The sequence below is a fragment of the Haemorhous mexicanus genome, chromosome 6 (genome assembly GCF_027477595.1).
Source record: "Haemorhous mexicanus isolate bHaeMex1 chromosome 6, bHaeMex1.pri, whole genome shotgun sequence".
Taxonomy (NCBI): Eukaryota; Metazoa; Chordata; class Aves; order Passeriformes; family Fringillidae; genus Haemorhous; species Haemorhous mexicanus.
In genome coordinates, this window is record NC_082346.1 from 44,419,535 (window position 1) to 45,491,740 (window position 1,072,206).

The 1,072,206-nt window shown below is 39.7% G+C and overlaps 2 protein-coding genes across 8 annotated transcripts; one reads left to right on the forward strand and one right to left on the reverse strand.

The window, feature by feature from the left end:
* Window positions 1-45,934: 45,934 nt before the first annotated feature.
* Window positions 45,935-953,231, forward strand: NRXN3 (neurexin 3). Of its 6 annotated transcripts, none has more exons than XM_059850080.1 (18): window positions 45,935-47,177; window positions 250,153-250,454; window positions 257,031-257,192; window positions 289,316-289,754; window positions 294,754-295,137; window positions 328,668-328,871; window positions 336,427-336,453; window positions 411,938-412,057; window positions 418,606-418,987; window positions 420,352-420,542; window positions 421,040-421,213; window positions 436,902-437,021; window positions 711,114-711,295; window positions 819,051-819,222; window positions 841,051-841,140; window positions 847,419-847,726; window positions 916,721-916,805; window positions 951,157-953,231. In XM_059850080.1, exons 1-18 carry the CDS (start codon window positions 46,469-46,471, stop codon window positions 952,080-952,082), a joined length of 4,977 nt encoding a protein of 1,658 aa, XP_059706063.1. In that variant the 5' UTR covers window positions 45,935-46,468; the 3' UTR covers window positions 952,083-953,231. The 6 variants fall into 6 exon arrangements, with proteins under 6 accessions (XP_059706063.1, XP_059706064.1, XP_059706065.1 ...); XM_059850081.1 differs by having other exon boundaries at window positions 916,721-916,796; XM_059850083.1 differs by lacking the exon at window positions 45,935-47,177 and adding an exon at window positions 118,853-119,086.
* Window positions 953,232-1,030,521: 77,290 nt separating this feature from the next.
* Window positions 1,030,522-1,047,560, reverse strand: DIO2 (iodothyronine deiodinase 2). 2 transcript variants are annotated; one of them, XM_059850086.1, is made up of 2 exons: window positions 1,046,715-1,047,557; window positions 1,030,522-1,035,789 (listed from the first exon to the last, which is right to left on the reverse strand). In XM_059850086.1, the coding sequence occupies exons 1-2, from the start codon at window positions 1,046,934-1,046,936 to the stop codon at window positions 1,035,172-1,035,174; spliced, it is 840 nt and encodes a 279-aa protein (XP_059706069.1). In that variant the 5' UTR covers window positions 1,046,937-1,047,557; the 3' UTR covers window positions 1,030,522-1,035,171. The 2 variants fall into 2 exon arrangements, with proteins under 2 accessions (XP_059706069.1, XP_059706070.1); XM_059850087.1 differs by having other exon boundaries at window positions 1,035,144-1,035,789; window positions 1,046,715-1,047,560.
* Between the last annotated feature and the right edge of the window lie 24,646 nt (window positions 1,047,561-1,072,206).

Below are 1,072,206 nucleotides of genomic sequence, written 5' to 3' on the forward strand. Positions count from 1 at the left end.
AAATGCATCCAGCTTTATCTGCGCCTGCCCCACACCAGCATGAAAAGAAGACAGGCTTTATTTTTGGACAATTGCCCAAGCTGGAGCTAGAAGTTACCCAAATTTTGGTTAAGCTTTGGAAATTTCCATCAGCTCTCATCTCTCCCTCATCCCCCTCTTCTATGTAATAGTAGTCTGTCAGTCTAGCAGAGCTGGTTTGTAATTCATACAGTAAGTGGTGGGGAAGATACTTCTAATTTTTGAAACCAAGATACAAGAAGTATCTTCTTCAAACCACTACACTACATAATCTTGGTTCAGGTTGTTTGCTTTTTCTTTTCTTTTGTTTCTCCTCACTTGGGCATAGATAATGGCAATTCATGTGTAAAGGACTCTGAGAATCAGAAGTGGTGTTTTGATTTCTCACTGCCATCCAAACAGCCAGATGAAGATACGTTCACAGAAAGACGGCATGGGAGAAATTTCTTCTGCCTTTCAGCTTGTTGAGGGCAATGGATGGCACTTCTAGTGCTCTGCTTATACCTTTGGTGATTTTTTTTTTTTTAAATGGAAAAACCAAGCCATGATGTTTGGTTAGGCTAACTGAGTATCATTTTACTGAAGTCTAGTAGGGATAAAATGCAGTGTTTCTGTAGGGATCTTCTTGAAAAGTTGAGCAGTAAGACTCCTACTGGAAATACACTAGTGATTTTGGAAGATCCTGCGTTCTTCCTTAAGGGAAGGTGGAACACAATTTCTCTTGTTATCATTCACAGAAAACAGCGCTCTGTGAGCGCTGTGGACAGCTCTTGTGAACTGTGCACTGCACAGCCAGCTTGGCAAAGTGCTCTGTCTGGGCTGAAACCTTCAGCCTCTTTTGACTCTGGGCTGCTGTGAATATCACTATGTGGCTTTTCAGAGGGTGGTGGAGGTTCACTTACGGCTGCCAGAAGTTCAGCTCTGTCTGAAATATGGTCTCTTGCAAAAGGGTGGATTACCCCTTCATCTGTTTTGCTTCCCCTTGTCTCAGAGCTTTCTTCTTGTTTCTCACAGCCACGTGCCTGAGTTCTCTCCCAGGCATACTCCCCTGCCTGTTTTTTGTCTGCTGGCAGCAGGACTGAGCTGGGGTGGTGGGAAGGGTATATCAGGGATTTTGGGGCTGTCAGTGTATCTGTTGTCTCTCACTGGTGTGCTGAGCCCCTGTCCTTTCCCAGTTCCTTTCCTCTGCCCTTGATGGTGAGGGACGGCTTATTTCAAACACAATCTGCTTGTGTCATTCCTAGTCCTGCCGCTTGTCATCCATCACATCATGGGAACTAATTAACACTAGTAGCTTTGGATCCCGGGAATGACAGTGCTGGGATGGTACACTCCTTAAAGATCCTGATGTCTCCCTTCATAACTAGGGCAGCTCAGGCCAGGAGTTCATGGACTCTGCTGTCCTTTGCTGGCTGCACCAGCCCTGTAGTGTGGGTGCCTGTGTGTGTAGCAGGGAGGGCGCTCAAGCCCTGGGCCTGCCTTATAATGCCCTTGACAGTGCTGCAGCATCCCCTGCATCCAAGTACCTCCCAGCAGCCGGATGAGAGCCAAGGAATGGGATAGAATAATAATTGATGAGGATAGGGGGAGGTATGATGTAAACTTTTTGAAGCTGCCAGTGCCATCTCCGCTGCCTTTGGGTACATCCAGCTGTGCGTAGTTCCAGGATCTGCTTGTGAGTTTGACCCTCCGAGAATCCCCTGCTCATGGCACTGCACACTGCCTGTTTCTACTCTGCCTGCTTTGTTGGTGGGGTGGTCACCAGGGGAATCAGTGTGCTGCTCCTGTGGGGATGGCAGAATTAAAGATGAGTCTTCAGTCATACTGCTGCACAGAGAGCACTTGCTCCCCTTTTCCCTCTGCTTTGTCTTTTCTGCTGTTGTGGACTGCTTCTAAGAAAGGAAAGAGTCCTATGGGGACAGAAAGAAAGGTAACTCAGCAAGAGGATGATGTTTGCTAGCAGCTGAAGAAGGATGAGGAGAGGAATAACTTTCCAGTGGGTTAATTGTCTAATGGGACTGGCTGCATCTGCAGAGCAGGGTAATGCTGGCTTTGTTTCAGTCTTGCTTCCCATTTTTTTTTTCCAATAATGTGTTAATTAAACATTGATTTCAGGGGGAAAAGGAATCTGCTTGAACTGCAGAAACTAAATGGAGTGTGGAGGAATGGGATCTGGTGAGGGATGTGTGGAAGGACCTTCTGTCCTGTCTTCATGACCAGTCATGGAGGGAAGCAAGGCAAAGGTTGTAGAAAAATCTGTTCACCTTAAGCTTAGAGTTCTTCATTCATCTTAAGTGTGAATCTTCTTCCTTCTGTAACTGCACAGTTTTCAACTGATATGAGTTAAGGAATTATCAGGTAGACAACAGTATTTCTTATAAAATACTTCATTTTTATTAAAAAGCAAAATGGAAGAGAGATTATTTTCAAGGTGTTAGAGAGGCTTTCTGTGCAGTTTGATATTCTTCTAATTTTCTACTCTTATAGTTGCTGTTGTACATATAAGTGAATCAAGTTGTGGTGCAAGTTAAGCCACAAGTTGTAATGCTCTTGTTACTTACCAATACCTAACTGACCTTCATTTACTACATGTGGATGTCAGTCACTGAACACACGTACAAGGTTGTGGTGTGCACTTTTTGATACTTTCTCTTCTGGTCCTTGGAGCTTTAGAAAGTGAGAAAAGATTATGATACGTCCTTCCCTTGCTTGGTTGAACTCTCTTCTGTTCATTAGACTGGAAGAGCCAATGGAAGGCTGTGCTGTCCTTCTCTTGTGCTCCCAGGTGTTGGGGATGCATAGAGAAGATAAGAGTCCTTGCTTTAGTATGAGATCTTATCTGGAATAAACTTCTCTGCTGATGTGAGCAATATATTCTTAACAGTATTAAACAGTTTGATTTGAGCTTTTTTGACCACTGTGCTTTCTGTCTTCACTAGTTCTGGGAAGTAATGGAAAGGAGGGAATAACCTGTCTGACCTTTCTGAGCATTGCATAAGTATGAATTAAAGTGATCTCACAAAGATCTCAATCAGTTCATGCAGTAAGTGAAATAGCAGCATTGTCCTGAGAAGGAACCCATCCTAGCTGTTAAATTCCTTTCTGCACCATCTGCACTATCAAAGTACAGAAGGATCTGCTATAGCATCAGGAGACATTTGAAAAATAATAGATTAGGCCACAGAGCAACTATTTTCTAGGAAGATTTTTGACCTGCTGATGGCTGGTGAAAATCACAGAATGGTTAAATTTGGAAGGGACTCTCAAGGTCATCTGATCCAACCCCTTGCTCAAGCAGGGCTGCCCAGAAATTATGATCATGTCTAGATGGCTTTTGAATATCTTCAAGGAGGGAGACTCTACAAGTTCCCTGGGCAGCCTGTGCCAGGGCTCAGTTACTCTCTGAGTAAAAAAAATGCTTCCTGATGTTCTGACAGGACTTTCTGTGTTTCAGTCTGTGCTTGTTGCCTCTGGTCCTGTCACTGGGCAGCGCTGCAAAAAGCCTGGCTGTGTTACCTTTACACCCTGCCTTCAGTAATTATGTACATTGATCAGATGCTGCCCACCCCACAGACCCTTTCGAGTATTTTCTCCTCCAGGCTTAGCTTTTCCAGCTTTTCCTAGTATGAGAGACACTCATAATCTTCTTCATGCCCTCTGTTGGATTCCCCCCATCATGTCTGCCTCTCTCTTGCACTGGGGAGTCCAGAGCTATACACAGTACTCCACGTTTGGCCTCACCAGTGCTGAGTAGAGGGAAGGATCCCCTTCCTCAACCTGCTGACAACGTTTCTAATGCAGCCCACAATACCATTAGCTGCCTTTTGTGCAAGGGCATATTGTTGGCTGATATTCAATGTGGCGCCCACCAGGAGCTCAGGTCCTTTTCTGTAAGGCTTTTCAGTCAGATGTTCCTCAGCATGTGCTGATCCATGACCCATGAACTTCATTACAGTGGTATTCAGTGTCAGCAGAGCAGGCAGGATGGTCCTTAAGTATTAACTTAAAGAAGCAGAAGTCTGGAGTTCTTTCCCAGAGTGTGTGTAACCAGTTTTTCATAACAGTCATCACTTTTGCCATTCACCGAAAATTCAGAATTATAATTTGTAAAACATTGAGTTCCTTGAAAGGAAAGCTTCATATATCTGACAATAGAATAGAATAGAATAGTTCCAGTTCAAAATAGTCCAACACTTCAGGGCAGACCAAACATTAAGGGATATTATTAAGGGCATTGTACAGGTGTTGCTGAGAGTCACAGGGCATTGACCACCCCTCTAGGAAGCCTCGTCCAGTGTTTGGTCACTCTCTCTGTAAAGAAGTGTTGCCTAATATCTGGTCTGAACCTCACCTGCAGCATTTTAAAATCATTCCTGCATGTCCTGTCACTGAATACCAGGGGAAGGAGCTCAGCACCTCCCTCCAGTTCCCCTCCTCAGGAAGCTGTAGATAGCAGTGGGTTTGCCTCTCAATCCCCTTTTTTTTCCTAATGAAATAAACCCAGAGTGCTTAGCCCCTCCTCAGAGGACGTGTCCTAGCATTTCAGCAGCTTTGTTATCCTCCTCTGGACACATTCACTTAACATCCTTTTTAATTTCAGGGTGAGAGAAATTCTGGTAATTTATTGTTCTCTTATGATGGTGGTTACACACTGCATTTTTTTTTTTTTTTTTGGTTTTATAGACCACAAAGAAAAGAAATTTTAAATTATTGGTTACTTTGACTTTTTGAAGGGGGACAAAGAGAGTGCAGAAGTCCTGTGGGGAGACTAAGGCCAGACTTCTTGAGGGACTCAGAATGCCTGTTAATTCATTGATATCCTGGTATTAAAATCTGCCAGTTTGTCTAGTCAGCTCAAGCAGCATTGTCAAAGAGGGTATGATATAATATAATTTCAGGTATATGCATTAAAAATGCATGCTGCATATCTGGGAATCAAATGCTAAGGACTTTATGGAGAAAATGCAAAGAAACATTGATACTTGATGTAATTTCATATAGGTCATTAATCAAATACATATTAAGGGTATATCTAATACCAATGGACCAAAAGTCATAATTTTGTTGAGTCAGGTCTTAAAGATGTAGTTCAAATAATTAGTTTTTAAAATGTGCCCCTTCTCTTCCTTGTTGGTAGATATGGGCTAATGAGTTTCTAACAGGTCTGTTCGGTACTAACTTGGGTCATAGAGTAAAGTGGTGCCTAGGATGTTGCTGTGCTTTTTTGGCAGCAGATTGTAATTTCATTGAGTAAATGTATTTTATGAGGCTAGAAGGAGCTACTGTTATTTTATAAAGACCACTGTGTATCAGTGCATTAGGTTTGCATGGCCAGGTTTTGGTAGCTGGGGGGGCTACAGGGTGGCTTCTATGAGAAGCTGCCAGAAACTTCCTCCATGTCCAGCAGAAGCAATGCCAGCTGGCTCCCAGATGGGTGTTCTGCTGGCTAAGGCCAAGCAAGGAATGATAGTAACACCTCTGTGATACTGTACTTGAGAAGCAAAGAAAATTTTGCACAGAAGCAGTTGTGGCCAGAGAAGAATGCAAGGAGAATATGTGACAGTAGCAGCTCTGCAGACACCAAGGTCAGCAAAGAATGCAGGACAAGAGGGTCTCTGGGTGTCGGAGCTGAGATCCCCTGCAGCCCGTGGTGAAGACCATGGTGAGGCAGGATGTGCTCCTGCAGCCCATGGAAAGCCATTGGGGTGCAGAGGTCCACCTGCAGCCCACGGAGGGAACCCCACACTGGAGCAGGGGGATGTCTGAAGGAAGGTTATGAGGCCTTGGAAAACCTGTGCTGGGACAGGCTCCTGGCAGGGACCTGCAGATCCACGGAGAGAGGAGCCCACACTGGAGCAGGTTTGCTGACAGGACTTGTGATCCCATGGGAGCCCACGCTGGAGCAGCCTGTTCTTGAAGGGGTAAACACCTTGGAGAGGGATCTGTTTTGGAGCAGTTTGTGAAGAACTGTAGCCCATGAGAAGAACTCATGCTCGAGGAAATCATGGAGGGGTGTTTCCTATGGAAAGGACCCCAGACTAGAGCAGGGAAAGGACTCCTCTCCTTGAGGAGGGAGTAGCAGCAGAAACAACATGTGATGGACTGCTCATAATCTCCATTCCCCATTTCCCTGCACTGCTGATGGGGAGAAGGTAAAGAATTGGGAATAAAGTTAAGCTCAGGAAAGAGGGAGGGATGTTTGGACGGTGTTTTTAGGTTTTACTTTTCATTATCCTGTTTTGATTTTGATAATAATTTATTTTGGTAATAAATTAAATTAATTTCCTGAAGTCGAGTTCTGTTTTGCCTGTGACAGTAATTGATGAGTGATCTCTTATCTCAACTCATGACCCTTTCTTTATATTTTCTCTCCCTGTCCAGTTGCAGAGGGGAGTGGTAGAACGGCTTTGGTGAGTACCTGTCATCCAGCCAGGGTCAACCTGCCAGGAAAAGGAGTAGTGAATTGCTAAGCTTCTGATAAGACAGTAACTCTTTTAAAGAAGTTTGAACACAGCAGTTCTTCCTTTCATGCTCTCTTTGTTGCCGGTGTGTAACATGAGGTTGGAAGTTGATCTGCTTTCTTGGCACAATATAGTTAATTTACCAATTAAACTAGAAAATGGTCTAAATTTGATAAGAAGCAATTTATTAAAGACAAATGAAAAGTACTGTACTTGGAAAGATCTACTCAAATGCCTATATGTAAAATGGGGGATAACAAGCCAGGCAACAGAACTGCAGAAAAGGATCTGGGAGGCACTACTGTGAGTCAGAGACTGAATATGAGTCAACAGTGTGGTGATGTTGCAAAAAAGCAAATCCCATTTTAGGGTATATTTAACAGGAGTGTCACGTGTAGCACACAGGCAGTAGTTTCTCTACGTTAGCAGCCACTGCTGAAGCCATAGCAGAACATTCCATCCAGGAGAGCAGGAATACCAGAAACCGTGGAAGGAGATGAGGAGAGAGCAGCCAGAGTGGCAAACGCCGTCTGCAAGGAGAGGATTGGTTGGGTTGGTTTAGACTAGAGAGAAGATTGACGAGGGAAAAGCCGTGCAATATTTAAAAGCTTGTTTTAAGAAGACAGTGATTAATTGTTCTCTGTGTCCACTGGGGATAGGACAAGAAGTAATCAGCTTAATTTGTAGCAAGGAAGATGTGGAGGTAAGTGCTAGGAAAAGCTTTATGAGTATTTGGAAAGTTAAGCAGGAAAACAGTGTCCTGAGGGAGGCTGTAGTGCCCTCATCACTGGAAGTTTTAAGAGCAGATGAGACAGGAGACACATAATTTTATCTAGGTTGTTTTATTATAGTTTTGACAGGTTCAGAAGGGAGTGGGCTGCCTGAACTCCTGATGTCTGGTCCCAACAGCTCCTGCAGTGCCTGAGAGGCAGGCTTGTCCCCTCACTGGCAGTTGTGGTGGGAGCGTGGGGAAGCAGAGCCAGGGTGAATCACTCCCTCTGCAAATTGCCCTAGAGCACCTTCCATGCCCCTGGCATAATCCAGTTTTACACTGCACATCCCAAAAAGACCTGAGGGAGCTTGTGTGTTCGGTAGTGTTACATTAGCATCCAGCACTGTAAGCTTTTCTGTTTCTGCAGATAAACAAGCAGAGGGCTGGCCCAGCTTCCTGCATCTTCATAACTAGGAATTGGAAGTAATTGGAGTCTTTTGTCCTGGTTATTGTTTAATTTACAGCGGGAAAATGTGGTGAGATTATTAGGAGATGGAAAAAAAGGCTTACACTTCTGCTTTCACCTATCAAAACCCACTGCAGATTTGTATGGTGTGTTACAGTTACAAGATAATTTTTCGGTGCTCTACCATCAAAAGAAATAGACAAGGGCAAAAGATTTTCCTCACTGCAACATATTTCTTCCAGTGTCCTCAAGTAGAGTTGTGTGGATGAAGCATTGCAGGAGGTGTCTTTGCACCCAGTGGATTTGAGAAGAGAGAGCCTAATGCTTGATTCAGTCGCCATATACTTTGGTACTTTGCTGCTTGTGAGAGGGGCTCATGGCAGTTTAAGAGAGGAGGTTATTTTTTGGTGAACGGGGCTTTTCTTCCCTGAGAGTTCAACAGAACCTTTCAGCTACTAGCAAGCAGTCCAAGACATACTATGTGGCATGTTACTGCTGTCTTTTCCTGAATCCTGGATTTACATTAACAGTCTGTCTGGTTCCAGTTGGGCCTAGGAGTGAATTTGAGTGTCTCCAGTGCAGTGAGCCAGTTTCTCTAGTGAGCTTCAAGGAAGGAAGAATTTCCTTTTAGTTTCAAAGAACATCTGAATATATGCTTGTTGAAGTTGTACAGTGTTGTGCTTGGCCACAGTCGGTGTGCACAGTTTATAATGTAACTGTTTTCCACCATCTTACATAAACTTACAGCTGCAGGCTTTTGCCATTCTTCAGAGGGATTAGAGGATGAAGATACTATACTCTTCTTCTTGGCACTAGAAATGAGTCAGGGTTGACACACAAAAGTAGGAGGCAACAGTTTGTGTGTAGGAAGCTTGTTCTGTCCAAAGAAAATCTATGGGTTATATGCTAGGTGTTAGTCCTGCTACACTGCAGGCTGGTATCTTCTGCTGAAACTGAGTTCACACATACTCACCATTTGGAGCATATGGAGAGCTCAGCAGATCAGCCCTCGAGGGATGACTGGTGGAATGGTTGAAGGTAGGCTGGGATGTAATTATTTGTCTATGAGGCCCCATATTGCACCAAGTTATAATTGTTTATGAACACTGCTGTGAAGTCAGGAGGGAAACATTCCAACCCGAGGAGATACTAAGATATAACCTAATTATTGTTGTTATTTTTATTCCTGCCTATTGTGGTAGCACCTACACAGTGCTTGTTCAAACACAAGGCAAAACATGTTCCCTGCCCCAAAGAGCTAGTAAGCTAAGGATGAGAAAGGAGACAACAGATGGACACAGATAACTGGGGGAGTACAGAAAACCCAAAGATTGGTCAGCAGGATGGGTGATATGATAGCATGTTGACAGCTTAGCTGTTGTCAAGCTTTCTGTAGGTATGTGGCAAAGAATTATAACAATAATTCAAACTGCGTCCTTTGCTTTGGTGGTGTTGTGTGTGCATCTTCCATCTGTTTAACTAAAACAGCTTAATTCTCACTCAAGTCAGCTTTTTCTGTCCCCAAACTTACCATCATTCATCTAGTATAGGTAGGGAGACACACTGGTCCAACAATGAAGTGTCCATTGCAGTTTTCAAAGAAAACTGGTTTATTATTGTGGAAAGAGAATGAAACTAAAAATGGGGTTTTGCTGCCCTGCATTTTGAAGGACACAGCAAAAAGACTGATGGATCACAGCAGGATGAATATTCAAAGTAAGTGGCATAACGCAGAAGGTTTGTTGGCTGAAGTGATGTCTTACCAAAGTGTTGCAAAAACTATCGAATGCCATCCACAGGCAACCTAAATGTTTTCTTTTTACCAGTGGTTTCTTGTTCCATTCAGCTTTGGGCCTACAGATTTCTTAGTCATGCTTTTGCTAGCAGGTTGCATTAAGAAGACCTTCTTGATGCCTTTCACATTTTATGAATTTTCATGCCATTTCAAGCTTTTCTAATTTTCATCTTGACATGCTGAGGCAGAGTTTCAGTATTCTTTCTGAGAAGCACACCCCCACTTTCACCTTTCATTCGCATCCTTTTGTGTTTGAGTGCTGTCAGGAGTTTCCCATTCAGCTGCTTGCTTCCTTCCACACCCACTTGGCTTCCCACAAACTGAATTGAACTGTTCTTGTGCTTTGAGGAGTTTGTTCTTTAAGATCTCTAAGGTCTCCTGGGTCCCTTTGCTAGATTATCCCATGTAAGAGCTCAGTGAATGATTTCTTAAAGCTCTCCAGTGATTATTCTGTCACTGTAATTGTGCTGGAAAAAGGGTTCTGTTTGTAAACTGATTTGTTATGTCATTTCAGATTTGGTTGTTCTTCTCTGTATTTTTTGTTTCTCTATATGTTGAACAATCTATACCTCTTCTATTTCCATTGAAGTCTTTCCTGTCTTGCTTCTGGTGGTTTGACCCTGGCTGGATGCCAGGTATCCTCCAAAGCTGCTCTGCCACTCCCCTCCTCAGCTGGATAGGGAGAGAAAATATAACAAATGGTCCATGAGTTGAGATAAGGGCAGGGAGAGATCACTCACCAAATACTGTCATGGGCAAGAGACTTGACTTGGGGAAGGCAGTTGAATTTATTACCAATCAAAATCAGAGTAGGATAATGAGAAATAAAAAAATTCCTAAAAGCACCTCTCCGGAGCCCTCCTTCCTTCACAGCCTTAGCTTTATTCTTGATTCTCTACCTCTTCCTGCTATCAGCAGTGCAGGAAGATGGAGAATAGGGGTTACAGTCAGGTCATCCCATGTTGCTTCTGTTGCTGCTCTGTCCTCAGGGAGAGGAGTCCTTCCCTTGCTCTAGTGTGGGCTCCCTTCCACGGAGACAGTACTTCATGAACTTTTCTAATGTAAGTCCTTTCCACAGGCCACAGTTCTTCACAAACGGCACTAACATAGATCCCTTTCCACACGTGGCCCTTCAGGAACAGACTTCTTCAGTGTGGGTCCCCCACAGGATCACAAGTCATGCCAGCAGCATGTTCCAGCACAGGTTTCCCAAGGGGTCACAACCTTTGGGTATTCACCTGCTCCAGCGTGGGTCCCCTCCACAGGCTGCAGGGGGATCTCTGCACCCCCATGGATATCCATGGACTGCAGGGGCAAATCCTGCCTCACCATGGTCTTCACTTTTGGCTGCGGGGGGATCTCAGCCCTGGTGCTTAGAGCACGTCCTGCCCCTCCTTCCCCACTGACCTTGGTGCTCTGCAGAGTTCTTCCTGTCCTATACTCTCACTCCTCTCTTTTTGGACCACAATTTGTTCTGTGCAGAAACATTTTCTTCTTCATAAATTGATTATCACAGAGGTGTTACTACTATCACTTATGGGCTCAGCCTTGGCCAGGAGCAAGTTTGTCTTGGAGCTGACTGGCATTGGCTCTACTGAACATGGGAGAAGTTTCTGGAACCTTGCCAGACAAACACAGCTTTATAGCCTCTTTTCGCTGGACTCTGTCTAGATATTTTCATGTGTTTTATTTTATCTTGAAGTTGTTGTTGTTCTGTGATTTTTTCCCCCCGACACCTCCCTTCTTTATACTGTCAGAGGTAAATAATCAAATGGAAAGGGCAGAAGGCACAAACTTACTTTTTCATCCTGCCGTTGAGTTATTTCATGACAAAAGCAAATTGCTATCTCTATTTCTTATCTCTGAAAAAGGTCTCAAATTCAATAGACGGAGTTTAAATTATTTTTCTTGAAGATCATAGACAACAAACCAATTTATTTAATCACATTTGGTACACTCTTCATCTTAGGATTGGTTTGAGATAGTATTCCAAACTTTTCTCAGTTAATGGTTCTCAGGCATATCAGCAGATGCTGCCTACCCACAACATTCCATGTTGTGCACCATGTACCTTTGTCCTCTGACTTGTAATAACATTGCAGGTAGAAACCCACCTGGAATGGTACTGTGGACTAATAATAGATTAATTGCCAAGACCCTAATGATCACATGTCTAGCAACAGAATTAATCAAGTTACATATTCCATGCAATAGTGTTGCCATCTCTTTATGGAGATTCTTTGCCATTGCTTAAAAGAATAAAGACAATTCAGTTCTTTCCTGCTCAACCCTCTCATGACTAAAAGAATGGGCATCCATCAATACTGCAGTCCTCCAGATTCTATGGGGAAAAATCCACCTTAATATTCTAATTGTACAGAGAGGAGTCTAGTTGTAGTGACAGTTACTCTATTGAATCATATTACTGTATTACCCAGTTGTACACAAGAAATTTGTTGTGTGATGCTGCCTAAACGTAGAATGAAAAGTTTTCATCCTAAGTGATTTGTGTCTCTAAAGCATGCCCCTCTGTGGCCTCTAATAGAGATAACTTTCTATAATTGATTGAGCCTCTAGTACTGCACCCAGACAGAATGTCCCTGAAGGCTAACCCGCAGGAATAAGTGAGTCAGATGAGTATTTGTTGGAATACTTAGCAGCACACTGTATTATGCCAAATTCCTGTGGGCCTTCCCGGTTCGGGTCGGTGTTGCAAGGGCCAGAGAGCTTTGTTTAGGAAAGGTTCTAGAACAAAAAATTACTTGTAGCTCCAGACAAATCTTTTGGAATGAGTAGGGTTTGAGACGATTTTGCTGAGTGCTGTGGAAGCTATGACAGTGAGTTTAAAGGTGTAATCTGGGCATGCATGCAATACTAAAAATACTGGTTAAATCCCTTAGTTCATCTTGTCTGTATATTATGCTTTCTCTGTTTCCAGCACTGGATGGTAACAGTGAATAGTGGCAGTACATGCTGTGTACCTGCATATCTGTTTGTAAGATCTGGCTTTAGAGTAGCCTTGCAGAGAGAGGAGCGAAGATGGGCGAGGCAGCCTTTGCTTTACATCTCTGCTGAAGTCTCCTGCACAGTACTTATTCTAATGCCATCGGTGTTGTGTCTAATCTGAAACGTGAGCAGACATAAGGCTTAGTAAATTGATGACCTCGCTGTCTTGCCATCTTTGTCTCTGGATAACTAGATGTCTAAGAGGCTCAGGCGGTGATAAAGCTGGAAAACTCAAGCTCACCTAAATAAAGCTTGCATTTTGGATGGCTTAGTATGCTTAATTTCTTCCCTACAGTGCTGGCTTCAAATCCTGGTGAACCATTAGTGAAAAAGGCATGTGAAGGTCTTCAGTTATTCCCTGCTTGGTGTATATCTCTGTGACAGAAGTAGCCCAGGAAATCTGGTGTATGGCGAGCATAGAAGAATCAAGAAGACTGGGAGGAAGTGATGTGCTAGAAGATGGGATGGGTTGCAGGCTGTTTGGCACACAGCTTTCCTCTGCTTTTCTGAAAGTCAAGCAGCCACGTGCTCAGCACTTGCAAAGTTTGCACATGTGCATGCTCTGATTGTACACCCTCCCTGAAATCTCTGCCCCTGTGCCAAGATACCACTTGATGGCTCCTACTTTGATAATATCTGCTGGCTTCTGCCTGTACCCAGCACAGCTGAAGCCCTTTGTGGTGCAGATGCTCATGCTGGCTGTGATGGTGTTTTCATAAGGCTCAAACTTTTATTCTTCACCTCGTTCCTTTGAACTCTGCCCACTCCTCTGTGAATACTAACACCAGCCTATAAATTATCCAGCAGAGCTCTGGCACTTTAGCAGTCTGTGTTTTCAGTGGCGTGCATGCATAATCGATCTGGGAGACTGCCTCTGCTTTTACTCAGGCATTTGCAGAGACCTTAGACTTTCAGAGTTTTCAATCACTGCTGCCTGTATGTTTATTCACTTCTCTGACTGCCTTTTCCTCTGTCACCTGCATGCATACCCTCCTGCATCTGCCTGGGTGTAGTGTGTCATGTCACAGTGTAACCTGCCAGAAGTTTGGGGGTGATGTTATATGCAACTTTCCTATAAGGTGTGGAAGCAACAGGTCACTGCAAACAACTTTCATGTGGAGTATTATGCATCAGGATTTGAAAGGCTCTCTCCTCACTCACTACTTGGGGATTGGTGTGTGTTTTGGTCTCATGATGTGCCTTATGGAGCAGCCTAGTGAGCAGATGCTACTGTCCTTTTTTTCTCTCATGTTTCCAAGTGAAACTCTGAGTGTCATAGATGCTGACCCTGTGACTCATTGCTCTTAGCTACTCTAAGAAGCTGGAAAGTTGCCTTTCTTTCAGCCAGTTGCCTGCTGACTGTAGAGTTTAAACTCTATAAAGAGTTAAATGGTTGCACTAGTATTTGGCTGCTGGGGCAGACTTCTCTTGCCTTGGAGCTCCTCTGTGCCTTTGCTTAGCTCTGTCCACAACCAAAGTATCTCAGCTGAATCTTTTTTCTCTTATGTTTCTTTTTTTCTATTATGGTAAGTTGCCCAGAATGGTCAGCACAAACCTTTGTCTAAACTGCAAATGGAGTCAGCCTTGGTTATCAAGGTTTCACTTATCTCTTCCAATCTGTTCATATAAACCTTCTTCTTAGCACTTACATATCATCACATGCCCCTGTGAAAAGGTTTGGCTATTGCATCCTATAAGAGTAGTCAGTTCCCAGTAAAAGATTGTGCCATTTGAGAGAAGGGGGGGACAGGGTATAGGTTTGATGTCTCTGTGATTGGGAACTGACAGCTCTAGGAACAAATGAGGGAAATAAGTACAAAAGGAATCTAATAAATGATTTAACTGTACTGTAGATGTGGTTGGCACTGACAGCATAGATGACAGCCTAGTAGCAAAAGAATCCAAAGGAAATAGCTGGAGAACAGGTAGGAAAAAGGAAGTTTTAAAAGCAAGAAATAAAAACATGAAAAAAAGTACAAAGCTTTTGGTGAGGCAAAAGTAAATAGGGAAGTAGAAGAGGCTGGGAGGGAGAAGGACTAGAGAAAAAGTTTTTGAATGAAGAGTGTGAATAAAGAGAGCAGAAGGCAGCTTTCTGATTTATGAAGTGTAGATCTAACAGAGCTTCATGTGTGTGCTGACCCTGCTGACATCTGCACAAGAACCTGTCTGACTTCACACAGAAAGGAGAGCCAGGAGGCAACACTGGAAGGGATGTCTGGAAGGAGCAAGGTTGAAAAGGAGACAATCTCTGGGAAGGGAAAGAACATCAGACAGTGGGTTGGACGTAGGGGAAGTGTGGGGAAATGCTGAAGGGAAGAATTAAGTGACGAGACTCCTTTTGAGGAGGAGCAAAATCCCAAAAGAAATGCAATGCTTTTAATATTTTTATTCTTTGATGTGAAAACAACCCCCAAAACATTCAACATGCCTTCCTGCTAGGTGTGTGATTGGAGAGGTGGGTTGGAGAATGAATCATAGATGTCTCATCGTTCTAGGGTAGAGTGTGTGAAAAAGACTGTAACCAGTATTGACACTGTCTGTTGAACACTGAATATGTTTTTGTGCCTAATGGGAAATGTGTGTTTATTTGAGGCAGAGGATTTTCAGAGTGTGTGTGTTGTTTAAGGACTGTGCAGCAGCTTCATTTTACTTAGCTGAAAAGAAAAAGTGTTCTCTTTGGGTTCACTTGCTAATATTTGAGTTTCTGCAGTTACATTTCCACATGTATTTTTCCTTCCCTATTTCTATGGATCTAATCCAAAGGGGATCTGACTGCTTGCAAGAGAAACAGACAAACTGGCTTGACACAAAGTACTGTCACACGCATGGAGTAAGCACTTAGGTGAAAGGCATTTTCCCTTCTAATCCTTCTGTTGGATTAATCTTAGGTGTTGCTTGCAACAACAGCAAATAAAAAGGTACTCAAATAGAATGATGATTTCTTTTAATTGGTAGTATTCTTTAATGGAATAGAATTTGCCAATGCCAGTTTATTTTTTGATCCAAGACAAATAGCAAGAAAGCTTTGTAATTTTTTTGTTAATTTTAAGTGTGCTTAAAATCAGTGTAAGATCTGTTAAAAAATAAGTGCAAGTTTCTGAATTTTAAAGTTTTCTAGGAAAGAAGATGCCAGTCTTTAATTGCCTTGATCCTACTCACTTAAAAAAATTATATATGATTTTATATATATATGTGCATATGCATACATCTGTGTTCAAAGGTTTGAAGAATTGTATCATTTTGGACCACTTAAATTATTGAATAGGCAAATAATTCATATTCATAGTGAGAAGAAACACATGGCTCAGTTATATAGATCATTGAAGGAAATGAAAAATGGAAAAAGTATTGAGAAGAAATGAGGGAGGGGTGCAGGTCTGTATAGGATAAGGAGATGATGTTCCCTTCACCTTTTCTTCAAATCCTACAGTCTGACCAAGTTCCTAGGGAGGAGTCAATCTGCACCTTGTGAGTGGAAGGACAAAGCATGGATACATGAATTGGGAAGAAGTGATACTGTAGGGACAGCACAGCTGCTGCATCTGCTCTTGATTCATTTCCTTCTCCAGGGGAAACAAGGGACTTGGCAAGAAGACTTATGCAGACTCTTGCCACTTTTTTTCTTGATGCCACTGCTTTTCAAAGTCTGTAACTACATTTTCTTTGATAAAAACTAGGAATGAAAATCCCACCTTCTATCAAATGACCAGCCTGAGGCTGGGATTTGACACTGGATATCCTCATCCCTCCTTGGCTTCTCTGGATGGAGAGGTAGAGTCTTGTATTTCCCTTGGAAGAGCTCAGCTTTCTCTGCTTGGTGTGACAGTGGAAGATCTCTTGGGGAGCTGATGTTGGCTGGTCCTACCTGCTGTCTGTGACGTGTTGAAGGATTTCTTTTTGGGAATTGATATGGGAGTGAGGAAGGTTGAGGCCCAGAAACTCTGCTGAGGATTGAAAGGGAAGCGCAAATGTGTACGATGCAATTTCTTAGTCTGTGCAAGAATTCTGTAAATTTAAAATATGAGGTCTCCCTGTGATTCTTCTTTTCCCTGATGAGAAAGGAGAGGAAGTTCAGAATGCAAGGAAACACTGTATGTGCAGATTGGGACTTTGAAGAGACCAGTAAGTCTGTACATCCAAAGAAATGAGTCCTACAGGGCCAGGAAATGTGTTGTCAAAGCAAGACTAGAGGATTTGAGAGCCTTCTGCCTTCTTCAGATGGGTGAGCTTTGTCACATGGGGTGGGGTTTTTCTGTGCAAAGTAGTTGATGAGCTCCCCAACCTCTCCCTAACTACTGAGATCTGTTTGTTGATAAAAATTAGCACTCTGCTGTCTTATTTGTCTCTGATTTAGTGCACATAATTCCGTTTCTTCCATAAGGCATTTTGTTCTGCATGGACTAAAACCAATGTGAAGTGATAAGGGCAGTAGATGTCTCTTTTGAAGACAGCAGACATTCACTGTATTCTTGTCAGGGGGGGCTTATGCTGAGTTACTGCTTCACACATCAAGGCTTAAAGAATGAACAACTGATCACCCCAGAAGACAAGAAACAGGGCATGTGTTCTTGCCATCAGCGCAGCTGCTCTTGCATTGATAATGGTTAGATGAGGGTGGACTTCAGCTGAGCATGTCTCCTGTTTCTTTGAGATAGATGGGAGACACTTCAAATTTGTGTGAGCTCTCCTTGGGTGACAACTGTTGAAATATATGGTGGTGAATTATACACATGCAAGATGTATGAAGTGAACTAGATACTTCTTGTCATATTGTTCTCTGGTTTCCATGTTTCTCTCCTTAGCCAAAGGCTTCCTTTTGCTGGGGGCTATGCTGCCTGTAGCACATTCTCCTCATCTGAGGCTCAAATGACACTTGGTTCCTTGGCACTGCACCAAGACAAAGACATACTGCTTTACTGGGGACTGTAGTACAACACTTATGGGGAATAATGGAGTTAGACTGTGTGTGAGAGGAGACTATATGATCCTCCCTTCAGTCCCCGTGAGATAGATCATGTAAAGAAGTATATGGAGAAACCAGCAGGACCTTCACAGTAAAAGCCACACTAGAGCAAACCACTGTCAAAGCAGAAGGAAGCTTCTTCCCTGCCATCTGCTGGGGTTTTTCATGTCCCCATGTCATCCTTTCAGTCTTCCATCTCTTCAAGGTTTCACCTGGTTCCACCTGGTCTTTCTGCTGTGGGCACAGTGCCAAAGGGCACACCTGATTAGTGTACAGGGTCACCCCAGGAGACCTGCATTAAGGCTGAACCCAAGTCCAAGGCATAGCACATTTGATGAACTGTGCTTTTCCCTAAGGGTCTTTTTTCCTCATATAACAAAATAGCTCTCACAGGTGGGTGTGACTGATGATATCCACTCAGGAGGAGCAAATGCTGTGAAGACAAACAGTTTGGCATGGATAGAAGTGTTTTGGGATGAAGCCAAACAGTGAAATAGAAATGCTTCAGGTTGTGTCAGCCATCGGTTAAGGTCCTGGGAGCTATGGGTCAGCACAGCTTCCTTTTGAAGTGCCCTTGATTTTCATTATGATGTTGCAGCTAATTTATTTATTTTGTTTTGACTATTTTGTGTGCCACCTTGCCCCATCTGCCTTCACTGGGTATCCCTGATTTCTCAGCCTTTATAGTTGAATTGAGCATTGCCTTCTTTCTCAGACTGACCTGGCAGTGCTTATATACAATGAGTAGAGATGGGTGGAGTAGTGATGTGGAAATTGGGCAGCATGAGCCAGCCCTGAGTAGAGGGAAGAGTGTGTTTCCTTGGGCTAAGCTTCTGTTTTGCCTTTTTCCTTACTGCTCGCTGCTTTCTCCACGGTTTTCTATGGTGTCATCTCCTTTCATCCTTGTGCAGCAAAGGTTAATGTTAATGCTGTGTATGAGGGAAGGAGTCCCTGCTGGTACAGGAAAAGAATTATTTAATAAAAAAGTAATCATTGATCAGTGGCTCCAATCTGTCAAAGGTCACTTATTGATCCACCTCTCACTGTGAGTCAAGCCCTCTGTTTTAATGACCTAATTCCCAGGTAAGTCTTTCTGTTATTTGGCAGAAGTGGTGCTAGGAAACCCTACTTCTTACAGAATGCCACTTTTAGCATGTCATGCCAGGGGGGATGGAAAAGACTTGAAGTGATCTCAGGGGTCCATGTTTTAACATACTCCCAGTCCTGCTAGTTTCATACGTTTTCTATCTCAAGAAAACCCAATGTTGCAAGGGTCATGGAGGTTAGATGTTCTCTTGCTGCTGGGGAAATCTTTTCAGGCCAGAACTGAAGTACAGTAACAGGGGCAATGCAAATGCAGGTAAGATATTTGTGAAGCTGTAATTATTTCTTTTGCTCTGGTTTAGTTTGGAAGAAGTAAGGGCAAATCTAAGAGAAAACTCCAAATGCTGAATTTTGTAACAAGTTTCTGGCAGGCATCTCTCTTTCTTCTGGCCCTCTAATATGAGCTGTGGGAGGGCATACAATGATTTGTAAAGATGTCACATTTCTGAGTGGTTACAGAGAAATTGGAAGAGCAGCATGTCATCCAGTCACTGTGAAGGACAGCATTCACCAACACTTCGAGTGTGATTTACCAGTAGAAACCTCTTGAGATGTAAAAATCCTGTGGGCTCAGCTAGGTCTGATGCTTGTAGGAAGATAAGTTTTATGTAATTCTTTACAAATCCCATGCAGATGCAGGTTGCCAAAGGCTGCTGCACCTGGATGGGAGCATTCCCACTTGCCATGTCTCTCACTAGGTACCCTATTCCCATACAAAACAGAAATACATAATCCAGTTTTTTGCATAGAGTCTTTTTATAGGCATACTAAAAGTGGCATTAAAAATATAGGACTTTATATATCCTTTGCTGCAAAGGCTGCTACATGTAATATTCATATTGTTCTAGAGTGCCTGTGCACAGGTGAGCTGGGTAGCTCAAAAAGGCTGCTGCCTGCTGTGCACCTCTGAATGGAAAGAGCAAGGGGATCCCAGGCCAGAAGGGCTGTGGCATAAATTGACAGCCTTGGAAACTGAGATGACATTTCATGACATGATATTGTAAAGTTAATAGAGTTAACCAGGTTTTATGTCTTTATCTACAATCCCAGTTTCTGAAATGGGATGCAGAGGCTTGATCTGAACCAGAACAGGAACATGCTGGATTGGAGAGGGAAAATGTGAGTTTCTGTGGCAGTTTGCATCTGCAGTGGTGTAGACATCATTGAGGCTTTGTCATGTGCTCCAATCTCAAAAAAACAAAGAGGAAGTCTGTGTCTTTCAGAAATGGGCAGGTTAAACTTCAGGAAAAAAGAGCAGCTCAAAATTCAATCTTCAGGACTTTTTGGTATCTTTGATTGCAAAATATCCTGTCTTAGGTATCAAATAAAAGATCTGGGATAAAAAGTACTTTCCAGCCTTATTGAGGCCAATAAAAATTGCTTCTGACTTCAGTAGGGCTGAAAGTTGCACTACTGATTATTTCCCTTAATTCTTTGGATAACATTAGTCACCATCTTCTCCCAGCAAAATGTAGACTCTGTACACTAGAACTGTGTGCATCTGAGAAGAACAGTAGCTGGGGAGGCTCTATCTTTGGCTGCAACTGTGACTTCTGGCCTTTCTTACAGTCTTGATGAAGTAATGAACATCTTTACTTTGTTTCTTTGCACCATCTTGGCTGTTTTCCTCTCAGAGGCTGATATTTAGCTCCCAAAGCATTTCGTCTTGAATGTCACATATCTCATGGGAGTTTCCCAGGACATGTTATGTATTGATACCCTCTGGAGACACAGGCGAGGCCAGTCTGTACAGCAGCATTTCACCATGTGCTGGAAATGGAGGTCACTGATTTTCTACTTCTTTTCTCCTGTGGGAGCAGGTATGTTTGGCACCTCTCTGATATTCCACAGGAACTAAGTTCTCAAAGACTTGGTAGTGTGTGTCTCTATCTGGAGTGTCTTCAAACAGATGTGCAGCGTTAAAGAAAGGCTATAAAATTTCCCTGTGGATTTCACTGCAAGCTGCTGGAGCGATTAATGAATAGCAGCAGGGTGCTATGTGGGTGTTTGCTCCAAGGCTGTCTCTGATTATACAGGACAGGGACTTGCACTTTTTCACACAGAAAAAAACTGAAACAGTAGTATTTTTCTTGGGGAATTTTTTTCCCTAATAGAATGAGCATGCTGACTTATGGAAGAGGAGTGCTGTTCCTCACTGGTGCGTGGGTATCAAATGAAGCCTGTACTACTGAGCTACTCAGTGCTGTGGCTCACTGCAGACTACATGGGTAAAGAAAGATTTTGGGGGAGGAGGTTTTGCTCTGGCCTCTCTCAAGGTGCATTATTTTCAGTGGTTATTGATGGTCTTGTAACTCTCAAGTGACAGTGCAGAGTGGAGTGCTTAAGTGAGTTGCAAAAGGCTATCAATAACTTGGAAATAATGTACAAAAAGCTGGTCCCTCTTAAACCCAAGTAAAAGCAAACCCTGGTTTTAGTCTTTCTGTTGATAGAGTTTGTGGTTGGGTTAGGTTTTCACTTGAGGTCCTGTCATGACCAGCGTGGCTGACTATGCTATGGAAAACAAGTGCTTTGGAAGAGGGCAGAGGGCAGGCCTGGGAATGGAAAAGGAGCTTGCTTCTTTTTATTAAGACAGTTGAGGGGAGGAGGAAGGAGGAAATTAATTCCAAGGCCTGCAGCACAGCGAGCACAGAAATATGGACATGAAGTAGTTTGTGGGGCATGTAACATGAGGGAACATTTAGTCTGCTGCATTTTTAATGCTGGTAAAACCCAGCTCTGGGTTTCAGGATCTCCTCCAGTGGTGGAGGACAGTGTTTATCCTCACTGCATCTGATTCAGGCCAAGAGGTAATTCCTGTGCAGTTGCCTCAGCAGTACCATCATCTGTCAGCACAGTAGAAGACAGTGCTGCAATGATAGTTAGGCAGGCCAGGGAAAGAGGAAATAACTACCTTTTTTTTTTTTTAATTGACAAAAGTGGTAGATAGTGTGTAGCTATATTATATAACCATTGGCAAAGCAGATGAAGAATAGGATTCACTGTTTTATCTTTGGAGAGGTTTTGATAATGGAATCGCTCTGTTACCTCTGGAGAACTTAATGACACACAGTTCAGCATGGCCAACCTGGATAGAGTTAACTTGTGGCACCATGCACTATGTCCAGTTTATTTTGAATGATTATTGTTGCCTTTAAATTAAGTAGAACAACCCATCAATGACATACAGTTTTAAATTTTGTGTTTTATTTTTAGAGCTTTTTATATGCATTATAGAAAAAGCTCTCAAACTAATCACAGGGCATCTTTAAAATGTCCTGGCCTGTATCATGACCCTTGATCATGAAGTGTCAACCTTAATGGCTTTATCCATCTGTAAAACAGAAGCTGTGTTGGTTTAGCCCCTTTCCTGAGGAGTTAAATTTTGCGACACACAATCAATTGCTTTAAATTAACACAGTTGGTAGATAGTCACCATCCTTGTGGACACTATTAGCTTATGATAAATATAAGGTAACCTCATTTGGCTTCAGCCTTTCTTGTTATGAGCTGAATTTAATTGCATTGTTTTCTGTTGACCAGGGACATAGACCCATGAGCCCCTCATCTCATGGGTGCTGCCTCCATATGCCACAGTGCCTAACTGTGTCCATGTTCCTGATCCGTTCCTGCACCTCACAGTCCTCCATCCAGCACTCTCTTCTCCAGTATTTTTCCTAGCTTATACAAAGAGATTTTTGCATCAGAGACTTAGTACAAACAGGCTGTGATTGACCTTTTAAACCAAACAAGCTTGCATGTTTCCAATATGAAGAGACAGCAGACAAGCCTCTGGCTTGAGGCAGAAAATGGAGAAGAAAGGGAGGGATAATATCAGAAGAGTAGGAATAAAGAACATAGCCTTGCTATGTGGAGCAGAGAAAAAAACACAGTTTCTGCTTGCTTTGTTAGTATGTATGACATGTTGCAAGACACTTTGTAGTGGGAGTTTCTGCTCTGTGGAGGAAGGGGAAGGAATATGCCTGTGTATATTTATAGACCATAAATATTTGTTTTGTGCAGGTTTAAGATACTCTCATCTGAAGATCCTCAGAGTTCTTCTCAGACTGACTTGGCATCTGTTCAGTCACACAGAGGACTTGTGTGCATGTAAATTCTGTTGTAAGAGTCAGCACTCTCTTGCGCTCTCTTTGGTTACCTCTAGGCAAGAAAGGTTTGAATTTCATCTGGGAGTTCAAAAAGGAAGATGCTCTGAATTAATGTCACATATGCGTTCTGGCCATTGCCCATTCTGATTATTTTGCTCACTTTGCCCACATTAGAGACTGAACTTCTCTGGGGGCATTCTCTAGAGGAAGCTCAACTACCTCTCAACTCACTCAACTTGAGGAAGCTCAACTCACTCTCTTGTATTTTAGGGGATTCAGTGTATTTTGTCCCTGAAGTAGGTGGGTCTGACTCGTTGAAGGGAGTTCTGGGCAGAGCACTCCTTTGCCAATAACTCTTACCAACATGCTGAGGGCAGTTGGTAGGGTAGACCATAGTTGCAAGAAGTGAAATGTGGATGATTAATGCAGGGATTGTGCCTTGCCTGTTCCTGTGAAGGGCTTCTAAAAGTCATACCTATGATAATGCATGGTTATTCTTTGAAAGTTGTCAATAAGACTGCAAATACATAGTCTGTTAATGCTTTTTTAGGATAAGTGCTTCTTCCCCCTTAATGCTATGTTAAACTATGTTTACTATATTTACTTTGTACTTTTGACTTCTAGTTTTGTATTCTTTATCTAGGGACTGACATTTCTTCAGGTTATGTTAAATGATGACAAATGCAAAAACTGGTGCTGTGAGGGTGTCTCTGGGCTCTTACCTAATACAGATCAGATGTTTTGGAGTTTACAGTTTACCACTGCATGAGTCCTAGGTTAGGATTCTGTTTGTTGGTGTCTTTGTTTCCAATGACATAGTGCTGTGTTTTTAATTTAGGATGAGAGTAATGCTGATGAACAGACTGTTGTTAGTTGTTGCTGAGCGGTGCTCACACTAGGTCAGGAACTTTGCAGCTTCTTATACTGCCCCACTAGTGACTAGGCCAGGGGTACACAAGATGCTGTGAGGGTAAGAAGCCAGGATAGCTGACCCAAACTGGTCAAAGAAATATTCCATACCAGATGGTGTCATGCTGGACAATAAAACTGTATGGAGTTGGCTGGCAGGGTGTTGATCTCCTGCTTGGGGACTGTCTGGGCATCAGCCAGTGGCTGATGAACAATTGCATATGCATCACTTGTTTTGTATATTCTTTTGTCATCATTATTATTTTTGCCTTCCTTTCTGTTCTGTCCTAATAAGCTGTCTTTATCACAACCCAGGAGTTTTACCTTTTTTTGTGATGGTCTCCCCCACTCCCCCATCCCACTGTGGGGTACTGAGCAAAATGCTGTGTGGTATTTAGCTGCCTGCTGTTTTAAACCACTTTTTGGTGCCCTTTGTCTAATACTAAGGGTTGAACTAAAGACAGAGCTGTCCAGAGCATGTTAAAGCAAACTCATTATAAGCATTCATTATATTAGTTTAGTAGTCACTGATTGATGGATACCTCGGTGGGGGGAGGGGCAGGGGAGGGTGGGGCTACAGCAGTGAAAGCAGAGCAACTGACAGGACAGAACAAACCCCTTTGGGTTGCTGGGTTGTGGCAGGATGTTGCTCCCTGGGGAGAGAACCTAGTTGTGAAAGTACGTCACGTGGATGCCCATGACCCCAGAGTCAGACCAGTGAAGAATATCAGCACAATGGGCATATGGATCAGGCTGCTAAGACTGAAGTACCTTAGACAGACTTGAAATGCCAACACAAGGGTGAATTATTTCCAGCTTGGTGGGTCTGTGACACCCCAGGTCACCAAGGAAGAGATACGGCATATAGGTGGGCTTGTGATTGAGAGGTGGGCTTGACCATGGACACTATAGGACAGGTTATTCATGAAGGTGAAATGTGTGCTGTGATCAAGTAGACCAAGTTGTTAAAGCCTCTCTGGTGTGGTGAATGATGTTCAAAATATAAATACGGGGAGATCTGGCAGACTGATTATATCACACTCTCACAAACCCATCAAGGCAAGCACCATGTCCTTACAATAGTGCAAATGGCCACCAGTTGGCTGGAAACACAGCCTGTGCCACATGCCACCACCCAAAACAGTTTTGTGCCTTGAACAGCAAGTCTTATGGTGACATGACACATCAGAAAGAACTGAGTCACACATTGGGACTCATTTTCAAAGCAGCCTTATGGAGGTGTGGGCCAAAGTGTATGCTGTTGATTTGGTAGTCACATTTCCTATCATGCAGCAGCCTATGGGGCAATCAAATGATACAATGAACTGTTAAAGACTACACTGAAAGTAATGGGTGGTGGGATCTTCAAACATTGCAATATACACTTAGCAGAAGCCATGTGGCTAGTTAACACAAGAGCATCTGCCCCTCCCATGATGGGGAAGAGTGAGTGAACAGCTGTGGGGGGTTTAGCTGCCTTCTGGGTAAAACTGCAACACCTGGCTGGGAAAATACTTGAGATCTCAATCAGCTGTCAGGTTCTAAGTGCTAAGTAAATGCAAGCAGAATTCCAGGTTTTCTCTTGATGTTCTATCATTTTTAGCTTGCCTTGTGATCCATGAATTTTAAGGCCAGAAGTGGCTATTATGATGATCTCCTCCAATTGCCTGTGTAATGGAAACTGTGTGAGCTACAGCATATGCTCATATAGTGAAACTGTTTTGGAGACTTGAAACATTGTTGGGAACAGTACACTGGGGACAGTTTCTTTCCCTTACCATCTTTCAGCCTTGTGTTAAATACTTTCTGATATTTATTGGCTCTTTGGAACTCAGACTGTGCTTTTCTGTGGTTGTGTTACAATATTTACCTTGATCATGGTAGGAACACTAACTGCAGAGGATGTCTTGAGCTCTATGGCCTGCAGATGTGTATCCTCTACAGAAAATAATCCCCAGTAATTTTTTTTATGAATGCCAGTTTTCTGGTTGGATGACCATTTCAGAACTTCACTCAGCTGGTTGTTAGAAATGCTATTTTAATTCCCAGTGTACGTGTACTTAGAGCCAGTTTGGCACCTTTCTTCTGGTGTCAGTATTGTTCTTCAGATTAAAAAAAATCTGTATTTTTTTTCTGTCTTTAAAATATTTATAGTCAGTAGTCATTTCTCCTTGTCTTCAACTTGTTAGGCTAAAAGTGCTATGTTGTCTTAGTCTTTTCTTGTGAAATAGGCTCAGGGTTGCCTGGCTCATCCTCAGAGGCTTTCTGAAGACTTGGTTTCCTCCTTTATGAGCAGAGGTGGTCAGAACAATATAGAGCAGGTCTAACCAGTGTGATGTGTCTAGGACCTCTGCTCTAAGACAACTCATCACCAGCTTTGTGTGCAGATCCACCTGTTTGGACTTAGCACATTTTAAATATCTGCACAAACTGTGTTTGCTCATGTGATGTTTGTAAAGAAGAAGGATCTCCCTTTTCATGGCATGGATGATGGATGTTGGTCCTTGGGCAACATGGACTCAACTTCTGCTCCAGAGACATTGGAGATTGGAATTTGCTCATGCCTGTAGCTGGTGATAAAGATGTAAACTGGCCAAGTCAGATTTCATTCAGAAGCCAGCATTCTGAATGTAATTCTGAAGCTAGCATATCTCCTGCTTCCTATTAGTGCATCTATGTTAAGCATCTACTTAATGTAATTGCATGGCCAAACTGATTTATGAGGTCAAATAACCAGATTGACAATACAATTCATGCAAAGTAGGTCCTCCTTTAGGGTAGCTGAGGGTTTTCTTGATAGTATGTCTATCTGAACACATCTCTTTTCTGAGAACATGATATAGTTATATTTAATACTTCACATATGAACCTAAGTATGCCTTAAATAAGGATAGAAATGAAATGGTTACATATAAATGCACTTGTAGTGTGAGATTACACATACATATCAAACTGTTTCAATATATTGCTGATGATTAAGAATGAATATTGTGGAAATTCTCATAATCTAAAGGGAAAATTGGTGACCTGCTACACCACTTAGACCCATACAAGTCTATGGGGCTGGATTGATCTGCCCAAGGGTACTGAAGGAGCTGGCTGAAGTGCTTATCAGGCTGTTTTCCATCATTTATAAGCAGTCTTGGCTAACTGGGGAAGTTCCAGTTGACTGGAGGTTGGCAAAGATGATGCCCATTTACAAGGAGGGCCAGAAGGAGGATCCAGGGAAATTATAGTCCTCTCAGCCTGACTTTGGTGCCAGGGAAGATTATGGAGCAGATCATCTTGAGTGTTATCATGTAGCATGTGCAGGACAACCAGGGGATCAGGCCCAGGCAGCAGGGATTTAGGAAAGGCAGAGTCCTGCTTTACCAACCTGATCTTCTGTGACGAAGTGACCTGCTTCATGGAAAAGGGGAAGGCAGTGCATTTTGTCTGCCTAGACTTCAGTAAAGTCTTTGACAGTGTTTCCTAGAGCAGATTTTCTCCAGCAGTCTCCTGGAGGAGCTGGCTGCTCCTGGCTTGTATGGGTGTATTCTTCCTTGAATAAAACCATGGGATGGCCAGGCCCACAGCGTGTTGGTGAGTGGTGGTGGGTCCAGCTTGTGGCCAGTCACTAGTGAGGTTCTCCAGGCCTCAGTCATGGGCAGTTCTGTTTACCATCTTTATTGATGATCTGGATGGGGGGATCGAGTGCACCCTCAGTAAGTTTGCAGATGACAAGAAGTTGGGCAGGAATGTTACTTTCATGGAGGGCAGGAAGGGATCTGGACAGGCTGGATTGATGGGCTGAGGCCAGTGGCATGAGGTTCAACAAGGCCAAGTATCAGGTCATTTGAGTTAACAATAACCCCAGGCAGCGCTACAGGCTGGGGGAAGTGTGATTTGAAAACTACTTGGCAGAAAAGGACCTGGGGGTGCTGGTAGAACATGAGCCAGGGTGTGTCCATGTGGCCAAGAAGGCAAATGGCATCCTGGCCTGTATCAGCAATAGGATACAAGACTAGGGCAGTGGATAGCAAGACTAGGGCAGTGATCATCTGCCTGTACTTGGCTCTAATGAGGCCACACCTCAAGTGCTGTGTCCAGTTTTGGGCACCTTGCAACAGGAAAGATGTTGGGGTGCTGGAGCATGTTCAGAGAAGGGCAGCAGGGCTAGTGAAGGGTCTGGAACACAGGTTTTAGGAGGAGCAGCTGAGGGAGCTGGAGCCTGGAGAAGAGGAAGCTCAGGGGAGACCCTATCACTCTCTACAGCTACCTGGAAGGAGGCTGTAGCAAGGTAGGGGTCAGCCTCTTCTCTCCAGTAACATGTGAGAGGATGAGAGGAAATGGCCTCAAGTTGTGCCAGGGGCAGTTTAGGCTGTATATTAGAAAGAAATTATGTACAGAAAGGGTTTTCAAGTGTTGGAACAGGCTGTTCAGGGAAGTGGTTGAGTCACCATCCCTGGAGATATTTATAAAAGATGTAGATGTGGCACTTAGTGGTGGACGTAGCAGTGCTGAGTCAATGCTTCAACTTGGTGATCTTGAAGGCCTTTTTCAACCTAAATGTTTCAGTGGTTCTTTATTCTATAGCCCTATTATTTTTGCATGGCACCTTATAGTGTGATAATATAACAATTTAAGTACCCAAAGTTTGGAAATTGAGAATTTCTGTTTCCATAGTGCTAATAAACTCTCTTTTCCATGTGATGTCTTCAAGCCAAAATTAAGATAAAATCCACAGGAAAACACAAAATCCTACGTCTGTTCTTGGGGCTCCATTATGGTTATGATGGGAACTGGATGATCGTAATCTTTGAATTTTGCATGATTAAATATTCAGTAAATACATTTGCACTGTATATTGCACAACTGTAAAAGAAAGGATCTGCAAGAAAAAAAGAAATTATTTATAGCACACTGCGGTTGCATTTCTTAATACTGTGATGGTTTCCTTGTTTGAGTTTAAATCTTTGATGAATGAAGAGGTGCCAGGGCACTATCATATGAGTCTTACCCCTCAGCAAATGTTGCATATTGTCTTTTATCATAAGAAGAAGAGGGCCTTTTACACAGAGGGTTTTCCATTTGAGCAGGTAAAAGTGTATAACATGAGCAGGTGGTTAGGAGCTGAAATAGATTCATTTGGATTAGAAATAAGGTGCCCATTTTTAACAACTATGATAATTAGGCCCTGAAAAAATGTTCTAGGAGTTGTTATGAACTCTCCATTAATAGAACTCTTTAGGACAGGAGTGGATTTTTTTTGCCCTGCTTCAAACAGAAATTAATTCAGAGAAGTTCTCAAACTAGATGACCTCCAGGGATGGTTTTTGTCTGTGTAATTTGTGAATCCTCCTTAAGTCATATTCCAACCTTGGTTATACAAAAAAGGTAATTTTTGTGGTTGACAGACACAGGAAAGTGTTTCTTCCACATGGTCCCCGTATGACACTGTAATCACAAAAATTGTCTGTCTTGCAGTCTAGGTATAAAATAGATGTATATTTTTCCTTATATGGGCATAAAGAATTGAGGCACTTCTGTGCAGGGAAGCTTGGGATCTGTAGGGCTGTTTCCATCTGAGTTACACTGGCTGTTTGTCCTTAAATATTTGTAAGTAGGATTTGGAGACACTTGTCTCCAGTGTTGAATAGAAGTGTATCATCTGCCAGAATTTGGTTGGGTGGAGGTAGATTGGGTCACTGCATCTTTTGACTGTCCACGTTTCTGGCATGTGTCTGTGGAGCACAGTGAGAGGATGAACCTGGATGACACAACTGCTCTTCACTCCTTTAGCTGCAAAAGCTTCTGATCAGCAGTGTTGGGCTGACTGCAAACAGAAATGCAAGGAAAAAAAGGAGTCCTTCTATTTCTGAGTGTATTTTTCTAGGTGACTCAAGATCTTTAACTGCCACTTCTTCATCAGTCCATTGTACGTGGGGCATAATGGAAGCCAAAGATTGGAGTGGTGCTAATGCTGAAGATGAGAGGGCAGTAAATAGGCCTGAAAGCTATGGAAAATTCTTCTGACAAGTGCTTCTGACAAGTTCACCCCTTCCCTGTCTCCAGGAAGGTGGCATGGACACCGAAAGTCACCATTAAAATATGTGCACATAGAATTCATGGTCATTGAGTCTTTTGACATGGGCACTGGCAAACTTCCACCAGAACATGGCAGGGCAGGGCTAGTTTACATTTCTGCCCTATCACCAACATTTGATTCTCTCTCATTCCCTTTCCTGCCTGCTGGATGTGTAAGGGAAGTTCTTAGTCCCTTCTGGCTCTGGAGTTGCCCTTCCCAGCTGCATACTGCACAGCATGCTCAGCCTGCCACCATGCACCATCAGCTTTTCAGGAGCTAATTGGATAAACTCTACTCTAGAGCCCATTGAACTTGCCTGTAACAGCGCTTAATTAAAGTGCACAAAGTTTGAAGAGATAGCAAGTTAAAGCTTAATGCAATAACGAAATGGCACTATTCCACCATCTGCTTCCTTCAAGACCTTAATTGCTTCCACATATTTGTTTGTTTTAATTAGGAAAGAACCTTGGTTAAAATGGAATGAGAAGGGGTAAGAGTGGAGGAAAGAAAGGCTGGAAGGAGAGGAAGATGGGAGTGCAGGAGAGTGAGAAAGGAATGAAAGATGAAGGTTTGACCATGTTGCTGAGTGCTGATCAGCAGCTGTGAAATAGCTGCCTAGGAATAAATATTTTGGCACTTGTGGACCCAGCTTGGACAAGCAACACGGTGTTTTGTTACTGAAAAACTCAGTCATAAAAGATGAAAGGAATAAGTGAAGAAAGCAAAAGCATTTTCAGTGGAGCAATCTGTGTTACAACTACTTCTTACCCACTTCTGCAGAATCTGCCTTGGTAGTTCACTGTGACTGCAGTGCTTTGTTTTTTCAGTCTTAAGTACTAACCCACATGGAAAGAGAGGTAAACAGACTTCTCCCATGTTTGCTGCTTTCCTCTTCCTTGAAGTACCATTCTTCTGCATTAAACTCATATTGGAAAGTCTTCAGTTTCTTATGAGTAGTTCCAGATAAAAGCACTTTCTAATGATTGATAACCGCGTCTGCTTGAAGATGTCAGAATTTTCTGAATAGATGACTGATAAAAGAAAACTTCACAAATAATTAAAAACCTCATTTCTCCATATTCCTAAGTAGGGGCATTGGCTGAAATTTCAGAGATAAGAGGTTAGAAACTTTTAATTTGATTAATCTGATTTACCATTGTCTATTCTTATTCTATTTCTTTCTTTCCATGTCTGTTTTTTCTCCTTCGTTTTCCCCCTTTTTACCCTCTTGAGAGTGCAGTCTGATTTCCCAAGCAAGTATCACTGTAATTAAAGTCAAACACAGCTTTTAAAAAAGGGAATCAACTAATTTATTTTCTGAGCCATTGGTATTTTGGCCAGATTTTGATAATGGAAAAGCACGAACCCAGGAGCATGAAGTGGGGTTATTGAAGTCACTGAAATAATAAAATGTTTAATAACATGATCAGTAAAAATGCTTGTTTTACAGGAGACTATAGGCCTTGTATTATTCTATTCTTGACATTCCTTCCCCATCCTCCTCTCTGACAGAGACTGCAGCTTTGACATACCCAAATCTACTGTCATGTTTTTATATCCCACTTTGGATTTCTTCTGAAAATCTCTTTCGCTAGTCGAATGTAGTTCCATTCCCCTTTGGCAAGTTTAAGAAAGCTTGTGGTCAAAGAAAAATCTTTTATTCACTTAATCTCTTACCCAAAAATAGAAAAAAAAATCCTCAACCCCAAACCCTCACAGGAATACTTTGAACAGATTGGTGAATGTTTTGATAACTGTGGAAAATGTGTACCCAAACAGTTATTATCCAATAAGAATGGATAAATATTTTGGGAGGTTTAGTACAAGGATGGGAGCATGGCTTTTCACCTGTGGATCTCTGGTCCAAAATCAAGTGCTTTAATGTTGTCCTTACAATCCAGTGTAATTGTTCCCTTGGGGCAGGATAGGAGACTCACTGGATCAATTCTAATCACATTGCTTAGTGTTATGCACTAAGCATAACACTCCTCCAAGATGTGAGCTATAAAAGAACCAGAGGAGAATCCAGGTTAGAAAGGACTTCAGAGTAAACTCAGTGGTATGTTGGGGTACTTTGGTGTTTTGTTTTTTTTTTTACCATCTCCTGTTTTTAAATTAATTTGCTTTCTTTTTGCACTATAAACCCCACCAATATCCCAATTCAGTATGATACAGCTTCTTGGCTTCATGCAGTTCTGGTGATCCCACCTAGAAACATGGAAAACATTCACCAGACTCTCTGTGAAGAGACATGGAAGGGCTCCCTCTCCTAAACTTATGAGAAGAGGGCAAGGGCAGGGAGGGCTATAAAAGCCTCAGTGGTCTGGAGAAGTGGTCTGGATGTGTCCTCCAGTTTTGGGTTATAGCCAAGACTGAAGTGGACAGGAGATGGATGCCTTGGCTAAAACTGTGTCAATGTGTCTTTAGGTGTTGAGAAGTGGGATGTAAAATGACTGAGCAGGAGGCAGACTTCCAGTCCGCAGTGGGCAGTAGGAGATAGCGCTGGAGGAAGATTCTGAGGAGGAGGAGAGGAAGGAGCACACACTAGCACCTCTTAGTGCAAAGTTACCTTACAGTTGCAGTACAGACCGGCTGATTTCAATGTCCAGGGTCTTGTTTTGATTGTGAAAGTACTGAATGAGGATGTGCAGTGGGTGGGGTGGCTGGACCAGTGTCTAGCTGGTCTTAGGAAAAAGACCAACTGTCTTCAACAGCAGAATTTTCTCAGCCTACTGTTGCAGAGTCTGTTGGGGATGAATGTCTAAGGAGGAAAATGTCCCTGTGGGATTCTTAGCTATTATGGGTGTGAAGATTAAGGGAAGTTTGTTCTTGAAGTCTGTGAATTAACTGAATCAGTGGGGTGTCCTTTTATTTTTTTTTTTCCCAGCAGTGCTGCTTAAATAATTTTTTCTGACTTTATTGCCATTACCTACCTAAATAGCAAATATTCTACTGAACACTACCATTCCCTCCCTCCTCTGCTCAATCATGCATTCCTGCCTCTATGGTATTGTTACCTCAGACTTTATTTTCATCATCATGAAACAGCCTGCAGTCCTGTAGCTTAAAATCAACTAGTTGTGTAGTGAATGGCAGGTGTAGATGATACAGTTGCAATCTTAATCTCTCCCACTAGTCAGAAAAAGCTATTGGGAATAGATATTTTAGGTGATATACTCTGAATGCCTCTAATTCTGTTGCCCTGGACGAGCAGTGTTTGCTATAGTGAAGCTGTAAAGGATTCTCTTGGGAGACATCTGACAGAAAGCCAAGAGTGAGCTGTAGTCCAAGACAACAGACTTGCTCAGTGCTGCAGAGTAACTGTACACCTTTATTGACATGTATTTTTTAACAGGTGACTACTTCTAGCCTGTATTTGTGAGGTAATCGGAAGACCCATGAACCCATGGGTTTTCCATATCCTCTTCCCTTTTCATTTAATTCTGTAGGAAATCCTACATTAGGGATTCTGTAAAATCAGCTTACAGTGATGTATGTCTTCCCTTTCCTGTAAAATATGGAGACACTTTTACTTTTTGCTGTAGTGTAGATTGCACATGTTTGAAAACCAGCTACTTTGAAAGCAGCTTTTCATTTTTTAAAATGATGTTTATAATTAAGTGAATCTAAAACCCCATATTTTTTCAAAACAGACTTTGTAGATTCCTCCCTTTATTTAGATCTTAATTAAATGCATAGATGGACTTTCTTCTGTTAGATGAATGTCTTTTTAACTTGCTTAATTTTTGACTTTTAAAAGCCCCAGAAAAGTGGAAGAAGCAAATTGAAATAGTTGTACTTAGCTGATCTTTAGCACTGAGCAATGCTGCATACAAGCAGCCTGCCTGGATTTATATCTTTCTCTTCCGCTGAGCCTTTCAGATAGTTTAAGATGACCACTGGTCAAAAATGGAGTTAAATGTACCCATTTTCCCCCTAGATGGTTGACTCCTTGTTTCTGGAACCCCAGAGATGAGTCCTCCCTTAGGGAGTTTTGTGGGGGGAAAAGAGGGGCTACAGTTCTCCTGACTGAGCAGTACATAAACTGTGGGCCATGATTCCCATTTAAAACACAGAGCAGCCATTGTACAGAATCATTTGGTTGGTATTTAAATGGGGAAGGTGAGTGCCCCAGTTTCCTGTGTTGTATCACAGGAGGGAGGTTCTGTATGGCTGGGCAAGGCAGCCCCCAGGGAGGTGCAGACCATGCCAGCTCTCTGTGACTGAGCTGTTCTGCTCTGCCAAAGCTGTCTGGAGCAGGGGGAGTGAGAGGGCAGCTGCAGGTAGGTCAGGAGTTGAGGCAGATGAAGGCTTCCCCACTCCCCCATCATTGCCCTGTCTTTCTCTCTGCCTGCTGAGTAAACCTGTGCCTCTTTGGGACTGAAACATCAGGAATAATGGAAGAAAATATGCTGTGTTTTATAGATACATCTTCCCTTGTTTAATTTGAGAGCAAACTCTTAATGTCATAAAAGAAGAGAGATTGCTCTTCTGTTAGCTTGCCTTTTGAGTGGTTTGAGCACTTCACAATGACTAATTAAACTTTACAATGTGGCTGCTGTAGTCCTAGCTATATCCCCTGAAAGAGCACTTTGCCTAAGGCCAAACAAGTCATGAGCCTCTTTATTTTGACTCTTGCATGTACTCTGACTGCTAGAACATGAAGTTCATTGCATCAGTCTTACTACCGAGCAGCAAAATATTGGTGGCCAAAAGCTAGGTGCTGTAGATAAAATGAGTTGAATTCATTTGTGATGGAGTTACATGGGGGAGAGGTTTGGCCTAGAATCTGGCAACTGGCAGGTTGCAGGAACCATCTGTTGCCCGTGGTATCAAGTAATCATTTTCATTAGTTACTTCTAAATCTCAGTTACTCAACGTAATTTGGAAGCAGAAGTTCTGCCAGGTTATTACAAGCACATCAGGTATCTTCCATATAAGTGTTGATTAGAAAAGCTTTTCCCCGTTTCTCCCAGACTTATTTTTGTACTCTTGACAGGTGTGGGGTGGGAGACTGGAGTGCTCAGTCTACCCAGGAATGAGTGCTCTCACTAGTGAGTTTTTTTCCCTACCCACATGTTTTAGCTATGTCCTAGGCAGAGTGTCTCCTTCAGTGTAGAGGGGAATTGTACTGTTTTGTCTTTCTTTGCTTGCCTTACCAGTGGACCGCAGAAAAATCACTGTGAGGGTTTGTGGTGTTTAATTTAGAAACTGGGGCTAATCCTGCAGCATTTCTCTCACTGGCTTCCAGTTTGCCACTAGCTAGCAAAACCTGTATGTGGAACAAGGAGGTGAAAATTGGGACCAAAAAGGAGCGAGACCCATCACTGCCTCATTGCTTAGCTCTAGAGTTATGCAGAAGTTCCCCAACATGTGAGCTGAGTGCCGGGCTTGGTATGAAAGGAAAAAAGTGGGTGCTGTTAGCAAGAACTGCTCATAATGTTTTTGTCAAAATAATGGCTTTTCAGACTGTGAAAACAATGTTAGCAGAAAGGATGTATTATTCAGAATGTTCAGATTTTTTTTTGTTGAGAGGGAGGGTAATACATTTAAAATTGATTTGAAATGAAAAGTTATGCAGTTGCTAGGAATGAAGCTATTTATATAGCAGTCTCAGTTTTCCCACTTCTATACTCCTTCCCTATTCTATATTTCTTTCCCAGAAGAAATAAAAATAAACTGCAAATAATGACTGGAAGTTACTATATCCAAAGCCAGGTAAATTAGAATGTTTCATTTTTAAATTAGAAACAGAAAATTCAATTAAAGCCCCTCAATATAATAAATGTTATTTTCATTTGCACTAGTGGCTTTCATAACAAACAATTATCCTTTGTCAGCTGTATTGCTAACCATAGAGAGATTCATATTTAGTATGGCAAAGCAGAGAATTCGTCCCATGCAGCTATGGAATACTGTACAGCGATATTCCCAGAGCCATTCTTGCCTCTGTAACCTTAGAGATTCTGGTCTGGGGAGTTGCAGGAATTCAGGTATTTTCCTTGCTCTCTCTTTTCTTCTTTGTCGTTTTTTTTTCTTTCCTATTTTTAAAGTATGTGAATTTGAATCCTGGCTTGAGCAGGTTGAGTTGGGATTTTGAATTCGCAGCCCAGTCACTCAGAATGTCAATTGTCTTCCAGGGCACTGCACTGTGAGTCCCAAGGCTGGAAGCTCTTTAAAATACCATCTGACTTTTAAAGGAACATTTGAAGGAGTGTGTGTGTATATAAATATATATATATATATATATTTTTTTTTTTTTAAGTCTCTCTAAGTCTCTCTAAAGTGTGATTGATTTATCAGTATGTAGCCAGTAATTATTAAATAGATGTGTCTTCTCCAGTGGTGCTAAAATGCTCCATTAGAAAATTTGAACTAATTTTTAAAGGCATTAATTTCCATAGTGCTGCTAGTTAGCTTTTTCTTTCCCTGAGCTCACTTGAGGTATTAAGCTGGCTGACAGGCTTTGCTTCCTGGGTCTATGGCCCTAGGACACTCCTGTGTTTGGGGCTTTATTATAGAGAGAAAATAGAAGAGTGCTGTGCAGTGCCCCTAGTCTCTTTCTCAGGTGTTTGAAGGGTTATTCTCTGTTACACTATTTCCTAGTGTTTTTATCCACATTAATTTTAAAATAAAATTCAGTTTTGCTCTTCCACCTTTCTGCAGTCATGCCCAAGTACTTTTGAAAGCCCAGGACTGTCCAGCCTCTGGACTTCTTGGTTTAGCTAATGTCTGCCTCTCTGTTGCTCTATGTGTATGATGATTCCTTTTGTGCTTTGCCACATGCATACATCCTCAGCCTTTTTGGCATCTTGTCTGTTGCTTACTCCAGGAAATGTAATTTCATCATTAGATGGTTCCACTGAAATAGGCAGATGAATCCTTTATACTTGAATTTTGGGAAAACCCTTTTGTTTTGCACTTCTTAATGCTTGGTTCTACATTTCAGAGCAGGAAGTTTCTGAGGAAAGGACAATTGGAGAGAAAACTTGTAGGGCAAAACAGTGAGAAGCACAGAAAGGAAGTCCAGGAAGGTGTAAATGAATTAAAAAACAAAAATGAGAATCCTGTTCTGTGTGTGACTTGTCCCACTGTCTGGGCCCACAGGACTCCTAAGCCTAAGATTACCTGTTCAACAGCCTTCCTTTCAAAAGACATTGTGCCAAAAGCATTGTATTTCTGCTTTGAGGGTCCCTAGGGCTCCAGAGCCTAGGTAGCCTTCACAACGCTGTTTTAGTCCTTAGCTGTGAGGCCCCTGCTGTGGCAGAGTGGCAGGTTTGTTATTCCAACCTTGCCTGCAGGCAGTCTGGGTTAGGTGGAGGATTGCTTGGTGCACACTGACAGATCACCATGTAGTGCTGCAGGCACAGGGCAGGCTGAAAGGACTCCTTGCAAGTAGAGTGTGTAGTGTATTTCTTACCTGTGCCATAATTCCTGGTCAGTTTAGAAACTGACCCCTATCATGCAAAATTACAAGTAATTTCCTTGATGATCTGGAAAGTTTTCAATATCCTCAGACATTTGAAGTGTTATCCTTTTCCAGCCAAGACAGTGACACTTAAAGATTTTTGCAACCAGTCTGTCTTGGCAAAGATTTCCACTTCCATTTTCCCAGCATGCTAGAACTGAGAAACCTGTCTATGCATAGCTTCTCATCATGTTCACCCAATTACCCTGAGGTAGAAGTGGGGAGAGGGATGGGGTGGAATGAATTTTGGAATGGAATTTGTGTATTAGAGGATGAAAACAGCAGAGAGCTGGAAGAATGCATTGATTTCCCATGGCAGGGGATTCCCAGCCTGCTGTTATGTGTACACCCACGAAAAGCAACATGTTTCTGGAGCTAGTGGTAGGAGAGGAGTGTGGTTCAAAAAGCAGAGACATCGTCTCACAATGGCTGAGACTTGTAGAGCGCTTAGCAGGGTGCTAGTGCCAGCTCCCTGTGTTGGTCAGCATCAGGCAGTGTGAGAGCTGGGTGCATACAGATCACCCACACTTCAGTTCCAGGGTTTAACTGGGCTCCCTGGAAGACCTTTGGTCCGTAAATGCAACCTTGGCTGTTAAAAAGAGCTTAAGAACTGAGAGCATTGCCTGCACTCTGGACAGCTTCTCACATCTGTGTGCTGTGTTTAGGTGTTTGTGTTTGCTTTGTGGGAAGCGGAGTATAAATTTTTGCATGAGATTCTTAAGTTGCAATAAACTTTAGAGAACTGAGTTCACTTATTAGAGAGTGCTAACATGTTACATAATGGGAAAATTCGCTGTAGATTTCAAGATGCCCATGGGCCCTTTATTATTTCCTTTTTAAGTTGATGGTGCTTATTTTCCTGTGAGCCAGCAGACTAAGAGAATGACCTAAATTAATTACTGGCCATACTAATGACAGGGAAATCTGGGCAGATTCAGTGTCCCCTCTATTCATGCTATGTTTTTAGTACAGTAACAAATTTGATTGCACCTGCCTCCTGTCTTTGTAATATACTGTCACAACATTTAAAAACATGCAGACTGCTCTGACTTACTGCAAATAGGTCCGGGAGTATAAAATGTGTTAGAGAAAGTGTGAATTGATTATGATCTGTAAGTGAAACAAAAGTGAGTTAAAATTTTGTTCCTATTATAGTCATTCTGATAGTCCTTTTAAGCTTTTTTCCTTTTTTTTTTTTTTTTAAGAAAATGTTATACATCAGCTGGAATATAAGGCATTTTAGTACTAGCTCAAGTACATAAAATCACAGTTATTAATGTGTACATGTGTAGTGCCTCATAACTTTGCTCTTGACTATGTTGTGCTAGGTTCTGTCAGAACAGAAAATGTTCTTGCTCTTGAAAAACTTGAAATGCATATGCAAAGAAGAGGCAGATGGGTAGACAGACAGCTAGGAAGAGCAATGTATTAGTAGGGTTACTTAGTATACTGGCCATTTGTTTTATTTTGTTGTTGATTTTGTGCTTTGTATATAAAATCAGGTAACTGAGAAAGCAGTGGATCAGTGACTTTTTTCCTCTTGCTTCAAAGTCAGGAGTCCGCCCCACAGTCCAGTTGTGTGTCCCCTTTGAGGAGTGTCTAATGCTGGCCTGTGTCTGTAGTATCAAATAAATTTTGGGGGGAAGAGTAAGCCTACTCTGTACTGTTAATCTTAGGAAGATCTTGGAAGCAGCCTTATTTTCAGGCATTAGTGAAGTGCTCAAACTTTGGTAACGATAATTACATTTTCAAAAGACTTGATTTTTATTAAATGAAAATGGAAATACTATGTATGCATGTTTCCATGAAAATGGAAATACTTTATACTTATGGAAGAAGTATTGCCTTTATCAATAATGCCAGCACTGTGATACTACCAAATTCCCCACTAACATTCCCTGCTGAGATGTGTATAGCTACTGGCTGCATTTGGTGTATTAGGGTCTGGTAGAATAAACAATGCTACAGATCTGTCCGGGCTTTTTGATGGCAGAAGGGAGAGGACGCAGGGGATGGAGACAGACCATCTACAGAAGGAGTAAAATAAATGATAATGATTCGGAGCTCTCCAACTGCTGAGCTTCAAAGTCTTTAGAAAAGCAGGTATTCTTTGTTCTCTTTTAACGATGGTGGAATTGAGGCAAGGCCAGTGTTCCCAGTGCAGCTGCCATGGGAATTACAATAAAGGCTGTTGAGTTTTGCAGAAATCGCTTTCCTGGTTAGTACCAGCAGAGATGGGGGAGTCTGGTTTCTCCTTCGTGGCAGTACAGAGCAATAACTGCTCAGCTGCTGCCAACGCTTCCTTTTAGCTGCTCCTTGTTAGTGGAGAGTTTGTGGTAATGGGGGTAATTAACACACTGGGAGTCATTTCTGTGTCCTGGAAGGGAACAGAAAGCCATCAGAGCAGCCCCAGACATGATTGCTCTGCAGGGTTATTTTCCCTCTCTCTTTCTTTCTTTTCCATTGTGCTTGGGTTTTGATTTTTCTTCTTTGTGTTAAGAAAGCTGGAGAGCTGAAATGGTCTGTAAATTGCATTCATGCTGAGCCCAGGCTAGGTAGGCTAGTTAAAGGTCACTCTCATGGACTAGATGGCCTCCTCTGTGGGGTAGTGAGAGTGTTTAAGAAGGGAGTCGCAATGTCCCTTGTGGCTTTTTTAACCCTTTTTTCCAGGATAGATTTGTAGAGCTCTGGTTCTGAGTTGGGTTTGTTTAAATAGGCCAAGGAGGAAAAAACGTGAAGGGTGGTTATGATAAAACAGTAACTCTGTCTGCAGTCAGATGACTTTCCTGCCGGATAAGTCAGAAGTGGGGCTGTGCTGCCATGGTCTCATGCTGTTTATTGAACCAAGCACTTTACTGGTTTGCTCATATCCCTTCTGAGGCTGCTGGTGGCATTTCAGCAGTATGACTTGCTCCTGCGGGTGTGTTCCGCTCTCCCGTGCATAGGTGCCTAGTTTGGGTATTACACAGTATTTCTGGAGCTGAGCTCCAAGGTTAGCCTTATCATAAGCAGTCATTCTTGCCTTCCCCAGGGAAGAACCCAGAATGAGGAGAAAGGCAGTGGGCTTAATTTGCAGTGACTGCATTTGCAGCGACTGCAAATCACATGCCCAGGTACCAGGAAACCAACCAACCACCTACCTACAGGTTACAGTTGATGGTGAATGCATGTGCATGTGTATATACTAATCCCCTACAGGGAAGCAAAGACAAACTAATTTAGCTTTATAGTCTATTTTTTTTTTCTTACTTTAAGAAGACACTCTTGAATTGCAACTCCGTACCCCCGTTTTCTTGCTTTTTGCTTGATACAGTTTATTTGCAGCTGTCTCCTAGGGAGCTCAATGCTGAGTTTAGATAAGAATTAAGTAACTCAAAATCAGTTTTCAAGAATGGAAAACTTAAGCTTGTGAGATATATCAGTCGTGCAAAGTACCAAAGAACATGGACGAATACGTCTTCTACTTGGGCTTGGAGTAGGGCAAAGGCATGTGAGGTTTCACAGTGATGTGAGAGACTGGCATTAGTACTATATTCCTGAAAACCATGCAGAAGAGGTCAATAGGTGCTCTGTGTCACCCTCAGTCCCTAATTTTAAGATGCTGGTCTTCATATGCACATATCTCTACTTCCAAGATAAAGCCTGAAATATCACTGCTTCTCTCCTTACAGCCAGCCAGCCAGTAATGTAAATGCTGCATCCCATGAAGTTCTGCCAAGTTCAGCAGAACCTAGGTGTGTTCAGCTCTTTGCTAAGCAAAGCTCCCATTTTTGACCTCACTTCCAGCCTCTTCACTGAGCAGAGTCCATCTTGCCTTACCTGTGGCCCCTCTGAGCTGTATAGTGCTACTGAAATAACCCTTGGTAAAAGAATCATAGAATTGAAAGAACATAGAAGCTCTCTGTCTCTGTCTTCATCCTAGTTCTTTCAGCCTTCCCTAGTTCTTTCTGCTTCCCTGGCACCACCCCAGAGTCCTCTCCATCCCAGCAAGGGTATGAGGCAGTGTCCAGATTTATTACTGAGATGTAAATGCTGCTAGAGGAATTAAAAACTAAATTAGCCCCTGCAGTTTTCTCTAGTCTCATGAATTTCAAACCCTCCATGTCCCCTCTCAGTTTTCTGTAAACATCCCTGCATGCATCCTTGCTGAGGATGTTGTGTGATGGGAAGGTTTCTGTGTTCCACTGTAGCAACTCACAGTTTTCACATCTGCATTTTTTATTGGAAGAGTTATTTTTTTTTATGCTTTGACCCTTTGTCTTTTGCCACAATTCAGCTGGGGATAGATCAGGTAGAAAGATTTCAAAGCATTATCCAAAAAGAGCCTGTTGTTCCAAACTGGATAAGTGAATAAATACTATGAATTCCCCATTTCTCTCTGCTAGCAAGCTGGACTTTTAATATCAATTATTGAGGGTAAATTTTACTGTATCGTTTTGAGCAGCATATGTCATAGAGCTGTAATGATTTGATTGCTGTGCTTGCGCCAGTTGAGGGAAGACACATGGATGCAGATCCAAATTAGGATCTTGTTTACGCCTTCCTAAAACTCTGCTGCTTCATTAGGGCTTGGGGAATAAAGAAAACGATTGGATTTTGTTTGTTTTAGAGTGAAGGAAAGGACAAAAGTGAGTGCACATGGGGTATTAAATGCATGGATCTTAGGTGACCAATGTATATTTTTCCTTCTGCACAAACTGTGGCATAGTGAATAGTTCTGGTTGTGGAAGAGGATGTCAGACTGGTGGACTGTAAACTTTTCCCATCAGTGTGTCAGGGGGATTTTGTCCAGCATCCTGAAGTGGAGTAACAGGACTTACACAGGCTTGCACTGGGCTGCTGAGGCAGGGGTTTGCAAGGGAAGCCAGCCTGTCTTTGAATTAATCTAACTCTGTTCTTCTTTCTGCTGAAAATTACACTTTCAAATACAAGTAAGTCCATCCTCAAGCAATTAGGAGCCAGAGAGGAAGGTAGTGGAGGAGGGAGGACAGGGAATGACAAGCCCATCTCCTGCATCCTTTCTGTGCAGTTGGGTAAATAAGCTGCAGAGCAACAGCTTCTCACCCCTTTTCCTAAGCAGGTGCATTTCAAGACATTTGCAAAGATATTAACCCAGCATAGAGAGTGTGCCAGTCAGTAATTATGGAAATTAGTTGGCAATTAGATAATGTCACTCACTCTCCGCATACAGCTGATAAGTGGTTGAGAGCCACTTCAAAGCAAGGGCTAGACCCCCTCCGTGGGCTGCTGAGCAGATGGCTCTGACCTGGCATTAACAGACTGCTGTCAGGCTTGGGAAAGTGTGCAGTGGTTAGGCAGCACTCGCCTTCGGTGCTGCGCTGGGGCTGCCTCCCTTCCCTGGCCGGGGAACTTGTGCAGCTCTGTCAGCCCAGTGAGTGGGACGTTTCAATAGTGCCAGTGGGCGTGTTTCCTGCAGTGGCTTTGGCGTGTGAGAGATGCTGAGCTGTCTGCTCAGTGTGCAGGTTCCTCGCTGTTGCAGCTCTCAGGTGGGCCAGGGAGGCGGTACAAGCTGTTGGAAGTGCAGTGGAGATAGATAACTTGCTTGCTGCTGTCCAGCATGAAGTCCCCTTTTATGCAAGATGTGGTCGTGCCATGACAATGAGATTTCTCAGAGAGAAAATATGTAAGACAATACTCGGGCATTCTGTAGCTTTTGTCCCAAACTGTAATGTATTGCTATGGTAGCGGTGTGCTGTATGAGGCTGCTAGGGTAGTATTTATGCTAAAAATAAAATGGTAAGAGCAGAAAATTATTCATTCTCAGCGTGTCTTGGAGAATCATTGTGGGAATGGGTGAGGCACAGAATTGGTGTGTCAGGATTTACCCTCTCAAGGTTGGGATTCAGATCCTGTCTCCTGCTATAAAGGGTACAGGGTCTTCTGAGCTCTTCTTGGAGACCCTGCTGCTGCGGTAGGATTTGCTCTCACAGACTTAACAGTGTGAGACGTGAAACTGGAGCAATGGGAAGCACCATGAGTCAGGACTGACGTGCGCTGACAGAGCTCTGGGGGAGTCACAGATGGCCCTAGCCTGCTAGTGGCTGGGTGTGGGCAGCCTTCCCAAAATCTGAGCTGTAGTGTCTAAAAGGCAATGAAGCACCCAGCGATGACACCTATATTTAATGGGTTTTGCATTGTCTTCCTCTTCTGAAACAGAGCTGGCACTGTCTTCTTTCAAAACAGCTAGAAAGGGATTACCTTGGCTTCTCTCAATCAAAACAGAAAGAAGAATTGCCCTGGCTTCCCTCAGTCAAGACTGCTATTCTTGTTTAACCATTTCTGTCTGGTTTCCCTTGTTGGCTATACCTTTTGTTCTGCCCTAATGAACTTGTATCATTACAGAAATTTGCACCACAGAGGTAGCCTACTCCCCTTATTGTACCTTTGAAATATCCCAAGGATTGAAATGACCCACAGAGGCTGGGATTTGTCTCTGTAAAACAGGGTTTCAGCATTCTGGGATTGGGAGAGATTGATAGGCTCTTCAGACAGGAGTTTGAACTGTGTGTGGACATAGGCATCTCATCTGTGGTTATCTATAGTGTTCACACCTGCTGCTGTGATTTACAGCATCTTTCACTGATCATTGAAGTGTTGGTCTTCTAAAACAGGGAGAGAAGAGTATTAGACTGAGGGCTGCTTTTTTTGCACATGCTGCAATCTACCCTGCCCAGGGGAATTTAAAGGTGGGGTTAGAGCCCTGCTGCATTGGGGTCTCTGTGAATGGTTGCTGCCATGCTGGCTTGTCACCCAGCATGAGCTTCTCAGCTCAGCTGAGCACAGAGCTGTCTGACGGAATAGTGAATTTTGCCATGGTGGTAGTAAATGGTCCAGGAAGCTGTGAGCTGCTAGAAGCACATCACTGGCTAATTTACACACATTATGATGTTCCTATTTCCATCTCATCAGTAATTCCAGGCTTGGGTCATCACTTTCTCTCTTACCTTTCTCTCACTCTATTCTTCTCCATAAATCATAGTCTATTTTAGTGGATCCACTAGGGAGCACAGAGAAGAAAGGTAAATGGACAAGAACCACATAATTTTTTTCCCAGTCCATTTTTCAGAACCCCCCAGAACCCCCATGAACTTAACCAACACAACCCCATGAACAATCACAATCCCAATTGTGATTATTGGAAAGACAAATGAATTGAGGAATTGGATTCTGTGTTTTAATTCTTTGTTCATTTTACACCTCTCCTAACACCTCCTTTTCCCACCTTCCATTTTCCTCAGCCAAGCTGTTAACAATTAAAAGGAATTATCTTCCCTCTGGTTTTGCCTTGATTTTATTTGTGTTTATAGCAGTTTAGCTAACATGCTTCACTCAGGCAGCTGCAGGGAACAGGCCTGGTTTCCACTGGGCACTGAAAGCTCACATTTCTCTCCAACTTGCGTGTTTTCTTTTAACTGATCCCTTTTGTTTTCTAAGTGACTTGTTTTTTGTGCAGGCTAAATTTGTCGAACTGACAGCTCTGGAGGCTTTTGGCTTCTGCAGGTCCCTTGGGCAGGTGAGGATGTGACTGTGTGAACCTTCCCCTCCGTCTCCTAGTGATTCTCCTTCAGCTCAACCTCTGTCCCTACCAAACAGAAACTTTCCAGCACTGCCCACTTGTGCAGTGTCTGTGTGCCTTCTCCTTCAGAGCAAGATGGATCATGGGGTTGCAAAGCATCTTCTGTGAGCAACTCTCATGGTCCACAGCACAAAACACGTTCCCCAAGCAAATACTGCCCCACAGTATTTATGTTCCTGTTTGTAGGAGCTGTGTTTATGGTAGCTTCTGTGAGGCTGAAGGCCTGATTCTCATCACTTCCTTTACTGCTTTGTATCAATGCTAATGTTAGCCATTCCCAGAGCTGTCCTTGTGTCCAACCCATCTTAGTGGACAAACACCTGTGTTAATAGAAAACTTACTTTCTTCTTGGGTAGAATTTTCAAAGAATGTGCCTAGCTTTGTACCGCCTTTACTTGTCACTTAAAACATCCTCCTACACCAGGCATACAGTCACCCTTCATACTTCTGCGAGTATGCAGAAGTGACTTAAATCCTGGTGTCAACAGATGTAACTCATTGAAGGCAGTTGGAATTCTTTGCTCTTAATTAGGGGTGAATTTGGCCTTTTTTGCAAAACCACTAGACCAGGGTAAGTGGTTAAGTGCTTAGACAGTTCTTGTCATCTAAGCTACAAGTTTGCTATCATCTAAGCTGCAGGTTGCCATAAATAATTTGCATAACACATGTTTCCAGGTTGCAGAGGTCCGTGGTAGAGTCTCTGAAGTATGCAAGACATGTAAAGTAAAAGCAGCTACTGTATGTCAGGCTGACAGCAGGGTTGTATTCTCTAATCCTTCCTTGGTGTGCTAGGAAGCATAATAGGAATAGTGCTAGTAAGTAGTGGAATAGGAAGTTTGGTTAGTGGTGTCTCTTGCCCTTACCAGCTTTTAAACTCTAAGGAACTCTGGTCTTTGCCTTAAGCATTTTCTTGGAGAGGTAATTGTTACTGGGAAAGCTCCAACACCATTTCCCAGTAAAGTCAATGACATTGCATGCATCAAAGGAGTTAAATAATTTGGTGTATTTTTATATTGCTCATTGTTGTTATGTGTGCAGATGACTTGGTGAGTTCTCTATTTTGGCCTCTTAGTTTTGAGGATGTACATGTCCTTGCTACTTCTGAGACCTGTACAGCCAATTGCAAACATGGAGAAGTGTCCAGAGTATCAAGAAATGTAAATAACTTATTGGGCAAGATGTTAGTAAGCTTCATAGTAAAGATATGGTGAGTAATAAGATTAACTTTCCCCTTTCTTTTTCTTGTCTTGACCCCACAGGTCCTGCAAGCTCCGTGAGTGCCAAGCAGTGAATTATGGGCTGGGTAGCCACCAGTGCATCATGAAGATTGACTTTATTTTTGCCCTCTTGAAGTTCACGTGCTTTATGAATTCACTCTCTCTTCTATCTCACTGCCATCTCCGTCAATATTGTCACCAGTTCTAGAAAAGAAGAATTTTAGGCTTGGGCTTTAGCTCTCCCTTTCCTTCCTCCTGGAACACCAGTGTCACCTTTGTTCTACCAAAACAAATTACTGTAGGTAATTTTGCCCTTCAGAGAAGTACACCATCTGGAGAAGTCACTTCATATACCCTATACTTCTGAGATAAAAGCCTCTGGTTCCTAAGGATAATTGAGATCTTTCCTTGGGAGGAGACACTTCCTCTTGGTCACTTTCCACTTACTCTCCTGTTCTCTGTCACTCCGTCTGCTCTTCTCTTCCTTTTGGATTTAACATTTGGTGTTGACTGCTGGGGTTCTCCTCCCAGTAGTGTGGCTTCTTTTTTTCTCCTAGGGAAGAGCAGATTCTTGAAACAATGGGCTTCACTCTGCATTCTATCTACTTCACCTTGAAGGTGAGTTTGCTGCTGGGCTCCTTGCTGGGTCTCTGTTTGGGTCTGGAGTTCATGGGCATCCCCAACCAGTGGGCCCGCTACCTCCGCTGGGATGCCAGCACTAGGAGCGAACTCAGCTTCCAGTTCAAGACCAATGTCTCTGCTGGGCTGCTTCTCTATTTTGATGATGGTGGTGTCTGTGACTTCCTCTGTGTGTCCCTGGTTGATGGGCGCATCCAGCTGCAGTTCAGTGTGGACTGTGCGGAGACGACAGTTACCACAGACAAGCAGGTGAACGACAGCAGCTGGCACTTCCTGATGGTCAGCCGCAACCGCCTGCGGACGGTGCTGGTGCTGGATGGCGAGGCCAAGCCGGGGGAGGTGCGTCCGCAACGCCAGTACATGAACATCGTCAGTGACCTCTTCATTGGGGGAGTCCCACTGGACATTCGTCCTGCTGCCTTGACTCTTGATGGTGTTCTGAGTGAGCCTCCATTTCAAGGATTTATCCTGGATCTTAAATATGGCAATTCTGAGCCCCAGCTCCTGGGCAGTCAAGGGGTCCGACTGGAAATGGAAGGACTTTGCTCAGAAAACCCCTGTGAAAATGGTGGCACTTGCTTCCTTCTGGATGGCGAGCCACACTGTGACTGCTCAGCCACTGGATATGCTGGCAAGCTGTGTTCTGAAGGTAAGAGAATACTTCCCTGTTTCTCATTGACCTTTACAAAATCCAAAGAGTTAATTTGTTGTTTAGCAGGGCTATGACAGAGTTCTTATTCCTGCCGATTGTCGTCAAAGGAATTCAAGTTCCATCATTCTTTTTCCAAACAGAAGTAATTAAATGGGAGTAGATAAAGAATATGAGCAACTGCAACAAAGTGTCTTTCTGAAAGGATGCTGCACTGGTAGATTTGTAGCATGGAGAGATTTTCGGGTCATCATCATCATTCATTTCATCAGCAACTTATTAATAAGGGTAGAGAACATGAATTGGTAAATAAAACTAAGAAGTACTTTAGGTTAGTTTTGGTAAAATAAATGGCTGGCTTTTTTCAGTAGTCCCTGAAAACTGAGTGAAGTGTCAGCAAACAGGAGCTATATTTATATATCTATATATCTATCTATATATCTATATCCATATCTATATATATCACTAACATAACTGATGGACAGGACATTGTTTACTTTTTTGATGTTAGCTGTTGCTAGCCTGTGGAAGCCCCATGCTTCCCTTCAATTGCTTGCATACTAATCACTGAATGGCACCTTGATTTTTTTAGCATACTTGATTAAATTGCCTAAATTGCTTTTTAAATTGATATTAGTATTGCAAAAAGAAGAGGGATTTGAATGTTTCCTCATTGTTTGGTACTCTCTTTTTGAATTTGAGTTTGAGAGTTTTAAGTCATGCAAACTACATGATGAAGTGTATTTCAGATTCTTCCTTTGGTCTTTAGCAATGTGATGGTAATTGAGTTTGTATGTGCAGGAGACTTAAGTCAACTGAAAATCCCTGTGTGAATTTGAAAATCTCATCACAACATTGTTTATGACATTTGGCTTTAAACACCACAGTTTGAGCTTGAACCAAAGACGAAACCTGGACTAGAAGTGTCCAATCTCAAGGAAAAAAAAAACCCAACCTGAAATTTTGTCAAAATGGTAATATTTGCAGTAATATATTTTCACAACTACTATTTGTTCACTTTTTTGGCAATGAAACTAGATTAACCAGAGGTTAGCCTGTACAATGTGAGATGTGGTGAAGTCAGTCCTGACACTGTTGCTATCTAAGTTAAAAGCCCTACACCTCCACATTTACAGTCTGCAATTAGATGGAGAAGCAAACATGTTTTTATAGGAAGGGAAGGTTTGGAAAATAAACATAGCATCCATATGTGCATTAATTTTAGGATGATTTTAATAATAACAGAAAATTTGGCTTTATATTCAAATAATACAGTAAGTACATTAGCCTTAGACAGGGAAGTGCTGAACACAGAATTCTTGCTGGCTATTTGCTCCGACCTGATTAGTCCAAACCATTGATGAGCCAGAACAATTGAGCCATGAGTTGTGTGGGGCTGGACAGAATTCTGGGTGTGACCAGGCAGTTCAGGAGCTGGGCCACCAGCCTGATCCTCATACGCTTACAGAGCAAACACACCTCAGGTCTGAATGCTATGCTGATAGATGATTGCAAGAGCCACACAGGCATGTGGACCTTGAAACATAAAGATGTAAGGCTCTGTCTACTGCTGGGCTAATGGATACAGACTCCTTGGGGAGCTGCTCAAAACATCAACAGTGTATGGTTTTCAGTGAACCACCTGAGAAAGTACTGTAAGTGAGCAGGAATTCCATGTACCTGTGGGGCAATTGTAAGAGCTCTAAACAGGGCTCAGGGGGTGGACTTTCTGCATTTCCTGGGTGGGTGGAACAATCTGAAATACATCTTCTAATGAATCCAGGGATATTTTTGTTGTAGACACTATGGATAAAGCAATGCTATTGTTACTGTTTGAAGCCATGAGTCACCATTGCTGTTTGTTTTCTATAGTGATTCATCAGTTTCCAGCCCAACCTGCTGTTAAGGGTGAGCAAGGAAGTTTGTCACAATGTGCCTTCTTAAGCAAACACTTTTAACTCGCTGTTAGCTGGGGTCTTTTCACTCTCAGAGAAGATGCTGTGTGGAGAACTTTGCCAGAGTATCAAATGTAGAGTCATTATCTTGTTTCGTTCTTCTTGTTTTCTCATGTATTACTAAATGGTATATATTTGGTTAATGTTAGAATTTTACAATCAGCCTTGTTTTCTGCCTCCTTTATGCTGTAGCAGTGGTTATTTCTGTGTGTTAAATACTGCCATTAAAAAAAATGTTACAGTGTCTGTGCAGATGAGTGGGAAAAAAAGAAAAAGCTGTTTAGTAAGTGGAAACAAGCAGACAAAGAAAAATGGCAAGAAAAAAAACAGGAAGCAAATTAAGTAGAGCTATCTTTTTGTCTGACTTGAAAGCAAAAGATGTTGTCTTTCAATTCTGCAAGTGTGGCAGAATCTCCACTGATAAACAGTAGGATGTGGCAGGAATGGCAGAACTGGTTACAGGTTCTTCCTGCTTGTGGCTTGATTGGCCATTAAACAACGTGTATTTTCTTTGTTTGCTTTTTTTCCCCAAGCGACTGAGATGTTTGTTGTCAGAACTGTTCTCTTTTGTTTTTGTATGTTTATCATGCCTCTGGATATATGCAGAAGTAACATGGTTGTTTTATTCCCAGTCTCACTTTTGAAAAAGATTGCTCTCTCAACTGGATATCAACAACTCCCTTTTTGGGGAGGGAACCTTCACTCCATTACAGTGTTTACTAATCTGTAGTCTATGTGCATATTTTCATTTCATCATCAGAGTTGGCTCTTTTACTGGGAACTGATGGATCCGATCAATAACAAGTTCTGTTTGAACAGCTAAATGTAATGTGTACCTTTTTAATAATGAGTTCTCTTGACAGTGTCCAGGCCATTACTTGGCTATTGACTGATACCTATGTCTGCAGATGGTAAAACCATAGCAAACTCATTTATTTTGTGGCCAGAGATAGAAGAAGTAAACAGAGAGTGGAACTTGCTGTTTCTGTACTATGATGGAATGAAACTCCATGTACTATAATGGAATGAAGCTCCGTTTATAGTATTATAGGCTACTGTAACTCCAAGTGCAGTTCTAGTTATCGTGGATGTCAACAGAGAAGAACCATTCCATATTGAGATGAAACTGTGAATGTGCCCCTAATGTGCAAAAAAAAAATGTTGGCACTTCATGTGCACCCAGAGTTAGTAGGGTTGTGTACATCATGGCAGTCACATGCCCAGTGGGTAGCTGAGCAGGTACAGTTTCAGTGTCTCAGTTTATACAGTGGGAGTGGAAATAATGTGCACTTTGGGAAGTTTGACTGTTTTGAATAAAGTGTGAGACTATTTTAATTGCAGTTGGAGTAAACTGGTTCACTGAATCTGACAGCTTTGTAGGGTACAAAGGATGGCTGATTTGAGTAGCTATTAGTTAGTATGTTTCTGGGCAATGGTGGCATTAGACATGAAAGCTGAACTCAGAGACATCTTCGCCTCTCATAAACCTCATCAGTCTCTGTGGAATCAGGATGCTGCCAAGAGAATGAGGTTCCTGTAGAATTTGATCATCACAGATACATTCAAATTTCTGGAGAAAAAACCCAAGAAAACCCTTCCCCATGCAAATTTTGCAAGCTGAGGTGCTGTAGAAGCCAGATGAGGTTATTCATATCTGCTCATTCAGGAGCACACTGTCAGTCTGCAAGAAATTTTCTCTGACACTTCTGTGTAGAGAGTGAGCTCACAAATGTGGACAGTGTGAATGCAACACTGTTTGTACAAGTGTATTTTGGCCTAAACCCTCACCTTTCTTCTAAGACTCCTTCTGGACTTTCTGAGGAAAGGTGAACAGAAGATGTGCTTAGAAATGCATTAACTCCGCTTGTAGTTGCAGCGCCAAGACGTTGATCACCAACTTCACAAAGCACCATGCTGAAGCCTTTGTGTTGCCTGCAGGGGCTGTTTCTAAACGAAGGCTGAATACGGGCTTGATTGCAGCTCTTCCCTTGATTACAGAGCAAGATTTCCTGGGGATGCTGCCTGCTGAATGACAGAGGAGCCCATTGCTCTGTAATTATCACACTTCTAACTGCATCGGGAACAGATTTTTCTATAGCCCCTCAGCTTCGTTTAAAGTGACAAGTTACTGCAGGATTTATCCTCTTCCTGCCCCTTCAAAGCAGCCCAGCCTTGGCTGTATCTGAAGGCACTGCCCAGCTTCACTTGCAGTCACTGTATCTCCCTGCCAGCCACCCCAATCTTCCTAATACTAAAGAATAGTTTGGCACTTTGCCATGAGCCTGATGCTTGCACTTAATTTGCATATGCATTTACATACATCTTGTAATCAGAAACAAATGAACATGACCATAATATTTGCTTTTACTTGCATGTTCCTTGATAGATGAATATAAATTGGTTGTTGAATTCACCAGCAGTAAACAGTTGCAGACCCTCCACTTGGTCTTGTGCTCTGCTGTTCTAGAGGACACCAGGCAGTTCTGGCACATGCTTTGGATGGGCCCAGATCTTCATTCACCAGTGCAAAACTCTAGTACTGATCATCTCCAAGGTTTGTGGAGTAAATATTGCAAGGGGCAAATCTGCTGTTTTATGTCACTTATATCACAGCACTGGTCATTGGGCAGAAAGCTGGTAGGAACTTTGCCCATACTTCATTTTGCAGCAATTCAGTTTTCCCCTTCCCTTTTGCTTGCTCATTCTTCCTGGTTTAAGTTCCTTTTGTTGTATTTATAATTATAATATTTCTTCCAATTTGTTTGCAATTTTTTTTAATGCAATGCCAGATCAGCACCATAAAAAGATGATGTATTGAGGTATTAATGCTTATAAAGCGCTTTGAAACTTCAAGGTGGAGTTTAGGCACCATTTGTTATTCTTAATGATAAATATTAAAACTGAGCCACAGGATTTGAATTTAGATCCTACATCCTCTTTCCCAGAAGGTGCCAAGGACCCCCCTCACTAAGTGTGGACTAAGCAAACCCTTCCCAGAGCTAGCTGGATTTGTTCTGTAGACTCCCCTGCTTTAAAAGCAGGAGAGCTGCAGGGCGATTGCAGGAGCCTGTATGGTAAGTGCCACTGGTTCAAATAATCTGGCTGCAATACATGCTGACAGCTATGTTCTTGTAGTTTCCCTCTCTTGTATTATAGATCACTGTGGGGCTACAATCCTTTTCTGCTGGATTGCAGGTCAGCTATAGACCTTGGGTAAAAAAGATGTTAAACCCCTCAGTTAGGCGAAGCTTGGACATTTCCTCTGATAAAGTGAAGCAGGTGGTGGTTGGGTACAAAGGAGATTGCTGTTTGGTGTAAGGTGGAACTGCTGAAGTGACAATAATTAGTGGGCACGGAGAAGAGTGAACTCAGGGGGAAAAAGCCTCATGATGAAAATGTTCTTTTATAAAATGTTATAGAAGTGTAAACCATAGCTCATGTACACTGTTTATAGTAGCTGCTCCATATTGGTTTTACCTGCCTGATAGAATAAAAGATGAGTTCTTAGCTCTTGCAAAGAGAATGTGATGACCAAGCTTCTGGAGGACTAAATCCAAATGGAATTGGATACCAGCATTCTCTGTGAGCCCACAGACCAACCTGCTGGCCCCTGTCCCAAAGTGTGCACAGCCTGGATCTAAACTGGAATTTTTGGGCATTACTAAATAAAGATCAAAATTAAAGTAACTAGTAGTAATTATGTGAAGATGAGCAAAGCCAGAAATTTCTCTTTCCAATGTAGTAGTTTCCAACTTAATTTCTGAAGAAGGGTTTATTTTCCTTTGGTTTTGCCATAAAAAAATAAAAGTGGGGGAAAGAGTTGATTAATTATTACTGTACAGGCTTCTGCTAAGCTAGGCAGCTTGTCATGGAGGTCAATCAGCACTAAATATAGCTCCAAGCAAGACAGCACATGCTGCAGCTGTTGCTTTCATCCTTATTCTGGTACGAAGGTGTGCAGGGCATTTGCCACAAGGTAATTTTTATTATGTTTTGGTGAGAAATGGAGGGCAGTAATCCTCCCAGATACCTTGAGGATGTTGAAAATGGCGCCACTAAGCTCCAGGGAGAGAATCGGAGGAGGAGCACATCTGTCCGGTGAACTCTGTCTCTACTCAAAGAAGACGAGCCTCTGCACGTCAGCGTCAGCACTGAGTGCTCCCTGGTGCAGGAGAAGGTGGTAATCCATGTGATGAAATGGTAGAATGGCCACCTGTCCTTGGCTTCCTTCTAATTTCACTTCTAATTTTAATTGTTTCTTTGCTGACCAACTTTGAACTTGATGCACAGAAAAGCTTTTTTCTCTCCCTATAGAAAGCAAGGCAGCTGCCATGTTATTGCTGTCCAGAAACAGCAATGGGACTTCTGGTGTATGTGTGTGTCTCTTGCACAATCCTTCATTGCAGACAGGTTCACTGCCATTGTAAACCTTCCCTGCAGAGCAAAGCAGTTGCCCTTTCTCCATCTGTAAACAGGTCCAGGAGCTGACAAATGGGTGCAAAACAGCCCAAGGGCTAAGAGAAGTAGATGTGGGGGGGTAGGAAGGACTCTGGATGTCAGAATCTACTTGAAGCAGAACTCATTTGTATTTGAATGTGTTTGCTGTGAAATGGGGCTCAGACCTGAGTACACTGGATTCACTTTCTGTGCTACTGACACCTTTGCCAGTTATGCTGTGTCAGCTCTCCAGGCCCTGCCTGCATGTACACTTGTTCACCTCATTATTCTGAAAAGAGACCAAGGTATAACATATAAAGGAAGTGGAGCAGGGAAGCAGAACTTCAATGGTCTGGTCATAAGAGTGTTAGCACCTAAGAGGCTGATTTCCATTTCTGCTACAGTCTTTCTGCGCCCCTGGAGTGATTTGCTGGCAGACTGAAGGACTCAAGACTGAATCAATTGACCTTTCTTTGCAGAGGATATGTACCTGGTTACCCCCTGTGTCTCAGTTTCTATATCTGAAATATGTAGTCAGTGGGGCTTGCTATACTCCAGGTGTTAAGAATCCTGTATGCTTCTGTATGACAGTGATAGAGACATATAAATATCTTAGCATGACAAGTAAATGATGATAATGCATGAACACCCAGTAGAATGACCTGGTTTGATAGTTAGTTTTTTAGTTAGGACATGCAGTTAGAAATTAAGTTGGTTTTCTTTGTTAAGAGGCCATCTTTGAGGAGTGCTCCTCATCTTTCTTTTCAACAGAAATCTCCCAGTTTCCTGCTACTCTGTGGAATGTCACACTGTGAGTAGGCAGACCTTTCCCAGACCAGGCTGCAGTTGTGCTGGTAAAGACAGAGCCTGAGCAGCAGTGTAGCCTCTTCCCTGTAGGTGACATGGAGCAGATGCTGCACTGCAGGGTGCTGATACAAGCAATAGGAGAAAGAAAGGTTTTTTTTTTTTTTTTTTTTGTATCTGACCCATGTGCTCCACTGACCTCTCCCAAATGTCCTCTGCTGTGAACCTCAGATGCTGATCAGATGCTTTTCCTTGTACTGTGGCCCACCTCTGCCTACCTGTCTGCATTGGCTCTCTCCCTGCTGTGGCTGCTGGTTTCAGCCTGCCCCTTTCATCCTCCATGCTCAAGACTCGCCTCCGCCTTGTGCTGTCAGGGGAAGCAAAGAGAGCACAAAAGGCTACCCAAGCAGAATGGCATAGTTTGCCCTTCCTCTGTTCCTCTATGCATAAAAAGCAGGATAGCAAAGAAAGCCCATTGGATTGTTTCTGAGTGGTTAATTAGCACAAAACTGGCAAGTGTTCTGCAGTTCTAAGGCACTGAAAGGGTGTGTAAAAACCTTACTTTTCCTGTTAGCTCTCATCAAAGCTCTGACTGCTTATTAGATAAAGCAGGTATATTTGTCAGCAGTTTGCAATGTAGGGCAAGGAGGAAAGGTATACTTGACTCTGAGGATTTTGTTGAGGTGTGATCTTCCTCCTCTTACTCATGGAATTTGACCAGTTAAATAACCTGATTGAATATAATGGATTGGATTTGGCTCTGAGTATTTGGCAAGAGATCTTTATCAGAAAAGAAAGAAGCGGTTCCTTGGTAGATGTAGGAATTTGAGCTGTAGGTTAAAACCAGGCTTCAATCTCTAATAGTGCTGGCGGGCTCCATAGTTTGCTTGGCCGCTGCATTTATTCAGAAGCCTTTCTCAGCCTCTCTAGTCTCTTGAGTGGATTTTCATTTCTTTGTGGTTTGTTGCCGTAGTACTTGAGAAAAATGACACTGCCTGAGATTTCTGAACCTCTGGTGTGTCTCCACAGGCATGTGTTTGATTTCCTGGTTATTCCTGCTGCATCCATCTTGCAAGTCTGGCTTTCAGGGTTGGAGAGCCTCTCAGTACCTTTCTCCTCAAGGTAATGTAGGAGAAATCCTTGGAACTAAAGGCATGTTTCTCCAGTGAGGCTGGTCAGGAGCAAGAGTTGAGGAATGGCTAGCCCTGAAGAGAGTGGCTAGTGTTGTGATCTGCACATTTCATAGTTCACTTGTGTTTGAGGTGAATTCCTTAAGCATCTTTCTGTATGTGGTTGAATTTTCTTATATTCCTCAAAGACTTTTTTAAAATGGGGAAGAAGTGTATGGAGTCATTCCTTAATAAACTGCTGATTAAAAAAATAAAGGGAAAAATAAAAAGGTGAAGTTTGTAAAGAGGAAAGGTGATTAAATTTCTTGTCTAGGACTGCCTAAAAGAAAAAGCTGGTAAAGTAACCAGAATTTCTGTATTTTCACTTCTGTCTTTTGCCTTTTGGTTTGTGGCTTCTCTGAGATCTGCTCTGGAACTTGGTGTGGTAGGAGGCAGGGGGCTGTGCAAAAGCAATTACCCTGCATGATACCTACCAGACCTCTGCTGTAATGGGAGATGTGTGTAGGTCCTTGTAATTCACATAGCTGTGGCTTTAAGGAAGATAACAGGAGATCAGTGACCATGAAAGAATATGGATGGATATATTGCCATTGTGAAGCAGTAGCATTGCTATATCCCTCAGGATAACCAGAGCTAGAGGTGGGTTTATGTGAGTGTCAAAGGTGGGGCAAAACTCATACAGGCATATCTAGCTGAAAATTTGGCAGATTAGGTACTGGTAGCTGTGTGATCCCAGAGCTTGAAATATGATGATATTGTTATAACTATAAGTTTATTGTGTAGGAGACCTTTCGAGTAAACATCAGATGCTGCAGAAAATGGCAAAATCCTCTTTCTTCAGAGTTCCTCTAGTGGGCACTGTGTTGTTGGAGATCTGACTTTTTTCCTTCACTGAAAAAAAAAGTAGGGCTCAAGTGATCAATTTGTAATTTCGCTTGCTGGCTGCCTCATTCTAAATTTTCTTTTCCTTCATTACTTAAGCTGAAATGCTCAATTGTGTCTCAGCTGCCTCAATGAACACATCTACAACAAATTCCAAAGCCTGTTGGTTTTGAGCAGACGTGAGGCCTATATACCTACACACGTTATCTCTACTTTGCATCTGACACAGAAACGTATCTTTAAGGCAGTCTGGTGTTTGCCTGCCCTATGGTGGGGCATGTTTGAATGAAAGACATGTGGAGTTACATTTTGACCAGCTAAGACACATCAGAATCAGACAGACTGGAAATGTTTTCCTTGTGAAAAATGGTGGTTTCATTCAGATCAAAATATTTAGGAAAAGAAAAAAGCCCAACTGATTTGGATGACAATCTGCAGAAAAAAGCAATGTGTTTTTAATTAGCAGAATTTCTGAATCCTGTTTTTTTTTTTTTTAAATAATCTATGTCTATTACACATAAAAATGTAGCTTATTTTAAAATTTACCAACATGATTAGCCCAAATATGGATCTACTACTGATGAACTGCAATATATCACAAAAGTGTTGAAGTGTTTTAAGGAAGGGGCATGTACTCCCACAGTGACCAAATGGAACTAATGGAAACCCATGGATTCAACCCCACCATGGTCCTGTGGGGATTGTTAGGTTCAGAAGAGCACGCAAAAGGAGACCTAAGCATAAGTTAGACTTAATTGGAGAGGAGAACGGATTTCCAGCCTGCAGACAGCAAGTGGAGCCTGGAGCACAAATACAGCAATGACCAGATTGGTGCCCTTTGAAGCCTCCCAGGAGAGAAGAGTGGTGTTATCCTTTCAGTTTGTTGGAAGTGACAGCTCCATAGGTACTGCTGTCTGTCAAGAGCTCCACTGTAGAAAAGGCTTGAGGAATAATTATGAGTGGATAGGACTTGAGTGGGCTCTTTCCCATTTGACTTCTAATATGTATCACTGAACAGTGCAGTCTCTCAACAGTGGCAGCGAAGGCAGCAAGGCTGAGTATATTAATGAAGAACCACAGCTGCTGATGTGAGAGCCTGAGATTGTCAGCAGTTTGTTTTTCAGCTTTTTAGCATGTTGGTTGAACCTAAGTAGCTTACAATGCAGCCGGACCTAAGGACTGGGCAGCAGGCATTCCCAAAGAAGAGCTTAACAAATACCTCTCTGTGCAAGAAATGTTCTCTGAAATGCAGCCAACCCAAGCTGAAATTTGGGCTGGATAAGCAAGGCTCTGCCTATGAAAATCACTTGGGATCTGCACCAGTATGGCATGACAGTCATTCCTGAGCTCTGGGATGTTTTCCCTGTCATTGCTGCTGCCAGTGCGGTGACTCCTGCCAGTGTGGTGACTCCCAGTTTGCCCGAGGCAAAAGATAGCTAAACCGAAGTACTAAGTAACAGATCCTCTATCCCGGGAGAACAATTGGCTGTGATTTCAGAACTCATTTGTCAGTGGTGTTTAATTATAGCCTTGCTACCACTTACAGTGGAGGTCACTGCTATATTGTAGGTCTGTTTAGTGCTCCCTCTGGTCTTAAAAATCTATGAATCCATATCATGCTATTTTGGGGCATTTGTAACAGTCTCCACCAGTTTTCTTTCAGAGCTGAAATTGCTTAAGTTTCCTCCTAGTTAATTGACGAAATGTTGTTGTTAGAAAGCTGACTAAAACAATTTAAGCCCCTTTTCAGGTCTGGGAGTGAAACAAAATGTAGGTTACATCTTCTTCAAGTTTCTATCCTTACAGTTGCCCAGCTGTTTTTTTCTTCTGCACAGCTCTGCTGCAATATTGGCATGTGAATTATTTTAACTTGCAGATACTGTGTCATCAATGAGCTGTTCTATAGTGAAGATTCAAATGTAAGGATAATTGTAAAAAATGTTTGCTCGCACATCTGGTCCCATAAATAATACTTAACTTAAAATTAACTTCATATACCAACTGCTCTTTATTCAAACAAAGTTTTCATTCATCTGATGGAAGATGTCCTTAACTAAGAACTAACCACAAATCTACTTAGATTTGTTGATCTTGTCAAGTTACTTTTAAGTCCCATTTTGAAAAGTGATTCAGGTACCTTGAGGCCTTGTGACAGATCTGGAATTCAAAATAGCAGTTTTGATCATTTTACCTTCATATTGTATTTATTTTTGTCCTTTTTCATCTCTAAAGATTTGGCCCAAAGATCACATTCTTCCATGAGATTCTTTCCTTGCCTGTGTTTGCCTTTAATAATTTTAATGATCTGATACTGAATTGAAACCAAGACCAATCAAATGTTCTTTTTTTAAAACTGAGTGAAGAAGGAAAATTAATTGCAAAAATCCTGCTTAAATGAGATCTTAAAGTTGTGAATTTCAGAATTAAATGGTAGTACCTGCTGCAATCAAAATGCCACATGGCATCCATTCAAATGTGCTTCAGGCAACTTGCACTTGAATTGTGTGCAAGGCAGGAAAATAAAAGAGCTAAAACGCTGTCAGGTTAATAATAAATTGCGCATACATGTGGCACATTTCATCAGAGTATGCCTAAGCATCTCACAACTACTGATAAATCAGTCAGCCTTCACATCACTCTACCACACTGTGGAATGCATGCTATCTCCATTTTACTGATGGCAAAACTGAGAGGCAAGCAGAATGAGAATTATTGAAGGGTATCAAGTCAGAAGCTGCCTGAGGTGAAATTGGAATCCAGAATGCTAAATCCTAAGTATTAAATGATGTAGTAGTTTATCTAGTTTCATCCAAGTGTGCTAGAAAACCCACAAAATACTGTGATATACATTGAATGTGAAGCTAAAACCAGAGCATTGCATTTTAGGGATTCTTGTAAAATTTCAATTGAAATTCAAATAATTTCAACTCTCTTTTTATTGTTTTTGGTGGATCGGATTGTCCATAACGAAGAAGTTCTGCCTTTCGGGCTGTTGTCTTGTAACTTTGCCCGCTGAAACCATCTTGAACCAGCTTGTTCTGTACCTTGTGCTAGTAGGCAGCACTGCTTGGGCTATACTTTATGGATTCCCCTGTTTAGTGCTTTTTTCAAGTTAGTAACAAGGAAAAACAGACTTGCAGCAATGAAAGTTTTAGCTAGTTTTGCCCATTTGTGGTTTATGTGTGCTCCAATACAACTTTTCAAGACAGGATCCAGTTCCTCTAAATGTTTCCAGTAGAGAAAGGTTTATGATTTCACTTAAAATACCAAAATGTAAGAATAATTCAAATATTTGAATACTTGACTGAACATACCCTTGGGTGGAAGGTGATAGGATAAAGTGTGGTTTAACATTTCCCCTCCCTTCTGCATTTCTTCAAACCTGCAAAGGTTAGGCACTCATGGAACCTTCTGTTTTTGTCCAGCCTTCATTGTCCACAGAAACACTCCCACTGCACTTGGTGTCTTCTGCAAAGTAAGGCTTCACTCGATCCCCTCATCCAGATCATTGATAAAGATACTTAACACAACTACAATACAGAGCTTGGTGAACCCCACTTGTCACCAGCCACCAGCTGGATGTAACTCCATTCACTCCCACTCTTGGAGCTTGCCCATCCAGGTTTTTACCCAGCAAAGGGTACACATCTCCAAGATGGGAGCAGAGAGAAAGTCCCATGGAAAAATGGATTCCTGAAAAGACCTTTTCTTTTGTTGACTTTACTCACTTTGAGCGGCTTAAATTTCTTTTAAGAGTTGTTTTTTCTGTGTTTGTTGCCCAAAAATCTCTTTTTTAGACACTAAAAATGGTTCCAGTATGCCCATTTCTAATGTTACCCTTGAAAACAAAGTTGCCTTGCAAAGAACAGTTACCCAAGTGAGCAGTAAGTTCGGCATGGAATGAAGATGGTGGCAGATGGGGCATGATGACATTGTGCTTATGTTGGAAACAATAACATAATGAGAAAACAAGACTAGAAGCTCTTTAGCCCAAAAGTGCTCTCTTATTTTCTGTGTAATTGTGATAAACTTCATTTCACCATGCTGTCCTCCAGCAGTACTCTATTTTACTGCATAGCATACAGGAGTATGAGTAGGACTCTTCTGTTCAGGGTAACTAACAATTCTGACTGGCATTTGTTGTGGAGGCTGTTTTAAATTAAATTATTTGAAGCTGTAAGCATGTATGAATTATTTTAGTGCAGTGCACAACAAATTAATTGTTGGTGCTGTGAAGAACCACAACACTGGAATTCCTTTATGTCTGTAATAAAACTCATCATCAGAACTAGGCCAGAAGGAAACAGATCTAAACAAATGGGCAATCCCAAGATCAGGAGTGACATTTGTTGGTAGCGCTGTCAAACTGGATCCCAAGACACGCACACAAAAGTGAGTGGCCAGTCCAGACTCAGATGTATTTGTATAACTATTATCTCCATGATGGATGCTTGGAAAGTGATGTGCAGACCTGTGACTGTGTGGATCTTTTCCTTAAATCTTTTTGGCAGTCTTTTCTAAGCCAAATCACACCTAAACATCAACACTCCAGCTGTTCCTTTCTCAGAGCAGAAATATGAGCTGATTTTTTGTATGAGCAGCTCATGGTTCTGCTGCTTTTCACAGCTTTTCCTCCATCCTAATTGACCCTGGGTCTGTTCACCTTATCACTCTAGTGGGAGAATGAAGGAAGGAGTGAGAGCTCTGACTTTGGCATTGATCATTGTTCCTCTTGCCCCCAACCCTAAAGTGGTAGCTGGAGGAGGCTGCTTTCAGGGCGGGGAGGTGCAGTGAGAGAGATGATGGATGATGTGAGGAGAAGGCAGAACTGTCAAGATGATCATGGCTAGCAGGGAAAGAGCCTCCTGGTTGCGACTGGCCAGGCTGGCTTTTGCATACTGGCACTGGGAGGCAAAGCTGTCTTTCAGAGGCAAAGCTACGGGAGGCTGGGGGCTGGGATGTGCAACTGGAGAAAAAGAGAGCGAGTCAGCAAGGGAAAACCCAGTCCTGCTGTGTGATTGTAGCAGGAAAGCTGTCCAAGCATGGAAAACTGAGCAGCTTTCAATACACTCAGTTGGAAGGGAAAGCTGCACTTCCATGTTTGCATTCTAGTATTAGTCTTCAGCTAGGTCAAATGTCCCCACCTTTGAGGATCTCTTCCATGAACATCATTTAAATCTCCCTCCTTTTGACATCTGATTCCCTTGCTGGAATTTGCCACCTGATACTAAAGACACACTCTTCACACCTTCCTAGCCCTTGACCAATGTGCTCCAAGAACCTTGCCAAATAAAAGAAGAATGCAGTGATGCATGAATCTTCTTTTTTCTACAACAGTCCTCTTTTTTTTTTTTTTTTCTCATTCCTCTGCTCTTGGCTTTGAGGAGTGAAGTCTTCTAAGTCTTTAGATATCAGTATGGATCCTACTTGGCCTACACATTCCTCATAAATGAAATTAGAAGAGATGTAGGAACCTTTGGTGGCCCTTTCCTTTAACAGGATGATGGAAAGGTGGTGTGACCTTCTTTCATTTCCCTCCAGGCCTTAGTACAGAGAACCAGATAATGGAATATTGCTAATGCACTCAAACTAAACTAATTTCTGAGAAAATACTTATCTCTCTTATCTCCAAGACCATCTGTCTGAACTGACTCCTCCTGACCCCTCTGGATTCAAAGCCCTGCCAGTTTTAAGAGTTGTGTATTTTCCAGGGTTAATCATTATAGGGGTTGAACACAACAGGCTTCTCTTTTGTGTTTGGGAATTTCAGAAAAGAGCAGATGTCCGACTTGTCATTCTCCACAAAACTGTAAATTGCAAGATACGAGGTAAAAGCTCCATCTGCTGGAGCAGTTTTTGAAGGTCCTGTTGGAGACAAGCTCTGGCCTCCTGCTCCCAAATGAGGTGGCTTCATTCAGTGCCTACTGTAGCGGACAGGAAAATAAAGACTCATGTGAAAACCATAGCAGGCAGAAAACAGCCAGGGGTGATGTCACTTATGGGCTGACACAGCAGCACCAAGGCTGTCTTGATCCTCATTGGTAGTGGAGCCAAGTCCTGCGTTTTCTAAGATGATTGTAAAGGTCCTGCCTCAGAAGGACCTTGACAGAAGTAGCCAGTAGTTGGCCAGTATCCAGCAAACCAGTGATACTCTATATGCCATGAGACTGTGCACTGCTGAGGGATCTGAAGTCAGTAAGAAGGTGGTCATTGCATTTGAGACAATGGAAAATGCCTTTCCATACTGGTATGGAGAAAGACTGTGAAGAGTAAAATCTAGTGAGAAGCACTACTAATGCTCACTTGAGACTTCATAGCTGTAATTCAGAACTGGACTGAATGTTCTGAAATGTCAAAAGGCCAAACTTTCTAGGGTTTTGCATTTTATCATTGAATTGCAGTGAATGCAATTCTCAGGTCAATAGATTTAACTGTCTTCCCAACCTGAAGTTCAGTGAGATATTGGTGGATAAGAGTTGTCTTCTTCCCTGATAATACAGCCCACACATGTTATACACCTGCAAATTTTCAGTGGTGATTAGGAGTACTTCCAGAGTTTAGTGGATAAATCTTTGGAAACAGACTCACCCTCTTGTAAATTCAGTATGGCTGTAGCTACTTGACCAGTTTAATCTGTTGTATCTTTTTCCCCATTCTTTTTCAGGGTGTCATTCCTAAGAAAGCTTGCCCCAATGGAAGTGGATGTTGCTTTCTTTGTGAGTCATTCAAGAGACTATGTAGGAGTGAAGAAGTGGCTTTTGCTCATGCTCCATTATGCCAAATAATAAGGGAGGTTGTTTCCCTCTTCTGAACGAACTCAGCAGATGCATATGTACTGTCTTCTGTCTGAAGTACAGACTAGTGAAGTGGGTCTTTATTTTATAACCTCACCAAGCTGAAGTCTGTGGGGATATACCTTGAAGTAATGCTGTTGACCTCAGTGTTCCTCATATAAGGCCTATTTTCTTTTTTTTTTTTTTTATCTTACTCTTCATGTTACTTTAAGGGGTTCAGCATTTGGAGTAGAAGAGTGATCCATTTTCCTGGTAGATGGAAGCTACAACAGTTTCTCTTTCACTCATAAAAAGCAATTAAGTTCATGGACATTATGGCTGATAGGCAATTTCCCCTCTTGGATAGCTACTTTTTCTCTAGGGTTTAAGTTGTATTACACTGTTGAGAAGAAATTGGTGCTTCTCAAATGATGGTATGCAGAACTGATGCTATTTGTTAGAGTTCACCTCTGGCCTTCTAGAACATGACCAAGGTCAATATATTCAGTATATTCTAGGCGTCATAAAGCAATGGGATCACATGTTTTTACCTCAGAATCTTATGGCTAATCCTGGAGATTAAGAATATTCCTTATTGTCCTCATTGCAGTGACAATGGTCATGACTATTCCATGGCAATAGGAACAGGGCAATATCACTGTAAGGCGCTGATAGACGCTTGAGCTATCTGCAGTGGTGAGTGGTGTGCTCTGGGAAGGAGATGAAGCTACAATAATATCCTGGATTAGAAAGTACTCAGGGCTGGTCTACACAGTGTTTCTGCTTCTTTTACAGGGTTCTGTTGTGGCATGGCTGATAAGCAAGATGTCCGTAAAATGCTACATGATATAAACAGCCAGGAAGATGCACTCTCACTGGAAAATCATCAGTATCTGGATCAAATATTAATCCTGTTGCTCTATACCTCCAAGCTGGCAAGGTTCCTCACCAGACCTTTTGATACCTAGCAGCTGGTGGCTGCTGAAAAAAGTCCTTATAAATCTCCTTCTGTACATTTTGCTAATACAAATATTCCATGACCGACCTGCTGTAAGGGAAGATACCAAGTGCTTCATCTGCTTCTCTATATACTGCCTGTTCTAGGTTTCTATTGCCCTAATTTTGCAACTGTGTCATTTTCTATTACTTCCCTATGTATGCTGCCTAATATCCAGGGTTAGGTGGTACAAGGCAATGATTTAGCTGCTCATCTTTTACCAAATGACAGTGTTTGGATTGTCATACTGGTCTAGATGTCTAAATGTTCCCCCCCCCCCTTCCTTCTTCCATTTTATATGAATGTGTACCAGAATTTATCAGTTCTCTTTAAATATATGTCCTGTTTTGCATATCCAGACTCACTTAACCAGGTGTTGCAAGGTCTTCTTCCACATTTGAATACAGTAAAAGCCTGACTAGTTAAAGTCCTGAGCAATTTAGTCTGTTTGACCTAGGGGAGTTGGGCAGTCAGAATTGATGGTCATGAGTGTCCTTTCAAACATCAACTACTTTGTAATTCTGTGCACTCAAAAGCCCATGTTAGAACCTGTTTCTACATCATGTTGAGAGGTGACAATACAGAATAATCAAATTTTTTAATCTCATTATTTCTTTGAAAACCCAGCTAGGTCAGCTGCCATTTCAGGAATACTGTCCTACAATCATTCCTTGATGCAGGTAAAATACTTTCTCCTACCATCCTGGAAGGCTACTGCTTTCCAGCAATTTCTAGTGGGATCCATACTGATATTCCTGAAGAGGAGAGAAGAGATACCGCCCTTTTAGTAATTAGAAGGCATAGAAAAGAAGGTACTATCCCTCTTCCAAATCCCTCGGCAACAGTGCTTATGACTATCACTGAAATCCAAAGATGAATTGCATCTCTTTTCCCTAATTGCTATTGTTTTATTTCAGGGCAGTGTTTTCCTAGTGAAGGAAGTTTTTATTAGCTCTTTAAGTGTGGGACTGATTACTCACCTGGCAGTGAATGAGGCTCTTTAAGATGTAATCAGAGCAAACTGAATGGCTTTCCCTGGTTCATGCTGCAGTTACAAACCCTGAATTGTTCAGGGAATAAAAAGGGGCTGTGGCTCTCTTTGACCTCATCAGACACGGAGGTAAAAGCACTCTGGAACAGCCTGATGCATGCTGCAGATTGTAAGACCTTCCTTTTCCATGATTTTAGTGCATGAACACATAGAGCTGCATACTGGCTGGTGAGTAATAACAGATCCTGGAGGAGAGGTACTGGCTTTTACTCATGTAACAAGCATCTGGTGGAAGTTTTCTGCAAAGGGATGGCATTTAGACATCGGAGACTAAATTGCATTCTTTCTGTGCTTGAGACCCAGATGAGGTATCAGTGCTAGTGTCTGACACTGTGTTTGGCAGTCTTGGTGGGAAGGAGGGTTGTGCTCTTGCAGTTGATACAGTGCCCAGCACATTTGTGTACTGTTGGAAGCCAGTTATTGATGGTGGATTTTCTGGATTCAGAAATCAGCCAGGAGGTTAATTGAGGGGTCTATTCATCTGTTTCCACTTAGGTTATGGAAAGACTGCTGGCTGGGACTAACTTTGAATCTTTATTGACTTACAGTGGATTTGAACTGGTAGCTTGGTGGCTTCATACTGTTCAGCAGTGTCTTTTATATAAAAAATCTGAGATAATGAGCATGGAAGCTATTTATTGCATATACTCTTTTACACAGATTTAAAAAGAGTAGAGATTTTAAATCATTTTTTCAGTACCGAAAACACGTACACCTTTTTCCTATGCCCTCTCTGTTTTCTGTTTTTCTGGATATGAGCTTATGTGTATTATGTTGATACATTAATCAAAAGAAAAAACAAACAATTTTTTCCCCTGTGTTTGAATGCTGTTAATTTTAGGGGCCTGGGCCTAGTCCATTCAATGAAGAGGGACATCTGCTGAATTCAGTGGGTATAAGGTCCTGTGATTATGCACTTGGGCCTGCATCTGCATAGATTCTGCACTAGGCTGCAGGTCTACATTTAGACAATCACACAAGAAAATTTAGCATTTTGAAAGATGCAGAATGCAGCTGTTTCCTGTCATTATGTTTCACATTTACTGAAGTCAGCAGTTATTCTTTTCCAAGCAGTGCCTTTCAACAATAAACAAGGCAAATGCTTCCAATAGAACCTCCTGATGACTTCTGTTTAATTTAAAATATATATCTATTGCAGCAGCAAATACAGCAGTAACATGGAATATAAAACCCATTATCACATACTCTAAGAATTATATGTAAGTGTAGAAAGGAGAGGCAAATAAGATGCATTTCTTCTGATTACTCATTGCTGTATTTAGGATGATTTTTGTACGTTGGAGGAGCGTGCACTATATATTTTTATAGTGTAATAAATGGAGTTCTCACTTTTAAGGCACACTGGAACTCCATCCTAATTGGAATTGGAGTGAGCAAATCAATAATTGATACTTACACCAAATCCAGAGGCATGCTTAGTGCATTATAGATAGAAAGTAAATTTCAAGACAATGGTTTTAGACAATTCAGGGAGATGAGTGTTTAAACCAGGAGGCTGTGAGTGGCTCCTTGGTGAAGAGACCTGCTGAAGCACAAATCTTGGCACCTGATGGCACCAAGTGGCTGACCAGAGCTGTGCCAGCCTTTTTTGACCAGTCTCTCCCTTAGTGCTGGGATGCAGCTGTGTGTGAGATAGTGCGCAGGGATTTTTCAGGATCTAAATAAGAAGGCTTAAAACCAAATGGTGTAATAAAATAGACATTGTAATAAGATATAATAAATAGAAGAATATGGATAGTGAGTAAATTTTTTGTCACTTCAGAGGCTTGGAGTCTTGATTTCATGCTCCATCAAATGGACCTCGGATATCCTACACTTGGAATGGATTTTTCTCCTCCTTCCCATGCTGTAGTGCCTTTTATTTTGTGTAGCAAATGGAATTGCTTATCTTTTCCTGATGGGTTAGGGTTTTGTTTCTGTTGTAACATCCCACAGCATGGGGCACTCCAGCAAGCTCTTGCAGTGACTGGGACTGCTCTTGTGTGGGCTTAGGAAGCCCCAAGTACAAGGATCAACACAACTGACATGGTCTGGTTAAGTTCACTAACTCCCTGAATATGGTATTTTCTACAAGGCTCCCAATACAGAAATGAATTCCAAATTAATGCTGTCTAAATCCTGTAACAAGCCTAGATTTTATTCTGTATTAGCTATAATCAATATTGAGAAAGAAAGTAGGAGTTTTATCCCACTGCCTTGCTCTGTTTTTCAATAACAGATGTATATTCTCAGCAGTGCTGGTGAGGTGTGTAACATTAAATGATCTGGATTCGGTGGAGAAATGCTAATAATTCTACTTAGGCCTTCCAACAAGGAGGTACCATGATACTGACAATACAATAACTGGGCTACTGGATAAAGCCTGCTGGAGGTCCCTTTTTAATGCAGAAAATATCACCTCTTGATTTTTCTGGGAAATCTTGCAGCTGGATGTAATATGGCATTTGGGCCTTGGGATGCTGTGATGCAGCACAGAGAGTGTTGGCATATGGCACTAGTAAGTGCCAGGTATAACCAGGTAAATGAAGATTCTTGCCCTCCAAGCCTGCATGAGCTGCTGCTTCTTCAGAGCTCAGGCAGTGTCCTCTGGGACCAGTGATACAGGATGTCCTCCCTTCTGTGGCCTGACCCCCCAGCCTGCTGTGGGCAGGGAAGGGCTCAGGCATCCCAGGGCTCAAGCAGTGGCACAGTGTCTCTCTTCCTGCCTCATGCAAGACTGAGCAGTGAGGATGGGGAGTTTTCCCCTGTGTAGCTTTGCCTTTTGTTCTACAACTTCTAACACTTTCTAGAGTAGGCTGGACAGGAATAAGCAATGTTGACAGTGAGAGTCAGGTGGGTTTGAAGAAGGGATCCCCTTCCTCTCTCTCCACCCTTGCTTGACTAGACTAGTCACAGCATTCTGTGCCTCCAGCTCCACCTTTTCAGATTGCTCTGAGAGGAATATTAACACCCTCTAATAACTCTGTCAGACATATCAAGGGATTTGTTTTATTAATTCCAAGACTGGGTACAGCAAATGGATTATAACTTGGGCCATTTCATAGGCTTAACAAACCTTTTTCTGCTTACTTATAATTCCCCCCCCCCCCCCCCCCCCCAGATCTTCTTGGGTTAACTCCTTTTTCTGTGCTTTGTGTTACTATTTATTCAATATTCTCATTGATGTATATGTCATAGGAAATATGCCCAAAGTTCATTTCCATCTGTCATTTTAGATGATAAGAAAGGAACAGAGGCAGCACAATTTACAATGGATTTGGCAGTAGTAAATGCCTTTTCTAGCTGTCATGGTGATGTTCTGAGAACAGGACAAAGATGAAACTCCTTAGCCTATGTGCAGGCTCTTCCTCAACAGGAGGAGACGCCCTCTCCTGTGGGATGTGGTGGGCAATGCCTCAGTTTCCAGTCTCTGTGTCAGCCTTGCAGGTGATATGGACAAGGGTCAAACACCATGGGCCTGGTTTCAGTGCTTTGAGCAGATTGCAGACTGCCAACAATGAAACTAGTTTTAGCTTCTTGAGTCATATGGCTAGTTCAGTTTTTCATGTAAGTTTACAAGACTACTTAAAAATAAGTTACTTTTCTTGGTGGTCATCTTAGGAAAGTCCACTTTTGTGCATCAGCATCATCAGGCTCTTGGTTGTCTTTATGTCCTGATAACCTTCTAGCAGTATTACCTTTGCTGGTCTGGATCTGAGAGGTCAGAGAAGAAGTAGCTATGTTGGTGAATCCAGGGAAGGCATTCCTGACAGGGTGGGTGTTTCATTTAGGGGCAGTCATCCAGTTGCCATTCTTTCCTGATGCCTAAATCAATTAAAACAAGAAGATCATTGGAGAGAAACTGACTCCTGTATCCCTAATATCTCTTGTGTGTCACCTCCAGCTTACAAGAATAAGTATTGCTATGACATGATGTGGCCTCTGAATTGTCACATTAATTGATTTAGTTCTTGTTAAAGTCAAGAGAAAATTTGGCTTGTAATGGGAAGATAGTTTCAATTGCAATCAAAACATGAGGAAGCATCTGCCCATGGGAATGTTGCAAATAGTTTTTGAAAGGCTTTTCAAAGAGTGTGAGACTTTTCACCATGAACGGAAATCTGAATGAGGATTGGAGTTTCCAGCCATAAGTGTGTGCTGGATACAGAGATGGAAGAGTGGAGCAGATACAGGATGCCTAGGTAATGATATAGAAGTATGACATGGAAGAATGCCTGTATGCTTTTAGAAGGCCATAGGTTCTTGTTTCATCCAAGCTGGGAAGTCAAGAGAAATCATCCTCCTCTCTTTACCTTTGAAAAACAAATTTCTATGTGACCGTGCCACTGTTCCTAATATACAAATGCCTTACAAATTGTGGTCCCAAATATTGTAGATAAAGGATGGAAAGTCATGTAGTCATTTAGTCTCTTTTTTTTTTTTTTTCCCCTGTGAGTGGCCACTTAGGTGGAAAATTTTTGTGATTTCTAATGTGTAGCACAATGAATCATATGGTGACTTTTGCTGTTGGCATGGATCTCTGAACGACAAATGGCAGTGCTTGTGGAGGAGACAGTGTGGTGTGTGTGCCTAACGTGGGCACATGCCATCAAGAATGTCCATGTTGTTCTGTAACATACTTTGTTCTCTGCACACAGGGGCTATAGCTTGTTCTTGGCCCAAGCATTTCAAGTGACTTTTAAGGCAGATAAATGCTCTTTATAGGACTGCAGGCATCATACTGCTAAACAGGAAGAGAAGAAGGGGCCTGGATCTGCACCATCCTCTGGTGAGGTACAAGGACTGCTGGAGCAATAGGAGGATCTTCGTCTGATTTGTCCAAACACAGTCTGCATTTCTTACTCATAAACTTTTCAGTCTGTGTTTCTGATGAGAATAATAACTTTATTCTCATTGGAGTTTTGGTCATATTGGCACTTAGGAGAGGGAAGGACTTTTGATGGGTTTAGACCTCTGCTAAAATGTACTAGTTATGCAAGTGGCCTGGTACAACTAACTTCAGGATAAACATCAAAACTGGTCCTGATGTAGGTAACATTGGTGCCTTTTCACTACAGGTAAAGTACACCTGCCATCTGCAGAGGATGTTGATGGGCCAGCACTTTTCAATTTAGAAAAGAAGTGGCTAAAGCAGGAGGTGAAGTAGATATTTATAATCAGGAATGCTGTGGTGATGCCGAATAGAAGGTGCTTATTCATGTGTTTTATAAAGCAACAGTTTGGGGATGCCCAGTTACAGGTTTTAAATAAACAAAGAAAACAAGTTTCACATGTTTTGGAATCGACCTGACAAGTTCAAGGAGGGAGAAGTCCATCAAAAAATGATCAGCATTTTGATCATGATGCAATCTCCACCAGTCTCATTGCTGGAAGCTGTTGATAATGGTACTGTGATTTTTCTTGGTCACTTTGACTCTTTGCTGAGTACCTGTGCATTGCTGCTGTTAGGGGCTTGACTTTGGTGTCTGCCCTGCTCCATTAGTGAAGCTGCTGGCTTTGGATGCCTGGTAGATGTTACTGATGGGATTGTGTGCATAGAGTGTCTTTTGAATTAGAATAATAAAATCATAGAAAATGGGATTGAAAAAGGTCACAAGGGGCAACTAGTCTTTCCAAGACAAGATCAGGTGAATCTGAAAAATTAATGAGAAAAACTTGTCTAGTCTTTTCTTAATAGTCTTCAATGCTTTAGCAAGCTCTCAGTGGCCAAAGTAGTCCAGAGCCTCACTACCCTGCTCCTACCAAATTTTTCTGACATTAAGCCAAAACTTCTCTTTCATCATCATAAGTTTCTTCTCATTCTCTCTATGGTGAATATGAAGGATGCTTTTTTCTACTTGCATCTGCCCTTCAGAAGTTATATAGTTATATATCTTTGTATTCCCCACAAGACTGGGAACATAACTGGCTGAATGTAGATGCCTGAGGGTGTTGTGCAAAATAGCAGGGAGCAAATCCTCTATTTTGTCCAGTGCCCAGACACCTAGGATGAAATATTGAGGAGTTTGCTCCTGGAGTGCTCAGGCACTAGGCAGCTTAAGTAAAGATCAACAGATTGTTTGGAGGGCACTGAGTAATTAAATTCCAGTTGGATTTTTGCTAGTAGTAGCCTACTATTGACTTTCCCCCAGCAATGTAGCCCGAGCCTGAGGAATGTATGTGAGCATATTTGTTAGGATGTGTGGGTGAGGATGGTACTGTCACTGAAAGCTGTGAAATCAGCAAGCAACTTTTTTCTAAGAATAGTAATGATACAGAGTTAATTAGGGAGATTAGGAATTTGGTTTTTATTATTAGGAATTTGGTTTTAATTTTTTTTTCTTACTGGAGCCAAGTAACTCTTGTGCATTGATTTCTGAAAGCAGCAAGAAGACTTAATCTGTACCATGTTGATATGAAAGCCCTTTTCCGTACGGCCACATAACAGTAGCAAAACCATAGTGGTTTGCAAATGTCTTCCCAGCTAGCTTGAGCACACACTCTGCCTGAATATTTTGGTTCCCTGAGAGGAAAAAGCTTGGCCCCTTAAGGTAAAGTTCTATTTTGCTTAGTAGGTAAAGGCTCCACTCAAATTTCCTGTGCTTTAGAAGGTGATGTACTTGGATATAGGTCAGTCGACCTCACATTTGACCCCATGCAGCATATAGGCTGCCCACAACATTAATGTGCACAGTATGGAGAAAAGGATTGGTGGCCTCAAATCACTGTAATTCAGATAAGATTTGAAACCAGATAAGTTTTGTAATCAAATCTCTTCACCTCATTTAAATCATGAGTGCTTTAAAATCACAACGCGCTTTTAGTAGAATCAGCAAAGTTTCATTCTGCCTCTTTAAGTAATTCTTATTGTTCTAATTCTGACATGCTAAACTGCTGTATGGTGTTCCTATAAGCTGTTAAACATCTGTCTCTTTCACTTCAGAGCTGGCTGCTTTTCAGTACTGGATGAATGAGTCCTATATTCACAGCTAATAAGTGCTTTGGGATCCCAAGTATTAGCTGTGCAAAGGCACAGTACCACAAATGTATGCAATTCTATGCAATGTATCAAGTGAATACTATTCCCAAGAGGCTGGCAGCCTAAGAGATCCCATAGGACAAAGAACACAGAGAAATGTAATTGATTGTAATGAACTTGTTTGTATGTGTCACCACTTATCTCTACTGAATAAAATCAGAAGTGTTCAACACTCCATTAACACAAATTACAGAGTCCTATTCTTCTGGAGTGAGACAATAAGGCCTACACCTGCTAGTACTGTGAAGTTCTTCATGATCCCAGAGTGTTGCTCAGTGACAGACATCATAGGCTGGAGTGGTCTTGGATTTGTTTCAGTATCCTAAACATTTAGCAACTTAAATATTTAGCAAATTAATCCCATGGAAGGACACCAGGGATGCATCCTACTACCAGTGTAAAACAAAAGATGTTAAACAAACATGAAGGATGAAAACCGTTACACCCTTAAAGTAATTTTCAAGTCCTTTATGGATTCAGTGGAGCCAAGATTTTGACTTTTGTTAACCATAAATACAAGGGTGTTCGAAGTGTCTGTGCCCGTTGTGAGCACTGTATCTAGTGATGTGCTAATGATTGAAGCTGATCTCATTACTGAGCCCATCTTTAGCCAAGCAAATTGTTGTCATAAGGTCTTTATACAATGGAAATGCTATTTGTTTTTGAGTTGCTGTAACCCTCCCTGATGGTTTTGAACCACTGTGTACTGAAGAGAAAGAAGAAGAGTCTGTAGGAGGTGAAGTAGGACCATGTGTTTATCTGTGCCTTAACAGACCACATAAGGATAGAATGAGACCACTTGCCAAATCATCAAACAAAGTGTTAATTTCACATGCTGAAGTATCAAATTAGTGAGGAATTTGCTTTTGCCAGTTTGAGGTGTTTCCAGTTGAATCAAAATGCAGCTTTTCATATTGTTAGAATGTTCCATGAGAGCTTACTTAGGGGGTAATCACCCAGTTCTGAGTCACCAACATCTCTTACTACCACACTTCAGGAGTTCAGGCTGGCTCATCACCTATCTTTTGAATCATTTCACTGACTGCCATAAATGCATCACTCTATGGTCTGAATGCTTTATGTTTATATATATAAATATGTCAAATTAAGTGCCTGATTTCTCATCCAGTCATGCTTCTGTCAGTGAGATTCTACCCATATCCATTTCTGTATCTGCAGAATGATGAGAGCCAAATCTACTTTAGAAAAGCTGTTTTAGGTGTCAATATCTGAGTAATCTTCAGAGTATGGTAATTTTTGTGTCTAAAAGCTGGATTTCCTCTCATATGGGAGTGGGTCTTCTATGATAAAAAATAGCTCTAAGTTTTATGGCTTTTGCCCTCCTCCTGTCCCCAGGTTCTGCCTGCTCCCCAGTTCTCTCTATACACTGCTGTTCAGTGTGAGAGTAATAGGAGGGTGCTGAAGAGTGATGCTGGAGGGCTTTAGTGCTGTTCACTTCTAGGTGCTTATTTCCACTTTACCTAGGATGCTTCTGCCTGCCAGCTTGTTTGTAACTTGTGAATTCAGTCAGTAGCTCACAGTTTAGCTGCCAGAAGACAGGTGTCCCCACCACATCAAAGCAGGGGACAAAATTGAATGGATTGCAGAGATGGAAATGAAAGTAGTTCTCTTCAAGTCAGGGTGATGAGTTTTGGTAGGGCTTGTGCCTTCAGAAAGTTTGTATTGTCCTTGTCTTCCAGCTGGAGAGAGAAGTGTCCTGTCATGATACCTTCCCTTTTTTGCTAAACTTTGTGTTAAAAATGTTAGAGTGAAAAATACCTCAGATGTTTCCTGTACAGGCATGGAAATGGTCTGAACTATAATAAAATTTGCTGTATTCCCCCTGCTCCCCTTCATCCTTCACCCCACCCAGATAGATGGCTGGGGCTGCACCAGACAAAGGCAGCAGCCCTGCTGATCCCTCTTTCAACACAGCTATTATCATCAAAGAACAAAAGCAAACATGGCTGGCTTGTGGCTCAGCCCTTTACAAAGGAGCAATAAATGGACTCTTGTGGGTAGGATAAAGCAAGCTCTGCCTTGGCTTACATTAAGAGGCAGACCTTTCTGTGTTTGAACCGCTCTGAGCTGAAGAAAGCTGAGAAACCTCCATCTACACTCCCATGGTCACTGAATTTTTTTGTTGGGCATGGGTTCTGCATGCTCTCTACTTAATTGGAATGCTCTGCCTCCTCAGTCCCTGTGGCAGGGAGGAGGTCTGTGTAGGTGGAATAACGTAGTGCTGATGGAAGAGGAAGAGAGTGGGGACATGTTTTAAACAGTCCTATTGTAAACAAAACAGAAAAACATAAAGAGAATTTGAAAGAACATCTCAGATGAAGGAGAGTCTGAAGGAGAGTCATCTCAGGTCCCCAAATTTGGTCACACTAGCTATATGCCATCTCTGTCATTTACCTTTCTTGAGGCATTTGATATCTCCTCATTGTACAGGCACCAGCCACAAGGTATGGTGAGTCCCTTTTGCCAATATATGCAACCACAGTTTTAATTGTGAACCAAAGTGGAATGACATTCCACACTGCAAAAGTGTGATGGTGTTTCCTATGGGGACTTATATTTAATATTAAAAAAAATTTTTTCACCCAGGTGGTGATTGGGCACTGCAGCAGGCTCCCCAGGGAAATGGTCACAACACCAAGCCTGACAGACCTCAAGGAGCATTTGGACAAAACTCTCAGGCACATGGTGTGGTTCTTGGGCATGGTGCTGTGCAGGGCCAGGAGTTGGACCTGATGATCCCTGTGGGCCATTTCTAACCCAGAATATTTTGTGGTTTGTGAATCTGTGACTTTTATGGCAGTTTCACTTGTATGCCACAGTGGTATTTATTGTAGGGTCTTTTGTGGCAACTCACTGGCTATGTGCAATTTTTTTGTCTTTGCAAAGAAAGCAGTGCTTTCTCTTTTTGTTTTAAACTAAAAAGCAAGTAGTTTCACCATTTGGAAATCAGCATTTGCCAGCAGATACCACATGGGGGGGTGTCTGCAATACAAGAAACTCCTTCTGCATTTAATATGGGAAGTAACACTAATGACCCAGGCTGCCATGTAGGTAAGTACTGTGGAAGTGTCACAGAGATGCAAACAGTGACTTTAGTGGTGCAACTAGTGTATACAGAAATCATTTTGGGTAGAAACTTTACAAAAAAAGATACAGCAAAAACCCTAAGAGTTAAATCAGTCAGGATGGGGCATGCCTGCTCTTAAGCACGTTGGCACAAAAAAAAAGACAGGTAAAAAGAAATCCCCTTGCTGTTACTTGCCACTGGGAAACTAAATTTGAGAGATGCTTGTCTTAGCTTTTAGCACTTCATCATTTCCCTTTTTAACACCTTCATGACCTGTTTAATTCTCACATAGTTAAGTAAATATTATTTCAAGCAGTGTATCAGTTACAGCCCACTGCCTCTTCTCTTACTTGCTCAGTGTGTTTATCCCTTGCTAACCCTTGGCCAGCTCTTTCCCTTGCCCCTTCTATCTGCTGATAGTTTTTATTTCCCAACCGCCCCACCGATTTCCTGCTGGAGCACACACCCTGGTGAGGCTGCCTGCTGTTCCAGGCCCCCATTGGCAGCCTGGACTGCAGCAGTGCCTGCTCCATTGTCAGGTGTGCAGGGAGGCTCAGGGGACAGCATGGGTCAAGGACTTTTTACCTGCTTAGAATAGAATTTCAAGTGGCTGCTGGATTATCAGAAACATTTGCAGTACCTTATGGTAATCACTTCTTCCTCTTCTGAGATACGTGGTCATCTCTTACTGCCACTGATTTTCCCCAAGCAGCTTATCAACTTAAGACTGCTCCTAGCAGTGGGCTTGTACAGTCTTTGTTATCATGTTCACATCCTGGAGTGGTGTTTAAGGGTCTCCTCCTTCCTTCTGCCCCTGCTATCACCTTTTGCTTTCCCTCCTCAGTGCATGCATTGCTATCTGACACTTGTTCTCTTTTCCTGCCTAAAAGTAGGAAAAGTTTACTTTCAGGTAAACTTTCAGTGCTTAGTGTCCTTCTAGGCCTGCCTAGACACTGGTTCTTAGATGGAATGATGGGCTAAAAGAGGAAAGGCAACAAATAATCCACATCAGATCTGCCATATATGTTTAGTAAAAGCTATGGAATTTAAATGAATTGATGCAACAGTCCCTCCCTCTTCATGCATTGTTTCATTTGGGTTGTTACGTCCTTAGGAAAGGACAGCTTGATATATGTGTAATGTTCCACAGGGACTTCTCCTCAAATGGTTTTGGAGCCATTAAAAAGTGATAAACAGAAAGCAGCACACCCAGGAATCACTCACCACTGAATTGCAAGTGTCTCAGGAGAACAAGTGGCACCAGTTTCTCAGGAGCACAGTGGGTTTGGACTGGAAGGTGGAATACTGATGGGAATTGGAGGGCACACTGGGAGAAGGAGAATATAGCCTTAGACCTTAATGTGAAGCCAGTGCACTCAGTATGTCATGCTCCTGGATTTGTGGCAGAAGTACTCTGGGATCTATAGTCCAAATCATTACTGTATTTATTTGAAGTCTTTCTGGAAAGGTGATAACTCCACCAGCCCAACTCCTGGACAAGGGTACAAGCTTCCAGGGGAGAGTGCTGTCTATGGACCTCTATGGACCTGGCCTCTCTGTTTCCACAAGCAAGTTCTTTTTTTTGAGGGCTTCCTTGTAAGGAAAATATGAATCTAACCCTATGAGATTTCATGGGACCCTCCATCTTGGTATTATGGTAAGTGTAGCTTATTCGGAGAAAGACTAAACTTGGGATGCTAAAAATGTTACGAGAAGCATTTGGTTAAAGTACTTTCTTTGGGATTGGTAAACAGACAGTACTTTCAAATATAGGCCTTCTCTGTTATCAATACTACGAATTACATAGTCTTGTTCCTCCCTTTTTAAATGACTTATTTATTTTGAAATTTATGTGATTGATTCTAAAAAGTGGTCTTATATCACAGAAAAAGTACCAAATGGCACTTTTTCTGAATTTAGCATCTTGAGAAAGACAATATGTGCAGAGCTCTGGCACACTTCCTTCTCCCCCACCTCTACTACTGTCTGCAATGAAGGATGTTTTTTTGGAAGATGGTCGGCAGAAAGAATGAAAAGGAATGGGCTCTCTTCTAAACTTTGGGACTATGTTGTATGTCTTACACCTGGTCATAAATTCACATGGCCCCTTATAAAAGGGGAGCAGGTTCTTTTCTATTTTTCTGGAAACTTGCTTGAATTTATGTGCTATAGAAGCCTTCTGCAGGCAGGTTGGTTTTTGTTTCTCTCTTTTGCATTTGTGTGTGTGAAAAACGTAGAATATTTTAACTAATATTCTTACAAGAACTGATGTGGCTTGGTTCTATCTGATTCCAGGAACTCTCTCTCCGGACAGATGTGATGCTGGATGCACTTTTACATGCACAGTGGAGAGGGAGCCAGTGCCTCCTCCCTTGCATGGCGGCGTGCTTGGATGCAGATGGGTGGCCTTCAAACAAACCTAATTACTTCTGGTTTTGCATGAAATTGATTTCCATGCATGGATGCTGAGTTGCTGTGTGCATCTCTAATGGCTTTTTTTCTCTTCTCTTTCTTTCTCTTTCTTTTCTCCCTTCTGCTTGCCATGAACACACCTCGACAGATGTCAATCATATTCCAGGTAAGTGTTACTTTTGCTGAGCTGAAAGGCTGTTCCTTAAGGAGTGGTGGTAAGTTACCAAGGCAGGTCTCATCTTGCTTCCTGCTGGACATCACGAGGTCTGGATTGTACAGTCTTTGCTGAAAGAAGGCCTTCATCATAGCAAAGGTCACAAACTTCCCTCTTCAGAGACTACATTGTGTTGGTCAGTTAAAGGGATGCTTTCTTAATGAAAGTTACATTGAAATGGTTGCTTGTGTTGCTAGTTGAACCTGGCATTGAAAACTGCATTGTATACAATTTATTTCTGATACATCTCTGTGTAGTCTGGTGTAAAAATCTAGTTTAGTCATTTTCTTTCTCCTACTGCAGTTTACTCCATTTGCTACTCCCACTGATAACATGTTGAATTTCAGTTCTACTAACAAAAGGGTTTTTTTTTGTTGTTTTATTTTACATTTTTATAAACCAGTGAGTATGTTTCTGGCTGAATCTGAATGTGTGATCTTATTTAGGTATCAAAATTTTATTCCCACTAGGGCACAAATGATTTAAAAGCAAAAATGAATATGTGTTTCATGTGCTGGTTTATATGTGCAGTTCTCACAACAGCATATGTTACCACAGAGAACTCCAAACCTCCCTCCTCAGGTGTCTGCTCATTGCTGACAGGATCATGGTCCCTCAACTTCAGCTATAAGTGTTAGATGGACTAGGCTACTTTACGTTTTGTTGCCAATGAAACTTTAGAAATGAATTTTTACTTCACACTTGGGCAGTTCCACCTGCTTTATCATTATGTGAAATGGAAATGAGAGCTCAAGAAAGCACCCTACATTGCCCTGGCTGGAATTGGATAATGGGCAAGTCAAAGCTCTTTTCCATCTCAGCTTCCTGCATAACTTTAGCTAAACCTAACCTGGAATGAGTTATCTGGATCTGGAATGTGTTCTCTGTTACATTTGCTTATTTTCTACGCTTGGAAAATCAGATCTTGTGCATCACTTCAGAGAGATGCAGGGAGGGCCAGTCACTTGGGTATTTTCCTGCCATATTTAGCCTTTTGGCTTCTCTCATCAGCCACCTTTTTGTTCTGCTGAGAACTTTTGCATTCTGTGTGCATCTCATCTGACAGCAGTGGGAACGGAAGTGGCCGAATGGCAAATGTCACCTGGCACACTTTGGAAAGAAAGGCTCTGTTAACTTTGTGCCATCTTCTCAGTTGTCTATGAGACTGAAACTGTACTAGCTCTGCCCCAGTCTGAGGTGTCCAGGAACTCCTGTTTCCTCTTGTCTTGGCAGGATCAGACAGGGCATGCTCCAAAGGCTCTCTCCACAGCATCCTGAAGATGTTGATGTGTGTGGCAGAGGAGGATGAGTGAATTGGGAAAGCATGGCCTTGCTGTGCTCTTCCAGTAGGACCCATGATATTATGCCAGTAATGAGCATTGCCTCAAATAATATCTGGGACATCTCCTGGTGTACAGGAGCTGACAGCATCACTGGTAGGAGCCCAAGCAGAGGTGGCACATCCAGTACAGGACTCTACTGCTGTTAGAGTGGGCACCATGGAGTCCATCCTTCTGCTCTCTGACTGTGCTCTTCTGCCTATTGCCCTGTAGTCTCATGATTTATATGCTTGGATGTGCATTTTTTATTCTCCCCATTGCTCATACACGTGTTGTTGTTTTCAGGACTGCTGTGTGCTTTCTCATGTGGATTTTTAGTCATATGTAGATTTCTAGTGACATATGAGTGCTTTTTTCATGTGTTCTGTCAATAACCTGTATATTTTCAGTCTGACAATTAACCTAACCTCATTACAAGGCTCTGTCACCGTTTACTCTCGGTCAGTCTCTTCCCTCTGCTCATCTGACCCTCGGAGGGGCACGGCACTGCTGTGGGATTGTGCAGTGACATGGACCTCCAGGGGGGTTTGGGTTTACACTTCTCCTCTGCCGAGCTATGTAGACACTTTCTACCTATTTGGCAATCCAGCTATCTATATTGCAAAGACAGAGCCTCAGGCCCCTATCAAAGTGGTTACTTTAACCATCTACTGTTTGAAAGACAAATTAGGGATTTTATGTGCTTGTGGTAACTACCCACAGGCAGCAGAAGGGTTGTAAAGAGCCCATTGATTAAATAAGTATTCATTATTGTTGAATAGACTGGTTCAAAGTAATTCCCCACTAAGAGGAGGTGGCTGGGGCTGGCAGCAGTGGGCACCACAGGGTTCTGCTGGGTGCAGTTACTCCGAGGTGCAAAGAGGTTGTTTATTTTTAAAGTAAACAGAAATGTGTAGCATAAGCCTTTCCTGGCTGTAAGGTCTCTGCTTGTGAAGAAGGACACTCCAGCAACAGGGGCTCATTGCCACATTCTTTTCAAGACCCAACTTGATCCCATCTGGCTCATTTCACACATAAAAGAAGTTTGTCAGATGTCAGCCCACCTTTCCTACAAATGTAATAAAACAACACCACCACATTTTGAACAGTGCCCTGGAGTTGGGGTTGTTGCTGTCTGCACTCGGCTGGGTCACAGACTCGCTGTGTCATGTAGAGGAGAAATTGCTTCTTTCAGTACTTAAGTTTTCCCTTTGGGGTTATAGCTACAGCCTCACCTCACGTTCACAACCTGGTTTGACTGCTGGGGCTGAGTATTATGGAGTTTAAGAGCCTTAGTACAGAGGTTAAGTGCGTGGCTGGGAAGTGACATGCAGCACAGACCAGAAGGAATGCCTCTGTCACTTCTGCACAGTATCTGTTTCTTTCTTTGCACCTTCTATTCTTTACCAGTGGTATAGATTCTGAAAGATAAGTAGTTGGGAAAAGACCAATAGATCAAAGAGAAAGTTATATGCTCCTATCTCACTTTTTTTTTTTTTTAAATTTTAGTGGAAGAATATGTGCAGGAGAAAGAACTAAGTATGGTTCCTTGATATTATGGAGGCTGTTATTGATACCTGGGGAGGGAGGTGTCAGAGTTTAAACAGTGCTTTTCCCATTCATACCATGCTTATTCCTATTGCATGAGAGATTTTTAAGTGTTTATGGGGAGGCTAAGAGATAAGGTTCTGGACATTTGGCTGTCATGATTTTACTGCTGACTAGTGTTTGCATATAACTGAATGGACAAAACGAAGTAGACATTACCTAGGTAGTTCCCAGAGGAAAAATTAGTCTTTGTTTTACCTGAACAAATCCTTCATAAAGATGCAGAGATCGTTGAAAGCATAAGCATATTAGCACATTTTTGATCCAGGTCTTTAATCTTTCAAATGCCATCTTTAAATGCTTCTTTCCCTTCTTCATCTCAGGTCTGCTTTTATAGTTGGTCTCCCTTATTCCATGTCATAGGGTCATTTAAGCACTACCTGTATGCTGGCTTCTGCTTCCTTAAAGAAGAGCTCTGTTTTTGGGCCATGAAGATGATGGGTTTCAGCCCATCTGAAGTCTCCTGTTTGTGGAAGGTACTAGGTCAGAGTCAGACTCCATCTATGCCATATTGTCAGTGCCACTCATTAGGAGTTTGAAGCCAGTATGTATGAGCTTAGGTTTTTCATAGGTGTCACCATTATTTTGATTCTTGCATGCCCTTTGCACAGGTACTGTCCCCTAATGTGATTTTCTTATACTGGCATGTGACTGTTTTTAGCTGCATGCAAACCCGTTTGCAAAAATATAGCAGTAGTAATCACTGGGGTGAGAGCAAGAATTCCTCTATCCTGGAACTGTCTTTTCGTGAAAGTAGATGCTTTGGAGGAAGTTTAAGAAACTATGATAGCATAGGTCTTGTCTCAATACCTGGTGTTTCCTGTGAATTATTGTTTTAAGGACTTCCTGACCTGATGTTGCATCCAGATTGTGTTCTATAGTCATTAATGGGCATATTTTTTCTGGGTATATCCAGTCTTAGTTTTTTCTTAATCCACTTGTATTTTTAACTCCACTTATCCTGTGATAACAAGTCCCATTGTTTAGTCATTTAAAGGTGGAAGGTACTTTATTTCAGTTCTTTCTACACCTGTTAGTTGAAAATTTCATTCAGTGATTGTATTTTTTGTTTCCCACAAATAAAGAAAAATATATTTCCTCTTCACCTGCTCTGTCTCAAATGGGGTTTTATCTCAATCATATATATTGTCAGAGATATCTTTTCTAAGCTGAAGAATTGTATTCCATGTCTAACAGTTATTTTCCCAACTTTTGCACCTACTTAATCAGGTGCTCTGATTTTCAGTGATGCATGTTTTGTGGATCGGATGAAATGCATTCACTCTCAGGTCTTGCACATGCACTCTCACATTCTCTCGTGCATGTTCGAAAACACTTGCATGTTTGTGTTCAAACACCACCATGTTTTTAGCCCTTTCTATGCAAATACTTACAGGAGAATGCTGCATGGAATATCAGAATACTGTTTTTGCTGGGAGTGAGAGGAGATAGATTGGTTTTTTTTTTTTCACTATTGCTTCCATAGATGTTGGGGTAAACAACTTTCTCTTTGGTTTCTATCTCATGTTCTTATTCCTTTGATCACTCAAAGTAGATGCCATTCACCCTGACTCACTGCCCCTGATAGTGACAAAACCTATCCTGGAATTACATAGCAGAGGGAGAAAAGGGGATGGGAAAGAGGAGCTAGCACAGCTGTTGTGTGTAATTGGATTGGAAGTGGGCCTGCGGCTACAATAACAAAACTGCACTCCCGGCTGGGCTCACTGCTGGGGCCTGAGAGCAGCCCCTTGGCTGTCGTGCATGTCATGGCTGAATCAAACAGAGCTGACCTGCCCAGCCTGTGCTACTGCTTTGCTGGCTTAGAAGGAAAAGGCCCCAGGTACAGCAGCAGCCAAGAAATCAGGTTAGCCTTTTGGCAGAGCTGACCTGTCTAGCAGGTAAAAGGTCTGAACTAGGCTGCAGAATGATTTGGCTTCATTATCCATTCTTCACATCTCTCAAGAAAAGGGTTTTGCTTCTTCTTCTGAGTCCCATCGTTTGGTCCTGCTGGAATGTCCTCTTTTTTGATACCTGGGGATTCTCAGGGAATTTTCCTTGGACTTTTGGTTTTTCAAGATACCTATTTTATGAAGACCACATGGAAGACAAAGATCTTGTCAACTCTCTTCCCTAATAGAAAAGGGAGCTGCCAATAGAGCTGGTGTATAAGGCTCAGAGTAGAGCAAAGCTTATTTCTTAAGGAACTGCTAGTTTTAGGATATTCGAAAGGAGTTGAAAATAACAGACTCCAATACTCATCTGGGTGCTCTTCTCTGTAGTGGATGTCATTTTATTTCTGTAAAAGTCCCTGGTTTGCATTTCTTTCTTCAGCTTTGCCATAAAGGATTTTGTGCATATCCTGGACTAGAGGGTTTGATGCCCTCTCTCAGACATACATTGCAGCTGGCCCTGCTGTTGTCTGAATGGGTCATGCAGCCTGATACTCTGAAAAAAGATCCTCTCTGGGGAAACTTGCCACAGGGGAGATCTGGGTTGCTGCTGCTGCTGCCTGGCAGTCTCTTTTCCCACTCATTAAGAGCTTTTGGGCTAATCATTTGGTAGCATCATTAAAAGGGAAATTCTGAGGCTGCCTGCCATAACAGAGCAATTCAGCAGTGCGTGCACACCCACGCACACGTGCACACCCCCAGATCATGGGCCCAGTAGCACAGGACAAGCTATAATTAACTAGATGAACAAGTCTATCTTCCTTTGTTGCTGCAATCACTTGTCACTCTCAGCTGTGTTTTGTGCTATCCTCACCTTCTTATGTTTTGTAGCTTTATTTTGCATTTTAAGTGCTAAGTAGTAGTGGGGTGGGAGGGAGCAGGATTCAAACTGTTTCCAAGGTTTCCCATATTTTCTTCTCCATACTGAAAATTGCCCCTAGCAAACCCTTAAAGATGAGAACTGCTGTTTAACTACATTGCTCTTTCATATCATTGTACTCTGAAGCTACTTTTGAAAATGCCCTTCTGGCTTCATAAGTATCCAGTGTTAGCCCTTGGTACTTTGCACAATTAGAGCCCTTTAATTTTACTATTTTGATATAGAAAGCAGATGGTTTATAATTTTTTAAAAAAAAAAAGTAGTTTGAAATGTTTCTTTGAAATCAAGGGAGCTTAATTTTAAACTTTAAGAAAATAATACTGATTGAAAATAATAAAAATTTAAGAAAATATACTGATAGTAGGTTAAAGAAATATTAAAAAAACCTCCCAGACCTAAATAGGAAAAGTCAGTTGTGTCAGGCATAAATCATGGCCAGAGAGCAGAGTTTGGGTCTGTCTGCCCTCAGCAATGTACATATTATTTTAATAACAAACTGATGTTCTGAAGAAACAGACTGCTTTCTCTTCACATTACTGCTGAGTGTTCAAAGAAGCTGGGCCTCGAGAGGCTGAGTACAAGCAGATGTTTATCTAAAAAAACCTGTTGAGAGTGTTCTTCTGAAGCCTTGTCCTTACTGCCACTCATGTTTGAAGTTCAGGAATAGAAAGGCACCATATTCTTGACTTGGACATAAAATTTCTTTGCAGGCAGATAAGCCATTTATTCTCAGGTTTTCCTAAACCTTTTCCAGATTACTTACTACACACCATTTTTGTTGGGCAGCAGTTCTGTCCAGCTGGTAAATTACTATAATGATGACTAGATTGGTTTAGAAAAAGCATGCAACCCCTTGGCTACTAGAGCTCATGCAGATTTTATCAACCTTTTCCAAGTTCTACATTGGCTGAGTTTCCTTATAGCTGAGGCTATAACCAAAGCTTCTTGTTGAAAAAATCCAAGATTCAAAGGAAAGCGTGTTTCACCTGGGTTTAGGTGGAAATCAGATTTTCTTATAGGATTCTTCTTAAATGGGATGGCTATTGGCACAAATATTCTAATGGTAGAATATTCTAATGGCATGAATAATGTGCTTTGGGGCCTAATGAATTCATTTGTATCCTGAGCCTGCTGAAGAATTTCCTTGTCTTTATAACTGCTGCCCAAATAGCATGGTGATAGGTGTCCCCATTGATCTGGGAAAAACTGGTCTAGTTTGCAGGTCTGAACAATTGGTACAGCTCTTGCATTGGTTTGTTGGATGCCATATTAGTTTCCAACAGGCCAATAACAAGTGTTACAGCTTTCCACCTCGAGGTGGCTTTGACTTTTATGATTTGAAAATTGTTTTAGTATCTTGTCATGTCTTGAAACTGATGTAAAGGTGAGACAACTATGTCAGTTCACATTTTCCACGTCGATTTTACTCTGACTGATTTGAGGCCTTTGTTACACATGTTGCAAATGTCACAGATTTTATATCTCAGTGGCTGAAGGTTTTGGTTGCTAATGACATTTACTTGGAGATAAATACACTCATTTTCACTCTTACTTTAAAATACAAGGCAGGAATATTTTCAGATGAGAAAAGCTGATATTTTATTTCATTATTTATATTTTTATTTTATCTAATAATGAATCTGGAATTCTGTTGGTAATCTTTGTTAAAATAAGGGTCTCTGTCTATGGACGATGTATAATACAATACTGTTATTTTGTTCTGTCTCCAGGTCCACCCTCCTTTTTCTTCCTATTTTAAAAAAGGAAAAAATAGCATTGAGGGAGGGAGGGCATTATTTTTCATTAATTTCCCTGCTTTCACTGTCGAGTTGGGACTAGAAGATCAAGAGGTACATACAATACCAGTACCATGGCTGCTGTGGTATTTCAGATCTGTGAAGAAGCAGAAAATGCCAGAATATTTCTTAGGGATACTTTCTTTTACAGATATTTGGACCAAGACCAAATCAGGGGCTACAACCTTGCATTTCTTTGGGGGTGTGCTCACTCCTCAGCTCAGGCAAAGGGCTTCTGGGGATGCATCTGGCTGATGTGCCTGACAGATAGGGCACGTGGCATTGGCCTTCTGGAGATAAGGGCACAAAGGGGTGCTGACTTTCCTCACCTTTTGAGATTTTTAAAGCTCCTCTGTGGCTGGTGGAGAGAAAATGGATCTTTTTCTGGTGTGATTTATGGTGTTTAATGTAGACTCTTGCTTTGAACGTTCTCTGGGGGTTTCTCTTTGTGTCCAAGTGGACAAAACCCCTGCCATCCCCAGTAGCTGCACCTGTTGTTGCTGGGCCTCTTCGGTGTGGCTTTCCTTTCCCACAGTGTACAAGGCCTCAGGATCCCCATCTCCACCTTGGATCTGATGTCCCCTCCCTATTCAGCCAGCTTCTGCTGCATGTCATACTGACACCTTCTAGCCTTTCCACTTTTTTGGCATTGGTACAAGGATTCTGTGCATTCTAGGTCCTAACAATTATACTTTTGTCTTCCTGCCTTTTATTGTGACTTTCAAGTGTCCCTTTGATCAGACCTAAGATTTGCCTGTCAAGAATGATGGGGTCAGTAGCCATAAATAGAGACAAAAATTCAACCCACTCTCCTAACAGAGGAAATGATTCACTGAATTATATCTTGTAATTGAAACCAGAAGTGTCCTACAATATCAAATCTGCTAGGTTTATTTATAGCTAAAAGACCTAAAAGAATCTAAACCTATGTTATGTTTCTGATTATTTTTCTAAATCCACAATAATCTTCAAGAACATTAAGGTATTTGCGTTCCTTAGACTGTACAATTATTAATCCCCTTATCTGGCTTGAAGTTCTCTGTGGGTGAACATACTCCTAGGATGATCTGGATTTTAGATTTCTTCAGCCAACGCAAAGGAAAACCATAAAAGAGAAAAGAATAAACAAATTCAAACTCAGCATGCTGCTTGTTGAAAATTCTCATTCTAATAAATTCATTTGACCTCTCAGCCTCTGTGAAATTAAAAAGTCACAGCCCTGTTTGATTAAAAAGCTGACTTAAAAGATGGGGTGTGTGGTGTGTATGTGCATCGAAGGCCCTGCCATATTAAGTGCTGTGAGAGGTAGGAGATGTGAGAAGGAATCAAGCTAAGGGAAGCTGGTCAGGGAACCAAGTATGAAAGGGGTCCCTCATGGCTTGAGTGTGTAGGACTTGATTTTAGTTATGTTAGTTCTGTGATGTTCTTGTGTCACAAGATTGATTAGTGGGTCACTTGATGCTTAATGTTTTGGGCATGGATATATACACAGAAATATCTAAACAATATTTGTATGAATGCAGTATAGTAAACCTGTTTGAAAATTGGCCTAGACATAGAATTTGATTGGAACAAAAAAGGTTTGTGCCAGAAAGCATTATCAGAGAGTGAGGCAGCCCAAGTAAACACTACAGCCTCATCTGCAGAGCTGACAATGACTGTCTCTGCTGAGAGGAACTGCGCTGCCTTCTGGCTTTACCTTCAGTTATGAAACTGAAGAGTAGCTTTAGCTATAGAGCCATAAAGTAGCACACTGTCTGAGGAAACTGAATCTGAATTCTCCCCAGAAAGGGTGTGGAGGTGTATTTAAATAGGTTACAGGTGATTTTTTTAGTCCATGCTATGTTTGTTGTACTGGTGTCTAATTAGTAAGTGTGAGCAGTGTTGATAGATTCCTAAAAATACATGATGAAGCCACATGTTCAATAATGATAACTTTGTGTGTGTATGCATCTGAAGCAGAATTCATCTTAAGCAGATGTGCTGTGATCATGGCATCCCTTTTACTGACCACTGCAATCTTGAGTTTAAAGTCTTTAGCTGAGGAGAAGTTATTTCTGTATCTCTCCAGAGGAACAGCAGCTCACTGCAGACTATCACTGCAGACCTTGGCTTCCATAGCCCATTTAGCTGTAGTGGTGTGCAGTGCCTCTGGAGCCAGCCCCCAGGGATGTGCTGAGCCTCAGACACAATTCTGCAATGAGCAGCAGGTTTTTTCTTCCAGTGGCAGATGCTTTCCTGCTCAGTGTGGGAAGCAGTGCCTGCTAATGTTTGTGCCCTGTGTGCTACAACCATACTTGGCCTAGTTCAAGTATGTGAGCTCCAATCCTGACAGGTATTGGACTGTGACCAGTGTGCATGGATATTACTGCTTCTTTTTCAGTTTTGTTCTTTTTCTCTTACTTCTCTCTGTCTCTGTCTCTCTCTCCCCCTCAGGTCTCTCACACCTGATGATGAGTGAACAAGGTAAGTCCTTCCCCTTTTTCTTTCCTTCTGTCACTGATCATGAAGGAGCTTTGTCCCTGCTGCATTTTTGGGCTAGGCTTTACATAACAAAAGCAACTAAGCTTACAGAGTGCCAGTCAAGCCATTTCCATTTTTGCCTCTGTGTCCCATGAGCCAAGGCTTCTTGTCAGCCTGGGACTCAGTGGCCCAGAAGAGAGCATGAAATGGTTCCATGGAAGGTAAAAAGGTATGCACCCTCTTACATGCAGCCCACCAACTACTTTATCTTGCCATCTCTTTCTTCTTGTGCCAGCTGTAATGACTCCCACTTCTGCTTACTCAGTCTAGACCTCAATGTTGGTCTTCATTTTAAGAGTACAATTATTACAAAAAGTATATTAATAAACACTTGTGGCATGATCCTAACTCATTAAAAGTTCTGAGGGAATTTGCATGTAATGGCCTGCAAGTCCTGTGTCTGCAATTTAAAATACTTGAATACATACAGAACAAAATGGTTGAGAAGAACAACAGGGCTAACCCCATACTGAGCTACAAATGAGATCTAGGCCCAGATCAGAGATCACATTTTAATATTCCAGCCTGCACAGAGGTACAGATCTATTTTCTGTGGCAGGATGGAATGAATAGTCCCATTTTGTGCTGTGAGGAAGTGGAGTAAGAAGCTGGTGAGAACAGGTAAAGCAAGGAGAATTGGGGTTCTGTTTGCCTCTGACAGTGCCCATGTCTCACTGACATGGATGCACAGGAGTTAGCAGAACTCCTGATGTCTTCTAGTCTTGTGAATGAAGGAGTGAAAAGACTTTATGCAAGGTGTGTGCAAGTGCTACACTGGGAAGTCCAGACTAGGTGTTTGGCCTATGGGACAAAAATGTAAGTTTTGACTCTAAAGCCTGGTGAGGCTTTCCTAGACTGGATGTATGCAAAAGCTTTTTTGGCATTAAGTATGTATTTGAGGATAGGCAGTCCAAGGAATAAGACAAGGAATAGCACAGCGCCACTGTAGGCTAAAGATTAATTAGATGCCTCGGTGAAACAGATGTAATTTCTATGTATCTGAGTGAAATGTAGGAAGACTTGAGACATACCCTGTTTTTATTCTATTATTCAAGATGGATGTCTGCTCTGAGGTCATGAAAGGTTAGGTAACAACCAGAAGTGAACTAGGGGCTTACTTATCAATTTCTATACTGCATAACATCCCTGTGTGGTAGGAAAGGTAGGAAAATTGGGCTCTTTATAGATGTATGTCGAGACCATGGTGTTTGGCATGCGGAGCATTTGACTGAACTCTGGAAAGCATTGAGCTCCTTCTGTGTCCCCACTCAACTGCTCAGCTGGGCTCATGGCTCAGAGGTTGTGCTTTTTGAAGGATCATCCAGCAGACAGGTCCCTTCAGCATGTCCTAGGTGCTCAGGATTCAGTTGAGAATGGCAAGCTGTTTTGGCAGAGGAAGGCATGTCAGAAAGTGATCAGAACAGCCGATGGCCACTTTCATTCTCAAAAACACTGAGCATTTCTTTGTAGTAGTCTGTGATTTAGCACTGGATTATGTAAACAGTTGCACTTGGACATTTAAATTACAAGTTGCAACCCAGCTGGCTCATGAAGACTTGCATGACCTATTCAGGCCAGTCATCAGCACTTTCTATGCTCCCTCATCTGGCAAAAAATGTGAAAACTATTGGCTTCTGGCAACTTCAGCCACCCTTGCTTATCCATAACACATCAGGGAACAGTGGCTTCTCTTTTCTTGCCAACAAACTCACAGGTATTGCCTTTTGATAAATATTTACTGTCTATAAAAATATGATGGATATAAAATATGTAAATGTATATGTGTGAGTAAATATGCAATGTCAACATTATATACAAATACATTAGCTTTGGTAGGTGAGATGTGTTTAGCAAATATATTACTGTGAGATTTAGTTTTTCCTGTCCTAGTCTGTTGTTGCCTTTGCTGTTTTGAATTTGACGTGGATTGAGGCATATCACTGGCGTGGTATTGCATGAGCAGTTTGCATTTCTCAGTAGAAAATCAAATTAAAGCTTAACCAGGCAGCTGCTGATTGTACTGTCAGTGGTTTAAGCTTTGCTTTGTGCTTTAGTCGTGGTGTGTCTCTTGTTTTTCCCTTGACATTGTGTTTTGTTGGGTTTGGCTGCTAGATAAATATGCTTGTTTCCTTGTTTTTCTAAGTATGGCTGGTGACGTATTTTTCTGATTTTTTTATCTTCCTCCTTCTCTTCTCTTCTCTTTTGCCTCCTCCATGGTGGACACCTCTCTTGTTCCTCCTCTTAACTGGATGCACGCCTTCCTGTCTGTAGGTAGAAGTAAAGGTAGAGATCTCGTTCTTTCTAAGACTTCATTGCTTGTAAAATGTTTGCTGATGGGCAAAGTGTATTTTTATGGATGTGTTTCATATTGGAACTTCCTGCTTTTATTTTTAAAAGTCTCTTAATCTTTTGTATTGAATTATGGACAAGATATTTATTAAGATTAATGCTTTGAGGCCTTCCTCAGAGACGTTATTTTCTCCCTAAATATGGGCTATGCAGTGTCAGGCCATCTGTAGTTGGTGATGCTGGGGTGCCAAGGGTTCATCAGTTCAGCCGAGGACAGAGCCACAGGCCAGTGAGCTCATCCTGCTGACACTTGTTCTAGAGTGATGCCACTGCTGGTAGTTTTTCTACTGGTGTTGGTGGCAGCAGAACCTGGGCTTGTCCAGTACCCTTCAACAATGGAGGTTTTCTGAGCTGCTGTTTCTTCCCTGGCTCTGCATCCCATAATTCCTGTTAGTGCAAAGGTGTTTTTCAAAGAGAAACTGAGTTGCAAAAAAGCTGCAGAGGAAGCAGAAGTAATCAGCACTGCTATGCAGAGAGGCCCATTTCCTTTGCAGCCCAGTAAAGCACAGGGCATGCTAGTCTGCTCTGGGGCTCCAACCTGCTCTTCAGCAGCTCACACCTATCTTAGGTGTGCTGAGAGCAGTCATCCATCCCTTATCAAAACTGCCAAAAAGGCAAAACACTGCAAACTTGCTATGGGTCTTCAGTTGGACTGGAAGGAAAATTAAAGATTGATAAGTTATAAACATGGCTTGAGAAAAATCTTGATTTTGATCCTATTTTCCAATGAGAAAGATTAAAAGGTTTTGTTATGCTGAGGCTTACTCTGTTCCAATGAATACACTGCTGAAAAATCTCATATATTTATTAGCATGATTTGAACATGTTGGATGATGTTGCTTGTGTCCATGCCAGTAAGACACTGGGGAATGAAATGACTAGTTGTGCGGCTATGAATTTGGGAGGGATGTGAGCTCAGAGGATTTGTTCTTAATAACTTTCCTTTGAGGCACAGTCTCTGCTCAATAGTTACTACTCCTGTAATATCTGAATTCTAGGGAGCACAAAGGCATATTAAACACCTTAATTTGTATGATTCCTTTTTCTGATGCCCAGCTTTCTTCTAACAATATTGTATTGTTGAATTCTCTGTGATGGAGTACATTATGTAATCAATATTATTTGTTCTATTTTGAAGTTGGAAAAATATTCCAATAATTAATTTCATAGTTTTCCATTCTCTCCAAACTTGGGTGATGGGGGGGTAATACCTAAGCCGTACTCAGAGCTATCTTCTCAGCAACAGGTGAACATCAGAACATAATAATCACTGTAAAAAAATATGAGAACCTGAAGCTCTAAGCAGACCATATAAAATGTCAGTGCCTCAGCACAGCTGCCAATAATTCAGTTAGCTGATATATGGCTTAGTGTAGTGCATGGGTCAGTGTAGATCAGGGCAAGTCTTGTGTGATGTTAGTTCATGTTCTTGGGTGGTATTTATGTTTCAGGCCAGCCTGTGTAGGACTAAGCTGAAAGTCTTCTCTAAGGCAAATCTAACTGAGCTGGTAGGCATGAGAATTGTAACTTATAGTCCACAATTAATTAATATGTACTGAAACTTAATTTATTGTGTCATTGAGTGACAATATCAGTTCAGTTCTCAGCTATGTGTAGTTTTTAGCTCTAGTTATCACAAGTGGCTTTGTCAGAGAACCATCAGTCTGTGTGAAAAATGGCATTGCTTTCAGAGGGCTCAAACTGTAATTTTGAACCCACACATGGCCTTCAGCTCACAGAGAAATTGGCACCAGATGCCTTTAGTGCTTGCATGGAAGGTTCATATTTTTTTGGCATTCTTGTACTTTTTAGTAAAAACTGGCAACAACTCTGTCTCGTGTCATGTATGTAGCCAAAAGATGTGATGTATTTGATTTAATTTTGGATTTGATGTATTTGATTTCATAAAACTTCTTCACAGCATATAGCGGTCTGTGACCTTGCATTCATCATTTAAAGCAAGTGTTTGATTAGTTGTTTCCACTGCAGTAAATAGGCTTTCTCTTCATCTATCCTTTTTAAAATGTTCAGGAAATTTTAATTTTTTTAATAAGTTCCTGGAAAATTGAAGAAGACGAAGTGTAGGTGTTTTGGGGTAATGGCTGGAGTAGTTGAGATACAGACAAGCATCTGGAAATCACTTGCATTTTAACCTGAGCTGAGGTTTCAGGTTAAATACATTGAGTTCTTATTTGAAGGATGGAACTGGTCATGGAGGTGAGGTAAATATGTGATGAGAAAGGACTTTTGTTTAGTTAGGCAAGAATTGCTGAATATGACTTCTCTTCTGGAGAGGTACTGGCAATTAAGGAACAATTATATTAAGTTTACTTCCCTAACGCTTCCCCACAAGTAAATGATATCAAAGGAAATTACAAATATCGAACTTTAATTTGCTACTGGAGTTAATGTGTTATCACTTTCATCCATATAATTTGTTCTCTTGAAAGTCTTTGTTGAGGAAATGGTTATTTGCCATTTTGTTAACTTCCACCATGTGGGTTTTGTTTTACCATCACTCTTGGTTTGGATCTGACCTCTACTGCGGTTCATGTCCCCTTTGAAAACTGTCCGTATTCTTGATGGCAATCTGCTATTTTTAGTGAATTAAGTCCTTTGTCTTCTTGAAAGCAATAGCAATATTCCCATTGACTTCAGTGGGCCAAGAACCCAAAGAACTGAAGATGCCCTCTCTGACACAGGGAATGACCAGTGAAGTGGTTTCTGGGTGTGCACAGGACACCCTGTAGCTCCCGTGCAGTCTGCAGACTGCTGGCTCTTCTCCAAGGCATGTAGCTCCTTCCTTCCTTCCATCAGTAGTTGTGCTTGGTGTGAGCTACACAGCTGCCTTCTCATTTTCAGTATGAAGCAGGTTTTTTCTTAATTGTCAGAGAGAAGTGAAAGAGTGGGATCTTTTAAAATGCATGTTGTGTGGACCAAAGGCTACTGCCAATTTTGCTGTTTAGTAATCAGCATTGCAAAATCAGATTATCTGCTTTGGTCCTGCCTGCTCTTAACTGAAGTAGGTCTTTTAAGTCCTCTAAGGTTTAGCATTGCTCTCAAAGAATGAGGTTCTTATTTCATTGAGATGTTCAATAATATTGACCTGAAGGTAATGGCACAGGAAAAATGAAATAGCATTTGTGGGCTCGAATAGAAGGAAATGACTGGACCTTACTGATCAGGAAAATATTTTCAATTTCTTTTTCACCAGTAATACCATTAGGATTTGTCTTGGCTTGCTTCAGAAGTAGTGTAGCCAGCAGGACCACGGCAGTGGTCATCCCCTGTACTTAGTGAGGCAGCACGTTGGGTGCTGTGTCCACTTCTGGGCTCCTCATTACAGCAAAGACATTGAGGTGTTGAGGTGCAGAGAAGGGCAACAGAGCTGGTGAAGGCTTTGGAGCACAAGTCTGATGAGGAGCAGCTGAGGGAGCTGGGGGTGTTTAATCTGGGGGAAAAAGGCTCAGGGGAGACCTCTTTGTCCCAGAGAAATAGAATGAAGGGGAATGGCCTCAGGTTGCACCCGGGATGGATTTAGATGGGATATTAGTAAAAATTTCTTTATGGAAAGAGTTGTCAAGCATGGGAACAGGCTGCCCAGGGCAGTGGTTGACTTGCCAGTCCTGGAGATGTTTAGAAGATTTGTAGATGGGGTACTCATGGACAGAGTTTAGTGATAGACTTGGCAGTGCTGGGGGTTGGACTTTATGACCTTAAATTTTTCGTGTCTAAATGGTTCTATGGTTGTATGTGAATAAGTCCAGCTGGATGGCCAAGAGTTTATGCAAATGCTGAAGTGAAACATCAGTAACAAATTAAATCGTTTGTGCTCTCTAAATGTCTAATTATACAAGGGGAAAAACAACACTACATTTGTCTTGCCAGCCTTGGCAGTGGTTTTTAGGCTCTGCTTTGCCCTGTAAAGTATCTTAATATTTGGATTTTAAATGTGAATATCTTATGGTTTTGGTTTCTACAATTAAAAGTATTAATCAAAGGACTCTAAGATATGTGTGGTAGTGGGTTTGTTTTCCTTTGGTGAGAAAAAAAATCCTGCATTATTATAAGGATGGCGACTTTCAATTCTAACTTTACTCTTAATGGCTACTTAAAAAAATCAAGCATTTTATTTTATGATTAGCAAATACCAAATACACAAAATCTCTTTGAATCAAAGCCCCTTGAATGAAGATTTTATTCTTCTGCAAGAAATTTTTTTTGGTAGTGAATTTTTGCTGCTGGTTTCATATTTTGTGTAGGGAAAAAAGAAATATTTTTATGTAATTTGTTGAAGTCTAATTAGAGGTGATTGATAGTTGATGATTTCAAATGTAAGGTATTGGGTGGCATTTCTGCAAGGCATTTGTCCTATTTCTTTATATTCCAGTGGTGATGACATTTTCTAAATTTTGGGGAATGAAGTCACTTAAATGTTCAATATCAGCTAATGCAAAGGAATAGATGTCTTATTCTTCTTTTTATACCTCTTTGTAATACATTTATGAATACAAACATAATGGGTCTGTTCTGGTAAATTATTTTTGTGCTTATGAGCATAGGAGTTTACAAATATTGTGTATGTGTAAGATAATAAATAATGCTTTAAGTATTTTGTAGTTTATAGGTAAATAATTTTTTCTGCCTTGTTTTAAAAATGTCTTTCTGATGTGTGAATAAGCAGCTGATTCTTTGCTGTCTTTAATTTTTATTAAGAAGAATGATTCCTGTGAGAGTTAAAGGCATTGTGGTTGTGTTGTGTGTAAACAGGAGCTAAAATATTGTCGTCTTAGCCTGTATTGTAGTCTCCTGTTTTCAATGAAGCTCAGGTTTCTTTCTACCCAGAGAGAGTATTTAATTGATATAATTGAAAGACTTTTCCCCTACCCCCTTCCCTCTGTTTTTTTCATTTGAGGCATTCAGTGGTATGTAGAGATGCAGAGGTAGCAAAACAGGCCACGGGCTTTGTAAAAGGCAGGCTAATAGCACTTTTGATGGATGTCTGATTTTTAAAGTGCTGTATGTTTCATTAAAATTTACATGTAAAGTAAGGGCAAGCGCAGTGACATGAAAGCTAATGCAAGTTGCACATCTTGACATAATAACAATCACAAGAAACTGGAGATCCCAGATGGCAGCTTGGCCTTTGCCATCCATTTAATAAGCTACTAACTGCTAATTATTGCACTGTTATGGGCAAGTTAATTTACTGTTGACTCTTAAAGAAACATGGTGCATTTTCCTGACATTTAGGTTTTTCAGTTTAGATTTGAAAGTGTTTTTGCTCTGCAGATTGAAGCCTTTCCAATGGATGGTAACAAAGAGACAAAGAAACAGAACACAAAATGGAACATAATCATCTGTGGGGTTTTTTTGATAATAGCAGAATATAAGGTTGTGGTGGTTTGGCCTTTCTAGGGCATGGGTTTTTAGCTGAAAAGAACACTGGCATGTATATTAAATCTAGGATTTAAGTTTTGCGTTTAACAGCAGATGCAAAGTTAGTATTGTTGTTAAAAATAAATAGAACATCTTTCCCTTAAATAATTGAAGCTTGAGATTGATTCTGAAAACAAGAGAAACTAGAAATAGAAAATCAAAATTACAGCTTCACTTCTTTCACCAGAGGATTTGAAGGTAAAACTTCAACTCACAAATCTGAAAGCTAGAACATCTACTGTATTTTTTGAAAAATTCTTCATTTTAATGTTACTTACCTGGTTGTCATATTACAGGGAAGGAATCTTATCTGTAAAACATAAAATTTTTTTAAGTAATCTTTTTCTTCCAGTTGAAATGGACATTCAGTGATGAGACCAATCAGGGAGAAGTTTTGATCTAAGACCCTATTTAGGAATGAAGGAACAGCTGCAGTTTAAATGGACTCTGATTCTCACAGTTAATGCTGTTTTGTGAGCGCATGATTGTCTGTGATAACGTTTGGGAGGAGTGTGGTAGGTAATAGCTTATTTCCTGGGCTTTATGGAAATGCAGCAAAGTGATGATAATGCCATCAGGAACTGAAATAGACTCTGTCACACACATCAGACAGTTGCAAAAATAGGAAACCCCGTGAAAGAGGGGAGTTTCCTGTTTTAAGGCTCTCTGTGGCCTTCCGTGGACTAGAGAGATAACGTTATGGTATTGAACAGTTTAGAAAATATGTGCTGTGTAAGCTGCATCTTGTACATTAAAAATAAGAGCTTACAAACAGCAGCCTTATTTTCTGTGCTTTACCAGCTGGTAAATATTTTGACTAGAGATCAGGGAATAAGATGCCTTGCAAACGGTTGTAAAACTATTACTGTGAGGAAGGTCATGTGTGTCAGTTACTAATTCATGCCTAATGGTGTGTGATTTTCCCCACATCAGTATTGTGGGTTTTGATTTTGATTTTGGCAAAGCATATCTTCCTGTGGCATGCAGAACTCTTATTATTTATTTGGCTGTACTCATCCTTTCATGGAGCTAGAGCTCCTTCTCATGCTGGTTTTCATTTCCTCATTTGTTTCAAGAGCCTTTATAGTTTGGAGTGCACGTATAGAAATCAGTGCTGAGAGACTATGAAATAAGGGAAGATAATAGAAAATACCACTGCAGAGAGCAAGGAATCAGGTGTGAACCCAGCCATCAGAGGCTGTGGCATGTACATTTGTTTTGAAAGCCTTTTTTGTTTTTTGAAATTTTGGTTCCTGATAACCTACCCTGCAAGTTGCTGTGCTGACTCTACTGCATTCCCTAGACAGCTGGAGAACCCTATAGAAGTTAATGGTGTTTAGCACTTGGGAATGTGTTGCGTACCTGCAGGGATAAAGTCCCAGAGTCTGTAATAGAAGATTTTCTGTGAGATACTGGTCTTATACTGTATGAGCTTATTATACTGGGAGGTTTGCTGCAATGATATTAAGAGCCATATTCTTCACTGTTCTGGAAGCATTTTATTGTGGTATACCTGATACTGAAGCAGAGGAAATGCACTAATGTAAAAGAAATAGTGCCGGGTGGAATCTGATTCTAAAACTGTTCCAACACTATCCTGAGGGATTCTGGATAATTCTCATTAAATTATGGCCTTAGTTCTCTTGTTAAACACTGCAAAGCATTGAATAGAAATGGTTCTTTACCAGCACTGCTTTGTGGAGAAAGGCTTTAAACAGAACTGGTACTTTTAGGATTTGTGTACACAGTTGTCACCATTAAAAAGTCAGTAGCATTTGCCAAGCAGTACCACACAGTGGTGCCTGAGAAATCACCTCCTCTCCTACAGTAGAGCAAGAAGATGATATGTAATATTTGTAGGTAAGTGTTTACAATTTGATTCTGTCAATTGCATGCATTTTATTCGAGCTTTTCTCTCATATCAATCAGTATGATCGGGGAACTGCTTATGGGTCCGATTATTTCTAAAAAAGCACATGATTCCTTTTAATTGACCAAATTCTTTTTATTGAAGACTTAAAAAAATTCAATATTTGCTCTGAAATACTGTATCTTTGTGATTTTTCATTGTTAGTAGTAGTAAGAAAAAGGTATAATATGTTAAAATAATTGCATTTTAAAGGGACCTGGGGTCTTATTAGGTATAGTGAATTGTATTAAGCCAGCATTATGAAGCATACACCTTTATTCCCCTAATTACTGGTATATTAATAATGACCAGGTTGATGATGAATATTCTGACCACCAGCTGGGATCAGGTAATTACATTTGATTATGTAAAGAGTTAGTTGCTATAAGCCTTGAAATATTAAAACTTGGCTAGAATAAATATCACTGAAGAACCTTTGTCTTTTACATGTGTATTCAGCTGCCTGTTCTCTGAGCAATTCTTGGTTCGCTTGCTAATGTTGGGAAGCAAACTGTGAACAGTTATTTTCCAACCCTGTGAATGTTGATAAAAGGATCTTGCATGGCTGTTGGCTTGTCCTGTGAGGGGAGAGCACATTGCTGCATCGCAGCATAGGGATTACAGGCTCTCGTTTAGCTCTGCATTAAAGATGTTGCAAGCTTTTGTAAAACCCAGGGCAGCCCTAGCATTGCTGTGCATTTGCATTTCCCAGCTCTGACAAAGGGCACACACCGCTCAGGCACCAGTGCCTTGCAGGACTGGCCAACTCCATCATCCAAATAACACATTTATCTGACCATTTTAATATTTATTTTGGATAGTCTTACTCTGCAGACAGTCTCGGAGAAGTCTGGAGGCATGTGTGCAAGCTGCATTCTACATGTGTTTTTTATCTTTCAGTTTACCAAATTATTTTTTCCCCAGAATTTTTTCACTTCCTAAATATCCATTGATTTTTCTTTCCCCCTGAAAAGAAACATAACTTTTTTACTTATCTTATTAAACACTGTTATAAAGAATGCTTTATGTCACTGATTATTGGCAGTTTGAACATAATATCATTTTTGCCACACTGTGACAGACCATTTATGCCAGATTGTGGAAAAAATCTTTGCCTGAAGATGGAAAAATCAGCATGTTCAGATTGTAAGGCTCTCTTTAGAAATTACTTGCTACACTTAAAGTCCTCAATTCCAGGCTGAGCATTTCAATTTATCAGTAAATTTGATATTAAGATATTATACTAGAGACACACATTAGTAATTTTTCTATGCTACATTCTTGTACTTTATTTGTTCTCTCTATTGACTCTGCCTTTAAAACAGATGTATTTTAAGAGAAATCTGTGGACACTTCATTTCCTGCTATGCTGCACTGTACATCCATAATGGTATGAAATTATTATGTGGTGGATGCAGTTATTGTATTATCAGGCAGAAGTATGAGAGTTCCCTTTGATTTCCCAAATGCTGATTTTTTTGATTTTTTTTTTTTTTTTTTTGTGTCAGGGAAGAGAAGAGTGGAGAGAGAATCTCTGATTTTCTTTCTTTTTGTCTTCTAAGGTACTTTTATTTAAACCAGTGCAGTTTTCTTACTAATTTTCTCCTTCAGGTGTTTGCTATCAATCTTCTGGGTTAAACTTTGTGCTATTCCATCAGGCAAGTTTTGTAAATGTTGATCAGTGCATGAAATCAGTTCTTAAATGGTTGCAAAATTGCCTTCCTTCAGACTGTTTTGATCACAAGGGCTTTCAAGTGTCAAAGTCATTTGGAGAACTAGATAGATAAAATGCATGAGCACTAAGCTTTTTCTAGGATAGAATAAATAAATGTATTTTCTACTGTGTGCTCTGCCTTTGGTAGTGATTTGTTAAAAGGGAAAAAAAAAAGAAAGGCAATGATATTAAATATTTACAAGAGTGATTTAGTTGTGTAATCTTGTGCTATGCATCCCTGTTAAATAGTGAAATCAGCTACTGCTGAAGTAAATGCCATTAAACTGCTAGTGCTGTGAAGGTCACTGCATATACAATGTCAAAGCAATTTATAGAGAATAATGATTTTTGTCAGCTTTCCAATGTACCAACGTCCCTCCTTTTTGTCTTCCAAAAATAACTGAAAATAAATTTATTTCAGAAATAATTTTGTCTTTGACTCTCCTCCTGTCTGACTGTTTTTGGAGCTTGAAACCTCTTTACAAGTTCTCCTATTGATAAGCTCAGTGGATAAACACTGATTCACTTCTTCCTGGCCTTGAGCTTGTTACAACTCTATTTGCTGTGATTTCCAGTTGGCCATTTCTCAGCAGTTCACTTTAAGAGATACTGAATTATGGCCTCCACTCTTATGAGTGATTGCTTTTCTTCCCTTGTGCTATTTCCAGCCATATCTATCTGTGCATCTCATGAAAACTCTTTTTGTGTGTGTGCGCTGATTGTTTGTCATCAGCAGAGCACATGTAGCATGTTGACAATTCACCAACCTCCTGAACTGCTAAGTGTCTTATAAATACTTGGAGTACATTCCTCCACAGCATCATGCTTAGTGAAGAGGCCTCAGAAGTGAGAGCTGTGTTCCTGGCTCTGCAGCTGACTTTCCCTGTGAATTTTTGGGGCCTTTGTGCCTCTGCAGCAATGGAGTGGGTACAGATGCCCTCCACCACTGCACAAGGAGCTGCTGCATTGACACTCAGAGCGTGTCCTGGAAACAATACACAGCGAGTACAGAGCATTATCATTCAGCTTCACAGCCGTCCAGCAAGAAGGTTAATTATTTGTTTTCCTTGTTTTACAGTTGAATGAGCAGAAGCACAGAGAGATGGAGAGAGCGGGAGGAGAACAGGCAATAAATGCCAGAGTTCTCTTGTCCATTCCTGTTTCTCTAAGCACCAGTGCAATCTATTTTATAAACACCAAAAACCTTGCCTCCTATACCATGGACTTTCCCAATTAGATTCTACTTGCTAAAGCAGTACTCTAAAAAGATTAAAACTGTATTTACCTGTTGGTAAACATGTACATGACCACAGAAATAGCAAGCATATTTTACAAAGGGAAATGACACATATTCTCTGTAAAAACATTCTACAGTAGGAAATAACCTGTCCTAATGCAAAGGTGCCCTGAGTGTGCTGTGTAAGGATTTTGTTGGGAAAGTACATGTGAGCATACAGAGACAACGCAGGTTTCTCTTCAAAGGTGTGGCATTTGAGGGCAAGTGGAAAACAACTAAGGCACTTAAATTGTTCAAGGAGTGGAAATGATTTTTCAGTGAAAGGAAGTGCATCAGCAGTGGAAAGAGGGAATGGAAGCAGAAGGAAGAGTAGTAGAAACATACATACTCTTATCTGGGAGTCCCAGCTAAGTGGTGGAAGAGGAATCTGCTGTGAATACTGGTCTTCTGCACAGAATAAGTTGGGAAGGTATTCCCTACAGATTTTTTGCTGAGTATTAGGCAACTAGGTACTACTATTGGTAGCTTATTTTGGTATTTGATTTTTGTGATGTCTCATTCCACAATGCAGTAGGAGAAGACTCAGGCCTCTGTTTACTGACATAGCTTTTTATGGCCTTCTCCTCCAGGCCCATTAGCAGACCTTTCATCTGTTGTGAAAGAGGCTAGTTCAGCAGGGTGTCTGGAATGGATATGTGTGTGCATGGTTAAATCAGGCCTTGTGATTTCCTTTAGACTGTTTTATCTGGTTCTTTGTCTCTTTTTATGCAAGTCTATGATTAGCATTGAGTTCTTCCCAGAATGCTGGCAATTATCTCACAGGTGAAAGGATTAAGAAAGAGCAGTGGGAATTACACTGGGATTAAATAAGACTGCCTTTTTGGAGTGTGTTTGTGGATGTGGTTTCTTCTTTTTTTTTTTCTCTAAGCAAAGAGAAAGAAGAGAAGCCAGCTCAGCCTTCAGGTCTCTTTAGGGAGGAAAGTAATACCTTTGAATATGGAAAAGTAGCATCTCATCTTGGGAGGAGGTCATGCTGAGAAAGAAAAGGTAGTGTTAAGGCACAAGATTTACAGTCTTCAGTTCAGTTCTTGGTTGCTCTGATTTTGCTTCAGGCTGTTCTGATTGCCCACAGTGAACCTTAGCTTGTCCATGTGTGAAATGGAAGTGGTGATAAGTTTCTTGTCTAATGTTGCATGAAACTAAATTAATTGCTCTGTAAGTGTACTAGGTTTTTGGGTAGTAAGTACAAAAGAAAAGGATTCTGTATTCTTATGCCCCACACTGTGGTCACAAATGATTTCAGATGTTTTGAGTAATTTCTGTCCCTCTGTTACATCTCCCTCTGTGTAAGGGGCAGACACAATGCTGGTATAAAAGGGGGGCCCAGCCCCTTCTTGGGATGAAAAGAGAAACTGCCCCATGGGACTGGCATGCCCAGACTGTAGGGGCAACACAGTTTGCAAGGCTGGGTCATGCTGTACCTTACCTGCAAACTGGCTTGGAGTTTGGCTTGTGCTTTCATAGGGCCTGGCAAGTCACCCCTGATGGGAGCCTGGACTTTGGGCAGTAGCCCTAGGCAAAGAGTTGAGTTCATCTTTAGCTCTCTCATTCACATCTTCTGACTCTGGCACTGCATGGGTTTACAGCAGTGCCTGTAGATCCTGATAGAAACTGTGCTGTGGTGTTGAGAAAGAAACAGTGCTGGAAAACAGGAGATCTTCAACCAGATCAGGTTGCTCTGAGCCTCATTCAACCTGACCTTGAATGTTTCCAGGGGTGGGGCATCCAACACCTTTCTGGGCAACCTGTTCCAGTGTTTCATCACCCTCACTGTGAAAAATTTCTTCCTCAAACTAAACTAAATCTACCCTCCTTTAATTTAAAACTATTACTTCTTGTCCTGTTAATACAGGCCCTACTAAATTGTCTGTCCCTGAGACTAATTATTTGCAGCTTGTTTGAAGGAACATACTTTCCAGGAAAGAAAGGAGTGATGTTCTCTTTGCAACAGGAAGTATGTTCTCTATTTCTACACAGGGTACTTGAAGCCACAGGCAAGTTAATATTGGTGGCGCTGGCTTCCCACCTTGGGGCTGTATCTTACCTCTGAACCTGCTGCTTGCTCTCTTCTGCAGTTTGCAGATTTTGGAAGTCACTGCTGGCTGCTCCCCAAGCAGCAGCCGTGACTGACAGACACCTAACATATTTCATCTTAGTGTGAGATCTTCTGTAGAGATGTGACCCAGGCAGAGACTTTTTTTGTCCTATCCTTGCTACTGCTCTCACTTTGTGTTTTACCACTGTGTGTGCTGCCCCCATTCACTCAAATCTTTCAACTCTGTTCTTAGGGACCGCAGTCACAACAGTGGCTATGACTGTATGGTCTTTACCCTTCTGTGTTACATGTACCAAAAAAGAGCCAGTTAATATTTGTTGTCATGGCTTTTGTGATAAGGATCAGAGATATCCTGACTTTACTCCTTTTATTGTGATTCTCAGTTGGAGCAGATCTGCCCTTCTGTCAGTTGACAGTCAGGCATCACTAAGATGGGGTATAAGTGGAAACGAGGAGATGGTGCCCTGTTAAGTCCACACAAAGAATCTGGGTGGAGTTAATGCATGGGCCTTGCTGAATGCTTTTTTGAGAGCTCTGATATTTTTTTGTTAAACCTTCATGAAATTCATTTAACACTACTCTTTCTCTCTTATAATGCATTTGTTGCCTTTGATTGGAGTCTCTTTGGCTCACCTTGGGGTCAGGAACAGTGAGTTCCTAGAGCTTTGACCATGTAGAATATGAATTTTCAGAAGTTATAAATAAAAGTTTTCCATGATAATTCCAGTATTCTCCTTCAGTAGTTCCATATTGCTGATTGCCTAAGCTTCTGTTCTCTTTTTAGCTGGTGATCATTATTTCTCTTGTATATTTTATTCTACTTTTATTCTTAGTGTGTCAGTTTGCTTTACCTTGTTTGTATTGATGGATAGCTATGATTAAAAAAAATCTATTTTGTTCCAAGTATATTTTTATCAGACTGTCAGTATCTTTTCATCTATGCCAAACACATTTTAAAGTGTCTCCTTATGTTACCCTGCCTGCGTGACTAGATTTGGAGCTGTAGTACAGCTGTTTTGTTTTGTCCCACAACTCTACCACTCAAACCCCAATTCTGCCTTGCTTTGACTTGTCATGCAGTGCTGGGTCCCGCTGGTGCCCTGGTCTAGGGCACTGATGCCATCCCATTGCTCAGGCTCAGCCTTAGGTTAGTGCACATCACTCTGGGCCCTCAGCAAGTACAGGGACAGTTAGCAGTGCTCTAGACTTCAGCAAGTTAAGAGGTAGCAGAGCTAGAAACAAGATACACTGGTAGAGGTGTGAGCAGGAGGTACTGTGTAGTCACTCAGAGCACTTAGTATTTTCCATTTAACAGAAGACAGTGAAGGACAGAGACTACCTGATTTTCCACAGAGATAGGGTAAACTACTAAGGCTGGGAACAGAGCCCAGAGACTCAGATTCCTGTTGGCACAGAGCTATTGAGCTAAGCAAGCTTCAGCTGAACACACTAGGTACAGCAAGTCACATCAAAGACCCATTTAGAAGTTGGTCTAAGCAATGATAATATTCTTAGGCAATGTAGAATTTGCTTCTGTTGCATTTCCCTAGTCTTTCACAGGCATATAATATTAATGAAAAAGTCCCTACTGCATTCGAGACACTGGCTTGCCAGGAAATGGGGAGATGAACTTCATTGTACATAAAGATTTCACTTGGTTAAGAGAGTGCTTTGAAGAAAGGAAGGAAACACTGAAACAACAAGATTGATTTGTGAGTCTCTTATTACAAGATTATCTATCTTTTTATTGAGCAGCATATTTATTACATGGTCAGTCTCCAGTTACAGGCCAGTGATTCCCTAGGTTCAGGTGTTTACCTGGTGATGACTGGGATGCCACATAACCAGCTGTAAACAGAGCCAGTTATTCAATCCACTCCTAAAGAGGTTTGATTGTAGATCCCCAGTTTTCCCAGGGTTTGATGTCCAAGCCAAAGCAGGCAGGGGGCTGTTCTGCTGTCTGGCAGAGCTCTCTGCTGGTGCTGCTGCTGGAAATGGTTAGAAATGTTCATAGGAATTTTCAGCAGGGGCAGTTGGAATAGGGCAGGGAGTCTCAGAGTCTCTAATCCATTCCTAGCACCTCTTATTGTCATGTGTTGGCATGGTAGGCTGCGTAGAGCAGGAAAGTTAAAATTCATCTTCTATCACAAGGCATTGGGGATTCATATTTCCCCCTTTCTAACTCTTTCCCTGCCACCTTTCAGGCATTACTTTAAAGAAAAAGATTTAAGTACACCTTTCCTATTATGATTTCTGGTGTATGAGACCCTGAAGTCCATGAGATACCTTTGTGCTCTATAGGATGGTTATAAAATACATAATATTAGCCAAACCCACAGACAGTGAGATCATCAGTCTTTTGTTCTGTGAGGCTGTTAAACCTTTCTGGATTTTTCTAGAAGTTGTGGTACATCGTGTGTATGCCTTAGTTGTACTACAATTGCATAATGATCATAATATAACCGCTGGTTGTTGTCTGCTTGTGTTTCTTCTGGTCCTTTGTATTACACTCTTAGGAGAATCAAAAACTGTGGAAGCTTTACAACAGTTAGATTCTGTGCATGGCTTAATTTGAATCATTCCCCAAACAAAAAATTAACCAATGAATCAACTTTCAAACTGTTTCTTAAAAGCATTATCAGCCTTTAATAAAATAATGGAAACAATATTAAAAATTATTACTTTGTAACTATAAGGAGTAACAGAACCATGAACAATTATCAGTGGTATTTAATAAAGAAAACTCATAAAGGACATTTGATTACTTTTGGACTCAGTTACAGAATTAGTGGATGAAAAGAAGATAGTGATTGTTTAAACTCCAATGTGTTATTTGACAAAATGCCCTACTTTAAAAAAACCCCCACAATTAAAATTTGGCTTTAACAAGAGTTTTCTAAAATAAATTAGTAATTCAAAATGCAACAGGCGTTTTCATGAACTGAGAAGGCTAGACAAATTGGAAGTTACTGTAATTTCTGTGCTTTTCTTTGTGGTCACAAAGAGGGGAAGAAATGACATATTAATGAAATGTGTAGATTTGAGTAGAATGGGAAGAATTGCAACCATCGGTGTGGATAGGCAACATTTATGCTGTTTTACTAAGTGCCCTGACATCCTTCATAAAGCAGTAGGTGGATAATTCATCTCTAAAGAGACCTGATGAACTGCACCTAGACTAAACTTTTAAGGACCTTAATGCTGTAAGGTGGAGATATGTCAAGCAAATTGTAAGTATTTTTAAAAGGTTGATGATTAAGATTGTGCATGATTTGATTAAGAGGGAGCAGACAAAGGCCTTGTATGTATGCTAGGTCTTCATGCTGAGAACGTGGTAAGATATGAAAGCTATTTCCAAGCACGTATGGAGCATAAATACACAGAAGAAGGAATTATCCTGGGGTTGTTTCAGAGAAATTATGTGGAAAGGTTAGTGTTCAGTTGGTTAAAGGTCTTCTAGGTCCAGTAGCAAGACAGAACATCTTAGCAATGAGCACTACAGCAACAGCTTATAGAGTATTTTAGCAAGTGAAAAGATGCAAGCCACTGACTTTTGACAATTTTACTGAACATAAGCCATTCTAGGGAATCTTTCTCTTCCACACCTAGTGAAAATGAGATGGCAACTTAGAGGACGATAACTTAATTTTTTTTCCCTTCTCCAAAGCTCAGCTGTATCACAATATAGATATATTGATCTCCCTCATCTTCCAGAGGTTCTTCATCTGCTCCATGTTGAAATCCTGTGTGTGTTGCTCTAGGTGACATCTGTATCTCTAAGGGAGCAATAAGCTGTTTTTGTATCAGCTAGCAATTAAAAAATAGCCCACCAAATGCAAACAAAATGCTTTCATAAAGGAAACTGGATGGTTTGCCATAACTACATTAGTGCTAATGCACTACCAGGTCTTTTTTTTCTTTTTCTGTATGTTAATTTTGTTCTTCAGTCACTCCATCTCTTCTAGCTTAATTACCCTCCCCAGACTAGAGACTGCTGCTGCCTTTTGGCTTCATTACCAGCTTTCATTTTCATTAAGAACTTTGTGCTAATGGACTGTTATAAAACAGAGTCATCACTGGCAGGTGTTGCCAAACGACTCTCAGCATGATGGCATTTCTGTGCAGTGGAGCAAACAGTCTGGACATTGGATTCATGGAGCATCCAAGGGCTTGCAATGGCAGGCGAAGAGAGGTAAGTTTGGTGGATCAGTACAAATAAGCTCTTAAATATTTACAATGATAAAAAGGAACAATGATTGGAAAAGAGCATTATGACCAAGTGATCTTGTTCTGAGACCACCAAAAGTTCCAGCAGCTCCTCTGGTTGCAAATATCACGGAACTGCTTTCCAAAGAGCTCTCTAGTAGTCACAAAAAAACTAATCCTTATATTCCTCCGGTTTAGAAAGGAATGAATATCTGAAAGCCACCTCACTGATGAAGTGAAATCATATATCAGAATAAACTTTGTGGCTCATGTCATCCAACATTACTAATGGGAATGCATATTTCTGCTGTAGTGATAGCGGTCATAGCTGCCTTTGTGTGCCTTCTGACCTGTTCAGTGGTTGTTACCAACACTCATAAGGAAAAAGGACTTCCTGTATTGTCCTTCAAGAAGCTGATTATTCCAGTCAAATAACTAGAGATGTGTCCCAGACTAAATCTTATCAGGTTTTGTCTCTTAAGAGGGGAATAAGAGTGATTTACCACTGATAAACTGTAATAAAAAAAAAAATCATAATTCTGAGTTGATCTGAAGTCTGTTAACTTTTGTTATTGTTTCCAGAACACCATAAAAGCTGCCTAGGTAAGTACTGAGCAGGGGGACATGATGGGTCCACTTGTAAATAAGCAAATGGTATGTATTGCATATTCTTTGCTGGCCACTTTTGGATTTGATTATGCCTACAATTTGTCCTTTTCATTCTTACCAAATGCAAGCTTCACATCAGCCAAGTGGTCTATGCATGCTAAAAACACAGACAGCATGGCATCACTTGCCTAGAAAAGTGATTTTTCTTCTATTGGGTTTTTTTGTCTGTTCTCAAGACACTGCTCCTCTGCAATAAGGTCTTTTTTTGCAGATGGATTTATCTCACAGAGTAGTCAAAGAACTCTTGATCTGACTGGCTGCAGGATATGCATTTTAGCTGAGTGTAAGGTGTGCTTTCCTCTAGTTCTTGACCTTTTGGCAGTCCTTGGGACACTTATGATACAAAATGGCTTTTCACAGGCTAGTGCAGTTAGTCTGCAGCTGTTTCTAGAAGAGAGTAGTGTCCATAGTGACATGTGATACACAGCCAAATGCAGTTGCTCTTTCTTAAGCAGAATTTTTAATGATTGCATGGCAGATACGATTTTTCTTATTGCTTACAATGCTACTGTCTCCTTATAATTCATTCTCTCCTTTAGTGGATGATCTCAGACAAAAATTTTCAGACCAAAGGAAAATGTGTTCCACTGGGGGACTTGGATCATAAGGCTGAGGAAGAAGGCTTTCTGGAGTGTGCAGGGAGGCTTGAAGAATGGTTTTAGTAGAGAGGGGTTTTGCAGCACAATGTGGGAGTATACTGACAGGAGTAACCAAAGAACCAGATCTTAGACACTGTGGAAGGACAGACCTTTTTTCCAGGGATGCTGCTGGGAGTGTGCATGGTGTACTGCAACTCAGAAGATTATGAGACTGCATGTTCAAAGTGTGGGGCAGGAGGAAGAAAAGGCCACCAGTAAAGGCAGGGCAGGTAACTTGAAACTTTTATTTTCCCTATTCTGTCCTGTGTCCTTGCTTTTAATTGTGTCCATCCCAAAAATATATTTGGCTTAATTTTGAGTAAAGTATTTGTGGTGCTGCACCCACATACACAAGCATGGACTGATGTACCTTTAAGCTCTGATCACATCAGGATCCCATAACTTTAAGGAAACTTTCATAGTGACTACAGGGTGTACATGCTGGCACTCAAGCACCATTGCTGCAGGTGAGAATATTTGACTTGAGGCTCTGCTGGTCTTGTATGACTCTTGCTCTTTGCAGCAGTGAATAATGCTAGAAAATTTCTGGACACCCAAGTTCCCCTGTGGAGGTACAACTACTGGACTTCCTTTAGCTTTTAATCCTGTCTGAGAGAGGGTTTATTAGTAATAATAAAACAAGACATCATTAATGCTGCGTTGTCATTTTCTAGGCTTAAGGGGTTGCAGCTGAAGTTTCATTTTGCATCTTTTATAAGAGCAAATCTCATATGAAATTTCAATGTTTTAGGGTAAGGGGAAATTGCTCCTGGTTTGATAGGATAATGTAAATAGGTATAAATCTTTCTCTCCTTTCCTCTGGTAATTCTGTCTAGGTCACACTGTAGAGCTTTTCCAGTACATGCTTAACTGTGACCCTGTGTTTCTTCTGTGTCTTTTCTTGTACTTACATAGATGTTGTGTATATCTGGAGGATTCCACTTGTAAGTGATCAAAGTTAAACCTGTGCAGAAACTGGAGCTCAAATCGCTTCAAAGTGGATTAGGCTAAATAATGAGAATACATCACTGGAGAATAATCTTATAGTGAATAGCAGGCAGTTTGGGGCAGAACATAAGTTGTTGTAACCTGATAAGACACAGGGAAAGGTGTTAAAGAGCGTTCTAATGATGAATATAATTTTTTAATACTGTTGCATTTATGTTCTGTGTTTTTTCCTTTTTTTTTTTTTTTTTTTTTCTTCTGTCAGGCTCTGTAGTGCTAGGAAGAATTTTGTGCTAGGAAGTTTCTCAGTACAGTTCAGTCTGTTCTCCTGATCATGGCTCTTCTATTATGTTTCTGTTGGAGTAGTAGAAAAGTGAGAGGCTGCTACTCCTTACTCTCCCAATGGCACTTCCAATCTGTAAGTCAGATTTCTTTTTCAGTATTGGCTGTGTTCCCACAATTACTGTGTGGGCTAGGGAATGATTAGTGTCTTGTCTTACAAGGGGAAGAGGAGGAAGAGGGTCCCGTAGGGAATTAGTAGCAGAGGAGGGTATAAATCTAAGATATTCTTGACTATTTTTGGGCATTAATACCATACATACTCTAAACATGAAATTTAAGTATTCATCAAGAATGGGGTAGAGTTTTGTCTGATAAATTTTAAAAAGCCCTATGGTAGGCAGAGCCATTATCTTCCTCCAGAAGGTGATTTACTTGTTATTGCTGAGCTGTGACTCAGGCCTTTCCTTCTGAAGGGATAAATCATTCCTCACAGAGTAAATGTCACACAGAGATGTATCGGTGACTGCAGAAAAAGTTGCCCTTTAACAGCTTCCTGGTAACATTTCCCTTGCAGTGCTTGGGTAAATGCAATGATAAAATAAAGGGAGCATCTCTCCCCTTCTTCTGTCCTTCTTCATCACAGTCTGTCAGTCCCACCTTGGGGCTGTAGCATCTTAAAGGGAATGACTCAGACCATTGGTAGAGCAGATAATGCCAAGCCAAAAGCAGACAGGGCATGTATAAATCTCAGGTCTTGGGACAGGAGCCGACTGGGGCCTCCTGTGTAATCACAGAGGCCACACTCTGTGGTGGGGTACATCAAGACCACTGTCTTGGAGTTTGGGAGACTAAGACTAATCAATATCAAAGATGAATCTTCTTGATAAATGAATGTTGTAGGAAGCAGGTAGTTCAGAGAAGGTTGGAAGGTCAGAAGGTAGAAGGCCACAAGTACTGATGAACCTTAAGTTTAGGTTTATGGTTGTGACAGAGACATTATCTCTTAAAAAAAGATGGAATTATTTATTATTAATCAAAAGAGGTGTGGACAGAGGTCAAGGGAGGTTATTCTTTCCCTCTGTTCAGCTCTGATGACACCCCACCTGGAGAACTGCATCCAGTTCCTGGGTCCCGAACACAATAAGGACAGGGACCTGTTGAAGCGAGTCCAGAGGAGGCCACTGAGATGTTTAGAGGGATGAAGCACCTTTCCTTTTAAGAAATTCTGAGAGAATTGGAATGGTTGAGCATGGAGAGGACAAGGCTAATTCCAGCTTTCTAATACCTGAAGGGAGCCTACAAGAAAGATGGAGAGGGACTTTCTTACAAGGACATGTAGTGATAGGATAAGGGAGAGTGGTTTTAAACGGAGTAGGTTTAGGTTCGATATTAGGAAAAAAATTCTTTACTCTGAGGATGGTGAGGCACTGGAACAGTGGTTGCCCAGAGAAATGGTGGATGCCCCCTCTATGGAAATGTTCAAAGCTGGGTTGGATGGGTTTTGGAGCAACCTGGTCTATTGGAAGGTGTCCTTGTCCATTGCAGAGAGGTTGAACTAAATGATCTTTAAGGTCCCTTCCAACCTAAGCCATTCAGTGATTCTTTGATGTACCTTCCTCATCACTGTAATAATTCCTGATTTTGTAATAGCAGCAGATTTATATGAAAAGATCAGTTTAGGCTGGGGAGTTGAAAATTATATCTTTACATTTTTTTATGTAGGTCATGAAAAAATGTAAAGATATAATTATATGAACTATATGAATATAGTTACCTTAGCTGGCAATGACTGACTACTCTTTTCTTCTGACAGCAAAATTAAGTGGTGGATTTCAGTCTTGCTGTGAATAGGAAGGGATAGGTGGTATCATTAAGGTCCTTGCCTCCTTGCCTGTGGTTACTTCAAAGGGGCTCAGGCACTGCATGGCTGACTATTTCTCCTTAATTTCTTTAGATCTCCAAGAAAGCAAGTGTAGGACTAGTAAATACAGGCTAGTTCCAGCTTGAGGATGCCATCTCTGTTTTTTTTCTCTGAAATCTGCAAAAATAAGCAACTAAAGGCTTAATATTAAGAATGAGCATCTGTAGTTGAGTTGTGCAAATATGTGGACAGGTACTATGGCGACAGACATTGCTGCAGAACTCCAGAGTTCATCTGTACAGAGGCCTTGATTTATCTTTCAAGGAGCAGACCAAAACTGGATCACACGAAGCTTTAGAGTAATGCAGGTAAGTTAAGGCCAAATATGGTGGAGCATATTAATATGCTTAGTGAGATTGATCATCACTGGGATTCTGCAGGGAGAAGGGGGAATGGAGGAGAATTCAGAGCTGTGAGAAAATGCTGCTGAATTACTGTCCAAAGAAGAATGTCTTTCTTGATTTACTGATAAGAGGTACAAGTCTTCCCATGGATGAGTACTGCCACACAACTCTTGAGATAAAAAAAGTGTTGTAATAGAATTGAAAGTAGTCATATGAGTATATTGTCTGACTGCACATCAATTTCCAAAAACTGAACAAATTTCAAATTGTGATATTAAACACATTTCTTAACAGCAAATGGAATGTACAGCCAAAATGCTGCAGGCATAGCAGCTGGAACAATTACTTGGATCTGGAAATGTTTTAAATTGGACCATGCCCCAAAGTACCACTTTTAAACACTGCAAGACCAACCCTACAAGAACTGGAAGAATGGACCTTGACACTGTCCCTACAAAATATTCTTTCCTTAGATCTAAATGGTGTCTTCTAGTTTTGTGCAGGTCTAGCGATTTCAGCAGGTAACTTCTAGAATTGAATATTACACCTTGTATTTTCAGAATTTCTCAAAGTTTTGATACAGGGACTCATAGAGATCAGTGAAAGAGAACAGTGAGCAATTTTTCTCAGGAACTTTGAATAATAGCTCTTTAAGGTCATGTTATTGCTGCAGTATTTCCAAAGTTCAAAATTTCTCTCATCTTTAAAATGCTTCATGATGTTCCAGCTGAATTAGTAGGCCTATTAGAGGCCTATATCTTTCTGTTTCCTCTGCTGAGGTAGTTTAGTTTTTCCCTTTCTCTTTTTCCAGAGCTGGAACTACTGGCATAAGAGTGTTTCCCCGATTACCATGAATGGTTGGAACAGCCCTAAGTGTTTCAACGTCCTATTTCCTTACTCTTCGGCTGTTGTATTTTATTGCTCAAAATTTGAAGAAAAGTACATGCGGTGTAAAAGAGAGGACAGAAAGTTTTGTTGCATTTGTAGAATGTTAGACACAGTCTCCTTTTCTTGCTCTCATTGGTAAGAATCCAGGAAAAAACCAGAACCATTTAATAAACAAGCTAGGTACTAAACTTAGTTTGTAAAGAGAAATGTGAATCAGGAGTTAAGGATCTGTGAAAGCACCTCATCCAGTTCCCTGCTGGTGCTTTGTATGGCATGAAGTTAAAATAGGAGTGTCCTTATGATACATTTTCTGCTGGTGTATGCACCATGCGAAGAAAAAATGCTTCAGTGTGTGTGCATTTGTGTGGGCAGCTGGCTCATTTGTTTCTTAGGTATTCATTGGAGATTGCTGTCATTGTTCCTCATTTTATTAGCTTTTGCCAAGTACTTCCACTTTTACTAAGGACTGCAGGGTTTATGGCAGCAATATTTCTCAGCGTCAGAGATAAAATATCAGGCTAATCACAGACTCTCTGGTAATATAAGTTGCAAAGGAGACGCAGTCTTGATTTGAAGAAGTCCTGCATGGGAGTGTTAAGTCTCCTGTTGGATAAGCAGCAGAATTTGGTACACTTCATGTTCTCTAGGAAGGTAAATAATTTGTCTTAAATGATGAGGCAGATAGGGGAGAGGTCTAATATCAGTTATTATTTTTCTTCCTAAACAGTAACTCAGGCTCTCTCATATTTAGGCTTTCAACTTAAGAGGAGCTAAGAACCCTGAACTCCACTGGTGTCAGAGTTTGAGGTGTTTGGTCTTCTATTGAATGAAACCCCTGCAAACAAATGCTTTCCAAACAGACTTTTTCCCCATGCAAGGGGGAGGTAGGGAAAGGAAACAAAGACAAAACTGTTCTCCCTACTCCACTTCCTTTCCCTTTTTGTTATTTCTAATTTTTTTCCCCAAGATTAAGAAAATCTCCTCCCTTTGGCTTCATGTGGAGCATGATGTCCCGAAGTGAAGAAGGTAAAGGGATGGTAATATATTTGTTTATCTGTGAGAAAAGACATTGATTCTACCCTAAAGTAAGGCATGTCCCCAGTGTTGGAGCTAGGCTGCTGGAAAAATTCTCTTTGGAGGAACAGAGGTCTAGGTTCATTTCTGCTAGGACACCTGAGTGTCACATCCAACTCTGTCTCAGTTATTCCAAGGTCTTACAACTTGATTATTCTGAAGACTTGAGTAGGATAACATATATATCTTTGGGATAACATATAAATACATAGCATACAGTATCTAGCATGTGCTCTGTACATATGCGTATTCTGGGACACTTGAAGAGCTGCTGTCAGACACTGTTAGGATGAAATTAGTGTAGAACCTCAAGTCTCATATTCCAGGAAAAACAGTGCCTGAACATGCAAAAAATAACGGATATAGTATCTTTTGGCAGCATAGAAGTAATTACAACCTAATGGGCTGGTCACCTTCATTTAGAAACACTGCTGAGTTTGAGAGGGAGAAGAAGGGGAAAATTCGTTGCAGAAGGCAGTCTAAAGAGCAGTGGGCCTCATTTTGGCAGGAGCACGGGCTCTGAGTTTTTAGAACATTACAACAATAATGAAATTAGGTCACAGATTCGACTAATTCAGCCCTGGTCAGCTTCTCCACTTCTAGTAACAATTAAAAGCTTATCTCTTCCTTTCTCATACATTAAATTAATCAGCCATGAGCTAAAAGTAATACAGTGCTTTGGCTTACGACCCACCACATTTTCCTTGTAGCTTGCACCTCTCCTTCTTCAGTACATGTGCAGAGCACCAAGAATATCTGTAGCAAAAGCCAGTATAGTGTTTCTGAACAAATGTAATAGTATAGTATAGTACTCAATCGAGCCATTTTGGTGAGAGGTCACTAGAGGAGGGGGGATGTTTTGGTACAATATTCAACTAGGGAAATTCTAATGGTGTGTGTTTCAGCAGCACTTATGTGTTAAGCTTGGTGCTATCCATCTGCTCCGTAAGAGACAATCCTTGAGCTAAAAAATGTAAACCCACAGAGCAAATCGGCGTTAGAGGAGAAAGACACGTCATTAAGAGATACAGAAAAAGAAAGGACCTGTCTGTCCCAGTGTATATCCCAACCACTTGTTAACCTTGTGTCAGAATCACTGAAAAAACATCTGCTGAAGTCAAATAGATTTGAGGGTAAATGTGTCTAAGATTTTCTAGAGCATAGCTGTATGTTCTGGTAGAGGCAAGCATTTTGCCACACACTTCCTGATCTAAGTCATCCAGATGTGAGGATTTTCTTCAGGGTTAGTAGAACTCGACACTTGATGGTCATGGGTTTAATTTGACTTTTGTTAGTGTAGCACCACACCTAAGATAAGGTGACCACACTGGTTCTTTGCAGAACTAGCTCACATCTAGCCAGCTTGCAACTTAGGGTTGCCTCTTGATGACCAAGTAAATGTGTCCTCAGTTCCTATAAGCTTTGTTCCCCTTTGTGAGGCTGAACACACCGTTTGAGAGTAGCTAGATGTAGATGTTAAATCAAGACTTGCAAGAGTAATAGTACCAGATCTATAACTTTCTGTATAGCTTTGGGCATGCCTTACAACCCGCCCTCTTGATTTTTTTGCATTTTTGGTATATGAAGTTGAACTGATACATGCACTCTGGGATGCTTTGAGGATTATTTGTTTGCAAAACCCACTATGCAGAGCTATGAAGATCTGTACGTAAAGAAGAACAGTTAGTCAATTGTTTTCTTGGTGAAGCACCTTGGTCCTTCAAAATACTGACATGTTTTGAAGCATCTTGTTAGTTTTAAATTACAATATTTGTTATTCTTTGTCATCTTTTTCCTAAAGAAAGGCTTTCACTAGAAATTCAGGGTGTGAAGTGTTGCAATTAAGATGTATGAAAATATTGTTTGACATCCAAGCCTGGAAGCTGCAGGTCAAATCACAGACCTTCTGCAAGGGATAAGTGTGGGACTCAAAAGTAAAGCCAAAAGAGGCTATGTTGAAAAAGGCCCAGTATTTTATTTACTATGTCTTTACACAGCAGATTTCTGCCGCATATCTGAGTCAAGCTTGAATTTTCCTTGCTGCAGGACACAGCCTCTCCTTACTCTTAGTCTATCTCATTTAAAAAATGCTTTTGGGAAGTCTTCAGACTATATACACTCCTATACATCTAAGGGAAAAAACCTACTATAACTTTGAATGCTACAAAATTAATGACAAAGATAAAAAAATGTACTACTAGTTAGTCTTGAAGTGTACAACCCAGGAGTGTGGGTTAGGGAAGATTACCCAGCTTTGTCTGCCTTTGTGATATTGTCCTTTCAATTTTTGTGCCTTAAAACTGCTATGAAGATGTAGTTTTGCTTAGTGCTTTTTCCTGATTGGAAAGAACATTACTACCTCCTTCAACAGTACATTGCTATTTGTACTCCCAGGCCAAGGAATCAGTGACTTACATCTGTGAAATACGGAGTTAGGCTGATGGAAATGCTGTTAGAATGAGAGGAAACTTGGCCTTTGAGTCTTCCAGGGGAGAAAAGGTGGGGAAAAAAAAGCTTCTTTTCCATGTTTAACACATACAGGTCTCTTGGAAGTACTTGCTGAAGTGTTGATTTGTAAGCAATGGACTGAATTAGATTTGAGGATAAAAGACATTTGAAACGCTGAATGCAGGATAGAGTCAACCGTGGCTGGAGGGTGTCAGCTGAGGTTGGGCACAAACCCACACATGTTACAGGTACCCTGGCTCCCATCATTGGGCAAGAACAAGGACTCTGCTGGTAGGCAGGGGTGATGGATGGCCCCAGGGAGTACATGTAACAGAAGTAGTTATGTGATATAGGGTGCACACTGCAAGCAATTACAATTTGAATAAGTTATCAGTGGAAGGAGCTAGGGGACTGGAAAGCAGCTTTATTAACCCCCTGAAGCTATGTTCACAGCGTTTTAAAAAGTTTATGTATTGCTGTGAATTGCAATCATGGTGACAAATGCCAGTGCCCAGAGAGTTTGTGATCACAGCCTCTTTAGCAGGTAGTGCTTTACCAGAACAATTCAGAGCAGCAATCCACATATATTCAAAATAAAATGAATGAGGAAGAGGAAGTGTAAGACCCTGGACAAGGACAAACATTGTAATAAATCCTGCCTCAGGTTTTGTTACTGTGTTCTTTGGCTTTGCTGTCTCATGAAACAAACATTCCTGGTGCTATCTATCCTTGTTTGGGATATGATATAGTCATATAATTCTAACTAAGCTGAATGAACAGGGGAGAAAATCTGGGGGAAAAGATTACTGACAAAATACTGGTCCAAATCAGGGTTACATATTCAGGAGAAGCAACAGGGAAACACCAACCAGTAAGTAAAACAGCAATGATGGTGGTGCACGACCTTTGTGCCTCCAGGTTTTAAAACACCTTGGTTGGAGGGGTCACAAGACTGCCTTGTGTATTTTGATCTAGCAGCTCATAGCTGCCCAATTTGGGGGGTCTGTTGATTATGGTTCGACCCAGGAGCAATGCCCTCTCTTTTCATCTGCACCTCCTTTGGTGTATCACTTGCTGCAGCTTGTGAAAGGGCAGCAGAGTGACACATGCATTATTGATATCTCCCAGGGTTCTCTATTGTAAGAAGTCCATAGCAAGGCTAAAGTAGAGCTTATCAAAACATTCAGCAAAATATATTTTTGACAAATTTCTTTAATGAAATTTAGTTTCTCTCAAGGGGATGTGAGCAAAACAGAAAAAAATTTCTAATTTTACATGTCTAAATTCAAATGCTTACTTTTATTTTTCTAGTAGCAGCCTCAAAAAGCCACTTGATACATTTCAGTGATGAAAAAATTCTCTGAAGTTTTGATCTTTCTCAAAATCTCAAACAATAAAATAAAGGCAGAAAAGTCAATGTCTTTATAATGAGATCATACTCTAAAATAGCTGAATCTGCCCTGATGATTTAGTAGGATCATAGAATAGCCCAGGCTGGAAGGGATCTTGAAAGATCATCTGATCTTTGTTAGACTTTTTCCTTCCCCAAGTTTACTCAAAATTAATGTCCACTGCCAGAGCTAAATGTACCATGACTGGTGGTTGGATATTTCAAAGGAAGCCCTTTTTACTTTTAATCTTTGAAAATCCAGTGATATTTTTTCTGGAAGTCTTGGAGTTTTCACCCCAGAGTCTTAATTCCCAACTCAGGTGATTCAATTCCATTTCTGCATTTCCCCCGCTGCTTGAATTGATTACAGTTCAGTCTGTATGTCTGTCTTAGATAATCTGCAGAGTGCATTTAAGCAGCCTCTATACTGTAGGAAAGGTAGCTGCCTATCTGGGATGGGAACAGTGTGTTAATAGTTTTTAAGTAAAATGCTTGGAGATCCCTGGCATGGAAGTTGATAGGTAAACACAGTTCTGTGTAATTATTGCTTAGTAGCAAAACTTTATCAAGTTTATCTAAGTTTAGACTTATATAATCTCAAGATTTGTTTATCTCTGTTTCCTCAGTTTCCTGAATCTCTTTTTCTCTCTTTGGCATCTTAAGTAGTTATACTCGCATTTGAGAACCTCAAATGATACATTATTTGATTTGTAAAATAATATACTTACATTTATTTGGAATGTGGTTTCTTTTTCTTGCTAAGGGGAGGCAGTAAAGAAGTAACTCCTTTATCTTCCTTCTTTTCCTTTCCCAGTCAGCTCCCAGGAGTCACTGCACAAAGTGTGCCTGGGGGAGACACGGGCCTGTTTCCATACCAGCACAGGAAGATTTTTCTCTGTGATAATTTCTATCTTGGTGTGGACAGACTGTATCTGAATTTATCCTTCTGTAAAAGAGATATGGCAACAGCTACCTTATGGGTATTTTTATATTTGTTATCATATATTGTTTTCACAGCACTGCGACTGTTTAACCTGCTTTTCTTAAAATTAGAAAATACAATCACTGATTTGAAACATACAGATCTGCTGATATGACTTACAGAAAAGATGCATTTGTTTTCAATGACATTAGCAGTATGTAAAGCCTCATTTTCCCCATTTATGATGAAACTGGTGTGGGTTTCTGAGGGACTCGGGCGCTGCTGGCGCGGTGCCTGTGGGGCTCGCTCGGCGCGGAGGCCGCGGCCGCCGGCCCGCGGGGACAGCGCTGCTGTGAGGCAGCATGGGCAGCGCAGCACGGCGTGCCAGGCCCTCGGCGTGTGACACTAGCTGAGGAAACACTGAGCAACACGGCTTGCCTGAAAATGGCTTCTAAGGCCTCTGAGACTCGGGAGCCCAGGGAAGGGCAGGGAGGCTGCTCGTCTGGCGGCGACACCTCCCGAGCAAGCCGGCTCAGGTCCCGGAGCAGCGAGGAGGAGGTGCCGTAATTGGGCCGGCTTTGGGGGCGGTCAGCGTGCAGAGGGCGAACCCGCGGCCCATGCATTAAGTGGGAACAAGTTCATTTGGATTAAAAAAGTGTTAATGAGCACTTTGAAGCACTGAGAGCCTATGAAGGACCGCCTGCGTGGAATGAGCATTTACCATATGGTGCCTTTGGAAGCGAATACTGATTCTCATTATTTTAAACAATTACAAACATTGCAGGTGTTTTGTAATAATATCTATTGTCTAATTAGAACACTCTGAAAACTGGCTTGTTCTGCCTGCTAACAAATATTGATTTGAACAGCTGAGTTTGTCTTATATGAGTGATGTGATTGTGCTCGCTGCCATCTTGTAGTCTCTTTTGCTGAGTAATTAATCCGGGAAGAAGAGACTGGAACTGAGTGAGTCGATGTCCTGATTCACCTCGAGGTGTGAGTAGCCCTGCGAGCAGGACCTGCAACTTGTGCCAGAATTTTTTGTTGCATGATATACTTAGGAAATTTTTCTGGTGGTGGTCTTTTGGGCATTGAAAAAAAAAGAATAAAAAAGTAATGCAACTCTTTGCAGAAAAGTTAAGCAGAAATATTTGTATAGGAATGGGATGCTTGAGTTTTTACATTTCTGTTGTTGCTGACACTGCAGAGTTATTATTTCTGTCACTGCTGATGCACAGTCATTCCTTGAAAAGTACTGGATAAACTTCATGATCAGATAGCCCTGGTGAAGGCCACTAACAGGGGCAACAGAAGTGCTGTTCTTTCCTTCCCTTTTGTAGTTGATACTGATACCAAAATCATCCAGATAGAAACTTTCTAACACAGTTTTGAGTATTAGAAGGCAGGCATTCTTTATTATCTGAGTGTCCTTCCTCTAACTGAGTGGCCTGAGCGTTGGGTAAACAGAGTGTTTATCATGCACACTGATTACATATTCATTAGCTATCCCCCCCGTACTTGATGTATTTGTGTCACTTTATTTTACATAGTTGTGCCTTTTATTGGCAGTCCTTATTTGGTTCTCCGGGGATCTGTCTGCCGTGTCTGGGGTCCTTCGTAGGTGGCTCTTCCTTGACCTGTGCTTTGGAGTAAGCACAATATGGTTGTTTTGCATTACTTCTGCTTTGTGGGCCTTGCAGAGCTGAGCTGGCATCCTGCTAGCATTTTTTATGACTTCTGTTTGCCCAGGTTACATCCTTTATCTGCTTCTCCAAGGCTGTGCTCTTCTGTTCTACTGTCCTTATCAGAGTGAAATGCTGTTCTGTTCTACTGTCCTTATCAATACTGCTTCTGATGACATGGATTCAAAGGATCAACATAAACTAGAAGAAGGGCTTAAAAGACTAGTTGATAAACTGGACTTTTTTTTTTTTTGTTGAAATTTAAGTGTGTAAATGTGAGACACATGTTGGAATAACCTAAAGAGACTCTTTATCTATTTTCATTAAGTAGACTTGCTGTGTGTTAATGTGACATTTTCCTTCCACAAATAAGATCATGCTTGTATTTAAAAAAGGGAAAGAATGCATGTACTGTAAGCCCTTTGACTTCTTGCCCTCTCTAGTTCATACGAAGTTAGAAATGCAGCTTTCTTACATCTGAAAAAGATTTTTGATAAAGGTGAATGTAGATGACCATTAGTGTTTGTAGGTTTCTGAAACTTCATCATGAAAATTCTAACCTTAAATGTCAAACAGAGATACTGCATCTAGAGATAAGAAGGTAGGGACATCATTTGGTTATGACCTTTCTTTTTCTACAGGTTTATGTATTTCAGTGATTATTGATTATTATAGTATGAGAAAGCAGTGTAGACTGTTAGGTTGTTGCTTTTTGAGGTCTTGGAGTGTAATAGACATATATTCTCCCCCACACCTTACTTTGAGAGGCTCGTTTTCACAGCTTGGTAGAACATACACAAAACAATGATTGATGTTCATATTTTCAGAGCTGCCAAGTGTTGTTCATATGCCTGCTTTGATACATGCATTTTTTGATGAGTCTTTCATGGTTTCCTCTGTGTTAGAGAAGATACCAAGACAAAAAATGAGGTGCTGTTCCATAAATTAGCAGGTTGCCTAGGGTTTGGGGCATTGTCCAGACTTGTCTATACTGCTTTTCTTATCTAATTTTGAAAGCCATTTCTGAGTCCCTAATAAACATCATTATATTTATGGTGGAGTTTGAATTTTGTTGGGAAAAACTAGGTGCAAGGCTGCTGACTTGCTGACTATGGAAGGGAATTCTGTTCTCTGATAAAAATTGATCAGCAGTTCATTTACTTTACCAGTTTCTTTTTTGAGGAAGAAAAGCTCTGTGTACTGAGGCCACCTTCAGGGAGGATTGCCTATGTACTGGGACATCTAATATCTGATGGTGATAGACAGAAGGGTGCACTGAGACCCAAGTCAGTCAGGGCTGACTTGCCAACAGTAGTTGTGTTTTATACAGTTCAACAGTTACTGAAGTAGTTACAGAGAAGGAGGGGTGGAAAACTCAAGGATGTGTGTTTCAATGCAGTAGTGGTACCTGATAAGGGAGAAAAGTAAATCATGTTTTCCTTCTTATTTTTAGTTAAGTTTTTAGTGGTTTCATTAATGAAATGGGGTTAGGCAGTTAATTGGAGGGAGTTTGAAGGACTTGAAGAATGAGGAAGATTTTTTTTCTCAGTCCTAGAGAGCAGAACAACATGCCTTAAGCTCCAAGAAGTTTGAATCACAGTTTGGTAAACTTACCTCTCTGTACAAGCAGCCTTATTCCCCAGGTGCATGATGTTGGCACACCTAAGAGAGCAGAGGCTGCAGGACATTGCTATTGGTGCCATTCATCTCCACGTCATTGTTTCATTTCAGATTAGGTGAATAGGAAATAGAGGATGGTTCTCACTGATGAATGCTTGGTGACACCCTTTAAGTTAGTCATCAGCATTTCAGTTCTTATTTTTGAGCTTCAGGTTCAATAAAGTTATTTTTCAGACTGCTGGGGCCAAGATGAGCCTAAGAAAATACTGAACTGTTCATGTTTTTCTGAAATGAAATCGTGTTTGCTCCTACTATTTTAAAGACTTCTGGGAGAATGGAATGAGTTTGAAATGGTATTTGTAGCTACTATACCATTTAATTTACTGCCTTGGCTAAAGCAGTCTATATTTTTAAACTTTATGTTTATAGTTACATTGAGCTTGATAGCAAAATAATTATTTCATTCATATAATGCAAATTCCTTAATGCTGTTTATAGAGCTGTACAAAACTTAATAGCTGTATCTGCTCGAGAAGTTTTTGTGTTCTGTGTCATTTGCCTCTTATTGCAGCAAGGACGACAAATTCTGTTTTTCTGAGAAATAAATAAACAGCCAAATCAGAACTTAGTTTGAAATTTGCTTCAGACTTGTCCCAAGGGTGGGAAAGTATAATGCTTTTCTTCTATTATCCTGAGTCTTTGTATGCATGGATCTTAGCCAAAAAGGCTTTTTGTGTGGTATTTTAAACTGAATTGATACAGTGAGTTCAGTGAATTCCCCTTCTATTTTATGCAGGACTGTTCTCAGGAAATTCCCAACCTGATTTTTGCACAGTGTGGAGGATTTCAGCTGAACAAGTGGAAAAAAAAATCTTTTTCTCTCTTATTTTGTTGCTTCTAAAGTGTCAGTTTTGTTTCAGAACAGGGAAATTTAAAACTGACGCTTGAGTATTTCCCACATTGTTTTAATGACTGTCATGATTCTCCTGTTAATTTAAAGCATTGTAGTTGAGAGCTCCAAATACGACTCTATCATGAAGTTCTAGAAGATATCTTCTCAAGTTTGGCAGTAGCATACTACTTAAGATGTATGTGAAATTATGTAGGTGAAAATGTTGGACAGTGTATGCTCCAAACTGACTCTGAGAATGTATCTGATAGAGCCAGAGACTGCTGTTTTTTTCTGCTTGGGTGTAAGGGTGATGCTAATTTGTCCTTGGTTTGGGAGGTGGACTAAAGGACAGTGAAAATCAAAGTGTAGATGTATATAAAAGCTGAAATGTGAAAAAGCCAGATTTTTTTTCTTTTGTTTTGTTTTGTTTTGTTTTGTTTTGTTTTGTTTTAGTGGTTTCCATTGAAAAAAGTTGATATTTAATATATATATTCTTAGGTTTTACTCATCTGGTCTAAGAGCCCAGATGGTCAAGAGCACTTTTTAAGCTGCTGTTTGGGGTTAGATGCAGAACCAGGCAAGGCATTTTGAGCTGGTGGCTTCAAAGAGGCAAAAGCATTTCCAGATACGTGGTCTGATAGGAGTCACCGTGAGGTGAACCTGACAGTGACTTTTGTGAAGGGAGATCCTCAGACCACAAACCTGGAGTACAACATTTTTGTATTCCTCTGTAACAAACAAGGAGGATGGAAGAAACAGCTTTTGCTGTGGATGATGGTTCTTTGTAAAAACTGTGTAGGAAATGTGAGAAGCATGGGAAAAATGATTGCCCATGAGCCACCACTTTCATTGCTGCAAGATAATAGCCAACTGTGAAAGGGATCAGCACTGTAAAATGGAGCTTTTCTCACAGTAGCACTATTGGAGTATTACATAAGAGTACTTAGGAGTAATCTCTCGCCCAAGACAACATGTATATGTGGGACAGCACCCAGTGGAAAGATGTGGACACCTTCTGATCCTGTTTTTGTGGGTGTGTAATATAAATCTCTCTCTCTATATATATATGTACATGTCTGTATCTATCTACCCATCTCTATCCACTTTGCTTTGGCTTCTGAGACACAATCCTCTTTATCTCCTTGCCATCCTCCTCCATTTTTCCTTCTCTTTCCTTTCTTGTTTCACTAAAGTCTGTAAGAAAGTGTCTGTAAAAATAAGCTCCCGGTTGGAAAAAACTATCAGTTAATGCCTCTCATATCTCTTCCCCTAAATCCCAAAATAGGGGAGCCTTGTCTTTCTTGGTTCAGATTAGGTTTCAGTTCTGGACATTTGATAAACCCATATAATGATGTATGTTGTGGTGTGAGACCTTGCTGTGGAAGAACGTGTTTAAATTCTTTTCAAAGAAGAGCGGGATGAATGACCATATTTTGGGTGAGAGGCAGCAAATGGGCTTTGATGGAGTTGGCCTGCTGCAGGCAGGGCTTGCCAGGGTTTACCAGGGCCATGTGAGGGCTGCCAGCATAGGCACTGCCCTGACAGTGTGGCCAGGGGCAGGCTTGGCTCCACACATCTGTGGCTGCATTTCAGTCTGCTTTGGAGCCACAGACTTTTACAAAACACTCAGCTTAAAGGGGGAAATTAGTGTCATGGGGGCTGTCTTCTTTATGGGAAAAGACTCGGTTGGATGGAGCAGCCAATAAAGATTTTAATATATTTTCTCAGTGCATAACCCGCATATTTCAGCTCCCTGGATAGGGTCTTTGTTTCTGAGGTGAATGACTGAGGAACACTTCCAGGGGGTTGAGAAAGTGCAAGGTTTTCTGGAAGGTGAGATATTTGATTTTTAAAATCTAATGTTAACTTTTTAGTGCATGACTGTGGCTGGATGAATAAAATGGCATTAGTTTTGCAGACAGGAAGATTTTCCCCTGCCTGAGCTGTTGAGCCTATTGGTACAGCACTCAGTTGTAATGCTGTCAAGGGACATTTACCATTGTAACTCGTCTACCGTTACTTTGACCTTGATAAAACCTTTTGTTTTAATGTTGTTAATATTTTTATTTTTATGTGGACTAGGCTCTGGTGACCTGTCTGTGGTGAACATAACTGGAGGTTGAAGCCTTTCTGTCTAGAGCTCATCAGAAGTGTAGCCTCCATCCCCTGCCAACCTCTCCTGTTCCCCACTGAGGAGCAGAGGCTCCACTGCTATTGCTAGGAGTGCAGGCTGATTCTGCATCTGAATTCTACAGATATTTCTGCAGAATATTCCCTGCTTATTATTGGCAAAAATGAAGTGTCAGCCTGTGAAACTACCTTGTAGTTTTCCCCTGCCTTCCCTATGTTCTTGCCCTATTTATTGCAAGCGATTTCTACAATATCTGGACCTATAAGTTTGTACTGAAGTCATTACAATGGCTGTACCCTGGTAGACTCAGCTGATGAGTCTGGGGATGTTCTCATGAAAAGGAAAATGACTGCCTATTACATAGCATGGTTTCTATGCCTATAGTTAAAGCTGTAGAAGGTACCTTAGCTAAGGACTGAGAGTCAACAATAGAAGTATGTTTGCCAAGTGATCTACTTCCTATGGGGTTGTCCCACCCTCTCAAAAAAATGGTGTAATAGCTCAGTCATGTGCTACCTAGACTGACTCCTGCTGCAGGGCAGGGCTTAAGACCCCTGGTGATGGGGCTCTGCTGTCTGGAGCAGGAACACACCACTGAAAGGGGCTACTGGAGCTGTGAAAAGGGATTGTCTTCCTTTTTGGCTGATTTGTAGTGTGGGAGAGCAACCATAGCTGTGACTTGTAGGAGGTTAGGTTGGGGGTTTGTAAGTCTCTTAGCTAAGATTACACAGGATTCAAGGGATTCTCCCAGATTTAAGTCAAGCTTTGGAGCTTTAGGGTCCTGTTAGGGTTGGACACTGGTACTGGGGGTGTTTTTGGTTTTTCAGACTTTCTCAGGCTGGACACTGCAGGTGTTTTGGAGCTCTAAGTACAGTAATAACCCCTAATACCCTTGATGAGGCTCCTAATAGCCTTGATGAGCCCACACCTGTGGGCCCAGGAATTCTATTTTGAATTTTGAAGAGCATTGGCTCTTTTTTTCTCAGCTCTAATGGAGAAGGGTTTCTGATTTTTGACTAGCTGCAGCAATGCCAGTGCCTAGCCATAGAATAGTGTGATCAGGATTTCAACTTGTGGCCTTTGACTCCATGCCTTGATTTTTGGCCCAGCTTAATCACCATGGTTATGCCTGGCAATTGCAAGACCTCATCTTAGCTCTTAATGTATGAATTGATTTCCCAGTTTGGCTTTGGAACTGCCTTGTCATTATGATACCACTTTGAGATCAGGACTCTTGGTTGGATGTGGCTGTCATTTCCAGGTTTGTCTTCCTTGTGCACTGTGGACAGACCCTGGCCAGTAAAGCTCTGGACTTGCTGGAAACATTATTTCCCTCAGTTCCCACCCCTGAGGGAAAGGCAGTCCTGTAGTGTCCCCTGACACTGGGTGAGAATCAACAGGAATCCCTGGTTTACTGGTAAAATCATTATCTTTAGGGTTCTTGGGATAAGGTGGGAGTTACGATTCTTAGAAGTTAGGATTTAGAGTTGAGACCTATAAGGCTTTCTTGAGTCACAGGAATGTGATGAATCTGCAGGGTTTTGAAGGTGCAAATAGCATTACAGACTTGTGTAATGCCCAGGCTAGAGTGAAGAAGTGCTGTGGAGAACCTATTTGCTCCCTTCCCCAAAGGGCTGTTCAGGATGTTTGGAGACTTTGGTCTGAAGGGTTTCAGGGTTGAATCAGTTGCTTGCACTTATTGTCTGGGTATTCTTACATTTAGGACCCCAGGACAAATCTAAAGGAAAAGACTAGGAGTGTAGAAGTCCAGCCAGGTTACCTGCCACACTATTTCTTTAATGATTTAAATTCCAGACTGGATTTAAGCTTGAGGCCAGGAAGTGTTGTTAGACTACCTAGGTCAGTTATGTTCTATCCTATGTAACTAAGGTGAGGTATCTTGACTCCTGAACTCTTTTCCTGCTGCTGTAGTTAGCTACTAAGTAACAAAACCAGGGAATTGAAGTTTAGCTTGTAATTGGCTAGTGGTTTGCTATTTAATCAGAAGTTTCTTATGTCAAACTTTTGTGAATTCCTTCTCTCTAGATAGCAAACTAATGTTTTGGTAGATCTGTCGCTGTTGTTTTTATACTGCACATTTGTCTAGTGAGATGGAGATTTTTGTGGATAGCTGTAAGTTACTGTCCACAATATATATATATATATGTAAGAAAATAATAAAGTACTAGTAAGGAACTGGTAATATTACCGCTGTATTGCTATGGAGACTTGGTGTCTAAGAATCTGACTATAATAAACTGATTTATTTTATGGTTCTGGATGGGAGGTAGATTTCAGCTGGTAACTATGTGATAAAAAGTATAAGAATAATGTAACTGGCCATGGAGTTGGATAGTCCAAAAACTGAATTTCTTATTTACTTGAGCATCCATCTTATTTTTTGACCCTCTCTGGAGTAGAAGAGATGTCTCTGAGCTGCACAGGGGTAGAAGGACAAGCAAGCTGAATTTGGCTCATCCACAGCAGCTTCAACATTTTTCTTCCTGTCATCAGTATGTTTGGCCCTCCTGCGGTTAGCAGTACTTGATCTGTACGTATGCAATCTCCCAGGGAAACTATTGAGAAGATCTTATTTAATCTTACAGAGACTGAAAGCAAATGTGTTACTGGCCTGTGCTCATTTAGTGGGAGGCAGCTGCCACTCTTTGTCCATTTCTTGTTGATGGGTGAGAGGGCTTGCTTGTGGAACAGAAACATGTAATCACAGATTTGTCCCCAGATCTCCTGTCTACAAATACAAGTGTAGATAGAACTTCTGTAATGAACGAAATTAATATGGTGTGCATCTCCTAATTCTTATTGATTTTCATTTTTTATTTCATGCTATTATCTCTTTGTTTACTAGCACAGTAACTCTACAACCTGACTCTCTGCTATTAGATATAATTATGGATAAATGTTTAGTGTGTAAACATTTAAAAAAGTGTATAAATTGCTATTGTCTAACTATAGATAGTTTTTATATAAATTCTCAGAGCATAGTTCAGTTACTATACTAATACTTGGTATCCGTTCATCTCCACCTATATTTCTTTAATAATTCTTTCCCTCCAGTCTATTATGTGGTCTTTTTAGAACTGACATGAGTCACAGTCTTGGACAAGCAGCAACAAGATTTATCCAAGTAAAAAACCTTCATTGTTTCCTGAGCAGGACTTGTAGTAATTGAGAATTCAAAGTGAAGCAGTCATGGGTAATGTTTGAATGGGAAGCAGACAAGGAGTTACTTTTTAATGTTTTTCAGAAATGTTGCTTCTCTGAATGACCAATGTGAGCAGACTATGTATTGTCTGAATACAAAACTCAGCAGTGAAATTCCCTTTTCAGAGAGGGACAAAATGATTTGGTTACTTTTTAATGCGCAGAATAAGATAACAAAAATAGTTAATGGAGAAGGAGTCTACATTGTGTTTCCTCTTGGAAGATCACTCAAGATAAATACTATTCATTTGACAATCCAGTTTTGAAAAAATTGTAGTGCAGAAGAATGTGAGAAAGAATGTGCAGGAATCTGAAAATGAGATCATCCTCAGTTCCTGCAGAACTGGGTGAATAGGAGTGATAAGAGAAAGGAAAGGACTACCTACCTATTTTGAATTGCCTGTGTGAAAAACTAAAGAAAGCAAGCTGGCTGTCCTTGATAGAATCAAGACTGACAGCTTGCAGAGACAAAATGATGTTTGTTGCTTAATGTTTGTAGCCTAAAAAAATTCAATATATTTCTGAAATTTGCCTGCATTAAATTTGGTTTTACTTATTTGGGGGTTGTTTTGTTATTTCTGAATGAAATTGAATTAATCAGTGAAAATCTTTAAAGTGGTGACAGCTAGGAGTTACTATAGAGGTAAAAGGACATTGCTGAGCATCTGCTCTCTTCCAGCCACTAGCAGTTCAGTCATAGCTGAAGTTCAGAGGGTTTGGGATTTTTAACTTGATTTTTAGGTGTGGTGTTCTTGGGCCAGTAAAATGGGCATGGAAGTCTCTTGAGGATTATGTTTGAAAGATGAAAGATTTGTGGGCAGATTCTCTGGAAAGTACCTTGTAAGACCTGATTAAAAAGGAAAGAAGTGTGCCCAGATTGCTACATTTCCATATCCATACTGAATTAAAATTTATTTTCCTAGTCATAAGGTCTTGGTACAATTATCAGGCTCTGAATGTGGCATGAGATTGCTGAGAATGATAGTAGAGAGAGTCTCTGATGTAAGCAAGTAGGAAAAGTCAGGAAGAGAGACTTAGTGAAGTAGCTAGGGATAGATTTAGAAGTGAAAAAAAGGGAACATGGATGGACAGAAAAAGGAATGAAGTGATCAGGTGAGAGAATAAAAAAGACACAAGAACAAGAGCATGGAGAAATGTCCAATGTTATTTTGCAGTGAAGAAAAGTCAGAATTAAATAGGGCCAGAAGTAAAACAGAAGCAGGAGTAGTTGTAAATTTACTAAGTGGAAAGCTAAATGATATAATTGTCTATAGTTATAGTTTGTTTCACATTAATTAGAAGAATGATTTGGGATAAGGCTTGTCAGAATTATTCTGAATTAGTAGATACTCTTGGCCCTGGATTATGCTTTAGTATATGAATAGGAGGGAAATACTCTTTGTTCTTCTGCTCCTTTAAGGAAAAGCAATTTGAGTTCAACAGGGACTGTGTGTGTCACTGGCCTTTCTGGAGGTGGGAATCCAAAGTATGGGAAGATTAGAGACAGCTGTCAAAAATAACTACTAACCTGCATCTTCATTGTGGTGTGACTAGTGGAGGTGGTTTTGTTTGGTTTGTTTTTCTTTTATGTGCAGTGACCAAGCAATCATGCTTCCATTCTCACTCGCTGGATTACATGGATAATTTAATAAATACCTCTAAGCTTCAGGACTAATGTGCTTCAAATCAGAAATACAAAGTTAAGCCATTTTGATAACAGTAAAAAATTTAAATATTACACTTAGCTACTTCCCTGTTGTCCCAGCCAGCTATGGTGGAGTTTGGAGCTGAACAGAGAAATCTCAGCTCCTTTTGCTTTGCTTTGCCTTCTGTATGCATTTTGTTCTGCTTGCATTATTGCAGTAGAGAAGGTCTTGGGAGGGACAGGTGTTAGGGTGTGTTGATGGACTTTGTATGTCTACAGCCCTTCTTCTACAGTCCTTGGGCTTGGAAAGTTTGTACAGTTCTTTTTCATAAAGTATGCAGACAACCTTTTCTGCCTCCCCTGTCTTGGCCCTTTAGGGATCAAAAAGAAAAATTATTTTAGTGGGAGAGAATACAGTCATAATCTGGTCAGAAATAATAGCACTGTAAGCTAACAAATACTTATTTTTTGCTAACTTTGACTATTCAGTTGCCTTAACAATACCCTGAGACATGGCATATTTGACTTCACGTGCTTTTAAAGAACTTTGATCGGTGACCAGAAAATTTCATCAGGATTAATTACAAATAAAACTGAAAATGCACAGCTATTAGGTTCTTAGCAACCCACAGCTTATGTAAAACCTAGGAAATGGAGAGTATTTGTTCTGTGCCCAGATGGTGATGACACTGTGCCAGAGGAAAACCACCTCTTTTGTGGAAGCCCCCGTCTCTTTGTTTTGGCTAACTGGGGAAAAATGTGACTGCCTAAATCTGAGTGATTTCTGGATTTCATCCCACTGTGAAATTCTGCTGATTTGAGAGCAGGACCTCCAGCCCTGCTGCCAGCTGGACCAGACTGAAAGCTTTATATGCTGGCTGTTGTGTTGGAAGGGCAGTTACCACTGTGGAGAGGTAGAGCATATTACAAGAACACAAGTCTAGATATTGTGTCTCATACCTTGAACATGTGCACAGAATTTGGGCACTTGCACTAGTAAAACTGCCTTGCTAATAATCTTAGGTGAATTGTTTTAACCTGGTCTGCCTTGATTTCATCAGCTGAAAAATTAGCTGATTTATTTAGATATTTGGAGATGCTGACCTTTCAAAAATTACCTGAAGAGAACCAACAGAATGATGCCTGCCTATATCTGCAAGTTGGCTGAAGGGGCTGTTTTTGAAAGAATGGGACTGCGTATCTCATATGACCAGTGGTTGAACCTAAAATTATTAATTTTAGGTCAGCACTCTTGGCCTTCCCACTGTTGACCATTGCAGCAGAAAGAGCTGCTGTGAAGAGGCATATCCCACAATCTGAACTTGCCTTCCTGTCTCCTCACTGTCAAAAGATGCTATTGTCAGCTGCCAAAGCATAGTTGGTTTCCTTGCATTTTCTTTGATGGATTTGCTTAGTTCAGAAGTTTGTGATGCATGTAAAATATTTGGACAGAATAAAAGAGTGGATTTCATATCAAACTAGCACAGAACAGTTATTGTGACATCTGTATGTGTGGTCTCCTTTTTTTTTAATATTTAAAAGAAATGAATTTTTTCTCAAACCTTCTGTGACATGTTAAATCACCTTTTTAGTGCAGTGATATTTAGAATTTTCTGTCATCAGAAGCAGTGAGTTTATTTTCAAGTTTTCTTGAGGTCTTAAATTTCGTTCTGAAGTTCATAGATAAGTATTACTAATCTGAATTTTTATTTAATTTTCTTTATAAAGAAATACATTTAAATTTGCATAGCTTAAACCATAATGCAATGAAATATTGTGAAGAATGAGGCAAGATTTGATTAAGACCATTTTGTTTGTTGTTAAAGTGAATGTAATTCAGTGCCCATTACCATCATTACCTTGGCTTGCCTTTGGGCTGGGCCCTTATTACACACAGAAAAAAGTCTTTAGTTATTGTACTTCTTCCTGTATCTGGATAATCTAACAGGCAAGATTAGCAAAAGAATATCAAACAGCACAGCACGTTAGGAGTAAATTCTGTACATTCTGTGTTGTTATTCTCAGTGTTACAGATTTCTTATGCTTGTTGGTTCACTGGTCTGGCACTTTCTATTATGCAACATTTTATATAAATATTTTACAAGCTGAGACTGTTTGAATTTTGGTTTGTCTTGGCCTGAAGACCATCTTAGAGTATACAAACAGCCCAATGAAATGTTTCAAATTAAGAATACTTGGCCATACGTATATTATCTATGTCGTTTTCCAAATGCTATGTGAATGCTGGTGTTTTGGTGGTGGTGTGTTTGTTTGGTGGTTGCTTTTGGTTTTTTTTAAATTTTTTTCAAGAAATGTTAGGGATAGGGTTAAACTCTTTTAGTTGCAAGAGTTGCTAGCAATCAATTTTTAAATTTGGGCATTCCTTTCACAATCAGACAGTGCTTTTAGTAGATAAATTGTTGGCCTATTTTTTTTTCCTTCACAAATAAATGCTATGTCCAGTTGAATTGATAAGGGTTGGGTGGGGAAAGGGACTGGGCTGCACTCACATAGTAAATATATGTATCCTGTGCTTGTTTTACATGTTTCAGTGAGTCAGATGTATTCCTGACACAAAGAAATGGTTAATGGTGAGAATGCTGATGTCAAGGACTGCTAAGGTTGTGCTGCCCTGCTGCCTCTTGCTCTTCTAGCCAGTACCCACCTGGCTGGCTTCTTGCTTCCAGCACCAGTATGAGCTAAAAGAGGAGGATTGGAAACTTTTTTTTTTAAAATCTGGACATTATAGATGAAATATTTTTTGGTTCTGCAAGTGCAGCTGAAGGTGTTATGTATGGATGAGAGGTCAGTCCTGCACATAACCAGACTGAGAAAGATATTCCATGAAGGGCAGAAAGTGGGAATTAGAAATAAACCTGACAACCACAGGAGGAATCTGGGTGTGGGGTGTATAATATTTGGATGGGGGCATGGCTGTGCTTCTCTTGTCTTTGCCTTTTTGATGGAAACCACACACCTTGTTTCTTTTGGAATTGGTTAGGATCCAAATCCCATTTTTACTGATGATGAACTAATAAAGTTGCTGCTTTGTGTGCTTGTCAATGAAAAAGATGAACAGAAATCGAAAAGAAGCCAGTGTGGTAAAGGCAGCTGGCTCTTGGTAATATGCTATTAAAGGTAATGCCATGCAATTTCCTATTCCCTTCTTTTACCTTTTGTTGCTGCCACTTTTGCCACAAAGTCCATGACTAATACAATTGGTCCTTCCTTTTCTGATACATCCTCTACATTGGTGCCATTCCTGCCTCTGGTGAGATGCCAAGACCTGACTTGCCATGCCTTGGAGTGTACTGGTGTCTGGGACCAGCTTTTCCATAACCATTATGAGTCCAGCCTGCCTTCCTGGGCGCAAGAAGAAAGATGGTCAAATCTTATGTTTGGGTAAATCACTTAATAGCTTTCCAATCTGTCTGTAATTCGTTTTAGGGTTACATGCTTTTTATTTTAAAATCCTCCAGCTATTGCCTTCTTTAACTAGCAAAACAGTTGCAGAGCTTTCATATAATCTGGTCATTGTGAGATCAAAAGCCAAGCAAGATCTCTGTTTTATCTGGAACTGTTTCTCTGCATGATGAAATCTTCCCTTGTGCTATCAAAATCTCTTCTGATATCAGCTCTCTTTTAAATTTATTTTCCTGCCTTTTTTTTTTTTGGTGTGCAGACCAGTAATTGCATCTTCAGATCCAGAGATATTTTAAAGATTTAGAATTTAAGGAAGTACAGGATTTAGGTCACATGTACGTTGCCAATATAACCCTCATTATCTGAGAAGAATAGAACAACAGATGAATCAATAATTTGGAATAGCTTTGGAAGAAATCTTTTTTTCTCTTTCCCTATATTAAAATTGCAAGAAACAGAAGAGAAGCAAAAAGGGGGTGCCGGGGGGGAAAGGGCAATATTCAGGCAAAGTATTCCATGCTGATACTCAAATATAATACAGTGGCAGTGGATTATGATATATAATATAATTATATTATATTATATTATATTATATTATATTATATTATATTATATTACACTATATTATATTATATTACACTATATTATATTATATTACATTATACTATACTATATTATATTACATTATACTATACTATATTATATTATATATTAATATAATATATAGATATATAGAATATATATATTCTATATATAATAATAATATAATATATTATTATTATATTATCATGGGGTTATGACTACTGTCTCTGTCTTCCTCTGTTTTGCTTTCCAACCATTGTACATTTGCCTTTCTTAAATGAGTAATTTTTTATCAGAAATTGATATTCCAGCCTGACCCTCGTTTAAGCACATATCTGTCTGTGAGGAATTAGATTGTGGTTTATAAACTCTTAAAGTTACAGAGTCTAATTTGAAACAAGGCCCAAAGCAGCTCTGTGGTCACAAAATGCTCATGTAATGCTTTTTGTCTTGTAAGAAGTGGATTATGTTTATACAGGTGCACATAGGTGCTGAACAGGCTCTGGGATTTATTTGGTTTATTGTACATGCTCTGTGCTGAGTTTTGCACAGTATCAGATCCCAGACTGCCATCTGGGTGAGACCATGAGATCTGAGCATGACCAGCAGCACTGACCTAGCAACGTTGCTCAGAGGAAAGTTATTGTCATCCAGGGCAGTGTTGGACTAGGAAGAGGGAGTGTATCATCTGTCCATCATGTGAATTAGGTGACTTGAGACTTTTGGATTGAATCTTCCTATAATCGTATATTCCATCAAGAACCTGATTTAGAAGCTTGTTCATGACTGGTTAATTTGGTTTGGGCACCACTTTGGGTGCTGCTGAATCCTGTCACTGGTATTCCCTCTTCCAAAGCATTTGTCTTAGCCTGTCAGAGCTCTAAGATCAGGCTAATGGCTGCTACATTAAAAAAATGAGGAACTGCCTTTTTTGTTTCAGTTACTTTGGTTTCTCTCCAAGTAACTTAATCTTCTCATCTCAAGCTTCCTTACAGGTGAGAAGATCCTCCCACGAATATTTCTCTTAAGCAATTTTTTTGCTGATATGTAAGACCAGTTTTACTAAATAAAAGACCAGTCTCTGCTTAGTGGAGTCTGCAGGGATGCACTTTGGGTATGCTGTAACTGCATAGCAAAGGAAATGCTCACTGAATTTTTTCATCTGCAGGGTGAGACTGGTGCCTTGTTCTAGCCTTGGATGTATTTGATGGGTGCTGGAGGATTGGGGGAATGCAATTGTGTGCCAGTGTACCAAACCAGTAAATCCAATAATTGTGCTCTTTTTCTTTTTGTTCTTTCCTCACTCATAGCCAGGCTTTCAGCTTCTTCTAGGAACATTTGCTTTGCATGAATGGAATCAAGGTCATAGTAGGAAAAAGTAAGCACATGTCTGCTTTTTCTTGGTTTTATGGTGTGACTCATTGACTTAATTTGACCACAGTGTATTGCTCAAGATGGTTCTCTATGCAAAAAGATTCCTCCCTTCCCTGTGCTGCTTGGGGGAAGACAGATGCTTCATACTGCTGTGGATGCAAACAGGAGACACACAGTAAGGTTGACCTTGCCATTCACACTGTCGCACCTTGTCTGCATGTGGGCTTCCTGATCCTATGTCTGGCCTTCAGCAGTGGAATTTCCACTCTATTCTGTAGAATGACTTCCCATTGCAATAGGTCTTTCTGTAGCAAAGGAATGCGCATTTTGATTGTTGGTTTTGGGTTTTGGTTTTTTTTTTTTTTAATGATTTGTTGTTTGGTGGGCGGTTTTTTGGTTTTTTTTTTTTTTTTTTTTACTCTGCTTGCAGGAAAACTAGTTGTATGTGACACAAAAGCCTACCAATTTATGTAGCCTTGTTTTTTGGAAGAGCTGGACACAACATGTTTGTTTTGGTTTTAAGGAGACTCTTTTTAGAATGGAAGTGTGAAAGTTTGGTTGTGATTGTGGGCCTTGAAACACCTAAATCTTTGCTTATCTCTGTAAAAAAACAAAGTTAAAAAATGACAGTTATGGTATTGAAAAAATCTGCATGTTTTACATGTAACTGAAATATATACATATAGCTTTAAAAATATCCTATGTAATATTAAGAAAATAATCTGCAGACTTACATTTTCATTTAAGGAACAAATGACATGTTTTAAGCCTCCATTAGGGTTTTTTGGTGCATGTCAGACATAATGACATGCAAGCAAGATGTTTTAAATTGATATCTTTAGGAAGACTTTGGCTTTCAGGTGTGCTCTCTGAAGGAATTTTACTTGTAGCCTTCTTCCGATTCTCAGGATATTTGAAAACATTTAACATTATAATACTGTGGCTGGTTGTTTTCCTTTTGGAGCTCTACACAGGCTAAATTTACAAGTTTTCTGTGATTAAAAATTAGTATTACTCAGTGTTTGTATTTTAGCTTTTTTCCTTTAAAAATATATTCAGAGGCATAATGTTCTCTGTTTCGGCAGAGATCCTTTTTTTAATAATTTCTAATGTTTGCTCTCATATTTTTTCTCCTTTCCTCTTGTGGGCACTTAAACTGTAAACCTGGAGGTATTTTCCAGCTTTCAGGTCTGGATGTGACCACAGAGTGCTTGCTGCCACTGCACTGGGCTTTGGCCAGGGTGGGCAGCCTTCTCCATGTGTTTGCTTTCCACCAAGCAAAACTCATAGGAATATAGTGCTCCAGTGAGGGACTAAGGCTGTTTATGTGTACATATTAATGGATAGTAATTTCTTGATTAGTTCTCAAACATCATGGGTTTTCATCTATGCACTTGTGTAGAGAAAGATGTGTGTATGTATCTATAAATACACATCTATAGACTCATAGAATTGTTTAGATTATAAAAGACATTCAAGATCATTGAGTTCAGCTGTTAGCCTTTTTCTATATACATACACACAAAAGCTAATGCTTTTCTCTTTGTTTTCCTTCTCAAATCAAGTGTAGCTTTTTAACAACACAGGATTGTCCACAAGGAGGGAAGCTTAAAGCAACAGAAAATAGAAGGGGTCCGGAGAAGGAAAAGGACAGAGGAAAAAGTCAAATGCTTGGAGGAATGTATAAATAATTTTTTCTCTTTGACTTGAAAAGAAATTGGAGCCAAGATCACACCAGTCTTTCTGTGGCTTGGAATTACATAGGTATTCCTCTTCCAACATATTTTGGCTTATTGTTTCATTTCAGTCCTTGGACTCCTTTTCATAAAAATGCAGCTATTACCTCATATCTGGGTTAGCATATTTAGTCATGTAAACAGTGTCAGTAGGTATAGTTCCTACATTAGGAGAACAGAGAGAAGACTGGAGCAAGAAATGTAATGGAGAAAAAGTTCTTGAATGTGTGAGTTAATGGGAGAATGGAGATTATTCTCTTCTGAAGATAGATGTCCTCTTAATTCCATACCCAGCTCTGGAGATGAGTGGCATCCTTGGTACACAGGCTCTATAAGTTGGTCTCCTCTCCTCTCTTTTCCCCAGGGCTGGACTGATCAAGGTATTTTGGATATTTTAGGAATTTATGTAAATCAAGTAAAAGCTATTCTATGATTTTATTCATATTGAATTAGCTCATTGGCTTCTTATGAAGGGAAATGATTTTTGCGCTGTGTATTTCCTCACTGGTCCCTCTTTATCCCTCAAGCAAGAGGCAGTGCTAAAGATCCCCACAGTATTTCAGTGCTTCCCTTTCTTCCCACTCCTCTCATGTTGTATTGGTAGCTACCTCAGTGGAAGAGAAAGCAGACAGGTAGCTGCAAATGGTCGATGCAGGCAGCAGAAGTCAATAAGGCAGTCAGGGAGTGAGATTGAGGAAGGCAGCTATAGATTTCTTTGCTTATTTCATGTGAATTTTTTAGAACTTGTGTGATTCACTCTTGTCAGATACTATTTTGAGCCAAGGAGAGATGAACACATTCTCATAGTGAATGAGAAAAACTGTCTACATTCTTGCTTTTTTCCTTGATTTTAGCAGATCCTTTTGTGATATGGTATGAATGGGAGATGGCAGAGGTGGGAGATATGATCTTTGCTCTTCCTACATTGAGGTGCTCCACTGAAAGACTGGGAAACAGGGAAAGCCAAACAGGCATCCTAAGCATGCATAAACTGGGGAAGAACATTTAGGTGAAACATAGGTGAAACTGAAAATTAAGTAGTGGTAGCAGAAATGCCTGGACAAGGAAGAATTCATCTGACCATGAGTTAGAATTGTCTTAATGTTTTATACTGATTGAATATAATGTATATTGGAAAGGAATCAATAAAAGTTTGTTTGGTGTCTTTGAAAGCAAGCCTAGAGAAAAGCACAGGTTGGCAACTTATATCAGCCAATCTTGTCCTAGCCCTGACATGAGCTGGAGTAGCTTTATGAACATTTTCTGTCCTTAATTCCCAGCTGTCTAGTGATACTGCCTGTTTTAACTTTCTTTTAAAGGTTATCTGAGAGCTTGTTTTACTGAAAGTGTTTGATTTGGATCTGATTTGTTTCTATTGTGCAGAAGCTTTGTTGATCTGTCTGGTCTAATTTGCTGTGAGTGGGAGCAATTGTTTTTGTTAGCTTGCTTTACAGAAAGCAAGGAGGAGATGAAGAGAAATCAAGGTTTCATTTTTGCTTTTTCAGTGTTGAAATCTTGGAAATAAGAAGTCAGCCTTTTATGTCATACTTACACAGGAGCAATAAAATAAGCTGGAGCTGGAGAAGGTCTGTTCAGCCAACCTCAGGGCAGAAAGCCCAAAAGCTTTTTCTTGGAATACAGGGTCTGTAGGGGCAGGCAGTGCCAAAGAGCAGTAGGGTAACACAGTTGTGTGGGAGAATTGGCTCATTGCTTTGCTCCTGCCCAATTGGATTACCTGCTTACTCATCCGTTCTCCTGAGCAGATGTCAGAGCAAGGAGGTGAGAGGAATTCATTAATACTGCAGAAGGTCAGTAAGCTTGCACAGTAGAAGCTGAAAGGAGTAAGAGATCCTCTGTGTGAGTATGTACAGACACGTGCCAGTCTCTGCCCTCCCCTGGGCCCAGTGGAATCTGCTTTAAGAAGCAATTACAGCAAGCCTGCTCTGTCCGTGGATAGCACTGGCGTTACTCTCTCCTCTGCTCTGGGATCATGTGCCTGACAGCTTGCATCGCCCCAAGAGCTTGACAAAAGCACAGGGAACCAGAGGCAATGTGTATCCTGTAGGCACCTCAAAGGTGCTTATTTTGGAGTTGCAAGACAAGCAGTTGCTTGTAGAGAACACAAGTGTTAATCCTCCCAGTGGGAAGGGAGGAAGCTGTATTCCTGTAGGGACTGAAATCCACTACAGCTAATGCAAAGAGGCACCTGCTATAAGGAGGAACAGTCTTCCTCTGCTGCTCTGTGTCTGAGCAGTAAGGATGTGAAAGGTCTGTACAGCTAGGCAAAATTTGATTTTTGCAGAGAGCTGGCGTGGAGGTTTGGAATGGAGTGTTCACCTCTGTGGCTACCTGAACTGGTTCATTTTAACCACTCACAAGATGAATTGCGTTATCATCTGTCTGAGACCAAATGTGTTGGCTTTTCCTTTTTGTGTGTCTCCTAGTGGCATGGTCTCTGGGAAGAAGACAGCATCATTAGTTCACTCTTCTTAGATCTTTGTGTGGTACTGCCAGTTTCTTATTTACAGTGGCAACAGAATGAAAAATTTGTTTTGACTGTTTTCCAGTGGATTTCAGCCCAGAAGTTTACAAGTGAGCCATCTCTTTCTGGAGGAAGAGCTATGAATAGAGTGTACGTATTGCACTCCCACAGGAATTGGTTTCCCTTTGCCAGATCACCAGAGATTATGGAGCTGTTAGATACTGTGGGCAAAGAAGGAGACTGTCTGTTGGGAGACCTTTAACAAATTCTAAATACTTCAAAAAGCTGTTTCAATTGAATTGCTGAAGGCTTGGAAGGATGTAATGAGATGTAATAATAGGAAACAGAATATAGCACTATACATTTAAATACTAAAAAGCCCTTTGCAAGCTGTGAGACCCTTTACATTACTAAGGAGTCAGGTGCTTATCTGAGACAGCAATGAAATAACTGGCAAAGCCAATGAGATTAGGCTGGAGGGGCTGGTACAGAGAATATCAGATAAGTGGTCAAATAAGTCTTCTACAGTTATTTGCATGGGTCTAGGAGTTACCTGAAGTGCTCCACTGAATTACTCAGAGCATTTTGATTTTACAGTGTTGGTTCCAGTGCTCAGGTATGAGAATGCAAACACTGTGTATTCCAGTGCTGCTGAGGCTGTCAGTTGACTCAGTGAATGTGCATGTTTGTCAAGAAGTAAGAGTCAGATAGAGCAACAAACAGGGAATTAAGTAACTGTTGACTTGAATGCAATGTATGCCACACTCATGCAACATTACCACTCCAAAGAGCCAGCTCAACTGGGTTCAAAACAGATTTAAGGTAGATGGAAGACTACAGCAGTGCCACAGTCTGTTTCCAGTCCCAGTTTGATATCTCCACAAGATGTGTCCATGTAGAAGTCCCATCCTTTTCAGAGATTATTTAGAGTTCTCTGTTGTATTCTAGTGCAGGCAGTAGTAGGATACTACTTTCATGGTAGCCAGCTAGAGAAATGTGCTGTATGTTGAGAAATGAGGTGTTTAGACCCCTTCTGAGGCATCAGTAGCTCAACAAGGCAAAACATTCTTCAGGAGCTGTCAAGAGGGTAATTTAGCCCCTTTTCTTCTCCCCTACCCAGTAACACTCATTTACCATGTGTCAAATCCAAATAGCAGTGTAAGTCATACTCCAATTCTTTTAAATCACTACTAATAGATATTTTAGGTGACAATGTTTTATTTTATTGAGGAAGGGCCTCTTCACAGTACTTGTTAATGTATGTTCTTGGTTTTGGTTCCCTTGCTAAAGCTGGGACAGCTGTATAGATGTGACCATCCTCTAGGTCCATGCTGGCCTTGTGTTTCCCAGAATGAGGAGTGCAATGCCTGAGAAATAAACTGAGACTGGAGCCTTTCATTACACTGCCTAGGGGACCAGGTGGAGTAGCTGATGAGAAGTTTAAATGGTAGAGTGTGTGCAGCTTGGTTAAGCATTGGCTGAGGATGGGCATGTGTATTTGGCCAGGTAATTCAAGGGCACTAGCACCAACTAACCTGTCATAGCTTCTAGGCAAAACGCCTCATCAGGAAGCCTATTGGGAATTTGGGAGAGCAGATGTGCTGTTGTCTATGTGCCCTGTAGGAACACAAGGGCAAAAAGAGACACTGCTGCTTTCTGTGAGGTTAAAGTGTTTTGCACAATTTAAAAGCAGGGGTAGTTGTGTGGCTGCCTTCTGTACATAAGATGCTCAGTGTTTTTCCTGTCTCTGGCAAAGTTTTATGGACAGAGGGGACTCTTTTGAAGGAAAGGAATGCTATATTAAGTGAGATAGGAGAGGATGAATGAGACCAGTAAAGAAAAAGGGGTGGTGAGGAAGAAACCCAGCCCAAAGCAGCTACTCTTCCATGCAGTAATGCTTGTGTTGCAGTATTGATGGTCAAATTGCCTGTATTTCTAAGCGCTTGGGCTTCAAGTGTCATTCCCTTGTACTCCGTGTAACTTCCTTTCCTAGTGTTCAGTGCTTGCAAACCAGAAGCTTGCAGAATGGAGTGGCATTGCTGAGGCTGTGCTCAGCCTTGGTGCAGCTGAGTGAAGTGTGCAGTCCATCCTGCAGTAGGTGATGGGTCATTGCTCCATGTGGCAGCTGGATCTCGCAGACATGCTTTTCTTAGCTGTCTGATTGCCTGCACAGCAGACTGTATTAGAGAACAAGCACCTCGTCCAGTACAAATAAAAGTTACTCCTTTAATGGCTGTAAGCTGTGCCCAGGACCTGCCTCTTGCTTCTTTAAGGACTCTCCTGCGTCTCTGTGCATCTCATGTGCAGGGGCACATGCTGACAGTTGCACGCAAAATAAGATGGCATTCCCTATGAAGGAGCCCTTTCTGGGAATCTGAGTTTAAGAACTAGGAGGGAAGAAAGCCCAGAAAAACTAGCATATTTTGAAGTTCTCAGGAAGGGATTGGAAGGAGGTTGCTATTGTACAGAGTCAAGGAGGGTGAAAAATTCCTTCCACTGCTGTATTTGAATTCCTTTAAGCTTCAGAGTTCTTTCTTGTGTTGAAATAAGGTGGATGTGATAATGCTACTTCCTTTTGTGTTTGTTGGTTCACAATTTATCAGTGTATCATAGCTATTAGATGAACCCCCAGTCACCAGTGGAGACCTGAGAATTCTCTGCAGCCCCTTGAGATGTTAAAAGAAGTAAGAAGTTACTTCTAGAGCTGAACTAAGGGAGTGCAGTCTCGAGACTCCGCCAGTTCAACAGATGTTACAAAGACCAACTATTGAACCAAATGATAAAACAGTAAAGTCTGATCCTTGGAGAATTTGTGTGCCTGGGAGTTTAGCCCCAGGAGCAATTTAATCTTTTACTGCTACATCAAGGAAGGATATTGGAGACTGGCACAAGGGAAAAATCAGCTCTAGGGAAGAAATCAATTTATTATCGAATAAATGAAAAGACTGCAGTACTCGTTGCAAGATACCATGACTGTTCTTAAGCATTTTTCATCCTAAAGGATCCCAAAGTACTTTCAGAATTGTGTGGACAGGAGGATTTATTTAGCTTGCAACTGATGTTTGTCATTTAACAGCATGCTAATTCAACTTACATCGTTAAGTACAGGAATGAAGAAAAATTTCCCATCTGATTGTAACTTCAAAGGAGATACTTACTGATGTTGGAAAGCAGCCAAGATAACTGACTTTGTTCTTCATGAGATCTTTAAAAAGCAAGCTGGGAAAGCCTTCACTTTTTGTCTGTTTCAGGTATGTCCTCTCCAGGGATGCTGCAGCCTCTTGTAATTACAATCAACATAGTTTAAGGTTAGAGACCTGATACCATGTTGCCCTGTTTCCTTGCTGCAGAAGGACATTTCCATGCAAAGGTATTAGATTATTACAGATTCAGAGGCAAATGCTTCTAGAAACTTTCAGTTCTTTTCATGTCAATCAGAGCTCTGGTGGTTATCCATCCTAGAATAACAGAAACATCTGCAGGTCTGTTGGTCTAGCTAATACTTCCAATGCTGTTCTGAGAGGAAAGTGGGTGAAGAAAGATATTTTTGTATTTTAAGTGTTACCTTGTATTCCATTTAAGTGTAATGTGAATGAGAGAAATAATGTGTCAAAAAGGAAACCTGGAATACCAAAAAGATGTGGCATTTGTTGTACACAAATCTGGCAAGTATGGTAGTTGGTAGACAGATCTGATGAGGATGATCTTTGGAGCCAGCATTTCCCACTGATCAGTTGTTTATGAGGATGGATCTTTTAGTGATTTGGCACCACTTTGGTGCTGCTGAAATTTACAGCTGCAGCTTGAGGGGACACTGATTGATCTATGGTCCCAAGGAGGGTCCCTATTTGAAGTCAATCTGTCTCTGACTTCTCTTAGGGATAGGGATAGCTTCCACTAGACCTGGTTACCCAAAACCCCATACAACCAGTCCTTGAACCCTTCCAGGAGTGTGGCATCCATCGCTTCCCTCAGCAACCTCTTCTGTGCTTCACTACATTCTGAGTAAAGAACTTCTTCCTAATATCTAACCTAAATCCCTAAATCTCTCCTCTTTTAGTTTAAAACCATAGCTGGTTGTCCTATCACTCTATGCTTGGCTGGCCATGCTGCTTTTGATGCAGCCCAGGATGTGGTTGTGCAGGAGGAATGGAAAACAGCCCAGCAGAAAAGGACTTGGGGGTGCTGGTGGACAGCTGCTGAACACGAGCTACCATGTGCCCAGGTGGCCAAAAAGGCCAATGTCATCTTGGCCTGTAAGGAAATAGTGTGGCCAGCAGGACCAGGGTACTGATTGTCCCCCTCTACTCAGCACTGGTAAGGCTGCACCTCATGGACACCATACTGGAGACTGTACTGTGTCCAGTTCTGGATCTCTCAATTCAGGAAGGACATTGAGGTGCTGGAGTGAGTCCAGAGAAAGACAACAGACCTGATAAAGAGTCTAGAGGGTAGGATTTTTTAAATAGGCAGTGCCTCTTCTGTGGGTTCTTCTAATCTGTTGGTTATGAGAAATATTATGTGTGAGCAAAAAAATAACCTTGGTGATTTTTTTATTTTTGTGTTTACTTAAAGCACTGAGACATACCATGATTTGGATAAGCTCAAAGGATAGATGTCTTCTGTATTCTTGACAATCTGCTCTGTGGCCATCTAAGCTGGCCATGTTCTAAGACAACTTTTTACCAAAAAACCATCATCTTACTTTCAATCCCAAATTGGGGAATGAATCCTAAGGAGTTTGTAAATTAAGTTAGAAAAGTTCTTTGATTATTGCTTTGATTTGTTTCTGAAGGAAATTAATTTGTGAAAGCATTTGTTGAAGGTAGGGAACATTACCAGTCATTTGCCATTTAGAGAAATAGGTTGGTTAGTCTCTCTGCTGTTGAAACTTTTCCACAGATTAAAAAAATCTTATTTTGCTCCTTGAAAACAGCTGTTTCAGCTATAAAGACACACTGTACTTTATTTTCAAGATGATATTTATTCTGCAGAAGGAATAAATGTAAGTAAGATAAAAACTGAGAATGGGATGACATATGGAAAATAAACACAACAATGTGGTGAAAGGAATAATATCTTAGCATTGAGATCAAGTTGTGGTTGCAGGAAGAGTAATGATTTCAAAATCCTTTGTTTGGGTGTGATTAACATGTTGACAATAATTAACATTGTTTTGGTGCTCTTTTTGCCCCATTTTCCTTTGTACTTTGATTCAGAGAGAACTTGGTTCATGCATTTTTAAGTTGCTTGTTCTCACTTCTGATAAAAGTCCTAGATATGTGAGTAAAAAAGTCTCCCAACTCCACTTCTCTGCCCTTGTCCCATGGGTTTTTCTGTGGGAAGGTGAATGTACTCTATGAGTTTCCAAACAGTGTGGGATTCACTGTTATCAAAGGTAACCTGAACTCAAGACAACCTGACGTAAGCACGCTCTAGTGGCTACACACAATGGTGGCGTATATTTTGTAAATATCTGTAGATACATGGCTTCTGGTTTTGAGTTGTGCCTCATTTTTGCATTAAAAAGCACCCAAAAATGTTTTCACACGTTTTATGCATAAAAAGTCATGTTGGATGATTACTCAAAAGCAATTTTTCCCTAGAGAGTTTTAAGTGTATGAAAAAGAAAAACTTTTCTACACTAGCTATTATTTCATGTCTTTGGAGCGTTTAGAGGGATTCTGCATCCATTTTTGAGTGAAATTATGCAGAGAAGAACTTTAAAGATTTTTTACATTTCCAGAATTTTTTTTCACTTTAATAAACTTTTCCAAGGGAAGAGAGAGAAATCCCCTTACTGTTACTTTTTAAAGTGAGCCTTGACAAGGCATAAATAGAGCAAATATTGTTGAGGATGGAGTCCTCTGCTTGAAAACTAGAGCTGAGTAAGTTTTTCCATGTTTGTTTCTGCCTCTTTTGATCTAAATGCTTATTTGAGAGTCTCTCTTTGTCCTGTCCATGGGTTATCTGGCAAACTGACAGGATCCAGAACTATTCAGGTCAAGTGAAGTGACCCTTTCTTATCCTCACCACACTGGCAGGCATAAGCATCACAGAAAATGTCTGCATCCTGAAGAAATGAAAATGTGAAAAGCAGGTGTCAGGCACCATGACTTTGTCACAGCCAGTACTTAAGGATACCAGCCAGAAATTAGGCAAACAGCTTCAGCAGAAATGCTGTTTATGTACTGCTATGACTATAGTTCACCGGGAGTCTGGACCTCGTTTAGCTGCAGATTTGGGTACAAAAGAGCATGCTACATAGCCAGGTGTCTTACAGCAACAGAGGCAGCAGGGTTTGATGCAGCTTACTAGATGGGTCTTAGCTGCACTGGTAGTGTAGGGTGCAGAGATTTTCTTTTCCTGTTGTGCCAGGGATTTTTATCCTCCCATACAAATCAGTGATATCCAAACTGAGGGCCATTGTTTAGGCAGTGAGAGGCTGCTGTCCAGATAGGCCAGGTGGTAGCAGTAGTAGCAGGAAAGGGAAAGAAAAGCTGTGAAGAAAGCCAAAGAAAGCTTTGGGTTTTCATTTTGCGTAGTTTTGAGAAGAAGGTTTTTTTTAAAAAAATCGTCCAGTAGTTGTGACTTGGAGTCCAAAGACTGGCGGGGTTTGTGCGCATCTCTCCAACTAGCTTGCTGTGCATCTTGAGACAAGCTTTTCCTACATCTTTCTGTTTCTGTATCACTTTCACTAGAGCAGAGATAACAGTTGTATAAGATGCTTAGGCCATTCAGTTCTGCAGTCACGTCACTGATTTTCCCCCCAGTGCAACTGCTAAAAGCATTAGACTTACATTCGAATCAGACTGAAGTAATGCTCTGATGATTCAGGCCATTAAGGTTTTATCCTTTCTGTAAAAAACTAAATATGGTGATTATCTGGCACTTGGATCTGGACACTGAACAAAATGCAAATGTAACATCCAGGCAGTGCTGTTGAGTGTTTCCTTCAGAGAAGGGGGAGCTGGAGAGGGGGATGCAAGGATGGTGCTTGTGATTTGATTTGTAGTCTTGAATTATATGCCTTCCTGAACCCACATAACAGAAACTTCTTAAAAATAGTAATCTTTTCATTGCTACTCTTGCTCGGTTTTGGCTTATGTTATTGCAGGCTTATGTAGCTTGGTGTACCAAATTGATTGTGTGGATTTTCTGAAAGCTGTAAATGTCATGGCTTTATCACTGTCTAGGACACAGGCTGTGTCCATGATGATGCATTAGAATCTTAATTACAGGTCTGTATGCTTTACTTTTAGAAAAGCTGTGCTCAGTGTGCTGAGAAGCATGTTTCCATGTGAAGATTGTCTCTGTGTCTCTGTTTACGAGGACAACAAATGGAATAGCACTTCCCTGTGTGCCCAGTGATGTAGTGGTTCAGTCTATGGCCATAAATTATGTTTCAAATTAATTTATCTTAAAGCGCTTTTTCTGAATAATGTTTTGAGTATTTTTAGTCAAAAGATTAAAAGGGGCATCCTTCAGATGCAGGAGGATGTTATCTCATTTCTGCACAGGCTGCAGGAGGTGGTGTGGCTCAGGAGATAAAGCTGTCAGCTATTCCCCAAGGCCCATATTGTTTGGGCTCCCTTGTTTCAGAGTGCTGGGGGTTAAGAGCCTGGCAGCGAGGCACCAAGGGCGGGAGTATGGCAGTGCTCCATGGGCAGCAGGAGGAGGACAAGGGGATGGGGCAGGAAGGAATCAGAAACTTGAACAAGGAGAGCCAGCAAGAGCTGTTGCTGTCTGGGGGCCTGGCACTCTTTCCCAGTGCTGCTCCAGAAAGGGCTCATGGCTTGTTTGTGACATAGTGGCAAGTTCCCTCTGTTACCCTGCTAGTGGTTTTGGTAAATCACACAAAATGCCGGGTGTGTCAAGTGATGAATTATAGCCTTCTGTGCTCAGGAGAGTGTAAATGCATGTGTGGGGTGTATCGCCGTTTGGTTTGGTACCATTTCCACCTGCGGGAGGCTCAGTGTGGAAGGAGAGGGTTTCCTTTGAAACACCTATTGCTTTGTAATCTGACTAATGGCTCCTGGGAAGAGAAGTCCTCTAGTGGAGGCTCTCGGAAAAGCTGGGCTACGTGCCTCAAGTCCTAAGTGTCTTAGAGAGCTAAAAAAAGAAAACAAAAAAACCGTAGTAGCACTCCTCTGATGTGTGGGTGGCAGAGGCACGTACTTTTGGATACGATCCTGAATTCTCCTCCCTGCTGTTTCTGTGAAGTCTTAACTCACTGTGTTATGTGGCACTGAAACAGCAAGCAAGCCTCATGGTGCAATTGCTGTTGCTATTTTTTTTTTTTTTTTAATTTAATCTCTACTTCCTTATAAAAAGCTGCAATATTTTCTGCCTAGAAACCCCTTTTGCATTTACTTCATTGTGTTGAATTCTTTTGTTTTCCACACTGCCGCAGGAATAACCAGTTGACAGACATTGCTGCTCATGGGTGCTTTGCATGGGTGTCAGCGCTGAGAAGTGAAAAGGGTTTCTGGTGTTTTGCAGTCAGCTTGATCCTATAAAGGAGCTTTCCTGGACCAGTTGTCTAGAAAGGGCAGGGAATGTTTTCCACCTTTGTGCAAATAGGCTTCTGACTGATAATTTTTCCATCTTTCTCTGGAGCAGTGCAGATTAGATTCAGTTAGAGATAGCCTGCAGGCTGCACCAAGCCTCTCAGCACTCCCATTGTTACTGCATTATCCCAGATGCCTGATTTCACGTCCCCTTCATGATGTCAGGATTAAAGCAACAGCCAGATTCAGGGAGAGAAAATGCAATTTCTTCTGGTCAGATTGTCAGGCTTTGGTTCATTTTTTTATCACCTTCCACTGTGGAAACAGGCATGGTTTGTTTCAGGAGATTATAGGAGACTTCTCTTTCATATAGTCTTTGTGTGAGAGAGGTGGGGCTCTTGGGGGGTGGGGGGGATCCTGAATCTCCACTGATCTTCCATATTACAGTGACAAGCTTTAGTTTTGTGGAAGTGGTTTGCTGTAAGGTGTTGAAGGTATTCTGTGGCCTGAGGAGCTTGGGCATGAGTGGAATTTGCTGTGAAGCTTTGGGTGTTTTGCAGAACCTACTCAATGACCCAGGTGTTTCCTAACCTATGCTCCAGTATTCCTAAAACAAGAAGGATTGTTCATGTTTGTCTTAAGATTAGCTTGTTTCAGAGTTACTAGTTCCAGATTTGTCTCTTCTAATTTTTCAGCATTTTAAATGAAGGAAAATATTAGTTCAAAATCATTCCTGATGGAATGAATGATGGGAATTTGACATTTTTCTTTTGCTGTGTTCACAAGGTAGTGCTATCTGAGCTAGTTTGAGATAATTCAAAGCCTAGGTTTGCCTTCTACTTTCCATCCCTCTGACTTGCTCTGAAATTATATTTCTGAATTTATATTTGGCCTTTGTCTGGAATGGATGCTGGGGCTGGCATGCATGCATACGCATGTGTGTGTATGGATGGGCTTGGGGGAGAGGGTGACACAGAGTAACAGCTTGTGGTGATGGGATTTGTGGAGTCTGACTGTGCTACCCCTGTGTTCCTGTGTTGCTGACCTCTGATAATGATGCAGCCCCCAGCCCTCTCTGCATGAAGACATGCAGTGTATTTTCAATTGCCACCCTTCTGAAGTTTTTCTAAGTATTTGTACTAACTGTCAGGAATTATTTTTCTACAGTATTTGCTCTACTGTCAATGACATAAAATATTCAAAACCTAGTGTCTGTTGCTTTTGAGTGACAAGACCCTAGTGGGACAGGCTCTCTGTAGGAGGGGAGAGCTGCAGATACACTGATCAGGGCAATACTGGTCACTGCAGGCTTGGGAAGCAGCCTTGCAGACACTTGGGCAGACATTGATGTTGAATGAAGGTGACAGGGGGGCATAATTATGTGGGCTGTAATCTGTGGTGAATTTTGGGATGATCCTTTGCCTCACAGACTGTATATTTAATGGCTAAGGGCCTTGCTCAGGAGGCTTACAGCATTGTTGAGCCTTGGAGATGGCACTTCTTGGACCTGGAGAGACAGGACTAATACAGGCAGCCTATGAAACCATGGCAGTGACAAGTTATCTGACTGGCATCATTAGTTACAGGAAATCCAGAGTGTGATATGAGAGCTGGGAAATGTGAAGTGGGCCTGGCAGAGTTGAGTACTTAAGCCCACCAACCTCCACTTGAGAGTATGTGCCTATGTGCACATTGCTCTTTCTGCTGCAGCTTTTTGTAACACATTTGCAGGACTTCATTTTCCAGTAGATTGAAAGCAAAGCCACTGTTGATTTTCTCCAAAAAGATCTATTTGAAAGTGCAATTGCCTGGAATTACATGGTGGCAGTGAGAGGCCAGACCTTGCTGTAAATAACTTTCTTCTCAGCCAAATACATCGAGCTCTGCTGTCTACTGTTTTTTCTCTTTAGATGATTTCAGTTGAAAGCAAGGGTGGGGTTTTTTTGGTGGTTTTTTTTCTTTGTTTTTTCTTGTCAGGAGCTGATTCTCATTTTTCTATCTCTCTTGCTCTTGCCAAATGATGTGATTATGGTGGACAGGGCAGCTCCTCATTCACATTAAAATTTCTGTGTCTTTTTATAGCATAAGGCTATATTAGGACTGATGTACCTTTGCCAGGGAATGTAGCTTTGCTGCTAAGCCCTCTGATGTGCTGGTGCTTTGTCTCACAACCGTACCAGTGGGCAATGACAGCACATTGGCCTTGGTGTGATTATCTTCTACAAGCCAGTGAGTGAAGGCATTGTAGCAACGTGTGCTTGTGTTATTAACTGCAAGCATAACACTGTTCACACCACTGTCCACCATCAGTTTTTCAGCTTAATCTGAGCTGTGAAGTGGCTGCTCTATTTGTGGAACATGGCCCTATCAAGTCTTTATACTGAAACGGATATTCCCTACCGAAGAACCAGCACCAGTAGTTGATGTGTCTTTGTCTTTGAAGGCATTAGTCTCCAACAGTGCATCTTCAGCCTGCCTCAGAAGTCAGTCCTGTGTTCTCCCAGTTGTGGTGGCTGAAGGGGACCAGAGCTGTTTCAGTAAAGCAAGGTCGATTTTGGCTTTTAAAAATACTACTTTTATGGGAAATGTAGTATCTTGTATCAGAGAACTTAATCTCTAACCTGTACTAGAAATCAGTATTACAAGGAAAGAGGAGAATGAGTGTGAAGGAAGAGAAATGGCACAGGTAGGACCAAGTATTGATTTACAGGGTAAGTGAAACATGACTCATTGGCTGTGTGTGGCAGTGGGGAGGCACTGCCTGTAGGGATGGGACAGAAATAGTTGTGAAAGCAGTCCAGAGAGAGGAGAGTGGGAGGTTATTTGCAAGGGAGTATCACGATGTTGGTAAACTGAAGATTTTAAGTATCTACTCTTCTTGTTTCTCCCTTTAGCAATGGAGCATACCCTTTCTGGTTCAATGTTCTTTTCCCCTGGAAGTACACACATCCATCATATCTCCTCATCTTCACTGCTTGCTTTTTTGGTTTGCTTTTTTTAAAGCTAGCTGATTCTTAGTACTTACTAATTCCTTATTCCTGTGATTTCCTGATCTTTGCTAGTATTTTTCTTTCTTACCCCCTAAGTTGTAGTATCCAGAATTAAAATGTTTGAGATAGGACTTGCCACAGATAAATAGTGGGAAGGGATTCTGTGTGCCTTGGTCATTTGTGTATGCATCACACATTGGCTTTTACTTTCTACTTTATTTCACTACAGGTTCACTTTGCTCCCTCCTAGACCATGTGTTACCTTTTAGTGTCTGTTTTTCAATGGAAAGCAAGCAAGTAGACTGTGAACCTGATATACAGTCTCTCTGAAGCTCAGTGTTTGCATTCCTTGCTCACACAGAAATGCTGCTTGTTCTGAGAAAGTGGCATTGCTATAATCCTGTGCAGACATGGCTGGTTTACCTGAATGTAGAAGCAGAGGTTCAAGCAAATTGCCATTTTTGTTCTGTACAAAAAGTGTCAGGGTGCAGAGCCAACTAGTCCTGGCTTTGTCAGGAAGGTGAGTCATCAGTTTTCCAAAAATAGCAGGTTAGAAAGAGAGGAGACACAGATGCTGGTGAGGTGGGAGGAGGCAGTGGTGCTTCCAGTATGTGAATAGTTCAGTCTGCATGTCAGCCTCTGCTGTGCTTGCATTTTCCTTTCCCCATGAATCACCTTGATCTCCACCTGCTGCTTACTGGCCTTGAGAGCCCCAAAGGACCAGGGTTCATTCAGAGGAATAAATAGTGGAAAACTGTGATCTCCTGTCCTGGGTGGTGCCTCAGCCTCCTGAGCTTTGGTCCCTTGGGTATCCTTTGCCAGTAGTGGTTGGAAGTCTGGCAGTGACACCATCTGGCATCAGACAAAGCAAGGGTTTGCTTTTGGAAATTGGTTATTGGTTTGTTGTTTTTTCAAACACATGCCGTTTAATAAAATTTCCAAATAACCTGCAACAGAAAAAGCTTCCCCCTTGAGTTCTTGCCCAGTAAAAGGTGGAGACAGTTTTTCCTCTATGCCTGTGCATGTGATTTGAGGGAAAGGTATGCAGATGGTTTTGCAGCTCCCTGTTAAAGCAAGCTGAGGACTTTCTGGTCTGTTCTGCAGCTAAATGTCCCTTGTAAACCACCAAGTACATATGTTTAAGAATACCTTCTTTATTTCCTTTCCTGTTACAATCCTTGTTTCTCTGTGGCTTTTGTTGGGAATGGCGTTATTACCAGCAACCTCCTGGGCTGTCTTTTGTGCAGGGATATGGCAATTTTGCAGCTCTTATGAACCTGAAAGGCCAAGTGTGCTGGAGTAATCCGATTTCCCAGTTCTCTCTCAGTACTCGAGAAGACTGCTGCCAAGTCTCCTGACAGGGCATTTTTGACACAGGACTGCAGAGAAGATCTGGTTATGTGGAGGGCCTGTGGCACTGGGCTGCAAGGGAGGAATGTGCTTTGCAGCAGCACGTCACTCAATAGTGTGGTCCTTGCTTACAGGGCAGTGCTGTGGCCTTGCCTCTCCTTGCTGACCTCATGAGCTGCCTTGCAGGTCTGTTGACCTAATCCAGACTGAATATTCTTACTTGGACAAGGATTGAGTCAAGTGAAGTAGAGTCTAGTTCAAACAATTTTGTTGTGGTGAATCCAAGTTTTTTCCTTGTTCCATACGGAAAATTGTTTCAGAAAAGCTGCTTAACTAAATTTTTGAATGCCTGCTTTGATGATTAGGATTAATGTCTTTCCCCTCTCTATTAACCCCATCTGATAGAACATATTCCTGTTCTTTTTCTGTTCCTTCCTGTACACTTCCATTAAGTACCTTAATCATGTGGCATTGAAAAGTGACTAAAAGTAAATGTCAAAATGAAGCTCTTAGTTAGCACTCCAGAAAATACCAGCCATTGGATGTTTAAACTGTAACTTCCTTATGTGCAAACTGGGTAAGTTTTGCCATTTTTGTAGCTCACCTGCCCCCAGCTAAGCCAAGGGCAAAGGAATAGACTACACCACATGGATTCTGGGAAGTGAAGTTGATTTTTTTTTTAAAATCTCTTCTTCTTTATAATCTTCTGTGCTACTAATCGCATGGGCTGATTTTTGGTTTTAATATCTGATTTCTATCTTGACTGCATTCCCTTAACCTTTCCTCAGAGATTTTATTTTCTAAACCTTTGATGGATTTTGCTGCCCTCCTGCTGATGTTTTTCATTTATTGGAGGAGAATAAAATAATAATTATAATAATAAACCCCACTGTTTTACTGGAGGCAATTCACTGGTTGAGGTTTTCATGTGAATGCAGCCCTTTTAATCCTAGCAAACAGGATTCTCCTCCTAATCTCTAATCCCTGAGTACTTTAGCTATTAATCTTGAGAAGCGTTTTCCTCTCCCCATCTGAGATTAACCAGAGAGTGGTTACCCATGGTTACTGGCCTCTTTTTTCCTTTTGCTTTCCCATGAGGCTTGGAGACTAAGGGAGGTGGGTGACAAATTCTGGCCCTTTCATCCATCACTTTCTGTGCCTTTGGACACCCTCTTTCATCTGATTGGTTTTATGGATCCTTGTTCAGCAGTAAAAATATAGACACATCCTTGCTTGGCAGCTTCCAACCAATCACAGATGAGGACATCTGAATATGTTTTTCTTTCAGGGAAATAGGGAGATACCTTCTTTTGGCTTCATAAAAGAAAAATTAAAAAAACGTCATTGTGTGAGATGAAGGAACCTTTGAGGTGTTTGTCTCCTTTCAGTCCCTCTCCTTTAGACAATTGTTTTCTTCCCCTACATTATCAACTGTATCCTGGGATGCATCCAAAGAAGTGTGGCCAGAAGGCTCAGGGAGATGATTTTCCCCCTTTGCTCTGATCTCGAAGAGCCCTCCTGGAGTTCTGCATGCGCCTATGGGGCCCCCAGCATGGAAAGGATGTGGCCCTACTGGAAAGAGTCCAGAGGAGGGCCACAAAAATGATCAGAAAACTGGAGCACCTCTCCCATGAGAAAAAGCTGAGAGAGGTGAGATTGTTCAGCTTAGAAAACAGAAGGGTCCAAAGTAACCCTAGAGCACTTTCCAGTACTGAAGGGGACATACAAAGAAACTGGAGAGAACTTCTTACAAGGACACGTAGTGATAGGGCAAACAGGAATGGGTTTGAACTGAAAGAGGATAAATATAGAATAGATATTAGTAAGAAATTCTTTAAAGGTGGTGAGGCACTGGAACAGGTTGCCCAGAGAAGTTGAGAATGCCCCATCCCTGGAAGTGTTCAGTGCCAGTCTAGTTGGAGCTCTGAGCAACCTGATCTAGTGGAAGGTGCCCCTATCCCTGGCATGGGGGTTACAACTTGATGATCTTTAAGATCCTTTCACACTCAAACCATTCTATGATTCTGTGATTTCCTTTATGGAGTTGTAAAGTGAATTTTGGTTTCTGCTACCATTTTTTGCCTTCTGAATGTGTTGCGTTATTAATTTATTTCCTGCATATTACTTACAGTGTTTGAGTGTGCTTTGCTGTTTTGCTTTTAGGTCTGTGCACATAGAGCTAGCCTGTCAGCCCAGGATTCCTGCTGCAGCTTGGGACTCCTAGGACTCGTGTTTCTATTCCTGCACAGGCTGGGTCATGCACACTGCTCCCAGATTTGTATATTTGGAGGTGTTGGATGGGCTGCCTGTTGCTCATTTACAGGTGTTCGTGTGCTGAGCTCCATGTTGTGGGTTGTATTCCTATTATGGTGGATCCAGGAGTATTTGGTCTGTCCACACCTGACTGTTCCTTACACTGTATTTTGAGGAGAGCAATTTCTGAATATATTCTAACACTCAAAGCTGCTCCTGGGACCAAACTTGCTGGCTCTGCAAGACAGCAGTTTTGTGAGCAGACATCTAGTGTGTCTTCCCAAGAGCCTCCTAGGTGTCAGCATGGGTGCAGACAGCCTTCATGAAGGCCATTGGCAGTTGTCAAGACAGCAGTCCTGTGCTGGAGTGAGGGAGTGCTTGATTATGACTGCTGGTGGAGCTGCTGAAACAGCATGCCAAGCCCAAGGGGAGAGGGATGCAAGCCATTAACTAAGGACGCTGTTCTGTAGTTCACCATTGGTAAATATTGCCTGATATTTCAGTTTGCAATTTTTTTTCTGAACTGAGATTTTTCAAATGATTTCAGGTTTTACTTTCTTTACCCATTAATTCACTGCGTAACAAAAGTCTTTGGTTCCTGAGTTCTTGTTTGCCCTTCTGATTAATATAGCTGCTAAACATAGAATTTAGTACAGATGCTTCTGAAAGGTTTATGGGGAATTTCTGTTGCCATATGCTGCTAGGAGAGAAAAAGAAAGTTCCTATTTTCTGCTAGCTGTACAGGAAAGCAAAGGGGAGAGTGAATGCAGGAGAATGGGGCAACTTTTGAGGAAGAACCCTAGCTTTGGCATCATGGGTAGCTTGGCTTTTTTTTTTGGGGAAAATCCAAGAGATCAGAAAAGACTAATGTATTTCTTCACTACATGGATGGAGCGAAGTTTTAAACTCATTGTGATTCTGGTTTTGGTGATTTTGCTTAGAATCACTGAGTGATGTAACTGCATTTTCCCCAAGTTCTTTTGTCCCTTCTTATCTTCTTGTTCCAGGTAAACATATCAAATTAGCTGCATATTTTAAAGTAAGAATTCAAGATTTTCCTCAATGGCACACATAGATCCAAAGTGTTTTATAAGGCATTTATGCAGGATTCTCTTCATACCTGAAAGAACGTGTCACCACCAAGTGGAAAGAACACACTGTGCTCTGCAGCAGTACGGAGGGAAAAGAAGCTTTTGTTCATTGTAAATGCTTGAGGACCTTCGTGCTTAAACAGAAGTGCAGAATCCATCTCGTGTAACATCATAATGCTCTCTAGCAAGGTGTGGAGGTGATTGGTGGCAACTTCTCAGGAGATGTACTCTCTCCTGAGTCATCCCAGTTTTGTCCTGCTGATACAAGCACTATCTTTAGAGGCCTCCTGTTTGACTCACTGTTTTCTGCCCTGAATAATTTTACTCTGTTAAAAGGTTATGACAAAATATAGTCCTTCTAATATTAAGGATATTTGGTTTTGGTGACTGGGAATTATGATGGAATCGATTCTTAAATAAGCAAGCAGGTTTGTCTCATGGTCATCTTCCTGAGGATAGACAGATTGTCATGTCAAACTTCCCTAATTCCTAATTTCATTGCTGCTTCTTTTCTCCTCTCTGGTGGTCTGGAACAGGAAACTCCTCCATTTAGCTTGTTCCTCAGTAAGAGTCTGTGTGTGTCTCCTGGTGCAGTAAGAATACAGAACCCCAGCAATCCCCTGTAACTGTCACAGGGATAGTGGAATATGGGAAGCCCTCATATGGAAATATGGGAAGCCCTCCATGGGCTGCTTTATACTTCCCTCTGTGGGAAGTCAGGTTTCTTTTATCACCACTCTGAGGGAAGCTGTGCAGCCCAGTGCTGTCCAGCACAGCAGGGCACTGTGAACAGAATATGGAGGTGTCATCTGTGCTGGGCCAGGTGTGTGAGGTTAGAGCTGTAACTTGAGTTTTTTAGCAGGCAGAAGAGGAACAATGTATGCTGCCCAAAGCTGTAAATCTACTTTGAGTCAAAACTGAGTGGTTTCCTATTTCCTTTGCTTTATTTTTGAATTGACTGTACTTTCTAGTTCTAAGAGCTATTCTTGAAAAAAATGAACTGCTGATTGCCGTGGGACTGTTTTCTGTTCTTTCCTGGCACTGACATGGAGTATCTGTCCAGCTGTGACTCTTGAAAGGTCCTTTGGTCATGAAGAAGTACTAGCAATAATAGTACAGGCATATGGCTTAAGAAAAATGCTGTTTCTTGGCATCAGACACGCCCAGATTTCTTCCTCTGTCTCTCCCTATTTTTTGTATTGACTTTTCCTTCTGCTGCTGTTCTAAATAATGTAAGGGTGTTTTTGGTAAATGTGTGTGACAATAAATTTGAAGATGTTAGGTATGGAATATCCCATACACATAATTTTGATGTGTCTGGGTGTGTATATATGTATATGCATGCATAGCATATGTGTATAGTAGCACACCTGAAGCCTGTCTGCATCATGCATGGATGTGTTGGTGGGGGGAAGTCTTAGGCGTGGGAGAGAAGCAGGAGCACTTCAATATTAGAAAAGGTACAAGGCTAGCTTGGCTGCCCCTGCTTCCAGCTGGGAGCTAAGGTAGCTCTCAATCACACGTACTTGTGAGGCTTCCTCAGTGTTACCTTCACCCAGAGGTCAGGCATTGCAAACTCTTGCTCTTCCAGATTTCAGGTGACAACCATCCATATGAAGACCAATTCTGAAAGGTTTATTCTTGTTTTCTTTCCTGTCTCAGTTGTCTTTGGCAGGCAGGTACAGGTAGTTTACCTTTATGACAGTGTGGGACCAAACAGAATGAGGCAGGGGCTGTGTGTGACACTCCACTGAGCTCACTGTTTAGCAGTGATTAACTTTTTTTAAAGACCCTTTATCTGCTGGTGATTTTAATTTTTTCCCTTTTACTGCTTTGCTTCTTATTGATCTAAAGAGGAAAAAAGAGCTAAAGCTTTGTTTGATAATAGAATATTGATGAGAAAGCTGGAGAAAGAGAGCGAGAGAGATGGTGGAAGTCTTTGTTCCTGTTCGACGAAAGATGGAGAATACAGGAAAAGAAATGTAAATGTGTATAGAGAGGGGGTAGAGGGGAGAGGAGAAAGAGTTATTTAAAATCACAGCTAGGAAATAATTCTTCCTGTCTACGTGGCCACAGAGAGATCAATTTTCAATTTTGGTTTCCTTGCCTTTTGTGATTTGAGACAATCGCATGCCGATGGAGATGGGGGATCTGGCTGCAAGTGTTTGTTTAAAACAAATTGTTGGTAGGTATTTTTTTCAGATGAACTGCTTTCTGGATCAATTTGGCATGCTGCAAGGTGAAAGAGGAGACAACCACAAGGCCTTGCTCTCTCAAGAGAGCATTTATACCAGTGCAACTCTGACTGTGTTTGTGGTTTTACTTCTCAGTTCAGTGAGGTGCAAGGAGCAAATCGAGCAGGCCCTTGTTTCATAGATCCATGAATTGTCACATGATGTGTAGAGTATGAAAGAGAAAATGCACCAGAGGCAATTGAATGGCTTGATTTTAAGCAGTGTGAGTAATTTGTACCTCTGTAGGCTCTTGGGTTAAGAGTAGACCATCTCTTTTCTCTGTAGTTTAGTGTATGGCAATACAGAATCAACTGCTATTGATAATCAAACCTGTAGACCAAAGACCCCCCTGTGTAAATCAGTGTCATTCATTTCATTGAGCACATACAGATGAGGATTTGTCTCTGAAAATTTAAATCATTGCTTGACACAAATGCTGATCCTATCAATTTCTACGGAAAGTTTTCTGTTTAAAACCCCAACTAGTTCTGTTGAAATTAGAGAATGAAGGATAACTGTGTCTTGACAAATTAAATCTTTTTTTGCTGTTAATTATTATTTTTTTTAATCTGACACAAATCTAAAACCCCATGGGAAAAAACTTGTAAAAATTGTAGTTTCTCCATCACAATGTGGAGAAGTAGATTAATAGGAGGCTGAGTTTACAACACAAAATTGTATAGTCTAATAATGTATTCTTTTCAGCACTTTTAATGAAATCTCTTATTGAAACAAAAAAATTTAGTGGAGCAGTTTTAGACTAAAATAACTGAACGTTTTAAGGTCAATATTCAAATTTTTTCATGTATAGTCTGGGCAAGCAGTTCCTCTAGTAGTCAGGATAATTGCCAGCACAAGTCACTTCTGAGCTATTCAACTGTCTTTGCAGGCTGAGCTGTAATAATTTTTCAGGGGCAGCCTTGAAAAGTTTGGGTCTAATTTCAGACACAAAAGTCAGAGTTGTACTCTATATTGCTATTGGTTTATATAATCCTGTTTTTCAAGACAAATTTAAGCAAGAAGCAGAAAAACCACCTCCTGATAATGTTTCTGTAAATCAGTTCCTTCAGCTTATTCATCCTTCATATTGCTAATTTCTGAACGCTCGCTTTTGACGTCACATTATCTAATTGGCACATCCTTAATGATTGCATTGCGGGAGTGTGGAGCTCGTGACTGTGTGTGGAGAGCTGTCTCTGTCCTGAAGGACTGCTGTATTTGTGGCCACAGAGTAGGACTGAGTGTAGCCACTGTGAGATTCTGTGGGGCAGGGGTGCTGGGAGACAGCACAGCAGCTCTGTGCCCCCTGGCAGTGCCCAGGAAAGCCAGGCTGCCACTCCTGGGGCAGAATTCAGTGCACGTGAGGAGACTAAGTGAGATACTGCCACAACTGCTGCCAGCCCTTGCCAGCAGTCGTGTGCTCCCCAGCATCTGCTCCAGTGTGTCCGCCAGCTATGACAGAAGCAGGCTGGTTTTTCAGGGCTTGTGCCTGTCTCTTCATTCTTTCCCTTCTCTTCCCTTGGGCAGGAAATGCTCAACAACTTTGACTTTGTTTTCTCTGTAGTGGGAGGAGGACTTAGATTGGTTCCTCTTACTGCTGTCCATAGGTCTCAGACAGATTGGTCGGTCTTTTTGTGCCTATTATCAGAGACAGGCCATGTGTACCCCAAACATTACTGAGAGACTAAAGCTGTATGCAGAAAAGACCATCTTTTTTTTTTTTCCCCCCCACTCTGTTTGGTGCCTAGCCTGACAGGATATGGGCCTAAAAGTGTGATAAATGACATGTATCCCTCATCCTTTTGTTTTTTATGTCTAGGAGAGTTTGGTGAATTCTTGATGAAAATTTATTTAGCATCTGCCATGGGCTAGGTACAGGTTCTGCAAATCCAATTATTTGCATCTCTGTCAACACATGTCAGTCTTTATTTATAACTCCTCTTGATGCTTTGAGTTCAGTGGTAATGTGTGTTTCTGCCAGTGTGATACAGCCCTGAGCATTTCCTTCCTGTCCTAGTGTGAGGGGCTCACAGAGCTCTGCTGATGCTTGTCAGTGCTATGCAATAGTGAAAAGAGAGGGAAATGCAGTTATTTGTCAATTATACCATTGTTAATGTCTGTTATAGGTAAAAGAAAGTGGAGAAACACAGATTTTAGGGATGTGATAATAGATAGCATAGTAAGAAACTTCTAAAGATGTTAGGAATAAAATCTTGGCTCCATTGACCTCAATAACAAAAAAAATTTCTGAATTCATTAGTTTTGGGATTTTACCCAACCATTTATGAAAGAGCATGACAAAGTACATGGGACTTACATTTTCAAGTTCACTTTTTATTGACAAGTCAGTGAGAAGTGTGAAGGGAGTTCACTGTTTCAAAATGATGGAGGTAGGATCTGTAGTTCTGTTAAGGCTGCTTTTCTATAATATGTAATGACTTGGCCAAAAATGTTCAAATACCTGCAGCTGTTTTGACTGCTTTGGTGTCTTAACCTTCTGCTGTCTCTGAATTGTTTTTGGCTGTGTGCCTTCTCCCCAGCTGATGAGGGTGTTCTTGTCTGATTAGAAGAAAAGGTGTTCGACATGGTTGAATTACTCCTTTTTTGAGACTGTCCTTTGTCCATGATAATTTGCAAGTTCTGACTGCCCCTGTTCGTTTGTTTCTCTCCCCTTTTCTTACATTTTCATATCTTTCTTGTGTTAATTTTCTTAGGATAAAGTGATTTCAGTGCTGAACTTGAGAACAAAATTTTGCCAGGAGAGCTGCTCAACTAGTTGAAACTGGTGCTGGCCATGAACTCAGCCAGTGTATGGTTTGCTGTTGGGAACTTATCAGGTATTTGTCCTGAGTAGCAATGCATTTTTGGTCAGCAGCCGATAGGGAACCCCTAAGAAGAGATGGTGATGATGATGGTGATTCAGGAGACTGGTTTGAGTTCATACATTTTCAAGAAATTTGGGATAGTTTTGGGAGTTATTAATTCTGGACTTGTTCTGCTGTGTGTGAGAAATCTCCGAGGTCTAGATTATAGCTCACACCTTGTGAGCTCCAGAGCAGTCTTTTGAAGTTGACAGACTAATGGGATGTGAAAGTTTCACTGGTGTGTAGAGCCTGTTATATTGCATTGGAGACAGCCTGGACAGTAAAGGTGTACTGGCTCTGCTATTGGTTTGGAGCAGTGAGTGGGTCACTTTGGGCACAGTTTCCAGTAGCAGTCACTGATTCTGTTTGCGTGTGTTTCTGGCCTTCAGCTTAAGACATCCTTAACACTGTTCCCTGCCCACCTCTTCCTCCTCTGTCCCCAGTGTATTGAGCATCAGGAATTGTAATTAAAGCCAAGACAGAACACAATGAATTGGTGTCAGAAATTGCCTGAGAGTAGGAATATACCTGACAGCAGTAGGTATGCTAGATGGAGGAGCTGTGTAAGCTATTTGCAAGGGAGGATCATTTTAAGAGTAAATCTCTGAGTAGAGGAGGTAATCACATTGCCAGTGAGTTTTACCATTATTCCAGTTGATTACTGTCCATAATGAGGATTTAATAATGAAGGGAAAAGAAGCCACTATATGGAAAATGCATCAATCTGGTATGCACTGTCCTCTGTGTATTTCTGCAGCATCCTGCTTTATATTTTGCTTACATGTTGTTTGGAACAAGATGTCTTTTTATATATTGTTTGTGTAATGCCTGGCTTATAGCTGCCTTGGTAATGTCATAATAAGAAAGGTGGCTGAGGGTGCCCTACAACCATGGACACAGCCAGGTATGTACTGGCAGTACAATGTGCTCAGTTCTTTTCTCTATAATGGGATAAAGGCTCTGGGAGGGGGGAGACCTGGCTGACAGGGTCCTTTCTTATCATACTGCTTCTTTAGGGATATGAGGTATTTAAGTGACACATTTAGCACGTGGTTGGTCTGCCATTCCCGTGTTTCATTCTCCTTGTCAGCGTGTGCTGGCTGAGAGCTTGACTGTTCCTCCAAATTTATTTTTTTATCCTTGCTGAGCTTACTCATTCTCTTGGCCCTATTTTAAGGAAGTAGTGGCTTGCAGGGAATATCAGTCCCTCACTGAGAGGCTTTCACAATACTACTGACAGCTCCAAGTTGGCAGGCAGAGGGGAGGATTCTCTGCTATGACCTTCAGAATGGCTGATTGCAGTGGGTATGACATATTTCTCCCCTTCCAGTGTCCACTTGCCTCTCTTCCATGATGTTCCTTAACCTACTGAGGCTTGAGAGCTGAGGCTGCTCCTTGCTGTGGGAGTCTCAGGAGAGCAGCACTGAGGTGGAACTGCTGAGCCTGAGCTGGGAAGAAAATGAACACAGGGAGTGGAGTCACAGCGTGCAAAGCAGGCACCACTGCTGCTGTTGGCTTGCTGGAAAGTAAATAAAGGAGAAAAACAAGGGCAATTGCTTTATGAGAGAAGATAAGAGGGAAAGGACAGATGGAAAAAAAAACACAGAATGGGCAGAGAAGGTGAAATTGAGACAGGGTAGGAAGGCAGAGAAAAAGTGTAGAAAATAGGAATGAAAAGGACCATCAACCTCTTTTTTGGGAGACAAGGAATAAAGGAATTTTCAAGAGCTTTTGCAGTAGCTGTCAAATATTCTGTTGTCCCATTTATCCAGTAGCCATTTCCCTCTCCTGTATTGCAAAGCTGCCCTTTTGATCCTGCATACCTGGGATAAATGCACACCAGCATCTGCTTAAGAAGTCTTACCACCATAATCTGCCATGGCAGTATAGCATGTTCTGTAGAAAACTTAACAACTGTGAAACGATCCAGTTATGGGAGTCCATGACTGATGCTCTGATTTCACAAAGTGGGAAAAGTGTGGCAATTTTGTGTCATCATGGTTTAGCCTTTTTTTGATGGATATTTTCTGGGAGGGGTCAGGGAATTCTATCTTAAGCCATCTCCTGCCTTTAGTCCTTGTATTATAATTATTTGCTCTACAGACAAGAAGTACATTTTCCTTAGTACTGGACTGTGGAGCTAAGAAATAGTCAGCTAAAAGGATTTTAATCTTGTGTATATTGTAGCAGAAAAAGGGCAGATCAATGCACATGGGTCAGCTATTTTGTGTGATGGCCCCAAAAAAAGGGACATGAATTTTCTCAGTTATGATGTGCTAGACAACTAGGTTTGTATTTCTATGTGTGAGGCCCAGCTGGACATGTTTAACCTTTATGCTCCTTTTTTGGATGAACAGCTACTTATGTTCTGATTCTCACTTCTCAACTGCATTTGTGAGAAGAAGGATTATCATATCTTAAACCATTGACTGATTAATTTTATTGCTTCATAAATATGAATTGAAGATAAGTTCACACATACAATGTCATTTCTACAGGTTAAATCCTGAAGACAGTGTTGTGTCAATTCAAAGTGTTGGACAGAGTGCAGTAAATTTTAGGAGTTTCAAGAAAATGGATAGTTTTGGTAGATTAGTCATTAATGAGGACTTCAGCACTTTTGAACGTTATTCCCAGTTTCTCCACAGACTTGCTGTCAGATCTCAGACTAGAAGTAGTCAATGACTTTGGCTATTAAGTTTGGGCTTGATCTTTGTTTCTTGCATGGCTTTAATTCTTTTTTTTAATACATTGAGAATGCTATGCATATTGAGTTCCAGCTGTCTTATATTGGACAGCTCTAAAAGAAAGCATCTAAAGTAAGGGCTACATGGGCAAAATTGACTGAAGGTACTCTATGCTTGGTTTTCTTATCTGTTTGGTGATAGGAATGACTCTTCAGCTGAATTAATTGTTTTTCATAAGTTTTAAGAAGAGTAGGTAGATTGGCAGAGACATAGCTGCTGTTAGAATTGGGAACATTGGTTAGTGAGAGAAGATATTTGGATGTGGCTTGTGGAGGGCAGTATACGTTTTACTCTTGCCAGATAGCAGTGATGCTAATATCATCAAAATATCATCAAGGAGTGAAGAAGGCATAGATTGGCTGTTCTATAAAAGTCAAGAAATTGAAAAATAGTATGTCTACAGAAAATTCAAGCAGTGCCATATCTTCCCCAAGAGAAAGGGACATGTGCAAACCTAGTGCCTGGTAGGTGGTGGGGACTAGTTTTGATTCCTGTTTTCTCAGTTGATACAGTGAATCTGTAACTCAAGATCCTTCTTCATGTGCATGTCTGTTTTCTCACTAATTTGGGATGGCAGAAAAAAGTACATGTCAGTAAGTCCATGTTTCTTTGGTCTCTGTGATAATAGCAAATAAAAGTATTCATTATTTTTTTCAGTTAGGTGTCTCATCCTGACAAGTAAGGCATCATTGTGTCTGCTGGGGACATTTGGAGCCCCTGTTTTCTACTTGTGTGATTCTAAGTGCAGCAACACTGCTTGATGATACAGTGAAAATTGGGTTAACAGTTTTCAAAGTATAGATTATTTTTGTCTATTGTTTCTTGTCAAATTTTATGATATACAAGTTGCACTTTGTCTGTTTTGTGAAGATGAACTTTGATTAGGTAATAGTGACTTCAGCTCTGAGGTAGCCTTGTCTGGATTTCAGTTGCTGGCTTGTGTTATCTTCTGTCAGCATCACATGGTTACTTCTCTCACCCACCTCAATACTGCGATGTGCTGGAGAACTAAAAACAGTTACCAAACTTAATAAAAGAATACTAACTTAGCAAAGAGACCATAAATAATACTGGCATAGAATAATAATGGAGTAGCAGCTTGCAGAAGGCATGAGAACAAGTGAGTTAAAAGTGGATTTAAAAAAAAAAATATTCTTCTTCCTAATAAAGAACTTTTAGAGTGGAATCAATTACCTGGTGCTTCCTTTTTTTTTAATTTCTGTTTTTAAATTTACTGTCCTTGATGCTATGGGTTAAACTGTCAGTGAGTAAGGGGGAGCAGGAGGGTAGAGTCTGTGCTTCTCTGAGTGACTTACTGAGCCTCTTAAAACATTTATTCCTTTCCTCATGATCATTATTAGATATACTGTTTTGACAAGGAGATAGGTGCCCAGATGTTTCTCTAGCCATCTGTATGAAAGTGTTTTGCTAAAAACCTTTTTCTGGTGTAGGGGGAGGCCTGTGAGAAGCAACAGACCTAAGCTTGGGCAGGGTATGCAAAGTGAAGAGTTGGGGGTGAGAGAGGCATTGTGACTTAGCAGATGCACCAATTAGATTTTCTTTGCTAAGAAAAAAGGCAACTTCTGGTAGCTGCCCTGTATTTCTATGAGAATGGACTTGCTTTTCATGACTTGCTTGTCAGATAAAATGAATGTGTATGTGTATGTGGGAAGAGGCTGAAATTAATTACTGTCACTAAATGAAGCATATGGAAGCTTGTCTTGATGTTACAGTGGCTGTGAATTAGTGCAGAAAACACAGTGGAATAGCAAACAGTGGAATACTGTATTTGGATCAGAGCTTGCTCTGTACTGGCTTGTTAATGTTCCCCCACACCCAAACCTACTTTCTTGGGTATATTGAAGGTCTCTTCATTACACTTGTATTTCTTCTATGCTTCTCCTGGGATTCACAAGATAGAGCATCACAGTCCAGATCATCATTGCTGTTTCCACTGACAGTTTCCCGGCTGGATGAGAGATGTCCCAACATAAATGGTTTGATAGAGAATTTGAGGTACATGCTCAGTTTCACAGCTGTGCAGAAAATAAAAATTCCCAGCAATGTTGTTGGCATTTTTATTGTAACCTACACCTACTGAAACCTTCTCTGTCTCAAAAGGGAGCAGAAGTTAAGTACAGAAAAATAAAAGCTTAGCTGACTCCTGTTTTAGTCAATGTCTGAACTGCTGCTGGTTTCAGGGAAGAAGAGATGCTAATGGGGTAAAGATTATTAGAGTTAATTTCTGAGAGCAGCTTGGCAGCTATGGGCCACCTGAAATCCTTGTCTACTTTAATGTAAGTCGTGCAGTCTTAGCAAAACTGCTGGCTTGAATGTTGCACCTGGAGCGACTGTTTGTCCCAGTTAGAAAAATGCTTAACTTATGTAAGCCTGCAGAGATCTTGAGTAAACATTGTGCATTGGCAGGTCTTAGTAAAATTTCCTTAACAGATGCATTTTGTCCCCAGTGAGCAGAATTAATGTCTCTGTTATACAGTAGTTATTGCCATTAAGTGTTGCTGGCTTATATCAATTCCTTGTGGAATCTGGTAGGTAAACATACTTCCTTGGGGAAGCATGTCCCAGTTAAGTGGATTACAGAGCAAGTTATATCCAGTCTAATGCAGCAGTGAACCTGAAGTGGCTTCTGCTGATGCATTTACTGGGTTTCCGCCTCATGTCTTCTGAACTGAAAAGTCATGAGCTACACTGATTCAGTGGGGATTGTTTTAGTCAAAGGTGTCAGCAGTTGTAAAAAAGGCACAGAAGTAAACTTGGATATATGGATTGTTAAAACAATCCAACAGAATTTTGATTTATCTCTTGTATTTTGAGTAACCTAAGGTCAGACACTGTTCTGATCATAAATTTTGACATTTCAGAATTGAGGGTTTTGCTGTTACTGAGTCTTGAAAAATGCATCTGCCAGAAGTCAAGGGTGAATCCAATTTTGATGAACAACATCTGATTAAGTATTGGAAGCAGGATGTCTTCCCATAATTGCTTTCAGCCTGGGTGTAAAACTGAGCCCTTTGACTTAAATATCACATTTTTAATAATAATTATTAGATTTTCTGTCTTGGTCATTTCTGCACCTTTATCACCTCCCTGTCTCAGTGCTTCTCTGCCTCTGTTCCCCACTCCATGCAGAACCCTTCTCTGCCATGCTCTGAGCTCTTTCATATTGTAGCTAATCAGCTACCATCTCTCAAAGTAGGTGAAGGCTGCATTCTGTGATATTGAAGCTTTACATTGATTTCAAAATGCCTCAGAACACACCGGAGTGGATGGAGTTGTAGAAGTACATGTTATCCTTTTTCCTCAGTGTCAGTGCTAGATGAGCAGGATGCACTGTTCACAGCTGCTGCTCAGCACTGCGTGCCTGGGCTCAAAGAGCTTAACAGTCCTCATCAAGTGCTGGCAGGATGATTCTGCAATCAAACTTCACCATCTTCCTTCTTTTATGAACAGATTTTTGGGTGGAAGGGAGGGAGTGGCAAGTTCCTCAAAACACTCCCTGTCTCCCTGATTTGACTTCTGAACACGTGGAGGAAATTATGCATGGACCTCTGAAACACACAAGCTTCTGCTACGGGAAAATGTAAGGGAGGTGAGGGTGTTGTGAGAAGATGTGGAGAAGAGAAACTGAACTTCCTCAAACTTCATAACTGGACACATTTCTTGGAATCCTAGGTAGGGGGAATTATGGTTGTAAAGTGTGAGGAGGAAGGAGGCTGGTTGTGCAGGTTTACAGATCTTATGTGAATAGGATTCTGCTGTGGTTTAGAATGATATTATCCAACTTAGTACGCACACTGAGAAGACCAAAAACCCCCTGAATGGGAGGCAGAAAAGGAAGAGATGATGGGTTGAGATAAAAACAACTTACTGAAAACAGCAATGAGATAAGAAAATGAACAGTAACAGCAACAATATTAATAACTAAAGTATACAAAAAAAGAGAGCGATTCACACAAAAAAATGCTCACCAAGCCTGAGACAATGAACAACAGTGGACAGGTTCCCCACTGGAAAAATCACATCCTTCCTCCCCAAAGCTAGAGGGTCCCTCACCTCTGTGCCTGGTAGTTGGTGTGAGGTGGTATCGAGTGAATTCCTAGCCATGCAAACCCAGCTCCAGGTTCTGTCTCCCCACACCTACTGCGAAAAGAGCTCTCCTGGACGGGACCAGGACAGATGCCTCTAGTAAACCAGTATTAGGAACCTAAGTATTAAATAAATATTAGATGAAGGGCCCTTTTGAAAACAAACCACTCAGACCTGGTTTCTTGCAGTATAATTTGTGCCATCCATGACAGGGAGACCTGGCTTCAGCAGCTGTTTTTTCATGTCACTGCTGCCTCTGCACACCAGGGGTCTGGATGAGATGGTGAGGCTGCTCTGGGTGTGTGGAGTGGGGGCATTGGTGATTCATATCCCATGGTGTGGTATTTTCTACCACAGAGGAGGTGGTATTTTTTGTCATTTAAGCATGTTACCTTTGAGGAGAAAGTTCTTTCTATACAACAGTGTTTAAAACTGCAAGGTCTGAGGGAGGTTTTGTATATATCCTCAAGTACAGAGGGAGTATTATAGATGACAATAAAAATCACTAACCAGGATCAGATACTTACTTATCACCTGGTTACCAGCTCTGCTGCAGCTAGAGCAGTACCATACTGCTTCCCTACTCTGTGACCCAAGCTTCTGCATCTCTGCAGTGGGCATAATAGTGCTAGCTGGCCTACCACAGGAGGTGGAAGAAGCTATACCAGATTTTGAACCAGATAAGTGTGAAATACTGTGACTTGTCTGGAGATACTCCATTTGATTCAAGACACACAACATCGAGCTGCATATCTTTAGATGATGACTGCTCAGAAATTAAATGGAGTGTGATACACTGCTGCGAGATGATAAATGCCATGAATTCATGGGTAGGTGAGGACAGGTATATGAAAGTGGGATAAACTTGCTGATAAAAGTTTTGTCTGGAAGCCTTGATGGGGGAGGTTATTGGATGAGTATGAGTGAATATATTTATCTTTAGCTGAAGCTAAAGGAGCTCTTCCACTTAAAGGAAGCTAAACCACAACACATTCTACAATAAATTAGTGAATAACAGGTTCCTGATGTACTTGAAAATAGTATATGGGAAGGGACCACTCCTGCTCTACTGGAATTCCTTACTGTCCCAGATACTGCTTCAAGCTCCTCACATAATTCCTTCCTCAAAGTCCCATCCTCTTTGGGAAAGCAGTGGTTATGCAGCATTGGTTTTCACTCATCCCATAGTGTGAGTCCACTCTTACTGTCTTCACATGAATTTATAAACATCTTCATAAAATACCTTTCCTAGAGTCTTTACTACCTTTCCTACATTCTTTCTGCATTAGCAACATTTAGTCTGGTAGTCATGTCCATGTTGCATCAAGAGTGCAGAAGTTTATTAGCAATGCTTGCTGGTTTTTGATGATCTGTTTTATTTATGGCTTCTGCATATTTCTTCTGTCTTAAAATCTCCAATAAATTGAATATGCTTAATTGACTTGAAACTTAATATTCCAAATAAACCTTAAAGACAAAAATCTAATTGTTACATAGATGGTAGCAAAAATATGAGTGGTTCTACACAGAATGTACTTTTTGAGATGATGCATTTTGGGGAAAAAAAGAACAAAAAATTTTTGTGGGATAAGGCCTGCAATGGGAAGTGCAGGATGAACAATGTCTGCAGCTTGATCTGAATATGCTTTCAGCATCCCAAGTGCTTGAGTCTCAAGCTTAGCTCAGTGTAAATCCAAAAATCCTTTTTCTCTGCAAAGAGCTTGAGCCAGACTTCCCCTGGAGGAGGGATATTCTGGATGCAATGCTCTAATACTTTCTTTTTTAGTAGGAGACCTGAGGTAGAGAACTGACATAAGGAAAGGGGTGTTAATGATACTTTTCTTAATCTCCTGAAAGCATTGCTTAAGGTTTCCTTTCACTCTTGGAATGACATGCATTCCCCTCTTTTCTTATCCACTTCAGCAGTTTCTGAGGAGCAGATTGCTCAGGTAGTATATCTCTTTTTGAAATGTTTGCAAACAAACCCCAAATCATATGAGCATCTTGTAGTTTCATGATTTGTTGTTCTTTTTCAGCTGATTGTTGTCGGGATTCAGAAGAGTTTTCTGGGCACTTGGCCTGACTCAGTTTTGTATCCAAATTGGGTGGAATTCTTAGCTGCTTTGTTCTGGTGTGAAACTTGGCTGGTGCAAGAGATTTTGCTGTGAGTGCTGGAGCCCATGTTGTGTTTTGACTGTAAGGAATTAGTCTGATTAAGCTGATTCTTTATTCACACAAACACACAAAATTGCCACACTCCTACCAATCAATTACTAGTTTGTGTGTCTGCCCATTACCACTCTGTTAGTGTGTGAGTGGTACAGGCTTTGTTCTTCCATCCCTTGAGTGCCACTGCCTACAGCACTGCCCTGCTCTGCAGCTTCTGCCACTGCTTTATCCCGATAGAATTGACAGTGCAAACTCTTTGACAAGGCAAAGTGGAGCTTCTTTCTTCTTTGCTTTCTTTTCTTGCCTGCTCTCCCTCTAGTGTATGCAGGTACATGAAACAGAACATCCTCGCTGTCATGCTGTTAGTGCTGTAGTAGCCACTGGTTTGACATAGCAAACTCTTCATTTTGGAGACTGTGACACCCTTCTCAAATGTTGAGTGGACAGCAGTGCCAAACTCTCAGGGTGTGTTTGAAAATGGATAGAGCTTTGAAATACAGCAGCAAAAGCTTTCTGTGTTCCAAGCAACATTTCACCTCCCTTCCTCCCCACTGCAAACAAATTGTATTGACAGACAAAAGCAGGATTATGTTGAGGAGATTTGCAAGACAACAGGATTATGGAAGCTAAAACAAGCAAACATTGTGATTATGTTAGGGGACGGGCAGGATGAAGTTGTGGGAGGAAGGGGACAACACAGAAGCAGTAACTCAGGCTGTGATGCTGGTCTGCCACAGTGGTGGTGAGGCAGCAGGGAAGAGGATTTAAGGTAATTTAGGACAGAAGCAAGCAAAGTAATTTCTCCCTGTAAACTCCAGTGGATGGAAACCTAGTACATTTGCGTTACACTTGTCAGTTTTTGCTTTTCAGGATTCTGGGGACAAAGAAATAGAGCGAAGGGAGAAGGGGAGGTTGGCCTAAACCTGTGAGTCCTGAAAGCCCCCCTGCTCACTCAGGCAGGATAGGCACCAGCTGTCAGCTGATCTGAGCAGAGATCAGCTGTGACCTAATTATTGGCCTCTTAAACCTGCATTATTCCTTTCATTTTCCAGCTCATTGACGTTGTATAGAGAGAGGGTGAAAGAAAGTAGAAAAAAGAGTTATTGATAATCTACTTCCTATGTGTCTGCCACTCAACCGGGGTCATGGCTGGATGGCCTCCATCAAGGAGAATGAGGATGGGCTTTTAACCCTTCTGCTCCGCTGTGGGAGGAAGACAGCTTTGTGCATTTGGGGGAATAGAAGCTTGAAACAATTTGAAATCAAACATTGGTGTGCTCTGGGTCAGAAAGACTTAGTGGTTCCTGTTTGCACTGAGAAGCAGTGAAGTGAGCAGCTGGTAACCTATGAGATGAAAGAATGAACAGAAAATACTCACCACCCTGTTAGCACAGGGCAGGCTGAGGCACTTCTAACAGGTTTATAATCCTGCCAGTTTGAAAGGCAGGATGCATGCACATTTTGCAGTAATCAGTAGACAAAGCAGTAGGCATGTATTGGCCTTTCTGAGATTGATATGAGAATGCTTTGGCTGGGCAGCAGGAAGGTACCAACCCACTTAGAATGACCTTGGATGCAAATAACATACCAACTCACAATCCTTCAGTGTATCTGATTGCTACTGAGAATAGCATGACAGTCCTGCTGTACCCATCCAGAACATGTTACCTATCTTTACTACCTGCCTTGAGACTAGTTAAAACAACCTGTTGGAAAATTTGGACAAGCCTGGATACTGGTGGCTAAGATGCTGGGTGTGTGGCACAGCATGGTGGCAGTGGAAAAACAGCAAAGCTCTGCTTTTTGGCAGTGGAGGTATGGCCTGGGAAAGGCAAACATCGTGGCTCTGGCAGGCCAGTGCAGAAGGTGAGAGAGATTGTAAGAGAAGAACAGACTGTGTGAGATTATCAATTTTTCTATACAAACCTACTTTCCAACTGCCAAATCTGTGTCTCTTCCTCCAGTAACTGATAATCCCCACCAATCAAATTATCTTCCTGATGATTAAAGCATCTCTCTCCTGTTTGCTGATTTGTCACCACCCCAGTCCTTCAAGCTTTTTAACTCTTCTGCAGTGCCTTCTAGTTAGCATTTGTTTTCTGAGTCTGAAATCACCAAGATCCATGGACAAATGGTTGTTTTGATGCTTTATTCCACAGTATAGGTGCCCTGTGCTTTCTGCTATTTCTGACATTCAAACCTTTTGCTAAAGAAGGGAAGATGGGGAGATTGAGCGATTAGAACTCCCCTATTGTATTATAGTCTCTAATCAAGCCAAATTGTTGAGACTGGCTGTAAATTGCTGGGATAATTGACCTTCAGTCATTTGAAATACACTTCTGGGAGTGAAATACATTTTACTTTCTCTTCCTGCCCTCCCTGCCCCTCCCCCTGCCCTGTTTGAAGCCTCTTGCAGCCTTTCCAAAGCATCTTCTGACAAATTTTAATCAATAACCTAGTCAGTGGTAAGCCTGAGCCTATCACATCTATTACCTTGATGACAGGGGCACTGGAAGCCCTTATTCCTCCGCTTTTGACATCAAAGCGAGCATCGTGGAAAGAAAGAAAAAAACAAACCAGAGGGATTAGAGTTCAAGTTAAATGGGCCTGGTTTTAAAGACTGAGCACTTTGAAGCCTGATCAAATCTATTAGTGATTTATTATTGAATGAGTACACATTGCATCTTTGGGGCTATATGAGGCACACAGCATCTATAGCCACTGCCTCTGGAGCCTCAGCTTTTAGGCCAGAGTTACAGACTGTATGTCAGGAGTGTGCTCAACATGCAAATGTCACAAACTAACCACCTTTGAGGGAGCAGTGGCATCAGCACTTATTTTTACCTGTCAATATATATGCATCATTATTTACTGTGTCCTTTTTTTGTGCTGTTTCTGTTGCAACTGTTGCCTATTGCTCTTGCCTTAATGAAAACTGTAAATTTCTTGGTAAAGTGACCTGCATACCTTTGGTCTCTGAACAAAAATTATTTTAAAAAGCCCCAAAGTAACAAAAGGCCCTTGTATCATGGTTGTAGTGGGATGTATGGTCTCATTGCCTATCTAGTAAACAAAAAAATTACAGCAGTTAGTTCCTGAGCTTTTTATTGTTAACTGGAATTTTTTGTTTGTAACAGCCAAGACAAAAAGATAACTAACAGCAAAGTGTTAGTTATCTTTCTCAGGGTGTTTTCAAACGAAATGATGACATTAAATAGTTGTCGGACCTCAGCTAAATGAGTTGCCAATTTTGTGCCTCACTTTCATGGATAAAGGTTTATAAAACTCGATTAAGATGATGGTGTTTAAGTGCTGTGAGATTTTCAGAGTATGCACCTTGACCTCTGCATCCTTCTTAGCTTTGATATATGCTGGAGGATAATCTAGAAAGATCCTAACTGCGCATCAACTGAAGAAAATTTTTCCCATTCCTATTTTGTGACTTGCACGTTTTTTGGATTTATGTGAATTATTTCCTCATATGAAGCAAGGAAGGCTGTGGATAATGATGCTGCTAAAAAGCATTCTGGGCTTCCTAAATTAAAGATGTAGTTTAAGTATCAAAACAGTAATGTTATTGTAACACCTGCTGGAGAAAGAGGCAGCCCTGAGCAAGTCCATGACTTGCTGGGCAAGCCAGTATTTTGCAGCATGGTGAACACTGTTGCACAGTTGGAAATACTCACATGGCTCTCATGGAGCCAGCCAGCCAGACTGGTCATGTGTGAGATGGACCCCTCAAGTTAGGGGACTGGCTTGTGACTACAGAACAAAATGAGATTTGGCCATGATCCTCAACCTGCAGCCCAAGCTCAGAGAGATTTCTGGGCAGTACCATAGGGAGAGGAGAAGCCCTGGAAGTGGGATGTAGCAGCTACAGCTTGTAAGGCTGCAGTGTGCAGACCCGGTCCTAAAGCAGAGCAGTGCCCTAAAGGGCAAACTGCATAACGAGGTCTCCTGAGCCTGTTACATAGGGGTTGCTATTTATCAACCCCAGCTGCAAGCAGCACCAACCTCTAATACAATGGAATGCTGCCTCAGGCCAGTCTGTACATTTATAAGCATGTTAATAAATCATCATAAAAATAAACCCTGTTTATTGCCATTATAAATTTACATGGAACAGTTGTTATCTGTAGGTCCCTTTCTGGCTGTTTTCTTATCCTCTCATCACCACTGACAGGGATCAGACACCACAGATGAATGTGGGAGAAAGGGGGTGCAGAACAGGTAAGGGCTCCAGAGATTAAGACAGGAGGCCAGACTGATGCCCCGGTTTGTCAGTTCATCCATGGGATTGACATGGGATATTTGGTTACCAGTATCTTGTCATCACGGACCCTGCACATCCTGTTCATTTGCAAAAAACAGAGGGAATGGACCAGGACATCACCACCCTGTTTCTATTTTAGAAAGTGCTGGGACAGGGACAAAGGCCTGTAACAAAACCATTGTGCCCTGTGGAGAGCATGGGGCAACCAAAACAGTACGGCATTTCTGCTTCTGATCTATTGCAAAGACTCTGCTGGCCAAGCTGCAGGGTTACCACAGGGGAAGATGAAGACCTGCTTCTGGATGGTCCTGCCACCTTGAGAACAGGATGACATTTCCCTGGCTGGGTTGCTCAGCCCCATGGCTGTGCTTTTGGGTCATTTGCCACAGCCTGCATGCAGTCCCACCCGCACTGGCAGGTCTGCCATGTGCTGTGATGACTCCCATAGTGCCCTGAGTTGCTGTGTTTGGTGCCAAGGTGCCACAGTCTTAATGTGCTGGCTGGGTGTGTGGTATTGTTGCAAGGACTGGGCACTTCTGAAGTGCTTGGTAAGCTTTCATAGGTACTGGGTTGCTTTCTGACTTGCTGGACTCTCTTAAAACTTCAGGAGTCTCTTAAAACTTCAGGCCTTGTGAGGTCAGAGGTGTGACTGGCTTCTTGGAAAAGAAGGTAAGAGAACTTGTTGTCTGAAATTTCCTGATATTTTTTTAGCTGATTCTGAGCCTGGTAACCTAGGCTAATGGATTTTTGTTAGGTTTTGAGGCTGTGACTGGCATAGTAAAGGTTTTTCACTGGCTTTAGCAGCACTCTGTTATTTGTTTCCTCATACTGTTGTTATTTTATGAGAGAAGCTGCCTGGGAGTTACAAGTCTCCCAAAGAATCCAGCTGTGATTTATGAATTGGCCATCAACAGTTATTATGCCAGCCACTGCATACGTTCATTCTAATAAATTTCCTGCATCTTCTCTAGCAGCTTGTTTTACTCCCATTTATTGATACTGTGGTTTTAACAAAAGCAGCACATCAATTACAGTAATTGTATTCAGCATGGCTGGAGCTATGGTCTGAGGACAGGTGTGGATCCAGGATGGAGGATTAAAGGCTACTGAGAGGAGCTAGAGAGAAGAGTGCAGATGTGGAGTTGATACCCAGGTGGATTTCTCTTGATGCTATATAACACTGTAGTTTTAATATCTTTCTAGGAAGGAGAAAGAGATGGGGTCATTGCAGATGTGGCCCAAATGATCTTTCCTTCTGGGCTATGCCAGCTCTAAATTATTTTCAAATATGATATATGTCAGGGTTTCGCACCATTTTTAATTGCCTTTTTTCTTGTTTCAGCTTTAAAAGGTTTTTAGTGATTGAAGCAGTAAATATGGATTTAATGGGTGGACTATTCACTAGATGACTGCATCCAAAGGGTTGTAGTCAAGATCTAGATATCCAAATGCAGATCAGTAAGAAGTGGTCCCTTTGGGGTCTGAATTGGGACTGCTAGTGTTCAATAGTCTTACTGTGTGACAGCCTCTTTGTGGCTGACACATGTAGTTCCTGTTTCCTCAGCCCTGAGTTCTTTCTTATTCAGCCCTTCAGCTGTAAGAGCTAGGTACATTTCCCAGATCTCTGTGCATCTTTACCTGGATCTTAGCTGTATCTAGTTAGATCACACTTAATTTTTGCATAGCTCAGCACCTGGTGTAGAATTGCAGGGTCTGTGTAGCAGATCTGTGTGTGGAAGTGAGCATGGAATAATAGAAGGCTGTAAACAGGATTCTGATTCACCAGTGGAGGTGTGAGAGGGTGAGGATTAGAGAAGCAGAAGATGCTATGGGAAGTTAAAAACATTATGCACACATGTAGTCATGCTTAAGTATATGTACAGACATACAAAGTTCTTGTTGATATTAAGATTATGAATACGTTTGGCTTGGGTTAGCCCTGCTCTACAGTGAATCACAGTATTCTGTTTTCCAGTGGTACTGTTTTTCCTCCAGGTAAATGAATTAATAGGGCTCTCCGTAATATTCTTTTGTGGATTAGATGCCCAACACTACAACCACAGCCCTGCTGCTTTTATTCTTTATTCTTGGATTTATTCCCAGTTTTGTCTATGAAATCATTTAGTACATGAGCAATATGCTGATTTCCCCTTATGGTTATTGCATTTTGTGTTCATAAATCAGGAATTAATTTGTCTTCTTTGGGTCCCTTGGTGCCTTTTTGCTTAATAGCCAAGTGTGTTTGTTCTGTGTAATATAATGAAAAATAAGAGTAGTAGATTGTGAAAAGTGATATCCCCAGCAACCTCTCATCCTTCCCAGAACCTGGGGGACCTTCTTTTTCTCTTTTTTTTTCCCTCCATCCCAGGGACCCACTTGCATCTGTCATTAGCTGATAAGAGACTCCTGTGCTCTTTGGTAGTTCAGAGATAGGCCAGGGCTGGAGGGGAGGAGGGCTTGGTTGTCTGTCACCTGGGAGCGATCTGCAGCCCTGGCACTAAATTGTTCTGTGACCTTCACCTCCTTGCATAGCAGAATAATTGAAATCAGATATAAAATAAGTGATCCAGTAAGTCTGTTTCACTGCCAGTTCAGTTCCAAACTGCTGCTGCACTGTAATGCGTATGCATATTCCTTTGTTGAGTTTGAGGTGTCTTAAATGCTTTTCTTTTCGTGGGGCTTAGTGGAAGTGTGTCTTGGGAAGATTATGGCAAATGTGTCCTGCATGAGCAGTGTAAAGGGCACGGTTCTTTCATCCCCAGTACTGTTTGTTTTGGAGGCTACCAGCTGGAGATGCTCCTGCTGCATGAAACACGCTCTCTTTTCTCTGTTGAGCAAAGTGACTCTCCATGCAGCATTTGTGTCCCTGGCTGATCCAGGGCACAGAAAGCTAGTGGCTAGATTCTGAGCTCACTTTTGTGGGTCTTGCTCCTTCATCCTCACTGCTGTTACTTTAGAGAGAATTCAGCCCCAGCACTGTAAATCCTGGATGCTCTCCAGCAAGGTAGGGCAGAGAAAAAAAAAACAAACCATGAATTCCAAAGCTTTCTGTTTGAGGCTTCTCGGTAGGGAGCAGTTCTCTTCAGGAATGTGAAGGAAAGTGCGTATCTGCACAAGGAGGGAAGGCACCCAGCACCAGGTTGCTCAGGAATGGTGATGGTAAGTGTGGTTTGGGATGCAAATGCTTGAATTGCTGACAGATAAATCCCCCATGCACTGCTGCAGAGCTGTTTAAAAGTCATTGCTGTTGTCCTCGCTTCTTCAGGGGTTTTCCCTCCTCATGAAAATGTTCCGTCCATTGGAGAACTATTATTTTTGCAAGAGGGTAAAAGATGGGGAGAGACCTTCTGACTTTTTCCTGCTGGGTTCTTGTGCTGATACATAAGCCCTGGCAGATGAGAGGCCAGCAGGAATCCTTTTTGTGTGTGAGGCTGGGTTTGCCAGAGAACATTTAATGCTGGGAATGCAAGGCTGGTTTCTTTGTTTTCAGGGCATGTTTGATATTTGTCTCCTGCTGTGTCATCTGCAGCCCCTTTCAGAGGGCTTTGAATATGCCAGTTTGTAGAATGCCCGGTGGGTTACGGGAACAAAATGGTTAACCCCAGTCTGGGTTGTCCTTGCTAGCCAGAGAGGAAGGAAAATCACTAGCCTAAAACATTAGGAAACAGAAATTTCCATTTAAGTAGGCTTCACCCTGTGTCACCTTTTCCCCTGAAACAGACGGCTGTTGCAGTATTGTCTGTGTGATGTTGGGGACTGGGGAGGGTGGAGGGAGAAGGCTGCAGAGGAACAGAGCTATGTTTTCCCCTCTTGCCTGGAGGGCATTATTGTCTAATAGGCAGTTTAGTCAGATGTTTACTAGATGAGAGTCATGGGAGCTTGAGATCTCTAGGGACAATTCATGCAAAGCTGGAGACTACAAAAATGCCCCTGAGCAAGTGAGTTTCTAGCAATAACACTGTCACTTTTACTAGGAAATTAAAAATTAAAAGGGAAATAAATCATGCTTCTTAAATATACCCTGCCATTTGTCCCTCTTGGCCTTATAGATAATTTAAAGAGAAACACTAAAACACAAAACCTGCACAAAGAACCTTTCAACAATATTTGTTAAGGATCTGTATTTTTTTTAGATTGCGGACACCAGTCCTTTGTTCCAGCTTCATTCAGTTGTTGATCTCTTTTCTGTAGTAGTTCAAAATATTGTTTTGCCTTAGCATCCAGAGTTAAGGAAAAGTTAAATTTTTTATATTTTTGTGTATGTGTAAGCATAATTGTTTCTCTAATACCAACTCAAAGAAGCTCACAGAATGAGATACCTCCATGACTTTAGATGTATTTTTCACCAGAAACTCAGAACATGGCTTTCTAGCTAATATTTATAGTTAGCATCAGGTAGCCCTGGTAATTTGTGAATTCAGCCTTCTGAAATGTAATTCTGATTAAGTCAGTCTTTGCGTTAGGTTTTGCACATGTAGGACACAAATTGCATGATCTGTCTTGAAGCAATGAAGTTTGGAGCAGTTTTCAGAATAGTTACTGAACACGCATATATTATGTACAGAGAGGCCTCACCATGTTTAGGCCCACAAGAGAACTGGAAACTGGTTTGGCTTAAAAACATGGTAGTGTTTGTTCAGGAAATGCTAATGGGTTTGTAAGAAAATATCTTGTACAGAGAGGAGATAAAAAAAGTGCAAATGAAAAGATCACACTGATCCCATGAGTTGTTCATAGAAATGCCTTGTTGTAATACAGCCCTCAAATTTCCCTGCTGCAGCTGATGTCTGGAGGGAAGTCTTTTGCTGGTGAGGTGTGTTGGGTGGGAGGTTGGCTTGGGCTGCCTTGGCCAGGGTGTTACTGGCCCCGAGGGAGTGGGCATGGGGTGCTGCACAGTGGTCAGGTTGCTGGAGAGAGCGCTGGCTCTGTGGGCTGAGGTGTGCAGGCTGGGCTGGGGTCGGGGAGCAGGGATAGGAAAGCCCTGGGACTGTCAGGGTCTCTGGACTGTGTGGGGATGCACCTCTGGGGTGGTAGGTGACTGCTTCATTTCTAGGATCCCTGCCCTGTGACGGAAGGGACGCTGAAGGAACCCACACTTATGTCCTGCGTGGTTGGTTGATGGACTCTGTACTTGAATCAAGATGCATTTGCAGAACTGCATGCAGAAAGCATCCTGACTGCTTGTTATCTGCAATCACCTTACTTAGCTTTAGAGCTGCTTGCTTTCCTGGGTGACACAGAAGCTCCCCCATATATACTGTGTTATGTTTTCCAGGTCTCAGACTGAGTCATTTTTTCCAACTTACAGCTACTTCACTGTCAATTAACAGCTTAATTCCGCAGGAGCATGACAATGAGGATAATTCCAATTGTGACAGTGACCAAACATGTCAGCTTGGGGAGGGTCAGGGGGACGCAGAGCAGTTCCTCTCTCTCCAGCCCATGTCATACCACCCCTCAGCCATGCACAGAGTGCTGTTGTCTCACAGCTTCTCTTAGGATAACACAATTATCCTATCCTTACAGCCTTACTTAGGGAACTTTAATTTGCTGGCAGGGAAAGTGCTGATGCTACAGGTTGGTTCTCTTTTATGTGGTAGGAGAAAAATACCTTATTTAATAAGAAGCTACTTTTGTTATAAATAAACCTGTCACACTTGAACAAGCAGTGCTATCACTAAATCTCTGCTCTAGTTGCCTTCTAGAGTCAAAGTGTTGATCACAGGTACAGGGTGGCAGGATTCAGGAGTATTTGTGGTGAAAAAAATTTCCAGCATTTTATGTGGCTATGCCCTGAAATATCTTTCTGTCAAACCTTAAAAGAAGGTGGCCAAACTGGTGTATTTGTCACTTCTGACTGTGAGAGCTCTACATCCTGTCCTTGCTGCCCTCTGATTGCATAATCACATACTCAATTAGATTGGAAAAGACCTCTGAGGTCAGGTCCAGTGTATGACCAAACACCACCTTGTCCCCTAGACCATGGTGCTGAGTGCCATGTCCACTCTGTCCTTAATGTTAGGTCATATTTCCATAATGTTATGTCAGCAGTAATAGGCTAGAGTATTCAAACTCTGAGTGCCACTGCTAGGGAAGGAGGCTATGTCATTATTCTCACCTTGAAAGGGAGATGTTAAAGTCAAGGTGACAAGTCAAGGCAAGCATTTTGGGGGCAGCTGTGAGACATGGGACACAACACAGACCTCCTTGTTCCTAGATATTTAGGATCCTTTGTACTTTTGTGATAATAACTTAGAAATTATCCATGGCAACAGGTGGTGCAGTTGTTAATTTTCAGTCTTGATGCAGGGAGTAATGGTAAATAGGCTGTCACTGTTCTGTGACTGGGAGGAGCCCAGTCTCTGTGTACAATAGGCTTTGTTGTGACTGTGTGTTCTTTCTGGTGCCTGACTATACCTAACCCTGTGCCTAAATCAATATCTCTTTTCTGCCTTAGAAAAAATGGTGACCATAAACAGGGCCATAATTTTTAGAGGTCACCATTGCATAGAGCAGATAGATTGAGAGAGTTCACACTTCTGAAGGAGCTGTGTGGAATTGGCCCTGCCTGGCTGCAAGGGAGACAGAGGAAGAATTAAGCCTCATATCCACAAAGAAGTGTCATCTGACTGCTACCACGTGTTGGAACTTCCAAAGAGGTCCAAGGAAGCTGGGCAACATATAGGAAGCATCCATATAGAAATCTGGGCCAAGATCTGCAAATTGACTGGTACATTTCCCTAGGTGAAAAAGATGTGTTTCTTTTTGGTTTTAACAGCACTTTCTGTACAGATTTCTGTACATTAGCCTTGGCTAGCACTGAGTTGTGTGTAATATGCTATTTTTTATTATTGAGATCAGTCATGGTGTGACTTAGCTTGTCAAATACTTATGGAGGAAATTATTTGATTTTTAAAAAAATCTGGGAAGATAGTCCTGGGTGTTTTTTGTTTAGTTGAAAGGAAAAGTAAACAAAAGGAATGAAAGAGTAGAAATATCTTATCTTGTTTATAAGCAAATAAACATAATAGCAGAATACTGTGAATAGGAAAACAGTTTCTCTCCATCTGTCATCTCCATCATCTGAGGACAATAGATGACTTCAGAGAGAAAAAAAAAGGTATCTTGTGCCAGTAAGCATGATTAGCACAATGGGTAAATGTTTAAAATACAAGGCTGGGGCTACAGAAAAGGTTCTCATCTTGTTCTGTTGCAGATATGTCAGACCTAGGGGAGACCCACTGTCAGGTCATGTACTGACCATGTAACTTCCCAGTCTCTAAGGAAGGATGTTTGCTAGAGTGTAAGAGAAGCTTGTGAGACTTACTTATGTTTTTAAATTATTTTGAAGTCATGGGACGGAAAAGTTATAGAAGCAGAGATTATTATTTATAAAAGAGAAAAAAAATTATAAAAGAAATACAGGGAGTTAATTTCTCAAACTTACTGTGGAAAGATGCTGTCATAGTACAATTTGAGACAGTACTGTCACAGACTTTAGAAATGTGTGATGGGTATATGTGTGGCAGCTTTGGTCAAAGAAAGTTAATTTCAGGTCCTAACAAGCATGAGGCAGTTCCATTACAAATACAATTGAATGCTGGTAAATTTTATCTTTGTCTGCAAGAAATGGTCTGTATCAAACAGGCCTGTTGAGGGAGAATGATGAAGCATTGATCTTTTGGCCTTATCATATATGCAGACTAAAGTTGTGTGGAATGGAAAAGTTTCTTTATTAACGAACAACGAAAAAGGTTTGTTTGTATTTCTGCTGTGACCAACACAAACCATCTCTTGTCTGTTTTAATCAGAACAGTAAAAAATCTTACCTGAAACATCTGAAAATTTTGTGTAGGGCAAGCTTCCACTAAACAGGGTCAGGCTGCAGAAGCATTTTTTCTGGAATGAACCCATGTAGTATCCAAGTGCTTTGTTCTGCGTTCAGTGCTGCACGATCAGGAGATTTAATTCCTTTGCTTGTTTATTTTAGCTCAAGAAATACTGCCGTTGGCTTTTTCTTTCCTATGTCAGTATTGCCCTCTACTGGAGGAAATCAAAACTGCCCACCTGTGCCGCAAGCCTGAGGTTGTCGGCAGGAAGCATCATCTGCTTTCCCCCCTCTCTGGGGCCTTGGGCTGACAGAGCAGGGAGGAGCCGTCCCTGCCTCCCACAAGCAGGGGCACTGCTCAGGGTATCCAGATTTGAGCTCCTGAACGGCAGCATTTTTGTTACTGTACCATCAAAACATTTCCTGAGTGTTGGTAGCTCAGGCTATCCGTGAGCAGCTGTACTTATTCTGAAGGGTAGCATTCTCCTGTGCAATGAGGAGAGAAACTCGGAGCTGATTAGTGCAGGAGTTGGCAAGTGAGGCTGCTGGGGCTGAGTCAGAGGGCCGGGATCAAACAGGTCCTCTGGGGCCAAGTTTGGGAGCTGCTGGAAGCAGGGCAGACTGATGAGGCTGCTGTTATCTCCTACAGCAGCCTTGCTTTTGGGACCTTGTCAGGTACTTGGGAGTGAGATGTTGCAGTCTCTTGGAAGAACTTTGGGCATTGGGCTTAGGTAGTTTGCACTTGAATTGCTTGGATGATCACTTCTAAGTCACCCCCAGCCTAGTGTAAAATCTGACCCTCCTGACTCCCCCTCAGCCCTCATGCCTAGCACTGGATTGAGGCATTTTTGCATACAGGCCAAACTCAAATGTTCCAGTCTGCAGTGGAGGCAACAAAATTATTCTGGCCTGAGGGGCTTCAGGCATCAAGAAAAGGAAAAAAGGAGATATAAGGGAGCACAAACTCCACAGAGTTCAACATAGAAAGATGTCCAAAATTAACAACTGGCTGGTAGAATTCTGTATTCCCAAATTCTAGGACATGTATTTTTATAAACATGCCTGTTTGGTATTTTCTCTTAGAAGTTTGCCTTGTAGATGTTCACTGGACCTTGTGCCTTAATACTCTTTGTCACAGCCCACAGCTGTAAGGGATGAGGAACGTGGGAGGAGTCCAGAGGAAAATCCAGAGGCTCCATATATTTGGTGAAAACACACTGAGGTACACTGTTCTACAAGGTGAAATCTCATCGTGGTCCCTCAGTGAATGTACTTGCTGTGTGCGGGTTTCTTTTTCTGATGTTTCAGTTTTAGCAGTCTCAGTACTCATAGTGATGTCTTCTCCAGGCTGTTTGGTTTGGGAACAGAAGTGGTATGGAAAGGTTTTGCATCACTGCGTGCTGGTGTCAGTGCAAGGAACCTGCACAGAGTTTGTTGAGTGGCTCTGTGGGCAGCGGCCATGATATCTATATTTAGTAAACTGCTCTGTCTGCTCACTGCTGGCCAAATACTGGTATCTGGTAGCTTTTTCAGATCTATTGCTAGGAAATATGCTTGCTTCTACAAAAGGGCAGAAGGCTTACTTGTTGAGGAGAATGCAGTGTTTAACTTTTCAAATCATTAAATTTCTAGAACATCAAGACAATATATTTAATTAATTTAATTTAAAATTAGTTTTCTGTCATTTTGGTGCTTGGTAGCCTGATGATTTGGCTACTGTGTATTACCAGTGCCCCCTCCCGGATAAGAGCAGGTTTGTTCTCAGCTGCCTGGCCCCTCCAGTGCTTCCCCTGATGCACAACCATGCTGAGCCATGGCTTGTGAAAAAGCTCAGCTCCTGCTTTCTCTGACTGTTGCCAGGTGACCCTACCACACAATGAAAAAATCGCAGGAGAGATTCTAGATTGTTTTGATCAAGAGAGAATTTTCATAAATGCAAGGGCTTGGGATTTTTTTGTCCTGTACAGAGGGGGCAGGTCAAGTGTTTGCTGCATTTATTCTGCTTTTTTTGCTCACAAACTAGATAATTAAAAGGCTGAATAATGCTTCATGTGATACAAAAACCTAGAAGTATCATACTTAACTCTCTAAGGAATAAGAAACTTGCTTTCCTGTGATAGAAAATGTGCTGTGAGCCTGCCCCCCATACAGGCACAGAAACCCAGGCACAAGGAGAGGAATTGGTTTCACCAGAATATTCCAGCAGATATGCAGGAACTGTCTTGAGTTCCTGCTTTACTGTTCTGTGCCCTATAGATTGAGTTCTACTGCTTCAGTTCAGTACAAACCTACCAAGCAGAGTGGTAACAGATTGTGGGATCAGGTTGGGATTTTGTCAAAGGTTTGAGTTTGTAAGAGACTGTTCTCATACACAATTGCCATGTAATTTGCAGCCTATTACAGATCTGTCTTTGCCCATGCCAGAGGAATACTTGTCCCTATGTGCTTATTATGTCCTTCTCAGTCTTCTCTTCCCTCTGCATGGGAAGTATTTTTTTTATTAGGGTCTGGTTGCTTTTCATCAGGAATAGCTCCTGTCTTGCCATGACAGCTGTTGAGCTGAAGTATTTTTTTCCCTTGATAAGTGCCCAGATTGGATCATTTGCTGTTTGTTGTGTTTGGACAAATTTTATTTCTTGCATGTCTTACTGTTCAGTAAATTGCAACCACAGATTTCTGTCTTTAACGGGGCAATAAAGAATCCTTCACTCTCTGCAAGCCTATCTCCCATCATGGTCTCCTGTGGAAAATCTTTGGAGTTTATATGTGCATCATGCCTCAGAGGGAGCTATATAACAAGACTTGGGGCTGTACTGGGAAGGAGTGACTGATTAACCTGACTGATGTGAGTGAAGGCTGCAGGATACTAAGAGACTTAACCACTGAGGGGGGAGAGACTCTGTAGATAAGAACTGCTTGTGGAAGGACAGTTTAGCAGCAGGATGATAAAGCTGCAACCATTTCACTCCCCTGTGAGTAATGGAACAACAAAAAATTTTTGTAGGAAAGTTCAGTTATTATTATGGACTGGGCTTCAGGATAGATTCTGGGGGTTTTGCTTCAGCAGAATGGTTTATGGTTCACTAAGTTATTTAGAGCTGTTCATCAAAGTGTTCCCCTTGAGCTGTAAATAAGCCCTCCATCTGACAACTGCAAAGTGATAGTACTGGGGACAGATGAGGATGTCCGGGGGAGTCCCTAGCATGCTTGCCAGTCTTAGATGAGGTCTGTGTATATAGAGCCACATACATAACTTTCTCCTAATAATGTGGGGTTTTTTCGATGTGCATTTTGTAGTATCTGATCCACCAGCAGATGGGAGTCTGTCAGCACAGCTCCTTCCACAGTGGTTAAAAGCAGATGAGTTCAGATGGGTCTCATGGATCCTTACTTCCCCTTCATCATGGCTGGTCATTGGAGACTCTGTTCCTCTTGTTTGCCAATTACTGTCTTGTTCTCTCTTCTAAGGTTATTAAGTTCAGGAGTGATATCCGTCTTTCAAATACATTGTTCTTTTTTTTATTTTATTTTTTTTTCCTTCTTTTTTACCTTTCTATTTTCTTTTAATTTTTTTTAAAAATTATTTTACTTCCCACTGCATCCAGAAAAATAAAAGCTTCCCAGAGGATAAAAAGCAGATAATCAGCAGAGATGTAGATAAGATATTGCACCACTTCATCTCTGAGGCGCTGGACTTCACAGGTCAAATATTAGTTCTTTAAATGCAAGTTCATACTTGCAGTGTTTTACACATCACTAAGTAGTTCAGCAGTCGGTGGATGTTTCAGGTGTCTAAACTGCTCTACTAGCAGGGACAGCTTAATTATCAAAGGCTCAAAGAGTGGGTCAGGTTTGGGTACATTGGCAAAGCAGTTCCAGAGTTCTAAGTTCAAAATGAAATGGCCTTTTGCTGTGCAAATCTCATTTACTTTCCTCTAATTGGTCCCTCATCAGCTGCCCTAGCAGGACATATCTTCCGAAATTCTACATACATTGACTATTATAGTTTTTTGTTGAGGGCATCATGGCATTCCTGCATTGTAAAACTCTGCTGTCTGCCTCTGGCTTTAACACAGATCTCATTCTTAATGAAAGATCATGTAATTTATATTTTTGCATTGGAAGGAATAACTTCTTGGGTAGGTAGCTATAATATATCCCTGCATAACAACTGAATTTACTTTCACTGCATCCAGCTAGTTTTGCTGCTCGATCAGATTCTAGTTGATTTGCTATCATTGTTTCTCCTTATTTCCCCTTTTTCATCAGAATGAGAGACTGAAAGAAGGCTGCAGAATGGACCCCTGTCCATTCAGTTGTCCTAGGAGTTTGACAGGAGGAATCTTCTCTGTTGTCAGCCTGTCATTTGTGGCAGTAACACTGCTGTTTTGTACAGCCCTTGGAGTGCTGTTTGGATGTTTCTGATGTGTGTGGCAGTGTCATGGCTAGTGAGGAAACTTGGGTCATCTTGGGGAGGGGACACATATATACCAGTAGCAGGGGTTGGGTCTTCTCCTTTCTCAGCATGTTGGAAGAGAAGTATGTGTCTGGCTGAGGGCTCTGCTTGTGATGGGCAGGATTTCTCTTGCCCCCAGCCAGGTGTCAAGCATGACAAATTCTCTGAAGGCTGGCATGAGGGATTGGAGGAGGAAGCTAGCCAGGGTTTGCAGGCATGCAGCCACACAGCCCTGTTACTGAGACTGAAAAGAAAAGCCAACAAGCCAGTGGGGCTGATTGGTGAAAACCGTGGTACCTGCTTATTCTTTGTTCTGTGGAGGAAGGCCAAACACCAGGAGCTGTCGTGAAGAGGTGAGTAAGCAGAGGTCACGTGCAAAGCCGAGGTGACACATGTATATTTTCAATCATTGTGGTAAACAGTTGAATTCCTTCTGATAAGGGATGGGCATGGGCCAACGTGCTGATTGCAGAAACATCCTGATGGGTGCCTACCACTTTTCTCATTTGGCACCAAAGTTGGAGAACTTGGGTGAAGAAGGGTGGGTGGTGATTTATGACTTGTACTGAACATGGAATTAGAGATCTACTTATATTTGCTTACAAACACAAAGCACAAATAAACCAGGCTTTAGGAGAGGAGGTCGATAAGACAGTGGTCTGGAGCATGTGCCCTGAGGAGGAATCTATGTGACCTGAACTGCAGATCAGTTTTGAAAGCATAAGGAGGGGTTGTAAGGAGTTGAGAGGCAATACATAGAGCAAAGTATGGTGTGTCAAAATGCAATTGATCTCTGGAAGATGGGCATTCCCATTCCAGAGCCTATGAATTAGTATGTAGGAGGTTTGCCACCTGTGACATTAGCTGGAGGTGCTTTGCCATGCAAGTGCATATTTATGTTCGTGGAGTCAATGTAGGTTGACTTCATGATTCATTTCAACAATGAGCCCTCATTGTTTGGGTTTTTTGTAGGCCCTGTAAAACTGATGGGGACATGATTTACTTTAAGTGGAATTGGGTGGATTGTTATATAGTGCTTCAAATTATTTGATTAAGTCAGATGTTTTTACAGCACATGAATTACATACCAACTCTGAGTTGATTCATAATTGTTTGGAAAAGATTATGTTTATTTCAGCCTATAGCATATGCACAGTTGTTTACTTAAACTCTTGCTTTCCATAGTGTGGCTGGTCCTGTGAATAGCATGATATTTCATGCTGTGCTTTTGGATGCCTGTGGGTTTATATTGACAAGTTAAGCAAATGTCAAATGTGCATACTTTGTGGATACATTTCATAGCTTGCTAGTGCTGATCCTCAGTACATAGTGATCTTTTCCCAACACTTAGATCTGTAAACCCACTTAGAAGATAACTGGAAAAATTGTGTGGATAAATGCTTTCAGTACAGCCCAAACTGGATGAATACAAAGTTGGGAGTAAAGAGCAGTATTGTGTAACTTGATGAATGTTATTTGGTGGATGCTGGTGGGCACTTCAGCCATAACTAAATTACTTGAAAGAGAGCTGAAGGTAGCGTAACACACAGGTGATACTGTTGTGTAAACAGTAGGTTTTTGGACAGTGGAATGTTTGGAAAATCAGTTGTATTGGCTTCATCCATTTAGGGCCTGCATTCTTCCTGGTATCTGGCATCTGCTTGCCACCCACCTAAGATCAGCTTTTATCAGCACCTGAGGTTTTTGGTATGTCCTTGGCCAGCTTCTTCATAGTCTTCCTGCTGCTCCTAACCTAAGAGGATTCTGCCACATTTCTAGAAACTTCTACTTGACTTCATGCAAATCTGTCACATGATGTTAATAACCTTTCAGGAACATAAAATGATTGAGAGGGAGATTGGGAAGCAGAAGAGGAGGGAGAGAGCAAATAAGGACGTGGAGCATTGTTAGTGGGTAGGGGAAGTTGGGATACTTGTTCCTGATTATGTTTAAAGAGGAATCATGAGTCTGATGATCTTTGTATTCTCAAGGCTTCTAATCCGCTTGCCCTAATCCTCTTACAGCATCTGCTCTATTGGACTTTTATCTGATCTCTCTGTCTCAGACAATCTGTTGAAGCTCCCCATGTTGAGTCACTTTTGCCCCTTCCCCAGAGAGACATTTTGGTATCTTCTTCCTCAAATGGGGTTAATGGATTCTGCTTATTCTGGGGTCCTTGAGGCTAGTCTGGAGTAATTTAAGCCATAATTTGGACACATCCTTCAGTCATCTGAATTTGGTGTAGCTGGCAATGGGAACTGTGAACTGTGACACCCTTATTTCTCTTCCATATAGCAAAATTTTCAATTGTGGCGAACCAAATTTCAGATTTGAAATTGTAAAGAATTAGCTTTAAGTATATTCATTTGGGATTTTTTTTTTAATGGTGACTAAAACAAAAAAAAATATGGAGAAGATTTGTTTTAGGCTTCTCTGTTTATTAAACCACATGATATAACTACAGTGGTCAAACTACCCTATTTCCTAAATTCAAATTCTCCTCCAGAGAGTGTTCATCTATGACTAGTAAAACGCAGTATCATCGTGTCAAAACCTAAATTTCTATGTTTTGAGCTGGAGAGCTTTTGAGAAGAAATTTCAACAACATCTGTAGTGAATCCTTCCAAAGAAAACAGGGACATGTCATAACTTTTAGAAATTGTATTCTTTTCAATAGGGCAGAGTGAAGAGTTATTAGCAGAATTATGAAGATTTTAGGCTGCAATTATATCTAATGAAGTATTGAAAACTTAGTCTCAGTTATTGGGTAAACTCCAGACAGGTAGAAACAGCTGAGATGAATACGTACAATTTGAATAGAAACAGATCTTTTTTTGATCTTTGAACATTGGAGAACATGCCCTTTTGTGGGAGAAGCCAATGCCATGGAACGAACAAAATGTGGAGTCTCTTTTGCCTCCCATAATGCTCTTTTCCTTGGGCTGTTGCAAGACCAAGCAGTATTTCTGTGAAGTATGGAAGGAAAGCATTTTAGCTGTATTTGGTGATCCTAAAAGAAAGCGGACTGCCCCATCTGGGAATTCTGGTTTTTCTCTCTTTAAAGTGGCACGAGGACAAAAACCATTATCAGTTCTGCTAATGACACTAGCTTGTTCAGTTTCTGCTTCACAAAACCAAGTAGGCAATAGCAGCAAGATATTTGGGGTAGTAAAATGTTCCAGGACCTTGATTTCTTATTTTCCCTCTTTTTTTCTTTTTTTTGCTGGTGGTTTTGTTTGTTTTTTTAACTGAGTCTGGCATGCACTAAGGCAGAAGCTTTCTGGTTTAACAAAGCATAAAAAAACCACTCAGATATTGCTATTTTTAAGGACCAAAGCCTCACACGCCCAAAAACCACACAAACTGTGGGACACAGATCCTGCTGGCTCTCAATAGCTTCTCCTTCTGGTCCCGCTGCCTCTCTACCAGGGCGCCAATCCACGGACTTAATGAAGGCTAACGGAATAATTAATCACACGCGCCCGCAGCACAGCACTTCATGAGACCTGAGTAAATGTGACAGCTGCTCTGAGGGAGAAAGGGGGAAAAAGCCCACAATCATGACAAGAAGGAAAATAAGATTTTTGGCAAAAAGAAGCAGTCAAAGCAAAGAAATGGGCTGGGAGCCTTTATGAGCAAGGCAGAAAGCAGTCACACCCAGCTGTCCTTTTTTAACGTTTCTCCAGAAATTTGCTTTTCTCTTTCTTCCTTTGGCCTCTACGTTCTTCAAATTATGCTTGAGGGCTTTTCCTCATTTCATTTTCTCTTGGATCCATTCCTTTTTTTGTTTCTTTTTTTTTTTTTTAAATTTAAATTAATCAGCGATTGTGCTGTTTGGTATTTTTCCAAGTAGTACATGGCATTCTGGGCCTTTTAGGTCTTATGGACAGAGCAAGAACAATTTGGTAACCAGTGCTAGTTATACTTTGTGGGGAGTGGAGTGTAGCTAGTTTCATTTGGAGCTGATAAAAAGGCTAACTTTTGTTTCCTGATACATGGATGGTGGAAATACTGACTTTTGTTTTTATCTCTGAATCTTTTTCTCACAATATTCTTATTACTTGTGCTTGAAGTCTTTCTATTGTCTTTTGTATCCTTTGTGCATCTTGGTTCTCTCTTTGAGGAGAGTGATAATGGAAAATTTCTTCTTGGTACAGTACAGAAGCCTGTGGTGTGATCTAAGTAGCCTTTTGAGATCTGATGTGGAACATTATTTGCTAGAGCCATGGAAATATTGGCAAGCTTTAGAGGTGGAACTAGAAGGGGAAGATCTGAGGTAACTGGTATTGTAAATAAGAATTTGCAAGGTTTTCTTGTTTCTCCTCTTCTCTCTACAATGTAGTTTTGTATCTTCCTGAATTAAAACCACAGGAGTTGTGTTACTTGTGGCACATCAATATCCATGGCAAGCAGGTGATCCAGATACTTTTTGCACTCAAGAAGCACTTAGGTGTTTTAGGTCAGAAGCAGGGAGGCACTGAAGATGCCAGAAGAGTTTGTCCCTGATGGCCAGAATAGGGGTTGAAAGGTATTACCTGTATTTCTGGTTTTGCTTGTAACTGTCTATATAATTTTGAGTATATAGCTTAGTTTATTCTCAGTTGGGGATAAGGAGGGAAAATCTCTGTTGCAGGTTAGCCTTATGCATAGGGCTGTTCTGGGAATTCCCTGTAATGCTGTGTCAAGGAACAACTTTTGTTGTTCTTCTCTCTGCCCTAGGGTGAGAGCGAGTGAGACACTGGAAGGTGTAGTGCATTGTGATCTGGAGAATTTGGGCACTGACACAAGTTGTACATGTTCTTGCTTTTTATTAAGGGGTATCTAGAATCTTGGGTGTGTGCACCCTGTCTTTGGAAATGCATCCTGGAATTCCTGTGAGGTCATATAAAATTACTTGGGAGCTTTGTGATAAACATCAGCAAATAAGACTTTGAACTATATCCACAAAAGAAAATTACATGACCGGGTGCCACCTAACTGCTTCTCAGGTGCTCAAACCCTCAACAGATCTTCCAAGTCCTTTCATTTTTATTTTTCCCCACTGCTGACTTATGCTGGAGGTCATTAGGGTGCTGTTTTCTATTTCTTGAAGTGCCTAAACTCCATGCAGGGTTGTTTCTCTTGACAGTGCTGCTCAGTGCCAGTTTGTAGCTTGTGTTTCTTGGGATCCAAAATCTTGGCACTAATTGTTCTCAGGAGTACAATACCAGCCTGCTCATGGGAATTATTGGAGCCATCCTTTTTGTCTGGCTGCATCACATAGCCTGCCTATGGGAGCCACTGGTTATGTAGCATTTCTCAGGCTGCTGCAGCCAGTAGATGATTTTGCAGTGGAAGGTGTAACTCTTTTTGCCTGTTTCTGAAGCCTCTCTTCTATGCTTGAAGTAAATAAATATCATAATGTTTGAGAGCAAAGTAGGAGCAAACAAACATAAAAGCATGAACATGGATATGCAGTTTAGAGTTTAGGATCACTGGGCAGCACTTGGGAACCTGGATTTTCTCCTCACAGGGAGGAATCAGTTCATGCCTGAATGCGGCAGACTGACTCTTTCACACTCAACTCTGGACATCCATGAAAGGGTTACTGCCTAACTCAGAGTTGCAGTTTCCAGTCCATGGCAGAGAGGTGAAAAGTAAGGGTTGAACACACAGAGTTGTCCAGATCTGTCACTTGCAGTTGGTGATAACACTGATTGTTTGGCAGAATGGTTGAAAGAGAGGCTGCTTACACTTAGTGAATGTACCTGTATATCTGATTTGTAAGCATTTGCTCACTGATCCTGTTTCAGGAATTCCCAGGGAGTGTAAGAACTAGAGGGGCTTTTTATGGAAAGATGTGTGCTGCTCTTAAATATTTACTGCATGATAACTGTGCTGAGAAGGAGGATTCAATTCTTCTTTTCTTTGCAAGGTGTTATTATTTCTATTTGTTTCATTTTTTTTTTTTGGTTCTGATTTGCCTTTTTAAAGGTAGCTTCAGTTGTGTCAGTAATTAGCTAAAATTTCTGCAGTAATAATTGAATAAGAGAGTTAAGGTGAAGGAGGTAGTTTGCTGATCTCCTCAGCACATCTGCAGCCCTATTAATTTAATTAGAGCTGCACTGTATAAATATTTAACTAATTTTAATTTATTTTGGAGTTCCTTTGGTTTTCAAATAGTTCCCAGCTCCAGATTATCCTTTTTATTCTTATACATATTTGAGATAGAGGGGAAGTAAAAACAAAAAAACCCACAAACTAATCTTGTCTCCGAAATGTAATCAAATGGAAGACATGTGAATTGTTGCCTTTGTGCCTACTCTCTTCCTAAATTAATTCCTCTCAGGGCCTCTATTATGGTATGAAATGAGGACTGGCTCTGTGGTTCCAAGGATGCCTTTTCCCATTCTGCTATTTTTGAATCCTGATGGTGGTGAGAACCACCTTGGTGCAGGACTGTGTGGAGGATGAATAACGTGCTGCTTGGAGCTGTTTAGAGAAGCAGGAGTAGATTTGTGCATGGCACACAGAAGTATAATGACACAGGCCGGAGGAATGAGGCACAGGAACAAGGAAGGATGTGCTAATGAGGAGGTGTGGGTAAAAAATAAATACAGGGCACATACCAGGGAAACTACTGGGAGCTTCTGTATGACAAATCATCAGTTGTAGAGGGATTTCTAACTAAAGCAGTGCTATGGGTGGTCAGAGCAATAGATGAGGCTGTTTCTGTACTGATGCCTTTTATTTTTTTTTTTTGTTGATCACTTGTTGAACTGTTGCCCCAGTTTCCCCAGGTATAACGTGGTGAAAGCAGCTCATGGTGCCTACTCTTGGAACTGGAGGGTTTGAATTCAGGGTTGTGTAGACACAGAAGATAACTATAAGATAACTATTCTTTGTGTAGTGCCCTCAATGCTGGGTTGTCTCCTTGAGGCTCTGCCGTACCTGGTTGGGTTGAGGTGGTTCCTGAAGGATTGTATTAGTGGGCTCTCCAGCCCAAGACTTGCCAAACAGCCTGCAGCCTTGAGGTCCCCCGTCCTCCTGTCCCTGTATGTTACTGGGCTCTCTCATTCACTCAGCAGGCCCCTGTCACTTTGCCTGCTCTGGGGTTGGCGCCGATCACCTGTCAAAGGCCATGGGCTCCAGCATCCTGATCTGCAGGGACAGTGTAGAAACAAGGTGATAAATAGGAGAGTTGTCATGATTTGGGGATCATCCAGCATAACTGGGGAACTATCCTGGGCTTCTCCATCCTTAATATAATCCAGGTTCACTGTGGTGCATTAATGTGATTTCCGTGTAAACGGAAACTTGCTTGGCTTTTATTTCTTCTTTAGCATAGTTATGTTTTCAGCTATGAAGGCAAGACAAAGCTAGAGGTTTTGGGGTAAATTTGCCACAGAAAATGCAAGTTTTAGGATGTTGGAAAGCCTGGAGATACTCCAATGACAGCCATCCTTGTCAGGATGACCAGGGAGCACTTTAGTGCCTAGAGGACAGTGGCTGTGGAGGGGAGGCAGCCTGCCAGGCTTGTCTGGAGAGCTGCTGTCACTACTGATAGGATATATAGGAGGGATGCAGATATGGCATTTCATTGTCAGAAATTAGCACTACATTACGTCACATACTATTTCTGTTTTTTTTCCAGTCCTAATGATGATCCAACCCATTCTTCGGATGGTGTGATCCTCCTTTGTATTAACAGAATCTCCTTCCTGAATGCCAGTAAATTACTTTAGCGCATTCCCATCCTGTGCCTAGTCAGATTAATATGAGTATTAAGTGAGATGTGGTCTAAAATTGAATACTGTGCAATGTTCTTGCAGATTCCTTCCAACCCAAGAGCTCTCCTGCAAAGCAAGTCTGTTGTCATCACTGTTTTAACAAGGTTCTTACTTAGCATTGGTTCTTCTGCAAATTTCGGTCCTTTTTGATTTAACTAGGAATGACTATGATTATGAGAGAATACATGTATTTGAATATCTTTTTAACAGCTATGCTCATTGCTTTTTCAGGGCTTGGCATTGCCTTTTAGTTCATTTCAGGACAAACATGAGTGGCTGAATCTCAGAAGAGTCTTTAGGAATGCACATGGGAATTGTATATGCCTGTAACTGTGCCTCTGCCTGTTTGGGGAGGAAAAAGAGAAGGGAAAGTGGCAGATTTAGTGTTTGAGGGCATGTCTACATCACTGCTTGTGTAAATTGGTGAGCTGGAGTTTGTCATACTATGTAGAAGTGAAATCTGTGCAAATGTGAGAGTAAACCTGTCAATATAGGATTTGGTGATTTTCTGATAAGTTCATGTGAATGTGCAGCTGTTTGTGGAAAAATGCCAGCACATGTAGACATATGCTTGTGATGGAAGACTTAGAGGTATGTTATTTCATGCATTTGCGGGTCATCCATCAGTTTAAATTTCTACACAGACAGGAAAAAACTTCATTTGGGTTTTTTCATCTTAATTTTTGTGACCAGCTGGTACAGCCATGAAAACAGTGGTTGGCCAGACTGAGTATTTATACAGCTTAATGAGAACAGCTCAAACAAGACCACCCACCTTAAAATTCTCTCCAGCTCTCTGCTTCCTATCTCCATTAAATAGCAAAGATCTCTGTTGCTTTGAGGCTAAGGTAATGAGGAAGTGCTACCTGCCTAGTTACACAAGCATTGCATTTCCTTCAACATGACAAATGGTACAGTGTCCCACACTGAGCTGATGCACAGAAGATGCTCCCAATCTCTTCCAGCAATACTGAAGGCATTGTCTGTTTTCAGCTACAGGCTCTTACAGACCTCGTGTTGTAATGTTCCTGCCACAGTTTACTATGAAAGTCAGGATCAGTGTTTGTCATTTCACTGGCCCAGGTCAGGACAAAGAGTGTTGCAGCGCTCCCATTTGGGCTTCCTGCTTCAGTTGAGGAATTGCATCAGGCTTTACTCAAAGAGGATAGAAGTTGATGGCAGCTGTCCATCATAAAATGAACATAGGGGGCCATAATGACTCAGAACACGTTTCTGTTCTCCAAAAGCATCCAAAAGTGGATGTCTGTGAGAGAGTATAAAAGCAAGGGACACTGTATTACACATTTTGCAATGATTTCTGTCCAACACTGTCTCCCAGCCTCCAGCTGAGTGCTGGAGGGAAAAGGTCCTACATTGGCCTCTTTCTTCAACACAGTAGAATCTGGGGGATGCATTGTCAGGAGAGCCTATTTTCTTTTGTGCTTGCTCTCCTAAAAGCCTCTGGCAATTTGCTGAGGAAAAGGAAGAACATATTTTCATGCAGCCTTTGGTGGTGTTGCTGAGAGATTCCTCACAAGGGGCAAACATGGGAAACAAGCATGAACACTGTCTGTGCTCCATTAAAGTCTTAGTTCCTCTAGCGTGTGATAGAGCTGTGTCAGGAGCAGTAGACACCCATGAACAGAGGCTGTTTTGTAGAAGTCAGATGTGAAAGATAAAGCACTGGTGTCAGGAGTGAACCTGTATCTCCATGGGGCAGCTTGAGGACTTCCTTCAATCTGTATTTTGGTGTGGGAATTAACTCTGATGTTTGCAGAGCTGCTTGGTGCTCATGGCAGTGATGGAAGCTTGCAGACAAGGGAGAGTTCATCTCAGAATGATGGCATTTGGACTGGATACTCTGGGGCAGGAGCATCTAGGAAGGTTGATGAGCTAAAGAAGGGCTTTTTGTTTCTGCCTTGTGAACTCAGTCACCCTTGGTTATCTATCTTACAGCTTTAAAAATGCAGAGACTGCTTAAACTGATTTATAGCTCTACATCAAGTGATAATATTATGAGGCCTATGAGAAGTCTGAACCCGTTTTCATGACCTGCTATATGGTTTGATTCTTGCAAAAGCTGCTGGAACTTGTTGGTGTAACTAATACATTGATGGGCTTGACAACAGAGCCTCTTTTGCCTGTCTTGTGCTTGTTTGAATTACGGAAGCAGCTTGAGGTATTTCTTGTAACAAACGGAATGGCACCGTTACTAACCAAACAGAAGGCAGTACAGGATAAATCACTTTTAGCAGGCCTTTTACTCAAACAGGGAAAAGCTACTCATTGTGAATGGGGGAAGACTGTAGGTCAGATCAGTGACAGCTGAATGCTGTCTTACTGCTGAGGGGATAAATTTATGTGAATAACAGAGGATTCAAAACTATTATAGGATTTTCTTTTTTTGAAACGTGTCTGCTGCATCTTTACTCTCCCTGCTTTATGAGAAAGTGAGGAAGTGCCTAGAAGAATGTCAGACGCAGGTTAGCAGTAGACAAATAGAGGATGAAATTGTATTTTCTGGATGTTTCTCTGTCTACTAAGATTACAGAGCAATCTTACACATGCAAAATTTTATAGCAGCAACAACCATTTACTTTATGTTACTTACTATTATGTTAACTTTATTGTATCAGATTTCCAAAGATTTAATGCTGGATGCTGTTTTGAAATGGGATTCTACTTTGGAAATTATACCTTAGATTAACTTGAAATAAGATTGAGAATCCTCCTTATGAAGTATGTACTTCATGATGTGAAACTGTCAAAACCTTTATTTCTTGAAAACATTGCTTAGGCTGTATGGTCATCTGTCTTATTTATTTCTAAATCTGAAATTTTCATTTCACCTAAATAGCCACTCTAAAATAAGTCATTTTAGTCCTCAGCCTGTTTCTCTGAGAAGACAGACAACTGTTACTGCAAAACCAGAAAGCTGACACATTGGTGTCTGGTGGGCTCAAAGAGTCTTCAGCAGACGTCTTGTCTTAGTTGTTTCATGAATCATGTTTCCAAACATGGTTTTGAAAGAGTGTTTCTGAATGCATTAACTAACAGCATTCACCAAAACTTTGTCTTTCAAAATATGTGCTTTTCCATTGTTGTTTTATGTTAGATAATTTATTCTGGTTTTTTTAAGAGGAAAACTAAAGGTAACTGCTTTTGTTGCAAGCAAACCATAGCAGCTCTTATGCAGCAGCTGTTTTTCAGGTGAATGAACAAATGCTGTGAACTGATCAGTGTCAGATCTTAAATTATTAATCTAACAGTTAGAGAAAGCGTATGGCAACTCTCAAGATAGAGTTGGTACGCTGTAAAGATTTTGAGGCTGTTGTAGTGCAGCCAGTAACGTGGGATGCTGTTAAGATGAGTAACAAGCAGTGTGCAGGATGTAAACAAACAGGCCTGCTTTATGCACGTGGTGTTGTCTAAATCAGCATTAGCTTTCCTAAACAAGGCAGACATTCACAGTCCTTCCTGGTTTTCTTTTTGCAGCAGGAGTGGGGATTGTTTCGTTCAAGCAAATTAAAGCAAAAATGTTTCTAAAAAGTACTGGGAAGGTGGTAAGCTGGAAGAAAAAGGGAGTTTGGGGCATGTTGGTGTGGTGAGGAAGCAGTGGCGCAGATAAAGGAGAAGCACATCAAAGTCTCCCCTTGCCTTACCCTCTGCGTGTCTCTTGGGGGGCTTAGAAGCAGGCATTTCTTAAATGGGTTTCTTTGGATCCCCAGTGAACCAAAAACTGGAGGTCACATCCTTAATTATTTGATCACTGGTGCTAGTGCTATTTTTTCCTCGCTCCTGAAATTCATGACTTTTGGTCCTCGAGTCAATAAGAGAGGCTAACAACCTACTTTTTAGGTTATGTTTAGGTGAGAGAAAGGCTGCTCTGATTTGAAAATCACTGTTACCTTTCCAAATTTGGTCTGTATTCGGAAGAAGTCTTTCCTTCCTTTCTCCTTGGGCCTTTCTGCCACAAGATCTTTGTAGAAACATGCACAAAGAGAAACAGAAGAGGTTTTCCCTTTCTTATTCTACAGGTGAGAGGATGTCTGCTGCAGGCCTGGCTTCTCTGCAGGGGACTTTTGGAATGAGTGGGGTTTTGAAGAAGCTACAACAGCTCAGACTGCCCTAATTAATAAACACTGCTTGCTCTGAACTCATTACACTTTTCTGCCCTGTTTGCAAAGACATTCTTTATGGCTGCTCTGTGGAAAGCTCGCTCTAGCTTCAGTTCATACTGGATACCTTTAAGTTCCAGTGCTGATGTTTTGGTGACCCAGCAAGGCTGGGAGGAACAGGCACCTAGATGGGGAGTGCTGTTCATACATTCTTTTTGATCAGAACTTTCTGTGGTTTGGTTTGGGGGCAGGCACACAGTGACTATGTGGGGTGACGAGTATGGATGTAGGTTGGAGTGGTGAAGAGTCAGAGAAATAATGTTTTATAAAATTTTTAATCTACAACTGCAAAGGGCCTATGAGATCATCTCAGCCTCTGGCCTTCTATATACATCATGAGCTATAGATTTCTTCAGACTTATCCTTGAACTGAGTCAAACCATCCCTGTGCATTTAACACATTTGTTCCCATTTTATTTGAAAATGAGGCTTGTTTGTCTTAAAATAATTAGAGGTGGTTTATCTGGTGAGATACTCTTTACTAGTTCTTGATTAAAAAGGGAAGCCTTATATTTTTGAATTAAAAGTTGTCTGTATGAGGGGTTGTAGCCACCAAAAGGTGTTTAGGTGGGAGTGGTTCCTGTGCAACTAGCATGTGGCAGTGGATGTTACCAGCACCATGTGGGGAAAGATGAGCAAAGAGGGGCTCTCAAGCCCAGTCTGCCTAGGTTTTCTTCCTGCAAAAGTAATAGAGCTGCGGCCCAGCACAGCAGGAGGGGGGGAGGGTGCCTGTGGGGCTCAGTGCTGCAGATGCTTTGTAACATCCAGCTCATTGTTCTCTCTGAATAGAGCAAATAAGGCAGTCAGGCTAATTTGAAAAGATGCTCGATTAGGCATGTTTAATATTCTCCCTTGGTTCCTAGCTGCTGTAGAACCTCCATTTTACCTTCCCAGAGCTCCAAATGGAGCCTGCTGCTTTCCCTTTGCAGAAATCCCGGGCTAAGGGTGATATTTGGTGACAGGCTGAAGCAGTTATGTTACACAAGCAAGTTCTCTGGTGAACCTTCCTGCAAAGTGATCGTGTCCCCAGGACAGCCTGTGAGCTGCAGCAGGATGTGTCCATGGGTAGAGGGCAACCAGGGAGGCCACAAGAGCTGTCAGCATCTGGCATCAAGCAAGCTAGAGGCAATGGTTTGTCAATGAATGTGTCAATTAATTGTGGCGAGGCCTTGGTGTATTACCCATTCCAGCTAAGTGGCCTTGCTGAATAAACAAGGATTATCACTCAGGGTTTTCAGCAGCCTCTGCAGTTTTCCAGCTGCTGAATAGTTTGCTTAATTTGGTGCAGGCTGGTATTGGGGATTCAAAATGCCAGTCACCTCCTCTAGTGGCCAGACATCCCTGCTTCCAGCTGCTCCCAGCTGCAGTGGCTGACAGTCTTCCTGCACTGTCTGTCCCCAGCGCAGCTGCAGCCCCTGGTACAGCTCCTGTCTCTTCAGTGTTGTGTGCTCCTCTGTAAACAGCAACAACCATTGCTGTGCAGGAGGGCTGTGCAGCGTTTAATGTTTGCTTTGAAATCTGTAGGAGTACCTAGAAGCCTCCCTCTATCTAGTCATAAATGCTTCCATAGATAAGTGTTCTAGTGAATATGTAAGAGTCTGGTTTTGTAAGACCTAGAAAGCTTGCTGTTCTGCACAGCAAGCATCCTTCTTCAGCGGTTCTTTTTACTTCTTTTATAAAATCTTGCTAAACTACATCATATTTCATATTTAAGTACATCATATTGAGTGGAGTAGAGGTTGGAGGAGGAAAAACTGAATTTTGAAGTAGATTTATTTTTCCTGATAATTGAGAAATAAAATTTCTGACATGCTTAAGATTGCACCTTTTCAATGTGACAATTGTTACCACTCATGAAGCAAGTAGTTTCTAGTAAAGGGAGTATTTATGTTACTGCATATGACCTAGAGGCCAAGTCCATAGTGGAAGATGGTTTTACTGTCCCTTTTTATTGATAGGTCAGAGCTTTGATCAGTTCTGGAAATTTCTAGTAGTCTGTTCTATCCAGAGCTTTTTACTGTGCTGTTGCATTCCTTGCAGCATTGCTGATTTTCCCTGTTGAAAAGAACTCAATTATTTCTCCAAATTCTGCTCATTTGTTGTGTTTCATTTTTTAAAAATTGAACAACAACATATGTTCTACATCACCCATGACGATCCCTGTGATTAGGACACATCAAAAGGTGAATATAGATGGTGTCTTCCATTAGCTATTTATTGTATTGAAAAAATGAGCTGTCTGAAATGGATATTGGTGCAAATGCACCCACAAACAGGCTTGCACACCAAGGAGGACTTGTGGTCTTTATTTTAAATAGTGATATATGCCAACATTGGCAGCTCCTTTTATTTCTCTTTTGTAAGTAAAGCCTATCTAATCATTTTGTGCAAATTTAATAATTATGTGTAATGACTGAATTAGGGCTATAATTTAAGGAAAAGACTCAATTCTTCACAGTGTTTGTCTTATCATTTAATTGAAAAGTAACTTTTTTCCTCCCTCTTACATAGACTAAATGAGTCCTGTGTACTATCTCAGCCTCTTTGAAGTTGTGTGTCCTATAGACATTCCAATTGTTAATATTTGTAAGGGATGTGGGAGTGAGTTAGATGAGGTTAGGAGGTGCTGCTCTTTTGTAAGCAGGCAGTCATGATGATAGCTGCATTTTCAGAGTGTAGGAGCATCTGGAGCTTTGCTTTGGGTTGGCACTTGAAAATTGTATGGACTTCTGAGTTTGGGCACAGAGTCTTTAAAAATATTGGTACTATGCCTGTTCCTCTGTCATGTTGCTTTATAATATCCTCTCTATAAAATGCAAATATAATAATTGCATAGACCTAAGTCTCAGGTAGTCTGACTTGATTAGAACTGCAAAGCATTTTTCTTTGTATGCTATGTACTGAAAGGGCTGGGCTTTTACTCACCATTTGTACTACCTTGTTATGAAAAAGTATCAGAGATTCATCTACCTTTTTCTTTTAGCTAAGATTATGAAATGTTAATTATAGAGGAGAGACCTGAAAAATCCTTTCTTACCTTCCTGCTGAGGCGTTCTCTGGGTGCTGGGGAAACACACCCAGCTGGAGCCACCTCATGAGGGAACCTGTGCTCAGTCCTGGAGAGAGTTGTAGCTGCTTGAATGGGTGTGAATATTCTTTCTTTTAAGCAGAAAAAAGTGCTTGTGTCTGAAAGGCACAGTCCTTTCAGAGGGAGATTTTTCTTCATTTTATTGTGCTCATTCTTGTGTTGTGCTGGATATCCTGTCTTCATTACAGGCTCTGCATTCCCCTAAACCCCAGATTCTGACAACTCTTCCTCCTTTTCAGCCTGGAGTCCTCCTTTGAACATCACCCATGAGTTTTCTCCCTTCACTGCCATTGTACTTTGTCTCCACTGTTAACTTTCACGCACTGCTCTCATCCTATAAAGTCAGACCTTCCATCTGGCTTATTATTCCAGGCAGTGAAGTCAGCAAAACCTGAAACAAAACAACAAAATGCAGCTCTGCCTTCCCAGAGGGAAGTGATGACATGTATGTTCACACTGCTGCACAAGCTTTTTGGCCTTTCAGAAGAGGCTTCAAAGGAACATGTCATTTTTTAGCAGTTCTGGCTCTTGTTGTATGATGTTACCCAGAGGCAGGCTCTAACATTCACCTCAGGGTTTCTCTGAAGTTTTTAACTTTGGCTGGAGACCTTGTCCCCTGATGGCCAGTATGCTCATTACTGGATGACATTTGGTCCAGTTTGTCCAGCTGCACCGCTCATAGTTCACCTCAGTTTGACAGTGCTCATTAGACCCTTACAGACCTAAGAAAGATTTATTTGGAGGAAATGGGATTAGAAACCCTATAATGGCCCACAGTAGAGTTATTAGTTGTCTTCTAACTTCAGCTCTTTGGGGCACTGTAAAGACTTTGGTGACTTAGGGAGAAGCTGTCTGACAATACATCTATCACTGTATTTTCTCCAGCAATAAGGGTAAGGCCTGTCCTTCTGTGCCCACTGCTCCCATGAACCTCTGTTTTACAGATAAAGCTGAGTCAGAGAATCATAGATGATAATTTTTCTTATTCTTCAGTATTTTTTAGGCAGGAAAAGCAGCAGGGAGAGGTTAAATGGCTTGTTTGTCATCATATGTGTCTTTAGACAAGCCAGGAATAAAAATCACGTTTCCTAGTACCCAGTCCTGGGCTTTAGAGGAAGGCCATGGTTGTACAACTGCTTGTCAGACATCCTTTGGGACAGTAGCATGCTCTATTGAGCACATTGCATGACTCTCTTCTTTTAAACAATCTCTGAAATTTTTAACTGATCTCAACTGTTCAATAATTTCAGCAAGCTTTGGCTAGCTGACCGACACTGCTGAAATTAGAATGCTGGCAAAAAAGGTGATTGTGAGGTGGGAACGATGCAGAGAAGCAGAGGGTAGGAGGAGGAGGAGGACCCTGTTCGGCCACAGACAAAGAAGTGTGGGTGAATGATACTTAATGAACAACCAAAAGTTCACCTACAAATCTTCTTCCAGTAGATAGGAGGATAATGGGTAGAAGGCTGCTGAGGGATGAGGAAGCAAAACTTGCTAAGTTCAGCAGTTCATGAGCTGGTGTTTACTTAGCTGCTGCTTGTGGGTGGAGATGTAGAGAAGCACCTTGGACAGCTGGTGTCCTCATGTTGTTTCACCTGCTGCTGCTCCTACCTCCTGCTGAAAGGTAGGTTGTACCTGAGTTTATTTTAGAACCAGACCAAACTGAGTGTCACAGACAGCAGAACTATGACTATGTATTGCAGAGGGTAGATGGAAGCAAGAGCTGGGCATGTTTCATCACTTTTTCTATCCTTAAACAAATACTCCCCCATCTCCAGTAAGGAGCTAAGGCATTCCCAAGTCTTAGTGTGATAATATGATAATAGGCACAGCTCAGTATGCAAAAGCAAACCCACAGGCTTAACCCAGCGCAAAAAAAGATATCCAACAATAAAAAAGACCAGCCACTTGGAGTGGAAGAAGAGCCTGGATAGCAATAGGAATTCTGAAGTTGCTGGTTAAGGCCTGGCATCCTGGGCTGGGTCTGTTCTGCTTCATCTGCCACAGTGGCCACAATACAGTGTATTTGTTCTGACTGGCAGCACCATGTAATTGCATTTGTGCTCAGTGACTATCAGTGTTTCCAATGTGTTTTTCTGAAAGGTCGTCTCATGCCAGAAGAGACTTAATGCCATGTTCATCTCAGATCTGTTGATTCTGTCTTGATGCTTAGCCTTTCAGTTGGGGAGACTAGAAAACCAATCCTACCACTTCATCCCTTAAATAACAATGTGGTTCAACCTCACAGTGGTGCTAAGTTATGAATACTAGTTATATTTAAGCTTCTGGCTGTGAGAGATGGATATTCCATACATTTTAATGGGGAGGCTAGTTCACACAGAAATGTGCTTCCTTTGAATCCTATACCATATAGTTAAAAAAAATAAAAACCAATGAATCAACCAACCAAACCAAAAAAACCCCAACAAAAACTCACTAGTCCAGTCAATTGGACTTCCCCTGATTCCTTCTGCCTGATGTTACGGGACTTCCATGCTCGTGTCATGCCTGGTAGTTCCCTAGTTTCCCTCCTTCCTCTGTTGCACTGTTTCTATTAGTGGTCTCCCAGAGCAATTCACTGAATACACTAAAAGTTAATTTGCTGGGGTGTGCTTTGTGTAGACCTAAAGTGGCTCTGCACAGCTGGGAGAATCTCCAATATCCCGTAAAGGCAGTGAAAAAGCTGATATTAGTCAGACACACTGAAAGAAGTCTCTCTAAAAGTGATTAGGAGAGTAAAGAGATGTGGGAACAGGGACAGTTCATGGGTAATGGAAGTTAATCTAATCCCCTGTTGATTTAGGCTGTCTTCATATAGAGGGATGCCCACTTCAATGAGATTCAAGTTTGGAGGCAAGAGGAAGCTGCAGGAAGTACCCTGGAGAGAGCTTTATAATTGTCCAGGCTATTTCTAAAACCACAGCAGTCTAAAACGGAGTCACTGGGGAGGATTTTAGTTAGGAAGAGGGGAAAAAAAAAAGTACATAACTGTGATTAATTCTCCCCTTTTCCCTTCCTTTTCTGCCAAAATCCATTAGCACTTCCAAAAAAAAAAAAAAAAAAAAAAAAAAAAAAAAAAAGGAAGAACTGCTGGAAGCTACCGAGAAATAGAACAGGTTTACACTGCACAGTGCATGTTTGCATGTTTGTCCCTCACAAACCTTCCCCTAATTCCCTATACAATTAGCAGAGAGATGGAGTTCAACAAGACCACAAGACCAAGCGCGAGGTCCTGCATGTGGGTTGGGAGCTCAGGCACAGATATAGGCTTGGTAAAACATGGGTTGAGAGCAGCCCTGAGGAAAAAATTCTGGGGTGTTTGTTGACAAGAATCTCAACATGACCCAGCCAAGTGCACTTGCACCCCAGAAAGCCAATTTTATGCTGGATTGCATTAAAAGAAGCCTGACTAGCAGGGCAAGGTGATTCTGCCCCTCTACTTCCTTCTGGTGAGACCCCACCTGGAGAACTGCATCCAGCTCTGAGGTCCCCAGCAAAGGAGGGACATAGACCTGTTGGAGAGAGTCCAGAGGAAAACCACCAAGATGATCAGAGGGATAGAGCACCTCTCCTATGAGAAAACACCAAAAGAGTTGGGATTGTTCACCCAGAAAGTAGAAGGTTCTAAGAACAGCTTTTTGTGGTCTGAAGGGAGCCTACCAGAGAGTTGGAGAAGGACTTTATACAAAGGTGGGTAGTGATGGGACAAGGGACAATGGCTGTACACTGAAAAATGGTGGGTTTAGTATCAGAAGAAATTCTTTACTATGAGGATGGTGAGGCATTGGAGCAGGTTGTCCAGAGAAGCTACGGGAAGCCCATTCCTGGTGGTGTTCAAGGCCAGGTTGGATGGGGCTCTGAGCAATCTGGTCTAGTGGAAGGTGTCCCTGCCCATGGCAGGGGGTTGGAGATAAATGATCTTTAAGGTCCCTTCTGGCCCAAACCATTCTATGATTAAAATTAGGAGGTATTTCTCTCACCAACCCCACTGAAGTGTCAGCCTGATACAGATGCTCATCATCCCAATGTGAACTGATCTTACAAGATGCAGAATCAAGTAAGGGCTGCAAAAAGTAAGTTGTATTTCAAATTGGTACCTACAACATGTATTTTTCTTCATGATTCTGTGGAAGGACCTGTTTGTGGACACATTCAAAACCATTCTTAAAATAACAGACATTTCAGTGAACTGGCAAGAGGCAATTTTTAATTAAAAAAAAAAAAAGAAAAAGATTGTTCTTTATTTCTGATGTGTGCCTAGTTTGGAGTAAATTTAGGATTCTGTCAATCTGCTAAAGCATCTCTATCCCAGCCTCATCTCTTCCTTGTTTTCCAGTTGTAAAACTACACTTGGATCTCAGATCCAACACACTTTCTAGTACTTCTGCTTCTCTAGGTGAGCTCGCCTGGACAAACGACTTAAGAAGTGTTTTCTCTCCTGACCTGACTGATGGTACTGCACTCATTTTGTTTCTGTCCTGTGTCAGATTTTCTGTGTAATCAGTGTAATTCCTGCATTTGGGTCTTGATCTGAATGTCTCAAGAGAGATTTTCCAGTCTTGCAGTGTGATCTATGTGGTGCCAGTTTATGGTGGCAGAAGTTGGTACTGAAGGAGCGCTAGTGTTGGGGAGGTGCCTAACAGGCATCTCAAACATCATAGTATCATACTGTGACACATGGAGCACCCCTGCCGTCCTCAGCCTCCTTTCCTGGTTTTCAGGTGTGCTGGCAACACATCCAAATGCTTCAAACCACAGAGCACAGACTGATTTTTTTTTAATTTGTTTTTTTTTGGTTATATTTTTGTTTCAGGAGTACTTCAGTTTGTAGTGTAAAGGAGGCAGAAGAGCAGGGATTCTGGTAGGGCTGGGTTTCATACAGATAAGGTGGCCACCTGCTTTGAATAGTAGCTTCTAATGGAAACTTGTAACCCATGTCACTGAGGTCTAAGAAAACAAAATGTTGTGCAATTGTTTGCTATTACAAGTCCTTAAATGACCAGGTAGGTACTTATGAAAAGAATGGCACATGGATATCTGACATTGCAATCTGGTCTGCATGTAGTTGTTTTGCATATCTTCTTGGGATACAGTTAAAGTATTCTCAAGAAAAACCTCCCTTGATTTGGGACACTATTGAATATTAGGCACGAGTGCATCATAGGAGATAGTTCCCATCTAAAGAATATTTCTATCATGCTTATTTAAAAAGCTGTGATAAGGGTTGATGAGCCTTCTGAGCATTTCTCTTCTGTGTTCAGTTATGTTTCAAGCTTTCTACCTGGAAGCACTAATCAAAGGTCCACAGAGTTTACTAATTCTGTGTATTGAGTTTTATTGATAAAATTGCTCCAGAATTGGGCAAAGGGAATTAATGGAAGTGAAATACAGTGTGTGCTACAACATGGAAAGGAATGACATCCTACACAGCAAGTCTGAGTTGAATACAGAGGGGGAATAGAACTCTTGTTTGCCTATCAGGAGTGACTAGAATAGCTCCAGGAAAACAGGGCTGCTGAGTCTCCTTGGCTGCACCATGGACCTTTCCACATGGTGTATTGTTCAACAAAGTGGAACCTCCTCCTTTGGCCCATTCTGTTTCAGGGAAGCTAGGAGACACCAACTGGTACTATATGAAAGCAAGTGTGGATTGATAACCTGAAATGAAAAATCTGATTTTTAAATTTAAAAATATCTTCTCTTGAGCTAGGATTTCCCATTTTGCTCAAGACCAGTGATCAGTCTATTGGCATAAATAGTCTAATGGCTCAGAAACTTCACAGCATATTTTCTAACATCTATTTCAAATGCAGCTTTTTAATAGGGCTGTTCCTTCAACAACACTGGGATGTTTCACTGAGCAGCACAAGGTGCTTGGTTCTGATATGCATCCCAATCTTTGCCTTGCTATCCTGGCATAGGAAAAAATATGTAGTTGAAAAAGCTAATTGGTGCTCTTTTAATGAACTGTAACTTTCTAATTAAGTCCTTGCTTGAAGTGCTGTTGATGCAAACTGTGTATTTATGGAATCTGCTGGATTTATATCCCTTGCTGCTTGTCCACAACACCAGATCAGGTGACTCAAAGGCACCAGTGCTCCTTCTGACTAAGGCAGCAAAAGATTGAGCAGTCAAACAGATCATAATATCCCTTGTGTGCCAAGGATTTTTTTGTAAGCTCTGTATTTGGGCACTATCCCTGGATTCCATTCCAGTTGAGGAGTTTACTGGCTCTTCTACTCAGAGGCCAGTGGGCACAGTGTGGCACATACTGCCATGCAGGCTAGGCAGGAGGAGAGCCTGGTTTCCAGCATCTTGTGTGCTGGAATTAGAAATGTTGATGTGTCAGGGAAGAAACAAGATTTTGCACAGAAGGAATGGGAGGAGGGAAGACACGCTGCTTCGTGCAGGGCTGCGTGATTTGCAGGAGGAAATAACTACATGAAATTGTAGCAACCTTTATATTTTTGTGGGGGTGACATCAGGGAAGGGGTTAATTGCTTGCTGTGTCTGTCAGTTGGGGAGGGGCAAGGGGTGAGTAGGAGAAAACTTCAGTTCTGTGAAAGTGGCTTTCTGCTTTGAGGCAGCAACAGTGATATTTTATGTCTTGTTTGGTGTCTCCTGCTTTTAAATGTCAGTCTCTGCAGCCAGCCTTATCTCCTGTAGCACATTTCAATTAGGTATTCCAAATCGTGCTCTGTTCTTCCAGGACAAATATGCCAGAGGTGATATTTACTGTTGCAGCAGCATTTAAATACTTGCTGCTTTTTTTTTTTTTTTTTAAACCACATGAATTGCAGTTGCACCCTTATTATAAGAATTGTATTAATAATAACAATTTAATAGTAACAATAGAGAAAAGAATTCTGTGGCTACCACTGGCAGCTAAATGATTTTACTGAAGAGGTTTTCTTTTCCTGTGTTTTAGTTCAGCTTTAAAAACTATGAATAATGCAGTGACCATGCATTGGTGGAGTTTGCAGTCCTGAGGGGTATGGGTCAGGTAAGGAATACAGCTCTTCAGGATGATTGTCAGTAGCATCCCCTTGGAGGCTGCCCTCAGGGGAGGGGGTGGAAAAGAGCTGGTAGGTCTTTAAGAAAGTCTTCCATAGTGTGCAGGAGCTAGAAATTTCCAGGAGCACAAAATCTAGCAAGAAAGGCAAGAGACCCCCACGCTGAGTAGGGAAATGCTGGTCAAACTAAAGGGAAGGAAGCAAATGCACAAACAGAGGATACAAGGACAGGTAAACTGGGAAGAGATGAAGTTCAGTTGTGTAGGGAGGGGGTAGAGAAGGCAAGGGGGTAATGAAGCTTGAACTAAACCTGGCAGGGGACTCAAAGAATAAGAAGAAGGGCTTCTATGCATAAGTTAACCAGAATTGTGGTGGATAACAACACATTTGAATGATTGCATCCAGAAGGTGGTGGTCAGTCATTCAGAGTCCTGATGGACATCAGTGATGAGTAGTGTGATGGCCACACCCTGAAGGACAGGATGTCAGTCTGAGGGACCTGGAAAAGCTTGAGAAATGGGCCCAATACAGATCCCATGGGAATCTCATGAGTTTTAATAAGACCAGTGCAAGGTGCTGTACCTGGGTCAGGGCAACCCTTGGTATCAACACAGGCTGGGGATGAACAGATGGAGGGCAGCCCTGCTGAGAAGGACTTGGGAGTGCTGCTGGATGAGAGGCTGGACATGAGCCAGCAATGTGCACTCCCAGCCCAAAAAGCCAACTGTGTCCTGGGCTGCATCCAAAGCAGTGTGGGCAGCAGGGCCAGGGAGGGGATTCTGCCCCTCCCTTTTGGTGAAACTCTGCCTGCAGAACTACATCCAGCTCTGGGGTCCCCAGCACAGGGGGGACATAGACCTGTTGGAGAGAGTCTAGAGGAGGGCCACCAAGTTGATCAGAGGGATGAAGCACCTTCCTATAGGGAAAGGCTGAAAGAGTGGGGATTGTATGCCCTGAAGAAGAGAGGGCTTCTGTGATGACCTTATTGTGGCCTTCGAGTACCTAAAGGGAGCCTACAAGGAGGATGGGGAGGGACTTTTTGCAAGGGCATGTAGCGACAGAACCGGGCGGGGAGTGGCTTCAAACTAAAAGAAGGTAGACTGAGGTTGGATATTAGAAAGAAAGAGTGAGGGTGTTGAGACACTGGAATAGGTTGCCCAGAGAAGTTGTGGATGTCCTATCCCTGGAAACATTCAAGGATGGGGCTCTGAGCAACCTGATCTAGTGGAAGGTGTCCCTGTCCATATCAGGGGATTGAAACTAGACAATATTTAAGATCCCTTCCAACCTGAGCCATTTTATGATTCTGTGGCTCTCTGATGTCTTCACTCAAGCACTCCATTACGCTGCTGTGAAAAAGACAAGGTAAATGTCAATATATGTTTCCAGTTTTGTATAGAGAGTACTGTGTTATGGAGTTAAACAGAAAAGGGGGTACTGAATTTTTGGGTACCTAGGAACCAGGGTGTGAAGATGCAGGAAGGTGGTGGTGAATTTGGGCATTTAATTACCAAGAAAAAGATATGCAAAACCAAGATGCTCTCCCAGACATTGTCATACTAGTTTTTTTCTTTTCTATTGTCTGGCTGGCATTGTCAGTTGCTTCCATAGATTATCTATTGTAAATGCTGCAGACAACGAGGTGGGAAGCTAGATTGTCGTTCCATTAAATTTGTTTGAAATTTCAGAAACGTTCCTATTTAGCACTGTCACAAAGGAGAAGTGAGAGATGAGCATACATGCTTACCTGAAGTAGTGAGAGACAGACATAAGCTGTACACCTCAGAAAAGCAAATTACATTGTAATCAATCTCATATAGAGCATTGAAATCTTGCATGGTTTAGGGAACAGATTTGGCCTCAGTCCTCACTGTACTGAATGAGCAATCTAAGTTTTTGACTTCAAATTTTATGGTGAGATTTGATGTTGCATTTAACAGGATCCAAAGTTTAATTGGTTTATGACAGCCTTGTAATTGCTAGATCCTCTGCAAAGGAGGGAGGTAGAGATTTATGGTCAAACCTACAAGGAGTAACTTTTGGCAACAGTCTATATGAACATTATCTTAATTTTTCTCTCTGGTTAAGAAGCTATTAAATATCTAATTTTGCCAGGGCAAATCTGTGAGAGTTCCATCCTAGAATGCAGCTACAGAGCATTATTAGCATTATATTTGTAATGCTTGCCAAGAAGTTTTTTCTAATACAAGAACTTGGCCTTCAAGATGCATCCTGAGTACCCCTGCTGTGCATCTGCTAAATTCAAGTTCTTGTTTCAAGTTCTCAGAGCTTCCTCACAGAAAAAGGTAGAATCACACCAAGCTGTGTTATTATAATTTAGCAAACTGAGAAATTACTGATAGTAACTTCTCATAGTGAGGAAAGGGGCAACCATAGTCCTGGAGAGCTGATAATTCTTTTTGCCTTCCTGAGCTGCTGTTTGGGCTCAGGAATTTGGGGAATTCTTGATTTTGCAGCTTGCTGAAGCTGACCTGCAACGGGTGAACAGAAACTGATGTATGGTAATATCAGCTCAGTCTGTTGGAGCTGAGAGTTTGGCAACTCGCAGACTTTCAATTTAGGGGCAAAGTAGGCAAGCTGGAGAAGGATAAAACAGGGCAGAGTTATGTGACCTGTGGTGGTACTCTCTAAACACAGCAGATGCGTGTTTGTGCCACTTACATTGTCTTTTCACCATCCTGATCAAATCATGTGGAGAACATCTTCAATGTTGTATTGAATGCATATTTTTAAGCAGATGTCATTAGTATAGGTTTCCCAAAGACTTTTATAATTTTCTAAGATATATTAAACAGCTGTTTAAATTAAAAGCAAATCCTCCATTGTGACTCAGGTGGTTGTTTCAAAGAATCACATTATGGGTGAGGTTGGAATGGACAGCAGTGGGGTCATCTGGTCTTACCTCTCTGCTCAAGCACGGTCATACTAGAGCACATTGCACAGGATTGTGTCCAGAGAGTTCTTAAATATCTCCAGTGACAGAGATTCCACACCCTCTCTGGGCAACCTGTTCCAGTGCATAGTCACCCACATGGTAAAGAGATTCTTCCTCATGTTTGGATGGAATTTACAGTGTATCAGTTTCTGCCTATTGCCTCTTGTTCTATTGCTTGGCACCACTAAGAAAAGTCTGGATCCTTCCTCTTGGCACTCTCCCTTCAGATATTTGTGTACAATGACAAGGTCCCCTCTCAGTTGTGTCTTCTCAAGGCCAAAGAAGTCTGATTCCCCTAGCCTTTCCTTGTGAGAGAGATGCTCCAATTCCTTAATCGTTTTTGTTGCCTTCCACTGGACCTGCTCCAGGAATTCCAAACCTCTCTTGTACTGAGGAGCCCAGAACTGGGCACAGTACTCCAGCTGTGGCTAACCAGGTCTGAGCAGAGATGAAGTATCACCCCTTGTGACCTGCTGGCAATGCTCTGGATTAACGTGTTCAGCTTCTCTAGATCTTATGTCCTACCCTCTTCAGGTTAAATAACATTTATGTCTTGGTCAGATCCAATGAAGCCTCGAAAAAATAGTTTTTCTTCATACTTGAAAACGAGAGAGATTTGAGAACAACTGCATAAGCAAGTGATCTAAATTCTGGTACTGCTGATCTGAGATTAATCTTTATGCTTTAGGTTTTTTCCTTTGTAAAATGGAAATTAATGATGCTCCTTTCTTTTATAAAGTGCCATGAGGCCTTTGGATGCAGAATAATGCTGACAGTTTTGTTTCCATGGACATGTCTATTTCTTGCAAGTCTTATAAGCTTTTGCAAAAGGCACGTGAACTAGCTGTGCAGAGTATTTTAGCTGTGCTCTCTCTTAATTCAGGTTTGCTTCATGGGCTAGCAGCCCCTGCATTTTCCAGCTAGTTGTAGGCTGGGTTTTCAAACAAGCTGTGGTGATAAAACCTGCTTTTTTTTCAGTCTCTTTGTTCACTTGTCAGTCCTAGTTTGTATAACACTGAGTTTGGAGGGAAGAAAAAGGTAATTACACTTCATATCTGCCATTTCTCCTGACACAGAGCTGTACTTGCTAAACTCCGTTGAAGGTGGATCACTTTATTGCAGAGTGTTTCAAATTTATGTATGAATTTCTTTTCTGGTTTCCAGATGGAAACCTTTTGCATTCATAGTAGGTACTATTTGTAGTCTTTCTCTCATCTTACTGAAGACACTGGTCGTGTCAGTGTTCTACACTGAGTAGATTCCTGGCACAGTAAATACTTCCGCAGATTTCCAGTGGAATGCCAGCATGCTGTGCAGTGTGAATGTTGAACTCTCTAACTTTAACCTGGGCCTTCTGCAGCATTGCAAGAGCAAATGCCACAGCATTAATTAGCAAACCCAAATCCCAATCACTAGCTGTGAAGAAAAATAAAGCTGTCTCTGTCAGGGCTTTGGTAGACATAATGGTTCAGATGCTGCCACAGACCTCTGGGATTATTATAAGGAAACTACTTTCCCTTTCCAGACTTCAAAAAATACTACTTCCAGTCTTTAAGTGAGATGATTAATCAGAGTTTTTGATTATGTGCAAAAAAATTTTGAGACTAGATAAGATGTGCAATATGTTATTGCTTAAACTTGTTAAGTAGAAGTCCTACACAGCTTTTTGTAAAAGCAGAAATGGGATGTCCAGTGCCCTGCACCAGCTTGAATTTTTAAGAAAGATTGTCTTTTAAGTTGCCATTGTTTCAAGAGAACTTGAATTTTTTTCTCCTTATGTCCCCCAGTGATGAACAACTGACCCACAGGACCCTGCATAGCATTTCTGTAATAGTGGGCAATGTTTCAGCTAAGGGAACATAGCAGAAAGAGTGGGACTAAGTTATAAAGTAGAAAATAGAAGCATAAGGGAGGCACTCTGTGTCAAAACAAGAATTTCTATTGGTTAGCTTGGTTTTGGACAAATCTTCATGGACTGAGTCCATTACTCAATAGTGAAAATGTCTTCAGTTAGATTACTATGCAGGAAACAGCATTATCTAACTCCTCCTGGGGGATTTTATTATTTTTCTTGCCAATTTCCCCACGTTTGTTCATCCTAATACAAAAATTAGGACACTTAGTTCTTGTCCACATAACCTGAAAGATCTGAAGCCAGACTCCTCTTCAGTGAAGGACTTGATTCCTGTTGCATATCTCTACAAACATGGAAATAACATCATAGTGAGTAAGCAGGAAATTAATTTTGTATTCAGTGGAAAACCATGGACTTAGGACTACCTACCTCAGGGGATTGGGCTCCAGATTGAGGTTCTGTATGATGGCCAAAATAGCAGTATATGATATTTCTAAGAGGTGCAGAAGTTACTGATTGCCTTCAGAGATGTATGTAGTTATGCTCCTGGAAGAGACTGGTAGCCTGACCAGCAGCATGGAAGATCCATGCCCTTGCCTGTAACTTGAAAGGAAAAGTTACAGTGTCCAGTGTGAGGCATTGCAGGATTGTTTGAGAGAGACTCAAGGACTGTCAGTGCAGAGGGGAGTGGAAGGAGCATGACTGTGAAGAGCAGGGGAGAACAAGGACCATGGAGTTACAAACATGCACTAAGCAGAGCTATTAGGATTACCTGTTACACTTTTTTTTGCCTCTGTTCCTTGTCTTTGCTCAACTTATTCTGAGGGTCTTGAGAAGTAGTGCTCCTAGAACCTTCTGAAGGACACTGCTCATTGTTTTCACCAAGTTAACTTTTCCCCCTGTGCAAATGCAAATACACAAATCAACCAAAGAGTGTGACAGAACCTAGAGATTGTGCTGAATCATCCATCAGCCTCTTTCAGCGTGGCAGAAGCTCACACCTAAGTTCAGTATGGGGCAAAGCAGTAAAAAGATTCATGGTTGACCCAAGATTTTTTTTTGGTTGAAAAAGCTACAAATCCAAATTTTCATAGAAAGTGTGAATTAATTTCTTCAAAGTACATATATTTTGACTAATAATGTAGTTTCTGCAGTGTAGAGATGGCATGATAGAGCAGTGGGTATTTGGTGGCTTTATATCTTGGTGCTCTCTGACTGGCAGCCAGATTTCATCCATCTCTCTGATGGCCCACGGGCAGTGATTCCAAGTCTCACTGCCAGGAGGACACACTGTAATGTATCCTAGAATACACACTTCAGAAGTCCATTGTTAAGACTGAATTTTAATGGTCTGATTTCCAGTGATTTTCTGTGGTAAGAATTGGTAATGTAAAAATGTCGGTATAATAATTTTTACCAAAAAGTCATTTTCTAAAGCTTAAAAATTCTTTTTTATGCCAGGCTGTGTGTGCACCATTAAGGTATTCTAAATCCACATAACTTCAGCTGCCCTTATGTATTCTCAAACTCCATCTACTATCTCTGCAAGATAATTGACCACTGAGTGAATGTAAAACTATGAAAATTAATTTTCAGGAATGCTTAGGGATGTTAATCTGAAGAGATGGGGTTATATAGAACTTGCTGAGTGTGGTCCATAGTACTGTCTGATGCTACTTCAGTGGGGCATAGTTTACCAGTGGGCAAAACACATCAAGATTTCATCCACCCAGGGAGACAGGAGTAGATGATTTCTGCAAGTTATAAAGGGGATGCAAAAAACCTACGAAAACAAGCCCAACCCCCCAGACTACCATCACCACAAAAATTAACAAAAAAACCCCAATGACAACAAAAGACAAACCAAACAACGACTTCCCCCCACATAAACCCCCCAGAAACAAACAGAAAAACCCAACAACCAAAAACTCCCAGCCCAACCTCAACCCCCAAGCCCCCTGTCTCCCAAAAGTCCCTAAAAAAACCTAAAATTCACTCACCTTTGACTATATAGGGCACTGATACATCAGTGCCTTTGGGTGGATTTGCTGTTTCTTCATGATGTTCTCTGCTGGGTAATAGATCAAGCTCATTTTTCTACACATACATAAATGTTTTTAAAGGGAGGTGGAGTGATTAGTTGCTGATCTAGGAAAAGAAATGGTGTATCATCCTCTCTGCTCACCAGGTCTTGCCTGCATTTATGGGAGCAGCCCTCCCTGATCAATGTTAGTGGATAACAGAATCTTGAGATTCTGGCCCATAATTCCTATGAGATTATGATTTATTGTTTTTTAGGGATGAGATAGTCAGTTGGAGAATTACTAGGTGACTTTTGTTCACATTTTCCTTTGAGTAAGTATTGATGTTGTAGGAAAAGCTGTAGAGATAAAGGCAAGGCTCTTGCAGAAAAAGGAAGAGGGATCTGGAATAGGGCATGGTTGAGTTGAGCTCAAGTGCAGAAAAGGTAATTGATAGTTCAGACCCTCCCAGTGCAGCAAAAAAAGCCTAATATATTAACTTCTGTGCTACTTGTCGTTATCTGTCTGTGTTCTCACTTTGCATAGTAATTAACTAGGAGAGCCTTCTCTGTGAGCCTGGAATTAACAGGGAACCAAAACAGGTGCACTGCTGTGACCTGACATTCTCATTTGTCATATGGAGGAATACAGAATAAATGCCAGTAGCAAAGGTAACTTGCACGAAGGAAAAATGTCGGTTTTCAATTTGGTATCAATGTGACACTTCTCAGACTGCTGTCAAAATTAGTATATTAGCAATGCTGCTACAATTGACATGTAGAAGGGCATTTGAAGATGGTTGTTCTTGCTCCAGTCGGCTTTGACAGACAACTCCATTGACAGTTGTCTTTTCTAACTTAGTACTTCTGCACATGTTTTAGAGGGTTAATGTGTATTTTCTAAAAATGTGTAAACACCATTTAATAAGTACATGCTGTGACTGCAGCAGTTTCTGTTATCTGCCTAAGTGCCTGGCTTTATTTTATGTGCTGCTGGGCCTCTGGGCTTCAGTATTACTCTGTGGTAGTGAATGCCACAGGGTATTATGCATTGTGTAAAAACATTCGAGTTTTCTTGTTTCTGCAGTGTGAAGGTGTGACAGATGCTATAGGATTCTTCATTGTTTCTTGTGCTTCTACCTTACCCTTTATTTTGGTTAAATCAAGGATTTTCTGCGTACAACTTCTCTCTTCTCTCTCATAATTTTATTCCCCACTCCTACCCCTCCCTGCCACCCCGTGCTCCTAAGAATCATTTCTGTTTCTGCTGATGCCTTCTTAAATTGAATGACCATATATAAACATACTCTGAAGAAAACTGTTCTGTGAGTTAATGGGATTATGGTAGGGATGCGTGTATGTATGTATACTGCAGTGGCTGAACACAGAACCTTTGTCCTGTGTGGAAGATTTTTAACACTTCTTCAGGGTGAAAGCCTTCATGTTCTCTTGTACTGACAATGTGAATGGACTAGATTGATATTAAGTTATTCAACCTGATGCATAAAAGATGAAGTATCACAAAGATCTAGATGTTTTATTATCAGAAGACCTGAGTATTCAGAAAGACTCTAGTTTGTGAGGGGAAAAATGAGAAGAGGTTGCTGAGTCTCAGGTGGCAGTTATTAGAAAATCTGTCAGACTTTTCCTCACAGGCCTTGTGTTAGAGGAAGTAGCACTGCCATGAGGGTTATGACTGCAGAGCATGGGCAGAGCTGTGCATAAGAAGCCTTCACCTGGCCTTACTAAGTGAGATGGACCAGAAATACCACAGCTGGGTGACAGAAGGAGAGGGGGCTCTTTTGCTTCCCTTTTTTTTTTGTCTGAAGCCCTTGCTCTCTCCTGGGTGGTCCCTGAAATACTGTTTCCACAACGGAGAGGCAGCCAAACAGCTCGGTGAAGACAAAGCACCTGCTGCACCCGGGGAAAGTTGAATGTCTGCAGCAGAAACGGGCGTGGCACACATGCATGTGTGCGCGCACACACTGAGGTGCTCCTTCAGTTTGCAGTCAAGCTGTACAGATTTGGGGTATAAAGCAATCCTGAGTTGTGTATTCCTTCCTAGAAAATGTCCATGGTATGGCTATCCTGCCTTTAGAGCCGAGCTCAGAGTGCATGTTAAAATGCATTTGTTTTTTGTGCTATGCTGGGCTTTGACTCCCTGCAGTTATGCACGTGTAGGGGATTAACAGGCAACATGATTGATTTGTACACAGGAACTATGGGAGTACATACACCCCCACAAACACAATGACTCAATGTGTAATTTAATGCAGCTTCAAAATTTGATAACCCTTTTAAATAATAAGTATGTTTTATCTACTAAATCACATTACACTCTCCCAGCAGATGCAGTATGAGACCAGCATACATAAGCTGTTGCAGGCTTGATATATATTGCATGTAATCATATTAATTATTTATAACTTGCCTCTACCTACAGATGTATGTGCAATGAATTTCCATTGCAGTGAAAGATACTTAATACAGGAAACTTGATATTATTATTTAATCCTTCCTATGAAGAACCAAGCTGTGTCTAAGGACAATCATTAAGGCATATTCTGTGTCCCAGAATGATTTGTCTTTTTCTGGCTAATTTCTGCTAAATTTTGGACAAATAACTATTTTGGTATCCTTTTGCTTCATGTGTGAATACTTTCACTGACCTTCGATAGCCCATAGGTGGTGTAAATTGTATGAAACTAGATGAATAAATATTTTAAAGTACATGCAGTTTTCCAATTGGAAGGTGCTGTTGAAAGGCAGGCACCGTCAGAGAAAAAATGAGTTCGCCTTCAGCCCTATATACTGCCATGTGAGATTAGTTAGTTTATTCCTTTTCACCTCCCCTAAAGGTGGCTTTTTAAATAAAAATTTTAATGCTCTAAGTGTTCTTTTATGTCTAGATGAATATTTGAAACTATGGTTTTTTCTCTGGCAATCAAAATGTCAGAAGTTACCTTGTATATATAGTGGAAAGGATGGGAGAGCAGAAGTGATTAATACCTGCATTTCTCTGGTAAGATTTACTGGCCTTTATTTAAGGAGGAGGGCAGGGTGCAATTTAGATGGTAAAATCAGCAGTATCCTGTGGTGCACTGGGTAAAGATGATGCCAGCAGGAGATTTTTGATCAGTGGTGAAGTCAGCCATTAGACAATTTCTTCTTTTTGTTAGAGAAATGTGATTCTAGTGGGTTTTGGATGAATGTTTCAATCTGACATGCAGTTTTAATTGCATTAGCATGCCACATGCATCAGGTACAGGCTTCTGGCAAACTGCAAACTTAGGCAGTACAGATTTCTGAGTTGTAAACAAATATATAGGCTGGGTTAAAAGTTCTGATGAAAAATTTTAGTGGTTGTAATTAAAAGAGAATCTCAGAGAGAATAACACATTTGGAAATGGGCAGTACAGATGGAGATTTGCTGTGTGTGGCAGCTGGAAAGGAGAAACCTGATGATAGCCCTTTTTGGAGGGAGAAGATTCAGAAAATTACTTTCTACCTGAGATGATTTGGATAAGCACTGTTTACCATCCTTTCAACTCCCCTTCTCTCATTGTTTCTGGAGTATTTCCTTCTTGATAATGTTATCACTCAGCTTTTCAAAATAAATGCCCCAATTAAAACTCAGCAGCAGTTATGTGTGCTGAAATGCAGTAACAGTGCCTGTCAGTCACTCGATAATGGCAGGCAAAAATTGCACATAAATGTTTTTTGCAGCATTTAACTTGTTATCAGCTACTTAATGCAACTTGCTGCAAATGTCTAGAGAGAATAACATAATTTCTGTAAGGCTAGAAAATATCTTCTACCCTTCAACAAAAAAATGATCCACAATCTGCACATCACTTCTGCCACTTTGTCTCATGCAGAAAAACCCACTATAACAGCTTTTTCTTTCTCTTTCCATTTCTTCAGTAATATCAATAGTTGGTGCTATAAAACTGCAAAGTCTTGGGTGATGCTTGTATTTCATTGTAGTTTCTGATGGAGTAGAACTGCAAATATCACATGTCCACAATCCTTGTGCTGCTGATTATTAGGGAGATCTCTTTTTTTTTTTTTTTTTTTTTTTTTTGTAAGCAGGGTCACGGAATTGTCTTTTTCAGGCCTGTTTGTGTTATTTCCTAACATTTCCCAAATGCTCAGAGTGTGTAGTATTGGTGAAATACACACAAATTTAAATGATGAACTCTTTAGCAGCTGTAATTTTGTTAATACATACTTTTCTCAGAATACTCAGAAAATACCAGGAATCAACTTTCGCAAGTGAGGATGCGAACTGATTATCCCAGAAGGAGACTCTTGAACCAAATGAGTCAAGAAAAATCAGATCCACAAATGTTGAGGTTTGGACTTATTTGGAATTATTCTGTAGTATGCATCGTGTTAAGATCTGACTGTACTTTGCAATTCAAATACCTGGTTATAAATTTTTCTGGATTTCACAAATATTTTCTAAGTTCTCTTAGACATCAGCTTCTTAAGTGTGTATTAGTATTTAGGTAGCTATATATAACAGATGTGCATGTGTCATACTGGTCACTGGTCTGTGTGAAGCTCTGATACCTGTATTCATGGCTTTTGGGCAGCAATTCAATTTTTTTATATGAATTGCTTAACATTTTTTGCTTTGTTACTCTTGCTTTGTTATCCCTTTGACCTCTGGCCAAATGTTTCCAAGGTATTTGTTGATGGAAATCTCTTATTTCAGTCAATTAAGGGAAGAGCAGGAGATGCTTCTGAAGCAGATGTACTCAAACCCACATATTTGTTAATTTGACTGTGTTTTTCGTGGCACTTTTCCAGCTCTGCTTTTTGGGTGACAGTCATTCTTTGTGCCAGCACTGCTGAACTCGGATATTAGGGCACTTTCTCTGTTATGACATGGAGCAGCAGTTGGCACAGCTTCATTTCAAGACACATGTTCTTTCCAGGAATACTCTGGCTGCCAACATGTGTGTTTGCTGAACACTTGGCACACAGGCAATGTTATAATGTACCAGATTTACTCACAGAGGCAGCAAAGCAGCCATATGTCACAACACAGTGTGGGTTATGAGTAAAATCTTCATAGTGATTAATAATCCTGTGTGAAACTACTTGGAATCTTGTTCTCTCCTGCACCATGGGCTGCTCATCAGAACAGCTTCTACTGACCCAGAAGCAGGCTGAGATGACCATGCAAGCCCCTGGATGCTGCACTGAGTTTGCAGCTCAGTGCCATGTGATGGCTTTGTTAAAAAACAGCTTTTGTGATAGACAGAGGTCATAGCAGTTCTGTCAGCTGAGCTTTCCTCTGGCAATTTCAGAGCTTGTTTCAACAAAAAGTTGTTCTTTGCAGAGTTCAGAGTTCAGTCTTGGGGTCCCAAGTGGTTCCCAACACAGCTGTGACTCTTAAAAATCCTGCATCTTTCACCTCATTGGTATTGCTTGCATTTTCTGACTACCTTTAAAAACAGCAGGAGAACCAGTCTTAGAGGTCTGCAGTGCTTTAAACAATATGTGTGCACTGCAAATGTGTGGAGTCATCATTGCTCAGGGATTGCTGTGTGCTGAATACTTCATGAAGTTTTATAACAGTATCTTTATTTTTTAAAGGAGTGAAATAGAAATATTCACTGTAACTTTGGCAGAAAATCCTCTGGGTAAAATAACATCTGTAGGAAATGCAGACCCTCTAAGACTCCTGCAGTGATAATACTTGGCTGTCTCTGAAACAAGGTTGCTTAGGACGGATTCTCATGAATGAGGCTGGATGTTTGAATTTTCCAAGGGCGAAGGAGTGGGGTTGGTTTCTTGCAATCTTGGCTTTGTCCCCATTAGTATAGTGCCTTGGCCTGTCTCAAACACTCTTGTTCATGTTGCTGTTTGAAATTGCTCCCCTGAAATGCTTCTCCTGAGACAGGAGAGTCAACTTATTCCTGATTATTGTAATAGGGCTGTGAAATCAGGAAAACCTATTTATCTGGATATAACTTTATGCTTTTCAGTGTGTAAATGTTGCTCTGCTCTTTATTTCTTTAAATTTTGGAGGCAGAAAATACTCATATCAGTCTCTTGCCTGCCTGTTATTAAATGGTGCTGTTTTTATTTGCATTGCCACAAATGCCAACTGCTGTCTGTATCTGATTTTTCTGGACTCCCCCGTGTTTGTCAGGGACATCTCTGGATAGTAGAGACAGACTTGCAGTTGCCAGAGTGCATCTGTAATAAAGGTACTTCTGACTACTTTTCTCTGAAAGAAATAAAATGTTAGACCTTTTCCCTTTGTGTTGCATAATTTCTTAGCGTTATTCTCATTTTTAGATGTTAGAACAGCTGAAGAAAAAGGGGCCCTTAGCTGGGCATAATCATAGAGCAGGGGAAAAGTGGTTGGGGCACAGGCAGGGGCTTGTGTGTTGAAGATACATTTAAAAGAGGATGGCTGCTTCACTGCTTTCATCAGGAAAGGATCTAGTTCATGTAAAGGAAGATGTCAACAGGTTTGGGGGTTTTTTTGTCACCCAAATGTAGGCAGAAAATGTAGTCCTTGCCTCCCACTAATCTGTAAGGCAGTGCTGTTCTGCATAATTAGTGACTTTGAGGAAGCAGACTCAAGTACAGTGTACTTGCTGCACTCCTTGGCTGCAGGGCTGCCATTTTCCCTTCCCTTCAGCTGCACAAGAGAAGTCAGCTTGAGGGAACATTGTCCAATTGCCTGAGCTCGCCCAGGGCCCAAGGTGCTGGCGGTGTGGGACTGTGACACGCAGCTAAGCAATTTTCATTCTATCCAAGAGAGGGCACATTAACAAGGTAATTATAGCACATTACTTCAGCAGGGACACATCAATTTTAATCCTTGAAGCATCCTAGTGAAGTAGATAAGTGAGTACTATTAGGCCTATTTTACAAAAGCAGAGACTAAATTAACAGCTGAAATAATTTTTCCATGGCAAAAGCTGCAGTCTTGCTGAAGGGCAGGGACTTGGGGAGAAGGGTCTGGTTCACAGACCCCATCAGGTAACCATTCCCTCTTGACCTTGGAGATTTCTCCATTAATTTGAAGCCACACCACTCCATCTGGAGCAGAGAGAATGGGGAAATGGAATGCTTTGTTTGCTACATTTCCCCCCTTCCTTTTTCTGCTGGCAAATTAATTGTAATGTTATTGAAATATGTTAATTTGAAATTATTGGTTAATCCCTTCTGGCAAATACACCTTGGTTTGTAACAGGTTGTCAGAAATACACTGGATTTATGCTGCTGTTAGAGAACTGTGTATGTTTTTGTGTAAAAACAACTGAAAAGTCAAAAAATGCTTCTCTTCTCATTGTGGAATATTTAATTGTTAAATGAAAGAGCCTCTACAATGCAGAGCTGTGATTTACCAAAAGGTGAAAGGCAGCCATTGTAAGAGACCAGTTTTCATTGTTGTTGATTAGATGTTCAATTTAAGTTGTTCTTCATTAATGTTTAAACATTTGCCCCCAAATACTTATTTCATTAACCCTCAGCAGAATATTTCTGAGGACAAACCTTATATAAGGAGATGCTTGCAGTGTATTTCTTCCCCTTTAGTTTCCTATATCATCAGAACAAAGTGTTAATGCAGTTTATCGTATGCTCCAAGTCAAACAGCCTTGTATCACTAACCAGTTTTGTGATAGACAAGTCTGAGACTGTGATTTCTCAGCCAGCTGATAGCATAATCTTGAAAAACTGTGCTTGCTACTGTGTTTCATATTTACTGATTTATGGTTGTGTAGCAGGATTAACCATTGTTATCCCTGTGTTTGGTTCATATAGGAACTAAACTTACTGTAGCTACAAGGCATCACTAGAGGATGTACCTTTCCCTGGCCCAGACTAAACACATTCTTGTGCCCACAGTCCTAGACTCACCACCTCATTTGACATTTAAATAGCAGGTTCTCTATGAAATTAGAATTTATGTGAAACAATTTGGGGGGGTGTCAGATCAGCTCTAAATGACTCAAGCCTTTAGCAGAACTTTTGTCCTCGGTGCTTGGGCGTTGGTTGTTACTAAAACGGGGAGTGCAGACTGACTGTGGGGGTGGGATTCCTTCCCACCCCTTCAGCACACATGGGGGACTGTTTGAGGAGTCATGATCTTTTACTGTCCTGGTCCTGACAACATCTTTCCTAGAGCTGCAGAGAAATTTCAGCCTCCAGAAGGGCCATTCAGACCCTGGGTTTCTTGCACTAGGTGACTTGCAAAGGCTGTGGGCATTTGCTGCAGCTACAGGAGCAGAGAGAAGGGTCAGCCTTGGGGCAGTGCCCTGAGCAGGAGGCTTGGCCCCTTGCAACAGACATGCTTTGTAGAGAGTGATTAGCTCTGCATGGTGGTATAGGACATCATCTGTGAAGCCCTACATACCCTCCATCCCAAATTTGTGTCTATAAAGTCACAAATTTGGGGGGCTCATCAATTTTTTTGGGTGTAATTAGGTCAGATGAGGCTCATTTACTCAGAGTAAAGACTGGATTGGGAGAGGGTTACTGAAAACTCTGATTGTTCTGGCTATGTGTGACACCTGCTCTTCTTTATGGAATTAAGACCTCAACAAATGTGTGTGTGCTTTCTGAAGAGTTTTTGTTTAATACTAGGCAAAACTAAGTGGCAATATTATTGCTTTGCAATGCTATTGTCAATTTATCTTACAAGATTTTTAAATGGCTCAATATCAGGGAAGAAGATGATCAGGTGATTTAACCATGTCTGTATATCAGGTTCATGCAAGATTTAAGATGAGATATGACAGACATCTTGTGAAAACTCAGATGTCTGAAATTTGGATTCATGACTCAGGCCTGCAGAGCTCAGCTCCAGGTGTTGGGTTGGTCTGTCTTCAGCAGTTGCATATCAGATTGAAAGTGTCTTTTCCAGTTTCTCTTTGAGCATTTAATTTGGATATGCCTACTTTTTGTTCCAATACATTTGAATCTCTGAGGACACCAAGGGTAATGCTTTTTACAATTTGCAAGTATATTTGCTTTATGTACTGTAAATAAATATGGGGTTTTTTAAATCTATTTTAATCCATGCCTATTTTTTCTCTTTCATGATAAGCTTATAGAAGTGTCATGTTGTTGGAATTTGCAAGTACTGAAATAATGAATATTGAGAATATTTTATTTTCCAGGTCTTTGGTTTCAGTGCAGCCCCTGCTGTGCTACTAATATAGCACTTTAGCCAACTATAAAAATCAAAACAAATGCATATGAAACCATGTAAGATTCTGTTCCTCTTCTCTCTCTAATGGAAATTAAAATACCTGCAGCAAAACAGAATCACACCTGAGAGTCTAAGTTTGAATTAAACCCCAGAGCCTTTGGCTGCTCTAATATCCTGGTTATGTAAAATGCAGTTTAAATGGAGAGAAGTGCTTTTCCTTGTGTTGTGGTGAGAGTTCTGGACCTGATCTGAACCTGAAACTGCCGACAGTTTTGGGAGAGGATAAAGTTAATTGACAAGTCAGCTTGAAAACAAATCTTCTTTTAAGATTTAGAGGAGTTAAAGGACAAAAGGAGAGGGGTAAAATAGTTTGGCTCTCCCTGCGCTCTAATGAATGTAACTAGTGCATGTTAGAAGGATATTTTAAAGCTGCTAGCTGGAATAGCTGAATCACTTCATGTTTGTTGGGACAGCAGCTCTGGATTTGCTGTGGATGGTACCAGCTGGCATCTAAAGATCCTTTGCACATTGGGGGCTGACAGCTTTCTGGTGACTGCAAGCCATTGTCTGCCTGGACTGGGTCCTTGTCAGCCAGGGCATGGCCCACTGGCTCCAGAGAGAGGCACTATGCACACTGGGGAGAGAGCAGGGAGGGAGGGGGTGGTCCCCAGCCCAGTGTCTTGCTGTGCTTGGGACCCTGACTTGTCCTTGTCAGACATTCTTTTATTAACAAAACAGACTCCCTTTGCTGACACTTGTGCATGCTTTTGGAAGTCGGTGATATCTAAGATAGGCCACTGTACCCAAAAGGAGCTGCTGGTACTTTTCCAAGTCCCCATTTCAAGCCTGTCCTCTCCTGCCATAACAGAAGAAATGCTTTGTGCCCCAGTCTCTGCACCCTCTGGATTATCCTCTGACTGGTTTTGCACCACAAGGGCTCAGTGTTGCTTGATGTGTGCTTCAGGTCCCAGGGGCAGGTTAGGAAGTGATGCTTCATGATAAGGCACTAAATGCTTTATCTTCCATGTTTGTACTAAACATGGTGGAAATTGCAAACTTGCATCTGATGGGTTCTTTTCACAGTGTGCTGTTCTGGAAAGTACTGTAGTACTTCCCTCTCCTTAGTTACATCTTGCCCTTTCTTTTAGATTGTCTTGTAGTGGGCTTCCAAATTTTGTCTTTGTTTTACGGTGCCACTCACAAGTGTGTATAAGGTCCCACTCAGGGAAACTAGTGTTAGGATGTCACAAGTAGAAGATTCCTAGAAATTGAAATTGCCATTTTTTTCTTGTAGAATACATTCACTTGTACATATTTCCCAAAGGCAGATGAAAGAAAAAGGATTTTGTAGCAATTGGGAAGGGGAGGGGGATGGAGAATTGACTTATCTTGTCTCTTGATCACTTTGCCTGTTAAACGTAATTATTCTTGCTCTTCTGGGGCTTCTAAACAGTCACAATTAGGAATTATGCTAATAAAGTCTGTTGTGACATGAAAATACACTTCATTGCTTATACTCCTCATGACTGTGTTTTAGTGTTCTGCAAATGCAGTATCCCCTCCTGGGGCAATATGGAGTAGGAAAGGATAGGAAAGGAGAGACTTCAGTGCCAAAAGGTTGCGTCTGGAGGACTCAACCTTTTTTCCCAGCTATGCAGTTGAATGACTTGCCCTAAAAACAGGCAAGGCATAAGGAGAACTCAGCATCAGGGATGTTGAGGTTTGAAATCTGTTCCTGAATAGTCAAAACTGAGGCCACATTTTTATAGAAAGTTGTCTGTGATACTGGGCTCTGACCTTCTCGCATTTCTGCCCCTTAGACCTGTGTTTTTGTGAATTGAGCTGTCCCAGCTTCTGTTGGAGTACTGAAATACTCAAAGTTGGATCCTGTTTTGATGCACAAAAAATCAGACCTGCTGTTGGCAGAGTGGTGTATACCTTTCCTTCACCAGTAGTACAAATCAGATTTAGGAATACCATCACCAGGAGCACTAGCACCTTAATGCCAGAACTAAAGGGGCACCTTTGTGGCAGCCTTTGTGCCACTGAGGGTTTGATCCTCAGCTATGTTGCCTTGGGCTACATGAATGCAAATAATTAGAGCCAAACATTTTTCAGTGACTGAATTGAGACAGTAGGCTGTAGGAAGAAAACTGATGGGTATTGTTCTTTGAAAAGAGAGAGTGGGGAAAATAAAGATGCAAAGACATCAAAAGATAGATATATCTTTCTTTCCTTGAAATTTAAGTGCTAATTTTGTCTACCTGAAAGCTTTCCACAAAGAATCCTTGAGTTAGAAATCAATATTTTTGATTAGAAACTGTTACTGAATAAATATCATCTGTCTGTAGAATCTAGCAGTTGGGTTTCTTTGCATCTTTTTTGTCCTTTTTTTTTTTTTCTCATTTAAGTGGAGTTGTTGGGTGTGGGGAATGTGGTCAGAGGAATAAATTTCAAATTCCCTTGGAGTTGTGAATGTATTCCTTAAGGCAAATGGGACAGTTTAGGCAGGTTCTGGAATGAGTTTATCTGTGCTATATAATCTAATTTCGATTGCAGTTGGCACAATTCTAGAAACTCCTTGAAATGACCACAGAATTGTTTATGAAAGCTCTGCAAGATAATTTCCCCCTTGCTTTTTCCCATTTGTCTCAAAACCTGCTCTGTTATTGCTCTTGTCATACTCTTTGCTGACCAGAGATTACATTAAAACAAAATCTCTTAGTATTAGAGCGTATTTCTTTCTTCCCTTTAGCTTCCCTGACTCATTGAACCCAAAACCAGTGTCATTGACCTAACAGATTAAACAGTTCATTAGCATTCATATTTTCAATCTTGTATATCAGATGTTTGTTTCCACTACTGTATGCAAAATTCTCTTGCACTACAAAGATGACTTTGATCAGACACTCTGAACTGAGGCATCTCCCAGAGAAAAAAGATCCTGCAAATCCAATGTCAGTCTGGGACTCTGTGGTGCTTAAGATAGCTCCATATTCAAAAGCAAAAGGTTATGAAAGGGGATAAAAGCTAAAGAAAGGAATAGCATGTAAGCAGTTCAGGCAGAACTTTTTTCATCAATGTGGGACAATGAGAAATTTTAAAGAAATCAGTGGTCAGCAAGATAAGAAAAGATACATGAGCAGTTCTGTGAAACTGTCATAGAAAAAGGGAGCAGATATCAGTTGGGGGAAAGATCAATAGCATTGTGCCATTTAAATGTCACTTGAGGAGTTTCTTTAGAATGTGCTTTTAAAAGTTTTGTCAAGTTCCAGAAGGCCTAAAGTGGGAAAACATCAGAGTAAGGGGTAGTGATGAGAAAATGACAAGATACGGAACTATGAGATGAGGACTTACCTATTAATGCAATGACACACTTGGATCCTTTGTTTTTACTGTCTCTTAGCATGGAGCAGGGAGAGCTGGGCAGGTCTTGAGAAACAGTGACTTTTAAATGGCTTCTATAGAGCAAATCTGTTGAATAAAGGAAGAAGACTGCTCCACAGTCAGACACTGAAATTGTCTGTACTAGCAGGTCACTGGAAGACAATGCAGTGTATCATTGGAAGGTACTGCAGTTTTTACAATTATTGAAACAGTAGTTTCCTGCTTGAGTGTTTGAGTGTTGAGAAATTTATTTGTTAGGTGATGCTGGACAGCATGAACAAATAAATGAGAAGATTCAAAGAAAAGCATTGGGAAAGCTGGGGGTATGGAAAATAGGGTGGTCTAAACTAAAAGGAAGCAGCAAATTACAATTTTAAAAGTTAAGACTACTTAGTGTAGCTGTGTTTCTTGGTGTTACTTATGTATCATCTTCAGTCTCACCTGCACTGAGATTAAAGAGCAAGAGATGGGACACTCCACTGCAAACCAGAGTTGGGCCTGGGCACCTTTGCATCTTTTGCTTGCAACTTCCTAGCAAAGACATTTGACTTTGTTGCTTTTCAGTCTGGGGGTTTGGGGCAAAGGAGCAGGACGGAGGTTTGAGGGAGGTATAAGGTTTGGACTTGGAGAAATGTAATCTGAGGATGGACTGGGAAGCTGTAAATCAGAACTCAAGGCAAAGGTAGATATCACCTAAAGAGCAAACAGCAGCTTGATGTTGAAACAGTCAGCTGTGAAAAGCTGAATGTTCTCAGTGTCTGACAACATATCTGCATCATGAATTCACCTTTGAGGAGTAAATGTCCTCTTGGCATCTTTAGCCTTAATAATAAACATTGCACATCAAACAATTCCTTTTGGTAGCGTGATAGTTGATAAGGCTTTCTGCAAGTTCAGAGTGTAGCAGCAGAATATTCCCATTTACTGCTACAGAAATTTGAGACCCCAAAAGTGCTCTTAGTATGTATCTTAAGGCTGTGATTTACTTCTCAGGCATCCCATTATCCTTGTCAGCTTGAGTGGGATTATTAGTCTTCTTTTTGTATTTATCTTTTTAGGAGGATGTATCTCAGCAGACCCATGGCTCAAGTATTCAGTGGCTTACAGAAGAGCTGTGACTCCATCTGTTTGTGTGTCCATCCAAGCTGCATGATAAGCAGAATTGTGCAAGTCAGCCCTTTGACAGAGAGTTAGGATGGACAGAGTTTGGATATGTCAACAAGACCCTTATCCTTGCAGTTTTGGACTGCAAGTACTGTCTGGCTGTCGCCAAGCTGGATTGCCTGGTTGTCTCTACTAATCCACAAGCTGAGCATGTGTGGAAATGTTTCCTGGCACTGAGACTGGCCATTGCAGGATGGTCTGTCTGTGCTCATAAACATGCAGAACAAGATGGTTGTATGAAAAATGGGCATTGGGAATGGCCATGGGCATATCCTAACCCCTAAGTTGTGCTCAGAATAATTTGTAAGACTGCTAGTAAAATGAGGAAATTATATTGGAGAGAGTTCTAATAGTTTAGAATTGCAAACTACCGTGTTCCAAAGTCTAGGAGTACAACCTGGCTCCATTTCATTTGTTAGTGTTGGTATATAGTTTATTAGCCTGACTTTTACCATGTCAGTCTCTCCAATGTTTCTAAAACCCTTTACAAGCAATTCAGAAAAACAAGGCCCTCAAGCAGAGATAAATAGCTTATAGTGATGTAAGTAGACTGAAAATGCTGTTGGAACTGACTGCTTAGTTCTAGTGCTCTGTGTGCTCCACACTTTGAACAGAAATTTCTCATACTGGGATGGAGATGCCACTGGAGAACAAATGGGCTCTCCCAACCACTGCATGTAGGCTGATTGTGGGTCTAAAGGCAGCAGTGTTAGAGATGAAATCTATGCTAGATGCGAGGTTTGAAGTTGCCACCACTAAGTAAATGTTGCAGGGAGACCATAGTTCATCTCTCCTCTAAACAAGCTTTGTGTTAAGAAGTTCAGAAAAAGAAATTAGATCTTTCTCATTTGATTCCAGTTTTCTTTGTGGGTGTCTCCCATCCACTTCCCTGTAGGGAACATCCTTATATTTGAAGCAGGAAAATGGTGAATGAAGTTATCTAGATTTCAGCACCCATGTGTGCCAGCAGCTTGCTGCATAAATCTTATTGGGAAAGAGGGGCACATCCAATCTCATTGAGCTTTGTGTTCTTGATTCGTATTTTAGCAATAGTAACGCTCATCAACCTGCTACATGGTCTTTAAGAGGCTTAATTAATCATTCCTTCTAATAGTCCTAGAGATGTTGCTGCAAAGATACCAGACAGAAGGGGAGCATTGCTGTCGTTATGGGGCAGAGGGTGTAAGGAAAGGAGAAGGGCAGAGGGATGAAGGAGCAGTTGCTAGAATCCGTGAAAGTCACAGCAATGTCTGCACACTCGCCTGTGGGCCCCTCTGCATATTAAGAGGGTTTTTGAAATGGCTGTCTCTGTGGTGCCTGGGTACAGGGGACCTGCCCTCCCCTTGCTTGTGTCCCTCCACTGTTTGTCTTGGTCCTTTGCTCCCACTGCTCTGCGGCGCTCCTGCCTCCCCCTCGTGCGCATGCACCCCTCTGCTCGCAGCCAGGTTCATCAAAAAACCCAAGTGTGTCTCCATGGTAACAGAGAGACAGCTGAAAAATGGCAGCTAAATGCAGCTGCCCCTCATTTAATATCGACTCTGGCACTGACAGAACAGATAATGGGCAATAACACACCATTATGCTGCAGGGAAATGAAATGCTTCAGCAGACGCCTGTCATGCTGCAGGGATTTATTTGTTACTGTACCAGCAGAGATTTCTCTCCCCTTCTGTCTATCACTTTCTCTCATTCCCTCTTCTTTTTCTCCTTCTTCCTCTTTTCTGCCTGTTTTCTCCACTTGTCCCTTTTGCTTTCCTCTATTTCTTTGTATTCCTTCTTTCTTATTTTTCTCCTTTCCCCACCTCTTTCCCCTCTTGCTTTCTCTGTCACGTTCTCTGGATTTATTGTTCTTGGTGTTGAAAATTGCTGTGTCTGAAGCCCAAGGGTTTTGTGAATGTCCAAGTGTTTTGCACCTTTCAGACTTCCTATGTTCTTCCTAGTTCTTCTCCCTTTTGTCTGTGCGCGTATCAGTATGACTCTAGTAAGGATAAAGTTTTCTGGATGAGCCTTCTACAAACATATTTCTGTGGGCTGTGTTTTAATTTGGCAAATAAAACACAATGCAATGGAAGTTTTTGATGGAAATGTAGAGGAAAGTGCTAGTGGAAGGGATGTACTGCTTCTTGTGGTGCCAGATTTTGTGACCACAGCTGACCACAGAGTGCCCAGAGGTTGGGCAGTTTGCATCTAGGTTGTAAATCATGTTGGTTTCTAAATGATTCCTAATGTTGTGACTCTTCCACATCTCAATTATTCACGGTTAGTTTCACTTAGTAACTGCTCTGGGTTTTGTTTCTCTAAATATCCTGCTTGTGCAAATCTGAGATGAGAACAAGGGGCACTGATGATGGCAAGTGATCCTGTCTCAGGATTTTAAGATTTGTCCCTCTGCAGATGACACTTTGAATTAAACAATAAGCTTTCAGGTACCTACCTTTAAGCTGGAAAAAATTGAGACCTGTGAAACTCATTGCTTGGACTCAAAGGCTGCTCTGACATCAGTAAAAGGGCCCTCTGTGGATGCAGATCATGCAGGCAAAGGCATGGTCTTTTCAGTACAGACCGTTTCTTCCACATTTTCTTGCAAAGAACCATGAAATCCTCATAGACATAGAGTCATGTGGGTGTAGCTGCATCCATGGCAGTGACCTTCACAGATCAGCAGGGTCTGGACATGCATTTGATGGGGAGAACAGAGGAGCTATCATCTTCTCCCACAAAACGTACACCATCCTGCAGTGAGAGTTCCTAATCACATGTTGTGGCAGAGCTCTGGCAGCTGCACAGTGTCCTAAGTTACTGTAGCTAACACTGTAGCTATGTCCAGAATCACATCACATCAATCCCTGTCTCACCTTGGTGTTCTGGAAAACATGTCTGATGCAGAACCTGTTTGACTTGACTTGCTTGCACCTATGACTTTATTAACCTAGTTATGTAAAGAGCTCATTTGAATATATATATATATATATATATATATATATATATATATATATATGTATGTATGTATGTATGTATATAAAATACATACTTATATATATGTACACACACACACACACAAACACACATATACTTTATAAATTTTTCTGTTAGTGTTCCTGGGCCCTTATGAAAAGAAAACATAGTAATAAAGTTTTATTTTCTGCCAGGGTAAAGACATCTTCACTCATGATTTTTTCATTGTTGATATGATGATATCAGGGGATATATTGGGTGAATTTTTTTTTGTACACCCAAATGGTGTCTGTGCCGTTAAATCTTAAGGTAGGAGTAGGCTTAAATTTTCTAAGTGATGTATTTACACATTGTGCCATATGGACCTAGAATAGGATCATTATTCTTTTCCCTAAGTGTGATGGATTGGGCAAATCTAGCTAAGCAGATTTTTAGAAAGCAAATTTTGCAAGGACTCATAGTAATAGAGCTTTAAGGAATACCAATCTTACAGACCCCCTTGTTATTCTGTCACAGCTTTGTTGTTCTAACCCAGTCTTTGATAAAGTACATTGATCATGACTTGCAAATCATCTGCATTTTTGGTACTTGGATAATTTTTGATTAAAAATTCCAGGGCTGTGTAGTAAGTGTCCATTGCTTGAATCCTAGAAGTTTCCTAGAAATATTTACACCTCTGGGTAAAATCTGTACAATGACTCCTAAGTTTTCCAAGTTCATCAGCCCTCACTGTGATTTGTCACAAATCAGGGCAGGGGGAATTTTTAATACAATATCAGGTAAGACAATAAGTGCTAGGGGAAAGCAGATAATGAGAAAGAAGGAAAGATCGTTTTGGCTTATGTCCTGGTACACCCTCATATGTCAGCAGAGGAGCTTATTTAAGCAGAATATTTCCAAAATATCAGCATACATCCTAAGTACCTGATTTTATTTACTTCTTCACTGTAAATGTAGAGCATGCTCCTCAGGAGTCCTCTTAGGACTCACAGATTAAATAGACAACTTTGAGACACCACATATCATTCATCCTCACTGATACTTTGGTTATGCTCCAGTAGACTTTGGGAGCAGCCCTTAGGCAGCTATAGGTTTCCCAGTTTTCACTACTTTTTCCAGTGTTTTTAAAATTAATGCCTCCTATAAGATATTGAAACACTAGGAAGGTGATTTCTGCTTTAGGTTTCAAAGAAAGCAAGTTGGAGTCCAAAAGTCCTTAATTGATGTAATTCTACCACTTCTCTGAACTAGGAGATTTTTATGTATAAAGGATATCAGAGCTCTCTTTCTCTCCACAGTTGAAATGACAGTGAACTGACCCCCATTTCAATTGCATGCCCTGCCAGCTTCTTGAACCATGGTGCTTATTAATGAAGTAAGCAAACATGGAAGTGTCTTAAGGGTTTTTTTCCTGTTTTTTTTCTTTCTTTTTCCCCCACTCTCCCAACAAATCTGCAATAATTTAGGGCCATCATGAGAGAGGAATCAGCTTGTTAAAAAGAAAAGCTCTGATTTTTAAAAATTTTTCATTTATGAAGAATCCCATCAGGAGCAGGCTGTGATTAATACACATAATTGAAACAAATTGCAGCTAACTGCAGAAAAGTGTCTCCCAGCTGCTGACAGAAGGAAATTGCTGACAGCCTTTTCCCATTCAATGATGAAAAGGGAGAGGGAGAAGGGAAGCCTGCCCAGCCCATATGGGCACTGTGTGCGCATGCACGTCCAAAAGCACTTGTGCAACCAGTGCACGTGTGTGTCATGGTGAATCTGCATGTGCAGACAGCCACACATGCAGCTGCAAACCCAGCTTTGCATGTGTTGGTAAGGACTGTACATGTGTGCATCTAGGATCCCTCATATCTGGTTCCTGCCCTGCTGAGCACCCACATGCAGTGTGACAGCAATGTCAGGTTAGGGAGAGCTGCTCTGGAGGCACCGTGTGCTCCCCCACAGAGGGGAGGCTCCCGCTGTGGATGCGCCTGCATGAAGTCCTGTGCGCACATGTGAAACAACAGAGACTCTCTTCTACAGGGAGCCCTTCCTCTGGCTTTATGTTTAGGAGGGTAAGGCAAGCTCAATTCTGGCTTTTAAAATGTCTTCCATCACTAAAGGGTCTTCTGTCCCTTTCACCTTTTATTTTTTCATCCTCCCTATCTGTCATTAGCAGCCTAAACAGAAAACACTTAGGCTCTGGAGATGAGTCTGAAGCTGAAAGAGCCATCTTTGATTGAAATGCCATACAGATGGCTAATGGGTGCACGTCAGAGCTTTGTCTGGCTCAAAAAGTTGCTCTGGAGAGGAATTTAATATCAGTAGATGATTCAGTTGCTGGCTTCTGCTAGGACAATCAGTGTCTGGGTTACGCTGATTGTGTTGTGATATGTGTTTGTCATGTATGTGCCATGTATAGCTTGGCCATCCAGTGATGTGCTCCCACACAGACATGTGGCTGTTTCAAAGTAACTTACCCAGTTCACTGGGTGGGCCACAGAAACACTAGTCAGCTGAAGGCAAAGTTGGAGACTTCTAGGAGACTGTTAGTAAGATCTAGCAAACTGGCTGGCAAAATCTGCAATGAGGCTGATGCTGTAAAACTAGCTGGACATATTTTCTTGTGGTCATCTGTTGATTTTATAATCTGAGCTTTTATTCATCACTGTGTTAAGGGCATTTTTACTTTTTTAGAAGCAAGCAGGAGCATCAAGTCTGAGTTATTTCCAATTATCTGCCTTTAAAGCTTATTGCTACGGTGTGATGCCAGTTGATAAGAAAAAAAAAATCTCATTGTAATTTTTCCCACTTAAATAAAGCCATGAAATCTGTTTGTAACCACATGTGTATTATAAGTGTTGTAAAAATAACTTGAACTGGTCCCAATCTGTTATTCCCTCTCCCTCTGTGCTAGTGTTCAGTGTAAACACATCAATATGAAGCAGTTAGCAAACAAACATTCCTTTATCAGAGGTGTATGTTGATCCCAATGGAAGCCTAACACCTCAGGCAGGCACATGCAGCAGTGGGAAAATAACTGATAAACTTGGATGTTACAGGTTATGGATTGTGTTTATGAGTTAGTGGTTCATAGTGGATGCAGCCAGAGAGGTGAAGGGGGGCTGGAGCCATTGACATTTGAAGTTCAACCCAGGAAATGGTGCATTCGTCTCTAGCACTATTCAGGGAGTTTTGGAAGAGTCTGAGAAGAGTTCAGTGCAAAACCTACATGCAGAAAGAATTTAAAATAATACCAGGTGGGCAGTGCTGTAAGGGAGATAGCTGGCTTAGATTATTACCATAATAACAAATTTCTCCGAAGCAATCTAGACTGAATTTGCCTATTAAAAAGAAACACATGTACTCTTTTAATTCTAAGGGAAAGCAAGTTAGTGCATTCACATTGAGGCATGAGCTGCCTTGTGTTTACTGAAGGGTAGGGTGATGCATGTGGGCAGCTGCCATGAAGGTGCTGATGTGATGTATTCCACATGCTTGCCTAGTGCACAGAGACACGAGAGCCCAGCCTCTCAGTCAGGGTTACTCCTTGATGCGCAGCAGCCGAGTTTCCCATTGCTGCAATGTCTTTCTGCCCCTTTAAAACTCCCCCTGCAGCTAAGAAAGGTCACATCCTAACTGTGTTTCAGTCCTCAGTGGTTATGGAATGTTGATGCAGAGCTGAACATACAGGGTATGTTCTACTCTGGAAAGAGTAATTGCTACAGCCAGTAGACAGAGCTCTCTTTTATAGAGGTGAAAAAGCAGGCACAAGTGGGGTCTGGAGGTTTATAAGCCTGCAGGGCTGGGCTGACCACAGCCTGTTCTGACTGGGGCTTGCATGACTATCAGAAATTTTAGCTGGTGGGAAATTACAGTTTCTGTCAAGGATCATTTCTGTCTTTTGGGGCTGAACAGCCTCAGTTCTGCCAGATGAAGCAATTTTAGCACACACATATATATATATATATATATATAAACCACCCACAACTAAAGGAACTTTGTGGAGTTGCTGCAGTTCTTGTAAGAGCTTGAAAATAAGCTCTTAATTTACCCCCACTGAGAAACAGAATCTTTGGGGCCAACAATCTTGTTTTACTGGATGCTATGAAGTATTGAGGTCAGCAAAAACATTTATCTGCTGCTGTCTCTGCAGTTTGAGAACTTGTTTTAACTGGCATTCATTGTGAAGGCCATTCAATAAGACATTCCCAGGTGAGGAGGGCACAACTATGTCATATGGTTTTTACATCATGGTATGGTCAAGCCAAGTAGATCACAGAAGTTCAAAATCTGCTCATCTTTAGGGCAAAAAACCAGAAAAGTGGTGCTCCAAGAAAGTGTAAGGGCAACAGCAGGAACAATCGTGATGCTTTGTGGGCTGCAGATGGTAAAGTTTAATGCTGCAAATTGTCAGGTAATTGTAAAAAAGCTTTCAGTACTGGTATGGACTAAATGCAGTGAGTTCTTTTCCTCCTTTGTCTTCCCAGACTAGTTAGGTTATACAGTTCTCTTTTGTTCAGTCCCTTTGTGGGATTGATGTATAGCGGCAAGCAAGAAAAAATTGCGTAAAAACAGGAAAAAAGTATTTAGTGAAGTTTCTTTACTTCTTTGTGTCAAGTTATCTGTGTGTAATGATTAAACTGCATGTATATGAATATCTAGATAGATCAACTAGATGAATTAATTTAATGTTATATGATTTGATCCTTCTTATTTTTTTAGTTCTGCAGAGCCAACAGAGTTGTGAGAAAAATGTTATACCTTGTTCTGACACATGCTTTAACAGAAAAGCTCTTAAAATTACAATGTGAAGGCCAAATTTTGCCAACAGTCCTTTTTCAGCAGCCCCATAATAGATCATGGCGTTATGAAGGTATGTGTAGAACTTGTTTTGACAAAATTCTGTTTCTAGAGGCAGCATGAAAAAAATATTTCAGCTTCTTTGTGATTCTACAAAGTAGTGGTAGACATAGAAGTTTCAGGGAAAAAAGCCATGGACACTTATTTTTTGTTGGAATGAGCATGTTTGACCAGAGAGCTGTCAAGAGACAACTAATCTGGAGGCTCTTGAGGTTACAAGCTGGCAGAGTTCACTTTCAGAATTGTCTTGTATTTTAAACACAGTGATGTTTTTCACATGGCAAGGGCTTCAGTGATCCTTCATGCTGGCCACATGCATGGGATGCACAAGGGTTTGCTCTATGGGTCGTGACCAGAAGTGCCATCCTACCTTCCCAAAACCCTGACCAGCTTTCAGTTCCAAAAGGACAAGACTATGGTGTCCGTGGGTTAATGGAGTTGTTAATGTGTGAGGAAAAGGGGGACAACACTTTAGTGAAACAGGAATTTGAAAATATTTATAAAATATACAAATACTTCTGGTGTTTAGATTAGAATAAGAGTCTTTGCTACTAAAAAAAGAAACCATGTCCCAAACCCCAAAATCACAGAAGTCAAGACCCTCCAGGGTGAACTCATCTCCAGGAAAATAATGGCAGCACCTTTCTGAACTGAAAGAGAAATACGGTTTTTCAACAGTAGTTGTAGCACAAGGGCAGTGTCACATCTCCTGCAGAGAGATTTGAAAAGTAATTTTTATAACAGTTGGGCTTTGCTTGTAAGAGTAAGAATTACAGCAGTTCTGACCTTCTAGCAACTGGCTTAGGAAAAATAACATGAACACAGATACCAGCGTGATCGCTGTCTTACATCCAGCAGTATACCCTCCCTGATTGCCATAAAATTGCTCCTTATTTTTATCAAGGCCAGTGAGTTCAGAGTTCGGCTTATAGTACTGAAGAGAAGCACTGGTTTGACTGTTTTTTTAAAATTGTTTTTAGTTGATATGGAGTCTTGATAATGTGTACAAGACTTTAATAAGATTGTGCTACCCAGTAGCTTGAACTAATGAAAGCAGCTTGGCTCATTTTTGGTGCTGTCACATCAAGATATGAAATTCATTTCATTGATGATATGAAGTTACTAATTTTGGATGAACTGATAGAATAGCTGTTATCTATTATTCCAAATAGCACAGATAATTTCATAAATTTATGAAAACAGATGAGCAGATAGGTATTTAGAGATAATTACAGTATATACTAAGCATCAATTTTTATTGCATTGAAATAAATGGATATAATATGTATATATGAAAAGACCACATGGGAATAGCTAAGAAAGAATTGCAATCATGACATAAATTTTCACTTGAATACAAAAAAACCTCTACTATAATGAACTATTTATTATTAAAATCTTTTTCTATTTGCTGAGCTTTGAAGAGATCTTATGTACTTTCAGTGATTAACTGGAATACTTATGCCTGAATACCTTTTCTGTTCATCAGCATCACTATTAGCCAGACATGCTAAACTGACACATATTTTGCACTGCTGTTGAGCTTCCCCCACTCTCTGACCTTAAATTACTTTCTGTGCCTTTTAAACCACTCCTGTGTCAGTCTTGTCTGGGTTGCATGCAAAATTTTCAAAAGATGCTTAGTTTTCCACAGGTGTCTTGATGAATTAGATGCTGAATCCAGATGAGTTCTGTGGAGCTTCTGGCAAACTTTTTTTCTGTGAACTTTCCAGCAAACTTTTTTTCTGTGAACTTTCCTCAGTGTCATCTAGATCCTATTTTGAACATGTAAGGAGTTGTTAAAATGGAAGAACATGTTCCTTTTGGAGGTTATGCTATTGCATTAAATAATAGTAAAAAAGCAAAATGTGATAATGGTAGGCTTTGCTCTTTTTTCACATACAGGGAGACTACTACACAAAAGATAAATGTCTACTTTTTCAAATTAGGATATGAATTCTGTGTGCCTAGAATCTGCTCCTGAAATCTGAGATACATGAGTCTTGATCTTCAAACATGTTGGTGGCATGTACCTATTGCAGAAAATTCTGATAGCGAAGAAAGATTTCAGAAAATGCAATGTTTATGGTTTGCCCAAGTCTCATGCTGAGTTGGCAGCAGAGCTGAAAACATGCAGGTTTTTTCTGACCCTTTCTTGAGCAACAAATCCCTTGAACAACTGGCTAGACAATCCACTTTTTGTTTAGGTGTTTGTGCCTCCCAAAAGAAGCAATCTCCTGCTTACCTGGAACAGGAGTTGCACTTATCATGGGATGAGTGTCCTTGTCATTATTGAAGGGACTGTTTGACAGTGTTGTTATTTCTGGTGTTTCTGATTCAGGCAATATTCTGTTTAGGTTTTTTAGTAAATGTATTATTGTGTGTTTTCTTAGGAAGTAGTCCCATAACAGCATAGGTATAGGAGGGCAGGTGGATACTTGTCTTCACCTCCTCTGCTCTGGATGCTTTTTTTTTTCTAGTAAGGAACTTTACTCTTTGTATCAGTTTTGGATGTATTTATTCAGACATATATTTATTTGTGCATGGTCTTAATGTCATATACATCACAAAAATGTTCCCTGTTCTCTACGCTTTTCATTCTTGTTTTACATGACCCTTGTCTTAGCACATAACTTTGCTACAGCCAAGCTGTTAAGACAGTAATAAAGTGTGTGCGTGGCAAAATAAGGTGGAATGAAACCCTTATATTGATGCTTTTTGTCATTTTTATGTGCATCACTCTCTTCCTTCTGATGTAGTGCTGTCTGTAGTGATCTAGAGTCTTCCCTTCCCTCAGCTTTGTGTTTTCAGCATTGTGTTAATTGTTTGTGGTGTATGGGTTTTTCAGCAGCGTGCAGTGAGAAAGGTCAGCTGTCAGAAACAGGCCTGTCCACAACTGATAAGACATTCAAGAGATTGGATTTGACTCATTAAGCACCTTCCCTGTAGACATGGAGTCTGCTCTGCCGCAGAAAAAAAACTGTATCAGGAAGGAAAAAAGCCCAGGATGAAGTTGGAGCATGCGCCAGAAGCGCTGGCACACCCTCCCTCTCAGCCCCGTGCACAGTGCCAGTTCTGTACGCTCCCACCACACTCGCATCCTTGGGCACTGTGGACATCTATGCCTGTGCCCTGAGACTGGCTGTATTCACTCCAGTGCTTACTCCTGGCCAAGACACACATTCATTTTTGCTGTGTGCAAGCATGTATGTGTAAGTCCTCGTGTGTGTGTGCCCTGAAGTTACATGGGGAACATGCATTTCATTCCTGCCCTCAGATGTGTACTCTAAGTTGTATAAGGATTTTAATTATCCCACATTTTGTATGTATGCAAGTGTGTCCGCTTCAACCCGATTCTGTTTGTTGCTCTTGTAAATCTCTTCACTCTAAGGTCGCTTCCTTTCATGCTGTAACAAAGGACACACCTCCTCTTCACGTCTATCTGTTGTGTTTGTTCAGCTGTACTTTGTCTGCCTTTCCACAGAAATATGCTGTGTAGGCAGCTGTCCTTCCTATAGGGCATATGTGTCCATTGCCCTGGTAAGCACACGTGGAACTTGCTGCTGTATACACGTAGCAGAAGCCTAGCATGTTTCTCATTGCATACAAATGCACACATTTTTGCCCCTAAATAATTCCTGGCCAAAGCTGCTCTGCCAGCTTGTAACAGTCTCTCGCCTTTGGCTTTGTTTGAGAAGAATCGTTCTGCCTCCAATTGGGTTTGGATACTGCTACTTCCCTAGATGGTCCTAATGATGTCTCACAATGAGCATAAATGAAGGGCAGCAGTAGTGTTTGGCGGTGTATTTTGCTATCCTGGCAGTACTGGGGTTCCACATGTACCCACTCTCCAGCAGCACAGGAGCCGTGGGAAGCTGACATTACCGCCGTCTCTGTGACACCACTGGTGCTGCTCTGCCCCGCTCCCGTCTCTCTTCCACTGCGCTTTTGCTTTTCACCTTCCTTTGCATTTCCCCTTTCCCATGAGCATGGCTTTCAATACCGCTCCGTGGTATTGAAAAGGATAATTTTGTGGATCATTATTGTGTTATTACAGTGATTAGCAGTAACTATTTTTCTACTCCCACTTCCCGCTGGAAGGATGCCCAAGGGTCTCCCTGCTCAGCAGCAAGTGCGACGCTTGCTGGAAGGCTGCTGCCAGCACAGACCCACGGGCATGCAGCAGCACATGCTCACCTCTGGCACTGCTGCCTCTCTCCCTTCTGCCCCTTTCTTTGTGAGCTTCCAGCAGTTCTCTAAAATAGTGCTGTTCAACAGAAGCAGGAATTTTGCCTCCTGCTGGGCTCCTTACATGTGCTTTTGCTCTGAATGCTCTTTCAGCTTCCTCTCAGCGTTGGTGTAAATAGTTTTCTTCATTCCTGCGTCAGTCTTGGAGGACTCCCTCCAACAGCTTTCATGCTTTTTCTCCCAAGCAGGACTAATCATACCACACATGTAGGGAAGACTGTGATAGTTACCTAATGTTCTTCTCTCTAATGGTATTACTTTTTGCTATGGTCAGAAAATGGTGGAGACACCTTGTCTTCAGTGTGGAAAGGAGCAAAAATGCCAAGTGCACACTGTTTTAATAGCTGAATGTTAGTGCTCTTGAATCTGCAGCCAGTAATAAACAGGTATAAATGCTTAGAATCAAGATTAATAATAGGTGTTTGACTTCTGATTTTTAATAGGCTTGAAGAGTAAAGGCAGAGTGAAATTGGGAATTGCAGCTGGGATACAGATTGCTGCTGAAGAACAGTAAATCTCTCTTAGGGAGTAAATATAATGTTGCTTGTTGGCCTGCAAGTTGCTTCAGTTTTTCAGTTTTTCAGTTTGTTGTGTTGTTTTGTTTTGTTTTTTTCAGTCTGTGTAAAGAAACAGCAGTTTTGGTCAAGAATACCTAGATGAAAAGCTGGTGAATTAAGAGCTCAGCTGCATGCTTCCACACTCTTACCTGTACTGTCACATGTGCTCTACACAGAGGGGTAGATGGGCCAGGTAGCAACCCAGCAGTAGAGACTTCTGACAGCAGGGCTGGTGAATATGTTAGACCTGGAACTTTATGGTCATGGTACTGTGAACATTCAGCATGTGAGGAAACATTTCTGCTGGGTGGTGTATTCAGTGACTGGCATCCTTAGGTTTTAGAGTGATGCAGTAGGAAAATAATAAAACTATAAAATTGCAGAGTGAAATAAGAACATAAGAAAAAGTAGAGACAGCAGCACTAGGAATTGCCCTCACCCATGCTTAGCATTGAAGAAACTAGAAGTCTTATGCTCAGCAAATCATCATCATATCTCTTGAGAAAATTTGTGGCAATGTTTTGCTTTTTCTCTACCTTCTGGAACTAGGAGTGGGAGTAGCAAAATTGTTCAGAGAAATGGAAAGAGAAAGTATACTTTGTTCAACCAAAACAAATTGTTAATTTCTATGACTATATCAAATTCTTTCAGGCAAATTATTTTAAAAATTGATTTATTCAGCATCATTCATTTAAAAAAAAAGTTTCATGCTTTCACTTTAAAATGGAGCTGTAGTTTTTTTTTTAAAAATACATTTTTCAGGGCGTGTAAACTAAAACCTTAAGACTTCATTTTAGGTTAAGGAAGACGTCACAGAATTGGTTTTTTTGGCCCTATGGTAAGCTGATCAGAACATAAAGAACAAACACAGCTCTAAGTACATAGTGCCCTGGTCAGACCAATACCTGGAGTCTATAATTTCTTTGACAGAGAATGCAACATCACACATTGATACCAGTACAGTTTCTATTTAGCAAACAATGGAAAATATGTAGAGAAGAGGATTCTCAGGACACTTTGTACACTGCATATACACTGGGTCGGTAGAGGGCATCTCCTCACAGATGTGGAACATTTCTTGGTTTTCAGAGTTATGTTAAACTCATAGAAGGTTCTTTTCCCATAGGTCTGAAGGACTTAACCTATGTTTTTTGTTATCTTTATAGTACAGATGGAGACAGCCAAGGTTAATTAAGTGCCTCAGGTTGCACAGTGAATCAGTGGCAGAGTTGAGGATAAAAAGCTGAGGTTCTATGCCTCTACTTTGTCATTTAGATCAATTTTAATGAGCAATTTAAAGAATGTGTGTTGTCAGACATATGCTATAATCTTTTGTAGACATGTCATTTATTCATTTTCATTATTGTAGTATTAATACTTTTGTCATCAAAACATTTTAGCAAAAAAGGTTTTTATGGCTGTGTTTTTCAGCTATTTTGTGTGCGTTATTGGAGGAGTTCAGACACTTGTTTTCTTGCTTTTCTGTTCAGAAAAGACAATATGTGGCTTAGAGAGTGAATAGGGAACTTGTGGATCATATAATTGGCAAAACTAGATTAAAAAATCTGTCTGTGCTAAATATGTGGACTACCTAGGAGATTTTATGTGGTATAACTGATTTACGTTTTTTCCTCTCAGAAGAGATTTTGTCAGATGACTGCAATATACTGTTGAGTGAATAAGAGATTCCCAGCACTGACAAGCAAAATAGCTTTTCATTTGGGTGAATGTTTATTTATTTATTTTGATGATAAGATCCGTAACTGTGTATTTAATAGGTGCTTCAGAAATATAGGGCAGCTGTGCTTCTAACAGGCTACTAGTTCTGCCACTGTTATGTGACAGTGATATATGGAAACTGCTTTATACATTTAGTTCATGTCAGCTATTTTGAGGAATAGGAGCTGAGGGAAAATTTTTCCTTTCTTTGGACTAAAGATCCAGGCACTGTCATGCCTCTTCCTCCCCTTTGCAATCAGCCTTTGCTGTGCAGTGGTCCAAATTCATCAGGCGAAATAAGTCACTCTGCAGGGCTGGTTCTGGACCTCTTAGGGATGGTTTGCAGTCCCACGGGTCAGAGCCTCCTCTGTCTTGGAGCCAGCCCAAAGAGCATCATCCAAGGACACAGGCAGACAAAAGCAGAGGTAGAACATGCAGTTCCAGAGCTCTCATGCAGTATCTTCAGATAAAGCAGTTCTTCTTCTTGTTTTCATTAGAACTTAGCTGCACAGGGAAATAATAGATTAGTCAGGTTTGACAAAAACCCCTGAACATTCATTGTATTGCCAAGTCTCCTTGATCTCTTCTGGGCTTAAATTTGAGGACCTTTTAACAAGCATTCTGCTTTAGACTTGAAGGGTAATGGGTAAAGTAGCAGATAAGAGAGTAGAGGGCATGATTCATGCTAGGCACTTGATGTTCTCTGGTGGAACATTATTGCTTCTTTTGCTCTTACTGGTGAGGTGAAAGAGCTTTTTGCATAAGATTAGAGCTGTTACACTATGTGCAAAATTTGAGTTTGGCATTGAAAGAGCCCTGGCTGTTGAGTGCATCTCACCTTTGCTGTGGACTCCTGGGCTAACTCCTTTGCTATGGACTCTTTGCATCTCTTAAATAGGATGGGAATTGTTGCTTTGCATTGATTCTTCCCCACACTGTTTCTGATGTTGTAATGCTGATTCCTCCCTGCTTCCTAGTTACAGGTTACGTAGATGGAGTAAGTGAGCAAGAGGAGCCTGAGAAAACAAAAAATGACACTATTTCTGAAAAATGTAACATTTCCCAGAATGGTTTAAAGTTAGTAAGCATTTAAGACAGTACTCTTTTTACTGTAGGCCTCCAGCTCGGCACTTAATTTATCCGTTAAAACATAATTCTGTGATTTTACAGACAATTTTTTTTCCAACAGCAAAAATTCTTTTTCTTCTGAAAAATTATTCAAATAATTTCCTTGAGGTTAGAAGTAATATTGTTTTTCAAAAATTTAATCAATGCAATCAGTTCAGTCATCTCATTATGACATTAATATGACTTATATGTTCTTACTTTACAGTTTGTAATATAAATGCAATTTGGAATATAAATGCAGGCTATTATATGGCTCTCACAGCTTCCACATATCAGTATCGCTGTTGGTGGTGCTTGGAAGATGCTTCATGCACTGAAGAATGTATTGTACACTATTTCTAATGTATTTAAATAATTAAATGATATCTGTAAATGACAGAGTCTGATCAGTGGTGTTACTGATCTGTTCAGGTGGTATGAAGAATGGTTAGACTAGAAAAGAACAATTACTTGGATGTATTATTTTTCCTGTTCAAAGGCTGAAAAGGGGGAATGCAGCAGAAGGATAAATAGAGGCTGCAGTAATCTACTTTTAGCTACTACTGGATTCTGTCACCATCTCTTTAAAATAAAAGCCTAATTTTTTACTAAACTACTAAGCCTGGAGGTTTGTTTTAATGACATCAATCTGGGCAAGGTGCTTTGACCACTTCTGAGGGCTTTCCTTAATTTTAACATTCAGTCATGTAATGTTGACTGTAAAGCAAACCCCAGTGAGATAGGGACTGCCTCACAGGACATCTGTAATGCAGTGAAGGTGAGAGGGGTGAGCAGCTGACCCTTGGTTTTAGGAGAGCTACTTGAGGTTTGCTTCAGGAGCTGTCAGGAAAGTCACTGCCCATTTTATATGTTTCCAAATATTTCTTAATTGTGTCTGGGGACAAAATTCCTGTTACAGGAGATGCTGTTTTTCTTGAGTGTTAAACTTCACGCCCCTGAGCAAAATGAGTGCTTCTAGAGTTTGCTGTTTTCAGCTTTGTAGTCATGTAGTATTTATTTTCAAGCATCATCCAAGACTTTGGAGGCTGCTTTCTCCACACCTTAGCTAGGATGACATCCTGGAAGGACTAGAGAAAAATAGGTTGTTGGTTTCCCTCCACAAATGTATGAGAACCTCTGGAATGAGCCCAGGATGGAGAGATAGGAGCTCCTCAACTCAAATTCTTTCTCTATCATTGATTTTCTTGGTGGCTCTGAGTAAACCCATTAAAATGTCTGTGAATTGGTTTCCTCATCTATAAATCAAAATGCCAAGTTTTCTACCTCTTAAGTGATCTTGGGAGTTCTGAATATTCTCCTTCATAGAAAGACCTTTGACAGGAACAGCAACAACATTGCACATAAAAACTGAAGCTAAAATTGCCATCTGACTTTCCTGAAGAGGAAGTATAGCTATATACTGTATGGGAAGATCCTGGGCTCTGTACCTCTCCAGGGGACCTGAGACTCAGCAAGCACTGGGATTTGTTCAGGGATGGGATGAGCCAGGAGCTTGGCTTAGGTACTTGATTGCTGTGCTTTTGTTTCTGTTCTGCACTCAGCCTCTGATATGTGCTGATGGCTTGTTTGGGTTTGAAACAGATGTGAGTCTGAGACTTGCAAAATGGCTTTGCAGTGTGGTGGTGATGGTAGCTGCTAAATGTGCTGGGTGTGTCTGCTAAGGATTGGTTGGGAAAGGGTAACCTTTTCCCATTAATGTCATCAGTGACTCCATTCATTCAAGGAAAATATCTGTGCTTGTTTGAAGATTCTGAGTTTTGCTTCTATTCAGGTGATTTTTTAAAATCTTGAATATGTGAAGGTTTAAGTCCAAGTGTGGAATTTTGTACAAATCTTTGAAAATCCCAGCTACTGCAGAGAATTTAGTTATGTGAATGAATTAGAAGTAAATAATGGATTTAGATTAATAATAACAAGAAGAATGGAAGATCTAATTACTTAAATGTGCTGACAGATTCTGATTTTTGTATATCTATTTAGTATTAACTGCATTAAAAATTAAATCTTGCAAATCATACAAAAATCAATAAGTTTCAAACGTATCCCAAATATGTTTTAAGTAAATGTTCTTTTATGCAGTTTCATTGCCACCCTTGAATAACTAGATCATCAGTTAAATGAAATATCATTGACTATATACAGGGTTTCACATAATAGAAAAATCAGGGTTTGATCTATTGCTTCATGTAGCATGACCCAACGATCCCTGTTGACTTGAGCTTGGATCTTAAGGTTAACTTGTGTGTTGTATCTGCAGAAGCTTCTTGGTATCCTACCACTATTTAAGGAATACAGAAGGTATAAATATCACAGTGCAATCTATGGAACCTTCGAAACTGTACAGCACAAGGGTCGTGAACTAAAAAATAACAAGTGGTGCACTGCTCTGTGGTCTTCCAGGTGTCACCAGACCGTGTCTGAAAGCAAAAAGAAATACTGGGAGACCTGTGGCCTACTTGGAGCTTTTTCTCCTCATTCATTGTGGAAAGAACCTATATCCCTTTTCCCCCCTCCATGCTCTCTGGTAATTTTCATGTGCTTTTTGACCACAGCTATGGTGTATGTCAGAGCATCCTAACAGTTGGGACAGTATGGAGAGGCCATGCTTGTAAGAAGCCTTTCATGTGGCCTGACAGAAGGTGCTGAGCTGTAGCTCGGGGGATACACAGTCAGGCTCTTTAGTGCACATACCAGGCTCTGACTGCTGAAACCTTTCACGAGACTGCCAAAACACATGGCCACTGGAAAACTGTTGAGGAATCAACAATTTGGAAAATACAGTCTTAGAAAGTGTGTTGACCTTGGGAGTTGTGCTTATGAGACGCATCATGGACAGGAACGAATTTTGATTTCACGGTGAACCCCAGAGATATTTTAGGGTGTGGTGATCTGCAAATTTGAATGCCTGTCCAGAGCAGCCACACGGGGAAGAAAAACCCCATAACAACTCATGAAACAGAAATTGCTGACATTCTCCCCAGAACAGGAAGAATACAAAGGTGGATAAAGTACAGAATCCTATCTATGGAAAAGGGCCAGCAGAAGAGGACTGGAGGAAACAGGCAGATGACATAGCTGAATGCACCCTATATTAAAACCAGTGGTACAAGTAGGAGTAATATCTCTTTGAATTTGCTCTGCTCTGTTTTGATTAGTCTTCAGGGGTTGCCTTAAATTATTGTTTAGATCTCTAATCTAGGCTTTGCCTTTCCCTTTGTGTTGAGTGGATCAGTGAGATTTCATCTAAGTGGTTGAGGAAGTGTAAATTAGCCCTATTTCTGTGTCTTGTACTGAGTGAACAATCAACCCGAGTGTCCTCCTTCACAAATGTGTGTTCAGTGCTTTGCACATCTTCAGCTGCAGGGAAAAGGCTCACTCACAATGATTGTGTTTGACTCCTACCCTCAGACACTGGCTGTTTGATGGGAATTACCTGCAGGTACACGGAGCATGTGTCTAACTTGCTTGTAACATATTCTCTTCTGATGGATCAGGAGTGACCAGGCAGGGGAATTGTCAGTGTTGGGAGTGGGTAGTTAAGTGCTTGGCGCTGACTTCCAGAACTGCAGTCAATAGCAGCCCTCTGTGCTTAGCCTGGTTTAACACTGATACAAGCATAAACACTTACTGGTGGTAGTTAAATGTCTTTAGAATAAGATCAAAGAGGTAAATAATTTGGAAGGGAGCTTCAGAGGCTGTGCAATCCAACCATTAGCTCAGAGAAGGGCCAGTTAGTTCAGGCAGCTCAGGACTCTGCCTAATCAAGTTTTTAGTATTTCTAAGGGTGGAGATTTCAGTCTCTCTGGGCCCCTCCTACTATTTGACCATCCTCAAGATGAAATGTTTTTTTCTATATAGAATGAGAATTTTTTGTATTCAACTGCATCTGTTGCCTCTTATCCTTCTGCACAACTCTGAGAAGAATTTGACCCTGTCTTGTCTTTGTTCTTCCATTAAGTCATGAAGGAGATCAGTAAGGTTTCCCTTGAGTTGTTTCTCCTTGAGGCAGAATGAACCCAGTTCCCTCAGCCTCTCCACACACATGAGCTATCCCAGTATCCTGAGTATGCTGGTAGCTCTTTGCTGGACTGACTCCAGTATTTTGAAGTCATTTTTATATGAGGGGGCTCAGTGCTGGACAGAGCACTCCTGATGTGATTTCATAAGTTTCCATTAGGGGAAGAATCACTTCCCTTGGCCTGCTGACTGGATTCTTGCTAATACAGCCAAGGATGCAGCTGGCCTTTGTTGAAAGGGCAGACACTGCTGACTTGTGCTCAGCTTGTCTGCTGGGACCACAGGTCTTCTTCTGAAGAGCTGCTTTTGAGCCAGTTGGCTCCCAGTGTGTGCTGCTGCATGAAGCAATTTGGGTGGCTGTTTGCTTGCAGGAGTATCTGGACACATGGCTTGCTTACTGAAGTGCAAACACACATTGCTTCTGCAAGAGTCTCTGCTTAAATCAGACCTTTCATGTGAGGATGTTATACGTACAAGTGGCAATACTGTGCTGTTTTTCACCATCATTTTGTGCTGTGAGAACACAGATTTTACCATGTAGTTATTCTCCAAGAATGGCCATGACAACAAGTATTTTCCCTTCAGTCTTGTACTAATAAATTCTGGCTAATCCTTATTAGGATTACTAAATGGTACAAAATGAAGCAGAAAAGTACTAATAATGCCAATGAAAATAGCACCAGCATTTGCCTTATGTAGTGATTTGTAAGCAATGATAGCTTGACTGCTTGTACTATCTACTGCTCAGCCTTGCTTTCACAGCTGGGAGTCAGGAAGGTGCTGCAATATGGAGCGGTGGGGGGGAATCTATACAGACTCCATTGCAAGTACCATTTCCTCTCAGCTGGCACTAGCCAGCCTTCCTCCAAGCCTTCCTATCACTCTCCTGTATTTCTTCCACTGGATAAAATCAAGGTATGCAGCTGGCTCAAGTCACATAAGCACAATGCTACAGCACAACTGGCTTTGAGTGACTGGAAACCCAGGTTCTGGGAAGTAGACCTCTACCTCTCACAAAGGATATTCATGGTATTCCAACACTGCTTCCAGTTGCTGAGAAATAAGTGCCGTGGCTTTCGTTGTTGTACATAAGGTATTTCTTTTCTTCGTGAGGAAATATTAAATGTCATGTGCTGTGAATAATTCCCCCATGTTTATTTTTGCTGTTTGAAAAAGATGTGCTAATCTAGTAGAGATTTCCTGGAAAAGGTGATAAGACAGGCAAAGTTCTCAGATGTGTTTACCAGCAACATTACTTGTATCTGTGGACAGACAAAATGTTTTATGTGGACTTCCCTCATGCTCTCAGAGAAGGAATCTGTAGGACCCCTCATGTGGCTCTCTTATTTGCTTGGTCTTTCATTCTGTTGAAAGAGAGGGGCAGCTCTGTTAGGATTATATTCTGGTGTCTTTCTTAAATTTCCTGTTGGATCGGTTAAGTTCAGATGGCAGTAGTGCTGAATCTAAATACTCATCTTTGTGAAATGTTGGTGTTTTTTCAATCAACACATATGTGGTGGTTGTATTGTGAATAATAGAGCTTTCCATCCTTCTCCTAAAAAGGATGTGAAATGTCTTATAACAGTCCTTAAATGTGCTTTTCCTAGACTCCACTGCATACTGTTGAATGGTCCCTATGGAGACAGTGCTGCAGTGAAACTAAAAGCACAGCACTGAAATTCATCTCTACCAGAGACCCTGCAGTTAATTCTCTTGGTAGCCATATTACAAAAGGAGCTCTACAGTTATTAGCATGCCTTGATATTTAGCTCTACAGTTGACAGTGCCGTGGGATGCCTAAACTTCATGACGACCATAAATCTCTTCTTGGCTGACTGCTGAATAGATGTTTTGTTTCCCTTCCTTTGCAGCGCGAGATGAGAACATGGCCACTTTCCGTGGCTCCGAGTACCTTTGCTATGACCTGTCGCAAAACCCCATCCAGAGCAGCAGCGATGAGATCACACTCTCCTTCAAGACGTGGCAACGCAACGGGCTCATCCTGCACACGGGCAAGTCGGCTGACTACGTCAACCTGGCCCTGAAGGACGGTGCGGTCTCCTTGGTCATCAACCTGGGGTCTGGGGCCTTTGAGGCCATTGTGGAGCCGGTCAATGGCAAGTTCAATGACAACGCGTGGCACGACGTTAAGGTGACGCGCAACCTGCGGCAGGTAATGGTGAAGGGCAGGAAGCGCTGGGGAGAGTTTTGTTTTGTTTTGTTTTGTTTTGTTGGGACAGGCAGATGGGAGAGAGTAATGGAGAAATGGGGAAGCTCAGTGCTACATCTAGAGTTTCTCCACCTATTCTGGATCTTGGTGCCTAAAGGACGGTGAAAAAAACATTAGTTGATGGGAATTTATCCCTCCTGCAATATCTTCATTTCCACTTTATTAATTTTCTATTTTTTTTCCCGGTTTGATTTAATAATAAGTACTTGTGACATTACTTTCATCTCCCTTTTCCTTTTTTCTTTTTCTGTTCTCCCTTTTAAATTTTATTATTTCCTTAATTATGATTCAATCTTATCAGTAATATTCTTGTTGCATTTAATTGCTGTGGGAATAGAGCCTATTGCCAACAGCCAACGCTCTACACCTCTCTCCTTTTTCTCTCAGTTTTTTTAATTGGTTTAACCATTGCCGTGATGTCACAGTTCTAATTCTGAAAGTCTTTTGTTTTTCTTTTTCTTTTCTTTTGTGTGTGCATATGAGTGTGCAGGTGTGCAGGCTGGTGGGTATGTGTGTAATTATTTTACCTTTATAGCTTTGGAATTAATTGGCTGGAGTCTCTCTGAGTCTTCTTGATTCTCTGTTCTTCTTTCTTCTTTTTGATTTTTTTTTCCCCTTTCTATAATGAGATTCTACTTTATTTTTTGTCTCTGCCTTGAGACTCTTCTGTTTGCTGTGAGGACTGGAAAAGTGGAAGAATCAAAAAAACCCATACAAACTCAGATCAATCCAGCACCCTACACTTCCACTTCGGAAAACTTTTTCTGATTTTACCACTGTAATTTTGCACATCTACATGCTGCTTTTCCTTGCAGACAGCTATATCAGATGACGTATTTGGTAGTAGGCAAGTCTTAAAATCCTAAAGCCTTTCTCATGAAATATAAATTCATACATAAAAAGATAAGATAAAATTAAATAACTTTGCTCTGAAAGCTGGTAAATATATCAAGTCACTAAGTGCCATCCACTGCATAATAAATGAGGTTTACATGGTGGCTAGGAGCTATTTGATGTCTTGCTGATTGGTAGAAGAAAAGCAGAAATAGCTTTTAAACTAAGATTTAAAATTAAATTAAAAATCAATTTGTGAATACAATGTTACCTGTTTATTTTCTCACTAATGCCAATATTAGCACAATGTTTAAATAGTTTTATATAAGTTTATAAAATATAATTTGTGGTAGCATTTTACACTAGCTAAGAGCAAAGTCTCTGTGAGTATAGGATAGTCAGTGCCAGGAATCAGAAAAGGTCTTTACTAATAGAGATCAGTGGATAATTTTTCTGTTATCAGGAGTTCATGTATTTTCAATATTTGGATTTGGGGCTGAAGATTTTTGTTTGTCTTTCCCATGTAAATCCCTGTATTTCTGCATGCTTAGGACGTCTAGGTCTGAAAAAAAAAATCTGTCATCAAACTTTAATGAGACTACAGAATTCTTACCTATGAAAAAATAAATCTGTTTTCAGTGGTTTATATACAGAAGAAAGTTTCATTTCTTATGCAGTCGATGGGTCTTAATGATCCTATTTTGTTTAACCTTTCCCATCAGTACTGTAGAGGGAGATGAACCCACTGGTCTAGGTTTGTCAGTCTTGAAAGGTCAGAATATATGGCTTTATTTGATGTGATTTATTTTTTATTTTTAGGTAGTTTCAGAATAGCTGGCCCTTGAATATCTCAGTAGAGCTTATTGGCCATTTTAGTTATTCACGCTTTTTATTTTTCATTTGAAATAAATTTCAGTGGGCAAATGTGCCAGAAGCAAAATGAATCCTTGCTTCATGCCAGGATTGGTTTGGGTCTTGAAGATGCAGAAGGTAAAGGGTCACAAAACAAAACTGTGGATGGGAAGCTCTCACATTATTTTTTTTAACAGTTTAGCTAGTAATTTTTTAATTGGTCCACAGAAGTGGACTAAGAAAATGGAAATCTGTCTATGCCTTTTCATAATTGATGAGTCCTGGGCAGTGCTTTGGCAATTATTAGAAAGTAGGTAGTCCCTTGCCAATTAAGCAGTACTGTAAATTTTTAAGCCCCCTGATTTATTCACTGTGAATGTTTCTAAGTGATCATGAATTCTTAAAGGCTCCAACTTGACTGGGCAAGAGAGAGGATGTTTTCATGAGATGGATGGGCTCTTTGCAAAGAAATCCCTGTCTTCAAATCAAATTACATTTAATTAGCAGAGGTGATTTGGGGTCCATTTCTATAGTTAAACATGACAGTATACAGTTCAACCAATAAATATCAATAAGGCTGGATTTTTTTTAATCATCTTTTCCCTGGATACTTGCCTTTTAACTTTTGATCTGTCTCAAATCAAGGCATTGACCCAGAGCCTAAAGCTGCCCAGATGTTGGAATTGGTGAGGCCTCAAGGCAGAGCAGTCATGATAGTCCTAAAAGTTGTCATTCAATATGATTTTGCATCACTTAAATAATTTTGTATGTAAAACATTATCAGTTCTATGTCTTTCCTGATATAAATTTACCTGTAATGTTACAGTATAATATAGTTCACTAGAAAGTCTTGTTTCCAGCTGTGCTCATGTTTCCTTAAAAAACCCCATTCCAAAACCAAACATAAAACCCCAATAAAATATATTGCCTCTAAATGTTGAAGCTTTATAAGAAAATCAGTAGCCTTCTTGTAATTGCTTGAAAATATTGCATTGGAGATAGATATATTTCTCTTTAAAATGAACTTTAAAAGCAATAATTTAGACATTCCAAGAATATTATCTAAATCTAAGCAATTCCGGCTAAATGGACTATCAGCAGCTTCAGGATGCCATTTAATCTTTTCCTCTGCTTTTTTGGGGGCTAAGAGAAAGGGGAAGAGGATTTGCATAATTTTTTGGCTGTTTCTAGAATTAGAGTAGAACTTTAAATAGTTGGACTTTTGCCTAGTGGTTTTCGGAATTGTTAAATATTTTGTAGCTAAGCTGGGAGAGTACTAAGGGCTGCTTTTTTTTAGATCAAATGACTATCACAGCAGTTAATCTCCTTAGAGACAAACCAAGTGAATCCACAGATTCCCTTGAGTAGTGATTGTTAATGTCAAAGCAAATCTCCTTGTTTATTTATCTTATTATTTCAGTTAAAACTAAGCCTTCTTTCTGCCTTGTGAGAAACCTTTACCTAGCAATAGGATCACGGCTGAATTTGGGGCAGTGTGGTCTGGTGGCAGGAGGAGCAGAGGAGACTGGAGGTCAGACTTCCTGTGTCTGTCTTCTGGTCTGCTGCTGACACTCCACCTCATTTCTAGCATGCTCTTCTCCCTGTCCCATACTTCAACTCTCTTGTTTGTAAAAATAAATTTACTAACACGACAATTTGCTGTAAGACTTCCTTGGTGAGGAATTCAGGAGTTTGTGCTAATTATTTCCAAGTACAGACTATTATTATGATTTAATTCCCACTGGCAAAAACCTTTGGGACTTCATGCTCAATGCCACAGAGTCTTCAAAAACCTATTTCCCTAGTCAGTGCACAGCTCTGAAGCCTGCAAGCAGACAGTTTTTACATGCGGCAGCGTAGATCTTGCTTGTGTAACTTAGGATAATTCTTGCCAACTTCAATCACACTGGACCAGGGACTTGGAGTCTGCACAGGCTGCCCTTCCCTATTAACACTAAAGCTAGTCACAGTGCAAAATCTACTATGAAGATCTTTAGTTTCTAAACTGCTAAAACACAAAGAAGCAAAGTGTAAGCTCTAACAGTTGACATCTACATGCCTTGGGACAGGTTAAAAAAGTTCTGCTGAACCAAACCAACTGGTAAATTCTCCTAGCTCCTGTGTAATAGAAATGCAGTGAAACTGGAGGGATGCTAAATCTTGTCAATCTTCTGTCTTCAACCTGGACACAAGGGACACAATTCTTTCTACACAATTTCTTGACACATTTCTCCCTACAGTAGGAGAGGTTCAATTCCTGTATCTTGGATGACAGAAGTGCACTACAGGCAAACAGCCAAGCACGGGCGCTGTTATGTGCTTCTCCTGAAAGTCACAAACTCAGCTGCTTGTAAAGAAACTTGCAGACTGGGAAACTTGGAAGGAAGACACAGAGTCTTGGACTCATCTTCATCTGTATCCTCCAGCCAAAGGAAATACTGGCCTTGTGATATTCTGCAGCACTTGAGGGTAGTGAAGCTTCGAAGAGGAGCTGGCATGGTGGTGGGTGGAAGAAGGGAGTCATGGCTGGGTTTGTGCTGAAGGGGCAAACTGTGTACTCTGTGTGTATATCTCTGAGCATAAGGATCTTGTTTGAGGGAAGCACTTTGATGAGCATTTGAAGAGTAAGTATTGCACTGTTTTAATTTTGCTTCAGGTCTGCATAATGTATGTGAGGGTTGAAGCTAATGACTAATACCAGGGTGGGAAGAGTAGGCAGCCCCCTGTTTCCTTACAGTCTAAAAGGCATGGTTCCCCATAGAGTCCTGGTCATATTGTCCTCTTTCTCACTTTGTGTGTCTCAGGTGCCCCACGCCTTTTTTTGAAAAACTAACACTAGATCATTCATGCAATGTGTCATTTTTACTAACCAACTAATGTACTAACACCCTAACGACTCATCTTTGCTTTTAGTTATTTTAATTAACAATCGTTCTGTTCACGATTTTTTAATTTCCTTTCTTCCCCCTTTTCCGCAAAGCACTCAGGCATTGGACACGCTATGGTAAACAAACTACATTGTCTGGTAGATATCATTCTTATTGTCTCTTTTTTTGGGTTTGCCGTGTGTTACCTGCCTTTTCCTCCCCCTACCTGCTCTTTTCCCCCCTCCTTTATACTTACTGATTCCTTTAATTTTATTCTAATTTCATTGAAAACACGTTGTTTTCCCCCTTCTTTTTTTTTTATTTCCTTTCCTTTCTTTTTGAATAGAAAAATGAGCATCAAAAGCAACTAACACAGCTCTTCTGGAAATAGGGTTTGGACATTTCTTTCATTGTTTTCTTCACCTCTGTCTTCAGTTCTTTTCCTTTTTGGTGATAAATTGTTGGGGTTTTTTGTCCCTTGTTTTTGACTTTAGATTTCTTTCTTTTGCTTTTCTTTTCATTTTGCTTTTTTTCTTGGCTTTTAGTTTAGTGTGTTTTTTTACTCTGAAGGTTTCTAGATCGGAACCATTGCAGGGCCTCTAGTCTGTGGTGGTGAAGGCTCTCTTTTTCTCTCACCCTTTTGTTGTGACAATGGCTATTACAGGCAAACTGGCCAGAGTTGTCCTCTTTCTCATGATTTTCCCCCACTTCCCTCCCTCTGCTTTTTCTCCTCCTTCTCCCTCTTGCTCTCTCTCTCTCCCACTTTCTCTCTCTCTCTCTGACCTCTACCTGCGTGGCCAACAGGAGCTCAGCCGGTTGTTTGTTTCAGTACACACTCTGCATGGCATGTCCACGTCTGGTGACTCGCCCGTCTCCTCCTGGCCTCGATCTATTTTCCTCCATCTTCCCTTGCAACCACTAACAACATCAAGCAAAACACCTCAAATTCACTTCCTCCTTTCCCACCCTTTCCTTCTGTCACCCTTCACCCTCCATGTGTTTGTGGTTAGAGATTTTGGGGACATTTCTGTTTCGTTTTGAGTTTTTTTGTTATTATAGAATTTGTTTGGTATTTTTATTTTTGATTGCATGCGAGTATGAAATGGTTGTTTCTCCCTTTTTCTTCTTCTTCTCTCTCTCTATTTTGCTTTTTTCCTATCGTCTTTCTGGACCTCAGATATATTGGCATGACAGGTCAAAGTGCAGTGTGTGCACGCTTTGTAGCTCTTTCTTTCTTTCTCATATCCACTTCTATCGCATTTGTTGGTGTGCAATTGATTTATTTTGATTTCTTTTATTTTGTTTTATTTTCTGCTTATATTTTGGTCATGGGTTAGTTTGAAAATTTTTTTCTTAGTTTTTTCTTTTCCTTTTTTTTTCTGTTTTTTTTTTTTGTTTGTTAGTGGTGGGTGGTGGGTGTGTGTCTCTCCAGGTACATGGCATGCACATCCATAATGTATTGAAAGTGAGTTCCCTCTCCCCCTATCCCTGAATGCATGATTGTCAGTGTGCCGTGAGCAAAAGAAACTTAAAAAATAAAAAATACCAACCTCGTCTTCATTAGTGTTTTTTTTTTTTTTACTAACAACCATAACTAACTGTAATCATTAAAATAAATTCTAATTAATCATAAAATAAGCTAATATGAGAAATGTCTTTCGAGGACAGTTATATTTTCTGGCCTGAATAGATGGAAAGCATCTGGATGGATAGGCTGCTGGGTAAGCCTGAGAGTGCTGATGCACCAGAAAGGGAAGAAGCAGATGCTGAAGCATTTCTCTGTGGGAAAATCAGACCAGAAAATAGAGCTTGACTTAACTAAAAAAAAAAAAAAAAAAAAAGCATACCAAATCTTAACAAAATCCTTAATAAAACTGGCATAAAATTGTAGGGGAGGTAAGTTGTTCTGTTCTGGATTGTAAGGTCATTGCTGGGATTTTCTTTGTCCATTGTGTCCCTCAAACAGGTGACAATCTCTGTGGATGGCATCCTTACCACCACGGGCTACACACAGGAGGACTACACCATGCTGGGCTCAGACGACTTCTTTTACGTGGGAGGGAGCCCCAGTACTGCTGATTTACCTGGGTCTCCAGTAAGCAATAACTTCATGGGCTGCCTCAAAGAGGTAACTATTTGAAATTAATTCTTGTCTCTATGCTTTTCATTTGCTAAAGTCATCACTCTTTCCTGCCTTACACAATTAATTCCTTCCCTTATGCCTAATTTTATACTGATAACTGCAACAGCTCTGTAAAGATAAACTTGCCATTCAGCTGGTCAGAAGGCTGGAAAACTCATGAACTTAAGGGCAGAATCATACTTCTAGCACTTGGATTACAGAAAAAATACTCATGATAGTAGAAGAGGTTTATTCTCTGAGCTGTTAGCCCTTCAGAAGAAAGCATTACTATCTTCTAGGCACCACTTATAATGGCAATAGCCATTAGAAGAAGAAAAATGGCCTTTGATTACTAAGTAGCATTTTGAGATTAAAAAATCATAATCAGAAGCTTATTTAGAATACTTTTTGAGGTCCTGGATTTCACCTGGTAGTATAGTTAGATCTGAATTTTCCAAGAAGATACAGAAATATAATAAAACAGAAAAATTAAAGTAGAAGGTAGCATAAAAAGTGTAAATTTTGCAAGGAGACTGCAGCATGAAGGGAGATATGCCAATCACATAGCACGTGGACATGAAGTGTACCGTGTGTTATGATATCATTATTGAGAGATGCCTCTCCCTGAATTGAACTGCAAACAAAACCATATGCTGAAGTCAATAGTATGGATTTTATTGAACAATGAAATGTGAGGTAGAGAGATAGAAAGAAGTAGAAAAGAGAGAAAAAGAGAGAGACAGATTAAACAGAAGATAGTCACCACCCATGCATTCAGTGGTGTCCCATTAGTCGTTTTTCACCCCAGGCTTCTCAGTGGTGGGGGGCCTGAGGTTACTCAAAACTTCTCACTGTTTATATAACTTTTCAAACACGGGATTTAATGCTCATTGGTTACACACATCTTTCATTCTATTGGTTAAATAATTCCCTTGCTTCTAATGTTAATTAGTCCCATGCTCAGTCTTTCTATTTTTTGTAGTTGGTGAGTTTCTTGAGTTGGTGGATTGCAAGTCAGTGGTCGCAATCTCCCCAAATGGAATTACCCTTTACCCAGCCCAACCTGATTCAGCATAGTTGCTTTCTTTGTGGCCCGTAATTTCTGCATTCTTTATGTCCATTATGAGTTATACATTCTGCTCACACAGCTTTGTTTACCTCCCCTTAGGCTTGAGATAACACTTGGACAATAGAATCACCTCTATTTTATCTTAAGTTCCTGGTCATGGTGGCTTAATTTACAGTCCAAGTTCCCAGTATCCATGGAGGCATATTTGGGGAAGGGATGGGATCTTTGGGATCTTTGTTTGACCAGTGATATGTGTAGAAGTGGCTTCTTTACAAAATCTGCCACAGTGGGAATTTTTTGTCTGGATGCATTACCCAGGGTGGGCTGACCAGATCTCTCCTCTGCCTGGAGTTAGCACTATCCTGTCACTCCATTCTGTGCTCATCTCAAGGCAGTTGTTCTGTGGCCTTAACGGTATTTGAGATAGACAACTGTGATCTTTAAGTCCTTAAAGTTGGTTGCTAAGTCAGTGCACTTGAGTGGCTGCATTGGTCAGGAAGAGCTAGCTGGTTCTGAAAACTGCGTTGTCATACTTTGGCTGGCTGCTTTTGCCACATAGCATTGGGAAAATTCACACATGGGTAATAGAGATTGGACTGCCTGGCTAGCAGCAGGAACCAAAAAAGTGATCCTTGGAAAAAAAAAACCCAAACCAAAACAAAAGATAAGTTCTGTCCAAATCTGAGACTTGGTACAGTTTAGTTTTGATGCTGGCTGGTAGTCATCTTTTGTCTTCTTTCTTCTCTCTTCTAATGCAATTTGTGATTATCACTGTGATTAATGGGGATACAGATATCGATGTCTCCCCAAAGTGTTATAAAAAGCTTACATAGGAGTCATGGAAGCAGCAATGCTGAGCTAGATGTTGTTCTGTGGCTGTAATTGCCTAGACAAGTCAGCGTCCTACTGCTGCTCAACTCGCGGTGTCAGGGTTTGTATGTTATGTGCCAGGCCTCTGATGCGAGGAAGAGTTGTTTGGGTCTGAAGCTGCTCTCCTGCCTGACCTCTGGATGAAAGGGATATACATATGCTAGAGGAGAGTTTGTGAGCATCTTATCTAGGAAATGAAACTTTGCTGATTGAATACAAACTGCCATACATAGATCAAATCTTTCTGGTTACATTTATAGAGACTTGGGCCTGATTTTCCTAGGCACTGAGCATCCCAGTTTGATTGAAATCAGGAGGAGATACAGCCTCTTAGTGTCTCTTTAAATCAGGATCCTAATTTTATTTATGGATGCTATGAACATAACACTTAGCAGAGGCCATTTTTATGTGTGCTTTAAGTCAAGCCAATGGAGCAAAGAAAGCAGTGACAAGAAAATCTTCAGGAGCTTTATTATTTATATAATCATTTGTATTCTGTTAGCTTGCACAATGTGCTAAGAGCCACCAACATAGTCATCCCAGGCTCATAATGTTCTGTGAGAAGGAAAACCCAGGCAACCGCTTAAGAATGAGAGGAAGAAAACAGATAATCAAAATGTGCTTTGTAATCTTCACTTGATTAGGCAATGACAGGAGATGTGTATGAACAGATGTCTTGACTTGATGGTTGCTTTAGAGCTATGGTCTGCTTAAAAGCAACCCTCTTAGAGTAGTCCAGTAATGCTTTCAATGAGCTTTGATCCTGGAGGAGGCAGAACTGGGTTAGTGCAGTGCTTGTGTGCTTACGATGTGTCTGGTTCCAGAACGGCTACGGGGAACTTTACTTGGCTTTCTGTGTAGCTTGTCAGCATTTTTCATAAATCAGTCTGCATAGCTTATGTTTCAAGCTTACATTTCTTTTCTCTATAGCCAAAAAGGATGCTCAGTCTCTCACTAGCCAGTACTGGAGGAACTTGGATTTTTAACAAAAATATTCTAAGTTTAAAAAGTTAGTTGAAGGGGTAGGGTAGACTTAACCAAATATTGTTCCTTTCAGTTTATGCTTTCCAGTAGAGCAAAGATCTTCTTTCATAGTTAAGTCCTATCTATGTAATTGCTGATACCAGAGACACAGCACACCCCTGAGTGGATTGCACTGTTTGTAATGGTGGAGAACATCCTGCCAAGCCCTGTGCTGATCTCTTGAAGGTGTTAAAGCAGAATGGTCTCTGCATTCATTCAAGACTGGCTCTAGGCATGTGTCACTTTCCTAGGAAGGTAAAGGGATTTATGCAGACTTTGAGGTGAAACTTTCAACCTTTCCTCTGTAAGTTTTTGTATTTCCTCTAGACTGCATCAGTCTGAGAGTACACCAACAAATTTGCTCATGTTGGGGCTAAGAGGGCTCCTTGAGCGGCTGATTGCCTTCCTACTTCCTCTGAGATGACATGCAGGTGCTGAAGTGGCAGGGGTCAGAGTGCCTATTGACCATCTCTGCCCCTTCGCAGCAGGAAGGGACTTCTCCACTCAACCCGGGCTGGTGCCAGGAGGAGGGGCACCTGTGGCAGGGTAGATACTTCATGTGAGCAGAGTAAGCCTTGGCTAGAAGGATTTAGAGTTTCTAAGAATGTGTTCCTGGCAAGGAATTAAGAGTCATAGGGCTCCTCTGCTGTAGTATCTATATAATATTTCCTAAAATTAATCTAAATATCTAATTATCTAGATAATGTCTTCTTTAGGTCAGACAATTTCTGACCTAATGGTACCTCCTTTTACCATAGAATACATCCTCATGTCTCTCCTTTGGGGCTATAGGTTTTGACAGAACAGATTCCACTGAGTTGGTAGCAGTAATATACCTAAATCATAAATACAGGTATTTAATGTGTAGTTCAGGTTGGGATTTTTTCTCTATTTTCACTGGAATTAAAGAGTTCCCTATGTGTGGTGAACCATGTTTGTTCTGCACTTCTTCATAGCCATCCTGGCAATGTTGCAGCATACCTGACACTGTAATGAGGCAATGAGACTGGAAAATAGTCATACAGGATATGCAAATAGGGTAGTGCACACACATGGAATATGGACATTGCATCGAATCAAAGGTTTTTTGCATTGAATCCACTTGCATAAAATCTAAGGTGTTTTGGACCTTCGTTCTTAAGATGAATCGTTCTAGAGAAAATCCTGGGGGAAGCTGGTTCATCCATTTCCTATCATGGATGAAACCAGATATAGAGATAGGACAGGAGAAAATACAGGAACACATCTTGAGACAATTGAGCAGAAATAATTTTAATGGGCGTCAGGGAAGGTGTGACAGTGCTATAACAGATAGTGATTTTTAAAAAGGGAGAAGCACTGATTGAAGGTGGAAAGGGAAGAGAATCCAATAATGGGGTGAATGGAACTTGTATGGCCAGAAAGGGTTAGGACAAGAAAGGTAACAAGAAACAACTGTGTTTTGCATGTAATCAAGGGCTTCAGGGAGGAGATTTTAGTAATCAAGGATGGAGATGGAAAGTGGCAGGGTGGGAATTCAGCTGTGAGGGCAAAGAGGGGAAAATGGTATTTCAATATCCAGTTGCTAGGGAAGGGAGAGAATCCGAATAAATCTGGTTCTAGGGAACCAGACACTAAGATTTTATTTACTTGGAGCAGGACTTAAATGGTACAGATGGAGATGCTTTAGAAGAGCCTAAGGTGGTCCCTATAGAATGGATATTCATGAGAGAATTTATGAAATCTTCACATTTTTCTATCAATCCTTTATTAAAATCTCAATTCTGAGAAATGTTGATTGGTAGTAACAGCTTGATGGAAGCACTGAGGCTTGCATATGGGTGGAATATGGCAGAAATTATTACAGAGGTCAGGCACCATCTGTCTGTGATGGGAGAAAGCTGTGAAAGCTTAGATAATTTCTCTCTGTAATTTAACTTCTAGGAGCCAGATTTCAAAATGTTTCATGAGTGTGCCCAATTGCTGTATGTAAATCTCAGATGCTATCTGCAAGCCAGGTCTTTTTCAGGACTATTTGATGTGTAGTGATGATGTGGTTTCTGTTTGGGGATGAGTTTTTCTGACTGCAGTGTCACACTTGGGAGGAGGCCGAAGGTGCAGATGGAAGGCAGCCTAAAACTGGAGGCAGAGAAAAACAGGAAAACAGGCAGACAGAGAAAGTTGTAGTTGTGAAAGCCCCTCCCTAAGCCTAAAAGCTTTTGGGTGCCCAAATTCCCCTTCCACAGCTTAACAGATTCCCAGGAATGCATAAGGGAAGTATCAGGAATCAACAGTGTAGGGATTGCCCTGAGGTACAGTGGAGGAAGTTATGACATGAATGGCACTAATTGCCCACATATGTTAATCCAATACTGCTGCTCCAGCTGTCCTATTGTGTTTGGGCCTGTCTGCTTCCTATCTGTATTATTTAATAAGTTTAACATTTGAAAAAGAAAGGGAGAAGCTAATGGCACTATGTAGAAGCAGACAAAGCACAACCAAAGGTTGAGTATTATTCCACTCCTCAAAATATTACCTGTTCTTGTCTTGGTCTCTCATTAATACTCTCTGCCAGAGCCTTCAAAATAGACTGGATGATGATTATTACCCTGATTCCTAAGATTCCACATCTAGAGGTCTGTAAACTTTTTGGTTGCCTCCCACTCTCAAACTTCCAATTGCATTGCTGCTGCTGTGGGGTATCAGTCTCCTGTTGCAGCTGTACAATGTGTGTCTTGGGAGTCAAGAATGTCAGTCATTTTCTCTGTGCATCTGCAGAGCATCCAACACAAAGCTTTCATCAGGATTTTGAGTACCACTGTTGTAGCAACATAAAACACTGGAGACGCAGGCCAGCATTTTGAGTAGCTGCTGATGACATTCTTAAGCTAATGAGAAAAAATCCCCACTTATTTCTGGAAAGATTTAATTTTGAGGTGGGATTGGAGGCATTTGGAAATTGAGAGCAATACTGTAGGAGGCAAGATTCTGAGAGAATTCTGAGCAGACCAATAGATGGGGAGGGAAATATGGTAGTGTTTTCTCATTGAGTAATGCTTATAAGCTTAGGTCCTGGGCTGGTTTGCATTTGATATTTCTGTATTAGCTGCAGCTTTGCTTTGGCTAAGGTGTTATTCAAAGTCTCTGTTCCTAGTGTAGCTTAGCCCTTGCCTACTCTACCAAAGTGAGGTCTCTGATAGCGTTATTGACTTGCTTCTTGCATGACACTGAAATTACTTGGTTACCTTGGTTTATATGCATCCATAACAACAGCTTTGCTGGCATAATCATATTAAATGAGTGTTTGTTGCAAAATAACATAAGCTAACCTCAGTTATAAGCTAACCTCAGTCATCAAATGTGTATGGATACATAGAAAAAGTGGAAGAGTAATGTACTCACGACTGTAGAAAGTTTACTCATTATCTCATAGATCCATGAAAAGTATTCCAGTTAAGCAGGAAAACAATTTTAAATTGCTTCATGAAATTCATCTTTAGTGAATGGAGTATGAAAATGAAGTGCTAGAATTATTTTTCAATTAGTAAAGCATGTGAAGTCCAAAGACAGGAACTGAGTTTTGAGTTTTTAGCTTTGGGACAGAAGATGGAGGAGATGCTATTTTGTCAACTGTGTACTGAAAAAAACTCTAGACTCCTGAAATTCTTTCTTTAATGCAATTCATATAGCAAAGGCTATAGAATCCAAAAGCCATAATGAATCTAGAAGTAAAAAACTTTGTTTGTTTGTTTATTTGTTTTATATTTGCAAATTAAAATAATATAGGTTCTTGTTAAGGTCACATTTATTACAAAGTAGTATTTTGTTCTCTGGAACTCCTATCAGTCAGCAAACAGCATCTTGTAGGCATTCTAGGTTGGCCTGAACACACATATTTTCTTGAGGATTAATTTAAAGGATAATTCACATATCAACAGTTCAGTGGCATTGTACTCCTAAAGTTACTGCACTGTTAGAAATTTTACTAAAGTAATTAATAGCCAAAGTCTGAATAATAGAGTATGTTACTTCCACCATCCTTACAAGCTAAAGAGAATCTATGGAATAAAACAAAGTGGAATAACTGAGTTAAACTCTCTTCAGCTGCCACTGGAACAGGTGCCTAGGGAGGAAACTAGCAGCCAGAGGTTGGTGTCACCACTGGGCAGTGTAGCCACTGGGCTGATATGTCACAACAGTAAGGGAGCACTCCACTGACTCCTGACTGAGCTGTCTGCATGTGACTCTCAGTCCTGGTGTTGTGGCCATCTGTGCTTCCTTTGCAGTAGGATCATCAGGACCAGGCCTTTTTCTTGTGTAATGAACCTAACTCCTGCTGAGCTTCTGTGGCTGCAAGAGGTGTGCTGTGTGCTGTGTTTCAGAAAATGAGAGGGTTTACAGGTGTTGAACTATATTTATATCAACAAATTCAGAAAATGTAATGGGGATTGGAGCAATATAGCCTGTGTTTGGTGCATATAATAAAGTTAGTTGGCAACTATTCAATATTAAAATGAAAATCCTTACAAAAATATGTGGTCCAATCTCTACCCATTGAAGGCTGAGCAAACTACAACAGGATATATTGATAGACAAATGTAGCTGAGTCCAAAGTCATCAGCAGAACAGTGGTGATACTCTGGTAGGGATTTCTGGCTGTCTTTCTAATATGCTGTTAGCCACATGTGGACCCATCCTAATGGATGCTGTGATCTTAACTTCAGCTGTCCAAAATCTGATGTGCTCATCTTGGTCTGAAAGTAAATGAGCCTCTTTTGCTTTATCTGGCTTTGAAGTTTCCTGAGATCAGTAAACTCTTGGTTTGGATGAATACTGAAAATAAATAGGAGATGTGTTTTTATTTTTTGCTCGTTATGTTGCACTAAAGAGATGGCTAAGCATCCTGTCAGACAGAGATACAAATGGGAGTAGTTTTGGAGAGTCAGACCAGCCATATGCTAATATAGATAGAATTACATGAGAGAAGTTGAAAGACTGTTTGCTTTTATATACATGTGTATAAAACAGGCATTTTCGGCTACTTGACAAGTGTCCCCTCTTTGGGAGAAGCACACTGACCCTGAAACGTGCTATGAAATGTGCATTTGTATTGTGGGCAGTGGGGGCCCACAACAGTGTGTGCTGTTACCCACCACAAAAATCCAGGCTGCTCAGCTGCGCCAGCAAGGGAGGCAGGAAAAGGTGATGAAGTTTGAATGTTGAGTGAGTGGGCTGAACAACTCCACCCAGGTCTGCCACTCCTCTGTAGCAGTGAGCCAGCTGTCAAGTGTGAGGAGCACAGGAGTGGGCAGGCAACTAATGGGCAGCATTTGTTATTTGAACTGCATGGAAAAGGCAGCAGGCTTGGTATAGTACAAGCAGGTTTTGTATAGTCTCTGATAGGCTCTCTGTTTTAGTTCTTTGTCATTGCTGCTCTCTGGCTTTGGTCTACTTCTGTTTCACTGAATATTTGTGCTTAAGGATTGTTTTATCTCCCTCCTTTTTTCAAACTGCACAGGCAGAATTCATTTAGTTGGAATTAACAGTGTATGTATCTAGATTCCTAAGCAAATCAATGGGATTAATATAGATATGTGGAAGGATGCAATTTTAGCTCTGAATTGCTACTTACAGGCTTTAATGCTCTTTAAGCTATGGTTCCATAAGTGGAAGTGTTAGAAATGGTAACATCAGAGCTCAAAGGTGAATTAGGGTCAGCCCCTGACCTCTGCTTCCTGTAACTATCTAGACATAGAGGTAGTAAATGGGAGTTATTTGAATAGGTCTTAAGGGAATATCAGGGGGATTGTTATATTGCATATGGTGGCTACTGGTGACTTCACATTGCCACAATGTGAGGAATATTCAAATGCTCATATTTTCTAAGCACAAATCCTAGCAGTTCAATACTTAATTCATCAGGGTGAGCATCAGTTATTTGTGAGCTGCATGGGGCTGGTGACACACAACTGAACAGTAACAACTTCATCCAGAAAAGCAGCAATGTGTAGTGTGCAAGTCACTAACCTCCTCTGTCCAAAATGAAAGAGGCTGAGAGGTGGTGTCCCATTTCTAGCACCCTGAGAGGTAATTGTGAGTGATGCCTGCAAAGCATTCTTACTGTATCAGCATCAGCAAGCAGAGGGAACATAGAGGTTTGGGAATGGTGGCAGAGATGAGAAATGGCATTTGGAAATGGGGCTTGAGAATGGCATAATCATTCCTGTTAAATCTGTGCCTTTCTTTCTGATTATTAGCCATTTTAAGTGAAATGGGTTTTGCATCTAGAACAAGTCTCTGAACAGATGATTAATGGTTTTATCTGTAATAACTTTACATTTTATAGAACCCTGCTAGGAGTCCGCATCTGGTGTGCCAAGCTATTTAAAGCTGTGTTAATTCTGTTAATTGCTCTACGTTTATTTGGATTGCTGGCACCTGCGGGCTTCAGGATAATGGGGGTGGGGGTGTGTGTGTACATTCTCTCTCTCTTTCTGGCTGAGAAAAAATGAGAGGACTATTTCCTCAGCTAGGAACAGGGCCTTGGCAGAACATCCTGGCTGGATTGGTTGTCCTTGAGATTTCCCTTTTTCACTACAGCTGAATGCAGTGAGATGCCAGCCAGAGGCAAGATGCTCCCCTGATTGGGGCAGGAGGTAGGCGGACAATCTGCTTTTGCACGCACTTACCAACATGAGGCAGCAGCAGCAACAGGGAATGAAGCCAGTAATTTTTCAGAAGGCTGGTCAAGTCAATACCATTCTGATCCTGCTTCTCAGCTGCCTTCCAGTGTTCCTTTTCCAGTTTATTTTTGTTTGTGAAGTGTTCCAGTGGGTTTCAAGCCCTGAACAGATGTGAAGATAAGTATGCTGATGCTTTCTGAACTTCCATCAGAGAAAAGATCTGGCTGTGGAATGCAAGACTTTTGACTAAAACATTGCTATGAAATGCCAGGAGGGCAGAATAGTTGTTTTCATGTTTGCAGCTGGATTGGCCAAACCACTGCAACAATCTGAAACAGACTCTGATGACAAAATTTTTCCCAGTCTCTGGCAAGATTACTGCAAGGGCAGCAAAATGGGGAAGCAAAGTGTTTCCCTCATATTGTTAACTTAAAAGTTCAGCAGAGCCTGAGAGGTTTGGTACTTGGAGGTTTTAGGCAATATGAGCTCAATATCTTTGTGGGTAGAGGAGGTGGTTATTCTGGTTATGTAGGGCCCAGTTCTCTCACACCTCTGACATGGGTTTCTAGCCTGTGTTTCAGCTTCAGTGATGGCTAGGACAACCTCCCAACAAAGAGACAATTAACTAAGATCAGTTCACACTCTATTACTTGTTTTTTGGCTGTCTTCAAAACAACAGTTTTTCTTGAGAAGACCAGTGAGATGCTAAAGTGAAATCAGTTCTCCTAGTGCTGCTGATCTAACCATGTGTGTATTTCTGCAGCTACCCTGTATAATCCCTTATGGTGACTGACTAAATGGAATGTTGGTTGTAGCCTCCCAAAGAAAGGGGACTGCCATATCACCCTTCTCAAAGATGTAAAGGAGTGTAAAGAAAACCACATATAGAAAAGTAAAATGTTTCTCAATGCTTTGATAAACCAGGATCCTTGTGATGACTTGCAACTTCTAAAGGACAAGGCTGTTGTGTTTGTTGTCTCTCTCAGGAGATTATATTACTGGGGATGCCCACTTTATTTATTCTGTCCAGATAGTGGCTAAACAGTCAATTGCAGTACTAAAACTGGTTACAAATCAAAGCTCTAAGAAAGTAGAGTTCATATTTAGAGTTCATATTTAAGAATGGATTCTTCCTCTGCAGCTTCAGTGTTCAGCTAACAAGATAAGCTGTCAACTGAGCACTTTCCTCCATTTCCCTGATTTGTATTTCAGGGCTGATTTGTCTTAAAGTAGCCTCATCTAAGATAATGAGAACACTGAATGCCTCTGTTCTCCTTTGGTTTGGTGTGCTTACTTCTCTCTCCTTGTCTGAGCCTAGTTCCTGTTATTCATAACTGACACTAGTACACCACATAGATATGCAGTGCTGTCACTTCCTCTCTCTTCTCAGTTTTTTTCTTACTGTGTATTTCTCATATGTTCTCTAATTAGCATATGCTTAGCTCTTCTGGCTTCAGGCTAGTTTTCATGTTTACAACCTCTGTGACACATTTTGTTAGAACTTCACCAATCATATATCATAGGAGAAATTAATTATGCATGTAACTTATTAGGTTAATAACTTTCATCTTATTGTGAGCTTCACTTAAAGTTATGCATTAATAATTCAAAGGACAGCTTTGACATCAAGTGTGTTTTCTAAAGCACTCTCTCCTTTCTTATGAGTTTTGTGTCTGTGTGAAAACCACAGATGGTTTTTAAAAACTTGGTTCCAGCTGTTTCCACATTTCTCCTGGAGGCTGGATTTGCCTGTGCATCCAGCAGAGGAAGGCAATTAAATGTTGGTCTCCTCTTTAGTTTTGCAACTGGAGTTTAAGGGAAAATCTTGGTATGTATGAAGACACCTTTTGGTAAGAATCATTGAATGGTTTGAATTGGAAGAGACCTTTAAAGGTCATTTAATCTAACCCCCCTGCAATGAACAGAGACTTCTTTTACCAGATCAGGCTGTTCAGAGCCCCATGCAGTCTGGCTTTGAATATTTACAGGGATCATACCCCCTCTCTTGAAGGCCTGTGCCAGTGCCTCACCACCCTCATCAGCAAATATTTCTTTCTTATTACTAATCTAAATTTACCCTCTTATAGTGTAAAACCATAAGCCTTTGTCCTATTGCAACAGGCCCTGCAAAAACGTTTGTCTTTTAAAAGCTCTCCTTAAGTACTGAAAGGCTGCAATGAAGTTTCTGCAGAGCCTTCTCTTCTTCAGGCTGAACAATTTGAACTCTCTCAGGCTGTCCTTATAGGAAAGGTGCTTTTGCCCTCTGCTCATCTTTGTGGTCCTTCTCTGCATCTACTCCAGGGCTTTCAGCCGACCTTATTAGAGACCTTGTTAAACATCTTGAGGTTCCCATGAGCCCACTTTTTGAGCCTGTGCAGGTCCCTCTGGATGGCATCCCATTCTTCAAGGTGTGTCAGCTGCACCACTCAGCTTGTTGTCACCTCCAAACTTGCTGGAGGTACACTTGATGACACTGTCTATGTCATTGATGAAGGTACTGAACAGTCACAGTCCCACTATTCACTGATCTCCATTTGGGCATTGAGACATTGAGCACATCCCTTTGGATGCAACCATACAACCAATTCCTCGTTCACTGAACAGTCCATCTATCAAATCCATATTTCTCTAATTTAGAGAGAAGGATGTTGTGAAGAGCCATGTCAAAGGCCTAGATCTCAAAACTGCCTCCTCAAACACCCATCTGACAGATCAGTTGCGTGGCAATACTCCCCTAAAACCATTCCACAGACTCCAGTTCTTTGGAGTGCAGCAGACAAGCTTTGACGGTGGTGCCAAGGACTTAAGAATAGTACTGGCATTGTATTTGAGCTGTCGCAGCCAGGATCTTCCTTGGTTTCATTGAAGCCACAATAAGTGTATGGTTGGGAGAGTTTTGGCAAATGTAATGTAGCTTTCAAAAGTCTTTCAGTGATGTGTCCCACCAAAAGGCTCTTTGGACTCTGAAAAAACAATGGCAGAGAAAGAAGGTCTGGGCACAGAGGAAGAACTGGTTGGAAGATAAAAACCAGAAGGGAATAAACAGAATGCACTAAATAGTTCCCATTGGAGGGCCCTAGTGGAAAGTCATCTGAGATCCATGCTGAGGTCTTGAAGATTCATTAGTAGAATTGAGTGGAAAGGAATGTAGATGGAGAGAGCATACATTTTACTGAGAATGAAAATTTTCACATGAGGATTGTCTGCAGGACTGCAGAGGTTGACCTAGTAATGCTGAATGTCTGGAGAAATAAATAGCAGATTAAATTATATGCGTGTAAACACAAATTGAGGTGTTTATATTGGAGTGGGGGAGAGAAAAGAATCCCTATGCAAGGCAATCCATATGCAGTGATGGATTTTGAGTTGTTTCTGATGTTTTATTAAATAATTATTTAATAATATTTGCTCAGTGGTCAATATTGGGCAAGTAAGGACTTCTAATATTATGCATTTCTTAGAAGGGAATAAGAACAAAGCAGAAAATATAATGATGTCATTAAATACAACCACACTGGACACTGTCATCCTGTTGTTTTAATCTCAGAAAGGGGAGAAGGGCAACAAAGATCATTAAAGGTCATTAGAGAGATTTCTATACAAGAGCTGTCAGTACAGCCTGGGGCTCTTTGTAAGTGATCTGATGGGAAAAGAAAATGGGAGTGGGGAATCATAGTGTATTTTCTGTTTCTTTTTGAATACGGGGATTAAGTGTAAGTTCAAAAGACAAAGGTAGGGCAAGCTTCAGAACAATCAAAGAGAAATATGATGGCAGTTAAAGTCATGGAAGTCCTTGCCATGAGATGTTACTGGGCCTGAAAAAATCACAGAAGAAAAATTATTGATGGTATATGAAATACAAAGACATAAGTTTCTGCCTGCAGACTCTCACAAGCCCCAGATGAGTGGAGTCTGAAATGGTTTTATGGGTGGGTATTGCCACACAGATGCTCTGCTAGACTTGCTTGGGTATTTGAGGAGGAGGTTTTCAGGTATAGGATACTGATCCAATGTAATATGGAGAATTTTATGTTTAAATATTTCCTGGTACAGCTACACCATTTCTAGGCTCCCTGCAGTATTTCAAAGTTGATTTTCCATTTTCTTTGCCTTCTATGAACAACAGTGTGCCACAACCCATCAGAGGCCATAGTACACAGAATCCCTTCCTTGCAAGTCTTGCATACAAGGTCGTGTTCCTGAAGGCCTGTGCACAGCCGAGGGGGAAAGCAGCAGAGAATCAATCTGGTGGGAAGTTTGGCATACAGGTTTGTGCAGCAATGTGTAGATGTGCAAGTGAGATGTGTTGGATGAGCTGGAGGAACAGACACACAAGGGTTGAGAAAAGGTTGGAGTGCCCCATGTTGGCAGGAGGTGTAATGATACCCCTTTGAATGAAAACTGGTTTTTTATATGTGTAGGCAGTCTACATTTGAGGAAGTTGCTTTAAATGAAAAGAAAAACAAGGAAGGCTTCATGAATCCCAGAGAAGTGCAGCGAAGTGCAAGACAGCTTGACTTCTTTCTCCATTTGTAATTATTAAGGCCTACAAAGCAATTCATTGGAAATGAGGATATTAGAAGCAGTTTTACAGCTCTGCTTGTTAAGCTGCATTGTAAAAGGATTTGTCTTTCATTAAAGATGATGTTTCTCTGTATGGAATTGGGAATTCTGTAAAGGTTTGGAGGGAGATTTCCAATAGGGAGATTTCCCCAGATCACTATGGGCTGTGGTAGCTGCAGACAGCTCTCAAGCCTTAACTTGGATTTGGAGATTTTTCCATCCATGACTAACGGTCAGAAAGTGGTCATATTTTTTTTTTCCTCTGTGGCTGTAACTGTGGAAGTAACTGTTAAGAAGGTTTATTACTGCCCAACTGGACTCCTTTTCTGAGCTCTGAATTCATCTGGAGTTGTCTCTTCCAGAAGATTTAAAATCCAAGGAGCGTTTTCTGCTTCCTCAGAAAGGTGGACTAGTGGTGTGTAAAAAAGGGATGATAAGTGCTTACCCTACTGGGAAAAACTCCAGAGAATAATAGATAGTAGAAATAGTAAACATCTGTCAGGTCACCTTGTCCATCTTCTCCTGCCAGGAGTGCCATTGTTCCCTTCAGTGTAATAACTTGGAAACATTTCTACAAAGAGTTATTCTCCATGGGACTGTGACTGTCATTTTCTGTGTTCTGTTTACTGCTGCTAAAAGTGTCTTAAGGAAAAGTAAAGCCTTCTCTTTGCACCTTGATTTCTTTGCATTTTGGATACTGGAGACTTAACAGCAAACATATATGAAAATAAAAAGTGACTAAATGGAAAAGAATTATTATTTGGAGAATTACATGTAGTAGCACTATTTAACTATTTAAAGACTTTTTCAACTATGAAATCATATGAAAACCTGGCCAAAGTTATTTATTGGATAAGTGGCAGGATCAGGAATAAAAACCAGGAGATATAACACCTGGTGTGTTGCTTAATTCAGCAGAATAAAAATGCCTGCTACTTAAACTGAGTCCACACTCATATTTTTAATTCCTAATTAGTGATTTGTGACATGTAAACATTTCAAATTGAGAATTTTAAGGCCCCAAACCCCCTCCATACCCAGCTAGCTCAGCCTTCAGGAGATTATTCATCCCCACTTATATGTGGATTCAGAGTGGTCATAAACAACAAACATAAAGCCTCACTTTCTTCTGTGTCCCCCACATCAAATCTAATAATTTGGACCTCTTTAGGTTGTTGTGTTGGTTAACCACCTCCTACTACAAAAGCAATTAGGTCTTTAATCTGTTTGAAATTTGTCTGACAATGGCCCCTAAATGTGGATTCTTTTGATGCAGTTTTCTACTGAAACAAAGATGGTTCAGAAATCTGTTGTCTTTCCTTTATCTGCTGTAGTCAAGTTTTTTCTTTATTCATCTTTTGAAAAACTAAACCAATGGAGCTCCTTGTATTTTACTCTAAGGCATTTATTCTAGTTTCCAAATCACGTTGAAGCTGCTTGATATATTCTTTGCAATTATTTAGAGTCCTTTAAGTAGACATTAGAATTATACCTAGGGTTACAGTGCATATAGTGTCAATATTGCATTTTGCTTATTCTATTCATTTGTCCTGGGACTGTGTGGCCCTTTTGCCCAGTGTTTTACTGGAAGCTTGCATTTTCTCCTCTGATGTTTTCTGAATTGTTTTCAGAAGTGCAGCTTCCTTGCAGCTTCCCCTTCCTGGTTCTGTAGTTCATGGTCTGTCTTCCATGTTTTTGAAGTTCTATATTTGAGTATTCAAATGTTTTAAAAGCTGCTTGGAATGAAAGGACCTGGATTTCCATGCTCTATGAATAACTCTATATGACCGACATGTCAGTAGGGTTGTTCAGTGGTCTGCCAAACTTGGTGTTGCCTTCAAGTATCAGCTTCAGTGCTTTTTATCTTTACTTCTAGGTAATTGACAAAATATTTAATACTATTGCATCAAACATAAATTCTTATGGTGCATTAGAAATGCCCCTTATCAGTAATGCTACCCCGCTGACAAATACTTTGTGAGACTTGTCAGCCAAGGAATGATGATCCATCCATCCATCCATCCATCCATCCATCCATCCATCCATCCATCCATCCATCCATCCATCCACCTACCTACCTATCTATCTAATTTATCTGTCTGTCAAATCTATCTATCTCTCTGTCATTACATCCTGTTTTGTTCTTGTATGCTGTTTATTTAAGCACAGCTGTCTTCTGGTATTCAGCTTAATACCTTAAAAAATGTTTCATCTCTTCTTTCACCATTGTCATTCGAATTATATCAGGTTTATTTGACAGAAGCTACTTTTACATAGGAAGGTATAATGACAGTAAGTATTGTCTTGCTTTCCTTTAATGTTTTTATTAAGCACTTCAGAGAGAAGCTGTTGTGCTAGTTCCTCCAGGGTTGATGTTTCCTCCAGGCTAAACCCTTCTATGGTTATACATCTTGTCCTGTTTGGCTTTTTAAAACATTCACACAACATTATCGTTCTTTTATTCTTCTGTTATCTTTCTGTTATTTCAAGATTAAAAATAAACCCCAGTGGATAATAAATCTCCTCATTCAGCTCTTTTATGAAATTGGAGCAAGTGACCCAAGTCTGTGAAATTAAAAATAAAGCATATTTATTCCTGGTAGCTGATCAACATCCTCTTTTATTCTCATGGATTGCAAAATACTTTCTCATCTTCTTGTGATATAAACACTTAGGTTCTTCATGTATTTATATCTGACAGATAAGAAATATTGCATACTTAATAAAGTATATAAGCTGAACCTTTTGAACAAACAATTGCCGTCTTGGTGTTATGATATACTTTTGTATCAAGATACAAAATTTTTAAACCACTAGTGCATCCTATAGTGATTTAAAGACTTAATTTTTTCATCAGATATCTAGGAAACATTGCACATTACTTCCAACCTGAATAGTTGTGTTTGGCTGTATCATATGCTTTTATCTCCTAAACTAAAGCAGATCTCTTCTGTCAGATAGAGATCCCTGCAGCATGTCGATTTGGATCAGCTTATAACCTACCTTTGGGTAAAATAGATGGCATTCATTGGATAGCTCACCCAGTATAGTATAAGATTAAGGGGTTTTTGTGATCTTTGATTTTTTTTTTAACATATTCTTTAAAGCATAGGCGAGATAACAGGCCACAGTATTACGAAATGGTTTCACTAGTACTATATATTTAATTGCTGTCTTTTGTCTGTACTTTCTTGATAGTTTCCTACTTTGACACTGAAGAATCACAATTAGTCTTTTTCAGAACTCCTTTACAAAGGCATTTCATGTTCAATTTGTTATGCACCAAGGCATGCATGCTCTTTTCATAGTCACTGTTTGGAAGGCTTAGATACGGTTCCCATTGTGTGAGAGTTGCTTAGTCTTTGATCCTAAATCTATAATCTAGCAATGGCCTGAACTGAAATAAGGTGGCTGAGTATATGTTATTATATGCATGTCAAAGTGATAAGTAATCTGAGTTTTAGCTATTTTATTGTTCTTTTTCATAAGCCAGCTTAGGTGTCATGACTATTTTGTAGTAACTGGAAGTTACTTTGGGGTTGTAGTTCAGTTAAGGTAGGACTGAACATTTCTGGGCAGGTGTCACTTTCCCCAGTGTGCTCCCTCAATCTCTCTCTTTCTGGCACCTGGAAAGCTTTATTAATAACACTTCTTCCATAAAGTTAGAAGAAACCTCAAAGAAAAATATACCTGTTTGTGTGTTTCCTCTTCTTGGCCTTAATTTTTTTTTTTTTTTGGATGCAAGGGATCCGTTGAAATAAGCCTGCAGTCCTAAATTTTTGGTAATTGATGGTACAGGATGATCCTTATGTTTCTCCATGTCAGTAGAAACTGTCACTTCCAGTTTGCTAAATAGCACTTGCTACCTCCCTGTCTGTTCATTTCCCTGTCTATACCAGTGTCTTCAACATGTAATAATCAATAGCAATTGTAGTAATAGTAGTAATAACGTAATAGTGATGTTCCTTTAGTGGCATAGATTATATGTTCAGTCTAGCAAAATGAAACTTGGTGTTAGGCAGTGACTGTACATCTTATACCTCTTACAAGAACATGCAATCCAAGTTTGCAGGATGTGATTAACATGAGGGAGTTAATTTTCCTGCTTTAAACTAATTTTAAGGTTTGAATTTCAGGGTCTAATACATCTTCAACAGCAAGGAAGAAAATGGCAAGAGGGTGATGATCTGCCTTTAAGAGGCATGTTAGCCTGTGTAGGACAAAACAAATTTGTGGCAAAGTGCAGAAACAACAGTTGAGAATTTTTCTCCTCTCTGGCTTCTGAACTTCTGTGGCTTTGTGAGGGACTAGTAGGATCTGGAACAGATGTCTGCAAGCCATCTTTCCTTTTAGAAGCTTCTGGGAAATAATTCTTAGCCTTAGTAATACCTGTTGGCAGACCTGCATGCAAATGATGGGTTTGCAGTGAGAGATATCAGGCTTGTGAATGCCAGAACAGTGTGAGATTCCTGTGCTTTGAAGGGCAAAGAAATAGTGTTATAAAACCATACAGACCTTATTGACAGAGTGACTGAGAAGTTAGAGAAATACCTTGCCTGTTTGGTTTACTGTTTATATTGCTCCCAAAGCAAAATGGGGAAGTATGGGGTAGCTGAAAAATGCAACCCTTTCAAAGTGCATTGCTATAGGGAATGAAAGAGAAAAAAAATAGTATAGTAAAGTATAGAAAACAACAGCACTTTCAGTGTGCCACAACCATCACCACTAATTCTCTCCTTTTGAGTGCCTTATATGTGAAGGACCTGAGCCAAGCAGAACAATGACTGCTTGGGAATGGCAGGACACACTGATGCTGGGAAGCATCATGGGCTGAACATATATTCTCTAACAATGTACTTTTCAGCATTTTCCTCTTAATATTCTGCACATGGGGCTTTTTTTATGTGATTGTGTTGTTTCTTTTTTTTTTTTTTTAATTGCCTGTTTGAAATAGTACAATAATCATGGCTGACACTGAGTTATTTGGAATTGGAACAGAACTGTAGGCAATAATGTGCCAAATCCAATACAGCTTACATTAGAAATACTTCACTTAAAAGCCCCTGTTGTCATTTTCTTTGCCTCCTCCCTTTTCAGTGTTTCTTTCAGGTTTGACCATGCCACTGTGAAAGAAAAAGAAATGTATGAAGGAGCATGATTAGGTTCTGCAAAGCCCCATTGAGCACACAGTCCAATGTCATGTACAGCAAAGTTAGTTGCATCTTCTGAACTGATATGTTACTTCTGGATATACTGGAAGGTGTAAAAAGGCTGAATTTTCAGTCAAAAGCATTCTGGTGTAATCTCACCTCCACCAGTCTTTTCTCTAATGGTAACTCCATCCTTGTGTGGTGTTTGTCATGGTTTAACCCCAGCCAGCAGCCAAGCACCATGCAGCCACCAGCAGGGTGAGGGAGAGAATCAGAAGGACAAAACTGAGAACACTTGTGAGTTGAGATAAGGACAATTTAATAGGAAAAGCAAAAGCCACACATGTAAGCAAAGCAAAGCAAGGAATAGATTCACTGCTTCCCATGGCAGGCAGGTGTTCAGCCATCTCCAGAAGAGCAGAGCCCCATCACCTGTAACAGTGACTTGGGAAGACAAACACCATCACTCCAAACATCCCACCCCTCCTCCTGCTTCCCCCCACTTTCTATACTGAGCACGATGTCACACGGTGTGGAATATCCCTTTGGTCAGCTCGGTCACCTGTCCTGGCTGAGTCTCCTCCCAACTTCCTCACCAGTGTGGCAGTACAAAAAGCAGAAGAGGCTTTGGTTCTGTGTATGCCCTGCCCAGCAATAACAAAACAATCTCTAAACTACCATCACTGTGTTCAGCACAAATCCAAAACACAGCCCCATACCAGCCACTATATGAATAAAATTAACTCTATCTCAGCCCCAGCCAGCACAGTGTTTCAATAGTAAGATATGCTCATGCTTTGTGAGCTACTTTCAGGGGAAGAGGATAGCAGTTACCAGGATGCCTAGCAGTTTGTTGGTCACACAGCTGCATAAGATCATAGTGTGGAGATCTGCATGCAGATGATGTGCATTGTTCTAATGCTGCTTTTACTGTCCTGGATAAACATGGGCTGGGCATCAGTTAGTGGGTGGAAGCAAAAGTGTGGTGCATCACTTGTCTGTCTCCGGTTTTTATTCCTCTCTCTTTTGTTGTCTCCTTTATTCCTATTCTTTATTCTTATTCTTATTCTTAAACTGTTCTTATCTCAGCTTACAGGTTTTTACCTTTTATTTTATTTACAATTCTCTTCCCCGTCCCATGTGGTACTTTGTTGCTGGCTAGGGTTAAATCGCAATAGCATAGCCTAAAAATCACAAGTGAAGAGATGAATACACATGTATGCACATACAGTAGAGTGCATGCAGGTGCTGTTTACAAATGCATATAAACCCATATATATGCCTTTAGTGCAGATCTATACATCAATACAGAAATACATATGCTTTCTTGTGCATCTGTGTACGGTATATGGATATGTAAATATATGTAAGTACATCTAGCAAAAAAATATAGCATGTAGGGTGATTACTTGTCCAAACATTCAGCCTATCCTGCTCTGAGGAATATATATGTGTCCTTGCTTCCAGGAATTTTTTTTCAAGCTTTGTGACTATGTCTGCCATTTTCTCTTATTTCCTTTTTTTTTCCCCTTTACCTGCCAGTAAAACACACAGACAAGTTTTCTTGATATATTAGAAAAAGAATGGCTGACTGATTTCTATGTATTTTGCTATTTTTGACAGTGCTTGCTCAGTGGAGAATAAAACTGCTGTAGAGGAGAAACAGCAGGTTCTTTGAGTACCATGTAGACAGACCAATCATTTCTATATTCTGGTCAACGTGGTCTGGGTAATAATAAGGGCAGAGCCCTCTTCTCAACCCCTTCCTCCAAAGGAGTCATCTCCAGAAATGGAAGTTTACCATGCTCTGGAACTGCTGCTGTCACAGTAGTACCTCAGAGCTCTGTAAAGGTTGGAAAAGGTTGTTGGGACTTAAACCTCTAAAGCATGGGAAGTCCACCCAAAAAGAAAGGTTTAGGCAAATTCTTGCCAAAGAGTGGCTAAAGGAGATTTGTATTCTGCCTGTTAGTGTTTGAGCAATGTAAGCTCTATTGCTCTGCTTAAGATCTGGTATAGATAATTTTGAAGCAGTAAGACACTACTGAGCTAAACAGAAAATGTAAGTAAATTAGTCTTGTATCAAATAAGGTTTCTTAGATGTGAGATCAGTCTTCCTTGAGCTCCACGCAGAGGAGATGGAAACCCTTTGCCTGGGTGCATTAAAATGGCACTGTGACAAAAGCAAACAAACTGAGGGAAAGGTTTATTATTGTTCAGTATTTACATTATAGAATTCTAAAACTGAAAGAGATTAGTAGGTTATTTGCACTGATCTGTGTTACCAAAATATTTTCTCCAGCTTAGGCACAAGGGAGTAGCTAGGAAAAAGGAATATTCTTTTGTGCCATCTATTGACTTTTATGAATTCAGTTCCCTCTTTCACTTTCTCAAAATCAGGAATAGTGGCCTTTAATGAGGGAGTGGAAAATAGTATAATATTAAATAAACTAATGCAAAGACACTAATACTCACTGAGTAATTTAAACTGCTTTGTAGGAATTTCTTATAGGAAGTCTTTCTACAATGGCGTGATCTCATTTTTTTCCAGTTCCCTTTGTGCTGGGAACCAGCTAATCAGGTGTCTCTTTTGTCTGGTGTTTAGTGCTGACTCCAGTCCTGACCTCTCCTTTCTGAAGAGCTCTCTCTCTTCCTGATTGCAGCAACCCACCTACTTTGGGAAGGAAGTGTAATCTGGTGCTGAATTGGGTGCTGAGGTCCTCATCTGTCTCCCATTTCTGCTTCTCATTTCAGTGCTACACTGGAAAATGTCACATGTGTTTGCTTTTGTTTCTGCTTTCATGTGCTTTCCTTAAAGTTCTCTCACTGTGGCAGCAGTTCTGGCTGTGCTGAATGCTTCCCTATCCCCCCCAGGAGCTGCTGGACTTATACTCCATTAGCACAGCTTCCAGATCTAAGCAAGGGATAAAGGTGAAGTTTTGTCAGCAGCCTTGGTGAACCCTGGTAGTTCCACTGGGTTCTTTGCATGTATTAATACTCTTCCCCAAGAAACCTATAAAGGTGGTGGGCACAGGGGAGAGTTTGTTAATTAAGGGTTTCTCTGGAGGACAGATAAAACCAGATGAACAGCTGAGAGGGAACTGTCCCATTCCAAGCCTCCCTTTATTGGTCTCACTGTTGTGCTGTGTACTAAAGCTGTGGCTGGTGCAGCTGGGTGGTTTCTGGATGAACAGATGAGCTAGACCATTTGGCATTGTGGTAGTTAGCTGGGGCTTAGTCCCCAGTCCCAAACAGAAGATAGGTATTGAATCTTTCTTTTTTAAATTTCCCCCCTGTTCCTTTTACTAGTGTTGCAAGCTTAGAGATGAAGGTCACAGATGAGAGAGTTTTAGAAATGTATGAGAGAAAGATATAAAAGAGCTTATGGTTCTTTTTCTCACACCAGGTTGGGGGTTATAAGATGACAGTCTTTTTCTCTTGATGCTTCTTCTTTCAGGTAGGGAATTAGCTACATTCCCTGCCCTCTACAGCAAATATTCAAGCAAATAGTTAGCTCATGATATCACTGTTCTCACACAACATAACGCCCAGTGCAGATAAATGTTTGGGGAATCCTACCCATGGAGGATTTGAACTTTGTTCCATGCTATAGAATTTGAAGAGAGATGAGCAGAGAGATCCTTGAGAGATATCAGGATTGACAAGTTTTTGCACAGAGCAAGAAGAGGGGTATTAAAAATGAAGTTTAAAATCCCATTGTATTTTGGGCTAGACATATGGAGACAGTGTTTTCCTGCAATGGGAGTTCTTCAGCAGACCCAGAGTGTCTTTGGTCCCTCACAGGAGGAGAGCCCAGCTGAAGGGATGCCTCTTTCTTTGGCTGACACTGCAGGTGCTGGGAGATGTCAGTGCCCCTGAGACCTTTGTGCTAAGGCTGAGGGAGGGACACTTGCTGGGATGCAGCACTCTCAGCTTTAAGCTACAAACAGTGACACCATCCTGCTGCAGTGGCACCACTTTCAGGCTTAGTCTGTACAATACTAAATCCACTAAATGCTTCCTCTGTGGCTGTAATCTCATTGTTACTTGAACTCTGCTCACTTTTGAGCGTGTGCTCTCCCATATGTAATGGTAAATATTTTCAATTTTTTTTCACTGGGCAAGTGACAGAAACATAGAAGACACTGCTGTGGTTGGCACAATTTGCTGAGCAGTTGCTTTGCTTACATTGGAAATCTCAGCAGTGAGACTCCAGACAGATGGAGACTGAACTTCCTTCTTGTACCTTCCAGGGATATTCTAGTGAAGCAGGCTCAAGGCATATTGGCTAGGGAAGGTAGGTTGTGGGAAAACACTGCATGTCTATGGATGAGGAATATCTATTTAGTATTCTCAGAGAAGACTTTACACATTAGTGTTCTCATTAAAACACATTTTACCACTAAGTGAAAAGCTGAGTGAAATTAAGAGTTTCTGTTCCAAAGGAGTTTCTTCCAACTGGCATTTGTTTTCATTGCTGCTGGTAAGATGAATTTTTAAAAAATGTAAATCCATGAAATTTTCAAAACTGGGTTCATGTGTAACATTCTGGTATTTTCTGAATCAAATTATTTCATATTGATCGAGCTGACCCCCAATAATCTGGAGCCATTATAGCACAACAATATTTTCCAGTGCAGTTCATGTGACCTGTAGGGCCCTTGTGTCCATTCTACCAGAGGGACCAGAGTATTTGGTTAAGCTGCTTTGTGGCAAAACCAGTCATCTATCTCTGCTGATATTAGGTGGGACACTGACATTGTGTCATGTCAAAGTATTTTCTTAGGGGCCCACTATTGAAAGTAAATGCAATGCCTGAAAAAATACTGGTTTGTGTTAGGGTTAAGTTCATGCAAAAACTTTTCTGTAAAGTTCAATAAAACAAAACTTGACGTTTTGGTTTGTTACAGATTGAAGTGAAGCATTTCATTGCTAATTCTCTGTAAGGGAAATGGAATTCTCTGTTGAAAAGTCATCCTAATGGAAGCCTTCACCCAGCCATACTAAACAGATTTATTTCCTTGAGATAGGTCTTTTGTATATGCACAATCTTAGGTGGATTTAAAATACAAAGAAATTACTAAATGGAGTGTTATTTGCTCAGTCATTGTCTGATAGACTTTTCAGTGTAATAAGGCTCAAGCCTTAAATGATCAATGGGGCCATCCTAAAATAATTCCTCTCAGCCTTTCATATGAAATTCTTAAGACACTTGACAGTAATCATTTCCTCACTTAATCATCACTGAACCAAGCTCGACAGATTTAGCTTGTGCTTGTTAGACAAATCCGAGATTTTAGGATGCAGTTGGGAGGAGCAAAATATTTTGTAACTGTGCCTGTATAAGCTCACTATGCCTGTATAAGCTCACTACAGGACTGAATGTAATTGAAGTCAACTCCTGCATGCTGGTAAAGAAGCTGCTGTGATAATGATTTTTTTTTTTTTTTTGTTAAGGGTGGTTTTTTTTTTCTTTATTAACTCTCAAGTCTTCTTTTGCTAGGAAGGTGATTTGTAAATTTGGGCTCTTCAAATTTTTGAGTGTCAATATTGTGTTATTATAAGGTTTATTCTTCCTTCCTGTGCTTGAACACCATAGGAAAGTCTTTAGATACATGGTAATTTGCTTTTTCACATGTTCCTCTACTCTCCCCTCACCCCCCACCACAGAATCATAGAAAATACAACTAGAATGGGCCATTAGGGGTTATCTAATACTTTGCACTTCTACTGTCCCAAAACAAAAACAATGACATCTATGTGAGTTTTGACAGCAATTTTTTTGGTCTGAAATTCAAGGTCTCCAGTGATTGTTGCTCTTCAGACAACCTCTTCCAGTGCTTCACTGTTCTTAAATTAAAAATACCTTTCTCTAACACTTTCTTGCTGTAATTTTTTGCCAATTATTTCTTGTCCTTTTCGGCATGGGTACAAAGAAGAGATTGTTCCTTTCTGTTTTGTAGTAGCCCTTTTCTATTTGAACACTTTATAGTGTCTCCTTTCAAACTTCTGTTTTCTAGACCCCTGATTATTTTCATTGCTGTAGTCAGTACTCTTTCGAATAGTTGTACTCCTTTCTTGAAGGGCAATTCTCCAAAGTGAACATGATCTCCAGTAGAGTACAGCACTATCTCTTTCTGTGTCTCCCTACATTCCAGCATGCATCTTTCAACCCACACAATGAATGATTTTCTATGTGTAGCTAAGTTTTTGTTTGTTTTTTAACCTCTGCACTAGGCTCAGTGTAGAACAGAGAACTTCCTCATTATTGCATATGGATGAATATTTTTAAAGTACAGACATATCTTCTCTATGTCCTTATATGCAGAAATAGATCTAAGGTACAAATTACTTTTCAGGGCTAGCATGAGGCATATCTGTGTCTGTGGCACAAGTGAGGAGCATCGCAGCTGGCTGTCTTGGCTTCCCTTGTCCTGCAAGGGAAGGACCCTTATTCCCTTGTCCTTTTTCTTCTCTGTTACTATCTCAAATGGAGGTTGAATAGAACATAAATAGAGGAAAGTTCAGTTTGTGCATCTGAATCCACAGTGAAATGCCTTAAACACTTTGCTATGACTTAAAGGTGAACTATGTTACTGTCAAATACCAGACAGTTAAATTTTTTACCTTTGTATTAGAAAGAGTTAGCTAGATTTTTACAAAGAGAATGAGAAATCTGAATCTAATTCTCAGGGTATTTTTTAGCTTTAGCAGTAAAGACAAACACTGGGTGAACACATATTCTTTGTTAAACGGAATTCAGATGAGATCTAGACTTGCATTGCTCTAGCCAACATTGCACAAGTTGTATTCGAGTCTTGACTGTTTAGTTTCAGTTACTTTTCATCCATGTTCAATGAATTGCTTTACACAATAGGTAAATGTAACTCTTTCAGTGTCTGGGGATTGGTGGTAGTGTTTATTACCTGAATACAGTTGTCATCCCAGTGGAACATTAAATATGTTTATATTAGGTATCCCAGTCCACGCAGTGCTATTTAAATAAGTGTAGGAGCTTTAGTTACCCATCACTGAAGACTTGGATCGCTTGATACACAGTCTGCCCCAGACACAAAGTAAAGTGCTGCTAACCCAGTGGTTTTTTTTTCTACTTGCTTGTCAGGGAGGGCTAAGAAAACACAGGTCTAATAAAACAATGGATAAACTGTACTTTTTTTTCTGTAGGAACTTGCTTGGTTGTGTGTAGATGCCTTTAAAGAAGTTTTAGGCACTAGCCTGAATATCTAACAGTTATCCTTTGTGAGAATTGATATGGGCACTTGGTGAAGGGGTGCAGCCTGGGACAGAAAAAGCAATATCCAGGCTGCGATAGGTGTACAATTTGGCTGCACCCCTTCAGAGGTGCTCTTCATAGCTAACTAAACATTTGCAGCCTTCAGGTTATTGCTCTTTTTCGTGATGGTTCATGATGGTAGTCATCTAATTTGCCAGGCTGTTGACAGCCATTCCCCTTTGGAGCATGCCTGTGTCCAGCCTGTACTGAAAATCATGTTTTCTGCTTAATAACACCCACTTGGAGAGGAATTTTTATATTGGCTACTGGCCAAACTTAGCACATAATTTTCCCTCCTTTTTTGTTGCTCCTTCGCTATCTGCAACTTCACTTGATTGCAGAGAGATGCTTTTCATCATTGTGAAAAGCCATCTGATTAGAGCTGTCATTAACCCATGAGTGAAACTTATAAGAAGTTTAGCTGGAGAAATTCCTTGAATGCTTCAGAATTGCAGAGTTGTCATTTTACAGAAACCTCAAAACTAGATTGCAAATTTGTTTTAACTCTGCTTAAAACAAGCTCTTCTTTCTCAGCAGATTTATAGGGAACATGATTAAATGTATATTTTTTTTCCCTCAAAATGTTTTAGATGTCATGAAATTCTACTGCTGATTATCAGGACCGTGTGTATCTGGACTCTCCTTCCTTACCACCCATTTATACTAGTCTAATTCATTAAAGAAAGGCATTGAATGGTCAATATTCCTTTGTTAATGTGCATTTAGAAACAGTCCCCATGGAAATGGAAAAAAACCCATTCTTTTAATTATACTTGTTTCATTTTTGCAATATAAAGTGATTTTTTAAGATTGGAGGAATGAAGGTTACTTTTCAAGAGCTCTGTCCATAACTTTTGCTAATAATTTTCTTCCCCTTTTTCTTTTCCACCTTTCCCAAAACAATGATGACTATGTCTGTACCAGGAATCATGTCCTTGACTACCTTAGACCTTCTCTGAAATATGTATCAGACCTGGGATGAGTTCAAGCTTGTGTCTGTTTTAACAGGCAAGACTGGCATTGTTCAGAAGGCACCTGACATAAATGAAGAAGCCAATGGGCACTATGAGCTTTCATTGCTTTGCTTACTTCTCAGATGCTTTTGAAGCCACGTGTGGCTCTAGAAGACTGTCCTAGAGAAGTGCAGCATTCTGAGACAGTCATGGCCTCATTTGAATGTAGAGAAGTGGGTTTCAATAAGTAGTTTGGCATATACTGAGGAGCCTTCAAGTTACTTCAGAGGTTGCTCATAAAAAGAGACTACTAGGTAGGAAGTGCTGTGCAGATGGTAGATTCTACTGCTGGCAGAAACCTTGCTCAGTCAAACATAAAAATGTATCTTTGGCTTGCAGCAGGTAACTCTAATCAGTTTTTTTTTTTTTGTCCAAGACTTTTTGCTTGCCTTCCTTTTTAGTGGTATGTTTTAAGGTAGGATCCCAAACATGTAGAAATCTAAAAAAAGCTTCACTGAACGCACTGATGACAGGTCAGACCGGAACTGACAATAGCATCTTCTCCTTTACCAGGCAGTTTTAGCAGTTGGGAAGATGTGCATTATCTGTCCTGCAAACTGCACTAAAGCCTCTGTTGATTTCATTAAAACACAAAGATTCATAGGTTATGAGGCCAAAAAGAGCCATTATGATAATCTAGGCAGATTTGCTGTATAATTAATTCCTGTCTCACTATATCTTTTAGAGAAAACAGGATACTATTTTAATTTAAAATTTGCCTGGAGCAGAGAACACTCTATAACCTATAGTAAATTATTTCAGAAGCAAATTACTCTCATGTAAAAATGAGTCATAATATTTTAAAATGCGAATTTCTCTAAATGCGAATCTCTTAAAATGTGAATTTCTTCAATCTCTAGCCCCCAGATTTCATGGTCCCTTTGTCACATGCGTTGAAGACCCCTCTCTTGCCAAATTCCATTTTCTGCACAGGTACTTGAAGATTGCAATCAAATCACATTTTAACCTCTGCCTATTAAACAGACTGAATATGAATGTTCTCCACTATGGGACATGCATACCAGTCATTTAATTTTATTCCCTCCACAATCTTGAACCTTTGGTTTAACAATTGAACTGTTATTATCAGAAGCTGCCTTAGCATTTCTCTGTTCCTGCCAAGGATTCACATTGGTCTTACACCCAACCATTATTTCTATCCTTTTATTTTTGTGAGAATTCTGGTGTACTTGATTATACATCATGATGTTGATGTCCAAACGTGCCTGTCAATAATACTTCAAGTCACCTATGGAAACACTTGCACTTCTTCCATAAACATAGGTGCTTTTTTGGATTTCTCAAGCTAGGTGCTTTGTTCTGGGTTTAAAAAAAAGAAAATAATTTAGAACTTCATTTGAGTAACAGAGATTCAGATTGGGGTGGATATGTTTATTTGTAAAGACTGAATTCAGAACTCTTGTATCTATTCAACAGCCTTTCTCATCTCCTCCCCAGGTCTACCTTTGTGCTTGCTTTCTTAGTCTCTTCATTCTTGGTCTCAGATTGTTCATTGTTAGTTACTTTCTTGGTTACAACTAACCTTATGCAATTTTTTTTCTGGTTCCTTTGAAAGCGTTGTCACAAGAATTCTCCAGCTGTGGTACTCCTATGATTAATGAAACACAAAGCAGTCAGCATCACACCTCAAATAAACTCAGAGGCAGACCCTCTTCCTTTCCCTGGAAAAGATGAGACCTGTTACTCAAGTATCAAATACATCAAAGAGGGAATATACCCATACAGTAACCTGTGTGTGGCTCAGCTATGTGTGGGAGCTGCTAATATGCATATGATGTTTCCTCTACCAGCAACCCACAGAGATTGCTGAAAACAGATCAGAGTTATGGCTAGATACAGCCCAGCACCACCCATCAATCGTGTAGGTTACTGTGCTACCTGTCTGCTCCTCTCATGTTTAGGAAGACTGGGTCAAGATGCAGTTTGGAGGAGTGTTGGTTTGACCAGTTATTAGTGGTATCCTATAAGGGCAACTCTCCTTCCTTAGAATCATTAAAGCCACAGCTCATTCAGGCCTGGCATTCTCTTGCTCATCAAAGCAACTCCATGCTGTGGTGGAACCACAAATGCAACAGCGCACCAAAGTTGTAAGGGCCTCATGGGCCTGAAGAATGGTCAATCCATGTACCCAGGACGGTGTTTCCAATAGTGGAGGGCGCAGGTGCTGTTTAGGGAGAGCACATGACCATGGCTGCTGTCACTGGTGCATTCCTTTGCATTCCTGCAGCACTCACTGCTGTTGGTTTACAATTGCTAGAAGATGCCTCCTTCCTTTTTCCTTCTGTATCAGTTTGTGGACTTGCCGTCCATTGTTATTTCTGGTTCTTTTTGTGTCTTCTGTTGCATCCTACTTCCATGACCTCCCTTGGCAGCAAGTACCAGAAGTTCACTACCCTCTGTGTAAATAAGTACTTCTAAAAATCCATTTTATGCTGATTTCATACAAGTTTCAGCAAGTGCCTCTAACGCTGTTATTGCTGGGTTTGGCAAAGAGCAGTTCTACATTAACCTTCTTCATCTTCTGTTAACTTCAATCATATTTTTCTCAGTCCTCTCCAAATATGAGCTTGGCCTTTTCAGCCTATCCTCATAAAGCATCCTGTTCCATCCTTTTAGTTGCTCTATTTATTTTCTCTTTCTCCTTGAGAAGCAGAGATGGGACTTCATGCAGTGCTCAGAACTAAAGTCTGACTGAAATGCACCTCCTTGTCTGGGGAGAGAGGAGGCTCTAATGCACCCCCTTGCTGTGTCAGTGGAAGGAGGTGTATGGTCTCTCTAATGAGAGCTTTTGACATGATTAATCTGTAGAATAAAACTACTACAGTCCCATAAATTGAAAATGAATTTTATCCCTGTTGCATTTATTAATAGCCTTGATGTTTTGGATGCCTGTGTGAGGGCAGAGCACGTTATTAGGAATTGGACCCAGTTACTGTGGGTCAATACTGTCCTCTGCTGGGAAGAGCTAGAGCTTTGTGCCATTTCTCCAAATGGGATTTAACAGCTGGCTTCTCTTTTCACTCTGTGTTTTGCCTTTGCAACAGGAAAATCTGACTGCACCATGGAAATTCTCCTTTAATGCTTAGAGAATGCTGGAAATTTTTGCCATCTCTGAATGTATCGAATCACGATTTAATTTATTTTTTCATCTTCAAGTTACCTTATTTATGAGCTTATGCCTCATTCTTTCTCTCATTTGCCTTTTAATATTTACTGCATACACATTTCTCTGACTTTCCTGTCCTAATAGTAGAAGTAACCATGTATATCTCCTTTCCCTTCTATTTTCGTAATAAATTGCTGACAACTCCTCCTAAGATTTTGAAAGCAGAAATCACATGTTTGTATATATATGCTATATGTGACAGACACAAGGTATTTTAGAATAATAACTCCTTAGAAGTAATTAGAATCACTGAACAAGAATTCAATAAAAATTGTCCTAGTTGCAGAAGTGGTTTTACTTGCTGTTCGTGCGTTACAGCTCTGCATTTAACAAGTGTGGAAGGTGATTGAGCAGAAGTACAGTTTACAAGTATTTCAATTTTGTGCCTTCTCCAGTTCCTGCCTCTGTGAGAATGGCATGGGCCAGAGAAGAGTCTGCTTTCCAGGAATTCATTCTGTACCTGAGAGAAAGAGAAGAGTAGGAGGTCTGGGCTCCTGAGTAAGCCAGACATGCTCAGGAGTGCTTGCCTGTTTGAGACTCTTCTCTTGGCTAATTTCAATCCATGTAGCAGGAATAGACCCCAGAGTTCTATTCTTAACCCAGAGAAAGTGAGAGTTCAGGCAATGAAAATGTACAGGTTTTTATGTGTTAGCACAAAAATTGTTGGTTTCTTGAAGTAAGGGTAAGCTGTAGAGATATTTCCATGGCAAGCTTGTGTCAGTAGTGATCTAAGATTTCTTGCTCAGAGAATTTTGTTTTTTTTTTTTTTCCTCAGGACCCACAGGGCAATCACTAACAGTTCACAGCAACTTGCTGAATTTTTTTTTGCGTCTCTGTGCTGGTAGTTAAGTAGGCTATAAGAATAATAGAGAAATGACAGTGGTACCAAGTTCCCTGCTGTGGCTAGTAGAGATGGACATGGAGGTTACATTTTGTTATGTTTTTTGTATGGGATTTATGCAAATATAACAGCATGATACCAGACACACACTGGATTTTATGTACAGGAGCCTTTATAACCGAGTGGGCCTATGGTAGAGTTAATTGTTCTCACTGCCTTTCAGTTAAATATTGTCTTCTCACTGCTTATCTGATCTAAAGTCATTGCAAAGTACCCACTGCTGCCATTTCTATGCACTCTTCGGGTTCAACTCACTCCCTCTGTCATGATGTCAGACTCTTGGACTCTCTTCTTTCCCCACTGCCTTTTGGGAAAAGTTTATCTCCCATGGCTGAAAGTAATTGGGGTGTTTGTATTGTATGCAGGATTGATGTATGATACTTTTCCTTGTGTCTGGCAGGTTGTTTATAAGAATAATGACATTCGTCTGGAGCTGTCTCGCTTGGCACGGATTGGTGATACTAAGATGAAGATCTATGGGGAAGTGAAATTTGTATGTGAAAATGTGGCTACACTGGATCCCATCAGCTTCGAGACACCTGAGGCCTATATTAGTCTGCCTAAATGGAACACCAAGAGGATGGGCTCCATCTCATTTGATTTCCGAACCACTGAACCCAATGGACTGATCCTTTTCACCCACGGCAAGCCTCAGGAGAGGAAAGATACCAGAAGCCAGAAAAATACAAAGGTAGACTTTTTTGCAGTTGAGCTTCTAGATGGAAACCTCTACTTACTGCTGGACATGGGCTCTGGGACCATTAAAGTCAAGGCCACCCAGAAGAAAGCCAATGATGGAGAGTGGTATCATGTGGATATTCAACGAGATGGAAGATCGGGTAGAGTTATAACTTTTTCTTGAATAGATTCATATTTCAGATTCAGACCTAGGTCTATGTATTAATTCTCAGTCACCTTCTTAACAAAGTTTAGTGTTATTCCAGTGGTGTTTATCCAGCAAGGCAAAGATGTGAATGGTTTTTAATAAATGTTTCATTAAATGTGTAGTGTGAACTTTGAATAGCACATCACAGAGGTAATCTATTAATATTTTATTCACAGTCCTCAGATATTCTGGACTTATATTCACAATTGCATGCATAGTTATGGCAATGATTTCTTTGTGGACCATGGTAAGGTTTAAGGTCCTTCAGTACCATTGTTCTCAGTTTGAGAAATTCTTCCTGATCTACCTTGGGTTTCAGCATTTGGGATCTTGTTGTGAGAAAAATAACAGTAATGGGCACAATCAGTAACAAAATTATGGCAACAAATCAACATTTTCATCCCATTCTGTTTCCTTTAGTATCCTGTAGTTTTGAGTTGGGTTTCATTACTCTTTAGAATGACAGATTCAAGTCTTTAAATCTGAGGCATCATTCAGTGGATGTTTCTTTTCTTTCTTTGCAGCTTCTCATTCTCAAATATGAGTTTTAGTTTATTTCTAAAAATACATTTACCATGCAGTTGCCAAGAGATATTTTTATTGTTTCCAGTGCTGAATATCAAGCTAACATACTCATGATCTACTCTGAAATTGTGGAGGAAAATAAAATGCTCAGTTACTGTAGTTTCATCTAGAGAATAACAATTATACTTCAGTTTTTTTCTGAACCGTTTGTATCTCAAAGTCCTCACTTCAAAAAGAATTTTGCTTACATTTGCCAGTAGATTTGAGATTTGTTCTGGTGATCTCCAGATGATAGTTTTAGGTCCCTAATTTTATGTTTCCAGTTGCTGAGCACCATCAGTATAGGGAATGCAGTGCAAGAATTTGCTTCCCTTGAGTTTTTAGAAGAGCTGACTTTGAGATACCATGCAAGGCCTAGCTGTTTGAACAGGTCTTTGCCTGAAGCTGTTTTTTCTTTTGATGATGTGAGTAGTTTCTTTGTATTTGGCATGGCACTCTGCTTGGACTTAATATGTGTGGTTATATATTGCTATCTCCTAAAGACATCGATAGGAGCATTTTACAAAGGAAGCCACAAATAAATAAATAAATGGAGTTTTGATTTCTTTAGAGTTGCTAAAATTTAATTAACTTCCAGGGGTAAACTCAATTAGCTGTGTTTCTTACTGACTTCAGTTTTGCTTGCTCACTTGGGGACCACCTCATCCCTGAAGAAGCAGCTGCAGAGACAGAAGAGACAGAAATGACACAGGCTCTATGCAAAGAATGTTTGCAAAGCCCTACCAAGAGGGACACGTGTTAATTTGGACATATTCACAGGAGGGTGTGGCAGACACATTACTATTTGATGGATGGCACAGTAGGACTGACTTGTTTGTCATTTGGCAGGGAGGTTTATGATACTCTGGACACTGATTAGAGGTAACAGATTTTGAAACAGTTTTCTCAACAAGAAAGAACGTGTTCGTATGATGTCTTGTCCTTTTTTTTTTTTTTTTTTTTTTTTTTAATTTTGTTGTGTTCTCTGCTCACAATGAATACTTAGTTAATGATCCTAATGACTGATGGCTTGTGTCCTGAGAAAACCAGGGTATTGGCATTGATTTCTTCACATTGTACCTTCAATCACTATTATCCAATGACATTTGGAGAGGTGTGAAAAAGGAGTTCAAGGCCTCTTCTTGTTTAATCCTTGGCTTTTCCTCCACATGTGGACTGGAGAATGGTTACACCTTGAAGATTTTTTTCCCCCCAGTATAGTTGATTATAATTTAGAAACTGAAACAATTAATTTACCTAATGGGGGCTAAAAACACCCTTTTGAGTTTAATGAGTGAGTAACCTCCAAGTTCCGATTCTCATTACTAAAGCATCAAGGCCTATGTTAAGTGTCATCTCTCTCTGCTTTTTCCCATTTCTATAACAGTCCAAAACTTCAGGTTCTGCTGATTTAAAATAGACTAAAAATCCAAATATTCACTATTTCAGTGCACTAAGGCAGGGAAGCTTGGCAGTCATGCTCAGATAACCTCTGGCATCTCTGATCCCCTTAGGTCTTGTGTATGCATCAGTCTGTGTTGGCTGCTAGAGCAACAAAACCTGGTTTTGTCTTTCTACTCTGACAGAAGCTGGCAGCGTGGACATGGATACCTAACCTTTCTGTCCTTTCTTAAAGGTCCTGTAACCTTTCTGTCCCTTGAGAAAGCCCCCAGCAGGTTGACAAAATCTGTCACAGTTTCTAGCTGGGGAGCAGTGAGCATTTTACGCAGGATGATGTTTTCAGCTAGTCATCAGCTACAAACCATACATGACTTCCCACCTGATCAAGCACTAAAAATCTTACTAGATGGTTTGGTTTACAGTTGTATCAGTGCACTGTTTGGTGTTCCTGTTCTGCCCTCAGGGGGTCTTTTGGTCTGTTCTTCAGTCTAGTACAAAGAGGAGACGGCACTGCAGAGCAGATGCTTAGATTCTTCTGATTTCTCAGGATGGACTTGGATCTCCTCTAAGCAGAGTGGAAAACATGGGATTCTAGAGGGGGGAAAAAAAATAAGTCAGCTTATGCAAGTGCCCTTTTCTAGGATCAATGCAGAATTTCTCCATCTCAGCAGCTTGGTTTTAAAAGTGCTGTTCATCCAAACTAGTGCCATCTCCTTGCAGGACTTATTGCAAGATACAAAACACAGAATGTTTAGGTTGCTGTCTAGCCTATTTCTTGTTCACCATCTCACGATCTTTTTCCAGGTTTTACACTTCATATTATCCAATATTTCTTGTCTTTTAGGGGGTTTCTTTATCTTTGTGGCATTTGCACATGTTCGTTCTCTCCACAGTAGCAGCTGTCTAGAGCTCAGCCCTCCGGTGTTTTGGTTCTAAGCTTTAGAGTAATGTACTCTACAGGCTGCTTTTGAGAAATAGCAGTAGAGATACTGGAAAGGGAGTTGTGTTCCCATGGCTCCATGACATGCTGCAGGTGTGACAGTATGTGTGTAGTCACATTTTCTCTTTCCTTATTTTATAAAAGAGAAAATGCCTGTGGTGCTCCAGCTTGTTGATACAAAATGATTAATCAAATAAGTGTGGTTCTCTTTGAGCCTTTAATTTGTAATTCCTCTGTTGCTTCTGACAGCTTTCCTCTGCTGTCTCCAATATTATCCCTCAATTATTATGGAAAATCACACACATGGAATATCTTGTGTCTATGTTATACATGCAATTCTGTAAGAAGATCCCTCTTACAACTGAAGAAAAGGTGTGTATACACAACTGTACTTTTTTACAGAGACAATAGATAGAGTTAACTCTATTAACTCTCCTTCCTTATTGTAGGGGTGTCTGATAAAAATCCAATGATGTGGAATTAATCTTAAAGCTTGGATAGTGTCTCTGAAGACAGTCTTAATGACAAGGCAATTCGATGTGATGATTTATAGCTAGGGAGAGTGAATTGCTGATTTTTAGATGAGTGTCTAGTGGGCAGATATCCCTATCACAGAAACTGCCAAATGCTCTTCAGAGTAGTACACTGTTCTGGAATGTGAGAGATGTCCATTATGTTCCCTGTTTTTCTTTGGATGCATTGTCTGACCTTAAACAAATCACTTTGCTTTTCTGTACCTGTTTTAAATATTCTGATTATATTTCTGTATTATATGTTCTGATTATTTTATGTGCCGGGACAATTTCTTGAAATGCATGTGAATGACCTCAATGCCCACGTTTGATTTGGAGCATATGGAAGCTATCACAGTTTTAATAATAACTGTTCACATATCAGTTTGTCTCTCTCTTTCTCAGTTTTCCTGTATAAAATGGAAACTAGAAATTTTTTTGTAAAGCTATAAAATATTTTATTTTGGGACAAACTTCTGGAGATTTCTAGTTCAGTCTAGACTTTCTTCAGGATTGTGTGCAGTTGAGCTTTGAATGCCTTCAGTTTCGTAAGCCTCTCCGAGGTTTCTGTTTCTGTGTTTGACTACTTTTGTGGTGAAAAATGTCCTTTTCTATGGAGTTGGAGATTCTCTTATGTTGTGGCTTAAGAATGGTGCTCTCCCATTCAGTGGTCCCTTTGAGACTCTGCAAATCACATTGCTCACTTGCTTCCCCTGGCCGTGCCCCTCCCAGCTACTGCAAAGAATTATGTCTGTTCTGGCTGGAACCAGGACACCTTACTGCAGCTTGTGTCTCTTGTCACTACAAGTTCACAGTGCTAATTCATGTTCAAGGTTCAAGTTCTCTGCCATATCTCCTGGTCCTTTTCTGCAGAGTTGCTCCTTAGCCAGCTGGTCACTAGCCTGTACTTATGGGTGAGGCTTTTGTGACTCAGGTCTTGTAGGACTTTGTATTTATTGGTTTTGATTTACATCAAACTCTGCTATCAGTTCTTTGCTCCACCTTGCAAAGATTTCTCTAAATGGTAATCCAGTGCTTCCTCCAATGCATCCGCCATTCTCTCCATGTCATTTACAAACGTGTCTATGTTGGTCCAGGTTTGGAGGTAGTGATGAAGTGTTTTCTGAAAGAGCTATATACTGGGAATTAAAATGCTTTTGTGTATCTTTTTTCTCTCTAGTCTTTATGCCATCAAACTCCTGTGTGTTCTTAATAAGTTTTTGCTTTGCTGGATGAATACCATTGAATAATGCTCAAATTTTACATGCAATTATTTATCTATCGAATTATTATGCTTCTGACTTTGTAATGCAATTTGGGATACAGAAGTGTGATCGGTCACTACATGGAAATACTTAGGACCTGTGAATCAGGAGGAGAGGGAGCTGTGTGAAGGACGCTGTTAAAATGCCATTTGGGTAGGAAAGAATCTTCACTCTCCTGTGCTGAACTTTAAACCTCAGTTATTGGAAAAAAATGAACTGAACTGAGTCTGTAGTTGAAAGTGTTGATGTCTCCTTATCTTCCTCATTTAGGTACAATATCAGTGAACAGCCGTCGCACCCCTTTCACCGCTAGTGGGGAGAGTGAGATCCTGGATCTGGAAGGTGACATGTACCTGGGTGGGCTGCCAGAGAACCGGGCAGGGCTCATCCTTCCCACAGAGCTCTGGACAGCAATGCTGAACTATGGCTATGTCGGCTGCATCCGAGACCTGTTCATTGACGGACGAAGCAAGAACATCCGGCAGCTGGCAGAGGCGCAGAATGCCGCCGGAGTCAAGTCCTCCTGCTCCCGCCTCAGCACCAAGCAGTGTGACAGCTACCCCTGTAAGAACAATGCAGTCTGCAAGGATGGCTGGAACCGCTTCATTTGTGACTGCACTGGCACTGGCTACTGGGGTAGAACATGTGAGCGAGGTAGGTTGTGTTTTCCGACTTCAGTTACACAAAGCTGAAGGTGTGCATGAGAGCAAGAACAAAATCCAGTGTTTCCATAAGACTCTGTCCTGCCCTTGTTGGTCTTTTCCACCTTGTTTCATGAACTTACATGGCTACTTCCCTCCCTAAGCCTTCTGAAGATCCTGTCTTCAGGGTCCAGAGTTTCTTTAGCTAAGTGTGGTTTGTTGTCTGACGTGGAAAATGCAGCTGCATGTGAGAAGTCTCAAACAAATTACTGGAAACTGTACCAAGTGTAAGCTTCAGTTATGGAGATTTTTCCTGCACAGGATGGATGATAAGTCCCAGTTCTTTCTGAGTTTTCTGGTTTTTTTTTGTCTAGTAAAATTTCCTTGATTGCTGTTTATGAGTAAAGCCAGCTTATTGGATAGTGTTAAATGCAGTATGTCTCCGAGTTCATCTCTGGTAAGGCAAATCTGTAGGAGATTTATTAAAGAGTCTCTGCATCTTATTGAGACTCATACAGAATTGGGATTTAGAGACATATGATTTGGAGATATGAGGCCTAGGTGATGCTCGTGTAGGCCGGCAAATTTTCTCCATGTTACAGATCTCATGGAAAGGATTTACTAATGGAAGATATTTGAACTATGTATTTCTCATAGTTCCATTGGTTTCCATTAATTGTTATAGTTATTATACTGCTGCCACCATGAGAAAGAGGCACATGAGTGGTTTTACAGAAAAAGATGGGGCTAAGATCAGTTCCAAAAAACTTCCACCTCTCTAGAGGGTGTTTTCTTATATTATTTTTATATTTCTGTTAATATTTGGCCATTAGCACTTCATTTGGGCTAAATTGCATTCACAGTACACCCATGAAATAACAGTAAACCATTAGAAGGGTCTTAGGGCTTTCAGTCCCTTCTTTATATCACCTCACTTGGCACCATGGTGATAGCAGGTGTCTTAGAACTCAAAATTCAGATATTTTTGAACTTGTGCTATAAATATTTGAGCAACACCTTTGCCACTTAGTGCATTTTTTAATAGTAATCATAGTAGCGTGTCACTTATGAGTAAGAACATGAAATTTAGCTACAATGCATAAAATATTAGGCATAATTGAGATTTGGAATTCATTCACTCTACACAGAGTGCAGAAATTTTTTGTTAATGACCAAAATTCTTCCTATATGGATAGGATTTTTAGGTTTTCAAGTACAAGATCTGTGATTGTTCATAAAACTGCTCACAGCCAGTAATTCATTGCATGCTGCCCTAAGCAGCAATAGTAGTTAATTGCCAGTGGGCCTTAAAACAGCTGAAGCATCAAGTCTGCCATCCGGGCTGGGGGAACATGGGTGAAAATGTAAGATTCATGGGCATCAGCTATGCCAATGTCAGCTCAGCATTTCCCTCTTCTGAATACATGGGATTTGAAAATTCTGGAAAATATCAGATAGAAGTTTTCTCAGCCATAGCCTTGGGAATAGTTTGGCCAGTTGTGTGATTAGGTTTTATACAAACATGATAAAAGGAAGCATTACCATAAATGCATCGTTGCCTCCAAAAATTGCATGTATGTTTGCCCTTGGTCTCTATTTAGTGTTAGGAGTGACCAGCTCTGTGATTCAGGGCTTCATGCAGTCTGTCTCATGTCCATCTCCTGGACCTGGCTCTCAGAAGAGAATCCAAAGTTAACAGTGACATAAAGAACAGGGTTCATGTCATGAACCTTTATATATCAATGGCATTAGCTTTTACCATTTTTATTGTCAGTGAAAAGAAATCAGTAGGTTAAAGAAATGTAAGCATTTTAATTCAGGAGAAATGAATATCAAGTCAGGCCTGAGATCCGTAACTTGGCTGTGCTCTGATGTGCATCAGTCTGAATTTGGGAGATACAGTTATGAATTAATGTCTAGCATGGGAACTTGAGGTCATGATAAATATGTTTTAGAATCAGAGTGTATTTAAGGTGAACAAAACTGTGATGAAACAGTTCAGGACAGTATAAAAGATGTATGCAAAGGTCCTAATCCTAAGAAACTAATTTTGTCTGTAAGTAGAAACCACAGACCCATTGCTGGTTTAGTCCCAGTGTCAGGCAAAACACGGCACTATAATGCCTGATGCTCCTTGGCAAAGTAAGAAGCAGCTCACAGGGAATAAATTTTGAGATTGGATACCTGAAAAAAATTGTACAAATTGAAGTGCATTTGAGTCCAGAATATTTATGTGGTGTTGCATAGGGGCTTCATACTGCTCTAATAGAAATGCCTAATGTCAACAACTGCCCTAGTTCCCACTGATTTTTCCTCTAAAAACAAAAAGCCTTGCTGGCTACTAATTATACTTTTCATTCTCCTGGTCTGACACCCAAGGATTACTTCAAGTCCTGATTACATCTGGTCTGTGATCCTCACACTGTTGGAAGGAGAAAGGTTGAGGTGGAGACTGGGAAGGGAATCAAAGTGAGGGATGCTGCCATGCCACAGTGGCACTGCTGTGTAGTGACTGATGAGCTGCCACAGGAGTGGGAGGGCAGCCAGGCTGGTGCATAAGGGTAGGTATGAAGAAGGAGCAGGCTAGATCTTCTAATATGGGACAGCTACTGGCCCACTTTTACAGTTTGCCATCTCTCACTTTATTGTTTTCTTACACTTCTGTTCTGCTAAAAGAGAGTGTAACTCCTGCAGCCCAAGATGTATGATCAAAGGTTAAGGGGCAGGGGAGCATAGAATGAAGAATCTCCTGTGCTTGGACTATCTGGAAAATCAGTCTTTATCACAAAGCAAAGTGCATATTTAACATTAGTTAAAGTACTAAAAATAGGAAGGACATACATACAGCTCTTGGAAGAGAAGCAGATGATCAATATGTTGTTGATGATAAAATCTACCTCCCACCTTCCAGGTATAGGATTTCTACATTTATAATGCTTATTTCTCGTAAATTTTATACTTTGTGATATGAAGGACAGTATACATTTAAAAGGGTCTAAAAAGGACATTGATTGTGTCAGCTAGAAAAGAAGTGTGGGTTCCTTTTATTCATGGTGAAACAATACAAATACATAGTATTCAATATGTCACTTCTATCTAAAGCCTGTGGGAGTTTGTCTTGTCAGTGAAATAACACCTCTGTATATTCAGCCAGCTACACTGGATGCAACATAGACTTTGGTTACAGTGGTCTGCTCAAGGCAGTACTTTTGTGCAGATAGAGAAACCTTGCTGTAACTGGAGTTTGACAGGGAATAGAACAGAAAACTGCTGCCAAGGCCTCAAATTCATTCTTACAATTCCAGTATCTAGTCATTATTTCGGTATTGGCAGTGACGTAAGCAGACAAAGGTGTTAGCAGCCTGAAAGTGTCATAGTTTCTAATAGTAATGTAGTTTCTCCTTGGGTTATTGAAATTTCATGGAAGAGATGGGGCAGGGCATGGAAAAGACTAGACTGTATTTTCATGGGTCATAAGGGCTCAGTGCCAGGCTGTGAGGCTGAGCAAAGGCAGCAGCAAATGCTGGCAGTTAGCTTGATATGGTCTCCATTTCACACCTTCCACCAGAGACTGTGATGACCAGGTAACACACTGTTATTTTCTTAAATCCTTGCTTCTCATCCTCTGTCACCTTTCCATAATGGTTCTGTACTAAGCAGTCTAACTCAGTGTGACTATGTTGTAAATGTAGTAAAGAAAGGCAAGAAAAAGAGAAGATGCTAATAGACAGGACACAATTCCTCCTGCAAGTGATGCTCTGACTGCCTTGTGAGGTAATGGAGGGAGCACCTCCCCCTGCTCCCTGAGCTCTCTTGCACTGCTGTTAAATATGGTGAAGAGAAAGATTTAATCAAGTCAGGAAGACTCCTAAACTTAATTTAGTTTTGGATAGCTCTTAAATGAATCATAGGCACAGTGAAGTGGATTTATGATGACATTTATAATTGCAAGTGCATGCTGAGACTTTTTACTGAGTTTGCTAGTTTTGAGTTGTGGTGTGCTGGGCATCAGGGAAAAAAACCCCAAACCTTGGTGCTTGTGCTGTTGGTAGTATTGAAACATTCATCCATGCTAGAGTTTTAGAAAGAGTAGAGTACCAGAGAACAGTGATTGCAGTGCAGCCTCTCTCTTCTGAAGTACCTTGTTTCAACAGGTCTGCTATTCTGCTGGTTAGCTTGAAATAAAGGGCCTAAAATATCTGAAATCCCATGGGAATGCCTCCCAAATGCTTTCTGATCATCAGATGTCAATTACTTTGAAGTAATTGACAAAAAGATTCCTCCAATGTGATGGATACTGTGCTTCCTTCTGTTGCTTGTGGGCTGCATGTCCAAACTGAACCGAAGAGAAGTTCGGGTGAGTTGCCAGTCATGTCAGCAAGGGCTGGAGGATTGTTGCAGACATGCAGGGGAATGGCAAGTGTGGGTTTGTGCAGCAGTTGTGAAGGATCTTTGGTGGGTCTTTTTAGGTACTTAATGTCTTCTTTACCCTTTGCCTTGTAATTTGTTAGTGTTTGACATCAGTTTCATCATGTCATTGCAACTCCCTGTTAATTGCACTTAAGATGCTGGAGGTAGGAGCTAGTATCTGGCTCATGGAGGATGATGTACTACTTAGCTGTGATTGCAAAATGCCCTGGACTTCTCTGAGAAGGACCTCAAAGCCCTGGCATTAACTAAGCAGGAGGAGGGGAATGTGAGTTGTATTCATATTAGCTGTTTTCTGTAGCTACTGTGAAAACGCCTTGGGCTCAAAAGCATGCATGAGGTCTGTTTGGTGGATCTTGAAACTCTCTGCACCCTTTTCTTCTACTGAAACACTGTGAGAGTGACTGCAGAAGACAAGAGCCCAGGAAGGACACTAAGCAAAAGACAACTGAAAATCCAATAATTTTAGGCCAACAAGAATCAAATGTTGTTGATCAGTCACTTTTTAACATTTTCTCCTACTTAAATGATTTGACTGCAGTTTGCTTGGATTTTTTTTTTTTTTTTTTAAAGAAGTATATAATATTGGAAAAGGCAGGTTGGTATGAGACTTCTGATCATTTAAGAGTGAAATAAAAGATGTTGAGGTTTAGATTTTAAACCTCAGAAGGCATTTGCTCAGAACTGGACACAGCCTGAGTGCTTTCCAGGGAAAGGGGGGAGAAAAAAAGGCTTGTTCCAGCCATCTCTTTTGCTGAACTGCATTCAGTGTTTATTGCAGAAAAACAGAAATATCCCATTCTGGTTCTTCACCCAGGGGCTGGAATCAGTGCTCGTTTCTGTTGGCTCACGGATGGACAACTAACATCCTGAGCAAAGCAGCCTTCTTCTGTGTTTTGTGGTAAGCTCTCTGTGAGCAGCAGCACATCTGCTGTTAACAGTGGTGATGTTGAGCATAGGGCTGCACATTTTATTATCTGCCAAGTACCTTTGCAGCAGTGTTTACTAAGAACAATTTAATGACAATACACTTCTTCCCATTATGTATGCAACGAAGAGAGATGTTGTAAAATTACTGGTTATAAGAAATGCTATGGAACCATTTACTACACAGGATAAGTGCTGCATACTTTGCTGTCTCAAGCACAAGTAGCAGGTTAGATTTCTTTTTAATTTTAGTGAAGATGTTTGCTAATAATCACATCTTAGAAGGTTTGTTTAAAGCAACTCATAAGTGTTGATGCTTTTTGGACTGTCCAGACCTTCTGAGTATGCAGTGAAATGCAGTGAAATGCTAGATAACTGCTGAGAATAGATTTTCCTATAGGACTGATGGTTCCCAGGAAAGATGGACACATTAGTAGAAAATTCTTTGCTGCAATGTTTTTAATTCTTTTAATTCTTGCTGGATCTTGAACAGTCAAAGACTTAAGAAAATCAAAACATCAGAATAATTATTTTGATTTATGATATAAAGTAGGATGTTAGAAAATTGGTCTGTTCTAGACCTCATCCATTCACTGACTTACTAGTACCAGAAAGGTCCCTATTGCACAGTTTCTCAAATTGTCACCAAACTGCAGAAAAAAAAAATCCATCTGAATTTAGCTAAAAAATTTCATACAATCCCTTCACACCCATCTCAATTTGTTTCTCACTAATTTTATGGTAAAATCTCCATTAAACATGATCTGAAGAATGTTAGCTTTCCTAAGAGCATTTTATGTGAGAAGTTAATTTTCTCACTTGCCATCAATCCATTTGTAACACTTGTGGCTGACTCCTTTATGGCTGGCCGAGACAACTACTGCTGTGGAAGATGCTGTTCACAGACCTGCTCAAGAAACACCTGGCTTTATGTGATTAGCTCCCTTGTATCTCTCCTTAGAGACTGACTGTCACACCAGAAGGCTACTGTTAGTTGCATAAATACTGGATTATTCTGCCTATTAGGCTTTTATGTGTCCTCCATTTTATGATTCTTTCCTTATCTTCTATGGGATAACTTCTGTGCTAACATTCAAAAAATTCCCAAGATGCTCATTAGATGTTGTGCTAGCTCCAATAAGGACAATGCAGCTAAGGTGGGCTTGTAAGGAAAGATAAACAATATTAAGGAACAATTTAAAAGTCTCTCACTTTTGTGGATTTACATTGTGATCCCTACCATTCATTATAACTTTTTTGTCCATGAATATTTACATTCAGTCCAAAGCCACTCTGAATATATGTGCTTTCCAGGACCAGTAACTCCATTTGTTGCACTCTAATGCCTTTGTGATATCCTCAGTACAGAAGAGTGTGCAGTTAATTCTGCAGTCAGGGTGATTGCATCTGCTTGGGAAAAGACCATTTCATGGGTTTTATGCTGTTGAACTTTAGCTTCGAAGAGTCTCGTTGATGTGACAATCTCCGACAGCATCTGCTGAGCAGCTGGAAAATCTGAGGCCGTATAAAAACCAACTGATTGTCTCTCCTATATTGTATAATGTTATGGGTATGATTTTTTAATCCATATGTTCCTCCTGTTTCTTCATCCTGATTCCATCATCATATGCTTTTCATATTTAAGGCCACTCTTGACTTCCGTGCTGCATGTGAATTTATTATACTCCAGGTGCTCTTCATCTCATCTGAATATGTTAGTTGGTGGCACAGCAGAAGATAATTTCTGCTGTTTTTCTCTAAACTTCTGTACTTCTGGCTGTTTATTGCTGAGTGTAGCTTTCATAAGGTCTTCCAGTTCAAGAAATATGATTACCCAAAACTGTATGATTTTGTGTACTGTCAACCCCTGTAAAGAACACTAGAAAAACAACAACAACAAAAGAGATGTTGATGGGTAGGCAAGACCATTTGATTAATGCTTACAGAACATGATACTTTTATTAGTACAGGCCTCTTCTACAGGACCAGTATTATAGTGATGTTTTTGTTTCTCTCCTGGTTTATAAATCACAGTTCAGAACAATGGTTTCTCCTTAATGTAAGCCACAAAATAAGTCAAGTAACAAAGTGTTGTTCAGATAACTCTCAGATTGAAAGACAGCTTGTCACAGCAGGTCAGTTTTGCCTGAATTTTACAGTGTCATGGTTTAACCCCAGCCAGCAGCCGAGCCCCAAGCAGCTACTCACTCATTCCTCCCCCATCAGGATCAGGGAGATAATCAGCCTCATGGGTTGAGACAAAACCAGTTTAATAGGAAAAGCAAAAGCCACGCATTCAAGCAAAGCAAAACAAGGAATGTGGTCACCACTTCTCATGGCAGACAGGTGTTCAGCCATCTCCAGGAGAGCAGCACCCCATCCCATGTAGCAGGGACTTGGGAAGATAAGCACCATCACTCCAAATTTCTCCCTTTCCCCCACTTTCTATTCTGAGCATGATGACACATATGTCTGGAATACCCCTTTGGTCAGTTGGGGCCACCTGTCCTGGCTCTATATCCCCCCAGCTTCTTGTGCACACTCAGCCCCCTCATTGGTGTGGCAGGACGGACAGCAGGAAAGGTCTTGGCTCTGTGTAAGGCCTGCTCAGCAATAACAAAAACATCTCTATGTAGTAAACACTGTTTTCAGCACAATTCCAAGGCATAGTCCCACACTACTCACTGTGAAGAAAATTAACTCTACCCCAGCAAAAACCAGCACACAGGGGAAGGCAGATTTTAGTAAAACGTAGATAATTTGAAGAGGTAATTCATCACGAAGGAAGGAAAATACATTTTAACCTTTTCATGATATATTTCCCGGTTACTCCCTGCAAGACACATGATGGTGTGTTATGATTCTCCCCCACAAAGACAAGAGTAATACAGGTTCTTCTTAATAGATCCATTTGGGTGGATTACAGTGAAAGGACACTGAATGGTCAGTGCTTGAAAATATGCATATGTATATATATATATATATATACATATATATGTGTGTGTGTGTGTGTGTGTGTGTGTGTGTGTGTGTATGGTTTATTTTAGAACTATTTAGTTGCAATGGAAAGCAGATATGTAGCAGTTCTGGTTATTATCTATAGTAATATAGCAGCATGAAAGCATAAAAATATTACTTAAGAAAATGAATAGGGAAAAGAAAGCAAGAGAAAGAAAGGATGAGAGTGAAAAGATACATTATCATCATCTGTAGATTCTTTTTTTTTTGAAATAATGGTCTTGATCCATCTTAATCTGTTGGGGTATTGGGGGAGAAGCCAACCAAACACAGAATCCAGTGGGTTGAAGTAAAGTACACTCTGACTTCGTGGGAATACTCAGTACCTCCTCTGGGAGGAGATTTTAGTCCTCTGGTCAAAGGCCACAGAAATGAGTCTGGGGATGCTTTGAGGGCCTTTGATGGTTTATGTTCCCTTCTCAGCTGCCTCTGACATCGATAGGTCTAAGTGTGAATGTGACACTCCCCTGGAGAAGGGGTTGGGGTGTGTGAGGGATGGCACTTTGGCAGGATAAAAGACACCATCCTGTCTCCACAAGGTCTGCCTCTGATCAGCCTCAAAGCCTGGTTTTCAGCCTCCAAGCAGAGACAGTTCACCCCCTCTGTTTTATGCAGACTAGGCATTACACACCCAAAAGCTCCCCTCCTTCCTCCAGGGGTGCAAACCTGTCTCAGCAAGGCACCTCCCCAAATAGGGGAGCTGTGGCACCTCCCCAAATAGGCAAATGTTTTGAGTCAGTAACCATTATTAGTCAAGTCTCACAGCATGTCACATGGATGATCCAGAATTAACTTAATATGTACCACATCTGTTGTGATTTTTCAGGTGTTCAGAGACTGATGACACTAGGTTCAAGAATTGCTTCACACTACCTCTGTCTTTGAGTCTCCTACAGCTTAGTGGCTGAACTGTCCCTGTGGCTTTATATCCCACTTCCTTTCCATACCCTCCATTCAGACCGGGGTGTGTTTCTGCTGAGACTGCCAATTGTCTGTACAATTAAAGGGAGTATCTTGATGGAAGAAGCCAGGATGAAGTAGATTCATTTGTCATGAAAAATTATTTCCAATATTTAAAATTACTATATAGACCTTGGAGATGTTATCTGTGAAATTAGCTTTCTCTATCTCCCTGCTTTGCCTAGTGAAAGCCATCATGCTTAAAGGCAGGCACTGGCACAGTGCATTTTCTGTCTCATTTCTTTTTCTCTAGTCATCTCAGGGGGAGAGGAAATACTTGGCATTCATGATGCTCCCTTAATTGACTCTTTCTGCATGTGGAGATAGGCAGTCGTCCCTTGGACACTTTGATTGATTGGATGAGGCTATTATGTGATATGGAAAGGATATGCAGCAGCACAGCCATCACCACAAGCATAGAAAGATCTTATTTGGTGGTGTATATTGGCTGCCCCGAGTCTGCTTGGTTTGTCTGTCTTGTCTCAAATGCAGTTATCTCACAGAGCAGCCCACAGGGTGGTCCTAGTGAATCCATTGCCACCAGGTACCAGACTCCAAGGCATGGCCCTCCAGAGGGAAACCCTTCTCATTCTCACTGCTAAGGCATCTGAGAATGTAAAAAAGAAAGATAATATAAGATAATATTCATCATTTTTATTTCTTCCTAGAATCGTCTTTTTCTTTCCTGGATAATTGAGAACAAGAGGTTAAAATTGGAGGATAAGGTGCAGAAGAGGGAAACTGCATCCTGATGAATCAAATCCTAATATGAGTTTCACAGCAACTTCCTGCTCTGTGATGATTATAGGTGGTGAGCTGGTAATAGATAGAACATGATACTTAGGAGATATCCATCACTTTAAGGCAAAAGTCTTCCCACTGAAAGGACACAGCAGCAAGGAGGGTGTACAAGAAAAACAGCTCCATAATAAGTGCTGTTGGTCTCATGATGCTTCCACTTTTTATGTCCTACAGCTTTTGACTTCTGAAGTTCTGCCTGTTAGGGTGAGGTCCTCTTGTGGTCAGCCTGGACCCTTTGGGTTACCTACCACACTAATCTTGTGTTCTTGTGAGCAACAGCATTTTTCCATTTCTGAACAAGAAGGAGTTGTAATTCTTCATGTTGTCATACTGCTGAAGGGAGTGAAAGGACAGGGAAGGTTGAAGGAGATTACTGTTGGAAGTTGTATCAAAGCACCAGTGTTTAGGATTCAAAAGGAGTCATGTGGAATTAGTTCAGTCTGACTGCCCCAATACCCACAGGCCCGATTTCAAACTGCTGAGAAAGAAAAAATATGGTATTTTAAACAGTGATTTTTTTTATCCACTACCTTTCATTAAATCAGTAAAATGGAAAATAACAATTCAGCCCCTCAGTTGAAAAGCATGTTAGATTGACAGCTCTTGGAGCCCTAGGCTTGTACTTAGAATGAGAAATATATAGAGTACCTCTCCTTTATATACCTTAGTCATCTCTTGGAGAAGTATTTGCATTAGAGGTTAGGAAATAGGTCAGTCTTTCTGACTTGCCTGGTCTTTGGTAGAGCTACAAAGTAGAAGAGTGAAGGGAGGAACTCTTTTTCTATAGCTTTGGTTTCCTTTCCTTTGTGTGTGAAACTGCTGAAGACAGAGAGCCATGAGGCAGCTTAGTGCACCCAGCCTGGGGAGCAGAGCAAGGCTGGAACTGAGCAGAACAAAATGGACTTTGTGCTGTGTGTATCATCTGCCACATGAGGACATGAGCTCCCCCTGAACAAGTGACTGGCAAAAAGCATGTGTTTGCTAAAGAGCGGGAAGGAAGCAAGAATTCAGAAATGGTCTCAAATATTTTATAGTTCTGTTATTTTTTTTTTTAATCTCTTTGTTGAGAATCTTTGTGACCAAAGAGGAAAAAATTAGATCAAAGGACAGGTTTTTGGCATACTAAGGAATTTCAAAATATCAAGAGTCTCTACAAGAATCTTACTGTACTGGTTCTGGTTCCTAGAGGTGGATGGAACCTGAACTAAGAGTTCAGTACCCAGTCATAGAAATGTCCAGGTTTCCACCATTTTATTACCATTTCTTTGGTGAAGTTCTCTTCTGTTGCAACCTGATTTTTTTATGCAAGCCCCACAAATCACTGCTACCCCATTTTGGCTGGTCAGCTCTCATGTCCAATTTGTGCAAATTTCCTTTATTCTACATTTGAATTTGATCGTTTTGTCCTCTTGGAGGACTGACCAATGAGGAATTGAACCTTTCTTTCCCTGTCAAGTGTTACTGGAGTATGATTTAGCACTGCACCCAGTGCTAAAAAATACAACTTTGAGGCAAGCACTGCCAAGGTGCTTGCCTCAAAGTTGGATTTTTGATAATTCCATCTTTTCTTCATGTTAAACATGGGATTGGTCATCAGAGGGTGTGAATAAAGTAAGGCACAGGTAATAGTTGGCAGTTCACTTTTCTCTAGTCCCAGTCTGATGCTGGAAGCACCATTGTGGTATGAAGGAGCTGCCTTTAGCCACCTTGGTGAAGGAGATGGAGGTGGTCCAGAATTCAGCAGGGTGGAGATTGACTTCTGTGTCAGGCTGTTGCCCTCCCTTTTACTGCGGTGACACCATGGTTCTGTATCTTGCTCAAATTCTTGTATGCCATTCCCCTAAGCCTGCCAGATTCCTTCTGCCACCTTCCAGTTTGATCAAATTTCACATTCCTGTCTGGTGCAGAAGAACTAAGAATGTCCTGAAAGATTTCTTGGGATGTGGGAAAAGGGGACAAGAAAAGGAATGAATAGAGCCTTGTTAAACAAAAGGCTGAGGTGTTTTTTTTTTTTTGTTTTTTTTTTTTTTTTTTTTTTTTTGTTTTTTTGTTTTGTGTGTGTGTGTGTGGGGGGGTCATTTTATGGCCTGCAAGTTTTTTGAGTAAAGTAATTATGGAAAATAAAAAGAATTAAAGTAAAGAGAAACAGAAATGATTTATCATGACATTTTTAAATGCCTCACTGTTTTCACTTTATCTGTTAATTTTTGTATTTAAGTCAAAGCACTTGGGCTGCTTCAAAAAATAATCAAAACATAAAGGGAGACTACAAATAGCCATGTCAAAGAGTAATGAATCCAGCAGACAGAAGGACTTGTGTCCAAATAAAAAAGGCAGAAAAGTGTAGGCTGGAATTGGTATTGACTGTGCAATGTGCACAGTGCTAATGGACCTGCAGAAGAAACAGGAACATTGCAGCCATAAAGTGAAAACCTGGCCCACTGTGAATACAGATGAGATTGGGAAAAACAGGGCTTTTATGGAGCTGCTTTTGCACACATGGCCTCTTGAGCTCACCTGTTTATTAAGTCAGAGTGACAGGATGTAGATTAGCAATCAGTATCCTCATTTAGCCATTTCTCCCTGACTGATTTACACTGCTGTGACTTCTTTTTTCTTTTGTCTTTTCCTTCTGGCTGGTGACGATTTGCTGAGCCCATCTATTCTCATTTACATTGTTCTTTTTCTAGAAGCTGTAAAAATCAAAATGCACCTTTCTTTGTGTGTCTATGTGTGTGTTGCTTACAGTTCCTGCCATAGTCTGTGCCACCAGCCAAGGGTCAGTCAGTAAATCTTCCAGGAGAAGCAGCTTTGACACAGCTGCCATGTCCCTTTTTGCTGTGAGTTGGTTTTCCTAGACACCTTTCACTCAGATTATGGAGAGATGCTTGATCTATGTGCTCCATCAAAGTGTTGGTCAATAAAATCCTGTTTAACTGGGTGGCAGCCATAACTTTCTTTTCCCATGTCAATCCCTTGAAAGGCAGTATCCTGTTAGGCACTGAAGAGATTGTGCCTATCAGGAACTGTAGTTCAGCATCTGTTTGGGTGCCTGCAGGTAACTGTGCTTTTTCCTGATTCAACATTGCTTCTGGGTTACACACTTGAGCAGTTTCCTGGGGAGGGCTGCCCAGGGGAGCTTCAGGGCAGGAAGGAAGAACACTCAGAAACAGCCCGGAGTGGGGGTCCTGGCATTAGGCTGTTTGTGTTTGGAAATGAGATGTTTTCTGTTCTGGCAGTGAACTGTAATCCATTTGAAACATGATTGGCAATGCGCTTTAGGCTGTTCTCTGCCATTGTGTTGTGGGGCCTGCCAAATCTCACAGTATTACCTCTCTCTGTACAAGCCAGAGAAAGAGGCTTGGGTGAATTTTTGTACCTCTGCATTCAGATAACTTGTGGGGGACACTTCAAACTTAAAACTAGCAGACAAGGCCATAGCTGGGAGAAAGCCAGAAAGTTGTTGACATCCCTACCTGTCTTTGGGCTATCAGAATATGCTAAATAAATCCATGTTAAACTATTAATAAGGATGCAGATTGATAATCATATACAAATAAGTGCCATTTTTTCCCATATGCGGAGTATTTGAGATTGATATCATCATAATTTTATATTTTGGGAAACTGTGATATAGAACTATTAAGGCACCTACAGTAAGATTCAAGATTACAAATGTAATTAGCCACAGACCCTGACTCTGAGAAGATTTCATTTACTGGGATTTAAGTGTCTGGATCTAAGATATTGCCTAATTTAGTTGTTAGACTCTTAGGGCACTAAGCTACTCTTTCCACCTTGAAAAAGCTATCTGATATCACTAAAATAATACTTGCAGATCTCTGCAGACATGATAATATAGTCCTGGGATATTTGGTTAGCAGTTTCTAGAGAGAAATATATATTGTGATAGGATAGACATAATTCATATCAGAACCAGAGTTCCTTCATCTTCTCTTCCTCTCCTTCTTTCCCACTCAGAAGAGCACTCATGAATCACTTTGGCCTTTCAGCATGCAGTAATGAAAATCTGATTACCATACAGCTCCCCATGGGTCAGCCTCTCTCTCACCCAGCATTGCTCACTCAGGTATCACTCCCTGTGTGTCTGATCAGAATCCAGGGGTCTCCAACTGATTAAAACATGGAAGAAGTTAGTAGATGTGCTAATAAGGCAAATTGAAGTTGTATAAGTCTTAACTGAAGGAACAAGTAAAGATTAAGAAAATGTTATCTGACAGTGAGAGCTAAAACCCAGTGATTTCCCATGAACCAGGGTAAAAGCACAACAAATGCTGTTACTGAGAAATCTCTGCAAAGCTGCCCTGCAGATGCAGTTCAGAAGCTGTGTAGCAGTGTATGGGGCACAGAGCATCCTGTGCTACATTATGTGTAGTCCTGTTTGCTTTGCAAAACCATCTGCTGCCTGCTACAGTGGCAGTACCTGCAGATGAGTGGGGAGTTGTGTCACGTCAGACCAGCATTTCTGCCAGGCTGGAGAGTAAGTCTGATCAGGGCTTCTCACAAAACAGGCCTTGACATATATAGGACTTCACTAATTTGGAGCTTCACAAAAGTATACAATGTAGACATGCCTTAGAATTCTATTTCTGGCTTGTATAACTGTAGCCAAGTTCATTTTTCTGTGTCTTATGTTCCCCAGCTGCAAGAAAAAAAAAAACCTCCCCAAAAAGCCAAATACTTAGGACTTTCCAAAATCATAAAAGTGTTGCAATATGAAAAAATTCATGAATCACTAAGAGCTTCAAATTTTAGGATGAGAAAAGCTGAAGACCAGCAAAATCTGTACTTTTTGCCGATATGTGACCTTCTGTTTTATAGTTTTTCTTAATCTTAATGGACATCCTGCCATGAGAACAGGTAGAAACCTAACCTAATGAATGATACTTATTTTTGTGTTATCTAACTAATTTTCCTGTTATTACTACTCGACACAGAGTATTTTATTCTTCATCAGTACAGAAGTGGGGGGCCGCTCTGGTGTTGTGTGTTAATAATTTGAGTTCATCTCCCCAAAAGAACAACATTGCCTAGACCCATAATGTGTATTAAAATCTGTAAAGGTCAGCTATTTTCTTTTGAAATAGCAGTAACTTTCTGTCTTCTCTACTTTTCTACACCTGCATTGCTATTGCAATCCTTGTGTGGTTGTTGAGACATGATGCTGTATTTTTTTGAGATACACAAGCAACCTTTTATAGATAAAATGCTGTAGTACTTGAGCCACTCAAGGGGAAAAAAATTTTCCTGTTCCTTTGGCATTGAAAAGGTAAAATTATTCATTGCCCTTTATAAGGCACTAAACAAATGATGAAATTTTGTATGGTGTGTCAGTGATTGGCTGGATGTATTTAACTCAATGGTGGTGTGAGATTTACAGAGCACACAAGAAAGGAGCCTTAAATAGTTTTACCCATTGACCTTTGCCAAGATAATAAAGCCTGAATATCAACTCCTCACCACTTAAATTGTGTACTAATGGAGTGCCATTGGGTACTCAGCTACACCTGTGCTAGTTAGAACTATTTCTAGTCACACAAGTAGAAATGTATATTCAAGAAATAAAAGTATAAAAGGTGTAAAGAAAGCACTGTTGTACAGCTTAGAGTAAAATCCAACAATATGAAGGAAATTGCCAAAATAAGTTGAAATATAATCAGGAGGCTGAAGAGAGGAATTATGGAGAAAGATTAGAAGAGTTCAGTATATATTGATTGGTAAATGATAACCTGAGGAGAGAATGACAAATTAGCTCCGATGGGAGGACTGCCTTCCCAAGAAAGGGGAATTGTTTAAGGAAGTTCACAGGACAGGAATATTGGGTTAAATTAAGAAAGGAAAACAATTAATATCATGCTATCACAACAATGAGCTTTTTTGTTGTTGTTGTTGTTGTTGTTGTTTTCTTTATTTTGCTGTAGCAGGAATCCTAGAAAAGGGTGGAAATCCCATCTCTTAGGCATTGGAAACTAGGATGGCTAAAATGGCAGAGCAAGGTCAGGCTGCTCTCCCCTTCTATGAAATATGCTTAGTACGAGGACAGGAAGGGGAGGGAGCTCCATGACCTAGCCAGCTCTTCTGCTTCTAGCTTGAATCAATCTGTGAAATGCTTGCCCAGAATCAAAACCTGGAAATGTCTTCCAACTTCAAAAGACCTGTTTTCCTTTTTAAATTCTGTTAATGACTGGATATGTTTTCCTAATTAGTGAGTACATGAATAAATTTATACAACATGCAAGACACTGATCACCAAAGTAAGTTTTGTTTGATTCTTCATGTAATTACTTGTTATAATAACTCATACTGAACTAGGAAGGGTACAATAGTTAATGGTGTAAGAATAACAACATTTTGATACTTCAGCTTCATTGCTAGGTCTCAAAGAATTGTGGAACGAACTCTATGTTTGGGCAAACTAGAACAGTTTATGTGGAATGTGTTACAGTATCAGATGAGAAAAGTCTTGCCAAGGGAGGTTTTGTCAAATGCACTGTAGGGAAAAGCTGTTGCCAAAAACTCTTCAGATCCCAAGCTCAAATCTCAGTTAAAAGAGTTATTCACAGATTCCTGTGAGAAAGAGAAGCATGGAATGTTGTTTCCAGTTTGCTGGTGAGGAGAGCCTACTGTAAGGTTCATTCTTTCCAGCCAGTGCATAAGCAGAAGCAGCAAGTATGCTGCTAACAGTTCATCATTGTGGCAGATGGAAGACAGAGACTTTTCTGACTGACAAGCTTTCATCCAAAATATTATTCACCTGCATAAACCCTAAAACACCACCAAAACCAGTCCACTATTTAGTTCTCTTGCATTTAGTCCTGCTCTGTCATGGACTTTGTTTGATCTTTGGCAAATCAACTAGGTTTTGATGAATAAAATCAGTAAATCCTGACAAACTCCAGTGTTGCCCCCTGTAGTGCTTAGGGGCCCATCAGCTCTTGGAGTAAAATCCAAATATGTAAGTAAGGTGCTCAGGGTGTGAAGCAGCCATTAGGTAAGGCTGGTGCTCAGTACAGCCAGGGGGTGGGGGAGGCAGGGGCAGGCTTCCAGTGGTGCATGCCACGAGGAGGATGTGCCAGTCCCCTCTCTTGGGTGCAGGCTTGCTCTTGCTGCATGCTTGAGTTTGATGCCCACAGAAATATGAAATTTGCATGCTAAAAACCCATTTCAAGATTGAGATGTCACATAGCTGTATATGGTCATACAGCCTGCAGTGTGTTGTGAGGCCTTGGGTGCTCTGCCTACTTGCATTGCTTTTACTTCCCCCTCTTCCCACTAAACAGAGGCTTCTTTGGTGCCAGACTCTATATTGCTTGCAATTCTCTGCCTTCATCTCTCCACATGTCAATTTGCTCACAGGATGTCCTCTGCTCTGTCTTTTGGTTTGCAGGTGACTGTTCACTTAGATTCCTGTATTCTTTGTGTTAGCCACCTTGTATGTTGTGCAGGAAGTTTTACTGCAATGTTTGAAAGCTGCTGTGGAAGCTTGGGAGCTTCTCACACTGACAATCTATCACTGAGGGGTTTTTTTTTAATTACACTGGTGGTGTTCTGTTGAGCTGTGTCAGGAGTGGGTGAGAAAAGCACTGTGATTTCCTCTTCCAGATGCAGATGAAATTAGGGAAGTATGACAGTCCCACAGCAATCCTGCTGGTTTTGGTGCCTTTGTTGGAGCACAGCTGTGCCCAGCAGCTGGTCTGGAATCAGAGAACCAGGAAATTTGCACAGTTAGCAGATATAAATAGAGAATCTGTAACTATGAGAGATGCTTAACTCTGCAGTAAATAAATTCTAGTCCAAAAAAAAAGGCCAATTGAAATCTTAAAAAACTGTCTTGTGCCTCAATCCTTCCCCTTTTGAGTCTCTCTCTATCTACAGAATTTGAAAGAAAAACAGGTGCTGTATCTATAGAGTCTTACCATCTATGTTTCAAGTGATGTCAAGATCAGTCCCCTTTCCGTTACAGATTTAGATCATTTTTAGGCTTGTGGATTATTTTCCAGTTTCCAAAGGAATTATTGACCTCTTCATTATTTTGACTTGTTTGATATTCTGAGAATTTTTCAGGGTTTGTCTGATGAAAAGTTCAGGTGTCTCTTGGATCATCCAGAAAATGGAGGGCAGCCTCCCAGCTGTGGTGGACACTGGGTTGTGTCCCTGCACAGTCCTGGCTTTGCAGTGTGACCGTGGATGAGCTGTCTTCTATTTCAGTCTCAATTTCTGCTGTGAAAGTAGGCCAGTTCAAAAAACATTCCTGAGTGCATCTTAATGCTTTGAAATCATGTGGAGGACTTCAAATAACAGGAATCGAGGACAGGAAAACCATCCTATTAGGAGACCTACTCTTTTCCCTCTTTGGTCAGAGTACGTCAGCTGCTTATTTTAGAAAACAGCTATTTGTGGTTGTATTGTGGTATAGAGCTGTGTCTTATCCTTTCCAGGTGTAAATTAGGAAAATTTTCTTTTGAGATAGCCCTTGTTGATCCAGAACTTGTGCAGATGGGAGTGGAAACTTGGAACCTTGTCCAGCAAGTGACAGTGAGAGCTGGTGGCAGTGACACTACACAGAGAACTGACTGGGATTTGCTGTGTGTCTCTGCTTTCTCTTCTACCCCAGGGAGGAGCCACACTGCTGTCCCTTGAAAAAAACCACATAACAAGTACTCCTCAGCCCTAGTGGCCCGGGTGAGGAGACAGTTACAGCCTCCTTCACCATCTAGTGGTCTCAAGCAGCCCTGACATCCGCCCCTCACTGTGCCCCCAGAGTGTCTGAGCAAGTGCACCAGTCCCTGGCTGGAGCCCATGGCTTCTGCATCCCCATCACCTGCTCTGCTCACCCAGCAACTGGTGGCTTGCTTGATTTGCTAAGTTCCTGCTAGCAACCCTTTTGGGGAAAAGCTTGACACTGTCTTCAAACAGACTTGAAATACATACTGAAGTGTATTGACTCCTTAATACACACAGCTTTTCCACCCTCTGGGCTTCTCCTGTACCCTTGCAGCCCTCCAGGAGCCCTTGGAAGAAAGCAGAGCACCAGATGTTGTACTGAACTGTTCACCCCAGATGTTGTACTGAACTTTCAGGATCATGATTAAGCCCCAGTGTAAGAGCCTGTGATTCACTTTATAGTGAAAATAGAAATGTCTCTCTTCATGCCTGCTTTTGTGGGTGAAGAGCTTAACATCCCTTTTCTCCATTGATACGGGGAATGATGGCTCATGTTTTGAGCTCTGAGATTCTAAACTCTTGAATGACTTGGAGAGAGTTTCATGAAGGAACCATTTTTTCTGTATGTATCCTAGGAACTTGTCTTTCATCACGAGTCTGACAGTTTCACTGGCCCTCACTTGCACATTAAAAGGGGGAGCAAATTGAGGTGTCTTTGGTGATAGTATGGAATTAGATGTCAATAACCTGTCAGAAGTGGATTCCAAATGTGTCTGTGCCTGACATATAGTACCTTCAATACAAGGGTTCATTAGGTTCTGTTTTTCTGTTAGTGACATCCTTTTAATATATTTGGCTTACTTTGTGATGATTGCTTAGGTGAGAATCTAAAACCTGTTGTTGAAGGGAGGTAAATGACATTCTTCCCTACTTTCAGATCAAATAAGGGAAATCACGAAGTGATTTGTTGATTAGATCTCAGGAGTCCTAATTCTTATCCTTCTGCTTTAGATATTAGGCCAACATTATTAGGCCAGGTTGGATGGGGCTCTGAGCAACCTGATCTAGTGGAAGTGTCCCTCCCCATGGTAGGGGGTTGGAACTAGATGATCATTAAGGTCCCTTCCAAACCAAACCACTTTATGATTCTACAATTATTAGGGGATCAGTGGAAGCATAATAAAGAGGTACTATTAATTACAGTTTAAGCAAACTGGAAAGGCAAATACTAACTTGTCTGAAGTAGCTTCCTTTGGTTTAGGTGCATAGAAAGGCCAAAAATTCTGCCCATACCTGAGTCAGCAGGAAAGTGATTTGGAACCTGTACCACCAGATCATGAGGTAAATAATAGATGACTGACAGTGATCTGGTTCTGGAATAGCTGAAATGTCCAGTAAATCTATATCACTTGAGTAATGCAGATGGTTTAACTCAGCATTTCTGCATGTCTTCAATGTTGGTAGGTTTTTCATCAGAAATTAAGAGGACATTATCAGTCCTCAAATGATCCAAGCCTGAACTTTGGCATTATTATATTCTTTGTTGTACAGTCTCTTATGTGTGGCACAAAACTGGAAATCAAATCTGGCAGTTTGAGTCAGTAATCACATCCTTGATGAAAATGTGTTTTGTCACTTAAAACATACACTTCTGCTTCACCAGCAGCTAGTGCTGGGGGAAGCAGCATATAATTAAATGTTGCTGAAAAAGGTGATTGTCAATCCGAATCCAAGAGCTGCAGGTCAAAGCAGGATTTATTTCCTTGTGTGCTGTCTACTCTGCCTGCTTCAAAGTTACAGTTTCACCGTTAGATGGCAGTTTTAACACCATAGTTCAAAGAATCATAGAATATCCTGAGCTGTAAGGGACCTACAAGGATCATTGAGTCTAACACCTAGCCCTGCTAAGAATACCCCCTAAAATCATCCTATGTGTCTGAGAGTATTGTCCAAATATCTCTTGAGTTCTGGTTGCTCAGTGCTTGACTTTGTTTGGAAGAGTGAGGGCTTTGCCTGTCTTGCTTTGGTTATGTATTTTTCTGCTGTATTCCTCCCTTTGTGGTATTTGGTCTGGCCAGCACGGGAAGATGTTTGTGCAGTGTAAAGAAGTGATATGCTGTGGAAGGCCAAGTGCTGTAGGTGTAACTGTGTGTTTCCCAGGGGAAAGGGTGAAATGTGCCTTGATACAACCCTTGTGGCTTTGATATTCTGCAGAATCTTTTTCTGACTTGAAAAAATTGGTGTTAAGAATGAGTCAGCCCTTAACTGTCATCGAAGATTATGGTATTGTGTATTTGGAAGCACTGTGCGTATTCTGATTTGTTTTGTTCTAAAGCTGGATGGAAATGGAAAGAAAAATAGGTTTGAAAATATAATTAAATTTTTTTTCAGTTTACAGCAAGTAATTTTCTGATGTGCTTTGTTTATTTCCTGGCGCAGGTAGCTTGCTGTTTTTCATGGGTTTTGTACTGGCAGTAACAGGAGAAAGAAAAATATGAAAGATATGAAAAAAAGAGATACCATATTCTGATGCCATGAGCAGTAGGAGGGGGAAATCTGACAGGTGAAGTACATACAGATAGTTTGATTTAGATTATTTTTTGCAATGTACTCAATTTTAAATCAAAGGTGTCCCAATAGGCAGCTGTTACAGTCAGGCTCAAACAGAGCCTGTTGTTACGAAGTAATTTTTGTCTAAATAATTTCTGAAATTGTACAGGATCCTTTAGACTGTAGAAACTTCCAGACTATGAGTTATTCTGTTTCCTTATATCGGCTTTGATTCATTATTGGCTTTAATTACATCCCTTGTGGGAAGGCTTCTGGATGGGACACCCAAATATTTTTCAAATTGGAGACCCTCTGGGACACCAAGGCTCTATACCAGTTTCACAGGAGGTTCCACTTCATGCTTCAGCCACAGGTAACAGCTGTTGGCTCCCACTACCACTCTGTCCTTGTGGAAATTGGAGGGCTTGTTATCTCCTGGGCTGGACTGTGTGACTCCTCTGAATGTGGGCAGATGTGAGGAGCACATCCATGTGGCTGTTCCTCACTCCTCCTGCTTGCCTGGGCAGCAGCCAGACTCTTCTCCCTGCAGCTGAAGGCTGTGTTTGCAGAGCTGCAGCCCAGCTTTCTCAACCCCTTCCAGTGGGTACAGAAACAGTAGAGGTGCAGATTGCAGACAGCCCAAGAGAAGGAGCTAGCAACAAAAAGTGGAAAAATTGAAAAAAATCCCTTCAGATGTAACTACTTCTTTTTCTTTCCCCCCAGTTTTAATTAGCAATGATTAATGGCTTTTATCTCTGTAGAGAAATACCATTTGAAAATAGGAAATGTCAGACTCTCTCCCCCACCCCTTTTTCGTCCTTGTATAATGAGGGAGGAGAAAATTTTCATCCTTGAAGTAAACACAATTTGCTGGTATAGCCAGTTCTGGTCAGGCTTTCTCAAAGCCTGGAAAACCTCATGATGGATTTGCCACAGCTTTTATGCAAAGTTAATCTGATAGCCACGCTCCCATCTGCTTATACCATGCTTTGTTAAATTGTGTTGGACTCTGTTCTAATAATCTCACTTCCTCTGGTACGCTTTGGAGATTTGGCCAAATAATACATGTGAAAGCATTCTCCAGTCCTCCAAACATATATCTGAACTGGCCATCCCCCAAATTTACCTTGCCTTCCATCTTTGTTCTGATTATTTTCCTTGTTTTTGTTACCTAGGTAACCCTTACTAGGTACCTATTTCATATTCATATCAACAAGAGCTAATTGCTGTAAAAGTATTGTGCATCTAATATCCTTTATGGGTAATTCAGCAAATAGGTAGTGATTAACTGCCCTGACCTTACACGTGATTCCAGTTATCTGAATGGGATGGGTTTTGCAATTTAGTCTCCTAGTTCAATCTCTTCTGCACTTAGGGGCCTGGGAGACATTTTAGGTGAAAGCAAACTGTTTTTCCACTGCACAGAGTGTTAAGACTGTGGCTGTTGATGTTTCTATAAAACACCTAAGTTTTTATTAGGATTCAGACTCAATTCTTAGAGATTGCAATTTCTGTCTGCCACCCAGATTAGCAAATATGTCATATTTGTGATGGATAGCTTTATTTCTCCCTTTGTCCCAGACTTCCTCAGAGCACAGGCAGCCCTGCAGGTCATTCCAAACAGTGATTTTTGGATGTGGAAAACCTGGTCTTAGTTTGAGATGACAAAATTCCTATTTTTCTCTGTCTAAGGAATTTCTGAACTCTGCTCTTTAGGAAAAAATGTTTGATGTTTGAATTTATTACCCCACCCTAGTGACAGAGATATCAACTGTACCATCCTTAATGCTTTTCTGAACAGTACAAGGACTAACAGTGATGTGGGTGGGGGACAAATTATTCCTTGCTATTGCTCTGTATTTCAGGTTCTCAATCCCATAAACAGATTGTTCAAAAACCTAGAGAACCTGGGAAGACCACAGTGTAGTGAAGCTTTTTATTACCTGCCCGCTCCTGGCAGAGTTCCTTCCCAGGAAGTTCATTGTGCAGGTGTGCTGCCTAGCATTGAGTGAAGGTGTATGGAAAGTGATGTCAATCAGGAGGTGCAGTCACTGATAAGCAGATATTGAATTTTACATTTCAGGCAGTTTACAGGTCTGAGGGGACCCTCTTCCCTAATAGGCGATGTTTAATCTACTGCTAGCAATCCAGAGAGTAAATGTCCCTCTGGGCTGTATTAGAGTGGACAGAAGTGCTTTAGACAGGATAAATAGCCAGTTATTCACCATTAAAGCTCTCCTAAGTTGGAGTTTTTCATTATGTCTAGTATAAAGAGAACAATACATTCTTACATCTTATCTGTAATGGATGCAACTGTCTTGGTATGGGGTGACAATGTGACAGCTTTCCAATTTCAGTTAGGAGCAGGAGAGATCCAGGCATTTCAGTAAAAGTCATAGTCACCACAGAAGGTGATCTGAAAATCTGCACATAAATAACATTTTCAGTCTAAGATACCTGGTGATTTCAAGATTTGGTTGGTCTTGTTTTGTATAGGAATAGTCTCAGGCCTCAGCAGCTCAGTAAGTCCCTCATAGAAGCAGCTGAAGAAAATCTGCTTGACTGTGACATCAGGCTGGTGCTTTTGGAGTATGACACTCTTCATTGCATTCCAACTGCCACCCTGAATTTCAAAGAGAATAAAATGGGCTGCACAATGGTGAATGGAAAGTTTTAGGATCACAGCTGCTGTCATAATTTATACATGTACAGTTCTTTTGACTGGAGAATCCTATCAGTTGCCAATGCTGACTAAATCTTCACAGCTTCAACACGAAGCAGGATTTATTATAATTCACAATTCCCATCAAGATCACTGGAGGCTCTTTGGGCTCAGAGCAGAAGAAAAAGGGTAATGGAACTCTCTTCTCCATGAACCCAAATCTTTGAGTTTTGAACTAAGGGTTTGTACTGGCTACTGTTATTTGTAAATGCATTCATTGAATGTCAGTTTAGGCAACTGGACCAGTACAGAGTCCTGCACTGTAGATCCTGCACTACAGCCTTTGGCATTTGAGACAGGCTTGTAGGAGTCTAATAATTGTCTGATAATTGTAACCAGTGTTAAGGACTATGAATTTCTAACTAGGTCCTTACCAAAGATACTGGTGTTGTAAGACAGAAACTGCATTTGGTCATGTTTGGAGTCAGAGAAGGACAGCCCATGGACATTCCTGTAGTTGTCCAAACACTGAAATTCTGTGTAATTTGGGTCATCATTAGTACATAAACACCTTACATATCCATGCCAATTCTTTTTTTCTTCCATATTTATCTGAAATTCCTTTTATTTTAAAATCATTTATCTACAAGTACTGGAGTTGTAAAGTGGAATTTTGTCTGGGATACAATCTTGTTTTCAAAAGGCAGTGTCTGTTACTTGAAAGTAGAACTAAATTTCTTTCATCTGCTAGTGAAATTTACAGGCATGAACACGTACATCTAGCTTCAGCCTTCATGATCCTGGAAATATCAGCTGCCATTCCATGCCAGCTACTAGTTTCTGCTTCTCTTTGCCTTTTTGTCATGGCTTCAATAATTGAACAGTGGTTGCAATTAGCTGGGTGAACAGATCTGGCTGCTGCCTCTCTGCTGATGACTTCATTAGGAATGGACAGAGTCTGTGGGATGCCTGGAAATCAGTGTTACCATTTTGGCACTGTCTGTGCTGCACTGACTGAGTGTTGCTCTCAGATGGGAACCACTGTCAGATTACTGGTTTTGAGAATGTTTTTAGGGAAGACAGCAGATCTGTGATAGGAGAAGAAAAGGCTCTGAAGGAACCTTCCTCCAGATCCTAGAATTATAAATTCAGCTTAGTTTATCTTGTATTTTAAGCTTGGAAGTTGTAGCCTGAAACCCCAAAATACATATTATCCTGTAATTTCCCACAGCACGCGTTACTGTTGTTACCCTCCTAATCGCTACCTGCTCTGTTGTGTTGGGCTTCCCTTCAAAGATGACCTGTTTTCCATCCTTTGCAAGTGTTGTGACATTCTTGTTTCCATGAAGCTGGTTTCCATGAAGCTGCCTGCCTTAAATGAGTTTAATAGTTACCTAGATCCTCTGCTTACTTATTTTTAGCACATCAGTGTCTCACTTCTGGCTCATCCTAAATCACTGACTGGCTTGAAGAATTTTTGGTTTTTCAAAACCAGTGTGATATGGACTAGTTAGACCTACAGGTATTAGACCAATGTCTTCCATTTGGTTCCTGTTCTGTTAAAGTACTTCCAGGAATTTACAAAGTTTAGGGATTTGGGGCTGTCAGATGAGGAAAAGGAAGGAAATGAAATTGAGGGTTGTCTAATGCTGTGAACCTTCCTTAAATCAACAGCCAGAGGAAATAATAGTTAGTTTTAATTTGCCATATTGGAAAAACAGAACTAAGAAAGGTTGTTTATGGATTTTAAAAAGGTTATGAATGTAGTTTATATTACAGCCTTGCTTTTCAAAAATGATAGCCTGATGATCACAGAATGAAAGAATCATCAAGGTTGAAAGGGACCTTCAAGATCATCTAGTCCAACTGTCAAGCCAGCAGCACCATAATCACCCCTAAGCCACAGATGCCACATCCAGATGCCTCTTGAACACTTCCAGGGATGGTGACTCTGGAACCCTTTTCCATCTCAAATCAGTAGCAGTTTGCAGGTGTAAGGAGATGTCTGTAAAAAGGTGCAATATCCAGTGAAGTCAGGGCATTCTGGCACTTGGGGTTGAATAATCATGGTTGAAAGTTGTTGTCCCCACCACCTGCTTCAAGCGAGACTAACTTGAAGATTGGGGTTTCTGCAGCTGTTCTATTGCAGTGTGTGGCAACCCTCATTGTGTAATTTTTTTCTTACAATTTTCTTGGTTTTTCCCTTGCTACAAATTGTGTCTGCTACCTCTTTTTTTTCACTTTACTCTGAGGTAAACCAAACATTTTTGCTGTAATCTCCCTTTCTCAGTGGACGTTATTCAGCAGATGATCAAATGCTTCATGTAGCTTGACATGAAGAGGACTCAAAGATGTTTGAACTAAACAGAAGTTGTGTCACTTTCTGAAGTGCCACCCATTTAATGCAAACTCTCAAACACTATTTTAGTATTGTGTTTCCCCATTACGCTCCTTTACATTGAGGAGCAATTTTTCTTCTACCCTCAGCCTTCTTGCCAGAGATTTCTTCCCAAATAGTTGTACACAGCTCTGTAAATGTTAGAGTGACATTTGGAGTAGATTTGAAAATCACACGTGCTCCTTCTTGGCTCTCCTGAGTCTCTGCCAAGCTTCAGTATGGCAATATAACCTCCCTCCTCACCTCCCAGGGCTAGCAATAACATTTACAAGCTACAGTTTCCTCTGTCTGCAAATATTTCCACTGTGGTACTCAGTGCTCAGCTCCTCCCTAGGCCAGTTGTTCATGATTGCAGCCCAGAGAAAGGAGAAGCAAAGTTTATTTGCCTTTCCTCGTGGAGTACAGGAATTTATTTTTTTGGCAACTCCCCACCTGACAACACCCCTTGATTAACTCATACTCTTTTGTGTGTGGTGTCACACACAGGAGTGTAGGAAAAGCATACCAAGCCTGATGCTGAAGGAATCTGGTACATACTGCTTCGTAGGGTAGACACCAGTTAACCTGGGGAGTTGGAGAGTTGATTAAATACTGAAGTTAAGCAAATCTAGAATCCAGATGACAAATGTTAGAGAGGTTTATTAATGGACAGAGATTTAGGAGCCATGTCCCTAATATGTCTTCCCTGGGTCAGTTTAAAATTTGGAAGGCCTCCATTTGAAGCTTTTGTTGTAGACAGGCAAAAGTGTTGTGGGATTTTACCTTACAATGGTAGAAGCCTCACACTTTTAACTAGGTCCTTGGTATTTATTTCACTTCAAGAGGAAAATTCTCAGGACAGCTTTACAGGATTTTGGTATAATATTGAAGTAGAAGAGTGGGGTGTTAATTTTGGACTCAAAAAAGAAAACTGGTGCTGTTCTAAAAAGAAAAATCAAAATTACTTGTGTTCATAACCAAAGTAATTTCAAAGTCTAAACTCCATTAATTAAGAATTTCTTTTTTTTTTTTGTCTGAAGGAAATTATAGTACATGCACTGTATGCTTATGGCTCTTTATTTGCCTTCTTTACCTAGTTTTTTTATGTCTTCAATTTTGTGGATACTAAGTTGATAATATTATCATCTGCAGGCTTTGGTTATGTGTTTGGGAAGACTTCAAAGGGGTAGAAGGTACTGGAACAGGGGGAGAGAGTGGTATGGAAGGAAAATTGGTGAATAGAGTATTATTTTCTTCTGACTTTCTAGATAAATAAATAGATGTGGCTTGCACTTCAGGTTTCTTCAGGAATTTTCAGGCCCAGAAATTAAATGTTTTAATTAATGTTACAAAATAAAATTTGCAAGGTTTTGGAAAACTGTGTTTGATGAAGAATATTTATCTGGATGTCATCTGGCCTATGTGAACATCTGCCAGCAATTTTTGTCAATAGCAGGGGCCTTATAAGTGACAATTATTACTACTGCTCCACCAGTATTCTTGCATCTCTGAAAATGTGATGAATGCCTTGGAGCTTGCTCTGTCTCCCATTTGCTGTTCATTTGGAACTATTTTGTGCACAGTGCAGTGATATGGATGTCTTATGTAATTATTCTACTTTAAGTGCTTGTTTGGTCTTAACTGACATATGCTATTCAAATTGGAAAACTTGAATTAAAGAAAATAGTATACACAGCAGAAAGAAGCCAGAGATGGGAAGCAGGAGCAGCAGGTTTTAGAAAATAAAAGCTAGGAGAAGCTGAGTACAAAGGAGTTTACTTAGTTTAAAATAGAGTGAGGGAGCTGGAATAATGATATACTGAGTTTCAGGATATGAAAGTCCTTTGGTAAAGCAGCCATATACCCACTTGGGAGTGGAGAAGGAAGGTGTCATCTTAATTTGAAGCAAGAAAAAAACTTGGATTGATGTTGAAAAAGTAATTTGGTCTTTCAGAGAGATTAAGTACCAGAAAAACCTGTAAAGAAAAAAAAAAAAACCAGTCTGATTTCTTTACTTTTCTGTAGCTGTATGTGTCCAAGATTTTTACTGTTTTATCTTCGTGAGTTTCTCTTGGATGACAAAACTCATAATAATACTTCTGACATCTTGTCAGTCTGAAATCTCTAAAGCAGAATAGCTTTGTTCTTACTAGCATAGTAAACCCTGTCAGTGGCTCATTAGTGAAAATAATTTTGTTTGTCTAGACTAATAAATCCCATTCTTATTTCTAATGTAATGCTTCAGTTCAGGCAGGTTTTTAAAGTTGGTTTTGTGTTTTCTGTTATTGTCGCTCTCAGTGCTAATGAATTACATTTACATCACTTCAAATTGCTTTCCTGTTTGGTGGGCTAAGTTTAAGGTGAAATCCAATGACAATGAGATGGGAGACATCCAGGGAAAACTCAGTTTACTGCAGAAAGTGTCATAGCACATTTAGAAGACATGGACTTATGGGTCAATGAGAAGCAATCCCAGAGCACAGTACCACTGGGCACCCCCAGCCCTTCCTGGCCACTGGGGCTCCCCCACCCTGCTCCTGGCCCTGGACCCCATGGCAGCCCCCATGGCCCCACCCCACCCGGTGATGCTATGAAAGCACCAGTCCCCAGGTCCCACAGTGTGCTGGCCCTGGGTGTGCCAAGCCAGGCCCTTGTTCAGCCCTGGCACTGTGGCCCTGCCTGGCAATTGCCCTTAACCCTGGGCAGCAGATTGCCTTCCTGGCCTGAGCATGGACCTGCCTCATCACCATGAGGTTTCCTGGCTCTTGGCTGGACCTGGCCCCCATTTGCACATCCGTCCCTCTCACCTTCCCATGTGCGTGGGACAGCCCTGGGCAGCAAGGCACTGGCACAGGGAACTCCACAGCTGCTGGCACCCATCCTGCTGGATGATGTGCAAGGTCCTAACTGCTTGTGAGCACTTCAAGTTCCCATCGTATCTTTTCCACCAAAACAGGAGCATTTTCTCTTGGGCTGTCATCAGATTCACTCTGAGTGATTACATTCAGGCTTCCCAAATTACTTGTCAGGCTTCTTGTGTTGAAATTCATCTCTATGGAATCCACTCGGACAGGAAAGAGAATTTATTGCTCCATTTTTAAAAAAATTGTTTGCTTTTGTTTTGTTTTAAAGTGTAATTTTGGTTTTAAGAAAATCTTTTTTTTATTTGGCGCCATGTGTCTGCTAGTGGATATGTGAGGGCAGAAGGTGAGCTGTGCAATCAACGCCTGCAGGAAAATGTTTGGTTTATGAATACAAAGCTTAGGCACTTTAGGCATATTTGAATTTGCAAGATTGTGGAAATATTTGGTCTAAGTGTCTTGGTCTTGCAAATGCAGCTGGGGAAAATGTCCTGTGCCCTAAACTCCTGTCACTGGGGACTTCAACTTTCATGCAGTGTGGATATTTTTAATTCTTTTTGCACTGTCACCTTTCTGAAAATTTCAGCAAAAAACTACACTGTATTGTAGTCTGGGAGGCATGGGAAAAAGACCACAGGGAAGAACAGGAGACTACAGAAAAACTAAAAGGGAGGAGAAAGAAAAGAGGTGAGGAATGGAGATTAATACGGGAGAGTGGTTCGAAAGCAGGAGAAAAAGCATGAAGAGGTCTTGAATAATTTTCTGTCTGTATGCTAAGAATATGCCTGTTCCATCTCCCTAGGAGGTTTATGCAGAGCCTTGTGTGGAAGCAGCAGTGAATTGCTCCTTTGGATGCTAAGTGTAAAATTAAAACTGGCAGGGTCTGAGAGCACAAGACTGGGAAGCTAATTGCTCCTAATAACATACTGATTTTCACAGATTTCTGGCATTATGTCAGAGCAGTTTTGAACCAGCACCTGGTTTCTTCCTCTTCCCATCTCCAAGCTAATGGCAATGAAGGTTCTGGCACTAGGATCACAAATAAATGCCACTCAATGTTTTTGTCTGTACAAATCTGTGGGGGTCTCAAACATGATTTCACATATTGCTCCTATGCATCCAATATAATAGCTACCCTAAAAGTAGAATGGTGGCAGAAATGTGCATGTATTTTAAACTTAGATAACTGTGCTGCTGCCTGTATTTATGGTGCTGAACAAAGCATTACAGTCCCATTGCTGCAGGTGGCTGAGGACCCTTGAATGGATGCCTATATTCAGGCAGAAGTTGGCAGCACAGGTGTCTGGGAGACTGAGGTCATGCACTTGTTGCCAGGTTACATTCAACCCTGAGCAGATTTGCTGTATATCTTGCTCAGCTGTAACATGCTTTTCTCAGGCTTTGAGGACTGACTGTCAGGAAAAGGAAATAGGTTTTACTTGTAAGACTGCTACTAGGCAATACCCTCCTCTGAAGGGGTATTTTCATAGCTGGAGGGAATGTTCTGCTTGCAAGATGTGCTGAAAGGCTCTCAGATACTCCAGACTGTGAATGCTTGCAAAGTGAGAATGAAATGTTGTCATTTTTGGAATACATCAAGTGCATAGGGCACACACAAGAACAGAACATTGTCTCCTTGGGTTGTGTGGAGCCTGTTTCAACTGTTCCAAGATATTTAATTTTATCTGCTTAATTGTTACAAGGTTTCATCACATTGTGTTTGTAGCAGACTGGTTGGAGAAGGGACAGTAATACCTGATTTAGGCTACTGTGGGATGTCAGCTGAAGCACTGTCCAGACTTTTATGTCATCTTCAGCAATTTTGAGTATTCCTCAGGTCCTCCTTACATAAGTATAATAGTAAAGGTTGGGATTTCTTGTCTAAGGATAGTAATTATCTGGCAATGGGATCGGTAAAGCTAAAGGATGCAAGTTCTTACTGAAGGGAAGAGACTCATCATTACCATGCTTTTGGTTTGTTCTAGTCACTGCAGAAAAACCTCATCTTTTCAAAGCACCTAATGCATGGCACTGTGGAGATGGAAGCAGCAGAGCTGGGGCATTTGTGTCAGCTACTCCCACTCATGGTCCCAATATCCTCCAACACACAGCTATTCATGTGCCAGGGCCAGCAACTGTTTCATGCAAGGCACATCTGAGCTGAAGGCGTCAAAAGAGCCATTTCATGCTTGACTGCATTTTCTAATACAATCTGCAGAGAGAGAGAGGAAAGAGAGCAAGAAAGGTTTGTGTGTACATAGGCATTGCCTTTGAGTGTATGTATAATATACAGTACATTTAGTTCCAGCTTGCAGCTGTGGGTGGCAAGTGAGAGGTGCAGACGTGAGGGGGAAGAGAATTGCACTTTGAAAAGAAGAAAGTATTCTTCTACCTTGAAAAAGAAGCTTTCTTTCCTTCTCTGTTTCTTGGCCAAATGAAGATGTGGGACCCCAGGGGAGCACTGGCAGCTGGTACCAGACACGTGTGTAATGTAATGGCTGAGTGGGTGATGTGTGTAGAAAGCTTTCTGTGTACAGACCATGACAGTGTGTGATGAGTGCAGCAAAGAAAACTGATGAGTAGGGATGTTGTTCATCTTAATGGTGCACCCAGAAAAGTTTTCTTAATATGTTTGTGTGTCCTGTGACTGCAGATGTGTTGCATACCAGCTTATTAATGTGGGGGGTTGCTGCACAACTGTAGTGATCGCCACCAAATGTTTTGGAACCATATACATGTCTTCTCCACCACTTTATCTGCTTAATATTAATACCTTTATCTATCACCTCATTTGCATATTTATTGCATTGCATTAACAGTTTGGTTGCTGGCCATTTTGGAGCTTGCCATGGGTATTTTACAGCATGGACATTTGGCTGTTCCTGTTTCCCACCCATTTACCCTACTGTAGCCCCTGCATTTAGACATTGAGAGGATGTAAGGTTTGGCTCTGCCAAGATTGCAGTTTCCTGATGGAAGTTCTGCTCTCATTGGCTGGGAAAAATGGGACTAAGGAAAACATAAGGAGAGCATCTACATTCCAAATACAGGTCTTGCAGTTGGTTAAATTAGATGGGCTGGGGGGTGGGGTGGGTGGACTGGAGAGAATCCTAGTCAATCATTTGAGAAAACTCCAGCTGAACTGAACTGGATGAGGTACTGGTAAGAGAGCTTTAGAGCCATCCATCCGTGTTTCTAGGAAGCTGAACTAGTCTTTTTTTTTAACTCTGGGATTTTGATATGTCCTTTTATGGTAGAAGCCCTATGGAGCAAGGTCTACAGCTCTGCCTTTGACAGGGGTTGGCTGTGGGGAATGGAAATGCTCTGATTCATGTATTAATATATTTATGTAGATTAGTAAAGTTTGCAGATAAAAATGCTTTTGAGCATATTCCGTGAAGAAACAATGATTGCCATGCTGTAGTGCTTGCTGCAGTTCTAACACAAGACTTTAATTCTGCCCTTTGGAGGAGAATATCACTTTCTGCAGGCAAGACTCTGAACAAATAGAGAATGTTAAATTTAACTCTTTTCCTCAGCTGAAATTCCAATTTTCTTTGACATCTTCAGAGATGATAGAAAAATATAACTTTTCTTCACTCCTTTCCCCTCCTACTGGCTTTCATTGTGCCTATATCCTCTAACTTTTTCTGCATTTGAATGGCACTTGCAATGGAGTTTGGTTTGTTCCTTTCTTCAATTGCATTGGTTGTGTCAACAGAGCTCTACTAACACTGATTGTTACTAAGCAGTGGAAAAATATAAAATATCAAAGGGAACAAATCTGATTTAAAAAAGATCTATTAGAAAATTCACTTTATACAGTTGTTTGTCCTTAAAGTGATACCAATGAAATGAAATTCCTCTCTAAATAAGCAACAGAAAGAGTACCAGAAATTAGAACTCTAGTCACTCTAGTCATTACTGCTAGTCCTGGAAGGCTGAGCTTCAGTGCACTGAAGGAGATGTGAAAAATGAAGGCTTTGATAGCTTATAGTCACAAAGGGGCTCTGTCCTAACATGCTTGACCTTGGGAATTCTGTGTCCATGGGTACTGCTGTCAGCAGTTGCAGTGAAAACCATATCTTTCTTTGCTGCTCATATTTGCCTGTCAGGGTTTCTGTGTGCAGTTAAATGTTGCCTTTTTCCCCAGTTACATACCCTTCTGTTTCAAGTGCTATGGATTCTGTAAACGCAGTGCTCTATGGTAGGTGTGAGTGCTCTTCAGAGGTGTAACTTCTCATTTTTTGCAATTGTTTGCTGATTCCTTGCAGAGGCCTCTATCTTGAGCTATGATGGCAGCATGTACATGAAGATCATCATGCCAATGGTTATGCACACAGAGGCAGAGGATGTGTCTTTCCGTTTCATGTCCCAGCGTGCTTATGGGCTGCTGATGGCCACCACCTCCCGGGACTCTGCTGACACTCTGCGCCTGGAGCTGGATGGAGGCCGGGTCAAACTCATGGTCAATTTAGGTATCGTATAAACACCTCCCACTGCCCTCTTCACTCTTAGTTTGGGCTTGTGATTATTGTTTTTTTTTTTTTTTTTAATTATTTCATTTATTTTCTGTTGGTTTGATTGGATCGGGTTGATTTCTAAAATAACTGCTGAAACTTTTATAATTATATTCTCTTGCGGAGAGAAATTCTCTTCTGCATTGCTGCATGAAGATTTGCTGTCAGTTCTTCGTTATTGACAGTGTTGGTTTTTAAATCTTTAAGTTTTTAAGTTTCCTTTCTTGGTCTGGGACTGGTGAGCTCTGTGTGAAACATGCTACTTGGTCCATCTTTTGATCAGTTACATCCCTCATTCATCCAGCATCACTCAAAACAGTCAAAGGCAAACATGGAAAGGAAGCAAAATGGATATGGTGGCAGGCAGGAGTCCTGTGAACCCCCTGCCCTTTGCATAATTTGGCAGCATTTGATACAGCTTGCCATATTTTATATATCTAATAAAAAGGCTGGTCTTTTTGTTGTGTCTTTATAAAAAAGAAATTAACAATAATAAAAGTGCATCCCCCCATCCCAAAAGGCTGTGTTCTGTCTCCTCAGAGTTACACTTTCCCAGAAAATAATTAAAAAAGACAATTAGAAACTAGTCCAACAATAACAATACAAAAACAGTTGGGAGTGAATGTGCTATTAGATTAGCCTCAATTAGTCTTCTTGCCAGTCTTTATGTATTCTACAGAATAACAGATTTTTAAAGAATGTAAATACTTGAGTTGAAGATTTCTTTCACTTTCCAGTGATGCAGCTTCATGTGAATTCAGGAATATAAACAAAAAGAGGTTCTGACTCAAAGAGGCAAAACTAACATAATCATGCATAACCTTATACCTCTTACTGTGTAAGTTATTTTATATGAAGGTTTGTGTATGGTCTGTGAAAGCTTCTGTCAGCTTTTAAAGTTCTAAGGGCCACAGGAACAAGTTTCACATTTTTTGAGCTAATAGTATCACCGTATTCAGAGCCCTGCTGTGGCTACCAGGAGCAAACCACGTAGCAGCTTTGTTTGTAAAATATGTTTTCCTCTGGAACATCTAGTGGTTGTTTTTTTGGCTTTGAAATTGTGACCCAGACCCTATTATTTACTTTTTGAAAAAGAAAGTGAAGAAGATGCATCAAACAAGTTCATATTTCTTAAAATATAAGTGTCCATCTAAAAGTCTATAGAATCACTTGCCTTCTAGTGAATAAATGCTAAACACCAGCCAAAAAAACCCCCATATATTTGCATATTTGCTCTACTTAGTTTGACTGAAGAAGCATAAAGCACTTTTGAGTCTGTAGCTGCATAAGAGCACTTGCTGTGCTATCCAGACTGGCCTATAGGACAGATGGGAGTAGATGAACCTCAGCTGTGTCAGTAACTCCTCAAATAAAGAGAATCAGTGCTCTGATGATAGCCATTTCTGCCTATATTAACTCTAAGTGAAGCAAAATTTCATACATTTGCAGGGTTTCTCTGGAGAGCAGCTCAGAAGAACTGCTGTTGAGCCTCCTTACATGTGAAATCAGAATCTTCTACAAAACCCCAGAGTGTTTGTCTATCTATATGTCTTTGCATTTTCTTCTGATCTAATTATTGCTAATAATCAAGGAAAATAAGATTATATTTCCCCCATTTAATTTCCTGAAAATTATAGCTAATTTTTTTTCTAATAAAATAAAATTAATCACTGAAATATTGGCAGTGGCAAGCTTCTGTTGGGAAAGTGATGGGGCAACTGAGTATCTGCCCAACTCTGCAGTATCCTCTTGTAGCCCAGAGCCAGTTCTTTTACTTTGCAAGCCCTAGTTCCTCTACGTATTGAAAGGAGAATTCTCTGCACACTGTGAGGGATGTGCTGGTATTTTAGTAAGGGCTGCTTTTCTCACCTTTGATTTTCCCGCATGAGAAGTACTGCAGCATGAAAATTGCCAGACTTCATAAGAAACTGTCCCTTTTTCTTTTGAGAAAGATACCACTTGTTTGATTCTGTTATATCTTCTTAAAAATGAATGAGAATTAGGGGAACTGCTCATTTTGGGTGTTTGGAGCCTCCTAGACTTAGACCCTAAGTGGATATGAGGAGGATATATTTATATCAGCCTGAATTTACTTATTTTTTAAAGCTTACTTTCTCCTTTCCAATTTTCATTATATCATGCTGGCAGAAGGCATTTTCCCTCAGGGCCTGTCAACATTGTAAGCCTGATTGGCAATGGTCACTTTTGGCACTCACTGGGATTTGTTTGGCCACCACTTAGCCTAGAGGTGGACTGTTCAAATCTGTCTGGCTCCTGAAATATGTGACTAAAGATTTGACAGATGATCTACACATGTTGGGGAAAGATGTGTTGTTGACAGCTTAATGCAGGGACAAAATCTTTAAACTAACCCCTGTGTAAACTGGAGGCTGACTCTGTGTAGTGGCAGGGACTGAAGCAATGTGTGTGCCACATTTTGCCAGCTTTTCAGCTGTAAATTTTTGCGAGGTTGAATTTTCCCTGAAGTGACTGTAGGCTGGATCAATGGAAACCTGTCAGCACTCTCCTATGTCTAACTCAACAGAGGGGTAGTTTAGGCTTTCGGAACCCAGATTGAGTTTCACCTCTCCTTTATTCAGATTTATGAAACTGTCAGAAAATGTCCTTGAAATGGGACTTCCCTTCTATCAAAACAGCAGTTACCTTGCTGTTAAAGAACAGAATTTGAGGAAGAATCACCTTACCTGAGCCATTCATTTCCAGTTGTTTACTCTAAGTCACAATAACTCTGTATGGAGACTGCTCACAGCCCAAATGTCGCAAACAATAAGTAAATTTTTACCTGACCTTGCCAAAATCTCCTTACCAGTGAGAAACAATTATCAACACCAGCTCTGAAGATCTGAGTATGCTTGGTGCTGACTAGCTGTATGTCAGTATTCCCTGAGCATCTAACCCATGATAGATGTGTGTGAAAAAGGACTGTTTTGAGGGGTGCATTATTTAATTGTGCTTTTCTTATGTCATTTAATACTAAGAGCTGTCTCTTTCTTCTCTTCTGTGATCTATTCCATTCGATTACCTATTATCATTTGTGTCTTTATTAAGATCTTTCCTACGTTTTCTTTTTTTATTTCCTTTTCCTTTTCCTTTTTTTTTGTTTGTGTTGCCTCCTCTGTGTGTTTCAGTTGTAAAGCTTTCCCATACCCCATCAGCCATGGTAAATCAAAAGATGGTATTCGACCCTTCAAAGGCCTGAAGCCTGCGGCCCGCACGGCAAACAGCCCTGAGAACAGAGCATACGGAGCAGCCTGCAGGGGCTGGCATATCCCTCTCACCCCTCAAAACCAGGGTCCAAACCAGCCAGGGGAGCATGGGCAGCTGGGGGCTTGTTCTGGAATGTGGGAGGGAAGGGAAGAGCAGCAATGAGTAATTCTCTAAGGAAAGGGGGCAAGGAAGTTGCTTCAGACCTTTCCAGTGTGGGTGCCTGGGCGCTGCAAATCTTTGTGTTGGCAGTAGTCAACGTGAGTTGACTCAGTAGTTTGAGTTTTTGTTGTGTGAAGAATAGAAATCCAAATGTGATACATATCTCTGTTGAGAAGAATTTTGAAGGAATGGGTCTGGAGTGGAAGGGGAGAGAGAGAGATATATTAGGCAAATCATAGCTTGGAGCATGCTTGGGAATAATTTTTGATGGTGAGATGATGTGCAGAAAGGGAAAGAAATGGCTGGTCAGATAGGGACATCCACATTCACATTTCTCCTCCCATTTATAAGTGGCAGGGTTATAGTGTTATACTGACTTTCATTAAAGACTGCTTCAGTATTTTTTTCTTCCTGGCCTGGCATATCTTCAGGTCATTGGTGACTAGGATAACTATTTCCTGCCTCCTCTCATTTAAGGAAGTGTAATCATCTCTCCCACCTATCTTTTCCTAAGATAAATCCTATAGGGTGTCAGAGGCCCATTTGCCCATCTAAAAGGGAAAGTTTCTTTTGTCATTTCTACATAAAAATAGTGCAAGTAGGAGATAGGCAAGGAGCCTCAATATAATGTAGGGTAAGTGTGCACAGGACTTTGGTTTTCCCATAGGAAATAACTCAGAGTGAGCTTAGAAAAAGTTGGGCCCTCATTATCTTTTTTTTGTCCTATTCTTGCCCTGAAGTACTCTTCCACAACCACCTATGGCTGCTCATCTAAAGGAAAAACCATTTTGTCCTCACACAGTATAGGGAACTTTCTTTCTTTATTCAAGGATTAAACAGCCTGAAGCCTTAGCAGCATCAAATAAATATTACTATTTTCAGACAAAAAGATAAAAATGGTAAGAAACACAGGCCTTAATTGCAGATCTCTGTTTTCTGCTAAAGATACCTTCATTCAAACAATAGATCCCTTGTGTTAGCAACTGCAATTGAGTTATTTAACCTTTTTGAAGGAGAGTGTCTTTGGCCCATTTTCCAGGTTATATGCTCTGGAAAACCCTTCATCTGAGCACTAAGGAAGGAACTTGTGGTGTACAGTAGACAATTAATGAAAAGAAAGTAACTGCAGGAGGTCTTCCCAGCTAATCCTGCTCCCCCTGCAGTAACAGACTCTATTTTCACTTCCCTACTATCCACCACATTCCTCATCCAATTGCTGAACTGGCAGGTGACTGATTTACAGCTGTTCAGGCATACTCATCTCCAAAACTTGTCTCAGAAGTAAATTCTGATAACAGGGATGAGTGCCCCAGATGATGATTACCAGAAGTCTCATTGCCCTGGTACTGTGCAGGAGGAATCCCAAGGAGTTTTTAAAATTATTCCTGAGTTAGCCAGATGCTGCTGTTTTGAGCACAAAGACCAAACTGCACCCTCACCCTGCACCCTCACTGCCAGGAAAAATCTCTGCTTTGGATTTCTACTGTTTTACTAGTTTAGAGGAACATAAGTGTTTTCTTCCTTTTCAAAATCTCATTTAAGAGGGAGAGAACAACTTCATGTGTTAATGGTTGGAAAATTTTTGGACTGCTTTGGGCAAGGCTCAAAATAAAGGCAATCAAAAACCCTATGCACATTCTTGGATGGTAGTGTGGGCGATATGGTGGTGCTGGGGTAACAGTGCAAGCAGACACCTCTGAGCTACCCTGCAGGATCCACACTGACCCAGTTAGATGAAACCTGGAAGGGGAGCTGCTTCCTTTGGAGTGCAGCTGGGTGTTTCTGTCTGGCTCCCAATTGCATGGCATTGCAGACTTTGTGCTCACAGTCTGGAGATGTAGTAGTGCCATGTCAAGGCACTTGTCAGGGCAGCCCTCTCAGTGGCCTGGACTCTTATCCTTTGAAATAGGAATCTTGCAGCCAAGATAAGGGCTACACTGGTTTTCAGTTTGAAACAGCTATCCCTTCACCTGGAATAGTGTTACAGCCTGAGGGCAAGCCCTAGGACAAATGGTTATTTTGGTATCACTGAAAAAAAATAAAAAACCAAAACAAAACTCTGCAGACATCAATAGCTCAAGAGTGATTTTAGTCTCTTTGATGAATGTTGCTGAGGACCAGCCATGTATGTTTCCCTTTCCAGCACACTTGCTCTTTAGTCTGTAAGAAATTCCCATGTTCCAGCTATAGCAGCTCTCTTGACCTCACTTGCCTGTGGTGAGACTTGGGTGTCTCTCTTGCTGTCACTCCCCATCAGGTCAGAGAGGGAAGTTTCCCTGCATGTACTTCAGAGCTCCCTTTACCCCACCCAACTCCTGCAAGGGATATGGCCACCACTGGATGGTGATCGTAGCAGTTGCTCCAGGGCTGTTTGCTCCCACTTTTCTGTTGCGGTTGACGACACATGACAAACCTAATCGCACAAAACCAAACCCAGATTTTCTCAGGAGAAGTTCTGCTTGAAAACAGACTCTCTCTGGCTATGTTACTCGTGATTGGTATGTCCCTGCTCATTACAACTCTTTATTTATTATTTATAGACTCTTGTTCTTTCCCCTCCTTCATTTTTTAAGAACTGAGTTTAGCTGCTGAAATAATTTTCCTACGTCTGTCTGAGCAAACATAAAATTGGTCCAGTTAAGAAGCAAACTGCATTATATTTCTCTGCCATTCTATATAATCTCCCTTGCTGGGCCATATCTCTGTAATCAATACAACCATTCCTGGTGATCAAAGCTCTAGTTGTCCAGACAACATGTCCCTGGTGCTATTACTCACAGCCTTGATTTCCTGGAGAAGGCCAGCATAGCCCAAGATATGCAATAGCACTAATATGAAAGCTCTCGCCCATGTTAGACACCACAGCAGTGGATGTTCACAAGGCTGTAAATAGGCATTTGTAAATGAAAGATCCTCCTATGGATCACATCCTGAGATATGCTGAGCATTAGTGTGTTAAAAGAGAGAAGCAATGCTCAGAAGCCCTCTAGCTCAGGCTCTCCTACCTTCAACTTGCTTTGTGGAGACTCCTCCGTTACTGTTTATTAGGTTCCACAAGCATAACTCTATTTTTCTCTCCTTGTACCTCTCTTTGTCTCTCCCTTGCCTGTGACCTCTGAATGAAGCAGGGCAGCAAAGGTTCCCAGATCTGCCACTTCAGTGCCCGTTTCATCTTCTCCCTGAACGTTGTGAACACCCCACGCAGCCTTAGCGTTCAGGCAGCAAGATGAGCTTGGGCTCTGAGGAACTGGCAGGGCTGGGGACCTTTTAAAGACTTCCCCGTTCTCCCTGCCAAGCCCAAAAAAAGTATTCCCAACCTCCAGAAGTAGCTGAAATCTGGGCTGGGCGTTCGTGCGGTTAGCTGTTTGCAAGTGGCCATTTTATGATAGGACACAACTGGGCAGTATGTTAACCCTTTCCTCACCTGAGCGGACAGCGTCAAATGTGTCTGTGCACATATTAAAAAGTGTTTTGGGCTGGCTTTGGGGGAATTAGAAGAGGGTCTGTCTTTGGGAGAGCTGGAAAGGGTTAAATATTGCACCAAAAAATCTCATAGGCTGATTTTACAGGTATTCTCTGTTGACAGATGGTGTATTTATGCAATAACAGTACAAATTAATTTAAAAGAAACCAAGTGTAAAGGTTCACTTTGAGCTTCAAGCATCTTAGAGAGATTGCTAAAGGTCTCTAAAAAGCAAAATGACACTTGAGTATGACTTGTGTCTTAAGGAAGATTTTTATGCCTTAATTATAACTTTTTAAATTGTAATTCATATCAAGTCATGGTCTGGAGTGGAAGATTCTCTTAGATTTGTAGGTTTCTATAAAAAGAAAAGAACTTTCTGTATCAACATGTGGCTATGTATGTATATTAGTATATTTCTCTATACATATATATGTGTATATATATGTGTATATATATATATTTATGTAGCAGATATTTACATAGAATATACTGTACATATACACCCACTCCTGAACTTTTACAGACTGTGTATAAGTATAAAATGGCCACATCTCTTTGCGTGTGTCTGTCCCCGGAAGGGTGGACTGATTGTTTTTGGATGTCTGCAGCTGTTACCTTGAAGGATGCAATTTCATCTTTCATTTATTTTTCCCCATCTAGACTGTATCAGGATAAACTGTAACGCCAGTAAGTTTTCCCTCAAGTTTCATTTTGTTCTCTTTCTATATATATTAAAATAACTTTATTTTCTTTGCTGTTTTATAAGCTGTTTTTCTTTTCTTTTGTTCTTTTTTTTCCTTTTATTTTAAAAATCTTTTGAAATTGAAGGGTTTGGGTGGGATATGAAGCTGGAGAGGGAGGAGGGAAGACTTTAAGGTGATTGTATGTGGAAAATTTTGTATTAGGTTTCTCTGAGGAGGAGATGAACTGTTATTTCATAGCTTTGCAGAAGAGCACCTCAGAAAATTGATGAGCTGATATTATATTTCACTGGTAACCTATTGTCTTTAGGAAAACTTTTAAGGAACCACATAAGGATAACAGGTACTGTATGCACTTCTCCACTACAAAAAGGCAGGCATATTTAAAAACAAAGAAAACAAGCTTCAAACTCTTGCTTTATTACAGACTGGTGACAACATAATATTTATTCAAAGTTATTTTTTTATTTGGGTATAGAATAAAGAAAAATTAGATTTTACATTTAGAGTATATTATATATACTTAATATATATATATGCATATATATGGCATTTGGCATTCTTAGGTTTCTATAAGAAATTCCATCTGAACCTCTGGGTCACCTAAAATTCTTTTCAGTATGTAGAAGTAGGGAGGATGGATTATAAAATTTCTGTGAAAAATAATAGTGAAAGATCATATCCATTTCTAGACTGACTGAGCAAGCCAAATCGTTTCTGTTCTACTTGAAAAAGCTGATCAAACCTAATGTAGGCCTTAAAGTAAAAAGCACTCCCCAAACACTGGAGCTGTTTAGCTCTCAAGTGTGCTTTGAGGCTTATCTTAACTTGTTACCAGCTTCCTGAATGTCCTCTGTGTTAGATTTATGTAGAAGTATTTATGAAGGGCAAATGTCAGCTGATTGAGACCCTGCTTTGCACAAAAGTGTGAGCAATTATTTGTTTGGACTTGGGAAGTGGTCCCTGGGAGCCTGTAGCTGGGGAGAAGCCCTGATATGCCAAAGAAGCTTGTTCATGATAATTTACTTTATTTCAACTATTAAATTGTTATCTCAGCCCACGTTTTACCTTTTTCTGAGTTTCCTCCTCATCCCACTGATGGGAGGAGGGGTGTAAACAAGCAGCTGCACGGTGCTTGGTTATTGTATGGGATTAAACTGCTACAAGTGGGATTAGTCAGTGTATGACTCAAATCTTGAAAGATCTTGTTGAATTCCTTTTGCTCTTCGAAGTTTTCACACTAAATTTCAAGATAGAATGTGCAATAGGAAAAAGTGTCTTGAATGTGGTAGCTGAGATTGCCAGATTTTTACACAGCAGTGGTGAGGACATTTACATAAAAATAGGAGCTTTTACTTCATAAGAGTTCATATGCTCTGGCTGCTTAGCCATTGTAACTCCATCAAAACATTTGCCCCATAGTTCTTCTTTATGTTTGTCATTTGAGGATCCATTTCCTCTGGTACTGGACAACAATCTGATGTTGTCAACATCAACTTTTGATGACAGCTGCCTGTTAAAGTTTAGCTATGGAAGACTATCTTCAGGTGGGAAGTAGCAAGTAGCAATCATCTGGTTTTTATGCAAATAAAAAGCTAGCACTAATTGGAAGAAATATTAAAAAAAAAAAAAACAAGGAAAAAGGAGAGGAAAAAGAGAATCATAAAATGAAAGCAGTGGAAAGACAGAATTCCGTGTTTTTGTTAGTTTCCCCATAAGTATCAAAACATCTTGAATCATTTTGCTACCATGCATTTTTAATAGTTGAGCCTGTTGCATTTTTAAATACAGTCTTCCCCTGAAGGTTTAGATTTATTTCTTTATTTATAACACATTGGACCTTCCTAATTTATTTTTTATGATGCTTTGCTGAAAACAAACGTCTTTACTTTAGTCCCTCCAATACATTGGTTTTTTTGCTGCCTGTTGCAATAACTCAGGTCATCTGTCCTGTTTCCTAGAAGGGAACCAGCTGGGGATTGGTGAAAACTGTACCCTTGAATGAATAAAATATGGTTAGGCAGAAGCAGACCAAATATCACTGTAAGCATTCCTGCAGGCACACTGACATTTACTTGTGCAGAGGGAGTTATCCACATACAGATATGTCTGCCAGGGTCTGTTGAAATGAGCAGAAGTGTTTTAAAGTAACTTGACAAATGGGCTTCCCAGCAGCTGAAGAGTATCAGGTCAAGCAGTTGCCACTGGTAACTGAATAGAAGGGACCCAGTGCATGGTTTTAAAGGTAAACAGAGCTGTACTTTTTGGGTTTTGTGGAACATATAGCTTAAAAGCCCACTATTTCAAGCATTGAAGCTCATGCTGTTTGAGAGGAGTCTTGCATATTGTCCCAGGTAAGCATTTATACTTGCTCCTAATTTCCATTGAAAAGATTGAAGGCTTTTTCTCTTATGTATCTTTGGGCTATTTTATATCTGATGCAAAATATTTTTTTCCACAGTTTCCTCTTACCTTCTCTCTGTGTTTCATAATTGTTGTATTTCAGCTTTTTACTGTCTCTGTACTTATTTTAATACTCATCTCATCCTTTCCTTTCACTCTTGAAGATACCTAAACTGAGCTTTTCTGTTTCTGCATGTTTAGAAGACCCAATGATGCTTTTGCTCACACATATGGATCTGTATAGTAACTCTTTTTCCCTGAGTGTGAAATCAGCACAACCAAAAGCAGGACCAGGATCTCCAAATAAATTGTTTGAATAAACTGCATTGAATGATTCCTCAACATAATGCAAACATAATGCATAGCACAATTTTGTTGGTTGGATTCATGGGGAGAATAGGAATATAAATATAAGTATCTTGGACTTTTGCCTACATGTATTTTTTTTTTTTTAATAGGTTTTCCTAGGAAAATGGTCCCTCTCTTGTAAACTGTTTACTGAAATGCATTGTTCACTTTGAAGAAAGTTGAAGTTGTGATAATTTTATAGTTTGTGTCATGTCTGGTGCTCTGATTTTCCTTCATTTTTTCAAAGGTATCTAGTCCTTAATTTCATTATTCCATATCCAGTGACCCCACTTCACATCAGATTAGATGTGGAGAGTTTTCAGCATTCTACTCAGTATTACGTGTGGAGAGAACAGCTCAGTGTGCTATAGATTTGTTAGATTTTGGAGGTGTTTTTGCTCTGTACTCTTTTTTGGATACTACTCTTGGTCTAGTTCTCTCTCCTCACAAGCCTTTTATGTGGTGTGTCATTATTCAGTCACATACTTTGACACTAATACAGTGAGAGATCTGCCAAATGTAGCTCCTTGGGACAGTGAACACTTCTGTCTTATTGCTTGTTATTTCATAATAAGGCCTTTTCTTCTCACGAAAGCTTGCCAGACAAGCCATCATCTATTTTCATGTCACTTTTGATGCCTCAAATCTTCCATATCTTCTTCTCTTACCTGCTGCTAAAAGCATAAATGGAAGGGGATAAAAAAATCAGTCTAATCACTACTACATAGTTGATTCTGTGTCTCTGTGAGGTCTCACATTTAACATGTTGTTTGAAATCCAAAAAATTTTTGACAATAATGACAGCTGGAATATGTTTGGTTCTCCTGTTTCAGTTGCCATGCTTACTGTATTTAGTGCCTTATTCAGTGCAGTGTAAATGATTCATTTTATTAAGTGCCACTCTAACAACATAAAATATGAATCTATTATGTGTAACTTTCTGGGAGAGGTTTAAAGTTCTCTTTTTTCTGTATCATCATAAGTAAATAGGAAGCTGTGCTAACTCTAATCAAAATATTGTAAAACCAAGTGCACTTACCTGATTCCTAGTTATATTGCTGTCATTTTAATAAAATCTTAATAGTACTCTAACAAGAAAACATTCTTTTGAAAGTGAAGCGGTATGATTAAACATACACATCATATTTGTGACTGTAGTATCTCCTAGCCTCATTTAAACATAATCAGGCAGAAATGAATACTTATGCAGCCTGAAAAGTGTCAAGTTGATAGTAAGTCATATTGTAGTGGTGAAAGCAAAGCTGGCGTCTGTCTGTAGCATCTGCACAGCTCAGCTGAGAACCTGCTAGATCCAGCAGCCCAAGAGAGGTGAGGCTACTGCCACTGTTTCCTCCCAGGTTCTATCTGTAGCCAGCTGAAGATGTGTTCTTGGCAGGCCCATTGCTAAAGGTCACATGCGTGCTCGCAGACCTGCATTCTTTCCGGTGTCTGGCACTGTGAACATCTGGGCCTGTTGACCCCATGGTCTGACTCCAGTTGCAGCACTCATAGCCCCATACAGCCTCATGCATGGAGAAGAAAAGGCTCTCACCCAGGAAAGACATAGAAAGGAATTTAGACAGGAATAAGACAGGACAGGCTGTACTGATCAGATAAAAATACTCATCAGCAACTGTTTACATGCCCAGCCCTTTTTATACCCTTACCTCTATATTTATTTTCCCACTCTTGCTCTTTCCAAAATCACCTAAACTTTTCACTTTTTGTGCCTTTGGTTTCTCCCTTAAACATCCCATAGTAAGTCTGTCTGACCCCAAACTGCTTTTCCCCAATATCACATATGTCCCACCCTATGCAGCAATCCCCTTAATCCAAAAGGTGATATCAAGGGTTGGTCTAGCTATTATAAAGTGATGAGTGTCATGCTGGGGAACTGGAACCAATGGCTCTGCTGGAACAGCCCTGGGACAGACCTGGAAAGGTTTTCATCGCTCAGGAGTCCGTGATTTGTGCTCCCACCTCATGCTGTGCCCCATGCTCCGCTGGCCTTGTGTGTATGGGTCTCTGGTGGGCTGATGGCCCTGGATATAACCCAGTAAGATATTATTTGTGCTCCCCCTCCTGTTGCTGTCTGAGCTCCTTTATGGCTGTGGAGATGAGCTTTATTTCATAATGCAACAAATTCCTCTTCCCTGTGGCAACTACTAAAAAGTGACCTCTTTTGTCTCAGATGTTCTTGATTCAAGCCCATTCCAAGTCTCCAGTGGCAAAAATACCCTCTTGACTTAATGTTGTAGTTTAGGAATGGTATTCTTCAATTTAGTAGTCCCACTGAAAAGAAAACCATGAGCTGCACACCCCTCCTCCCCTTCAGTGGGAGACAAAAGGCAGAGATAATTTAAGAACCATTTATTGGAATCATCCATGAGATAAGTAAATGAACAGCAGCAATACCAACAATGACAAATGTACAAAGAAAGGGTGATTTACATGCAAGATGCCCACCAAGCCTGGGACAATGAAAACAATGGCAGGCAGTCCCTCCACCCACCAGGCTTTCCCCATGACCTAACAGGAATTCTCTTTCTTCCCAAAAGGGAGAGAAAGAGGGTCCTCTTCCCTGCCCTGGCCATGTTAGGACCCTGGCCATGCCCACACAGCTCCAGGCTCTCCACCCTCATGGCTGCTGCAAAAAATTAACTCTGTCCTTAACCAAAGCCAGTACATGTTTTTCAACTCAGAGGTTGTTTGGTACCCCTACAAAGTGAGGTAGTGCTTCTGAGCTTGTTTTACAAAGATAGCAGCAGAATCCATGCAATTTTCAGTTGCAGTGGAGAGGATAAGTCCCTCCCTTTTTAGGCTGGGTTCCACATGGACATCTTCCATCTGGGTGACAGGAAACATAAAGCACATATAAGAAACTGCTCCACTTCAAGGATGTCTAGACAATATGTCTTCTGTAGATTACATTGTGTAATTAGTTGCCAGAATGTCCACTTTTTTTTTTCCAATTCCAAGAACATTGGCACAAAACTGAAAACTCATGCCTCAGGATCTAGGAGGAAGTGAGTATTTTATATATTATTAATTTTGTTTGCGAACAGCCGAGAGAGAGCATCTCTAATGAGGCTCTAAATAGTTATAAAGAAAAAGACAAAAATCAATCAGCACAAGCACTGCTTGCTATGGTGGATGCCACCTGTTTTGTAAATTTAAGGCCAAATCAGTGAACTTTAAGGATCAGTGGTTGTTGGGTAAGGAGTGACTGCTTAAGAGGTACTAGTGATTGCCATTACTGGGGGCAGAATATTGGGTTTTATGAGCACAAGCTTTCCACAGTGTCTTTAATCCTCCTCATCCAGACAGTGCCATGAAAATTAAGGTTTTGCTGTGGCATAATTGATTCGAGCAATCTTAAACTGCGGTTTGCTATATCACAAGGTCCCTGAATCCCAGAATATTTCATCAGGGCCCACAGATGTAAGCTACAAACACAAGTCTGTGTTTGCTAGAATTCAGTTAGGCCCAGCTGTTAGTTAACAGCAGTCAGCCTTCATCTTCCAGCTAATACTGTCCCTTTGAAAGTCTCAATTCTGAGTCTTCAGTTCCAGTATGCAGGGAGAGAAAGGTCATCAGTATGGAGGGATGGCAATGATCAAAGCAGAACTTGGCAGAATGTGTTCTGCATTATTTTTACCTTAAATTGCTGTGATGAGACCTAACAAGAAAACTAACCTTGGAAACTCAGCAGTCATCTGTCAGGAGTCAATGACCCACTTTTGGAAAACAGCTCTTCTGGTTAACTAGCTATCATTCCTACCCCAGCAGCTTTTCTTAGTTCCTTTTGACTTTTGAAAAGATTGTGTTTGTGGTACATTTAAAAATAAATAAATATATATATATAAATAAAATTTTCAATTCCTTTAACCTCTCACCCCTTCTGTGGGATTCTAATTAAAAAAGAGAGCTGTTTCAAAGGTCAAAACAAATGATATTAATCATCCTCTCAGTCACTAAAATAGATACCATTACTTAACATTAGAAATGTTAATTAAGTATTGGGATCCTGGGTGCTATAACTTATAACAAAGATCATGAAATATGAAAAGTTTGAGGTAGGTTTTTTTTTTCTAATTTTATTTTTAGAGGAGAAAGATACTGTTGGTGAAGCTTGGAGTAACTGAGGAAGAAGGCTTGTGATGCTAGGTTTTGTTTAATGGTACATTGAATTAACTAATTGCGGTCAGCAACATTTCTCTCTTATTCACCAGCTGTTATATTTTCAGCCTTCTTTCTCATGTCTGGGGAAAACAGTCTTATTTCCTTTTTTTCTTTTCTATTGCAGTATTTGCAGGATCTCAGCCAGGATGCCTGGGGAAAAAAAAGGCTTTGATAGAAAAACGTTAAGCACCTCAATTTGTTATTTTGGCCACTTTCTTTGTATAAATTGATTTGTGTTCTTTTCAGATCAGCTGTCATCACTTGAACTTTCCTCAATGTTTTGGTTTAACCCCTGTAGGCAGTTAGAAGCACACAGCTGCTCTCTCACTCTCTGCCTCCCTGTGTATTTTCAACACTGTTTTGCTTGCAAATCCAAAACATGGCACCATGAGTGTTGCTCTGAAGAAAATTCACTCCTTCTCAGCCAGAGCAAGTACACTCAGGAAGAGAACATACTCTTGAGATCTTGTGAACATTTTGATCTAGAACTTAAAAAGGCAATGCTTTTGCTGCCATACAGTGAAATATATGGCTAAAGGTAGACTGAAACAATGTCATTTATGGTGTCCAGCCATCAAGTATTTGGTCATTTCTTTTTCCTTTTCACTTATTTTCTTTTTCTACACAAGGCCCTAAGTTTGAGCAATCTTGGTGTGTGAGAGGTTATGCCAGGGAGCTGTGAAGGAACATGAAAGATGTTGTTTCCAGGATTAAGATGTCAGGCTGTTGATTATCTTAAAATCAAATAGTGACTGCATTAGGACTTTAGTATTGGCTACTCTTTCCATGAATGCTGAGAGGGTTGATAATAGAGAAAAATTGCCTTTCCACAGCTGAGAGGTTTTTTCCAGGTTTAACAGTCCTCACCTGCCTTGCCCCTCTGATCCATCACATTACCTGTATTTTCCACTGCTAGGCTGGTTTGTCTGGCAAAGGGTCCTGCTCCTAGAAAATTCCTCTCTGGGAGCAGAGAACTGCAGTTGTACACAGGAGTAAGAAGTTCACTTAAAAAATATCTATTGATGCCTCTGTGCTTAACTATTGGTTGCTAAGAAGTGAGCTGGGAAAGGTGAGCTGCACATTTGTGGCCTGCCTCTGGAAGAAGCAGCTTAGAAATGTTTCCTGTTAGTGCAGGGACAAAATGAGTTGTGGGGACAAGAACCCTTTTTCTCCCAGAGAGGGTCTTGCTTGGTCAAGCTGGTGCACACTGGTGTATGATGCATATGGCAAGCTTGCACTTCTGCTGCATCTCTGGAAAGGTGCTCCTAGCAAAACTTTCAGCAGTAATGTTTTTAATGTCTTATCTTCTGCTTCTTTCAAAAAAAGGTGATTCTTGAGATTTCAGGGCCAAGAAGACAGTAGTTGCCTTCTTGCTTCTTTTGTGCAAAGGGGGTACAATATTTATCAAGCCTTGATGGCAGAAGAAACCTGACCGAGATGCCACAGATGTGTCTGATCAGTGGTGAAGATTCATTATATCATCATAAATAATTTTCTACCTAGCTGAAAATGCAATATGCTGAGCATTTTCATTCTCAATGTGAAAAGTTAGAAAGCCTGAGAGAAGTTCTCAAGTAATATTCCCAGTAAAATTTCTTTTTTATTTGTGTCACTTCAGTGATTTCTATATTAAACAGTCATGTGAGCTCACTTCATTATGGAAAAATAACTTCTTCTTTTTGGTGGATTTCCCAGTGTCCAGGCCTGACTATGAACTGGAAATCAAATCACCAAGTAGAGTTGTAATCATTTAAGGATATTTTTTTATTTTTGTTTGCTCATGAAATTGGAGTACAGAATCACCAGAAAGCTTAAAACAAAATAGGGAAGTTATGCTAATTACCTGTTGATGAAAGAGTTTGTTCAGATAAGGATTTAATTGTACGTTAATAAATGCTAGCATGCTGACATAATTTGGATTAGTGTGTTTTCTGTTCTGCTTTTTCTTGTAGGGGAATCTTATTTGAATTTATTCAGCCCACTGTTTTGAAATGGTCGGGAATAGAAGAAATGGAACGGGTGTTGCTTTTAACTCAAAAGAGCATCTTTCGGGTTTCAAGCTGTTGCTGCTTTACCAAGCTGTTAAACAAAGCACTTAAACAACTTTAAGTTGCAGTCTTCCATCTAGCATGGTTTTCCTCCTGAATTTTTGGAGTTCAGTTCTTAGCTTCAAGAGGAGGGACAGAATTTGCCAAATTGTTCTGCTCTAAGCAGAACCAAAAGCCTTTCTTAACTGAGTTGGGGAAAGATTTCATAGGTTTGATATTTCACAGTCCCAAACCCAAGTCCATTTGCATTTCTTCAAATAGGAGATCCAGATATTGAACAGATTCCCTACATTGCAGTTGTCATGTCTAGATTTTATAATGGTGCAGGTTCTAATTTGAACAAAGTGGGTTTGCACATTCAGTGCAAGAGAAAAAAACTGCTTGGTGCAAATGTTGCTGGAATTTCATAATTCCTTTTTAAAGACAAAAGTAATATAAAAATGTTTTAATGCAAAGAGGCCCCTGGTAAGAGCTATAGATATGTGAGAGGTTTTTTCCTTGTAGGCTAGTAAGGAGTGATTAGGAGGCTTAGGAGGATAGTGAATGAAGCCAGGAGTTTATAAGGCCTCTTACAGATTAAATAGTCATTGCTGCTAAAATATAGACAGTTCTACTGTGAAAGATGGCATCAAAGATTGTGTGGCAACTCTGAACTTTAATGTAAGATGGTAGAAGCATATTTGTAGAGGACCACAGAGATTTTTAGAGGTCAGTACCCAGTTGGCCAAACCATGTACTAGTAATTACTATTATACTGTAACTTTAATTCCATATACCCCAATCACATTGTTACTGTAGCCTATTCTGCCACCAGATTGCATTCTCCCATGAAAATACAGATCATAGTCCTAGAATTGCCATAATATAGATGCCAAAAGTGTGGATAATATCACCTACTTTTTTTTTTTTTTTTTGTGATGGACAGAAACTAGCCTCATTTAGTTCTGTGCTTTCTTATATTAGGAAGAATGAAAGATTGTTACTTGGATTTATTATATTATGATAGTTTTCTGCTTAGAATAATTTTAGATTAAAGGAAATTTGCTTCTAAATTATCATTGCCACTGAAAGCAGCACGAATAAAATTGACCACTTCTTGTTGTAATAAAGGTTTATAATATTTCACTCACTAGTCACACTTTGATTTATTTCAAGCATAATAAAATGCAACAGAGAAGGTGGATCAGCATAAAAACTTCTAAAAATGCAGAACCTTTTTCTTTCTCTCTCATCTTTTTTTTTCTGCAGCACAACAGTATTTTCAGGGAATGTTGTATGCAGCAGGGCTGTATAGAAAGAATCATGTCTGTGTGTGCTCATGCTGGGAGTGCCGGTACCCAGTTCAAGCAAACTTTCCTGACTCTGGTGTACTCCATGTGTGTCTTAGAGAGGGGGCTGAGCACCATCTCGTGGTGCAGCTGGAGATTTTGTTGTCTCCTCTCAGTTCCTGTGTTGAGAAACTCAAATATATCTCCAAAGTGATGTGATAATTTTGTGTTTGCTATGGTATTGTTTTCTACCTGTGAAAGGGTTGAAGGTATGCTCACATGCTTTGTAGAAAGCAGCAAAGGTGAAGATTCTGTTCACTGGCAGAACTGTGAGAGACTTGAATGCAAACAGGGGATTGACAGTAGCACTGGGCTGCCAAATCTCTTATGCTCTGTAGGAAGCAAGTAAGTCTGGCAAAGCATGGACTGTACCATAGGCCAGCACTGACCAGCACAGCAAACAACTGTGTGCTCTGCTTCCTTGGAGTTACTTCTTTTTGCCTCAGATGAAAACAGCAGATGCCAAGCAGCTGAAGCCTTGTACCTTAAATACTATAAACCCAAAAATGGAGACTGATGGGACTGCCAGGCCATAGCAGAAACTACTGTTCTGTGTCTCTGACAGCTGCATCAAATCAGGTTATCCTAAATTCAGTATTCTTTCCTAGAATCACATCCACATACTGTGGATACTGTACTGCATTTAAAACATTTGTTTCTGCCGTCTGCATCTGATTCCAAAAGCAGGGTTCAGGAAAGCTAGTGATCTCTAAGGTCAGGCTTGATGTAATAAGAAAAGTATGCATGGATAAGTATGCACAGAACATCCTTCAAAAAAAATGTCTGTGGGGAGACCTATAGAAATGTTTAACACCTCCTGAGATTGTAAATTTCATAGAATACTTATGGAGCTGAAGTGTTTTATAATAATTCATACAGAAATGTGGATAATCCTTCATAATAGGAACAGCCAAGCGTGGATGTAGGGCAGCTAGGCTAAGAAGGTACAGAAAAATATTTATTAAACCCAGTCATATTGTCATAGCTGATATCCAACCATTCCTAACTAGGCAGGAATTCAGAAAGGTGTTACCTTGATTAGGCTATAGAAACCCAGGGCAGCTTGCATACATGGAAGACATGATGTTGCTTTAAAGCCAAATCCTCAGCTGAAGCAGCCGGATCCTCTCTGAGAATTCTGAGTAGGAGTAATTAAACTTGAAGTCCATTTTAAGCTAATATTGGAACTGCATCTGATGTTCATTTCATAACAAAAACCCCTGACTTTAAATTTCTACAAGATTTTGTGCTTTTCTTTACCATAAATTCAGTCTGATGCTTTTTGAGCTGAGCCAAGATAAACTTGAAAAATAAGTGTGTTTCACCATTGCACGAAGAGTGACTCTGGCAAGGGAGCTATTGAAAAACAGGAAAAAGAACTTGGGCTCTGAAATTTGTTTAGGGAGATAAAGGGCTGGAGAATGTTTCCTTTCAAATTGCAAAATGTGAATGTGGAAGGTGCAGTGCAGGAAAATGTTACTGTGAATGAGAACCAGCCACCTCCCTCACTATGGGTTATAGAAAAGTGAAAAGTAAAAGATACTTTCCTGTTTCAGGTAAACTTTGATGCATCATAGGGAAATATTTCTTCCTTATTTTGAGAGAGGTTCTTTTCTGCTTTGTCCTTCCAAGCAAGCCCTTTTATTCCAATTCACTCAAATGGAGTTAAAATACAAATCTATTACTCTTCCTTGCATTGCCTTTTATAGTTTTCAAATGTCAATTATTTCAGTACTGTAAGGGGAAAAGAGTCAGCTTTCTGTCATTCTGATTGCTGAAACTATGGTTTTCGGTAGTCCATTAGGAGGTTATTAAGATGTTTTTCTACTTTAGCTCTATTTTGCAGAGGTACTGAGCATAGTCAACTGCTGTCAAATTTCACAGATTTTAGATGTTCAGCATTTGTGAAGAATCACATCTTGAGGCCTTAAGAGATCTATTCCCAAATACTATGGGGAATTTTTCAAAACTGAAATTATTACAAATGAGAGGTCCTGTATATTTTTATGCTTTTGTGAAGTAAATGAAGTAAATCCAAGTTCTTGGTACAGATATGTCTTCATGTTGGAAAAGTTGTTGCCTAATTCAAACACCATGATCTGAATGATTTAGGTCTGAGAAGCCTGAGGATCTCAGTCACTCAGCTTTGAATACAAAACTGTGTGTTTTAATGTATTACAGATTTACCTCTGGGGACCTGTATCATGTTGAGACTCCATGAGTAAACATGAACTCATTTTCATGTAAGATTTCTGCTTTTGCTTTTTCTGACTGGACCAGAAATGTAACAGAAGCATCACTTTCCTGAGAGCTTTGGGAATATACAAAAACTTAGAGATACCTGTAGAACTGCAGTTCTGATAAAATCAAGGAGGGATGTGTAGTAAAACATTTTAACCCACTTCCCTTCTCTTTTTTTTTTGTGGAGGAACAGTAACTTAATCTGAAAATGGGCAAAGGCATTGCTTTATTTTGGCATCTCTTTTTTGATCACACTACTGAAAGAATATTTGATTCTGTTTCATAGTGAGTTAAGATTTGAGCCTAAAATTGTGAAGAGTTCCTAAGCATTTTTTTATCTTTATACTGATGCTGATGATTCAATACTTGCAAGGCTGCAATAATGGTGGAATTACTGTCACTGTGGAATTAGTGAAGGACAAAATGTGCAGAAGCAGTAGCAGTGATATTGTGGGCTTTCAAACTTGCCCTAATATGGTACCATTGTTCAAGCACTTCTGACTGTGATGGAAAGATTTGTTGCAGCCATTCAACCCTGGTACTACACTGCAAGTTTTAATAGGGAAACATGAGCAAAAAGAAAGATTATGTATTCTTACTCACTCTTGTTTCCTTACTGCACCAATAGTATATGGAGGGATCCAACTTCTACTTTTGCAAGAAGGCTATGTGACTGAATTTATTGCCAGTGCACTTTTTGGAAACCTGCAGGCTACATAGTGATTGAAAGAAAAGTGCTAACTACAAGTATACCTGAAACGGATCAGTTAGGGATAAAACACTACCCATGAAAAGTAAACACTATTAATTGCATCACTACTGAAATAAACCTCACATTCAGTCTCATGTGACAGTAGTTTCAGACCTTTTGCTTCTAAGCAGCAGTCAGTCTCATGAAACTGTAGTCGATCCAGTGTAAATCCTGTACAGATTTTGCAAGGGCAAAGGAAAATCTAGGAAGAAATTTCCCAAGAGCATTGAAACCACATTTTAAAATCAGCACTTTCTGAAGAAAACTATCTGAAGTACTAACAAAACCACTGGTGTACAATTTCTCTGGCTGCAAACACAGAGGTGAAACAAACTCAAACCCTAATTTCTAAGCATCAGAGACTGTAGGGAAGTTTGAGTCAGTTCTTATTTAGTGTAGAAAATCTCACAATGGAAGACCAGGTGTTGTACATTGTTCTGCTTACTGTTAGTTTATAAGAATACTATTAGTGAACAGGTCATAAAGGTTCATTGTGCTGTGGAACTGTTGATGTTCCTAAATCACTTCAATCACCAGTCCACTGCCCCAGTTCTCTTCCCGTTTGGTTGGTCCAAACTTCAAACCTACTGTCTTTGAGTACTGAGAATTCTATCTATAGCTTCAAGGATTTCCACAGTGGCTAGAGATGGGCCTATCATCCCCATTCCTACCTCACTTCCACAGCCTTCTGCTGTGGCCAGCTCTTGTGTGTTCACAGGCAAGAGAGACCAGAATACTTGTATTTGAAAAGGATAAGGCAGTTCTGGTAGGCAAACTAATTTACATCCATAGCTGGTTGCTACCTAATATCAGAGAATACCAGTATGTTGACATAGTAGGCAGGTAGTCTGTCCTTGCTTTGATAAAAACTTCCTGTTGGTGCCCTCACAGCACATGATAGTACTACTTCTGTTTTGATATTAAGTGCTTCAGGTCTGTATGAAGAAAAACCTAGTTTCAGTTCTTGCTGATAGGAATAATATCTATGTATGGATAGCCATATATTTTTACAGGATGGCATAGAGACACAATCTGCTCTGAAGATTTTATTGTCCAAATGTGTTCAAGGATAAAAGGCATAGAGGGAGTGTATGGGCATTCATATTTAGACTAATGATTAAATTAGGCAGTATTTAGTTTGTTGACACTAGTGTCTCTTTAGTCAGTGAAGAGGACTAAAACCTTCAAGAGAATGGTTTGAAGATGGAAGCTAACTCAGCCTCCTCCAGTGGGCAATTTGGAGCTATCTGCACCTCCTGGTGATTGTCAGGAACATTGCCTGATAGAGGCGTCTTAAATCAACATCACCTCAGAGTCCCCAGATAATAATAGTAATAATAATAATAATAATCATCATCATCATCATCATCTCTACATAACTCTGCAGTATCAAGACTCTGGGCAAGTAATTTATTTACCAGAACTTCATCTTTTCAGTGGTGTGCAGCTAATAATAGTGACCTTCTTGCCAGAAGGCTTCAGGAACTGAAGTCATGAATGTCTATAATGGCTTTAATATCATGGGTACAAAGGTATTGTGCAAACACATTTAGTACCTATGAAAGAACTGTGAATTTCTGTTTATTACCCACGAGATTACAGTAATAAGTGGCAGTATGATGAAATGTTTTTCAAAATGTTAAAGGCTACATTGTCCGGCTGGTTCATTTTGGTGGAATCACAGCAAGCAAATTTTTCTCTTTTATGTGTGGTAATTAGTTTCCTGAAAGAAATCAAAGAAATCAAATCTGTGGCATATGTGTAATTTTAGATGTTGTTATTTAGATAGATATACCATCAATTCAATGAAAAATACCACACCAATGGGAATAAAAAAGCCAGATTAAACTGCAATAAAGAAAACAAACTTAAATGAGCAGGAAGATATGGAAATATTTACAAAAATAAGTGTGTGCAATGTTTTATCCACATTGAAGCACATTGAGGGCGATAACTGTGTTCCTTACACCAATGCCTTCATCTTCAGAAACAGTGTGAAATGATGAATCTGATTCTTAAACAACAGTGAAACTAATGTTCAGTCTCCTGCATCAGCAATAACTGGACTGCTGTAAATGTGGTTAGTATGTAAGGGTTTATAGGCTTGGTATTTATGCACTGTACTTCACATTCAGTCATAATTTCCATAAAAAAGACAGAATAATTAGGCCAGAATGATGGGGTTGGCATTAAGAAATTATACTGGCTTGCACATAATTGCATATCTCTCTCTGGATGGCTGCAGTATCTGCAGACTGGGTAACAGGTTACCTGCTTTATGATACTCTCCATATGTAACGTTTTGCTTCTTTCCTTACTATACACCAGAACTAGATAGCTACCTTACAGCCATGGCAATCTCTTAGTTGCTGTAGGGAGAAATACTAAAGCTAAAATTTTCTTGTGTGCTAAAAGAATGATTGATTCTTTAGATAAAAGCAAAGAGATGATGCTGACTCTGTGCCATGACAGTATGATCTGTTCACTCTGTTAATGTTGTGATGAGTTTTGTCAGTGTGTTTTCCCTTTGGCCCATGCACTGGGAAATGTCGTTACAGCTGTGACTTAAGCTGTGCCTGTTGACATGGCTTTCTCTTTGCACTCATGGAAATGTCTAGAGCTGTGGCTCCTGTGGTTTACCTGGGTAAGTGGCAGAAGGTCAGGGAAACACTGCTGGCATTAAACTTAGCTTTGATGAGATTCTTGTTTTGGAATCTGAGATGAAACCAAAGTGGATTGTTACTGAAATTTTTTTCTAATTATGCAATTATGTCATAGGCATCTTCATGTTGTACAGGAGTGTTCATGTGGTTATCAGCTCTATACATATGATCAGAATTTTTCTGGTTTTAACTGTGTCTCCTGGCATTTAATTTCATATAAACTTGCAGAGAGAGAGATGTATGTACATACAAGGCCTGGTGACACACATGTAATTGGAATATGATTCTGTTTCTTACTGAAGTAGGAAGGCAATATTCCTTTTGAATTTGAGTCAGAAGCCCAAAGACAAGTATTATCAGGAAAAGAATTGTAATGTGCATCCCATATAAAAGAAATTAAATAAGTTCTTGGATGAGGTTTGAAAAAATGTGGTATGTTAACTAGGTAAAAAAGGTATGGAAGAAATGCAGAGGAAGAATAGTTTTTATTGGAAGAGACTAAATTATATGTGAAGGGATAGAAATAGACTGAAAAGAGACCAGTTTTAAATAACAAGTGAGGGTGAAAGATCCAAAAATAATGAAAGAAATTGTAGTTTTGACAGGGTCGATTTTAGATGTCTAAAAGTAGAGTGCAGTCATTTTTTCACAGCAGTGGGAAATATATGAGAAGGGAAGGTCATCTGTTCATGAGAATAGAATATTTTATTTTTTTTAAATGAACAAGTAATCTCAAGTCAGAGCAGAGAGAAAATGAGGACTTGCACTTCTGATCTGGGTGTGTAATATGTAACATGTGGCAAATTGACTTCCAAATTCTTTCAGCTTGGCCTTAACCTGTTTGTTTTGGAGCCCTCCTGTACCTTGAGAATAATTGTTTTCTGCCCTTCTATAAATAACCCCAAACAGTACCAGAGCTCTGACAGCCGCTGTTTTTGATCTGAACATACAAAGGAACGTCCAAGCCTTGGAATATAAAAGAGGAAATCATGCTCAAAAACACAGCATGTGTGCATTTAATTTTGTGTTATAGATTGGAGCCATTTTTCTTTACCTCCTGACTTCTGGGAGAGCCTCTGTCTTTAGAATTTCTCTGCTGCAATTGCTGAGCACTCTTGCACGGTGTATGTTCACTGAGTGCATCTGTCAATGGGCGTATGGGCCTTAATGGTTCTGCACGGTTTTGTCTTTACAGAATCTATTTATCTTACCAGTCAGTCATTTTTTCTTTCACTCTAATCTTTTTATGTTTTATTGATTTGTTCATGCCAAGGGTAAAGAAGAAAGAAGCCATTTTAACTATTTTGTAAATAGGTAGAACAAGCCAGCTGAGCTTGCATGTCCTGTCTTTTCAAGGCAGGTCTAAGATTGTGTTTCTACTTTCACCAAAACCACTGCCAAAAATGTGAGTGCTAATGCAGAGAGATTTTCAACAGGAGCAAGTATTTTTTTGCTTAGATAAAAATCAGCACCAGGTTTAAAAATCTGTGCCTAGCATTGCTCGCTGAATTTTGCTTTCTCCATGGCACTCTGTATCTTCCATGGCTTCAGCTGCTTTTTCATGAGGGAAAGATATAAATTAGACAGTGTCAATGAAATTTAATTTCTACAGCTGTTGGGCAGCTTGAGACAAAAGTCGGGGTGCTGATGCAGGCAACTAAATGCAGGTACAGGAGGTACATCAAGTTGCATGAAAAGACAAGGGCTTTGGATTTCCAGTAAAAATAAGGGCATATGTGACTCCACCAGCAGAGTTAACCAGGATCCTTGCTGTCCTCCATACCCTGTCATCAGCAGTGCAATGACTGCTGGTATCCAGTGCCCTTTCCCCAAGCCTTTGCTTTCAGTCATTTCAAAGGAGATTTTCCTCTTCAGTACTAACAAGCAAAGACTTAGCTTGCTTTACAGGAGGGACTTAGGAGTCCATTTAATTTTTCTGTTATTTCCAGTGTTATTCCTTCACTGGCCATAGGGCTGCTGCACCCCTGCAGAGGGCCAGCCCTCACACCTGAGCTCAGGCTGCCAGCTGAACCCTGTGTGTTCAGAAATACCACTCTGTGCTCTACACTTCCACTCTTCAAGCAGGTTTACCCTGGACCAGTAACACCATCAAGACTGTGCCTGCTGGTTTGTGGTTCTGGCCACTATTTTTTGTTACTGGGCTGTTCTGGAGGATTTTAATTGCAGGAAGTACAGAATTCCTGAGCAGATTTTTCTGCTCAGTCTTAATGACCTTTTAAAGTCAAATTTGACATGTTAGACAGAAGACTGCCCTTGATGTTTTTTTAGATAGGCTCAGATTTTTGAGACTGGTATTTAACTTTTGACATATGGATTTAAAAAGGCAAGGAGAAAGAACATAGAAGTATCCTGTCACACAAAAGCTCTTCTCTCCAGTCTCCCTACAAAGAGAATTAGTTCCCACAATGTACTGTATGTTTTTGATCCTACTGTCAAATTCCTGCTTTTTGAGTTATGAGAGTTTAATCCTATGAATTTGATTAATTTTGATCCAAAAGGGATCCAGTTGGGAAAGTACAATTTTGCTGCTAATTGGTTTTGTGTTGATATTTCTTCCAAGCCAAGAATTCTCAAGGTTTTTTTGGACAGAAAGTTTCAGAGCAGCTAATGCTAAATTGAACCAATTGTCTACCTTCTGCAGAGCAAAAGCCCACAAGCATCCCCTTGCCACTTAACAGATCTAGCATTTCTTTCTTCACTCATTATAATAGTTCATCTGGTGACAACTCTTGGCACTCTGTTGCTTGCTAAACACTGAACTGTGATATCTGCTAGCATCTTCCCCTTTATATTAACATGGAAAATCTAATCCATGGGCTGAACTACTGCTGCTAAGAAATATTTATTCTCAGAAGGAATCTGGCTGTTTGTTTTATACTGACACTGAATATTTAAATTACAACCATCTAATCTTCTATTTACAGCACCTAGAGGATGTTGAATAAATTAAAAGTAAAATGTAACAATATTCCACCTAGAGAGGGGATCTGACAGGGAATCAACATTTTCCAAAATGTAGGGTTGGTTTTCCAGCTCCCATCTTTGTCAGATTTTCTGTGTTCAACATTCCTAAAGCTATATATGTCAAAAACTAAATACCAGATTTGATAATCCAGGCTAGTCTGAAGAAGCACTGAGGACAGTCTGCTGTCTCACACTGCAGACTTGACTGTGTCCCCGCATTAGAAGGGCATACAAATTGAGTAGACAATTTTGCTTGTAAGCCTGTACTTCAGTATTTCAGTGTTAGTCACAAACTGAGAAGGACTAGGAAGGATGTGAATCACTGCTAGTGGGATTCTGTGAAAAGTATTGCTAGAAAGAGGCCTTGCAGGTTTGGTAATTGAATTGTTAACTGTCACCCTGATGGGAATATGTGACTAATAGCAAACCTCAAATTCAGATGTTATGCTTCAGAGGTAGTCTTAAATGCTAAGTGGAAGACCTATTGTTAGTTTGATTTGAAAATCATGGAAACAGCAGTCAGTGTGGTACAACCTCCTCCTTGGAGAAAGTGAGCTGCCCTACGAAGTGCTGGGACAATGACCACAGAAGTCATAGAATTCTTATTAGTACACACAGGTCATGAACAACAAATTTAAGTACTCCACAGAGTCATCTTCTGCAAAACACATAGACATTGAATTGTCTATGATAATCAGTTTGCAGAAGTACAGCTTCACCAGTACATCTTTAGGCATTATCATTTGCCTTACATCATGTATTTTGAGGCCTGAAGAAGCCATTATCCTGGTTATCAGACTGATTTTTGTGTTTAAATGCACTTTGAACTATGAAACATCTGTTTTGAAACATTTTTTATCTGGATGCATCACCATTTAGTATATTTGTCTTAAAATTTGTATCTACACTAAGGATTTACAAGTCACCTAAAATCGTAAGGGGCATTTGCCAATTGTGCATGAAATATATATTGTAAAGCCACAAAGTAAGTCCAAGTTATTAAAATCCTGTGTATGTACCTTTTTTCAGAACCAGTAATCACTGAACCCCATTGCCAGTGCTCAAAGTTATGCTCATCCTATTTGGCATTATTTGGATCCTCTGGTCGTATTACTGGATTAGCAGTGCTCTGAATTGTACCACTGGGGTTTGATACATCAGTGACTTGACATCAGACACTGCTTTCCTATAGACCATCTCAAGGCCTTTTTTTTTTTTTTTTTTTTTTAACTACAGTTCTCAAAAAGCTGTTCAGTCTTCAGCTCGGCCCAGCCTGTCCCATACTATGTGCATCCTCAGCAGTCAGACTTTGGTGGGAGCTGTAGTTCTCCCTGAGGTTCTTCATAAAACTTTGGGCCTTCTGCAGGAATCTGGGAGTTGGTTTGCACCTAAGATATTGCCAAGGTATGAGGAAAGTAATGAGTCCTGAATCTATTTGGAGTCCCCCGAGGGAGGTGGAAACCAGTGCTGGTATAGCTCTTCTGGGTGAGTGGGGATATGCCTTGACAGCAAGGTGGGACAGATGGAACCTGGTACCATTTTTGCATGGCCAGACCATACAGACAGTATTCTCACTCAATAGCGATAGGGACAGAGGCTGTGTGGGCATTTCCTTTCCCAAAGGTGTGACCCAAACAGCTGGGAAAGTGAGATTGAAGTCCTGTGACTGCCGGGCCAAGGCCTTCTCCTCATGGCATGGCACCCTTCTGTCCCCAGCCATCCAGGGGCTGGCTTTTCTTTGGAGGTGACTGTCTTGTGGGAGCTTCTACCAGTCTCTGCATTGGGATATTCTGTCTTTCCCCCCCTCACCTTTGACAGCAGTAATACCTCACCACTGTCTAGCACGTGCCATTGCCACTGCTTTTACAGACTGAGGCCTTTTCCTCCAGGTCTGTTGGCTCATTGTATCTCTGCTATTAAAAGCCCAAGAAAATACCACATTTGAAAAGTCTTCTCTCCTCTTAAGTAGCAGATGGAGTGGGGCAACAGGTGCAGGTGCTGAAGTGCTGGATCTCAGCTGGTGTGGGGCCATTTGAGGCACCTGGGGAGGGGCTGGGGGCTGCAGCTGGGCAGAGCTGTGCCAGGGCTGCTGCCCTGGGGCTGCCTCCTCCTGGGGCTCTGCTCTCCTCTCCGGGAGCAAGAGATGTGGGCAGACAGGCTCTGTACAGCTGCAGGTCAGTGGGGCTGGAGGGGGGTCTGTGGGCTTGGCTTTGCTGGGAATGTGTGGGGTTTTTCTCCTGTGCACAGTTCTTTCCCCCTTCTGTTTTTCCCTGCAGAATTTCAAGTAAAAGTAAGTCTGTGAGGAGGGTGTGCTGATGATTCCTGGTTTGGACAGGATCAATCACCTGCCTTAGTTAAAATTTTCCCTATTTTGCCTTCTAGACTGGAAATTTTGCTGTTCATTGTGTGTTAACACACAAGGCAGGGACAGGCTTAAAGCACATGCTATAGGAGCAGGAGGGTTTTTCAAGAGGAGTGACAAAACAGGGAGTGCTAGTGGGGCTTTAAAGCCTTCTTGTATTCAGAGCTTTAGCCTATGCTGGTCTTTCTTGTGATGCAACTTTGAAGAAATATTTAGTAACCTAGGATGCTAGATGGGTGAAACCTGGTGTTTGCTTTTATTGTCTAAGGCTACTTTCATTAAGCTTCAGTGCTGCACTTCTGAGCCTTATTTGTGGTTGCTTATCCTGAACATAACTGAATTTACTCTTCCAGCCCTCTCAATTGACCTTATAAAAATTCCCAGTCAGTTTAAGGCTCTCCAGGTCCCTCCTGCTTTCCTGGCTGAATGTTTCATTGCTATCTGCTCTCTCATTTATATAACTTTTACTTAGCAGAGAGGATTTTCTCCACATTGGTGTGGGAGGGCTGTACATCTGGGCTTGTGCTCAGAGCTCTGCATTCTTTATGCCTCAGGGTGCAGACTGGCACCACTGGAGCTGTTCCAGCACACATGAAGCTTTCTGATTTACTTGAGGCACACAGATTAAACAGTATTTTTCTTTGTATGGCACCTGAAATGGCATATTTCAGAGGGCTGTTTTAGAAGAGGGAGCCATACCTTAGAGCATGAAGTCTAAACTGCCTCTTCCTCCTTCCTTTTCATGTGTTGCTCATTTCATTAGGACAGACAGTAGCCTGAGAGATTCCTATGGCATGTTATCAGTGGAAGTAATTTTTTTTTACCAGCCCTGCTGACTCACAGTGTTTCTAAAGAAATGCATTTTTCCTTTCTCTGTGGTTCCCATCTAAGTAGCATGTGTATATGGGGATGAAAAGAGTCTAAGGAAATGGTTCTTGATAGTGAGAAAGGTGGTTGAACATAAAGGGGATGAATGCAGGAAGACAAGGAGGGAAAAGGAATGAGAAGGTGACCAAGAAGCAGGTAAAGCTGTATTTAACATAGGGAGGGAAGAAAACTAACAGAATAAAATTTGTAATCTGTGAACATTGTAAAATATTGCTAAATATAAAAGGTCAATATTACTGGATCAGTTCAGCTTTCTAAAAGGGAGAGGAATGAAACACTGATTTCATCCATCTCTACAGGGGAGTGCCCCTCCTCTTCAGTGTGTAAATAGCATTTGTGGCTGTGAAGCTATGTTCATAAATTGTAAAGGCAGCAGGAATCATTATGACACTGTAGCCTGAACTCTGGTATATCATAGGCCATCACATTTCAGAATTGCCTTCTGTTTGCTTTAAAGCTTTTCCTGAAGGAAATAAGATAATCTGGTTTCAGAAAGTCTCCTTGAGTTTAAAAACATCTCTTAAATGTGAACTCCAGTGTGAATCTGTTTCCTGCCAAAGGGAGCTGTACTTACCCTCACCTTTGCCTGATGCTAAGCTGCTGTTTTTGTTGAGTGTTTTGTTATTTTCTGCAAATAATGGGCTTAATAATTAGATTCTCTTCTGGGAGTTCTTCCTGTGGAGCTTTACTGGGCCCCTGCCATCAGGGAGAAAGGGTTCTTTTCTGCAGGTGCTGTGACTAGAGCAGCCTAATGGAATACAGGATACTTTGGATCTGGAAGTCAAAACCAAAGTACTTTCTGTAGCTATCTTGGGTATTTAATGGGAATAACTTGCAGTTTCTGATTTTTTTTTTTTTTTTTTTTGTATAGAGACTGGTGATCTGTTGTTAACTGGACCTGTATCCCAGCTATTTTTGTTTTGGAGGTTTTTTTTGATAATGTTATTAATGTTTTTGATCCATAGGCATGAGATAGTTTAAACTTGATAGCATTTGAGGAAAATCTTCCTGCAGAGGAATATTTTATATGTGCATTGGTAGCTAACTGTGCAGCACCAGTTTCCCTGGGTCTCTTTCTGACTTGGAAGCTGAAGGATTTCTTTCTGGACAAAACAAGATAACAGGTAATGTTGCATTTGTCAGTATTGAGTTCTGAACCAAATATATCGGGGCTATGTAGGATCCTTTCTTATTATATAGAAGGAATGTATTTGTAAAAATGATTTGCATTTTCCTTTACTTTATGTGGCTGGGACATACAAGGGTGATGAAATACAATGTTATTTGAGATTGACTGTGCATAATGAAATGTAGGAAAGTCCTTGTGGCTTTCTGTGTGGTGCTTCAATATGCTATGATAGAGTTACAGAACATGGTCTTTTTTGGGTTGAGGGGAAGGAAATAGAAATTGGGAGATTGAGTGCAAGCAATTGAAAAAGAAATCTATAGGAAAAACATGTGGATTTGTTTAAAACAAAAAAAAGCACAACAAAATCAATCACAATAAAAAATACTTCACCATAAACTTGGCTATGGTGAATAAGTTTAAATTCTGAAAGATTTAATTAAAAAAATAATCTGTTATGGAGTGTGAGTGATGAATATCTAAAATGATCACTGGTAGTGCAGAAAAAGGAATAGTAATCAGCAAATTCCTTACTCTGTATTTGGAAAAGTGCCAGTTGTTATCTCAGAATAGTTCAGAGGCAGTGATCATAGAGTATCCTGAATGTGTAATGTGTACTGTATTCATGTGAATTGTGTACTTAAGCCTCTGAGACCTGAATATTTATTCAAAAAATATTTTTGAAGGTGAAAAAATTGATCTGTAATATATCAGTTCTGATTTCTAGTGAATCCTAGACAATGGAAAATAAAGAGCAGTGTCAGTTAATAGCTGTGGCAGTGACACCCTTAAGGAAGGGGAAAGATGGCACTGGGGATGATGTGTGCCATGCATGCACCACTTTATTTGATCAAGAGCATGGAAAGAGGTAATGGGTATAATGTTACCAGCAGATAAAGGACACAGCTGTTAAAATTACCAGAAAGGTAATGAAGAGACAAATAGTGGTGTGGGAAAATCAATCAGCTTTGATTTTTTTTTTTTTTTTTAATAGCTGGTGAGGTGGGCTCCTTTGGGTAATTGATTTCTTAATACAGCCTGTGGCAAATTCCTGCTTCTAGTAACAAAGAGCATTTCTTACTTTGGAAGTAGTAGCTCTGAAAAGGGAGCTGAGAAACTTTTTAGCCAGTTAAGCATATGCTTCCTCTAATTCTTAGCTGAGAAAACTGGGCTGTACAAGTAGAGGAATATTCATGCATTGGAATTGCCTTGGATGTGACACTGGAGACTCTTAAAAAAGTAAGGATTTAAGGTTTTTTCCTTAGCATCAAAAGTAGCATTTCCTAGTAAACTTGGAAGTGTCGAGAATGAGGCTGTAAAAATGATGTGATATCTTCCTAAGGATGTGTACTTTGGAAGTGTCATAACTTGAGTAGAGACAAGCAAACTCACTCTACAGGGTTTATAGAAGTGAAGGTTAAGAGGGGAATTGAAGGCAGCCTACAGATACTTATTCAGGGAAGAGATCTCTGATTGTAGACTGCTACTTAATCTTTTTGGAGCAGAAAATGTGTAATGAGAATTGATGAGTGAAAGTGAAAGCTAGGCAAATTGAGACTTAAAATAAGGAACCCATCTCTAAGTGTGGGTAATTAATCACTGGAACAATTTTTTTAGTTGGATGGAAGATTTTCCATCACCTGGAGCCTCTAAATCAGGGCTGAATGTCTCTCTAAAAGATAAGCTCTAGTTCAAACTGAAGTTATGGTCTAAGTGTTGAAATTACTGGCTGAAGTGCTGTGGCCTGCTTTGTGCAGGAGGTCAGTGCATATGATCATAGTACTCATTCTGCCCAGAAAAATGTATCAATCCATTCCTGGCTCTCCTGGGACTGACCTTCAAAGTTGGTGATTTCATATGTAAATGAATGAGTGGCATTTACCTCCCTTAAGTTACAAGACCTTAATAGTAAGGGCTGTGAAGGCTGCAGAAATGCTGTCAGAAACATATGGAACTAGAAATTGTGGTCTCCTTGCTGGTATGGCTGTATGTATAGCTTCCCTGAAGCTACAGAAAATTGTGTGAGAACTTTTGTCCTGGTCTCCCCTGACCAAAAATGCCAGGAGCTTCTGTAGCAAAGACTATTTGAAGGGAAGGTGGGAACATGGCATCACTTGGTGGGACACCTGCTGCTTGCTGCTCTTTCTGAACTAGATAGTTGCCAGCTCTAATTGCAGTTTAGCAGCATTAATGATAGATGTGAGTGCTGCTATTGGTTTGTTAAAAAGAAGCCTGCATTTTTATATGAAAGGGCAGGTCAACCTAAGTCTCTGTGTTCAGTCACTTTGACTTCCTTATCACTTCAGTGGTGTAGCTATAATGGTAAGCACCTGGAAATCAGACATTTTCTGTCAGGGTTCAGGGTTTGCTGACAGAAGGAAAGGTTGTAATTCTTTTTGATGATGGTATTAAACTGTAATTTGTGATCTTTGAGTAATAGTGAATGAATAAGTGAATCCTGGGTTATGAGTGGTGTGCCCTTCTGGTGCTTAAACACGGCTTATGTCTTGCAAGAGGCGAATCTTCTTGTCAGGAAGTGCTTTAAGTGTCACCCTGTAATGTTCAAGGTAATTCTGATGAGGCAGAGGGGGCTCTAAAGACTCAGGCACAGAACTCATCAGCTTCTGTAACTGCTGCTGGTTCTTTCTCTGAAATTTCACCCACATTTTATCAGGTGTAGAAAACAACCATTAGTTTTAGATAGTACCTTTTTGTATGCCGCAGGTCCGGAATGTCCAGGGGAGACAGGTTCCATAATGCTAGGGAAAAAAGCATGGTGTTTTGACTTTTAGCAAGTTTATAATATATACAATCATTATACTTCTCTGTACATTATTCATAGCAGAAACAAGCCTTTCACCAAGTTGAGAAACAGTTCAGTTTATATCTGCAAATCAAAACCTAGTCCCACCTGTGCCAAAAACTACATTACCTACACAGGAAAGACACTTTGTATGTTGAAGAGAGAAACCTATGTCTGTTTGCTGCTCTGGTGCCTCTGTAAGTCCTGACTTCTATTTTGGAGCCTCTGTGGTCTATCCTCTCCAGGGCAAGACCCTTTGTAGAACTGGTGCTTCTTCAGTATTGAAGGCACCAGTATCCAGCACTTAGTGATCAGTACTGCTGCCACCTTGGCATTCTGCTGTGGGCTACTTGAGGTCTGAGGCCTAAATGAGATCAAAAGGGCACAGTACAGAACTAAATTAATTTGAATTTTCTTCAATTGAGATTGCTTAAAATGAGGGAGTTCTTGCTGAAGGTGCAGGATTGACAGGCTTGAGTGTTTGTATTGTGCTTACTCTTAGGGCAGTTTGGATGATTGAAGGAGGGACAGGAGTTTTCCATACTGCTGGGCTGCTTTCTTTCTTGAAAGGCAGGAGAGTTTGCAGAAGAGTGAGGCTCTCATGATAGATTCATGTCTTGCCCCTTTCTAAGGTAATGGAGAAAGAATCCATCATAGCCATGTGCCTACTACCAAAGTGAGTGGGCAGATGCAAAAGTTAAAATAGTTTTTCCTCAGTACATTTGGCTAAAGGGGAAACATATTGGTTTTTATTTTTAGAGCAGAACTTGCCTAGAATAAAGATTGGAATGATGGATGTTTTTGATCTATTTTATTGTTTTGACTATTAGGCCTACCTTGTCCTTTCTCTACAACGTTGTCAACACTCTGCTAGCTTTATTTTATGCTTAACATTTTTGAAATTTAAAATTTTTTCTGTCAGAGCATTTGGACAACGCTTTCTTTTTCTGGAGTTTATCTAAACCAGATGGGAGTTTTCTGCTGTCAGCACCCTGATAATTAGTAACTGATCAATTCTTTGTGGTGACATCTTGTAGTTTGGTAGTTTTGTAGTTTTGACATCTTGTAGAAAGGCAGCACACTTTCCTCATTCATTTGAGGTACCCCTCCTCCAAGAGATAATCCAAGTCAGCTGTTTATAGTTACAAGTGGTGCTCAATCTTCTCGGTCTTCTCTGGGGTATGGCAGTACCTCTTCAAGCCTCTGCTTGATTAGCCATTTATTTTCTTATTGATACCAGAAACTTCTCACAAAAATTGGATGATGCCTTTCTGGTATAGATTGAGGATGCAGCTACAATGTTCTGGTGTGACAGACAGTGCAAAACTGAACAGACTCTAGATGAGAGCTTTTGTGTAAAAATGTACTTTTCCAACAGGCAACTAATGTCTGAATGACCAATATAACATGAAGATGAAGCTAATAGATGTGCTAGGCTGAAGGAATAAACACCTGGTCCAGGTCTGATAGAGAGGAAGCAATAATTTTCAACTGCAGCAAAATAATTAATAACCAAAACATCCCAAAAGCCAATCAGGTGAAAAACTGAGGAGTAGGATGGGCTCATATGAAGTCCTTTTTCTCCCCAGCCTTATTGCATTGTTTGCAATAAATTTGGTAGTTAAAGTCAGGGGTTTTTTTGTGTGGAAATTGAAGTCTTAATATTCTGCTTCACCTTCCCACCAAATATGTAGTTTAGCCAAGTTAGTTTCTGAGTTTCTTACAGGTATTGAGTTCAAAGTTCTAGGGAATAAAAGCTATTAGAAGGTAAAACCTCTCAAATTTCCTTTTATCAACAGGTGTTCATTACAGTCCCCTTTCTAGATTTTTTGTAATGTTCACTTTGAGTGCTTATTCATTGCTATCCTGTAATGCCTTTACTGGCTGATGTAGCTGGTATTATAAATGCTTGAAATCTGTTTCCTTTTGAACACAACTAGTACTAAGGAGAATGAGCATTTTTTAAGGTATTGACTTAAGCAGGTGTGATTGGGGAACAGTCCTGAGGGGGACTGTCTCGATTTGAACATTTCAGTGGTGCCAGGTAATTGGCCTTTTCATCCATGCCTTAGTTGTTTTCAATTTTTGTCCTTCCCACCAGTCTCCTCCAAAGCTGGTTCCATTATCATGTGGTGCAACTTCTTTTGGCACTTGGAACTTTGTCATAGTGATTTGTGCTCAGTAATTCTCATTGTTGTTTTGCAGTGTTCCTATTCAGCCTTTGATCCCTCTATTTCTAACACTTGCTAACCACTATTTGGCACTTCAGAGTGTGAAAAGAGCTCCGCTACTGGGAGTGCTAACACAATTAAACAGATACTGTCTTTGCTTGCCACCACCCACTGCCTGTGTGCTGCAGAACACGTGACAGCTTTTACTCTTTTACTGTAGTGCAACATTCAGGTCCTCTTATCTGCCCTTCCTTTTTTTTTTAAATTATTAAAATTAATCTCAGTTGGCACTTTTTTGAGATTTGATTAATTTCTGTCCTTTTGTCCCATTCTTCATTCTAATCCAACTGAATGTATCTTCCTATTGCTGAAAGTCACTTTGGCTTTGGTTTCAGTTTTCACCAATAGATAGTTTCTTATACTTGCTAATTTTGTATTTTTTTTCCTTTGTTCCTGCTTTTTCCCTTTTCTTCAAAGTGTGTCCCAGTGCAGAGCTGTTGATTAAACTCAGCAGACTGATGTGCATCATCTTCTGAATGGCTTCCATAGACTGGGCGCAGCTTTCTCATTATGTTATGTATTCTTCTGAGCATTCATGTGGCTGACAATTCTCATTGTTAGTAAACAATCCACAAGTATTACTTGTTGTTTCCTAAACCTATTTCCTAGATGCTTAAACACTGTCCTTGTTTCTTTGGAAAAATGAAGTTTTGGATAGCTCTTTTCTCTTTCTGAAAAGCAGAATCATTTGGGAGAACTCTCAGAATTACACTCCCAGGGGGGATACACACATTGATGGTTGGGGAAAAAGAGCAGGAAACAAAGCAGCTGAATTCAGTTTAGCTCAGGCAGTATTTTATGATTTACATGCACCTTAACACTTCAGTTTCCCATTTCATAAAATGAAGGCAGCTACTTTTTTTTTTAGTGTTTTTTGAAGTTTTCTAAGAGAAGGTTTTATAAAGTTACAAATTTTTATTGATGCTTTGAGTGTTAGTAAATAACAGAGTGGAAATTAACTGAAACTAATCTTTGCTTCTAAGCATATTTATAATTTTAAAGCAGAGATGATTGCTACTGATGTGAGATTTCATGGTGGTGGGGAGGAGATAGTTCTCTTCAAAGCACTTTGATTTTTCTTTTATGCAGTCCTCCCTGAAGTGTTTCAGTTACACGTGATTGATGCACTCTCTTACAAATACTGCTGTGTGTCTCTGTGGATTGATTACTTTTACAGCAATATATCTTCTTACTGAGAAGGCAAATGATGCAAAGGATCATCCTGTCCTGTATCCATGAGGGACACTCCCCTGCTGGACACTAGATTTTTGTTTGTTTGTGTGAAGGTCTATAAACACCAACATGGGTTCTTAACAGCTTAGAGAGGTATCATGCACTGATCTTGCTGAAAAAGAGTTCAAGTGCTTCTGTAGGCTCAGGGATTCAGTCAGGTCGTGTTTGTTGTGCAGAAAGAAAGGAGTGCTGCTTTGTTAGTCAATGGCTGGTCTGAAGCTGGTCTTAAAATGGGAACTTTAAGAGAGTTACTTACTCAGGAAAACTTTGTAACAACGAAGTCATAAAAGGTGGGCAATTTGAGGCTATTGTCTTTATGATATTTTGGATGGCTTATGAGAAAAAAATCAAGAATGGAGTGGATCTTGGCTTTTGTGTGTGTATATAGCCATAAGTAGTAGTAGAAGAACAGGCTGTCTATGTCTGCTGTAGTTTTACTTACAACCTTACCACTTTTTCTGATTGCCTGTTTCATTCATATCACAAAATTCTAGGAAAAGTTTAAAATTATGAATATCTAAGTATATATAGCCTAGGAATTTTGAATTAGGATTTCCTGAACTTACACAGGAGAGCCTGTAGCTGCTGTTGGTTGTGTTTTTATGGTTTTGTCTGTGGCCCATCAAATCTCTAATAAAAGACAGCAGCATGCTTATGCAGGATAGATTCACTTTCTGTATTGAGCTTTTAAAAATTATACTGCTTTTATATTAGACAGCAGTCAGCATTGCTATTCCACAGTAGTATACTGTAATTTTAGGGTATAGTATAGTAGTGTATAGTGCTGTTTAGTCCTGCTTCTTGTGTCTTTGCCTATTTCTTATATCAGTATCTCCATGTAAGATTGTAATGCTGGACACATGGAAGATCTTCTGATGGTTGAAGATGCTGCCCATAAACTATTTGCCTTACTAACCAGAACATTTTTGAAAGCTTTAAAGCAAACCTCAAAGTGTTTTCTGGTGTTTTTGGTTTTTTTAAATTTATTTTGCTTGTTTGGTTTTTTTTTGTGAAAAATGAAGGAGTTAGTTTTACTATATTGTCCTTACATTTTTATGTAGTTCTAATTTACAGACTTGTTGTTAACAGAGAACAGCATGAGCCATAGCTTCTCAGTTTTATTTTACTCTGCTTGTAAACTGCTAGGAACAAACAATTTGATTTAAAAATGGTAAAAATTGATCTTTGAGTTAGAATGTCACAGTTCTAAGACTTCCATGCTAAGCCTTGAGAATTGCCAAGGATGTGGATTTCAGTGACACAATAAGGTGATGGACACTGCTGAACATCAGGAAGACCCCTTGAAACCAAATTATGAAAAGCTTGAACAAATCATTAGAAAGTTAATCCATCTTTTTCTTATTTTTCCTGGCTGTAGAACAATGGATTTTTTTTGAGGAAATGATGTGTCTCTGCCTATTATTCTTAAACAGCAGGCTCATTGCATATGCAAACTGACTCTGCATTAAAATAAACAGAGCTTCTACTGCAAATATGCACTTGATAACCAAGAATGTAATGCGTGGAGATCAGGTTATTTCACTAGTATGAATTGCTTTCCTGAGAGGTTAAGACAGAGGCAGGTGGGAATGTTGATTTGACTTTTGATATTGTCCTGATCTTAGCTGGGATAGAGTCAGTTTTCTTCCTAGTAACTGGTACAGAGCTGTGTTTTTGATTTGGTATGAGAATGGTGTCAATACCACGTTGATGGTTTTAGCTGTTGCTGTGTGGGATTTAGTTGTTACTGTCAAGGACTTCTCAGTTTCCTGGTCTCTGCCCGGAAGGCAGTGCACAAGAAGCCAGGACATGTTCAGGACAGCTGACCTGAACTGCCCAAAGCAATGTTCCATACCATGGATCATCACACTCAGTATTTAAACTTGGGAGACTTGGCTGGGAGGGGCCAGATGCTGCTGGGGGCCTGGTTGGGCATCAGTCAGTGGGTGGTGAGCAGTGGGTTAGAGTTGTGAACCCCAATGTTATTGGGGTTTTGGGGATTTTGTTCCCCTCTATCTTTTCCCTATTATCATAGTATTTTTCTTTGCTCAATTATTAAGCTGTTCTTACCTCCACTCATGCACTTTACCTTTTTCTGACTCTCTTCTCCATCCCACCAAGTGAGGACAGGAGTGAGCAAGCAGCTTGTGGTACTTGGTTGTTGGCTGGGATATAACCGGAACAGGATTTAGCTGCTCCAGTGCTGGATAGATAAATTTGATTTTGACTAAGTTACATTATATTAGGAAAGGTCTGAAGTATATCTTAGGTTGAATAGTAAGTAGGAAAAATGAGCTATCCTTACACTGTAGAGTTAAAAGTACTTTAAAATTGTCTGGGATATAAGTCATGAGGTCATCTTGGAAGATAAGCATTTTTTAATCTGGGGAAATACAGATTGTTACGATCCTTCTGCAGAAGACAATGTGCTTTTCTGACTTTTTGGAGGAAGACATGCTTTATTTAAACCCCCATTATTTTGTCAGTTCTAATTAGCTGATCTTGCAATTGATCCAGAAACACTACAGCAGCTAAGTTAAGATGAAGTTTAAGTTAAGTGCTTAATCGTGTAAATTCTGCATGTCCCCCTTCCCTAATCCTCGATTCGTTGCACTCCACTCCTTACAGCTTTCCATTATTTTCTTGGTGTTATTTCAATTGCCATATGCATGTGACATGAGACCAGAACCTGCAAGGGTTTTTATTTTATAGGCATGTGGCCTTGTTCCCTTCCTTCTAAACATCAAGTACTGTGCTTGTGGAACAAAAATCAGTGCCCAGCTAGTGTAGCTTCCACATCACTTGGGCTTCCTCTGTGCTTAATAGAAGGGCTGTTTCACAAATGAGCAGAGAACACACTGTTTGATTATCTGTGTGACATGCCATCTGATATATAAAAGTTATCTCAGCCTGTGTGCTGTCCCAATAAATTGCTAACACAGAGAACAAGAAGGAAGGATTAATTACTGAAAGCTACTAAGATGCAGCTCAGGTTGAGCAATGTAGAGAATAAAATACCCAGTTGTTTTAATCTTTGAACAGTAATTATGAGACACTTCCCATCTGTCAACAGTTGTGGTTCTGGATACAGCCACAGCATCCTTCTGCCTTGTCTGGAGTATTGGTAAAAGCTGTGCCAAAGTAAATGTCTTGGGGGTGGTAGGGTTGGGGTTTTTTGGTTTTTTTTCTTACATTCGGGGCCAGTAGGCTTTTTCCCACTGCCACCTATTAATTTTATTTTGAATCCAAAAATGTTTTCAAATGGAGAGTCAAAAAGAAATCTCTTGAGAAATGGTTGTTAGAAAGTTTCTATGTACGGGAGAACTGATAGCTTTGGAACCTTCTTTCTTTGTCTGTGGAGGATGCTGTCTCCTCTCCACATTCTTCCATGCTTATTATAGGATATTCTATTGATATCAATCCTCCACCTGGGCTCATCATTTAACCTGTTGAGTTTCATTAGGAAGAGTGATGCATTTATCATTTATATGGGACGTGGGTGGCTTTCCGCCCCTGATGTTCTTCACTGGATGCTTTACCTATATTTATAAGGGACTTTTTCCACATGGTGTTACAGTTTCCCCACAGATCTGTATGTGACTAGAGACACATTAGCCTGTAGAGCTACTTTCCTCTTCCCAACCTGTAACACCACTTCAAAGTCCATGTATGTGGCTGAGACATAGGATTCAAATATTTATTAATAAAATCTGTTGTCATTTAGGTTTTTTGGTGCCCTCCTAAACAGCAGTCCCCTCTGAGAGGAGGCCTTCAGTATATTGTTATTCATTGCTTCCCTTATGGTTTTGCGGATGCTAATACATACTCAAGGAAGGAGAGTTTTCTGTGATTCACATTCACTGATGTGTTTTTCCCCTGCTCCGATCCATCAAAGATCTGCAGGTGAAAGATTTGGTTCTTCTGAAAGAAAGAAGAAAAATACAACTATGCATATTTTCCCTAGTGGTTTATTTTTCTTTTTGTCTTCATCTTTAATCACATAAACATTCATTACCTGTTTGTGCATCATCTCCGCTGTGATCTGAACCCATTTAACCAAAAGGAACTGGCAAAGTTTTAATTTTTTCAGTGTCTGCCTGAGGTTTAAATTATGCATTTTGAAGTCTAAAACTTTGAAGTAGTTGTTTTCTTTACACCTACAAGTTAAAAGGATCCAGCAGGGAATGTTGTATTCTTGTTTTAGGATTTCAAAAGCTCTGTTTACTTTTAACATGCTTGGGTTTACAGCACAACACTATGTAGTGGAGAAATGCATACAAGTAATTACGTCAATTACCATCAGCTCTTTGCAATTCTTCTGTGATGCTATGTGATTTAAATGTCATTATGTGTCTGGAAAAGGATGGGAAATTGTTGTTGTTAGCTTCTGTTTGCTGCTAACAGCTGTTTTTATGACTGGTTTTGCTCATAAACAGGTGTTTAGAACATTCCTTTGACTAAGTGATACAGCTTGTGCTGCTGTGAATTAAATTGTCCTGCTTGTCTATGTAGCTTGGATTTCTTTTGTTTTCACTTCTTTAAAGAAAAGAAAAATATAAAAGCAGAAAGGCTCCCAACATCTGAGGTTTTGGTAAGTCATGCTTGGAGACTCTGGAAGTTTATGATGAGAAAGAATGTCTCCTTGAAGAAAAAGATGTTTTCTGTGGGTATCTGTGGGCATGGCCTCACAATTAAATCTCACTTTATGCTGGTTCCTGTCTATTCCTGTTAAAGGATCTTGCTGGTACTTTCTCTGCTTTGGTTAGAAGTCCTGCTCCTGGTGTCTTTTTATGCCTGAAGCATATCTGTGGTAGGTGATGGAGGATTGGACACATGCACCAAAAGTAAGTATATGTTCAGTAATATTCCATGGTGAAAACTTTGTATAAAATGGTTTTGAAAAGTATCATCAGATGGTGCTTCTGAAAAAGGTAAGGTGAATTCTTCCCCTGCCCCCCATTCTCATTCTTAACATCTGAAAGCAAAGAAGATTCATTCTTTGTAATTTGTGGACTTGGCAATACTTAGAGGTGAATGAAAGCCTCAAAAGATCTTGGTGAGTCCTGTTTTTAAGCCATTTTCTGTATGTATTTTGTTCAAAAAATGATTGATCTCCATTCCTTGCTGGTTAATCAGGGACTAGAAGAGCAGAGTTTTCAACCCAGCTGGTCACTGTCATTTCATATATGATCCACAATGCTTAATTTCTGTTACCAAAAAAAAACCCAGCCAGGATCTGTTCAGCCATCTAAAACATGCTGAGGCCATCTGCAGCATTCAGGTTGATGCCTGAATGATGGGGACCATCTCCTGCTTCAGTTTCATGTGTTGTGCCATTTATTTCTGACACACCTAGTGCTGACACATTTATGATACATTTAATATACTGGTATTTCATTAGAGAGAGAGACAGTATTGTCTCAGTTAATAGATTAAGGATGAACAGATAAAGCTTTAAAGGGAAGCTGGGGAAGAGTTTGGAAAGAACCTGGACCATATTTGTGTCTCAACCCACTGCCTAATCCATATGACCATTTTTAAAAAATGTAATTTGAGCAAAACTAGCAGTTCGCCATTACCTCGTGGTCACACAGTGAAAGCCTCTGCCTTTCTCTGAAGCCTTACCAAAAAACCAATTCAAATATTTATATTTATAAGGTAGGCAACCCAACTTCCCCACGCCAGCCTTGGAGTTTCACAGGCTTCTCTTCAGAAATGTTTCTTTTATGTGGAACGACTTTTACCTCTGAGTCAAAGTGTGTGAAAAACCTGCAGAAATGGAGGGGAGGCTTCCGTTGAAGGGATATTTTTGCTATGAAATGGAGCGTGGTGGAGACACACAGAAGTTGTACAGAACCAAGTCACGTCCCCTGTCCATGTAGTTAAGTTATGGAGTTATGCAGACATTGCTTGTGATTTTTTGAAGTGGTTTTGTGTCTGCTTGGTTGGTGATACATTGACAGTCTGTACACTGCATAGCTTTGGGAGATGTATATCTATCTGGAACACTCATCTTCTCATATATGCCTGCATTGGTATTGTCTATGATGTTACTAGGCATACCATATCATTTTCTTTGGACAGTGTTTGGGTGTTTAGACAATGATTTTCTTCCAGATATAAGAGGAAATTCTCCTGTGCACTCTTTTGTTGCCTCTTGTTTGGTTTAAATTTCATTTGGGAGAAAAAAAGAAATTCCTTGTTCTATTTATTAATATATTTTTATGTTTTATCTTTTTAATTGTTAGTAACAAAACCAGAGATCCCTGGCGCTGTTCATTAATTTGAAGTGGGAATAACAAGAAGCAATACAGCTAAATTAATATTTGTACAAGCCAGTAAAACTTAGCAGTGGCAGTGTAGTACATGGAGATTTCAGTCTCTGGTAGATCAGTAAATAAGCTACTGCAGTTATCTGGATTTTAGCGTGTGCACACATGTTCTGTAAGATGAGGAAGTAGGCTCCAGTTTATGTCTTGCCTTTCACAGTTTGGATGTTGTTAGAGCCATGTCCTTGTTCTGGCTCTAAGATCCCAGAGACTTGAAAATTACTCCTCCTGAGATGTGTAAAAGATTTGAAAACTTTGTTTCTAATAGCTCAGCTCTTTCTTGTGAGAAGCATAATAGTGTAAAGTCCATCCTTGGCCCCTCAGGATGGGTAATATGCACCTGTTTAGGCAGAGTCCTGTTTACCAGTCCTATTTTCACCTAAGTAGCTTTTGATGGTCCCATGCATGAAGTGATCCCTGAACTCAAGGTGAACTCTTTTCTAAGTAATTGTCCACAAAATACTGTTCTTGGAGAACTGGATGAAGAATCTGTGTGGCAGGCAGGAGAATTTATTGCATCTTAGTACTTGTTATGGAGAAGTGAACTCTCCTGTGGAGTAGAGAACTCATATCTTCAGATTAGACTTCAAAAAAGAGATGGGGAAGTTGAAAGTGCAAGGACTGAAATGCAATAAGTTTTTGCTTGTTTTCAGACTGGTGCTGATAAAACTAAACTTTAATTTGCATCTTGACTGGCTAAAGGAATTTACATCAAAAAAATCTAAAAGAAATCAACTCTTAATAAATAAATATAGGAAATTCTTCAGAAATACTCTGTGTTCCCTTAGGATAGTAAAGGTGTGGATTGGATGGGATCAACTAGTCTTGCCTGTGGTTTTATAAGTCTTTCTCACCTTATTGCAAGTGTGTAGGTGTAGGGATATTGAAATTCACTGTGGTTCCTTCCAAGCCAGTTACTCAGAATGGAAACCTGCATATTTTTATCCATTAAAGTATTTACAGCTCTTCCTGCTGTAGGTGTGATCTTGTCAGACTGGGTAGTCTGGGAGCATGGCAGAGAGCATTTAAAATTTGCATTTCTTGTAAGTTGCAGGGCTGCTGCTGGTGATGCTGCTGCTAACTGCTTTCCATTCAGCTGTGGAGGCATGAGTTGTTTGTATTTCATCCTACCAGTGCTAAAATCCATTGTGCTATCATCAAGTTAAATTTTATCAGCGGGATCTGGAGTTCTGGCTTAGATGGAAAGTGTTATCTTTCAGCCCATGGCCAGACCTCTTGGGCACCAGTGGATTTCATGTGCTGGAAACCTGTTCCTGGGGTACTTCTATCTCAGACTGAAGTATGGATAGGATGACCCCGTTCATCTCTCCTAGGGTTCCTCCTCTCAAAAGCAACAGTCAACATCAGTGGTTGGATCCTTGGATCATCCCCCACCATGAGATGCTTTCCCAAAGCCCAGTCATCTCACTTGTTCAGCAGCAATATTTCTCACTAGTGCTTTACTGGGAGAAGAGCTGCTGGCTGGGGGAGCAGAGGAGGAGTGCAGACTGCCTCCATCCTCTCCAAACTGTTGGGTTGGGATGACTGAATAGGGACAGGATTCAACTGACTGTAGGGTGGTGTACAGTGTCATTTTAAATCTCCTTTGGTAGGTAGCCTGGCCTGTAGTTGACACTCCAGGAAAACACAGCTTTCCTTGTCATATCTGCCAGTGCTGTGTAGGTGTCTGGGATAATGCTGGTGTGTTTTAAGTGGTGCAGACATATGTGGTTATGCAGCAGTATATTGTGCTAAATAAAATTTTATGAGCCTGGCAAGACTAGGGCAGACAGGAGATAAATAAATAGTAGGGCTATAGCTGCTACTGAGAAGAGCATGTTCTTGTCAGGGTTTCTTCAGAAATCCAGGTAGTAATAGCACCTCATAATTTTAATGATGTTTTTAGTATGATTTGATATGTTGTATGGTGGTATACCATCTGACTGTCCTCTGATTCAGTAGCAAACTGTGTAGCTTGAGAAGGCAAACCAGGCTCTGTTCAACTGGCATTTGCCAAGGATGAGACTGTTAAGTGGTACCCCTTATTTCCAAATTTTCAGTTTTTTTCTTTTTCAGCTATCCTTTTCAGTGACAGTGTTTACTTGCCATGCTATGCTCTAGTATTGCTTTATGCTTCACTTAGGAATTAAATGCAGTTTAGTAATATGTGAAACGATTTTTGTACTTAACCAGTGGAGGATAAGTATTTTGGAATTAATTTAAGTCTAGTAATATCTGGTCATGGTTAATATAGTTGTTAATTTTGATGGAAATAAAGCTTTTAGCTCCATCTGTGGCTTTTGTTTTAAGTAATTGAGTTTGTAGTAACTTTCTCATCTAAATGGACCCTTTTCTGGAAGAGGACTAACATGCTGTGGGATGAGCTGGTCAGGAAGTCCTCCCTGCAGCCTGCTGCTAGAGAATCTGATGTCTAGGGGGGCAAGCTGTTACATGCAACCCTGAATGCAGGCTGAGAATGGAGAACTTAGTCAGAAATTATCTTGAGATTTACTGCAGGAATATTTCTCTTCTTGTGCCTCTGACGTAGAATGAGACAGGTTATGGGAGAAAGTAAACTGAACAATAGACTGAAAAGCAGTAATGTTAAAATATTACCCAAATTTCAAATGCCCTATTTCCTGCATGTGTTGATGCTGGATAGTTGCCAACAGGACTTGAAGGGTTTTTTCACTGCCTCACTTCAATTTTTACTTTTTTTCCCTCCATTTCAAAGCACTCTAGGGTCTTCTATTAATTTTCTCTTTTTTGAGTTGAAACAAAGCCCAAGAAAGGCTCTTTATTCTCTGCCCTTTATTTCCCTAGAGGACAAGGTAATAGAAGGGAAAAAATATCCATTGGGGCTGGAGTAGTCAAAATTGTTCTTTGGGAAAGCTGTACAGGTTTCAATTTAAACATGAGAGGTGAAAAGACAGGGGGGAAAAAATCTTCAAGACTCCATGTAGTTAAATATATGCAGCACTTCAGACTTTGATTTTAAAACTTGCCAGGTTTGAGAGATGCTAGGCATTTAAAAGCATAATATTCCTTTTTAAATCTTTAGTGCTAATTTCTTTGCTCTAGTTAGCTGCAAACTGACTTTGTTCTAGTTAATTGCATCCAGCTGTTTGGAATGCTTACTTATTGAGCAAAGGATTCTTTAATTTTTAGAGCTATGTGAACTTATTTGCTTGTACAAATACTTGGTTCTCAGTTCCTGAAAAATTTGTGATTGCCTTTCTAGCTAAAAAAAGAGCTTTTGTGTTGTGGAACTGTGTGAAGATAAGAGGCAAGAAATAATTTTTCAAATTTTAAAATTCTATTTTTTATCAGAAACTAAGGAAGCACCAAAATACTTAAAATAATAAATTACAAAGGAAATATAGTTTTATGACTCTAATAAAACACTAAGAAAATCCTGTTAAAAATGGAAGGATAGAAAATGCAAAATTGCTACAAGAAAATACTTTTCAAACAATTGATAAACTGTTGTAATCATTCAGAGTGATGCTTTCAAAACCTCAATAAGTTCTCAATTTTTTGTGTAGGTGATTGGATTCTATCTTGCTGTTTGTCATAGAGGTTTGAGGGGAGTTTTATGGCTCAATTTCATAGTCAACCTCTAACAACACAAAATTTGGGAAGAAATGTGATGCAGAGAACAGTGTCCCACTCTTGCTCTTCCTTATAGCTTTGCCATTGCCTCTGGCAACAGCCACGGTTGAAAATAGAGAAGTGGATTAAGTGGATTAGAGCTTGTTTGTTTTTTAGCTGCAAGTTCTTTGTAAGATATAGACTCTGTACTTAAGATTTGATTGTAGTTTGTTACTCACTGTGTGTATACTTCCCAGTGAGGCATTTCCTTCTGTTTGATGGTACAAGGCTTCCTCTTTTTCATCTTTAGTATTCTCTGCTTCTAAATATATATACACCTATTTAAGTAAAATTTAGCTGCAACAGGAAAATTCCTTCTGAGACTGTAATTTTTTTTTTTTTCTTTTCACAAGCAAGTGATAAATGGTTGACAACCAAGTTGTATTCCTAGGAGAAATCAAGAATATAAAGAATATATCAGCTAGATATGGTGTGAGTGGCAGACAATGATAGAGCTACTCAGTCATGAATGGTGATAAGATATCTGGATTGCTCTTTTTTTCTTGAAGTAACAGAAGAACCTAAATCGTGGAACTAAAACTGAAAGGCAGCAGATTTAACAGTAATTGATAAAATAAAATACTTTTGACATGTTTTGTAACTAAGCAGTGAAACTCATTACTGCAAGATAGCATCAAGGCAAAGAGCTTAACTGCAGCTTTTTAATAGAAAATCCATCTGGATAAAAGTACATCTAGGATAGGTTATAATTTTCTTTTCATAGATTAGAATATGCATAGGGGGCATATGAGACTTGCACTCATTTAGTTTTTATTTCAGTCTTTCCATCCTAGGGTCTTGGAAGATACTTCTCACATACAGAGGTTCCTCTCTTGATGATCAGACTCCTCTGTGATTGCTTACTGCTACTTTCCTTTATACCTGCACTGGGACTCTGTTTTGGCTCTTCTTAGGCACAGGGAACCATGAGCAGACAAAGCAGATCAAGAGAGGGGTCCACTATTGAAGGTTTTTTGAGTGATGTTCACCTTTCTTCTCTTAACTGCTTAAAGCCAGTTCTGTCTGAAATTTTCTGTCAGAAAATCTTTCAGGTTTTGAGAAGAGTCGCCTGTGTTTCAAGCACTATTGATTACATGTTTTGCAGTTTGGGGAATGTTTTGCTATGAAAGCGATGCATGGGGAATAAAGACATTTCTGCCTTCTTGCACTGTGTCTTTTCTACTTTAAGCCCCTGGAGAAGACATGTGCAAATTGCAAGTGAGGCCACGTGAGTGTTTGCCAAGCTGTCCATTAACCAAAGAATGCTGTTTGCAAACATTTCTGACAGCATCAACTTGTTAAGAAAAGTCATCTTATTTTAGAAATCTCTCTGTTCTTGGTGCTTCTGTTTCGTTGCAGTTCACAACAGCAGAAAGACCCTTGTTCAGCTCTGAGTTTTTCTCCAGCACCCACTAATAAAGAACACACTGAGAGGAGATGAAGCACTGGTTCTCAAAAGTCTTACTACACTGCATCCTGGTCTTTTAAGAGTAGATAGATTTGTTTTCTGGAGCCATTTACCATTGTTAATATTATCAAAGAGTCTTTCTGATGTAGGCAAAGGGCTGTAAACCTGGATCCTTTTGCAAGACAAGCAAAGCTGTAAAATTCAGGCAAATGATTAGGTTTTAATCCTCAATGGTTATTGATATTTGGTTGGCAGTGAAATTGATGGGAGTTTGTGAATTTGTTTGAATTGGTTTACTGAGGTTTAATTTTTGTAGGACATGAAAATTTTGTAATTTCAGCTCAAGCTTGGAATGTATTAAGTATATACTGCAACTGTAGAATTGATTCAAAACAGTTTCAAATTTAGCCCTGAGCTTTCTAGATTTCAGTTTTCTAATCTAGTAAAGTAAGATTTTTAATTTTACCTCATTGAAAAGGTTATTCCCAGAAACAAGCAGTTAAGGCATGAGTTCCTCTACATGGGGAACAGTAACTGGGGTTTATATGCATAAACTAGAACATGCAGAGAACAGTCTTACCTTGTGCCTCCTTTACTTCTCTCTGTGTCCTATCAATCTGCTGGGATTTACTGCTAAGAATTTACGGAACCATTTAGAAAAATGAAACAAGAAAGCAAACCATCTAAATAGGTTCCCTGAATATAAATGTGGCTTTGGTGGGTGGTGAGCTCCATCTAGTGACACAGGGCCCGGGCTCCGCGCTGCTGCCGGGATCGCTGAGCCCGATGGATGTGCCGCGTGTCCGTCTGTCCCCCTGGGCATCGGCTGTTTGCCGCTCCCTGTGCCTTTAAAACACGCGTAATGGGCACTGCCAGGGCACTCACAGGAGAAAACTGTGGAAAAAACCGAAGTGGTTCTCTGAAGGCGATATATATATATATATATATATATGGATGTATGTGTGTATATATATGGATGTGTGTGTATATATATATGGATGTGTGTGTGAATATATGTGTGTATATATATGGATGTGTGTGTGTATATATGTGGGTGTATATTTAGATAGATATATTTAGATATTGTATATGCTTAAAAATTGCTTTTCTTTAAAGATGAAAATCATCTATATTGAGTCTTTATTCAGCTTCATCTCTATGTGTATGTAATCTATACAAAAACTAATACTGATCGTTACTTGAAAGTTCAGAATCACTTGGAGCTTTTCCCTCTAGTTTGCTCTACTATTGTATTACTGTTGTAGTGATCTTCAACAGAAACTGAAATTGTTCTTTCATAGTAGCCATTCAGGGGTTTTACTGTTGCAAGGCTGTAAGCACCACAGTGAGTAAATATCAGAGAGGTCTAGTGCTTTCAGTGCACACTCTCTTGGGCAGCCCTACTGTGAGTTCTTGCTGTACATTATTCATAATTAATAGAGCATATCTTTTAGCTCATTAACTGAAACCTGTACTTGCAGAGCAGAAATGTGAGGTCTGTGCTGGCTGCTGTTCCCACAAAGGGGAATCTTATTATGTGAGAGTAATGTGGGCTGACTTCACTGTGCCTCTTAGCAGGAATACAGAATGCCAGGTTGGTTTCCAAAGATGTTCCTGCACATTGTTTATCTTAGGAACTAAGCTAGCAAAAGAGTCCTGCTCCTTTCCCAGGTAAGGAGCTGGGGTTCCCAATGCTGAACCTTCAGACTTTGTCCTGGCTGACAGAAGAAATTTGTGGAACCACAGCTGTAGAGGATGCCTTTCTGTACCTCACCCCCGTGGATATAATCTGGGGAGGCACACAGACTGCTTAGAAAATGCTTGCAGATGGGTTGGAGAGGCTGTGGGGCTAAATTGGCAAGGTGGTCTCCTTGTAGCAGTCGCTATGGGAATAGTAGGGGTAGCAAAGCTCAGTAGCTTCTGAGTGCGAAAGACCCTCCCAGCCCCTGTGGACATGTATTCCCTGAGGTTCCCAAGCTAGATTTAGACTAGCTCAGTTCAGGTTAGCTTGGATATTGCTGGCATACCAGTATGGATAGACATGGTAGTGGGCTACTTCTAGAGCAGCAGGGACTTAGTGTCAGCTCCAGAATGGTCCTAAGATGCAGGGCAGGCACTATGCAGGGTTTTGGTCTGTGGCAAACAGCCTTCTGCCCAGTATTACCAGTACCTGTGGCAATGTTCATGACCCTGATGTGATGATCAGAGCACAAATTGCAGTCTCAACATAACCTCAAGAGTGAGAGGGGAAAACTTTTGATAAGAAAACCTGAACTTTCTGGTTTAAGAAATGTACAGCCCATGATGCAGAGTAACAGCCATTACCTAGGCATTCTGCATGGAACTGACATCAGAGATCAGACAGTAGAGGAGGATACAGTTAATTCTTTAGAATGTATCAATCAAACACAATTTTTCCTCTTTCTCTTTTATTTCACTTTCATTACAATTATGTGTAGAAGAGAGTTTATTTATAACCCATACACCAACTGCTATAAGAGAAGAATCCAGCTATCCTGTTTGAGTTGGCAATTTTAATGTTGTCCTTTAATGCAATTTCTACAATATTCCTTGGAGGTAAAAACAGAGGTCTGGTCTTGCAGAAGGACAGCAGAAAGTCCTCTTATGTTCTGTGTTTTACTAACTCACTTTAACACAGAACATGTACAAACACCCACCCAAATCTGTACAATTCTTTGTTTGTTAGAAGAGGAGGAAGGCTTCCCTAAACTGTCTTAACATCTTGTCACATCTTTTGCATAAACCAAATATTTTAACTGTTTTCCTCACACATACTTATGTTTGACTGGAGTATATTTTGTTATCACTTTTTTTTGCTAAGCTTTAGGTCTCAACTTTCTTCATTTCATCATCTTGTCTTATTGCCTCCTTTTTCTTCATTTGAATTTGTCAGATTTGTCTCTTTATAGGTACTAACAACCATTAGTAATACATGCTGCTACTTTTCTCTTTTGGTTTCTTTCTGACTGAGCCAGTAGTTTGTGAACGGGAATATTTCTTGTGCAATTCTGCTGAAATCGTAGACTGTTAACATGCTTATTGATGTCATATGGGGCCATCGGTGGAAGTTGTGCATCCAAGTGTCTTGCAGCTTCTTGGGGAGGTGTAGAGAGCTTCTGTTATGCAGCATATTTGCTTGAGAGCAAAAGGAGGGGTTACAAGTGCTCGAGCAGTAACAGGGCTGTGACCTCACCAGGATTGTGGAGGCGTGGTGGGAAGGCTTACATGAGAAAGGGCTATAATCAAGAGAGACAGCATTTCAAGAAGGGCAGGCTGCGAAGGCAAGGAGACAGAGTTGCCCTTGATGTGAGAGCAGCTGTATGCATGGGTGCTGCTTTGAGACCAGCCAGGACTCAGGAGGTTGTGGGTGGTGTTGGAGTAGGTGTCTGTGATTGAAAATAGAGCTTAGACTGCCTTCAAGCAACTGGAAGAAGAACTTCATTCACAGGCCCTGGTTCTTGGGGAACATTAACCACTGTAATTTTTGGGAGGGCAACTGTATGGCTCAAAGAGATTCCTTGAGTGTGTTTGTGACAATTTCCTGATCCAGATAATCAGGGAGGCAACGAGGAAGTGTTCTCTGCTGGACTTAGTACTTGCAAACAAGGCAGAAGTGGCCGTGGTTTGAAGGTTGAAGGCAGGCTTGGCTGCACTGACCATGAACTGGTGCAGTTCAGGATCCTAAGGGGAGGGAGTAGAACAAAAAGCAGGATACATCCCTAAACTTGAGTAAAGCACACTTCACACACTTCATGATTTGCCTAGAAGAATCCTGTGGGATACAGCTCTGAAAAGAGGGCTCTAGGAGAGCTGATGGAGATGCTAAGGTGTCCTTCCAAGCTTAAGCAAGGTCTGTTCCAACAAGTAGGAAATGGACCAAAACCAAGGAGGAGGCTTGCACAGATTAGTAGACACCTCCTAAGTGATCTCAGAATTTGAGGAAGTAGCAGGGAAAAGGAAGAAGAGCTCAAGAGAGTCAGGACTTATGAGGGACTAAAGAAGAAAAGCTTTTCTCAGCAGTGCTCAGAAACTAGAAAAATGGAAAATTTCCATGGGAACACCAGATGAAAAACTTTTTTTTTTTCTACTGAGATGTTATTTAAACATGGAAGTAGAGAGCTTGTGGAGTCTTCACATTTAGAGATATCAAAAACCTGACTGGACATCCTCCTGAGCAACCTGGTGTGGGTCACCTTGGTTGAGGCACAGCTATTGGATTAGATAAGCTCAAGAGGTCCCTCCTGACCTAAATGTTTCTGTGAAAAGGTGTTCCACAAAAATGGGGACTAAGGAACAAACTAGTGCACCTCCCCAGTGCTGTCATTCCTTGTCTGTACATCTGAGGGATTATGGTTGGTAGGGGTCAAACTTGTGCTGGAACTGCTGCAGACTTTTTCTGGTGCTGCTGCCCTGGAATTATTATTTAATCTTGCTTTTAGTAGTCCTGTTTTTGTCCTTTCACAACTTTTTAAATTAGTGCTTTCTCTTTGAAATTACATTTAGTTTTAAGAAGCTGTTTCTTTTGATCTTATCTAAATTTACTCTTGTGTAGTTTTAAGGCTATTAGCTTTTTGTTATGTTAATGTACTTAATCAGTCTCTAATTAAGGTTTGTTTATTTCAAAGTTCCTTACTGAGCCACTTTTGGAATTTGGAAAAGAAAAGCTGTGGAATATATCCTTTAGAAATTAAAGGTGTGCCAGCCTTCCAGGGCCATCTTCTTCCTCCCACAGTGCACCTTCTGACAAATGAAATGAGGCCTGAGAAAGAGACAGAAACACTTTTGCTTATGTGGAGAAATTTCACGTTTGCAGTTTCCTAAGATCCAAGCTTGGATTCATATAGACTGTGGTGATAAAACCAAAAAAAAATGCAGAGAGCAATAAGCCACTAAGACATCTAAATTCTTTAAAAATAGGCTAAATTGGCTGGGCATTGTGTATTTGCTGCTTTTTATAGGTATGGTGAGCAGTGGGAGAATAAGTAAATGGGAGATTAGGTATGAAAAGTGGAGGTAATGATTTCATTATCTATGCATTTTTGTTTTGTAGATTTTTTTTTTAACACAGTGTTTAGTTTTCCTCATTCCTGAAAGAACAGTCTGAAAGGCATTTTAGTAATGCAGACTGATCTCAATTTAATATTGATCTGGCTTGGACTATTCCATTTCTTTTTTTGTTTGTTTGTTTGGTTGGTTTTATTTTTAATGTTCCAGTGCCTCACTAACTTAATTTTGCTTTCTAAATGTATGAATAGGTGAGTCCTTTGAGGGTAAAAGCAGAGGCAACAAGTCTTAGCATAATGGTAAACTGGAGTTGTTGACAGAAATCAGAGATTGTCCACATTGTACAGAGTCTGAATAGTCTGAAGAAAACCATGTATGCAGGTAATGAAAAGCAGACAAAAGGACTGGATGGCAAGTACTGTCCTAGCCTCCTGCAAGTTTCATTTTTATACAAGGATGAATAGACCTCTTATAACAATAAATGTTTGCTTTGGAAGGCTGAAGAGGGAAAAAGTAATTGCCTGTATATATGGGTTTCATGACCACTTAAAGAAGACTTCAGTTATGAAGCCTAATGGGAACAGGTTCAAACTGACTGTTGAATGCAATAATTGAGGTACTTGTTTGAGAAATGAGCTAATAAAGGGTTGGGGCTACTTTTCTTTTCTCTTTTAATGTTCACCACTTTTCAGGAATATGTGCCCTTTTTGTGACGTCTGCATAGGCAAATGGAAAGAAAATGCTTAGGTTGGATTGAAACAAAGGAAAATGAGTGTAGTTTTTGGATAAAAAACTTGAACCCTGGAAAGGAGGCCTGGGAAGACTTTTCAAATGCTGATCTAGCTAATGACACATTTTTATGGTAGATGCATTAAGTGATATTGGTATAAAGGAAGGACATTTTGTTATCTATATGAAAATGTAAGCAGCTTGCAGGTTTGTGGAGGAAAAGTGAAAATTATATTTGTGCTGTGATGGGTTTTTTACTTGCACTGGATAGCTTGGATCAGGTGAAGAACTTGTGTAATTCTCCTCACCTATCAAAATTTTACTTTTTTCATTATTTTGAGTACTTCTGATTAGTTATTTATTTATTTATTTCAGTGTTTTACTTCACTTGATGAATAGTGTAAAGGTGATGACTTGTTCAAAGTAATGAAACCTGCTGCTGGTGTTTCATCCACTGAGCCTCCTCCAATGGGATACCAAAATGTTGATGAATATAATTTTGTTGTCCATAAACAGTGCTGTTGCTCCCATTGTTGGTGATATTCCACTACTTGATTGAATTTATCTGTTCTCTGTAGACTGCTCAGGTGATTGCAAGGAGTAACTGTATTTGAGTAGTTTGGAGATTTAGAAAGCTGTCATGAATACTTAGAACAGAGCTTTTATAAACTAATCCTGAAGAAAATTCAAGAGTGAGAGCAGTAGGTTACAAAATACTGATGAAGAGCTACTGTCTGACGTGATGAAATGCATCTTGGTAGCATTGGGGTAAAGGAGAGAGCAATTGCACAGATGGTCAATTAGGAAACAATTTCCACTGTAACTACTGAAATCAGTTGATATTGATGGTAATTAAGCTTGAGTCTCACAACAGTGCTTGTTTTTTGTGTGCCTGCCATATTGTTATATTAGGTTGTTTGGTCATATTCTGATTTTCTGTATTCTTCTAAAGTGCTCTGTGTATGGCTGGTTGTTGGGAAGCAGATTGTGCAGCCACTCAGGGTAATTTCAGTGCTGAAGGTGGGGAGGGAAAAGGCCAAATGAAGTTTCTGCTAGCTTTCTGCAGTACTTGTCATAACTGACAAATGAGTGTGTACTTAATTCATTCCAGTGAAAATGTTGCACCCAGGTTAAGTGAGCATGAAATGCACATGTGGAAATAACACTCATGTTCCTCCATGCATGTAAGCTTCATATATGGCACCTTGCCAAGGGGGTATTCATCATATTTATTTTTCTAGAAGTTCTCTATTGGCAAGTGAAACAATAAAACAGTTAATACACCAAATGTTGGTGTCTTCTAGGTCATTTCCTCATGTTCCTGAGGAGTTAGCAGCTTCTAGAAGCTATTAGCAAACCTTCTGGAATCCTAAGGAGATGGTGTAAAATGATGTAGAGCTCTCAGAAGTTTCCAAAAACTGATATTACTTACAAGGTGTTCTTTAAAATAAATGTGTATGAATGTCTCAGCAGGGAAGTATTCTGTTTGAGTAGCAAAAATGCTAGTGTAAACAATCTGATCAATTTATGGTAAGATAATGTATTTTGGAAACTACTGTGAATGCTTAAACAGCTTCAAAACTTGCTTCTAGATTTTGTGATGACTAATCTGCTAAAGTTTTTATCAGTATTTGCAACAGGTACTAGCCCACAGAAAGTCTCTACACAGATTTAAGTTTCCACCCCCAGGGCAACTGAAGAAGTACAGTTGAATGCCTGTTGAAATTGCAGTAAGAATACAAAAAGTAGATGTGTGTGTATGTGTGTACAAGAACACTGCTTGCTGCACTTTTATGTAGAATATACTGTCTGAAGGGAGTGAGAAGCTTCCAACAGAGTTGAGATCCTAGGTATGGTGTTAAGTTATGCACAGAAAGTCGGATAAAATGTTGCCTGTGGGCTGTTCAGGCAAAGTGCTTTTTGTGATTTGCACATCAGAAGTGCTATCTGTATGTCTATTAAGGATGTCACAGAGGAAATCAGCTGTAAGTGACAAGAAAGATGTAGTCTCCACTCTGACTGACTGTTCTGTTGTGATCTGACCCATCTGAGTGGTTGCTTTATTTACCAAAAGATCTTTGCACATTATCCTCATCTAGTTACCTTCAGATGTATGATGGCAATATCTTGTAAAAGGTAGATTTTTTTTGTTTGTTTGTTAAGGTCATCCATAGGTCATTACTTCCAAGTAATTGGCATTCTTTCACCTGATATGGAGTTACATGATGTTTAGTGATAGTGGTGGTAATGTTATGCAAAATAGATTATATTCCTGTTTTGAAGATTGTGGTGTACTTGCATACAGACAAACATTGAACTTAAGGTTGATCTGAAAGTAGTTAAGGATCTTCCATCAATACTTCTTATATAGATTGAGGAACAGAATGTCTTTACATTTAAGTGATGCCACTGTGCAATTCTAGAGAAGTAATAGCATAAAATATTTCCCTGCAATGCACAGAAGCTAGTCTGGGACAGTTCCCTTTTCTGTCAGTCATAAGTTCATTACAAATGCTTCTAAATAATCTCATGTTGGGCTGCTGTTGATAATAACCACTATACTATATATACCCTCTGTTTGTTCATTGGGTTTTTTCTTTTTCTTTTTTTTTCTTTCTGGTGATTCCCTCTGCAAGCAAAGCTTGTAAGCTGTGTTGCTTTTGTGTGTGATGCCTGTCTTCTCCTGTTCACAGACCCTACTGCAGGAAACCAGTCAGTGAAACCTGCAATCCCACCTCAGAACCTAGCACAGGCAAGCTGCGGAAAGGCACAGGGCTCTCAAGTGGGACACAGGAGTTCAACTGAGTTCCACATTGTAGGGTTGGTGTTAACTCAGAGGGGAGATGGTCAAGTGTAGCTGAAAATTGTATTTAGAAATAGGAATAAAGCTGGTGGTATGACTCAAGAAGTCTAGTATTTAGTGATAACACACGTTATCATTCCCATCAAAGAATAACGATAGGAGGTTTCAAAGGTGTGTTAGCTTGTTCCCTATCAGGAAGTAGGAAGATTTTCCTTAAAGTGCAGATTTAAACCAGAAACTTGTGTGAAAGCCAATTTGCATTAAGAAAGAGGTTACAAAACCTTTTAGTTATGAATGGGTAGTGACCAATTTGACATTTTTGTAACAGTTTAGTTAGACTGTCAAGATATTAGGACACTTCATCTGCTTTATACTTTGAGTAAGGAAAATTGTTAGCTGTCGATGGAAAGAGGTTGCTTTTCCTTTTTTCTGTCATTGTATGTTACACTGGCAGACAGGAGTTAAGTGGAGAAGTGATTCTGTGTTGATCTTTTTAAAGCAGAGTCATGGAATGTTAAGTATTTTTGATAATTGGCTACAACACTTCTCCCTCTCATTGCATAGCTTTTTAAATAAAAGCAGGAACCAATGGCAAAAATTCTGACTGGTTTTGTTTGAAAGTCATTCATGCTAATTTATTGATAGGAATTGCACGTTGCTGTTTTTTGCTATAGCTCAGTTTGATCAAGTCAACATTTAAACATATTCTAAATGAAATATTCAGCCTCAGGCACATCACTTGTGTGAGATGACATTTGAAAACTTTCCCTTGGGAAAAACTGTGTTTCCAGTGTTTCCACCCAGCATATCAAGCATCAGTGTGAGCTGTCAAAGTAGAAGTAGCACTACAGAAGGGTAACTTTGAAAAGAAAAATCGTGTAATGTTATTGTTTGACAGTATCAGATGTCATGGATACTGTGGGTGGCTATCATGATGCCTTGGATAATCCTAGATTATGTGGGACATTGAGTGGCACTCAGTAGCTGAGCTGAAGGCAGGCAGTCAGACACTCTAGGCTAGACACTCCACACCCATGTATGTGAGCATACTCCGATACAAGTTGCTCAACTCTGAGGTGCCTGCTGATATCTTACTGAAGAGACCTGTTTGATAAAGGAAGCCTACAACTTGTCTTGGTTTAGATTTCCAAATGCTGTGACAAAAAAGAAAAAAACAAGTTTATTTTACAGTGTAATCAGAAGTTGTGATGTGGATTTGTGGTGTTAGGACTTACCTAATTGTGCATTAGAGAAATGGTGAAAGGAATTAGCATCTCTGGTCCACATTATGTAGCTGTGGAAGGATGATATAGGCTGTGGGCTTTGCTTTTCTTTCATTGTTTACAGAACAGCCCAAAGGCAATAACTGCTCAACAGGCAGTCAATATGCAGTCTTTTTATTTAAAAAAAAAATTGCTACCTCTTCTGTTTTGAAATTTAAATAAAATCAATTAATAATCTTACCTCCTTTCAATCATTGTATACAAGTTGATGTTAACTCCTTTGGGGTCCTTAAGCAGCTCAATAGTAATTTTGAAAATACTAAAATCTATCATTGCTACTATTTGTAGTGTTGTTGCCACTCTATGAATAGCAGAAAGTTAATCAAGGAGACAGTAATGCTAATTAACTTGGTATATTCCATGTACTATATTTGTGAATAGTCTCTCCAGTATTGCAGCTTCAGTGGTGAACTGGGGAGTTGCCTTAGAACTAAGCTAATTTACAAGTAAGCCAAGAAGGTTTTATTGCTATTCACACAGGGAAGCACCCATGTACAAGTAGCCCACATTTCTTCAAAGATTTATTTGTAGTCTGCCGTTCTGCCTTCCCAAGCTAAACCAGTCTTGGCGTGTCCTTGCTGTTTTCTTTCTCCTTCAAGAGTTTATATACCCTGAATAAATGTTGGACCAGACTGTTCAAAGAAGGTCCATGCAAGGGTTGGTGGGATTGTGTGTAAATGCACAAAGAAATTCCTTTAATCTTTCTATTAAATTGTCAGTGTGTTAGTAACAAACCCTTACATTTTATCCCCAAATAGCTTGGGCTTTTAACTTTCATAGCATTGACTTTTTTTGTTAAGAATCGAACTGTGTAATAAAGACAGTTGGATTTCCATTTAATAGATTATACTGAAAAATAAAATTGCAAAGGGTTTTGAAACTTGCCACTTCTCTGACACTGCACACTGTGAGTATTTATACAATCATCTAAGGGTCTTAGGGTCTTCTAATGTCTTCTGAGGGTAACCTTCAAAAGGAATTTGTGGCTTTGCTGCTACAAGAAATTTAAGAAAAAAACCCCACAAAAACACAGCTGAAGTATGGGATGGTTTAACTTCCTTCCTTCCTACCACCATATATGGTACATAATATAGTTATTTATGAAGCAACCTCTTCTATTTTGAAAAGGAAACTATAGGTGATCCTCATTATTCTCCTTTCTAGGGGCTTTTCTCCTGGGACTCTTATTTCTTCTTGTGCAGGAAAGCGGTGGTACTTTATCACAGTTTGCTTCTGTTTGCAATTGCTTTCTGATTCTTGAATTCATTCTCGTTCTGTTGTGCTTATTTTCTCAAAACTGTTACAACTTGCAGTCATGACTTGAGGCTTTTGCATTTCTTATACTTAAGCATAATAATTACATTTTATTCACTGACTGTGTTTCAAAGGCCTTTAGAAAGTGTTCTTCAGAGTCCCGTAATGCCTCAATTATATTTTCATCTGTTTTTTGGCTTTCAGGCAGTCCTTTGAATTGGTCAAGCCAGCCCCAAACCAGCAGTTATGTTATGAACTGTCTCTTTCTGACAGTCTCAACTGTTATTAACACACTGTTCTTTGCTTGCTTCTCTGTCTGGAAAGGTATGAGGCTTTTTCAGAACCTCTCAATTTCCTCACATTGTATTCAGAAGGCCCAAAAATATTTCCATCCATTGTGTGGAATAAGTGTAGAAACAGAGACTAACATGTCGAACCCCCTATTTCCTACAAGTAGTGGTGGTAAATGTGTTGGGGATGGTTTTTTTGTGTTGTGGTTGTTTGTTTGTTTTATTTTGTTTTTTATTATACCACCAATTTAGCTTAAACCATCCACTTTTCCTCCAAAAAATATTCAATGGTACCTGTTACTGTTACTAGGTACCATGGAGGGCAGTCTTAGATCTGATTATGAAGCTTGGGATGCATTCAGTACCCCTATGGACTGGATACTTAGTGTGCAGTTGAATGTGTTACTTTTTATCAGAGATGTCTCATGAGATTTGCAGGGATAGGGAAGCTGACAGGTAAATGAGATTTGCAGGATGAAGTGCTGAAGAGCTCTCAAAGAGTGAACGTGAGAGTTGCATGGAGAGTTGTGTAAAGCCCAGAGATTTGTATTGCTCAGGCTCTTCAATCCTATTGACTTCTGAGGCAGTGCATGTAATGAAGCACCTGCTGTGAAGGACTCCTGGGTCCAAAGATGTGAACATGAAGCAACTTCCTTTGCACAACGCTTTTTTCATTTTTTTTCTTCATCACTAGGATCTCTCTTTGAGGTGTCTCTTTCTGCCAGTAATTTTCTTTGGGAAGTGAGGGAGTAGCCTTCAAATCCTGAGAGGGATGCTTTCATGTGAGTGTCAAAACCTCTCACCTTTAGCTACCATTATAGTGTGGTTTTGGATTTGGAGCTCAATGGAGCTCTGTTGCAGTGTAGAGAGGCAATAACTCCTTTTTCTACTTTTCTTGGGCATTTTAGCATCAGTAGTACAATACTGTAGTCCATTCTAGATGCAGTTCTGTGTCATGTAGATGATAAGCTGCAAGACCTAGAAGAGCTGATGTTGAACAAGTGTTTGGAAAGATCCATATTATAGAGAAGACCAGATGAGTTTTGCACCAAATCCTTAACAGTCCCTACGTAGCATCTCAAAATGCAAGATACAAAGGTCCCTCAGTCAGCTTCATGCTATTCCCAAGGTGTTTTCCTGACTTGAAAGCTTTGCGTGCTGCGGAGTGTTTTGAATTAAAATCAGCCTATTTGTTAAATTTCAAACACCATTCTATTGTGACTCCTCTTCAATAATTTGGTAGCAGTCCAACACTTAATTTCAATGTTGATGTTGTTGGTTTTTTGTTAATTTTGTAGTGGTCCCACAGAGTGACTTATTTATTTTTGTCTCCTAAACTGCAATCCAATTTATGCTGTTGTTGTTCTACCTCCATATATAATAACTCAGTCCTCTAAAGTAAGCCTCTCATTGGTTTCTTAGTGAAGTAAATTAAGCAAGCATACTGTCTGTTCTTTATAAGTTATCTGGTCCATGGTGAGTACACTCACATTCTGAAGTTCATTCAAAATTGTTTCCATGTGACAAATATAAAATGTAGCAATAGTGGGCTATTTAATAGTGGGGGGGAAATTGTTGCTATTTTTTCCCCTGATTATTTTTATTGTATCGATCTTTGCGGCCCAAGAAATCATCTACATTTCTGTTAGAGGAGCTGTAGAATTTTCAATGAACATTGCTAGCAGGACAGATGAGTTCTGGGCAAGGTATTTCCTGCATGGTTCTCTGTGGCATTGTACCACAGTGACTGTTGCTATTGTGTCATTTGATCATGTTTATGAGAGAGATATTGAGGCAAATTAAGCCTGAATGCAACTTCACTGAAATTGGAGCTTGATTCCAACTCCAATACGGTATTTTTGCTCAGACTGCTGTGAAGAGGCCTTCTGTGTTTCAGCAAAGTTCAGTAAAATGACTTATGTTCTGCAAGGGCTGAAGATGGATTCATGACTGGGTAGTTTGTGGAAAAAGAATATAATTTACAGGTGATTTAAATGTATTTTTCATCTAACACTTTTGTGAAAGGGGTAAAAGGAAGTTATTACCCGAGCAAAAACTGCAGTTGCTTTGCTTTTGAGTTTTCTCAAGTGTGTACCTAGGAAAACAAGTTGGTCTGTCTACAATTTTCGTATAAATATCCAAGTATTTAAAACCCTGCAAGTATTGTTAAATGCAGCAATTAATACAGAATTATAATGACATGTTAGTCTTCTCTGTACAACCTTCTCTTTCATTCCTCATTCCAATAAAATATACATGCTTGTGATAAGGCAGATTGTGAATATTTAGTGGTTCTTTGGCTGCTCCTGTTCATATGAGAAGGTTACAGTGACTTGGCTGTACTTAGATGTGTTATGTGAATGCAAGGGCAGTATTTCCATCTGAGAGCTGATTGAACATTGAGCTGTGCTTTGTAGACCTGCCTTGAAATGCCCAGGATGCTGCTTGCCATACTCTCCTTTGTTGTTTGGCACTCTGAAACATTTTCTGTAGAAGAAAAGGTGGAGGTTACTTGCAAATGCTATTTTCAGCATGAAGGCCTGCAGTTTGTTTTTCTTCCTCAGCTTTGTGCTTTAAAAAAGCAATTTTCTACTTCTTTGTGTTTGTCTTTTTTTTTTCCTCTTCAAATATCATGTTTGGACTGTGTATCTAGCAAACAATTATTTTTAGCAGTCTTTCAGCCGTTTTATTCCCTAGGGTCTTTCCAAATTATGTAGTCTTTTTTCCTGTCACCTATTCTGTATCTCTTTTGTACCTCAAAGCCTATCTTTATTGTTTCTTACAGTGACTGTTCTTGCTGTGGGCATGTTCTCCTTTGTTCTGGTGTAATACGTCATTCTACACCACTTTCTGTTTCAACGTATCATCTCATCTTTTATCTGTCCATCTACTAACTTATTGTGTCTCTCCTGATTTCCAGCTTCTCATTAGTCTTACAGAGTATCTTCATTGTTTTAAAAAAAACATTTTATTGTGCATGTCTTGGGTGACTGGGAGTTCTGTGCTAGCCAGGCCGAGTAGTTCTTCTACATGCCTGGTGCTGTACCTGGCTTAGGGCAAGCCCCAGTATCAACAGAGTTTGAGGATGAACAGATCGAGATCAGCCCTGCCATGGATTTAGAGGTGCTGGTGAGTGAGAGGCTGGACATGACCCAGCAATGTGTTCTCACAGCCCAGAAAGCCAAACTGGGCTGCATCCAAAGCAGTGTGGCCAGCAGGGCCACTCTGTTCTGCTCTGTAGAGACCCTAGTTTTATTAGAGTTCTGTGTCCAACTCTTAGAGCGCCATGCACTTGTTGGGAGCAAGTCCACAGGAAGGTCATGAAGGTGGTTACAGGGCTGGACCACCTCTCTTGTGAGAAAAGGCTGAGAGAATTGGGTCTGTTCCCTCTAAAGAAGAGAAGGCTTAGGGGTGATCTAATTGTGGCCTTCCAGTGCCTGAAGGAGCCTGGGGATGGAGAGGGACTTTTTACAAGGGCACATACTGATAGGACAAGGGAGAGTAGCTGTAAGCTGAAACACTGATTTAGATTGGATTTTAGGAAGAAAGTATTTACTGTGAGTGTGGTAAGACAGTGGAATAGGTTGACCAGGAAAGCTGTGGATGCCTCATCCCTGGAAGTGTTCAAGGCCAGGTTGGGTGGAGCCCTGAGCAGCCTGGTCTTTTGTGGAAGGTGTCCCTGCCCATGCCAGGGAGGTTAGAACTAGATGATTTTTAAGGCCCCTTCCAACCAAACCATTCTATGATTCTGGGAGACAAGATAAGGTAATTTTGAATGTTTTAACTCTAAAGGGATATCCTGAGTCATTCATCTGGGGTGCTATGTGAAGAAGGTTTAATTAGGTCAGGCTGCAGAGCCTTATCCAAGAAAGTTTTGAATATCACTAAAAAACTCAACAACTTGTGATTTCCACCCTTATGTCATCAAAAGACTATTCAACACCTTAAAGACAGATACCGAAGTTCTCTTTCTTGACAACATTACTGTCAGTTGCTATGGTGTGAGATCAAGTGCTACACGCACTCAGCTTTGTGAGAAGTGGCAGAGCCTTGCCAGCAGAATCCTCCACAGCATTTGGATGAGTACCTGTGGAATTGGAGATAAGCAGCTGAGAGAACATGCCTTGCAGCTCCAGTAAAATTATACAGTTTTGCTTTCTCATAAGGAACTCATCACATTTATACAACAGTTATGTAAGTACCTTGCTATTGCTATTAGAGAAAAATCTAATCAAAGTAGAACATAATGGTAATGTAACAGATTGAATTTAGAGGACTGGATGTAAACATCACATAAAAATGATGAAAGGATGCTGGGAGCTGTCAAGGAGCATATCTTGAAACAGGGTCGACAGTCACAGTTCTAGAACCAACTAATAATTTTGTGCTTTAGCTGTTCTATGAAAAAATCTTTGGTATTAGCACACAATACTGTTCTTACATTTCTTGGGATTAAACATACCAGAGGCAAGCCTTGCTCTTCTAAAGTTATGCAACATTGTTAGGACAAAAAGTGTGATATACCAAAAGTGAAGACATCAGAAGAAAAATGCCTGAAACAAACAAACCAAACCAAAAAAATCCTCAAAAACTCCAAAACCAGAACAAAAAAATAATCAAAGGGTCTTTGGTTAAGTGTTTCAGGCATTTTTAGATCTGCAAATCAGGCGCTTATTGACATGATTATTCAAACCATAAATGAGTTAAAAATACTGCATCTTCTAGTATTTGTGCTATATTTATTTTAAGTGTTGAAAGTGATTTGTTGTGAATTTTGGTCAAAGTAGACAGTTTCTGTCATTTTCTCTTTGCAAGTCTTCATCTGTGTGTAGTCAGTCATGGAATGACTACTTGACTTGTCCAAATTGCAAGCATTTTTCTTTATCAGTGGTTTTATGGAATCCCTAAATATACTGCTAAGTGTTATTAATAGATGTGAACTGTGGACAATAATGCCTGATCATATGTGTCAATCTTACCAGACTTATTTGCTATGATTGAATGAATTTCCAAATTGTTATGCAAAGCGTCACAGTTACATCAGTTTAGCATACAAGTCTTGACAGAACTCCAGGTTTTACAAAAAATTTCATTCCTGTGCCCTGACAAAATCAAATGCTAAGCAAAGGAGATTTGCTTGAATTCTTAAGAGATAGATTTGGCTGTTGCAAACTTTTTATTCAGCTTGTAACTTCTGAGTTCCTCCTGGCTGCCGTTGTAGTGCATATAATCACCTATGTCTAGTCAGAATGTTGAAGCCTTTCTATTTGCTCTGGGTTGTTTCAGCTGTAACTCATAGCAGTGGATCCTTCAGGTTGCAGAATTGCCTCTGAACTTCATAGTGGTACCTATCTCCCTTTACTTTCAAAGTGTATTCCAAAGTGCTATCCTCCAACTTCTGCAGCTGTTAGATCCTGGCTCTTTAAGACTGTATCTCTTCCCTTAGGGCATTGTGGCAGCTGATGACAGTGGAGGTGTCTGAGATTCTACTTCTGGGCTTGAATGCAAGGGATATGTGGACACAGGATCTTCTGGAAATCGGGTTTTCATTTTTCCTCCTTGTTATATCACTAATTTCTGAGCTTTTGACCAGCAGATTCATCTTTCATAACTTACTTTGCAAGCAGACTTTCTCTGGGTGAAGAAGAGAGGCATTGGATGGGGTGGCAGAAGGCTTTTCATTTTTCAGATAATTTTCTAGTTGATTGGGATGTTCTAATACAAGTTTATGTTGTACTTCTTTTCTTTCCTTATGAATTTTTGACCTGCTTATGAATACAAGTTGTTTGGGCTGTGTTTACTGCTGAGCAGACACTACTTTTAATTTTTATCAGGGAGATCTCCCATTATCTATGGAGGCTAAGGTAAGGCTGGCTGGCTAACTACAGCTCTAGTAAGTAGAAGGAGGAGGTTTAATAAGAAGCACAGGAATCTAGGGAACATCAGATGTCTTGAGTGCTATTTACCACCAGCTCACTTGTGTTGCTTGTAGAGTAGGCTGTTCTAGGAATTACTTTCATTTAAACTTTCTTGTGTTTCCTACCTAATTCACTCATTCCTGACAAGTTTGGTACTCCTGGATCACAAAGATACTATAGATGGGATTGATTTAGTTCCAGCAATACATAAGCTGAGGACAAACTGGCTCTTGCAGATCTACATGGCCTCCCCAGAGCTGCATGTGTGCACTAAGCTTATATTTACACATTGCAAGTAGTTGCTTTCCTAGTCAGGCTTTCTTAGCATGGTAAAACTTGTGATTCCTCAGGAATCTTGCAGGGAGTGAGTCAGATATGTAGAAAGTGAGTCAATGAGAGAAATAGTTTTTGAACCAGATTTCTCCTTGTTTTCTACAACAACTGCCGGGGATTAGAGGAGAAGTCAAGAAAGAGGTAATTCAGATCAGTAAACTCTGAAGAATGTGCTGGAAGATCCCAATGTGTTTGGGTTATTTCTTTGCCATGATAGTTATAATGTTGCAAAACATACCTTGAGGTTACCAGCCATTATCTGTGGAGAAAAAAAATAACACTGATGGCACTTGAGAAATAGGCTTCTTGTGCTTAGACTGATAAACAGCCATTTACTCTGGATAAACGCCAATTAGAGAGGGGCATAATATTTTGCAAGATGTCTCTAAATATTGCTGTAATGTAGGAAAAAACTGTTGATCTGTTATATCCAGAGAAGTATGAGTGTGAGGACTTCAGACTCTTCTACCTCTCAGTTCTGTAATGCTTCTGTAAGAAAAAGAGAAATGCATCTGATTTAGTCTGTGGCTATTTAAGTGTAAAGCTCTTTGAGGTCATTTCTTCTTGTATCTGTTATATATCTGTTGTGACAGGATAGCGTAAGGTGTCAGCTGGAAATAACTCTAGGTGTTTGTTCAGTTTTGCAAGTTTCAATACATTTTGAATGTTCCCAAGGGCTCTTGCAGTCTATTTGTAATGTTGAGGTTTTTCCCTCTAAGCCTTTAGAAATACATCTTTTCGCTTTTATTATTTGATGCATTTAATTCTTTTGACAGGATAGGTGAGTGGAGAAAGTGGGAAGAAAATGGTAAAAAATTTGAAATTACAAGGTGATTGACAGGTTCTGGTAGCTGTTAACATGGAATATAATTGGTGGTGATTAATTTCTTAGCATTGGTATGCTTAGGTGGTAGCTAGGAAGCAGTTTAAGCTGTTTAAGTGGCTAATATCGAGCTGATTCATATTCTGTATAGGGCTGGCTCAGTGTCATTTCACATGAAAGTGTTAGTGAAAGCAGAGATTCTTATCCATATATTTCCACATTATTCCTTTGTCCTAGTTACTGTCTGCGTTTTTTTACAAGAAAGTCTTGACCTGTTTTTCCATTGTAAACTTTCTATAGTTAAGTTTCACAGATAGCTAAATTGTTCTAATGCACATATTGTTCCCAAATATTTCTAATACTTTGAAGGTTCATAATGAAATTAAAGCCTCTCTGAGTCTTGCCAATCTGTAGTCATTTGCTGAGGGGCTTTACTGCTTCAGTCTGGTCTCTGTCATTTCTGAATGAGAAAAGTCCTGCCTTGCAGCCTTTCTGGCCTGTTGTGGTTCTGTGGCACATCCAGTGTGTTGCCCATATGGACAGAAGGCATGCAAACACTAAAGAAAGAGGGGATGGAAGAGAAATTTTCAGGATCACCGCATTGGGAAAATAAACTTTTTTGCTTTGCATCTCCCCACGATGCCTTCCCACACCCTTGCACATGCTTCCTTTGCTTCAGAGTGGTGGCTAGCAGAAACCTTTGTCTTAATGAAAGCCAGACTGCCAGCCTCATGATACAGGTTCACCACAAAGGCCAGTGCCAAAAGGTGGTACTAGTCCTATTCCAAGAATGAGTTTAGCTGTAAACCTTGCTCTCCTGAAACTGGATGTTAACTGAATATATGATGCATGCATAGCAGGGGCTCTGGCTTAAAGCCAGAGAACTGTTTATGTAATATTAGTGGCAATTTTGCAGCCAGATAGAAAGAATTATCTTTCCTTTAATGCATGTAAATTCTGGGCATAACAAAATAAATGCCTCCTATGCTAGCTGTGGTTATTTGCATAAATCATGTTATGTTAATGAAGGGGTTCACACTGTCAGGAAGCAAATTGAAAACTGCCACAAACAAAACCTTGGTAAGGAGATTCAGGCCCAATCTGTTTCTCTGCACAATCTTGCAGTCTGACATTAAACCTCATTCCCAGCGTTTGTTCAGGGTGAGAGGGCTACAGGAGAAATGTGTCTGAATGTTTGTTTGGGGTTTTTTGTTTTTGGTTTTTTTTTTAAGTTTTTCGGAGGAAAGCTGTCAGATCAGGTGCAGTGGAGATACAGCCAATTTCCCACTCTGTGGAAGCATATGGAGAAGTGGAGGTGTCCAGGCTTCCTCCTGCTGAGAGGCCCTGAGGGTTGCTCTGTTCATGTATAATGACTGTGACTGACAAGGGCTTGAACTGAAGCACTGCTGTGATGAGAGGCACCCATAGAGAAAGGGGTTGACTTAGAATGGTTGCCTGTTCAGGGCAGACCTGATTTTTTTCCTCTAGGTTGCTTTGCAGTGATGTCAGTGATTGGGCTGTAGGAGCCATCTCTGCATTCAACACAGATGAGGAGCGTAGGAAGCATTTTTGACAAATCTCTCACTATGAAGATAAAAAGAATCAAAACCAATGTGATAAGGGCAAACTCTCCCAACTGATAATTATATGCAAAATCTGCCTCTTTCCTTAGGGATCATTCTGCAAGGGATCATGCTGTAAGCATCTGTACCATCTTAAGAGTACAGTCCAAAAGAATAACTTTGATGTTAAAGGGAGCTGTCATTAGTGTGTTCAGAGCATTGCTGCTCATGGTACAGCAGAGGTGCTGGTCAGCTTGAGTTCACAGACCTGAGTTTTTAGACACAGACTTGGGGTCACTTGATTTCATGTCTGATGCTAAGAGTACTTTTTTCTATGTTGGTCAGTTTTTTATATTAATAAATATTTTTAAATAGGGACATTAGTCTATAGGCTTTGCCTCAGGTTATTAATTTTATATGCAGTTTTTTCTGAATAGAGGTTTTTCTCCCAAATATTTTGTTTTTTTTTCCAGGAGTTGTATTGCTGCCAAGTACAACTAGATTAAGTGTTTTCATTTGAACAGTTTATTAGCTGAAATGTGCAGATTTATGTTGACTGCATGTATTTGTAAATTTAGTTTGAACTTGAAAAGTATTTATGAAAAAAGAAATGGAAACATAAAAATATTATGACATTTATATAAAAATATTTTGACTTTTCATTTTTCACAATGTCTCAATGTTTAACTTATTCAAAAATTATTTATATTCCCAGTCAGAGAAACCAAAAAAGTCTGGTTGCCAGTGAAATAAAATGTTTTCATAGAAAAACTTAGGTTGGAAAGTGGTCTCTGGAGATCTGTAGTCCAACTCCCTGCATAAAACAAGGCCAGTTTTTAAAAATATATTTGCCACTTTGAGACCTCCTTCTGTGACTGCAGCCTTTGAAAGGTGATTGAAGGTGTTCTTTCATGGCTGGCTCCCTCAGTAGGTTTGGATGCAGCCTTTCTCGTCCCATGAATTTATTTATATATGTCAGAAACTTTGGAGGCCTGACCTCACCATTGAATACCTGAGCAAAGAAGGCATAGTACTTCAGCCCTATTTGGCTTTGAATTAAAAAAAATCTCCATGCAGAACATTATTTGGGTTGTTTTTGCCGGGCAGTTTTTGGTCCAGAAACCAAGGACGTTTTCCGATAGGCATGAAATGATTTTCTCTTTCTTCTGCTGATATTGCCAATTTGTTCAGTGAACCAAAAATGCCTCCTGTTGTTTTATTTCCTGGATGTCACATGTGATCTGTGCTGTGGCAGCAATTCCGTGGTGCAGTTCTTGTTCTGCAAACATGTGTTTGTACAGAGTATTAATATTCACCTTAATGGCATAGTCTGACATACACGCTATTCCTGTTCAGCAGTGAGCATTCTTCAGCAGATAATCAGATGTGGCTTATGGAAGAGAAAAGTCACAGAAAAGGTGCATTTTCCCATTGCATTTATTTAAATGTTGAAGGGATATTTCTTTGTGCTGGCAAGAGAGCAGACGTTCTTTGCATAATTTTTGATTATGTGGCTATTGCCTTTATTTGACTATAAATATAAAAGAGTAAATTTGCTGATCCAGATGGTTGTCCTAGATTGGTGTTCTGGTAGAAATAGTCTTTTAATTGTTCTTTGCATGAAACCATGCTTCTGTATTTGACACCTCATTAAAGGCAGCATTGGTATAAAACTAGAAGCTATTTTACTTTGTGATCCTAGTGATGTTGAAAGAGAAATTAGAAGTTCCTTAATTCCAACTCATCTCAGTAGTACTTGACACATTTTTTTTCCTTGGTACCTGTGTGAAATAGTGACAGTGACGTTAAGAGATATTGAATGTGACCCAGCTGCCTGCAGGTTTGTGCAAACAGCTTGGTTTCCACATAAAACTTCACCTACCAATTTGCTATTAAGCATGCTTTGCATTAAACAAATGTTTAGCAACTTTTAAAACTGGACTTGGGAGTGAATGAGAGATGACACATCTATAAATACATCCTTTCCTAATACCATTTTCTGAGACTTTGAATTTATATACCAGTCCATCTGATTTTCCAGACTGATGTGCTTTATAGCTTCCTTTCAGCACCTCTGAAAATCAAGCTGCCATTGAATTTGTGCCCATGCATTTGCTAGAACTGGGCTGCTGTCAGTTGGAGATACTGTTAATTAGCCTTTGCAATGAAAAAGGGTCAGAACTAGTTTCCACCTCTTCCTTAAAAAAAAGAGTAAATAAAAGAGGAAGTGAACGGGAGCCCTCAGGCCTCTTCCCTGCAAACAGGGGTTCAGCCCAGAGGTGGGGTTGTTTAACTATTGAGTGATAAACCCAGACTGGTAACCAGGGGTAATTGCTTGTCACTCAAGCAATTCAGGTTTCCAGCAAGCCATCCAGTTCTTTGAATGGAAATGCTACCCTTGAGGAAAGCTCACAAACCAGTAAGAGGGAGTAGTTTATAACCAATAATCTAAAGCATCCAGTAGCAATACAGGGTAAACAAATTCAAAAAGAAGAACAAACAAACAAACCAAAAGAAAAAAAACAATGCCAAACTTGACTTGTGGTCCTAGAGTGTTACCCAGTGCATTGTTTTTGAAGACCTTAGTGAAATCAGGCTAATGTGACACTTGCAGATAAAAATATTTATTTTTATGAAAACCTGAGTTGTGAAGAACCAGTACTTTAAAGATTTAGAAACAGGAGTCTTCTGGGGTCTAATCCTCATTCTCCAGGCTTGGCTATTGCTTTGAATATTCCGTCAAACTCTTACTTCACTACATCATTAATGTTCTTGGGGGTGTGATGAGCTAAATGATGGCATTTGTTTCTCCTGACTGATTCTGCAGTGATTCTTAATATATCATCCTGAAATGCCTTATCCTTTTGCATTTTAAAACAAAGCAAAAAACCCAACACCTCCACCCAACCAAAACCCTTCTTGAGAGGAATGCTTATTCCCCTTGAAATTGTGGGAACTATAGAGAGCTTAAACTCATGTGCTGTACAGTTGTGCCAATCATTTGTATCACAGCCTGTATTGGAAGTCTGGTGCTGCTCTGGGAATCAAGTTTCCTCAGCTGTTTGACCCATGGGACTTGATGGTCTCTTCTACTTACTGTGGTGTTTATCTTGCACTGACTGTAGAATCTGAAGATCTAAATTTTAAAGACTATCTGTAAATGTTCTGCTGCTGTCATACTATTAAAATTATGTTTGCTGATGGCATGGACTGTATAAATGCTGGTAGTTTTGCAGCATTTGTTCAGCATAAAATCTGAATGCTTTCTAAACATGCACAGATTCATTCTCAAAGTGCTCCTGTGAACAATAGAAATTAGAGAAATATTGGTTTGATGAGCATTGCAGCACACCAGCTGTTCACCAGCTAGAAATAGAGACATTGTGGGGAGTAATATATTGGGAGAGAGGTGTGTAAAATCTACCCATCCTTGTAAAAATTGCTACCTCCTTTTTCAACAGGCAGCTGGAGAGGGAGAAAAAAAATTTGTATTGAGATTTTGTGAGTTTGGGGTTTTTTTTTGTTTTTTTGAGTCTTTGAAAGGGCAGCACACAAATTAGCCTTTTTGCAGAGGAAAAGGATGTATTTTCAAACTTGCCATGGAAAACCAACCATGCTCATCACTAAGCTTTCCATGAGAAATGGGAAGAGTTAGATGTTATAGAGAGATGTTTGTGACCAGCTTATGCCATTATCAAATTCTACAGTTTTTACAACTTAGCCAGAGGTCAGCATATATACTTGATAGTCAAGAAACCTTTTTGCTTAAATTGTCTTTAAAAGAGCTTGAACTAATATGGAATCCCAATACAATAGATTTTTTGTTTTATTTCTTTAAAAAATTTTCCTTCTATTTTAAATGTGATGCACAAGGACTGATAAAACTTGATTGTAACCAAGATGGCTGATGAAGTTGCACAGACATCAGCTGAGCTCAGGATCTATAAAGTCACCACTTTCCTTCCTTGTGTTCAGCTCATGGTTTGTACACTGGTGTTGCTGTCAGAGCTCTGGCCTTTTTGATGTGATCATTAACTTTTCTCTGTCTTGGGCACCAAAAGAAGATCCCCAAATGCTGGTGGTACCTTTCCAGGAGTAAGTCTACTTCCTGTGGGAAAGGATCTGCTTTGTTTCTCTTTTCTCTTTGTCCTGGTATGTTGCTGCTTTAGGATTACTCTTTACAATTAATTACCTGGTGCACTCCTGTCTAATTTTAACAATATTAGGATTACATGAAGATGTTATATGAAGCATAGAGGATTTTTGTGAAGCTATACATATGAAATTGAGTGACTTAAGAGGTATAGCATCCTCTTGAGAAGAGGGATGGCATCAGTTTGGATCTTACACTCTGCTATTGGGAGCGCTGAGGACAGAGAGATATGGATATGTTTAAAGTTACGTGCTTTACTTTATAATTCCCTCCTCTTCTCTCAGGGCATTTTTTTCCCTTTACATGCTCCGTAGCTGACATGAAAGCTGTGACTGTGATTTTTAAAATCTGAATTTCAAAGGAGTTCTCGATATTTGCCTCAGATGTCATCTTTATCTGTAAATCCTCAACTATCCTTCAGTCTGCACATCTGATCCCTCAGCTTTCCAGAAGGCTGTGATCTTTCCTTGATAGCTCCTTAAGCTGAATAAGGAGGCTCTTGCCTGTAGGTCTACATACCACTTGTCTTTCTCATCTAGGTTTCTCAGTTTAGGTAGAAAGGAAGCAGTCAGTGCAATCAGGAGACTGGAGGTTGGTGGTGTCTGTAAAGCACCTGAAGAAGATTTTCATCAGTGGATACTGATCTTGTCGCTATCACTGAGGTGGGTTTCTGCTAGCAGGGTCCCTGTTCTTTTGGGAGAATGCATTGTGACTACTGCTAAAAGGTTTTTGGAAATAGAAGAGCTAAGTATCATTAAGCAAATAATTTGCAGCTAGACAAGAGAGTCCAAGCTTTTCCTGGCAGCACAACTCTTTCCATATTCTGCCTCCTAAAAATTTGAGATTGCATTAGTGTTGTAGTGTCCTGGATAAATAAGGAATTCTACAAATACCGAGAAGAAAATCAAAAGCTTAGAGGATGGCAACCAAAAGGAAGTTTTTAACTTGAGCTCAAGAAGAGAAAGGATAAAGGGGCATTTGGAGAGAGTCTTCTATGTCTCTATTCCTTGTATAGGTAGATTAAGTAGAACTTCCCCATGAAGTGTTTTTATTGGATTGCACTTTTTTCCTGCTATGTAACCTGGAAATGTGGTTTATCTAAATAGGTAAAAATCATACCAATGCTGTAGTTATTAAATATCAGGAAAAATTTCAGTCAGAATAGTGTCATCTGTGTTGCTATATGGTCACTGTCTTGTGCAAACCATTCCTATTTCAGAAATGAGAGAATACTCAATGACTCTTGAAAAAGTAGCAGCAGCTGAGGTCTCTATTCTGTTCCCTGTGAAAGCCACTCTTTGAGGTGGGTAAGCTTTTAAATGCCTTTAGTATTAAACACTCCAGTCTGCACTCCTGATCCCTCAGCTTTCCAGAAGCATTTGATCCTTCCTCAATAGCTCCTTAAGTGAAATAAAAAGACTCTGCCCTGTTAGGTCCAAGTACCACTTACTGTCCTTCTCTCAGTAGTTTCTCACTTCAGGCAGGGAGGACCAATGTGCATTACTAGATATGCACACATAGCTTGCCTGTAATATCTGAAAACAAAGGGTCTCCACTTGCAAATTTTGGTTGCTGTTTGTACTTATTAATAGTATGATTTCTATGCATTTTGATGTTCCCCCTAATACACCTGGGGTTCCCAGTAGGCTTAAACTTACTGGTTAATATGCAAGTTAAAAAACTCCAAAGATCATCAAAAAAAGTGGCACCCTTCAGAATGGAGGTAGTAAAAAGAGAGTTAAAACTAAAGGACATATGTTTGTACCCCCTGCAGAAGACTGGAATCCTGCTGGCTCTGTAATCTGTTAGACATAATTTCTGTCATGCTGTTATGCCCTTAGAGGGAGACTGAAGCTAGTTCATGTCATACTCCTAGGAGCAATGAAGGTGTAACTCTGTGTGCCTTTGTAACACTTGAGGCACACAGGTGCCTCAGGGAAAGGTACTGTATTTGAGAGAAAAGTTGAGGTTCTTTGAACACGTGATGATATTCTTTGCTTTTCATATCTGGATAAAGAAGTGTTGATGCCAAGACTGTCTTCTGTTCTAATGCTATGCTGTTAGTGAGGACTGTGCAGTGTGTTCTAAAGATCATTTTAAAAAGAGCAAAAAAACCCTTTAATGCAACATTTGGGACTGGAGCTTCAAGGAGCTTTTTGTTTCTCTGACTCAGCTTTATTTCTCTGTTCAACTGCCACATGTACTTTTGGGAAGATGAGACCCTTTCTTTGGTATTATTTTCTGTGTTCTGAAAGAGGGGGACAAAGATGCTGTCCTGTTGTTAGGAAGTGATTTCAGATCCTTTTCTGAAAGACACATGTTCAATTACCATAAGGTGCTGTATTGGCATATACTGTATGATTTATCCATCTTTCTGATCTCCTGGTTTTGCAGATTGAGATGAGAAGTTGCTTCTTTAATACTTTCAAAATGCATAAACCCCACCCTCTACATTAATAATCATATCCTTCCAAAATTCAAATAATCCTTTCAAATGAAGTAAAGAAGTAATTAGAGCATGAAAACACTCACTAAATAGGATGGTACAAGCTTTTTCAGCCCTCTCCTTCCTGTTACTTAGTAACAGCAAAAGCAAAAGCCTTTGAGAAGGGGTGTGAGGGAGAGGGGTTGATTTTTGGTTTAAGGACTCATACATTTGATTCATAATTTTTTTCCCTCTAAGTGGTTTGAATCTCATCCAGGCAGTTAGCAGTCAAATCATTCCATTGCTGCTATATGTGTGTCTGTCTAATACATGTGGCTCACTCCAGTTGTCTCACCCTTATCACCAGTATCTTTTTCTCACTATCATCATGAGTAATCCACTTGTTTTGTAGCATTTATGGGGAGGTTTGAAACTAAACAGGAAGAGAAACTTTAGTGGTCTTACTGTTGGTAACATAGTCTATCTATGCTTTAAGTAAGGCACGTCAATGGGATTAGTGTGAAGCTGTTTGGGTTTGGTATCTCTATTATTTAATCTACACAAGAATAAAGAGAAGAATTAAATCTCTAGCTTTTTCACTCCAGCATCTTGCTTTGATTTTACTGTATACTGGAAAGCTAATAAAATGTAAAGCTTCCTTTAAATAGAATGTTTTCTCTTCTTTATTGCTGTTGTGATGTGCTGAAGTTTATGAATAATTGTTGCTATATGGTTACTTCGAAACTCCCTCCTATGGTAAAACTTCATGAGGTTCTGCACATTTGTGATTTCTGCATATACTCATTTCTTGGGTGGCAAATTACACTCATTAAACAAATATACCTGAAATCAATGGGTAGTTGCTATTATGGGGGCAAAACTGGGTTGGAGTTCTAGAGTTATTTTATTAATTGCTGGGGTTGAGTCATCTTCAAAGCAAAATATATCAGTGTATAAAACTCTGGAAAGCAGCATAGAGTACTGTAACTCCTTTGTACTGACGTAACACTGTCTGAGCAGCAGCTTCAGTGCATGTGGTTTCCCTCTAGTGGTGCTCCCTGCGGTAGAAGCTACTCCTGAGATTGCCTGGCTGCCCCACTTACACCAGGAGTAGTCTTGAGCTGTGCTCTGTGAAAATTTAATGTGTACAAATAATTCCTTGGGCAAGTTGTAGATGAGTGACAATATAGCAGCCTCTGTATTCCTGGGTATACCAGCACTGAAGCTTTTGCTGCCCTTAACTGTTAGGAGCAGCAGTTTAAGGCGTTAGGCAAATGTGAAGTGGTTCATATGGCAGCCTTATCTGAAAACAGAGTCAGTGTGAATGAAATCACTTTGAAGTTAATTTAATTAAACTCTTGTAATTCTTAATTTTAAAAACATGAATACTTGAGGTTATTTTACATACTTCTGTGTCCTTTTTTGACCTCCTCCCTGATTGTGAATATAAAATAAAATCCCTTTCCTTAAAAGTGGAAAAAGCTCACTCAATAAAAATGGGAAAGCATCTAGTACCATTAAAAATTAAAATTATCTTGAATAGATAATAATGCTTAATTTTATTTTAAAACAGTGGATTTTTTTCATTTAGCTTGAAGTTGAAATATTTTGCCTGTTTTCTAAATCAGAATAAAATTATTTTTGGATTAAATGAAATATCTTTTCATTAAAATTCCTATTTAAATCCTTTTGAGGGGATCAAATTTCTATTAACACGAACATTTTTCTGTTAAAAATAATTTTGCTTTTGATGCACAATATAGTGTCTAAGGCATTAAAATTCAGCAGCAGTGCAATTGAAGTAAACGAGGAGCATAACCTACTAACTTTGATGGAAAAAACCTCCATATAAACACAGTTTGTGCCATGTGTGACCTGTACAATATATGCAATCAAATTATCTCCTTGTTCTTAATCACAAGGTATATTCCTGTCACCTGAAAGACATGCAATTTAATTTCTGCACTAAGTTTTGTTTCAGAGCCTTATGAAAAAGATGCAACTGTGTTGAATGCTGCCTGAATCTCTGCTAAACCTTATTGCAGCTATTGGCCAGGGAGTCTGCAGTGAAAATACCAGTTATTCAGTATGGTGATAGATGTATTTATAGCAAAAGCAAGGAACTATGTTGTGCTTTGTTGGGATTGGTTTTGGTTGATGTTGTTGTTTTTTTGTTTTTTTTTTTAATAAGGGGTTTAAAAAGTTAAAATAGATTGTATACAAAATAATTAAACCCTAGCTTATCTTTTTTGGTCATGTTTATATGGAGAGGGGGGTATGTTTGACAGATCTAGTAGGGTGGTCTTGCTACTTTGCAGTTAGCTTCTGAGCTAATTCCCTGCACATGATGAGTCTGGGTGTTTCAGGGAATTCTCACTTGCACTTGTGAGGCTAATTGACTCTGTGGATGTTTAAAGGACTTTGTGTATATGCTTTTTACTGCTGAATGGATGTCAATAATTAAATTTTGCTTCTGGGTAGGCTGATGTAAATCATCTCAACTTTATTGACTTCTCATAGTAAAGCCACTGTGTAAAGCTGTAAACAAAAAAGTTTTTAGCATGCCTCACAGGGAGGTTGTTTCTTAAGTGCATGCTATGTTTTGTTTGAACTTGTGGGGTAGTACATGGACATGATCCTGTTCCTTGAGGAAACGGAAAGACTGCTGCAGGTAAGGTCCCCAGTGAAGATACTGAATAACTGTAGGGGGAGTGCAACTGCTTATTCCTTGTTGGCAGCCAGCATTTTCTTGAAAAGAGGAATTCTAAAGCCTGTATATGAGCAAAACGAGTGAGTGTGTATGAAAATATATGTTGAATTGACTGGGTTATCTAGATAAATGTCTGCAAGGTACAGTCTGGGGTTGCCACTTATTTCTTAGCAATTAACAATGCTCCTGGTGTTGATCAGCAAATCCTGGTCAAAGAAAAGACCATCCTAAAACACTTTGTCCATACTAGTGCTGCCTGAAAGAAACAACAAAATTTACACTAGTGGTTTATATTGAACCAAGATTGAGAGTTACTGAAGATTTTCAGAGCAGCCGCCAGCTCTGCGTTTGAGCCATTCTTGTGTTTTGATATTTGACCTGTGCTTTGTAGGAACTTACTGCACATCAGGAAACCACAAAGGTGTGTGAAAAATTGCCAGCATCTTTGTCCTTGCACCCATTTCTTCCTTTTTTGGGGTCTTGTGATTCATTGCCATGTTTCACAAATCTCTGTGTACACATTTTATACAGCAAACCACAACTACTTGGGTCATATTTAAAGGTGGAAGTAAAAACAACCAATGCCCTTCCTCCATCACAAATGGGAGAAAAAAGGGGACGGGGACAAAGAAACTTCCCCTTCTCAGCCCCTCCTTACCTTGGAATGCTAATGGCATTTTTACAGGATGCTGCCCTGAATAAAAGAGGTGCAAAGATTCATCTTTCCACTGAAAAAATCTGAGGTGGTAGCTAAGGATTTTAGTGAAAAAGAAAAGCAGAGAAAACCTTATAATTTCCAAGGGTCTTCTTTGAAAAGCATTAGAATCACTGTAGAATTATTTATATTATTTGTCATTGTAATTGTACTGAGGGAAGCACCTTGTCCTTTCTCACCAAAATGGCAATGTCCCTTCTGTTCAGCTCTTGTGGTGTTCTGTAGACTTCAGTGTTCCACTTCTGTGGTGTTGGATAGCATATGCAGTGATAAAGATAGCCTGGTTTCATGCAAGTAATTTTAATCTTATAAATGGATTAGATGATGAGAGCCTGCACCAAAGTAAAAGCACACTTTTGATCCACCTGTGAGAAACTGCAGAGGGGATTAACCCTCTTTCTCCTTTATCTCACAGAGGAAATGGCCACATACTGTTAGCCACTGAGGGTAAACAAGAAGTGCATTTTTAGAGGTATTGTCAGAACTGCATGCCTCTGACCAGTTGTTTGTTCTGAACAAGTGAGTTTTTGGGGAGCACATGGAAAGCAACTTGGCATTTTTAGAAGGCATGATCTGCTTTTTGATTCTTTGTACTTTGGCATATGTATTCTTACACTTTCATAAAGGTTAATTGAGCCAAGCTATTATTTAGCAGCAGTGCACCTTTGATACAGAGATAATGTTTGGGACACTGGGCAGATTGGATGTAGTTCTTCCATCTTTGAAAGCATATACTAAATTTTTTTTATGAACAATATGCATAAAAGTTTGAGTAGATGTTGGAGGATTCATGGGAGAATGAAGAGGAGTCACTGTGTCTGAATCAAGTAATATTTGCTCAAGAAGCCTGAACTGCAGCTGAACTCATGTTCAGAATTTGGAGATGGCTGAGAGACAGATATTTTTTGCTTCTGATTGAGTAGTATTTGCCACTGCAAAGCATAAAAGGAATACTCACTAGCCTGCTTCATTTGAGTTGGAAAATGAAATGTGGTGATCAATTCCATGTGATACACAGTTCCTCAGACAGCATTAGGAGAGGGGATGGAATGACCAAGATGATCAGAGCCACCAGCAGGAGTGAGGGTCTGTCAGCTTAACTATTTCTTTATTGCAGCAGTAAAAAGTTCTTTGTTCTGTTTACTGTTATGTTGTTCTTCACCCTTTTCATGCATAAAAAGAAATAGAGTGTTGAAATTACCTAATGTCCAGTGGCCCGAAGTATTATAAATAGAAATTGTTTCCAGGTGAGCCATTCATTGCTACAAGAGTTCCTTGTTTGCCTTTTCTTGTCTTTTATCAGAAAAGATTGTTATACAAAGGGAACATACAAATCTCTAGGTTTCTTTCTCTATTTTACCTTCTTTTTTGCTTCCTCATATGTCTGTTGTCCGTTTTGAAGGATGATGTAGGTGCAGATAGCTTGAAAGGAGGAAAAAACATGAAACTCCAAAACATAAGACCACAGAAATGCCTGGCAGGAGATTGTTCTTAGGGACAGCATTGTGGTGCAGGAACACAAGGCCCATTTCCTTTCTATTCTCCCCAGCATAAGCAACTGCTGGATTAGGAATCTTCGAGGCCTTGTTTAAATGTCTGTATAGTAATGGCACATGTAGTAATCATGCTCAATGAAATGAATTTTGGTATCCAAATGTGAAAGTCCCTGCATACACAGCTCTTGGACCTACTTAGAATTCAATAGGAGCATATACAAAGAGCAGCAATTTATTTGCACGCTCTCAGTTGAAAAATGAGGACAGAATTTTGCTGTTTTTCAGGTCTGCCCACCACTGCATAAATGTATTGAAAACATTTGAAAAAAAACCAGTTTGAATAGAGTAAATAATGTTTGTTTAATGTTTTCTTTTAAGATCAGATATGTTTGGTTTGAAAAACTTATCTGAATGCTCTTAAGCATGCTCAAGTGTTGAATTTTTGTATGTAGTGTTATTTGGGTAACCCTACTAAAATAAGCCAATGCCCATTTTTGCAAAAGAGAGGGTAGTAAGTGAACAAAAGTATTAAAACTTCTTTTTTTTTGGTTTCTACTGATCAAATATAAAATTGGCTGATGAAGACATGGACTTAAATAATAAAGTAATTATTACAGTGCTTAATTCTCATTTTTTTTAGCCCAAGCTATTAACCAATTACTTCTAAGTAGATAACCTTAATCATTTGGAAAATGTGGGAATGCTGCAACTTTCTATTCATTTATTTGTGAATTGATTAAACTGCATTTTCTAAGAATATATTCATATAACTTCTGCTGGTGTCTCAGTTTTGTTTTGAAAGTGTTACAGTGGCCATCAAGACAAGCCAAACCCTAGACTGTTTTAGCTGATCCCTGTTTTGTCAGGCTAGGGTTGAAAAATGGGAACTAGAAGATCAGCAACTGAGTTACTCAACCATGCTGAATGCAGAGCTGTTGCATAGAGAGCATTGCATTGTCAATGAGCAGACTCCAGCACACCTGACTATTTCTCTTGGCTGAGCCCTCCAGAGCTCCAGTGGGTATATGGAAAAGACTGGGTTTTTTTAGAAAGCGTTTGCCACCCCTCTCCCCTTTCCCCTGCTTTTAGATGGCATTATATAGAGACACAGTTCCAGGTTCCTTCATCTTCCTACCTGGGAAGTGGCTGTGTAGAACTATAGTATCTGATGCTGTATATTTTGATGTAGACAATAATTTTGCTGTCTATCCAGGGAGAGATATAATTTTGTGAATTCTTCTTTGGGATAAAATGTACTTACTGATGTAAATCTAGCATGACTTTCTTGGATTCCTAGAATTTTGCTTGTCTGGTGCCATAAAACTTAAGCTTTCTGGCCATGATCTAGCTGCCTTGTTCAGCTGGATTTACATGTGTGGTATTTGACTTTGGCACATAGATGAGGGACAGCAGAAGTTATGAGTTTCTCCTGCTTAGAAGATATTCTCTGTAACTTCAGTATGTGACCCCTCCCCATTCTTTTAATCCAAGAATGACTCTCATCTTTCAGGTCACTAGAAAAACATTTTTTTAATCTTAGTTTATGGTAAAATTGGCTGGCAATGGTCTTTATTTGGAAAAGGTCTTAATCTCCTTTTTTATTAGCATGAACTGCATGATTTTTTCAAAAAGAGTAATGGAATATTTATTTTGTTTTGCTCTTCTTCTGAAGAATTCCTCTACCACAGATAGAATCCTAGCTGAATGAGACACCCCCTTCTTTGCCCATGTTCCTTCTTTGGTGAGAAGCAATAACAGTAATGCTGCTCATTAGGCACTGTGCATCCTGTAGGCTGTGAACTATTTGACATGAGTTTTACCAGTGCAGTATGATGAGCTGTAGCAGTGCCTCATTGTCCCTATCCTGCCTCTGTTAATATGTTCAATATCTCTCTCTTTTTTTTTTTTTTCTTGGGTTTCCCTTTTGCCAGTTTGGGCAGTGGGTCCAGACCACTGTGCAACAAGTTTGGCTGTACTCATTCTACATTTTCTGGTATACCTGGATCAAAACCCCCCACTTCAGTACTGCACTGAAATGAGGATAGATGCTTTTAATTTAGCACACACCATTATTCAATTTCACTTACCATTTGACATGAGTGAGGTGTTCTGGTCCTGTAATCTGAACAATTAATTTTTTATGTAATTGCCTGTCAACTGTGATGGGTGAGCAAAACTAGACAAATATGGGTAGCACTAGTGCTGTTTTCCCAGGAGCATTGTTTGCAAGGGCAACTGTGGTATAATCTTTTGGAGAAGACATGGCTCCTCTTTCACTTTTGACTGTAATCCACGGGGTGAAGTAAGCACCTCAAATATAGGCTGCTTTGCCAAAGAATCTTAAAGCAATCAGCAAGGTTGGTGAATGGTTTTCTTTTAGATTATAATTTTTTTAAAAAATTACTTATAAAGATGGGGTATGAAGTTCTGTGAGGGGGTTTTTTATTGCTTTTTTGGGGGGGGTTGTGGAGTTTTTGTTTTTGGGGTTTTTTTTTGAGATTGAAACCAACCTGGTGTTTGATACTGAAGTGTTGAAAGACCAGTGTGTTAAACTTTGAAAAGAATCCCAAGTACCTTGGGGATGTTGTAAATCCCAATACTTAGGAGAGCAAAATGCTACTGTAATGGATCCCCTTTGAGACATTGCAGTCATCAACTTGTTTCCCTATTACTGTAGTGTGCCATGCAGCCTGATTGGAAATTAGTACCACAGCACAAGAGAGATTTCTACCCATTTTAAATGCATGTGACTTTAGGGCTCTGTGGAGGGAGGCACCTGACTGAGTGGAAGGGTTTGTGATTCCCTGAGCTGGGAAGTGTAGGTGTGAGGGTTGATTCTAGGTTGTTATATACCTGTACACTCTACTGGTCGGTATCACACCAAGTTGATTTTCATGACTTTTCCCACTGAGAAAAGTACTAAAGCAATTGTGGGTCTGCCTTTAACTGCTGCACCTTTCACCCTTCCCAGGCAAGGGACCTGAAACTCTTTATGCTGGGCAGAAACTCAATGACAATGAGTGGCACACTGTCCGGGTGGTGCGGCGAGGAAAGAGCCTCAAGCTGATCGTGGATGATGATGTTGCTGAGGGTAAGTGTGATGTATCAGTGTTTTTTGATCACTGTCTCTGTATCTCTGTTCCTGGTCTTTGCCATTATGCTCCTTCTCCCTGTTTTTCTATGTATCTCTCCCCCCACCCCTTCCTGTTAGCACTCTTGTATTATTTAGTGTTATGATGTTGAAAATGAATGTTCAGGTCTGAGAGACTTCTTAGCCAGCACCAGAAACTTCTGTTACAGCTGTAACCACCTGAGATACCTGTTTAGGGGACAGATAAGCTTGCACTTATCTCAGACTGCAGAGGGATTCAGCAGAACTTTGTCTTGGTCCAGGCTTTTTCTGAGCTAGACTGAACACACTCCATTCCTGAGTTGCACGTGTGATGGTTTCCAGTGCTGTGGAATCAAGGCCAAGGCTCTCTGGACCATTCCTCTGCACAAACTTTTCCTTGATGATAAAACCTGCATGAAGTACATGTGTTACAGAGCACAGATTTATGTCTCTGATGCTAATTTTTAATTTTTTTTTTCATTAAAAAAAAATTGATTTTTTTTTTTAGTTTAGGCAGTCTAGGTTATTTTCAATTTTTTTTTTTTTTTTTTTATTTCCCAAGTTCTTGTGTGCCTGGTAAAGAGCCATCCAGAAGAAAAAGCAAGCAAAGCAGTTTGTTCTCAGCTTTGGTTTAGAGCTTAGGGAGGATCCTGACTTGACAAAGTGTGTCAGTCTTTTTTTTTTTTCCCTTGATTATTTTTTAAAATAATTTTCTGCATTTTCAGACAGCTTTTTGAGCTCCTGCTTTTTTTTTGCAGAGAAATGTAGTTGGAGGGAGGAAAGAAAAGATCAGTCAGAAAAGTTCGTGTGTCCCAGGTTAAGATTTGCATTCAAATGATCAAAGTACTCCAGATTGATCCTTTTTTAATTACAGAATCTTAGAGATTATACTTTTCAGGTCCATTTCCCCATGACTGCATGAGCCAGAAACCTATCTAACCTATCTTTCTTTACTTTTGAAGGTCTAAAATTCTCTTATTTGTATATAATTTTAGGAACCAAGCTTTTGACAAAAGCATCAGCTGTCTTGAGGCTGATGATAATACAACAACAATAACCACAAACAACAAAAAACAAAAGAAACAAAAAAAAACCCAAAACAAAACAAACAAACAAAAAAACCCCACCAATCAAAAAAGCCCAGGAACCCTGGATGCAAAACCGATGCAGGTATAATTGTTAGTTTACACCCATGCTGGTTTGCCAAAAAGCTGAAATACTCTTTCTGAGTAGGTTCTACTCAGAATCCAACTAGGAGTAATGGCTGCCACACATAGTACCAGAACACTAAAACCTATCTCTGAAAAAAAGTATTTTTCTTCCATATGAATGTGAATTATTTTAAATATTGTGGTAATTTAGATAATTTGGAAAGCCAGGAGTCAGAAATCTGAAATATGCCCAAAGAAGTTGTCTTACGGGAAAATGGTTTGAAATAAGTTTTCTCTCTGAAGTAAATATGTGCTGTCCTACTTAGGCTGTGATTTTGCAAGAGGGAATAAGAAACATGCAAGAAAAATCATTCCCTCTCCTTGTTGAAATTCATCCTTGGTAGTGGCTTGGTCAAAATTAGCTTATAGGAAAAATGAATTTTATTTAAGAGAGAAATTAAAAGAAACATTTCATCCCAATTACTTCTAAATTTGAGAACAATTGTTCTGGATATGCTTTTGTAGGAAGCGCCACGGGGTGGCACTCTCTGCATTACTGAATCGATCCCTCAAAGCCATCTGTTCTTGAAGTCTTTTTCACGAAGCTGAGTTTATAAATAATAATGATACAATCCTGTACTAAAATAGGATGCGCATATGTACATGTATATGAATTACATAATTAAAGATGCATTACAGCTAAAAATATCTGTTAAAAGAATGCCATCATGGCAAAGTCAGAAGTCAGAAAAGCCAGAGTTAAGATTTTTTGTGCAATCTGCATCCCACTTCCTCGGGCAGATGATAACAGTCTTCAGTGGTGTGGTCACATAGATTTTTCCACAGGATTCTTGCTGTCTTAGGCATAGATCAGAAATCTAAATTGAGCCCCCAGTAAAAATAAACAGCCTGTTTGATTTCTGTTTTCTTATTGCCCGTTTGGAACAATGCGCACCAGCTGAAATTTCCTCTAAATTTAGACTTCTTATAAAAATTTTTTTTTAGTATTTTTTATTTTGTCTTTATATGTTGTAGGCTACTCATCAATATGTTTATACAGAACTAAGAAGCTTTAACTGGATTTTTTTCCCATGTCTGTGTTATGTGAAGTGAGTGGGCATCTTTTTCCCACTTTACAGGTTTGGGAACAAGGCACCAGATTGGAGAATTAGATGTAGACAATTAATGAGTACCTATGAAAAAATTGTAATGAAATGTCTTGCTTGGTTTCCTGTAGAACATCTAAGGCAGTGACAGAATCCAATTCTGGAAAGCATTTTACTGTTTAATGAAAAAGTTGACAAAACCTTTGTCCCACATTCCTGCTGACCTCAGAACAGATGTCAGAATATCAGTGGTAAATGAGATACAAAGACAGCAGATATATTCCTCTCTATGACATCTTCCTAGCACCCAAATACCACAGTGGAGGCTGGAATTTTTTCTGTCTGCTACCACTTGAACTAGAGAGCTTCTGATTGCTGCAGTAGGTACAGTACTCTAGAGAGCACAGTGGGGAACTAGAGGTGAACTCTGCAGGTGGGGCTGATAGCTAATGAGATCAGAAAGTACTGGATGGCACTCCATGATTTCCTAGGAAATTACATCTCTGTCCTGACTCTGATCTTGTATTGCCATGTCCTTTGCAGCTTTTCACTGAACTACTCCTGACTTTCTACAGTACTGCCTCTAGCACTATTTTTTTTTTATTAAGCCAGCCCCAGTTTTCTCAATTTTTAACCTTTTCTAAGATTCTGGGCTCACCTCCTCCAAACTCCCTCACTCCATTTTTAATGCCTCCTATATTTGGACTCTCTGTCCCAGTGTACTTCAGATTCCCCATCTTAGCTTTTTTCTCCTACTCAGGCCACAATTGCCTTGTATCTTTTTAAGTGTAAAAGAAAAAGGCAGGAGTTTTCTTGCCTTTGAGAACTGACATTTCTTAATTTTATTGTTTTTAAATAAAACTATATTTTCTATTTTCTTTAAGTAAAAAAGCAGGATTTTTTTAAAGTGACTTTTATAATTTTAAGAAAATACACTTCTCGTTTAGAAAAATCATAAATTTTATAACACTGAATCTGAAACTCTAAGGATCACAGTAATAGAAGGGAGAAAGCTGTCTAAAAAATTTCCCCATGTACTATTTCAATTTCTGGAAACTTCAATGTTTCAACTAAAATAATATTATTTCTGGTAAAGAACCGTTTCAGGATTTAAAAAACATTTGCATTGGTGCTGACACTTGAATTTTTAAATAGTCAGAAATTTGTGACTGCCTTCAGCTGCTTCTAAGTTTGATCAGCTGTGTCTGCTTGGACTGAAGTTTTCCATGGTCTTTGTATAATTGCATAGATATTTAGATCCACTGGTAAAATTTGGAATAAGTGAAAAAGGTGAATTGATTTATATTTTTTCCTCATATTTGAAGTAGATCAGGAAAAAAAAATTCTAATAACAACTGTGTTTGCTTGCTGTCTTTGAATAAAACTTGTTCACATTTGGACAAAGTATAAACTGAAAACCTGCAGTTTGTACATGACTGTGAGAAGTGAGTTAGAAATATTTCAGAGTTTCCAGAATGTCTAAGTAAGAGAATGACCATCAGTTCATATAATCTGACTTTCTACAAGCCAGGATGTATCATCCACACGTCTTTATAAGTGTGTTCAGGTTTTGTTCTATCCCCAACAGAAAAAAAAAAAAAAAAAAAAGTCACAACTCGCAGGAAAAGTCTTGAAAGGACTACTGTTTGGTGTTTTTTTTTTTTTTTTGGTTTTTTTTTGTTGGTTTTTTTTTTTTTTTTTTTTTTAATGCCTGGAAGCTCTAGTGGTGCAAAATGTTAGGAGACTTCGGGAGAGAGCACAGAATATGAGAAAGCTTATAAGCCCCAGTTGATATAACCTAGGGAAGTTGGAGGAGTTTATTCTGGGTTCAGCTATGGTGATTGGTAAGATTCCCAGGTATAACCCCAATGACTGACAAATATCTCGTGCAGTGACTGGTTGAGAGTTGTGCAGATATGCTTGCTGACCAGCAGATGCAGTCAAGTCAGATACTGTTGCTAAATTTTGTCTGTCTATCGCACACTCGAAATATTTATTCCGGTCTTTATCCACTCGTCAAATTTCACAAAACTAGTGTGAGTTTAATTATCTTTGCTCCCTCTGGATTTTGAACCTGGTGAATTTGACCAGCATGTTAAAATGTTATGAGAGGGACCAACAGGTCGTGTGAGTGTTTTCTTTGGAAAACCTTCTAAAAGAGAGGACTGTGCAGTGATTATGATCATGGACAAAACACACTTGACTTGGAGAAAAATAATTTAATTTACTGCCAATTAAAAATAGAGTTGAATGGTGAGAAACAAAGAAAAGAAAGTAGAACAGTGTCTGCCATTCTCTTTTATTAGATTTGCTTCTCCCTGCCTCTCCCACCTGCCCCCACTATGCAGAAAAAGGGGTTGGAGAATGGTGGCTATGCTCAGCCTTTAACAGCTCCTCTCTGATGCTCCTTCCTCCTCACACTTCTGTCCTGCTCCAGCATGGGTCCTAGCCATGGAATGCAGTTCTTCATGAAGTGCTCCAGCATTTGTGATCTCCACAGGCTGTCAGGAAAACCTTCTCCAGAGTAGGCTCTCCAGGGGCTGCAGTTCCATCAGGAAATATCCACCTGCTCTAGCACAAGAGTCCTCCTTGAGTTGCAGTGTAGTTGTCTGCACCACTGTGATCTTCTTCGTGGATGATGGAAAATTTCCTCTCTGGCCCCTGGAATGCTGATGTTGCCCTGTTCTTCTAAGCTCTTCTAAGCCTTCTAATGTTTACGTTCTTGTAACAAACTTTCCCACACGCTTTTCTCTAAATAATTACTGTTCTACATTCTTTTCTGGAGGAGAAAAAATTTGATGGACTGTTGGTTTGTCCAGTGTCATTGGAGAGGTGGCACTGTCATCTTCCAATCCACTATCATTTTTGAAAATCTATAAATGTTGGAGTCAGAAATTAAACTTCCCTTCTTTTTACCTTGGAGGTTCCAGTGCCTGCGTAGTTTTATTTCATGTCCTATAGTGACATGCCCCCTCCCCCTTTCAATCCTTAATGTTCATAGGGGTTTGAGTTGGGTTTTCCCTCTCCCTTTGTTTCTTGTGGGTGGCATTATGTCCTTTCTTACACGTTTTCTCCCAGGTACAACCATCTTGTCCAAGGGGCTCAGCTGTGCTCTTTGGTGGGCAGGTTGGAGTCACTTGGAACTGGTCATTTCAGGCATGGGATAGCCCCGGCCTCTCGTCACTAAGGCTGCCCTGCAGCCACCCCACAGCCAACACCACACTCCATAAACCCAATGAGAACTGCAGAAAATTTCATGAGAGAAAAAATAATGGCATGTATGTAGCAGAATTTTAATAGGGGCTGTACAGGGAATTATAGGAAAACAATGAAATTCTTAATATTTCATTCATTCCTGTTTACTATGTTGACCAAGGCCCATGTAGAAAAACACCTTGCACATGTGACCAAATAGTGAAAACTACCTTAATGAGGATCTATGGAGAGCTAAAAGAAGATTGGCTCAAAGGTTTTACATTCTAATGTTGTCCAACTTGTCTTTCTAGCATACTGATGTATTTCATCTGTCTGTATGGGTTCTGTGTCAGCACTGGTGCCTAGCACACTTAGTAAAACATTTAAATATGCTGTGTGAGGAGTCTGACAGTAGTATTTGGTATACTGAATAGCTTGGATATTTTCAGAGGTTAAAATCTTGTCATGATGTGGTAAATAGCCAAAGTGGTAGGTTGATGATTTAAATAGCTGGAGTGCTTTTTACCTGTTGCATTTTTGTGTGTTTCCCTCCACCTGTGCTCTTTAAAGAAGAGGAGTAACATTAGGCACAAGGAGAGAACAAAGGAATAAATAACAGCAATTTTGTGACTATTCTCACTTCTCTCACTGCTCTATTTATATTAATCTATGTTTAACAAGTGTTTTTAGGAGATGCACTTATAAAAGTTGTTTCAGAAGTGTTCGAGTTGTTTGGCAGATGGTCTGCTGCATCAAATAGATCACCGTCAGCTTTAAGGGAGATGCCTGGTCCTCTTCACAGACAATAAAGATTGTGAAGCACAGGGAAAAGGACAGAGCTTGCTGCCTATGGCCCTTTAGGAGCCTGTCTTTTCTTTCAGGTTTTGGAAACTCCTAGACTCACACATCTCCACCAAGCCTCCTCACCAAGATTCTGTACATCCTTTCTTACACAAGCTACTGAACAGTGATTGGATAGGATTTAGTTCTGCTATCACTCTGGAAATTGGAGTGTGAAGGGCTCTATATGACCTGTTGCTGATCCCCAGTATTCCTCCTTGTTTCTGTCCTTCAGGCACAATGGTTGGTGATCATACCCGCTTGGAGTTCCACAACATCGAGACAGGGATCATGACAGAGAAGCGGTACATCTCTGTCATCCCCTCCAGCTTCATCGGGCACCTGCAGAGCCTCATGTTCAACGGGATGCTCTACATCGACCTGTGCAAGAACGGCGACATTGACTACTGCGAGCTGAAGGCGCGCTTTGGTCTCCGCAACATTATAGCTGACCCTGTGACATTCAAGACTAAGAGCAGCTACTTGAGCTTGGCCACCTTGCAGGCTTATACATCCATGCACCTCTTCTTTCAGTTCAAGACCACCTCAGCTGATGGTTTCATCCTCTTTAACAGTGGCGATGGCAATGACTTTATCGCAGTTGAACTAGTCAAGGGGTAAGTGGCTTTCTGTTGTTTTCTACCAGCTTATTTATAGATAAATTACTTATAGGTGGGCTTAAAATGCTTACATGAAGAGAAGTTCACCTGATACTCATGTTTTGTCTGTTTGCTGAGCTGTAAGACAAAGTGTTTAACCAAAAACACTGAAGCTTAAGACTCCTGATTTTTATCATTGTCTTCCTCCTATGGCTGTCGGAGGGACATTTATACAGTGTACAACATTAGTGTTTTAAATTTGGGACATAGTTAGACTAATATTTTAGCACAGAGGAGGAGATGTGTTGAGGGATTTGTATGTCTCTGCTTCCCTACTCCCTCCCCCCTTTTTTTTTCCATTGTAATACTTGTTTTTCTGCCATCTCCAGTGAAGGAAAAAGCAAAAGCACATCGGCTTCTGAATTTGTACTCAGCTGGTGACGCTTGATGAAAAGCGAACTCAGTTTGCTTTTGAGCTGCTGTATTCTTTCCAGGACACCTATAGCTCATAAAAAAAAATCCTTTGTTAGCTGAACAAATTTTGATCTCTGATGATTTAGTCATGGTAGACATGTCTTCTACAGTTTACTAGTCCTTTTTATTTCAATTCAATCGGTTTTCGGTTTTGGATTTGCACATACTTCTGTAAGTGAGACATTGAGCCATAAAAAAAGGAACAGTCATGATCTCCTGGTGCTCTGTTGAGAGTAGAATTTTCTTGTCTTTTTTTTTTCTCTTTTCTGAGTAGAATACTGCTCTCCCATCCTCAGGTGAATTTCTGTGTTTGCACTATATAAATAATTCAGGATAACACTCCCCTGACTTCAGCCTTCGTTACAGTCTCTATTTTTGCCAAAAGCTTTGCTAATTGTTTTTCAGCTGTTTGAATAAGTCTAGGATCTCAAGAGAATTTTAGTACAATATTTAAAGTGAGTTTCCTAATTAACTTCTTATGGGAGTTATTCAAAACTCAGAATTAACCTGGGGAATATATGCCCCAAATAAGCATATCTAGTGTTGCTCACCAGTACATTTATCAATATTACCAATTTAAAAAAATAATTATATGCTCAGCCAGTGTTTTTGTGAAAGAAAAACACAAAGTTTTGAGAGAACTTTGTGAAAAAGAGGAATATTTTATGGTTACCATCTGATTACTTGAAATGTTGTCATCTCAAAATACTAATCTTTACATTTTGGTGGAAAGGAAACAACTACATTCTTTCAAAGCAGTGGCTAATATTTTGGCTTATTAGAACTTTCTAACCCAGAGATATTTCCCTTAATGACTTTTAAAGTTAATTTACCAGCACTGGCTAGAAAAAGGTTCATTAATGCTGCAGTTCTTCCAGAATATTAACCAGTTCTTGTTATATTTACAGGTATATACACTATGTGTTTGACCTTGGAAATGGACCTAATGTTATCAAAGGCAACAGTGATCGTCCTCTGAATGACAACCAGTGGCACAATGTTGTCATTACCAGAGATAACAGTAACACACACAGCTTAAAAGTGGACACTAAGGTGGTCACTCAGGTTATCAACGGTGCCAAAAATCTGGATCTTAAAGGTAAACTCTGCAAGATTAACATATTCACTCTTTCTTCTTGCAGGGCTGAACTAGTGAACAGGAGAAAGCTTGGAGTAACCATGCAGTACAGAGCAGTAAATCTGTACTTGGCACATTTTGGCTTTCAAATTCATTTATCTCTTTTTTGTTTGACAGCTTCTTGTAGCCAAATAGTTTGTCATATTTTCCTTTTCCAGAAATTGTCATTTTTCAGTTTTTCCTGGTTAGGTAGCAAAGAGAACTGGGATTATTTAGGGGATTTTGTGATGGGTTCTTTGTTTCAGTTTTTATTTTGGCTGGTTGTTTAGTTTTTGGGTTTGTTTTGGTATTTTGTAGTGAAGGAATCAGAAATGACTTCTTGCACAATATGTTGCTCTCTTTTTAACTTTTCCTGAGCAAGTGTTCACTTTGCTTTATTCACATTTGGTGGCAAGAAAAGTGGCTCTAGAAGGTGTGTAACCTCCTCCTCCTGGTATGTTTACTCCTCTCTGCTCTAGGTGATCTCTACATTGCTGGCCTAGCTCAAGGCATGTACAGCAACCTCCCGAAGCTTGTGGCCTCTCGTGATGGATTTCAGGGCTGTCTGGCATCCGTAGACCTGAATGGGCGTCTGCCTGACCTTATCAACGATGCTCTGCACCGCAGTGGGCAGATTGAGCGTGGATGTGAAGGTAAGATTGATTGCAGAGAGGTTCCCCTCTCCAGCACCCACTTGACACTTCATTGTTGCACTCTGTGCACATACTTGTTTACCTTACTGTCCATTTCATTAGTTTGCTCCCATGGCAATATCCTTTATTACACTTTTGTCTACCAAATGCAGCTTGTGGATCGACAGTTCCTGTGAGTGGTTTAGCAGCTCTTTGCCTCTGTGCTCTATCCCCTGTGAGTTGGTACCTTTAGTAGTGGGAAAGGATGGTACCAGGGTATGGACTGCTACTTACTGGTAGTTTTCTCAGAGTGGTTTATTAGTATTTGCAGTAGCCTTTAAACACTTTGGGAGAAATTCTAAGCATTCAGTTAATTTGTGCCTCAGAGCACCCTTTCTTGGGATCCACAGAAGTAAGTATTTGGAAGAACAAATAGAGACAGGGGAAATGGAAGGTAGAAGGAGCTGAATGGTAAAGATTGGACTGAAAGAGGAGTTAATTTTTGATGAGGTGGGCCTCTAGTGCAAGCACTGGAGGCATTGCCTGTTCTGCCTGGGAAACATTTCTCTTCAGTTGTTTTCTTTTTCCAGGCAGTTTAGAACTCAGTGGGAGTTGCTTTTTGCAGCATGTAAACCGTAGTGATTTCTTGAAGCCTCTTTAAATAATTTGCTGTTCCTGTAAGCTCCCATTAGTTAAAAGAATATCAATATCAGCATCACTGACTCAGTACAATGCATATGGCTTCAATGCCCAAAGCACTTGGGATATTTACCATCCAGAACTCCAAGGTTTTGCTGTTGGGGTTAAATGACAATCACCATGATGTCTAGAATCATGCAGTACCAGTCTGCTGTGTTGGCTACCAGTCACTACAGGAAGATAGCTTTTTCTGTCAAGTTTGTATGTACATTTGCTAAAACAAGATGTCCCAAACTGATCCTTCAAAAATGTCACAAATTGAGAAGACTCCTTGATTGTCTTTCCCTACTGTGTCAAGATTACAAGTTACATCATGACGAAGCCCTGCTGCTTGTCAAGGCTGTTTTGTCTCAGGATTGAATGTATCATCTGAGAGAAAACTTTGAGTACCAAATTGACCATTCAGTCAGGTCTGATCCCTTGCTTGTGTCTCAGTGTTCTGGTTGGCTGGGAGCTCTTGTGCCCCAACCCTCCTTCCATACTCTCACAATAATACACTGGTTTGTGAGAATTTTGTGTCCTCTCACAGGAGCTCACTTCATGTCAACTCCCATCTCACAGCATTGGTGGGCAGTTGTAGGCTGGTTTTATTCTGTCTTTTTTTCTTTTTTATTAATATTTTCTATTAAGCACTTTGTTCCTTGTGGAAATGAGCGCAGTGTAGGAGAACTTGTGTCTTTGCCCGTTTGGGACAGAGTCAACAAAAGAAGTACCCCGTTTTGTACAGTTTTTTATAACGTTCAAAGAAAAAAATGTATTTGAGGTTTATGAAAAAGCCTATTCTATTTGTATTAGATGCACTGAAAGCTCTTTAATATTAGTGATTTTTTTGATAGCTATTTTGTTTAAAATTATCGCAACCCATTGGCTCTTTGGGTGGCATGTGATCTCTGCTAGCCCTCCTCCTCCAGAGAACCACCCAATTAGACTATCCTGTTGCTCTGTGTGTGGCTCTGAAACAAAGCCATGAGGCTTGCCGTGAAGACTGTCCCACTAGAGCTGTGGTGTTTCCTTCTCCTGTACCCAGGGTAGTTCTTTGATGTGGTGTTGTATTGCTGAGGTTGTGTAACATCAGTGCTGCTCCCCAAACACATAAAGTGGCACTTTGTGTGCCAGTGTGGTACCAGAACAGCTGCTGCCTGAATGTGGAGATTGCTTTGGTTTCCAGAAAGCAAGTTCCCCTTCTCTTCTAAAGTCCTTCAAACAGGACTCAGAATTGGAAAGAGACCTAAAAAATTGGGTCATAAGGTCAATGATGGTCATCATTATGCATTTGGAAGAGCTTGTCTTGGAAAGCTGTGCCCTTGATACCTTCCCAAATGGTCCCTGTTCAGCACCAAGGAAACTGCTGAAGTGTTCTTTTTTGCCAACATATTTAGGATTAGTAAAAAACCTGAGAATTTGGTTACTGTAAAGCTATGACTGTTGTTGTTGGTTTTTTTTTTTTTCCTTAATTTTTGAATCCTAACAATCCTCAAAGCTTCCTCTCAGATCTGTCTTGTTGCCTGCTGGAGCCTATTCTTACAGTTGGCAGTGAAAGTCACACTTATCTCCCATTCTCTAAGGAAAGAAAAATTCTAAGGTAGTTCAGTCCTTATTTACGTCTTCCTAGTTTTTTCCATCTGAAGTAACTTTGGGTGCAGTCTTATTGTTTTTAGGGGCAGAGGTCCCAGATAGTCGTTGCTGCCTCATGATGTTTAAATACGTTTTTAATAAACAATTGAAGGCTTTTTGTCTGAGTAGTCATGCTGTGTCTTGATTTGCTGGACATCTCTCTATTTCATCATGAAGGGGAGAGGGACCACATATGTGATGGGAACATGCATGCTTAAAGACATGTTATTCCATTCCCACATATGAATCTTGTCTTTCAAAGGTCATGTGAGAGAGATTTCTGCTAATGCTTGTCTTTTGTAGAGGCCTTGCTTTCAGAGGCAGAGGTTACCATGTGGCAGCTGTTTTCTTAGAAGCTGTCAGTTTCATCTCAGGACAAAATCAAAGAATATTTACAAGAAGAAGGCCTTGAGAGCAGTAGAATATGAGATGTAGGTCAGCAGAGAGCACTGTCCTGGCTAAGAGGCACCAGTAGTGCTGCAAAAGGGTGACATTGTTGCATCCTGTTTGTGGTTTTTATCTCTGTTCATGTATTTCAGTACCCAGCTTCATACCACCAATTAAGATTCACAAGTATCAATACGAAAATAATATTCCATATTGTCTTGTCTTACTTCCTTTTATTCAATTTGAGCAAGCCATTGAACTTCCTTGACCACGTTATTCCTCTTGCTTGCTTAAGCATAATTCAGCCTCCCTGTGCACCAAAGCACACACTTAGCACAGAATTATTTGTGTTCCAGTGATGAGTAAGGCTTCTACTTGAACAGGAAGCACTTTCAGTAATTTGTATTTATAGGACATATTTTTCTTTGGAACCTACCAAAACATTCTTAGTCATATATACGAGTCACTCTTGAGACGTAGGCATCCTTGAGACTGAAATTGGCTGATGTTTAACAGTGTATAGTTGTGCTAAAAAAAGTCACTTCAAGACTTAAAGCAAGAATTACTTTACCTCCGATGTCCTGCTGGTTCTATCACTATAATTTCTTTAAATTATATGTGGTGGCATTTGTTTAGGCTAGCACAACTAAATAACCTCTTCACAGTTTTTGTTAGGTGACATATCAGCTCCCTTTTGCATCATGCAGCTTCCATGTGTGCTGTAGAAGCTTATGGTTTCAGTTTTTGAAGTCTACTGTTCAATCACCTGTGTGTTTGACAAGATAACAGCTACCACACTGACATGTTTTGTGTTTCAGTGTTTCCTGTAGTACCATTGCTTTTGGCAAAGGATTTTGAGGGGGATTATCTGGAAGAAGAGAACCCAAGAGTGTGAAATGACAAATGAGTTTATAAAGTTAAAGCTTCATATCACACACTTTTTTTTTTTTCTTTCTTTTTTTTTTTTTTAATATGGTGGTTTGGTTTATTTTCATTGGACTTTTGCAATTGCTACATTCCTCATTTTTCAGGCAGCTCTTCACGGATCTTGACAGTCTGGTCACATCTGTAGTGGCAGCTTGTGTTTCCCTGGAAGGGATGTTGCAAAGCCAGAAACCACCTTGCTGCCTGGTATGTTCAGGTGTGCTACACACAGCTCTGAGGAGAAAAAATCTTGGGGAGAATGACATGATACCAATATACTTGCTCATTTTTCACAGTTTATTGATCTTTTGTGCGCACTGCAGCTTTGTTCGTTATCTCTGATGTAACAAGAGGGCCCTTCCCCTTATCACCACCTCAAAAAAGGCATCGGTGAGAGGGCCTGAGAAAAGCTACCAAAAGTAGGGAAGTGGTTAAGACTTCAATGGTCCCTGTGTCAGTGTTGCATCAGGGTATTAAGCACACTGAAGAGACAGAATGAATTCTCAGAAAGGTCTTCAAATGGGATGGCCTCTTCTAGTGGAAGCTTGAAGGCAAGTCCGCCACCTACTTTCAGCTTTGCTCTCCCCACCCATAAAATTCATCCTCCACGTGTTCTTGTATTTGTGATAAAAGTATGAAATTCATCTATGTCTTGCAAACCACTTTGAAAATGTGGGTGGAGGCTCTTGGACATGAGCAAAGCATTAGAAACTGAGGAAATGTCTTCTATCAGGACATAGTTGTGTCCAGTCTGTGTCTCAACAGCCTATGAAGGATGGTTGGAAACTTTTTACTCCCGAGTTTGAGCAATATAGACTATTCTACATCAAACATGCACAGTTTGAGAGAGAGGATGTCTGCACTATGGTGTATATGAAGAGTTGGTAGATAGAAGAGGTTATACCAGGTGACCTCATTTCTCTTCTTTAAAGTAAACAATTTAAACTTCAGCTCAGCTTTTTCTCACTTCTTGACTTTTAAAATGAGTTCTTCTTGCTGAACTCAATTCGTCGTCTTACTAATAGATAAATGGATCAATTTATTCCATTCACAAAAATGTAGACAATGATTCAGTGTTGCTCTGGTTTTTTTTCTCACTGGTCTGTGAAAAAGTTAATCAGATGTCCACTCTTGCCTAGTTTGAAGAGGGTGCCCTCAATATTGATGACTACTCTCTGCCTTTGAGGCATTTTTTAATGTCTTTTTAAATTTGCCACATGTTGTCACTTGATTTCCTTTCTTTTAATTGGTCATCCCTATATTGCTTCCCATGGGCACTAGAGCTATCTGAAATTCAGCTGCATGTTCTAAATATTTTTACCCCATCCTGTGCCCAGCCAAAAAACCTATCAGCAGTGGCTAAAGAACATTTTATTTCTTCTGTAAGTTAGTTTTCTATGTGCTTTAGAGATGTTGCTTCTACCTCATCTGTTCCACTAACAGCTTCTCACAAAGGAGACTGATTATTATTAAACTGGCTGACACTATTCCAGATGTTTTGGGACTTTTTTTTGGCCCTAATTTAATCTTCTTTCAGATCCCCAAAAAAATCATAATCTTTTGCTACTTTCCATGAAATAGTGTAGTTAACCTTTGGAATTCACTGGTGCATGAAAAGCATGAATGACATGTACAGGCTGGATAATCAGAAACACATTTGGCATACTAAGCAGTATGTGGAAAACAGCAAATCTAATCTCATGCTTAAAATCTCACAGCAGGATAATGTCAAAAAGGATTTCACCCTTCATCTGCTCAGTAGAGAAAATTCAAATCTGGTCATCCTTCACTTTCTCCCTGGAATCAGAGGTTGTCCATTGAAGAGTGGAGCATTAATTTGCTCCATGATGGTTTGACATCTTTCCTTTTCCTTGCTTTTGTGTATTCTATTCTCATAGTGCTGCTGGAGTTATGGAACATATATGAGCTTTTCTCTCAGCTAAAAAGAAAATGAGGTGCAGGGAAGTAGGAAAAGTACTTGTTTGTTATAGAGAAATTACTGTGTTAGAGTAAGTGTTGGAAATGATGCATGGAGAAGTGCATCCTTTTCTTTCTACTCCTTCCCCCTTTCTTTTGAATTTTGTTTAAGGAAAATGGAATTTTTGTTGTTGCTTTATGTTGTAAAGTGGTTTCAGAAGTGGAGAGAAAATTCTGACTGTCTCAAAAGGGAGGATAATTGCTGTTTTGAGTCATTCATAGGCTGTGAAACAGCAAAGGTTTAAAATGTTAAAATTCTTAGGAAGCACAGGAAATGGCATCTGCATGTGTCAGTTCTAATTTGTTGGGTTGTAAATGTAAAAGAAGACAGTGGGGAAAGGAGAACTAACAATCTTCCTTCAGTATCAGCTGTGATATTAGAACTTTTAAAGAAAAGGTTAAGAAGGTAAGTATGCACTTCTTAAATAACCATCTTTTGAGCAATGAAGTTGATGATTTGGTGTTTTGTTGTTCCTATTGTTCTGTGTAATAGGAATATTAACCTTCAGAGGCAGGGAATTCAGGAGCTGCCTCCTGTGCTCCCATCTTTGTCCTCTACTTTTTCCATTCTGAAAGAGAAATCAAGAATCAAGAAACCTTAGAATCAAGGTATAATACACCAAAAATCTATGTGGCTTCCTTGTAACTGACTCCATTAAAATAACCAAACCAACCAAAAAAGAAAAAAAACAGCAACAAAACAAAAAGCCCAAACAATATTAAAATTAAAATAAAAGAAATCCTGTGCTTACATGGAAGAGCATCAGTGCAAGTATTGTTTTGCTTTTAATGCTCTTCAGTCTTCACAAAGTGTATTTGGATCTTTAGACAGCTGGACTTAGTAGATCTATGATTTTTTTTTTCCATTTGGACTATGATTTGACCACAGATAACAAGATCATTCTGACCCAGGTGAAATAATGAACTGATACTCTTTGGTTTTTTGATTGCTCTGATGACTGATTAAGACTATATGGGTCTTGATGACTGATTAAGACTATATGGGTCTAAAGCCTGAGCTGTCTGCTTGCCTGTTGAGGTAAGGTTTTTTTAAGAATGTGTTGAAATCTATGAGCAGGTGACAGCTTGTGAGGGGGCAAGGTGCTACTGTCACTTATATTCAGCGTTGAGCTCACTTCTTTAGATAAACAGAAATTTTTGTCTTATAGAATTATCAGTTCTTTATGGTTTTCTGGCAATAAATCCACTTTGGAAAAAAAGCCAAATAAACTAAATGCATTCTTGATGGAGGTACTGAAAGTCAAATAGATTTTTTTTTACTTTAACAGATTCTATGTATTTCTCAAACAAGACAAAATCTCTCTAAAATTGTTGTAAATGCTGAGAGATGGGTTGAAGAATGTGACGTTTTTTCTTCTCTTTGTACTATCTATACATTTTGTGATTTTCTGTGTGCATGAATGAAATGCATTTCTTCTCTTGCTATTTGGTTTTGTTACCTGTTGGTTGCATTAACGTAGTCACTGTCCCTCTGCGCCCTTGTTGCCTATGTTGTCACTTCTGTGTGTTTTGATTATGCATGTTGGCTGTGATACTTATACCAGTTGATTTTATTTATTCAAAGTGATGTTACCCTGGTTTATCTGCTTTTATACTAACCTGTTGTTTATTGTCTTTGCTTTATTTTTTCTTTTTTTTTTTTTTTTGGCTAACAAAGTTGAGTTGACCAAAGCTGACCTGCAAGGTAGTGAAGGTTGTTCTTCTCCATTACTTGTTTCAATGAAAGATGCTTTTATGTAACATTTAGTGCCTTTTACTGGGTGCAGTCACACCTCTAAATCAGAACAGAATGGCAAACCCCAGCGTCTGTGGGAGGGGATTCTGGGCTGAAGAAGAACACGGCAAACGATGGAGCTGCCTCTGTTGACCTGGGGGATTTGACTGTATCAATCTCTGAATAATAGCCATAAAAGCACCAGATGATTTCCTGGAAAGCCCAATGATCGGACAAATACCTGCTGTGCATCAAGATGTAGAAGGCCCTCAGAGCTTTAAAAAACAGAAAGCTGACTTAGTTTCTTTAGTACTAATCTTGAGAAGGGACATCAGGAGGTAAAAACTGTTGTGTTTTTTGTTTCTTTTTTTTTTTTTTTTAATGTAGATTAAAAAAAAAAACCACAGAAACAACTTTCTGGAATTTCACTTTTAAAACAAACAAACAAACAAAAAACCCCAAAAAATCTCTAAACTACAAGCTCCCTTAATATTTAGAATGGCTTTTTACAAGCCATAGGGTAGGAAGGGTTCCTTTTTGGAGGGTCAGCACAGTAGCAGTACCAGAGAGGAGCACATGGGAGCAGCTGTTAACACCGAGGAGGACGAGGAGGTCCCTTGTCCCCATCTCAACAATCAGTGCTGCCAACATTGTGCTGGTTCTGTGCCACAAAGCTCCTTCCCCAGCGGCTGTTGCCACACCTGATGTCACAGGCTTCCCCCAAAAGAGAACTTCTGGCAGATCTGCAGGCCCCTGGTGGTAAGGAGTGCCTGGTGCCTGTCCAAAAACCTGGGGCTGAGTCATCTCCCCTGAAGGTGTGTCCTTGTCAAGGAGCTGTGCCACCAGCTCAAGGAGTTGTTTGAGAAATGCACTAGGCTGAGTAGCATTTTTGAGAAGAAGAAGGAAACCAGGTATTCTCAGAGACCCTGTAGACTTTTTCCCTGGGACATAAGTAAGGAAATGTGCCTATTAGAGATTAATAGGTCTTTGATACTAGCATTAACAGAAAGATGTTTTCCATGGTGTTGAAAGTGAATTCTTTTAAATATGATAATGAAAATGTACTTCCCAGTTCATCTGTAAAGACTGCAATATAGAGTACAAATTAATTTATTCTGGAATGCCATGGAAGTTAAAAAATTGTTCCTCCTTTTTAATGGAAAAGGAGATAATGGTTTCAGGTATAAGGGGAAGTCAGAGGAATTAAACAATGTGTCTCTGTTTAGCAGTCCTGAAACCACAGATAGCACCTGTTATGGGATCATCTTAGTCACCTTGAAATTTTATGTCTAAGCCACTTAATGTCTATGGTTCTGTTGTGAGACAAAATATAGAATGTTCCTGTTTCACCCTCTGAGACAGAGACTTCCTGACATTTTACATATCTCTGGAATTAAGGTTTTGTAGCTTTAATCACATGATTCATAAACTCCTTTTCTATTCACTGTGTTTACTGTGAAGACATGGTGATATTGCTGACATCATCTAATGTAATACATGCCATTTTCAAATTTAAATATTCTTGTTCTGAATTCCAGGTATAGGCAGGTAGCTATTATCTTTCCTTCAGGATATCATCTGGTTTTTTTTAGGTAGAGTTTGGTCTTCTATGGCTCAGTAGAGAAGGATAAAAATAAATTTGGACGATAAAAATAAATTTGGACAATGTTTTAATAGGTAAACTGTTTATCACTGTAGCAGTTGCTGACAGGAGCATATGAAGAGATGCCCACTTGCCCAACAGGTAATGATACAGTCTGAGATAATTTTAGCAATTGAATCCCTATGAGACATTGGAACTGAAATATTTGACAGCCTTGAGGTAGACAGAAGTTAATGTGATGTATTTTGCCTTATGAGTGTGGAGCATCTGACTGCAACTATGTTTTGTTGACGTGTTCCCAACTGCAAAATTTGAAGTACTCTGTCTTAGAGGTGAGTGATATAGAGAAGTGCTGCCCCTAGGGGATTTCTGAAGTTTATGTAAATAAAAGGGGTAAAAGATGAGATTTGAAAAAACAGGAAATATATGTGGACTGAGACCGATGTGATAAGAAAAGAGTGTCCTGGAAGGACACTGGAGTATAAATAACTTTCGGATTAAGATGTTTTGTGCCATCCACTCAAATTGTGACAATGATTTTAGGGCTTACTTTAGACATCATCAAGTATTGTGTCTCTTTTGGCACAGCCACTGTTGTTGTCTGTGGTCAGGTATGTGTCCATCAGAATTCAGAATGTGTGCTCAGTAATTCCTGAGCTTGATTTTTGATGTTTATTGAAGTGGATGCATCATGCACAGGAAGTTCTGGAAGAAAGAGATTTATTGTTTTGATTTTTCCAGAATCCTCAGAACCAAAGGCATATTACACCTGTGAAGATTATTCCACCTCATGCTCAATTTTTTTACAGAGCTAGTAACCCTGTAGGAATATTTGCCGTTCAGATAGAGACATCTGATTACCTTGAAGCCTAAGGGGAAGCATTTGGCTTGAGTGCTAAAGTGGATTATTGGCTTTCCAGGAAACCAACCTTTGCTAAATAGGTTTGGCTATTTCAGGATAGGCCATGATGCCTCGTACTTAAGGGCTGGACTTGATGATCCTTGTGGGTCCCTTTCAAATCAGACTATTCTGTGATTCTTATATTGCTGTGATTTGCAGTGAGGAAGGATGTTTTTCCAATGCACTCTGTTTTTTTCTTGTTCATATTCAGCCCTTTCAATTTTCCTGTATGCTTTTAGTTTGTTTCTGAATGTCCAAATGCTGTTTACATCCCCTGCTCTTTTGTATCTCCCTGTCCCTTGTTGCATTCTGTGTGCAGGCATACTCCCTTTTATGCAGTTGATTTCTTGTACTCTGGTTGGGATTTTTGTTCTTTTGGCCTTTCTTTGTTCTTTCCTCACCAGCATGTGTATAAGCACATTGCTCATGACCTTTTAGATTACCTAGAAATGGAAAGTGGAAGAGTGGCAAGGGGAGAGGTTGATAGGTATATGACAGCCTTCTTTGAGGGGAAGGAAATCCCAGCACTTTTCAGATCCATTTATATGAATTGCCATTGCTTCTAGATTCCCTTCCTCTGTAACCTTGAGATATGTACTTTCAGTGGGAGAAAGCACATTAGTGCATATTTGTTATTTTAACTAGTCCCAGTTCCTGAGGTTTTCAGACCAGCCACTCATTTGGAACAAAAGGACTCAGCACCATGACTTATATCAAGTGGATGAAGTATTCAGGCTCTGTTGAGGCATTGAAAAAAATGGCTGCATTTTTCAGAGGACAGAAGAATGCTGGCTTTTGAGTTATTTCTGACAATGAGTAACTTTAAATATGGAACCTGACAGATGCCTAACCTTATTTAGGTGATGAAAGGGATGATGAGTTCTTAACAAAGTATGAAACTGAGAGCTTGAAGAGCTGGCCTTGCAATCATTGAAAATCTGTTTGGTTTTTGGTTCTAGTTTGCTATATTAGTCTGTGATATTCCTGCTTTCTGTTATCTGTGATTCAAAATATAGGATCCAACTTTCTGAATCATGCACTGAACTCTGACTATAATTTAGTTTCTTGCATTTGTGCAAAGTAAATGCTGATATACCACCAATATGTATTTGGCAGTAACAGTATACGTGGTATGGTCCATCCCAGAAAGTGATGGTTCCATGAGATTCACCGTTAATTTTCCTCACTATTGAAACAGGAAAAATACTGTTTTCCAAATTATTCTAACATGGGAAAGCTATTGGACATAACTTTGTTTCCTAGTTAACCTGCAAGGAAGAGTGAGTCCTGGAACAGGTTTATTTTCTACCTGGTGCATATGGTTTCCAAGACTTGATGCCTTTCTCAGCTGAACTGCTACCGCAGAGTGAACTAAAAAAGGCTGACGCTCTCTGGTTATGAAAGAGGAATGCTGACAGAAGTAGAGTGTAGATTTATCAAAGGTGTAACTTGATTGTAATGTTTGACTTTACAGTAGAGGTATTGGTAGAGATATTTCAGTGCTGCATGACATTTGTAATTTAGGAACTACAGGACTAAAAAAGAACCTTATTCTGCAAAGGCTGTAAAGATGCCTTGTGTATATTACTTTCCTATTGCTTTGTAACATTTCTGAAGATACAAGGGGAAGAGATGAGAGCATTTACGGAGATGAAGATTGAAAATGAAACAATATTGTTATTTTGCTTCCCCTGTTGCTGATCTTCATTTTATTGAGACAATAACGTTAACACAAACGGTTGATTCCCTTCAAAAAGAGTGAATTTTTGATGTGTGGAGGAAGACCAATAATGGTTTGCTTATCTTAATATTTATTACTAGTTGTGATCAAAACATGAAGCAGTTGTATTATAATCTTGCAGCTGCTGTATAAACTGATTCCACATGTAACTTGAAAGAATAAACACAATACTGTTTTTAATTTCTCAAGTTCCTTTTCCTGCAAGGAGCTTTCAAAAGATACAGAAGGAATGACTTTTCTTGCCAGTGAAACATGGACGTTTTAGCAACATGCAGCAGGAGAATTTTTTTCTTTTTTTAAATTTCAGGGCAAAGAGAAACATACCATACAATGGATATTGTAGGAAAGAGGGTAGAAAAAGCAGTATGTCTAAGCAAAGTAAAGATATGAGATATTATACTCTTCAAGGGTGATTTTCTTCTAATGCTTATTAGAAAAATTAGTAAACAAGCAATACATCTGGATAGGTGGCTGAAGAAAAGTATAGTACTGGTCTCCTTCCCAGGCAAGGAGACCCAACAAATCTCAGATCCTGCAAGTCCTTGGATACTGAGCTGTTCCAGTAAAAATTAGAGATGCAGACATAAAGATAAAAAGGACATTGTTGAAGAATCTTGGTTTGCTATTTCATGTTCCAAAGGAGATGCCTCTGTTGGTAGGCTTAGCCTGGACAGGAAGAGACGCAGCAAGTCATGCTTCTGCTAGGGCCATTGCTTTTCTGCACTGGGGACTTTTCCACTTCTACTTGATACTGCCCACTTACTCCTCTTTCCACTGTGCGTGTGGCACGAAGAAGGCAATGCACCAAGCTCAGCTACAAACAGACAGTAAAATCAGAGGTATCTCAGATTATTATGTGAAGACTAGTTCTGAAACTTTGCTTTTAAATACTTTGTCTGCTCTTAGTGTTGCCAGAGGAATGAGATTAAAAATAGACCTGAGTCCTGATGGCACTGGTAATTTAGAAACAATTCTACTGCTTTATATATAAGTTGTTTGTCATCTTCTTTCCTTGTTCGTTAGCACTAAAGGGCATGTGCGTGGTAGCACAATCTTCATGTTTTATAATCCTTCCTGTGCTTCTGTCACTTGGCTCCCTAATCCAAAATCCTAATTCCCTGTGACATCCCTATTAGTTGCTCTGAAGAAAATTCTGTTGCCACAGAGGATTATGACATCAGGCAATGACTGTTAGCAGCAGGAGTAGATGAATTCTCTGAGACAACGATCCTTTTATGATTCAAATGGCCCATAGTACTAAGAAGTGAGGCCAAGTACCCAGCATCTATGCTGTGCTGTCACGACTGACTCTAAAGATGGCAGATCAGGCTTCAAGCTTCCTTCTGGTATTGTCAGGCTTTCAAAATTCCTCATCATTGTGTTTTTTTCCTTTTTTCCCCCCCTCTGGCTACTGCAAGTGCTGTTCCCATCTTCACAGTTGATTTCTGTTAAATACAGTTCAGATACCATACAGGCCATGAATTCAAGTACTTTGGCTCTCTGGGCTCTATCATATGAAGACTTCAAGCCACAGGGACTGGGCCTCATGCAGTCTTATTCCTTGAATAGAGTCCTTTCTCTTGCAGCATCTAGACAAAGGATGTACCCATTGCCAAGTCCAGTTAGTAATTAAAGTGTTCTCAGAAGAATGTAGGAAAAGTGGAGAATCATTATTGAAAATGATGTTCTGCTCTGCTTCTCTCCAATGGTGTTTATAGTTGAGGCTGTAGTAAGTTTTCATAGAATCACACCTGCTTTCTGGTTTAATTTTTAAAATATAGGTATAAATATCTTGCTTGTTTATACTTCTAAGAGTATTGGCATTCATGACTGAGGTTAGAGGTTAGATAGTGGGATAGTAACGTGCAGGAGAGGTATCTGTTCCTAATTCCTTATCCTCAGATAGTTTAGACATTTTAGACAAAATGACAACTAATATTCTATTTCAGATTGTTAAATGTTATCCTTTCTTTTGCTTGGCCAGAGTATGTCTGAAGCAAGTAACAGACCACAACCCGATGCACGCGTATATATATTTGTATCCATGATTTTTACCAGAGTAAAGACAGGAGGGAGGCCTGTACATACATGTGCCTGCCTGCCCACGCTGGAAAGTCTGTCAGCTCTGTTCTAATCTAGAAGTGATCTGTTAATTTCACACTGTGCCACTGAGACCACTGGGATTCATATGGCTGCAAATGAGAGTCAGGTGGGTGGGAAGAAGAGGTGGAGGGGAGGAGAAAAGTGTTGAAAAATGCTGCTCAACTTTCTTTCAGCATGGCAACAAGGGGTTTTCTTGCTGTGGCTGCTGCTGTCACTTCTTTTCAATAGGTGAACTTTCCTTTAGGGATTTTCTTGTTGTCTTCTATTAACCGCCCTTATGCTTCTACCTAGAGGTTTTGGGATTTGTTTGGTTGGTTTTTTTATAACAGTGTAATAAATTCTGGAAGAAGCTCAGGTTTTTGTTAACATTCAGTCAAACTCTGCTTACCAAGTCACACGTTCATTCTCATTGCAGGAGAGATGTAAAGAAATGCAGATAGCTGAAAAACTACTGAAATTCATCCATTCTGTTCTTTCAGTGAGGAAAGGTGGTCTGGTGGGGAGAGCAGAAACTCTGCACCAAAGCTTTAAGGGTCCATTCCTTGCTTGGTCTTTGAATTGTTGGGAGCATTGTGGCCTGACATGGGACTTGCAGTTAGATGTGGTTCTACAAGGGCTTGTAAATATGGAAGTGCCCAGGTGTGCAATCTCAGTATCAAAGATGCTGAATAATAACGGGATTTAGTGAAATAACTATGGATGGTTGAAGGGGTTTTTTTTATGTTAAAATACTTAAAAATGCTGTCTCCACTTTGGTCTGTCCTATCTAATCTATAAAATACAGATGTTAGTGTTGATGTGACGAAGAAATGAGGAGAAGGATTGAATCTTGTGGAGTGGCTGCTGCTAGCAAAGACTGTGAAGAAAGATGCTGGGATGCGTTGAACAGTTGTTTGTCCTTGTAGTATTCTCCTAGACCAGAAGTGAACTGATCTCTGGCAGCCTTGCCAGCTGATCCTGCATTATCTGCTTTATTTATTTCATTTCTTCTTTTCCAACACATACAGGATATAGCATACTTGGTATGTCAAATGTATACTCACATTTTATTTAAAATCCTGCACAACATGAGTGACATACCTTTGTCTAGAATGCTGAATATAAAATACTTACTCAGGACGTAACTTGTAAACACATGTTCTTGTAATCTATGACTTACAGCTTCATGCCTACTCTCAGAAGATTCAGAATCCAGCTACCTCCTTGTGGATGACACAGTAGCTGTAATTCAGAGTCTCTCTGATCTGAAGATTACTTTTTTGCCTATTTCTTGGATTTTGTCTTTGCAAGGCTTACCTGAGTAGGATAGCAACTGTTAGCTGCAAATCACAGAACAATGAAAGTCTGTTCTGTTAGTGGTGGCTGCTTCCTTCTCTGCTTCCACCAAAAGCATGGAAAGCAGTCCAAAAAGAGGACTGTTGTGGATAAATGTCATGTCCTTCTGAGGACTTTATTAGCATGTTTCCAGAGGAACCTATATAATAGATCAGCGTGTTTGGTTTTTGTTTGACTGACTTTTATTAATCTATAAAGCCAAGTTGTAGCCAGCTGAGGCTTCAAAACTTCAGTTTGGATCTACATTATCAGTGTTCTTTGGGTATGTTGAGGCATTGTTCATGGGCCTATTAATTAGCTTTCATTTCTATAAGGGGATCAAACTTCTAGGGAAGCACAGTAAACTGGCATGTTTGTTGGCCTGACCTCACCCCCTATTTTAGTGTAAAATTCTTTGAGCAAGTTGGGAACATATGAGTTGGGCCTGCCTAAGAGGGAATATGTTGCTGTTCCCTCTTCCTTGCTCTGTGTTACAGTTGGCTGTGTTGTTGTGAGGTGTACACTGTCTTTGTGCTCTTTTTACCTGAGTTTCTTGCACGCCCAGCAATGGAACAGTGTTTGGTTAGTGCTTTCTCTCTTCTGCATGAGGATCCTGATGGTAATGGTAGTGATTAATTGAAGATGTTGAGGGCCTGACCCAAGTGATTGTCTCAGCTGTATTTCACTCTTTTCTTGTCATCCTTTCTCCAGGACCGAGCACTACCTGCCAGGAAGATTCCTGTGCGAACCAGGGCATCTGTAATCAGCAATGGGAAGGCTTCACCTGTGATTGCTCCATGACTTCATATTCTGGGAGCCAGTGTAATGATCGTAAGTAGACTTTTCGGTGCATTGGTGACCTGTGAGTTCTGATATATGAGAGTACAGAAAACACATGATTCATTGTTCCTTCAATTGCAATACAACTTTCCCAGAGTCAAATCCAAACTTTTTTTCTTGGAAATTTCTTTAAAGCCTACAGCAGATTTTTTATTTTCTCCTTAAAATGAAAATATGCATTTCAGCATGTGTGGGTTTTGTGGGCTGGTTTTTGGTTTCTTCCCCCTCTTCTTTTTGAATGCTAACTTCACTAGTCCAATGGTGATAATTGATGATAATGGAATTCCTGGTTTAGAGAAACCAGGAATGTTTTTGCAGATATTGTATGTAATATTTTTATAGGTAAAAATGTCTAGGTTTTGTGTATAGAATTATGCTTTGAGATTTTCATTCAAACCTTGCTGAAAAAAGGCATGGAATGCACGTAAAATGAGTAGTTCTAGATAGTAGTGTTCTAGTCTTCTGGAATATTAGCTGTATGCTGAAATACTGAGTAATGTTTCTGAGAATGTTCACTTAAAACCAGCAATCAGTTAAGTACACAGCAGAACCATTGTGCTTCTTGGTGTATTGATTTGCTTAGTCTCAAAACACTGAATGTTCTTAGCCAAGTACTACTAGGATCTCTGATAAAGTAATTGAACAAACCCCTTAAGTCTGCCTTTAGGGGGCAGATAATCAGCTTTTTGACATTCCCTCTGCTCATCATGGTTTGGCCTTTGCTCCTGCCTGGAGGGAACAGATCACTTCAGCTCTACTGTCTGCCTGCTTCTCTTATTTGAGGTGACTGCCCCCTTTTCCCTCACTTGCTCCAAGGCAGGGAACAAAGGAATACATCATGAGTGCTGTAGTAAGTGTAACAGTAGGCTTCAATAATTTGGTTCACTGACTGTAAAAATTTTAAAGCCAGGAAAAACTGCTTTTCATTAAGGTATTTATGGTAGACCTAATTAGTGGTACCAGCAAGGTCCATGCAATATGGGTACCACAGCACTGTCATATCTTCAACCCTTCCCCTAAAAATCTGAGACAGGACTGAATTGATGGCACGTATGACAAGCTGTGTAGCATATGGTGACAATCCATTTCTGCTGAAGGCCAAAATGCCTGCTTTTCTGAGTCATTCATAATATGTAGTGTTTTCTGTGTTGGTCTCCCATTTCTTCCAGCATATTTCTCTCAAACAGATATTGGAAAGACCCATCAGCAGTCATACTTTGACAGGGGCTGTATAAACAAGGTACTACTGACACACATTCATAGACTGTAATGCTATGTCTAGTTTTGGATTGCTTTGGAATTCAGAATGTTTCCTTTGGGTCCAGAAGAAACATTTCATATTGGAGTCACAAGATCTGGTGCCAATTTTCTGCATTTTTATTTTGGTTTGCTTTTATCAATTGGACACCCACTTTCCCACTCTCAAACTACTTGTTCAGTCAATCAGTTTAGACTTGCTAAGCATAGCACACAAATGTGTGAAAGAAACACTACTTTGAATTCTGTTGGTTGCATTAAATACATATCCAGGAAATTTCTTAGGTTATTGATACTGTGGGGTTTGTTTCCAATGTGTTTGGCTTCACAACTCCAGCGCATTGCTGTGCCCTTGTTAAGCTGCTGCTAATGGCTTAGAACAGGCCCAGAAGCATCAGCAAGAATCAGGTTCCTGTGTCTGTAATTGGGGATTTTTTGCTGATTTTTAGAGCTGGTAGCTGGAAATAATGCAGAGAAAGGAGCTTGAAATGAGTCGGGGTGTGTGGGCAGGGTAGGAGCCAGCCTCCAGTTATCGGGCCTGGCTGGTAATTGACAAAGGCAGGCAGAAGGATGTGGGTTTCAAAGTGATCTGGAAAGGTAAGTCACGTGGACTCCTTCTGGAACATGACAAGACTTCATCCTGGATCTTCAAAAAGTGCGTATGACTTTTTTTGTGGGTTTTGTTTGATTTTGTCTTTGTCATGTATCGTGACATTGGAAATAGACATCTACTCCTGACTTCCTGATACCGTAAGGATACATTGTGGGTGTGTAGTTGAGAAGGCTAAAGTCCTGTTCCTTCCTACCTTTTAGATATGGTTGCTAATCAAAGTACAGGCATCTATAAATTGCAAATATTCTAGACTGGGTTTTAGTGCAAGTAATGGCAGAGGAAGTTAGATACCTTCTGTGAAACCTGAGGCCTTTTATTTAGAAATGCATCAGGCTCTTTAATAGAATATCTTTTTGGCCACAGCAGTCCATTTTATTAATTTAGTACATGGCTATTTCTACCTTATGAGCAATTGGTTGTCTCCCACTGGTGTAAATATGGAGCGTTGAAGTAAATGGAACAGGTTGAGTTTTACCTAATGAAAAAGATAGCAAAAGGCTGACTTACTGTGCATATTTTTATTTTTTATTTATGTTAAGCAAGTCAAGTGTCCACACTGGAAATTTGCTTTTTTGTGTGTTTCATGAAAAATATATCTGTGCCTCTGACATAGATAAATAGAAAGTATGGTGTTCTCTTCAATTATTCTTGTTGATCTCCTAGATTATCCCTAATTAACTATTGGTAGGTGTGATTTATGTTTGGGGTTTTTTTTTATTATTTGCTAGAGCAAACTTTGCAAATATTGCCAGTCTTATCAATGCTGAGCAAAGCTTGGTGCGCCAATATGTTTTGCTTCTTTAATTTTTGTCCCAGGACTAGGCTATTAAACTTCTTAATTCAGATCCAACTGGCTTGGAACTGCTATTTCTGAAGGATGAAGAGGAAACACCTGTAATTCCCCTTCACCCTTCAGAGGTGACAGAGATGCATTTTGTAAACCTACAGACGTGTTTATCCATTCACCAGTATTGCTTAACAAGACTAGGATTAAAATTCCTAATGGAAATGATGATATAGCCTTTCATTTTAGCTGTTTGTCTGTAGCTCTATTTTAGATGTTCTTTACTTTGTAGTAATCAAGATGCTTCAGAATAAGAAATTAATTGGAGCTATGGGGGCATAAATTTAGTTTTAATATGCTTCATTCTGACTTGTGCAACTATACTGATGTTTAAAAAAACCAGACACAGGAATAACCCACAGACATCCCCTCTCCTCAAGTTCATTTGAGAAGGTCCACTGTACAAAAGTGAATTTAAAGGTTTTCCCTTCGCACTGGCCAGTACTAGCACCTGAAATGAAAGGCAGAAATAGAAGCAATAATGCTATTCAGGATATACTGGTTCTATTTTCCATGCCATTTAAAATATGTTGTCAAATTTTTGAAGTTGTTCCATAGTCTTCAATCTTTATATATGTTTTAATCATTTCAGCATCACATTCCATGTGGGCTTTAAACTTATTTTAAGAATCTACATACTAGGAAGTCAGTGTTAGTGTACTGCAGTTAATATTAGAAATATTAAACAATCCTTCTTGGCATGCCAAGCTTTTGCTTAGACTGTTCAAATGTGCAACTTTAAGCATGTAAGGTAGCAGAAGTAAAGTTAACCCTCAGTGTTAGTGAAGTGTCTTGCATCTGGGGTGAACTCCATCCTGCTAATGTTAACCATGATATGTGATGAAAACATGATAGTTGAGCATTCCAACCTACCTGAGAAGTGACCTGTATTTTAACTATTGTCTATGAAGAACTTTACAGATTCTTTGATTAATTCACATTCTTCTCCATCTGATGAAACAATAACATTTTCTGCATAAGAGAGAAAATTGCAGCATTGGCAATCTAGAGAATGCAAATGGAATATCCATGTCAAACTAGATCATAGAAAATGCTGCTTTTTACTCAGTGCTCCATGCAGATGAGTAACACTGAGGGTCAAGCTTTCCAAGAGCAATTGCCAGGGTAACACAAGTATGTATTAGCAGAGGTGTTTGCTTGGGAAAAATCAATTATTTGCAGCAATGACTTTTGCAAGCATAGTGTAAATCACCTTTTCAAACAGGTCTTATGTTGTTGTTGAAACAGTTAAATCCATTTGCTGACTAGTGATTGTCTTTTTAGAGGGGTTATTTATTCATTTATTTATAAACTTTGGGTTGTAATAGCCTGGTTTAAAACACCTGGTTTAGAAACAACTTTTCCATCTGATTTGTAAAGAGAAAAGGCAGCCCAAGCTTTTTGTCCTCTTGTGTTGGTGTCTTCATATGCCTCCAGTCTCCATGCTTTTCAAGGATCCTGTTGATAAGTAACCTTCCAATGAGCTTGCTTGGCTTAGTGATGATTGTTTTTTGTCTGGGAGGGAAGTAGTATACAGGGCTGTTGTGTTTTTTTTTTTTTTTTTTGTGCAATAAGTAATATTTTTTCAACAATCCGTTTGCATAACCTATATACTTTTACTGTCTTTATGTGAATCACATTTGGAGGAGGGAAGGATTAAGGGGAAAGAGTGTTATGGTGACTTTGTTTCATTGTTCATTATTTAGTACTGTCACAAGAAGAGCTTTTGATAACTTCAATTATGTAATCATAGTGAGTGAGGCTTACTAGCCAAATAAGTTTTTTTAGTTGAAATAAAAGGAAGGATATCAAAATTAGCAAAAAATGTCTAAGACCAATGCTTTAGAGTAAAGCACTGAGTATTTTTGATTGATTAAGGAAGATTGAAGCTGGCCTTAGCCCCACATGTGTGAGATACCAAGGTTGTCAGAGCAAGTCCATCCCTCTTCATTAATGCCCTTCTTCTTTGCACCCTACAAAGTAATTGAATGAGTATGAAAATGTATTGGTGCTTCTGGAGCACAGTCTGAAAACTAGGTTGCAGTGGCAGAGCTGTTTTCCCTCACACCTGCTTAAATAACATAGCAGAATAGTCATTAGAAGAGACTACTAGCAGGGCAAATGGCTAAATAAGTACCCTTCCTTTATGGCTTTATTCTGATGTGCTCATGAGCCATTTGCACCCCAAACTTACTTTGTGAATCACTGAGCAGTTACAGCTCGTGCTCTCCATTGCAGGATTCAGACCCTCAGTTGGGAGATGAGCCCTATTCCCTCTGTCTCAGTATTTTGTGTTTTTCACCATCTGGGCCAATTTCTGTCCAGAATTCATGACCTCCTTTAATGTCAATACCAAAAACTCAGCTTGATTTACTTACAGAAACACTCTTCATTGCTCATGTTTTATTATCACCCATTTGTTTCTAATGTGCCCAGCTTACTCACTTACTGAGTCAGAGAGCAAGAGGTTGCTAGTGTGTAGAAAATAAATCTGCATAGACTTTATTAGTCATGCATGGCTAAACCAGTCAGCTGTTTAAATATCAGCATGCTTGGGGATTTGCCTTTGATACTACAGAGACATCCATCCTACATAAAGCAAGAGTCACCTCTGATTTATCTTGAGTGAATCATACTTCATTACAACAGGTCAGACACTGCCTACTTCTTAGTTCTCTCCTCGTGCTTTGTTCTTGCCTACTTAGTGGTCTTTTATTTATTATAACTAGTGTTTTCTGGCTGATGGCTCCTTTTCAGTTCCTAACTTAAGCCTTTGGTGTCTTCTGACAGTGAATGACCATATCCCCTGAGAAAGGCGATAAAAAAGAAGGGAAATGCAACTCTAGTACATGATGTAAATTGTACCAATGTGATTTGAGTTGTGAACCCTGCTTTCATCTTTCTTAGCACTGTTTAATTTGCCCTGCAGGTCCAAGAAAGGTAACATCTTTAGGGCAAGGAACTGGTGCTACTTCTTATTGAAGCACCATGCACTTTTCTGATGCTTAGTAATAGCCCACTGCATAATGGCCTTGGCTCTTCAGTGATTTAAGAACGCTCATTCTTTTCAGTGTACTGAAAGACATTTTCCCTCCCTTGAGTAACAGCTGCTGAACATCAGATCAGACTGCAGATCAAGAACTTGTTTGCCCCGTGTTCCATTTGGGAGTCATCTGGAATGGGCAGTGCTGTCATCATTAGAGGGAGAAATTTGTCTGTCCCTGTTTTGGGGGAGAAAGAGAGAATTTGAATGACAGGTGCTTTTTGAAATTGCTTCTTCTGCACCTTTCAGCTTCTCAAGGTGCCCTGACATGAAAGTGTTTCCTTTTTCTGATAGTGAAAGCTAGCCAGCTTTATCCTTTTGTGATCCCCAAAATGCAGCTAGGTCTCTAGTGAGTAATTTAATTACGATTGCTTCAACAGCTTGGCAGAAGGAGCATTTAGAATGAGAGCAGTAATCAGTCATTGATATCTGTGCACACCTGGCTGCTGTCAGCACATAAGCTATGGTCCAGCCGTGCTACAGACTTCAATAGCATGGAAGGAGAGAGACTTTTTGCAGGTGGGAGTGATTACAGCCTCTGTTATCAGTCTTTGAGCAGTTCAAGCAGTTAATTCCCTTCCTGGTGCTGTTCACCAGCTCTGCCATTTTCATAAGCATGTCACAGAAGGCTCTTGCCATAATTTTGTTCTTTGTGATCTCTGCTCCCTTTGACAGTATTTTACTTTAACTTGATGCTCTTTGGTAGTCATGACAATAATTTTCACTTTTCATCTTAAAAGCAGCTGAGCAAGTGGTACTGTGTCCTATGTATTTCGCCCCATGAGAAATTTGGTCTCAGAAGCTGTTCCTTCAGTAATGGCACAGCCAGGGTGTAATCACTGATAAGACACTCATGTAAGTTGGCAGCAGAAACAGAAATGTTGTACAGCAGAAAAAGAGTCTCTGTTCTGTCACCCCAAGCTTCATTTGTCAAAGATGATCTGTAAGCACATCTTTTGACTGAATGTAAGATAATAAATTAGGTGTTCTAAATTGTCAAGTGCAAAAATGATTTGATTAATTTTAAATTTAGCAGTTTCTTTGTAATATCCTGCACATGTTCATGTTTGTTTTGAGAAGCAGTAAATGTAAAACCTCAGAAAAATACAAAAAGTGTCTTCAACCATCAATTTTACTCTTTAAAGATTCTTTTTTTCTTATCTTAGCTTCTTCAGAGATGATAGTACAGAACTGAATTTGGAGGATAATGAAAAATGTATGTAGAGTTAGATTTTATAAGCAAAAATCACCCTGTGCTTGGGGACTTTTATATTAAATTGATTTTTTTCCCCCTACACAGTGCTATGAAACTTCTGTCCTCAATTGTATTGTCCAAATGCTTTTGATAATCTCACACCTACTATGGTTTCATCAGCATGAGGTATTTTGAGTGCCATATGGTATGCAGATAGTACCTGTTCTTGTGCAAAGAAGGGAAAAAAAAACTCTTGAAAAATCTGTTTGGTCTTTCAGCTGTTGCAATTGATCTGCAGCAGGATACCCAGTCTCTAGTCCATGTGAACACCCAGCTGGCTTTGATCATTCCCTCCAATCCCCTGTGAGTCTGTTTTAAGTCGCACTGTGGATTATGAAAATATGATTTCCACGTTGGGCTTACTGTCCTCGAGGGAAGCTCTGATTTGCAATAGTGCTTGATCTGTTTTTTGTCCCACCTGGGCTTTGTGTGCTCTCCCACCTTTGCAGTACTCAGCTGAGTTATATGTGTGTGCTTTTAAGCCATTGATCTAAATCTGATGAGTGATAAGTGGGGTGCAGTGGTGTTGAGGAGGTGGGGTAGGGTTCACTTGATGCTTTCCCAGACAGCGTAGAGCTGTTTCCCACAGCACACACTATATTGCCTCCTTATTCCTCCAGGGTCCTCAAGGTGATTATTGCTTGTTTCCCAGGCTGTGTACATAGAGAACAGTTTACAAGAGGAGCCTACATTATTGGTTGAGAACAAATAGATGAGGATTGAAGTCAATATTTTCTATTTTACAGACTAGACTTTGTTTGCATTAACATTTATAATACAAAGTAATTATTTTAATTCAATGAGGTAACTTCTGATTTATGCCAATAGTTGCAGATCAGAATCTGTTATGGGGTTCTCAGTCCATATATCAAATGTGCCTAATTGTTTTGGTTTTAAGATTTATATATACTGTTTTTTTATATACCTTAGACTAAAAGCTACCTGTAAGATTACAGTCATTAGGTGGGCAAATCTATGTCATAAAATATTTACAGTGTGGGTAGCTGAGAGAATGCCAACATGCAGAGAGATACAGGCAGTACTGGAATTTTTAAACTTTTTTCTTCCTTCTGATTTTTGAGCCTGCAAGTCTGGGGCTACCTAAGGGAGGAAGCTGGGGTCAGTAGGGATCAAGAGACACATCTTTTATGCTTATTCATTGTTTTGCTATGGAAATTGTTAACAGAAAAACAGAAGCAGGAGGAGTCAGAGGTCCTGAAGGAGATTCTTTGTTCACTATCCGAGCTGCCTAATGTACTAATTATTTCCTGTCATTGACAGAAGGCTGCTATTGATCTCCAGTGAGTTTAGCTGCATATAGGGGACATAGCTTGATTATGTTGCAATCTTGTTACCCAGGAGCTGGTATATAATCTCAGCTGTAGAACATTGGGGATTAGATGAAAAACCTTAATTACAGTTATCTTAATAATGATCCCTGAGGGGCAGATTGAAATTGGCTGCTTGGGTACCTGTGAAACAAGCTTTGCACAGGGGAGCACATTTTTGCTGGATTCAATTTATCTTTGTGGAGGTGTTTCATTGTGGAGGTGTACTGACATCTGAGGCCTTGGCAAATGCTGGGAGAGGAGTCTGGGACTTCAGTTGCCTTTTGCTGTCCTTAGAGGTTTTGGGAAACAAAATAACTTCTCCGATTGTGGGAGGAATTAGGCTTTTTAGTAAGAAACCCTAAGAATAATCACACAACTTGAATTCTATTGGGATGTAAGTGTTAACTGAAACCCCAGTTAGCTAACAGCTGTCTGCAGTTGAAAAAGCTTCCAATTTGTGAACGTTAGTTCATTTCAAAGTCTTGGGCACATACAGAGCCAGTGAAATTTTTTCATGGGTGGTATTTTAATCTATGAAAACTGCACACTTAGGGCAAGCAAAACTTTGCGTATTTCAGTGAAAGTCTTGGAATAGCTTTGAACAGAAAATATGAAGGAATAAAAAAGCAAGATGTGGTTGATTTCCTTACTTTCAAAACAAAGCTCAGGATTTATTGACTGCATCATAAGGATGAATTTATTGTGAAAGTTAGTAGAAAATGCCAAAAAACATGAGAAAGAAGACAATTAATCTTGGTTTAAAAGCATTGACCTAAGTTAGTTCATCCTCCTCTTCCTAGGTTTATTATTTAATAAGCTACTGGCTGTGACTTCCTGAGGCTCTCCACCGACCTCTGTGTTGGAGATAAGCCTCATGGGCTTGTGGTGGCCTCCCTAGTCTAGGATGTGCCTTTCTGTATATTGCCAGCACAGTGCTTGAGAGCGTGGTCTTGAGCAGGATGGAGAAAGAGATTTGAAAACTACTCCATCCCTATGAAAGCAGATATTGATCTTTGTAGCTTTTGTTCAGGTGTCTCTAGCCTTAATGCGAGAGTAGTTGTGCTCATGTCTATTGAGTAACAGTCTCAGATAACATAACTGACCTCTAGACTAGAGTGTCTTGACTAGACTCTGACTTTAATAATATAACTGCCAAATAAAAGCATATTTTTCTTCCAGAGAGACTCCAACATTTATTTTGAAGGAAGTGTGGTTGGGGCTCTATTCTTCCTCTTGTCTCTGGTCTGAAACCTATTTGCAGTGCTTGACCACAGCAAAACTGGTGTCAGGTTTGCTGGCTTCCTATAACCATCTGTCATATTTATTTTCTTTCTTTTTTTTTTTTTTTCAGATTGTACTAAATGACCTTCTGTCTGTTACACTTCTGCCCTCTGATCTCAGGCAAATGATGAAGATAGATAGCAATATCACAAGCCATCCATCATACAATTTATAGGTCCCGTAGAAGCATCTGTGTCTTTAACAGTTCATCCGTCACAGGGAGTTTCACAGTTCAACACCACAAAATGCTGAAGAGAGGGCTAATATTGGTATTTCTTTTTCATACTGAAGACTTCAGCCATCAGGTGTCTTTCACTTGGATATGCAGACTGTCACAAAAAGTGCCTGTGCTCCTGGTTTGCATTATGGATCCAAGCCAACTGCATGTTACAGAAGGCAGCACTATTGCTCACATCAGCAGACTGATTTTCCTGCTGTGCTGTTGTAACACTGGATTGGTTGTGTTACCAGTGCAGAATGAGCTGAGCAGACCTGGCTCTGTGAGAAAGAGCCCAAATTCTCAGAAGCAGTGACTGAATCTGACTGCCAGCAAATAGTTGTAGGCACTCCTGCTGTGTGACGAGAAAAATCTGAGTGACCGTTCATGTGTGTGAGAGGCAGAGATTCCAGTATCTATCTTGAGTTCATGATTTGACAGAAACATGTGAAGTTACCCAATAGGGCATGATTTTGATGTCTTGTAACTGTAGTGTCAGCTCTGCAGAACATGCATTTGATACATGAGTTGCCATGCATAGATATCTGAAATACCTGAGTGAGCTATTGCTGAGTTGTGCACATTTGTGTAGTACATTCGATCTAGGCAGGGCATCATGTTATTCCTATGTGCCACATGATCCTGAAGCATATAGTGCTGCAGCATGGAGATTGTCCAGAGAATTTATCTTGTTATAGTTACTTGAATGCTGGAAACTGAGATCAGACAGAATTATCTATGCTTCACATTGTTTAACACAAATCACGGGAGTTAGGTTTTTGTACTGTCAAGGAAAAAATCCCTCAAAAAACCCTAACAACCAAAACAAACAACCCCAAAACCTAAACCACCAGCCTATTCTCTTTTTTGTCTCCATTTTTTGCACTTGTTACCAGTAGCATTTGTCGTGTTTGGAAGAGGTTAGAGGCTTAAATCCCTTACCCCTTCATGCTGACATAGAGATGCTTCTGATATATACTGAAACATAAATTTGAGTTTTGTCTTAAGGCAGGTATCCTCACAGAGATCTCCACTTGCCTGTGGAAGTGCTACTAGTGGCTCATATGCATGGAATATAAATAAAGTCATTTAAACTTAAATTAGGCATACCAGAGAACATGCTTAGCCCAAATATCACATTTGAGAGACCTGTACTAAAATAATTATGGGAGCTATTTGAAATGCATAGACAGTATACATAATGCTTTCTGGTTTTAAAATAAAATAATTATGGGAGCTATTTGAAATGCATAGACAATATACATAGTGCTTAGTTCATCCTGGAGGCCAGGATGAACTAAGAATAAACTTTCTGAAGTGGAGCTGGGTGTAACACAATAAATAAGATGAAGCTGAAAGTAAGACCAACTACATCCCTTCTGCACAGAGACCCCTGTATTTGCCTACCTCCTTTAGAAGTCAGGACACTTCAATGCTTTCTGTTGCACAGATGAATTTCTACCTGTCATAAGGTAGGAACAAATCAGGTGTTCATGCTTTCAGTAGTGCCTGGAAATCCTTATTTATTACCACTGAGATGTGAACCCGTTGGGTCACTTAAGCTGTTCCTTCTCAGACACTCTGTAAGCATACCTCCATATTTGGGAGCAAATACTGGAAAGGTTGGAATAGCTGCTTCTCTGAGTGTCCTCCTTTTTCTAAATGGAAAAGGGCTTTTTTCTTTTCCAGTACTAAATAGAGAGAAGTATAGGTTGTTATTCCTGGCAAATTTAGCATTTGTAATTTACTTGTTTTCTTTGCCCACCTTAAGTACGTGAGATTCAAACTTGTAAGAAAAGGGTGCTCACAGCTGTGCTAGGCCTGCTGGCAAATAAAATTCAGTACAGATGGTTGTCTGCCCACACTCTATTTATGAAGAGGCCTGCAGTGTTTATGTTAACGGTGATGAGTTTGAGAGATAAAAATAGGGAGTTGTTTGTTGTTCATTTGTTCTTTATAGATCTGCAGTGAACTTTTTTTATAAAGCACAAATTCGATAGAGAGATTTGTTAACCTTCCAGAAGAGCAGCCTGTCAAAAAGCCAAGCTGCAGACGTCTCAAGTGCTGGCTGGAATCGTTCCTTGGTTTTATACTTGTTTCATTCACTCCACGAGATGGTGCTGTGTACCCACAGACCCCCAAGAATCCTTTGCTTGAGTTTTCCCAGGTTGTTGGTGGATATTTGGATTATGAAAACTTGAAATGAAGTTAGAAATAATCTCTATCTTCCAGCTGTCTTTTTCGCCTCTCCAAATTAATCTCAAAAAGAGGTTTTCCAAAATCACCTAAGGCTTTGTACAGTCCTCTACAGATTATGTCTTCCTTGATATTTATTGAGTCCTGCAGCTTTGCCATGACTTGAGGGTTTAGGAAACCTTCTGGAGACTGCTTCCAGATGCCATAGTTTCAGGGCAGACATACTGAAGAGCAAACAGAAAAACTCAGTGTGTGGCCATTGCTTGTGGATAGCTTGCTGAGTCAGGAAGATGTCTGCCTGTTGCAGGGGTCTGCCTAGTTCCACATTTATTTATTTATTAAAATCTTGTGCAAAATGTTCCAGGGCTTCAGCCCTGGAAACTTAAATTATGTGATCTTGTCACTTAAAATACCTAGCAGTTCTGCTGTTCTCATTCTCCTACCATATGCTTTCCTATTTATGGTTTTGGGAGTTATTTTGTGTTTTATTTCTCCTGTTTTCAGTTAGATTTGGAGTAGGGCACTACTGAGGGTACTGTCTTTGCAAGGAGGAAACTTTGGAACCTTGTCTTTGAAATGGCTGAACTCCAATGATCTTCTGCCACAAGGTGGAAAGAGACTTGTTGGGGGTAAAAGAAAAGTCACCTTTGAAAAACTTGCCAGGGTGTTAGCCTTTCTTGGGTTGCTAAAGTGAGTTTTGTGTCAGTGTGGAAAGCAAAAGAAACAACTTACTAGTTATTTTTGAAGTTATGGATAAAGAACTTACCTTTGTTCTGTAGAACAGATTCTTTCTTTCCAGAAGCAGATATTTGGGGTGAAAGGCTTCTCTATCCATTGTGTGTCCCTGGAGTCTGCCATTTTAGCTTCCTGATTTTCACTCATACCTTTGTGTGTTGTAGATGTGTGTCCAGTGTCTTCACAGCTCTGCCTCTCATTTCCTCACACTTCCATAAAGTACAGTCTGACCTCACTTATCCTCCCACTTTTGTTCTTAGCAGTTTTCAAAAGCTTGAACTTGCACTTTCCTGCTTTTATGCTGACTGAGAGCTAATTCCTGATTTATAATATCTAGTCTCAAATCCCCATAAGTGGTGTGGAGGTGATTAGTAGAGAAGAGGTACAAAATCTTTACATTCCTAAATGAGCCCGAGACCCTCCTCACTTTTAACTCCTTATGACTGGTCCTGATTGATGTGGAACAACTGCAGTTCTGGGGCAAGTCAGAAACAGTTTTCCATTTCAAATACCTAAATGCATTTCAGCAGGATTCCTAATGCACATAAACTTTTCACAGTTGTTATTTTTCACTCATCTTGAGAACCTTAGGACCTAACTACATTGATGACATCATTGTGTAAGGATTGTTTCTTACTCCCTTAACTTCAGGACATGTTTTGGTTGTAAGCAGCAGTTTTTGCCATCAGCTGTTAATCCCCAAGAGCTGTGGCATGGAAATTCCATGTCATGCATGTTCTCCAGGGCAAGAAAATCTTCTTATCTGGATACCTCTGGCAAGTTTTTTAAGATGCTAGTAAATGTTCCAATGCTCAAAGCTCATCTCTGATTTCTCATTCAAATTTTAATTCCCAGATACGGCTTCGGAAGTGCTTCTGTTTATCATGACATATACACCAGAGGGATTTTTAACTTCAGAAGTTATGTTTCTCATCACTTTTCAATCAGTGTCCTGTCTCTACTACCATGAAAATTTACCAAACAATGAAAGCTAGGCTTCATTGATAGGTTTTTGTCTTTGAGTCCTCCCTAGATACTTCTCCAGGGTTATCTTACCTTGATGTAGTAGTTATGGCTTCAAGGTTTAGGGGATTGGGAAGTATGATCAAGACTTTATGAATAACAACATTAAGGTGTTTTCTGCATACATTGTGGTATTTGTTTTGCCTTCTTCAAAAGCATGCATGTTAGCAAGTAACAGCTCTTCTTGTTCCAGTTAAGTGATTCGTGTTCACTACATATAGATTATACTGAGCTTTGGGGACCAGACTGGATCACAGTGCACCAGTCACTTGAGAGCATTTTGGATGGCAATGCAGAGGCATGGGTGAGGTAGACTAGTTCAAAGCAGGAGCTGTTCTGTGTGAGAAATAGCTGATGCTACTCTCATTAGTTTGATGAGTACAGCTTTAGCCCTAACTCACCTTGTCGTTGCTGTTATGATGCAGATTTTTGACTTCTGTGTTGGTGTCTTCTTTCTGACTTGGGATTTGCTGTTTGGGTGGAGGAAATTGTTCTCCAACTTTCCCATGTGTCCTGGCAGCCCAGGACTTGAGCAGAGCAGCAGCTGTGAATCGACAGAGCTTGCAGTAAAACAGCAGGAGGACACATCAGAGCAGAAGGGGTTGAACTCTCCAGAGACAGACTTTTTAAACTAGGAAGCGTGGAGCAAATTTTCCCTTGCTCCTTGTTTGCTTGTGGCTTTTTGTTAATTTCTTTGTTTTGTTTTCTAATGACTCCAAGTTTCCTTTGGCATTTGTTGCTCCTTTCTTATATATCTTTTCAATCTGGGAACTGCTAGCTACAGAAGGTAGTGAGACTGATGTCAAAGGGAGCTCCCTCTTCTAAAGGCAGTTGGAAGATGGCAGGGAAGATGAGCTAGTTTGGGATCAGTTATGTATCTTCCTCTGCCTCAGATATGGATCAGTCTCTGAGAAAATAACAGCTGTTCTGCTGTGATGACCACTACCTAGCTTACCTTGTGGGATGTTTTGGAGAAGATATTGAAAAGTTCTTGAGGAAAAGCTTCCACATCAGAACAGTTCTCTTGCTTTTGGTTCTAATTAAGGCTTGTGGTCAGAGAAGCAAGGTCAAAAGCTGAATAAGATTTTTATATTTTTCAGGTAAGTGAACACTATTGAATAAATGCTGAAAGCTGTATTTTTTTTAATTGGAAATCCAACAGGAAATTTTGATGGAGCCACTGTTCATGATCTCTAGCATTTGCCAATTACAGCTTTTGACTAGATGTTTTATTACTGTTAGTTCTCTCAGAAAACAAAAGTTGAGATAAGATGTTCTCAGAAACCTGCAAAACTTGAAAACCTGATAATGGAAGTATCTCTTCCTAATTTTCCTAATTGTAATAGGAAAGTCCTTGGTAGCAGAAATCCTATTATTTCACTTACTCACCAGTACAATACAAACTAGCAAGCACAGTGACCAGCTGCAGCAATATCCAAAGACACCTATGAATTACTGAATCCACCTGAGAATTACCTTCTGTTTCACACACCAAGGAAAAATCTTCTTAAGACAAATGGCTGTCTGCCTGAAGAAGCAGGGCACAGCAAGGCACACACTCCTCCTATGCCTGGAACCTTCTGGCCTGGGCAGTGAATCTGTCTTCTCCCTTTAGATCTGTGAAACCACTCATGGCAGAGACTGCTGGAACTGTCTGAGGGCACCTGGGTTCTGTCTCTTAGTGTGATGTTAGTGCTGGTCTTTGTTTAACTGCAGCAATTCCATGGGGAAGATGTAGAGCTTTCTCCCTGCAATTTGTATGGGGCAAATTCTTTTTCTTTGTTAGTGCTCATGGGGTGTTGTGGCCATCTTCACCTGGACGGGTACAATCCATGAGTTAGTGTCTTTGCTGTATTCATTCATAGGTTCATTGAACTACACTGGTTTCTATCATAAATAGGTATGCTAGTAGGTCCTTTTGAGTCTCTCCACATTGCCTGATAAGTATGGCTGTGTAAACACAGCTTGAGAACCTGAAAATATTTATTTCAACTTAGCTGTGCATAAAATGCAAGTTTATCACTTTTCTTACAACAAGCAGGCTCAGTGTTTTCTAGTTCATCTAAAGAGATACACTAATAAGCCTTAAGAAAAAAGAAGAAAAAATAAACTTTATTCTAGTAAAATAAAGGGTTAAGTATTTAGAAAATAATTTGAGAGCAATTTTAGGACAGGAGCTTCTGGAAGGCTAATTTCTAAGCTTTTTGCAAAATCCTTTCGGAAAGCAATTTCATACTCCTAAATTAGGTTTCTTATTCTCCTGTGCCTAATGTTAGTCTTACATACACTCTGCAGATTTGCAAAGCGATCACTCAGATCAAATTTTAAACCTCTGCCTGCCACTTCAGCTGCCTGTATGGGTTTCCTTTTGTATTTTTTCACAATTTTTCCCTTAGCTATTAGAGTTGGTGGCAGTTCAAGTAGGCAGCTTTGGAGGATCACCATCTGAATGTTTTCTTCACTGTTCAGATTCCAAGCAGAGGATTCTTTTGCTACTATTGTCTGCCTTTCTGCTTCAGAAGAAATTAACATAAAATGTTTCACTTGAATATTTATTGATCAAGTGTAGAGAGAAACAGAAATTGTTTAAGTAAGGTTAAGTTTAGACTGCATGGAAACATCCTCCTACTTTGCAAACTAAATGGAGCACTCACTGATGACAGGTTGCTCTAGAAATATAAAAAGCTTAAATTTGATTATGACTAAACACTGCTTAAAAAAATTGTTTACTACCTTCTGCCATACATGTTACCAGTTTCAGGGGATCCTATTTCAGCTTTGACATCAAGGGACCTATTCTTGATTGCATAAATTGGGTTTCTAAGATATCTCAAATGATGAAAGGGAGAATATTTATGTCATCTGGGCAAGGACACTAAAAGACCTTCGAACCATAAAAAAAAAAAATTATATTTTTAAATATATATATATATATATATATATATATATATATGTATGTATGTATGTATGTACACCAGGCAGTAAAGAGCCAATACCTTTGTCTCACAACTGAGATATTTCTCATTTTTCTGGGAGTATCTCTGGATGAGGAGGAAGGATTTTCACTGTTTATGTGAGGGAATTTTAATGGTCATGGACAGTGGTAATGAAAGAAGACAATTCTAGAAAAAACCTTCAGAGTTAAAAAAACAACCAACCAACCAAAACAAAAGAAAAAACAACCCAAGAACAAAACTAGACAAAAACCTGTTTTTTGTATTAATTACACAACATTGTTGTGTAGTCAATCAGAATGCAAAAATTTTAGGAATGTCTCCTCTCCTCCTACCAACCATCCTGTTGCCTCACTTCACAATAGAAATTATTCTTTCTCTGAGTAAGGACTTAGTAATGGAATGAATTGATTTCATGAAGGTTAGTTCTAGATATCTACAGAAGAAGGTGTTGCCACTCAGGGTTAGGCCTTGTTGATGCATGTTGGCTCTATGTTCGCGTACATTCTAACTTCACTGGAGATCAATGATTTTTGTTCCACATTGAACAGCAATGGATAGTCTGAATGTAGAGAAGGAGATATCACTACTCCATTGCCTAGGCTGTTCCTGAGGCTTTGGAATTATAAAATAAAGCTGAAGGTTTGTTTCATTCCACGCAGGTTGGGACTGTTCCTCTCTGGTTTCTTTCGGCTGCTTTTGTGCGTTTTATTGAGACAAGGTTTTTGATTCCCTGAAAGGGCAGCATCACATACAGAGCGATGCACTTCCTTCTCAGGGAAGGAAGATGTGGGCCTCTCTTCTAAAACACAAATCTCAGCTGTTATCTGGGCGTGTTTCCCTTCCCTACTTATGTGGGGATCTCTGTCCCTGAGCGACCTTGGAGAGTCACTGTTGGTCTTCATTATGCAGTCTTCCTCTTCCCATCAGGAGAGCACCTTACTGCTGATCAAATGCCAGGCATTTGCTGTACTGTTTGGTTAATGTGATGGATGCCTCTTTCTCTGCCTCCTTGCTGTTTGGAGCTAAAATGTGGGATTGTAAGATAGGAGGTGATTAACCTTTCCTAACAGGACTGTGCTGCAAGCAGGATCTCACCCATCGCATCTTCATTAGCCTCCACCAAAGCCTGCATTACCTTAGATTAGGTAATTGGTCATTTATAACACAGGAGAAGGAGGGGAGGAAGAGCTTATGAAAAAGTGTCAACTAGATTAAGGGCATTAAAATTTAATTCCTGTTATCCAAGAATTCTGGAGGGCAGCATTTAATCAAGCGTGCAGTTGCAAACCTTCCATCACCAGAGGATTCAGTCACAGTGAACATGGTCTTAGTCTGTGGAAGGAGGTGTAAAGTGGTAATGGTTATGGCCTCCGCATGGAACAGTCAGTTTAGGGTTATTTGTATACATTTTGGAGCTCTCATAATTTGCCCAGGGGGACAGAGCTTGCAACTGAAAACCACATACTGTCTTACATCAGTCACCTGCAGATTTTCTAAAGAAGCAGTGAAGTTTGTGTTCTCCAGAAATACCTCATGTGTTTCCTCACTTTATCAGGAGCAGTCTTTGCCAGATAACTTATCCGTGGCCTATTTCTGGCCTCTTTTCTCAGTATGCCAGAGAATATCTCCTCAGGGTCTAGGGCTTTCCAAGCACTTTTGCCTGAAATGTTTAGAATATCTTCAACTGCCCTGATAATATGGACTATATAAATGGCTGTCAAGAGGCAGTTGCTGGATGAGATACAGTCTTTGTGGCAAATTCCCATTTTATGAAAGTTTTTTTTTGATCCCAAAATTATGATACATGTTGTATGAGGCATAAACGTGATGCAGCCATAACTAAGGAATGAAGCAAACAGGGTAAACCCTATAATTCTGCAGGGCTTCTCAGGAAGTTTCTTTCCTCCTGTGCTTTATCACTTTTGTCACATGCGCATGTTAAAAAGATCAAATATTTATCATTGTGTATGGGTCTGCAAAAGACTTGACTGTGTCCTGCTCATAGAAAGCAAAAACACAATGCTCCATCCTTGTTTTTTATGGACAACCTTAATAAAAAATGAATAAAGAAAAAAAAATTGGTCTTTTGATAAAGGTATTATATGGTCAGACAACAAAACTGCATGTTTCAATGACTGATGGTCCCCAGGAGGGTTGTCTGGCATGGAGCAATGTGTTGAGAAGTTTTTCTCTGCCCCTGAGCCCCTGGAATTTGTAAGTGTTTTGTTTTATGAGCTTTTAAGGAGATGACATGTTTTGACTATGCTTGCCCTCTGTCTGTGGCTTTCATAATAAGGTAATGTAAAAGTTCAGCTCAGGCTTTCTTCATGGGTTTGCCTGCTCCTGAGGTCTCTCCCTCAGAAGCTATCTTGTTTTACCCTTCAGCAGGATCCAGCCAGAATGGTTCTTCATGTAGTTGTTCTGGGAGGTCAAGGTATTTCAGAACTGTGGTTCTGATATGCTGGTGCTGCTGTGAACGGATTTTAGTGTGAAATGCAGGGAAGCAGGAGGCTGCAAGGAACCTCAGGAGTCCTTACCTCCAGTACTGTGCTTTGGTAGGGAACCATATTTCATAATACCTTTCAGAAATGCATGAAGCTTTATCCCTCATTTAGAGGAGCTTTTTGCCCCTGTTCCCTGTAAAGGCTTTTTAAAAGCTTCATTGCTCTGCTGATTAGAAACCTTTGTCTAATTTTCAGTCTAAATTTATTCTTTGGCAGTTTATAACCATCTGTTCTTGTACCAGTATTGTCCTTAGTTAAATAGTCATTTCCACTCTTCAGCTATTTCTACCCCTGGGTGTTTGTGCACAGTAAATGTATCTCCTCTCAACATTTATTTAGATGGTCTGAACAAGCCAAGATTTTTTAATATTCTTTTTCCCAGACAGGCTTGTCTGTCCCCTGATAGCCTTCCTGTGCATCTGTTTTGGTTATTTTTCCTTGACCAGTATTGTACATGCATTGGCATTCATTTGTGTTCAGAAAGCACAGTCCTGGATTTTGGAACGTTCTTGTCTTTTTTTAACTGGGTATTATGTGGAAGTATAACTCTTGTCTGAATGATGCCACCGGTTTTCCTTGCAAGTTTTACCTTCTTTGATGCTTAGTAAATAGGAATAAATAATGGTGGCAATGTCTGTGTAGTGCTGGCAGAAGACTAAAGGAAGACTTGTTTGTAAGCATTGGAGTATGTCCTTTTCTCCCAGCACTGATTCAGGCAGCTGAAGAACACTCCTGGTATCCTTTTCAGAGGTGCTTTGTGGTGCCTGCTTGGTCTGGCAGAATTGTTTCTTGGTAAGCAAACCTTGGTGAACCTTGGCACATTCAGTTACAATTTAGACTCACTCTTACCTTACACAGACACCTGCCCCAGAGGGATAGTTGAACTAGTCAAACTCCCCTTATGGGCAATGAAGAACAACAGAATCCTTCAGGGCCTGAATAATTTCTTTCTAAAAGAGATATCTGTTTAGTTGGGGACTGTCTGTTGCTCAGGAACATTTTTGTAAATAGGATTGTGCATTCAGTTAGTTGATTAAACCCACATTTGTAGCTCATACTAGCAAAATGGAGCTGATAGCAGTTACATTTCTTTCAGATATGTGGTAAGAAAGAGCGTAAAGGACTGCCAGGCCATGCAGGGTTTTGAAACTGCATTACAATTGGTGGGGAAAAACAGAATAAATTATATTCTGGCTGAATGATTGCCTGTGGGGAGATCTTGTTTCTGTCAGCTACTAAGAGATTATTCAGTCTCTCTCTTTTGGAAGCTGAGGGCATGTCTTAAGGAAAAAGGCCAAAAAGAAGTAGAAGGGAGAATAAAAACCTACAACAGCTCAAGGTTTCTGAGGACTCCAAGGTGCATGCAGTCGCACAGTGTGTGCTCTTTTTGCATCCTGGTGAAATCCAGGGTTTAATTTTATTTTCTGTAGAACAAGCAGCTACTTCCCTTTTCTTTAGAACTTTTTTTCCTGTGCTTCTCTAAAATGGATCAAGTGATTATCACTTCTCTTGGCAAGTTTGGTAGCAAGCCAAGCCAGAACAGATTCAGCAGATTATGGGCTCTTGTCTCTTTTCTGAAAGAGCATACAAAGAAGAAACCTGACATATGGAGGGTACCTCAGAAGTTTTCTCTAATGCTGAATTTATTGCATGGAAACAGGTTTGCCACATGAGCCAGTTCTTCTCAGCAGCACAGCAAGATTTTGGTTATTTTTTTTAATTGCTGGGGAGAGATAAAGGAAAAAAGCTTGGGGATAAGCCAACGTGCCCTATACCATTTCACAGAAACAGAATAAGGTCACTTATGAGCCACTTCATTTAAAAGATGGGAAGTCTCTTAAAGGACCCTCATGTGCTGAACAGATAATGTGGATGCTAATGAAAAGGAAGACTGATTAGGAAGGACCTACTAGCCAATCTACTGCTTATTGGTATAAATGAGTAGTGTTTTGGGGGTGATGTGTAAAAGTAAGCAACATGTGTCATGGCTGTAAATGATTCCCAAGTCTTTAAAATCCTGAACAAGTAAAGAAAGCAAGAAGCATTGGACTGTTGAAGGAGAAGAGGGCCTAAATGAGCAGGCATGCTGCTTGATTTTTTTGATTATTTATTTCTCTCTAGTCTTCCCAACTGGGGCTCACATCAAGTGATAAGATAATTATTTCTGGAGTGTAGAAATGTTCCTCCCTAGGAGAAAAAAAATCTTTGGAATAACCTAGTCCATAGAATAGGAAAAAAATGTGAATGCTATAGAGTATGAGAGATCTGAAGGCCTTTATAGTGTAGTCTAATGCCAAAAATGGCAGTATGACCTCAATCTAAAGAACAGGATGCCATTTCTTATATATAATGCTTTTGAGATATTGGGAAGCTGTTTGCAGAATTACAGTGTATAGATGTATAACCCTTTATAAAGTAATTCTAACATTTTTACACTTCATGATCGGTTTTTATGGACTGTGATAAATAAGTACAAGTGTACAAGAAAAAGGGAAAGACCTAACAATAAGTCTCAGTGAATGTCAATAATCATGTTTTATTAATATATAAGCTTTCCCACAGCCTTGCTGAAATCCCAAAGCAGCAAAATGATCTCTTTTGTACCACCTTTATCAAGTTCCTTTTTCTTTACTGCTTGGTTGTTAATAACTGTGTGGCTTTCCCCTCACTGTTACATGAGATCCGGGATTCAAAATGGATGAGTCTTGTTTTTCAGCCCAATTTGAATTAAAAGCAGTGGCAAACAAATGCCACTGGTGAACAAAAAAAAGCCAGAGTGATTTACTTTTAATGCTATTGTCATAGCATGTCTTGGTACAAAGAATGATGCTTTTCAGCTGCAGTTACAGCACTGGCTTTTCCCCTTTAGCAGTCTTTTTTTTTTTTTTTTTGGTGTTATATTGTTGTTCTTGGAGGATTTAAATCTTACTATTGGAGTTGTGTGACATTTTTGGCATTTCTGTGCAAGGGGAGCTAGTAATCAGCAGCTGGGTTCTGCTCTGGCACACCAGGCTATTGTTCTCTCTGCTATCGTTCTCACTGTACAGTTTTCCTCACTAAAGGAATGACATTCCCGCGTCATCTTGCCTTGCTGAAGTTTGGGGTCACTGCATGCACTCTGGGGCCTACTTCTTCCTCCCTCTGGAACTCTCATTATCATTTACAAGGCATGGACACTAAAATTTAGCAAAAAAGGAGCAGATGTATTAGTTTTCAGAGGCATAAAGTACAAGGAGTAAAGTGTTGTAAAGACTCCATGAATCTTTCAGTAACATGGGATCCCTGGCACCTGTGCTCCTGTAGCACCTTTCATTGCAAAGTCCTTTTTGTATTAGCTGCTTACCAAGATAATGCTCTATAGGTTTGAGCTAGACTTTGATGGATTTTCAACAGCATATAACACTGTCACTCATAGCATTTAAAAAAAAATACATGAGGAAAATGCCACACCATTCTAAAAGTAGAAGAGATCAAGGAGGCAAAATGTATTTGGTCATGCTATAATTGCATATGCCCTCCTTTTTTTGCCACAGTTCTGAAGGGTTAAGGAAACATGCTGTTGTATAACTAAGACATGTTTTAAAGCTTTTCCACCCAGAAGTTCAGTGAGCTGATGTGAACAGTGTGTGACAGAAATGTACACAAGCATCAGAAGATTGAGAAGATGGATACAGTAAGGGGGTGATGAATCTCCAGTGCTTGCTCATCACTGAGCAATTCAGTATGTTACCAGCACCACCTGGACCACTTGGGCTCATGTAAAGCATCCTGGAGGTAACAGAGTGTGCTTGGAATATATGCTTGCTCTCTAACTGAGCAATAGAAGTAGTTTCTTGACTCTATCTTTTAGCACCTCTCTTCTGAGGTTGTCTGATTTTTGGTAAAATCTTCATAAAATTAGTTTGGGTTGAAAATCTTAGGGAACAAGAGACCTTATTAAAACTGATGAAGCAATAAAAGCAAATAAATATATTAGCTAACAGAGGTTTAACTGTTTCTCATACACTAAAAAAGTTTTTCAATATTTGCATAAGGCAAAAACTACTTTGTGTTCCATGAAATTATTCTCCTAGCTTTTCTGACCAGCTTTAATCACTATGTAGATAAAAGTTCACTTTTTAGGATTTTGAAGTCTCATGTATTTCTAGTTTTAAGTTCAGAAATGTCTCCTTTGACAAGGGACCTCTGCTCTTCTTTTCCAAATACTTTTTTCAAGTTACTCATGAGAAATAAGACTTTTATCCCTAATAGACACAGGGTATAGTCATATACTAGCAATGCTCATCATCCAGGTATTTAACTACCACCTCACAGATCAAGTTCTGATTTGGATACACTTGATTTGAACCTGTCTTCTTATTAAATCTACTGCTGAAACCCTCTGTACCTCCTTCTGGTAGTTTGGAGGGTTTTTTTTTTTTTTTTTTTTTTGGTTTTTTGTTTTTTTTTTATGCCTTTATATAAATATTGGTCATTTCCAGAGTTCTTCCCTCCAAGACTCGAGCTTCTTTCTATAATCTGTTATGACACCTTAACCTATGCTAGTGGCAGAGGACTACACAGGCAAGTAGTGAAAGAATCTCTGCTGTAGAGATGTTAAAATCTGCACGACTTTAACTCTCTTCAGCTGTTGAGCTGCTGTAGGACCATACTTTGAGATGGCTTATTCTTAGAGGAGAGCTATGATTACACTGATGACCTGTCTTGATTGTCCTGCTTCACCTGACAGTAGCATGAGGCCCTCTGAGGTTGCTGGTTAGAGCTTCATATCTGGAGAGGTCGATTGACTGATAAGAGGCCAGGGAAGTAGTTCTGTAAGGTGGCAGTCCACCTGGGATGGGCAGATGGGCACTGATAGGGCAACAGAACTGTGCTGTGATGCTGGGATGGAAAGATTAAGGGATATGTAGGGGAGCAAAATGCAAAGCATGATTTTGGGGGGAAGAGGAAAAGATTTCTGAATTTAAGTGACAGCACTGGGGTGCAAAACACTTGGTTATGCTTTATAAAGTTAAAACAAGGGGTGGATAAGGACATATAAACTGGCAGCAGATTGTGGTTTATGGTAATGACAGTCCCAGAGGAATGTCTTTCTCTTGGTGACATTGAACTAAATTGCATTACTCAAGATGTGTACTAAGGATGGGTAATGAGATGTGTGCATGGGAAAGAAGAGACTGCTGCTTTTATGATGGTGTGAAATGACTGGGATGAGAGTATGAGTGTGCCTGCACGTGCACATCTGAGAGTGGGTGCGGAGGAGGAGGGTGGATGCCAGGGCAGGGTAGGCTGAATGATTTCTGTTTGAAAGCTCTGTAGTTGAACTTGTTACAAGAAAGGGTCTTAGGTCATAACTATTGACCTAAACTTTTCTCCAAACTGAAATTAGGCCTTAAATGCCTAAAACTTTACCTTTAGCTGAACCGAGATGCTTATTAAATTTTTTTATGCTGAGGTTGTGTGCTTTGAACTAAATTTGTATGTATGTGGAAAACCTCTGGAAAACTGTTTTTGTGAGGCTGATGATGAGAAAATCATTGGTAAAGCTTATAGCCTGTGTGTCCAGACTGGAACAGATTGGTTTTGTCTCAAACCTAAACCACCCCCCTATCATAACTACTCCAAAGTCTTGTTTGCCTGAAAGAAAGGGAATGCTGGTGGGTGGAAAGCAACCATATCTCTTCTTTCCTCACTATGCCAGGGTAAGAAAACTTGTACCAGATCTTTCAGAATAGATTCATTGTTCATCTAATCCTCTCCTTATTGCTGAAACTTTGAATATACCGTAAAACAAAATGCCTTAATTTTGGTTTTGTTGGGAAAGTGTTGGAATATTTTCTTTATAGTAGCTGATAAAGATTATTTGGGTAATTTGTGACTTAGAAATCACAAAAAAGTGGATAACAGGATATTCATAATATCAAATATGTGTTTACATGCAGTCAAACTACTTAATATATCAATCTGAACAGTATATATCCTCTGCTAGGGAAAAGGCCAGGGCTCTGACTTGGCTGGTGTAAACTATCTCTGTCTATTCTGCATTTCTCTCTGGAGACAGAAGTTGTAGCTATGCGGCCATTTGCATCCAGGGACTGGCCTGCCATGACAAAGCTCCTTAGACTTGGCCCCTTGAGTGCAGAGTGGTGCTGTAGAGCTGCTATCCATACCACTTAAAAGGAAGAGGGAAGCAGTGAAGACCCAGGAGCTTTGAAGGTGTGATATCTGCCAATCAAATTAACAAGTGCAATGCTGAGGCCTTCAGTTACAGTAGGGAGGAAAGGAGTTAGTAGGTACTACAGTTTCAGATACTGGCAGTTCAGGTGCCTTGTGCAAAGATGTCTCTATTGGTCTGGACCATCTGGCTACCTCTGTACCCTGTCAGTCAAGGGTTCTTGCATTACTGAGTAAATGGCTGCTCAACTCTTCGATTACCATCCTTTTAGCTATGTGACAGGGAAATGGATACCTGTGACATTCTTAAGGGTGTTCAGAAAGACCTTGTAAGAAACCCTAGGATGCTGTTATGAAAAAGAAGAGTATCTTTCACTCTCCTATGAGTTTTTAAAATTACTCGGTCATCTTTATCTTTATCCTGAAGCGCAGGTGACTGCCCACTCTTTTGGGTCTGGGTGTTGGATATTTTGGGTTGGGTTTTTTAGCATTCTGCTTTGGCTCTACTATTACTGCTACTTTAAGGGTAGAGTCTTAAAACAAAGTTTGGTCAGTGGAATAACTATACTGTTAGATTTTTTTTATGTGCCAGATTATTAGTTTGGATTTCTAAACATTTGAGAAGCATCTGAACACATGGAAGAGACTTGCTGATACTTAGGCATATCACTACCTGTCAGGGATGCAGCCTTTTACTATTCCTTCCCATTGCAATGCCTTCTTTTCCCAAAAGAAAGGAAGAGCTTTTCCTTGAAGAACGTGTCATCTTAGAGCTGACTTGTTCCTGAGAGCAGAGAGAGTCTTTGCCAGTGCTGACTGGAGTAAATTCACTTAGGCTGATGGCTGATGAAGGGATGGAGGATTTATAGTTTATTTGAGTACCCATACATCGCCCTCTGTGTCACTTGCTTATGATGGCCCTGCCAGAAGATAAAAAAGTGCAGGAGGCTCAATGCAGGCCATAGTGACAGGCCAGGGACAAATGTCTCTGTTGGATAAATTGATTTGAATGGTTCTGGTGAAGTATCAGGGTGAGCTGAAAATGTTATTGCATTTAGTGATCCAGCAAGGTTTGTATCCTGGTGGAATTCCAAATGCGGGGAAAGTTAATTAAAGTAACGTGTATGTATTTCATCTAGAATAGCAGACATGGATTTTTTTAGACTTCTCTGTATGCTAATCTTTTACCCATATCTTATCAATCTAAATACAGTTTTGTAGTATTTCTAATGTAGTGGAATTGCCATGAGGCTGATAAATATCAGATGTAATTTATAGGGTATTTATTCAAGTAATGGTGTACAGAATACTTTTTACAGCCCCTAGAGTCTTAACAGGCAGACACCTAGAGACATAAAAATGCATTATGAAAAGACAGAAAACAGACAAATTGTTTTATTTTCTGCAGGTAAAATTTAATGGACATAAAACTTAATATGGTGCTAAGAATCTGTGGTGGGTGTTTTCTTTCTTGTGTTTTATTTGTACAATGGATGCAGAGCTTGAGGAAAAGTAGCTGGCATGAGGATTGTTTAATTACATTTTTCTGAAGCAGAATACCTTGTTTTCTTTTAAGTGTTGCCATTGTATCCCCTGTGAGTCTGAGCCAGCATTTCCCCCCCAGCTGTGAGATGTCTGACAGAGAGGGGCTGAGAATGGAGGCTGTGCAGAAGGGCAGCCTGCTGGCTCTGCAAGCTGTGCCTACAGAGCGGCTGGCACCCAGCTGGTCCCAAAGGCTCTCTCTCCTTTTAGATGCTCTGTGGTGCCCATCAGATCTTTTGATCACTTTAGGGCTTTAAAGAAAGTAAGCTGTTCTGCGCTAGCTCATGTCACTACCTTCTGTGTTGAGGGAACATTTCTGTACAGCCCTTAATAGCAGAGAGTTGTGGGCTACAGCTGTCCCTGGGCTCCAGTGGGTGTCAAGTCAGCACTGTGCAAGGCACCAGCATTAAAGCTGTGTATGGTTCTTCTCCAGCTGCAATTTGAGAAGCTTTCTTTTATTTATGTATAGATTCCTGATGCTGCTGGAAAATTGCTAATGTTCTAACTCATAATTGTGGTTAGGGAAGCTGAGGTGGGGAACAGAAGGTGGCACTTTGCTAAGTCCCCTTGCCATGTATTGGCCCAGAAAGGCAAGACTGGCCCATCTCTCTTTTCACCAAGGTACATATCACACATTGTTTTTTCTAGTCATATTTCTTTGTTGCTGCATCCAATGTTTTAAGCAATGATGTAGTTTTAAAAAGCATTGATATCTGAAAAATAATTTTCACCTTTTGAAGACAAATGTGTTGCCTCAACCTTTTCTTTCACATAGCTTTCCTATCTACTTCTTCCTATAAATGAGTGACAGGATGGGGATCATTGTTTTTTTCTGATTTAATTGATTCCCTAGCAGCCTTGAATTGCAGGCATCTCCTGCAGTGGGATTGTTGAGATGGCTTGTAGGACACTGCTAGGAAAGCCTAGAGCATGCAGATTTGAGAACAATCCAGCAAGAACTTGCTAGAGCTCAGACTGAAAATCATTTGGTCTCCCTTCTAATCTGTCATTTCCCATCAGTACAATTATAGAGGAGATTATCCCTAAAGGAACTGAAAATGCAGAGGGCTTTGACCAGTGAGCCGTGGATAATCGGGGGAAATATTAGTGGAGGGCTCAGTCTCCTGCAGCCAGCAGTGGTGACAGGTGGCATGGCTCTGTGGCACAGTGCTGTGGCATGGAGACAAAATGTCAGTCAATTATGTTTTATTGCTTCAAATTCTTTCAGAGCAGAAACATAACAAAATTAAGCCACAGCACTTTCTATATGTGAAGAGTAAATATACAAGAAATGCATCACAAATTGCCAAAATTGCTGGTCCAGCATATACTATACTGGCTCAGAATATTCTGAACTAAGATTTGGCTGTGAGACTCCATTCTACAGTCCAGCTCTGTCATTGTCCCAGGTACAGGAGTCAGATCAGATATACTCTCTTTTCTTTTAAAGATACAGCATATTCATTTCAGACTTCTGAACTATAACTTAAAGACTTTTGCTTGATGAAATTTTCCCATTTCTTTCCTAGTATGAAGGACCCACAGACGGGGCAGAAACTGACCAGATGATCCTGCAACTAGTGGTTTTCCTTATTTATTCAAAATTAGTGGGAAGATTCATTGCCTGATTATAAACTGCTTTAATTAAATACAAATATCAGAGTGTTTAAATAAGCCTCTGGATTGGATGGACCCTGTAATGTAATATTAGTGTTTTGTTGTGTGTGAATACTGCAATTAAGTATTGTTTTCAACCCTAGAAGTTGCTGCACTTTATCAATTGCAACTAACAGCACAAATCTACCTCACAGGGACACTTGATTGCTGATGTTTCCAACTATAATATCCTTTGAAAAATGTGGAAATAATGCAAGGCATGTATTTAGAATAGTAAGGATATTATGGTGGCAAGTGTTCACTTCAAGCAAAAACTATTCATGTTGGTTGAGAAAGTAGTCCTTCTACTGCAGATCTTGGAATAAATAATGTAGGGCCTTTTTATTAACTCTGTAAATAATGGCTCATGTCACAGTCTAGATTTCCTCATTGCTTCTTTGTAAAAAGTTTTAGTAGTTTTTTTAGGAATGGTGGCCAGAAACAACAGACATTGGTGTCTGATAACTAATGAACTTACAAAGTGGATCTGATTTGTGCTGTTTCTTCCACTGCCAAGGTGTGATGAGTTCTAACTTGTCAGCCCATCAGTTTCTTATTTCTTCATCACAGTACTGGTGGTTCTTTGAACAGCTTGGGTTGGAATGGACCTTATACATCATCTAGTTCCAACCCCCCTGTTTTCCACATGAAGAGCTGTTTCTTCAGGAAGGTGAAACAAAATGTTTTGGCATAGGGCAGTGGTGTTCCCAAGGGGTCAGTGGTGGAGCTGATGTTGCTTAATGCATTCGCTAATAAGTGAGGTGGTAGGCTGGAATAATCTCTCTCTTTAAGTTTGCAGGTAATACTAGATAGTTGAATCAATTGATATGCCAAATGTCACGGCTGCAATTCAAAGACACTGTTGTGACCTGGAGAAATGGGTTGCTAAAAGTGTTAGCCACCCTAAGCACTGTGTGGTTAGGGATGAATTTGGAATCTTGTTTCCAAGTGAGGATGGAGAAGCAATAGAGAGGCTAAAACATCCATTGCATTCATTGCAGGTCCAGAAGAATTTTGTAAGAGTACAGGTTTGATTGTCTTCTTCACTGGTTGTCCTTGTTCCTGTTGCCTGCCTAGCATCACAAAAAATGTGAGGCTACCAGATTTATAGCGTAAGCAACTCTGAATGCTGGCTACAGCACTCCTCTTTTTGCTTCTATACAAATGTCTTTATGAGGCTTCAAGAAGTAAAATCTGAAATAGTCAAACTGAGCAAATGGCATGTGGATTTTGTTTTCTCACCAAAGGCAGCACAGAAGATGGAATATTTGATGATCTCTATAGGTAACATGGAAGTTGTCGGGTTTGCCAAAAGCCGGTTTTTATTTTTTAGGCAGTAGAAGGCAGCTGTTTCCTTCGACCTACATTTAAGACTAAGAGGTAATGACAATGAGGTAGAATAAAAGTCAGGTTATATTTGGAAGTCATGCAATGTGTCTTCTGAATGAGGCTGCCTCGAATTTGAAGACAAGTTGCACCCACTTGAACCTTATAGAATTTTAAAGCTCTCTATATGCAGGGAAAGGATTTCACTGGTAGTTTTACAGAGCAGCGTCTTCTCCACACCTTTATTTTCTGTTTATAACAAAGAATTTTCATTACACAGACTAGGGTTATGTTGTCTCTGTTTTTGTCCCTTTATTTAGATACTAGTTTCATTATGTCCTGGCACACAGACACCTAGCATATGACTAATGCGTATGTAGATTAGCCTGGAAACTTGGAAGTTTGATTTTGCCTGAATTTTACTTCCCTCTCCCCATGCTTTGCTTTCAAGTCTTGCTTGGATGTGTTTCAGAGTTGAAATGCCATTTCCTCAATGCTTCTCGGCACCTGGAGGCCCCTGGAAGTCTGTGGGTCTTCTTTTGAGATGATGCATTCTAGGGAGTAATCAGAAATCAAGAATCATTGCTTCAGTGGCCAGCACCTTCCCTTTGTTGTTCTCAGTTCTTTCTTATGGAGATGGTCAACAGTCCTGGGTTCAAGTTACACAGTTCTGAGTGAAATAGATGTGTTATATGGTTTCCATTTGTTTGGGTTAGAGAGTACTTGTCCCTTTAAAAATGACAAACTCTCTCAGGGATTGTCACAAATTATACCTATATATTCCTCATCTGTCACAGAATATGAATGAACCATGGACTTCAAATGCAGCTACTCTGGCTTGGCACATATCACTGAGTAGTCATTTTGTTTGTAAAAGCAATGATTGAAGTCTTGTCACCTGCCATGATTAAAAAACAAACAAACAAACAAAAAAAAAAAAACCCCACCAACAAAACCCAAAAGGACCTAAATTCTGATTTTGATTTGATATGGGGAAAAAAAAAATTAGTTCCAACATTTAGGTCAAAGCAATGCAGCATTATCCATTCAGAGCCTGAGACACATTTTGGGAATGTATTGCTCATTGTTAGTACCCCCATTTACTCTTTACATGACCTAAGAATACCAATTTACTTCTTATCTTTATTTTTCCTTCTGTTATCCATTGCATAAAATTTAGTCTCTTTTCTTTCCTCATGACTTTGTTGGGAGCCATTGGATGAAAAAGGACAATAAAAGTTCTGCATGTTCTTGTTGGAGGGATTGTTTTCTCCTTATAGTTTGGATTTTGGTGTCCAGTGTATGTCCCTACAACAATATACTTTTCCAGCTCCCCTGAATATTGAATTAGTAATCTGATCTTTAATTTGCAAGTGTGCAAATTTGTAGGTATGTAAATTAAAGATAACGCTTTTATAAAACTCTTTGTCAAGTGCTTTGTATAGGAAAGGAATATCATGGCCCCTGACAGCTTGTAGGGTTATGTGGTGCTAAATAAGTGTTCCACATCTTAAAAATGGGCTTTGCTAGTCATGAGTTGGAAATCTAATCTATAAAAAAGCAACATGATGGAACATAAACAGTTTTTCTGAGCAGTTTGTTTTTGGAGCTTCTGGCAGAGAAATGCTGTCAACAGCAAGAACTTACTGTAGCCTCCTCATGTCTTTTGGATCTGAGGACTTCTTTATTTCTCTTATGGATTATTGTTTATTTGTTCAGTAGACTGAGCAGCACACTAGGAGACATTTCTGCAGAAAACATTAACTTGTCAGGCTGTTGGGCCACACTTTCTACTCCCAGCTGCCCTCATCAGAAACTTGTGTCCTACCCTATGCAGCTGCTTTGGAGACAGCTGGCACAATCCAGCCACCCTTCAATTTGTGCTTGCTAGCAGCTGTCTGGCACGTTGATATTTCTCAGATCATCCCTCTTTTTAATGAGACAGCTCTGTGTGTCTTTACTGTTGCTCCTGGGTGTGCTTTAGGCCCCGGCGAAATCTGTGAGTTCTTTGGTCATCACACTGAATTTTTTGGTGGCAACAGGATGGCTTGATATGTTGCTCCTGTGTTACAACAAATGTTGTGTTGCAATGTGGGAGAGGGAGGACCCAGAGGGAGGTCTGGTTAGCATTAAGCTAGCACTTCCGACCCATAGTCAGAAGTGCTAGCTTAATGCTAACCAGTGCTGTCCAGTCCTAGCTGCTGGACACTGCTGCTGTCCATGCTAATAATAGCTCTCATTTGTCCAGCACCTTTACTGGGAGAGGGCCTGAAGCAATTTATGAGCTGCACTCAGGCAGTGTATCCACCTCTGGGTTGAAATGAGACAAGTATGTGATGGTGCACAACAAAGCTGCATGAGTTTCAGCAAATGTTGGATAATCACTGAAAGCTGCTAGGTGAATGACAGGCCTTATTGTCACATGAAGGAGTGGACAGCCATTGGATTCCCTTTAGATGTCTCCCTTTGAAGAGGACATCTGAGCCAAAGGGAAAGGCCAAGAACAGACTCATAAAGTCTGGATTGTGGTGATTTGGCATTTACAATTATTTCCTTCCCAGGAGCTTCACAAATGTTTGTTCATCAGATCCTGGCTCCTGGGAGGAGCCCAAAGCTACTGTTGAGCAAAAGCTCATGTAATCAGGGCATTTAACAAGGACGCAACAGCTGGGCATATGCTTAGTTGTGAGGCTGGTGAGTTTTAGAAATTAATCTGCTGGAGCGTTTTGTACAAGGTCTTTAGGATTGTGAGTGTGAGGAAGCTTGTTCAGTTTGTTAAACATCTGTGGAACAGTTCATGAAGTTTATTTAATGGGAGCTCTCTTTCAGTGATGAAATGCACTAGTAGAATTAGTGCTCGGTGAATATGCGAACTGAAGCTGAGGAACAGCAAAACCCTCTGAGCAACTAACTTTTTATCTGTGGATTAAAATAATATCAATAAAGCTTATCAGGAAATTTGTCTCCTAAGTGGAGGTTCACATATGAGTAATCATCTGTATCTTACTCAAAAAATAACTATGCATGCCACTCTGATTAAAAAGTCTCTATTCAGAAGAGGAGGGATAACAGAAGGATATGAGGGTACTGTGCATTAGAAACCATTCAGTATTTCACCACTTTGGGTTAATTTTTTTATTGTTTGGAGACTAGAGTCATGGTGTGTATGTGTGGACTGGTGCTCCTTTTCCTGTAGAGGGCTGCTGAAGGTGGCTCTTCAATGCCATCCTCTTTTTCAGGGTCTGGAGCTGAAAGATAGAAAACAGACTTCTTTCTGTTCAAGTGCACAACTTGTGTAGAACCTTTGTTGCTGCTTCTCATTTCCAATTTTCTTTGTGGATAGAACTCGCTCCTTTCTCAGATTGCTCTGGATCTCAGAATCTCTTTTACTGCTTCCTAATGTGGCTTTGGAACACTTCTGTAGCCTTAGGGAGAGGTTTGCTCCCTGAAGTCCCTCAGTCTTTCCTCAGCCCTTGACCTTATTATCTGAGCTCCTTTTGTTCCTCCTCTCACAGGGCAGAGAAGAGGAGGATGGAATAACTGCAGCTGTACCATTGCTGCTGTTGACCAGGGGATTTAGGAAAAGAGAAGTTTCTGACAAACTAGCACTCATGAGGAAGAGAAACATATGCTTCCACTCATGCAAGACAGTGCAGAATGAATACCCTGAGGCAGCTACAGTTCTTATCTGTTTCAGGTGAAGGGAGATAGGCTGTTTGGAATCAGATTTGCTCAGGTGTTAGTGACCTCCTGCCTCTACAGACTCCACCAGGACTGTAATTATTATACTGTTGTAAAGTCATTAAGTTTCTTTCACCTAAGCAATAAAAAGCAGTGTGAGACAGAGGACAAGGTGCTTTGAGAAAAGAAAAAAAAAAAAAAAAGAAGCAATCAAATAACAGAACAATTTTGTCCTGAAGGTGTTTAATTACATCTGTTGGGGAAGAAAGTAGGAACATGGTGTTTGCTGCATGGCTCAGGAGATAGTAAGTGAGAGTGAGTATCTGGCTTGGTGAATAGCAAGTCACTTCTGGCTGTACCAGAGAGAAAATATGTTGCCATGCCTGAGTTGCTCAACATCCATGCTCTCAACTTTCTGTTCAACTGAATCCCTATTTTTGTGCATCTGCTTTAATACTAGTGATGATGATGTCCTCAAAATTTTTCTAAAGTCCCTGAAACAGGATGCTATAGATCAGGACTTTCTTAAGCCTTTTCTTCTCCAAGTGAATAGGAAAATGGTGTACTGCACTATGGATCATTACTCATCATGAAAATGGGAAGTATCCTGAACCTGTAAGTTCAGATTCTAGCAAGACTAATTTTTTTGCTCTTAATTCTCTTGCCATAAATGCAGAAATTGTTTTTCCTTAGAGCAATATACCTCTGATCAGTAAAACTATTAAGGCATTATAAAATGTATGTTAGAGGAGCCCTAGTTACATTAGCTTGCTGTTTCAAGATGTTTATTTCAATCTTCATATTTAGAAGAGACTTTAAAAGTGAGAACAAAATACTGCCACAGCATTTGGTGGTGGTAGTGTGGAAGTTGTATTACAGCAGTAGACAAAAGGTCTTTGAAGGGCACACCTCCTGAGATGCTTTGAGGGGAGAGAAAGCCCTCAGGCACTTCCAGGATGGATGACTATGTACATGCTTTTCTCAGTACACACTCAGAGAGAGGAGAATTACAGAATGGCTGATTGAAATAAGACTGGTTCGAGACGCCGAAAGGGCGTTCAGGCATAGCTCTGGTACCAAAGCTGTTTGGCAAATGTTTGTACTGCAAGCTAGGGTTGTCTGCAGGCAACAGACAACCCCAACGTTGCAAATATCTGTTCATCCCCAGGTTAGGGATTGTCTGTAGGCTTTTCATTTCAGTACTGTACATGGTACAGCCAGTGCTGATGTGAGCAGTAAGATGAATGGCTATTTATTTCATCTTACCAGAGCTAATCCATCATGGTGCATGTAGCAATTGGATTTCTGCACTCCAAAAAGCTTTTACTTCCAGATATTAGATAAATAAATAGATGTAAGGACCGCTCCTTCTAAATCTTTATTTTCCTCCTTCTTGTTCTTTTTCTTCTCCATGCCTACTGTGTAATAAATATGTTTGTTTATTTTGGTAAATATTCCTAATTTGGAAGTAGCTTTATTTAGCACTTAGCTCTCCACAGACTTAAAGTGATTGATATCAGTGTTGTTCTGGAATGCCAGAAATTAAGTCAAGATTTCTTTCTTAATTCCTTGATCAATTGCAAGCAAATGTTTTCATTCCTATGGACCAGCAAAGACATTGCTTCAGGATGAAAAGATACAACCTTTGCTGGGTCCTTTTAGTAACTTCCTATTGGAATTGATTATTCTCTTTCTTTTACTGAGGTTTCAGCAAAATAGATGAAATGACGATTAATACTTCATCATATGAGTTTCTCTCTATAGTCATTAATAACATATTTATCTACCCCTTAACTCCTCTAGTTACTTTATAAAATTCTAATATTATTTCCAGAAATGTTTGGGTTTTGTTTATATTGAACATGAAAGCTTTATCTGAGATATTTATGTGATCACCTCTAGTTTAATTTGTTTCTTTTCATTCCAGAGATGTTCTGTTGAACCCATCTGTCTACTCTGTATGCTACTGTACAAGATCAAACCATTTTCTACTCTTTCTAATGTGGTTGGTTAGTTAGGTGGGTTTGTATTTTACAATAAATTCCAAAACCTAACACTTCAGTTTCACTTTCTGTGCTAAGGAAAAACTCATGAGGGTTACTTTTTTCAAAAGTAAAGGACAGTTTAGTGAGTAAACTAAAAGAACACCATCATTTTGCTTCAATTCATTATGGTATCTCCTTGCATAAATCATTAAGAAGATTGGAGCTGGGTTAAGACATTGGGTCCAAATTCTTTTTGTTTAGAAAAGCTGTGAAAGGGGGCACTGTTACGTTTAAATGGTCAAAGTATGTTTTTAGTGTCTAACGAAGCCTCAGATTTTACTGTACACCTTAGGGACTACTGCAAATAAGCTGTTCTTTCCAAAAAAAAAAAAAAAAAAAGCATCAATTTCCTGTGTGTTCTCTTGGATTTTCCTAGGAGATGTTCTCACCCAAACAGTCTTTAGAATCAGACAGCTTACACTTTAAGTGGTAAGTCACAGTAAGAAGTATAAGCATCACCAGATGAGGTGGCTTACCACAGGCCAAGAATGGTGGGGGAGGAGGAGAAGAAAAGCTCAGCTGACATACAGGAAGGGAGGAAAATAAAAAAAAAAATACCACCACACACCAGGAACTAAATGCTTTCCTGCTTTGCAGAGAACCTGCCCATAGCTTAAAATTGTTTGGGCTTTTTGCAGCTTTGCTGCCTTCCTTCCTTTCCAGTTAATTATTCATGCACTTGCTACTAGCAGGCAAGTTTTGTTTTCCTTTAGGTGTAATTAGAGCAATCAGAGGGCCTGTAATATTGTAATAAAAATGCACTTACGTTTTTTCTTTTGCCTCTCTCCTTTCTTTTTTTCTGTTTCTCTTCCTCTCTTTTTTACTGATATCTGTCTGCTGACCACTGTATGCTCCCCAGTACTTCTGTCCTAATTTTTTTCCTATTTTTTAAGCCGTTTCTCTCCTTTTTTCTCAGTGTCTAAGTGCAGTTGCCAGTTTAGGAGCCTAAATAAACTTAGTTTTATGAATTCTTGCACAGAAAATGGCCTTGCTCTAATAGCAACTGTGCTAATTGTAAATGAGCAGAATTAAATTGCACACTCGAGGGCAATAATTTGTTTACAATGTGTAGCAGAAGAAGAGGTGACAGTACAGGTGAGCTTTTATGTGCCTTGTCTTTGCATGTTTTGGTACATGGTGAGAAAAGATTTCCTTCATGCTTTGGATTATGCAACAGACTTGCTGCATCACGTTGTTTCTTAAATGGTTATATTCCTAGTGTTTAAACTTATATTTTTTTCCTGCAAGTATATATACACGTACATACATTTACACATTTCTGGGGCAGCTGAAGCTCCCTTAGTGCAATTATTTTCTTCCATGTGTCAGAGCCATTCAGAGATTTTGCACAATTTATTCTGTACATCACAGTATCTCTTTTTGGGTCTATTTGAAATGACCTATGCACTGGAGTGTAAAATGTGACTCATCAAGGAATAAGATTCTCTGTAACCAGCAGTGACAAGAAGTAGTCCACAAGCACTTAAGATAATTTTGGCTAAACACTCTCTGCATCTTCTTAAGGCTGCTGCTGATGGGCTTCTCTTTACTGTTACTCAATGCCATTCATATTATTTGTGTGATATTGTTGATGAACTTGCAAAGAGATGGTATTCATCAGTACTCTTAACTGGTCAAGGTGAAAGTTTGAATGGGTAAGGGTCTCTGAGAGAATTTGAACCGTAAGAAGACCTAAATTTGGTACTTGCATTGCACATGGAAAAACCTTGTTGACAAGGGGGAGGGAAGAGTTGACCTCTGCAGTCTGAACCTTTCACATTGCTTTCTCCTTTCCTCAGCTGGTTGAAATGATCAGCGCCAGTGTCAGCACTGAGTGGCAGTAGCAGCCTTTGCCTGTAGCCTGTGCAATTCTAACAGTAGAGAAAGGTCTGCATTACAGACACTGTGAGTTCCAGATGCCTCAACCAGGTTCACAGTTGGAGAAAACAAGGAAGTGCCAAATGTGGCAGCTCTGACTTGTAAAGGCAGAGCTGTTGAAAGAACCAACAGTGAGGAACCAGCTTCAATGGATTTTTCTCCAACAGCAGTGTGAGCCAATTCCCCATGTATGAAATCCTCTTTCGATCAAAAATGGCATTTAAAAAAAAATGTTTTCTTCTGATATTTTGTTATTTTTCTTGGTATCTGTACACTGTGCAGTGTACTGAATGCCAGAATTTCTGCTGCTCTTCTCTATTTGTGCAGACACCATTATATCATCCTGGAGGGGAGAGGCATTATTACTCTGATTTTTCACATATGAGAAATGACAGGGCTTGTCATGTCCAGAGAGCAGAAGTGGGCAAGGGTCTGCTGGTGAGCATTAGCTCATTTCTTTTCTTGACAGCCTACCAGTGCTGCCAGGAGCTAGCAAAGGTAAATGGATATGACAGTAATACCTCTTTCTAGTGGCATAGCTAGATCATGCAGTCAAAGATCCCCTCTGTGTAGGGTTGGGCAGGGTCAGCTCTTTGGTTAGAGAGCTCTGAAGAATAATGAGTATGCTTTGTGGAGAGGAATCAGCTTTTTGGTGGTGGCTGTGATCCTGTCTACATTATGTGTTATTTTTGGGGTGGAGAGAAAAGTGGAGGTAAGTCTCCTCAGAGTTGAAGGGAAGTGTGCCTGCTGTCAAAGGCACCATGGACATAGGCTTCATTGAATCCTGTGCACCTGTAGGTAATCATAGAAACATTAAGGCTGGAAAAGACCTCTAAGATCAGTGAATCCAACCTGATCAAACACTACCACGTCAACTAAAACGTAGTGCTAAGCACCACGTCTAGTTGATTCTTGAACACTTCCAGGGATAATGTCTCTGGGCAGCCCATTCCAATGCCTATACACCCTTTCTGAAAAGAAATCCCTCCAGATTTCCATCCTGAACCTGGTGCAACTTGAGGCCATTTCCTACTGTCCTTTTACTAATTGCTTGGGAGGAGAGGCCATCCCCCATCCATAAAGTTCTGGCATGCTTTTTCTTAGAATGGAGCTATATATTCTTGGTGAATTTTTAGGCCAGTAGCATTAGCATCAGTATCCTGGCTAAGCAGCAAAGTCTCTCTTTGTTTAACACTCCCCTTACAGCTGCTTTGCTGTCTTTCGCTTCCAGTCCTAGCTATGATTTAGCCTGCATTGTCACATTCCTTTCTGGGAATGGCCTTCTATGACCAGGGTTCAAGTGCAGGTGGATAAGGGAAGAGCCACTAATGTAATCTACATGGAGTAGTGCAAAGCACTTGACATGGTTCCAAGTGACACCCTTGCTTCTAAACTGGAGAGACATGGATTTGATGGGTGGAACACTTGGTGGATAAGGAATTGTCTAAATGGTAGCACTCAAAGAATTATGCTCAATGGCTCCAAGTCCAAGTGGAGACCAGTGATAAGTGATGCTCCACAGGGGTTATTATTGGGACTGGGCCTTTTTAGCATCTTTGTTGGTGCCATGGACAATGGGATTGACTGCCCCTTCAGCAAGTTTTTTGACAACACCAAGTTAAGTGGTGCAGTTGACATGCAGGAGGGAAAGGATGCCATCCAGAGGGACTTTACAGTGTGGAGAGGTGGGCCTGAGCAAACCATGTAGTATCCAGCAAGACCAACTGCAAGGCCTGTGCCTGGGTTGGGGCAATCTCAAACATAAATACAGGCCGGGTGAAAAATGGACTGACTGAGAACAGCCCTGAGGAAAAGGATTTGGGTATGTTGGTGGATAAGGAACTCAACATGACCAGAAATTCATGCTCAAAGCCCAGAAAGCCAACTGTATTCTGGGCTAAATCAAAAGAAGTGTGGCCAGCAGGTCATCTTTTAAAAGCTGCTGCTCTAAAAGCCAATGATGTTTAGCTGTGACAGCAGCTGTCCCAGCATGTTTCTCAGGATTTGTCTTCTACTGCAGCAGAAACTAAAAGTCTGGGCAGGCCCACATGATGGTGTCGACTGACAAGGCTTTACTGAGCCGTAGCAAGCACCTCATATCCATAATCCAGCCCACAGCAGCATTAATGTGAAATTTCTGATATCATTCTCTTTAGTAAAATTTCCTTTGGTATGTGGCTGACTTCTGATAAAAAAATGCTGTTTTACTTAGGCAACCTGATAAGGAGGGGTCTGATTTTTTTCTGTTTTAGAGAATTCCTTGTCATGATCTGAGAAATGGCACAAAGTCTGTGCTGGGAAAGGTGACTGCTCCACATACTCTTTGAGAAACACTTTCTTCTTTAATCAGTGCTGTGGCAAGCTGAAAACACTTTACTTTTAGTGATGGTTATGGTTTCTTTTCTTGTTGATCTCCTTCACTCTGGACTGAATCAGAGCTGCTTGCCTGTAAATCGTAGGGCCTCAGGAACTCATGGTCTGATTTTTTTTTTGTTTGTTTTTTTGTTTGCTTTGGGAAGGGGATAAAGTGAATTATTCTTGTAGGTTTTGAGTCCTGGGTAACCTAGATGGTGCAATAAAGAAAGAGAGTAGGAGGAAAATCTTCCATCAAATGATATTGACTGTTGTCACCTTTATTAAATTTAAGTATTAGTTTATGCTTTACTGGGGAGGTGGGCAGATTTTCATATTTGATAAACCACTATCTGACCAAATTACAGTCCAAGTGATGTATATTTAATTAGATCTGTACTCTATGAAATACATTATTGCTTAATCCACTGCTTAGGTGGATTAAGGCTGGGTAGCCCATAAATTGGTAATTTGGTTGTCAGCTTCCACAGTGCCCTGGACAGTAACAAAACAAATGAATTCCTGTGGATTCCTGTATAAAAAAATAATTTTTGGATTGGATCATGGATGGTTTATGTCTTTTATACTTTTTCTATTTTTTCAATAAAAAAAAGAAGGTGGAATAAAACTAAAAATTTAGGAATACTTTTAATATTGCAATGTCAGCTAACTGCACCCCTCAAAGTTACCTGCCCTCATCTTTGCCACTGACACGCGCCAAATAAGCATCTTCAGGAATGTGATATTGCCAAGAATTAAAACAAGTGATATCCACTCCAGCAAACTTTTAAAGAGTTATATGTATAGAACATGAACTAATTTAATGTCATACTGCATTTTCCTTTGAGTTTTCTTACTGCTATTAGTCAAATAGGCGCTGGGAATACAGGGTATTGTTTTTGCTGCATCCTTAGGATTTAGCTGCAGGCAAGGTGTGGCAGGTAGTCAAGTGCCCATTTGGGTTCACTCAAGTGGGAAGCTGATACTTTGACTAGAGTCAAATTTCCAAGGGTTACTGATATCTTACAGCTTTGAGGTGAGGGGAGAATGGCATAGGCTCAGAGTTTGCTGCTCTGCAATATGTCCAAAGCTGTGGCAAGACTCTCAGACTCTGAGGATGAGGGCAAGGAGCATCCAGTAGGTCCTGCTCAGTAAATTCATGTCAAAACCTCAGGGCAGTATTTTCTCTCTCCAGGTGCTGTGCTATTTCTGGGTCTGTCCTGGTAATGTCCACTGAACAAACACTGACTGTATTTCATGCTATATTATTGTTTACTGTAGCTGATCTTAATTTATATTATTATATAACATAGCAATGAAGCAACCCAGTCACTGCAGATCAAAGGAATTAGTGCAGCTGTCATGTGCATAAGCTCGCATTGTGCCTCACAACACCACCCCAGGCTTGCTGCAATCGTGCAGACTCAACTCTGTCTCCCTCTCATCACTGTGGATACAGCCAAGGATATGTAAATGTGTGTGTATGTGCGGATCCTGTAGGTATTTACACATGCTTAGGCAATGCTGCCTTGCAGCATGGGTTATTATCTGGGTTTGACAGCAGCCTTTGAATGCAGGCATCAGTTTCCCATCCGTATGTTCCCCGAGGCTGTCATCAGTCATTGGGACGACTGGCAGGGTGTCAGCTAAGCTCTCCTCTCCTGGAGGAATATTACAGTAGCAAAGCTGATGAGAACTGTGACATCTTTGAGGGAGGACACTGCATGAGGTCTGCATGGTATGCATCATCCCCTACTTGACGAGTTTTTCACAGCAGGGACTTTTTTATTGTTTCTATTCTTGTCAATATCTGTGAAGGTACCCAGCATAGTTTTCTCTTTTCAATTATTTTTTTCTTTTTGTTTTGCTTTCTTTCCCTTCATAGCTCAGAGTCCCCAGCTGCCATCCACTGGGTTCTCATCTTTGCTGATGTCTGGAGAGTCTGAGGGCTGGAGCAATGCAGTAGGTCACAGTCTGCTTCCCATCAGCTCTGATCTAGGATACAGCACTAAGCCAAGGGTACCAGGGAGTGCTGGTGTAATTCTTTACCAAGCATGAAACTAAGAGTGCCATCTCCAGAGATGGATGAAATTCTTGGAGATTTCTTGGGCAGAGCAATCTCCTACCCTTTCAAACTAGGGGTTATATAATAAGATTTTACTTTCCTGAATTTCTATTTTAAAATTTGAATTTGGAATCCTTTCCTTGCTCTCTCTTTCACAATTGAATGTGCTATTAAATACTCCAATTTCATCTCAGTAATAACATTTCAGGGGGAGGAGAGAGAAATGTTCCTAAACACACATTTTTGAAATTGTTTGGTGTTGAAGAATCACAGTGAATTGTTTTACTACTTTATTTTTAAAAAGCACTTATCTTCATATGCACTTGTATGGTAGGAGGAGATGGTATGTGGATGGAGGTCATGGCCTAATGGACAATGGTCTTTGCTGGGTTCAAGTACCAGGATACTTACTTGGACCTGATATGTAATTGTCTGAGGCATTTGATATAGCTTATATGGTTGTCCCTTTTCAGAGAAAGGCTTGGCACTCAATTCTCCTTGAGAGAGAGGTGGGGCATCTCTCTCAGATGCTTCTGAAAGTGTCCTGAGTGGTCAGTGTTTGTTAGGCTGTAGCCATGAGTCCCAGTAGGTCACAGAAGAATAGCACCTGTGTTAGGAATTCAGGGTTTGAGGATGAGCAAAAGCAGGACACAGGGCAGCACTGGCAGCTGCCTGCCCCTGCTGTGAAAGCCAGCTTGAAGAGCCGTGGACTGAGTTTGTTTGCACTGATGAATGTTGTGCTCTGCAGCTTGTGAGCTGTACTGAATCCCCCACCATGCTGCCTTGCTATTGCTGCTGGCATTGCTTGTTGTGTTTATGGATGTGACAGTCAAACACATCAGAGGCACAACTTGCCCACTGATCTGTGAGACCGCCTGCCTTGTTCAGTGGGAACCCAGCTGATAGCAGCAGAGAACACACATTACTAGGAGGGCTTGATTAGAGGATTTATGTCTGTAAAGTTCCTTGGGACATGCCAGCTTACAAGGCTTGGCTGTCCATTCATGAAGTTCATTTCAACCTTGAGGGGGAAGGTTATTTTCCTAGTCTCAAGAGAAAAGTGTGGGAGACGATTTTCTACTTCTAATCAATCTATTTATTATGAACCGTGACATTTCACCATGATATAAAGTGGATAAAGAGGAAGAGACATGAAGAAGGCTTCAAATGCAGAGCACAGTAGTTTTAGAAGAGAGTCAGAGATCCTGGTCTTTGCCATGATTACTGTGCCAACATGTGGAATTGTGTTTAAATTAGGGTTTGTATTGGAATAATTATTTTGATAAGTATCACACCCAAATGAGCATAGTAAATAAAAATTGTGGGCTGTCTTAGCCCCTTTGTGGTGGGAATGAAGATGATGTTCTGGGGAGTTTTTGGGTTGTTTTTCCCCCTAAGAACATATCCTTTTTTGCCCTCCACGTTGTTCCAGGACAAGATGTTTTTATTTCTATTGATCTGTAGCAAGCAATGATTGTTTCATGTCGTGGTTTTCCTAGCATGAGGAGTACTTTACCTTCCTGCTTAGGATCTCCTTGTTTCTTGTGCTATGTGAGGTTATAGAACAGGGGATTCAGCTGTCTACTGCAGTTGTTTCTGCTGGAATTTGTATTTGTTTCACTAATACATGGCAGATTATTATCTGGGTGAGGACAGGGCTGGTAGCTGCATTACACTGACTTGTAGCATTGCTGTGGCCTTTCTGAAGATAATTTCTTGGAGCAGCAGTTGCAAACTGTGCTTTCTTCATTTTTAGCTTTAGACTGAAAAACCCCTAATCAAAAGACAAGGTGACATTTTCAGGTCTCCTGCAATGTAGTTAACTTCCCCCTTTTGCCGCTGTCTCTGGTTGTTGCCCTTTTCACAGCTGTGCAGGATCATTTCCTGTGCCCAAGCATTCTTGGAGGGCTACAAATCTCATCAGTGCTAGATTCCTAAAATAAGAAACAGCCCTGCACTTCTCCTTTTATACTCTGAATCTCATTTGCTAGACTCGCTGGTGTGTGTTTTTGTCCTTTAATTTTTCTTGCTGTAACACTTAAGCATAATTTGCTGTCAAACATATGCTCTCTGATTGAAGTTCAACCAGATTTACTTGCAAATGTGTCTGGGTCAATAGCTTTTGTTTCAATTAGATTTACAAAGGGTTGTTTTGGTGCTCTGCCATATTACTCAAAAGGGAGGTTGTGCGGAGGGCCTTGGCCCTGCCAGGCACTTAAATTAATTTATTAATGAGTTAAAAAAGAAAATAAGAAAGGAAAGTAAAAAAACAATGGAAAAAAGAAAATAAAAAGGAATTTGGGAATCTGATATGATTTGCCTAATGGCAAATAGGGCTGTAGCAGTTTTTGCTAAGGGTTAAACAATATCCAGGACTCAATATGATGGGTGCAGTGAGATGCAGTGCTTTGAGATGTAAAAATTAGTAGAAGCAGGCATCTTTGGATGCAGGTGGGATGCAGTTAGCTAAATGAGTGAAAACCATTTGTGGCAGAGCTGAGCCAAAACCACAGTAGGCTGAGAAGAATTAGCTATTATCCAGTAATATTTATTTATCCATACTTTCTCCTGAAAATACAGGGTCAGGGATTTCATTTGAGGAATTTGAATTTATGCACTGAGGTAAGAAGCTTGATTAATTTGTCTTCTTACCCCTGCAGTCACAATGAGATATTTGGCTTCCCATTGATGCTAAAGGCATTTGCTCAATGACTTTTCATATACTGGTAATTATCTTTCTAGATAAATAAAATGAAATCATTCGATTTTCCCCAAAATGCTTGAATATATTTTTCTGGTATTTCAAAGAATCTGTTGGAAAACTGGGTTCAGAACTGTGGTACTGTCCTAAACCCATGCTTTCTTTGCAAGGTTATCTTTCCAGCCTTCATGGTCTTCTGATGGTCTGAGTGCAAGGCTCCTTGGCATCAAGCTGGATTTTGCATTTTTCCCATACTTAAGCTGTTAAAGGCAAATTTCAGTAGAGTCAATTATTAGTAATTTAAAAAAATTCTTTGGTTGTTTCACATGGCTGATGTCTGAGAACCAGCAAAACTTAGCAGTGTCTGTGTGAGGGGTCAAAGGAGGGATCACAGTGAAGCTGGGCTGGCAACTCTGTCACTGGAGTTGACCCATTGGACAGGAAAGGCTTTCTGTTTTTTAAAGCTGCTTCTGTGGTGATCTCTACAGTTTTCCTGAACTCTCTTAAAATTTGATTTGTTTCAACCAGATATGTTAATATTTTCTCTGTAAGTGTTCTGTCTTGAACTTTGGTGCCACTAATGTCTTTGAGCTGCACCTTGTACTATTTGGATACCTCAGAGTCATTGGAAACGCTATGGAAGAAGATCCTCTTCATCAAGATATATAAATATTTGGGAGAGTAATAGTATTAGGCAATTTTCTAGTCATAATAAATCTTGGCATGTTCCTTCAAACAATACAAATACAAACAAGTATCAGAGGAAAGACTGAATGGTTTGAAATGCCTGATATCAAAAGTAATTCCTGACACTTTCCATTTTTAAGAAGCTGCTTTAATGTTCTTAAGTTAACTTTGCATTTTACTGGTGTCTCAATTATGATCAACTTGACATCTTCTTCAGTGATTTTGTGAAGCAGCTGGACATACAGATATCTTCTTTCTACAGATGAGCAGTGAGATATATGTGTATGCTATTACTCTTTTTTAAATTTATTTTATTTTTGTAATTAAAAAGAATAAAGTTCACGTGTGAAAACAAGCACAGATGACACAAACCTGGTCCCAAGCTAGCTGTTTGGGTGATGCTTATGTCCTTCTCAAAAAGATTAGATTTAGAACCTTTGGAAAGCAAAGGACATAGTGGGTCCTCCAGCATGTTTATCATGTTTGCACCAGTAGTGGCAGCTGTGTTCCTAAAGCAGCAATGTTGTGGATGGTGACATAAGAGACAGTGTGATGGGATGGCTGCGTTAGATTTTTGAGTGTCTGTTCAGAAGATTTGATCTGGCATCACAGAACAAAAACGAAGCTCTACACTGTCATTTTTATAGGTGTTGCTTTTCAGAACACACTTTTAAAACATTGCAGGGTGTCAGATGTCAGTGAACTGCGTGAGCTCCCCTCTGCCTCAGAGGGAGTTGCTCCAGCCTTCCAAATGTGAATCGAGGCAGTTGATTTATAGAAGTAAATTGCACAACCTCGCACCCTGCTAGGATCACACTGCCCTTAAATCTGTTCTAACCCCTGAGGAGAGAGCTGGTTAACTCTTCAAAATCTGCTGTGCAGAGAGAATTTGTCTACAAACCAGCAGATTGGAGGGAAATGAAGCAGCCTGACCTGGTGGGCAGACTGGCAATGGGATGACTCCTGGGTCCTGTGCTGCTTCAGTGGCTGTCTCTTGACCTGACACTGAGTGAGAGGGATAACTGGCCTGTTCAACCTCAGGGTGCAAAGGTGAACAAACGCAGGAGAAAAACAGCTGCTTCTAAGTAGAGGACTCCAGGGTGAGTGTGGAACTGATTTAGTATGTTGCTGAGGGGCTCTTAACTCCAGCTGGCCTCACAAGTCTTTGGTAGTTTGTGTAAATTCACAGATTGAGGACAAACGCACTCTGCTCTGGGGATGCTTTGTTTGAAGGGGGCTGCTTAACCTCAGCAACTTCTCCAGAGGCAGTGGAGTAAGAGGTCTTTTATAAGAGGCCTTTTTTAAGGGTCCTTTTTGATGGTATCTTTTGGCAAGGTTGTACTGTAACACGAGGCAGTGTGTTTATTTCCATGCTCTGCCAGCCCCTGATGCCAGTGCCACCTGTTTTGCTTCCCACTGCACAGCTGTGCCTTTGTGTACAATTTCTGAAATGCGTTTTTATGACATCTGTGTTTTGTCTCCCTTGGGATCCATCACTTGCAGTCCTTTCTCACTGGGCACTCTCCCCCTTCGGAGAAGCGGTGCTATAAATACAACTTGCTTAAATCACCACTCACTGAAAGAACAGAAAAGATTAATGAGTAAAATTTTGCCTTGGTGGAAATGAAATACTTGCTATCATGATCTCATCCAGTAGCACTGAGTGGAGATTTCTTTCCTTTACAGTTGAGTCAAAGTGACATAAAAATGAGAGCAAGGTATGCACAAATGTTCTGCAAGTATTAGACCTGTACTAAAACATTTGTTTTGTTCTTGGACTTGAATTCCTTGTGGTGGATGGCTCAAGGAATGATTCTCTGGGAAATGTGCTGTAGTCACCATTATGAAATCCAGCACTTGCCAATGGAGACAGCTTACCTGCTCATTGATATGAAACCTTTTCCCCCAAGAAGAGCTATGAGGATTGCTGCTCCTGTAGAAGTCACCTGTACTCAGGATGTACACAAATGCAGCTTAAAGCAGTGTTGTATGGGTGTTTTCTAGAGGTTTATAAATACCCTATACATCTGTGGTTGCCATTACTCTGGGCATTGCAGCATTTACTGTGATATCTGTAAAAATCCTCCAGTTCAGGCCACAATAAGTGGATGAGCACTGTGGTATCCTAGCAAGTAATTATTGGAAAAGTCTGTCTGCTTGATAATCAGCATGTCTGTTTAGGGAATGTAGTTTGCAAAAGCTTGTAGGATTTATTCAGATTTTTTAAATCAGAAGACCAAAATGTAATGATATTAACAAATAGAAACTAGAATATTGCAGCCATGAGGGCGTGTTCTTTCCCCAACTGGTTTGAAAGTGCAAGGAGCAACGAGGAGGAAAAGGGTAACCTGATGTAAAAGCAGAGGTTGTTACTGCAAGCTGGCTGAATTTCACACTGAGTTTGCTGGCCTTGAGAGTACAGAAGTTCTGAGGGCTGGCTTTGGGACAAGGTGGCATTAAAATTCCCTCTCACTGCAACCGCCTAGGTGTTCGCTGAGTTCAATGTAGAAGGAATGCAGCAAAAGTCAGGCTTGCATTTTAACTGCTGGAGAAGAATATTGCTGCAGTGTAATCTGTTGGCCACTGACTTCCAGAATTGAATGGTTTTCCCTCTTTTTGTCATCCAGACTTGTTTTGTTATCATATCTTTGAAGAACCAGTCTCACTGCTACATTTCCTGTTTCCTCATTATGAACAGGCCAAAAGGTGAAATAAAATGTATTTCAGCCCCAGACATGGCATAAATGAGAGAGATTTCTGACAAAGAGCCCTAATTATTAACTGATTACTTGAACTTTAAAATGCTTAAAATACAGGTCATGGCCGTTTTTTGTTCAAGTGAACTGATATTTCTAACTAGTTTACAACAATGTTAAAGATAAAAGTGGCTCTTGTATAGCTGGCCATCTCTACAAGGCTGTTCTTCCCCTCCTGACACAGTCCCTTAATTGTACTTGGAAGTGGTCTAAGTTTACAAGTAGAGAGCCAGAGGCATTTGCCCTGAGTGCAGTGCCCAGCAACTCTCCTGTACCCTTTCTGCTGTGACTTGCTTTCATTGCCAGCAGGGTTTTCAGCTAGGCAGATAAGCCACAATTTCTAATTTTCTCATTATTGTGAATACTGCTGACTCACTTTAGGGGTAGAGGTTTCCTTCAAGGCAGATGCTGTTGAACTCTAGAGAAAGAAAAGGATGTGTGAGTGTCATGAATTCAAGTATGGGACCTTTGGAGAATGCAGTTTTTCTGTTTCTCTGTTTGCCTTCTAATGAGCCTCTAAAATAGAGGAAGCATGGCAAATTCCTGAATGTCTTCTGAAGTGTGAGATGTTAAAGAAAGATCACATCTTTATAAATATGTTCTTAAATTTTGCTCAGCAAAATCCTATTCCAAAGTACCTGGATGCTCTGGTGCATGATCTGTGAAGTCATTGGGCAATAGTGAACTGCAGCTAAAGAACCTGTGTGAATATTGCTGGTGAATGGAAAACAGACTTCACAGATCATGCACCAGAGCATCCAGGTACTTTCTCACAATTGTCTTGCATTTTGACTCAGGCTGAAAGACTTGATATAGACTGTAGGAGTAGGCAAGCTTCCTCTGATTTAAAGAAAACAATATATTTTAGTAATCTGACACAATGGGATTTTCTTATGAAGATCAATCTTTACGGTAGAGCTCTGCCATTAATTCTCAAATATAAGTCTTGCATTCAAATTTACAGTATAAAATCGATGGATGCAATGTGAAGTGTAGCATATTCTATCCCCTGAAGCAATTTAGAGAAGTAAAGTAAGCTTTTAATTTAATAAACAAAGGCATTTTTTCTCAGATGAAAACAATGGATTGGCAGTGCTTTTTCTTACCACCACAGCAAAGCAGTTTAGGCCATGGTGCTACTTCATCCCAGTGCTGTCTCCTGCTTGCACAGGGAAGGGAGAAGGAACAGTTGCATGGTCTGGGCAGAGTTGAATGATTCTGACATTAACTGGAGATTTGAGTGATTCAGTTAATTTTTCTTTTTGACTAGGGGTATTCTTTGTGGAGTGACAATTTTCTTTATCTCTGATGTTGTTCAGTTTGAAAAGTAGAGTTGACATTTTTGTGCTTCAGAGAAATGTTCTGAGATAACTCAGTGTATTATACATCTGGGACAGTCTGAGCACCTATGGCATCTATGTAAGGCTCTGGTGAGAATATAGATCAAACTCTGTTGCTCATATTCTTCAGATCATGAATAAAGAAGTAGCACCTTGTCACCAGTTTTTATCCATTTGTGTTCTTATCCCTCATAGAGTTCCTCTAGACTGATTTGTGTTTTTTCTTCTTGCACTTGAGAGTTTTGTTTTGACAGGTATCTCTGTTCTAACAATTTCTTTTTGTCTTTTTGGCCAAGATAAAAATAACACAAACAAATCAAAATTTATTTCCTTGCTATAACAAACTCAAGCCACAGATGAGCTGTGGCTCAAGAGATGGTATCTTTCAACCTTCCATGGCAGAGCTTAATTCTATTCTTCCCCTGGTTAAACCAATATCCCTTTCTGTGTCAGAGCTGAGAATTTAGAACTCAGCAAAAGCCAAAGTGTTGTACAAGAGCCCTGGACTGATTGGAGAGTTTTATGTCTCCCTCCAGTGAGGGCTGAGCAGTCTGGTTGTCTTATGCCATTCCTGATGTCAGTCACTTTTCCTTAAATGCATGAGCCAACCTAGTCCACTGTCACAGTACACAGCTACATCTCCACTTTAAAAAGTACCATTTGCCTCCTCCACAAAAAGAGTAGTGTGGTTTTCTTGTTTGATTTTTGGTGGTGGTGGTTTTTGTTTTTTTGAGGGGGAATTTTTTGTGGGTTTTGTTGCTGTTGTTTTTGGTTTTGTTTTGTTGTTGTTTTTTGGTTTTTTTTTTTGTTTGTTTTTATTTTGTTTTGTTTTGTTTTTTGGAGGGGTGTTTGGTTTTTTTTTTAAATCTTGGTAGTTCCAGGTCATCTGATCATCACCATATTCATTCATTTTCTTCTTACATGCAATTTTTTCTCACTTTGTAACTGAGGTCAAATGCTTATCTGTAGGTGACACCAATCATTTCATACAGTTTGTCCCATTCCTCTGTTCTGGCTCAACTCCCTTGCAACATTCTTCTGTCTGACCAGTGACAAATGGGGCCTGGAGTGAGATGGAAATGAACTCAGGAGTGAGTTTATGGGACTGCAGGGGACCATCTGTTAATGTAAATGTTTAAGGTAAAATGCATTAAGGCCTGCACGCTGACGAGACATTTCATTTGCATTCTGCCTCTGGGATTATTTCTGGCTCATGCCTAAGGGCAGCAGAGTCCCAGGGCAGACAGGCATGCTTTCTCCTTTTCATCTTTTGCTAGTGCAAGTTTTACGTTATGGTTGAGATGCCAGGCCCGAAATGTGAAGTGTGCTGCTTAGATTCAAAATATGGGTTTGGTTTTAAAAATTAATGTGGCCTGTGCTTCACCTCAAGAAGGTATAGATTCTATAATACCTCTTATATTTATAGAAAAAGAGAATTCAAATATCATTTTTTTTAAAAGCAGGAGAGACTTCTCTATTCTTTATTTTTCAAATGTTAAATATAAGAGCAAGAAAGAGCAGATCATAAAAAGAAAGTGCAATGGGTTGATACCACTCATCTCTGGCTTCATGCATATCTTAGATTAAAATAATAGGGAAATCTAACCTACATTTCTGTAACATGTTCTGATAGTCTCATGAGTAACCTAGGGGAAGGTGGCTTAAAGAGGTCTGAAGGTGTGTGTTGCTGCATGCTCGTCTGGGGACATTCCATAATTCTAATCCTGACACTGCTCATTTAGGTCTGTGAAGAAATTTTAGGTATTACCAAACATAAAGTGGGGCATAAGTCTACAATGTTTTAAGGAACATAGTTTAAAATATGACTCTTCTGAATTAGAAACTGGGAATGCTTTTTATTATGCTTTTAGTGTCTTTTATTTTCTGCTTGACTCTAAGCTGCCTTTAGAAGAAAATATTTTTGGTATGAATGGGAGATGTATTACAGGGCTTTCCTTTGATGGTGTACCTTTAGGAACTTGAAGAACAGGAAAGTTTGTGAATTGGAGTTTGAGGTAGTCATCTCAACTCTAGTGACTTTACTAATCTTAATTTTATGGGATAAAATACAAACAAGGTCATAGTTACTAATCAAGTGTCTGTTGATTACATAAATCTCCAATCTAGATCTGATAAATCTGGACTGTAACAATTGTTTTTTAGCTATTTTTAAATAGATGAGTTGTTCATACAATGTCAGGGTAAAGCCCAGATGTAAACTGAGCACCCCTCAGCTGCTTACTTCCTCCCTGGTCCCACCACTTGGACAGAGAGAAAGACTAAAAGTGAGAACTTATGGGTTGAGGCAAAGACAATTAAACGGGACACAAAAGAAATAAAATATTATTATAATACTAAAGCATTTGAATATTTAAAACAAGTGATATGCAGTGTTTACCACTCCCCAGCCAATGCTCAGCCAGCTCCTGAGCAGAGGACCCTGACCAGCTTTTCCCAGTTTTATATGGTGAGCATGATGCCATATGCTATGGAATATCATTTTGGAGTCAGCTATTCTGGTTGTGTCCCTTCTTAACTATTTCTGCCTCTCCAGCCTTCTCCCTGGCAGGGCATGAGAAGCTGAAATGTCTTTGACATAGCATAAATAGTAAAACCATCAGTGTGTTACTATCATTATTCTTATGCTAAATTCAAAACATGGGATTATGGCAGACACTAGGAAGAAAATTAATTGTATCCCAGCCGAAACCAAGACTTACAGTAAGAAATGTTAAAGTTCTCTCTAGAGCCACATAGATCACACACAGCTTAAAGGCATTAAAGAGGATTGTGTCCAGTTCATCTAAGCATAGCATAGGTTGGACATTACTCTCTTCTTGTTTTATCTTGTATATGCCAGTCTGAATATGGCTAGATAGCTTGGATATGGCTTGCTCTGATACCAGCAGAGCGTAATTCTTGTCTTTCATTTATAGAAGAAGAGAGCAACAATTCCTACCTAATTCTTTTTCCTGCCTTGGCAACAGGAGTGTCACAAGGGTAACATTGGCAATGAAGGTTGATGAAGAACTTTGTGCTTATGTCTTCTTACTTTAGCATACTTATTCTCTCCTAATTCCTTGCGTGGGTACCCTGCACTGAACATGCCTTTGTGTGGGTTAGAAATGGATTAAGCTTAACTGCCAAAAGAACTCTAGGTATAGAATAAGGGAATTACAGTCAGAATGCTGTTAAGCCACATTCTTATTTGTTCCAAAGTAATTTTCCTGTATTGGCAAGCACTAAGGAAAAGCTTCTTGTCCTCTTGTGGTAAGAGGAGAGAAAATCCAGTTTCGATTGAGCATGCCCTTCTTTTCTCCTTTTCTTCTAACTCCAGTTTGCCCTCTGTGCCAAGCTAAAGAATTGCACATTCACCTCTCACTCTCCAGCTGAAGAAGATTGATGTGCAATTAAGATCTCTAAGGAGATGTATTAAACGCTGCAAAGATTCCAGATTCTGTCATGAATCTTCTTTTTATGTTGTTTTTCCTCTCCTTCTTATCCTGTGTATTACTATCTCATCTCCAGGACTGTGGTGACCCTGGTTCATACTCCAGCAAAAGGCAGGAACTGAAGGTATTAAAAAACTACTCACTGAAACCTGCCTCTGGTCACAAAGATCTTTGAAACTGGTTTGGTGTCATGCCTTTTTACCTCCATCTTTTCTCCTGTCTCATGCTGTGTTAGGTGAGAATTTGATGGGTCACTGTTGCTGCAATGTGGCTGACTTTGAATGTTATCCCAAGACTTGAAATTTTTTCTTTTTAATATTGAAAGAACTCCTAAGGTTTTAGAAATTCTCTTCTATGGTGGCTTCTTTCCTAAAACTGCTAGAAGCAGTGAAGATTTTTGTAACTTTTGCCTTGTGACAAAATAGGGTAATCGGTTGAAAATCTGGAGAGACCAGGCATTGTGAGATACCCACATTTATTTTCTGGATCCAGATATTCAGTGTGGTTATCTTACTTCTCACTGATTGGCTTTCATAATATTTTAGTAGCACTTCTATCCCAAAGTGAAGGTATTTCCTTTCCTCACTTGTATCTTGATGATTGGTTTCCTTTAGGGTTTTTCCTCTTTTTACATGTCTTCAAGTAGTTGTGTGTTTTGGTTTTGTGGTTTTTTTGTTTTTTCTTTTGTTGTTGTTGTTTTTTCTTTCTTTCTTTAAGAATCCTTCTGTGTAGTTTAATTTAAACTTCCTTGTGGATTTTGGTACAGAAAGTTTTGAGCATACCTCTGTGCATTAGGATTTCAGACATCTTTTCACAGAAGATATTTCTTCTTGTGTGTCGGGGTTACTACTAATCTGAAATATTAAGTCCTTTTCCTTCTTTCTTGCCATATGCATGGCACTGTTCTTTTGATGGACCATTTTTCAGAATTGCTTACCCTGGTATGTAGGTATTGAGTCTATAATATTACTGCCTTACTCTGTGCATAACAAATTCTAAGATTGTTGCTTGTGTTTGAGTTTGCAAATATTTTGTCTCTGTCTTGTATTATGGATTTGATTTTGATTTAGTTGAGTGAAATGGAAATCTTCCTGCTCACATCTGTGAATTTGGAAATCAGGCCTTGTGTGATGGTAGACTAAGAAAGAAGTAAGGCATGTTTTTGTGTCTTATTCCTTATTGGCTTGTTGTCTGGGATAGAGAAATACTCTAATAGGTTCAGTTTTCCAGAGAGCAGATCAAAGCAAGAAAATATTGTTAGGTTGAATGTTCTTTGTTTATAGAGAGGACTCATGATAGCAAAGACTGTTGAATTTTATCTCTACTTTTGTAAAAATCTGTGATAAAATTCCTTCAACAGAAGGCAGAACTCAAGCCTTGATTGCTTGCAGTCCAAAAGACCTGTGTAGTAAGTTTAGATAGAGCATTAGTTTCAGTGTTGTGAGCAAATTGGACTACAAGTGATTATTAAGTTTTCCCTGCAGTTTCAATTGCATTGAATATTCTTCAGTTCCTTGCCAAAGTAATTGTAAAAAAATTGTTGTGCTCTGTTAACTTCCAGTGCTGCTTTTTTCTTCCCTGCTGGTGAATTGACCTGCCTGTACAATTCCTGCAGTAGTGTCCTCTATAGTAGGAGTCCCTACAGCTGTAGGATTTTACTGTGATTGGCATTTTGTGTGCAACCACTTCAAAAGTGGAATCAGCTAAGGGAATTGAGCTCATAGTATAGTTAAGAAAATGTCTGAGAACTGTGGAAACTTGGCAATTATGATCTTCAGAGCAGAATCTCTATCCTGTAAGGGTGCTGAGCAATTGTAAGCCCTATTAGATGTGGTGGAAGTCAACACCTATAGTCCATAATGTAAGATTATGCAAAACTTTTAAAGAAGTTTGCATTTTTCTGGAAGTGGTTGCCGCAAAAATAAATTGTTTTTTCAGTGCTGAAATCTAGCAGAACCAAATACTTTTTTTCATTTGTTTTTCTAAAAAAAAGTGTTTGAAGCCAGTGGCAGACAACAAAGAACAATGTTGTGATGGTGAATGGGTCCACTTTGCTCCTTGTAAGAGCAGAGCTGCTGTTTAAAGCCAACAAAATGGATGAGTTGAACACAAGAACTGAAGGCAGGCAATAGAGTTAACTTGGTCTTGGTGTTCTCTCTTTCTGAGAATTTTTCTGTTTCAGAAAGGAGGAAGAGGGTATTCTATTTTTTGCCATGCTTCCTGTAAAGGAAGAAGTGATGTACTAAGAAATGCAGAGTCCAAACTGAGCAAATACCTAACTAAACTAATATGCCCAATATTGATGCCCTCGTGTGACTATTTTCCCTAAAGTTAAACCTCATGAATGAGGTTCCTTTCAAGAGCTGGAAGCATAAATAATTATATTTTTACATTCCTAATTTATATAAAAAGCCATCACACTTTTCTTTTTGTATTGTTAAAATATCTTTTGTAGCCTGGATGTTTTATTTTATATGATTTCTTTTTCTTCAGAAAAGTAGTATGAATTAAGCTATAACTGCCCCAATGGAACAAAGTTAATACCCATTTAAATTAAACTACAGCCTCGAGTGGATTACCACCTCACTCTCTTTGCTCTAAAATAGAGCCATTTTATCCCCTAGGTTACGTAGTCTCCTTGTCGGTCATGGGAATTTAAATTTGATGCATTATCCACAGGAGGGCTCCCTTATTGTTCCCTGAAGGTAACAGAAACATATTGGGAGTTTCAAGGGGAAATTTCAGTTTCAAAATGCAAATGCAAGCAATATGGAGTTCAAAGAAAGTCTTTTTTTTACCTCACACCAAAATCTGGCTTCATGAGAGATTTTATGCAGACCAGCCTTAATGTACTTTCTGTTTTGCCTCTGAAACAAATATACAGGTTGAGAATGGTGTTCCTGCATTATATCTGCACATTCCAAAATAACTTCTAAAGTGGTTTTGTTTTCCCCAAGATGTTAGTGCTAAGTCTGTGAAGAACTACAAAAGCAGCTCACATCAGGGTGGATGAAAAGAAGATAAATACAAACACCATGCTGCAAAGATATTTACAGAATATGATGAATCCTCAGATGTTTCTCCAATTGTTTTGTATTTATCTTATCTTTAATGGAGGATTTTGGGAAAGGAATTGGACTAGGACATCTAGTAAGGAATACCCTAGATTAATTCTTAAAACAAATCTTTTGTAAATCAACAGCCATGTCAGTTTCCCTTTTTGTGTTGCCCTGGCCTAGTGCTCTTAGAATGAAGGAGAGATAATTTCTTTCATTTTTTACAGACCATAAACAGTCTGCTAAAGTGCTTGTTATGGGAAGCTTTTTATGATGTGTTCGGGGAGAGAGATGTGAACATTTTTTTGTATTGGAAGTTGCAGCTTGCCAGTGTGTTTTGGTTGCTGCATAAAATCATATCTGGTGAAAGAACTCAGGTCAAGGACTTCTGAGTTACTCTGTTTTTTTTTCCCCATGCATAATATTTTGGAGCTAAAAATTAGTATTGACTAACATGGTAATTTCTTTCCCTGATGGGTGTGCAGCTTGGGTTGATATCCATCAGTTGTTCTGTTTTATTACATTTCTAGCTAGTTCAAGGTTGCCTACTCCAACGAAATGTGTCCCTTTCAGGCTGATGTTTGCAGCATAAGCAATATTATTCAGCATAATATCTCATCTCCTCTACATATGAACATCTTGTGAAGAAATTAAGTGCCCTGGTGAACTCTGAACTTACTTGATATCTTTTAGCCTGTTCCATTGGAGAAGAAAATCTCAAGAGATAATTCTCAGAAGATAACTCATTCTTGCAAACCCAAGTAGAAGAGGATTAGATTCCACCTATTTGTCTGAGAATAACTAGTTATTATCTGATAACATTAAATGACACTATGAAGAGATGCCAAGCTATCAGGGAGTAATTGGAAATTGCTTGCAGCTATCTCCAACATAGATGGTTTTGTTGTATTTCCTTCAGGGTTAGATTGACTTTTCTTGTGCTGCTGTGTGGAGAAGAATTTGGGAGAGTATTTAGAAGTAAGAACTATGAAGTTGGGCGTGTGGCTACTGTGATGAAGGCTGAGAGATGGCATGAGATATTAGTCAAAATGGTCAGAATTCCTGGACTTCAGACCTAGTTCTGCCATCAGGTCAGCCTGTTGTAGGTGTGAAAGCAAAGGCTAATGTTTTTAATACTTCATAGGGTCAAATACTTAATTTGTGTTGCAGACATTTTAGAGACATCTAAGTTCTGACCATATATTACAAAATGATAAAAAAATATAGACGTGAGAGGACTGTATACAGGTATTCAACATGATTGCTTTCAAGGTAGATACCAAGATCTTAAAACTAATATTGAAGTTTAATAGTAAACTTCAATAATAAAAAAAAAAAAATAAATAATTTGCATATTTCTTCTTTCTTGGCTTACACAAATTGAGAAGTTTTGGTTAAATCATGCTCTTCAGGAACTTCTTTAGCAAGTATTTCTTGGTGAATCTGGCCTCTTTTTCACCTTTTCTCCATTTCCTTGAGCCCATCAAATTTGCATTATCTGGGAAATATGCTATTTGAAAAGTGCATCTTTTCAAGACTGGAATATTCCTCTAATAAATACCATTTGCTAGAACATCTGCAAATGCAAAAAGGCTACAAAAATAACCAAATCACACGGTATGCCTATGAAAACTATAGGAATAAGATGATACAGTGGTAGAAACATAACTTATCTACAGCTCTTGCTAGTACAGTTTTTGTGAAGCTGTAATGATGATGAGTGATGACCTTGAAATCTCTTTTCATCCCATTGCTGGAGAAGAGCTAAAGTAGGTTAACATTTCTGTCTGTAGTATTATATTTTAATGTGAATTAAACACCTTTTTTATGCCTATGCTGGATTTTCTTCTAGAAAATCTGTTAGGCAAACACCCTTGTAGTTCCTGACAAGACGTGCAATAAGTGCTTCAACACAGACTGAAGTATTATTTTGACCTTCCAGAGATGTGCTCATACACTCTTGCCACATGTGCATATTTTCTTTTATGCCAGTGTAGTCAGATTGTTGAGTATATTAGTGAGAGATTTCTACTTGAAATCTACTGTTTCAGTGGGGCTCCAACATATCCCAGACCATCTCTGAAGTGATGGAAAGTTTGAGAATTTGAGAAAATAAGTCAATACATTGTGTTCTTTTCTAATTCTATTTCTCTTCAAACTTGGTCCTGTGTGCCTGCCATTCATTCTTTCAAGAACTTCTGTGCATCCACAAACCGGATTTTCGTGGGTAAGAACTGAGGTCTCACAAGGTGACTTTAAGGACTGAGTTTTGTTGGAGTTGAGTCTTAGCTGTGGCTGTGAAATTGGAAGGGAGGGGTAGTAAGATCTTCCTGTTGAGGACAGTTTCTCGTGGAACTGTTTTGAAGGTCAGTTGGAGACTTGCATTGCAGCTCATGTTGAAGCAGTACAGGCAGCCCTTGGCTTGCAGTTGTTCTAAATGCAAAATAAGTCTTTTCACGAGGGCACATCTGTAAAATGCCCCTACATATTATGTACCCATGCCATTTCATACAATTTAGGAGTTAAGAAAAGTGCTTTCCCAGAGGCAGATCATAATTTGCATGTCACCATGTCCTCAGAGGACCTGTTACACTCCCGAGTGTGCTCAGTTGTCAGTTATTTTTGTGCTGTCACCTCTTGCAGATGAGTGACACTTGCATTCATCTCAGCTGCTTTTTTTGTGTTGCTGTTTTCTTTGCTTTGTGTGAAACTTTTGTACTTCCCAGTTGTTCTCAAGCATGTTGACTTCCATTATTTATCCCTCTACCTGTGGCTTGGGTGAGTCTGCAGCTTGCTGATCTGCAGCTAACATGGGCTTTTGCTTCAGCTGAAGTGCACTGGAGTATGAAAGACAGAGGGCATGGAAGGGCAGTTCTGGCTTCCTGCAGGCCCTGTGGAGACTGGCTGTCAGTGCTTCCAGAGGATGTGTTAGCACGTGTGTGTTGGTGCAGCAGCCACCTGCCCTCTTCAGGTGGGTGCTGTGGAAGGAAGGGCTGTGCAGGGCCAAAGGGTGCTACTCCTTCCCCTCTAGACATCACTACAACAGGGCAGTGTCCAGTGGTGCTCTCTGCTCACCTGGAGGTGCTTATAAAAACAAAGCTATCTGTTGAGTCCAGTTTGGTGTTCTAGTGTTTCAGTGATGCATCAGCATAGTTTTTCAAGAGTTTATTTATCTTTTTATATATCCTCCTATTCAAAATCCTAATGGACTTTCAGCATATTGCAGTAAGAATTGTCAAAGTGACAGAAGTGCCTTAAATGTAAAAGACTTGGGGGGATTAAATGAAAATTCCTTGGATTACTCTGTTTCTCTTGTGAGGTTTGTTTTGTTTCAAGCTTGGGTACCTGCTTTTATTGCAGCTACAGGATTTATCTGTGCTGTTTTATGTTGTGATCATCTCACAAATGGTAGCAAATTCAGTAGAAGGGTGTGCTCCCTGCCCTAGGCTGCTGTTGCTGCAGGTAAGTTGATTTCACTACAGTGCAGGGTTATATCAAAGGGTACATCAGTACTTTTCTGTTACAAAGACACCCACCTTCTCCCCTCTGCTCTTTATAGTTGGTTTTTCTGTGGTTTTACTGTGGTTTTTTACTTCTCCTGTATATGCAGAGGACTGACAATCCCAAAAGGCTAAATATGTGTAGGAGATGGAGATAAGTGAAAAACCTTTTGCTGAAAACCAGGGCATTGAAGAGCACCAGAATTCCAGAGATCTTTGCTGGTGTTCACTTTCCTTTGTTGTATGATAACCACTTAGAAGATGTATATTTATACTACCCATGCACTGACACCTTAGTTAACATGATTTCCTGGAATTTCTGTCCTGTAAACACTTCCTTGAGGCACTGAGGATTTTTTTTAAACAAATCATAAATATAAATATACATGAATGAAGAGGGTACTTGAGTGCTGCATAGCATCCATTCCAGCCATGAAGTTAGTAGATGTGTCCCATAAACACCTGGGGGTTGACCTTTTTAGATGCCTCAGTCCTTGCAGCCAGGGATTCAAATAGGCTGAAAAAAGTGAGCAGGACATGGTGTGAGAGCTGGACAGGTGAAATTAGGAAATGATGATGTGATTTGGTGACATCTGATGGAGAACAGTGTCTGGTTGTATTTCAGGAATTGCAATTTCTTGCTGTCAACTGACAACACCATCAGAAATCGTTACAGGCATAGTAGGACACTCTTCCTCCTCCTAAAGATTTAAGTAGGGCTGCTTTAGGGAATAGATTACCAATCCCCAAGCAGGAATTTAGCTCCAGTAGGTTCAGGGAAAGGAAGATACTTGTATGTCTGGGCAGCATGTGTATACTAGAGCCTCAAAATTCATTAGCCAGAAGTATTTCTGAGCTCTCTGCCTCATGTCCGCTATCCTATGGGATAAAGGCTGGCTGAGCTTTTCAGGGGGAGAGCTCTTTTATCTACTGAGAGAACTTGAGGTGAGAGTTTAATATCTAAAATTTGCCTCTGGATTCACATGTAGATATGTGTATTAGCAATATTCAACTTTCCAAACACTCTAAGAATATAGTTGTTCATGGAGCTGTGGTTTGAGCCTGTTTCTGTGAGATGATTTAGATGCTGTCTGCTGATGCTATACTTACCTTACCTGAGCTTGCCATGTCGTTGTTATGCCTTGACAGGATGTGGGAGCAACCCTCCTCCCTCACTTGGCAGGATGACTCCTCCAAGAGCCTTGTGTGTGGAATATGACTGTGAAGGACAGGCTGCTATGTTAGATTTCCTTGCCTTGTGCATGCTTTTTGCTTCTTCCTTCTGAAATGCTAAACTGAAGTCTGATGAGAACCAAACATGTGGAAAAAATAAGCCTATAAGGCAGGTAATGGATAATATGCAGAAATCCTGCATCAGAAATCTAAATCCCTTGGGTGTGGGTGAGACATTTGGGGAGTGAGGGTGGGTGTATTTATTTTATCTTTTTTTTTTAATCCAGTAAGATAATTTTGCCTGATTGCCTGATGATGGAGTTTGCTCACTCTGTTTTTTGATCCTGTAGTGCAGCTGCTGCTCTATTTTCTACATGGCTGGGCTTTACTGCAGACCTCTTGAGCCATAGCTGACTTTGATTTTTCTTTTCCATGTTTTTTTTTTAATTTTTTTTGTTTTTTTTTTTTTGTTTGTTTGTTTTTTTTTGTTTTTGTTTTTGTTTTTTTTTTAGAGGGAAGAGATTGGCATGAGCCAGAGTTATGGCAATGCAGCCCAAACATACAATTATCAGGGCAGGAAGGTGCCTTGGGCATCCCAGCCTTCCTGTGTTTGGCATCACTTGATTAGCTTAGCCTTGCTTCTTTGAGTATTTCTCACAAGAAACTTAATTGTTTCTTTTGTGATGAGTTTGTATGATCTCTGTTGTTTACTTATTTGAGCTTTTGGCAATCATTTCTATTTTGTTTCATTTTGGATTTTTCTTTAAGTGGAGGGAAATGAGAGAAATGAAGAGCTCATTTAAGAAAAATATTTTTGTCAAGTTCAATGTGCATGTGACAAGGTGGGGGGCCCCTGATCTCTCCCTAATATCTAGGAGTACTTTATGGTTGTCATTTAAGTTTTAAGAATCATATAATGATCCTTAATTCATCCCTATGGAGTAATCTTGGACAAAGCATCCCAACACTTAGCAGGAATCCTATATGTTCATCTTCCTTAGCACTTTTTTGTAGCATGGCACTACAGCTCTGTGCAATGTCCAGTGAGCCCATAATGGGTTAGGAGGGAGGACTAGAGGGACTATAATGTAAGCTTGCTGAAATAGGGAACATGTACTTGAATAATGGTAATTAAATAGCTATTCCAGGACAGCATCCTGAGTTGGAAGATCTTTTACCACAGAGTGATTGTGTCACCTTAAAATTTAACCAGTGAAAGATTTGGATGCTGTATCAGACTATATTGTGTTAGGTAAGTTACTTTAATTAACTGTTTGCACACTCTTCATTGCAAAGGCAGGTTAACACTTAGCTTAAATCTCTTTTATTGTATCCTGTTCAACTGCAGAAGTGTAATAGTACACCTAAGAATATTCATCTGTAACCGTGTCACATAGATCGTTGTTGCTGTGTATACTCTTGTCAAATAAAAACATAAAGTTGGAAGGGCTGAAAGCATTTATTGATTTCTCAGTTGAGGCATAAAAGAAGTAGACGACCTTTCTAGACTTAGGACTTGGATCTGAGGGAGAAGAGGAGGAGAAAAGAGATATCTGTGACATAGATGACACAAGGACAGTGGTTATGTTTCTGACATAACCCGATAGGCCTGACTGTTGAAAGTGCTATCTCTTGCCATGAAAGGAGAGGTGTAAATGAGGGGAGAACTAGGTGCTGCCTGAAGTATTTGCTGGCAATGTTTTAATAGAGTGTGGCTCATAGATATGTATCCTTTAAAATATTTTCCAAGCAGATGGATGAGGCTGTAGACAACAGCCTTGCCTTTGAGGGATGTTAGGACTATGTCTGTTTCAAGGGGATGCTGCTCCAAAGCCTAACAGTATGAACTTTAAATATAGGCATAATTCACTTTCACAGCTGATTATTTTGGTGGGAACATGTGATGAGTTTGAAATAGAAGAGTGGGAGACTTTCAAAACTGATTTAGAGTTGAAAGTCATCCATTCTGCTGCAGATTTAATCTGGTGTTGCTGTTGGTCTTTAAAAAGGCCTTTTAAAGTAGATGCAAAGCTTTCTTAGGAAGAAAGCTTTTGGGGCTTCTCCTGGCTCTGCAGTGTGGGTTGCCTGCATCAAATAGCCATTAACATGCTGTTGTAGCACTTTGCTAATGTCTAGTCCTAAATAAAATATCCTAAGTATGATTATTAATAACTATTTTATTCCAGATATTTTATTTGGTAGATTTGTAATAGCAGTGATCCTAAGTATTAACATGCTTTCTATGTTTATGACAGCTGTTCAGTCCTAGAGAGTGAAGGGTAATGTGGAGTCTTCAGGTCATGTGCTGGCAATGTGGAGAGTAGTGTTTGCTGTTGACTGGCTTTTAAAACATAACATTTGAATGTGTGGAAGAGTTGTATTATGTATAGAGCTAGATCTGATTTAATCTGTCATTTTATGTAGGGCAATTTCAGAGTAGTGACCCTCAGCCATTGTCAGCACTGTGCTCTTATTGTAGTAATAGATCCCAGGTTATTTATTGCTGCCACCTTCCTATTAAAAACTGTGCTTTTTTTCACTACAACAGTTGGTCTAAATTTGGGGATAGTAGTTTATTCCATTTATGAAGTGGAAATGATTTTCAAGAGTCAGAAAACTTTGATGTATTTTTGTTACCCCAAAGAACTAAATAAAGTCCTTCATTCTCAAACAATTCATCTCCAGCATAGATGCTCTTGTCTACTCAGGGCACCAGTTCTCTCTGTATGTATCCTTCCTCAAATGTCACATCCCTCACCCACAGCACACACGAGCTCAGCCAGACCTAAACTTCTGTCACTCTCTCTGCCTGGAGAGTGTGTCCGCTCTCACATGACTTTTGAAGGAGTTGCATAGCTATAGTGTGTTGTGTTGTGTTTTGCTGTTTGCTGGATTTTTTAAAAATTCTAATTGCTCAAGCCTTCAAACAGCATGATGTCATCCTTTTGTCTGAAGTGGAAGCTTGTTTTCTACTCTCTGTTGTGTCTACCTTTCAAATACCTGGGTGGGAATTAAATCTACCAGTTCTACTCCGATTCAGCCTCTGCTTATTACTATTGTTTTAGGCAGACCTTTGTTGTTCTGTCTTCAACAGTAAACCTTCAGTCTTTGATCTCCTCTGCCATCAGTTGTACTGGTTAAATTTAAGATACTGCTTCCTATCAGCCTTGTTAAGCCAGAGTACTCACTTTAGTTTAAACCTGGTTATCATCAGTTTTTTGAAAGCAACTAAAAGTACTTAAAGAGCAAACAGAAAGCCAGTTATTAAGTTAAAATAAGCCAGCCTTTAGTAGGAATAAGAACTTGTGTATATTAGTTTCTCCTAGTTTAGTTTTACACAGACTTGTTCACAGGCATAATTATGATGTTTTTAAGGAGTAGCAGAAACAAGTTAGAGAGGACATAAGATATAGGGGATGGGTCAGAGGGATGGATGACATAAATTCAAAAAACAGAAGATCAGCAGGTTGGGTTTTTTGGTGGCTTTGTACAAGCATGATTGCACACAGGTTCTTTGTAACTTCTTGTTAACTATTTCACATCACTTTCAGTTTAGAAATGTGGGATGAAAGGAAGTTATTGTTTCTTCTTGGGAGGCAATAGCAAGATGCTAATTCAAGTATTGGATTGTTCTTAGTTTCTTGATCTTCACCTAAAATAGAAATCCCACTGTTTTCAAAAAGGTAAGAGTTGATGATTTTATTAGGGAGGAGGAAAGGGACCGGGCAGGAGCAGTTAAAGTATAGGGTTTTTTATTTCAGAAAACATAAATCTCTGTGCTTCAAAAGGACGGGCTTTGTGTGTGCATGAGAGAGAGAGAGTGCAAACACTAATGCATCATGGAGGACAGGTCATTCCGCTGAACGCAGCTCAGCTCCTGAGTCTTTGGAGATTAGAGGCAGCAATAATTTCTGGCTGCTGTAATTTATGTTAATGTGGCAGCCCAGGGTTGTATATTTCTGCTGAGATGGCCACTTTTGTGAGGCTTCATTCTGACCACAGTAGAAACCACAGGGTTTTCAGGTACTGGTGTTTGTCTTTTGCTGATTAGCCAAGCAGTGAAAAAAACATTTTAATTTTTATTATTTAATGGTGGAATTTAATGTCTGTTTCTTCTGATTTCTGTGGGCTACAATGGTAAAAAGAACAAGAAGGAAGCAGTAAGTTCTGCCTCTTACCTTTGGGTAAATTAGCCCAATGTTAATGTAGGATCTGGCACTCTTTCCAGTTCTAATGGAAGAAAAGAAACATTGCTCCAGGAGCTTTCCAGTTATCCCTCAACCCTAGGGGTCTTGTGACTTTACTGAATTCCTCCTCCAGACTCCAGTTTTCCCAATGTCCTGTGTACTGCTGTAGTCTATCCCATCAGCAGGGAGAAAAGAAGTACTGGTCAAGGTCAAAGAATACACTGTGGAAACACTGAAATAGGTGTCTAATATTGGACAAGTGGAGAAAGTTTAGGGAAAGAAGTTAAAACTTTTTTGGGAATTAAAGGAATTGCTTTTAGAGGTATTACTGGAAGAGTTAATTAATCTTGATTAAGTGATATCTGGGAGAGAGAAGGGGAAATACAAATCTGCTAGTATTTGATGATCATAAATGCTATAGAAAGAGACAAGATATTTAGATGACTACAAGTGAGGAATAGAAAAATTTAAGGGTAAATATTATGGAAAACTTCCTGTCATGGAGATATGTCCTTGCCCTGTCAAGCTCTGGAATCATTTCCCAGGGGAATAGAAGAGCAACTCCATGGCTTGACAGGTTTTGAATTAGACTTGGAAAAATGTTAGTCCATGCAGCATGTAGAATAATCTTTCTCTTGGCAGAAAGATAGCGTATGAAAGGAGGAAATGATGATCTTGCAGAGGAAATTATGGTCTAGTGATTTATATACAGAAGTGGGCATCAGGACATCTGATTATTTTCTCTATTTTATCACTGATTTACTTTATAATACTGGGGCAAGTCATTTAATCCTTCTGTGCAACCATGTTCCCATCTGTAAAAGGAATATTTCATCATCTGAAGAATTTACTTCCTGGACAATGTTCTCATAGCTGCATGGTACTCTGGAGTGTTATGATTATTTTTAAAAATGCCCACAGTCTGGAGGAAGCTGGAGGCTCCTTGCCCCAGGTGAGTAACTGCTTAACCTCAGGACCAAAACAGTTGGTTAAAGCACCTAGTCTTTCATTTCCTTCACCCTGACAAATTAAAGTCTGTATAGGATAGCTGATGGAAATCTCCTAGTCTGCCCTCAATTCTGCTGCATTGCTTTTGTCTTTTGTTCTCACTGTAAACTGATACTAGCTTGGGAGACTAAAAAGAGAGGAGAAATCATTAGGCTGTGTTAATTTACACCCAGCAAGGCCACAACCTTTGCAGTGTGTGGCTCAAACCCAGAATGGAGCTTGACATGAAGGCACTGTTCTACTGCCTGCTCATTACAGCAGATTGGTGTCATTCCTGTTTTCCTCTAACAAGCTTGTTTTCCCAAATTACTAGCTCAGTCTCCTGCAAGCAGCCACTAGCAATCATGCCAATTTCATCACCACTTTTCCCCTTGAGGATTTTCCCTTATCCCTTGGTATTGCAGTTGTGCCCAGCCTGAGCTGTCTGCCATGGAAGGAGAGAGGACACTTCCCTCCACCTTGATTAAAAGCTCCTAACACACATTAAAAATGAGATGTGATCTGAGATGTCAAAAGTCTGGCATCCCAAGCTCGGCACAGTAAGTAATGTCTCACTGGGGTCTCCACAGAATTTTCCTGACATACTCACTGGTGCCAAATCTGAGACACTCAGGGAAGGGTTTCTTCACGACCGCAAGAAGCTAGAGCAAGACTGGTATAGATCCAGTGGCCCTCGGGCAAGCAGTAAGCTAACAAACCTTTAGGGAGCTTGCTGGGCTTGTTTGAGAACACCTGGGGCTACTGTTTGTTCATATATATAATATTCCAAAAAAAAAAAAGCAAACCTTAAGTTCTCAGTATTCAAATTTGGATTTACTGTGTCTTGTTCACGTTATTAATTTTAAATTATTTGCTGGGCCACTGAGGGGCTACATTAATGCAAGGGCTGGCCTCCTTACCATGGACCTTTATTTTCTCTGTTTCTTGATCTTCATCCAACATAGAAGTCCCATTGTCCTCAAAAAGCTAAGAGTGGATGATTTTATTAGGGAGGAAGAAGGGGAAAAGGCAGGAGCAGTTAAAGTATTGGGTTTTTTAAAATATTGGATATTTACATTTACACTAATGTGACTTCTCTGGGATCACTGTCATTATTGTTTATTCATGCCAGTTTTATTGATAAGGCAAACAAACAGACCCAGGCTATCTATAATCCTGTAAATGGAATAAAACTGATTATTAAATCCAGGGACTTTCAGCACTGTTAAAAAACTTCTTGATGTTTGGAGGAATGCAGGGCCTTGTGAAAACCTTTGACTAGAGTTAACATGACAATTTGCTTGCATGTACCACAATGCTACTTTAACGTGGAATGTAACAGCAGAAGAATCAGAAAAAGTCAGTGATTAGGGGCCAGGGTAGATAATCCAGTCTGCAAGGGAGTCCCCCTTGCAGAGTATGCCTTCTACACTGTTGAGTCTGCTCTGTGTCCAAAAAATAGCATAAGTATTATGCATTGATAATTGAAACAGCTGTCATCTGCTCTCAGAACTAGTTTCCCAAATAATCTGAGACAAATCTGTGGCTTTTTGCCTCATCTTGGAAAAAAAAATTACAGACGAAAAATATTAATTGATGCAAGTGGAGGAAAACAACTCAGGAATTCCAGTGCTTTTAAAATATGAGTTTAGCCAGCAAGATACCTCTGCAAAATCAGCTTTGTAGCTCTTGTTTCTTCAAGTTCTTCCAGAGAAAACACACATGCTGCACATGTCCAAGCTGTCTCCACGGCTCCACCTGCTCTACCACAGCCTGCTGGAGTGTGATCCTCCCACTCCATATTATCTGACTCATGCCACAGAATGATTTGCTAAGAAGGAAAAGAGAAAGCCAGCTTGCAGCAGGCTTTATTCCTTTGACATAAAAATTTCCTCTCCCTTTGCTTGTTGAGTTGACAATTCCCATGTAAATATTTTTTCATAAGAAGTGCACAAGATGGCACAAAGGTCCAAGTAGGAGGGAGCTAAATTTGAATCTTAAATGAGGGCATTCTCTGTCCCTGTTTGAAGATGTAGAATTGAGAATGAATGTTGATCTCAGATTTTTCTGTCTATTACTGGGATTTGAAACTGCATTGTCAAAGATACCAAGCAAAGAAATTCTGAAAGAGAACGATTTGCCATCCTGACTCATTTTTTTCCTTCCTTACCTCCAGCCTATGGTCTTCCTAGGAATGCTCAACGGGGCCTCACTGGACCCTGTTAGTGTTTAAGTAATAGGTGTCTTGCTGACACCTGATACAAAATCCATGCCTTTTTTATATCATTCATAATATAGATATTCTAAAGTACAAAAATTACTTTAAGGTTTTGTGGAAAAGTCTGTGTCAAGCAGCCATGGTAGGGAATAAGTCTTCCAATTCTGACCTGGTAAGGGCTTTGGCAAACAAGGTGAGGAGTGGGCTAAAACATAAGGAAAGGAGCTCACTATGGAGGGGCTGTGTCCATGTTCTGTCCCTGGCAGGCCTCCTTGACATCTCTCTTGTAGGTTTTGTCCAAGGCAAAGCTCAATTGGCAGCTCAGGGATTCTCTGTTGTAGTTATGTTCCCATAGTGATGACGCCTTTCTTCTCTTGACAAGTGAGAAGGGTGAAAGATTTGCTGTTATCAAGGAAAGCATAAAGAATCTCCATCCTTTATTGGATTTCTGTGGAAACATTTCCACAAAGGATGAGAAAAAGACTGAGATACTGAATGCCTTCATTGCTTCAGTCTCTTATGGCTGGACCAGCTATCCTCAGGGCACTCAGCCCCCTGAGCTGGAAAACAGAAATGAGAAGTAGAATGAAGTCCCCATAATTCAAGGGAAAACAGTAACCTGCTGCTCCACTTTAATGCACACAACTCTATGGGGCCATATGGAATCCACTCAGGAATACTGAGGGATTCTCTCACAGAAGAGCTTGAAAAGCCTCTCTTAATCATTTATGGGTAGTTCTGGTTGAGCAGGAAGGTCTCAGAAGACGGGAGACTAGCCAATGTGATACCCATCTGCAAGAAGGGCTGGAAGGAGAATCCAAATTACTGGCCGGTAAGCCTGACCTTGGTGCCAGGGAAGATTATGGAGCAGATCATCTTGAGTGCCATCATGTGGCACACAGAGGACAAGCAGGGGATCAGGCCCAACCAGCACAAGTTTATGAAAGACAGGTCCTGCTTGACCAGCCTGATCTCCATCTGTGACAGGGTCACCCACCTAATGGATGAGGGAAAGGCTGTTGGTATTGTCTGTGTGGACCTTAGTAAAACCCTTGACTCTGTTTCCCACAGCATTCTCCTGGAGAAACTGACTGCTCATGGCTTTGGCAGGCACATTCTTTGCTGGGTAAAAAATTGGCTGGATGGCCAAGCTATAAGGGTGGTACTGAGTGGAGTTAAACCCAGCTCATTGCCAGTCACAAGTGGTATTCCACAGGGCTCAGTATTGGAGTCAGTTGTGTGCAATATCTCTATCAACAATAAGCATGAGGGGATTGAGTGCACCCTCGGTTGGTTTGCAGACAACACCAAGTTGGCCTGGAATATTGATCTGCTTGATAGCAGGAAGGCTCTGCAGAAGGATCTGGACAGGCTGGACAAATGGGCCAAGCCAGTGGAATGAGGTTCAACCAGGCCAAGTGCCAGGTCCTGCGCTTGGGTCACAACCACCCCAGGCAGTGCTACGGGCTGGGGGCAGAGTGACTGGAAAGCTTCCTGGAGAAAACTATCTGAGGCCGTATAGAGGTCCTGAGAGTTCTGGTTGCCAGCCATGAGCCAATGTGTGCCCAGGTGTCCAAGACGCCACTGGCATCCTAAGCTGTATTAGCAATAGTGTGGCCAGCTGGGCCAGGGGAAGTGATTGCCCCTGGAGAGCAATCTTGAGCAGTCTTGATGTTTCCCTTACTTAAAACTTAACAAAGAACAGGAGAATGGATTTAGGAAAAACAATTCTTCCAAGCTGGAGGAGCTGGGGACTAGCCATTATGTGACAGTTTTCCTAATTTCATCACTAAGTTCATTGTCCCTTATGCACCTGCCTAGTCATGACTCAAGAAGTAAATGCTTTCACTGTCTGTAATTTGGAGATGTTGTAAAGATAAGTAAGATACATCAAAGTGCAGTTATCCTCATTAAAAGAACAGGATCTAACACATTTGTAAGGAGGTGTAATGTGCTCAAATTCCTTTTATAAACCTTTTCTTTAAAGATTTTGTATGTGACGCACAAGAAGTCTGTGGTATGGTAACAAGCTGAACCTAAGTACTAGAATGCATGATTTGCCAAAGGGTTTCATTAAGGCCAGGAGTTTAGCCAGATGCAGAGATGACATTTATGTTGATAATCGCTATAAATTTGGATATTCCTATTAACAGGGACAGGGAAGTTGGAAAGGGTACTAAACCTCATGGTTTAGATCAAAATTGGAGATTAGGATATTACCTTTTATGTTAGGATCTGATTGCCTCCTTACTGCCTACAGCAGAATCTCCCTGAATGCTCATGTCAATGGCTGGATCTTGGCAACTATTGCTTCATGAGCCAGGCTGTGAGCACGCCAGGCTGTGAGCACACCAGCCTCTAAGATTGTATCTTTCTTGAGGCTTAGGTTTAAGCAGATTGGTAATTGCCTGCTCACTAGATTATCCTTTCCTTCTTACTGCTCTTTTGCCTCCTGCAGATGTTGGTTGTAAATTTTCTGTCACTGTTTTGATGTTTTTGTGCTATTCTCTTGCCTCAAAGTGGTTTCATTGCTCCATGTAGTCAGTGGTGTATATTCTCAGGTGAAACAGCACATGACAGCCAATATCTTAAAATTATTTGTTTCCCATTTTCCTTTCCCTTTTCTTTATTTCCATTCCTCATTTCATATCTGTAATGTCAGTTTCAGTTAGCAATCTCCTTCTCCATAAAACAAAACCTTATTAAAATGTAACTACTCAGATGTTTGTATTTAATGTAAATAAAGATTAGTTTCCATGTTTAAAAGTTAAGTCACTGATTAAGTAACCTGTAGACTTTTTGGCAATCACGGTAATAAGAGTATGTATGAAGATACGGTCTGTATTTAGGGAGAATTAATCAGTTTAGAAGTAAAATCTATATGGCTGAAGGAAATAACTGTCTTCTACAGAAAAATAAAAAAGGGTGCTAGTGGGAAAGAGATTTCACTATCATCAATTAAAAATTGAAGGGCACATTCAAGACTGAAATGAAAATAAATCAGACCTAAAACCATTGCAGCTCCTTGCACTGTATCTGTTCCATAGATAACACAGGACATCATCTCCAGGACTGTCAATCAGAGATGGTTTCATGAGTGCCAATCTCAGTAAAAAATAATTAAATTGACAGAAGCTACCAAGCTGGATTATTTCAGTGTCTAGAAGCCTCTCACCTCTGCAGAGCAAGGTTACTTAAGCCTGTATTTCTATGAGAAAACAAATGCATTGGTCTCTTTCTGCCTAGTTCCTAGTCATTTACCTACTAAAACCAGAGCGACAGTTCAGCATGTTATTTTTGCTTGGGAAGAGCAAATGCACCTTTTCCATAGTAGCTGCAAATGTACTGCCATGTTGAATGAACTGATTATGTGAGTATCCTGATCTACATGGGGCCAAGGACCAAAGATCAATAGCAACACAGTTTAAGACAGATCAGAACTCTGCTGATGGAATAGGTTCTGTGTAAACCTTAGCAGTCTCAGCAGTACAAACATTTATATGTGACTGATTAGCATAATAAAAAGAGGCAGGATATATGTCAGAAAGCATGCTTAAGCCAGGAGAAATGTTTTATAAAACCTTCTGCATGACCACCAGAAATTTACACTGCCTCTCTATATTTTCCAATAAGTTGAATGATATAACCGATAGCCTCTTCAAGAGATTAGGAAGAAATTGCATTTGTAGGCTGAATTTTCAAGTGTTGAAGGTAGTACAGTTAGCAGAACAGGTGTAACTGTAATGATTTTATACATTAGTAGAAAACTGAAGAGCAAAGTTGAAGGTAGATATTTAATTGTTGTATATAGAACAGAAATGCAAAGGCTGTTTTTATAATTTGCTGATTGAAATAGAAAAGAGTCTTGGAAAAAGTCAAGAACACGTTTTTCTCTATAATTAGAATGTACTTCATTGTGTTTCTGCATGTGAATAGGACAAGTGCTAAGTTTCTATTTTTACTGATGTAAAAATTTAGACATTTTAAATTGAGAGTTTCACTTTTATATGAATATGTGAAGGCTTTCTTTTGAAACACTATGTAGCCTTTTTTAGATTGTACTAGAAATTGTTGTTTTGCCTGGAAAAGTTGGAATATAATTTTCATTTGTAGTAGTTTCAGTTAGATTGCATATGCATTTTTGAGGGTGAATGAAACATACAATAAAATGTCGCATGCTTGTATTAAAGACTATTATATGAATGGATACTCTGGCTCTTTGTAGGAGAATGGAAAATTTAAGGGTATCCAACCTATTTTCATTCTCCATGTGTCCAGAAAACTCTTGCTGTGGTTGATGTGACCTCAGCCTTCTGATAAAAGGAATCTAATCAGGTTATTTCATTTAAAATGGATGCAAACAAAGAAGAGTTAAAAGCATCAGCAAAACAATGACATGGAAGCTACAGACAGAAAGGATCATTGTTAGGGAGAAGCTACAACTGCTCTGTAAAACTTGGTGCTGCTTTCCTAGTTAGACATTATTGGGATGGATGATAGAATAGGAAAGGAAGACTTTCATTCAACATCCCAGATAAAACTAATTGGGAAGCAAAATCTTTCCACCTCTCCTGCTCCCTGGGCATTTGCTAATGGAAAAACCTTGTATGAAGGCATTTTCTTGGTACTTATGTCAAAAGCCAGAGTATTTTTAAAGTACCTGGGGGAACTGAAATTACTTAATTTGAATTCTATCAATAGTCTAAAAGGAGAGAGATGCTGAGAAAGGGAGACTTGGAGTCTTAGTATGAAATTACCTTTCTGGATATTGCTCTGAGAATGAGATTGAAGATAAGTCCTAGCCAAGTTGTGAGTTGGTGGGTCTCAGTCTGGTTGAAAAAAAAGGCATGACCCTAATCATGTTCAAGAGCATAGCTCACTCTGTTTTAGGAATCTTGGCAGCTGGAATACTTAAGCAGTGAAGAAAATTATGCTGACTTGATATGGATTAATCAGAGTAACTTTTAAAGATTTAATATACACCCCCATCAGTACAAAAAAAGTCCCTGCCTACTGGCCATGGTGTTCATCTCCAACCCACACACATGTGGAGAGACACTGGAGCTGATTACTATCTGTAAGAATATTATTTTTAACTGTTGTAATAGTCCACTCTTGAATAATCATTGTGTGCCCTTAAAAAAAACCCCAAACCCAAGCCAACAAAAAACCAAAAACTCAACCAAAACTAAAATATATGCAGATGACTAAAATACAGTTCCTTTCTTCCTACGCAGAGCTATTATGCTCAAACATTCCCAGTAAAAGCATCTGCAGCAAATCACAAGCAGGATTTTAACCATTTAGTTGTCTGATGTTCAGTTTCTCTGATCATTGTTTTGCAGTTCGGGGAGTGTTCTGCCAAGGTAAATTTTTGAAAAGCTCATTACCTTGCTTTGGAATAATTGAAAATTCCTTCTCTGGGTGGCCCAGAGATGTGTCTATGACATTATTCCTGTCTGACTTTAGAATTTTCTATCAGCCTATCACCTTTATAACTGAGCACCTCTGGGGTTATTGAGTCGGCATTCCTCTTGCTCTTTAGAGGTGTGGAGGCCAGGCAGATCAAAGGAGGCTGTTAAATTGTGTAGAAGAGAGGTTATGAAATGTGCCCTAGAATGGGGTCTGTGGCATAAGCTGGAAAAAAAACAGACTGGTTGAAGATGCTACCATGGCTCTGTATTTCCTCTAGCCTGTATTGTCCAGCTCCACCTAGTTGGTGGAGTGTTATTATGTCTAGAATTGTTTATCTTCCGTGCTTTTGAGACAAGCTTTGGGTGTTCATTTTGGCTGTGATGGTGAAAATCTGTGCTTTTAACACAATTGGGTTTTAGCAAAAGGTTCTATTACGTATTGTTCAGAAATAGTTAAAGGATTAGAGGTACTGGGATGTTTTTTTGGAACCATGTTCCTTTTGCATGTTGGATAGTGCACATTTTATCTGAAACAAATCTCTCTCAAAGAAAATAAACATTCCTGTACAAGAGGCTCAGTCTTTCCTTCCCAGTCCAGATGTGCCACTGCACTATGCCAAAGGCTGATGTGGACTGATCTGGGTTAGTGGCTCAGTGCCAGTTCTATTGGGTAAGATGCTGTTGGGAAATAGTATCTTACCATCAGCTGGAGTAAAGAAACCATGAGGGAGTTGCTTTCCGTGAAATCCTTTCTGTGAGGTATCTCTGCAGGTTCTTAGTTTATTGTTGTACTTGTTATCCCCCCTCTAGTCTGTGTTTCAAACTGGGATAGCTCAAAAAATGACCATCCTCTTTCGTTCTGCCAGACTGACCCCACATACAGGCTCATTAAGCCCCAGCTTGCTTATTGTTTGCACTCTCCAAGCAAATGTAAGTCAAGGGAGAGATCTGTGCTTGGCTTTGGCTCAGAATGTTGAACAAACAGCTGACTGGTTTCTAACTAACTCATTTAGAAGAAAAGCAAACTCTGTTTTTAATGTTAGCTTGCTCTAGTAGCAATTTTTCCAGGGCATTTTTCTCTGTTGGATGGAAATACAGAGCAAGGATGAGTCCAGTTAGAAGCTGTGGTGTCCGTATTTTCAGGCATTAAATAGAGATACTGGAATGGAATAGAAATCTCTAATTAGCCCCTCAGAGAGACAACCCCACATTTCCTGTGCCACAATATGGCAAATGAAGGCCTGTATGTGGCAAACCCTTCCAAGCAAATCTGGCAGGAAAGGAAAAATGAAGTACTGCTCTTGGTAATGGTAGAGAAACAAAGTATTTGGTGACATGCTGTGCTGCTGAAGATTCCTATTCTCAGGTCTCTTCCTTCATGTCTTTTTCCCCACATGCACATGCAAACAAACCCTTTTAAAGATGGAGAAGAAAGCAAAATTAGCCTGCTTCCTCTCTTACCTCTCCCTGGAGGCCAGGAAGGTAAAAAAAAAGCCATAGTTATGGCTTTCCAGCCAGTACATACTCTCTTCCCTTGGATCAGTGTAGAAAATATTAGCTTGATGTTTCCTGAAATACCTGGTTTCTGAGGATCTGTATGAAATCTTTACAGTTTTATGAAATCTAAAGTTTGGATATGCTGCAAAGTCAAGGAAAGATCATTATTTTATCTTTAGTTTAGTTTAGGAGCATGACTTCAATGCAGTCCCAAGGTGTTGAGGAAGTAGATGATGCTTACAAACTTCTGTCAGTTGTAACTAAATATTCCAGAATCCTCAAACCAAATAAATCAAACATTTATTTATCAAGTTTCTCACCATTGCAGCTTTGCTTTATTTTAAGCTTTCTCTCAGGGATCAACAGTTGAGTCACACTGGAAGTTATCAGTTACAGATTAGGAAAAAGCATAGGATGCTCAAACTGGTCATCTCTCACCTTCAGTGGGGGTGTTAGCATGAGTTATGTGTTAGCCTGCTGAGGAAGGATGAGTGGGAAAGGAGAATGGCTGTCAATGGCAGACATTGAAAAGTACATTCTTTCTGTGATGCAAAATAAGTTCAAAGTACTCAGACAGCAGCAGATGGAGACAGGCTGAGGGAGCGTCTCACCTTTGGGTTGTTGAAGAGGGAGGAGTTCAGTGAAAAGTGGCAAAATGAACAAAAGATCCTAGAGCAAGAGTTTCTTGAAAATTTCCTGGTGCCTCAGATTTTGGTGGTATATTCAGTTGGCTGTAAAAGATAAGCAAAAGATGTGTCTGAAACTGTGGCCTTTGCTCAGCAAAGTCACCTTGTCTCTGCATTCAGCAGCAATGTTTTGATGTGCATGTAAGAGATGTCCTGCTGTCCTGTGCATGTGTTTTGCCACTGGAGGATCGTCCCTCTAGAATCACATCTTCTTTAAAAACCCACGACTCTCATGCAGTATCCTTTTTCCTACATATGCAAGTATTTTACTTTTGCTACAGTCTCTCTCCTCAGAAATAGAAAACTTATTTTATTCTTCTCTTGGTACCAGTGAGGCCCCTACAGCTTTGTTTTCAATTGCTTTTTCCATTCTTCTGTGTTTTAATTATATGTCCTTAGTGATGAGATTTTATCCTCTGAGAAATGAAGCTGTTACTTTATATTTGTTATCCCGTTTTGAGATTCTGTGGAAAACATTGTAAAGAATAAATAATAATTCTGTGGAATTATTATTACAAAAAACTTTCTGGAAGATTTCCAGTCTAAATTTCTTCAGTCTATATTTTATGCTTTTAATTTGATTTTTTATCATTTTGAAATGGTCTTCCATCTTTCCTATGCATTTCATATTTGCCAGTTTTATTTCTTTTCTTAGTCAGCATTGGCCCAGAATTTTATTATTCAAATTTCAAACTGTCTCCCTAAATCAGTCTAAGATAGTCACAGATTTTCTTCATGTCTATTTCTGCTTAGCATTGTCAAATGGAGCTTTGTAGTATTTGATAGGCAGTCTGAATGAAAATGAAGAAGGAAATGTCAGAACCAAACAAACTAGCTAAGTAATAATGAATAATCAGTTCTTTACATATTTACCCAAGCTTTTTTGTGTTACAAAAAAAAAAAAGAAACCAGGTTGGAATTCTACAAGGAAGTCAGGTTTTTGTGTAAGATTTAAAATATGTGCTCCTTTCTGGATTCTACCTGCATTAATTTTCATTCAATATCTTTTCTCTTTCTATGTGCAATGTATAACTCTATATTTATTTAAAATATATAGGTAGTATGTTTTATATAGTACTTTTGTCCTGTTCTTAGATTTTGATTGTAAGTCATTGTTCATTCCCAGTCTGAGGCGTGGGATATTTTTTAATGATACCTGTGTTTTAAATTCCTTTCAACGTAAAATGAACTATTGAGTAGTGTCAGTAGAATTCTAAATTAAGTGAATGAATGCACTAGTTCTGGCTGCCTTAAAATCTGAAATAACACTTTCCTGGAATGCTGTTTCTGGGAGTGTATTTTTTCTTTGTGGAAGGCCCTTGCAAAGCTTTATGAACAATGTTTTCTCTGTCATAATGGCACAAAATATTATGACTGGTTAGTGGCAAAATACAGCAAAGCCAAGAATATTGTCTGCAGTGGAGTTTTATGTAACCTAGAATACATTTACCCAAGGAGTAAATATAGTCAGACCACTGAAATTCTTGCACTAAGATTACATATATTGGACTTAATATTTTGTGCTGTTTGTAATAAATTTTGAGTGCTGCACTCAGGACTTCTCTAGCTATCTCTGTGATGTGTTCCTCAAGAAGTTCTCTACTGGTAGGATGCATCACAGGCCTCTTCAATTCCCATTTAATTCCACTTATATTTTCAGAACGTGATCGTGAGTGGTCACGCATGTAAGGAGGCTTGGTTCCCATGTTCAGCATGGTGGTTTTGCACGTGCTCTTCTCTGACCTTTTTTTTGGCCTTCCTGTCTGAGCATTCATGTTTCTCTCTCAGTGCTCATTTCCCTGTAAAACCACAGCAAGATGCAGGATGGAAACCCCTGGGATTTTAAATCCCAAGCCAAGTCTGAGTGAGAAAGGCAAATATCACTCCCACAATCTCAATGCAACTGCTGCATTGATTTATAGATTAAAACTTTTTTTTTTCTTTTGAAGTCTTATTGCCTTTGACTCCTTTGCAAACCCCAGCAGCTTTGCCTTTGCTGACCAGAGAGGCACATATAGTTACAGAAAAGCTTTTCACTTTGTGGAAAGTGGTTATCACATATCTCTGTCAAGATATGTGATAACCACTCAAAATACTCCTGACTCTACGTGTCTGTATTGAATCTAGTTTAAACAAAGAAAGAAAGCATAAGAATACAGGTTATTTTAGGAATAAAAATATAAATTTTCTCTCTGACAGTGATTCTTGTAGTTGAACACATGGTTACTAAAAGAGTCTGGCTTTACAGCTGGAGCAATGTAATAATAGTTTCAATTAAAAAGATGTGAAAATATATAAAAAATATCACAAACATTTGGGTTTCCTAATAAAAGTCTGAAATTTGCAGAGACCAGGATGGTACAGCTGCGTACAAAGTCTTTGTTGCTAGTCCGTTGATCCAAACTTCCTGAATCACTTGGCTTTTCAAGGTATGAATAATCACATATCCAACTTGTACCAATAAAACCTGTATACCATACCCCACAACATTTTTTTGTCTTTCTGTAATTAAATTATAAACTTCAACTAAAGTATTCTGCAAATTTCTCCATCTGGACCTTGTTACCAGAGTAGTGGTAAATGATTCACTGTCTACAAGAGTTTCATAACACTGAAGAGGAGATGCAGTCCACCCCTTTTTACAGACAAAGAGCAGAGCCATAGGGGTTTAGTGCCTTTCTCAATGTCACCTCAAAGTCAGAGAGAGGTCTCCTGTATGCTAGGCAGGCAGCCTAATGACTGAGACATGCCTCAGCCCAGCGAAGTTTGGTGCATCTGGCAACACTTCAGCCGTGTTTCTGCTGGGAACCGCTGTATGTTTGGCTGTCTTGCAGGTATTTTGCCTCTGTGCACATCTGGAAAGCTAGCAGGTATGCAAGCATGGCCACTGTGACTTTCTGGAACAGGAAACAACCAACAGTTTAGGTTTCAGGGAGTTGTGTATTATAATATCCTTGCAGAGCTGAGCTGGGGTACCAGTAATAACTGCAGTGAATTTGCAGAGAGCTTTCAATAATGGAAATCTCCCATTAGCTGTCCTGTCAGTAGGTGGAAAAGGTCAGTTGTGTATTCTGTTGGAGAAAGAAAATTGTGGTAAAGGTCAGAAGAATTAAGACATTTTCAGTCTGCCTCAGTCTTCCAGTCCCTCTGTTTCTTTAGTCTGGTCCATGTTTTATAGAATAAGGGATATAATTACAAAGCTGAGAAACCCAACAATGAAAGTCCATCTCCAATTTTTAGCTTGAGTCCTTCAAACTGGCATTGAGTTAGTGAATGAAAGTTTTTAATACTCCCTTCTTCCTCCAGAAAAATGTAAGCTACAGAGCACAGTGTGTTTTCAATAACCTAAGTGATGTTAATCTAAAGTGAAACACACTTTGTTATTGAACACAGTTCTCTATCAATAAATACTGAAATTGCATCACTGGCTTTATTCTGTGGTGTGCTCTAGGCTTTTCTTGAGTGCAGGTGGATCTACTATTATTTTCTTGTAAGCAGAGTCCTTAAGATGTGCAGGTTTTAATTGATTATTTATCTGTATTGAGTACACTGAGACTGTTAACTAATGCAAGATTGGTATATAATGTTAACAGTGCATATTTGCAGGTGATTCCCAAAGAAGATGAGTATTTGAAATCTAAGGAAATACTCTGCTTTTATGTACATAATGAGCCTCTGGAACTTACTTCTGTATAGTGTTGTGGAATCTTAGGAACATTGGAAATCTTTAGTGTACTAGAAGTGTTATATGGAACAATATATATAACTAATGAGCAATCTCTCACTGATAAAAATTGTTTGGAAAACCCTATAAGAAATACAAAATGCAGTACTTAGAGAGTATAAACAAACTATCAATAAGAGATTAATAAATATTTAGGCCAGATACTCAGTAATGGCCTACCAAAAGCATTCTTACACTAAAGGAAATGTTTCCAAAAACTCTAAAGTACATTCTTGCTAATACTGCTAAGTGTCCATGCTTCTCTTCTTCTCAGGAACCAAACATTTACAGTGGCCCAGGCCATGGGACAGAATTGAATGCTGGATATTAGCAAACCATATTCTATGCAAAGCTTAACCAAAATTTCAAACCACTTCTTTTCAGTATTCACTGGCTTTGGTCTGCTAACGGTAGCTTGTGCATTTGCTAGCGTTGATATGAGACAACAAAGGGTCCCTCTCTATTGTTTTTTTTTTTTTTTTTTAATAATGGTGCAATGAGTCAGTACTAGAGCATGTAGCAAGTATCTCTTATAACTGTGGCTGTCTGCCTCTGTGCAGAGGAAGTTGGGTGCAATAAGAAAGGCAGTGTCAGAATAACAGGGTTGTGGTGAAGAGCACAGCTCCACAGGAACCAAGGAGGCTACAAGCCACCATCTCTCTAAGAACAGGAGAGATGCTTGCAGCAGCACACATAGGACAAAAAGAGCTAATCAAGGGAAAAAATGAGCTTCATAAACTCAAGGTTTAAAGTTGATGGTGTAGTCCTTGGGGATCAACAGATACATTGGTTAACATGGAAAGCTTTTAAAGTTGATTTTTCTTAAAATATAAACATGAAATGTGAATGGCAGAGAAATCTGAGCCTTTTTGCCCTATTGTTTTCCTGTGGTGCCATTACTCCTACCACTTCTGCCATTGAGTCATTTCTTGCAGGAACGTTTCTATCCAACTTTCACTGGTGTTCTCCTGTGTGGAAGTCTGCAAAACTGAGCTTAGGGTTTCAAAGGCAAATACTTGCTGTGAAAAACCTGGGTCTGGAATTGCTGTGTGAATGGTGGCATTCTAGAAAGTTGTGCCATGCAGAGATACCAAGATTCAGAGGCAACTGTTTCTTCCTACACTGTGAGACACTGAGAGCAACTCCTTTATCAGTGACAAGAGCCACACACTAACATTCGTAGCTAGGCATGCTTTCCTTCCTTTAGCCCACTACTAGGTCTGAGCTCCAGCTCACAGGGAGCAGGTGACTGGCCAATTGTCACTCATCCAATTCTTGATCTGGCACAGCCAGCAACAGGTGTCACTCTCCAGGCTAAACTCAGTCTTTCACCTAGAAGCTTTGTTCATAATTCTGTTAATCTCTTACATTGACTGTTGTGACTTTGTTCCTTTGGATTTCCTTGTGTGTAGCTCATTCAAGTGAGATAATTGTTGTGAGCTGTTGAGATAGCAATCTGCAGCCATTTCTCTATTAGTGCTCATGTTGCTTTCTTCACATTTCTTTCTGAACTGAAAGATTTTTTTACATTTCTTACTCAAACCTTATTGCTTGTCATCCAAGGCACCATAAAATTCTTTTCTTCCTTCCATTTCTGCTTCATGTGATTCCTGTTTAGCTCTTATCAGGCTTCGGGATCTTAATTTTTTTTGGTTTTCCACTCTTCTGTTGTTACCTCTTTAACGAATGCCATGCCTTGGCCAGTCTTTTTTTGTGTGTTAAACACCATTTTCAACTCATTCAAGTATTTCCTTGCAGTCTTTCCCATAACCTCTTTTCCCCTAAGTCATTGCAGAAAAGAAAATTATAGCAACACAAGTGAAAAGGGAAATTTCTGGTCAAAAAGTATTTTAAGAGACCATTTCTAATTTATTATACCTTTGGAATTTATTTGTAGTTCATGTGTCATTGGGCTATGTAGCAAATGAAAAGGAATTTTTGCTAAAAAAGCTCAGAGATGCCACCTTTGCAGTGGAGCATTTTTGGCTCACGTGAGCTAAGGAGAGGCTTGCAGGGCCTTTTGCTGACAAATGTGCATTTGGAATTGCCCTGTGTTGTGTCAGGTTGATGAGTAAACAGAGTGGTCTAGAAGCCAGTATAACTGCTTCTATGCTTGAACAAATAGGCTTAGCCTCTGAGCAGATTTTGAGCCTCTGGGAAGAAGTTAGAGCTGAGTAAGCAAGTCCCTCTGTGCATGGGATTCAAGAAATATATAGACATATGCTACAGCAGAGATAGCCCTATTAAAACCTGAGGGGCTGATGTGGCCAGCTCACAAAGGGATGTGGCCTCACCAAAGGAGGCTGGTGGGGCAGAGGGAGTGACAATGGCTCCTGTTAGGAGGCACATGGTTGCTCTCTATAAGGTTAAGCTAAACTGTGGTTGTGGGTGACCTAGTAGATGGATTTTCCTTTGGGACATCGTGTTGAAACAATCTTTTTAAAACCATTGGCCAATTTGGATTAATTTCCTATGTTAATTTCCTTTTGCTGTATCTTTTGGAAAAGGTCTTTTACTTTATTTCCAGCTATAAACTCTTAGATAATGTTGTTTGTGTGCCATTGAATGGTGGTTGTAACTGTCCCAGAAGTGGTCATAGCTTATTGTTAAATGAAGCAATTTGTAATCAGAGTCTCACTTGTGCAAGACAATAGCAGCTCTAATATAAGTGGAATACCACATTTGAGGACAGCTGAGAATTTGACCCTTGGTAAGAATATATTAAAAATGTAAATTTAGTAGACAAATAGGGAAATATTTTGATAAAATAAGTTATGCCAGTATGGTTGCTTTCGCTGCAGTTTTAGTGCGATGTTGCCATGTATGATGATTTACCTCCCATTCAGTATAATTTTGTGTGGTTCTAGTATGCCCATTCATCAAGTACTTGCCAGCTGTGTGGGACAGTATAGTTAGTTGGGTACAGGTGCAGGCAGTTTGTAGAATATGTTGTCTTTGCTGCTGTCTAATCACTGAAGCTACAGGATGCAGCAAATATTTTAAAATGCTGCTGAAAAATGGTGTACAGAGGTACATTAAGACCCTGATTCATACTAAGAGTTTTGTTACAGTATATTTCACAGAGATCATATCATGATTTTGGGTTCAGAGGAGGCAGAGTTGCATCAAAGTATTAAAATAAAATCTTCCCTATACTGGCTAGTTCACTGATAAAACTTTCCTTAGTGTGTTTTTCCTTTAAATATTATCTATGCTGTTATTTTGCTTTTGCTACATGTAGCACAGGGGAAAGCTATTTGCTTGCTGAAGCACCAGCATACCACACAGTTGTGTGTGTTTCTTTTTAATTTCCCTAAGCTGAAGGATCTGACATCAATTTCAAAAGATGCAACTGAATTCTACTTGGCAACATTTAAGTAAACAGATATATCCTATTCACATGTTTAATAAATGTGATTGACATTGATAAGTATGGAGCCTATTCCACTCGTATGATGCAGATTTAAATACAGAAACAGCCACACACAAGCAATGCAAAACAAGGAATTCATTCACCAGCTCCCATGGTCAGGCAGGTGTTCAGTCCTTCCTTAGAAAAGCAGAGTTCCATCACACATAGTGGTGACTTGGGAAGACAAGGACCATCATTCTGAACAACTTTTCTTTCTGCCTTCTTCTTCCCCCACCTTTATAGGCTGAGCATGGTGTCATCTGCTCTGGAATGTTACTTTGGTCAGTTGGGGTAAGCTGCCCTGGCTATGTGCCTTCCCAGCTTCCTGTGTACCTCCAGCCTGATGGGGCAGTGTGAGGAGCAGAAAAGGCCTTGGCTGTGTTTTAGCTATCTCTAAAACAGCTAAAACATCCCTGTATTATCAACACTGTGTTCAGAATAAATCCAAAACATAGCTCCGTACCAGCACTCTTTTTAATTTGATTTGTGCAGCCTTACATCAGCTTCATCCTTTCTTCTGCTGGAGACTCAGGGTAGATGAAAGTAATATGGACTAGGTCAGCTGCCACTGTTGTTCACTGGGTTCTTTGACAGTCACTGTAATTTACTGCCATAAATACTACCAGAAAATAGGTGAAGAAGGGCAGTGGCTGCCTTTGTGATGCTGCTCTGATTTCGGCAGTGCACTTTTCAGCTGCAACTGAAAATTTAGGATAATTAGTATAGTACATTTTTGAGAATGTAATGTATGTATGATGAATTATAGCAGGTCTTCCTGGATAAGAGAAATTTACAGTCAGGAATACAGATGCCTAAACTTAGGCTCTAAAATATGTTTTCAAGCACCTAAAGATGTGGCCTGGTTTTCAAAATTTGAGCATTTTACAGCTCTTGGCAATTTCAGCACTTCTGAGAATGAGGACAATTCTGTAGATGCTTAAATATGGATTTTGGAATGCCTAACTTTGGACATCTATTTTTGAAAATGTTGGCCTACATTTGTGGAGAAAATCTTAATCTTTAAAAGATTCCTATAAGGCTCTCCTTGAGCAGGTGCATGTGCAGATAGACGTGTGCATGGGTAAGTACTCAGCAGCAGGAGAGGGTTCTCATTGCTCGTCCTTGCTGGCATTTGCTGGCTGTTAACTCAGCCCTCCCCAGCAGTCCCTTCCCCAGCTTAACTGACAGCTGCCATTCTGGGGCTGTCATCATTGGATGTGGCATCCCTTGTGCTTCTGAATTTTGTTGTCAGTAATGGTAAAACCAGTAAATGCCAGTTATGCCTGCAGATAAGTAATGAGAGAATTAGGGCCCGGAAACAGGAATGTCATTTGTAGTAAGTGTTCATTAGCTTTTGCTTAACTAACATTGCTGTTGTTAAGAATCTTGCTTGCAAAGTCCATTGAACACCCAAATAATTTGGTAGCTGTTTATTTACTGTACTGCCATGAGGAATTCATTGTGTTCAAACATGCAAAGCGGCCCTGTCTTGAGGCAGCATCCATTCAAATAAAAGGTCTGTCAGAAATAAAATGGGATGGAGTTTTGTCTTTTAAATCAACATCCCCTCACTAAAATCTTACACTAAGAATCCCATGACTTTTGAAGAGATCATTTATATAGCTGGGAATTGCATCCTGTGAGGAAGCTTTTGAGAGGAAGAATAAAGGGTCTTTCAGATTTGTGTCTGTTAAAAGCTTAGTTGGAATTTTGAGACTATGTGTTTGGGTTCTGATACTACTGGAACTGTTCTGAGTGTCCATACTCTCTGTGGGTCAATTTGTGAACACATTTCCAAGATTAAAAAATACTAAGGACTTTCTTTTTAAACTCCTGTCCTCCTGGAAACAGTCTTTCTACAATTTACATTTTAAAAAAATACATGGGAAAGTTTCTACAATATCAGTCTCTTTCTGAAAACTACTGTGAAACTACTGTGATTTTTCCAACTCAAAGGGGCTGTTTGTAACCCCAGAAAATATGCACAATTTTTAACAAGGCAATATTTTTAAGGCTAAAGTGTTCCCTGATGACTTAGCTCTGCAAGTACCTAAGTGCCTGCAATGCCTTGGGAGCAATCTCATTCTTCATTCTGTCCCCTTCAGGCTTTTCTTAGAAGCCAGGGGTTTTACCAGATGTGACTGTTCTTCTTTCTTACATGCATGCATATTAATAATAAGATAATATCTACAAAGGTCTCACTAATAAAAAAAATTGATAACATATACACATATGCCTGTGCATGTAGCAAAATGACCTGTAGCAGTTTCCCTAGGACTTCTATCTCTAATTAAAGCAGCATGCACTCCAGATTATATCCATTGCTGTTATTCCTCATGCTCTGATCTCTTTCTTCCCCATTGTTGCTGGCCCTTTGTTGCATTGTTGCTACAAACCTTTTATTTGAAGAGGAGCAGAAAGAGGGAGAGGAGTGCATGATTGTACTTATGTGCAACACTGGTATTTGGGTGGAACTTTAAGTTTGACTGCATCATCCTTTTCACCTTTCATGGGGGAGTATCTCTGGTTTGTTCTGTTCGCCTGAGGTTCTGGCATGGCATCCTCTTAAATCAAGCTTGAAGGGAAATTGATTGAAAAGAAAACACCATTATGGGAAAACAATTTATTCCTTTCTCCTTGACAGAAGGCAGAGTTTTGTCTATACTGTGGAATAAATATTATCTGCCTGTTTGCTTTAAGAAGTGGAAGCTACTTATTTCCCTATGATGGCTTTCATCATTATTTGAAATGGGATTTTTCCTCTACTCTGTGCAGTCATTTGATGTCAAGAACACATAGTAAGGATCAGATACCCCATGCCCTGCTGAATCCCTACCTTTTTTTCTCTTGTGGGTACACTCACACAAATGTACCTTCATTAATGTACATCACTACAAAGAGGAAGACACTTTTTGCTGCTTGATTCTTCTTTATTTGCCCTTAACTGATCCACCAGTCTCTGCTGCAGTAGTGTCTAAGGAAATGTAGACTTGTCTCTTGGTATGCTTTAGTTCTCACTGCTTTCTTTGACTCCTGGCATGTCCCTATTTGAGCATATAGGTCCAGTACTGTTAGTGTTCTTCAACTACAATTACTTTCAAGTCTCTGGGTTGCATTTTAATTTTTATAGGGTTAAGACCTTGTGCTGGGGCTGTTGATTGCTGTAGAAAAATTGCCCCATTGAAGGGCAGCTCTGGGGAAATACTGCCATTGAGAACCTATAGCATTCTTTCAGTCATGCTCCCAGGCAAGAAGCAACCATGTCAGATTTGTATTTTATCTCAGATTGTCTGAGCACTCATACAAGCGCTACCACAAGTAGTGCTTGACAAAGGGATTAAGTGCAGACTTCACAGCTCTACCATTTTTCACATAAAAGTCTATTGTGATCAGGTCAAGAACCCTAGAAAGGAGAAAAAAAAAAGGAAAGAAAATGACAGATCTGAACCAATCAAGCTCCTGGTTTGCCTGGGTGCTGTCTCTAGGGATGGGGAAAGGGCTCTGGGAAGAATGAGAGTAGATGCAGGGCCTGAGGAGTGTGACAAGGAGAGACTGCTCTCTTCAAGGAGGAGCTTTGAGGGTGGCAGCAAGACTTGTCTGTCAGGGATGGGAGGATAAAGTTGAGTGCTAGGCTGAAAAGCCAGGCATGCTTTATCAGGGTGCCCTCTCAATCTGCAGGCTTCACATGAGATTCAGCTGCCTGGCAACTTGGAAATACTTGTCAGGTAGGAAGGGAATGCTGACAACATCATCTTCATTCTGTGGAAAGGTTTTGGATGAACTAGTATACTCAGAGCCCCAATAGACCTCACACTGCTGAATGCCCATATATTAATAGTTCTGCAAGTCCAGTGCATTTTCCTGATAACATTTTCCTCTATGTCTTTGTCTGAGTAGTGACTGTGTAGGCTGTGTATCCTGGACTGTTTCTGCTCGGTGTCTCTGCTGTCATTCTCCTAACTGTTTGCAGAGTATCACTGGTAATTTCTATGTAAATTTGCTCAGGCTAGCAATTGAGCAGCTTTCTGTTGACAAATGAAGGAACATCTTAATGGCAGAGAGGCTGCTTAAGTCTCTTTGGAGGGAACTGAAGTGGCATCTTGAAGGTCACGAGAAGATCCAGTTACTGTAATGTGGCTAAGGGGAGCCCTCTCTGGAATGCTGTGCTTGACTCGATTCTGCTGCTTCTCAGGGAGGTTTCCACTCTGATAGCCTTGCAAGATGGTCACTAGGGAGAACCTTTCAGACTGCCTTGGTGCTTTAAAATGATGATGAGCTTCAACTGGAGGGGGAAAAAGCATAGATAGAAACTTATGGAGTTCGAACTTTTTGCTTCCTGGACATAATTCAGGGGGAAGTACTGGGAGGGTTCATTGTTAACAGAAGTTTCCAGTGGAAGGCGAGTGATTTCACCTGTAACCTTGAGCCCTGAATCTGCTTTGAGCAGACAGACTGAATGACTTGCTTCAAGTATGAAATTGCACAAGGAAAGATATAGGCATATGTGTACTCGTGACAGTACTCTTCTGCATAATCTCTGTGGGTTTTGAACATCATCCATATCCTTGTCTCCTATTGTTTTGGGGAGAAAATTTGGGTTATTTTTATTTGCTCCTTGTGAACTGGATTTGATTTTGTCTTCCTTTGCTCTTGGATGTACCTACTTGAGATATCTTTGGAACAATTGCGAAAAACCATCCTTGGTTGAAGTTTAAAAACTCTCTACAGTAGATTGAGGGCTGAGTGAGCTAGAGATCTAGAAGCAGAACATTATTTTAGATATGTTGGAATATGTGAGTTTATAAGTTGGGTCTGGATTTTTCGATTTTCATCTTTGTCCCAATGTAGATGGCTTTTTTGCATTTGTGCCCTCCTGTAAGGGCAGCTACTAGATATTCAGGCATTACCACAGATATAGATAGTGATAAATAATAATAAATTGCCCAGAAATCTATTTTGTATTTTTTTTCCTCCCAATGCCATAATTATGAATGAGCAGATGAGAGATAAACTTACCTTTACTTCTTGCTTATCAGGTCTATTTTTTATAATTATCAAATTCTTCTAAGTATCAGGGTCCCAATGTTCCAATGCAGTCTGTGTTGTATGAATGTATATGACAGCGTGACTGCGAGGAACTTCCAGTCAAATATAAGAAAATAGTAATAAGAGTACAGCAAACAGGAAAAAAGGAGAGCTAGAAAAACTGTGATTAGTACAGATACAAAAATAAACAACATGAACAAATGGAAAGTTTCAAATTAGTTGAACTTATTTATTACATGCTTGATAAAACAAGATAATGAATCTGAGTCTTGCGCAGACCCCCAAACAGGCATACAAATGAAACAGGAGCATTTTATAACCTCCAAATTAAACTAAAAAGAAACATTTACTGCTGAAAAAATTAGAAAGAACTTTCAGCATCTTCCCATCTAGAAAACTTATTTTACCCCAATACATAAGTAAAACAGCTGATAGGAGAGAGAGACAGTCAGTGTCTTTGGTCAGTATTCTCACCTAACAAGCTGCCACAATTCAGCCACAGCCTCAGCTTTGCAGTCAGTGACACTGATGTGGCATTGTGCTTCTGGGATATGTTTGACTCATTAGCTTAACAAAAGAAAATACCAAAAAAATCAAATGTCTGTATTTTAATTCAGTGTAAAGCAAATAGCTCATAGGTTATTTAACCACTTAAGTCATTATTGCAAAGACATTCTGGAATTGATAAGGTAGCAAAGAGAAATATAATCATGTGAACTATCAAGACACCTCTTTAGCTCATGTTCATTCATCTCAGAGTCCATAAAAGTGGAAATATGCAACTCAACAGAGCAAATATTTTCTTGAAGATATATGATCTGGGAAGGAGAAAATCAGAACTTAGCCACACTTTGAATAATAATAATTATTATTACTATTATTGTCCTTTATTACATGCAAATTTTTTTCAGTCGTATCGTTTCATCTGGTTTGGGTGTTTTTCTTCTGATGCACATAGTCCTGAGATTAGAAATGCTGAGATTCCAAAAATAAAAGGAAAATTCTTACTGCATCTTGCATAGAGCTAGAACAGGGAATTCATGTTCTGTATGAGTGAAATCAATTTGCTTTTCAGAATTTTGAGACTGCAGAAGAAGGCACATAGAATAATTCGAATAAAAGTCGTATTTTTAGATAGTCCAGTAATAGACAGTTTTAATTGCAAATGAAGGACACAAGTAAAGCACAGTAGAAAGGATAAACAGGGGAAAATACAAATGGAAATATTTTGGCCATTAGGGAAATGAAGCTGTGAGGCAAAAACAGGCAGAGAGAAGACAGAGACCAAACAGTGGTGCACAGTCCCAGTGTTGAGCACCATGCACTGATTTCTTCCATGGTGGTAGGAGCAGCCAGGACAGTTCAAGGAAGCAGGTGCTTGTTAGTGGTAGCTTGCTGAGTGTGGTAACACAGAGTAACCCCTCTGACACCTCTGCCTGTACTAGAAGAAGAAGAATTGGATCCTGGGGTGCCTTGCACTCCCTGGACTGCAGGTTTCTACCACGGGATGCTTTGTGGTGGCCAAGCAGCCTGGCTTTGGCTGCAGCTCCACCTACCCTTTAGCCAGGGGTTACTGCTGCTATTATCACTCCAATGCCCACATAAAACAAGGGACAAGAGTGGTGTGCTCAAGATCCTATGCTGACAGCATTCCCAATCTACTTTATTTTGGCTGTAAAATTTTGGTTTTGGCAGTTCCGCTGAGAAGTCTTAGGCTGGTTTTATCAGGGAGAGGGGAGGACTGCGAGTGAATTTTGCTGCAGCCATGTTGCACAAGAAGTTCTCTTGAGGAGAAAAAAAACAGGTAATTTATTTTTCAACAGTTAAAAACTTTCATCCTTTTGCAGTCACCCTTTATCTATTTCTGCCCTCCTGTCTCAACTTCTTCTCCTTGTTAAGTCTCATCTTCCTTTTCTCCTGCTTTATTTCTTCCAATTTTTTTACCTTTTTTTTTTTTCCTCTTCAGTATAGTGCTATTTCCTTCTCCCACTTCCTTCCTCCAGTTCCCTTCCTCTTCCACTAAATTCAGTAAGTAGTATTTTTCACATTTTTCAGCACTGACTTGACTGTAAAGATTGAGGATTCACTGGCAGTAGGTAATCATGTACTAAATTGCACGTTAGGCTGCATGTAGCTATTGTGTTGATGAAACTTGGGTCTGGCACAGATTGATTAGTAAGAAACAGTCCTTTTCTCTAAAAAAAAAAAAGGAAAATAGATTCATTCTAACAGAGCATTCCTCCAGCAGGATCAGTCAAAAATGTGAAACTCATGTTGTTCCAAAGTATCTCCCAGGATCCTCGCTCTCACCGGCTGTGCATGGCGCTCTCTCTCTTTATCAGGACCTACCTAGCTGTTTCCTGAAACATTCTGGTAGAAAAGTAGGCTTTGGCTTTAGCTTCACTATAAGGTTGTGTGGAAAGTGACTCAGATATAGATAGCAAATGGACCCAGAGATAAGTGGAAATACTGCAAAAATGTCAAGGAGTAGGCAGAAGGTGATGGCTGATTTTTCCAAGCTCTTTTCCAGACTCTGCTGTTGATATGTTGTGCTTCAGTTCTCCCACCTGTGAAATTTCTGATTTTTTTTTTCTTGTCAGACTTTTCAAGCACTAATGAAGCTCTAGTTTCTTCAAGAAGATGAAATCTTAAAAGGAGTTTAGTTTGTATCTTCACCAAGTTGTCAAGTAGATGGCCTACACTTCTTGTCACTCACTTTCCAGTGAGGTGATGTGTGTCTCTGAGGTTTGGGAGTACCCTTAAGCTGGAATAAGCACAATGGGAGGATGGTAGGGGACTATCACAAGGACAGCAGAGCTTTCAAAGCACTGTGGCAGAGTTCCTATCATGGGAGCTGGTTTTTCACTGTCATTGTTTGTGTCCAATGCAATTACCAGGTTACTACAGGCTCTTAGCCTGTGGAAATATCTGACACTCCCCACATCCCTCTCCTAAGCAATGTTGCAAATCCTTCCCGTCCCTCTCTAATCCTTTTACACATACAGAGGCACAAATGTCTGCACTAAAGGCTATAAATTTTTTTTTTTGTCTTTCAGTTAAGCTGTCTCAAGATTTATTAATTTCTCAGAGAAGGGATATATGTCCCTTATTAGCATGCTGGATTGTAAAGGCTAAGTGCTCTGTAACATAGACTAAATGAGATCTGAAGAGGTTGGCACGCAGCCTCATCTCTTGCTCTCTGTCTGTCTTCCACCCTAATTTGCTTTATATATAAAATAAAAATGTCAACTGACTCAGAGACAAGCTGTGATCGGCATTTCTGGCGTCTCTGTAAAAGCTGCCTCGATTATTCACCAGGGCGCGCTGCGTGCAGCAGCAGCAGCGATGCCGCGTCCTTCGTGGGTAAGCACCCGGCACGTTCCCTTTGGAGTGAGCATCCAGCCCAAGTCCCTGTCAGCCCTGCAGCGTACAGTCAGCCCTTCACTGTAAGAAAATACTTTTGAAAATAAAGAGGGGGCGAGCGCTGTATTGGCAAACGAGAGGGAGGATGTGGAAGAGCCAAGGGGGTTAGGGTAGCCAGGCGAAAAAAAATGTAGGAAGTTTGTTGCCTTTCATTTTCTTGATTTTTGGCTGATTTCTTCTGACAGTTACAGCATTGGGTATTTTGTCTTTTTTACTGACAGTTCAAAATGAAAATGGAAAGAGGACTCAGAAGGAACAGATGTTGTTACTATAGATGGCTAGAGTGGTACTTATTATATCTCATTTTTGACTTCTGTCAACTCAAACAACTTTTTCTCTATTCCTCACCTTAAAAAAAATTAAGTCACCCATGGCAAAGTCATGGCACAGCCACACCCTGTAAGTGTTGCAAACACTTTCCATCAGCCACCCAAATGTCACTGTGCAACCATCAAGTGCCACATCTCAACCATGGCAGCAGAATGCTGTTATCCAGTCACTAAATTGTATAGTATAGCACCTCTCCTTCTTCTGGCACAGAAATAGCATAAATAGCTTTTAGCTATTGAGATTGATGCCAATAAATTTTCGGTCATCTCCCTTCATGGCTATTATTATGCTTCACACAGTAATCAGAGAACTTTGCAGTGATTTGTTATCAGGTAGTGGAAAAATGTGGGTGGGTTTTTAGCGTCACAACTTTGGGTGGAAGATTACATTACTCACATATGTGTACAGCTCTCAAAATGGGAAAAGGAAGTGGTGACGATTGTCAGTAAAGAAGGTGCAGAATCTGCTTAAAAATTAGTGAGTTTCCTCTGATATGTCTCTTCTTTCCATTTGAAAAACAGCATTTAATTCTTCAGTATAATGTCAGTGCTGAAGAGTTTAAAAAAAACTCTCACTCATGGATATCAATTTGCTGCTTAATACAAAAGGTAACTTGTAAATAATTTTAGAAATTAAGTACTGAATATGATTACAGCTGTATGTGGGGTCAGATTCTTCCTTTCCTGAAGATGTTTGTAAAAACATTTCTCTGTTTTGTAGGTTTTATAGACTTTAACGTGAGCATGTAGCCATGCAGTCATTTATCTCTGAAAGCTATTTATGAAAAAATGATTTAGCATTTGCTGCTTATCACTCCCCCATTTGAAAACTTTTTTTCCTGTAGTCAGGAACTGGAAACAGTAGTGTGCTGCCACTAGCACACTGTGAATAGCAGATAATTGAAGTGAGCAGCTCATAAGTGTTCTGGAGGCGGAAATGCGCTCAAATGAACTATTTGGTGGATGTTTCTGAATAACGAATCCATTCACAGAAATATGGTTCAGTCCATGAGGAATAAAGAAGGGCCAAAACTGTATGGATTTTATTTCTAGTAAATTAAAAATTAACCATAATCATTATTGCTCAGTGATTTATACACGGTATCGATGATAAAAGGCTTTGTAAAAGGGAGTTAGGAGTGCTGCCTTCTGCAGAGACTGTGCAACCTTTGTTGGTCATAAGAAAGAGTTAGTCATGAGTCAGAGCAGTGTGCATCACAACTTTGTAGTACTAAGGAACCCTCTGGCTCCATCTGGGTGTCTATTACAAGAAAAGGGTCGGGCTGTGAAATGGTACTGCAGGTTTTTAACCATTCACCCATCCCTCAGAAAGACTGGAAAGGCTGAGGTTTGAAATTTGGTTATGATAAAAGTACAAATGTGCACAAGCCTTTGGCAGTGTTTTCTTTCTGCTTTTACATTGAAAATGGGAACATATCCAAAGCCCCTTGAATATGAATTTGTTAGCAAGGACTCAGAAGATTGGAGGCTCATCCTTATCAGAGATGAACTAGTTTCACTCAAAAATCTTGTCACCAAAATATGGTCCAGTGCTTCATAATTTTGGCAGCTCCATATATATGTAAATCATAATGTTCATAGTCTAAAAGGAGCAGAAGTTAAGAGGTAGTTGCAAAAATTCTGTACTTTGTGAGGGTTTAATGAAGAGCTATTTCCTATCTGGTAAAGCTTTTTAATCTTTTTTTTACTGAAATTGGAAATTTATTCTGTTGTTTGTCCCAAATATGACACCTGTTCTACATGGTTAAATTCTATTCTTTGTTGCAACTTTTGAAAGGTATGCTATGCTCAAGTGACAATTAAAGCCTAAATTTTCATGTGACTTCACAAAAGTTCCTATCATACTTTGGATGTCTTTGTAACTGCAGCTGTGGTAACATTGTGAGCTGAGAGCTGAAAGGGGCTGAGGTGGTATAATTTTTCAAAAGAAAAGCCTCTATTCCAGAAACTGACATTACTTTGATTATGGAGAAAACCCAACTAATCTCTTCATTGAGAAGACTTATGAAGTTAATGTAAAGCCTCACCAGTTTTCTCAGTGTATTTTTAATTTAGAAACTTAATCATGTTTCCATCGCTAACAAATTTGCTGAATCAAAAGGTATAACAGTGATCAGATCATGTCGCTGAATGAATTATGTTCATGAATAACTCTAGTAAGAATAACCATATATTCTGGGGGATAAGTGCTTGTGGATAAAATCATAAAGAGTGTCTGTTTTCAAATTCTCTTTGGTGCTGTGATTTGTGTCCAGTCTCTGTGATCTGAGAATGGGTATTTTCTGTCACCATCTAGGATTTTACTCATGTTGTAGCCTAATTCTTCTTTCCATTGTCCTATACAAATTCTAGTTAATTTAATGGGAGTGATAGAAGAATAATGGAGTAGGGGGAGATTTCCAGCCTCGAGGGGGGAAAAAAAGAAGAAAAAGAAGAAGAAATTACTTCATGGAGCGGAGCTTGGCATTAATGCTTAAACAGATGGCAGTGATGATAGGACTGCAGGCAGCAGCAAGTCAAGGTAGAGCGGACAGAGAATATTTGTTTTGTACATGTGCATGATAAGTGGGAGCAGTCACATCGCTTGTTCTTTTTATAATGTGAGTCATGACAAAACTGCTTTAGCTTTCAGGAATTTTAAAGAGAATGAGGGGAGGAAAACACTTGGTATCTGCAATTTTATGCTTTTAACTGGAGAAAGAGTGGTAAGCTAATACTCAAGTGTTTCACATGTGCAGGCACTAAAATACCCAGAGAGTAGTTAAGTACTCCTTGGAGAAACCTCACAGCCACCTCATTCTCTTCTCATCACGACAACCTCACTTCCCACGGTTAAAAAAAAAAAAAAAAAAGAAAAGGGAAGGAAAAAACCCACCCTGGGTTGCCAGTAAGGTGGGAGATGTGTGGATAATTTTTCAGTTCTGCTCTTCTCAGTAGCTCTTCTACTTGCCTTCTCTTCAGCTGGCCCTCAGATGTTGAAGTCGTTATCTATTAATTTTCTCTGTGTAGCGTCGCCTCAGATATAATTTCTTTCAGGTCAAAGGAAATCCAGGGTGAGTTCCCAACAGTTACTATCCTATCAAAAAAGAGTCCCTACAATACAGCATAAGGGCACTAGACACAGGTCTGGTCCTATTCTTCAAAAAGCCAATGGCTGTCTCTGCCTGAGCTGTAGGAGACTGCTCTGTCTTCACAGTCTAAGCTCATGAGCAGTGCTGTCTGCTCGAGCACCTCTACTTCTATCCTGCGGGAGCAGCTACACCCAGTCTCCCATAAATTAATCAGTTACAAGTTTATCATTACAAAAAACCCCAAACCAAAACACAGCAGAAATCAAACCAACCAACCAACCAAAAAAACCCCAGAAATAAGAAACATATTTGCAGTTTTGTTGAGAATATTAGGTCGCAGAACTAAGAGATGGAAAAGCCTTGCTATATTCCATTTAGTCAGTTTGCTTAAGCACAAAGCATAATTATTCCCCAGCAGTGTAACTTGCAGGGTTTTTCTGTTATATATAAAGGCAGTATTTATTACATATTTATTACTGCAGAGGCACTGGGATTTTCATGTTACTGTTGCAGCTAATGAAGTGGCACAGTTCTACCCTGAGGTCTGACCTAGGCAGCTTCTTGGGCTCTTGTCTGTTTTCTTGCCAGCAGATCATCACTGGCTAACTTTGTTTTCCTGAAGGGATTGCTCCTGGATTCAAAAGCACTTAAGGGAAGAGTTACAAGGATGAGAGAAGACAAAGGATGAAGAACAGGAAAATAGTTTTTATACTGGAAAATAGCTGAAAAGGGGATTTGGGAGAAATATTGGCAACCAATTATTCAGTTCATTGGTAACCAATTAGTAACTGTTGTGAGTATATCAAATTCCTTTAACTCATAGGGTGCTTGTTAGCTTGCAGGATTGAGTGTGTGGTACTGAGATTCATAAGTCTTAATTATCAGCAATTCCTAGACACATTTGACTGTGAGTCATGGCAAGCAGGGCACTTCTGGTCTTATCTTAGGTTCTGCCTCTGTGCCTGTGTACTGGAAGAGATTCTCCCTGCCGTGCATAATGATGATGTTTCAATGACACAGCTTTAGGGCATCTCAGATAAAAACAGAAAAGCTGGGCTACATGGCACCAATAAACTTATTCTGCTTTCTCAGATTTTTTCAAAGGATTTTGGTGTTTACTTAGAGACTTGGATCTTGGACTGTCTGGTTTTACACCTCTTATTATATTTTGGGTCAGGTGCTTTCAACCCCAACTCACGCGACAATAGCCTTAAATGTGCTATCATATTCTTTGGCTAATTTTAGAGAGCTGAAGCTGTGGGTTTATGCCTGATATGTATCAAATTAGTACTGTTAGAATGTGTGGATGTCTGCTATTAATGATTGTGCAATTGTGCCCTCTTGTCAGAGAATATTCAAGGACAGCCAGCAGGGTGTGGTATTGGAGAAGCCACAGGAGTCTCCAGTCTAGGAGAATGGATTAAGGATTATTAGAGATGCTCAGTTTGGTTGTGATTTTATTTGTCTTGTTTTGCCCTGTGTCTCTCCAATTCATTTTAGACACTCTATCCTCTGTTACAAGCCACTATCATGAATGTGCACTTAGACGTATGAGTAGGCTTTGTCCAGCTCCTGCAGCAAGGAGTTTCGTTCCTGCAGAACTTCAGAGCCTGCCTTGTGGTCTCAGAATGCTCTTATGCAGTATCCAGTATTGGAGAAAAGATGGGATACGTACAGGATACCTCTGAGGAAAGCAGAGATGGAGAAATTCCTTTTTTACTGTAAGGAAGCATAATGTATGGTTAGTAAGTGAGCAGTTTGACTGAGCTCCATGCAACTCTATGTAAGTTGCAGATACCTTTTTATACCACAGAAATCAGTTATTAACTTAGTAAATTGGGTTGGTGTTAATTTTTTGAGAGGCTCTTCAGAAAAGTGTAGGTATGGACCTGGACTCAGCAGACAGAAACTCATTTGTTCTTTTTTTAAATCTAAAAATACCTTTTGGTGTCAGAGTCTCAGGAGGTGCTGAAACATTTGCTGTACTAGTGGTTCTTGTTGGACTCAGTTCAGAATGGAGGTGGGTTGTCTTATCATGGAGTAAAGATTAAGGACTGAAGGAGGTCTCATTGTTATGTCCCCCCTCATATATCCATGAAGCACAGTGATATGCTGACCTCTGATGATGCATAGGGATGAATCTACCCCATCCTTTATAAGGGAATAAGTCTGGACATTTGTGAGTCAAATCTCCCAAACTATTTTCTTCTTTGTTAATATGAGTTTTGTGCTCTACATTATAGCTGTAAAGAAGGGTTTGAAAGCATATGCTAGGCATCAGAAGGCAGCTATTTCTGAGTTGAAACGTGACAATTTTTTAGATCCACAGGTTCTTTTACTCTGTCCACTGAAGTTCCCATTTTGTTCTCTCTCTCTGGTCTTTTAAGCTTTGTGAGTTTGCTCCCACTATTAACCTTTTTGTTAGCAGCATTTTCCTGTCTCTCTGCTGCCTCTCGTCTAACTGATCTTCTGCTCGCTCTTTTTAGGACTCATCTTTTTCCCTTGAATTGCACTTGTCAATTTCTACAGTATCCGAGCCAGGTCTCTTTTCAAGAATAGAAGGAACAGCTTTTTAAGTGTGAGAAACTCAGAAAACTGAGAATGATTTTTCCAGAGCTCACTTCCCTCCACTCTTAAACTGCCAGAGGTTTCATCCATAGTTACACAGAGCAGGAGAGATGATTTGAGAACAAACTTTGAACACGGAGGGAAACAGGCAGAGTAGAGACTTCCTCCTTTCTGTACTAGGAAGTTTTCCTCTAGGGTGGGAATGGTGCACCTCTGTATAGCACAGCAGACCAAGAGGGAAAAAATCTCCAGGGAACTGCTGGGTTTCCTCTTTCTCTTATTTTTCATCCTGCAATGCACAAAGCTTTGCTTGAGGCAGGATCTTTTTCATGTTTTCTTGCTTTCTGAAGGTAAAAAAGGAGTAGTTTGAGTTCTGAGTTTCATTCCAAATGTAACAGAAGAGCTTTTTGAAGTCAAGTTTACCTACAGTTTTCAAGAGTTTTTCTTCCCTTCCATACCATGCCCTCAGTCTGTGTGCATGAAGACTCTGGCACCCTAGAGGGAGGAAATGTATCCTGGAAAGGTAATTCTTAGTCTTGAATGAGTATAAAGCTGTTCCCTGAAATCCTGAATAGAGAGTTGGCTATGGTCCCAGCTGGAGATGAGAGCATAGTAAATTCAGTCTGTGAAAAGCCCACTTACACGAGGGACTAGCTTAGGTCATTCACAGCCTTTTCTTCTTTTTGCTGCTGTGATGCAATGGAAACAGGAGCAAGTCGTCAGAGGACCAGTGTCCTGGGATGAACTTGGATCTAGAATTGACCTCATCTCCTTTGCTTTCTTTTCCTTCTCTCTTCCTCCCATTTCCTTCTATTATTTAATTTTATAAACAAAAGTCCCCCAGTGTGCACTGTGTAAATATTGTCACTGAATTACTGTCTGTTTGCTTAGCTCATTAGAGAGAGCCATGATAAGCTTTTTAATTACAAAATTAGCTTCGCCAAATCAATTTCTTTCATTTAATGAACTGAAGAAAACTGCAAATGGGAGGGGTAACATTCTGTTTTCCCCCGAAGCATAAATTAACTACCTCCAGCCCCCAATTTCCTACATAAAATCAAGGTAGTCAAGAAATAGATTTTCCAAGTTGTTTTAAAAAGTGTGACTTGAAGAGTATCTTGAGCCTCTCTGTTTTCTGTCCTGTGTAGTTACTCCTTTTGGAGGATTGTTTTCTGCTTATCTGTTCTTCATTTTATTCTGTGTACTTATAGTCAACTCAGAGCACCCATCACAGAACTGAAAGCAAAGTGTGTGAAAGCAAAACCACTCGCACAGCTTTTATACCATGGTCCTTGGTGAAATGGTGCTTCTCTGAAAGGACAGCGCCAATAGAATGAAGGTTCTTCAGCAATTCCAGAGGGAACTGGTTGGATGGATAGAGATTGTTAGGGGCTTTACAGGCAGCTCATGTCAAAAGAATTGTGGTTCAGAAAGGAAGGAAGACAGACAAATCGATTGAATTGGTCAGTGGCCTGATGAATGTGTTTGCAGACCACAGTTTTGCTGTAAGACCTTGAATTGAATAAAATTTCAAAAACGGGATAGCCTGAATGATCCTAGGACATCCGTGAGTAGACTAGGGTAGAATAGGTGTATTTAGCATTACGTTTCTCAGTTGTGGACTCTATTTTGGTGCAAATATAGTTATCACTTTTGTCAATGGAGTGACAAAATGAGGGGAGTGTCTGAATTTTCACAACTGATTTTACAATCTAACAGCTCAGGTGAATCGATCAGAGAAGAGGGTTTGTGCTAAGATACTGGTTAGGACTGTAACCTAGAGCAAGTTAGGCATGGAATAACTCTCCATTTTGTTTATTGACTTTTGAGGGTGGACCTCTCTAGTAAAGTAGTGGGATAGACAGATGTGCACAGTAATGTGCTAAACTGCTTGAGATAGATTCAGAATTGTCTGTTTACTTGATTCTTAAAACTGGGACTGGCAGTAAGGGAAAAGGTTCTCTGCGTATTTGTGTGAGATTCCCTAGTATTCTTGTTTTGGTATACTGTCAGAGTGGGTGGTGTTATCCTCGGGTTCTACTTGGAGCTTAAAAATAATTAGATATTCCTGCTAATGGGGTCAAAAGTGAAGTAATTCACAAAGCTAACACTTAATTTGTCACCTGTACACTTCAGTATCAATGTTCTACAGAACTCTGTGGGGTCAACCCACACTTCTCATAGCTTGCTCATTCTTACCTTATTTTTCTGTGGGTCCTTTCAGTTCTACCACTGGGGCAGATTTTCTTAACAATTCTGCTGAGTGTGACCTTATTATTTCATTCCTTCTCAGTTCACCCAGTGTAGAGTGTTACTTAGCACCATGGCATTGAAAGGAACCAAAACTCTGAACAATATTTTTGAAGCCTTAAAGAAAATCATTTGGGGCTCAGATGAAAACCCAAGCAATGAAGACTACAGCCAAAACTTTTTCAAACAAATCAACACTCCATTACTTGCCACTTAGGTGGTTGCTTAGTTAAGAGAGCACGATGGCAATCATAGGCCTAACAGAGAGTAGGAAAAGCTAAGTGTTCAAAGCTTCTAGAAGGGTTCCCCTGACATATAGAAGAACTCCTTTCAGCAGGCCACTGAAATCTTGCATAGGGAACTCGCTGTGTTTGTTAGTGTGCATCATCTCTTGTTCCCTACGGCTGAGAAAGCTTCAGCAAGAATATCAGAAAAGATAAGCCTGATTCTCTCCTGATCAGTATTGCGTTGGACTTGTTCTTAGACATAATGAACCAAGTTTTGGAGCATTTGTCTGCTGCTTTCATAATAAAAAGTTGGTATTTATTTTCTGTATTTATTTATAATGAAATTCATTTTTCATAGTGCTAATTTCTAGCGGGCAGAAAAATGACCAGAGGAGTGCTGCTATAGAAGAGGTGGGCATGGCTATGACTGTTCTCAACTTCTTACTAATTGCAAGGATAACTCTTTGAAACTATTAATAGCATAACAGCAATCAAAGCAGTTTCTTGGAGACTGAAGGGCAGCAGTTAGCCATTGCTACCTTCTACCCTCAAACTGCAAGCATAGCTTTTCTGCTGCTCTCAGTACAATCAGAATGTGTTTGCTAAGTGAATCCATGTGCTGCAGATGAACAGGTGTCCCTTATGTCAGATTACAAAACATCCTAGATCTGCCAGGCCCCTGGTCTCCTGGGGAGTAATAATGAAAGAAAATCCAATCTTCTGTATTTAAGCAGTAATAAGAATCCTCAGTGAAGCAGAACCCTTTTCTGTGCCTCTCTCCTGCTGCCTGCTGTTTCGCATAATGATTGTACCTACTGAGAGAATGCACTCAGGACTCCTTGGTACAGCAGTCTGGCTACTTTGTGGTGAAGGCAGGGTAGATCCTTGATTTCAGCCCTTGCTTTTCTATGCTTCCCAGTAGTTGACTGATCAGAGAGGTGATCAAGGAATTTGAGAGGTTTTGTCCTCTGAAACTCAACTGAATGCCCTTCGGTTTAAAGTGCTGTAGAGATTTTAATAGCAAATAGTAGCTGTGAGAAGTACGTGAAGGTCAATGAACACCCATTACTATGTATTATTACTTCTTACAAACAGGATCCAAATCTGTGTTTGGTGTTTCACAGATACCCTGAGGCAGACAAGTTAATGAGAAACAACTGAACCCATGCTTCTAGATCAACCTAAAAAGTTCTTTCTCCAGTTCGTATAGGACTTATTGAAAAGATACTTCCAGAGTGACTGACCCTTTCTCATTCTGAGTATCTTTTTCTGGAGAACCGTATCTTCTGGAAGGAAGATCCCTGGCTTGGTGAGATTTTCTAGGAACCATTTCACTTAAGAGATGGTTAAAGGCATAACACCAATAGGGTGAGCTTGTCAGAGCCTGCTGAACAAACCTCTCATAATTTGTAGTCAAGATAGGCATGAACCATTAGGAGTTGGAGAAGCCACTTCCCAGTGCTTAAAAAGAGAAAAATTACAAGTAACCCAGTCATTCAATTCTGAAAAATCCCCCAAAGGTTTTGAGCTGTGTGTCTTTGCAATGGACCCAGTTAATGCATGATGTAAGAGGTTGTGTTGCCACCGAGTTGCCATGAGTTGCTCCCCAGAAGAGGAGCAGTGAGAAGGCATGCACTCGCCCTCCTCTCTCACATTCCCACTTGCCTGCCTGTGCCTGCTTGTGTAACCCTGCAGCTTCTCCTCCTATTATCCTCTCTGCTGATCCATGCCTGATGGTGGTGTCAGGCCTCCAACACCACCAGCTCTCTGATTGCTGCACTCTGTGCACTTTAACATGACAATTAAAAATGATTTACAAATGGTCTTTTCAGTTCCAAATAGAGAGCAGCAAGAGGCTGTGATGCTCACTGCGGTATCAGAGACATCCATCCATCTTGGCAGCTGCTGCCTTTGCATTCTCTGCTTCTGTGTCCCTGGGCTTTCACCTAGGATACCTGTCCTCCAAGGGCTGCTTTCTTAGGGCACTCTGTAGGGCTGGAGGGATGAGTAGATCACAATCAGCCTCCTGGAGATAGGGACCTATTTCCAGCAAAGAGGCACTTGGTAGGTTTGTGGGGCTGGATATACCTGATGATGGGAGAAGAGTATGCAGGAGGGAAAGTGCTGGCATGGGGACTGATGATTAATTGCCAATCAGGGATGACTAAACAGAATTTGTTTGTTATTGTTAGTCTTCCTCAGAGAGAAAGTTGGACTTGTGATTGATCAATAAGCATTTTGGAAGTTATTCATGTGATCTAATTCTGAGTAACTAAGCTGTAAGGCACTGTATAGGCTCTGAAGAGAAATGAGATTTCAGAGAGTTTTGGAGCACCAATGTCAGGCACTCATCCTGAATCACAAGCTGAAGAGGGCTGCAAGGTCCTGCAAACATACTGTGAATTCCTTCTCCTCTCATCTTTATTACGCTGAGTATCTTTGTCTGCCTAGGACAGATCTGTGGATCTGTGTTGGGGTTAGGACAGGTGTGGCTGATATTGTCATTCCCAGGCCTGATGATCTGACACTTTTATCAAATAGTTTTGTTTTCTTTTGTTTTTTAGGGTCAATTATGTTTCCAGTCTGTGGCAGGAACTCCTCAAAAAGTCCTGTCCATGTTCACAGTGAATTCAGTCCCTATCTTTGCAGCAAGGGAGTTGCATTAAGATACAAGTATGCTCTGGAGGATAAGCTTTGCTCTGACAGGAAGGATTAATGACAGGAAGAATTTTTTCAATTGTTAAGAATTGTCAGTGAAGAAGAAGCAGCTGCTATGATATTTTGTCCACCAACAGCAGTCAAATCAATCCATGGAAGTGAATACGAAGTACAAATCATACTTCCCTTCCTATTTTTTCTCCTGTTGCATATATCAGCTCAAGTTGTGTGAAAAATTTATGTAATTTCTTGATTTATTTCAATAGGAAAGAGCCCATCCCCAATTTAGTATTCTATTTACAGTAAACTCTCCTCCCTTACAATTCAGCATCAGGCACTAACCAGCATCATCTTCCTCTGTATGCTGCTCTAACCACTGTGATGACTCCTCCTTTGCTGCTGGCTGGGTCGGGGTTGACTCAATGCTCTGGGAGTGTGAGCAGCCAGGTGTCCTCAAGGGATAGATAGCCCTGCACAGTGAGTGAGGGGGAGCCACCTCCTCAGTGGTGCTGATGTGAGTGTAATGCTGAAGAATTGTCCACCCAGTCTGATACTAGCAAGGGACACAGTCATGCTGTTTCTCAGAGGTGAGTACATGACAACCCACAGTTAATTGCTGCTGCCACACAGTTCACCAGAATCTGTTCAGTGTTTCCTCAGCTGATTGTGGTGCCTTCTGCTGTCAGTGACAGATTAGTTCTGTTACAGAAAGATTTTGCTGCTTTGGATACTGAAATGGAGGTCATAATTGTTCTTAGTTCTACCCGGATGGATTATCAGTGATCATTACTCCAAGGCTTCTTCACATATCACATGGAGCTTGTTCAGATTTGTGAGCTGCAGGAAATTTAGTTCAGCTACATACTGCTCCCTGCTGCTCTGGAAAAAAATTGGAAGATGTGGAAAATCACATTCAAGAGAGAAATAAAGGAAAATACCATAAACATGTGAACAAGATTTGCATATCACACTGGCAGGAAGCAGATATTATGTTCTTATGTTGTAGTGGCCATACAGTGGCCTACTCAGAAAATACTAATTTTGCGCAGTAGAAGCAAGAAAGAAAACTGGAAAAAGACTGTATTAAAACAATAAACATAGATAAGTTACAGGTTTTTCAGATGTTTGTACAGGGTTAGGGTCAGATTTGCAGTCAGATGGGGTAAAAGAATCTGACGATCTCAGACTCCTGTGCTATAGATTCCAGCCCCAGAGTGGGTTTTTACAAGTCTTGAAATACTAGAAAAACAGGAGTTTCAGCATAGGTTCATTGGTGGAGCTGATTTGTTACCTGTAGCAATTATTCCAAAAGGTGACTCAAAGGACAGGAATGAGTTCTGAAAAGTGTGACAATGTTATTGCAGTGCCTAGGCCTTGACTGTCTGGGGAGCTGAACATCAGGGCAGAAGTGTTTGAGAATATGGCATTATCATTTGGGCACAGTTTGTGCAGTTCTGCTTGATCCTTTTAGTCATTCTGTGCTATAAACTCTGGAAATATTTTATGTATTTAAGGAAAAATGATGGATAAAATAAATTGTGATTTTCATTTAAGTGAGATAAAATAACATGCACCTTTTATTTCCTTTTTCTTACCCCGTCACCACCACCAAGTCAGGATGGAGTATTTTTTTTTCGTGACGAGAAGTATCATGTCCAAAATAGTCATAGTCTGATGTGTGACATCTGACCTTGACATGACAGAGCGTGACATCGTGGGTCAGGACCTGGAGCACAATTGTTAAGCCAATTTAAAAAATAAGTAAATAAAAAAGTGAGGCAAGTACTGGATGTTGGACTTAAAATGCAATTTTCCTCACAACTTTTAAGCTCTGGACACCTCCAAAGTTTTCATTATTCAGACGTCTATGAGTCCCCACTTTCAGAACACTTGACAAAGATGAAAGATGCTGCTACTGCCTTAGGGAGCAGGCAAATAGGAATATAATGTACCCAAATGTAGGATCTAATGTCCCCTAAACTGACCCACTTGTAGAATTAGGAACATAAGCAAGGTGAGTTGCAGCTTGGTTTTCAATCCCATTATAGTACTTTTTAAAGGATGGGGAACCTCAGATTTTCAGCAAAGGAAATGGAAATTAAGCAGTGGCTTTTAGAGTGGTGACTGAACAAAGGTGATATTTATGGTAATGATTTTGCTAGTAGAGATCATATTAGTTGAAGTTCCAGTATAGTTCTTAAAAAACACTGAGTTTTCTATATGGCAGCATTCATCCTTGATTATCTTCTGCAGGTAGGAGAGCCTCTACAATAGCTCTGTATTTGCAAACACAAACCATGGCTCCATTTCAGTTCTCTTTTAATGTAGGCAAATAGATCCTGAGCAAGAGTTAAACTGCATTTCAGTGCATGTTGCTCAAATCAGAGGAGGTAATTAATTCAGAAAACGACATTCTCATTTTTCTGCTCCTCCCATTCCAGTAACATAAAAACAAGATCAGTCTATAGAGTTGAGGCGTTTGCAGCATTCACAAGTGAAAAGTTGTCAGACACTGAAATACAGGTAAATGCTTCTGAAATTACCTTTAATTACAGTGTTGTGTGTGTCTCATACACATTCCCTCCCTGCCACCCAACCTTTTTCCTACCTCCCCCAGCTCAGCTGTGCTTGCCAGCTCCTAAAGACCAAGGTATGTGCACTGCAGTCAACAGAACCTTTTTTGTCTGCTTAGGCTAGAGCAGGGTTTGCAGAAACTTTGTGATGAGGCTGTTCATCATGGGCTATGTTTATCACGAAGGCAGTGAGAGAACCAGATCATGCCTCTGGGCATGTCTGTGTCCAGCACAGCAGCCATCATACAGAATCTTCTTGTATAGCTGTCATGACTGAATTTTGTTTTTCCACCAACATGATGGCACAGGCTTGCCATCTTGTTACTCCATAACAACCTCTTCAATACCAGCAAATCTCTTGCAGTTGGAGGGGGAAGAGACAAAACCCTTCCCTCTAGCAAAGGACTTGGAGGAAAGATTTCTGCTAGCCAGCCTGATGGTCTGAGAAACAGGCCAAGAGTTTAGTGGCCTAACAGCAGAGTTTCACCTAGATAGCTGACATCATTACCTGCTTATATCTCATCTCAAGAAGGGCCTTTTCTTCTCCCTGGAATTATTTACTTTGGGGAAGAGCTATCCTGATCAGACCCACAGTAAGAACAAGTAGTGTTTAAAAGTGTGTACAGAAGAGATGACAAGTCAGCAGGGCAGTGTGTTTTTTCAGGATGCTTTAAACACAAGCCTTATACAAATACTACACTGTGAATCAGCCTTGGCTTTGGATCTTGGGTTCCAGTCCCAGGCATCTCTGAAAACACGTCTCCTTTTTGTGGGGAGATCATGGCAGCCTTGGATTTTGCTTCTGCATATTGAGAGTCACAAGATGGTATGAAGAACCAGAGCTCAGGACAGGAAAGGCTCTCTGCAGGTGTGACATACTCTGTTGAGGCATAAATACGGCATCTTTTGCATGCCTGACGCATGAAGCAAAGATAGTGTAACAACTTCTCTATTTTATTTCCCCTAGTTAATCAGCTCTTTCCAAATGACCCTTTTCCTTTCTGGTCCTTTGGATTCCTCCTGAACCCCACAGCCCATGGATAGCACTTCTGAATATGGATGAGCTGATAAGAGAATCTAATGTGTGAATCACACTTAAAACAGACCCACCCACTCACTCCCTGACATCCGCTTTTTCAGAACTGTGAAGTGAGAGCAATTTTAAAATTAGAAAGCATGTCATCAGGAACTTTTATCAGCCCTCAGAGAAAATAAATAACCTCTCAAGATGTGAGAATGGATTTAACTAATGCAATTGTTTATTTATTTTTGCAGTTCTAAAAAAAATGCTTTCATATTTCTTTTATATTGATGCTCCTTTTCAATAAATGAGCATTAATTGTAATGACTGTCAGAAAATACTGTCATCTCTAGTTCTTCTTCCATGTCTCCTGAGATCCTAGCATGCAGTTTCCAAGGGTTTACTTTTCCATGTGGTATACATGCAACTTATTTCATTGGAAAGAACAAAGGGAAGAAATTCTTTTTTTCTGGTATGTGTTTTTCTTGAGCATTTACAGTTTAAAAGTAAGCAGTGTTGTGTAATTTTTAGTGTGGGTGCATTTTTAAGAAATGGAAGAAATCAACCCAACTAGGAATGTAAATTGTCAAGTTTTAACAGAATAAATAAGCATAGAGGAAAAGAACCTAATATCTTATTTTGATGTTTGTTTTTTATTATAAGTGTGGTCTGTGGAGTCTTTACTTTTTTATATATTTTAAGACTGAGATATATGCTAAAAACATAGGACAGGAGGGTGGTCTACAAAGGAAATTAGTTGACTTAGTGTAGCCTCACAGCCTTGTGTTCTGATGTCACAGAACTTCAAATAGCGTTAGTTAGGGCTTAAAGAAAAGATCTCTGAAACACCCTGAAAAAACACTTTTGCAGGAATCCCTAGGGATGACTCAGTAGATGGTCTTCTGCCCCTTGAAGGGGTTCTAAATCCACTGGTCTTTGGGGATAATGCATAGGCCTATTTAATGAGTGTTGGTGTTTGTAAAGATCTTCTGTCAGTTTTCACAATTGCAGATATGTTAAACCCAGGGTTCTGGTCTGGTTCCAATTTGAGGAGCTATTTTCCGCTTAGTTTCTGCAGCAGATTTGTATTGGCTGCGATCTCCTCCTCCATTTGCTGTGTTACATTTTCATGTTTGCTGAGCTTTTTTAAACAGCCACCACATTCTCCTTCTGTGTGTATTAAAAACTACTTCTGGAGTGGAACATGGCAGCAAAATATTATACTTCACTTAAGAGGAGATGTGATAATGCTATAACAAATCAAAGCCACAGAAAAAAATTTAAGGTAGACAAAAACTAATTACTTAGTTGGAATTTTGCCAGGGTAGTGGGATTAAAAGGCTTATGTAGAAAGACTACAAAGTACTTATGAATGAAGTGAAAGATGCCTTAGACACAAGAAATGGCAAACACCTGTGCCATCTAGTCCTTCCCTTGGCATTTGCTACAAGTTTGTTCTTTATGTCAAAATCACTAGTGATGCATCCAGTTTAATTATAAATGACTATAGCAACACAAATTTCACCATCACTCTGTGGAGGCTGTTCCAGGGACTTTGTTGCCAAATAGAAATGCATCTTGACATTTCTCCTGTGTGTTCCTTTGTGTCTTTTTCTTCCTAATTGCACAACCTGGAATTGTTTCCTTCCCCTTCTTCTATCTCTCCCCTTTTGCATTATGGGCCCTTGAAAAGCTCATAGACATTTATGGAAGCACGCTGTTTTCTGTGAGATTGCCTTTCCAACCATCAGGCAGGTTTTGTCAAACAGCCCCTGCTGTTGCTTGTAGCCTTGTGTATGAGCAGTTTGAACTGTAATATTGACTTAAAATCACTGTCTCCATTGGATGCCGGAGTCACCCAGAGCTGGAAGGACAGGAGAAGGGTTATGAGGCACAAGGAGGCCAGACATATTCACCCACTGGCCCAAGTTCCTTTCCAAGCAGATTCATGCCAGCTTAGATTGCCTGTAAGATTGGAAAAGGTAGGCTGTTTAATAGAAAAAGGTTTTAAAGATTTGTTGGCATATCAGGTTTTCTGGAGCTTTGCTATTAACTGTGAATATTAGGGGCAAAATATTTTCCCTGCACTACAAGGAACTTAACTTTCCATCGTGTGGCTGCTCCATAACTTACCTTAAGTAGAGCAAAAAAGAAATAAGCAGCGGTAAATGTAGTGACTAGGGACTGGATATCATTCAAACTCAGAAAGTGGGAGTGGTTTACAGGAAGGGCTTTAGTATTTCAGTCAGACTGCTGCTCCCTTTGCTCTCCATTCTCTCAGGCTGTAGCATCCCTCTGTCCTGAGTATGCACATCGCTCCTGTTCCCCGTGCTCATAAGTAATGTTCGTTTTGAGGTATGGAAGGTGGCCATATTTGCAGATTTTCTTTTCACATTTTCTTCTAGTACTTGAAAACAAGGATAGAGGGAGTTTTGAATTCTTCAGCATGTCTTGATAAAAGTACCAGGAGTGACACATATGTTTTTCTCAGAGCTAAGGATGTTTTCCAGTATGGCAGGCATTTATCTTGCAGTGAGCTAGGAGGCCTTTGTATCTACAAGCCTTACTAGCTACAAGATCACATGATTTAATTACTTAGGTATTCTAAGTTTATGTAAAATACATTAAATGGCTATTATTAACATTTATTTGGGAGGAAAACAGTGGCTGTTTAATTTCTTTCTTCCTTCTAATTATAGCACAAATTAGACATCAATAATAACTTGTCTTTAAAAAATGGATAAAAGGTTGCTTTTACTAAAAAGAACATAGTAAACAAAAATGGTTTTAATTGCTTCTCCTGACATATTGTCTCAAAAAAACCTTAAAAGTCAGAATAGATCAGATAATTTGACAAAGAGCCAAAACTAAACAGATTGCTGGTTTTGTCTGCTAGGGGTTTATATTCATTTTCAGAGTGTGTGATTGAGTGGGACTAGTCAGGAGCAGAGGTAGAAAGTAAGATGAAACACAAGTCCATAAAGGGAAAAGAAAATGAAAGCTTCCTAAGTGAGTGTCTGGAAAGTAGTTCTTCAGATACTGGGAAATAATAAGGCATCCCTGGAAAGCCTAGGGGAGTGTTACTAAAACTAGAACTTTATAGTGTCTTCAAGTTTTATTTTAGAACAATGCTATCAGACCTAACTCAAGCCCCAGGGAAATTTCTGACATTGCATTTGTTACAGGTATGTCCTTTATTATTGTTTAATTTTGCTTTTCAACCCTAGCATTAACATTTAGAACATTATAATCTGAAAGACTCTGTGTTTGTGTTCTACAGCTGGGGCTGTCAATCAGTCTGTTGTTATCAGGTTTGTTCCATAAAAGTTAGTCGACTGGGGCCCAATTATCCTATCTGTTATGCAGTGTGAATTTGACAAATAAAGGTGCAAGTTGCAGTTGATCATTCTGGAGGGAGTGTGAGTTTTAGGAAGATGGTATCATGGAGTTTCAGAAGAGTCAGGGAGTTTGAAGGCATATTAAAGGTTCAGGGCTATATGATATGAGACTGTGCTGGTCTTTAGTTAAGGTGTGGTGAGACCCATATGTTTCATTATGTTTATCTCAGATTTAGATTAAAATGGGAAGAGCTAAAGCTGCTTCAGGTACCTATCCCTTGATCTGTTTTGTGGGACTTGCCTTGATTGGTACTAAGGGAATGCAAAGCATATTGCTACAGTACTAATGCAGGATTCTTCCTGGACTTGGCAAATAAGTATGATGCACTTCTCCTTTGTGCAGGAGCTGATTGATATTGTAACTAAAATAATGCTGACAGTGTAGTTATAACAGAATTATTTATTTTGGAAAACTGAACTTTCAACATCAACTGCATTGTGTGGTTACATATGGGAGCAGGGAACTTTGTCTTAACAGACTCATTCAGAAACACATTTTCAGTTCTATATTGGATGCTTGAATGCATGATGTACTTTTATAAATTAATATTACCACATTTGATATCTCAGAGAAGCACACTTTTAAAAATACACCAATCTAAAGCAAAGGTACATGCTCAGATTCAGTAGACAGAGCACTGATATTTAAGAAATGGTAGACCACAACATAGGGTGATTCACATCTGCCCATGCTTGTCCAAGCCAGCGAAGAATTTCTTCTCTGTCTCTGATGTGTCTAATTTATTACAGATGATTATCTCACAAGGATTAAAATGGGAAGACGTTCTCACTGTGCATTCAGTATTAATATACTGAGCTTATCTCTGTTATGTTGTACCATCAGCTTCCTTTGCCCTGTGCTATGAAACCCAAAAGTTGTTCATGTATACCTGCATAACATCTTCTGAGTTTCTCATAGGAATACGTAAATCTACAAAGGAAATAAAAAATATCCAGAAGACTGTTTGAGAATATGGAGCACTTCCTTTCCAAACCATTCTGAAGACATTTTTCTTAGCTATCTTCAGCCTCAGTAACACCCCCTGATAACAGCCAGAGGTGTGCAGGGGTGTGAGATGCAGCTTATATCCCCATGACTGGGTGAGTCTGTGGCTTTCCTGGTATCCCATTAAGGAGTTGTTGAGATCCCTGTTCTCATACCTAGAGGAATTCAATCACCTTACTATTGCCTCACTTTTTCAGGTGAGTCCAGAGTTTGATAATAGTTATGCCTAGAGAATTTTGAGGGAATAAAATGCCTTAAATCTGAAGACAGTGAGTTCATGCCATCTCATAACTATATTACCCACTTTGACCTGAAATCTCTGTAGTATTGCTGTTGGCCAGTTCTCTGCAGAAGAATGGCTGGTGCTGCATGGCCATGTTTCTAGTGGTACCAGTCTTGTAGGCTCTATCTTGCTTGTATATACAGGTGTAACATGCAGGTAGCTCATGCTGAAGTAAACACGCCTGCATGGTTGATCTTTCGAGCCCCACACTTACAAAAAATAGAGTCAAGCTTTTTCCGTCACTTTTCCCCCTTTTTTTCCTGCACTGTTCTTTTCATTTCTTTCCCTCCACTTTTCTTATTATACTCTTTGATGTATCCTTTCTTATTTTCCATTTTCATTCACTGATAATGGGACACGATTGCACTGCACAGCATGCAAATATTAGGTAAGAGGACACAGTGTCCAAAGAAGAACATGAGATGACCAAAGTATTAGTGTTAATACTAAGCAGACTTTTTATTTCTCCATTTATCCACCTGCACCTGTCTCCACTCTGATATCACAGTTTGCTTTCTGCTATGCGTTTGAGGACTAAACTCCCCTACAAGATCTGTTTGTTCTCTAGGCTGTTTTGTTTTGTTCTTATACTCAGCTAGTCAAAAAACCTAATGATCCGTATACAAAAATCAGCTTCCTGCTTTGGACTGTAAATGCTGGCTCTTTCCAGAGAACTTGGCATTACCAAAATTACTGTTGATTACATACAAAAAGCATTCTGTTGGTTGATGTGGTGTTTGGATAATAGTTTAATGATGTTGGCATAAACAATTAGTTAATATATTATTAGAAGGACTTAGCAGGTGCTCATGTATGCTGGTGGGATTTTTCCAGCTATTTGCTTTATAGAAAAAAAAAAAAAGCTGCATGTTTCATTGTTAACGGTGTTTTGGAGTTAGGTCTCCCTTCTTCTCTCCTACTCTGTTTTTCTCACTTCCCTGTTTATTTTTGCTTTCTTTCTCCTTTGCAAGCATTCCCCCTTTTTTTTCTTTCCCTCAGACAGAAAATGATGTTTGCTGCTTATGGGGTATTGATTGTGTATTATCAGCCAGGCTCACACATCGACAATTACATGTAGTGCCAAGGTAGCCGTGACAATGAGGGCCGGTTGCCATGGCACTGAAAGGGGCCCATTGCGCTGCCGAGCGCCTGCTCCATAGCGATAATCATGCTGCTCATTTCATTTTAATTGAAATTTGAAATCATATTCTCTGCGAAGAAGCAAATGGACCTTTTCTCCTTTTCCCATAATTTTTTTACCCACCACCACCAAAAAAAAAAAAATTGCAAATATGAAAGATTTGCACATTTCTTACAGCAAAATATTAACTTCCTGACAGGCAACACTGAAGGACCGGAATGAATACAGAGCTTTATAAAGGTAGTTTTTCAATCTTTCTCATTCTGCTCCTAATTAATTCCCAAATTTCATTTTTTACTAGCCTCATCTTCCATTTGCTCTGCTGTGTCCTTTTTTTGGTCCTGGCTGATTCAGATAGTCAGCTAGTTCTTACAAAATTCACTGTTCCCTGCAAGCTACAAACTCAGATTTGTTTTAGCAGTGAATAAAAGAACTTTCCTATTATTACTTGAAGATTTTTATCAAGTTTATTGTCTAGTGTAAACAAAATTTTCCACTGTGTAAATTGACACACCTCCATCAATGGAAACAAAAATAGAGTAACTATTGTATTCAGAGAAGTGAAAGATTAGTGAAGAGGTATAAGGTGATGAATTTATTGGGGAAAACAAAGAATTTGAAAGCTTAAGAGTAGTGAGAGAAAGCAATACAGAAAGATGACAGGAGGTGCAAAGGGAAAGGTTTTCTCAGTTGCTATATTAAAATTGGGAGTAAGACAATGACAAAACTGAGAAAGAAAATTAGTCACTCTTTTGTTGATGCTGTTGGGATGAGGTTAACCTCCTTGGAAGCTGAGAGCTGAAGATATCTGTTTGTTTGCCTCCACTTTTGGTTCTGCCCAGTGTATTTGGCTTTCCTGCAGTCTTTCAACATGGCTAAAACTTCAAGTTTATATATTGAATTTGTCACTGTTACCACTTTTTCTTTCCTATTTGGGACAATGTATTCAGGGAATCTCCCATGTGTGCCAGTCTTGCCATCTAGTATTGGTAAAAGTTAGACTCGTTACACGTAAAAATTGATTTTTTTTTTTTTTTTTTAAAGTTCTTTTGGTTCTTTTTGGATTTCCAAACTAGGAATGGACACAACAAACAGACGATTTTACAGTCACTGGCTAGTGTCTTTCAGATGTAAGCAAATTTATGCAAAACACACATTGTAATTTCTTGTTATATGTTTGGTTATATCCTTTTCTGCTATGCATCTGATTTTTGGATGAACTTGAAACAGAATTTTTGAATCTGAATCCTAAATTTCAGAAGATAGAGAAACTTTTTAAGGCTTGTCTTTCATCCAAAGTCTTCTCAGCTACCCTCCAAAATTTATGGAGTTTAGAATGAAAAAGGGTAAGCGCCCACAGAGTTCTGTGTAACAGTTGTGAATGTGTTAATGTTGTGAAGGAGCCTGTCTCTGGCTACTTTCTTTGCAGTAGAGCATTTGGCCTTCTAACTCCTCATAGTCTGTCTTTGCCACTGCTGAAATCGAGGCTGAGGCTCTGAATCTGCAGTGTAACCAAGCATTTTAATGCAAATCTGGCTAATGTAGGGTCAAGCTAAGAGTATCCCATCTCTTGCTTACCTCTGGTATTGCTAACCTCGGACATTCCACGAGAAGAGCAGCAAGCTAGGGCTCAGTGTGTGCTTTGTGACGTGGCTTTAGCACGTGAAATGACACTGGGTGCTTTTGCCATGTGTTTTCTTTAAACAGTGTTAAATTAAGTTTTTACTCAGAATTTTTACCAATTCACTTTGGTTTTGTTGTGTGGTTTTGGTTTTTTTGTTTATTTATTTTGTTTTTTTCTAATTTTATGTTATTTATAAAGGCCACTTTTCTTTCTTAAATGGTACAGTTTTCAAGTAGCTCACACTTTTTAATTTCTGGTCTGGGCCAAATAAAAACACACTGCCACCAAATAATACAATTTACTTGTTCAGGTTAAACTCACACTGCTGGTGTTATGCTATTAATAAAAATATAAGTGGGTTAACCTGGCAGTGTATGGAAATAGTTGTCCTAGACCAGATACTCTGTTTGTTCTTTTCTAACTTTGTGCCAGTATGGTCATTATCTGTTCTCCCTTAGCCAGATGAAAGCCTGTACAATCAGGAAAACCAATACAAGATTTGAATTTAGTGCACTGATCAATCAAAAGGAAAACAACTGTCTTTTTGCTGCAGACCTAGATGGCAACTTGCACTGGTGGGTGATACCCAGATTGCCTGGCAGAGTTTTCCAGAAGAAAGCCATTACCCTGCAGCCTGCAAGAGAATGCAGGCACTGTCAGGATGGTGCTGGCTCAGGGGAATGAACCTGCTCTGGGTTCCTCTCACCGTGGCTGTGTGTTGTACCAGATCTCTTCCCCATGTGCAGCCGAGCTCAGGCTGGTTAGTGTTGGCAGTCCGGCGCACTTTCCGCTGGAAGCGTTATGCTTTGAGCCTGTCTGCTGCTGCCTGCTTAGGAAACATCTTTCTGAAAGTAAATCTAAGGCCCTAGAGGTGTTTTGAAGCCATTACTGGTGGCAGGGCTCAGATTAAAGTAATTAAAAAACCCAACTGAAGCAAGCAGTTAGAGAGACGGATAAAGTGTGCTGTAATATTAAAGCAGGGGCAGTGAAGGAATTAGAGGTCCATTTGTGCCAGGAGTTTTAACAACCTGCCCTCTACAGATACTTTGTTGCCCAACATTCCCCCACCCTCCCCACCACCAACTTCCCTGAATCCTCCCAGACCAGCAGAGTTCTTAATTAAGTGTCAAAGAATTGATTAGCTGGAGCTCTTGCAAGGCAATTCCATTGATGAAACCATTTTGTCAGGCCGACTGATATAATTAGACCAAACAAGATGTGAAATCTTCAGTGTTTTGGGCTTCAACCCAGCAATTATTTAATTTGTAATAAAAAGGAGCTGGGGGGGGGGGGGGGGGGGGGGGAGAGATGGAACAGCAGAAGAAGTAAAAAAAAAAAAATTGAGAAAAAAGTTTACAAAATGTTTTCCTTTCCCTCGCTTTGTACCGTTCTTTCCTCTCACGGGAGCTTGAGCATTTGCAGAAAGCTGCTTAGTGTCTGTGCAGTGGAAGCCTTGGTGAGTTGTCAGCACTTGTCCATTCCTCTGGAGACGTAATATCGCCTTCCTTGCAACTCATCAAGCTGCCAGGCCTGATTTATACAGAGCTAAACATACCAGTGCTGTTGGGATGATCATCGTTACTGAGATTGCACTGTTCATTTTCCAAGCTGCTGCTAGTGTGTCTGAAGGAGTTAGGACAGAATCATATTTTTAACAATAATTAGCACTTATGTGGCAGTTTTCTCTGGATCTTTGTGTTTTATGGAAGAAAGCCAGTACATGCTCATTATATAGATGGAGAAATTGAACCTCAGAGTATTAGTGTGATGGACAGTCTGCTGCAGAGGAGAGGCATGGGTGGGGAATAAGACCACGTCTCCTAACTGCTAGCCCAGGCCCCAGGTACAAGACCATGTTCGCTATTTGTTTGAACAGCAGCAGGATTTTCTTTTCCTTCCCACCCTTTGGTAAGAGAGTGGCTGAGCAACCATTAGTAGAGCATGTTAATGGACTGCTGCCTTGTATTCTACGGTTTTCCACCTTTTTCCACTGTACTGACTCTTTGAATACCCCCTTTTTGCCACAGTACTACAGGTTTTCATCCATTAAAATGAGTGAGGGATGTTACACAAGTAAGAAATAAAGGTGTTTTAAGTTTTCCCTTCTAAATTCTGGAGAGCAGCAGGCTGCAAACTCTACCAAGGACTTTTTCTACCAAAGGTGACCACACAGGAAATCCACAAGAATTCTGAGACCAGAAGTCATCTTTCTCTGTCTCCTGTTTGTGTTAGCTGCTTTCTTGAGCTGTTCTAGATGGATTTTAAGAGTGTTCACAGTTTTTTTTCATGTGTTTGTTTAGGTGTTTTATTTTATCGCAAGAATGGGAGATAAACTCCCCTTTAATAGAAGGAAAATACTCCCACGTGTTACAGGTTGGCAATAGAAACAGGGAAAAGGAAGAGAATATAAAAGAAAATGTGGTTATGGAGTGAAAATCACATTCCAAAGATGTTTCACGCCTTACAGTGCAAGCTTTTCTCCCTGAGCTGTGATTACTGGAGAATAGCACTAGCCCTACTCCGTCCCCCGCACACCTTCTTCATGCTGTTATGGAACAAACATGCCCTGCCTTCCTCCTCTTCCTCTTGCCATATCTGTCTTGTTTTCTTCTTTATTTGAGGGAGAGGTACACATCTGTGTAGGGGGAACAAATGAGGCTGACAGAATCAACGACTGAACAGAAGAATCAGCTGAGTTACAGATGATACTAAGTTAGAACAAGTCCCTATGTGATTTCTGAGTGTGATGTACCACTCCCCTAGAGGCAAGGGTCTGCCACCTTCCCATCCCCCATATTCCACAGGGAAGGAAATATTATGTTGTCTAAATAGCACCTGAAGCAAAGGTAGAAGGTGAAAGATGTATTTATATGGAAGGCAGCCGCAATAAGGCCAGAGCAAAATTATTGAGCTGAGGGAAGGTGATGGGTAGGCCAAGCTGCAGGGAGAGCAATGCATTGTCATCTGCCCTTCTGATTTGTTCCACAGAGCAATGTCTGTGCAGATTATTAGAGACAGAGAGCAGAGCCCCTGTGGAAATACAGAGCTGGTCTCTATCACAGTGAAATCTAAATTCTGGCAGTCACTAGGTGCTAAAGAATTTCCTTGGAGACCCCAGGTGTGGAAACACATGATAAGCTGCTAGGATGCAGTCATAAGAGCAAAAGTCTAAAAAGTGTGAGGATGCTGTTTGTCATCCTTTAGAGGAGAGTGCTTTTCACTGAGCTGTGACCACAGGCGTAGTAATCCGGAGATACATTTTTGTGGAATATATATGGGTTGTGGCTATGCAATTTATCAGGATGCAAGACCCACCCTGTCAAGGCTGTAATTAGTTTCTGGAAATTGTTGAGTAGAGATTATATGCCTTTGTGTGAGTGCCTATACAACTATTAATATATGCACATACACACATAGAGGGTATAACCAACAGCCATTGAGTAGTTCTGAGGGGGCTGGATCTGGATTCCTTTTAGTGTTTCTACACTGGGACAATCCATTTGCCCACAGGTGCTTGTCTTACACAGTCACACCATCAGCCTATCACATGAGGCCCCAGAGCATCTTGTGTAACTGCATATTCACCTGGTACCACCGTGTGATGTCCAGCAAAAATACTTCTATACTGTGGGATACAGCATTAGGACAAAATTGGAGGGGATTTTGCACAAGCCCTAAGAAAGACAAGTTCAAGCACAGTCCCCAGAGATGAAAAATCAGAACCTTTTTGCTCCATGTGTTTTTTTGGCACTCCAAGCTACTCCTTAAACGTGAGCAATAACATGAAAGTTACTCTTCTCCTTGTTCTCTTTCTCATTCTCTGCTTTCTGCCTTTCCTGTCACTACTACTTATCTGCTGGAATGGTGAAATTTTGTCTGTTAATTAAAGAGCTAAGGGCAGTGATGAGCATGACTGTCTGCAGCCACTGCCCCGGTGCTCACTCTGCTTCTTTGGTTTCATAGCCCATGCACACGTTGTGCAGTGTGTCAAGAGATGTTTGTTGCTTTCTGTTTAGGCAGGTGAAGTGTATGGATCAAACGTTCAAAGCCATTAAAAGAACGTTAAATCAGAGACACTACTGATGTAAGGGTATTAATGAGGGACAGCCATGGTGTTTGGCAGTATTGATCTAGCGTTAGGTGGCTGTTGAAAGCATTAAGCATCTGATCCATACTTTTTACCAGCCTAAGCAGAGTGGGAATAAACATCTGAACACCCATTAAATGACAAGAATTTGATGTTACTTTTGTGGGTATTGAATGTAGGGGATTCATTTCTCTTTCAGCCACTGTTCCCTGGAGTTTGTCAACCCAGTGCAAAGAGCACTGAGGGTTTATACATTCTCAGCATGGAAGAGACATAGGGCAGCATGGTGTGGAGACATCATCCTGTTTAAGCCCCAGGATTAAGAATAAATTCACCATATAATTTCTGCAGAACTTCTTTACCTTCTTCTGTCAGTTAAACACTATGATCTCTGTAATCATAGTTTATTTTTAAAGTGGAAAGTCTTTCTCGTTCCTCATCTAGTATTTCTGTTTCATTTTTGGGCAATTGAAACAACATAGTGTTTTTTGCTTCTTAGGCAATTTTCACTTCCCACTTTGAATTGTGACTGTATTATCAGGTGCAAAGATGGAAGTATCACAGAGAAGAACTGTAAGTGTTTTCTAATATTTGAAACATTTGGTTTGAGCATTGGGGGAAAAGGTAGGAAGGTTTTCCCTTGTCTGATAATCTGTGCATTTTTATATAGCTTCCTCTAACAGCTTGAATCAGAATCTCTCAGCTGTGTCATGACTCCCATCCATTGATGGAGACTCTCTATTAGTTCAAGCACAAAGATAAAGATGTGTCATACAGTGTGTTGAATTTGCACATAATAAAATGTACAGTTTCTGCCTCAGCAGTCTTGTGATCTAAATTTCATTCCTGCTGTTGCTCTGGAGCTGTGAGATGGTCATAGGGTATAGGAGAGCACCAACCTGCTGGTGGCACATCTGTTGTATTTTTCTGCCTCAGACCCTTTGTCCAGACCTGGCATAGAATGCTTGGTCAGAAACTATCACTGTGTAGCCTAGACAGCAGTGGGATTCCTGTGGGTGTAATATGTTCAAGCTGTGAGTTGGTGTGTCAATCATAATGACTGACAGCTTCAGATGATTGAGAGAAAGTGTTGTCAGGCTTCATTGTCAGGCCAGGAAGAAGGATAGTGGCTATAACTTGGAGGCTTACCTGGGAAGAACAAATTATGGATACCTGCAAGGAGGGGTGAAGGGGAAAGCTACTCAGGCATTTACAGGTACATTTATTTTTCTTTGCTTAAGAGCAGATTTGGGTGCTTTCAGAATGGATTTGATGGTGGGGGGCAGATCTGTGGAGCTTAACTGAGGCACCAGCTGCAGTAAAGGATGCTGAGAGCCAGTGAACATGAAAAATGAATGCCAAATAGAACAGTCTTTCAAGCTGCCCTTCATTATGTGGGATCAATGAATAAAGTGTGTCAGGGAAAAGACAGGCCCTAGTAGTAGTACATATTTTCTGCACCTTGAGCTGCAACTCAGAACCTGGTGAAATTAAACTGTTTCTAAATATGCACAAATCTATACAGTTTTTCTTCTCTGGGATTTGAACCACCTGCTTAGTGAGAAGCCCTGCTAAAACAGGTATTTCATGTTTGCATGAAGACATTTAAAAGATTCTGAAGAAAGTTTGCCTTTACTTAGAAAGTGACTCATTTTTCCTGAGAAAGCGGGCATGCTTTGAGGGTGACAGTGTTTATGTTTTGAAGAGATGGGACCATTTTTAACATGATAATCAGGGCAGGGGGAAGCAGGGAAATAAAAGGGATGCCATTTTTAGAAGTTTAGGTTTTGCACATACTTCCATACTTGCACATATTTTCCATATTTCCTGTAGATGAATAAAGTGACCTTGAGCAGTGACTGGCCTTTCTGTGCTGCACAGCTGAGCATGGTGCAGGGTGCATTGGCCCAGCTCCACAAGTCGTGTCTCTGTAATGTGTGAACAGACCCATGCAGAGATGTGCTGTTCTCCTCCTAGCAGTGTTGTGTTGGCTGTGTACAGCTGTTGGTCTCTGTCTCTTGGCAGACACAGTGCTGTCCAGATGTGCTGCTTCTGACTCTGGTGCAGCCTGGATACAGCTGCTTCATGGCTTTCTGAAAGATGTTCCTCCATCAGCCACTTTATTTTTAGGTCATACTGTGGTGTGACATCAGTTATGTCCTTCTCAGTTCTGTCCTTCACATTTTGGGAGGATGCATACATTGAAGGTTGTGAAATATTCTGCTAACAGGGTGGTGAAAGTCTCCATGGCAAATGGTTGTAGTTGGTATCCACAAAAGCACTTTGGTGGTAGTAGTACAGCTTAAAAGATACTGAAAACTCTTCTTAGGCAGCATGGCTGCCTGGGACACTGTATCTGCATTTGCTAGTGAAATTTTACCAGGAGGTGTTCTACTCTGCTCCCATGTGTGCCCAGAAGTGCTGCCAACTTTGCTGTACTGGATGTATGCAGAATTCAGTTTTTGGATGTCCTCATTCCTAACTCCTCAGGTGGAGATGACGGGGTATGAGGAGATTGAGAGAGGCCACATTGATAGGAATGCTTTTTAGACCCCCTACAGCTATTAAGACTTCTGAATACTTGTCTTTAAGCTAAGTCCTTATTTCGGGGACTGTATAAAAAAATTGTTCACAGTACAATGTGACACTAAGGACAGTACTCTGTCCTTAGTGTCATAGTCTTTATTCTGGGTACTGCAGAGGCTCAGGGTTAGTGTGTACTGGGAAAGTGACCTGTATTTTAACTGTAATTGTCATCAGTGGCTCTAATCCCCACTCAACCACTGCTGAAAGCAATTTTACTATTAATGAACATAGGACAAGTGGTTTTCAGTAGCTGCCACAGTGATTGAAACCTGTTGGAATATGATTTCAGGCCTATTTGCTCAAATAATAATAGGCAAAATTTTTAATCCTTTGTAACTGTAGAATTAGAACTGCAGGATGTAGAAATTAAGATGCATTTAAAATATTTTTCACTTTTATGAAAGTCAGCAGAACTTTCAGAGAAAAGGAATGCATCATTTTTCATGTTTTACAAGCTTTTATAGGATTGATTGTGAAGTCCAAAAGTACATTCTTTATTTCAGATGTTATATGAGCTGAAAGTGTGTAGACTTTAGGTCAGAGGTTGAGTTCACAAGGTTGGAAATCAGGGAAGGAAAACCCAGCATTTTTTCTTGAATACTATGTGTACATGGTCTGAGACCCATAGTAACACTCGAAATTATTTTAAGTAGCATGTTAGGAGAGATCAGTATTGGCCTCTTTAGCAATAAAGGTAGGTTTTCCAAATGAAGTCTTTATCTACTTTTATGATAAATATGAGAATTTTTTTTTTTTTTTAAATCACCATTTCATGTGATTTGCACTTTGTAAGTATTTAAATCCTCTGCAACCATTCCAGTTTTACACAACAGAATTTTCTCACAGTCTCTAGATGCAATGTGCATATTGGTGACTACATGTGCAACATTTTGCTCACTGTAAGGCCAAAGTTACTGGCAGACCATGATATTTGCCAAGCAAAAAGCTCTGAGGCCCAGAGCAGCAATGTGGAGTGAGGAGGGGCTGGATGCTTGTGCAGCTCTGTATTTTCAGCCTGCAGGACTTCAGGATCCAGACACGAGTGCCTGCCTCATTGAACTGATAGTTCTCAGGGAACTTGTATTTGCTCTGTGTGTATATAGCAATAAGATTCACTGTCCTCTGGCTTTCACTGTCACTGACAAGCCTGGTAATTAATCAAGACTATACTGTGGTTGACTCTTCCTTATTTTCATTTCCTCCTTTCTGAAGTGAGTAATGAAGAATGATGTCTTTACTTCTTCACCTCCATATCTCCTCACCTGCTGAACAATTGAACTAGTCCCATTGACAAGCAGCCTCCACCAGGGAAAAAGTGCCACAGATGAAAAATGTGGCTTTGGAGTTTGGCAAGCCTGAGGTTGGCTTTGTGACACTTCTCCATTTGCCACCATCAATCTTCCTGTGTCAAAGTCCTTTTTGTCCTGTCATTGTTGCTGCTTGTTTCACATTATGTATCAAGTCCTGCCTTTGCCAGATGGAGCCTGTATTTTCTCAGCACGCTTCTAACCAGTGGGGCAGAATGCTGTACTGATGGGTAATAGTGCAGGTCTAAAAGAAGCTATTAAGAAGGAGGACAGACAAGAGAATCTCTTTGAATTTCAGATGCTTCTCCAGTCCCTGCTCTCAATCTTCTTTCTCTGCACAATAAAGTTAAAAGAATCTTGAAGGTTAAAATCAAATCAAAATATAACTCCTGGTGTAGAAACCAAGAGGTGTTCCTCTTTTTTTCTTTCACACAAAAATGTGAGATTTTAAAATGCAGGAAGTTGTCACTATAATAAAAACATCTGCTAATAATTCATCCTTTCTACCCACATATCATAGTTCAGATAATTTCAAGTCATCTGAGAATTAATCCTCAGAATCCCTCTGAGGTAGATACTGACGTCATCATCCTCATATTTGAAAGCAAGTAGAACTGAGGCACTGAAATGGGAAGAGATTTTAGGTTTCACAAAGGTTCAGTGGCTACAGAATGGGAAATGAGGCCTGCCAGAACTACAGAGATATTTTGTAGGCAACAGTTAATTGAAGTCTACTGATGTACATTGTATAATTGATTCCTAGTGCTATCATGATGTAAGAATGGGTTTGAGTTAAAGAAGCAGAGCTAATCTGTTCATGAAGATCCTTGGGTTTAGGTTCACTTATTAAAGTACCTGTGGTGGCACATGTTTTAAGAGAATATCGTGATTTGATGTAGATCACAGCAAGGCACTCAGGAGGGCCAGCCGTGTCCTTGGGTGCCTCAGGCACAGCACCACCAGCCAGGCAAGGGAGGGGATTGTCCTACTCTGCTCTGCACTGGGGCAGCTTCACCTCGAGTGCTGGGGGCAGTTTTGGGTGCCACAATATAAAAGACATTGAGCTACTTGGAAGTATCCAAAGTATCCACTCCTCCTATGGCTTCCCCTAAATGCCCTTCACCATCTTTGTGATGGTGAAGGGTGTTTAGGGGAAGCCATAGAAGGAGTGGCTGAGGTCCCTTGGTCTGTTCAGGCTGAAGAAGAGCCTGGGTGGAGACCTCATTGCAGTTACAGCTTCCTCATTGCAGGAAGAGGAGGGGCAGACACTGATCTCTTCTCTGGGATAACCAGTGACAGCGCCTGAGAGAATGACCTGGAGTTGTGTCAGTGAAGGTTTAGGTTGAATATTAGGAGGAGTTTTTTTGCCCAGAGTGTGGCTGGGCACTTGAAGAGGCTCCCCAAGGAAGTGGTCATAGCACCAAGCCTGACAGAGTTCCAGAAGCATTTGGACAATGCTCTCAGGCACATGGTGTGATCCTTGGGGATGGTGCTGCGCAGGGCCGGGAGTTTGACTCAGTGATCCTTGTGGGTTCCTCCCAATTTCCTGTATTCTGTGATAGTTTGCTAGATTAAAATGAATTTGATTGTTCTCTAGTAACCAGAATTATTCACACCTGTCTAATTAAGAGACTAACTTTGCAAAATCAGAGAACAGTTAGTTTCACAATGGTGCTATGTAATTCAGTATTTTAGGAGGTTCCAAACAAGGTGCTGCATATGTTGAAAAGAATATGTCTAATTCTCTATACACCTAAAAATCCTAAAAAGGGGCTCCAGTTCCTATCTAATATTTCCCCAGGGCTACCATTTACCCAAGTCTTGGTTTTAATGATGACTTCACAAGGCAAGACTTGGCATAGATAAATGGATACAAATACTTGTGGCCACAGCCTTTGGCTTTTGCTGTCAAAGAACTGGACTTTTTTCTTGCAGTTAAAACTCCACTGAAAAGGAAGTTTCACAAAACGTGGCTATTTCTGATCTATAATGACATAAGAAAGGAATAAAAGAAGCCTCAAAACAACAAGTACAAATGGTAAGAAAGCATTGATGTAGGTAACTCACTCTAAAAATTTGAATCTCTTCTGATTACAAGCATAATATACATATTCAAACTCATTGGAATTTATTGAGTGCTTATTTCTCCTAATTTATCTTGCTTTATTTTCCAGCACTCAGCTAATTCTTCTTGTTATGCTGTTTTCTTTAGGGTAGAAAAAGCCTTTTAACTCTCAGTGTTTTCATCCATTGAATATATTTACACTTGCACACAAAGTATCATGAATTCTATAGACATATTTGTATTACATGATTAGAGCACTCAGTGATTCCACCACTGGAAGTGGAAACGTACTCCAGTAAATCCACACATGATGCAAGGATTATGATATTGCTTCTGCAACATTTGGCATGCTCAGATTTTTATGAGAGTTTTTTATTAAGCTGAAAAGACAGGAGCAGTGATAAGTCTTCATACAGATTAGAAGTGCTCCACATTCTTTCTCTGTAAATCTGACTTCTGAACACTCACTGATCTTTATATATGACTGCCTGTTCTTTACCAATCATGAATCTCATGAACTGTGTTTCCCATATATTTAGAATACATTTGACAATATGTAAACTAGACATATAACATTCAGAAACTGGCTTTTTTCCTCTGTTCTAGTTCTTCAAACATATGGCCTCATACAGTAAATACACCCTACCATGTGCCAGAACATACAGGGTATGTGTGTGTGTATATATATACACAGACACATTGAGGGAAAATCTGTCATTTTCTTCTTTCACTAAAAGCATTCTTTGCCTTGTACATCTCCTGAGAGAGCCAAACAGTTTCATGTGAATTTAAATGAACAAATTAAATGTGTACAATTTGACTAATTTGTGACTAAGTAGGGATGAGATGATTATTTGAAATCAAAGACTGAGAAGTGTTGCTTACAGTGCACCATATAAAAGAAGGTACAGCAAGGAGAAGAGACATCTTAAGAATGGAATTTTCACCTGAATATGGCAGAGGTAAAACCTCATGGCAGTGAGATCCACCCTGTTTCAGTGGTGGTATTTTTACATGCTTATTTGGATGAAACTGCTGGATAATTCTTGCTCCCTGCTATGCAGTGCTGTAACTCCCATGTATTGCAGGGATTCCCTGCTATCCAAGGCCACAGTACAGAGTAATGTGCTTGCTGGTTGTGAGATGAGGTTGTAGAGATCATCTTTATCTGTTGTGGAAGCCAAATTGCATTGTGACTTTGTTCATGTAGCCAGCAGTACAGACAAGTGACCTGGATGCCATCAATGGCCGCTCAGGACACGACTTTGACCAGGTGTGTTAGGAGGTGACAGCAGCTGGGTGCTAGCCTGAGACTACATAATTTGAGAGCTCTTCACAGTTGTTGGGAGACAGCTTCTGAACATATTCACTGAGAGGTGTTGACAATGCCTGGGAAGTGCCTCCTGACAGTATTTGCTGTAGGCATGGACAGCAGTCAGGACCCAGCAATTGTTTCAAGGACCATTTTCTGATGAACTATAAAACATGAGTTTTTATGGACTCAGGTGGATAAAACCAGACTGAAAACAAAAAATGGTCTGTCTTTCTATGGTTGTGTGAGTTGATGAGCAAGGCTGTGCCTGTTATGCAGGTAGAGAATGCGCTGAGGGGAGGATCAGCAATGTCGCTTCCTTCATTCGAAGTTGAAATGAGGGAGGAGAACAGATGTTTGCAGCCAGACAGATCTAGTCATCTCATTCCTTGTGTACCACAATGAGAATGATACACTGTTTCTGAGTGGTAGAAATTGTACAAAATCCTACATTTTCCAGTCTCTGCTAAAGTGGAATGTATGAATAAGGCAGCCTGGAGTCTCTGTGTGAGTTGACATGTTGTTACAGGAAAAGGGTTTCACCTTCTGAGTAGTTTCTCCTGAAACTCCTCTTAGGGATATTTAGTCTTTCTTTTGCCATAATTTTCCCCATGAATTCCCTCTGTTTGCTGATTTGCAATGTTTAGGGAAGGAGCTATTATTATTTATCTGCTATGGCTCATGAGATTCTGTGGCCTACAGCAGTAAGTTGCAGATCACTAATATGCCCCTAGCTCTTTAGTTTTCTCTGTATTTTCAGCAAAAGAATCTGGAGATGTACTTTTTACTGCAGCCTTGTTTTTACACTCTCCATGGCTGTTTTCCAGCTTGACAGCCTCGTGTGAATGTGAGTCATTGTGCTCTAGAAGATGCTACACATTGTTCTCAATCTAATTTTATCTTTGGTCCTTATATAATGAAGTGACTGGTACCTTCTAGGTGGACCACTGCCAACAGTGTTTGCTCCAAAATTCTTCACACTGCAACGTGAACTTCATTGCTGAGAAATGGATTCCTCTGCGGCATGCATCAAGCTGGACTTAGAACTTAGGGTTTTAAAGCTCACTGCTATGGCCAGTGGAGCTCTCTGCTTCTCTCAATTTTTGACAACTTTTTCTCTATTCATATTGCAGCTGCCTTATGCTAATCAATGGCTAAAACATGTTGCAGATAGATGTGGTTGCTTTCCCAAAGAGATGCTATTCTAAAATCAAGGTGACAGATGACAAGCAGAGATGATCAACAGAGAGGGACAGTTTATTATTAAGGTGATAGTTCCAACCAAGGTAAACTGCTGTGGCCACAGAACACTGACCTTGCTTAAACGGAGACAGTAATGAACACTCAATCTGTAATTGAGCAAGTATTTAAAAAAATGCTGACATTAAATAGAGAAATGCAAGAAAAGAGGAAATTAGTCTTTCACTTTAACTTCTTGGAAGCTATAATGATGAAGGCAGTATCTGAGTGGAAGAGAAGGTGATGGATGTGTTTGACATAAACAGCTTTGAGCATGCAGTCAGTGTGGCCAGAGCAGTTCTATGTGTTTGCTAAGCCTACACCTGCCCAGTACAACTGCTGGTGCTTTTTTTATGAGAGGATACAGAAGTCTAATGTGCTTTTCTAGGTATCTAGATGAAGCCTTATCTATTCATGGGAAGCAGCTCTGGCACTGAAATTTTCTCTAATATCCTTCAGTATTGGTCATCTGAATACTAAACATGGAATGCAAATTCTGCAATAATGTTGCATCTTCAATTGATTCTTATGCCACAGTACAAGTTAGTAGTATTGCTTTTCTTTCTCATGTAACATAATTATATATTTTTATATGCTACATTATTATATGCTATTATTTATTGCATATATGTTATTGCATAATGTATTGTTGGTATTATTATGTATTCCTATAAAATATAAACATTGAAAGATGATAGGAAAAAACATTTGGTAGTCACTGAAGATGTCAGGGAGGAACTGGTTTCCTTCAGCAGGAGATGCCAATGCTGCTTTGTCAGGCTACATATTTTTTGGTTGAATATGTAGAATAGAAACACTTGAAGATAAAAATATGTGCGTCTTTGTAAATAAGAGGGAAGGGATGGTTTTTAACTTAGGTGTACTTACTGCTCCAAATGTGCTTCTGTTTGGATTTACAAGGATTCTTTCTATTAAGTGAGATACAGTAAAAAAAAGTTGTGAGATGGCATCAGGAGATGCCAGTGGGATACAATGAACAAACTGTGATTTCAGGAACTCTTGCAATTTGGGCTCTTTTGCTTGGTGCTCTTGAAGCTTACTGCTAAGACAATCTCTTTTCCATGAAGATTATTAATCTGTATCAATGCTGTATAGGAGAAAAATTATCCATAAATTATTATCCTTAGAAATATCTTATTATGAACATTTCCAGAATCATAGCCCAAACCTACACTCCTTATTTTTAAGGACTTTGGATTTGTTTATTTGGGTTATATAAATTAATAGTAATTATAACATCCTGGTCATGTACAGCACTTCTTGTATGAAGAATTCAAAGCAATTTTGTCCCTTTTATAAACTATGAAAAGGATGTACAGAAGACCTATAAATGGCTTGCTGAAGATGAATTGGCAAAGATGTGGCAAGTTCAGGAATAAAAAACAGAAGTCCATCTGTCTTTCTGGCCCCTTGGTCATAGTGTGGCCATTGGGTACAACACGTTTAGTACTTGTGTATTGCTTTTTCTAGACTATTTTCTTGGGAGTTCCATTGCTATTATTTTAATCTCTGTAAGTTTTATAGCAAATCTGAAAGAAAGGAAGTAAGACTGGGCATTATTCTATGTTATTTGAACATAGTGCCTCTCACCTCAGCATCTTCACCTCTCCCCACCTCTATTGCCGCCTCTATTGATACCTCTCTTGATGTAAAACTGTTCTGAAATTTGACTTCTGCTTACTATGGGGTGAGTATAATTCTCCCATCAGTCCTGGTGGGGGAAGTTGAAGTTATTAGTGAGAAAAATAATCAAACTTCCACCCAACAAGGTGCACAATAACATTTTGGGGTTCAAAATGTTGGCTTGAATCTCCAAACATCAGCGTTTCTAATGTTTTGTTTGTTGAGACTGACCTTACTAATTGCTCAGAGGACAAACTGTACTGCATGACTTATGCTTTTCCTTTGTTGGCTTTTTTTTTCAGATGCATTGGGAGGCCATTTAGCTCCTCCTTTGTCTTTAGAAGGCAGGCACTACTGCCAATACTGCCAATGCTAAAGTGCTGGACACAGAATTCATCGAGTTAGGGGCATGTGCCATGTAATTATGATTTTCCCAGCTGTCATAAGCAGAGAGCATAAATGAGGCTGGAGAGGACCGAAACAAAAGAACAGCATGTGGAAGTTTGACCTAGTTTTATTTGGAGATAGAGTCTTCTTTTTACCCTGGAGAATCCTCATCTGGAGATGGTGCCTTTTCCTGCACTGTCTTGCACATGGGATCTCTTGGTTGTGCTGGCATAGCAGTGCTGGAGCTGCCCTGGGCATAGTCTGGTTTCAGGAAGGAAGCCCTTCTGTTGGCTCCCTCGTTCTGGGTTTGTGGAGCTGGAAGGCTCAAAGTGTCCTTCATTTGCCTTTTGCAGACAGTGCCTCTCACTGTGGAGAGTTACTCCCACTTATCTTTCCCATTAGCACTGTTCTCTTCAAACTTTTGCTATGTGGTTTCCCTGTTCAGTTTGTATCCTAAAAGTGGCTCCTGCTGCCATCCCTATCTTTAGTTACCAATGAAAATTTGGTGTGGTTTAAATTACTTTTATAATATACACAGAATTCTAGATCATGGAAGAGAAAAGAAGGCTCTTCAGATGCCACATAGGAGGAAGCTACTCAGGGATTTGGCTATAGGAAAGTTCAGTGGGCTTTTTAATTAGGGGGGTTTAATTGCTATTATTTTTACAACAAGATCATATTGTGTTTTTTCCTGTAAAACAAGTCAGTTCTCAAATACAAATGAGCTAACACAATCAAAAAATCTCTTTCTTTGAACAGTTTCTAAAACAAGTTTAAAATTATTCTTTTTACCCCTTTTTCCGTTTTTTTTTCTCATTCCACATTATGTGTCACTTGCTATAATATTCACAGAAGGAAAACACAGAAGGAACTCAGTGCAACCAGCTCTATATTTATCTACCTGAATAATAACAAAATTCAGAGGTGTTTGTCTAGTCCTATATTTAATAATGAGATGCTCCAAAATGTTTTTGCATTTTCTGTCTTCCAAATATCTCAAAGCACTTGATCGTCGCCATTATGAGACAAACTTAAGTCCAAGGAAAGATTTTGTGAGATGTCCACAGCTGACATCCAGTAGAAAATAGAACTGAGAACAGGATCTATGTCTTGAGCCCTCAGGCCACTCTGCCATCCTCACTGCAACAACTGTCGGATGTGTGTTCCCTCTTCTCCCCCGTCCCTGCTGTTCCAAGGTCACGAATCAGGGAATTAAGCTTCAGGAGCAAGCAGCTCTGCTTGTGAGGCCCCTTGAGCTGAAGCCTTGTTCTGCAATTAGTGCCGCCTCAGCAAGCAAGCTCAGACAGTGAAACAAAGAGAAGCCCTTGCAAATTGCAGCCATTATTCTGTAGACTTTCTTCCCAACCTGTGAGCACCACACAGCCATAGGATGCTGAGAGACGCAGGCAGAAATAGATTCACTCATCCTAGGTTTGCTGCAGGGCTGCTGCAGGGTTGCTCAGGATTATCCATCTTGAAAGGCCAACCTGCAGCACCCAGGCATCACAAGATTGTCTTGGGCCCACTGGGTGCAATGCAAATACCACAGCATGGTGGCACTTTGCCCTGAAATAGGAGATTAAAGTTAACAGACCATGGAAGTATCTTCAAAGCAGTGATCTCTACTAGGAAAAACTATTGACTATAAACTGGCTTTTTATTGTAAGTTGGTGGATTCATTAGTAAGGTATGGAAAAGATCGACTTGCATGCCTTTAGATTTTGACTAATAGATGTGAGTGGACTACATCTAAGTTATATAAAAAGTAACTAAATAAAGCGAGATTATTGTAATTTGTTTTAAAGCTGCTCTATAGAAATCTACAAGAAAGGCCCAAAAATTTTTGGAGTGCATACAAACTGAAAGGTTGAAACTGTAATTAGCTCAGCAGTCTCCTGAAGAATGTATCCTTGCCTCCTCCTAGTTGTAAAAGTCCAAGGTAAACAAAGTATCTGCTGATCTGACTGAGAATTGTTTGTGTGATCACGGAGCCGTAGTAACCATCTGTCACAGATGCACAGGCATGCTGTGCCTCAAACCTTTTCACAATCTTTTGGGGATTTTAATTCTCAGTACTCAGCCATTGGCCTTGAATACTGTTCAGGGGAGAGCTGTGAAGTTCCCCTGTTCAGTTTAGCAAGGCTAAAGATGTGTAAGACCCCACCAGAGACTCCTTTTTGGTTCTGCTTAACATCTAACAGTAGAAAGACCAGCCTTGTCAAAGAAGATAGCTTGCTAGCAATTTCAAAGGCAGCATTGGAAATTTGCTAGCTAAGAAATAAAAATAAAAGCATGCACGTGCCTATTGTATTGTGGTTAGTTGTCTTTTTTACAAACATGGAACATTTCAACTATTTATTGCAGGGGGAGCCCTAGTTCTGAACTTGTTTTTCCGCTGCAATATACAGCTCAGGTGCTCTTTCCCATTCAGACTTATCTGACTGTTTTTTTGTTAAAAGTTCATGGCAACATGATGGTTTCCAGCTAATTTTATTTCTGCAGAGCAGTAGACTTTAATCAATCAAGTCTAATTTACTATGGGTTAATTACTAATATGTAATTTGACTATGCTGTTTCAGGGGGAAAAAAAGTCTTTGGTCACAGGAGGTTGCTGTTCAGAATTAATTGGTAAACTGAGGCATAGATCTTCAATGAGAAACTGAGAGCATTTGCTGTTTCTTGAAATAAAGACCTAAAATGACATGTTGGAGGTTGAGTGCTGTGGCCAATGTGATAATTTGAATTTTTCAAGCTTCTTGTTTTAGAAGCTTCACTGAGATTTTCAAAGTCTTTTGGGTCTCCACAATGGTGTAGGATTGGTTGCTAAAGCAAAGGTATTTCCTACACTTCTGGGCTTGCATGATCCAGACAGTTGCCTGCCTTGTGATATCTCATAATTTATTCTGTAGTTGCAGAAGAACTGGGGAAGTGAAATAAATCACAAGCACACTGTTGGAAAAGAGCTATATACTATAATTGTTGGTTTTATTATTATTTCATAGCTTTCCAGGTGTTCTAAAATCTGGTAAATATTTTGCAACATTTGAAGCTTTTCCAAATTGATCCTCCTATCTGAGATTGCAGAATGGCATTGGGAGGAATATAACAGTGTATATTATAGTGCACTAGCATGGAAATGAATTGCAGTAGCAGACAGGGAATTGGTTACATCTTGCTCAGAAGATTTAGCAGTTGTCACATTGGGACACAAGAACAGATGAGCCATTGATTTGATTGAGCAGAGAAGTTCTTGTTTCATTGTTCCCCTGAAAAATTTTCATACAGATTATGGAATTTGATAGGAGTCTTAACTAAAGAGAACTGCTTTCCTTTTCTTTCTTTCTTTCTTTTTTTTTTTCCCCATCTGAAGACGGGATCTCATTGTGTTTGTAACTTAGTCTTTTGGTAAGCACCATTTAACATGGGGATGTATAACTCTGGCTTCTCTGTATATCTCTTGATCCAATTGAAGTAGCATCTCCTGCAGCATCCTTTCAAAAGGAAAATTAAAAGCATAAAAAATTAAATTAATTACAGTGTGGTTGTACTTCATCAGAGGGATTCTAGCCTTTTTGGAGCATGGAAGATTTTCTCAGGCTTCTTAACTAAGCATCACACTGCCAATCATTGCAGCTGCGTGCTGAGCAGTTTGCTGTTTTCATGCCATTATAGGGTATGAGAAGTCCAACACTGGTCAGGAATGGGAAAGAGTAGGAAAAAACTGTAAAACTTTTGTCAATTACCTCCTTTGTATAGAAATGTATTTCAGATTGTGTGTGTGTGATGGATCTGGATCAGTTAATATGCTGGGCTTAGACCTAGCTGTGCGTAAAAGATAACATCATTTAGCATCAGCACAGGGTTCATCGGGGTGTCAGAAAGCCATGCCCATTCTAATGATACAGTTTCCATAGCAGCTAATGCACCTCAGAAAAGAAGGAGACAGGAATCAAACTCATGACTAACGTGGCTGTCCCAAGCTCGTGATGATATAAACTCTGGCACCCACATTGTCACGTATCTTTCACTGTGTGATATATCTAGAAAAGTTACTGAGTAGAACACCAAGGTAATTAAACTCTCCTTTTCCCTAAGAGAGTGTTCGGATTAGTCACAGCTAACAGCCTTATCTTCATTGAATTCCTGAGGAAGAGCTGGTTTTACCAAACTAAGCCCTTGCACTCAGAGTCAATACTGGCTTAAAATGTGCACTGGCTGAAATCTGGGTGCTGGAGTTCTCATGATCTCTTGTTGGAATTAGTCTTGATTTTCAGTCATGGAATTTAATGTAACAACCAGTCTCTGTGCTTGCTTATTGCATTACTTACCTTTGTGTATGTTAAATTTTGTAGCTAACATCCTGGTCAAGCATAGTGTGGAGTCTGTACCCATCTTCTCCTGGCAGTATGCATCAATACAGGGGAACATCTGATGGAGAATGTTACCATTGCTGATCTTTGTGGCACACAAGCTTCCCATTTGACACTAGAGAGGACTTCCTGTAACCTTTCATTTTAGCTCATAATACTTGAATTTTATGTATATCTGTCTCAATCCTTGGTTCTCATCTATTTGATTGAGAGCTGGTTCAGTAAAAGATCTGATACGCATTAAAATTTGCATTTCTGTTCTGAGGCTCGGTGTTGAAGTTGGTATCTCCCTCCTCTTTTTCTAAAATGGTCATCTCAAAGACACAGCCTTGGAAATACCCTTATTGACTTGGAAGGAAATATGACTGACTCTCTCGTATGTAAAGCCTAAGTGATGATGGGTGAGTCCTGGCCAGCATGATTGTGATGCTGAGGCACCTATTTGAATTTTAAATTAGACTGTTTGAATTTTGGCCAGTGTACAATGGTTACCCAGTGGGCTGGTGATTTGTTTGTTTTTGGCAAGTCTCACTAGAAGCCACATACTACACTTAGTAAAGGATGGGTAAGAGTGACAGATGCTCATGGGTCTTTTTTTTGGATGAATGCTGACAATTCATGCTTGTTTCTCTTTAGGTATCCATATATTCTTCCATATACAAGGGCTAACACTAGTCCCAATAATTGTTTAGAAAAAAGGAGGTTCCAGTGCATCCTCCCTGTCATTTTTCTCTAGTCCTGTGGGTTTTTTTTTTCTATGTAGCAATCTACAGATTTTTTTTTAAAGTGCTTTAAAAAGCATACTTTCTGGGAGAGGATACTGGCTTGACAGCTAGAAAATCTGTTTATAAGTTCAATTCATCATGTCTGTTGTTTGATGCCGGCTTCCTCATTTCACATACTGTTTGCTTTAATTCTGTCTTTTTTTTTTTTTTTTTTTTTTTTTTGAATGGGAAAACTGCTTCTTCCCCTTCTGGTGAAAGATGCTCTCTTGGCATTATCATCATTGCTGTTGGACCAGTCTGAGGAGGCAAGAGAGTCTTTTATATTCCTGTACTATCTGTTTTGCTGATGTGTTACAGATGAGGTTTGGAAGAGAGGGCAGTGTCTGAGATTTTAACTTCAAGTCTGATTTTGTTTACATTTTCCTCCTTTCAGAAACTCATAGATACCTATTTCTCAGTTTTAGCTTCATCCATCCTGAAACAACCCAATTACACCAGCTGAACAGATACTAGAAATAAAACAGAGTGCAGAATTTCCCCAGGGCTTAAAAGCAAGTGGGAGGGCCATTTCTCACCTAGCAGTGCCAGAATCAAAGTTAGAAGTGAATCAAAGTACTCCTGAGACACAGCAGAGGTACAAAGGAGTCAGTAGTGAACACTGACATGAGCCACTCAAGCCTGGAGGCCCAAATTTATACTCCCTTGTCTTCCTAGGAGATTACATGGCCACAGTGACCAGGACAGCTCTTTTCAATAAGATGAAAGATGGAAAAGGTCTAAAAGTTAATTCCTTCTAGTTAATTCTTTCTGCAGCACTGGTTGTTCTGCTGCAGGATAATCCCAGGAGCTGTATGTCTCTTGTTTCACCTCAGGCAGGGAGGCTTCTGGCATATGAGTTTATTTTGTGTTAGAGCAGTATTCCCTCTCTAAACAAATACTGCAGTTTTTTATTTGATCTTTTAGTATGTTCCCCTAGGCTAGACAGTGACCAATCACAATATTTTTCCTGTGTCCAGGATAGACTATCCAGTTCCTCCTTTTTCTGCTACTTAAAGAAAAGTAGATGCTATTGTACAATCATGAATTCCCTGAAGTGATTAGCACTTTTATGCTAAGGGACTCTGCTTTGATTTTATTAAAACAAAGCTGTATTCAGCTGATGAAGAGCCTCGGGAAGGCTTTTAACTTACTTTGGAGGTGAAATTGTCCCACAGAATGAAAAGTAGTGCCTTGCTTCTTTCTGTTTTTGTCTGAGCTGATATTTCTCTGAATAATGTGATTCATTATTTACGTGGTATATTAGAAATAGTCATTGACTGGTGCCTGTGCTTAAGTCAGAAGAAGGGAGATTAACATGCTTTGCATCTTGAAATAATCTTTCTCCACCTCCAGATTGTGCCAGTTCTCTTATTTAGCTGAAAACAGAGAGCTTCAGCGAAAGTTGTCAGGTTTTGTTACCTCCTGCAACAGAACAGGCTGCTGCAGGCCTGCCCCTCACCAACACACACAACAATTCCTGAGGAGGGACTTGTCTGCTCCAGAAGCAAAGGAGCTGAAGTAAGCTTGCTGAAGTAAGCTCGCTGGCAGCTGAACATGCCACCTCTCTGGGGCAATGTGCTTGTGTTACTGAATTTGCTGATATAAACTACAGGCTCTCTGTACCAAATTTCCCTAAAGACTGGAATGAGGCTATGTTGCGAAAGCAAGCTTCAAAGCATCCCTGGTGAGCACAGAAGTTATGGTAGTAAAGGAAGAAAGCCAAGGATGATGCAAGAGGGAAGGGAGCCAAGAAGAGAGTGAGGCAAGAGGGAAAATACATAGAGAACTGTATTTGTAAGTAGGTGAGAAATTCTGATGAGGGTACAGTCTGACTTTATGGTCAAGCACATTTCCCAGGGCTGGACAAATCAGTACCTCAGTGGGCAGCAGCAGGTCTGCGCTTGCTTATAATTTGCAGCAATCTGTCTTGTCCTTCCATCCTCTTGTTTTCTTCTCTCCCTTTCATTTTCCCTGCTGGTCTTTAGCATGTTCTCCAGCACTAATGCTGCAGCAGGGTCTCTAATATGACTGAAGAGCTACTACGACCAAACTCACTGAGAAATTATTTTTAATGAGCAAAAGTGTTGCACTGAAGCAGTGAGTTCCTTCTCCAACAGAAAGAAAAGATCCTTACAGTGGAAATCCTGCAGTAAAAAGCCCTTCAGATGAATTGCTTGTTAGAGGATAAAGCAGTTAGGTGAATAAAAGCCTGATTACATACCTGCAGGTAGAATGCAATATGAATCAGAAGAAGTAAATTGATAATTTGGCTGCTGCCTCTGACTGAGAGCTGTGCCTGAGCAGTTTTATCCAATACCTGCTTCTGAAAAAGGAGAAGTATTTCAAGAGGCAGATTATTCAAACAAGGATTTTGATCTGCATTTGGCTGCCTGCTCATTTGTCTTGAGCTAGGACCCTATCGTGGGAAGGAGGCATTTCAAGCTGTTGGCTTCATGTGTGGGTCAGTTTGGACAGGGCACATGACATCTCCACTTGCTCTGAAACTCTGTGATGTTAATGTGGCAGAATGACATGACATCTCTGCACAGGCTGGCAGCATGATGGCACTGCATTAGATAGATGTGGTAGAGGAGTGCTTTCACCCTTATTGTGAACATCATGTTCCCTTTGGTCAGATGGAGCTAATGCTCAAAAATGCTCACCACACTTCTGAGCTCCCAAAGCTTTCCCCTGGCTCCAGCTTTGAGAAGCTGCTCCCTCCCCTGAGCTGCCTGCTCTAATCACAGTCCCCAGGCAGCATTTATTTAGCTTGGAGTAAGCGTTTGGTGTTAACCTCACACAGACTTAAGTGCTGCTTACGTACCACTTCCATTCATTTATTCCTTTTTCTCATTATAGTTTTGCCCCATTTCCCCTGGGCTCTTGTGCTGCCTTCGTTTTTTGGTTTTTTTTTTCTTTTCTGTCCAAGTCTTTCCCTCCAAGCCAGCAGCCACATAGAGAAAAGCAAGCACAAATGTGATAATCTCACACATCCAATGAGCCATCATTTTATTTGGTATATACCCACTGGATCATTGTAGACCATTCCAGATCAATGCTACCATGAAAAAATCAAACCCTGGAATCTATTTCCAAACAGGGAAGCATTGTCTCCCCATTTGGCAGTACAGGTGTATCCTTCACTTAAATGCATCCAAAAAGCCCATTACAAGCTGAGACTTCCTCCCCTGTGCTTGTGACCACTCTGCTTTTCACTGTTATCCTGGGTAATTCCCATCACTAAGCTGCCAGAGCTCCCAAAATGGGAATGGTACTGCCACCTCTTTAAAATGACCAGTAAGCTGCTGTATGCAGCCTAGACTGTCAGCAAAACTTCTTTGTCCCAATTAGTTCATGAATGGCTCTGTTTCTAATCCAGCTGGATTTCTCTCCTCTTCTTGTTGAATATATTTGGACATTGCATTTACAGTGTAGGTTCTGTTTGGCTGCAGGGATAATGTCATCTCTCTGCTAAAGACAAAGTAGTAATTTTCCCCAATGCCTGGCATACACACAGCAGTCATCTTTTATGTTTTCCCCAATGGTAATTGCTACCTTCTCTCTCTTCTGTGTTTTTTTTCCAGACAAACAGTATTAGGAGATGAGCTTTGAGCAAGCCTCTAAATGAAAGATGTCATTGCTTTCACCTGTAGTTTTGCAGAAAACCTCAGAAGTTTTAGCTGTTGTGGATCTACTTGTCACAGATCTCCCTGCTGCGTTAGTTATCAGATACTGTGACTCTGCATACCTACCTTTTTTTTTTTAAACTTTGTAACTAAAGATAGCACAGCATTCACTTTATTAAGATAATTTAATGTAAATCTATGATGACAAAGCTTTTTCTTTAAGATTTTCTGTCTGATGGTCTTAAATCACATTTTTACACATTAATGAATTGACTGTAATAGCTCCCACTGGAGGAATATAAAACAAGAGATTTCACTAAGGTTATACAGGGATTACAACCTGTATATTATACAGGGAGTCAGTCTAGCTGAATCCTATCTGTTGACTTTGAGTTAAAATTTTTAGGGAGTTCACTTGTGGTGTAAAAAAAGATACTCAGTATGTTAAGGACTTAACATCTCAATCAAAATTCTCAAAATCTACATCTTGTAAGCAAAGAGCACAGAATAGGATAGGAAGAGTAATTTTTTTTAATATAATTTTTTTTTGTGAGTCTAACTGCAATTTCATCTGGATTGGAAGAATTTAAAGTTTACCTTTACAGTTTTTGTGTCTGATGTGCTGTCTCCAATGTATCAAACAGAGATGCATAAGAAGTGTTATATCACCATCAAAGCACTCAGGTGTCAGCAAGGGCAAATATGCATCCTTCTTTACCTTTATGTTCTGAAAAAAAAAAAACCAAAACCAAAACCCATAAACCCATACCAAATTATTATCCAGTTATGTAATCAGTTTACTTCCTTAGTCCTTCAAATTTCATCTGGACCAAAATTTTGCGGCAATTAAAATGTTCACTTTTTTGTTTGTTTATTTGGGTTTTTGGTTGGTTGGTTGGTTTTCTGCTTTGTTTTGTTTTGTTTTAAGGGTGAAAAAAGCCACCTTCTTTTGTAGCTAGCCAGAAAATAATCTGTGCAAATGTGGCTCATCATGGTGTTCTCACAAGTGCTGAGGTTTGATTCGGTAAAGTTTTATATTTTCTCCTTTGTCCTATTTGGGTTTTAGTTAAGTAGAGATAATGTAGCCAAACCTCTTCTTTCTCAACTATGAGTGTAAATCTGGGGCAAATAACTTTAAAAAAAAAAAAAAATTTAGGAAACCTCTAGCATACAAGACTAGTTACCCCCAGTATTGCTGTGGAATAGTTGTTGTAAGCAGCTGTGGAAGTCTTTATTTTAGAGTAAACAATATTGTCTGAGTTTGTTGCATATTTATAGATTTATAAGATTATAAAAGTTGAGTAATTTGTACCATTTCATGTTACATTTCCATCTGCTGGGACACTTCAGTACAGAAGCATCCCAGCACACTAATACTTCTTTATTTTCAAGTAAGGGGCGGATTTAAGTTCATGTATTCCCTCTACACAGAAACTGGTCTGTGGAGATGTGCCTGGAGGCTATTAGTTAGACTGGGTACCCAAGATCTTGGCCTGACACCCATTCCAGAGGGGGGCTAGGAGCAGAGCAGCTGTGGTCATACTCCTTGGAACATCTGGATTTGTCTGGCACACTTACATAACCTCAGCCTTGCATCCTCTAATGGCAGGTACCTTCAAGAGCTGAAGTAATGACAATAATTTTCCCTAGGGGCTTAAGCAGGTCATGAAATTTTTCCAGCAATGAGCAGTAGGCAGTGAGAAGCAACAGACCTTGTCCCAGCATATTCTGATGAGAACTGCTTCTGAGACGAGAGGTTGCAGTGCAGCAGCCAGGTGCTGTGGGGAACTGGTAGGGAGCCAGGAAAAATTCTTGGAAGGGCAAAAACCGCTGCATCTTGGCACTTGGGAAGAGGGGCTGTAAAGACAAGGAGAGCTGCTCAGCCCAGCAGCATTCCCCACAGCTTTGCTTTCTGTCTGAAAGCTTTGAGAAGTTTATGGAACAGCAGATCTGAGTTAGATCTGAGCAGTATCTTACAAAGAATTAGGCAAGGATGCTTGCAGAAAAAGGAGCAGGAGATGGGCTTTCATAATTGAAACAGAAAGATAAGGAAATATATAGACAACAAAAGAGAGGCAGAAAGGGAGCTCTGAGAATAGGCTTGGGAACCAGGGCCTCAAATTTGATTTCTTACATCTTGTTCTGTGGACAAGTCACATCACTCATCTGCCTGATTTTTCTATCTGTGTAATGGGAGACATGTAACAGATCTGTTTACAGGGAGGCCTGAAAATTAATGGATGCTGATAAAATGCCTGGAAGATGAAAAATTCTGAGTATTACTACAGCAAAAAGTAACCCCTTTGACTCATTTTTGATCTTATTACCACCAAATTCCTCTTCGGCTTCCTGTCATTTTAAGTAAGCCTCCTTCTGATCCTATTAAACACCAGGGTTCCACCAGCTAGTGTCAGTTGTCACAGCTCCATTGACTTCAATTATTTCGCTTGCACAACGTATTTCATCCAAAGCACTTCAAGTGTTTGAGAGATACTGGCCAATTAAGCACCACAACCTCTATGGGAGGTGTACAGTCACTCCACTCTTAGAGAAACTTAGAAGAGAAAGGTTAATCAACTTACCCAAGGTCAGGAAGAAAGCACAGCAGAGATAAGAAAATGCATCAAGAGTTGCGCTCCTAATTCTGGGCATCACCTTGGTCAGGTTTTGCTCTCTGTGTGTCAGGGTGGATCTGAAGCCACTGTACCAAGCTCTGCCTTTTTCTTGTTTTTACTGGTATAAGATAGAGCAGGGACTCGCTTACTTTTCATGCCCTCATACCCTTTCAGCTTTTATCATTCTCAATTTATTTGAGGAGTCGTAGAAGAGAATTATGGAGACTACACACATAAAGGCCAGTTCCTCAGCTGGTATAAATTAGAAGGATTTCCCAAAGGCAGTGGGAACACAGACCTGAGGATCTGGTCCCCAAGGCTTATTTCTGACAGAGTATGGCTATAAGACACCTAGGGATTTTCAGCCTCCAGTCACTTATGCACAAGCTCTCTGAAGCTGCAGGAAGCTAAACTGCCTAGTGGTGATTGCTTTTTCAGTCTGTTGCAAGCCAGGACTTTATCAGCATATGTGCAAATGATTCTCAGTAAGCTGGTTGGTGCCCTTATGCCTGCTAAAATCCAAAATGGCTGCATCAAATGGTGATACTTAGAATAGACTCAAGTGGAAATACTTCAAATATTTCACAGTAACTGCTGTTTCTAAGATGGGAATTATTTTTTTTCCCTGTGTAGCGAGTGTTTGTGCAACTTCAGCATTTTATTCTGTAAATTTAGATCCTCTTTAAGGGAAACTAGTGACTGCTGTGATAGTGGAGTTTAATTTATAAATAGCCAGCAGACGAACATGAGGAGAGGCAATGAATAACTCACAGATGGAAGAGTTCGAGATCAGTTGTGACATAATGGCAGAGCAGCAGTGCAGAGCTGAGGAGCAGTGCTCAGCTGGGTCAGCACTCAAAGAAAATCCACAAGAGCAGTTCTTAATTATACACATGCAATTTAAAGTTCAAAATCAACTTGTTGTGGGGTTTTTTTGTTTGTTTGTTTTTTTAAAAAAGAACCCCAGAACAACCAAAACTACCAGGCCTCACTCTTTTAAATTTGCAGTTTTGATGCAGTGCTCATAGCACCCAGCCAGGAAATAATGTTATTCGTTTTTTTTAGTTTTGAAAAGCTGCAAACAAGTTGAAGAAGAAAGCCTATCACAGCTATGAGAAACTAACTGTATTTAAAACATTAAGATCTTAATTTCCTGAAGAAGTTTTAAATAGTGTACTGTCTTTGGACACTGAATTAAGCCTAGTTTATACCAATATTCCAGCCATTTCTTATTTAGGTAAAGAATAACTGAATGTGCTGTGTTTTCATACTTGGGAGGAAAAACAGTTGTATTTCTGGAAAGTGCATGAAAGTACTTACATTGAAGTAAATAAAACAGATGTGCTTGTACACACATTTAAGTAAATGCTGGTCAGTTTTGTGACAAGCCAGGTCTAAGAATTCACAGGAACACTGGGAGAAGGGCTGAGTGATGTGGAGAATGAGGTGAGGGGAGGATAGGGCAACTCAGAAACTTGGATTGTTTACCTGTGTAGTTCCTTTCATTCATGTGTACTTCAGCCCCTTCACATGTGTGTGCTTCAGCATTAAGAACTAATACTATTATAAAACCCCCACTACCTAGAACCAAGAACATTCTTTTTTCCTGGGCTAGACTTTCCTGTCCTTTTTACCAAATATATCTCGATATGAAAACAGTCAGGACTCCTACTCCTATGAAAAGAGATGAAAAGCAGAAGGCTCCAACCTTCAACTCCAGCCTGGAAAAAGCTGCTTTTCTACTTCTCCTGTGTAGAAAACATGCTCCCTAGCAAAAGGAAAGGGAAATGCACACCTTTTAGGTCAGCAGCTACATATGAGCTATGTGTTTGGTGTTCAAGATAACCTATATCAGGCATATGCTCCCTCTTAGAAATTTCTGTCACTTATTCTCTCCCATTCTATCTTAGCACAGATTTCTTAATATTGCCATGGGAAACAGAGGTCTTGATTGATAGGACAAGGGAAACTGGTGTTGTGACAGAAACCTGAGAGAAATCTGCAAGTTGTCTTACATGCTTGATAAACCCAAACACTCTCTTGGAAGATGTTGCCTGACTATTTGGAGGTGCTGACTCCTCAAGAAGGTAATGGTGTTCCATGGAATAGGAAAAGTCCCTGTCCTTGAGAAAGTGGGTACAGGGTGGCTTCAGATGTTCCCCGTTTACCCCCACTGAATATGCAAAAACACCAGCATCCCTCTTAAGGGGTATGGAGCTAAAAGCAAATACACATTATAAAGTCCCAGAATACTTTATTGTTAGATGTAAAACCTGTTTCTGTTGACAAGTGCAAGTAGTCTTTATTGTTCTCAGTTAACAGGACCCTAGGGACTTCCTGTTCATTGGAAGAATAAAAAAGCAGGAGAAAACATTTATGTACAAGTTAATACCTTTTTGCTAGAGCTTGCACAATTTAGAACAGCTCTGCTACAGAACACTAAAAGACCATTTACTTTTACATGGCATTTTAGCAGTTTAAAACTCTCCTTTTGCAACAGTATCTCGAAGACAGAACCACTTGGTCAATTGAGTCCATAGGAATACATTAAATGGATATGTGCTGTATTAATAGACTGGGTCCTATATCACAAGCCTGGGGGGGGCTTGGGGAACACAAAAACTAGACTTACCTTTTGGACTAAATGAAGCCATATATGACTTCCTCTGCCTCCCCTTTTATATTCAACGCCTCAGCAGTTAAGTCCCAAATACATTCCTGGAAATTCCCAAATAGGACCTGACAATCTTCCCATCCTCAGGACTCGGAGTGTCAAAATCTTGCTAGTATTGCAGGTATGGACTCATGCAGAGGTAACTCCCTAAAAGGGGATCAAGGATTGCTTCCAGAAAATACCACTTCTCCCCTTCTACCTTTTGGGAAAGGCAAAGGCATCAAGGCTTGGGTGGCTTGCTGTGGGCTTCTGCCAGTTGAAGGAGGCTGCTGTCTTTAAGTTACTGGCCTCTGCTACCTTTTTTAAGAAATGAAAGGATGCACCCCCAACAGTCATTCTGTATTATCATAGGCTATACAGTTCAGGGGTTTTTTTGGCAAGGTTCTGCTAGAAAGGCTATAGCTGAGGGAGGAGCCTTTTCCTTCTCCTAAAAGAGTTATTTTCATCCATGGTACTACTGCTACAGTGCTGTTACAGGTATTTCTATCTGTGTTTCAGGATGTCTCTCTAGGACCTTGCACAAAGAGCTTACGGTGATTACTGCTGTGATGGCCTCTCCAAAATTGTTGTTTCTTGCATGACCCTCTGCCCAGCATGGGATTCCTGGTCATGGGTTGTTCCCTGGTAGATAGGAGTATCCCTGTCCATTTTGCTCCTGTTTCAAATGTTGTTATCAGCATGTCATACCTTGATTCTGTGTCAAAGCTTTAGAAAAAAACACACTGCATATAGAAGCAAGAAGATGAGAGGACATGGCAGGTGTTCATTATTTCACATGAACTGGGGGGGTATACGGCAGAGGCACTCTCTTTAAGAGCCACTCTCAGAGGAAATCCCTGGATCTCTCTCTTCAGGTAATATTTCTTTGGTCAGGGTGAGGCAATGCTGTGGGAACTGTGTGGTTCTGTGTCACTTCTGACATTTATGTGATATACAAATATAGTTCTCACTACCACTTTTTCCACCACTAAAGAAATGTTAAAATATGTAAAAGCCATCATGTTGTTATCACTTTTTATGACAGTATTAAGCAGTGTATTAAACCATTTTCTTTGGTGTACAGTTCATACCTCTTAGCCTGAAAGTGCCTTTCTTATTAAAATGTCTCAGATCCACATATTGTGAAATAATATCGACTGAAACTCCCCTTCTTTATTTATGTATTTAAAAGAAGTTGGTAAGGGATTTGGGGAGACAGAAAAATTTACTCTCTGGTAATAATGTAATATCATAAAAGGTTCAGTACTTATTATGAGAGTTATTTTCAAAGAGTTATTTAGGCATTTCATGAAATTGGGTTTGAAATGAGCACTGTTTCAGATGGACTAAAAACTATCTGAATGTCCCCAGGAGAACATTGAGTTGGACAGTAGAGTTGGAGGATACTTTAGGAAAGATTGGGCTGTGAGATTTCCTTTTGCTTCCAATTAAATCAGGAGAGATTGACAGAACTAATAATTTTGATTACCTCAGTTTTAATGACTTAGAACAGTTTTAAAACTGACTGCAGAAGGTGCCAATCACTCTTTTCCTGAAACTCAGCTTATTGTAAGGGTTCTCAGCTCAACAAATGAATATTGAGGTACCTAACACCAAACAACAGTAACAAATGAGTCTGGCTGAACAGCTGCAGTGTTAATGTGGAAAGGGGTTAAATACTAGTCATCAGTTCTGTTGTCAAACAGGGAGGAACTGCAAGCCCCAGAAGGAAAAAAAGGACAATATGACAAATGATCTGTGTTGGTGGATTTGCCAGAGGAGTTACTTACAAAGTTTATATAAACAAGCTTAGATCTTGTGCCAGTGTGGGGCACAGGTAGCTAATTAGCTGTACTGGGGAAAAACACCGTCTTTCTTGGTATAATTGTATCTGTAACCGAGAGTTTTTCTGCAGAAACCCTACCTTGTCTGCCTTTGCAGAAGTAGGCAGGAGGTGGATAATTCACCCAACCAGAGCCATACAGGGTTAACTTCTTTTTTGGGCACTTCCATGCACAGGCTCCTGCAGTGCCCAAAGAGCTGCCTGCTCAGGGCATCATGAGTTTATTCCCTGAGTATTTTTGCCCTGTATCATCTGGCCTTTAATAGGCATGTGTGCAGTACAGCAAATGGCTCAATACTTTTTTTCTTTTTCCCCATTCTATTTTCTTCTTTAAAAATAATTTCTTTCTATTTAATTTAAAGGTTTAACAACATATGATTTTGGCTTCTAAAGGTCTAAACTTCCAGGATGTAGGTGACAGTCTCCTCATCCTGTTACCGTCTTTATTCTTCTTTCTTTTGCTTTCTGCTCTTCTTTGGCACTGAAAATGTAATCCAAGTCACTGATGCCCCAGTGGACCTCTACTTGTTGATTAAAGTTGGATAAACTAGACAAATTCTGGTGGGAATGGAAGGCATTTATGATGAGTACCTGGCATTTTTCTTTGCCCTTTTTTATGTACTTGTCACCGTATTTTCCCACATCAATCTCATAAAACATTCTTTTGCTCGTGCTTGAAATATTGATATTATCCTACAGCAAAGATAAAAGCACATCACAGAGCAATATGGCTTGGTGATAGAATTATCTGCAATACACAGAAATCTCTACTGATGTTTAGGGCTGGCGTGGTATTAAACACATTACTTTTGCTGACAGACATTTTCATTTCCTTGCATTATGCAGGTAGGGGAATTTGAAGGAAATCTAGTTTTCAGTTCTAGATTTGTTCAATAAAAAATGTAAAACAGAAATGCCGATGGATATGGTAGCATCTCTTTAAATCAAAAGGAACTCACTGAAACTTTAAATAAGTTTTAGAGAAGGCTATACGTTTTTTTATATATATATATATATATATATATATATATATATTTGTATATCTGTATTTACAAACCTATCTATCTCTGTACAAATATTTATATAAGCTGTTTCCTATTTAACAAATCTAAAAGGACTGGGGACGATCCAAAGTCAAGGAGTTAAAAATTAGTTTAAATAGACCTTGTGATCCTTTGGTTATGGTCTTTGTGCTACAATGTTTGGTAACATCTTTACACATTATTTCCCCTATATGCCTTTCACCCATGCTGTGCACAGAAGAAAAAGGAGCTTCTGGCACTTGGGATCTGTTCTCAACTTGATGGCCTTGTACATAAGATGCCACTTTGATTTTTCTGAAGCTGAAAGTGTAGCGAATGAAGAAAAAGATTTCTACAAGGGTGGGATACCTCTTTAGCAAAGCACTGATTAGGAGACATCTCATTCCTCTATCCCTCTTTCTCCTCCAGAGTCACATTATGATGCTGGGGAAGTTACTACGATCATTTTTCCTTCAGATCACCTCTGAATTACGCATTTCTTGTGTTCTGGTCTTACCTGAGATCTAGAGCTTAGATGGAAACAATATTGAGCCTTTAAAAGCAGGAATGAAGTCAGCACTAGCTGTGCTTCAAATGTGTAAGGTTCCATAAGGTTCTAAGCTCACTGTGTAGACAGAATTTGCAATCTGAGACTGCACATTCAATACTATTGGACATTTTGATTCAATTTCCCAATTCCTGAGCTCAGCATTTGGAAAATGAGCTTATCACCTGAGAAAGGTGTTTTCCAAAGTCATTAGTTTTTGCAAAACAGTCCAGTGCTTTGCTGAGTGGCACCGCAGAAAAGCCCACGTGGAAATAAATTACTCTGAGCAGGGTTAGTAATGTGCAGAAGGGCCACAAATGGAGCAATAAAGAAAAAACATAGGATCAAGTGACAGCAGCTTCAACAGGCATCATTCTTCTTGTGCAAGGAGTGAAGGAAAGGTCATGTCAAAAACCAGTAGCATATGATCATGTCATTAGAGGTTGTGTAGAAACACACAGAGACACCCCCGCCCCCACCAGTGGTGTGTTTAGTCCCTCACTGCCTCAGCTCGGCTCTCCTTTGAGTTGGAGTAATTAATGCTTCCTTTCTATGTACACTCTAGCAGTAAATTCCTTTGGAATAGTTTGATACCATACATTTTACAAATATAAAATATTCCTATGTAGTAAACAATTTCTTTGTCTATCTGTGTATTTTAGAACAGGATTTTTGTATGTTTTCATGGTTACGCATTCGATGTAGAATAAAATCAAGTGTTCTGCTGCTGTGCTGAACAGGGCCAGAGCTGCTCAGAGTGGGCTGGTATTTTTGTACACTACTTGCAGTGGGGAGATCGGGTCTTCTGCACTCTAGGAGGCAGCAGCTTTGGAGCAGGAGAATGGAGTCTCCTCTCCTGCTACATAGCTGGGTATTCTGCATGAGTCTGACATAAATTATTAACTGTCAGACCCTATTTTCCTGCAACTGATGAGGAATTTAAAAAACTTTTGAAAACTTGGCAAAATATAAGAAAATATTCGTTTATGCCAGTGTTTGTAACTGTGATGAAATTTGTTAATAGGCTGAATTAGCAAGCATACAGAAAATGAGATGACAGTGGTATTGCATAATCTTGTCTGGCCATTTTCCCAGGACAAGCAGAGTTTTACCTAAGTGTCTGGCACAATTGACCAAAAAAAAGTGCCAATCCCATATCTTTCTGAGCAGTAACCTTCTCATTGCTAGCAGGCTGCAAATTGTATTTAGTATGTGACTTGCTGTAAATATGTACCCCTTGTTTGAGACCATCATGGAGGTGAATTATATGTGGGCTGTTGGGATCACACTGGCCAGGGGTTCTTCTAGCTGCTTTTGCAAGGGAACTGCTGAGGTTAAGCTACTTAGTTTTTTGTAATTTAGTCAGACCAGCTGGATATGAGCTCAGCTTTTATCTCAGGTCTAAGCATTGACAGAAAAGCACCCCAACATTTCCTGCTCATCAGAAGGTCTGGCATATTTGATCTGCTTAAGTCCTAGAAGATGATAAAATCATATTTTTTTCACAGCTCCTTTTAGAGCAGAAGTACCAAAAGAAGGCCTGTTGTCACCATTTCCAGCTAGACTGCAACCTCCTGTCTTTTGAAGTTTGTGGGAAAAACAGTTATTTTTCTCAAGAAGCACTGAACCAGTGTAAAAACTTTTAATCCTATCTAAAAGGAGCAAGCCAGCTTATCTCCTGCTAACCCCTTCAATGTGCCAGCCAATAAACTATACATTAATATCTACATAAAAACAAACCCTGCAAGCAAAGGCTGACCCTGGGCAGTGGAGTTACTTTACATTACTGCTTGATCTTGGTTCAGGTCTGTGCTATTGAGCGTGTTTCTCTGCGTGGCCATTTACATCATGTGCAGGGCTTCAGACAGCAGTGTAGGGCATCATACATGGCTGTAAGCTGTGCAAAGCCTCTGTGCACATACATCATTCTCAAGGCAGCAGGAATGCTCATTCTTTTTGCCAGGCTTTAGCTGTGGGAGCTTGGATGAGCTTTCCCACTCGGAGCTCCTGTGATCCTGCTGCCCAGGGAATATTCAGCACTCAATGCAGCCATTCTGCAGCTGCCTGGCAGAGCACCAAGCTTGCAAGAGGGCACAAGAGAAAGCATAACCCTGTTTAAAACTACTCAAACTCATCAGGAGACTCTGGTATTGCAGAAGAGGAGAAGCAACGCTGCTTCATAGTTCATCCTTATGCAAATAAGGTGCCAGCCAGATTTAATTAAAAGGAACTTTCCTGAAATTGAGAAATGCTGTAAGCAGCAAGGTAAAGAAATGGGGTTATGCATATGCTGCTCTTGCTCCTAGTCCCAGTGCAGCCCAAGAAACAGGGAGACAAGGAAGGAAGACAGAAAAGGGAAAGAGGCAAGTGGTCACAGGAGAAAGGAAACCAGCGAAATAAGTCAGATTTCTGTGAAGATGATTAGTTTTAGGAAAGCTGAGGCAAGGCAAGGAAGAGCATCATTGCCTACCCAAGTTTTACCTAGATGAGGAGGCTAATTACTAGCACTGGGGCCACAAAACAACAACTCCACTTTCATTTTCTCAATTGAAAGGCAAATAAATGCATATTTAAATGATCACAGCAATTAACCACTGCTCCAGTGTAGTAATGTTCTGTCACATCTGCCTAGCAAACACCTGGGTATGCCTCTGCAGAGCAGAGATTTTGAAATGTTCACTGATCAAGAATTCTGTTGTTTTTTAAATGTGAGATGCTTTTTATTGCTAGTGCATAATTTAATTTGAGGCCACTGGTGGCTGATGTGTATCTTAGAATCTGAGCTCCTGCAGGCATATAGTGTCATTGAATCAGCTCATTTAATTTTTATGAAACAAATTTTTTTTATTTACTACAGATGAAAGCATTAAAACAGCCCCCCACTCTCCAGTTTTCCTCTCCCTTTACCCACATACAAAAAGAAAAGGCAAATAAAAGGAACAGTACAATATTACAACAAAAAAAATGGTTTAAAATCCTTCTTGTTGCACCTGAGGGGCCAGCTCTGAGATTTAGAGTTCAGAGGATGGTAGTTGTACTAGTCTGAGCTTCTGGGTTCTGCCTGGAATGGAAAGCCCCACATTCCTTCTTGGGAAAGAGCAGAGTGTGGCAGATGGTGAAGTAGTAAAATTAATTTTGTGAGACTTCATTTTTCCAGTGTAGAAGGTGTCCCTTGATTTGGGTGTTGGAAGGAGGCTGAGAATGGGGTAGGTTGCAGTGGAGTCCCATGTGTGAGTAGCTCACAGAGGGCTCCTTTGCAGAGTATCCAAGGTTACCCTTCTGTGAGGTCAGGTGTCCTAAATTCGGTGTCTGACTCTGCTCTCATGTGTTAAGTTATAGCATTCCTGTAGGTTATATGTGTTTTCTGTGTTCTTGTGATGTACTTGTAATGCAATGACTTGAAGAATAAGTTTTCTTCTTAAATGCCATTGCATTTTGGCACCACACATCTCACTTGACACTGGTGCAGGCTACTGTAATGCATTACCATAGTTCTGCTCCTACTGCTGCAAAGTAGCATCATTTTGCAGCACGTTTTGTTGAACAGGCTACAGGATGTGATCATTTCTTTGAGTCTTATATTTGGTTGCAGAATAGGGGACGCTTCTCCTGACATTGTTCTGTAAGACCAGAAATGCAATCAGAGCTTTTTAACTGAGACCATGAAGAAATGAACCAGACTGAGGAGATAGGAGTGACCTTTGGGATGATAAAGTGACCACAGCTGGTTGTACTAAAAGGGAAGTAGCTGATTCATTAAGGCCACTAAACACAGTTCTCTGCACCTCTTCCTAATGCTCCAGTTTGTGCACTAGCCAGTGCTGTCTGCCCTCATCTGCTGTCACAAAGCTCCCATAACCACTGACCATTGACCAACCATCCTTCTCACTGGGCTTTATCTACCAGTCATATCTAGATGTGCACCACTGTGGAAGTTTGAGCTGTTCCCACTCATCCCTTTTAAATGAGATTGTCCTGTCTGCCCTGTCTGTGCCAGGAGTAGAGTTTTGCCTCAGCACTGCCTTTTCCATGGTGGTGCTACAGTCACTGGGGTCAGAGTTCTTGGGGGTTAGTCACTGCTCACGTTCATGCTAACAGAAAAGAACCAAAACAACAAACATGCTCCAAATGCATTAAAAAAAAAAAAGGAGCATGTATGTCTTGTCACAGAGAGGCCTTTTAGGTTTGCTCATGCTCCTGTCAGAAAAGTCTTTAATTTTGTATTTACCCATGTGTCTACCCTTCTTTCTGGCATCCGTGTGCAAAGGTGTGCCCTTGCACTATTGGTATATACTGCTCCAGAACAACACTGAAAACTCTCTGGGTCCCTACAGCTGGCTGACCCTTGGAATGGTGAAAGGCAGTGGTCTCAGGGACTGTGCCTTTTTTAATTGAAAAGAAAAGGAAAAAAGAGCAATCTATTTTAGATGTGGGAGAGAAAAACATTTAGAAAGCTTTTCACTTCACAAGGCTCTTCTGTGACATTTAGGCTCATTTATACTAGTTAAAAAAGAATTTGGCACCTTCCCACCTCACTTATCAGGCTTGGAAGAGAAAAAGCAACTAAAAAGACAAGATTACTTGATATGTTGCTTTGTTTTGTTCCCATGAAGTGTTGTGCCTGTTGATGTTGGCTGGGTTCTATTAGAGCCCACAAAGGGCCTTGACAGAGGAGTCATATTCAGTCAGGTTCAGGGCTTGCTTTCTAATGAGGGAGGATAATTATCGTGCCAATCTCTGATCGCTTTTTACAAGGCACATTTAATCTGAGGGAAGATAGGAGCATCTTTTGTCTCATATGGACTTGAGAGCAGGGCTAGCAGGTGTAACAGAGTAATTACCCTGAAGGATTTGTTCATTATTTCCCAGAAAGAGGAGAAAGTCTTTGTGTCACTGTCTCTCCTGTCTTCCCTGCTCTTGAGTTCAACTTGGGCAGTTGGATCATGGTGGCCCCACTTCTCCAAGCACTTTTACTCAAAAACACTCTTGACAAGCATTTATTACTGGATATGACAGCCAAGTAGTCTCCCTACCCTTGCCCCTTTCTCTTAGGAAATTTGCAGTGTGTTTTGATGGGAAGCTGATAATGTGCAGTGTGCTCTGAGGCCCCTGCTCCCTTGGCTACAGAGATGTATGGCCATGGTTGTATGGTTGCATACACTTATGTACATCATAAATAATCTCCATAGGTGTGCATGCTGTCTCTCTGGGTTCATATCATAGCTGTCTTTTCTTTGAAAACACTCAGGTGCCCATTCCAGGGGAGTACAAAATGAGTATATACTCTGTGAGATGTTTACTTTTATATACCTCAGTACACTCATGTTTACAAATTTATTTATGGCTTCTGATTATATGGGAACTCTAAGACTACAGGGCCAACTGTAACTTCAAGAACTGTCTTGATAATTCTTTTGTGTTTTTTTCTTAGCTATAACACAAATTCATGGAATTCCTGGTTTTGCATGCTTCTTTGTAACATAGATTATCTCCCTGATCGTGTTTACCAGTTGGTCCCACAGTCAACACCAGAGGGCCTGACTCTAGTTTGGGAATAAACGGGTCTGGAAAGCACTGTATAAATTGATTTTGCCTCAGGGAAAAAGGCAAACAGAACCAGATTGTGAAATGCCGCAATTTTAGGGAATTGAACCTTCCTTTTAGCACAAGGTTTTTGGTTTCTCAAGCGACTTGGTCAAATACAGAAGCTTGGAAACAGCTCTAACAAGTGTTTAAAGTGTAATTTTACGTGGTCTTTCACTAAATTGGTCTTTCACTTTGCAGTCAGTTCTTTCATAACATCACAGTGTTTTTTGTTTCCAGCAAGACATAGGTTTCTGCAGTGGGGGATGACTTTGAATGTGAAGACATCTGGTGGGACAGTTGTGCTTTAGATGCTGGGGAAGTGGGTTTTGCATGGAAAAATTGGCAGGATTCACTTGCTGGCTTTAGCTATGAGTGTTGCCAACTCATTACAGCAAAGAGAGAGTACAAATCTTACAAACTTGCCATTTTATACCTGCAGCTTATCAATATGTTTGTTTATAGATAGGTCAAGATCTTGTTCTTGTACACTATTAGGTCAAGATCAGAATATCTCGATCCCATTGGAATCTGAAGGCAGGAACTGAAAAGGCAGTTTTTCTTGGATTGTAGCAAAGTCCAGCAATGTGGAAGAGAAACACTCTGACCTCTTTTGATTCATTCACACCGTCCCCTGCAGCATAAATTTCTCTTAACACAGGATGAAAAACTAAAATTGCACTATTGTCTCTAAGGGGAAAAAGCTGTGAGTAAATCTGAATGATCCAAATACCAATGTCCAGCTGCTGAAACAACTGTTAAAACAGGTGTGTCTAATTTTAGCTTTTGAAACAGCTGGGTAAAGTGTTGGCTGTGTTTCAGTATCTTTTGCTTAAAGAGAAGGCAGGTGGCATTCTCTGAACAAGCTGCTATTGAATTAGAGAGACCTGTTAATATTAGTGAGTCAACTTAATTCTCTCAACCTGCTAACAAGAGCAGTTTGGAAGGGGCTGGAGAAGAATGACAGGGTACCTTGAATAAACCAAAAGGGAAAGGGATTGCGGGGTGTGTGTTCTAGCATCAGCAATTTAATCAGTTTAGAAGCATCTGTGCTACCCATCGCTTTTGCCTGGGTGACCTGAGGCATGTATGTGCTAGCTGTATTTTTTGAATGAAAGCACACTCCACTGAAGTAAAAATTACACATGAACATGAATAGATTGGCATATGTGTGTGAGAAAACATTAAAAAAGCCAACAGCAACCCTGCTCTGAGTAACTTGGGATTTTTTGTTACAAAATCAAGCATTCAAAATTGAGGCAAGCTGGAAATCTATGTAACATTTTCCCCCTTCTGCATTTCTTTCAGTCTTTTAATCATATCAAGATCAGGATCATATTCTTGTAGACTCCTTATTTGTTTGTGAGCCAGAAAGAATCATTAAGTGAAACATATTTGTTTAGATAGAAAATTCTGTAGTTTAGGAGACCTCTGTTTTAGTGGATATAAAAATTTTCTGAATAATAAAGAGGAAAATGGAGTTTTGTAATTAAAGAATCCAATGCTCCACTTGTTTCCCTAGCTCAGCAGCAGTGTTCCAGAGTGATGCATTCTTCCTAAACAGCAATGAGAATGTTGCAGATGTGAGGGCAGAAATAATGGATTGTTATCAGTGTATACTTTTACATTGGTTTCTTTATGAGCCTGGGAACAATAGCTGGGAAAGCTGGTCACTACATGAAGTGGACTGTGAATCCCTCTCAGAAAAAAACACTTGTTGGAAAGAAGTAGGGGGAAGAGAGAAGATATTTTAAGAATGAGGCATTTTGTCATGTTCTTTAGCAGCATCTGATTGTGCCAAGGAAGGTATAGCTCCTCCAGATGTCAGCTATTTAGAGACATACACCAGAAGTTCTGTGGACAACAAATGATTGAATCCCACCAGGATGCTTTTCTTGGCAAGAGAAGAAATGGGAGTGAGTGGGTGAGCCTGTGTGTGTTACTGTGCAGGGTGGGATGGGCCATTACAAATATGGGAGATAAGGAGAAAAATGAAGATGGATGTGGGTAAAAATACCTGCTAAATGCCAGCTGTCCTATTTGGATGGAGTGGGATTTTTGCCTGGTTGTCTTCATGCTTTGTCTAGTGTGATTTTAACCCTATTTTACCATGATTTATGTAACCTAAGCTATGATAAGCTCTGTATAAACATCTGGATATGTGTTTTTTTTCAGCCTGTAACTAGTGGCCTGAGAAAACCCAATAATGAGAGTGATTTGCTGCAATACAGCTTGCTGGGGGAAAAAACCCGAAAACAAACAACAAACCAAACACAAATTATTAGATCATCCTTTGTTGAAAGCAGAAGTTTTTTATAGCTTTATTCCTTTAGATGAAAATTTTGTTAAAAGTATTTTAAAGCTCAGCAGTCTTTCTTGGGGTGGGTCAAAGGGTTTCAAAGAACCCACAAATAATTAGATAGCTTGGGGCTTCCCTCAGAGGCCACTCATTTCCCTGACAGAAGTTGGAAATGTGCTGTTCTACTGGTTTTGAAATTTATGCTTGTGTAGTATTTTCTTCTCTCCTCCAACTTCATTAGGTAATTGATTTCTCTTTCCAGTGCAAGCTTTGTTCAGTGTCTGGCTCTGATACAGAAGCAATGTTTGCAGTGAGGAAGAGCAGCATCCTACCTTTGAGGTCTAGCTGGTCTAGGTCCTGCTGCCAGTGCCAGATGAAATCTCCCATTTCTAGTGGAGAATAACGCTTGATCAAAGGGGAATAGAATTACTCACCTTTGAAGGATTCCTTCTGGACCATTCTGTACAAGTGTGGAAGTGCAGTGGTTTTTCAGTCTATTCTTATGGGGAAATCATGCTTCTACAATCACTCTGTTTGGCCATCACCCCTTTGGTTGCCTGGCCAGCAGCCGCCACGTTTGACAGGAGCATTAAAGCCCCAGAGATACTGAATTCCTCCAAAACCTGTTCCTCATGCCTGCTGAGGTGTAAGGGCTGGCCCACCAGCTGGCGGGCTTGCAACTCTGAACCTGCATCCACACAGACTACCTCTTCCTCAGCCAAAGCAAGACATGAGAAGGAAAAGAAATGAAAGGTGTTACAGTGGGGTAAGGAAATAGGACAAAACCCAGAGCACATCAGAGGAGGGAGTGTGAGAGAATGCAGGGGGAACCAAAGGTCATGTGGTGACATTGTGGTGAACAGGGGAGGGCACACACAGCCCAACAAAGGGGAATCATAAAGCCTCATTTCCTAATCACTTATTTCTGCAGTTCTGCTGCTTGTAGAACAAACATTTTTTCAGGTAGCCACGAATATCAGATGCCCTTGTTTTATCTGCCTGCTGCTACATTTCTGGTGATAACACCTAGTGTAGGGGCTGCTAGTGAGTAAGTAGTGTCTCAGTGCAAGAAAATGTGTTATACAGAGCATCTGTATATCTGCTTGTTCTGTTGATCACATACTGCTTTCTGTCTCTTTGGGATTTTTTTTTTGGTAGCTCGGGCTGTCACAAAATAGCTACCTTTAGATTTCTGTGCAGGAGGAGATCAGAATGTAGAGATAAAGACAGCAACAAAATGATTCACAGTTAGTCATCCTGAAGACCACTCACATTTCTTTCACCCTTATATGCCCACCACACTTCTGGCAGTACCCTGGACGAGTCAGTGGCAGACTGTGTGTTGCCATCCTGAGTGCTCACTTTAGGTGACTAATAAAAAGGCAAGGGGGGTGAAATGTGGCATCTAATAAAACTATGCAGACCTAATTATAAATTAAGGGGGTACTTAAGGGATATATTGGTCCAGGGTGCAGATGGCTTTTGTGTGACCAATTCAAAAATCAGATGGAAGAAATAAAGAAGTGTGGTTCTTCAAGTGACTTCCCCCTACAGGTTATGCCAGGCATTTTGCTCTTTTCCCTTTTTTTTTTTTTGTTTTTTTTTTTTTTTTTTTGTTTTTTTGGTTTTTTTTGTTTTGTTTCTTCTGTCACTGTCCTGGGCTGATGGGCTGGGGAGGAGATAAGAGGCTACAGAGGAGAGAGCAGAAGAGCAGAGCAGAAATGGGTGTGCTCTTGTGCATGCACGTGTGTTTGTATGGATCTAAGTGTAACCCCTGGATGGCTGTATTTAGTTTTTTTCCCCTGGCACTTGAAAATGAGTTGCTGGTTTTTTTGTTGGCTCTATCATCCATGTTGGAAGCAGTTCATGCCTGATCTGTTGTATACAGATTATCATTGAGGGAGTTTGCTACTCCTTCCCTTTGTTTCCATGTCCCAGTTTTCATGGCTGCCTGGTCCTAAAGTCCTTTTACACCTGGTAAATGTACTTGCTCTGGTAGTGTTTGCAGCTCCAGTGGGATTTTGTTGCTGTGGGGTGCTTTCCCTCCCATTCTGCTCAAAGACTAAGGTGCTGGGCAAAGGGAAGTGTTCAGTTTGAGGAAGTTGGCTTTTTGCATCCATGTGAATACTATCAACACTCTTTGAATTACATCTGAGTTAGAGGATATGACAAGTCAAGGAAACTGCTGGGGCCTCAGGAGACCTGCAGTTCTGGGGAAGCTTGTGTAGGTGGAGTTTGAGACCCTGGGGAATGACAGGAGAGGGAGGCGCTTCACAAGGAGAGAGATGTTTTTAAGCAGTTCGTGCTCCTTATTCTCACTATTGTGCTTTTGTTGAACCTCTCTGCTGGAGACCAAGTGTCCCAGTAAGGTCCCTGATCAGTTGCTGCAAATGGACCCAGAGTGTATTCTGCTTCCATCTCCTTGATTTGTTTGTGTGGGTGCATTGCATGCCTTAAAGCCAGGGCCTGTCCTTGGAAGTATTACATATATCAGCAGGGAACAGGTAGTTGATGCTGTGTAACTACTCATCTCAGCATAATACTGCAGTGACCTAAGCTGCACTTTCTGGAAGTTGCAAAACCTTTTAAAAAATCTCAGTGCAAAAGGCCTAGGAGCCTGTGGACCAGGGATTAGTAGCTGGTATTTTCCATTACAAAATACATAATTCTGTTAACAATATATAACTGGGAGTAGCTAACAGGGTGCTAATATGAGCTCTCCTTCTGTGAAAGAGGGGCAAACACCTTATAGGGAATGTAAACAGGAGTATCATCAATAAGATACATGAAATAATTATTCTTATGTATGCAGTGCTCATAAGAATTTATCTGAAAGACTGCATCCAGTCTGGGACATTGCACTTCAAGAAAAATGTGGATACTTTGAAAAAGTCTCTAAGAAACCAGCAATAATGAGCAGAGTCTAAACCTAATAGATTTCTAAGGAACAATAGAGCAAATGCCCTAGTCTAGGGAGGAGGGACATAAAAGAAGTCTTCAAATACCTAAATAGTATCTGTAAAGAGGAAGGAAATAATCTTTCTTGTATGATAGAGAAGAAATAACACCTCAATATTGCACCTGAAAATGTGTGTGTATCTTTATGTTGGGGAATTACAGATTGCTAGGAAGGAAACTTATTGAACACTAGTAAATCAGACCAGTTTTGAGCTTTAAACCAAAACTTTACTGAACTCATTGAGTAGCAACATGCTTTATGCCAATGGTTAATTCTCATATATAATCATTAATTATTGCTTTATATTAAAAAACTACAGAGCTGTTATTCCTTAACATTTGTGTCCTAAATTAACTGTGAGTGTACAGCACCACAGAGCTGATTCTCTACACTTAGCACTGACAGCTACAGTTCTTGGGTGCTTTAGCTGCAGAAGAAGTGAGAAGTAGAGAAGGATGAGAGAAGTTGGAAGTGATGCTGGCTTGTCATCTTCCATATCCAATTACCCTTTATGTGCTTGATTCTTTAATGCTATTTTGATCTCCCAAAAATGGGATCTTCAACTGCCAACAGTGCTGCTTCTCCTGTTTTTTTTTCCCAGACATGCTTCTTGTGTGTTAGTAGAATGCCTGTCTGCTTGCATCCCTTATGCTTGTCTTGTTCTTTGTTGCAACTTTTTGTTGCCTGGATGCCTCCTATCAGCAAATAACTACGTCTTGTTTGCCTGTTTGGTGGTCATGTTGTTCACATACTTAGTAAGCTGTTAACATATATCATCTGGGTGTTGCAATATAATATATACTGCTGTTAGTTACAATATTTTAGTATGTTTATACCTGGGCAGAAGGAAAGCTAAGATTAATTATATCCCGATTAATGCATTTTTAATTCATAGGTGTCACGTGTGACTTCTCTGACTATGGCAACTTTGTGAGAAGGAGGGAAAAAATATTGATCAAATATTGATCAAACACTGGTATATATTGCAAAGTTTATACTGCATTGGTGGAGACAGGGACAATATAGCCTCTTAAGGTACCTGTCTGTCTAGTCTATTATGAGCCTAGTTACTTGGAGGGAAAAAGTTTATTTCCACTGTGGTTGAGAGCAATTGGACTGTATACTTGTACTACCCTGTGCAGGTCATGTAGCACAGGCACCACCTGTAAAAACAGCTGTCCCCTTTGGGCATGGAGAAGGCCATCTAACAACTTCTTGTTTGTTACACCCTAGCTAATAAGTAATTTGACACAGACCATGCAGAATGGGCTCTTTCAGAGTTAAAAGCAGAAGAGTTGTTCCCCACAGCGTCTTCTTTTGTCCTTCAAATTTTTAGCTTTTGCTGCTCTGACCTTCTTTTTCTTTTCATCTCCTGCACTCTGACAAGGTATACATCTTAGGAAATTACACCTACCAGCAGCTCCCACGCAAGGAGGCTTGGCTGCCGGAATCAGTTCACTCTTTGTCGGGTGGTGAGACACTCATGGCATTGCAAGGTTTTCCCCCTATATCCTTCTTTGCTTTTAATTCTTTTTCTTTTTTTTTTCTTTTTTTTTTTCTTTTTTTTTTGGTGGCTGCATATCCACAGCAAACAGCAGTCACCTGGAAGTTATTGCTGTGAGTTGAACAGGTGATTACAGGCAAAAGCCAGGCAAAGATGATAGATGGAAGAGAGATAAGAAGCAGAGGGGAGCGTGTGCACAGGGCATATTAGAGAGCTCACTTTTCATTAGTACAGAAGTCAGTTTAAAGGAGCAACAGTTTTTCCAGCTTTTCCTTTCTGTGTCAGACAAGATTTCTTTGAGGGCAAAAGAAAAAATAAGTCTTCTTTCTGTTTTCATGGGTAAAATTAAAATAGTTCCCTATTTATCTCAGCAGGTATTTTAGCTCCATCGATTCTCTGTGTCTTTCTACTTCAGTATTGCAGGTGCTATTTAAATTTTAGAACTCAGAACTCTTAAAAATAATCTCCCAGCTAAGTGTTCCACACTAAGAATTTGTGACATAGATGTTAGTTCTGCAGTGCTAATATTTGCCCTAGTATGTAAGGCATGGCTTGCAGACCTTCCAGATCTATATCTGCAGAATGGATACAGACAAAATTACAGTAGGCAACATCTGTGATCTGTGATCTGCTGGTGCATCTAACCTCTTGCTGCTGTGAGAGTCACTGAAGGCAAGGGATCACAGCAGGGTCTTACCCCAGGCAGGGCTCACACCTAGGCTGGAAACAGGCTGTTCCCCTTCACCTTAGACTTGCCAACACTGATTCCAAACATAGGAAGGTACCTATAGCTTTTGGTTTCCATAAACGTAGTAGCCACATGCATCCGTAGTATCAGTTGCTAAGAGTTAGGCTAGAGATGAATTCTGCTGAACATGAAATCAGGCTAATCACAGATGTGTTAGAAGGAGCTGTTATGAATGATGGAAACCAGTTCTACAGGTCACTACCATTTTATACTGATAGTGAAACTTAGGTAGTAGAAGTGGGAATTCTGTGAAAGAAGCATCAGAAAATTAAACTGTTGGGCTCTTTTTCTTCATTAGTGATTCAATAATTACTAAGGTCAAGCAGTGAACAACTCTGATTTTTTCAAACTCAGCTAGTCTTTTAGTTTCAAGAATCTTTCTGAGCTTGAGCAAACCTTTGATAAAAAGTCACATTGCTGAAAGGGATACAAGAAGTCCAAGCAGGTTCTGTTTCTCTGCCTGACAAGCTTTGAGCAGCTGCCATTGAGCCCAGCTTTTACTGAGAGTAAGAAATAGATGCAGTTCCAACCTTCCTGGAGGAAAAAGCTCTGCAGCCACAGAAGATCAGTTGTCTCTTGTGAGATGAGAGTCTGCCTGTCAGCTTAGCCCACTTTGATAAAGTACCCCAGAGGCAGGGACTAAAGTGTTGGTGAGACAGAAGGGCAGAGCGTTGGTACTTGAATTACAGAACCTCCTTATGATGACTGAAATAAACTAAACTTGAGCATCCTTTATTTAACACAAATCCCATTAATAATTGCTGATCTGGTAGAGGTCTGAGGTGTGGGAAGGATTATGTCCTCATTTTTGAGGCAGCCTTCGGAGAGAGGATGCTTGCTGGTGTTTTGTGCAGGTGGTCAGGGGTATCTCTGCAGCACATTCTGTGAAGGAGAATTCCCAGGGATGAGGGAGTGAAGAACTCCCATGCTCAGGGCTGAAAGCATGGGCCAGACACTGCTGTATCAAGGCACTATTGCCAGTGCCTTCCATTCTCATAGGTTTGCAGACTAGCAGACTTTGGCCAAAAAAAGGTACTGTTTGCTCATAAAGCTGTTCTGACATATGTTGGCTCATGCCTTTCCAGCAAGTCTGTAATCTCTCCAGGGAAGGGACTCTCAGCTTGTGTTAGTTTGCATAGTGCTGAGTACAGTGGATCATCCTTTACACATTATCCAGCAAACAGGCAATTTTAACATGTTTTGTCAGTTTGCATTAGCGAATCCTGACATTGCTTCTTTCCCAATTATAGTTGATTAATGCTTATCAAAAAGAGATATGTTGCTGTATTTGTGTGCCCATGCACATGTTCTTGCTTATTTCCACCAACATAGGACTCTAGGTTGTGTCAGAAAGTCTGAACTTCATGAGATGTTTGGCCCTTAAATTGGATGTTTGATAGAACTGAATTTATGTCTCAGTGGTTACCATCGCTATTGGCTAACTTACTGCTAGCCCATACTACCTGGTTGTAATCAACTTGCATTTTTCTTCTCACAAATGAACACCAAGGGTCAGATTTCTCTTCACTGATGTCAATCTACTGGCTCTGTTGAGTTTATTCACCCTGACATAAATGAGAACAAAACTAGGCTCTAAAGCTTCTATATTAGTTGCTTTTGGCAATCTGTGGTCCCTTGGAGCTGAGAAGAAAAGAGAATACCTGACCTTTGTTACTGGTAACATGTAAGGCATATGCCTCAACTTTTGTGGGTAACTGGACTTGCTGGCTTTTAAAGGAAAGCACAGAAGCCCTGAGAAAAGCTGCTCCTTTTTTTTTTTTTTTTTTTTTACCCCCCCTGATACAGAATAAAACTGAGAACTACAGAGACTGCAGCAACTTGGTTATATGCAAAAAAAGTACTGCACACAAGAAAAAGTACTGCATAACAGCAGCTGTGTGTGTACTTTCCAGCCCTGTCCTGGAGCAACCTTCCCCTTTTGCTCTGGATGAGCAAACACTGATAATTTTTTGGTGCTGCTGGGCCCTGCCTCTTGAGGCTGCCTGCAGAGAGACAGTGATGACAAGGACAGTGGGGCACCAGGGACTAGTCTCAGAGCAGTTAATTCTGCCAGTAGTGCTGAGGAATTTACCAGATTTTTGGTCGTTGCTGTTGTCAGCAGAATTTGAAGTAGCTTGCTAAAGACAAAAGTGTCTAAATGCCAGTCCTAAGCTCTCTACAGCATGCAATTCCCTCTGGTTTATTTTAGTTTAGTTTAGTTTACTTAAAACTGTATTTTAACATCATCTGTATGACATATTTTCACCCTCCTTTTTTGTTTTGGAAAAGAACATTAAAAAAATAATGGAACTCTTTTGAGCCTTGAGAGAAGCAGTTCAGTCTGGGTAAAGATTCTGGGTGACAGGCTGTTCTAGCTGACCTTTTATTCTCTTAACCTTATTATATACCAAAGCACTGACTAACACTGTACCTTGTTAGCTTCTACTGGTGGAGGCAAAGCTGTCCTCTCTCTGGCAGGTACCCTGTGCTGATAAATGCTAATCAACTTTCCCCATTGGATCCAGTTTAAAAGATCTGTTATTTTACAGCAGCACTGATTTTTCAGTTCTGAGTGCAGCAAATAATTAACAGCTAAGATTTAATAGGAGAAAGTTGTACTTGCTTCTTTAAATAAGGTGGAGTACAAACTCCTACTGGGCTTGAAGATGACTGGGTCTCTTTCTGGGATTCTAAAACTCAGAAACAATTGCTTTACTATTTCTCATTTCTGCAGATTTTAGTGGCCCTCTGCTCTTTTAGTAAAAGAAACAGCTGTGTAGGAAAAAGACTTTTCTCTTATTGGTAGGGTGCAACATATCATGGAAACCATTATCCTTTAAGGGATTCCATCTTGGTTCTGAAGACACAAGAGCGCTTAGAAAGACTCCATGTTTACCCAAATTAAATAGTTTAAACTAATATGAATACCACAAAACCAGCCTCCTCTGAAGTAAATCTAATGGGAATAATGTTGAAACGTCACTTCTGACTATAAACTTCCCCTTGCCACCCAAGAGGAATACTGCAATTGAAATCTGCCCTTTTCCTGCAGTGGTGCTTCTAAATAAATGAGTCCCCTGTGAACTACAGGGCAGTAAATACATCCACTGACATCTCATAAAGCAAGGCAGAGTGAAGTTCCAGTACTTCGCGGTGTCACCAGAATCCTATGATGTATTTATAGCTAGCTTCATAGTTTTTCCCTTTTTTCCTTATTTATTTTTATGGTGTACTCCTAGAGTTTGGTTTTCTTGGCCCTTCTCATTTTTGCCTAGGGCAGTTTACCCACTGGTTTCCAGCAAAGGAAGGTTGGTATGCAGAACGTAGAGCAAATCCCCATCAGAGGGCCAATACACAGCCACTCTATTTCTCCTGTTCATGGACTGTCCAGGCATTTTCTGTCTCTGAACAGGGCAGTGTGAAGTGATGCTCACCTTTGTATGTCCTACCAGCACCTAAGGTGGTACCTCTGAATGTGGGGAAGGATTGGTAGCAGACTGAACAAGGAAAAGGATCAATGATTTGGTTTTGGGCTTTGTAATTTATTGGCCATTGACGGCTCTGCCTCCCACAGCAACCCCAGAGGTAGGTGGCCAGCATGAACAGGGGGATTGAGTATGGAGAAGAGGTTGTGGCCTGTTGGACTGTTAAAGGGGAGTTAAAAGCTGAAGGATGTTTAGTCAAAGGAACAACCTCTTCTGTTTTCTTCTCTTTCAGTAATAGGGCAAATAGTTGCAGGACAGGGACCAGGAGTGTATCCATGCAGTTCTGTGCTCTTATCTCTAAAATTGCCCTTTCTAAAATATATATATTTTCCACACAAAGTAATGAATTTTCCATCCCCACCTCCTGGAAAAGCAGCATTGAGTCCTCAATGTTTAAGCCTGTAGCACCTGTAGCCCCTTTGACTGATCCTGTATGTGTGACACATTCTGTCCTTTTTGTAATGCTGAAGCCAGAGAAAACAGAAAGTAAAATGATGGGGGATGCAGATCTTTGTTGCATTGCTTCTAATTCTCTGGGTCTGAAACTCATTCAGATTTCCTATATTTTACAAATCAGCTACTCAGTGATGTGTATTTAATACCTGTCCTTCCCCTAAATCAGGCTCCCTACAGCTTAACTACACAATACATTTTCCAGAGTACTTTGTCTGTGGACGGTGTGAAAATTAGGACTTCTGTGATGAGGGATTCAAGGGTGCTGACTCATGGCTCAGCAGCCCTTCAAGGGTGCTATGACAGGTTATATTCCCCTCTTCCTCCAAGTACATATTTATGTATGAGGTATCCCACCATATATGTGGCAGCGACCTCAGTTTCCTCAACAAAACTCAAGGCCAGGAAAAGTTGTCTTGCACAGATAAAACTGCTCTGTGCCCTTTGTATGGCACTGCAAACTTGCCATCCAGGAGGCACCTGCACTACACTCAGTCCTGTCTCCACCTGTGTGTCCCATTGTCAGGAAAGCTGATATTCACACTTTAAGGCCAGCGAATGGCCACCATATAAGTCAAATAGTTTGTGATAACAGCATGTACTGCTTGGGAGGGAGAATCTCAGTGTCTGTTCAGTTCCCATGTCTATCACTCACTCACTGGCTCAACATGACTGAACTTCTGTTTCCTTATCTACAGAATGGCAAAGTAATACCTAAAGCCATTGAATGGCTTCATTAATAAAATATTTCAGAGCACTCTGAGATTCTTAGGTGGCAGATATGAGATAAATGTGAAGATAATATTCTTGCTTTTCACAATCACTGATTAAACCCAGCCAAACAACAAAGCATTTCTGGATGCTTTAGCCCCTGATTTAGATCACTTATAGTATAAGTTACGAAAAAATAAATTACAAGCATATCAGGCTCAACTAATAGTATTAGATGTACAACTCAGGCTGATCATTACAGGTTACTGACGCGTTGTACCAAATTGGGATCAATGACTGAAATCAGTGCACCTCAGCTTTAGGGAAATACTCGAGTCAAACAGCAGGCTGCAGAGGCGCATGCGTGCACACCTACAAACACGGTTCTAGAGGGGAAAACAAGAAAACTTACACTCATCAACAATTTATTCGTTTGTATGAATAAATGAAAGGGAAGGAGGCAGTGCAGTGCAAGGTGAGTCCTGGGGCTGGCTGGCTCCTTTTCTAAAGCTCCTTATTGACTCCCTGAGTGATCTTGTCTAAGTCACTTCACTCCCGGTGCTTGCTTTCCCCATTGTGACTGGGGATTTTTGCCATGCAAATTGATAGGCAGTAAATTACTAGATAAAGCTACTGCGTTTGTTTATTAATTTATGGGCTGCAAACTCCGGCTGCATTCCTCACTCTCCGATGACTAAGTGCAGATACTCCTGCTTGGACTACACCTATTGTTGCAGCAGCTTTAAAGAAAAAAAAAAAAATTAAAAATCTGTAAGAGCCTTAGGGAGTTTTAAAGAGCGCGACCGTTCCTGGTTCTTCGTTTGCTCCTGAGCAGGTGCGGCCGCAGGACGAGCCCTGGGACAGGGCGGCGCGGCGGGACGGTGTCACTTCAGCGCATCCATTCCCGCGTCGCGGCCGAGGGCTCCCCGCGCCGACTGCCCCGAGGCGCAGTGGGACGGCGGCACGGGAGCAGGTCCCGTCCCCGCACGGAGGGGCTGGGCGCGTTTGGCCGCTGGCCGCTCGGGGCAGGCGGCGGTTCCCGGGCTCCGGCGGATCCCGATCCCGGCCCCGGTTCCCGGGCTCCGGTTCCCGTGCGGCGGCTCCGGAGCCGGGCGCTCCCGGGGGCGCGCGGGACCGCACGAGAGCATGAATGGCGGGGGCGGTGCCGCGCCCCGGCCCCGCCTCCCCCCGGAGCCAGCCGGTCCCTCTGCGCAGCGCTGCCGCCGCTCCCATTGGCTCGCTGGCGCCGGGACATTTGCATGCGGCTCGCCCATTGGCGGAGCCGCTTCCCCGGCCGCCCCGGCTGCGCTTCACCTGCGCCGCCGAGTTGCCCGCACTTGGCGCCGGCCGCCCGCAGCCAGCCCCGGCTCCGCTCGCTCCGCGCCCGGACCGCGCCGCCCGCCCCGCCGCTCCAACCCGCTCGCCCGCCCGCCCGGGAGGACCTGGCGATGCGCTCGACGGCTGCGCAGGGTTAATCGGCTTGATCCCTCGGTCGCCTGGATTCGGTGGAAGGAGGATGACAATCTAGATTGCTATGTGTGTGTGTGTGTGCGCGCGCGTGTGCGTGTCCTAGCAGTTCTGCATTGCAACACTTGCTAGTGGAGAAGCAAGAGAAACCCCCCGGAATTGGGATTAAAAAAAAAAAAAAATCAAAAATTTACCTGGGGTCCCTGGCTTATTTCTTCTTTTTCGTTTTCAATAGTCCCTCTCAGCAAAGTGAGAGACAGGAATCGCAGGCAGGGAAAAGTCCTCAAGGACCCCGTGATCCTGGAGGAACCTGAACAGGACCCTCGTGCGGACATGTGCGGCTTTCCTGCGCGCTCCTGGAGGCTCGGTACGGCCGCGGGGTTCCTGCCACAGTAGATCCAGCCCTGGGAAACGGCGCGTCTTATTCGTCTCTGTGTGGTTACTAACCTTCCCCCATCCCTCCCCTTCCCTGCTAGCACTCGCTCTCTCGCACACACGCTGTCTCTTTTCTTCTTGAGCACACACGCACACCCCTAGAGCCTCGGAAGCGACTCTCTTTTCTGCTAGCATGGGTCCCCTGGCACCATGAACGTTATTCTCTCTCCCTGGCTGGAATTCAGACTGCCCGTCTGTAGGTGTCTTGTGCCTTGACCATGCACCTGAGAATAGACCCCAGCATTTGCCCGGGACGCCGCCCCGCCTGGACCCTGTGGATGTGCTCCCTCTTTTGGGGATGTATCGTCAGCTCTGTGTGGAGTTCCTCTAACGTGGCTTCTTCTGCCTCCTCTTCCTCGTCTGTTTCTCAGGCTCAGTATGAGCATCACTTCCACGGCAGCAAGCACCACTCTGTGCCTATCTCTATCTACCGCTCCCCTGTCTCCCTCCGAGGAGGACACGGTGGGTTCCCACTCTTGTTTCTTTCTAACCTTTTTGCAGAGCAGTTGGAGCAGCAGAGGGGGAGCAGGGATGATGGCTGTGTCTCCGGGGGAGGGGGGGTCCTCCCTGCCCCTCATATTTCTGCTCCCTCCCCATTAACCCTCCACTCCTCGGCTGCCCCCGAGCCGAGCCTAGGGCTGCGGACGCCCCGCTTCGAGAGCCAACTTCCCCGGCCGGTGTGGTCGAGCAGGACGGAGGGTGGGGGCCGGGACGGGCACGGGTCGCTCCGTGTCAGACGGCAGCGCCGAGCAGCTCGGGACGGCGGAAGGGCATCCGCTCCTGTCCCGCTGAGATCCTGCGACGGGGAAATCACTAAATCCCTGGTTTGTAGCGGCTGACATGGTCATTGCAGCAGCGCTTCTTCCCCGCCGGCCACCCTCGTTTCCCGGTCGCCCGTCTGCGGGAGGGCCAGCCGGGAGCTTGGGGAATTGCCGCCGCCGCTCCTCCCCTGCCTGCGCTCTCGCAGCGTTCCTGGGTGAGGAGAGAAAGGGGCGTACAAAGGAAAAGGCGAGGTCTTATTCCTGCTCCTGGCTTCCTGCTTGGTATCTGGCAGTGTATTCCTGGGAAACCCTGGGGCAGGAAATAATAGGCGATAGGTTTTCACTCTGGCAGCAAGGGAGAAGGGGAAGAGGGTATCTGAGAGATGCCAAGAGAATGAGAGGACCAGCATCGTGCCCCTGAAATGCTGAGCAATGTTCGGCAGCTGGACCTACACAGCCTCTTAACCAGCTCTCTCAAGTCTCCCCATCCTAATAGGAGTTGGCCTAGGCCTGTCTGATATGAGGCCTTTTCCTCATCTCTACCTTTTCCTGTCTGCTGTCCTTGTCCCTTAGCTTCTGTTTTCAGTCATATCAGCTGGGAGAGGCAGACAGGCCAAGGCCTGGCCCTTTCCCTCCAGGGCTGCAGGTCAGGGTCAGGTCTGGCTTCCCATCATAGGAGTATTCACCTAGAGGTTCACGTTTGTGCAGGGCCAGAAGAAGAAGAACCAAAGAACCAGTATCCTAAATGAGGCATAGGAACACTTTGAATTAAAGGGAAGCGAAGGAAGGAAGAGCCCTGGCACAGTTGGTGCCGCATGACATGGCTGCAGCGGAGACCATGAGGATGTCTGGTAGGGCTGTGTCAGGGTTATGAGGATATTGAAACCTGGAGCACTCCACCTAAGCGCTCAGGCGACCAGCAGGGCAGTCTGAAGGGTTCAAATGGCACAGCGATGAATGGACCTCCAGTGAAATCTCTGGCTACGTCGGCAGAGCTGTAGAAGCAGCTCAGTGTTGCAGGTCTGAGCCGAGGAGCACTGGAGAGGGAAAGGGCTCAGGAACACAGCCAGGAGGCAGATGCTGCAGGTCACAGCTGAGCACCAGCAGAGCAGGGCTGTGCTAGCGGGAGGTGCCCTGGCAGAGCTGCTGGAGGGCATTGGAAGAGGGTGACAGGGAGCTCTGCGAGGTAGGTCGTCTGTGCTCTGGCAGTGCGAGAGGGGGAGCCCAGGGCACTGCAGAATAGCACAGCGCTGCAGAGGAGAGGGCTCAGGACTGAAGTGGCACTGGGTGCAGTAGGTTGAGTGGGAGGTGTGCAGCCATTTCTGCAGACACAAGTGGCACTATCCTTTCAGCCTATGAAACTCCGACTTCTGCTCCAAAGTTCACATCCATCCTAAAATGCAAGAGAAACATTCAGGCCCCACACGGGAAGGGAATCAATGCCATGCCAGACATCAAGACCATCTGTTAAGCACCACCCATGTGAAACTCAGTTATGGGTTATTAATCACTAGCAGCAGGAGCCCTGTTATTTGCAGCATTTCTTGAGGACCATGTGAGAGTCCCTGTTGTGCTAAAGCAAGAAATATGAGGGATCAGCCAGTCACTGCCCCAAAAGGTTTTCAACACCCCAGCTTCTGTAGCTTAGTTCTGCGATGAAGGGGATGGCAAAACCTGGCTTGTAGCTCACTTATGAGGAAAGGAGAGAAGGATGTCAAAAATGTGCTAGTGATTGGCTTTGCTGTTAAGGTCAGGCAGTAGTCTGTGTGAGAGTCTACAGTGTGTTTCCTGGTCAAGAAATGATAGCTCTTTTCTCCTTGATGGCTTTTCCGTCTGCCCTGAAAGTCAAACAAAGCCTCATTTAAGAGTCAGGATCAAAACCAGTTATCGACTTCAGTGAGAAACAGACATTTTTTTGGTGTCCCCACTGCAGAAAGGAATCAAGGGAAATAGAGGACTCAGGAGCTCAGGATAATGCATAAGTCAGTGTGAATTGTTTGGGGTTTTTTGTGGGATTTTGTTGTTTTTTTTTTTTTCTTTCCTCATCATGCCTTGTAGCAAAGCTACATAAAAACCTCCTTTGGCCATGAATAAGGGGATGAATCGGGTGGACAGAGTGAGAGAGAGAGAGAGAGAGGAAGAAGAGATCACAAAGACAGCTGGTCTTGGAAACATGCATGGTTTATTTTTGTGTGTTCTTTCACTGTTGCACAACAGAGGCCCTTGGAACTTGGATCTGTAACAGCGTTGAGGAGTCAGATTCCAAGGAGGCTGTGCATTCCCTGTGTTTCCTGGGATTTTGATTATTTGTATTTTCTATAGAGAAATAAGAAATTCATTCTGATTGTTGCCCTGCTTGGTGGCTACATTAATACTGATTTTTGGAAGGAATCAGATCAGGATCATGGCCACCCTGCTGTGTTGTCTTCCAGCCCCACGGTGCTGACCACTGAGACTCAGTCTTGTATTTAAACATATTTTCCTTTTTTCTCCTACATCCCAGTGGATTTCAGTCTGTTTGAAGAAGCAAATTGATATCTAGAACAGAGGAAAAATAATGTCTCATGAGCAGTGAGCACTTGTTTGGAGCCTGTGTCTTAGTGCTCCTTTAAAATCAGTGGAGTACCTTCTTGTGGTTTACCTTGAGCAGGACCAGACCCAGATCTGGCAGTCGCTGCTGTGCTGGTGTTACAAGAGTTAATTCTGAAATCACCCAGCTGGTGCTTTATGGTAGTTGGGCTGCAACCTGCAAATGCAAAACTTGGCACAGCGCATCTTCTCAAGGAGAAAGTCTTTCTAACAGGTTTACCTCCTTCTCGTGCAGAGGAGTGACCCTGGCCAGGCAGGGGATTTCAGCAAGTGAGAAGAAATCTTTTTTCCATGTGAGGACCTTCCTAGACTAGCAGAATCTTTATCCATGAATAATAGGAAGGGAAACCCTTGATTCCTGTTTGTTTCATGAGGGGTTTGTGAAGCAGAGGGAGGAACAAAGCTGGGGCTTTGTTTATTGAAAGTTCACATATGCTGAATCCTCCTGTCTCCCCTGGGCTGTTTAGCGCTGTGCTGGGTCAGCTGCTTTACAGGAGCCTGCAGCAGTGACTTCACAACCCCTCTTTCCCCATCCTCGTTGCCTCTGCTGATGAATAATGTGTGCCTCTGGTTGACAGTTCAAATGAAGGGATTTTGTGCGTGTTTGGTCTCAGTGATGAGTTAATTAATTTACTTTCACATTTTCTCCTCTGGCTGTTTGTTCTCTGGCTGTCCTTAATGGCTGTGGAGCACGGGGTGCTCAGAGGTGATATGTGATGCCTTGATTGCCCCTGCCTGCAGGGACTGCTCTGCAGCTGTGGGAGCAATGGTGGGAAGGGTATAGTTTCTCTTCATTTTCACTGTGTGGGGCCTAGGCTAGCCCGGGCTGTTGCACTAGTCATAGGAAAACTGTAGGTCTGTTGAGAGGACTGGTAGTGAGCAATCATCAGATCTTGTGGGTATAACTCTCAGGACTGAATCAATTCTTAGACATTCTCTTATTTATACGAAGCATTTCCTTCTCTTATATCTTTTTTAAAATTAGCAAGTGAGAGTGAATGCTTGGACAAATCCAGAAAGTGTTTCCATAAGATAGGCAGGTATTCTGCAAACCACTGTCAAAGATTGCCACACACAGCTCTAGCAGTGCACCCTTTTTAAAATGCGTATATCCTTGATGCTCCTCCAGTGTGGCCTATGCCTCATCTCAAGATTCTATGTTCTTGTATAGAATCCTGCCTTTTCTATATGATAGGGAACAGATTCCCCATCCTTGGCACTGCCCATTCCCCAGTTCAAAGCAGGACCTTTCCTGTTCTTCCTTCACCAGGAGATTACTTTGAGCAAAGATTGGTAGCTTTAACAAAATGGAAAAAATCACTCTGTACAAAGCAGTCAGCGATCCAGCAAAATTAACTTCACTCAGAGCTGAAATTAAGGTTGCAATTAAGTTCTGCAAAGGTGAAAAGCTAGTCATCTGTCTTCTTTCTATGGCTTACCTTCATTCTTGTATCAACAATGAAGCCTAATTTTTTGGCAAAGACTAGTACTGGTGTATGCCTGAATGTTTACATTCCCTTATGCAGAGATGTTAACTAGGATTAATTATTTTTAAAGGAAATCTCTGTAAATTATCTCAAGCTGGCTATCCAGAAATCAAAGCATCCAAACTGACTCACTTGGAGTTTTAAGTGCTCATACCTGAGCTTTTCCCTCCCTGTGCTTACTCTCTAGCTCTTCTGAGAAAGCACCGTTTTCAGTAGTTGAATATGGAAAAAATCTGGTATGTACAAAGGCTGTTTCCTCAAAAGGAGGTTGCTATTTGACTTATCATTTGCATGCTTTTCTATTAAACAATTTCTGATCAGGTGCTTTGACTTCTCATTCTGTGCACTGTATTAACTGTTCTCAATTTGGAATAGTTTGCATTGATCTCCAAAACTGATGTTAAAGTCTGTTCACCTGATACTTGTTCTTGGGAAATCCCAATGATCTTATGAGATCTGGAACACGAGAAACTTATTGTTGAACCCTATTAGTCTTATTTAATATATGTCTCTGTGCTCTTTGAAATGTTGCTCAGGCCTATGCTGCTGAGCTATAGTCTCTTAGGACATGTAAAAAATCCTCCTCTGTAAGCTATGTTGTGCTTGCTCAGTATCTAATAGCACATTTTGCAAAAGGGGGAAAGCAAGTCCTAGTCAGAATTAGATCAGATCATTCTTCCTCCTTGTATTTCATTTGCAATTTAGACTGGAGAGAGGTTTCTTTTCTTTATTGTTTATGCTTTTGGATAATACAACCCTGACTTTTCAAGGAACTGCCACATTCTGCTGCAGAGGTGACTACATTTCAAAGACAGACAAAGGATCCTGCTGTGTGCTTTGTATAAGTATTGATTTAAAGAATATATGGTTATGTGACATCAGTTATGTAGTCACAATACTGCCGAATGAGAATTACCTTTTATAATATTTCTAAATTTAAAAATATTGTTTTTCTTAATAATACTGGCTAGTTTTTCTTGTTTTCTTTTTCTTTATCTTCTTTTGCTATGGCATGAAAATATATGCTTGAACAATATTATGACAGCCACTGGATTATTATATACTGTGCTGTTGGGAGCTCCAAATTCCTTACACATCTCACTAGAAGGAGGAAAATGCACCTAGGTCATGTGATGTGGCAATGCTGACAAGAACATAATAGTCTCCAGCTGGTGATGGGGAAGTTCCATGGTTTGTCATACAGAAGGTGACCGAATAAAGAGCTGGAGCTTCTTAGTGCAAGGAGTGGAAGTTTAGAAGTTTTGTCTGGGAAGTGCAAAGGATGACCATTCTTCTGTTTTTTTCTTTTCTATGTGCTGTGCTTTAACAAGACCAGCTGTCTGTGTAGTTGCCTAGGATGACAGTCCTGTGCTGATTGGATGCCTTATTTTGTTGGGTTTTTTTTTGGTTGGTTTTCTTGTTTGTTTTTGCCCTTGACGTCCTGGTGGTCTTTGATAACTATGGAAGGTCAACCCCTGTACACAAGACCACGTGCAGTTGACCCATGGCTCTCATTTGTTGTATGACCTTGACATTACTTTACTTTCTGACTTGTTTTTCTCATCTATGAAATTAAGAGAAAACCATTTTTTCACCTAGGTGAGGCGAGCCGTTCTGGTCCATCTGTGCTTTGAGATCCCTGGCCGGGAGCCATAGAAAGGAGTGAAACCCCAGTAGTCATCTTGGGCTTTAGATGTCAGAGAACCTTAAAGGAGCAGCCTGCTTGTATCTCTTCTTGAAGGACAAGCAAGACACCTTCAAATTCTGAACATAGATCCTGGTAGTGTTTTCCCTTATGGCTTTAAAGCCTGGACAGGCTCTAGTGCCAAATCCCAGCACTGGTGTTTCTGAAGGAGCAGGAAAGCATTTTAACAGAGTGCTGGCTATGCCGAACTCCAGGGAGCTGCTGGAACAAGGGACCTGTGATTCACCATGGCTCTCTCACCACTCTTGCATATTACTTATCTTGCATTCTGTGTGTGTGTGTTGTTTTTGCACATTAAAACAACTACTTATATCCCTGAGTGACTTTCCCCAAACTATGAATTTAAAGTACTTCCGAAACTGTCTTTCAGAATTTGAATATAATTATATGCTTTGGGTGTAAATTGTGGTTTTTGCTACATAAGAAACTAATGGAAATGATCTGCGTGTTCCTGTAGTTTACAGATTATACGCTTTATATCTGGGGATGTATATTTAGGCTGCTTTTCTGTATGGTGTATTAAGATGAAAATGAAGTTAGTGTGAGCTATGGTGGTTGAGAAGCATGAATAGTGGGGCTGATAAAGGACATTACTAAACTGATCCAGTGCTAAAGTTTACTTTATCATCTCTTAGTTTTGCATCTTTCATCTTTTTGCATTCTTGATGATGGAGGGCAGAAAAGAGGGAAGTATTTTACAATCTACAGAGGGTCTTGTGTCTTCAGAAGATCAAGGAACAGGGTGAATGAATCAGAAAGACATAAAAATATTGCTAAAAAAAGATCCTTTACTTATTCTGTAAATACCACGTGGTAAAGAGTGAGGGAAGACTATTTTCCAGAGGGCTCAGGAAGAGAGTACCATCAGTTTAGTCAGCAGCCAGGCTCTATTTAATAACTTAAGAGGGAAGCAGTTTCTGTGCTATCCTTGGAACTTGATTTTGAATTTAGAATAATTTACTGGAAGATTATTAATCTGCATTAATCAGATCAAATTATTGAAAGATTATTACTCTAAATTAAGAAGATCAAATTATTGGAAGGGTTGGAGGTGAATTTTAGATTTTTTTCAAAAAGTTCAATCTTTACCATTGTGCTGCATGACAAGAACTGACTTTCTGGACATGGTTGGTGAACCCTTTGTTTCCTTGCTCGTCTGCAGCACGGCCCACTGATGGTTTTCATGGCTTCCTGTCATGGCTGAATCTTTCAGTTACAGAAGCCTGCTGCTCCTGCTCTAGCTGGTTTGCTTAATAACTCCAGCCAGTGGAGACTTTACAGGGGTAACATCTGGAAATATTTCTGTCCAGCTGATTCTGCGTGTTTGCTGTCTCAGCTACCAGTGTTTCAGTGCATAAAAGTCCTCCTCTTCTGATAAAGACTTGAACCATGAGCATGAGGACAAAGCAGCAGAGTATGGAAATTCCCTGAGTAGCATTGGGAAGTCAAATACAGGGTGGTTTAGGGAGAGAACACATAAAAGATACAAGAGACCTGAACTTGTTGATAAAAATAAAGTGTTTCTGAGTAAGAGAATAAAAAAAAAAATTAGAAAAGAGAAAAGGACTAAAAAAGAAGGATCTGAATAATTTTATTTGGGTGTTACATTGACTGGACTACACATAGAAAATGGTTTCTGCCAAGGTCTCTACTTGGCTTCTACTCTGGAAAGATTTACCCTGTCTGATTTAACACGTAGGAATTCCTGTATTTATTGCATTAAAGCCTTTATCTTTTGTAACTTCCTGAGTTATGGTGATAATGTGGGACAGTTTCACTCCAAAGGCTCTTTGAGCTTGCAGTCATATAGGCCTGTTTTCTTACTTACAAGCACTGCTGATCTTTTAGTATCTGGTGAAATGAAAGTGGAAACAGTAGGTTGAAACCTGATATTTTTCTCTTCCCTTTATTTGTTCTTGATTTACTTGTCTAATGGTAGCTCATCTCAGCTTTTCTCATATTCTGATTGTGCTACTGATAACGATGATGTTCAGTGGTTTCACAGGAGAGTTTGTCGTTCACTGATGTTTGCTGAGTACAGTGTTTAGGAATGCTGGTGGCCTGGATAGGACTTAGAGTGATCCTCATTTTAAGTGGCCTACATCCAATCATGTGCTTGTGTAACCTCTCTGTAGCATGACCTCTGCTCCCCAATGTCGTCTTTTCTTTGTAGTTCAGTAGTGAGTGCCAAAGCTATTCTAAGTTTCCCTGATCTTGCTCCCCTATCTACAGTCCAGCATATTTCTGTCAGTGTAAGTTTGGAAGATACTGATGGCTTTGAATTCCTTTTCACTTTTTATTATCTCACCATGGAGTCTGCTCTCTTTCCTGTCCCCTCATGCATTCAGAGGCAGTTCATTAGAGGCAAGGAAAAGAAAAAGAAATTAATTTTCCTTGAGAAATGTATTCAGCACCTTATAGAGGCTTGAAGAGAACCAGAGCAGAGAATTCTTACTAACTTATTTTCAAACATTTTTTTTTTTTCATGGAGAATCTGGAGACAAAAAGTGTCTGTGCCCTACAAACATCCATTTACCTCATAACTTATTTTTCTGACACTAGGCACTATGAACATGTCAGGATTGCAGTAGGCTGGAACAGAATAAGGTGATGTGGGTGCCTGTCCTTCAGAATTGATGTGCATTTGCTTCATATCAAAAGAATATATCTTGTAACCAAATACCGACATGGCAAATTCTCCTCAGATGGCAGGGTGGCAAATTCTGCCAGTGGTGTGTATCAAAGCTTATTTCAATTCAGGTAATTCTTATTTCAGACAGGGTAATTTCTACTTAACAAGCCATATACTTGGATACTTTTCCTGGCCCAGTCATTAGGAAATATACACTGGCAAAATGAGCAGCCTCCCCTACTGGTCTAATTAATACTTGATAACTGTTGGAAAAACGGTCAAAACCCAAGCCTTTTGTGCATTCCTTGGTGAGAAATTTTATTCACTGGTGTAACTGAAGCCACATTCCAGTTGTTAATGAGCAGTGCTGAAGAGGTTTTTCCTCAGCAACAGCATGGAACAGAACTGAAGATAAGAACCCCCAAACATTTTCCCTAGCTCTACCCCTGGCTTACCTTGATACACTGGATGGTGAATCATACATTTCCAGGTGATTCAGTTTCTCTGTGCTGTAATACAAAAATCTGATGATTTTTTGAAATCTTGTTAGATCCTGACATAACACATATGAAAGGAGAAGAACTATGTTGTCACTTTTCCTTCCCCAACGTTCTGGAAAGGTATCTTTAAACTTGAGCCAGCATATTTGGTCCTTGGAATTTAAGGAACATCACAGTGGTATGGCTCCTGGTACTCTCTTTAGGAGAAGTCCTGAGAAGGATGAGTGCCTTTTTAGGAAGCCAGTTCTGCAAAGAAATTCTGATTCTCATCCTAAGAATACATTGTCAGAAACGTGGGAAATGCCTGGGCTGTGTGGTTAGATGTGGTTAGATGCAGTGTTTTGTTTCAGTCCTTTCTTTGTGACAGCAGTTCCTACTGCTGGTGATGGTTTCATTTACTGCTTCAAGGACCATTGTGGACATGCATTTCTCTTCACTGGTTTTAGAAATCTGAGGGGATTTTTTAAACCAGTGACCCAAAAGCTGAGTGTATACCCCAGCCTCTACTTCAATTGTGTTTGTTGGCTGTCTTCTGCTTCTGTCACAAGTTAGATTTTGTCTGCAGCTGTTCAATCAATTCATTTTATCAAAAATATCAAAAATCGTGAACAAAATTATTGAGGTTATTTAAGCAATCAAGGGAAAGAAGAAGGGAGGAAGAAAAGAGGAGAAAGTTGGAAATTAAGCTGAAGTGTAAATTCGTTCCCGTTCTTTCTTTCTCTTTAATCAGAAGTAAAGGAGGGAAGCATTAGAAGAGTCATTAAAGACCCAAGTAATTCTCAAGAAAAGAGACAGGCAATTTGAAGCTAGAGGAAAAAAATGCACCAAATAAACAGGACAGGAAGAAGCAGTATCAGAGCTCAGCAAAGGGGCTGCCCTGTTGGCTCTTCATCTGAGCTGGAGTTTCAAGTGCTCTGAAGAAGGCTGTGGGATAAGCATCTGGTCCAGCAGAGCCCCGAGCTGCTGATCAATGTACACTGGGCTTTTAGCCACACGCTTTTTTGACCTTGGATCTAGACTTTGGAGGATTCTATAGGTTTCAGAAGTCCAGTTACTGTGATGATTAAATCACCCATTCAGCTTTATTTTTTTTTCTTTTTTTCACCATATGTTTTTTTTGAATTCTTATTATCAATATCTAGAAGAAGACATTAATAAATTTAACTTATTGCCTATCAGTCTAAAGAGTCAGGGCATTTTTTTTTTTTTTTTTTTTTTTTTTTTTTTTTTTTTTTTGTGGAGGGAGAAAGGGTGGCTTCTGCTGCTGCTTGGCAAGAGGAGAGCTGTGCAGTGCAAAAAAGGTCACTAGAACAGGCCCAGGTAGAGGCAGGGCTGTATGGCAGTCAGCAGTGATGCCTCTGGGTGTGTGCATGCCCTGTCTGTGCTCCTCTGTTACCCAACAAGAGACTAAGAGGAGCAGTTTGTTCAAATGCAGTGCTTGAATAGTGGGCATTTTTGCCAGGGAACCCCTTCATGTGTACACAGGGATTTGTGCAGTATTTCTTCTTGGAGAAACTAGCTTCTTTTCAGAAGCAATGTCTGTTTTTTAGATTTCTGCTGAGGTTGGGGTGATGCTTAGTTCATGTCCATAAAGGAGCTGAGTTCAGGTTCAGGAAAGGGCTAGGGGCTGTTTGTGGAGAGTATTTCCCTCTAAATACTGTGTAGAGAAAAAGCAGTCATATCTGCAGGAGCTCATTTATCCCACTTCACTGTCTGAGCAACCATTCTACATCAACCCTTTTCTATTCCTATTTGGATTACTGGATTCAAAGGCACCTACTAGAGAGCATGATTCAATCCCTGAACTTGACCAGGTTTACAAAGGTCCTAGTTAGTCAAGAAGCTTAAAATATGGCAACAGAGTCCCTGATGTATTATAATATTGCAATGTCGTAATTTTATACTGCAGTGCTAATGATTTCTATTTGTAAAATAAATTATTTATAAATAAAATAAGGATTAAAAATAACTGATTATTCTTACCTACATGGTCCTCAAACAAAAAAGAAATAAAATGCAATGGGTGAGTCTTGTAAAAGAGAAGACTTCTGTTATCTTCGCTGTTTTACTTCACCCTTGCTTTGCATGTCTCCGCATGGATCACAGAAAAACAGTGCAATAATTTCAAAAGATTTTGTGGGAAATTTTTAGGCTAGGCTCTATAAGTTCATGGACAAGACTGTACTATTAGAAAATCATTTGGAGTCCTATAGTCTATAGTTTTGTAGGCTACAGTCTTACAGTGGCAAAGATTCAGGAACTAAAAAAGATTTTTGGTTCAAATTACAGTTGAGTCATGGACTCTGTCAGTAATCTCTGAGGACAAGGCTTGGAAAATGTGTGAGTGAATGTAGAAATTCACTGATAAAGAAATTCCACTTTAGAGTTGAGGTAAGCAAGGGACTGAACTGTCCCTGAATGCTGAGCTGCAGATAAACTCACAGTACAATCAATGATATGTCAGCACCAGTTTTAGGTAGATGTTGATACACAATTTGAAGAAACATATCCAACCTGAAGGAAGAAATTAATCACAGAAGATCATAAGAATTTCTGTATACACTGGTCCATCTGGTCTGGTATTCTGTCTCTTGACTGTGGCCAGTGCCAGATGCTACAGATGGATTCAAATAATCTCTTTGATATGTTTAATTGTATATCCCAAGGGAGGGCTGTATTTCTTTTTCCTTGACCTCACAAATGGTGATCACCTTATGCTGTAAAAAACTGAGAAGAGGACTCACTGTAGTTTTGTCATGGTTTCATATGCTGTTCTGTATTAGTAAGTCTTTTTCTTTTGCTAACTTTTTCCTTAGCTATTTTTAAATTGCCATCTCAAAGCATTTCATGCAGCTTCTTAGACCATCACAGCACTGATTGAGGGCAAGCAACCAATTTTTGTATTTCTTATTCTAAGATGAGAAAATGGGACATGGAGAGGCAAAGCAGTTTGCTGAGTCAGAATCTGTTGCCACATTTAAACAGACCGAGTTTTGCTGAAATCCCAGGGTTTACTGCTTTCTGTCACTTCAGTCCAGGTTATTAGGTGCCTGATTGGAAGCACCTAACAGGCTTTGGAGGTTAATAGAATTTAGGTTATCTGAATGTGGCTGTGCACAAAGTCAAAGCTGACAGTACAACCTGGCGCTGGTGGCATTCCATCCAGTGCCCTTTTCACATTGCTCTTGCATGGTTGCATGGTTGTGTTCTTGTCTAGGATTTCTTTGCTGAAATGCATACACAGGGAAGGGAGGCACGTGTATAATTAGTTTGACATTACCAGGAAGCATTGACCATCATGATTAATCCATCCATGTAATTTTAGGCTAATATGTCTAAAATAATTACTTTTTTTCCTTAAAAAATTATGCTTTGTGGGTAGATTGCTGGTACAGTGCTTGTCCATGTCTTCCTGAAATATTTGTCTTGCTACACAAGAATTACAGTATTGTACCTTTTATCTTCCTAATAGCAACCTACATCATGGATTTCTGAGGACTAGAAGTATGATATGTGTGTGTGAGAGAGACTACACATTGTATTGCAGAAAAGCTGGTTTTGTTTGCATTTGTGTCTAGTAATATTAACCTCAGCCATGTTAAATGCTGCCAGAAATGTTTTCTCTTCTGCCTCCAAACTGTGACATTAAGCCTGTTGTGTCCAGTGTCAAAGAGCAGCTGCCATGTACTCACAGTGATTCAGTTACAGTCCATGGTGCATAGAAATAAGTCCTTTATATTCAGTGTTTTCATCTAAACTAATGTAAATCTCCCAGAGAGCAGCTTTCACACGAGTATCCCACAGGGAAAGAGGCAGAGTAGTCTGAGCAAGGAGTATGGAAGCATCAGCTTGTGGGTATGGGTCATGATTAAGCCCTGCCTTCTGCTCTCGCTCTAGATAAAATCAGAGCTCGACCCTTGCACATTCTAAACTCCCAGGTGGTAATGGGGAGTTGAAATATTTCCTAGTCTTGGGAAACACAACCAGCCTGATCTTACTTTCACCATTAGAAACCAGGAGACATGTGGCATCAAGAGGAGTCTGTTGTGCTGGCCCTGTGCTCTCAGCTGGCTGCAGGTCATGGCAGCTCCCCTGCTGTCACAGTCTGTACCTGCCTAGCTAAAGTAGCTCTGACCTGAGTATCCCAGTTTCAGCCTCAGATGTACATTGTGCCAACTTCAAATGAAAATCTTTATTGATCTCTTGTATTTGTCTAGCAGTTGGCAGGCTCAGCCACAGAAAAGGGATTCCAGGGAACTTATGACCTGGGCTGAAAGGACTTCCATTTGTTGTTGTAACATATGATGTGAGTAGAGTAGGGTACAGAGAATGAAGAGCTGTCCCATCTATTTTACTCACGATTTTTTATTTTTTTCCAAACCCCAAAAAGCTGAAAATGTTGAACTGGCTATTCCAAGGAATTTAGAGATCAGTCCAACTAACTTTAAACTGCTTGAGAGAGATTGAGAGATACCTCAAATTACTGCTTGAGAGAGATTGAGAGATATCTTTTTGTGAAACATCCAAGAACCTGATGGAAAATAATGGTAATACAACCCTTTTTCTGTGCACACACACACACATTGTATCCATCTGCTTATGGCTTAACACCATGTGCAGGAATTTGAACAGAAAATCATTAAACTTCTACAAGAAAGCTAGTATCATTAAAAGACGTTCTCCCAAAACTCATTCCTTCCTTACAGTGCCTGTACTCTCCCAGACTACTTCTGCAACAATCTTGCCAAATTCATCCCCAGAAACAAAATTCATTTAATGAAACCAAGCACAGACTGCCTTGTTTCTATAGTTGCCATAGTAAAATATCACTCACAGTAAACAGTCCAGAGCCCTGGACTTAACACATGTATGGTCCAACCTATTAATCAGTTTTACAAAGTCATCCAGTGCTTTCAAAGGTCCTCATGGAACCACAGCTGGGGAAAGTAGAAACCTGCCATATACCATGCCAAACTCACCCAGACACTCAGTAAATAGAAACATCCAGTTAACAGGGGGAGAACATTTTTCACAAATAACCACTCTAACCTATTAGCCCTGATTCTCAAGGGAGTCCTTCAAAACAGTCTCAAAGAAAGTTCTTAGCAACTACAATTTGTTACTGCTAAAAGGGCTGAGGATAGCAATAATAATTTACTGTACGTTGTAATTCTTCTTACGTCCTGCTGCCTGTGAACTCTTCATATCCTATAGGCAATAATTAGGTCTTCCTCTGTTCACCTGAGGAGAGAGCCTATTACCATTTCTAGTACCATGGATCTACAGGTAACAGTACTCTTGCCTCAAATTGACTAATTTATTAGATTACAGTGTTAAATTTAGAGCTATTGGTGTAAACCTTAATGTTGTTTTGAAAGCTGTTGCTATATTTTGAGATCTGAATAAGGTTTATGTTCCATATGTTTTGATTTTTTTCCTTCTATACTGGTTGGTCTACTAAAGGCAAATCTTGCTCACTTATAACTATTAATCATCATGGGTATAGAAACATCACATTTTTAAAATTTTTGAAGTATTTATTTATTAAGCTTTCCAAAAAAAACACACATGTTTTCAATGGAACTTGAAACGTTATTGTTAAATGCCTAAACTTGTTTAAAACTGAATACAGAACAATCCCTAAAAATAGTTTACTTCTGATGAATTACCCTTCAGTGGAAAATTCTCAACCAATGCTAGTCATAAAATGATTTGTACACAAATGCAGACAAAAACTCACATCTATGCCATTAGAACCATTCTGAAAGCCTGGCTTACACGAGTATTAATCCATTTAGAAGGCTCCCAAAATAGTTGCTGTTATTTCTATTGTACTTGATACATTATGGCTTGAACAGCAGGGGGAATGAGTAAAATTTCTGGACTTTAGCGGTAGGTGATTAGGGCTCTGGAAGTGAGTATTCTAAACCATGCTTCTTTGCACAGTTTTAGGCTTAAAACGGAATGCTTGTTTTATTGTGACTCTTTAGCTGGGATTTTAATTGAAAAGGAAGTCTTAAATTGAAATTGCTGCCAGTGAAATTCTGAGAAAAAGCATTCAAAGACATGAAGCAATGGTCATATATCAGTTAGAAGGTCATGGTATTATTTTAACTGCCACTGTGTAATAACCCAGTGCTGTAGGTTTTTCCAAACCCAGCTGTAGTTGTGGGCTTGTTAAAATGTCATTGATTCTCTTACAAAAAGATTTCACTGTGAACTTCTGTATTATTTCTGCACCAAGAATTTTTGGTCTGTAACCTGCTGGTGGAGCAAGCCTGAACTGTGCCTCAATCCCACCATCACAGCTAGGTACCCGTATTTTTTGGGTGTTTGAAGCTAAATAAATTGAAGCCCAAACAAGTTACTGTTTAGACAATATGTTGTTCAGGATAAACAATCTGGTACATTAATGCACTGCATTACAATAGCTTGTTCAGACACCTATAATGCAGTCACATTTGCATAAATGAATACTCCTTGCATGTCTCTACTCATTATTGATTTGCCTGCCTAAACTAGCTGTTTTCAAATTTGTTTCTCAGTGGCAGTTATCAAACAGAATATATAATTTTGATGAGCTCACAGGTGTGTGGGACAAGAGTCAGTTTTCATTTTGCAAGATTTCTGTCTTTCTTACCAAAATGTTTCTGGCTGACATCACTGATGCATATTGTTTGTGAATCCAGAGGAGAGCAGGGTCCAAGAACCTTTTTCTGCATCTTGCATGTTCTGGTTTTATAACCCTAGCCAATACTGCAGTTTCCTCTTCTGTGTCAGGATTTTGATAGTGACACAGCTTTGCAAGGAATTTTCAGGTGGATAGTAGCTTTTGATCACGTTAAAATTGGGTGCTAATGCAAGGACACACATAGAAAACCTTATGTGTTTGCAACTACATACTACATTCAGAGTCCTTGATTTTAACCTTAATTTACCTGCCCTAAAGTAATATATACCAGAAGCATAAAGCTTTGCAGTGTGTGGTTATCAGACTAGGTATTTGGTGATATTTTTAAAGGGCATATTCGTTAACACCATGATCTTATCCAGTTCCTCACTTAATCTATATTGAGCTGCCTGGATGTTATTCGTATTCCCCTACCACCAGCAAGTCAAGGTCTTGGGGAAACAGACTTGATGCATTCTGTTTATCCACGATAGTTCATCATCTAAGATAAGCCAGGGTTGTCTGCAAACTGAAATCTCATCAGGCAGGCCCAGATAACATCTCACTTGTCTTTTTTTGCTCATTTCATTAGCACAACTGTCCTGGAGATTTGGGGTGCTCAGCTTTACCATGCTGGTGAGAGCAAATGATTAACTGGGGATTGAGACTTAGCCATCATTGGCTCCATTTAATGTGACAGCCCTTTTAGTTGTTACACTGAACTCTGCAAGGCTGTGCTCCCAGAGAGTATTTAAACAAGAGGGAGATCTGTGTGCCATTACTTTTTAAAAAGATCATAATTTATGTCTCAGAGAAGGGTTTTCTTTTTTCCCTTTCCATTTTTGTTGTTGATTTCACATGCAGCTATTCTCTAGAACTGGCATTTTAGAGGCAAAAAGGCAAGTAGGATCCCTAATTCCTATTCATTGATATTTCTTCTAACAGCCTAAATAGCTCTGGAGACCCAACCACTGGTGTGTGCATGTATGCATGTGGTCAGGACCACTTAGCATTCTGTGTGTCTTATTGCAAAGCATGCCCCAGTAAAACAGTTTATTCAGAGTGTCCTTAACCTGTATAGTTCATACTTCTTACATGAAATTGTGGGCAAGTGAGTAGCTAGCCCTCTAAAAACTCTGCTTGGTACGTTTGTAAGTAGGATGGTAGACTGTGGAAAATTCAGTCTGTGTTGTGTTGAAAGGAAATAAATGCCACCCTCATTTCAGTGCTTGTATTTCTTACATTTCAGTGTGGAGGAGAGAGAGAGAGTGCAGCAAGGAGTGAGTTAACTGTGTGACTTAGTAAAGAGCTGGGCTGGATAATGTTTCTCAACTTACCCTTTCAATATAGAGGTTTTGATGCTTTTTCTGTTCACAGGGTTTAAAATAGATTTGGGTTTTACATTCTTAGGGGGTTTACTACAGTTATAACCATTTAGGTAACAGTTCCAATAACATTTTTGATAATAGAATTAGCATTTTAAATGTTGTAAAAATGAAAAATGTTGAAAAGTAAAATACTGTCGTTTTTAAAACACCACTTTTCAATTTAAGAAGTCTTTAGTTTTAAAACATTAAAGCAACTGTATTATCTAGGAAAATCAGTACCAGAACACTGCCAAAGGAAGCAGAGACTGGAGATGAGGAGGGATAGGGTAGTCCTTCATATCTAATGGTGATGAACTTCCCTTGCACAGGAAAATTACTTGTCCTAGAGAAGCATATCCCTGGAGGACAGTCAGTAGCATTTACAGGTGTGACAGGAACAAGAAGGCATTGAGTTGATTGAGCTGAATCACCTTGTGTTTATTCCTGACACGTAATATGGAAGTATTTTAGTCCTTTGCCCAGCATGCCTGGTATTAAACTTTCCCAATCCAGCAGAAATCCCCAAAGGCTCTTGACCACAGTCAAATTTGTTTTTAGAAATAACCACATCTATGCCAGAGGTTTTCAGGGGAGACCAAAACAGGATTATTTTCGTTGCCTCATGACACAGCTGAGAATTCTCAAAGGTTCTCCAGTCTGCCAGTGCTGGAGAGAGGTATGAGGGAAGTCCTGAGTCTAATGGACCTAATTTGGAAAGCTTCACTCTGCAGTGGGGGCAATGCACAGGTCCTGCCTATGGTGTGTAGTTTGTGCTGGGATCCAAAAAGACACTGCTGCTGCTGCTGTTATGCATTCCCTATTCCAGACTGCAAATCCCAGCCTTTCAAAGCATGTAAATCATCTTTTTAACTGGCTTTTTCAGTTAAGAGAGAGAAAGAGAGCAATACAAAAACTATAAGGTACCTTCACACATATATCCAGCACTGTCTGTTTCTGGGCTATGTTTAAACACCATAAGATTTTTCTCATCATCTAACAGCCTTTCAGCTGTGGTTTCCTCTGGATCCAATTTTTGGACATATCTGTTTGAGCAATCCTCTGGATTGAAATAATTTATGAAGGAAGGTTCTGATGTTTCCCCAGGTTAAATAATGTGTTCATGAACTAGTAAAATGTGCATAAAAAGAAGCAAGAATACATACTACATACTGCCAAATTATGCTTTAAGTTCAGATACAGCAGGAGAGTACTTGGTTCTCATCCTAGGTCTTTTCTGCTGTCTTTAACTGCAATCTCCTAGGTTTGTATTGATAACAGTAATAGCAGAATGTGGACCAATTACCTGGTAAATTAAAAAAAAGCAGATAGATAATCGACTTTTGGAAGCCTGCCTAGGCTATTATTTTTATTTCTTCTGCTTGCACAGGGAACTTTGTGCCTCACACAGAAGTGTGGCAGCAGAGCAAGGTGTATTCTGGGGCAGAAGGTGGGTGGATGGGCGGGGAAGGTTGATCTGCAGGGGCAGATGGGTCCTACAGTGCCTCTCTGACTCAGCCAGGCTTATTATAGCAAGTGTGTGTGTGCTTATTAGGGAACCTATACATTCATTAGGCTGAAAAGGTGAACAGATGAGGTGAAAGCCCCTTTCCATTTTCCTTCATGTTGACTCTGGTGTTAATATTTAAGGTACACAGGATAACTTCTCAGTAGGTATCAATATATTGACTCATTCTACTCAGTGACTATAGCAGAGCTATGCCAGCTTATCCCCAGTGGGGATCTGACCCCTCCTCTCTGCTTTTTATCTGCTTCAGGTGTCTTAAAAAAAGAGAAAGCCAGAAAGTAACAGATTGCATATGATGTAATTTCTTCCCTGGTTTATCCGGTGTGTCAGTCTTTCCTTGTCAGAATCCAGAAGGGAAGCTGTGACTTGGAAAAATAATGCATTCAGTATATTGTGCTTCACCAAAACTCCAAGCAGTTTGTCCCTTGACCCAAATATTAATATGAAATCTTATTTTATAACTCAGAAGAGGATGGGACCAAAGGACAGTTATCATGTCCCTTGCAGACCCCATTTTGCACTTATGGAAGAGCTCACAAAGGAGCAGGAGATCTGGAGTTGTTAAACATCAATATTAATTATACAAAACCTGTCAACATCTATTTTTACCTGGGTGGTGTTTCCTTTTCCCTCTGGTGGAGGACCAGGAAGTTGGTTCAGCATGGTTTTGAGGACATGGTGCCTCACAGTGGCCATTGACAAGGTAGCATGAGGGGTCTTCCACTCTGAGTAAGAAACGTGCTGTTTCAAGGCTTATGCCCAGAAATGAAGATGACACCTAGGAGGTACAGAAGCACATATTCCCAAAATGTACTCAAGCAGATTGTAGTTAATTGTGTTGTTGTGGCTGCAGTGGTGCTAGTGTGTAAATGAAGCAAGGTTAGTAAACCACTGATAAAACTGGTCTGTAACAGAGTAGTTTTTTGATGTGAAAAATATTTTGTGTCTGATATTTTACCTGTTTATTTCAGCTGCACCATTTGTTCTACTAAACTACATCAATTTCCTCTTACAGCAAGGTTTGCTGTCCTTTCACCACAGGGTATGACACTGGCTACTGCCACAGACACATACTGCACTACGTGGACCTAGATTTCATCTGCAATGGCACTTCCAGCATTTTAGCACTGAGCTCACTCACTGCTTGGGGCAGGTTGTTACTTGTGGAGATATTTTTTGTATAAGGCATGCAACTGGGAGTCCTCATCATTCATTGTCACTGTTGCTGTCTAGTGCTAATCCTCATTTCTGGCTACATACCAATTATGTTTTTTTTTTTTTTACTCTGACTCCTTACATTCTTCCTGCAGGCTAACTTGGATATTGACTTTTTCCTCATGTCTTGACCTGCAGTGTTTCATCATGTCTTTGTGAGCTGCTCGTCAGCTTTCATGGTCCACATCAGAGGCAGTCACACCTCAGGGCAAGGCAGGGAGAGCAGAATTAGACCACCAGTGAATGCTTTTGCTGCTTCTGCTCACTAATATGGTTTGGACTCAGGGCTGGTAGCAAAGCAAGGTGGTGTAACTGAATAAGCAAAGGCTTTCTAAAGATAATGCCCTATTCACCCTGCCATTCAAGGAACAGAGCAGATTGCTCTGAGGTTGGGAATTAGTGAGTGAATTCTCTTTTAGTCCTCCAGGTAGCCGATAAAACTGGCACACATGACAGAAAGCTTTTAGGGAGGTGTCAAGTGTGGGAATGCAGTCTGCTGGATAATACTCTGTACTTGGGCTTTGGGATTAGAAGATACCACTGCCAAATTTTTAATGCAGTAGCTAAAACTCTCAGGTTTAAAGATTAATGCCATTTATTTGCTTAATTTGCTCCCACCCCCAAACCTGCACCCCAAGAAAGCAAAATTTTTCTAATCAGCATGTAGCTCCTGCTGTGCTAGCTGGCTTTAATTTTTTTTTACACATTATTTTTTCTATATTGAAAAAGCCTGAGAAGGAAAAAAATGGGTTACAATAGCTGAAGCTCAGTTAAGAGGGATTGGGACATATTTTTTTAAAAGATTTAACTCTTTATTTCAAGGGTCTGTCAATTATTTTCTGCTAGCACACCAAGGGTAGTGGTGATTTTTTTCTGCAGCAAAGCTAATGTGATGTTTTCTTTAGGGCTGCAGAGTACAACATGATGTGAGAAACCAAGAATTCTTGTAAGGTTGCAGGGCTTGGAGCAGCAAAAGAGGAAAGGAAGGGGCTGCTCCTCTCCTGCCCTGAGGCAGCTCAGAGCCATGGAACGGAGAGCATAGGATATCAGGGAGCTCCTGTCTACACAGTCACCCCTGGAATCTGCTTAAATTCTTATGGAGACCAGTTCAACCTATGATCAGTATTTTCCACATGTTTTAAGTGTGATAAAAAGGAGTATTTCATAGAATTTAATATATGCCTAATTGGGGCTGGCATGTGTCTAATTTGTTTTCCATACCAGATGAAAAATGTTTCTCCTGTGTGGTATTTCAATGAGTCGTGTATATAAGTGCTAAGGGATTATCATTTGTTTGCTGCACATTCAGCTGGCAATCTTTTAGTGTGGTGTCATGGCATGAAGATTTGTGAAATTCAAGTCGGGCAGTGAAGTTTATTTGGTACTTCAAAATCACATGTAGTTATTTGAATTTTTTCCTAAATACTGGAGGTGAGTAACTCGCATTTTCTGATGTGATGAATGGCAGGTTAAAATTCTAATTCCTATCTCTGGTTACAGAGCAGAAATAGGGGATACAAAGAGTTACAATAGTGTAGCTGTAAGCAAGTGCAAATGAGATAAATTATTACTTGCAATTTCACAGCTGTTTACATGTCTAGAGCAAGCTAAAAGTATCCTACCCAAATAGGACAATATCATTAATTCCATTTCATTGAAAATTGAGTTTCATAAGGAAACTAAATATCATGAGATTACTGAGGCCTAGGGAAAAGAAGCATCTCATCAGGTGCACGAAACAATTCTGTTGCAGAACAAGTAGAACCCAGGAGCTGCAGTGTATCCCAAGTTTACTAAACCAAGCCATATATAGGTGGTTACAGTGGTAGCATTCTCCTGTTACAGTTCCAGCCATTTATTGATTTATTCCTTTAAGCTCAAATTGAGTAACCTACCAGAGCACTTGGGGAATGGTAACCAACTTTAATATCCTGATGATACATTTCCTAGACAACTACACTGATCAGTACTCTGGAAGTACCTTAGCTAGGCATTTATTGTATTGTATCTCATTTCTGTGACACCAAGAGCTTGGCTGACATGATCTAGCCAACAACAGAACAGTTGGTGCCATATCATTGCAATGATTAAGCTCCATGTACAGAGAAGTTGAGAGGTACCATTCTGTGGCCTCTACAGTGTGAGTTTAAAGCCAGAAATGTGGGGGACAAGTGGACAGTATGCTGCTCTTTGATTCACAAGGGCCAAGTGCTTGTAAACTGTTTGAATGGATGGTGCATTTTCCTCATTGAGGGAAGTCCTGTGCCATGGCAATACATTGATGTGGACATCACACCACTTAGTTTTCAGTGATTTTAGGTGTGGAGTTTTCCTAGAGATGCTGTGCCAGAGCATTAACTGAATCCTTTTCTAAGCAGCTTTCTCTGGGAAGTTTGGCATCAGCTGTCTTTCTTTATCCAGTCTAGTCTTGCTTTCTCAAATTCCACCCCTTGTTTTCCTGCTGCAGCTTCTGCATTCCTGCAGATGGCTGTGCCCCACAGTTAGGGCTTTACCTAGACATTCATATTTAGCTGTGTGTAGGAACTGCAAGTTGCTTTTTATTTATTTACTTTGAAAGATTCCCTTAGCTCCCATCTGTTTAAAATGCTCCCTCTACTTGCTCTCCCTGATGAAAGCTTGAAAGAAGGTAGGGGAGAATAAGCTTCTCTCCCTAACAAGCAGCTTATATTTAGCTGAGAAACAAATTTGTAGAGCTCTTTGGGCTGCCTATGGAGATGGACAGATTAGGCTCCTGAAGTTCAGAGCTCCTGCTTCTCACTGTCATCAGTTCTGGATCAGGCCCCTGGAGCAGCTCCTTCCCCCACTGTAACAGCCACCCCAGTCCACTGGAAACATTTCTTTTGGAGACAGGGAGGGTTGGAGGGAGAATAAGAGTGAAAGTCCCATTCCTTCCTTTCTGCCTTTTCTCATTGCTTTCACATAAAAACTAAAATCCAGCCCCTGGAGCACCTTGAAGGATTAAATGCTGATCAAAGGCAGGTTTAACCATATCCCCAGGACAAGCTGCTTAGACACCAAGCACCACAAGCTGTGGGTTAGCACAGCAACCAGAAAAGCAGAATAAATTAACAATTATAATTTCAACATGAACAGAGCAGAGTTTTGGAAAAGGAGGCACTGGGAGGGTTCAGGGGAGCAGAGTGTGGGGGATATGGATAGAAATGAAGTCCACATTTATCTCATACATATAGCCAGAAGACATGCTCTGCTTCTGATCTTGGCTGATTTCTGGCATCTGCTGCCAGACGCTGCCTTTTCCCTCCTCGGGTTTGGACTTTCCAGCATAATAGCATTAGTAGCATTAGATAGGAGTTTGTGTTATTAGTTACAACCTAAGGGAGAAGGAAATCTTTGGGGGATAAATTAACAGACCCCTCAGCTATCCTGATTGGCACTCAGCCCTTAAGTTTCTGCCCACTCTGTTCCAGCACAGCTTTTTATAGGCTTGCAATATGCAGAGTATCTTATTCATCTGTTTATTTTGCAGTGATTTCCCCTAGCAAATTCTGCACTTATGATTTCTGGCTTGGACATAATCGGAGCACAAAATTCTGCTTTGGGTTTTCTTAGTATTGGCAAAATCTGGGGAGAAAATATGCACTGACTGTTGAAGGTGATAAGTTCAGGAGATGCTGAAAAGGACTGTCTACCTTTGAGGTAGTGAAGGTTACTTCACTGTTACTGAAAGGGCTGTGAAGAATCAGGAAGCAAATGATCAGCATTGAGTTCTCAGAGTCTTCAATAATGTGAGACTAAAGGGCCAGCCAGTAACACAAGGCAGAGATGTTAAAAGAAGTATCATTTTGTGCTGTGAACAAGACCTACAGCTTTATACCATCTATTGCCACAGGGCAGCAGAACCCAGCTCACACATTCACTCAAAATAGTAACAAGTTGCTATTATAAGACACGGGATTGTGTGCAGCCATCTTAAAGCAGGAGGAGGGATGCAGTAACTCCCACCTCTCTCTCAAAGCTCAGTGGCAAACCTTTTGGGGGCTTTGAAAATGATGGCAGCCTAGTGCTGTTGTAAGAGGAGAGCTGGCATGGGCAGAGAGAAGGCATATATAGGGTCTCTACATGGTCCTTCCTAGTCTGATGTCAAACTATAGTTGAGAGGGTATGAAATGCTGTTTACAGTCCTAGTTCACTCCCTGCCCTTACAGGGGAACATGCATCAGAGGCATATTCAGGCTCTAAATGAGGGATATTCAAATCACATAGCTCAAGTCATTATCTAATGCCTGTAGAGGTCAGGAAGGAGTCTCTCCCTGTGGTGTCTTGCTTTGCTGGATGAGCCAAGTGTGCTGCAAGCTCTTTTTACTCCCTTAGAGGAGTTTAAAGGTAGAAAGCAAAATCTGATACTAAATCTATCTAATTCCATATGAAAACCCAATATTCTTCTGAAAATTAAGCAGTCTCAGAAGAGAACCCCTCTTGCACACTAGTGTGGAACAGGCAAAGGTCTCTAGCTGTTTGTTCAGCTATCAAAGTGAGCATCATGAGCAGCAGAAGCCTTTCATGAAGGTATATCTTTATTTGTACTAAATAATGAAAGGAATTCCTTATGAGTGAATAAACTTGCCAAAAGGATTCCACTTGCTCACTGAAACTTTGCTGTGAGGCTGCAGTGCTGCCTATGTTAGAAGCCATCATTTGCTACAACATTAGCAATCCTTTAGAAAGAGAACAGAAATACAATTTCCATATTATCTCACTTGAAGAACAAGCACACACTTCTTTGTTGTGACCTCTGGGATAGTTTTATTCGAATGAAAAATTTGGCTTAGGAGCCTTCAAGTTTCAATGTGATTGGAGTGGAGAGTGAGTTACTGGTCCATCAAACTCTTGGAAAACAAATGGGCTGAACTCAGGACTTAAAAGGTCAGTCAGTTTTAGTTCCTGATGCTTATTCCACCCCTGAATTATGTGATGCATACCCAGAGCTTTCACTCTATACAGCCATAGACTGTCATCTAAACCTTGGATTTTGGGAGGAAAGAAAGAGGCTGAGCTGTGCATGCCTTGAGGAAACCTAATGAAATTATAGCCTTGTAGAACTGGCATTAGTAACGTGTATGAGTATATTTAAAGTATACAGCTGTTGAGATGTATGAGGCTCACTAGAAGAGGGAAAGAGAGAGGTCAGAAGAGCTTGTGAGAGGAAGGGGAGCATTTGTCTGGTAGTGTTGGATGTACTCTGGAGGTTTTATGGCTTTAAGACGGTTTTGTTCCATTTGGGAAGCAGTCAGCCTTCTCTGAACACATCTTCTGTAAGCCAAGCAAAGTTTTCCTGTGGCCTCTGTAAATGGTTTTAGCCTCTTTGAGTTTTGTTCTTATGCTCAGATGTGCCTCAAGAATTTTGCTGTTTATTCTCAACACTCATGCACTAATTAGGAAAGCACAATTATCTCTGTTTACAAGCAGGAAAGCAAGAAGTTCAGGCTGTAGCTAAATTTACTCTGCATGTATACTGTAGTGCACCATGAATTATTGGTTTCCCAGTCATCTGAATCTTTTCCCAGGACAAGATCATGTGGCACCTCCACACCCTCTCATTTTTCCAGGTTCTCCATTCATGAAAACTAGGGTGTTAAGTGGGAGGGTTGATACGTATGGAGTTCTTGCCCTAGTTTGGATGTGGGACAGACTTAGGGTACAGACATGGACTGGGCACATGGAAGCTCCCCAAGGCCTTGTGCATGCTCCTTCCTCTTGGGCTGGGGCAGGGGAAAAAGACTTTCCTGACTGCCCAGTGTGGTGGTGCAGGAGAAGGAGCAGCTGTGGGTGACTGACAGCACAAGGAGCAGGAATTTGGGAAAGACAGGAGAGCACCACAGAGCTGCTGCTGTCAGGACACACTTACACCAAGGACACAGGAATAGGCAGGAGGAGGGGGAACAAGCAAGAATAAAAATTTCTAATCAGTTGAGAGAAACAAGATGGGCTTTGAGGCAGAGATGAGGGCTTTGTGGAGGTACAGAGACATTTAGGAGACAATCCTCATTAAAAATGCAAAGTGGCTGTCATTTTAGTACTTCTCTCCTTGCTTAGCTGGGGTGTTTTTCTTCCTTTGCTGGTGTGGCTCTGGGGCCTGGGGGATCAGGATTCTCAGCAGGGAGAATTACATACACCTATGCATGTGCTCATGTGAAATAGCACCAAGTGATGTCAGACTTCACCTGGTTGATCCTTTTTCTCATGCCTGACATGGGACTTTCCAGCTGGATTGCTGCAGGAAGAAAATGAAAGGCTTGCACTGGGGAGCTGATCTGTGGCAGAGGCATCCAGCCACCAGGAGCATGTACACCAGGAAGCCTCAGGACCTTTATAGACAGAAGTGGCTTTGCTGGCTCCTTGCCTGTGTGTTGGATTTCCAGCAGGAGAAGGACTCTGAAGGGCTTACTGTGTCTGTGTCTTTACACCCAGAGCAACTATGTGGTCTGAAAGGACACTGAATGTCCTTACAGCCATTTCAGAAGCATGTCGATATTTTATGCCTTTTTTTTTTCTTTATCCCATGGGGTATTTGATCCACTGCTTTATACCACGTGTAGTTACTACCTAGCACCTCAGGAGGGCTGTGATCAGTTGCACTGTGTGCATTCCCTAATGGAAGTACTTTGGATTGAAAGTTCTTGGTTACAGAGACTGTATTGCATCCTTCAGAGCTTTCTAATGTGTTTTAAGACATGATACTTTGTAAGACCAAGAAAATTTCTTGGCCATTTTTACTGGGTTTGAGGGAAAATCTCATAAAATGCCCTTGAGGTTTTCATGCAGCAGGTGTGCTCCTGCTGGGCTTTGCAACATGTCATTGGAAAAGAAATTACATTAGAATAAGTGGGTTTATTTCAGCATTTGTTTTTTAAATTAATTTGGGCATTTATTTTGATTTTCTGGGAATTGGGATTTCCCATCCGGAGCTCTGATATGAAAGACTCTGGCAAATATTGATGCAGCATCTCCAGATCAGTGGGACTGTGATGGAATGAGGCAATGTACTGGCTGGTTTCAATCTTTCTTAAGCCTGAGGGTGAACTTGACAGCAGTTTGTGTTTGTTTTCTTCTTCTGATGCTCTACTTCCTTTGTAGCCTGTGGTATACAGGCTGATTCAGATAAGCCATAATCAGGCCAAACAACCCTAGAAGTCAGAGGAATTTGTATGGTGTCAACACTGCAGGACTTGGTACTGCAAACAATTACAATTACTTTGGTTATTTATATGATATTGGTTATTTGCTCTGTTGCTTTCATGTCAGTGCCAGAGTTTTGTGTCCACAGCCCAAATGAAAGGCTAAGGTAGTATGCTAAGACCAATGCAGACTAACCTTCATTGGACCAGAGGAAGAAGGTGCATTTTTAGGCTGGGTTTATGACATCCAGGTGTTGGACAAGGTTGACCCCATGGTCTTGGCACAGAGCCTTCTAGCTATTTGTGCCTGTCCTGTGCAATTAGTTTCCAGGTACCCCAGACCCTACCTTAGGAAAAGGCTGCAACTCTTAACAGTGTTTTGACTCCTGGTTCTTGTGTTGCTTTTTTTTCCCAGTTCCTCCTGCATATTTATTTGTTCTCTTGGTAGTTATGTTTCTGTTCCATGTACAACTAGTAGATGTAAATGAGGCAACATGTACCCCAAAATGAGGAACACTATTTGCAGCCATATAATGCACAGCGTATTCAGGAACACTATTTGCAGCCAAGGCATATAATGCACAGTGTGTTCAGATGTGTAAAATATCTCTGACATTCATTTACCTGTTTTACCTGCTTAAAGCAGGTGAAAACCCTATGCAGCATGTTCTTCAGTCTTCTGGCAGGCAGAGAGTGAATTCAAACCTAGCATCAAGAGATGCCACTCCTCAGGCTTCAGCATGTTTAAAGTGGTGCACAGTGCCTGCCAGGCAAGCTGTTCTGCACTCTTGCAGCAGGAAAGGCAAGAGAGTCTGCATGTGAGTGAGAAAGGGTGTGCCAGGATGGGAGCAGCTATCCCTGACTGGCAGAGAGCTGTGTGCCCTCAGCTGCAATGGGAGCTGCGCAGGGCGGATCAAAGGGGTCCTCTCTCATCTTGCTCATTTCCTTCACAAATGCTATCCATCTGCTCTGATATTTGCACATTCTGCCAAAGTGACAGCATCATTACCACTTGCTCAATATTTGAGCTGCTGGAATATTCTTTTTATTATTTAATGCTCAGGTGAGATAATGTGTTTGAGTGGACAATGAGGTGCTCTGGGCTGCTGGGTCCTCATGCACGTGGGGAATGCTGCTCCTCTGCTTTCCAAAGGGGTTACCTGGATTGCTGAGAAAGCTCCCTGACACCTAATCCTGTTACCTTCAGGTGAGTAATTTGTCTCTCTCAAGACTGAATGGCAGAAAAATCCAAGGAGCCTTTATAATTATAACATTAAAAAAGTTCACTCCAGAAATCAGAGAGTAGCTGGAGAAGCATTTGGGAGCTGAAGAGAAAGGGTAGAAATGACCCTGCGAGAAAACTGGAATGCTGTGTTTCTGAAGCCAAGACAGCACTAGAGAGCTGAGATTATCCTCACAGAACATAATCTCCTTAGGCTTTGTTCACAGCAACACTGGGCTGTTTAAACAGAGGAGGGAGGGGTTCCAAATCCACATGTCTCATATTTAAATGCAGGCTAATTTTGCACCCTGTGCTCCTCACCCTCCCACTCAGGATTCTGTCAGTTGGCTCAGAACAAATGGCTATAAATCCAGAAACACACTTTTTTCCCCTCTCTGGTCTTGCTGTTGTGCTTACCACAGTACTTCTTATAGGCCTCTGACTCTTGGAGGATGGAAAAAAGCTAAACGAGCTCCCTTGGAGCTCTGAATTCCTCAGCATCCCCTGCCTTGTTTTATGGGTGCAGCACATCTCTGTGGCAGCTCAAAGAAAACAGAGGAAGACCAAGTGCCCTTTTCTTTATGCACCATCAAGGGTTCAGAGGAAATGTTATTCCCTTTGCCAGTTTCCCTAGGCATGCTGTTATGTGGCATGCACTGCTGTATGGCAGGTGGGATGAGGCTGTAGAATCTTCTACTTCCCATTAGAAAAGGATATTTTCTTAAGCAGAAAAAAAGCCTCTGCTTTCCCTTATCAGAATCTGATGACTTTTGTTACCAAAAAAACAAAGGTTGAAGGGACAGTCAATTTAAATTTTTCTCTATGAAAAAACAAATTCCTATCATGGAAATAGAGGTTATTCAGTCCAGTTGTTTCTCCCAGCATGGTCATGGTCCTCATGTGTATTTCTCACCATTTACACCCCCTTGCCACATACCCTCCATTCAGACCCTGGAACAGCAATGTCAGTCTCAGAGCTTTTTCTTTCAGATATAGAGAGGCACCCAGCCCCACAGATGGAATGGGTCTGAAATGTGGAGGAGGGTCATTCCTGCTTCACTCATGTGTGCCAGCTTCCTTCTGCTGAGATAGTCTCCCAACATGACCCTTTCTATCTGCCTTATCTGACAGAGTTGGCTTATTTTCTCTTCATCACAATGCCACTGCCACGTGTGTTGCAAGATCCTCTGAAGGAATAATAATGTACAGTTGTGCCCTAAAACAGCTGTTTGGAGAGGAAAAGCATACGTATAGGAAAATGGTGTCTTGTGAATCCTCTTCACAGACCACCTGGCACTGAATGGCTCAAACAGAAGGTAGTCCAAACATTCAGAGATGAAATGTCACTGAGACTGAATTGTGTTGCAAATTGAGGCAGCTGAACAAGATGCATTTTAAAGTGTCTGTTTGGAAATGTATCAGTTTTAGAACAAAGTATGTAAGCCATCCTTATAAAATACCTTAGGAAGTACTGATTTTTGCTGAAGATTTCTGGATCACAGCTTTTACTCAGATGAAAATGAGTTCTCAGGGTTATATGGTGGCCAAAGGAGTAAATCATTCTGGTTATGTTAAAGGACAGTATTGAGTAGGAACAAATGTATTTAGTCTTGCTATGATTGTGAATGAAATACATTTCCTATTCATACAGCTCTTACCTTAGAGCAGCTTAAATACAATAATTGGTAAAACAATTGAAAAATTTGTCAGTGAGAGATAAGTAGTATTTACCTGAAAAGGAAGAGACAGACGAGACCTTGTTTTTCCCTACAACTACTTGAAAGAAGGGGTTGTAGTGAGGTGGGTGTCAGTCCCAAATAAACAAGTGATAGGACAAGAGGAAATGCCCTTGAGCTGTGACTCAAGGCAACTGGGAGGTTTAGATTGAATATTGGGAAAAGTTTCTTCATGGAAAGGGTCAAGCATTGCATAGGGAAGAGGTAGAGTCATCATCCCTAAAGATATTGAAAAATGTGTAGATGTGGTATTCATACATCTACATCATTCACACATGGTTTAGTGGTGGACTTGGCAGTGTTAAGTTTACATTTGGACTCAATGGTCTTAAAGGTCTTTTCTAACTTAAATAATTCCGTGATTCTGTAGAATGGAGGGGTGGCAATAAAAATCTACAGCTACCTACAGTGGTAAACCGCAATTTATTAAGAGAGGTCTTTTAAAAGTGAAAGCATGACATGATTGTGTGGCTGAAACCTTAAACTAGAAAAATGTAGATGTGTAATAGTGTGTACATTTCAGTTTTCTGCAGTGTGGGAAAGCAATCACTGCTGGCAGCTTTCCATCAAAAATCCCCTCTCCTATCCCCACTGACAGAATTAGAAAGAAAGGAATTCTGTATTTTGAACCCTGCTATTGGACTTCAGGTAAGAATTAAAACAAGAAAGTTAGCTTGAGTTGTGCTAGAGTTCAGGGTAGATTTCTTAATAACCATGAAAAAAAATAAGTCATGCGTAACTATCTTTTGCATCTTCTGCACAATCTTCCCTGTTGAAGCCTTACACTACTGGAGGGCAAGAAGCAAGAGCTTCTCCTCCCTCTGTGGTATTTTCTTTGTGTTATGTGAACTCCCTCAATCCCCTCCTACTGTGTATAGTGCTGCAGTGTAGGTGACTTACATCAGCCTTTTCATTCTAAGAGGAAGTAAGGTCACATCTTTCTCAAATCATTTAAGCATACTGTTTTTATCTTGAAAAAGCCTGACTGCTAGACTTTCCTTTCTCCTCCTGACTTGTCAGAGCAAAATATCATAATCTGTATGTGGGGGGAAAAGAAAAGTCAAAAATGTTCTTGTAAAAGACTGTCACCTTGCCATTGTCTTGAATCCCTGTTCCTTATCCATAGAGTATGGGAACTTCTTCCTTTTCAGTAAAGAAGGACACATTTTTTAACAGGTGATTCCCTAAATCTGTAAATTACATCTTCTCCTCCTCCCCCTCTTTACCAACCCACCCGTCATGCTCAATCTCCTGTTCCATTTTGCTAATGCCACCAAGTGCTGGTCATAAAACATTGCCCTAATTACTCAGAACATGGGGCTGAATGGTTAGTTAGCAATGCTATTGCAATTATGGCAACTTTTCAGGTCTAATAGCGCTTTGTGTTTCACTGCTTTTTCTATGTCACTGGTTAAGATGATGAATTAGAGGTAGTAGTGCACCACCTGCTCATGTTTTCCCTCACAACAGTAGTGTACCCGCCGTGGTGCTGTCTAGGTATGTGATGGTGGCTGACTGGGAGCAGCTGCAGGTGGCTGGGGGTGACTGACCTGTGCTCCTCTGTGCACAAAGGACTCTTGGTCTGGATTTTCCCATATTCTTTCAAACATGTGGTTGGTTTGTTTCACTACCATGAGTACAGTATATACTGTTGTTTCTTCTCTGTGTTAAAGGAGTTTCTACAGCAGTCTTGGGGTAGGAGCAACAAGTACAAGCTCTTGGTGAAGAGGAATATTAAATTGCATGCAACTGTTCCTTCTTAAAATGATGTATAAAGGGAAAGAGAGAAGCTACAGCTTTGAACTTTTAATGTATCATAGTATCTTTGAACTAACTGGTGCATGAAATGTTCTTAAAATTATTTAAAAATATGATAGAAAATTATGATGTGTAGACTTTTTTTAAGTGATGTATATTAGGGGGATGAATATTGGTATAAAGGACAGAGTTTAGTCTGGGTATGATCTTTAAGTTCTTGGGTATTGCCTTGTAATTAAGAGTTTTAATTGTCTGGTTTCCTGCTCTCTGAAGAACTCCCCCTTATATTGCCCTTTTATCAGTTTTAGAAGATAATATTTAAGCAGTGCTGCATGAATACCCTCATAATTGGTAATAAAAAAACTGTACATTTCCTCATCACATCTTTGATTCCAGCCCTTTAGCTAGAGCCTTTAGAGGAATTTTAACATGGCTATATTAGTTTGGATATATAGTGTGTCGGTATACTTGGGGAAAGTGCTGAATTGTTGAATTCAATTGATTGACCATGGCTACCAGGATAAAGTGATAGCCTGTCTGCCAGCTTCTCTTGTTATTTTTCACAATATGTATACAGTGGAGAGCTTGTGTATATGGCCAGGAAGAGGATCTCTGTTATGCAGTGATTCCTTGTATTTGCTGTGGAGGTATTCCCCAAAGACTCATTGCTTTTAAGGTCCTTCTAGGATAACAGGATGTGTTGGTTTTCCTGAGTTGATACTGGCTGTAAAAAATCAGGTCCAAATCCATGAAATTCATGTCAGAAGGGTCCTGAACCGCCAGCAGACATGATTCACTTTTGTTTGCTCCTGCCCTGGACCAACAAAAGGCCAGCAGTCTAGCAGTGAAAGGCTATTTGGCCTCTTTTTGTACCCTTTTTGCCAGTTTTGGGTCTAAACTTGGGTGAAGTAAGTTCCTATGTTTCTGTCTCAGTCCCAGCAGCTTTCTGAAATATGAATAACAGCTGAAGAGACAGAAACCTGGCATACTATACAAAATGAAAATATGTCAGGGGAAGAAACATGCTAAGGATATGGATGGACTTTTCTGGTGAAGCCCCTATGAGGCCAAAGAGATTTTCAGTGTTACTGTTGAGACATTTTGTGGGGAGAACAGTGGAGTGAAAAGTGCCGGGAGTGTCTTGGCCCCGTTTATGTCAGCTCAAGGAAATTAATTAACTACACTTAAGGTTACTAAAATTGCACTTTGTTCCTTTACAAATAGGTTGCCTTTTTATACAATTTAGAATTAATACATATATAAATAAATAAAACATTATCATATTTGCATTCTCCTCCTAAGATAATAAGCAGAAAGCAGTTGTACAACAGTTGACACATTGGATGCCAAAAGGCTCTTTTCTGCCTTTGCTGCTGATACTGATGACCAGATCTGAGGATACTTGGGCATCTCACGCACTGTTGCATAACAGCCTGTGTGAGTTTTGTGAGCTGATTTATTTTCAGCCTCCTAGCACATGACTGCTTTAGACCACCCTCTCTTGTCCCACATTTCTCTTGCTCCCTCCCACAATCCTTCTCAGCCTGCTGCTTTGTGACTAGCGCCAGTCTGCATATCCTTTAAGAAAACACCCTTGAGGAATATCGTGCCATTATGAATGTGTCCCAGACTTTTTCCAAGACATGCTCAAAATAATTTTTCCCCTTTTACTTTTACAGCATTGCCCCATTTCCTTGATTTAAGATGACTCGACTTACGTTTCCTTAAGTTTTAATCATCTTCTTTGGAGAGCATGGCATATACCTTGCTTGAACTTGGCCAGTTATATCTGAATTTGGTCTGTCACATACTGAAAGCAGGCCAACCTCACATTTGGCTGGCTTAGCAAAAAGAGGCAGTATGTAGAGGAAGTTAAACATCCTTAGGGTATCGTTTGGTTTTTTGTTGGGCTCCCAAAGATAGACAGAGGCAGTTCAAGTAGGGAAACTGGGTACATTAGACACTAATAATTTCCTGAAAGCAGTGAGAAACATTTCGCCCTTTAGCCTGTTCTCATTTGCAATGTGCCTTACTTTTTGATAATGACTGGAGGGACGAATGGCATGGGAGTGACAATGTGGTATTGTGCTGTGCTGGATCTGTAAAGCAGGCTGCTCTTAGAGGGGAATGCCTGTCCTGTGTTGTGTTTAGTAGGGGACCATATGTGTGCTCTGCATATTAGATGTCTTTCTTACAGAGCTTATATCATAAATAGTATCGAGACAACTAAAGCAGTGTTAAGTCACACATGTTTAGAGTGAAGTGGACATAATGCTCTACTCCTGCACCAGTATCGTGTGTCTGCTTCATCTCTCTAAAATTCAAAATCCCTGGGCCTTAAGAAAAAGGCTGTTTGCTGATCTCCCTCTGCAGCAGCCCTTTCTTGCTGACAGTGTAGCATCTTTTTGTAGAATTTTCCTTACTATCATGCTTTTCCGGTTATTTTGAAGTAGATGAGTGTTTGCTGCCTACATTGTCCTCTCTTCCTCCCTATCTTTCATTTCTGTTTCGTTCTTTTCTCTCTAGGTCCTGAGAAAATAGCAGTCACCTCAGCTCATTCCTTCTGATACCATTACTGTTATACATCCCCCCTAAAAGCAATTTTTCAGTTCTGAAAAGCAGTCTCTCCAGACTCTAATGTGAGTTTGAAATCCAGAGCTGGATTTGACTTGAGCCTGACCCTCTCTTTGACTGTGATATGTGTTTGCATTCTCTCTGCTGTGCCTGGCTCAACCTCCTGAGTACAACCTTACAGAGATGAGGAATGGTTCCCAGAGCCATTCAACAGTGCTAAGCCCTGTGTAAGCAGGATGTGTAGGGAATCCTTACCTGCATACCCTCTGTTTTAATGAAAGAATAGTGTTTAGAGCTAGGCATATTTGTGCTTCAGTGCACATGGAAGCTGAAGGCAGAGAGGATGAAGGAAATGCAGTGCAGTCTCTTGTCTGCAGCTGTGGCTACCTGATCCTCTTGACATGCCCTGAGAAAGGAGGGAAATCTTGTTATCCCTTTTTCTAGCAGCACAGGAGCCACATGTGTTGTACTAGTCAGTGCATTCTTTTGGGACTGGCAACAGAAACCAGAAATCCGGAGTGAGCCATGCCCCTTGATTTCTTACTCTCATTACTCTTCTTCAAGCTTCATCCTTGTAGCCTGTGAGGGGCAACTTTATGGCTTACAGTGTATAGCTGTGAAAATTACAGGGGACCATTGAGGGAGAATTTTATTTCCTTTTTGGTTTTTTTATCTTCCCTTTTTTTTAACACCCCCCACCCAATAGATTAAAAATATATCTAAAAATAATGTGACCTTATGTAATTATTAGATGATAAAGCATCATTGGCTTAATAGCCAATTGAAAAGGGAGAAAAGCAGCCCCAGACTATGCAGGGGAGGTCCAGGTGAGAGGGAATGGTCTCCCACTCCTGCAAGGAGCTAAAGTCAATGAGAATGGTGCTGGGCCACTCCAGAGTGCAGCTCTCTGGGACAGCAGTTAGCAATTTGCTGTGGACTGGAGTTGGAATGGGCTAAGGTTACCTTCACAGCTATAATTCCATTAGTGCTGCTTTTTCACGGAAAGTGATTTTTTTCATTTGTTCAGCAAATGAGGCAGAGGAAGAATGGAGGGATATGTGGCACGGAAGTGATTTCATAAACCTCAGGCTGAATTCGTGTTGCTTATGAGCTGGGAATAAGAAGATGGGGTTTGGTTCTTTTCTTGCTATGGCTGTGATCTGAAAGCAGTGCTACAGAAGCTAGTGAATTTGCATCACATTTAAACTGGGATAAATGCAGGAGAGTTTGGGCCAATTTTTCAAATAATTGCTTAGTTTCAAGGGGTTTTTCTAAAGAACCAGTCCTGGTTAATTCTGCTTCTGTACAGGCTTCCGATGTGATTATATGAAATTCATTAAATGAACCAGACAGCCTCACCTCCTGCTCTGCCTACCCACAAACCACGATCTTACCATGTAAAATTTAAGGTGAAGGAAAATATCTCTTTCTTTCAAAGGATTTTCAGTGCCTTTTTACAAGAGGTAATCCTCTAAGAGCTGAACGTTGTAATAACTCATATCTCAAAATTATTTTCCCTCAGAAAGGTGGAGATCAAATTCACTCCTAACTTTCTTTCAAGAAAGTTCGTGAGTCCTAAAATGTAGTAATGGTGAGAACCACATATAGAGATTTTGGTAGACGCTTAAAAAAGAACTAGGAGGCTTTCACAAGTACTTTTCAACTATCATAGGGACTATTGAAGCCATGGCAGGATAGAAAGAGAATGAAGTTTGAAGGTGAGGAACGGAACATGCCTCTCAATTCATTTCACACATGCAGCAGTGTTAGCACCTATTTAGATATTTATCTGCAAACTGAGGAAATTGATAATTAGGAGACCCAATAAAAGTTATGTACTTCAATACCATTATTATTATTAGTAGTAGTAGTATACCTGATCTAAGCTGAATGCTTTTGACCATAACTGTCTTCAGGGGAAGCTACAATTCTTGTGTGATGAAAATCAGATTTTTAAGTAATTATTTACTTTAGTTGTAAATACTTAAAATTAAGTACTGTATCTTTACATTTGGAGAACTAGTATAGTGGCATCTGTGTTGTATAATGGCACTGTAGAAAGCAGTTCTGTCAGATCAGGATTAATCTGATGCTATTCTTCTTACTTCAGGAGAAGTTTTCCCTGTTTAATCATTTTGGGCTTCAGACTTCAGGCCTACCCACACACACACAAAACACCAGGAAATGTGTGTTCAGCTTCATTGCTTCATAGAGCTCTGGTGTGGTTTTGATGTGGTGGGATTGTAAGGTGCTGTAAACTCATTTGATAGGAAACAGAGACTCATCATCCAGGTGTGGTAAATATATATGCACATACACCCCCCATATTGGATGATATGCCTTGCCATACTTGTGAAGCAAACTGTCTTGCTTCCTAGGGTGTTAACTGACTGCAACACTCTCTTGTATTTCAAATCTTACTTAGGTTAGATTAAAACAAAATTTGTTGCCATTTGACAGTTAGTCTATGGCTTTCAGATACGTTAGATGTTGCTGATAAAAGCCTTATATTCGCTGCATTTATGTGACAAATGGATGCCAGATACAGCCTGAAACTAATTTTTAAGCACTTAAGGGCAATTTACAATACTTGCTACATTAGATGCAAACTCTGGTTTCTGCAAAGTCAAAAATTGTTTCAAGGATAGCAAGTGGATTGAATTAATATTGCTGAAATTATATTGGATTGCTTCAAAGGCCATTTATGAATATACAGAAGAACACCTGGAAAATCTCTCATTCTAAGAAAAAAACCCCAACAAACTACCTAAGCAAAGACAAATCAATATGGAAAATACCTCTGCAAAATAGGGTAGAGCTAAAAAGAGACTTGGGGAGGACCTAAATTAAAAGGGATTCTGTGAAAACATGATCTCTAACACTTCAGTGCAATTTTGTTGCAAGGACTTTTGTTAAGGACTGTCCAGTGTTTACACAAATACCAAATTAATATCAATACCTAACATTTAGGTTGTGTTTTCTGATTTTCAAACTGCTCTGTGATGCTGTGATGTCTAAACCATTACTGTTGTCTTGTAGGTAGGTAAATTGAGGCACAAGAAATAGAGGAATTTATTGAGACTTATGAAGCATGTCATTGGTGGAACTGAAAATAGCAGTCAGCTTCCTAAGTTACTGTTCAACAGGTTACTCCATGTCCACATATACATCACTCTGCCCATCTTGATCTCACCAAGCAGGCCTTTAATTCCCTATCACTTTCCCTGTTCTGTTTGGGGGAGGGGGGAAAGGTTAAATGCTGCCCAATTTGCAAACTGATTTTTAAATCTTTTTAGCCTGTTTGTAACCAGGCCCTATACATTTTTAGTACATACATTTTTGTTTAGCTTTCCTAACTGAAGCCAATTCAGTACTTAAATTCACTTACATCGTTTGCTGCTGTTGTCCTGGATTTGACCTGAAATACAAAGATAGACAGTATGAAGAGTTTGTTTCCTATCTTAAAGAAACAATTGGGATAAAAAACCCACATCTGTCTGCTGAAGAAAAGCTCATCAAGTGGTATGAACTGACTTCTACAGAGCTTCACAGACTTACCTTGACTGAAAACATGGCTCAAAATCAAACTATTTCCACAGTAGAAGAAATAACTTAAGACATCCAGAGTGGAAAAAACCCCATGCAAGCTAATACAAGATACCTGACAGGGTCTTTTTAGTAAAAGTTGAACTTAGTCACGATCCAGAGAGGAGCTGGGTAAAGCTGGTGGTGAAGAGATTATTAGGTGTGATGTGTTGCTGTGAGATCTTCAGAAACTGTATGGAGTGTGGTGTGAATGGCATCCCTGTACCCTCCCTCCTTCCAGCAGCACTTGAGTCATCTTCTTGTTGAATTTCAAGAGCCACTCGAGAGAAGAGAGGCCGAGGCTGGTGTCAGATCTGGCTGACAAACCACACTGCTTGCACAGGATCTTTTGCATTGCAGCAGGATTGCAGAAAGCATGAAGGGGATTCCGGGAAGAAAATGCTCTTGTATTGGGTTTACTTGGAACATCAGAGGGATGAATGGAGTGGGTCAACCAGTCCAGGGAAAACATTCTGCTTCTCTTAACTGACTATTTCTGAAAAAGAACTGGGTTTAGAAACTGGTTTGGAAAACATCTGGTGTAGTTCTACTATTCAATTGCTTTGCATTTTTTGCATCAATATAATTTGGTCCCAAACTGAAAACGTCAGAAGTCTAGTAGGAGCATTTTTTTATAGCTTACTACAAAGAAAAGATAGATCCAATTAAAACCAACTTTTGAACATAGTCAGATTCCAAGGTATTTGTGCCTAGACATAGATCTGAACTTTTTCTGATGAAGATTGTCTTTGCTTGGAATTAAAAGGGATCAGAAATGTTGTGCATGAACATACTCCTCTGAGATTTAAAGTGCTGTTTTGTGAAACAAAGGGCTTTGAAAAAAACATGAAAAGGTGATGGAAATGTCAAGTTATATCCCAGGATATATCAGCAGATTTGTCATACATACAGCAGAAATAAGGAAGCATTAGTGCTGTTCTGTACCAGACTGGTGAGGATGCTTTTAGAAAGTGTGTCTGGTTTTAGTCACTTCTGTTTGAGAAAGATGAATTTCTTCTGGAACAGATAAAGAGTTTCTAGGTTGTTGAGGAATGAAAAGTTCTTCCAAGAAAATGATTGTAAACCAGTTTGATTTATTCAGCCTTGCAGAGCAAATGCTAGGAGTGGAGGTGATTATTCCCTGTAACTGCATCAGTCAGTTAAGCATAAAGGAGAGCAATGTTTTTTAAGTTCAGAAAGGCAAATTTTACCAAAAGAGGTAACAGTATAAATTTGCGATGGATAAATGGAATTTTGAGATGACAGGAAAATTCTTAACTGTTACAGTGGTGAGGTTTTTGGACAATTTCCAAAAAGAGGCAGGCAGGTGAGATAGTCAGAAAATTGTTTTTAAGTTCAAGCTTGAGAAAATTTTTTCAAACAGAGCTGAAGTGGACAGAGTGGACAGATGGAAAGGGATATGAGAGTACTCTGCCTCACTATGAAGTAATTCAGACATGAGTAAGATCAAGTCCAAAGTTTGCAGAGTTGTGATAGCCTGGCATTGTGACCCAGATAATGGGACCTGTTGAGTGGCAGGACATGTTAGCCTGGGCATAGCACCACAGTAATGTAGCTGCAGATTTGAGCTGATTCATTTTAAGATGGCTTTGAGCACAGAGCGGGGTAAGACATGGTTATGTCCTTTGTGTAGGCATGCTCTGAGTTTGGCAGAATAAATACCATTCAGGCAAAAAGTCCTGTGTTGCTTTTGTACTGCAAAGAGGGAAAATTATGGTGTGATGCTAAAGGTTACTTGTGATGAACATATAACCTTTCCCAGTACTCCCAGGATGTGCCAACCCACAAGGAGAGGATTTCTCTTAATCTTGAGCTTATGACACGACTTCCTTTTATGACCAGGTGACCTGGCTAGAGAATGAAAGAAAGGCCATGGATGAAGTCTACCTAGACTTCAGTAAATCCTTTGATACTGTCTCTCACAGCATTCTTCTGGGGAAGCTGGCAGTGCACGGCTTGGACACAGGAGCACTTTTCACTGGGTAAAAATCTCTGGATGGCCTGGTCCAGAGAGTGGTAAATGGTGCCACATCCAGTTTGCAGCCAGTCCCTAGGGGCATTCCCCAGGGCTCAGTACTGGGGGCAGTCATGTCTAACTTGTTTAAGGTCTTTTCCAACCTTAATGATTCTATGATTTTATCATTTTATGAATGGTAGCAAGGAGGAATGTCTATCAAGATAGCATGTTGTAAACCTGTGTTTTGGATTTCAAAGAGATGTAACTGCATAGCCTCATTCTAAAGCCCTCTTTTGAGCATACATCTGGCATTTTCACACACTTTCTGTCTTTCCAGTGTTCAGAATAGTAATGGAGGACTTCACAGCTTACAGTCAGAGACACACTGGGGTGCAAAGAGCCCAGGAGGATGACTCGAAGTGCAGGATTTGGGTTTCATACCCAGGACCAAAATAGCCTGAATCTCTTCCCGTCTTCCTGACCATCAGCACATACTGTTTATTTAGGGAGCGACGTAGAGGGGGCAGACATCCTCCCCGAAGATTAAATTAGTTGTTGGTTAACTGAAGGAGTTTTTATTATTGTTTAACTACAGCTTTTCAATGTGCATTGAAAGGCTTACAGATAATGGCAAAAGCTCTGAAAGCCCCAGAGTATTGGTGGGGCCTTGGTGATCTGTTCTTCTTCTTTGCTATTTCCACATCACACCAGGATTTTTTTCTGGAAATGCCTTTGTTGACATGCTGACAGCTTCTCTGTCCTCTACCTGCAGGAGACTGAAAACGACTGCTGTGGGGGCAGTCTTCCACTTAGGCAGGCTAAGATCCATATGCAAGTGTGGAATTGCAGTCAAGGAAAATGCTATTTGAGCTGCATAATTAGAGGATAAACTGTTATTTGTCAACCAATGGAGAATACAGAAACCTATCTTTATCTAACATTTTATCATTAGCTGAAGCAGAGGGAGGATTTTTAAGTTCAATTTCAATAAAGAGAAGATAATATAGAGCTGAAATTCTTAAATTAGCTGCTTTATTGTAGTTAGTACTTTGGTTAATCTTTTTAATTTATCGCTTAGTACATGGCAATTACCCAGCATATGGAAATAAACCAAGGTTTTATTATTAGTGAGATATGTTTGCAGTGTGCAGGCTGGAATGAAACCATGCAGACTGTTATCAGTTGGTGCAACAGTGGTAACAGGTCTATTGAAATCTGGGTAGATTTCAGATGGTGACCTTGTCACCCCTCTTATCAGTTCAATGATAATGAGAGAAGATCCAGGAAACCTTGGCTGGCAATGATTAATTCTGTTCTTTCTTTAATTGAGAGGGGCCTATTGATAGGATAAAACTTTATGGAGTTATTGCAATCATTTGATGTGGCAAATCATCACTTATTATCATCCAAATTAACGCAAGTTAGTACAAAGGTAGAAGAAATAAATTCTTTAATAGGTTACCTCTAGTACAGTACACAAGTAATTTGTTTGGCTTAATAGATATAACTTTCAATCTGGCAACCTGAACTATATGTGAGCCTTAGGTTTCCACATGGAGATAATTATTATCCTTTCAATTCATTATTTGCCCACAGAATGTGTGTTCAGAAGGTTCTGCTGATAGTTACAGCACAAGAAAGGATGACTGGAATTTGTAGAAGACAGAAGGTGGATGCCAGTCCACTTCCATAGTGATGGAGAGTTATGTACTTTGTGAGATTTTGGCTGACTGTTTTCATTTGGAGGGATTTTATTTGGCTCTATACAAGAAGTTAGCCCTCTTTAAAAAGCACACTGATAGTTTTCTGACATCTTTGACAGCTTCAGCTGAAATACTGAAGGAATCTCAGTCCCCTTTCTGGAAAATGCCTCCACCAGTGTAACACATTTGCAGGAATCAATAGGAATCTCTTTTATTTGTAACTCAAGTTGTATCTACTCTGTGGACTTTATATTCTGGGGGTGACAGTCTAGCACTCTATACCAGTACTGATGTCACTGCAATTTGATCAAGCTGTATTGCAAATCACATTAGTCATGACATCTCTACACCACCCACACATTCTAAAAACAAATAGTTTTTTCCAAAGTACAGAAAATTTTTCAGTTCTTGCTAAATTACTGGTTCGTAATGCTCCAAACATTTTAAACAAAATTCTTCTTTTACATATGAAGTAATAACACCTATGCAACTACCCTTGTGTTTCTCCACTCCTTTTTCTTCTGTGAGAAGAATCAAAATGGAAGATGTATTTTTATCTGGAACACCTTGGGAAGGGGGAGAAGGGAGGTCATGGAATTACTTCAGCTAAACATTCTGGATCAGAAAAAGTTCAGGGTGATTTGACGAAGAAAGATTTACTCTAAAAATTGCAATGTTATCTAAGAGATCTTTTTTCTTCACTAAACACAATGCACAAGCCCATGCCTAACTTTAAGTCTGTCCTTAGAGTTCTTGCAATGAATTATTGTTTGTTTAGGACTCACTGAGATTGTTAGATTGATGCCCTGGGACTACTTTTTTGTTCCATATGTTTTCAAGTCATAGGTTCATAACTATAGAGCTCCTGAATTCACCTGAACAGAGAAGGTAGAGTTGAAGATACTGTGTGAAAAATATGAATCTGATTTGTTGTTCCCTGTGCTTTTCTTTTTAATCTTTTTCAGGGAGTTATTGACTCTTGGGAGAAATCATTATTATCAGCAGCATTTTAAAGGATAAATATAGCCTTAATTCAAACTGACAGCTTTAAGTATTCTCTCTGATAGCCAGATTTATCATTGTTGGCATGGTTAAATGCAAAGCATGTGTGGTTTCGGATTGCCACAGTGACTCTGTAAAACACACAAACTGTAATCTCAAGGTCAAAAATAAAACAGAACTTCAGTGCTTTTTCTAGCAGACATTTACTCTGTATTAAATGTTAATACATTTTAAACTACTTTCCTTTTCCTAAAGAAAGCTCCAGTAGTCTCTAATAAGTTTCAGTGTTCCAGATGTACCTTTTAAGCCACAGGCACATGCAGCCACTTCTAGGGTGAACTATTGCAGCTATTGAAAATTTCCACCAAGAATGAAGAGACAGGGAAAAAAATCCAGTATTCTGTTAAACCTAGGAAAAAAAAATCTAATCTGGGATCTGACAAAGAAGGAAAAACCCTTATCTATTTTTAAAGTACACAGCTCTGCAGATCTGTAGTTCCATACTTCCATCAAATTCCTAACTAGTTCACATGTGAAGCCTGCATACACAACTTTTGGAACATCCAAAATATCAGAGAAAAAAATAGGGCCAGAATAAAATGACTATCTGGAAGTGTCCCCAGATGTATTTTCTGCAACACCACTCCATCATTTTTAAAAGACACCTTAGGAAAGGAAAATTGAGGTGACCTGGTGTCGGTATAAAAGTATGTTTACAGGAAGAAAATACCAAGCACTAATGGATCTTTAATCTGCAGAGGAATAAATAATGAAAAACAGTAACTTGGAGCTGAATCTAAATATATTCAAAAGGAAAAACAGGTACAATTTTAATATTGAGGGTGGCTGATCATTTACACAAAAATATCAAAAGAAGCAGAGAGTTCCCTGTCTTTTTCTTCTTGCCAGGAGATGTTTAGGGAGATGGCTTTAGTGTCCTGAAGCACCTTTACCCCGTTTATTTCTGGGAATGTATTGGTTTAATGCAGAGATAGTTGTGTACTTATTGTTAAGGTTTTGTGCTAATTAGAGGCCAGCTAAAAGTGATTGAATTGTTTTCCTACAGTCAGTCCATGCCATTTACTCATTTCTCATTTACAGGGAGGTGGTTACTGTAGCAGATGAGATACTCCCTCATAGCTCTGTGGTGGGTTTGTCCCTCACTACATGTTCATGGATCAAAAATTAAACTTTGGTTTTGAGTATGAAATATCAAAGCCAAGAAGACACCTAATGATATTCCTCAATAGATGATGCTTTGTAATAAATTAGCAATGAGGATGGAGATCAGAGGAGTCATTTCTTAGCTGACAAAATGTTGTTGATGATGGTTATTCCAATTGTATCTTCTGCTCTGTTGCACACCTAGTTCTTTGACACAGTGTGGTCTCACAGTGTGTGCTGGGATCAGTTTAATTTACTGTAAGCAGAGATGAGCTGTACCCATCATAGTGACAAAAGATGTACCTGAACCTTTTGATGAGGCTGCAGATCTTTAACACATCCTGGACTTAGGTATTTTTCCCTCTCACAGTTCAATGAACATCTGCTTCAAAAGGCAGGGAGAGACTGAATAGCTGTTTACAAAGATTTGAGCAAAGCTGTTTCCCTCAGGCCAACACACATTTAAAAATCCATTTTAATGCATGCAGTTACTCTATCTGTTTCTGACAGAAACAGTCAGTCTATCTTAGTCAGTCTTATGGGTTGCTAATTCTTCTATGAAAATAGGAGATGAAGAAGATTGCATATGGCTTTCTTACATTTATTGCTTCCAATCATGATATCTAGGGGTATGCAAAATTGTGGATCTTCCTTCAGTCACAGAGAACTTGCAGTATTGGATGTCCCCTAGAACTGACTCCTGCTGTTTTCTTGGGTGAGAACCAGCCAGTATCCATCTGGAAGACTGCCACACCAACTCTGCTAGGGTAGACCTCACTTCCAACTAACAATCTTTAGGCAGAGATGTGTAGTGTGGGTTGTGTTTGGTGAGGCGATATTGCCTTGTGATCACATCCAGTTAAAAGAACATAACCAACACACTCTCTTACAGCAGTGGCAACATTTTTTTCTGATGAGCAGCTGTTTTTGATTGGCAATGATTTAACTCAGCTATAGAGCCTCCTAAACAACCTGTTTGTGTGCATTGGAAATATCAGAGAATGGACATGAGCCATGCTGCAGCACCGCAACAGTGCCTCTGTTTGGTGAAGAAAAGTAGGGAGCAGATGGGTACCAATCTTTTCCTAACAGCACCTTGGGTTGCCATCCTGACATCCTTTCTGTTAACAGAGTGAAGCTGAAAACCTTTGGGCATGATGAGAATCAGGAATAAACTCTTTCTTTGGACATCCTTATTCTCTGCCCCTTCCTTGGATGTTCTCACTGTGTTCTCAGCTGATGTGGAGTCTGATGGAACCCAAGCTGTACATAATTATGATGAATAAAATCTCCTGACTCTTTCAATCTTCTAGTGTATAGATGATGTTGAGACATCAGTGCCGATGAACTGTTTTTCAAAGTGATATATTGTACAAATTATTTCCTTTGTTATGAAACCATCAAGATTTGGACTACTTAGGAGATTTTTGTGGCTGCTGAGTTCTTTTAAGGTGTAAGCTTCTCACAGAAATTGGAGGGAATTGCTAGATTTTCTTGAAACCTACTGGGTAAAAGAATTACCTTCTGACCAAGGCAGTACATTTCTTCAATCAGAACAGTTTCATGCCTGCCTTTCCATAGAGGAATCTTGGTAATGGTGTGGAAGATTAGTTTAGTCACAGGAGTGTTTTACACAGGTGTTTCAAAGGCTCTTCTCTACCATTTTCTAGAAGGAACTAATTCAAACCAGATAGATAATTACTTATTTTCTTGATCCCTTAGTTGGAGACATAAAAGGCCTTGAGACTCTGAAGAAAATGTAAAAGTGATGGATTTGCTCTTGTTTGTTTTGAGTGGAAAGGTTGAGTATTGCTGGCTAGAGCCAGGCACCGTGCAGGGGTACTGTACAGCTCTGCCAGGGCTGTTCGCTCGTCCATGCTGTCCCAACCTGGGTTTTCTTGGCAGTATTTCCAGTGTGCTTCATTTCTCACATGCAGAGCTCACTGCTCTCCTTGGCTCTCTTGCCGTCCAAGCGTGGCATCTCTACCCTGAACTGAAGTTTGTAGATTAGCTAGTTCAGTATGGATAACTACAGCTTTCACTGTTCCAGTTCACAACCCCAGCTCTTGCAAGCACTTCTGTTGTGGCCTTCAGCATCTTTCCAGTCCTGTTTCAAAGCCTTTTTCTGGTGAAAATCAAATGTGACTTAGGTTCTGCTTTCATCATTCCTCACAATGTGTTTTTGCCCTGGTGAGCATAGTTGCAAAAATTTGCTTCAAGCTAATCATCTGAGCACTGAATGATTGGGAAAAGCCCCCAAGCTGCACTGTGGCACTTCAGAAATAATTTTCTCAAGATCATTTAGTGGGTAAAGCTATTTACAATTTTACTTCACTCAGAAATAATTGCAGGAGGGAAAGAACCATAGATGGAGAAGAGAAATCCATTATATTTATGTGAGCGCATCATTATTTATTTGCTTATGCATGGAACCACTTTTTTAATACGCTATGGGAGACTGTGAGTTCTTTGTTCTCCTTGCATTTAATAAAACCCTTTGCAATTCTCTGCAGTTCCTGCAGCTGAATATTTTGAAGGGTATTATAAACATCATCTCCACCTGGGAAAATCAGCTGGCCATACCGGTAAAGCACTCTTGGAGGCAAGCAGCTGCATGAACTGTGGAACAGAGGAAAAGGGTGCTGGTATGTCTGAGTTATGTGCCTCAGCTGCCAACCTGAGACATTGTCAGTATGGTCATTATGCACAGCTAGGTCCTGATCACACAAGTCCCTGCCAGAGTCCACTGCACTCAGCAGCCTCTGATTGCTGCATATTGGATGAGTGAACGACACTAATGAAAGGCACACAATTAAATTTGGATCTTTTTTAAACTGCTTTTTAACAATCGGTATATATCTGAAAGTAACTCAATTATGCTTGTTTTGTACTAACAGCTGTGGTGTTTTGGCCGAAAGTTGGGTTCTTGGACTTTTGGGCAAGGTAATGGAACTAAAAGGCTTTGGTTTGCCTTACATACCTGAATTCTCCCCATTATGTGATTGGGATGAAGGGTGGTGGCTACTTTATGAAATGTACAGCAATTTTTTGTGTAATAGCTATCTATGCCTTTACTAACACGCTACTTGTTTGTTTATGCTAAAGCATAAATGAATAAATTATTTTTGTGGGTGCACTGGCGTTTGGCCAGTGTCAGCCCATCACAGCTGCTCACTATTTATCTTGGTGTCCTCAAGCAATACTGGATATAAAAGTTGCATAGCAGCAGAGTTCAAAAAGTGTAATTATTGTGAGGGCACTTAGAAGATCACATAAGTCATATCCTTTAGGAGATTTATCTTGGGATGGACATACCTTGTAGTAGATAGTCTTTTTCCCCACAGAAGCAAAATTGCTTATGTTAAAAATTAATTAGCTTGTTTGAATTGTACATATTAAGTTATGTTCAGATCTGGAGCTCAGACTGAGTTATTCAGGTCTAAAGGTTTAACTTTTAATCCAGCTGAGTTGAGAACTCCTGAACTGTGCAATTTAGGTTTCAGTCGTATTATTTCTCATACTGTTATATGCATTATTTATTACAGGGATTCCAAAACATTTTAAAGATACATTATCTTATTGGGACATCTCTTCACTGATTCTCAACCCACAACATCCTGATGACAGTAATATTGATGGCTGGCAGGGAAAAGGGAGATTAGGAATGTGTACATTTGTATCTTTCGTTTTAATGCAATTCTGTCATTGGAAAAAAGGAGTCAGAGGGAGAGCTTTATGATGAAACTGTTCTTCCCAGACAACCAAGAAATGTCTTATCTACCCTTTGTGCTCTACAGACCACAACTAGGGTATTTCTGCTTTGTGCCACAAATCTATTTTCTTTTTAGCTGTTTTATGAAGATGACTTTGCTTTTATATTCATAATATGCTGTCAGCATTATAGCCAGGGTCTTGCATGAAAAATGCATTCTCTTATACAATGACACACCGTATTCCTGTACTCTTAACTCTTAAAACTACAATGAGTGGAGCTGTCTGTCCAAAAAGGTAGAACAAAGTCAGAATTCTGAGGTAGTCTAGCACTGACATCATGGGATTGTTATTGTATTTTTAAATATACTTTGCAAAACTCTCTAAGTTTCTCTGAGTGTTTCAGGTTTTGCATTACACCAAGGAGCATACCACACGATGCTTGCTTGGAAGTCCACAGTAGTGTGATGATAGAATGGAAGGATATGTTTGTTTGCTACATGAATTGAAGGGAAATCTTTGTTAATTAGCTCTTGTACACAGCTGGATGTTCCTGTTCATATCCAGTCATGGTCAGATGTTAAAATAAAAATTAAAATAATAAAGTAAGAAGAAAAAATATAAAACCAGTGCAAAAATAAAGTTATCCTTTTTTTGAAATACATTCCCATGTCCCAAAAAAAATCTTCCAAGGTCAGAGATTTTATTTACATCTGTGTATCTAAATCATCAGTGGAATTTTCTTCTGTGAATTTTTCTAATGATGTTTTCAGTCCATTTATACTTGTGATCAGAACTTTAATTATGAATTATGTAAAAAAAAAAGTATTTCCTTTTATTTTTCAAAAAGCTTTGGCTTGCTAATCTGATTTCTCTTCTTTTTGGGAAATAGTGACTGATTATTCCCTGTTTATCTTCTGTCTCTTTCATGGTCTTGTAAATCTTCTTAATCCTGTCTTCCAAGGTGAATAATCTTAGTTTAATTTCTATTTGCACACAAACCTTCCCCATTTTGCCATTTTCTTACCTTCTTCCACTCTGTTGCATCCTTCTGAGGTGGATATGATTTCTGCTAGGATTGTTTTCTCTGCAGAGAGCACTAGTATGTGTGTTTGAAATATATTCAGTTCCATTTACTGCTTACCAGAAGAAGGCAGCCAATTTCAAGCACTGGTGGTTGCCCTCTGTTGCTCAAAGGTGCACCTGGAGTGCACCTCTGGCCACACCTGGGCGCTGATGGAGACCCCAGCTCACACATGGATGTACACAAACCACAGCCCATCCTGGCAGATACCTCTGTAGGCTCCATCCACCATGCAGCTTTAAAAAAACATCTGCATCACCTTGCCCTTAGTCAGAACCTTTGGAATTCAGAGGAGTTAGCCTATGCCATAGCAGAGGTCGAACTGGAGCTTGGTAGGTTTTTTTCCCCTGTCATCCCATGACTGCAGGCTGTTCTCTAGGTGAAAGGAAAAAGAGGGAGAGTTTCCTAGAGCTTCACCAGCTGTATTCTCTATCTCACTTCTTCTAAAGTGATGGTCCAAAAGTTTGAAAGCTTTCAACCTTTTCAATAATTGCTGGGCTTTTGGAAATACTAGTGTTTTCTTTTCTACTAATGCATGTAGCATTATGGAAGTTATTTTTACAGAAGGAATGAATGGCCTGGGATTTGAATCTTCTCCCCTTCCATGTGTGTGCTGATCCCTTCTCTTTTCCTAATCAGATGTCAGTACTTGGGCTCTCATGTAAAAATATGCTCTCAACCATAAGTCATCCTAGAAAAATAGAAATATACAGGGAAATGAAATGGCATTTCTCTAAGCTCCCATAAAAAATAATAAATCACTGCTACGTATTTGAGACTGGAGTAGATGGAGGAGACTGAAAAGAAAAGGAAAACAAATGCAAGGTGCCATAAAATTCTAGTGTGCATTTTATGAAGTGCCTTGACTTGCTAACTAAAGTTAAATATGTACACAGGTGTTAGAAATAACCCTTTTATAATAACATTAGTCTCCATGGTAGAATGGGGTGAAGCAATTCCTGTAATATTTTGATCTATTTCTCTAAGTCAAAATGCTAAGTGCTTTCATTAATTTACAGAGTATTTGGCCATATGTGACACTGGAACAGCTATTCTGTTGCATGCACTTTTTTATTCTAAACTATATTGGAGTATAGAGGAATTAAGTATCTTGGCATTCTTCCTGTGGATGGAAGTCACCTTCAGGAAAACCAGAAGGGTTGTTACTCTTGCAGAGCATAAAAGGGCTGACTATCAAGAGGGCAGTGTACACACCTATTTCATCAGATAAAGAAAGTTTCTTCACCTGCATAGGAGTAACATAGACTATCTAATCTTCTAATTACAATTAGTAGGATTTTGTACATATCTGTTTCAGCTGTGAGGACAGATGAGCATGTATATGTTTCTGTGCAAGACCATCTGGCTGGCTGACTGCAGAGCAGAAAATGCTCATGTCTCTTCGGAGCTTTCACATGTTTGTCTATTGAATTCTATCTACTCTCGTTTATAAGGAATAGTAAATGGCTTACAGAGAGTTCATATGTGACAAGCATCATGAGAAAATACTGCTGTTATTCACAACACATAAGGGGAGAATATTTTATTGTGATTATGAGCTGCAGCTATTAAAACCTATCATCCAGTGAACTTCAGTGGAGTCTGTAGTATTTGCTTGGCTGTTTATGACAACATTGATTAAACACTAATTATTTATAATTGAAACAACAGCCTAAAGTGTGATTCTACAACTAATGAAACAGGAAAGTATCTCTCAAGGGTCAGGTCAAAAAGGGTACTTGTGTCTCATATGCCAACCATCCATCATTCTTAAATTTTAAATCATAACTCATGAAAGATTCCAGCAGATAGTCTCTAGTGTGTGCTAGACACACCGTGCTGTGATGACTGTCGCATGGTTTTCATAACCAGTAGAGCATGAAATATTTAAGAGATGGGACAAAGGACTGGAATTAGATGATGGTGTCTGCCATTTGTCCCAGGAAGTATGGAAGACAATAATAGGGCAATGGGATTTTGAGTTGTGGAAATATTGGATTATGAAACAGAAAGTCTTCATGCAAAATGAATGCTCATTTAGCCAATAATAATTTATACACTTTTCCCACCACTATCATGTATATTTGAAGGCACAAGAATGAGTAGGAAGAATGAGTAGGAAATTGTAGCAAGAAGCAGTACAGTCTTTGAGACACCCTTTCTATGCACAGTCCCTTGATGTTTGGGAGTATAGAAGAAAGAAATTCTTCACTTCATAGGGAGCAATACTTGAAGAAATCCTCCCCATGACATCAGCCAGTCTGTATCTGTTGCTCTGCTTTCCTTAACATGTCCAGTGATGTGGTATTTAGGATGAAGTATATTCCTGCTTAGAATGGAAAGAAATTCAATTTAGTAAAATTAAACTGGTAAGGAATTTGAACCTACTGAACAGGTTCTAATTTGCAATTCAGCATCTGAATTTTGTTCTACATCTGCCCCTTCTGACAGCCTTGTAGTAAATAAACTTATCAGATTTCTTTGACATTTGTCAGCCAGTGTTATGCAGTAGGTGAAAGCACAGTTCATGGAAATAATGGGACTTTCCCCAGGGAACAAACAATTCCCTGATAGCTGATAACAAAGACATTCTGCTTCTATGACTATTTAGATTAACCATCAAAGAAAAAGAATCAAGGTACTAATGAAGAACTATGACAATTTCATAAAAATATAAGACAAGAAATAAAGTCTTCTGACTGTTAACTACAAAGCGTAGAATTTGCTAGCAAATCAAAGTTGTCATTTACAGAAAAATATAGTGATATTTCTGACATTGATCCCAATTTTATAACTATTGACTGGTATAACTCAAAAAATGGTATTTCAGATAATGAACCTGAAATATAAAAATGAAAGGCTGCATGAATATTTTGTGTAAATTAGAAGTGAGATAGACTTAATAAGCCAGATCAAGTGTGGTATGAGTACATGTGGTATGAATGATGAATTAATATGTTATTCCAATAGGGAATAGTCCTGTGAATTGTTTCTTGTGAATTCAGAATTGCAGTCCTTCCCTAGGGGTTTTAAGACCATTGGTGGAACCCTGCATCTAAGGATGTAGCTCTTCAGAAGACTTAATGAGGAATTTCTGAAGCTCTGAATGAATTGTGTTGAATTTTGTTACTTTCAATAGGATTTTTATCCATTCCAGTTAAAAATGACCAATGGAGTCTTTTCCTCTGAGAGACAGTTTCATAGCCAGATAGAGCTCACTATCAGGAAGGTTTTTCACTAATGATTCTTCCTTTTCCTTTTATTGCTTCCCTAGAATTTTTCATAAACAAATAAAACTCTGCAGTTAACTGTGTTTCCTTCAGTGTGGAAATGCTGGCCACAGATTAGATCTCTTGCTGTCAACAGTAGTTTTTTTACTCTTTAGGAGCAAACAACAAGGCACTTCTCATTAGATATAATTTTCAGAAATCTTGATAACCAAAATTTGCACACATCTATCTATTCCCAAGATAAGATTGGGCCAGAGTGCTTGTACTTAAATTTGCAGCTCAGCATCTTGGCAGGCATGGGTCAGTAAGGAGAAATCATTCCCTTAATGCTGATTCCCAGGACATAATTAATATCTCACTATCAAGAGGCAAAGGTGTTTTGATTTCAGCATATGTTTGTGCTGCTCTTCTGATTGCTCTGAGGGAGCTGCAATAAGAATGGTCTTTTCACTCTAACATGATTTTTAACTGTTTGTTGCCCATATTCTGATAAGAATGGTATCCTGGCACAGGTTTATCTGTGCTGACAGTGAGGTCTGTGGCTGTAGGGAAATGTTGATACCATACTTCAGCATCTATCTTCTTAACATCTCTTCTTTAGCAGATTGAAAAGTATCATAGATACTTGAGGTGCTGTGTTGTAATGAATTGTCAGAATGGGGGATTATAATGAGAATCATATATTTTGTCTTATATATCATCTTGTAGTAAACATGTGCTATATTTTTTCCTTCCTGCCCTTTCTTAACTTTTTTTATTGCAGACTTGCTTTGACGTGTTTTCTTCTTTCCTCTGTATTTTTCACTCTTCTCACACCATCTTACACATTTTCTCTTTTCTTCTCGTACATGGGTTTATTTCCTCTTTTTTCCTTTATCTTCTCCTTCAATATGTTTTTCTCCATAATAACTATAATTGTGGACCACCCAGGCAAAAATATTCTCCACACTTTAGACAGTTTAAAAAGTTAAATTTGAGAATATTCATTGCAGAGTGAAATTGTGTGTGGGTTTTTTAGAAATGGGAAAAATGTAGGTGAGAAAGTGTGGAGTTGCATCTTGCGTGACAGATTTATGTCTGTATGTGGTACCACTGTGTCCTGAAAATGGTATTAAGTCTGCTAAAGCCTGCACTATATTATTATCAGTGCAGCCTCAGAGTAAATTCTGGAACTGTAGATATCAGGTCCAGAACTGGTATAATTGCAGTATATTGAAAGATGTGTTTGCTTACATATGGTATAGAAGAAGAGTAATTAATGGTGCTTTCTGCTGAAATGTAGGGATTTGAGGAGGTGATTAGTACTTTCCTGAGAACACACTAAAAGTAAATGCAAATAGCTGTGCAGTTTGTATTCTAAGTGGTAGATTTTATATGCAGAGCCTGAAAATTTATTCATCTAATTCTACTTAATTGGTTTATTGCTGTCCTGTGTATAGTACATACATCTGGATTTGTCTATTATACCCATCATGACTGTATGTGGGCACCTTATATGGACACATCTCATGGTTATGTTCTGTAAACTTGTGGAGGGGAAGTTGCTCTGGATAGACTTTTGATTTTCCCTTATGTTGTCAGTGGAACAGCCTTCTGATGAGTCCAGGGTGAAAATAAAATTCATGTAATGTTCTCACTGCAGTCACTGTCAATAGGCATCACGAGAAAACAGGATAGTAATGATATGAAATAGCATGTACAGTAAAAAGATAAAGTGCAATGAATAGTTGTAACCTACAGATGTGATTCTCGTTTATTCCAAGGCCTTTTCATAAAGGGTTGGTGGTGTAGAAGATGCATAGAGGCAACACAGAATAAGGATCCTTTACACTGGATTAGTAATGCAGCCTTAGTATAAATAAGAATCAGGTGCTATATATACCCAGAGTGATTTCTAGTGAGAAATGCATAGGTCTGAAGCTTGATAAATGAACCAGTAAAGACACAACCAATATTGGATACCCAGTAATGTGCCTGTCCACGCCTAGGCACTGAAACATCTTTATTGCTAGAAATAAAATATCTGCATTCTGCTAATTCTTCACTGCTTAGGAAAAAAAAAAATAACGTTTGAAAGAATCCTAATATTACATCATCTTCTGTAAATAAAAGCTATATAAGATTCCTGCCTTTCTTTTCCCTAATGTCTCCACTTGGCTCCTTACATTTGCTCCAGTCTCTGTGAGGTTGTGTTGGGCGCTCTCCTCTCATCTGACTTCAGTCTTTCCTTCTCTTCAGTGACCATTTCCTTCTTTCATGTGCCATTTGTGTGAATGTGAGTGTGGAAACACCGTATATTGGTGTTGTTTATTCCGCTCTTTCCCCTCCCTGCTCCTTCTTGATAGTGACTCCTTTTGGAGTTAATGGTTCCTGCCAGTGACCCTATCCTGAAGTAGTAGTTTGCAGCTTTTTAATATTGTCTGAGGTTTCTGGAAGGCCCAGTGAGACACTGAGTGAGCCCCACTCTCTCTGATAACAGTCCACCTGCTGAAGTCCTCTGGTGCAGGACTGCTTTCAATTTCCTTCTCATACAGATTTTTCTCCTGTGTAACTCCCGTGGAAGCAGTGGAGATAATCTTTCATGGCACTGGTTTAAGTACAAGAAAACTCCTGCCCAATGACTGCTTTAATTTTGATTTTCATATGATGCTTAGCATTCTTATGGGCTTGGGGTGCCCAATATGTTTTTATATGTTTAGCAGCAGGACAGCTGAATAGAGCAGCTACAGTCCTGAAATCACAACTGTGGTATTAGAGCCAAAGTGCTCAGTAATGTTCAGATTAGCAGCTATACTTGGGTTTCCTCAAGGTGGCTAAGGACCATAGGAAAGTCTGTTTCCTCTCTTGGCAGATGTCTTTTAGCTGGAACTTGGATGAAGGTAAATGACATATAATCTCTACAATACTTTACTTCTATCCGGCTATGCAAAATTAGGGCATGTCCTGTGACAATAAATGAAGAAAGGACTATACTGGACTCTAAAAACATTTTTTTCCAACTGATTTTTAGAGATTTTTCTGCAAAATTATTGTTTATGTTTCCTTTGATCTGCTTGCGATGGGGTGTTTTGCTTCTGTGTGGTTTAGAATGATTTGCCTTCCAAACCTGAGGAGGAAAATTCTATTGGATTTTTTTTCATTATCAGGCAGGGTTGCTTACAAAAATGAGGAGAGTGTACCTAGGGAGGTAGGAAAGGTCACAGTGAGATGAGAATCTCCTCCTTTTCCTGCGTCAGAAGATGTTCAAGTTGTAATTGAAGTGTTCCTAAAGCAGTAGAAATGCATAGCTTCCAAACAAGCAAACCAGTTTGCTGTTCTTAACAACTTTGTGTTATGTTGTTTTGTCTTATTCAACTTTCATTAGGTTTTTTGAAGTTATTGCATGCAAAATGTATCTGCTTTGGTTATGCATTATATGGCTTTAAAACTCACATCTGGCAGCTGATACATACTGGACAAGCAAATGGAGCCCTGTCTCTCTCTCCATCTGATTTCTGCACACTGGATGTGTGTTTGCCTTATTTTCACATCTGTGTGATATTGAGCTACTTGCTTTTGCTGGAGCTGGGAATGTACCCTCAGCATGTACTACTGATCAACTCTGTATTTCCTGGCCACTTCAAAGCACCATTTAGATGAAGATCTCTCTCCAATATGCCTCCTGAAACACCCCCTGTAATTAATTGAGATCTAAGGATTTACTAAGACAGTAAATCTCAGACAGTCTAAACATTGTTGAGGCTTCAGCTTAGAGTTGGGATTGAGAAAACAACCTTAGTAGACTAAAGTCATCAGAATTCCCCTTTTAATAAGTTGCTGACACATTTGGTAGAACATAGCCCAGCTGAGGTATGGGCTAATTGTTGGTTAGAGGGGTGAGAACTCTCAGAAATCTTTCCACAGCTGATTTGTCAGGTGATCTGTCTTAAAAGACCCAATCCAGACCTTTTTTTACCTTATGAGATCACAGGAGCTCAGAATAAGAAGAAACCTTAAGAAATCATCTCATCTATCTGCATCAAGGCAGGACAAATTATACATATGTTTTTCTGGATGGATGGTGATCTAGGCTATCTGTAGAGACTTTCAGTGAGAGATACTCACCAGTCTCCCCAGGCAGTCTGAGCCAGGGCTCCAATATTTTAAGTATGGAAAACCTTTTCATATATCTGACTTGGATCTCCTTTGCTGCAGCTGAAGTTTGTTATTTCTTGCCTTATCCACCCTGGATGAGGAGAACGGGTTATTTCCTTCTTTGCAGCAGCCTCAGGTACTTCAAGACTATTATCACGTCTCCCCACTGTTTGTTCCTGATAAGGTGACAGAGCAAAAAGGGATATATGGAAAAAAGGAGGGTTCAAAAAGCAAAAAGAGAGATGAACAGCTCTCAGACTTCATAAACTTAGAAATAGTGTTTAGATTATTTGATGTTCCAGGCCTATTTAGTTTACCCCCTTTAATAGCTTTTTTTTGAACCAAAGAGGAATCTGACCTTAGATTTGCTCTGTAGACATCTAATTTGATGCATGGGATTTTTCCTTTCTGGTACCCACACCACACAAATTAATTCTGATAAATCTGTCCTGCCACATTAGGACAGCTTATAAAAATATGTATGGAGGAAGAAGGAGAAAAAATACTAAGCATGTTTTTTTCATTTTCTGTTTTTGTGCAGAAGATTACCCAACAGTAATGTTTGGTATAGTTAGGGAACAGCATGTCTATGCTGCATGGATTAGACTGATTCTGCGAGGCTTTTATCAGTAACTTCAACTTTGTCATTGACACTATTGTAAGCTAAATCAGTGAGGAATATATGAGAGAGAGCTAGAAGCAATCCAGCTAATGGAAAGTGTACTGAGTAAAATGTTCTGCTTTTGAAGTATGTTGACATCTCAGCTTTTTTTCTGCCTTTAATCCAAAGTTGTTTATCTGCTGAGGTAAATGGGAGCTCAGAGACAGGTTTTGCCTTTATCTTAACCTCCTCTCACCCAGCCAACTAAACAGTGATTTTAGCAGAGATTTCTAAAATGCTTGCTGTGCTATTCCCCCACCCTTATCTAATCTTCTTCTCTTCTCCCTCCATGCATAGGTGTGTTTTCTTCCCTTTTCCTTCCTTGTATGTTTTGCATATGTGCTTTGCTACTTATCTTAGTCCAACCAAAAAAGGTGTCAATTATCTTGGAAGCACCTGGCTATGCAGTAGTTTGTGGTTCTGTTGTTTCCCTACTGGTCAGAACAAATAAAATATTCAATCTTACTTGTTACTAGAATAATTACAAAGTGCAAATTATACAAGAGGTCTGCATCAAAAGAAAAGCATAAAAGATGTCAGGAAGCATAGGTAGGTTTTTGATACCATCTCAGATTTTTGAACAGTTCAAAATTCTCTTTGGACTTTCATAACAGGATAGAGAAATCCACTAGAAATAGCTTAGTGTGCATCTTGGTTGATCTGTCTTCATCTTCTTCATCCAAGTTTACTACATTCGCTTAGATATATCCTTAAAGGTCATTTAATCTTAAGTTCACATTCCTCAATTTAAGCTCCAGAATTGTTTGTCTCCTACTTTATTGCTGAAGAAATTGCATGGTTGTGAGTCTCCACTGGATGAGACTTTTGATGCTACCCCCATGTAAAATAACATGGGGATGTGAGGAGGAGGAGGGTTGCTGGTCAACCCTGCCTGAAGAGGTCTGGGACATTATTTTTGCTTTTGACCTAATTTTGTTCCTGGGGAAATAAAATTTGCATGTTCAAGCAGGTGGGAGAAAGATTAGGAAAGGCCATACAGGGAAAGCCTCCTTCCCACGCTCTTCAATTAATACATTTGCTTTTAGTCTCTAAATATCAAAGGGATGTTGGATGTTGGTGAAAATCAGTTTCCCTCCCGTGTATGGGGGGAGAAAATACCAGTAATGGTAAAGTATGTATGAAAGTATATAAAAGAGGTAACCAATACTTCATCTGCTCCAGGATTGAAGGCAGGAGCAGTCTGTGAATTGTTTGCTATTTATAGATAACATTTTAGAGTCAGACTGTTGCAATGAAGTTATATTTCTGATCTTTTAGTTGTACATAGAGAATTTCCATTTATCCTTTAGTTTCACTTGATCAGGGGAAAAAATGTCTAAAGGAGCTCAGAGTCTGCTGTCTGCATTCAGAGTATAACATTGTATACTTCAAACTACCTGGGAAGAGGGGGTACAGTTGGGCTCCCTATGTTCTTTCCCATTTAATTACTCAGGTATGAGTTTCTCTTCTGCCTGCATTAATTGTATTTCTAATCAAACAGATGTGATCAAATCTGTTAATGGGAAGTGCAAGGAGTTTAGAATGTCAACTCTTGTGGAGTCAAGATTACTCAGCAATTGGTGGTTTTTCACCTATAAGCAGGACATTCTTAGGTGGAAGCACAGGAGGATGTTTTCATTAGATGCTGCTGAATTAATACATGATGCATAATTAACCAGTGGGAAATTGGGAAATGCAGAAGGAGGGTAAATAAAAATTACTATATTTTTCATTGAAATTTTGTTTTGATAAATATCTCCTGGGCATATATATAGATGATGGTTATGTATTTTTAATACCAACAAAAGTTTTGAAACCTGAAAAACAAGGACATACTTCTAGTGATTAAAAAGCACTTAAAACATATAGAATGAAATATTTCCTTAAATCATGCCAAGACCTGAAAAAAAATGGCAAGTCCTTAGTGCTGTTCTCTGCTCACTTTGAAAGAGTCTCTTTGGCACACTGTGATGATGTTTTGCTATGTGTGTAGTTGTGTGACTGCCTGCAAGAAAATGAGTGATAGATCCCAGTAAAACCCACCAACCAATAATGATGTCAAATGTTCCATACATAACTTTTAATACACTTTATTTGTATAAACTCTCTGGCTCTTACCCAAAAAATGCCTTGAAGTTGTTTTTTACTTGTGAGATAAAGATCTCAGCTGGAGCCCATCAAGGGTTAAGGAGGCTTCAGCCTCCTTTCCTTTCCTCCAGCTGGGAATTGTGGTCAATTACATCTCTGTGCTGTACGAGAGGGCAGCCTCAGAGGATGGGAAAACTAGGAGCCTGTTTATCAGGGAGAATGTATGGATTATGAAGATGGAAAATTGAAGATTATGAAGATTGAGATATTGGTGAGTGGTAATAATGCTTAGTTATTTAGGGCAGGAGAATCAATAAGAGGAGGGACTGGGGATTTGTCTTTTAGAAGAAGTTATGGTGGAGACAGTAGCATAGCAGCTTGTGAGCTCTGGGAGATCAGAGGCTGGGCTGCCCAGTTGTCTCATCTTTGGGCTGTAATAGTGGACCTAGAGCTTAACTAAGGATGGTCCTATCAAAAAGGCCTATGAATGATAAAAGGACTATTAAGCTAAACCTGGCCAGTTATACCATTAGGAAGGCAAGAATAATAACATGGATGTTGTAGGGTAGCTTGATACCATGAGCTGTAAGAACAGAGCACTGTAGGTGCATAAAGCTGTTGAGAAGCAGCACGGTGGGCACTGCAAGCTGTGAGGCCTCACCTCCAAAGTAGGTTCTAGAGTTAATGCTGGTTGCTGGTACTGGCTTGTGTCTAGGCTGGTGTGAAATTTTTCCTATTCTTCCAAATATCCAGTAGGGATTGTAGTACATACTTGCTTCCTGGAGTAGAAAGGCTATGATGTATTTCCAGTCTTTCATATCACACCCCAAGATACCATTTGCCTTTGCTGATCTGTGTTAATTTGATTAAATGGCTGTGTTTTCAATGCCAGAACAAGGTCCAGGGTTCTTGGTATACTGTGAGATGTTAGAATAGTCTTTTGTTTTCCTTCCTTGATGGAGTAGAGGCCATTTAGAAGAGGCTAAGATGCATTAGGATTGTTGAAATTCAGGTTGCATGTTTCTTTTTCTGTAGACTAAAATAGCTTCAGACTACTTGAAATACAGATATCTGTATGTTACAAAAAAGCTCTTCTGGGGAAAAGAGGAGAACAACTTGTCCTTTCCTCCTGATCCTTACCCATCATACAGAAAATGAGTTAATCTTTCTAAAATAGTTGGCTGTGCTGAGTATTAACAGGAACTTAAGTTGACCTGTGGACAATAGTCTGCTTTTGGTCTCTGTAGTTTGGCTCTCAAAGCCAGCCTACCCCGGGGTAGGATAACTCCTAAGCTTGGCTGCTGGAATTCAGGAGAGTGCTGCATCTTGTGGAGCCAGCCTGAAGTTCCTGGGTCCTTGTAAGACTGGTTCTAACCCTGGTTACCTGGAATAATTCTTTCTCATCTGTGTAAACTGAAGATATCACAGTAGTTCTATAATTCTGGTTATATTCAACTGTTTACAGCAGCTATCAGAGTATTTTCAGCCAGGCCACTTATGAGAATAACCTCTGAACAATATATGGTAGTGGAAAGAGTGATAACCTGAGAGAAAAAAATGAAGGTATTCGCTAAACATGGTAGCAAGAGATGCTGAGAAGCTGTTTAGTGCTGCACATGACTTCTTTATCACTTGATTATTTTACTGTTTCACTTCTATTTACATACCCCATTGATTCTCTTGCATCTGGGTTTTGCACAATTCTTTCAATAATGTACGGTTCAGTGGCTGTAATTACAGGATTGTTAAAGTTTGCATTGCACTATTCATCTTGTTATCTCCAGTAATGGAAGGTTGAAATAAATGCACATAATTATGTGTTTAGTTCTAAATTATTTCTGTAATGCTGTCACTAGGACACACACTTGAAAAACTTAGTTTCAGTGTTGGGGTCTCTCTGGCAAAATAAAACCCATAGCTGCAGCTGAATCCATTTGCTTTGGTGCTCTGGTGTCTTTGTCTCCCTACCATAAAAAGCTGTGAGCTTCACACTATTTTAAAAAAGGAAAGATATTGTACAGTGTTCAAATCCCCATTTGGTGAATTCTCAGCAAAGGTTTTTGAACTTGGAATATGCAGGTGTAGTTTATCTTCAAATGACAGCTCTGTAGAAATGTTTCAGAAATTAAACAACCATAGGGCTTTTTTTACCTTTAAAAAAAAACAGAAGGTGCTGTGCCCTGAGGTCAAAAATTGAGAATAAAGAAAACATGAGCAACGAGATCTCTTAAGGAAAGCATGACAAATTTTTACAGAATTTAGATGAAGATCCCATACTTTACTGGGTAGTTTACTCAGTGCTGTATTAGTGCACACTGCACAGGATCAGGTCAAGAGCATATTTCTGTGCTGAGGGAGTCAGTAGTTGTTTTGTTCTAAGGGAGGGAGTAGGGTAGATATCAAGTCAATATTTTACTGGTGCCCTTTAAAATTGCTTCCTAAAATTAATTTTTTTTTTTTTTAATTTTATTTTGTAGAAAAGGTATTGAAAGCCTGCTCTGGCTCACTATATCGGTCTCTTGACCTCTTGAGAAGATGGAAAAAAGCTTTCTTTAACTTGGATTCAAATTTGTGGTGAAATGTCCCAGATTATGTAATCCACGGTCAGTGTAGGAGGAGCAGTCTGTCCAGAGTTGAGATTCCTGTGTCTAGCTGGTGTGTGTATCTATATATATTTTCATTGGAGACTGTGGATGAGTTCTGTGTCACTTGTCTTCTGAGATCAGCTATTGTATTCAGCTTGACTAAAATATGTCATCCTTTCCTGGTCTACCTACAGTTTTTCTAACCTCTAATGTAGAGTTAGAACTTCCAGCTGTTAGGTTAACTACAAAATATAGACTCTTCCTATGGCAATAATGTGAAAAATCCCACAGAAACGATGAGTTTCTACTTGCTTCTTGGCATTCCAAAAGGACCAGATTTGAAATTAACATTGAACAAGAAAAGATGCCCTTGCCATGTTTTAGGGATACTGATGATGTGCTTGAGTATTACATTTATTTAAGGAGGAACTTAAAACGTCTTTCAAGAAGCAGTGTGCTCTGACTGCAGGAATGAGGCACTTCCACCTTTTTTAAAAACTGCTTGGTATTCAGATTTGCATCCACTTGTGAACACTTAGGCATTACTAAATGGGCAGAGATTAATAGTATTCAGAGAAGAACTAAGGACATTCATAGATAATCTGTAACCAGAAAAAGTCCCACATAAAGACAATGAGAAAATAAACAGTGTCCCTTGACGAATCATAGCAGTAATGCTTTCTGAAAGCTGCAGGAATCTGTCTGAAGTCAGACCACAGACTAATTCCAGCCGAGCATCTCCTGAACACATGTAAATATTGTCTAGATTGGTGGACTGGCAACTCTAGGAAGAACTTGAGAGTTTTCATTGTGAGCCTTTCTACTGAAAAATAATTCAAGTAAGTTATTGACCTTTTATCTGTGTGCTCATAAAGGACAATGGGTAGTTTAGTGTTAATCTAATACTGAAAACAAGGACTACATAGAAGTTACTCCTTGTCTAGATTTTGGAAAGATGGAAGTTTCTTAGTGGTGAGAGATGTTTCCTAGCCTCAGAGAAATGTGGAGTAGCTGGATGTTAGGGTGAAAGCACTTGATTTGGCACTGAATGTGTAATTACTCTCTGCTGCAAATTCTTTTTGAAAGCATTCCCATAACTTGCTCAAATTTCTAGCTCCAGTTTCTCCACTCTGACTGTTTAGTGCTGCTGTCTTTACAAGCAGCCTTACAAGCTGCTGCAGAAGGATATGAGAAAAAGAGGAGATCTTCTTGGCTGGAGGCTCCCAGCTGTGGTTCTTCCCCCTCACAAATAAGATTTTATTATTGTGAGTTGATTTATAATGTGGTAGGGATGGGCTTACATTTGAGACAAGTTTTGTCAGCCTGAATACTGAATCTAGAGGTGATCTAAATTGATACTGCTTGATTATTGATATTTCTTGAAACTTTCAGGGACCATTAAGTGAAAGTGTAAACTGTCCACTGCATTCCATAGGCCTGCATGCAGCCAGGCCTGGGACTGAGTTTGACCATCTTGCTTTGAAGTTAGTTTCTGCTGTGTAATGATCTGACTTCCCCTGCTAACAATATATTTATTTGAATGTAGGAAAAAGTGGATTAAAAAGCCTGCCTCAACAAAATATACGTGGTGACATGCAATATCCAATTGTTTTCCTTCTGGTGTAAGGCTGCAGTCTTTGTTTAGTGATTGAAGAAGCTGCTTAGGCAGTTTCCACCTCTTGTGGCAGGGACTCTCTGGTTGTTACCTGAGTCCTGTGGGCTGTTGTGCTGGGCAGTAAAGGATGGCCCAGAAATTCTGTAATCCTGTTTTTCTGACTTCGTATGTCTGTTTGCAGTGGATTCTGGTACAACAGGCAGAAGCCTGGTTCTGGTATTTCTCTTCTTGAACAGCAATAAAAGTAATGCACAGAGCTGCATACAGTTTTTCTTCCCTGCCATTGATTCCTTCTTCCTTCTTCCTCCTCAGAGGCAATAACAGTTTCATGCAAAGGCTCTAAGCCACCCAGAACTTTAGAAAGATGAACTATGAAGACAGACTTTCATATGTTATCTCAATGGCAGACTTCTCTCTGCCTTGTGGCATGCTCCCCTGAATTTCTTTTTCTTTTTATTTTGAAGAGGAATGACTCACAAGAGTAAGAAGAAAATGCGTAGGGCAGACATATTTCATGTTTGTCCCTGAGTCTTTTTTATTTATTTTCCTTACTTGCAAAAGAAGTCAAAGGGAAGAGTACTTCACTTTTAGGCTACTTTAGGTACTTTTAGGTTACCAGACTTGAGTGGCACATTTTGCAAGCCTATTTTCCCTTCCTCCCAGCTCAGCAAACCCCACAGGTGAAAGACTAGTTTTGGTTATTTTGTATCCTTTGATGTTCAGAGTCCTAAGAATACCCTGCAGATATGCCACAAAGTGAGAGTTGGATTTAAATGGATCCACCTTGCCTAGTCAGCTTTCCCATTGGCATTGCCACCATACTGATTCTTTGGAGCTCCCTAGGTTTCCTTACAGCCTTTGAGGAGTATCCATCCAGGTTATGAAACTGGGTGATGAAATTTGACCTACCTTAGATGGCTTTCCAGGTTTTTTAAGAGGAGAGAAATGGGCAGTAGATGCCTGAAAGAAGGCAATGCACAGCTGCATGCCTGCTGACAAAGCAGCATTGGACTTGTTCAGAGCCTTTCTTGGCTGTTCCCACAGCTCGAGGCTGTCAGTGCCCAACAGATCAGAACTGGTTACTGGTTGACTTGCTCCACCAGTTTCAGGTGTAATGGCACACCTAAGATGCCTCTCTGTAACTGAGGAAGGAGAGCTGCTCAAGCTGGACAGGGTAAAGCTGAGGGGAAGTTGTGTGTTATTGAGGAGACAAACTCTTACACAGGCTGAGAGTGAACAAATACAATTAATTGTCAGTCTCTTTTGCATTTGGTGTGCAGATTCTAGCGCTCTCATCCACTGAATGTATCACGTAGTAGCAGGGATCCTCCTGAGACTTTGGAGTTTATTTGTTTGCTCATGGTATTGTGACAACGCCTGTAACAGAGCACAGGTGCATGTAATAACACTGGTCCATGTGCTGGATGACTTTTGCTCAAATCTTAGACTTCTCAATGCTCCAGTAAAACTTAGAGTATTTCAAAATGCTTAGCTATTAAGTTACACTCCTGTGGTTTGCAGTATCACATTAAAAGATGTCACAGATGTTGGCTTTGGCATTAATTGTTTTCTTTTCCAGATCAATGGAGTTTAGTAATGATGTGCTGATGAAATTCATTTGGAGGCTTTATCATGGGGTAGATAATTTTTAGATGTCTGTGAGCTCTCTGTGACATTTTCCTTCCCCTGTAACCCCCCTGCTTTACAAGCTGCTGGATGTCTCTCACCTTGAGGCAACCCTCTGCATCTACATGGCTCCATGTACTTGGCTCTGTTGAAAACCTCAGTTAGTAACACACAATTGTTAAGCATCCCTCATAGTCCTGGTGTGCTTTTGCTCAGTGGATCTAGAATCTGAAGTGTTTTTTGATGATTCCAACATGGGCTCCTTAGAGAAACTATAGGAGTTTGCTTCAGCTGTGGCCTCAAGCACCCTAACTGCTAATGTGTCCAGCTTTTCCATGTGGCCCACTCCTACAGAGCTCCATGGTGCTCCCTTCTCATAAGTGCCACTGCTTGCGTCTTCCTGAGAATGAAATGCACTAATGAAAATCAGTGCATTGCTGTCCTCTGAGAGCTATCCCACTTTTATTAAACTGCATCCCAGTGCTGTGGCATACACTTATGTGTTCGTGGGCTCATTTGAATTTGAATCTTTGTGTTTCATTTTAATCTATAAACCCAATTAAACACAGGAATTCAAAGCCAAAGACCTCTTCAGTGTGACTGCTTCCCATTTCTTTATCAAGTTGGAGACCTTGCACCATGTTGTAAAATGAATTACACACAAAGTTTTTATTTAAGACCATCTGTTTTCCTGCTTAGATTTCATGATTGCATGATTCTCACTGCTGTGACTATATAAGGGTTATAGACATTGCCAAAGATGTATTGGACTAATTAGGGCATTGAAGCTCATTTCTGAAGGTACCAGTGTGAGGCTTTTGCTTAATACCAAATGCTATTCTGGCATCTGTCTGATGCTGAAGGTGAAGAAAGAGAAAAGTGTGCCAAACTTCTTAAAAACAAGTGAGGTGGGAGGCAAGGTTCAACAAACTCAGAGTGGCCAGTTCAGCATTGCTTCTAATCAATATATTGCCAGCATGTAATCTTTAATGTCTTTCATCACATATAACTCACAGAAAAAAATCCTTCAAAAGAAATACTTTTTTGGCATTCAAACTGCATTTTCCTTTGCTTAATTTCATTCTTTTCTTCTGCTTAAGAGTTATTTAAAATACTTTTTGTTTTTGCACACTTCAAATTTTTGCAAGCAGTTACATTCCCCAGTGTGTTGAGCCAAGCTTTCTCCTTTTCCAAGCTTTGTTGCTGCTGCTTTTTTTGTTCCATGTCCCAGTCTGGTGCAAGCTCTCCCCCTTTTTGTCCCCCTTGCTTCTGTGCTCATATGACTAATAGAGCATAATGGTCCTTGTCCTCTTTTTGCACAGTGCTCTTCTACGCAGAGACAAACTACTCTAAGAACCAAATATTTCTGTGGGTGAAAGAATTACCTTTTCTTATGCTAAGTAGAAGGTATAAACCTGTGTTCCATTGTCTGGAAGTGCTTCCACACTTGCTGCCAATGTGATTGAACAATTTACACAAGGATGATCTGTACTCTAACTGCTTGTTGAAAGACAGCTTGTCCTGTTTGCATTTGAAGAAATGCCACACTTCATTTGCTGCTTTGAAAAGTACTTCAAACACATACCCGGCATATCATTCCACATAGCCCTGTCTGGATGTGTTGCAATTTCCCTAGGCCAGTGTTTGAGAAGTAGGGAAGCAAAGGTAGTTTGCTGCAGCCTCCATGATGCAGCACAAGCGAGCTGTCCACTGGGAAGCACTGGGCCAGACTGTGGCTGTGCCTGACCTGATGCTCCTCGGTCTAGGAAAAAGAATGCAGAATGTGAAGGTGTTCTCTCCTCCAGGGTAATAAAAATTTCTTTAATTGGTAGTGCTTCCATGCACAAATGAGTTCCTGGGTCATCAGCTGCATAAGCAGCTTGTGCAGGCTCTTTTCATCTGTGTGTGCAGGGTGTGGAGGGGGACCGTTCCTCCTCTGCCCAGTTTTGGCACATCACATCACACAGATGGGTGCAAGATTATCACAGATTGTGCACCTGAAGTATTCTCTGGGTGCAAGGCACAGATAAGTCAATCACTGGCAGTACAGTGTCCATCTAAGATTCAGTGCATCTTTGTCTCAGTAAGCCTGCAAGCTCAGCAGGGAGCTTAAGTGAAGATTTCAAATGGCCGGAGCCTGTCCTTGCTGGATTCTGAGCCACTAAATGTAACTATGCCCAATTTGATGCAATCAGTGCTCTCAAGCTCAAGAGGGCTAGAGTGTGGAAGTGGAATGTACAGGGATAAGTATGGATGGCTAGTGCTGATGGACAGAATAAGAAAGAAAAGAGGTTTTAAAAAAAAGAACTAAAAATGCTGGGGAAGCTGGGTTGTAAGGTACCCTAAGAATGTACCCTAAGCTGGGTTGTAAGGTACCCAGGACTGGAAAAGTGGGTCCAAGATGCTAAGATGAGCTGTGTGATTCTTGGGATTCAAGTGGCTTCTGGGAAAGAGAGGTTTAAATAGACATGTAAGGAAATGCCTGATAATGTTGCAAAAAGAGTAAGACATGGCATTTTGATTTTAGGGGATGGAAGGGGGCATTCAGTTCCTATTTTCTTTTGTTCTGTTTCTTGGCAGGGGTAGAGAGGATTGTTTCTGACTAGAAGGGATGTCCTGTCAGGTGTGGGTGGGTGTGGAAGACATCAAGAGTGCTGTCTGTCTTCTGAGACATATAAAGCATTTTAGGGTGAAAGCTGAACAGAAAAGCTATGTTAGATTTCAAGCAATGAGTGTGTGGCCCACACAAGGAAACTCTGGCCTGACTCAGATTTTCTTTAGTAGATTCCACTTCTTATTTCCTAATTAGTTAATGTTTGTCTTAAGTAATATTATGGATGCTAAAATATAGAAAACCTAATACACACATTCCTAATATACAAACCTAATACACATATTCAGCTACATAAGCAAAGTAGTTCCTGACATTCACTGACCTTTGTCAACATACAAAAGCTGCAGTAGTCATGGTGACATGGATGTGTTCTAATGTAGTTTTAAAATTGGGTGATATTTATCTCGGAGACAGCTGTAGGTCATCAGCTGAAAAATGGTTTATTGAGTCAGGATGTGTGCAGGGACATTGAAATCAATTGTTATTTACCTGGTAATGAATAACTGTGATGAACCAGTGGAATCTGTCATGGAAAAGTTTATAGCAGGCTTTAATTTTATTTTTTTTTTTAAATCCTGGTCTGCCAGAGACTTCAGCATTTTGTTTTGAAGTACTGTGATTGTGACCTTGGGTGCCTTGGCATGTCTGTGCTTTGAAGTGTCTGTTTTGAATTTCAACATATGGTCCCAGCAGCACATCCCTATCATGTGGCCCAGTGACACCAAGTGCAGTTGCATATGGAGCAACTGCGTCTCCTTGCTCTAGTGGGTACCAGGAGACCAAAATCCTCCCAAAAAAAGGCAGTGGAACAGAGCTTGCAAGATCATTACCCAATTTTTATACAGTCTGGAGAGCATAAGCTTTGTTATTGAACAAAATAGTCTTCCAGCTAACTGGTACCTTACCTGTATCCCTAGATAATGCTATATACAGCATGTGAGGAATAACAGTATCAGGAGGAAATGTTGTTTCTACACCCCAGACTGGGTAATGCTGTGGTAGGAAAACTGAGATAGTTATCTTAATTTCCTTCCAGACTGTATCTTTGAGTTGCTGCTATTGCTAGAAATGTGTGCTTTCTCAGGGCTATTACTCAACTCTTGGAACAAGTTTAGCTGAAGTAGTTTCCCAGGTTAATGTCGCAGTGTAGATAAGTGCAATATTTCCATCTGCTTTTTTTTTCCTTGAATTTCCTGTTTGTTTTGGTTAAGATAATGTTGTTTTCAAAACACATGGTATTTCAGTATCTGATACATTTCTATGTAGGATAACAAACTGTTGTCAGAAAAGTCCAAGTCCTTGTTTAAAAACTGATGTATTCAAGTTGTTGATAACAGATATTGAACATATAAAAAAAGAGTCAGGAACGTGTTGTTTATCCATAACATCTGGGTAATTCTTGCTCAAGAGGCCATCAACTTCCCTTATTCTTATTTCACACATGCACAGCTCCCTTCAAATGTTCATGGAGAGGTGTCCAGTTTCTGGGCATTGTCTGGCCTCTTATTGAAAGGTTTAGCAAAAATGCAAGGTGCAGAGAAGGTTTTTGTGTAGCAAAACTTCTCTGAAAATCTGGGCTGAAATTTGCATGGTTGGGTCCACAAGGAAAGTTTTAAAGGTTCTTTGTTTGGCCCTCCAACTTTTAAAAAGTATAATATTTCACAATACAGCTCCTGATTGTTTGTTTGTTTGCTTTGGGGTTTTGTTTAGACCTCAGGTGGTCATTAGTATGTCATCCTTTTGCAGGTTGTACTGGAGAGCTTGTACTGAGAGAGCTCTCCAAGATAAGAAGTAAATGTAAATACTACACAACAGCTGTTCACTGCTCAGGGAGACTTCTCAGCTGGAGAGCTGTCAGAGGAGTATTAGAGCAATTTTCACATAATCACAGTCTTGACTGTTTGCAGTTTGTATGTATTAGGGAGCTGGAATTGTGTGGTATTGTTAGCATGGAGTCAGTTTACCACTGATGGGTTGTCCTGAACAAAGATTTGATCATACTGTGTTTTCAGAAGTTTGAAACCTATGAAAAGTTCTGAGCAAGTTGTGAGTTGTGACTTTTGGTTATGTTTGTTTTTTTTTAATTTTGGTGTGAAATTGGTGTTATTTTGTTCTTTTTTTTATTTGCCTTGAACAGTGGGAGAAATGCATGTTTATGGTGCGCTGTAAACTTTATTTCCAATATACTTGAAAGTTCTAAAATCACTGTACAACCTCTATTGCACAATTAATGAGAGTTTTTCTTAACCAATCACTAATACAGCTACAGGGGAACAGCTTTTTTTTTTTTGTGAGGTGTACAGAAATGGTCTATTCAACTAAAATGTTTTAATAAGAACATGATATTTCTGTGCCCTTCTTGAGTTCATAAAATGAGCTAGGCTCTGCACTCGTGCTGGTGAAGGCATCAGGATGTTGTGTGACAGCATAAGCCAGCCTTAAGTGAAGGCTGCTGCTCTCATGTTCTAACCTTAAACAAATGCTGCCATTGGAATTCAGGTGAAGAATTGTTATCCATGGACCTTAACTGACCAAAAGTGAATAGAACGCCTCCAAATAAGCACATTTTCTGTTCTTAGATGGATCAGAACTCAGCTGGTCTATCTGCCATGTGGTGCAAACAACAATGTGAGATCTGGAGATCTGCACAGTCAGAACGCAACAGCCAAAAATCAAGTTAGCTGATGCTTCTGGAAAGCATCAATCTCATGTTTTATTATTGTTTTTCTTACAAAAGGAGACAATTCATTAGTGAAAAACAGCAGAAGCTTACTTTATGAAAGAGAAAGGCCTTGAAACAATCTACTGTGAGTTATAAGGAGCACTGTTCCAGTTTCTGAGAACTGTTTCCAGTTTATCAACTGACAGTCATGACTGGTGTGACTGTCTTGGGCTCATCAAGCTTGGGGGCTGACTTATGATTTAGTCATTTGCCCTCAGGGACAAAGCCATTGTCAGTGCAGTGTAATGTCACTATGGAAACATGTCACTGATTTATGAGGTGTTTGGGGGTATCATTTGGGACATCAATTTCAAATTTTTTCTCAAAACAGAGTCTGGAAAATATATATGTGTGTGTATATTTATATAAGGCAAAACCCTGTTTCTTGGTGCAGGAATAATAAACCTTTTGGGGGAAATGAGCTAAAAGCTTTGCTTTCATGGTCCTTGTGAGCTTAGCTTTCTGGAATTTCTCTAGTCCTGCTAGAAGCAGGATAACCCTTCTACTGTAGTCCTTACTGGAACAGCAGAGATGCTAATGAACTCCCTGAAAACATTTCTGTAGCTGTGTGCTCAGATGAATTCATGGATGTAGTCCAGAGAAATTACTAAATGTTTAATGCTCAGGTGGGTCAGTGGCTTGAGATGTGGAATCTTGAGACTCATCTGAAGCATTTCTGTTCACTTTAATAAGATGAAGGGCATTTTATATTAAGCTCTAGCTCAGAAGGGGATGAGGCTCTTAGTAGGACTTAACCAGAAGGTTAAAGGAGATACTGTGAAGTATCTGGTACTGACAACCATCAGGAGTGGAACATAGAGTAGATGGAGTGCAGATCTGACATGGAATGCCTCTTCCTTGTATGTACCATTTAAAACCAATCATTAATAATTGCATCAGTATTACAGCAGTGTCAATTCAAATAAAACCTCTCAACAGTTTGATCTGTTGTATGAATTGGAACAAATGTGGTGCTTGGGTCAAGGGAGTCCAAAGTCTAGTTCTAAAACAAGAAACAGATTGAGGAGGAAAGAAGACTTTAAACTAGGCTTTAGCTCAGTACTTTATCCAGTTCAGAGAAAACCTTCATGAAGATGCTGAAATTCCTATGATAACTGTGACAAACATGTTACACTTGCCAGTCTGTATAAAGTGTGGGATCTGAGGCACTTAATGTGATGTTGGGGGGAATATGGAATATGTACAGGCTAAGTATTGCTTCATTTAGCTACTGAAGTTCTCATGTGCAAGATGGAAGATGATCCTGACTCATGAAAGCAAGAAATTGTCCTTAATGTGAAAAAAAAAAAAAAAAAAAATTCCAGAAATTCTAGTACTGAAAAATACCGTTACTTGTGTGTAAATTTTCCTAATGGAAATTAAATCTGTATTTTCTAATATTTGCTCACCTCTTTCATGTATAATCTTTTGTTAGTCTTAAAATCAGGCTTCTCAGTTTGTATAAAAACAAAATTCTAAAAGGTGAATTACAATCCATATTACTCAAGGTGATTAAAAGAATCCCACTTAGTAAATTAAAGATATCTGGATTGTCTTTTTTATATTAATAATGAGATCTATTGGATATAAACTGATGATAGCATGAATGGGGGGGGGGGAATATAAAAACCAAAACACTCTTAAATGAGGCTTCCCTAGGGAAAGTTTATTTTTTCTTTATCCAAATTCTTTTGCTGCACTTTCTGCTTCTCTGTAAAGGTTTATGTTAAGGGCTAGGTCTAGAGCTGAAAGGCCAGCAGGTATTTCAAAGCCCAGGTTGCATTTTGGAAATCTGGACTATAGTGGAAATGTAAAGATTGTAGAGATGCTACTGAATTATGAAGGATTTCCAGCTTTTTGTTAAGCTGCATATACTGTGGCTACAGTTAAGATAGGAGATATTTCACTTTATCAGCAATCTGATAGCACAATGTGTGCTCTCAAATTACTAGACTCACACCTGTGGATTCCGTATGCTGTCTTGTAGACCTTCCTTTGTCATTGTTCTGATTAGTAAGGGATGGGAATGATCCCATCTTTCCATGCAGAGGTCATTTTGCTTTTTAACTGTGCCATGGGTATGATGAAGTGCTGTCGTGCCCAAGTCTGTCATACCTTACTGAAGTCCAGCTGGAGACTTGCCATGTTGCAGATGTGGGTTAGGTCTGTGGAAATGATAAGCTGATGGAAGAATCTTCCGTAAGGAAGTTCCTTCTTCACCCAACCTACCTGAAACACCTAACCTAGGCTTTCAGCCTGGTGCCAAGGCCAAAGTTCAGAGGAGCTTGATGTATAAGATCCTGTCTGTTCATAAATAGTAAATCTGTGAGCTTTGAGCTTTATTAGATGCCTAAGGTTAGGTGGTGTATATATCCCTAAAGTATTTTTTCTTGTTAACAGTTGTGTACCCTTTGTTTATAGAGAACTGCATCTATAAAAACAGAAATAAGGTTGGAAAATCAATAGGTCATGCTGAGGGAAATCTGAGAAATGCTGTTTCCCCACTGCCTGCATGTTTGGAGGCTCCTAATTGCTCTCTTTATACAGTGACTTCAGAAAAGTTGCTGTCTCAGGTGCAGCCCTTCTGCCTCTCCTTCAGCTCTAGAGAACAGTCAATCCTAGTTGGTTTTTTTTTTCTTCCTTGAAACAGCATGGAGGGATTGATACTTGCTCCAAACTTATAAATGTTTCACAACTCAAAATGAGACGGAAGAAAAAGTCAACAAGGAAACCCATAGGAGAGAAAAAAACATTCCTGCTTTTCTTTTCAAAGACTGAAATTTAATTAAGTATTAGTGAAATGTGGTGTATGACCTGGGGGAGCAAGAGCAGTTGATGGATGACCTTGTAATGGTTTCTGGATCATCACAGCTGTCTTTAGAAAGCATTGTAGTATATGAGGAAGTATTATTGAGAGGAAAAAAGGAACAGAAGGCAAGATAAAATAGGGGAAAAGAAGAATATGAGAGAGATAACATGACAAAAGCTGAAAATTAAGAACCAGTAAGGGTATGTGCTTATAGTCTGAAATGTGTGCATGGAGACTAAATGTGAGCACAGGGAATACAGAGAAAAAGGAAAAAGAAAAAACACCAAAACCCTGGAGTGAGAGGACAGGTTATTTAATTTGTTCGTGACTTGTTTAGGGATTAAAGCAGCCAAGTCTGTATTATTCTTCTGGACACTCCTGTTCCAGAGGGATATAGAGAGGACTGGTCGCCCAGTTCCCTGGGTGCAACCCCAGGCACAGCCAGCAGGCAAGGCTGGGCAAACCACTTCTGCTGGAGGCAGAGAGGGGGCTGAATGGAGCTCCAGATTTAGGAGCCCCTGAGCATCGAACATCCAGACTGGAAACAGTCTCCCCAGGGGGCAGTAGGATAATCCTGCAAATGGGAGGATGGCAGAAAGTTGTCATGGAAACAGAGAGCCTGAAAGATTGACTCTGAGCAGCAACAGGCCAGTGAGGCAGCCTAAGTAGGATTTATAGCACATTATACTGTGAAAAACAGGAGAAAATTACTGTAAAGGCAGAAATTATAGCACAACAGAACATATCAGCTCTGAGATCCATCTTGCTAATTAAAACAGCATATTCAGTGGTGGAGTGTGTGATAAGCCTGTTAGCCTAAATGGGAAGATGTTATCAATACTTCATTATAAAGTTTATTGTCTTTAAAGTAACTCTGGAGGAGGGGCAGGGAAGTGTGAAACCTAACTAACCAATGCCACTCTGTGTCCACTCCATGTACTTAATAAATATCCATTCACTGCTAAATCTTAAATCTTTGGAATGTCTTTGCCTCTTGAAATTTTCCACCTATGAGTCATTTTGTGTATATTTGAGGGGGTTAAATAAGGAGCCTAAGGAGAAGGAGGTGAAACTGAGTGCAGATGGGCTGTGCTAAGCAAGTTTTAGTATCTCAGTGAAGTCACTGACTGTGTCACCTGCATTTAAAAAAAAACAGAAGGGAGGGCAGGTGTTTCTGAAATAGGCCCTAATTTTGCATGGTTCTAGTACCTCTTAGCTGAAGATCTCAGATCTCATAATATGCCTGGTGAGAATTGTGAGAACTGATTCAAGGTCATATAGAAATTCTTACTGGGGCTGTGAACTAGTTACAACTTTTTTTCTGACCATGAGGTAATGTCTGTCTAGCCATTAGAAGAATTTTCTTCTTTCTTAACATTATTGCATCTCCCATGTCCTTTATTCAGCTTTATCCCTATAGTAATGAAATGACCACTTTTTGAGCTTTGGCTGCACTAGTCCTAATTGACCTGACAATTCCTGCATAATAGCACTCATACAGAAGGTTTGAGTGAACACTTTTTAAAAAAATTAGCGGCTGGTGCAGTCTAATCCATGTAGTACATCATAATACGCTGAGCAGGAGATAAAAAGCCCTAGGACACTTCTATTCAATGAAGTAATTAATATTCTTGTTTGAATATCAGCATACTATTTAAGGAAAAAAATGAAAAAGAAGGAAAAAAACCCTGAAGCTCAATTATTGACACATGGACTGGTATGCTGCAAGTGCTTTATTACAGAATCCAAGGCAGTGTGTCTTATGATGCTGGCTTTTAAGGTTTTAGCACATTACAGTACTGCACCCATGTTTAAAAATAACCTAAAACCCTCTACTTCATCAGCTTTGAGTCCTTAACTGCAGTGAGTCTCTCATTTCTTGCTTCTTACAGTTTTCTTTGCATCTTTGTGTTTCCCTTAGCAGAAGGCTATGAAAGGATTGGCGTAGGCAAACTGAACACCTTTAATGATGGAAGTGACAAAACAGTGATGGTGGCTCATGGCAAAGAAATTTAACAGGCTGTTCACTCCCAGTGTGTTGCAGCCAAGGCCTTCCTGCCTACTCCCCTTCTGGAAGGAGAGGCTTTGCAGGTAGAGAATCATTCCTGGGCAGATACAAGGAATCGGTGGGGAGATGAGGGCTGGTTGTTCTTTCCTTCCTTGGCCTACCACGCTACTCTCACTCCCCCTCCACAGCTAGACACGGGGGAAAAAGCAGCAACCAAGGGTTTCTAGGTTGAGATAAGGACAGGGAGAGACTGCTCACCAGCTGTTTTGATGGCCAAACCAGACTCAGCTCTTATAAAGCTACTGGCATCTTCTCACAGAAGCCACCCCTGCAGCCAAAACACTGCCAAGGCAAACACAATATAATTTCATACTTGAGTTGTGTTCCTCTTGCCAGCTGCAGAAACAGAACTGTATTCTCTAATGAATTTGAAGTGCTGATGATCATTGTTTGAACAATTTCAGTTTGTTACTGCTGTTAATTATGGTGTGTAGATTGTTGTAACCATGTGGATTTTTCTACCTGTGGTTTCTGCCAGTAAAGCAAAACTAAGCTTTCTGTCCCTGTCTGCTTCTCTAATGGCTTATATTCTTAAGTGAAAGCTGAGCTGTGGTTTAAAAATACTGTGTGCACCCTGCCTGAAATACCAGGGGTGTGATCACTAGAGCAGATCTTGTGCACTGACTAAGAGGCTACTTGGTTCCATTACCTTTCAGTGAATTGAAACAGTTTGTGTAGAGAATGGTACAGATGCTGCTCTGGCATCTGTGTCGGGAATACCATCCTCTCAGACAAACCACTTGAGGGGTGGGAAAGAAAAGAAACACTGTGTTAGCAGGGTTCAGGCGGGCTAAACAACAGTGGCAGAGGAATGTGGGAAAGCAAGTGTCACCAGTTGAATTCAAGTACTTTTATGCTAGTTGAAGCTCAAGGTGTCTGATGGGTCAATGCTTCTCTAGCGTGTTTTTAAAATGACACAATCATTAAAGAGGAAAACAATCCAAATGAAGCCATCTTCTATTCTACTCTTCAGTACTTGAGAGGTACATAGAATAGTAAGTGGGAAGTACAGAAGCAAGTCTTTACAGAATAGTAATCTCAGTATTTTTATATTTTTAATTTATTAATGATAAAAAGGCAGGGAAGAGAGGAGATTCAGCGGTTTTTTTAATCCTTTTCTGATTGCTTGTGATCTCAGAGCAGTTGGTCACTGAGGTTAGCACATGGTAGGTTACATTTTTGTGGTGGTTTTTTGTGTGTTTGAAAATAGTAGAGTAATGAATGTTTAATGAATTAGTATTTGATACTGTCTACATTACTGTTGGGCATTGTTGAGATCTTGGCAGTGATATCAAATTAAACTTTCCACTGCTATTGCTAGTGCCTGGATGGTGTTGACTCTACTGTGCAAGTTTGTGAGAGGAACCAGTTCAATGATCCAGAAAAATAATTCAAGAAAACAGTTTTTGGTTTGGTTCACTCCAAGTACTTGTGTCAGCACAATGGAGAAAAGAACAGGGGGCAGAAATGTAAACCCTTACCTCATCTCCTCCCAAAGAGTGTGGAAAGTGGATATATTGCTGATATGTTGTACTCAGCATTGATGCAAAATGTTCAGTTGTGACTTCAATATTAATTTCAGCCTCTGTAGCAAACAGTCTTATTTTTGTGCCTGGTTGAATTTGTCATTGTAATATTTTGCAAGGTCACTGTGTGTATGAAATAATTTGCCATCTATGTATTGATTAATCTACAAGCAGGTTGATAAGGGATGGATGAAGCAAGCAACTGGAATAACTGAATTCTAATTTTATTAATCTTTTTCCTCAAGTCTGACTTTCTGAGCAGTTTTTTTTTTGATTGGCTATAGTCAATGTTGGTGCTCAGAAGTCTGATCCATTGCTTATAGTAAGAGCTATAAAGAGCGTGCCCTTGGGATTTGTCCCAAAGAAGATCCAGTTGGCAAGACAATTAAATGAATGACCTCCAGCCCATGCTGTCTGCTTCACAGTCAGGCAGCAGCTCAAGAAAGCATATTCAGCATGAGCAGAGGTTGTAAAAGATATCACAGCCTCTTAGTGAGTCATCAAACCCCCGACAATGACTTTGCCCGCCTGATATCTGGTGGGTTTTGTGGAGTGTCTGGGTTTTTTGTTTGGTTGATTTTTTTTTTTTTTTTTTCCAAGGGGCATAAAAGCATGCTAAAGTACTGTGGCTGAGTGCTTTGGCCATGACTTTTCTTCATACTTTAGGTAGAACTTTTACAACTATGTTTCTAGAGCTCTTTCTGGTTCTTTTAGGATTTTGGTGAAGTCAAATCAAAGCATGTTTCTTCTTTGGGAAGGACAAGCATGTGCTGCTGAAAAGAACATTTTCTTGGTCTATTACACTAATATATGTGTCTTGATGTGTTCTAAACTTTTTAAGTTTCCTCTCTCTTATATGTAGAAACAATTAAATATAGATCTTGTTGCTTCCTCTCAACTCTACTCTTCACCCTTCACTTCCACCAGCCTCAATTCTTCATGTTTTTCTTTTTCTTTGTGTATTTTTGTTACAGTCTATCACTCTTTCTAAACCATGTTTCCTTTTGAGAATATGCCTTTTCCAAATTTGGTGTATTTGACTGGCCCTGATAACTATTGCTGCAGCCAGCACAAATCTGCTCTTAGTAGTACCATTTGGACAAGAATATTTGCTTGCCTTTGATGCTTGTCTTGTGAGAAAGCATAGAATTGTGATATCCTGGGGCTGTACCATACTACTAGGAAGGACTGTACTTTGTCATCTATTTGTTGTTCTTTTACTTCCCACTAATGAAAACTGTAATAGAGTAGTTGAAAGAGGAAAAAGTGATTCATCATGAAGTGTGGTGCCATTTTTATTTTGCCATCAGTATCTTGCATGTGTACTTTTGAAAGAAAGATAGAAAAGGGAATTGGATTTTCAAATTTTGATTTCTCTGCTGAAAACTTGAACAATTTCTGATTATCATCCTTGCTGTCTTGGACACTTTTTTTTTGAGCAGAAGCATCATTAACTATATCCATTAAGTGCTGTGATGTGAATACCAGTGGGGAAGGGGAACAGCTGTTAACAATATGGTTAAATCGTAGCATTTTTAATGTTTTTTATACCATGTGATAAACAATGCAAATCTATTCTATTCTTTAGCAAAGTGCATGGTAAGAAGAAAGCCCTGTGGTAGCCATGGGGATGGTATTTTCTGACAAAATGTGGGAAATTCTGTGTAGTAAAATATCCTTCTCTGTTAGATCCTAATTTAGCATAAACTGTTTATCAGGATGTTAACTCTGTGTATTTGGTTTGTATGGAGCATAGGCAAAGTGGCAGCAGGTATTTAAAAGGGAGCCCCTGTTCCTTTTGCTGTCCCCAAAGCAAATAATGCCATTTCTCTTTGGTGACTTCCCCTAAACGATGCTAATATTTCCAGTACAGCCAGATCAGAGCTCTAGGGTTCAATACAGCAGTGTTCCATGAGGGGGGAATAGAAATGTTTTCCCTCTGAAATTTGATGATGCAATTGTTATTTATGTGTGTTGTGGTTTAACCTCAGTCAGCAACTAAGTACAATGCAGCCACTGTCTCAGTCCCTGCCCTCCCGAGCAGATGGGGAGGAGATTTGTGGAAAAAGTAAAACTCCTGGGTTGACTTAAGAACAGTAAGTATTGAAATAAGGGTAAACATAATAATAATGATGAAAAGGAAGACAACAGAAGTTTAAAGAGGACTAAAACTCAAGAAAGACAAGTAATGCACATTACCATTGCTCACCACTGATTGACTGATGCCAGCCAAATCCCTCCACTTTATAAACTGAGTGTGACATTCTCTGGTATGGGGCATCCCTTTGGTGAGTTCTGGTCAGCTGCTCCCTCCTGGCTTCTTGTGCACTTGCTCACCAGCAGAAACTGGGAAACGCAAAAGTCCTGGACTAGGGTAAGCACTACGGAGCAACGACTGAAGGCTTTGTTGTGTTGTCAGCATTATTCTCATAGTAAATCCAAAACACAGCGCTGTTCTAGCTGCTAGGAAAAGAATCAGTTCTGTCTCAGCTGAAACCAGGACATCTAGATATATTGTTATTCCACTGTCACATTTGAAACCAGCCCATGGAAGTCCAAGTGGAGCAGAAATTCACCTGCAATCCATGGAGTAACATGTAGTGGAACCAGGTGTGTGTCTGCCTGAAAGACTGTGACCCTGTGGGAAGGTTGCACTGGAGAAGGTGCCTGGGTCCCCATGAAGAGGAGCCCACACTGGAGCAGTTTTGCTGGCAGGACTTCTGACCTTATAAAGGAACCACACTGGACCAGACTCTGTACCCCATGGAAGGGTCCTGTGTTACACTGGCTTGTGAACAGCTGTAGCCCATGGAAAGGGGCCGTGCTAGAAGTTTGTGGAGGTTTGTCTTCCGTGGGAGGGACCTCACACAGAACCAGGGGAAGAGTGTGAGGAAGCAGAGGCAGACAGTGTGTGATGAACTAACCCACTCCTCTTCACTGCTTGTGAGAAGGTAGAAAAAAATGGGGTGCAGTTGAGCCTGGGAAGAATTTTGTGGGAGGGGGGAGGTACTTTTAAGGTTTAATTTTATTTATCATTATCTTACTGTGATTAAATTAGTAATAAAATAATTTCCGCAACTTCAGTCTGTTAGTTTTGCCCATGACAGTAATGTCAAGTGATCTCTCCCTGTCCTTATCTTGACTCACAAGCTTTTCTTTATATTTTCTGTTCCTGTCCAGCTGAAGAGGGGAGTGACACAGTGGTTTTGGTGGGTTCCTGCTTTCCTGCCAGAGCCAACTCATCACACCCACATACGTGTCTGCAGTCGTGAGGGGTTTTTTGCTGGTATTTTTGTGAAATTGCTGATAAGCTTGAATGATGACTCAAGTAGCTGAATGCCTCAAGGAAGTGGATTGTGTGATTCATGAGGATTAGTCTCATCTTTGACATCATTTTATGTGATGAGAGGGAAGATGAGTTTTACTTGATTTGTTTCTGAAGTATAGGTTTCATTCAGCTGTGCGTTTTAGTATTGGTGAGAAGAAACTGATATAGGAACATAGTCTATATTATCCACATGAGTTCAAGGATCAACTCATGGTGATTTTAAAATGCAGGATGAGAGATAAAAAGTAAAATTACAGCTACACGAGCTCTCAAGTGAACGGTCAGTCAGTATCTTTAGTGCTGAGATGTAAAAAGGATGCCCTTTCCCCTCATTTAGGCCAGGTGTGATAAAAATGAGGTACTTGTCACCTGACTTCATCTGAGTAAACCTGTAACCTCTGGAGCTGAGGGTGTGATGAACTGCTGCCTTTGGAAGAAGTAAGCTTATTAGTTTCTTTCCACAGGACTAGATAATACATTTCTGCAGGTAAACTGAATTCAGCAGTGAGAGCCCTCTGCCGTAGGGCTCAGACGCTTTGTGTAACCCTCCGTTCAGATCTGTTTCCTTTTCATTCCCCTAAGTCCCACCAGTGATGCCTTTTCACAGTTCTTCTTTTGCTGAATTTCTGTGTGTTCACTTTGTTTTCCTCCGAAGAGGCACTCATAGCAAAAAGTAGATTTCATTCATAAATTGAGGGTAAGAGCAGGAGTGGAAAGACCCAAGCAAATCTACTGCAGTACATTGCAACCTCTTATGCAGTGATACAAATGGTGTTTACTAGGAGAAGCGCAATTACTTTCAAAATTAATGTAGCTAATGTTACTGAATGCCCTTGAAAGGTGAAATAATTCTGGCAACGGGGCAGAGTAGTACCCACTTCCCAACTGCACTGATGTCCGAAGTACTTTGTATTCCTTATAAACTTCATTGGAAATGGCATCTTGTAAATCTGGCACTAGTTTGCAGTAGTGAAAGGAAGGAAAAATTGTTGTTATACACTGTGGAGGCTTCTACCTGGAAGACCTAAATTAATTGCCTTGCTGTAGCCCATGAACTGGTTTCCCTGACCATCTGTCAAGGTGATTTGGGAATCAAGCTAAATGGGAATATACCCCACCAGGCTTATTGCTTGGATTTTGTTTTATTGCTTCAGTAAGTGCTCTGTTGCTGAGGATTCCTCTGGATGAGATGTTGATGAATAGAAAATTCATTTGTTGGAGCTCTAGTGAAGAAATACAGTAAAGAAAAACCAGAGGCATCCAGCAAGCACCAGAACCACCTCATCTGCTCAGTGCAGATATTCAGCAGAATGTCATCTGTACATCAAGGGTTAATATGTTCTACACATGGATTAGAGCACTACTTATGTGCCAGTATGGTGTCATTTACATACTTCCTAAATACCCCCAGGAGGTCCAATCCTTCTGATCCAAATGACTCCAAATGAAATGAGTGACTAAGAAAATAGAGTGACTTTGAAATGTAGTGGGGGGAGCCTAAAATTACAGCTAAAGATGAATTTGATAACTGGCCATCTGTGGAAATGCTTGTCTTCTGTTATTAAGTTGGACTATACATCCTAAGTTCCTTTGATATCTCTGATGTTTGTGATGAAATTTTGCTTTATCTCATCACATCAGACAATGTATGAGGTCCTAAGCTCTGAAAGAATGAAATGTATGTAATGTGCCTTGTTGGTGTATAATGTCTGACAGAAACATGTGTGATAGCTTCCTTTTCACATGTTAACTTTGTAGTGTTGTAGGGTATTCTAAAGGAAAGATGTACACTCCTTTTTTTGATGCAATAGCTGAACCAGCAATTGTGGAGTTACATAAGCCCTCCAAAACCTTCATATTGACCACACAAAATTAAGCCTTAATCTTCTATTCATTGATAAGACTTTTCAGTAGTTCTCAAGCAGTCTAATCCACTGACCTGAGTGAGACCTGATCTCTGAGCTATCACAGAGTACATTCTGAGTTCTCACCTCAATCCTTCACTGACATATGAGAGAAGATAGGAGGATGTCTCCAAATTTCTGTACTCATTCTGTATTTATCCCTTCTCCTTACTTCACAGGGAGTTTGCTGAGAAAGAAGGAAAGCCAATGTAAGGATATCAGCTTATGCTACAGTAAAGGCATAAGGCTAATGCTGGGCATATGTGATTATGTAACTGTGGATAGATAGTGCATCTTATTGTTAAACAGTAGTTTCAGAGATGTTGTGTCTGCAAGATTCCTAATGTACCTAGAAGAGCAAAGATATGATTTGCCATCCACTTCATTGCATTTTGTGTTTCCTGATCAGCCAGTTATTTGTCTTCTGTTGACTATTTGATAATAACTGCAATTTATAAAGCATAGAATTGCTGCTGGATTTGCTGGCTATCAGTTATCAGTGGGCTTAAAGTATGGCATTTCTAAAGAAGATGCCATCTCTGCTCCAAAGTGCTGTTTAAAAATACCAAACTAAAAAACACACCTCCTCAAAAAAAAAAAAAAAACAAAAACAAAAAACAAAAAAAAAACCAAAAAAAACCCAAAAAACCCCCAAAAAACCCCAAAAAGACAGCCAACCAACAACTAAATCCAAACCCGAGCAAATCCCTGCACACAGGCCTACCCCCTTAAACAGGCAGTCAAAAAAGATTCTGGGGACATAAGTAGGAAGTAGAAGAATGTTTACTGGAGTAGATAAGAACATAACGCTGGCCTTTGCATTGGCAGTGTTAGCAGGACTAAGAAATGCAGAGGCTACTGTTCTGAATTTTTCTCTGTTACTTTGCATATACAAGACTGTGGGAAGGAAAGCAAGATGCTATGGACAGATCTGGTCCCTGAATTGTGCCTGTTCTGTGGATGAGTGAAAGTTTTCCTTGAGTGTTAAGCTAATAGCACAGATCTAAAGGAAAAAGAGGAAGGCTTAAGAGTACATCTATCTCTCACCTGCTTTATTGAAATAGTGTCTTATCGCATAATATATGTCTCATCAGCATTTAGATAGTTGTGCAACACATGAGTTCACTGTTGTCCTGAACTTTCCTCCCAATTACAAGACTTTCTTGCTAAAGAAGGTGGCACCTCCTTTTAGTGTCTGCTCTGAAGGAATGCACTAAGGTCTTGGCATTTGCACTCTGGTGTTAGAGAGCAAGAGGAAGACTGAGAAAGCACCCAGTCACTAAGATGTTTAAAATCAGCCTATATTTTCTGAGCAGCTGTCGATGGAGTCTGTGTGAGACTATTATTGTTTGCAGAAGCTTTATTGATCTTGGCTTTGAAGCCCAGAAATCTGTTTACAGAAGCCTATAAAAATGAACGGCTACTTCTTTTGCTGAAGGTTAACACACTGTGTTTGTTTAATTGAATTGAAATGGCTTTGTGTTGTCTAAATGTCAGTGTTAATGAATTTTCAACTGATTCTAGATACTCCTAGTTGGTTAAAAATATATAGATAGAAAGCAATGTGTTAAAAGGAGGTGCTATCCACTTCATTAAAACAAGATAAACATAGATCTGAGAGAAACACTATTGCCTTTTGCACAGTTGGCTGCAACAGAAGATCCTTTAAAGTTTCTAAGTCTGTTTTGTTTTCCAAGTCAGTTTGTAGTATTTGCATCTGTGTTTTTTTGAAAACAGTGTAAAAGAAAGGAAGAAATGCAGAAAGTCAGAAATGGCACCTTTGGAATATCCAGCTTTTCTAGAATATTACTTGATGGAAGAAAGATCTTGCAACAGTAAAATGGGAAGAAGTATTTATTTATAGTTTCCTGATTGCAGTGAGAGAGCTGGAAATTTGTGAAGCTGCTTAACTGTAAGGAATACTTGCCTGCGATGCTGTGGACATAATTCCCCTTCTGGTTTTTTTTTGTTTTTTTTTTTTTTTTTTTTTTTTTTTTATTGTGTGTTGTTTTTTTTGTGTTTTTTTTTCCTGCACCTAATTCATCAAAACTTCTGTCTAATTTGATCAAATTTACCTCATTTCCAGTTAAATGACTGCATGTTGCAGACTGTAGTGTAAGTGTAAAGCACAAAGACTTAATCTAGAAGTAAATTTTGCCAAAAAATATACATATGTAGGATGTATTATTTGTTTTGAACACTTTTTTTATCTTATTATTGTGTTGATAGGCTTTCTTAAAAAGTTTAAGTTTCTGTCATAATCTGATTTATCATGGAAGTATGTGTGAAAACTGCTGTGGTTCAGGATGCTGATGCTGTGCTCTTGAACTGGTTTAGAGGCAGTCCTTTCCTCCAGATCCTTCACCATGTGTTTAGCTATAGATAATATTTCTTGTCTATCAATAAATGGATCAAGATGATACTGAATAAACATTGCATGATCATGGCAGGAGGAGGTTTCTTGTGTCTTGATTATGCCCTCAGTTATGTCTCCTGTGCTTTACCTTCTGTCAAGCTCTTCTCTGTTAGAGGCTTCCCCCTTCAGTGTCCTCTCCTCTGGTTACTAAGCAGTTACGTCTGACAGACACCCATGACTGCAACCTCTGCTTATCTTCAGGTAATGACTATTTTCAGGCTTTGTGTCCTCACTTCATTTTGTACATGTAGAGAAACTACAGGATTGGAAGCTAAAAGGGAATAAGCAGAAAATGGTCAGGGGGCAGAACAGAGGTATATTCTGATCCCTCTGAAGAACTGGGATATTTAGCACCCAGCCAACAAGGGTGCTATCTTTCAATCCAACATGAGTGCTCATTCTGCCCATTAATGTATTTTTAGAATTAAAATTCCTCCCCCAATGGTGAGCTCCATTTCCCCCACCATTTGAGAGTTCGAACAGAGCAATGGTGTTCCCCACAGAATATGAAGTTACACAGATCATTGCTCTCTGTGAGGGCTTTCAAATCTCAAAACTCTCTTGAGAAAGTTTGTTCATGAAACACGTTCATCATCTGTGAAATGTGTTCTCCAGGGAATGGTTGATAATATACAATTAAATGGGATCTGAACACAGAGGATATCCTGAGCAGCTGTAACCCTCTGGCTAAAATCTTCTTTTGGTGAATGCAACTTAAAGGTGAAGGGAATACTAGCAGATAATAGATAATAAACCCAAAAAGATTGCTCAAGCCCTTCTGTATATCAATGTGGTCCTCACCAGAGATTTTCAAATCTTTGTCCCGTTTATACCTTAACTCCATCATGAAAAATAGAAATACAAAAAGAAATAAATTTAATTAGAGGCTTCTTTGAAATCCATTCCAAACATTAAAGGACCTGTTTCAAAGCCTTTCATCTCAATAGGTTTAGGATCAAACAAAGACTGTAGGTTCGATCGTTTCGTGACTTGCGTTTCTGGAACTCAAAGGGATGGAAAGTGCAGTGAATTTCTATTTGCATGCTCAAAACTCAGTACAGACAAAAAAGGTGAAGATGTGATAGACGTTTACCCTTTTGATTTGCTTTAAGGAAGTCTCAACTGAGAAGCAGTGTCTCATCTTGAGGCATTGAAGTTCTCTGGAAGATCTTAGTTTGACTTCATTAAAAGCAGGAATGGCACCCACTTGGGGAAGGAGGGAATAACATTGTAGGAAGGATCCCAGATGGCTTAGAGCTGTGTTTATTTTGCAATTTGAGCACTTGCTTTTTTTCTTTTTAGTAAATATGTCAATAAGTACAATGTTGCATTGTTTTTCCAGTAAGATTTTTTTTTTTTTTTAACTCTCAGGTGATGCTGCAATTACATTTCTAGTAAAAGCATAAGTGAATGATCTTTAGAAACACTTAATTTTAAAGTTTCAAAGATTCACATGGTCACATAAAACTTCCAGCAGAAGGGGTTATGCTTTTGGTGCATCTTTTTCTGCTCCTTGGATATTTTCTGAGCTAAATCAGTTTGAGTTTAATGTGTTCAAATGGTTGAACATACTGTATTCTGCTGTTATTGGTGAGAAGATTCCTGCACACAGTGGTATAACTGTATTTGTGAAATAGTTTTAGGTAATTGAGAATAAATATGAGAATCTGAGTTTTTTCTACAGATGGAAATTATTCCATGTTATGTTTTCCACTAAACTGACAACGTGTGCAGAAGTGGCCTGTCATATTTTAGAGATTTCACAAACAGATGCTTGAGCAACAGAAGATTATACTTCCCATGTGAAAAGTACAGGGTTATGTTTCCTTTGACTGTCAGAGGTCTCTCTGAACTAAGTCTTTGTTCTCCTGTTCTGTAGTCTTTATTGGTATCTTTGGGAAGGAGGTGGGATTTAGATAACCTTTCTGGGCTGACAATGGGACAGCAGAGCTGTCTTTGATGTATTTGTAAGGCTTCTAGTAAGGCAAGAAACAGCGGCTGAGCCTCATCCATGCCGTGCAGATAACTTGGGCTACAGTGCAGATGCTGAATTCCTTGTCTCTTGTAGTCTCTTGCAAATGAGTTGAAAGGAAACCTCTGAGTTAAAATAAATTCAGCAATAGCTAATTAGATATTCTAGATCATTCTGCTGCAGGGCTCTGTGGTATCATTTCCAGTTCAGTGCATTTTTGTATGCACCCTTTCTTCTCTTGAGCAGAAGGCTTTTTTTGACTCTAATTTTTGTAATTAATTAGTAGAAGTAGCAAGCTATACAATCTTAGGGAGATAATGCACTTGCAGGATGTGGATCCTGGTGGTAAGATATAGTGCCTCAGTGGCAAACCACCTCAGGGCTCCCAGTCTGAGCAGCGGGGAGCAGAGGTTAGGGGTTTGCATGGCAGTTATTTTAGTCCCACTGAATCCTTAAGGTCAAATTTTTTGGTTCTGTTGGGTATCTGTCTTCTGATATGTATTGAACGCTTAAGAAAATGATGCTTTTTCTTGGTTTTAAACAAAGACAGACCTCATAAACATCAAATTAATATATCAGCTTTTCCTGCTTTTGTGCCACTGGTAGGTTAGGAGAATTTTTTTTCCTCACGGTGATATGTATCTGCTTTTAAGAGATATTAAAGAGCAGCAGATATCCTGTTGCATATGTTTGAAGGGATAAGACTTATGAAGGAATGATTTCTCAATTTTTCATTTTCTGTACTTGTCACTCTTAGCTATTTATTACTAGGTACTCTCCTGTGCAACTCATTCCATGAAAACGCGTTGGTCACTTCTGTTATTGGAACTCCTTTCTTGTCAGAAGCTGTAACTCTGATATCAGCATAGGTCCCTATCAAAAATGGATGAGATATTGTAAGAAACAGAGTGTTTTCTAGCTTTCATTCTTTTCAGCATTGAATTACTGTCAAAAATAATAATCAGGAAATATCATAAATGCATCATGGAGTTTCAAACAGAAACATAGTAATGTGGTTCTGCAGTCCGATTTCAGATTGTCTTTATGGACGCCTAGGCCACCTTTGGGAATCCCCCTATTGGAATCCCTGAATTTTGTCTCTACTGTCTCACTGACCTTGTGGGGCTTGGTATATCACAGGCAGACAGAGATGCTGCACTACTGCACTTCTTGATTTAGTCTACTAGGAATTGCAAGCTCTTCCAGAAGTGTGGGCTGCTGAGGTGCTTTTCCCTGGCTGTCAAATACAAATAGTATTTATTTTTTCTAAGTACTATGAAATCATAGTAAGAAAAATGGATTTAAATTAGACAGTGTTGTTATGGATCCCTATTGTAAATTATCATCACATTTCATAAAGCCAGCATCATGCAAGTGTTTATTAATAACAAAAAAGGGGAAGGTGGCCTCACAGTCTTTCTTGGAATTCACTTCAACAGAATATGTCTGAGCAAGATCTCTGAGCTGATGTGCTAGCTTCGTGCAGTGCTGGGATTTATTTCCTTGGGGTGCGTTGGGTGTCTGAAGTAAATGCAAGCAGAGACCAAAAAGAAATCAAAAGTGGTTTTTTGTCTGTTATGGGCTAGTTGTGTGGTAGCATGTCTCAAAAATCTTGTTTATAAGAATGTATCACGTTCTCTTGATAATTGTTTTCCGAGTAATAAGGAGTGATAGAAAAAACATTTCTTAAAACTTATAAGGTCAGGTTCTGTTTCTTAACATGTTTTTATTACAGATTGCTGTGAGTCATTCACTTCCCTTAATAGTTTAATTCTATTTCTTTGCATGATAGCACAGATTTGAAAAGAAATGTATTACTTGCTTTTTCCTTTAATTTCAAATGAGACTAGAAGTGCTCCTGTCTCTCGGGATATTAGTACATGTGATTTCCCCACCTTTGACTGACATATGGCTTATCCAGTCAGCCTGTAATAATCCTTTACTCTTGTCACATGCTTACGGATACCCAGAAACATGTGCCTTCTGGACTACTAACTGCTTGAAAATTAAAAAAAAAAATTAGAAATTGCAGCTTGTTTGAGATTATATGATGAAGTGCCCAGAAAGATTTTCTTATTGTAAGGGAAGTTGATAAGTTTTTTTTACTTCTTCCATATGGAAAAATAGGAAAAGAGAACAATGTTCCTTATTCTGATCTTTGTGTCCAGCCCTCAGTTCTGCACTCTGTAGCACAAAAGGAAAACTGCTTCCCTGCACATAATAAGGATGCTGAACAAGCACTGCTCTGTGACATTACATTAGCCCTTAAAGGCTTAGTGCTGTGTCTGGGCAGAACAGAGGCAGAAGCTGGTGCATCTGGGATCCATTTGGCAGTTCCCATTATCACTCATGACTCTGATTGCACATCTTCTTGGCAGCCTCACCTGGGAGGGCCAGGAGTAAAAAACTATTCAAAGGTGAACTTAGTTCTCAGCCCTAGAAATTCATGACTCAGTAGCGGCAGTGTTGGAGGCTGTGTAGTTAAAACCTGTGAGGCTTCTCCCAGTGATAAATCTGCCAAGCAGATGTCCTTATCCAGAGCCATGTCAACCGAGAAAATTTCAGCAGTTTAAAATGTGCTAGCAAAGAAAGACATTTAACAGCTCAGCAATGTGCCCTTGTGTGCTCCAAATCATTTAGGAGCAGTTAGTTGATGAGTTTGTTGTATCCACTTGCACAGGTACTTTCAGTGTTTTCTATTTCATTAACAAACTTTTAAAAAACAAAGGAGACATGTAGAAATATATGCATAAAAGCTCTTCAAACTCCCTTCTAGACTGATGTCTAGTGAATAGTATGGCACCATCGAGAAAAAAACAGCATTGAGAAATAGTGAAGTAACAGAATCAAGTAACATCCACCTGTTAGAAGAACCAGCTGTAATAATCTTGGTAGTATGGGTCACATTTCAGGATGACTTTCAGCTTTTCTGTCTTCTCTGAGTAAGACAGCCTGGTTCACTTAATGTGATTAAAGTTCCCGAGATGGTGCATCAAAGTTGTGAAGGCTCTTTTTGTCTCTGGTTACAGAATGGGCAGCTGTCTTTCTATGGTATTTGTCATGTTATCTTATTGGTGTAAAGAAAGGGGATGAGGATTTGGAATTAAAGCAAAAGCATTATCTGATAGGGCAACTAAACAAAAATCAACAGATTATCAGGGAATTTATTGTGGTAAACAGTCAATTATAATGCAGTGCAGTGTTTATTAATACAGTTTACTTATTTGCTCTTTGTTTTCATCCTGAGTAATCAAGCTTTCTTCCATCAACTTTTCTCTAAGCACCCTGTATAGATAGAAGGGGAGAGTGAGACTATGAAGCTCATCCAGTGTCTCGGAACAAACCAGCAGCAAGCCCAGGAAAATATTCCATGCATCAAATTCCTTATGTATCATAGTTCTTAGGGGGGCAGCCATCCCAGCTAGCCCCTTCCCAGTGTGCGAGAGTGGGTCTGTATGTTGGAGAGTTACGAGATAATGTTGCAGGAGGAATTGATTAGGAGTAATTTGCCAGGGGAAGGGAGCTGTATTGTGAGCTGTCAGCAAGTAATGAAGCAAGGATGCCAATTGACAGGTGGACCAAAGCATTTTCAGTAGGAGGGAGGAGGAAATCGGTTCCAAGATGCAATTGCTCTAATTGAGGCTGTGAAGAGATAAATGGGGAACGTTTGCAACAGCTGGAGACTGCTCTGAAGGAAAACTTTGAAAGTTTATCATCTTCTCAGGAGGTCTTTTAGTCACCATGGTGATGCCTCTGGCAGGCATCAGCAGGGAGAGAGAAAAAGCAGTGAAACTGAAACCGAAGTCAAACAAAAGTCCCCAAGTAAAAGGTCCCAGATATATGGCAGGAAAATAAAGAAGTAAATATTGCTGATGGTGTTCTTTGAATTGCCGCTTGAAAAGAACTTTAAGGGCACATCTGAACAGTGCTGATTACGGGCTCTGTGTAAAAATTTCAGGCTTTATACAGCAGTGTACATTGGTCACCAGAAACAGTAGTGCTGTACCTGAGATTTTGGGACCCATGTACACTTCTGGAAGACAGCTTTCTTGTGTGTCCACTGGAAACACATCTAGAAAATTATATGGGGTGCTTAGGCATTGTAACTTTGAAGTGAGGATGGTTGTTGGAAGTCTTGCTTCAGAACCAGGAGGGGGAAAATAAAAGCATGGAGAGAGCTCATCTTCATTAGTGCTATTGCAGTGTTCAGGTTGGAAGTCTTTTCGAACCTTAATGAAATCATTATTAATTTCTTGTTGCCCTTGATATTCAGCTGACTCCTTGTTCCTTCTTTTTTTCCCCTTCCATTTTCATTGCATTACTCCTTGCCATTTCTTTCTGCTGCCACACTGGAAGTTTATCTCCTTTTTCACTATAGGAATCTTGGAAACATGCTCCTTAGAGAAGCTGTGTGTAGAGTACATAGACTTTTTTGCCATTTCCTCAGTCAGTCCTTTTAGATGTGTATAATTCAGACTGGAACAGAAAGGGATGAGGTCAGCCAATACTTCCATCTGTTTTTCCTTTCAAATTGGAAATAGATTGATATAGTGAGTTTAAGTTAATTCAGAAAAATACATACATTTAAGATGTCTTTGCTTCAACATTATTGACACACATACTGCTGTTGACTCGCTTATTTTATACTGGTGACAGGCAAAATACCACCATTACATCAAAATACCCTTGGGTCAGTGCTGAACAAATCAATAAATTCTATTCCTGCATTGGAGATACAGGAGACTTCTGTGTGTCAGGATCTCCTGTAATGTCAAACTGGATGCAAATGAATTTACTGAGGAACAGCAGGAACAGCAAAGGAAAAATGGGAGCTGCAGTAATAGGGTTGTGTGCCTGGAAGCAAGAATAATTTTATTTCAGAATGCTGGATCGGTTGTCTTTTCAAACAGAAATACTTTTCTTCAACTTGAGTTGCAGTAGTCTCTGGAGAATCTAATCAATGGCTGACCTTCAGTGGTATACATGTGTAACTAGGAAGTTCCAAATACTTTTCTTTCTGATTAAAGCTATTTGCCTTACCCATCATTTAATAATTCACTTCTCATGGGTCTTGTTGAGGATGTATGTCACAGAAGAAGATCTGGAGGGGAAAACATTGCAATTATTTTCTTTTCTGCATACAGAGGGTAGCCTGGAAGGAGAAATAAACATGAGCACAATAATCTATGATGCTAATATTGCCGAAGAAGTAAAACCAAGCTTTGCAGCTTAATTGAAGGAAACAACTTCTTTAACCTTCCCCTTCTAATAAAAAGAGTGTTAGCAGTATGTTTGTAGTAAGAAACCATGGTGAAATGCAATATCTGATTTATGTAGTGCTTAGTGATGGAAATCTCCACATCCAAAAGTGAGAGCTGAGGAACAATGGAAATTTATGTTTTCCTGCAAACTTGTTAAGCAAGATTCTGGCATGTTGTTAAAAGTGCAGGAGTGGGGGATGGCTCTTGTGTTTTAGTTAGTTGGGTTAATATCTATAGTTACTGCTGTCAAGAGAGTCTCACATGAGATTTTTGGAACAGCTAAATATACTTTTTTTTTATGCTGGTATTTTCTTAGTACGTTTATTTTGATTCTTTTATTTTCACTACAAAATTTTTCCTACATGCAGTGAGGAAAAACCCCAGTATTTTTTTACCTACGAAAGAGCTTGGTTTTGTAATGTTGCATATAGAAAACAAATGTAGTGTGTCTGCAAATATGGTGGAAAATAGTAACTATCCTAGAGAGTTAATAGTTATTTATTCTTGAGATACCAGCTCTTTTTACCAGTGGCTGACAGGTCTGCTATTTACCTGATTCTTGCTGACTGAACACAGAAATGTATGTAGACCATGAGTCTTATGATGACCGAGCTCAGTGTGGTTGGAGTTGCTCAGTGCCTAGATTGGTTGGTCTTTCATGAGTGGACAAGTAACAATGGTATTTTGGCATCCACTTGCACATGGTCTTTCTTCTTTTCTCTGTAAGGCATTATTTGTACCCTCTCCTTGATGTAGTTCAGCTGTAGATACACCAGGGCAAATGATCTTGCACAGGACAGCCATAAACTCCCTCATCACGTATAGCCTAACTTGACGTAACTCAGAAGAGATGATTTTACTTTTTTTACATTTTTTGGTTTCCAGTCTTTTTCCACTGGATGATCTAGCTGCTATATAAGCCCTAACAAGTCTTTAGTTTCCTTTTGTTCTACCATAACAGTAACTGGTTGCTGATGGACTGTGTGTAATGCCAAAATAGCTGGACAGAAATGTCTATAATTCTGCTCAATTGTGTGTGGTTTAAGTCTATTCTGGAAGTGTTGTATGAAGATTACCTTGAAAAAGAAAGATCCATCCCACCTACTCCTGGAAAACGTTGTCACAGAAATATGAGAGTGGTAGAGGAAGTTCTGATGCATTCGGTAAGAAGTAGAAAATTTCACTGGTAGTGACTTCAGTTTTCCAATGATTAGATTTCCCTATTATTTCCCCAATACAATATGTTACAGAAGGTGTTATATTTGAATATAAATTTTTATGCAGACAGATACTGCCTTGAAGTACTGCAATGAGCATGATTTCTTTTATAACTACATGTACTTGAATTAAATCACTGACCTGAGATGAATTACTCAGATTTATGCTTGTTGCAAGGTCAGAATAACATTCCTTTTTGCTTATGTTTGTGACCTTACTGTTCTGTTGTGGCAATTATTGTTAACTTATCAATTCAGCATTTTTTGACTTATGGGAGAATCAAATGGAGAGAATAAAAGCCAGAGGCTGTTGTTTAAATATAAATAACTTTGAGGATTAGCAAAAATGACATGAAAACTGATTGGATGTAAAAAAAAAAAAAAATTAATATACAAATGTGCAAAGTACTTCAAAGTACTGTATGGGACGCCACCTTTCAAAATAACCTGTGAACCTTTGAGCAAAGGAAAATGAGCCCACGGAACAGCCGGCACCTCTGAGACCATTGTAAAAAAATTGGCTTTTCCTGGAACTTGCTTCATGTTCTTTGAACACATTTCAATTTATCAGTACTGAAGGGAAGATGTGTCAGAATGACATGTTGGAAGGACTTCCCTGAAGAAACTGCGGCTCTCATAGGCTTTATGAGTATCTTATAGCAGCATTCACTGATGGAAAAGCTGGAAGAATTCTTTAGTAATCCTATTCTCTAGAGCAAAGGAGCAGAATTATGAGTTGGATTTGGAGCAGAATACCTTAATCAGAAGATCTGACCTATAGCTCCAAGTATACAACATGAGGGAGCCCATTCAACTTTGCTAAAATGAAGAAAATATCAGATTAATGAACTGTGAATCTAGACCCATTCTGCAGGAAGGAAAACACTTTTCTGGATTTGTGGGAAAATGGGACATTATGATATATGTTGCCCTGGTCATAGCTGGTGTGTTCATGAAACACACAATCACATAACTCAGGAGCAGGTCCTATACTTTGATGAACAAAGTGGAACAGGAGCTTCTCTTTATGTTTTCAGGCCCTTAAATAGATGAAGGAATGCTTGCAGGTCCTGAGACTGAGTTTTCACAAGGAGAGATCTATTTTTAACAGGAATCTTGAGGACAGCATATGTGAAGGGAGGGAATTCTATCTAGGATAAAAGAAATATTAAAATCTGAGAGCCTACATCACGCTGTGGTGCTTTGATCTTCAATAAATACAGTGAGAAATTGTGAGATACTTGGAGAGAAAATAGATGGGAAAAACAAAACCAAGCTAAACAGTGAAAATGTTATTGGTGACGGGGGGTGGAGTGGAAGGTAAATGCCACATCTACTAGAGAATTACAGTGTAGTCAGCATAACATCAGTTCCTGGGAAGATTACTGACCAAATTTTCCTAGAAGCTACCTGGAAGCACACAGAGGATGAAAACCTAATTTGGAATAGCCCACATATATTTGCTGCAGGCTACTTCAGCTTGGCCAAACTCATTGCCCCGTGCAATGACTGTCTCTCTGGATAACGGGTTCAGGAGATGTTTACTTTCAGTTCTACAAATGCTTTGATACAGTCTGCTGCAGTATCCTGATATACCAGCCTTTGAGATATGAGTTGGGTGGGTGGGAAGTTGGCTTGATTTGCTGGTTGAAAGGGCTGTGCTCAATGGCACAAAGTTCATCAGGCAGCTTATGACTAGTGATTCCCCTCAGGGGTTGATGCTGATGCCAGTATTGTTTAATGTATGTGCTGGTGACCTGGGTGATGAAACTGAGTGTGGTTCTAGCAAGCTTGCAAATTACCAAACTGGGACAGCTAATGATGATCTGCAATTTGGAGAGACCTCAACAGGTTGGAGAAATGGGATCATCATGATGAATCTTATGAAATTTGACAAAAGAAGATGCCAAGTCATCTAGGATGGAGAATTCCTGTGCAAGACATGCAACAGAGTGTGTGCCAAGTGAATGGAAGAAAGCAGCTGTGTAGGAAAGGTGTTTAACCATTTGACTTAGAGTCAGCAAAGTGTCCTTCTTTGGAGAGCCAATTACACGGTGATCTACCTGAGCACGAATGCAGTCAGCTGGCTCAGAGAATGCTTTCCTACCCTGCAATCAGTTGTTAGACTGCATCTGGAGTACTGCATTCAGGTTTGGGCTTCGCTTGGCAGAAGGCCACGAAGGCGTTAAAAGTGCTGGAAAATACACGAGAACATTTGTTGAACCCTAAGGGGAGAGAGGGAGGAATAAGTGTGGTTGTCTTTAATTACCAGACTAGAAGTTTATGGATAAGACTCATCTTGGAGATCCACAGAAATAGCATGAGAAGTAACAGGCACAAGATGGAATACAGAAAATTGTAACTTACAAAGTAGGACAGTAAAATACTACAATTGGTTGCCAATGAAGGAGTTGCTGAATCTCCTTTCTTTGACACATTCAAAACTGAACTGAAGTAGTTCCTTAGGTCCTTCTCTCATTGACTTTGCTTTGAGTTGGAGGAGAGGGAAAATGAAATGATTTCTACTTGTTCCTTCCAATTATCCAATGATTCTTTGTTTCTAAGCATTTGAGGTGAGAATGTCCACATGTTCCCTGTTTTCTATAGGAATATAGGCCTGATGGAACAGTGCTGCCAGTTCAACTTCATGAAAGGTGCTGCATTGGAAATTACTTTTTATCCATATTTTACTGGTTTTATATTGCATTCAGAAGAAGGCTTACAAAAGAGCAAACATAAATGATCAAAACTTTGAATAACTAGGGTTTATATAAATTTTGTCTTTCTGTCTCACCTGCCAAAAAAATCAGGAGGTAAGTGATTATGTGCTACTTGCATGTCTCGCTAGCTGTCACCTGTGGAGCTCTGTAGGATGCTAGTGCTGCAGTTTGAGGAAGAATGAGTGACCCTTAGCAGAGGGCTTAAGAGGCATTCCAGGCCTGGAGATGAAAGGATGATGAACAAATCCTCTGTATTATTGAAGCGTGTGAAAGGCATGAAAGAGCTAGAGGTAAATCAATAGTTTGTATTTACAGCATGGGAGAAAAAGAAAAGGTAGACTGGGATTTATTTTTCCAGGTTGTTTGAGAAAGATTTTTTTTTTTTCCCCTTCAGGGAGCACAGAAATCAACTTTCTATAGAATTTTATGTCTTTGGCACCCTGAAAGGTATACCTGAAAGAAACTCGTCCCTGTGTTGTCTCCCAAATAAATGATGTAGTAATTAAATGCTTTACTGGGAATGAAGCTGGCAATTCACAATAAAGTGGTAGAGACAGAAAGAAAAATACTGAGGTTTAGTGCTTAGAGGTGATTGATACATACTTGAAATATGACTGAAGAAAATATTTATCAATTTTAATCAAAATTTCTCTGTTGGAGAAGAGGTTAAGAGGACATGACATAGCCATTTTTGTTATTTCTTCAGTCTTATTAAACTTCTTTTTCTAGGACTTCTTAACAATACCCATTAAATACTATAAGGTTCACGCATTGCTCTAGGAATTCCCTTCTACATGTCTAAATAGGTATGTGGTAGAACCTGTCACTGGTCTACCTTAATGTTGTGAGGTGCTGTGGTGCCATATCCTCTAAAATAATGATTGATTAATTTCAAAGGCAAGCAAGTTAAATTTCTCCTATTAGTTTGTGTATGCCCGCTTTAAGAGCAGGGCATTTCAAGGCATTTAAAATCAAATGCCTTTAGAGGTGCAAAAGTATGGCATTAAAGCATAATTTAAAATGGGTAAAAAAAGATAATATCCTTCTCTGTAATGATATTATGGATATTATTGGCAATATTCATAGAAACTTATTTCTTTTCTGCCTGAAGTCACCTAAAGCTTTCAAAATGAAGTGTAGGGAAATCACTGCTGTTGTTAGATTGATATGATCAGCCCACAGACCTTTTATTATCCTCTCTTGTGTGACACATGCTATTGCTTTGTGCAGCTGAAGGCCACAGACTCAGGGCCTCTTAGGTGATGATGTATTTTAGTCAAGATTTTACTGCTGAATTTCTCAGAGTACAAGAGTGATGAAAAAAACTTTTAGAGAGTGGCTGAATATCAAGTCACAAGACTTGCTGGTAGCCTCTGCCAGAGGTGAGAAGCGTTGCATTCGCTAAACTGCAATACATCCCTGATGCTGATGTGGTCATCACAGCAGGGGGACACACATGGTCTCTAAGTCCTGCTGAGACTGTGGTACTTGGTGCCTGTATCACCTTGCTCATCTGGATAAGGTCCAGGCGCTCCTTTGCCACTGCGTCTCATGGCAGGAGCTGTTGCTATGTGTAACTGTAAGATAGAGTCCACTCTAGCCTGGTGTGAAAACTGTGATGCTGAGGTGCTTTCTAGTGAAATGATAAGAAGGGACTATGGTGGATGGCTTTTGAGGCTAAACTTCACCTTTTGCCATGAAGGAAGGGTAGCCTGGCATGGGAGATTACACGTCTCCCTTGAGTGATGTTACATTTGTAATGCAATACAATGGAATAGCAGAGGATGCTGGGAACGAACTGATACCAAAGACAAAGCAAACTGGCTGAGGGGAATGAAGTCCCAGGTCAAGGTGAGCAAGTTATTCAGAGCCACTCTGCTTTTTCTCTCCCCTGCTGACGTTCTTCAGATACAGTTGTTCTTGAATGATCACAATCAGTATATCAAAATAAACCCTTTATAGAGTAAGGTAAAAAGAGTTGCTGGCAAGACTGTAAATCCTCTCGTGGAACAAATGATAACTCAGCTCAAGAGCTCTTTTGTCCTGGGAGTGTGGGAAGGATATAAATTCTCTGAAAGTATCTGTCAGTCGGAATTGCTCTGCATTCATCATGCCAGCCCTCTGCATCATTCATGAGTGTCATAAGACACTAAAGAATTGGCACTTCATGGTGAGAATGATTAAACTACCATTACACTTGTCTTTTGCTCTGGCGTGGTACTTTTAACAGATTGCCTGTATGAAGTTCTCTTATGTCCATCTCTTCTACTGGTGGATGTCCTTTCATGGTGGCAAGAAGAGGTAATAGCAAGAAAAGCTGCATATCATTTACAGAATAGTTTGTATGCCCTAATAATAGCTCTGGGCACTTTTTGTTTTTACATTCCAACTATGTGACCTTGGGGAAAGTTAGAGAGCCTTAGGAATTGCGAGCTTCCACAAATGCATTTGTTCTCATCCTTGACCTTCTAGTACTTGTGAGTGACAAGGTCATATTTGAGGTGAGAACAAAAGCTCAGAACTCTTGAGTTTCTTTCCTTGATGGACCAAAATGGGCCCTATTTCGTCATTGAAGACTAGACTGTGTCTGCAATAACAACCAGCATGAAAGTTGTTTTTTAGAAAGAAATTAAGTACCAAGGACCTGAGATCTATACTGCAGGCTTTTTTCTTCTGAAGTTTTACTTTGGACTGGCTCTATAGACTAGTATCTTCTTAAAAGCTGGATTGCAATTTCCAGTTTACTTTTAAACTGAACTGGAAGATTTTAGGAGTCAAGCTTGTGTGCTCTGAGACTGCTCTGATGAGAACCAAAACATGGCTAGTGGTGATAGATAAAAAAGTTTGTTTCAAAAGCATACTGTTAGAATGCTAGTAGCCAGCAAAAAGTTAGATACCTGAAAACTTGCTTCTTTTTCAAAACTCTGCTGCTAATTTAGCAAATTAGATTTGGTAAAACTCTTACCTTCTGAGGCTCTAATGAATACCCAGTAGCTGATATTTCTGGCCCAACATTTTTTAGCTGACAAGACTGAAAATGTGGGTTTGGTCTCTTGCAGTGATGACGGTGGAGACAGTGAATTTAAAGTGTATTTTCTGTTTTCATATCTATGGTTAAGGAAAGGTGAGCAGGTGTGTAAGGAAGAGTGAAGGATTGCATACATTTAAAACAAGTAGAAACCTTGTAGACTCAGACTGGTCATGCAAGGTGTTATGCTACTTAACCTGAAGTGACTCAATGAAGCTGAGAGAACAGAAGATGTCTTTGCAGTTTTGTTTTGTTTTTGTTTTGGTGAGGGTTTTTTGTTTGGTTTTTGGGTCTTGGGGAATTTTTTTGGGTTGGTTGGTTTTCATTATTCTGGAGGATTTTTTTTGCTTGGATTTTTTGCTCTGTTTTCATCTTTTTGTAAAGGTTGATTTGTTTTAATGGAATAAATAAAGTCTAGCTAAGGATAAACACTAGAAAGAGATTCTCTAGAGGAGTGTTGACTGGGCTGAGATCAGTAATAGCATTTTGGACTTCATCCATCCTGAGGGGTATCTAGGCCATTTTGTTACCATTCAGATTCTGTAAAACTGTACTGAACTAACATTCCTGTTCTTCCTCCAAGCCCCAAGTGAGCTATGAATCCTTCTGTGCTTCTCCTTGCTAACAGCAGCCTCAGTGTTCAGCTCCTCTGGCATGCTGCCTTCTAGGCTTCTCGAAGGACATCCTCTCAGTGTGCTCTTTTATCAGGAAATACCAAGAAATAAGAAATTGAATCCTGATCCTCTTTGGCAGAAGAATGCCGCTAATAAATGGTTCCATCTACCTTTGCTGAATTTAGTCACAATTGCAGGTAATGAAGTAATGGAATCTCTTGGTAGGTGGTGGATAACTTGCTGTTCTACAAGGGGTCACAATTTTCCAGGCACTTTTACTCAGCAAATTTCGTATTTCAGTTATGCTTGTAGTTTCTTTTGTCTCTTCTTCTGGTGCACAGTGGTTTTAAGCCTTTTGTTTTCAATTTTGTTATCAGTACTGTGGGGAGTTTGGGGGTGGGTTTTTTGCGAAACATTTTTCATACTCTGTAATGTGTAGGAGGAAAAAAAAGAAAATAAAAAGACCTGGAGGAATTGTCCTTGTGGACTTTTTCTAGATTGATAACTGTCATCTAGCTGCATAAAGCTGTGGGAGCTGAGTTTGATGGCACAACTGGTCTCTTTACCGAAAGAAATTACTTAAGGATTGAGGGTGGTGGTATGATAAAAGTCTGCAAGACCAAGTTGACACTGAGAGGATAGATATAGGGACAGATCACTGTGCCTTACAGAATAAGATCTAGGGAACATGTCAGCTATTTATCAAGGGCAAGTATGAAAAAGATGATTCTTCACACAAAAAGGCGATTCTTTTTTACTCAGACTGAAAGTGACACCAGGAAGTTGTTAGTCCAAACCCCTGCTTGGAGCAAGGTCAGCTGTAAGGTCAGATCAGGTTGCTTGGGGTTTATGTAGTCATGTCTTGAAAACCTCCACACACAGTCACTCTAAAATCTCCTTGAGCAACCTGTTTGCATGTCTGTCCTTGTGAAGAGAAAGCTCTTTCTTTGCTGCAGAGTCAGATTCTCTTACTTTGAAGTGCATCCTGTTTGTCAGCTGTGTTCTCCTGCTCTTCACCACTGTGAAGAGCCTACCTTTGGCTTTTCCATAACCTCCTTGCAGGTGCTGTGAGACTGCCCTTATGTCCCCTTGATGCTGTGTCATCTCCCAGCTGATAAAGCCCCAATCTGCCTGAATTTCCTCACAAGGCTGGCACTTTATCCACCCAACTGCCTTTGTGGCACTTCACTCCAGTTTGTCAATCCAAAATCAGATGCATTATTCTAGATGCAGTTTAACAACCACTGAGTAAAGGGGAATGATCACTTCATCTACTAACATCCTCAGGTCCTGTTAATAGAGTGCAAGATGCTGTAGGCTGCCTGTGCTGATAGGGCCCACAGCTGGCTAATGTTTAACTTGCTACATCAATGGCAGATTTGTGTGAGTCATTGGGAAGGGTTTGTAAGACATTATGGTGAATGCAAAACTTTTAAATGAATTCAAAGAGGGACTGGATAAGTACTTGAAAAATAGATCTGTTTGGGATTACTGTATAAACAAACCACATGAGGCTGAGTTAATTGATGAAAAGACTCGTGGTCTGAGTGCATACTTAAAGGATATAGGCTTGTTCAGCTCTTAGTTTTCCCTGGGTATATGCTTAGGATCAATGCTGAAGACATGACAGTAGCTCTTATCTGACCAATTGTGTTGTTATTATGGAAATTAGGGTGTTACTGAAATATTTTCAAGTGTTGCAATCTTTTATGTTTAAGCTGGTGTGCCTGTGGTCATCTTGTCTCTGTTTTAGTCAGGAGCTAATCCCTAAATTTCTTGTGAGATGATAAACATCCCCAACATGCCCCATGGCAAATTCATATTTGGAAAAAACCTCAATCTTCCCGGTATCCTAGATTTAGAGAATTCCTATTTCAAGCATTAATTATCTTGGACCTTGTAGGAGTTCTAGGAACACTCTCTTGCTCTCCTTCTTTTCCTCTTCCAATCTTTTTAATGCAGTGTAACTAATAAGAAGTAACACACTGTCTGATCCAATTGTTGGCTGATGCACACATACTGGGAGGAAAGTGACTCGTATTAATTTGCCATCATTAAACAAGACAAACACAGAAAGCAGGCGTGATCTGAATGCTGCTTCTGTTTTGTGTTAGTCTTGCAGCTTTTATAGCTCCTCCTCCTTTTTGGTTAGAAGCAGCTCCTTCATATTTTGAAGTGAGGAAGGAATTTCAGTTTCATGTCAAACAATGCCTGCTTTGCATCTTCAAGGGATTTAAGTTTTCTTTATTCTAAGGCAATTTAAATCTCTTGATAAATAAAAGGATATTTCAGCAGTCATAGAAAGTATTAGGTCTGTCTTTCTTCCAGGAAGGGTACTGTGATGGAATGGTCAAGTGAGCCAGATGAGTTTGGTGATTGGATCTTCTGTAACCTTTTTAACCCCCATCTCCTTTTTTTTAATCAAGCAGGTGTTTGTATCAATTGACCTTTTAAACTCAGGGTGTGGAGAACACAGCAACTGAGTCACAAAAATGTACAAGTGCCAGAGAGGATCTTTAGGCAGAGTAAGAATTTTTGTCCTGATTGATGATCCTCAGTTTTGATGAGACTTCCATTTTTTGGTGTGTGTGATTGAGTGACAATAGCTCACAAGATGTCCCTGGGATGTCCAAATATTGCAGATGATTCATATGTAAGAACATTGGTGGATGTGCTTGAAGGCAGAAGAGGGGTCAATGTCTAGCTTGGTTTTGATTCCAGAGATAAAATTAATTCTTTTGTCTAATTACTTTTTTAAAAAATTTGGTGTGATGTATAGTGAGATAGAAAGATGAGGAGTAAAAGAGGGATTAGGATAACAATGTAATTGAAGTTTAGGATTGAGGGCAACAAGATGACAGCTTATAACTGGTGAAGGAAGAATAGCTGTTGTCCAGACTGATGCCTGGGTAGATATGAAAGGGCAGAAGGAATGGGACAAATCTCTCTTGGCCTTTTTTTTATTCCCAATTCTTAATTTGTTTCATAGTAGTAGCTGGAAATGCTGTCATGCATCCAATATAACTGTGAGGCAAAGAAGCTGTTTTATGCTGAATGCAGTGCCTTTAGCAGACAGGACCCACAGGAGTAACTTTGCAGGGGTTGGGAATTGAAAATACCTGTTAGGTTGTCTCTAGTCAATATAGATGTTTCAGCACACCTGGAATTGACTCAGTTGAAGTGATTTCAAGTAATTAAGAGTCAGCTAAATCATCCATGCTCTTTGGGAGTATATTGCAAAGCTAGGTGAAAACTTTACCTATTTTCATCATTATTGTTGTTAATTGATATGGACACTGTTTCCTTTCTTTGACTGCCCTCAAAATATTCTTTTGTCATTCTTTAACTCTTTTTTCTCCTAAGAAATTAATTTAATGGAAATTTGGAGTTGTGCAGCATGTGTGTGTGTATTTGATGTGGCCACAATGAGTTAAGTATTGAAAACAACTGTCAGAAGCTTTATTTTTCACTCAGCCAGTGTGCATCCTTTTGGCAGTGTATGGGTTTCAACTGATGTTGTATTGTTTGCATTGTGATGTCCTAAGCTCTCGGGGAGTAATAAATAAACAGATGTCATTTGAAAGTTGTGATTCTCTTTTCTGGTTCATGCATGCATGTTGTTTGCTTCTCCTTAGAGCTGGTGGTCAAAGCATGGATTGTTTTTGGTCAAGGGTAGAAGCATAAATAAATAAGATGCTGAACTATCTGGCCAAGTAAAGACCTGAGGAGCTCCCCTACAGTTGTTCCTCTGACTGGAAACAGTGATCAAATATGGAGTCTTCCTTAAGCTGCAAACATATGGCTGAGAACCTTCATTTTGGGGACAGTGCTCAAATCAGTCTGATCAGATTTCCAGCAAAACTTCCAATCTATGTTATTAGAGTTTTCTGTTACAACAGAAAATGATCTTAGCAGCTCTTCCTTGTTGCTTTGTTCATCTCCACTTATGAGGGTGTAATAACTCTCTAGATACCATGTTTTTTGAAACTGCTTTTTTGTTACATGACTGAATTATGATGCTTCCAGCAGCAGCAAATTTTGTCTCCTTACTTAGTTTCTGCAGATGTATGCCTGATCTTACTTGCTTTCCTGCCAGTATTCTAACCTGCATTCCTTTTCTGGTGATGGAAATAGTAAATGAACTGCCTAGTCCAGGTACAGTAAGATAAGGGTCACCATTAATTTTTCTTCATGTAAATTTGGAAAAAGTTCTACCTTTTCTTATTGAGATTTTGTGGGATTTTTTGAATGTCTGTATAAACTTTCAGGTCTCCATTATTTAGTTATGCTTTCAGAAGCCTGATAATTAAAGGGCTGCTAATTACAGGTGTTACCAAGGTTTCCTTCCTGATGTGAAATGGCTCTTGATTTGCTCGTGTAACCTGTGGTCAAGCACAATGTGTTACTGATTTCATCCTTTGACAACATTGCTTCTTGAAAATTACCTAAAATTCAGTTTCCTACCAAGAAAGAAGAGCAAAATGCCATCATCATGCCATAATCAATTTTCCTGTAGTTGAACTGATGGCTTCTTGTTAAATAGCAGAAGTTTATGATTATTAATAAACTTCTTAGGACCTTTACACTGGCATATGAAATACCCTAGGAGACTCATCTGAAGTACTGGACTTAGTATTCCTCAATTTAGCGTATGATATTCTATACCACTTATATCATGCTCAAATCTTATGCCTTCCAGCTATATGCATATATAAACACAAGCACAGGTGTCATTTCCATAGTCAATGGCTGTCCCTTCAAGATGTCTGTTGAGTTCATTTATTCCATGTGGGTTCTATCCATCCTAGGTGCCTTCCAGGACAGGAGGGCTCGTGTGCTGAAATTAATTGCATTGTCAGACTTAATCCTTTCCAGGGTGCTGTGCTGCTGCAGGACTTGCTTTTCAAGCACCAACGTGGTCATCCAGGCAGGGGCACAAGGCACAGGATATGTCTCCGGGGCTCATCTCTTTGCAAATATTCTGTCACTTTATCAGGGTCCTGTAGCTGTTCAGGGGTGAACTTCCAGATCGCTGAAGCAGGAAAGGCCTTCAAAAGGTAGCCCATGCCCTCCAACATTCCATACCATTCATGATTATCCACCCTTGGGGCAGGTTTCTGAAAGGTACTCAAGTAAGTATTGTAGCTTTTGAATTGGCCGGGGTTCTTCATAATTTGCATTCTAAAGGAACTTTTTGGTTGTAAAAGTATGAACTCTAGCATTTACAGTTTGTTAAACTTGTTCTCACCTCCCAGTGCAGAGTTGCTGCAGTTAACCCTTCAGTGTATAAACACTTTAATACCTTCCAAATGTTACATTATTTTGGCCACGGGGAAATGAGTGTGTGTGCTGTGCTGTAGCTGAAAAAACCAGGCTTTTGATGGCATAGTAGATGCAAATAGAGCAATTGCAATCAATTATTTAGTGTGGGGAAATTCACAGGAGTGCAGGGCATAGCAGTTATAATTTGTACAGAGGCAATAGACTTGTTTTCTACTGCTCTACTTTTACTTTACTATTTTACTTTTCTGCTTTACTTTGCTGCAGTTGTACTATGTTGATTGAAGAAACTCATCCTTAAAATAGGTTTTTGAAGTCTTTGGGCAATTATGAATTAAAATGACAAGTGATGGTGCCAACTTAAACTAAATGCTTCTTAAAACGCCTCACTTGCAGGCTTTATTTGCTGTGGTTTATAATCTTAGTTATGACTTTTCTGTTTGAAGTTTTCTGTGAGGAGTCTTTACCTCAAACTGTTTTGTTTTAAATGAAGATGAATAATCTAACAGCTCTATTCATGAATATAGCTAGCAAATACATAATTTACCTAAGCTAGCTATGCAGACTGCATTGTCACATGTGTTGTAACATACCCATCTTTGATCTCTAAACACCAATGATATCAGTTACAAGTTATGTAATTTCTAGGAGAAGTCAACTGCCAGTCTGCCACACTAAATTTTGTGAGTTTATAAGCTTTACCTATGCTAAACATGTAATGATGTCCTAGTAGCTTAAGTCTGTAGGGGGTGTTTCCTCACTATGTACTTCAGTTTTCTGAGCTCCCAGTGCTGACCAAATTCTGCATGCAACATGTAGAGTAGCTGAAAATATTCTACTTCCCTTTGTTTTTATGTGTTGGTACAGTAGTCTGGTCTAGGGCACTCTAAGAAGTGAGATTGCTCACAAAACCGACTGGGGAAATAATTTTGCATGCTTGTATCCTTGATTTTATTATTCTTTTTCTCATGGTATGGGTTGAATTTATTGTTATATAGTTGAAGTGGTGAAACATTGTAACAACAATATATTGTAAAACAGTGAAATTAATCAGTCCTTCAGACTTTTCTATTGCTAGGGCACAGTTGGTGTTGTATTTATTAAAAGAGTTACATAATTAAACCTTTAACAATGAGGAAAACTAAATATTAAGTGGCTGGTCATTAAGAGGGTAGTTTCCAGTCTGTCTTGAATACAAAGTATCTTGGAAGAAAATGATGATTTCTTGTCTGATAAAGAGGACTGTAACAGAGCTTAGGTACAAGAAGATATCAAGATGGATAGATGTGCGTTTCACCAGCTTTTTTTATCAGAATGCTTTAGGTTATTATTCTACAAATCTCTGCAACACCACAAATAAAGGATAATTATTGATTTAAGATCAAAAGGGACTGCTGGAGGTAAACTGGTCTAGCCAGCATTTACACCAGCTTAAAGCAAGTAGAGTTGTCCAGGCCTTGTGAAGTTCTGGTTAAGCTGAAATCTCCTTTCCTGAAGTTTGGGGTTATAATTTGCTTTCATTTTGTCTTTTTCAGTTGTCTTGAACTTTCAAACTCTGTAAACCTCATGGTTGGTGCTGTCAAATAGAAGTGTTTAAGTCAAGAGTGTTTCTGTAGCATGGTTGGTTTTTTTTTTTATCTTTTCTCTTCATGTGATTGCAATGTGGTACTAACTCTTGTTATACTTTCACTTTTACTTGATGAACCTTATGTTTTCAGACTGGAATGACTATTTTGTTCATAATTTGGGGAAAAAATATACTGGCACAATGTTAATGTGCATCTCTTTCCAAAAATGTCAATGGATATCCTTTTTGTCCTCAAAAAGTTGATGAAGGGAAGGGGCATTGAAGTATCCAACAAATATTTGTTCAAACATTCAGCTACACACAGATAAAGCAAGTGGGCCTATCTCTCATTATATGCAGATATTTTCTGATCTTGAAAATAAGGAAACAACTACTGGCCATCAGACTTCTGCCTACAGGTCTGTTTGGGTTAGTGCTGCTCTGGTTATTGCATCTGAATTATCTTTATTTCAAGAACTCAGTGCCTTGCCAGAATATATGACTGCGAAATCCATCACAGTAAACCCCTGCCATGTTTGAAATAAAGTTGGACAACCTCGGGACCAGGTGAACTCCAGAGTTGAATTGACATTCCCAGCTGAACCAGAGTATACATTTCTTCATGAAGCATTATGTAGAGCCATCTCAGAGAAAACTGGAATAAGACCCAACAGAGGCAGATTTATACTATGTTATTTCTTCGAGTTTCTGATCCTTACCTTAGGAACCTTGGTACCATAGTACCAAAGTACTACATATTGTCAGGTTAGGCTTAGAAGCAAATTCTATGCTCTGTGAGGAGAAAATAAGATGTGGTTAAGTAGTTAAGTCTCATGAAAGGCCTGTGAGGATGTAATTGATTCTAATTGGCTCTCATTGGAGAACTAACATGGTCTACATGCAGCCAAATGACTCTTAGAGAGGCAAAAAGGTAATCTGTCTTCATAAATAGTGTAGAACTCACCTCCAAGCTTGTCTTTGCTGCTGAAAGGCCTGAAAAACAGTACAAAGGAAAGGAAGGAAACTTGAAATTCAAGTGAGAGTAATTTTGGGAAGTGGGTTTTAATTTGTGAAACCATCAACCATCAATGAGTAAATCTAATTTTGCTTGCCACATTGCTGTGCCTAGTTTTAGTCTGTAGTGCAAACACACACACAAGTTAAAGAATAAACTGATAAACTGAAGGAGTGTACTTGTAGTGTAGTTTTAGGGAGACTGTTATACCTGAGCATGGGGAGAGGACATAGGTAATTCACTACGTGGTCATCTCCAGCTGTCTAGCCAGCTGGGGATGTGTTTAAACAGACAGACAAAACCTCTTTCTACACATCCTAAAATAGTCATACACCTTCTGTCTGGAGTTTAAAGCTGAATGTGGAGACTGAATCTGTAAAATTTATTCTTTCTCAAACTGAAATAATGTTATGTTCACAGCTCCAGAATGTGCTCTTTTGGTAATTCAGAATTATGACTGAAATTTCCTATGTGACCCTGATTTTGGACACATTTGTCTGAATTTACTGAGGGCATGTTCTGTTGGATGTGCACAGGCCTGGAAGGGAAGAAGGAAACATGATTCATTATCACTCTGTCATTGAGTCAGCTGCTCACAAATAATTTCATTTTTAGGTGGCTGAGTTTTTGATGTCTGTTTTGGTAATATGTTCTGAGATGTCAAGAGGAAGCCTCTTTAGCAAGGGAGAAATATATCAATTATTTCTACTAATAGCATTTATTTGGAATTCAGGTCATAGAGAGCTTTAGTGAAGCTGCATCTTTGTAGGCAAGTGTAGAAATTACCGTGATATGATCCTACCTGTTTCTGTATCTATCTACTTTTACTCTGTACAGGGTTGTGTGATACATGTTGTAACCCTCAGCTGTAGTTTCACTCAGATGAAAAAACCCAGTAATTGCCTGTACTTTCTACATATGTTTTATCCTTGTTGCAGTAGCAGAAGCTGGTTATTTTTGCTTACTATTCTATAACCATTGTAATAGTGCTCAGAAAAATGAGGTGCAGTAAGTGGCTGAAATGTGGAAGAGTGTTGTTCCTGGCCTGCCTGTAGATTTGGACAGGACAGGAATTTTAGATCTATTTTTTAAGAAGCTTGGGGGCCAGTTTTATAACTGCTGAGTTATAAAACCGTTGAGTACAAGTCAGAATGTGAACTCCAAATGCTTATCTTCTCAGCTTCCTCGTCTGTAATAATAATTCCTCACTTGCATTTCTGCCTTCCTCAGCTCAGATGGCCCTCATGAATGTGGGAGGACAGTGTTCAGCATGGGAGAAGTTTGGTGTTGTCCTCAAAAACAAGAGCAAATTCCCAGGCTCAGCTGTGACAAGACAAATGGTGCTGGAAATATGTGGACTAGATATCAAAAAATCTCATTAAATGTTGAGAAAAGTATAGTCTCCTACTATGTGTGAATAGACTTTAGCTGAAGGCAAGTCCAGCCTGAAGGAGAAATGTGAAATATTTCATTTGAATTGTCTTATAAGGTTGAATCCCATGCTTTTGAAACAGGAGTGGCTTGTGGTTTTTCCCCCTGTACAGCAGTGTCCTATCCAGCCTTGTCTGGGGTATTAGCACCAATCAAATCATTCACTCTTATAGGCCATCTTGAAAATTTTTTATAAACTCTTCACTTATCTTTGTCTTAAATGCTGCATGGCTTTATTGAGGAACTAATAATGCACTTGATCAGGCCTGGCCAGCAGGACACATTCATTTCACCCCTGTAGCTAATGAAGGCTTGTGCTTGCTCAAGTTGTTCCTCTTGGAAGTCACAGGATTACCACCAGACTTGGCAAATAATTAACTAATACACTTTTCTTTGGTTTTGTGTCTTGTAGCTGGTGCCACATATATCTTTGGGAAGAGTGGAGGTCTCATCCTGTACACCTGGCCAGCTAATGACAGACCAAGCACAAGGACAGACCGTCTTGCTGTGGGCTTCAGCACCACAGTGAAGGATGGCATTCTCGTCCGCATTGACAGCGCCCCTGGGCTCGGTGATTTTCTGCAGCTGCACATAGTGAGTACAGACAGGCCCATGTCTCTCCCAGACCTGGGTTTCTCTTAACTGGATATGTGTTTGAAGAAAGCTGTTACTCTAAAATACCATGTGTCATATTCTGTACTTTCTATGTCTTCAATTCTCGTCAGATTAAACCGCCTATAGTAGTTCTTTAGGGTTTTGTAGAGCTGCTGAATGGGATGCACAGAGAATTGAATCTTGATCCTAAAAGTAATTGGGGAGGGAGGAAACAAACAAAACTCAAAAGCCTTATGTGATTCAGTAGTAAGATTTGTTCAAAAAGTGAAGAAACATTTTGCATCAGCGGTAATTTGCTGATTCATATGCACAGTTCTGAACACAGCTGAATTTCTGGTGAAGTATTACTATTCTTGGAAGGCAAAGAGTAAAAGGGAGTGATAGGTTGTTGGTTTTTTCCTCATGAAGAAAGTTAAGTGAGAACTGAACAGATCCTCAAGATGATATTGCTGATGCTTGCTTTAGCGCAGGGCAGCTCAAAAGAATAAGAATTTTATGTTAGCACAACATAGCTTTGCAAAAAAAGATTTTTTGTGAGAGCTTGAGCAAAGGGGGTTTTAGGATGTTGAATTACTTGAGAAACTGAGAACACTAGGACTGGATACACTTGGAGTTTGTTACTTCATGTGGTTCTTTGGGAGGAGAGGAGGCTGTTCGCTTTGTTTTCATCTGGCAAATAGCCAAGAGGTTTACCAGAGGTAGAGGCTGGTCATGTTACTTGATGTTCAGATTATTTGTAATGTATTATGCATTAATTCATAGTGGAAGGGCAATTGGGCCCTTTGCAAATTTTGAAAGAGCTGGGGATATGTTGACATTTCATGGAACCTTGAAGATATAAGTAAACAGGAAGGAATACCAGGGGCCAGAACAGACCTAATGTGAATGACAAAGGGCCTTAGTCTGCTGCTGGAGTTTGCCATACTCAGAATGATGTTGAAGCACTGGGTTTATTGCAGGGTGGTTCTGAAACAACCAGAAACAGTGTTCTGGTTCTCCCTGCCAGAATTTAAAGTGGTTTTTGTTTTGAATCCTGTTGTAAAATTCAGATTCATTGGAATGGGATAGATATGGCTCGAGCCGTTAGACTGTCACCATTCTGGTTTTTCTCTTTTGTGATAAATCCAAGTATTTTGGTTGTTTTGCGCTAAAATGAAAATGAGATCAAATCCTGGCTTTTTTTTTTAATATATAACCAAATTTTCATCCTTTCTTAAAAACAAAACAAAAAGAAGCCCAGAAGACTGTAAAAGTGAGCAGTACTGAGCCCAATTGGTTGAAACTCTGACTCAAATTAAGCAAATGTGGCTTGAGGTGTCTGAGCAAGGCAATGTATATTCTTCAGATGTTACATTATAACATGTAAAATGCTATCAATTAACTGGAAAACAGTATTCTTGCATGTGAGGCGAGGTGCAGAAATATGAATTTGTTAGGGCTGTAGAAAAAGTCTGCGATAGGATCACGTTGCGCTTGGATGCCTAATGGAATGTTATAGAGAAGATGGAAGTCGGACTCTTCTTTGTAGTAGTCAGTGGAAGGAAGAGGAGAAATGGTCACAAGTACCAACAAAAGAAATTTAAGTTCTGCACTAAGATAAATACTTGCACAGTGATTCTTTTCAGCATTAATGATGAAGACACATATTATTTTCTCTACATCTTGGTCTCAAACCATTCCCTACCTTTAATTGAACATTTTAATGACTGATTTTTTTAAGTTATAAAAAATTTTGTTGAATAGACTGAAACAAAGAAATTAAATCTGAGACATAAGCATTCATTAAAAAAAATAATAACAAAAGAAAATCATTGCTTTCTCTTTCCAATCAGTTTTGGAAAATAAAATAATGTAAATTTTTCAGCTTCTTTTCCATATTGTTTTTTAAAACTTCTCTGTCTGGCATGGTGCTAGTTTCAGATTATTTCAGATATTTAAATAAGAACTTCTAATTGTGTTTGATATTATTGCTAAAAGTTCCATTGAATGCTTCCTGTGTAGTTTGGCCAATTTTATCCCTGAAGCTGTTCACTAGCAGTAAATATAGAACTAGTTCAGCTTTAATTTCTCTTGTTCTTTTGTGGTCAGGATGGATTAGGAGGATTTGCCAGTCATTCATGAGGAGCAAAGGCATGCTGCTGTGCTCTTCTGGGTATGGTATTACTGATCATCATATATATAACTGACTCTACCTAAAACTGTTCAAATAAAGAATGTGGTCTCAGACTCATGCTGTGACATGCAATAGGAAAGTTGAAGAGGAACTTTTAAAGTGTTATTGACTTCTTGAATGTCCGTAAGACTTTGTTATCTCTGGCTCGTGGTTCAAACAAATAGAAGTGAGCTTACATCAGGATTATTTTGGGAAAAAAAAGGAATCTGAACTTAAAGCTGCAACTTGAAATGACCACTAAAATGCAAGACCATTTAGGATTTCTTAGCAAATTGCATGCAAACTTTTGTAAATGTCTGAAAAATACCACATGCTTGTGCTGTGATAATCAAAGACTTTGTCCATCTTCTTTTCTTCAAAACTGCCCATCAGGCCATTTTCAATTGTCTAGAAAAACAAGGCAGCATGGGTAAAATTTTAATAGAAATTTGTGATAAATAGATCTTAAAATCAGAGCTATGAGAACAGATTAAAGTGATAATAAAATAAACTTTGAAAACCCAACTACTTAGACCATAAAGCAAATTGCAAGAGAGAGGACACTAATGTAATTTATTTTATATATATTTAGCATCTTGACTTTTTCAGGTGCAATTATATTTAACAATAATAGTAATTATAAAAGTGACAGGGATTTTCCTGGGTTAATAAAAGATCCTGGGGACACTTCTTTTACAGGAGCCTTTTTAGATATTCCATTCACAGACTCTTTTGGGTGCTATTTACTGAGTGCTGACCTTCTCACATTCCCTGGGTGTTCTATTGGTGATAACAGATGGCAAAAGCCACCTGATGATCATTGTTTTCTAATGTGCATCACTAAACTAAAATCTAATCCAAAAGTAATAGTAATGGCCATGGTTTATCAAGATCTGATTATATTTTAAAGGTTGTAAAAGTTGCTCATACTCTTCTAAGGAGACCTTTTAGTAGTTAGCCTGCTATTTTAATATCATGTATGTTCTGGAGGTAAATAAAGAGCATTTATCTCTTCTATTTGTAGATTGAGGTCAAAGAAGATATTTTATTTTGAAGTTGCATATTTACCTGTTTAATTTACAGCTGTTCTGTTAGAATTCATTTTTTAATTATGAAGCTTTCAGATATTGTGGAAATTTATTGACTAAGATGTCTATTTTATATGACAAAAAATTACAGCCTCTGAAACTATTTTCTCTCCTGACTTACAGTGAAGTATGAGGTGGCAGCCCTGCAGAAATGGATGGCACACCATCCAGATCAATGCTGCATATGAAGCATGGGGTGCTTGTGTGAACAGACTGTAGCACAGAAGTGGGAGTGTTGCTAGAGCATCAGATCCCCCCTTATGATAGTCTTTTGTTTCTCTGGCAATTCATTCAAAGCACAAGTCCAAACCTATACCAGAAAATTGTCTTCCACAATGGATGCTTAAAAGACTGCATGTCTTGAGTTTTGGGTTCAATGCTTCTGTATGTTTATCCACTTTGCACCACTACAACTTCTATTTTGTGCTTCATCACATACAAAACATAGAGATGAAATGGGGAGAGAAGTGGCTGCAAGTGATGATGGGTGTCATTCCTGTAGTAATTGGGGAGACAGAAATCATTTATGTGTGCTGCTGGTTGAGTTCTTTCATTTAGTTCTGTGTGGTAAACTGCCATCAAGCCTCTGGATCTTCAGAATGGTGTTGTGAGGCTGTTTCAGTTTCTGAATTCCCCACATAAAGGAATTCAGGTTTGGGCAAAAACATTAGTGATTTTAGAATGAGTTTTGCTTAAGTAGATCAAGGCTGGGGGGGATCCATCATTTAGCACTAGACTGCCGCTGAAGGCTGCAGAATCTGCTGTAGCCCATTCTGATTTTTAAGCAATAAGTGTAGCAAAAAGTAAGTTTTCTCTGAGTTAGAGAAGGCATTGCTAAATGAAAGTAAGTATAAATGGATGAAAATGATTTTGTACTTTCAGTCATTTATTTTCTTTTCAGTTATACTGTGATTGGCCCAGGTCTGTGGATTTTACAGTTGTAAAACCAATTCTGGCTCCTCTCTATGAAGTCTGCCTTCCAAACTGCAGTGGCACATCATCTGAGCAGATTCAGAAGAAGCAGATGATTTAGAATCAGGAGAGGGATAGATGCAGGGTTGTCCTTATCATAACCAGAGAGTATATGATGAACTGAATATCTTAAGGGCTACTCTGAGATAATAATTGGAGGCAAAATACAATGGGAGTTTGTGTCTTACTTTTCTGAAACTAAAATCTCTTTGATGCAAGATATTTCAGCCTCTCCTAGGCTGAATACAGACTGAGCATTAACAGGCTTACATTTTTGTATCCAAGAAAGTAGAAAGAGCAGGGTTTCCTTAAGACTAACCTGCATCGTTTTGCAGGCAGTATGTCAGCAGAGGCTATAGACCATGAAAAAAAGTGAGTGATCTGCTTCAATATCCTGTCTTGTGTTTTGCTTTATTTTAGCTGCCTTTACTGATGTTACAGTTACAGTTTTCTCTTAGGGTGATTCACCATGTTAGGCCACTTTTCTTATTCTTATATAGAACCCTTAATTTGTTCAAGTTTAATTTTTGTGAACATAAATAATTTTATGCACCATATCTTGACTGTGTTTACATTGATGTCTATTTGGAACAGTGTTTTTACTCTTGCCTTTCCAGGATTTCAAGCGGTGTGTAAAGTCTTTGAGTTTAATGCAGAGCTTGGAGAGTACCAGTAGTGGTTAAACAGTTATCAGTTCCAAAGTGTTTAATGCCCATCATGCCTCATTTCCTTCATGGAACAGCAAAGAACTGTGTACATTTCTCCTAATCTAATTTATGCAAATTATGAGCCCTTGCAGATTGGTATAGAACACATATTCAATCAAAGATGTTTTATGGTGAGGCAATCAGTGGATCACCAAAAGGTGAAATGCGACAAAGGCTTCTTTGTTGAGCAAGAAATTATTTATGAAATGGCTAAGTGCAGGACACAACATCTTGTGTAGCACATGTAGCTGAGGAAGTGAACAGCTAGTGAATGAGAGTGACTAGACTGCTTGCTGGTAAGGGGAGAGAGTTTGGACAAGCTTTCAAGCAAAAGATTATATTGTCTAAATCCTTAGAAGGTCTGAAAAAACAAACTGTCTACAGACATTTTTTACCATGACAAATCTATCAACCATCCTGAGGGAGTGCTCTGCAGGTCTCCCGTGATTATTAACATGTAAAAATGGTCTGAATGTAGTTTTCTGCTAGGAATAAGTTCTCTGGCAGAGACTTCTGAGTATACCATCTTTAATAGGTACCACCTGGGAATTAATGTATGCTTGAAACCTTGGCTGTTAACCTCCCAGGCAAGGTGGAAAATGAGCCAAATGAGGGACTGGAAGAGCTGTTTTGATTAAGTATTAGTGTATGAAGATTTGCTGGAGTCTCTCCTTCACATAATCATATATATCTTTTGTAAACATTTGTTACTGTGGTTTGTCAGTTCTTGAAGGTCAGACTAACTAGTTAATGGATACCTTTAACTTAGGTTGCATTCCATTTAAGGTAATTGGGATTGGCAAGAAAATCCTCATTTAAGATGTGACACATATGTACAAATACTGCAGTACCTTAAGAAGTGTCTTACCTCCCCTTGCTACAGTGGAGCAGATTTCTGCTTAGCTGTGTAGGCCAGATAGAGGGCTGGCACCACAATGATTGGGATGGCAGTACTGTTCCCTAGCAGCAAGGAATAACTTGGAGAAACTACAACCAGCACTGAGCTATTGCATGACAAATAAGTTATGAGTGTCTACAGAGCACATCACAAGTGTTTACATCCTTTCTTATAATTATTTGTGTTATTAAGTGCAAGTTTTAAGTCACATCTTCCTCTTTCCTTAGGATGATAGTCATCTTCAGTTGAGGCTGTCATCTTAATGGCACTCCATTTCTTTATGTTGATCGCAAGAAGTGGAGATGGTAAAATTACCCTAAAAACTAATTTGTAAGTTAAAAGAAAAACCGTGATGAATTCAGAAGTCAGTGAATAGGCCATCAGTGCACTGGAATTTGGAAGGAAGCACAGCTGGAACAGCTAACCCAAATTGACCATAGTGACATTCCTTACCGTAAGATAATTTGCCTGGCAAAAAAAAAAAAAAAGCAGGGAAAAGAAGGGAAAGAGGGGATGTTGATGGTTTATGACCTGTGTCTTTCCAAATGAGTTATGCATGTAGAGGCCCTGCTTACCAGGAAGTGGCTCAACATCTGCCTGTAAATGGGAAGCAGTATGGTTTTGCTTCACTTAGTAAACTGTCTTTTATACCTATCCACAAGTTGTCTTACTTTTGCTTCTCCAATTTTCTTTGCATCCTTGTTCGAGAGGAGTAAGTGAATGAGCAGATTGGAGGGTGCTCAGTTACTAGGCAGAGTCAAGCTGTCCTACACAGTCTTGTCCTGGAAAAAGGCCTCTGTTCTTGACCATGTACTTTGGAATTAGTGAATGTATTATAGGCTGCCATAAACAGATCATCTGCACAAAGAAATGGATTATAATGTAGCTGCTTGCCCATTATATCAGGTTTATAGGCTAAAAAATCTCCATAGCAAATATATATTATTTCAGAATTGTTATTTTGCCTGAGAGAGGCTATGTCTGAATGAGTTTCAGATCTGAGATATGCACATCACGGGGTTTTTTGCCAGCTGGTGTAAAACTGCCAAAGAGCCTGACTTTTTTTTTTTTTTTTTTTTTTTTTTTTTTTTTTTTTTTTTTGTGGAAGCATTCTATTTAAATACACAATGATCTTGTCCCAAAATGCTCTGTCTTTTCCTGTCCTTTCCTAAACTCTATTGGTCTCTGAAGTCCCATGTGCTAGTGCATGCTGCATTTATCATTCCCTAGAGCACACAAGAATTACTAAATGAAAACTAATTTGAAGAAAGGAAATGGACTTTCAGTTTTCAAGCCAGCTTTAAAACTTATTATTGGTACTTCTTTTTTTATTTTTAGAAGTTGATTAATAATCCGTTTTTACTGTATTTTAACTAGTTCATATTGTGCATAGAAATTGCCCATTTATTGTTATCTCCTAACTCTTGAGCAGGAGTCTCTGGTAGGAGGCCATGAGTTGAGACAAAACCTGTGAACACAGGGGAGCTTTTCACCCTGGTGTGCCTGTTGGTGGCTGGCACCATTGGCTCTGTGCCCCAGCCAGCTCTCTGTGCCCCAGCCAGCTCTCTGTGCCCCAGCCAGCTCTCTCTTTTGGCTCCATTCCCTGCCCTGTGGCCGCGGTGTGCCCCAGGTGTTTGAAGGAGCGCTGAAGTCGGCGGTGCGGGAAATGGCGCGATGCTGTCCCGTGGCTAAAGATGATGGATTTTACATCCCTAGCTCCGTTCAGGCAGCGTGGAAGCTCGGTGCTTTGATACAGGGATTCATTAACTCCTCACTCAGTGACAGTTTGTGCATAGATCCTAGTGTTTTTGCAGATGTCATTGAACATTGTGAAGCTGATTGGACACATGGAAGAAAGAGTTGGTGGGGCAATGTTGGCATGAATTGTAAAATTGCTGATTAGGCCATAGTTTAGCCTGATTAGAGTCACCAACGTGAAAATATTTTGGGGAGATTGGCTCTCAAATCTGTTGAATTCAGTTGGATAGCAGAGAGCGAAAATTTAGAATTAGAGGAGATGGAGGACAGTCAGGGGGAAGTTACATTTTAGTAACTTTCTGAAACCTGACTTAAAGATGAGAGCAGCTAAATACTAAAACTTAAAAGATAGAGCTTTGCCGAGTCACAGAAGCATCTACTAAGATCATAGTGGTTTGGTATAGTGGGCAGCTTTTTTTCAGAATACGCATCTGCCAGTTTTAGTGTTGTACATCTGGCAAAGTCAGACACTAGTATTTCAGCCTAAGCGCAGAAATGAAAAAAAATTATTCCTAATTAGAAGCAAATGGGATAGCCGACAAGAAAGATGCACCCTTAAATATGCAGCCTCTGTTTAAAATACACTATGGAACTTGAAACTTTCTTATTTTGTCCAGGTCTGTCTTAGGATTAATTGTGCTTCCGTGAATTGCTATTAGATGTTAAACAGTCAAATCTCAGAGTACCCCACAGTATCTATCCAAACACCCTGCATGGCAATAAAAATTATGCTATTGCTTGTTCTTGTACACTGTACAAACAGATACTGTGGTTTGCTTGATACTAATTTTACTCTCTCTTTTGACTGTAGTGTTTAGGTAGAATATGTCATCTAGGGCTGTATAATATACCATAATTTCAATAAAACCTGAGATGAATTGCCTTTCCTGTTTTGCTGTACTTTCTCTCAGTATTTCAGAACTAATGATTGGGATTTTCAAATTTTGTCACACAGTCTTGTCAGTGAGTGAATAAACAAAGAAATATTAGATTAGGGATACATTTTTTGATGCTGAGAAAATTTATATTCTGCTTCTTAGTATTTTTCTTTTAAATACTAAGTACAAAGGAATTGAAGTAATGGGAAGTTTTTTTCTGGCTGAGCCAAAAAAAGAAGGTCATCTCCAGTGAAGTTCTTGGCTTGAAATAACGAAGACTCAAATAAGATAAGTGTGAGGTTTTCAGTACTCATTCCAAAAGAGACTAAAATCTTTCATATTTGTACATTGTAACTATTGACAATATAGATTTTTGCCTTTTATAAGAAGCTTTAAACATCTGAACTTGTTCAGACCAGCCCATCTTCTGTATGCTTGGATAAATTGCACTAATAGGTTCTAAAATAAATCTGTTTGCAATTAAAGCCTTTATCACCTTCTCTATGGTTGCATCAAAAAAAGTAAAATAAATTCTTGATCTCCATGTTAATGGATAGCAGCAGGGTACAATAATAATTCACCACACATTTAGACATACTGAGTACTACTCAAAAGCAATTAAACAAGGGCAATTGTCAGTGTAATTTACCCCAGCTTGGTATCTTGTGTAACCTTCTCATCAAAGGTTAACAACTGTTTCATACTACATCAGCTATGGCAAAATAAATTGTTTCTCTATTAAGCCTCTAGGAAGAACATCCTAAACAGGACATATTATTGAATCTTATGAGGGTAAAAAATGTGAACTTGATCTAATCCAAGCAATATTACACATTGTTTGCTGTAGGACTTGAATTTTATAGGGTTTCAAAACTCAATGCAGGGAAGAGATAACTTGAGATCATTGATATGCAGCTGGCTGAGTTGAAAATCATCTGTTGTAGAGAACATGAAAGACTAGTCCCACACACTTTAATATAGGAAATTAAGGGCAATTTTGCCTTTTCCTATTCTATCAGGACACTGTAGAGTCAAATCTGAGGAGAAAATTCACTGGGATTTGGATAAAACTCTAGCATTCAAATTCTTGTGAATTTCTCTCACCAAAAGTTTCAAGAAACAAGTGTTTCTTGAAAACAGCTCCTTTTCAGAAACATTGTTCTAACAGTTATTATAATGCCTAAAACATACTTTTGCGTGTTATTTTAGAGCCTCTGTATAAACACAATGCATCACCATATCTCTTTAAAAGATAGTTTAAACATACTTATGAAATGAGAAAATTGAGGCTTTAGAGGTTAAATGCTGTAACAGGTCTGTTGTCTCAGAACTGCAGCTGGCTGGCTCTGAATGTTCATCTTTTCTTAAATCAGAAGTTTTCAAAGTGCTCCCTTCTCCCAGCCCCAGAGGTTTAGTGCCAGTGGCTGGGGGAAGGTGGTGCCCTGGGAAAGCTGCTGTTGCCCACACATCTGAGAACTGATTTTACAGCACCAGGTTTAAAATGCGGTGTGGTGTATTTGTTGCTGCTTGTTTTTCCTCTCTAAGTGTGCATGCAGCCTGAGCTTGCTTAGCTGGTGTGTTGTTGGATCAAGGCAGAAGTGGTGTTATTTGTGCTAATAAGCCTCTCCCATTAGTTAACCTTTCAGTACATAAAGCATGATTGAACTGAAGGATTCCTGCTGGTTTCAAAGGCTTTTATGTTAAATACATGATACAGGCATTTTCTTCTTCCACCTCCTTATGTAAAAGTGGGATGAAGAGACTGTAAAGACTTCAACAGTCTGAAAGCAAGTTGAAGTAAAGCTTATGTAGTGTGAATATTTTCTTAAATATCTTGGCATAGCTTTTTTTCAGCTACATTTAAATTCTTGGTGCTTTGTTTAAACAATTTCTAGCCCACAGAAAAAGACTGCCTTGTATAACTGTTATAATTTGGGACAGTGCAAAGCATCAGTTGAGCATATTTTTACCCATACCCGATAATCTAGTATATTACTAGCTTTGACTGTCCAAATTTACTTTCAGTGCACACAGGCCTTGTTTTAGCTTATTCTTTATTCTTGTCAATTACTGATGTTAAGAGTGCAATTTCTGGAAGGTGGGTAATAGCGTTCATTAAGTATGAAAAAAGAAAAGTATCTTATAGTGACTCAGGCTTCCTTTTCTGTCTTATCATGTCTCTTTTAGTGTATAATTTTTAGAAAATCTCATCTGAAATCCAGTACCATGTGCAGGATTTCAGGTTTGGGTCATTTAACCCTTTTTATATGATACTGCTCAGCCTTAAAGAGATGGTGGGAATAATCAGTTCTGTAGGGAACTATGTTCATACTTCTAATATGCTGTCTAAACTAGCAATAGAAATAGATCCACTCACTTGGCAGGTCTTTGGGTGCATTGCTAAACAATCCTTACAAATATTCTTGCTATCAGTAGGTTGTCCTTTCATAGATGTATGTTGTAACCTACATATATTCAGAGAGACTATATTCAGTGAGCAATGATCTTTTGCTTAATACGGACTTTCAGGAGCAGCCACAGGATTTGCATTGTATCATGAGCTGGGCAACATTAATGTACCAGAAGATATTTAAGCTATTGGACTAGGAGACTGCCAAGGAGAAGTAGGGGTTCCCTTTGGGTGTGATTTTCTGTGTGGTGCTTTACTAATGTACAGAAGCCTGTGTATAAGTTTATACTCTGCAGCATCCATCATTCCAGGGATCACTGCTGAGACTTGCTTTTTTTACCCTTACATTTTTGGGAAGGTTTGACAAGATGAATTTAGTTCATTGTTCTGTTACATTGAAAGGATTCTCGTATGATCTGTTAAAGTCTAACTGTATTAATTCTGTCCAGTTGTGAGACTAGAGAATTTTCTTTTTGTATTACTTATTTAAAAAACTTGTAAGTTTTTTAATGTACAGATCTTCTTTGGGTTTTTTATTAATGCAAAAATTTACTTCCTACTGTTGTACACCATATTCTTGTCTTCTCTTGTCTGTTTCTGTGAAGGGAAGGAGGTTGTGTTTTCTCATTTATATTTCTTTAAAGCTTAACTTTTGGGGAGCCCAATTAACTACAGTCCTCTCGAAATTGTTGCTGATAACTACCTTAATTTTTTTCTAAGGAAATTAACTCAACTTTTAATGGAATCTGTAGATAAAAAGGTATATACTTCCAACTATTTTACATGTTAGAAAATTGTTTTGCTTGAAACAGACTTAAAAATCTTCATTATTTTTTATTCTGATCAAAATTTTTCCTGTGTTCCCTTTCTGATGGGAAAAATCTGTTTGTCTGGGGGGTTTTACATCTAGATGAGGTTTCTGGGGTTGCAGGGTATGCGTTTTGATTTAGGAGCACATAACAGGGAAAGAACTATCTAGGTTATCAAGTCTAGTCCTCTACCCTCATAGCTGTACTGTTGCATCCTCTTTTCTGGCTGTATCAGATCTACCTCATCTCTTCTGGTTTTCTGGTTTTGCTATTTCTATTGAAATGCTGTTCTAAAATCAGTGCTTTTCCTAAGATTTTAAATTATTTTAATGACTCTATGTATTCATACAGTATTTATGATTACTGAATGAGTACATATATATATATATATATTCATTCAGTCTAACTTTCATTTGCTTTGTGCCAATGTTGCCTGTCAGCTCCTCTGTTTTTTGATGTTTTCCTGTCAGTGGCTTTTACAGAGGATTGCATTGCCTGTGCTTTGTGTCAGCAGCTCCCCACCAAATCCCCCTGGCTATCTGTATTATAATGGGTCACAAAGAAGATATCCCAGGACTAATGCAAATTCAAACGTGGAAGTCCACAAGCTGCAGCTCCAGGCAGGTTTCACTGCTTTTGCACCTGAATGTTCAGCTCTGTTTGGGAGGATTTATTCATGCAGCTGCAGCTAGACCCAAGTTGGGTCCTTGCAAACCATCCAGGTTGTCTTTGGTGCTGAGTTTGGTTCGCTGCGTAGAAACAGCTGGGTGCATCTGCTCACAGATGTCATCCAATCACATCTGATCCAAAATTCTTTTACAGCAGTGGTAGGATTGTTTTAAAGGATATGTTCTCAACCAAAACCTTTCCATTCCCTCCCAGTGTTGTGGTATTCATCATAACATCATTGCTTATTATGTGTAATTAATTTTCCTAGAACTTATTTTTCCAGCTTTCAATGAGAGCTGGTATTAAATGATAATGCTGAGTTAGAAGGTAGAGGGGCTGTTCTCTGGTTTCCTGTTGTCAGTCTAGGAAAAAAAGTATTTTGACACATTAGATGGCATGTTGTCTCAGTTTATAAAACCTTTATCTGAGAGATCATCATGTGATATGTAGTCAGCAGCCTTGCAATGATTCCCAAGATGGCTATTAATGGGCTTGTGAACTTGTGAATAGAGAGTGGCAAATCTAGCCTTTGAGATAATTGAAAAGACATCACTTGTAATGTGAGCAGTGGCACTGAAGGATGATTGCTGCTCTTTAGGGACAGAGGTAATACGTTGGTGCATGCAATTTTGAAGCAAGGCACCCAATATTGATTTACTTTGGCCGTGTCTTAAAATCCCTTGATCAAGTTACACAATGTATTTCCTGCTTGCCCTGCTCCTATCCCCCTCCTCTCAGCAGAGCTCTTTGTTAGCAAGCTTATTTATTTCCTTAATGAAAAACTTAGATTACAAAACTGGGTGTGAAAAGAGGCTAGGAGAATAAGAGACCTATAGAGGCATAGGGAAGGAGTATTTTGTCTTTGAAAATGCAAAAATAGGCAAAACTAGGAATATGAGCTGCTTTGCCCATCTCATTTAGGTATGGCATAGTGCTTTCAGTATTGTTCTCTGCATAACACCTGCCCTTACTCTGACACACATCATAAAGACCAAAGTGATTATAATCCAGTAGATTTCTCAATATTGCTGCTATGAGATGTACATGGTGCCTGATTCTTGTTTCTTTCTTCTTTGAATTTCATCTTCAATAAAAGTGGCGAATCGTAATTTTAAACAACTTTTAAATCTATCAAGGTTGGGGAAACCTTTTTTTTTTTTTTTTTTTGCCATAGAGAAGTTGTGAGAATAAAATCCCTTCACAAGCATTCATAGGATTCACAGAATCATAGATTATACTGAGCTGGAGGGGATACACAAAGATCATCATTTTCCACTCCTGGCCCTGCACAGGACAACCCTAAGAATAATGCCATGTTCCTGAGAGCATTGGGCTATGTAGTGTTTGGTTCATGATGAATCTTACCCAGGGCTTGCTGAAAGAAATTCCTGATTTGGAACTACCCATGAAGGTGATGCTTAACAGTCACAGGATAGTTTCTGGTTCTTTGAACACGAAAGAAGAAAATTAGTTAGCTTATTACAGAAGCTTTTTTGCCTTCCCATTTGCACTTCTGTGTCAAAAGCCACCCTTTTCCTGGGAGAATGAGATTCACTGCCTCTTTTCCAGAACTGCTGATACAATAAGTGGTTTTGAGGTTTGGGGGTCACTCATATCACCTGGGCAAGGCAAAGTTCAGAGAATACATTTGAGCTAGTTAAAGAGCTCAAAGCTTTAGCTGCTGAGTATTGTTCAGCACTTTTTAAGAAGTCATTAAAAATTAATCTTGATGTGTTTTTTTTTTTTTTAATTCAAGTACCACTAGAACTATTCTTTTGTGCTTCTTGCCTATTGGAGTAGGTGATAAGTTCCTGAAACCAGGCAAATATAGGGCAGACTGAGTTCATCTGCAGGGCTGTGCTCTCTGGTGAGATTGTGTCTTTTGTCAGGTGTGAGGGTTAGTGACATTCACTCTGTTTACTTGAAGTATATTTTTGACAAATGGAAGAATAGAAGGGAGAAAGTTGCTCTTGTCATGTGCTTAAAATGAGAACAAAAAAATTGCTTCCTCCATAGTTTGGGACTTTTGGTTTGTCTTGGCTGGACTAAAGAGCTTGTGGTCCACATCACTACCAAACTGCTCTATCTCAGGTGTATAAATTAGTTACAGAGATGACAGGGGCGTCTAAAAATTATAGCATAAGTGGGCAGATATCTGCAAAAGTAAATCTGCTTCACATTTGGTGTATCCACAGATGCAAATGTGCCTTGTTAAAATACTACTGGGAGGAACAAGAGAGGGTGTTTTGCACCTATCTGAATTTTTATATCACATATGTAAAACCATGTATTGGGTGTAAATGTGGGCAAGGTGGAAGCTGCAGGGTGGCTTCTGTGGGATGAGACCAAGCTATGCCCCATGCCGGATCCTTTTGGCTTCCAAATGGACCCATTGCAGGGCACAGCTGAGCCCATCAGCCAAGCCAGAGTCACCTGTGGAAGGACATTCAGGAAAGGGAGATAAACAGCTGAGGTAATACCAAGGTGAGAGGAGGAGGTGCTCTATGACACAGCAGATAATCTGCTGTAGCCTGTGGAAGACCCCATGCTGCAACAGATGGATATTCCAAAAAAAAAATTATGGCCTGTGGAGAGTCCACTCTGGAGGAGAGCAAAAGTGTTAGAAAGAAGTAGCAGCAGAGAGAACTGCTGTGTACTGACAGTAACCCACCCCATGCGTTTTTGCTGCCTCACTGAGGGGACTGTGTGTGGCCTGAGGTAATTACAAAGGCAGGGGACTGGAATCTGCAGTGAAGGAGTCAAGTAGAGCCTGGGAAAGGGGGTGGAGAGGTGTTTTCCTTCTGTTTTAATTTGCTCTTTTTGTTTCCTGCTAACTCAACCAGTAAATCAATAAATATACAATAACTAGTAGTAAATTAACTTCCCTCGGCTGCATCTCTTTTGTCCCCAACAGTAATCAGAAAGTGATTTCCCTGTGTTTATCTTAAACCATGAGCCTTCTTGTTCCAAGTCTTCAGCAGAAGGGAGAACAAACTAGGAAGGAAAGTGAGCAAGCAGCTGGGTGAGAATTTGGCTGCCAGCAGGTCTCAACCACTGCCTCTACAAAGCATTAGGGGGCCAGATTTGAGCAAATGGGAGACTAAAATATCTTCAATTCTTTTGTTGGTAAACCTGAATCTGCTTCATATGGAATGGCAACATTTGACCCTAAAGAGTGCTTTGACTCTAAAAAGTCAAAATAGGTGAAGGTGTCTGCCTAAAGACAGTAAATTTAGGCTTCAGGGTGTCATCACTGCATCGATGCTGTCCAGGTTTGTGCTGCTTCTTATGATTTGTGCCTCCTGCCTCCCTTCCCATGTCAGAGCTTTTACCAGAGTATGGATGGTGTGCTTGGAAATGTGTTATCAGTACTGACTCATAGAATGTAGAAAATTTGGAAGAAGCCATGGAATTTAACTATAGTCATTTAGAAGTTAAAAAGAAAATAGCACCCTCACAGGATCTTGAAGTAATTTTCAAAGTATAAAAGGACTACTGCTTGAAGGTAAAAGGGTGCTTTATTGTGCTAATATAAACAACTCAGTTTTCTTATTTTTTTTAAGTGCTTTGATTATTTTTGGCAGAAACAGATAATTCTTTTGAAAACTTTCACTGAGATCAGTGTTAGATCTGAAGGTTTGTAATGGTAGTGTCTTACTAAAAACCCTGCTAGTTTTGTTGAATTTCTCTGTTACTTATGTCCTCTCTGTTTGACTGATAGAAGTATCTAAACTTGTAAAGACCAACATGAAGAAGCAGATCCTTTCAGTCTGTGTGTGTGCCAACTTATTGTCAGTTTCTGCCCCCACATTTGGAGTGCTGGGGGATTCCTTCAGGCTTTGGAAGCTTGTTGAAGGGTTGCCAAACTGAGGAAAAGTATGATTCAGTGTAGATGAAGGGAGTACAGTCTTCAAAATATGGGAGTGAGGCAACAGTGATGGTCCATTTAGAAGGATGAAATGGACATTCCTCAAAGATCCACTAAGAACTTGCACGTTAATGTCTAAAATGGCCCAGGACTTCCTGAATCTTTATGTGAAGAAGAGGGACAAAGGCCAGCAGGAAAGTATTTGCAAGCAATAATTTATTCAAAGTGGAAGGTAAGATAAAAAGAGATATGATTAGTACAATGGTGGGGTATCTTCTGTAAAATTTCTGTCAACTTTTGCCTTGGAAAATGTTCTGTCTTCACTAAACAATCAAGCAGTAGAATTACCTGAGGGTGAGTTTTCTCCTGAGGATAAAAGCTGAACTTTAAGACATTAAGTATTACTAAATTTTTTCTGCAGATCTCTGATGCAAAAAGGAATATAAAATGTTCTGATGCAGAAGGCATAGTAATGCACATTCAATAGAGTTTGGTTGTTTTGAGGTAGATTGAAGTTATTTTTAATGACCTTCGAGGGGAGGAATACAATGACATTTTGTGAGTTCAAGCTAATTTTTTGTACTGATTTATTGTGAAGTGGCAGTATGTGATATTACATAAGAAACTTATAATCATTCAAGTTAGAAGTTAGAATTGATCTATGATGATGCAAACCATAACACAAGAAAAGCATATTTAAGTTTTGAAAAATGGCAATGGAAAAATACCCTGCATCTAGCATTAATGAAGAATCCCAGAGAAAGAAAAGACCGAGGTAATCATAATTTCTTCCAAAGATGGATTCTGTGTTGCTTTTCCAAAGTCTTTTTCCCTTACTCCACAGTTAACCAATGATGATGATTTTAGCACTTCATATAAGTGATGATTTCACAACTGAGTAGGCTTTCATCTCTAATGTGGCAATAACATCTTAATATAAATTGTTGAAAAGGCATGTTTCTATTAACACTTCTTAATTAAACATTTTTCTTCAATGATAGATTTGTTTTGCAAGGAAAGTAAATTTCATGTATGTGAGGACAATTAATAGAAACTCTGCTCTCATTTTCTGAAGATAATTTTCCCTGCTAATATTCTGATATCTTTCAACCTTGTCTATGTTCAAAATTACCTGTCTGTTGCAAACTCCTGGTAGGTTCTTTATAACATAGGATGCATATATTATTTGACTGATATATTTACTTTAAAACAGCTGTTGCTGTGATTTTTCTTTATGAAAATGTAAACCTACATTAAAATCTTCTGTGTCTCATGGTTCAGTGCTTCATTACCAGCAACACTCAGTGACTCAGCTGCAAGGCCAGAGTCCACTGCAGTGCAGTGGTCAGGAAGCTTCTGGAGGTGTGAAGTAGTTTTGTCTTCTGTCTTTGATCACTTTGAATTTCTCCTTAGAAGTCTTTTGTCTGAAAATGTGTTTCATGTTTTCCTCCTTTGCTTGTGGGGTCTAATCATATAACCAGAGTGATACAGTTGCTAAGAGATGTCATCAGCCCTAAAGCACTGGCTTATAAATACTTCTGGATATGGGGAAAGAGAATAGGGGACCAACTGATTAATAATTGATAGCCTTCATTAATGGCTTCAGCTTTTCTAATTAGCCTTCTGTTTCATCTGAAACATGTCTACATTTTCAGGTCAGGCACTCAAGGTGGGCTACACTGAACTGTCAAAATGAAATATGAAGCGATGGGCTGGAACCCCAGAACAGGTTACACATGGTACTGGGAGACTGAGACAAGTTCTGTTTAAAATTCACTGTTACACTCCAACTTCATTACACACACTTCTATTATAACTGCTTTTTGAATCAGTTCCCCTGGAATGTACTGCAGGTGGGTAAATGATAGAAAGGAGAATGTTTATTCATCCTGGAGTCCTTTGTGGAAGAGCCTTGTATGTGCCACGAGAGGTGCTGGAGTGCTTACATTGTGCACCAACCTTGCGGTGAACCCGCCGTGTCCAGCCCAGAGTTACATTCTGCTACATTGTCACTGTTACATTTTGTTCTTCTGCTGAGTATTCTCGAAACATACATGACTATTTTCTGTGTAATTTTCAAACTGCAAGCTTTTAGAGAGGGATTCTCATTCCTGCCCAGTACCCAGGCACACTCAGAGTAGAGGTAGAGGAGTACACCATCTACTGTCAGCTTGGGTTGTTGCTTACTAGGTGCCATTGAAAAGGAGGACAAAAGAACTAATAATTGCTGTGCCATCTTTTGTTTACTCTTACTGGGCTATTTTTGTATTTGTTTAAAAGCAATCCTTGTTATATTTTATAATACAGTTATAAATAAATGTCTGGGTTTTTTAAAAAATAAAACTTCATTGAGTGGGTTTCAGGAAAACATACTTCAACATGTCAGCACTGTAGCAATAATAAGGAAATAGAAGAAAAAAATGCAACAGTAAAGGGGACATATAAGGAAACATGCATGAGGAAATAGTCACAAGAAACTGAAACAAATTTACCCCAAGAAAATGATATGCATTCACTGTAATTATCACTCTCAAATTCAATGTAAACTGAGTGTGACCAAAGCAGAGTGACCCAAGTATAGTTTAATGGGAAATAGTTGATGCTTCAATAGTCTAAATGAAGAGCTGATTCAGGCACCATTCAGAAAGAAAGGCTGGTTGGAACTATTGACATTTCTGCTTCTCTCTGCAATTATAAGAAACATTATTGCCACCTCTTGGAAAATTATTAAAATAATTGCCATCCCTTTGTTCTCCTCCTTTGACAGCAATCACTGGGTTCCTGCTTCCTTCTATGTCTTGATGTGTTATGCTTTGAATCTTTTTTTGCCAGAGAAAAAGCTGGTCTCAGCATAATTGGGCCATTTCCCTGTCACAGTAGTTTCCTTTTGAATCTTGTTACTCTGCACGGGTTGTAGTGAGGTCAATCATATTCAGTCAAATGGCTGAGCAGATAAAAAGTGTGCAAGAACAAAGTACCTGCTGTCCATTCAGGTTGGAGAGAAAATGTGAAAGGACAGTTGGGTAAAGGGGTGCCTTTGCTAGCTTTGGCAAAACTTTACCTACTTAGGACTCGGACTTACCTGAATTTGTCCTGTAAAGAGAAAATTATGTGACCTTGTGACATACAAGTCAGCAATCATTATAATAATATCATGCGTAATGATTCCCTGATGGTCATTTCAAAATTTAGCATCTCTCTATACTCATTTGCTGTCACAGGCAGGTATCTGTATATATTCATGCAACATCATGGTGTGGTACCACCTTGCAATATCATACAAGTTGTTGCAACATCATAATGTGAAACCATCTCAGATTGATGTGGGGCCATGACCCAGCACAGTGATTATTGATTCAACATTCAGGTTTTGGGCTCATACCTGCTGTGCTGTTGCCATACTTATTGACTCAGGAGCATGAGGCAAGGTCATTCTTTGAGACTACAGAGCACTGCTGAGACCCACCCTCTTTGCATATTGATGCAATGCTGCTATCTGTTGTTGTAGGCTTGTTTATCTCTTTGTGGGGATTATCAAATATTTGGAGCAAAGTTTCCTCTTGCTTATAAATTATAAGACATTGTAAATTGATTGTCTTGTATTTTGTTTGGATAAAGTTAATTTTCTTCCTAGAACCTGGTACAGTGCTGTGTTTTGGGTTCAGTGTAACAATAGCATTGATAATTCACTGATGTGTTAGTTGCTGTGCAGTGCTTACCTTAAGTCAAGGATTTTCAGTGTCTCATGCTCTGCCAGAAGGGAGGCGCACAAAAAGCGAGAAGGGAGCCCGGGCAGGACAGCTGACCAGAAATGCCTGAAGGGATGTTCCAAAGCACAGAAACTCACACCCAATATTTGAACTGGGGGGACAATCCCTGCTGGGGTCAGGCTGGGCATTAGTCACTGGGTGGTGAGCAATGGTATTGTGCATCTCTAGTCATTTTGGGGGGTTTATTCCTCTCTCTTTTTGTTATCTCCCTTTTTGTTACAGTTACAATATTTTTTTTATATTTTGCCTTATTTCAGTTCTGAAACTTTTATTTGAACCCACCGATTTTGCTGCTTTCCAGTTTTCTTCCCTATCCAACTGAGGTGGGGTGGCTAAAAGTGAGTGAGCATCTGCATAGTACTTGATTGCTTGCTGGGTTTAAACCACAACAGTAATGCTTTAGTATTATTATGTACAGATGTTAAAAAGTTATAAGCTCATCAGTGCTCAAGTGAGTCAAGCCTTCAGCTGCTGACAGTGTTTCTCCATCTCTGCTGTCACCTCTAAGGCATACAGATATATTGGAAGGTCATTATTAAGGAACAGAAGTCTTATTGTCAAGAGTTTCCATGGGTTTGGGACAAGTTTATTCTCCTTAGCAAATTGTGCATTGATAAACTGTTTTGAGAATTTTTGTTAGCACCAGGTGGTATTACATATTTTCACACAGATTCCTGTAGTTTTAAGTGAAAGTTGAATGCTCAGTATTTCTGCATGCTCAGTGTTTTTTAACTTGGATGCTCAGTTTTTCTGCAAATCATAACCTGGGGCCTATAGCAGGCAAGTAAAAATGAATAGTAAAACAATTCTGTTTACCTATTTTAGGTATCTGACCATGCAAATACTCTTCTCTTGTGTGTATAGTACTTCCTTGGCTTGGAGTAAAACAAGCAAATGACTCAGAAAGCTGAGGTTCTACCGTGGAACATCTCCAGGTCACAGCAGGACTAGAATATTAATTGTAACTGCACTTCCTTTTGCTACTTGAACACAACATAGTAACTAGTAGGAATAATATTGTTTTTGTTGTAGGTATAATGTCCTAAAGGTCAAATCAGGATTTGTATGTTGGCAATAACTTTTATTTGACCACCTAGCAGATGAATGTCTGGAAGCTTTTGGGGAAATGAGCGTTTCTTCTGAAAGGTTTAGTAAAGTAACATTTTTCTCCCTTTGGGAGATGAAGAAGGGGCTTATATTTCCCTAAAACCTCATTTTCCTAGCTGGACTGTGTATTGTTCTGCTAAAAGATGTCACCTCACTCAATAAGGCCTCCCAAGGTTGTTCATATTTTGAGCAATCATTTAAAGTGAGTTGAGAGAAATTATTGGATCAGTTTCTCACAAATTTTTTTTTAAAGTATGAAAATGTTGTGGCTTGGGAAGTTTTGGGGGCTGTCCCTGACTCCAAAGAAGTAATGGTATTAAGAGACATATGCTTTTGAGGCTAAAACTTCATGAAGCAAACAAGTTAAGGCAGACAGATAGTACTGGTGACTTCAGTGTAAACATTTTCATTTTTGCAATGGTAATAGCTTGAAAGAAGTTATTTTAATGGGAAATGTCAAGCACCTATATTAGGAAGAAGCCTGCTCTGTAATGGTTTTAATGTAGTAGAAGTATCTGTTATTCAACTTACCCCTCACTCTGGCTTTGAGTAGTGCTCATTAATGTAGTCCTCATTCAGAGGTTGCTTGGTAATATTGTTTTAGATAATATGATCTTGCAGAAGCATATGTCAAACACTGGATTATGCTATCAAAAAAGTCAGGCAACCTGAATAGCATGATGACAAAAATGCAGGGGATATTTCTTTCTGTTGTTAATTAGTACTGGTACAAAAGGGGCAGGGAAGTGGCAATGAGTAGTTGAAGGAGCCTCTCACAGCTGTGTGCTCACACACGGCCCGAAGCTGGTTGAATACTTTTGAAACAAATGCTGCTCAGTTATTCCTTGAGGTTGAGTAATTATTCTTCTCAATAACAATAATTTCAGTATCTGGAAATTGGTTGAATTTCTTTTTTTCTCTTACAATTTTAATTTACTCACTTCATTTGTTGGCTCTTGCCTTATGCAAATTTGTGCCCCTTGATCTCCAGGGGACTACAGAGAAAAATATCTGCATATCCCAGTTCACATTGTTAATAAATGAATAAAGCTATTTGGAAGTGTACCAGAAATCCCTGTTAGAAGTACATAAATAGAATTAGTGAATAGGCCACAAGCAAGCACCTCAGCCAAGAAACAATGACTAACTTTGATTGGAGTTCACTGGGGTGGCATAATTGTCTGTAAAACCATATGTATCACGTTACCACATAAGTTTAAAGGTCCTTTTATGGATGCCTTTAGCAGAATTTGGACCACTTTGCACTGAATGCTGCAATTCAGTCTATGGTCAATGTTTTATTAATTCAATATTTGAGTTTGCCCTCAAAGCATAATGTTTTAACTTGTTTGTGTTGGCTTGGTTGCTTGCATGCATGCAACATAGAAGCTTCCAAGACTGATGGCTTATGTAGGAGGACATCAAATGGTTTAGGTAAAGAATACCTCAATTGTGTTTGAGAAAGACATCCTATAATGTCAGTAGGCAAAATTGGATAGTGTGAAGGTTTTTTCCTGACCTTTTTCCCCCTGTGGAGAAAGCACTATGGACATTGTAATACTGCATACAAGTGTGAAGTCTAACTGTAGCTGTAACCAGACTATTTAATGCTATATATATTGCTTCCATTTAGTAGTTCAACCTTTCATTCAAAGGATCATCTGTTTGAGCATAATGGCAAACAATTTGCGAGGAAAATATATTTTCATTTCTTCTTAAAGGGATTAATGATAAAGACACTTAGAGCTATTGATTTACTTGAGTTATTTTATGGATAGAAAAGTGAAGTTTCTTACTGTGATCTTATGTCAGCTCCAGTGTGTTTCTATTTTGTCTTATGGTGTGAGGACAACTGAACTGAACATTCAAAATTCAAGAAGCAATTTCTGTTGGTAACTCTGATGGATTTTTGGTGGTGCAGATACTATCTGCAAGGAACCAAAAGAAAAATCATTCTTCCACCTAAACATGTTTCAAAAGGCTTAAGCATATGTATCCCCTAGTACATAATTCACCTGAGATCAATGGACTTAGTTACTTTAATAAGGAAGAACATGTAAACCCCAGCTGAGGCTGTTATGCAAATGCTTTTGAGGAGTGAGTGTGTGTATGTGCAGGATGTCTGGGCAAGGTAGGGGATGACCCTACCTGTCTGGGCCTGCAGATAGGGTGAAAGTTATATTTTCAAAAGAAGAAAAAAATGCTTTTATGTAAACTGTTCCAGATCTCTGCTTTCAATTCTATCTTGTAGCTTCAAAATCGTGCAAGTGGGCTTTCTGGTTGTGAATTTCTTTAGAGGAGTTCATGCAAAATAGCCCATTGGGTATTAGAGGTGAGAGAAGAATAAAGCAGTGAGGGGAGGTTTTCCAATGTAAGAGTAACTGAAACTAAAGTGAAAAATATCATCTGTATTTTGAGGAGAGAGCAGATGAAGGAACAAAAGAAAGAAAGAAAGCAAGCATGAACAAACCCTCCATGGTACCATTATGCATTTCTATGCAGATCTGAAAAGAGAAATTTACAGTAATTTGTATAGCTTTTAATGAGCTATACCAATGCATGGAGAATTATCACCAAAGAAGTGGCAGATGCTAAACACCACACCTTTAAAGTAATGGATATATGTGTGTGTGTGTGTGTGTGTATGGTGTGTGTATGTGTGTGTGTGTGTGTATATATATATATATATATATATAAAATTTTTCCCCCTACTGTTACTAGCATCTTACCACCTTTGTTTCCTGATTGGTTTTTGCTATAAAAATCTTCTGGTCACAAAAAACTAGCTGGGAGGTAGAATCTGAATTCACATGGTTTGCAGGCAGATTTGAGCCTGTAGTTGGTTATAACAATACAGTGAAATGGACTTGTCATCTTTCAGCTGAAGTTTACAGCAAAGTTTACTGTCTGGGAACTAACTCACTCCCAGCACCCTCTCAAAAAAAAAAAAAAAATCCCGTAATCCCTTTATACCCCCAAAAGAGTATATCCATGCTATTTCCAGAACCAGCCCTGGTGATGATATATGATCGAATCTCATATTCTTCCTTTTTGTATTCAATCATGAAGAAATCTGTTTCTCTGGTGCTTTGAGACTCTGTTGCTTTTACCCAGGACGTATAGACAGGAGCTTTGTGACAGATTTTCAAAAAAACATGACCCGTCATTTTATGCCCTTTGTGGCATCTCCACCTGCCTTAGTGATCATCCTATTCTCCAATAAACAGTGTGACTGCCAGTTATAGAAGAAACATTCAGGAGTTATTTTTAAGGCAGCTACTGCTGGCAGTCATGCTATGATCTCAAAGTGAGCAAATAGATTTAAGCCTAGAAGGGCTTTCCAGCCATCATTAAAGTCTGCATGCTGTGCATGAGCTGCTTCCAACAGATGAGTAGGACTTTAAGTCTGTTATGCTGCAGTGATGCCTTTAGTCATATCCCTTGGCTGACAATTCTGTAATGATGCATTTCGTTCTAGAGAACATGGGATACCCATAATAAAGGGAAATTCCATGTGTTCATTACATTGTTCTGTAGGCACAAAGTGCTGGTTTGTTGATTTCTGCCTTGATGGCAGTTTGAATTACATCCCTGTTTTTTTTTTGTCTAATACGAGTGTCTCATCTCTTTTGATAGTCTTTCTTCAGCCTCTCTTCTTTCAGTGGTATGCCTCAATGGTTATATGGGCTAAAACTCTTCCCTTTTATTTATTACTTGATAAGAGTATTTCTTTTTCTTTTTCATAACAGAAAGGAGTTGTTCCCTCTAACCTCAGAAATGAGTAGATTTTTGTCAAATATGCATTTGGCAACACAAATTTGTCATTTGTTGAAAAATGTTGCTTTAATCTAGAGCTAGTCTCCAGCAGTTTTACTTTCTTTGCAAGCAATCATTTATAATTTTTGGTTTTTTTCAGAAGGCACTGTAGCACTGGAATAGGCTGTTAGGTATGTCTACATTGTTTGGGTTCTTTGAGGTAATGAATATCTAGCTGACCCTAAGAGCAGCTTTGCAGATATTTCCAGTAACACAGCAATGCTTTTATTAAATAAAACAGGAAAAATAAGGTAAAGAGGTGGGTGATTTACCTTAGATTTTACAGTACATCACTGGCAAGGCAGAATGCAGTAGTTCTGACTTGTACAGGTGCATTCTCGAGAGAAATATCCCTCAATACAAAACTAAAAGGGATGGTGTTCACCCTTGGAGCCAGTGTCTTATCCTGGGAAAGAAGGGGTGAATAAAATGTGGGCAAGAATGTCCACCTAGAAACTACAGTTTCACAGTGCTTATCACTGTAAGAGGTGCTCCTACTGGATAAATCAATAATGCTCACAAAATTTGACTGGGTCAATAGGAAAATAGTTAGGGTATTATTATCATACCTATTTTACATATGCAGCAAATGAATCTCAGGCAAGTGTAAAGCAAGGCCACACAGGGAGTTGATGCTAGAGCCAGATTTGGAATCCAGGAGCCTTGTGGTATCTAACAGTAGCACCCTAAGGAATGGACTGCAGTGCTTTATCTGAACCCACTGTGCTGCATGTCTGAAAAAGGCTACCACTAAAAGGTTCCCAAGAAAATCACGGGCCAGAGAGCAAAGTTAGTCTCCTTTTCCCTGATAGCTTAGAGAGGGTTTGAAAGCCTGAACTAAAACCTTTGGGATTTGGGTTATTGCATGCTTAGGAAGGTATTGTCTTTTCTTATATACTGAGATTAGGTAGTATGATAGATGAGTGGTGAGGGGTAGTTAAATGTAGGTAACAGCAAGAGACTCTTTCCTTGCACATTTCTGTTTTTGCATTCTTGACTGAGTCCCCAGCTTCTCAGGGCAGAGGCATTCAGTTTTAAGTAATCCAGAAATCTGAAGATGGTTTGTTTTATATAAATATATATGCATGTATGTGTGTATATATATTTATTTATATATACTGTATGTATATATTAAATATATATAAATAAAAATTTGGATGCTTACTTCTCAATGTGTTTGATTTCTAAGAAGAAACCCTAAAGGGGAAATTTCTTCAAGAGGATTCAAAAAATCCAAATGTAGAAGAAGATACTTGTTCTTTTTTCTTGTCTTAGCCTTCACCTATAAATGAAATTGGGAAAAAGCCCTGTGAGAAGAGGTGTTGTGGAAGTTATGGTGAACAGTTAGCACTTGAGAACACTCTCAGGGGAGACATTGTGCTAACAGCTGCAGGAGCAGCTCATTGCCTGCGGGGGATGCAGCTCTGCTCTTCGGTAGGATGGTTGGCTACACGTACACACATTTGCAGAAGAGGAGGAGGGTGAAGGAAACCTTAACTTGCAGAAAAGTGAGGGTTCTCAGGTTTTATGTGTTGAACAGGGGCATCTGTGCTGAATGTCTCTCTTCACTTGTGAGGACACTGAAGCTGCTCAGCCTGGCTGGGTGTAGGCTTTGTGGAAGAGGATTTAGTAGTTTGAAGTTATCCCTTATCACAGGCGGTGTGAAATTCTGTTTAGCTCAGAAACAGCTGTGTAGAGCCTTTCTATTTGATGTTTCTAGTAGTTTCTTGCTTACCTTCCTGTGCTTATCACCTGCTACTTCACTCAGAAGAAAACATTGGAGACATGGTTTGAAAGAAAATGATAAAAAGATACTGAGCTCCAGAACTTGGAACTGAGTGTCAGGTATTTTCTCGGTAACTGAATTTATGTGTAAAAGAAAAAAAAGCATGTTTTACTCTATCAGGAGTGTTACACTAGTAACCTAGGGAAAGACAACAGATATACCTTCATAGAAGGATGAAGGGAATAAGACAGGAATAACAATGAGGCAGCTGTGGGTGGTGATCTCCACATTTCAAGAGTTTTTAAGAATTTTAACTGAAAATTGCGGGGGAGTACTGGGGTACTTCATGTATATTTAGTTGGGAGCTCCTGCCAAGTATGAAGAACAGGACTGGCAAAAAGTTGCCTATGTGTAAATTTGAGTGGAGACTGAAACAATAGATATTTGGAAGATCAGAAATGATCTCTTAATAAGAGAAAAACTAGCCAAGCTAGGCTGTGAAAATAAAGACAGGCCATGTATGTGAAGCAGAGAGAGGAAATCTGTGAAGCAGTGCAGAGCTAGGATCACTGTGATGTGTGACCATGTCACAGTGACAAATTAGAAAAATAATCTTTGTGGCAGAATTATAGATGGCTATGAAGTGCCAGCAGAAATGAGTGTTGTATCCTCAGCTATCTGAAGACTGTAAAAGTTAGTGGCTTGTTAAAGTTTTGTAATAAGAACTCTTAAATTCAGATGAATTTCATCAACTGATAACTTTCATTCTTATTCTGCATTTTTGTTTACAGAGGTATACAAAATCTTGAAAGAAAACATAGATTATTAGGGTCAAGCAAGATCAAGGTTTTTTAAAAATACTTTTTTTTAAAAAAAGCACAGGAAAGCACAGTTTGGACTTTGTGAATTTATTCCATACATCCACATATCCCAAGTCAAGCAGATGTTTGTGAAAACCCTACAGTTCTAAATGTCAGCAGTCTCATGGCTGCCTGTGTTTTGTAATTTAGTTATATGTCATGGGTGCCTACAATGACATAACAATGTATGGTTGGAGTTAAGGCTGGCCTCTGAAAGTGCTGGCCTTTACTGGAAAAAGGAATCTTAGCCAGATCTCAGTGGTATTGTGTATGAATCCCACAGGTATAAATTACTCTAATGCTTTGTGGTGTTTGTATCATAATATGTGCATTAAACATTGTACAGCTAGCATTATACAGAATATATGCATTATCCATAATGATGCAAACTGTAATTACCAACAGATTGCTTCACAGGTCAAGGTACTGGAGTCCAGGTAAATGTCATCAGCAGCAGAAGCAAAATCAAACACTATAGTTACCACCAGGATTTTTCAATGGGCTTTTAAGGCTGGATGTAGAATTCTCTTTGTTCTATTTTCCTTTAGGCACTAAAGCAAAGACCAGTCTCAAATTATAATTATTTGATAAACTTGTGTGCAGCTGTGGGATCAGAACACTTACTGGCTTTCTTTATTGATTTAAAAAATACTGACACCTCCTCTATTTCTCTTAAAGACTGTTGCTTGACATTCTTCCTGTTTCTTCCTACTTGGGATCTTCAAAATAATTGATCACACCAAAAAGTTAATGACAAGATGTTTCCTAGTTCCCTTTGTTGGTGCTCCACTGCAATGTCAATTACTTGGAAACCAAAGACAGCATGAAGGGCCACTTAACTTACCCAGATAAATCTGGTTGCTTTAACCAATATCAAAACATGTGTTGGTACACTTGTGTGAAAGCCTCTGCTCTTTCCCCTGAGCCTGAGGAAGCTTTTCTCAAGTACATTGTAGCTGCTGATTTTTTCCCTTGCCCAGGTGCTATTTCATTTCAAACACCAATTATACTGTTTTGTTAAAAACTTTTTAATACCTAGAGATTAAAAGGTATGATATAACCCCAAAATTTTCTGCATCAATCAGCACAGTACCAAATAAAATCTCTTGAGGTACTACTTTTTCCTTTTCATTGCCAGTAAAATCAACATAAGATCATTGGTAGGGGTCACAGAGTTATGCTCTGCTAGCACACAATGCATTTGGTCAAAGGTAGAAGCCTAGATAATTTATAATTTAAAAAGAATAATGTGCCAAAAGCTACTGAAATCACCTTGTTCTCACAGGTGATATCAGTGGGTAAGTAGTCTGGCAGAGAAGAGGAAGCACCTTTGTGGACAGATGAACATCTAGACACCACTGATGTCTCTCCAGTAAAACCTAGTGCTTCAGCAGCCTTTAACAACAGCCTATTTTCTCTGGGACTGTTTGGAGCTAATTTCTTCTGTAGAGCAATAAAAAACCTTCAAAGCAAGGTTCAGGACTCATTTCCATACCTGACATGCACATGGCCTTTAAAATTTCCATCAAACCAGAACACATAATTATATGCGTATTTATTCAGAAATATGTGTATAGTATGAGTTTCTGCATGTGCATAGGGAGAAAGAATGAGAATGGTCTGTATTTGTAAGTGTAAATTCAAGTTTAATTAGGGGTGGGGGAAAAAAAGCCTTGAAGGTGAGGCTGCATCTCTGGGGCCAGGTTTCATGAGCTGACTCTTTGTTCAGGTCTCACCCATCGACCTAAGGCAGATCAAAAGGGGAAGCTGAGCTGGTTGAGGGCTGTAGAGGTAGAGATGTTGTCAGTTCCAGACCTAAATGCAGAACCCTGCAATGGTCTCAGGAAAGATGGAGCTTTTTAATTACCTTGAGGAAGTGAGGCTTCTGTAATTTGTTTAGGGAAGTAAATCAGATTGAGTGGGGGGATATCTGGTATCTATTCCTGCATCTCCCATGTGTCCAAAGCTCATTGTGAGACTCTGAAATGGTGATGCTTTGTTTTCAGTGAACAAGGGGCTAACCTCAACTCAGCTTTTCTCTCTTTCTTCATGTGATAGGGAAAGAAGAATAAATTGGTTTAATGGCTGTGAGCAGGGATTTTGAGACAGGTTGAATCTCATGCTTATTGTAGGAATTGCAAGATGGGGGAAATCTCATGTTTTGTTTTACGCCTGCCTGCGTTAGCTTATCCTGCTTTCCTGTTTAGGTATCTTTCCTTGAGGAAAATGTATTGCTGAGAGCAGCTTCATTTATTTCTGATGAGTCATGCCATTGATGTGCATCTTGATAATTAGTACATGTATATTGCTTCTGTGTGCTTACAGATCTGGACACTTAATTATTTGTGTTCTGCATTACCCAAAACCTGGTAAGAATAACTCTGAATGTTTCTGCCAGAGTTATTAGGGCAGAGAATAAATGTCCTTAATGTTCCTTTCTTCCTGTTACCATAACTTCTTCATGTGGCAGGAAATTCGGTAGCCTCATCTCCAGACAGAACCTGTGGTGAGGTTGGAATCCCGTTGTAATTTCTCAGGGAACCCAGTTTCAAAGCTACAAGAACCTACCCTTGTTCTAAAATCACACCAGGTCTCATGGTTTCCCAAAGCTTGAAGCATTTTCCTAGTTGAATCCTGTAGGTTCAGTTATATAATCAAAATGCTTCTTGCAAGCATCTCTCAAATGTGCCTAAGCCTATATTGATGTCTGAAGAGCTTTTACATGTCATTAACAGTCTTAACTTCTGCTGTCTGTCCATTTTTGTGTTGAATGGCTGAGCACCTGTCAGACAACTTTGAGCAGTTCTGATTTATCTCAAATATGTGTAACAGTTTTGTGTGCACACAAGGTGAAGGCAGTCTGGCTATCTCTGGACTATGACTGTCTTTTCTTGTAGTGTACACAGGTATCTGTTGGGAATTGGAAGTCAGCTAATTTGACTGCATCTTTTACCCACAGATTAGTTGATACTCCTAATAGAAGTTCTAAGAGGCATGTAACCTTCTGTTTATAAAATCCTCTATTGGTAAAATAGATCTCACTTTTCTGGAAATTAAAGTAACCATTGCAGTCATCCTGCTTTTGAATGACCTGACTTGGCTGCTGTTTTGTGCAGTGTGAAAAGCCCTTAATGAAATGAGCTGAATGTGGTCTTCAGTTCTATGGATAAGCATGCCCTGGCATTGGGCTGCTACCTGTTCACAAGTGGCACTGATCAAATGTTAATATTACTGAAAAAATTCAAAGGAACCAGCTTTTTTCCATTATTCTAAGGGAATATTTGGATGACCTTAAACACCTTTCAAAGATGCTCTGCAAGAAAAATGTATCTATTCCGTAAATCTGACAGTTTTGCTCGTTGTTGCTTACTCAGTTTTGTGAACTTTAAATATCTGAGGTGTCTTACGTATTGCACATAGTTATTTAGAGGCATAGTCCTGGAGTTTTGCTTAGTGTGAACCTCTAGTGATTCCAGTGAAATTGGAGGGTTCAGCCTGGATTTACACTACTAAACAGCCTTCCTATGCTCATTTCTACCATCAGTGTTAAGTGAGGCTCAAGGGAAGTGTGCTGGTTGCTCCTCCTACCAGTAGCTTACATCTTCCTGGTTTGCTCTCCTTTATTACAGAGCTTTAGGAGTAATGCAAGCTGCAGGCAACTGGGGGAAGCTGTGTCCGGTTTGTGTTTAGGAGATAATGATCAGAACAGCATTGGGCTGTCCTGATGGCAGATTCTGTGGTATACCACCAGTGCTGTGGGGCAGGGTGGCCTGTGCCTTTAAGGCCTTTAAATCACAGATTTGTAGTTTAGTTGCCTTATACCTTTTTGTGCTCACACTTAGAGGGGATTCTACCAGGGTGTGGGAAACAAAATGGGTTTACAGGAATATCTCCAGGAATGAGGTTTTGATAATACCTACCCCAGAAAACCTTTGTATGTAAAGGTTGGGTGACACAATGAATACCTTCAGGAGATTTTCAGTTGCAAAATTTGTCTCAAAGATAGAATAATTGCAAGAAGATGAGATGAATAATCTGTGACATAAACACTCAGTGAGATAAAACAAATATATTTGTTCAGGAAAGCTTTTTACTAGGCTGCCTAGGTAAACAGCAAATTGATCTTGAGAGAAACTTGTGAAACTGTTTTGGTTTACTGCAGATAGTGGTTAAAGGCCGGAGAAGAACTAGTAGTAAGACGCAGAAAACAGGCTCACTTGGTAGTAATGTCTGATAGCACCTTACATATGCCTTCTATGATATGCTCCCTGAATGCCATGATCATGACAGACTCTAATTTTAATTGAAAACTAGCTAAGAGTTTTAAAGGCAGATTGAAAATGATTGATAGATTATTTAAATAAAATAGTCCTCTGAGTGTGAATGACACCCAGCAAATGACAGAGCCTTAAAATGCTCTTTGTATTTGTTCGTTTCTTCTTCCAAGCTTCCCTCACACCTCTTGAAAATTGCTTTTGGGCAGGTAACTGAGGAGCAATTCCTCATTCTCTAACACATCCCCACAGGCAATGCCACTTCCTTCCTCTGCCCCATGCTACTGGTGCCAAGTTTTACAGCATTTTCTGCAGTGTTTGCCACGTATGAAGCAGTGAGAAATGGGCTGTTGGCATTTCATCTAAGCAATGGGAAAGAGAAGGAAATGGCAAAACAACAAACTAAGCCAAAACAAAGGAAGAAAAAATAAATTGCTTGTGAAAATGTAGGAAGAATGAGGGTCAGGAGTTGTTTCCATTAGTTTTCAAATTCAGCAGTTTCCAGTGTAAGTAACTCTTTATGAGATATCCCTCTGGCAAGAAGGAAGGAGTTTGTTGAAATAGCAGTGATTAAAAGGCATGTTTCTTTCCAAAGAATCATAGAATGGTTTGGGTTGGAAGGCACCTCAAAGATCATCTAGTTACAACCCCCCTGCCAGGGACACCTTCCACTAAATCTAGTTGCTCAAAGCCCATCCAAACTGTCCTTGAACACTCCTTGGGATGACACATCCACAGCTTTGCTTGGAGACCTGTTCCAGTGCTTCACCACCCTCGCAGTAAAGAATTTCTTTCTTACATCTAATCTAAACTACCCCTTTTCAGTTTAAAGCCCTTCCCCCTATCCTATCAATACAGTCCTTGTAAAAAAATCACTCTCCAGCTTTCTTGGAGGCCCCCTTTAGATACTGAAGGTATCAACTTCCTTTCCTGTTTGTCAATAATGAAGCCAAAGGCTAGTTAACTAAAAATGGTGTTGTATTGTTTCTCATGCTTTTTTAGAGCAGGAGTTGAAATGGTGGTCAGTGGAGACAATGTAATTTCTGTTCTGAACAACTTGAGAGTGTCCAACAAAAATTGGACTGATAAGAGAAATTATTTAAATTGGCAAGGTCATTTATGTACATGACAGAATTACCAGCATCATCACCAAGCTATAGGACAGGGTGAAGGTGACTATTGTCTCAGGATTTGGAGTCTGGAGCAGCAGCAATTCCACTGCTGATGGTAAAAAAACAAGCTGGGAGCCAGCTGCTTGTCCTCAGCAGAGCCAGCAAGGTTTTTCCAGGTCCAGAAGTAGGTAGCAGGTTAGTGCAGGATAGAAGGTTTGGGCAGTGTGAGCGATCTTTACTTACTCTGTCCCATTTCCCCCCCATCCTCCCCAACAGGCACATGCACACTCACTTGCAGTTTGGCTGCTGTATCCACATCCACTCAATAGATAAATCCCTGGTTTCTCTGCACTGCTTTTTCTTTCTCTCTGCAAAGCTGTTACATTTGCAAAAGTACAAAATAGATTCTAAAAGACCCCATGCTGTGTGTGCCCCAGTCCTACTGGTATGAAGTGTATTGGTATGCCTAGTTCTCTATACACTGTATTTTCAAAAAGCAGATTTTTGTGGTTTGATCTTCAATTTGCTAGCATGTTTTTGTTGCAACAGACCATACTTGAGACCATACATGGTAAAATCTGACCATGGCTGAGAGCCTTGTTGTGAAGTAGCACAGTTACTGAGTTTTTCTAACATGCATGTGACCTTTTATTTAAGGAGTTAGTTTTGTGCAGTTAACAACTATAACTAATACTGAAAGAAAAAGGCCACACCACAGGAATGCATAGTAGTTGTATAGCTTTGTCAAATGGGAATGAGCTTGTTTTAACAGTTGTAGTACCATGAAATTGCAGAGAATTCCAAGCCAGAGGTCAGACAGGAAAAGTCATCTTACTGCTGGAATTTCACTTCTGCACTTTTGTATTGATTTGTGAATTTTCATCTCCTTTCTTGGTCTTCTGTAATTTGTCTAACACAATTTGCAAACTTATATGGTGTAACCACTGTAATACTGGATTGTGCTGCAGGAGACAGAAGGCTGACATCCTAGCTCAGGGCAGTGCAAGAGCAGAGCAGTGTAGCCGTGCTCTGTTGTCGCAGCCCCAGTCCCTGGTTCCTGCATGAGAGCAGCATGAGTGTGTGCAAGGCACTGTGCTCTGCTGGTGCTCTGTGCTCGTGTCCTTGACCTGGATGCATTCATCACCTCTCTACACTACTTTGGAAAGCACCCCCACTGCTCACAAGAATCTGCTGTGTAATATCTGTGATGTTTCCTTTATATCTGTGGTCACAACTTCTTAAGCCCCTTCTCATATTTTACTCCAAAAGAGTAATGAAAGGATGGAGAGGAGATAGGAATTAGCCAATATTTCATGTGAAATCCTCTTTGTGAGGCAAGTCACAGCCTATGAAGGACCTCAGTGTGTGTCAGGAACTCAATGAGCACTGAAATGAGTTCCTGGATCTCTGCTGATGGTACAACTGCAGGAATGATTTAGCTGCACAGAGTTACTAGTTATACTCAAAGTGAGTGGATGTAACAATCTTGTGCCACTTTAAAATATTTTCGTTCTATGTGATCAGAAATGTGTGCAGTAATGGTACATAGCCAAGGAATATTTTACTGTTGCTAAATGTGCTGCACTTACTGCATGTATATGGAAAGTCACCAGAGCACTTTTCACTAAGTAGATATAAATAAAAGGAAAGCTGTTAAATTTAAAACTGGCAAAGTAAATGTCATGAATATGCTTGTGTTGAGTGCAAGTAAATAACAGATGTGTTGTCAAATTTATTGGCCTATATTTGTAGCAGCAGAAATGAAATTAAACATGCACCACTGTGGTAATGTAGACAGTATTGATATTGCCAGAGGGATTTAGTCTGTGGTGTTATGTCGAAGAAACATTCTTTCTACAAGAAAAAAATATTTATATTCTCTATCTGAAATCTATCAGTCCTGTCCTCCCTGAGTCCACTGTGCTTTTTCTCTTTTCCCCACTACTACTCCTCCCAAGTGCTTTTGAGGTGGTTTCCTTATCCCACAGGAATATGGGAGCCCAGTGTTGGGAGGTTGCATATTTGTGTGCAGCCTGTGGTTGCTGGCTCTGGCTGGCTGCTTCAATGCCTTCTCTTTTAAATCCCATAGGTGGAGGAGGCTTTTGTCCCTGGAAGTCAGTCACGTTAATCTCTGACTGTCAGCCTGTGGTCTTTGCAGACACCAGCAGTTTGAGTCCACCCTTTCATGCTAATAACATTTTCCAACTGTCTGCCTTGCTAACAAGGGGCAAAAGCTGATACTGTCCTCTACAGAATGGGCATGTGTGCTTCAGCATTGTCCCTAGGTGATAGCAGTCAGCCTGAAGGGAAGTGCTTCCCTTCCCTGCTGCAAAAATCTGCATTAATTTCATGTCTCCATGCCTGAGACCAGGATGAGTTGTCAAAAGCTAATCCTACACCTTAGAGAGTTAAAAAGTTTAAAAGAAGTGAAGGGGGAAAACAATCATGAAAATAAAACAAAGCAAAGAAATCATGTAAACAAATTAATTAATTGTCTGGAAGTGAAGTGTGTGTTTGTAATTTTGCCCTTGTCAAAGGGAAATTGAAGTTCATTATGCTCTCTGCCTGATTTAAAAGCTCTTTGCTGCACAGCATCACCTAGAGAGAGAAAGAGAGGGAAGCCTATTTGGATCTCATGCATTGGCTGCATCTTCAATTAAAACAGGAATTCATTACTGGAAATCTCCAGAGAGAAGCCTGTTACTTCACTCTTCAGTGGGGGGGAGAGGCTGTGTTTTCTTTTGCTGATTCACTCTTTTGTTTTAGGGTGAAGCCTTAGTTTTATACTAAAAGCATTGTATTTTGGCTCATGCTAGTAATAATCTTGAGACACTGATAAAGTTAAGATATGTGAGACTGTATTTGGAGGCAGGTTGTGTTGGTTTTTTGCTGATGTTAACTGTGCTGTTTGTGTGGACAGAAATAGCATAACACATGGAGGGAAAGGATTTAGAAAATTCTGTTTACCTTATGTTGTGAATTCTAGTGCTGAGTGAATCTGATCACAGAATAGCAATTACATATGCATCTAATTGGAAGTATTTATCATTTCAAAATATTACAGTGTATTCATCATCATCTCTAGTTGCCAAATGCAAATGCCTCTAATGTATCTGACCATTGGTGTCTGGCTGATGCCCTGGCTAAGTTCTATTTAAGACTATAAAAACGTGTAGGGAGGAGTAGGATTCCCTTTCTCTAAACTAGATAGAACAAAACTGTTGTAAGGAAAAGCAAATGCTTTGGGGAAACCTTTTGATTTTAAATTTTATTTCAAAGACTTTCCAGGTTGTCTGGGCTGGAATGCTTAACAAGTCTGCTGCAGAGAAGTGAGCTCAGGGTGTCAGCTTGTTTCATTCAACTTGTTTTATCTCTTATTCTTTCTGTTTTCCTCCTTGTAGTAAGAAGCCCACTGGGGTTTTATTTTTCTATGAAACACCCACAGATGGTTGCCTTGTCCCTTTCTTTTGTTCATTGCAAATGCAAAGACATAGCCAAACAAGAAGAGCACAGCCCCCTTCCTGGAATTAGCAGATATTAAAGCAAATGCTTTTTCCAAAAGAAAGATGTTTGGCAGTTAGCCAATCCTTTCAGCAGGTGCAGTATGCCTGAGGCTGTGCTACATGTACATCTCTGAAATATTGTAGCCCACTGTTTTGGGCATCAAAGTGCTTCAGGGAAGGAAGAGTATGTCTGTGTATACACAGATGTATTAGTCCTCTGTGCTCAGTAATATACACTGATTAATGAGCACTGGATCTGGGTCAAGAATTTTCTAATTGGAAATGTTAATTTCCTAAAAGAAAATAAATTATCCAGGTGAGTATTTAGTTGAAAAAAAAGTGAGTAGATTTCAGATGGAAACCTCTGTAGCCTCCTGGAGGGCACCCGTTTAGCAGCCTGCATGCCATCTCTTTTCTCTTCTTTTCTGGTACTTTAAAGAAACTGCCTGGAGATGTTCCAGAAGCATGGGATATGTTCTATATGGCTTGCCTGGTTCAGAACTTGGACATGGAGAGCTACAGACTCCAACATTGCCAATTCCTTTGTGGCTTAGGTTTCTGGAGCCGTGAAGTACAAAAGGATCACATGCAGACATGCTTAGAAAATGCTTGTATGTTTTATTACCATCTAGGGAAAATGGGAGGTGTATATCATTTAGGAAGCAAAACTACTTTTTGCACAAGGAAAGTGTTTGTGTTTCTAAAATGAAAAACTTTTTAATTTCTTCTAATTCATTCTTTCTAAAAATGCTTCTGTAGGTGATGGTGAGGTTGTGGGGGTTTTGTCTTCCTTTTCCTCTAAACTTGATTTTTTTCCCCCACAAAGATCAAGTTAAGTTTTCTTATGATTTCAGGGCTAAACCTAGTATAGGGGTGCATTTGTTTCAAGTGAACACCTGCTGTTGAAATGCAGAATCATAAGGTGGTTTCTATGATCTGAGCCAGTTAGTCCCTTGTTGTACATCAGAGGAGCTCCAGAGAGGAGGAGTGCAGTAGGGCCAGGGCACCATAGCAGAGCTCTTTGCTCTGAGCACCTTCCTTTCACACACTTGTTTTGTCCCCCAGCCACTTCTGACTCTTGGCCATTCCTGTGGCAGAAGGCACAGAGGGCTGGGATGGAGAATGGAATTTAGATCATACAGACAGAGAACATCGGTGAATCTATGCTAAAAAGACAAATTTGTGAAGGAGGTGGCATGAATGGGATTTTGAATTTTTTTTCCTCTCATCTGGGCAGTGAACTCTGGATTTATGGTGACAGGAAACTAATCAGGTTCTTCAGTGGTTGTAGGAAAATGGGATTGATTAAAAGAGAGAGAACAGACTAGGTTTTTTCAGTGCAGCTTTTTACCTGACCCTTATATTTCTGTTTTCCTCCAGCATCTTTTGAGTTTTATTTTTATTTTTACTGGTATCTTCTTGGGTCTGGACTATCCTTTGCAATATTTGCACAGAACATTTGTGCCCTGACCTGTTTTCTATTCTATGTGCAGCAGTGTAAATATTTAATGACAATAACAACAGAGAGTTTCGTTATTCCTTGATTTTTGGGAAACATAAAGGTAGTATTTCTATTATTTCAGCAAATATGTCTTTCCAAGAGAACTGGAAACAACAAATATCAGTCATCTTGTCCATGTTGTATAACCTGCTTTCTTCCTTGTTTCTTCCTTGTCCCCTCAACTGCATCCACCAGAAAAAAAAAAAAAAATAAAAACAAACTACAAGAACCAAAAAAACCCAGTAGTGGGTGGGGGAGGGGGAGAGAAAGAAAAGCCAGTTGCCTAGTTTCTTCTAGTTATCATTAATGTGGCAGACATTCACATTCATTCTTGCTCTGTCAGAACAGATTTGCTTATTTCCTGCTGTCACCAGCATTTTCAGCTTCTTAATGTTATCATACTTGTCTCTCCCCCCCACCAATTACCCTGTCTGTATGTTACAGAAATTTCATTATTAACTGATCAGTGCTAGTTCTAATGTTTGTGATTTCTCCAAGGTTTTTTGTTCCATTACCTCCTACCCGATGGTAATGTTCTGTAGGAAAACACCTTGAAGTGTGCTTCCTCCTCAGAGAATATGATCCAATGTGTTGCATTCTCCCACTACCTTGTCCCATTTCAATCCAGATACTGGGACTTTGGGTCATAACAGACACCCACATGCTTCTGCTTTTAAAATCACTAAATAAATTAGTGGCAAAAGTAAAACAATATTGAGTTATGGGGATTTGATCACAAAAAAATGGCTAAAATAGGGAAGGTCTGTGAAAGACAAACATTAAAAGCAGCTCAAGGAAATGAGTGTTGAGGGGATTGTTGTATGAGACATAAAGCAAGGAGTTTTTTATACTAGGAATGAACAGTTTTAGAAGATATGAGGTCAATAGAAGAAATAGAAGATAATTGGAGAAAGCACAATTGAGTTTGCAAGTTGGTGAAAGATGAGATGAAGCCTAAACATCATTTAAAATGGATAAAACAATAAACCTGCATAAACCTTGGCTTGTGTAGGTAGGGAGTGTAGCAGAGTGTGTGCAACTTTGGGTTTCTACACTGCATGAGATATTCAGGACAGTTCTTAGACACTTAGAAGAATTTCTTCCACGCCAGTTTTTATGTTTCAGTGAAGGTGCCCTAACTTTATTTTTATTGGAAAATTTGTGATGAGGCAGCACTGACTCATCTGAGCCACATGGATAATTTTATTCATTTTTATCAATAGCACTTTAATGTGATGGAACTCTAATAATAAAACAAAGATCTCATTGTCTGCCTTGAAAAGAGACCACGAGATACTCCCTGCCTTGGCAACCTTATGATGTAGCCATAAGATAAGAAATGGGGAGTGAAGCAAGTGCTTGGTGTGCTCCAATCACATCAGGATACACAGGGACACCAAGGTAGTAGCCACTATGAGAGTCAATAGGCAGTAGGTTTCAAGGATAATAGTTCTTTGTTACTTCTACTCTTAAGGGACTCTTTTGGGGGCTGTAGATCCTCCTCTGTCGGATATCTGTCTGGGCATGACAGTTCCCAACCTCCGTGAAACATTTGAATGTACTCTAGCAACAGAGCAAGCCCAGGATTTGTAGGAAGCATCCTGAGGAAGGTGGTTAGCTTGATCCAAGTATGTGTTCTAGACTGGTCTCCAATTAAAGCTGGAGGCCTGAATAGTTCCTTTATTTTTTCATAGGATTTCTTAACTTTTTTTGTGTTGGTGTTTTCAGTCCTGAATTCTGGAGATAGGAATGATTTATTCTCACTAAGCTTTGTTCTCTCTGTAATTTTTACCTTTTCTGGTTTTCTGCAGATTTTCTCCTAGTTTTCTCAGCTGTTTAATCCCAGTAACTACTGTGTCAGAGACAGGCCTTGGGTCTTTGATACCCAAATAAAATTCTTAAGTGGGGGTGGAAGTAAAACCTTACAGCAGCCATTGCAGGGGAAGAGGGTTAGATCATGACAAAGAACAAGCTTTTCTTGGAAAAGGTTGGAAAGCTGTTGGGAAAGTCTTTAATTGTAGTAAATGGTGTTTAAGCCTTGCAAATTCCTTTTGCTTTAACAGACAGTGCTTAGTCCTATATTCACCCATACTATTGATTGTTTATCTTAGTGGCTATCTTAGCCTTAAGAAGGTATGTCTTGGTCATACCACAAAGCTGGGATACATTCAAGAAGAATAAACTGCTTTTTTGGAGTCTTGTGACCATACAAGGATAATTTGAGGAATGGGGTGTTCCCAAAAACAACCACCGGAGCCCTTCAAGAGCACCTTACTCTAATGTAAATGAGTTCTGAGAAGTAATTTAAATAAGTGAAAGAATCTGCAGGAATGTTTAGCATATATGTATGAGTTTGGGGAAATGCAATGAGTATGTACTAGTTACATAGATATAAAACTAGTATTTTAGATAACTGCAGTGTGTGATAGGAGGAGATATCCCCTGCACTCTTGGCACTGAAAGTAATTTAATACTACAAAGGGTGTTGGGATTTTTATTCCTAATTTTCTGGAACAAAAACACTTCACTACTATTTTTCAAATTAGTTCATGACTGGGAGATTGGACATGCCAGGATAATTGTGGATAATTCTTAAAAAATAAGCAGGAATATTGTTACATTAACAAGTTGGATGGCAGAATGGTAGAATATCTGTGAAATGAAAGAGTTGTTTCTGAGGGTGCAATGTCCACATTTCCTTTTTCTGGGCTTATTCTCATGTAGGGGTGAGGAGCAAATCGTTGTGCATCGCAGTAGTTTGGTAAGGGTGCTGTAGCTTGTCTTTCAGCTTACTCTGAAATAGGGACCACTGGGTGATTTAGTTCAAGATACACTCCTTGCACCACTTTACTTGCTTGTCTGAACTTAAAGTTTAATGTCAAGATATGCAATAACTTTTTGATATGTTTTTCTTCTCTTTTTATGCCCTATCCACTAGCCAACATGTATTCCTGCAGTCAGTACTCACAGTTAGATTATACTGTAGAACTAATATGGATGACAATTCTACTTTGCAGGAGGGACTCGAGGCTTTTTGTTCTTTAACCTGTGCTTTTATTCTTATTGTACTTCATGGCTTGGTTGCCATTGCCTCCCTTGTGTGAATGAAAGCACACTTCAGTATGACACTGTGAAATTGTTTGCTGTTGTAAGAGTAACACCAGAGAAACTTCTTTATGCAATAGAGAGTTTCTGATCACTAGTTTTAAATCAAATGGTAAATGAAAGTACAGCTATAGCAGATTCACTTTTGTGCATGGCCCTTATATGGCATGCATTTTGGAGGTACTTACCTCATACTCATCTTTAATGCTCTGAAGAATCAATGTGACTTTATAGTGTTTATAGCAAAATCTTCAGGATGATATCCAAGGGAGAGCTAGTGAGTTGTGAAAGAAAATACAAGGTATTTGGAGACTGTTGGTGAGTCACAATAGCCTTAAGTGTCCATAAATCCCTGGATGTTGCCCAATTCTACTAGACCATTGTTTTTTGAGATGTCTGAAGTTAGACTACTTAGTTATTACTGCAAGCATACATTATTGCAAGACTAATCAACAAATGTAGTTCAAGGTGCCCCCACAGCAAAAGGGCTAAGGGTTTAAGATGTTGGTAAATACTCCAAGGCTGATCCTACAATCCATACTGTGATAAATCTTGCACTAACCCAGCTGTGTTTGTGCAGACTTGAAGTGGAACCTGGTTTGGGTTTTCACGTGCACAGGATCTGTAGGCTCAGTGTTTCTCTGACTTCAGCTTCATCTGCCTTTCTCTCATACTTTGGTCAAAGGACAAATACTTTGCACATGGCAGTCTGAATATATGGGGTGAGTGTAGAGAGGCAGGGGAGGGTGAAGGGAGAAAAACCAAATAACCTGGAAGGAGAGGCAATCCAAGGTGAATTTTTCTGCTTTAAAATGAGACATGCTGTTCTATTGTCTGTGGGGCCTTAGAGGTGATACAAGGGATCACAGGAGGGCTCCAAGTTGCTCATAATTAAGAAAATAAATCCCAGTTGCCAATTCATCCTCTGCAGATGTGACCAAGAATGACAGATAGATTTTTCTTTTCCATTAGATTTATTCTCTGATATCCAAGTTTATCACTCAAGCCAGAACTATTTGTCAACTCTCCTGTCGATAATCCAAACCTGAGTTACCAAGCTACACTTTTATGATTCTCTCCTAAAAACCCCAGAGGAATATTCACACACTGCTTTTGCCTCAGATTTAGCAAAAGTGAAGGAGCATAGGGAAGAGGAGCTGTGGTCTCCAAGAAGCATTGGAACTGATATATGCCATGAGGCCCAGTCTTCAAAGGCATTGCTAAGCCTAGTGTGCAGTCAGCCCTAGTGTTTCCCTCCCAGTGGCATCTGTTTAATGGCCATCTGTTTCAAAAAGCAGTGACAAACGAGCAAGTAAGTTCAGTTGCTACTAGAGGAGGTTTAGTTGAAAAAATGGATGAAGTAGTTGCCCCCTTGGAGAATCTTGTTACTATAAAAATCCCGTTGGCCAGGCTCTGGTTTTAGCCTCAGAGCAGATGCATATACCCCTAGCAGAGCACAGGCAATGGGGACAGTATTTTCACAGAAGCAGTGATGGCTTCTGGAGACTCTCTCATAACAGAAATGCTGGAATCATATCTGGAGGTTAATGAACAGCCAGAAACTTCATATTTGGTGGTTGATACAAGAACTCCCATGGCTAAGACCCCTGCTTATCTCTGTCATCCTAGATTAATCCTGACCTAGCCTTTATCTTTGCACTAACAGCATAACAGTCTGCACTTCTCATGGCTGCTTCCTGAACTGTACATGTCTCAAACAATGCTGGGATTTCTTATCAGTAACTGAGCATCCAGTTTTTGTAAATAGGAAAAATTTTAGTTCAAAGAAGTTGTGAGAAGAGGGGTGCAAACATGGCAACACGGACAGCACCATATGCAGCTCACTCTGCTTTTTTCTGGTCGTCTTCCTCTTCTCCTTATCCAGGTTTTGCCAGTGACTGAAGCTGCTCTGGATCTCAGAGCCCACATGTATCACATGAGTACAGCCTGCAGTGTGAATGAGCCTTTCTGAACCTGAGCTCATCATTTGTCATTAGCAGCAGGTGCCACTTGTTTTCCCATTTCTACTGTCACTGACAGACAAGAAATATGTGTGTGCCTTCCTGCCACCCCCAGCCCTATAGTAAGTATTGAAGTGTCAGTCATCCTGCAGACCACCTGCCTGCTGCTGCTGAAGCCTGAGTCAAACCCCCTAAGGGTGCAGGAGGCTTGTAAGAGCTGTTTGATGCAGAGCACCATGTGGTGAAACAGCTTTGCAAGCCTTGAAAAACAGTTCCATTGGGCTACGCTGCAGTCTCAGGGCATCTTGTTTGCTGCCTCTGGCATGGTTCTGATAGGAGGGAGGAGAGACATCAGTTTTCTCAAACATTCTGTGTCAGAGATGAAAGGGTAAAAAGGGGCAAAGACATTAGATAGTTGAAGGATTAAGGAGTATCTATATAAATAAAAATGGGGTGATGGGAAAGTAATAGGAATCACTCTTAGGAAACTAATGCAAATGGTTTGGTCTGGGTGAATTTTTCTTTCAACCAATGTGCAAGAGGACAGCCATTAAAAATTTCTTTCGGTAAGCACTATTTTAAATTAATGTGACTGGTGGAAGTACAACATTAGTGAGATGATTAATATGGGGGTTGAGCTTTTTGGCACTCCGGGATTATATTAACATCTTGAAGAGTGGTGGAAGAATGTGGAATCCTGCCATAGCTGTGGAGCTTTTCCTGCAGCGTTCCACAGGGAAATGGATTTAGTCTTGGCCCCAGGAAAAGGGAAGTCTTGAGGTACAAGCTACATGCTGTGATGGTGCAGGCTTTCTGGATGGGGATTAAAATAGAGAGGAGAAATGGAATACCTGAATTAATATCTCCTCAAGGTACACGTTTGTATGACTGTGAGCTTGTAAGCACAGTCACTGATGGCATTCTGCTGTATCACTGTGGTCAGAGGAATTATTATGGTGCAGACAGGTTGCTGGAGCAAGCTGTCCAAAACTCATGTCTTTGGACTCTTGTGTTTCTGTTGTGCCAGCTTGCATACTACCTCTCATGCCCTCCTTGCAGTCTTCCTCATCTGCCCTGGACATTGATTTATTTCACCACCACCACCCCTTGTGACTTTCCACCTCAACCAAGTCTCCTGGTGGACTTGTTTGGCCTCAGAAAACTTACTTGTTTTTTCTTTATTTATTTACTGGAAGTCCTTTGAGTTGTCCAGGCTGGTAATTGCCCACGTCATCTCTGTATCGATTGCTTTTAGAGCTGCTGAGCTCTTATTACTGCAGCTCACTGGGGAGAGAAAGAGAAAAGTGAAAGATCCAGGTCAGCATGGTCTCAGCAATAGATGAGTCTCATCAAATCTCTTTTCTCCCAGCTGCTGAATAACAGCTTTACTAGTTTTAAATAAAACAAGAAAAGGAATGTGCAATGTGGAGAGGAGTATTGGGAGGAAAAGAGATGAAATCTGGTGCGTTAAGGGAAAATGAAGGCAGAGTGTGGGGTCTGAGGTACCTGTAGCAGAGAGAAAAGTAAAGGATACCTGTCTGTGGGGTATGACAAAGTAACACTAGGAATTGCTCTCCCACTGACAAAAACCTCTTCTTCAGCAGAGCTTCCACCATAAGGGAAAGAAAACAGTAATGGAATAAACATTTTTCCTGGTTACATCCTCTGCAGGATGTGATGCACTTGTTATAAGCTGCCTGCTTCTGAGACATGATAAAATGGCCTGAGAGGGTGACTGTTGCCATCTCTGATTGTTAGATCTAAACCAGTTCTTCTTAAATAGATATATATGCCTCTCTGAAGTGTTGGTGAATACAGGGACTCATGTATACACATACCAAAAAAAGTCATTTGTAGATGTCTGTTGAGCAGTGTTGCCTATATTATTGAAATAAAAAGGTCACTTGTGTCATTGATCTTGGTAATGTTTAGCACAGTGAGAGCTAAGACAGATTTTCTTATGTGGCAGTGGGTATTGCACAGTGTGGGAAAGCTGACACAGCTGCCAGAGAGGAAAGATCACAGTCCCAGCATAGTTGCATGGCAGCCAAAAGCAGCCTGTTCTCCCTGGCTGATTTATTACTGCAGCCCATCTTCCTGTAACAGTGACAGCTGAGAGGGCTCTGGAGTACTGAGCCTGATATGAACCTCTTTTAAGAGTTCTCATATAAGAATCTGTAAGAGATTGATAGCCTAGAAATCTCACCTGAGTGTATTTCCTCAGGAAGTTGTCAGCATAATCTAATTTGGATTTGATCTGTCTAATCCTTTACATGCTCCTTTTTCTCCTCTCTGTGGACATACTAGACCATAAACTTGGGGTATCTGGCTCTCACAAACCTTTCTGCAGACTTCTATCTCCATCTTTGTCCTGATATGGAAAATACTGATTTCTGTTAGGAAAAAGCAGGATGTTTCTCAAGCTTTGCTTGAAAGGTTGGTCTATTCCTGAGTTCATCCAATTTGGCACCCACCTTTTCTCAAACCATGCATATCTACAGCAGAGGCAGTCCAATGGCCCAAGCATTTATGGGTGATGCTGTTGCAGAACCTGCACAGGTCGGGCACCAGCGCACTTACTCTTCGAGAGTAAGGGACACACTGACCTGTGGGCATACCAGGCTATTTCCTTGAAACACAGCTGACATTGGAAACTTACAGATCTCAATATGCTTGTCAATTCAGCTCTATTTCTTGATAGTTGTCTGGGGGCTTTGTGTGGAAAAAAAAGCCAATTTTTGTGGGTGCTTCATTCTGTTGGAATAGGGATAGCTTGTTCAATGTATATGTTTAACTCTTTTTGGTTTTTTGGTGAGAATGTCTTTTTTTTTTTTTTGTGAGAACGAGGTTACATTTTGAACTAAAATATGTGTATTCCTTATTTTCCTCAGAGCAGAGAGGCAGAAGACTCTTCTTGGTATTACACCAGTTGTCAGTATTATGCTCTTCTACCTCCAAGAACATAAAAAGTGCCTCATTCTTATCACACAGGACTTTTGTTCAGCTGCCATGTGCGTGGTAAAATAATCGTCAATAATGATTCCTTTCTCCTCCCCTTTCTTCTCTCTCTCAAACTGGAAGGCATGCAATAGTCATTTAGATTTAGGTAGCTAAACTCAGTTGCACAAAGAAGGTGCATTACTTTAATGCTTTTCTCTTTTCTATCAGTGGAAGAAAATGGCTTCAAATTGTGACCGGTGTGCAGTAGCCATCCTCCAAAATAGCTGTGTCATGCTGACTTCATAACTTGGAGAATAAAACCCTGTCAACCCAGATGGCATTGTGCAGCAGCTAGACAAAACCCAATTACTCAAGCAGTGTATTCATTTCTTCTTGAATTGTGCAATGGAGAGAATGTGGGGCTGTAAATGTTGCACTTTTGTGCTACCAGGGCAGATGTCCAATAAACACTGCTGGAGTTGTTGAGAGCAATATGGGATTATGTACAGAAATAGTTTGTTTCTTGAGTTCTGTGTATCTAGCTGTACTCCTGAAATTAGGCTTTCTTCTACAGTTGTGCAAGGGGTCTGTATGCACGTTGCATGCATGCACACAGCCCATCACTATCTTCCAGCTAACGTTAGGGGAAAGAAGAGAAACTGAGGGGATAAGCATTGGCTTTTAGCTTTTTAAAAATCATCCTCATTTATTCTTCCTCAGACTTTGATCCTCAAAAGCATACAAATAGAAGCAGGCAGTCAGATTCTGCCAGGATCAGAAAACCATGCTGGTTATTTTTCCATTTGCAGTTGATATAAAGGCCTCATGTTTAAATGACACTTCTTTTCATAGAGTGTAGTGCAAAGGAGATCCATCTGTTCTATAGAGGTGTTGCTTCAATGAGACACATGAAACGAGAACTGTTGTTCCATTCAGAAAAGGCAGCCTGTTTGGTTCCACGGTGCACAAAGGAGATGTCAAATGAGAAGTTGAATTATAAGCCTTACATAATAGGGACTATTATTCTCAAGTTTGGGATGTAATTTAGTAGCAAATGCTGTAACGGGTGTTCTTTTGACACAGTGTTCTCCTAGGATATTCTTGGACTCCACAAAAGTCATGGGATTTGGAACTACCCACTATTTGCTAGATTTCTTTATGATGAAAGCAAAGGTTTTACAAATTAAAGTTTGGTGGTGTTAAAGGCACATAACATACAGCATGGGAAGTGTCATATTGTGGTGTCCATGTATTGGCCTGAATAGACTTTGGGATACAATTCTCCAGCCAAAGCTGCTTCCTGCAGTGTTCCCTTCCTCTACTGTAGACAGCTGCTAGGAGTGGAACTGGCCCTGTGCTCCTTGTGAGGTAACACACACACCCCTGTGAGCCAACGGGCTAAAAGTGCTTTGCTGCATGATACACTTACTGAGACCTGAGTGCTTCTGTGTTTCATTGCAGTATTTCATTTGCACACGTGCCACAGATAATTTGCAGGAATTAAGGCATTAGGAAGTCTAGAAAGCCAGCTGTTTAGCAGACACTTCTGCTGTATTTTGGTTTGAACACAGTATCCAGCCTGAACCAAAACTGAACTGAGACCTTTTAGGTGGGAAGAATTCCATGGCGTATAAGGGAAGAGGGATTTAAGCTGGATGCCTCTGCAACTACAGATTTTGTTGTTGTTGTTGTTGTTTGTTTGGGTTTTTTTAATTAACTTGGAATGGCAGCATGTGGCATAAACAGGTGACAGGTTTCAAATAAGTGAAGTATCATGGGAGATAGACAGTTTATATATATTTGTGGTTTCTCCAGTGCCTTTGCAACCGAGAAACAAACCAGTTTCAGAATCCTGTTCTTAGAATGTTCAAGCTGTCCCCTAGTCTTGCTGGTCCTGCTGTGCCACACTTGTGTATGTCCCCATATTCTGTCCTCTTTCCTTACAGTTTGAAATTTATTTAGTAGGATTTGCTACACGAAGCAGACATTTGTGCGTTTGGGAGAAGATTTTGTTCCAGGAAGGTAATGTATTAAGGCTTAAAATGGTAATTTTTGCTAAACTAAACCAGAAACTTGGAAGCTCATCTCCCAGATTTGTTGTATACAGCAAAGACTGAGGAAATCAAGTCATTACATGAAAGACCTGAAATCAGCAGCCAGTTTTCAGTCTCATCAGAAAGTTCAGATTGCTCATACTGTATCTGAGGGTGTTATTTAAACATAGGCATCATATGTAATATGCAAGTGGAGTGATATTAATATGTTGGCTTGTAATGGCATTTAGCATGGGTGGGAGTGAGAGAATGAGTTTGTTTCCCACAGAAAGATTTTGAGCTGCCACCATTAAAAAGACAGCTGGGTTCACAGGGCCTGCTATGTAATGGAATGATAATGATTATTCTGACAAACTGTATTGTCAGAAAGCCGTTACTTTGGCTTGTCTAGGAAGATTATACCTTTCCAGGACAGCCAACAATTTCTCTTAGCAAATAAATGGTGCAGCATAGTATCTATTTCTCATTTTCCAGAAAATCTTCCCAGTTAGTTCCCTGACTGTATATGATACCTCTGTTAGCTCACAAAACAAATTCTGGTGTCATCACTGAGGCTGGTCCTGTCCTGTTTCAGGTGGGAGCTCCTTGCCTGAGTGATCAGCAAGGCTGCAGGAAGGCACATCAGCACTGCAGGAAGCACGACTACAATGTTGTCACTGTGATCTAGGTGGTGGTCTAAATGATTTCTCTTACTGACATAGCTTAATTTCCTTCCTTTGCAGTATAGGCCTCATGGCTGCAAAAGACCCGTGGGTCACTGATCCCAAGCTATTGCTGCTGCAAGTCGCTGTGTCATTGAATTCCTTTCAGTAATAATGCTATTTTGTCTCTTAACTCATTGAATTTTTTTCTTCTGCTGTGTTTTGAAAAGTTGTTATGGAACCCAAATCCTATAATGAGGAGGCACAGTTTCTAATTGGCATCCTATGGTGCTCTGTTAGCCCATGTACTGGCTTTTCTTTTGGGGCCAGTATTATCCTCTAGCTTAACTTTTCTTCCTCTCTCCCACCTCTCTTCATTGTAGGGAAATTTGTGGAGAGGAAAAGCACAGCTATTTAACCTTCCTTTTTCTAGCTAAATATTTAGGTGGAACATAAGACCTTCTCTTTGCAGTAGTTTCTGATTTTCACAACACCCACTCTTTCTCGAAGTATGGGTAGAAATTGCTATGTCTTTAAAACCAAAAGATTTGTTCTGTAGGGGAATTTAGATTGCTGTATTTGAGGTGCAGACTAGTATTAAATAACACTTTGGAAAAATGTTCACAATTCCCCAACCACAATCTCTCTGTGTAGCAATGCTGTGTAAATGTTGGGAAGGTCGCATTTAATGGTATCGCTTTTTTGGCCTTTATTTTTTTATTTGTTTGGTTGGTTTGGTTTTGTTTAGTTTAGTTTAATTTCTCTTTTGCAATTTTAACATTTAAAGTATCCATAATTTAGAGTAATGGCACATATGGAGGCTAAATTACATCTTAAAGGTTGCTGTTGTCTAGCTGCTGAGAGGTTTCTGTAAAATTGGGTTAACAGGACACCATCTCATGACCTGTTTGTATTTTGACAGCTGTGTCCTTCCAAAGCAAAGAAGTAAAATTGGGGTTTTTTTCTTCCCTTATAATGAAAGTTTAACATTTGCACCACAATTTTTGAAAAACATTTCAGGGAGACATTAGAGCCATCACAGGAGCTGTGTCACTGGCTGTGCCCGTGGTTTTTTTCAGCCAGCCATAGTGCTTTCACAGCTTTGGGAGGGAGGAAAGAATTGCATAATGAAATAAAACATGTGACATATTTCACTTTGGATTTACATTTGCGTATGTCTCAAGCTGAGCAGGTGCTTATCCTTTGCAGTGACTGTATCCTCAGCCCAAGAGTTAAACTTAGTTTTTTGCTGTTACCCTGTTTTAAATAGAACAACTGGAAGATTTTCATTAAAATAGAATGAATTCAGATTTACACAGAGATCACTGATATCTTGGAGCTAATTCTCCTGCTTCCTAAACCAATATAAATAAAGATTTTACGTAACTCTAAGCACAGTGAAGAAAGAACACAATTTCCACTGTACTGTGTTTGGGTGAAGCAAAAGTGTCATAGTTCAATGATACACCATTTCAAAGTGAAAAGAAGTCTCAAAAGTTATAGCTAGTAACAACTGTAGCTCCCACTCCAACCCAAGGAAAAAAAAAACAAAACAAAAAATAGAACTACAAAATCCAAAATGTGTCATAAGCAACCATACTTCATTTTTTTATCTTGGTGTATGTCAATTCTGCTTTGCCTTGCAGTCACTGAGTGTTTCATGATGAAATTCCATATGGTCAAGAGTAGTTTTTAAAGGTACAGACCTGGATTTCTAACCTTATTAAGAGGCTTCTCATGCTTCTGTATTTAAATAAGGTGATGGATTGTCAGAGTGCAGGTGTCTGGCTGCTGTGAAAATTGATGAGTTGAGATGGCAAAATCTGAATAATGTTAAATATGGACAAAGTCAATACTGCCCCTAATATGTTGATAATAAAATGTTAATGCTGCCAAATGTTCTGGCTTATCATCACACCATTCAGTGGACTTACTGAGGTCCAGACTCAAGTTCTCTACATCAGTTGAGTGTAGAACCAGAGCTGAAAGTCATATAGTAGTTGTCTGGTATTCCTCACTGGTCCCCGCTGTAAATGGCTACAGAAAATATTACCTCATCACAGTAGAACGTCTCTTAGAACTGTAAAAATTTCTCACTCATGAAAGGCTCATCTTGCAATGAAAAGTTAACAGGCTGACATAAATATACAGTTACAGCAAATCATAGATGTATTCCTTCAGCTTCTTCTTAAAAATGGACACTGGCTTTGGGAGGGAAAAGTGAGGTCTAGATTATAGGCAAGTGACAGAGCAAAAACTGAAACAGAATAGTAATTTCTTCCCTCTATTACTTTCTAATTACTACTTGTCTCTAACACTACCTTTTCTGCTCAAAGCAGGGACCAGGAATTGAAGTCAAGTACAGTCATCTTAAACATAAGCAGAAAACCTAAATCCAGGATCACCTTGAATTCTGGTTGACAAATTCAAAGCGTTTGGGTGACAGGCACTTTTCTTCCCTGTCTTTAGCCATTGATCCTGGATATAACAAATATTATAGAATTTCTCCCTGCTTTCTTTTTTTCTCCACTTGGTCTGTCTAAAATTCTTTGAAATTACTCCTTTGAAGAGTTTCTGCACAGTTTCTCTCAGCTGTACCAGGTTTTCATAAGTTGCTCCTTCCCATGTTGAAGCTGCTCGGTAAGACATCTTAGATCCCCTGTGTCACAACATGTATAGGGGAAGTAGAAATGCTTTTTTATGATGGAATCCTGTCTGTTGCACCATGGGCTCAAAATGGCACACTGGCATCCTTCCTGCTGCTTTTTGTCAATCACTTTTTGAAGTAGATCATAAAAAGGTTCCAGTGTTTTCATCTGTTGTTGTTACTTTCGGGCCAGGCACGGGGGTTAAAGTCAAGCTAATCACGTTGCCCTGGAGGTCTGCTCTAGGCACCTCCTGACTTGTAATCCTTTGTCACTTCCTAACTAGGCTGAATGCTCTCTTCCATTTAGGCAGCCCACTTTGGTATTTCTCTTGAGCACCACTGTGCCATCACTGTATGGCATTCAAGTCCCCAAGACCTCAGTGGGATTTCATTGCAGCAAAAAGCAATCTGTAGCTGATCAGTGGTATCTGTCCCTGTTGTTTATTTACAGGTAAAGTAGGTCAGATTGTATCAAGGATTGCTTCCACTCAGAAAAAAGCAAAAGTCCAAGGCTTGCTGCCTTGGGATTTTGAAGTCCCTAACACAGGTCAGGGACTGTCATCTGGTCACAGTCAGGTAATCATCTACTTATCCCAGAGGTACCTGAACACTGTGACAGGCGGCAGCTCCCAGCTCCTACAGAGTTTCCAGAGAAATCTTTGTTTTTCCACTGCTCTGAGTGCTGCAGCCAAGCCCAGAGTTTCAAGGGGTCTTATGCTGACAAACATGTTACTGATACTCTTCTAACAGCATTATTCATACAGTCCTGTCATCCTGATGGATTCAGAAAGAACATTAAGATTTTGTATCAGTATTTGTCACTCTCACCCAAATTTGGTCATTGCTGAAACCAGATGTGGTAACAGATTAGCAATGCACAGAGGCACTGCACTTCAGTATAGGGCAATGAATCAAAGGTAGTGAGAGGGGATGTTCCTGCACAGATGAAAAGGAAATGTCAGTGCTAGGCTGGAAGAGGGGAGATGATGGGTGCTGGTCTTTTCAGGACTTTACATGTTTCTCTCCATCATCTAGAAAGTTGTTACCACCTTAATCTTTTCTGCCCTCAGATCATCTCTGAATATACATCCCTAGCAGACATATCCAGCTGCACAAAATTTGAATGAATTCCTTTGGAAAAAATTCCAACTTCTTGGATATTCAAAGTCAGGACTGACTACCCATTTATAGTCACTAACAAATGTTTTCAATCAATGACCCACTCCCAGTCCAAGTAGGAAGATGCAATTCAGACACAATAGACTGCTTGGTGGGAAATGGATCAGTCAGCAAAGCTGCCTTTTTTCATTCTTTTCTTTTTTCAAGCGTCTTACCTTTCTTCACAGAAAGAAGGAGAAGGAAGAAACCTACACAGCAGGAAACAGTGCAAACCCAGTTTTTTTTTCTTTTCTGGCCAGTTTTAAGGAAAAAAGCAAAGGCATGAAGGATTGCTTCACTTTGGGAATGCTGGAAAAAGCTTTGTCCCACTTTGATATTACTTCATACTGATTGATCTGGACCAAAGGGGGAAAGGTAAAGTTGTAGTTTATTTAAAAACTCCCTTTCCTTGAGGTTTCTGTAGAGTTATTCAAACAAGTTTATTTAAAAGCTTATAAGCAGTAGTTACATGGGAAAGATGTTACTTGTATAGCTGCTCTAGACATATGATCAGATCTTTCACAAATGGGAAAATATACAAAGAAAAATAGGCAGCCATAAAGAGATGAGCATATGCTGCAGGGTAATGTATGTGGACTTACTGACACAAAGAGAGACAATGTGTAGATATGAAAACAGCTACCTGACAAAGGCTGTGAAGATTCTTGGAAGATGAATAGTCTTTTCCCATTAAGGCAGCCCATTTATATCCTACTCTGTGGCATTATTGTGACCATGGCTGGTCTGACTATAGTAGACACCTCTCAGAATCTTCTGAGATTGCCCGATGGCATGAGAAATGAATTCTTCCTTTATTTGGAGTCAGTTTCTTTCCACAGTGAATATTTTCCAAAATTGTAGTGAGGCAGACACTCCAGGCCCCCAACACAACTAAATGAAAATATTTTCAAATGTGTAACCTTGCTACATGCTTGTCTTTTTCTGATTAGGATAGAGGTCATAACAAATATTTTTCTGGTATGTCCCCAGCCAGACAGCAGTTGAGAAGAACAATATGTGGTCAGTCAAAGAGTTGAAACATTTTCTGTTGAAGTATTCCATGTTTTAGCTGATTTATAAGGAAAGAACTTCTTTTGACCTCTGGCAGAGCCGCTGGGTTTGTTAGTATGCTATGTCATTTAGATAATGGATCAGCTCTGAGAATTTCTAGGTTTCAAGCATTTTTTGAACAAATTATTTGGAAAAGTTTGGTAATCATTCATGAACTAAATCATATAGCTATGTGCTTGGTGTATCAGCAGTTTGTCCATTTTATGAGAAGATAGCCGATTTTCAAAGGTACTGACCATTTCTCTATTTTCTCATTCATCAAAAGTGTTTATATTTGTTTATCACACAAATTAACTTTCTGCTTCTAGATTACAAATCTTTGACTCTGTTCTCTTTGCGCACCCCATGAGTGCAATTTAGAAACAAGATAATTTCCCCTGAAAATAACCTGTATTTTATCTAATCCACCCTTACATGTGCTTAGAATTGTGAGAAATAGACACATCTGTATATATTCAACAACAATCCACAGCTTCACTGGCATCACCTGTTCAGGAAGCAGAACCTGTAGTGGTTCCTGTGCTCTGCCTCTGTGGGAGGGCAGGTGGAATCAGAGGAATATAAGAGGTTGAACTTTTTGTCCTTTAATGTGGTTTTTATGCCTGTGAATTACAGTGAGACATTTCTTGTACTTGGAAGGCAGGGAGTCTGCAGGGCAAGAGTAACCTCTGGGCGTGCACTGGACTTCCCACCTTGGCAGCAACAGTTAGTGCCTGAAGGTAGGCATTGAATGTTGCATGTAAACTTTCATTGAGTTTTTAAATTTCAGGGAATTGAGCTGGAAAATTTTGGTCTAGGAATCAAGGAGGAGTGCATTGTACTAGAAAAAAGTTATTTTGATGTTCAAACAGAAGTAGCAGAAGGTGAGTTTTTTGTCCAGGGCTAGAGACTGGGAAGGGATGCAACAGCAAGGATGGTGCAAGGCTAAGGTACAGGGAGGTTTGAAACAACCGAATGGTTTGATAGAATTAAATTATCAAGTACTGGCAGGCAGGTCAGCATTCATGTGCATTATCAGAGCCTTATAGCAGGCTCAGAAAGGAGCATTACAATGCAGCAATACTCTAAGGTGAAGTAAGCTTGCAGTGCAAGAAATAACAATGAGTATTAAGTGGATAGAAGCTGTATGGGCAATGTTGGAGGGGAAAACTGAGATAAAACCCAAAAGATTCTGTAATAAGTTGCATCATTTACCTGTAGTATTGCCATCTTGCTTATATGCCCTGTGACTTTCTATAGCTAGCTATAAGGCAGTGCATAAGAGGAGAAACTTCTGCTGTTGAGTTTCAGCAAACTGGGGAGTGCAAAAGCCTAAGTGTGTGGTTTCTTGTGTTTGTGCTATAGATTTGGGATTTTTGCCACTTCCATTTGTACTGCTAATTATTTGAATACTACAAAACAAAGCAGGACAAAGCATTAGGAAATGCACTAAATAATTAAAATGTTCTGAATTTCTGTCATCTATTTCACTTGAGGGCTTTCAAGTGCTTCCTCAGAAAATTACTTCATAAACATCATGTCTTTACTGCCAGAATTGTATTCTGTTTTAGCAATAGATCATCTATGATACTAGCAGAAGTGAGACAACCTTGCACTGGGAGAGATTTATAATAAATGAATGATGGTGAAGTAAATTCCTGTGATTTTCTTTTGTATACCTTGTTCACAAGAATATACAAGTAAAAGTTCAAGAAAAACTTGCTGCTGTCACTAGTTGCCTCTTTTCCCAGTGGTGGAGATTTGGGTTGGTTTTGGTTTTTGGTTTTGTGAGTTCTTTTGTGGTTTTTGGTTGGTTTGAGAGTTTGGGGGGAACTTGCAGGGGGTGGGAGGGTTGGAGGTTTTTGGGTTGTTTCTTTTACTGGGTTTTTGTTCCTATATAAGTTTTAAACATTGTTCTCTCTGCAATCCCAGGTTCCTTTTTTGTGGGTAGCATCATTAAATACTGATGAGGTAGTCCTGGCCTAAATCCATTTAAAAAGGAATCAAGAGGAGTTGCATGGTTTTTAGGCCATTAAAAAATTATGTTTTGTCAAGCTGTACCTTACTTAGTATTGCATATTAAATCTCATTGTAGAGAATGAAAGAAAAAAGTACAGATGTTATGTATTATGACAGAGTATAGAAATAGGCTAATCCTTCTTCTTCAACAAAAAGAATGACCTCAGAAGAAGTAGGTAAACAAAGTCTTCAGAGTTAAGCTGGCTTTTTAATGATAAAAACTAATTTTAGACTTCTTCATTATTTCTAACATATAAGGATGAAATAAAGGCCTTCCTGTTTGTAAGAGAAATGTAGACATGCCTTAACCTCTTGTATGATTAGCAGGCTTCCCTGGATGAAAATAACAGTGGAAAGATGTGTTTTTTCTATTAGAAACTGCAAATTTCTGTGCTCTTTTCTCTGCTTCATCTCTGTGTCAGCACAAACTTCTCATCACATTGTCCTGGATGAATCTGGGTCAGACAATATTCTGCCATACAGTCTATGCCACCCCAGCCAAGTTTGATGAGATTGCATTTTATTGAGAGTGCATTTTTGTTGTCTTCGCTGCAAGGATCTGCCACAGTAGGCCAATCCCTTCCTTGCTTGTTCATTTAGGCACTGGTTCTCAAAAATGGGTCTGATTCTGAGTGAAGGGTACCATGGGTCAGAAATGCTGGTTGGTTGCTTTTGATTATTTACCACAATACTGAAGGAACTCTTTTTATCTATTTTCACTCTGGAGAAATGTGGACATCAATTACCTGTCATTTGCAAGCATCCTCTCAGTTTTACTTTTGCTAAGACAGTCCACAATTAAAATAGCAAGTCTTTTTAGGATTTTATTTGTGAAACTGTCCATAAGGAATTTTAAAAAGCAAATAGTCAAAACCCTGGATGTAAATACCTGCATTTCCTAGCAGCAGTTTTTTTAATCAACTGAAGCAGTACTTCTCCTGTACAGAAGTAAAGCAGCAGCCTCAAGTCCTTTGCATTTGGTCAGATCACTATAACTTCTTTCCAAAAACTGAGGTAATAGTCTTACCATGTTACACCAAGTTCCAGCTTGGCTATGCAGTATCTGTTTCTCTTAATTATATGGATAACTTAAGTTGGTATTCTTTTTCTGAACTCAACAATTGCTTTGTTCTGTCCAAGGAACAGCACTCCTGGAAGACTCAATGAAGCTTTGAGCTGTCTCTCAATATGAAATCAAAGCCATGTTCTCAAATTAAAATACACACAGTATCAAAATATAAATATTTTGACTGAGTCAACCCATGGCTGACAAGAGATCCAAAAGAGACCCGCTTCACCTACTCATAAAGTCTCTTTTATTTTGTGGAAAGTATTTTTGAGCAACATACAGCCACTATATCAAACACTGCACTTTGAAAAAGCATCTTTCTGCTCGTGTTTAGTGGCATTTTTTGTCTTTCTCATCTGTGAAATCTGCCAAGTAAAACCATGGGGGGGAAGGAAGCCATCACAAATCTTATTCAAGCTATTCCATTCAAGACCATCTGCATCTGTATTCCCTGTGCTTTTTCTTGTTGAGGGTAGTATATGAACTTATTAGGTGCAGGTGCCAAAATGATGTAAAAATAAGCAAAATTTAAAAAACCAAAAATTAAAGTTCCAAATCAGTAATGGCTTCTGTAAATTAGAAAATCTAATAAACCAAATTAAGGATTAAAAATAGTTAAATATATATATTTCTTTCAGTTTGCCTATAAAATTTGATTTCACATTTCAGCCTGCCCCCCCTAACATTTTCTTGTAATTCACTTGTACAGAATTTATTTCCCTTATCAGTTGATGATGCTATTAACAATCCAGAGGATTGATCTAGGGTCAGAATATCAATATTTTCCTTAGCTGATGTCATACCCAGAACTTGTACAATGTACGAGAAAATAAAGTCTGGCCCATTCTGTTGCATTCGTGTTGTTTCTGAACTGATGATTTCAACACCGGTTTTGTCAGTAAGTTCAGTAGAGATATTGTAAAAATATCCCAGCACTGTAATGTTTAGCAGACCTCTCTTTGTTATCAACTCTGGGAGTTTCTTCCTACAAATGTGTAGCACACCAACTGTACTCTGTCAAGCATGGATAGTTCTAGTGCATAAAATAAAAGAAACTTCTGTTATTTAGTGATAATTCCTGAGAGAAGAGCAGCATAACTCAGGAGAACAGTGCAGTGCACAGCAGTATGGTCATTAAAATAATATAATTTGGAGGTCTGCTTTCTTTCACCTCTGTGCCTGCAGACAGTGCCTGAAAACTGATGGTGTAGAACAGCTGCACCTCATTTCTGATCGTCCGCAGGTAGTTGAGTTGCCCATAAGAGCTTTGTTGCAGGCCAAAATACAGCATCAAAAAGCTCCTTTTAAAGCTTCAGACACTTGTGTTACCCAGTGGAGAAAGACTAAGACTTGCAGATCTCCAGAAAATATTTATTTTTGTTTTTCTCTTGTCCTGTTGATTTGAACCAGCTAGAGCTCAGTAACTATCTCTTGTTAGGACATAATTAAAAGAGAGGGGTATAAGGACACTTGATCTTCAGCAGTCCTTAGGCATAGAAAAATCCATGCCTTGCTTATAAAACCAAATCCTGAAAAAGAACAAGAGTGGATTTTTCTAAAACTGTATTTGTAATGGGGTGAAAATGAAAGAAGGGGGAAGGTAGTACTCAAGTATTTAAAAGACATGTTTGAGAGCAGGCCAAATGTCTTCCATATCAGAGCTAACACCATAGCTGAAGAAACTATATAAACTGAAAGGAAGTAACACAAAGTATAAGAGTGCAAACCATAGGAAGGTGGATTGTGTGTTGAAAAGTAAGTGTGAACAATTTGTAATATATTTTAGCAAAAATTCCTTCTTAAATGGTACTTTCTCTTGCTACAGATGTTATTGAACTAAAAACAAAACAAAAAAAACAACAACAAAAAAAGCACAACAAAAAAAGAAAACTCAAGCGAAATGCAATTCAATTTAAATTCTTTTAATATATTTACTCAGGCTAACAAGTCATTAAGCATCAAATTCCTGACTCTTAATGAGTCCCTGATGATGAAAATGAGCTGCCTACAACTGTACAGTAAAATAACAGCAATGGTATGGCAGAAGGCTATAATAAAGATCAAGTAAATGCTATTGAATATTTGATGTGTGGATGCCAAACTAGTTTTAAGAAGTACTTCCATTTATTTAGTTCAGTGGGTTCATTTGCTGTAGGGCTCTCTATGACTGGTTTTGCTTTCAGTGAAAGTATTTAATCTGATTTTGGCTTTTAGACGATGTTGAGGGGACAGATCCTGTATATATACTAATTGTTGGGCTAATTGCCTTTTTAAGTAGGACTTACTCCTGACAGTTTACCAGTGCCCAGTCCAATAAATTTAAAAAGGAGGAGGAAGGAGTAGGTAAAACAATTGAGTCATTAAGTACACAAAGACCTGTATAACTTGTAAGTTCTAAATGGTTAAATAATGATTTAATAAAGGACCATCATTACAAAACACAGCTACCAAAACAGAATTTAATGGCTTGTGCTAGTGCTTGCTGCCCTATCAAAAAGGTATTTTTTTACCTTTTTAATTATTCTTTTGTAGACCAACAGTATCTATAAATTCCAGGAAGGCTAATGGGCCTTTTTAAGATGTCCATTTCCCTCATGATGACAATTCCATGTTGCAGATAGGTTGGATTTGCTTAGCTTTCTGATGCCTGTTGGCAGAAGGACAAGGCTGTCTCTCAGTGGGTGACACTCATGCAGGGGTCAGACATGGGGGCAGGCTGTTCTCACACCTGCACAGGCTGCTGCTGCGAAGGTCCACGCCAGTGACATGACCCCTTCCTCAGCTCTCTCTTGCTCACACCTCTGCCAGTTCTGTCTTTCAACCTGCCATGCACTCTGTGGGCAGAGGGATAAAAGACAAGTGGCCTGAGGTTAGGCGCTACAAGGGAGCTGAAAGGAGCTATGCCCAGCACTGAAGCATTAACAAAAGTCCAGCTTCTTTAGTCTTTTTCTTACAAGTACAATCTGTGATAAAGGCGCCGTCTCCCGTTCTCGTGCAAAAGCTGATTTTCTAAATCCTGACTATGAATACTTTGGCTCTTACTCTACGTCCAGCAGAGACCTTGTTGCCTAATGAACAAAAGGATAAAGCTTGTACTCTGACCAGAAAACACTGGTAACAGCAGAAAAAAGAATGCTCAGCTATCAAGCTGGCAGATTTTTTTCCTCCTTTAGAAGCAGCCTGTAGGTTTCTAACTGTGGTTTCAGTGGAGGATGGAGAGAATTGCTGTTTGATCTAGTTAATTTTTTGTGACAAGGAACTATTGTTTTGGGAATTTTATTTTATGCAATGAAAGAGTCAAATTTCCATTCTGCAATCTCTCTCATTTCACTTCCTCCTTAAGAAGGCTCTCTTGGCTGCAATGGATTGTCAGCTGCTAATATAACACTTCTTTGTATAGGAAGAATTACTGGTCTAATGTAAAATGAGTTTCCTGGCACATCATCAGTATAAAAATCTTAAAGGAGGAAAAGCAAAAATGTGGCCTCATTTTTTTGGTTGTCTTCTTAGTGTATTGATTGTTTTGCAGCATTAGCATCCTCCACAGAGGGGAAGGTCAATACCATTATAACTCCCACTGCTCTCACCCACTCTTTGAAATTGAATTCAGTGTATTATTGAAATGAGAAGAGCATGTGCACGCAATTATTTTTTTCACTTTTCAAGTTACATTGAACAATGGACACCTGGCATATCAGCCATCAAACAGAAAATTAACTGTACTAATAGCAGTGCAGATTCAATGCTGATTTAATTCTGACTTCAGAAGTTAATCATCTCCAACACGATTGATGGTTATTTAATGAGAAGGATTCATGGGTTCTAGAAACCACAATACAAACTAACAAATCAAATCTGATGCCATCACCTCCTCACTGAATCACTATTTCAGCACCACAGAACAGCTGGACAGCTTCATTGCTCAATACAGCCAGGAAGTGGGGGATTGCAGCAGCAATCAAAAATCTTCAAGCTGCAAAGCATGTGAATATGCATTTCTGAACTAAACTTGCATACAAATAATTAATGAAGTAATAGTCAAAGTAATAGCAGAAACCAGACTCTATGAACCTTTCTCAGAAATCATTACTAACTGGCATTTTTTCCATGTTCATAGATCATTATCAAATGCCAGTGGGTTTTTTAGAGACAATATTAATGGAAAAGTTTGAAGAGATATTGGTATTTTGATTCGAGTTCGTTTTTTTTTTTCATTTGTGGGTTTACTTGGTTGGTTTTTTTCTGTGGATTTGTTCTTTTGTTTGGATGTTATACTCTTGCTTAGTCTTTTAACTGAATTTAGTGCAAATGACAACTGTAAAAAGGATAATAATGATTTCTGTTAACTTGATTAGCAATTATGTCACAGGTATGATCTGTGGAACAGTCCCTGTATCCCTGCACTCGCTGTACCTGATGGAGTGGCTTCTTGGGCCTCTGTGACAGTCAGTGTCAGTGGGTTGGGCTTTTTTACAGTGAAATTGTCAGAAGCATGGGAAAGCAACTATTGTTTCCTTTGCTGCTTTTTCAAGATGGACCTGTCTGTCACCTGAACTAAATTCCATATGCTGATTTCATGCAGTCCCTTTAACATCTGATAATGGTGGGGTTTGGCCTCTTTTTACATAGATCAGATTAGGACTAGTAAACCAGAGACTAGAAGTTTCAATACTTTTACTTCTACTCATCTAATATTTTGTTTATTTCAGTAATTTAGATCCAGTGGTGGTTTGTTTGGTGGTTTTTGTTTTTTTTTTGTGGGTGTTTTGTTTTTTATTTTCGGTATGAATAAATCTGCTTCTCTCCAAAGAAGGTAGTACATGGTTTAACCTTCATTGTTCTACATCCTCTAGTTAAGTTAACAGAAGATGTCAGTGGCATTTTCACACAGGTAGCAAAATGTGTGTTACATTATTATGTTATTTTTCAGTAGCTGGAGGATGTTCATTAGAAAAGACCATCAGAGTAGTGATAAATGACTTACATTACTTTCTGTGCATACAAGCTATTCCTATGGGAGATTTAGTCTTCATTCCTTCCTATTCAGAGGAACAAAGAAAGTGCTCAATTTGTTTGTGGTTAAAATTCCACTGAAGTGTAAGTTATTTTGCTGCTACTGCAGAATGCTGAGCTGCTGGTGGGAAATACTGATGTAGATGCCATAGTTGTGTATCCATTGCCTCATGTATCAGTTTGTGCTGCTTGATCCTGTCCTGCCTCTGTTCTTTTTTGAAATTTTTTCTCAACCTGACAAAGATAACTTGAATTTATTTGTACGTTCTTTCACTTCTAGTATAGTCAGTGTTCTCTCAATACATTAGTTACCTGCAACCTTTTGTACTACTGATTCCTGACTTAGAGTTGTGGTGAAATCTTGGAAACAGCAAGTAAAAAAAAATATTTTCATCTCATCTTGAGAGATGCAGGTTTGGTCTGAGGAAGGAAGATACCTGAGGAATTGACCAGCGAGGTTAAAAACTCCATTTTCATATTTTGCCAAAGCTGATAGAGATAAAAAGATAACATCTTTGTAGATAAATACACTTTGGTTTTTCAGGCTCTGAGGCATATCAAGGGTGCAGGGGAGTAGTTCGAGGTGAAATGACAGCACCACTTTAAAGACTTGTTTTCAGTCATCCATAATCTCACCAATATCTTATTTTCTGTGAACTATACAGGAGAACTGGTAGGTGAATTTAATATTTCTGATGCACAGTAAGAAATAGGAGGGAAGGGAAGAGAGGAAGACGTCCAGTTGTAAGGGAGTAGTAACAGCTCAAGTAAAAGTTCTCATACACCAGTGCCCTGTGAAGGCCTAGAGTAGGGTTAGAGGGTTGAAAAGAAAAAAAAAAGCCAAATCAGTCAGTAAAGACAGATGCACCTAATGTTGCTGTGGACAGGGATTATATATGCAGGTAAAATAATTTCCTTTACAAGTAGAAAGAAGCTCTTCTGACTACCACATTATCCCTTACAAAAACTGAATTAGATCAGTCTCTTCCAAGTTGATCTTTGTTGCATTGGTTAAGACTACAGAAGTTCTATCTGCCTGGGCTACCAGCACAATAACCTTGCCTTGTGTAAGCATCTCCTGTCTTCATGGTACATCAGTTAGTCTGTCTAGAACCTGCCAGTAAGGATGTATTTACCCTCCCTGAGAGATATCCTTGGGTGGCAGTGATTATTTAATAGGTAAATCTTTCTTGATTGCATAAACATGTGAGGTGTTTTGCAGCCTGGCTGCTGTAGCACATCACTCAGACTGTGTGTCAGTCCTCACGGACAGACAGAGCTTGAGCTCCCAACACACTCCCAGCTTGTTCTTCCATGTCATACATGATGTTTCAGCATCTCAGCTAAAAGCTGTTCTGTCATTGCCCTTCCAAAGGCTGTCGCCTCAATACCACTCAGCAGGGGGACCATTCAGATCCAACTGAAGTCAGTAGGAAATATCCAGCCAGCTTCCTGAATGCCATGCATTACTTCAGCAAGCTGAGGACAGGAAAATATAGAACAGCCATCAGTGACGTGTTTATGCTCAAGCAGAGTTTGAAATTCAGCATCCTGGGTGCATGCATGGAAGCAGCTGAGACCTGGAGGATGCTTCAGGGAGCAGCTGGCATGACTGCTTGCTTTGACATTGCTCTGAGAACAACAATCCCCTTCTGAGCAGCCGTGCCCAGCCTGGCCCTGCAGTGTCAGGGCTGGTCTCGGTGCGTTTGTGTCCTCAGCCGTGCACCGCGGTGGCCTTGTTCTGGGCAGGTGGGCTGTGATGGGGGGGAGGGTACCATGTGTGCACTGTTTCCATTGCTGCCAGGCATGAAAGAGAAGGAAAGGATGCCAGCTATTACATCAAATCTTGGAACAAGGTTTGCAAGAGGTATGCAGGAGAAACATGCTCTGGAGTTCTTGCTGGCAGATCATGCCAACTGATGGAAGAATTGCCTAATTTGGGCAATAAAAATGTTCTGAACTATAACCCAAAACTTTCTAATAGTTGGATGCTCTAGAAGTAGTTAAGAAATATTTGTTTGAGCCTTGGAAAATCTTCAAAACCCACTCAAGAATGAAATTAGCAAATATCTTTTTGTTACCTGAAGAAAAATAGTCTTGCTGAAATGCAGAGACGTATTCTCTCCCTCATCACCTCCTAGTCAAAACCAAGGTGGTTGTGGTGAGGGAATGAAAATAGAAGGAAAATAGGGGGAAAAGAGAGAGATGAATGAAGACTAAATGAAGGGGGAGGAGGAGAAATGGTTTGAAAATTTTCCAAGGTATTTCTAAGCAGTGAATCCTACATTTGCAAACATTAGGCAAATCTCTGTCCTAGTCATTCTGGAAATTTACTTCTAATGCAAAAAGTGACTAGTGGCAGGTTTATGCTACCAGAATGCAATGGGGACTAAACAGGAACCTTGAAACAGAAAAGTTTTTGGCGTTGATCTGTCCTCTACATCAGCTTAGAAATAAGACATGTATTCGTCAAGAGCTGGAGTTTTCACTTAAGAGTTTCATTTTTAATGTTTATTTCAGCAGCCTAGTGCAGTACATTAGTTCTGCTCCTTTTTATCTTGAGGAATCCACTGAGATTAAGTGGGCGGAGGTCCAAGGAGTGTGGACAAACATTCCTGAACTAATGCATCTTTGCTGCTGTTTTGCAGCATGTTCTTCTGGGTATCCACTGCAGCTATCTGTTCTCTGCCTTTAGGTTCCCATTTATAAATGTGAGTAGCTCTTGAGAGATGTGATATGAAATGTAAAGTTTTTGGAAGCTTTAAGATGTAAACCTGTGAAAAAGCAATGAGCTGGGGAAATTATATGACTTGGCCTTTTCGAATAATGGACTGCCTATATCTGCTCATTTCTAACTTCTGACATTCTGTTCTGACCCATAAGTGCAGGGCAAGTCCCTCACTACAGCAGCCTTCCTGTCAATGGCAGCACTCAATTATGAATATGCGTCTATACTGAGGCTTTAGCTCTTTTTGATGTTTATGTACTTGCTCTCCATGAAGCAGTCATGTTGAAGGCTAATTAAATGTGGGTGTATATATTTGATCCCTCCCATTTTTTATTGTCAGTCTATCCACTAAAAATCACAGGTTATGCCAGCTTGTCAAGTCGGAGGCCAAAAGGCTGAAAGAGACATCAGCAGATTATATATGAGTCTGTGGCAGTCAGGGAGAAGGGAAAGGTTAAGCAGGAGATGTTTTAATGCTTCAGTGCTACTTGGTTGAATTACTGCAGTGAAACCTTTCTAAGAGGAGGCGACGCAGAATTGTAACTATTTGATGTATAAGTGAAAAGTCAGCTGGTAATTAAACACAAGATTTGGTATTATAAGATCTGTTTATAATTTTGAACATATTGCCTGGAAAGGTCTTTTTGTCTTCTTTTACTGTGTTGAAGTTTTCTTTCTGCAAAATAGATCTGTTGCCTCCTTCAAAATCCACCTAAGAGGCTGATGTCATGAGTATTCATAGAGTGCTTTCAGATGTTTAACAAAAGATGATCTGTAAATACAAGGTATTGCTACACTTCTATTAAACTTTTGTCAGTAAACGTTATTTAATCACTAAACCACAAAAATGTACACAGACATACCTGAAAGAGCTCTTTCCTGAAACAAAAGCATTGAAATCAACAATTGCATTCTCTTGTTCTTAGTACATAAGAACAGGAAAGCTCTGAGAATCACCAGCTGGGTGAAGGCCAATAATTTTAAACTTTAGTGGGCATTACAAAGCCACCTAAAGAAGTATTAAACAGAAACAGAAAGTCACCAGAGTAAATGATGTTTGAGAGAGTAAATGATGTTTGAGAAAGTCACCTGTGAGGTTTCAATGAGCTCCATTTTTATTATTATGATCCGTTCAAGTCCACGTAATACCAATTCCATAGCATAGTAACAGTCCCAACTCCTAGATTTTTAAGTCAGTATCAACTTATCTACTGTAGGAATGATGCAAAGTCCCAGTTAAGGATTGAAAGTCTGTGATGTTTAATGTGTTACTGATTCACAGTTCCCTTTACTAGCTTTTGTTCTATTGTTAGTGACACTGAACTCCTTCAGGGTCTGGCTGTGTGTAGTGCATGCAGGAGACCCAAATGGGCTGAGGCCAGCAACAGAATGTATGCAGTATTTTTAGAAAATTGCCACCACAAATGCAAATTTTTTTTGGATTAGCTTTCCTAGTTAGTTATTTATGTTAGCCAAGGTCTGAGATGGCCATAAGAAAAAGTAACTTCATTTAAAATCTAGAGATCAGTTAGAAACTGGCATTCCCAAGGGAGGGATAACTGTTTGCTCTCTTGCACCTTTCTCAGAACAGAGTGGCCTTCAAGTAATGAAATAGGAACTGTGACTGTACTTATTGCAATTAATTGATACAGCTGTCCCACCAGGGCTGAATTTTCTGACACTGGTGCGCACCTTTCCTAGGAGCAAGAGAAATATTTTTATTGTAACATATATCCAACGCTGTCCATTAACAGAAATACTACAAGAAGTTAATTTAATTGTTATTTGAAAAAGAAATTTTCCAGGAAAAGCCCTAATGTTATGGTTTTGGGTTTTTTTTTCTGGAGGCAAAAGGTATAAACAGATCTTTAAAACCACTTCACATCTGTGTGTGCCCTCCCATGCTCCGTTGTCCCTTGGCTATGTGTATGGTATTTACAAAATCACAATCTGGCTGGCCTTCAGCCAGTTTTAATTGCATTCTTATATGCTTTGCAAATTGAGGCCCATAGTCAGATAGGACTGTTTGGTTTATGTCTCTAAATGAATCCTGTTTAAAACTTTCAGCTTTCAAAGTTGCTTATATTTATTTCAGGTGAAAGAATTGCATTGAAACTGGAGTAAATATTTGCTCCAACACGAGCCACAGTAAGTAAGTGTGTAAACAAGATCTGGCTTGCAGATCTTGTAGCAGAAGGACTGCTACTCATTTATTTAGGGGTGCAAACAGAAAGTAATGCAGAGATGTTTAGAAAGTTTTAAAGGACAGGGTGGCCGTAGGTAGTCTTTCACAGATGTGTTTCTCTGCCTGAGTATCTTGCCTTCACTAGGGACCACAATCCTTCCTTTCATCATCCTTATGTCCAAAACTGCCATAAACATCTTGGGCAAACCTTAAGTGAATTGTTTATTCTGTTGTTTTCTAGTTTCTCTAGAAATTACTCTTAGATTTGTTCATCTTTCTCTTGCAAAAGAAATTCCTAATTTAGAGGAGGTTTTATTCCACTTGTCTTTTGCTTACCTTTATTTTAGAATACTGAAGTGGAAGTTCCACTGCTTGTACTACATATGCTGTTTCAAAACCTTTCACTATTAAAAATCTTTGTGATTTACAGGGTGAATACTTTGAATCTACTATTGCATCTAGGCATTGCTGCTTGAAAGGCTTTATGTTGCTTGTGAATATTATTATCAACTTGGGTTGTTCTGTTGTTCCTGTTGGCACTTGTATTATTCAGATCTTGTATATTTATTGATGCAGAGTCCAGGTCAAGGCTTTTTGTTGTGTGTAACTTAATTAAGGTGTTGTATAAAGGGTGTATAATTTGGAGCTAGAGGCTGCAAATATCTTAACTATGCTTGCTTTTCTTTTTTCCTTAATAGCCTTCACAACTCAATTTCATAACATATTCTTATGCATTTTGTAATGTCCAAAATCCCTGAGAGCTTTGCTGGAATAACTACTAGTTTTTTACTCTCAAAATATGTTGATATTAGAGCAATTAATTATATTGTCTGTGAATATGCCTATGGTATTTTACCAAAACTGGAACTATTTTTTGGTAAGAAATAAAGGACAGCTAGAAATATAGAAAAAATATAGAAATATAGCCACTCAAACTGGTGAAACACTGTTTTGTTTCATCAGATAATCCTACAACACTTTCACCTCCAATCATTTTTTGTTTCCTTTCTGCCTTATTACAGGAATTGCACACAAAATTAGTTATCAGTCTTAGCACATACTGTAGTGCTGGTGATGGTCAATATTGAATTATGAGAGATGTTAACACAATTTTCAACAGTCTAATTGCTTCTCTTATCTCCAGTAAAATGTTTTATTAAATACCAACAGTTGATCATGTTGTACTGATGTTGCATAGAATTTCTATGATACATTGATGGGATTTCATTATTGAAGTCTCTAGCATTTCATCCTGTGGCTCTACCTGCATCTGTGTGTTGCATCTGAACCATTTTGTCCAGTTTCATACCATTATTGATTGTTCAGTTCTTAAATCTGTCTAGAGCCCTCTGCAAAGCTTCCTGTCCCTCAAAAGAGTTGACAACACATTTCAGTTGTTACTGACAGCAGACTTGTTAATACTGCATTTAACTGCTGCATCCAGATTGCTGATAAACATATTGAACAGAACTGTCCCTAGAACTGAACCCTGAGGAACAGCTCTGGTGTCCAGTTGCCCGGCAGATGTAACCCCATCCACCACAGCCCTCTGAGCTCTGCAGTTCAGCCAGTTCCTAACCCAGTACACTGTGCACAGCTCTTCCCACAGCTGGGCAGCTTGTCTGGAATGGTGCTGTGAGAGATGGTACCAACAACCTTACACTAAATCCCAAGAAAAAAACTGTCTACTGCCTCCCCTTCATCCTTGAAGCAGGTGATGTTACCTTTCAGGAGATTAAGAAGCAGGCTGAACATCTCTGAGACTTGTTCTCAGAACTGTGCTGGTGACAGCTGGTAGCGTGTTCATGCTGTGGATATTTCAGTACTGGGACCAGAACAGATGCTAATCAAGGTACTTTGATGAGGCTGTCAGACATGCAATTATTATGTGACTGTTTGTGGTTTTCTTTTGTGTAGCAGTTGCTGGCATCTTTCCATCAATTGTTCTTAGGGAGACATCCTAAGAGATTCTAATTTTTCCTCTTTTGCTCTGCTCTTACAGGCCTTGCAAAAATATGCAATCTAAAACATTTTATGTTGTTTTCAGAGAATATGGATTGTTGCATGAGTTTATCCTTTTTTGTGTTTAGTTAATTGTACCAAAATGCACTATGTTTTTGTTTGTGCTGATGTCGGCTGGGAGGAATGCAGCAGCCATCACCCTGTGCTCTTTTAAAGTAAAAACAGGCGATGCAAATGGAACCGCTGGATCTTCCTTTTAAAAAATGCTTTCAGACTGCATCATTTTGAAAAGTGATAAATGACAAAATGAAGAGTCATAGCAACTTAATCTTACCATAATACAAAATTAGATGGCTTCAAGGTGAGTTACAGATGTACAGAGGCCAAGAAAGACAGCAATTAAATATTTAATAGGTTAAGTCTAGTGCAATCCGTCAGAACAATCAAGGACAAAAGAAAATCCATGGCAGTGACTGATGGCACATGATTTCTTATGCATTGGAGTAATATCTTAACTTCTGTGGATGATTTCAAGTTTTTGAAAAACAGAAAAATGTCTGAAGACAATTGGAAAAATACTCTTCTATTCCATGCTGCTCAATTTTAATTACCTAATTCTTTCAGAAATCCATCAAGAAATCCATCGGATTTTTTAGGTTTTTTTCCTTCCACATTAGCTACAGAGAGGACAGAGGGGTGGAAAGAGAAAGAGATGTAAAGGAAAGGAAATGTAAGCTACAGGCATTGTACTGCTACCTCATCTGACCTACTTGCCCACATGTTGTCATCAAAACTTGATTGTCAAGATAAAAGATATTACTTTTGGTATCCCAGTACATCTATGCCTGGAAGTAATATCATCATCTCTCTGAATTCAGTTAAAGGAATTTTCTTCACTTCTTGCCTGAATCACTGCATGTTTTGTTGCAGTCTATTGAAAAACTGTTATATATTACCCATGACAAAATAGAAAAAAAAAAAAAAACAAAAAAAAAAAAAACAAACCACCAAAGAAAATGGAAAGAAGATATTGTATTAACTGAGCAGTTAGTTTTAATAGTAGTCCATAGGGAAGCTGAGGAGTATTTCCAAAGGAGGAGGGAAAAGAAGCAGCCCAACTTAGGCATAGCCACAAAGAAAGGAAGCAACACTTTGTTCTGATTTTTGCAATTATATTAGTGATAAGAATGTAGGAAGAAGTGTTCAGTGACAGTAAAAGGAAAGATTTGAAGAGGGGAGTTTAGGATCTCCATTTCAGTCATACTAACATTTAATTAGACAGTCCAGAAACCTTTTGCCCAGAGTTCTGCAAGTAGGCTAAAGATTGTGTACAAGCTGGCCAGAAGGCTAGACTGAGATTGAGCTGAAATGTAAGTTGGCAAGATCTGGTAGAAACATAGGTTTGAATCAGTATAAATATTGTAAAAAACTGAGGCAGAATCTGATACAAGAAAAGACTGGATTGAATGCATTACATTTCCACCAATATACAGTTCTTCTCTCTTCTATAATATTCCAGCCAACAGCACCATTGATGCCTTAATGGAATGTTCTTTTCATACAGCATGCACAACAATTGATCTTTCTGCTCTCTAATTTATTAATTTTAAATATTTATGAATTATTTATTATTTAGTTTTTAAAAATGCTTGTTTAGAGCAGCTGATGAGGTGCTGAGTTATTGTAGTTCCATTAATGAACAAATCATGAAACAGAAATTTTAATGTGCTGCAGACTGAACAGGGAAATTTAACTATTAGAGTCACTTCAAATAGCTGTTAGGTACTTACAAGAAAAGAATTTACATAACTCAACTGATAAGCTTTTGTGGTGTTCACAAAGGTGTGTGATAAAAAATAGTCAGGGGAATACAGTGGCAAGATAACCATGTGTCCAGTAGATGCGGTCCAGTCACGTCAGTCTAATACCTGCCAGTGTAGCATTTACCTACAGCTGTCATGGTATTTGAGATATGTTTCCTGTTCCAAGAGTGAGGGTGTCATCCCTCAGAAAGCTCTGTCTACAAAAATCCTGAAAACACTGTTAATTTGCACTTGGCTTTTCTGAAGAATGCAAATGCTGAAGGAAAATTGCTTGGACTAGATGAAGTAGATTTAACCATAATGAATGAATTAAGGGTGCAAGCACAGCTTCATGCTTTTATTTTCATTACATTTCATCAGTTGTTGGATCTCTTAAAAGGTGGAATGGAGCTGAAAGGTGGAATTGAGCAAGCTAGTATTACTGTGAATACTATGTGTGTGTGTATGAACACCCCATCCCTAACAATTCCAAAGGGAGGGCACTTGTAAAAGGGAGAAAATTGGACCATGTGTAGCTATATGTGCCCTTTTTGCAACTAGAACCATGTATTGCTGTTAATTAAACCATGCTTTGAGAAACAAGAAACAAGCTAGAGATATGTCACAGGACTGTCTTAGTGCTGCATTTCTAGAAGGATTAGAAGATAGTAAAGACCATGCTATGTTGCTAGAGGTGCTTCCACACCTTTCTGCAGGGAATGATGTTACTTTAGTGTGTGTCTTTACTGCTGATGGAAGTGATCTTCAGCTTCAGTGAGAAGGGAGAGGCCATGCATTCAATTACTATGCTTGGCTATTATTTTCAATTTACATTACCATGAATACAATAGTTCTTAGATTTTCTTTGTTGCTCTTAGCAACCTCAAAAAGAATAATACTATGGCAGATTCCCAGTATTTCCTCTGAATTCACTGTGTTCCTATTTCCTATTGTGTGCTTGGGTTTAATCAACTTTTTGCCACACAGATAATTTTAACTTAAAAATATGCCCAGTTTTGAAACTTGTTTCATACCTCCAGCTATATGAAGTAGGTGCTGCATGCAGAATTTGCTCTGGTTTAACTGAGATTGGTGTCTAACCAAGAGTATGTAAAGAATATTCAAAATGGGAAAAAAAAAAAACCCCGCTCATCTTCCTTGTATTCACAGTGGTGCATTCAGCTTAAACTTGTGAAAATCATTCCTGCAAACAGTCCTTAATTGTACTACCTTCCATTCCCTTAGGATACTCACTCCTTCATCTCTTTTAGTCCTTTTAGACAAATCAAATAAAGGTCTTTGAGGGCATGGTGAATAAGGGTGCATCTCTTGTGGCCAGGGGATCAGTTGTGTATAAATAGCTGCTGTGGTTCTTTACAACAAGGATTAGCTTTGAGGGAGGAGTGCAGCAGCTTCCCACCTCTGGTAATAAGTATTACTACATTTGTAGGATGGATGACAAATGGAACTTTGATTGATAGACTCAGTGATGAAATTCTGCACTTTACAAGGAAGTATTTTCACCTATGCCATCATTTCTCAGCTGTCTCACAAGGATCAACTGCATACTTTAAAAGTATGATTTCAGCTGCTCAGAAAGAAGCTTTTTTTTATTTCTCCCATAAGCAGCTGCAATGTTTCTGTGCAGAGATAAAGCCACTGTGTCATATAAGCATAGGACACTCATAGAAATGCACTTGAGCAGCATCTCATCCCAAGTAGCCCAGCTTTAGCCACATTTCACAGCTGAGCTATGTATGTGTGATTCCAAGTGCATTAAGCACCTATGATAGGCTATTCCCTCTGCTCTGCTAGTCTGCTCTGTCTTTTAAACTTGTTTCCTCCTCAGCTGTATCACAGGCTGATTTTTGCCAGCTGTTTTACCAGCTCAGTCAACTATTTTTTGCAGGCTGTCTGCAAAGTACTATTCCCCAATTCTTCTGGGTTTTGGTATTCTTATATGCAATTTCCATTTACTTTGTGAGCCACTCCTTATCCCACAGCATGCTATGGATAATGCGCCACTGTAACTTACCTACCCTACAGTAGGGATCTCCAATCATTTTAGATTTCACCTCCATATCATTAAAAAGTTTTTAAGCTTGCAGTCCCTATATATGTGTATTTATTTAGTCAAAACTCTGCTTGTACTACTCCATATATGTACTATTGTGCTAATATGCTGTGTGTATTATTAAATGTACAGAAAAATATAAATTAAAAAAAGTATGAGATTAGGATGACAAACAATATTTTGAAATAATTATTTAATTCTATTTATTCTTAGAACAGTAAATGTTTTTGAAGTCATCCTTAAAATGTCACCTGTTTTTGAAGGGACAGATTGTGTTTATTTTTTTCAATATATTTGCTAGGTAGCATACTGCTGACAGCCATTTGTCATCTCAAAAAAGGTCAGCACATTTGGAAAATTTGATTTTTTGTTTAAGTATGTAAGTCATCCTTAAGCTGGATAGCTCAGTGAAAGCACTTTGCCACAAGATAACCACACAACTTCTCTGTGGTACAAAAGATTTTCAGTCAATACCCACCCATCTCAGTACAAAGTTTTGTAAAGAATCTGCTGGTTGAAAGTCTTGCTAAGGAATAAATTTATAAGTTTGTTGCCATGTTGTTTTCCATGTATTATTCCAGTAGTTTTTACCATGGCAGAAGGAACAAGCATTTCAGCATGTGGCTCTTTTTCTTCCACTTTTAAATAAGAAACCTCTTACTGCTAAACAGCCTTTAAATCCTGTAAGGTGCTGGATATTGCATGAGAAAGATGTTTGTATTCATTTCTGAATGCTTAGTTTTTAAATGCCCTCCTAATCGTGGAGGCTTCATACTATCTCAAAGCATAATGTACGTTTAGGGCAAGATTTATCATTAAGACCATGGATGAAAATGCATATTTCAAATAATCTTCTTGATAGTTACAAAAGATGTTTGGCCTAGTTCTTGTCAGTCCAGATTGTCACTGTTTTAACCTCATAAAGTGGCTAATGAGGAGTTTGAATTAGAAGTAGTGTCAACTCTGCCATTTTTTGTTGTTCACTTGTGCTTATGTTATTCAGTTTTCTCAGGCTGTGGTTTCTCTGTAGGAATGTTTTTAAGACAGTTGTCCATTTTGCAAGGTTTAATTAAAACCAGTTAATATAATCCATAAACAACTCAACCAGGTCCCTGCAAACTGCAATATTACAATATTACAATATATGCTGAAAATGAATGAACAAGTAAGGGTATCACTTGGAACCCTTTGCACTGTGGAGCAGCCACTCTTCCCCCAGGATATCTCACAGGCCACGTGTGACATGGGACCCTCTGACATGCTGGAATATTTCTATATGTTCCAGAGACTGCCAAAGAACAGTTACCTAAACAGATGACAAATAACATAACTATGAAATAAATGCCAATTGAAGCTGCAAAGCTTTCAACTTACATCTATCATTCCAATGCTTATTGATTAATGGTCTGTTTTCCTAGCCTGTATTTGTCATGTCAATTAATGAAGTATTCTCTTAGTATGAGGAACAAATTGATCTTTTAGAGGAGTATTTGCTGTCCTTGTGTGTGAAGGTAAAACTACTCATAAAGAATGTGTTTCATTCCAGCAAGGTTTTGGGCCTCTTGGACCAGCTTGATGTTCTGCAGAAGGGAAGGGGGCATGATATTGAAAAAGCAGGGCTCTTTCTGGATTTAAATAAAAAGGCCAGGTGACAAATGGCTTAATGGATAGCCATTTCAGTAAGAGAGGAATATAGATAGTGAGCAATTTTTACACTCTTTCAGAGTCTGAGAACCTTGTTTTTGTGCAGCACTGGGTGCAACTCAGATGCATTTTCCCACTGCACTTTGCCCAGATCCTGTCTGCAGAGAGTTTCCTGCCTCCCTCCTGTTCTTTTATTTTGAGTAGCCAACAGAATCATGTAGCTGCTCCTGAAAAGCTGTGAGATTATCTCTGTCCCATCACCCAGCAGCCCACAGCTCGGGCTGGCACAGGGCACTCCCACAGGCTCCCATGCAGGGGCTGCTGCTGCTCTGCAATGGGCTTCTCCTGCCCCAAGTACAAGGTCCAACAGAGCCAAGAATCTGGCCGAGATCACTTCCTCCCCAAATACAACATCTTATGAAGACTACCAGTACACTAGGTAGGAGAGACAAATATCTCTAAGCAGAGAACATGGCTCATATCTGGGATGTCAGTATTTCCCCCTGAAGTTGAACAAAAATGGAAAACACTCCCACAGATGATGTAAGCAATAACAGGTTTTTCATAGTTCAAGATTCAAAAAAAAACCAGGCAGCACTTTAGATAGTTGGAAGATGTAGAGGGTGGGCAAACTGACTCCAAGACTGAAGATCATGAAGGTTTGACATCATCAAAAGGGTTCTCTGTTATGTTCTCAAAGTGACTACTGCATGACATTTAAAATTTATCCAGTTAAATAGAACAAAATTTATATGAGGTACTCCTGTGCATGGGTCTCTAGAGCACTTCAAAAGATAAACTGGCTTTTTAAGAGATCTCTAAAAATTTGAGAGACACAGTCCATAGTTTCAGATAATTATATTAAAAAACAAAGAAAGGTTCATCCTTTTCCATATAGTGAGAGGCAAAATGTGACTTGTATCCTTTCCAGGTGTCACTGGGCAAGAGTTCACTGACTAATTATAGAAGTCAGAGTTAGAACACTGTCTCATAGCATAACTTCTTGGTCTATATGGAAGGAACTCTGAGTACCTGAGAGGGAAGAAAGCTCAAATTATTTTTCTCAATTTTTTTCTGTCTTGTGAATGAAGCAGTTTTGTAAAAGATTGTGTTTTGGTGGAATAATGCTCTTATTTATAAAGGGTGAGGGGCAGGAGTTTATAAGATTTTCATAGCTTTCAGTAAAGTAAATTGACATTAATTTCAGCCAAAATCTAGTTATTTCCTTGACTAATTTTGTTTTAGCAAAAACTCTGGAAGATTATTCTTTAATAATCTGTACATAGATATTAGGGGCTCATTTATCAGCACAATTAGACCTATTTAAAGTTGTGGAAATCTAGGAGAATGATCTGAGATTGAAATGTAAAACAAGTGTTTTTCAGCCTATGGACGATCATATGCATGGTCTAAAGATTGGGGGATGGCACTGTAAATAAATATATTGATCTGTTACACACCCCCCAGTAGGTGTGTGTGTGGGGGTGTGTACATATGTACACATTTCTAAGTAATTTCTTAGTGTGAAGCAAATTATTTTGAAAGTTTATGGACCAGTGTTCTAGTGAGAAACACAGCTAACTTTGATATTTGCTGCCTTTGAAACTTGTAGGGAGAAAAAGTCATGATTATCACTATAATCCTCAACAGTCACAAAGGATGCATTGCAAAGCTTTGCACGGCCTTACAGCTAAAGATTATAAATGGACAATATTCAGTTCTTAAAGGGTGTGGTAATGAAGATGGTGGGCCCTTTATGAAATATTGACTGCAGAGTTCAGACTAACTGATAAGTTAGGTATCATGCTATTAAGTTTCTTGTGTGTACATTTTTTTGGTGTTCTAAAAGTGGCAAATTCATAACACTACAAAGGATTACATTTTGACAGCAAAAAGAAAGAGAAATTGCATGAAGCCACATTTCCACTGAATTCTGCAACCTTAAAATATCATTAAGATTAAAGGTTAGAAGAGTTTATCCTTCTGCTTTTAATGTCTTTGCACATGGCAGTATGGCCAGGCTCATTTTGAGATCTAGGAAGAAGGGCTTGATTTGTTAAATCCTAATTCCACTTCAATTTAAGGATCTTCTAAGCCTTATGATCTCAAGTCTGAATAAAGAAGTGTTGTTAGCGATTTGGATTGGGAAGACAACTGTTCCATTTCTTAAATTGTTTTATATTTTTTCTGCAATCCTCTCTCCAAATATAAAAATTGTCAGGACAACATTCCAGAAGCAAACACATACTCATTATCTCTTGGCAATTTTGTGAGGATGTCAAGGTTTCAATTCATTTGTTACACACTGACTTTGTTCTTTGAGTTTTTCAGTCATACATGCATCCTTTTTTATTTCATAGCATTGTGAAGAATATTCAGAGAATAGCAAACATTCTTTCCAGCAGTAGTCGTTAAACAAGTGTTAGTTCAGTCTCCAAGATTTTCTGAAGATCTCAGCCATTGGATCATGTAAGGAGTGAGGGAAAGATCCCCAGGGAGGAACGGAGGAGAGTCCTGCATTGTGAAAATTTCATGGACAGATGAAATGTTTCATAGGATACTCTAACATGTCTTTAAAGGTGGAAATAATTGCATTATACAGAGAATTGTCAGTTCTTCATTGTATTTGTCTTGAGGGATAATAGAGCATTTGCCTAGGGGGTTTTCTGTTGAGCAGCTTGATTGCCTCAGAAGCACTACCAAAGCTGGGTACTTTCCCTCCATTTTGATTGATAGAATTTGGGAGACAACAAGGGGATGTGGAAGGACAGAGGAAAGTTCTCTTGGGTCTTTCTGCCGAGTGCTGTGAACAAGCATATACAAATGCAATTTTATACTCAGGTGTGGGTGCCATGGCTTTTTTTTAAATAGGCTTTCAATTTATTTTAAATAAATTCTAGCTCTGAGAAATTGCTATATTAGTGGCCCTAAAGGATGTGACATAATAGATACTTTGCAATTTATGGTAGAGAAACTGTCTCCACTCCCAGCCAAAGTATTAAGCATTTAATGGTAAGTCTTGAATCTATTGCAAAACTTTCTGTAGCAGGTAGTGGTAGTATTCTGTGAGTGCTACAAGAGGTTATGCTGCTTCCATCATTGTTTTATATGTGGTCAGAAATGCTTGTGAGAAAACAACTTCCTATGTGCTCTAAAGGTCAAAAAGGGTATAGAAACCAAAACTGACACAGATGAAGGCACAAATAATTTTCTTCATTGTGGTATCTCAACTGCCTATACCCAAGAGAATTTTAGAGAAACAGAGGCATGAAGATGAAGCAAAGCCTCAAACTTGAGCAGATTTTTATCATGTGTGTAGCTTCCGGTAACTCTGGAATAAATGACTGGATTAAAAGATTACCTTTTTAGAAAGAAATGAGTGAGCACTAGAAAGGCAGTGGAACTGTAGTGGAAAAAGGCTGGTAGATCGAAGGATTCAAATTACAGTCCAATATGAATAACACCTAAGGATTTAGAGAACAATTCTGGAGGATAGCAGCTCCATGAGCCTGTAGTCTGGGATACATCAGAACATGATAACATTTATGACAAATCTAGTAAGTGAGATTATAGACCTGAATTCGACTGGAGTCCATCTGGTTTGACTCTGGAAAACCAGGCCTCCTCTACTTCAGCTAAAAAGGTATATTTTGCTACAATATTTAGGAATTGCCAATGTAGGGCTGAAATTCCATGCATCACTAGTCTTGATGTGGTTTTTGGATTCTTCCTTTAGTCTAAATGAAAGAAAAATCCTGCTCTCCCTGGGGGTCAGACTGAGGGCACGATTTTCTGAGTATTCTGGGGAGAAGTGAAAGCTTTTTCTTCTGTCTTTTAAGATCCAAGTATCAAAAAATATTTGTACCTTAAGAGAACAAGACTAACCAGTTTATAATGCTTCTGGGGAAATAGAGGGCTTGCCAATGGCAAAATTATCTGAGAAGGAATTGGTGATAACTGTCACCTGTTGGAGACAGAAATAGGCAGAAGACAATGTGCTGTTCCTGGATCATGCTGGCTTCAACCTACTGTCTGAAATAACAAAAAGGCTCCAGTGGCAGTATATCTGCAGTGTCTGTATTTATTAGGCAAGATACAAGTTAAAACCCTGAAGCTGTTAACCAGAGCTGAAAACCTGTATCCTGAAAGAGTTTCTATTGGTAAACCAGTTGTTTGGAGCTACTAATAGAGCAACCCCCTCTGCCTGCTGAAAATTGTTGAGCTTTGCATAAGACCCCTCCTGCGATTGACTCAAATCCAGATGTAGGCAGGGGATAAATTCCCCTTAGACCATGACAGCATGGTCAGACTTCCTGTGTGTCCTTTTTTCATGCTGTGAGCAGCTGCAGTGTGCTCCCTGCAAGGGAGTACCTAGCTCAGACTAGCACAGCAGAGCCAGTCCTTGACTTGAAAAAGTAATGATTAAGTTACCAGGTACTTACACACTCATTAAAAACAATAACTGAGTATCCTTGTGTTAGGGTTTCCAAAACAGCAAGAACAGTAAGCACTAGGGATAGATATTGAATTAGAGGATTTTTTCCCCTGTTACTTTAAAAATCTGGTGGGATTTTTTTTCTTTAATCCTATGCAGAATTTCTACTAACAGGGAAAGATAATGTGTTTTGAGAGGCTCTGTGGTTATTGCCTATCCACTGTTAGTTAAATTCCTCAGAGGACCAAACATGAAATCTATTCTGGGAAGGCTTGCTGATGTCTTTACTGCAAGCTTCCCTCTGAAAGAGAAAGATGTGATTTCACCCCACATGCAAGCATGATGCTTATCATCTGTGGGATTGGAGCTTTCAGAGCACCCGTAATCTCAGTGGTTAGGTAAGATGAAGTCTGAGGCTATGACTACTCAGGACAGTTAAATGTACCAAAGAATATTTTGTCAGAGGAAGCACTGTGAAAGCTAAGGCCAAATCCCTCCTCATTAATTTACAGTCTGTTCCTCTAAACCTCCCCTCTGGGGTTTCATTTAGCTATCGGCTACTTAATTTAAGATCCTGGTACTGGGGTTGCTTTGTTTCTGTGCTGCATTGCTGAGAGCAGACATAAAGGATGAAAGATGCTTGGGAGAGGCAGGATATGGCAATCATGTAAAAAAATAAATACTGAAGAACAAAGGTCAAAGGCTTATCCTTGTATCCAACCAATTATAGCCTTCTCAGATCAATATTTTGTGCAACCTGTGAGGAGTAGATGTGTTCTTGACTGGCAGACATTTAGCTGAAGAGAGAATTGTGGTGTCTTGAGCTGCCTGCCCTGTACATAAGACAAATACATGATAATAACTGTGATTATTTATGAACCTACATGCGTGTGAGCCAGACCAACTGCTTTGCTTATTTAGCAAAGCTCTAGAATCTCACCTTGAAATTTCTTATCTGTAGAGATGCTGAGCTGCTGGGTGCTTTCATTTGCAGCCTTGAATTGCAGTCCCAGAAAGGATTGTAGAAATCCACGCTCCATGAAATTTATTAATACTTCAGATTGTACCTGTCAGAAATTGTCCCTGGATTGCCTAGAGCCCCCTGGGATCAGTTGACTGTGTCCCACTTTACCTCTAAATTTTTGTAGGAAGAAGGGAATATTAAACCAATACACTGCAAAGCAATATTCTGACACAGTTTTTCTGTCTTTCTTTAAACGTGTAGATCCCTAATTCATGAGACTGCATAATTATATATTTGCTTATGAATAATACACCGTGTGGGTTTCTGTTCCCAGTTCCCCACCTCCTTTTTCATTCTTGTTTGGATGCATACTGTAATTGAGCTGCCTCCCAGAGGGGCATCACAACACCCTACAACCAACTGTGAGAAATCCTCATGTCTTGCATACACCCTATTTCTCTCCCACACCCCGGCTCAGAGAATTTAAGGAGCCCTCATTAATTAACACTGAACCTTGCAGGGTATGCATGAATCACAGCAGCTGTGGTTAGGGACTGAAATTTAATTAGAAGCACATATTAGGAAGGTGATTTTTTGAAGTTTCAAACTGCAAGAGGTGGAAAGTTAGCTGTAAGTGTGTTGCTGTTTATGAATGGGGGAGTATGTACCTAAGTGTGTGATGGTGCCAGTTTTCAAAGACAAAAAGATAAAACTAGCAAAAGTTCTTGCCTTTTCAAAGTCACTTCAAGGAAGGTTTTGCCAAAATGATTCATGAGGTTTACTATTGCTGCTTAGAAATTGATGCTGACTGCATCAAAATCTAATGAAAATGCAGTACATGAAAAACTAGGATTTAAAAAAATAAACACAGGAAAGTATTTCAGTAATAATATTATACAATGTTATTATCTTACTGTTCTGGTGTTTTGATTAAGACAAGATGGGCAACTTCCACACTGTCTGTTTATGGGGAGTGGAGGTGTCACACAATACATCAAAAGACTTGCTGGCTAGGAGAAAACCAGGCTATGATATATTTGGTTAAAACACCCATGTCTTTACCACCTTTCTCATATTCAGTGCTGTCATTTCATTGGGGTCTTTATAAATCCAGCATATTTAGAATATATATCTTCTTTCAGGCATTGTTGGCATAATAATTTATTTTTTTAAAACCTCAATACTTCTAGATGGTTACAAAACAAAACAGTAGAGGTAAATATAAATATAGGTATTGAAAATAATTACTTGATAACGTAAATAACCTTGATTACTTGAGGTCAATAATCATTGCTATGTGGTAGCAAAGGATGGCAGATGTAGCTGTATTTTGAGATAATGCATCTTCCTTAAAAACAGTGGACCAAAAGGCCTACTAAACTTTCACGCTCCTCTTGGTATAGTCAGAGGATGATAATGATGAAAAAGAGCTATGGAAATGTAATTGTAGTGTGATCTATATAGCTTACATATCATCAGCTGTCTGTAATTGTGCATTTTAAGCCCAGTGCTGTTTTCTGGGTTCTGTTTATAGTCAGGAGAGGGATGGGTGCTCCCAGTGAGCAGATCATGCCATTGGGATAAATGGGTAGATTCTCATTCTGAAAGTGCTCCTGCTCACTACTGAGTATGGGAGTATTCTAGTTTACAATGAATACATGTCTGAATTGTTGTGACTAATGCTGGGAGAGAAACCCCATCCTTCTGTACAGCAAAGGTACTGGAGAACCTGTCCTGCTGCAGAGAGCTGATTGTTCAAAGCAATCTCCTGCTGAGGTGATCTGTTCTTGCATGTGTCTGCTCCACAGTGCACTGGAGTGTAGGTACAGCTGTAGGCAGGGAATGCCTGCCTGTGATCTCAGTAGCTTTCAAAAACTAAAGGGAGTTTATATTGCTTTGTGCTTATATATGCAATTCCTAAAGCAAAAGCAAGAACATTGCTGGGAAGTCAAGAACATCAGGAAAAATGTACTGGCCTTCCATATGGGCATGATTATGTTATAATTCAGGTCTGCATTGATTGAGTAAATATTTCCTGGTTTAAAGTGGTGTTTGGCATTGCTGTGTGCTACTAAGGATATGTAACATTCCTCTCATTTCAGGAGTGATGCAATTCATCTGTACAGATAGATCAATGAGTCATGCTTGCATACAGTGAGCATGGTATTTACAATTCATGGTGTGAGGTTCTGGAACTCACTGTCTCAAATACAGGATTAACTCCCACTCAGAGTGGTAACTTGTACGTTTTCTGGAACTGTTCAAGGAGATGGATGATTTAACATCAATATTAACAGTTTCTATAAAAGTGGGTTGAATTTTTATTTGACAGCAATCTACAAAATTTGAAAATTTGGTATCAGTTAGTCATCTCCATATTTTCAGTATGTTCTCATTTCTCACAGTTGCTCTTCTTGGGAAGATGAAGGGAGAAGTTTAATTATTTCAAAACTTTAAAAATACACATTTGGTTAAAGCTGTGGAGAGTTTAATCTGTGCAAAAATCAAGCGCTACAGTAAAAGTACATGATGACCACAGATCTTGTTGGAGCCATCAGCTCTGCTTTGCCCAAGTCAAATCATGGGGCTTGTTGCTTAAAATAAAACAGTTTTACAAAGGAATAGGCACATTCTCAGGAAGTATGACCATTAAAATTTGACTTGTCTACCCTTTGATATGTAGTGATTCAATTCTGTGCATAGAGTTGATATAGTGAGCTGTCTCACACATGTGAAAGAAGCTTTCTGGAGAGTGGTGGAGTAAGCATTACTGTCAACCATATTAGCCCTATTTTCACCTTTATTTTTTCCATCACTGCTGGGGTTTTTTGCATGAACCTTATTGTGAAATGCTGTCTTTGACTTTTCTGTGGCAAGTCGTGAATAATAAAAACAAACACACACATACAGAACCAAAATAAACTCAACAAGTACATGTGAATTTCTTGTTAATTTCCATTGTAAATCCTGGATGCTGTACTTGGGTTTGACTGTAATCTTTTTAATTCAACAAGCTGTGGTGAGTGTGAAGGGAGCTAAAGACCATTTTAAAGGCTGTGGGCTAAAATATTGTCTTACTTTCAGAGCTGACACAAAAATGGGGCTACAAAATTGTGTTGAGTGGAACCATTATTGAAGAGGATCTATTTAAGACAGATGGTAGAACTGACATTCCAACTGTGCTTATGGTCTTTAAATATCTCTGTGTGCTTTTCACAGCAGAAAGTGTGGTAGCCTTGCTTCCTTGGCCCAGTTCAAATGGGGCTGTAACCACTTGGCACTTAAACCTGTACTTTCCCATTATGGCATTTCTCCCAAGCTAATAGTTTTTTGAGTGGACTGACTTCCCATTGGTAGATTAGTTCCTGGGCCCAAATTGCTTAAACATGTTTTATTGCAAATTTCATTTGTGCCTTCATTTAGTTGCTAACCATTGTGCTGTGTCCTGGTTTCAAAGTGTGTCGGAATGCTTTGTGATGGTCTTTGAGCTGTGACTGTATAGAAAAGGAATTTTTATTAAGCAGTGATAATAATAGTGACTGTACTGTAATATATCTTTTGCTAGAACTTCCATGTGTTGTTCTATAACTGTTTTCTTTGAAGAACTTATGTAGAGAACACAAATATAGGAAACTTCCTATCATCTCTGTTAATTGGTAATTTAATCCATTTATTTTCTATTGTTTCCCTCCTTCTGAGACTTGGCCTCTGTCTCTTTTTGCCTTGTCTCCTCTATCAATATCTTTTCTCTGTCTGATCCACTGCTAAACAAGTCCCATTTGAAGACAAACCAAGCATTGTCTGTCCTGCACCCCATTGTGTTGCTGATTTGTATCCTTTACACTATGAATGCTGTCCTGTCACTGAGTGTGACATGACCACTTTCTTGATGGTTTCTTCTTGCTCTGTCACAGGATAAATTACTGCTGCTGACAGTATCAGTATTATTACTATTGACTTTGTTTATTACCTTAGTTTGAGAGAGCTGCAGAAAGACAGTCAAAAGCTTTGAAGAAACATGGTATTACCTAGGCCTCACAGTTTGAATCCTGAGCCTTCTTTCTTTTCTATGTTTTGTCTCCATTTATTTGGTATGTAAGATATTATCATATGATTACAGAGAATGAGACAGAAAAGTCCTTTATTATTAAGCACAGTGCTTTCCTGTGTTCATACATCATTGTCTGTAAAGTGCATCCAGGAACAGAGGGGGTTTTTAAGATGAAATTTAGGCTCCTTTATGTATTAGACACTAGATGAGAGAGAGAGGTGGGGGGAAAAAGAACCTGTTGTAAAAAAAAAAAAAAGGTGCTGTTGGTGTCTGTCCTCTTTTGTTTCCTGCTTTGTGTCCCTTCTGAAAACCTTTTCCAGTGAGGTGTTCTATTTTCCTCCATCTGTGTGGGTGGGGATATTGGATGTCTGTTTCTATCCCAGTGCTAATAGCTTTTTACTTCTTCACCCAAGTGGCTGTTCAGACCAGCGTGTGCATTTGGCCAGTACTGCCATCCTCCTTTAGTCCATTTCTGTTTTGTAGCTCACAAAGGCCAGTTGTACAGTGCTGGCAAACACAATGGAAGTCTGGCTCTCCATTTTAGACATGTCTGCATGCTTTGCCAGAAGGGCAGACAAGTCCCACAGGCCATATACCTACACAGACACAGTTATTCAGAAAACAGTGAATGGCACAGGCAACAGGAAAAAAGATCCCTTAAAAAAAAAAAAAAAAGATGGGGGTTGATTTCTGTTGAGTAAGGCTGTACACATCCTGGACCCTTGCATGTTCTCAGGCTGATATAATGGGGCATGGCACTTGTTAACCCACAAGATTGACCAGAGAATTTGGGGTACGCTTGCTTTGCAAGTGTCCTTCCAACTATTGATTGTGACACTAAATGTACTTGCTTCAGACTTCCAGACTTCAAGAGATACAGTGCAACCCAGGATAAGTTACACATATCTACAAAGATTGGCTCAGGTCCTAGGTAGTGATTTTATTGCAGTATTTTTTTGTAAGAGCTTTGTGTTTTGAGAGTAGAAGACTCATAGCCCCTCAAAGCCTGTTGCACTAGTGTCTTTCATTCTCAGACACCACTTGGTTCCTGTAACAGACAAGGACCTTGCCCCAAACTGGCCATGTTTACCTCTTATTCAATAGTTGTACTTCTGTTCTTTTAGTATTTAAGGAGGCAGCTGAAATACATGTTGGCCCATAGGTTTCTTCTTCAGGCCGAGGTACTGTAATAGCACCAAAAATTGACCAATGTATCTTTGGGACAGTGATGTTAGAGAAAGGAGATGGGAAGCTGTTTTCCCAGCATGAGAACTTCTAGGATAAGTCAGAGGTAATAGCTGCTCCTACATAATATCAAATCCTGTGGTTTGCAAAGTGAGTGGGATATAAAAGAGACAGTACTTTGCTGCTCAGGGAATAAACTAGGAGAAGTGAACAGCAGGTAACCATGCTGCTAGCAGAGAAAGTGAGAACACTCTTTGGATTACTCATGCCATTGTGGGATGAAGAGTAAAGAAACAGCTGGTGAGCTGTCAGGTTGATCGTACAGAAATGTGAAATGTCTTCTCCTGGTACCTTAATGCTGAGTTATTTGGATGAAGGTATGGAGACGGGGAAGAGAAGAAAAGGTGGTTGCACCTGCTATTAGACTTTTTTTTTCTCTTTTCAATGTAGATGTATGTAAAAACGTCCATTTCCTTCTTACCCACTCCATTAAACTCATCCACAGCCATACTGTCTTCCAATCCTAGTTTTTCATATAATAATTTGACCAGGTGGATCAGGATGTTTTTAATTTAAACTGTGTAAATGGTTAGATTGGTACATTCTGCAGACAAGAATGTAGATCAGTAGAGGACAACCAAACACACAATTATTTAAAACAGGTCTTGGTTGTGTATGAAGAGCATAGATATAGAGCTTTAGATTAGAAATACTTATGTGGCTTATTTATCCTCTCCTCTTGAATGCATTAATAAGAACCTGAAGATGTCTACTGCTGTGAGGAAAGGGTGTTTATTATTTGAGTTATTCCTCCCTTCTTTCCTTTTTATTTGTTCTTTCTGATCTCAGAATTTTAAATCTTCTCAAAGTGTGCGGGACTGGGGAGCATATGTGTGGCTCAGTGATTTCCTGTTAGTAATATTCTTCCTTTTTGCACACTGAGATCATCTTGCTTGTGACACTTTGACCTTATTTTTATCTCAGCAGGGACAGATAGAAATGTAATGATCCTGCTCTGGTAAGAAATAAATTTTTAAACTCATGAGACTTTCACAAGTACAACTGCTTGGAACAAGGGCAAGGTAAGGAAAAAACAGGAACCCCTTTGCATTTCTCTCTTCCACCTTAGTTCTTAGCAGCCCCATGTGTACTTAAACTAGATTACATCCCAAGGTGAGTTTGCTGCCCTGTCTATGTGGTTTGGTTTTTAGTCTAATTATGTCAGTAGGGAACTCTCAGGGTTTGGAGAGGAGTAATTTTTTCGTAGCTTACATTCCTTAAATACTTTTTATGTTTCTCACACTTTACATATTTAACCCATGGATATGCTGCCAAATCTTCATAAGTTTTTTTCCTCCTACGTGTTCCACCCTTTTGTCAGATCATATTCTCTGCTTTGCAAGTTCTTACAAAACACTTAATGCAACGTGAATTCTGCCTCCGTTGTCTGCGTCACCCACCAAGCCAAGCAGGCTCTTCTTTTGCCTTGCCTGGAATAGGGTCCTCTAAGAAATAAACACACTTGGCTTGTGCTTTAAGCATCTTTCCATCACTGATGTAAGGCTGTGCATGGCTTTGGTTCATTTGACATGAATCAATCATCCAGAGATGTGCCACAGTATGGAAAATTCAGGACTTCAGTCTGAGCAATGACTCCTTTGTAATCAAAGGAAAAGATAAAAGGAGGTCGATAATGTGCCTCACGTATGTACTTCTTGACAGTGCTATCAAGGGCAAAACTGGATTGCATTGCAATGCCAGAGGTGTGAATATTATTCTTCGGACCAGTGGTTCATCTAATCAGCATCCATCTGGACACGTAGAATCCAGGGTTAGTGATGCTCCAGTGGCCTCCTCATGTAATGACATATATGTGGAAATATTTTTCAAAATCTGTCTCTTTAAAGGATATCAGGGTTTTTTTGGTCCCGGATTAAATAATGCTCTGCTGCTGTTTGGTTTCTGACAAATTTTAATGTTAAAACTTGCCTGTATCAGAAATACAGAGCAGAGGTCTCAGAAAAACAAAAAAAATTTACTCACAATAAGTTCCCAAGTATTTGAAGTTTTCTGCCTGAGTGGTTTTACTGTGTCCCGCATTTAGGATCTTCATCCCATGCTGTATCTCACGTTTAGACTTTGACAGGTTGAGATGCACACACAGGGGCTTTTCTTCTTGGTGCTTCCAGTTAATTTGGAACTTGGCAGTACACATGCAGTTATTAGTTATTTTCAGCATGTATTTCTTTGCATCTGTCAACAGTAAATTTAATTTGCCATTGCATAGACTGTTTTCATAGATCTTCTACTAAGAAACAACTTAAATAATTTTGTTCCAGCTGCAGATTTGTTTCTTTGTTATTTACATCCTTTTCCACAGCACTGACAACTAGATGAGGTGGGGCTGCTTAAGCAAAGTGCCTGCATTGTTTTCTTTATCATTCTGGAAAAAACCCCACAATTTTGATCCTAATTTCTTTTTATTGTGTTTTTATCATTTTAATACTTTACAGCACTTTTTCTCCTGTTATGATGTTTATAGGGTTTTTTGGTAAAGTGCTCTTTTAAAAGGCCTTCTGAAATTCTGTCTGACATCTTTTTTCTTTTATCTGGTGTTTTATTACATCTTGGTAGATCCAAAGAGTCCTAGTACATTTGATTGCTTATAGAAAGAATAATACATTTATATTGTCATATTTTAATAATTTGTGACATTTATTTCTGTTACAGTGCCTACCAATCAAGTAAGTTTGCAGGTGTCTCATTGTCACAGGCATCATAAATACTGAAAAACAAACAAATAACAACCAAAAAAAACCCCAACAACAACCATATGAAAGCAACCAAACAAAAAAGCAACTAAAAAACCCCCAAAACAAAGAAAACTACCAAAACAATGAAAACTACCAAAAATCAAAGATGTTTGTGTTGCTTTCCAGTACTGTAGTGGCTAGGCTCTATAGGATGTGTATGAATAGTTGCATAATTTTGCTAGGAATTCAACTTTATTTGTAACTATTAAGTAAATGTTTGAGAGATAACCACAATTTGTGTTGTATTCTGAGAATAAAGTGTGTTAACTGTTTATGTGTCTTTCAGTAGGTACTGCAGCTCTTCATAACTATTTACAAAGTAAAATGCACAACAGTCATTAAGTGGTAGCATAGCATTAGTGTTGTGGTATGAACAGGGAAAATCCAGACCTGATGTCATCCCTTTTCCACCTTTTTTGCTTCAGTGCAGTACCTTTGTGTGAAGTTCAGACTGCAGATAAAGTTTCTCTTCAAGTTACCATTTTCAGAATCAAATCTTGGTGGAAATCCTTGTGATTAGGTTATGGCTCTAGACATTTAAAATCATTTAGAGAGTCATTAAGACCTAAGTTGATTGCATTCAGAGAGCAGGGAGTGTGCATGCCCCTCATCAGCACTGACAGTGGGAGACTTGAGTGGCTTCTCCAAAAATGAATTAGGGCTCTTCTGACAGTGCTCTGAAGCCCTCAAGGCTAAACCAAATCCTTCTTCCCACTTCTAGTGATGTAGAAATTCTTGCAATTTTCAAAGATACAAGGTCTCTGGTTTTTTTGATGGGGATACAGGAGTGGAGTAAGTGGCAACTGAATTAAGGGACGATGCAGTGCCAAATGTTAACTAAATACTGAGGGGAAAATGAGTGAGACCTTGAAGTTGTAGATCATGATGTAGAATGACTTATTCTCAGAATTTCACTCAGCACTTGGCTAACACTTAATTATAATCAGTGGTCCCACTATTGCTTAGGAGAGGTGTCTGGATATACTTGTTCCATCAATAGAGGGGAAAAATAAATCAACAAAATATTCTGAAGTCTTTAATCAAATTTCATGGAAATGGGAAGTGAAACATCAGTAGTGACAAACATTGTTTCTTGATGGCCACTGAAGATGTCTGACCCCTAAAAGTTAATTTGGCTAGGAGACTAACTGAACCATAACATCTATCTGGGTTTTAAAACACATGGTGAACATGAAGCAGGAAGAAATTTTGGAGAGAATTTCTTGTCAGACCACAGCTACCACACAAAAACCTTTAAAATATCAAGGAAGCTGGAAGCGAAGATGCAAAATTGAGAATTAATTGTGTGTTCAAGAGACTTTTGCTTAACTTTAGAGATGAGAAGAGGTATAAGTTCCAGAACTCTGGTGAAAAGGTGGATTCGGCAAGAGTCATATATTTATTTTTTTTCATTATTTTTCCAACCTTTCCAGCCATAAAGGCCTTATTTGTAAGACCTACTATGTTTATCCCTGGTAGCAACAGTAAATGGATAAAGACAGGCAGGATAATGACTGATCTCTGAAATGGCTCATTTTGTTAACTAAATTACAGGTTGTGCTGTGGACAGGGACAGTTGGCAGGCAGTGCTGTCCAAGCACCAGCCCTCCCAGAAAGTGAAATATGCACTTGCCTTTCATTAGTGCACACGGTATCATTATCACCATTGCCATCGTGACAAGTGTGATGGTTACACGTGTGCCCCGAGAACAGCTGCAGGCAGGAGGGCTGGGCTGTGCAGTGAGACGAGCCATCCTGCTATCAGGAGCTGTTCAATGTGCAAACAAATCTGTAAATATCTCAGTAAGGGGTCAGACAATGGTTGTGTGAGGTTTGCATTTGTCCAGACTTCTCCCATTCTGGGACCTCTGTACCCACTTAATAAAAATTATGTTCTCATTTGAAAAAAAAAAAAGAGGGGGAAAATTGGTATTATGCTTCCTGCAAGTTACACAGCAAGTCCCTTCTAACATAAGGGTTAGGATTAAGATCTTCTGACATGAAGCTCTCCAATTGATTTATTAAACCATGACTTTCCTCACAAAAACAAATGACTTGTTGTTTTCCAGTCGCTGGACTAAATGCTCTGCCAGCTGTCCTTCTTTACCTGGTGAGCAGTGATATGCTACTGGTGTTTTCAGAATGGATCCAATGAGAATCTTCCCTTACTCTGTAATAAATCCTCTGAGCAAGAATAATGTGATAATTTCAAAAAGAAAGCATGATGAAAGCTGTTTACTTGTCTTAATGGTTAGCACTTTTCTCTTGTAATTATGAAGGGTAAAGGAGGTTTTTTTCATCATATATTAGATGAGTGGGCCTAATTTTGAAAAATCAGATTAAATATTTATTGCTTGTGGAAACAGGACCCAAATCCATGACAAAAACTTTTATGAGCTTCTATATTCAGAATGATAATTTTGAACACTGAAGAATTATCAATGTGTTCAAGATGTGAATGTCTTGGCCAGTAAATTTTACCAAGCAAAACCAAGACAAGGAGAGGAAGCAGCTCCTGGGGTCTTAGGAAAGTTTTTTGTCGAAGCACTATCAGTTCATTTCATTTTCTGGAGTACAAGAGTCTTTATTCTTGGCTTCTTGAAAAGAAAATTACATCCTTAAAAATTGCATGCTTAGAAATTTTTGTTATCTCTATGAAAGTTAACTCCTAATGCAATGGTCTGAAAAATATTTTATAGCAAATATGTGCCTAGATTTTGAACTAGTGCTGTCTTGAAAAAGAAAATAAATGGATAATGTAGTTTTATTAGTTATCTGTTAATCAGAAAAGATGAATCAAAGTGCTTAACTTCTCAGTTTCATACATTATTTTGTATATCTCATACTTTCACTTTTTTAGCTTTCCTAGTTTGAAGTACTTTGAGTTTTTGAGACTTTCCAATTATAAAAGTCTCAGTATAGCACAACTAATTTTAATTTCTAATTCAAATCTAAGTAATCCTCTTGAAACTGTAGGATTATGTTACATGATAACAGTGTTGTATCATGTTGCAATCTTGTTGAACTTCAGTAGCCAAAGTAGGTCATTTGCTGCCTAAGTTATTGCTGGCATACATAAGTTTTCCTTTTATCATGCTGGAAGGACACCCAGCGTTAATATTCCAGCAGCCAACAGAAAAGGATTTTGCAGAACTGCCCTTGTGCTGCTGGGAAAAAGGGTTCCCCTGTATCTGTACAGAAGCTTGAGTGCCTTGTGTGGGCAGCAGCCAGCGTGGCTGTCAGTGCTGTGGCTGGCTGCTCCAAGGGGCTGCGTGCGGAGCTGTGGGTGCTGAGCCATCCTGGGCTGGGGCTCCTGCACACACAGCCTGCCTGGCCCTGGCCCTGGTGCCTCTGGCCTGTGAGCACTGTGGCAGCTCAGCCTAGCTGAAAGGGCCCCTCCGTCATGCTGCTCTGCTAATCTGTTTCTATGTCTTGCTTTCCATTTAACAGTAAAATTAACAATGTGAAAACCGTTACCCATCTTCAGAGCTTAGCTATTCCCTTAATTAAAAAGAAAATATTTAATGTAACATTGTTAAGGTCAGCATGCTCAAATGTAACCAACTGTAACTTTGAAATACTATCTAAAACGTCTTTATTTCAGCATTTAAGAAAGTTGCTGATTTAAGAATCCAGGAAACTCAGCTCTGATCACAAGCCCTGTACCTTTAGTAACATGAGTCATTGCATCTGTTCTCTTTTTCAGCTATCTCAGACATGCAGTAGAGACACTGATCTGTGCTAGCAGTAGTATTTTGGTACATAGTGTTGATGCCTTTGTGGGTCTGCTTCCTGCTTAATTTCTCCCATTTTTTCCTTTTCATAGTTTTATGAGTGCCTCTTCAGGAAGGAGCAATTCATATCGTTGTTCCAACCCTGGTATACAAGACAAAAAGCACTATAGCTTGTAAGTGACATACACAAATGGAACTACAGACTGTTTTCAAAATTGCTTGTCACAGCAAGAAAAGTACACATAAACCCAATAGTCAAAAGAGGGAAATGTTCTGAGACGTTAGTGGTCAAGACCTGCTGTTGTGGCTTACATCGTTTCTGGAAAGCGACTGATCTGGATATAGTGGGACTGTTTGAGTTGGACAGAAAATAGCTCATCTTTTTGACAATGAAGAGTGGAAATCTTTGATTTGTGTTCAGCTAACAAATGTGGTGGGGTTAAGTGCAGGTTCCATTTGTGTGTCAGTGCAATGATAGAAAAGTGGCTTTTGCAAATAAACCACAGGCAAATCTCAGAAAATAATGCAGTATACCAATCCTCCACTGTTAACAGGGTTAAGAAGACTCAGAGGATCAATTTAAAGAAACAGTTTTCAAGCCAAATGTATTTCTAGATAGACAACACGGAAGTCTAAGGAATGCTGCCAGGATTAAACAAAGCCCTTAATTTCTAGTTAGCAGTTGATCTCAATCCACACAGGTAATAAAATCTTCTGTAGCTGTTTGGTAGTCTTCAGCAAATGAGCTAGAGTCTCAGCCCAACTGATAGTGGTTGGAAAAATTACGAATCTCAAAAAAAGTCAGGTTTTAGTATGCACCCAGAATAATTTAGAGCTCCTTTCTGTCCATCTATCCTGAAAACTCGAAAAGGGAAAGTTTTGTAAGGTTTCAATCTCACTTCTTTTCTTGGAGTCCTCTCAGAAGGTGCATTGGTTAGTGAGGATGGCACATAGGGAGTTTTCATTGCTGTTTGTTGCACGTAGTTGGATGGGTTTGTTGTTTTTTTTTTTTAAAGAGACAAAGTCTTGTATCTTGCATGTCTATAAAGTTATCCAGAAAAATGGGGAGACACTCGGCACTGCTACTTCTGTATTGCTTTGAACAAAATTCAGACATAGCTGCTGGGTTTTTTTCATTTCCCTCACCTTTTTCTTTTCTTTTCTTTCTTAAATGCAGCTCTTGCTATTAACCTTTCTCACAAAAACAATAAAGCCTCTTTCATGCTTCCTTCCTATTTCATATCACTCTGTTGAAGAAGTGTTTGCTAGAAAAGACGGCAAGGCTTTTGTGTCCTTTTTTCTTCTTGAAACCACCTATGTAGTTTCACAAGAGGGAAATGTAGCCCTGAAGGCTAAGGGAAATGATGTCTCCAATGCCACCTTAAAGGTTGTAGGGTTGTTAACCACTGACTGTGATGCTCAGCCCACTACTTTATGTTTGCATCTTTGTTTAATATGCAGCATTAAAAGCAAGATCACCCCCAAACAATATGAGGTGTAGTCACCTGCAAGAAGAAAGTGAATGATAAAAATGAATTGATAATTGCATTTTAAAAAGCACCAGACCAATATAAGTTTCAAATAACTTTGTGTGAGGAAATTATATTAAACAAACTTTCCCTTGCCACTGCGTAGCACATGCTTCAAAGTCAAGAGGAGTCCTTATTAAAGGGACCACAGTGTTATCTCCCTTGATAGTAGTTCTTCTTACTGTTCCCTTGAGATAACGCTTCCCAAAGTTTGGCAGGGAGCTTCAGGAAGGCCAACCTCTTTAGCAAGAGCAATGACCACACAGAATAAATGTAGTATATAAAATCAGAAGATATGATATGCCTTTTTGAAGGTAATAGTGGGCCTCACGAGCTACAGGTTTGAAGTGGTTATGCTCTGCATGCAATTTCAATTTGAGAAACCCACATATTTCTTTGTCTAGGAAAGATAAAAATAAATGAAAAAATATTATAAAACAAGATTTAACTGGACACATTTTTAGAGTTTGAATGTCTCCCACTGAAGATAATGTTGCTGTTTGTATTAGAAAATTGTGTCTAGAGATAAAATAAATATCTTAAGTTTAGGCTTATAAATGGTAAGAAGATTTCTTCTTTATCTCATTTTTTCATCTTTTCTGCTTCTTTTTTTTTGTTCAGAGGAAAAGGGTGGATGAAAATACAGACCAAATGTCAGAATAAGTAATATATCTAGAAATTAAGATTCTAACAAAATTTTGCTAATTAAATAAAACCATTGTGGAAAATTATTATGGAAAATCTGAGGAGTTTAAAAGCCATCATAGGGTGGAATTTTTAAAATCTTTGTTACTTTTTTTTTAATAAACCTGAAGTTTTGGACCAGTTGTTGCGCTCCCTGATGTATTCTGGCCATTCATTGATGGTCTCTTTTCCCACACTGGGACAGTTCTGCCAGTGTTTGAGGCTCGTTAACGAGAAGCTGTGCAAACCCTTCTGAAAGTTTCAGAACCCTGACGCAGGAATCTGCTGTGCATTAAGGCTGGCATTTGTACCCATCTATTTAGGGAGACTGTAATTAGGTTAACTTGTGTTCTGGTGTGAAAAAAGACCATCGTGATTTTATTTTACAGAACTGCAATCTGTTTGCTTTATCCATCCTTTAAGTGTTAGTATAGGCTATCTTTGCATGCAGGCTGGTGTTGCATGAATTCCCTGGAGCTTCTTTCACTTATGTCGTGTACTTAATTCTTCTTTGGTACAAGAGCATGAATGGTGTTTGGTGGATCAGCATAAATTTCATATTACAAGTTCCAAAACAACTATATCCATTTTCTGAAGGAGAATCTTCGATTATTAATACTGTAATGAAGTAGAAAGAAGTTTGAGGATAGTGATATTTATTCAGAGGAGCAGTGGGACTCCACAGAGATGAACAGGACCATATCTTTTTTTGCAAAAAGCAGATACATGCTATTTTGTTGTATTTTCTCATCTTCTTCTAATTGTAATATGACTAAATATAGAACACATGGTAGCTACCAACACAGAGAATCCATGCCAGCATTCATTTATTTGTTGCTCTTGAAGTGTCCACACATGCATACACATACTGTCTGCTTTGTTTTGTTGGTATTTTCTTTATTGCCTGACAAGGCTGTGTCACTAGCATTGTCCACCAATTTGCAAAATAATCTTTTGAATCTTGACAGAGTGTATCATCCTCAGGAGTTTTTTTTTTTTTCGCTTGTGAAAGCTCATGTTCTTATAATAAATGGCTCTGTTTAAAATACTGGATAATTTCTGATTAGTATGTAATTATATACTATGAGGGTAGTGAGGGACTGGAACAGGTTGCCTAAGGAAATGGTGGCTGCCCCATCCCTGGAACTGTTTGAGGCCAGTTTCACCATGGCCAGCTTTAGCAACTGACCCCTGCTGCCCGGCTGCATCAGCCAAAATGACTGCTGACACTAGCCCATTTCAAGCTAAGGCTTCTTGGCTCCCTCTCTGCAGGCAGAGCTAAAAGGCAGCTCTAGGAATGGAGGTGGGAGCCTACAGAACTGGGTAAGGTGTAGACATGCAGAAATGAAGAAGGTGATCAACACTTTAGTCTGTCAGATTGGCTTGCTAGCCACCATGCTGCTTGGTTTTAATTCCTTTTATCAGGAGCCTGCTGTATCTGCCTTCCAAGCCCAAACTCCTGTGCCATGTGCTGCCAGTACTTCCTCCATCTGCCTGAAGACACAAGCAACAGCTGTAGTAGTTGGCCACAGACATCCATCACCCTTATTGCTCCTTCAGTTTGTGGTCTACAAGATCAGCCTGCTGCAAGTTTATTGTCTCTCCCAATCAACTCGTCCGATAGCTAAATTGTCTAGGAAGGAGGAAATACGGAGAGTTGGGGCCTTGGTCATATAATTGCAAAAAGATGAGGCCCATCTTACTCTTATTCCCCTAAACAAAATGGCAGTTCTTTAAATTTGATTTTTAAAGGCTATGTTATTTTGTGCTGAACATACAGTATCAAACTAAATCCTTTTTCAGATCTGGGTCCTCTGTAGGGCTTTCTCCTGAGTAGACATGTCAGAGTTTGACCTACTAATTTCAGCAGCCTGCTGACAAAATAATGAATGAACAGAGGAACTCTGTTCTTGCACTTGGGTAATATTTATTGAGTGTTGCTAAATCACAAAGTGCTGGACAAAAGCAAGAAATGTTTTCCTTCCAGTGTGTAAGCATAAACTGTATAGTCTAAATCACAACAGTCCTATATCTCTAAATTCCTTTGGCTGCTCCAGTTTATTCACAAAAATTTTTCTTTGATCAAGGAATGGACATGTTAGGGCTGTTTTTGTACTGGTCTTACCTCCAATACGCTGAGATTCCTTTACCTCAGTGTTCCTGATGGTAGTTACCCTGATTTCTGAATAAAGGGTGTCTCTAAAGGTAGTCTTTGTCCCTTCATGCAAGCCTGATGAAACATAGCTTCTTCCCATGGAAGCTAATGTGAATAAGTGAGTGGCCACAGGGACAAGGGAAGCTGAGTAATGGAATGCATCCTTATGCTAAGTTCTTTTGTGTTTCTCTCCTACTGATTTCAAAGTGTTCTAGAACCTAGAGGACACTCGTCTTCTAAGTGCTGCTGGTATTACACGAGGATTAGGATCTCAGCACAGTCCAAAAAGAGGAGTTTCCTTTGCTATATTGGCTGACCTTTTACATCTCATAACATTTTTCCTAGAAGGTACAGGGAAGCTATCAGGAAGAAGTATGGAAGCTGAAATTGTGACATTAGCCTTTTCCTTACTCACTACTCCTTCACACACCTACCGTGCAAAAAAATCAGTACTGGAAGTACTTCAGCTTTTTTGTGACATCCATTCCAAATAAACAAGTTTCCATTTGACATCAGCAGTTCTGTTTTAACTAGCATAGTACAAACTTGGCAAGAGGTTCAGCTGATACCCCTTTGCCAAAAAATAAGCAAATTTTGCAACACAAAATAAATATGCAAATAGCAAAGTTGTATTTTTTTTCCCAGCTACCTAGCTTGATTTAATAAAATTCTCATCTTTGTAAGAAGAGTCAGTCTTGATGTGAGGTGCATTTTCCAACCAATTTCAGATGCAGCCTTTTGACCTATTTAGTAGTTAGTGCATCCTGTGTGTATGTAAAACATGAGTGTTTGAAGTGTTCCTTGGTAGCAAAGTTAAGGTAATGTAAATTGTTAGGTAGTGCCTACACTGGAATTTCCTTTCATTCTTATTTGCTCTTTTCCTGTAACTTCTCGTTCCTGCAAAATTTTGTCAAGTAATTTATCTCTGCTTTCCAGCATGCAAATGGTACTGATGGCCTCCTTAGTGAGCTGTGTCTTCAGACCACTATGTTCTCCTCTTCTCTTTTTCCATCTCTGTCTAATATTCCACTATTTCTTATCAGTATTCTTTCATACCATCTGTAGAGTATTAAATTATTTTGAGTAATTAGAGTATTTTCATTAGAAATATAAGTTTTCTATACTGCAATGTTCATGTCTTTTTAATGTTCTGCTTCCATTAAAAATCTTAGGAAACCTCTTTGACTCAGGATTAGGAAGGGCTTCAGCTGGAATCCAGCCACATCTCAAAAGCCACATTATACTAAAAAAATCTACCATTTTAGGAAAACAAACTTTGAAAAACAAGAAGCTGTTATTGAATCCAAGTACTGTATGTGTTTGCAAAACCTTACATTTCCCTCTTTTTCTTGTTGGATTGGAGAGACCTAGTGAACCTTAGTTCAAACTTCATGCTTATCTGGTAAAGAAGACTGCTTATCTGGTAAAGAAGACTACTTTGCTTACAATAGGCTGTTGATATTACACAGTTTATGGAATCTGTTCATAGATTTCAAAAGGAACATAGAACATGGGCCCTGGATGCATTAAATTCTACTAGAATTCTATTCTAGTAAAAATCTGTAAAGAAAACACTAAAAAAGGAAAGTGCAGTAGTATATAGTGCTTAGTCGTATAATACCTTTAAATACACATTTTTCAACCACTCCGAAACCCTAGGATAATATTTATGATGAAGAGAAGAGGGTTTGCAAAAAAATATACTCTAGGCAAAACCAAGTTTAGATTAATTCTGTCCAAAGCCTCTTCACCCCTTGCACTTCTACAGCTATTGCACTTGGGTTAATTGGATGGTGGCAAGTTGGTATTTGTGATCACCTTTCCTGTCAGAACACAGTATCCTTTTTTAATGCCATCTTCTAGACAAATGCTTCCTGGTCGAGACAGCTCAGATTGCTGTTACTGAGTAATATATTCTGTGCCTTCAACTTACTGACATCTCACAATTGTACCCATGCTTTTGATAAGAAAGTCTAATAGTTAAGGTACATGGTTTTTTCCACGTAGCCTGTAAGTATCAGATCTTTAAGTCCATATTTTATGTATTGAGTTTGCATGGCAGGGATTTGGTGTCTTCTGTAAGAAGCTGTCAGAGTCTTTCCCCATATCTGACAGAGCTGATGCCAGCCAACTCCAAGACTAGGACCTGCTGCTGGCCGAGGCTGTTCATGACAGTGATATAACCTCTGTGAAAACATAGTTAAAAAGGGGGAAAAATTGCTGAACAGGAGCAATGGCAGTGGGATAGAGCCTGTGGTGAAGCCCATGGTGCTGCAGGCAGCAGGGAGAGGGTAGAGGGTTCGAGAGTAAAGTTAAGTCTTGAAAGAAGGGAGAATCCAAAAGAAGGTTTTTTTGAGATTTATTTCTCATTAGCCAACTCTGATTTGCTTGGTAATAAATTAAACTAATTTCCCTAAGCTGAGACTGTTTTGACGGTGACAGCAACTCATGAATGATCTCTCCCTGCCCTTATCTCAACTCATGAGCCTTTCATTTTATTTCTTCTCCCTGTCCTGCTGAATTGGAGAAGTGATAGAGAGGCTTTGGTGAGTATCTGGTGTCCAGCGAGGTTCAAACCACTGGAGTGTGACTGCCACTTTAGCTTCTGCCAGCACAAACTGTTGGCAATATTACCCAGCGGATTGAAACCCCAGGGGAGATGTGAGATGGATGGGTGTATTTTCTCCTGGAAGATCTCTACTTTGGAGCAAGTTCCTTGTTCTTGTGCCTTACTAAAATGTGACTTGCTACTGCAGTCATTTCTTTATTGAGTGGATGTGACATTTTAGCAGCTGGTCTTGTTTTTGTCTGAAGAGTGAGTTGCAGAGTAGCTCTTAGAAAGGTAAAGGCCAACTTTTAATCAGCAAACTTCTATAATTCTGGAAGAGTACAGCAGCTTAAGCATACTTAAGTTTAAAATGCAGCACACATTATGCATTGGGTCCCTTCTCTGGGAAAATTGAAGCTTGTGTCAACATTCAGAATGGTTCCTGTTTCTGACCTAGTGCAGAATCATATCTACAAGGTATAATTTCAAAAAACTTTTCAGGATATACTGTTTACATTTTCAGAAGGCGCTGTCGGAATATTTAATCCTAATTATAGTTGGAGTTCGCACCATCAGATAGGGGTTATTTTTATGATGCGTATTTTAGTCTGTGAGAACAAATTAGCCATCTGAATAATATATTTGGTAGTGAACCAATAGACAGGTATCACCTCTTTAATCTGTTTTGCATTCTGTTTCCCTAGGAAATGCCTCTTTTCAGCATGCTGCTAATTTCGGTTCTTTACTTGCAGTGTGATATCTCTAAATGACTGGGGTTTAGCAGCCTCGTGGCTGGAGTTTCACCAGCTGTGTAATAACAATTGTTTTTTGGAAATAGTGTGGCCTAAACACACCTGCATGTGTTTCTTGAAGCATTTTACTGCCTGTTAATTGGCTGGCAGTGTACTGGTGCTATCCCAGGTAACAGGAATAAAGATTTAATTGGGCACTGCGTCCTAGGCACTGAATGGCACGGAAGGAAGCCTCCCTTTTAAGACTGCTGAATATCACTGATTACTGGGCTTGGCAGGTGTCAGATACAAGAGCAGCTAGATGTGCCACAGCATTCCCCAGATTTTGAGGAAATGGGTTTAGGGTAAGCTTAGTACAAGCCTCATCATGGTAATGATGATAATGTAAAGCAGGATACCCTGCTTGATATTAATTAACTGTGCTGCAACAACATCTGGAGGCCCCACTGGATACCAGGGCTCCACTGGGGCAGATAACATACAAATATACTGTTTGATAAGCCTTTTGATAATGTGACTTCACATTATAAAAAGGCAAACTGGAGAGAGAGAGAAATTAAAGCTTTTTCAAGGTACAGCAGACCAGCAGTAAAAGCAAAAATCTTTTCTTTCAACCCTGTACTCTATCTAACTAATCTTGATTACCTCTGTGAGTGAGATAAAATTTAAAGGTCTCAATCTGTACTAATGGTATCACCTTACATGAAATATGTAAGCTTCGGGTGTAAAATTAATTCCTAAGTGTAATTCTGCTGATATTATGTGTTAATGTTACCTAAACTGCTTCAGCGATGTGTAAAGCTCTTATCTGATGCAGGGTATCTAGGCTGAAATAAACAAGAGGCTTCTGCATTTCATGTCTTTTCTTGGTGAAAATATCTTGTGTGTGTTGTTGAACATAATGAATCACTCCTGACCCTGGCAGAGCTGTCACAGAATTGAGCTTCTTGTCCTTTTTTTTTTGCTTGTCTTCCGGGTAGGTTTTTTTATAAAATAAACTTTTATTAGACAAAAGGCAAAGTTGAAAGACAGAAAGATGCAGGGAGACAAGGAGATTAGGTGAAATTAAACCAAGGGAATGGCAATTTCTTATCCCACTGGTAACTCTATTTCTGTAATATTGCAAAGGTGTTTGGTCAAAAAAAGTTCAAGACCAGGAGTAAGATGTACTTTAGTAGCAGTGTATGGCTGTGCTACAATTTCTTGTTGTAAGGACCATTGAAAAAGTATTATATTACCATCTGTGTCCCACATAAACCTTCAACTGGCAAAAATTAAGGGCAGTTTGGAAAATTTGTCAAACTCTTAACAAGGAAACTGGTGTAAATTTTACTTTAGCCAAATAATGTAATTTGTCTCCAACCAAAGAGTAGAGATCATCTTTCAATACAAGGAACACTCCCAGAGAACACTCCTGAATTTAACTGTTGATCATGATGAATAAGCCTCCAATGTGAGCCCTCATGGTGATATTGTGTAATTTCTGTAAACAAAAGTTTAAAATTTCTGGTGTCTCCACTTGAAAAAAAAGTACAAGTAAACTGAAGGAGTTTCAGGGCCATGGGGAAGTTTAAATGAAATATTGGAAAACCTTCTTTTAAGCAAGAAACTAAGAGAGCTGAGTGGTTTTCTCTTACACTCTGTAAAACTGAGAGAGTTTGCAGTCAAGGAAAGATGAAAATGGAACCCTAAGTCTTTTGCTTTATCTTTTTTTTGCTCTGAGGATGGAGCAAAGGCATTCTGCGTGGCTGTGACAGATGATTATCTAAGCTACCTTTCCTAAACCTTCAGTGGAAAAGATTAGATTTTCATTAATATTTCCCAATTTGATTTTTGCACCACTTGTTAAAATGAACAAGAATCAGTGGCGGCATTCAAGAAAATGTTGGCTTGATCACAGACTTACGAGTCATTTGTAGCAGTGTGATGCTAGGTAGTGTTTCAGTATAGGCAGCAACATTTGAACAATAAAGATCTGCTTTTCAGGAGGAGCTGAGCACAAGGTGATAATCATATTGCTGCATTCAATAGCTCTTGTGTCTTCCCATGAATTTGGTACTTTTTTTGCTTAAACTTAATTTTCAAATGCTTTTCTTAGATATTTGTTGTTCTTTGAGTTAAAAAGAGCTAATGCTGAATCATTGCTTCATGACTATATACACAGTTTCGAGTGTACTACTTTTTGGAACCTTTTATATCTCCTCTTTTTCTTTTTTAGAGGGCCTGTAAAGATCTGTGTAGTGTGTTCAAGAATTTAAGTCAAAGGTCCACCTTTAACTTATAATAGAGGTTTTCCTTTTGTACACGGTTCTTTTTCATTATAGTTCTTGCATTCCACTTGCTTTTTTGACCGTGTTCAACACTATGGCAATCTTATCAAAGTAGCAATTGTAATGAATCCAAGCCTTCTTTCCTCAACTGCAAATCACAAATGTTGCTCTAAAATATATCCTGTAGTTTAAAAAAGAATCAATTTAGACAAGATATATGACCTCCTATAAAATTTTAGAGGAGAGTAGATTATAACAATTGTCCTTTTTAGCCTTATAAATTATGTATTGCTGAGAACTGCTTCTTTTAAAAACCAGGCCCCCAAAGGGTAATAATTTCTATATATATTTATCCTCTGTGTGTGGGATTCTTTCTGATAAATAGGTTTTAACTGGCATTGAGTCGATCTGTTTGCACACCTTAAAGAAGCTATAACAGTATATAACAAAGAATGACCTACTGCTCCTTATGACAGCCCTTAAAAATCAAACAAAATTACCTGACCTGTGGACTTCCTTTCCCCTTAATATTTTTCCTTGTTTCAAGACAACTGTAAAGTGTTGGCACCCTGATCAAAAAACTTCCAAGCCAGGTGAGCTTCAGTGCCTGTCATTTCTCTCAGAGCATGTGCTGGTTTTGTTGATTATCATATTTGCTAGGGTGGCAGTACTGATTCTTGAATGTTCTTCCCCTACTGCCACTGTTTGGATAAAGGCAGACTTCATTCAGTAAACTCTCCCTTTACCCAGGCCTGGGGTTTTTTACATATTGAATCCTGATTTCAGACTTACCTCTCAGTGATATTAAAAACAGTGCTGAATATGGCCAGCCAGAGAAGAGTAGAGCTAACTGCCTTGTACTCTTTGCTGAAGACAGGTTCTGATATTTCCCCTTGTAAAATCCATTGACACATGTGTACTAGAAAGATCTGTCCAGCCACACGTTCAGTTCTAGCTGCAGCCCAGAAGGGCCCTCTAAGGACAATGCTGGTTTTTTTACTACCTTTCTAATCAGCAAGAACTTTCTGAGTTTCTGTTTACAGTGAAAGTTCCCATCAAGTGATTTATAGTTGTAGTAATAAATGAGTGTCCTCTGTGGAATATTCATCTATACCTTCAGTTCTCCTGGATAACTCGCAACATTTAGCACTGTTCTGCAAAGCCCCCTAAACCACAGAGAGTGAGCAATCCTTCAGAGGGACTAACATTCAGAATCAAGTTTGAGGCAGAGCAAAAATAGAAAACAACCAGGCAAACAAAACCCCGAAGGAAATCAAGCAAAGAAAGTCTTAAAGAAAGAAGTGAAAACAAAAAGGAAGAAATAAAAGTTCAATCTCTTTTTAAAAACATAGACTGCGAGTGTGAGGAGCCTAAGCAGAAGCAAGCCATTCCAGGAAGAGCAGTTTTCAGGGTTATAACAAAACAAAGCAATTTTCCTGAATTTAGAGGGTGGTTGAAGTGTGTGTGTGTGTGTGTGTGTGTGTGTGTGTGTGTGGCATTTTTTTGGGGTGGAGGGAAAGTTTGCTAAACCTTCCTACAGTGTGAAATGGCTTGTTGTATTGCTAAAAGAGCTTGTATCAATTTCAAATGAGAGCAGCAAAATCAGCAGTGATCTGCAGGACAGAGTAACCAGGAGTATTGTCTGCCAGGTTTGGGCTGATGTCTAGCCATGCTGGAACCAGCCAGGGTGGGAGGAGGAGGCAGTATGTGCAGTAGTTGCTATTTAAGTATTATGCAATAAAATGAGTGTGAGAAAACACAGCCTGGGATTGTAGTCAGATTTCAGGTATGTTTTACAAATGCTTCCTTGAATTTTACATTTTACTTCAGAAAAATAAGCAAAACAACACAAGAAGATACTGGGATAAACTCTGCTTCCACTTCCATCAGTAGGAATTGAGTTTCTTCAACAGAATTGCTATTGATTCACATTGATGCAGCTGAGAGTAGGATCTGTCCTCATGCCTGGAGTTCTCTCTCTCGGTTTTTGAGATGAAATGCTTTCTGAACACAGAGAACAAATATATACTTTTAGTGTGGACAATTTAAATTTCAGATTTAGAAAAAGAAAACCTTAGAGTAAAGAGCACATGTGGCTAAAGCATGTAGCTTTTCATGTATGTTTCCTCTAACACACTTGAACTGCTCATCTTACAAAATCACTGCCAACCCCATTTTACTTCCTTCTTACCTGCTCTGCTACATAAAGACAGATGCCTTCAAAATGTAAAGGCATGGCATGGAGAAAGCAAAGGCCTGACAATTTGCACACAGGACAAGCTCTGCTTCTCTTTGAATGAAGGGAAACAAAAGTTAAAACATACCTGCTAAAATGTAAGATCTCAGACCTGTTTTGAAGGAACAGGTTTTGAAGGAGTTGAATGTAGGAGCTGAGGAAAGCTTAGGACCTGCTCCTCTCAGATTGTAGTTGCTCTCAGGGCTGAAATGTTTGGTTTGGCCAAACATTTATATAATCCGTATATATAATCAGTGTTTAAGTGAAATATATCTGGATTTTTGGGGCTTGTAGAGCTTGGAAAGATAGGTGTCTATAACTCCTCTGTAACAGATAAAGAATCTGGTTTACAGAAAGGTAAAAGAAAAGGTGGCCCAAGTGAGCCAATGCTTCAGAGCAAGCAATAAATTGCTGATCTCCTGATCCAGGCTGTAGATTAGCTCTTGTGTCATTTAATAATGTTGAAAGTGTTTGGTAATTATGCATATAACAAACTGTTGCCAGGAGTCTGTGTAGAGTAGACAGGTCAAGGAGAAGCCTTGTACAATTTTTTTTTTTCCTCAGTACTTTGTGCTTTTTTTGTTCTTTAAACTTATCTACAACCATTCCATTATGTGATCATAATTATATTTCTAAATTCTTGGAGACATAATGGCAGAAGTTTATCTCCAGAAGTACTGTAAGGAATGAAGTGGTAATGTGGCTTTTGAGGGCAGCAATTTTATGGGACAAATCAGCAGAAATTCTTGAAAAAACTTTAAAAATCCTTTTTGGCGCAGTAGCCTTAAAGAAAGAAGAGAAAAAGTAAGATAGATTGAATGCTGAGTACACTTCATTATTTATAAATAAAATGGTTCTCAGTTTTCCAAGACATAGTGCCAGCACTTGATGTCACTTGGAGGTTTCAAAGACGTTAATTAATGGTTTCCTTTTCATGGAAAGTTTTTGGGGCACCCAGTTAATACCTATATACAGAGGAAAAAAATTACACTGTTAAAATTCTCTTGAACCCTTTTAGACCACGTAACTTGTTTGCTCTGTATGGCTCTGTATTCACCTTTTCCCTTGCTGCATAGTTATGATTTTTTTTCCTATAGCTACAAAATAAATGTTATAGGTAGTGGCTCAAATATAAACCTTTCTTTGTCACATATTTACTGGTCTAGTTAATACCTTTGTTTGGTTATGTGGAAAGAAAATCCACCAGCTGAATGTGTGGGGAAAGGAACGATAGACTATGTCCATCACAAAGGGTTAAACCATAATAGCAAAGCTTGTCTTTTGGATTGAGAAGGAGGGTAGGTCTTGGTAAAAGCTGTTTTTAATGAAGTATTATAGTGCAAGAAACTGGAATTGAAGAGATGTTGAAAATAAATTGTGGATTTGCCCCTTGTGTCCATGGTCACTGCTCTCTGCTGTAGGATTTTCTCTGTCTTTTGCTTTACCTTATTTTTTTTCTTCTGCAAGGAATGCATAAACTAATTGTTAATTTTTTCATAGTGTCTGGTGCCCTGGAGATTTAAAATATCATAAATAAACTCTGTCTTGGGGCCTGTGTCTGCAGTTTGGCTTCAGTAGCCCTACCTTTGACATATTGTGTTGTGTTTTATTCTGGTAATTGGAACAAAACCATTTTCATGACAAGTTCCTACTCAGTCCAAATAAGAGTCTCAGGAGTTGTGATTCTGCAAAAGTCAAGTTAAACAGTCACAGGGAGCTCTGCCTAAGAGTGATCTGAGGAGAGCTGGAATAGACTGTCCCCAAGAACCATGATTTTTTTTTTAGACAAATTTTTGCAGTTCTTAATTGCAACAAAGTGTTACACTGCTTTTAGAAGGGCTGTTTTCTCTGGCTCTGGGGGGGGATGCCTCTTGGGATGGGGAAGGCACCAGTTTGCTCATTTCCCCCTTCTCTCCATCAGACTAAAGGCCTCTGGCATTTTGCAGTCCTCTGCTTCCAGAATCTTATCTCTTTCCCAGTTTGCCCTCTTATCACTAGCTCTTTAAATAGGTCTTTTCCTTCAAGCCCTTGGAAAAGAAATGGTGAAAGGTGCTATCTCCTTTTCCTCTGAGGAGAAATCAGAAACATTTTCTCATTCTGCAGAGATTAATTGAACTTCCCACCATCCTTTTCCCCACCTGCAAGTTTTTACCTTTGCCTCATTAAGCCTGTAGGCTTGAAGGTATGCAGCTTTCACTCTGCTGAATAGCTTTTAATTCCTTCTTCTTCTGTGGTGGTACTTCTAATCTGTTCCATTAGAAAAGGTGCTGGTCTTCATCTTACCTGCTCATGCTATACCTTGACCAAGGTGGACTCTTTAGAGCAGTCACAGTTTGCCAAAGAAGCTTGGTGTATTGATGGCAATTAAAAAGCAATATGAGAAGTCATCCATTAGGCTGACTGTAAGGCAATATCTTGTAAAACCACAATATCAGTAGCCAGGCTACCTATATATTATTTGAGTCTTTGAGGAAACATTAGTCACGTGTTCTTTGGTAATTGCTATGCAGGTAAAGATAATTATATGGTTGCCAGCAAAAGATTTGCTAAAACAGAGTTGGGAGATCACTTACTTCATATGTCAAAGTGGTAAAGCTGTGCCAGCAATGCTTTTATCTGAAATAAATCTTTGTTAACTGAAACTTCACTTATTTTTGGACTAGCATAAGAGAAGAAACAATGGTTGTTTCCAAATGGCATCTGATTTCATGCATCTGCTGGGAGCAGCAACCCACTTACCTCAAGGTCCAGTGAAAAGAGAAGGACGGTATTGTTATCTTGAAGAAAAGTCCCTTCAAAGAATAACAGTATGAATGTACATGAAACTTTCTATCCAGCATACATTTAGCACAGTCTAAAATTTACTGGTTTAATGAGAAAAAAACCAAGATGCCTACGGTTTCAGTGCTAAGCTTCAAGTAGTTGAACCACTGTTCATGACCTCTTCAGCTACAGGATTGTTTTCTTTCCTTTCCTAAAATAATTTTGTAGTCTGACACAAGGAAACTTAGTGTTAGGGAGAAAATGTCAAAAAAAAAAGGAGGGTAGTGAAGATACAAGGAATTTGTGATGAGTACTTTGGTATGAGAAAGCTTTGAAATGTAAGGTGAAGCAGGAATCAGAAAGACCTCTCTAAGAAATTGAAACATGGTGAAACTTTCGGAAAAAGATGTTTTGATATCAGGAGGCAGGAATAAATCCAGGAGATGAATCCAAGGTGGCCATCAAGTACAAGAGCAGAAGTTCCTTTCTTATTGCTGAGATTTGCTAATGTGAATGTAGTAAAGTCAGGGTAACAGCCCTAAAAATGGGGTCCTCTGCCCTCTAAGGAGATATGTAAGGTAGTAAATAGAACAGAATTGTCCTGTGACCCTATATTATACCTCAGGTTTTTTCAGGGAAAATATATTTGCATAGAAGATGGTCATCTACTGTCTGTTGTTTCAATTTTAGAGTATGGATAGCTAACAAATATATTGACTTCCTCTATGATACATTTTAGTTCTGCCTGTCTGTACCAGTTTTGGATATCTGCAGTGCCTTTAATATGCCTTCATAGTTGTTGACACTAGCATATTGTGCCTCTCCTTACTGAGTGTTTGAAGATGCATTCCTCTTAATTGTACAGTGATGAGAATTTCTGTTGCTGTTTAAGTCAGTGGTATTAAATGCATATATCTAATCAGAGTATAATCTGGGTGTGTATTTTGCAACTTAAAGTCATTAAATATGGTCATTACTTGGAATCACCTGAGGGGACCCACAGAAGGAAGTGTTGTGGCTATTATAACAGGTTTTGCCTGCTCTTCCCTTTCAGTCAGTGACTGGTGCAAAGTTTTGGGAAAACATTGCTTTATTGGTAAGGCACAGTTTGCTGTGTGATGGAGAAAAATAAGATGGGCAGCTCCTGTCTCTTAGGTAGCTTCCCTCCGGATTTTGAAGTCAGCTAATGACACTTCTGCTCCCTTGGAGTTCCATTCATCTTCTAACTGCATTCTTCCTGCTAGATCTCACAATTATTTTTTGGGTAGTGAGGACTGTTTGTTTCCCAAGAAGAATAACAGAACAAAACAGGTGTTTAGATAAGAGCCTGTCTGTGGCTGCATTTTATATAACGAGTGACTAGTAATAATCAGTAGAGATGTTGCGCCAATAACTCTTTATCTACATCTCCTGAATTTGTTGCCTGGTTTCTCACCTGTCTTCTGTGATTTTTTATGGGAACAAATGTGTCACTGTCTTCAGGTGAATGCTGTAAAGAGCAGTGTGAAAGAAAGTGTTTGCATTGAAGCAGAACCAATGAAATGTGTCCTGAGGAAGCTCAAAATGACACTTCTGTGTATTCTCCAGTGCCATCTACCGGCAGAACTACCCACTAGAGACTTGAAGGCCAAGAACATTCTCTTAAGTGGCAGCAATTTTAAAACATTTTTTTTTTCTTCTTTCAGGAGCAAGGCAAGATTGGTGTAGTCTTCAATATTGGCACAGTGGACATTTCTATTAAAGAGGAAAGCACACCTGTAAATGATGGCAAATATCACGTGGTACGCTTTACCAGGAATGGTGGCAATGCAACACTTCAGGTTGACAGCTGGCCAGTGAATGAACACTACCCCACAGGTACATATATTTTCCTTTATTTCCCTCTTTCAGTGTATCTGTGCCTATAACCTAATGTTTAATAACAAATGGTTGCTATATAAATCTTTGTTGCTTCATCCCGACAATAAATTCACGAGCCTGGTGATGCATATTCTGCCTCTTGGAAAACAAATGAATGGTCCTTTACACTGGAAGAATAAGCATGCCAACTGTGTGGTATGATGTCCATAGATCATGCTATTTCAGAGGTCTCTAAGTGAATCCTGGTTCTACAAAGCCAGTCAATGACAAACTTGGTTTTGCTACTAGTGATATTTTCTAAATATTTAGGGTAAAAAGTTTTGAACAGACTTTATGAAAGGGAGCTGTGAAATGAAAAAGACTCTAGCCATACCCCAGATACTGTCTATATAAATATAGAGTAGAAATGTAAAGAACATGGAAAATAAGGAAGTATTTGAGCAGACCTTATGCTTGCCTCATAATTTTTTATCATCTGAATTTCACTTTCTTTCTTAGGTTTGCAGATACAAAGGTTAACACAGCATCTAACCGAAACTGACAACTCCTAGTTGACTTTCTGTCAAAATACAGTGGGAAAATTCAATATCTTTGGAAATTATCACCCTTAATCCACCAGAAATAGTGAATAACTAACTCTTGATACACCGTCACATGTTTTATCCCACCACTGGCAAATCACAATGTCATGATACTTTGTCACCATGCTAAAAGATCAAACTTAGACCAAGTGAAAAACAGATTGCTTTGTGTGCTGCTGACAGTGTATTAGATTGCTGAGATCTGATGATGTGCATGGTTATAAAAGGAAGAATGAACAAAAGGGAAAAACTCCAGTGTTAACCACATTCTCCTATTCATATGTCTCCTAAGGTCAAGCCATGATCTTGGTTTTTGATATTGAGACTAAGAAACATTCATTTCTTTATTTCTAGGTTGTGCAGTAGTAACTCAAGACAAAAGGAAGATTTCTTGCTAGTGGTGTAGGAATTGTTCAAAAGAAACTTAAACTCAAACTATAGGAAATATTCTAACTTGAAGTTATATACTAATTTATGTGACATTATAATAATAAATTACTCCAAGGGGATGACTTCATCTCTTCTACTCCCTCAGAAAGCACACAGGAAGGTTTTTAAAAGTGAGTCATCTGTGCTATATTGCTCTCTACTACATATGTCCCTTTGTCAGTGTTTTGTGAGGTATATGCAAAAGGATACATTTCAATTATTAACTTTTTCTGTGAAAAAATTATTTTTGAAGAATGCCATAACGGATATGCTGTGTTAGGTTCTAGCTCTGCTATCCATTGGTTTGAGAGGAAAGGTCCAGCTGAGGATCTTTCTTCTGCTCCTTTCATCAATTATTTTGTGAAATACCTCCAATCCAGTTGGCAGTCAATTACAGTCACTACAAACCCTATAAAAAAATTTTCTTCTTATATTGCTTGCTGTGGTATGTCTCTCGTGTAAAGAAACAAAATATTCAGCTCAATGCTTTAGAGATTTTTTTTTTTTTTTAAGGGAAAATAAATCACACTCAGAGACTACCTCAGTACCCTGGGCTTCTGCCTAGGCTAAAGATATTTCTCTGTTTTCATTAGAAGATGTATGGTTTTGTGGAATCAGCATTAATCTTATATTCTGGGCTAGTACTGAGTGTGTGCAGTTGTACCCTAAGAAAAAAGGACACCTTTATCTTCCAGACACCTTTTCCTTTCTGTGCACGTATTTCAATTTTGTCTGTTTGTAGATGATGAATTTTTCAGCCTGTCCCTGTGAAAATAAGGCTTATGGGACCATACTTTGTGTGTTCAGGTTTCTCCCTTACTTGTTTCATACTTCTTTCAAACCAATATTTTAGCCAAATTAAAAAAAAAAATAGGCAAAAAAATACTACATTACTGTGGGAAAAACCCAAGCAAACCAACAAACAAACATAAAAACCCCAAGGGAAGAAGGCAGTGTTCCAGCCTTCCCAAAGAAAAGGACTGTGGCTTGATGTCAATTCATGTTAAATACCAGAATATCCATATAATACAGTGGCATTATGAATGCCTAAGATTCAGAAAAGATTCAATGAACCAATTATTGCAGGAAACCAATACTTATTAGTCCCATTTTCGGTGCAGTCAATGGTTTGAAAAAAAGACTGAACAGGAACTTTTAAAATTAATTACTTGTTGTCTTTCCCAACCCAAACTTGCACTGTTGTTTTTTGATCTGACTGCAAGACCAAACCTGTGTTCAGCAGAGATTGAGTTCTGTAAAGGCTTTGTGGTTGGATGGACCCAGGCTAATCCAGTGTGTTTCCACTGGAACCTGCTGAAAATTTAAATTCATATCAAACTTGGGTGATAGTAGCTGAGCAATCCCCTGTGTTTCACATAGCATCATATGAATTCTGGAAACGGTTATTTGTAGTGTTTAAAAAATGTATTTGTAGACCATGCTTGCTTGGGCACACTGTGTTTTCTGTTAAATGAACAATTTCATGTGTATTTGGTTTTCCACACAGTGCTATACCCTAATGTTTACAAATTTTATAAACTCTCTGATGTTTCTTCTTTGTCATCACACACGGTGCAATCTTCAGTCAGGGCCGCATTCTGCATGGCGTTTCCATGCTACTCTCTGAGTTTTATTACTTGTGGAAGGATTATACATTAGGTTCATAATTACTTGCTCAATGAAAAGTACAAATAAACGTTGGATATTCATTAAATGAGCAAAGTGAGAGAATATTGGCTTTCCTTAAAATACAGTCTTTAGTTAAATTGAAATTAACTGAAACTAGCCCAATGGGACCAAAAGATTTCAAAGCTGTATTTTTACAACTTCAAATAAAAGACAAGGAAAATAGAATGACACCAAACTTACAACTCAGGCACTGACATTTTGGGTTTTATAGCATCCAATTGCATTCCAGTCACCTGCAACATGAGCTTTACACTTTCTTGTAAGGAAAAAGGTTAGAGAAAAATGGTAAAGGAGGGAATTAACTTGGAACTAAAGTTGGCTTTGTGACTGAAATAATGCAAATTACTAGGGATGATCTCTCATCTTCAGTACCATCTCAAGGTACCAGAGTTTCTGTTACTTGTTACTGAACAGTAAGACAGAACAGTGGCCCAGTATAGGTATCTGATACAAAGCTCCTGAGAATAGGGAGATGTCAAAGAAGTAGCATTAACATAAAGGCTGCTGTCTGCAATTTAGCTGTTGTGGTTCAGCCAAAACCATTGGGCTGTCTTTGATTTATTTGCATTAGTTTTGTTCTTTCTCCTCTCTCTCAAGAACACAGTAAGGAGATGGGCTTCTTCCATAGGCTGTACTGATATAGCCAATTTCTTCATGCTTGATTCATTAAGTGGATGATCACAATGTGATAGAATTTTTCTCAGTCAGGGTATAAAACTTTTGCTGTAGTCTAAATTACAGTTTTCTGTGACTTCCTCCCTTCTGTTGTCTCTCATTCTTTCATCCTTTCAAGTATCTCCCAGAAAATAGGTTGTGTTTGGTCACTGTTTTTTTCCTGCTTTTATGTTCCTGGGGAGAACTTTCTCTATATCTAAATAAATTGTTTAATGATGAAATTTGAGCAAGTTTGGACCCAGACTTCAGGAAGAGGAAGTATCTGACATATTTTTGTTTTGATTAAAATGAAACCCATCAAATTTGAGACAGGTTACAGAAATTTTCAGAACAGTTAGAAATAAATCTTCAGTTTTTTACACAGAACTGGGATACCTCAGTCCTTAAGTTTTCATTATTTCTTAAGCAGGACATTTTTTTTTTTACTCAGTTCACTGTCTTTCCTTGCAAAAAAATACTTTGTGTGTTGCCAGATTTGTAGTGTATGTCAAAACAAGCCTGATACTCCTGTTCATTCATCCAGGCACCAACTACATTTTCTGCAGTAGGAAAAAAAACCCAAAACAAAGCTAGGCGAAGAGAAGCTGTAGAGTAAGAGCATTCATGATTAAAAAAAAATCTTATTGAAGTAATGTTTTAAAGGAGAAGATTAAAGGAAAGAAGGCAACAGGTAGGAAGGAGCTGTCATTTAAAGAAATGCATGATCCAGCAACACAAGTGTAGCCTGGATTTTTTAATGCATTTTAGAAAGAAGAATTAAGACAGTATTAAACAACTGGATTATTACCAGGGTTCACTATTTCATCCATACAGTACATATTTTATATTTTTCCCCTTTATCATTCTTGAGTTATCTCTCAGTTTTCTTGCAGTAGTCTTTGCCCTTTCAAATTACATTATTCTGCACGTTTCTTGCTATGGATAAAAGGAAAAAAATAGTTCATCCTCTATGCCCCTACTTCATTCGGTCTCTGAAGTACATTTCTGAGAGGAAATTGTATTTCTGGGAAAGCTGGACAGTTAGCTCTTGGCAGCAGAACTGACTGCTCTGGCCAGATAAGTGCATACCTATAAAACAAAAAGCTGATTCTGAGACCATGATATCTGTGCTGGGATTTTCTTTCAGAGTAGTTCCAGTTCAAAGGATTGAATGTTCCTGTACTGTTGGGCATATCTTCTTTTCGCAATTTCATTTGAAAGCAATCCAATTTGAGCTACATCTTTGTTAGTCTATGTGAGACAAAGTCCTTGTCTAAAACAATAAGCTTTCCAGAAAAAGGTCAGAGTGATAATGGTTGAGATTCTCCTACCTATATAAAATGTGAAAAGCATCAACCTAACCTTGCTAAAATGTATTTCTTCATTTGCTAGGTGGAAAGATCTGAGGTAGCTTGATTTGTGCCACGCACTTTATGTAAGATAGGGAAGAAAACTGGCTGAGTTCTTACTTGCTTTTTTCAATAATTTTTCTAGCTAACTGAAGGAATACTGAAGGATGCTGGCAGCAGGACTCCTCTCAATTATCTACAAGGTTCTTTGTGTCTGGGGAGGTCCCTGCTGACTGGAATCTAGCCACTACTGTTCCAGGCTATAAGAAGGGTGTGAGAAAAGATACAGGGAGCTACAGACCTGTTAGTCTAAACTCAGCTCCTGGAAACATGATGAAGATTATACTGTATGCTATTGAAAGGCATTTAAAGAATAATGCAGTCATAAAGCACACTGAACATGGGTTCACAAGGGGAATGTTCCATGTAACTAATTTTATGTCTTTCTATTGTAAGGTCATCTGCCTCATGGATGAAGGGAAGGCAGTGGATGTAGTTTTCCCTGGATTTTAGCAATGCTTGTGATACCATCCCTCACAGCACTATTCCAGACAAGTTGTGGGATGAGCTGTGCACAGTGCACTGGGTTAGGAACTGGCTGAACTTGAACTGCAGAGCTCAGAGGGCTGCGGTGGATGGGGTTACATCTGCCTGGCAACTGGTCACCAGAGCTGTTCTTAGGGTTCAGTTCCAGGGACAGTTCTGTTCAAAATATTCATTCTTCTGTGGTAAGCTCACCTATCTCATGCATGAAGGGAAGGTAGTGGCTGTAGAAAGTTTGCTAGTGAGACTAAACTGGCAGGTGCTGTTGACCCCTTCAGGGGACAGGAAGGGGATTCTAGGTGGAAGAGAGCATTGGAAAATTATTAATGGGATAAAATTAGGCAAGAACAAATTCTGGATTCTGCACCTGGAGCAGGATAACACCAGACATTATTAGGAATTAGGAGAGGAGTGGCAGGAGGACAGCCCTGAAGAAAGGGATCTGGGGTGCTGGTGGGCAGCAGCTCAGTGTAAGTCTTATGTGGACCCTGACAGTGAAAACAGCAAACCATGTCCTGGGGAGCATAAAAGCCAGCACAGACAGCCAGTCAAAAGAAGTGGTTATCCTGTTCTATTCAGTGTTTGTGTGGTCTCACTCCTGGTAGTGTCCCATAATTTGTGAAGGATGTGAAGATCCATGAGGATGTCCAGAGGACAGCAACAAAGCTGGCGACAGGGCTGGAAGGCATGTCCTATGGAGAGGGGCTAAGGACTTCAGGGTCATGGAGTTTGGAGCAAAGCAGGCTAGGGGTGACATTGCTCTTTGCAGCTTTCTGAGGAGTGGAAGCAGAGACAGGTGCTGTGCTATTTTTCCATGGTCCTTAGTGCTAGGACATGTAGGAGTGTTTCAAAGCTGTGCTAGAGGAGGTTCACAATAGATCTTAGGAAGCATTACTTTACTGACAGCCTGGTCAAACAACCATTTTTCTAGAGAGATTGTCAGCAGGCCTCATGCCCATAACTGTTTAAGAGGCATTTGGATACTGCCCTTAAGAACATATTTTGACTTTTGGCCAACCCTGATTGAGCTAGATAATTGTTGTAGCTACTTTCCAAATATTCTAGTCTAGTCTCAACTACTTGCTTACAAAGAAATAGACAATGTCAGGCAGAGGTTATAGTTCTGCCTATAAGTGAAAGGTGATGCAACAAAGGCTATAGAAAGAATCTCATGACTGTCAGTTTTTCTCATTTTTTTTCACTTTGTGGTCTTTTGTCTTTGGGAAAATTTCATGATTTTGAGACACGTTTTGGGACACCTGAAATTATATACTGCATCTCTGTAACATAGAAAAAAAATCGATGTATTTTTTATTTCATCTGTTTTAGCTGTAGAGAATTTATTATGGTGGTGGAAAGTACTTGAAGTATTTGTGTTTGTCTTGATAAGATTGAAAGTTTGGTTCCATCTTATTCTTCCTTTAGGAAAAGTATTCTATGATTAAAAGTATCAGAATAATTGGAATCTGGCATATTTTAAATTGTTGTTACCCATCTGATACTTTTGCAAAGTGCTGAATATTTCTCAGTGAGATGATGTTAACACTTTCCTGTTTGCATGCTTGTTTGATTGTACCAAATTGGAATATTAGAAATGGTTACAGCCTAATAAAATTAAAAATATCTAGATCCTATTCTTTTTTCATAAATACCCAAACAATTCTATTGTAGACACTTTAAAAATGGAATCATACAGTAGGAGAACTTAAGCTAGCATCAGAGATTTTACAGGAATTGTAAGGTGGGGAAAATGAAGCATGAGGCTGTTTTGTCAAGAGCAGACCGAATACTGCTAATGTGAAATGGAAATGCCATTTTATAAAAGAGGAACCTGAAGCTGGTTTAAGTAGTAAGTGTTGCATGGCACTCCACAACCCATGATGGGTACTTTTGTAAATTTCTGTGAAAAACCAAAAAGCAGATTTCATTTCCAGAGATGTGGATATCCACAGATCCAGCTATCTTTAAATGCAATGTTGGTTCTAAGTATCTCTAAAAATGGTTCTACCCATCTCTACAAGTAAAATTCCATGAGTTTTACACAGCTGTGACTATTGAATGAGAATTCATAGTCTGCTTTAAAACAGGTCATTTATTGTCCTACTTAAGCCATTTATTACCTTTCCCTTGTTATTTTCAGTCTCCTTCCACAACTGGCACGATCTTTTTGTTCAATGAGGTCCATTTCCCACCTCATCCCTCTACTGAAAGGACTCTTCTCTTCTCTTCTCTTCTCTTCTCTTCTCTTCTCTTCTCTTCTCTTCTCTTCTCTTCTCTTCTCTTCTCTTCTCTTCTCTTCTCTTCTCTTCTCTTCTCTTCTCTCCCTTATTTTTGGCTTTATTTAGTTTTTATCGACAACATTTTCTTTCTCTCCCTCTGTGATTTCCCAGCCGTGAGATAAATAGCCTTGTATCTTACAAGCTAAATACAATTACTGCTATCAAAACTGGAGTCTTTCTCTCCCTGTAAATGTCTCTTGGAAGTTGATAAGCTGTTCAAAGCAAACTGCAGGCTTCTGCCTAATCCTGAGATTAAACATAACCACCCAGAAGACAGCAAGAGATAATTGAGGGGGGGGGGGAGATGGTGCTGGGGAAGACAGGCAGGAGAGGAGGAGAAAATGAGATCCTCTCCTGAGATATTAAGAGGACATACAGAAGGCTCAAGGTTATTTGTAAAGGAATTACACAAAACACACAAGAGCTTGTTATGATGAGGAATTTCCTCAGATAATGCAGTGGTTGTTGTAGTTGTTAAAGACAAAATTTAGCAAGGATTTGTTTGATGTAAAGCATACAGGGCAGCTCCCACTCATGATTGCTGATTTTTACATATTATACCCATCTTGTCCTGGAAACAGAAGGTCTCACAAGATTGTATCCAGATTCTTTGTGCATGCTAGAGTTCATCTCATTGGCTTTATTGCTGAACATGGGGAGACAGTAGATTTCCCAAGACTGAAGCAGGGGACTGAGCTGACTTTTCTATGCTCTGTTTTGGTACCTGCTGACAAACCTAGAAAATAAGAGTGCCTTAATTGTGGAGAAATAGTGTGTGATATCTGTATTAGTCTTCACTTATATAGGCAGAACTACTGAAGGTTAATAGTTTTTATCAGTCAGCCCAATAGATTTGAAAAAATCAGTCTCATTTCACGATATATAAGTTCTTCATGGCAGTTTTGTGGTTTTTTTTTTACTCAGTGGCATTATAGTTTTCTCCTTCTGTAATTTTTTTGCATCTTCTGTTTCTGAAAGCTTGTCTGTTTTTAACTGTTATCAATGGGATATTACCTTTTCCAACTTTGCTTTATTTAATTTATAATGCATTAGACAAGAAAAAGAAGGTAAGTGTAGATGGTGTAATAGTAGCATCACTGGGGAAATTAGGAAACAACGACATATCCTTTCTTCAGCTGACATGTGCACTGATTTTGTAAATAATATACAATGTTGTGATTATTAGTTCTTGTGAGGTCAATGATGTAAAGTCCAATGCTGATTGTGAAATTTAAAAAGAAGACTCAAAAGCAGAACTAATGGAGATGTCTGAGTCATTGCAACAAGTTCTTTCTAAGTTTGTACTTCTCCCTGCACAGAACCTCTACATGGCTTATATTGCACCACTTCAGCGATTTACAAATGTTCAGAAATGGAACCTTAAAGGAAATTTCTTGTTCTCTGTGCTATTCCGAGCCTTAGTCCTCCTCCCCCAAATTCATTCTGTGTCTTGCAGAATAATTTTAACATGTCATTTCCTCTTTTTTCCACCCTTCAACTCCCCACAAAAACTTTGGCTTCTGCCTTCTTGTGAACCTGTAGCAATCTTTTCCTTCCCTCAGACTTGAGGCTGTTATGATCTCCTTTTCACTTCTGAAACCTTGCTTCTGAAACCAAGGTAATAGTAAGAAGTTTGGCTGAACCCAGTTGTCTTCATGAAAGTGGATCTTGTGCTGGATGACTTAGAATCATTAATAAGATATGTTGCTTGATCTGCATGCTGAAGGGATTTTTTTCTTGGCGCTACAAGATCCCACTGTGGTCTTAATTCTTTCCTATCCAAATGTCCTTCTGAGTGGGCAATGAGTAAGGAACAAGAGAACTGATTTTTGAGTAGCCCTGTAGGCTGAATGTGATCACCAGGGTTCTTGTCGCATACTTTGTTGTGGATTTTGACTTTTCACATTGTACTCATTTTGTGGGACTTAAATGAGCTCTCAGATGCTTCCTATCAGCATGAATTGGAGACAGCATATAAAGTGCCTTTGACAGATTTACTGCATTTCATAATGAGCCTAAAACATATAAAAAGACAGGGTTAATAAAACAGAATTGGAGAAGCACATTTTGAAGGCAGTACTGCAGCATATGTTGAAAGATCTGCCAAGAGGGATGATTAAAGCATGACAAGTTGATGAAATCAAGAGTTGATTGTAGCTTGTCACTCCAGGGCCATAGCATCTATAATATATTTATAGGGTTGGAAAACTGATAAATATGGCTACCTGATATGAACACTCAAGTTTTGTTCCCCTGTATCCAATGACATATAAAACTCCACATATGAGGTCATCAACAAACAAACATACTTTGAAATTTGTGCAAAAAACCTCATGTTAATGCACGGGTTTCCATACTGGATGATGGGATAGGATCTGACACGATATAAAAGTTACATAAATGTTGCCACTATGCTTAGAGTTCAACTGCCATGTACTTTGTGCTTGACTTTTCCACAGAAAAAAATGAAGCTGTGGTTTATTGCTTATTTGCTCCATCCTCAAGAGTTTCATGAAAATGTTGTAAGGATTTTCTGTCTTCCAAATTCTGTTTTTCAGAACAGAAGAGAAGACAGAAAACAAACAAATAAACAAGTGGTTATATTGCAGCTTCCAGTATCCATTGCTCCTGTTTTGTTTCTTAAAACTGCTCTGAACTCTTGCAACACCCTGCATTCAGTCTGAGTGAGCTGTAGTTTTACTTTCACTAAGTACCTCAAGCCCATGTGAATGGCAGCCTATCAAGCACTGGAATTTGTCAGCTTGGAATCAAGAAAGAGGGAAATGCATGGGTCTTTATGAAGACATGTAAGGTAATGAAGCACAGCAAGCAGCACAGTATGATTTAACAGCAATAGGGTTGAAAGAAGGAGTTTACCTGAGGAAGGAAGTAAACCCAGAAAAGTATCTTTATACAAGTTGCTATGACCATCTAATTCTGACCCAGTATCCCACTGATAGTCCTTGAGGGAGAGTGGAGAGGAATAAGAAGTATTCTTCTCTAGCAGTCTTTATTACTGCTACATGACAATCACATAAAAAGTTCTTCTAACATGAAAATACATGCCTCAGAGGCAATACTAGTTTTAATTTAGCCAAAATATTTATTTTGTTTATAGCCTAGATAGAGAAAATATTACCGGAAAGTACTGACAGTTTGAGTAAAAGTTTTTTTGGTGCTGTCCAAAAAAACAGAGATATGTTCTGTATGTATTGTATATTAAGCTGTTAGCTGAATTAGTGTAGCAACACTCTTACTTCATCCTGAATCAGACTAGATGTCTAATATGTAAAATCTACAGATGAATACCAAATACATTAACAGAAAATTTGCTTTAGTGGTCCAAATGACACTTCTTTCCAATGGTCCTGGATTTGGGATTCTCTATCTTCCCAGAGCCTGATTATTTGTCTAATCAAGCTTATTGAGTCTGAGACGTGTCAAGTGTCTGATGCTCCAGAGAATTACAGTAACCCACCATGGCATCAACAAAAATATGCCCCAGAAGATGTCCTTCTGAAATAAATTGCCCTACTTCTGCATTTAGTTTGTGATCTGAAATATGAAGTCAAATAAACTGTATGTGTTTGTATCAAATCTACCGTAATAACATTTGTATTTCTCAGTTGGAAAGCAAATGTTTCCTTGTTTTCCCCTCATTGATTTATTCAGGAAGACATGATTGTGTGGAAATACTCCCACTTCTTCTGCAGCTGGAGAAGTTACTTTACTGCATTGTGACCCCATTGCTCAGCCAAATTTAAACCATAACAAACCAAAACCTAGGTAGTTTAGTGGCATCTCTAATTTTCCTCTATTTCTCTGATTCTTTTTCCATTGATGGTATTGATTCTCAAATCTCACTTCTATCCTCTTAGCTTAGTTTTACTGACTAGGGTTCTTTGTAAGATAAATTCTTGCAACACAGAGTGAATGCCTAGGAAAAGTTGTATTAACCTTTGACAATGGTAGTACAGCATAAACTGAAACTTGTGAAGATTTGAGCTTTATGATTTCCTAGTCCTAGATTTGCTCTATATCAGATGATCACTTAAAATATTCCAAGATACAGTATCCATACGGCTCTGATGCATCTTTCTGCCTAATTGTTCTCACCTGGTATCTGATTTAAGAACCCTGGAATATTCCTAAGTATTGGCATTGCATTCATATACTTACCACAGGCTTTTGAGTCCCATCCCAGTGCCTGAGATGCAGTGGATCAAAACAGATACAATCCATGTGGTTTTCCCTGTATTTCTTTGACGTCCAGCCATTGTCCATGAATAGTAATTACATGCTAAGAGATATGGGTATATCCTGATAGCTTGGTCTTCCCAACAATTCCATGCCAAAGTATACAGCTGTTCACACAGGCATGTGTATCCTGACTGAATGCTCAGATATTTTGAACTGTTCTCATCTGTTTGTGTTCATTGCTTCATGATTGTATGAGGTCCAGGTACCGAGCATAAACCTTATCAACAATGATTTCTGGTAAATTTATCCTTTGCTGGCATAAAACTAATTAGAACCATAGAAGGACTTGAGTTGGAAGGGATCTTTAGGATCATCTAGTTCCACACTCCCTGCCACGGGTGGGGACACCTTCCACTAGAACACATTGCTCAGAGCTCCATCCAACCAATGGCTTGATGTACCTGATGGTACATCAAATCTAGCTGTGTAATGTAGTGCCGAGAAGGATGGAGAAATATTTCTCAGATGGAGACTCAGGCTAAATACAATCCTGCTGCACAGCACAGTGCAGTGAGTTCCCAGACATTAATATATTTACGTTTCTCCCCTGGGTTAGTTCTATTTCAGTTCTCCTGATCAAACAGAGTTTTTATGTTTTATTTCTTCTCTATCTCCCTCTCTCTCCCTAACTCTCCTTCTGTCCCTGTCTCTCTCTCATAAACACACATGTGTGCACAGTAAGAATGAGCAAACAAACATCTGTCCTGAGGGATCACAGGCTTGAACAACTTTGTGCTTTTCTGATCACATTGCCTGCAGAAAAAACAGTGCCAGCTGTAATCCCAGGTTGATGTGCTGACATGCAGTGACAGAAGGGGTTTATGCATCCACATCAGCCTTTTCCCTGCTCACTAAAGGCACTGGAAAGCATGAAGTCATTAAAATCCAATGCTACAATCTGAAGTAGAGCAACTGTGTGAAAGGATAGTCAGAAATGAAAGGGGCCAGTCATGGAACTAGGAGTCAGAAGTTCATGAATCCCAGCCTTGTGTTTAGAGATGCCTTTCTCTGTGATCTTTTATCCTTCTCTGTAATGCTTTTACCACTCTGCAGCTCAGTTTTTCCCATCAGTAAACTGAGGATAAAGCTCCAATTTACCTTATGTTTGGTGACTTCAATAGAAAATATTCTACAATTCACTGAACATGGAAGTCTTTCTGGGTCAATGCATTTGCATCTTTGCTACTTACTGAGTACCTGGTGCTCTTGGTCATGGCACAAGTTTGTGAACAGCATCTGTCTTTGAGAAGACTCATTGGGTTGCTACAGAATCCTAGAATTTTCTTTTCCTTTTTCTAAACTGATGCAAACAGAAGAATTGATTTTCTGATTTGTAGCAATTAGAAACGGGAAAGGCCTGTTTGCTCTCATTTGTTCCATTCTGTAATAAACTGATATCCCCCAAAAGTTTTTCAGGGAAAATTTTAAATAATTCAAGAATTTCCCTGAGGATACTCTAGCACTGTCTAATAGGCAATCTTGATAGGAAGTGCTTCTTAATAAATTTCTTCTTTCATCAGTTTCTTACATGCTTTTAATTATTTCCTGGCACTCATCCTAGAGAACTTGCCACTTCCATAGAGTTTTTTGCCATTTGGTATTTTGTAACTGGTTAGGTTTTCAGTCTCATCAGTGACATTTGACTGAGGGCCTTACAGGCATTACTCTCTTTATTGTTACTGACGGAGCAGCTTCCCTACAGTAGCACTGTATTTATGGGAAAGGACTGCACATGCTCTCTCTATTTGTACATTTAACTCCTCATATTATCTGCCTAATAATATGTGCAGGGGGAAATGAGATTCAGAAACATCTGGAGGTTTCTAATGGAGCCAATCCAGCTACCAGCACCAAGGCAGAGACTTCAGGTCTGCTGGAACTGAGCTGCTCTTGTTGGCAGGGTTGTGGTAGCAAGCCACTGACCCTTCAAGAAGCAGGTATAAAGCTACAAGTTTTCTTACCTTAGATCATGCACCCTCCAAAGGCAACTGAGCTGTTTTCAGTCTCACCTTGCTCCTGGAAGCAAAATAGCTACACTCCTGTGGCTCCAATGCCTAACCCCAAATATGTAAATTAGATTCGTGTTTCTATGTCCTGACTTTGCCTAATGCACAAAACAGATAAACAACCTCCAGATAAATGAGAGTTAATAGAATTTAAAGTGTCAATACAAATAAAGTGCTTTTGGTATTTGATTATTGCTGCTTATTCCCACTGGGCAACATAAATCACATCCTGACCTTTCACAAGGGAATCCAAGTGGGATGTGGGGATAATAGCAGAGTATTTTATTCCAATCTCTGATTTCTTCCTGCAAAATGATTTTTTTTTCTTGCTTAAAATGGAAAGATCAATATGTAGTTTCAGTTTTTCTTTAATAGACGCTTCAGCCTTGGCTACCTTACATGGGGCTCAATTTAGATCTGGTCAATGAAAAAACACAGTAATTTACACATTCCTTACAAAAGATTTCAAATATCTAGTAATGTCGGCACACAAATTGTTTCATATTTTTACAGAGGTTGAACTGGTAACTGCTTTCTCTGCACTGTACACTAGTTCAGTTTTCCAGCATAGCTCAAATGAGAACTACAGCAGACTGCTTTTATTTCATGCCCATGGCCTCAACTTCTAACAGGCTGAAGTGATTCAGCATAATGTGCACATATAAAATAGGACTTGAGTCACATTTTTGACAATATTTTTTTTCTTCTGGATGCTTGAAAAGGTTTGATTAACCTTCTTCCACCTTTGCTAGTCTGAGTTTTCTTTCGTTTTCTTCCTATTGTGCTTCTGTGTTAGATTATCAAGGGTAAGGCACTTATTTTCTCAGTCATCCAAAACAGGATTGAAAGACTAATCTAAGGGAGGTTGAAATGTTACTGATCTTGTCCTGGGGCAGAGCATTGAATTAGATGACTTCTTCAAGTCTTTCTTAGTCTTATTAGTGTCACTGTGGTCGACGTTAGCTATGCCTCCTGCACAGACATTTAAACTCCTATCTCTTAGTTTGCTTCTGAATTTCCCAACGATTTTGGCCTTACATTAAATTAGAACCCCAAGGTTTTTAGGCCAAAAAAGATCAGATAAAATAGGGAGTGGTGGCATTGTAAAGATTTTGGTAGAGGTGCAGAGACTTAGAAACAGCTCCAGCTGCCTGAATAATCTTTACTGTTGGAGTCTTGCTGGCTAATTCTCTCTCATATTTTTAGTACTTACATTACCAAAACCTTGTTGTCTCTTGTCATGAGGGCAGTGAGCTGAGGAGGGTTGCAATGTGAAGGTCAGCTTTTAACTCCAGTCCATAGTGAGATGAACAGAATAAAAGGTGTTGCTCTCAGCAAACAATGTGATCAGAGGGAATTGAAGATAAAGTCAAGGGCATCCAGGACTAAGGGGAAAATGAGGACAAGAAATAAAAAGAGAATTCAGTAGCAAAAGATACAATTTTATTGAACAGTGAAGGTAGGGAAAGAATATGATATCCAAGAACTGAAGCAAAGCTAAACAATGTTAAGACTTGTCTATTTTTCAATTCACTAAAATGAAATGAAATCCCAAATTTTAATTAATTTTCTATAGCTCTCCTTTTATACAAGGCAAAACTGAAGCTTAACAAGAATTTTTAGAGGTATAGCTTTTGATAGTTAGGAAGATTCCAGATCATCTGCCTTGTAATTATTTTGTTTAGCATGGCCATCCTATCTCATTTTTTTATAAGCCACATCTGTGGTTTCAGGTTTGGACATTTTCCAAGTGTTTTCTAAAGCCACTGTAAGTAGAGATTTTTTGCGTGTTTGGATTTTAGTGCAACCATTCTCTATGTTATATAAGACAAACCACAATATGGTCTTACAACAACACAACAAAATAAACATCTATACATAAACAGACCTGATGCTAAAATTTGATTGTAAGTGTTGTTATTCCTTTCTGATGTATGGAGGAAGGTCTAGTCTTAAAAATAGATTCCAGTCCTTTACTAATAGACTTATGTCAGTTATCTAATTGCATACAAGCTATGAACAAATAGTGGTTGTACTTTGTAGTAATTAAAACAAAATATATACTTAAGGAAATTTGAAAATTGAGCAAATCAGTATCTTTTAAGGTTTTAGTGCAGCTGCCTGAAAACAGAAATGGTTAAAGAGGCTCAGTCTGTGCCAATCACAAGCACACTTGGGAAACTTTTGTTCCCTTTATCAGAGGGTAAATGGCAGCTTCTCCATGATGCATGCAAGTCTCCTTTTCCAGGGCATACAGCATCAGCCCTTGGAGAGTTTTGGCATTGAATTGAACTGAATCAGTTTATGTTAGTAGAGCATTAACCCATCAAATATAAACTTTTCATGCTGTAGCAGACTGCTTCTCTCCCATGATGATGTCAATTAAGTGTGTGTAAATCTTAGTGAGATTATGGGCATCCATAAAAACTCAAAGGGAGCTGGCATTACAGGCTGCTGGGTAAACTGAGCTATCAAGCACTGAGTGTTAACAAGCCCTTTTCCTGCTGATATTCCATCTACAGTAAGGGGAAAATGGTAGAAACATTTTAAAGCTTGAACACTGATCTCAAGATATTTCTTTAAATCATTATTATCACTGTAGCATCTTTCACTTAATAACTGCCCATTAGATAAAATGTCTCATTCTTTTTAGAGACTTAGAAGCAATGAAGAAAATTCTGCTTCATAAAACAGCCTTTGACAGTAATTTAGATCAGATGAGTGTTTTCTTATGGTATTCTTTTCAGCATCTTCACAGATTTGACAACACATCAGGACGGATTAATATTCCACCTAGAAACAACTACTTTCTTTTTGCCCAGTGCAATTTGCTGGAACCTTTCCATTTTTCTCTTTCACACCTAAGAGGTAGTAAATCATTATGATTGGTCTAGGCCAAGAAGTAAGATTTTTCAAAGCTTCATTTGTTCTTGTACTTTCTTTGGCTTAAGATTCCATTTTGGTTTAGAAATAAGCTTAATGCAATAAAGGTTACTTGTTTTCTTAAAGGAACCATCAGCAGAAAAGAATAACATCTTCTAGCACTGAAGGGTTTTGGAAGAAAATTCTGCTTTGCCCGTGAGCAAATTTAAACTGTGTCCCTTGGACTCTTGCACTGCATAAAAAGTATTTCCTGTGGGAACTGCCAATAGTGATTGGCACAAGCAAATTATTTTGATTTTTTTTTCCCATTATAGTTTGGTCTAAATTGAAGATTATCGAAAGCTAAAGTTCAAAGTGAATCCGATCTATTTCTCAGTATAGTCTGTAGAGCAGTGATACCAAGGGCTTCAGAAGAAAGACACAATGTCAGCAACCGATCATACTTAACCAATAGGCTCTTGTTTTCATGACTGGATTGCACATTTCCTTTGGAAAAAGAGGGACAGTCCAAGAAAACCCAAAAAACATAGAGCACTTCTGCCATATTCCTTTCATAAGTATTTGGTCCTTAGCAATGTACATGGTATTTGAAATATTTAGAATATTCAGGTTAACCAAGATTCAAGAATCTAGAAGATTTCAAGATGTTACTGTTAAAATACTTGAGGTCATAAAAGTCTAATTGCTTATCAGTTTGTTGAAAAATTTAGGACATGCAGCAGAATTTCTATTAATTGTGCATATAAGTCCTAAATGGGAGAAAAGACTTATTTTAATCCTAGTCTTCACAGTTGGCTTTAGAATTTTTACAAGAAAAAGGAATAAAAATAGGCAAAATAATGTCATATGAGGCACAGTTCTTTAGAAGAAGCTAAGTTGTTAAGCAGGTCGAAGTCATTTTGATATACAGGAATTTATTATGTGGATGAAGGAAAAAAGAGGAAACTTATCTAAAATGAGCCTTTCCTATTGGTACTTGAATCACTTAAGTAGCTAGAATCTATGGCAAGAAGATATTTAGTAAATCACAAGTAGCAAAACCAATCAACACAATTTTACTGTAAAAAGCTATATCCTGCGACCTTTGAGACCCACATTGATTCTGACTGCAGAAGAACTGTGTGATAAGGAGTATTTTCTGAAAATTTAAATCACTCTATTCTGTGTAGTCTATTCTGAAAAACAGCCTGGAATCAAATCTGGACTGAAAAGGAAAAAAAAGAGAGAATCTATATGAGTTATGTGAAAGGGTTGTTTGAATGTGTGTATCATTCAACTATAGAAAGAAATTACATTGAGGTCACAAAAGGATTGTTAAAATTTCTGTGTATGAAGATGGACAAGCAACACCTTTGAATCACATCATGCCTCAGCTGTCAGAGGTTCAAGAAGCTTTCTTCATGCCAAACTTATGTTACTTCGTGTTGCAAACCATGATATTTCCTTTTTGAGCTCTCATATCAAATGTTGTGTTTATTTTCTAAAGCACAACTCCAAGTCAGTATTAATTTAATAATTGTGTGGTTCTATTGGTTTTATTTAATGGCTATTCTAAGCACTTAATGATGAAAAGGTTGTTCTTTACCTCACTGTTGTAATTGGATATATGAGTGAACACATTCTCATGCACATGTTTTTAAAAATCATTCTTACTTATGTCTGAAATAAAATTTAAAAACAAACCAAAAAAGAATAGATCAGATACTAATGTCGCAATATAAACCTACTTGAATTTTCTAATGCCCTTCAAATTTTCATTGCTTTTAAAGGTATGATTTTTATATGTATTTTAATATCGCTGAATATATCTGCATAATAATAACATAATAAAATTAAATTAAACCTGATTTAAAAAAAAAAAAAGGTTTTTAAAGATGTGGTGGGGAATAGTTGTCCTTTCCGACTTTCTTGAAGGTCTAGAGCTATAAGAAACCTATTTTTCATCATCATGCCTTTTTTGATTGTCCCACTTGCTTTTTTTACCTCAGTCTTGTTGGCCTGTTCTTGTCAGACACCCTGTTTCTGAGGAATTTCAATTCACCACGTTTTTTTCTTTTCTACAGTCAGCCTTTCACACAGAGGAAGAAGCAGTCCATGCCAGCCCCTGGCTGACTCTAGTGTTCCTCTGAACTGTCTTCATTCTGAAAAAGATCTCATTGCCAGCAGTAAAAGGTTACTTTTGTACATACTAATATGGATGAAGACAGTGGAGTTTCTTGTTGCTTGTAAATAGTGTTAGAGAATTTCTTTGGGACTATAGAAAGTGTGCCTTCCCATCAACGTTATATTTTCCATGCACTCATGGAACCAGTAGTCCCAGCTCAAAATGGACTCTATAAAAGTGGGGAATAACCACCATTTCTATCAAAACTGTGTCTGTCACTATCACTTGCAATATAGATGCAGTAGCAGCCTCTTTGTAAGTGATCAAGTCTGAGTTGAGAGAGAAATTTAGGTCTTTAAGTGCCATTGAAATGCCTCCTGAGAATTTTTCAGGACCTAGTACTCTTTCCCCACATGCAAAAAAAAATATTAAAACCAAAATATATAGACATACTGCCCCTAAACAAAAAAAAAAAAAAAATCTTAAAGGAGATGCAGAATTTGGATGATTGCATTTATGCGATTTTATCTGTTTTGGTGGGCATGGATTAGTGTGTTGAGAAATGCCTAAGCTGAATGTCTTGCTAACTGATCTTAAAAAATAATTTTTTTTTTGTAGTGAGCTTGACTTAGTTTTGTTTTTGTTCTCCCCAAACCAATGAGTCTGCTTCCCTGTCCTATAAGCTACCCCTAGGCTTAAATGAATGGCAGAATTTGCAGGAAAAGAAGCTGTCATTTCAGTTTCTTATTAATAAACAGATCAAATATCACTGTTTTTTTAATATTACTGTCTCTTTAGCTTTAGGTAGAGTTTTTTCTTTGTTTTTGTTGTTTCTATTAACTCAGCTCCTCTTTATCAGTTTTGTTCAAATTTTCTGTATAGGAATATGTATTCATAGAAGTATAGAACAGACTTTTTTGGTGGTGCTGATATGAATTATGAGAGCTGGGAATTTACTTAAATGTAACTTCATGTCTGTGAGTGATGCCACAGTTCATTGTTAAATATGATTTGACAGATGACTGAGAGAGTATTTTCAATTTTATCTTTTCCTTTTAGTTTATCTAAGTAACCAAGTGTATATGGCAGGCATCTGAGGTGCAACAGAGAAAGTGGAGCAATTATGTGTGTTAGCTGGTGCTTAATTAGATATTTCTGTGATGGGGAATAGCAGTTTCCCCCAATTAATATATAATATGGAAGGTAAAAAGTCATCTAATTTTTCAGGAAGGTAGCAAGTAATTTGGCCAGTGAAGTTGTTCTAAAATGCATTTTCTTCTTTTTTACCGTGTACCCCAAATAAGCAGCAAGGCTCCTAAATGTTCATCATTATATTTGGAGATACTAACTCAAATGCAAATTGCTGCTTTCCTTACAGCTGACCTTACAGTAATATAGATGATTTTTACAAATGCTCCTTAAGATTAGCTCCTATGGATCCTTGTGGGATTATATCTGGTGTGTTGCTATAGTGCTTCTCACATGCTGCAGAAAGTCAGCAGTTCCAAGGTGCTGCTGGAGAGCCCAGCTGTGGTCAGCAGGTACCTCACACAGACTGGCAGCATTTCTGAGCAACAGCTGTGCAGTGAGGAGGATCAAACACATGAGATTCACCAGTCATATTCCCTGCAGTATGACAGTGTCTGCTCTTGACTGGGTGGACTTACATTATTTAGTTTTTAATTATGCTTTTTTTCATTGGTGTCTCTTTACATTGAAAAAAATTGCAGCATCTGTTTCAGAAAGCCAAATAAATATGAAGCCCCATTAGGATATTTATATGTGTGACTTTAAAGGCAATACTGCAAATTGTGCAGAGCAAATTGTGCTGACTTCGACCACCATTTATTCAAAACACATACTGGAGCACAACTGATCTACTGAACCTCTTGCTTATAGTAGCATTACTTCAGTAAGTTGTGGACTTAATCCTTTTTCTACAATATTATAATGTTGTACGTAAAAAAAAAAGGACTTCTCTTATGCCTGTCTGAAGAGTTTTTTTAAAAATAACACTTGAAGCAAAAATTAGAATTAATCAAAAAATTACTCTGGTTGAAGAAGATGAAAAAGCAGAGTGGTGGCACTTGTTCACTGTCTTTCCTAGCATCATCAAACTGAGCTGCTCCTTTCTACTAGAGGTTTCATCTGACCTGTACAATTTTCTAGTAGCTAGGGAATTTGGACAGAGGCTTTGTTTGAATCCTTTTCCTCTCTGTGCTGTGCAAGTAATAGGAGCTTTCCACCAAAGCACACTTTAATGGCTTAGTCTATTATCCATCAACATGGAACAATGGAACTGTAATTGCCGGAATTTACATTTTGGCTAATTATTTCTGCTTTTATTTAAATTCGTTTCTAAGAGTTTTTTTTATTCTGGCAACAGGCCCAAGACTTTGGTAACTGAACAGAAGTTTTCATGTATCCTTAATTAACAGTTCTTCCTCTTTTTAAATTTTACTTCTCTTTTTTCCTGTTAATCTTTCCATTCTTAGGTGTTTCGATTTTTTTTCTATTAGATACTTTGGCATCAATTTCTTCTATTTTCTTCCTTTTATTTTCCTGTTTGCTGGGTTTCTAGTCCTAACACGCATCTTTTACCAGTGCAAGAAGGTTTTTGAAATTACTGCTGTGTGACTGACATATTGTGCCATGTCCATATGGAATCAGATCAAGAGTCTGATCAGAATGTTTTAACTCATGGCACTGAGTTCACGAAGGGTCTCACATTGCAGACAAATTGCACATGCCTTCTAACCAATTTGGATAAACAAATACTCTGAGGAGAATCTGAGTTATCTTTTTTTTGTAGGCTTTAATTTCTTTGACCTTCCAGAACCTCAGGCAATTGGATGTATAACTATTCTCCACTCTACTAAAGATAAATCTCTCTCTTTTCAAATATATATATATATATATCTATGTACACACGTACACACTTATTTATCTATAGCTAAATAAGGTCATAAAAAAATCAAAAATCTAGGATGTTTTAACTATTTCATTGACTTTACAGATTGTTTTTAAGCTGTTTTTTAAACTTTAAAGGCAACACTGATAGTGAACGGTTCCAAATGGTAAAACAGAAAATCCCCTTCAAATATAACCGGCCTGTAGAGGAGTGGCTGCAGGAAAAAGGTAACAGTCATTAAAACTTTCATTTTAAACCCATTTGGTTCTAAACTCTCATTTTTAAAGCCTGCAAATAAATGTTTCTTAAATGATAATCGCCTGCTGCATAAATGAGTGTTTTAATTTTCATTATAATTTGTGTCAGCTTCCACCTGCCATATGTTGATAAATCATGCTATAATACATTGCTATTAAAATGCAGTTAAAGGGACGAAATTCTAAGCTTGCTGTAATAGTAATGACAAACAAGCAAAAATTCAGGAGATGATTTCTAAAAAAAAAAAAAGTCAAATGAAGAAGAGTGAAGAGCAACAACATGTATTATGGCAATTTAACCACTGCATGATTTTCCTATTTTAATTTTGGCTTCAGCTACATGTATATCTTTTTTATTGAAGTTTTGTTAAAAGATTTTCAAATCTACTTGTTAAACCACTTCCTTTAAGTTGATTTTTCTCATGAGTCTGATTAGCCACTATGGCTATGTATTTCCTAATTGTATTAATATAATTAAATGATTTTAAAAAATGTTGTAAAGAAAACATTTTTTAACATTTTCATTTAAATTACAGAGAGGGAGACAGAGAAAATTATTGTTCTGTTGCTTTTATGCTATGTCTGGAGTACAGGTTGAACAGTCAAATAATATTTGTCTAAAATATGGATCAAATTCTTAGTCTAAGGCAGTGCCGCTTAATTTTGTGGGTTTGCCTGGAGTAATTGGCTTCAGTTCAACAAAAAACTTGTTAACATGAATAAGTCCAGATGGCTTGAGTGAAAGTTCTGCATGCAGTCCATGACCTTTTGAAATGGGACTTGTGTCAGAACAGTAATTTTTTTTTTTTTTTTTTTTTTTGTAAGGAATTTGGAGAGGGGAAAAAATCTTGGATGTAGAACCCATTTTAAACCCTTTTGAAGATAACAGAATAACTTGGTTTCAGTAGGGCATGAACTAGGCTCCTGGTAATACAATGGAGTAAAAGTCAGGAAGATTTTCTCCCTGTATTAGTAAATGTGGTATTAAAAAGCGAATGCATTGTAACTAACTCCTTGCCTTGAAATCTAGACAAAGCAGAACACAATCTTCTCTTGTTTCCATTTATGAAAGTACAGCTAATAAAAGGGGGTGACCTTTGAACTCAGGTTTTGCATTTTCTGTGCTGATTTAAACCATGGTTGCTAACGCATTTTCCAGGAGGGAAAACCAGTCTCTTGTGGGACTGGAAAAATATAATTTATGTTCTGTTTCAAATTTCTAATGTCAGCTGAATTAACAAATTGATTTATCCAGTATGAATTAAGGTCAGGAAGGATGTGGCTAAATCCAGCCAAAATATTTTCACTTGAAGGGCCTGGTCCTGCAAAGTGTTGTGCACACTCGGTTCCTATTAACTTGAACAAGAGCTGGCAGTGTTGCTCACTTTTCAGGTTTGGTCTACAAAGGTGTAATGTTTAAAACTAAAGCTAAAGTATTATATGAAAATAAGGCAAAAATATTTGTTTAACCAAAACAGAATTGTTTTTTTACCACCGGTATGTCATAAACAGTTAATTCAGCTAAACTGTAAATAAATTTGAAGATAACAATAAACAGAAAATGCTATTGAGTCTCAGTGGGTTGCCCTATTAATTTACAAGATCAAACTAAAATAGATAAATAAAGTTTAACACTAAAAAGAGAATAATTTTGGTAAGTCTGAATTGCTAAAGTCCCTTTAACACTAAAGACAATGATTGCCTCAATTTTGTTAAAAGAGATGCATGTCTAATTCCTTGATGCAATTCATGTGCTTGAGAAAACCATCTTTTTTTTTTTTTCTTTTGGTTTGGTTATGGGTTTGTTGGTTTTTTGGTTTTTTTCATTTTTGGTTTTCCACAAAATCTTTTACTTTATGTCACAGCTTCTACAAGTTTGAGCTTAAAAGCATGCCAAGACAGTTTCATTTGTAATCCATCCTGAAGCTTTGTACTGAAGTCTACCTTTTGTGGATATTGACGCTTTGTTAAAAGACAATCACACATGCACTAGAGTCTAAAAGAGACAATATTTGAGTCTTCAGGCACTCTCAAAGCACTGGATGTGGTCAGGCTAGAAGGATAGGGCTATACTTTTACTAAAGTGAAAGGAAATTCAGTCTTTCCATTATGTGTCAAGGAGTGACACTGTGCAGTGTAACACCTGAGACAATATTGTAACTTGGTTTGTTCATTCCAAAGTAGACAGACATTTTCAGCGATTCAGGTACCACTCAACTTTAAAAAATATAAGAATGAGTAATTTATGTAGCTGTTCACCAGCCTGCTTATCTGTCTGGTCATCCATCTAACAATTAATGTAACATGGAAACCTTCTGTCCGAAGACTTTATAAAGAGGGTGAGTGAAAGGGTAGCTTCCTATCAAAATGGAGCAAGACAAGCTGATGGATGGAGGAATAGATTCATCAAAGAGTCAGCATATAGAATAGCTGTCTTGCCCATATGAGTTCTTGGCTTGTGTGAGGTAAGATGAAACACTTTTTGATTGACATATTTGAATGCTATAGATTTGGTCTTCCTTTGATACTGCTATGTTATTCATAATAATGAAATAGTTCATTCTTGGAAAACAAATATAACACCTTATCTTTCTGAAGTGGCATCACTATTGGCTTTGAAGGGCTTTTAAATTCTATAAATTAAAATAATTTTAAGATCCCAGGTTTACAGCCTGGAATTGCATGAGTAATAAGCAAAATATTAAATGCTAATAACTTCATTGAGATTATGTATGTGAATATAAAAATAAGTGTTAGTCTTAAATTGTTCAACTTCAGTAGTCATAAATCCAGCAGATTTCCTTAGCAGAATACTTGGTGTCTGCTAAGGCACAGATGCTACCTGTTCTGCAATTGGATGAGCTAATAAAGACCCAGAAGCATCTCATCAAAAGGATTGATCCCAGAAGTACTTAATTATTCAAATCTCTCTTACCTGTAAAGTCTCCTTGATGTAAGTGGCTGCACTTTTGAAGCAAGTACTATTAGTATGAATTAGGATTTGCAAAATCAGGCCCAAAATCTCTTCTAGTGCTATGGAAAAGTTGCACTTCAGATTTCTCTGTGGTATTTTTAATTAGAATTCAGTTTTCCAAATGAAGAAGACAATGAGAGAGCAAAGAAATAAGAGCCTGAACTATTCAGAATGCTTACAAAACCCCTCATTATTTTTCTTTAGTATGACACTACTATAGCAGTAGGAAGAGTTCTCTTTGGAAAAAAAAGGACTGCAGAATTGAATTACATACCTAGTAGAATTTACTAATATAAATAGTTCATCAATAAAATCCAGTGGCCAGATAGATTTTACTTGGGGGAAGTAAAGGCTTCAGCTAAATTCCATTCAACGAATGATCAGAAGAGACATATGGTGGCAGAATGAAGTGTATATTCTCTCCAAAGATTTTTCTCATTCCATGTTCATTTCCCTGGTGTCTTTACTGTGCGCATGCACACCATCTTAGAGCAAAGAATGAGGAATTGCAAGTAGTAGGTGGCTGCAACAAGTGATTGTTCTTTTAGCAAACACATTTTTAGTATGGTTTCCAGCATTAACCATATAGTGCAATGCATGAATCCTGATCTGGAAAACCATTTAACAGTGAAGACTCCAAATTACACAATCAAATTTCTTTTTTTTTTCTTTTTTTTTTTCTGGAAAAGGGTCACGTCCTTGGTGTACACTTTCTTTCAACATTAGAAGATGCAAATGAAGGCCCAGAATTGGAGACATGGTCTCTCTTTTTCAGGCTTAATATACTTACTCTTCATTCTTGCAAATAATGCAAGAGATATGACAGACATGTAAAGCCATGCTATGAGCTTGGGTTAGAATAGTTGATATCCTGAGCTGAGTCATAATCCTCCAGTAAAAGTGGGAGAACCCCTCTCCTATCCTTGTTTGGGGAGCTCTCCCACCTGGAACAGCAAAAAAATTTTCCTTTCTTATCACCTTCCACCTTCTTCCCTTTGGCAAAATATGAAAAAAGATACTAAATTAATTCAAATTAAGAAGGAAATGGAAATGCAAGTGGAAAACTGAACTGACTGTTATCTTCCATCTGTTTTAAGAGATAACATCTCAAGATTACTGAAATAAGTCTCTTTAATCCTAAGTCCCTTCTTTACTCATCTTTACCTCTACCATCCATGAGGTGGAAAGAAGGGAACAGTTGCAAGTGACATGTCTGAGTTTCTGGAGGCAGGGACAATATGGGCAAAACTATTGTGCTGGAGGGAGGGAACATATTTAGAGATGGGAACATATTTAGAGTAAGGTTCTTACAGCATATCCCTTATAAAATCCAAACAGCATGACAGAAGAGAAAAGGAATCTTTGAGCACATGGTATAGGACAGAAGTTTGACCTTGTACAGTGTACAGTGCCATTTCCTCTCCAGTGCCTTTTCAGATAGGAGCTGGCCTGAGAGGGATGAATATCTTAACAGATGTTGTTACAGGGCCCTATTTTGGTCATAGGCAAGAGTAAAGGCTCTATATACATTCTGAGGATGTGTGGCTTCAGTGCACGTTTATTGGTGTTTAATAGACACGTGTTGCCTCTGGCAAGTTTAAAACCTCCTGAGATGCAGAACATAGCATCAGGTGTTTCAACACTTTCCAGGGGAAGGATATACCCCATTTTTATTTCTCATTTCTTCATCAGTGCACTTACTCCACCCTGACCAACTCCTGATTTTCCATTTACAAATCTGAGAGTGAGGAACACAAGGGATGTGCAGCCCACCTCCACATGTCTGTGTGTTACACCTCTCCATATGCTGTTGCTTAGTTAGCTAGGGCCCTCTTTGGGGACAGGAACTACTTTCAGATACATTTCTTCTCTTGTCCCCATTCTCTTCCCCATGGTCCATCCTGTCACCATAAGATGATGCTACACCGCATCACCACTTGACTTCGAGACCTGCCACGACGACCAAAATTGGTGAGCTCCCCCATGTATTTTGATCTCCTCTAACCACTGGCTGTGGAGAAATGAGCAGTGGATCATGGGTTGTGCTTTCCTACATGGTGGCATTCTGCACCTCTCATCAGCCTGGACTAGGCAGAAAGTGGCGAGTGAGAACTGGGGAGTGGGAATGGGATTGGAAAACATATTTCAAGCTTCATAAAAATGGGAAAGAACAAGATATTTAAATGATTATTGACTTGAAGCTGCATTGATAACCCTTCTGAGCAATGTCAAGTCTGGTTGTCTGCTAATTCAGCAGATTTCAGGTGGCATGCCCCTAATCTTTTGAAGAATAGTGAAATTATAGGCAGTGCCTTTGCACTTCATGAACCAATTTATTTCTTAACATGGTAAACCTAGTGCAGCCTGGGACATAACCAGTATTTTTAGAGCAGTCCAGGCTGAATGTGATGTAAGTGTCCTGCAGAACTAGGTGAATTGGCAATAGTTACTAGATTTATTTTTAATAATTGTATTTTTTATTACATATGATATTGGACCTCTTCTAACACTCAAGATGTGACCTCAACTAAACCACATAACCCTGCCTACATTTGAATTTCACTGTCTGTAAGAGTGGAGTAAGGCTTTCAGGGGCTTAACCATCTGAAGCACTGTTATCCTCACGATTTCAAAATCTTTGCTTTTTCAGAGACATCAGAAATGTTTGTGTGTGTTCTTTCTTGGGTTTAGATTTGCAAGCCTTGTCAACACAAAGTTTACAGGTGAAAGATCATGACTGATCCTATCATAACACTCCTACATAATTCTTATATAGTTTCATTTTTACCTGATGTTTTACTGTTTTTGAGCTAACCCTTGAAACCTTGGCATTGTTAAAAGTGGCTTTATGAGTTAATCTAATGCTTTTACCAAAAAGTCCATAAGGAGATTTATTTATGGGCTAAAGCTTAACAGGTACGGCAGTTTGAATTGATAGTACAAAAATAGCCACATGTTGAAGTCCTATTTTTAGTTTAAAATTCATCCAATCCTAAAAGAACAGGTTCAGATTTCTAAAGATCCTCCAGAGTTTTGATGTGTGAGTAGATTCTGAGGTATAAGGTTCAGTTTTAGGAATTCATACTTCCAGGTTAATCATCCTTATTAATGACTTTTAGGCACCACACTTCCATACTCTTTCTCTACAGTCATCACATACACTCCCAAGAATGAATCTACTTCTCCTTTGTCCATCAGTTCGGGCCATGGCTCAATGTAGTGTGCAAATTGAAGGAAATGTCTGTCAATAATGTTATTCACCCCCCTTCACTAGGACGACAGTTAACGATCTTCAACACCCAGGCGCAAATAGCCATAGGAGGGAAGGACAGAGGGCGTCTCTTCCAAGGCCAGCTCTCCGGGCTCTATTACAATGGCCTGAAAGTGCTGAACATGGCGGCAGAGAACAACCCCAACATTAAAATCAATGGAAGCGTCCGACTCGTTGGGGAAGTCCCTTCCGTCTTGGGAACGACACCCACAACATCGGTGCCACCGGAAATGTCGACTACAGTCATGGAAACCACAACCACGATGGCAACCACTACCACCCGAAAAAATCGTTCACCACCCAGCATCCAGGTGAGTCACTTAGTCCTCTCCCTTTCCTTCAGTTCTTAATCGTCTTGCTGCTCATTTGTTAGTTCATAGGAGCTATGTTCTCTGAATATTGCTCCACGTAACTCTTTATTTTAAAAATGTTTTCCTCCTGTGTTGGACACAGGACAAACAGCTGGCTGAATTGTTGTGGCACATACATGTAAGAATGGGAATGGATTTTGCTCCTGATCTAGTGCAATCTGCTTTGTGTGATTGTCACAATGTGAACAAGAACAAGGTTTTAACTATGTATCAAAAGTTCCATATGTGGGGAAATGTATTCTGAAGAGAGTTACGTGGCTTAATGGGAGGTGGGTGTATGGTTATTTATTATTATGACAGGATGAACTGCTGCAATAGTGAAGTTCATAATGAGGAGAAAAGCAATGGAGCATTACTTCCATTTGGAGTCATTTTTTATTTCCCTTTTATAGCCTTCCTGCAGAGAATTTTGAAGGAATGCTATCAAGATCAGTTTCTTGCAAAATGTAGATGTTCCAACATAGAGCAGTTCCCATCTATTTGGTAAAAATCATTCCTAAAGAAAAAATTAATTTCAGATTATCTGACTTAATTGTGCCAAAGTAGTTATTTCTACCCTTAAAATGCACTGGTTTTGGAACCACTTTTGTGGCAGCCAGAATATATGGTACTGATTAGAAATAAACACCTTCAATTGGCTCTCTTGTCTGTGCAAAGTATCATGTAACTAACCAGTCTGAGCTGTGGATTATTTATTTCAGCAGTATGCTATCATGTTATTGTGTTATTAACTAGAATGAAACGTGTTTTGAAATCATTAGAGAGCTGGAGCTACCAGAGAGACTCTAGCTAAGGGTCTCTAAAATGAGTATGGGACTGGAGCATTTCTTGGATGAGGAAAGGCTGAGAGCTGGGACTGTTCATCCTGAAAAAGAGAAGGCTCATGGGGGGATCTTAACTGTGCGTACAAATACCTGAAGGAAGAGTGTAAAGATGACAGTGGTGCCCAGTGACACGACCAGAGACAATGGGCACAAACTGAAACACAGGACTTTCCCTCTAATCATTGGGAAACATTTGTAACATGAGGGTGACTGAGCATGGGTGCAGGTTGCCCCAAAAGGTTGTGGAGAGTCCATGCTGTTAAAATTCAAAAGCCATCTGCACATAGTCCTGGACAGCTGACTCTGCATGATCCTGCTTGACCAGGGGTTTGGACTAGATGACCTCCAGAGGTCCCTTCCAATCACAGCAATTCTGTGAGGTATGTCTGGCTGCAGTGGAATTTCCAGCTATTAGAGTAATTAATTCCAAGCTGAGGTTTAACAGTCCCCACTTTGGTACTCCGTAAATCCAGATGGCAACAGGACTGGGATTAATTGAGTTATTAGCCTCAAACACCCAGTAGGTGATTTGATAAAGTTTCAGCTAAATGAGGGGAAATTACCCCACTTTTGGTCACTGTTTTTCATAAACTTTGTGAGCATTTTCTTCTCTGCAGTTATTAGTTCTAATTTTAGAGAAAATATTTGTACAGTTACATCTCCAGAATGATGAATTCTGTGGTTCTTATCCTGCCCCCTATAATTTTTAAAGGCAGCAGAACTGTGTTTAGCTATAGCAGTGGACAGAAAATGGCACTGGACCTTTATGGGCTGGGTCAAGCTGGAAATGATGCTGGCTTGCCTGAAAAGGAACTCTTTCTGAAAGCTTCCTGCCTAGCCTACGTGGCAGTTCACTCAGCCTACAGAGACCATTGTGTGCTGAAAGAGCATCAAGAAGATTTAATAAAGTGTCAAAGTGCTTCTAAAAACATGGTTAGAGCAGCGATTTCCTGGATACACATGCACCACAACAAATGGCCTCATCTCAGCTGATATTAAAGCAATAACTCTTTGACACTTCATGTTACCCGCTGAAAGAAAAATAAAGGTCAATATGTACCTCTATTACAACTTTCTGCATTTCAACATTGGGCCTTTTTATTGCTTTTGCAGCAGAGATAGTTTGGCTTTCTTCCTTATTTTTGGTGGAATTTGATTCTGTCTGCTTAAGTTGCAGTATCTGTGTAGTGAAAGTGAGAAGAAATTTTCTTTTCCTGTTTGGGCAGTATCTCCAGCCGTGGTTTTTCAGGTGCCTAATGGTTATTTTATCTTGCTTGTGTTCGACATCACCATCATTAAGCCTATATACAATTTTAGATCTAAGTGGTGGAAAAATCTAATAGACCAAGTTTACTCTTTGGGAAACGTAAAATATAGACACCTGAGGCTATGAGAGGTACAAATACAGTTAATTATTACCTTGTTCCAGATTTCTCTTTTCTTTTCTGCTCAGAAATAAACAATTATTCTTTGCTTTCAAAGCTGTTTAAAGTTTAGCCTCTTCTGATTCCAATCAGCATGATTCAGGCACTTTTTGTTCACCTCTTAGGTTTGATCATAGGATTCTTTCTGCTTCTTGATACCATACAAAAGGCAATAGCAAGTTATTTTTCCAACCCCATTGAAACTTTTTTGTCATCATGATGCATGCCAAAAAGTAGTCAAAAAGTTAGGCTGATGATGGTCTAAGACAACTGTTCATCAAGTCAATCAGTGTTGTCACATTTTTTTGTTTTATTAGCCATGTTTCTGTTTCCATGTGTAGTATCTTGTTTTATGCTAAGATTGCGGAGTCCTTGGGTTCAAAATGTACTTTTATTCTGCACATGCACATTACTTGGCACAGAACAATTCTGGCCAATTGTAGATATACCTGGCATGAAACAAATAGAAGTGAAGCATCTAATGTGAAATAGCACAAATCATGATAAAGAATTACTCTTCTTACTCTGTTAGGAGTATCTGTGCTACTTTTATTACTCATTTTTGTATGTAAGTAACTTAAACTGTTCCTTTTTGAAATGCATATAAACCTTGTGCAGAATATCAAGTCAGTAATCACAAAGTCTTATGAAATCCAGGGGAATTTCAGAAGTACTTAGATTTACACATCACTCGTTAGGAAACTACAGAAGAGCGTGATAAGTGCAAAGATATCTTCTGTTTGTAACACACACCAAGACACCTCCTGCAGTTAGGTAGTCTGAGTGCTGACAGAAGTATTTTAGAGCACAGTTAGAATAAAACAGCTGGGAAAATGAAGAGGTTTAGAAATACACAGTACATGTTCATGCCTATGATATGCATCAACTTTTGAAGATCTCAGACACGGTATATAGTTTTGGACAAACAACCAAGATAAAGGGAATTGAGAGAAAAATATTGCTGGAAATAGCTAGTGGCACTGAAATTAGCATTTAAAATGTCTATAAATTTATACTAAATTTCTACAAGGTAGTAAAACTCAAGGCAAAGGAGGACAGCTAGGATTTGAGAGAGAAACTGGTGAGATATATGGCTGTATGCTATACTGCTGGGAATGTTCCTGTGGTTCAGAGAAGGACGTAGCAAGAGCTGACTTTTTTTGCTAACTAAAAATAAGGGAAGGAAGTTTCAACTTGTGTTCCAGTGAGTCACAAATGGTGCTTGTGCTCCACTGCCACAAGAAGAACCACTGATTAGACTTTCTCACGCATGGTTTTGTCCTGGATTTAAGTACAGTAAATCCAGAAGTGGCATGTACTAATTTCTTGCTGCATCTCAGGGACATCAGACTCTCCTGTGATGATAACATCCTCTCTGAGACTTCTGCTTTGCCACATTAGCCACAAAGGCCTGAAAGTCAAGCTGCTAGCTTTTCTGTGGGGTACAGTAAGATGCCATGCAGACTGCTTCTACATGAGAGTCACTGTGCTGAGCTACACTGCATTCTTGCAAGGTTGTCTTGCTTCTCACAGGGTTTTTTCATTAGTTAAAGGTCCTGGAATCCCTATTTGTCCCTATTTGCTGATTTAAGTAACAGCTTCAGTTATTAATGAAGTACTTCAGGGATTTTTTTGGTTTGGCAGACCTCTGTGAAAACAGGTTAGAGTGGCACTCATTCTCCTGTCTTCTGCTTCCATGGCAGCTGCTTGAGTGGTCAGAATTCTCTTTTATGAGTCACTGTTGAAAGCTTTTTAGTAGACTCTCCAGATGCCTTCATGTAGCTCATTCTGTTTTTGTTTCCAGCTGGGTCATTCAGTTTTCAAATAATTTGTGCAAAGTTAATTACTAAAAGTAGTCTAGAGATCATTCATCGTGATACACATCTTCCATTCCAAACACACTCAGCTCATCAAATCCAAGTGGAGAAGAAGGTAATCTCCTGGAGGCCCTAGGGCAGGTCCCTAATAAGTCTGGCCAATGTCATGGATGGCTGAGGACCCAAGATCAAAACAGTTTTCTTTGAAAAAGAGATCAGAACCCTTCTGGGAATACAGATGAACTTATGCTCTCCATGAGGAGCCAGAAACTGTGTGCTCTGTTACATATCCAGGGCGTGACTCAACTTCTTGAGATGCAGAAAATGACACTTGCTTAACTGTTCAAACTATAACTTGTAGGTGACATGAATAAATTACTTGTGGATGTTTTCAGCTATGATCTTAGAGCCATAGAATGCCAATTCATGATTTATTATATTTATTATACTCTCTCTAGAGAGTAGAAGAGGGGATCTTCCCATTATCTATCTGGAGAGTCCAGCCTATTGTCATGGCTTAGAATAAGGTTCTCAACCTTTATTTTTAACTATTAGGCTTTTCAGCCTTCTAACTGTGTTCTCTGTTGAGTGTCCAATAATCTTGATTAATGTCTTTCCATAACATGCAGCTTCAGGCTAAATCCTTCCTTACAGTGTATATCACAAAGGAAAATAGCACAGAAGATTTGTCAGTCTAATTAGACTTTCACTGTCAGTAAGACAAATAAGATTGTCTCACCCTTGGTCTTGCCTAGGTACTTTCTTTTACACTCATAGATAATAATTTGGTAGGGAAAGAAATTGGCCTTTAATTTGGTTTTTGCTTCATATAACTCACTAGTGACATTTTCATCCCAAGACTGCAAAGCTCTAATGAAAAAAGAGCTTTTGATGAGTCTCTGCTTTAAAGACTGACTTCACTGGCTCATTGGCACAGCTGAGAATTACGGAGTCTGGCTCTTATCCCTTTGTATCCGCTTCTTCCTCCATTATTTTTATTTAAAGAGACCAAAGCTCTTAACTTTACCATGCGTCAGAGCAGAATCCCTTCTCCTATACTACACTCCTGCACTTCTGCAGTGACATCCACAAAATGGCATTTACTTATTCACAGTCACATCTCTTCTGTAAATGGTGGCGTGCTTTGAGCAGAGAAAGAAAGCAGAGTTTGGAAGCAAGAAACCAAATGTTGAAAATTTTCATGCAGAGAATCATTCATGTAGGTTACAGTTACTAATTCAATAATACCAAATGACCTCTAAATACTTCACAAATATGTAATTGAGAAATAGATTTAGTGCACACTGAAATACAGAATCTTTGGTGTGTAATGTAGTAGTTACCTAACCACAAACATGTATATGATATTATATTATATGATTGATATGATATGATATGATATGATATGATAATGTTCTGTATGGGAAAGGCACAAAAATATTCTCCTAGTGAGTATTAGATGTGCAAGTGGTATGCTGTTTTTAAATTATATTTATTGATGCTGTTTTCAGGATACTCAGATTACCTGTAGTGTTCATATAGTCTTAGATAGAATCTTACATTTTCTTGATTTCATCCACTCTCTGCAGAAGACAGTTGTGCTGCACTTCTAAAAGTGCCATGGGGATCCAGTCTTCTAGAAGTGCCGTAAGTGAGCCACAAGTACAGTGCCCATTCAAAAGAAGAATGTGATTTTGCTGTAATATTATTTTTCCAGCCCATGCTCCCCAGTGCTGACAAGTACTGATGATGAAAGTAAACTTGGCCTTGTACTTCTGCTAAGCACAATTACAGTAATACAGAACATTGTGCTTGTAAAGCAGTTCATGCATATGCAGGTCTGTGCTGTCATTTGTTGATATTACAAGTAGTGATATTGGAACATTAAACTTAGTAGCCATTTTTGGCTCCAAAAGGAGATGTTTGTGTCAGGGAAGGGGTTTGACTGAATGTGTATGGCAAACTTGAGAGTCACAAGTTGGCATATAGCATAATTTCTCAAAATATAGCTTACACTAATTCTTTGGATAACCTGTTTTAAGTAGCAGCATTAGCAAGTAGTCACTTCAGCCACTCCTCTGTGTGATTTGTTAGGATCCACACTGCCTTTTTATTTCTTCAGTCTTACAAAAGGTCTGAGTTGGCTGATTCATCTCTAAAAGGGTTGAGATTGCATTCCCTTAACTTACAGGTCTGAGCAATCATTTGGGTCTTGCAGCAAAATCTCAGCTGGTGTTATTGACACATGTACCCAGTTCTGTTCTCCTGTCAATTTTGGAAATGAAGATTTGGCCCAGCAAGAGCCAAAGAGCAAGGGGAGGGTAAAAGGGGACAGGTCTGGCACTTTTCTAGAATTTCAGAATCTTTTTAGATTTTTCTCTGATACTTTGTTTTTTCTTGATCAAAAACTATTGAAATTTTTACTTGCCTTTAGGTGAACAAGGAACACACCTTTTTCTTGAATAAAAGAATAGGAAGCTGAAATAACAGCTGTAGTAAACTAATACCTGCCTTATTCAGGCAGGCAGGCATACGTTTCTCAGAAAGTAAAATTAATAACATCAGTATGCACTTTTTTCAGAGCACTGTATCCCTTTGTGCATTTAGACATGTCATTTACTCTGTCAAAAAAGATTCTTGAAAGTCACGTGAAAGATTATTTTCAAAATCTGATTAATACAGTACTCAGGAACTGCAGCTATTCTAGTTGACCATACATTTGATCCCAAGCCAAGTGAAAGAATAGGACAAGTGTGTTGTTCTAGAATGGTTGTGCAGCGACAAGATATGATAAAGAGAGCCAATATTGCAAGAGCAACTACTTGGAAACAAATGGAGTAGAATCAATGGTTATGGCTTAAATATAGTTGGAGGATTGGCTCATGTTTTGTTATAGCATGTCTGTTCCTCTTGCTATTTATATATTTCAGGGAAATGCCTAGAAGCTGCAGACATTGCCAGAATGCTTCCTGAACATATAGTTCCATTTTATTTTTTTGGTTTGGGTTTTGGGTTTTTTTGTTTTATTTTGGGGTTTTTTTCAGGACTAGCAGAGAGGTGTGAATGTACCTGTTACCTTTCCTAGATCATTCATTTCGGTGAATGCACAGAAATTGGAAACACATCCGTGCTGTTGTGACAGACCTGCTTTCTGAAACCATCTAATTAATGCCTTGGATTTTCTGCAGAATGATGGTGTTGTTAGCTAACAAAAACAGAAGGATTTCTGCTAGTTTCTTTTTCATCTGTGGGATGAGTTGTCACTGATTTGCAAGATATGTCTGACACGGTACAGCTCGTAAAAGTAGTGATTAACAAGACAGGCTATGCAACCACCAATTCTTTATCTCCTTCCTTAGATGGCATATGAGTAGGTGGGATGTTGTTCATTTTGATTGAAAAATTACTTCTATTATATCTTGAAAGATAAGAATGTGTTTCCACAAAATTTTCAAGGAAAAATAAAGCCAAAGGGGTGAAAAACTAGATTTCAGTTCTCCTGCTACTGCATAGGACATAAATGCTTCCCATTTTTCTTACAGTGGATTTTTGGAGGAAAAGTTATTATTTGGTATTTGGTATTTGTATTTGCATACAAAATATGTTGACTTTTCACCCTTAAAATGACTAATAAAAGGGATCCTCTTCCCTAATAATTACTTTTAGAGTTTTTGACTGGTGCTGTATTGCCCACTTTACTGGGTCTCAGATTAGGTGTTCTAAGGAAATTGATTTCTGGGTAAGGACAATTCCCAGAGAATATCAGTAGTTTTACAGGAGGCGTGAATAAGAGAGTAGGATATGTTGAAAATGCTCTAATGGCTAAATGTATCAAAGTGGGTACAGAAAGGATGAAGGATGAAGGGCAGATGGCAACTAAGATCCAAAGGATGAGATGCATCTCTCTCACAGAGATATGGGAAAGAATGATTTAAAGAGGGAGAGTGACCTGACCAGAACTGGTAGGCTGGTGGTTCTAGGAACTCTGTTTTGGAGAAGCAAAGGTTTTAGGGAAAGACAAACTCGTACTATATGGCCAATAACCACTCTTCTACTTTTAGTCTTTGCTTGGCTCCACGGTCCCATGTTCCCTAAGGATGAAGTCTTTTTTTTTTGCCAAGCTGGCTGGGACTCAGTTCAGTAGAAATGCTGGAAATGAGATCTGAGGATCCATGGATTCTTCCATGGCAGTTTGAAGTCCGAAAAGAGCTGGGATCACTCACTTGTACTAAGATAATTTAAAATGCACCTTTTCCTCTCACTTGCTGCTGTTCTTTTCCCCTAACTGTTTTAAAGCAAGAAAACTCTGTAAAAAGGGTCAGATCAGGTAAGGACAAAGAAATACTATATGTTGTGTTTTTCTGACATCCCAGCTATTGCCTCGGTGTCCAGGCCATACACAGAGATTTGCAAATATAGCTTGAATTTAACTTGGTCATAATATCTCTCTTTTCCTGAAAGATGACCTCCAATGAAAGTATAAGGACATGAATGATTTTAATCTGTGATAACAATGGAGAACCAGTCCTGACTGCCTCCAACAGCATAAATATATAAAATGACAGATTATCCTGCGGCCTCCCTCCCTCCTGCCGGAACACACACGTACATTCTCAGTAGCACGCAGCAAAATTCAAATTGGACTTATCTTTTATCTCTTGTCCCAGTGATTAATGCTGCTCTTGCTGGGAGACTAATCAAACAAGGGGAAATATGGAGAAAGAAGTATGTATTTCTTAGACTATTGTTATCAGTGTTATTATTTTTCCTTTAATATATTATCCTTCTGTTAGAAGACCTTAATGCAGGAAGCAAGAGGTAAGAGCAAGTTTGATGGTGAGAAGATTAATGGGGCAGACCACAGCAAGTGGAACACAAGCATCTTGCAGAGGGAGGTGAGCTGCCAAGCTGCTTTGGCGTTGCAGTCCTTCAGGTCCTGAGCCAGGAGCTACTGTTTTCTAATCCTTACTCTCTTCATTCAGCATCTGTCAAGAAACCTACTCTGTAGATGGTTCTTTTCTTTCCCCTGTAGTAAAATAAGCGTCCTTGGTCCATCTCACAACCAAGTTCGGTTGATAATATGAATAATACCTTGTAAATTCCATCAGGTGGTGTATTCCCTTTACCTTCTCCCTGGTTCTTGGCCTAGGTCTTTCGTAGTTGTACTTAGACCTTGAAGTTCCACTTTAATTCTAGAGATGTGTAAAGCAGAGAGCAGAAAATTTACTCTGTGCTGTGGTAAAAACAGAAATGGATGTTTTGAATGCATATGACTTAGATTTAAGTAGGAGGCCTTGTCTTATGAGTGAGTAGGATTGGATTCCAATTGTCTTGTTTCCTCAGGGTCTTAAGAAAAAAGACTTAAAGATATTGTAATTAAGAGGTTAGACCTTATTTTGTTTTCACTTTGAGCAGAAGAATATAGCAAGGAATACCTGAATTAAAGGAATAAACTTGTTTGGGATCTTATCAATGTGTACAAAACATCTTAAGGATGGATGTCAAGAGGATGGGACCAGACTCTTGGTGCCAGTGACAGGGGAAGGGGCAATAGGCGCAAACTGAATCACAGGAAGTTCCCTCTGAACAGGAGGAACTTCTTTACTGTGCAGGTGGCAGAGACTGCAATAGGATTCCCAGAGAGGTTGTGAGATCTCTTTTTCTAGAGATACTCAAAAAATACATTAGTGTGATGCTGTGCACCTCCTCGAGGTTGACCTGCTTTAGAAGGGAGGTTGGATGAGATGACTTTCAGAGGTCCCTTCCAAGCCCAGTCATTCAGTGATCTGTGATATCTATCCTTTAGAAGCATTTTTTTTTGTAGGGTCAGTATTCCTGGAGACTATTTGATTATTCTTTGCTGTGGATGTATTAGCATAATGCCCTCAGAGTAGGCTCAAGACTTTCAAATATGTTTAGGGCCCAAATCTTATGCATCATTGTCTCAGCTCCCAATTGATTACATTTAGGCAGCAGTTAATCCTCTTGTTCTCTACTAGAGCAATGCCATTTGTATTAAAACTTATATGAGCACTTGAGTCTCTAGTGCCCAGATTTGTAGATTTGTTTCATTGTTATAAACATAGCCTCAATAGAGATATTCATAGAGAAGCAAGCTAAAACTGATTCTGCACTCCTCATACATGCCACTCTTCCCCTCACGTTTGTGCCATATATGTTTACATGTACTATTTAAGTTGCATGTCATTGTCTCAACTGCCTAATGTATTGCCATTTACTGTCACCTCTCAGACCTGCATAATTATTTGCTCTTAATCTTGTGAGCAATGGCTGTTCAGGTGACTACTGCTGTGACCTGCTTGTCTTGTCTTGAGATTTAGCAATTAGTGAGAATGAAATTTAGAAATGTAGATATGGTAGGCATGTCAGAATATACAGTCTGTTTCTCTGGAGTCCCTGAAGGCATCCAGCTTTAAAAGCACTGGGGGAGGATCTGTGCAGCAGAGCTTACAGGCTTCCTCCAGAGCCAGGAGGGCAGCTGGAACTGCTCTGTGACAGAGCTGTGTGTGCTTGCTGGGAATCAGCAGGATTTCCAGCTGCTAGACATAAATAAGAATGCCAAGGTGGAAAGGAAAGATGGATGTGAGGAAGAAGGAAGGTTGTATGTTGTGTATATGCCTCAGAAAGAACCACTGCAGTGGGAGCCTCTCACATAGAGGACTTCTTCCACCCCCACATCTGACTCATTCTGAGGTATTGTTGCTTGCCTGAAGATGAATAATTCTTTGGTGCTCAGATGGCTGATTACACGTTGTCCTGTTTATGGACTCAAGCACAGCAGAGATATTTCTGCTTGCTTGGCTGTAACGTTTGTTGCCCTGGCAAGAAGCAAGGACCACTTACAATCTGCTGTGAAAAGGCTTAGTGTCTCTCTGGATGCCTCTCAGCTAATGTCCAATGCTTGCAAGTTGTTTATTTTGCCCTTTCTTAACTGAAGCCATGCGAATGGTGTTGGCATCTGCTCCATGTGATTCCTGGAGGAAAAAAAGGAGGGAAGTTGGCATGAACTGGACAGGAAGGTGAGAGCCTGGCAATGGATTGTTAAGGACCAGGATCTGCTGTGTCCACTTTGGCCTTAGGAAATGCTGTATCAAAAGGAGTGAGTTGTTAGGCCTGCAGTCTGTGACTTGTTCTTTTATGATTGTTTGTTACACCGTTCGAGGTACCTCTCTGTTTCAGATTCTGAGTCTGAGTTGCTCTCTCCACAGGGCCAGGTTTCCTTTGGCATGGTTTGGAAAATCTGCTCCAGCAATTCTTGGCAGGCACTTGTGCTCTCCTGCTTTCTATTGTAGTGGTGGACGTGAGACATCAAAGGCAACCATAGATAAATGGCATCAGGGCTTCTACTGTGAGGCGAGAAATGGGGTGAAAAGATGGCAGTGTCATCAGCTTTCCCCAAGAGAGCTGAAGATTGAGCAAGGCAGAGGGTGTAAATAACAGTTTAGAACACTGAGGATTGTTCTAGAAGCAAAGAGAGGGAATAGCACAGGCTGGCTGTCCCTCTACTTCTGTCAGGTTTGGTCACTTGGAACTTACAATTTCTCTTCTATTCAAACTGATTTAATGGCAGCTGTAGCTGAAGGTCAGAAGGATCTGGGGATTTCAATTTTTTGAGACTTTTTCCCTGTTGTTAGCTGTTCTTCCCTTGCTTTTTTGTCCTTCTAGAGCTAAGAGGCAGCTTGGTGGCAATGAAAGGTGACAGTGGTTTGCAGTGTTGTACCCCACTTCCCCCAATAGGACATTACAGAGAAAACAAGAGGAATGATTACTATTATCCATGGGTAGAGCTAAGCTCCATCTGGCAAGTTACATTTGCAGAACCTGTCACGTATTTTGCCTTGGCATCTGAGAGTTTTGCAGCTCTAGTGCCATCCACCTGCAATGGTCCATTAATTCAGACTAAGGATGTGGGGAGAAATAATGACTATTAATTCAAAACACCTATGTACTTTACCTAGAATTCAGAAATCCACTTGTTTATTTAATCTCTTTGAGATAGAAATTCTCATCTTTTATTAGTATATTTTATTAATATCACAGATACATTTTACTGTAGAACTATATGGAGTTTAGACGAGGACTAAATCATAACTTCATCATGTTTCAAGTCAGGGCATTATTTTCTGAAGTCTTGTGCAAATTCTTTCATAGAAGACAATGACTTTAGAAAAAAATCACTCCAGACCCCTGCCATTTCTCTTCCTCTTTGATATCCAGGCAGACCATTTAAAAGAAGAAAAAAAAAGTACTTTCTGAAGGAGAGGAAGGCTGGTTTTTGTTTTGCAGAAGTAAAACTGAATTAATATCTTGTTTGGGTTCGTTTTTTTTCTTATTCATCATTTAATTTTTCACTTTTACTTGCATGGAAGTGTGGGGCTGGAGAATAACATTTTCTGACTTGAGTAGTGCAGATAAATCTATGATAAAAACATAGTATGAATTATGGCCTCAGAGTTGTCAAAGATGTCAGTGGACAGGAGTGGCCATACTCTCTGTTATTAGAAAAAAAATTATTTATTGGAAATCTTCATGTAAGAAAATCTGGTGAACAGTTCTAAAGCTTATAGAATAATAGAAGGGAGGATGTGTTTGTGAACATTGATTTGCCTTCTGGAAATGCAAAGCAATATTTTAACAGAAAATTCATATCACTGAAGAGTGTGATCATAAGCACTTCTTACTGGAAATTGTACATATGTCCTGGAGGAGATATGGAGAAGTTTGGACTGCCTGTAAGTTTGGTATGGTGTCTTTAGTGGGGCTGCATTTTTTCTGATCACTGTTTTCAGTCATTGTTCATTTAACCAGATTATGTTGTTCCAGGTGCCATTTTCACTCTATTTAAATGTATCTGCCGTGATTTTCCTTTGCACAGAGCAGTGAAATTTGGGCTGTATCCCACATGGCAGCATCAGAAAGCCAATTTTAACTTGATTGACCTTGTTTGGCATCAGACAGCATGCAGAAGTTCAGCCATTCCTGGTTCTGGAAAAAGAATTTGCATTCCAACTTGTGTGTAATTTGGGAAAACTGATAATTCCGTTGATGCCTTTGACATAGTACCAGGTAGAGGGAGTCGACTTAAGCAATCCCTCCAGCCTAATCTTACTGTGTAGGGCTGTGATTCATTTTTTTTGTAGCAAGGGAAGCAGGTGGATTTCAAACCTGCTTGCCCAAAGGCTTCAGTCTCTGGGATAGGCCTTGTGGCACCTGCTGGACCATTGTGTATGCATGCTAACAGTAATGAAAACAGCTGTTAACAAGATTTCTTTATGAAGCACCTTACAAATTGTATCTAAGGATTGTTTGTTTTCATCACAGATATGCAGTTAATTGTGGGTTAGCAGTTAATGATTGTTTAATAATGCATAGCTAAGCCAGCAGTAGTCTGGAATGGCAATGTAGGATGCTTTCAACATGGCCATGAAGCAAGAAGCAAAAACAAACCAAAGCAGGATATAAATAACCAAGCTGTCATCACATCAGGACACCCTAAAATTGATATTTAAGAAAAGGTTTCTGAATAGTCAAATAATCTCAATACCTCAACAATGGCCCCTTCTAACATGCAAAATTACATCCACTCATTAATGAGAATCTTCCTCATCTGCATTTCATGGTGTACTTTGTATGTCATGTTAACATGTGCAAGCTCTTCTCTTCTCATCCACAGAGACAGTAGGTGGTTTGGAATTTTTTTTTTTTTTAATTATTTTTCTGTCAAGGAGCAACAGGCATGTCTGGACAATAGAGAAGCACTGTCCAAACTAAGTCTAAATTAGCTCAGTTTAGGCAGTGTTAAATGTTCACCGTATTAACTTGTCACATTGCTTACTGAAAAGCAGGAAATATTATCTATTGTCTCAGATTGATTGGTTCACACATGACCTGACTTGATTGATAGGATGTTGTACTGCAAATGTCCTCAGAGGTAGCTGGGGTTCATGGGTAGCAAATGAACAGACAATGCAAGTGGCCAACTTCAGTGGCAGAACCAAAGAGGCAGAAAAGATTAAATGTTTGCGACTTAAAGACTTTCCTTGCTGAATTTTGCCATTTAGTAGGTCATCAGTCACATGTCTCTGATCGTTCCTCTAAGCTGCCTCCTGGCAGAGCTGGCAGATCAGGACATATGCTTGTGCTTGAGCTGCTGCAGGTCACAGCCTGTGCTGCAGTGCCAGCCCCTTCAGATGATCAGGTTAGACTGCATGCTGGTTCCTGAGCTGGAGCTGTGGAGGAATGGACACATGGGTCTTCTTCATTGCCCTTGCTGCAGGGACAGTAACCTCTGGTGGGGACGTTGATGTTTCGCCTCTGCCGCAACAGTAAAACAGGATGTCGGTCAGAAGCTTTTGTTCTAAATGAGGCTATTTCTTAGCATGGCAAAGCTTTTCAATGCCCTTGCAAAGTGTTACTGAAGTTTCTCTGCATGATATTACATTCTGTAATGCCCAATGAATTCACAGATTGAAACCTTTTAAAGGAATACAGTACTTGCTTCAGACAAATATCCTTTTTCCCCCTAGGTGTATTCACCTAATAACTTATTTCTTGGACTTCATTTTGTGACAGTTCTACCAATTTGAAGTCCTTCTTGAACCAGTGAAAGATTTTCATTAGTTGTCAAGCGTTTTCATTAAACTTACCTTTGGCTTTGACCTCTTATGCTGATATCTCACACCCTATGTTGGCATCCCTAGAGAATGGTTTATTCATTACTCCTTCTGTTCCAAGCTAACATCGTATGGTTTCTGAGGAATTTATTTATCTTTAAAATAGAAGAGCCAAGTGAAACTAGTTACTTGTCCAGGAAGGCAAGTTTTTTATTAAAATACACCTAGAGTGGCAGGCACACCTGCATGGTCCTCTCACCAAGGCTGAGATGCTTGCAGTGTTGTTTAAGGCTTCTGTAAAAATGATGAGCTCATATGCACTTTCCAGGCTTTACTGTGTCATCTGTTTCTGCAGACCTGGAAAACAAATCAAACCATTCATGTCAAACTCTGGATTTTTTCTTCTAAAATAAAAAAGGCTTTCTGAGATGTGGAGAGTTTCTGAATGACCTCTGCTGTGCTTTCTGAAGCTGCTCTGCTGTGGAGTGTTTATGTGCACTCAGTGGCAGCTGTCTCCCCCACAAAGAATTCACAGTAAATTTGTTAGACTGCCAGGGCTCAGACTTAAACTTTTCTGTCTCAGCTTGCATGTTCTGGTTTTTGTATTTGTTTTTTCTCTCCACTGTCTTGCCATTACATCACACCACACTGTCTTTCTCCTTCCTCAGGCTGTCATCTTAGTTGGTGATAGTTCCTTGCTTCTTCTTCAGTGCTTCTACCTTGTGTTTATTTTAATGCCAGCTGAATAGAAACCTAATACATTGATATAAACTCCATCAGATGGAATTGCTTTTATGAGTCTCACAAATGCTAGAGGCTCTGTAACATCTCTGCCCCCTTTGAACATGGTGCACCCTTCCATTTCCAGCAAATTTGCAAAGTACAAAGAGAATGAAGCTCTTTCCTGGGACAATGGGCTTAACAGGCAGTAGCTGAGCCCATGAAACAGCCAGGAGGTTTCTGAGGACATTGTTACCTTCCCAGTGCACCTGCTCATGAATTTTGTATGTGTGCTATATTTCTTTTGGATTCTGTCCCTAGATGTTGATTCCCAGAGCATAAGGAGTGCTTAAACTATTTCCTTAAACTACTGTCGTGGCTAAGACTCCTGCAAGCACTGTTTATGAAAATACTTAATCCTCCCAGGATATTTATTACTCAATTAGCCATAGTAATACAGCAGTACATTTCACAAAATATAAAAAAACTGGCATTTATTTGTTTAGAATCATTTGCTTTTTTATTTGCCTAGCCTTGGTTTTGTGTTACAAAACTACAGAAATGGAACCCCCTGGTCAATCATAGCTGTTGTTTGCTGTTTTCTGTAATTCAGTCCATGAGCACTGGCAGCCTAAAATTCAGTATATATGGGAGAAGCAGGTTAAGACAGCCTTCATTAATCTCTGTGCTTCTGTCTAGAATTCTCTCACTCACCTGGTAACAGATAACTTCAATGCTGTGTGACATGTAACTTCGTGTCAGTGTAGTCTCAGCAGTGACTATAGAGCGGTGAAAACCTCTAGCTATGTATAGCTAGCTATTAATTGAAATAACCTGACTCTTCTTTCAAATCAGAATTAAACAAAACATAAATTGTCCAATAACTACACAAGTGAAATAATAAGAATGAATGTTGAAGCAAGCTTCTAAACTAGTTACTTTATACTACCCTGCTACTTTTTCTTTTTATGCTTTCTCCTTTGACGAGCAATGACAAACTTAAGATCCAGCTTGTAAATGTCCTCTGCCACTCACGATGATCTAAGAATTACATGGTTTGGGTTACTCAGTGCAGCCCAAAACTGTTTCTTTCCTATTGGTAAAGCAGGACTTCATTTCATTCTTGAAATAAAGTCAGACCATAATTTCTTTGATTAGTGCAGAAATATTTAACTGTGATAATCTAGGATCATGAGAATTCTTACTCCCTTCACTGCCTGACACTTGCTAGTGAGGACTTCATTTCTGTTGAGGGGAATGGCTCTTTATGCAGGCAGGCTGTGGTCTGACACTCGCAGCTCGAGTGGGAAACCCCAAATTTGTTCTGAATTGATGATACTCACTGGGTATGTTTGGGTTTTATGAGTTTGACTTTTTGTATGGTTTGGTTTTTTTCTTTTCAAGAGGACAGAGACTTTTCTGGAGGACAGTTGTTTTTGAATTGATGCAAAGTGATGCAGAAATCGCCTTCAACTCTCAAAACTTCCTTTTGTTATCACCAGTCTTCTCAGTGGTCCTGAATCATTTTCTGTAGTTCACTGAGCAATTTTTTCAGTGTAGAAATTTTTGTTTGACATTGTGCTGCTTTAATTGATACCAGTAAACAAATAACTTGTGTAGTCTCCTTCTCTAGCACAGTCTAGTAGATAGGACAGCAGAATCAACTGTTCAGGCACAAACTATACAGTTACAGGATTCCATTGCAGGAAAACCTTACGTGAGTCACTGGGTCAAGTCCCCCAGCTGTTACAGACACCATTTTCTCTGTTCTCTTCAATAACATTTTGTTTCCAGACTTTGCCTGACACTTCAACATATTTCCCCTGGCCTTTAAGCCCCTATATGCCCCTATTCTTTCTTTGTGTGATGTGGCATTAGTATTTCCTTTATCTTCTTTTGTAAAGCATTTTTCAATGTATAGCTGAAAAATACTAATTAATTCCTTGTATTAATACTGTCATTGTATATCTGAAGAAACCTGCAGTAAGCTGACACATCTTCCTGAAGACCAATGCAGAATGCTGGCAATAACAACAAATGCCTTTATTTGGGATTTTTTTTTTTTTTATTTTTATTTAATGCACCAATAACCCACAGGCAGAGTCAGGAATAATGATCTGCTTTTCAGACCCTGTAGGAATTAATATTGCCCTTGACAGGACTCTGCTTACTTGCAAATTGAAAATACACTTGTCCTGTCTCACAAGCATGGTCTTGCAGTAAAATGGGTGCTGTCTGCCCTCAGCCTGGAGCTGCAGAGATAAATGAAAAAGCACATAGAGCTCAGCACTTGTCACTGCTGGGATTGAAGGTAACCACAGCAGACGATGAGCTGTATGCGCCGTGTTCCTATTCTGAGTTGTGCAAAAATAGCTTCCATTTTCTTTTCTGAGTGCTGTCGTCTTGTCCTACCCAGCACTGTTCTTCCAGAGCCTTACACAAGCCTGCACAAACTTGTTAGCATTTCTGGGACAAGCCTCCACTTCTGAATGCAGAGAAGCAGGGGACACCATAGGTCTTTGAGAGCAATTGGGTGCATCTCCAACAAATGGGTAATGTCTGACACAATTATTCTGGTGCAGGGAACTCACATGGCTCTTCTCTCCATGTGGCTAGAGATGCCTAAAGAGCATTGATCAGAAATCTCAGTGACCACTCTCAGACTTGAGGTTTTTTGTTCTCACTGGAAAACCATTTGTGTTTCTCCATTCTGCAGCATCACATTCACTTCTTTGAATCATCACATTTGTTTACCTTTAATTAAAATGAGTGTTTTGAGAAGAAGGAAGCCTGGCCAGAGCTTTAGAGATAAGAATGATGGGTCAAGATTCTGATCTCTTAATGCTGTCAAACAAAATGTCGTATCAGTCTCCTTAGGCCCATTTTTACACATAGGCAAGCTATGTTGCAAACCTTAATTTTTTTCTTTTTTAATACATTGCTAAAGCAGTATTGCAAACAAATATTTCACATAATTATAACAGTGGTACTACAGTAAGTCTGTGTCCAGCTGATCTTTTGTCTTTTTGTTCCTGGTACACCCTTGTACAATTAAGTTGTTTCTTTGAGCTATGTAAAACTGTAATTGCAGATACCAGTACTGTGCCAGCATGACATTAGGTGGTATCTGATGGTTACCAACAGCTCCCAAATGCTGTAACTCTTTGAACTGTCAAAACTGAATATAAATGTTGGACTGGTGTTTGAGTGGGTGTTGAAAAATGAAATGAGGTGTATAACTAAATAATATCAGCTTGAATTAAAATATCTCATTCGAACTTTTAATGGGAATAGGGAGAATTTTCAGTCAATGTTATTTCTTCAGCATTTCATTCTTGTAAGACAATGACTTTCCAACACTTTATAGTGAGTTCTAGTTACCTCTTATCAGCCTTTGCCTGCTCTTATGTCTGGTATCTGCACCATACAGGAAAAGGATTATTGCTCTTCTTAAATTAATTCTTGCAGTATTTTTAATGCATGGATAATTGTTTGTATCTTAGCTTCTGTAAAAAACTTCCCTCTATAGGGCCTTCATTTTAGTTAGAGGCTAAAATAAACTTCTCCATTAACATTGCAGACCTAAAACTGCCAATTAGTTTTGTCATCCTGTGAAAGCACTGCTCTCAGGACAGTTTTGCCTCTTGGTTTTCTAAAGTTTGCTGTATATGTAAAACACCCTGAAGCTGGAACATTGTCTTTCCCCTCTCTGTTGAGATGTGTGTCTCAGAAACAGACTATTCCCAGGCAGAAGTACCTTAAAGGTGATTCAATCTTTGAGCATCACAGCAGCTTCTAATACTTCCTTGGCTATTATTAGATGACAAATTTCTGCATTGCTGGCATGTGTAAGCACTAGTGATACTGTGCTCACTGAGATGGAAGGAATATTTTAAAAGAAAAAGATGGTTAACTTTGCTACTATATAGGTTTTTTAATTTAACCTCTTGAAGGCTTCAACTGTTTTTTTTTAAACATTTTTGAATAAGTCATGTGAATAGGGAGGGGACCATATTTAATGCCTCTAGATTTCCAGAACACATCCAGTGTAAATTGCTAGTGGTTGAGAGTCAATATGATTTGTAAGATTTCTGTAGCTTATGTGAAATGAGTGTGCAGGTATTATATTATGCCATAATTTATAGCTGCTTTAGTGCACTTGGCTTTGTACTTCAGCTGCTGAAGCCTTTGGTAAACCTACCACTAATTCATGTTTTAACAATGGTGGAGCATGTTTTCAGGAACAAGTAGTAGTACTGACCTATAGTGTCATAGAATTGATCCCTCATTTGTCCAGTGTGGCACTGTAGAACCCCCAGCCGAAGACTGCTATCTGCCATTTCCTTCTTCATTTCATGTAAGGGACTTCAGCTGTTTTAGAGTCATTTTTTGATAGGCTGAACTTGTAACACTTTCTGTAGGAAGCATTTCTGAAGTCAGGATACTTGAAGCATCTTCAGGTACCATCTTCTCTTCATCGGGTGCTTCCCTCAGGGAGAAACTCAGCAACCCAGCTGCAGAGGCTGAACACTGGCTTGCAAAAGTATTGCTAGGAATTTCAGGGTTATATTCTCAAGACAGAAAAATTCAGCCCACATGCCAAAGGAGCTAATAAAAGATGGGGTGAGCATAAAAGCTGGTCTTTCCTAACATCTGCTGTGTCAGCCAGGATGCCATTTTCCACTAGGCTTGACATCTGAGCCGTGCTACAGAAGATTTAATAGTCTTAACTGGAGTGAATTGGAAAACTCCACTATCCTGAACTTTCCTTATTAACTAGATGAGCCATTCTTTTTGAGAAAAGATACAAGCCTGGAAATTCAAGTGGAAATGCAGCTGAAAGTAGATCATCTGGGAAGCTGCTGGTTACCTAGTTATTGGCCTTTTTTCTTCTGTTGGTGCTGTGAGTATCCCAGAGCACATCTGAAATACCAAGGAGAAACTCTCCAGAGAACACTCCTTCTGCATGGGTAGGCATGTTCCTCAGTGAAGGAGCTCTGCTCAACCCATTGCTGCCATCTCCTTCTTGTGGAGGATGTTTGCCACCAGACCAACCCAAGGGCAAAGAGGATCCAGTAGCAATGAAGTGAAGGTTGAAAAAAACTTATTTGATGGTTCTGTGCCACTGCTTGTTGCCTGGCATTTTCAGCCAATGGATAATGACTGCAGAGAGCTAGCTGTGCTACACTAGGACTTCAGGAAATGCTTGCATTAGCCTAGGAATGACATAATTATATGGAAGCACTGCCACAGCAACTCATTTGTTTCAGGTCAAGGCACTGCAAGTGCCCCTAGGTAAACAAATCCAATAAAAACTCTTGCTGCCTTGACCTTTGAAGCTAATAAATTGTGTTGCAATCACTTACACTCCTTTTCCTTCACACACTTTCTCTCATCTTCCTCTTTCTCTCTCCCTTTAGTTTGTGCACTTCAATGCAAATTCTCTTCATTTATAACTGAGGATAAAAAAGCTTTCCATAAAAATTGTAATTTTCTTTTTTAAAAAGGTGCATATATTATAAAAGAGAAAATTTTAATGGTCTTCAATTTAATGACTAATGAATTGAGTATTACTGAAATGCACTACACTTTGGATACTGATCCTATATTTTTAGACAAATAGTATGAACATCATAGGAGGGACTAGGGTGATCTAGTTTATTTTATTTTATTGAAGAATATCTTGAATGATCCTTAAAAGTTCTATCACAATGGCACAGATCTATTAATTTATTGTTTGTAATACACTGAGTTTTTTATAAAAATGCTTTCTGTAGCTTCCAAGTATCTTCCACTAGCAATCCATTTTCTGGACGTTAATATATTCTGTTACTGAGGGCATAATTTCTGTCATTTTCTGATAGATCCCAATATCTAAGGGATAGAGCTATAACCTGAGAAGCTTCCTAACATGAGGAGAAAAGTTAAAGCCTTTAAATCTGAAATCACTAGCTCAAATCTTGTGCACAGAGATAAAATCAAGAGCTTGATCACTGAAACATCCTCACCACTCTTTCTTGTATGTGTACACAATGAGAATGTGATCAGAGTGAACATAAGTCTGTTCCTCTTAAATGGCACCTTTTGCTGAGGCCAGAGATGTATGACTTTGGGGAAAACAAGTACTCTTAATGACGGATATTATTTCTACAGAATGGGATTACGACCTTCTGATAGAAAGATATTTGCAACAGGAAATCTTTGGCCTTCAACGCTGTTGAAATTCACTGCTGCCAGACTTTTTTTAAAGAAAGATTCTCTAAAGTCTCAAAAGGATTGGGTTTTTTTAAAGAACATTTGCAGTTCTAGGATGATGCTTTTGAAAGCAGAGTTGAAGAAAGTGTGTTGTTAACTCTGTAACATCTACGGGTTGTTCATGTACTTCTCCTGTGCAGCTATCAGTGTGGTCATACACAGGAGAGGGAAGATAACGATTTTCTGTCAAATGGCCATCCTTCTGGTTTTTGTAACAATGCCAGTCAGAAGCCTATGGAGCATGGCTTCTGCTGCAGTGCAGAATGATTAATCACTGGCTAGAAAGGAAGAGCTGCTTACCCCCCGTTCCTTGTAGAAACAGTAGAGCTTTGATGTGTAGGTTGATGCCCGCACAACAGGCACTCCCAAACTCTCTGACACAGGGGAATAGTCAGTAATGTTGCAGGAGTGGAAAGCTGTGCTTAATTTGCATATGCATTCACATATTTTAACCGTAATGTATTCCTGAAGCACTGCTGTTTTGTGCTCTGCTCTTCTGTGAGAAAGAACCAGCTATGAAATCAACACCATTTATACCAGACTTCTGTAAAGGCAAGTTGCAGTGTGCTTCTGTATCTGCAGAGAATCATGACTCCACATAGGGCCTCTGCTCATCTCAGCTTCCCAACCTCTTTGCTCCCTCATTCTTGTGAATGATGCAGAGCTGCAACAGAAAAAAAGTATTTCCTGTCTCTCACTTCTTCTAATAGCTAGTGGTCACTTTATTGCCTTGAAATTTCTCATCCCTTTCTACTTTTCTCTAGCCTATCTATTACCCAAGATCGCTGTTTCTATGGGAGAAGAGTGCAGGAAAAAGCTTATGATCTTCCTCTCTGCCAAAGGAAAATGTGTTTTCCAGGTGAATAGGTTAGGCTGATGAAGTGAGAGGAAGCAATTGCTCCAGCTATACAGTCACTGCCATTAAAATACTGCTGTAAGATACTTGGATATTGAAATAGTGTGTTCTATTGAAAATAGAAGAGCTTTCTCCCATAGAACAAATTCACTGCCCCCTTCCTGTGTATAAGACAGTGACTATCAACAGAGTGATGATGTAGGTTCATGTGGTTGCTGCTAGATATGAATACAGGGTGCTCATTCTGAGTGAGGTTATCTGATCTGCTACAGTGCAGGACTGAATAGGAGATGAGAGAAACTACTGTTCTCTCCAGGCACGTGAAGGGGCAGGGTATTATAACTGGGAGGACTGACTGATGCTCTGATCTGTTTTGGCAAAGGCTGTGCTGCCTATAGATTTTTCTGAACTGCTTAGTAGAAAATTGGATCAGGTGACTTAAGAAGGTGACAGGAGTGTCAGTTATCAATTGGAGTCTTTCAAAAAGGCAAACAATTTTCTTGTTCTTTTCTATACAGTGACTTCTACATTGTGCCCTGTCACAGCTTCCATTTTTTGTATTTGACAGCTTAGCCTTTTCCTTTAAATAGAGAAATCTAAGAGCAGAGGACTTGTGTTCTCCTGTCGTGCATGTCCCCAGTTGCCTCTAAGTCTTGAAGTCTGCCTTGGACTGAGGCCAGAATAGATGCCTTCAGGCTGGACAGCTTTGAAGCACATGGAAACTAGATAAGTCATGTATGAAAATCAAAGTGTATCAGTTCTGTAGTCAACAAAGAAAAAAGCAACCAAAATTAGGAATGCAAGCTCTTCAGAAAACAGAAGGTCAGAGTTGGCTTTCTAAATAAGGCACACAGTAATCAAAAGATTTTTAGCCAACATAGACAGTTTCTACTCATTTTCCCCTAAAGACTTCTTAAGAACTGTTCATTATTCCCTGAAAGATATAGTTTAGGACACTTACTTGTCTTGTGCATATTTTGAAATTGAACCTGTTTGGAATATACTTTTACAGAGTAAAGGGAAACTGGAATCATATACTTCTGTTTGTCTTCACAGCTAAGCAAACTGTTTTACACATACACATATGGGAATATAAAATACATCTAATATGGATCCATATATATCCCTGCATACTCATATATACATATATGTAGGTTGTCATAGCACAAAACTGGAAATCAGATCAACTTGATCCTGTTTTCAGTTCAGCTGTTGCCCTGCTTTGTGATGTTGAATTCAACACTTGGACTCTAACTTTCTGGTTATGAAGTGTGAAGATGGATCTGACTAGGATAATGAACCATTAAGTTAATGGTCATAAAATACCTGAAGATTAAGTGCACAGAGGAAAGCAGGGTATTGGGATGTCAAGTAGGAGACATAGGACCTGGTACTGCCCAGGAACATCAGAGGGGAATGTCTTGTAGAACAACCTTGGACTGAAATAGTTTGTTTCACTCTGGTACGTTGTAAAATGCCTTCAGTAGGAGTGTACTAGGAGCAGTGATTTTTCTGCTCAAGAAGGCAGGCAAAAAGCAGAGAAATAGGCTGAAAGGATATGTGGTGACCATCTGCTGAGATTTTTCTGTGTATTTGTTGGGAACTATTTCAGCTGTTTTGACAGCCTGCCTGAAAGGATCAAAATAACCTGTGTTATGCAGGCTTTGGCCACAGTAGCAGAGAACCATGATCCTGTGCCCTTAAGTTATCTGAAGCTGTGTTCTAGGAAGCAAGCTTTTTCTCAGTTTCCATGATGATGAACCCTTTTAACCAGGGCTTCTACCATGATTCACTTGTGATGTGCTTTTGAGGTAGGTTATGTACTCTTCCCTCAGAGAAGGAAGGCAAGTGCAGAAAGCTCAAGTGTTTTGCCTAAGGCTGTGCAGTGAATCAGTGCCATGCCACAGGATGAATCCAGAGTGTAGGACTCAATTCACTTACTGGGACTAGATGGTGCTCTCTCTGATGGATGCAGTCATTTCAGTTGCTGCTCACAGCTTAAAAGAGGGAGCCAAGAGGTATTTTTACTAGCATAGTACTAACTTGATTCCTCAGTGTCATGGCCTATTCCCAATTGCCCAAGGCCATTTCTGATACCTTCAGCATTTTTCTTGCAGCTGTTTTCTTTTTTTTTTTTCCTTTTAAGTAATTATTGTAGATAATGAGGGTGAAAAGAAGCTCACAAAACCACCTGCTCAATCTAGACAGATGTTTTATCTGAAACCTCCATTTCTTCAAATTAAGCTTATGATTCTTGTCATGTCCATCTTTTAAGTCACCTTCTCTGCAGCACACTTTAATGTATTTTAGTACTGCTGCCATGTCCAGGCCCAGGCTTCTAGGCAAAAGAACAGGTTATTTCACCTTCCTTCTGGTCTCTGTTTTCTAAAGCTCCAATTGTTCTTGTTGCTGTATCCTGTATATTCTCCAGCTGTTTGCCCTGTAACTTCACAGGCTCTGCAGCACCCAAATACAGTGTTTAAGGGAAAGATTTACCAACACTGAATGCATTGTACAGGAGGCTATAGTAGACCCCTGGTTTGTATTTCTGCAATAAGCTATAACTGTGTTTATACACCTTGGTTTATTATTGCCTATTTTAATATCAGCACGAGTTTTTTCACTGCTGTGTATCCTGCTAGGTCCTCCTCTTCACAACTTCTGCCAGGCTGATCACTCCTCATTATACAGTCAGGCAGGTTTATTGTAAACTTCTGTAGAAACTGTGTTTAGTTTTTTTGCATTGCACCTCCTATATTTTAAATTTCAAAATCAATTTGAAGTTAATTCATTTTTGTCGCAAATTCCAAATTTGATTAAGATGAAGATTTTATCAACCTGTTTTTTATTATCCTCCAGGTCCTAAATAAATTAAATATTAATACCAGAAGCAAGACAAACAAACTTAATATAGCCTCCCATTTTCCCTCAGAACCACTGCTAATTATTCTCAGAATATGTCTTTTCAGTTGGTTTTGTGCCACTATGTAGATGTTTCCCTGTGGCATGTGAAACTCTATTGAAGGGTTCTCAAAGTATAAAGTTCTGGTTTTACCCTCATCAACAACCCATGGAGAAAGCTGCCTGCTTTGGCATAGTTTGGTTTTGAAAAATCCCGTTCTTCTGTTATTCACCTCCCTGTTGTTCTCCAGGCACTCTCAGTTTGAATATTCTTCCCCTCTTTTCTACCACTTAAATACTGAAGCAGATAATGTCATAGAAAAGTTACAGGATGGTTCATGATCCCGGACATCTCTCTCTAGTTCCTCTCAAGTCACTGGCTTTAACACATAAATTGGTTTGGAAGTCCTTAGTTAACTGTCTGCAGTAAAAGGCTAATGATTTTTACAGGTGGAATATCAGAATCAGAATGTTCAAGAAAGTATCTCTGTGTTGGTTTGACAATGAAGGAGAAAAGGGAGAAATAACACTTCCTAGAAAGCACTAGAGAGTTGCTGAATAATTTCTCGGAAGCTGTTCTATGATAGAGGGAACATGCCTCAAACCTGCTCTTTTCAGGAAGACAGATCAGAATAACATAAAGGAATGGGTTGTTAGAATAACAAAAAGGGGATTTAGATAGAATAGAGGAGCAAATCTTTAACAGCTTGAAAAAGATCCATGAAAATAACTGCTGTAGAACAGAAGCAGAGTACACGTTATTTCAGTACATATTTATATAGCTCAGTGATTGTGACTTTAGGAAAAATGGTTGGATTGGTAATTAAATGAATTTACTGTATGAACCAGCACCTAAGTTAATATAATATGAAAGTGAGAATCAGGGATTGAATGTGCTTCTCCAATCTGCCAGTATTAATTCTGTGCCATCCATACAGTAGGGATAGTGAAACAAATAAATGGGACTTACTTACTTAGTCTTTCAAAAATTCCTTGTAAGAGCTGATAAGAGAAGCTGTCAGATAGAAAAAGGTAAATGTCTGTCATGATTTGAATCTGGCAAAGAACAGGAGACCAAAAAGAGAAATAGATGCTTGATTTTCAGGTTAATAGAAAAATGGCAAAAGGTTAATGGAAGAGTGCCTCAAACTTCTGTTTGAGGACCACTGTATTTAATCAGTGATGTGGAAAAGGGAATTGGCAATGAAGTTGCAAGATCTGCAGATAATAAGAAATTATTTATGGAAGTCTGTGTTTAAGACGACAGTGAGGAATTCCAGAGGCGCCTGATAAAGAAGGTTGTATTGGCAGCAGAACATCATACACAATCCTTTGTTGACAACTACAAAGTAATGCTCATCTCAAGGAATAATTTGAATTGTTCATACACATTACTAGGTTCTAAATTAACTGTAACCATTCAGGGAGAAAAAACAAAAACCTAAGGGACATTGCCAGAAGCTCTGTAAAAACATCTGCTTGTTGCACAGCAGAAGTCAAAAAGCAAATATTACACTGTGATACAGGAATAATGGGGTAGAAAATTCCACTGATCACAGCATTATATAAAACAGTGGTACATCCTTACCAAGGATGTAGCATTTATTTCTGCTCATAGAATCATGAAGTAGTATAACTAAAGGAAGTTCAAAAAACAGCTGCTAATGTTGACAAGGGACACAAGAGTAAATTACAGCAGGAAATACTTACGAGGCTGTGGCTGTCACAAAAAAAGGCAGGCAGGCACAGGAAAAATTCCTGAATGATTTGGGGAGGAAATACTGAACGTTCTTTGTCCTTTCCAAAGTGGCAAGAACAGGGAGATTTTGGAGGAATTGAAAGGTGATATTTTTGAAGATGATAGAAGAAAATGTGCTTTGTTCAAAAGATAATTAACCTATAAAACTAATTACAAAAAAGAGCCGAAATCAAAGAATTTATCAGTGCTCAAAAGAGGATTAAACAAATGTATACTAATGAGAAACTGGTCAGTAATATTTTGTAGGACTCCAAAAGGAGATTTCAACTTGTTTTAAGGCACTAACAGAAACACACTGTGAAACTTTAGAGAAACAGTAACTGTGGTTCATGGTACCTCATGAAATTGTGGGTATAGTCTTCAGGAGACAGCTGCTCTGGGGAATGTGTGATACTGGTCTAGATAGATCACTCATCTGATCTGCTTGGTAATTACTATCTCCCTACGGATGACATTAAATTTGGTGAAAGAAAATTTTTAAAGCGTATTGCAATTTCAGATTGAATAGTTCCTTTTGGCTTGCCTTTTCAGATGGAAGTATCTGCTGCTAAAAATGTGAACTCAAAGTCAAGGCACGTTTCTTATCACTCTAAGGATGTTAATGTAGCCCATGTTATATCAGTAATGGTAGTATACCAGATTATAATTACCATTTTAGTGAGATACAACCAAGGACAGAATCCATCCCTTTATCCCTTCAAATACAAGAATTTACTGTATATCAGAATAACAAATTCCTGTGTATAATTCATCACCTTGTGTTTGAAGAAACCATTTTAAGTAGGTTTTGAGCCTGGGAACACTCATCAACATATGCACATAGTTTAAAAAATAGTCCACTAATCTTATACATAGCAGCAAGATCAACTGTATGATGTATGCCAAAGATAAGAAGGGACTGGTAAAATTAAAGTTTGCTCTGTCATGAAATCCCTAATGTGATCAAACAGTGGAATACACAGTGCATGAATAAATAAATCCAGACTTCATTTTCATTTTTCACAAGCACCAAAGAAAAGACCACAACCTGATTGAAAGATCACTGACTAGGAAGACTTCATTTTTGCCTTCAAAATGTGACTCAAAACCACTTCCATTTAATAATCTAACACACATAGGTATAAAAAAAAATCAAGCCAGCTTGGCCTTTAAAACCCAGTAGTACAAAGTCTCCCAGTGTTAAGCACACTGAACATAACTAGCTTCACAATTTCATTTTCTTAAGGAGAAATAATACAGTTATCATTAAACTCTCTGGGAAACTATCTTTAATAATATTCTTTGGTTATCAGAGCTATCATTTTTCCTTCAGGCAGAGCTGAGGAAATATGAAGTTAAAACCATCATTGAGTGTGATAATGAAGTCAGTCCATTTCAGTGCAAGACCACAGCAATTCTTTATCGCTCCAAACGGGTTGTGGGGCTGAAAGCTGTTTTTCTAGTTGGCAGAGTTGCTGAGTTCACAGATAACTATCATTTTCAGAACATATTTTGCTGCATGTGGAAGAGCAAGAATATAAAAAGTACTCCAAAAACCTTCAAAACCTTAAAGACGGGCTTACAAAAGAATTTTCACGAAAGAAAATGGAATTGCACTGCCTTTCTAAGCTTCTGCCTACCTAAGATTTTCATTCAAACAGGGAGCTATTTATATTTATACTTGAACTGACATAACTATCTTTAACTCAACTTTGCCCCTTACACACACATTGGAAATTCCTGCTCACATTTACCCTTGCACACCTAAATGTCTAAATTCTTCATTCACTGGCACCAGAAGAGCTTATCCTTACACACTTTCAAAATACAAAGTTTTTCACAGAATCATATAATGAGTTAGGTGGCAAAAGACCTCTGAGGTCGTCAAGTCCAACCTGAGACCGAACACCATCTTGTCAGTTAGAACATGGCACTAAGCACCAGGTCCAGTTTTTCCTTAAACATCCCCAGGGATGGTGACACTACCATCTCCCTGGACAGCCAATTCCAATATCTAATCACTCCTTCTGTGAAGAATTTCTTTCTAATGTCCAACCTTAACCTCTCCTGGCACAGCTTGAGAGATTAAGGTTGGATATTAGGAAGAAATTCTACGTCCTCTTGTCCTGTCCCTGGCTGCCTGGGAGAAGAGGCTGATTCCTACCTGGCTACAACCTTCTTTCAGGTAGTTGTAGAGAGTGATAAGGTCTCTCCTGACCTCTCCCCTGAGGTGTCCCACTGAGCTTCCTTTCCTTCAGACTAAAGAACTTGAGCTCCTTCAGCCATTCCTCATAAGACTTGTACTCTAGACTCTTCAGCTTTCCTGCCCTTCCCTGGACAGACTCCAGCACCTCAAGTCCTGCCTCCTTCCTTAGTCACATGCATTCATGCAGATATACAAAATTATATTAGACACATAGCATATAAATACAAATTCCAATCTCCTCACAAAAAGAATTACTAAATATAATCATCAGAGAAAGGTAAAGTAGAGGTAGTTAGTTTAAAACTCATAAGCAAGGGTAAAGCTTCATTGGGTTTTTCTCTGAAGTGTTTTTTTAACATTCATAGAATCATGGAATATCCTGAGTTGGAAGGGTCCCATGAGGGTCATAGAGTCCAGCTCCTGTCCCTGCACAGAATTCACTAAGAGTCACACCACGTGCCTGAGAGTGTTCTCCAAGCGCTTCTTCAGCTCTGTCAGGAGAGACCTGAGGAGACTGTCAGGCTTGGTTCTGTGACCACTTCTCTGGAGAGCCTGTTCCAGTGTCCAACCACCCTCTGGGTGAAAAACCTTTTCCTTGTATCTAACCTAAACCTCCCCTGACTCAGATTCAGGCCATTTCCTCAAGTTCCAGTCACTGGTCGCTAGAGAGAAGAGATCAGTGCCTGCCCCTCAAGAGGAAGCTGTAACTGCAATGAGGTCTCCCCTCAGTCTCCTCCAGCCTGAACACCTCAGCCACTCCTCATACAGCTTCCCCTACAGACCCATCACTACCTCTGTAGCCCTCCTTTGGATGTTCTGTAATAGCTTGGTGTCTTGTGAGGCCACTCCAGGGGAGAGCAGAGCAGGACAATCCCCTCCCTTGCCTGGCTGGTGATGCTGTGCCTGATGCCCCCAGGACAGGGTTGGCCCTCCTGGCTGCCAGGGCACTGCTGGCTCATGTTCAACTTGCCATCAACCAGGGCCCTCAGGTCCCATTCTGCAGTGCTGCTCTCCAGCCTCTCATGCCCTAGTCTGTCCATACTTCCAGGGTTTCCCTGTCCCAGGGTAAATGCAGAATCCACAATTTTCACTTGTTAAACGTCATATGGGTGGTGATTGTCCAGCCCTCTTAATTTTTCAAGGTTTCTCTGTAGGGCCTCTATTCATTGACTTGCAGTCAGTTACAATTGCAGGGCTTCATCATATCAAACATCTACAACCTAAAATGCTTCAAAATTCATTTCCACTATCTCATAATCTTTCTGAGCATTCCTGGGCTTGTATTTTAATTTATAGTGCGTGCACACCCTGGTGCAAAGAGGCAGCTGCTTCTGATGTTATGAAATGAAATTTGTTTCCATGTTGCCTCCTGTTATACGTTTTGAAACAAAAAGCTTTCTTCTCCTGGGACAGAGGACAAGCATAGAGTAACTGTTGAGGTCAGAAGTCATGTTATCCTGATTTGAAATTGTTCAGATGTACCTCTAAGGGCAATGGTCTTGGCAGTTCTGGGAAAAATAGATAAAGGTCATTTGGGACATTTTATGTATTGAAAACTCTGAAACTATTTTATATGAAGACATTGAAACAGTGTCTCTATAACACTGTCAGGGGAATGGGGCTTTTAACTTTCTGAGGTGTCTGTTAGAGAGACCACACAGAACTGCTTGAATCTTGATGCATGAAGTACATTTGCTGAGCCACAAGCTAAAGGGAACTAGGGATTTTCCAGAGATGGTACAGTATGAGCCGTGTAAGTCACATCAACAAAAGCAATGAAACAATTAGGTAGCCATAGTAATAGTTGTATCTCCTCCTTCTGAATTTAGTGCAGCAATAGTTGAATTAGATCCTCTAGCTAGGGCTATGTACTCAGGAAATGGAGATGCTTCATCAAGTCAGCAGATGATGCTGTAGATGATGACAGGAACACAAGGCTCTTCTTTGCCCATTTGTGCCAAGATACCATACTGCTATGTAAATAGCAAATGACCCAGTAAGTTGTCAAGCCCAAAGAAAGAGTTTCAAAATAACTTTGAACAGAGTTGCCTCTCCTGCGATATTGTTGCATGCCACTTCAGATGCCTACCTAGCAAAAAAAAAGAGGTAAAAATTAGAACACAAGCTGTGCTGATAAGAAATTACACAAATTATGAATCTGCATTGTTTGCTAAATGATACTGAAGCAAGAGAACTGTGATAGACATTACATATTTAAAGGGTATAGATGCTTTAGAGCGATGCATTGAGGGCATATAGGTGTATTGAGGCAACTAGGTGTATTGGGCTGAAGCTAAGAATAAATAAATTTAGACTGAAAGCAGAAGCAATTTCATAAAAGCAAGATTTGGTAAACTTTGGAAGAGTCTCCCCAAGAAATAACTGCAAATATCCTTGCTTAGCAAATTTAAATCATGTTGAAATACATACTTTGCAGTTCTGTTGCCTGTGATCTTGTTTATATATAACAGTGTCTTGAGGGGGCTTAGTCCCAAGAACACTTAGAGTATTAATTTCTAAAGAAAGCAATCAGCTGAGAAATTGAACCAAATGGAAATTTTTGAACAGTGATATTTTCATAAAGCTGCTGCAGACAGAAAAGTGGTGATCTGTGCCAGTGGAACCACTACAGCAATGCTAGCAGCTAGCCAGTTACTCATGCCAGTGGCAATAGCTGTCCCCAGTGCGACCAAACCAACAGTAACAGCTGCTTCTATTTTTGTCATGATTCACGTGGCCACAAGGAAAGGCAGCTTGATTTTATTTCAGCTGTGTCCTAATCATACTCCCGTCTTTGTGTCTCATCCATAGCTGTGGTTCTAAACACCCCACAGATTTTCCATACCAAACAGAAACTGACATTTCAAGTGTGCCAGGGCTTGTGAAATGTTAATTAAAGCTTCATGTTGCAGATGTGATGCAGAGATTATCTTTCATTCTCCTCTGCAAACAATTTCTAGTTGGCATTTTTGCTGGTATCTGCACTATACCACTTTCATCCTGAACTTTTGTCAAGGAGCCTGTCCTAGCTGGGACTGACTCCAAGATGTATTGTGGCTTTCCTGTCTTTTGCTTCGGTGACTTTGTTTTCTGTTAATGGCTCATGTGATTCAGAGCTGCAGCACTACCAGGTGCAGCATGCTCACGTCAACAGAGCACAAAGCAGACGGCCTTCCTTCACATCCTCCTCCAAACCCAGCCTGTCACATTACAAAACACTAGCTCTGAGCTGTTATTGACTGCTATTAAAACCAAGTCTAATAAACAGTACATCAGTTAACTCTACCTTTTTGGGCTCTGACTTCTTCCCTCAGTAAAATATTTTAAAATACCTGCACACAATGCTGTAGTCTTGCACAGAGATAGCCAAGGTGGCTTTGAACAAATGCGCACAGATATTGGGAGCAGTTTAACCATAGCAGCCCAGAGCTCCATGCAGATAATTTTACCTGGTTGAGAAACAGGGAAAATCAGCCAATGTGGTATGCAGCACCACATGGCTTTATTGCTTCTAGTAGCAGAATTTACTTATTTAGATTGCAAGTATTTTTTCCACAGGACTGCATTGTGCAGTTTCAGTGTTTAGTAGGTAGCATTGAGCATAGAACACTGCACACCCAAATGGTATAATAGCTCCTACTTGTAATGAGTAAATCTATGATCTGTTTTTCATTAGTGAGGGAAATGAAAAAACAGCTTTGTCTTTCAAATCCACACTGGTTTAAAACCTTCCATTTGGCTTTATTAAAAGAAATATTTCTCTCTAAATTTTCTTTTATCAAATATAAGGTGTTAGTCTGTATGAATAGGTACCTTTATCATTTAAATACACATGTGGTTCTAATGCACAGTTTATTTTGCATGTACACTTATTATTTCTACTTTCACAGTAATTGAATTCTTCTTCTATACACAAATTTGTAAAACTGATATGGAATTATGTTAGTTTTGATATAGTAAAATATGGGCATTTAAATTATCGAGAATCTTTCTGCTATGGGATAGCATTTATAAAATCTTTTTTGAGTTTTGTAAGAAATTTTGCTTCTGTTGTCAATTGAACAAAGATGTGTTTGCCTTGTGATTACCTCTAGTCATGCTTGGCATACTTTGATGTAATTATGATTATCTCCATATACTTAATTGGCCAATGTGTCTGTGAAATGATCTTGTATTTCCCTCTCTGTTCAAGCTGTAGTATGTAAATATTACTCAGAATAGCATGATTTTAGGCTGGAATACTAGAACCTTTCTTCCTGGGTAGTGAAGTACAATGTGAAAGCTTTTCTTATGAGAAGAGTTTGGTTTTTCTTTTAGGTGGGAAGTAACACATTCAAATTTCAGAATGTGAAGAGTTTTCAGAAGTGGATGGGATTCTCTCACCCTTTATGGGCTTTAAATCAGTGGCAGGCCTCTGCAGAAATAATTTTGAGTCAAAGCTGTCTCTGTTCTTTACAGTTCTGTGATTAAAAGGTTCTTCAGGTAAATTGAAACTGCTCCAAGATTCATCTCATCTGCTCCAAGATTCTGTGAGCTAGGGAAAGAAAACCCTATAATATGTGTTTGTAACTATATCTCTTAATCTGCAAAAGTCATGGAGAAATATTTATGAAAAAGAAAGTAGGAATGTGAATGTTAATCTACCCATCCATTGTGATATAGTTTGGAGCTAACATTCCCCAAAATATTTTTGCATTTATAGGTTGCTTTTTTGATACTTTTTACAATCCTTCAGTATAAGCAGAGCACTAAATGTCTTAGATCCCTAACAGGCTACATATTTGTCTTTCTAGTCTGTTTATGCTTCATTTCCCTTATTTCTCATTTGCATCTGTCTTTTGCAGAGTGCAAAAGCTGTGCAGTAATGTGAAGAAGTAGTTTAGAACAGGAGAGGCTGGTGTTTCAGATTTAAGTGAAAATCCATTTAATTCCTAAAGCTTTTTAATCCCAATTTTCATGAAGACCAGGGGTGGGGGGGAGGAGGGAGATTGAAAAGCAACAAAAGAAGGAATGGCATATCCAGTTCAGATTTCTGCAGGTACTGATCCAATAAAGAAGTTAGGCCTTCTTTCCTGGAGATTTTTAAAGACTCTTTGTTGTCCAAGAAAATGAAATATTTACCGCAATCATTGAATACCTCCTGTGGTGTGATACTGCTTCAGTTACCTTATGGGATGAATTTTATCTACTTGATTTTACCTTCATGTAGGAACTTTTTGAATGGGCAACTCTCTACATAGGCTGTCAGAGCTTTGTCCACTCTCACTGCAGAAAGAGACAGGTCATCTAGGATGCTGAAAGTGTAAACATGATTGTCAAGTTAGTTTGCATGATGAAAGAAATTAGTGGCCCTGGTTAAGATATAGGAATTGATCAGTACAAAATGCACTAATCTAAGCCATCAGGGAAGGTTATTAGGTAAAACTGCTTTTCTTTTGAATAAAAACTCTCTGGAAATTGTGGGTACTGCATCAGGAGAAGTCTATTGGCAGTATGCAGAAGCTAAAGGAAAATAATGCCTTCGGACCATTTATATGCAATTGCAGAAGCACATTCATTTCCACTGTCAGAAGGCAGAATTACCCCAACAAATATTATTTCTGAATGGAATTACACATTAGCAAGGAAGTGGTCTAGCCATCACTGTGCTGAGAAGAGCATCTTCCCTAAGTCCTCCACACCAGGTACAAACAGCAGATTGAATTGTATTATAAAGGGTGCAAATTAACAAGGTTAGATTTTTGATTTATTTGGGAGGTGAATGTTTCACTTTTGGAGCACTTAGTTTATGGAATTAGAGAGCAATTAATTGATTTTTAATTAATTTGATATCAGAAAGATGTCATTTTCAGGAAAGTATAAAAGGTAGGAAAGAGGGGAGGAGTGAAAAAATGTAATGTCAAACTTCAAAAGAGTTGTGTGAAGATAGAAAGGGAAACTTAATGCTTTTCATTAAACATTTTGCCACATTCCCTGAATGCTTGCAGCCAAGTAATTTTGCCATTCCTGTTTTCATTTTCCTGGCCTGAGATCTGAAAGATGCAGTATGCAGCACACCTGTCTGAGTAATGACCCATAAAACTTGTTTATGTTACATTTAAAAATTATATGAATAAAGCTTAACTGCAGAGTGAATGAAGGACTTAATTATATGAAGTTGTCTTTCACCCTTATTGAGAGGACAAATCACTGCTTCATTGCCCTGGCCCTGTCCATAAAGCTAAGTTGCATGTTTATACATTTCTGTGCACAGTAGGGTACTAAGGAAAGAAACTCAAAGCCAGAGGCTGATAATTTTTGTAGCAAAACCATCACAAAGAGAAGGGCTGGTGTAAAAACTGGCCTTACTTTACATCGTACTGTGTTTGGTTACAAGCCAGCCAGAAAGCAATGCAGCTTTTTGTTTTGATGTAATTTGAGCTGTTACTACTGCAACTTCATTTTTGTTTTTTGCATATCATATCGAGGGATCACCAGTTGCTAGGTTGGGGTCAGAGATGAGTTTCTTGCTTACTTTTAGGGATAGAAAGAATAAAGTTATTGTGTCTTTCATAACATTTTAGTACAAGAAAGGAAAGGGGTGGGTTTTTGTGCTATGCTGTTTTATTTTGTGCTATATCATTTCCTTGAAACAGTGGAAATAATTTGTGAACAGAGAGTTACGTGGGAGGCAAGGAAGAGAAAGATCAGAGAAAGAGGTTAGGCTAGGGAGGGAGAGTGAGAGATAGGTAGGTCAGTGAAACTGAAAAGGTGTTGCCAGCCTTGGTGGATTGTCAGCTGTTTTGCTTTGACTGTGGTAGGGCACTTGTCATTACAGCCAGAGCTTTTATAAACACTGCTTCATTCATGAGTAAAAAACCTCCTTTTTCTAAATCTCAGAGTAAAAGTTCTATTCAGGTGCAAGTGCAGTTTCATTGGAAAGCTTTGGGGTTTCTGATATTTGAGCCTGACCAACTTATCTCAAGTCAGTAATATGGTCCTTGCTTCTAGCAACAGGTCAGACAAAATTTCACTATTGAGATCATCCATCACTGAAAATAATTTTATTTTCCTTTTTAAGCCCAAGTCTTAAATGAGGCTGTCTATAAAGAAATTTGGGCTATGCAATAGTCTTGTAGTGGTTCCTGTTGAATTGTAGTTTATCAAATGGCAAACTGCTGAAAAAAGGATAGACAAGATCTTCCAAGTTTCTCTTTTCAGAATAGAGTCTTATTAGTTAGCGTGGAGACAGCATGATCTAATGTCATCATGAAGACATAAACAATAATTGGTAAATGTTTTTATTGCTGTTACCTGAAGCTTTTACTGGTAATATTTGAATTTTTATTAAAAAAAAAAAAACAACAGCAAATGCATTTTAGCAGTATACATATGTTAAAAATAAAAGGCTGTTACTTAGTTCAAAGTATTAATACACAAATTTACAGAAAAAAACCATCTTCCGCTCAGCATTTGCAACAGCAGACAAACCACCTTTGATTTCTCAACTGGTCTTTCCTAATATGCCCATCTGCATCCAGACCTATATGTTCTGATACTTCTTTGCCCCCCAAATCTGTGATGCTGGTGAAGTAGAAAGGCAGATGGGTAAGACTGTGCAATGGAGTCAGTGTATGACAAAAAATTTAGCTTTATTGCATTAGGAGCTATGGCAGTACTTGCATAACTCAAGTATTAGAACATTCTGCTCATTTTTGGGAGGTCAGCATTGAGATGAGAAGGAATGCTACAGAGCATGGTGGCATGTGCAGCTGACACCAGACATAGAAAACTGAAGAGAAATATGATACAAAGATCACTGAACTTTGTCAGAACTGTAGGAAGAGATGAAATGGTAGGAAGTTACCAATTAGCAGTGAGGAGGATTAGTACTGGGGTTTTGGGCCTTCAGATGAGTCAGATCACGGGTTTCAAATGGGTGGTGTGACCTGTGCTTCATAAAGAATGCCACAATTGTGGATGGTGATATGCTTGGCAGAGCTCTGTGTTTGCAGCCTTTCCTTTCTGTTGAGCACTATCAATTTGTCACATTTTATGAGCAGTAAAAACCTCACCCTGATTAGTAAAAGAAAAATAATAATAATAGGTTAATAATTTTTTTTCTTTCTGACAAGTATCATGTATGAAAACATGTTGTCAGAGAGAGCTCTCTGACTTCTGCCTGCACCACTCCAAAGCTCACTCCTAATCCTTCTGGCCATTTTTTTCCACTAAGACGCTGTATTTATTTCTGTCTCTGACAACTATTTGAAAAGTTGCATGCCTTCTGCACAGTGCTGTATTATGGACGATGTATTAGGAGTCATATATCCAGAATGCCTTCTTTGCGGGTACCTAATAACTGTGCTTCTGCTCCATAAAGAACAAGTCTATGACAGGTTTATTCATCTTTTTATTTCCTTGTTGTGCTCTGCTCCCCGCTGAAAACAAAAGGTTCCTTTTCACTTCAGCCTCCTTTTCTCTTGTCTGGTTTGTAAATGCTGGATGAATTTCATTTGCAAGGATTGCTTTCCTGCCCCACAGACTTCCAGTCACCAAAAAGAGATTACACAGGCTGCTGTTTTCAAGGATCAAGCAGAAGTTTTGGACTAGAGGGAAGAGAAAGCATAATACAAGTGAAAGTTGTCTTTTCTTTCAACACTAGGAAGGAAAAAACACTTAAAACATAAATTGGTTCATGCCTCTGGCCTTGGAGACTTTAATTTGATCTCATTTGAAATAGGTAGAGGCATCTTCTCCAGCTCAGTTCAGCTTTCTGCCTACTTCTTGCAGAGAGGACAGGTTTGTTGTTGGTGTTGGGAAGGTTTCCCATTATTTATATCCGAAAGAACTAAGGGCTTCATACATGTTCCAGGTACATGATGGGAATTAAACCCAAATCATCTGCTTCATGGACAGAACAAGTAAAGGTGGTAATTCAACAATCTGCTGTTGGATGAGTTGACAAGACCAAGAAGGGAAGAAAAGGGGTGCTCTATTTAGTTACATACAAAATCCTTGTCCTAGAATGCATTGGTCCCTCCCATACTGGCCAGCATGTAAGGTGAGTGGGTAAAGTTCAAACCATGCTTAGAGATATTCAATAAGCTCATCAAAGTGTGCATAGCCCCATATGATACCTTACAGTACACCTTAAATTACCATACAGATACCATTTGCCCAGAGATTATACACTCACGTACTCCAAAAATTTTTAGAAAAGTTCCCAATCATGTCATTTTGTCGGCTCTGTTTCTCAGACCTACACACCTACTCATGTGTCTGTGTACTACACCCTCCCACACCATGTCCCCCACCTCCACAGTCAATGCTCTCAGGTACAGCAAACTCCTTCCCACAAGTAGCAGTCTTGTTCAGCAGGCACCAAGAAATGCATGCGTGAGCCCACGCTCACACTTGGCATGTGTAGCAGATGCAGCTTCCCCTGCACTCACACCAGCGCGGGCAGGTCACATCAGCACAGCCCTGAAAAAGCTCTCTGTGCTTGGCACAGGAAGGCAGAAGGATCACCTCCAGAAAATCTCAACTTCTTTGTCTGTTATAGGAGAGTGCAGGGAAGTTATAGACCTTGTAAAGGAGCCTTTCTACAAGAGGCAATAGGAATTCACTAACTGATCTAGCAGAAAGCACTTGAACATGATTTAGCATTTTTGTGTAACTTTTATTTCAAATCAGTGCATTTCCCTTCAGCTCTGATGTAGGTAGGAAAGGCTCATGTAAATTGCAGGCAGAGTGTCATGATAGCTTTAATGGATATAGTCTTAATGAGAGTATTTATTCTGCTGAGCTGCCATGTGCTAGCTCCCCATACCTGTTTCAAAAGCTGGTAGCAGCAGTCCTCTTCTATTACTGTAGAAGTACATCTCAAATAGCTCTTAATGTTTCTCCTGCTAGCTCAGCCTGAGGGATTTTTTTTACCTCTAGTTCACTTGAGTGAACCACTGTCACATAAAAGCAGAGCATTCCAGGCTTAGTGTTGAACTCGGCATCAGCTGTCCCATTACAGGCAGAAAGAACATGGTGTGGTCACAGTTAGGCTGTTGGTTTTTACCTGCTGCTATGCCTGGTATGTTTTAGCTGATGTGCTTGCGTAGGCATTGATCAGGTTGTTTTGTAATGCTGATATACAACTCCCAACAGGGTATCCCTGACTTTTTATCTTCAGCCCATTCAGCACAGTAGGAGTGAAGACAATCAGTATATTGTAGCAATAAATTTTGAGATCACTTTTATTTGCACTGTTTGCTGGCTACCCACAGGTACCCACTCAAAGCTTTCACTGTGAGGCACTGCAGAGCAAATCTTAACTTTGGCTTGGAGCTTGAGGAGTAAACAGGAGAGCTTGAGTGTTATGGAGTTGAGCACTGCTGAACTACAAGTATAGTGGAAATAAGAAAAGCATTTTATCTAAAGAATAATAAGCTGTAGTGATGTTATTTTGTTTTACTACTGCAAGGCATGAGGCCAATGATTATTATAGTACACTGAATTTCTCGTAATGCCTTTCATCCTAGCAACTCAGAAGGCTTTAAAATTCAGTCTTCTTACCCATCTTGGTGAAAATAAAATTATATTCAGAGCTAGTTGAGGTTATGGACATTTGAGTGGATGTGAGCAAAGAAGAAAATTCAAATCATGAGTCCTGGGAGAATTGGGTCAGTTCATTCCTTTTATGAATTTCCCATATGATCTTAGGGAAGATAGCCTTTTGGTGCCTTTAGTGCCTTCTGAAAGTGAGGTTAATAGTTTTTATATCAGTTATGAGGATAAACCATAAAATTTGGTCAGGTGCTATAATAGTGATGGCCCTATAAAGTCTAATATGAGAACCAGCGGCAGAAACTAGAAGTCTGGACTTCTGTCTCTGACTGAAAAAACAAATTTTAATTGATCTATAGCTTTGTATTTCACAGACTTTAATAACAGAAGACACTGTGTAAGGTCTGCAATAACACAGCTTTTTATCCTTGCTAAAGTGTGATGAGAAATTCTGCTTGGGTTTCTGGTTTCTCAGCTGATGTTGCGTGTGCAGTTGTTATTGCCCACACAGAAATCCTCTCAGCTTCTCAGCCCAAAATTACATCTCACTACCTTCAGACCTGTCACTCATCAAACTCTGGGCCTGGCTCTTTTTTTTATCACCACTGTTATGATTAATCTTGAAATGGTGACTCCTTTTTCTTGCCTGTGACAAAGACAATAGCCTCTTGAATACGTTTGCCTGTACTTGGTGTAAATGAGAGAAATAATACGCTATCTATAAGTTTATTGGAATCAACACTGGAATTACTTTTGCTTCTTAGGAAAGCAAGGTTTTGGCCGGAAGAAAAAGCACACACAACTTGTGCAGAATCATAAAAAAGCCTTAAACTCCAGGGTTCACAAGTTCAGTCTCCTTAAAGATCTATGCAGATGTTCTTCTGCCCTGCAACTAGAATTCCCCAAGTGCATACTGCAGTGCTTAGGTCTTTAAGCAACCATTTTGAGTGCCCTTTTCCTCATCCCTCCTTTTCAAGATAATGGCAAATTATTGAAGCCAGTGATGAGTTTGCAAAGAAGAAAGAACTAGAAACCTGACACTAATTATCTGATGTGAATTTATTGGAGGGGCATATATAGGTTTTAACTCTTTGGTCACCTGCTTTTACTCCCTAGCTGAAGTACTTCCCTTATTCAAGGTATTGCTGCTAGGCTGTGTGTGTTTGCACAGGAAAGTAAAATAGGTAGGACAGTGAAATTCTCTTCCCTTAGCTGCAGCAAGCCCATACAGTCAGAGCTTAACTTCCATGTTGCCTTTTGTTTCTCCATCAAGTCACAAAAATTGATTCTAACACTTTTGAAATCAACAACATTAAAGCAGAGATTACATGGTATTGCGTTTTTGGGATATCTCATACTAGTCTCTTTTGAGACTATCTTCCATAATATAATGGCTCATGTGGGAGGACCTTTTACTCTGACCTTTGAAGAATCACTCATAATAGCTATGGCATTTGCACAATCACTGTTCTTCTTTATTTAAGACTCATTGAGCAGTAATACTTAAAGGATATTAGTCATCTTCTAGTGATTATGTAGAGCATCTATGTATTAGAGAGAGGTTCAGGTTTCAAACATAATCTTTCTGGTTTTCATCTGGTTTTTTTTTTGTCTTAAATGACAAGATTTTTTATGCTGAACCTCTTCCTGGTAACTCTTGGATACACCTTAGGTAAATGGTGAATAACCTAATTAATAACCTTAATAACCATCTTATGAGCCATTGCATGCCCCAAGTATGATGGGTGCCACCAAGCAGAATTTTGTCTCATTTCAGAAAAGTTCTGTTTGGCACCAGCACTCACAATTTTCACTTGAGTCAGCACATCCTTTAGTACAACTGCAGATCAGTCCTCAAAGTTTGAAGGAGCACACTCTGCACTCCAGAAGCTTTAGAACATTACACCTTGCTCTGTGCACATCAACTTCTCTGTCCTTAACTTCTTATTGCATTCAGATGGAATCCAGGAGAAACAACTAAAACTACTGGATTCGTATCAGGTTGCTCTGTTGTAAGCTGGAGCTGCCATCTGGCTGCTATAATTTTGCTCTCATACCATGAAAGTTTTGCGGATCAGGCAATATAAAGAAAACAGTCAGAAACAGGACTAGATACTAAATTTCAGCTGTGCAGTTGGGAAAGTTCAGTGAATTGCTTGTTTCTGGTGGATTTTTTCCCCCCCTGCCAGTGGTTATTAAACTTCTCAACTAATGGCTGCAACCCCCAGGAGGCTTCCAGGTGGAAATCATTCAAGCTTTTCCCTAACAGACCCGGTTTGTGGGGAGAGCCAGCATGTGTGCAAGCTCAAATTCCCAGGGCTCTGCAATTTGGCTTAACCTTCACAGGAATGCAGGAGTGTGTGGCAGCAGCACAGCCATGTGTTTCAGCAGGGCGTTCAGCTCTGGTGCACTCTTCTCTGCACTCTGATTAATTGCAGCTGTGTACAAATTAGTGTTCTCAAAAAGCTATTTATCGCCCTCAAATTAACCACATAGGCATTAAACCACAAACAAACGGGCAAAATAAGAGCAAAAACATAAACATCCAGCTTGGACGCCCGGCTTCATCTTGGTCCTGTGTCAGAGGTGTTTGATGAGTGGTCACGGGCTTTCCTGATGGCTGACAAGCTGCTGTTCTCTCTGGCAGCAATTAATTCAAGCCCCAGCACGGCGCTGAAAGCACAGGGCTGTGAGAGGCGATGACAGAGATGCAGCAGTGGCACCTGTACTTTTGGAGTCTGGGATAAATGGTGCTTTTCTGTAGTGGCAGGAGACATTCCAGGCAGCACTGCACAGCCAGGTGTGGGCAGTTTTGCATGTTCCCTGAGCTCCCTGCAGTAGGAAAGCCATCTGCGTGCTTTAACGCAGGACAATGCCCACAGATGAAGTCCAGCTGTGAGGAAAGGCTTTGCAGAGGCACAATTGTGAGGTAATATGTATAATCACCTGTGGGACCAGGACTGGCTCAAAGCACAGCCTTGGCTGCATCCTGTGTGCTGCCAGGTGCTGTTTAGACTGAGGGTTTCACCGTGGTCCCGTCCATTTGTGCGCTCGTACGAGGTTCACACTTGTGAAGTGCAGAATACTGAGGACAGTCCAGGAAGGCTCTTATTAACAAGGAGCTCCACCAAGAGCCTCTTTAAAGTAGGTCTGGTCATATCAGTTTACTTAGGGCCATATCCTTTTGCTCTTGAACACCTTCTGTGGATGGAAGTAATTTTTCATACTCAAGCATATTGTTTATGTAGACTGTAAAATATCTGTTTCATTTTACATGAAAATTAATTTCAAAAATGCAACTTCAAGTTCTAATGTGTCCTAAGACATATATTAAGCTGAAAAGTTCTATCATATTGAATTTTAATTTATCTTTTAAAAACAAGTAATGCTAAGAACGTATATTATTGGCGTTTAGGTGCTTAGAAAACAATCACTCATGACAATTATGTTCACTGCAGATGTTTTATTTTTCAGCACTTTAAAGTCAGTGAGGCTGAGGCAGAGAAGAGCCTTGTGCTCTGCTCTTTGTATGACAGAAAATGCAATTGAAGAGACAAGCATAAAGAAACAAGCCCATTTGATTCTGAGTTCTACTAGGCCTATAGTTTTATTTCAAAAAAGCAAGCAAACAAACAAAACCTTAGGACATGCTGAGTATGCACACAAATACCACACACAGTGTACATTTCAGTAAATTGTGTTTTTCTCTGAAGTTTGAAACTTAAAAAGGTACTCAGAGTCCTAACTTTTTTCATTCCTTTTTTTCTAGGGAATGTACACTAGAGATAGTTTGATAGTTTCCTATGATTATTAAAGTTGAGTATTCATTCTGTACAAAAGACTGCAGAATTAACAATACACTGCAATTACATGTGCCCTCAAATGGGAACAGTCTTATTACTTGTTTCAAGTAAAATAATTACTTAGTGGAGTGACACATTGATTACTAATTCTTCAAGAAGTTATTATGCCTTACTATTTGAAAAACAAAGACTTGAAGACAGAAATACAATTCTTGCTAGAAGTTGCTCAATTTGATACATGATTTTGACTCAAGTAATTGCTCTGTTAAAGCTAAAGTGTGCTGGAAAAGCTTGAGTTTACTTTGTTAGTGCTACATAATAAACAGCTAGTATTAATAATTATTATAAAACTAATAGCCTGCTGAGAATGAACTCCTGATTTTTATTTGCTACCACAAAAATAGCATTTAAAACTGTTGATCTGTTTGAACCACTCTATAAACTGGTCAAATCCAGAGGCACAGGAATGCAAATACAGCAGCTTTTTGTAATTATCATTTTTTTATTCTTATATGTTGGTAGATGGATGAGAACTCCAATGATTTGGAGGTTATATGCCCAGTGTGAGAGCTACAGCTGCTTCCTTGCAAACTTTGCTGCTCTCCAAGACTTGTGTTTCAGATGGATTCATCCACATCACTATTCCCCTTGTGAGTTTTGAACACTAAGACCTGAATGGGAAACTGATTTGCCCCTAAAGTGGAGATGAGAGGGATTAGGTCTGCTCCACCAGTATGGTGCAGAAGCCAAGGAGAAAGCAGTTGGCCTTACAATAAGGGTTTGTGATTCCCAGTTTTGTATTTATTCCATTAAATTAGGTTGTGCTCCATTATACATCAGTACCAGGAAGCAGAATACCCACAAGGATGACCCGTGGGCTGGCGATGAAATTATTAAAACTGACAGAGAGCTACTAATACCAAGGCCACAACCAGTTCATTCTTGTGATTAGTTGGTAGATTATTCCTGTTTGTGAAAGTCGTATTCCTTTAATTAGAGAATGTCTCTGGTTTAAAAAAAAAGCAAACAAAACCAAACAAACACAATTTGAGTGCATTCAGCAAAGATAACTTTCTTGCTTTCTGTAACATAGTTGTGAATTTGTAGCAGTCATTGCTCTTACTTGCCTTCATCATCCCCATAAATACGTATTCTGCTGCGTTATTCCTGCCTAGAGCAAACCACAGGTTTTGGGGTTTTGCTTGGTGGGCTGGGTATTTTAAGGCAGTCAGTAAGTTTTTCCCTGAGAAGCAGTTTTTAGGGCTATTTCAGATTCCTGGGCAGGATATCAGCATGATGACAGTAAAGCAGATACCTTCGTGTAGAGTTCTGACATGCTCACATAGGGGCTCTTGATTTCCAGACTTGCAGACTCCTAATTCAGGTCCCAGTTCAGGAGCAACTAGCACCTAAAATAATACAGCTCTGGTTTGTTTGGTGTTGTTTTTTTGGGGTTGTTTTTTTTGTTGTTGTTGTTTTTTTGGTTTTTTTTTTTTGCTGGAAGATACAGAGATATCACTTCTCCTGGGTAAGAGCTGCTTTTGAAAATTTATTCAGTGATTACAAAGTTAGCAGTGTGCCAAAGTAGCAAGCAACCATCTGTATTCTGGTATCTGGTCTTTAATGTTTCCCAATCTTGAGGGAAAGATGTAATACTTCCATAAAGGATCATCTAGCATGTTTATACTCATGGAAATATTAAGTTCTGATTTTGAAGTTGATTACCAACTTGTATATATGAACTCTAAAGGTGTAATTTTATTGCTTTTTATCAGGGATAATTCAAGTGTTACCAAGTATCCAGTGTCCTTTTCTATTCATATTTCCTTTTCAGTAGTTGTTCTGAGAGGCCATTAATTGTAAACAGAGAAACTAGGGAAGCCTTATGAAAGTAGTGCATATATTAGTACTGAAGACAAGAGAGAGAAGTCACCTTTCATGAGGGGAACTAGAAGCAAACTGATCTGTGAATGAAAAAGCTTTCTGGAAATCAGACTCTTAAATTTTTTCCCTGATATGAAGAAACATGGTTATTTAATCAATCAACTTGACTTTTGCCTGAAAAAATATTAGGGTTAAGGTACTGCTCTCCCACACCAACAGTAACATTGAAGTAATGATCCTTCCCCAAAAGCTTCATTTTTTGCTCTGTTCCACCACCCTGTTGCCCAAAGGCCACCAGTGACAAAGCAAAGTGAGACAAAGAGATGCCTTAGCATACAGGCAGATTACTGAAGTGCCACTAGGGATATCTTCTTCTGCATTAGCATGGTTTTCACACACGTCCTGCCATGTTAATTGAAAGATCTTTAATTTGCATGTGGGAATTATCTCATTGACTCTCTTTCATGAACCCTCTTTATAATTATGCAAATGGTCCAGCACAAGGGAGAAACAAGTCATTTTATTAACTTCAAAAGCAGCGTATTTAAAATAAAGAAGATGACAATGACAAAACTTGCTGATGATTTACCAAGCACTAACAATGCCAGGAAATGCATGTTTAGCCTCTTTAGCAACCAAAGACATCTATTTTATTGTAGATATTACCTAGCTACTTTGCAGGCACAAAGGCATAGAATGGCCATCCATTACACAACCCAATACTGATGCTTTGTCTCATGTCTGATCAAGGTTTCTTCTTAGCATCTCCCCAAGGACAGTCAACATGGCTTGCAGTCTAGAGAAAACACTTCCTATTCCAAAATAAGCCAATCACTTCATCCACAGCTGGCTTTTCTCCAGCTTGTTTCTGTGAATTATAGTTTGGCTTGAGTAGCTGCTTCAGCAGATATCCTAGAGTTTAGCTGGGAATCACAGTCAGTATGTCATCTTCTAAGACCTCATACCTTGTCTTTTTCTTTTCTTTTCTTTTCTTTTCTTTTCTTTTCTTTTCTTTTCTTTTCTTTTCTTTTCTTTTCTTTTCTTTTCTTTTCTTTTCTTTTCTTTTCTTTTCTTTTCTTTTCTTTTCTTTTCTTTTCTTTTCTTTTCTTTTCTTTTCTTTTCTTTTCTTTTCTTTTCTTTTCTTTTCTTTTCTTTTCTTTTCTTTTCTTTTTTCTTTTCCCTTGGAAACAACCGCATATAAGTTTGGGGTTTGAGGGTTTGTTAAAAAAAAAAAATTCTTTGTCATGTGATATTTTTAGTACTCTTACCAAAGAGTGCTTTGAAGTGTGAGTTTCAATATTTTCAGCCTCATGTAGGGGCTATGGAGAAAGTGTCTTTCATCTATAACAGTGCACATCTTATTGCCATTCTGCAAGAGCAGAGTGCAGTAATCAGAGAATCAGAGAATTATTAAGGTTGAAAAAGACCTCTAAGATCACCGAGTCCAACCATTAACTTTGCACCAGAGTGTTCACATTGCAGCAGTGTGGAGCCATGCTCACAAATTATGTGGCAATATTCTATATAAGGTTGGCCAAGCTAATTTGCATGGCATGCACTGATTTCAGGGGTTGAAACTCAGGAGGGGATGAGTTACATTCCTATGTGTGGGCTTTGATTCTTAGGGAGTTTCACTCATGGTTTCAGTATACCATACGTCCAAAAAACCCCGATGTCTCATTAGATCCCTTAAATGGGAGAAGTTTACAGAATGAGAAATGACATACATCTATATTTTGCTTTTGGTATGTCCTATAGTATATTAAGTTTTTATTTACTTTGCCTTTTATTATAGAGGATACATGAGTCTGTAGTTAAACTTCCATAGCTTAACTCTTTATATTGATAAAGTATACAGCTACCTAGGTTCACTCACCTCCCTTCTTCATTACAGTGTGAATTCCTTTCCCTCCAGCCCAGATTAACTTGGTCATGACACTCAGACTCTGGGATAAGATGCATTTGTGCTCGCTTTAGAGAACTAACCCAGCTGCATAATGCTGCAAAAAAATTTATGTGTAATGTGGTAGGATGAAAATGCCTGGCCTGGTGATGCAGAACTCATTTTAACCTCTCCCCAGCAATGAGCTCTCAGCAGTGCCCATTCACCTCATTATAGGAACTCCAGATTGCAGCATGAGGTGTCATACCCTATGCGATGAGCTCATAATTTTTCACTTCTTTCTCTTTGTGAATGCCCAAAGACAATTCTCATTTAAAAAAAAAAAAATCTTGTCTTTCCTTGCTCACTCTTTTCCTTCCCTCTTTTTAATTTTTATTGTCATTTTATTCTAATTTTTCTAATCCCCTTTCCTTGTTAAGCAAATAGGAAAAAAAATCTGCAGAGAAATGTATTTTCCCTTCAGGGTGATGCAGACTTCAAAAGAAAAATCAGTCATTTCAAGAGGAGAAAAAAAAAATTTAATCATCAAGAGCAATAATTACTTTCTAAATATTAGCATGGCAGATAAGAAGAGCAGAATTGAAATGGAATGTGTGGCTTTCTCACTTATTCATTATATTTGATTTCTAAGTTTGGAATTTCTAAGGACATGCTCTGTATTACGTCTCCATAATGTAGTTATTATAACTGATAACATATCAAGACAGTTATCAGTTTCAGTTTTTGTGTTTCTTCAGAGACAAAAAATGACAATTTGAAAAGTAACTGCACTTTTTTCTCACCTTGATCTCTTTACTTCCTCCTGTGCTCAAGCAAGGCACACATTTTTGTTTCCAGCCATTTTGTAGATGGTCTGAATTGATTGTTCAATAGTATGTTGGGCTGATCCTTAAACATCATTTCATTTAAGCCACTAGAAATCCCTCCCTTAAGAACTGGGTGTCAGATCTTTTGGTGGTCTCATAGCTAACATGATTTTCTATCTGACAGAACATAATTATCTGTGTTCCTTTACTTGTGAAAGTAAAGAACTTGTAAACATCTTCACACAAACTTGCTACTATTTTGTACAGCAGAATTGTTCTTTAAAGTATTTTATAAAAAAAAAAAATCAAGTTTGCTCAGTGCTGTTTCAGAGCATATCTGTTCATGCTCCAGAATGACTGGAAGGATTTGGCACTGGTACAGAGAAGGTTTTGAGGGACAAATTGTGAACTGGGAGTCAGTCTCAGCAGAAGAAATATTTCACAATTTATCTTCTTTAGCTTGCATACTGAAAGAATAAAAAGGAGATGCTTACTATCTGAAAGTGTGTTGTGTTTACATAGAGGAGACTGGGAAACTATTTCTTTAAACAAAAGGGTTGCATGGCCCAAAATGGCTGCTACCCAACTGTGAAGAAGATATAGCTGAAGTTAGAAATGGTTTATATCCAAAATGGGAGTCCTCTGAAGGAAGAGATCCAGAAGAGTAAGTTTATTCATGGCTTTATTTTATGTAGAACAGAAGTAGCAGAAGTAGTTCAGTACTGGCTCCTGCACGTTTACAGGTTTCTTCTTGTCTTTCTGTGATTTGTGTACCTGATGTGTCTGCACCTACTGTCATTTTGGTACTGTACTAATGACAGTATCATAGAGGTATGAGATCGTATCTCTGCTGAGCTCCAGTGTGATCAGTTGTCAGTTCTTAGGTGGCACAGCTGAGCAGAAAGCTTTTGCATAAAGGTGCAGAGCTCCCCATGGCAGACAGTAGCAGGAAACTTACTGAAAAACATACAAGACCTTGTGATCATCTGGCTAATCACATCCTGTGAAGTCAAATTACCCCACTGATCAGGTAAAGAGTCAACCATTCCACTTAAAGTGAAACTTCTCTTTCTGAACCAGAGAAATAATGAACTGTAAGAAAGAGAGGAGACTTTCCCTAAATGAAGCACTCCACTATGTACTGGCTGCTGGTTGGGTTGAACTGATAGGCAATCCTATTTTTACTAAATGAGGAAGTACTTTATAGCACAGGTTTTGATGAGTTTATAGCTCAGCTTCTGAAGGCTAGAAAGAGCAGAAGAAAATCCTCAACTCTTCAAATACATCCCTTGAGGCAAAATTTTGAATACTGACATTGGCTGTTACAGAAATGCATTTAAAATTATCAGGTGGATTTGCTAGTACAGCTGGATGTCTTGTTCATTGGTATTTGGAGGTGAAGCTTTGGAGGAGAATTTTGGAGCAATTGGGAATTAAACCTGTGTTGATCTTCATATCTCCTCATCTGCTGGGATGGGTGAAAGAGTAAGGTACTTGAAGTTTTATCTTTTGGAAAGTAGGTATGATGTTATGTTAGAGATGGTTCAGAGTAAAAATAGGTTATTTGAGGCTTTCTCTCATTACATGAGAGAAAAAAATTATCTCAATCATTAGGTAAAGATAAATAATGTGCTTTCCGTGAAAAATACAGTTAAGTGTTATGTAAAGTGCAAAAGCCCCTAAAGAGGGGAAAACAATGGGATATCTTGGTAACTGTAGTTACGTGAAAAGTAACCTCAGTGGCCTGGTTGTGTGACCCTCAGCTGCAGAGTTTGTGGTTAAAAATAGAGAGGGAGAGGTGATAGGCAAGGTACAGGGCACAGAACAGCCCATTAAATTACATCTACTCAGATGCAGAAATGAAACAGAAAAGATAATATGAAATTAAGTACTTTGTTATTGTGGGTCAGGGGTCAACAGATGCTGCTGACTCATAAATTTAATCTGATCGCTTTATTCCTTAAAGAAATCACAACAATGAATAGTTTCTGGCCTTAAAATCTGGGGCTTTTTTGAGAATTTTCCTTGTATTGAGGAGTCCTCTACTCACTTCAGCCTGATGAGGTTCACTGCAGGTCAGAAAAGGATGAAGGGGAGGACAGTGAAGTGCAGACTTTAGGTTCTTCCTCCTCTGAGCCAGTGTGCAGCCAGCAAATCCCCAATGCTGCAATGCTGCTCCTGTGCACAGGCAAGACAAAAACTCGTGTTGCCATCTCCCCAGATCTGGAATGGGGCTCTGGATACCCAGAGGGATAAACTACCCCACTCTGTAGATAGTGTATAATTTCTTGCTTTCCTGTGTGGGATCCAGCAGTGCAAACTTTGGTTTGAATTAGATGAGTGTAATGTTCTGTACAGTGATTAAGGATACACAAGCTACAAACACAAACAAGCAGAAAGATGTTGCTCTCTCTGCAGGCTAAAATACTGAAACAGGCATTATTTTGTACTCAGTCTACCAGTGACATTTTAATTTATGAGCTAAGAATGCAATGATTGCTGGCTGCAAAAATTGATTTGGTGTTCATCTGATTCAACCCATGTCAAGAGTTTGAAAGTAATTATGATAGTGCAGCTGATAGGCAGGCAATTACATTTTTGTTCTCTCTTTTCTTTCTTTTTTTTTTCCTGAAGTTGTTCTTGTCAGAAGGCCCTACAAGCATAAGTATAATCTTTGCTAATGTTATTTTGTAGACTATTAAGGTATAATTTCAGTTAATGTTACACATGCACTAACTGCATTCCTAAATAAAATATTTTTTAGCCTCTTTGGAAATCTCCCAGGCTAACCAGATTAAGGAATCCATGTTTAGACCAAACAGTCTTTTTCTGCCCATACTTCCTCTGCACTTTCATTAATCTTGGCTATAAGTGGCATTTCCTAAGGCTGTCTTCTGTCGTGCTCTCTGTTCTGTCATGCGAGGAGGGGAGAGGCTCTCTCACCACAGCAGGCTGCAATCGGGGCACTGCTGTGGGAAGGAGATGTTGCAGGTTCTTGTTCCTACGCTCCTGATGCAGTGAGAAATTTCCCTGCTTTTAGCTATTTGGAAGCATGCATGTGAAGCCTGGATCCTTTTGTGGGGGCTGCACCCTCCAAGGTGTCCGGTGGGTGCTTTGCTGTCGTGCACACACTGAATGGTATGTCTGAAATTTAGGTGCAAGTGAAAAAACATTATTATCTGAAAACCTATACTTTGATATCACTCTGGTTTTGAGGTTGTTTTTAAAGGGCATTTGGGATTATTCAAGCATAGAACAAAAGCTAATCTTTTAAAATCAAAACTCACCATAAAACTGAGCTGTTATTTCCTTGTCACCTGTACTAAATATGTTGCTTCTTTGCCTAAACAGCAGTACTTGCAACAAGGTCTCTTTTATGCTGTTTATACTGTAGTATCTAGATAACAGAAATCTTGATCTGATTTGAGGCTGCAGATAATATCATTATTGTTAAAATTCAGGTAATAGCTGTTGTATCTTCACATATAAGCTTTATGCCTTCTCATAATGTGTAATTTAACGAAATCTTTCCCCTGCAAATTTAAAAGCCTGTGTTTGAGTCACAATCAGTATCTCTGTTGGTATTAAAGAGCCACTCAGTTTTCCTCAGAGTCTGAAAGAAGAAGGGGTGATAGAGAAAAAAGAGGAGTAATGTTGAAAGTAGAAGACCAAAGCTGCTGAGCTTCAGTAATACTGCAGGGGAGGGAGAGGCACAGTAGGAGCAGAAAGACTTTGACAGCTTTGGGCTGAAGGTGGAAACAGTGCGTGGGAAATGGAGACTAAAGTCTAGAAAACAAATCATAGCACAGGGAGAGATGTAACTGAAGTCTCTGAAACGTATCTGTCTCCCTTCCAAACTTGTCAAATATCCATTTATTTCATTCATTCGCTCCTGATATATTTTTCTCTTTTTTGCTGAAGTGGATGAGAAATTAGATTTACTTAAATCAATGGCAAGGTATGGAATTGTACAGGAGTTGTGTTTTCATTTTTATCTTTTATATTCATATCCTATGCAGGATTCAAAGAAACTATGCCTGTAGAAAATTCTAGATTATATGCTTTCAGGTCAATGATTTCTCTTGCTTTTGCCAAGATTTGCCTACTGGTATCTGGTTGATTGGCCTGGCAAGAGTCAATAGCTTCTCCCCCATGTTTCTGAAGACTGCATTTCACATGGAGCCAGATTCTGTGGTTGCTTGGTTCTGTAGTTATAGGATATATTAGTCTGCATTCTCTTTGACCTTACTAACTCTAAACCAGAGCAGTTTCCTTAAAAGTCTTTCATTACTGATCCTCAGTGGACTATAGAGTCCACACCAGGGTGAAAAGTCGTGCTCATCCAAAATAATACAGATGTTTTGAAGAAAAAGGTTATTTTGGGCAAACATATGCCATCGTTTTTCCATTCTTAACTGTCTTTTGGGCTACAAAGTACAGCTGCATGTGATTTTCTCTAAAGCTCAGGTCTTTTCTCATCTTCTAATTTTATTCAGGCAGCACTTTAACATTATATTTAGGCCTAATTCACTTTACAACATGCATGATAGTAAAGACCGTTTACCATCAAAAAGAGATAAGGAAGCAAGTTGGAGCAGATTTTACAGTGTGTCCTCACTTCTGAAATCACATTTCTATTTATGATGCTGAGTCTTTTGTCTGTTACTGATCTTGTGTGGATTGTTCCAGTCCATTTTAAATGATTATGCAGTACAATGCTCTCCTTCTGCCTCCTGACTCTGTGAACCTGTCAGGCATCCCTGGAGCTTACTCAGGTGCCTTCTGTGGCCTCAGAAAGGGGTCGGCTTGTTGGACTTAGGATGACTGAGAAATGCAGCATCCTCTTAAAAGCTTTATTGCGTCTTTGTAGATCACACTCCATATACAGCTCAACAGATGGCATTCTGAAGCCTTTCAGGAATCAATAAATCACTTCAGATATAGGGCCTTTAATTGAAAAATTTCAGAAGCCAAGGCCAGAACAGAAAAAAATGCATTATTTGCCACTTTATATATCTTTAGATATAAAGATTTATATATCTTAGCCACACAGAACATTGAAAATTAGTTTGTATGCTAACAAATGACCAGATTTGGTTACTTTTGGACATGAATTTGCATTCAAGATGGCAAACCAAAATTTAGAAATTGTTAGGGTAAAAAAAAAAATTCTAAACTATTATTGGGCCACTGTGTAAATCTGCATTGTGCCTTGCCTTCTGCATTGCACTCACTTGGCCATCAGCTCCCAAAACTGATCTATGATGAATAAAAAAGCTGCAGGATATGCAATGGTTTCCACATGAGGAGAGGTTAAATAGGCTGACATTCTTCATGATGAAAGATTGGTAACCAAGTGGTGATAACAGAGGTCTTTAAAATCAAAATGCATCTGAGAAACTGTGACTAGACAATCACTGCTCACAGTTTCTCATGAAACAAAGGTTGAGGAGTGAAAGAAGGCAGAAGCAGGTGGAGATCAAACAGGAGGAAGTGCTTTTGTATGAAATGTGGATCTGACTGCCATATGATATTATAGAAAAAAATATAAATAGATTTTAAAAGCTAATATGTCAGCATGTGGTCGAACAGCCCATTAAGAACCATGAAATACAAAATCTATGAAGCACAGAGTTGCAGGTATAACCACTTCCTAACTGATGCTTGCCACTCCAACTAGCGTATGTGAGAGAAAAGTACTTCTGCAGGTTTCTCTTGTGTTTATTCTTTATCTGTCAGCAAACATAAATGTCTAATGCCAGCAACAGGAGTCAAGACTTCAGTGGAGGTTGAGCTAGCATGACTGCACTTCTGCTCTGGTTTCACATGTTCTTATAACAGTCACTATAAGTATATATTTGCATTTGAAGCCCTTGCATCTGTGACTTAGTGTGGACAGATACCAGACATATCTTCAGGCATTTTAAAGAGCCTGAAAGAAGCAAAAATTAAATATGAGACACATAACTAGATAAATCAAGAAGGAGGCAGTGAACCTCCAGCTCTTTATAAAATTCACAATGCAGGAATTCCCTTCTAAATGGGAAGGCCTTTGTCTGTAAATTGCATCAATATTTCATTAATTAAATTCATTTTTCTTTCTGTCTTCCTTTTGTTTTGTGTAATTAGGATATAGTCATTTACAGCCAAACCTCTGTTCAGCTGCTATAAAATATTCATTTCCAGTTGCAGCTTGATAATGAAACAGTATCCTGCAGCCCATTCAAACTGTTGCAAGGCAAGGCAAATTACCAAAGGGAGGGGAATAAATTCATTTTTTAAAAAAACAATGAACTTAAATATGCTCAGTACAAAATGGTTTCAGGCAAAGGAAAAGGCTGCCAGCTAAAATGCAATTTATGTAATACATTGGCAAGGAGGTGGGAAGCCAGTGAATAGAACTTAATGAGTTGACAGCTGTCAAGCGCTCCATGGTGTCAGATTGTAGCATTTGTTTCGATCAATTGCACATTCTGGGTAAGTGTGAGACTTAGGTAAAAGGGATATCCTGGGACCAGACAGGTAATTTGTTCCACTACCTCTGAGGTGCTAAGTTTCAAAGCTGCCTGGTAGAGAGGTTACAGAGCTTTACTCTGCGCTTGTTGGAAAAGCTGTGTTAGAGCTTGTGAAAGCAAGTTTTGTGTTCTGATGAGTACTGGTGGTCCACCATGGCAGGGCTCTTTTTCTGAGGGTCATTTGCCTTTGGTGTTAAGCTCTGCTGTCATTTACTTCTATAGATGTACACTGCAGGCTTTTCCCACTGATGAGAAGAATTTGCAAGAAATTCCTGTCTGCAGGAACCTCTGTTTGTAGGAACTGTGCAGTCACCTCCAATATTTTATTTCCTTTCAGAAACATTAAAGAGAGCAGAATGTTTCTTACGTCTCTCCTACCTCAGCCCTGCATAACAGTTTGTTGCAGTCCATGTGGGAGTTCCATTTTGACAGTGTGAGTCTTTCTGCTGACTAAATATAAAGAACTGGATACAATCAGGCTAGGGAAGAGGTTGACTCACCATCCCTGGAGGTATTTAAAAGATGTGTAGATGTGGCACGTAGGGACATGGTTTTGTGATGGAATTGGCAGTGTTAGGTTAAGGGTTGGACTCACTGATCTTAAAGATCTTTTCCAACCCAAACAATTTCAGAATTCCATAATCTTTCTTCAGATGCTTTACACAGCACTGTCTTCAAGGTACTGTCAGAGCAACTTATAAACATTTGCTTCCAAGAAATACATGTGTATCTTCCCTATCTTAAAAATGAAGCCATGGTGTGCTGACATAGTAAGAGCCCTGTAAAGGGTCATTGCAAATCAGTGGCAGAGGCATCCTGGTACTCAGCTCTTCTGTGTAATTCCACAGCTGTGTAAAATGGGCAGTCAGACTTATTGAAAATAATGGACCCCTCTCACCTGAGATTTCTAAATCAAAAGAAACCTCACTGACTGCAGCCTTTTACTCCCAAATTCCTGACTGAAGTTATATGCCTGCTAATAACTGTGAGACAGTTAATAACAGCTGCTAGTAATTGGAGTCAATTACAGGATTTCTTAGAAACACTTTTTCCATCCCGAAGCATTTCAGAGGAATACAGTGTCATACTCTGGAGTTCTGACAACTTCACTGCGTCCCACAGTGCAGAAATGCACATGCTTTGATTTTACCTCCTGTTGCCAGTCAAAATCCTGATATGGACATAATGTGCCAGTTATTGTCAGTTGGGTTTGAAACACTCATAGGTGGTGTAACTCTGCTGGCAGAAAGCCTTCTTCAGTCAGCATGGCTGGACCTAGAAGGAGGAGCTCTACCAGCTTGGCTATGTCCTCGTGTCTGTAATGCCAGTGATCTCTTTTGTGTGAGTCAGGCCTACATCTGAAAATGCAGAGGTACCACCTTTTAAATTCAGTGGCTGTTATGTCTTGTTTCTGGTACAAGTGAAGCCACAATATTGACACCATTGAAAAGGGGAAATTGCGTTTGTTTAAGGGAAACTGCATTTGTTTCCTCCCAGGAGAAACCAGAAACATACCCAAAGCTGTTGGTTTTGGTGTTATAGCACTGGAAGATGGAGTATTCTCTTAGAACAAAAGTTCTGATTCTTTCTGCTTTTTTAGTTCGGATGAAAAAGCAGAAACTGATGTAGCATGAAACCTAAGCAGGCACTTTTTTTCTGTCTATTCAGGGTCTGGAATATCTTGAATATGGGGACTCTTGCTACATTTTGGTTCCATCCTGGTAAAGCTGTCCTGTTCTATGCCTTGCTAAGACTAAGGTTAGATCCTCCATGGGCTAAAACTTGGCTGTCCATAGTCTGGAAGACCCAGGTGTTTCTTTGTATTACTAAAGCCTTTTCATAGGCATTGCATTAAAATGGCATCATTTATTTTGTGATTTCCACTGTTGTCAACACTATAATCAGAATATATGAGAGGAAAAATTTATCAGAGTTCCACTTTTAACTGGTAAGTGTCTCATTCAAATTCTTTATGCAGAAGCTTCATTTCATAGTGGACACGGATTGCAGGCTATCTTTCAGTACTTACCAAGAGGTTATTTATGTCAAAAATGCAAATTTGCCACAAAACTGAGTTGAGAAGCAAGTTTACTGACAGTGAAAGTATTCTTATGGATTTAGAGCTTCAAATCCTGTCTCCTTCTGATTATGTTCCTTTGGATACTTGTTTCCTACTATCTCCCAGATTATACTGTGGAAATCTGAAGGGCACTAGGAAGGACCTTGGAGTACTTGATGCCTTTATAGACAAAATTGCAGAGGAAAAGAAAGCCTCTTCACTGTGTGTGGAGTGGGTTTGTAGTTTTCCCTTTAAGCAGGTAGAAGTATAAACGATGTCAGCTGGTTCTTGATGGTGTTAAAAGCCTGAATTCCTTTGTCTAGCTCTCTGCTCAGTAAGTGCCTTCCAGCTGAGCATCTCTGGGGCCATTAAATCTAACTTTGTTCCTTTTTCCATTTTACACAAACACAAAAGATTGATTTGTCTTTACCTCAGTTAATCAAACTCACTAGAAAACTAAATAAATAAGCAAGGAAAATGGCCTTCTTATCCTTCGCAGAGCAAATGTTGTGATTAGGCAGGGGCTGCTGAGGAACCCAGCGGTGATAAGTGTTTATCAGGCTTGCTATGCACGGGAGTCTGCCTTACCCAACGGCAAAATTTTCTTGCATAACAACCATTTGCAGCTTGGACCACTTCATGTGCCGTTTAAGTGAAGTTCACTTCAGATTTAATGCTCAGGAGCCGCTTGTGGTGTTCCACAGCTCATAAGGGTAAAGTTAACTGGTTTGATCAGTATTTGATGAACCAAGTATGTTTTTTAAGCTGATGGGTATATGTTTGATGGGAGTAGATCTCTTTCTTTGATAAAGTTATGATTAGAACAATTTCTGACTCTAACTTTCTTAAGTTTTCCCCCATGATCCCTGGTGGTGGTGGTAATGATTTCATTTCCCTGATTACTGTTTTGTTACATATTTTTTGCTAACATGTGAAGTCAGTTCCCTGTCCTTCCAGTAAAGGTGTTCATTTACTCATATTTCAAATGGGAAAAAAATGGTAATGATAGAAAAGTATTATTTTTAAGCATTAACTATTTGGCAGTTGTATTTCTGGGTGAAATATTGTCTAGAACTGTTTATCTTAATTTTTATTAGATTTGACCATGATAATGTCACTGTGTTAAAAGGTTAATGGTAATATGCCTTTTGTTGAGTAAACAGATATCTCTGTACTAGTGCTGATAATAATTTGCATCCTGTATTGAGAGGAAGGATGAGCTTGTGATTAAGAGGCTGTCAATGTTTCTGGGAAATATGAGTTCTACCACAGCCACTTTTGTGACATTTGTGTTTATAAACTTCTTATTGTTTATAAATTAAAACCATTCATAGCCTTTTTGTAGCACCTATATTGTATATGTGCTTACATATAGGTATTTAGTGGCTATTTTCCTTTGTTAAATGTTTTCCATTGTTAAATGTTGTACTTTTTAACATTATTCAGGGAACATTTCTAGGTGCTGATTGGTACCTAGTGGGCCAGGATTTATTCTGCATTTATTTCTTCTACATTATGTTTATTCTGCATTTAAATGTGTGGGAACTGCCTTCCCCTTGTGAGCTAATGTGTGAATCCTGTGAGTAACAGTATTTAAATGCCATTTTCTAAGTGTGGGTTAATGTTTGGAGAGCGAGAGGAATATTTGTCTGGCAAGAATAGTCTAGCACATTAATGTGAATATTCAAAGATAGTTGTTTATCTTACTGCACTCAGAGGTACTTATAATAATTGCAGAAGTTGTTTTAAGGCACATTTATTCAGAGTCTTTACATTTATTGTTACTTTATGAATAACATATCCTGTCACATTAGATTTTAAGTGCCACAGTTTGGACCATACTAGGGTATTTTCTCCTTTATGAATTTTACAGCTGTATGTGCCAACTGTTTGTGGTCAGTGTAATAATGAGTAAGAGAAATTAAGAGAGACACAGGGGAGGAGGTAAAGAACTCCCCAGTTAAAAAAAGCCATAAAGATGATGGGCAATTACTGTGCAGCCCCTGGGGCTGGCTTGCCCACCCCTTCCTGCTGGATGCTGGCAGGATTTCTGTGCCTGGTGCTGCTCGGTGCAGCCGGGGCGCAGCGACTGCCGCTCTGCCAGTGCTCGCTGGCCTGTCACACCTCAGGGACCAGGCTGCACTGGCAGCAGTGTTTTAGTGTGTGAACATGCTCCTCTTTTCTCCAGGGAACGATGTCTGCTGGGAGAAGATCTCCCGTATCTTTAATTTCTCATTAAACCTCATTTGCAAGAGATTATGAGATCCCAGCAGTAGGTGCTACAGGAAAAGGACTACTGCTCTAATAGAAACAGGACTTGTAGGGTTGAATTAAGTGATCACATAAGTAGAAATGCCAGTTAAATTGCACGTGTGGCTACCTCTTTTCTATACAGTAACTGTACTTTACAGATTTGTTTCTTTTGAGTCGTGTGTTAGGGGGGAGTGTAACATGGTGTGCAGATTTTGAGGCTTAAGAGATTGTCATTAAAGCTACTGTGCTGTGCTTAGTTATTTATTTCTTGCTCAGAGTGATCCAATCAATAACAGAACAAAATCAAATACAACTCCCTCCCCTCTGAGGAAAAAAGACAAGCTAAATAAAGATGTCCAGGAGAAAATGCCAGCAAACAACATATTGATTTCCAGCAAAGGAGCAAAGTGTAAATGAAAAATATTCTTCTGACACAGTTATTAAGTGCCAGCTAGCACGCAAAGAAAAACCCATTTACTCTTACTAGAGGCTGAGTCTTCAAAGGGCAGCTGATTCATCTCACATCATTTGAGTCTACTTTCTGAAATGTAGGCTTCCCTTTACTAAATGTAAAGGAGTTTTCTGTACTTAGGCTTTGCTTCAAGAATGTAAAATGTTTACTAAAATATTATTATATGCCGAGCAAACATAGAAACTGATTTCTCTCCATTTTATGGCAATATAAACAGAAGCACGAGGAAAGGGAGCAATTTTGCTGATGTCAGATAGCGAATTTATGACAATATCAGGAAAATAAAATCAAGTAACATGCGGGCTCTGATTCAATGTCCTTGGCAATTTGGCCTGGGGCAATTTAAAAAGTAACTGCATCCCAATGATCTGCCCTGCCCTTCTGCTGGTGAAGTATGTAACATTTTATTTTTCAGCAAGTGTAGTTCGTAGCCCAGCATATTAATGAAATTGCTTCTGTGGCCGTTTAAGGTAATATATTAGAATGTGTACCTAAAGGACTGGTGCCCACACCAGCAGGATGCTAAATTCTGACAATAGTCTGACTTTTTTCTACGTATCTATCAGAATCTTTATTCAGCTTTTGCTTCCTGTGTCCTGCTTTAAGCAGATGCTGAAAAGAGCAGGACATTGAAGTTTATGCTGCTCTGTGTGTTCAGATGGTTGTTGGTTCTTCTCAGTGGGATAGAGGCACAGGGGAGAACACACTGTAGCTATTTTCAGACCATTTCTCAAAAGAAATGTCTTCCGTTTGAAGACTTTTGGACAAGGACTGGGAAACAACATTGTGTAGATTAGTGTAATTTCAGAAAGTCAAATTCCTGAGCAGTGTTTGAGTTTCAGAAAAATGTTCTTCCAGCAGTTCTCACTTACTTTAGAGTGGGAGTTGTTGTGGTGTCAGCTTTAGTGGCTTGATTTTTAGATTTGAGCTTTTTAGTTACTTTAATTCATGATGGGCATACCTTCTGTACCTTTCTTAGGGAATTTTCACCTGCACCACCTGCATAATTGTGCTTATATAACAGAGGACTTATGGTTTCTGTTTCAAGTAACAGTTTCTTTCAATAAGAAATAAAAATATAATAGGGAAGGAGCACAGGCTCCTTCATCAAATGATGAAAAGTATGCTCAGTGTCAATATTCCTCCTGTGAGGTTCTTCCAAGAGGCTCTGTCTTCAGTGTATAGACACACAGTTTTCATCTTCGAGGTACTTGTTTGGAAGAAGGAAAATTCACATGGAAAGGAGAAATTGGTTGATAAGAGGGGAGAAAGTGTCTTCTCTCACACCAAAGCTGTATCTTTTGTATTAAAACCAATAAATGGTATTTTACGGCCCAGTTTAAAGTTCTTGCAAATCTTGAAGGTTACATTGAATAGTCTGGAAAAGATTTGCCAGTTGATGCTTTCCTAGTTCAAGTCAAAAAGAGCCTGTTCTGTTAGGAAAGGAAAGAAATAGAAAAGCAAGTGGCTCTGTGGGCCTATGTAATCAATAAACAGCCAATCTAGATTCATGGAAATGCAATTTTATTTATTTATTTAGCTCCTAAATAGTATGTAATTTCTTCAGGCCAAGAAATGAATTGAAAGGATTTAGGAGGATTTGCTTATCAGCAGAACACCATGAAGAATTACATTCCTTATGCTTTTGGGAAGGTACATTGAAGTTGGGTTAAGCTGCTGTGGTTCAATACTTCTCTTTCCCCTGTCAGGGTGCTGTGAACAACAGATGAATTAATCCTCCTCACTTTCCTTTCTCCCCTCTTTGCCCTCCCTTCTCTTTCTCTCTCTGCTCACACTGCCTCACAACATCATCCCCTTCCCACTGCCAGCAGAAAGAGACAAAAGGCAGAAACATGATTTTTCCCTGTTGACTTTCCACAGCTCAGGCACAGAACAAAGTCTCTGAAATTTGGCATCAAACTTGGTCCCGAAGAGTCAGACTTTACAGTCTTAATGAACTATTGATTTTAGTGAGACAGGCTTTTGGCTTTCAAAGGAATAATTCAAGCTTTCAAAGCTCTTTTTAATCATGACTGCCCATGAATCTAGATTGACATACAGTTGGGAAGATTATTTTTTGCTTTCTCTTACTTAACTGCCTAGTTCCTTAATCTGTTGTCTGCCATAGTAGCGGACAAATGGCTGATTTTGTTGAGGGGCAGCTGTCTCATGATCCCAACCTAATGCTATAATTTGACAGCAAATCAGCTTTTGTATCCAGCCAGGAGATGCACTTGTGCTGGGCTACTGTTGAAGGATCCATGCCTCCTGGTTACCCACCAGCCTCTTGGTAGGTAACACACCAGCCCCAGTGACAGGACCCGAGGGAATGGCCTCAAGTTGTGTCAGGGGAGGTTTAGGTTGGCTGTCAGGAAGTTGTTCTTTACCCAGGGGGTGGCTGGGCACTGGAAAAGACTCCCCAGGGAAAGTGGTCACAGCATGAAGCCTGACAGAGTTCAAGAAACATTTGGACAATGGGCACAGGGTGTTATCCTTGGGGCTGTCCTGTGCAAGACCAGGAGTTGGACTTTGATGATCCTTGTGGGTCCCTTCCAACTCAGAATATTCTGTCATTCTGGCTGTGAGCACAGCAGCTGAAAGGCTGTGCTGGATAGCTTTGCTGCCTGCTTTGCAATGACAGAGAAATGTGTCATGTGTTTATATTACATAGTGACAGAGAAGATGCAAATATGGACTTGATTTAGAGTGAATTAGATTGGACTGAAGATAGATGGAGCAAGCTCTTGCCTATTAGGACATATACACTAATTGTATTCATACCTGGATGGCTTAGGCAACTGCTTGACCTCAGTGCTAATGGTTTCTGGTATTTCTTTGAGACTTCTCCATAGTTGGTAAAGATCACTACTGAGATTTTTCTTAGTCAAAATAACACCATTTTTTTCTGTTAATTTTATCCTTTTTTGAAGCACTCTAAATAGCTCATCATTCTTCCTGATGTCTTTTGTGACACCTGTAAAAATTTATCATACCTTAAGTCCTTGTTAAATCAAGTTCTGATGTTTAGTTTTACTAAGCCTGTCTCATTCATACATCTCTCAAGTTCTTTCCTCTTTTCAGTGGCTCTTCTCTGAATTGACTAAAATTACTCCTTATCTTTTGGCATTGAATTGTCCAAAACTAAATGTAGTGAGCCATTCTCTCTTGCTGCAAGTTGTGGCAGCCTGGTTCAAATCACTGGCAGTTTAAACAAACAGAGGATTTGGTCCTCTTGTTTTTTTATTTACCTCAAATTAGCTATATGAAGAAGAATTATTAGTTACATGTTCTCTGATGCATTGCCTCTGCAGAGGCAGACACAACCTCAGCATTAGTAGGTGGGTGTGCAAAGGGCTTGCACATATTTGTGGCTGTGTCTGTCCCATGATAAGAAAATACATGTTGTTCTATCCAGTAATGAGAAGATTTATACCCTGTAGCAAAAGACAGGAGACCCAAGACTCCCCTTAAAAGTTTATACAGTCCCAAATTGCAGCTTCTTTTGTAATACTTCATCATGATTTTTGCAACATTTCTAATATTTTCCCATTTGTATGCAGATTATTTCTATCTGTATGTAGTAGGTTGAGTTTGTCCAGACTGAGTCTCTCAGGTCTGCTATACTGTAGTGACCTCCAGGGTATTTTGCAAATAAAGATTAATTAAAAAGTGAGAAACAAATGTAACGTGTAGAAAGGACAGATGAAGGATTCTCATTTAATTGAATAGTGTGAACAGAATACGAAAAGTTCTTTAAAAATCCTAGTTCCCAAAGTACAAAAGGTGGAGGTATTCAAACTAGAAATGGCTCCTAATGAGACAGACACTTCATCTGCTATCTTCTTTTGGCATGACAGCAAATGCCATGAGCCTATTTTTTGCCAAGAAACATCTTGATTTCCAGAAGACTGGACAGCATCACTAACTTTTTGCTATTCTAAATGGAGCATTTTTACTCTATGCTGTAAGGCATAGAAGAAAATATGTAGTCCATTAACCATAATAAATTTGAGATCTATAGAAAATACAGCAGTATGGAAGTAATGGAGGGAGTAAAGTGGTTGTATTTAGGAAAAAGTTTGTTGACTTTCATCTCTGTATATTTTAGGTGTGAAAGGCAAATGCAGTGCCCAGGTTAATACAACTGTATTTCTCCACTCTTGGGGAGATATTTGTGCCTAGCATTTCGTGATGGTCATATTTCAAGTACTGTAAATTGCGGTTCCTCGGTGGCAAATAGATTTACACTTCTGCCACAACAAAGCATTAAGTGTTGCCTTTCAAATAATGGTGTTGAATTGGAGGTAACATGTATAGTGTGCAGAAGAATTTCAAGAAAAAGGCAAGCAGGAAAATTAAATCCTACTTTACCAAGTGAAGCAACTGCCAAATGTGTAATTCCGCAGAAATTTGTCTAAGGGTTGAACTTATGGGTCTTTGTCTTTTCTCTCCCTCTAGAAGGGAGAACTCCTTCATTCCGGGGTGTGTTTTTTATCATTTCATAAAACTGTTCTGTGACAGAGCTTATTTTATCCAGCATGCTTAATCTTTCTTAAAGAGTGGTGTACCCAAACAGCAAGGTGTCAAAAAAACTTTGCAATTGGGAAAAGGAAGATTCAGCACCTGCCATTTTGTATAGAACAAAGGAGCAAGGGTTATGGATCTAATGCATAAATTAGGGCTTTGGGCAATTTAAACATTGGACAGGAATGGAGTCATCTTGAGCAGGTCTTGCCATACCATGCCAAATTTCCTTGCACTACATATCCCACACCAGTACATACAGTGTAATGAACAAAGATTGTAGAACTATCACCGTGGCAAGATTGAAAAGGCCCTTAGAGTGAATAATTAGGAGGAGGTGATTACAGTACTAATAATTCATGGAAAGGAATGGGGAGCCAATTCAGTGAAATAGAAAGAATTTGAAGGTAAGTATGCCCATAAATCCTCTGGGGTGGACTCAGAGTTTAGCACTTTCTCCTACCCTGGTTTTATTCCAAAGCAATTTCATTAAACACTAGAGAGAGGGAGAGAAAAAATAATAATATAAATGCCATAAAAAATCTTTCAGAGGAAGGAATAAAAAGGGTTCCTGCCAGAGAGAAATTTTATTGAAAGTTATTATAATACCTATCTTTAGTTTTATGGCCTTTAATACAGGCCAAGTAATTTCAAAGCTGGGATTCTTTAGAAATGAAATACGTATTTTAAAATAGTATAGTGTGACTTATTATTTTTAATATAGAATTTAGCTAATATAGGGAAGAGAAAAATATTTTCTCTTTCATGTTCTTTCCAATGAAAACACAAACATCATTTCCATCACAGCATATGGAGAAGTTTTGTTACTATCCTTTTGCCTGTGCATAAGAATGTTCAGCATTTACTATCCCTAGATCACTGGGCAGACACTAAAGCATTAATCCACTTTCTTCCCCTGAAGCCAGTGGGTGAGTATAATGAGAACCATTTCAAAAATGGGAAAAACTGACCAGAAATGGGGTAGTGTTTTTGCTTACTGCCTCACAGTGAGCTTTTTCTGATGGGAAGAAATTATCTTAGTGGATAGATTTCCAGGGTCTCTCCTCACTAGCCTCTCCTGTCTTGTGAAAACAGCAAGTTTAATAAACATCCAGTGAAAATTCCCAGCTCCAGGAGGGTCTTGAAAGGTACAAATTCCTGTTACAAGAAGTAATGGCCTTCTGGATGTTTTGTTGACACTGTTCCTGTGATCAGGAATTTGCTCTTTCTTACTGAAATAGCTTTATTCCTTTGGGATGATTCAGATGTTGGTATCTGAGCGGAAGGTGTGTGGAAAACCAATATGTGGTGGGACTAGAAAATCAGTTAGTGATGAATTGTGATGGAAAGTACTGAGATTAAAAATACAAGATAGGAAATGGCAAGACAGATTAGTGTACTTATCTTTTCTGTGGTTTCTAGAAATCTCGTTAATGACCTTGACTTAAATCTAACACCACTTCTGGAGGTTTTTTCTTTTTATAACCCTCATTTTTATACACACAAAATCAACAGGATGGGATAAAAAGCAATCACCAAGCAAAAATATAGAGTATTAGGTGAAATAGTATGTAGTAGAGATGGGGAGGAGAGATGGAGATTAATTGATAAAATCATGTGTGGAACCAGTCATGAAAAAGTGCAAATAGAGGTTGAAATTGACAGGGTTGGTGAGTATTGCACATCACATATTTGCATTTCTTCTGAGTCTGGTTTACTGTGCCCTTCTCTGTTCAGAAGCAACACAAGCTGCAAAAGGATTTTATAGCAGGAAATCTAGTACACGTATCAGAGTGCAGCATAAATGTGCTGCATGTAGTGCCTAAAGCTGCTTATGAGATGGGAAATTGAACAAGAAGAGGAACAAGGGCCAGGCTTCATGACTTTTCAGGTTGTGATACAGGGAACTTCCCGAACTAGATATAGGGTCATTAATAGGAAGGATGTTTTGACCCTGAGTTTGGCTGATCGCTTCCCAAATGCTCTAAACTTTTATTATCTACCAGTATCCTGTAGCAAGGAGGTGTCCAGTTAAAAAAAAAAAAGGCATTGTTACCTTCCTGGTTACATATGATGCCCCTAATATGCAAGGGGAAAAAAACAGTTACAAAGGAACTCCTTATTCTTTACAAATACTAAATCACATTGTCAGTGCAATTGGATTTGATTCTATGTTAATGCTGCATGAAGCCTTTAGATCTGACCAAGTAAGTGGGTAACCAGATAGGTAGAGCAGCTGATAAGTGACAACAACACATTGCTATAATTCTTATGTTTATTTCCTACTGGAGCAAATGATCACTGTTTTTCTATGAGAAGTGGGAATTGTCAGATGTTCAACAAAGACCAAAATCCACATGATCTAAATTTAACCTGGAAATCAAAACCAGTTTCCAAGGCTTTAGCACTGTCTGAGCAAGGTCTTCTCGTAGTGATGGGTAGTTTATTCTTTAGTCACAATACTATCCTTAATTTATTCTTTATTCACAGTGCCATCTTTACCCTTAGACAACTACAGTATAAATCTCCAGTTTCACTAACTACATTTCCCCTGATTAAAAATTCCTAGCAGTATCGCCTTGTTTACTACATTGTACTAAATTACTTTACATTGGTGCAATTAAAAACTAATATCTTTTTACCCAGGGACAGCTGCATTTCATTGTTGGACAATGTGATTACTGTATAAGTTAGAAAGTTTCTGGGGATAAATAATACTTTCTAAAATATATGTGACTGGACCAGGAGAATTGAAAAAAGTAAATTTCTAGTTTGTGCATTCCTCCTTTCTTGTCCCCTTACTGAGCAGACAAAATTTTAAAGCCGGCTTGTCTTAAGAGAAGTCAGCAGGATTTCAACAGAATTCTTCCACTTTCTAAGACTGAAAGAAGATCTTTAAAAAATGACCTTGACATGTAAGGCAGGAACATATTACCTTCAGTTCTTTTAATCTTGACTCCACATGGAAGCAAGATTGTTGAAGTATTAATGTAAGTATTTAAGCATGAAACTACTGCAAGATAGCATTCCACAAAACATTGCCAAATGACCATGCTGGGTATGACTGAGTAACACATAAAATACTTCATGACTGGCTTTTTCACAGATATTCTATTTTTTAGATTTTTACTTGCAACTGTTTTTCTTTCTTGGCTCAATCTAAGCCACTGAAATCAAGACTGAAGCATCATTACGTTCAATCTGATCTTTCTGACTGACTTCTTGGTTCTCTTTTTCTCCCCTTAGCTCAAATACAGAGATGGGGAGGATAAGGAACTTCTAGCAGGGGTCAGAGGTATTTCATAGTGCTGGGAGCATAGGAGGCTAAAGAAAGGGCAGAGTCCTCAGAACTCTTTTTTAAAAGAAAGAAGGAACTTGGTGGAGGCAGCCATAGCAGATATAAGAATGTAAAGGAGACTTTATTTAAAGCTGGAGAGTATTTATCAGGAATAAGGATTTGAAAGTCTTGTTGAGATGTGAGATTCCCAGAAATATTCACCTAGAGTGCTGAAGTGCAGCTGTCCTGCTCCTGAGTTCAACAATGCTTCCTGCCTGGTGAGGAGCATTTCAGTTGTTTTGTTTCAAGAGTCATCCCACTGATCCTACTGCTTGGCAGAATAGGCAGCTCTCTGCAAGGAAGAGCTGTTAAGGGAGACAGTTTCACCAGAAGCCATGGTTGAGCCAAGGCTGCTGAGCTGGGGTAATTTTGTATTGTGCACAGGAACATTACAACCTGTGTCCAGAGGCTGCCACGGGCTCTCCCTAATGGTCTGCATTACTGATTCAACTAATTGCAGCAATTACAGGCAGGAGATGCTGCTGGGAAGAGACACCGGTACACGTCTCTCTAACATGCTGCAGTACATGCTGCTCGTTAATTAGAGCAGTACACACACAGAAAGAAAAAATATAAAAAAGTGAAAATTAATAAAAAAAGAAGAAAACATCAGTGGCTGGAAATGCAAAGGAATGTGATGAAACCTGTAATGATTGTGAATGGTTACAGTTTGGTTTAACCCTTTCAGAATCACACTTTACATCTGGTCAAACTAGTTGCATCCACATCCTTGTTCACTTGCTAAGCGAGGTGAAGTTGCATGTTGGGCATTCCTGACACATGCAGCAGTTCCTCATCATGCAACAAGTGAGATGCACAGATATTTACTGTCTGGGTCAACACCATATTCCCAGCCCAGGAGGTGCATTAACAGAGCAGGAATTATATCTGCCTCAGAGTGGTGCATCAGGCACAGCAAAGCGTACTGCTAGCTGAGTGATGTGTATTATCTGGGTCTATATTGTATATTTTCCTTTGCAGAAAGCATGTTCAGTCTGAGCATGCCTCACATGGTAATTCTCTCAGGAAGTGCCTTCTGGCTGGCCCTACATGATACTGGTATTTATGGAGGAGCCCAGCCTCCTCCCAGCAGACACATCTACAGTGCCTGTTCAGGGCAGTTTGCCAGCCCAGCAGGCTTTGTAGCCCACTGTACTTCGTTCAACAGCACCAGTGTGATCCACTTGCTGCTCTAAACAGCCCAGCAGGTGTACAGCACCTGTGCACACCTGAAATATTCAACAGCACAGGATAGGCACTGTTACTCTGACAGGAGACTCCAACTCAATGGAGGACACATTTACACGGGCATAAACAGAGTGCTTGTACAACTTAAATATTTTAAAAGTTACTTTTGTGAAACCTTTTTTTTTTCCCCGGGATATTTAGCTGCCTCTGAAATAGCTTCTTGACTTGCAAATATCTTACTTTTGTTTTCTTTTGTTCCTTTGCTTCACATGCCAGACAACAGATGACATCGTTTCATCAGCTGAATGTTCCAGTGATGATGAAGATTTCATTGACTGTGAGCCCAGTACAGGTAAGTCAGGTCAGTCGTGTTTTGCTTGCTTTCTGATTTCATTTGCAAAAAACAATGCATACATATATTTTATATGTGTGTGAATGTATACATATATAATTATATATGTATATATGTGTGTATATGTGTATATATATATGCACTCATGTATATATACACTGTATATAAAATAAGAAACTCTACAGCCAAGCATCAGATCCCATGGACTTGGCAACAGCAAAACACCAATATATAACTTTTATATAAAGTTGTTCGCATGGAAAGGCAAACTTTCTGGAAGTGATTCCAGCTAATAGTTCACATATCTCTAGATTTTACTTTACTAACACAGTAGGAAAAAATCAATATGGAGTGTGACAAATAATGAAGATTTATGAAGTGGACAGGGTGAACATTTGAAAGCAGAAGAGAAAAGTGAAATAAAAATAAGTTATTAGTGATGTTTAATCTTTCCTAATTACTCTGAAGATGGATGTTAAGGGATACATTTGTCCATGGGATTTTGAGAACAGTTAACATGGTAATGTGTTTATACTAATTTTGTTTCCTGTGACCCCAAAGAAATTGGGGAGCACCAAAACATAGTTTTAACATAACAAAATTAGTAGTAATTCTTGCCTTGTTATCTGCAGTGATGCTTCAAAATGTATCGGTTAAAGAGTCAGAAGGACTGGCCATGTGGAACTGACTCAACTTCTCCCTTTCAGATACATTTTGATAAATTGATGGCTTTTCTTTCTGGTGAGATATATTATGTGGTATCCAGCAGGCAACTGCAGTCTACTTTATTTCTTACAGGCTTTTTCAAGTCTTCTTTTTTGAGGCTTGCCATGAGTTAAGCATTTCTATAATAGAGAACAGACATCATCGAATTTCTGTGTACATTTCAAAGACAAAGAGGAAATTTGGTTAGAATTTTTGTCTTTAAAAATGAGATGTATAAATAGTCTGAGGGGGTTCTTTCATTTGGCTTTGTTTTGTTTGTTTTTGCTTTGTTTTATTTGGGATGATGGGGTTTTTTTCCTACAAAAAATACCAAGAAAATATTATAAATGTTCTGTTTCTAATTTCCTGAAGCCATTTGAGTAATACAATAATAACACAAAAATTCACCCAAGGCTAGTGCTTTCACATTTCTTTTCAATTCGTCATAGTGCACCTGCATTTTTGGTAGAACTTGGTCTTGCTGTAACCTGAGATTGGCATTGCATTGTAGCTGGGAACTTCCACCCATACTCTTGCCTTCCCTGTGATGGCAGTGAAGGCAGTGACACAGACTCTTGGTAACAGGTAGCTCAGCCTACTTCCCATCTCTTTTTTCTCAGATTTCTATGGATTTTTCTACGCCTCATCTGGAGGAAAATCAGTCAAAATATAACTAGATTGTGAAGTAAAAGAGCAAACAATGGGGTTACTGAGAGTTTAAATAAACATAGTAAATAAATCCCACAGTGATTGTAATTTAAGTGAGGCATGAGATTAATAGAACCATGGACATTAGGACAAAGTTATTGCAACTGATATGCAAATAGAAAAAGTCACTTTATTAAAGCTTCACTAACATGTGAAGACTTCTTTTTAGAATTTATATTCTGGTTGCCATGTATTACAATTAAAGGACAAAGGGATGTCTTTATCAGACTCCTCCTCTTGTAAATTTTTGTTTTAAAAAATCACAATAACTTCAGCAGCTAGAAATCGTAACAGCAATATTTTCAGCTTGTGCTGCCAGTGTAAAAATCAAAGTTTGAGTAGAAATTTGGTAAAACAGCATGTTTAGCATGAAATTTCATAGTGCTGTACAGCAACATTTCCAGACTAAAAATACCTCCTTCCTGACACAGTTAGAAATCTAATGCTGCAAACAGGTACAAACTGGATTTGTAAAAATTACTTGGTTTTGAAAATCCTGCTAAGCATTACAGTTGGCAGATAGAAGTGCCTACAGACGTTTGAATATCTGCTGTGCAAAATAATATTATGCTCTGAAAATCTGCTGATGGTTCTCTCCTAAACTACCAGACATTCTTGTAAATTTCACCAGTATCATTCATTGCACCCTACTCCTCTTGCATAGGAAGGTGGACCACATAAGCCACTTAAATCTGATTCTTTTCTAGGGAATTACTATGACATTGAGAATAAAAGTTAGCTTGATTATATGTAAAAATAAGTCTCCCAGATGGTCTTTGCTGATAAAATCTGCACTTCCAGATTTTGAGTTCTTCTGCTCTCAGAGGTGCTGGTATACAGAATTGCCAGAAGGAGGAGGAATATGCAGGTCCTTTTTGCATAAACTTAACTCAATGCATCATAATAAGAAGGAAAAGTAACAGGTTTATGGGGCTTCTCATTTTCTTTGTCTATCTTATTGTCTGCATTCTCAGTGAATAGTGTCTGCCATACAGGCAGTATCAAAGCACTCACTCAACCCATTCTGCTCTGGAGCACTAAAGCAATCTGAGCCAGCTTATCAAAATCCAGTAGTGCTGGCTTGGCTGAGCAGATATGTTTGCCTTTACACTTCACCAGCCAAGTCAGAATTCTGGCCACACGCCAAGATCTGGTATTTAAATATGTACATTGTGGAGAGAAAAGATCCAGATTATCTTGCCTGTGTTTTCTAGTGTGTGGCTTCAGATTTTTTTTTTTTAAACTGATTTTTGGTTTTTTTTTTTAATTGGGCTCATTTGAAATTGCTTCATCCTGTTCTGTTGACAGGTCACTGCCTTCTGCCTTGCCTGATCCCTTTTACAGCAGACTGAAAATTAAATGACCTAACCCAGCACAGTCTTCTTTTTGTTGCTCTGATAATGTGTAGCTTTTAAAGCTCTTGAGTTTCTGCCAAATTTGGCCTTCCATCACCCTCAGTGCCATGGTCTAGTAATGTAAAGGTTACTGAACTCACTGCTGCAGCTGTGAGATATGATACACATCACTATGAACCTGCTGTGCAATAGCAAAGACAAGGGCAGCAGAGAATATTTCCCTGCAGATCAGAAGTTTTCAGATTTCATATGGGTCAGAATCAAATCCCAGTATCTAGAGATATTACTTTGGTCTTGGTCCTTGGAATCAGAGGCAGTACTCTACACAAAGTCCTTTTGAAGCCTTTGTTTTTGGTGTACTCAGAGACTGAAAATCATGTCCTCTTTGAGACTAAATACCATGTGAGGACCATTTGGCAGGGTCTTCTTGCCACTTAACTCTGATTGACAGTTGAATCTAAGACCTGAATCTCATGTGCATACGATCTGTGTCTGAACACTTGCATGTCTTTCAAAAAAGACAGTGTGAAGGTGATTCCCTAACTCTGCTCTCTTCAGGACTCTCCAGGCTGGCTTGAAACACTCACTGTAGCAGGCTGGCTAAGACTTTTTGCTCCCCTTCCAAAAGTAATTTCTTGCAGAATTTTGGTAGAAAAACTTCATTTAAAAAACAGAAGCTGTCACTGGACTTGTTCTGACTGAGGTAGCTTGCAGCCACCACCTGTAGACACCCTTATGTATACATAAGGAATTATTCTAAGTGACAGCTGTGGATCCAAAACTCCCCTGTATTTTATGTAACGCAAAAGAAACCATTGCAGGTTCAGGGACAGAAATTGCCCCCTATTCATTTTATTGCAGACAAGCCTAGCTACCCTTAGATCTCTAGATCTCCCAGAAGACTTAATCTGAATGATACAGGGGGCAAAAAACCTGTTTATCTGCCCTGAAGAAGCATTTACTTAACAGTCAAGAGAAGATCCTCTTTTATGTCTATGAAAATGTTGCTTGTCCCAGTACATGGCCAAAAAACTTCTTTTTTTCTGTGCCAAAACAGATGCTTTTCTCTGGTATGAGTACAGGACTGTCTTCTGGCCTGCTCCAAGGAGGAGATCTGAGGCTCAAATATTCAAGTTCCTCAAAACTCAAGCCAAGGTTCTGAGTCTGTGCTTCTGAGCACAGCTCTGTGGTGGTTTTTTGGTCACCCATCTGCTCTCAGAGAATGTAAGATTTGTAAGGAAAACATCTTTTCTGACAAGAAATGACTAGGAAGCACTGTGAAGAAAGAAAGCGTTTTGTCTTTTCAGTGAAATGAGGAGCACCTTTACAATCTGATCTTATTGAGACTTCAAAGCCTTGAGAATGATAATTACGCTTTCCTGACAGCTGCTGCTGTTTCCTCATACCATTGCCCTTGTTCCTGTTAAGGATGTCCATTAGAGGAGCTCTGGTACCAGGCAGGCTGGATGCTGGTGGCCAGGCAGCTGATTGGGATCATAGCCCAAGCTGCTCCTTGGACTACTCAAAACAGTGAGACTCAAACACCAATTAGCCTGAAGCCCAGAATACAGCCCCTTGAAATGGATTAATCCTTGTTCCCAGGCTCAACACATCCTGTATTTCTTCCCTGGTGCAGTTGCCAGTTTTCCCTTCCTATTAGCCCATCAATTTCCAATGTGATTTTCTTTTCCCCAGGGAAATTTATTCTGTGTTTCCCAAAAGGCTGTCATTGTCTAATCAGATTGGTAAGCCTTTCTGATGGGGGACTGGACACAGCAGTAGATATGCCAAAATCTACAGTTCTTTGCATTGGAAGTTTTGCACACTTACACACAGGAGGCACATATCCAACAGATATGCCCTCTGTATCTATAATTTACTGGCCTCTAGCCATCCACCTGCAGCCTGCCTGGGTGAGAGATTTATTTGCAGAAAACAAGAATAATTTGTCTTCCAAAACAGCTGGCACAGTACAAAACCAATATGTTGGAAGTGAGAACTTCACGGAAGAAACCAAAAGTGTTGATTTGGATGTTGTCCTCCATAACTGCATCAACCTTCCTGAAGCACCCAGGGAATTTTCACTGTTCTCCTAATTGGAACATCTCCCACAATCCAGTGCTCAGTTACCCCCAGTCTTTCCCTCTGACAAGCAGGAATGCTTCCCCATGTCTTGTGTTGTGAGAAAGAAACAGCCTTTGAAGTTGTGTGCATGCCTCCGAGTGCTCAGAGAAATAGCCTTCCCATCTCATAAACTGGATACCATATGGACCCAAAGGACAGGGGTTCATCCACAACACTTCCCAGAGTGTAATAGCATCACTTGTTTGGTGGAATTTCCTAGCTACAATTTTACGGCCAAAACAAAACCAAATGAGCAAGCTTTACAATTATGCAGATGACTTACAGGAAGTTTTATTTTCTTTTTAGTTTTGTGTTTGGTTCTTTTTTTAACATTAGGAATACTGAGATTGATTTTCAGCATATTGGTCTTTCTTTCTATTTAAGGTCCAAAGGCCCCACCCATGAGGATATTTTATCTATATATGCACTATATATACAGTGTGCATATATTATCTATATGCTAAAGTAATAAGTGACTAATATCAGCAGTAGTCCCTATCATCCAATCACATGTTTACACAGAAATTCATGCCTTCATCTAACCCTGGCATCCGCTGGTGTGGACAGATGCATGATATTGTTACTTCTTGGTGAACAAAGCATGTTAATTTCTTTTTTTTGTTAGATTTTTTTTCCTTCTTCCTTTTATTTATTTCTTTGATTTTAATTGATAATTTCATCTACCAATTAGCCTTGGGGTAGGGTGGGGCAGGGAGAACAAAAAAATTATACAGATATATCAATCGATATATACACACGTACTCCGTGTATATATAGATAGATATATACATTGTATATATTTGAAGAACATTTTCTGTCGTTTCACCTCATCTTGTGCCGCATGAATTTTTGGTGATTGATATTTCAGTTTCTTTTATATTTCTTTCCTTTTCATTTTTTTTTGGCTCGTAATCGTGCCATACCGCTATTTTTTAATTTTTAAAATCATCGCTGTACTTCTCAATTTATATTTTTGGAGTTCTTCCAATAAAATAATGGTTTCATCATCTCAAGAATGAGATATAGATCTGCAAACCAATAAAGGCAACAAAATCTTTTCTTGCCATCCTCAAGAAATTCACATTTTTGGACATCCCAAGAAAGTTGTGTGTAAAAGAATGAAGAGTATTACCCCTCCTTTATTTTTATTTTCCTGCTTTTTTAAACTTCTGCAAAGTCTCTATCCTATTTCTTCCCTGTTCCTTTTTTTTTCAATTGAGTTCAAAGAAAAAAACACCCAGAAGGAAAAAACCCTCCCCTTTACCCTGCATATTCCCAGGAAAAACTCTTCCAATGTAAAGAGCCCTAGAAACTGCAGATGGCATAAAAAGAATTTTATTGCAATGCAGAGTGTCTGTTGTATCTTTTATTTCTGGGTCAGTGCAAGATCATTTTTCTGGCATGCTGTAGTTTAGCTGATGTAACTAACCATGGCCTTCATTAACTGGTGCATGGGCTGTGATGACACCATCGTATGTTCCATCAGAGCTACGCATTCAGGCTAACCGAGCAAGTCTGTAGTGTATGATTTGGGGGGGATATTGTTTTGATTTTAATTTTACTTATAATTTATTCTTTTTGGAAGAGTTATGCCAGTACCCTTGGCTGCTTCTTGCAGCCTCGGGGGTATAGATCTACTTTTTTTAATGGGGTTTCTTTGCTTTTTTTTTATTTCTCAGTAGTGATTTTGTGTCTTGTTTGTGTCCATCTGTCTTGTCACTGTGTCTTGGAGTCCATTGGTCCAGTGTTGTTATGTGATTCTGTTCTCTGTTCGTAAGCTGGTGTTTAGCTCCTCGGCGCTCTGTCATCCCTCATCCCCTTCCCTTCCCCTCTTCCCTTCCTCACCTACCCGAGGGAGGTCCACAAAGAGGCACCAAGCTTTGAATGATATTCTGAGTGTCTTCCCAAGGCTTCGGGATGGATGTTTCAAGATATCTGCAGAGCTTCATATGACCAAGTCTGCAGCTGTTCTATTTTCAATAGTTCTCAAATTCTGTTATCATTTCACTCCTAGAAGTGGTTTGCTGGCATAATGCTAAAGTGACTTCTTATACAGCTTCTTAAGGGATTTGTGTCCACATGCTGATGTGTTAGAGTTCCTGCTATCTGTGCTTTAGGCACCACACAATGGGATGTACCTAGGACTTTTTAGAAAATGTAGTCTTGGAAAAGGAATATCACTGCGCATGTGCAGATGAAAGGATACCTTTGTGAATGTATTTTTAAAATCCACAGTTCACTGTTTGTTTGTAGTTAGCAGACAAAAGTCTAGGATGTATCTAGGATTTCTAAGACTAGTGTGTCTTCACCCTGTGGGGCCAGTCTGTCAGTGTGTGATCTCTGCCTCTTACTGATGCTGGTGAAAACTGGCTTGCTGATGTTTACTTGTATAACTTGAACACAATTCTCGGATCGCATCTGGGGTGTCTTCTGCCATATGCATCATAAATGTGCAATAATGCGTAAAGCAGAGGAAAACAAGCTGAGCATTCAGGCGTCTGCTTAGACTAGGAATACTCTTTAGAAAAAATATAGTTTGCCTTGTCCAGTGGTTCATTTCCTGGTACCTTAATTCAGTTCTTTGTGAATGTACTAGCCACATTAATGGCACAGGAAGCTTCTGTGCATTAGGATACATCAGCTGGCATCAGTGGATCAGTTCAAGTTAGTGGAGGAAAAGGCAGACAGTCTTCATACAGATAATGTTCACATCATCACAAAAAACATACTTACACATGCCTTTAGCCTAGCTAAAATTCCAGCTTTTTTGTAGGAATTAGTTCGTTCTGAAGAAAAGACATTGAAATCTGTGAAGTTTTCTCACAGGACCATGATATAATACGTTTTTAGGCAAAGAGCTCCAGAAAGAGGGAAGTGATGGGATATGTTCACCTTTCCAACATGGAATTATTTAGTTATTTCATTTAACTCACCCAAGATATGTTTTCTGTATTTGCAGAGAGATAAAAAGATCACTTTTCTTTCACAAATGGGAACCAGTGATTTATGTTCAGTTTAGTTTTCTTCTTACGTAATCGGAGAAAAATTGCTAAGTAATTATTGCAACAGAAAATGAATCAATATTTAAAGCTGGTTTGGTTTAGATTTTAAATCTCATGGGTTTTTCATAACCAGAAATTCCTACTAAATCTAAAGTTTTTTCTTGGCAATTGCTTATAAAGCAACTGCTTATAAAATTATATTGCAATCAACAAGCTTGCAGTTTTGTGTAATACTGCCCTCTGGCAGAGAGACCAGGACAGTCCTGTTGCTATGCAAAAAGCAAAAGAAACAAATGTTTTAGAACAAGTGGCAGGTTATTGGAGCAGAACAATTGGAGTTTTAGCCCCCTGCATCATGAAGGTCAGGGTAACCTTCAGACAGGAGTAATGTGACGATCAAGTGTCCAGGCATCAGGACAGTAACCTCCAGGCTGTGATAAAGCCTCTGTGTCTTACTGAATGGTGACTTCTGTTTGCCTTATGTAGCCTCTGCTATGCCTGTGACCAGCCTTCTGCAGAGGCAAGGGGTTCACTCAAGCTCAGGAGATGCTGTGAGAGATCCCACTGTACTCTGGTTTATCCCAGTAAGGTTATATATGGATATCTGGTACTAGAAATAGTTAGTTCTTATTTTTGTTTTCTGTCTCAGGGCAGGCTGCTGGCTTCAGCTTTTGTGACATTTGTCACTGAGCAAGGGGAAGAACTGAGAATTCAGTTGTTTAAGCCAAGAATAAAAAGCCTGAACTATGGTATGGCATTCCCAGTTCTACTGTTGATTCGTTCTGTGACTATGTGTGTATATTGTTCATTTGCCTACTTGTAAGGCAGGGTAAATGAAATACTTCTAGCTAAATGAGGTAAAGATGAATGGAAAGGAGATTTAGTTACTATTTTAATGGACTTTGATATTCAGGTGCAAATTGCTGTTCAACACCCCAAAATGGTTCTGTACAGCTACCTACCAGAAATGTGCAAATAAACTGTGTTATTTTTAAGGTTTTAGTACTATATGCTATCTTCACTTGCTGTGAGTAGTAATATTATCACATATTTTTATAAAGTAGGTAAAATCCCTGGTCTGCTAATGCAGAGAGAATAAAGTAAGGGATACAAAAGTCAAGTGTTTTAATCTCAGGGATCATTGGTGTGACATTATTTTCATTAAATATCATTTTTCCCTCTAGAACGAACACATGCATTGGAATGAACCATGCTCAGGCTACATAAATTAATGTCATGTGTGGACAGCAATACAGAGATCTTAAATATCAGCACTTCCATTGCTTGGACTTGCATGCTCGTAGAATTTTGCTTGGAAAATGAAACAGTTTCTCCAGCCTGACTTAGCTGGTGTAAGTTTCCCTGGTTTTGCACTGAAGATCAGGAAAGATGAGAATCAGCCCCACAGTCTGGCTACCTCGCCCTTGCTGCCTTCCAGTCTTTTTTTAAAGCGTGTTCTCTAAACTCAAAGCCATGTGCACTGTCACATTCTGGCAATCCCTCTAGTGCTGTGCCTATGTTATCAAGCTGACACATGTCTAAAATACTAAGATATGATATTTTCAACCTGCTGCGACTTGCTTTTTGTCCCTGTTAGCTTTGATTTTAAGCTTCATAAAATATATGGTAAAGAAAATAAAAATAGCCAATGACATATTCAGTGGAAGAGAAGAGCTAGCACATGACTCAGGAACAGATTTTGCATCAAAAGCAAATGTTTGTTTATTAGAACCTTAAATGTCTATGGCAACTGGTTAGTTACCTTTAAACAAGAAGAAAGTTTCTGATTTCTGAAAGATAATAATGTCTGTTAGAGAGAAATCATGTTGAGTGTTTACAGATACTAGGGACAGAGATAGGCTTTTGCTTATAAAGGTTATAAATTTCTTTTGGACATCATGCCTAGACCTAAGGATGCCTTCTGTACAAGAAGTTCAAAGTTACTGATGTTCACTTGAACTATAACACCTAGAATAATACCTCAGTAGAGCAGGAAAACCTGTTCTATTTTCCACCCAAGTTGATCATGAGAAACCAAAGTTTATAATTACATCAAAAGGGTTATTACTTTGTCTTCATTCTGCCTCTCTGTTTCAGTTCCAATTTTTTATTTACAAGCTGTAGAAAGCAGTGCTTTCTCCCAAATGTAAGAAGAGGTATCCCAGTTCCTAGGGGACATCAAGTGTAGTATTTCTTTACTACTACTTAGATTAAATGCTCTATGAGGTGCAGAAGACAGAGCCCATACCAGTTTGAGACATTAGATATGGAAGCAAAAAAACAAAACAAAAATAAATTAGACTGGCTTGATTTGAAATCTCATATGTCTACTCGTTTGAGAACCCATTTGATCTTTGCACTAACAAATACATTATTAAAACCTTGCAAAAGAACCACCACCAAGGACCTTTTTTTTCTACTTTTCCTAAGTCTCATAAAAACTAAAGTTCTTTGGTCCCATGGGGTGGTGTTAGAAGGATCATCAGCTCCTATTTTTACATTCAAGAGCAACTACAACTATTTTACAAACAAAGTTGCAAAATCTCAACGTTAGCTTCGTTTAGAGCAACAAGAAAATGCCCCAAATTTTATCTCCACTGGTTTCACTCCACCTCAGTGTCAGTACAATAAATGTCAGAGGTATTCAAAAGGAAGAAAGGCTGCACTATCTTTGAGGGACAGCAGAAATGCAAAGCAATTTTGAGCTTTTTTTTTAAATATATGTCCATAATTCAGGATTTTTTCCTAATACTGAAACCAGTATGACTGATTTTAGATACTAGTTTGAGTTACTTTAGATCCTTCAGTGATTTTACTGCTGAAATCTTGGGGAGTTCATAAATTTTGTATTTGACCGATGAAAAGAGCAAAAGTAGTCCTGTAAATAGTTCTGGTTATTTTTGAATGAATCAAAATAAAATTTTATTCTCTTCTTCTGACCTCTCTCCATTCAGTAACAAGTCTACTGTGGAGTGCCTGGAGGTCTGTATTTCCTCTAGAATCCATGGTTCTCCTGTATGTTATTTTTTCAGTGCTAAGACAGGGATGATAAATAATACTGCAAAACGTGCACACACGCTCACTCTCTTTCTGTACATGTGTGTATATTTATACATTTGTTAATGCCATGTTTATGCTCTGGCTAAAAGAAGCATTTTGGGGAACTGAAATAGTAGAATAAACATGTTTAGGAGCTTTATAAGCAAATGTGGAACAAATAGATTGAATCTCATGCATCTGTTATGTTCTGTTAGTTCAGGTCTTTGGCTTTTGTATAACTCAGAAAGCTGCTAGTACATCCCATCATTTTGGGGGAGGTGTTTTGTGAGTGAGGGCATGTATGACTCAGGTTTGAGATCTGGGAACAGTCAGAAACAGAGGATCCCTGTCACGCATCTGAACTCACAGCAGGGAGGTGTCTTTGGTGAGGTTCTGAATCATTTACCTCTGCCAGGCTTCTGGGGACTCTCAGAGACCTGTGGAGAGGATTAGAAAGGTTTGACAGCTGGAGAGAAAGTCAGTGAAGTGGGAGTATGTATGTATCTGAAATAAAATAAAGTGCTCTCTTGTTCAGTAAACTGGCCATACTACCTGATCTGCCCTTATTCCCATGGGTGATGGTTGGCATTCCCTGGAACATTGTGGATCATATGCAGTCCACTGGTGGAAGGCTCCTCCTTGGCACTGGGGCTGTTCTTACACAGATCAGAGATTTTGCCACCATGCACCCAAAAATCTCCTCTCCCCCTTCAGTGTGGGTGTGCAAACCTGGCCTCAGCAAAGTCCCTGCTGCTTTTGCAAATGGCCACTTGTTTGGGGCTTTAACCTTTAACCTTTCAGTCTCTCACACCCTTTACTTCACATGCTTGAGCATGCCAAATAAGCCCCAAAGGAACTCAGAGACTGAAAATTAGTTGAATATATTCACGCCTTAGTTGTTTTTAGTAAAAAATGAAGATTTGGTGCTGTCAAAATACTGTAGGGACTCCACCTAGTCTCTTCTGAGCTGTCTGTGTAATATCCAAAACAAGAAAAGGGTCCTTGACTCTTAAAATGCTGGGTTTGATTATTTTTTTTGCATTTTGAAATTGGTGCTTTAAAAAAAGGGAAAATTGCATTCTAACAAAATCTCTAATTATGAAACAAAGTAAACTTAAGTTTTGAAGTATTTTATGGGAGCTTCTTTTGTCCCCCCCACTTCATTTGTCTCCTTTTGTGATTTCTGAAAATATGACTACTAAACTTCACCTGTAAATAACTTTGGAGCTTCTTGTAGTTCTTTTCAGTTTTTCAATTTCTTTTCTCCCCCATTATGTTCCCCAGAACACTAAACCATACTTTCCTGCATAGGAAACATCTGTCTCTAGCTCTGTTGGAATTATGTTAGAAGACTAAGCCCTTTGATTACATTTATCAAAGGAGTTGAGCCAGTATATTTCAAAATTTTCAGTTGTTTTGTTCACAGCTTTTCATTGTATTTTGAATAGCAATGGTAAAGTCCACCCCTGAAGCTGAGTGATCTTTCCCACATATGCTGTTTTCCAAATCCATCACTTTTCCCTTGGAAAGAAAAAGCAAACAAAAATGATTTTGAGAGACAGGAAAAAAGTCTCTTTCCCTGAGATGATATTTTTAGAAACAGATGGCAAAACAAACTGCAGATGTTGTGCCTGCAGCACCTCTATTCTAATAACAGGATTGTTGAAAGATGAAAGCAGCCATTTGTGTGTCTAACTCACTCTGTTAGTAATTCTTCCTCCGTGCAAGAAGAGCGGGGAGTCCTGGTACAGCAGTTTTTCCCCTATCTTGCCTGCTCTGAAAAGAATTTCCACAGTTCTCTGCTGAAGGATGAGTGTTCTGGTAGTGCTGTCTACAGCAAACACAAAGATGTGATAGTATAGGAAAAATTAATCCCAATCATCTATATGTCATTTACTATTGAACCAGTAAGTTTTTTTTATTCTCCTGGTGACTTTTTTTCCTTTGCCTCTCAATGACCTTTCCTTCCTGATGACAAGCTGCAAGTTTTCTGTTGGCCTGTCTCGTAGGTGGCAAGTGTCCAAACACAAGCTGCCAATTCAGATAGTTTAAGAAACTCTTAAGACCTGCCAAGCTTGGCATGCCTCATGTAAGAACACTATATTCACATGGAATGTTTAAAGTATCCTGAGGAACTGGAACAGTCTTGCTTCTTTTTCACAACCTAATTTGCTTACATTTCATTAAAGCTAATTAATTAGGAGTCTAAGCTGCAAGTCAGGTCTAAGCCATTTGGACTACTGTAGTAGCAGACATTTTGTGAAGTCCCAGATTTTTTATGATCTTCCGAATATCAATTGCTATTGATACCTATGGCTTTTGCCTTAAAATCCTTATACAAGCAATAATGTTTATGGTATTTTATTGGCATTTAATCTTAGAAGCCAGCTGCACATTCAAGATGCTTATTTTTAAATGAATTTTAGTAGCTGTATCCTTGGGATATATCCTTGGCTGCAAATGTGAGTGTCCAATAGCCCCAGCATTTTATAGCTATATTGCCATAATTTTTCTAGCAGCTAAGGGGAGCTTTGTGGATATTAGAGCAGTTGAGCATTTGCTTCTAGGATCTAAATTTTAGATTTATACACTGACAAGAGATGGTTAATCCTTTTGTAGATCAAGCCCTTAAAGTTTAGCTGAATGACAGAACTTGAAATAAGACCTTGGAGTCTTCTTTCAGTTTCCAACCTTAGTTAATCTCTCATCTACTTTTAAACAAAAGTTGTATTTTGGTCCTTCAGATTTCTTAAATCTTCAGACAGATACACATACCAGGAGGTCATTTTTCTGGGGATCTAGCCATGTTAGAGCAATGACAGCTTTTACTGTGTGTGTGTCATATTACATCAATTTTCTAATTCAAGGGAGATTTCAGCAAGTACAAACCAAGATGATGAAACAGTGATGGCAAAGATTTTAGACATCAACTTAGAGCAATGATTGTTGTTCCTTGTTGAACAGCAGCTCTTTATCAGTTTTCTCTTTTGCATTGTCTTGTGCTGTTCTATTCTGGTAATGAAATGCCCAGAACTGCACCCATAATTTCAGGGGTAGTGCTGACAAAGCCGAGGAGAGAGGCACCGTTATCTCTCTGCTCCATTACAGTGACGCCTCTGCTTATACAGCACCAGGGCTCTGAATGCAGCTGGGAAGCCTAATAAGCATAGGGAACTGGTGCAGAGGAAGGAGATTCTTTGCAAGAAAGGATTAAGGGGTGGCAAATGCAGTTTCCTTTTATAAAATCCAATAAATTTGAGCTTTATGTATCTGACTGGAGCACTGGGAAAGGTGCTGGAAATAGAAAGCAAAGAAAAAGAAAAAAAAATGTATGTAAGGGTTACATATAGTAAATATATATGAAAACCCGTAAGTATTGTTCAGTTATGTAATATTATTACAGATTTCAGGTAGTTCTAGCAAATATCTTAGATGTGAAAACAGAGTGCTGGTAATATCCTGTCCCCAGGAGGTAGACTGCATGTCATATTTTAGGTTTCTCTGATTCCACTGTAAGAAATTATGCACGTTCTGTCCCTCTCATTTACTGCTAATGTAAGTTAGCAATAATGCATATAAGTGTTATCAGTGTAAAATGGCTGCAGGTGAGTAGAAAATCATGCTCTTAAGTTTCAAAAGTAAGATTGTTTGCCAGAACTGAACATTAGATCAGAGAGTGAATTAGGTAATTCATAGCATATACAGGAAAAAAAACCCAGTTTTATGTACAAGGAATTCCTGGGAGACTACAATTGGTAATAGGCTTAAATTACCAAAAGCATAACTTTTCTGCTGCATTCCTCACTTGTTTTATGACTCTCTTCCAAAGCTTTTGTCCACAGCATTTGTGAACGGGATATTGATTTGTCTTTTAGGAAAGGAAAGAGTCAGCACTTGGATGTCTATAGCAGTTTGGAATGTGGATGCAAATTAAATTCTTTCATAGTAAAAAAAAATACCAAAAAACTTGTGTAGATTCCTGTATATATGCATATGCCTGCATATTTGCTAATTACATTAACCACATGGCTGGAAAAACTGGCAGCCTCCTGAGATGTTGAGTGACTTGGGATTAATGAAAGTAGAAAGTATTTAGCAGTTTATAGTATTAGGGCTTTTGTACAGTTATATGTGGAAAAAATCACTATATAGAGTTAGCCAGACCTTAAATCACAGACTGGAAAAAAAAGTCCAGATGATTTAACAGAGAGGAGAGACTTTTGCTGGAGCATTTCAAAGCTCAGCTGTCAAATACAACAGCTTGTTTTCATAAGGTGCGTATCATCTACATTTTTTACTGTATTTCATTACAATGCTCTACTTTATTCTACACGGTTTGGAAACATAAGGAATGCCTGTTGGTTTTCTGAGATCAGGCAGCTTCTGACTTTCACTCACTTTTTTGAGCCCAGCTGGTGCATCTGTATTCTGCACATTAATATTCTTGAAAGGAGCAGGGATAAACCTTCCTTTGGCTTTTTTTCTGTCTTTAAAGTAAGCCATTACTACTTCCATTTTTATTTCTGCACTTGACAGTGTTATGGATCTTCTTGATCTTATCTAACAGAGCACCCAGCCCTATATGCCAGGTAAGGTGTTTGACCAGAAATGCACTGTTACTACTTCAGTGGCATAGTTTATCTCAGATTTGAAATGTGTTCTGCAGGTATTAAAAAGAAGCTTTTCAGACCTTTAGTAAGAGTGATGAATGCTATTGTCTGCTTTTCATAAATACAATAATCAGAGATGTTTAAAGGATACTTCCTGAGGTGTCTCACTAGCAGGCTTTAGTTGAGAGAAACATGGAGCAATGCAAGGAGAAAATTATTTGTAGGGCATGCAACAGTTGCAGAGGTGGAAGACGATAAACTACTGCTGAGTTTAAAAGAAGAATTGCATTAATAAAGGAGAAGAAATGTTTCTAAATAAATTTTTTTTTCGTTATGAAAAGCCATATTTGTTTAAGCAAAAGGAATAATTTCACCCATAGATATACCTGAATGCCACAGATGAGCAAACAGAAAGTGTTTCCTCCTCTTCACTGATCTGTGTGTTTGGTGTCAGAGAACAGTCTGCTGACTTTTAAGTTTTGTATCCTGATAGTTCCTGTAAATTCCATGCAGTGCTGAAGTTAGGGAATGGTTTCCAATCTGTTCCTCACTTCCCCTGTGGAGTCATTTATCCATGTTCAATTTTAAAGTTCAGTCAGTCATATTTCTGTAAGATCACTGAAGGCAATAGGGTCAATACAAGATTGCCAAGTGCAGATCTTAACCTACATTCTTTCCTGTTGAGTGGTAATGATAGGAGACCTGAACTCATCTCTCAGATCCCTAACTTGGGTAGGCAGCAAGTTGGAATGAAGAATATCTTTAGAGCTGGAAGTAGATATTTATCAGGTTGGAAAATCATCCAATGAGACATAATAAGCAGGAAACACCATGGTAGAGTTTTGAAGTGGAATGTATTTTTTTAAGAGAAAGGTGAAGCTGAGGAAAGAGCAGAAATGAAGTGTTTTTTCCAGTTAACTCCATGTTATGCCTCCCAACCTGTGAAGACAGAGCTGTCATCTTATCCCAAAGCTTATTGCTCCTGTGCTGAATTCTGATCTTTGTAGTTGTATATTTGAGTTGCCACTTGCTTCCCTTTCTCAGTATTTTTCAACTGAGGTTACCACTACTAAATTACCAGACAATGAAATAAGAAATAATCAGGAATTATGATGGAGCTATAAGACAGCAATACCAACTTATAATTTGGCTTCTGGCATGCTTCCATTTTGATGAATAATTCAATGCCTTGGAAGGTTGGGAAAAGAAGCCACTTTGCATTAAACACTTAAATTTACCATGAAAGACTAGCAAGAATTGTTTAGGCGCTGGAAAAAACAGGCAAATCTGCCAGTTCTTCTTCAGTGAAATGTTGGTCCATGTGTCTGTTCTCATTTATTGTCCTTTGTAGAAGGCAAGCAACAGGCTCAAGTGTCTATAATGAGTCTTTTGAAGTTGAAACATTTCTTGTAACTTCAAAACAGTGCTGTTCATAAATACCCTAATAAGGCAGTAAATCACAGGGCAATAAAGTTAAAATTTGAACACCTTCTTGTTTCATTCACAAAGTTCAAAGCTGCAGGTTTGCCAATAGCAGAATTGCTCAAATAAAGTGTTTGTTCTATTAACATAATGTTTCCAGCTCTATCTCTTTTTTGATTGTGCTTAAGACCATCAATTAGACTAAGAATATGAATAGAATAATGAATTCATCAGAAAAATAATTCTGCATGAGAAAATTTTGTGGCTCATAGAGATAAAGAAAATTAGAGTCTATGAGAAAGTAATAGAGTTTCCTATTAAAATCTAACCATACAATGTCTTACTTCATAGCAGAGGAAAGCCTAATATGATAAGATTTTTTTAGCTTCTTTTAATTAACTTTCCATCCTATTAGACTTGATCTGCAGTTAACTTTCATTTCACAGGTATTCATGATTTTTATGCTCCTGAGAATTAAACCATGAAGCTCAGACATGATGGTTAATATCTATGCAGTCATTTTTCAGTTGCTTTTCTAACGATGACCCTGAAATTTAAATGTAAATACTTCAGGTAATACAGTAAGGAATAATATGGAAAACATATTCAAATTGACTAAATATCCCTTTAAATAGTGATTCCGCAGCAATCTGACCTGCCCTGGTCTATGAATATTAACTTGGTTTAAAAAAAAAAAATTACACACCATACTCCCAGATACCCCCATCCACTTTCTCCATCCATTTTGAAAAGTAGTGCTTCAACTTCTCTAACAAAGAAAAAAAACTTCTGGGATGATGGGGTATACATTATCTTATCATGGTGTGAAGATTAGGGAGAAAGAATGTCAAGGCCTCTCAGCTTACAAATCAGGTAAGCGGAATTAATCTATAGCTACAAGCAGTCATCCTGAATTTTTGTTTAAAAAGTCTGTATGGACCTGAAGAATTCTGGTGTCCATCTTCATGGACATATTGGCTTTACTTGTGATTCTGAAATAGATACAATTCTTGTAGTATAGAATCACAGAATTGTTTGGGTTGGGAGTGACCTCAAATATCTAGTTCCAACCTCTTCACCATGGGCAGGCACACCTTCCACTGAACCAGGTTGCTCCAACTTGGCCTTGAACATTTCCAGGGATGGGGCTTCTTTGAGAAACCTGTTCCAGTGCCTTACCACCATCAAAATAATGAACTTCTTCCTAATATCTAATTTAAATATGCCTTGTTTCATTTTGAAGCTGTTGTCCTATCACTACATACCTTTTTAAAATAGAGTCCCTCTCCAGCTTTCTTGTAGGTCCCTTTAGGTACTGGAAAAAGGTGCTGTAAAGTGTCCCTGGAGCCTTCTCTTGTCCAGGCTGAACAACCCCAGCTCTTTCAGCCTGTCTTCATAGGAAACAAGCTCCAGCCCTCAGCTCCATGACCATCCTCTGGACTTGCTTCAACACGTCCTTCTTATGTTGGGGGCCCCAGGTAGTAATACCATCAATACTAAAGTTAACTTTTGGAATGAGATCTGTTTCTCTTCTAATCCAATCTTTTTTGAAAACAGAGCAAATACCCTTCCCAGCCACTTTCTTGCTGTAATGCAACCTCTGATAAACAGCTTAAAGCGTTGGCTTCTGAATCACAGTAGAATTTATTCCAGTCATTCATGATGTTGAAAAAGAGGATTCAAACTTGCCTGCAGCAGCCTTCCATTGCTGTAATCCTGAACTTTCAAAAGAAAATTTGCAAAAACAGCACCCTCTCTTTATGCTTCTGCACTTGATGTCTAGTATTAAACTTCCCTGCAAAAACAAACAAACAGGAAGTCCTGCCAAAAATCCATTCCCAAAAGCCTGAGTCACAGCACCATCCCCTCTTGTCTTTTCTAAATGATAGACAGAACTAGCTCACATGTTGAAAGCTCCTATACAAAGGATTCCCCCTGCAGTGCTTCAGAGCTAGATAGCTCATATGTTAGTTAGCTCTTTTGTGTGTCTGATGCAGTTACAAGTGCTGCCTAGTAGGAGAATTGACGTCAAAGTATGGATTTATAGCCATTTGCCATTCCATCTCTAAACACCTCTGCTTGAGATCTCAAGGGGATTCTAGTGCTTTTAAACATTATTAAAATCAAAAGGAAAGAGCATCTCAAATTGTCTGAAGTGGTGTGAGAGAACATCACCTAACATACTGCTCAAAAGCTTGGCACTCCCATTTTTCCTTTCTGGAGGAGGAATTGGGGTTCTATTTATTTATGTTTACAGATTATCAGGGTTTCTACCTAGGGTTTTCTATCACTTCCCAGTGGTAATTTTATAGAACCTCAGCAGTCTACTTGGTAGTGAACTTCTCATCAGTAACAGTCTCTTATGTAGCATTTTTCCTTTACAGGTTACTGGGGAATAAAGCCTTAGTGTATACAACATCAGCTCATTTTACTAAGGAGAACTTGCCCTTGCCTTTTAGAATGGCTGTGGGGCAGCCCTTGTATCCATTCTGAGGACTATTTTGCCTTATTTTTGTCTGAAGAGGAGACTGAAGTCCCATTGTAGTCGGACTCAGTTCTGGACTTCCAAAGGCTTCTTGTAACATTATCAGCAGGGCTGTACTGCTTCCATCATTTGGAAGATGAGCTTATTAATCCCTGATTTAGTGCAGTTTTTTAAAATGTGCTTGAATGGGTCATTTCAATTCTTAACTCTTACACCCCAGTTACTCTGGGAGGGAACTTAAAATTGCTCAAACTTAGTAGAATAAAGCATGCCCTATAAGAATCCCTGTCATGCCCTGTGATTAATAAAATAAATAAGTTTAGGTGTGAAGGCACAGGTAAATTAATCTTGTTCAAAGCCGACTGGAATAAGCCTCTTCCCAAACATCACACTGTAAATTCTCTTCACTCTATATTTTACAAAGAACTGATGTTCATAAGGTTGAAAAGACATGGTAAATTATTTCTTCTCAGTAATTGCACTGTTTAGCTTGATATAATTACCAAGGAAATTGTGTATTATTAGTTGGAATTCATCACCGTGTTTGTATTGTCCAGCTTATATGTTAACACCCCTGCTCTTTTCTAGAGCTTGTCCAGCACTTTCCTAGGAACTGTGTGTACACTGTTAAAGGTTGTACTGATTTCCCTGTATCCTTGAGAATAAGGTGTAGCTGCATCAATGGAGACTTCTAAAGTGGAGTGCTTTGGATCTTTAATGTCTTCCAGAGACATAAGTAATGCCTAGGATGTTCCTGGATTATTTAGCCATCTAAGAAGTGGATACTTTTCTTTGTGTGGTTTTTCTTTGCTTTATTTTGTTTACAACTCTAAGGTAAAAAGCACAATATCTGTATCTGGACACAAGCTGCAAAAACAGGTTCTTCCCAGCACTGATTTTTGTCTGTAACAGGAGTATGACATACTAAAAGAAGAGGGGTTATTGAGAGCAGAACTAGAATCATTACTTTTCCTTCAGAAAATAAGTTTAAGCTCATTGCAAGGGACACCTTTTACCAGTGATTCTACTATGCTTTGGGTTTTTCTCTCACAAAGAAAGGGAGGAAGTTCCATCTGCTGAGTTACTTGCAGTTGGATTAGCTGCAGACTTTGAAAATGTAATGTGCTTATGCTGTTTTAGGGATTAATTCGATTACTTTGTAGGAACTTTCAACAGAAATGGCAAACATAGCCTAGTTTGCAAGTGATTAAAAATATTGCACTGAAAAAGTCTTCTGCCTGCTTCTGAAGTACACAACCTCCTTTCAGGTAGTTGTAGAGAGTGATAAGCTCTCACCTTAGCATCCTCTTCTCCAGGTTTAACAATCCCAGCTGCCTCAGCCACTCCCTGTAGGACTTTCCAGACCCTTCAGCAGTTTTGTTGCTGTTCTCAGGACATGTCCCAGCACCTCAGTGTCTTTCTTGCAGTGAGGGGCCCAAAATCAAGCACAGTACTTTAGGTGTGGCCTCACCAGCACAGGGAGACAACCAGTGCCCTGGTCCTGCTGGCCACACTCTTTCTGACACAGCCCAGGATGCCATTTGCCTTCTTGCCTACCTGGGCACACACTGGCTCACGTTCAGCAGCTGTTGACCAGCACCCCTCAGGTCCTTTTCTGCTGGGCAGCTTTCCAGCCACTTTCTGTCCTTTAGCACTGCCTGGGGTTGCTGTGACCCAAGTGCAGAACCCAGCACTTGGCCTTGTTGAACCTTGTACAGTTTTATCTCAGCCCACTGATCCAACCTGTCCAACAGCATATGACTTCTTAGGATGCTCCTACTGAGAAGATATTCAGAAGTCATGAAGTATTTACTAGCATTTGGACAACCTGATGAGATATATTTTTACCTGTCTGCTTCATAGCTGTATACTGAAGAAAGGAGGAGACACTAATATAGCCTTGCAGCTCTGTATTTGTGGATATAGAGCAGAAAATTATGTACATTTTAGTATTCCATAAATTTGCAGAAAACTTTTGAGACATATGTTTAGACCAAAGACAGTAAACTATTCTTGCTCCCACTCAAATTATTGGATGGCACTTTGCTGCTGAAGTTGTCACTATGAGAATCTGGGTTTTGGTTGCAGAATCCCTTCAGAAACACTTCTTTCCATTTAACTGACTTCTAGAATTAAATAAGTTTGGCTTTACATTAAAAAAAAAAAAAAACATAGCTGGGCTGACTATAAATATCAATCTTCAGTCTTTCAAAAAACATCACAGCAGATCTTGCTCCCTGGAGAGAGACAGTTTAGAGATGCATGGGAAAAATGCTTTCAGGCCAGTGATACTGGTTGGGCTGCTTAGCACTGGAAGCATCAAATAGTCTTTGATTTGAAGGACTGTGAAAAGATAATAAGCTTATGGAAAACACCTGAAAAATTCTTTACTGCTGTGGCAGTTTAGCCCTATGATTTCCTTAGCTCTCAGAGCTATAAATGTGCTTTCATTTCTGATGATAGTTTTTTAGCTCATTGCTATAAAGAAGCCCCACTAATTAACACAAACCCAAACAGAACAGCATGTGGGACTTTGCCAGTCATTTTCATATAGATATTCTTACTATGGATTGCTTTTTTATTTCTAAGCTTCAGATGTGCCCATGGGCTTAAAATGAGAGAGCTTTTAACCAGTACAAACAGCTGGTGCAAGAGAAGTGATATAACTAATTTATATGCTTAGGCTTTTCCTATCTCTGTGTTTTGTAGTGGACCAGCTAATTCAATACACTTGTCTTGCAGATTAAATTAGAGCAGATCGCTGATGGGAATCAGAGGAACAGATTTTTATTCTGAGTTGTGTGTAGGAAGAGGTTTTGCTTCAAAACTTAGTATTTAATCCTATTAATCTATAAGTTATTTGTTACTTGTGGTCTGCTAAGCATTCATTTGGCTGGATGGTTGAAAAACACTATGAAAGGTTGAAAGCATGCAAGAATGAACAGGTTGTTTTGGGAGCTAGTACAAGCAGGAAGAACCAGAGTTGTGTTGCAGTGGACAGAACTCAAATAATTTGGGATTCAGTGTCTTAGGGAAGAGAGAAACTGTCAGCTTTAATGGAGAACAAGAACATGAAGTTGTGTAAGGGGAGGTTTTGGTTAGATATTGGAAGAACCACCCAGAGGGTGGTTGGGCACTGGAACAGGCTCCCCAGGGAAGTGGTCACAGCACTAAGCCTGACAGAGTTCAAGGGATTTTGCAATAGTCCCAGGTGCATGGTGGGACTCATCCTGGGGATGGTGCTGTGCAGGGCCACAAGCTGGACTTTGATAATCTTAGTGGGTCCCTTTCAACTCTACATGTTCTGTGATTCTGTGACTAGAGTGGTAAAAGACATGGACGTTTCAGAGGTTAGCATGAGCCTGGGTACTGCAGTGCAGCCCTAGATCCTAATCCACCATCCATCCTACATATTGCTTTTTAACACATACACACCCAGAGAGAGAGAGAAATGTGCATTACCTTCACTTTTCTCATTTCCCTTTAGAATGCAACTTGAAAACAAAAAATAGTATAACAAAACTTTATCATTGAAGTCACTGAACAAGGGGCTTTTTGTATAATTGTTTCCCTGTTGATATATGGATTTTTTCATTTGAAAACACTAGCTATCAGCTCAATCCTTCAAGCAAGAAACTTGTAAGCTTTGATAATACAGATGTTTAAACTCCCAGTCCTTTGATCAACTTAAAGTTTTTGAAAATTAAAAAAAAAAGCTGCACTCGTTATGCTTTTTAGTCTTTGTTTTCCTGAGGAATAATTTGCTAAGTGTTCAGTAATAAAATAGAATTTTGTAATTTCATGTAGAAGCATTTAGGATCCAATTTTCAAATTAGGACATCTAGTTTTTACTATTAACAGCCAGAATTTTTTAAATACTGAAGAAGGTTTTGCCAGTCTCAACAGAAATTGCTGGATCCAGATTTTCTGAAGAACTCCACTTCTATTCAAGCTGTATTGACCTCTGTAATGACCAAATAAAAATTTGCTTAGCACCCTTCAAATCCTCTTGTAAGGCTAACATCAAGATTTCCTTTACAGAATCTTGTCATTTCTTTAAGTGTCTCTGGCTCTAGTTGTGGTTCTCTCTTTTGATCTTTCAGGCAGTAAATAGCTTTTCCAGACCCTCACACAATGAGTTAGGAGTTTATCATCAAGTAGGGCATAAGTCTTTTCTGGAGAGGCCTGACATAGTCTGCACAGTTGGCAACCAGACTCATGCCTTACAGTCTGTTTTGCATCAAAGAGAAGGCACTCAATTCTAATGTGCTGAAGGGGGATATTTCACTGCTCTGAAAATCCAGCTGCAAGTCATGACAAATACTGATTAAAATTCAAAGCTTAAATGCCTCTTTGTGAAACTCCCTAAGTACAATTAAACCAGAGGCTTGGAATCCTGTGGGGAATGATGTCCAGGGACACTAGCCTTGTAACCTTGCCAAACAAAAATCTCCACTGAGGTCTAAAAAGGCCTCACTTCTGTAAATTTTTTTTCATATTCCTAACCAATTTTTTCTGATCCATAAATGAACCCCCACATTTTCTCATGTAGGCCAACATTTTGCTTCCTGTAACCTGCGTGTTTGTCCCTGGGATTATCCTGACCAGGTTTCCTCTTCTGTGGTTTGACCTCTTCCCTTCCTAACATGTTTACCAAAGGGATGTAGGAGATAGGTCCAGTGTAGCCTCCCAGCATAGGCATGGTACATTCCAGCTACAGCTGCACTGTGCTCTTAGTCAGTGCAGCCTCATCACTTTTAAAGTAGAGCTCTTATATAACTCCTCTCAGAACTGGACACTTTTCAGTAATACATCTAAAACCATCCCAGGCTATTTAATTTTTGTGGGGTTTATCCTTATTTAATATTCCCCAGAGCTAACACTGATCTGTCAGGGGCTTTAGAGGTGCTATTGCTCCTCACGTTTATGAGTACCAGAACATCCTACCTGCTTGTTATAGTACCTACACAGAAGTACCCCTGGCTGCATCCACAGGGAGGATATCCCCATTATTCCCAGAAATTCAATCTCAAGATAGCTTCCACTTCAACTAATTGGTGGTAGCATGACCTTATGATGGCTCATGGAATGATCTTACTGACATTCCTGATGGGAAGCTAAGGTGTATGCAGTGCTTACAGCCAGATTTTCCCACCTGGTGGAGAGATTTCTCTTAGGCAGGGTCCAGAGATTTATATGTAATTTTGTTGTCTTTTAAAACACCAAACAAAACAGTTTGGGTCATGAGTTCTTTCTTGGAAGGACTCTGATATCTAAGGGGTGGTCTTTATACAAGAAAAACGCAGACATCCTATGTGTCATTAAGGAATTCAGAGGAAGCTGAGGACCACTCTAGGACATATGGTATCTGGAATACTGATTTAGGAAAGAACCAATGAGTAATAGCTCCTTGAACTTTTAATACTTTTGTTGCATAGGAGAAAATAGTCTATGTCCTAATGCTAGCAGTGGCAGCATTTTCTGCCACTATGCGGAAAAATATACCACTGATTTCAGGTCTGCCTTGGAGAGTTAGAGTCAGAACAAGGGATGGAGTTTGGTGTTTTGAATGGATTCAAATAGGAAATAGGGTGAAAATTCTATCCTAGCATAGCTTATAATTTCTCCTCACCCTTTTCCCCTTCTGACCTCCCCCAGAAATGCAGAGATCCTGCTGGAATGTGCTTTGCCCTTTCTGGAGAGGCATGGATGGTACACCCCTTGTCCGCGCCTTCCCTTCTGCCTGCCCGCCCCCCAAATCCTTGCTTGCTCTTCTGTTTTTCTACTTTCCCTAAATGCAACTTACTTTAAGCATGCATTATTATTAACATCCTACAGTAAAATTAAGCTATTATATAACCCATTTGTCGATCTCAGCCAATTTCTTCTATCTTTTCCTATGTCTATTTATGACGTACATCCAGACTGCACGTCTTTTTTTTTTTCCTCTCCATGTTTATTTTAAAAATAAGTGATAAAAAAAAGATCTATTAAAAAAAAAAGCAACACTCAAGGGTGGTGGGGTTTTTGGCCGACAATTGCAAACATATTTGAATGGGAGGGGGATGGAAGGAAAGAGAATCCAATTATTTTTTTTTTTAAATTCAAAATTATGAAAGTGTCCCTAGACTGCTTTGTCTGTTCCTTTCAATGTGTGCATCTGGTTTGTCCATCTTTGAAAGTGTGTGGAACAATTTTTTCTTTAAAAATAAAATTTCAAAGTCCAGCAATTGTTCTTATCTCCCTTCTTCCTGGGAACAAAGAGAACTCTCTATATCATCTTTTGCTTTTTTTTTTAGTATATCTCTACATAGTTCTATTTTGATGTATTTCTTTTCAATGGTTGAATTTCTATCTTAGATTTGGTTTGTTCCAATCTAATAATGAAAAAAAAAAACAAACAAAACAAAAGAGTTATGAATTGTTTTCTGCAATTTTTTCCCTCTATTTCTGTCTTTAAATAAGGAACTACTTCACTGGCAGAATCCTACAGCTGTATTTTTGAGATTCTCCAGGGAATCTGAATATGAAAGCAGTCTAATTTGACAGTGGGGAAGGGGTATGCAAACACGACCTTTACATTTGAAACAGTACATTTGATGTACTCAAGAAACTATTGCCTCAAATTACTGAGAATATGCTGTCAATTGGATGGACTTCAGAAAAGATGATTCTTAGAACAAGAAGGCTGTGGGTAGCTACAGATGAAGTTGTTCTAATTCCAATGCATAAAACTAGTTTCCTTGTTTTTTTTGTTTTACTCTCTGGTTATTATTATTATTATTATTATTACGACTATTATTATTATTAGTTTGTGTATTTTTACTGCTATTTTTAGTAGGGAAAAGTCTTAACTGTTTTTATAATTTGAGAACCTTTAATGAAAATGTAAATATTAATACTATAATTATAAATTTTTTGTAACTTGCATGTTGAAGAAGTTGCAGCTTAGGGTTTGTGAGATTGTCAATGTTAGAGTTCTGTTCTTTCTTTTTGTTGATGGGCATGAATATGCTCATTTGTTTTTGTATATTGCCCATCCCTTCCTTACAGCCAGAAGCTCTAATGCTGCTAGATCACTCCGTACCGCCCTTACATGGACATGGCAACTGACTTACACATTCACTCCCATCATCTTCATCTCCTGTGTAGTACACTCATAGATTTTTACACTCCCACTCCGTCCACCCTAAGCATTTTTTCTTCCCATGAGTTTCCCTTCACCACCCCTTTCTTTAGCATTGTTAAAATTTTATGTGCAGTCATCCATTCCTTAAAACACACACACACAAAAATTATAGAAAAAAAGAAAATGTTTAAAAAAATATATATCAAATTGACCAAAAAGGCAAAAAAGCAACAAACTTTGCTTTTCAAAAAACATTATATGTGTAGATATGCAAACAAGCAAAAGTAAATTCAATAAATTGTACAGGATTTTTAAACTGCAATATGCTAACAACTTTACATAAGATAAAAAAATACAACCAAAAACAGCAGAAAAAAAAAAAAAACAAGTTCAAATTTGTTAAGGTGCAAGATTTTTTTCTTTTCATGTTATGTGGTGTGGATGTATGTGTTGTTGCCTCCCTGTATCGCCCTTTGTTGTAAAACAAATATATTTAAAAAGAAATAATAAACATTTTGCTAAAAAAAAGTTTTTAAGAAACAACAGCAAAAAAAAGCAAGTTACAAGAATGTGGCAATGCTACTTGTCCAAGAGCATTCTTACACAACTTTCTTTTGTAAATTTTTCCTTTCATGCCAAAAAACATGCGGGCAATTTGTTGATGTAAGTTGACTGTTACGAAATCAATGTGGTATGCTTTCTAAATATTTTTATGTATTTTTGGTTACCTTTTTTTAAAGGAAATAATGGTTTTGATTTTCATAATTTTTTTCAGTTCTCATAGGTTTTGATCTTTCTTTTGCTGATAAAGTGAATTACTTGTTCTGTTTTTCTTTTCTCTGACCTTGTTGCTGTTGCGTTTTTATTTTCTAGTGTATGGTTTTGCTTTAAGAAAAAATATATAGTTTATTTATTTTTTAATCAGTTTGTATTTGCCTTTATGTTGTGTGCTCTTTGTATATTGTCGATTGCCATATTGTATTGTGCATAGGACGGGGTGAAGGAGTCTGAGGCAGTTTGGTTCTGTTCTTTCTCAGTCCCCCTCCAGAAGATTTCGTTCCCTTTCCCCACACAAATCACCAGTTACTTCTTTTCATGCTACTTAAATTGTATTTAACCTGGTGGTGTAGCCTTCATGTCAAGTCCAAATTTATGAGGCTTCTTTAGCATTTTGGTAGTTCTCTGGGTTTTCCTACTGCAGCTCCACACCGTTCCTACTTTATTCCCATGAAACTATTTTATTTCTGTCAAATTTTTTCATTGCTGAATATGTGCCCAATGTCCAGTCCAAATGATACTCTCAAGTGTACTCTCACCAGGTTAGTGCACTCACCATAATACTATTAGTACCAGACTTGATAGCATCATCCAGAAATGATGCAGACAGATCCTGAACCTCTAAAATTTCCTTACTACAAAAGAAGTTTGCATTCGTTTCTTCAAAAAGCAGTGACTAAAATAAGAGAAAGCTGTACATCTTTATAAGTACATATGTTTTCATCATTTCTGCATAGAAATGCTGTGCTCAGCAGGTGTATTAGCTTCAACCATCAAGTCCCTGGGACAACTGATACTGAAAACACAACAGATAATTGTACTGAATAGGAAGCTGTCACCAGGTAATCATAAAAGTTTAAAATAATGGTGGGAGATAGAAGAGAGCATGCCTTAATTGGTTCAGAGAATCTCAGTGTCTGGGCACCAAAATTCTTGGTTTTGCTCTAGAATTTTGCTTCTAGACATGATGTCAGGACCTCTCTGGAAGATTCTATTTCGCTAAAACTCCACAAAAGTGACCAATAATTAACATCAGTAACAGACAGCCCAACATTAACTTGGGATTCATGACCTCTCAAACTCTGTACCTTCATGTTGCTCATGAACCATCTGTTGGGAAACACTGCATTTACTGATGTCTTTTAATATAGTTGGAGGGAGGGGCTTAGGAAATGCTTTTCAACCAACTCTACCAGAAATCCAGTTTTATTGAATGATTTTGAGGACTATATAGTCTCTGAAATGAAAAGGAGATCTTTTAAATAAAGAGTTGCAGGACTCCATTGTGGAAATCCTGTTTTTCTCTCTAGTACTCTCTGTCAATTTGCATGTAATTCAGACTGCAAGAGTAGAAAATATTGAGAATGTTCATATGCTAGGTTTTGTGTTAGCATCATCATTCCTTTGAAGCAGAGACCATATTCTGAATAATTTCCTCTTTTTATCCTCAGAGGACTCAAAGCAGAATTAACTAAATACCATTAGAGTGAAATTTATGATCTCACTCTTTTAATAAGAAATTATCATGTTGATACAGCGCGGGGGAAAGGTAAGGAATTAGTTCTCTGGCAAGTATTCCATATTAAAAATGGAGTCAGACTTCAGAGAAACATCAAAAGAATAGAATGAAAATTGCAAACTTTGGATGCAGAATTTCAAGTACCTGCAGAAATGGATGAATTGTGCAGCCTTTATGGATGACATTTTAAAGCTCCTCAGTTGCAGCTGGAAAAGAGAGACTATAAGGTGTGTTCCTTAGCAGCAGCAGCAGAAGATGAATCTTTCGGGCTTCTTTTTTGTGTGCCTTTTGTCCTGTATCAGTTTGATGCCTGAAACTCCACTGAAGTAGTTGTGGCTCTAAAGATGAAAACCACCAGCTGCTACAGTTTTTCATGTTGTTTTATTTATCAAATTTTTTGGTGCCCTCTGCATTCCTGGCTTTCCCACACCATCCTCACAGCTCATAAGGCTTCTATTAAATTTTAAACACTCTGTCTTTTCCAGTGGCAGAGGACTCTGACTAGAGCTCAGCTCCAGAGGTATGAATTATATATCTATAAATACACTCATAGCAAAAAGCAGGGCAGCTCCAAGGCTTAAGTAGACCTTTTATATCCCCTATGCTCTTGGTAGTTTAAAGAAAAGCACAGCTCCATGAAAGTAGTATACATGTTACATTAAAAGGCTAATTTTTAATTAATATATGCACGCTTTCTGGAATTAAAAGGCCAAGCAAACCACTGGGCTGTTTGGTTTAAGATTTCCCACCTCACAGACTTAAGTTCTCTCAGAGCTCCTTCCAGTTTGGTGTTAAGTTTTTTGGGGTTGGGTTTTTTTTTTCATCTACACTGTAAATGAGTTTATGTCACTGCAGAGGAAACAATTTCATCTGTTTCTCTTTTGTTTAGTTCTTTGGCATTGTGTTGTCAATGGGAGCTTTTTAAAACACATAATTCTATTCAAGAAACACCTATTCCCTGCTTAGGGGAGAAAGCACAAAGTAGGTGAAAAATAAATCTGGAAAATCCTTGTGAAGTCTTTGGATTGCTAAAGTAACCCTGAATTCAAAGCATACGTGAACACTTTTAACAGGTGCTTAACAGCCAATAGAAAATAAGGGGAGAAAGAAACCTATAACTACCAGGAAACAGCCTATATCATTCACAAGCAAACTCTAGGTCTTACATGAATATTTATTTGTTTGAAAGCCATGGCCCAAACAGGGTTGCAGCCTTGCTTTTTTTTTTTCCTCCTTTTTGTTTTTTTTCATAGAACAGAGAAATTTGGAAATTGAACCTGTAAGTTTTATTCAAGGCTGCAAAGCATTAATTTTTCAGTTGAAAAACGGGTAGACATCATGAGGAGAAAAAAATCTGACATACATAAAACCTCTCTCAAACATATTTCCCTTCAATATTGTCATGTAAGGTTTTTCGGGGGCTCTTCTAGCTCTTCCTAGAGGCCTAAATCTATAAAACATTTGCCTTCTTCAGCAAACCACTCAGGATCCAAATCCTGCATAAGATATTCTTGACAACCAAGTGGCTGTTTAAAGTTTTTTAAATCTTTCAGTGTTCACCTTTAATCTGACATGGGGCCTGGGCAAGAGGCATCACTACTCCACCATCAAAGGACCACTGGCTCCAGGCAGCTTCCTGCACCCTCAGCCATTCTTCTGTGAAAGATGATTCCCCCTACACACACACTCCCAATCTGCTGGTCATCAGACTCCCTCTCATGTCTCTTACCTGCAGAAATGTAGTACCACTTACAGAGTTGCTTGCAGGTATCATATGAAAGTTTGCAATTGCTCCATAGATATTGGTGATCATATTTCTCACACTTTCCTGGGAACTTTTCAGGATTTACATTCCCTGTTTTCCTGAAATAACACATTTCTCTTAGACTGAGTGGCATTTTTATCATGGCATTTTTAAGGATGTTTTTATTCTCCTATAAATCACATACCCCAGGAAGTATTCATTGTGCTTGCATCCTCTTACCTACAGCTTCAAGTTTGCTGTGAGTTTTGCGTAGATGCCCAACGATGCAATAAAAGAAAAGCCAGATTTGATACCTAAAGTGATTTTTCAGATTTACTGTCACACAGCCTTTTTTGGCCTCAGTTTCTTCTATTACGAACAATAAAAAATTTAAAAATCAAAACATTATTACCACCTTTGCACCACAGCTATCTGACACCGCACAAAGGTAAATGTAACAAATTAACTCCTTGATGGAGAAATTACTCCTAAGAAATGACCTTAAACAGTCTCTATTTCTTGAGTATGCAAGTAACCATAATGTGAATCATTGGACAATTTGAAATAAAAACTAGTGATGAGATTAAATAATTGAATCAAAATAATCCAGTGCTCCTGGTATGAAAGTTATTTCTCTCCTCATATACGTTGAGAGATGAAAGCTTTGTAAAACTTAGTCCTGACTCTGTCTTATTGCCTTCTGTCCAACAGACTTGCTGGCATTAAACAGCTCCATTATTTTCTCCATCACTTATATAAAACCCAACTTATCATAGCAAGTCTATCAATATTTCAAGACAACTGTGATCATTTTTATAATTCCAGTACTCTTGATCATTATCTCAAGTCTCAATAGTAACAAAAACCATATAACTTTGACCTGCTTTTAAATGCAAAGGTTACTAGGGCAAAAGGATAAATACATATTAAATGTAAGAAATGTCTGATTCCTTCCAGAATATTAATCATTAGGAGGACCAAAATTACTTCTTTTTGGATGAAAGCTACCCAAAATATTGCTCCAATGGGTGGCAGACTAACTACATATGATGCTGTAGGCCAGTATAATAGCTTTTAAGAACAAAGGCACTTCAAGGCTCCAGATGAGCAATTAAAAGCTGACCAACTTTTTTTTTTCCAGTTGAGTGTCACAGATGATGAATGAAAATCACAGATGAGTATTGCAATTGAACAGTAAAACACTGATCTTAAAAAACTGTTTAAAGGAGCACTTTCTTTTCCTGACTTTCTGGAAATTGAATTCCAGACTCATGCCATTTGTTCAATCCTCACTTAAATTCTGTTATTTTTATTCATTTTTTTATCAGGCTCACAGATGATCTTTTCCCCCCAAGGCATACTCCAAGTTCATCCTGAGACCACCTGTTTGCATAGATTATAGATGCTCTACTCAAGCCATGGACAGGCCTTCTGGACATAAATAAATCATATTATATGCTCTAGTTTCTGCATAGCTCAGAAAACAGCTCAGATGCCTGAGCACAAAATGCAGTGTAGCCATTTGGCAGACTACACTGTGAGCTTTTTTACATAATTTTTTTGAAAGCATGTAGTTTAGAGACATTGATACTTATTTCTTCAGTCTTTCTGCAGTAACAAAAGAGACATATGAATATACTGAAGAAGCTCAGAAAACTAAACATGTTCAGGTTATTTCTTTGTATCTTAACTTAAAACTAGCTTTGCATGAAAGCATGCAAAGTACCACATTTATTATTTTGGCGTAATTTCTACCCTGGTAACTCTGAGAGAATTCTGACTGTTTCAGTTGATTAAACTCTGTCACCACTTAGTTTCCCATTAAGGAAAAGAATAAGCCATATTGCTATTTCAGCTATCCAGATTTAATCAAACTCTTAAGCACCTTTTCCAGTATATTTCTATCTCCCATGTGTAATTTGTTCACATATATTGCTCTCCAATACATTTAGAAGGTATTTTGATTTTAGACAATATTCCTTATAGACATTCCATAGACGTTACTGGCAGAATTCAATGGGAAACAAGTGCATGTAATATATAGGGTAGATTTGAGAGTAGAATTTTTGACCCTGATGAATTCAGCATTGTAGCAAAGCCAAACTGTTCATTAGCATTTATTTATACATAATTAAAACCCAGAATTATTTATTTGGAAACTACAATTCCATTAGTACATTCTCCTTAAGCAATGGTGAGTATAAATCAAAATTTCTTATGCATTAGGAATACTTACTGAGTTGCACTCCTTTGAACAGATCTAGGTGATTCTCATTATGTCAGCTGAACAATTCAGTTTATATTTTAAGCTGCTTACTTACATAGCTAGGTGAAGAAAAATTACCCAAATAAAAATTTATACACCAACTTTCAAAATCAATATAGTTCACTCTAAAAAAAATTATTGATGACCTGTATGTCAACAGAAGACTATATAACCAGAGGTAGAGGAATTAGATAAATTAATAAGATTCCACACCTTTTTTTTTTTTTTTTTTGGTGCAATATAAATCAGTGGAGTGTTAACTACCATAGACTCAAAAGTAGAGGTGCAGTCACATTATGATATAGAGACAACAGAAGGCTATTACTCTAAAAGTAGCAATATTGCTGCTCAGAATCCAAATCACAGAAATGATACACTGATTTTCTTGTTTCATTTGCAGTTTATATTGTTGTAAGGTTCAAATGTTACATCTATAGCTTTACTGTTCTGCTTGAAGAGCAGACCATAAGTCCACCTTGTTTTCAGCCCTCTGTAGGCAGGTAACCATCATGTTAGAAATCAGTAGAACGGATTGCAGCTGTCTGCCTGTCAAGAAGTAACAGTAGGTGTGAAGACAACTTCTGCACGACAGTCCTGGGCTCAACTGCTAGCTTCGTTCATCAAAGTCCTTATTCAGTTTTTTTTTTGTCAATCAGTATAAAATCTATCTTAATTTTTAATCAAACTATAGTAAATGAATATCAAGAAGAATGGAAGATGAAGATAGCATGGCACTAGTAGCCCCAAAAGATGCAAGGAAAGGGACATTCCTAGTGTCAAACAGAATGCTAAAGAAAGATTAAAAAGAAATGAACATTGAGTAGAGCTCTGTACCTTCATGGACCCAGTAAGTACTTGGTTCTTATTCCACCCCTAACGTTCATGAACCTTCCCACAATTTAAAAGCCAGACAATGATCAGGAAGAAATGGATGAATGGAAAACACCTTAGGGAAAGGACTTATATACTGCTAGAGAGGGTGAGCATATTAGAACAGAAGAGAAGAAATACCACTGTTATTTTAAGTAAAAATAATCAGAAGAGGAAAACTGGCAAGATGAGTGGTAGAAAATAAATCTAGGAGAACACTGGTCTAAAGTAATTAATTTAAACAGTCTTCTAACCAAATGCTTGAAAAAGATCACTAGCAAAAATTGATGACCACAGAGTCACTTGAGAGTATCTCCAAAAATAAAAAAAATTGGATCTGTAAAAATTCAGGGGATTTCACTGTACATACCTCACATAGGTAGAAAATGGAGCATTCACTTTACCAATGCCCAAGCAGGGTGGGAGGGAGCAAAGAAAGGCAGCCCCAGGAAAGTATGTTGGTAGTGTAACTAGAGAGACAGAAAGCAGATCCCTGACACCTTTTCATAATGCCCAGATCCTCTCTCACCCTTAAGTGAACTGAAAATGGTGCATCGTGTCATTAAAATGTACTAATCTTCTTTTTTTTCTCTTTTCCATCCCAGGAGGTGAATTAGTTATCCCTCTACTTGTAGAAGACCCTTTAGATATCCCTCCTATTGCTACTCGTGCACCTTTCATTACACTTCCCCCTACCTTTCGCCCCCTCCTCACCATTATTGAGACCACCAAAGATTCCCTGTCCATGACCTCTGAGGCGGGGTTACCTTGCTTGTCGGACCAAGGCAGCGATGGTTGTGATGATGATGGCTTGGTGATATCTGGGTATGGCTCAGGGGAAACCTTTGACTCTAACCTACCCCCTACTGATGATGAAGATTTTTACACCACCTTCTCCTTGGTAACAGATAAGAGTCTTTCCACTTCAATCTTCGAAGGTGGCTACAAAGCACACGCACCCAAGTGGGAATCCAAGGACTTTAGACCTAACAAAGTCTCCGAAACTGGTAGGACTACTACCACGTCTTTGTCCCCTGAGCTGATCCGCTCCACAGCTTCGTCCTCGACTGTGATGATTCCCAAATTGCCAGCCGGCAAAATGAATAACCGTGAGCTCAAACCCCAGCCTGACATAGTCTTGCTTCCGTTGCCCACTGCCTATGAGCTAGACAGCACAAAGCTGAAGAGCCCGCTAATCACTTCCCCCATGTTCCGTAATGTGCCCACAGCAAACCCCACGGAGCCGGGAATCAGACGGGTTCCGGGGGCCTCAGAGGTGGTCCGTGAGTCGAGCAGCACAACGGGGATGGTCGTCGGCATTGTGGCTGCTGCCGCCCTCTGCATCCTCATCCTCCTGTACGCCATGTACAAGTACAGGAACAGGGACGAGGGGTCCTATCAGGTGGACGAGACGCGGAACTACATCAGCAACTCAGCCCAGAGCAACGGCACGCTCGTGAAGGAGAAGCAGCAGAGCTCAAAGAGCGGCCACAAGAAGCAGAAAAACAAGGACAAAGAGTATTATGTGTAAAAAAGAATAATTATTTATATATAAATATAGAAATACTTAATGAGATTTAACTGAGATATCAGAACCATTGCAGCGAACGAGATGATTGGGAGATATCGTTTGTGGGAAAAAGTATTGGGAAAAAATTACAGCAGTGACTGTTAATGTCTAAGTCCTCACTTGGAGTCAGCAAACTTTGCCCTAATGTATTATAAAGCACACTTAGCGTTCTGGAGATGGCGCGCACAGCTCTGCTCTGTTAGTGAACTTGGACATCTCCAAATCTCCTCCTCCGCTGAACTTTCTGCAAAGGTAGAAGACTTCATGGCTTACTTGTTTCATATCTCCAAGTGAGTCTTTAACAATGTTCGTGATCCCTGACTGTATCAATAATTTTTCAGTTTACTTATTTAAAAAAAAAAAAAAAAGAAGGAAAAAGAAAAAAATATAAACATTATTAAACAACAAAGATATATTGAACAAACTGATCTGGCCGTGTCCAGCATACACATAACTTTTCGAGATTGGAGGAGGGGAATAAATGAGTTTGGAGATTGTTGGTTTTCTGGTTTGATTTTGTTTTGTTTCTTGGGTTGCTTTTTGTTTGATTTCTTTGGTTACTTTGGGTGAGGGAGGGAAGAGTGGAGTGGAATGATGTGGGGGGTGACCCAGGACATGAGAAGAGATCTCGGAAAAAAAATCCATAATAAATAAAGAGAGACTATTACCGTATATGAATTCTAAAGCTACCCATGGTGTTTACTCTGCATATCTGGTTGTATTGTCTCTAGAATCCGTCATCTTGTAGTAAGTTGTTTGCTAACAACGCAGTGAAAGTGTCTGATGAGTGGTGCTGAGGAAAACTGTAATGGAAAGCTGGTTCTCTTGGATCTGGCTCCAGTATTTGCAATTGAAGAGCAGATGGGTTTGGGTCTGTTCTGATCAGTCATTGGCTTTATTTGAGTATAGCACTCGGTATGCATTTGACAACCAAAGTATGGTTAACAGGATTTGGAGATTCAAAAAAGAATGCTTAAAAGTTATTACCTGTTCTGAACTGAATATACTGTGCAAAAGTAAAGGAGCCTTCCTCTGGGATCTGGTTCTGTGACATTGCAATGCATGCAAAAAATAATAATAAATCAGTTTAATAAAGTGATCAGAAAGACACCAGTGGAGTTCAACTTGTGACAAGACCAATGAACATGAGAAAAGCTAAACACTTGTAAAAGAATGCAAATTACATAGTTTTTTTGACATATAAATGTTTTTCATATGTAATATTTTAATTTTGTAGCTTGACATTTCAGATCATCTCTGTCATTCCATTTGCCCTATTCTCTCTTTTCCTTCTCTTTTATATGAAAGAAAATAAATAAAGCTGCTGTGACACACAAAAAATAATAAAGAAAAATTAATTTAATAATTTAATATATATATATACACACAGATATATTTATCATGGTATGTTTGATGGAACGGCTGGAACAGAAGTTCTGTTATGGTCTTAATGTGGAATGAGAATGTTCTTAAAGAACAGAGTAAAAAGAAACAGACAACAAAAGCAAACCTTAAAATGTGAAGGGAGAGTGTGTTTTAGCTTTGTCACAGTTACCTGTGTCAAAAAAAAAAAAAAAAACCTGAAATTTTGTTTACATATTTTACTACTATTTTTTTGCTAGTATAATTTCTATATGGATACCCTAATGGTGTATATACTGTTTTATGGTTAAATTGGGAATGTCTTATGTTTTATTTAACTTATTTAATTTGGTTGTTTGGTTTCTACATTTTCCCAGTTATTGTGAAAAGGATTATCTTACTGTACAGAACAATAGTGAGGTGGTTTGACGGCCATGTCTATCATGTGCAAAAAAGTGGAAGAGGGAGAGAGAGACAGAGTGGGAAACAACAGAAACCAAGATGGGTTGAGAACCCTGGGATATCAGAAATTAAAACTTTTGCTGTATGCGGATGAAAACTAATCAGCTGTTTAGGTTTAGAAATCTACTCTTGCTGGTGTTTATAAGTCGCATGAATATTTGACTTTGAAGAAGTTTCATCAGATACACACACGCACATGGGAACTTAAATTCAGAAAAAGTCTTCTCAAACACTTAGAGAAGGCGCTTTCATGTTAACAAATATTTTCAGTGCGTGTATGTGTGCGTGTGTGTGTGGTGCGTGTGTGCGTGTGTGAGGTTGAGCTTTTTTCTTTTTTATTTTTTATACTAAAAAGAAAAAAAGACAGGTTTTAAAAAGGTATGAAAGCACGATTTTAGATGAATTAACTGGCCGAAACTATATAAAAGTTGATTATATCTTGATGTCTGTAAAAGATTGCTGTTCTTGGAGTCTTGGAGTCTTGTGAAATGATTTCCTGCTTTCTTTCTTCCTTTTCTTTTTTGCTTTCCTTTTTTAAGTTAAAGGAAAAAAGTATTTACACTTTCCTTTTTTGTGTAAGTTTCTATTGGACAGTTTTTGGGAACATGTGCATTTCTGTATGTGGGCTACTACCATATCCCTGTTGCTTTATGGACAACCTGGAGAAATTTCATTTGAGTTATCGTGATGTTATTGCTTTTTTTTCCTTTCTTTTTATTCTTCTTTTTGATTCTTTTTCTTTTCTTAGTTGCAGTTTGTTTAAAGATATGCTTAGCAATAAAATGTTCTTCCCAAAGCCCTGGATCTTGCTGCATTTTTATTTCCAAAAGACTTCAGGGAAATTCCAGACCTTTAAAGGTGAAAATATTTTGTGATGCAAGTATCTCCCATCCCACAGGAGTGTCTAGCCACCAAATTACAGATTCATGTTCATGTTGGCTTTCTTCTTTTAATACAATAAACCTTTTTTCTTTCCTTTGCAGAGATATAAATTACACTTGAGTCTGGAGTCTATCTCATACCCCTTCCACCACCTCAGTTGCATCATTCTCTGTAATACAGGTTTCAGTTAGCTCAGATAAAAGCATACCTAGGACATTGACTTAATATACCCTTTCTTATGTTCTCCCTTTGAAGTGTGTAGCTCTTTCAATGATGTTTATGGGATTCTGGAATCATCTTTGCTCAGGAGTCAGTGGTAGATGGTCTGAGTGTTCACTTCTTTCCAGTTAACCCCAACTACAGTACTGAATGTTCCTCGTCCTACTGGGCATTATAGTCTGATTCTGGCCATCATGCAAAATTGCCAATACCCTATCATTTAGCAAGTTGTGCAGAACTTCAGTTCACAGTAGTGTGGGGTTTTGACAGATTCAAGCTTCTCAAGCTATCTGCAAGGTTTTTTACTTTTTACAGGCATCTGGAGGTCAGCCAAATGAGTATTTCACAGCCCTTTCTTTTTAATCCGGGGATGACTTCACCTTTTTTTCCTCTAGGTGGAATCCATAGGTCTTTTGAGCAGTGTTTTCCACAGGTTTCACTTTCAACCAAATTCAACTTAGGATAAAATGATTGTTCAGGTATCGCCTGTGATTTTCTACATTGTTTTTGCTCACATTTGCATAGGTGAGAATATATATGTGTACATACATGTGAGGTTCTTTTACTGTTTTCAGTTCTTTTGTGAATCATGTTCTGACAGATTTCCACATCTATCAAACCCACAGGTTCTGGTCTAATCTTCACTCATTTCCCTCCCAAAATCATTAAATTTCTGAGTGATGACTGGTACCTAATATTTCCAGTACTGGAGCAATCAGCTGGCATGTGGGCGATATAGATCTGAACCTAAATATCTCTTCTAATATTGCAGAAAATTTCCTTATCACCAAGCAGTTGGTGTTCTGAAAAAATATTTTTCTTCCTCAGTACTTCTCTCAAAACCTGTTATACTTCATATCATTATGATATATTATGTGAAGCAAGAAATTTCAACCTGATTTACCCTAACCTTCTGGCTATAGTAATGCTTTTTCTCATTTTTTTCTGTCATCTAATGACCATTTTATTACTTAGGCTAAATGAAAATGTCAAAAGAGATTTCATTGCTGCCTAAAAGGCTTGAAATTATTGTATGTCTTTGGCTCATCACAGAACCATAAAATTGTTGAGATAGAAAGGGAGATCATGTAGTCCAAGCACTACCACCCCAAAGCAGAGTCAACGGCAGCAACTCACTCAGGACTATGTCTATTTTTGTTAATATCTCCACATGTAAATGCCACAATCTCTCTAGGCAACCTGCTCTATAAGAGCACACTCAGAGTAAACATTTTTTGTTGTGGTTCAATGACATTTAATTCATTTGTTCCCATTTCCTTTTACCCCTTTTCTGGGTACCAGTGAAAAGATCCTGGCTCTCTCTTCTTTACATCCTCCCTTCAGATGTTCATATATATTAGTAAAATTCCCTATAAGCCTTTGCTTTTATAGGCTGAGCTGTCCCAGCTCCCTCAGCCTCTCCTTGTACAAGGTATGCTTCAATCACTTATTCATCTTCATGTCTCTTCATCGGACTCACTCCAGTATCTGGAGCAGACACAATTGACTTATCACCATCACTGAGCTAGGTACACATGTCTTTTCAACAACCAGGGCTGAGCAGCTGCTCCTCTTCCTGCCATTTTCTACTGGTAAACAACAACCCACTTACTGTGCCACTTTCTGAAGATCCATCTCTTAGTTGCCTAGTTCTGTATTTCCAAAATTGTTCAGCGTATCTCTGTTTATTGCACAGTTGCAGAGGGTCTTCACTGAGACAAGTCATGAAGATCTGAGCACGAATGGGCTTGAGCTTTCGAAGCCGTGGTGTTGCAGAAAAGGACAAGTGAGGATTAATGTCAATGCTGGTTTTTTTTCCAGACCTTTCTTTGCTTCTTGTTGGGGAGGTAGGGCCGACAATGCTGGTCTCCTCTGCAGTTGCCATGCCAGGCTGCTTTTCTTCCACAAGAAGTGAGAACATTCTAATCAGACAGTTTGGTAATAATGATTAAAAGACAAATATCCTTCCTGCCAATTCCATAGTGAAAGTATCTTCAATCACAAGGTGATGATGACTCCCAAGGAAGGCAAAGACACATGAATTATAACTAATGAATGTGACTTGACACTTAGGGCCAAAGTTAAGCACGTTACTTCTATGGAGATGCAGTTTTAATCCTATCAGTCTGAAAGGCATTTGCAAGATCACAAAGTTCTGTCAAGGGCCCTTTGAGAAAATAAAGTCACATGCAGCTGTTGTCATTTTATCATACACCCTCCCTAGCTGGCAAGGTTGGCACTGGCTCCCTAGAAGACTTTTCTTACATGCTGGAACAAGTCACTGCCTTTCCCTCCCCACATGCAAGTGATAACATAGAAATGGAACAGCAACAAGACTTGCCTTCCAGCTGTCAACCTCACCAGACCTTCTTGGCTTGGTAGATGTACTAGCATGAGAAGAAAGACTATTGCCTACTGTTTGGCTCTCTGGATGGGACCCAGGCTGAGCTCTGAGAGCACATTTGCCTAGTTAGTGTAGAAGTATTGCAGCCAGGGGTGTCATGATAAATGAAGGATGTTGGGGTGCAAAGTCTTGGCTGATACTCTTTATTGGTGAAAGTTTTCTCACAGTAGCAACATCTGTTTGGTTATTTAAGAAAAAAAAAAGACCCAGAATCTCTTATTCAATTTGGTAAAACACTGTATAGTAAACCATCACACTCTGTTTTCTCTTCAGACAATATACATTGCACAGTGCTATATCTCCTCTCTGTCCCCAAACATTTCCAAATAATCCATTTTCTAGCATGCCTGTTCATGTTGTCCTTCACACATCAGCAAATGCGGTGCCATCCAAGGAAATTTTTCAGTAAATGTTGGTCTGCAGAGATTTGATGTTTGTAATTTGGGCACATGGATTGCATGAGAGAGGGAAAAGAGCACACTCAATTATGTGATTATGTTAGACTTCATACAGCTAAAGAAAGGCTTAATTTTTAAAGGTATTAAGCTAGCTAATTCTTATTAAAAACAGGGGAAATCAACTACATAAACACCTTTAAAACTTGAGGCTATTTCAGTGTAGCAGTCAGATAAAGTTAATTAGCCAGTGTTAATTGCTTGGACTTTTGCAGTACCTCATGGTGTAGGCAAGTGGTGGACAAGGTTCTGCTTTTTCTCACGAGGCTTACATAACTCACCTGCCTTCAGAGTAGGAGTAAAAATGAGAGATGGTTTAGATATGCTGTAAATTACCTGGAGACAAATCCATTTCTGCATGCAAGGATGAAGCTGCATGAGCATGCTATTTCCTTACATTCAGTTGAAGCAGACCAAAAACAAGAAAAAAACTTTGGCTTATTTATGTACCTAGTAAAAACCCAACTGAAGCCCAAAACCTGTATTTCTTCCACCAAGCACAACCTAAAGCCACCCAGCAGAAGTTTTCATCTACTACTCCATGCAACTCTTTTGTCTGCCTGTTTACAGAATAAAACAAAAGGACAATGTCCACATGGGTCAGAAATATCCTGAACAAGCAGCTGGAAAAACTTAAGGCATGCTTTTCTTCAATGGCTCGTAAGCTGGGCACTATGCCTAACAGCTTTGGCTGATGCACATGGAAAATTAAATTCACTGGGAAAGAATTATATATATACATTTAATTATGCTGCCAAAGCCTTTGTAACACTTTCAAAAAATTCACTCAGCCTTTGGATTTCAAGAATACTTACATAAAGTGTTAAAACACAGAACAACAAAACACTGGACTGACTCCCACCACAGAAACAGAAGTGGAAATGGGAAAAGTGAATGCTCTGTAAACCATTTGTAATTGTATCTGCATGACCTCCTTGGTGCACATGGTTCTCACAGTTTTCAGTCTTATAGCCTGGCCCAGTAATTTAAAGTTGCTACTACTGTCCTGTGACAGTAACAGCAAGTCTTTAGTTATGTGGGGAAAGAGATAAATGGAAGGAACACTCACAAGGTGATGAGGTTCCTCTTCTGAGGAACAGTTTCCAAGAGCTATTTTTAAGAACAGATGAAAACTAAGAAACAGAGCCTGCATGCAGTGCACAGCCATGCACCTCATAAAGCAGCAGGTGAAGAACAGGATTTTGATTTCCAAAACCAAGAATACTGACCTGACCTGTACCAGAGCTAAAACCCTTTGTTTAACTTGAATCAAGCCCTTTTGTCCACATGCATCATGCTCTGGAGTTTACTTGTACTATGCAGGATACTTCCAGTAGGTCTGTTTGAATTCTGTAAGTATTTGATCTCAACCACTTCTTCTACATCATATGATTATTCATTTCTGCCTGTTCTCTGAGTCACAAACATTAATTTACATCCATAGTTCCCTCGTGAGATGATACTAGTATCTCCCCTGTGCAAGGATGGAAATTAAGACAAAGAGACTTGCCTGTGGTTACACAGAAAATCCATGGTTGTAAAAAGATTAGCCCTCAAATCTTCCAGACTCTCCTACTTTACTCACGCCTCCAAAGTACACTGTGGTGCTGCCAGAGGTATAACACGTGCATTCCTCCCATTAACACTAGCTTCTCCAAATCAGGAGCTAGCTTGATTTGATTTGGCTAAGAAAACTTAGAACAAATGGTGTAAATGCAGGAGCTTCTAAAAAGAGAATAAAACTCTTTTAACTAAGAATGTTTCCATTTTAAAAATGGAAACTATTAGGTTTCTAACTGTTTCTTTTCAATGTCCTGGCTTTATACATACTGGTAAATACACAGGCACATGAATGCATTTTAACATCCAAAGCAGCTTCTAATCTGTTAATCAAGCCCTTTTCTCCCATGTGCATTGTGAACTGGAGCTTACTTGTACTGTGCAAGTACTATACTCTGGCAGTACTAATCTGCCAGAGTCTAGCTTTGCCATCTGTGAACTCCTGCAGAAAATCACTGCCTGCATCTGTAATATTTTGCTATAAACAACTTTTTATACCAATTACAATAACACCAATGACAACACAATTTTATTACATGTAATTATCGGAAGTAAGACTAAATGCCATATCACAGCTCTCCTGGGTCAGTGAGAGTTGAAGTTGGTTGTTATCGCTCACAGTCTGCCCCAAAATACATAGTGTTTCCAAGATTTTAGATAACAAAGATATTGTTATCTGGATAAATTAAGTCATAACTCTCACAAACATTCAGAACCTACTGAAACTTCCTTTGAAGCTAATGGCAAAGCTTCCTGACAATAAACAGAGAGTGCTCCCTTTCCATAAATCTCTGAATCTCTGCAAGTTTTGCCATAAAAACTGTTTGGATGTTTCCTTTTTTTCCTTACCTCATGGTGTTCACTGTTTTTGTTTTTTTTAATATTAGCCACATTACGATCATAAAGAATAACAATTATGGTATGCACTATAAAGGCTTACTTTGCAACAAGGAAAGTTTCTGAAGGATCGTTTCTGCTCCCTCAAAGCCTTTTTAACACAAGGACTGAGAGTACAGAAACTCTCAAGCAACTCAAAGGTTTCTCTGTTCTCCTGATGTTTCTGGGCCCCTCAAAAACAAAATTCATTTTAAGTGCCCATAATATCAACATTTCTTCTACAGAAAGGGACCTACAAATAAATTTACAATTCTTATTTTACCTACAAATAGCTTTACTTTTTTTTTTTTCATAGCTGATTTCACTTCATAGTATTGCTTTCTCATTGACTAACTGGCTTAGCAAAATGGGAGAAAATAAGCTGCATATACAGTGCATCTGGGTAAATGTAAGCCAAATCCATCAACAGGACTGTTGCATTTAATATAAGCGTGGGCTCTTGCACTTAAGATACGCCTGCAGGGTGAATACATCAGACAAGACTGTTTAACACTAAGACATACTGCACCTTGAGCACTTACTACTGAAGTTAAGAAATGCTTTGTCATTGATCAAAAAAAACATATAAAGGGAAAGTATGTGCAAATCTGAAGCCAGTTCCTGATTTCCCTACATAAATTTAAGGATACATACTTCCCTCCTCAAATTCTCAATCAACAGTACAACCTAATGTATCCCATATACTAAGGATCATTTCTTGCAGTGGCACCTGTGCAGATTTGTTGAAGCTAGAATTCTTACACATCCTTGTCCAAAAATAAGAAGTAGAACTACAAATTCTTGTTTATAAAAGCAATTTAAAGCTATCACTAAATGTGAAATATGGATGCAAAATTGTTGTTTTATCCCAATTAGAGCAGTTCCCAGCTAGGTTAATGTTTTTGCTGGTATTTGCATAGCTGAGGGAACTCAAAGTCCATTTCCAGACCTTGAAGACTCCACTACAGAAATACATGTGTCTTATTTTAATGCCATTACATGACAACGTTTGTGCTGAAGAGTCTTAACCTGAGCTTGTTATTTGGGGGGGGGAGGGAAAATTGCTTTCAGCTTCCCTAGCAAACAACCTTGAGCCAAGTCGAAGCCTGGCACCTAATGGCCATTCACCGATCTAAGCTAGAAAGATTTTGCAAACTAGTTGATCATTGAAAAAAACCTGTAGAACAATTTCCACCTTTATCCTGGGGATTTCTGAGCTGTAAGTAATAGTCCCCTTTTCATGTCTGCCACACAGCTTAGGCCAGCAGAGCACTAGTACTAGACCAGGAGCACCAGGCAGTACACACCTGCACTGCTGACAAGGTCTGTATGCTCACGAAATACCAGACAGACCTCAAGTGTCTTTAGATTCCAGGACACCAAAACTAAAGGAGCAAGCGCTGGCTTGAAGATTATTAAAAAATTATGGTAACATAACCCACAGTGGCACTACCTATTTTTGGAGGTACAATGTGCTCTTGCTCCTACCCTTTCATAAGCATCATTCAGTCTTTAGTAATGACAACAAATTAAATGAGTTTTAGCTCTTCGCTGCCTATGCATTCACTGTCTCTGCATTTCTGAGCTGTAGCCCTTTGTCTGCAATGCAGACAACAATGAAGACAATGCAGCAGCCAGGAGACAGCCACAAAAACATTGAGCTCAGAGGCTTGTTAAGAGCAGAGATGTGGAAATGCATCCTCCCACAAAGCAAAGGACCACATGTATGGCTATTAAAACCAAAATCTGCAGTGAAACTTCATTGAAGCAGAGGGCATGCCAGTGGGGTAGCATTAGTCCCAAGTATTTCTTTATGACTTTATTTTCCTTTTGTCTTGGCCCTTTCTGGAAATAATAAAAATCCAAACTGAAGGGCTAGTGAAGTAGGGAACTGGCAGACTGTACAGATGAAGTTCTCATCAGTTTTGGGAAAGAGGGGGAAGGGGTGTGAAACTGTCTAACACACACAGTAAACAGAGATATGTAAGCTTTATGCTAAGGATGTTTCTGTTTCTCTGCAGTTATCTCTCACTGCCAGAATAGCCTTAAGGATTAAGATGGTTTATTGGGATCAAATGCCTTACAGATTATTATAGTGCTGACTGTTTACTCGTTCACACTAAAATACAGATCCACACTTATATCCCTGTATGTGCATCTCTCAATCACAAATTATTTTCATTCCCTAAATGGGTCAGCCCAGATTCCTATTTTCCATAGCCAAGATAAATCTCCAAAGACATTTTGATAGGCCTATGTAGGTAGGCTAAGCCTTAAAAAACATTGTCAGCATTGTCAGATCTCAGCACTTGGAATTAACACAAAACTGACAGCGATTAACACAAAACTTTTGCCATGGGGTTTTTTAGGCAATGTATGGGTCAGAGGCTGAATCATCTAATGGTTAAAGTAGCTGAGGGTTGGGAGGGAAGGAAATCTGGAGTCTGGAACACACTTTTCTGCAGGAATGTGAACTGTGCTTTTAGAGGTATGAGACTTTAAGGCCATTTAATTTGTCTGGTGTGTAAAATAGGTGTCTTTTAACAAAAGGATGGGGGGAAAGATACAAGCCAACCTCTTGCTATCAACAGTTAAATTTCCCCTTAAAACAGAGCTGAGGTTCTGCAATCTCACCTGGCTTCTGCCACCTCTATGTTCTTCCTAAGTCTGATGTGCAGAGCCAAGCATCCCCCACAACTAGATACTTTTCAGTCCAGTCTGATAAGTGTGGTCTGAATTCAGGTGAACTGACCCTGTTTTGTCCTGTCCTGTCACTGAAAAGAGCTCAGCTCCATCTTCTTTATACCATCCCTTTTGGTATTTATGTACATTGATGAAAACAGGACTAGACCCAGAAGTGACCCGAGGATTCCCCTACTGCTGGCCACTGGCCTCTAACTAGACTTCATAGCGCTGATCACTGTCCTCTAGGTACAGCTGTGAAGCCAATCTCAATTCAGTCCACCTCACTGTCTGCTTATCCAGCCCACAGCTTCAAAGTTAGTGCTTTAGGTACCCTAAATGTGAGAATGCCACTCATGGTGCCTGATTCTTGCACAGGTTCCTAATAGTTCCCATGTTTGGGAAGATGCTGACATGGTTTTATTGATGACCTGTTGCTCTGTTATCTGGTCTTTATTCCCTGTATTGTTCTGCATTTCATCCAGAAACTATATGATGGAAAAGACTTCTGTAGGTCCTCTCACAGATATTTTAGTTGCCTCAGATTTTTTTTTTTTTTCAGTCTTTGCTCCACAGTAGTTTTTTTTACAAAATGAAGAATAGAAAATATCTCCAGTTGCATAGTTGGCAGTACTGTGATTCAAGTCTGGATTTCTGGGAGTCTGGGGTTCCATGTATCCCTCAAGCAAGAGAGATTTTAGCATTCTGCTAAATCATAACTTAATCTGTGCAGGGTTTGCCTTGGTGCTTGAGTATTTTATCCAGAAATCATTGTGTTAAAATTAACTTAATAATTCAAGAATCTTAAGTTTGCATAAGTCAATAAACACAGGCAGAAAGAGAACACCTCATTCCTGCCTGAAGCCAAGAAAACCCTTGTGCCTGCCTGAAGTCATGGTGTCCAAGTAAGAGGGTAATGGTGCATACTGTAAGCCATGTAAACTGATCTGCCTTGATACACCCCACCCAGGACCTCAGCACCTGTTTAACATAACAGCCCTGTGAAGGTTGGCATGAGCTGTTTATTTGCATCTTCGTATAAGATATAGGCAAGGGTTCAGGATAATGACTAAATCCAGTCTGGATGTGCTTCAGGTGCTAAAAAAGCACAGGCTAGTCTCACAAGTTTTCCATCATATCAAATATGAGCTAAGAAACAAGCAAGGTTCCTGACAGCTAAAGGCCCAGAGGTGGGCTCACTGCAGCAGGTTGAATTAGTGGCCTTTTACTCCAGATATCATCCAAAACAAGTTTGGTATGAATATTTTCTAAGTAATACCTGGCAGTTGGATGCAGAGAAGTAGGAAGCCTTCCAAGTGAAGTACCCGAGGTGATTAGGGAAAAAAATGTAATTTGCACAAAGATAATTTAGTCAAGGCACTGAGTGAAATAGTTCTGCAGTTAAGGAATGTGCCTTCAGAATGTTAATAGATGTTTTCGTCTGGGTCTCAAGTCTCACAGCTCAGCCAAAGACAGTGAACTTTAACGATGTAATAGAGACGTTTGGGGGAGGGCAATGGGTTCATTTCTTTTGTTTTCCTCCACTTATATTGCAGCTAGAATGACACTGTCTAACACCAGATTTCTCTAGACTGGTGAAAGGATGAGGGGCATCAAGTCACCTGGGACACATTTTTTGTGAGCAAGTGCTGTTTCAGGGTTTCTCAGCCTTAGAATAATAAAAACCAGGTTATTAGTATTCACCTAATTTAAATCACGTGTTTCTCTTGAACATCACAGAGTGAACTGGGACCCATACAGAGTGCCATCTCACAGGTATTGTGTTTGTGATACTGGGCACCATCCACTGCAGCTGAGCTGGGATTCACTAAGTAACACCTCCCAAGTAGTTAAAAGCTTATGAAAACTTTCTCGGTGCTCTTGGTTTAGCTCTGACTTTGTCAAAGTCATCTCTTACAGAATATTTTAATGAATAAATATTTTTTCAGTAATAAAACAGCTCTGTAAAAGTATTCTGCAAGTATACAAGCAACTACAGATCAAACTGTCTGATCTGATTACACTTACCAACCCCACAGAAAGAGCAGTCCTTTCTAGTGTCTTTAGCATAAACTGGACACATAGTTAAATTTGTTTTCTGCATTTGAGGTAGACATCTCAAACCTCACAAAATAGAAATCTTTTTGAACAGACAAGCTTGGTAACAGGCTTCAAATTGCAGTTTATAACTATGGACTGTACCAAGAAATTTTAACAAGAAATTATAAGAGTAGCAATGAAGGTACGAAATAGAAAAAAAAGGATCAAATTCATAAAGTTGAGTCCCAAAGGTTATGATGTGGATCATCATCTACAGGGACAAATCACAATGGATGTAATCCACTTTAAAATCACAAGATTTTTGAGAAAAGATGGCAGAATCGTGAGTGTTTCATCTCACATATGAGGAAGCAGTGACATTAAAATAGGAGTTTGTGCACTCTTGCAGTTAGATAGCATGAGAAGCCAGTCTAGACCCAATTCTGTGATTCACAGATTTTTTTCCATATGATTTCCTCCTAGATAAATATGTCATATTCATTTTTGTTTACTTTTAATAAGCAGATGCAGTTATTCAAAAATTAATAAGAAGTCAATTAACATAATTCAGAGGAAGGCAGAGATTTAATCAGGAAGAGCTGTTCATAATTAAAGGTATACTTTAATACATATATACTTTTATTACTTCTGAATTGATCATCAAAGGATCTGCAATCTCATCTATAAGACAGATCAAAAATTACTGGCAGAAACGAATCAGAAAATAATTGGTAATAAAAGACAAGTTAAAAAGGCTCCCAAGGTTTTGGTAGGCTATTTACGAACTAAAAGACAGATAAAAGAGATCTCAAAATCATTCACCATTAGTTATTCAGCCTACTTCATAACTGTTTTACTAGGATTAGGAGGTACTGCAAATTCTAAATCTGCCACTCTGGGATTTATTAGACACCCACAGTTTTTAGGGGTTAGGATGCAGCTGCAAGGCAATGATTCAATACAAATTGAATAGCTCATGTCATCCTCATCAAATTAGTGCTGTTCAATGCAACAGTAACTACCTGAAACCATCATGTTTGCTCATTTCAGCAGACAGATACACTCTGCATCTTCAACATCTCCTTTATGCTGGGGATTCAGGAAGAGGGAGTGAGGGAGGGGGTCACAAATGGCTCTTTCTGGCAGTCCTGGGAGCCCTGCACTGTCAGGGCATTTATGCTTCCCACAGGAGCAGGGGATGCCACACACCCCCTCCTGGACTGCAGGTAAGGTTGCAGCCAGCACCAGGGGAAAGCACAATCAGGCTGTGAGTTGGCAAGCCACCCAGAACAGCTCCTTAATTAGGTCTCTTCTTCTAACTGCTAATTTTAAAAAATATTCCATTAAACAGACGATGTATACTTTAATATTAGAACTTTTTGAATTGGTTAACTTTGTTTTTATATTATGCTATCACCGGACCCTAAAAACTATTCAAGATTAACATTCCTAAAGCCTTGGAAAGCACAAAAATGTTCAGATTATTACAGGAAATGGTGTAGATCTGCAGAATAACATCAGTTTAATATTTTCAGTTAATAAACCTGGGCATGATCAAGACAAAGAAATAGCACTTTGCCAAAATTAAGTTTATAATTTTTTTATCTTTATCTATATAAATCTATTATGTATAGCAATATATTATTTATATATAAATATATTATTTATTGTAAACAATAAGTCAAATTAAACTTCTCACAAAGCCAATCTTTGAATCATTCTTATACTTCTAAATATTGATATAAGCAAAAGTATTACTAATATTTCTTCTGATTACAAACCATTTTCCTAAGTGATTTTTTCTTTAGAATATGAGACTTATGTACACACTTGTACACTGTGTCCACTGGTCAGTAATTTCATCTACATAATATGCTTTAATCCAGAACTTTAAAATTGTATTTTATACATTCTCCATGAAAAAGTGGTTATGTCAAACTTTTCAAAACTCAAGGAGACTTCACTAATGGCATATAAAGACCCTTGCAACCAACACACATCCTTTATCTCGTTTACAAACATTTTGTGCACTGCAAGGCTTAATTGCCAACACTGTTCCATTACTAGAAACCATGTTTCCTTCACATATCAAAGCTAACCAATGTACATTTACATTATAATTCAAATTCTCTTATAATTGCTTCAGAATCTAACAGAGCTTTAGCAACAAAAATTATAATTGGTTTCAACAAAACTTATAATTGCTTTCTACCTTTCTTATTTTAAGAAGTCTTCTGTAAGAAGTTTATAAACAGCGAGTTCAGTACTGCCACACAGATCACTGCCTTGGAGTCTAGAGCCAGAAAAGCCTGACAAGTCATCACTTCTGCCTTATATGTGTGTGCTTATGTGAGCATATAAACAGTCTAGGTATATCTGTATATAAAATGTTACAGAATTTCCCCCTCTACTGCCCCTTTCTGCCCACCAGCTTGTGTAAAACTGGAACAATTTCTCTAGGAATGTGCCAGTCCTCATATGAAGACTTGCTGGAGACTCTCTTTGTGTCTGATTAGTCTGTCTTCAAGCTTAATCTGGTTTATATCCAGTTTGGATGTGCCTGGTCTTAAGTCCTCTCTCTGCTAAGTAAAAGGCCCTTTTGGTATATGATATTTTCCCTTTAGGAAGATATTTATTTGCTCTGTCCAAGCTTCCTCTAAAGCTTTTTAATATTTCAAACATGCCAATTTTGTAGCTTTTTCACGGCAGGATGTTTTCTCCTACTTTCAAACCAATTTTGCAGTTCTTTTCTACCCCTTTCCACAATTCAGTGTTAGGAAGAAATATTGAATATAGAGACCAAGTGTACAGGTCCGCTGCCAGTCTTCAGCATCTTGTCAGAAGATGACACAACCACACCTATTTCAACTCATATTTCACTCTTCACATGTGAAAAGAACAAAAGCAATTGCCACTAAAACATTCTCCCAAAGGCCTTTAGAAATGCATTCCATCGCCATGACATATGATTTCCCTGTGTTCTGTAGGGTGGGATAATCAGGGAAATATAGAACATCAGCAATAGCCCTATCTCTTGCCCTTCTCCTTACAGCACTCTGCAGACAAAGTTTTTAACTCTCTTACAGGATTTTGAAGTATGCTCCAAGGGTTTTTCTAGACTATCTCATGATCCAGATGCTCTGTACATCAGTCTAGGCTAAATGCCTATTTTACAGTCACCTGCAATCCTAAGGAACTGCATTCCATGGTGCAGGCACATCTTTCCAATCCTATTTACCCACGGCTTCAGCTGAAGACAAGTGTTTACTCAAAGCAATCAGCCCTGCCACAGCACAAAAGGCAGAGTGCTGAAAGCTAAATCACCAGCTTCAAAACCAGTTAAAGATAAGTTTACATTAATGTTTATTTTTATCTCTACTACATGTGATGTAACTTAACTACAACATTAACATTAGCCTTCACTGTATATTTTTAAAGTACATTTATTGAAGCAATTAAAATTACATTTAGCCAGCCTAGAAGCATGGGCCTCATCTACCATTGCCATAGCAACACAAAGAGCAGTTAAAAGGGTGGAAGGCTCTCACTCTCAGAAAATAACATGACAGAAAAGGAATAAGCCAAAGGATTCACTTTCACCTCACACAAGTGAAGGTGAGGCTGATTTGAGTAGAAGGCAAGAAGTGAGGGAATAGATTAGTTTAGGACACAATCTAGACTGAGCTGAACTTTCTTAATTCCTCACATTTACAAACCCCAGAAAACATTGACTGAAGAAACAGAAAGGAGAATAATCCCATGGATTTCACCTGACTGAGAGTTGCCTCCAACAAGCAGATTTGCAAACTGCAGCTTCCCTGTCTCATGTTCCACCACTGCAAATATCTGGTTGCTCGTATTATGCTGACACACTGAGTGGGTTGCTGAGATTTGGGGTGAACACAGTGTCTGTTTTGCATTACAGCACTTTCAAGACACACTGTACATGGCTAATTCACTGTCAGTTATTTTCAAACATGACATCTGCTCTTGGTTTATCTCTCCAGACAAAAGCTAAGGTCACAATTGCAATAATGCTTTTGTTATTGTTCGTGTAAAGAACTGGGGCTTTTCTCTTAATTACTTCGGGTGTGTTCTTGTGAGGCACAAATGTTGAGAAAACTTTACATAAGGTGAGTCAGAAAATTATAAACCAAGAAGGAAAGTGCCAATTCTATACATAGTTTTCACATCCCACAGTTCTGAAGAGAAGCTGGCAGCTGCTCCCAATGAGAAAAGCAGCTTAGGTTAGCTGTGCAGTATCGTACCCATGGGGCTAGCACAGTGCAGCTATAGAAACTGTCATCAGGAGCAGGAAATCCAATTTCATTCCCTCCTCCCTTGTCCTGAGATAAGAGAGTTCTGCTATTGCAGGCTAAAGATTACTGATCATTTCCACATGCACACCCATGTCATGCTCTTTTAACATTCTCACATGAGCCCAGGAGATAAACTCCATAGCAGTAGAAGTTAAAAACAGACTTGCTCCACTGCAGCAAGAAGGAACAGAAAAACAATAGCTGTAGCAAGAACAATAGTAGCAGCTAAATTATTGAAAAAATGATTGGGATGGAACACACTTTGAGAATCAATAAAATAGGCACAAATTATTCCAACCATTTTATTTTTCTTCACTTCTGACTCACTTGTACCAGGCCACTTTTTCCCCCCTGTTGTCAGCAGGGCAGCACCTTACCACTGCCTGGGCACTCAGAATGGTTTACATCGATGCAAAGGGCAAATCAGACTTACTCCCATCACCCTATATGGCTCCTGCATTTAGTCTGCCAGCAGTTCAGTGTTGATTATGACCATATCTTGTTCTAGTCGAGTGCTTGTACCCTAGGACCTGACAGAAGGCCAATTCCTAATGTCACATGGATGATGCAGATAAATATCAACACCCATTAATATAATTTCCAGTATGCCAAACTCAAATTCTGGCTGTATTATTGACAAAGTTACTGCCTCTCTTAACTTGCATTGCTGAGTTCCACAAAGTAGATAAACAATTGTATCAAAGGCATCCTAGGGATGGACATTTTGCCTCATTGCTGCCAACAATCCAATGCTATCAGTCTTGTAGCTGTAACTTGTCCAAGATCCTCCACTTCCTGTCTGAGGCAGCAATAAATAAGGACATTGAAAATTCAAGCTCACCTTAATTACCACAGTATTGCAGGTGAATGTGCCTTTCAGCCTTTGTTATTCAAAGCACGAGGATTCATGAAATCCCAACTGGGTCTGTAGCCTGGTGTTAGGGTGATCATCATGCAAATTGAGCAAGTGAAGGTCCACTGCTTCTTTGGTGTTATTTCAAATCTTTAAGGTCAGCAATACCTTGCCACCTAACATACTTCACCTTTGCACAACATAGTATGGGCTAATAACTTAGACTAAAGCTGGGCTCTTACATGTGTTCATTACTAAGTGCTACTGTTCAACTAGTCAACTGTGAGTCCAAATTCCTATAAAAAGTGTATTTGGTTATGTAAAAATTATGAAGAAAACAAAGCACATTCATCAAACATATAAACTCTGTCACCATTTTAGAAATCTAAGCAGGCTGAAAAACAAAAGGGGAAATGATGGTTCACAAATAATTTGCTGGCTGAGAGAAAACTAATGAATAATTTACTTGACAAACATCACATAATGGAAAACATATTCATAAATCTTCTTAATTGATGGGAAAAATAATTGAATAAAATCTGCAAAAAGAATATGACAAATTAAATGAAAATTCCTTGTCTGGTTTAGAGTTTTCTTAGGGTAAGATATTATAGCTGCAAATTCAGTAATCTGGGGTAAGGACCACAAAAACATAAAATCATGTTCCTTTGTTTCCCCTTTAGTTATTGCTGGGACAATGTTGAATGTTTCACTCATTGCACAGATTTAATAGTCAGAAGGCATTCATATGTTTTGCTTTCATAAAGTGCCATGAGATGAAACCCTTCAGTCACCCTCCCAGTCGTCTAGCAGGAGTAATCTCTCACCTTCCAGCTCTGCAGTGACTCCCAGTCTCCTTCCTGCCTGAACTCCATGTTGTCAATGTTTGGTCATGCTGCTTGATGCAAGAATTTCAATATACTTGGCCAAGTGGCCAAGAAAAGGACTATTTCTGACTTGGCTGGGCCACCAGGTGCTCTGCAGTACTTCTTACACAGTTTGAGATTCAGGTGGTTGCAGGGAGGGGATGGGCTCACTGGTTTTGCTTGGGTGCTCTTCCATACAAATGCTTTATATCTTAGTCAAAAACTAGGCAGGAACCAAAGACTACTAAAGATTTGAGATCTGCCTTGCTATACCTCTGCTCCCTGGTTCTCCTCTGCTCCCCCAGCCTCCAGATGGGCAGAGACATAACGCACTCTGTTTGCTCTCACTTTTCTGGTGCACCACAGTTCATGTAAGAATTTATGAAGCCTTGCCTTGTTTGGCTGGGAACATGTGAAGAAATGCAGAAGATCTGAAGCAGTGCCAGCAACAACTGTATTTCACAGGGAAACAATGTCCTTTGTTTTGCAGAGAATATGTGTCCACCAGTTTGCTTTTCACGCACTCACAGACATCCCCACTCAGACCAGGTTCCAAAGCCTTTATTCTTTACTACTGCTGTAGGTAAACAATAATTTTTTTAATTGTTGAACTATATATTCATCTGCACTTGTAGCTGTTTTTCCACATTATCCATTAATTTCTACTAGATAAAGCACAGATAAACAATGCTTTCCTCTCACATTTTTGTTTAATTAATCTAATTTCTCTGTTTGCTGCCACTATTTTTCAATGACTTTTATTCAAAATTACATCAGTATCTATTTTATCCTATTTTGTGCACACTTAAAAAAAAATCTCCCTTAAAGTATGTCTGGTTCCTTTCTGATTGCTGTTTCCCAGTTTGAAATTTTGAAGGGGGTGAAAGCAGGAAGCAAAAGGGTTTAATCCATGTGGAAGAGACTGTTTTATCTGTATCCTTTGGAATGTATTCAACACTGTAGGACCCAAGAAGTGTGTGCTCTGAGAGACAGAAATCATGCACAAGTCAAACAGAGGACCCAAAGACAATACTTTGTGGTGCTCTTCACTATTGAGTTTAAGGCAATGCAGGGAGGTTTCAAAAATATTTTGGCACTGGCAAATGCAGCAGTAAAATTCTCAGACATCTCATAAGGACAAGAGTTGGGAGAATTCTCATCTCTTAGAAAATCTTACTTTTAATCTCTGAGTGTCTCTGTTACCAAGTAATAAAACAGGATTATCTCTTGATTATCATTTCTTGATGGTAATAGAAGTTTTATTACTAATTTCAAAGGTGTGTGGGGGGGTGTTAGATGAAGTTAATCTCCTTTTAGTTACATACTTAGAGATGCCATGCTTTTACTGATCTTGCACTCAGCACTTAGATATTTAGGATCTCTAAGTATTAGGCCCTAGGCCAGCAAATCACCCTCTATGTGTAACATGTGCTGCATTCCATTCCTTAATTATAGTTAATTACATGCTAAAAGTTTGGCACATGTTAAAATTCTTATCTTGGGACATTTTACCCTGGGTCATGCTAGACATCAGATTACTCCATAAATTGTGGTGTATTGTAATTTTGTCATCCTGTTTCCGATTTACAAAAGATTTACCCTAGTGGTATGTGCTAAATTAACAGCAAATACTCTTCTTCCATATGATGTTTTAGACCTCAGAAAATATCCGAAAGCATCAAATCTGTTTTTAGATGTTTTTCACTCTCCAAGCTCCAGTGAAGCTTACACAGGAACCAAGAGTCTATTTGTCCTTGCTGAAAACTTCACCAGTCTCTTGTAAACCTGATTACTGAAGTAAGACCAGTATTCTGACACTTTTTAAAGTACTCAGAGTAAATTGTGCTCAAAATGGTGGCACTGCAAGATGTTAGGAAACCAATGGCTGAGGAGTACTGAACAGTTCACTGTCTCTCTCAGAATAAAATGCAGGAGACTGAAATACTCCAGAACCTCTAGAGGTAGGCAGCACATCTAAAGAGAAGAAGACCTGAAGACCTACAGGTAACAACTTCTGTTCTTTTCCCTGTGAAGTACTACTAGCGGTTCTGTGGCTCTCCATTTTCTGGGAAATGGGAAAATTCCAGTTCTTGAGGATTTATGCCAGGGCACAATACAGAAATAACAGATTTCACTTCAACAAAGCAGGAGTGCAGGCAGACATGTTGGTACTGCATCAGCATTGGCCCTACATACAGTGGTGTCTGAAATGAAGGTGGGTGTCTAATCTCAGGTATAACATCAGCCAGATTTCCATCAACCCTTCCAGAGACGACTAAGTATTCCCAGACTCCCTATGAAGGAGGAGAAGTCCACAGAAATGTCTCAGAACCATCACACTGAGGCAACTGGATCTGGCAAAACCAGCACAGGAAGAGACTATTGCTGGAAGCAAGCAGTTTCCATGAACAGCCATTTTGGTGTGCCTACAGCCAAGATTCAGAGGGCAACAGATAATACAGAGACACACAACAGGAAAATGATGTGCTCAGCAATGTCCAAACACCCGTGGTAGCCACGGCAGGCTGGGCAAAGGAGCATCTCCAACGTTTCTGCAGAAGTTGTTGCTCTACCACCTAAATAAATCAAAACAGCTCTTTGGGAGCTGGATGTATACGAATCATAAGAATCCTGCCAGTAGGGTTTTGCATTGGGGTGAGAAGTGGTGCCCCACTGGCTGTTTGATTTTCTTTTTAAAATTGTAAAGTTCTGTAATGTGTTGGTTTCATTCCATAGATGGAAAACGTTAGCCTAATTAATATTACTGCAAGGAACATTAAGGTTATTAGCATTCAAGCTTTCTGGCATCAAATAAGCACCAGTTTGAATAAGAAAGAAATTTTCTGGAACAAAGAGATACAATTGTTTATGCTGGGGAAATGTTACACCTTTTGATGAAGCATTCAGATCCAGCTGCTGTCAAAGTCTAAATGAGCTGTGGGTATGTTACAGCATGGCTGTTTTATTTCCTTTGCCAGCAATTTATCCTCTCTTCAGACATCCACTTAACAAGCAATTTTTTTCACTCTTAGCAAACAACAGCAATCTAACATGTAAAAGATCCTATCCAGGTATTATGGTTGATTGCATAAATGGTTAATGCCTGTAGCTCAAAAGAAGTGATTAGTAAACTAAAAGCTGTTAATGGAAAGCCTGGAGCAGAGATCTTGACAGAGATCAGATTCCATTGAAAACAAAAAGCCACAATGACTCCTTCCCACACACTCAAGATGAGTTTGAGAAATAAAGGTATCGCAACAGGGGTACATTTAAATTGGACTGGCTTCTGAATGTGCTCAGAATACCAAGACAGTGGTGGCACTGGATGAAAGAGCTACACTACTGAGAACAAACACACAAAAGAGAGCACTTACAAAATTACATCATAAACTTGGACAGGGTTGCACTGTCATTCTGTGCTTTCAGCAAAGGGCAGAAGTGCAGCCCCGTTGGGCTGGTTACACTGTTGAAGAGAACCACAGAAAATTTGATAGCAGTCTTCTCCCCTTTCATCTCACCCTAGCCTAGTTTCTTTGTTTAATTCTAGAGACCACAAGCCCCCCTTCCCAGACAGTGCGGTCTGGATACAGCCCTGAACAATCACCTGATTTTAACTGTGTCGCTGAGAAGGAGCATCCCTTGATTTCAGATTGCTTGATGGCTTAATCACTAGTTGCCTTGAGCAGTTTTCCATAAAATATGTAATTTCTAGTGTCACACTTCCAGTGGGTGCAGTTAGAAACCTAGATTCTCATTTCTGCCCAGACACAGACAATCATTCTCAATGCTTCCTGTTCCCTGTTGCAGACAGTTACTATACTTCACCCTGGAGGGAAGTAATACAGATTAGTAAAAACTTAGGAATAATTTTTTATCTATTTATATGAGAGCTGTTATAAAAATACAGAACTGAGTTCAACATTACAGAACTATTACAAACACTTGATTATTATATCTGTGTATTTCAAAACATCTTTGGACACAGTCACATATCTCAAGTGGCTCTAAATTTGTGTCTGTGTGACAGTAAATCTAAATAGTCAGAAGAATTAGAAATCTGGGCCTGCATTTTCTCTTGTGTTTCCCAAGTTTGTCCTCATTCTTGGCAACATCTGCAAACTTCAGCAGCTTGAAATGGCATGTTTCTTTGGCTCACTTATACCCAAGGTAAAGTGTGGTCTTCATCTTGCTGACTTTTTCTAACTCTTATCTTTCACTGACACCCCCTGTGTCCTATAAGTCTCCAAGATAATCTTTAATCCATGTCACAAGTCCTAACCTTTACGTCAAGCTCACTGACATACCTGATCAATCTTTTTGACCCTCTTCTTTTTTCCCCTTTGCTGTACCCTCAGCAAGCTACATAAATATCCTTCACATTTCACCCCTGTCTGCTCCTTCAGTAAGGTGTTTAGAGGACCTGGGATCTCAAGTGCATGGGCCATACCTGGACTTTTCTGGTTTTTTTCTCAAGGAAAGCTCTTTTTCCAAGCTGTTCTTAAATCGTGCCCAAGATAAGTATTTTTATCTTGTGTTTTCAAACAGGGACTCAAAGTCACATCTGACTGATGCTTACTTTGTGTGTGACCTTAGATAAGCCAGTGAGCCACTGCTTCAGTTTGTCATTTTGTACAATGAAAATAGAAACCACAAGTTTCAGAATTAGTGGAATTAAGTAACCAGCTTGATATAACTTTAAGAGAAACTCTGAGAAGTTATAAGACAGGAGGACAGCTTACTCTGAATATGAGACTTACTGAGATGCTACAGATTGATTGCAGTTGGAAACTAGAAGTCTAAATGAGACATCAGCATCGAAATTCAAGTTCTGCATTATTTTGCTTGCCATACAAATGGAGTAATTGAAGCAGAGTGATTTGAAGCACTGATTTCTCCCAAGTCACCTAGGAGGACACTGGGAGAGCGACAGAAAAAAATAAAATTCCAATCTGGAAATTTTCACATTCATTAGATTATAATCTCTAGTAAAATGTATATTTTCCTGGCAATCACTAAGCAAAATGCCAAGAGTCTCAGCTGCCAGCCTCAACCCAGATTATTTTTTTGACACTGTCCAACAATTAATTCCTTTCCTGATGAAAAATTAGAAATCCTAAGCTCCTAAAATGACTATACCTTTTTTGGCATCACTAAGCCTGAAAATTGGACTTCTCCATGAATAAGGAGCATTTGGTCATTAAAACAATATAGGCTTTGACAGGAGTGCAAATGTTAGCATAGAGAACTCCTACAGCTTCTCAGCAGTAACAACACTGGCTGTCACTACTGTCATTTGTAATGCTCTGAAAGAGGCAGTTTGGTCCCCCTTTTACATTTATGCACTTATATTGTGTATTTATTGCATATTTACAATATATTTGAACTATTGTGTATGTATAAATTGTACTTAACATTTAGCATGGTCTTTCTTTCAGTTCAAATCATAATTTGGCATTATTTTAGGCATTCTACAGCTTTGCTCTACACAAGTTCTCACATAGAGAGAACTTAAAATAAGTCATATTATTTCCAGATGAAATCCTTCTAGTAGCCTGTTTTTCGAGCTGCCTTGGCTTTGAGTGCCTGTCCCATGTAGCAAGGTTACTGTAATATTTGAATAACAACCCTTTTGTAGCCAAACCCCTCCCCCGTATTTGGATGGATGTGGATGCACAGAACCCATTTATTGCTTTGCATTCAACCACCAGCTCCAAGGAGAAGCAGCATTAAAGACACAAGTGGAAGAGACAAGAAGAAAGAGAGTCAGGCCCTCCACAAGGCCACATACCAAAATGCATCAGAGAACCAGAAATTCTCAAGTGTTTCTCCAGGGAAATGCCTCTCTGCATTGTCTTTCTTCTATGTCCCAAAGTCTGACCCAAAGAGCAGGTTCAGATTCAGATGAATCACTGGCTATGAACCTGAACCAGAGAGAGAATTTTCAGAGGTGGCAGGAAGGGTCCAGCAAAATAGTGGCACTCTGCAGCTTGTTCTGCAGGAGAAATAAAATTCTTGATGGCTTTCCTCTGTGGATTTTGTTGGTTTTTTTTTTTTCTGATCTCAAAATCTTCAGGGGTTTCCATGCCCCCTTCCTTCATGGTAAGTCATCTCTGAGAGTCCTCCAGCTAGGAGAGCAGGCAGTACTGTCCATCACTGCCACTCTCAGAATCTGCAACAGGGACCTAAGCAAGGAAAAAAAGGGCTACTCAGAAAAGCATCTAGATCCTATTCCAGACATGCAAGCAGGAAGGGAGAGAACAAACTGCATAAAAAGAACAGCGGTCTCTGAATCAGCTGACAGCCAAATCCAGCATCCAGATGTTCCTCTAGTTCAGGAGCATCTTCACAGGGGAGCCTGGGCCCCAGCACAATCATGAGTTCTTAGTTCAAAAAACTTGACGTCTTGCAGAAGAGCAGCAGCTCCAGGGAAGAATGACTTTACAATGAAAGCAGGACACCTTGAGAAATGTCCTTCACATGATTTAGTCCAGTGACAGTACTCTTGGGAGCTATTGCGCAAAAACACACATGGGAGGGAGAGGTGAGAGAAATGTTTGAAACAGGGAGTTTTCTTACAGTGTTGAAATGCTTATTAAAGTGCTTTACTTTCATAAAATGTAGTCAGCAGTGGTAGAAGCTTTACTTTTCCTTTCCTCCTTTTTCCACAGTGACCTGGCATTAATTACTACAAGTAACTCACATTAATTACTACTATCACCAGCCTTCCAGGCACAATCTTGATCTCAAGGACAGTGACTTTGGTAATACATCCTGGGGAAGCTATGGAATAGCAGTTAGGTGTATAAATTTAAAAACAAAATCAAAAGTCAAATAATTTGTCCATATTTTCTCAGCAGGGGTTTATATCAGGTAGGAAAACCTGCCATTTTTCTGCTTCGTTTTGGCTTTTTATCTGTGTGAGCTCATGAAGACCAATACTTTCTTCACTGCAGTCACTCTGAATCTCAGCTTTAGCCATCACTCCAAAGGCAGGGCCTCAGTAAGCAGACAAATGTGTGTGTGTGTATATATTTGCAAGCTCCCTTAGCTCCCAGGATTCCTGCACTGCAGAGTTATCCTTTCTTGCTATATAGAAAACCACTTATATATCCCTTTCTTGTCTTTAGGAGCCCCCTGTATGCCACAGATACCAGCTACTTTTGTTTTTAGTCACAGAGTAACTGATTCCTACCTAGTCCTAGATCAAATCTTGCCTTTTGAAAAGGAGAAAAGCACCGTTTCAGCTCCTAGCCTTGCTCCACACTCAAGTGTGTGCCTACCTATAGCTGGTGATCTGCGCCATGCTCATTGCTCAATTCTAGAATGTACCCTTGAGTCTATGCGGAATCAGCTTGTTCCAAGAAAGCATAGTACCTTGCAGAACTGGACTCTATGAACAGTCTGGAAATGGTGGGTGAAAAATTAACTATAGGAGTTACTCAGCATTTTGTATGAGTAGCCCTTTACAGTCACTGACAGAGAGCTGCTTTAATTATGGTAAAATATGCCTAAAACATCTGTAAGCATTAAGGCATTCTTTAATTCTTCATCCTCCACATTTTGCACTTTTCACCTGCTGCATCTAGAAGAGATTTTGGAGTGTATTTAGTAGGTAATTATCCTGGAACTGCAAATGCAGTTATAAAAGGTGAAACTGGCCATATTTTCACTCTTCCTCTTTATGAATAGCCACAAACCATCCTCTGTCCAATCAACAGCCCTTAACCCTGAGCGAGGATATGTGCCCAGCTCCGCAGAAGATGTTATCCATTCATGCGAGAAATAAGCAGACACAATTGTTGGTGATAATTAGTTTGCAGTCTGCAGACCTGTCACGGTCCTTGGCTCTGGTGGCCGCTTAAGGAGGGTGTGACAGGCTGTGATTCTGAGGGCAGGGAGCTTCTGCATGCACCAGGCCCTGCCACAAACGCCCCCAATCTCATCCGTGCGCATTCTCTCCAGAGCCACCGTGCTCAAGGCGCAGCCAACGACTGGGCTTCACAGCTGCTCTCTTCAAAAGAAGATTCATACCCACTCTTAGGGAAATGCAGAAATGGTGAGAAATTGAAGTAAATCCAGAAAAATTAGTGTGGCTATTCCAGATGCATGTCAGTGACAAACTAAAAATGGCTTTGGACATCTAAAAATACCATTCTTAGCTGAAATGACAATCTTTCATATCTGTCACGCTGTTGATATAGCGCCTGAAAGTCATGGTGGATGACGGTGAATATGAAAGGTAATAAGATTTTCTTATCAAATTTCCATTTCTTATCCCTTTACATTTTTAATTCCTTACTTTGCAATGAATATTGATCAGTCAACATCCCGAATTTTTAGTCAATTTTAGTTTCCATTTTTCCCATATGAGCAGTTATGCTGCTAGTTCTTAAATTTTTGATGACATTTTGCAGCCTGAAAATTTTGTTTAAAGTGGATATTTCAGACTATGACAAAGTTCTATACAATCTATTTGGGCTTATACATTACATTAAACTCATAACTAATATTCTCATCCAGACAGTATAGAAACAATGGCTTGCAAATGCCAGCACTGTCACATTTTGGTAGTTCTTACCATGGTTATATTTTTTTTCCTCATGATAAAGCTTTTAACAAAAAATTAAAAAATAATTTTTAAAAAAAGTCCAAAATAGTAAAAAGGTTCTTAACCATTTTGGACCAACTTAAGTAATTATAGGGGGTATCGCATGGAAAACTGAAGCTTTTTTTTCCCTTTGGGGTGTGATGCAAGAGGAAGACAGATTTTTATTTTAAATTGTTAACAGAGACAGCAGGCATTCTTCTAAACTCAAAACCAGAGCTCAACACAGCCTAGTAGCACATACAGCAGGAGGACAAATTTCACCTCTTGGAGGGGGCAGCACGAGACCCTTGTATAACAGCAATTTGGAATTGAGCAAGCAAGTCCAGGGAAATGCTTAAAGGCAACAACAAAGGAAAAATCATGAAAGTCATAATGTTATTTTAAGGTCCCTACTACATGCTGATGCTTGTGATCGTAAAAGGATCCCCATTGCACTGAAGAGATTTGTTTCAAACCTCCCTCTACAGGAAAGCCATTATGGTGATATAACAGGTCCTGACTCCTGAAATTTATAAGATATGTCCAAGCTGTGAAAAAATGAAACATTCCACAAATCAGTTTAATGGAGGTCATCATAGAAATGATCTTTGTGAACTTGAAACTCTCTGACTAAGCACAGTGTGCTGTGGCTTATGATGGAGCTGCACAGCTGCATGAGGGGTTGTTGGCTAAAAAAAGGCTTTAACTCCTTTGCTCTCATTTTAGGGTTCACAATTTCGATATTACATCCCATGAAACCCACAAAGTTCCAAGTACATACCCTCAAAGATAAATTATCAACAGTGAGTAGTTGAGAACCTTAATGACAGTAAGGCATCTACCCATCTTAGTGCTGCTTGTGCTTTCCAGCCTGCTGCAACATCTGTCTGCGAGCATGCAGACCACAGAGAACACAAACATAAAAGAACAGTCCTCAAATATCTTCAGATGTCAGTGAGCTCAGGGCCAGGCAGCAAGTCAAAATGAACAAGAAGATTTTTTTTTTCATATGGTAATTCTGCTAAAAGACTGTAGGTATACAGGTATAACTAAGATCAAAATTTAGCCTTCAAATTTACTATCTGCAAGGACTTAAGGGACAATCTCCTTCAGCTTAAGCATTCAACTACTACTTTAAAATTAAAGAGTTTTCTGTTTTAAATTCAGAAGCAAGTTTTTCACCTATATAGGAAAACTCTCGATGTGACTGAGCTGCCACTTCAAACACAGAGAGCACTGATGGCCATTCAGAGAATACACACACAGGGAAATCTTTCTTTCCATGGCAAGAGGGACTGCACAGCACAGGTCAACAAAATCTGCAAAGCCACTAAATTACATTCAGTTTGCAAATATAATTTCAATAAATATTTGTCTTTTCAAAGATCCTAGAGAGCTTGTTTAACTTAGGAAGGAGAACACAACCATCTGCTGGGAGACAAAACAAGCAGCTTTGAAGCAGCCTGAACTCCCCCTGAGCAACTCACTGTTCAAATATCACAAGGCACTGGGTTCTGGATATTGTTTACAGGTTAAGATGTTCTCAGAGGTTGATGTTCTCCAAACTGAAGCAATCAACCCTGAAGCCTCACTTACAAGGCCAGAAAAGTAAAAGCCAGACACCTCACTGATTGCAGTTTAGGATGCCCTCGCAGGAATTTAATCTTATCATTCTTATTTTCCTACCCTGATTATTTACTCTTATTTCTTTTCCTCTGATAAAATTTTGTGTTGTATCCCTTTGGGCTTTTTTCCTTGGCATAGAAACAGATAGGGGAAAAAAATTAGGGCTTATTATGAAATCCTGGAAGATGTAGTTTCTCAGTTTTTTGGAAAAAAACTTCAGGGGAGAGGGTCCCAAGTAAAAATTGCTTAAGCCTTTGAAATAGAGACTCTCAGAGACTGATCTAGCACTTTTATTGATGTCAAACAAGGCCTCAAAACTAATGAACAGCATTTAAGGGAAAAAAGGTCTTCAGCTGAACAGTAATTTCTATATTTTTGTGTGGCTGTCAATTGGAAATAAGTCTGCTCAAACCACGACTGATGAACTTCCAGAGCAGCAGGGCACTGGAAGAGCCAGCACAAGAGAGAAAGGTTAAGAAGCAGCTTTTCCACTCAATGAGGAAAAGACATTCAAGATAGCCAGAGAAAGGCCAGTTATGTGAAGCATAAATTTAGAGTGAAAATATATGTTGCAGCTGTCTTGACAAATCAAAGAAGAAAGTGTACAAGACTGGCAAACTTCTGAAAACAATTTCTCAGTTTGTTTTGAAAGATTTTTTCCCCCTTCAGAAGGGAGCAGATTCAGAATAAGTCACACTCTTTATTTTTCAACAAAGTTGACATCAGAATAGGTCTAGCAATAACATCCGCATGCAAGGTTTAAAAATGAGCTTTTTCAACCATAAAATTACTAATTGTCTGCCTTGTAAAAAGATAAAGAAAATGAATGTTTCATTACTGTCAAGCTCTTGATATCTTGTTTTATATGGAGAAAAACTAACCAGTTCCAGCTTCAGAAATGTGAAAATTTGAGATATGTCATTAAGCTTTCCTGCAAGAAATCATAAAGAGCTGATTGTCTTTATTTTTCAATTGGACTGCTTTCAGTCCTCTCCTAAAAACTGTGGCACTGGAGCAGTTTCTGAAAAAAATGCTGTCAAAAATTTATTGCAAAAGGATCAGAGGGCCTGGATATTCAGTCCTTTTTTCAGCTCTGTCACCACTTTATTTTGTGCTTTTGACGAAATTGTTTACCTTCTCTGATCTGTTAGAGCTGAGGACTTTTTGCATAGTACATACCAAGAAAATAAAAGTTGATACAGTGCAGCATGCAAATGCCCAATAAACTCATGTGCAAGAAAGACCAACTGCAAGATGCACCTACTGCCTCGAGCACCCACGAGGCTCCAGCAAACTGCACATCTGCACTAAAAACCACAGGACCAAAAAGGGACTGTGGGAAGGATTGCCTGAAGGAGGCTGTATTGAATTTGACCCTAGCAATTTTCAGCCTTGTGGTCCCTCTACAATGTCTCATTACAGCTGAAAAGGACAGGCTATGTGACAGCCACAGACTCTGACTCACACACAGTTATCTGGGCTGGTTTAAGTATTTTGCTTTCTGCTTATGTGTGCATTTCCAATAACTGCAGCAGTGTAAATAATGTTAACCTCTTGAGGATTTTACCACCACTACTCTCAGTCATACGGCATTGGTAATACTTTTAGCCATAGTATGTGCCTACAAATTTATTTGAAATCCTCTGATGAGTACAAGCAGTAACCTTCCAAAAAATTTTGAAGGATCTATTCAGCATTGAATTTTATGATCTGGCATATGCAACATATATTTGCAAGAAGCAAAGGAACTTAGGTAAGTGTTAAACACATGTTGAAATCTCTGTGTGTTGTCTGGAACCACTCCATGATCACTGGAAATCTTGTCCATATACTCTCATTAGAGTTTACACTGTGATCAGTTAACACTGGTCTGATCAAAGAGTTGGCCAACAGCCTTCAGTTTAATACTGAGTTCTAAGCTCCACATTCAAGTCAGATCACACTTTTATAAATGTTTATATTACTAGCTCAGGTATGGAAGCCCACACTGTAGATACTTGAATTTATGAAAACAATCCTGACATGGGGATAATTTGCTTTGGGTACCTTGCCCAGTAATCATAGGAACTGAGAACCCTAGCAAGTCTCCTTTTTTCAAGGTCTTTTTCAAGGTCCTTCAGTTTTGCACAGCTAACATGCACATCTGTAAAACAGCAATCCATTCCAACTAGCTCATAACAGAGCCGTTCCAATATGCAGCTGTCTACATTTTGCATACCCATCCAAAAATATTGATAGCAAGCAACAGCATTTTTACATAGTACAATATTTTGAGTGGCCAGGCTATAAGCAAATTTGCAATGTAGAAGTGGTTGCCAAGTCACCAGTACTGAGGCATGAAGCTTGGGTAGATGTTCTACACTTACAGGCAAAAACATGATTCAGAAAACCTTTCTCCAGAGGCTTGTTACACAGTCCTACCTTGACCAGCACCATCTCTTCACTGTTACACAGGCCCAACCAAACTAGGGGAGCAGAGTGTGAATTGCAGAGTTTATCAGCAATTACTCAGCTGGAACCAGGTGTGTTAAATAAACAAGTTTATTTAAAGGGCCCATGTATACATTTATACAGCACGTATGATTTCCAGCAGTCATGGGTCCAATAGCAAACAAAAGTCAAAAGACAATGAAAAGTGCAATTCAAAGTTCTGTTGAAATGATTCAATTTAGGCCCACTGAATAAAGTTAAAATATTTCACAATAAAATATACATTTACACATTAAAATAATTACTTCATTTACTTTTACATTACAGTAATAAATATGTTTGGTGATGAGCAGAGCCAGAACAAAATTTTTTATTCATCTTTTTCTTCAGAACACTTGAATTATGCAAAAACTGATTTTCATGTCAGAAAATCATTCCCACTACATGATCCTTTGTCTTATAGCTTATGGCCATAATAACATCATTTAAAACTTAAATACTGTGAAAAACCATCTTATGAAGACACCAGCTGTAGTTTATAAATTACTGAAAGGGAAGAAAAGAGGTTTTCTGAGATAAACTGGTCAGGAATGAGTATTAAAGACTTTGGAAACAAGATTGTCACAGCTATGACATTAGTTGACAAAATAAACCAAGACAGAAAGATGTGCAGAAAGGGAGTTTTAAGGGAAGAAGACATGTCAGCTGCAGGGTATGAGCCTGTGTGTTTGAGGGAGCCTTTTGCCAGATCCTGACAATTATGGGTGGCTTTCAAATGGGTTAGCCATTATTGTTAGCTCCTTTGCACAAGCACTTAACTGGATTAACAACATTAAAAGACACTCAACTGAATGGCTACTTATTCCTTAAAGAAATTGTTGTTGAAAATGAGCATCCAGTCTTGCAGACAGAGTCCTCACTTCACTTTTGAGAGAGAAAATGGAACAATTTTTTTGTGCAAAATTAAACATCTTCCCCACAAGCCACACAGTGACCTATGGTGGCTACACAGTCATGTTCAGAGAGATAAAAAGAGCAAACAAGTTTAAAGAACCTGCAATAAAATAATTATTTGCTGAACAAAATTCTGGTCCAAATTTCAGATCCATATAAAATCAGGAGATGTTTACCTATGAGAATTAATTTTGATCTGGGCATTACTTTACTATTCTGAATGCAAAGGGTTTCTATGGGGCTTTTTCCCTCAGTGAAAGTCTTACTGATTTTTAAATATGATGATGTGGACACCGTGTTTGATTTCAGGGGACTCCAGGCTAGTAAGAAGGAAAAATTCCTCATAAAGACAGGCTTATTAAATACTGGTTGGTTTCCCCAAGGAATATGTCTAGAAGCATCATCACCCAGGGTTATTTCATACACAGCTGGAGCAACACTAGGTATCATGACCTTTTACCTCAAGATATGTTTTTGCTTCATTTTCCACAAATCTTAGACCAAATTCCCCTTGGGATAACAGGTAGGGGAAGAAACAGAACACAGAGTTGTAGCTTGTTGCCTTTCTCCTGCTATCAGAGCACAAGCTTTCTGCTGAGAAGTCATCTCTACTGTGGCCTTATCAGAGCAACAGCTTTCTTGTCCTGATGCAAATACACACTTTTCAGATTTTAGTTAAAAACAGTGTTTCCTTGGTAAACAATTCTTGTCATTCTTTTGATTGAATTCTTTCTTCTGGTATTTTTATACATATAAATTTTCAATCAGTCTTCATGCATAAGAATCTTAGTTGTTCTGTTGTAAATCTATACGAGTCCTTCAAAAATGAGAATATGAACTATGAAGATCTGATAGAAGACCTTTGTTTACCCCATCTGAGATTTCTGAGCTCAAATATAAATAGTTCATTTCATTTCATCACTGAAATGAAAAGACATATCTGGCTTGTCTATTTTAATAGGTCAGATCTAGAGCCTTCCGAATGTTGATGGTACTTTGGGAATTTTTTCCACTTTGATAGGCTTTACTCCAGAATCTCAAATTTTAACTTATAATTTTCATGAGAAGTTAAGAGAACCTTTCCAGGAAAATTTCCCATCTGTAGCTGGCCACATGGAATTCTGAAAGACATTCCAATAGAAGATTTAGTCATACTGAAGGGCATTTAAATCAATGAGAAATTTTGCCACCGAGATTATACGCTTGATAATACTAGAAAATGGAACATCCCATCTGTCAGCAAGATCAGAAGGAATCTGAATTTTCTTTTGGAAGAACAAAGTTCCAGGGAAAGAAGTAAAGTGAAATGCAGAAGCTGTGTCTGAGAGGATGCACCACAAGACAAATACTGGGGTTCTGATGGAAAGGTAATATTCCCTGTGGCATCATGCTGACTATGCAGCTTGTGCCACAGCTTGTGGTGTGAAGAATGAACTGCTGTGGTGCAAAAGGTTCAGATCTATCTATCTTGCTTCTTTGAGGTCACATCAGCCCAAGAATCTCAACTCTTGCCACACAATGGATCTCAGCACCTCTTGTGCCAGCCAGGCTCATATATTGCTAATAGAAACTGAATCGATAGCTACAGTTTCTGAAGAGAAACTTGCTAATGGCAAAGTAAAACAAGTACCTGCAGCTCTGAAAAATATAGGGGAAAGTAGATTCATATCATACTACTTGCCCTAACTGGCAGAAATTTTCTTAGCAGCGTAGGAGTGGGCTGAAATACTATTGTTCATGTGCTAGAGAAATTGATGACAGCAAAACCAAATCATGTATCTGTTTTCTGAGTCACACATCAGCTATGTTAAAACTCAGAAAAGCAAAGAGATGTGTCTAATGACTGGAATGTAATGTCTTATTTTTCATGGAGATAAAGCTTTGAGATTTTTCAGGGAAGTGGTGTAATTATCAGGACATATTAGTTTATAGCTGGATATGATTTACAAAGAAAATATCCTAGAATGACTGACAATGTTGTTATTCTGAAGTTAATAAAGAACACCAAAAATTAAACATAACTACAAAAACACCTGCTATCAATGCATTTTTGCAGTTGCTGAAAGTATTATTTTCAAAGCTTGGAAGCTTGTCTGTGAGCTCAGTCTAAGATGAACAGTACTAGTCCTCAGCTCTGCTGAGGGAGAGAACAATTAGAGGATTCCTATGCAGCCTGAGGGGCAGACTGGGGAGAATGCAGAGCCATGGGTTTCTTTTCTACAGCTGTGTGAGTAAGTAGCCATAGGATATATTGAGGCTTGGTTTTCTGCCTGCCTCCATGTTTATTTGTCTTGAAACTCAGCTCAATGTTCATGGCTCTTCGACAGACTTCTGTTTGGATGAAAATTGGTTTTTACACTAAAAATAGATAGATCCAGAACCTGAGTCCAATTCTCTCCCATGTCACAAGCTCTTGGAGACAGTTTGAGACTTGACTGAGAAGTGGTCTTTCTCAGTTCTTGTACCAGAACAAAGTGACCCAGTAGTTGTGTGTCTCCATTGACCAGCAATGTAAGTATCTAAGAACACAAAAAGCATTTACATTGAATTTGCTCCATTTCACAAGATCCACAGAAACCTTCACCTATCTTCAACTGCTAAAAAACAGTACAAAGAGATATAATTCAATTGTCTCCATCTTGCAGTTGGGAAAACTGAAAATTGAAAAGATATAAGCTTAAGATTTCACACTGATTTGGTGGCTGAAAGAGTGAAAAACCTCCTAGCCCTTAAACATCATCAGGATGTATTAAAATTTAAACCATCTGTCAAAAGGACTATCCTGTCACATTTTATTTTGTTTACTTTTTATTTTCAGGAAAGATCACTTACTCTGCCCCCAGCTATGAGAACAAAAGCAGTTTCTGCTGGGGCTTTGACTTCGTATTCTTTAGCTCTTTTTTCAATTGCTTTTTAATTCAGTCTCTTTTGTGCTTGCCTAACCTAGCCCTGATCTTACAGGATTTGAGAAATTCTGAAAATAATTGATTATATATCTCTATTACAAGCTGGAAAGAAACTAGCATGGGTTCATTCTTATATCCTGGGATACAATTATGAGAGTCAGCACTTTTGTCAGGATTTCTTAGACTCTGTATATGCAATTCTCTTTGTTTTACAGCAGCTTAGGCTCTTGCTTTGTCACAGTCATGTGTAGGACCACACTGATTCTGTTTCCAAGTCTGAGGCTGCGTGAAGAAATGCCTTCTGCATTGTTCAAATGCAAATATCTTGAAATCTCAGAGTCTGGAATTCTGCTTTCTGGAAGGACTTTTTTCCCTGCACCATTTCCATTTTAGAAAACGAGATTTTCTGAACTGGGAGTCATGAGCTGCTTTTTCTGTTACTTCCTACAAAGGCCTGCTACCAGCTACCAGTACAGCCAACAGTCCGGGTGCTACTGTAGATGGAATAGAAGTAGAGTGACTTATCCTAGAAAAATAAACTTTATTTTAGGAAAGGGAGTAAATGGTCTTGCTCAAAAACTTTTCTATTCATTTAGAACATTCATTGAATTTAATTCAAAAACTGAAAAGGGAAATAGATGGGAAATGTGACGAATTATATTGCTCTGATTGTTCAATTCCCTGTTCTAATGTAGCATTATTACATGTTTTAGAAGCACCTTACTGGCACTTGCACATCACTGATACTTCTCAAAGCAGATTCTCTGCTTCTTGCTTTACTACTTAGGGAAGACGAGGTTTTCACGTTGGTTTCTTGTTCAGTTACTTTATTGAACATTTTCTGTATTTCAGCTGCCATTTACCATAGGTAGTTAAACAGCAGACTGTAATAAATTTTAGTGGTGTTTGACATAGTTTTGAGGCCATCATGATCACAGTCTGAGATAGCAAAAGTTCTACTTCCAACACATGCAAGTTCCACTCTTGCTGTGTGAGTGAAATTGAGATAAGTTATCTCTAACAGAGAAATCTTTGAGCACTCTAGTCCTGAAATTTTGGTGCCTCTTCAGTTATCAGGCTCAGATCACTGAGCATCTTGAAATCAAAAACTGGGACAGCGAAGGTGTTGGTATTTTATGGGAATCTAATGTAGAGTGGGAATTTCCCTGTGCTAGTAGCAGCATACTGCTCCCAGCAGTGTTGCTGAAGAGACAGGTTGTTGTGTCGGCATCAGCAGTGTGATGCCCATATCAGTACTTTTGTTGTAGCTCATCAACAACTGCACAAAGGCAAAGGCATGGAGGAAGATCCCAATGATACAGCATCACCTCCAGAAGTTTTTTATTCCTTCCACTTCTTGTGTTTTATGAAGACATACTGTACCTTGGGCTCATACAGTGACTCAAATTACCAGTGTCCCTACACCCAGCTCCAAATTTTCCCAAACTCTGAAATCTTATTCACAATGTTCTTCACAATAAATACATAAGGCCGAAATCTGAACCTCAGGCTCTCCATGGTAATTCAGGGTAAATCCATCCACAGCTAATGGCTGGAGGCTGGCAATGCTGCGGAATACATTACAGAGGAACCTGCTGTCCAACCTAGTTTGAAAACAAAATCACATTTCTCAAAAATGTGCTGCTTGACTGATTAAACCCAGTTGATTTTAAACAGCTACTACAACCTTCCACCTGGCTGGCATAGAGTGCTCTGCACTTACAGAGTCATATCCCAGGAAAATTGCTGCCTGCTTGTTCGCAGGTATCTAGCTTCATTTTCATAATCACACTCCTGTTCTTTTCCAGATTTAACAGTATATAGCCCAGCAGCTTAGAATGAGACATATGCCTCCTAGCTATAACTTCCACACAGAGATTGTATTTCCTAACTTTAGTATGTTGGAATTTTCTTCATATGCCAATCACTTGCAGTGATCCTACCCATGGGGGACTCTCCCATAAACAGTTTTTGCATGTCCAGATGTAGGATGCCATGTGACAGATGAATTAGCCTTGGACATCATTTCAGCAAAGAGGTTTAGCTCCATAATTTTACACTTTGGCAGCTGCAACAGACACCACCTACAAAAATAAAAAAAGGGAAAAAAAAGAAAAAAAACAAGAAAGCTTTCTGGTTTCACAAAGGAATATAAAGGGAAATAAATAATATGAGTCTTGTTGCTGTCTTCTTTGTTCTACTCTCCAAGAGCTGCAGATGTTGCTCAACAGTTGCAACCAGTTTTTGTTTACCTTTAGATCTCAAGAACATTACTTTCACCACTGTAACAGTGCCAGAGGCAGATTATTCTACTGGCATTCAGCAAGAACTGACAACATAGTGAAATTCAATATATTTTGCTCAAAATATTCAGCTATTTTGAGGAGTGAAGTGAATGCCTCTTAAAGTAAAAATTTGCTAAGTTGTGTATCAGTCAGCACTGTTATGCCAAGCACAAGAAAATCAAACAGGAGAGAATCAAAACACTGTCTTTGTAGGACTGCCACATTGATAAGAAATTAAGTAGTCAGGAAGTTTAATGGCATAGCTCATCATCAGAAGATATTTCAGTACTCTTTTTTCCAACCACAGATTTGGCTGAGTTGCAAGTGAAGAAGTTCAAAATGTCTGTTCTGCATTGTTAGCAGTTTCTCCTTTAGAGTGACTTTTTTACTTTCTATTCTAAAAATATTTATATTTATATTTCACTTTATATTCTAAAAAAGTTTATAAAAATCATGATCTCAAGAGGAAAGAGGTATTTCTTAAAATTAGTAGAACTACAATATAGTTTTATTTCTGTTTTAAGAGCATGTTAAATAAGGGGGAAACAGAATCAAAAAGGAAAAAAAAGTTGGCTTCTAAGAAGATTTAGAATTGTATACAAACTGAAACAGCTCAGAGAACAAGAGAGTCATTGACACAGAGAGCAGAAACCTTATTAAAAGAAAGGTATAGAAGAAAAATACCTTCCAGTACCTGAAGGGAGCCTACAGGAAGGATGGAGAGGGCCTTTTTACAAGGGCATGTAGTAGCAGGACACGGGGAATGGCTTCAAACTAAAAGAGAGTGGGTTAAGATCAGAGGTTTGGTAAAAAGTCTTTACTGTGGGTGTGGTGTGGTATTGGCACAGGTTGCTTAGAGAAACTGTGGATGCTGGAGGTGTTCAAGGCCAGGCTGGAAGGGGCTCTGAACAACCTGGTCTAGTGGAAGGGGGTTGGAACTAGATGATCTTTAAGGTCCCTTCCCACCCAATCCATTCTATTATTCCGTGAAATACATTCCAATCATATTGCGACTGAGATGAACACAGCAGATGAGAGACAGGTGTAGTAGAACAGACTAAAATTAGAGGCAAGAAGGATATGTGTTTGGGATAATTAAATCCTAAACTATAATTATTCAGCTAAGTGAATGAAGTATATAAAAATGCAAATTATAATAGATAATTTCCATAATTACTAACTATAAAACACCCCAGCTACTGCAAAAAGTCAGTGCTAGATTCTCAAAGGTAGTTGGCCCTTGCAACCAGAATCAAGCATTGTACAACATCAACATTTTAGGACCCTTTTTGTCCTATGAAATCCACAGAAACACAGATGGTTGTGCCACCCATCTGGCAAAGGGGAGACCTGAGTCCCAGTGTCTGTATAATTTCAGTGACTATACACATAGGGTTTACTAAAGCTAAATATTTTTTCCATTTCCCCTGTAGCTTTGTAATTCTGAAGCAGTAATGTCCTTTTCTTTTCCCCATCCAGATTTTAAGTTACTTATTTTTTTCTATATGAACTGGTACATTTCAAGGGAAACAGAGATTATTCACCCCATGATATTTAATTGACTGATATCCAGACCATTAGTGTGGGAGACTTCAAACCTCAGGCAGAGAGAAAATTAATCTCAATCTCCCGTCTCTGAAGTGACAGCTCTTCTAACTAAGCCACTGAATAAAAGGATGTAGGGTAAATCATTCATCTTGGTGCAGAAATCCATGTGCTTGCTGTATTCCAGAAATGTCTTCCATTAGCCATTAAGGAGCAGACAGGTGAACTGCAGATCCCAGCACCACTGACCCTCCACTCAATGCATTTCTAAGCATGACTAACAGGAGATATTGCTTTCTAGAAAACTTTGTTAAGGAAAATTTAGGCACATAAAGCAAGTGAACAGAAATTGCGAGGATCTAGGTGGTTTTAGATATAAGCAAAGCCCAGTTGATCCTGTATGCATCCAGGCAAATCTGCCATTTTTTGAATAAAAGGCCTTGCCCTATGCTCTTTACAGTAGGCAGCAGATGGCCATACAATGTCTCCTATATAACAGATAACATCTGTTATATCCTCAACACCAGCTCCATGAGGTTCAATAACACCAAGTGCAGGCACTTGGGTCAGAGCAACCCCATGCAGTGCCCCAGGCTGAGAACAGAGAGGCTGGAAATCTGCCTGCTGGCAACAAAGATGATGAAAGGTCTGGAGGGCACGCCTTACAAGGGGTGGCTGAAGGAGCTGAGGTTGTTTAGCTTGGAGGAAAGGAGACTCTGGGCAGATCTTATCCCTCCACACAAGGTCTTGCTAAGACCTTGCAAAGGTCTTAGCAAGGTGGGTGTTGGTCTCTTTTCCTGAGTAACAAGCAATAGGACAAGAAGAAATGACTTCAGGTTGTGCCAGGGAAGGTTTAGATGGGTTATTAGGAAAAATTTCAAGCATTGGAACAGGCTGCCCAGGGAAGTGGTTGGGTCTCTATCCCCAGAGGTCTTTAAAAGATATGTAGATGTGGTATTCAGGGACATTATTTAGTGGTGGACTTGGCAGTGCTGGGTAAATTATTGGACTGAATGATCTTAAAGGTCCTTTCCAACTTGAATTATTCTACAATTCGACGTTGTCTATGTATATCAAGGTGATGTATACATTTTTATCCCATTATGTCTTGTGAAATGACTCAAGTCGTCTTTCAAGCTACATCTTCTATGGTGAAAAATTAATGAAATAACCCTTTACATCCTAAAGCCCAAATGGGTTCGACTCTGAGCAGATTCTCTGCTACTATGGTTGATATAAGATTGGAAAAGGCTCCATTGCAAAAAAACCCCACGTCCTTTGATCCTGTAGGATAATAGGCTGCAGTGTTCCCAGGTTACTGTCAGAAAGCAATCTCCAAGAGGCCAGCTAACTGGAGCAAAAAATAGGTTTCTATAAAACTAAAGTTAGGGAAAAACTTGGAGTCCTTTGAATTCAATCACTTTTCAAAGTGTTCATCTCACTGGCATCCAAATACAGAGGTGAGAGGTGTGAAATAAAAAATGAAATAGAGCAGAATAGTCAGTCATTAGAAGGTCACAAAGTGAGACAGCTTTTTCTGGAACACATTAGCTTCAGTGGTAAGTAAACCTTAAAAGTTCAAAAATCAACTTCAGTTGAACAATCCAAAGTTCAGATATTTCTCTTACCTCTTGGACAATATTCTTGCATGGAACAAGAGAGCAGAACGTGCTCCACTGTCATTTACATGGTATAAATGAAAGTAACAGAGAACAGCTATTTGCCTTTTAATTTCAGTAGCATTACACCACTGATTTATCTGTCTCATCAGCCAGAACATTGCCTGAGAACAGACATCTGACCAAAACACCTCTTTGGTTTAGAACCATGAAAGAAATATCTGCCACTGGATAGTAGTAGTAATTATATCTCCAGCTCCAACTTGAACCTGCAAATTCACAAAAGGCAGTGGAAATGGTCTTCATCAAAGATATATTTATTTACCCTTTTTTTTTTTCAAAACCTTGCAGCTGGGGAGAAGACACAGGCAGAGCCATACTTTCTTCAAACCACTTTACCTTCTCATTAAGCTACACTTTTCACAAAAAGCAAAGAGATCCTGTCTCCATTTTTATTATTGTAACAGGAATATCAGTTTAGAAATGCAACCAAGCTGGAAGGAAAGAATATTTCTTGCCCCTGAAGATGGCTGAGCATCTGCTGAGCAGGATCTGAGTCAATAGACTTTACCTCCAGAAAAACACTGGGTTTCATCTTTGCTGCATCTTCAGGCCATAATATCTGGCCCTGTAGTGTTTGCAACAGTGGTTTCTGGTTCAGGCTCTGTTTGAGAACAAGTTCACTAGGCAGTCACACTGGAGCATCCCACCCTCCCACCATCCCTAGCAGGCTCAGGCACAGCTCCAGTGCATTCATGCCCTGCAGGAGTGCACATGGACGCAGTTACCCGGCAGGCAAACAGGCACCAGCTGTCCCTGCTCAGCTCACTTCCTTACACCCATTCCAGTCATTCTTGTCACAACCTCCTGTGGTTTCCAGGTGACTAGGATGGGCTTTGGACTGTCCTCTCAGGGCTCCAGTGCTGTGCTATAAAAGCACATGGGTTTTGTGGTAGCTGCTTACCATAGGCATAAAATGTGCTCAAAGTTAAGCCTATGCTTAATTGCTTTCTTGAATCAAAAATCTATCTGTCCTCCCAACACCGATTATAGCCCAGATCTCGCAGTGCACACTGATTCATGGCTTTGGCTTCATGGAGGTTATTGAAGAATCAGGGCTAATTCCCCACATTTTAGAAATGTTTAGGTAGATGAGTGTAGGAATCAATCAATGTACTCCCTTTGCCATTATAAATCTCAGCTGCTATCAACATTGAGTGCCAAAAGATGTGAAATAAAATATTTCACTCCCAAAACAAATGTGAATGCCTTTGAGAGGAGAGGTCAAGTGTGGTGTGGCATATATTGTACATGTACACACATAAATCATTGATAGCTAGATTAGTTTTCTATATTGATCACATCATACTTTCCTAACTGGAAGATTATCTAAGAAAATAATCACTAAATTATCTTGAAGGTACCAGCTTCCAAGCAAGATTAATGATACATAATTTACTTTATGAAGGAAGCAGGCATCCAATAAATTAGAAAATGCACACCAACATCAAAGCAAATTGTTAAGTATATCCAACACTCACCTTACTGAGTAGTTGACAAATGGTTTTTACATTCTTCCCATCAAGTCATAAGTATTTTCTTGTCACCCACCTCATTGTATAAGCAAATATCTGCCGAGTTCCAATACACATGCTATTGACACAAAATTCATTTCAAGGGACAGTGTTTGCATTCACATATGGTCATGTGGATACACAATAAGAGAGGTTCAAAACAACTGAGATTCCTTCTGTGGGATCTGTACTTGTGACTTAATTGCATGTGTTTAGATGGTTTTTACCAAAATGAAAAAGAAATCATTATACAGAGGAAAGATTCATTTTGAAGTTTAGTACAGGGCATCCAACCCTGACTAACAGTGTCCACATGTGCACCACCAGAAGCATCCCTAATTCTCAGAGTAAGAGTGTCCTTCTTACATCATCCTTATACTGCCATCTTCTTAGGACTGCTGAAGATAGACATTTACAGACCTTTTCCTGACTTGTTTTTTCTCGGGATAACCCTAGGTAAAATTTGGATTTAGAGTTTACATTTTTAAGTTTATATTCACCATTTGCAGGTATGGAATAATTTTGCTACTAGCATCATCAAAAAATAGTTATCCAAACTAGCTCACTTCCATCTCTTAAAGCTTTAAGCCTTTAGCATCCACAATAGTTCCATTTTACTTTTTGAGGCTTTTTTATTTAGTTCTAGGCAACTGATTGTTACTGATTACATTTCATCGTACTGTCACAGGAAAGAAGGGATGAATGGAGATTACAATTACCCCTGTTTCTGAAAGCATTCATCAAATATTACCCAGCCTTCACTACCTCCTCAAAAAGGGAAGTGAGATTCACAGAGAAACTGAGGCACTGAAAATGTGACTTGCTAGCAGTCAGAAAAGTGAGTCATTTATGGAAGTACAGAATATTGTGGTGATCATGTCATGGTGACAGGCAGCACTGAGCTCTGTGGTCTCAGCGGTGAAGGGACAGGCCTGGGCACTCACTGCTTGGCAGGCAAGAGGCTGAGCCCCTGAGGCTTTGCTTCACTGTTGAAAGAGCACACTTTCTGCTCCTGCCAAGTAATGAAATTATTGGGAAGGGTAATTTGGGCTCCCTGGAGAGGATGAACTCCTCACAATCATTCATACCTGCTATGCCACAGATGACAGCCATTCCCCAGTGGCATCAGCAGCAATAAATCCTGCTATACAAAGCTCTGACTGAAAAAGGAGGCAATGGGTGTACACTAGTTTCCCAATCCTGTTACCTGCTTCACTTGGGTCTTGCATCATCCCTGATAGATATGAAATAGAGAAGAAAGGGACTGTGGTCCCATCTGGAAGTTTGGGAAATGTTTACTAACTCCCATACCAGCAAATAACACTGTGAACAGCATAAAAATCAGGAAGAATGGCTGGCAAACTGGCTTAGTGAGAAAAGGTTCCCAAAGATCTAGTTCATACCAACAGCACTTACAAAAGCTCAGTTTGGATAGTATTTCCATTGTCTGGCATACTTTGTAAAATGTGGCACAGTTATGGCTAATAAATCCTTTGATACAGTTGTTATGAAAATGAGCTTTCTGAGGCAAGAATACTTAAATAATACAGCTGGTGGTTTCTGTTGGAGGTTCTGTATGACCAGAAAGCTATCTAAAGAAGCCTTAATGATTAATCTTTAGAACTGAGAGATAATGTAACTCAGTACAAGAGCGTTGAGAGGAACTTACGACCTAAAAGCAGTGTAGAAGAAAAAAACAAACTCCTCCCCAACAGCAGCAAGACATTTTCAGTAATTTTATAGTTCTGGACACCTTTGTTTTACATTAACAGGAGGAAGAAGCATTTTTAAATGTAAATAAAAAATATATATTGAAAATTTGACAAAGAATGGCCACTTGTTGTTCCTCCAGCATTATGGAGATAACACAGAAGTAGAGTCCCACATTCAAGGCAGCAAAGAACTTTGACATATTACCTAGTCTTGTATAGAACACACATTTTCAAAAATAATGGCTTATTTCTCATGGAATGTTATTACAGCCTGCAATGTTATTTCAGAGTATAACCATTAATGCCAGGCGGCATTTCCATTTGGCAAAGACCATTTGCAAAGAGGACACAAAGAGGAAGGTACAGAAAAAGTCACATATTACAAAAGGAGAGAAAGGGAAAAAAATGGACCAGTTTTCATCATTGTGACTGAATGAACAATGGGTGCAATTACACACATTCAGGCAGATTCAATCAGCACACTACACACTTTCACAACCACTGTTCTGTTGAGTTCATGCATTTGCAGGAATAATGTGTTGTGTCGCCTTATTGCTTGGCTTTGTGTGCTGTTTCTCAAGAGGCTTAACATTTGTGTGCACAGCAGCTGTATCCACCTGTGTCTGCTAAGTCAGGGTGCCAGGAACTAAAATTACTCTTAAATGGTGGTCCCCAGGGCACAGTGAATTTCACTGCTGACTTAAAACATGCCTAATCTGCAAATCATCAAAAGATAAGGGGGGAAAAAATGGACACTGTGAAAATATGAAAATATGAAAAAATATGGAAAATATTAATTGTCTCTTATTTAGCAAGAAAGCTGTTACAGGCACAGCCCTCAGATGGATTCCAAAAAGGAATATGACGTTGCAAATAGAAGGTCTTCTTTCATTGCACATAGTTTTTTCTAAAACAGCTGATGAAGAGCTAACATGAGGCAGAACAAAAATGGAAATTGGTGATGCAGTGGCATGCTAGCCACATAGTCTCATGCCCTGTATACTTTCCAAAGGGCAACAGGCAACGACAGAATGAAATAAAGGCAGTCAGACCCAATTCTCACACACACTACTGAAGCAGAGACATCTACTGATACAGAAATTGAACAAGAGGCCAGCAGACATTGGAGCACAACTGCTGCTTTGTGAAGGGGTTGGCAATGTCACATTCCAGGGGTGCAAAGCTCAAAAGATATTTGATAACATCAGAGTCAAAAGGGCCACTTTGAGACACAACCCCTGAAAATACGGCTATGAAATGCACATTAAAATGTCTGTGTCCTGACAGTCCATCCTGGGTTACAGAGTCAGCAGCTGGGTAGAGGAGCACAAATAAAAGGCTCACCATTGAGCCTTGCAACACATGCACAACATCAATCACCTTTTACATAAGATAAAGTGGATCTCTTTTTATAATCCTGGATGGCAGAGATGTGCATAATGGATCAAATCAGAGGGCAATATGTCTGGGATCAGCATTCCTTCATCTTCCCAGAAATACCCTTATTCACATACTGTTGGTGGAGGGATAGCAGGGGTGTGGAAAAAAATAATCCTGCCCACTTGGGGGAGGATAGGATTATTGAGCTATTTGTTTCTCACAATAGTGAAAGGCCTTACATAAGCAACAAGAGAAATAAGCCAAAAAGACACTCATGATTCTGCTGAAATCCCATACAATTCCATTGCCCTCTGTTTGTGCTGCTTCTGATTCACTGTCTAATAGTGAGTCACTTCTTTGGGAATACACATACAGATATAAAGGCCAGGTGAAACAATCCTCTACAAAAATACTGGTTTGAGGGCTTATGTCCACTGGCTCTTGCCCCAAAGAGGCACCAAGTACAGCCTATATCCATGGACTTCATGGCACCATTTGGCCCCTCCCAAAATGGCTTCCATCTACAAGCACCCATAGGGCCATGAAAACAGTTACATTCCCACTCTTTTCCAAAACCAGCGGGTTCAGACTGGGGAGTTGCCAGGACCAAGTTTACTACTGTCTGCCAGCTTTGTCTCATTACCTATCATGTATAATCTCTGCTGTGAGCTAGCAATAAGCAGTCTTCCTTATTACCATTGCAATGTTCACATAATTAAATTGTTCTCAAATTGTAGACTATAACAGCTTACAGACTTAGATGAAATTGTCTTGACAATTCAGAAATGCTTATTCTCTCTAACCTGTTTATAGGAAGAGACACATCCCAATTGTATGTGAAAAAAAAAGCCCTAATCCATTAGAAGTAATGTCATAACTGAGTATGTTGATTGAACTGCTCATCAAAGCTAAAGGTCTCCAGAAGTCTTTGGAAGTATATTTATCATCACTGACAAAAGGGTTATCCAAGGATACATGGAGCTCTAGACAAAAGTTAAGTTTTTGAAAGAAATTGACCCTTATTCTCACAAGTTGTAAAAATTATCTATTTTTCTCTTCCAAATGAACTTAACAGAGAAGACCTAAATCTCTGCTTAAATCTCAGGTAATTCTGAAATTCCTATGTCCTCTTCATTTTTCACATCTGGTAGAAGCAGATAAACTGAAGGACTAGATAGACTGATTTTTTTTTTTTTTACTGTTTCCAGTTTTACACAGAAATTCACTTTAGTGGGATAATTATGAGTTTCACATAATTATGAGTTTTTTCCCAGAGGGCCAGAAACATATCAATGTGTAAATATATATGTTACCTACATTACTCATAGGGTAAAATACACTTTACCCAGCTAGGGGCAGTCTGGAAGAGGGTCCTTTAGCAATGAATTTAGAGGAAGGCTACAGGCCCACTGGCCAGGAAATATGTCTTCTATGGCAGAAGGCTTTTCATTACCAGCAAGACTTGCTTCTAGACACAAGACAAGGCACAAGACAAGATCTGAGCTTCAGTGCTGTGCAAAGCTGGGATACAAAATGTCTCCTATTCCTTTTGCCACTTTTTCTCTTCTTTTCTCTTTGCCATTTATACAGTGAGATGTTGGAGTGGGCAACAGCGTCATTCTACAACAGCATCAGAAATAAGAAACTTTGGAGAAAGAATAAGTAGAAGGACAAGCTATGCCTTTGGGCATCACATATGAAAAATACAAAATTCACTAACATCAAGGAGGGAAAACATAAAAATTTCTGCATCTTGCAATTTTTGCAGACAAAGAAGCTATTCAATACAGGACTTTTAGTGATTAATGAAGAGGATAGGATTGCCTTTCCAAAGCTGCTCTGAGTACTAAATCACAAATGACCTTTAGTGTTTCCAGCTGAGGGTGATTTATCTCATTTTACCACTAGTGTCTATCATTGCTTCTTATAAAAATCGGGTCTATCTAGTTCTACTAATATATGTTGCTCCCCAGGGGATGGTTCAGGACCCACCCACCAAGACCTCCCTTCTAAAACCACAACAATCTGGCTGACAGCAACTGCTCTATGCACTCCACCCCTTGCTGTCCTTTGCTCTAACACCCAGGAGGGAAGCAGGAATGAGGTCAGGTTTACTAGCCTTTCCCCAGCTCTCAACAGGACATCTAACACTTTCTTGGATCTATCCTCAGCTTTAAGGCTCCACATTCTTGGGTAAAATGTGTCTGAGAATTTATGGTATATTAAAAATGCTTCTTTTTAACTTTTTATTCCATACCAAGAGCAGAGAAGTATAAAGGGTAAAGAACTAATTTAATGTATAATAAAAAACTAAAAGGACCAGACTTTTAAAAATAAGCTTTCTCAATCAGCTTTCCTTCATATAAGCCCCTTTCTGTGTAATCTTTCCAATGCCATTCCTTCCATGCAAATCAAAGTGCCTTTTAGGATGAGGAAGTCAGGCCCGGCAAATAAAAGATCCTCCTCTAGCTTTAGCACAGGATTAATCAAGAAAAGTTGGGATATAATACAGAAAAAAAAGATAACAGAATTCTATCCTGAGTTCCCTGCCATTCTCTTTCACAAGGCAACCTACACCCCCCCACTTCCTTCAAGAAGGGTAAACATAGAGGCAGACATGAAACAATACTGGAGATATGGATATGCTTAATACAAAAGAGAAGCAAGAGGAAAGTTTAAAGGAGTGGATTCACAAGTAGGATTTTTGTCATTGTTATAGCATCTAACTTTTTAAGCACTCCTTTATTTTGTGTCTTGGAAGCGAAGATCCTTACATAATGTGGTGAAGGTGAGGACAGGCATTCAGAAAGAAAGAAGAAGGTTGGCAATTTGGACTTTTATCAGCATATTGGAGCTCATATGCATCACTTTATATATTCTGAAATCACTGATACTCACAGAACCAAAGGAAACAAAAGGCATTAAATGCCTGTGATGATGTATGCCAGCAGTTATTATATAATCCAAGCTCTTTGCTGGTGCTTGAAGCCACTCCTACCAACTTCAAGAATAAGGAGCTTGCTTTCAGCCTCCCTGACCTGTTCAGCTTTTGTCCTGCATGCAGAGAGAGGGCAGCTAGCATGTTAAAATATCTCCTTTTAGGAAGACCATGCAGATATCATAAGAGCAGTATCTCTCAGTATTATTTCCACAAAATCATAAAATACGTGGTACATAATGAATCATGGTACCAAATGAAATTTAAAATGGCAACAACTAAGAGGAGTAGCATGATTATCAGTATTTTCTAATTATAAAACTTAAGCCTCACTAAACTGAGAAAGTTTTATTTAAAAAATTAAACAAAATGTACCCTTGGCAAAAAAATACCTGTTCATAAAGGTCAAGGATATTCCTGGGCTTTTGTTTGCAGTGTTAATTTTTACAGTAATGATGCTTCTTTGATGAAAATACACTTACTACACTGTCCTAGTGTATATTATATCTGGTACAGATGCAGTTTTGCATCAGTTTCAGTTTCATATATTTTTATAGCTTTATTTAGCTATATTTTATCACATATGCTTATTTTAAGAGCAGGACTGACTTTTGCATATTCATTAGCATAATTTTTTATTGTATTACCAAACTTTGTGCTTGTTTAGTATCTTATATTAAGGACTTAAGCCACACTTTACAGATATAAAATGACACATACAGGAGAAGAAGGAACAAGTATTTAACCCTTACAGAGGTGCCTAACTTTATGCAAAATCCTTAAACACAGTACTAGTCAGCAAGAGTAAATTTAAAAATTGCTCATAATGAAGGAAATGCTGTAACCAGCATAGGAATAAACCCCATATTTCTTACCTTTCATGTAGGCTCTTAACAAGGTTAAAATTACTTGTATTTAGTGTAATTAAATCTTGTTATCTCATGCCATTTCAACTCAGAGAGGTACCCAGCTACTCACAGTTATTCGCACCTTTTCAGGAAAGAAAATAGCTCTCAGATATATAATTAGCCACAATGACCTACATAGATGTCATCTGCAAGACTGCAACTGAACTCTAGTCTTGGAGGCGTTGGCAGGAATTGCTGCTTCACAGAAACCCACGCATTTCACGTGTTACTGGCTTCCACTTGCTGTCTATTGCTGCTCCCATGGTGCGGAATTCCATGCAGGATGTGCACTCAGGGTCTTCAGGGAAGTCTGGGAACCAGCACACATCCCCCTCTAAATAATTTTGCTGAGGTGCCATTGCCTTGTCCCACCTAGGGTTTATTCATGCACCCGCTTAATGTAATACTTTTTAATTATGGATTCACACCAGTAGAAAGGGATGCAGCCAGAATCCTCTCCTGTAATAAAATACTACTCTGAACACAGAGAACACGCTATTCTATAGAGAATGCTGTCTCCATATGAAGATGAAATGTAATACTTTGTGTTAATAAAATATAAAACTAAAAAGGACATTAAGATAGACTTTTCAGACTCCCTTTGACATAAAAGCCAGAATTGTACCCAAGTAACCCTTGCATGGAGCAACATGTCTCGTGATTGACCTAGGATGTATCATTCAATGGCACATTTCACCTTGTCTAAATAACTTATGAGGTGGAAAATAAATGACTCTTGAAAGGTTTGGCTAACCTACACCTACCTTTGGAGAGTCTCACTTGGCAAGTACCGAGGAAAAGGTTCTTGCCTTGTGTTCATCAGTAATCAGTTAATCTCGGTTGGTTTGTACATTCAGTAAGACAAAGCCTGGACTCTTCCCAGACATTTGTTCTAACACATAAACCACAAATGCTCTGGCAATTATCTGACTCCAGCAAACAAACACTGCTACATGCAAGTTCATTGTTTGACACACCCTCTCTGATCTCTAGTCTTGCTGGCAATCCTTTCTTTTCTCTTCATTGCTATTAGGACACATCATATGCCTCAAACATTAACTTTCATGTGTTTCTTTCTCTGGTGTTTTCTCTCTTTTTGTCTTTTCAGGCAGCTTGATCTTCCCTGGTACACACATCCTTTAAAATAGTTGTTTTGTTCACACTTTAAAAGTCAACTCCTGAGGGCTCAGAAGCCTACTCTCTTCAACACCTTATTTATAAATTTTCTTTTCTCCCATACATTATCTGCCAATCCAATTCCAAACTATTTACCAGCAAGTAGTCAGGAAAGAAGTCTCTTTCTTTTAAAAATTCAGTTCATATTCTTATCCTGCTCTGGGATTAGCTCTGGCTGGACATGAAAACAATTCTTCAGCAAGTATTTAATAATCTGTCTTTCTACTTATATTACTTTTCAATAAGATGGACAGCTCCATTCTATTAAATTGCTCTTCAGCAATACCATCATCTCCATTTCCGTCCAGAATATTTTCCTCTTTCCCTTACTCTTACCCATTCTCTTTGCCTCCCTCTGTTTGCTTTCATCTATTTCCATGTTAACTCTTTCATTGACTAAAATCCCCACAGCTTTAGCAGTGCTTCTTAATATTTCTCATTAAGACATTTACCTGTTTCCAATTTCATTTCTTCTTTTTTCTACCAGTGAGTGTCATAAAATTCCCAGAGGATCATAATGCTACCTGTGACCAGTTTTGGAAAAGGAGTCCTTTGTTACTCACATCTCCTTTAGTCTGGATGACTTGTTGAGTATTTTGGTCAGGGTAGCAAGAACTCCAGACACCTACCTATCTTAAAAGCTACCCAAACTAGGGTCACCAGTCTTTAGTCCTTTTCCCTCCAGAGCAATCACTGTGAAACTTTTAATGCATTTTTTGCATCCTTCCACAAGGTTTTTTTATTAGGTAGCAGGCAAACATTCTTCTCCAAAGCAGTCTGCAACATTTACAGCTACTCACACTATTTTAATTGACAGATTTCCATAGCTTATAAGAATCTTCATTAAACCTTTCTATCTTCTGCTGTGTCTATAAAGGAAACACCATCCACTGCATTACTATTCTTTGGCTGCCTATTCTTCATTCTTTGGGTATCTCTAATGACTTCCCTGTCTATTCTGTTCATCTAACTTTGTGGTGTTAGCTTCATTTAATGTAAACCATTGTTTGAAAGCCATTTATGGGCAGCTGGGACAAGAAAATCTTCACACTTCCTGCTGCTCTCCATGACATATATTCTACAGGTTGCTTCACTTTCATCACAACCTTGATGTCAGGGTTGATTCTAAGTTTTCTCCTGCTGTGGCTAATCTGCTTCTGCTTCTGTGCTATTCTCTGTATTACCCCACCAGTTTCTGATAACATCTTCAATAACTTTGTGTCCTCTCATCAGAGGAGACTGAGTCTTCTCCTGTTTATATCAAATCCCATCTCCCCACTGCTCTCTGTGGATTTTCCTTTACACAAATTACACTTCAGAAGTTTTAATTCCTTTCTTGCTCATCTTGGAATACAGTCCAGAGTTAAAGAGCAAATGGTAGAGAAGTTGCCTCAGCAAACATTTTGTTCCTCTGAAAAAACATAGTTAATATAAAAACAATTTCTCACTGCAATGAGTTAGTGACACAATGAAATTTTCATCAACAAAAGGTCTTATAAATCCAGAAATGTAGAACTTCTGTTTGAAACTAGCAGCACAGAGGACCTCAGTGTGGCCAGTTATTCCATAGAAAAAAGCCTACTCACATCCCTGCAATTTCTGATTAATTTTAAACTTAAGATTTGTTGTATACATAATAGTCACTCCATAGCCATCCAGCCAAATTAACTTCATCTCTTCTGGGTTTTTTGGTGTTTTTGTTGTTATTTGGTTTGGTTTTGTTTTGCTTGGTTTTGGTTTTTTGGAGGGTTTTGTGAATATCCCTTGAAGTTTGCTCTGTCTAGTTTGGCAGATCAGTGGTCTCACTTTTCTTCTGATACCAAGCAATAGCAGTGGTACAAGGGTATTCTCCTCTTTAGTGACCCTCTGAATTTCTCTGGCCATTAATTTTTCACCTCAGCTCAGACATTATTGAAACACCTTTCACTTCCTTTCTTATAGTTCTGTTTTCTTCAGTACCTTGTTACTTATTTTGAAAGTTAAGAGTTTTACTGTGACAGATGTGGTCCTGAAGACAGGTTCATTGTATTCCCTTTCAGCAGGGCAATATTCCTATTGCCATAGCAGCCAGCCCATTGAGACAAATTTGAATTTTTTCTCTACCTCACTATAAACACCTTCACTACAGTAAATACAAATCCCACTGCATGCAGACTGTAGGAAAATACACAACAAATGAGTACTTCCAACTTTCAGGACTCCAGCAGGCCTCTGGCTTTGGCAAGTGAAAGATTGCAGGCAGTACATCTTATTACATGGGTGGTCGAGTTATTGAACTTTATTGACAAAGGGCTGGATTTTCCAGCAAGACAGAGCTTCATTAAAATTCTGCAGAGACTGAAAATTCAATAATCTCTCTCACAAAGCACTGCATGAGTAGGGCTGATTAGGCAATTTCTCTCTCATTCCATTTCTTTTGCTAAAAGCGTTGTTACTTCTTGTTGGTACAAAAAGACAATCATTAAATGAGCATTCGCTATACTTGATTAAGCAGAAAGTTTTAAAGGTGCATTGGCTCTCTTCCTCTAGAATTAATTGAGGCCTTTAAAAAGTTGCAATAACAACACCACTACCACTTAATCTTACTAAGCTGAATTATTTAAAATTTGTATCTGATGAATCCATTTATGACTCCTTGTGGCTTTCAATTCTCTGTTTTTGTAGTTACTTGTACATTCGCAGCCAGGTCTGCCAGGTACTGGGAAGAGTGTGTGACTTACTCTATACTTAATTTCTTTCCTTGTAAATCACAATTTATTTTGTCTCATTGGGTTTTGGATTAAGAGACCCCTTAAGAATAGAATGGTAGGATCAGATTGAAGATCAGCTACCTGATTATCTCTTTTTCGGCAGTGGCTATCAGTTGTTAGGAAGGGAAGTAGCATAGCAAGATTATTATTATTATAATTCCCTTGGAAAAGACAGAGGCCTCAGCAATCCGTAGGTTAGGGAATTATTGGCACAGAAGTTGTATCCTCAAAATTAATAACTGTTAGTGGATTTTTCTTCTGTGACTTTGTTTATTCAAGTGCCCCACCATCACCCCTCTCTTGTACAGCACGGTGGTGCCCTGCTGCTTGCAAGAATGCTTGCCTGTAAGCAAAGCCAGTTTAGAGACTAGGAGACTTTATAAAGCTGATCTTAAGAGTCTGTTCACAGTAATCACAGAAGCAATTTCCTCTGTTGTTTGGTGGGGGCTTTGTTGTGGGTTTTCTCTTTTTGGTTGTTTGTTTTTTGGTTTTGTTTTGCTTTGGCTTTCAGTTTTTGTTTGGTGTTTTTGTTGTGAATTGAGAGGGGGAGAAGTTAAGATTTCATGTGAAGAAAGATGATGATTAAAAAGGTCCAAACCCTACAGGATGGGAACCTAGAAAGAGAATTAGAGCCATTCCACTTATCTTCTCTGCTCTTGATCAGTCCTGTATTATTGATTGTTCTTTTCCCTAAAACAGTTAAGCTGCACTCAAAATAGGGTGTCTAATACCACAGACAATGTCAGTATGTGGTTGCTCAACAACATAAGTTATATAACCTAGTTTGGTCCTCAAAAATAAGGTGAAGAAGCTACTGCTGTAATTCAACATCTTCTGCTAAGATGTTTTTGGAACACAGACTAATCCACTCTGACCCTGACTGTATTAGGAAAAAAAACCCCAAAACAACCAGATACCACAGTCCTGATTCCAGTTATATTCTGCTCAGCTGAACTCCCATTAACATCAGTGAAATTTGGTCTAAGTTAGCAGTGAGAAAAACAAAACAAACAGTCTTCTAAATATGGTCCAGTATTGGTGCAGGTACATAAAACTGTGCATTGAAATATTAATGCAAAGCTTAGGTATTGCTGTGCCTCTCACCCTTTGATCACCATGCCATTTCTGACAAACTATTTGATATTTATCTTGATAATTATTTTCAGTTAAAGGCACCCAAAAATATTTTAGAACTCAGTATAGTGAGAGACCACAGGCCAGAAGAAGCCATGTCTAGCCCAAGACATCTGGGTACCAGATGAGGGTGTAAGAAGCACCAGGTGGCAGCAGGACCCAGCAACATGCCAGCAAAGGCTTAACATACGTGGGAAACCTGTCCTGCCGAGAGAAGCAGTAGAGTAGAAAGGCTTAACTGCTCCCATGCTAAATTCCTGAAGATACAATTCTTCAGATTAAAATTTTGGACACAGTTATTGTTAAATCTGAACGGGACACATAAACAGACTTTCACCAGATCTACCATCCTCATAAGGTTATATGTTCTACAGCCTGGAAAAGCAAGTTTCAAGAAGCAACTTCTCTTTGTTAATGGCTTGGGAGATACCCCACTGCAGGTCTCTACAGCTGTCTTCATATGTCTATCCTTTCTAAAACGCTGTTCAGCACAACTGCCTTGTCTTGAAACTTTTGCATGTTATTCCATTTTGCTATTTCTCTGAGCGGACTTTTGAAAGAGACTTGCTGGCACTGCTAACATGTCTGCACGAGGGGGCAGGAGAGGCTCACACTTTCGGCAGCAAAAGCTGCCTGTGATAAGAGAGTAAGAGAAAAAAGTGACTTTAGCACTGCAAGTCCCTCTGGTTCTTTACCCTTCTCCTCTCCTTGAAGACAGCCCTTGCTGCAAGGCTATTTTACAGTAGTGGCTGGAAAATAAATATGGCTTGCAATAAAACTTGTGTCAACAAAGGTCTGCAGATTTGTCTCAAATACACATAAGTGTCTGAGATTGTTAGCAGGAAAAGACCATTTTTTCATAGCAATTTCCATTCCTATAATTACTTTGAAATAAATACCAGTAAGAACTGCAGTTAAAAGAAAGATCAGAAATTCCCTTCCCTTACGTTTTTTTTTCTGACCATAATTAAGATACTGTGCTTTAAAATCAGGAAACACAAACACCAAGGCCTGGGAAATGTGAGGAATAGGGTTACAGGAGAAATTAGAAGGATGCCTCATTGCAGTCACAAAGTAGTCCAGCAAAGTGGATCAGAGTTTGAGTCAGCCAAGCCATGATCCCATGTAAATCAACATCAATCTCTTGATGCAGTAATACACAATTTACACCTAATAAAGAGTGGCTCACATTCTTCTGTGGAGAAAAAAAAAAGTGCTGAGAAGAAAAAGCTCGTGTTCATATGTTTACTTAATCCAACTATTTGCTACAGTAATAACCACTAAAATTTGTCTTGGACCACTAACCTTCAGTCTTCTCATCTCCCATACATTTTTGAAAAAATAAGTGTACAAACAAGAGCCATGAGAATGTTTGATAGGTTTGAAGCTGAAACCAACTATTTTTTCTGTAAAATAAATAATGTTGCCTTGCAATACTTTTAGAGGGTAGAGGACTATTCTTTTCCTGTAAAGAGATGAAGAGAGGGTCTCATGAAGATGGTGATTTGACATGGGAAGACAGAAGAAGACAGAGTAAATAGGAAGCTTCTTGTTACTCAGCATCTATTCCATCACAGGTTCCATTGCAAGTGCTGCAGTTACCACCTTCCCTTATCTGCACAATAATACTAAGTGCCTCAGTCCTGCAGCACTATCCTACACAGGGAAGCATGACATGAACCAGGGTAGATCATTTAGCTCTGAAAATACAGGGCAAGAAGTATGAAAAATGTTGACCTTGCTTGAAGTGGTTGCATTTGTCTAATTCTCTCTCTGGAGAGAGCCCACACCCCTGCCACAGCTGTGGACTACTTCTGCACTCTCCTGTGCACACATTCCAATGCTTGTTTATCTTGTGAGCTAACTCAACTTCCTAAACTAGCTAATAATAAAGCTAACAAAGTAATAAGCTCACCTCTTCTAAAAAGAAATTAAATGTCAGGCCAGCATCAGTGTCCTAGAAAATTTTACCCCGGTATGCCTCAAATGCACATCAAGGTCAACTCACCAGGTTGACTCTATTGGGAAGGCTGCTACACCTTCACAGATCAGGAGACCCATGAAGAAAGCATTAAGGCTGAAGCTTTCATAGAAAACTGGTCAGATATGCCATAACACAAGAAGGGAATTTAGAACCTGCCTCCTATTAACTTTCTGCATCTATAGCAACCACTCAGGCAGAGGCTTCTGGTCTAGTATTTAGTTCTGGGACTGCTGGTTCTCTTTAACCACTTCTCCATCAGTGGGCATATTTGTTCCAGTGACTAACTCAACACCATTCCTGTCAAGTATTCCCTTCAAGACCATCCCTTTCTTGTATTTCTCTGACAAATGCATGCTTTGTTTTAGATCCTTCAACAGAATGCCTCAGGTCCAAAGGGTCCCATCTCCATTCCACAAAACCACAGCAGGAGTTAGTAATGCAGCACCACTGAGGATTGCTAGATGTGGGTATGGTTATTCTGATTCTGCATTTTAAGGACTTGGGTGAGAATCTACCTGATTTTAAGTGCCCAGGCAATGCTCCCTGATTTACACAGGCTTGTAAGGTGACTTAAAAATGTGTCTGAAGCACCTTGCTAAATCAGACTCTGCTGAGTGACATTGCCTGTAGGGGGTAAAACAATAAAAAAACCCCAGCTGTTGGCACCAAGGAAGGCTTCTTTCTGCTGGGTGGCCGAGACCACATTTTCAAAGTGGAGAGATGAAGGCTATAATTGAGGCTTCCCATGCATGTTCAAATCAGAGCCTTACACAAAACTGTTAAAAGCAATGAGAAGCCTTGCACTGACTTTAAAACTTTTTGAATAAGGCTGTTACATAGCAAATATTGCAGATAAGGCCACCACAGATTGGCACTCAGACAATAGAGGCAGATTTCAGGTAAAATCAACCACTTTGGTGCAAACATACCATTACTGAATAATTTTTGCCCCTGATCTGATCCTTATCATAGCCTGCAACAAAATCTCACACTTGTGTGGTGCATCCTGGGTACATCCCAATCACTTGACTTGGAGATCTCTGTATTCCACCAATTCAACCATGCTAAAGAATAGATTTGCATAGTGCAGAAATCAGTCACTGCATAAGTTCATGGGTTTTATTATTTAAGGCAAGGGCTGTATTTTCCTGCAGAAAAATTGTATTCAATGGCAATTGCAAGTCACAATTGCCCACTGCTGAGATAAAGGTGAAACAGCAATAGTTAAATGCTTCCCTCCTGTGATGGTATTAGCATGACTGCTAAGAAATATGTGCTTGAAAATGCCAGAGAAAGTGATTTGTCTGTGACAGAAGCCGTTTTAAGAAGAGAGAAAATGAAAACCACAACCACACTAAAATAAAGCCTCTTTTAATGAGCTTCGGATGCCTTCTGGAAAATTGAGAAGAGATTTTAATGCATAAATGGTTCTTCTGGTATATCATTATATTTTCTGTTGGAAGGTTTTGTTGGGTAGTTTTTTTGTTGTTGTTGTTTGGATTTTTTTACCTACCAAGTATATACTTTCTTTATTTAACTGGGAACAAGACTTCTGTTGTTAGAAACAGAAAGCAGGAAGAACCGAATTGCTCTAGTCATCAGAAGGACCAGTGTGAGAGATGTTTACCTGAACCTAACCTAGATTCCTGAGGATACCCACCAGTATTTCCTGGAGGATGGATTGGTAACCAATTTAGCTTTGTGTTGCTGAGCATGAGTCATTGGAAATCAGAATGACCAAGTGTCATCCCTAAGGTGAAAGTAAAGAGAGGAAAGTGCATGGAAAAAAAATCAAATATGCCTTTGTGGACCCTGCTTATGGGCACAGAAAAAGATGGAGCAAAATTACACCTCTTGAGGGTGTGGTGGTTTTCACTCTATTTTATTGTGGCAACCAAGCTGCATGCTCTCCTGTTGAATTCTCCTTTGTCATATGGCCTGCTCAGAATAACTGACATATTTATGTATTATGTTATCTGTCCTTAACCTGTCTCATTTTATGCCACTAGAGACATTAGTGGGGTCCTATTACTGCTAGACTCGTTGAAAAAACAGCACTCATATCTTTCACTCTAACACTCAAAGTGCAACCCTGTCATTGGGGAAGTAATTTGAATTTGTTAACTAGCATGTCACAGCTTCTCATTCATATTTTTTCATGAAGTTGTATGAATTTATAGTTCTTGCCTTCAAAATGAAAGGAACAAGTAAATAATTTAAAATTATGAACAATTTCAAGGTGCAAACACTGTACTATTCAACTATACTCTATTTCTACTTGCTTTCCAATGAATCTGTGCACACTAAGTGAGGCTCAAGAAATACAGAACATTTTCCCTATGAGAGTTATTTATGGCATCATTGCAGGCAAAAGGTCTATACTCATCTTTAGCACTTCCTGAATGAATAATATAGATATGAAACAAGGATTGTTGAAGGCTCCTCCTTCAAACAAGTTTCATGAAAAAATGGCAGCTTTTACCTGAAGCATACAGGCCAGGCATTTGTCTGCCACAAGCAGTTTCAGAAGCTGAATATCCATTTCAAAATGCCACCTCTGAGATCACTCTCTAAATCCAGGCAGTATAGAGAGAGGGGTCTCATCACAATGCCAGTTGGCTGGATCAGACTTTCTCTCATCCCCTCCATTCAGTGTGACTGCAATTACACCTAAATTCATGATGTAATGATCTGTACATTCATGTGCTGTAACCAAGCTTTTGAACTGGGGAGGAGGGAAGGAATTCCTCTACTGAAAGTCATGATGCCTAAATCCTGGTCTGGAACTGATCCTAACAAAGTAAGACCTTGAATTCCCTTCTTAGAGAGGAGTTTGTCACACCTGATGACTGTTGAGCTTGATATTTTCTCAACTCTGGCTGATCATTAACATGCAGGCCCCATGACAAACATTTATTCTTTATTTTCCTTAAGTCCTAAGAAAACCAGCTGCCCAGTTAGACCTCAAGTTTCTCTTTGCTCCTTCCCTCTGCTTATTCCACACAGACGATTTCCAGGCTGGGAGGGAACATGCAGCACTGCTGCTGTCTGCTGCATAAAAAACATAGAGGATGGGAAGAGGAGATCCAAGAGAAACATCTTACCTATGCAAGTGGCATGTTACTAGATTTTTGTTTGTTTTTTTATTAAAAAAATTTAAAAAAACTTTTCAATAATCAATTGCCCTAGGAGAGACAACTGAAAGCATTTTGCCTGGCAGAAGAGAGTTGTTCATAGGCTGCATGTAGGGTCAGGTTTAAGTTTACTTTATTACTTTGGCTTGTGGCTGTCACAAGTCCAAATAATTTATGTGAGGGTCTTAGAGAGACCAGAGTCAATGCACTCCTTGCCCACTTATAAACTTCATCTGCCTCACGGCAAGATGACTGTAGTGCATCTTTACAGGACAGTTTTGAATCATGTTTCGTCTATCCTTGATATCTTGTCTTGAAAGCATGCTCAGCAATATGAAGGACCTATTCCATATAGGCTTTTGACCACACATTGCATCAGCAATTCATGTAATTGAAACCCTCCTTTAATTAAATATTCCATTTTTCTCTGAGCTGTGTCAGACACAGAAATGTCACTGAGATTCAGATCCTTCATCTGCTACTCTTTTGCAAAGGTTCTCTGAAACCAATCCAATTCTTCTGACATCAGTCCTGTGACAATCCCTCTTCACGGCACAGAGAGAAGTGTCTTGAGGTTTCAAGCTGCCACTTTCTTCTGCCGTATGCTCAGACTTTAGCCTCCATTTCTAATTTGATTGCCTACAAGATCCTCTCTAAAAGGGCTGAAAAGGGTTTATGGAGGAGACGGGATGATATGGTTATTCAGCATCCACCCCCATTTGTGCTGCTGTCTCCCTCTGTACCTCCATCTCTGTCTGCCTCACTTCTTTTCTTTCATCACACATTTGTTCAGCAAAGAAGGAGGGCATTTGTTAGGTGGAGGCCTAATTTGTATTCTTGTGTTCTCTTCTAGGTGCTACCACACTCTTAATCATTAATACGTAACAGTGAAACAAGTCTGCAGTTTCACAAGCTCTTCTCACCAACTGAAGTAGTTCAGTTGTTAACTCCCTTGGGCTGTTACTAAACTCTTCCAAGCATCAGTGAGAAAGAGACAAGAAAAGTCCTTGGGAATAGAAAATGTCTGGTCATAATCATAATGCCAGTGCCTAATCTGTCACATGAGAGTTCAAGACCAAGACTAAATGTTTGAACTCACTCCTGGAAAAGGAGACCCGAGCCTATAAAGAAACTACAAAAATCTCTACTACAAAATTAACTACAGAACCAGTGGACCATGTTAACAAACAGCAGCTAAAGAATAAATTCAAAGAAAAGCACGTATCTCACTCCCCTCGAGTTGCTTTCCTTTTGTTTCTGTCTGTCTACATCAGTTAATGACTGCTCAAGAGCTTATCCCTCCAGCTGCCAAGATATCTCAAACCCAGAACTATTTTTTGCCTATAGCTGGCCAGCTGATTCCCAGAAGGGTGGAAATCATCACAAATTTCAATCATATGCAACTTGAAAGTGGTATCCTGTCTCAGCAGGATTACACCAGTTGCTCATTCATCTGGTAGTGTTTTTCTCATCCTGAGTGCTATGAGTTGGAGAGGGGCAAGAGACCACAAGGCTATAAAGTTCACAGGAAATAGTAACAAAGGCTGTTGCCTTCCATCCAGAAGGCAGACATACATCAGTGATGCATCAAGTGATCCATCTAGTGATCCTCACATACACAGCAAAAAAATCATCTCTGCTACTGCAGAACGTACAAGTAGCCGCATTGACAAAGAGGGCTTTTATAACGATTAAAAAGATGAGAATGAAATTCCTTCCTTGCAAGGTTGATGTGCACCATTACTAGTTCCACAGGTGCATAACAACTGCTAAATCCATGCAGCGCCTGATGCACCAGCTGCATCTGCACACTGATCTTGGCCCAAGCCAAGCTTCTGTTGTGTATGGGTGCCAGCAGTGCACCCACACTGTTTACTCTCCATAGCCTGATTCTCCAAGCTCTAATAGGAGAGTTGCAGGAAGTTTACCTTACAGGTAAACAGGTGTTAACACCCTCCTTATATAAGGAAAGGCACAGGGTTTTGGGACTAGCTGTTTGTGTATTTACACTCTGGTTCATCAACCCTAGTACTTAATTGCTTTTTCCAAATTAAAGCAGAGAAGAGAGACAAGTTCAGTTAACGAATAAACTGTTCCCATTGTTAATTAATCAGTGGCAGAATAATGATTCGGAATCAGAGCTCCTCTGTTCTAGCCATACTCAAAAGGAGATCAGCTCACCTCCTCCCAAGCACTTGAGAAAGGCAGCATTCAGAGGTTGCCTAGCAAGTGAGCCGACGCAGGCTGTGCTACAGAGTGTGCTGCCACAAACGTCGTCTTGACGCACTCCCACTTCAGCTCCCTCGTCACCCGCTCTGGGTATGTGACACTGCAAAAAAAGAGAATTTCCCAAGTAATCGGGGCCATAAACAGCTAGGACTAAGTTTTGGCCCCAAGTCCTGGCACACCACTCGGACGGCAGAAAGCTGGTGTGCAGTGTTCCTGGCGTGACATGCATAATAAGCAAGTCACTACCTCCACTACCATCCACAATTGTCACACTCTTCAAATGCTCTCAATGTTTAGCTTCATTTGTTGGAGCCATTAGAGTAGCCACGGTAGCTAGTGCTGGGTACATTCAGGGGTTCAACTCTGAAGCTGTTGCCCTTTGATGTTCTACAAAGAATTAGAAAGTTTTTCCAGAGCAAAATATATCAGACCTCAGACTACCTGGTTAATAAGTAGTGAAGAGCAGCCAGGCAAATTGCCAGGCAGAAGTGGAAAGCATGTCACCACTGGAGAGGAACAGCTCACCTTCATCACAGACAAACTGAGATGGCATCTGCTGTAAGTCTGCCAAGTGCTCACATTTCCTTGCCTTGATTTCACCTGTGGCAGCACAGGCAGGAGAGCTAGCTATGCACGTGGTCAGGACATTCTTCTTTGTTTGAGTACTCGGCAGTCCATTGACCCGGAGTTTTTACTATGAACTCAAAGCACATTTATCCAGAACACTGGGAGACTGGGGGCTGGAGGGCTATTCCAAGAGCTGAACTGACAGAAGTTGATGTCCTCATCATTTATGGCTTAATCTGCTTAATCATTGTGTCACCAGGGCATTACAAAAATAACAACTAGCTTCCAGACCGGTCGATACATTTATAAGGTTTTTGTACATTGACCTTTTAATACACAGCTGACTGTGTAATCTGCCCTGATGGAAGAAAATGGCATTTTATCGTCAAAAAAAAAAAAAAATCTGGCATGGTATTACCACACTCCACAGAGACTAGCTAAACTAAAGTAAGCCCATAACAAGTGTACTAATTAGAGGATGAAAGGAACTGATGCAAAGTCAAAAAACCCAGGAAATCAAATTTCCAGGGATATTTGCAAGGCTGTGAGTGTTTTCTGTGTGTAGCAAGACAACGCTGAAACATCCACAAAAGCAAGGACCTTTCTTTCCACAGGCTTCAACAGACAGTTCAAATTTAAGTAGTGCAAAGAATGGCATGTGAGGAAACATGGAAATTTGAGGGAGAGGTGAACAAAGTGATTATTCAAGGAAAGAATGAGTGAGGAAAAACTTGTCACATGACCCAGCCAGTAGATGCTAAAGAAATTAAGGGCAGGGGTGATATGGGGGAATGAATTTTGGAAGTCTATGATCTGGGGACCCGGTGCACAGTGATAAAGGCCTGGGACACAAGTGGATTAGACAGTAGTTTCTGAAGTAGCAACAGCAGGAAGTTTATGCAGGAAATAAGTAGCAGACAATCTCTTCAGAGACAAATATCCTGTTTTCCTACAAACTTTCCTAGTTAAGAAAAAGAAAGAACCCAAATAAATCCCATATAACGAAGTCATCAGATTTTTTTTTTTTTTACTCTTTAAGTAAACAAAATGTTCTTTTGCGTTCTTTAAGAGGCATCAGTGGATTTTAAAATAAGAAAAATTAACACCACATTTCCCAAAACTGAATTTGCACACCCCAAGAGTTTTACTGCCCACTCTGGTTTCCTTTGTTTTGTTAGTTGCACTCCACATCAGAAACAATGAAACAACTTTTTTTTGTTGTTATTGTTAAGAAACATCTTTCAAATTGAAAACTGTAAACCACTCCTGGTGCATGTGAGCATGGATGTGTGGGGGTGTGTGAGCAAGCTTGTTTGTGACAGAGGAAGAGTGGATACATGTGTAATAGGGGAAAAATGAGAGCTAAGAAAGAAAAAATCCAGTCTAGAGTGGAATTAAGCAGTTGTGAAACAGGATTATAACAAGATGAGGTTATTTTTGTGATTTTAGGCCAGTTGGGGAAGTGGGAAACCTAGAAATTCTCTCAGTTAATAGCAAGGCAATTCAGAGTTCATTCAATGCTCTTGGTTATTTGGCTGTTTGTTTTAAATCTCCCAGCAACAACGGGGAGAAGATTTGCAAAAAACTATAGGAGGGAAAAGCTCCATGGAGTTTAAAAAAAAACAGAAAAAGGAAAGAAAAGGACAAAAAACTCTATCCATATGAATAAAAGCTCTCTCTGTGCTGGGCTTCTTTCAACAAGAGTTGCTCTTGTAGGTTTCTATATTGTAACAGCTGGGCTGCATTTTTTTCACCACTCATTTTTAAGCAAAAAACCCAGGGATTTTAGTGGGACTTGGTGCAGATTACAACAGCTCAGGGTAACTAATCAGCTGCTGCTGGGTCAGAAAGAAAAGATCCACTGCTGAAAAATGGCAGGAATTGTTCCCCTCCTTCAACTAAAGTGGTGCTGAGTACTGCTTCCTTCTGGCAGTTTCTGTGCTACAAATTTTTCTTTTAAAATCTTATTTACTTTTCCAGCAGTGATTCAGGCAGTTACTTAAGGTCCTGCAGCTAAATCAAATATTTAATTTTCATCTAGTGTCAGTGAAAGATAACAGAGCTCGGCAGGTACTCAGCATGAACAAATTGAGATTTCGATTACTACAAGTACTGCTGTGTTCTCAGACAGCCATAGACACAGTCTGTCCAGACAATGGGTAGTTAGTAGGAGCCATTCTTCCTCAGAACCATTTTGTCCTGCTCCTTTCCCAAGGCTGCCAACAGAGCTAAGTGGTTCCTTGGGAAGAACACACTTGACTCCACTGGCCTGAATCCCATCCCACCACGTCACATCATGCAGCCAGCATTTGAAAACAATCTGCCCTCACTGCTGGGACAGCAAAGGGCTGGAATACTCACCGACAGGTTAAGCAGTCAGCATTCCATTTCCAGTCCTGCAAAGCCATCCAATTACTCACCATGCAATTACTTGGTAGTCAGTAAATAAAATTCACATGATCAGAAAAATACTGCTTTGTTAGGGAAAGGAGGAACAGGATAAATAGAAAATTAGGGGGTTCTTTTCCAGTAGAGAAAAATATTAGTTTCAAAATTTGTATCCATATTTCTTCTCCAGTTCAGGGATGTTTGTCTGGATCCATTTCTAGCCTTAAACTACAAGGATGACTTACCATCTAAAAAAAGCCTCACATTTGGGCAATGTGTCTCACGTCCTTTGCAACTAATTCAGCCTGCAGACTCCAGAAGATGGGCCACCTCAGATTAGGTCCATGTGCTCTTAGCAACTGGCAGTGTGTAAGGCAATAGAAGTATTATGCAAAACCTTGCTAATGGCTGAATTCTGCTTATTAACTTCAATAACTTTAACAAAATAAAATTACTCAAGCCTAGCAAACCTATTGACTCCTCAAAGCTGGAAAGGACCTAAATTTACTTTCTGCTCAGTGCTTAAAGCCACTATTTCGAAGTCAACTGAAACAATAATTAAAATTAGCCCACTAGTACTGGAGCTAACTTTAATTCTATTGCCCACTCTAGATGCAATACAGAAAAGTCAAAGCCTCACTGTAAAAGATACATGAGGTTTAACGCATACATCAGGTTTTCCTGTGTAAACCAAGTGATATGTTCAGCTTTGGAATATGATGGCCTATGAGTGCTTTCTACGTGGCAGAGGGAGAAGTGGTGGTGCCACTTTCCTTCAGGTTCAGCTAGCTTTGGGAATCTGAAAATCTCATTTAAGTTCAGATAGCTGTAAGATTATGTGGAAACATTGGGCAGAAGGAGTGAAAGAAAAGTTTTATAAGGATGTACTCCCAGGAAATCCCACCTATTTGCATGGCAAAGTGATCACAGAGATATGATAAAGCCAGAGAACTGGGCTCCAGAGTTTTTGTTCAGAACAAGTACATAGGCCATGTAGACCACTTCCCTGGCTCGGCAGGTTGCCCCCCAATCCCCTTTCTAGTAGTGCACTGAGAAGTGCCTTAAAATGCATGTAGGGAGCTTCTTTAGCGAGTCTACAGATAGATCCTGTAGATATATAGGTAGGTTTCTGGTGTTTGTCTATTCTAATATTGGCTGTCCTAAAGAACTAGGATTATGCAACTGTACTTGCAACTCAGCAGAATGCGTTTTAATTTCAGGATTTTTCTTATCATGTTCCATCTCAGCTTTCCTTTGCCTATATTTTTCCTGTCTACACTCCTAAATATTTCCTTTCCCCTGACCCCTCTCTTCTTGGTATTCATGTCACACAATTTTTTCAGACTGTTAACATCTTTCTACTTCAGCATCCCAAAATTAAACAAGATTTAGAATGTTCTCTCATAAATCTAATTCACCATGAACAATTAACACTTCTCTTAAAGGTGACTCCTCTCACAGAGCTGGACTTGAGAGGCTGACAGATTCACAGCCTAGGACTTCACAAACTAGGTCAAACAACTGTAATTTCAGCTGGGCATTTCCTGCCTTTTTTCCCTGCATGAAAACATACATTATTAAACTGATGCTGAGAAACACCAAAGAGCAAATCACAGAGTTTAGCCAGCTGAAGAAAAGACAGAATCTCAGTTCAAACACACAAATCTGAAAGTGTTTTTACCCTTTGATTTTTTGATCCTTTTTTTGTGTTGACAACAGAGGGAGGGGAAAAAAAATCCCCTTTCTGTGACAGATGCACGATATTGTAGAAATTTGCTTCTCTGCAAATATGAAAGCACAATATAATAAGGGGAAGGCAGGAGAGGTTTTTGCAGGTTCTAGCTTTCTATTTCATATTTATCATGTAGACTCTGGATTAAGAAGTTGGCATGTCTCAAACATATCCTGCTTGCTTGAGTGCCATAGTATTGGAAAGAAACATTCAGAGCTTCATGTTTCTTCTGTATTACAATAGTATTAGTTACAAACCATGCATGGAGACCGATTACTTTGCCCCAGAGCTATTTGGCTCTCCAGGCTAAACAACTACTCACTGTCTCAGAACAAGGACAGAAATTAAATGCACAGCTGACTCTTTGCAAATCTTGACTAAAGGCTGGAAAACAGCACGCCCACCCTTCAGCTTTCAAGGAGGTCTATGGGAAAATAACGTGGAGGAATAAAGGAAAGGCATGGGAATTACTTTGTAAGACAGTACGTTACTCCAATTTCTCAGGAATTAAGAGGTGAGATGTAATCAATCACTACAACTAATTCATTGTTTAACCTTGACAAAATCCCTAGTGATTGATTCTGTGCTCAGGTTTTCCTGTACATATTTTCAGAGTGTTAGCTAATGCAAAGCAAGTCACCCAGATTTTTAAAGGCCTTTAGGAACTCTCAAAGCTAACAACTATCTCTGACACTACTCCACTTTTTAGGAGGTAAGGCACTCATTTAACTGTAGCCACATTACCCAGTCTCCTCCCACACAATTTCCAAGCTTAAGTACCAGTTGCAAAGAACTCATATCCCAGATATGAGAGCCCTTTCCCACTACCTCATTGTTCCTTCGAAGCACAACTGTTGCAATAACCCTGAAGACAAAGCCAGGAGGTCTGTGATACACCCCGGGCTTTGACCATCGCAGATTTAAGCTGAAAACTTTTGAGGGCAGTCAGCCTGAAACAAGGGATGATAAGTGGCTATCATCTTTGTTGTGGGATATTTGCTTGGATGCCAAATGTTGTTTTAAAGACTGTTATTTTAGGTGCCCTCACAGGGCAGAATGGATCATCAGCCCTGAAAGTACAGACATATTTGAGCTAAAAAAAAAAAGTTATCCTACATAATGCAGTGGAAATAGGCTAGGGGGCAATGCATATGAAAAGAAATAAAAGCTCCTATCCTCTTTAAATTTCCTGGTCCCAGCCACCATATTGTCTGTAATTGATTTGGTATAAGTAATATGGCCTCTCAGATTTGAAAGAAACCCAAAATAAAAGCCGAAAAGATATTCAGTACTACCCCCTCTTCCTAAGAATAGCCCAAGTCTTTTACAAGAGCACATACCTTGCACTGTGTCCAGACCTTTATGCAAAAAAAATACTAAAAATATAAGCCTCTTCTTGTATGTCTCTGCAGAGTCAGCTTCACAGCTAAGCTCTCAGCTGGGAGCTCTAGTATAGGAATCAGAGCCCTTTTGTGGCCTGCTGTGTCAGGGCAGTGTAAATTTACACCTGCCTCTGGTTTAATTTAACAATTAGTAATTATTTGGTAAATGAAGGAAGGTGGGAGAGTTTCCTCTCAAATTACATTATTATTAAATAAGAGAAAAACTGAGTGGTAAATGAACTGTGCATGTTATTTTTGCCCTCGCAGAGTGCCAAACAGACTAGGGTAGTTTTGTAGAATTCTAGAGGCTTCATTTGCAAAGATGTCTTCCATTCTCAACTTTGCTAATGCTGTACTTGACATTTTGCTGTGAAAATTCACTTTCTTTCAAAACTTTTCTTCTGTCTGGAAAATCATGACTGGCACAACCACAAGCAACAGCCAAAGATCAAGTCTTTTCCAAGGCTGACCAGCCTGTGTTCCTCTGTGGAGAACTGCACAGCTCCACTTGGTCTAACAAACAACCCCAGATCATTAGTATCTGAGGATACTAATGTTGTTCCAACTAATGCATACATGTGTCTTTTTACTTACCAAAACCAGCAGAAGACAGATCAGGTCCAGCTCAATATAAAGCAAGAACTCCTTATTGGAGCTAGGTATAAGCTCCACCTTCTCTTCAGTTAAAAAAAAAACCAACAGCCCATAGCTTTCTTGTACTGAACCAGGAATTCACTTTTATGGGGAGAGCTAAAAGGGAGGGCATTCACTGAATGACAAACCCCAGGGGAAGGCAAGGGTTTAACAGGTCTGATGAGATTTGCTTTGAATTTCTTCTAATCTGCATCCCAGCCAGTGCGTAAACAAGAAAGGGGACTGGTCCAGAGCCTGCTGCCATTCAAAGACAAGCAAGAAGCATTAACCTGTATTAAGGAAGACAAGAATAAGTCTAGGGGCTTTTCCTTAATGCCTGACATCTGAAACCAAGGCTCTTTTAACATAATTTCCAAATATTTTTGATTTTGGCTTAGTGTCTGTTTGATGTAGCAATAAAGCAAAGCTCTCGTATTTTGAATACTCAGAGAGCTCCCAGAATACTAATGGCAGCATCTCAGTCCCATTTATTCCAGTTCACAGAACTGGCATGTCAGCCTCTTCTAGGAATCTGATCATTATGAAATTAGCTGCATGGGAGCTGAACTCCTTAGAAATTCAGCCCCTTAACAGACAAAGAGCATGTGATGCCTTTCCATGTGTGGATGTGCACTTGTATTTTAGGGTAAGGAGTAAAGGATAGTAATGTTTAAACATATTGTGTCAAGAATTTAAAAAAAACCCAAAACATTGTAAGTCAGTTTCACAAGAGTCAGTTAAAAACCAATGAAATCTGTAGGCCTTATAAACTGAGGGCCAACAAGACAAGCAGCAATACTTTGTTCCCTATGTGTGAACACAGATTCTGATAGTACCATTTGTTTTTAAGCCATAGGCTATATACTTGGTCAGTCATTGGCAAATTGATGCAGTATTTCTCAAAGTTTGGGTTAGAGTTATGCCAATTCCACGGGATCTGACCCTTTTTCCACACACAGCTCAGCACGTGCCCCCCAGGCAGCGCTCAACACTGCTTGTCAGCAGCTGTCCCCTGCCCACCTGCTGCAGAAGGGCAGCAAGAGCCAGTCCGTGCCCCAGCCTCACATGATGGCCCAGAGCGCCGGGACTGCAGCTGTGATATGCCGGGCTGAGTCCCTGCCTGGCAGGAGCTGGGCAAATGCAAGGAAGAAAAAGAGATTTGCGCAAACTAATACTTTGAAAGAGAGTGGGGAAATACCACTCCTCTTGTGCAAGCTTAACAGAAATCCAGCAGTGCCCAGGGTCACCGAGGCCTGCCTGGCAGCAGTCTCCAGACATGTGCTAGGGGATCTCTAGTGCAATGCCAATTCAGAGAGCACGGTTCCAACTGCTGGGCCACTGATCATCTGACATCCAGCAGCTGCCCAGTTTTTCAGAAAAAAAACAAATCCAAGCTCTAAGAAAAATGCCCATGGATCAGAATGCTGCTTCAGCAACAAGGCCTACCTGTGCCTTTTGTGCAAAAGGTAGAGATCCATAATTACATAAATGCATAAAGAACTGTCCAGGAATAACGTCAGGCCTGGAAGAACAAGAATTGAAATAGGAACTATGTGGTGTTGCAAGAAATAAAAATTTATTTTTAAATAAAACAGTCATCCAAGGGAACAGCTACATTTCCTTTGCTTCCCTGAGTAATATTGAAGAGGTGGTAGAGAGGAAAGTTTCTCATCTTTTATGGAAATAAGTCCAAAAATCTGAATTCTTATTGGAACTGTTACCAGTATCAACTATCACTGTACAAGTAACTTCCACAGCATAACAAGATATTCAGTGAGTATTTAGTATATGTTGTTGTCTGAATTCCCACTTTCCTTCAAAGACCTACAGAGGGAACTTTAACACATTTTTTTTTACAGAAGATAGACCACAAAATGTCAGCTTGTATACATCTCAAGCAAAAAACCCCTCAACTATATTTGCAAATATCTGTTTACAAAAGACCAAGACAGAATGTTGGCTATTGATTTCCCCACCAGGGATCTTCAAAATCCTACAACTACTCTAAAACTTATTTATATGTAAGTGATTTTTAAAATAGACTTTTGGACTAGTCAGTGTGGTCTAAGGTTTAAAGAAAAGGGCTGAGAAACAGGAAACGTGGGAGAATTGGGTTGGATGAAAGCCTGGATAAAGGCCTTTGGTTTGTTTGCATGATTCTTAGTTAATAACAAGGGAGATTGGGTATCTCAGAAAATTCAAAAAGGGGAAAGAAACAGAAAAAAAAAAAAAAAAAACAAACCAAAAAAATCCCCAAGAACATTCATATGAAGGTAACTGAATTTGTAAGTGCTAATGGAAAGTAGTTATTTGTTTTATCACTTCGAACTGGAATGGAGAGAGCCCTAGAAATTGTTCTCCAGGGAATTCTCTCTAGAATCAGAGAATCATAGAATGTTAAGTGTTGTAAGAGACTACAGAGATCATCTAGTCCCAAATGCCCCTGACATGGGCAGGGACACCTCCCACTTGATCCAACACAGCCTTGAACATTGCCAGGGTTGAGGCATCCACAGCCTCCCTGGGCAACCTGTTTCAGTGCCTCGTAGTAAAGATTTTCTTCCTAACACTAGCCTAAATCTCCCCTCTTTCAGTTGGTACCCATTACTCCTTGTCCTGTCACTACAGTTCTGACAGAGTCCCTCTCCAGCTTCCCTGTAGGCCCCTTCAGATCCTGGAATGCTGCTATGAGGTCCCAATGCACCCTTCTCTTTTCCAGGGTGGACAGCCCCAAATTTCTCAGCCTGTCTTCATAGGGGGAGTGCTCCAGTCCTCTTACCACCTTTGTGACACTCCTCTGGACTTGCTCCAACAGGTCCATGTTCTTCCTATTGGAGGAACTCTATGCAGCACTCCAGAGTGGGTCTCCCAAGAGCAGAATCACCTCTGTCATCCTGCTGGCCACACCTCTTTTGATGCAGCCCAGGAGTGGTTCAGCTTTCCGGGCTGTGAGCACACACTGATGGCTCACACTGAGTTTTTCACCAACCATCATCCCAAATCCTTTTTCCAAGGGCTTGCTCTCAGTCACCTCTCTGCCCAACCTGTTGGTTTGTCTGGGATTGCTGTCACCCAGTTGCAGGGCGTTGCACTTTGCACTGTTGAACTTTATGAGGTTTGCATCTGCCCACCTCTGAAGCATGTCAAGGACCCTCTGGATGGCACCCTTCCCTCCAATGTGTCAACTGCACCACTCACCTTGGTGCTGTCAGCAAATTACTGAGGGTGCACTCAATCCAGAGTGCACCAGAGATATTGAACAGTATTGGTCCCAGTACCAGCCCCTGAGGGACACCACTTGTCTCTGGTATACAAGGGGCCATTGACCACAAGCCTTTTGTGAGGCTAGCCAGCCAGTTTTCATCCACCAAGGAGCCCTGTGTCACTTTGCAACAGGATGCCCTAGAAGGGTTGGACCTGTGACTGCAGCAGTGTTGGAAGAATATGAACAAAAATAAATCAGCTTGGTGTTCTTGTCCTTTCACTGATATCAACCAATGATGCAAAAAAAAAAAAAAAAAAAAAAAAAAAAAAAAAAAAAAAAAAAAGCTGTACAAAATCCCTTTAATGGATTATGGAAATAGTAAAAACAGTTCTTTTACTGTTTTCCCAAACTTGCTCTTCTATGTGAGATAGGTATGTGAGGTCTAATGGGTTTCGTCCTGGTTAACCTACTTAGGGCACATTTAGATATTGTTTTGTGTGTGTATGTGTGCACAAAGGTCTGATCTTTTGACAAATGCTTGGAGAGCTGCCCATTATAAAGGCAATAATTTTTTTTTTTTAAGGAGATGCTCCAAATTCAATTATTTAAGACAAAGAAAGGGCTAATTTTTTAAAAAATTCTACTGTTGCACTGCTGATACTAAGGTTGTCTCTTTTGTTTAGTCCTGTCTCTAGCTTACCTTCCTCCTAAACTGCAGACCAGCATAAACTCCAAGTGTTTGAAGGCAAGAACAAGGCAAGTAAAGCTATGACATTTTGAGGACTGCTGCCAGTAAAATTAATCTCTTTTCTGCTTTTTTCTTATGTTTGCTCTGAATATTATCTCTGTGCTCACACTTTAAATTAAATTTAAAATTTGTTTAAAGGTTCAGACAAACTTTTTGCAAAAATAATAAAAATAATCAAATTGTTTACATCTCAGTGAAATGCAATTATTTAATGCAGATTACTAATCATGTTAGTATTGTTGATTAATCACTAAAATATTGTTGCTTAAACTCCAGACATTCTACTGATGTATAGTTAAAGTTATAATAATGTCAGATGAGTTTTCTGAAAATTTTGTTTTACAGCTTACTTGTCCTAAATTTATCACAATTATCTAAATTTTTTCTTGTCTGAAATGTCAGTGTACAATGTCCTCCTTAAATATCAGACTTTGAGTGTCTAGAGTGTAAAAACACGCTTCTCAAAATATGTTGTTAGGGTAACAGTTGTGTGAGGCTGTAGGGTTACTGTATACCTTTGGAGCCAGAGTTCATGGATTCTCGTGAAGGAGACATTCACTTGTAGGATTTTCCTTTCTTTCACTCATTCCTTCATATTCTGGCAAATTTGCCAATTTAGGGATGCAGGGAGAACACAGAAGAAAGAACAAAAAATTTAGTTTCAGCAAGATTCTACAGAAATATCTAGAGAGATAGTCATAATGAAAGTTTGGCTGGCCACAGGGTTGATTTCACCTATGGCAAGAAAAATCTTTTGAAAATAGAGACACACTATGTGGCTCATATTTTCCTTTAAAAGGTTCTGGCTTCTTATGGAATACTTCCTTTAAAGAAGTCATCCTCCATGTTCATCCCTATGATTAGAAAACTGATAAAGTCCTAGCCTATGGAAAGTACTATAACAGTTTCTATTATGTGCTTGCTTTCTCAGAAAAAAATGTTCATCTGCAGGTATTCAACAGCTTACATGACTGTTATTTTTCCTGAAGATTTCTACTTCAGAGGTTTTATATACAATATATCAAGCGAAAAACATCACTCATGCTTGGTATGGCCATCTCCTATTTGAGTGTGATCATGTCTTCTTTTTTTACCATGGGAAAAATACCAGTCTGTGTTTCTCTGTGTGGATGTATCTCTATTCTTTACCACATTTTGAAATAGCAATGTAAAATGTCTTGACATTTTCCACAAAAAAAAAAAAAAAAAAGGCAATAACAAAAAACCCAACAACTTTGGAAAGAGTTCATGGTTGGAATGTTTCTGGGAAAAAAGAATTCACAGAAGATTATGTTTCCAAAGAGAGTGATGAATAATGGAAAGTATGAACTGTGAAGTCCTATTATATCAATTGTATTTAGGTTAACCACATTTAATTTTTTTAAGCCCATAAATGCTTAAGAAATTTTAATCACATGATGGACTTATTTGTAAACTTACATACTGCCCTGAAGGAGACACTGATTGTTGCATTCAGTTGTGACTCATGTGCATCTCTGGTTCAGCCTGCCAGGAGTCAGAAAATAAAGTAGTATGTAGTAACTAAATTTCAGATAGAGTTATCCTCAGGACACTCTACTGCATTTCTTTTAACATACTAAAATGTGAAAAATAGAAAGAGGGTGACATAAAACAATCTTTAAGTTTGAAACTTGGTGCTGTTTCCTTTCATTCTGTTAAAAGTAAAAATTACATAGTCTAAGCACACTTACACACTAAACAGGAATATCCTTTATTTTTGTTGCCCACTATATTTAAAACAGGTATTTCAGCAAATGTACACAAAAACCTTTAAGACAGTACGTGAAAGGCCTTTTCCTTAATAAATATACTACTATTACTTTGGAATTGTCTTTTAAAATTCAAGTATCACCAACTTTACACAACAGTTCTTGTTCTCCAAATATCAGAATTAAACCTGCATGTATGCTACATCTTGATAACATCTATTTTTTTTTTTCAAATTTAGTTCTTTATTGCATGTCAGTGAAAATGTAAGTCTACAGTAAACTTGAAGCCACATCAAAGTATTGCCATCTGTTTTTTCTTCTATTGACAAGACAAAGAGGTTTAAGATACATCTAATTAGAGCATGATCAGTGATTAAATGTATCATGAGTGACAACATATGGTAGTAGTCACAAATAAAAAAACAGTTTCTTGGATTCCTATTTATCTGTCAAGTGAACTGGTTTAGCTGCTGATCATAAATGAATGTCAGATGTCATCTAATGGCTTTTTAATAGAAGGATGCTTGACAAAATACTGGCAGATGGTATTCTGGGTAATGATCCAGACTGCAGTAATCTCAGTAACGACTTACCTGTTTACCTGGCCACAAACAAAGAAAGGAGGAGAAAGGAGGGGCCACAAAAAGATTCAAGTAGCCTGGGCTGCTTTGGCACGGTAAATGTTCAAATCACTGAAGCAGCACATTCGCTTCTGTAGTGGGAGAAAACATGAAATTGATTAAAACTGTATAAATGCAACAGGAAGACCTTCCTCCTCCGCAGTCAGTTTGGGAATGGAAACTTACCTAGTTCTCATGGACTTTTTTTTTCCCTGTTGTTTGCTCTGAAGTGGTCTGTTGAGAGGAAATTCTGTCCTTTAAAGAAAAACATCTCATCTCACCACTGGGCCACCCCAGCAGGATTTTTCTCAAGGAGTGGTGATCCACTCCAAAACAGAGGCAATAACATTAAGGAATGCTTTAGAAGCCACACAGGACTGCTGTGTGGCCTGAAAATCTTCCTTTTGTCTCACATTGACATGGATCAAGATACAAGACAATGATTGTTTTTCTGCTTCCTTTAACAACTCACAGAAAAATCTCTAAGCAGTAATCATGAACTTTAACGAGTATCTCCTGACTTTGTCATAGTTACAGTTTCTGAAACCTGAAAAAAATACTTATGTCCTGTGAAATTCCTTTCCAGATACTGAAAGTTCCATTGAAGTTAGAATTTGATGTTCTAAGTAAATACAAGTGGAAGACTCATGAAGATTTTCATACGTAACTAAACATATAATAAGAAAACTCTTGCAATCAACATTAAGTAGTGAGTCCCATTGGAATCTGTTGAACTTTTCTTCTCTCTCCAACCTCACCTACTGTATACTTCCACTGCTGAAAATAGTATGGGTAAACTTGTTGATCTGTTGACTTGGAGATATCATCCCAGTAAAATACAAATCACCTGAACTTCAGCTCAGCACCAGTGTCACTCAGAGTGAATTAAGAGGCCACTGCAATCTACTCAGGAGGAGCTGGGTGTGTTACTGGGCTGTTTGCCATGGCATTGGACAAAAGAGAAGCAGCATTATACTGAGGTACACAGGTGTTTGTGACAGGCAGGAGAAATATCCTGAGAAAATAGCTCTTATGTTTACATGTACTTTCAGTCAGGCATCCAGCCCAGCTGTTGTCAAATTAGCCTGTAGTGGAGATGTACTTCTGTTTTTCAGGTGCTTTGAGGAGCACAGGTGTCAAAGCTCTGTTATTTTCCATTAGGTGTGTTCAGTCTTTATGTCAACTACCGTGGACAGTTTTAGCACAGCTGTTCAGCCCACCTGTGAAGGTCTGCAAGGATCACTTAAGAGACAATCTCTGCAGCTAGCAAAAATCTGCTGCTCCTTCCATGGCAGCATCAGCTACAAGATTTCCTTTCTCACGAAGCAAGTGATTTTAGTTTCCAAGTACAGTCTACCAGTTTCTGATTTGGAAGGATTCGTCTAATTTCCTGTGAATCTCTGAGAAAACCTGAGAAAGATTTGTCTCATAAAACATTTGCTGAGGTCTAATGTATAGGAGTCACTGTGCTCAGACCCCCACTCTGCATGAGGCTGAAGTGCTGCTGTGAGTTTTCACAAAAGGTTGGCAGACACAGGGAAATACAAACTCTGGTAGCTGGGGCTGAGCTGAAAACCTGTTTGCTCAATCCCAGTCTGCAGAAAGCTATTTTATGTTTTTATAATCTGTCCAGAAAGCCAGTTTTAGCTCTGCAGGCTGGCATACAAAAAATTATGTTTGAGAATGAGCCCACATGCAGATGATGTGCACTGAGAATACAGGGATAAACAGAACAAAATACTGTACTCTCCCATATCTCACTTGACATTCTGACAACTGACATCCTGACATCATACTTGGAATGAAGACCTCAGCTATTCTGTAGCCTAGAGTAAACTCCACAAAACCAAAGACTGAATTGGGGGAAACATCACCAGTGATATCACAGGTTCAAGAAATATGGGAAATCAGGTGCAGGAAGGATATGAGAAAAAAAGAAAAGGGCTAAAAGACATCAAAACCTGATCAATTCCTAAAGAAAAAAAGACTTTTAAAAAAGCTTCCTCTCTTATTACCTAACCAATACCTAAGTCACAGTAGCTTTTCTATTGAAAAAATAATGTATGTATTGAAAACATGGGAAATACTGACTTAAAAAGAGCATTTTTCCTGCCTGCTACTTCTTTAATGTTGTATAACAGGCACATATGTTTCATATATATGACCTAAATTGGATTCTCTTTCTCTAGTCAAGTCACATAACAAGGCTTAGAAATCTTTAGGCTTTAAGAATTTGAACAGGATTCCCATTTGATGTGTTTCTATTTCACATCAGCCCTCTAAGATACATTTAAGCTCATTGATTCACTAACATGAACATTAAAAGTACACAGACATATACAGTGGGTTGGCTTCTCTGTAATCAGTGTTTTTAACCAAGATTTAGGTCCTTTGTTTGAAGGCTATATTTGGGAAAGGTTTATTATGTCTCAGAAATCCTCTGTTAGAAAGTAAGATCTTGAGCAGTAGTCAATCATCTTGAGATACAGCTCTATAGATAATCTGTTTTCTTTTGAGTTTGTTTCTACCATGGACATCCCTACTCCAGAAAAAATGACCAAAACACTCTCATAAATATTTAGGAGTATCCAGAGTCTAATTTTTGTTAACAAGTTATTTATTGATGTTCCTATTTTCTAATAAAACTGTTATTTCATCACATCTGCCTTCATCTGATTTACACAGCTGTGAAATAAGAAGCAAGACCTGAAGGGTATTTTTATTTCTTCCAGAGTACCGAGTAGCTCCTTATAGCAACAATTGATATAATGGTCATAATCACTAACCACCAGACAACAGGAAAATTCTCTCAACTCAAAATTCTCCTTTCAGTACTTTTGTGACGTGAGCTAGATAATCTAGAGGGAGTTATTTATTTGTATCAAGGGCTATAAAGTATACTGTACAGAACATTTCTGTTTGGGGAACTAGGATATAACCTTTTTCAAGGTCTTCCTTTTGCAGATTTGTTTTGTTCTTTTTCACCTATATTCAGAAGCAGTTTTTAGATGTAGGGTCCTATAAAACTTACTGTAACAAATGATGACAAAGAAGAGGGAATTTCTAAAATACAATTATCACATCACAAAGTGAGTTTTTTAAAAAATTTTTAATTTGATTTTTTTTCTCGTAGCAGCAATTCAGCTATGGTTTTGTTATATTTTTTACCTTTTGCCTGTACATTGAAATGGGAGTGGCATTTATAGGTCATGCATTCATAACCAATTTGCCTAGGTTTCATGTGCTGTATACAGCTTGGCATGCTTTCTTCAAGCACTATTTTTTTTTTTTTTGAACACTGCAATTCTGTGCATACTCAACTACTGTCCTTGTAGTTCTCTGTTTCCATCCCCTTTACCTTTCTTAAAAGTTGAGAGTAGTCAGATAGTAAATTAGCTCCACCACTTATAAGGAACTTTGCTTGCATTGCTTAAAATCTAGTCAGGGTGGCATAATCTTTTGTATTAAATATAGGTCTCAGTGTCCTCGGTCGATTGTCAAAATTCCTCTATGTATTGGCAATCAGAATAAAACACAGAAGAGGTTTATTTTCCATTATCATTTATTATAATACAAGAAAAACAAATCTAGAAAGCACATTTCATGGAGCACCATATTGTAACAAAATTTTGCTGGCTCTCCTGCAGTGTATTTTTTGACATTTAAACAATGACACACACATAGTACACACAGGCACCTACACCATGGCAATCTTATTGACAGGCCCAAAGAGACTCCTCTTTAAAATACAGCCCCAGAGGTGCACAGAGGAATGCCAGTGTGAGGGCATCTGAAAGCTAACTGAGTTAATCACTCTTTTGTTAGCCATCTTCATGAGCACACAAGCCTCCCATGTCTCACCCCAATCCCTCTTCACTGAAGACTCCGAGTTGAGCCCAACTGATTATGGATTTGTCACAGTCATGGTGTCGAGTTGTACAAAACTGGCCGATATTCCCTACCTGACTCCTCTTATTGCTTTGGTTATAGTACTGAATGAAAGTCTTAGAAACTCTTAAATCTATACTCCACATCACAGAAAAGCCACTTTTTTTACACATGCAGAAACATAACTACCCTCCGCACACACCTGGATGCATAGCACAAATACCTTTTTGAGAAGTGTTGTAGGTTTCCCCACCAAGATCACCTTCCTAAAAATCACTGCATTTTGTTTTTCAGAGTGTTCGGACAGACGTTCATCAACATATTTCCTATATATTTTCTTATTTTTAATAGATAGGGCATGTTTTCCTGCTGCCTTAAATTTATGTCATTGTCTACACAAGGAAAGAGCAAAATGCTATAGTTCCTCATCTGCACAAAATGTTTTACATTCCTTTTATACAGTGCTAAATACAGATGCTAAGCACAGAACAATGTAGAATGATAGCTGAGAATTGCTTTACGTTGCTCAAAATGAAAATACTGGAAGTTTCCCATACTAATGTTGAGACAGCGTATTGGGGTCTCTATTATATACAGTAGCCTTCCAGAATGCTTTCAGGCACCTATTTTGAGAGCTGTTGCTCAACATGTATGTCACACTGGAGCACCTCAAGTGAAATGGTATAGTGCCCTGACACAGTGAGAATGAGACAGAAGAAAATCCAGTCTCACAGCAGGCTAGCAAAGTAGTAAAATCTCTACCTGGACCCAAAACAACTGTTACAATAATTTAGATTTTGGGTATGTGACATACGGCCACTTTTATTATCAGTTGAGGATGACATTTCATTTAAAACTTTTTCAATAAAATGGTTTAATTTTGTAAAACAAAAAAAGGGGGAAAAAAAGAAAAAAAAAGGCATTATGTTTTGGTCAGCCTCCTAGAAAATACTTTTCCATTTTTTTGTTCCTTTATGCCCATTTCACTTTGAAGAAAGCCCAGCTTTCTGACCAGATGTTTTCTGGGGAAACCCAAGATTTTGCAAAATCTATTTCTGTCTTGATAATCAGTGAGGCTGGAATACCTTTAAATTTTAGGCAGGACAGTCTAAAACAGATATACATGTTGCCAAGAAAAAAAAGAAGATATTATGTATTTTTATTTGTGGAAAATCAATGTGTTTTTCCTATTTACAGGAGCCAATTTTATAATTCCTGTATACTATGTGATGAACTGTGTACTATGAATTACAAAACAAAATATTGGAAATTCAAAAGGAGAGAATGGATGTGAAAAATAATTGTAACTTTAGATATGCAAATGGGTAGTAACAAAGTGGATTACTAATTCTGACTCTTTCCTCTGAACTAAAGGTATGTTTCAACAGCTGTGCTAAACATTTGGCCAGCATTTCCCATATAAACAGTTCAGACTTCAACAGTATAATGAGAAAAAGAAGAAAAGACTTACTAGTTTAAGTTTTACAAAGGCTATGGAGTTGCTGTGGATTAAAAAAGTTTCAGATGACTGAAGAATAGGATATAATAAGGAAAAGATGCTGTGCTGGGTATATCAATACAAATTTTCACTTGGATTAATGTCTGCATCTTTACTCACCTGAGTAAAAATACAGCGTAGCAAAAACAGAAGAGATTCAGAGATTAGGAAAGAGTATGAATCTGTATAAGAATATGTGTTATTGTTTGTCTTAAACAAAAGGTATGCAAATTTCTATAAAGATTATATTATGACCCATGTACAGAAGAAAACTTGGGATTGCTTATGTTTAGTGGTTTAGCATATAACAGCAAGAGATGAGAATGACATTGAAAAGCAGCCTATTTAAATATGAAAGAAAAAATCTGTTTTCATTTGGTTTTCTTTGAACTTAAAAGGGATGGGTTTTTTATTTTAGTAATCCCCACCTCACAAAATATTTAAATTTCAATACCCAGAATCAGCCTCTCATGAGGGATGATGAGACATCAACAATCACTTCTGATGAGGCAAAACCAATATGGGCTGAAGCTAATAAAAATTCTCTAAGTTAAAAATTATTGCACCTTCCCCTGAAGCATCTGATATAGTCAGAGGTAGGACACTGGAGTAAATAAACCACGTAGTTTGGCTATGTTACTGTTTCTATGATAACAGGTTTTAAAAATTCAGTTATGTATCCCAGTTAGTCATGAAGATCTGTAACAATCTTCTGCACTGAGCAATGATTTACAGTAACATTAATGAATGGTAGGACAGGATAATGATTTTTAGTGGTCTTAGACATCATTTATATGTGCACACATATATATACACATACATAAAAATGTATTATATACATGTGGCTGCATATATAAATGCACACACAGAGAGACACAGGCCTTCTGAGAAGTGGGGCTCACTAGGAGATCTGACAACTACTCTTTACACCCTTCTCCAATGCACATTACCAACTGTGTAAGTGCATGTGTATCTATGTCTAACAGTGTGTGGAGGAAAACCTGAGAAGAATGGGAAGCATGAGCCTGAGTACGGGAGAAATTACCCATGTTACTGTCATTATTTCAGATCTGTGCTTGAAAACACATTTCCGAATTCCTCCTACATTGGCTAAGTTGACCAACAGCCAAGCTAGAGGAAATACACAATATTAATGGGCATTGAGAAAATTAAAACACTTCTGTATTTTCTATTCTTTCCTGTGTCAACATCAACACATCATTTTCCTGATGATGGGCAGGATGAGAAACTGATTTGGTTTTTCCCACTTATTCTGTTTATCTGTTTCATGTTTCTGCCAAAGATGAGAGAAAACTTGGATAGTCCATCTCCATATGGGTTTTCATTTATCAGCTCTAATAGGTTAGCTCATTGAAAATCTGGCTCTTCATCAGGCTTGATTGAAAAATTTTAGTTTTAGAAATACCTAAACTTAATGTGTACTCTAAGTTCACAGTATCTCTTTTGACATAACAATCCATTCCTCATGCTCATTCCTATGAAAATTCTGCCATCTTTTACACTAACTCAGATTAATTCAAACTATTTGCCCTCCCTCTTTCTCTTCTGGAAAGGTTTTCAAGAACATGAGCAAAACAGACTATCAGCTCATCCAGTAGCAGAACTGCAGCCAATCAACTCTAAGGCTGAAAACAACTTAACTTTCTGATTAACATAGATATAAACAAGGTAAGACAGTAAAAGTCAGCATGACTACATTTAACAGGGTAAATGACAGGATAGGTTTCCATTTCAATGAGGTAAAATTGTGCATAAGTTCTCCCGTCCCCAAAATATAACTGCAAGGTCACAGTAAAAAAAAAAAAAAAAAAAAAAAAGGAAAAAACAGAGAGAAATAAGTTATTTTTTTTAAGCTAAAAATGAAATTACTTTTAATCCTACTGCTAGACAGAAAGAGATGGAGGTGGCTAAAGAAACAGAGATGAGAGCCAGAGAACATTGATAAATGTGTGTTGTCAGCTCTCAGAACAAAGGGTTTGGTTGGCATCAGCTGAGTTTTGTCTCTTGATGCATGCTCTAGATGATTCTCAATGTTGTGTTATAATTACTCCAGGTATTTCAGTTTTCAAATGATAATGGGCTTATTTGATCACCTCTGTCTTTTTGCTCCAACTCCATAGATTTTAACCCCTTTCTCAGCAGGCACAGGCCTGCACACTGGATACAAGCATGTAAGGTAGCATTACATAGTTAATATGCTGTGCAGAGATGTCCACAGAGAGTACAAATACAAGCAGACAAAGGTTCATCTTGCTCTGAGAGCAGCCAGTCTGCCTGTGCCAGTCTGCATGTGGTTCCTGAAGTCTCTGAACAATAAATTTTCTGCCAAGACAGGAAAATCGCCACACTGCGCTGCATTTGTATGCAAAGCACTTGCAAAACCCCTGCTCCTCTCAGGTTCCTTGCACTGGCCACAGGGGGTAAAGAAGCGTTTCTGATGAAATGTATGGCATTGCCTTTCCATGGAATGCCTTCCAAGCAGAAACGCTTTCTGTGCCTCACCCCAGGACTGGGGCTTCTGGGAAACAGATCTTACCTAACCACCCTACCTGCTTGCCAGCAGCACCTTTTTGGAGAAGCCTGTTCATCTCTTCTGTCCCCTAACAAGAGCAGGAATGCGATTTTTTTTTCCCTTGACAATGTTTCTGTGGAGCTAGATTTTTGTTTTATTTTCTTTTCCTAGTTAACATTCACTTGACATTGTTATCAAATGTGTTCTCCTGCAATCCTCTGAAAGATTTTATTCAAACTAGCATAGGTTTTCTTTTTTTTCCCTTTTGCATCACCTTAAAGGGACACATCGGTTGACGTAACTCCTGCGGAGAATGGATTTCATCTTTTGCTGAAGTTTTGTTCCAGCCAAAGCCGGACCTCTTGAAGGTTGTAGAAAAAGGGGCCTTTGCCCCCCAGGTAGGCAATTTTTTGTCTCTGCACAATGCATACTCGCTCAAATGAAACCCCGTAGGCCACATTGGCATTGTTGTCCATGCAGTCAGCCACCACTTGGCACTGAGGTGGCAAGGAAAAGTGCTCTAGAAGCTGGTGAGCAGCTGCACATCTCTCTTCCTGGCTTTTGTGTTTCTTAACTTCGAATGAAGAGGGAGAGATTCCAGGCGCAGCCCAGCCATCTGATGGGTGAGCTTCATCGATGTAGACCAACAGAAAGTCAGCCACACCAGAGAACTCCTCCACCAGCTTGCTGAAGGCTGACAGCTGGCTTGTGAACGGTGGTCAGGTAGCTGAGCCAAAGTTGACCACCAGTGGCCGCTCTGAGTTGGCGAAATCCAGAAGGTGGCATTTGGCTCCACACTTTCCACCAACATTCTTCCAGCTTCCACTGCTGTCATCGCTGCCCTTGGCTATGTGGATTACACTGGAGTTTGGGGCTTCTCCTCCCAGTTTGACCTGATGGCAGAACAAATTAGAACATAGCAGGTTAGTGTGACTTGCTCTTGCCGTGTCCTTATGAATACTCTCTTCAAACAGTCACCTGTTCAGAGTACACCTAACGAGTCACAGGGGGGCAGAGCAAATCATCAAAAGCAGCAGCTCCAAAATAGTCATCTTGTCCACCTGCACTCACAGTTCAGGAAGATGTGGCATTTCTGACAAATATGCTTCTTCATTAACGTTAGAAAATTTGATCTGTCCGGTCCCCTATATACTTGACCCTGTCCACCCTTAGGTATTTGGAGACTTGTATTTGCTTTCAGACTACCTCAAATTTCTTCTAACTTTCCCCTGTGACACATAGGGTTTTTTCCACTGGCATTTTCCATGAGTTCTCTCCACTTGGTTCACATCATCCTTGAAGCTCACTATTCAAAACTTCAACAATGTTTTCCCTAATTTTCAGTATAATCAAACAATTACTTTGTATAATGAAGTAACTCACAAGACTAACCTGTTTATATATTCTAGATGTTTGCTTTTTATGAGACACCATGACCGTTTTGGAAAAACAGTAGCCTGTTGATTAGAGATTAGCTAGTAAGGTGTTACAAAGCCTAGGTCCCTTTTCAGCCCACAACCTACAGTTCAAGCCATTTTTCCAATTCTCAAAAATCATTCTGCGTTATATTCCTGATTTTCACGACACACACAGTGCCTCTCAATTTTGAGAGATTTGCAGCTTAGTGTATTCTCTTCCATCCTGCAGTCCAAGAATGAAAATTCTCAAGAGTATCAAACACAAGAGAACTCTGCAAATGTCCACTTAATATATACACTGCTCTGACAGTGAATCATTCAAGATCACGCTCTCTAAAATTTCTTCTAACCCCTTTGCAGTAATTTCATCAGTGACCGAGTGACACATTTCCTTCTACTGCAATGTTTCTGTACAAGATGATTGGGAAAAAAAAAGAGCAGGAAAAGGGGGAAGTTTATATCATGGCTGAAGTAGGATGAGGTGAAAATTAACCGACTGATCTAACTCTGACCCAACAGGCAGTGGTGGAAAGGTCATTTTGCCTGACCATTTCTGTTTGCATGTCTATAGAGCAAAAGACAGAATAAAAGCAGCTCGCTGGAGGGAATTGCAGAATACCTGCAGAGGTCTCCAAGATCCTTAGCTGATAACTACTATACAACCACAAAACATTAGTGTATAATGCAATTAATTTTTAATGAGCTCTGCCTCAGAAATTCCTATGTCTCTGTTTTTATCATCAGCCTCTAGTACAGCAATGCAATTATCCTTTTGTATTTTCCTGACACTTTCCTCTGCCCACCGACAATTTGATTAAGTTCAGAATTGTTGCTTTGAAGGAAACACATAGGGCCAAAGTCTTTAACATTTTATGCATTTCTTTCTGAAGCTGCACTGCAATTAAAGTCGATAGATGTTAACACTACATGAGAACCTTGTAAAGACTGAATAAATAACTGATTTTTGGTGCACTTCTATTTTACATTGCATTATAGGGTATCAGATGCAATATAGGAGTCAGATGCAGTAAGAAGCTGAGTGAACAGCTGAATACAGAACTCATGCAGTTGCTGCTGAACATATATCCAAAGGCGAGTAGATTGCTGATATGGGATCCTCCATTTCTCCTTCAGAAACCTATCTTGAACAAAGCTGCAATTAGTCATGGCTCTGCCAAATTTCAGAATAACAACAGAAGCAAGAGTCTAATCAAAGTTTGTAAGGCACGGCCATTGATGCTTCCAGACTTCACAGCTACATGAGAATGTCTCACAGCTTGTTGGCACACGATTAGGTGCATTATTTCGACTCTTTTCGATAGGGCAAATTGAAACACAACCATGCCACCATTCTCACTCAGAGATCAGCAAGGAAGAGAACCACAGAAGAAAATATGGCCTGAGACCCACAAATCTCACCAGGCCAAGTATGTGGTGATCATGCCCTTGGAAGCAGAGGATATGCAACTGCAGCACAGTCAAGAGAAACAAGGATGCTCTGGGAAAGCAAAGTCCCTTTTGGCCCCATCCCTGTAAACCTCTATCTACAGCATTGCTATCTGCTAGGACACTGGTAATAGTTTAAAAAAAGCTTTGTGTTTCATCTTTGAAAGCAAGAGGCTTGAAACAGCTGAGTTAAGGACCTGATGTGTGAGTGTACTATCCACTGAACTCAAAGACAGAAAATAACTATATCCCAGTTTTTGAGAAGAAATTATCTGTCTGGAGAGGCAAGCTCAGAGACTCCGGCTCTTGCCTCTATGATGTAGCATTAAACATCTTTTAGCATTTAAGGCTACCTACACCTTAGCACGTAGTCTTCTGTTCAGCTGTTGAACATTTCTCTCTGCCATTCTGTGACTTAAGATAGATAAAGCAGGAGCAAGGTAAAAGGCTGCACTTGAACAAAGAAATACACAGGTCAAGATCATGTGCCATTCAATCACCCTGAGAGCTGCATTCAATCCAGAAGCCAACTAAACGATTCAGCAATTTGTGATAAATTGGTGACTACCAAAATAAGGGACATTTCGAGAAACACAACACATGCATATCTACACGAACACTAGATGCCTCTTCACCTAGAAAGCTTAACTGTTCCTGAACTACCATACACACTTTCTCAGAGATAGCTTGCTGAAAATGTGCCTTTTGGGCAAAGCCTGACGTGTAAGTGTAAGCATTTGTGCTTCACCCAACCCCCTGGATGAATAGCGGGCCTCAGTATTTAAGAGTGTTTTCTCATCCAGTCAAAGAAAAGAAGTAATGACATGTAATTTATCTCACAAATCACAATTAAACAGCACACTTAATTTCTTATATTCGCCCTCACTCTTCAGAGGAGAAGAAAAATAAAGGTAAAAAGAAGCACCTATAAGTCAGGAAGGAGCAGAGCTGCTTAGGACCAAAGAAACATCTGAGCAGCTGTTTCTACTTACTCCTCAGGTTTTATTTTAACAAAATATCATGACTGAAAATATCTAGCCACCCCTCTTGAACTGGGAAACCACAGTTTGCTTCTTGATCGTTTCAAGCAGAAAGAGAGGCTACGTATCAAAAGTTCCTCATTACCAATTCCTCACTCAGGTCTAAGCCCTTTAATTTCCAAGGCCAGTTTGCAAACCCTGAAGAAATAGACTAATAAAACAACTTCCAACAGACACCAACTGTTGGTGGGAATGTCCTTCAAGTCCTATTTAACATTGATACCAAAGATGACAATATATTTTCCATTCTTCAATGATGCAAGTTTGCATTCTGCGTCTCACACTCCTTATGGACTATAAAAATAGATGGAAACAAAGTACAAAGAAGCCTTTATCCATCTATACATCACCTTACAGCAGTTCCTCTTCATTTCCCACAGCCATGAAGGAAGTCTCATGGCCGCAGGTTACCTATAATTTTAATTTTTTTTTCTAGGAGTGCTTGTGTTGGGTTTTTTCCCCTTAATGAGACATCCTTGCCAAGCAGGCATTCATGAGGCATTTTCTGCTCTTGCAGAGAAGTAATTAGGTCGGTGCCTTGTTCCATGCCAGTGTCAGGCACTCCAAAAAGCAGCCCTGCCCAGTCGTTAATGCTTAAACATAAGCAGCAGCGGCAGATCCACTAATTGGTCTTGATGAAGCACTGACGTTCCCAAGGGACTGTTTATTTCACCAGACTCTGAACCGATTGACACAGGATGACAATATCATCCTTGCTGGTCATCTGCATTGTAGGCCTTAGCCATCTTCTTTGTTGTTATTTATTGAAAGAAAAAATAGCTCTTGGAAAAGAAAATCAGTGCAATGAGAAAACAAACAAAAACACTCATGTATTCAGCCAAACTGCTTTTGAAATCCTACACAAAGGAAGGCAAAATATAAATTCTGAGAAACAAACCAGCAGAATTCCCCTCACACGCAATCCAGCATTTCCATAATCACGCACTTTTGTGCGTGAATATTTGGCCATTTGGTGCCAGCCTTCTGAATGAGGCAGCAACAGAGCAGCACGCAGGCATCCCCTCCCACACAGCCTGCTTGGGACACGCGAGGTAGGCCAACCAAATCTGCCCAAGCGAGCCATCAGCAGGGGCAGGCAGCTACACCAAGGCAGTGACTCGCATCATTTGTGAGAATTTTGTGTTTGCCTGACAGCCTGCTCTCAGTCTGCATGCAAAGTGAAAAGGGAACAAGATTGCTGATGCTTTAGCACACAGCCTACAAAATGAAGGAGACTTAGGAGCAGGAGAGAAAGCCCTATTCATAAAACTGCAGGCTAGAAATAGCACATACTGCTAAGTTTGTAGCACATTTTCCATAAGAACTAGGTAAAGCCCTACAGACAAAACATTGTCTCCTCATTTGCCTTTTCTTTTTTCCTGTTTTGCTTTTATCAACTTCAGCATAACCTTCCTGGGATCCTGTGCACTGGAATACAGCTTAAATTCCCTGCATAAGGGATTTTCATACAGTTTGGCAGACTCATCAGGCTGTGTCAAGCCCCTAAAAAAACCAGGTGCTGCCAGACAATTAACAGTTTATTATATTAGTCATTTGAATATGGACATGTTGTGTTTGGGACTGGAGTACAGTGATTGGTAATGAACTGAATCCCTGCAGCCTTTAGTATTTTAATTCTCTGCCTTGATTTGATCCCATTCAGCTGGGTATAGCTTCATCCAAATCATAATTTGCCTCTGGGTGGCAAATTCTACAAACTATTACTTTTGTTTTCCTTATTTCATGACCCAGAGTTGTGCAGTTGACAAAAATCACAGAGGACTCTTGTCTGGAACAGAGCAAGGGTGGAGGAGTTCCTCATTTGTCTTGGGAAGGTGGCAACTTGAATTGCTTGTATTGGAGAGCAGAGACTAGAAATGGCTCAGGCCGTCCCAGAGTCTTTCATTTAGGATCAGGTATGTGGACCTGACGAAGAGAAGTGGGAGGCAAACAAACCAGGCACAGTCCAGATAAAAATAACTTGTCAAATTCTGCTCTCTCCATTTAAAAGCCACCAGTCCCACAAATGAGTATGCATGGCACAAGGAAAGCATAAAGCAGCCTTTTGCCTTGCGCTCTTACAGTTAATTTTAGTTGCTGTGATTGAGGAGCCAAGAGCAAGCTTCTTAAGGGCTTTGTGCTTCCCTCGAGATGAGAGCATTGCCTACTACACTGTGGCCACAAGGACCTACCTACATGTGACAGAGGCCTTCACCAGACTTTGTTACTCAGCACGTGAAGGGAATTTGATATTAATTTGGATTATAGTTTTTTACTTTTTTTTTTTTAACTTGGCTTTATAAGTATGAATACACAGTGGTGGTTTTGACAGAGACGTCGAGCCAGCACTCAAGAAACGTGTATGATCCTCTTTCTGAATAGTGCCCACTAGCTATTTGTGTCCATCACAGCAAAAGGGGGTTTTCACAGAGCTTTGACAGCAAGGCAAGCACTCCTTACAGTCATTTTTTCACACCTAAGGGTGAAAATGGAACAGTGCAAAGAGGTGTGGAATAACTGAATTTAGATCTGTAAAATGAAATGGGATGAGAGCCCATGTGGGATAGAAGTCCTCATGTTCCTTTTCCTACTCTTTGTTTTGAATGTTTGAACTCTTTTAATTTCCATGGGACCAACTGTCTGCTCCTCTTGTTGGGACACTGCCTAGTACAATGGGTCCCTGGCCTAGGTTGAGCCTCACACATAACTACAGCAAACATGATTGTATATTAGTAATAATAAGAAACTTTTAATAATAATTACAATTTCAAGACCAAATCCTGTTGAATTTACATTCCCAACTTTGCAGGAGAAGTTTTAATTGTGGTTTGGTTCAGTTTTGTTTTTCTCACTTCTTTCAAGATTGTTTTCATTTGCAAATGTCGATGAAAAAAATTCTGCTAAAGTTGAACTTTGTAAAACCAATAAAATATTTTTAATACCACACAATGTCTAGTTCTAAACCCTGAAATTATACAAGAGACTTTCTTTCACAGATTCCCTTTATCGCTGTCAAATTCAGGGAGAAAGACTTCCTTACCTTGCCAGACAAAATAAATACAAATAGTAGGTATGAACGTTGTGTCTTTGTTTCAACCTTTAAAACATTTCCCTGAAAAGCAAAGAGTTACTGGACAGCCAAAGAGCAGGTAGAGGATCATGCTTTTATATTACTTTCACATATATCTTTGTGATGATGTCGTGCGGGATGCCTTTAACATGTAAGGTGTTGGGACTGTTTTGCTCTGCATTCTGATTTATTTTAGATCATCTACCTACCAGGCAGGGAAAAGCAGCCAAAGGTAATTTAACTGCCTGTGTGAAAACCCAGGAAAATCTCACTGGGTGTTTACTGAACCACTCTGCTTGCTCCTACATCCAGAGCTGGGTCTACGCCATGAGCCTGGGATCCTGTGCCAGCCATTCCCCTGTGTTGGGACCGTCATGCCAGAGCTTGCTGCTGGCCCATTCTAAAGACAGTAAAAAGCTGTACAAGTACACACACACCCACCACCATCCATCACCTGAGATACCAGCATCCCTCTGAGGCCCATGACACACAGCACCACGCGTCTCTGTGCATGTGCACATGTGCACGTTGCCCCCATGGGTACACCGCAGCGTTCCTAAATACTGGGCTGCTGCAGGGAGAGGCCATTAAGGTCTTCCCTACAGCTACCCTACACTGAGGTGCAAAAGAGGGACAATTTTCTCTAGCATAACATTAAAGCCTTCTACTGGAGACCATGAATGATAGCTCTGCCTTGCTGAAACACAGAGATCACATCTGGCACTGGAAAAGCTTCCAGCAGAAGGGCTCACCACTGGGTATCTCTAATGGGCACAACTACTTCTTAACCTATTTTAAAAGCATTTTAAGATAACAATTTCTCACCTTTGGTGTCTTAGAAAACAGATTCATCCCACTACTAAATAAAGCACAGATCTTAGCAGGTTAAAAAAAAAAAAGGCTTTCAAATTTTTTTTCCAAAACTTCTCCAGCTTTTTCTTTGGATATTTGCAGATGTGTGATACATTCAGTATGCATGCTTTAAACTAGAACAAACACCTCCCTGGCATTTATAGAAATGGCCTATGTAAATCATGGTTAGACTAACACCCTCCCCAAAATGTTGTTTTTTCTCTCTCATCAATAGCTGTGACTGCATTTATATCTGTATGTGTGTGTACATACACACCTATATATGTGTATGCACATAGGGAGAAACGAGAGGGACTGACTCCTGGAAATGTGTGCTTACATATGTGTACTTCTGCCCTCTTATACCTATGTGTATGTACATATATAGAGACAAAGAGGTATATATAGAGAGATCTTTATACAGGCAAACATATGAAATTGTAAATACCTACACACACGTACATATATAAAAAATATTTAAAACATTTGCACTCTTTCAATTACAGAAAGTTAATCTAACTTGACTATGAGCTCTATTTATCTCTGTTATGATGATTAGTTTGGTCCTAAAGATTCCCTTGTAATGTAAGACACACTTGCCTCTTGGAAAATAATAGGAGGATGGTCTATAAATCACAAAGTTGGTGCAGTGTAGACAATATCAACACTGAGTCTGACAGATATTGAACTCAGAGCTAAGGAAGTAAAAAGAAATATATTATTCATTAGTAAAATTTACATTAAAAATAAAAATAAAAAAGCAATTATTTAGATTCCAGTAGGACTTTAAAATGTGGAGAAAACCACTCATATAGAATGTTCCAATAAAAAAGAACACTGAATATACTCTACACACAATACAACAAACTTTGCATTGTTTTCCCACTGATGATGTTAAAATCTTCAGCTGTTGCCAGGTAATCTTGCCTGTGACATAATTGCCCTAACCAAAAAATCTTGTGCAATAATACTTAATAACAACAAAAAGCCAAAAAAAAGATCTCTACCTTTGGATGAGATATTAATAAGGTTTTCTAGACAATGAGAAAGTAAACCAGAATAGCTTGTTTGAAATATACTCTAACCATTACAAGATCATATCTTCTACACACTAGCCTTGAAAAAAAAAAAATAATTCTGGGACAATGCATACTTTTGAGGCAAAGGTACTTTCTTGTAATAAGTTTCCCTTAATTCAGAATGTAGTGTCTACCTGCAGTGTTCTTCTGGAATAGCTTCCCATAAATTTTTCTTTGAATAGAAATCCTACAACAAGTAAAAGTAATTTTGTGAAAAAATATTATGAAGTGTACTCAGGAAGAATTCTGTGCAAGTGACACAAAACACAGTAAAACCAGGCAGAGTTGCTTCTTTGATCCAGTCTCCTGCTAATTGGCAGTCTGGCTCTGGTTATCTCAGACATCTGCAATTCTGTTATTCTACATGAAAAATGGTGATTTTCTCATAAATATTGCTCAGTGGAATGAGTTTAAGTACCTTTTTTAAGTAATTTGCTAATACCTGTCTTCAGCTGGCAAATTGGAGCAACAAGCAATTGTGGGCATGTTATCAGCTATGTTTTGCCATGCTGTATAAGTACCCTGATTCCATAACATTTTAATGTCTCACTTATTGTCTCAGAGTAAGATATCACAACAGGGTAATTCTATTCAGGATTTAGAAAAGGTGATTTAAGGAAAAATTTGCCTTGTAGGACATTCTTTGATATATTTCACCATTTCTCATGCTTTTTAAAATATGTTACAAAGCAGGACATGTTTTAATCCTTTTCAAATCTACTAGTACAACTTTTCAGATGAAACTTTTTTTCCTATTTCCTCCTTACAGAAGCAGCAAAAGATTCTCATCTATTGTGGAGGTGATGAGTCTTCTTCCAATATTGCTCCTCAGTTTATTTTGTCCCCTTTACAATTTGATTTCTATACTTAGCTATCTTTCTGTGACAACCAAGAGTTTCCAATGATGTTCTGTCCTTATGGCCCATAATTCTATTAAGCAAAATAGTCTTTCCATGAATTGCTGGTCAATTCATTTTGTCTTAAGGCTAGCTGCCATGAATGGACTTTTCCCTCTTTTTGGAACGAGGTGATAACATTTGGTTGTGTTTATATGCTTTTTTCTGCTGAGTTGATTGAGGCACAGAGTTTATTCTTGGAACCTTATGGCCTGATCGACCTGAACAACCAGGTGATTTAATCATGATAAGGGAGAGAATAAAATTACCAAAGTTCAAGGTATGAGTTTAGTTGCCAACACCAAAAATAGCAGAGTCACCATACCTGTCGCTCCCATGGTTAACATCATGATACTGAAAGAAAGGCATAGCATGACTTTGGAGACTACAGAAAGGCATGCAATATCTTAATTTTAAATAATTGTGTGTAATTTAAGCCAAAAAAGATAGAAAATCTCTCATGGAGATAAGGTTTCTTACAGCTTCACAACTTCTCCAGACCCCAGGCCACACATAGGTTGCTAATATGGGAACTCAAAACTTGACTGTTGCAGAGTTGTGCTACCAACTTCCACTAGAGCCTTGACCAAGTCATGTGTTAACTGTCCTGCCTTGCCTTGTCTGTAAAATGGGAGCAATTGTGTTCAGTGACCCATTTTACAAGGCCACTGTAAAATGTACTTACCTAATGTCTATGAAGAGAATAAAAACAAAGACTAGAAGGGCTAGGAGAATAGTGGGCTTCATTCAGCATTATTTTATTTGGGTAGCCAGCTGGATGATTCCTGGGTTGCAGTAAAAGGTTGACCCATTTGGCAAAAGCTAAAGTTATTTATATTTGTCTTACTCTGAAAATTAATGTCCCCATGGCTTGAGTTTCAGGCTAAGCAGATGGTATTCCATATCACAAAGCCAGCAAACACCAGCATCACCAGCTCTTCCCATTTTTAGATAAGAGCAAATACAAAGGCTATTGTAGAGGTGTGAAATTGAATTGGGGGGAAGGCAATACAAAAAGAAATATTTCAGAAGAGTATCATTTGGACAGGACCCCTATGACATCACATGGAATATGCTAAATTAGATGGTCTAAATAAGACAAGAAATTAACAGACTAAGCACTGTTTTGAAAGCCACAGAGCTCTGAATCCAGTTCTACTTACTAACTGGGTGGTCTGTGCAAGAAATTTCATGGTTTTGGGTTCACCTTTTCAATCTATAAAAGGGAATTCCAGCTACCTCATGAGACCTGGGCAGTACCACTGGGTAATGTTTGTAAGAAATCTTAAAAAGAAAAAAAAATTACATGTTGCATAACTGTTACTGTCTTTATTAACTTAAATTAGCAGGCAGCTGTCCGACAGCTAGTCAAGTTCATTTTTAATCTCTGACATGTCCCTCTGTCACTGCTTTCATGAAGGAAAAAGGTCACCTTCTCAATTTGTGCACAGTTTTACTTGGATACTTCCTCCAATATAAAAGTTAACATATGAGTAATAGAAAATGCCAATGTAATGACAATGGTTCATTTCTATATTTTACTCTAGGTAAAACAACTCCAGTTACATAGCTAACATCTATCTATGTAGAACTCTATCTGAAGATGCAGCCTTTTTATAATATCTGAGGCTCTCACATGGCAACAATAAATTACAGCTGTGAAAACATCTAGAGTATTTTACATTTACTTTTAAACAAAGACCTTGAAATACTTTAAAAACATGAAGATTATTATTCCTGCTCTTGGGGAAACTGAGGCACGCCTGAACTAAGTGACATGGCCAAGACTGCACAGAGAGTTAGCAGAGGGAGTCAGCAGCTCCAGAATGTCACGAATCCTTAACCCCGACTCAGAAGTACCACTCCTCTCAGCTTATACTTCTCCATCAAGCTTTCCATGAGATAGGTGATAGTTTGCAGCACGCAGTCATTCCCTTCCCCTCTCCGCGGAGAACCGGGATGCTGATCCCAGCTGAGCCGCCCCAGCCCCACCGTCCCCGTGCCCCGGACTCCTCACCTGCTTGTAGGCGTCCAGGAGGAAGCTGTTCCAGACGCAGCGCAGCCCCTCCGAGGTCAGCATCCTCCGCCACTCACCGCGCCCAGACTTGGAGCGGCTCAGAAACAGAACCATGTGCTTCAGGAGAATCACAGAGTCATAGAGCGCGAGAAAGAGGCAATTGGAGAAAAAGACCGGCAAGATCTGAAGCGTGATCAACAAATCCACGCTTAGCAGACCCATCTTCCTCGCCGCTTCTCCTCAGCCGGATACCTTCAGCTCTCTTTATTGCTCTGTAACCTCATTTAAAAGAGTAAAGCAAAAGGCATTTCAAAAGCCTCATTACCCCTTTCACAGCTGCTCTATTTAAAATAAGCAGAGATAGTTAAGTATGAGCAGGCTGGTTAAAACCATAACTGCACGGTATCCATTCAACTGCAAGCTGCTTATTTTTCAGAAATTTAGATGTTAACAAAAATTCTTCTCTTGACCAGGAGACCTGATTTTGCTGAAGAGAGAGGCAGCTGTTTTTCCAGTTCCCTGCAGTTACAAAATTTAAGCTGAGACTGTTAATTGTTAACTTTCCTGCACTATCCCATTGTTTCTCGGATATTTAAGCACTGAACAGACCTCTCATTTCTGAGTCAGTAAAGCCAGCTACTAGGTGCAACAATACTTTAAAAAAACAGGTTTATGTACATAAACTTTCTGTTCCTTCCTCCCTGCTTCCCTCCCTCTCTTTCCCTCTTTGCCTCCCCGTCCCCCCCCCCCCTCCTACTCCGCGTCTCTGTATTCCTGCCTTCCTCCTCTCGCACTCTCTCTTTGCTATCTGCCTATGGTGCAAAGTGCTCTCCCCTCTGGAGTCCTAGCTTGCTTCCCTGAAGCCTTTTATACATTCCCTAGCTAATTGCTGCAATAGAGAAATGAAACCCTAATCTTAGTAAAGATCTTGACGTCAATGTAAAAGAGGGCTTTACTTTGGCCAGGACTGCAGTGAATAGAAAAAATGAAATTCTCAAAACTTTTTTTTTTTTTCCCCTTAAGAGAGAGGAGAAAAAAAAAAAAAAAAAAAGAGAGGCAGAGAGCAAGGGTGGAACTTAGCTTTGCTTTGAAAAGGAGAAAGAAAAAATCCAATATGTTTCTGAATGTTCTTAGAACACACTTCCAAATTTTGGAAGAAGTATTTTCATGTGACATGGAAGGTGACACAGCAACAGAGACTTCTGTTATCGATAGGTTTTTTTCTCCTGGTTGGTTTATTTTCTTTGTACTTTTTGCTTTTGTAGGAAGGTCTGTGAGTTGATGCATCCCAAGAAAGAGCACATTTCTGCAACATTTTTCTCCCACCTGCTTGAAGTACAAGTACAAATATCTTTTATTGTTTTCTTGGTAACATAAGTGAACACCTATAACTGACTTTATCTACTGATGTGTAAGAGAAGGAGATAAGAAAGAGAGAAAATAAGTTTTTTTATGGATTTGGGTTTTTAAAGCTAAAATTTCCTGCCTAAAATACATATGCCTTAAATGATGTTAAATCAACTGACCTTCAAGGACTTTAATATTCCTATTTAATATTAGGCTAACAAGCTTTTGGTTAAAAGTTTGTAAAGAAAAAGCAGAAGTTTCCTCTGGCAGAGCCATTGGTATTTTAACAACTTCAAGGATCCCCTTCAGCCCCATGCTGAAGGTTTTTTTGTTCATTTGCTCTTCTCTTTGTTTCACCTTTTCAGTCCAATACTTAGTCCTCTTCTCACACGATTTCTGGGGGAGCTATAGTAGACAAATTTGTTTGGGGTTTTTTTAGCATGGTTCTAAATCCCTTAGGTAAATATTTCACAAATTTCATGGTGCAGACATCCATAAGTTTGGGTTTCAGTGGATGTCTTCACTGTGTGCTTACTAGGCTCTCCTCCCCTGATACATTTCATTCCCAGAGATGCCAGCATGATGTCTAGCCTCTGTCAACTCACATCCTTGATGGAGAGTACAAGCTTACTTCATTAATATATCTTAGTCTTCATCAGTCTTCACTATCCTTTCACTGCTAGCAAATGCAGAAGGTAAACACCGTCAGTCTTCCTTAATCTGGGGTCTTTAATTTTCAGACATTGTAATATCACTTGGCCTGTCATTATACGAGGATGTACGCTTCTAGAAAAGCCACCCCATGTCTTGTCTTGCTCTCACCAAAGAAAAGTTTGTTTAGGTAGCTTAATATCAGGCATTCTCAAAAGATATCACCCAGACAGGATATCTTCCAACAAATGTTTACTCATAGAAATAACTTTAAAAGGTTGCACACATTAAACCAGCATCCTTCTGCATAACTAGCACAAACAAAACAAAACAAACAAACAAACAAAGACTGAGTTCCTTTTTCAAACTATTTTTAAGTCAAATGTTGGTGATGACAGTGTTCTGTTGCCATAGAAGGATTGCAGCCTCACAGATCTGGCTTTATTACTAAAACTTGCAAAAACACGTTATAAGAAGGCATTTATATATCCCCACACATGGATGAGTCAGTGTGCTCATGTCATGTGAGCACAAGACAGGAACAAGGGTCCCCAGAGCTGCTAAACTCGCTTGCTGTCTGACCTCGGGCAAGCATATGTAATCACTTGATTACAAGCACTCTTAAGCTTAAGCTGGTCCTCTGTAGATTCACCACTTAAAAAAATACATGATTCTGTCTGGGAAGGTCCCCTTTCTTTATTTTGGGAAGGTCTGTTAAACGGCAGGCCTGGAGATTGTTGATGACAGTGCCAGATGAATCATCAGCCATTGTTTCTGAGAACAGTTTGCAAACAGCTCTGAGGACAGTCCAGCTCAGGCTCTTCCTGTTCCCTGGAGGTAAAGTCAGGCAAGAACTTACCCTGGGAACACAATGTATTCTGGGTTCCTGTGAAACAACTGCCCCTACCCACAGCATGCTTCATGGGTGAAGAGGTTGTTTGTAAGACAGCTGGAGACCAGACAGCCACAGAGCTTTGAAGTGCATTGGGAGCCGAGCAGGAAGCCCATGGAGCACTGGTGGGAGATGGTAGCTCCTATTTACTGTGTCACCTCTCTTGCCTATAAGGCAACTGTGTGGATAGAGTTAAACAGAACTGCAACAGATTGTGTTTGGGAGCTTCAGTTAAAAAATGGATGATAACTCCCTAATACAACCATAAAGTCGTAAATCTTTTGAATAAATAAATGTAAAAAGCTAGTTTTTCTCATTAGTGTCTTCAGAAGTAGCCTGTCTCTGCAGGGCACAATGTGCTTTTAGTCAGCTTGACAGTACAGTCCAGCAGCCCTCAACAGAGATGAAAACCTTAACCCTACTTCTTGACAGTAGTTCATAGTTTTTCTCCTTCTTGACTGAAACAACTGATACCTGTGTTTATTTCAGACATCAAAAATACGAGGGAAATCACTATTTGCATCTTTTGTGAAAGTCAGATATGTAGAGCATAATCTCGCTTTTGAAGTCAAGAGTCTGTTGCTATTTCCCTGCAGATGGTCATGAAACAAGGAGGAGAGGCTAGATGTTTCAGACCTTGAGACATTAAGAGAGCCTTGGAGTCTTGAAGCCTTCATTCTTGAAGGAAAACTGGCTGAATTTGATACGCAAGGAAGAATTAGGTAGGTTTGAATTTACACATGAAAGAAGTGAGATAGGGTTCAGCTAAAGCTCGCTTCAGTTACCTGCTCTGCCATACCTTCCTATATAATTTGGGCATAGACCTACAATGCACCTCAGTTCCTCACCAGCAAAAGAAAATAAAAGTCCTCTCGTAATCTAAGGAGCAGTCAGGTTTCAGTAATGGGAAATTAAACATATCATCCATAATTTGTCAAGGTGGAATGAGCAAAGCCAACAACATTAAAGCATTTACTGTTACTGAACCTTGCATGTGGCTAAAGTCAACAGTATCGGTATAGATGTTCATATTCTGTAATGTTTATAAAAATCAGTGCCGTCAAAACCGAAACCATGCATAGCATCATGTTTCTTTCCAGTTTCAACCACAGTAGCATGAAGATTAGGACATGAGTCCCTAGTAAGTTTGCTTACTGCAACTCACTTGATAACTGTAACTGGACGCAGAAAATTTGAGGTGGAATTACTACAGCTCAAGCCACTTCTTCCAATCTCATTTTATAGTGCATCCATACTAGCTTTCTGCATGCCAGAGAGTGTGTTTTACAATCTCCAGTTTTTTGTGTAGGTTTTTACTTCCTTGTTGCTTAATTACCTGTGAAAGCTACTGTGGCACTCAATCACACCATTTCAAGACAATAGAATACAAACCAAGTAGACTGATTGATATTTTGGTTACTCAGCCTTATTTTCTCCAATGAAGCAAGACTCTTTTGAATGCACTTACTCATTGCAGCACAGCTGTGAAAGAGTACCTCATAGTGACAGGCAAGCAAGGCTGCTGCTCCGGTCCTACCCCCAGGAGGTTCATGGGAGAGACCATCCCAAAGGATTCAATACAACCTGTATGCCTGCCTTGCTGCTTCTCACTGCTTTCACTGCCAAAACCAAAGAATGAAGCTTTTTGTTTCAGGGCTAGTTAGTGTATCCATGAGCTTATCCCTAGAGAATTGTGCAGCTGCAGAGTGATATGGCTAGAGATGGGGAAGAGAAAAGTTTAGCTTAGCCTTGCCGCCCTGGGCAAAAATTGTTTGTTAAAGCCAAACAAGAATTTGTACCTCTCATAAATTTGCATTTTTTCTCTTTGCCAAAAGAGAAAAATCACCCCCATCCCTCAGCAACAATTCCCTCACTTAAAATGCCATTGAGCATTCGCTGTCTATTTACACTTTTTGATTAGGCTCAGCAGCATATTTTCTTAAAAGAAATAATATGTTTGATGAAAAGAGAATTTTATCTTTTTGCACAAGTTACAGTGCTACCTGAATGGATTATCCATGGTGTGGATCTCCAGGCCATACCTTCCTCCATCACCCCTGGCCTCATCACCCCATCTGAATGGGGCACCGTTCATGCCCAGCCCCATTCTGCCTGCTGCAAGCTGCCTGTGCTCTCTACAGGAATTTGCTTACCAGCATCTCCAAGGTGAGCACACTAAATCTATCCTTACTGCTTAATTTATTTACCTTTTGTTTAAGCCTTGGTTTTGTTTTATTTGGGTTATTCTACAATTGCCATTATGCTGCATAATTGAGAGTTGATTATTTTGTGAAACTGGCAGCTGTGAGAGCTGTTGATTTAATACCCCAGAGACCTGATTCCTTAAGTTTATCTGCAGTGTGGCTGAGTACAGGTAAGAAGAATGCAAATTGCCCACAGGAGCAGCTCTCCATAGCAATTTGGAGTGAAGTCCCTGAAGCAGAGGAAGGAAGTCACCCTCACTGCCCACTCAGTCCACAAAGCAGAGCTACAATTAGGGGTCATTTCATCCAATAGGGGCCAAACTGGAACAGTATTCAAATGAACTAAAGAAAAGTAAAAGGCCTTATAATTGGGTCACTTCTAGATAAGGAAAGAACAGAACATCCTAAGAGCTGGCAAGTTATAACTAGATACACCAGGAAGTAACTGAGATTGTCTTCTAATCAAGCTGCAGTGGCTCAGAAAGATCGAAGTGCACAAGGAGAACTGGGACTGCTAATGCCTCTGCAAAACCTGTTCTGTAAACTTCAAAGCTGTCAGTCTGGCACCTTCTAAGAGCCTGCATTCATTGTATGATAGCACAATGAAAAAATTGACTCACGGGTGTGGTTGTATAATAGTGACAAATTTGAGACTAGAAGAATTCCTCACATCCCTCCACTAATGATTCTCAAATTTCTATGCAAAACAAAAATCGTCTCCCTGTTTCAACAAAGCTGATGCTAAAACACACCTGGCTGAGTCAAACCTAATTTTGGAACAGAACAAAACAGCCTATCCACCCTAAAATATAAGATAGTTTCTTTAAAGGAAACCAGGAAAGCTGATTTATTAGCAAGGATAATCAGAAGGCTTTGTCAGAAGAAAAATTAGCCCAATCAGCCCAAATATTCTGAATAATACACAAGAAGAGCAAAGGAGACTTTTATGTCTTGAATAAGAGAACAACTTCATCTATTTGTAGGTTCTGTAAATTACCTCCCAAATTCCCCAAAAAAGCTGTGTCTAGAATTTAAAGTCCACCTCTCCCATGACTATCCACATGAAATACAAGTATGCAGGAGGATACTGGCAGCTAAGTGTGTAGCTGTCAGTGAGTTATGATGTTAATGTATTCCTACCCATCTGAAAACCAGAGAGATGGTGGGGTGGCCGGGGGGGGTGGGCAGAGGATGTATAAAATTTTATTATCATCTCTGTAGCCCCTTCAAAGTAATTTGGCTCAAAGCTCTAGAAAAGCCCCCCAGTCCCACCTTTTCCAGTTGAGAAGGGGCCATTTCCTTTTTCCCAGCAAACCACTGACCTTCCTCACAAGAATGGCCTCTTAGATGCATGAGATTAGTAACTACATATATCCAAATACCATCAGTGCTCAGTCTCAGATTAGACAACTTTGAATTTTTTTTCAGTTGGATTCTAATTTCCTACCTAACCTTGCTTCTCTCAGTTCTGTCAATACTCTATTACTATCATTTGTATGTCTTTTAGAAAGCATGAATTGGCAGCCAGAATATCCTAGAAGTTTGCATCTTCTGGGAAATCCATGAGCTTGTAGCTCTTCATCCTTGGGAATAAGGAAAATAGCTAGGTCTTCTTGGATGAGGCAGTGAGGAGTTCACGGGCAATTTATTTCCCTAACTGAGAACATGGAACTTCTTATACCAAAGCTGGAAAGGCAAGGCTTCTTCTTTCATTTCAATGTGTTCAATATTCATGTCAGAAACCACAAATCTTGGAATGAAATCATATTGTAGGTGTCCAAATGTTTTTGCAAAAACTTGGTTTCATACATTCAAAGGTATAAATAATGGCTTTCAGGCCATTTGAAGATTGGCATTACTTTAATGAACTCCTTCAATTTCATAGGTTTATTAAAAACTGTTAAATGCATATGGGACACATGAAAAATATTGCTCAAAGTCTGCTTTAGCCCAGGGCTCTAGCTTTTCCTAAACTACTCAGACCATCTGCTCATGCTGGGTTTTCTACTATATTTTCTTCAGTTTGAAAAATTGTCCACACTGAACATTTTCTTCACTGCATTAGAAAAAGTTTATTCTATTATACTAGAACAATCCAAGTGATAATGCAAAAAGTGCCCATTTTACTTCTTATAGAGTGATGTTAAATATGTATAAATTTATGTGCTTTTTTTCACCATTAAAATATTTTTCTGAACAGAGGAAAATATTTTCCAAAAAAATAAACCCACTAATTCAATAGTGTTTCATTTTTTCACATGAAACCCAGCAAATTTGTGAGCTGTCTTTTCACAGATAATGGGGATGCTAGACAGGATACATACTCAACAGTGTGAGCAGGAGATAGTACTCAAGAGCTGTGTATTGTAAGAAGTAAGAATACTTTCAGTCTTCAGCTGACACTGACTTCAGATTTATTGAAACTTCTGCTTTGATTCTAGCGAAATTTGACTTTTCCATTCCATCTTTGGGTTCTTTTGTTGTTTAGTTTTGTTTGTTTTCAATTAATTTTAATCCCATTACCATTTTTTCCTTTGGAAATCATATCAGCCTAGGATGCCTTGTAAAAGCATGTTCTTTCAGTCTTCAGTTTCTATGGCTAGAAGTCTGTGACACTTGTACAATCCCATAGCTGCCCCCATCCATCTCCTACCACAGTTCCCCACATTAGGGTCATAATTCGTGCTCATTTCTTTATGGTTCATTCATTTCACTAGTAAATATGATGTTTAAGTTAAATCATCAACATCAACTATGCTAAGCTTTGTATTAGTATATATTATAGAAAATCCTTGCCTTGAAGAGCTTCAATTTAAGTAGAAAATTTGAAAGAATGAGGTAGAGAAAGGGGCAGAGCCTCCAAGAATTTCAGCAATTTGCAGTCACAAGCCAGAACTCGAATTTCAGGGTTCTGTAATTTCTTTATTTGAGTATATCTCTCTACCCCTTTTATCTAAGCAAAGACTCATTCCAGCCAGAAATAGAAAGAAAATAGCAGGTTTGATTCTCAGTTTCTTATTTACTTGATGCCACCACAACTAATGTCCAACAACAGAGGGTAAGGTAAGGAAGATTTTGATGATTTTATGTTAGAGTACCCTCAAAAAGCAAGTTTATAAAATGGGGCAATTAAGTTAAAAAAAAGAAATCATCAAAACTTTCTCTTAGAAATGAATTGAACACAAATACCGGGTCTAGGATTTTTTCTTTTTATTCCCTCACCATGTTCTTTGCTCTAAGTACATTTTGCTCTTGATAATTGCCCAGATATCTGTTGTGAGGTCTGTTATGCTGCTTTCCTAACCTGAAGAAAGAAAAAACCTTCCTAGCAGCTAGCCTTCTCTTGGGAAAGGTGAAGTTTTATAGATGATGAAGCTGCTTGTTCTGAGGTTCAGCATGACAGACCATTTCAATAAATGCAGTGAGCATGTATCCAGGAACATCAGTTTTCATTTCCTCCTAACAATATTTGAACAGGCATTTGAAAGGAAATGTAGTGATTCAGAAAGTTAAATGTAATTCCCTTTACATCAGAAGAATTGTGCTTGTGGAAACAAGCATTTTAGATGGAGCAGTAGATTAAGAGTCAAACAACCTGTCCCCAGTCAGCAGAAAACTCACTGTGTGCATTTAAATAAGCCCCTGAAAACCTCTGCCATGCTTTGCCTAAATACTTATTTTTACTTAAAGATTTATATAAAACACAGATTTTTATGAAACTTAAGTGATCTTTTCAAAGCTTTAGAGATTTTAACATCTTCAAAGAAAGGATGTGTCACATATTACTAACAGCAGTAATCGGAATAATGCAGCAGAGACACAAAATAATGCCATTCACCTGTAAGGTTTCATTATACCTTTAGTTACCTAGGCAGTAATCTCTTATTCCCTCACACTCAAAGCACCAAGAATCTTATCAAGTTTCGATGTAATATTGTTTATGAAGTCTCATTGCAAGTGGAAGAAATGGCTCTCATCTTCACTGTGTACAGGTAGGAATAACACTAATAATTTAATAAATGAAAAAGCTATATGGCAATGGATAGGATATAGTGGATTTCTTTCAAAAACTCCAAGAACTGAAGTATTCTTCTGGTCCTTCCCATACAACCAAGCCAAAAGACAACTAAGTATGAGAAGTATTTTTGTAGCCTAAATAATGCCATGTAGCATTTATCCTAGAGGTATCCACAATATTATTCCACCCACTCCTATTAATTCACAGTGTTTCCCTACAGTGAAATTCAGGTTTTTACGTAAAAATATTCTGAATATATGTGGATAAGGTACAAATACACTGAGAAAAACAAAATTATTAACATATTTAGTGGTAGACTTTTATATTTACTATATTTGTTATTATTACCAATTATTAATTATTACTAATATTTAATTATTATTACTATAATTATTCAATGGCAAACTTGACAGAGTGCCTGTTTTAGGGAGCTAGAAAGATTCTAATTTCACATTAAAAAAGTTAAAGTTCTACATCTTCCCAACAAAATCAGATAATTTTTCTAAAACCCAAAACCAACACACACACCTAACTTTAAGCAAGACATATTTAGTCCAGCACAGAAACCTCAAAAGCCTGGATTTTCAAATGCACTTGTACAGAAATAAATTCCTTATGACAGCATTAGTAGCAGAAGTGTCCCATTCTTGAAACATAGGCACAGGCATAATGCAAGTACCTTGTAGGTGTCTTCCACTTCTGACTTCCCACTGCCCTGGGCACCTCCTGTGACCACTGACAGAAGCTGGGTGTATAGCTACCATTTTCCTAGGGTGTACTTAAAGACACCCTATTGTGTCTGTAAAAAGAATGGAGCAATGGCAAATCATATTCATGTGTCAGTCATCATTATGAGCCAGAGCAGCACAGCAACTCATAAGAGTACAGTTCCCTAAAGAAGTGAAGCTACAACTGATCTCTACATTGGTTCAGTTAGGGCTCATACCCTGTCATCGCTGCTGTAGTCAGTGGGAGTAGTAATTTGCCCTGGTTTAAAAAAACAAAAAGTCAAAGCATTTTCTAGTGTTAATTTTCCTTGAGAACTAAGAAGCTTAACAGCAGCTAAGTCATGGCTCGTTTTATGATAAAAGATAATTTAATAAAAGGAGTTGAATAGTAATAACACTTAGCACTTACGTAGCTATGTGTACTTTCAAAGTGCTGCACACATACTGAATAATTCATTTTAATTAAAAAAGCCTTGAAAAGATAGATTAAAGTACCCTTGAAATAAGTGAGAGGTGTTGGTCATTACTTCAACAAGGGAAAGATATGTCCCCAAATACCTTTATGTCTGAAAACTATTAAGAAACTAATATGGCAACATAACTTAGGAAAAAAATAATGCCTCACCACATGGAATAAGTCTTCAGAAAAGAGTGAAAATACTTAAACAAATAAAGCTGTAAGGTCAAGCCCTAAAGTATACGCCACAGCTTTTTCCTTTTTTCGCTTTTTCTTTATTGCAGAGATTTCAGCCTTTCAACATCCCAGGCAGAAAGTCCCACTGATTTTACCAGGTGAAGTCTCTTATCAATCTTTATGTGCTTTCTAAGTTGTTTGCCTTTCCTGAATTGTTCAGTTTCATGTCAGCAGTGGTTTTATAGCATGCCATAGCTATTAAAAAAATAACTTTATTTTTTTGTGCAAAACCACACCTTACATTTCTAAGAACAGGGCTGTTCTCAGCACTCCTGCCCTCCAGAAAAATGCTGCACTTCCCATCAAAGACCTTTGTTTTGTTCCTTATAAGAAGGAGGTAGCCAGTAAAAGGGCAGTATGCTTACCAACTGAATTTCACAGCCTCATTTTCCCTGTTTATTTTACACTTTGCTAGAAGCTGCTAGCTTCTAGCAGCTAGGGTGACAGTTTCATACCTGTTGCCATTCTCCCCATCATGCAAGCCAAATTGTCCGGGCTGCATGCAAAAGTAGACTTCAGTTTCTCACAGTTAAAGGCCATACCATCTTGTCTAAGAATTTTCCCATACAACTATTCACCCTTCCCTCTTCCAACACACTCCCTGCTTTAATAAAAAATATATGTGGACTTAGGATGCACCTCTCAACTTTGCTTTTCATTTTCAAGCATACTAAATTTTAATCCATAAATACTAAAGTTAAATCCATTAAACTCCCAAAGGTAATTTTTCTAGTGAAAAATCATTTTTTATCTAACTGATCCACGCAGTGCTACAATAATCCCAGCCAGTCACTGCTGCCTCTACTGAGAAGCAGGAAAAGATCCCTCTGGCTAGTGAACCCCATCAATTTTCCTAATCATTTTCAGCAATCTGTTCCAAAGATATTTTATCCCTTGCCCTGTTGGCCAAGCTGCTTTTGATCCCAGGATATAATTGGATTTCTGGGTTCAGCACATATTGTCAAGTCATGTCCAGCCTCTCACCCACCAGCACCCCCAAGTCCTTCTCAGCAGGACTGCTCTCGATCTGTTCATTCCAACCTTTTGCATCCCCAACAATCGGTAGTGGGAGCTGCCCCAGCTCAGGTGCTTGGTCTTGTTAAACCTCATGAGGTTCCCAGGCCCACATTCTGAGCTCATACAGGCCTCTCTGGATGGCATCCCATTATTCAGGGGTGTCAAACACACCCCTCAGCTTGTTATCCTTTGCTGAGGGTACACTCAATCCCTTTGCCTGTATTGAATAACACTAGTCCCAAGAGAGATCCCTGAGGGACACCATTTGTCACTGATGTACATCAGAGCTCTGAGCTGTTGACCACAATCCTCTGAATGTGACCATCCAACCAATTCCTTATCCTCCAAACAGACCAAATCAAATCCATTTCTCTCCAATTTAGAGAGAAGTGTTGTGGGGCACTGTGTCAAACACTTTACAAAAGTCCAGATGAATGACATCTGCAGCCCTTCCCTTGCCCCCTGATGTAGTCACTCCATCACAGAAGGCCACTGGGTTGGTCAGACAGGACTTGCCCTTGGTGAAGCTTTGCTGACTGTCTCAAATCATATCCCTGTCCTCCTTGTGGCTAAGCACAGCCTCTAGAAGGATTTGTTCCATGATCTTCCCTAGCACAGAGGTGACACGGACAGGTCAGTGGTTCCCAGGGTCTTCCTTTCTACCCTTTTTAAGGATTGTTACAATAATTTCCTTTTTCCAGTCACCTGGGGCTTCACCTGACTGACATGATTTTTTAAGTACCATATCAAGAAGAGTATAAATTAGAGGTGGCAGCACATATAAACTAGAAGAATAGATACTAAAACACACTAATTCTGGATTACTTTTGTCAACCAAGATATCCTGTTTGTAATGTTGGGCAAAACTGGGTGAAAGTGTTTGGTGGAATGGCTTGTCTGCATACAGTTAGGAATAATTTTCATATGACCATAGCCTGAAGAAACAATTGGAATTCTCAGCTCTGCTTCTTCCAGCACATGCAAAATGCCAAGGCTCTGGGCTTAAGCTTAGCTCAGTCATTTTAGAGGACCAAAGCTTGAGCATGGGAACACAACCTTTGAACAAGACAAAGATTTTTAAACAGATATTGGGAGTGAGAAGGGGGGGAAATGGGAGATATTATAGTACTTGATGCTCCCAAATTGGAAACATGAACCCCTTTTTTCCAGTCCATGATCTGAAATGACCTTCCTGACAGATTTTCAGATGTCTGTATGCCTCACTGTCCCCACCTTACAAAAAGGGCTATGACTGATTCAAATCAGAGCTAAAAAAAGATACAAGTATTGCAATTACTTTTTTTTTATCATGAAGGGCAGAAAAAGGAATCAAATTTGTATATTTTGAGATCAGGCAAAATATGTTAAATGTTTTTCACTAGATAAAATTTACATTATCCACACATTCTTCCTCTTTCACAGTTTCTAATGAAGGCCAGGTATGTTGCAAATTTAGCTCCTCTCCTTCAGGCACCTTATGGTTAAAACCACTATAGAGGGCTGTAGATGCCCTCTGTCATGGATGGCCTGTATGACCTTGAGTGAGCCAGAGTAGATCTCAAGGAAAGAATTCCTTGTACAGAGGATCAACTTACACCCATCAGACCCAAGTCCACTTCTACTTTGTCTCTTCTGATTTTGCCCTTTGGTCTCTAGTAATGCTTAATGTATTGATATTTCTGAAAGACTTTTGTATTATTGCATTTCCAGCCATAAAGGCAGACAGTTCTGGTGGAGCCACAAGCAAATTAGAGCTGTCTCTTCAAGAAGTATAAAGTTCAACCACAGTTCACAGTCACAGTGACTGTGTTTTCCAAAGCATCCTGTGCAATGCAATAACATGAGCTTCAACAGCCAGCAAAAAAGAATAACAAGATGTCACTGTAGATGTTATTTCTGAGAGGCAATGATAATTCCCTAGTATTTGCACAGATTACTGAGAACAGGTGTGCAGCAAAGTTGATTCCATTCATTTGCAATAATGAGTATATTAGGATATTGTGTCTTATCACGTTAATTTATTAGAGTGGATTGAGTTAAGGAGTTGACCAGGAACTAATAAAAATTAATGAGGGACCATGCAGTAAAAGGTAATCCTTTATGCTGCATCAGGTAAGCAGCAAAAGAGGTAAGCAGGTAAGCAATATATGAGTGAACTCCCACACCATACTGGGAAGGCTTTGTTAATCAGCTTTTAAAAAATATTTTAGATGTATTTAAAGGTATGAATAACACCAAAATCAACAAAACCTCCAATTTCACGTCCTGCAGATGGGCAAAACATGTAAGGAATGAATACGCATTCTAGGAACCAGGAAGGACACAGCTAGACTAGCAAACCTGGCTTCACATATTTGGTTTTTTACCTCCCTCTTGCTTACCTAGATAAGTCCTTCACACAATCTAGAATACAAGAGAGTTAGTTCAAACTGTTTTGGGTAACAACAGCACAAAGCAAATCACCTCCCCTTGATGATTACCTTCTCTTTTTTTGTTTTTTTTTGTTTTTTTTGCTAGTACATTAAAACTTGCTTTGAGCCATTGTCATGTACAAGTACATCTACGTAACACAAATAAAATACTTCTTTAGTAACATGTGTCCCTTTGTGTTGAAATACCTGAATCACAGAAATTTACCTGCACAGGCAGAGACCTGTGCAGTCCATCCCATGCCAAAATAGGCTTGTTCTCTACAATTATTCTAAAAAGGATTGTCTCAATCTGTAGAAATTTCAAGGCATGTGATTTCTGCCCCTTCTCTTGCAGAAGATTTGACAAACCTACAATTTCTAGAATTCAAAAGGCTTTTGACCTCTATCTTTTCTTCTCAAAAGATCACTCCAATACACCTTAGTTCTGCTGAGGAATGCCAAATATGGCAGCAAATTTTCCCCACTGTTATACACTTCACTTACCTCTAGATAGCTACACAGAATCACAGAATGGTGGAGATTAAAAGGGATCCTCAAAGATCATAAAGTCCAATCTCCTTGCTCAAAGCAGGGTCAGCTAAAGCAGATTGCTCCAAGCCTTCTCCAGTCAGGTGTTTCATTTCTGTGACAGAGACTCCACAACCTCTTTTGGCAACCTGTTTCACTACTTGACCACCCTCACAACAAAAAGGGGTTTTTCTCTGTTAAGTGAATTTTCCTGTGTTTCAGTTTGTGCCTATTCCCTCCTCTCTTTTCACTGAGCAGCTCTGAGTAGAGTCTGCCTTCATACTCTTATTTACCTTTTGTTGCTCTGCTGGCAGAGAAAGATCACTGCAAGGTTTTACTGAATTATGCTAGATCTAGCAAAAGCTGGTGACGAGGAAAAGAGCCCTGCCGTGTCTATGCACCTTACACAAAAAATGACATAAGCACCCTTTTGTTAATTTTTTCATTCAGAATAACAAACCTCTCCTAAAATTGCACAGAAAGGAGAAAAAGTAAGCTGTTTTTCAAAAGTTCAGGAAACTAGGAGAATAACATGTGCTAGTCATTGGCTCACTTTTTGTCTGTGAGTAAGCCCTTCACCTTCACCTCTCCCATTTGATACAAATATAAAAGCTGATGAGAAACAGTAATCTCGCTAGAAAATTTACACTTAAAAATCTCATTCCCTGAGCATCCTACTCATATCCTCCACTTCTACAAGTGGGTAATTTTCCCAATAGTGAATGCCTTTTTTTTTTCAGCAGCAACATTTTCTTCAACATATTTGATTCATATTAAAGAAGCCACCTGCCTTTACTACACAGCTCACTTAAACAGAAAGTTAATTATGCACATAATAGTATTTTGCACCCACTGTGCCCTGAAGGAAGTATAATGTGTTTGCACATTGGCAGCAAGTGCGGAAGTGGTGGGCCAAGGGATTTATTACCAAATACATCCTACAGGACAAATATCCAAGAGACACTCAGGTAGGGCCACTACAAACTAATCTTGGGGCTACTAAAGGACAACAGTAAAGCAGCACCATACAATTCATGTAAGACAGAGAGACTTCCCACACAAAGAAAAAAATTCAAACCAACTATAAAATCAAAACCCTCAGGGCTCATATTGAAGAGAATGATTCAGCTTTTTTACCTCTTCAAACTACAGAAGATTTATTATTTCTAAAGTACTTCAAATTGAAGGATCATAATTTTGTTATGAATCACTAATACTATTTCCTGTGTAACTCTGATGTTTTCTTGGAAGTCATTCATCCACTTACCACCCAGCCTCAACTCTGCTTAATTTTTAAGACCGAACAACATATTAACAAGGATGTCATAATGACAAAATACATTGTAATGGTAGAATGAAATGGCTCAGACAACATATACCAGATCCTGGTCAGGATAAATTTCATGGTGAATAAAGGAAGTGGTTTCAATGGTATAGAAAGAACAAGTAACAAAAGGTGACCAAGAGCCTTATACTCTGAGCTCCTCTTTTAAAATGAGTATTATGCTAACATACTCTTTGCTCTTAGAGCCTACAACCATATTATGTGACAGAGCATTTGTGGAACCTTCTGTGCTCCAGCAGAACCATATGACCCAGACAGATACACAAAAGTTTCAGTTTTAAGTCACACTATAAATCTCATATATATCTATGGTAAGCAACATCAGAACTTGATAGGAGAAACAATTGGGCTTTGCTTTCAGACCAACGCCATCAAAAGAGGCGACTGGAAAGCTAGAGACTGCCTGGGCAAATAGGTATATCCCTAGGGCTGATCTAAATATGGTGTGCATCCAGAGTTCACTGGGAATACCAGGTGGGGAGCCTACTGTCAGCCTCAGGGTCTTTCTTGCAGGAACATAATACAAATTCAATTTCATTCTGCCCTAGATACTTCTCAGTACAGTTTTGGTACCCCTTTTACTCCAGTGGGTTGCAGTTAAAATATCCTGTTGCAAGATCACATAAGGTCCTTGTGTGTGTCGCTCTCCAGTGCTCAGCCTGCTGCCATAATTTAGCCAACAATAACAGCAACTGACAGCCACCACTTCATTTCTAGACTAGCAGCTTCCAAGTTTTTTGGTTGTGTGGGGTTTTTCTGGGTTGTTTGTTTTTTTTTTTTCTGGAAATGTCTCTTTCGGCTTATTATATGCTTGTAGTTCTGAATTTCAGTTTTGCAACTGAATTTCCAGTTGGCTCCTGACTTTCTGCATCATTACTATGATCATAGGGTTTGGAACTGGCAAGTTCAGGAGTTCATCTCCAAATACTCAGGGTCAGAAACAAAGAGATATCTGATAAAGACTTGGCAGAAGACTGAAATTATACTGGAAAAATTAAGACAGTAAAGATCCTGGGGTATGCTGATGAAAAGATAAAGCCATAACAGCTCAGGAAGATTCCAAATTCCATCTGGAAATCCAAATTTTTAATACAACTGTGCCCTCTTGTCAGCACCTTACAATGTCAGGATGGGTTAATTAATAAAAGCCAACCTATATATTCACTTTGTTTGTGGAGAGGTAAAGGATGTTCAGAGTTCAAAACTCTGACCTGGCCCCTGAAAAGAAATATAATTAATAATCTGGAGGTGTTGGAAAACAACACTCTTGAACCAACCAGGTATATTCTTGGCACAGAAGCCCTTTCATGATAAGAATCAATCTGGAATATTTGGGTGGGTTGGGGTTTTTTTTCCATTTTGTTTTAATAAGTCAGTAGGAGTGCAAGCCAAGATTAAACAGTGAGAAGGAGACAAAGTATTTTACCTGGCTTCACAGTGCCTTCAGGCGATGCCAGCTACAATACCTTTCAACACCATTCTCTGTCCCATTGTGAGGAATAAAAAACTAAAAAGCCTTTTTGGCAAAAGTGGCTGAGTCATTAAGGATAAAATAAATAGTTTTTAGAGGGGAAAAAAAATAAAAAAGACAAGCCATGGTGAAACTACCTGCAGCTGACACCATCTTCTCTAAAAGAGCAGGGTCATTGAACTCCATAAAAAATATTTGAGACAATTATGGTCCACATCCAATCTCTGTTTTACTCTATTGTGCTGAACCACTGGCTTTTCTTTGACTACTCAGGCTTCTGCAAAAGGTAGGCAAGCCAGACATTGTTCATACAGCCTAAGGGATTTCCTACTGTCTCTGAAATGTGGAAAAGCATAGTGATCACATTTACTGGAGATGTTTCATTTTATCTGGGAATTAGAAGAAGCAAACTTTTAGGGGAAAAAACCCTATAGACTAAGTAAATTGTTTGTACTGACATAAAATTATTTATGATGATGTTTTATTTCCCAAAAATTAATCAATCAGAGAATGGATCACTAAAACACACAATGACTAATTTCATGCAGTATGATTTACTTACTGCAAGGAATTGGGAGTCAAGTTATAAGGTCTAATTCTAGCCTTTACAGGCATTAGTTTAGGTGTCTCACTAGTTCCTTTTTGTGGCCTCCCTATCAATTTATCTAAGTTTTCCTAGTGTAAAAATGGAAGGTTAGTTTTCATTTACTACTGGATTTTTTAATTAGTTTTAAATCACTGTTAAGTCTTTTGCTTTAACTTTACTCCTTATTCTTCGGATGTCTCTGGAGGTATAGAAGTCATTTCACCAGTTATATGCAGATTCTTCTGCCTTTTTTTCAGAGATCTTATAGTCCTATTTTTCCTCACTGCTGTGATTTCTCCTAACACAGTGTTTGTGCAGTACCCAATAGAAAAGGAGCTTCATCTACAGCCATCACAGCCACCACAATACAAGAACAATGTAAATCACCATCTAACTTACTGACCACTTGTAAAAGATTTTCATAAGTTTCACTGAATTTCTTCCTTCAGAGTCAGTAGAAATAAAATGCTTAAGCTATTGTTTGATTGACAGGATAATTAAACTGAGATTAAAGGGAATTTTTTTTTTTTAATTAGGAGAATATATATACCATGTTCTGCTGCCTATATGGTTCTCCTCTATGTATCCTGTCTTACTGCTAAAATATTTTTTATGTGAACAACAATGATTGTTTAAATGGATATAATTTTTTTTGTATTTAGCATAATTGAAGTTATTTTAATTGTCACTTGCATATTCATTGCTTAATGGCACCATTCTTTAGATAATTTTTGTAGCAATAGGAACAAGAACAGTAAAACAGGAGAGGGGGTGGAGAAGAAAACACCCTAACACACATGGGAAACAAGCTCCAGGGCATTGTCTCTTCTCTGCCGAGGCACTTCATCATGATTTCTTGAGATTGTGCAGAGAGATAGCATCACTCAGCCTGACAACTCCTAAATTATTACATTTTTACATTATTTATTTTTCCTTCCATGTGCCCAAATCACGACACAGGTGTGAGGGAGAGAGACTCAGTGTATGCCTACGTACACAAAAACAGTATTAATATGATTATCCATAGTTGCATCATAGTAGTAGTGGAGTTATAAAAAAATCCAAGTCCCTTCACCCACATTCACTAGGCCAAAACCCTAAATCCATAACCCATTGAAAGCAGGGAGTAGAAAGTTTCAGCTGAAGGAGGCTTGTGGCAAGACCAAGAACAAAGCCTAGATTTCTGGAGGCTCATTCAGGTGCTTTGAAGGTAACACTATTTAAGATAAAGAATAAAGTCAAATAGAAAAGAAGGGTTAAGTATGATGCTGTGTGAACTCAAAGAGCTTAAGTGAAGGTCACAGAGCTCAATGCTTAAAGAAATTTAAGTGTCCAAAGATTCAGCCTTTGGAATTAATTTTTTTTTCCTAGGACTTGGTTAGTCATGTACTTTTTGCTCATACATTACAAGCTAACCATTACTTCTAGGCTAAAGAAGAATTCTAATTCTGGATTAGAAAAAGAACAATTTCTCCCTTTCCAGTTGAGGGGAATATCATGCCAGAACTGAGCTTGAATCCAGCACCTGTGTATTTAATTTTCATCTTGGAAAAGAGAGACTGTGTCATGCTGGAGCACTTAAAAGTTCTGCACTTAAAGTGGGAATGATAGTATTTCTCTGTGTCACTAAGGTACTGAAATGCATACATTTTAAAGACACTGAATTTCTTATATAACCAGGACAAGCTCTCCAGTGACAGTATTTTTACAAATTTGAAGCTCTATACACAAAAGAGTAGTTCAGACACCAGAGCACAAAAAAATAAATAAACTTGGGAATATAATGAAAAACAGCCAACACATGCATGCACCTTCCTTGTCCTTCTCACACTTCCCAAGGCCTCTGTAACACACTATGCAAACACTCTTCAATTGTCAGCTGTTCACACTGAAAAAGCCTCCTGCAGTATTTAAAGTTAGAAGAATACTATGTGGTTGAGTAAAATTTCAAAGCTCATAAGAACTCATTGAAAACTCATTTCTGTACCACTATGTGAAAGAATGAACCTCTTAAAAAGTCAGTAAGATGTGATCCTGTATATCCAAAAAATCATTTGAATATATTATTACACTTCCCTGAATTTTTCAGGTTATTAGGAATACCTGGTATTGCAGATTACTGCCTGTTAGGGATCCACTGCTGAAGTTCCTGAAATAAAGATGAGATACAAACACACTTCCTGAACATTGATGCTCTTTGTACATCTATAATTATACTCTGGTATCTTATCTCAGGGGAAGGAAAAAAAAATATAAAAGTTTGAAAGGCAGTGCTACTTTTCATTTAATTAGATATCAATTTAAATAAAATAAAACTGTTGTTACTTTCTGATAAAAGGCTTAAATTCCAAACTTGGTGGAAGAAGCTAATGAAAACATATGTCATTATCTTTACTTCTTCCTTCTAAACATCACAGGCCAAACAGAACAAAGTTTATCTGCTGCTTGAATGCAGATCATATCTGTCAAAGGTGGCTGTGGTCTCTACTGTCACTGACCAGAACTTGGTTTTATTCTAGAATTTGTAACACCTCTCTAGTTTTCATACCAGTCTCTTCCATTAATTCCCTACACAGCTTTTTCCAAAAATTCCTTTGCACACCTATTTCCCTTTCAGCAAACAGCCAGACCAAAATAGAAAATTATTATACCCATCAAAATGGAGTCAAAATGTCACTTCTCAGCCAAAGTTGAGAAATTTGTATTGTTCTTCATTTGCAGTTAGAAACTAATTCCACGAACAATGGCCAATTAATTACTTTACATAATACTGCTGTGAAGGAGCGAAGATTAAAACAGAGGAATTGATATTCAAAGCCTCGATGTCAGGGCGGGAATCTTTTAAGACATTCCTAGTTACCCCCCAATTTTGCCTCCTGACCTTAAATTAGTGTGTGAAACAAGAGATGTTCTGTTTTCGTTGTCCACATCAATGTGGTTTTATTTTTGCTGTTAAGAGGACTGCTTCCATAATTTTCAGAGGCAAGATTCAAAGCTATGTGAATTCATGGTCCTGCCTTTTTTTTCCTTAATTTGCATTTAGTGTCTAATGAATCGACACACAAAGCCCAGAGAGCTAACCACCCACCTTAGTCAAAGGCTAAGCAGTGCAGTTGCAGTGTACACCCATGTTCACAAATCCTCATGCATACAGATACCTTTTACTGTATACATTGACTAAAGTCCTGTACACAGCAAAATAATCAAGAGTCTTTAAACAACAACAAACCCAAATAAAACCATTAAGTGGGTTCACCAATACTAAATTTGGAGGAACTGTTGACTTCCTTGAAGGCAGAGAGGCTCTGCAGAGAAACCTGGATAAATTAGAGGGCTGGGTAATCAGCAACTCTATGAAGCTGCACAAGGACAAATGCCAGATTCTGCACCTGGGGTGGGGCAACCCTGGATGCACAGACAGACTGGGACATGAGATGCTGGAAAGCAGTGTCATGGAAAGGGACCTGGGGTCCTGGTAACTGGCAAGTTGAATCTGAGCCAGCAGTGCCCTGGCAGCCAGGAGGGCCAACCCTGTCCTGGGGGCATCAGGCACAGCATCACCAGCCAGGCAAGGGAGGGGATTGTCCTGCTCTGCTCTGCACTGGGGCAGCCTCACCTCGAGTGCTGGGGGCAGTTTTCAGCACCACAATGTAAAAAAGGCATTAAGGCATTTGAGAGCATCCAAAGGAGGGCAATGAAGATGGTGAAGGGCCTGGAGAGGAAGCTGTATGAGGAGACAGATGGGAGACTTCATTGCAGTTATAACTTCCTCAAGAGGGGAAGAGGAGAGGCAGGCACTGATCTCTTCTCTCTGGTAAACAGTGACAGGACTCAAGAGAATGGCATGAAACTGAGTCAGGGAAGGTTTAGGTAGGATATTAGGAAGAGGTTTTTCACCCAGGAGGGTGTTGGGCGCTGGAACAGGCTTCCCAGGGAAGTGGTCACAGCACCAAGCCGACAGAACTCAAGAAGCATTTGGACAATGCTCTTGGGAACATGGTGTGAGTCTTGGGGTTGTTCTGTGCAGAGCCAGGAGCTGGACTCAATGATCTTTGTGGGTCCCCTCCAACTCAGGATATTCTATGAATTTATGATTCTAAGAGTCAGTATTGTAATATTTTGGCCCATTCAGAAAGGACATCCTGCATTTTAGCATAGAAGCAGGTGACAAAATGGTGAAAGAAATGCTCAGACAGGACAAGTAGAGGTAACACCACAGCAATAAAATAAAGTGCAAAGAGTAGACAATTTGCATAGTTGGTCTTTGAGCTCAGTGGCTCTCCTGAATAACCACAAATGCCTTCCTCTGTAGATGAGTTAAACCAAGAAATACCCTGAGGGTGAAGACAAGAATCTTGATTTCAAAGAAGCTGTGAAAAAAGAAGAAAACAAATGGTGATGTTGTCAAAAAACATAAACAGCAACATTCTGACCCTTGTGCAAGGATGGGCTTGTGAGTACAGTGGCAGAGAGAAGAAAGATGGCTAGCTAATGTCATCCACCTGAATGACTAGTTTTAATGGTGTAGCCAAAAGCTTAAAAACCTCTGACACAAAAATAAATAAGGACATGCTGGACTCCAGGTACTCAGAAATTAATTTCACCATAAAGCTGTCAATGTTTTGCCAAAGTTGTTCGTTGTAAAGACTGCCACCTTGGCTGAAGTAAAATGACCTCAGCAGTTATAACCCAGCAGAGAAGAATGATTTGCAGTGAAATACAGGCAGGATAAACTGGCAGCCCTCAAGGGCTGATTATAATCCAGAGTGTGTAGTTCTGCAGTGTAAGCAGTACAGGACAGACCCTTCCAGGCTGTTCTTGCTGTCGTGCACTCTCAAATCTCCTGGGGTTCCCTGGCAACACTGTCTGTGTTTGTTCTCGATATAGGTGGCCCTTATACACGTAGATCCATGGAATATTCCCAGCAGTAATGACTACTTTCCCAAGGAGGGTGTGTGGACTCATGTGAGCTTGACTTCAGCTGAATTATTCGTGCATTGAAAGTTAAACACATGCAGAATCGTGGTTCCAAGCACTGAGACCAGCTGAGTATCACAGTGTAGAGAAAAAGGCTCTGTTTGCAGCTCTCCTACTTCTGCACTAGGACAGGCTACAAACTTCACAGGTACCAGTGTCCCCTTTATAATTTAACAAAAATCAAAGCTCTTCTATCCCCTCTGTTATGAAAGGAAGCATAGCTGTTTTGTGGAAGCTGTTTTCTGTCATCTTATACCTGCAGGAAGCAGACAACTGAAAATATTGAGGGTTTTTTCCCCTCAAAGATGTGATTTTCACATAAGGTACTAGTCTCCTCTCTCAAAAAAAAAAAAAAAAAAAAGTCAATCTCGATTTTCTTATGTCCACAACTCTCAACGTCACCCCAAAATTACTTCATAAACATATGCATGTTCAGGCCCACGTTTAGCAGAAAATAAGTAAGTGTTTAAATATTTACTTTAAAATCAAAATTCCCAAAGGACAATTGGTTCTTGCTTATAAAAAAAGAAGAATGTTAGACTAGAAAATCTAAGAAACAAAGCAAAAATCTCCACATTTTCAGGTATTAAAAAACCCCAGACTTGCACATACATGGAAAAAAACCCGAACAATTACACAGCCACAGCTAATCTCACCTGAGTGCCCATCCTCTCTAACTAATTGAGGGAATTATATTATCTGGCAACCCAGAAGCTATTTACATTCTTCTGCATTGCTCTGCTTTCTTAAAGTGCAAAGGAGGAGCAACCTTAAAGCTCAAAACTGAAACAAGCACATTAGGAAATGTTTCTGCTTTACTGTATCAGCCCTTTCAGCTTGTCACCACAGGTGGATGCAGAAAAGGCGGTAGAAACAATGAAAAGATAACCCTTACTTGGCAAGATATAATACTGCCAGATCCAAGGACTCCTCAAAATAAACTCAGGTCTATTTCTAGCCTGTAAAGCAAGCAAGTCCCAGTCTCAGAGCAACTGCTCCTGTGCCTTGCGTGCATTTATCACACAGGAGTGATGGATTCAACGGGTCAATATCGCTGTTCCCTATTTTGCCAAGCCCACTTCCTGTCATCTCCCTGTTTTTCATACTCAGATTGACTTCCAAAGTGCACACCAGTTCTGCCTAAAGCATGACCTGCTTCAGCTGTAACCTTCACTCACCTGAGGAGCCACAGGTCACAATCCTTCATCTAAGGGGAGGCAATTTCATGGACATACCTGAGAGGTTTTTCTCTCTCTCGCTGATTTATTCACAGCCCTCTTCAGAACACCAAAAAATATCTGACAAAGTTCAACTGCTTCCTATTCTTGCACTTGCTCATTCATTTTCCTTTGTGCCAAAAACAATATTATGGATAGACATAAATTTTGCTTATAGCTCTGCTGGCTCTCTCCAAGTTTGTAATCACTTCTCCAGAGTTAATAACTTCCTTCACAAAGTCATTGGATAATACTGGATTTTATTCTCACCACAGTAAAATCCTATAAAAAACCTGATTATTCTATATTCAGTGTTGACATAAGCAGAAAAAGGAGCATTTGCATTTGAAATGGATGACCAAGGAAAAAAATGAAAAAATATTTTTGATTGATTTTGCTATTCTTGGCAAAACATGCAACTGTGGCTCTCCAGATTCATGGGTTTAAGTTCTATTTTCTTTTAAAATACTTGAAAATTCATATTTTTCCTTTTTTTTCTTCACATTTAGTTTAAGCCATTATACATTTAAGTATCACCAGATTCTATAGAAAACATAAATCCTCAAAGGAACCTCTGATGCTTGGTCATGACAAAATTGGGGTGAAAAGAGAGCACTGATGGTTTCTAGGATGTTGGAGATTTAACTTTAGAATTTTCGTTGGAATTAAGCAGACAGCCCTGCACACTGGGCTATACCTGCTCTGCAACTGCATTTTATCATCATTAGAAATTCTATTCTGGATCTAAAGCACTTTCCTAATAAAATTATTTCACAATGCAGCATAAGTCTGGAAAATGTTTTTATAAAAACAAATTAATTTGTAAAGTTATTTCTTCATCAGGGAGCAAAACATCTTTGTTACCAGTTCAAAAATAGAAGTGAATTCTAGATAATACATCAGAGTGAAATACACTTTAACTGCCATTAATATTTCTTTTTAACTATTCCACATAGAAACAAATGACAACACACTGGAGATACATCTTAACTCACATCTTCAGCTTTGCATACCTACCTCAGCAGCCATGGTTTGGTGAAGGCACAAAACCAACTAATTATCAGAAAGATCTATGATAGCTTCTACACTGTCAGTCAATACAAGACACTGCTCAAAAGGTTTCTCTGATCACATGGAAGGCAAGTACAGGTTCATGCCAAAAAGACAATTGCTGAACTGACCTCAGAGTGCTCCTCCTACTTTGATTTTGTAGGTACCCAGGTGAGCAAGGATTTAATGGTCATGAGACCCATGATATCTTCTCAGGAATTGTTAGCACCTGTTCTCATTGAATAACAATGCTTCCTTTGGCAAATATAATTTCAGTAAATAAAAGAATTCTTGTCCCTCTGCTACTATTTCTCAACCTTTTACCTCACCATTTATGGAAAGTCCACAATGATGAC

Bases quoted from the DNA above. Each gene is read 5' to 3' on its own strand.
- NRXN3 (XM_059850080.1), top strand. From the start codon at position 46,469: ATGGGCTTCACTCTGCATTCTATCTACTTCACCTTGAAGGTGAGTTTG. The intron at 328,872-336,426 runs GTATCGTATAAA...TTCCCCATCTAG, and splicing joins CAAACTCATGGTCAATTTAG to ACTGTATCAGGATAAACTGT. The intron at 421,214-436,901 runs GTAAGATTGATT...TCCTTTCTCCAG, and splicing joins GATTGAGCGTGGATGTGAAG to GACCGAGCACTACCTGCCAG.